We start from the raw sequence: 1,008,729 nt of genomic DNA on the forward strand, positions 1-1,008,729 counted from the left end.
ACACACTGTTTCCAGCACTCATATTCACAAACAAAAAACCAGCAAAAACCACCAGCACAATATCTATGTGACACACACAGAAGGCTGCGGCTTCCCTCAAGCTCCAGCTGTACTGTGGAACGGCCCCTGCAGCTGGGTGGCACCACGACTGAAGGTAATTAGAGCAGGAGGTCCTGACATCAAACATCACACCAGTCACAGCCAGAGGCATCAAACAGAAGCCTCATTAACTGAAGCCTGCAGAGGCAGAAACTGGGTTAGCCAGCTAAACACACACACATAAAATACTCAATAATTATATCAATAACCACTATGACTGCCGATTTAGGTACAGCTGAAGTCAGAAGTTTACATAAACTTAGGTTGAAGTCATTAAAACACATTTTTTAACCACTCCACAGATTTCATATTAGCAAACTATAGTTTTGGCAAGTCGTTTAGGACATCTACTTTGTGCATGACACAAGTAATTTTTCCAACAATTGTTTACAGACAGATTGTTTCACTTTTAATTGACTATATCACAATTTCAGTGGGTCAGAAGTTTACATACACTAAGTTAACTGTGCCTTTAAGCAGCTTGGAAAATTCCAGAAAATGATTTCAAGCCTTTAGACAATTAGACAATTAACTTCTGATGGGTGTACTGAATTGGAGGTGTACCTGTGGATGCATTTTAAGGCCTACCTTCAAACTCAGTGCCTCTTTGCTTGGCATCATGGGAAAATCAAAAGACCTCAGAAAAAATATTGTGGACATCCACAAGTCTGGTTCATCCTTGGGAGCAATTTCCCAACGCCTTAAGGTACCACTTTCATCTGTACAAATAATAGAACGCAACTATAAACACCATGGGACCATGCAGCCATCACACCACTCAGGAAGGAGATGCATTCTGTCTCCTAGAGATGAACATAGTTTGGTGCAAAAAGTGCAAATCAATCCCAGAACAACAGCAAAGGACCTTGTGAAGATGCTGGAGGAAACAGGTAGATAAGAATCTATATCCACAGTAAAACGAGTCCTATATCAACATAACCTGAAAGGCTGCTCAGCAAGGAAGAAACCAATCTTCCAAAACCACCATAAAAAAGCCAGACTACAGTTTGCAAGTGCACATGGGGACATGGATCTTAATTTTTGAAGAAATTTCCTCTGCTCTGATGAAACAAAAATGGAACCTTTTGGCCATAATGACCATCGTTATATTTGGAGGAAAAAGGGTGGGGCTTGCAAGTCGAAGAATATCATCCCAATCGTGAAGCATGTGGGTGGCAGCATCATGTTGTGGGGGTGCTTTGCTGCAGGAGGGACTAGTGCACTTCACAAAATAGATGGCATCATGAGGAAGGAAAATTATGTGGAAATATTGAAGCAACATCTCAAGACATCAGCCAGGAAGTTAAAGCTCAGCTGCAAATGGGTCTTCCAAATAGACAATGACCCCAAGCATACCTCCAAATTTGTGGAAAAATGGCTTAAGGACAACAAAGTCAAGGTATTGGAGTGGCCATCACAAAGCCCTGACCTCACTCCAATAGAAAATTTGTGGGCAGAACTGAAAAAGCATGTGAGAGCAACGAGGCCTACAAACCTGACTCAGTTACACCAGTTCTGTCCGGATGAATGGGCCAAAATTCCAGCAACTTATTGTGAGAAGCTTGTGGAAGGCTACCCAAAAAGTCTGACCCAAGTTAAACAATTTAAAGGCAATGCTACCAAATACTAACAAAGTGTATGTAAACTTCTGACCCACTGGGAATGTGATGAAAGAAATAAAAGCTGAAATAAATCATTCTCTCTACTAATATTCTGACATTTCACATTCTTAAAATAAAGTAGTGATCCTAACTGACCTAAGACAGGTAATGTTTTCTATGATTAAATATCAGGAATTGTGAAAAACTGAGTTTAAACGAATTTGGCTAAGGTATATGTAAACGTCTGTTTTTAACTGTAAATCTTCTGTTTTGTCAGTTTTACAAATAACAAAAACAGCATCAACATCTAGAATTGTCCATGCTTGAAATAGACATCAAAACATTATAATGTACAGGAGAAAGGATGGATAACTGTTAAGTACTTTTATAACACAGAATAGACAGAGTATACCATTTAAAATAGGGGGACAAAAATCACAATATATTATCTAAATCCAATATCAGGCAAATAAGACAGATTTTTACATTTTCTGAATACAATGTGAGTGGTGCTTGGCCATGCAAAACTCACCACCACAATGCTAGAATACTGTGGGTGGTTGCCAGGGCATTGCTAGGTGATTGCAAGAGTGCTCTAGAAGGTTTTTAGGTGGTTGCTTACAGGCCCAAGTCAAAGAGCCCACCTCTAAGATTTTAATGATATTCTGGTTGCTATATGGCTTGGGTACAAATCATGTCTGGAGCACAAACAGTGCAGTGAGTTTAATATTTAGGGTTAAGGGTCAAATCTTTATCCTAAGAATGAGCAATAATAATACTTATTTATTAGCGGCACTAATAAAACGCTAATACACTCATGATCAATACTAATATGGACACCTCTACTGTATATGGTGCATCCCTTGGATAAATCCCCAAATAAATGGCAAATGGTGAAACACTATAATCTCCAAAGTCAACAAGTGGTATAGTACAAATTTTTATCTTCAAATTTCCCAAACTGTTAACCTTTATGATGCTTACACATTAAAGGCAAAGTCTGGAGAGCACAGATCGTAATATTTTATAAATATTTGAGGAATCCTGGGTTAGACTCAGATGCCAGGGTATTATCTGTTCTTTTTCTATCTCTTCCCACATACACATAAAAATGTCCATTCCCATCACTATGGCAACACGTCTTTCCTGGGACTTCTCAGCATCTTCTTTCTCACAGATCAGAATCTGTAATCTACCTCTCCGTATGCCCAGAGAGAGAAAGAGAGAGAGAGAAGGAGAGAGAGAGGGTGACTGAGTGGAAGAGAGAGCACAAAAGAGAGGAGAGAATGAAAGAGAAAGAGACATAGAAGAAACAGAATGATGTCTTTGTGTTTGATTACAAAGCATGAGATCTCCACGGCAACTCTGCTCCTCTGTGCCAAACTGCAGGCAAGTGAGACAAACTGAAAAAATAAGAGCAAGAGAGAGAGAAAATCAAAAGGTAGGCAGCTAGCAAGTTAAACAGGGAGTGAAATTAGCCATATTACATGCATGACTGTACATGTGGCTTTATAATTAATTTATACTCATCCATTTAAATCAACAAGGTCAATAAAAGCCGAAGAAAAATATCCGTTAGCATTCCAAAGTACGCCATTTGAATTCTGCCATCTTTTTCATGGACCCTCTGTTCCGCATCCAGGATTTTGAACCAATCATTTAATCTGTAAATACCATGTGACTAATTAGGCTACTCTGAAGCCACAGGAAGGTGACCTCAGGACAACGCTGCTAACCAGCCAAACCTTGACCATTTGCTTTAAATCTAGACTGCAACAAGAATAAATGTCCAATAGGTGACCTTTCCCCAATGAAAGCAAGTGTTGCCAGAGAGCAGACAGTGATGCCAGGAAGGTATCTAAAGATGGTTCAGGTCTGTTCTATTGACATATTTGTACGTGTATGAGCGGAAGGTTATGAAACATTAGCACATCTGCCATCCATCATACACAAGACATCAAAAATGCACAAACATCAGTGCTATCTTTTAATGGCATAACATTAGTGCCACAGAAAGGGGGAGAGAGAAATAGATTAGTTCCACTCGAGATGCTTAAAGCAGGGCTGGACATTAACGCTTTTCCACGACAAGTGGATTTTTGTAGGGGCAAGTGAAAGAGAATTTTACTTGCCTGACCGGAAAAGCAGACTGATTAAAACGTCAATAACAAAAAAAATAACCAGCTATGTTTGTGATAGCCTAGGCCTGTGTCATTTATTAGAAAGTTCATATTCTTATCCTTACTTTTAGTATAATACTTTATTTTAATTATATATTACTATAATAATACATATTATATACTCTGCACCCATCTACTAAGTTACTTCTATTTGGGAATCAACATTCCTTGCGTTTGATCATCATATTTACGGGCAAACTGGTGTCATTTTTTTTTTTTTTAGACATTTCTGTTGAAGCAAAGAATTGTGGTTTGTGAGTGCCTACGAAGGATACACCTCATGCATCCTCCGAATTCCCGTGAAAGAAGGTTGCATTCAAAGTGTCCTACTCGCTTTTCTGAAACGAGACAGCCTCGATGACGTATGTGGCCAACAAATGCGACCTCTGCAGGATGCAGCCTTCCAAACGAGACACAGCCAATGTATAATAATAATGTCAAATATTCTTTTATAAAAATATTTGTTTAAGAAAGCAGCCTTCTGAGCACATTTGCATAGTCATATCGGTGCAAAATCAGTGAACAATCCACATAGAAAAGGTCTGTTTTCATTCCAGCTCAAAAACTAGCTATATCGGCCACCATATCGGTAATCTGTGAATTTTCCTCCTCTAAAATCGGTATCAGTCTCAAAAATCCCATATCACTCGGGCTCTACTACCGACTACTGAAATTTTGGTATTGTGATAATGTATAGCCTTTATTATACATGGCAGATCTTGCTGCAATAACATGATGAAAAAGTAGATCTCATTCAATAGAACTATGAGCACCCCGGCTGTAAATGGTGGCGATGCAGGCTTTTCTTTATTTGCCTACCATATGTAACAAAATAATTACCATATGACAATAGCCTCCTCCCTTACCCAGCACAGTTTAACTTCTGTCACAGATAATTGAGTTGATTGCATAGGTACACTGTTAGGTTGGGCATCGGTTGCAATTTTAGACAAATATACAACATAAACTTTGACATGTTACTTGAGTTGTAACTTAAATGTCCATTCTTCTCTCCGGACATGTAAGTGAATGACCAATTTACTTGTCTGGAGGACAAGCACATGACAATGCTTAATGTCAAGCCCTGCTAAAAGCACTTTATCATGTCATCAGCACGCTCTTTAAAATCACTCGCTGCCAACTGCTAAAAAAAATGCATGTAAATTCGCCCTCTCCAAAACACGATTACACGGGAAGTTGGCATGTTGTTTCCGATACTTCTGGGACTCTAGGATCTACCACATTATGCAGACTCACCGACAAGCGCCATCTCCTATCAGACATTTTTGCATTGGCTGCAGTTATGTTTAGGTGGTGACCCATTTATTGTAGAGGCAGATAAATTGGCCAATATTTGGCAGCGCAGAGCTCATGATGTGTAGAGTGCTCGCGCATTTCATTCTCCCTATCTCTCCTCATTTCTTTGTAACTTTTAACTGTATTGTCTAATGATAGCACTACAACTTCTATCATACATCGTCTGCAAATATGCGGATATTTCGTTTAATGGAAAGGACTGAATTTCTTTCCGATTTAATTCACTAACCTCACAAAACATGCAAGAGAGAGAGAGAGAGAGAGAGAGACTCAGTAGCACTAATTACTCAGGCTGATTCTAATATTACAATAGAAAAACAAAATTATTGATTTGATTTGTACATCTGTGTGGTTTAGTTTACAAATTCTCAACTACTATACGTTAACGTGAATAAATGTTTGCAGGAATTTTCCGCGTTATGGAACTTGTGGGAATGATTAAAATTGCACGCAATATCCGCAATCCCACACCGAATTTCAGGCCCTGAAAGCTCAGAAAAGCTTTAGCAAACAAATTTAATTGAAGAATGAGAAACTGAAAGACAGTAATTAGAAGTCACTACAGCACCTCTATGTGAAGTAACTTCCTCCATTCTGGCTGTCTCTCTTTCTCACACATTTTAACACACACAAAATGCCTTAAGGTAGGAATGTGGCTGCAAACAGATAACGCATTCTGTCAGCCTAAACAGTAAACAAGAAGGTCAGTGGGGCATGACAGAGCCATGAAGTTGTATGACAACTAACAACATATGATCTGTTGTCAGCAAAGACTTATTTAAACAGATAAATTGCATACATGTGTCATTCACCCGTGCGTGTTGACGTCATCTCCGTACACAGAGAAAATAAGCTCCGGCTACTGTAGTGCGTGTATGGTGTGGGAGTAGCATGAAGCTGAAAGTTTGCTGTCACAACGAACGTGAAGAATTGACTATGGACCATTCAAAACGGCAAACCTCCAGAGAATCACCAGTTGTAAAAACAAAGAAACCTCGAACAGAGTAGAGCCTACAAGCAAAAAGGGAAAGCGACAGAGTCCGTAATAAAGCCTGAATCAACATCAGCTTGGTTTTTCAGCGGTGGGAACAACTGGAAGGATTTAAAGTGACCCAGAGATGGCTTTTTTCTTACAGTAATCGGTGCAGAACTTTTCACTTGCTAGCACATGTGTATTTTTCAATAATTTATGTAAATAAATCCTTTAGTGCTAGGCTTGCCAAGGACATACGAGTCTTGAAATGATGTTGACCACTGGTCAAAACCAAAACAATGTTCTTCCACAAGACGCATGCAGTTTTATTTTTTAACCACTAGAGGGCCAAAAGTTACATAGGTGTAGCTTTAAATAACTGTAAAAAAAAAAAAAAATGAAGAAAAAAAAAATGGGTGAACTATTCTTTTAACAATATCACAGTTCTTGATACCAATTTCGGTACCACAGCTAATATGCTAATATGCTAATATGATAATGTGCTATTGAACACACCTATTTAAAATGTTACATTTCAATGTCAATAATAAAGTAAAAGAAATGCATGTGTCCTTCAAGTGTTTCTCAATCAAGGATGCATTGCTTAAATGTTTTTAAGTAGCCCCCTATTGAAATCTGTTTTTATTGTTTCCCAAATCATGTTTTCCTTTATTATTATTATTTTCTAGAACTTCATGTTTTAAATAGGGATGCACCGAAATTTCGGCAATTGAAAATATTTGGCCGAAACAGCAAAAAAATGAATAATTTTCGGTTTCGGCCGAAATAGTTTTGGAGGGCTGAAACCACTGACCAGAACTGTGACATTTAATTAGCGCTCCGATGATGCGTTTTGACAGTGTCAGCGTCTCCTCCCATTTCGTGCACACAACGTGGTTAAGCTACAACAGGTAAATATGTCTTCAGTGTGGATGATAATTTAAACACATTGCCACATAAATGATCAATCGGTAATTACCCAAACTTTATTTTCGGTTTTGGTTAAAAATACATTTGGGTGCATCACTAGGTTTAAAGTTTTATTTCATTTCATTATCAAAATGGTGTCTAATCAATTTATTCTTAAAACTTTTAACAAGTGAAAATAGAACTTTTCAACATGTCATAACATTTTTTTTTTGCAAAGCTTTTAATCAACAGAAGTCTTGCTTGTGATATATTGCTTAATTATTAGTATTATTTATTATTATTATTATCATTACAGTGAATATTGCATTTTACTATACAGTTGTAATATATTTCTGTCACAATTTCTTCAATTTCAGGCATCTAGCTTTTATTTTGAATCGTGCGTTTTTGCCGGAATCTTCACTTGTCAGGATAAACAGTTCACAGCACGGACCAGTGTGATCATTGAAGATTTGTAAGTCACGTCTGATATCTCATCTCTTTACGCTGGACTTTGTGTCTGACAAATAAAATGTAGGACAAAGTTTTGGAGTATTGTATTTTAGATTACTGGTGTTTGTGCATATGTTCATTTTTAAATGGTATGTTTTAAATTGTATTACTGTGAAGCACTTTGGTCAACTCTGTTGTTTTAAATGCTATTTAAATAAAGTTGAGTTGAGATTAAAGCTCAAATGCTGTGATTCAATTATATAAATATGTAGTCTACATGTAAAACACACTTTACAGTGGATTCAGTGCACTGAATCTGCTTCTCGTCTGTTACAATGCGAAAGATTCCAATGTATGAGTGGTTGGCTTTATACATTCATTTAAAGCATGCAGCCCATCCACACTAAGATTGCAGCCTTTAGCAGTTTAATAAATCACACTAGGACATGTCATGATTTTAATTTGATTTATTGTCCATTTCAGTGTAGGAGTCGTCACAGAACACATGCTCAAAATAAGCATGAGAGCATTTTAAAGCTGTCGCGTGTCAGTCATACTACGCGCTGATACCGGATTGAGTCGGTGCTCGGTACTACCGGTACTGCAGAAACACTGGTATCTTTACATAATTTTTCATTTTAGGATCGACTTGGTACTGAAGTACCGGTTATTTTGACATCACTACTCTCAGGTCTCTCACAATGTTCTTAGAAGCATCTCTAGATACAAAGATCCAGATCATAAGTACACAAAACTACACAAATTACAAGTGATCTTAACTCAGAGTATTTAGTCATTATTATTCATTCTTATAGGGTTAAAGGGATAGTTCACCCAAAAATGAAAATTCTCTTATTATTTACTCACCCTCATGATATCCCAGGTGTGTATGACTTTCTTTGTTCACCAGAACACATTTGAAGAAAAACAGAAAAAAAATCGTAGTTCAGTAGGTTCTAAAAATGCAAGTGAATGGAGATTTCTCTATTGATGCTCCAAAAATCACAGACAGTCAGCATAAATTTCATCCATAAGACACCAGCTGTTAAATTAATGTCTTCTAAACTACATGATCACTTTTGGTGCGAAAAAGATAAATATTTAAGTACTTAACTATAATCCAACAATTCATGAGAGGGTGGAGTCCAAGCGGCCTGTCATGTGACGTATTCGCGTTGCCATGGATACAGATATAATCTCACGTTCTCCATTCAGTTGTGACATCCAGGACGAGCATATAAACGCACCATTGTGAGTAAAGAAACAGATAAATACATATCTAAACCAAAATCAACGAAGCTTCTGTACAGCATTCCTCCTCCTCACTTTTAAACAACGCTGCTCTTCTGGCTGTAACAGACGTGCGTCAGTTCTTGCGTGTTTCAAACGCCAATGCGATTACATCACACGCGCGTAACACTGCCGAATGGAAGCATGATTTAGAGTTTAAAAAAGTTTAAATATTTATTTTTTTCGCACCAAAAGGGATCGTATCGCTTTAGAAGACATTCATTTAACAGCTGGTGTCGTATGGATTACGTTTATGCAGACTGTCTCTGATTTTTGGAGCATCAAAAGAGAAATCGCCATTCACTTGCATTTTAAGGACCTACTGAGCCAAGTTATTTTTCTGTTTTTCTTCAAATGTGTTCTGGTGAAGAAAGTCATACACACCTGGGATATCATGTGGGTGAGTAAATAATCAGAGAATTTTCATTTTGGGGTGAACCATCCCTTTGAGTAATAAACTTCGGGACGTAAATCATCCTGCACGTTTTCACAACATACATAAATGAAAATCCAATAGATTTACATTGAAGGAGGGACCAAAGCCATATCATAGACACTTGGGGGTGGGCGTTTGTAACTTGAGCCAATAAGCAACCACCTAGCAACCACCCAAAACACTATAGCAATGTGGCTGTGAGTTTTGCATAGGCAAGCACCACTCAAATTCTTCTGAAACTACAAAAACCTACGATTCATATGATCAAACCTCATCAATTGTCTTGTTCATTTATATTCATACACACATCTTGGACCTTATATGTAAAAAGAATAAATGTATGGAAACAGACTTTGCCCAACATGCACTCAAAGTAGTCTAGAGAGCTTTCTCATTTCTTATTATGCTCATAAGTGTGTGCTGGTGTATGTGTGTGTGTGTGTGTGTGTGTCTGCAGGAGATAAGAGGATGATCACACACAATCCCCTATGATGAATGAAGCAGCACTGACTCCAGCTTGGAACTGCCTGTTCTCTGTCTCGCATTGACACACACCGACACACACGTATAATACGTGTCAATGCAAGGTCAGACTGATATTACACTCTGCGCCCACATGACCTTCTAGTATGAAAGTGAGAAATCATGGAGCTCATTTTCTACAGATGGACAGCCCTTACCAAAAACTGGTGTACCATGGATTCAGTGATGATACAGATGGAAATACCATGGTGCAAGGTATACATATAATTTCTATTGAAGATTTCGGAACCAACATTAGGCCGAAGGACAGCTTGCTCACAGTTACTAGCCAATGCTGATCTCAAAATGGCCAAATACTAGGCAATACCCAGCCCTAATGGTGGTAATACCATGGTACTTTTTGTACTAATTTGCCAGTGAGAGATAGACATCTAGGATGCATTTCTGATTTTACTGGCATGAAACAGTTAAACGGGCCAATACTAACAGGTCATTGAATGAGAACACGCATTAACTCTGTGTCCCAGAGGTACCCGCAATGCCCCACATTCTCTCTCTCGCTCTCTACCTAATGCTCCTTTACTCCACTTAGACTCTTCCATTTTTAGCCTGTAGCACAGGCCAGCTTCCCTCCATCTCCCAGATGTGTCAATCTACCACGCCAAGACCCTTCGTTCCCCTCACCACAATCCATTCAAAACAAAATAAGCTTCGACTAACCTTGACACAGAGGTCAAAAATCACTGAAACAGGAAGTGCTGAATATGCACTTTGACAGAGTTCAGTAGAGGTGGGATCAACCAATATTTCAAAATATCCCCATATTTTAACTCACGATACTGTACTGGTATCCTAACACCAAGAATTAAAAAATTTTGTTATATTTTTGAAAAAAATAGTGATCACAACACCACAAGCGTGCAGACACTCAGTCGGCTGATATCGACTGACTCCAGATATGGGGTAGCAGTTCATCTGTGGCTGACACCTCAAGCGTTGACACTGGCAGCGGCTACTAATCCCACAATCCTCTTTACCCCTTAGCAGCCATGACAACTGCAAACTTCCTGTCATTGTCCCTGCAGCAGGTGAGTAACATTCCAGAGCCCAGTCACAAAACAAACCACAATTGGAGCGTATGTTGTAAGATCCTTAGGCCTTCTGGGTAGTGTTACTGTGTACTGCTGCTATTTCCCTGCCCACGTAATGCTATTGGTTGTACTGGAGTATTAAAATATTAATGTGCAACTAAAAATTAACATTTAGCTGAAAAGTCAGAGAAGCATCGGCATATATTGGTTTGCTGCTATAAATATATTAAAGGAACAGGGAAAAATCAGAGCATGTGGGAAAAACTAGGTTGGTAAATGTGGAATGAAGGTTACGCAATGTGTGAGCTGGTTTTAGTGTTTCTGAGTGTCTTCAGGGTGCTGTAACCTATCTTTGGACAACGAGTTTAAAGCCCACCTGACTAAAAGTTAATAATTCCCCACGTTCTCCTGTTCTCTGCTATTATTGACAGACAAAAATATGAGAGAGTGTGCACTTGTGTTTTTTCCACACTAATGGTTATTATCAAGCAGGCTGAGTAAGCAGATCGATCTCACAATGAAATCAGAAACAGTAGGTTGACTTTTCTTCAGCTAAAATCGGTCTGTGCTTACCGAAATGAGAAACACTCCCCCAGTTGCCAAAATGGTAAGTGTTGTTGGGCGTATGTGCATGTGTGAGCTCCATTCTCTGGGTGTAATGTCCATGGAGGGGTGCCAAATGCATTTTGTTGTATGGGCTGTAATATAGTTGAATATTATATAAGAGGAATGCATGTTTTATAAACTATACCCTCTATTCTAAACCTAACCATCAGTGGCGTAAAAATGAATTGTTAGAGGGAAAAATGCAACCTTCTAATGGCACTCGTAACTGATTATGTAAACCTAATTACTTCCTGGTTTCAACGTGGGATACGAAGCCGGGTTTCCCATGCTGGTGAAGTAACGCGCTTCTGGTCGCACCACAGGCGAAGTCAGCAAAAATGTCTGATAGGAAATGCCGATTGTTGGCGTGTCGGCATTATGTGGCCGATATTGGAACTCTTAAAACATCATGCCGACTTCCCGTTTGATCATGTTGGAGTAAGCTAACAATGAAAATTCTGTCATTTACTCACACTCATGTCATTCCAAACCCATATGTAGGGCTGTCATCATGATTATCAAATTTGGCTGACGATTAATTGTCAAACAAATAATTGCGATTATGACAATTCACTGTTTTAGGGCTTTCACAATTAACTGACCTATAAATTGTCATTTTTCATATTTAACTTCAAATATATAAATCAAATAATAAAATAGGGATATTTGATTTGGCTTAAAAAAAACGTATGAATGACATGAAAAATTATGTTTTAAATACTGAAATATTTCTAAATACTTAAAATGTGTCTCTTTTTGGTCAACTTTACATTTACATTGTTGTTTTTGGAACTCCAATATTTTATATTATATATATTTTCTATAAAAAATGTCTCCGTTTTCACAGGAGTTTGGTGTGAGAATCTGCTGACAATGTGTGCATTAGAGAAGCGTTTCACACGCTCTTCCGGACAGAAGCTGCTCTGGTTATTATCCGCGGTGCAGCTCAGTGACGCTCGGAGTTCAACTGAATGACACACAAATGCACCGTTGATGGTATTTATACATTCACTTCAAATTCCTTTATTTGGGCATTAAAGTGTGATTAGAATTTGAAGTGCACAATAATTGTGGTTGTCAAATAGCCACGGTTAGATCAAATAACTGCATTCAGATGACTATTTAATAAATCGCGACAGGCCTACCCATATGACTTACTTTCTTCCGTAAAACACAAAAGCTATTCTGCAGAATATGAATGGTGGAGCTCGGTACAAATGACGACAGAATTTTAATTTCTGGGTGAACTATACCTTTAAGAATCACAAAGCTCTGAAATGTGTTCTGTTTTGAATTTGATTTAAAAATATTTGATATTCAGCAATGACCCCCAGATATAAGCTGTGATGTAAACTAAAGTGTCCTGGCTATTTTGGAGAAAAAAAAAAAAGCTTCCTGTTTCAAAGGGAAATACGTCAAAACAGCAGAGAATATTGAGTTGACCCCATCCATACCTGCAACACTCCCGATTTTACCAGGTTTCTCCCGTTTTTCCACCCCTCCTCCTTATCTGTACTCCCGATTACAATTTCTCCCAATAAACTAACGATTTTCCGCATCCACACTTTGCTCATGAGAATGTATTGGATAGGTTGCCAACTGTCCCGTAAAATATGGGATCGTCCCGTATTTAAATATGAAATTATGTATCCCGTATCGAATAAATATGGGACACGATTTGTCCCGTAAACTGGTCAGATGGCATCACGGTGAAATCGTTCCTGATCGTTAATTTAACATTGATAAAAGTTGGTAAGGGACCGTCTGAAAAGTCCACACATTGTGCTAAAACTGTGGATTTTTTTTTTTTATTGAAAAACAGAAGTTTCAATATAAATGTTCAATAAGATGTACAGAATTACACAGATCCAACAATGTATGAATACAATCACTCATAAAGACAAGAAGTACAGGTGAATGAAGAAAATAAATAATTAAAACAAAGTAAATAAAAAATAAATTAACTATACATACAAACCAACACAGATGTATACATAAATGAGACAACGAAGATAATTATATTTTTTATGTCATGGGTCAGAAAAGTTCTCAGCATATAACAAAGGATATACACTTTTTTTTTTTTTTTTTTTTTTTATTAATAACTCAAAAAGCATTTATTGCTAAAAATGTGCAGGATGTGGTAAGGGACCAGCTGAATACATGGTCAATTTCTAGGTATTATTCATCTTCAATGTAGTATTACTTTGTGTCACAGAAAACACCAAAGACAGTAAACAAATAATAGATATTAATGATTTCTCACTGGAGCAGTTTTAGAGCTTGTAATGGATATATTTTTCTTATTTTTGAATGCATCTATGCTGTGTGTGATGCTCTCATGGTTTTTACTGCTTATCAGTACGTCACAATGACATTTTAATATTAATAACAGAAATATTCACGGAGTCACGTGGCGCCGTGCAAGAAGCGGACATGTGAGCGGCGAGCTCTGCGCACTTTGCTAGTTTTAATACTATTTGTGTCATAAACTGGTGAGATTCGATACACTCAGATTCTTAACTGGTCTAGGAAGACAGTGTGTCAAATTCAAAATCCTCAGGCTGGAGATATTAAAAGACACTTACGTGCTCATGTTGATTCCCCGCAGCAGCAGGCCGGAAGCCCCATATTCAATTGGGATGGTGAACTGAAAGAAATTCGGCGTGAATCGATGAACGTGTCAGCAATGCTGACGAAGGTTGTTGCAGACTTGGAGGATTTGGCTGTAATATGTCGATCGATTACTTCCATGGAGATGAAATTCTCAGAGTTGGTTACAAGATTGTCGGACGTCAAAAAACGGATCGATTATCTGGAGTCATCAGAGAGGGAATTAGCTGCTAATCCACTAGCAACCAAGACAGACTTGCAACATGTTTGGGAAAAACTGGAGGATCTGGAGAATCGTAATCGGTGAAACAACGTCCAATTTGTTGGTAATTCAGAGCATGAAGAAGGTCGAGATATGGTGAAATTTCTAAACAAGCTCTTCCCGAGTCAACATAACAGGCCATAAGCTGGAAATCGAGCAAGCTCACAGAGTCACGGCTCGCAGATCTGCTGAGGGAGACAGGACCCGATCAATTCTGGCCAAATTTCTGCGATCATCTGATAAAGGTCTCGTGTTACGCGAGGAGCAAAGGAAAGCTTTCTTGGAAGAATCACAGCATTTTCTTGATCCCAGACATTGTGAATTCGACAAGAGAGAAATGTGAACGATTCAGGGAATGCAAGAAACTCTTACATCAACGGAAGTTCGCATTTGCTCTGATGTTTCCGGCCAAACTGAGAATAGATACTAAGGATGGACGTAAAGAATTTACATGCCCACAGCAAGCAATGTCCTTCATAAAAACATTGGAGTAAGCCATTTAGTGATTTTCATGTGGCCGCCTAGTGGACCTGTCTCATTGAACATACACTCGACTGTTCGAGGAAACTGGGTGCCTTTTTCGTTTCTTTTTGTGCTGGTTCCGCCTAGCGGCTGGAGTTTGTTTTGTGTAGAATCATTTCTTCGGGACAGCATGTGGATGAATCTGCTCGTTTTGGGTGCTTATGCCTCCTGTTGGCTGGAGTTGGTTTTGTTGAATATTTCTTGCAGGACATTGGAGTGAGTCTGACTGCCCGAAGAACTGAACGGCCCATTTTATTTTTGTGTTGGTTCCACTACACACACCTTCGAGACAATTAAGGGGATGAATCTACATGTTGTTGTTTTTTTCTCCCAATTTGGAATGCCCAATTCCCAATGTGCTCTAAGTCCTCGTGGTGGCATAGTGACCACAATCACCTCAATCCGGATGGCGGAGGACGAATCTCAGCTGCCTCCGTGTCTGAGACCGTCAACCCGTGCATCTTATCACGTGGCTTGTTGAGTGCATTACCGCGGAGATATAACGCGTGTGGAGGCTTCACGCAATCCACGCACAACTCGCCACGTGCCCCACCGAGAGCGAACCACATTATAGCGATCACGTGGAGGATATTCTAAAATGTGGAAAAAAAATACAAATAAAGAATGCCAAAAATTTGAACGATAGTGTGTGTGTGTGTGTGTATATATTATTTTTTTTATCTGCGTGTGTACTCGAGCTTTGGCCACAGGGATATTTTTTGGGGGTTGGGGATCGGGAGGGGGTTAGGGAAACAATGGGGTTTAATGGTTGACTCTGTATATTAATGTTTTGATTTGTTATGCGTCATGTTGAAAAGCAACCAATGAAAATGTTAATCTGAAAAAACAACAGAACTATTCATTACTGTTTCAAAACAAATAAATGTTAGCAATTCACAATTCATGTAATTTTTATGTAATTTTGGTAACTTCATAAAAAGGTTCCATTCATTAACATTAGTTAATGCATTAGGTATCATGAACAAACGATGAACAAAATATTTTTACAGCTTTTATTAATTATAATGTTAGTTAATAAAATTACATGTGTTATTTGTTAGTTCATGTTAGTTCACAGTGCATTATCTAATGTTAATTAATACAACTTTTGATTTTAAAATGTAATAGTATACGTTGAAACAAACATTAAGTTCATTAGTTCATGTTAAATACAGTAATGTTGTTAAATAATGTTAACCAATGGAACCTTTTTGTAAAGTGTTACCGTAATTGTACTGTGTGGGGTATAAACATATAACTGCACAATATAACTTGCAAAGGTTTGGCAAAGGGCACTTTTTAAAAAAATCAGTATCGGTATCGGCCAATCTTAGTGTTTAAAAATAAATAAATAAATAAATAAAAATATCGGAGATCGGTATCAGCCTCAAATTTCCTGATCGGTGCACCACTAGATCCAATCATTAATATCATTCATAACTACCTTTAAGTATTATTTATAAACACAGCACAAAAAACAAAAACAAAAAACTCACTGGTGACAAAGTCCAGGTAACTTCGATCAACCACAAGTCTACAGGTACAAAGTGTGCTTCACTGCGGAAAGACATGAAAAAAAGATAAGTGCAGAGATCTGTGAAGCCCCTCTGTTGCTTAGAGATAGCGGAGAGAATGTAAACACTGTGCGAGCAATAGCAGTGAGCTTACTCTACAGTGGGACATACACACACTCCTTCAGTCAAACGTGAGTGACACCAACGTGTCTGTTCCCCATCGATGTGTCTCGCCATAAATATTTTAGGCGCAGAAGGATAAAAGATCTCTCAAAGACACACTCACACTGACAAGAGTCTCACAGTGAGTTTTTCAAATTGCATCCTTAGGGGCAATTCACAAAGGACAAGATCTTGCGTTCAAAAACAGCTAGACGAAGTGCAACAGAATGAAATAGTTCACAAGAGTTTTGAGACACGTGTTTTGGGCATTTGAAACTATTCTTAAAGGTGAAGAGTGTAATTTCTGTGCCTCTACCGACACCGCATGGAATTGCAAAAATAATGACTTTCGCGAACACTCCGACTTCCATTGGCTGGACAAACAGACAGCCCCACACCAAACTAATGTAATTAATTGAATCAATAGCTGCTTTTCCACCATCAGGCAAAACAGTCCTCATCACCAAACTGTACTGTTCCATGCAGATCCGGGCCAGTTGGCGCAGTTACAGTTTCTTGTTTCACTGTGGTGCTGTGAAATCAGGAGAATGCACGTAACAGATCCGGCTGTTGGCGACGGCGTGAGAGGTAAACATTACCTTATAGTATTTTCTAGTTTTTAGGACTGATTGTTTCCCTGGTTTTACTCTGCTAACAAACAGAAAAAAACAGACCATGTTGCAGAGTGTAAAGACAAAAGGTGAGAGGCTTATCATCATGCACTGAGGGCTTGTGTATGTCACCGGAGATGAACATACAGAAAGATAAAAGTTCCCAGACAAGCTAAAAAGGATATTTTTTGACAACATTTTAAATAAGTATTACATGAAAACAGTATATGAGAATATACTGATGTATTTTGAGTTTAAATGAGCCAGTAATCTACTTCCCTAATGAAAAAGAAGTGTAGAAAAATAAATGTAGGCTACGATTCTAGTTAAACCATCAGAATAAAATCATGAAGATACACTAAACGAGTTGTCACGTACTAAAGCCATTCCACCAGCGTGGTTGAGTACGGTTAGCTAACCTTGCAGAGAATTCCGGGCCAAGAATGGTTTATAATCGTGCCGTGCTGAACCATGCTTAAGTGCAAAATACTACTGAAACCGTTCCGTATCGTGCTCATAACTGTTCGGCCCGATGGTGGAAAAGCGGCTAGTGTTGCTGTACACATACAGACCGAACATAACTTGGCCTACGCATATGGCAAAAATACTGTCAAAGCTGATATCACAAAGGAAAGAAGGTCACTATATGACAGAAAAAGCAAATGTTGGGCAGAGTCTGAGATGGGCACTGGATGGTACTGTAGGAATTTTGTGTGTGTGTATTTGTGGGATGTTGATGCAGTTTGACTGTGCAGCATTATACAAAGAAACCTTTCAGTATGCTGAGTTTGTAGAGGGGAGGGAGGGAGAGAGAGAGAGAGAGAGAGAGAGAGAGATGGAACCAAGAACAGGCTACACCAACAGAAACACAATTAAACTTCATGCTAAATGTACTAGTTACATTTAAGCCTCAGGTATACTTTGTTTTTTGTCGACTGCGTTGCCTTTCAAAGTATACTCATCTGACCGTGAGCAAATACAATGCCTGCCCACAACAACTGCTTTATTATACTCTTTTAGTACCGTCAACAGCAGGCGCATGTGCCGACCATGTGCACAGACAAGGACTGTCCACAAAATGTCCATTTTGCTTACATATGAGACATATCACGTGGCTTATTGAGTGCATTACCACGGAGATATAGCGCGTGTGGAGGCTTCACACCATCTACTGCGGTATCCACGCACAACTCGCCACGTGCCCCACCGAGAGTGAACCACTTTATAGCGATCACGAGGAGGTTACCCCGTGTGACTCTACCCTCCCTAGCAACCGGGCCAATTTGGTTGCTTAGGAGACCCGGCTGGAGTCACTCAGCACGCCCTGGGATTCGAACTAGCGAACTCCAAGGGTGGTAGCCAGAGTCTTTACCACTGAGCTACCCTCCCTAGCAACCGGGCCAATTTGGTTACTTAGGAGACCTGGCTGGAGTCACTCAGCATGCCCTGGATTCGAACTCGTGACTCCAGGGGTGGTAGTCAGCGTCAATACTCGCTGAGCTACCCAGGCCCCCCTCCATTTTATTTTTCTAAATTCTATGTTAAAAGTTTAAAGGTGCACTAGGTAAGATTTTAGCTGGCTCTTACTTGTTCCATCGGTCCCAGTAGTACTTGTGGTTTTGGACTCTATATTGACACCTATTGTCCTGGATACTGGAGGTTTGTTTATTAAGTGCTGCCGCTTCACACCAAATACATCTGTTTATCTTCAGATTTGGTACTTTTAGTCTGTGTTTTTATCCGTCTCATAATACACACACCGCTATAATGGAATTCTTGTATTCAATCCAAAAGAATTTTCTCGTGTTATTGCACACTGGACTGTGACCGTGCAGCCGAGGCTCGCAAGCTCTCTGCCAGCTGAATGTTGAATGCCTTGTGCTCGCCATTTGATCGCACCCTTTATACGTGATCTGCGCAGTGAGCTGCAGGTCGTAGCGGTTTGTTTCATGACTTCAGCAGTGACCTCTTGTTTGGACATTTTTTCTTTCCTCTTGCACTCATTCTGTTCAGACTGTCTGGTGGATCACACTCTTGTTTATCAATACCATACCATTATAACTCTGGACTACGCTGTTGACTTGAGCTCCATTGTTGTTTGTAGGAAGTATATTGTGTTTGTTGTTTTATTGTTTGGTTTGCTTGTTTTGTTTACATGTACTTATAGGTTTGAGCAATGGCTGAAAGTGCTATATAAAGTAAACATGCTAATATTATTGTCATTATTAGTGATAGTAACTCAGTCAAATGCATGACACAGTATCATGTGCTGTCAACATGGCAGCACCCATGAGGGGGCGACCTGCTCCATGCAAAATTTAACAGCTTTTATTGGGTTTTTGATGGGGTCTTCATCTCATGTGAGTGTTCAATATTTTCAACATATTTCTAAAAAATGCTATTCATGTCTTTGTGTATACTTTGTTAATAAGCAAAAATGTAGTGCACCTTTAATTCAATTGTGGTTTAATCATTATACTTGGGCATATATTGATTTTACTTTGATTAATTGTTCATTAATACATTCATACATTTTATACCAAATATGTCAAATTCTGTGATATTCCACATATTATATTTAATTCCGTTTTTATGACTGGATTCTGCATTTCCGTCCATGTTCTCGGAAATCATAGGGCCCTAATTAACCTTAACAGCTGGTTAGGACAAAAACTCAGATTAACAGATTAAGAGTGTTTATCTATTTATCGTGTCATATCTGATTAGAACAAAGTGTTAAAGTGAATTCAAGGTATACATTTTATCATTAGGCCATGTGTGTTCTCTGGGAATCGAACCTAAGACCTTGGTGCTGCTAACATGCACCATGCTTACCATTTGATTAACTAGAACTGTGGTTAATAAACACACACAGACACACACACTTGTAAATTTCTTGCATGGTTGAAATTGTTTCAATGTCAGAGGTGGGTAGTAACGCTCTACATTTAATCCATTACATTTACTTGAGAAACTTTATGGGAATTTTTTTTTACTTTTACAGTAGGTTTAAAATTAGGTACTTTTTACTCTCACTCAAGTAAATTTCTAATTAAAATTTTGTACTTTTACTTCTTTACAATGGGTGGCATTCCTGCTGTTACATTACTGGGTTTAATTTTAATTAATGTGTAATTTATTGAGATTACTGAATGGGACTTTTACGACAGCATTTCTGCGCGTGCACAGAGAGGTGCGCGAGGCGCACGCATGAGAGATATGTGGGCACGAGGCGATTGTATGGCAAAGAGAGTGGCTGTCCCTGAAATCGTTCACTCATTCACTATATCATATATAGTGAATGGCAGTGAGTGCACTACATATCAGCAGTGAGTGAACGAAATGAGTGAGTGAATTCGGACGCTGACGTATACACCGAGCGTCGGAGTAGAAACAATGTCACATATGAACTTAAAATACTTGGGCCTTACTTGTAATTCTTATTAAATAATATATTAATACAATAAATCTTCATTCTGTTTGTCATTTTTAATACATACAGTTGTGCTAAAAAGTTTGCACACCCTTGGAGAATTGGTAATATATGTACCATTTTTAAAGAAAACATGAGTGAGCAGGCAAAACACATTTCTTTTATTTCTAATGGGATTCATATTCAACTGTAGGTTATAACAGAATGGCACAATTATAAAACAAAACATGGCAACAAAGAAAAAATAAAATAAAATGACCCCTGTTCAAAAGTCTGCATACCCTTAGTTCTTAATACTGTGTATTGCCCCCTTTAGCATCAATGACAGCATGCAGTCTTTTGTAATAGTTGTCTATGAGGCCCCAAATTCTTGCAGGTGGTATAGCTGCCCATTCGTCTTGGCAAAATGCCTCCAGGTCATGCATAGTCTTTGGTTGTCTTGCATGAACCGTACTTTTGAGATCTCCCCAGAGTAGTTCGATGATATAAAGGTCAGGAGACTGTGATGGCCACTCAAGAACCTTCACCTTTTTCTACTGTAACCACTGGAGGGTCAACTTGGCCTTGTGCTTAGGGTCATTGTCGTGCTGGAAAGTCCAAGAGCGTCCCATGCGCAGCTTTTGTGCAGAAGAATGCAAATTGTCTGACAGTAATTTCTGATAACATGCTGCATTCAGCTTGTCATAAATTTTCACAAGATTCCCCGTGCCTTTAGAGCTCACACACCCCCAAAACATCAGTGAGTCACCACCATGCTTCACAGTGGGGATGGTATTCTTTTCACTATAGGCCTTGTTGACCCCTCTCCAAACATAGCGCTTATGGTTGTGACCATAAAGCTCTATTTTGGTCTCGTCACTCCAAATTACAGTGTGCCAGAAGCTGTGAGGCGTGTCAAGGTGTTGTCATTTGTGGCATTGGCACAGTAAAGGCTTCTTTCTGGCAACTCGACCATGCAGCTCATTTTTGTTCAAGTATTGTTATACTGTGCTCCTTGAAACAACCACACCATCTTTTTCCAGAGCAGCCTGTATTTCTCCTGAGGTTACCTGTGGGTTTTTCTTTGTATCCCGAACAATTCTTCTGGCAGCTGTGTCTGAAATCTTTCTTGGTCTACCTGACCTTGGCTTGGTATCAAGAGATCCCCGAATTTTACACTTCTTAATAAGTGATTGAACAGTACTGACTGGCATTTTCAAGGCTTTGGATATCTTTTTATATCCTTTTCCATCTTTATAAAGTTCCATTACCTTGTTACGCAGGTCTTTTGACAGTTCTTTTCTGCTCCCCATGGCTAAGTATCTAGCCTGCTCAGTGCATCCATGTGAGAGCTAACAAACTCATTGACTATTTATACACAGGCACTAATTGCAATTTTAAAAGACACATGTGTGGGAAATTAACCTTTAATTGCCATTTAAACCTGTGTGTGTCACCTTGTGTGTCTGTAACAAGGCCAAACATTCAAGGGTATGTAAACTTTTGATCAGGGCCATTTGAGTGATTTCTGTTATCATTATGATTTAAAAAGGAGCCAAACAACTATGTGATGATAAATGGCTTCATATGATCACTATCCTTAAATAAAATATCCTTAAATTTTTTGCATGATCAGTCATATTTTCAAAATCAATGCCATTTTCTTTCAGGGTATGCAAACTTTTGAGCACAACTGTAAATATATATTAATATAAAGACTAAACACATTATCAAATGCACATTATTGTATTTATTTTTTATAATTTAGTATCATTAAACTCCAATTTAAGCTGGTAGTGTTTCTGGGCGCATCGCACCCTCATCCGACCAAATTATCATAACCTACATGTTATAACCGAATATTTAAATCATCCACAGAATTAACATTTCCACTGTCTCCCGAGTTAAAATAATATCACCTCAATGAATTATTTAGTAAATATGAATTCTTCAGCTTAATGGAAAAATTCTGTATAAATATAAAGAGTACATTTTAAAATGTATCTGTACGTTTTGTCACTCTATATGTATTGTTATTTTAATCAATTAATGATTTGTCAAAAAGTAATTTAATACATTCAGCATGAAATAAAACATTGCAAGAGTGTAGGAAGCAGTAAACTCCCAGCTCGTACTTCTTCCCTACGGTGGATTATGGGCAATTAACCATCGTCGAGTGTATATCAAATGTACACTCGAAATTAAGAGTGCATTGTGGCTAAGAATGAGTGAACAAAATTAGGGAACGAGTGGCTCACTCAGAATTCAGACACTCCAACAAAATGGCGGAAACCCGAAATAGTGCACTATATAGTGGATAGGGGGCGGTTTCAGACACAGCATGTGTTCCGCGACCAGGGTTGGTTCCCTACCCAGGCTACATACTCTAAGTTTACGGAGCAGCGGTACTGCTGTACATAACTAATGATCTAAAGTCTTTCGACACTGAAAACTGTGACTACACTGAAATAAGAATCCACTCAGGACTTCAAAAGCTATGAAATAGCGAAAGTAGGCATTAATAAAGCATGATCTTGCTTTGGTTTATATTTCAGCATTATTTATAATGTCCCTGTGAGACATTTTCATGTTTTCACTGTAATAATAACAAGAAGAAGAATGTGAGAGATCTGTTTCTCCATTTCTCATCCACACTTATCACATCACTTCTGAAGATGTTGATTTAACCACTGGAGTCTTATGGATTACTTTGTAAATGATGAGAGAATTTTCATTTTTGGGTGAACTATCCCTTTAAGGGATCTTGTCAGATCTGGATGAATTTGTCAGTAAGAAGAGAGGTTTGGAAACCTTTCTAGTAATTTGGTGATTCACATTCTTCTCTGCATATCACCCCCCGCTGGGCAGGGAGAAGAATGTCTAGCAAAAAATGACAGATATTGATTTGTTTCCCACCCACACCTATCATATCACTTCTGAAGATATGGATTTAACTACTGGAGTCTTATGGATTACTTTTATGCTGCCTTTATGTGCTTTTTGGAGCATCAAAATTGTACTGACCTACAGAGCTAAAATATTCTTCTAAAAATCTTCATTTGTGTTCTGCAGAAGAAAGGAAGTCATACACATCTGGGATGGTATGAGGGTGAGTAAATGATGAGAGAATTTTCTTTTTGGGTGAACTATCCCTTTAAAGTGATAGCCATAATTTAATATTCTGTCATCATTTCCCTACCTTCATGTTGTTCCAAACCCGTGTGACCTGTATTCTGTGGAACACAAAAGATGTTAAACAGAATGTTAGAGACTGACAGTCCCGGTCACCATTCACTTTCAAAATATGGAAGAAAAAACCACATTCACTGAAAGTAAATAGTGACTCAGGCAAACATTCTCTCTAATATCTCCTTATTGTGTTGCATGGAAGAAAGAAAGTCAAATAGGTATGGAACAACATGATGGAAAATGAAGACAGAATTTCCATTAATAATAATAATAATTCTGTAATACATGTTAAATGTGTATTATGTAATGGAATATAAGGGAGTTAATGCCCATTATGTCATTTGTAAAAGTAACAAGTTACTCACTACTTGAGTACTCTTTTAATTGGATACTTTCTTACTCAAGTAATTATTTATGTTAGTTCTTTTACTTCTACTTGAGTCATTTTTAAGTAATTGTACTTTTACTTGAGTACAGCTTTTGGCTACTCTACCCACCTCTGTTCATTGTGTAGGGGTGCAGAGTCCGGGGCTGCAGGGTTTAGAGACAGAAAAACAGAGTAGGCCATTCGTTTTAACAACCGTAACACCCAGATCACCAACAACAGAGGTTGCCCTAATTCAGGCCCTGTACAGCATACCTCTCCCGTGTTTGGTACATTTATGCTTATGTGGTTGTTTTTTTTCTGAAAGGTTAACAACTGTTCAAATAGCCCATAGCAGTTTTGTAATTGCGGAATTGAGTGTGGAATAACATTTCCGCATGACTTGGCAAAAGCTGAATGTCAATCACACCCCTATGCAATAAGCAGAATAACACAACATCATTATGATGTCATTACAGTAAAGAGAGGGCCACACATGAACTCTCTAATTAGGTCACATCCTGTGAGGTTTGCCACTTCCTCTTTAAGGAAGACAGAAGAAGAGAATGTTCTGAACAATACATGTACACCCCCATAAGATAAAGGACGTGAGATCTGTGCGGTTCTCACAAGATGAATTGCAAGAGTGACTAATTACAACTCGAATGACCGTTTTCGGTACACACAGAACATTCCACAGAAGACGTGATGGTATCCAAGCTGGGTCACATCCTTGAGAGGGAGAGAGAGAGGATGAGTTAGCTTAAGAAACAGAAGTAAGAGAGAGTTCTTGTTGCCATTAGCAACATGCCCTTTCCAGAAGACATGGATACTTTGCTAGCAGTGTCCAAAAAGTACAAACTACCTCAAGAATTTAAACTAGCCTACATATGTAGGAAAAGACATGAACCCTAAAACAGCTTTCACATCCTTGTCTCAATCGTTAACACCTGTACAAAACAGAAAACAGATGGGCTTTTATGTTCAGTATATCGCATCATTTTAAAAAGAAGCAACAGACCTTGAAGTTTTGCTTTTTCTACTATATTTATTTGCCTTTTATAAACAACTAGCATTTAACATTTTGAACAAAAGAGGTGCTAGCACTTGTAAAACTTGAAGCAATGATGCCATGGTGTTGCTATCTGGTTGCTAGTGTTCAGGGATGTTTTTAGCATTTTGCTACTTGTACAGCACCTTTCACAATACTTATTGTTTTAAAGCAGCTTTTGCAGAAAACCACGACATAATGTCTTAATACTACCAAGTTTGCAAGCCAGAGGAGTGGAACATTTTCTGGATTGCTCACATTAGAAAGACAGTAAACTACCTAGAACAAAAGTTGCTGCATATATAAGGCTATGTGGTAATGAGGTTTTTATATTTGACTCCAAAGACCACCACATGGAACAATTCTGACTTTCAGGTTTGTGTGACTAAGTATGAAAATAGAGTGTCTGATCATCTCTGGGTACACACAGAAACCTTACCAAGTAAAGAAGAGTACCCTTATTGTCTAGGGGAACCTGGGGGCATACTGCCCTGGCAGATATTTTTTGCAAAAACACCACCAAAATTTTAATACTGGTGACTTTCTTGTGCTAAAACAGCAGTCGCAACGCAACGGTACACCGGAGCATAATGCATCAGAAGTTCTTTTGAACTTGTCACAGTATCTAAAAAAAATGCAGCACTCCTTTGAGACATGCTAAAAACAAAGCAAAATGCGGCAAAGTAGTCAACCACAACCATCTAGCTCATGTTTACACAGGAAAACATTAGAAGAACAGCGTAGGTGGATGCAAAAACATGTTCGGTGTGAACGGCCCCTTATTCACATGACGCAGCGCTAATTGAAGTTTCTCAGAGCTACCTCTCAAAAACATAGCCTTTTGTTTCAACTGATTGTAGATACATATCCACTTCATCCAGTGCTCTGTTTGCTTTCTCTGTTCCTTAGTATCCCGATATGGTTTTACTGACTGAGAAATCTCTCCAAACGATTCAGTAAATGTTAGGGCTGCCCCCTGATAGTTGACCGAAAGTTAGTCGATGAGAAGAGTCTTGGTCGACCAAGTTTTGATTGGTCGGTTGGTTGCAGAATATACTCCACATAAAAATGACGAACACCGGTATTAGCACTGTTTAGACGATAGGTGGTATTATGGGGTAATTTTCATTAAGCAGGGTTAAGGTTAAGCCTACACAATAAAGCAAGACACCTTGATTTCAAACTTAGAACTTTATTTTTTATTTATTTTAACTAAAAATTCAAATGAAACTGGAAAAGAAAATAAGTGCAATTAAAATATGTGTTCAACTTTTTGAAAGATGCTTTTACAACAGTTGTCAACATCTCTGGTAAAGAACCTACTTCATCTGTGCATTCTTTACTGGTCAGGTATTTCGTTGTCTGGGAAAATACATCATGTGTGTGAATAAATTCGTTTTGTTCCGTCCTTCACGATGTATATATATATCCAATTACATCGGCAACCCCTGGGCTGAGGGATTGGTGAATATTCTTGCATTGAAAATTACATAAATTTATTTACAAAACGAAAAACTTAAATCAACTACATTTCTATTTTTTCCAATTCCAATCACACAAACGAAACAAAAAAGCAATTAAAATAATGAAGTGATAAAATAATAATAATATATATTTATATATATATATATATATATATATATATATATATATATATATATACACACATACACACACACACACCTTTCCATTTAACGTCAGGCAAGAATCCGTCTTAACATAATGGCGGAAAATTACACAAATGAAGACATAAAACTATAATGATGATAATAATCACTGAAATATAAATCATGGTTCGAGGTGAACGTGTTTTTGTATTATTTTATGTTTTATATTTTACCTTTTAGATGCGCGTGTTCCACGAGACTGCACGCCTCCAAACAAACATAGACGGCTTTCCTGTCATCTGTTCTTAATAATATAATAAAATGTTTCTTCAAGCACGTGTCTGTGTGTCTACAGGCAAATTATTTGTAATATTAATTTGATAATAATAGCCTAATAATAATTTAATACATGGGAAAACGAGCCAAATATCGTCTCGACATCGTCAAAGGCATCAGCTATTGGCGATCACTCTGACCATCGTCAATCCCCGAGATCATCGTCTGTCAGCACAAACCTAATGTGCATTTCTCTCTATAAATTAACACATTTTCAGACAGTCTCCTTGGTGGTTTTTCCGACACATTCAGGATCATTACCGCTTTTGCCTGTGCCGCTGCAGCTCGCTTCATGCGTGCGCTTGTGAAATTTATATTTTAAAGGCTTATTTATTACGGTTTAGTATTTCTCTGTAATGTAGAACAGTGTTAGCAATGTTACTTACAACAAAAAATATATTCAAGTAATTAAATTAACATCATAAACATGCGACTAGTCGACTAATGGCTTAAATTAACTCCTACTAGTCGACTAGGAAAATCTTTGGTCGGGGGCAGCCCTAGTAAATGTGCAGTCCTAACTAATCAAACTGAATCGCCAATCAATTCAGACAGTTTTGCAATCCGTTAGGCCAATTCACTAAAAAAAGAATGATGCAAATCGGGCATCACTAGTTCTGATTTTACACAGCTGACAGAAATACATCATGATGGCTAAAATATTCTCAGGGAAAATGATTCTCAGGTAGGACCGAGCGCTCATAATATGCACAGTGCATACAGCTGCAGGCACCACAGGAGAGCGAGTGGGTGTGTACTCATACAGAGTAGTGCATCAGCTGTTCTCCAGCAAATTACCTTCACATCATGCTCTTGACCTACTGATTGGACAAGAACCCCAAAGTCAAGAGAACAAGAGACACTGGTTCTCATATAACAGAACCCACTGCCTCAGTGGTAGCAGCTTCGCCTTGCACAGGTCAAGTTACATGAAAGCCTGCAACAATACGTTTCCTCCTCTCTCCTACCTAACCGCAAACACAAAAGCATGAACAATCTTTGTGCAAAAAAAAACAAAAAAAACACCAAGAGATCAAATCAATGCATGAAATTGTGGCCGCTTCTTTTTTTCTGTTTCTTTCACTTTTACACTTGATTTATTTCTTTTCTTTATCTCCTTCCAAATGTTCAGTGCTTATTTTAATGGAGGGGATTTAGTATCACTGAGAATTATTACATCATAATGATAATCTGTTATGCTAGGAAAAGCGGAAACATGCGACGTTAAGTCGAATAACATGGGAAAAGAAAACAAGACAAAACAGAAACTCTACAGTCTCGAGACACTCAGGCGCTTGGGATTCTTCTGCTTTCTTCTGTAACAACTGTTACTGTGGTAGCATCAAGACCAACACATTATCTGTTTTGTGTATTGGAAATATAGAAATTATAATATTTTAAACATTTATCCTTTCGTTTCTCTCAAAGACAACTTGGGTTCTTTCATAAACCCTAACTCCAAGTACTAAAGTTCAGCTCGCAACTCGTGCCGGATCAATTTGGCTACAGACATGAATGTTACCTGAAATTGTGTGGCTTTTTGAAGAGATACGTACCATTACTTGGGGGTGGACTTTTTTGACTTTCAAGTAAGAAACCACCTAGCAACCACCCAAAACACCCCAACAACCCCAACAACTAGGGCTTGCAAAAAACATCAAAGCAACGACCTAGCAACCACACAGAACACCCTAGCATCCCTAACACCCTTCCATTTCAGATGTTCCAAGCTTACAACTGGTTCCGTTTTCAAGATGTTTTGAAGATTCTAAAACCCCAAATTACTTCTAAGCCCTCGAAGTTCAACCAATAACAGCACATCAACCAGAACAAAGATGTTTACCCTTCATGTTCAGACAATTATTACACAACCTCTTAGCGTTAAGAGGCTCAAGGATGAAATATGGGTACAAATGGTTTATCAAGAATACAAAAAAGAAAAAAAGAAAAAAAAAAGGCATAAAATGTGTGCATGGATGTGTGTGATAAAGAGTGAGAGAGGCCGTTTTTTGAGTTGCCTTTTTATGGGGCATGCATAATCAGCATGATCAACCGGAATAAGATTGTCAACTACAAAAGACCCAGAAACAACAAAGGTCATGTAACCTTGCTCTTCTGTCACAACATGACACTGTATCATCACCTTGATCTGGGTGAGGCATGGGCCTATTGTCCTGATGTTATATTGTACTTCATCTTTAAACACATAACTAGAACACACACAGACATGATGACAGATGATTGCCATAGCTATGCCATGCATACACCTCTATATCCAACATTTCATCCATCACCATGTGTCACATTACATTAGGCCTTCCAAGCGAGTGAACAACCAAGCCAATGAGAACAACCAATGCAGAGCTCCGGATTTGGGTCATCCACACAACAGCTGCATGCCAGGCTGTGGAACGCACCCTCATTTCCATTTGAAGAGCCCCTGATTCAGAGATGGGCATAATTTCTGGCAAGTCCCTCAATAGGCCACCAGCCCATTATCACACATCCAAACTCGGAGCACGACACACACATTAATGTCCATGCATACACGCACGCTCACTTGTGGTATTCAATGCATGCACATTTTTATCTGCTGCATTTGTTTGAAAGACATAAATAGAAAAGTCCCGGGCATAAAGGAGGGCATATGAAGTTGGCACCATGCTGACGTTCTCAACATTCAAGGGTAATAGTGAAACCCCTTAGCTCTGCTGGAGGGCTGAGATACATTTGTCGATGTTAACGATTCATTAAACAATTTCCCAGCGTTGTGAAGTCACCTGTGGTTTGACATGAGAAATCTGACATTGAGATTTTGCCACAATATTTTTGCAGCATTGATTAACCTTGGCTACTGTCCATTTATACATTTAAAATGTTTCATTGTTAGTTCATTATGCATTAACTAATGTTACCATATACAATTTTTTATGAAAAATAAATGTACTAGTATGTATTGAATTAACTTAAACTTGTATTAATACAGTAAGTGATGTAAAAGTTTTGTTCATTGTTAGTACATGTTAACCAATGTAATTAAGAAAGACTCAACCTTATTGTAAAGTGTAACAGCTGTATTCAATTATCTTACATGAAGAACACAACTATTTGTCTATTAAGAGGACAACACAGTCTTTTTAGACCATGAAAATATACGCAAACTGGTTCAACTGAAGTGATGGAATTCAGTCAGAACTCGGCAAACACTTCAAACCAAGGGCTTTGCTTTTCCTTTTATAACTAAACAACTTTAACACGACATATACTTCGTGTACATAAAACGACAGTTGATTAAAAAAAATTTAACCAGATTATTGGACCAGCCGTTAGACACAGCTTCTTCCTAACTCGGTGTTGTTTACGGAAAAACAGAGTGATTCCACAACATAAATTCGAACTGTCACTGTAACTTCTTTTCATTGTATCTTTCACATGTTAGGTTTCTTTTGAACGCCACAGTGTATCGTTCGAATGTTAAAACAACGCATGTTACATTAAATCTTTGGAACGTTTCATTTAGAGCGTCACGTCTACCTTCCGCTTTAGCAAATATAGCGATTTTCACACTCACCAGAGACGGTGAACGTTGTTTGAGTCCCTGCCCTCGCCTGCTTCACGGAGGCCGGATGCCGTCTTTCCACTCTTCGCCAATGGACGCAAACACAAGTCGCCTTTCCGACAAAAAAAAATAAAATAAATAAGACGCACTCTCTCCCGTCCTATGTCGTTCAAACTTATGCCGATATCCTCAATGGAACGGGTCGAGTAGCTAACGGAGGAGATGCGGTTGTTGGTACACTATGGCGATCGTTTCCCTTGAGCGTATGGTGACGGTTGTTCAGACCGGGAGGGGTGCTTGCTGTTGCTGCTGCTGCTGCCCGTCTACTGACACCTCCGCCTAGAGGTGACATCGAAGGAAGAGGAAAAACCTTCTTGCACAATTATTCGAGCGTTGCACTGATTTGAAAACAGCCATACAGCGCCACCTGTCGTAAAAAAGGCGCATTGAAATATCTTTTCTCTCGCTCGGGTTCAGGGTGGTGTGGTATAGTGGATAAACGGCCGTTTCTGTAGACTAAGCTCTCGATTGTCTCTAGGTTTTATATATATATATATATATAGTATCCGTACATAGTTTTCTTCAGTTTATGTAAAATAAGTACAAATTAAAAAGTTGTTTGAAGAATTGAAAAAGCTTATTTTTATGGAATCATGCTGCAAAACCCTTTTTGGTTCTAACTGGAACCTTTTATATTGGATGAAATTTTACATATTTTACGTTGGATGAAAGTGTCATTAGTAATTAGTAGCCTACAAATTAGTCATTAATCAGATTTGCGTTTCTGTCATTACATCTGTTCTGACAGTTTTGGGTAGTAGGCTATTATATGATAGTTTTCACTGATAGCTAAAACAGATTATTACAAACATTATATACTGCAAAACAGATCATTCGATCATATACTGTACGTTAAAATAGTTAAAATCTCATTACATTTATTATATATATATATATATATGCGCATCTTATCACATGGCTTGTTGAGCTCGTTGCCACGGAGACATAGCGCGTGTGGAGGCTTCACGCCATCCACCGGCAACCACGCTCAACTCACCACACGCCCCACCGAGAATGCCCCACATTATAGCGACCACGAGGAGTTTACCCCATGTGATTTTACCCTCCCTAGCAACCGGGCCAATTTGGTTGCTTAGGAGACCTGGCTGGAGTCACTCAAGGAAAATGGTACTTTAATTCACCAAAGTGGCACTCAACTGATCACAAAGTATAGTCAGGACATTACTAATGTAAAAAACAGCACCATCACTATTTGAAAAAAATAATTTTTGATCAAATCTAGAAAGGCCCCATTTCCAGCAGCCATCACTCCAACACCTTATCCTTGAGTAATCATGCTAAATTAATAATTTGGTACTAGAAAATCACTTGCCATTATATCAAACACAGTTGAAAGCTATTTGGTTCATTAAATGAAGCTTAACATTGTCTTTGTGTTTGTTTTTGAGTTGCCACAGTATGAAATAGACTGGTATGTCTTAAGGTCAATGTTAGGTCAAATATGGAAAAAAAACAAACAGCTTTCTCTAGAAACTCGTCAGTCACTCATTGTTTTGAGGAATGAAGGCTATACAATGCTTGAAATTGTCAAAAAACTGAACATTTCATACAAAGGTGTACACTACAGTCTTCAAAGACAAAGGACAACTGGCTCTAACAAGGACAGAAAGATGTGGAAGGCTGATCGGTGTATATATAGTAATATGTATCATGCATATGCATTAACCACTTATGTATAGCATGTGACTTACTACCAAAATACAATATAATGAAAAGTGTGACCCATTTTCCAAACTGATGTCATTCAGGAAAGTATTTTGTAATTTCCTTTGTCATTTGAGAACCTTTGACACCTCCAGTGAAATTTCAACAGTTTGCGTTAAATGATTTGGGATCTCCACATTCTGTTTGTCAGATATAGGCCAACACAATCAACACATGTATTCACAATCATTGATTTACACTGACAGCAAAGACCAAAGATTTGCAAGCGGGACACTTTTTTTGTTCTGGGAATCAACACTGTGTGTAAGATTCCATTTAACAATAGAACTTACAGTAGTTTGACAGATGAGGTGTTGCATTATTTAGTTGTCCATGAGGCGTTGTATCAAACAGTTATTTCAACATTATTTCAACATTTGTCACATGAAAAAGAAAGAAAAAGATTGTTTTGTAATGTTGTACATTAACCTCAGCATGGGGTAATTCAGTTTATTCCACTTAGGGGGAAGGACAAATAAAGATCAGCTATTTTATATTTTCAATTTATGTCATATATGTCATTTCACTGATTTTTTTTTAAGACATGTAAATTTGTGATGTGATGAGATATGACTCACAAACTTGAAATCATACAACAAAGGAATCAAAGTAAAATAAAACAATGTATCTTGGTAATGCCATGGTATTCTTTGAATGGCCTTAGAGTTATAGGGTCCTCAGAATGTTAATAAAAATAAGAGACAGGGAACCCAAATTTTTATCAATACAAACAATAGTTGTCTGATATTAATTCTATAAATTTTGCATGTTCAGGTCATTTTGACTGTAAAAAAAAAAAAAAAAAAAAAAACACCAACAAAGCCTTTTTGATGTATACAGGGCAGTTTACAAGGAAACTTGCCAGATTCGATATGAGCAGTTTTTTTTTTTTTTAATTGCATTTCACAAATGGGGAATTATTGTCCATTTAGAAACAGAAAACTGATGTTACCATCAGCATCCATTGATGCAATTCTGTATTAGCTAATAAACTGTTACAATAAAAGGACTGGTTCATTATAGAAACTGTAGTGCTTGGACTAGAAAAGAGTTGAAGACAAGTACACTCCAAGACCCGAGAAACATGAAGACTGTGGCCCTTCTTTGTCTTTGCTTCGTATGTTTCAGGTGAGCCTGTAATGCACCATTTTCATGATACCAATTGATTTTCAACAGCTCACAGTTGAACAGTTCTTATAATTCTACACTGCAAAAAAACAAACAAACAAACAAAGAACAACTACAACAACAACAATTTTTTTTCTTAATCAGTACTTTTTGTCTTGTTTTTCAGTAAAAGAAAATCTAAACAAAATGCATTTAAGCATAAATCTAAGAAAATATAGTGAAATTCATTATTAAAACAAGAAAATAAGAACAAGCAGTATTTCAAGATATATTCTCTTCAAACACATCTTATTTCACATATTTTTGCTTCTCAAGTAAATATATATTGTTCAAAGGTTGAACAGCAAGACAAAAATAAAATAAAATAAAATAAAATATAGATTTAGAAATTTTTGCTGACTTCAGTAATGATTTTTCAAGGAAGGTTTTACTCTCTGTTGCTGCTCCAGTTACAGTTTGGCAATCAGCTCTGTGGAAGATGTGTATGAAAATCTTTGGGAGAAGAATAAAGACATTGCCAATAAGACAATCGGGGTGGATTTCCTGAGACAAATGGAAAGAGGCAGTCTTCAGGCAGAGCGATATGTCAACTTCACCATACAAGACATCAGCTATCTACTTAAAGTGACCAAGATGTTGAAGAAAATGAGCATAAAAGTAACTAAGCCTGATGATCTCAGGGACTTTATGAAAGGCAGATACTCAAGTTACAAAAGTTTTGCAGAAGTAATGCTCAGTCAATACTTTTTTAAGGTAAGAAAAAAAAAGTTGCTACTGAATTTACTGAATATGGTTTGGTAAGACTTGCAATGATCTATACATTAACATTAGTTAATGCATTAGGTGCTGTATCATGGACTAACAATACACAATATTTTGAATGCATTTATTAATCTTGGTTAATTTATAAATATACCTATTCATTATTGTGTTTTTTAAATAGATCATAAATATTTTTTGATCATGTTAGTTCATAATGCATTAATTATTGTTAAGGTACAAAACTTTTAATGTTCAAAATGTAGGCTATCGGTAGGCCTATTTTAGAAATGAAAATGAACCAATATTAATAAAATGCTGTAAAAGTATTGTTCATTGTTAGATCACATGAACTATTGCATTACTGTAACTAATTCAACATTAACATTATATATATAACATTTTATTTAATATATATATATATATATATAAAACATTTTATTGTATTTCACTTACATTTTTATTAAGGGTTACAATTCTTAATACTCTCTTTTCAACAGGGAGAGCCTGCCATTCAGCAAACTCCAGCTATGAGGAAGTATTTGTCATTCTACAGAGAGCTGATGAAAGGAGATCCGTTGTACTTTGCTGTGGGTCTTCTGCCCTGCTCTAGACTTTGGATGTGGCTGGCTAATAATCTGAACATCCTTCCAACCAATGCCTACTACACCTGGAGGTCAGACAATATGAATGGCCATCCTGAGAAGCACTACAAAGCTCTGCTGAACAAGTATCTAAACACACCTGAAAATGTGGCAAAGGCTAATTTTGTTTTCCGTACACAAATGCAAAATGAGCATGATTTCTTCTTCACATCTTGATTGTTTCTACCAGTATAAGCAATATTGAGATAAAAATGATATGATAAAAATGATTTAATGATTAAAAATAATGATTTTCCTTTGCATCATTAGTTCCTTGTTAAAGTAATCAGAAACTCTTTTAATATACAGTACATGGCATATATTATATAATGCCTTTGCATGTTATCTTTGATAGTAAGTTTTTCAATTAAAAATAGAGAAAATCTTATTTAAACAAAACTACTCAGAATGACTGTTGGGGAGTTTTTACTGCTTCTTTCTCAATCTCAATGTCAATATACAATAAACTGTTTCAGGCTTAATCTGGCTCCAGTCATATGTGAATTGTGTTAATTGTTGAATAAACACTGCGAAAGGCACTTACAGTTATCAATCATTTCTATTATTTTGTGTTTTCCCCCCATTCACTTTGGATAAAAGCATCTGCTAAATGAGTAAATGCAAAATATAAATGTATATGGATGTCACAACCTTAGTAGGAACACTGGATGTTCTGATTTACACTCACATGTGTTCAAAGAAAGTGCCTTAAAATACTTTAAAAATGAGCTATGCTGACAGCTATTTTTAAGTGATACTATTTCATTTACTTGTTCACCATGTTCTTTTGCATGTAAATTATAGTGTTGAGAATTTCCTCTTTTGTCAGAGTGAAAGTACAATACATTTCCACAACCTGTTCTTCTTTTATGCCACTTGTAATATTAAAACAATTACTAATTTTCATCCAAAATAAACACTGCTAGCCAGTAACAGTTTACAATCACAATATTGTTAGCCATAAACATATGTTCAGTCCTGCTCATCTACATTCAGTCATGATTTTTTTTCTTTTCTTTTTGTTTTTCTTTCTTTTTTTTTTTCTTTTTCTTTTTCTTTTTTTTTTTTTGGTGGAGGGAATTAAATTAAATTTATTCAAAAATTGTATTTAGTTTATATATGCTTTTCTTTGCAGAACTGTTGTAAAAAAGCACTGGAACACTTGGTGGTGTTTATTTTCTAATTATAATTAGGCTAACATACTAAACCTAAGCGGTCACACTTTATATTAGGTGGCCTTAACTACTATGTACTAACATTGAATACATACAAGACTATGTATTTACTGTGTAACTACATGTTGTTCTGCAAAATATCCACATTTGCTGCTACTGAGTTTGAGGTACGGGTAGGTTTAGGAATAAGGGTAGGGTTAGGGTAGGATTAGGGGTTAGAGTTTGGTTTTGGCGTAAGGGTTGGGTTATGGTTAGGGGTAAAGTTAACAGTGTAACTACAAATGTAATTAAATGCAGGTACTTTAAACATAATAACAATGCAACAACATGTATGTACATAATTAGTACATTGTAACAAATGGTTAAGTACATAGTAGTTAAGGCCACCTAATATAAAATGGGTCCACCTAACCCTTTAAGGGTTTTGATGGCTTTTATTACATTACAATATTATAGTTTTTATACTAATTATGAATTAAGAATTAACTAATTAAACTTTTAGAACTGAAACTTTATGCATCACCTGGGGGAAAATCAGGAAATATTTGTATAAACATAATATTTATTTAAATGTAGGCTATATATCCTATATGATGTATTTACATTAATTACATATTATTTATTTATGTATCAAAGTTAGTCATTCAAGAATGACAAATGTCAACTGTGTCTTTAAGAATAAATAGGGCAAATGGCAGCCCACTTTAACCCAGTTATACAAGCGTACACGCAGGCTGCCAATAGCAGCAGTTCAAGTTCAACTCATCAACTCTTCGTTCACCATAAAGAATTTCTCCGTACTGGATTAAGATGTCCCGGGCCGCAGACAGATTGAAAGTGGTTTTGAATCATCTGGATCGGTCCTACGGCGCTGTTGTATCCTTTTCAAGTCTCATTTCTGGTGCATGACACCAAGTGACACGATGAACGCTATTTGCGCTTCGCGCGCTTGCATTGTTGACAGCTGTGTTGATAATCAAGGAAGTGTTCTATTTATTAGAGTGTAATATTGTTGTAGAATATGACATTGTTGCGTTCTAACAGTATAATGGTAACCTAGTAACGGTGCAGTTTCGGGTGTTTCGCAGCCCAATAGTGGGCGGCTGTTTCGGGATCAAATATACAGGACAGCACGAGGCATTACGAACAGGACTGTTTTATTGTTTAGTATTGTTTGATTGTTTAAAATATGTGTTTTTAACAAAAGATGACCTCGTTTTAGTTATTCATTATTTCCTCGATCTGTTAAATAAATAAAGCAGAGCGATCGTTCAGGTTACATTCGTTTTGTCTGATCTAGTCCCATACAGTATGTTATGGTGTTGACATACGGGATCTGTGTATATTATGAACTTTGACACGTATGATGCAGCGTGCGTCCTTCACCTCTGCCCAAAATGTGTCCTATTACCATCCTCAAGCCCTTCAGTAAGTCAGCTGGTCTGTTAATGTACTTTCCTATGATTATCACATACGTCAGTACATTATACAACATTCATCATATTGCTGTGAATGCCACACGGGGAAGTTGTCACAGGGGCAATATCTCAGTAACTATAAGGTTTTGGGTCAAAAGTCTAATTACATAAGCACTTGTTTTCTCTATCAGTTGTTATGAAAATTGGTTGGTTTAAAACTGTCGTAAATTCGATTTTTTTAATTTTTATTATTATTTATTCTGTCCTCCAAACTAAAATATCATTATTATATTTTTGCAATAGCTGTAGGGTAAACAAGTGAACATAATAAAACCTAACTAGCATAAATTGAGGCAAAAGTCAACTTTGAAGGTAGATACAATAAAAAGGTTGTACTGTGTTTTTAGGACCAAGGGTAGGCTTTTTTTTTTTCTTTTTTTTTTTTTTTTGCTGTATCATGAATCTTTATATATTGCAGAAAAGCCATTAAATAGCATATACAATTTAAATACAGTTATGTTTTGGAAGATGCCTTTTTTAATGTAGATATTATTTCGTATTTCTAAAAGTTATTCTTCTCACATTAATAAACAACAGGTTTCCATTGTAACAACTTAACCAATATAGTGTGTGACATCCAATAGGAATCAGATATTTGGTTCTTTATCTGGTTGTGTGTTCTGGCTTGCGTGCAGATACACTTTTGACACGGATGTGCTGACTCCAGAACAGAGAATCGCTTATGAAGAGGATGGATTCATTCTCATCCGAAACCTGGTATCGGACCAAGACATTGATCGATTCAGGCAAGACAGATCAACACACTAATTCATACATTTATTTGTCAGATCAGTACACCTATCTGGACACTTATTGGCTGCTTTTCTAAATTATTGGTCCAAGTCATCCATTTCAAAAACAATTTGTGTAATTAAATTAATATGGTGGCACAAATATATTTTTGTCTACAAAACTAATTTCAAACATTTAAGCATACGCCTTCAGATCAAAAGGTTTTTAAGATCATGAGAAACATTTCAGTCAAGTGACCCCAAACTTTTGAACGGTAGTGTGTCTACATGTTACACATATTACACATTAATCGTTAACTGAACTCTCTGACCATATGTTTACAGAAAGCAATGCTCTACTTTGCACAGAGGCTGGACATAACTGTGTGTTTATGTGTTGCACAGGAAGGCATTTGAGCGCATTTGTAAGAGAGAGGTGAAGGTGCCTGGTTTGGTGGTCATGAAAGATGTATCCATTGCTAAGTCGGAATTTGTAGAAGGTGAGAAGGCTGTGACCAAACTTCAGGACTTCCAGGAAGATCCAGAACTTTTTCGATACTGCAACTTACCCCAGGTAGACACAAGCGCATAATATTACAACATGCAATATACTCACTAGCACAACAACACTACCACTGCATGTTTACACTAAACATGAGATTGTAATAATTAATCTTTCTATGTTTATTTTAATGGGTCTCTTCCAGATCCTGAAGTATGTGGAGTGTTTCACCGGACCCAACATCATGGCCATGCACACAATGCTCATCAACAAACCACCTGACACAGGTACACACATATGATGTGACATGTTCCTGGATAAAGAGATCCCTGTCGGTTACTGTTGAGATGTTGACTTCCGAATAAAATCAAACACCAGTGCACTTTTAAGTTCTCGTGGTCGCGTAGTGATTCGCCTCAATCCGGGAGGCGGAGGATGAATCCCAGTTGCCTCCGCGTCTGAGATCATCAACCCGCGCATCTTATCATGTGGCTTGTTGAGCTTATTGCCATGGAGACATAGCATTTGTGGAGGCTTCGTGCCATCCACCGTGGCATCCGCGCTTAACTCACCACGCGCCCCACGAGAATGAACCACATTATAGCGACCACGAGGAGGTTACCCCATGTGACTCTACCCTCCCTAGCAACCGGGCCAATTTGGTTGCTTAGGAGACCTGGCTGGAGTCACTCAGCACGCCCTGGGATTCGAACTAGCGAATTCCAGGGGTGGTAGCCAGTGTCTTTTACCACTGAGCTACCCAGACCCCTTGTTTTTCAAATTATTTAAACTTTTTAATGTAAAATTGTTTCTATTTCATTGCAATTTCCATTCTACTATAAAAATAAAAAAAAATAGCGTTGTCGATTTAACGTGTTAATTTTGTGTGATTAATTATATAAAAAATAATTTACTAAAAAAATTAATGCAGTTAACAGTTTATGACACTGAATACCAACGAGAAGCTCCAAACACATCTGTCTGAGGCATGCATATAGAGAAACAATTAAAAATAGTACAGATGGAACGCAAGAATGCGTAGTATGAGAAAAATACACATTGACAAACTCAATTGCAAAACAGATTGCTGTCAACTGTACGCTTGTTCATTGAGATGAGAATAAAATAAACAATAAATTGAGTTCTTAAGCCATTTTTGTATTGTCTAATCAATGCTTTATTTATCTGCCACAAAAATGCAATTCATTTCAAACTGAATTTCAATCCGTATTATATAATGTATTTATTATAGGCCCTACATATTATATTTATAACTATTTGAATTATTATTCATTATTTACATGAATTATCTTTATTTGGGGGCTTTTCTCAGCAAATAATGATGCATGCAATTAATTCGATTAATTAATCGGCATGTCATTAGGGCTGTCAATCGATTCAAATTTTAATCCATTGACAGCCGTAAAAAAAAAAAGAAATCAAAACCTTTAATTTTTCACATTTTTCACAAAAGACTAATAATGTTTTTTTTTTTTTTTTTAAATAATCTTTGATTATCTTTGATCACACACATCAACTGCAAAGGTCATATCTAAAATACAAACATATAATGTTTCATCTTTCTTTTATCCCTAGGTAAGAAGACCTCTCGCCATCCCATGCACCAGGATCTACACTACTTCCCTTTCCGACCCACGGACCGCATTGTGTGTTCCTGGACCGCAATGGAGAAAGTGCACCGGCAAAACGGCTGTCTGGTGGTCCTGCCTGGCTCACACAAAGGCACTCTGCAGGAACACGACTACCCAGAGTGGGAGGTGAGAGAGATCAAGTTGGAAAGCATGGTTATGTTCCACAGATTGTATACAAATGGATGGAAGTTCAATCAATGGTCATTCAATCTCAGTTTGTCCATTCATTTCTCCCAGGGTGGAATAAATAAAATGTATCATGGGGTTCGTAATTACGACCCAAGACATTCCAGAGTGCATTTAGAAATGGAGAAAGGAGATACAGTGTTTTTCCATCCTTTGCTGATCCACGGTTCAGGAATGAACCAAACTGAGGGGTTCAGAAAGGTATGTATACCTCCATCTGTGAAAGTGCATCTAGAAGCATTGTGTACAATAGTTTGTTCTGCAGAAACCATCATATAGATGGTTATAGATACACTTATTAGATAGTTTTGTTGAGCTTCACTATGTAAGGGCACCCTGAAGGGGTTTGTGATATTAACTGGCATTAACTAACTACATTATACCGCTATTACTTGGGTACTCATCAAATTAATGAATGGACATTAAATATTTATTTGAGTTAGACTTATTATGTGAGAAGAAAGAGACAGCAGAGTGATACGAGAGACATGTAACTAGCAGAGCTTTGTATAAAAACGTTTGGATGACAATGATCAATTATACAATTTAGCGGTCATTACTCAAATATTTGACCAAGGAATGCTGTGGCTGACCAATCAGAATGAGTATTCCAAAGAGCCATTGTGCTCAGTGAATTTGTGTGCGTTTATTTCAGGCGATCTCTTGTCACTATGCCAGCGCTGACTGTTATTACATAGATGTGAATGGAACAACTCAGGAGAACATCAGCAATGAAGTGAAGGAACTTGCAGCCAGGAGGTTAGGCGCTGATACTACGGTCACCTTTCAGGTATGTTCAGAGTGCTCTTAACCTCTTTGTAGGTTTTCATCACTGTCTGTTCCCTCAAAGGGACAGTTCACCCAAAAAATGAAATCTCTGTCATAATTTACTCATCCTCTTGTTGTTCTGAAACCATATGACTTTCTACTGCGGTAGACAAAAGGAGATTTTTGGCAGAATGATAGCCTCAGTCAACATTCACTTTCATTGCATCTTTTTTTCATGATATGAAAGTGAATGGCAACTGAGGCTCTCCTCAGTGCTAAAAGTCAAGGGAGATTCCCTAATTCATGGAAGCATGCGGTTGTGGCTCCAATATTTAAAGGCAGAGACCCTCATCTGACCTCCAATTACAGGCCCATTAGTATCTTGCCCATAGTATCAAAGATATTTGAAAAACTGATTGTCAAACAAATCACTGATCATTTTAACAATAGCTCCTTTCCATTACATCCAATGCAGTTTGGATTTAGGGCAAATCACTTGACAGAAACTGCTATATGCTACTTTATAGAAAAGGTTAAGGCATCAATGGACAAATGGTTGTGGGGGCTGTGTTCCTTGAATTAAAGAAAGCATTCAACACTGTTAATCATAACATCCTTTTGTATAAACGACTCAATTTGAATTTATCTACAGAGTTTGTAAACCTTATCAAATCATATCGCTCCTCCCGCTCCCAGTTTGTCAGAATTGATAATTATAAATCTAACCCACTATGTTTGTCAACTGGTGTGCCGCAGGGTTCTATACTGGGCACAGTCCTGTTCAGAATGTACATAAATGGCTTGCCTTCTGTGTGCGAACAATGTAACATCTTAGTGTATGCTGATGATACAGTTATTTTTACTCACGGTAAAACTTCAAAAGAGGTTGCAAACAAGTTAACAGATGTTATGGTAAAGGTTACATCCTGGCTTAACCAATGTTGTCTGCAACTGAATATGTGAAAAACAGTTTGTATGTTCTTCTCCAAAGGATACAGCACTGATGTAGAGCAAGATATTCTCATCTCAGGAGAGAGACTACAAGTTGTTTCGGAATACAAATATCTAGGAGTACATGGCTTTAAAACCCACATAAAAAGGGTCAGTAATAAGGTAAAATTCAGTTTGGCAAATTTCAGGTATATTAGAAACTCGTTATCAAGGGAGGCAGCAAAGATATACTTTAACTCGATGATTCTTTCCCACATCACCTATTGTCTGATAAGTTGGTCTAATACACATTCTATAGTCTTAAAAACAATGGAATCATTATACAAATAAGCACTTACAATTCTAGACAGTGATGGAAACTTCATTTAGTCAGGCTGTTTTTTCCTTCAGAGCATCACATCAGTGGAATTCAATACCACAATCAATTAGAGAATCCCCATCTATTTATTCACTCAAGTACAATTTCAAGAAATGGCTCCTTGATAATCAACAATGTTGACACTGATGTTGTCTCCTTTCATCTATAACGAGACTATATTCACACTATATTTTATTATTTAAGTGTATTATATATGTGGTATTTAAGGGTGTACTCACACCAGGCGATCTGTACCGTGCCCGAGCACGTTTGATCCCCATTCTATATGTATTTGTGTGTTCTATTTGCAGGACACCTGGGCTTTGCGTGGACGCCTGGTTCAAGGAGACAGAACGACACTGTGATTTGGTGTGTCACCTTACCATCTGCCTGACTTTGAGACAGCTCTTTCTTAATTATATGATGATTTCCTAATAATCATTGACTCATTAAAAGTACAATCTCTGACCTTCAGGTGGCACTGTCAGAAGAAATGGAGACACATTAAATCAATCACCTTCTGTGCCTGGGAGTGCTGGTCCTAATTCTTATTAAGCAATAATAATGAACACCAGACATTGTAACACGGACATTAAAAGATGTTAGCCAAACCTTGTGGTAATTTCCCAAAGTAATGCTAGAACATTGGATTGATACTTAAGGTTTTTTAGACTGCTTCCTGCAAGTAGTTAGTGAGATTACTGCTAAAGATGTTTTAGTACTTTGATCAGAAGTGGAGTAAACAGTGGATGTTTTTGGAAGGTTTAATAGAGTAATGCAGCGTTTGTTTAATTTAACTCCATCCGAGATGTCTTGCGTTGTGTTGCAATGTAATCATTTTCTTAATCTAGCACAGATCCAGCTCTTTGCTGATGGAAATGATGGTTTTGAAAGAATGAGGGGTGAAGTAACAAGAGGCAAATGTTTTCCTGTCAGGTTTTCAATATCAAAGAATGAACGTGTTATTAGATCAAGTTCAAGCATTCTCATTAAACTTCATGACAGTACAGTAATAGTAACTTTACCTTAACTACAGCATCTGCATTTTAGGTTATAAACTAATTATACAAATTCTTACTACCATATTATTTTGCTTACATGCAAATAACAAATGGTAGATAAAGTCTTTATATATAAAATGTATATTTTCCATGTTGGACTAAAATAAATACATTTAATGAGCTAATGAATATTGTCCTTTTGTACTTTATGGTGCTGAACACGTTTGTGTCATGTGGAACGTGGCAGCCACCTTTGGACCTAATTAATATCGTGTGTTACTGGTTTTCATTGCCAGTACCAGCCTTGATTTAATAGACGTGAGCTAAATACACATATGGAAGAAACTATTTTTATATTTACCAGCTATCTGCAGTCCAAATCTATGATCAGGCTGCATTAAAAGCAGAATAAATGGGCATTTTAAGACCAGGCATTAATTCTTGTTTGTTTTTCTCTATGCGTACGCACACACACACACACAAATGCATTTATAATAAATACCATTCGTGCCCAGACTGCAGCCTTCATTTAAATCAAATTGTTTTCAACAGTCGAAAAGGTAAGAACACTTAAAGTGGCCATTTAGGCTATTTAAAGTCATACATGACCACTTGTCACACTTTTTGACACATCAGATTGCCAAAAGACATTTTACAACAAAATATATATATTTTTTTAAATGCAAAATTAAGTTTTTATTCCCAAGATGATAACTGGATAGCATTCCAGGTAAATACGCAACACAATGAGTTCATGTCGCCAACAATGTAGCATATTGCTGTTTGAAGCATTGCATCATTGTAGCTTTCTGCAATATTGACATTTGAAAATGACAGAGTTAACACTGTATTGATCTTTAGAAGGCCTCTACTATATAGCAAGAGTGAGTCTCCAGAGCAGAGAGGCTGTTTTTATAGGGGAACCTCTGTGAAAAAGTCCTCTTATGGCACAAATAGTATTTCACGTGCTGCTTTCGTTCTGAAATGTGTACTGGGGACTGGAGAATGGCTGGAATTGCTACTGCTTCCTGGACTGTCTGCTTTGTGGAGACTTGGAACCCGAAGAAAATACCTGGATGGTATCCATTTACACAGCATGGAAAAATGCCTCATAAATGCACATGCCCACCCTATAGCCAAGCCAACCCAGAAAGTGCAAAGCCTTGATTCAATCTTCAAGTTTTTCTTTTAGACTTTGATATATTTTGATAAGTGTGGAGAGAGGAAGCGAAGCCACGTAGAAGGCAAAAAATATACAGTATATAAAACTTTGATCTACTCACTTTCTCTTTCTTTAAACACAGCCTGTCTGTTTCCCATTTCCTCACATTCTGTCCTTCTCTCCAACAGTTACTGTTACTTATTCTCTCTCATTCTGTCAGTATCTTACTTTCAGACACACATTTGTCTTAGATGGATGGAATAATGGATAGATAGATGGATCTCAGAATCAACTCATAAACCTGATCTCAGGCAAAAAATAAAAAAATGAGGGCAATGCAAGTGGGAATTATTTATGATGACAGGTGAAATAGTTGCCATTTACCGGGGGAGTAAAGCTAAATTAATCGGCTTAATACTAACAAGTAGCTGCTTGTGAAACCCATCAGACACACTTGAGCCGTTATTCATTTATTTAACTGGAATGGAAACCTGATGCTTAACTTTATATCTGCCAGATCTAAAGGTTTGGACAGAAACAGTAAGTGATGACAGCAGCTGTTATAAACACAGAGGTTCTCGAGAAGCACACATCAGTGGGTGTCTCTTCCCTTTTCTTCTCTCACCCCTCCTGCGTTCCGCTGGATGAGTGAAATTTCTAAATTGCCCCCTCCCTCCTTTTGCCTTCCCTCTTTTCCCTCTCTCATACACACATACACACTCAGGTCTCAGTGTGGTTCTGATACCTGCAAAAGACACACTCTCTCACACACTCCTTAAAGATGGCCTGGACTCAAACAGCTCTGCTGACACTGCTGCCCTTCTTTTTCATTCTGATTGGTGAGTACCACTTCTGTGTGTTTTTTTTTTTTTTTAACCTAACTATACTTTGGGGACATAATTTTCCCCAGAAGCTAGTTAAATTTGACTAAACTTCCCTTTGGAGACACCCTGGGACATCCTCAATTGGAAAAATGGTTTATGCATTTTTTAATTTTTAAATTGAACAAATGCACATAAAAATAGGCACATATCCAAAAAACAGTGTTACCATGGTACATGTCAAAATAAACATGCTAAAACCATGGTACCATGTCCATAAACCTATAATTGGTAATACCAAAGTGTATTCATTCATTTTAAGCTTGCTTTCATTTCTACAGTAGATACCCTTTAACTGTCAAATACATTGCTGGAATAGTTATCAATTATTTCACTTAAAAATTGGTCAAAATCCGATCAAGAAAAAATAGGAACCAAACCCTTTATTTTCTTTCTCCATTTTTCTGTCTCCAGTGCTGGCAGGAGTTGAAAGTGCAGCGGTGAGTGATGGAAAAGACAGTGAAACTAAGGGTACGTTCAGTTGAATACACACACACACACACACATGTCCTGTTAGCTACAGTATACTAACAGCATACCATAGACCTCTACTAACTATTGTTTTTATAGAAAGCTAATAACCCAATCCCACACTTCAACTGTACCTCCAAAAGAAAACTTTTTGCATTTTAAAATAATTATGTACATACTGTATATATACACATAATATATCAGGTTCAGAATTTAAGGGGGGCTTGGGGCAAAAATGCCACTAAAAGTGAAAAAAAGCCCACATAATTTAAAATGTTGGGGTAAAAACGCCCTCATAATGAATACTATAATGAATTGTTTTTTTTTTATTTGTAACATCTGATATAGGCTTTAATATTCTATTCTAGGCCTAGTAAAATTTAAGTATTTTCCCTAAAAGTTTGACTTACAATAAATTTTTATATACTGTAGGTATAAAACAATTGCCTTCATGAAGGTAAAAAATGCCCCCGAGAATCAAATACAGCGGTCAAAAATTGCTCCATAATTGCAAAGTCAATTTCTGGCACTGATATACTGTGTATGTTTTATTATTTTTCCAATTAAGGATGTCTCTGGGTATCCCCAAACAAAGGTTTTGTCAGATTTAGTTAACTTCTGTGGACAAATTCCTCCCCAAAGCAAACCCACACACATTCTCCAAATGCCTCAAGCTTTCTCCTTTCCCCATTGCTTTTGCAGTATCATCTAAACAAATTTTCATGCCAGCATCAGATGCCTCAAACTTCTTCAAACGTCGCAGTCGCAGATCCCCGAAAACGTATGCAGAGTACTATGGTGAGCACTGTGATATCCTGACATATCTGCTTTCCTTATAATCTTTGAAGGATTAATCAAAGTCTAACGACTGTCATTGAAATTACACTCCTAACACATATCTTAAGCATTAACACTAAGTTTGCATATTGTCAGAAAGCTTGGTTTCAGTTGTTTTTTGGCACGTTTAAGTCATAATTGCCAGGGTGCTGCTCCAACCCAGTTTAGCTCCAACTCAAATTTGACACACTTGCCTGTAATTTATGTGAACCCAAAGACCTAGATCAGCTGGATCAAGTATGCTGGACTTGGAACTAACTCTGCAGAAAGATAGATCTCAGGGAACTGGACTGAAAACCCCAGTGAACCCCAATTTGTGGTCCAGAAGTCCACAAGGATCAACAGGACTTTATGAAGCCGCTCTCTCTCATTCACACACACTAACATCCCCCAAAACACCATCACGTTGCCCATAGCCCGCCAGCCCACCATTACGGAAATGAAAGCATGGACAACCTTTACTGAAGTGTGTATTAAATTGTCAGCGATGTATGTGTGTGTGTGTGTGTGTGACGGTGCACAAGCACTCTGCAGGTTGAAGGAGGTAAAGCAGTTGGGGGTCGAGAGTGGAATGTGTAAGCATGGAACTCAAACAACCTCCCTTAATATGGAGAGAGAGACAAAAAATTTGATTACTTTTGGCATTCAAGCAAAATTTGCTAATATCTTTGAGCTTCCCATCACACAAGCTGTCCGACTGCTTATGGGGGTGTGTTTTACCCTTAAATGTATTTTTGTTGTACAGTCATCAGCTGAAAGCCTGTTTAGTTTGAGGACACTGAGAGGTATCCTAAATTAAGAGAAAGCGAAAGTGTTTGTGTGTTTTGCAGGAATACAAGGATCTGAGGTCTTAACTGTAGTAGATGTATGTCTGTGAATCATCATGGTAACACTAACGAACAAGCAGTCTAGCAAAGATTTTGGGTTGAGGCTGTTTAATGGAAATCCACAAGCAATTTTATCCTTATTCTTAGAGGTTGATTTAAGTTAACCGATATATCGACCGATATTTGGCCATTTTGAGATTATCAGCTAATAGCGGTTTCTGCTTGGCCAGTTAACGGAAGAGTTTGTTTCACCCCTTGTGTCATTTTCAAAATATACTGACAGCCCTATCAATGTATAAAAATTAATTTTGATTAAATATTGTATATTTAAGTGTTAATTAGCACTCAGCAATTTTATGGACAGTACATCCTATTTGCTATCATTCAATTGTACTATATCAACATTATATTAGGCTTCTACCGTGTTCTTTAGGTATGCCTTTTATTTTATATACCCTCCAAAAAGTATCACTAAACTAAGTTCTTATGAATAAACCTTTTCAGTTCACAGTTTAACAATGAATACTGACTGTATTTTGAACTCAGTATTATTTATCTTTCCATTAGCGGAGCAGAGAGTGAAGATGGGTGCAAATGAGCGAAGGAGGGAGCACTTAGAGGAACAAAGCAATGAGCATGAGAACTATTTAGAGGAGGAGCGTGACGGTAAGATTGATCTTTTTTATTATTTTGGTCTCTAGAAAAGAGAAACATCCTGTGCAATCCCTCTACTGGATAAATATGCCATGCAAACAGTGTTGTACTTTACTCTATAAGAAGTTTTGTTTCTAGCCATAAGCGGTTTAAGCGGCCGCTTAGCGCCCCAGAGTCACCAGGGGGCCCTGCAAAGCAAGGTAGTTCTTTTTTCCCCATTTTTAAATACATTAAAAGCTGCTAGTAGGACTCAGGCAGCTGTTGTGGCTCAATCAGACAGTTATGGGGGCCCCCTTGTGGCGTGAGAGGGAAGGGAGAATGTAACTGCAAGGAGAGAGTTGTAGCTAGATATGACACGCACGCGCACGCTCACGCTCACAGGGTTTTGTAGGATTTCGCTTAGGGCCCCTATATGCTCAGAAACTGCCCTCTCTATAAAACTAATAAGAGGCTGATGACAGCTATGGCTTTAAAGACTGATATTTAATCTGTTTTGGATGCCATGTAGTAAAATGATTAGGAATAATAATCCAGATTAATTTCCTAGATTCCTAAAACGGTAGAAAATTTGGCAGAGAAGAGGAAAACTTTGGCAAAATTGAGACTGAATTTCTAAACACAATGATTACCCTGCTGAAAAAGCAGCTAAAACGGACAGCCTGGTTTGAGCTGGTCACCCATCTTTGTCAGTTGGCTGGTTTTAGAGAGGTTTTTGTACACTTTTTAGGTTGTCAGGCTGGGTGACCAGTTTGCCTCCCAGCTAAACCATCTTGGCCATGCTGGTTTTAGCAGTTTTTTTTTTTCAGCTGGGCATTTTAATTGACCTGTTGATGACTAATTCTCCAGTCTTGTACTATAGTAACCATAATTTCTTCAAAAATACCAGTTACTACAGTTATTGTTGTGACTGTAAAATTAAATTACATTATGTATTATATTAAGAAGCTTTCAGAATCAGTTATTTTAACATATATATATATATACTGTAAATTCAGTTTAACAGCAGCAGCAATTACTCTAAGACATCTGTATAGTGGCAGTAACTATTAACTAATAAATAACCTGCAATGTGTGTGATCATGTTAAAAGTTCTTGTTTCTCTCTGTCTTTCTTTCAACAGAACAGTATGAGAGGACCAGAGAGAGGAATGAACAGTGGAGAGAATTTCACTATGATGGGCTTTACCCACGATACCCTCACCACCGCCCTTATGTCTGAACACACCTTGGGCTTCTATCAGAAAAGTCACCTTTGTTAGAGAAAAACATTTAAGATCACATTAATATGACCATGTTATAATGTTAGGCTATTATTATTTATAACACTGTCTAAGCACTTATACATGGAAATTCCTTAATACATATCATAGAGATTGGAACATACAGTAAGCATTTTCTGTTCTTATCCTGTTTAGTCATTTATCTTAAATGTAACAATTACTTTATTGGACGTTATTTTGTCCAGTCAAAACATTCATGATTAGCGAATCATTTTAAGCTTTTTCCCCAAAAGCAACTGCTTACAATTTCTTTGCAAGTAATAACATTTAGCTCTCATCTGACTTTTCTTTTTAAATAACTTTGTTTAAACTGTCTGTATTGATGTGAATAAAGATAGTTCACATTTTCCACCTTAGTGAGAAGATTTAATATAAAATGCAGTGACCAGAATGCTATAAAAAAGGGAGGAAAAGCCAATTCATGTCAAAAATTAAAAGAATGACCTGCACCTCCATTGCAACAACTTAACTCATATACTGTACATATTAAAACAGATGCATGAGTTTGTGCACATACAGACTGAATAATAATTCTCAGGCAGTATTTGCTGGCAATGGAATGAACATTCCTGCGTTGAGAGCTTAGACAGATGGGAAAATGAGGGAGAAAGAGACAAGTAGAAAGATTTATCTACCTTCATAAGCCTTGGTGCTGTCATCCCTCTCACATTTTCACCTTACTGACAGTAAAACGGCTTATTTCTACACCTAATCCTTAAAGAAAAGCACAAGGGGGTATTTAAGCTTTAATATATAACATCAAACCAGGAGCCAAACAAGATTGAGCATGTGTGCCATCCTCTCCAGTCAATAATTGATTAAATCAATAACTGATTTGCAGATGAACGTATAAATGAAACACAGCACAATTCACTTGATTGTTTAATTCAGGCATGCCTAAAACAGGAAGAGTACATAAGAATATTTACATTTTAAAAAGGCTTCAAGTTAAAACAACACACATAGACACCAGACACATAATAAACTAGTAAAAGAAAAATCATATTTAACATTCAGTGATTCAAGGTCTTGTTGCAATCCAAAGCTGACACCTATATACTTATAGAGACATCATTAGTGGTAGCTCAGCGGTTAAAGGCTCTGGGTTACTGACCAGAAGGTCGGGGGTTCAAGCCCCAACACCGCCAAGGTGCCACTGTTGGCCCTTGACCCTATCTGCTCCAGGGGTGCCGTATCATGGCTGACCCTGCACCCTGACCCCAGCTTAGATGGGATATGTGAAAACAAAGAAATTTCACTGTATATATTATGAGAGTCTTCACAGATCTGTGTTTGGATTCCTCAAGATCAGGCTGCACACAAGGGAAACTGCTGCTACTTTAGACTGTTAAGGAATTTAGGCTGTTCCTTTCCATGTGGCAACAGCAGTTCACCACCAATTTTGGGTCCCTTTTTCTCCTGTGGAGGCAAAGTGTGTCAACACAAATACATGCTGATGTATTCCATAACAGATCAATTATAATGCATGAGTGTCAAAACCCAAATCTATTGTAAATAAATAGAAGCTGTACCTTTAACATGCCGTCTCTCTCCCACTAGAAGAGACCACACTGGCTGAAGTGGAAGATGAGTAAAATAATTCAAAAGTTAAAAAAAACAAAACAAAAGTATATTATGCCACTTATTACAAATCTACTTACCAAAGATGTAGATAAATGGATATGAAATATTGATTTAAATTGAAATGAATTGTTTTTATGCAAGAAGAAAGGGACCATGAAGTGATACAAGAGACATTAAAGCAAAATTGCAGGTTCAATACAAGTTAAGCTCGATCGACAGCATTTGTATCATAATGTTAATCACCACATGTTCATTTTGACTGGTCCCTACATTTCTTTAAAAAAATAAATAAATAAAATACAAAATAAAATAAAAAATAATTAAAGTTACAGTGGGTCACTTACAATGGAAGTGAATGTGGCCAATTTTTGGAGGGTTTAAAGGCAGAAATGTGATGCTTGTAATTTTTTAAAAGCACTTGCATTAATTATTACGTTAAAACTCATGTATTATTTGAGATGTAAAGTTGTTTAAATCATTTTTACAGTTATTTTAGGGTTTGTTGACATTACATAGTCATGGCAACGAAGTTGTAAAATTGGCTTTATCTTTTCACAGAAAAGGCTAGTAAGTGATTTTATAACACAAAAATCATTACAAGACATTTTTGCTCATTTTTAAGAAATAATATAATCAATATTATTTCACAAATGCTGTCGATTGAGCTTAACTTGTATTGAACCCAAGATATTCCTTTAATCTAGCACAGTTATGTAGGAAATCAGTTGCCTGGGACCAACCATCAATTAAAAAAAAGCATTTGACTGCAGAATATTGTGATTGACCAATCAGAACCAAATATTGCAGAGTGCCATGGTCATGGACTATAACTATGATAACTTAACTATAACCAAATATATAAAATCACAAAAGGTACTGCTGTGTATTCTTACCTGCATGCGCCAGGCAGATCTTCCTCTGACCACAGGAGCATTTGAAGAAGCATTTGACGGCATCGTGCCAGTGGTAGTCGTGTTTCTCTTCCATGCAACGGTCGGCTGGTTTAAAGTGGGTGTATATACACTGCAGGTAATAGGAGTTTATGAAGTACACAGTGTGCTGAGTGACTCCAGCCAGGTCTCCTAAGCAACCAAATTGGCCCGGTTGCTAGGGAGGGTAGTGTCACATGGGGTAACCTCCACGTTGTCGCGATTAGTGGTTCCCGCTCTCAATGGGGCGCGTGGTAAGTTGTGCGTTGATCCCGGAGAGTAGCATGAGCCTCCACATGCTGCGAGTCTCCGTGGTGTCATGCACAGTGAGCCACGTGATAAGATGCGCTGATTGATGGCCTCAGAAGTGGAGGCAATTGAAACTTGTCCTCGGCCACCCGGATTGAGGTGAGTAACCGTGCCACCACGAGGACCTACTAAGTAGTGGGAACTGGGCATTCCAAATTGGGAGAAAAGGGGATAAAAAAACAAAAAAAAAAACAAATGTAATCAATCCGAAACCACATAATCCTTTCATTTCTGTTGAACGAGGTTTATTGAGCGGGTTTAAGCCTCTATGCAAGATTGGATGTTAATTATCACTGCTGTGATTAATCCTAGATTGTTAGTTATCATGCAGAACTGATCCCTGTTTATGATTGTGTAAGCACAAATTGCAACAAACTTGGTGTTACTCCACAGTAGGGTTGTCACGATACCGTAATCATATCTTACGCTACTATACCAGCTAAAGTATCACGATACCACACGTTAGTGTGTTACTAGCCATTCCACTTTTGCTCTGGATGTGGTGAAAATAACTGATGGATGAACAGAGAGAAGGCTCAAATGGGCTAACTCGTTACCTAATACATTCTTAGTTTGATGTAAAAAACAAAAACAAAAAACCTTCGCCACATCAAAACAGCCAGTTCAAATGGCAACAGCTTTAAACATTTATTCTCATTATTTCTGTGAATATTTGAATGTTGGCGACATAAAAATAAAGATATTGTATGGTTGAAAAGTCATTATTACAACCGCTTCAGCCCCTCTCTCCTGATAAACATCAGCGCGAATGCAGATCACACACACATACCGGTTTGTTCGCACGGCTCATGGGTGTGATCAAACCGATCTGGGCTGTGTTTCTCCAAAGCATCGCAAGCGATGCCACCAATGGTTTCTTCAATCTACGTTTCCCAAAAGCATTGTAGCCCTGATCATAAGTGTGAAATTACCGCCACCATGCATTTGTAATTGGAGAAAAATAAACGAGGGCAACATTCGATTTTTCAGAGAAATGGTATATCCGTAAATGTTAAGATAAAGCATTTAGGTTCAATGAAGTGGCACTATCAGTGGTGGCTCAGCGGGATCAGTGGTGGCTCAGCGGGATCAGTGGTGGCTCAGTGGTTAAGGCTCTGGGTTACTGATCAGAAGGTCAGGGGTTCAAGCCCCAGTACTGCCAAGATGCCACTATTGGGCCCTTGAGCAAGGCCCTTGACCCTATCTGCTCCAGGGGCACTGTATCATAGCTGACCCTGCACTCTGACCCCAGCTTAGCTGGGATATGAGGAAAAAAAAAAGAATTTCACTGGATATGTGCAAATGTATAATGTGTGATAAATAAATAAAATTATGTGTATTCTGCAGAAGCAGTAGGATGAGTCAGAGGGTGTTTAATAAGGTTGCTGGTGTTTCCCCATTTGGTTTGAAATCTTTGTAGACATTCACGGCAGATGGGTTTTCCTGGTCTCATCTGGCAAAACCCCAAAATAATTCCAAATCTCGCTACGTGAATTGTTTTTTTAAAAAGCTTCTCACTCTCCAAAGTTTTATTTAAATCCATATTATCCATTAGGAGACACGACCACCAAATTAACCTGCCGGGATTCAGACGTGTGTGTTTGAAGCATGGGAAAAGCACACATCGAAAAATAAACCGTACCATATAAGGGGCAAATTCTAAACAGCATTTTGCACTCCTAAAGGGCACTGCGTGAAGGGGACTCCACTCGAAAAGACTACATTTTTAACGTTATTGTAGACATAGGTCTGTATCAAATGAAGGTTTTAGCGAAAATCATATTTACTTCCGCATATACTACATAACTTATGGTATTACCGTATTAACGGTACTACCATTTAAAAAACACTGTGGCACCGCCAGTATTTTGAAGCTTTAGTATCGCAATACTAACGTAGCACTGGTATACACCGTGCAACCCTAGTCAACAGGGCTGTTGAACCAATAGAACAGCTTGAACGACTTCCCGTACCATTTTGCTGCATTTTCATGGCAAAGCACACAACATAGAAAGTAATTCATATGATTAAACAGTACAGTGGCAGATGCTGTACTTCCCTGGTCAAATAGAGTTGACTTACGGTTTTGCAGGTGACAGCCCGACATTTAATCTCCCTTTCACTCTTCATCTTCCCCTCCATCTTTTCCTCTTGCACCAGCAGTTCAAAATACACTTCCATGGACCTCTCCTCGATCTAAACAAGAGGCATTTTGTCAAACACAGTAAAATCTTGCATCCGCAGCATCATTTTTTTAATTAACTGCTGCGTTTTAGTGTACCCTCAAAGTTAGAAGAAAAACTAGAGCTTTCAAAACAAAGAACGCCATCTGGCAGGGCCTTTTAAAACAGGCCGAAGGCTTGTGGCGCTGGATCCCGATGTCAAATAAACAACAAGCTCCACCTACTCATGGTGACATCAGAATATGCAGGGGATAGAATATCAAAGCATTAACATTCAACAAAACACTGATATTCTGCCAAGATACACACCTCTCGCATCATCCACGAGTTTGAGGATTTGGCGCTGAGGATGCACTGAAACTCCACTGATTGGATGTACTCTAGCTGTGCCCGCCTCTTCTTCAGAGCTGGCTCCTCCTCCTCACCAGTTGAATTTTCATCCGTTCCTGCGGGCATATATTTAGAAGAATAAATGCCACAGAGCAAAACAACCACTCATAAGACTCACTTGCCAATGTCTGGTTTCGTCTGTACCGCTAGGTGTGCACAGATTTCGCGCCAGTCTCTCTGCGTTGTCGTCGCTGTTGGCTCGCTTGCGTTTTACAGCATTCGGGTCATCTTTAGTAATGACTGAGCCTTTTGCTTGCAGTTTCCTCACAGCTGCACACTGAGCAAAAATGAGATGAGCTATTATGAACACTTGATATACTGTAGTTGTGCTGGACATCAAATTAATGTTTAGATAATAGTGGGCAAACCCTTAATGTTAACAAAATACCACTGACATTGCAAATTATAAAGTATAAGCCTTCTTTACAATGCAAAGGTAAGAAGAGCAATGTCAGAAATTAACTTTTCAATTAAGGGGCAATATTTGCCCCCTGGATTTGATTTTCAGGGGCATTTTTTTCCCTAATGAGGGCATATTTTTTCTAACCATAACAAAGAATATTGTGTGTCATCCTTTTATGTGACGTACCTATACGTATCAGTTCATTAACATAAATGTTCAGAAAATGTATATAACATTTTATTCAATAACATGCATGTCTAGGCTTGAAATGCCTTTTAGGTTACCCCCAAAAAATAAAAATAAACAGGGATTACAGTGGGCATTTTTGTTGCCATTTATGCCCCGAGCCCTTGTTATTTTCTGACATTGGAGAATCATTTTTTAGCGTAACACTGTACTTACACAGAAATCAAATCATGGCGGCTTTGCCATTTTCACATTATGGGACATTTTCCCAGGTCGGTACCTTTGCAGCTGATTGGCTCTTTGATGAAGGCGGGGACTGATCGAGGAGAATATCCTCCCCTTCTGAAAAGCCATGCTCCAGCATGGGAACCAGTGGGCCTGAGAGATGGGACATAGGACCAGCGGGTCCTTTTGGGGAAATTAGGAGACCCCCATTTATAGCCGATTGAGAGGGAACAGCAGGCCCTGCGCTACTCTGGAGCACTGTGAGGAGAGAGAAGTATGCAGTCATTTCGCTGACGGTTTTATCAAAAGCAATTTACGGTAAACTTAGTACAGTTTAAAACACCTAGAGCAACTTGTTGTTAAGTGTCGTGATCAAGTACACAATGTCGATAACTCATAGATCACCATTTGGGGGGTTTGAACCTACAGCCTTTCAATTACCAGACCAGATCTTTAACCACTATTTCATAGCACCCCAGAAAGTGAAAATGGGGTCATAAAACACCATATTAGCTTTCAAAATCCAATGTAATTCAAATGCATACTGTACAGTCAAATGCAGTTTATGCATTAACAACCACAGGCAGACAGAAGCATGGTAAGTACACAGAGCCAATCAAACCCTCACCTCTTCTGAATATCACCTGCTCTCTTCTTCTGAGCCATTAGTCTCTGCTGGTGCTGTTCTTTTTGTTGTTTGAGGAGGTCAGACGCAGAGATGGACTGAGCTGGAGATCCAGACACAGCTACATGAGGGGTAAATAAAAGACAGAGATTAAATATGTTCATGCTTATTAACAGACACTGAAGCCTCATATTCCAGTGTCATTCTAAAATAGCCTTACATTTCTTTTTTTATTTAAATTGTGGGCTGATGTTCCATGGCCACCTGCTGGCTAACAATGGTACTACAGCACCAGAGAACGTGTATGTAGTAAAAGTTTAAAGGAATAGTTCACTCAAAAATGAAAATTCTCTTATCATTTAATCAACCTCATGCCATTCCAGATGTGTATGACTTTCTTTCTTCTGCAGAGCACAAATAAAGATTTTTAGAAGAATAGGGTTAGCTATGCCGGTCCATACAATGCAAGTGAACTTTGAAGCTCCAAAAGGCACACAAAAGCAGCATAAAAGTAATCCATAAGACTCCAGTTGTTTAATCCATGTCTTCTGAAGCAATCTATTCAGTTTTGGGTGAGAACAGACCAAAATATAACTCCAATTTTTCACTGTACAGCTTGCCATTGCGGTCTCTAGGCACGATCATGATTTCAAAATTGATTAAACTTCCTAGATAATTACACTAATCAAGCTTGAAATCATGATAGCCAAGGAGACAGCTGCTGTCAAGATTTATAGTGAAAAAAAGGTTATATTTTGGTCTGTTCTCACCCAAAACCAATTAGATCGCTTCAGAAGACATGGATTAAACAACTGGAGTCTTATGGATTATTTTATGCTGCCTTTATGTGATTTTGGAGCTTCAAAGTTTTGCAATAAGTAAGGCCCTACAGAGCTGTTTTAGTGTGAACTCTCCCTTTAATGTAAAAGGTTTTAATATCTCCGTCTCTCTGAACCATACACAAACCTCACTGGAACCACCTTTGTTCTTCATCGGGTTTGGATTGAGGATGCCGATCACTGTTCCAGTGTCAGTCTTCCACAAATCCATGTGAATATTCCCAAATAGAAAGAGGGACACATACACTTCCAAGTTATGAAGATCATTCAGTTTCCAGATGCTGAAGGTTTTCCCCTACAAAACAAAATACAGGATTATATTATATGGACTCCTTGATATCAAACTTGCCTATGCTGGAAAACAATTATCAGGGAGGCTCACTGCTGCTTATGTTGTTTTTGCTTTGTGGAGTGATCTTATTTATGACCACTGCGAATGTGACCCAGTCGCTGTCCTCTAAATTGTCCCTAGCCAGTCGATCAGGCAACTGAGGAAGCCTGATCATTTTGCAATTGGCCATTTTTTGCTCAAAATCTATATTAGACAGACGTGGTTTCCTACAGAGCGAGTAAAAAGAGATACAGTTGTGCTCAAAAGTTTGCATACCCTGGCAGAAATTGTGAAATTTTGTCTTTTATTTAAGGATAGTGATCATATGAAGCCATTTATTATCACATAGTTGTTTGGCTCCTTTTTAAATCATATTGATAACAGAAATCACCCAAATGGCCCTGATCAAAAGTTTACATACCCTTGAATATTTGGCCTTGTTACAGTCACACAAGGTGACACACACAGGTTTAAATGGCAATTAAAGGTTAATTTCCCACACCTGTGGCTTTTTAAATTGCAATTAGTGTCTGTGTATAAATAGTCAATGAGTTTGTTAGCTCTCACGTGGATGCACTGAGCAGGCTAGATACTGAGCCATGGGGAGCAGAAAAGAACTGTCAAATGACCTGCGTAACAAGGTAATGGAACTTTATAAAGATGGAAAAGGATATAAAAAGATATCCAAAGCCTTGAAAATGCCAGTCAGTACTGTTCAATCACTTATTAAGAAGTGGAAAATTCAGGGATCTCAATACCAAGCCAAGGTCAGGTAGACTGAAGAATTTTGTATCCTGAAGAATTGTTCGGGATACAAAAAAAACCCCACAGGTAACCTCAGGAGAAATACAGGCTGCTCTGGAAAAAGGTGGTGTGGTTGTTTCAAGGAGCACAATACGACATAATTGAACAAAAATGAGCTGCATGGTTGAGCTGCCAGAAAAAAGCCTTTACTGCGCCAATGCCACAAAAAAGCCCGGTTACAATATGCCCGACAACACCTTGACACGCCTCACAGCTTCTAGTACACTGTAATTTGGAGTGATGAGACCAAAATAGAGCTTTATGGTCACAACCATAAGCGCTATGTTTGGAGAGGGGTCAACAAGTATTGTGCTGTGGCTTTTTAGGTCGGGTGGAATCTGTAATCTCTGATCCAGTTCGTTTGCTGGCTTCCTTGGCTGCAGCACCCAGTGTTGTTTGCCTGCAAACTTCTTCAAATCTGGGAACCTGGCAGTGTCGAAATACTATTGGTGAGTGGGCAGTGGGCAGGATCACACAGGACAAAACATAAACAGAAATTCCGGCCCAGAATGGAAACTTCAAAGTAGAATATACTGGCTGTAGCATTGTTATCGGAGAAGCCAGTATTTCAACTTAGCATGTTCCCTAATTCTCTAATGACATATTATGGTCATTTTATGATTTAATACAGTAAAAATATTACATATAGCACCTTTAAGTGGTGTTCTTAGGCATGGCACAAAGCAGAGCTTTAACCAGGGTAAAAATCATTGCAAATCAACCTCTCATGACTTACTGCTTTTATAAAACAGCAACAGTAGCAATATGATTAAAGGCACCAATGCCCAATAAAAAATTTTATTTATTAATCAAAATAAATCCAGCTAAACAATCCTTTCTGTCAAGTACTAAAGTTCATTAACCTCACTGTAGGTTATTTCAATATCAAGTATTAAATAATATACAACAGACGTGCGGTCACAGGTGTGTGCATACAATATATCAACCATTACTTTGAACAGTCAGGTTAGAGTAAAGAATGCCAGTGGCTAATACTCCTACCCTCAAGATGTTCTTTCGACTTATTCAAGTCACCGTTGCCAACAGCTGAGCTGGATTTCCCAGGTGGCACCCCTTCCTCATTCTCCTGTTCCTCCTCAGGCTCAACAAATTGATCATCATCTTCATCTTCCATCACAGAGGTCGTCCAGATTGTCACTGCTCTCTCCAGCAGCTGCAGCAGTCTCTGGATCTTGGCCCTCACTCTCTGCAAATAAAGACAGCAACAGGTCCAGATTCCCCTCTTCTGATATCGAACACAAGAAACAGATGACAAAAGCAGATCAGACAAATCTAAAATATCATAGTAGCCTATAGTATACAATACATACATTTGCTAAATATAGAAGAGTATACTAAATTTACAGTATATAGTATGACACTATACAGTATAATACAACACATAGATACACACTATATAAATACATACAGTTCATAAAAAACTAAGATACATCTGACAAGGTACAACACACACACACACACACACAGTATTAAATGTATTATATTAGTAGAAAATAATACTACAGTATACATTATTTACTATAATATATACTGATGATATAAATATTAGCTCAGTAAAATTATAAGTTATAAAAGAGTTTTACTGTATCAGGAACTGTGTTGACAACCAGATCCCAATTAATATCAATATGATTTATTCCACCGGAAGGTTAACGCCTCCATATTAAAATGCTGATCAGTTTACCTGTCATTTTTATTTTTATCCTTTTTCCTTGTTTTAGACGCAAATAAAAAGTGCTGGAGTGTCTCTGCGCTGATTCAACTTTGGCGCAAAATGTTTTTAATATTCAGGACCCCGGAAGTACGTCAGATTTCCGGGAGAATTCTGTGCCTGTCCGAAACGCGAATGAGAAGAAAAACTTGCAGTCAAATTAAACGCGACATAACATTTAATTCGAATAACATACTATAGAATATACGATTAAACATTTTTACAACTCCTTCCCTCCAATTTGTGGCGGTCACGTGATATTGTTTACATTTGCCATGTCATTCAAATGAATTTTCATATAATGGGATCAGAGAGTAATGGTGGGTTTCCATCCAACTGTTTTTATGCGTATTTTTTAATTGTGCATAAGAAATCTTCAATGGAAACGCTTGATATGCGAATAAACTTTCTAAATTCGCTTAAAATGTAATAAGCTAGGAGGAGGTGGATTTTCTAGAGTTGCGCATTAAGGTGACAGAAACTGTTTATTCGAAAAACGATGACGTGTTTTGACCATTCGTGCATGTGTTATGAGTGTGCGATAGCTTAATGTGACAAGCCCACCGAAAGGTCCGACCTTGGCACACAATTCTTTGAACATAGCGCTTGTCATTCTTCGCATTGCCACAGCTGGTCGATAAAGTGGGTCCTCACAATCCGCCAGAACAGTTCTGAAAGCGGGCGCTCCCAGGTATATGCGGTGTGGGCATTGTAGCTATTTCAGCCCACATTATATCAGATATTACACTTATTCTGCGGTGTCTCGTGGATGCATTTAATAAAATGAGGTACTTGCTCCAATCTTGCAAATGAAACTGTCCCGAAAGCAGGGAGAGGTCATTCAGCTGCTCCATCATGATAATGCGAATTCGTATTTTCTTACGAACAAGTCGAATTATTAGAAATACGCTTTAAAAATGAGAAACATTTTGGATGGAAACCCAGCAACTGTTTGATAAATTGGTACCCCACAGTACTGAACAACCATATTCATATTATATCGTTTTTACATGGTACTTAAAGGTACTTTCAAGAATACTTTATCATATAACTAGGGTATTTTTGTTACTTAGTGGTGTAACAATCAGTGATGTGATAAATAACGTATCTTAATCAGCTCTGTCCCTACTACAGGCCAAGTTTCTAAATACACAAACAACTCTTTGGTTTACAGCACACTAGGGTCAGAATAACAAATAAGCAATAAATAATCCCACACACAAATGCAAAACCAAACATGTCAAATGTATTATTTAAAAAAAAAAAAATTAAGTTATTCAGGAACACACTACTACAGGAATATCATTCAGGCAGCACTGAATGTATAATATCCAGTGAATCTATAATAACCTGGTAATTCTTACAATTCAAGTCATTTTTATTTGTATAGCGCTTCTTACAACACACATCATTTCAAAGCAGCTTTACAAGAAATCATGCATAAACAAAACATAAAATAATGAAACTAATATTTATAAAGTCTTAGAGTGATCATTGTGTAGTGTGATTAAATATGATTGTAAATTGTGTATAATAATTAAATAATAATTATATTTAGAACCCCAGTGAGCAAGCTGAAGGCGACTGTGGTAAGGAACACAAAAATCCATTAGATGTTGGTTAATGGAGAAAAATAACCTTGGGAGAAACCAGGCTCACTGTGGGGGCCAGTTCTTCTCTACCTAAACAACATGAATATAATGCCAATATTAGTTATTTGTGTGCAGTGCAAGTCATGGTTTAAAATGTGTAAATTAAGTAAGCGTTAAGGTCCAGTGTTTAAAAACAAGAAGTTTTTTTTATTATTATTATTATTTTTTTTTTATGAACTTAAAGATTAATGACTAATGTCGTTGAAGTCCATCCTGGATTAACTGCAGAAGTTCACATAGATGCATTGTCCTTTGTTAGTTGGCTGATGAAGGATTTTGTTGGCAATTAAATGATAGTCATGAGTGTAGTCCATCAACAAACAAAGGTGATGCAGGCAGAGATTAATGAGGTGTATCGCAGTTCAACCTGCAGGTCATTTCGGTGAGGTTCGGTGGGGTCCATCCTAAGTCCAGGGTTCAGGCAGTGGCATATGAACTATTTGATGTCTTACAATTGGAATTGGCATCAGTTCATCCTCTGAAGTCAAAAGACTGAAGTAATATCTGGCTAGTACCGGCTGTAGTTTGTCGTCATCACTCAGGAACACGTAGCAATGTGTAATGATCTTCTAATGACCTTTCATGAATGCACAGCTACAGTATACTACATTTGTACCATTTTCCCGTTATACTAATTTATTTAGATATGATTGTTATTACAGACACTGGAGGAATAACATGAGACACTACAGTACATATCCCAGAATTTCAAAGACAGCAATCCAAAGCAAAAACTGTGCAAACAATAAATAACTGTTAATTAAGTGTTAGACTGTTAGGAATGTTTAGGCAACCATGGTAAAACACTAAGGCCTTTGTCAAGTATCATCAATTTTATCACTCCCATGGGCTCACAAATGTGTGCAACAGCAAACAAGTTTCACTGACAGCTATCTACAGTTTAATCCAGGGCAGATGTTTTTGCACTTAAATTCTCACTGTTTAAGCACAGGTAACTCTCTGGGTTTAAAGAAGGCCTGGGACATCCCCACTGCATAAATATACACCTTAGAGTCCAAAACTATTTTCTCCTTATGGAGTAGTTCTATAAAAACAAGAAGAGGAACAATGATTGTTGAGTACATCGAAGCAACACCTAACACCTTGAATAAAAAGAAATAAAAAGGTTTATGAATTATTTTCACATCAGAAAATTTACCATCAATTTTTTTGCTGAAATTCATCCACAGGTAGAAGAATCACCTCAACAAATTCTGAGAGATAAACCACAACAAAAATGATTTCAGAATAAATTAAGTAAAATAATGGTGGCAAATAAAGGCTATATATATTGTTTTAGAAGCAAACACCTAGCTCCATCACCTAGACATGCCATATTGAAGAAACACAGTGGAGACAAATGAAAAATCAAGGTTTGTGCAACATTAAACATTCAAAACATTTTAAAATTTAAAATGTATATGAATTTTAACATGGATCTGTGATAAGATAACAGTAAAAACACTTTCAGATGCAAATCAGCACCACTACACTAACCCAGCTGCTAAGTGGGGTGTATATTTTCAACGTCATCACCATTAATATGTACCATCACAATCTGCGTGGTGCAGTTAGATAGGCCGGGGTCTAAACATGTGACTAAAAGACAGAAAAGGTGAAAGAAGAGCTTAATATAAAAATTTAATATAATTGAAATACTTAATATAAAAATATGAGGTTATATAAATGTTGGCAACTATACACACTATACTGCTGCAGTTGTACCTGGGGTGACACCCACTACTTCTCCTTTGTAACCATTTTCCTTCTTTAGTTCTCTCAAAGCAGCTATTTCAGCACACTCATTATCATCTATAAGACCTGAAGCATATACATACAATAATAAATTATTTATATATATATATATATATATATATATATATATATATATGTAACTGGTCCTGCTCGACCCGCTCCAAAGGGGATTCGAACCGATGTCTCCGGCGTGGGAGGCAGGCGCGCTAAGGAGGCTAAAGGCTACAGCCTCTAGCGTCAGTCGCTAGTGCGCCTCTTGAGGTCGGGGGAGTGATGTTTACACACACAGCACAGCATGTACCAGCTGGCTACCGTTACACTCACCCCCCAAAACCTCACTCCCATCCGGGTCACGGCACCAGTGTAACCGGTCCTGCCTGACCCGCTCCTAACAGGATTTGAACAGGTGTCTCCGGTGTATGCTAACAAGGAGGCTAAAGTCTACAGCCTCTAGCATCAGTCACTAATGCACCACTAATATATATGCCTTTAATTGTTATAAATATAAACTGTGTTGAATGAGATTCACATAAGTCACACATCATCAGACCTGCAGGAAACTGCAGTGTGTTGCATCCCAAGGGTGGTCTAAATTACTTCACCATAACAACACAGTCATTGTGCAGGGTCCTCTTCAGCAGGGCTATGATTCCAACACCTTAACACCATTTCAAATGAATTAATATTCATAGAGCATCAAACCATAAACGTGGATTTGAAGGAGTGTATGCAAGAGTGTTTGGAGGCATATACACACCATCAGCTTCAGAGCTGTCTACTCTGGTTGTTCTCTTTGCAGTTTCCCACGTCCTGAAGGGACAAAGTTCCAGAAAAAAATTAAAGTATGAAAATGTTGCAGTTTCAAAGATCATAGCCTACACATTTCACAAATGTTTACACCAGTAATCAATAAAGTGGACGTCTGTCTATCTATCTATCTATCTATGAAAATTAAATGAGAAATTATGGATCAAGCTTTTCCACTGTCAACCTACCGGTGTTTTTTGATGGTATGAAACAATAAACTACATTATAGATTATTCTATCAAAAGACAGTGCAGCACAAAGTCCAGAGGTCAGAGGTCACACATCAATCACAGATCAATACCTGGTGCTTCCAGAGGGGTCCACGTATGTGGTCTTCTCGAGCTTCACACACTTTCCACTTGCGATCAGCTGTCAGGAACATATTTAAGTCATATTTACGTTTTTAATCACTTGTATAACATGGCACTTCTGAATTACATTCAAGTTCAATTAGTAAGTTTATCTCATTAACTACATGAGGTTCAGTAGCGGATTTCTTTGGAGTGCTCATCTTGTGTTGTGGGCCAGTTGTGTACTGCTCTGGGACAGGTACAGTAATTCTGCATGCACAACGTGAAATTGAGATACACGGCACATGATCAGAATCAGAATCAGCTTTATTGCCAAGTAGGCTTACACATACAAGAAATTTGTCTTGGCGAAAGGAGCTTCCAGTGCACAACAATACAGCAACAAGACAGAGATAATAATTAAAAATAATAAAAAATTGAATAGAAAATAAAGTATATATAGAATACACAATAAGACATATATATATATATATATATATATATATATATATATATATATATATACACACACACATACATACATATATATACACACACACACACACACACACACACACACACACACAGACACACAGACATACATACATACATACGTACGTACAGCAAATCTAAATACAAATCTGTTATATACAGTGCAAGGGAATGTAATGGCAGAAGAGGTTGGATTTGTTGGATAAAAATAAAAAGGTAGATTGTGATGATGTTATAATTACTACATCTTGTATATTTTAACTAGTTCAGACATTGATACATTTATCTGTGCGTATGTTTCTACTTAGTTCAATTAGTGGAGCACATACCCGAAAAATCACGAGTTTCTCCAACGAGTCTGTCCAATGTTTGTTTAGATTCTCTCCCCCACCCCTAAAGTAGTCACATGTTTAACGAACATCTATCCACTTGTGTTCGGCGAATATGTTTCCCCCTCTCCCGAAATGTATTCTGTTATGGTTGAACACATTATATGGTCAACCTAAAGCCTATTTTTTTTTTTAGATAAATAATCATATTTTAATATACCTAAATATGTAATAAAATCCAGATTTGTCTCAATACAAAGCAATTATATACCGGAACCGTTATTGTTGGTACTGTCGTCAGCCCGGAATGTTTTTGAGGTCGCGCGAAGATTTACAGCATGAAGAAAGAACAGGTTGTCAACTGTCAGTTCTCTGTTTGGTATCCTTTATTCAAGAAACACACTATAAAGAGGTAAGAAGGTTATTTCTACTACCTGAGAATATATATTTATCCTGACTTATAGGAAAACTCACAAAGATAAAAAAAAACGAGTGTACTGTTGTTGCCAAGAACTCCCAAAAGTAGGCTACCATGATGTTTTGGACGTATACAATAATAGTACCATGATTATTTTGGACTTGTACAATGGTAATACCATGGTATTCTTTGAAGTACCTTGGGATACCATGTTAATACCACGGTAATCACTCTGTACCCACAAACCTTCTGTATCACAAAAAGTGACGTTGTACCATGTATCACTACAGTACTTTAAACAGAAAACAGCTAGTATTAGCCAAAGTATCAGTAAACATGTACATCAGATGCTGATATCTGAAATTATTTGGATATTAAATGGATAGTTCACCCAAAAATTAAAATTCTCTTATCAGTTACTCACTTTCATACCAGAAGAGTATGTCTTTCTATCTTCTGCTGAACATAAACAAAGATTGTTAGAAAAAATATCTCATCCCTGTAGGTTCATAACATGCAAGTGAATGGTGGCCAGAACTTTGAAGCTCCTAAAAGCACATAAAGGCATCATAAAAGTAATCCATTGGACTGCAGTAGTTAAATCTATGTCTTCAGAAGTGATATGATAGGTGTTGTTGAGAAACCGATCAATATTTACATCCTATTTCTATAAATCTCCACTTTCACATTCTTCTTCTTTTGTTTTTGGCGACTGGCATTCTTTGTGCATAACGCCACCTTCTGTGCAGGGATGAAAATTGATAGTGAAAAATGACTATAAAGCTGAGATATTCTTCTAAAAATCTTTGTTTATGTTCAGCAGTAGAAAGAAAGTTATACACATCTGGGATGGCATGAGGGTGAGTAAATAATTAGAGAATTTTAAATTTTGGTTGAACTATCCCTTTAAGGTGTACATCAATAACTGATAGCATTGAGGTAAAACGCGTCTAATTTTAAGGAGATACAAAATTTTGTATCTTTTGATTTTGTTATTTTGGAACAGAGCTGTTGTAATGAAATCTCTTTTGATGGTTGTTTTTGTCTTTTTCTAGCTCGATTCTACCCATACCTCAAAATGTAATCGACTACTTATTAGACGACGGGACACTTGTTGTTTCTGGCAGGTAAGATTGTGGCAAACATTTGGTATTGAACAAAATATTTGGCCTACATATTGAATGCTTTTGTCTGATTGGCTCTTTTCATAGTGAGAACAGCAATCAACACACACAGGCCACCAATAGTGATTCCGATGAGGAGGACATTCAGGTATTTGTGCGCTAAGACATTCAGTCATCTCTTTAACACTTGCAGTTATCAATGTTACCTAATGCCATTCTGTGTTTTCCAGTGGACTGATGATGAAACCACAACAACAGTTATGGTGAGGTGATGTCCTGAGCTAATCTATGGGTATTTAAATGTGCTGTTGTGATATACAACAGGTAGTAAAGGGTAGGTTGTGTGAATATTTTGCAGGCCCCAGAATTTCCAGAGTTCAGTATAAAGGTCCAGGAGGCAATAAATGTTCTGGGTGGGCGCGTCTTTCCGAAACTGAACTGGAGTGCCCCTCGAGTGAGAACACCACACAGCCATGCTCTATAAACATAGAGATGTATAATACTTACCCTTTACCTTGTCTTTCTCTACCCTCTACCTTTCCTATCAGGACGCCAACTGGATTGCCTTGAACAGTTCCTTACAGTGTCAGAGTCTAAGTGATATCTTCCTTCTTTTTAAAAGTTCAGATTTCATCACACATGACCTTACACAACCGTAAGTGTCAAAGGCAACATTTCTGACCTGTCATACATGTTTATTATGATGCAAACATGTGTATCACTCATGCTCCATGTGACTCTGTGTTGTTTTACCTCAAGAAAGCCTATATAACAGGTCTGTGCAAGTAACTACATCCCTCTTGTTTCAGGTTCCTTCACTGTAGTGATGATTCTCCAAACCCAACTATAAACTATGAGGTATATAGCATACACAATGTACATGTATGTGTGTATATACAGTATATGTATATATGCATATACTGTATATGTGTGTGTGTGTGTGTAATATATATATATATATATATATATATATATATATATATATACACACACACACAGGCGGCCAAAAGTTTGGAGTAATATACAGATTTTGCTGTTTGGAAGGAAATTGGTACTTTAATTCACCAAAGTGGCATTCAGCTGATCACAAAGTATAGTCAGGACATTACTGATGTAAAAAAAACAGCACCATCACTATTTGAAAAAAGTCATTTTTGATCAAATCAAGACAGGCCCCATTTCCAGCAGTCATCACACCAACACCTTATCCTTGAGTAATCATGCTAAATTGCTAATTTAGTACTAGAAAATCACATGTCATTATATCAAACACAGCTGAAAGCTATTTGGTTCATTAAATGAAGCTTAACATTGTGTTTGTTTTTGAGTTGCCACAGTATGCAATAGACTGGCATGTCTCAAGGTCAATATTAGGTTATAAATGGCAAAAAAGAAACAGCTTTCTCTAGAAACTTGTCAGTCACTCTTTGTTTTGAGGAATGAAGGCTATACAATGCTTGAAATTGCCATAAAACTGAAGATTTCATACAAAGGTGTACACTACAGTCTTCAAAGACAAAGGACAACTGGCTCTAATGAGGACAGAAAGTGATGTGGAAGGCCAGATGTACAACTAAACAAGAGGATAAGTACATCAGAGTCTCTAGTTTGAGAAATAGACGCCTCACATGTCCTCAGCTGACAGCTTCATTGAATTCTACCCGCTCAACACCAGTTTCATGTACAACAGTAAAGAGAAGACTCAGGGGTGCAGGCCTTATGGGAAGAATTGCAAAGAAAAAGCCACTTTTGAAACAGAAAAACAAAAAAAAAAAGGTTAGAGTGGGCAAAGAAACACAGACATTGAACAACAGATAATTGGAAAAGAGTGTTATGGATCTTAACTCCATTGAGCTTCTGTGGGATCAGCTAGACTGTAAGGTACGTGAGAAGTGCCCAACAAGACAGCCACATCTATGGCAAGTGCTACAGGAAGCGTGGGGTGAAATGTCACCTGAGTATCTGGACAAACTGACAGCTAGAATGCCAAGGATCTGCAAAGCTTTCATTGCTGCACGTGGAGGATTTTTTGATGAGAACTCTTTGAAGTAGTTTAAGTTTTGAATTTTTTTTTCAAATTGTAATAGTAATTTTTCACGTTATTAATGTCCTGACTATACTTTGGTGAATAAAAGTACCAATTTCCTTCCGAATCAGCTAAATCTGTACATTATTCTAAACTTTTGGCCGCCAGTGTATATATATATATATATATATATATGTGTGTGCGTGTGTGTGTGTGCGTGTGTGTACAGAATCTATTTATATATACTATATATACAGTATATTTTATATATATTTTATATACACATATATACATATTGTACTGTATATATGTACATGTAAATGTATGTATATATATGTGTGTATACCTTATTTTCTCTATGGCATTTATTTTGTGTAGTTGGTATTAAGAAAATGGAGTGAGCTCATTCCAGGAGGAGAATTTCGCTGCTTTGTGAAGGAAAACAAACTCATAGGTATGACAATTCTGTATGTGTGGACGATCTGTTCTAAATGTAACACAGATGTGTATCATGACGTATTGCAATGATTTGTACGGTGAAGGTTTCAAACACAATGCATTGTAGCTTTGACCTAGCACTTCTCTGGCACATTTTATCATGTGCAAAGCTAAAGATCTGATTTTCACTCAATACTGAGATTAGGCCTGTTTTTTAGCAATCTGTCAGAGAGATTACACACAACATTACCAGCACATCGCCAAACAGGAGGCCAGCATCTCCTCATCTATACTGCAGTTCTTCAGGGACCACATTCAATATCAGTTCCCAGACGAGGACTGTAAGTTTATTTCAATGAAGGTAAAAGATATTTATTTATGATTATACTGTATATGGGCACTAACTCTACTTTATACTGTTTCTTTTTTCAGTTGTCCTGGATGTTTACAGAGACAGCTCAGTAAGGTTTTTATAAATGTATCACTATAAGGATTTATCCATCCTATAAAAAGTTATTATTTTCAAATGTAATTCAAATGCAAACCAGTTGTTGTAAATTTTGTGTTGAATTATAGAATAGTATCTTGAAACTCAAAGCACATAGCTTGTTGCAACTCATGTGTATGAAACATGTTGTTTTTTATAGGGACGTGTATGGTTGATTGACTTCAACCCTTTCGGTGAGGTCACAGACTCTTTGCTCTTCACGTGGGAGGAGCTAACCTCTGGGAATAATCTCACAGCCAATCAGGCACAGGCAGAGACAGCACAGCAAGTATGCCGTACTTGCATCAAAACATATTTAACCTAACACTCTGTTATAATGCAGTACCAGTCTTGTAAATAAATACAGTTGTACACTGTGGATGGCTTACATACTGGTTTTTTTATTTTTTTTATTAGGATAGACCTGCCTTCCGGTCTACCACCAGTGAAGTCACGGTGCAGCCCAGCCCGTGTCTGTCCTACCGAATCCCACGAGACTTTCTAGATCTCACCACTGGAGAAGACGCATATAAACTCATTGATTTTCTTAAGCTGGTGAGTGAAATGGGAAAGAAGAACAGCCTACTAAGATAGGAGGAGAAAACTAATTTGACTGCACTTTGAAAGCGACAAGGAAACAATGTATCTGAATTATATTGTATTCCTTTTCTTCTGTAATTGCAGAAGAGGAGTCAGCAGGAGGAAGAGGAGTCTAAAGAAGAAGGGGCGGTGCCTCAAATGTAGATGAGCAGGGATGTTGCATCAGTAGTTAACCCAAAAATCTATCATCATTTACTCAAGGGTTTTGTTCCATAACCTTATGAGTTTCTTTTTTCTATGGAAGGCAACAGGAGATTTTAGGCAGGATGTTTTATAGGCCTCCGTTACCATTCACTTTCATTGTATGGAAAAAAAGATGTAATGAAAGTGAATGGTGACTGAGGTTAACATTGTGTCTAACATCTTATTTTGTGTTCAACTGAGGAAAGAAAGTCATACGGTGTGGAGCAACATGAGGATGAGTAAATGAATACAGCATTTTTATTTTTAACTATCCATTATATTTTAATCCTGTTGTTGGATATCTGTCTGCCTCATTGTTTTTGTTCCAAGTTCTAACAAATCTGCCAGTTGTTTTTAAAGTGTAGTGTATTTGATTAGAGTTGGAAGTTGGAACAAAACTGTGCAGGAAAGTACATCTTTACAAGCAGGATTGAGCACTCTTGCTGTATATAATGGGTTGGGTGTAGTGGAAGACCAGTGAATTCTCTGTCAAATGCTCAGCAGGTTTATTCACACCTCTGTGTTGCAGAAGTCATTTTTATGTTTTCTGTCCACAATAGAGCTCACACACCTAATAAATTCAAAGTTCGATGCATTCAGAACTGTGCTAGGAAATGAAAAATAATGTGTTTAAAACTTGAAAAAGACTATGTTTCTGTATCAATAATGCAAAACAAAAAAATGGAAATATAATTATACATAAAGCACTTTTTTTCATCATCCATATAAGGTTAGGAAATACCAAATAACTTTTCAAAGTGCAATACGTTCAAAGCTGTGCATGGAAACAATAAATAATGTGTAAAAAAAATGAAAAAGACAGTTTCTGTAGTAATGATGCTAAATAAAAATTGGAAATATAATAAAACAGAAAGCACTTTTTTCATCACTCACATGAGGACGCCAAATACCAAATAACTTTTGAATGCTGAACAGTAATTTGGGAGAAAAGTCATTCAGTTCTCGCCAAGTGAACATTTGCCATATTTTTCTTAACAAAATACAATGGATAACTTGATTAGGTTCTCTTTGTTTGGTGGGGTTTTTTGCACCCAAATGGACCGTGGACCCTTTTTACAGACTTAGAAGATATGTTTTCACCTTTATTTTATATATATTTATAGATAGATAGATAGATCAATACATTTATGTTATACTACCCTGGCATTCCTTTAACAAAACTAGTCATCACTACTGCAATACCATTTCAAATAAAGGTGCTGAGGGAGTGACAGTAAATCTCTCTCTCTCTCTCTCTCTCTCTCTCTCTTCTGACTGTTGTAATTCATCTCTCTCTATTTTTGTCCCACTTTTAGAAAGTTGTTGAAACATAATTGTGGATTATTTATTTTGCAATTGGAGCAAATAGGAATGCAAAAATAAGTCTTTGCTATGGTCTCTCACTTACACTGGCGGCCAAAAGTTTGGAATAATGTACAGATTTTGCTCGTATGGAAAGAAATTGGTACTTTTATTCACCAAAGTGGCATTTATAGTCAGGACATTAATAACGTGAAACATTACTATTACAATTTAAAAAAAAAAAAAATCAGAACTTCTTAAACTACTTCAAAGAGTTCTCATCAAAAAATCCTCCACGTGCAGCAATGACAGCTTTGCAGATCCTTGGCATTCTAGCTGTCAGTTTGTCCAGATACTCAGGTGACATTTCACCCCACGCTTCCTGTAGCACTTGCCATAGATGTGGCTGTCTTGTCGGGCATTTCTCACGCACCTTACAGTCTAGCTGATCCCACAAAAGCTCAATGGGGTTAAGATCCATAACACTCTTTTCCAATTATCTGTTGTCCCACTCTAACCTTTTCTTTTTGTTTTTCTGTTTCAAAAGTGGCTTTTTCTTTGCAATTCTTCCCATAAGGCCTGCACCCCTGAGTCTTCTCTTTACTGTTGTACATGAAACTGGTGTTGGGCGGGTAGAATTCAATGAAGCTGTCAGCTGAGGACATGTGAGGCGTCTATTTCTCAAACTAGAGACTCTGATGTACTTATCCTCTTGTTTAGTTGTACATCTGGCCTTCCACATCTTTTTCTGTCCTTGTTAGAGCCAGTTATCCTTTGTCTTTGAAGACTGTAGTACACATTTGCATGAAATCTTCAGTTTTTTGGCAATTTAAAGAATTGTATAGCCTTCATTCCTCAAAACAATGATTGACTGATGAGTTTCTAGAGAAAGCTGTTTTTTTGACATTTTTGACCTAATATTGACCTTAAGACATGCCGGTCTATTGCATACTGTGGCAACTCAAAAATAAACACAAAGACAATGTTAAGCTTCATTTAATGAGCCAAATAGCTTTTAGCTGTGTTTGATATAATGACAAGTGATTTTCTAGAATCAAATTATCAATTTAGCATGATTACTCAAGGATAAGGTGTTGGAGTGATGGCTGCTGGAAATGACTTTTTTCAAATAGTGATGGTGCTGTTTTTTACATCAGTAATGTCCTGACTATACTTTGTGATCAGTTGAATGACACTTTGGTGAATTAAAGTACCAATTTTCTTCCAAAACAGCAAAATCTGTATATTATTCCAAACTTTTGACCACTAGTGTGCCTCTATAGAAGCTTACAAAAGGGTCCATTTAATTAACTATTTACATATTAGTATGACATTTTGTAAAATCTTTGAAATGTAGTTATTTGAAATTGCAACTGCTATAATATCGTAGGCTCATTTTATATAAGACATTTTGTAGTCTAAATATTAACTAAGAAACTACTTATTAACACCTGCCATATTAACAAATACCTGTGGACAACAGGTTGTCTGTGATTGCTGGATAGCATCATTTGGAATGCTTTTCTAATAGCTGAAAACACAGATTGAGTGAATTATAGAAGATTCCAAGGAAGAATCATCTTAAAGGGAATTTTTTTTTATTTTTTTTTTATGTATTTCAGAGGGGATTGGTGATGACGGACTCTGACAAATCAAACTGCTTAGACTTGCTGACTCAGAACTGGTAAAGAGAGAAAGAGGATGAGAGAGAGACAGAATGCAAAAGGCAGGGACAGATTTTCCTGAGCCGGGAAACTGCAATGGTTTGCAACTGGAATACTCATGAGAGGGTGAAGTAAAGCAGAGAAGCTGACTGATGCACACACACACGTGTAAAGCAAGCCTATTTTTAAAATTATGGGCTCACTGATGCTCTTAGAATGTAATATTTTTTTACAGGGATAATTCACCCAAAATGAACATTCTGTTATTATTTACTCACTGTAATGTTGTTAAAAACCTATATGACTCTTTCTTTATTCCGTAGAGCAAAAAAGGACAAAAAGTCTAGTCTTCAGACATCAATCTTTTCCACTGCATGAAAAGAGATGCAATGTGAATGGTGACTGAGGTTGTCAGTACCTTACACTCTACCTAATTATTTAATGTACCATGAAAAAAAAAAAAAAAAAAAGGTCAAACAGGTTTGGAACAACATGCGGGAGTAAATGACAAACTATACCTTAACATTTTATTAAAATGACAGGCACAGTTTCAATTCAGTGGAGGTTTACATTGAGGGGAAGGATCTGCATTCTCAACAGTGATTCCACAACCTCTCCTCCACGTGCCACAAAGAATCTTTATTAATCTGGCAACTTCATTAGTTATACTGCATCCTGAGAATTGTTACAGTCCTGAAATAATTTATTTGAATGGATGCTTGCCTTACATATTAGTCTTGAGAATGCTTTTGGTGCAATGCGAATATTCCACATTGCCACAAGGTCTCTCCTGCTCTCCTCATGAATTTGCTCTTTGTCAGGTCGCGCGGTGAGAAGCAAAGCATCCTCCTCCTCCTCCTCCTCCTCCTCTCTCTCTCTCTCTCTCTCTCTCTCTCTCTCTCTCTCTCTCTCTCTCTCATCATTGCCATAACAACGGATGCGTTGCATCAATCTGCGCGGGATCAGCGTTCAGCAGTCGACCAGTGCTGTTAAGACGCCGCAAAGGAAACACGCGCGCACACGCACGCGCCACTCTGAACTGTTTACGTCAAACCGTTTAAGACGCTACCTTCAGGGAAATCAGAGCGCACGCGGGAGACCCTCAGTAGGGTTATTCTGTAACGGTACGAGCGGAGAGGAAAAGAGAAAGCAGGAAGTGCCGCGTGGGAAAGCTGGGGAAGATCTCCGGGGATCGCCTTATCTCCAGCGCGCGTTCACTTCTCCATCTAGGGTCCTCCACGGTTTGGGTCTTGTTTTCGGCCATGGCTCGGGAGAACGGAGAGGCCGGCGGAGAGTGCTCGTGGAAGAAGCAGGTCGATGATATCAAGGAGATGTTTGAGTTCAAGGAGGTGCTCGGGACGTGAGTAACTTTGTTTTGGTTTTGACATATGGCAGTGACTGTCAGTAAACCGTTACGGAAATGTATCATGGCAACCATAGTTTCCTCTAAATGCCATAATTACTGCAAATACTGTAATGTAATGAATAAATAAGGTTCTAATGTATTAATATCTTCTTCAAATAGAGTGATCAGAATCATTCTGTCATTATTATGTTTCTTGATGACAGTGGTGACTAGACAATAACTGTAGTAACTGTAGTATTTTGGTAGGAACTATGGTTACCAAGGTAAATAGTGTGTAGGCTAATCAGCAAGATGTGATATCCAGTGTAAATGTCCATGTGTAACCAGCACAGATCATTTTCCTCTTGTTTGTTGGTAAACAAAGAATTCATAAACAGCAACATCATCAAACAAACGTAATGCTGATTTATGCCTACCCTTTATCTCTACGTATAAGAGGAACAATACTATTCTGATGGTGATTTAATTCTTATTCAAGCCTTCTCTAAAAGCAGAAAAGGAGTGTGCACTCACAAATAGTGTTTTTGGTGTCCAGCCCTCTGGCTATTGTTGTGCTTTGGGTTAATGGAGAATTTCTAATGAGTTATTTTGTGCTTATTTTGGAACCATGGTCCTCACTCAATATATAAACACCCCTTTTTGTTTTATGCATAAAAGAGCATGGCAGTTTCTGTCGCCCAGCATGCAATGCTTTTGCAGCTGTTGTGGTCATGCACATGTAACAGTGTGTTTGTGGTAAACAGTAGGACTGTCTCCCTCTCTGCAGCCACTTGCATCATCATGTTGGTGCGTGTTTTTATTCACCACACATTACTGCTCATGGACCTAAAGACAAACCTATGTGCATCTACTATAGCTACATAGATGTGGTGTACAGATGCACTGTTGTTGTTCTTGTGCATTCTTGAAGGGCTGTATAGTGTGTATTCTATTTGTGCTGCGGCAGGCTGTCCCGGTCACTTTGACTGCAGTAATTTAATCCCTGTGTGCTAACTGGGGGAGAGTCGGATTAACCAGGTTGGATTATAGCACTGGAGGAAGACAGGCCTTAAATAGATTGCCTCCAAATTTTGTAATGCACTGTCTGAAAGGTTTACTTAACAAGCGTGGTAATACTGTATGGTACAGCAACTTTACACTATTAGAGTGCATGTTAAACATATTGCATGTTAATGTAATTAAATGCAATAGTATTAACAATGTGTTACAAGCTATACAATTGCATGTAATTACTCAGTAATTACAACTGGAACATGAACATTGTAATGTCAAGTGATGTAATGTAAACCATGTACAAAACTATGCCAAGTAATAAAAAATACAATCCAGACTACATAAAATGAAGGTTCACTTGCAAAGAGGAAAAGGGTAATTCTCACAAAACCTGTCAAGAAAATGTCCTGGTCATATTTAACCGCAAATCAATAAAAAAAAAATTAAAACATATATATATATATATATATATATATATATATATATATATATATATATATATATATATATATATGACATACATTTAAAAAATATATTTTAGCCTATTTTTAAGATTTACGCATTTCATTTTCATGAAAAAATAACGTCAAATTAAATTGTGTCATTTTAATAAAATTACATGACTAAAACGTTGTTTTTTGAATTTTGTTATTAAATTGAAATGAGTAAATCTTAAATGTTTTGAAAATGAAGCTGTATTTAGGACCATCATTTTTTTTTTTTTGCATTGTGATATTATTGTTAGCATGTTACCTTCCCAATCGTCATTAACATAATGTGTCCAGATGTTTTACTTTTACTATTCCGATTGTTTTCTATGATGATTATCATTACCGTTACACAGTCTTGCTTTTACTGTACGGTGAAAAGATGCTGTTGTACAATGATACTGCTTTTCAAAAATGAAAGGCAGTAAGTACCAAGGGAGAACTACTGTGATGTATAAATACACAACAAATTAAACACGTAACTATTTAAATAATATATATGTATATATTTTTTTTGTTTTTTTTGTTTGTTTTACAGTGCGGTTATAAGACTATCATAATGACATTTTTTTGTGTGTGTTGCAGTATTGAGAATTGTGGATAAAATGTGGTAACAGTCATGAAAATAATATCTGACAAGCCTGAAAAATAGGCTTAATTTTCTTTATGCAAAATTTTATGTCTTATTTTGATTTAGAAGGAAAATAGAGCCAGGGCATTTTCTTGACATGTTTCATAAGAATCACCCATAAACATGGTTTGTGCCAACTTGATGTCTAATTGAAAATCTGGGCCCTGTCAAGTTGAGAATCACTGAAATATTCAGTTCCGTTTACTAGGTAATTTTGACCACCAAATTTGGACATTAGGCTTGGATTTTTGCACATGTGAGTTTGTATGTTTTGTAATGAAAGCACTCTGTGTCTGTAAGTACACATGGAAATCCTTCCCATCTATTAAACCTCTTATTAGGTGGATCTGAGTTCAGTGCAAAGACACTGCCGTCATAGCAACCTAATAGACAGGAGTCATGGCAACTCCATCTGGCCCGTTCAAGCACACCATTAAGCGGGTCTCACCGATCTTCATTTCCCCCCTTATAAAAACCACTGCTGTCGCCTACGCTCAGTCACACGCAGATTTCATTTTTCCTCCCACAGGCTTCCAACCGGTCATTATAAACCAGTACACAGTATGCCTGATCTTTAAAGTACTCACAGTTTATTGTTCTTGCTAGATTTCCTTTGGAACCATTGATTATTGATTCTTCCTAAAATGGCATGGAAATGCTTCAGCATGTTGAAACCCTGAAAGGTCGGTCTATCCTGGGTTTTTCATGCGAGTGGTATTATTACCGCCCATATTCTTGACAGATATGTCAAATTCAACTGTTGTGTTCCATAGGGGCAGTTTTCTAAAGCTGGTTGTTTTCAGAAATGCTCAGAGACCTTCAGTGTTTCACATCCTCTCCTGGCCATCTTGCACTTTGAGCCACATGAATCATTCAGTTCCAGCTTGTTTGGCCCTGAATGACCACATAGGACATTTCCCCCACACCCTACACTTTCCTTTTCTAGCTTTCATTCTCTCTGTTTGTGTATTCCACCGCTACATCACTGCCTGATTACTCATATCTTTTAACATTTTAACCAGCCTGATCTCATGAAAATTGCGTGACTGTGGCAACAATTTTGCAAAATTATTACATGGTTCCTTATGTGAATAGTAGCAGTTCCAAGGTGAAATGTCCACTGTGTGGCACTAAAAGCGAGTAAAATTTTCTCCCAAACAGATGAGGTTTTTAAGGTTAAGGCTCTATCCTGTTTTAAATCAACAAAAGAGACGTCCCTGCCCTTAACCTTAAACCTTAATCTAAACTATAGTGTCATAAAAGCAAATGTGGAGAGAAAAACACAATTGCTGAAGCACCCACGTTATTTTGTGGTGCTTCTTTGACACTTTCTGCTCATGTGTCACTTTGAATGCTCTTCAGGGCTCGTACCAGGTTCATCTGCTTTTCAATAAGCTTATAAAAGTGGTTGGTAATCTAATGCAAATGTTAAAATGTATCACCTTTCAAGTCATGCGCTATTTTAAAAGTATTTTGATGTCGTAAAATAGCAATATGTGAGGAACCGAGTGAAAAGCAAGTGTTTATGAACTGATAATCTGCAGTTTTACTCATGATTTGTGTAAAGAGGAATGAACTCGTTGCTGTAGCACCTCTAGTGTTCATTTCACTAGGAAACTGCCGCGATACGTAGAACGAGGCACATAAAAATAATTTATCAAAAATTAAGGTTTAGTATTAACTTAAATACAGCTTAACTTGTATTAAACCCAAAATATCTCTTTAAGGACATGAGAATTGACCCTTCGCTAAGCCCCACCTTAAAAGACTTCCTGACCAATCCTGTCTTAGCAACTGTTACCCTGCCGCCATTACTCTGACATGCGTTTGCTATTTTTACAATGACAGCCTATGGGAGTCTATCTGGAGAAGAGCATGTTATGGATTAAACTGTGTCAGCCCTCATTCCCAAATGAACATATAACATCTGCAACGACATATACATTTTCTCCAGGTTAAATTAAAGTTAATAACTGAACGTTAATACACTTGTGTATTGAATCATGTCATAGTAAAAGCGATAGTAAATAAACAGTTCACAGCATCAAAATGAGTGTGTTATGAGATGTTATAAAAAGCTCTGTTCACTTACACTTGTTATTAGATGTGTAATCACTATTAAATTAAGATTTTCTCTTTTCAAGTGACTGTAATAATCGTTTGCCTCGATTCTGATTCAGTCTCCACAGTTTTTAATCAAATTACTGTGTAATTTAACAATTTATTCTTACAAAAAACTTCAGATAAATATGCATTACAATGTCATTCTTCATACCGGCCCACCTAAAAATATGATCCATTCCATTTATGCCAAAAACCACATCCTACATGGCAATCTCCCATTCATTCCAATGGGGAGTTCTGCAGAGCTTGTCAGAGCGAGCAACTGTAACCAAGGGGGGCGGAGCTTAGCAAAGGGTCAATTCAGTGTTGTGTTTCATCTGTATGTGCTTTTAGTGTGTGTGTGTGTAGTGTACACCCCCAATGTTGTGCTTGAAACTGAATTATTCAGTATGTGAAGCGCCCAGAGGCCACACAATGTCATGTGATCACTCAACAGGTGTGCAGATGCCAGGTACAACATGCTACTGTTAGAAAACTCCCGGAGCCATAATCTAAACCACACGCGCAGTGCACCAGGTGAGGTGACTCGAGAGGAGAGAAAGGAAAGGCTGAAGAGAGATAAAAAAGACAGGAAACATTGAGGCCATGAAGCCCTTAATTGCCTGCTCCACTTTCAGCCTCATGCTCCTGGCTTTGTCCTCTATTTAAGAATGTCTCTCTCTCTCCATCACATCCCTCTGTTTCTCCATCTCTCTTCACTGTACTCTATTAAAGTGACTTTTGCATGGCAAGCCATAGTTTTAAAAAGTGATTTTATTATACAATCATTGTCACAGTTACTCACTGCGCACTGTTGCAGAGGGAATCCTGACAGGTTTGCTGTTTGGGAAATCTCTTAAAGGAATAGTTCACCCAAAAATGTAACTTCTGTAATCATTTATGCACCCTCATGTTGTGTGACTTACTTTCTTCCATAGAACACAGAAGGAGAATGTTAGGCAGAATGCTAGTCTCAGTCGCCATTTGCTTAAGTTATATCCTTTTTTCCATACAATGAAAGTATATGGTGACTGAGGTTAACTTCATCTTTTGTGTTCCATGGTAGAAAGTGATACGGGATTGGAAAGACTTGAGGGTGATTAAATGATTATATATATATATATATATATATATATATACAGTTGAAGTCAGAAGTTTACATACACTTTGGTTGAAGTCATTAAAACTCATTTTTTAACCACTCCACAGATTTAATATTAGCAAACTATAGTTTTGGCAAGTCGTTTAGGACACCTACTTTGTGCATGACAAGAGTAATTTTTCCAACAATTGTTTACAGACAGATTGTTTCACTTTTAATTGACTATATCACAATTCCATTGGGTCAGAAGTTTACATACACTAAGTTAACTGTGCCTTTAAGCAGCTTGGAAAATTCCAGAAAATGATGTCAAGCCTTTAGACAATTAGCCAATTAGCTTCTGATAGGAGGTGTACTGAATTGGAGGTGTACCTGTGGATGTATTTTAAGCCCTACCTTCAAACTCAGTGCCTCTTTGCTTGATATCTTGATATTTATTATGGAGAAATAAAAAGAAATCAGCCAAGACCTCAGAAAAAAATTGTGGACCTCCACAAATCTGGTTCATCCTTGGGAGCAATTTCCATATGCCTGAAGGTACCACGTTCATCTGTACAAGCAATAGTACGCAAGTATAAACACCTTGGGACCATGCAGCCATCATACTGCTCAGGAAGGAGATGCATTCTGTCTCCCAGAGATTAACGTAGTTTGGTGCGAAAACTGCAAATCAATCCCAGAATAACAGCAAAGGACTTTGTGAAGATGCTGGAGGAAACAGGTAGACAAGTATCTATATCCACAGTAAAACAAGTCCTATATCGACATAACCTGAAAGGCTGCTCAGCAAGGAAGAAGCCACTGCTCCAAAACCACGATAAAAAAGCCAGACTACAGTTTGCAAGTGCACATGGGGATAAAGATCTTACTTTTTGGAGAGATGTCCTCTGGTCTGATGAAACAAAAATGTAACTGTTTGGCCATAATGACCATCGTTATGTTTGGAGGAAAAAGAGTGAGGCTTGCAACCATCCCAACCGTGAAGCATGGGGGTGGCAGCATCATGTTGTGAGGGTATAGACAGTGACCCCAAGCATAACTCTAAAGTTGTGGCAAAATGGCATAAGGACAACAAAGTCAAGGTATTGGAGTGGCCATCACAAAGCCCTTACCTCAATCTGATAGAAAATTTGTGGGCAGAACTGAAAAAGCGTGTGCGAGCAAGGAGGCCTACAAACCTGACACAGTTACACCAGTTTTGTCTGGAGGAATGGGCCAAAATTCCAGCAACTAATTGTGAGGAGCTTGTGGAAGGCTACCCAAAAAGTGTGTCCCAAGGCAATGCTACCAAATACTAACAAAGTGTATGTGAACTTCTGACCCACTTGGAATGTGATGAAAGAAATAAAAGCTGAAATATATAATTCTCTCTAATATGATTCTGACATTTCACATTCTTAAAATAAAGTAGTGATCTGTCAACTGTCAGTGGTATTATAACAAAGTGGAAGCGATTGGGAATGACAGCAACTCAGCCACGAAGTGGTAGGCCACGTAAAATGACAGAGCAGGGTCAGCGGATGCTGAGGTGCATAGTGCGCAGAGGTCGCCAACTTTCTGCAGAGTCAGTCGCTACAGACCTCCAAAGTTCATGTGGCCTTCAGATTAGCTCAAGAACAGTGCGTAGAGAGCTTCATGGAATGGGTTTCCATGGCCGAGCAGCTGCATCCAAGCCATACATCACCAAGTGCAATGCAAAGCGTCGGATGCAGTGGTGTAAAGCACGCCGCCACTGGACTCTAGAGCAGTGGAGACGCGTTCTCTGGAGTGACAAATCACGCTTCTCCATCTGGCAATCTGATGGACGAGTCTGGGTTTGGCGGTTGCCAGGAGAACGGTACTTGTCTGACTGCATTGTGCCAACTGTGAAGTTTGGTGGAGGGGGGATTATGGTGTGGGGTTGTTTTTCAGGAGCTGGGTTTGGCCCCTTAGTTCCAGTGAAAGGAACTCTGAATGCTTCAGCTTACCAAGAGATTTTGGACAATTCCATGCTCCCAACTTTGTGGGAACAGTTTGGGGATGGCCCCTTCCTGTTCCAATATGACTGCACACCAGTGCACAAAGTAAGGTCCATAAAGACATGGATGAGCGAGTTTGGTGTGGAAGAACTTGACTGGCCTGCACAGAGTCCTGACCTCAACCCGATAGAGCACCTTTAGGATGAATTAGAGCGAAGACTGCGAGCCAGGCCTTCTCGTCCAACATCAGTGTCTGACCTCACAAATGCGCTTCTGGAAGAATGGTCAAAAATTCCCATAAACACACTCCTAAACCTTGTGGAAAGCCTTCCCAGAAGAGTTGAAGCTGTTATAGCTGCAAAGGGTGGGCCGACGTCATATTAAACCCTATGGATTAAGAATGGGATGTCACTTAAGTTCATATGTCTAAAGGCAGATGAGCGAATACTTTTGGCAATATAGTGTGTACATATATATATATATATATACATACACATACATACATATTTATACTCACTGAGCACTTTATTAAGAACACTATAGTCCTAATAAAGTGCCTAATGTGGTCTTTTGCTGTTGTAGCCCATCCACCTCAAGGTTCGACGTGTTGTGTATTCTGAGATGCTATTCTGCTCACTACGATTGTACAGAGGGGTTATCTGACTTACCGTAGCCTTTCTGTCAGCTCGAACTAGACTGGGTTGTGTTTCCCAAAAGCATTGTAAGCCTAAGTAGATCGTAGAAGCCATTGGTGCTAGGGGTGGGTGATATGACCAAAATCTTATATCATGATATCACTAATTTTATATCACGATAACGATATATATCATGATATAGTTATAATATATATAATATTTAATATACAACAGTTAGTTCCGTCCTCGAATCTGATTGGACAAGAGACGTTCCATGAGTACTGATGGTCTCACACCATCAGCACTCAGACGCTTCACTGTGTGTATCACTCCGCTTGTGTTCATGCCATTCTAAACTAAAGTGTAAGAGCAGTGCATATGTATTAAGAGCTATCTGTCTCTTTACATTTAATTTTGTGACATTACATATTTTAGCCAGCAAGTGGCGGCAAAAACCATTTTTGTGTGTAATATGAGCCAGTTGGTGAAGTGAAGTGACAAAGTTTTCACACATACCTGAGTTCGCTGGAAAAACAGCACGGGCACAGCCGATGAATTCAGATATCGACCCTTTGTTTCTTTCGATGGTCTGAAATCCTCAGGGGTAAAATTTTCACTGCACACCCTCCAATATTTGAGAGAATGTAGTAGGGGTGTACTGATATCCAGCACGATAAGCCAGAGCTTCAATCGCTCATGATCATGTATAAGCAATCGATGAAAAGTTAATATTTTTCCCAGCGTGCATTTTCTTTGGGGTTTCTGAAGGTTGAAGCATCCAGGATACACACACCAAACAACTATTTTGAACAATACACTTATACAAATACAAATCTACAGCAAAGAAAATTAAACCTTTGTACAGCGCTGCTCCTCTTGTAAACAATGAAGCACTTCCTGCCTCCTCCTCCACGTGACGCGTGACCTTACCAATGAGCTTACGTCATCCCTCTCATGAACGTGCATCACAGAGATGGACGGAAGTGAACATTTGTAGTTAAAAAGTATGTAAGTATTGTTTTGTTTCTAAAAATAATCAGTTGTTTGGGTTCAGAAGAACTTAATTTAGTCAAGTGGATTATTTTGATGCACCCTAAATATGCATTTTGGATCATCAAAAAATGGAGTACATTCACTTGCACTGTTTAAAGGAGGAGGCCTGAAATGAAAGAAAGAAACTCAGATACATCTTGGATGGCCTGAGGGTGAGTAAATTATCAGCACGTTTTCATTTTTGGGTGAACTATTCCTTTAAGGCTTATCACAGCTGAGAGACACAACCGACTGATTAATTACACAAACTCGAGGCGCTTACCTCTTACCGGAGTTTCCACATTGGAAAGAAAATACTGTTCAAAATGGTGGAGGAGATTGCGGTTTCTATAGTGAAAGACTCTTGTTCACCAGTTACAGTTAAATAGGGAGGAATACCCCCACTTGGATGGCTGTTTTTCCACTGAGAAAATAGGATGAATTTGACCAAAATGACATTATCTTCAGAAAGCTAACAGACTACAGCATCATCAACAGGTAATCGCACTCGCTCCATATCTATCTCTCTCTCTCTCTCTCTCTCTCTCTCTCTCTCTCTCACACACACACACACACATCCTTGTTTCTTCAATAACATGTTAGAAACAGCCCAAGCCGTGATACTAGTAGTTCTAAAGTTATGTTTTTGAGAGGCGTGGATGCATCATTTGTTTTGAACCAGCAATGTAAGATTCTGATCCTTGGCGTAAGAAAGTATTTCCATGCACAAATGCATTTTTTATGACCGAACTCCTACTTCCTATTTTTTTTTTTTTATTTACTTGTTCATAGAACTGTTGTATATAAGCAATATCACACTCGCAAATATCATTATGTGATATTGCTTAAATATAATATGATATATACAGCTATATATATATATATATATATATATATATATATATATATATATATATATATATATATATATATAAATACTTTATAAATTAAAATTACTTCCTGTTATATAATTTTCTCTTTATTTAACTTGACAAACATCAGAGTACAAAACATTGGTGGTATTCAAAAAGTGGTAATCAACCTTACCATGATGCTAAATTTCACATTTCAGTCTGATGTTGTTGACTAGTAATATTATTATAAAATGCTTCATTAGGTTCTTAATGGTTTAAGTCATCTCTGTAGACAATATTTGAATATCTGAAAGCAAATATGGTTTGTTTTTTAATATCTAACATAATTCTAAAAAATTTTTATTAATGGTGATGATGTGTAGTTTAAAAAATCCGCATGACAGATGACCCAATTATTGGCCCATGACACATTGTGTTAGCTGTTTTCCTCGTCAGTTTTGGTTAGAATATCAGGCTCTCTCGCCGTTTGAGATGTTTGACTTCCTCCAGAGTGCTTTCAGGTAAAAAACTCAAAACTCATTCAATGGGTCATGCAAGTGTCTGTGGAGCCCTGTCTGGAAGCCTTCTGGACTTTCACGCACCTCATGCTTCAGAGGCAGCATGTGCGAAAATCACATGAAACACAGCTGCGTGTGTCTGATCAGAAGCATATTCAGAACGTGAGATTAATGTCATTGAATTTGCTTTGGCGGCCCAAAATTTAGCCTGGGCGGATGGCGAAAACTGGTCAGTACCTGAAAAACCCTGTTTCTTCAATTCTCTCAGTCTCACATAAAGCCGCTCCCCCTTCCTCCATTTCTCAGACAGAATGTGTACTGCGTGTGTTACGTGAATAGAATGATGGTTGAAAGTGTTAACTATATGGTGCTTTTAAAACATTGCTCTGTTTATTTGAGCTGCCCAGCATACCAATTTCGTGCTCAGCCAATGGTGCAAGTTTAGTTTGGAAACTAAATTATTTATGCCAGTCTGTTTAGTGCCACTTTGGTGCCAAACATAGTTTGTTGCCGAGCTAGGATCTGAAGAAGTTGAGAAACCTCTTTAAAAGTTCTTTCCGGCTCTCATGAACAGGCCCCTTTTCCTGTGGCCTAATCTGTTTTGGGAACAAAAACACCCACAGTTTGCATTTTTACTCTGATGCAAACATCTTGTGACTGCTCTAATAGATACAGCCATCTGTCATGTGCTGTCATTGCGATGGAAATATTACCCATCAGATATTAAAGGAATAGTTCACCCAATAATTTACTCACCTTGTCTTTCCAAACCTGTATGACTTTCTTTCTGCCGTGGAATAAAAATGGAGAAATTTTAAAGAATATTTTGGTTGTTTTTGCCTGTATTGTTTTTTTTTTTTTTAGGACCAGAATTTTCAAGCTTCAAAAATGGCACTAAAGCACCAGAAACATTTCATAAAATTAGTCCACAAGTCTTCTAAATTCATACAGTAGCTTTGTGTGAGGAACAGACCAAAATGTTAGTAGTAATTCAATGGCCAGTACATTCTACAAAATGTCTCCTTTTGTGTTCCACAGAAGAAAGAAACATAGGAGCATAAATGATGACAGAACCTTCAACATACTAGCTCCCACATAGAAATTAAATGATCATGTAACATCTTCCTAACAAGTTTGTGCACTGACATGATTGTTAGCAGGATAATAAATGGTGATATAAGTTGTTTGGCTCTGGAGGTCATGCGCAGGATTAATGTAGGCTGATCAAAGCAAACAAGCTTCATGGTGGAGGAAACCCGTCTGGAGATTATCCTCTCCCTTCCGTCTCTCCTCAAGATCTGCTGTCTTTGGCTCGCTCCCTCTGTCTTCTGTTTATCGGAGTGTACTGTCTGGTTCCTCCTGCCATTTTCAGCCAAGGGGACGACCGTCTGTACTCATGTCACCAATGTTTATCAGCAAAGCTTGTTCACTTAACAAGAGCAGGTTGAATCTCAATGAGAATTTGCCCAAATCACATCTGCTGTTGACAACATGGGCACACAACATGCCATCCTCAAAAGACGTGAACTCATCTTTGTTGCATTTGATGTACTTGCCTTACATAATAATGGTCAAGTAATGTGAATATGCAAAGCATATCTTTATCAATTTTGGCTAGCATTACAATTACTTAAACTGCCCCCAGTTGCCAAAGCAGTAAGTGTTGTTGGGCCTATGTGCTCGTGTGTGTGCTCCATTTTCCTGGTGTATTGTCCACAGAGGGGCGCCAGAAGCAAGATGTGCAGCAAATTGTTTTCGGCTGTACAGGCTGTAATACACTGATGAGGAATGCATATTTAATAAACTTTACCCCTAAACCCCAAACCTAAAACTTCACCATCAGTGAAGTAAAAGTGTAATGTTAGAGGGAAAAATGCAACCTCCAAATCACGCTCGTCACTGATCATGCGAACGCAATTACTTCCTGGTTAAAACACAGGATCTGAATCGGGGTCTCTCACGCTGTTGACACAACACACTTCCGGTCATGCCACAGTGGAAGGTAATATGCTGGAGCCGATGCAGAAAGGAGATGGTGCTTTTCGGTGTGTTGGCATCATGTGGCTGATCCTAGGATACCGGAACTCTCTTACTCTCTGAACTCTTGACTAACCCTATCCCTTAAAAGGAGTTTTTAGGGGTTTATTTAAGTGAATTAATTGTATTATTCATTATTAAATTTATTATCAAGTCCTGCAACTTTTTAGAAAATGTATTTACTTTGGGGAGATACCCACTTTGCGGTTTTGTCAGCTTTTTCTATTCTTCTGGTGACATTTTGAACATTTTCTGCCCACAAGGAAAGAAAAACCTGCCCACACACACACACACACACACACACACACACACACACACACACACACACACACAGACAGTGCACATTTCACACCAAGTAGGATTAGACTGACAGACCTTTCAAGTCTATTAGCCAGGAACCTGTTTCCCTGGTAATGTTTTTATTGACACCTTGCAGCCCTTTAAACGTATGTGAGGCGCTAATTATGCCCTGTCTGTTCTGTAGCAGTTATAATATGCCTGTGATTAGTGGGTTTGAATTACATCATAGCAAGGGCTTGATGCCACAAGAAAACCCGTATTTCAGTAGATCTTCTCACTAGGGTTGGATTAAGTGTGTATTAATTAGCATGCAATGAATACATATTACAGCCATTTGTGGAAAGTTTTCTGATAGCCTTTTAAAAAAATATATTTTTACATAATTTTGTTGTTTTATCAAAATTATGAATTATTGCTGAAATATTGCAGTAATGCAAAACTGATATATGTCGATGGTATATCGATGGTTTTAAACCCTCAATGCAGTCATATACACAATTTCTCCACTTGTGCAATTATTGTCATCTACAGGGACATATTTACGCATTTAAGGGGGTAAAGCTGTAATTGCAGGCTATATGAATGTCATACTCAGTGTACCATCACCAACCAAAAATACAACTACATATTAAATTGCTACCCTCTTCAGGGACTATTCATCCTAATCAAGTTTAATTGGAATACAAGAGGGTGGCATGGACTATTGGAATGTTCATCAAAATCGCTGTGTCTGCCTCATTGGATTGCAGTTTAAAATACTGCAGCAGTTTTTTTTTATTTTCTATTAGGGTAGTTAAGGTAGTTGTCTGTTCTGTTGTTACAGGATAATAAAGTGGAAGGAATATCAACCATGACTTATAAGAGTTAAAGGAATAGTTCACCCAAAAATGAAAATTCTCTCATCATTTACTCACCCTCGTGCCTTCCCAGATGTGTACGACTTTCTTTTTTCTGCAGAACACAAATTAAGATTTTTAGAAGAATATTCAGCTCTGTAGGTCCTTACAATGCAAGTGAATGGTGACCAATATGATGAAGTGACTGGTGTCATATGGATTACTTTAATGCTGGCTTTATGTGCTTTTGGAGCTTCATAATTTTGGTCACCATCCACTTGCATTGTGAGGACCTACAGGGCTGAGTATTCTTCTAAAAATCTTCATTTGTGTTCAGCAGAAGAAAGAAAGAAAGTCATACACATCTGGGTGGCAAGTGGGTGAGTAAATGATGAGTCAACTTTCATTTTTGGTGAACTATCCTTTTAAGACATTCTCCCACAAACTTAAAAATGCAAAATACAATATTGTACTTCTGCCACGATAACTGGACGCCACTTGCAAAATTAAACATGCAAGTGGTGATGTCATGTGACAACAATGCAATATAGGCTACATCTGTTTGAAACTTTTATTGTTACATAATAGTTCAATAATAGTATGTAGTATGCAGTTGCAGAGTATTCAGTACTCCAGTATTCCACAGCCTCAGACTTGTTATATGCTGTATTTCCTGTAAGGTAATTGTCTATAATAGGTTTCACTGATTGTCTTGTGCTTTCACATTAATAAATGAAATTGTTAAAATAAATGGAATTCCTAACAAAAGATTTTGAGGTAATTTTGTGTAAAAGGGCAGTTCTCTACATTGTGCAGCTTGATACATGGATACAACAGCACTGTGCTTTCACTAATTGATTTATTAAAGTGTGAAAGGCACAAAGAGTATTTTTGTGTTTTTCGCACATGGGAGGTTCTGTACGATGTTAGTATGTGCGTATAACACATTGTTGCTTGCATGCTTATGAATGAATTGTTGTACTGAAAAGGTCCTCGTCTCATTTCTATCCATCTCCCTTTCAGAATAATTGATGCCAAAAATAGAGAGAGAAAGGTTACTAGAAGATTTGTCCCCTGCATTAGCTTTTAGCATTCATTACTGTCATTATATACAATCTTCCACTCATCACGTACCCCGTGTTCTAACATGCTTGTAAACATGATGCTTGGACACAAGGACTGCCCATTACTTTAGGAGTGACCTCGGTTTATAAATAGCGACCAGCTTTTCCGCCCAGTTGGAATATGGTCTTCATTTAGCCTAACGGGTCAGGGCTTTGGCATTCACAGCAGTGACAAAGAGTGAGGCAATTTAAGTCTATTATGTTAGCCACATTAATCTGTATCAACGTCAACCTTAACATCTTTCACAAGCATCAAGTTGCTTCCTCGATAACTATCTCTGCTGCTTAGCCACAACTGGCCTACAATGGGAATGCCATTACTGTGTGTAGTCGTCAATTGGAACCACTTGTGAGGGAACAGGCTGTCTGCAACATGGATAGTGATGAAGCTTAGTGTGAACTATGTTTGAAAGGGCACTAGAAATGAACTAAATAAAAAAGACTGTTTTGGAACAGCATGTTCATTATAATGTTACATGCCTGTCTGTCTCACTTCCTTATACCCTCTTTCTTTTTCTACGTCATGATCCCTGTTCTCCCTGCTCTTTGAGAAGACACCAGCCCAGCTATTTCTTTTTCCATAGCAAGAACCCTGCTGTGAGCTCGGCCTGATCCACATGGAAACCCAGAGCACAGAGCCGAATTTTAGATGAGCCCCGTCCACATCACAGCAACAGTACATATTTAGAGCAATGTCATCTAATCCACAAAGCAGCTTCCTTTCGCTGTTACAAAACCATATAAATCCACTTCAATTAAACATTTCATTATTCGAAATTGAATACTGGCCATGTTTTAAACTGATTAATGTGTACTGACTACTTAGAGTGGTATTAGAAGTACTGCAACTTGCAAAAGATCAATAACCACAGGCTTAGACAGCATTTTTAAGCATCATAGACACGTACCTGACATGAAAGCTGATAACAAAGGTAGGGTGCAACATTATGATGCCTTTTAAGATAAGTCGCTTTGGCCAAATTCTATGGAGAGGAATGTTGATTTTACATTTTAATACTGAAAGGTTTCAATAAAAATAGTCCAGTCTAATTAAAAATTGACTGTTATCTGTTACCAACCAATATTTGCATGTGCTATGTATGTTTATGTATCATAGTGTATCGTGTTGTTAGCTTAGCAACATGCTAACGTCAAACTCGTTTGGAATCAATTGTGAGTCAATCTCCCTTGTGTTTTTAGATGTGGAGTGCTTTTTGTGTGATGCATGGAGTTGGTGTCTGTGTAGTTTAGCGTTCCAATTTAGTAACTTATGAGGTTCCATAATGGTTAGAATGCTGCCTTAGAAGGTAGCTGCCTCTGTAAACTAGGGCTGAAACGATAAGTCAACGTTATCGACAACGTCGACAATAAAACATTTTCGACAAAATTTTCGTTGTTGAATAGTCATTTGATCTCATTTAACATAGCATGAGATCACATTAAACTCTAATGATGGCGAGCGAGAGCAGCACTGCAGCTCGCACCTGACTGAGGAGAGGGAGAATTACACAGCTCACAGTCCAGATGCACTCTAAACTTTCCAAACAGCTTCACGTGATGTAGATCACAAAGTATGAGGGAATTATAATGTAAAAATACAAAATAAGTAAATACTGAAGCACTCTCGTTGTGGAATAAGCAGAGCCGGAGCTGCTGCAACACTGAAGCAAAACTTGCATGTCAGAGCATCTTTAAAGGAAACACCCCGGCATTACATCTTTAATGCATTATAGCTTTAATAAAGTTCAAATGTAAATTTCATTAAGGTATTTTTAAAGGATAATTTTGTCCTCTTTATTGTAAGCACGTTTAATACAACATTTTAAGTTGGGGCACAAGCTGAATAATCGTTTAAGAGCTAATGATTAATTGTTGTAATAATCGCCAAATAGTTGAATAATCATTCGAATAATCGTTAGATTAATCGATTATCAAAATAATCGTTATTTGCAACCCTAATGTAAACAGTACACTGCAAGAAAGATCAGGTTTTGGAGCAGAGCTAAGGACAAGTTTCTTCAGTCTATAAAGTGAACCTAAAACTGTTTGGTGTGTCCAGTATGGTTGCCAACTTTTCACCAAGCGAATACGGGACGCTTGAGCAGTTTGAGCACTTCAATATGGGACATCCCTCCTCATGCTTTTCACTTTTATAAGGGACAATATTTGGCCAAAATATGGGACATTCCGGCTAATACAGGACAGTTGGCAACCCTAGTGTCTTGTAATGCATCTGAATTCTTCTTATTAGAGTTATATTAGAAGTACTGCATGTCACAGTCGAGTCTGACTGTGCTTCCCCTGACTGTCTGTCTGTCTCGTATGAGTGTCATGTTTGTGTGTGCCATGTCTGTGTGTGTCAGTGTTTTCCCTCATGTGTTTCAGGTGCCACCGGTGGGTGATTGGCGTTTCCATGGTAACGCTGAGCGCCAGCTCATCAATGATCAACGTTTCCATGGGAACACTGATTGCCTAGCTCATCAGCGGACCGACGGCACCTGTCCCTCATTAATTACCTCTCCATACAAGCTCTCTTCATGTTGAGTCCAGTGTCAAATCTTTTGTTATTGTATTGTGGTGCTGTTTCGTAACCAGTCGGTCTTGTCCTGTTCCTGTGATTACCACGGTCGGTTTCTGCTTTTTGAGTTTTTCAAGTTTATTATTCTGTTTCTGTTTTTCCCCCTCGCGGGTGTTTTGATTTGTGTTTTTGTTCTTTGTAAATAAAGCCTACATTCTTGCCTCTCTGTGTTTGGGTCCTGCCTCTCTCTCTATTAATGTGACACTGCAGCCTACAAAATATTGATAGTTGCAGATTTAGGGTAAGACCTATGCTGCAGCACCATTACAAACATTAGAAACTTGTCTGATGTAAATATTGTTGCTCACATGATGTTCGAGGTTGAACGGCTAAGTAGCCATTTTGTGGGCTTAAAGAGATAGTTCACCCAAAAATGAAAACTCTCTCATCATTTACTCACCCTCATGCCATTCCAGTTGTGAATGACTTTCTTTCTTTTGCTGAACACAAACAAAGATTTTTAGAAGAATATCTCAGCTCAGTAGGTCCATACAATGCAAGTGAATTGTGACCAGACCTCAGAAGGTTCAAAAAGCAATAAAGCAGCATAAAAGTAATCCAAATGACTCCAGTGGTTAAATCTATATCTTCTGAAGTGACATGATAAGTGTGAGTGTGAAACAGATCAATATTTAAGTCCTTTTTTATTGTAAATCTACACTTTCACTTTCACATTCAGCCACCTATTGGTTGGGGCTGGTCAGTGGTGGAGATTTATATTAAAAAAGGACTTTTTGATCTTTTTCTCACCCACACCAATAATATTGCTCCTGAAGATATACAGTAGATTTAACCACTGGAGTCATATGGATTACTTTTATGTTGCCTTTATGTCCACTGTGGACATTCTGAGTTCTGGTCACCATTCACTTGCATTGTGAGGACCAACAGAGCTTTTTTCAGGGTTTTTTTCTTTCTTTTTGGTAGTTTATAAAACCTCAGGCTTTTAGGACACCTAATTTAGTGATACTTGTCAGGTAATGCGGATTTTTTTTTCAGAAAAATATATTTGCAGCACATTTCAGCAACATTTTGTTAGCGTTTCCTTGTAGAATGAGCATGTTAGCTACAGCAACCATCATCTCCCTGTTAAGTCAGAACACAAGCTGACCTGCTGAATGAGAGAGATGAACTTGCAATGCAGTAGAGATGTCAGCATGGCCCCTGGGGGAGAGCAGCCGCAGATTTCAAAAAGCTCAGTCGCTACCCCAGTGTGAAATACCAGTTATTCGCTTGCACTGTAGCACTTGCCTCTCCTACACCAACCAACAGCTCTTGGCATTAATTTACCAACACTGCCGAAAATCCTATTCTTATTCAGTATCTTTGTTTTATTTTATTCCAATACAAATATCTAAGCATCCAGATTTTTTCACTTTACATGAGGTTTACATGAAATCGAAATTCACCCTATTTACTTTCTCAATACACATTCTTAGCATTACTGTACACAATTCATAAGTGCATGTTATTCAAAAGAAATAAATAGTTTGTTTTCATAATTTTTCATCCAGCTCTAAAAAAACTTTCAGTTTCAGCTGAAGTCAAGCCCTCTTTTTTTCAACCCCTCCCCTCCAAATACCTGTCATATACCACTTTTCACAATCCAATCAATTCTTAAAGAAATAGTTCACCCAAATATTTCATATCATTTACTGACCCTCATGCCATCTTAGATGACTTTCTTACTTATGCAGAATATCTCAGCTCAGCAATTCAATGCAAGTGAATGGTGACTAAAACTTTGAAGCTCCAAAAAGCACATAAAGGCAAAATAAAAGTAATCCAAATGACTCCATTGGTTTAATCCATGTCTTCTGAAGCGATCCAATTGTTTTTGGGTAAGAACACACCAAAATGTGTCCTTCTTCACCATAAATCATGACAATCATGATTTTAGCGATCATGATTTCAAGATCAATTACACTTCCTAGTGCCGCCATCTAGTGCTCTGCACATGCGTCAAGCACTAGGAAGTGTAATTTAGCTTGAATCATGATTGTGCCCAGAGATTGGAATAGCAAAATGTACAGTGAAAATTTAGTTATATTTTGGTCTGTTCTCACCCAAAACTATTTTGGTCTGTTCTCACCCAAAACCGATTGGATCGCTTCAGTAGACATGGATTAAACCACTGGAGATGTATGGATTACTTTTATGCTGCCTTTATGTGCTTTTTGGAGCTTCAAAGTTTTGGTCACCATTCACTTGCATTGTGAAGATCTACAGAGCTTAGATATTCTTCTAAAAAATCTTTGTTTGTGTTCTGCAGAAGAAATAAAGTCATACACATCAGGGATGGCATGGGGGTGAGTAAATTATGAGAGAATTTTCATTTTTGGGTGAACTATTCTTTTAATGGCTAAAATCAAGTACCTTCCTACATTTTGAAGTGAATTTCCTGTTTAATCCCGTCACATTTTAGGTAGTAAAATAGGTTGCGAGCACATTTATAACTTTTAAACTGTTAAAATAAAAATTGGACAAATTAGATATATTCAACAATGGTAAATTCTCTGTTCACAAGTCAACAGAGACAACAGAGTAAATTTTGTTTTGTTTCAATTGTGCAGTTTTGCATTTCAGGTGAATTTACCTTATTTTAGAATGTTTAGATATTTTACTGGAAAACAAGACAAAGATACTGATTAAGACCATGATTTTTCCATTTAATTACTGTGCTTTACTTAAGACATGTCTTGAACTTTCTCAACATTGCATTCTCTCTTTGAACCTATGGAGGTTAGAGCAATTCAAATAAATAAAACCTCTCTTTGTCAGACATGTAAGTATAAACGGCCCAATTTCCTCAGTACCCGAGGCAATTCTAGTTGGAATTTGAGCATAATTACTAACTGGAGGGCTCTTTTCATTGAACTTACCTTTGAATAATGGTCAAATAATTGTAACCGACATTTAATAATTAATGATAGAGAGTTATAAAGTTCAATGTGAAAAGAGTGTGAAATCTGTTCCTGGTCACTATTTCTCCAGTAAGTAATAGCAAAAGCAAGTTAAATTCACATTACATGACCAGTCGTTTTAAACTGATTTTATATTCGAAAGTTTGTTTTGTTTGTTTTTCGATAAATGTTCTTATGACACCCTGCCCATCTCTGTATTGCTTTTGTTTGCCGCAGTCCTTTCTTTTTCATTAAGCTTCTCTTTCCACATCACCTCTTTCTCTCTCTCTCTCTCTCTCTCTCTCTCTCTCTCTCTCTCTCTCTCTCTCTCTCTCTCTCTCTCTCTCTCTCTCTCTCTGACCATGTTTCAAGAGAGACCTACTTTGGAAAAGTACCATTACAGGTTGTCCCCTCAGAAGGGATCTAAATAAAGTGACTTTTAATGCAAATGTCATGTCTTGTATGTGCCTGTCCCATTTGTGGGGAGGGAACTGCAGTGAGTTGTTGTCCTTGAGTTGTGCTGGTCTTGGACTGCAGTGAGGTCAGAACGACTGTATAGCACCCACTCACAGCACCCTCTTCCTCTACTGTGTATATCCATCTAAAAGCTGATGTGTGTATTTTTTTCTACATTTAAATAATTTCTATTCTAGTTTAATGTGCAGAGACAACTATACTGTAAGTAGCTATTCAGTAGGCTGGCTTCCCTGAAAATTGTATTAACCGTTGCTCTGTGGTGCAATCAAAACATTGCTCAGCAAATGGTGTAAGTGTAAGGACTACTTGTCTGCCAAACTATTGAAGACAGTGTCACAGCATCCTCTCTGCATGATCTCACTGGGGTACCTTAGGCCAGCTCTCTCTCTCTCTCTCTAAAGGGGTGTACGTGAGCCCCAACAGGCTATTACTCTGACTGATTTCCTTCTTTGTCCCTATTGTTCACATCCATCAGATAAAGCTTCTACTGTATCTCTCTGCTGTGCCTTGAAATATGAGACACGAAGAGGATAACTCGAGTTGAGATACATTCAGACATCGCTCTCTCTCTCTCTCTCTCTCTCTCTCTCTCTCTCTCTCTCTAATTCACAGAAATGCACAGCCTTATAGAATCATGTTACTATGCCTACATTTTTACTAAATTATTTTTACTTGGCTCATTGTACATATTGCATAAAGCGACGTACATAAAGTGAAGCTAAAACTGGTCGATGTGTCTAGTAATGCATCTGCAAATGGAGAACAGATCTGCAAAGCAACCGTTCTCTTTCATAGCACAGCCTGCAGGCATTGGCCCACTGGGAATGGGGGTGGGGGGCGACTGGAGGGTCTTTTCCTGTTTGTGGCTGTTACTGTACTAGTTTAGCCTCTTTCCCATAATGCTTTCAGTAATTGAGGTATTTGCATAATGGCCTGCGGTTATTGTACATGAGTGCTCGTCGTGTCTGTTTAATTGAAAGCTCTTTGTTGTAGTTTATGGAACAAAACATTCAAACCCCGCCTCTTGTTTGATGAGAACTCTTGTGCGGAGTTGTTTTTATAAATCAAGACTGTACCTCAGTTGACATGTATGTGTGTATGCACACAGTCCCATTAAAAAGCTGTGTCTGAAAATGCTTAAAAATGAGTTTAGTTTGTGTAAACTAATGTAATCAGGTTGATTCAGTCATTTTAAACCATATTTGTGATCTTTTAAAGGAGTCATGCCATGCCTTTTTTATTATTTTAATATGTTCCATGAGGTTCACTTATAATATTAGTAGGGCTGCCATCGATTATCATTTTTAATGTAATTATTTACATGACGTGCTGATTAATTAACTGAATTAATCGCAATTAATTACATACATCATCATTTGCTGAGAAAGGCCCCCAAATAAAGATAATTCATTTGAAAAATGCATAATAGTTCAAACATTTATAAATATAATATATATGGCCTATAATATACGGATTGAAATTCAGTTTGAAATGAATTGCATTATTGTGGCAGATGAATAAAGCATTGATTAGACAATACAAAAATGGCTTAAGAACTCAGAATATTGTTTGTTTTATTCTCATATCACTGAACAAGCCTACAGTTGACAGCAATCTGTTTTGCAATTGAGTTTGTCAATGTGTATTGTTCTCACTGTATGCATTCTTGTGTTCCATCCGCACTATTTTTAATTGTCGCTCTATGTACCTGCATGCCTCAGATGAATGCATTTGGAGCATCTCACAGGTATGCATTGTCATAAACGCTGCATTTTTAGGACGATTTGTCAAGTCAAATGTTGTGGAAACTTTGAAAATCGCATCTCAAGAATCCTGTATTCTGTTGTGCTTCCTCCTAAGTGAGCTGTTCTGGAAAATCTAGGAAAATCTGTACTTTAATTACGGAGTTTACATACGTGTCAGGGACATGATTATGCGTTATTTTTTATATAACTAATCGCACTAAATTAACGCGTTAAATTCAACAGCCCTAAATATTAGTAACGTTGTTCTGCACAAAAAAACTCATTTTGATAAGGTAAAATAGAGAGTGTTTTTTGCAGCTTGGTTTCAACAAATGCTCTTTTTGCAGTGAGGAGGAAGTTTTGAATTCTGAAACTTACAGTTTATTTTATAGTACAGTGACCAATTAGATCAAGGAAAATGTTAGTCCCTATGTCATGCTCCTTTTTAATTAAAATCTCTTAATTTAATTATCTAACAAACTATTTTTTACAGTGTAGAAAGGGCTGGGCGATATAGCCAAAAATATTATCATGATATTCTATTTCATATCGTTCGATATCGATATTTATCACAATATACATTTACAATTGCATATTGCCCTTTTTTTTTTTTTTTAATTTCCAAGTTGGCAGAAGAAAATAATAATAAAAAAAAATCCTAAACAGCCAAAAAAGTCTCTTCAAAACTGCATTGGGGGCCCAGAGACAGCCGAAGCAGTGGGGTCTTATGGGCTTTCTACTAGTTTATCAATCGAGTGCAATTCATTTTCACAAAACTAGAATAGAATTTTAATTGTTTATAATTAAAGGCTCGCAACATGCTGATTAATAAAGCTACATTTAAAAGGAAAAAAACGTTATAGTCTATAGGCACTTTGGAACCACATTAACTTATGAGCACCTCATGTCTTTTCATAGGCGGGGAAAAGAGGCAATGCGGATGGAGTGGGACAGGGCATAAATGAAGCGTGTTCGGTGCTAGAGAAACATATTCAAGACTACAGTGCAGAAAGACCAGAGCTGGTGTACACAGCACTGTTGTTTTGTCACGATGCTCACTACAGACAATGAGAGGCTGCAACCATCGTCATGAAGTCTTGCGATTTGGATGGAATCAATTCGGGGTCCGGACCCGGACCGCCGTAACCGGCGTAGCCTAATCGTTAGCAAGACAGCAAATGTTAGCAACTTCATACAGTCTGAGAAAGCGAAACTGCTTGTGTTTTTTTAGCGATACGCATCTGATCATCATAGGCTAAATATAAAAAATTACTCAAACGCTTATCATCGATATTGTGCATTTTTTATCACAATAAATATTGAGATCGTTTTATCGCCCAGCCCTAAACTATACATACACATTTGTTTGTCACAGATGGTGAAGTGAAAGGACTTTTGCATGAATATATATATTTATTTTTGTTGCTTTCTCATAAATGTTCTGGACTTCTTTTTATTTATTTTTTTGTTAAGGATCTTCTTTTAGTGCTGGCCCATTGCTTTTATCAAGAGGAAACAGAAGCCAGCAAAAGTTCACTCTCTTGAATCCTGTACCTGCAATGCTCTTGAATATATATGATTATTTAAATTAGTTTCTAATTTACTGAAAAGCATTTGTAATACTTGCATGTGTAATCCTGTGCATGCACTGCATACTCATTATTGCTCCTGTTAAAACATGTTTGACCTATGGCTTTTGTTTTACTCTTTGTATGTGTGTGTGTGTGTGTGTGTGTGTGTGTGTGTGTGTGTGTGTGTGTGTGTGTGTGTGTATGGTTGTGTAAGTGTGATTCTTCATGTGCATCACCTCCTCCTCCTGTATTTCCTGGTTAGGTATAAGATCAGTATTATCAGATCAAACAGAACAATAGAAGAGTAGAGGATAATGTGTGTGTGTGTTTGTGTGAATGTGTATGTGTGATTCCTGATGTGCATCATCTCCTCCTGTATTTCCTGGTTAGGTATCAGATCAGTATTATCAGGTCAAACAGAAGATAGAGGATAATGTGTGTGTGTGTCTTTTGAGTTTTATGTACTTAAGGGATTGTCTGCTCCACTGACACAGAGAAAGCAAGTTTTTCTTGGTAAAAAAGATAGAAAAGGAGGCAGGTAAGAGGTTGAGATAGCTATATCCTTTATACAGTAGTTAGCAGTAAAGCAGGAGGCTAGATTGGGCAATTTGTACGTGTCTCATGATCAAAGCAGGACACTCTGACTTTGTCTGTGATATGATTTGATCACATATTTCAATCGATAGTTCGCCTAAAAATGAAAATTCTGCCATCATGTACTCACCTTCATGTTGTTCCAAACCTGACATACTAAGTATGACATACTTAGTTTCCTTGAATACAAAAGCAGATGTTAGGCAAAATATCAACTTCAGTCACCATTCACTTTCATTGTATGGATAAAAATGTGGAATTAAAGTGAAAGTTGACTGAGGCTAACATACTTTCTAACATCTCTTTTTGTGTTACATGGAAGTATGAAACAACATGAGTTGACAATTTTAATTTTTGAGTGAACTATCCCTTTAAAGCGGTAGCAATGCTTAGATTAGACTCTGTCTGTGATTTAAACGCATTTCTTAATAGAGTTACCATGGAGCTGCATTCCCCCACAATACCCTTCTCTTTTTTCTCTCTCTCTTTCTCTCTCTCTCTCTCTCTCTCTCGTGCTGTTTGCAGGTGCAGCCGCAGAGAGCACATGCAGGCTTCCTGTGGTTTTTACCAATGTGCGCTGTTACTCTATTCACATACATCCACACACAGTGCAAAAACACTCAAATAAACATGCGCACACACATACACTCGTTGATAATCAATTTCTCTATGGAAATCGCATCTACAGTATATTTTAAAGTAAAGGGGTTTTGTTAACAGATGTCTGATAAAATAGCTTTTAAAACGAGAGAGGGTGAGAGCTCAGCTGTGTTATTTTATGAGGGCTCTGTGTGTTTTGGATGCAATGGGTGCTGAGTTTGTACAGAATCAGATCAGTGTACTAGTGTTGCTCCAACAAAGGTGGTAACACAATACCGGCCCTTATTATTCATCACACATGTTTATGTCCCTGCACATGGGTAACATTCTGTCATCCTAAATATTAATGCAGAAAGAAAATGAAAAGACATGATTTGACATGTGCCCAAATGTTCAACTACACTTCCAGCTTTGGCCACTGGGGCAGTGGTTTTAATTTCAGCCAGCACAGACTGATTTCAGCTTAAAGGAATTGTTCACCTGAAAATGAAAATGTTCTCATCATTTACTCACCCTCATGCCATCCCAGATGTGTATGACTTTCTTTTATCTGCTAAACACAAACAAAGATTTTTAGAAGAATATTTAAGCTCTGTTGGTCCATTCAATGCAAGTGAATGGTGGGCAGAACTTTGAAGCTCCAGAAAAACACATATAGGCAGCATAAAAGTTATCCAGTGGTTAAATCCATGTCTTCAGAAGCAATATGATATGTGTGGGTGAGAAACTGTTTAATATTTATTTTTCCAATAAATGTCCACTTTCACTTTCACATTGCTCTTTTGTTTTTGGAGATTCGCATTCTCCGTGCATATGGACCCTTTTCACAGACCTCTTATGACGTGTTTCCGCCTATGTAAATGTAGCAAACTTTTTATATTTCCAATTTTAAAAATTTTTCGTGTAAATTTATATTGTACTTGTGTTTTATTACCCTGGAATACGTTTAAAAAATCAGTTACCACAGCTGAGATGAGGCAACTAACATGATGAGGAGGGAGTGACAGAAAATGTGGCCTATTTTTCTCTTCTTACTGCTGTTATCCAGTGCTCTATATTTTTATCTTCTATTGCAAAGCTGTGAAAGCATAATTGTTGATTTTTTTCTTTTGCTGTTGGAGCAAACGGGTAAACAAAAATTTAATTTGCTGTGGTCTCCCATTCGCTGCCATTCAAGTTTACCCTGCTATGCGTCTACAGCCGCTTTCCAACCCAAACACGTGTAAAGTGTCCATCGCCACCTACTGGGCAGGAAGGAGAATTTATAGTAAAAAAGGACTTAAATATTGTAAATGTCTGTTTTTCACCCACACCTATCATATCGCTTCAGAAGGTATGGATTTAACCACTGGAGTCGTATGGATTACTTTTATGCTGCCTTTATGTGCTTTTTGGAAATTTCTGGCCACCATTCGCTTGCATTGTATGGACCTACTGAGCTGATATATTCTTCAAAAAATCATTGTTTATATTCAGCAGAATAAAGAGAGTCATACACATCTGGCATGGTATTAGGGTGATTAAATGATGAGAGAATTTTCATTTTTGGGTGAACTATCCCTTTAAGAGCTAGTTTCTACTGTCAATTAATTCACTGTGAAATCAGTTTATTAGTAAATAAGTAAATTGAAAGGTGAATACCATCTCAATACAACAGTATATGAATATGGTAATCATGAATACAGTACTATGGTAAATTTCAAAGTACCATTGTGTTTCTATCTGATATCACTGTACCATAGTACCACCACAGAACTGTATGTACATAATACCTTATCTACTCAAAAAAAAAAAAAAAACTCCATATGCCATACTGCATACTGCATCGTGGGAGAAACAGAAAAGTAGGATTCTGCAGTTGTGAACTGGAGGGTGCGCACAGTCAGAATGAGAGGATAATAAGACGTGTAATTACCCATGGTCCTTTGGGCTTGCTATGGATAATATCTTCAAGAGGAAGGGAACGATTATGAGCAAGTGCAAGAATAAATGTTCCTTTAAAGGGATTTCACTCAAAAAGGAAAATTCTTTCTTGTCATTGCATATCTATATGCCTCTCCTTTTCAAAGAAACACAAAAGAAGATGATAGTCAGAATATCAGCCTCAGTCATTCACTTTCATTGTCTGGAAAAAAGATGCAATGAAAGTGAATGATGACTGGGACTAACATGCTGCCTTATATCTCCTTTTGTGGTCCACTAAAGAAAGAAAGTCAGACATGTTTGGAACAACATGAGGGTGACAGAATTTCCATTTCTGGTTGAACTATCCCTTTAACAAGAGTGTTCTTTATGTTTTTGCGCCTTTTGTTGTTTGTCAGATCTGTCTGTTTTTATATGTCTCTTCTGTAGATTTGCTGTCATCAGGCTGATCAACATTTCATCGTCTTGTCTTAACCATGGTAATGCCAAATGGAATCTCCGAAGTCACTGTAGTTAAGGGAATATGACACTGTGGCTTTAGTAATTACATATCAGCCTCTCTTGCCTTATAAAAAGTTAAATTAATATACATCTGTGCACAGTGTGGGATCATATTTTATCTTTTGTGTTCAGTTTTCATCAGATTTCAGTGATTTTTCAGAACAATCCTCAAAACTTTCATCTGGTTGTGTATATGTGGCCCTGCGACTTAGGGCTTTTTACTGAAATTACAGGCTTCTGCAACCCACTGGTTGTCATCTGAGTCACGACCTTAGAGAGACGTGAACACATAAACACACACACATCTCTGATCGCACCTCATCAATCGCACCCACGCACTTGTATCCGTGCCAACGGCCATAGATAAGTGTCAGTATGAATCACACACCATTATAAACTTGATCTGCGTGTGTGTGCACAGTCGTACATCAGTAATCTTATTTAAAGTGTAGGGTTTTTAATTATTTAAAACGTGCTGATCAATATACTCACACAGACACACAAGCTGCGTTTCAAAACCTAGTGAGCTGCCTACCTAAACAACATTTTAAGACATAATACAGTAGGTATGCTTCTGGCGCAAAATAATACACTTTGTTTTGGCAATATTCTAAAGGCTAGGGTATACTTTGCTTTTCTGTGTGTCGTTCCATCTCGAACACAGCAAGTGCTCATTTGATTGCTATTTGTTTACTAGGTTTTGCAACAGACAGTGTCATCTTCATAAGAACTCACTGTGATTAAATCAGTCGATGATATGCTATAGTTTATAAGCATGAAATACAGTGCAATGTGTAAAAAAGGCTTTCTCCTTAAACACTCTAGAGCTCTTTCTCCTTAACTATGAACAAATGGATGTTGAATCCCCTGCCATTACCCAAGGAAGGGCAATGCATTATTTTGGACAGTTAGATCAAAAAAGCATCTCACAGCTACTTCTGCAAGGTTTCCTAGCAACAACCAATCCAAGGTACTTTGTTCTGATCAGAAATATTCCAGCGTTTTTGAAAATGTTAAATATTGAAAATGTTTTCAAAACATTCCAAAAATTTGTTGAGCAAAATTACTTGTGTAAGAAATACATTTTGACGAGGAGCTGAGACGCTCGCAAACTGGATTCAGCCTTGTCGCATTTGGCGGGTGGTGGATGGCAGGTGCTAGTTTCACCACAGTTTGTGACCACAGTTTTAAAACAATGAGTATTTTAACATTTACAGAATGGCCACATTTACTTCCAGTGTATAAGTGCCCCACTGTAATCCAGATTTTTGCTTTTTTTTAAGAAAAGGAGGGATGAGAAGGGGTGTAAAGTAATTGAGTAAAAATACTTAAGTATTGTACTTAAGTAGTATTTTTTGAGATTTGTACTTTACTGGAGTGCAGTTTAAACGGAATACTTGTACTTTTACTTAAATACATTTCCAAAGAAAAAATAGTACTTTTTTACTCCTTACAGTTTTATTTAAACGTGAAAAGTACTCATTACATTTTTGCAGATCATTTTATTTCGTCTTACTGGACTGAAGTCGCCTTTTCACTGCATCCGATAAATGACAGATGACAGACCAGAGGTCAGCCATTTCAAATGGAGTGTCTCACTGTGGCTGTGGGGAGTTCCAACCATCCGCAGAGGTGGAATTTCAGATCTGATTTGAGCTTCGGATACATTTAAATATTTGTGCAACTAGACCGTATGTGACTACCTGACTGAATGTGATGTATTCATTCAAAACTATGAGCACAAAGTGAGAAACACTGATGGTTTTTGTCCTAAACTTTATTCTGCGCCTGCTACTTCTACAGATTGGACAGTTTTGAAGTCATTCACTTCATGATCATTCATGTTGCAAATATATATATATATAAAAACAAAAGGCCTTTGTAATGAAATGTGTACATGTCATATATTTCTGCACTTAACTTGTTGTTAGGCAACCATTAATTATAATAATAACATAAAACCAGCAATGATAATGAAAATAATAATACAAATAATGGAATCTGAGTAAATATTAATCCATCCATCTGCTCAACAGCAAGGCTTGGTAGCAAACTTGAGAAAACAATTCACAAAACCAACAACATGCAACGAACATTGTGTGACTGTCAACTTTTTTGCAAAATAAAATTATGTGTTTAATTACAAATCTCAGGGCAGTTCCGAAGTGAAATGTTCACTGTGTGGCACTAAAAGCGAGTGCAATCATCTCCCGAACAGATGAGGTTTTTAAGGTTAATGTTCTATTGAGATTTAAATCAACAAAACCTACTTCCCTATCCTAAACTTTAAACCTAAACCTAACCGATAGTGTCATAAAAGGCACATTTTTGAAACAACCACGTCATTTTGTGGTGCTTCTATTACACTTTCGGCTCACATGTCAACTCGCATGCTCTTCAGGACTCATACCCCGGTCCTTTGTATTGCATATGCAACACTCTATCAGTTGAGCTACCACGCAATTTGATCACACTTAAACAAGCTTGAAAATGTAGTTGGTTGTGTAATGCAAATGTTAAAATGAGTCATGCACTATAGTAAATGTGTTTATATGTCATAAGATAGCACTGTGTGAGGAACAGAGTGAAAAGTAAGTGTTTATGAACTGATAATCTGGCGTTTTACTTGTGATTTAAGTGAAAAGGGATAAAAGTAATTGTTGTTTTAGCATCTCTAGTGTTCATTCCATCAAGAAATGGTTGTGTTACCTACAACAGGCCACATAAAAATCATTTTGCAAAAATGTAGATATTGTAACAAGATTCTATGACCAGGTTGCGAATGCCAGTGTGGGAGAAATATGACAGTCATCAGAGACAGTAATCTAATTTAACAACATCCTCTCACATACAATCTCCTCTCTTGATTTCATTCTAGCTAGGAAAAAAGTAACTTTTTTAATACTTAAATAACTAATGTGAATACTTTTTACTTTCACTCAAGTATGTTTTTGGCTAGATACTTGTACTAAAGTAATGTGTTTATGAATGTTGTTGTAGCTGAATGTGAATGCATCACTGGTTGAATTATCCACACAAACACACTCACACACACTGACACTTTGAACAGATAATTTATTTCCTTAGTGGAGACTATTGATCACTCCAGGCAAAGAAACCAGTCGCAACGATTAATTGCCAAAATTAATAAATGATAGGGTTTCTGTTCTCATGTGTCTGTGTTACTTTTGGGAGGGGTTGATAAATAGTTAGAAGACACAAAGGTCTTGAGATTGATTAAGCTATTAATTTAATATAGTGCCTACATTTACAACCTGTCATTTGATCATGTGATCTCAGGCGCAGTTTCAACATATCATCTTCTGTATAGGAAGTACATGCATTCCTGCAGGGAAATCGAATGTGAACTAATCCATGCACTTATCCACATGATCTTCTGTCTGGAGTTTGAATGGTCCCTAATTAGAGAAATAATTGCACTCACTGCTCAGACACTGATACTTTCTAGTAAAATAGATCTTGTGATATATAGTGGTATACTAGCTGTAGTGAGTGCTTGAAAAAAGTGCATACTAGTAGAACTACCTAGCACAGAGTATGTACTATACATACAGTATAGATACAAATAGAACACAGTATTATAGTGTACCACAAATATTGTGCATACATAGTGTATTTTATGTATATAATTATATATAAATATATATTTATATATATATTTTCCTATTATATTTTTAAAAAATTAAATAAAAACATATTTTTATATTATATATTTATATTTTATATTATTATGAAATATTTTGTATTTCATAAATTTTATTCACATCTCTTGACTGATTATTTGATCGGAGTACTAACAGTGAAAATATAAATTTATGTATAAATATATGAGGAAATTATATTTTTCTGCCTATATAATGTTCCTATTATATAGAAAAATAAATTTTTCATATAATATTTTTTAAAAACTAATACAATTAATTTAACATAATATATTTACATTGATTATTAAATATTATATATTTAATATATAATTAAAAATACACAAATATAAACACTGATACATACTACAGCCTACATAGAGAATACCACAGTAGTGTATATATTAACAGTCTAATTTCCTCCTGTCTCTTGTTTTGATTTTTTTCTGTCTGTTTTAGCTACCGATAATCTTTTAATCTAAATGGGGGCCAAATGAAAAAGTTTAGATATTTAGGAACTGTGGTGAGATTAGCTTGGCAAACACACTAAATCTACCAGGGATGAAACTTTTTCTTTTTAATATTTAAAGTAAAGCAGCATCTTTATGTCAGTGCACCAGTGTTTGTGTGAGACTTGGGAACCACATCCAAACAAACCCATGGGCTTAGGTTGAAACACACCCACACATACACACTCAGAGAGAGATACATATTGTTATCACATTTATGGGAGTATTTTCAGGGCAATAAGCAGCTGTTGGCTGTTTGGAGCCAGTGTATTAAAATGCCATTGAAACATTATCATGGTGTCATGCACAAACAACTTCTTTAATACAAGTAGCGTGTCTGCACCTGTCTTTTTATTAGGAAATTGTAATGAAAGGTGGACAGCTCTGAAGAAGGGATTTTAAGACTTATTTTTCGTTAGACTATCAGTTGCACTGAGCTATTTGACTACTGGGTTTGCACTGTTGGCTCTTTCCAAGAGATTCCTCTTAGATCAGAAGGAAAGGTCATTTGTTTAAATTTAAGCTGAAATGAATTAGAATGAGCCATGGTGTCTGTAATGGAGGTTTGCTCTGCAAATGTTGTCCTAATAGATGAATGGAGGCTGCTTTTATATCCTCGATTTTATATTTCTAAGGCTTTTTGTGTTCACTTGAGTTGCCTGATGATTACATCATCACTGTCTCTGTGCAGCCTCCTTTTGAGTGTTGTATCAAATCGGATTGTTACTGAATAGTCAGACAAAAGGAATTTACTAAGATGCATGATTTTCCAAAGAACTGCAGCATTTATTGATAGAGGCTCTCTACATCAAGTTAATGAGTGAAAGCTCAAGACGGGGAAAGTGCTGAAATGTGGAAATGTGTTAGGGAGGAAGTGTACTCATTTCAGAGTGCACTCATTTCATTTAAACATTACCATGACCAATATATTATAGCCATAATAGCACTTAAAATGGCACTTGTTAGTACATCTACACATGCAGTGCTTTGGGAAAGTGTTTTTGAATATATTGTTGAATTATTTCATTTTTGGTTTCAAGTTTGGTTTTATAGAGCTGCTCTTTTAAATTTTACCATTGGTGTATACTGCCATTTTGTTTCATTTATATAATCAAATCACAGTTCTTTGCATTTTTGTGAAGATTGGGGGTATGTATGTGTGCTGTTAAGTATAAAGTATGCATATACTGTAAATCACCCCACTAACCCATTTGCCAAAATGAGCAATGTACAAGCAAACTTCCAACTTAACCAAATAAGCAAACTTATCCAAAATACAAAACTTCTATTTCCAGTGTAACTAATTAACTGTAGTTAAAATACAAAACTATGTTTTTTCATATTTCCAAGATGATAAACATGCATGTGAAGAGGTCATGTGACAATAAGGTAGCACACTACAATTTAAAGGGATAGTTCACCCAAAAATAAAATTATCTCATGATATACTCACCCTCCTGGCATACCAGATGTGTATAACTTTCTTCAGCAGAACACAAATTAAGATGTTTAGAAGAATATCTCAGCTCTGTAGGTCTTCACAATGCAAGTGAATGGGTGCCAAAATGTTGAATCTCCAAAATTCACATAAAGGGAGCATAAAAGAAATCCATATGACTCATATTGTTAAATTCATGTGTTCAGATAGGTGTGGGTGAGAAAACGCTCCTCCCTGCCCAGTAGTGGGTGATATGCATGAAGAATGTGAATCACCAAAAACAGAAGAAGGAGAAAGTGAAAGTGAAAGAAAAAGGACTTAAATATTGATCTGTTTCTCACCCACACCTATCACATCGCTTCAGAAGCTATGGATTTAACCACCAGTGTTGTCTGGAGTACTTTTATGTTGCCATTATGTGGATTTTGGAGCTTCAAAATGTTGGCACCCATTCACTTGCATTGTATGGACCTACAGTGCTGAGATATTCCTCTAAAAATTATAATTTGAGTTCTGCTGAAGAAAGAGAGCCATACACATCTGGGATGGCATTAGGGTGGGTAAATGCTGAGAGAATTTTCCTTTTTGGGTGAACTATCCCTTTAAGATGTTTATTGTTGCATTATTCGGGCTGTAAAACAAATTCTTTAAAAAAAAATAGTAGCCAATACATTGTCTTCTGCAGAGAAAAGTAGTCCATTCCAAACGCATTCAGGGAATTACAATGGCCCCACCCAGAAAAGTCCCAACCACTTTCCTTCATATAATTTAAATAAAAGCCCCAACAGATGTTTTTATTTTTATTTTTTATTTTTTTGCAGTTAGCTGTCTCTCAGCAAGCTTTTTGCTTGTGTTCACTTAAGCTTGATGTTTTAACATTATTCATTTAAAATTATTTAGATGCATTGTGTAATTAAGATTCATTGAGGCCTTTTTAATCGGGACTCAATCCTGTCCACTTTAAACCAGCTCTCTATCGCTCTTTTCCATTTCTCTCAGGCAGTACAGTATATGTGGATGTTATGTGTATAATTTGTCAACTGTTCCCTTGAGGAGAACACAGCGGCATAGAAACCCTTAAGTGTGTGTATGAGTCATTGATTGACAATTGTTGCAGCACCATTCCCTCCCGGTTGCATGCGGAAGTGCTCTGGTCGATGCATACTGATGTTTAGTTTCCTCAGCAGTGGTCTAGTTCAGATGTTCAGATATACACATAACAATATAAAAAAAATAGGCAAATAATATATATATTATATCTATATCTATATCTATCTATATATATATATATATATAGAAAGGTGTTATATTAATACAAATTATATAGATATATATTATATATATATTTATATGTACTGTATATATAAATAAATATGTAAAAAAAAGTCAAATGAAAGATTCTATATAATATAATACAATATCATGTTTCGTTTTCTCACTGACTTTCTTTAAATGATGGTCAATCTCCTTATTCCCAAAAATATTGTGTAAATGTGAAAACTTTAACTATAAATATAAATTCTTGGTGTGAAAATATCGGTTATGAGGTAAATTATCACAATACTTGCATACAAATTGGTTTTTTACAAATTGGAGAAATTGGTTTGCATACAGAAATGTTATGCCCAGTGTTTTGTGTGTGTGTGTTTGCTTGTGGTCATGCTGGTTTAGCTGTATCTAGTTCAATAATTTTTTTTAGCAAGCCTGTCTCAACACGCCTGCCATGAACATACACACTAAAAAATACACACATGCTTGATTGCATCTGACATAAATCTACCCTGTGTCGCTCTCTCACCTGTGGCCTGAATTATGTGTGTACAGTACAGTATGTGGGTGTGTGTTGCTACCGATCAGACTGCAGTTGCAATGCATGTTGGCGGCTTTATTCACATTTTCTCCTCACCGTTCATTCATCAATCTGTTCTTTCCAGCTGCACGTCTGGACTCTCCCCTCCTCCCTCGCTTTCTCCCTCCATCTCCATTTGCTCTTTTTTCATTTTCATTAATGGTGTTTGTTAAGTCAAGCATCACTGTTACTATTGCACATACTAACTGTACTTAGGGTTAGGGATTCTCGAAATTCTTGCTCCATTTGTGCTACCTACAAGGATGATACCTTAATTCATGTTGCTTGTTGAAAAGAGTTGTGCTGTTTTTTTTCTAACCAATCTAACCAATTTGTGATTTTAATTTGGCAGATGATAAAAGAGGTGAGAAATCCCATATATTATAGTACATTGTAGGGACCATATCAAGCCATATCTTGGGACCAAAAAAATCACAGAGACTTCAGGGTGGGTTCTTTTGACATGGGCTAGTAAGCAACCACCTAGAAACCAGTCATAACACCTAGTAATGCGCTAAGAACCACTAAAAAGCAACCACCTGGCAACGGCCTGGCAACCAGACACAACCCTCTAGCATTGTTAAACACTAGCATTGTTAAAACGCCATTATTTACCCTTTCTTTCTTCAGTGGAACTCAGATGATGAGTGTTAGGGACTGATCTCTCAGCCAACATCTTTTTTTATTTATTTATTTTTTTCATATAAGTGAATGGTAACTTTCTGCCTAACTTCATTTGTGTTCCACAGAAAAAGTAAGTCATATGGTTTTGGAATAACACAATTTTCAGAAATGACAGAATTTTCATTTTTGGGTGAACTATCCTATTAACAATATTATTATAGGATGTTGTCCTTTTTATTTTCCTCTGTTAATTGTGCTCTCTTTTCCTCTTTCTAATTCTTTTCTTGCAATATTTAAGACAATACAGAGGCATCGGTTGCTGGGGAGCTTAGAGGAGTTCATTTTGCCTCTGTATCTCTCTGTTCATTCATGTACAATTATGACCTTGCCTTTGCATTTAAAAGAGCTGAGAAAATATGAAAAACAGACTTAATCAGGGATTAATTTAGAGGGGGGTGTTTGTGTATAGGGGTGGGGGGCTCACCTCTATAGATTTCTGTATATTTTAATCCTGTCTGAGAATATGCAAACACACAAATAGTCTTCAAACAAACATGCATATAGAGCAGAAAAAGCAAACATTAACCCTAATGTTGTGTTCCGGTCATTTTGAAACAGGTGACTTTTTGTCTTACGTTTTTTTTTTTTTTTTACTTAATCCAATTGGAATAAAATTCCTTGACTTTGTTCACATATGGTATCTGAAAACACAAAAATCCCTATCCCGAGGTCACCAGAAACAGCCAGATCCAGCTCCGTTCCTGCTTGGTGTCTTGACTCCACTGCTACATGTCTCTGAGTAATGACGACTAAATGCAGCCGGTGCCAGCCAGACATCACTTCAGTCTATTATGATGGACTTCAGGGGATGAATTGATGCCAACTCCAACCATAAGACATGGGATACTTCATATGCCACTGCCTGAACCTTGGACTTAAGATAGACCTCACCGAAATGACCGGCTGGTTGAACTAAGGAAATGAACGGCCGGTTGAACTGCGATGCACCTCACTCATCTCTGCCTGCATCACCTTGGTCTAATGATGAACTACACTCCTGAAATGGAATACATAGACTATCAATTAATTTCCAACAGAAGCCTTCATCAGCCAACTAACAAAGGACAATGCATCTATGTGAACTTCTGCAGTTAATTCAGGATGAACTTCAAAGACATTAGTCATTAATCTTATAGTTCATACAAAACCTTTGTTTAAACACTGGACCTTAACACTTACATAATTTACAAATTTTAAACCATGACTTGCACTGCACATAAATAAGTAATATTGACATTATATTCATGCTGGTTAGCCAGAGGGGAACTGGCCCCCACAGTGAGCCTGGTTTCTCCCAAGGTTATTTTTCTCCATTAACCAACATCTTACGGAGTTTTGTGTTCCTTACCACAGACAGTAAGGGGTTCTAAATACAATTATTATTTCATTATTTAATTCTTTATTTTTATACACACTTCATAATCGTATTTAATCAAACTACACAATGAGGACTCTAAGACTTTATAGATATTACAGTTTCATTTTCTGTTAATGCATGATTTTCTGTAAAGCTACTTTGAAACGATGTGTGTTGTGAAAAGCGCTATACAAATAAAAATGACTTGACTTGAAGAAAAAAAACATTTGCACCATTTTCTTTAAATTTTTTGGGTTTTATTTCACTTGTTGTGTTCCCGGTCAAAAATTACCGGCTATTGGAAATGAATGGATTAGACTTCTATCTAAAATACAGAAATATTAAGTGTTCTGAAGCATCCCAATCCTTTAGATGAGCACATATGTGGATATGTGTTTGCACACACAAAGTCCTCAGACATGTGCAAACACACAACACACACACAAACACATACACTCACACACATATACACAATGTTTGTTGAGTGCCCTTTTGTGCATCGTCTTTCCATTCACACTCTTTGAGGAATATTTCAAGATCTATTCATCATATTATGTTGTGTTTGGGCTCGTTTGAATCGGGATAGTCTGCTATAAATTATGATATGTCATTGTCTATGTCCACGGTTTTCAAACAGGGAGGCGTGCCTCCCAGGGGGGATAAATACAATAAAAATGTATTGTGAAGATAAATGAAAATAATTGGCTTAATAGACCATAGTCCAGCTTAATAGACAGTAGCTCTATGGAATTATATTTCTGTTAAATGTCATGTACGCATGCATATCATGCGAGAGTGCAATTGTACCGGTTGTGTGAGTGTGAAACTCTCCACTCGCACGCGGATTTACTATACGCTGCACTATGAAATCTCCCTCCTCTCTTTCAGAGAGTGCAAGTACGCTCAAAACCGGTCATGTGCACTCAAAAATGTATTATAAAGCCATATAGCTCTACATTTGTTCATTCACACAAATATTCTGCGTCTGTAGATGTGTTATATCAAGAAAGACACAAACCGGAGTTTGAGGAATCAACTCGCCATTTGGCCAGTAACGATTACAAGAAATGCAGTATAATACATGGTTAAATTAGTATTGAATAAGAATGATAATCTGATGATCACTGATGAGACGTGAGCAAATCAAATGACATAAGCGGTCAACTAAGAACATCTGTTGCGACTCACGTCTTCTGTCACCACAGTGGAAAACATAGCTGCACAAGTTTAACTAGGATGCAGAAAATCTGAAAACGTGGAACAAAATCACGACGGTCAATGTGATATCGGGTCGACGTGTCTTCATGTGTTTGTGTTTGATTAACATAGAGATGGAGACTGGCTCATGTGATGTGATTTTATCACAAATATAAATGAAAAATGTAAATAATCCCATTGTCATTAGGACAAACAAGTAGGCTATTTTTAAATAAAAATAATGCAAAATACTGTTTCATATTATTAATAGAAATATTTATTGCCAAATATTTATCACTCATCTGGTGTATGATGCATTGCTGAATGAGTCTGTCAGACTGAATTTAAGGTTATTGATCATTATTGGTGAATTGCTCCAATACCTGAAATATGATGATTTTTTAATAATATAACACTAGAGGACAATACCTGATAAAACTTCAGGTATTAGTTAGTTTTTAGTGGAAGAAAGATTTTAATTAATTAATACATTTTTTTACATTTAGCATAGGCTATTTTATTTAATATTTACTTGGCTATTGTAAAGGCCTATATACAAAAAAATTGTATGTATACAAATCCGCCCAAAAAAAAAAAAAAAAAAGATATATAACACATGGTTATCTCATCTTTTTCATGGTTTTACCAACTCTGAATATAATTGTTATGATAACAAATTTGCAAATTATGAACAAAACAGTTCTTACTTGTCAGCAAATTAAGAAGCATTATTAAAGAATTGGTAAGGTCAGCTATTTGCATTTTAAACTTCATATTCTAAGCTTTAAAATGACACCTGTTTTGTTCAGATCAAGCAAGTTATTAATTTATAATGTAATTATATATTTATTTTATTTTCCGCAAGGAGTGCCCCTCACTGGCCTGGAATGACCTTAGTTCAATGAATCCTTCTATCAATAAAAATATATACACTACGGCCAAAAGTTTGGAATAATGTACAGATTTTGCTCGTATGGAAAGAAATTGGTACTTTTATTCACCAAAGTGGCATTCAACTGATCACAATGTATAGTCAGGACATTAATAACATGAAAAATTACTATTACAATTTGAAAAATTCAAAGAGTTCTCATCAAAAAATCGTCCACGTGCAGCAATGACAGCTTTGCAGATCTTTGGCATTCTAATTGTCAGTTTGTCCAGATACTCAGGTGACATTTCACCCCACACTTCCTGTAGCACTTGCCATAGATGTGGCTGTCTTGTCGGGCACTTCTCACGCACCTTACAGTCTAGCTGATCCCAAAAAAGGGTGGTTTAAGATCCATAACACTCTTTTCCAATTATCTGTTGTGCAATGTCTGTGTTTCTTTGCCCACTCTAACCTTTTCTTTTTGTTTTTCTGTTTCAAAAGTGGCTTTTTCTTTGCAATTCTTCCCATAAGGCCTGCACCCCTGAGTCTTCTCTTTACTGTTGTAAATGAAACTGGTGTTGAGCGGGTAGAATTCAATGAAGCTGTCAGCTGAGGACATGTGAGGTGTCTATTTCTCAAACTAGTGACTCTGATGTACTTATCCTCTTGTTTAGTTGTACATCTGGCCTTCCACATCTCTTTCTGTCCTTGTTAGAGCCAGTTGTCCTTTGTCTTTGAAGACTGTAGTGTACACCTTTGTATGAAATCTTCAGTTTTTTGACAATTTCAAGCATTGTATAGCCGTCATTCATCAAAACAATGAGTGACTGACGAGTTTCTAGAGAAAGCTGTTTCTTTTTTGCCATTTTTGACCTAATATTGACCTTAAGACATGCCAGTCTATTGCATAATGTGGCAACTCAAAAACAAACACAAAGACAATGTTAAGCTTCATTTAATGAACCAAATAGCTTTCAACTGTGTTTGATATAATGGCAAGTGATTTTCTAGTACCAAATTAGCAATTTAGCATGATTACTCAAGGATAAGGTGTTGGAGTGATGGCTGCTGGAAATGGGGCCTGTCTAGATTTGATCAAAAAAGACTTTTTTCAAATAGTGATGGTGCTGTTTTTTTACATCAGTAATGTCCTGACTATACTTTGTGATCAGTTGAATGCCACTTTGGTGAATTAAAGTACCAATTTCCTTCCAAAACAGCAAAATCTCTATATTACTCCAAACTTTTGGCCGCCAGTGTATATTTTTTAAATATGTTCAAAAAAGGAGCACAAAACCTGTCATAATTACTAAAAAAGAAGTTGATAAAATATATAATGCAATATCTTGTGATAATATATGAGAGATTATAAACAATCCTTGTGGGCCAGTCATTTTTGACAAGGAACACAAAAAGGTGTTTGCACAAAACGAACACAGCACAAGGGTAGATGGTAAATTTCATGAAAATATTCCAAGTAGATTTCACCCCTAAATCAAACATTTATCAGAATGTTTGAGGAATATCATACAGCAGGAACTGTAATGATTTGGTCAATTTACTGTATTCAAGGATAGTTCACCCAAAAATGACAATTCTGTCATTTACTCACCCTCACGTTGTTCCAAACCCCTTTGACTTTCTTTCTTCCATGGAACACAAAAGGAGATGGAGAATGTTAATCTCAGTCACCATTCACTTTCATTGTTTGGAAAAAAGATACAATGAAAGTAAATGGTGACTAACATCTCCTAAATTGTTCCATGGAAGAAATTAAGTAATTTGGGTTTGGAAACAACAGGAGAGTAAATGATGACAGAATATTTATTTTTGGGTGAACAGTCTCTTCAAGTGGTGCTGCAATAATATGTAGCTCACAGGCCTAACACACCTGGAGCTTAAATCAGGGGCTTACTATGGGGTCACAGACCTTTACTTTTTCATTTCAATCAAACCATGTCTATCAGATCTCAGAGTTCGGCTGATTTAAGTAATGATCAGCACTGTGTGTGTTAGAGAGAGAGAGAGAGAACGGGATGGCTTGACGATATAAGAATACCCATTTGCTGATGAAGTCCATGAGAAAATCTGCCATCTGCCAGCACACATAAAAGCTTTCAAAAACACTGAGCAAAGAATTAGGGAATATTTGCGTAGGCAGTCTCGGACTGTTGCTATGCTACAGCATACATGAAAAACACACTTTAAACTCACACACACCCTTCAGCATGGCTGGACATATGGTCTTGGATGCTTCCTGTTACAAAGTTTCACACACACACTCACACACACATGTTGGTGCAGCTATCATTATGAGGACTTTCCATAGACATAATGATTTGTATACTGTACGAACTATAGATTCTATCCCCTAACCCTAACCCTACCCCTAAACTTAACCCTCACAAAAAACTTTCTGCATTTTTACATTTTCAATAAAACATCGTTTAGTATGTTTTTGAAGTGATTTGAATTATGGGGACACTAGAAATATCCTCATAAACCACATTTATAGCATAATACCCTTGTAATTACCAGTTTATAACCTAAAAAAAGTCCTCGTAAAACACTTAAACCCGCCTACACACACACACACACACGTACTTTGTTAAATACCATGGTATTTACATGGAACTAGAAGGCACTTTAAAGGGTATCATGGTTTTACCACTGTATATGTCCAAAATACAATGCAATTACCATGGTAACATGTTAAAAAATAAATAAACACACACGCAGTGATACAATTGTACATCTTTGTAAGTGTCAACACTGATATTTTTTTTCTTGACTTTACCAGTCGAACCACCTCTGTTCTACCAAGATCATTAAACTATTGCAAATAAGTAGCAATAAGTATATTTCACACCTCTTGTTTGCCTGTGGTTTTAAACTTTCTCTCTCACTCTCTTTTAAAGGGGTGCATTCTCAGAGGTGGTCTTGGCAGAGAAGCGGGCAACGGGGAAGATGTTTGCTGTCAAATGTATTCCTAAAAAGGCCCTGAAGGGGAAGGAGAGCAGCATCGAGAACGAAATTGCAGTTTTGCGCAAGTAAGTTCCATTTCTTGCACCTCACTCCTGTACCACACCTGTACCCATGGCAACCGTCTCTTCTACACTCATTCCCTCAGTCTGACAGTTGATAGGAGCTTGTTTGCCTGAGGTTTGACCTCCAGTTACCGTGGTAACTTCGGTGCCCTCGTCCAATTACAGCAAGGAAGCTCCCACAGATGTGCTCTCTCTCTCTCTCTCTCTCCAAAGCGGCACATGTACTAAGACAACAAGTGTAGGCTAAGGCTTTGAAATGGAATACTAGCGTACTGCTTACTGCATAGTATAATGTATGCTGCCTACTTAAAAAATAGTATGCAAGACAGTATGCAGTATGCACATATAAACATTTCAAACATTAGTATGCTACATTGTGAGTGTGGAGTGGACAGCTGCTTTGACTATGTTGGGAAAGGGATACTGCCACATGTATGCTGCCCAGTAGTGTAGTCTAGCACATACACAAGCATACACCATATGCCCACCTATCTTTCTAAGGATTTTGCATATGCTCACCTAAAATGAGTGGTGATACCTATGTGCACTAGAACAACGAGTAGGCTTTTGATCCATAACATTGATGACCCAGACCTTTCTATCATCTACAGTGAAATGCTGATTCGCAAGCAGCGCTGGAGTCACCATAATTTGCGTTCTATATTTACTTTGCTGCTAAACGTGAAAATATTTATGCATTTAAATACAACTTATGCTATTAAACTTGATGTGTAAAATACTGACTACACCCATTTTAGTTTTAGATGATCTTCGCAGATGCTGCGCCAGTTAACTGAGTTGTCCCGTAATTACTGTATATCTAATGTCATTTTTTTCAGCCTTTTACTCCCATTAGTGGTGCCTTTTTTTCTCATGATATCAAAGCATTTCAGTTTATATTTCTAAGTAGGAAAACAATTTCACTATACAGAGAAAAACATTATAGTACACAAAGAAAACAAATAACCATTCATTCTTGTGTATATTTAGTAATAAATGATACATAGTAAACATGAACTTTACTACACTCATATTAGCTATACAATGCTTAACAGTTTATTTTATTTATTTTTATTTACCTATTATGGTTGTATAAGTTTATTAATTAGAGTAATTATAAATGATTACCCTTTTTACTAGTAATAAAAAGAACATTAGTCTAATGAAACCTATTAAAGGAATATTTTGGGTTCAATACAAGTTAAGCTCAATCGACAGCATTTGTGGCATAATATTGATTACCACAAAAATGTATTTTGACTCGTCCCTCCTTTTCTTAAAAAAAGCAAAAATGAAGGTTACAGTGAGGCACTTATGATGGAAGTGAATGTGGCCAATTTTTGGAGGGTTTAAAGGCAGTAATGTGAAGCTTATAATTGTATAAAAGCACTTACTGTACATTCATTCTTCTGTCAAAACTCATGTAGTATTTGAGCTGTAAAGTTGTTTAAATTGTAATTTTTACAGTCGTTTTAGGGTTTGTTGACATTACATCATCTTTGGCAACGAAGTTATAAAATTGGCTATAACTTTACATGTTAACATGCATATTGTTTATGTCTTGTGGCTATACTGTACTTTTGAAACTGTATTTTAACATTCAAAATTGTCCCCATTCACTTCTGTTGTAAGTGCCTCACTGTCACCTCAATTGTTGCTTTTTTTAAAGAAAAGGTGGGGCGAAATTTATTTTTTGGTAATCAACATTATGCCACAAATGCTGTTGATTGAGCTTAACTTGTATTGAACCTGAAATATTCCTTTAATTTAAATAGATATTTAACATGAAGTTACTATATATGGTTATCTTAGGAGTGTACACTCTGCCAGCAAGAAACTGTCTTATCCTGACATACATTTTGTAAGTTAATATAGGACTATGATAACAACAGACCATATTTTTTTCATGGAGGAGGGCTTCTTGATAAATTCACAGTATGGCCACCTTTTCAGACACTACTACAGCACTGATGCTGCCTATTACAGCGGCACAATTAATTGAATAAATAATCGACATTTCATTTACAGCTGCCATATTGTGTAAAGTGTTAATAATAACTTTCATGTAGGTCTTCTTACAGTATGCAGATTGTGTCAAAATTTTCAACTAAATGTATGTTTTTGCAGTAACTGAGCATTGTAAACTATCCAAGACATGTCAGCTGCTTGCTTCTGGGTTTAATTTATTCCAAATTTAAATAGCAGCTTTGTTTTTTATGATTTTAAGAGGGCCAATGTGTAGTTGACTATTTAGGCAACTAGTTTTAATTAACTGATATATAAAACAGCAATGAAGTAATTCAGGAACACAGTTCTCAACTTGTTTCGGAAGTATAGCCGACATCAAGAATACTTCAAGAAATTAGTCACAAAATTATGATTTTTGTCATTCGTGCAGCTAGTTGAATGCTAGTGTTGTCACGTGACTTGCATTATGTCGCATTTTAAATTCAACAAGTATTGTCCAGTTATTGTCTCATAAATAAATACAGTTATTTCACGTATTAATCCAATTTTATGTAAAAATGTCTTTTGGCAGTTCAATCAAAATAATGGTGAAAAAGAGTAGAAATTTTATATAACAAACGATATTGTTCTGTGTCATTCGTCATATGAAAGTCAAGATCAGTTCGAGCACGGAAATGATACAATATTCAAGGAGTGGCCGAAAAAAAACTACTTAGGTTAAGCTCATGAATATTAATACGTTAATATTCATGCTAATGTTGCTAGGTAATCTTCCTATAGACTGTCCAGTCCTGTATCCTAATTAATATTCATGAGCCAAGCCTTCACCTCGATCCTATTCAAAATTCATGTCCTGTGCAGATATACTTGAGTTATTTATGCACGTTTCACGCTGACTTGGCATTGAGATTTAGGATCTAATCAGCTTTATGTTCGCTCAGATATTTTTACACACATCTTTTACTGTTTTGATAAATTATAACGAATTATACACTCTAAATAAGATTTACGCATTTTAATGTTATAATGAAATTCCAAAAAATAAAACTAAATATGTTAACTTTTTTTTATTTTTTTTATTACACAATTCAATTGTATTTTATTTATTTATTTATTTATTTATTTTTGATTGTTGTCTAAACCAGGAATGAACTTTTAATGCAACAAAATATATCAATATCAGCTGAATAAATTCAGTTAAGTGGGCTAAAAGTTTATGGGTACTGTATGATTATCATACTCATATACCACGGGTGGTTCTCCAAAGTACTTTAAAGAATACACTGGTAATTTTTTTATAAACAGTGATCTTAAAGAAAATACAACCGAGCACTCTTTCAGGTAAAAGCAACAAGCTCAACATGTTTCTCAGGTGTTTTACCACCACTGGTGCAAATGAGAGCAGGTGTGTTCTGTGTGGCTGGCATACATATGGTGTGTGTGTGTGATGGATGTTCTCCCCCGAGACTCATCAGAAAAGACTGCTTCTGATTCTAACATGGTCTTCTGTTGTCACAGTGATCATACCCTAGAGATTGGATGCACAGCTTTGTCCTTCAAGTCTCTTTCTCCCTCATATCATAGCAACCGGATGATTGACAGCTTGTCGGCCATCTCCTGGGTGATGCCATAGGCCTGCAATTAGATAGAGTGAGAAAACATGAGTGAACGAGACTGAGCATATTCATTGGCTGTCTGTTCAGCTGTCAGCATATGTATGACAGAACTATGTATACAGAGAGCAAAATATCTTTCCTTTGCATGTACAAATGAGATAATGAGATGCCCTCATAAGTTATAGTTTAATATTCACAATACTAACAGAGAATCGCTAACGTGTGCTTGCAGAGAGGGATGTTGCCTGACTGTCTAATATTATGTTTAGATACTTTACAAAATTTTCCCTTACATGGAACATATTCAGTGCTCAGAGGTTGCTCTTTCATAGCTCAGGAGAAATAATGGCGTTCTCAGCAACATTGTGTCCTTAGCAGAAACAAAAAAAGAAACCGAGTCTCAGCTTTCAGAGGAAAATAGCTAGTGAATGAATTCTTTTTATTGGCACTCAGTATTGTTTTTCTGTAAAATAATGGAATACAGAGGTTTTTTTTGTTTCCCGTTCTGCTTTCACTCCTATTCCTTAGTGTTTTTCTCTTGAATCAAAAGAGAAGATGGTTTCAGAGGCAGCGAATGAGTCGTGCTACAGCTCCTGCCCACTCACTGCAGAAGGGAGGAGAGAGAAACAGACAGAGGAAATAAACGAGCGAATGAAAGAGCGAGATTAAAGCAGTGAATGGCTTTGTAATCCTTCTGCAGACAAGTTTTCTGTAATCAGCTGAAAAAAATCAATATGTCAAAGGGTGAATCGACCTCCAGGTTTCATTATAAATGAAAAACGGGGCATGCCACTGCTTATTCATTTGTTTCCAGAGCTAACACTTTTATATGCTGCACCAGAAATCATTTCTAGTTCACTGAATTGTGAATCGATAAGAAACCAGCCTCTCAATTAATCACTTGCTCACAGTATCCATACCTCTGTAGTTTTTTTTAAAAATATTTTTCAAGGAATAGTTTACCCCACAATGAGCATATTATCATCATTTAGTCTCCCTCATGTTTTTCTAATCCCAAATGTCTGTTTAGCAGAATGTTCATGTTGCTCTTTAATGAAAGAGCTGTCAACTCCGAAAAGCACCTTAAAAGTAGCTTACATGACTTTCGTTATATTTCAAGTCTTCAAGTGTGAGGAACAGATGGAAATTTAAGTTGTTATTCACTGAAAATCTTAGCCCCTGCCATAGCTTTCAAATCTCAATAACTCAAATTTCAGTCTGTTACTTGCAAAAAGCTATCAAATGACTTCAGAAGATATTAAATATAGTGCATAAGTCGTTTGAACTACTTTTATGGTGGTTTTTTGAAAGTTTTAAGCTCAACAGTGGTTGGTCACCATCCAATTTTATTGAATAGTAGTCACAGTTTACTGCAGTCGGCAAGGCTTTTGTTCTCTGTTTCTCTGAACTGAAACCTGTTTCTGTTTTATCTGGACTCAGATTGCGGAGAACACTTTTGAAAGGGCGGTTTGTGGGTTGATTGCTCCCTGTGTGTTAGGATCAACCTTTTCTGAACATATGGTTGGAACAAATAATTATAGGAAAAAGTCAAATGTATAATCTGTCTTTTGTTCTTACTGATGTCCATTATTGGTCTGTGTGTACGTGTGTTGTGCTGGACGTCTTGTTATTGTTCACTCACTTGCGTCATTGCACGGCTTGTTGTCATCTGCCAGTTGGACTGGCTGATCAGAATTCACTTAAAATGCAACACTAATGTGTACACACACAGCCACCATGACAGGGTTACCATGACGAGCAGAGAAAGAGAGATGTTAACTGAAGGGATGGAGAGGGGGAAGGAGGAGAAGAAAAAAAAATATTGGCAGTTGACATTGCACAGATGTAAAAGGTGTTTTTGAAGGAGGCAAGCTAACAGCAAGCCATTGCCCCTGGACAATAATAAAGGATATTCGTACCAACAAAGTAATTTAAGCTTGAAGTACCACCTTCATGGTTTTATGAGTATCAGTCAGCAGGGGGCAGTAAGCGCAAATTCAGCTGTAAATGCAATGTGCAGCTGTAAAGGCAACAACCCACACTTACTGACAGCAGACAGCACAGGGTGAGGATGCGTTCTTGCATTTCAAACACAGCTGGACAGAGCACAACTCCGAATGCAGAGATTTCGAAACTTGTTTCCGACTATGTTTAACTTGACATAATTTCCTTAAAAAACTGTCTATGATGTGACCCAGCCAAAGTACAATGTAAGATGTTCCAAAAGATGTTCCAAGTTGTTGCTCACGATGACGTCACAGTGACATCATTTTGTTGTTAACAAAAGGTCGTAGAAGTACGACAAAAATCGTGCAAACGCCTTTATGCAGTTTTAAGATATGAGCAATCAAACATAGTGTCCCCCCCCCCTTTTTTTTTAGGGCCACCCTGTATATACTGTATATATATATATATATATATATACACACACAATGACATTTTTTCATGTTTCAAATCTTACATTCGTGAAACCTATATTTTGTTTTGGGGGGGGGGTTGTATTTTAAGTTACCTTAAAGGGATAGTTCACCCAAAATGAGTTGAAGTCATATGAGTTCGAAACAACATGAAGAGGAGTAAATGATGACAGAATTTTCATTTTTGGGTAAACTATCCTTTTGAGTTACTAAAGTGTGTGGACTAGCGCATGCAACTTTGTGGCCTAAAACATTGCAGTGTTTATTGTTCATTTTTTGGGCTTATGGAAATGTGCACCGCTTAAGTATTCATATGCTTATGAGCAGATCCGGAATGTTCCACTCACTTAAATTCACTTCCTTAAAAATCCTGAGGCAGAGCGAGCCAGACTGCAGAGACACAAAAAAACAGTCCCTGCACGCCTATTTTTAAAATTGCAATTTTAAAAAGATTTTAATGAGTTAATACAAATGTGTCTCTCCTGCAGCTGAGCCTGCCTTCAGGATGTTTTTATGACAAAGAGATACAATATTTCTACCGAGCACATACTGTTCACAAATGTAATTTATTTTTTGTAATTTAGCAATGACTTTTTACTCGGCATAACCAATAGAATATGCAATAGTCGCAATAGTAATACTTGTAAGGGATTAGTTTACCTTCATTAGCATATAATAAAGATCATGAACATGGTATCATAGTCATGTTTTCATTTAGTTTACCTTCATTAGCATATAATAAATATAATGATCATGGTATCATTGTCATGTTTTCAAAAATAAAAAATTAATCATATTGAGAATTAACAGTGAAATTTTGTCAAATATGCCACAAATACTGCAGGTTATTGCATTGCATTATCAAGTTTAATAAATACCTGATGTTGTCCATTCATGCATCTAAATTCGTTTTTTTGCATTCTGTTGCAGAATCAAGCATGAGAACATTGTGGCTTTGGAAGACATCTATGAAAGCTCCAATCACCTCTACCTTATAATGCAACTGTAAGTATGTTCAACTCATACAAATTTGCCTCATGCGAATATGTTTTCATTCCAATCTATGAACAATTCAACTGTAAAATACCTGGTTAAATCTGCATGTTTGATTGTGAGTGTGTGTGTGTGTGTGTGTACAGGATTGAAGGTGACAGGTAAAGCTCGCACACTCATGCAGCTGTTAAATTAAGTCTCATTAGTAAATAAGAGTCATCAGTGTTGAGAAGTTATTTTCACAGCATGGAGATTATAATATAGGCTAGTGTTTATGAATAAAAGTAATTACAATCTTATTTGTCATGTACCCACACACATAAACTGACTATGACTATGGAATATTGGTTAGTCACACATAACGGAGGTCATATACATTTTACTAACATTATAGGATGACTTCAGGGGAAAAGATAAAATGTCACAAAATTGCACAATATGGCAATTTCCAACAAATCTTGATTTAAGTGCATCTAGATTTTAAGCTCATTTTGTTGTTGCTAAGACATTTCTGCAACTCTCAGACTGATTAAATAGCAGTTGACAGTTTGAGCTCTTGCTCATGTATTAAAGTGAAGAGCAAATATTCCTTCAGTACAGTTCTGTGTTTGTATAGGTTTAATGTCCTGACGCATGAAAGGACAAACATTATTTATTCGTAAAACCATAAGAGAAAGAGTAGTGCAGAAAAGCATTATAAGAGTATCATAAAAGCGGTCAATAGAACCTGTGAAATATATTTCATCTTTTGAAGCCATATGATTAGTTTGTGTGAGAAACAGACCGAATTTAGGTCATTATTCACTGAAAATCTTCTCCTCTGCCATAGCTCTAAAATCTCGTTCGCAGTTCTGCATATTCAAACTTAAGAGTCATAGAGTGTTGGGGGCCTGGGTAGCTCAGTGGTAAAATACGCTGGCTACCACCCCTGGAGTTCGCTAGCTCGAATCCCAGGGTGTGCTGAGTGACTCCAGCCAGGTCTCCTAAGCAACCAAACTGGCCCAGTTGCTAGGGAGGGTAGAGTCACATGGGGTAACCTCCTCGTGGTTGCTATAATGTGGTTCGTTCGCGGTGGGGCATGTGGTGAGTTGAGCGTAGTTGCCGCGGTGGATGGCGTGAAGCCTCCACACGCGCTATGTCCCTTGGCAACGCGCTCAACAAGCCACGTGATAAGATGCGCAGGTTGGCAGTCTCTGGGACTCGTCCTCTGCCACATGGACTGAGGCAAATCCCTACGTGACCACAAGGACTTAATAGCACACTGGGAATTGAGCATTCCAAATTGGGAGAAAAAGGAAAAAAAAAAAAAGATATATATATATATATATATATATATATATATATATATATATATATATATATATATATATATATATATACAAATAAATAAAAAAAACAGTGTTAAATATAACACACTTTTCATTTTTGGGTGAACTATCATTTAAGAGTGTGTTTGATGGAAACAGAGAGCTCTGACACCAAACTGCCACTTCAATGAACTGAAATGTTTTTTAAATGCGGAAGAGAGGCGAGGTATATGAGAGAAGGGTTATAAGAAACAAACATTTATTTTCTGTCCTCATTTCGCCTCTGGAAACTTCATTAGAATTTGAATTCCAAAGTGTTAATTTGATAGTTGGCTCGTTTCCCCTGTTAATGGGTTGTGCTGGGTGAGTGAGTGTGTATGTGTGTGTTTGTGTGTTACAGAGAGAAACATGACGAACATTTTGGCATATGGCTTTGAGATGAATATTTAAAGAGAACCAATCTGCTTTCTGTATGCTCTACATAACAGATGCAGTTTAGAAACCCTTTTCATAATTCACACTACATGCATGTGTGTATTGAAGTGATTAAAGACACAGATATAAACTATTTTCTTCATGGAGGTTGGAGCCTAGTCCTCAGGCTTAGCTTTACCTAATAAGAATAAGAAAACGAAAGGATAGTTGGAGGGACAGTGAGTAGAAAAGTAAAGGGGACAAACCAATTTGCTGGGAAATCCAATTTGCTGTATTTCAAGCCTAGCGCTTTCCACACCCTCAATGGATCTTAGGCATTCTTATCCGTCAAATGCTATGTATAAGCTTTGTCTAGTCTCTGTAATCACCAAGGATGTCAAATATATCTGGGGAAAACTCTCTGTTAGCATTCTTATTCATCTCACTAATACGCTGATCTAATCAAAAAAAAATCCAACAATGCAAACAAAACCGCATTTACATGAGGTTTGAAATAACTGGGCTATTCTCAGGCATTGGCACAACATGTGTGCACACTGGATAAGCTGGATAAGCCATTAAAGGTGTTACCAGTTTGCACTCATGATTTTTGATATTGTTGTTTTGACATCAAAACAACAGTCATTGGTGAAAACATCTACTAAACAAACCTACTATATATATATGTTGCTTGCAAAAAATAAAAATAAAAAATAAAAAAAAATATTTCAAAATACACAACTAATTTTGAATGGCTGTCAATGGAAAAACATGCTTTTTGCCTGCATAATATGTGTGCAAAAGCTAGCCAGCCAAACCAAGAGCCCCGATCAGTGCCCTAAAGGGGTACAGAAACAGTTGGAAGAAATGTATGCAGTGAAATGTGTGCTATTCCAGAAGGGGTCACTATAATCTAAGCAGCAATTTAAAAACAGCATTTGCTTTACAGTTAATGTTTTCTGAAAATCTGCTCTCTCTGCAACAGTAGAATCTAGAACTGCACTAACGCTACTGACGCCAGTCGTGTCTTTGAGGTTAAATTTGCTTAATTGTGTAGAGCAGATTTTGAATTTGCATAGAAATGACAGACTAACGCAGGCATGTGATATCTAAAAGGCAAATGTAATTGAGTTCTTTGCTATGGTTTTATTGTGTGACATCATGGTCTCTGTGTTTTCACTGAAGAGATAAAGTCCTTTCCCTCTAAACTCAGATCAGTTCTGCAATGTGGTGGATTTTTCTTATCAGAGTCGACATGCAGCACCCCCTACATGGCAGTTCTGATAAATAACAGTCCTCAGTTTACATTAGGGATTGGCTTTTCATGTAATTTTGTAGTTGAGTACTCTAACATAAAAAAACACAAGTAATCGATTACTTGAAATTTCGAATTTAGGTTCAGCCTTTAACCTTTGAACCTGTTTTTCTTATTGAAAAAATGAGCATTATGAATAAACAACATCTAGATACAAATATGACAACTACAAAAAAACATTTGCACACACATAGAAACATACATTCCAAGTCTTCTGAAGCGATACGATCACTTTAAATAATGACATGCTTGTTTACACGCTACTCCAAAAATACTGTGGTACTACTATGATACATGTTCCAAAAAGCCACAGTTTTGCCATGATAAAGTCCCCTTTTATATAAGGTTCTTTTGGTACTTCTTCAGTAGTCTTCCTCTTAGTTCTTTTTAGTGGTTTCTCTCTTTCACTCTGTCTCTCCCTTTTCAGTGTATCTGGAGGTGAGTTGTTTGACCGGATTGTCGAGAAAGGTTTCTACACAGAAAAAGATGCCAGCACACTCATCAGACAAGTACTAGATGCTGTAAACTACCTCCACAGTATGGGCATCGTACACAGAGATCTCAAGGTGAGGAAACACACAGCATCTATGGTTATTTGTTTGGTTTGATATTTTTTTATATATTTTAATGTGTTTATTTTCTCTTCCCAGCCAGAGAATCTGCTCTATTTCAACCCTCAAGACGGCTCAAAGATCATGATCAGTGATTTTGGCCTGTCTAAGATGGAGGGCACCGGTGATGTCATGTCCACAGCCTGTGGAACACCAGGATATGTGGGTAAGAGAAACCTTAAAGGGGCCGTATTCTACAGTTTAAATATTCTACAAAGTCGTAATTTAGTTGCACTTCACCATTTTCCACCCTCTCTTTGACACTTAGAATTCAACAGACTTGCTACTGTAATTTCAAGGGGCCGTTCAGAGCCAACATGTTTTTGCGTCCGTCTGCACTGTTTTTTAATTGTTTTTCTATGTAAACATGCACTAGACAGACTTATTTGACCGCTTTGCCATGACTTGATGTTTTTATTTTCAGCCTCTTGTGCAGTAACAGTGTTTTCAGGATGTCATGTCAAAAACATTCTTCGAGACATCTGCATTCTGTTTCATTTGAGCTGTTTCATTAGCTTTTTTTAATGCAAGAACATGTTCAGTCTGAGCAGCCCAATACTCATAGTATAGGCATAGTTACTCCCCTTTTCTCCCCAGTTTGGAATGCCCAATTCCCAATGCGCTCTATGTCCTCATGGTGGCGTAGTGACTAGCCTCATTCCAGGTGTCAGAGGATGAATTTCAGTTGCCTCCGTGTCTGAGACCATCAATCTGCGCATCTTATCATGTGGCTTGTTGAGCGCGTTACCGCGAAGAAGTCGCGCGTGTGGAGGCCCACGCTATTCTCCACGGCATCCACGCACAACTCGCCACATGCCCCACCGAGAGCGAGAACCACACATTATAGCGACCACGAGGAGGTTACCCCATGTGACTGTACCCTCCCTAGCAACCAGGCCAATTTGGTTGCTTAGGAGACCTGGCTGGAGTCACTCAGCATGCCCTGGATTCGAACTCGCGACTCCAGGGGTGGTAGTCAGCGTCAATACTCGCTGAATTACCCAAGTCCCCTGTAGTTCACATTTTCATTTGTCAGGGAAGGTCAAATTCTGAATACTGAATAGGAGTTGTTATGTAAACGTGAGCCGTCATGTTTATATGCTTGTGGTTGTGATGTCAATAAGCATGACGATTTCTGAATGAGCCGTTTTTGCAGCTTTATTCCAGGAAATGGTCTTTATGGACTGGTATAGGCAGCTTTACATACTGTACAGTAGTCTAATATTTGGGGGTGTGTGTACATATGCTAAACTATGTAAATATATTGATGTAGATTTGAGCTATTAGAATGAGTGTGTGCAGTGTGTGGCGGTAAACTCTTTAGTGTGCGTATCTGCACTTGAAGCTTATTCTTATCACACACTGACAGAACTGCCCCAGAGTCGCCTGCTTTTCCATCCGATTAGAGCGACCACAACACAGCAACATGGATGTACGTGACGCCGCATGCCGAAGCCGACTACTCCCTCCAATAACAAACAAGCACATACAGTTTGGTTATAAGCATCCTTGAACTGGCAAACTTCTTATTAAATAAAGATTCTTAAAAAAAAAAAAACTTACATTTATTTGCTTTAATATTAAAATTAGAAACAAAAAATCCTTTTTGGAGCTTGACAGCCTCTGATCACAATATGCTTTAATTTTATGGGGGAAAAACAGAGTGAATGTCCTTCAGAACATCTTTTTTTGTGTTCAGTGGAAAGGTGGGTGACTACATGATGACAGAATTTTTGGTTGAACTATTCTTTTAATGTGGCAAGTAAGTGTTGGAGTGAACTGTGGCTTGAAGGTCATAATGTTTCTGTCATTTCTGATGGAAATGTGGGCACTTCATTTTATTTCAAAAGCATTTTGGAAAACTGTTTTTATAACCAACAAAATAGTGAAGCACTGCACACACACTCACAATAGCCACGTCTAGGATAAGCCCTAAACCACAGAATCAGAGCTTTTGTGTAGTGAGTGAAAGCTTGTTTCCTGAAGAGAGGAAAAATCTCTAGTCTGGAGGCAAAAAATGGACAGCATAATAGAATACATTTTGAAAGACTCAAGTCTGTTCTGTCCTCCACCTCCTGTTGAGAAAAACAGGATTATGTGTGTGAATGTGTGTATGTGTGTGTCTCCTAGATCTGAAATTGAGTGTCCTACATGTCTTCATGATCTCCATGGTTGTGTGTTATCCCCAACACACACTTACTTGTACATATATGTATATTCACATATAAAGAACTTGTAAACACTTGTTCTGTTTTTTGTAAACACTTTGTTCTGTGGTAATGACTCTATTGTGTGTTTAGTTAATAGACGTTTCAGTGTGAGTGTTTGGCTTTGTTCCGTGGATGATGAATTCCACTTAACACATCATACAAGTGATTTCAACAACCACAAGACTGCCATGTCAACATGTATGGCTCAACCAATGGTGTGAGTTTGGGGTGGGGCTTTGGCAACTTATTGGAAACCTCATTGAAAACCATTTTTGCAATTCCTTTTGATGATCCTAGTGGTGCAGAAATTGCACACATCACTTGACCATTTGAAAGTTATTGACAGATACTTGAGTTTAGGAGATCTGAAGAAGTCTTAAAGTTATTTTTTCACAAGAAACATGATATTAAATGTCAGCCAGGTAAAATATGATTTATTTGTGACTTTAATATCTGATCTGATGTGTGTTTATTTCTCAGCTCCAGAGGTTCTTGCTCAGAAGCCGTACAGTAAAGCTGTTGACTGCTGGTCTATCGGAGTCATTGCCTACATCTTGTAAGTACCTACAATGCTGAACTCTTTCTCTCTCATCAGCATTGTCATTTTATAAGCTGAGGAAAGTGACATAAAGTGACCCATCTCTCCGGATCAGCTACAGATGTAGCACCTCACTTTGTTATTTTTTTTAATTAGTCCACAGTATGTGTGAATGGTGAGCTTTTAAATTTGAGTGATGCACCAGAGTTTAAGAGGTTAACTGATGAAAGATTTCAACGGTACAGTGATGGTATCAGGTGGTAAGACCATGATATTTTGGTATATACCATGGTACTGAATGATTACTACATTCATATCATGGTATTTACATTGTACTCCAAATAAACCAGGCTATTACAATGTTAAATGCCCCAAAAATCATGGCAATACCGTGGTACTTTTTGCTAAACGGTACCTCCATTTCAGCCCTGTTTCTCCCTCTATCTGTATGTTTTCTTCTATTTTTCTGTGTCAAAATGTTCATAAGAATACTGAGAATGTGTCATAAAAGCTGTACGTTTCAAATGAGCTTTGGCCATCTGGGCATCTGTGTGTGTGTATTAGAGTTTTGTGAGTCTTGAGTGGAGGCAATTTAAGATAAAAACAAGTGCTTGCATCACCTGTTCATATCTTTTGTTACTGAAATTCTGTCTTTTTTTAATACTCCATTCTGATCACTCTGGTGACTGTGCCAACACAAACACTAAGACTGTCTGTCAACAAACTGGAGAAGTTCCCATCACTCCCACTCACACAGCTGACCCAATCCGATGGATTCATGTGTTTATGGCCGAGTTTGTTTATGGTTTCCATTCTCACTCAGACTACTATCTTCTGTGAACCCTTAACATCAACAAGAAATGGCATTCACAACCCTTTTATTTGCTTAAAGTTGTGTGTAATTTCTGCCCTACTAGTATCACCAAAGAGAATTGTCAGCTGAGCTATAGAAACAAAGCAATATAACATTGAAAAAGAAAGTCGAGGCAGAGTAAGTTACATTTAAAATAAAAAATTATTTGGAAAAACATGCAGCGATGAATTATGTACAATAAGAACAGGAATGTTTATTTTAAAAAGTAAATAGGCTCAATTTTCATTTAATGTTGACTTTAAGTTTGTACAATATACAATGAGTTTGTGTTTACCGATAGTCTGTGCCCACCTCCAACCCCAAGCCAATTGTCTGCTCAAAGTCAGATCTCATGGTTGGCTGGCCTCCTCTCAGGTGTGATTATTGCAATGACAACCACTCGAAACCATAGCTAATTCTCTTAACGTCTGATTAGCTAACCCAACACGAAGAGAGAAAAACACAAAGCTAATGGGGTCGAAATCAGGCTGATTTAAATAGCTTTGATGAGGGGCGGATGGACATTCCAAGAGATGTGTTTTGGAAATTTGATTTACGCAGCTCAGGTTTAATCATCTGTGGGCTTGGGCAATGGGCTTTATGGTCACTGCTATGCAAATACTTAAAGGAATGTTTACTGGTGAGTCAAGGTGTGCGACAATGTGTTTTTAGGGAATTACAGGTGACGAAGAGATAATCTGTGCTGTTAAATTTCAAATCTGTGTAATCTCTGAATAGCATTTAGATTACTTGTGTATAATGTTTGGTAGAGTTTACATCAGATAACAAGGTTGAGTGATCATTAAAAGTTAGACAGTGGTTACCTAAATTAATGAAAAACTTCATATATAGACATTTAGACTTGTGTTCGAGCTCCAGAAGATGAAAAACAACTATACTCTATATGCTAGATAAGCATGTTTTCAGAACTAAAACCAAACCAGAGTAAAGCAAAGTTTTCCTGACTTGACAAGCTCACATCTTCTCTTACAGACTGTGTGGTTACCCTCCATTTTACGACGAGAATGACTCCAAACTCTTTGAGCAGATCCTGAAAGCTGACTATGAGTTTGATGCGCCATACTGGGATGATATATCTGATTCAGGTAATGAGTGTGTGTGTGTGGTCAGTATTGGAGAAATTATATCAGATATTTTTTGTTTGTATGAGCTTGGGTGATGTTAAATTATATAGTTAGATATGAACCACATCATGATCACAAATGGTGTAATTTATAGATCTATAACATAATCTACACACACACTTATTCAACTAACTGCCCGTTAGAGTGGATAAATATAAGCATTATTTACAGGAAACTCTGAGTGCTCTCTTTGGCATCATCCAGTAAACACCATGGGCACATGGCAGATGTGTGTCTGGAGCTGTTTTTATGTCATTTCTCACCAGCATCATGACATTTTTCCAACCTTTGAATTAGTAAGAGTTAATCAATCCATACTTTTGTGTCTCCACTGATGTAGGCTACTTTAAGTACTCTATTGTAAATTTGGTCTCCCTAGAAGAATAAATGTGGCATGTTTAAATTTAGTATCATGAGACATAACTGATGATTGGTGATAATGGTGCAAATTCTCATTTGAAGCACTATTTAGCCTGTGAAAAAAAGAGCTTTTTTTATTCTCTGTTGCACAATTTTTGTCTTTAGTGCCCTAAAATGTCAAAACATATCTGTATCAGTGTTTTTCTCTTTAACAAGTTGCTGATTGTATGTTTCTCTTGTTTGTACTTTTTCTTTATGGTTTAACCTACAGCAAAAGACTTCATCAGTTGTCTGATGGAAAAGGACCCTGCTAAGCGATACACGTGTGATCAGGCCCTTCGACATCCCTGGTGAGTCCAGTACTGCCCTGATCCTCGAGTACCCTTGAATTCTGTGTTGTACAGGTTTGTTCTTTAGATCTGTAAATATTGAGACACATTACTGAGAGAGGTTTGGATGCTAGTCTTTTCCAATACCCTAACCATATTTCACAAAATCTTATTCTTAAAAAAGAACCTAAGATAAAGCAATAAGCCATGAGAGGCTGTTAATCTTACACACAGACTTAACTGGCTTATTTTATAAAGCAGCAGGAGCAATATTATAAAAGACATACAAATACATTGTAATTACATTTATTATTAATAATATTTACAAAAGAATTATCTGGTCCAGTAATATAGTTAATTAGCCTAACTGCAGTTTATATTGTAGATACAGTATATTCATGTAGCACATTAATATAGAATTAAATTGATGTGTTATTCATTTCATAAAGATTGTTTTCTAACAGCTACAAGTTGCACTTCGGAAATTGCTGTACTTTGTGTTTTATTTTTATTAAAAAAAGACACTTAAGCTGTGCCAGAACAATTAAACCCCAACCTCATAAACAGCACTTAGAGAATGAGTTTTATTGCATGTTATTAGTGCAATGATTTGTTCGTTTTAGAATGAGACGCTATCTGCGTCAATCATTGATTGCGTGTATGTTATGAGTATCAGTTTGAATTTGGTCTCTCTATTATCGTGTGCCAAGATCCCTCTCAATGACAGGAAAAAAGCTATTGAATAAATGCAAGCCAATTATGACTCTCTGCCTTAATCCCGCATTACGTATTCCAAAGCACTAATTGGCAATTAGCACATCCCCTTCAGACACCTTAAACAAGCTTTTACCAAACAATGGAGTCTGAAAAATGGGAGAACAGAAGAGGATAGAAAACCATAGGGAGTTTACACACTTTGCAGTAAATCAAAGTGCTCCTTGAGAAAAGAGGATAGGAGACGTCATTGTAGGTGAAGAGCTGCTAGATTTTAATTCTAACTAACAAGTTTTGATTTTGTCACTGTGCTCTCCAGGATCGCAGGGGACACAGCGCTCTGCAAGAACATCCACGAGTCTGTCAGTCGACAAATACGCAAAAACTTTGCAAAAAGCAAGTGGAGGGTGAGTTCTTAGTGACTTTGTGAACAAAGCCAGACACATACTTTACGCAAGTACGCAAACGGGTAGTTGAACTGAAATTTCAAGTCTGTACACTGCAAGTCCTCCAGTATGACGTTATAATTAATCTTCAAAATGTATTATTTAATATTATAAAAAATTTTGTATAATCATGCATTGGTATGAGCTCATATTAAGTGAGAGACTGCATAGAATATTTGTACTTTTAAAATTTAAGAACTGGTCACCAGTTACAGGGCCTAAGATACAGTATGCATTTTCGCTTCTGTCCTTATTGTTACCTAAAGGCACGGTCACATTTACCTTCGCACTGCAAAATTCCACATGCGAAATACAGTCAACTCAATGGGAATCCGCGCGATCGTGAATTTTGCGCAATGGATTTACAGGGATTTACAGTGGCGAAGGATTTCCCCTCACAGGTTTCACATGGAGTTCAAGTTTGGTGAACTTTGACAGGCGAATTCGCCATGTTGGCCAATAGGATGTTGCTTGGTTTGGCAGTGACCAGTGGGGGTGGTACTTCATACACAGCTGCACTGGATATTTACAGTGGACAAGGAAATAATTTTAGCTGACAGTTCTTTTTACTTTATTCTCCCAGAGTATAAAGTACAGCATTAAAAAGAGGCTGTTTGGGGGCCTGGGTAGCTCAGTGGTAAAGACGCTGGCTACCAGCCCTGGAGTTCGCTAGTTCAAATCCCAGGGCGTGCTGAGTGACTCCAGCCAGGTCTCCTAAGCAACCAAATTGGCCCGGTTGCTAGGGAGGGTAGAGTCACATGGGGTAACCTCCTCGTGGTCGCTTTAATGTGGTTCGTTTCGGTGGGGCGTGTGGTGAGTTGAGCACAGATGCTGCGGTGGATGTCTCCGTGGCAACGCGCTCAAGAAGCCACGTGATAAGATGCACGGGTTGATGGTCTCAGATGCGGAGGCAACTGGGATTCGTCCTCCGCCACCTGGATTGAGGCAAATCACTACGTGAACATGAGGACTTAAAAATTGCACTGGGAATTGGGCATTCCAAATTGGTTGAAAAAGGGGAAAAATCCAACAACAACAAACCAGAAAAAGAGGCCATTTGGCAATACATTTTTTTGCAGGTTTCACTCGCGCTCAACATCCACCCACGCCTTCTCCGCCTGCAAATTTTCGCTGTGCAAAGGTAAATGTGACCACGACTTTAGGCTATAACAAACCCTAATACTCAAGGGGGCGATTGAGTAACCATCAAATGTCTGTGCCAACCAATTGCATATTTATTCAGGTAGCAAGCTATTACATATACACTTCTGCAAGATTCTCTTTAAGCTGATGCTCTGCCATGACAGTACTTGACCAAAAAGAGAAAACTAACAGTAGAAAAAATGTTTATGCTAATGCTCGCTATGGTACCCTTGGAGCAACACGGAGAATACTACCCAAACTTGTGGTCCATTATGAATTGCAGTCTGACACATTTCAGAACCCGTCAATGCACAAAATCAAGCTTGAGTAGCTAGTGTTTGCATAGCTAGTGTTTACATTCACGCAATTGCGTAGAGTATATTTCGAGCCTATTTGAGAATTGTATGTCCTTTCACTTCAATGACTTGTGGTCTGTCTGTGTAACAGCAAGCCTTCAACGCTACGGCTGTGGTTCGCCACATGAGGAGACTGCAGCTGGGTAGTAGCATGGGGAGCAGCATGGATGCATCTAGCACCAACAACCGCATACTGAACGCAAACCAGACTTCTAACCTACCGCCGATCCAAACATCAAACCAAACACCAAATGTGACCGCATCGCTTAGCCAAAACCACAAACCTGCTCAGAACGCAAATACAGTGCTTATTAACGACATGGCAACAGGCACCAACTCTATAGCATGCAAAGACTGTAAGTGACGTTCAGTGTTTTGAGTGTTGTTCTAACTCATAAGTTTTAAAATTGTATCACATTTTCCATTACTTTTTCAGGCCTGGAAATAACAATCTTCAAGGTTTTTATTGACCGTGGGAACCCTGTAAATAGAATTTAAATTACTACATTGTATTGTAGCTGAAAGAATGACCAAAGTATGCCATAATGATTCAAGACCCCATGAAATATCTTGACAACCACAGTTTACTTTCCACATATTTCCTATTCCTTATCAATTCCTATTTCTTCTATTAATATTCAACTTTGAATGCGCCAGTTATTGCAAGAAGAGTGATCAATATTTTGCTCTTTTTTTCTGAAAGATAAAGACTATACATTTTGAATTTCTATATAATATTAGCTTGGTTTCCATTTGTGTATTACAATGCAAATTTTAGGGTGTTGGATAAAAATGCTGAAAAAAAAAGATGTGAATAATATCTCCAAAATGCACATAAAAAATGCATTTCTAGCTTGAGGTGAATACAATTTTTTTCCCCATAAGAAGATATGTGCATAAATTATGGATAGAATTTCTATAGGAATACATATGTGCATAAAAAAAAAGTAATGTAAATTTGCCTCAACAAGCCTTGTGAATACAATACATAATTCGCTCAGAGAACAAAATCAGTATCATCAAATAGCCTCTCATATGTTGCTCTGGTCATTAAAAAATGCCAGAGCCAAAATCTGTCATCAAAATGTTTGAATACAATAACCTCCCAGAACTGCCTGGCACGCTTTCGCTCCCAAACATAAGGCATCTGCCAAATATGAGTTTTGTGAAAGCATTTTGCCTGTGTGCTATAAACTGCAAGTAATTTATTACATTGAACAAAAGGGCCACAGTGGCTTTCCCAATGGCTTTAACTTCCATCTCTTGAACACATGGGATGGAAACGCAGCTTTATTTGCAAATAGTTTTTACAATATTCAGATATTTCCAAATTAAATTTTGAGCTTACATGGAAACATGACTATTGTAAACTAAAAAGAATACACTAGCGTATAGATGGCTTAACAGACCAACAAAACCTTATGAATGAACAACCAGTAACCAGTGAATGATATTGCACTTCATTTGTTTCTGTAGGTACTGCCCCTCCCCACACTTCCTGTTCTCTGGCATTAACCTCTACTGTTTCAGGGGTGGAGCCCTGCAGGCCTCTTCCTCCTTCGGTTGCGTCGGTGAGCACAGTGTTAACTGGGACCAAGTGACGCCAGGTTCTGCGGGGAGAGAGCTGGGAGGCCACCGCCCTGTAAGCCCCACCCCTCAGCCCTCTCCCCGCCCTGCCATCGAAGAAAGGCAGAGGACTGACCCATCGCCATAGCAACCACCAAGAGGCTAAAAAACTGCACGCATCTAATGCACTCCACAATCTGACCTGCCATTTAACCTCCAGGCCACTAGAGGGTGCAATGCATGCAGCGGCAGAAGAATTTAAGCAGAAGGCTTCCATTTTGAGAAGTGAATTCATGCGGCTGGACAGAACTGTGACATCTTTGCTATGAATGTGCTATGATCCTCGCCAGCCATGTTACTTTTCGGAAAAACAAATGAGTTGTAAAACTGCAGAGGTTTCATTCCGAAAGTGTGTGCATGAATGTGTCCGCCCTTATAAGAGGGTGGCACCAATGTAAAACAATTCTTACTATATCTTAACACTTCTAGCTCTTCCCTCTATCTCTCCGCCCTGATTTCCCTGTTTACTTTATTTATCTGCTCGCGATTTTATTGTAATTATTGTTAGCTACAACCATTACTGATCTTTAGAGTTTTTTCACAGATTCGTCATGGTGACCTGCAGAAGTGTTTTTAAAATAATGTTAGACTTTTTTGCGACATTTGCTTAGTTGAGACTTTAATTGTTCACACATAGGCTGCAAGAAAGAACGATTAACTTGAATTACTGTAAAATTACAGTTTATACTCGCGTATGGATGGGAGATTAATGGTTTGAGCTCTTTCGATTGGATTTAATCATGAATTTTAAGATATCTGTTAAAACATGCAACATGTTTGATTGTTATCTTACTATACTGGACTTTAAACACAGGGACAGGCTGGAGCAAATGCAGTTTGATGAAGCTTGTTCCTGCTATTGTCTGCTTCAAATGTGACTTTGAATTCCACATACAGTCACAGTCAGTGTTGGATTACGGAATATAGTACAACTGTTAATACTCAACGCAAACACACACACAAATCTCCCAAAAAGCCACGTCAGCGTCTTTCTACGCCCAGTGTACGAGTTCTCAGGGAATTCCGCAGCTGCACTGGGCACCATAGTGATGGTATTTATAGTAACGCCCCCATGGTTCAAGATTGTCTCATCCAGCCAAGATAATGTGAAGACTGTGGATAAGGATGATCGACAACTGTTTAAATTTGCCACAGCATTCTCATAACGATTGTAAGACAATTTGACCTGGTGGATAAACTGATATGTTATGCTGCATTCCCATCATGTCAGAATTACCGTAATTAGTTTTCAACATCAAAATTGTTCGACTTTTATTTTATTTTATAAAAGCTCCACTTGATTATTGTCACTTCATGTGAAAACAACCAAAATGCTGATGTGTCATTTTCAGAATTGGGTATAATCTGATTACAAAGTAATTAGTTACTTTAATCAAATTACTATTTGACAAAAAGTAGTGTAACATTACATTTTAAATTCAGATTACAATCTGAATCTTGTAATTAGATTGCAGTTACTGACTTTCAATTGATTTAAGTACTTTTAAGAACATTACTAGGGTGAAACATCTGGTGCTGAGTATATGACTTCAGTGCAAAAATGTATGAGGAGGAAATATAGACATTATTTTGAATTCATTGAGCGGAAAAGTATTTTAGAAAGTAACTTAAAAGTAAAGTAATTAGTAATGTGATTAATTTTTCAAAGAAGTAAATAGGTTAACATTTTTAGAGAAGTAATTAGTCATTTGAAGTGGAGTACTTTTTTGAGTAACTTACAAAACACTGGTCCTTTTTTCGATGTTAAAATACTTCTATCCCATTATTTTTGCAGTTCTGTTTGGTGATGATAGTGGTGGAGTAAATGATCCCCCTTTAAAGATATTTAGGTAGTTACCTCTACATTTTCTGTTTAATATGTCATATTATTACAGCCAATGTTACATGGTGCACTTTGTTCTTCAAGATATTGCAAAAGAATAAAGGGGTGAATTAATGTAGTGATTAAGCAGTTTGCTGTCATCAACAGCAAAGCCACTTGTGGATCCAATTAGCATTACGTGTTTTGCCATAGAAATTAATTTCTGAGTCGGTGGAAGTAAACAACTCTTAATTCTTAAAAACAATTCGTAATTCATAATTACGGTCATTCCGACACGAATGCAGTACAAATATAAGAACTTTTCCAGTATAACTCAAAGTGGCTGAATTTAAAGCATTGGTTTAAGGGCTACTGTAAGTTAAGGTTTATCCACTTCCTTATAGATGGGTGACTGGTCTCATGTCCCCGGATGGCTCTCATATCATGTGGTCATTTTGAAAGTGACTTATGTCTTCTTTGCCCTTTATGCTTTGTTAATATCACAGGAAGAAAACGTATCTGCAGACACGGGTTTTGGAGTATGTGACATTTTCCAAAGTGCCATCGAATATCTTCACACATTTTTCATCAGTTTCATCTTGAATATTTGTTTCAGTGTAGGCAAAAACGTGATGGTTTTTCAGCAGCTCATTAACATGTGAGGTTAAAGCTAATGGATTTGTTTTTCAGTCAGGTCATGCATGTACCGTTTTGTCTTCGTTTTCACACCCGAGAGGAGTTTGTAATCTCTGATATACTCTGCAAAGCATTTCAGAAAATCACTGGGACAAGATTTGTTTTGTACGTTACAAAATATGCTTTGTTTGAGGTTGTGCTAAGAATACTGCACATTTCTGTTAATACATGTTGAGTCAGTGTAAGCATGAGGCATTTGTAAAGTGAAAATTGTTTAAAGAAATACAAGTTCATATCCATCGATAGTATCTGTGACATACTGTTGATTACCAGAAAAAATGATTTCAACTTGTCCCTCAGTTTGTAAAGATAAACATAAATCATGTTCATTTCCTATGTCGTCTAAAAGAAAAGGCATTCACAAGAGTTTCAAACCATAAGTGTGGAGCTTGTATTTTAAGCACTTAAGGGCCCGTTCACATTGAACACATTTTTGTGTCTGTCTGGGCTGTTTTTTAATTGTTTTTTCTGTGGAAACATCCACTAAACTGACATCATTGACAGTTGCGCTGCGTCTTATTTAGCATCATTTGCGGTAATGAGAATATATAGTGCCAGAGCAGGTCATATAGACACAACTACAACATATTTGATAATAAAAAGTGAGATGGAAAGTGTCTAGGCAGTTCAACAGCTTTGCAATATAGAGAAATGTCTTGATGGATATCAAAGTTTTTAATTCTATTTTCCAAATAGTGATGTTTGGAATGTCAAATAAATTATTTTTATTTACTATTTTCTATTGGATCTTGGGTACAACATACATTATTTAAAATATATTTTTTAATTATTTATACTAGATTCAGTAGTTCTAATTTTGAAGCTGGACGACAATGTTAACACAATGTTAAAGTCTTGTGGTTATACTTTTAAAATAGCATGTATTCTAACCTTTATTCCAGTGCAATACCTTGCCTCAAAGCCTTCCATTGTAAGTTACAAACTGAGAAACGAGTTAAAATTATTTTTGTTGTAATTAACATGACACAGATGTTAATAGAACTTAACTTTTATTAAATCTGGAACATTGCAAGTCTTTTTTGCTCAGTGTTTATGTACTCCATTTTTGTTAGTGTCACCTTCTTCTGTGTGTATCTATAGAAGTATTTTGCAGGAAATTGGTCTGAGATGCTGGTTTAGAACTTTGTGCAGAAAATGTGTAAAACCAATAGGTGGGGAATGTTTACTGCCAAGCCAAACACACCACAAATGTGTTCAAATTAATAATAACAATGACATACTGTAGCCTATATATATACAGTTGTGCTCAAAAGTTTGCATACCCTTGGAGAATTGGTAATATATGTACCATTTTTTAAGAAAACATGAGTGAGCAGGCAAAACACATTTCTTTTATTTCTTATGGGATTCATATTCAACTGTAGGTTATAACAGAATGGCACAATTATAAAACAAAACATGGCAACAAAGAATAAAATGAAAAGTCTGCATACCCTTAGTTCTTAATACTGTGTAATGCCCCCTTAAGCATCAATGACAGTGTGCAGTCTTTTGTAATAGTTGTCTATGAGGCTCCAAATTCTTGCAGGTGGTATAGCTGCCCATTTGTCTTGGCAAAATGCCTCCAAGTCATGCAAAGTCTTTGGTTGTCTTGCATGAACCGCACGTTTGAGATCTCCCCAGAGTGGCTCGATGATATTAACCTTTTTCTGCTGTAACCACTGGAGGGTCAACTTGGCCTTGTGCTTAGGGTCATTATCGTGCTGGAAAGTCCAAGAGCATCCCATGCGCAGCTTTCGTGCAGAAGAATGCAAATTGTCTGCCAGTATTTTCTGATAACATGCTGCATTCATCTTGCCATCAATTTTCACAAGATTCTCTGTGCCTTTAGAGCTCACACACCCCCAAAACATTAGTGAGCCACCACCATGCTTCACAGTGGGGTTGGTATTCTTTTCACTATAGGCCTTGTTGACCCCTCTCCAAACATAGCGCTTATGGTTGTGACCATAAAGCTCTATTTTGGTCTCGTCACTCCAAATTACAGTGTGCCAGAAGCTGTGAGGCGTGTCAAGGTGTTGTCAGGCATATTGTAACCGGGCTTTTTTGTGGCATTGGTGCAGTAAAGGCTTCTTTCTGGCAACTCGACCATGCAGCTCATTTTTGTTCAAGTATCGTCGTATTGTGCTCCTTGAAACAACCACAACGTCTTTTTCCAGAGCAGCCTGTATTTCTCCTGAGGTTACCTGTGGGTTTTTCTTTGTATCCCTAACAATTCTTCTGGCAGTTGTGGCTGAAATCTTTCTTGGTCTATCTGACCTTGGCTTGGTATCAAGAGATCCCTGAATTTTCCACTTCTTAATAAGTGATTGAACAGTACTGACTGGCATTTTCAAGGCTTTGGATATCTTTTTATATCCTTTTCCATCTTTATAAAGTTCCATTACCTTGTTACGCAGGTCTTTTGACAGTTCTTTTCTGCTCCCCATGGCTCAGTATCTAGCCTGCTCAGTGCATCCACGTGAGAGCTAACAAACTCATTGACTATTTATACACAGGCACTAATTGCAATTTAAAAAGCCACAGGTGTGGGAAATTAACCTTTAATTGCTATTTAAACCTGTGTGTGTCACCTTGTGTGTCTGTAACAAGGCCAAACATTCAAGGGTATGTAAACTTTTGATCAGGGCCATTTGGGTGATTTCTGTTATCATTATGATTTAAAAAGGAGCCAAACAACTATGTGATAATAAATGGCTTCATATGATCACTATCCTTAAATAAAAGACAGTTTTTTTGCATGATCAGTTATATTTTCAAAATCAATGCCAAAATTTCACAATTTCTGCCAGGGTATGTAAACTTTTGAGCACAACTGTGTGTGTGTGTGTATATACACTATATTGCCAAAAGTATTCGCTCACCTGCCTTTAGACACATATGAACTTAAGTGACATCCCATTCTTAATCCATAGGGTTTAATATGATGTCAGCCCACCCTTTGCAGCTATAACAGCTTCAACTTTTGTGGGAAGGCTTTCCACAAGGTTTAGGAGTGTGTTTATGGGAATTTTTGACCATTCTTCCAGAAGCGCATTTGTGAGGTCAGACACTGATGTTGGACGAGAAGGCCTGGTTCGCAGTCTTTGCTCTAATTCATCCCAAAGGTGCTCTATCGGGTTGAGGTCAGGACTCTGTGCAGGCCAGTCAAGTTCTTCCACACCAAACTCGCTCATCCATGTCTTTATGGACCTTTCTTTGTGCACTGGTGCGCAGTCATGTTGGAACAGGAAGGGGCCATCCCCAAACTGTTCCCACAAAGTTGGGAGCATGGAATTGTCCAAAATCTCTTGGTATGCTGAAGCATTCAGAGTTCCTTTCACTGGAACTAAGGGGCCAAGCCCAGCTCCTGAAAAACAACCCCACACCATAATCCCCCTCCACCAAACTTCACAGTTGGCACAATGCAGTCAAACAAGTACTGTTCTCCTGGCAACCGCCAAAACCAGACTCGTCCATCAGATTGCCAGATGGAGAAGCGTGATTTGTCACTCCAGAGAATGCGTCTCCACTGCTCTAGAGTCCAGTGGCGGCGTGCTTTACACCACTGCATCCAACGCTTTGCATTGCACTTGGTGATGTATGGCTTGGATGCAGCTGCTCGGCCATGGAAACCCATTCCATGAAGCTCTCTACGCACTGTTCTTGAGCTAATCTGAAGGCCACATGAACTTTGGAGGTCTGTAGCGACTGACTCTGCAGAAAGTTGGCGACATCTGCGCACTATGCGCCTCAGCATCCGCTGACCCCGCTCTGTCATTTTACGTGGCCTACCACTTCGTGGCTGAGTTGCTGTCATTCCCAATCGCTTCCACTTTGTTATAATACCACTGAAAGTTGACTGTGGAATATTTAGTAGCGAGGAAATTTCATGACTGGACTTGTTGCACAGGTGGCATCCTATCACAGTACCATGCTGGAATTCACTGAGCTCCTGAGAGCGGCCCATTCTTTCACAAATGTTTGTAGAAGCAGTCTGCATGCCTAGGTGCTTCATTTTATACACCTGTGGCCATGGAAGTGATTGGAACACCTGAATTCAATTATTTGGATGGGTGAGCGAATACTTTTGGCAATATAGTGTATATATATATATATATATATATATATATATATAAATACAGTATACACACATTTGCATTATTAAATCAATTAAAATGCATAATAAAGTACAGTATACACTAAATACATGCACACATGTGCCATGGCTTACACATTCTGACCAATCGGTGACTACAGTGCTGGACAGGATGTAAAACAAGGGTGAATCTGTATTAGCTCTCTTTTTTGTTGACTTAGATTCAAGTTTCATTGTTGTCTATCTGTGTCCAGAGCAATCACTCTGTTTGTCCAAAGGCTTTGTAAATAGACTGTGATTGTGACGTGTCTACCATGTTGTTCCTGAGGAGATGATCTGTCTATGTTTGTGTGTCTGTGGTCTCCCGATCAGTCTTGTCTTTCACCTTGTTCTCTAAATGACACTGCCTTTCTCTGGAGCACTGCTACAGTTATCGGGCACATACCTGACTGTAATACACACCTGGTGTTTTGTGAATTCACTTTGATAACACACCTATATATATGATTGGCTGCTCGTTCCTCGCAACAATGTGTGTCTCACTCAGTGTTGTATGTTTCAAGAAAATCATGTTTCTATTGTACAAATTTCACAAAAACAACATCTCTGTTCAAGATCTACAGTGAATATTTAATGATGTTCGGTTGTGATGCACCTCTCCGGTGCAAACCTTTCCCGATTCTCTGTTTTGGTACCAACTCAGGCGTCACTTTTGCCTCTTATGATAAAAAGCTGTGACTGACATGTGTCTGTGCTACCCAGTGACTGTGCAGTTTTTAAAACTCGTCCCTTGAATGTTGACTTGTTTGCGAATAACCGCAAAGCATCACTAGAGATAGAAAACACCTATAAGAAACTTGCAACTGTATTGAATGATTTTATAAACAATTGCAAGCATGTTAAATGCGCTTTCTGATTCAACAACTTGTTTGCGTATTTTCAGAAGTCCACACCGTGTAACTATATGTATGAAGAAATATGTCTCTATATATATATATATATATATATATATATATATATATATATATATAAATATATATATAATTATGTTTAAAAAATGCAACTATGACAATGCAGGCCTTGTGATCTCTGCATCGCTGTCACAACCCTGTCCGATATAAAAGTTGCCCAGTGAAATGTTAATTATATACTCATATGCATGTGACAATGATAATCCATATTTTGGGAGTGGCATACGAATACTAACTTTACTGTGACGTGAATCTTCTGTTGATACGGGGCTTGTATATCCAATGCCTTTGACAATCATCTGCACATATCAAGAGTTTATATTCCATGCTGTAAAGCAATTGGGAATGAATGATTATTTTATTTTTTTTCTCCTTTCTTTCTTTTAACTTTTTCCTTAAATAAATCCTGTATGATCATGATGTGTCTTTCTGGCTCAGTAAGCTTAAAAGACTTACAAATTACAACTGCATTATCTTCAGAGCCAATAACAGCGAGACTATTGGAGAGTATAAGCCAATATTGCTTTGTATAGTATTTATTTGTACGAGCACACACAGCCTAACCCACCATGACTGCATGCACAAACCTCCCTAATCATTTCATATCAGCAAAACCGTATCAAAAATGTCTACATATTTGGGCTATAGTGCATTTAATCTCACACAACTCACATGACAGTAACAAAACCAAGCATATGAAAGGTACTAAAATACTGTCCCAATAAAATGAACAGTGATACTAAATTAATATTAAATGAACAGTGCTTTGACTACAGCCAATCAACAATGCATTAGAATTAAATTTGATTGATCACCAATGAAGCCCACTTGGATTTGCATGACAGTCTTTCATTTATGCAAACCTGTCATGGGTTTTTCAGTGCACATGTACATCTGCTAGTCCATGTAGGAACTCATTTTCAATTAAAAGCATGGAAAGGGAGGTTATTTGCACTCAGCAGCCATCTTGGCAATGCCATTAGTAATTATTTACTAGTCATGCAACTACAGCTTCTATCTACCTAAGTGGAGAAAAACTGACATTTCAATTTTTCAATTCAATTATTGATTCTTTAATTCAAATCAGCCTAAAAGCTGTTTTTTTTTTGTTTTGTTTTTTTGTTTTCAGGTTGGTCCAGCAAATGTGCATCCACATTTTAGAGCAAACACCAGGTGAAGTATTTAAAAAGGCATCCCTTCAAATCATCAGCTCCTGCTATCAACCTCATGTCTCTCTGTTCCTGATATCTTATCACATCTACAGCTCAAACACTTTGATGATAGACTCAGACTGTTTATAGAGGATAAACTTCAGCCACATATGTTTTTTAGAGGGATCAGCTGCGGTTAATGTTTACGAGATCACTGGATAATGTTTGTTTGGATTGGAGAAGTGTTAGGAATGAGATTGAACCATCTAGAATTTGGATTAGATCTTTAATTTTGCATCATCCGCACACTGATACACTGTTGTGTTAATGTTTTGTGTAACAGCAGTTGAACAGCAGTCCTGCAGAGTTCATTGTTAGTTCACAATGAGTAATTATAGTTGATTTAGAAAGACTACAGCTTTCTAAAATTGAATGAATTTGTGAAATCAAAGCAACCATGTCTTTAATGTGTATTCAAAAGAAAAGATACACGTCTGATATTACTTTGATAGTTCTGCTTCTCCATAACCTGAACCCCACCAGTGATTTGGGAATATGAGGGAGGCCATCATTTCTCAAAATTGGACTCATGTTAAACACATGCACTCCACTCCATTTCCTCCCCTCCCTACCACAATCTGCTCAGCAGATGAAAGGAGAAATTACAAAGTTCAGCTTTAAAAAATCTTGTTCTTGGTATTTTTTATTTTGATTTAATTTGAGAGAAAAAAAAAACTGAATAAATGTAAGGTATCAAAACAACAAAAATCTCTTTATGTACGTAAGAGTAGAGGAAATTTTTGTGATTTAGGTTCCATCCCATCTAGTGTCACCTCTAAACTGTCCTTGATGTTTGTTCGAAAGAAGACCAATCACAATTCAGTATGTCAATATTGAATCATTGCACTCAGATATATTTAGAATGCCGAACATGCCTTACATCAGTGTACGTCATTAGGAGATATTAAAATTAAAGTTTTTTAAAAAGCATCTTACAAAGCCTAAGGCTGAAATTATGTACAAAACAATGTTTCAAGTTTTTAAGCATTGGGAGCTGAATTAATCGCAGACAAATTGTAGAAGAAAAAGAATAAATAAATGTGTAAGGGACTGTTCAGACCCTTACACATTCAGTCACGTTCTTTAGTTAAAAAACATAGATGCAGTGTAGATTTGTTCTCCCATTTTTCTCTCCAATTTGTAATGCCCAATTCCCAATTCACTCTAAGTCCTTGTGGTGGCACAGTGACTTGCCCGCTGAGAGTGAACCACATTATGGTGACCATGAGGAGGTTACTCCATGTGACTCTACCCTCCCTAGCAACTGGGACAATTTGGTTGCTTAGGAGACCTGGCTGGAGTCACTCAGCATGCCCTGGGGTTTGAACTTGTGAACTCCAGGGGTGGTAGTCATCATCTTTACTCGTTGAGCTACCCAGGCCCCCCCTTCTTGAGATGCTTTTTTAAAAGTATAAGCTCCTATAACTTGACAGCATCTTTAAAATGTGGTGCTAATCAGTGAGACGCAGTGCAATGGTTAAAAAATATCTGTCTAGTACACGTTTACATTGAAAAAACTATTAAAAACTTTAAACATCCTCTAAGAAGGTTTCAATACAGTGATGCCTTGCAGTGCAGGGAAAAGAGTTAAAGTGAGCAGAATTCATTATGTCAGCAGTCAAAGTTGGGTATGATACTTTTTGAAAAACAGACTGCCATGAGTCCATGTGTTTGTGTGTTTTCATGTGTGCATGTACTATGAGTTCAGATGTACTGTGTGTGAATGAGTGTGTATATTTGAGCTCACACTCCGTGTGTGTATCTGTGGCATGAAGGGTTGTGTTGGGGTGGAATGGCGTTGAGATGATGTCTAGCATGTCTCTCAGCTGTATTCAGCCGCTCTTGCAGCTCCTGTCTTTCCCGCTCAGCACGGCGGGAAGCTTTCCGGGTTTTCCGCAGGGAATGCCTCAGTTTCCCCACTCGCTCTTTTAACTGCTTATTCTTCCTCTCAAGCTCAGCCACAAGCTCCTGGAGCTGCCCAACTCTCTCCTCCTCCTCAAACAACACCTTCTGCACAGAGGCACACAGCAACTGCGAGAGAGAGAGAGAGAGAGAGAGATGTTGTTGTTAACAGTGGGGACCTTAGAGTCAAAAGTGTTGAAGCCACTGGATTAGAGGTCTCTCCATGCATTGACAAACTGTGCCCCAGCACAATATTAAAGCTGGAATGAAGGTCAGCATACATCATGACATCATTTTAAATTACTGTTAGCCCTATTACTTCCTGTTGAGCACTGCCATTCTTCTCTGGGTCTCTGCACATGCCAGCGTGTGTATGTATGATGCAGACAGTTCAAAAGTTACCTGCTGTTATCCTCATGGTAGAGACAAGAAGAGTCATGCTGTGCATGTGTGCACATGTGGTGTGTTTGCGATTGCATGTCGGTGACTGTGTATTTGAGCAATAGGAGGCCACATGTTCTTCCCTGAACAGCGGAAGGGCCCTAATCCCTATTGTAAGGAGTCAAATCCGGCTATTGTGTGATGTAAGAGGTAATGCTTTAGAAGTGATGCAATTATTAAAGTCAACATGAAATGTAAATTGAAAACAGCTTACCTGATAATGCATGGTACTTGCAACATCAATTTAACATTTTTTATTCCCAGGGAATGCATGTACTGATAAAAAAGTATGTCAGTAGTATATACACAGTGCATTCATAAAGTATTCAGACCCCTTCATTTTTTTCACATTTTATGTTGCAGCCTTATGCTAAAATGCTTTAAATTATTATTTTTTTCACATCAATCTACACTCCATACCCCATAATTACAAAGCAAAAACCTGATTTTTGATAACTTAAAAAACTAAAATATCACATTGACATACTGTAAGTAGTCAGACCCTTTGGTATGACACTTGAAATTTAGCTCAGGTGCATCCCATTTCTTTGGATCATTTTTGAGATGTATCAACACTTTGATTGGAGTCCACCTGTGGCAAATTCATTTGATTGGACATGATTTGGAAAGGTGCACACCTGTCTATATAAGGTCTCACAGCTGAAAACGCATATCAGAGCAAAAACCAAGCCATGAGGTCAAAGGAACTGCATGCAGAGCTCAGAGACAGGATTGTATCATGGCACAGATCTAGAGAAGGCTACAAAAATGTTTTGGCTGCATGGAAGCCTCTCAAGAGCACAGTGGCCTCCATAATTCTTAAATGGAAGAAGTTTGGAACAACCAGTACTGTTCATAGAGCTGGCCACACGGCCAAACTGAGCAATTGGGGAGAAGGGCCTTGGTAAGAGAGGTGACCAAGAACCCGATGGTCACTCTGGTTGAGCTCCAGAGATCATGTGTGGAGATGGGAGAAATTTGCAAAAGGACAACCATCACAGCAACACTCCACCGATCTGGGCTTTATGGCAGAGTGGCCAGACGGAAGTCTCTCCTCAGTGCAAGACACATGAAAGTCTGCTTGGAATTTGACTTTCAGACTCTTTGTGAGAAACAAGATTCTCTGGACTGATGAAATGAAGATTGAACTGTTTGACCTCAATTCCCAGTGTCATGTCTGGAGGAAACCACCGGTTTATGACCTAAAAAGTATTCAAACTAGCAAAGTGTGCAGAGCTCGCAGTTCAAACGTCCGACCCTCGCATGGCGCCACGCGACTCCCCGTCTGGAGGAAACCAGGCACCGCTCATCACCTGCGCAATACCATCCCAACGGTGAAGCATTGTGGTGGTAGCATCATGCTATGGGGGTGTTTTTCAGTGGCAGGACTGGGGGACTGGTCGACTGGTCAGGGTTGAAGGAAAGCTGAACACAGCAAAATACAGAGATATACTTAATGAAAACCTGATCCAGAGTGCTCAGAAACTCAAACAGGGTCGAAGGTTCACCTTCCAACAGGACAATGACCCTAAGCACACAGCCAAGACAACACAAGTGTGGCTTAGGGACAACTCTGTGAATGTCCATGAGTGGCCCAGCCAGTGAACGAACTTGAACCCAGTCGAACATCTCTGGTGAGACCTGAAAATGACTGTCCACCGACAGTCCCCATCCAACCTGACAGAGCTTGAGAGGATCTGCAGAGAAGAATGGCAGAAAATACCCAAATCCAGGTGTGCAAAGCTTGTCACATCATACCAAAAAAGACTTAAGGCTGTAATCGCCGCCAAAGGTGCTTCAACTAAGTACTGAGTTAAGGGTCTGAATAGTTATGTCAATGTGATATTTCAGTTTTTTTTCTTTTTAATAAATTTAAATCAAAAATCTGGTTTTTGCTTTGTCATTATGAGGTATGGAGTGTAGATTGATGTGGGAAAAAAAATATTTAAAGGCTGCAACATACCAAAATGTGAAAAAAAATGAAGGGGTCTGAATACTTTATGAATGCACTGTATGCATAGAAATTGCAGCAAGGGGCAATATATGCCCCCTATCATTTATTTTCAGGTCCATTTTTACCACTAAATATTAATAAATACAATTAGAATAAAATAAATATAGAAATAATGTATAAAAAAAGAAGAATAAATAAATTTTTCCCACATCTTACATTTCTGTGCATTTTTTCTGTGGTTCATTTCTGACCTTGTTACAAATACATACACACACAAATTTAACACCATGGACTAACTAAAAATAATTTCTTCAACCAAATTAACTTAAATATAATAGAGCATATTATATATAAATTATATATACTATTGTGTGTGTGTGTGTGTGTGTGTGTGTACAGTATATATACTGTATATACAGTATATTGTGTATATATATATATATTTATATATATATATATATATATATATATATATATTATTATTATTATTATTATTAATAAAGCACATATCCTACAGTCTAAACACAACACCCACTTCTGTAACAACAACAGCACTCTCCAAATGATGACTCCTGCCAAGATGCACCAAATTAAATAACAACAGAGTCAGACAGACAGGTGGACACTAACATACACCTAAAACAACACACACATGCTGGAATAAACATCTCCACTCATTACTGAGTCCTTATGGTAGTTATTTTGTTTGTAAAACTATGTAAACATCTATTTGGCAAATGTATTTTAGAGAAAAAGAAAAACAATTTTTTTCTTAAGTGTGTTTGCTGTGTAATTTATGACCGCAAGGACCAAACACATGCTGTTTTGCTTTCACACCAAAACTGGACCCGCTGTGGTGGTCAGTGACTCATCTATAACATTAGAATAGAATGTTTTTTGAGACCAAATAATGGAAAAGAAGGTATATGAAAAAGGAGAGAAAGAGACAAAGAGAGAGAGAGAGAGAGAGAGAGAGAGAGATTGACAGACAAATAAAAAAGGCAGAAAAATAAATAAAAGGAGGAAAAATGTGACTATAACAAGAGAAACTCAGAAGATAGATAAAGTATTCAGAGAAGATAGAGACAGAATAATGAATACCTTTTTTGGGGTGGGGTCAAAGTTTGAAGACAAGATTGGAAGAAAACACCTTATATATTCAAGAGATTTTATTATGTAAAAGTTGGATACAGTCACAAGACCACAACGTCTCTCAGGCTACCTCAAAATCACCTTTTCCCACAGAAAAGCTTGTGTGTAAAACAGCTCTTATTATGTGTGAGGTTCCCGGGCTTGCTAATCACCCCCACCTGTTTCTGCTTCACACACACACACACACACACACACACACCATCATCATTACCCCACACCTGTTTCTGCTTCACACACACACCATCATTATCTTTACATTCTCCTTTTCCCATGTCTGTGCATCTGTCTATATCTTTATTTACAGATGTGATTAGTGAAGCATCCCTGTCTGTGGATACTTGCACTGGAATACACAATAAAATACACACTATATAGCAACAAGGTCTAAACATTATAAGTGTTAACATATTACTAGTGTAACATGTTAAACTTGTCCATAAAAAGTAATATTGAATATTTCAACAGATGTTGCCGATAGAGCTTAAAGGAATATTCCAGGTTCAATACAAGTTAAGCTCAATCGACAGCATTTGTGGCATAATGATGATTACCACCAAAATTATTTTCGACTCGTCCCTCCTTTTCTTTAAAAAAAAGAAAAAAATCGAGTTTACAGTGAGGCACTTATTATATAAGTGAATAGGGCCAATTTTTGCAGGGGTTAAAAGCAGTAATGTGAAGCTTATGATTTAATGAAAGCACTTACATTAACTCCTCTGTTAAAACATGTATTATTTGAGATGTTATCATTTTTACAGTCATTTTAGGGTTTGTTGACATTATATTGTCATGGCAATGAAGTTGTAAAATTGGCTATAACTTTACACAGAAAAGGTTAGTAAGTAAGGGTGTACCTGTATGGCATTTTCATGGTATGATAACCATCACAAAAATTACCACGGCATTATTGTATCACGGTATTGAGGTGCATTGATGATATTATTAGCAGTTTAATATTTGGTCATGAAATATGTCTGATAAACACACAGAAATATTTAAGTTATAACCAATTCTTGAACTTTATTTTTGGATTTCTTCAACGTTAACGCTTTACTTTTGATCTTGAACATCAGGACACTCTTATTCTGACAAGGTAAAAAAAAAAGAAAGAAAAAAATCTCAAAGGTAAAAGAATAATAGCAAAAAAGCAACATCTACAGTAGTCATGATTATAAAAAAATATAAATAATTTGTGTTATTGTTATTTTATGATTTATGAAATTGAATTGTAATAATTTGTAATGATTATTGCTCAGGTTAACACTTCAGATATGCATTTGTATGCATTCAGTAATTTGTTGCATTTGTGATATAGTTTAATTCTAAACAATACCTACTGAAAATATATAATTCATTTGCAGTTTATTTATTGCCATTTTGTCCAATACTGACAATTTCTGCCACAGTTTCACTGTCAGTTTCATGCATGCATACTGTCAATGTCAATAAGCCTAATTGTCCTTTGTCACTTTACCCATATTCACCATATATTATAAATTTTGCAACATTTACAATCATTAAACATGAAAATACCACTAGACAGAGGTAACACAAGACTTCTCTGAAAAATGTAATGTCAGACTTTTTAAATTACACCAGTAAAGACTCATAATAAAATACTAAAACTAAAATAATAACTAACTAAACTGAAACTACAAAACACTGAGAAAACGAAAGCTAAAACTAAAAGACAAACTGTGAAAACAAATGAACACTAAACTAAATTGTAATGACAAACTGAATATAAAATACAAATAAAAACTCAATTAAAAATCCCAAACTATAACACTGCCCTGACGTTCCTTTAATTGTATCCCGACAGGCCAACCATCACATCTGTTTAGCACAGAGGACACCTGTTAAAGTAACCCTTGTGATGGATTTTTTGGGGTGACAAGCATGAGAGTCTGGGTAACCAGCATGAAGAGTCATAAAATGGTAAAGAAATGTTTTGAGAGACGTTTTTAGGTCTGTGGGAGAGAGAATGTCTGGAACATAATGTATGTCTGGGAATATAGGGAACTGCAAGTTTCCATGGCAAGATTTGAGTCTGTTTTTATATACAGTATATTGACTAACAAAAATGGAACAGTCTACTTACTTATTATTACATATTATTTTACCATTGTAATGGGTTTTTAACCAATCAGAATGAAGTAAACAAGTATTATTGGAGTTACATATGCAATAATGTATAACAGCTTCTGAATTCTTTTGTTCGGGGGATCTCTCCAGCCGTATACTAATAAATGAGACAAAGAGAAAATGGAGTTCGTTTGAGTTATTATGCTGCAGCATAAGCCTAGATATGAGATAGGTATTATGGTCAAATCGCTAGCGTGCAATAGCAGGATACAAGATTCTCTGGTCTGAGTGAGTATCGACTGCAGGGCAACTTCTCAGTGGACTCTGATTCATAACAGCTGGGCAACTGTGAAACCAGCGTTAGCATGGGGACTTAGATACTTACCTGGGTCAGAAAGATACATTTCCATCACACCCTGCACCTCCTCAGGTCACTGCCTCTGATCTAGGCATGTTTGGACACATACACAGTTCTGACTTCCTATGTTACCTTCAAGTTTTCACTAATTGATTTTAAACCTCACATTCTGAATGTGAATTCCTCCAAAGGTAAATCTGCACTACAGCTCTGATAACACAAGCCTAACAGGAAAGATCTAACACTGTAGATTTGGACTTTGGATTAGTATTTGGACACTTTAGTCACACTGTACCAATGTCATCATTGCATTAGATAAAAAATTATCAGCCTGATCCCATGAAATTTATGAGACTCTGGTGGCATTTTTGCAAAATGATATTATGTGGTACTTTACATGTATAGCGGCAGTTCTAAAGTGAAATGTCCACTCTGTGGACATTGGGATTTTTCAACAATGAGATTTGGACAATGTTTAGTCAATGAGATTTTTAAGGTTAATGCTCTATCAAGATTTCAATCAACAAAACCTTCCTCCATACCCAAAACCTTAAACCCAAACCAAATCGATAGTGTCATAAAAAGCAAATGTGACATAAAAAACATAACTGCTAAAACAACCATATCATTTTGTGGTGCTTCTATGGCAATTACGACTTACGTGTCAACTCGCGTGTTATTTAGGACTTGTACACCAGTCCTTTGCATGGCATGTGCAATGCTCTATCAGTTGAGCTACCGTGCAATTTGATCACACTTAAATATCTTATAAATGTAGTTATTTATGTAATGCAAACATTAAAAATGTATCGTCTTACAAGTCATGCACTATAGTAAAAGTGTGAAAAGAACAGGGCAAAACAAATTTTTAATGAACTGATAATCTTTGCAATGCCATTTGGTTTGATATGTTGTTGTCAAATGCAGTGATATTCATTCATTTTTTTTTTTTAAGTATGCCGTAGGTGTCCAAATACTTCTTGGGGCCACTCTTCTTCTTCCATCTCCCTCTCTCTATCTCAGAATCAAGTAGGGATGTGCATCGATATAGATTTCCCGATTTGATTAAATTCCGATTAACAGCATCTCGATTTGTTTCCAATTTCAATATGATTTTATCTGATTCATTTGGGTATATTTCAGTAATAATGTCCATTTTGCTGATATGTGAAAGAAATTCTCTACCAGCTACTGCTGTCATTTATACAGGGATAAATGACAGTATTGACTATCAACCAACAGCCTGAATGTCAATACAGCACAATACAACCTATTGTACATTTTATATATACTATTTTAATTGTATACTGTGTATTCTATATTGTGTGTATTGTATACTGTACATTATATATTATTATTTGTATATTGTGTTGTGTGTAATTATGTGTATATTAGATATGTAAATTGTGTTGTGTAAATCTGATGTTCATCACTGTCATGACTGCCATGTTGCTCAGAACTGCACCCAAGACTTTTTGCGCTTGTGTACATGGTTGAGTGACATTAAAGTGATTTGAGGGAACCGTCTAAATTGGTACATTATGAAAATAATAGTTTTAAAAACTAACAAAAGGGCCTGAACTATGCAGTTCATTTGCTATTTATTTACTGTAACAGATATAATAATCAACACAATCAAAACTGCAGTAAACTTTAAAGTAAAAGATCGATCTTGGGACTTTAAGAATCAATATCGGCATTGTTAAAATGAAGATTGCGATAAATTCGGAAAATCTATAATTTTACCCAGCCCTAGGCTCAAGGTCTGTTGGAAGGGTTACAGAGATACCAACTGGCTCTCACTGTTAACTTTTTCTTTGGCATATTACTCTCCATAAATCTGTCTCTTGAAATTCTACCGGCCATGACTGTTGGTCATGGTTAATTTAAGTGACTTTTTGTCTGTCCATTCTGTCTTCTCATTGTGTTTGGCTTAAAATAAACCCCTCCTCCAAGACAGCAGACCACCAGTTCAACTAATGAGCAGTGCAATGGAGCTTTCTGTTTGATGTCTGAATGTACAGCAGGCTAATCTAATCAGAGACTAACATATCCATCTTCACTTGGGACTGTCCGTGAGTGTGTGTGTGTGTGTGTGTGTGTGTGTGTGTGTGGGTGGGTGGGTTTGGGTGGTTTACAAGGAATTTTTTTTTTAGGATACAAACTGGTAATTACAAGGGTATTATGCTATAAATGTGGTTTATGAGGACATTTCTAGTATCCCCATAATTCAAATCACTTAAAAAACATGCTAAACGATGTTTTTTGAAAATGTAAAAATGCAGAAAGTTTTCTGTGAGGGTTAGGTTTAGGGGTAGGGTTAGGTTTAGGGGATAGAATCTATAGTTCGTACAGTATAAAAATCATTATGTCTATGGAGAGTCCTCATAATGATAGCTGCACCAACACCAGCTGTGTGTGTGTGCGTGTGCGTGTGTGTATGTGTTTGTTTGATTGTGTGTTACATCCTAACATCTTTTATGCTTTCTTGTTTATTCTCTATCTCAGCTTTATTTTCAGTGGCAGATGTGACTCAGTATCTTAGTTGAGACAAACTGTTAGTGTGAGAGTGCGCGAGTAAGGTGAAGCAGCTCTAGCTGGGAGGTCTTTAATCCGGGCTCTATCAAGCCGAATGAACTCTTGAATTACCTCAGCAGCCTGCTGTGATGAACAGTCACAGTCGTCAATACAAAGACCACCAAAGAAAGGGACTTGTGTGTCTAAGTGTGTGAGTGTGTTCTGTGTGAACTAGAAGCTCCATTTACCCATGAGAACCTGAACATGTTCATTTGTGTTATTCTCACTTCCTTTGTTACACCTTTTACTATCACATGAGACGGCCAATCGGATTCCTTGCTTTTTTACTAGTGAAGCACTACTGGAAAACTAGCTGCTGTTTTATTGTTAATACACCCACTGGGTTCCAGAATGCACTAGGAATATTCCAGGTCCAATGCAAGTTAAGCTCAATCGAAAATATTTGTGGCATAAAGTTGATTTAAAAAAAATTATTTTGACACATCCCTCCTTTTCTTTAAAAAAGGAAAAATCTGGGTTATAGTGAGGCACTTACAAACAATGGAAGTAATGGGGCCAATTTTGAGTGGTTTAAAGGTAGAAATGTAAAGCTTATAATTTTATTAAAGCACAGTGTACATTCATTCTTTAATAAAAATTATTATTTGAGCAGTAAAGTTGTTTAAATTGTCTTTTACGGTCATTTTAGGGTTTATGGCACAATGTTGTCATGGCAACGAAGTTGTAAAATTGGATATAACTTTACACAGAAAAGGATAGTAAGTGATTTTATTACACTATATTCACATTAACATGCATATTGTTTACATCTTGTGGCTATACTTTTGAAACAGTGAGTATTTTAATGTTTACGGATTGGCCCCATTCACTTTCATTCCAAGTAATCCACTGTTGGCCAAATTTGTGCTTTTTTAAAGAAAAGGAAAACATTTTGTGGTAATCAACATTATGCCACAAAAGCTGTCGACTGAGCTTAAATTGTATTGAGCCTGGAACATTCCTTTAAACAGAAGAGCAGGTTTGGACTGGTGCACTTGTGTGCTAACATAACGGGTAAAAATGATGCAGTTGTGCACACATGCTCTCGTCGCAATAAACTGGCATTTATGAGCCTCTTGAATTTACAACTGAGCTGTCTTGTAAACAAGCAAATATGCATACCGATGCTCACCTTTAGCAGATTTATACCTTTCTTTCCTCTTGCTTTGACAGAGGATATATTATTTTCTGCATTCCAATTTTAAACCTGCATAGTTCAGGACAGGCTCATCCATCCCTCTATACACTCTACTGTGTGTGTGTTGGTGTCTTACCCTGCTGTCTTCTTGGCTCTCCCAATCACTATTAAAGTTGTGCATCGTCTGTCCGCCAGAGCAGTTTGAGAACTGAAAGAGGCTGGAAAACATTTGTTTGTTCTCTAGTGTATCAGGGAATATGGCATCCTGGAAGTTGACTCCATGAGGAAGGATGTTGTAGTTTTCATCCATCCTGTATAAGACACACACATTTACATTTACGCATTTGGCAGACGCTTTTATCCAAAGCAACTTACAGTGCCCTGATTACAGGGACAATCCCCCTGGAGCAACCTGGAGTTAAGTGCCTTGCTCAAGGACACAATGGTGGTGGCTGTGGGGATTGAACCAACAACCTTTTGCTTATCAGTTCAGTGCTTTAGTCCACTACACCACAACTCCACACACATATGCACAAACCTCAATAAAACAAAAAGTTGGGGTCTCCAGTTTGACTCTAATGATGTATTCATACCATGAATGAAAAAATAAAAGCAAAATGAAGCACCAATGAAAAATAGGGCAAAAACATTTCAATTTATTGAGTCATAAATTGATTTCCTCTTCTTACTTGCTGTCGATGAGATTCAAATCCACACACAAACACAGGTTTGCCATTGTGCTCCCAACAACTGTTTCATTCTGCATGCTCCCTCACATAAAAAAATACTACGGTTTTACTATAGTAACACTCATTTTAATGCAGCTATGATATTTTGTCTAAAATATCATAAATCCACACTAAGTAATCTAATAAGGAAGTGAGGGAATGTACAGTAGCCTACTTAATTTCAATTACTGCTAAAGGATTGGTTGTTGCTGGTAGTTGCATTGGCAAATTATTGCAACCATAGTTACATTTATATAAACATTGTAATGAGGAGCAATAAGGAGTTTTCTTAAATTTCTAAGGGGTTTGTAACTGGGCCCTGAGTTGACCCATTTTTTACATGAACTAAACAATATAATGTCATCTTACCAACCACGTGAAGCACTTAAGTTACCTGACAATTTCTTCACACAAAAAAAAAAAAAAAAGAAAAAAAAAAAAGAAAATTCAAAACGCTGCTCTAAACCTTGTGTGACCTTCGGGAGAGTCTTGTCTTTTTCATTTTCTTTTTTCAATCATTTTTGCTCTGTTAAAGCCAATGGCATACATTTTGCCAAAGGTGTGTATTTTGGGGGGGATTTTGATATTTCAACCTCAGTTCCTATAATATATCTATAATACACTGTGTACACAAAATAGTTACACTCAGGATCTTAAGGATAAAAATGTCCCCATTGAAACCCACTAAAACTGCAATATTTGATATTGCATTTAAAGCATAAAATCATTAATTCTATGATATTATGCTTTCATTCTGGAACCCTGGCGTCAAAATGTAATTTTTTTATATTTTGCACAGGATGGCGCCATTTTTCTCATGTTTAGCCTATGGAGCAATTACATGCTTTTTTCCTATTTTCTGTTTGCTGTATTATAGAGCACTGTAGGCCAACTGAATAAATGATGCAGCTAAAATTGTGTGGGTGTTGTATGGATGTCAGAGTGTGTTTTGTTCGTGTGTGTTTGTGTGTGTGTGTGTGAAAAACAACAGTGGCATTATGTAAACAAACTGGTATTTAAAGGGTTAAAATCCTGAAAATGTATGAATATTTGGTAGTTATGATCAGGACTGATGTTGGTTAAAAAATCTAAGTCAGTGAAAGTGGAAAATAATATTAATATATAAAATTTTTATGGCAGTTTTTTGACGCGGACATGGACCTCTGAGAAACTTTTTTAAATTGACGCACAAGGGTTAAGTCACTTGCGTCCACTTGCAGAGAACTGAAATGAACCCACCTGAGGAAAAAGATGTAGGAGTTGTTCTCCATCACCGTGTGTGACTGACAGCTGAAGTAACCGAGTCCTGTGAGGTTGAGGCGCGAGCCCGCGGGAACCTCCAGCATGCTGCCCCACGCCTGGTCGCAAAGCAACTCCACCTCCGCCGCGTAAAGCAGCGCGTCCTCCGCGCGCTCGTGCTGTTGGTACGGCAGGTAGTTAAACAGGCTGGACGCGTACGGCTCCTCGTGGATGGCCAGCACCTTGGCGTATACGATGATCTCGGCGAGTTCAGCCCGACAGCCCTCGCTGAGGGGTCGCCACTCGGTGGGCAACTGGCATGCAAAAACAAGGCCAAAATTCAGCGTCAGTAGAAACGCAAGGTGCATCCTTCAGGTGTCCACGCGCGCCCACGCGCTTGCTTGTTTCCTTTGTTTCAGGGGTTTTAAACGCTGGGGAACTGTAATAAATGCAGCTTAAAGACTTTGAACACAAACTCGGCCAAGTTACCTAAAAAACCGAATAAGAGCATCTTTAAAAAGCCGCAAGTTTTCAATTGATAGTCAATGCGCCTGGGGTGATTTCACACAATCCCAACCTGTCTCGACTGCTGTTGGCTCACAAATAGCTAATAGTTCCCACGTCCTCCTCCTACTCGATTCATCACACCTAAAGTTCGTCTAAGGCCAATCGGATAGCCCCGAAGTTTGGTTAGCCAATAGACGCGCAGTCCCCCGCTTCTGTCCAACAGCCACACTGCTGCAGTGCATTACAGGACAAGAGTTTGGACACATTTTCCTGCTCTGGTAATACTGACAGAAAATACAACAGTACTTCTGTGAATTCACTTTCTCCAAAACTGTTCTGAAGAAAAAATACATACAGTATATAGATTAGGTGACACTTTACATAATCACATTTATTCATTTTAATTAACAAACCTTGTAAAATGTCCAGATCAATGGCATATCAGTTTCATGCACATTTAAAAATGAATATTAAATATATGAAGGAAGGTTTCATGATAATGCTATTTGGGTATACATTAACCTATCTGCGTGATTATTATATATCATATAAATGTTTGTAAAGTGAAATCTTGATTTAAGTGTTTTTTATTCACACAAACATTTAGGCCATTAGTTCAGCTATTGCCCTTGGGTTGATATCAAACATTTTAGAGGCATAATAATGCCTTTTTTTCCTCTCTGAAAATGAACTTGTGAATGTGTGTAGGCTACACTGAACATTTATATTTTGCGTGACAATTTATCACTTTCACTGACATCAACAAACATTCATTAACAAACATTATATAGGCCTAATGTCTAACAGATCAATGACATCAGCAATTCATGCACTTTCTAATATGATTATGACAATGCAAAGTTAATCAAAGTTTCATGACATGACATTTCTACTGAGTTTTGAGCGTACATTCACTAATGATCTGCATGATTACGTGTAATGTAATGTTTATCAATGTTATTAATGAAATTAACGTGTGTATAATGTTTCTTTAATATGAACAGATTATTATAATATATATTTTATTATATAAGCCTACTTTGATGTCATTCAGTAGTGTCTCAGGGGCTCCATCTAGTGCAGCAACACCGTCATTACATCATGATATTAAAGCAAGATTTTTTTTATCATTAAATTATTATTATTATTATTATTATTATTATTATTATTATTATTATTAATAATAATAACCATATTATTATTATTATTGTTATTATTATTATGTTACATAGGGGGTTTGTCAAACACATAAATAACCTAAAAACCTTGAGGAAGGAAGGACAAAGCTAGTTTTCGGATCTCTTGTCACTACAGAAATAGGAAAGCATGCTCGCTTATAAAGCGATAATTATAAGGGTGCCGGAAAAGCCCCTCCGTTTGCCCCAGTTCAGAGTGCGTCACGCGGGATGACCTCAGCAGTATGTCGCCACACGGGAAAAGCAAAGGACGGCGGCGGAGGGAAATCCCGGGCCGCTGTGTGACGTCGCCATCAGCTGGTTCACATGAGTGAATGGAAGCGGATGTAGGTGATGTATAGCAGCAGAGTCCTATTACAGAGGATCGACATACACCTTCATAACGCTGCCTGTGGAGAGACCCTTCGTACTTAGTACAGATCTGAAGAGTCCTTTAAAAACTGACGTGTGAATTAGGAAACCAAAGGAGCGTTTCCCAAAACAAGTTCATCTACGCAGGAAGATACAAGAAGTGAAACATATGTGAGTATTTTCATGTTCTTTAATAAATATAGTGAGTCATTTAAGGCGTTAAGTGTTTGTGATTGTCTTTTAACGCGTTGCTTACATAACATATTGGAGGGCGCGAGACATTTCTAAAGTAATTCTGCTCGTTAACTTTCGTTTTCTCGTGTTATCACTATTAAGATATGTGTTTGGTGAGAATTTAGCCGTGTGCTTTTAGAGAGGTGTCCAGCCCTATAAGAAACGAAAGTAAAACATTGTGTATTTTGACAGTTTAGGATAGGCAATAGCCACTCTAATGTATCGAGTTTAGAATACTTATATTTAATGCAGAGTGTGGAACTACTCTAATATAGTGTGTAGAGTACTCATATTGTAAAAATGAGCAAGGAGTGGCTACTTTTATAACGTATACGACTATAAAGGGCTCCTATTTCATATTCAGTGTAGATTACTCTTATTGCATGTATGACCAGTGTTGGGGAGTAACGGAATACATGTAACGGGATTACATATTTAAAATACAAAATAGAAGTAACTGTATTCCACTACAGCTACAATTTAAATCACTGGTAATTAGATACAGTTACATTCAAAAAGTATTTTGATTACTGAAGAGATTACTTTGCATTTTATTGTCATTTGTTTCATTTAATATTTAGTCCTTTCAGATGGAAAACATTTATACATATAAATGATGTGATCCAAAGTGCATTTGAACAGCAGTGAAACACTTTCTTATGATGTGTTACATTCATTCGAGCAGACAGAGAAGTAAGTTTGAAGTAAGTTTGGAGCAGAAGAAATAGAAATAAAGCTTGTGTAAATTGTCAACTTTATGCTAAGCTAAAATGCTATTTCTAGCCATTTTACATGCATATTACCAGGCACGATCATATTTTTTATCAAGAAAATTCACGTTGGATCATAATTTCTTTTTTTCCAGTAAGACCTTTGATATTAGGGCAACATTTTTATTCTTGATAATAATTTTTATATTGTTTTCCTGTAAAAATATCTAAAAATCCTCAAAATAAGATCAATTTGATTTATCTTGTTTTAGAAACAACACTGCATATGATATTTCGGTTTTTCAGAGAATGTATTTTTAACATGTATATTTTGTCTTACTGTACTGGCAGAGTTTTTATAGTCAAAACAAGTGAAAAAAAATCTACCAGTGCTGAAGAAGTAATCCAAAGTATTTAGAATACATTACTGACCTTGAGTAATCTAACAGAATACATTACAAATTACATTTTACAGCATGTAATCTGTAGTGGAATACATTTCAAAAGTAACCCTCCCAACCCTGTGTATGACTCAATGAATAACTCAAATATATGGAATAATCAAATAGGGAACATGGAAGACTCTTACAGCATAATTCTATTGAGTTCTCAAAAATAGTATAGGGTAATCCTATTGCTACTAAGACTAGGGAAAATACAGTCTTAAGTTGCAAGCATGTGCTTGCTGATTATGTTATTTAAGTTAAAAGTCTCTTTGCAACTTTCTTCACCAGATTAGCTGCATTCCGACCTCTGAACATGCAGCTTGGTTGCACTATAGTATGTCTTAGAAATCTTAGATCTAGCCCCAGGACTTAAAACAGTGGCATTTTTGTTCTCAAAGGTACTACCAACAAAATGTATGTCCACTACAGTGAGTAAAAATTAATTTCTGAGGTTATTTAGCCTCTTGAGCCTATAGGTTTCACTTTTCATTCTTCAAGTGCAGCACTGGAGATGTTTCCGGGCCGTGACCATTCAGTGCTTTTGTAAACACGGTTCATGTAAGAGTTATCATATCTTGGTATTTCAGAGCTCCACAGATTTTGGGAATATGACGTCGGGTTCATCGATGATGAACGGGGATATCAGTCATCCACGCGGAGCCCACGGGTCCAGTGCTGGGAATGTGGGAAATTTAGAGGAGACTCTCCAGCAAATGAACACCCTGATCAAGGAGAACAGAGAATTGAAGGGTGAGATTTAATGGGAATGAAAATTCTGTCATCATTTGCTCACCCACATGGTGTCCCAACACCATATGACTTTTAATTTCTTCTGCGGAACACAAAACAAGATGTTAGGCAGAGTGACAGCCTCAGTCACCATTCACTTTCATTTGGTGGAAAAAAGATGCAATGAAAGTGAATGATGTCCAAGACTAACATATTGCCTAACATCATGTCTTGTGTTCCACAGAAGAAATAAAAAGTCAAATGGTTTCGGTACAACATGCGAGTGAGTGAATTTTCCTTTATAAGGGAAATATACAGTAAAAATAAATAAATACAAAAACAAAAAAAACAATCTCTCTGAATCTCTTTTGCTCTCAACCTTCACATCCTTCTTCAAACACTCTTGTTTACCTTAAAAGAGGCCCTGAAACAGACCAACTTGTCCATGAGAGAGAGATTTGAAAGCTTGTCTGCATGGAAGGAGAAACAAAAGGAGGAGAGAGATTTCCTGGAGAAACGACTAGAGGAGGCTAAAGGCAGACTGAACAATGTGGACCTCGAGAATGAGGCACTGAAGAAGCGAGTGCAGGAGCTGGAGAAGAGTGGAGCCGAGGTATGACAACCTAGACTCCAATGAGTTAATGATGACAGAATTCAAATTTTTGGGTAAACCATCCCTTTAAATATCTCCCGTAGTGTTTACACTCTGAGCTGGAGGCATTACGGGGTCAGATTGCCAGACTTCAGGCTGAGAAGAATGATCTGGTAGCCTTGAACTCTGAACTCCAGCTGAAAATGGGTCAAGGGTCACCCGAGGACTCCTTTATCGAGATCAGAATAGCTGTAAGCGTGCACACACACATGGCTCTTAAAATACAGGCTTGTTGTATAAATGTACAGTTTTAATTATTTTGTTGCAAGCAAACTGATGTGTTTATCCTTCTCTGTTATCTTCCACAGGACAATGAGTTGAATGTGACCAGGGATTTGCCTGGAACACCAAAGGACCTGTCCATGTCTTACATGTAAACACTGCACTTAGCTATTAAATGTAATAATGCATTGAATAGAATAGAATAGTATAGACATTTTTATAGCCACAGCAAGACAGTTGAAAAAATTGGTTGTAATATTGTTGTAATATATATGTCTAAAAACAATAATAATAATTATTATTATTACGATTAATATTTATTATTATTATAATAAAATAATAATAACATTAATTTTAGTTAGCTGGTAGAAATGGGTGTAATATTGTTTAAATAAAAATTAAATAAAAACTATAATAATGTAATAATTATAATAAATAATAATAATATTAAATTATAACATTTATTCTAGTAAGCCTGTGGAAATTTCTGTAATGAAAATTTAAATAACATTAATAATAATAATAATAATAATAATAATAATAATACATTAATTGTAGTAAGCTGGTGGAAATTATTGTAACAAATGTTATAGAATTAATAATATATAATAATAATAATAATAATAATAATAATAACAACAACAATAATAATAATAGTAATAATAACAAAAATATAAAAAAATATTTAATAAACATTTAAGGCCGCACACAGTAAGTTTTTCTTTTTGTTATTTTTCATTAAAACTAAATGAAAATAGTCGACAACAAAAAGTTATTATCAAAAATTGTGATTGTGGAAAACAATGAAAAACGCATTTGAACTGTGTGTGTATATATATATATATATATATATATATATATATATATATATATATATATATATTAAAAAAATAAAAAAAAAACATGTTTGAAAAATTGCAGAAGCCACAGAGAAAACTCGAATGGAAGAAAGTGATGCAAACATTTCAATTTTGCTAAGTTTTGAGGAAAATGCATCAAAATATTTGAGTGTATTCTTGATATGATTGTTGGTCTATGACTGACTGTGTGTTTGTGCATATACAGGCCAAAGGCTGAGTCAGAGGAACAGACTGTAAGGCAGCTGCTTCAGTCCCTCAGGAGAGAGACTGATGAGAAGGAGATGCTGCAACTCAAGCTGCAGGAGGCATGGATGAGGTAGGCCACAATTCCACACACCCTCTCACAGATAGACCTCAAGAAGCTTCTTAACTCTTTTATGTGAATACATGTGGGTGCATTTGCAGGACAGCAGAGTTGGAGCACAAAGTGGAACATGCCGAGAGCAGCGCACAGACGTCTCTCCCCTGTACAACTGATAAAGTAATCAGACTTTTGTAGAACTTTTTAAACCAGTTATTCGATTATTAGAGTTATTAGATCAAAACATCCACATGGCTGTGGTCTTTGAGGCCAGTCTTATCTAAAATGAAAACATCATTGTTGGGACTGTGGCAACAACTTTCAGTTTACATTTACTTTGAGGCAGTCACAAATTGCATGCATGTTTGTTTTTGTCAGTCAAGCACTGAGGTGAAGGCTCTGAAAGATCAATTGATGAAGCTCTGCAATGAATTGAAACAGGCTCAGATCAAACTGGATGAGGCCGAGAACATGAAGAAAAACCTACAGGACAGGTCAGCAACACGGAACACCACTGTACATCTTTTATGATTAAACAAAGTACAACATGTAAGGTCACCTGAAGTTGAATGCAACAATACAATGACCCAAAGTACAGAAGAACACTGATCAGCCACAACATTAAAACCACCTGCCTAATATTGTGTAGGCCCCTCTCGTGCTGCCAAATCAGTGCCAACCTGCATCTCAAAATAGTATTCTGAGATGATATTCTTCTCACCACAATTGTACAGAGTGGTTATCTGAGTTACCGAAGACTTTGTCAGTTCGAACCAGTCTGGCCATTCTCTGTTGACCTCTCTCATCAACAAGGCATTTCCATCTGCAGAACTGCCCCTCACTGGATGTTTTGCACCATTCTGAGTAAATTCTAGAGACTGTTGTGTGTGAAAATCCCAGGAGATCAGCGGTTACATAAATACTCAAACCAGCCCGTCTGGCACCAACAATCATACATGTGATTATCTAATCAGCCAATTGTGTGGCAGCAGTGTAGTGCATAAAATCATGCATATATGGGTCAGGAGCTTCAGTTAATGTTCACATCAACCATCAGAATGGGGAAAAAATGTGATCTCAGTGATTTGGAGCGTGGCATGATTGTTGGTGACAGACGGGCTATTTCTGTAACTGCTGATCTCCTGGGATTTTCACACACAACAGTCTCTAGAATTTACTCAGAATGGTGCCAAAAACAAAAAAACATCCAGTGAGCGGCAGTTCTACGGATGGAAATGCCTTGTTGATGAGGGAGGTCAGCAGAGAATGGCCAGACTGGTTCAAACTGATAAAGAGTACGGTAACTCAGATAACCGCTCTGTACAATTGTGATGAGAAGAATATGATCTCAGAATGCTATTCTGAGATGCAGGTTGGCGCTGTTTTGGCAGCACGAGGGGGACCTACACAATATTAGGCAGGTGGTTTTAACGTTGTGGCTAAACGGTGTATGTTAGGAGCACAGTTTCTCAAGAAGATTGTATTTAGCTGTTAAGTCAACATGAAATTACTCTCTGCAGGTGTAAAGACCTGGAGCAGGATCTGCACACTCTGAAGACTCAGCTGGGAGATAAACAGAAGGTCCAGGCTGAGAATGAGACCCTGAAGGCTAAGATGGAGAGTCTACAAGCGGCTATCAAACTGGAACAGAAGAAAACTCAGGATGAGAAGTGAGGGCAACATGTTACCTACATCTGATATCTACTAAAATGGACATTGGTGGCATTACTTTGTATTCCCAACAAATTTAAAGGGATAATTCACCCAAAAAGGAAAATTCTCTCATCATTTACTCACCCTCATGCAATTTCAGATGTATATGACTTTCTTTTTTCTGCAGAACACAAACAAGGATTTTTAAAAGAATATCTCAGCTCTGTAGGTTCATACCATGCAAGTCAACAGGTTCCAAAACTTTGAAACTCAAAAAGCACATAAAGGCAGCATAAAAGTAATCCATACGACTACAGTGGTTTAATCCATATCTTCAGAAGTGATAGGATAGGTGAAAAACAAATCAGTATTTACAGTATGTCCTTTTTTTTTTAAAACTATTTATCTCCACTTTAACTTTCACTTCCACATTCTTCTACTTTTGTTTTTGGCAATTCACATTCTTCGTGCATATTGCCACCTATTGGGCAACGAGGAGTATTTATAGGTAAAAGGACTTAACTATTGATCAGTTTTTCACCCACGCTTATCATATCACTTCAGAAGACATGGTTTAAACCATTGGAGTGTTATACTTTTATGCTGCCTTTTTGTGCTTTTTGGAGCTTCACAGTTTTGGACCCTGTTGACTTGCATTGTATGGACATCATATGGACCTACAGAGCTGAAATATTCTCCTTAAAATCTTTGTGTTCTACAGAAGAAAGAAAGTCATAAACATCTGGGATGGCATGAGGGGGAGTAAATGATGAGAGAATTTTCATTTTTGGGTGAACTATTCCATTAAGTCAATTTGCAGATTTGATCTACACTAGATAATGTTTTCATAGTAATCATACCTCTAATCTTTTTTTGCCAGGAATAACCTGAACCAGCTTAAAGATGCCTACACCAAACTTTTTGAGGACTACAATGAACTCCAAGAGGAAAAGAAGAGAGAGGTGTATATTCCACTAAATATACTTGGCTTTCTGAAATACTTGATTCTAATTGGTCAATCGTGGCATTCTCCAGTCAAATATGTTTTTTGTATAATGGTCCATTTTCCCAGGCAACGATTTCCTACATAGCATTAGCTAGCATAGCATTTCCATGTGTTTTCTTATCAAACCCATGTAGTTTGATCAACCTTACACCTTCTTAAGTTGCTTAGATGTTGATTTTACCAGTATCCCTCTCTGCCGTACGCGATCAGGGGAGTGTACGAGAAGAGTACGATGACCTCCAAACCAGGTTTGCTGCAGCTGAGAAAGCACTGGCAGACAAACAGCAGAAGATTGATGAGATGAAAATGGAGATCTTTGAGAAGGAGAAGGAAATGGAGACCATCACTGTTTTCAAAGCTCAGGTACTGTGAGATTGATCATAAACAACTGTACTGGATTATATCATGTCTGTGAGTGTGAATAATTTTGACTTATTGATTGTCAAATCAATAAGTAGCCATGTAATAAGCCAAAATAATGTACAATCACTCAGTCGCTATCCACTTTGCAGGGTCCTGATCGAGGTTTATTTAACAAAAATGACTGGCTGATTGTACATTGCCCTTATTATATTAGATTTTAAAAGTTTATTATATATTTAAAAGTTTTATGTGTTTGTGTGTCTGTTTGCATGCAGGCAGAAATATACTCTTCAGATTTCTATGCAGAGCGAGCAGCTCGTGAGAAGATTCATGAGGAGAAAGAGCGTTTGGCCACCCAGCTGGAATATGTGAAGAAACAAAACAGCCAACTGCAGGAGGAGATGGAGTCACTCGGCAGGTACTGCATTCACTTAATCACACACTTTCTCACTTACGTATGACCTACCGTGTATGTCAGTACTGAAAAGGGACCAATGTTTTCCTGTCTCAGGCAGTCCTTGTGTGAGGTGCAAAGGAGACATGTGTCCCATGGGGCCAATCCACAAGGGCCCACATCACCCCAGGCCAGCAGAGGTAGTACCTTCCCTTAAAGGAGCCATATTCTACAATTTTGTAGCATCTTATTTTTCCCATGATGCCCACTTATTATGTTAGTCAAGATTTCTTACACCAAAAACGGTTGTCATTTAATTTTACATGACCATTGTCACCTTTACACTTTTTTTTAAAACCTCTATGTAAATGATCAAATTAAATTGATCTCCATTTTCTCTCTCATTCTTCATTGTTCATTTCTCAGGTGATTGGCATCAGCAGAATATTCCCGATCATGCTTGTCCAAAGTGTGGAGAAGTCCTGCCTGACTTAGACAGCCTTCAGATCCACATTATGGACTGTATCATCTGAAGCTGTTGCCTAGCAACCACACAGGATTCTACCCATATGTGAATCAGTTGTTTGACAGCTTTATTTTGAAGCACTAAGGATATGGCCACCCTATAAACATTATGCTTAAATTTCACTTATTTTAAAAGAGGTTCCTAAATTATCAGTAACATTCATTATCAGTAATATTCAGAATAATCTTGCCACATGATATTGGTTAAAGAAGAGAATAAGGGTGTAACATGTAGTTTTGTTGCTGGCTGGTTGGACTTTCTCTAAATAGACTCTTAATAGCAGCAACATTCTTTTAAGATGCTTTAAGACAAACTATATGTAAAATCCTAACAAAAGTATATTTATGATATAATGTTACATATATGTTATGCTGCAGTTTAAAGATTTCTGTTTGTTTGGATAAACTTTCATGTTTCTGAGTGAATCATTTATTTTTTAACTCATTTAAGGTTGGATTATACAGAGAAGTATGTCTTTTGCTCTCTATGCCATACATGAAGGATAGATATATATACATGCACGCAAATTTTTTACATTTTGTTTAATCTGTTGAACTTAAAGCACTTTATCATTAGCATTGATTAAAAGTTAGATTTGGGGCAACTTTCAATATCACTGTGTCTAATCATGAACAACAGTGTATATGGAATATGCCTAAATGTAATAAATACTTGTCTTATGTTCAACTAAAAATGTATTTTCTTTGAAACATGCTCTGAAGGACGTTAGTGCCCTCTTGTGGTGAACTGTGTGAGTAATGTGGGTAAAGTTGAAAGGCTGTGCTAGTAAAGTAGTAGTACACCTGCAGAAGATGACTTTAAAACTTTACAGCTTCATTTTCTGTTACAGCATATATTTCTGTAAAGCTGCTTTGAAACGATGTGTGTACAAATAAAAATGACTTGACCTGCAGAAATGCTGTTCCATGACAGGTTGTCTCCAGTTGTCTCATGGCTTGGTCCCCGGAGTTTGTGATAGGTTGAGACAGAACATATGCATAACATGCAATGCATCTTTTTATTCTTTATTTTTTTTTATAGAACTTGGCTCAAACAAACAGATTTAGATTGTAGTACAAGTGCCCAAGTGGTCCTCAAAATTCAAGTCCTTGTCCCACACCTCCAGCTTCAGGTTGTCGTAGGTTCTGGCATTTGGAAAGTTGAACTCTGCACTCCAGGAAGGATTGCCATTATCCTTGTGAAATTCAGTCATCCCCCCAAAAGTGGAGCCGCACCAGACCTTATAAAAAATAATAATAATAATAATAATAATTTTTAGTTCTATAGTGCCTTTTACAAACACAAGGTCAACGAAAGTGATAGAAAGTGGTAATACACCAAAGAGAGATCTAACAGCATCTTGAGGTATGGATCTGGTTGGCTTGCAGCGTCACCAACAAGGCTATCGGCTCGTAAACCCCACAGCCGAAGACCAGCACTGGCAAACTCCAAATGAGCCATCAATAGCATGAGCAGACACACTAGACGGTAAAAGACTGCTATGGCTGTCAGAGAGAATATAAAAAGGGGTCTGCACAAGCAAACAAATCGGGGATGATGGGGGAAGATGCCACCCTTAAGAACAGTGTGCATTTACAGCTAAATTGTAACATACTGAGAGATGAGTTTGGCATGATCATCAAGATCATGATGCATCATCCAACATATTATTAGGGGAACTAAATGGAAACATTTGCCAATTTAGTTTTTATAGCACAAAATTAAAAATCATGAAAAGGAGCCATCTTGCCTACCTGGGGCAAGAAGCACCCCGGGGCAAACGGATCCCAGCTGTCATCTGATTTTCATTATTGTCATTAATGTAAAACCCAAAATAAAATATTTTATGTAAATTGTTGCATTTTGAGAATTTAGTTGAAAAACTGAATAATGACAGGCAAATCAAATAACAGAATCCGTCAAAGAGATATCTCACCATATCATTCTATGAATTATGTACAGGCCTATATTTTTAATTGAAGGGATTTCATAATAGCAATAAACTATGAATTCAGATTGAATGATTCCACTCAATCGACATATAGGTTATGATGAATAAATTCCCCAATTCTGAGCGGGGCATCTTACCCCAAGGGTAAACTTTAACTTTTCACTTCAAAATAAAAATATTTTTTACCCTACAAATCTAAATATGCTGCTGTGTCCACAAACCCCCCATTAACAAATAGACATAAAAACCTTTAATATCCAACATAAAATAAATTCATAGATCACTTTTAACCAAGGACCAAAAAAAAAAAAAAAAAAAGAGATCATTTAACTTCAAAACTGTTCAGAAGGAATAAATCTCACAAATACTGATTTGTGATTAAAAGATATAAAGAACATAACATCAATAAATATGTTGAGATGAGATTTAGTGATCTTTAAGGTCAAGAGGAAAATTAAAGGCATCTTCATAATATAAAGCCTTAAAAATCAATAAAAATCTTCTATGTGATAATCAACAGGTGGTTAAATCCCATGCACATCTGTGTTAGAATAAACAGCTTTGTTGACACAAGTTTTATTGTGCAACATAACCAATGTCCATTGGTCAAGCTGCCAAGAATGAACAGTATATGAAATGAGAAAGCACAGACTCTGTGCATGAAAGTCATTTTAATAATTCCCGGGCTAACTACCAAAGCAGTTTTTCAGAATCAGAAAACACTATATTAATAATCCAATCCATAGCTTGTTTTTTACATTGGTCATTGGAGTTTGTGGCACCAGACAATGAAATCTTATCATTATGTGCTTTCTCTGATCCCCTCCACCCCTTCCCTTTGTTCTTGATGATATGGTTTTGATAAAAGGTATGCTCCTGAGTTGTCAGCAATTTACTGAACATTATCAGTACCATGAGTGCACCCACATTTAAACAGCAATAGGCCAAGTGTTTTCACAGATAACTTTGTGTTTTTTTCCTCACCTCCAATCTACTATTCTCTGCCATGTTAGAAAAAATAAACTGCAAACTTGCAAAATTATTGTCAAAAAAAAAAAAGAAAAAAAAAAAAGAAAGTAAATATGGACAGGCACTTTTGTTGCAGTGACTAAAAAGTACATTGGATTGGAGGGAATTAGAAATTTGTTTCCATATATTACATCTGTTTTCCTTGAGGAGTTTGGATTCTAACTTGTTTGCTGAAAAAGCAACCTGATAGACTGACTATTCAGATGTTTTTTTGCGTTTCCCACATGATGAGGTTACAGTGATAAAGAGCTGAAGCACTCCTGCTGGGGCAGGTTTGAATCTGAACTAGACTGCCCTCTACATCACACTTTTCCTGACAATCATTACGGCCCCTATAATCACTAAAAGGCCAAAGGCTTTAAAAAACCCACTCCAAAATGTATTGTGAACTTGTAAAATGTGTTAATCTGATTAGTGTTGCGCAACATTTCAGTTCACGAGTATTGTACATTTGTGCAGTATTTTATTTTCCCCATTAGTCTTACAATGTTAGACAAGGTTTCTTGCTCACGGGAGCAAGTTTCGTTTCGTTTTACAAGACCATTAGAATTAAGAATCTCTTACCTTAAGAATTAAATAGGCTCTTTTTATTACTTTATCTTTAAACTTTTACAGTATCCAGTATTTAAACTGGCCTACCTCGGTGTACCTGCATAGTTTACACTGCAGTTCATTTAAGCATCAAACTGAAAACTAAATATGCATTGATATGTGAATGTAGATGGTAATTTGTTAATGCACTCATTATTGTGATGTCATAAACATGAAATCAACTACTGGACTGGGCAGCAAGATCTTTTAAATAGGCCACTTTAATTGTGATTTTGTATAAATAAATGCATGAGCAGGGAGAATCAAAAAAGGCTAATATGACAAACATCTCAGAATGAAAGTCAATTTGAATTGAGAAACAGAGACAACCTTGATTTATTTACATGACTTTTATTAAGTTTACAAATAAGGTAACAAATGCTGTTTTATTGGAGCGCAAAGCACAGTTTTATATGAAGCTTGAACATCCTATACTTAGTGCAAAACATACAGCTAAACTTTGCAGATGATTCCCTACATGTTTTTGTTTGGTTTTCATTTTACGTAATTTTTTTATTCATTTTTTTTAACATTTTGTACAGTGTTAACTATCATACAGAAAAACACTGAATGAAGTAGCAGTACAAAACAAAATAACTTAATGACAGGTCAGTAGCATTAAGTAAACATTGTTCTGTTGTATTTCTTTCCACAGGAGAGCGACTAGAAAGTAAAACGAATGAGGGTTTCATTCAGTAAGACACTTCTGAGAGGATTTCAGAGCATTTTCTGCAGCTTGTGGTTGCATAACATGTAACCAAACTATCATGCAAAGAAAAAAAAGTGTTCAATTCTATTGTATAATTTACATCAGAGTTCAGGAATATGTCATTTTCATAAACGGGAAACTTGTCACATTAATGAATCTTTATTAACATTGTGCGTTCTGCACTGCAGTTACCTTAGTGCCCTCTACAGTAAAGGAGAGCAAATTTAACACTTGTGTTGTATTTGGAATGGGGGCATGGCACTCAGAAGGTAGTATTAAACAGATTTCATTGGTAGGTGGGACCTCTTTGATAAAGGCAAAGTTTAAACAAACCCAACAATGCAATGGTGCATAGACTGGGTAAAAACCGAGCAGTCTACAGGTAAAGCGTTGTGTGCAAAGCAAAAGAGAAGCAACCGTTATTTAAATACAGAGGTGCAACACAGTCACTTGCGGCTGGTGGAAACAGTTGCGAATCTATACTGTACAGTTGACCTAAAGTGAAGTTTTCCGGTACCAGACATTTCACTCAGACAATACACTAAGCATTATGTAACAAGTTGTAATTAAGCCGTTTTCAGTAGTTAAGGTGATGTGTATCTCCACTACGTTCACTGCATTACATTAGTGTATCCAGCAAATAAAATGCTCTTAAGGATCTGTACAGTTTTTACTAGTGAATTATAGGACCGTTCTCTATTAATTTGCAGTCGAATGTGCAGCTGAATATGACAGAGAAACTAAAACATCTAAAACATCGTCTTATGTTGCAGGTCTGTGCACAGTTACTACTACTCGGAATAAACTAAAGCATTTACAAGAGTGATCTGACCAGCTCTTGACTAAATGTTGAGAGACTGCTACAATAGAGAAAGATCCCCCATAAGAAGCTACTGATCTGCCATAAAACCAAAAGGCCATTGCCAGCACATTAACATGAGAACTTGTCTGGGCAGTGTGAGTTCAAAGCAAAGGGATGGATGAAAAACTGCAAGCATTAGACTTGAGCAGCTCTTTAAATGCTGTAGACTTCTTGTTTTGGTGAGGGTTGCTAACTTCCTTTTTTTCACTTTTCTGGATTTATTACTGTGCTTCCTAACTTCCTGTTACAGACTTAATTGAGTTTACTGGTCAAACACGCTTTGAAACCAAATGTGCCACTCTAAACACACTAGAGAGGGTTTGACAATGGATGGTGTCAACCACTTTAGCATATAATGCAAAAACACCCAAGCTATAGAATATTTTGAAATACTTACAACATACTGTCTCACGTCAACTTTCCTTGTCCCGCATCCCTATCCAAGCTGGTCCCTCACTTTACAAGAACTGGTTGTGGCATTAAAAGAGATAGTTCACCCAACAACATGACGGTGAGTAAATGACATAATTGTAATTTTTGGGTGAACTATCCCTTTTAAAATCCACCCAAACAACAAAGACAATGTGATTTTGTCAAAACCGGTGTTCAAATGATTAATCTTTGCTATGGAAGAGTGTGCTACATTAGGCACACTTGTGCTTGCTTGCATACTAAGTTTGTTTGAACAAAGTATCTAAAACCCAACCCTCGAGCACTTTCACAGACACCAAGCCTTTAAAAAGAAACCCCTTACATTTTGCAAGTCAAAGACAGCCCAAGCTTCAAAACTCTGCACAACTTGTTCTCACACACTGCCCAAAGATTAGGACTTTGTCATCAAATGTTTTCAGTCCTTACAGAGTCAAAATGGCACCCAAAACATTACCTCATTCCCGTAAAATACCAAAAATCACCCTCCGTGAAGTCCAAAGACGAGCACTGCAGCCAAGCGCAACGCTTGACACTCTCTGCTGCCTTATATATCAAACCCCAAAGCAAAAAGCAAAAAAACTAAATGAATGCAAGGCACTAGAATCTTCAGAAAGCTCACTGGGTGTGGGGACAGAGGGAAGTTTCTTCAAGTACATTAATTTCAACCATTTTACATTCACATTTATGAATATAATATAAAGTACAAAGGGGGAAAAATAAAAGATTAAAGTGTCTCCAATAAGTTGTGAATTATGAAATAGCTAGCCTTACATCTCAAGAACGCTAATATAACCCTCTGATATTCACGCTTTTATTTCTACATTTCATTTAAACTAATGTTGTCCAACAACATTTATAATAATCACAGTGTTTCAACATCAAAAACTGATGAGTAAATACAGGTCCATACAGAACACAACTTCTCTTATTTGAATGTCTCAATCAAACTATCGTAAGAGGCCCCTAATGCTGCCATGATTCAAAAACGCTGTTACATTAGATTTAAAGCTTCACGGGCCCCCAGGGCGTGAGGGGGACCAATCCAATCCAATAGCAAATAAAGTCAGCCTGAAAGGTGACCACTATGGTGACATCCCCCTCCAATGAAATAGATCTGATTTTTTTCAACTATATTACACGTCACCTTGACAGTGAGGCCCAATGTGAGAAGCGAGAGAGGATGGCATGCATGCGAGTTTGCTGCAAAGTCATGCTGGGAGCTCTAGTAGAGCTTTGCAGTACAACCATTGGGGGCAGCTGAAAGGCCTCTGAACAGAAAAAAAATAAAAAAATAAAACTCTCCCTAACATTCTGCTACACAAGGCCGGCTTGAAGGGCATAGGGACTAAACGAACCAACAAAACAATCAAACGTATGGAATCATAACCCTCATAACCCAATTTAAAAACAAAGGACAATCTGTACACGGATATTTGTTTTTAATCGAATGAAGGCCACTTTTTGGGTTTTAAAATGGGCTTTTTTCTAATGTTGTATTTATTGCATTATTCCATGGCATTGTAGCAGAGGCTTTTGGGGCGAGAGGGGAACAAGAACACTAGGTTCATCTCTCTACCAGTCACCGACATCCGCACAGCTCCAAATCGGCCTCTGTTTGCTGATCTGGTCCAGTTAGAGGCCAGTCAGTGAGTGTACATTTATCAGGAGGATATAAAGGCCGGGGAGGGTGGAGGTGATGAAAATTCCGTCTTACGTCAGCAAACCCCTGTATACTGGTGAACTCGAAACGCCTTCAACTCTACTCCAGAGTAACACGTTTGGGGCTAAGTGGTGAAGGATGCCATCACTACACACCTTTTAAACAATACAAATTGTCACAACCTTCTTTGGCCACTTAAAATTGCACTCTTGTGTGCGTTGTTTTAGATGAGTCTTCTCTTGTCCCTTGCATCGTTGTGAATTCACTCCATGGCATATTCTGCAGGTTTGATGTGCATTCTTGCGTCTTCTTCCTTTGTGTATTTGTTCTTGGCTCTATCCTATTCAATCCCTCAATCATCCAAAAGAATACTTGTGACTGAATCTCTTGTGCCAACATTTGGAAAAGACTGCACTGCAATCACACTTGCCCAAGCCTACGCCAAAGCCACTTCCTGTTAGTCTGGAGCCCATGCCTCTCTCTGTGACTGTCCCCACCCCCAATCAAGAGTTATTTTGGCCTGGCGTGGCTATGACCTGCCCTACGTGGTCTTCAGGTTGGGTCCACCAGGGTGGCTAACTGACTTTTGCAAAGTGCTGATGTGGAAGGTCTGTATGGGGGTGGGCACCTGTGGAAACTGTCCCAGGGGTTGTGAGGTGGCCAGCAGGCCGGCCTGGGTGTGTGCGGCTGAGCCAGCCCACTGGGCGCTGTAAGGTGCGGAGGGGTAGCCATACTGCGGCGTGGGGCACAAGGAACCCTTCCGGGCCCCCAAAGAGGTAGCGGGAGTGTTGGGCATAGGCGGGTGGCTGCTTAGGGTAGAAGCAATGCTCGGGCACAGCTGGCCTGGAGCAGAGTATTTACGACCCATGTTGGCAGGAGGGACCATCTGAAGAGAGAAGAGAGCAAAAAATTGACACAGAAATCAATTCGGAACATGCTAATCAAGTATAATAGTTTATAGCAAAGTTGAGACTTTGGCATAGTTGTGCAAGTATTGATTCATTCTGGAATTTCCACTATTAAAAAAAAAGTTAAAAAATAAATGAGTTGACATAACATGGACTGACGGCTTCAACAGAAGCATATGCTGGAGGTTGACCAACAGTAGATTTTGCCGATAGGGATAAGTAAGGTGGCGAAAAAGTCTGATAACCAATTAATTGGCCAAAAGTTTTTAAAATCGTTTTATAGAATGTTAAAACAAAGTCTTTCCTTGCTATGACGGGCACAGACATAGATGCTACAAGAGTTCAAAATTAATAAAATGCCAGACACAGGTTATTGTTCAACCAAAATCCCAATAACCAGAAAAAATTAAGATCTGGTGCATAATGCAAGACTTTAAACTACACACAACACCGAAACACACTGAGGCTCTTATTTTGAAAAATAAAAATAAAAAAATAAAATAAATATATATATACACTGGCGGCCAAAGTTTGGAATAATGTACAGATTTTGCTCTTATGGAAAGAAATTGGTACTTTTATTCACCAAAGTGGCATTCAACTGATCACAATGTATAGTCTGGACATAAATAACATGAAAAATTACTATATAAAAAAAAAAAACTACAAAGAGTTCTCATCAAAAAAATCCTCCACGTGCAGCAATGAAAGCTTTGCAGATCCTTGGCATTCTAGCTGTCAGTTTGTCCAGATACTCAGGTGACATTTCACCCCACGCTTCCTGTAGCACTTGCCATAGATGTGGCTGTCTTGTCAGGCACTTCTCACGCACCTGAGTCTAGCTGATCCCACAAAAGCTCAATGGGGTTAAGATCCGTAACACTCTTTTCCAATGATCTATTATCCAATGTCTGTGTTTCTTTGCCCACTCTAACCTTTTCTTTTTGTTTTTCTGTTTCAAAAGTTTTCTTTGCAATTCTTCCCATAAGGCCTGCACCGTATTTGACCTAATACTGACCTTAAGACATGCCAGTCTATTGTATACTGTGGCAACTCAAAAACAAACACAAAGACAATGTTAAGCTTCATTTAACGAACCAAATAGCTTTCAACTGTGTTTGATATAATGGCAAGTGATTTTCTAGTACCAAATTAGCAATTTAGCATGATTACTCAAGGATAAAGTGTCGGAGTGATGGCTGCTGGAATGGGGCCTGTCTAGATTTGATCAAAAAATACTTTTTTCAAATAGTGATGGTGCTGTTTTTTTTACATCAGTAATGTCCTGACTATACTTTGTGATCAGTTGAATGCCACTTTAGCGAATTAAAGTACCAATTTCTTTCCAAAACACCAAAATCTGTACATTATTCCAAACTTTTGGCTACCTGTGTGTGTGTGTGTGTGTGTGTGTGTGTGTGTGTGTGTGTGTGTGTGTATATATATATATATATAATTAATTTATTTTCAAAATAAGAACCTCCAGTGTGTTTCGGGGTTGTGTATAATTTAAAGTCCTGCGTATGCACCAAATATGTTTTTTAATATTAATCAATAAAACCAATATATTGGTCTGCCTCTAGCATATACCACTGAATTTACAACTTTGGAGCTCCTGGTAGGTCTGTCTTTAAAGGTTTATCATTTATCGTTAAAAATCAACTTGCCTATGGATACAATGAATGGGATTTTTACTTCCAGAACCAGACTGTTGCACTATATTAATCTTGATATGCATTCAGAATGTTTTATCAACTTCTTTAAGAAGTATTGTATGTTCTAATGTTTTCCAGGGGCTAAAATTTAGGGTGTCTCACATCATAGCTGTGGCTCTGAGCAGGAACTTGTTGTTGCTGTTTGGAGCCTCTCTTGCCCTGGGACAGGTTCATGGCGTCCCTGGCCCAGTTGTCCACCAGCTTGTGCAGTTCGTCTGTGAACATGCCCTTGCAGCTCTGAGACTGAGAGACAGGCGGCTGGATTTGATTCAGACTGCTTCCCGCCACTGTGTTGGTACTGCTCGTCCCTGAGCAGACAGGAAGACAGAAGACAGGAAGGATGGGTGTTTAGAGAAAGTAATTCAAACGAATGTCCCACTAAACCCTGATATAGCTGATACAATCTGAGGGACACAGACTATATCAATGTGTACATGTATATTTTCATATATATAACATGTATAAGAAACAAAAGTCATGGCAGTGAGGCCCTATCGAGCACCTGGGCATCCACTCTGAGGCTAAAGTGGCACTTTTATCACTCTGACTCCAGCCTGCAAAACATGGTACGATGAAAGCGTTAAAACACCATCTCTGTGTGCTCCATCTGAGCACAAACACGGTGCACCACATCTTTAAACTGCCTGGGTTTCATGATTATGCTGGCCATGGTTATTATGACATCATTGCAGCACAAGAGGGAGCAACAGGGTGATGAAATGGAATGGATTCACCAACAAGCTCCAGTATTAGCTTAAAATGAACTGCAATATCTCAAATTCAAGAAGGTGAAACATACACCAACTATTTACAGATGTAATGTAGATAGTTAATTAGTAAACTAGCTAAAATTGCACAAAAGTGTGTTTCATCTTGTTAGTGTATTAGTATTTGGGGGGGGGGGGGGGGCTGATTAAATAAGCCTCTTCCGACAAACAAAGCATTGCAGTGAGGATCATGTGGGTAGGTAAATAAATACTCGACAGAAATAGCACTGTTTATGGTGCACTTAGTGTTTACAAAGCCTGAACAAATACCCGCAAAATGAGTGGAAATACCTTAGCTTCTTCATAAGACACATCACTGTCATGACTAAGAGATGACCATCTTTAAACAGACTTTAAAGGAAACATGCACTGGTTTAAGGTGATTCATCTGTTTTACTATTCACGTTTGTCAAGGAACAAAGAGCTTATGCATTTTAGGAATAAAAGTTAAACAAAACTAATAATAATAATAATAATATAATAACAAAAAAACATCCTAGAGCATCGTTAGTTAAAAACAGCACAGAAATTATGCCTACTATCAAGGCAGCCATCCGGCAACACATATAAGACCCATTAGGATAGCAAACAGGACCCTTCCAAAATGCAGCAAAAGAAAGACAACACAGTGCGCCAAGACTGAGGCACCGAAAGGAATTCTGGGTGATGTAGTCCAGAGCAAGCCATGCTTAGAAGATAGGTACCCCTTTTCCACCTACATGTTGCTGGTGCCAAACTTGGTGCCCACTAACATCAAGCCAGGAGTCGGGATAATGTTTTTCAAAACAATTCTGGCTAGAATATATAGTTATAACATGGCAAATCATGATACGGAATGGCACCATTCCACAACGAAAACAGTTCGGCCCATTGGTGGAAACGCGGCTATTGTTCTGTTTTCGTACAGCTCTTCAAGTCAGTGAAAATGTAAGCCAGGTTCATAGATCCCTCGGCAGAGCACCAGCTCTGGTATCAGCACAATTTCAGAGGAATAGGGGTAAGGGAAGGTGGAGGCTGCGCATACAGCTTGACTTTAGCCTTTACTGGATGACTTCCATTCACTTTTTTTTTTTGTACTAATCTTGGTATTTGTGGATTTCAAAAACCTACCTTTCCATGCACAAGTGTTTTAAATGAAAATATGAGCTGTATTTCCTCAATCTGGTGGCTTATGTGCACTGTACAGTGATAAAGCCTTGTACACAGTGAGGAGGAAAATCAGCCATGCCTGATACCCTTTTAATGGGTGAGAAACCTTGTCTCAACAGGATGAAGTGGATGCACAGAGAGGGATGAGTCTTAAGGGGGTAGGGAAGAGTAGAGAAGGGAGTCTGGGATGTCAAACTGGCTTGTGTTTAATGTGATGAGCTTAGATGGGTCCATTTAGAGTGCATTAGCTAGTCTGCTACCAAGTGTGGCGTCGCCTCATGGCAAGGCGTTTAGCGAGAGTGACAGTGATTTTCTAAGAGCTATAAAGAGAGCGGAAACTTACACATGCATGTTCTGTAAACACTGTAGTATTTTCGGTTGGGGATGATTATCGACTCCCTTGCTGTGTAAAAGCATAGCTTGTTTTTATAAGGAGATCCTATCACGGACCTCACGATATAATATACAGTTGAAGTCAGAAGTTTACATACACCTAAGCCAAATTCAGTTTGTTACATTTAAACTGACATTTAATCATAGAAAACATTCATTGTCTTAGGTCAGTTAGGATCACTACTTTATTTTAAGAATGTGAAATGTCGAGAGAATGATTTATTTCAGCTTTTATTTCTTTCATCACATTCCCAGTGGGTCAGAAGTTTACATACAGTTTGTTAGTATTTGGTAGCATTGCCTTTAAATTGTTTAACTTGGGTCAAACATTTTGGGTAGCTGAGTCAGGATTTTAGGCCTTAATCAGATTGAGGTCAGGGCTTTGTGATGGTCACTCCAATACCTTGACTTTGTTGTACTTAAGCCATTTTGCCACAACTTTGGAGGCATGCTTGGGGTCATTGTCAATTTGGAAGACCCATTTGTGACTGAGGTTTAACTTCCTGGCTGATGTCTTGAGATGTTGCTTCAATAATCCACTTCATTTTCCTTCCTCATGATGCAATCTATTTTGTAAAGTGCACCAGTCCCTCCTGCAGCAAAGCACCCCCACAACATGATGCTGCCACCCCCATGCTTCACGGTTGGGATGGTGTTCTTCGGCATGCAAGCCTCACCCTTTTTCTCCAAACATAACAACGGTCATTATGGCCAAACAGTGAAATTTTTGTTTCATCAGACCAGAGCACATTTCTCCAAAAAGTAAGATCTTTGTCCCCATGTGCACTTGCAAACTGTACTCTGGCTTTTTTATGGCGGTTTTGGAGCAGTGGCTTCTTTCTTGCTGATCAGTCTTTCAGGTTATGTCGATATAGGACTCGTTTTACTGTGGATATAGATACTTGTCTACCTGTTTCTTCCAGCATCTTCACAAGGTCCTTTGCTGTTGTTCTGAGATTGATTTGCACTTTTTGCACCAAACTACATTCATCTCTAGGGGACAGAATGTGTCTCCTACCTGAGCAGTATGATGGCTGCGTGGTCCCATGGTGTTTATACTTGCGTACTATTGTTTGTAAAGATAAACATGGTACCTTCAGGAATTTGGAAATCACTCCCAAGGATGAACCAGACTTGTGGAGGTCCACAATTTTTTTTATGAGGTCTTGGCTGATTTTTTTTAAACATTTTCCCATGATGTCAAGCAAAGAGGCACTGAGTTTGAAGGTAGGCCTTAAAGTACATCCACAGGTACACCTCCAATTGACTCCAATTAGCCTATCAGAAGCTAATTGGCTAACTGCCTAAAGGCTTGACATAATTTTCTGGAATTTCCCAAGCTGCTTAAAGGCACAGTTAACTTAGTGTATGTAAACTTCTGACCCACTGAAATTGTGATATAGTCAATTAAAAGTGAAACAATCTGTCTGTAAACAATTGTTGGAAAATTTACTCATGTCATGCACAAAGATGATGTCCTAAATGACTTGCCAAAACTATAGTTTGCTAATATGAAATCTATGGAGTGGTTAAAAAAAATGAGTTTTAATGACTTCAACCAAAGTGTATGTCAACTTCTGACTTCAACTGTATATTGCTACACATCTTATGATTCAATGCATTTTGATGCATCACAATATCAGAATTGGATCGAGATTGAAACCACAACAAATGCATGAGAGACCCAGCATATCCGAAATAGTAGTTCTGCAGGATCAGTTTTAATCTCTCTTGTGTAGTTCATGTTTTTTTCCCCCAGTATGGCGCCTCTGAACATGCTTGAAAAGTTTTAGAGTTTGGATTTGCAAGTTTTAGAGTTTCCGCTTATTTAGACAAACTGCCAATTAATTAATTAAACTATAGGAAATTATGTAAATGCGCTCACCAAAAATTAATGATCATGATTGATTACGATTATGATGATTATGATCATGATATTTTGATCTACGATTGTATCAGCATAGCCCTATTGCTTACAGTTTCAAATTTCAAATTTAGAGAATTCTGTTTGATTCTGAGTTTAGTTTGCCAAGACTCACATGTGAACACACGTGACATGTCACCGTTAAAACGTGAATGGATCATCACAGAAAAGAAATGCTCAAGTCAGCCTGGGAGCTTAGTGGGAAAATCGGCTTTAAGAGGCCACAGGACAGAACGAGACAACAAAGGAGTGTGAGAGTGAATGACAAGAGGAAAGAGAGGGGAGGATGTAAAAAAGAGAGATAATTACTACAGAGTTGGTTGCAGGGGCACACTTTTTTCACCATCTTCCCTGAAGCATGGAGAGAATGGTGGAATTGGAGAGAATCAGTGTTACAGTAACTTCACATCCAACATAATGCATTATGGGAGTGTATCAGAACATGCTATTCTAAAATCTGATCAATGTCCTGGCAGCTGCTACAGGTATAATGTATTTCCAAAAGCAGTAAAGGTGGGGCAGGTGGAGGGAGGCACTTGTGGTTGTGATTTCCACTGGACAAAGCCAGTGAGGGGTATATTTACAGTACACTGTGAGAACAGGTTACAAAGTAGGCTTTCCTTTCTTTTGTCAGCTTCTGAGGGAAGACATGATTGCTATTTGCTATTTGCTGTTTGCTGTTCTCAGAAACCACTTTGTTTGCATGGTTATAAGGTGCTATTATTGACAAGTTATTAAGAAAATATGGAGAATGCACACAGCAATCTCAACGTGCAGTCTTAAAAACGTTGCGCTTGTGCACAAGACGCTGAAAAAAACATAGTTCAGCAAAGATGTCTATGGGTACATAGTAAAACAGCAAAGATGGATACAAAAACATGTTCAGTGTGAACAGCCCATAAGACATAGGTTGATTTCAGTTTACTCCTTTCGTGAGATTAAGTCAAAGATGAAAGAGACTGTAAATTATGCCAAAAATCAACAGCTTATGAGCAAATGAAAGTTTACTGAGTGAACAATACAGACAAATGCAGTAAAAGACGAGCTGTATTTCAGTGCAGACATCCAGGCGGGGTGCACATATGTTGTGATTATATAATCATACTTTAATCCAATATGGATATTGTTCCTAAGATTTACTGACTTCAGCTAAGAACTATCTAGAAAATATGCTTTCTCCAATTTCTGCTGTTAAAAATAGTAGCTGTAAAGTTATGGCTGCATGTTTATAATGAGTATAGGAAAGATTTGCATACTGGGTTTCTGGATTTGAGGAAATAAATTTTAAAGAGGGAATGGAGGGAAATTAAGCAGAATAGGAAAATAGGAATATTTCTATTTTTTTAATATTTTTGAGCTGTTTACTAAAAGACACTATTCAAATAAAATCCTATTTTAATACATTCATTAAATCATTAGCAGGCCCAGACAGAACCCCCCCCCACCCCCAACCAATCACATGACAGTGTACTGTAGGAAAGAGACAAAAGAAAAAGCGTTACACACAAAGAGCCAAGCAGGGCGTACTCAGAAAACGCGTCCTTCTGCCACCTGGTTTGAAGGTCACTCTCTCCGACCCACAGCTGAACTTTACACAGCCTGTGGTACAAAAAGAGGGAAAAGAGAAGAGAAAGAGATGGAGAAAAGGAAGAGACAGAGAAAGAGAGAGAGATGGAGCAGAGAGAGGGAGAGAAAGGAAACGGACACATATACAGTGAGAATGGTAACAGAGGTCAATAAACCATGAATACCTGACAGATAGAGAGAGTGGAGGAGGTGAAGGGAGGGAGGAGTGGCCCTGGGTGGGTGAGCGTTGAGCTGAAAGAAGAGGAGGGGAGGAAAAGGACCCCCTGAAAGAACATGCATCAGCCCTGTAGCTTCATCCAAATCAAAGCGTGGGCAAAGCAAAGATTCCTTTACTCAAATGCAGAGCACTGAATAGGAGTAATATATGAACTGCCACAAAGTTCATAACGGGGAACACTGTAAAAAAAATTTAACGACTGCTTGACCAAAGTTCAAAGATCTAATTTCTCTCCAAATATCAATGTCACATAGGGGTGGACAATTGGATTGAGTGAATTACCTAAGGAATTATTAAAATATATTGGGAGTAAACACACATTTTTATGTAGTTTTCATTGCTACTGTACATCCAAAAAGTGATCCAAAAATTGTGCACAGAAACGCTTAATGGGCAAGTTTGCTTCAGAATCACAGTGTATTGCTTATCAATGAAAAAAAGATGAATTATACATAAAAAAAACAATATGCATAAAATTGTATATCGTTATCAACCAAAATTTTGAGAATACTGTGATATTTTTTTTGTTTATATCACACACCCTATGGTCCAATACTGCGCTCACGTTTTCGGTATCGAAAAGTACCCTGAAGGAAGTAGCAGTACTCTTACTCTGTCTCCAATAAAATGGTATCAGGACATCCCTTACCCACCCCTAATGTCACTTTGTTAAAAAAAAAAAATGAAAGAAAAAGAAACATACTGTAGATTACTACATTTTATTCAGCAAACATACAGGGTCAAGCGGAGGTCTGTGGTGTTTTAGGGTTGTTTCCGTTTATTTTTACCTTGCGAGGTGACACACAGACTGGGCGCAGAGAGCGTGGCGTCACTGGTGTAAGCAGAGCAGATGTTCTCATTAGAGGGCTTGAAGGACTGAAGCAGAGGGCTGCTCCCTCCATCTATCATCCCCCCAGGGGCCAGGAACCCCTGCTGGGACGGGTACACGGAGGGAGCGCTCTGCGCTGATAAAGTGCTGGCTGCTGTAACACCACCCGCAAAAACACACAAACACACACACACATAGAGAAGAGCTTATCAGAGCCAAGACAGTGGATGCACAGACAGATCTAAAGTTTTTTTTTTTTTTCAAAGCCCTGTTTACTTTCTATTTCCCATGATGCCAAGCACAAGACATGGTGGAGCAAGTGAATACCTGGCTGTATGGGACTCTTGCTGCTCTGGGAACTGCCACGGCTGGATTTGCTGCTTTTACTCTTGGTGGGACGTCGTCTGCGACCAGCTGAGTTCACTACAGGCGGGTTGACCATAGCAGGTGGAACTTTGCCTAAGCGGGTGAAAAGGGCGTCGATCTCTGCCTTTTGTCGGCTGTACAAGGCCTGACTCTCCATCATGTGTCTGGCAGAGCAATTCCATAATGATTTCATAGTACACAAAAACAACATGAACAAGCTACTAGCAATGTAAAAGAGCACAATATTATATGTACCTGTAGATCTATATTCAGGAAAACAACTCATTATAGACTATGAGGTCTATAACGACTGTTGAACTGATTTCCTATATACTGTAACTTAAGGTGTAGTGACAATAATTTGTATTTTATTTTATAACGGATACATGCCTTGTTCCTATATATACATATTTTATTTTTACTTTAATAAGAAAACCACACAGCAATGCACTAAGTATATCTTAACATTGTCTGGGATTATGTAACCACAAGTCTACTAATCTGTCAGTAAAGAGCAGAGGTACAAAGTGAAAGAGAAACATACTTTTCTCTCAGCTTGCTGACTTCTCTTTTGAAGTCTTCGTCTTCAAATTCAGAGTCATTGTCACTGCTTAAGTAGGAGCTGACGGAGTTGTTGAGGCTGCCAGGACTCTGGGCTGGACCGTTTCCCATGGCTGGATGGGCTTGAAGTAATGGCTGGGGTTCTGGGGGTTGCAGGCTAGCAAGAGGAGCCTCGTCCTGGGCGCTACTCACAGAGAAACGCCCCACCTTGGTGTCCGTCTTGGTAGTGACCTGGAAACGGCCGATGGTGGTGTGCTGGGGGGAGGCGGTAGTCTGTCTGGGGAGAGCGGTGAGGCCGTCGACCACATCTGCTGTTGTGTTTCTGAGTGGAGAGGAGGTTCTGTGCAACGTGTTTTCAGGGCTGGAGAAAGTGGTGGAGGACGATGAGGAGGTGGTGGTGGTGGAGGAAGATGAGTTCTGGGAGCTGGGGGGATCCTGCTGGGCACACTCATCAGGAGCTACTGACACCTGAAAGGCAGAAAGAACAAAAGTCAGAGCACCACCTGGCGTCATACACGTCAAATACAATAAAAATCCAGTTGCAAATGAGCCTGCAATCCTATTTCAAATCAATCAAGGTACCTGGAATCGTCCCAGTTTGTAGCCTCCAACCGCAGGTACAGGTGCAGGATCTCCATCTAGAGAAAATGGAACTGGAAGAGCAAAGAATGAGATTCAATTGAATTTCATAAATTTATGCCCGCTGTTTGGTTTTTTTGTTTCAGATTTGTACTTCTGTATTTGGGTAGTCAACTTTATGATTTAAAGTAAAATTTTAGATGAATGTACAAAAAAAGTGTATATTTTGGTGCTGTAAATGGTCACCATTTCTTTTTAAATTTCCATAATTTGTACTCCCCTTTTTGCAGTTTATTGAAATAGTCCTGCAGTGTGACTGATGAGTCAAAAGTCAAATATTCCATGAAGTCTCTCATAAAAAGCATCATGTATAATCATTTTAAAATGTTTTTTGATGAAATACCATGAAGCATTGCTGAACACTGCAATCTCTGCTTGCCATTTTAAGTCAGCTACATTGGATATTTCATGTCAACAATGTGACATTTCTAAGGTTTCATTTTTAAAGTTATAAGTTATAAAGCATTAAAATAGTAGTACACACCTGGCTGTCCTCCAGGTGGCATACCGGTGAAAGAGGACTACAGGGGAGAAGACAGGGAGAATTACAAAACAGAAATATGTAGATGCAGCACAAAGCACAGTATAACTACGTATGTGAATGTGTGTGTGTGTATATATGTATGTATGTATGTATGTATGTATATTCATATATGTGTATATGTATGTATATGTATGTATGCGTGTATGTATATATATATATATTTTGCAATAAAGCTCATTCTGATTCTGATTCTGATAATTACCCTTAATGTCTCTGTATTTCATTTATTGTCAAATGGCATTATCCTTCTTATGCAATGGCTATATCTGATATTTGAGTATCTGGGATCTTGAATATTAATGTTATGGAGAACAAAGCAAGCCCAACATTTTCAACAATACTGGGCTGTTATAGGCTTTCTCCGTTTCAAATGGTGGGATTTTAGAGGGTCTATAAGACACCCCAAACAGTGTCATAAATAACTAATCCTCTGGTTCATTTTTGGATGGAATTTGAGAGACTTTTCTTTAATCAGTTGAGTATACATGGAAAATTCCAGTGGCAAAGTTTGCAATTTGTAACTGCACTAAATCAAAGCAGACAGATCCGGCACTTAATCGGCTAGAGCAAGTGTTTCTCAGCCAGTCCTGTTGTGTGCGTGTACCTGGTGTGTGACACTGTTGATTAGGACGGTCTCTGGACTCAGTGCCCTTCTCAGTTGGGCATCTAAATCTTCCAGTGGCTGCTGGGACTGAATAATCCATTTTTAACCAATTAGTCAAGTACACTTAGGTCCAATAAAACACACACACACACACACACACACACACACACACACACACACACACACACACATCACTGCAGACTCATACAAACACTTATTACTCATGACAACTGCACACAAATACAGCAGGGGAACAGTCTATCTAATTAACGTCTGCATGAGATGGTCTCTTACATTAAGTAAAGAGTCAAATGACCACTGCCTGGAAGGACCAAATGCTTTTTATCCAAGCTAAGGCTTTCTTTCATTTTCCACTCTATATCTGAAATGGAGAGTAAATCTTTTAACTGGTCCTTGCTGAAATGTTTTGTACGGCTTGGCTCAGGGCCGAGCGCTATCACGGTAGATTTTCTTTTCAAAAGTTTTGGATGAAAAATATCACATAAAATCTACAGGATTATGGAAATCTCTTATATTTAGCACAGACAGACCGTAGGCAGATACCAAGGATTTTCTCTGAATGTGATAATAATATGTGAAAAAAAGACTAAGAAAAAGATGTAATGTCTAAATTCTGACTGAGATTAGCATGGAAATGCTACAGCATCCAGAACATACAGAAATATAATAATCATAAATCACTAATGAATAATCTTCCCTTTGAATAGGTCATAAAAATACTAAGAATGTAAGCGATTTCAGTCATTTTGTTTACTTCCGCTAGACTAAGCCATTGAATTAAGCCAGATTCAGGCTGTACGATTTGCCATGTTTTTGCTGCCTGAGACACATTTTTGGGATCATAAAATATTTCTGTTATCCTAGCGCAAATCTGTCAGTCTCTGATCGCTTAGTGTGCCATGTTCACCGATGGCAGATTTTTTTTTATAGCCTTTGGGGTAATTCTTAGCCTTCGGGAAGTGTCCGAAATTGTGCGTTGCAGTCGTGCAGTGTGGTGTTGGCCAGATGAGATATAACACCCAGTCAATGCTGTCAATCGGGGTAATTGGGACCATTTTTGTTACGAGGTTTATAAAATCGTCTTTTACTCAAGATATCAATTGGATCACATCGTAACAGTCTGAAAAGCTACAACCGTAAAGGAACGCAAAAGTGTTTTAGACCACCTCATTTCCTTTTATCCACATACCTTCCAAAACCCCTCAAAAGACCCGATGGCAGCAAACACAAACTAGTCAAATGAGAGCATTCTCCAATTGGCTAAAAAGTGACTCTGTTGCAGTGGTATTTAAAAAAAAAATTTTTTTTACAGCACCTTTAACAAAGAACTAGTCTGAGGTTTTATTAGAGCCCAAATAAAATGGAAACATGAAACAAGATTTTAAAGGTGCACTCAGCAATTTTTTCCCCATTAAAAAAGGTTTACTCCTAAAAAAAAAATGAATTGTAATTTTGAAACATATGTATAAAATCATTACCACTCATGTGAGATGAGGACTCTAGTCATATCAGTAACCTTATAAAAGCTGTTTTATTCTACATGGTGCAGGGGTGCACTCATGGGAGCTGCCAGTTTAAAATCACATGACCAGTTGAATACTACTCAATCTCAGTAACCGTCTTTTTATTGGACACTTTCACTCTTGGATTAAATTAATCATGGCTGATTGTGAATCGTTAATTTCTACAATGGCATCTGTAACTGAAAACTACTGAATTTGAATGATGCTGCATACACACCACTAGGTGTCACTGTAAGTCCAAGATGGCACGAACAAAAAGTTACTGATTGCACCTTTAAGATTGAAAATACTTGATGTGTGATCGTTGTTCTCTAAAAATAACATTTTCCCTGTCCTCCACTTCTCTATAGCAGAGAAAATAAGAGTGCATAGCAAGTCAGAGTTAATGAGTGTCACAGGTCATGCTTTTAACCGACCTCAAAGGAAAGCAACGCCATGCAGCCATTTGATTCTGATCAGATTAAAAACTGTTACTCATGCTCTGCGTGTTTTACAGGAATGGAACAATATAAAAAACAGAGCAGAAGAAAAGGGCACCTGAGTTAAACAAGGTCCTGGGAAGGGTGGTAGGTGCTCTGTGGGCGGCGTGCCAGCCTGATCTGGGCCGACAGGCAACACCTAATGAATGAAGACGGAAGAGAAACTAAAGCATTATAAAAAGTGCTGGCAGAGGAGCCACTGAAACACCACAAGCTACATGCAGCAAACAAGAGCATAAGACTAGGTATTATTAAGTGTTGTCCACAAAATATGACCAAACTATCATTATATTATGGAAAAGTGTCAGCTAATTTACTTTAAGATATTTGCATTTTGCCAGTTACTGAACTCAAAAGCCATGCATAAAATGTGTTTTAAATAGAACAGACTTTACTATTATGCGGTTTTGTTAGTAGTTTGAGGTATCGAGTGAGGTTAAAGACAAGAAACCTTTTTGCCCTGGTAACTCTTGATTTCAAATCAGATTACTACAGCTACATAGACCTTTCTGATCAATAGTTGATGTAAGAGCAGGTTCTAAAATTAATTTGTTCACACCCCAGCAAATAGTGGGCGAATTGAGAAAATGTACCAGCCAGGAATATTTTTTTAGTGGCCATTAAATGACTACTATAAAAAAATAAAACTACATATTTTTGTTCCTATATTTGATTTGAGAGCTGCATAATGATTTAAATTTTGGTCTGTTCCTCAAACAATGCTGTCATATGGCTTCAAAAGATTTAGATCTAGTGTGTGAGCCATATGGACTACTTTAATTAATGCTTTTATGTTGCCTTGAATGGGAAAATGAAGTGTTAAGATTCTTCAGTTAACAATTCTCCTTTTGTGACCATGGAGAAAATAACAGCATACAAGTTCGGAAGGACATGAATGTGAGTAAATGATAGAGTTTTCATTTTTTGTGAAGTATTCATTTAATTTTGGACCCTGTGTAAGAGTATCAAGTTATCTTGGCTCTTCCGTCACTCACCGGTAATCTTGATAAAGGAGCTTTGGATGGGGTTGTCTGACCGTAGCCCACAGGGGTGGAGGGATTACCCATGGTAGTCATCGGGGAACCCGTGGGCTGGCCGGAGGTGTTCAAGGGTAAACTAGATGGAGGGAGAGGGGTGCCACAAGGGGTGGTGCAGTTAGTTGGTGAGGAGCTCCCAGGGACACCTGGGGTAGTCATGGGGTCTGTGGCATCTGTTTGGGCAGAGGGAGGACCAGAGCCTAGGTCCATAAAGAGAGAGCGCAGCTTCTTATCCAGAGCTTGGATGTCATCGACACATTTTCCCTGCGGGTCGTTGTCGCATTCCACACAATGCGCGTGGCTCTGGTTGGGCACAGTGGCGATCTGAAGTTGGCTGTGCACAGGCGTGGGCTGCACAACTGGTATGTTGGTGGTGACCGGTTGGAGGGTGGGCACTTGTGGCTGGGCAACTGTTATGGGAATAACCGTAGTGGCGATGGTGGATGGTGCGAGTTGTGGCGTCTGAATGGCTGTGGTAGGGATCACTGCCGGCGTGAGCTGAGCTGTGGTGGAGGGAGTGGGCGGCTGTTCACCACTGCCTCCGGAAACAGAGCCCACAATATTCACAGGAGCCACAGGGTGAGCGAGGGGGGTGGGGGCAGTAGGTACAGCTGTGCTAATGGGTGCAGGCATAGGGACTGATGTTTGGAGGAATGATGTAGAGGAGGGGATGGTGTTGGGCACAACTGGCACAGGCAGAGAGGAGGGGGAGGAAATAACACTGATGACGGCAGGTACAACTTGACTTGGAGGCAAAGGGAGCTGGGTGCCTGGCTGTGGATGTGTCGCAGGGGATGCCACAGCAGAGGCAGGCAACTGCTGAAGGGTAGGAGAAGATGACCCTTGTGGGTTGACTGAGACGGAAGGTAAAGATGGTGAAGAAATTACTTCAGAAGACACTGATGCTATTGAGGGTGAGGCCACTGGGGCTGCACTGGTGGGCAAGGGTGTTGCAGCAGGTAATAGTGGAGGCATAGTGGCATGAAGCATAGGTGGCGCAGTGCTGGGACCAGGTTCAAACCGGCCTTGACGCATCTCGGAGAATGCCTGCTGCAGACTGACTGCAGACGCAGACACAGAGAGCCCCAGGGCAGGTGGTGCGACTGAAGCTGCTGAGAAAGAGAAAAGAATTTCAGCCAGACAAAAATTAGTATGATGTTCTTTTGAATGGATATAATGACTCCTAAAATGACCCTAAATGACACCAGAATATAGTGAGCCAGTGTTTTTTCCACTATAAACTTTTAGGTTCTGCAGGAGGTATTTTTTCGGAATACTATCCATGAAATGCCCCTACTACCTAACAGATAGCACTAAAATAGGTTTCTTCACCTAACCTGCCTCAATGACCGATCTTTGATCTGTAAATTGCCAAAAAAAGTCAAGGGGCTGGCCTGTGCTTTTTTTAACCAATCAGAAAACAATCCAGTAAGAAATGCTATCTGCATGGAAATAATTTAGCATGTTTCGGAATTATGTCGTTGAAGGGTGGGTTTTTGGAAAGAGGGTGTGTGGTTGAAATGATCAAAATGGCTTATTTTCTAATGATTACCAACAAGATTACTAAACTTTATTTTTTTACTCACAGGATGAAGGCTCTTCTCGAAGGTGAACTGCAGGCTGGGGCGAACTGAAGAACTGATCCTTCAGTCTGGACTCGGGAACTGGACTCACGATAAACCTGCGGCCTGCTGAGTGGACCACCTGGGCAGCTGAACTAGGTGGGATACCTGGGTAAAACAAGTGGAGAAGAGAAGAACTCAGTCCTGACACATTATTAGCACAGGGTGTTCATTTGTTTTACAAGCTAAGATTGTAAGGGCTACCTTGCTCAAGAGGTGTAGATGTGGTAGGTATATATTGCTCTTGATTGGTGACCGTCTGCAAGGAAGCAATCACTGGTTAGGACACTGTTAACAAACTGATGCTAATCTCAAGCATGGCTCAGTTACTAAATACAACAATTTTCTGCAATACCATGGTTAAAGACAAAAAACTTTTGCTAACAAGGTTGCAAAAACTGCAAACCTCATAAAATGAATGTAAAATAGCAAACGTGTTACAGCACATTCACTATTAACTTAGTTTTACATATTAAAGCTTTTGAAGGTTAAGCACCCAAATTGGAAAATGCCATGGTCTACGGTGCAAATATATATTTTGTGCCATCTACAAATGGCAAATTTTTTCACTGCTAGTCATGGAAACGTTTTGAATAAAACTAGACGTTAAGATGCTGTTGAAAAGGGCGTACCTGGCTGCGCTCTCTTTCCACACCTTTCTCATCTGCTGTTTCTATAACCTCTCGGATCTGTTCAATGAAGGACTCGCGCTCGCTCTCTAGAATGAATTCACTCTGAACCTAAGACACCACATAAAGAAACTTATGTCTTGAAATGTACTGTGAAAACAGAAATGCTATTTAATTAAATCTTAGCATTTTTTTGTCTTTATGGACAAACAACAGATCAAGATAAAAACAAATCTAATTTAATTGAGCATATCAGTATTAAAAACCTGTGGGTTGCGTTTCAATTTACCATTATCTGTGCAATTTCCTCTGGGTTATCTCCATCGAGATCAAACTTGAAAGTCACCATTTTCCTGTTGTGCGTTTCTAACTGACACTCCGCAACTCTATCGCCCATGCTGGAGATCTAAAACAGTGAGAGATGACAAATAACATGAGATGTTTTGTTTTGTATTAATTTCCTAATGTTATCAAAAATCACAAAGAACGAACAAAAGAAATAGTGTGCTGGACATACATTGAGAACGTTGAGCTTGGCTTTAGAGGTCTTTTCATGGCGTGAATGGCTGCGCACTGATCTTCGCTGATGCCGTTTGGCAGAACGGCCCTCATGCCTGCCACCCGTTATGCCCTCATTGCCATCACTGAGCCCAGACGCCACATCAGAGTGACAGCTGAGGAAAAAATACACACATGAAGACCACACAAACACTTAAGTGTAAGGGTTCAATACAGCACTTCGCCTTTTTGAATCCATTGCGCTGAGACTGACAATTTCCATCAGATTTGGCATAAATCTCATTTACTGATAAACCGTGATGTGAATCTGAATGGTGACTCATACCTCTCCAGTGCCGGAGTTTGAAGTTGTGACAGCTCTGTTGTCAAAGTATGGGAGATGGTGTGAGATGTCTGAAACAGCAAGCAATAAAAACACAACAATTATAGTAGAAAGAGATACAAACAATTAAGATAAAACATAACAGATCAAGTCTTTGTATAGAAGTCAAAAGAAGATAGTTCCAAAATACAAAAGAACCCTTGACAGGAGGAAACAATTTTGAAACTGCTGCAGGCAAAGACAGCGTGAGACTGCGTTTTTAATAGAAATAAGTCTTAACATTTCACAGAAAAGAAAAGAAAGGACTCAATGTAAAGACAGCTAAGCAGATATGCTTCCCAGACAGATCAACAGACAGGGAATAAATGAGCATGAAATTACTGTACAAGAGACAACAAAAGCCCAATAAAGCAACAAACAGTGTCTAGACTAATACGTTTGGGACTGATTCGGCTGTTTTAGGTCCATTAAAAGTACCTGGACTGGCATGTCTGCTGGCAAACATGGCTGTTCTGTAGGGGTGGGCATTGTGGCCACAAGGATGGTTGGCACAGGTGTCACTAGAGGCTGAACCAACTGAGGTTGCAGTGATGTGGTAGGTGGCGGCAACGATGGGGACGTGGGTGGCATAGATACACGCGCCGGGCACATCAGCACTTCAGCAGGTTGCACCAGTGTTACCGGGAGCGGAAATGGTGGCACCGCCACAGGTGGCACACCAGGAGTCATATCGCAAAGCTAGGGGAGGTAGGAGAGGGGCATTTGGGTCAGATTGATGGTTGGGCAAGATGGAGGACGAGTTGGGAAATATGTTTGTGGGTATGTGCAAGCACCAATCAATGGGGGCGATAAAGACTGCAAGGCCTGATTATGTGTGAGCCTAGCAATGTTTCGATAAACTGCATCAAAACAATCACAAGATCAGACCACATGAGCATGCCTCGGGGTAAACTGAGGATCACATCGACCGCAAGTAAAACACACGAAAGACAAACTCCAATTCAAGAGCCAAACGGTTATTAGATTAAGAAAGGAGGAGCATTTCTCCAAGTGCCAAGAAAAAACTGTCACTGTCAAAAACAAATAAAAACGAAATCCAAATCCAACACCACATCAAACTCAGATAAACTATTCTTTCAAAAATGGGTTTGTGACTGAAGGCCAAGAATCAGCCCATGTGCACAGCTGAAAATCACAACCAAACGTGGACAGAGCATTTTTGTGGGGACAGTCACTTCAATGTAATGCGCTTCCTGCAATTGGAAAAACAGGTAGTCTGCACTAAACATCAGGTACTAAACAAGGGGGACTCATCTCAATAACCACAAAACTAATGTCCATGCAACATACATGTAGCATGCCAGAAAACAGAGCACACAAGCAGAGGCACGTCAGAGAGAGACGACCACGGAATCTCAGATACAGTGTGTGAAAAAGAGAGAGAGAAAAAAGCAAAATAAAAAAATACTTCCACAGAAGTCATATACCATTTCTTAAAGTCAACATGGAATGGCATTCACAAACCATTTTTGTTCCATGATGTGATATATTTCTGAGAGAAACAGGATTTTCAGCAAGAAAAAATGTAGGGTGGGACTTGATTTAATCCATTGGAAATTGATTTAATATGTAATTAGCAAGGTGTGGTCTCAATATATGGTTGAAAATTAGAAAAAGAGCTTGGTGATGTCAGCCAAATAGTTTCAGAGGTATTTCATTTTAAAAAAAAATTAAAACTAACGTTTACCATTTGGATTAATGTGCACTGATGAATCACTCAAAATAAGACCAGGAACATGTATAATGGAAGTAAACAGGGTCAGTTCTGATTTGATGTTGTCTTAGCTTGACTTTTGCTTACAGCACATTGTAAATATTGTGGAATTCTGTGTATGTGTATTTGAGTCATTTTACCTGTGTGGGCTGCGGCCCGGGCTGGACATGCGTCTGGGAGGTGGTCTGAACCATGGTGCTGGTAGACTGTTGGGGAGTTTGCTGTTGGGCTATTGAGACACCAGGCTGGAATGTGGGCGCCAGAGAGACCTGCTGCGGAACAGCAGCCTAAAAGGAGAATAACAGACCCACATTCACACATGATCCACAAATATTTCACCTCTTCATATAATTCATGCTTAGGAGGAACTCTAGGAAAACCGTTAACCCTAAAGCTGTCGATAAAGCTTAACTTGTATTGAACCCAGAACATTCCTTTTAAAACACTGTAGACAGTGTTTACTAAATGTACTAAATGTATTTCAATTTCATTTACAAGCTTCCTTTTTAATGTCATTAAAACCTAATGTTTTATGACACAATTCTTATATGCAATAATTAATTAAATGACAATGCAAGTGGGCAAGGCAAAGAGTACAAAAAAAAAAAAAAAAAAGCGCAGGTAAATATGAAGCACTGAGGGAGAAAGAAGAGAAACTGGCAGAGCTAGAGTGAGGGGAATGTTTTTTTTTTTCTCTACCTGCGAAGGGAGTGCTTGGACGTAGTAACCTCCATACTATAAGAAACAAATACAACACAGTGTAAGAGAAAGCCATCTCTGCTGTCCACAGCTTTCACACGCAGGAGAGAATCCAGAGATATCCAAACAAAATAAAAAATAACTCAAAAGGCCAAGAAGTGTGGTTTAAGGAGAGTGAGTGGTTTATTTATTTTGGCCTTCATTGGCACTCCATTTATGCCAATGGAAAGGGGGATTGGTCACAGAGAGAAAGCCTTACCTGCTGAGGAGCAGGGACGGCCGATGGCGTGCTACAGGAAATCAGGGATCCGGCACTTGTGGACTGGGGAATAGGGACCTGCACCTGCTTCGAATATGAATAGAAATGTGGGAGAAATAGAGAGAGAGACATGCACAAAGAGAGAGAAAGAGAGAGAGAGTTGGCAGTGGTGGAGAGAGAAAAAAAGCAAGTCAAAACCTGTTGGAGGCTAAAGCAAAAAACAAAAAAACAAAACACATACCACTTTCAAATATAGACCATTCATACACAAAACGTGAACACTGAGTAATGGTTACAAAACTCAGGTCACCATTCACTTTTGTGTATGCCTCGCACAATTAAACAACAAACAAACATCAGGTGTTAGGAGTGAGTAGGCTTCATGCATGTGACTTTAGATGATTTTGCAGATTGGGTGAATGTTATAAAAGAGCCCAAGGAAGCAGGTTGTGTGGTGTTTTTTTGTATAACCAAGTGTCTCCTAAAATAGATCTGAACTCTTAACATGGCTTGATTTGACCATTTTTACCTCACACAGAGGCTGGTCTCGACAGAAGCAACCCTTAGAAAGCGGCAAGTATACTTGTCCTTCAACTTCACAAGTATAATTGCTCCAGACATAGATAGTCTTACCTTGGCCTTATACTGAAGAATCTATTCATTATAAGCAAGACACTTAGAGAGCAGCAGGAAATAAGAGTACTTGGCAGATAAGAGGAATGATAAACAACAATGGTATAAAAGATAAAGAGAAAAGGTGTATGAAAGTGGGGTGGAGAATGAGACTGCAGGATGACACTGATAATGTCAGCCTTCTAAGGGTTAAAAGATGACCTCTCAGCCTGGTTATGTAGCTAAACCTTCTAAAAGTCGTCAATCATTGTTTTGTTTTTTTGTTTAGTTTTTTGCTGGTACACTCTTTTTTTTTTGAGGTTGAATAGTGACTGGTTTCTTTCACAGAGACAAAATTTAAGAACAAAAACCACTGAGAACCGTTTTAACCATTTCCAGCCAACTGTAAAGTAGCAGCAGAACTAAAAAGCAGATGTTTAGGTAAAATACAACAAAAAACATGATTTGTTTTCTAGGAAACATTAAAAGCAAGGTTAGAGGAACCTTAAATAGACAAGCAAACCTGTCTAAACCCCCTGTTTGTGTTGTATGTATCTGTGTGCTTTGTCATACAAATCATCCATTTAATCTGGACTCTTTTACATATAAAGCTTATCTTCAAAGCTATTAAAATTAGATCAGAAATTTTTCAGTAAAACCTTGGTTAATATCAATAAAAGAATACGTATGAGTATTTTTTTATGAAAAAAAAACTTCAGATTTGTATGACGTGTACAGATATACAGTTTCACACAATATCTGTGCAAACACACATTTATCATATACACCATTATATGAACATACACACAAAATACTTACAAAGATCATCTGAAATCAAAATCAATAGAAATAAAATGGCAGGATACAGAAATATCTCAATACAAGGGGATTTAAAAAGCAGGTTAATGCATGTTAAGCACAATGCACCTCTTGAACGCACAACCTTTTTGAGTCCTAAAGTATGGCTGGAGAGGGTTAAAACCACAACCACGGTACAAAAATCAGGTAACTGAGAGAGAGAGAGACAGGGAGTTCTGGGGAAAGGTGGACAAGAACGAATATTTCTAGGTACCAAGGCAGTGCCCTGATGGGACAGGGCAGGCTCGTGGTATGTGAGGTCTGGCTGAAGGGTTGTTTGCCGGGCCCAGTTACTGTGCAGAGTGCTGATGTGAGAGGACGGAACGCAGGTCGTTTCGGAAGGTGGAACAAACAGAAACATTGGCTGACTGGGTGGATGTCCGTCACTGACGTTGCTCCCTCCGACAGCTTTGTAATAAGAAGTTTGTGGAATGGATTGAGCAGCTGAACAGTCCAGAGGTTGGTACAATTGATGAGGGGGAGGTGAATGGAAATCCCCAGCATCGGAAGAGGTCATTGAGTCACTTGAAGGTTCAGGACTGTGGTCTTTATGTCCATGGAGAAGCAAGCTACCTGGGGGAAGGGGCAGCTCTGGGCTTACATAGCTGTACAGTTCTTCTGTGACAGGCTGCAATCGACTGCATATGCCTGGGTTACAGGCCACTTCCTCCAAGTTAAGGTCCATGGAGCCACGGCGGGCTCTGTAAAGTCTGGACGCCAGCATGGCTGGGTCTGCTTGGAGGGTGTGCATATGGATTTCAAAGGCAGGGCAGGGCTCGGCAGTTTGGGCTAAGACAGGTGGTGCAGAATGGGGAAACAAGTGGGACTGGTAGACCGATTCCGAAGCTGCCACTGTTGGCTGTGCCACAGGGGCGGAACTAGGCACACTCATTGGAGGAATCTGAGGAATGGGACTATGGGTCAAGCGCATGTGGCTCTGGACATGAGGGTGCAGGTAAGTTGGCCCAGGCTGTGGTAGTGCCTCATAAGCCAAGCTGGCAGCAGCGGCAGCATGCATCTGCTGATGGAAACTGATGTGGCTTAACTGATGTGGTGTCATAGGGTAGCCGGCATAGGCCATCGCTTCAAGATGGTCCATTAATGCAGCCTGGTTGAGGCTCAGCCTACGGACTGCCTCCTCATGCTCTGCCCTCACATCTTTGTATCCGTATAGAGAATCCGTCGGAGGCTGCAGATGCAGTGGTTCGGCCAATCTTTGAGTGGCTATTCCTTGCATCATGAACAAGGAGGGCTCGACGCCGGGTCCCATGGCATCCACGCCGGAGAACGGGTGCAGACTACTGCCGTAGCTGCGGTGGTAGGCGGGCTGGAAGTGATGCGTGTGGGCCTCAAGGATTGAGGTGCTCTTGCGCCGCTGCACGTTGAAACCTTTAGGCGGGCAAGATGGAGGGGGTGAGAAAGAGACAGGCCGCTCCGGGATGGTAGGGAAAAACAGTGGGGGCTCGACCAGACCTGAGCCTCCTCCACCGTACGGCTGACTCACTGACTGCGGCTGAAGTGACAATAACATACAGCATCTTTGTGAGGAATCAGAAAAAGCAGCTTTACAAATTCACAAAGCAAGAGAAAAAACAGAAAGAGAAAGGTATATAAAAAGATGTCAAGAGAGAAAAACAGCATATTATATTCACCCTTGAGGCAAAGATGTCCCAATGACAAAAGAATAATTCAAGAGATACAAAAATGCTTAACAAAAGGATTGTATAAACATGACAGCAACAGATATTCAATTAAATACAGATGCTACACAGGCTGCAGGGCCAAATAACCATTTCCTATTGATTGCAGTTCTTTTATGTGCTTGCCAATCTGTATTTAATGTGAACACAGGGTTCCAGCTGAGTGTGCCAGGGTATCCAAAAGAGATTTTAACAGGAATCTACTTGCTACTAAGCTGCGTTGACACCATATGATTTTGGACACAATTTTGCTGTCTAAGACAAATTTTGGAGATCATAAAAGATTTCTCGTAGGGCCAAATCAGCAGTCTTTCATCGCCAAGTGTGACATGTTCACAGATGGCTGATTAATCGCTTTTGTGCCTCTAGGGAAGGTCTGGCAGTGTCAGAAATTCTTGTGTCGCAGTCGTGCATGGTGTCTGCACCAACGAAGGCAAGATGAAATACAAGAAGTTAACTTTGTCAATTGGGATGACTGGGACCAAAGTCTTAGCTACTATGTGCATTGTACCATCTGACATAATGTCGCATAATGTGCCACAGCTTTTACCCAAGATCTCACTGGAATCACATAGTACAGTCTGACAAGCTAAAATACATATTACACAACAGCAAATTTGTAAAAATTGCATTACTCATAACACACTGCGTTTTGCTAGCCTAAATCTAACATTCATAAAGAGTGGAGATCAACTAAACTGGGACTAAGTAATAGCTCCACACCAAGTGTGGAGGACAGACAACAAAAATAGCTCTAACGTTAACATAGGGTGATAAAATTTGGACCTATAAGACAGCAGGCCTCAAGTCAATGTACTCTGAATAGCATATTTTGATTTAAAGGAATGTTCTGGGTTCAATACAAGATAAGCTCAATCGACAGCATTTGTGGCATCTATTAAATACCACAAAAATGTATTTTGACTCGTCCCCCCTTTTCTTTAAAAAAGCAAAGGTCTGGGTTACAGTGAGGCACTTACAATAGAGGAGAATGGGGCCAATCTGTAAACGTTAAACTACTCACTGTTTCAAAAGTATAGCTACAAGACAAACAATATGTGTTAACATGACTTTAGTGTGATAAAATCACTTACTATCCTTTTCTGTGTAAAGTTAAATCCAATTTTATAACTTCATTGCCATGATGACGTAATGCCATAAACCCTAAACGACTGTAAAAATTAAGATTTAAACAATTTTACAGCTCAAATACTACATGATTTTTGACAGAAGAATTAATGTACAGTAAGTGCTTTTATAAAATTATTAGCTTCACATTACTGCTTTTAAACCTTCCAAAAATAGGCCCCCTTCACTTCCATTGTAAGTGCCCCCCTTGAACCTCGATTTCAGCTTTTTTAAAGAAAAGGAGGGACGAGTCAAAATAATTTTTGTGCTAATCAACATTATGCCACAAATGCTGTCGATTGAGATTAACTTGTATTGAACCCGGAAAATTCCTTCAATACAGCTGAACATGGCCAATGAAGACGTGTAGATGCCATTTCACCTATTATATTGCCGTTTTTCTTTTGTTATTAGGAGTGTAAATATTCACTCTTACAACAACTTATGATCCTTCACCAAATGCGCTCAAATCTGAAATTGTCACAATTTGGTTTATTTGCATTCAATTTGATTATTTTGATCCAAAACTCTGGAAGCTTGCTTATCCTTTAAAATAATATTTTCTTCAGGGATACCCGGCTATACCCAAGCCTAGCTCAACATGAAGCCCCTGGTTCACTGGGAGACACTAACATACAGGACTGGCAAAGATTGCTGGGAGGCTGGCGCGGCGGCGGGGTGGGGCAGAGTGCAGGGGCAGGACACTCTCCAGCGCTTTGTACAGACGTCCTGCAAACTTCTCCCCATCTGGCCTCCCTAGCCGGGGCAAGAGCGGGGCTGATGGGACCGGAGGAGGGGTGGAGGGTGGCTTTGGAGGGCATGACAGAGTAAAGGTGGTAGAAAAGGGCACACATACAGACATGCTACGACCACGACGGCGGTGGAGAGGTGGAGGAGGCTGGAGGCGAAGGAGGGGACCGACTATTAACCACAATGGAACACAAATACCACAAAAGCCAAATATCCAAAAGAAAACTATAAGAAAACATATAATGCAAAATATCAACAGAGATGTAAAAGAATGCATATGAAAACACAGAAATCTACTATAAGCAATCTACAATGATGTTGAGTGCAAAAGTGTACATAACTCCCGATCTATAAAGATTGTGACAATAAAAATCTGTTGAGTCTGATTATGAGTCTGTTGTTGAGTCATGAGAATATTATCAGCCTGTTTGAATTGATGACTCAAGAATGAGATTTGAAAAATGAAAAATAGTTTACAGTGACTAACAGTTTCTCAGTAACACAACATTTATGATATAATTGCATGTGATAAAATGCCAAAACCTGATTCATAAATCATGAATTGTGAACAGATTTTATTACAGATTGTGAGATTAAAGCACTGCTCATCTAACCTGATTCGAAACTTTTTAATTTCTGGAAAATGTATGTGGGCAAAAATGAATCTGATGCAATGACACTACTGAAGAGGAAATCTGTCATTACCCAAACAATGTTCAGATGCCAAGAAAGCTACAGCATTAACAGTCTACCAAGTAGATGTTACTGATACAAATCAAGGTTAGCAAAGTCCATGAAAACATTACAGGACATCAGTCCTTTGAAATGTTTTATGATGATGAAGAACAGCATATGAACAAAATATGTCCATAAAGACAAAAAATAGCACATTAGGTATAAACACAGAACAAAAATAAACATAAAATAACAGTTATCAGTGCTGTGCAGGCTCCAGATTTGACTTGAGTGTCACCATTTCATACATCAATTCATTTCAAGTCAAACAATTCAAGTGAGACAACGGTATTTGTAAAACTTGTATTTGTGTTTACTTTATTAAAAAAAAAAAAAAAAAAACATCGAAAGCAGTCCCAACCAGGAGAAAACTTGAATAATTAATTTATAACCTTTGACACCTAGGTGTGTGTGTTTGTGAAAAACCAGTGTATCTGGCTTTATGGAAAATGGATGCAAACTAATTAAAAAGAAATGAGTGAGAAGAGATGAAAAACATATGGTGCTGCAGTGTTCTTTAAAAAAAAAAGAGTCACAGCCCTGTGGTTTGAGTGCCCAGGCTGTATGGACAGGACATACAGCCTTGGCATTAGAGAGAAACAGGAAGTGATGGAGGCCTGCCAGTCTGCACAGCATGATACACTGCTACATGGCACTGCCTTGAAAAACTGAGGAAAACATTTTTGGGAGGAAAAACTAAACAAAACTAACAAAAAGTAACACAAAGTATGTGTAAAAAATGCGTAGAGGATGAAGAGGGAGTGCCAGCTCAAGTGCACATGGGACGTGAGGATATACTTGGCCATCAAGAAAGAGAAATAGAGAACGAACTGAGGAGTGCAGGCTGTTTTAGAGTGTAGAGGTTTATGGTTTTGCTTTCCTTTGTCATGCATCATTCATTTAGTGTCCGATAATAAACCGTCATCAAACTTCAGTTCCAAAGGTAACACATGCAACCACAAAGATTTACATTTAAAAGTCAAACATCAGTCCGTCATTCATTCATGATTCATTTGTTTCACAAACAAGGCTACACAAAGTCTTTTGAATGTTCATCAGTGTATTGCTCCATTAGTCTCTTACCTGAGTACAAGAAGAAAAATTATGGGAGCTGGTGTAGACATCCGAACTGCATAAATGCTAATAAGTCTAACTAAAGATAGACATGTGGCCACTAGCTTTTGAAAGAGTTAATCTTAGTCAACTTGTCAATACTAAAGCCAAGCGCACACTTCAAGACACAAGCTTATTGACCGGCGCACATTCAAAGACTCACAGTTTCTTATTTTCTGTTGTGTTGTCGACATTACGCTGCACAGTTTAGACAACTAATCGCAGACAAAGCTTTGTCAATTACAAGATCATTCTCCTCCTTGACTATAGCAATGATCCTGAAATTCTGTTCTCATACAAACTGACACCTAACAAGTGGTCGTTAAAGTGGTAACAAGATTTTAAAGGAGTTTGCAATTTGTCATGGTGTCTGCGGCTACTTTAAGCATGTATGTGATGAGTTCCTACTATATGGAATGCATGAGAGGGGTGAAGGGCTTCTTGTAGTGTGCGCAAGGCTTAAAGGGATATTTTACCCAAAAATGAAAATTCTCTCATCATTTACCAGACATGAATGACGTGTTTTGCCTATATCTTCTGCAGAACACAAATTATGATTTTTAGAAGAATATTTCCACTCTGTAGGTCCATACAATGCAAGTGAATAAGTGCCAAAATTTTGACGCTCCAAAATATAAATCATAAAAGTAATCCACAAGAATCCAGTGTTTTAATCCATATCTTCAGAAGTGATATGATAGGTGTGGGTGAGAAACAGATCAATATTTAAGTCTTTTTTTTACTAGAAATTATTTTCCCTGCCTAGTAGGGGGTGATATGCATGAAGAATGTGAATCATCATAAAACAAAAGAAGAAGACTGTGAAAGTTAAAGTAGAGATTGACTGAGCAGGGAGGAGAATTTATAGTAAAAAGGACTTAAATATTGATCTGTTTCCCCCATTTAACCACTGGTCTTATGAATTACTTTTATGCTGCCTTTATGTCCTTTTTGGACCTTCTGAGTTCTGGTTACCATTCGCTTGCACTGTATGGACCAAAAGAGATGAGAAATTCTTCTAAATATCTTCATTTGAGTTCAGCAGATGAAAGAAAGTCATGCACATCTGGATTGGCATAAGGGTGAGTAAATGACAACAACATTTTCATTTTTGGGTGAACTATTCCTTTAAGTTATAAGTGCAAGGACCATCTCTGTCAGTGGAGATCTACTTAGATCTGTGTAGGCCTCATTTGCATCTAAAGGGAATATAAATCCCAGCTGCTTTCTGAACTTCAATAGCTCTAAGCTTCAATTAATGTTCTTAGAACATGTGTGCCGCACTGATCACTGTTTTGGCTGGAAAATTGCTACTGGAAAGTTGTAATTTATTCATAGCGAAATTGGTCAGTAGGCGGACATCTGCAAATCACAGCCTTGCGGGAGCAAACTAAGAATGCAATTACTGCATCCTACTAGATTAAACCTGCAGTGATTATCTCAGTGACGTGGTGAAAGATTCTTGCCACTGTGATGACTAATTATTTTGTGACTTACCATGGGCTGCTGGGGATATGCGGTGTGCTGTTGGGGAGCCTGAGAGGTGGGAGGGTATGCACCCTGTCCAGGAACCTGCTGCGGTTGTGACGTTGCGGGTGAGCTATAAGACATGTTGAGCTGGCTGAGGTGAGGTTCTGAGAACACAGAAGAACCCTGACCACTGTCAAAAGTCCCGTCAGCTGCTGGGGAGAGAGACAACTCTCGAAATTAAGCAGGAAATGACAAATGAAAAGTTGATCCAGAAGGCTTTCAAATAAGACTTAAATGTCATTCCACCTTGAGGGTACTGAAGCTGCTGCTCTGCCTCGTGGTCCTCGCATTCAGGTTGGACGAGGCCAGGTGTGAGAGGCTGGGATCCGCAATGACTCTGCACAGAACCTTGGGTTCCTGTAGAACCGGACACGTTTTTCAAAGACTCGCTGGACAGCTGCTTCTGTTCTTCCTCTTGCTTGCGTTTCTCTTGCTCGGCTCGCACCTGCTGTCGTTGTTCGCGCTTGCGGCAGATCAGGGCCACACGGTCCCTGATGGCCTTGGCCATGGTTTTGTGGTCGCCCTCGCAAACATAGCCTGACTCAACCTGTATTGTAACACAACATAGGTTATCATCTCAAAAGGCATGTCCAGCATGAACAAACAGTGATTCATAGAATCTGAAAAAAAGAAAAAAAACAACACCCACCATTTCCTGAGCCACATCTTCTGGAACATCCCTGCTGAGGTCAAAGGAGAACTCAATGGCTTCGTTGTCTTTGTATTTGCCTTTCAGTTTCTTGACGTCTTCAATGCGCAACCACAACTTGATGGCGATCATTTCCCCATCGTCTTCTTCAGCCAACTCCACTCGCACCCCAGTCTCCTCCTGGAAGAATGCATGGTTCAGAAGGTCCTTGATGGCGTATCTGTCAAGGAAGAAAAGCAAAATTCGTATTACAAGCAAACAAGGCTAGATATGTTAAATAAGGTCAACCAATCAGTTTAATTTACTCATTTAAAGGCACAAGGTTGACAAACATTGGGGTTGGCCAAGATCGAAATTACTAGAGTAATCCAAAAGTCAATGAATGGGGTGTATTCAGTATGGATTAAGAAGCTAAGCAACAATTCAGGCCTTTTATTGAATTGTCTCATGATCAATTTGATAGGTTTCTGAGCCCAGATCTCTCCAGTCTGTCCTCATGAGGCGATGCTGATACAGTTCTACACAGTAGTCATTGAGTCTGTCCTCTGTTCAATAACAGTCTGATTTGGTTCAGCTATGAAATCGGACATCAGAAGACTACAAAGGACAGTTCGGACTGCTGAGCGGGTTATTGGTTGCCCCCTGCCTTCCCTTCAAGAACTGTACACTTCCAGAGTGAGGAAAAGGGCTGGAAAAATCACTCTGGACCCCACTCACCCTGCCCATTACCTTTTTGAACTGTTGCCTTCTGGCAGGCGCTACAGAGCACTGAGCACCAGAACCGTCAGTCACAGGAACAGTTTTTTCCCTCAGGCTATCATCTCATGAACAGTTAAAACTGCCACATTGAGCAATAATTATGTGCAATACACAGCTTAGTCTATTTATATTTATCCAACATACTCTACCTCTTATGCCATAAATTCCCTTGCATCTGTATATAACAGATTTGTATTTGTACACATTCCTTGTATGTTTAAGCATACTTGGCAATAAAGCTCATTCTGATTCTGATGAGCCGTTCTATGACTATGTCGTGTCAAAGTCGTGGAGACAAATTCCACGATTCCACTTTCAAGGTTCCAAGGAGTTTTACCTCATCACAGTTGCTTTTAGCTTGCTCATTGGGGAGATTTGTAAGTCACTAATTTCTGTATTGTGAAAAGCGATATCCAAATAAAACTGACTTGACTTAACTATGTACAGTGAACGAACAATCACTGTACATTTAAAAAGAGCTGATGCATGACACCTGCAAGTAGAGACAAAGAAGTCTTAAGTGAAATCCTGTATGGTTACTTCTAGGTCCTGTATCGAAATATTCAAGCATTGTTAAATGGCTAGATATAGCAGACATCAGCTTTTCTAGTGTTTTATCAGCGAAACATGAGATGTTTTCTCATCTTACGCTAGCTGCGCTTTTTGGGATTTTCCATTTAATATTTTTCATGTATTCAAGCAAACTCAGAGCTTAGCATTATACCTAAAGCGCTGAGGAGTTGATTAGCAATTAGTAAAGTTTTGCATGACTTTCCACAAGCTGTTGGAAAATAACTGGATATAAATGGGTCTTTGACTTGAGCATTCAGGTAGAGGCCAGTTAGTTGTATTAAAAGGAATACTTTTAAAAAAAAATTTATATAAGTAATACTCTTCCTTTAATTAAGAACTTTCACAAAGTCTGTCTGTTAAAGCTCATGTTTTAGCTGAGGTGTGAGGTCAGAGCAGGTGTTAAAGGGATAGTTCACCCAAAAATGAAAGTTCTCTCTTTATTTACTCACCCTCATGATATCCCAGGTGTGCATGACTTTCTTTCTTCACCAGAACACATTTTAAGAAAAATAGAAAAATATTTTCCTTAAAATGCAAGTGAATGGTGATTTCTCTTTTGAAGCTCCAAAAATCACAGACAGTCAGCATAAACGTTATCGATATGACTCCAGTGGTTAAATTAATGTATTCTAAAGTGATACAATCACTTTTGGTGCGAAAAAATATCAATATATTAAGTACTTTTTAACTATAATCCAACGCTTCACGAGAGGGTGGAGTCCAAGCAGTCTCTTGTGTAACGTATTTGCATTGCCATGATACAGACGTAATCTCATGTTCTCCAATCTGTTGAGAGATCCAGGATAAGCACACAAACGCACCATTGTGAGTAAAGAAACAGATAATACAGATCTAATCCAAAACCAACCAAGATACTGTACAGCGTTCCTCCTCCTTACTTGTAAACAGCGCTGCTTTTCCGGCTGTGACGCATGTTCTCATGTGTTTCAAATGCCAATGCGATTACGTCACACGTGCGTACCGCTGCCGACCGGAAGCATGATTTAGAGTTAAAAAAAAGTACTTAAATATTTATCTTTTTTGCACCAAAAGCAATCGTGTTGCTTTAGAAGACATTAATTTAACAGCTGGTGTCGTATGGATGACGTTTATGCTGACTGTTTTGGAGCTTCAAAAGAGAAATCACCATCCACTTGCATTTTAAGGACCTACTGAGCTATTTTTCTATTTTTAGATATTTTTCTATTTTTCTCCAAATGTGTTCTGATGAAGAAGGAAAGCCATACACACCTGGGATATCATGAGGGTGAGTAACTAATGAGAGAAATTTCATTTTTGGGTGAACTATCCCTTTAAGACTGTACTCTTTCTGTTGGTTGAGTGGCATTATAGCTCTGTTTCAGTGAAAGGCTGGTTGCTGGAATTGTTCCAAAAGAGCGTGTGGGAAAGAGCTTATCAGCAGCTACTGTGCACATTTCACATGTAGGACCATGTACCCAGAGCCTCCAATATACCGTAACATCAGCACAAGTTCAGCACATCAGTCGGCAGGCACATGCCACACACCTCAGAGAACTGAGGTACGACTAGATGAGTTCCATTAATACTGCGTGGGTGTGTGTGTAGTGTATGTAATAGGCACATTACCTTTCATCTTTGTATTGGCGAATACATCCTTCTATGATCTCTTTCACCTCTGGAATGGCTACCTTGTCGAAACTGCCAGGTTTAACTCCCTGCAGGTTAAAAACATAAAAGAGCATTAGATCACCAAGTCTTTCTTACCTTGAAAGGAAAAAAAAAAAAAAAACTGCTTTGGAGCTTCACTGGAATTCAACAAAACTACATATTGTGCTTGCTGTAGTATTTAAGTGGTTTATTTGTGTAGAGTTATTACTGCATGTCTATGGCAGTAAAAGACACAGACTAGATTTGAACATTTTCTGAATAAAACATTCCTATGAAGTTGTTAAGGTGTTTTGAATGGTTGTTAGCACATTGCTAAGTGGTTGCTAGGATGTTTTGGATGGTTGCTAAAAAAGCCTGACATAGAATCTCTTTATAGATAAAGTCAATTCATTGACGTCCACACAGTAACAGTAAGCAAGCAGCCAGCCAGCTCTTTGGTATATTACAATACAAAAGGCTTGTTTCACCCTTAAACATTATTAAAATTCATACTTAATTCCCTTACAACTACAGGTCAAAAAGTAAGTCACCTCAGGGTCAACTGATTCACTTCAACAGACTTAATTATATTAACTCTCACTGTTTCAATATAAATTAGCTTTCAGAATGGATTTATAGCAATCTAACACCTAATCTTACTAGTGTCCACCAGATTAATCATTGAAAAACAACACACTGACTTAACACAACTCCACCATGTAACAAAACCAACATCCTACAAATCCAGCTCACTAAACAAAACAGTTATTTTTCCACATTTCAAGATTTTTGAAATAGAAAATTACCTTTTCAAAATCATTTAGCATCAAAAAGTATTACATAGAGTTAGCCTGTCAAAACAACCATCAAAAGAGTGCAAGAAACTTACAAGTCAAGTCCTGGAACACTGTGTTGTCTTATGGAGTGGTCTGCTTGAACTATTTACCAAACTCCCACTGTCTCGACATTGCCTTCTTATACAAATCTGTAACCCCCCCCTCAAATTCCAGTGCCAAACAAAGTTAAAGATGACGGAGCATCTAATAGAATTAAGTCAGAAAGGCGAAGTATTCCAATAAAAAGGTGATTTAAAAAGCTTGTTACGGATGCTTGGAGTGAATGGGTCCCCTAAAGCCAGATACATGCTGTTCCCTGCTCTCTTACCAGTTAACAAAGGAAGAAAATTAGAAGCAATTATTTAGTATTTTAACAAAGCAGAGAGAGGAGGGCTCTTGGAACAGCTGGGGGTGGACATAAAAAAAAAAGGGAACAAAAACAATCGTGAACTTCATTCTCTGTCCATCTCCATAAGCAACAATGTGTTACAATGCATATGCATACTGAAGAAAATTATTGCTATTATTGCTCTAGCTAATACGTTCAGAGTGATTTATAAACATGTCAAAAGTAAAAAGAGCCATTCTAGATTCCTAGATATGGCTTGGGTTGTTCAATGGGAAGTCTATGGGGTTTTGTTATCCAGCAGGTGAAAATGTTAAAAAATTATGGCTTCATGCCATAAAACAGCAATAACAAAACTTCACAGCAACAGCAGCAGCGCAATCACCGAGAGTACTTACATAGTGAAATAAATCTGATGTCATAGTTGACGACAAACCAATTATCCAATAAATAAATGGGAACACTTTGTCAAACTGCAATGCCTTTCACCTTGGCTGGATTTCTAAAGCCTGTTGGCTTTAGTTTAATCACCACAACAAAGAAAGGGAACATCTGCACTGTGGTGAGCTTGCCAAAATACCTGCACACCATTGAGGCTTCTATTTCATAGACACTTTGGTAGAACAGTCAAGCCGAAAGCACTCCATGCTGCTTTGAGATAAGAGGCTGCTTTTGCTTCGATAGAGAGAACAAATCTAAGCATTTCATCATATTGAAAGCTCTAATTACTCAGAGGACTCACAGAGGCTGAAATGGAAAAAGTCACATCTGTCTGTGGGGGTAACCCTGGTACACTGAGTTTAAAATGTTTTCTGATTGCGTAAAGCTTAAATTGCTTCTCTCTACGAACTGTTGTGCCTGTGCGATTGAATTTCAAGAGATTAAAAAGCCTTCAGGCAGGGTGTGCGGCAGTTTTCCTGACAGGCAGATGGAGCCTGAGAGGCGATACCTGGGACATGGCCTGCACTTTAAGCCAGCAGGTTATGGATAACCAATACGGTCACCTCTCCACCAGTCTCAGGAGTGCTGACAAATAGAAACAGGCACTCTATGCTGTACCACTATTTTGACTTAAATCTATTCTCACTATTTTCACTCCAGAATCTTCCAGCCTGGCTTTCTTCTTTTCTATGCTACATGACACCACAGAGAAGCTGTTAGTAAAGCAGATTGAGACCACATCCACAAGTGCCATTTTCACGTGAAAACTCTGCTTTCAGTTTCCAAACATCATCATTTTCTAAAGTGTGCAGTAAAAGAGAGAGTTTTCAAAAGTCTTCATTTTTGGTAGATCAAAACAATGTTCTATAGTGGATTATAGGTGTAAATGTAGCAAAATCAATGTGTTTTCAAATTAAAACGCATTTGTGTGGACATGGCCTGAGAAACATAGTTTCTCCTCTTTAAATAGACTTCATCATATATTTCATATAAAACAAATGTAAACAAGGCTGTGAGGAAAAAGTAGGTAAGTCATACTGTCTTAAGGACCTAAGCAATGCTTAATTTTCACATCCCATGTTTTTGAATTTCTGTCCACTGAAAATTTATGGAAAGACACATTTTTGAATATTCTGCCTGAGGAATGATTGGTGCCCAGATGCACCACAGTATGACACATATTGGGCTTCATTCATGCAACATGAGTGGGAGAAATATCTGTGTAAACTGTTCGTAAAACTGTTCTTACATAATTGTCACATTCGATTTTGTGTCAAATTAAACATGGTGTCTACTCTGATTAAAGCCTTTTGACAACTTTTTGTGTGGGAGAATTTTTCATAAAAGACTGGGTTGGTGAGAGAGACAAAGGTTATACCCTGAGGTAAGGCAGCCTGTAGGAAATAGCAAAGATAGGCATCACCATCTTGGAGAAAACAACAATGGAATGTCAAAGGTATTCAAGTAATCTTAGTAGCTAAAAACTGGTATTACACAGTGAGAATGCTTTAATTTTTAATCTTTAAAGATAGAGATCATGAGTCACCATCAGGGATTCATACTGCTCCCTACTAATGAGCCCTTCACTGGCTTCCCAAAATTATTTGCCACTTGTATTCACCCTCTACGGATCATATAGTATTTTCAAACTCCAGCATTATCAGATCACCCAATTAACCTGAACGAGAATAAAAATTCGTGACTCCTTCCCCCCACCTCAACAAATAATGCCAAAGGCCATGAATGAAGGGTAAGATTGATTCAATTTTTAAAGTGGAACAACACAACTGGCCTTTTCCACACTTCTAAAAATGGTCTCGGACTCATATATACCCTCATGGTCATGCACCTCAATTGTTCTTTGACCAAAGAATTGTCCATCTATAAATGGCCTTTAATTATGATTACATCACAATGGCTAAAAAAGACATGTAACATTTAAATCCAGGAGAATGGGAAAAAGATTCATTGTGGAATATTTAGAGTTCAAAAAAGCTAAAGTCAGTCAAATGTGAACTTATACGCATTAAAGCAGGAGCGAGCAATTGTTAGAGCCAAGAAAGTGCCTTGGAACAGTAAACACATGACAAACCACAAGCTGATATCAGCACCAACATTAAAGCTGATTTAATCTAAACAAATTTTTTTAACATCATTGGATGCATCTGGAATAGGGTTATAATAAAATATTCATGTACATATACAGTATAAAGGAGGGAGGGAGAGAGGGAGGGATGGATGGATAGATACAGATATATAGTATAGTATATACAGTGAATGTGTTTCGCTACTAACACATGAAAACAATGAAGAAACATGGAGTGTGGCTCATCCAGTTACAATTTAGAGGCTGTTTTGAGTCTTTTTTTTTCTCTCCCCAATTTGGAATGCCCAATTCCCAATGCGCTCTAAGTCCTCGTGGTGGCTATTGACTCACCTCAATCCAGGTGACGGAGGACAAATCTCAGTTGCCTTGTTGAGCACGTTACCGCGGATACCTAGTGCATGTGGAGGCTTCACGCTATTCTCCGCGACATCCACGCACAACTCACCACGCGCCCCAACGAGAGCGAGAACCTCATTATGGTGACCACGAAGAGGATAACCCAACATGACTCTACCCACCCTAGCAACCGGGCCAATTAGTTGCCTAGAAAGCCTGACTGGAGTCACTCAGCACGCCCTGGTTTAAACTTCTTTACTTGCTGAGCCACCCAGGCCCCCGAGTCTTTATATATAATGAAAAGTTGTTTTGGGCTATTAAGACTATTAATAATTTGTAATGAATAATCTTATCTTTTGGCTTTCCTCCAAGTTCAAAAATAAAAAGAGAAAATAATTAAATGAGGAAAGCATACCTTTCATTGGTGAAGTATTTAATTCACTGTATTATCCAAAAAGAGGCATTACCACATGGAAAGTTTTCCAATTAATTTCCAGCAGTTATAACTATATTGTGATGTATCCCATTTTTGTGATTTAAAATAACTCCTACCCTGCATAATGTGTATAAAAGTGTATGGCTTTGGTCATAAATCCAACCCTATTCTGGGCGTAATATTTCAAAAATGTTGCATATTTGGTTGCCATATTTGTGTGTTGCTTGCATAATCATATATATAGTAAGAAACCTCCAGCCGTGCATAGATTTTAGTGTGTGGATTACAGAATGAGCTTCTTATATTGAATAATTTCATGAGCTTGCGGAATATGTGGGTGTGATGACAGAAAGGAGAGCTGGTAAAGATGAAAGCAGGAGGAGAGAAAGATACCCAAAGTACTGCTTAGAATGCAGATTAAAAAAAAAAAAAGAGGTTTGGAAGGAGTAAAAGAGGGATAGAGAGACAGCAGAATTGTGTGTGAAGGGTACCAAGGGTAGTATTGTTAACAAAAACAAAGACAAAAAAAGTTTAAAAAACATTTTCGTAATTAAGATAAAACTATAAATGTGCAATAGAATATAAACAAAAACTCAATTACATAGAAAATGACTTTAGTTTTTGTATTTTCAATCAGTGTTGGGAGGTCTGATTTAATTAATCTCCCAAGCCTAAGAGCCATCATATAACTGACATGAAAAGCAACAAACCACAATTTGCTTGTCACATTTTTGTGTCGTCACTGGTAGACGGAACAATTTTTGTGTTGTGTAATAAGGATTAAACTGAAAACTAATACTGAAACATGAAAAATATTTAACAAAAAATAAAACTAGTGAAATTTTCCAAACTGTAGTAACTCTGAAGGATACTCACACTGGTGACTCGACGATAGATTTGAGCGGGGTTCTGACACTCAGAGTACGGGTACTCAGAGGTAGCCATCTCTAGCATGCACATTCCGAAGGCGTACACATCCACGGACTCATCGTACTTTTCCTCGTACATCTCAGGCGCCATGAACTCTGGGGTACCTTAAATCAAAAGAACCATTCAGAACTCTCAGTTCCTGAGATCTCTACTCACCCCAGCAGGGCCGGGGAGAGGAAGGGAGAGAAGAGGAGGAGAACTGCTCTGGTGCTCCATAACCGCCCTGAGAGGAGAGAAAGAGGGGGAGCAAAAGATATGGAGAAAAGGAAAAATAAAAAACAAAAATAAAACAAAAAACAGAGGAAGGGGGAAGACTGGTCTCAGTTATTTAGCAGTGAAATAATCCACAGTTTTTCTCTGCAAGGCCTTTAGATTTTATATTTAGATGGGTCGGACTAGTGCACAAAGCAGCCAGGCATGATCTTGCCACTGGAATTTCAATGCAGTGACTGCAAACAGTGGGTTGTTTTAAGGCAGACTCACATGTATTGGTGCAGTGAAGATTACTTTAAGAGCTGAATGTGATGGGTTTTTCAAAACCATGTTTATCTTTACAACACGTTGAATGCGAACTGGACAGCGGTAGGCGACTAGCAATGGAACTTGATCTATGTCAACAGCACAGTTAAGGAAAACACATAACCAACTCACCTTTCTACAAGCCTGTTCTAAGAGAAGGTTAAGCAGGTTACAGCACAGAGCAAGCCCATAGCTAGTGAGTAAAGAGTCATGTTGTGCACTAGCTTGTGTAAAAAAGGCCTCGCACAGAAAAACATGCTAAAAAATAGATTCATATATGAAATATTTCCTTTTTGGGGTAGGTTGCTTGTTGACTTACCACTTATTCGAGAGCCATTTTTTTTTTAGCATACTTACTGTCTGAACTGCAGGACATTAAATAATCCATACAGTGGAGTGAGACCAGCTGAGATTAAAGCCCTACAGTTTAAGGGAAACAATTCTCAAAAACCGGAAACAATTAAAACAAAAAAAGGAAATTTAAATTTGGAGGAAACAGAGAAAAGGGATCCAGAAAGAAATTTATCACAATAGCTAAACCATCTGAAAAGAGGGGAAACAAAAATCTGATGAGGTGATCAGGAATACCTTAGGAAAAATGTGTTAGACATTATTGACAGCAAGAGAATCTCGAGGATTTTAATAAAAACAGATCACAGGTTCCAAGACAAAATGTAATTCCATTAATGCTGCATGTGAAAAATCCTCCTGTAGCTGACTCACTAACAAAGCGTTATATCCAATGTGGGGCTTCACTGGTATTCTTAAAGCCCTAAAATACACTTAGGTTTATGGAAACTTAAAGTGTTTTCACCTGTTGCATTTATGTGCCAATTAGTTGTTAGCTGCTCTGGTTACTGGTTTCAGGTGGGGAAACAGCAGGACTCTAAAGGTGTTCCCCAAGTTTATAAAAAGTTCTCTGGTTTTACCCCGTCTCCACCCTAAATTAAATCGGAGCCCTTGGCTGCCTTGAAAACTGTGGTCTAAGGTGAAATGTGTAGTTTAGACTCACAGCTAAAGCATGCCTTAAATATCTGAGCATGACTGATTGTAAAGTACATGTCCCAAGCCCCACCTTCCTAATTTCACCTGATAAATGCATCATCAAAAAGACAAGCAGTGACAAGAAACATATTTTTGATTGTATACACTATGGTGAATTGACTTGGAAGGTGGGAAAATAAAAATAAATAAAAAAAAGAGTGAGTTGGGTCATACCTATGACACTCTTAGCGAATGAGGAACGCTTGAGGGTGGCCAAGCCGAGATCACCGATCTTAACAGAGCCAGTGGGACCGGTGATAAAGATGTTGTCGCATTTAAGGTCCCGGTGGATGATGGGAGGGCCCCTGGTGTGCAGGAAGTGCAGGCCTTTCAGGATCTGTCGGCACCAACTCCGTAAAACCTTTATCTTCATCACCTTGAACCGCTTCAGATACCTGAGCGCAAAGAGATTAGTAAAGATTAGACTGCGCCATTAAGAGAGCAACATTGAGGACTTATCGCCATTTTTCTTCATTAACTGTTTAACTTTGTAATTCAATCAATCAACCTTGATGGTTTGTTCAAGGCCTTGATGGAGTAACAACAAACAGTTGTAACAATGGGAGAGGAAAGAGGTGTCTATGGTTTGGCTTAGAGGTCCAATCCTGGATAGATGATTTCAACCATTTTTGGATATATTGACTGAAACCAGAGAGCGAATTTATGAGTATAAAAACAACAGAATGAGGTGTCAGTTCAGTCTATATCAGAAAGATTGCATGATGATGGGTCTGAGGCAGTAACCAAAAATATGGTTGCGTTAAGCAGTTTTGTGTTACAAAGAATAGTTGTGCTCTCTTCTAACAGATAAAGTAAGCTCCGGGTAAGTGAGAGTTCAACGGCATGTGATGAGGGTGGTATACCCCAGCACTTTCATTAGCTTAGCTTGCCCTAATCAAATCTTTTGGAGTAAAGCCATAGCCAGGCTTTAGCCTTGTAATCCTCATTACAACAATCTACTCAGTTGAGGCACCAAGACAGGGGTAGCTGGGTACCCATTATACCATAATGCCCTAGGCGAGATGGAAGATGTGCACAAGACCACATGGAAAACAAAAACATGAACTCATACAGTATACAGCTCATGGCAAAGAAGCAAAATTGACTCATTGTAATGGGATGTGACTTCTACTTTAGTCCGGTGGACTTTGTCAGCTCCTCTCAGCCACCTAACTTGTTTGTCTTGATGAGAATCAAAGAAGACAGTGCTATCCTGAAGAAACAATGGTTTACAGAGAAGGTTACCATCTGGATGACCATAGATGTGACTGGCATGCACTTAGAAGTTGAATTCGAGTTTCCTGTATTTCTACCATTTGTGCGTGCAAAAATAATAATAATAATAATTCACCTCTTCTTAACAGATAACAAAAGTGGTTGAATAATCTTGGTTCATCAAGAAAAACATCCTTAGGCTTGGGCTGGGTTTTGCAGATGAATGGTAGCCCGGCTGTGCAACAGAGATATAGTCTTGTGTTTTTTTGTGTAAACAGATTAGCTGTGTAGTTTGAAGCTTAGAAAGAGCTATGAGTCTCACTTCGCCCAACGGGAGGAGATGGGTGGTGGTGCAGGGCGGCTTTGATGGAGTGTGGCAGCTGACTGACAGGTTGGAACAGAGCCAAGGGTAAGTCCCAGGGCGATATGCGAGAGTGCAACAAAGCCTGATTCAAAACTCTCTCATCACTCAACACACCCCACGGTTCCAAGAGGGCCCCAACAGCCTGTTCTTTAGCTATACCAACAACTCTCTCTACAATTTTCATAACAAGAAACACTCTTAATTTAAAATAGTCAACCTCAAAAGGAGTCTTTGAGCAGAAACAAAATACATAAGCAAATACACAATAAATGACAACAAAAGCTAATTTTTCTGTTGGATAACCATAAGCATAACTGAAAAAACCTGCAACACTTTTATATGATATTTATTGTTTATTATTGCATGGTAATGAAAACAATAATTAGGCATGGCCTGGCTCAGTCTCTGGGATGCTGCATTTCTACCTGTCCTCTTAAACACTGTTTATCTTTGTGGTGGAGGACCATTCATGCAAAACACCACACATTGCTTACATGCCAGTGGCCGATGAACACAAAGCAATTCTGACAAAGCCACCGTTTCTCATTCTTCCTTTTCTCGCTCATCTCCCCGTGTTTCCTGCTCTTACTCTCTCTTCTGGCAGTTATGGTGGTGTTACTGTTGTTGTGAGCTTTGTGACAGAAGATTATTTGTGTGTGACTGAGCCTCTTTGGATGACAAATCTTGGTGAGGGCTCATGCTTTTAGTAGGTGTGCCCCGGGCGACTTCAACAAACCCATGACCACAAATGATAACAATCAAAATTCATAATATTTTCCCATCTTAAAAGGCCCAACCCAGATTTGTCCAATAAACAATATGTCCGTATACCGCCGTTTCGCTTATACATTATCTGTGTGAGGTCTTATTGTGCACCATTTATCAGTTTTTTGGTCCAATATTGTTTTTCTACAATTATTCATCAAAATGAAATAACTTCGTAAGCCTTCCCTTCTGATGTAATCAGAGGCTTGAGGGTGGGTAAAATAATTTAAACCAGTAAATATAACTTTTATAATAGAACTTGATAAAATCAAGTCCCACCATTATTTTTTGCAGAAAATTCCATTTCATTCGCATAAACGTCACATTACAAAAAAGTTAATGCATTGTGAGTGCAGATGTTGCCTAAACTCTCCATATTGTCAGTATGTTTGTCTATGTGGGTGTGAGTGTGTCAGAACCCACACATCCACAGGAGGGGGCAACTGTTCCAGTGAGTGTACTCACTGCAGTTCCAGCATCTGGTCAGGGGTAGGACTCATTCTGCATGTCTCACATGAAGGTGACATGACACTCTTACCCTGCGATCACTCTGGTAACAGTTCTAACTCAGTTGTTCTATTGTGACTGTGTGTTTTGAAACAGATAATCACAGCCGCTGTGGATGGTCTGCTGATGGTTAATGGGTATTGTGAAAAGCATGTTTGAAAGGGAGCTCTGTTGTTGCATTTGTATCATGTACCACAATACAATTTTCACAACTGTAGAAAATGTGAACATCAAAAAAATGACAAAAGAAACAAAAGAAAAAATATTGGGTAACATTTTACATATCAAGTGTCCTTGTTACACATACTGTGTGAAATGACACCATAATTATTATTGTAATAATGATACTGGTTTCCCAAAGCTTTCGTAGAATTAATTTGTTTATTTGCAATCATTTAAAATGGATTTTCTTTAAATCATTTCATTGAGATGTAACGAAATATTTCAGAACTGAGCATAACTCTTACTTATACTTTATTAACTACAGAAATTTCCATGACAATTACATTTCCAAGCCTGGAAACCACAAATGTTCTTCATGACCGTGGAAACCCAGACAATTAACAGTGAGTAATTACAAGCAAGCACCTCAACCAAATTTTTACATATCAAGTATAAGTACTTAATTTTTATTTCACAATACTTAATTATGTAAAAACAGTGACAAGAACACTGTAATGTAAAGTGTGACCAAATCTCATAACACATGATACTGGGCTTTCGATAATATGATACCAGACTGGTGTGAATGTTCTTTACTCACGTTTTTAGGGTACCTGACGTCATGAGTTCCGTCACCAGCACAATGCACTTGCGTCCTTTGGACGGCGACTCCCACGAGTCATAGAAACGCACAATGTTTGGATGCTGCAGCCCTTTCAACATGCCTGCCTCCTCTTTAAACCGCTGACGCTCTGATTTCGACAACTTTCGGTCCTGTAAGGACAAGAAGAGGAAAAATACAAAGACTTTTAGTCACTTACATCATTTAAATGAATTGAATTGAATGGAATCCATATTTCACAGCAATTTATTGGATTTTAATAGGTTCAGGACTGATTACACCGAGAAGTTAGTGTGGCATTAGTATTAAAGATGTGCTTTAAATTTGCTCTAATGACTTCATGTAAACCACAGTGGCTCACGGGCGAGGGGGTCCACTCAACTTTAAAAAATGGAATGCGATGCCAGATTCCTGCTGGACCATCCAAAAGCGTCCCCATAGACAAAGCATAAAGCAAAGAAGACAAAGACTTATCAACTTGAAAAGAAAGAGAGAGGTCCCCTTATCCTACTCTTAATCCCAGTACAGACCACACACACACACACACACACACACACACACACACACACACACAATGCACTTATAAAGGCCAATTTATACTTCTGTGTCGAACCTACGACGTAGGCTCCGCAAAGCTGCATGTGGTGCTTTGCATTTATAGTTCTGTGTTGGTGTGTCTGTGTCGTTCTGTGAGTACACAGCCAAAATGCTATTGCACTGAGAGAAAATGCATTAATTTCTAAAATAACTATACACTTCAACTTCACTTCAAGGCAAATGCAATTCTTGGATTCAAAAGTATTTATTGAATTACTGTAGCATTAAAAACGAGTTCAGGGGGCTTGGGTAGCTCAGCAAATATTGACGCTTACTACCACACCTAGAGTTGTGAGTTCGAATCCAGTGTGTGCTGAGTGACTCCAGCCAGGTCTCCTAAGTAACCAAATTGGCCCGGTTGCTAGGGAGGGTTGAGTCCCATGGGGTAACCTCCTCGTGGTCGCGATTAGTGGTTCTCGCTCTCAGTGGGGCGTGTGGTAAATTGTGCGTGCATCGCGGAGAGTAGCATGAGCCTCCACACGCGGAGTCTCCGTGGTATCATGCACAACGAGCCACGTGATAAGATGCGTGGATTGACCGTCTCAGAAGCGGAGTCAACTGAGACTTGTCCTCCACCACCCGGATTGAGGTGAGTAACCATGCCACCACGAGGACCTACTAAGAAGTGGGAATTGGGCATGCCAAATTGGGAGAAAAGGGGATTTAAAAAAAAAAAAAAAAAAAAAAAAAACACTATGTTGAGATTTAGGTACATTTTATTTATTTTATTATTCAGTACATATTTATTACACATCTGCCATGCAGAGCATATACTGTATTGTATTTGAGTCACTTAAATAATAATAAATAAATATTATGGCATACTTTGATGCTCCGTGCTGGAAACCCACACCCCCATCAAATTAATTAATAACTACTCACTTGACCAACACAAAATGGGTGTTGTTTTAAAGCTTAAAAGCTGGATTTAAAAAACAAAATAACCAATTCTGAACAGGTACTTTTTAAGAAGTGTAGCGTTTTCAATATTTGTCTTTGTCGTGTTTCGCTTGTAACTCCTTTAAAATTAAACAAAAAAACAGCAGATGTGCCCGATGATTCTCCTGAGTCAAAATACAATCTGACGTGATAACCGATAAGTGTATACGATGCATGGATTTTAAAATAGTCTTAGAGAAAATACGTCGCTTCCTCAGATATCTTATTTTTCATGCTGGGGGATGGTCTTTGCTACAAAGGGAACCTATCACAGCTGTTGTGGTCTGAGTTGACACGGCACAGAGTTATATTTTTGAAGAGGTGCACATCAGTCTAGGGCGTAGGCTACACCGTAACAGCAGTAGCTACGCATTGTCTATGGCGTTCGACGAAGAATTATAAATCAGCCTTAAGATAACAAAACAGCAAAATCTCGGTGCAACTGCAATTCAATGTGACCAGTCATGGAAAACAACAGTACATAATCTCCCCCAACTGTCTAACCTACCCCCAAAAAACCTCTCTGATATTTTATCCAAGGAGCTTGACCTGTCCAATCAAAATGTGTCAGAACAGCAGTAGTTTTTGGGTTGAATGCACACCCCTGTGCATGATGGTATTCACTGTTATGCGAGTCACGGCGTATACGTTATGCCATATTTCTTTTCCGGTCAGGCGAGTCTTTATCAGCAGTTTAAACGGTATGCACAAGCCTGATCGTTAATCACTATTATTACTGCTCCAGCAACCGACAGTTGCAGTTTAAATTCATCTGGCACTTTGTGGAAAGATAAAAAGATGGGCCTTCTTTTCTGTGGCCTACTTTTATACGGCCCCTGGCCTAAATCATATGCATTATGTGACTGCTAATTCCATTCTGTGAAAGAGTTATGTGCTGTCCTGTATATCTGGCAGCAAAATGCATTGTGCATGTTATAAAAACTAAATTTCTGTGCATGTGAACATCTATAGATTCACTGACTATCAGCAGCCAGTCTACTAGGTATCAGTTTCACTGTCTGGGCATTGATGTGCTGCTTTTCTAGAATGCTGACAGCAGCATTCTATCGTCACATTAATGCAGACACTGTCATTCATTTCCCAAATGCACTAACAACTGTACTAGCAGCAGGCATCTGCAACCCATTAAGTACCACTAATCCCAAAGGACAGTAGAGAGAGAGAGAGAGAGAGAGAGAGAGAGAGAGACAAACAAATGGAGATTCAGCCTTAGATTGGGGGAAAAAGAGTGTAAACACTATTGACTGGTCTAAGTGCAATGGGAGTAGAAAGGAAGCATGAAAGGGAAGGTAAATCAAATTGTGAAAAACATGGTCGAACTTGGAAGTCTACCTCAGGTTACAGGAGAGAGTAAAAAGCAAGGGCACTCAGAATTTAAGGAATATTCCAGGTTCAATACAAGATAAGCTCAATCGACCGCATTTGTTGCAGAATGTTGATTACCACAAAAAATTTATTTCGACTTGTCGCTCCTTTTCTTTAAAAATAAAAAACAAAAATCTGGGTTAGTGAGGCACTTACGATAGAAGTAAATTGGGCCAATCTGTAATTGCTCCAGAATTCGCTTTTTCAAAAGTATAGCTAAAAGACAAACAATATGCATGTAAGCGTAATAAAATCACTAACAAATCTTTTTGTGTAAAGTTATTACATTTTACAACTTTCTTGGCATGACGACGTAACACCATAAACCCTAAAATTACCAAAAAATAACGCTTTAAATAACTTAGTTCAACTAATATGTTTTAACAGAATTAAGAAGTACTTTTATAAAATTATATGCTTCACATTTCTGCCTTTAAACCCTCTAAATATTTTCTCATTCACTTCCATTGTAAGTGCCTCACTGTAAACTACATTTTTGCTTTTTTTTTTTTTTTTTTTTTATAGAGAAAAGGAGGGAGTCGACGAAATATTTTTTTATAGTTATCAACATTATGCCACATTAAGGCTGGGAAAACATTTTTATTCTGTTACAAATCGCGATTCTTGAGCCAAACGATTCTAAAATCGTCTCCCTGATTAAAAATATTTTTTTTATTTAATAAAAAAAACTACATGTTTATCTTAACACTACAATGATTAATAGATAAATATAGGAAGCTATATTTGTGCAGAGTTCCGCACTAACAGGTTTTCTCTCTTAGAAATTTTGTCTCTTTAATTCTTTACATTTGTCCTTTAATGCGTCGCTGCTACAGCCATCATGCACCGTTTGTTCGCGTGGGACGTCAAAATCCTCTGCTGTGATCAATGTTCCTGTTATGCATAATCCAAAAGTTTATTTGAGAGGTGTTGTGGAGGATATTTGTCAGAAGTCATTCTGCAGATTCTGTCTGACACTGCTTTAATAAATAGTTTAGCTGTAAAAAGGCTTATCAAATGGTTGGATGGCGTAAACTATATCTCTCGCCACCGCAGTATCTATAATCTAACAGCCAGGGTAGTCATGCGCAATTTTGCACATTAATCCGCCACTGTCGACTTGAAATGCCAGCTAGACACAAAGACGCGTGCTTGAGGAAACACACCTGAAGTTAATTTGCGCTCTGGCGCCAACACGTGCAACGCTACCGTGTCTCACGGAACACGCGCAAATGGGGAGTTCTTACCTTTTTTTTCTCTGTCAATCATCTGGGAGCAGTTTGTAAGAAAAGTGTTGTCTATGAGAATGCTGCATAGAATCTTAGAATGCATATTCAAATAACATGCAAAGACACTGGGACTACAGGTGAATTGTCATTGTGTCGTAATTCAGTACAGCCCCAGAAATGGTTCTTGAACAAGTTAACTCTTTAGCCCCCATTTGTAATTTTGTATGTTACAAAATTATCATTATGATAATATTAATAGCCTATGGTAATATATGTTGTATTTTATATTCTAAAATAACAAAATTAGTTTGATAAGTTAAAATGATATATTGTATATATTTATTTGTTGAATACAAATGGTTCCTTTGCACTAAATAGTCGCATAGCTGACTGGTCGATTGGCTTATTTTTAAACGTGTGCTCCGTTACTCCTTTTACACTGAAATGGACAATTAATCAAATTAAAATCGTGACATGTCCTAGTGTGATTTTTTTTTAAATCGCTGAATGCTGCAATCTAGTGTGGATGAGCTGTGTACTGTATAAATCCTACCGCTCGTACACTGGAAACTCCACAGACATTGAGAATCATTCATGTTGTATCAGATGAGAAAGCAGGGCACCAATACACTGTAAAGCGTGTATTACAAGTAGACTATATATTTATATAATTAAATCACAGCATTTGCGCTTTAAATTTTAACTAAACTTTATTTATATAGCATTTAAAACAACAGAGTTGACCAAAGTGCTTCAGAGTAATACAATTTAAAACATACCATTTAAAAATGAACATATGCACAAACACCAGTAATCTAAAATACAATACTCCAAAACTTTGTCCTACATTTTATTTGTCAGCCTCAAAGCCCAGCGTAAAGAGATGAGATTTCATCTCACTGGGCTGTGTCACCAACTGTTTATCCGGAAAAGTGAAGTTTCCAGAATAAAAGCACGATTCATAATAAAAGCTAGATGCCCGAAATTGAAGAAATTGTGACAGAAATATATTACAACTGTATAGTAAAATGAAGCAGTAGTAATAATAATAATAATAATAATAATAATTATTATTATTAAGCAATATATCACAAGCAAGACTGCTATTAAATAAAAGTTTGGCCTCAAAATGCAATGACCTATTGAAAAGTTCTATTTTCACTTGTTAAAAGTTGTAAGAATTAATTAATTAGGCACCATTTTGATGATGAAATTAAATTAAACTTTAAAACATGGAGTTCTGGAAAATAAAAAGAATTATTAAAAGAATTATTAAATTATTAAAAATAACTAAACTGGTGTGTTCAATAGCACATTTTTGCTGTGGTACTGAAATTGGTATCGAGAACCGTGACATTTCACTGGTATCGGTACCGACTACTGAAATTTTGGTACTGTGACAACACAAGCCTACATTAGTAATTTTAAGTTTCAAATTCTTTCAAAAACCTATAAATCTTTCAAACGGTAGTACGTGGGTGTAAAAAAAAAAAAAAAAGGGCAAATATGACACCCCCCCCCCCCCACCAACTATTCGCTAACTCGCAGGCAAACACATCAGCTTTTATCTCTAGCTATGCTTAGCCAGTCATGTGACCTTGTGCATAGACAGTTCAGTGAACAATCAGCTGTTTACCCTTGCCTGTCGCACACACACACACACAAAAAAAATACTGGGTCTACACTTCTGCCCTGGCATGAGCTAAACACGGCTGCGCTGCCCCCAGTCTGTAAACAACCCAGAAAATACTGCAGTAACCAGATACAGCAGTGAACCTTTCTAGAAAACTAGCCCGTGCTGTTTTTTTATTTCCTGAGAAAATAAACCTCATGCTAATACAATAATGATAATGGACACTATTCCAACTCTAAATTCCTGAAATCAAATTAACACAGAGCTTCTCTGTTTTTCTCAAAGGCTGAGCCTTTTTTACAGTAGTGCATTTCCACTGAGGTTTCATTCTAAAGAGTGCTGGCACAGATAGTGTTTGGACCCCCAAGCAGCATCTAGCAAAGTGAACGGCTTTTATTTCCAGTGTCAATTCATACAGGAGGCTATCATCTGGTAGCATTTCAAAAGTTGTGTGGGTAGGGTGCACACATAATAACAGACAGCCTCAAATACCTAAGCCCCTAGATGTGGTGGGAATTGCAATAAAGCAGTGACCACATCACTGACAAAACGAACAATAAAAACAAAATAAATTTCATTTTGATCATTGGACCAAATCTGCAGAGGAGGCTGAGACAGAGTCAGCTGGGAGTCACCTCTGAATAACAGCACATCTGAATAACCCCCGAGATTTGAATGTTTTAAAAAGGCAAATAAAACGGATTGGCATGACTCATGCTAGCGGGGTTGCACAGCATTCTCGTAGGCAATGCCAGTGGGGAATGAAGCAAATGGCAGATCAAAGCTCCAAGAGATAAGAGAGCTGGCTTCAGTGCATTTGCACACGCACCTCAACAATTAGGAGATAAAAGGGGCTGCCTGAATTTTGAGACAATTAACACGTGTGCTACGGGTCAGGCAATAGTTTGGTCCACTGTCTGATAGACTAGAAAAGATCAGTAGCCTATGTCTTTACAAGAAAAAATGTCTTTGATGTATTATATTTTTCAAATATTTTTGATACGGTATGTTTCAGTATTTTGCTTCTGAGGAAGCAATTTAAATCTTACAAAAGGGAATGGGACCTGTCAGGTGTTTGAAGGCAAATTTGTCCTACTTTGCAACTGTGAACATGCTGGTTCACAAGTGAGGCAAAGAGTAATATTTGTAATATTTGAATTCTTAATTTGGCATAATGATGATCATTGGTCATTATGGGAATATCAGCATTGACCAATAACATGCGAGTTCTCCTTTGTGTAATTTCCCAAATCTACCAGTAGACTTATCAAAAGGTAATAAATGGAAGGTTAATGGATAACACTATTTTAAATATATTTTGTAAGTGAATTGTGAGTAAATATTGTGTAAAAGTGGTTTTATACAATAATTAGGCTACTCAAAATGAATCTGTGTAAATATGATTTGCGGTCATTTAATTGTAATGTGTTTACGTGAAACTGCCATTTCTGCTTTTGATATAGCTACAGTGAGCTAGTCAGTGAGGATTTTACAGGGACTCTGTAACTCTTTAGATGAGTGCTTCATACCTATGTCAGATAAATTTGCAGCTCATGGCCCTGGTGAAACACACAGAGCCCCATGAAGCTAATTTTCAATGCCACAGGGTGAAAAAGTGCTGGGCCTCTGAGTGCAGACAGCTGCTAAACTCTCAGTGTCTACAAGGCTACAGATCTAATGATTCGCATCAAGCCGTGAATGCATCATCTAAGAAAGCTTCTGATGATCCATACTAAAGTTCACTTTAGCAGGGGAAATTCCCAAACAGTTTACAGAACAACAGCTGCTTCTCATATGCAGCTCATCTATTTGTCTATTTTATCCTATAGAACAGTCCATCCTTGTTCAGAGAACGCTAACACTATAGTGGAGTGAAGACCACATCCTCTGTTATGCCTGCACTGTAATACATCACATCTGTCCAATTCTGTTCCAAAAAAGAAAGAAAAAAAACTGGCTCCAGGCCCTGGTTTCTAGGAACACAAATCCATATCTGTGACAGTACTTTTCCACAATAATGGAACCCACATGGCAGAACCTTGTTTTGGGCCTCTTGTTTGGCAGCTGAGCCAAATGTACTGCAAAACAAGCAAGAAGATGGTAATTGTGATCATCAATGGCCCGAAAAATACTCTACGCTAGTTTGTAAATGCATTTAGTTATGCAATTTCAAGACTTGTTGCGTTCCAAAAAGAACACAATTCTGAATGAAAAGAATGTGACCATTGCATTCTCAGCATTGCACTATAGTCAATATTAGCATGCACTTCTTCAGTCAGTTCTCTCTTTCAGGTCAACTACTGTCATAGCAACAGTTTGAAGAGAATCTTGTTGAGCAAGTTAGTTAAAGTTAGCTGAACTGTATTTATAGGTAGCTACCTGAATTTTAAAGTAACTCTTTTCTCCTCCCTGAGCTGAGGTTTGTTTCTGTCACAGTAAAGGTTTGGTCACATAACTTTGCACAGCGAAATTCTGGGGTGAAATATGGTCATCTTAATTGGAATTTGAGCAATCAAATTATTCTGGCTTTAACGATCATTGAGAAGTCAAGCGTCATTACTCACTGTTGTAGTTGCTGTACTTCCAGAAGTGGTTGTGAAGCTGTTTTTACAGGCATGCAGAGCACTTAGGAGTTAATGGAAAGACAAGATTCTGGCCTCCAGGGGGACCCTCATTCCCTCCAATCTTCAGAGGATTCATATTTCACTATCACAGGCGCCAGTCATACATTGATCCTAAAAATACCATCCACCACCCCTCCCCTGTTTAACTGTAGTATATGAAATACTCAAAACATTATTTAAAAAATAAAGCAAGAGAAATGGTAACAAATCAAACTCAGTACCTCAAAGAGGTTAAAAATCCAGGCTCGTTAATTGTGCTTGGAAGGAGCGAAGGAATAATCAGCTTAACTGCTGTGATGTTCTATTAACCATACGAGTAGCCCCTCTGATGGACGGACTCAATCACGTGACTGCCTGAAAGCCTGTGTTCCATTTCCCAGCAGCACTTAGTAGTGGCCATGACATAAGTTTAATACATTATAACAAATATGAACCACATCCTCTGGCCAGAAATGTATCGCCATTGTTTTGCATGTTGCCTGATAAAGTGGAAAGACGACACTGGTTCAACTTGGAGCCTTCTGGGTGTTTTGGAGAGCCAAATGGTCGGCTGCAGGCTGATCATGAGTTTAAAAACCCCATTACATAGACTTAACCAGTGACTCATCTTATTACTGCTACACTCTCGTTGTTGCAAATCATTGTAAACATCATAAGACTTTCATTTGACATCTGAATACTCGGAACCTAAATCAGTGCACTCTTTTCAGGACTCAGGTTCAAAGACGTATGAAAATCTATTAAATATAAATTCTTTGTCTGTTTCCCTATTTAAGGAAACGAACCAATAATAGAACAAGGTGTCTGACAGATGATGGCAATAATAAAAAAAATGTTTTATTGTTTTGTCTTACAAATTTTAAATCAAGTTCTTTCCGCCTCCTTACTAAGAAAAACGGTGGCTTAGCTGGTAAGATGTTGACAATGTGTTTATGAGAGGAAAATGTTTACTGGGTCTCTCTAACTCTGGTCACATGAAGTCCGGGTCATCAGTTCAAATTTCCCAACTGACGCAGCTAATGCCTTCTCATTAACCAAATATAACTATTTAGGACGACCCTTCGCCTACCCAGCCATTCATCTGAAATCCTTCTTTTCCTCATTTCTCGTCCTTTTAAGCAAAACATCCAATTGAAAGGGTAGCAGGAGTGCAACATTAAAGCTTTTCATCAGTTGTGGTTGGAGAAAGAGAGGCTTGTGCTCAGCAGTGATTGCTCTGCCCTGCAAGCAGTGCTGCTGATAACCTCCTACGGTGAGATTCAGTGCCAATCCGGAGCTTGAGTTGTCATGCCGCAGAGGTCTTGAAGGCTTTTTTTAGAGAAGAGAAATGACAGAGGAAATGAAAAAGGAAAAGTGCAGCAGTCAGGCATCTGCTTTGAATAAGGGTTAACAGTTGTTCCCCAAACTTACTGCAAAACCAAGACAGCTTAATCTAGATTTAAAGCATGCATTTAATGCTGGACTCCAATTAGTGAGAGCAAAGCAAAACTTGATTGTCTTTCCCTCAAACTCAAAGTAGGCATATCATCAATCAGAACTTAACAGACGGTTCGTAACGAGGGCCATGTGTTCTGTGTGACCCAATTTTTGGGAAGTGCAGTTCACCCCCCAGGGGTTGATTTGTGGCCTTGGTGGAGAGAATGATGCATATAATTCCATTATCTTCCATTTCAGTTGTCTGAGTAAGACTTATGCTCTCTGGGAGGTAAACAGAGGTCAAGGTGAAGGGCTTGTGGGGAGATTCAGCTGCTCTGCCTTGGGTGTCCAATACAACTCAGGGCCTGAAATTCATTTCTGAAAATGGGGAAGAATTCCCCCCCTTACACGGCTCATATTGGGGGGGGGGGGAGCTTAAAAAAAAGGACAGTGTTACTCACTAGGATAGTATATTTTGAATAAATGGCCCGAACTCTGAACGGTCACGTAATTTAGCGTGTGAGCACGACACTGAACTGATGCGGAGCGTGAGAAGCGGAGTACCCATCTGTACGCGTTTATTTTGCGAGCATTCACCGCTGACTCTGACTGCAACAACTGCACAACGGACGGCATGAAACAAATAATGTTCAGTGAAAATTCCAATGAAGGTCGCGATGTATGTATTTCGAGCTATATCAGATTAGTAAAACAACAGGAACTTTTCGCAAGGGCATTCTTTTTGCCCCCATATTTTGAATTTCAGGGGCATTTTTGCCCAGAGCCCCCATTATTTCAGAATCTGGATGGAACACTAGAGAGATGGAGGTGAGAGATGTAAAAGGTGATTAAGTGTCTCTCTTCACCATGCAGCTGGTTCACAAAGCATTTTTGTTATTTCTGCCTTTCTTGTCAAATGTGCTGCATTATGACTAATGATGGAGCGGCAAGATATGAAAGGCGTCAAAACTATAGATCGCTCCAAAGTCACGCTCTTGCAATATTAACAGTTTTGTTCATTATAAACAGGAGTAATTGTTTTATTGCATCGCTCCCTTACGGATACGCGGTATAACATCATTTGCATTTCGAATGAACAGGTTTAGAAAGGTTTATACATCTGTAACATCTTAAAGTTCAGTAACTATGCGACAAAAGCGCTCCCTCACTGCGTGCACTCACACTAAACCCAACAAGCACTCAACGCACTCCTGACAGCTGCACGTGAGATATACTTGCGCATTATCTGGAATTACAGTTTGATACTAAACCAAGTTTATTGATTTGATTTGTTCATTTGTATCTATTTGTTTAATAATTTACAGCTGCACTGTAACTTGAATAAAAGTGTGCAGGAATTTCCCACGCTATGGAACATGGAACTTGCAAGAATTATTAAAATTGTGCGCAATACCCGCAATGAATCAGGCGCTGCAACCACTAGTGACGTGCAAAACTATACATTTCCAAAACGAACAACTAGTCAGTTTTAAGGAGACCGATCAGACAATAAATGGATGCCAAGCACAGCCCTTCAGTTAAAAAAAAAAAACAACTGACAGATGTTCAACAAATAAACAGGCTAAATATCTATAACCTTTTTAAACAAAACTATTACATAAAACATCATAGTCCTCAGAATATTTTTTTATTAAAACCGGAACATTTCTTACAGGAGATTTGAAGTCTGACAGTAATTTTCTTGAAATGTATTACTGAATTTGCTATAAATGGCGGGCTGTAGTGGGTGCACTTTAAAGGGGTTGAACTGAGAGGCATAATCTTTGTAATCTTGCAAATGTTGCATTGTAATTTTCCATTTCTTTGTTGAAATGTGTCTGGGTTTTGAATTTAACGACTCAAACTCTTTCATAGCTAAAGTGTCCTGAGAAAAAAAAAATCAAAGGTTTATTCTCTCAATGGATCATTAATTAGGTTCATAGTTCAGGAACCAGTAAGCAACATAGATGTTACTAAATCTTTACTAAATCTTTACTAAATTTAAATAAAGACAAGGGAGCTATCAAACTGCAGTCTGCTTCAGAGAAAGCATCTTTATGCGCAAAGCATTAACACTGAGGCTATAACACAGTGTTCTGACCAGGTGCAACCTGATAAGTTTCAGATTAATTTGTCTGTCCACACAAAAGAAAAAATACAGCAAAACACCACACCATCACAGCCAATCAGAACATATTTGATTTTTAATATACAGCTATGTGAAGCAGGATTTTGAAACAATGACATTTCACTATAGGGCTATCTAGCAAGAAGCCACAGAAATAGAAACCAATCAATCAATAAAATGATGACATGGCTGTTTAGGACAAAAATGTTAATTTGCATAAAAGAAATAGCTTTCATCACTTGTTGCTGTATGGCGTTGCACCCCTTAAATACCAGATGTGAAAGTGTTAGCAAATGTTCACTGCACAACAACTCAACCGTAAAAATGCAGGGTGCACTTGCACATGCTCGAAAAACTTGTCCTCATACAATACACAAACCAAACTAGCTCAGTGCATCAACAAAGCTAAATATAAGCTGAGAACAATACAGGAGCAAAAAGGAATGCAAAAGAGGAAAAAAGAGAGCAAAACAGAGACAAATCAAGAAGAGGAGAGAAGCAGTGCAAGCAAAAATAAGGTCCTTTCATGGTCTTGCTTTGAACCAGATTCATGTGTCCCTGAGCACTGTGTGGCCTACTATGTGGGTCAGAGTGACAAGTCACATCTTCAGAGCATCTCGCTGCCTGTCACAGGCTGTGAGGTCAGGAGGTGATGAGCTCGCCATCAGAGCCAAGCACACAGCAGGCTAGTGTCACCCAGAGACAGGGACCATTGTTCTGCAGGCAGACCAGACATTAACTGAAGACCTGCATGCAGTCTGCCACAACAACAGTCCTTCTTGATATCTGGATTGACCCTGATTCCCCATGCCCCAATCCATCTTCCTTTTAAATAAAACCGGGCTTTAGGAAGGGGCGCATGGTGTGAAAGGGAGAGTTTGGAGTGACGGTCTCAATTTTTCTTGGGGTTTGTATGTTGAATGTTTGGCTCAGTTGAAATGTTACTTGTGACACCACCAATAAATCAAAACAGGGAAGATGGGTAATGGGGCGTGGGGGGGGGAGTATTATGCCAAAGCCTCGGCCAAAAGTGATCAGGCGCTATTAAAAAACTGCTTAGACAAATTGCACGTGTAACGTTTAAACCGTTGGGACAGATGGGGGACAAATGGCCAGATGGAAAGAGCCTACCTTGGACTCCAAAAGCTTAGGTCATACCTTGGCATTTCAAGAATAATTAGTAAGATATCACAAATTAGGGTTTCTGGAATTTTAGAGTCTTTTCAAATCCAATAATCCTATGATCGCCATGGGAATGCATTGGCTTATCTGCATATTGAACTCTAGCCTCTCTGCCTGATCCATCATAAATCGGTTTTAATCAATATAATGGTTCATTTTTTTATTTGTGTCAAATAGTGGCAGGCAAACAATTCATTTGAGACAATGGTCCACTTGTCTTGCTAATGCAACAAATCACATTAGAAGATGTACTGTAGTAAAGTTTAAGAATTCCATTAACAAGAAAAGAGTGTTCTTGGACTATACTGGTATGTTGAAATGATGGCTGTTGCTTAACAGTGAAAATCCCTTTCAGAAAAATGCAATCCAGTGTGATTCAAGGCTAGACAGGATAATATGCAACATCAGACGGTTCCGGCGACATGAAGTAAACTGTCCATTCCATTCACGACTATCAATCAAAGCTCTTTCAATCTATGTTTTTGTATGTCCCACAAACAAATACTGGATTGAGTCGTACCCTTGTTGAGTTCATTTCTATTAGGACTTCAGACTTTTTTTATTATTTGCCGAGTCAGAGGAAGGTCACACAGACAAGGTCAGAAAGCAGCAACCCTAAAATGTCTACTTCAGGTAGTGATCGTCCGATAAAGGTTTCTTAATGGCCGATGCCGATATCCAGAGAGCAGGCTGGCCGATAGGCTTTATACAATGCCAATATATCACAAAATTTAATATAGTAAATAACAAACATAAAATAGCTAAAAAATGAATAAACTCTTATTTAGCATTATATTTACTCAATTTCACACTTTAACTTTGTAAAAAAGAATCAAAAATCAAGAATCAAACCAATTGCACATGCAATGCATAGTGAATAAGACATTTACTCATAGCACACGTGAATCGCTTTTACTTTGAAGTTGCACTCACACGCTTGTGCGGATCCAGCGTGAGCAGCAATCTCCTGACAGTTTAAACGGTCTGGATTGCCTGCTTGGATCATCACGGACTGACCGTCATGATTTGAGAATCAGAGGAACTTTTTTTTTTTTTTCCCTTTTCCTCCCCAATTTGGAATGCCCAGTTCACAATGTGCTCTAAGTCCTGTGGTGGAGTAGTGACTCGCCTCAATCCAGGTGGTGGAGGACGAATCTCAGTTGCCTCCACGTCTGAGACCGTCAATCTTATCACGTGGCTTGTTGAGAGCGTTACCGTGGAGACATAGCATGTGTGGAGGCTTCATGCTATTCTCCGCAGCATCCACGCACAACTCACCACGCGCCCCACCGAGAGCGAACCAAATTACAGCGACCACGAGGAGGTTACCTCTTGTGACTCTACCTCCCTAGCAACTGGGGCAATTTGGTTGCTTAGGAGACCTGCTGGAGTTACTCAGCATGCCCTGGATTCGAACTGGTGACTCCAGGGGTGGTAGTCAGCATCTTTACCCGCTGAGCTACCCAGGCCCCCAATCAGAGGGACTTTTGATGGCTGATGGAATACGTGCTTCAGAGGAAGATATTAGATGAGTGCTCAACAGGAAGAAAATGCTGGATTTTCGTGAGGTTCCTGAATTACATCTTTTTACACAAGATATCTGCATATCTGCAGATGGTATATAATAGAAGTTTTATTGATATTTGTCTTTTATCATTAGAAAAGTTACAGGGAACTGTTGAGGAGAGACTGTTAGAATATGAGCTTCAGAGGAAGATTTATGAGCGTTCCACAGGATGCTGGATCTGCAGAAGTTGTGTGAGATTGGTTTATTACCAGATATGTGCATATTTGCAGATGGTATATGATATTAGTTTTATTGATATTTGCCTATTTATCATTAGACAAGACAGTTAAAAGTTATAGGGAACTGTTGAGGAGAGAGAGGGAGAATGAAACAGGTGAACACTTTAAAATTATGAGCTCAAACGTGTCTGACACGGCTCTGATATGCGGACCGTTTAAATGACACTGTGTTGCACACCGGTCAATTATTGTAATAACACGAATCATGACTGGTCGTTTACATCTCTCAGTCGCTTCACATGCAAGCAGGCGATTCTCAGTGCCTCCAAGAAACAAACTGGCCAAAGGGGAAAATTTATCGACTGATGCAATAATTAAAAAATTCTGAATATCAGGCAATTTATCGGCCTCGGTGATATAAGGATGCACCGAAATAAACATTTTAGGCTGGTGAAAATAAATAATATTAATAATAATAATAAAATGTTTAGCTGATACGACTCACCTTATAATTGTCATCAGATCACTGTGTTGCTTTGGAATTATAGGCTTTTAAGAAATTCCATTAAACATGGATTGGATGAGCATGGCAGGCCAAAATTTTAAGAGAGCCACTATAAAATATAAATACAAGAAAAAAAGATAAAAAATATTAAATTAAAAAATAAAAGAAAAAATTTCTAATAATAACATGACCATGATGTTATGGAAAAAAAAGTTTTGTACTAAACTAAAACATTTTTGCACTTATGATTTGCACTTTTAAACAACAAAACTTACATTTACATACAATGATAGAACATTACTAATTTCTTATCAAATAACTTGACACAAAAAGTACAGTTGCTTCATAAAACACGTAACAAATAGGTTATTTTGCACTTCTAAAACATGTTAAGAACATAGCAAATTCATATTATGCAAATGATGAAATGCCTTACATTTGCCAGATTTAATTTATTTTGGTATGTATTTTTTATATTACACATAAATAAATGATTATAATTTTATACAACGAAATACATTTACAAACTAATTCTAATTAAGCGTTTTCAGGCTTATGACCAATATGCCAATGGTTTTAATTTGGTCAATAACTGGCTGATAAATATTGGTGGCCAATATATCTGTGCATCCCTTCTTTCTATTCATTTTCTTGCTGCATATCACTGTCTGTGTGAATTTCCCTTTACAGCCAATGTATCCCACCCTTAGTCAAAACCCCAAAATAAATCTGGAGCTCACTCACATTTAAAGCTCACAACCTTAACTGTTCATAGATCCAGTCAAAATCCCCACCAACCCTGAGGGAGGTATAAAAGGATAACGCAGGTCCTGGCACTGTACTTCCCTCTGTACACCTCCACACTCTTAAAAGCTTTGCTAAAGCACAGCATATGCGCCCCCTCAATTATACAGGGATTAGCTCATTGCAAGAAGAGAAAAAAATGCTTGAGTGCTTAGCATCCTCAGCACTTTAAATGCAGCAACCTCTTCTAGTACACCCATTAAACACAGACCAGGCAAATGAGGTCTTGAATCACAAAGAGAGGGCGTAGTAACATCCAGCTGGGATGGTGACAACTCTCTCTCTCTCTTTATGATGCTTTTTTCATCCTTTGGCCTATATAAGGTTTGCTACATGATAGCCACCAAATTAGGGAGTAAAGTTAATTTGATGTTTGATGAAGCAAACTGATACCCATATGTTTGCATTGGGTCAGTCACTGACTCATAAGACCATTGGTCAAAATCCAATAAGCAACAGCAGGCCCAAATTTTAAGACCTTTCACTAAAGATTTGATTTAGAGCTCTGCAATACACTCCTGTTACATTCCAGCTATGGTTAAACTATTCCATATGAGCATTCATCAACGCCAAGTGGCTGTTCAAGCAGCACACTAACCCAGTTTCCACAGCAGCCCCCGATCCTAGAGTAGAAGGTTACAGACACCAACAACAACAACAAAAAAAGAAAAGAAAAATTAATTTAACAGATTGTCTCATGGCAAACAGTAGAGGAGCTGAGCAAATAAACCAGGAATCATAGCACAAGTTGGACATGTTTTCCTCACCTGATGACAGCAAGAAACTGAGCAAGAGGTTGTGTACATTGGGGCTTAGACAATAACCTCCAATAACTCATCTCTCAAACTCATTCTTTCCATCCTATGTCTCTTTGTCAAAGGCTGGTTACTTTGTTAAGGACACACCGAGGTGTTCTTATTTAAATGACCCTAAAATAAAAGGGTGCAAGCTTAGCATGCACCGCTTGGTAAAACGTGGATATTCAAAGCATATCCCATATGACAGCAGGTGTTAATGACTGATGGTGTGGGCCAACTTCAGCTAGAAAGCTTTGGAATGCCATGCCACTTAGCTGGATCAGTATGCTTGTGTATATGGTTTATATGGGTGGGTTAGCAAGATCTACCTGGGGGCTATTGCTGTTTCTAAGTTACTTCACCACAAACACATGCCATACTGTATGTCTCTGAGCCTAGAGATTTTGGTAGGTGAATGCATGTATCCACCATGGACAGAACTTGAGTGACCTCATCCACTGAGAGATATCAAGCCTCACGTGGTAAAATCTTACTGTAGACTGAAATTTTTACATCCGATACTCTTGAAATATGTTGGGTTGGCTGTTGGATTACTGTTGGACAAGCTATGGCATGCGTAATAGAACAGTGTCATGCTGAAGAAATCTGAAGACACACCATGAGCTGTGCATGACAGGTTTGTATCCATGGGGTCTAGGGGAATTCATGGGGAATTAGTTTCCTCCCACAAGGGTAGACAGCAGATAAAATCCAGTGTTATACCAAGAGCAGATGTCAAACCGTCACCACTTTTGTCATATGAAAATGTAGGTCAAAGTGGAATACAGCTTAATCACAGAGTAATATGTTCAGACAGAGATTTTTAAAAGATCTGTTATCTGGCTGGCCAGTTAGTAAAATAAGTCCATAATGAAAATGATTCAAAGGTATTACTAGTTCGAAAACATCTGTCTTACCAATAAAGAAACCATTTCATTACAAATCCCTTAATATTCCGGAGTTCCTCCCAAAGTACTGCACACACAAGTAAAATACAAAGACAACAAAACATTTAAATTGTTAACTGAACTCCAATACTCTTCAGCACAGTGCATAATCAGAATTACTTCTGGGTTTACTTTCCATTAAAAGGGCAAAATGGCAGAAGTCACAATGAAAGAAGGAGAGGAGGCCATGAGATTGGAAATTAGTTGCCTATTACAGGCCAACCCAGCCTTTCAGAACAATGACACACTGACAAGTCACCTCAAAGGAAATGACACGTCAGTCCTTGTCTTACATTGACAAAGGGGAAGGAGGGACAACTCACATTCATTATCTGAATTCAAGGAATTTACCAAATAATTACTCTGAAACACAAATACTAAAAAGTTTTTGGGCAGTTTAACAACACATAACAGTTAAGGACAAAAAAAATGGTTATATTTTAAAAGGACGACCTACAAGGAAGATGACAAATGCTTTTGAATAATCCCTTATGACATCACAGGGGTCATTTAAAATCCTCCAAAAGGAAGGCCTGCAATATATACTTGCTTATGACAACAACATTTATGAATAGCACCGCCCGGTCATCAAACTTGGGTGTGAATTCCTAGAGCTAAGGCAATAGGAATGCATATGATCTTGTATCTATACATCATGAAGACTCATGTTTGCATATGTCTACATCAGTAACAGATGATACCTTGGTCAACTGCCCCCCAGTCAACATTGTAGGATGATTCATGTTAAGACAGACGGGACAAGAAAGCAGTGCTCTGTTACTGGAAAGTCCTGCCATGTCTAGCTTTATAGCCATGTTGGGATGACACCTGTAGCATAAATCAATCCGAGGTGAACAATTGTGCATTGCTCATCCACAATGGGGTGTGACCAGCACCATACTGCATATGTATTTGATTTCTTTTAAAATAAGTACCTTTCAATCCCTGGGGCTGGTTGCACATCCACAAAGCCTTATGACCTTAGCAGCTAATGAAGATACTTCACCTTTGAAGAAGCTCCACTTACACCTATTAATGTTTCAATGCCATCATGTTAAAAAGTCCTCTGTTGTCTCCTCCTGAAGCTCTTCACAGACTAAGACATGAGCTGATGGTCGTGGAAGACATACATTTAAAACTGAGAGATATCAGTCTGAATATCCCATTCACAACATCCAAAGCCTCATACATATTGATTATTACATAACAACAATTTCCCTACATGAACTTGTCTCAATATCACATACCTTCACAGTCTCATCTGCATGAACTCCAAGAACATTCAGTCCGTTTATAAATCACCCACTTCAGATATAAACGGTGGGGAGGGTTCAAAATACTCCGGTTTTAACTGTGGGAAGTGGCGGACAAAGTTAATAGGACATGTGGTGAGGAACTTTTATGAAGAGCAGGCTATTTGTAGATGAAAGGGAAAAAGGACGAGCACGGGCACAATTCTCTTGTCTGCCTGTGGCACTGACATTAATATACACCTTGGTTCTCTAAAACGATGCCACTGAAAAAGGCTGGCTCACCTGCATGCTTTTATGAACAGTACTAAGCCTCTAATTGCAATGGAGCAAATCACAAGCAATTAGTTTTATGGGGCCTGTGCGATGAGCATCAGCCATTAGAGACAGGTAAAATAAAGATACTCTTTCTAGTTCCTATAGCAACTGTGGCTGATTTTGCATCTGTGGATTAAACAAATGAAAATACTCACGCTAATCAGGGGTTTAAAATGCAATAGGCCGTGTAAAGATACTTTTATTACTTTAAATGCAGTGGGAGGCGCGAGGAGGCATGGTGAGTTGTTTGGTACATCACAACAGTCAACTTACTTTGTTGTATACGGACATTAACATGACAGAATTCAGCAAATAGTTGTCAGGTGACTCTAAGTAAATGAACAGCACATGGTTTGAGCTGTGCTATGATGACAGTTTGCATAACTGAATTCAAAAGGACTATGACGTGTGTCGCCTTTCAGATGCATGAGCAAACATTGTGTATGTAAGAAGAAAAAGTAAAGGAAGCAATCAGTGATATTCTGTTGAAGTGTACATTGGATTGCTCTTTGGAATATGTTTATGTTGTGGAATGTTCAACAGAATACAAGAACATATTGGATGGAGGTCTGACTTCAAGGCAGTCCTCTCAAAAAAGAAAATTCTGTCAACATTTATTCAATCTTATTGTTCCAAACCCTCACTAATTACAATAAATTGTGGAACACGAAAGAAGGCAGAATAAGCCTCAGTCCTATAACTCAGTCCCTTACTATCCACTTTCATTGTATGGAAAAAGTAATGTGGGTTCGCAGCATAATGAGGGTGTGTAAATGATAACAGAATTTTGGAAGAGCTATCCCTTTAACGAAGCACCTGCTTTAGGAAAGAGGTTTCAAGTAATCAAACCCCGCTCCTCCAGGCTTCCTAACATAAAGATTACATCAGTGGCAAGAGTTTACGAGGGGTCACAAAAACATGGGCCCAAAAAAAACATGAGAAACAAAATTTAAAAAAGTGGAAACGGGAGGAGTGTGCAAACAGTGTCTTATTTCGGTTGAGGCCTCTGGATTATGCAATCACATGCTTATGGTATTCTGAGATGGACTAAGTCAGACAAAACAAATCACATTTATAGCCTCTCATTGCAAGGCAAATAAGCTCGATTTATCATCACTACCACATTAAGCTGAATCATGGACAGTTCCTACAAGAGGAAAGATCTTACAAGACAAATCTGCCGACAAACATGTAAGCCGAAACTGTACAGAGCCTTGCACGGTGCCTGAACATCCTTGAAAGCGGAATGGTATGATGCTGAGATAATTTGGAAGTGTTATCTGGCCTGATAAGGTTGTATAAACACTACCATGAAACATGAAATTCATTAAAAATGACCTCAGCCTTTGGCTGGCCACTTTTTGTCATATTACATTACTTTTCACATTAAATGTGAAAACAAATCTGCCACATGACAATCCGAAAATGATTTAAAAAGTGATAAAGTCATTATATGCAATGTTGTTTGATTAGAGCCGTGTCGATCTGAATGTTAGATCTGTGTTCAAACAGCCCAAAGCTTGTGAGTCAACTCTTGATTGAACTGTGCCAATCCTAATTTCATCAGACTTGTTGCCACACGATTGGCGACATGACTAATTGTTTATGCAAACCTTCCTGACATACAGTAGCAACACAACTACGCACTTCTGACAAAAAATGGCATTATCAAATGGCAAAATCGGAATTTTGCCATTTGTGTATCATTAGTGTAGAAGGGCTACGTGGCAAGAACATTCACTTCACAGCAAATAACAGCTTGAGATCCGAAGAGTTTTAAAGCTTTCAAAGACAAACTAACTTTTACATGCATCTGGTGTGTACACGGTTACACCTGCTGTGAGGATATAAGTGCTACCTGAACAGGAAGACCTTAAGAGATCCTCTGCCATGAAAACAGAGTCACCAGGTGATTAACAGCAATGATTATCATTCATCAGGACTGCTGCACAATTACCATAGCTCAGGAGTCGGCAACCTATGGCACGCGTGTCAGCATTGGCATGTGGAGGGGTAATCACTGGCATGCCAGCAATGACGAGAGAAGAGTAGACTATTTTATTTATTTAAATTCCACTCCTGCATTCCAATCTATATCTTGATGTAATCCTTCCTCATGATCACACAGCGTGTTTTTAACAAAAAGTAAAAATGTGATGAGACTGCAGTATACCCAACAGACTCGTGCAGCACGTGCAAACCATTCGCCGGCAGCGCTTCAAGTTCGATTAATCGCGCAAGTAATCATGCCCGCTTTGCTTCAGTCAGGCTGCGTGGATAATAGGGATGGGCATTTTGGCCATTTTGTCTACTCGAGTACTCGGAATAATTACTCAGAGTACTCGAGGGGCAATGACATGTACATAACTGTATATATAATAACATGTCTGATAAACGTGTCTGTTATAAAATAATTGTTACAAAATGTACAAAAGACTGCATAATAAAAATATAATGCATCATATTTTGTCATTATGTGAAGATTCATTGCCCAACCAATGAAAGAATATGCACAACGCACATCTTTGTCTGTTCTTCCTTCAGGTTACCGTAGTAATCTTAGTAAGCGCGCACCAGTTTTTTTAGTGACTGTCTGAACGTCTATTTTCAAATCACGGTTGGCTTAACAGGAGACGCCATAACATCACGTTTTTAATATGCGTGTTAAGTTGATGTGCAGGTTTGAAGATGCTGCATTCTGTTCCACTTAGCTGCGCTCTGTCTAGCTGTTTGAAACACTCGCAGCACGTTGAGTCCACTGCCACATGCGCCTGGTGTGGGTGCGTGTCCCCAAGTGTTCGCTCCTGTGGGGAAAACTGCGATGCTCCGTATTGTTGTTGCTGTGATGAATTATGAAGCATTCCATTCAGCACGGAGAGTCAGAGTTTTCACCTTTCAACTGGGGAAAAGGGAAACGGAATGACTCTATGTCGAACTTCAAACTTGGAAAATCGTGTGGAAATCTTCAACTCCCATTTTGTCAAGATGCAGGTGTGTGTTACTTCACGCAAACATTTCGTCACCCAGGACAGGGAGGTTTTCAGTCAGTGACAAACATTCACTTTTATTAAATAATATCCATTAACGAGTCAAAGTTTTTACATTATAAGATAATAAAACGTGTTTAACAAATGTTTTGCAGAGACAGGTGTTTACAACACGGTTAATTTCACTCTCTTTTGATTATAGTATTGATAGCATTGCAGCATCGTATATCTGTTTTTGTTGCTATGAGATGTCTGACAATCGATGTACCCCTCAAAATCACAACGTAATCAATCTCAAAATTAAAAATAAGCTCCCTCTTTGACACGTTTGTGTTTAGTTGTCAGGTAATTGTCACGGAATTTCAAATTAAGTGAAAAGTCACATCATGCTTTATCACCATCAATCATCATTTTCATGACTGATCATTGTTGCCACGTCCAAGTACCCGAGAACTCGAGCCCATCCCTAGCAGATGACAGTCGACATTCCATGTTTCATTTGTTTCAGGACAACACATGATGTAATAAGGAAAACACCACTATGATTACATCATGTAGATTGGAATACAGGTGCGAAAAACGTCATATAAATAAAATAGCCAGCTCCTCTCCCGCTGTTGCTTGCGTGCTAGTGATTACACGATTACAATGACATAATTTAAGAAATATTTAAGATTCCACACGATTTCGTGATTAGTAATCGAAGAATTGACCAGGAAACAAAAAAAAAAAAAAAAAAAAAAAATGGCACTCCATGTCAAAACCAACCCCTGCCATAGCTCATTAACAGCTGTTAACTCTGCTCTAATCAAAATGATACAGCAGTTATTGATTTTGTTTTTTCGTTCTCAGTGCAGCACTTCAACTCAACAGACATGCACTTTTCATCACTTTCCATTACCCCACTTGACCTCACCAAGAGACAAGACTGTTCACGTGGCAAAGCTGGTGCATATGTGACTAGGCAAATGTGGCTTACACTTTACCGTCACCATGCTAGAGTAACGTTCTGACCTTGTACACGGAAGTGGTGCAAGAGGCCAGCTGTGGACTGATTCAGTGCTGCTTGTGCTGCCAGTAACAGGGAAGTCTGAGGCTTGTCACGCAGCTAATCTAATAGTGGCAACAACCTTCATTAAGAGCACACTTCCTACAGGATGTGACTGATGATTGTGAGACTGTATAAGGTGCATTTACTGATACATATCCGGTGGTTTCAAAATGACACTAAACAACACTCTTATACATAAAAAAGAAATAACTGTGCAATACAAAAAATCCATAAAATCTCTGGGTAATAGATCTCATTTAAGTAGTTGACCATCAAACTCTACATCCAATCAATGCATTCAAAGGGAATCCAAACGTAAATGATAATTTGAATGAGTGTTTCTGAAGTAAGAAGCAACAGGAAATGCTCATGGTCACTCTTAGATATGGCCACTCCCCCTTCCCACTGACCCCATGAGTAACTCTTTGGCTCTTTAATCACCTTAAAATGAGTGCAGCTGTCAAAGACATAATAGATACTGTAAGCCAATTAATCAGTCAATATTTGGCAATTCTGAGCTATCGATATTGACCATAACAGTACCCAATTTGCTTATTTGCAAAGGTGTCACTTCCAAAATTGATCACATTTTAATACATTTTGAGTGAATATTATGTAAAGTTAGTGTTTGTTTAGATCAGCCATATTGTGTACATCTTATTTGCCATCATTAAATTGTATTTTAGCACTATATTGGCCATTGGTCACCTTTTTCATCCTGTTCTGGAAATATAAAAAACCCTATCTGTGGACTACTAGAATTAAAGGTAATCAGCAGCAGAAAATGCTGGAATTCATCAAGATAGATTCACAACATGAATAAACAAAGAACAATGTTTTACATTTACATTACTAAAACATGACACTGATTTAGTGTTTAAGGATTTGTTAATGCTTTTAGACACTACATATACATCATGACCACATCTAAACATCCTGACTAAGTACAATTATGAAAAACATATGACTAGCAAACATAAGCCTTGGAGAAACAACCATCCCATCAAAAATGCCATTCAAAGAAATAAACTTTTGCTATACCATATGGGCTGAAAAGAGCAAAAGCCATTTGACTAAGGCAGGAGATGAAAGCCCATGTGGCTTCCTGACCTGACCCTTTGTTGTCCTTTGCCTATCCATAGACATTTAGGCCTGAGTCAGGGCTGACGCCACAAGGAACCTGATAGACCCCAAGCCTTCTTTCTACCCCTCACCCACACATTCAGTCAATCAGTCAATGCAATGTGCCATACATCTACACATGATGCTGGTTTGAGCACGGCCACCCCCAAGAATGGGGGCAACAGAAGTATTGGGCTGCTCGCTGGTCACCCGACTAGTGTGTTGACTTACTCAGTTGAAACTTAAAAGCACACAGAAGAACATTACAAGCAGTAAAATCCTTCATGATCCATCAGACCAGAAAGCTTAGAGAGAAGAAAACACACATGTGGTAAAGTTACTGGTGTGAGATGGCTTTTTTGAAACACAGAAACCCCTGTAGGCTTCTCTTACACTGTGAAACTGAAAACAAGACCCTTTCTAGACGATCTGAATTCCACTAATCGTCTCTGAGAGAATAAGAGATAGAATATGTATCCATTGCTCATGGATGTTTAGGTAGTCAAATTAAGCATGTAGAGTTATATATTTATCTCTGTTTAAAAGGCAGAGGTGGTGTATAGTCTCACTTTTTCTTGAGAAAGAATAATGACTGCAATGATTTGACCAGCTCTCCTACTGTGCCTTTTATTGGGAGATTCTGTGGTAGGAGCCAGTGCATTTGAGACCTCATTCTTCTTCGAGTGATTTTAAGATCACAGCCTGCCTGTTTAGGGCTGAACTCAAAGAAAAGGGCTTCTGAGATTATGGTCTACATTCATAATTGCATCCTGTGTGGTGTCATAGGCTCCTGTGGTCCAGGCTTGAGCTGGCCTATAGTTCAGCTGTCAGAACAGACCCTCAAAGCAGAGCACACATCAACATGCTCCACAAGCAAAAGATCAACATAGGTAAACAAAATCCACAGGTTTTTGCCTGTAACTTTGTTACAGAAGAAAAAAAATACATTGCTTGACATTAACAAAGGAATAGTTCATCCAATTATACAAATTCTGTAATTTACTCGCCCTCGTTCTGTTGTTGCAAAAATGTTTTTACTGTCTGGCTTCCATGGAATAGAAAAGGAGATGTTTAGCAGAATGTCCTGTGTGCTCTTTTCATATAAACAATTCTTAATTGTGCTCCACAGAAGGAAAATAATGTGAGGTTGAGAAAATGACAGCATTTCTGGATGAACTACTATAATTCTTGCAAAATAAATATGACAAGATTGTAAAGAAATAGAGCGAGGAATGAAATCTTCTAGACATTTGCCCGACTTTACACACATTTTTTATTTAATTTTTTTGGCAAATAGGGTTGTGATGCTTTTATACTAAGCAGGCAGCTGCAGAGAATGCTTACCATGTGTATCAGAGCACAATGTTAACAAAAGATTTTAATGTCTTCAAATCATTTGCAGTGGGGCTTGCCCATGTTTCCCAGCAGTAAATACATTTTACATAGGGAACCGACTGTCGTAGTTTTGCACTGCCCATGATGCATTTTATCTTTGCAGGAGAACTTGTTCCCCACCGTGAACAATGAGACTCTTGTGAGGATCTCAACTCTGACATGCTCACGAGATGGTGAACTTAACCTCTCGGGAACACAAGGGCAGCACATATCCACTGAGTAATTCACACAGAGAACGACGATCTCCGCAGCAATGTGACACATCAAATAATATACACATGCAGATCTCCGGAAGTTATATCAAAAAACTTCCTCAATCCAAAAAGGGCAACTGACACATATGAAAAAAGACATTATGGTTGGTGCGGTAACAGCTGTGGTAGAAAAAGAGGTGGAGTGAAATGGACAGGGCTCAAGTTTCTGTCTCTCTGATTAGACGAAAGGCATCCAAATGGGCAAGGGGGGATCGGATCAGGAGGGACACTTCAGCTGGGGTGAGGTGTGTGTTGATGAAAGCAGCAGATTTTAATGTGACAGCGGAGCATTCCTCAAGGCCGCACAGGATAAATGTCGCTCAGCAATGGGCCCAGATGCACAAACTTCAGGCATCTTCCTGGCAGCCATGTTGTGGATCTCCTGGGCACTGGATTTAAACTGGTGACAAGCACCTGACCGCATGAAAGCCAATATGCAGTGTCTATTCCTCTAGTTTTATTAATCTCTTTCAGAAATCATAGAAGAGAAAAGCAAGTTGGTAATCCGTGAATAATTTTCTGACAAATTATTTAAGAAGCAAAATTACTAATCAAAGATTTCAGCTTTATAAGGAGGACATTTCAGATTTGTCTAAAAAAAAAAAAAAAAAAACAGGCAAAAATTATTTCTATGATGAAGAATGAATGTAAATGTAAATGCTTCAGTGAAACAGATATAACATAATAGTTCTTGCATGGATACATTATATGCTTGCATCAATCATCATTTGGGTGATTTCTGATAACAGAAATCACCCAAATGGCCCTGATCAAAAGTTTACATACCCTTGAATGTTTGGCCTTGTTACAGACACACAAGGTGACACACACAGGTTTAAATGGCAATTAAAGGTTAATTTCCCACAACTGTGGCTTTTTAAATTGCAATTAGTGCCTGTGTATAAATAGTCAATGAGTTTGTTAGCTCTCACGTGGATGCACTGAGCAGGCTAGATACTGAGCCATGGGGAGCAGAAAAGAACTGTCAAAAGACCTGCGTAACAAGGTAATGGAACTTTATAAAGATGGAAAAGGATATAAAAAGATATCCAAAGCCTTGAAAATGCCAGTCAGTACTGTTCAATCACTTATTAAGAAGTGGAAAATTCAGGGATCTCAATACCAAGCCAAGGTTGGGTAGACCAAGAAAGATTTCAGCCACAACTGCCAGTAGAATTTTTCGGGATACAAAGGAAAAACCTACAGGTAACCTCAGGAGAAATACAGGCTGCTCTGGAAAAAGACGGTGTGGTTGTTTCAAGGAGCACAATACTTGGAAAAAAATGAGCTGCACGGTCGAGTTGCCAGAAAGAAGCCTTTACTGCGCCAATGCCACAAAAAAGCCTGGTTACAATATGCCCAACAACACCTTGACACGCTTCTGGCACATTGTAATTTGGAGTGACGAAACCAAAATAGAGCTTTATGGACACAACCATTAGCGCTATGTTTGGAGAGGGTCAACAAGTCCTATAGTGAAAAGAATACCATCCCCACTGTGAAGCATGGTGGTGGCTCACTGATGTTTTGGGGGTGTGTGAGCTCTAAAGGCACAGGGAATCTTGTGAAAATTGATGGCAAGATGAATGCAGCATGTTATCAGAAAATACTGGCAGACAATTTGCATTCTTCTGCACAAAACCTGCGTATGGGATGGTCTTGGACTTTCCAGCACTACAATGACCCTAAGCACAAGGCCAAGTTGACCCTCCAGTGGTTACAGCAGAAAAAGGTGAAGGTTCTGGAGAGGCCATCACAGTCTCCTGACCTTAATATCATCGAGCCACTCTGGGGAGATCTCAAACGTGTGGTTCATGCAAGACGACCAAAGACTTTGCATGACCTGAAGGCATATTTTCAAGACGAATGGGCAGCTATACCACCTGCAAGAATTTGAGGCCTCATAGACAACTATTACAAAAGACTGCACGCTGTCATTGATGCTAAAGGGGGCAATACACAGTATTAAGAACTAAGGGTATGCAGACTTTTCATTTTATTCTTTGTTGCCATGTTTTGTTTTATGATTGTGCCATTCTGTTATAACCTACAGTTGAATATGAATCCCATAAGAAATAAAAGAAATGTGTTTTGCCTGCTCACTCATGTTTTATGTAAAAATGGTACATATATTTCCAATTCTCCAAGGGTATGCAAACTTTTGAGCACAACTGTAAAATTATATATATATATATTAGTATGTTGCCTATCATATCAATACTAACCGCGACTAAATTTAGTTGCTCATACAACATAACATACTGCATAGATCAGCCACAACATTAAAACCACCTGCCTAATATTGAGTAGGTCCCCCTCGTGCCGCCAAAACAGCGCCAACAGACATTTTTGACTGAGTGACTGAAATGTGTATATTCATAATCCCTCTGCTCACAAAAAGGAATTGATGAAAATCTGCTGCCCTTTCACAAGCCCCAGTAATCTCCTTACATCCTTTCAAGTAATGACAGCTTTCCAGCCCAGCTGGGACAAGTCAATTGTAAGCCAGAAACCTAACCTAACAACTAAAGTTAAACCACTTTTCGCAAAAACATAAGCAGATCCATTTGATCTAAGGTGTGAAGGCTTCCAAATAATACTTCAAGAATCTTTAAAAAATGTGAGGGAAAGAGAAGAATTTGCATTCAGTTTTAAATTTCCACAGAGCTGCACTCAGTAAGTATTTATGTTTTGTTGATTTCAATATTAATTAAAAATGACCCTATGTTTGTATATTCCTAATACACAACCCTGGTCTTGTTGTGAAAGATTCTTTGGTGCATGTTATTCCAATGTAACAAATGTCTTCATAATTGTTATCAAATGTAATGACTTGTACAGTCTCAGAAATTACTTTTCTTTTCAGATGACATCATTAAATCCTTCTAGGCTGACATAACCAAGTCCTCATTTTGATACCATCTCTTCAACCTGACTGTCAAGTGGAGATATTATATATATATATTAGGCCTAATCAATTCCTAATGGATAAAATCAAGTCTGACCCCTAAAAAACATTTCTTGTTGAATATCCTGTTTTACTCTGAAACACATCACATTATGGAAGTAAAATGGGTTGCAAATGCAAATTTAAGTGGAAAACAAATGTGTTATTTTCCTAATAGATTTCATATTTTCTAACACCTTAAAAGGTCCACAAAGTCTACAAAACACTGAAAAGCATAATCTTGCACGAATTACTCACTTCGGACTGGTTAGAATGCATGAGGAAGGGTAAAAGTGGAGAGGAGAGAGAATTTTGGATTTCTGCCCTGAGCTAGCGCCCATTGCCCGGGGTGTTTATTAGGGTCCCATAAAGGGAAAGCACCACTGAGCGCTCAAACAGAGCAGAGCATGGTTCAACAGAGGTAAATAAGCAGCACTCAAAATGTAAATCACGCACTGCTGACACCTTTGTCCCACATGAGAGTTATTTATAGGAACAGAGAGAGCGAGTTCAATAGAAATACATTTATAGATAGAGACGCTCCCAATTTCCCAGAGATATCTGAATAAATGCAAAGTAGGAGTAAGGGAGGTAATGAAATCTTGCAGGGAGCCAAATAAAGCTTTGAACAGACATAAATTCCCCTTTATCCTTGAACAGGAACATTGATAACCAATGGCTGCTTCAAAGAATAGAAGATAAGCAAGCTGTTTGGATGCTTGACTTAAATGGCCTGAACTTGTGACTTGCAACCAGCAAATGCTGAGTCTGGACAGTGTCTTCTTCCTCCGCCTTTCATTCTCTGAAATCTGGGAGGTGCAAGAGTGTAGGTGAAGAACAGGAACTGTGTAAAGGAGAGTAGGTGACTAATGTGTTGGAAAATTATACTGATGTGCAAGACCCACTGGCAGACAAGCATACGGCACATTCACGTACACATAGAGGTGACAATTTCACCTCTGTCAGAACATGCAAGCTAAGGCACGGCAGGTGTAGGTGAGTCACTGCATTAAGCGGTTCTCATGAACACCTGTCTGTCGTCTAGATGAATCAGGCCTTTTATCTGTGTGGCTTTCTCAAGAGCCTCCAAAGCATGAAGGCCCTTTTATAACAACTCAACCACATCCTTCTCCAAAGCCCTATCAAACGGACTCACCGCTTAGTCTACAGAAACCAGCTGAACCGAGTGCTAATGCTTGCTAGATGTTCCTGGCCCCATCCTGCCCTCTGGCATCATCTGAACTACTCCCCATGCTCATCAAAGACTTAAGAGTTGGGGCCTTATCTTTGCCTGCTTGTTCTTCTTGTTTACACAAAGACACCATTTGCTCAACTATGCAGGTAGACCACACAAAGACAAGGAAAGCTCACAGTAATTAAGTGGAATTTGTTTTAAACCCTGGTGATGACATGCTAATAGGTCACTGTTTGAATAGGGGGAAGGCCAGTTGTGATAACTGTAAAATTTTGGCCCTTCAACAGTGGGGGAGTGAATCTTCTTGGAATCCCACAAACACCTTCTTTGTGCTTTGAGAGAAAACTTGGTGAAACTGTGCAAGTAACAGTTACACAAGAAAGCAGTTTTTACCACCACCAGCCTGACCACAGTTAGTCTGCAGTATGTCTGCAACACAGTGGGTTGGAAATCATGTGGAGACAGGCCTGACCGGCCTGGAATACAGTAAGCTGGTTTGAGTAGCTGGTTCATTTTGAACTCCAAAAGACCATGGCAAAAGCCATGGTGTTCGTAAGCATTAACAGCACAAAGTGAGCTTCCTCATCAGATGTGTTACACAAAGGAAGCTGCATGTTTCCTTTTTCTCTTTGATGACACAAATGCATAGAGAACAGACGGCTGCAAAACGAGAGAAAATGAGACAGAGCAAGAGAGTTGTAGAAATAAAGCAACATGCTTCGTTAACCGAGGTGCACTATCCAGGATGATGTTCAAAGTAGGGCTGGGCGATATATCGAATATTAACGTATAATCGAGATAATTTTGCTGACAATGTCAAATTTACCAATATCGTGAATATCGTGATGATTTTAATGTGCTTTAATTTGGCCATTAAGTTTCATAAAGAGTGCATCAGTAGACTAATTTCACAATCCTTCAGGGCTGCACAATTAATCAAAATAATATAAAAATGGCGAGTTGGTCATATGTGATTATTAATCCACAAAAGGCTGTGATTTAAAGACAGATAAACAAGGTCTGTGTGTGATTCAGAACAAACCGGTGACACGCTGATCTGTGTGCATGCACATAGCGGCGCTCTCAGAGTAAAAGTATAGCAGGTTCAAGCATTCGCGCAATTCCAAACATTAGCAACCGCTACAAGATATTATACAAATCTACAAACACGGCACATATAACAGAAAAGGAGGAGATTACAGCATTTCAGAAAATGCGGAACATTGTAAACTCTCAAATACACATTGCCCTTTCTGTGTCGAAATAAAAGCTCCTTGTGAAGTTAAAGTACGACAGCACTTTTGGTGTCAAAATAAAAGCCCCAGGTGGAGGTGAAGTAAACATGACAGAAATATATTACTTTTGTATAATGCAAATGTAATAATCAGAATAATAATGATAATTCAGCATTATATTATAATAATAAACCTGACGTGTCCCACAGTAATAATTTAGTATTATGCAATGTTCGACTGGGGTTTCAAAAATAAGTCAGTGAAGTAGCTTTGCACACCTTGTTCATTCACAAAAATGTATTAGTAAAAACATCTGAAGGTAAATAATGCTTTTTATTAAGCTACTATGTATCATTGTACATGCAATATAAAGTGCATATCAATGAAAAACTAATTCTTATATTTTAATTGAATGTCTTTAAAATATTGAATCTACTTGGCTGCAGTGGCTGTTTGGATGAAATGATGGTTCCTCTTGAGCCATTTTTGAGCAAATACATAATTATCGAGATATATATAGAATATTGTCAATTTGCTGAAAAATAGAGATATAATTTAACATATATAGCCCAGCCCTAGTTCAAAGTAGTACACTTGGTCTATTAATAGGCAGTGCTGATTGACGATGCAGACATTTTGCAGCTCTTAGGCTGAAGCTTGTGGACTGAGGTACAGTGCATCATCCATTGCTGTTGAAATCAGTTGGGAATGAAAGCTTGGGAACTGGCCTTTGAGACGTTGACGTAACAGGCTTTACAGTGCTCAGGGTGTTTGCTGATCATCTGGCTGTAGCAGGGTCGCCTCAAATCCATTAAGCCTGAAAAGTGCATTGAATAAGTTTCTTGTCGCAATCACAAGTGCCACAGCAAAGTGCACCAGATTAGGGCATCAGGCCTGCATTCCTGCGGCTTGGGAAGAATCACATTCTGAGCGTCAGAGCACAGCCATTCAGACTGCTTCTCTCTGGAATCTGATGAACGCTTAGAGATTAGGGACACAGCAGAGACATGGAAGGGACACGGCAACATGGCAAAGACAGCAGGGATTCCTTTTCATGAAGTTATGTTACGTCTCATGGTGTCTGTTCCAAAGGCATGAGAGCAGAGAGGATGCCACATGGGCAAGTGCACAAGTAGATTATTTTAGTCGATATCAGTGCAGCTCTATAACAGGCCTTCCTTTGTTCCAAAACAGAACCGCTTCCAGTCCAGGGAGTGCATTTGACTACTATACTCCAATTTTTATGAAGAAGCAAGTAGAATGAAAGGGCACAGAATATTTTAGACCACGTGTCCTCTCCTCATTTATACACATTTGAGACCAAGAGATGATTTCACAACTGATATTTTTTATGATCGATTTTAAGCCAATTTCCCAACTGAGGTTTGTCATCAAATATAAATTAGTTCAGAAGGAGTTTTGTTGGTGTATATTTTCTATATTACAAGAAACCCAACTCTGCCTTTTAACCCCACCTACCTATACTGTTGTCTACTATGGTGGGGTCACAGTCAGGTCACCATCATGTGGGAACATCTAGCAAGGCAGAAACTGGCCACCTGACTGCCACATTCTGCACAGGAGAGGCAGACGATAGAAAAACTGCAGCATGGGATGCAATGTTTAGGGTGGGTGGGAAGTAGGGAGGAAGTACCTTTATATGGGACTGTTTATAAGGACCTTTTTTCACAAGTTCATATGAAATACATGAGAACAGCATTCACAGAACAGTACACGCTGTTGTTTCGCAGCAAGAATAAAGAGGTGAGTTTCAGTCAACCTAACTAATTTCCACAGAAACCCTGGTAATACCTGGATTTCCCAATTCTGTAAAGGTAATGTTGATTATACTACACACACACAGGTTGTTAAAAAGGTCAATCAAAAGGTCAGAACTCCCATACTGCTTGTATCTCAGACAATCACATGAGTACTTGCACTCAGTTTAAACTCCGTACAATTATATGCACAATACAGTGAGCTTTTGCATAGTCGAGTTACAATCTTGATCTGTATACATGACTCGATGCGTTATCAAATATTTAAAGGAAGGTCATCACTTCAGAAAGTGTTAAATGCGTCACACAACACCTCTATCTTTCGGAGAAAGTTTACTCTACTCAAAACAGATCTATCAGAAACACCAATGCTAAGGTACAAACTTGGAAACTTCAGGAGCAGTGCCCTTGATCTCCACAAACATACGGCGGGTGTACAGTGACATGGCAGGGTCACCGTGACCAATATGTAGTGTTAGTATGCAGTTGGGTCAAGCAACTGAGCTGAGATTCTACCGCAGTGGTGGATTTCCATTCCTGAAGCTCATCTGAGAACTAAAACATTCCCTCGGGCTAACTCTGCCCCACGTCATTCCCCAGAACTGTCTGCCTATGGAGTGGAAGTTCTGACTATGGAGTGGAAAGACAGCGGCAGATGAGAAGTTACTATTTATAGCCAGTACACAGAGGAAGAAAAAGAAACACTGGAATACAAGAAATGTTTTCTGATCCCCACTGGGCTTGCACAGACAAGTATATCTATTTGTGACCGGTGTAGTCAAACTTTAAATGCTCTGGATCTGTCCAAAATTATCTGTGCTTCCCCCAAAGTATGAGGTAAGCTTGTTTGAGCACATTCCACCTCCGAAATTCAGCCAAACTCTTGAGAAGAGGAGAGGTCCAACTTTTCACCAACAGCAGGGGGCTTAACACAGCCTTCGAATGATGTAACGGACCTTGACAGCGCAGTCAGCCCAATAAACACAAGCTCTCGTCAACAGAGTTCAGGCAATACCTTCAGTGCTGCATTTATATAGGTGTGACAGTGCTAAAATATTCATGACATTTAGAAGAAAACGGGAGCCACAGATTCCATTAAACAGGATGTATTCCTTTGTATTGAGCGGACACTTTCTATAGAAAGATTGGGAAGAGTGAAAAAAAAAAAAATTCAAAACTTTCTTAGAAAAATGTGCATGTTTTTTTCACTCATAACGCTCTGATCAAAGAATAACCCGTTATAACCAGGGCTGCCACATATCCTGGCTTGCTCCACTTTCAGTCACCATGTGATCTGATTTATCTGCACATGAAACTGAGCCCTCCACTTCATAGATCTGAGCTCTCAATTAGCGAGAAAGAGACAAAAAGAGAGAGAGAGAGAGAGGAGAGAGTGAGAGAGTGAGTGAGAGAATGAGTGAGTGAGAGGGGGGTTATAAGGAAGTATGGGTTGAGAGAGAGAGTGAAAAGTGCATAATGAGAAGTAAATTAAAATCAGCTTCGGGCTTCTGAAAGAAGTGAAAGTATCAAATTTAAAGGAAACGTTTGAACAGAAACAAGACTTGTGTCAGCAGTTACACAGCAGAAAATCTTTACAAGATCTGAGACACATTTTTCTCTTAATGCTGCACAGAATTGCTCTATTAAATTTTCTTGCTAACCATTTCAGCCAAGCACTTGTAGTCTCCCAGTACTGAAAAAAAGATGCTTCTTATAAAGAAACTAGAAATCTTGCATCCAGATTGGTGACTTCAGGTTGGGAGACAGAGACAAAACCAGTGAGAGAGAGTCTGCTTTGAACTGGTTGCCCCCCTCCTTCACTTTTTCGTCCTCTTTGAATGCTGACGTCCTGCCACAAGAATCCAGAGAATGCAAACGTGAAACAGCCACTGAAATATGGGAGGAGGAATAGCTGTGGGTATGAACATCCCACCCTGCAGAAAACCTCCATAAGATGCTCCTCACACTATAAACAAGTTTTACACATGTCCAAATTTAGGATTTGATCCATCACTGAGGTGCTTCAATGAATGAGTGCTTCTGTATGAAATTACAGCAAGAAAAACTAAACCCAGACTCTGTCTGTGACACAGAAATGTTGGGAACAGTCAGTTGCAATCAAGGAAAGGGACACTGTATGCCGTATAAATCAGCAAGGAGTCCAACTATAGAGGATTTGACTTTTTTATTTTAATTTTTTTGATAGTACACGAAGACACTGGGATTCAGGATCACCATTTATATCAAACCTATTTTAATTAAATGAGGCTGGCATATATGCAGGGTTGGGGAGTAACGGAATACATGTAATGGGATTACGTAATTAAAATACAAAATATAAGTAACTATTCCACGACAGTTACAATTTAAATCATTGGTAATTAGAATACATCTTGTCATTTGTTTCATTTAATATTTAGTCCTTTCATATGGAAAACATTTATACATATAAATGATGTGATCCAAAGTGCATTTGAACAGCGGTGAAACACTTTCTTATGATGTGTTACATTCATACGAGCAGACAGAGAAGTAAGTTTGAAGTAAGTTTGGAGCAGAAGAAATAGAAATAAAGCTGTGTAAATTGTCAGCTTTATGCTAAGCTAAAATGCTATTTCTAGCCATTTTACATGCACATGTTACCAGGCACGATCATATTTTTTTTTATCAAGAAAATTCATGTTAGATCATAATTTCTTTTTTCTAGTAAGACCTTTGATATTAGGGCAAAAATTGTATTCTTGATAATAATTTTTGTATTGTTTTCCTTTAAAAATATCTAAAAATCCTTCAAACAAGATCAATTTGATTTATCTTGTTTTAGAAACAACACTGCATAAGATATTTCGGTTTTTCAGAGAATGTATTTTTAACATGTGTATTTTGTCTTACTGTACTGGCAGAGTTTTTATAGTCAAAACAAGTGAAAAAAAATCTACCAGTGCTGAAGTAGTAATCCAAAGTATTTAGACCTTGAATACGTTACGGAATACGTTACAAATTACATTTTACAGCATGTATTCTGTAATCTGTAATGGAATACATTTAAAAAGCAACCCTCCCAACCCTGCATATATGCAGCGTTAGCTCATATTATGAAGACCGTTTTATGTTTTTTGCCAAAAGACACTCACTAAACATGAATCAATATTGGAATGAGCCTCTAAGCACAAATAAAATATAGAATTCAGAACACAGCATAAAGGTAATTATGATAAAAATTAGATCCTATTACATTTTGAAGCCAAAAGTATATGATTAATAGCCATTGAAACTATAAGGCTTACCGATGATGAACCACAAAAATAACAACAAATGAGAACAAATGGGGTCAGTAGGGTGTGAGGGCGAGATTAAAAAATAAAAGCAGAGAAGTATGTGTGTGCGTGTAAGTGTTTGTGTAAATAGCATCTTAAATGGCTTACAGAATAAAATAAGAGGCAGTAAGTGCAAGGTGGCGGGGGTCTGAGGTAAGCAGTGAAATGTGAGGAATTTACTGCCCTCCCAATGTGACCTTTGACATACTTATGCTACCTACAAAACCAAAGGGAAGGGAAAATGACAGAGAGAGCAATAGAGAGGCGGCAAGAGATAAAACCTGATTTTCTTCACAAAGCAGAGTCTTTACAGTAGGAAACCTGTTGAATTACAGTGCTCTGTGTCACATGCTAGCCAGTTTTCCTGACTAATCACTCTATAATGACTCTCTATAAGAAACTGCAACTACGAGCATTCCAGATGGAGAACAATAACCATTTTACATTTATTTATATAGAAAGTGTTTTAAGTGTTAGGTGGAGTAAAAATGAGCTCAGGCTCAACTTGTGCAGTTGTTGGCTGGCATAATAACTTGTAGCCTAGTTAATGATATCAGCATAACTAAACTTCTGGTTCATAGCTTCACATCATCCACCCACTCTTAAAACTAAAAAAAAGGAAATTGCAACTGTAAAGTATCAGCATTATGGAGCCACATACTTTTTGGTCAATTTTTTCCAAATTTATTACAATAAACATCACATTATTCACTAAGAACATCCAATGATGTGTGTGAAAACACTGGAGAAAAGAAAAAGAAAACAGGCGACCGTTATGCTTCATGGAACACTTCTGCATTCAGGAACAAGTTGGATTGATCAGGATCTCAAAGAGGAGATGAGCACAATGCTACGGAGGAGATGAGTACAATGCTGTGGGAGGGGGTGGGGGAACAAGCCTTGGCAGGCCAAAAAATCCCTGCATTTCAGAGATAGAAATGAAGCTGTATGAGATTACACATTCTTTTGGAAGGAGTATAACCTGCTTTATATTAGCTGTGAAGTATTTAAAGCGCACCTAAGTTTAACGGTCTTCAAAACACCCAATGCTGCAACCAACACATTAACACAACCTATATTATTAAAGAACTCTACTTTAACAGACTAGCCAGAAGCTTTTAAATAGTCAGTCAGGTAATTTTTATATCCTAGATCAATGCTAAAGGAAAACATGGGTAAAGTAAAAACACGCATATAGAAAAGATTTTTTTCCTCTTTTGAAATAGTAGTTAAATGTAAAATGTAGACATACCCTCATGTTCACAAAGCGAAGTTTCCTTGCCAACCAAATTAAGCTGCAAAAACGGGTCTTGAAAGGTGCAGCCTGTTAATTTTTAAGTGTCAGAGAACGGGTGGAAAATGGTTGTGTAAAACAAAACTACAGCTGTTCTTGGGGTAAGAAACCTTGACTAACATTATAAGTAGATTACAGGGTAAAAAATAAAATGTTACAAATGTTTATAAAATAGACCCAATGACAAGTTAACACATGGAGGAAGTGAGGGGAACTGCCACATTTTCACTAGGAGGGAAACAGATTCATTCTAAATCTGGTGAGAAGTGAAACCGCGACTCAAGTCATCCTCAACACTTTAACGGAAAGCAAGACAAGCGATTCTCTCTAGGTAAAGAGCTATCAGAGTTTGTGTCAATTGCACACAACTTCTGTTGCTTCACTGCTTCCGATAAACTTTTCTGCCACTGCGGTGACATGCACAACTGCAGAGGTTAAAAACCAAAACTAATAATCTAGGAAGAAAATGTCAAAGTCAAGTGAAACCTAAAGCCAAACAGATAAGCTCTCAATATTTTTCCTTACAGCCTGTGTACTATAAGACACACACAATGGATAAAAACATACACAAAGGCCTGCACTGCAAATGAGGAAGGAGATCAGCGCTTGTAAATGAGGGAAGCGCTACTCCTGTCTTTGTCTTTCTCCCTCCATTGAAAAAAAAAATGGATTTCAACAATGAAAAGGGAAACGGCCATGGCTGGGATCCATGGGATTGGATTTCTTCCTCAACTGTTCCCTTCACATCCTCTGCATTATTCACAGATGATGACACTCTCTCTGGGGCATGTCTCTTTTAAACCGTCCAGAGCTTCGGTAACTTCTCCCATTAATTCCTACACTGTGATATCTCACAGCTAGCGTACGGCGATAAAGCTGATGGCACGACAGCCACCGAGTTTTAAATAGTTTGAGGTCAAACCCTTAGTCAACAGCTTGTGAATTTGAGTATGCCTATGTGAACTGTGTATGTTTGTGTGAGTATGTATATGTTTAGACAATTAATTATGAGTGGTTTCCATTTCCAATGACTTCACTGCTTTCCTGGAAAGGCTCATGAAGGAAGTATGATGTTAGTGTAAGTGGAGGAGTTAACCATCTTATATACCATCAGAGCACATACAGCACGCTAAAACAGCATACAACGTCAAAATTTAAACCTGCCAGAAACCTTATAAGCCTGGGAAAACAGAATGGGAGGCAGTACAAAGCAAGAAGATCCATGCACCAACAAACAGTGCCTTTGAACAGGAAGTGGAGTAAAAAAAAATGACATTGGTCTGCCTTGAGTTTATGCATCACATCTAGACTGTTATGATTGCACCCAGCCTTGTTTCTGCTCTCTTAATGTGACGTTTTAAGAACACATTCAACAGAGAGACAGATTAGAATTGAGTGCAAAAAGATGCAGGGGAAGTACATTCATTGAAGAACATTTAGATAATGCTCGCCCTTCCATGTCTTCACTATTATCATATAGCTGAATAGAAAAAATGAATGAAAGAGATGCCTCTGCTTCCATTAAGAGAGCCCTTACTTGCATGCCCTTGAATCCAAGAAGAATGATTTGGGAGGGAGTGTTGGCCTTTGTGTTGTACCAAAACTTTGTCATATTACTCATCTTTGATTCACCACATACCAAAGTTATAAGATCCAGCCAGATACTACATTCCATTTTTAATCCAATAATAATAATAATCACAGTGAGTAGATTTACTGATGCATGCTGGAGATCCAAACACTGATAACACAATAGTAATAGTATAACTCCTTAAGTTGGCTAAGCGCAAAATCTTAAATAATTGCCTCCTAATGTGAAATCTGGAAAACATTCAACTTCAGAGAAATAGGAGGAAATATGTGATTCAATCCACGGAATGAAACAAATTCCCTTGTGATCTCAAAGGGAAGTTAATTCGTTCTCTGTAAATGAATCAGCTTTGAAAAAATAAAACAAAAAAAGCAGTTTAGAAGTCCCATTAACAAAGCTGACGAAATAATCTTCTTTCCCATCCTGCATCTAATAGAAGTCCTTTACTGATGTCCAGTAAGACTTCAACTAATTTACAACTACAAAAGCGGCCCGAACATTAAGGAGAGAGAGGGGGCAGACACAAAGCAGGCCTCCCAGATCTTGAAGCACTACCTCCCTCCCATCCCTATTCTCTGACTCTTCTCCTTGCTTCTTTTTCTGCACCCTCTCTTTGTCAATACAACCTACGCTCTGCAGTGGCTAGACCTCTGCTTCTGCTTACTCTTTGACCCCTGAATAACTTAGGATCGCTCTAAAGGCCTTGATCTATCAATAATTGACATTTAAACCATCACCAACGACACTTTTAGCAAGTGTCCACACCTAAAAATGATATTTGCTTTTATCCCCACACAATGATGCAACCCCCTTTTCCTGACAGTTTCAATATGAGGTCACTGGCACAATCCAAACACTCGCCCTTACATTCCACAGTCTTCTACCCCACCCTCACAGCATATTTTACGCACTTTCATCTGTATGTGCTTTGACGTGTTTATGTAACCATTTAAATCTATGAGTGCCTCAGCGAATTATTAATACAATCGAAAATGACTCTGGCCATTGGAGATAACAGTTCAGTTTGTGATGGAGGATCTTCCCTAGGCAACTAACAACACTTAATCTGTGTGGTCAGTTATACTTGTTCCAAAATAAGGCCTATAGAGTTAAAACCAGATACCAAGACACACAGAGATTGTCTTGTAATATTTAGGGAAAACACTTAAGTAGTGTAGGCACTAGGTAATGGGATCCAAGTGACTTTTATTTGCTGAGACATAATTTGCCAGATTTAATGCATTTATAGAAAAGGCGTTATGAAAAAGACAACTCAGGTCAAATATGATCCAACTTGCATTTTGAAACTAAGATAGCTGTGTCAAGAGAATAAATGGCTTAATTTAATAAATTGTGGTGTTTTCTTGCGAGAGCTAGGCCTGCAGCCATCAAAATGTAATGAATTTGGCCACAAGACTAAGGCCACATCTACACTAATCTGTTTTTATTTGAAAACCTAACATCATTGTTTTTCAAAGTATGGGGAAATGGATCGGAATTTCAAAATGCTTCGTTTTCAGTGGAGGAAAACATTCTAGTGTGGATGAGAGGCATAATCTTTGTGAAATTAATGCGTTTGTAAACGAAAACGTATCAGCATGGACATGACCTGAAGGCCAAAGTACACGTTGGTTGTCTGTGTTGCTGATCAGAAAATGCAGTGTGCATGACGCAAATATTGCCATTAGCACAGTCTGCGTGGACTGTCCTTGTGCGGCCCAGAATACGAACACGTTCCTATTCACTTGCGGTAAAAAAAAAAAGTATACTTTCAAAGGGAACACTATCGACCGAGTGCGATTCGATCCAGAATGCAGAAAAACAAGTATACCCAGGCCTTAGGGCTACATGGTATAAACATACTATACTCAAGTTTGCTAAACCAAATGCATCTAGCAATGCAAGTTTAATTTCATGGGTCGTTACGTTACGAAATGTAAAATAATGCAATTCGTAAATCAATGCAAGTATGCATTCTAAGTACTGCCACAAAGGGCGCTATAGCGATCAATAGAGTACACCGTCTCCAATAATTTGCATATGCGTACTAGTGTAGCGTACTTTCTGGCCTAATCTGCAACTTCCTCAGTGTTCTTCTTCAGCGGCCTACATTCTGTAGGGGCACCATGAGAACCATGACCACAAAACTGCATAAACAAGCTAAACCACAATGTCTTCCTGTTGTAACTGTGGCATTCACTTTCGAATTGATCTTCTACTGTTGTGTTTCACCAGAGCATTTTTAAAGCTTTTGGTGAACCACAAAAGAAAATGAGTGAAGCTCACTTTCAGTGTATTAAAAAAATAGTTGCAGAGGTTAATAAAAAGGGGGTTCCTTACCTGGAGTTCGCACCATGCTACTTCCACAGTTGTCTCAGTGTCCAAGCCCTTGTAGACCGTTTTGAACGAGCCACGTCCAATCTCAATGTCAAATTTGAGAAATCGTCCATCAGGTGAGGTGCCCACTGCTTTGGTCTCCACTTCTTCTATGTCATCCTGAACTTTCTTCTCAGCCTCCCTCAGCTCAGCCTCTGCACGGGCCTTTGCCACCTCTTCCTCACGTTTATCAGCTGCTCCCCTGTCCTGTTCCTGGTCACCCACATGGCTGGGCTCTGTCTCCACTTTCCCAAGAGCATCACTCTGCCTTGCACCCACATCCTGAACAGATGGACTCTGTACCGCCACTATCCCATGAACTCCAGCCCCTCTTTTACCACTATCAATATCCTCTGCATGTTCTTCCACTACGACACCTGAAACAACCACACGAGGGTCAGTTGTTATGTCAGGTGCAGAACCCAGCACTACAGGCACAACAAACTGCTCACAGTCCGGTGGCGAAGTGAGGATGCAGGCTTTACTAGGCAGGTCGAGGGCTGTGGCATTTGAATCACAGATAACACTGCGCCTAAAAAATCTGTGCTCGGCCGTCTTGAGGTCTTTATCCATGGTGTGACGCCGCTTTCTGACCTCCGTGTCTAGCTTCTCACCCACCAGTGAGTCAGAACCAGAGCCATTCACATTCTTTGTAGGTGGTGGGGCCAAGAAGTTCACCACCTTGTTGGGATTTTCTGACGACATCTCTCCAAGCAAAAAAAATTAAAATCTCAAAAGTAGAAATAAATTATAATGAAGAAACTCAAATGTAAACGTTAACCTTTTGTAGAAAATGTCCTGTTCCAATCAAACTCCTGACTGTGGCACAAAAAATAGGCTATGCAAAAAAAAATAAAAGCTCACGTGAACCACAGAGTTTGCTGGAGGGCCCCTCCGTGGGGTATTCCTTATTAACAGTTACTCTTACAGTGTATGGGGCCAGAGCCCAAGAGAGGAGGTGTTCTTTTATAAACGTAAAAGAATAAGACACAGTCACTGAGAAGATAGCACTGACGGTGACAGACAAAAACTGTCAAATCCACTTTATCCATCCTGCAGTGACCCGGAGACAGCAGTCATTGAGCATAAGGGACCGCAAAAGGAAAAAGGGCAAGAGCCTGGATGTTCTTTAGACCTTCACAGAGTGCTGGCTCTGAAAAAAAAAACCCAGGTCCAGATTTACTGCAAGACATACATAAACAAATAACAGATTCAATAGCATGGTTAAACTCCTATGGTTGACCTTTGAGTTAATCCTAATTAAAGTTCAGTGGAACAGGGTAGAATTTAAGGCATTTTACTAGAAGGTTAAAACCCCATCAAGCAGCATTAACAAACAAACAAACAAAAAGTTTAGGTTTTACTCAAATTATTATCTTGTTAGTAGAACTGTGTGTCTTAAACACTTTAATCAAAAGTATAAAAATTATTCTTCTAACACGATTAAAACATCAGAAAATAATTTAATGACAATGAGGACTTAAAACAAAGAAGAATAGCCCAAGTGTGTAATGAACAAATGCATCTCCAAACACTAAACTAGAATTGAAGACTTACTTTTACAGTCCTCTTATCAAGTTTTTAGCTGCTACAGAAGCTCACAGGGCTTTCCATCATTCCCACACACACTTCTTGCAAAATTAGTTGCAAATTTAGATGTAAACACATTATCATTGTCAAGATTTTGACATGTATAAAAGGTTTTAGCTCACTCGGGTACAGTGTCAGTCAGCTCGGCGTCATATGTAAATAATAATAGTAATAATAGAAATATCAAATATCAATATTTGTCCTTCAAAAATAACGAAGTTATTTATTATTGTAAAGGTAGGTTAGCATGTTGGCTGCGCACGCAGGGCTCGCGAGACGGGTCGCCTTGGTTACATGAGGTGGTCAACTGAGATTTGGGGAATTTTTATTTTTTATTTTTTTTCCACGCAAAGAAAAATATCAAAACTTATCACAATCCCGGCGTATCTGACATTCTGACATTATCATTTAGGGTGCAGAGACAAATAATGGGAAACTGGCCAGCGATTACCTTTTGTATCGTGATATCCATTCCCATTTGCTGTGATGTAGACAAAGCGACAGCTGCAGTTGCTTGAGTTGGTCGAGCAAATAATTTAAGAGGGTAATAGTCAAATGATAATCATAGCAAAATGCACAGCACAATCTGTTGAACCGAGTGGTCAAAAAAATATAAATTCCATAAATGTAGCAAAACGCTGGAGAATCGCTAAGCTGTTTCCACTACAGGCCAAGTTCAATATAAGGCTGTTGAATCCAACGCGATGCAATGATTCTAATGAAATCGGTATCCAGCGTAACGATATTTCCAGTACGGTTCCGGGAGACTGCACGCGGATATGCTGCAAACCACCGATATTCTTCCTTTCACGCGAACAATGCAACAACATCCACTGCGTTTTGCGTTCGTTTCTGTTCGAGCCGGTTGGCAAGAAAGTCTCGATCTGGAATTAAATCGTTATCCTTATGCAGCAGTCGACGAATGACAACACGTAGTCTCCGTATGCCGTGTATTCTTGAGTCTAGACGAAATTAGGCTCTCTCTGAAACTGCTGCTGTTGGCTCGGGTGGTGTTATTAAGACAGTCTGTCACGTTGGTTTTAGCTCCGAGGCTGCTGCTGTTATCCAGTACCCTCCCACTGAATGCTGACAGCAGAATCGTCAACCTGCCTCCTGTTTGAACGGCCTGTAGAGGTCACTGTTTCGTTCCGATAGATAGATAGATATTGAATAGTATAATACATGAAACAATTAAAAATGAATACAATAATGTCATAATCTGAAATACAAATATTTACCTTCCATTTGTTTTTCTTTTCACATCTTTTAATTAATTAATTAATTAATTAATTTAATTTTTGTGGAATTAATTATGAAATTAAATGTATAAAAATGAATAATTAAATTATATGACTTCAAATCATTAAATAATATTTTTAATTATATATAATAATATAAAAAGTACAAACAGATCTTATAAAGCCACTAAAGCAAGACACAATGTCAGAAATATGCAACAAGGAAAGCAAAGACCATACTGAAGTGCTTATCTTTTCTTAAATAACCCCTTTTTTCCCCTTCTAACATACATTACAATTCAATATATTTTCTCTTTATCACACACACTCAATGGATTTGCTTATAATTGTTGGTTTGCACTTGCGTCTTTCACTGAGAGCAGTGACTTAACATTACACATGCTCTCTCTTCTTTGTATTCATGTAAGTCTCTCTTTTTCTGTTGTCAGACACTGTTTTCTCAGACTGTATTTATGTAAAGTTCCTTATAACACTAGACATTTCTTTTCCCTTTCAGCAGTTCCTTCCTCCCCCCTAAAGCACACATGAGAAAGATCCTTCAGAACATTACAGATTCTCTATAAGGGCCCCGTTGCTATTAAAATCAGCTAAGGGGGGCAATGCGGGGACCCAAGGATGTGCAGGATGTGCGTAATCAAGTAAAATGGTACAGTGTCTTGTATGCATCTGTTAAGATCACAGTTTTTTTCTTAGACTGAGAGGCTGTGTTTGGATGTTTGTTTCAGATGCAATGACTGTGGTATGGGTACACTTTGTTCCCCTGCCCAAATGAAGGCGGCAATTGAGTTCTGTTGACATACTGGTCAATTGAGAGCACATGGAAATTTAACACCATTAAGAATGTCAAGGACGATTAGATTTAACATGTAATTTAAGTTCAAAGTAGCCCTACATTGATTGAGGCTGCAACAAAGCCATTTACTAAATACATGAACAAATCTTTCATTATTCATTACAGTTACTGCAAACAAAATGTGACATTATCGTTTGCACATTTAAATTAGTTTGAATCAGTTTACATTTCTATAAATGGATTAAGGGAATAGCAAAGTACAGGCTGAGAAAGCGGGCATATACAGTATATATATATGACAGTTCTCAGCCTGTACTTTGCTATTCCCCTAATCCATTTATAGAAATATAAACTAATATATATGTAGTGTGTATTTTGTTCTTTTTGATTTTAAAGTCCTTTCAACCTGTTAAAGTTCACATGAAGTATCAGGTAGTGTCAGTACATAAATGTATCCACATGAGGGTGGTAATGAGTGAGTTACAAAAACAGGCATTTCTAAGCATCCTATTTACTCCATTAAAAACATAATTATAAATACATCTTTTTTTTAATTTTTTATTCTATAAACAGCATCATATAGGAGTATTTAAGGGTGTCTCACCCTTTAAATTTGTTTAGAATGGTCTTTTAAAGGTTACCAGTCTGCAATATTTACTAGAGGGTAACTGTTTACCTTGAGATTGAAACAATGCACAAAGCTGTGGAGGAGGAAACCTAATCTAAATGCAGGGTTTTAGCATGGTTATCTTAAAGTCACCATATCAAAACTCCAGCTGGGAAGTTTAACATTCCATTGTAAAGAGCCACTGGATGTTCACCTAATCTTTTCAGCAGCACTTGCATGCAAAGTGTGGTAGCAATTTTATGTGCCATAATTTACGGCACATAAATGAGAAAATATGCAGCCGCACTTTATTCAAATTCCACTTTATAAACCAGAAAATGCACTTTCAACTCATGCAATGCTCTGAAGAAAAATTTAGCCAAGATTATTTTGTCTATACATACTGTTCAGAAAAAAGTTGCTGTTGTTAGTAGAGCTATAATATTAAAAATAATATCAGTATCATTTTATGATATTTATGATTATGACATTCAAATGAACACTTGTTTATTTATAGAATAAGATGCAATTTCTCCGATTTGTTCTTTCAATGCCAGATAAAGAAATAATGAATATAAACTTAACAGAATAATGCTTTATGCACTGCACAACATGCAAACCTTCTTGCTAAAGCAACAAATGGCTATGGGATTACACCACAGCACAGGCAAGCATTGCAATTTTAGTGACATTCCACAGCAAAACACTCTCTAGGTGTCTAAATGAGGTGAAGAGAGATTTCTGTGTTTTTGTTCCAACTGCTGAAGTATGTCCTTTTTGATGGTATAGCGCAGAGGGTACACAGTGTGCCAGGGTTCACGTGTACAGGAGCTGGAAGGAGCTTATTGTCTTTAAATACAGTATATAGGAAAATAAACTCACTAAAATAAGCAATTGTATAGATTAACTACAGAGAAATAATTTGAACTTGGTCATTAAGTCTTTGTCACACTGTTGATATAAATTCTTATAAGGTTTCTGGCTAATAAAAAGCACAAAAAATGTTAAGTGACAAAAATGCCCCAGATATTTAAAATGTGGGGATGAAAAATGGCCCTCCAGTAAATTCCTATGTTTTTTTTTTTTTTCAATCTTCTATTTAACATTTGGTTGATGTATTTCATAATATACAATTTTGGGCATATCTAGTTATATGTTTAGGCTAGTGCCTCTGTAGATAGCATGTTGTTCTATAGCTGTTAGATATATAGTATGTGTTTTCTGTCTAGGAGTGATTTGGTTTTTTAGGTTGCAGCCATAACTGAAGAATGAGAATTTATTAATATAGATTGTTTCAATTAAATCTGTTGATATTAATGGATGACACGCAGCTTTTAAATGGTTTGAAAAAACATATGCCCTCATAAGGTTAAAAATAATTCCAGGGGGCACACATTGCCCCTTAAAAATAATAATAATAATAATAATAATTAACGACACTGGTGTTTTTCATATTTATGAGATTAATAAGGAAGTACAGCTGCATACATTGAATTGTTAATGTACATTGGCATACATTGTACACAGCACATCTTTAGTGGTAAAAAGTGTGTATGGGCCAATTGGACTAGATTCCAACATGTGCTTGCTGTAAATTAATTTTACCTCAGTCTATTTTAGTCTTCAGCAAAGTCACACTGCTTGTGTTCTGAACACAAGCAGAAATCAAATTAACAGCAAATGCCACGTGTTCACCACTATTGCAGCTGCAGTGGTACTCAGCCCTTAGACTGTCCCATTGAGTGTAGCTGCTGGCAGATAATGCCTTATTGTGTATTTTAGGAGAGTACAGAGTGAGTGACCGACACGGGCTGTCACTGTTGGAACAGTATTGCTACTGGCTGGTTTTTTAATGCTGACAGCAACTGATTAAAAGTCATAGCAGAAATGGCAAAAAAAAAAAATTATAATGAAGATAATTATAAATATTGTTTAATATTCTGTTATATAATGCAATGACATTCATACATACATTTTTAAATTACCTAAGTATCCAAATACTTACATAAGACTTATTAATTTTGATGACATTCTGAACTTTTTGCCCTTCCTCTGTTTTTTTTTTGTTGTTGTTTTTTTTAGTGAGGCCCAGAACCTCAGCAAACACGGCATGTTTAACATACCTGCATTGGGGCACTGCAGTTGAAAGGACCCTCTGTCAACCCACACCCTCTCTCGGCTTCTTAAATCAGGCTATTCTTCAGCTCTAGGCCTTGCACGAATATCTGGACCATTTGATCCTTTTCTTCCGCAGATCCTCTCTGTGTCTGTAATTACAGCAATTATTATTCTTCCCTGTGACTTTGTGAGTCAAATCACTATTGTGACTGCATAATGGGACGTTTTGTGCCTCGCTCTGATAATTACTAACAAGAAATCAAGCAGGTCACTTGTGCCTTGGATGAAAATATCCATTTCACAGCTTAATACTGCACACACTTTCTCCAAATACTTGCTGTTATCTAATTCAAGGGTACATCCCAAGGCCACATTGTTAAAAGACAGTGTCTTATAACACCACACAGCTGCCACCTTAAAATGATTATGAAACCACTGTGTTGTAGTATGCATTTGGTGGCTTGAAACGCACTACATACAATGTTATGTTAGCTGTAATTGCACAAAAAGTAATGTTTACACCTACAGTAACAGACAAGTGAGTTACAACATGGGTGATCATAATAGATTTAGAAAATCAAACTTTGGACTTTGTAGAGAGCCACTCCCGCCCTCCTACAGTCCTATAAATGTCAAGATGAAAGAAAAATTATCTCGACCCTGTTCTGATACCTTGTAGAGGCTATTCGGGCCTGCATATTTTCTACCTGTTTTATTTATATAAGGTGGAGAATACACGGCAAAATAAATGTGAAAATGTGGGAGAATTATTTGATGAGTTGTTTCATAAATTACCTGCTTGTATTATTTTACATTGGGGTAGACAATGAATAAAATAAAGCTACAATTCAGCACTTCAAAAATAACATGAAATTAATATTGAACTGGGTTATAAGGATTATGTGCTTTTTTCTTGCAGGTGAAATGTGCAATTTTTGCAGCACAAATTTTTGGGGGTTTTACGAGATTTGATTGTCTTCTGTGCGAAAACCGTAATTCTGACCAATTAGAAAAAACACAGCAACCCAAAACAGAACTGTCTGAAGGACTGTGCAGAGTTTGGTGGATATAGCTTGAAAGCTCTAGGAGTTACATTTGGAAACATTGTTTAGGGATTTTGGAAAAGTATGTTGGCTTCTTCAAGCCAATATAAATTCTGTTTTCTAAACTGCTTTCCAAATCAGGTAGTCCCACCCCAAACATGCCATTGGCTGAGCTAGAAGTTGACATGTCAGATTTTTAAAATAATTAACATTTTGGAAGCACCACAGAGCCACAAGGTTTACACTCTGTGGGAAGACAACCACAAATGGCTTATTATAGCAAATTAAACTGGGATAGAGTGTTTCTTAGAGCACAGAAAAAATGACATACTTTGTCAAAATAAGTTTCCGTGTGTCTGTGTGAATGTGTGTGTGTGTTTGTACTTTACATTAAAATACCAGCCACATATTAGTCACATATTTATTAAAATACCATAATGTTGCCATATACATATTAGGAGAGCAAATGAATACTCAATATAGCCTTTGACTGAATAGGGGCATTTGAGTCTTATTATACCAACTGGGCACTTGCAAATAGAAAAACTCATCTTTATTCTCTCTGCAGACTATGAGTAGAGCATACTGGTTTACTGTTATTTGACTGGTTTAATGTTACAAAAGAGTGCTCGGTTTTGTTGCCTTTTCTGTGTCGCGCACATCAGTGACCCAGTCCAGCGGGTTGAAGTAGGCTGGAATAAAAAAAATGAATAACACACTTGTTTGTCTAGATGGCTATCTTTGCTGTGTGCCATGAATTTCTTCAAAAGCTTTTGCCAACTTTCCAACTCTCAGCAACTCCGACTGGCACTCTACAGGGATTCAACCCTAAAGAAGAGAAAACTGTGCAGGAAACACCAGCAATCACTATCGGCAATGCCAGCAACAAGAGGACATACAGATCTGCAGGTACACTGAGATGTCTAGAAGCCATTGATATTTCTTTGGGGACTGTGACATGGCATTTTGTCTTTACTCTTTCTCCCTTTCTTGCTGTTTCCTTCTTTCTCTTTGTCCTCACACAATGGTGCAGAATGTTCTGTGTATTTAGAAGAAGGTGATCATTAGGTCCCTTGAGGTTCTCCTCATGTCGGTTTTCACTGAAGCTGAAGATCACTCAAAAAATCCATCAAATATCAATTAGTGATGGACTGCAAAGACAGACTGAACCTTCAATGTACCTGAAGATCAACAAAGCATACACTTACCAAACTATTACTGGAGTCAGGAGGATTGTAACAAACCTCTGATAGCTGTGGCTTCCTAGAGAGAGTTACATCACTGGGAAAACTAGAGGATCTAAGAAAACTGGGAATGCTATTTCTATTAAATTAGAGTATGTTTTAGTACAACTGAGAAAAAATGTTTGTGTGGCTCAGACTATTTTTGGCATAATCATTATTTTTGAAAGTCTCATATTGTAATCTCAAATGGCCTGAGTAGGTGACATTGAAAAATCTAACCTTTTGAGGATATTTTGAGGACGTTTACTTTTAGACAACCACAACTCTAGAAATGTTTCATTATGAAACGGATAGTTCCAACTCTGATTTCTGATTTGGTGAACCACGTTTAAAGCTGTTGTTAAATGCTGATATGTGCACATATTTGTAGGGTCAAGTTGCTACGTTGCTTGGCAACCGCAAACAGCCAACAGGTATGCTTCAGCTGCATTCACGATGAGTCGGAATCACCTAAATTATGAGATTCTGACTTGTAAAGAGCGTTCACACCATCGGTGGACTCATAATTGCAAGCTGTAAACTCAGGATTATATGAAAGCTCTGACATTTACTGTTGTGTCATTATGCAAAAAGAACCAATATAGCATCAGTCTCAACAGTTAATGTTAGTTAGGCATATTGCTGTTTCATTTTATGGGCCTTTTTTTTACATGTGTTGCCTGGAGCGCTTTCTTCTTCTGAAACCTTTTGCATGTGGTTGAATCAATGAATTTATGTACTGATAAAATATGTTGCTGTCATCAACAATAAAGTCACATATGGATCAGTTTTGGTGTTATGAGCATTGCCATAGAAACAAACAGTTCAGAGTTGTCATTTTATAATAACAGTAAAATGCCTTATTTTTATTTAGAGATACAATATAGTTAAAATATAAGTTCAAAGTTGAAACCAGCAATATTTTTCCTTTTTAGGACTTTATTCAATGACTTTATATGTAGACACTACTGCTATAATTAGTGCCATATATTATTTTCCGGATTTGTTTGTCATAGGGGTCTCCTTGCTGTCCTTAATTCACATGACTCAGAGCCAGTCAAACATGTGCCAGTAAAACATGTCATTTCCAAATGTCATATGCCATGTCTGCTGACCTGTAGGCATGCTTGAGATGTTATAATGACAAATGGCTATTATGTTTTAAAATGCATGCCAGATAAGGCAGAAAATAGTTATGAAATTGTCTCATTTATGAATTATATATTAGATATGAAACAAAGGTCTCCGCCTGGTCACTCACAGAGAAAGGGATGGTTTGTAGACTGTCTCGGAGAATACAGACACACATATGCTTGCACACCATCTTTCCAAGAAGCATGTGTCAGCACTGGGTCTCCAAACTAATCCCTGCCCAAACCACAGTACTGACTGTGAGCTCGGGATCCCATTTCCTCTGGATTACACACCCGTGGCAGGAGTATACGATTTTACAGAGCATGTTGATCCTTGTTAAAATGATTCAGAGATAATATGCTGATTAATACAAGGGCAGAGTGGGTGAAACAGATGTGAAATGTCTGAAGGAGGTCATACGAATTTGGAGATGAGCATTAGCCGTATGTGATAACACATTACTCGATTTTGCCCTAGGGATGGAAAAAAATGAATAGGTTTACCTTAGATTCCTGAAACCATTGCAGTGTTTTAGTCCCATGTTAAAATATTCACAGTTGTTATGCTGCTTACATGAATGTTATGCAGTGGCGGGCCATGCATTTAAAGTCTAGGCCTTCAGTGTGATTCATGCCATTAAGAAAACACAGTTACACAATTAGTAAGACACCCTATGCCTTTGGGCATCATACATTCTGTCACAGCTAACTAGTAATACCAATTGACATTTTAAAAACACGTCCACGCACGAAAGCCAGAACTTGAAACGACACTTAATGCTTAAGCAAGCCTAATTTTAACTGCAGCATGACTGTTTTGTGAAATGAACGTCTCCCAAACAGACATTCAAAAATCATAATTTTTCATATGAATCTACCAAGGAGGTCTATAATACCTGGAAAAATCTATCTAACAATATTTGCGATTTAAATGTTGCTTGCAATAAATTTCGTTTCGTCAGGGTACACGGTTATGCTGCGTTCCATTCAAGTTGGATGTGGGATATTACTTACTTGATATCTCCAACCATAAAGGCATTCCATTCCCCGATATTCGGAAGATGACATTTAAGAAAACAAAACTGCAATGCTCCCGTTAGCTTAGCAGGGGTTTGACTCTCATTAGAGATGTCTCCTAGCAACCCAACTGATAAAAAATGCTGCAGCACTAGCATTTGTGCTTCAGGTGTACGATTATCAAAAGAGATTATAATGTTTTATACACCTGTTTCTGCAGGCGTTTGTTAAACAAGTTTTAATATCATATAATGTGGAAACTAACTTATTTATCGATATTACTTAATAAAGTGAATGTTTATCATTAACTTTGTATATCCCCTGAGTGTCGTTATGTTTGTTTGACATCGTGCCCCTGCATCTCGGCGAAATCGGAGTTGAGAATTTCTGCACGAGCCTGAAAGTTGTAATTCTGACTTCAAGATGCATTCCATAGCACTTTTCCTAGTAGGAAGTTGTAAAATCCAACTTTTCGAGTTGAATGGAACACAGCACTACTTTTCAAAACTTGATCCGACACTGAATGCTCAATTTACACTTAGAAAACTCCTGATGTTGCTATAACAATGCAAAAAGCACTTACCAATTTACTTGAAGTGAAAATCAGTCCTCCTTTCCTGTTGAATAAATTAAGCAATCACACGGTCATGCAGAACATCTCGTGTTTTTAAATCCATAAGGATCTCTTTCTCAACGGCAATACCAGCAGTGATGACAGCTGACTCGTCAGACAGCTTGATCTTTAGCTTTTCGCTCTTGAATTACGTACATCACTTAAAGCGTGATTGCGTCACTCAAGGCCAGCTAGAAGGCCTCGACCGGGACATATCCTAAAGTCCACACCCATCAAGAACAAATAACTCAATCTGATTGGCTGACGAATCTGACAGTCTGACTTTAGCTGCCCATTAATTTGCACTGTTGAGGGATTCTGAAGAAATTCTGAAGGCCTGACGGGGTGGAGCTCAAACTCACGCGCTGCTTCGGGCACGCAATTTGTGAAACAGTTGTCACACTTTACTTGTAAGCATCAAATTCTGACTGGATAAACTTTTAGTTTTTCTCTATTTGTTTGTAGATTAATTAAGAGTGGAAAGCGATTAAAAATACATAGGCAAAAAGGTGATTGAGAATGAAAGGATGAAAAATATTTATTTATCTGTCATGTTAGGCCAGCAGAGAAGGCTTTGCTGGCCCTAAGAATTCACCATTCATCAAAGGTTACCGCCTCTCCTGGCTTTTGATGTTGAGACCAATCCTTCAATCCTTTGTGCATGTCTGGGCTGTTATTTTCTTCACCAATGCAACTACCTGTTACCACTTACCACTATTTTATAGTAATACATAATTCTTGGATCAAGTAAGCAATGCTTAGAAAACAAACATAATTTACTTGATTGTAGTAAGTTTTTGGTGTACTTACTATTCCAAATTTCTAACAACTTTCTATATCATATACTCTTTTTTTAAGTTGAACCAACAAGTATAGCAGATGAGTTGGATTGATGCATATTTTAGTTCAAATTGGCCTGGATTTAAAAAAATGTTACCCTTAAAATGTGCTTTATGTGGTAAAATCTAAATGAATATATTAATAATAATATAATATTATTTAACATCATTGAGTATGTTAGATTACACTGACAAAACACATTTTTAAGATTTAGATCAGATAGAAATAGCTCTGTAAGGTAAAAATGGCTGGTTACGCTTGTAGTGTATGCTGAAAAACTGTATGCTGTAGTGTATGGTTTTGTGGTTTAGTCCTAAATGCCCACTTCCTAGCATGCACTGTGGCATGAATAATTGTGGTTGAATTGTCTGGCCGTTTCGCAGTTTTGTTGTTGATCTTGTTGTCACATTTAGTAACTTTTTGTATTGTGATGTCAGGATGAGTTTGTTCCTCTACTTAAAATGTTCACTTGGTTGATTGTTACCCTTGTCAAGCTTGATGTACCAAGCCTTTGTGTGGTGTTTAAAGATATTTTATCAGTAAGTGCAAGTGATGTTGTCAACACAATAAGCACTTTACTCTCCATGCATGATTCTTATACTAGTATTCTCATACTACAATTTAAAGCCATGCAATAAAGGGAACTATTTGCATAGAATTTTAAGACAATGCTTAGAAAAAATGTAGAAATTGTCTTTACTTAAAATAGGTAATTGTTACAATGATGACATATTTTAAGTCATGGCAACTTAACATTTTAAGTTCAGTCAATATACAGTATTTACTCAAAATACTAAAGGTGCATACTGTATTTTTTCTTTTAATTTAATCTTGGACTCACACTGACACCTTGGGGCATGGATGCAGCATCATTCAAATGCAATCTTTTTTACTTACCAATGCCACTGTAGAAATCCACTATTCAAAGTGACCCATGATTAATTTAAAGGGATAGTTCACCCAAAAATGAAAATTCTCTCATCATTTACTCACCCTCATGATATCCCAGGTGTGTATGACTTTCTTTCTTCACCAGAAGACATTTGAAGAAAAACAGAAAAATATCTCAGCTCAGTAGGTCCTTAAAGTGCAAGTGAATGGAGATTTCTCTTTTAAAGCTCCAAAAATCACAGACAGTCAGCATAAACGTCATCCATATGACACCAGCTGTTAAATTAATGTCTTCTAAAGCGACACGATCACTTTCGGTGTGAAAAAGAAGTACAGAAGCTTTGCTGATTTTTGTTTAGATCTGTATTTATCTGTTTCTTTACTCACAATGGTGTGTTTGTGTGCTTATCCTGGATGTCTCAACCTAGAGGAGAATGTGAGATTAATTCTGTATCATGGCAACGGAATACGTCACACAAGAGACCGCTTGATTAAGCGAGTAGTATTTGGCTGGTTATGTGATCTCAACATGGCAGCCACCATGAGGGGACCTACTCCATGTAGATTTAAATAGCTTTTATAAGGTTACTGATACTACTGGAGTCTTAATCTCATCTGAGTGGTCATACATTTATACATATGTTTCAAAATTACTGTTCATTTCTTTAGGAGTAAAGCTTTTTTAATGAGTACAAAAATACTGAGTGCATTTTACTTCTTTTCTATGAACATGATTATTTTTTACGTGTACTCTTCTCCAAATTCTCTCCAGTCTTTTCTTGTCTTCTCCTAGTCGGCTGTAACATTTGTAGTGTCTTTGTGAAGTTTGTGAAGTTCAGGGTGGAGGCCGCCACTTCTGGGAATTGGCTGCTGCCCTCTGACCAGATGGCACCCTAGTGCCAATTCAACCAGGCTCTATAGAGGGTAGTAGCATCTGGCATCTCTCACATTAGTGTCACACGTGTGAAGGCAACAATCATGTGTTGAATGTATTTCCTTCACCATCACTTCATCTTTGACTTTCTTTTGTTGCTGGGAGCTGTAAAATATTACGGTATCTTCGAAGGCTAGTTTTGTATTCATGTGATATTTCCATGGAAATCGAAGCTATACATAAATCTTTTTGCCTGCAGGTCTGGATCCTGTCCCATGATGCAGTGGTGCATTTGCAGTAACAATAACAGCTAATACCATAATGCACAGAGGAATGTTTGGAGATATGAGTGTTTGCAGATGTGAGATGAAAAACAGATTTGCACAATTATGCTGTCATCTTCGAAGGGGTCTTGTATAAATTTAAAGGGATAGCTCACCCAAAAATGCAAATTCTGTCATCGATTTCTCATACTCATTTGACATGGAAAACAAAAGGAGTTGTTAGGCAACATGTTACTCTGCAGTCACCATTCACTTTCATTGCGTCTTTTTTACATTCATTGAAAGTGGTGACTGAGGTTAACACTCTGCCTATCATTTCCTATTGTGTTCCACAAAGGAAAGAACGTAATATGGTTCTTGAATAACACAAAGATGATGATGAAAGAATTTTCATTTTTGGGTGAACTCTCTGTTTATCACAGTCACATGATTAAATGTACAGTAAGTGCGTAGCTCCCCATACCCTTTGTTACACTGCATTACAGTGAATTTAGCAGCACAGTTTAATGAATTGTTTGATGGTCTTGAAGCTAAAATTGAAGGCAGTTATTAAAAGCTATGTAGTCATGCGGTTGACATGGAAAGCCAAACATACATTACGTAACAGCATTAAACAGGGTTATTGGTAATTAGGCTTGTTAGCCATAATAATAACACTCTGTTTAATATTTAACTCTGGTCCTCTGATTACATATGTCTGGTGCTTGGATGTTTGGTCACCATGGTGACAGTGTGGCACAGATGTCTTTAGCTGTTGTTGTATCTGTTGTACATGAGCTTTGACTATTGACATCATGAACACATATCTTCTCTCCGCTCTTGCTGGAAATTCCAGCTTGTGCATTTCCAATTAAATTAAAACATTTCCAAAAAGCTAATCAATGTTTTACTTTATAGAAAATCATGTCAGAGTGTGGTTTCTCCTACTTGACACATGTGCTGCACATTATTTGTAGCATTTCAAGATTTTATGTGTTCTGGCAAGTTAGTATGACACTACTTTGGATACCCAAATGTCAAAAGCTCACAATAAAGCAAAGCTTCTTCTGTTTAGAGTATTTCTATATAAAAGACTGAAGAATCATCAGCGTTTACCTGTGAAATACGCAAGATGAGTGAAGCAAAATTTATCTTGTATTAAAGGGTTAGTTTACCCCAAAAATAAAATTCTGTCATTGTTTACTCACCCTTATATTGTTCCAAATCTGTATGAATTTCTTTTATCCACTGAAAAAAGACAGTTGGCAAGCCAACTCTCCATTCCACTGGAATCTAAACAAACCCTCAATGACTGACATGTTTAACCAAGTCAGACATTTTCTCATTCTTCAAAAGTACACACATACAGTTATGGAAATCTTTTGCCCTGTGTCAGTGAGGTGATGTGTATGTAGAATATACATGGGCACAGTGGCCCTAGAGGTCACGCTAGGCCCTATATTCAAGGCTGAGGGGGTCGCGTAGGACACGCAACATGTTGCATAAGCTCTTTGATAGAACGGATAAAAAGTAACAGCTGAAAGAAAATTTAAAATCTGAGTCCCCTGACATGCACCGTTACGCTGTTGCCATGTCTATAGAGAATGTTTGTTTAAAGGAATATTCCGAGTTCATTTCAAGTTAAAGCTCAGTCGACAGCATTTGTGGCATAATTTTGATTACTACAAAAATGTATTTTAACTTTGTCCTTTTTCTTTAAAAAAATAAAAAAAGCAAAAATGTGGGTTACAGTGTGGCACTTACAGTGGAAGTGAACGGGGCCAGTATGTAACCGTTAACATGCTGTTTCAAAAGTATCGCCACAAGACATAAACAATATGCGTGTTAACATGATTTTAGTGTGATAAAATCACTCACTAACCTTTTCTGTAAAAGGTTATATCCAATGTTATAGCTTCGTTGCCATGACGAGGTAGTGCCTTAAACCCTGTAATTCCAGTAAATGATTTAAGCAACTTTACGGCTCAATTTATACACAAGTTTTAACAGAAGAATTAATGTAAGTGCTTTTATAACACAATTAGCTTCACATTTCTGCCTTAAAACCCTGTAGAAATTGGCCCCATTCACTTCCATTGTAAGTGCCCCACTGATTTTTGCATCCCAGGGTGATACCTCAAGAAGTTGGTTGAGAAAATGTCAGGAGTACATTTTTGCAAATTCTAGGCAAAGGGTGACTACTTTGAAGATGCTAAAATATAACACAGTTTTGATTTATTTTTTATTTTGTTTAGTCACAACATAATTCCCATAGTTCAGTTTATGTTATTCCATAGTTTTGATGACTTTACTATTATTCTAAAATGAAATATATATATATATAATAAAGAATGAGTAAGTGTTTCAGAACTTTTGACCGGTAGTGTATATATATATATAACAACTACTTTTATAATACTTTTAGGTCTTTTTTTAAGCTTTAAAGTGAGTCACCATCCACTGCCACTGCATTGAAAAGATTAATCTTCATTAAAACATCTTCTTTTGTGTTCCACATAGTAAAGAACGTCATACCAGTTTTGAAGAACATGAGAGTGAGTAAATAATGACAGCATTAGTTTTTTCACACACAGTATAGCTGGCATGTATAGGTCCCCTTGTCTTTGAGGCTGTTGGACACACACACGGCACTGCTGGGATGCAGGGGCGAACTGTCCATCCGGAGAACCGGGGCCGAATGGGCCGCGATAAGCTGAAATGGGCCACCATGTTATGCACAACGGGCCACAAAACGGCACCACGATATGCCGAAGGTGGCAGCTATATGCAGAAAAGGACAGGACACCCCTCCACCCCCCCCCCCCCCCCCCCCCCCACATCTCCAACAACTTTTGGGCCACTGTCCATGTAAAATCCCGGGCCAATTTCTCTTCCCCGTCAGCCCCTGCTGGGATGTATGTTTGGCTCATCACTTACAGCATGATTGATTGTTCGCAGGTCAACTGTCACTTTTAGTTACTTTATCCAGTAACATCTGCCTGTTTTTCATCCTCGACGGCTCTTCTCATAAAGAAGAGCGGAAAAGAAAATACTTTAGCAGACAAAACCAGCAGGTGCTTTGCTATGAAAGGCAGGAAAGCCCTGGAGAAAAGTCTCATGCTGAGATGTCACATGTGGAAGCAAAACATGCGGGTTTTCTTGGGTCATGCCTTCTGCTTCCAAATGGGATGCTTTGGCATGGTAACTTTCCTGTTCAGCTTCATTTATTTTGTGAGGGCAATATACAGCATATGTATAGCCTGACCTATAGCATAGGGTTTCACACAATAATGTGGACAAATAATGAGTGTTTGATGCTTAATTTTCATTTTTGGGTGAACTATCCCTTTAAATACTCTCAGTGTCATCAAAACACTCCCAGTTTTAAAGGAATGTTAAAACTAGTTAAGGTCTATCTGTGAATCTGTCTTAGAATCTGTGGCATGCTGTTGATTATCACAGGCAAAATTCTATACAGTAATGCTAGGCATTCCGGAGGGTTTAATGTAGGAAATTATCAGTATTTTTTTAAAGCACTTATATCAATTCCTCCATACAAAAAATGTGCCATTTGAGCTGTAAAGTTGTATAAAACAATGTCGGTACTATTTTGGCAAGCATAATGTTTATCCTGTGGCATCATTTTCGCAGCAATGTGTATTAACATTTATTGTGATGCAATATCTTGCCCCATATCTCCATTTTAGGTACATTGTAAATGCAATTTCAGTTTTTTGTTTGCAAACTGAGGTTTGAATTTTCAGAAGAGCTTAACTTGTACTGGACCCAGAGTATTCCTATAATATTCATGAGGGAGATTTATAAAAAGCCTATGTATTAGATTATATAACCTGTCTGAGTCCAAATCTTTTCTGCCCATACCCTCTTCCTCTCTCACACTGTTTAAACAGACTCTCAGCCAATGTGTTTATACTTGAGCACATGCTAAACTATGCATTAACCTGTGTCCTTAAGTCACAAAACAGGGCAGGTCTGCTGTGGTAAGAGAGGCATGTGCATAAAACACAGTGTCAAACTGTTCCACAGTAGTATAATATAGGTGTAGATTTAATGCCTAGCCACTAGTTAGCCCTGAATGCGATCCAAGAGCCTATTCATCTAACGAGACCAGCTGGTTTCTTGTGTACTGATTGAAACCAGTTCTGTGTGGCTCGTTTGTGGGTTTTAAAACCAGCAACGAAGGTGTCAAATTTTGTGGACGTGTCATGTTCCAACAGGCTTCAGGACAATACTTGAATAATGTTGTGTTTCTAGACCATAAAGCACTGTTGGTGTAACCAAGGATGTCTAAAGTACCCGGAGAAAGCTATCCATTAGCATTCCCATTTATCTCAATGGCAGTTGCTTGGCTGGTCTGGTTCTAAATAAAAAAATATTGAGCCAATCACTTGAGCTGGAAGTACCATGTAACTAATTACTCTGGAAACTAAAGTAATGACAGTGATAATTGATTAATGACAACATAAGAAAGCACACAATCCCAAGCCAATCTCACACTTTTAAGAGCCCTCCATAAAATTGAGCCTGGTAAAAATCTACTATAACATAATGAAATACTTGCATTTATATGTTGCTTACAAAGATGTTATTTCGCCAGACTGGAGAAATGACGTCAATTGAGAAAGATGCTTTTTGCCCGCATAATGGTGTAATTTCAGTATCTATCAGCAGGGGTTTACTTACAAAGCTAATCAGCCAAACTCTGACCCCTTCAGTCCCGATCTGGAACGCGTAGTTGGCGGCTTTTCCTAGCGCATTTTCTAGGGGCTTGGCATCTCACAGGCTACAAACCGAGGGCTGCGGTATCCGTTTCCTGGACCTGAAGAGACCGCTCTCTCTAAAGCCGCACTCGGCATTTAAAGACAGCAGGTACAATTAATACATGACACATCAGGAGCGTTTAAATCCGCTGCCAGTGATTTAGTTAAGTTCCATCACAATACTTATTAGATTAAATACAGTTTTATTATACACCAGTTTTGTAGACAAAAATATAATTGTGCCACCATACTAATTTATTTCATTATAAATCTAAAATTTAATAAAAAAAAAAAAATTTTGAAATTGATGACTTGGACCAAATAATAAAGAAAAGCAGCCAATAAGTTCCCAACATAGATGGGAACTCCTTCAATACTGTTTAAAAAGCATCCTAGGGTGATACCTCAAGAAGTTGGTTGAGAAAATGTCAAGAGTACATGTCTGCAAATTCTAGGCAAAGTGTGGCCACTTTGAAGATGCTAAAGTATAACACAGTTTTGATTTATTTTGGATATTGTTTAGTCACAACATAATTCCCATAGTTCCATTTATGTTATTCCATAGTTTTGATGACTTTACTATTATTCTAAAATGTGAAAAAAAAATTATAATAAAGAATGAGTAAGTGTTTCAAAACTTTTGACCGGTAGTGTACTTCTGAGGTAATTATAGCTGTGCTGATAAACTAGTTGATAGATTTGCATTTTTAAGCTTTATGCTTTTGAAAAAATAGACTTGTTTATTTGCACAATTTAAACTTGCTTAATTATTAATGTTGGGTGTGATTGGATAAGTATAATTGTAGGTAGGGGGGCCCCATTTTGAAAATCTGCTTAGGCCCCCAAAATGTTAGGGCCGGCCCTCATCATGACCTTGGTTTTCCATGCTCTTCACCTTATTAGAATTAATTTCTCAGGCGAACACACAATCAAATGTCAAACTTGGATGCTTATGTAACAAGAGCGGCCCGTTGGAGGTTTTTCAGCATAGCCAGAAGACAGCGTTGAGCTGTTTGTCCTTGTTTGGCATTTGTCCATCCAGTTGTCAGTAAAAGAGATGGCTGTGGAGACGAATGATGTAGTCTGAGATTATTTATATAGACTGATTGAACTGTACAGGGACCTTCCTGTCTATGGGAACATGCACGTCCGTTTGATTGATATGCACACGAACATGCACAAAAACACACATTTCCATTCTTCGACATGTCTTTGAACTTTTTGTTTTCCACTCAAATTTTATGTCACAGAAATTATTTCATTGTTTCATTTGCACAAACAGAATGTACTTTGTACTTTGATTTGACTACAGTTCACACTTTTAGACATTTTTATGCACTATCAGAAAGAAATTGCAAAAAGTTTACCTTTAGTGGTAAAACAGCTTGTTATTGGGGAAGTACACTCAAAGGTACACCCACAGTACCTTCTTAACTTTGTAGGGACACATTTATGTAATAATATGTGCCCTTTGGGACATATGAGGTACAAATACATTCCGATTGTCATGAAAAGGGTACAGTAGGTTTAACTTTTATAGTACTGCCCCAGTGACAAGCTGTTGTGCCCATAAAAGTACAATTTTTGCACATTTTTTTCTTGACAGTGTGTTGTATAACATGCATTCTAAAAATATGTACCTGTACATGAAAAAATACATTCACAGATGCATTCATAAAGATATGACCTGCCAAAGTTACCACATGCCCATATGAAAGAGAAATGAGATCTCTTTAGTATCTCAGCTGTTCTCCTAGGTCTAGACAATCTCCTAGAGATTACAGTAAATGGACAGTGAATTGAGCCTTTTTCTTAGATTTTTCTCCAGAAAAAAAGACCCAAGTAATCTCCCATGTGTCTCTTCTAGAGTTTCAGAAGAGATCTCAACCTGTCTCAAACTGTGCTTAGATTTGCCAAGACACCAAAGTCTGCAAGTTACCAAAGTCAGAGATTTCAATATGAATTCAAAATTGCTCATCAAATTTAACCAAGACCAAATTACCGGAGCTATGCCATCCATATTTATTTTATAGCTCTTATTACTGTCAACAGTTCTCACATTTTTGTCCATTTGTATTTCTCCTAATTAATTTTAGGAGAAACATTTGAGATAAAATACACACTTTAATGAAACATATTTGAAAACTCCTGAGATGGGTGATTTCATGGTCCTCTTTCAGTGAATGTTTCACTTTTGGGAGTGAGACTGCTGACCCAACTACTTCTTCCCCTGCAGGATAAAAATGGTACAGTATGAAATCATGGCCTACGAACACGCCGGTGGTAGTATTTCAGACAGTACATGGCTTTCAGAGCTCAATGAGTCATCAGAGCCCCATAAATCTCAAGTCAGAGACCATTCTAAGCACACACACACACACACACATATACATCCAATGACATCTATAGTTTTTGCTAATGCTATTTTCAATCCCGGCCCCTAAATCTAACCCTCACAATAACCTTTTTGCATTTTTAGATTTTCATAAATACTTTATTTAGTATCTTTATTAAGCCGTTTTCCTCATGGAGGCCATTGGCTGGTACCTTCAAAGTAGGTTATTTCAGGTTTTACGATACTTGTAGGGACATTTGGGCCCCAAAATGCAGGCAAAATCTGACCCTTACACATACACAAAATGTTGCAGAGAGCAGTTGACAAGCCCAGCTCCCTCTAGCTGTTTGTAAACTCATTGAACAGAGAAGCAGGAATTTGCACTCACATTTCTTGCTGTTTCAACTGTATCCAGTATGAAAGACATTCCAATGCAAGTGACTGCAGCAGCCATGACTAAACCAGTCAGCCATTTCAGTGCTTTCCAGAGCCACTGCTGGCAAATCAAGGCCATTATGCCTTTATTTGCCCTACCCTGCCCATACCAACCACACCCCACCATAGATGCCACATAGACACACACATATTCACACATAATCTAACTTTAGAGTGTGTTAATCAAAAGATACAATTAGAGAGCACTGGTATAATGAGATGGTAGCATGCTGTATAAATCTGAGTCACTATGAGGTCAGTGTGATGGGGCAAAAATGTATAATTATCTATAATTTTGCTGTAAATGGGTTATAAATTCTCTTAGAATATTTCTGGTGACCTCTCTTTTAATTACAGGCCAGTTTAATGGCAATGAGAAGATGGAAATTGTTGAGGGAATATTTTGGGTTCAAGCAGGAAAATTATCCTTGAAAATAAAATCGTACTGTAAATGTACAGTGTTATCTTGTCACATGCCTGTTGTTTGATAGGACTGTGCAAATTTAGGCACTTGTGGAAAATGTTGTATGGCGAGGATTCCTTCAGAAATAATGCCATAAATAGTTTTCATTTATCATTTTATGTCATACAAAGTCAAATAAACTTAAAAAGCTAAATCAATATTTGGTGTGACCAACTTTCCCTTCAAAACAACACAACACTCTTAGGTACACCTGGACACAGTTTTCTTAGTTGTTGGCAGATAGGATGTTTCAAGCTTCTTGGAGAATTCGCCACAGTTCTTCTGTCTATATAGGCTGTCTCAATTGCTTCTGTCTCTTCATGTAATCCCAGACTGACTCAGTTATGTTCATTGGGGGTTCTGTGGCGGGCATTCAATCTGTTGCAAGGCTCCCTGTTCTTATATTCTATAATATTTGCAAAAGGAATGAATGGGAGTCTAAAACGTATATTTCCTATTGACGCACTAAAGCTGAAGATATAAATTACCAATTTTATTGTGAAACATCTTATGTGCCTAAGACTTTTCCTGACAAAGGGTAATGCAAGAATAAGGATTTATTGTTAAATTTCAATATAATTTGAAAAAGCAGTTAAAGAAAAAAAAAATCTAAAAATTAAATTAAATTAAATTAAATTATTAAAAAAAAATTTTTTTTTTAAATAAAATAACATTTTAAATTGAAATTAAAAATATAAATAAACACAAACAAATAATAATAAAAAAAACTTTATTTTTACTAAATTACTAAAATTTAATAAAAATGAAAATAAAAATGGGCGTTCCATACCAGGATGGAGCCAGGTGGTTGTTGGGGAGTGGTTAATACTTAAATGTTTTAGGTGACGTCAGCCAAAAGGTAAAATGTTTCAGAGGTGGAGCAAGTTATGACATTTTTAGAAAAGATTATAAAAACAAACATTTTAACTTTTTAGAATAAAGTGCCCCAGTACATTTTGTGCAATAAGACTAGGAATGTGTGTTTAGTAATTAAATAGAGTCAAATATGATTTCATGTTGAACATGAAGAATATTGCTTTGTATGTATATTCGCTACACAGAAAACAATTGCACATCTCTTTCACTTTCTACACATCCAACAACACATCCAAGACATCTTAGAGACACTTATGGAATGAAGTACATGAAGTTTGCATTACACCTAAAGAATCGGTCCGGTTCGAATGAGGTCATGTTTTCATAGGAATGAAAAACAGTAGGAGCTCAGGGGGAGATAGAACGAGCAAGGGAGGAATGGAGATAGATAGTGAATTAGGGTGATAAGATAGTGCTGGAAACTGAGCTGACAAACATAGACCTCTGCCCTGAGCTCAGGAACCTGCTCCTCCACTGCTCACCCACTCTACATCCTCCTCTCATCCTCCTCTTCATATTTGTATCTCCCCTTCTCTCTCTCTTTATTATTGTTTCCAGTATAGATAGGAGCACAGAGAGCCTTGAGCCTGGGCACTGCTTAGATAAACTGTTTATCAAAGGACAGAGTAGGATGGTGTGTCTGTAGCTATTGTTCACTGTGCATGTCATTTTTAAAGGCATATTTGGAGACTATGAGTGTGTGTGTCCCTGTTGGACTCTTCCCTAGGGTTAATGCTGAACATCATGACCCAATTTAAAGAAGTGACACTTCTGTTGTCCAGTGTGTTCCTGTATTTTAAAGCCAAGTACACATGCACACACTTGTTTACTTGGTTATCTAAATGAAGACGTACTATAGACTTCTATTGTTTTTATATAAAGCTTATTATAAATACTATAGACTAACCCCAATCCTACCCCTAAAAGAAAACTTTTAGACAAAAAAAACCTTTTGTGTGTGTGTGTGTAATTTTCTTTATTAATGAATCGTTTTTTCCAGTTGAGGACGTCCCACATTTGGAAACAATTTTGTACCCAAACTATAACTAAGAACACACAAACACACACACACACACACACACACACACACACACACACACACACACACACACACACACATGTTGGTGCGGCTATCCTTATGAGGACTCTCCACAGACATAATGATTTTTATACTGTACGAACTATAGATTCTATCCCCTAACCCTTACCCTACCCCTAAACCTAACCCTCACAAAAAACTTTCTGCATTTTTACATTTAAAAAATAATTTTTTTTAAGCGATTTGAATTATGGGGACACTAGAAATGTCCTCATAAACCACATTTATAGCATAATACCCTTGTAATTACCAGTTTGTAACCTAAAAACAAATTCCTCGTAAACCACCAAACCCGCCCACACACACACACACACACACACACACACACACACACACACTCACACACAGCCTTGTTTCACTATACAAGAGAGGACATCTCATAGACATCCATTGAATTCATAGCAGGCTAATTATATTTTCTATCCCCTAAACCTAACCCTCTCAGAAACCTGTGCACATCAGTAGATTTAAAGCTAAACAAGATTTGGCCGATCTATGAGCCTTTTTTTTTTTTTACTAGTGAGGACCACCAAAAGTCCTCACTAGTGGGTTTTCAACAAGTTTCACTATATTAGTGAGGACATTTTGAAAAATGTGGCACTCTATAGTGAAACCTGTACACACATACACACACACACACACACACACACACACACACATTTCCAAACACATGTCATGTACAGATATAATGCTAACTCAAAAAAGAGTATCATATCAGATAATCTGCTTGTCTTTATGAGACTACAGGAAATAGGATGTTTGGTAGGTCCATGGAAAATAGAAGGTAAGAAATCTATCCTGAAGCCTACAGCATCAAATAAACATTTTCCCGTTCTTTCACTCCCCTTTGACATACACATAAACACATACACACACACACACACACACACACACACACACACACACACACACTCTCTACTTTGTAGTCTCTAATCTCCTAAAAATGAAACTTAATGGTCTCAGATCAGTAATGTAACATATAAGTATACTGTATTGTCTGCCTTTTGTGCATAAGTGTGTTTATATATTTTTCCATTGTTATCTGGAAAATTAAACAAAACAAGCAGTTTGAATCTTGTACATTTTCCGTTGAGAGCCTTACACCCCTTCAAATTCTTTGAATGATTATGTTGAAATATTGTATGTGTTCTTTGCTCTTTTAATCCCTACAGTTACTAGGGAACTGAGGTTACATACTGTATGTTACATTCACAGAATGCTCTGGGGCCCCTGTCAACCTGTCTGTCAACGCATTCCAAAATGCATATTCACTCTCTAATTGGCTAGGAAGTTATTACATCCTGCCCCAGACTGGCTTACCTCTGAAGGTTCTGAGGTACCATATCACTTAACCAGCTCTGTTTACATGTATCCTCTGTTGCCATGACAACATTGATTTTGAATGTTGCAATGCACTGGGTGTCTTGACAGTTTTTACATATGCTGATGTAACCATGCATGTGTTTGATGGTTTTGACATTTGTTACAGAACCTACAGTACATTAATCATTCAGAGGAGGGTCTGTGTCTCTCCTAGGTACATGTTTTCATTTCTCAGTTTCAGGGCCCAGAAAGATCGCAGGGGTCATGCCATTACAGTATGCCATGACTTTCAGTACAAATACATGCATGTGAACTCACCTGGAAACTCTTGTACAGTCTTAAGAAGCATTTAGGTATTCTATGCAGTGCGAGGTTTGGAAATGAGATCCATTAGGAATGAAGTTTGCATTCTACAGATGTCTCAAGGATGCAAGATCAGGGGATATTTATTTATTAATTAATTAATTTATTATCATTATTTTTAGCCATTACCGTTGGCAGTCCTGGCTGACTAGATGGCCTTGGTGAGATTAGACATGAATATACATATAATACAGCATAATATTTGCAGTTCAATGGGTACAATAGCTTTCATCTTTCTCCTTGTTTTCTAAAACTTATAAATAGGTTATAAATCCCTTTATCACATTATCTAGGCATGTCAGAGCAAAAACCACAACAATAAAGGGTGTGTAGTCATAAAATCACAATATGTGCTTTATTTCATCATAACATATTTGTACAACTATGACAGATAGGTTTAAGTTCTTCATTAATTTCATTAAGAAAATCTGGAGAGACAGACAGCCTTTATTTTCTGGCCTTATCACCCATACTACACCTGAGAAGAAAGTGTACAGTAGTATGATAATCTATGATAACTGATAATGCCTTTGGGAGCAGATGGCAAAGAAGGGCATGTGTATAAACTGTCCATTAAACATTTTAATCACAAACATTACATCTCCTACTGTGTTCTACAAAAGAGAGAAAGTCATACTACTTTGGAATAACATGAGGGTGTATAAATGATGTAACAGAATTGCTATTTTTTGGGTGAACTACAGTATCCCTTTGAATGTGTAGTGTGTAATTTATGCATCATCTGGTTATGGTTGGCTGGCCTGAAACTTGAAAAATAATGAATGAAAGATAAGGAGTAGAAAGCTGGATGGATCTGACCCAGGGGCTCAGCGATGTGACCGTTTCCTGACTTCTAAATTCTACTTAAATCTACCCCCACAGGCTAAACTAAGGCAAGCTTTGGTCAGTTTCCCACAACATTAATCCACTGGCTCGGTTCTGGGTGTCTTCTGTCACAGTTGCTTTCTCTTTTAAGGGATTTGATGAAAAAATGAGACACATCACATACATGTTTTATTGGTCTAGCTCTATGTACATTCTCTATGTACTGTCTCTGGGATTGTATATATATATATATATATATATATATATATATATATATATATATATATATATATATATATATATATATATTTTTTTTTTTTTTTTTAGTGTTTAATAAAACATTATGTGTTTTTCTTTCTTTTCTGTGACACACGTGGTTTCTCAGACCCTGCTTTAAGGTCTGGATGTTTTCATGGACCCTCCTCCTAATCCGCACGTGTTGTAAGACGTAGTAGACAAGAAAAAAAGAGTAAAATGAAAACAGAGCAAAAAAGTTATTTGTTTGAGTAAACCCTCCTTGCCCGTTCCCATTTGCTATTGGATATGAGAGCAGCCAATGAGTGGGTGGGGAGGTGGACTTCCTGTGGGCCAGCTACACGGGCCCCTCATGTACTGTAAAATATCCCTGACCTCTTCCATGGTGTTTATTTTAAAAAGAAAATAAGACAAGCATTCGCAATCATTAAGGACAACAATGAGCCTGTGCGTGTGGTATTTGGAAGCATGCCTGGTCTTTGTTTTACTAGTCTGTGATTCATCGAGGCGGTTCAAACTTCTTTCTTCTTCTTAAAAACAAACACATATCACATGTATGAAGCATGTATGTTTTGGAAGGGGAAGGGGCCAGCGTGAAAGACAGCATAGCACGTTCAGAGGAACACTTTGTTCTGATGTAGATAAGAGAGGTCTGCTGGCGAGTATCTGCACATTCTTCAGCTGCACGGATCATAAACTGTATCTATAGGGTCATTAGTGTGACAGACCTTCCTTGTGTGGGTGTAATCACTAAAGGGCATATTAGACGTATTTCTGTAATTTACAACTTTCAGGAAAAATTATGAATGTATATGGTAAATGTACTTTATTATATGTTATAGCTGCCATAAAAAGAAGAGAAAAAGAAACAAGTGAAAAGAGTGTTTAATGCCACCAAGTGGTTACTTTACAAAATACATACACATTATCGATTTAGTAGTGAAATGCTGCCCTCTACTGGGGAAATAGATAACTACATATTTGAACTTCGACCAAATTTTTACTCGTGACAGTGAGTGCAATGATTAATTGTGAACAGTCATGATAATATACTTTTATTATTATTATTATTATTATTATTATTATTATTATTTGTATTTAAATCTCACAGGAATAGTGTAGTATATGTAATTATTCCTCAGACTATATTTTGGTCAAACATCAAACACCAACCCCAGTAGAGTTAAATATAGAACATGTAGCCCATGATATGGTCATGATATATAGTTATATTTTACTCATTCACATTATGTGCATAAATAAATTGCCAGAATATTATAACTTCTATAGAAGATCACTATGTTCTATTTAAATAATTATAATAATAAAAAATATATTTAATTTAATTTAATTATTGAGATGGAAAAAAATATTATTAAATACATTTGTATATTCTTATATTGTTGTTTGTGTATGGCACTGTAAATACAAATAGTTTTCTCAAATAAAATAAAAAAAGTTGTCTCAACGTAAGCTTAATTTTGGACTATTCTTACTAGTTTTAATTAAGTTACTCTCTAAACTCTAAAGTTGTCATTAATAATAATAAAAAAAACAATCAAATTAAACAGTAGGCCTGCTTGAAATGTCACATTTTGGAATTATAACATTACAACATATATACGTTCTTTAAGCATTGGCTTTGAGTACTGCTAACTCTAAATTAAGTACAAAAGTGTGACTGTTCGGAATAGCCCTTGCGCTTAAATAAATAATGTATATTTGGTCAAGACAAGGGAACTTATGTAGAAATATAGTAATTGCTATCAAAAAATGTATATAGTTTTAATTCTTATGAGTATTGATGTTGTTTTGTTGTAGCTGGTGAATTGAGCTTTACAAAAGTGCAGATTTATGTGCACTAAGATAGTACTGAGGAGAATCCAATGTGCCACATGGTTAACCTTGACTCCTGTCATACTTTCCCTGTACTAAGATGTGCTATAACTCATCTTACTTGTAACTGGTAAACTGTGCTTAAATAATTAAGTTTACTTGAGCCAAAAAATTATGTTTACTTACAAAAAGCATGCAAACTGATTGCTTTAAAAAATCTAAGTAAGGCCAACTAATTACAAATTACAGTGTATGTGTGAATGAATAGCATGAAAATGTATGTAAATTATGAATGGAAAAGGATATTTTGAGTGTTTGTGTAGCTAATGATGAATAAAAGGATGTTTTCAGGAATTATTATAAAGGAAAAATGCACAATAATTTTGTCTTTTTTGCAATTTTCCATTTTTGCGGGGAATTGCTCTTGCTTTTAAGAATATTATCTCGCAGGGCACAGCTGTTGCTGGAGAAGACAGATATTTCTAAGCTAAATGGAACAGATGAGAGTGGATACCATCTTCCACCCCTGAAAATGTGATTGTACATTTGCTAACTTAATTAATACATCTGAATAATATTAACTCTATATAAAAATGAAGCTTATGCAGGAACAACTGAGCTTTCAGAATTACCTAAAGGGATAGTTCACCCAAAAATGAAAATTCATGAAAGATCTTCTGAGTTCTGGTCACCATTCACTTGCACTGTGAGGATATAATCTTCAAAAAATCTTCATTTGTGTTCTGCAGAAGAAAGAAAGACATACACATCTGTGATGGCATGAGGGTGAGTAAATGATGAGAGAATTTTCATTTTGGGTGAACTATCCATTTAAAGGAGGCTCATTAGATTAATTATCTGTTTCTCGATGTGTGTAGGTGTTGCAGCAAGACAGAAAACAGCAGTCTCACAAATTATTCATTTTATAAGTTTTTAACCATTTTGAAATTGTGACCGACCTAAATAGATTATTGCTGAAATCACATTACTTTTGCCACTTAATTGCATGATTTAAAGCACTGTTTCAACACAGCAGTGTCACACAAATTAAGTAACATTTCGAATTGCCATTTTGAGTCTGTCCATCACTAGGTTACAGTGGCCTTTAGACAGGCAGCTGAAAGTTTGGAACCTAACTGTTTTGCACTGTCGGGATTTGGAAGCACTATAAATAAACAAGCTTTGCACCAAAGTCCTGTTGTAGCAGAAACTTTTTTTTAAGAAGTGGTCCAGTGTTTCTCAATATTCACACAATCAGATACTCTCCCCTACTTTCTTTTCTTTTCTGCTGGTTCACTTCTGTATATCCAGCCAACACTTGTATACACAGTCATTTTGCCTTAGTAACTAATGTTAACAGCAAACACTGGCCGGACAGGAAAGTTTGAGGGATCAAAATGACTCACTTCAAAGCTCTCAGACCATAATGAAAGCTTCAGTAAATATATAGAGATTCTATCTTGCTCTCTCAGCCTGCAGAACCTCTCAACATGAATCACTATGCCACTAAGAAGAGTGTAGCAGAGAGTATGCTGGATGTGGCACTGTTGATGGCAAACGCCTCCCAACTGAAATCTGTTCTGGAGCAGGGCCCTGAGTTCAAGTACTACCTCACTGTCATCATACTCATCGCTGCCTCACTCTTCTTCCAAGTACTAGCTGGGGCTCTGTTCGTCAACATGGGTGAGTATGAGATCCACTGTGTATTTTGCAATAAATCCATTGGAATAAGACATTTTGATCTTTAGAAAAAAGTTTTTAGAGCTTTCATTTTTGTTACCACACATGTTCAAAATGATTTCACATTTAAAGGGATAGCTCACCCATAAATGAAATGACATTTAACACACCCTCATGTTGTTCTACACCCAAATGACTTTCTTTCTTCCATGGAACACAAAAGGAGATGTTTGGCAACTAGTGGGTAAGCTATTCCATGATTCATAATCACATTTCCACTTTTCAGCTCGCAAAAACCTCAATGAAGTGGCCAATCAGAGGAAGCTGGACATAATGAATAATGTGGCCACTGCACTGGTGTCTCTCACTGTCATCATCAACATTTTCATCACAGCGTTTGGTGTGCAGAAGACAGGTCTCTATCCCAAGCAGTAACTGTCTCTTGATCATACAGGTGATACAGGTGACTGTCTTGAAATGGTGTTGTGAGTTACAAAATATGCATGTATACAGTATGAGGAAAAATTTGATTTTACCTACCCCTTTACTAGTTCTTTCATGTTGTTTGATTTCAGGGTCTCCAGCATAGCAATGGTTGCGAAAGTCACAAGCCGTTCCAATCGTAAAACACTACCTGCAGAATTATCTTAGTTTCTTTTTTATTTATTTATGCACAGGTAATTATATAAGAATCCATAAATACAATTATATTTATTTATCAAATGTGCTGTGCTGTGATAACTTACCTTGAGGCAAATTTATTAGAGCTTGTTGTATTGTATCTGACTAGTGTTCTATATGTCCCCAATAAAACTAACAATAAAGGCTTATTCCCAAACTTATTGCATAATCACAGACTTGCTGGATTTATACTGTGCACAATAGTCATGTATGTGAAGAATGAAAATCTGTCCTCTACTGATATCTAGTGGGAGATTTATGTATTGCACAAACATGTTAACAGAAATGTGTAAATGGAATATATAGAATAATGAATAATAAAAAGAATAATGAAAAAGGATTTAAAGTTACATTTATTTGACTAGACTGAAAAAAATAATAATAAATGGTCAACATGAGACAGTTCAATTCATGTAATGATGTGATGTAAATGGAATTGGTTTAATTTATAAATGTCATTACAGTGTGAAAATGCTTTCAGTAAGAATTATAGGCTAATTTTCTCATATGATAAGGCATCACTGAGTTCCTAGTTAAATGAGGGAGACTGGAGCATCTTTTATCAAATGTTCTTGCTCGTGGGAGCTGATTATTGGGCTCTGGTTATATCAATATACTGTGTGTGGTCTAGTACCACCTTCCTGCAGTCATGCTTCAGGTACACAAGCAGCAAAACCAATCAAACCCTGTATTACACCCAAAGGACCAATCCTGGATGAGGTCTTCATATAGTGTGGGTTGAATGCTGTACAATATGCAATGTCAAAAGCATAGAGCCAGTGCTGAAGACAAAGAGAACGTTTAGAGCTTTAATAATGGCCAAGTCTGAACAGAATGGCTGTTAGGTTGTTAAGTTTAAAGTATCATACCTATTTTAAAGTGAAAGGTACACTTGGCACAATATTCTCATAATTTTTCTCATAAACTGAAATGTATATAAGCTATATATTTACAGTGTAGCTGTAGTATATAATTACAATGATGAAAAAGGATAACAAAATAGACCATACAAAATAGAGTAGGCTAGTGTTCTATTCTGTTAACAATATGTAGATAAAAATATTTTTTAAATTACTATAAAAAGCTAAATAATTAAAACACATTGTGTATGAAAACCAAATGTCATTAAACAGAGTAAGGCCTACTTCTAAATGATGTTCTGTCTTAAATATAGCCTGAATTATGGAAACTATGACTGAAATGGCAGAAATAAAACTAGTGTTCTATTCGGAAACCTTTTGTTCACATTAGCAATTAAATACAGTTGAATTTATTGATTAAAAGACACTGTATAATGTGTACCAAAGAAACTTATGGGTCTAATATAGTCAAATCTCTACACAGCTACACATCCCATAAAAAAAAGAGGAGTTTTGTCAATTCTAAGGAATTACATGAAGAAATAACATTTCGAAGTGGCAATATTTAGGGGAAAAAGCATTTTGATCATATTGTTTTAATATTATATCTTATTTGATAATTTCATAAAAAAATAAATAAAAAAATAAATTAAAATGTGTAAACGAATCTGCAAAAATTTCCACACTCCTCATATACAGTACACCTAATACTGTGCGAATACCCAGTATAGTACACAACATCCTGTATTGTATGTGGTGCCACCTCGCATTAGAAATACAGAGACCCTCGTGCACGTCTCTACGGTCATGGAGGCCAGTGTCGGGCGCGCGCATCCCGGTTCGTTACGTCACTTGAAGCGCCCTGGCTCGCGGAGGTACTGGTAGAGCTGGCAACAGAGGAAGACAACGACAGAAGTACTCTAAAAGAGGGCTTTCCCCATAAATAACGGCTCTTAAAGTGATAACGGTCCGTCTACGACAATAAATACAGGCACAGACTTCTCGCTAAACCGGACAAACCTCTTGTGCGAGAAGGTAAGGAGCTTTTTCAAAGTGATTTTCCCTCAGCTGAGGAGTCTGTTCTGAACTGCGCGGACACAGCCCATTGATAGTGTGGGGTGTTTGTGTACATATTTCTATATATTGCACTGTAACGGTCTATACGCGTCCATATGGGTCCAAACAAACGAGAAGAAAAGTAAATACATTTGATATTGCTCTAAATGTGCACGGAAGGCTCTTGAAATGAAATGCTGTTGGGCTAGCAAGCAATGGAGGAAAGAGGAGGGGAAAGAGAGAGAGAAAAAGACTACACGAGAAGTCAGCTTAAAAAAATACAAGAGTCTTTTTCCATTGGCGGGATTAATTGAAAGACACTTATGTGTTGAAAGCCGCTATGAAGCCGTGCTTTAGACGGAACCCTGTGAATACATGTGCATTACACACTTTCGTTCGTGATTTATTTGCTTTTTCCACTGTCAACAAGATTTAAATCGCTCGCGAGGTGGTTTCACAATATCGTTGGAGTTGTTACAAAGTATCGCCTCACTCTTTGTGACGTCAGCAGGAAAATATATATCGGTTACAAATTATCTCAGAGAGTTCCATTTTATTACAAAATATTCAAAGTGTTTCCTCCGTGGGGAATAATACTGTTTTGTGTGTTATTAGAGCGCAATGAACAATCGCGCGCAACTGTTTTATTTTAAAACTCATAATATTGTCGTGAAGGTGTCTTTTTCACTTTATTCGCGTTTAGACGAATGTGATTGGCTCTTCTGTGAAGGAGCCTAGTGCCCCTCCCATATATATATATTTTTTCAGCCCAAAAGATATATGTGCATTATATATCTACTATTCAGCCTACTGCACCACAATTTTTCCTTTGCTATTGATAGGTTAAATAAAACTTCTAGTCAATTTGAAGTCTAATTGTTCATTTACTTAGCTTAATTGATTGATGATGCTTGAATTGACTAATGCTGATCATAGATGAGAATGGAATCTAAAATACCCCCTTTGCACATTTGGAGATTGGGGCTTTTAAGATGTCAGCAGCAATTGAACATCTCTAGGTAATGATTCAACAGGTTGGTTTCAAAGCAGCACTTTTTGCTTTCTCATTGTGGTGTGTGCCCATAATTGTTTTAATTTCCCCCCATGACTAACCATGTTGTGTTTCAAGTGCAGGAAGTTTAATCAAATCTCATTCTGAACTAATCAGCATTTAGACAAATGTGATTGGCTCTTCAGTAAAAGATCCAAGTGCTCCTCCTATTAACATATTTAAGTTGTACGGTGTTATGTCCACTTTTGATACATTGTATAACGTAATTATAGATAGGAATGTAACTAAATTTGAATCTAATTCTTTAGGGCAATAAGACAAATGAATCACTTGCTCATTGATTTTTTTTTCTTCATCTTCTCATAGATTACATAAAACTGTTAATCTATGTAGGGTTTTACTTGAACTTTGGAGGACTCAAGTGAAAAGAGAATAAAATCTCAGGACCCTCTTATTTTGATGTTGTTTTTTTTTTTTTTTTAAATGTTAGCAGCAATTAAATATCTCATGATTCAACATGATTATTTCAGACCAGCGCTGTGTGTCTTTTCGGGTCCTTTAAATGGATAGTTCACCCAAAAATGAAAATTCTCTCGCCATTTACTCACCCACCCTCATAATATCCCAGGTGTGTATGACTTTCTTTCTTCAGCAGAACACATTTAAAGAAAAATAGAAAAATATCTCAGCTCAGTAGGTCCTTAAAATGCAAGTGGATGGTGATCCGACATTTGAAGCTCCAGAAAGAACCGGTAGTCAGCATAAACATCATCCATACACCTCCAGCTGTTAAATACATGTCTTCCTAAGCAACACGATTGCTTTTGGTGTGAAAAAGATCAGTATTGAAATATTTTTTAACTATTATTCATGATTCCGGTCAGCAGCGGTATGTGCATGTGATGTAATCGCATTGCCGTTTGAAACACGTGAGAACTGAGGCATGTGCGATACACCCAGAAGAGCAGTGCTGTTTGCAAGTGAGAAGGAGGAACGCTATACAGTAGTTTTGTTGGTTTTGGTTTAGATCTGTATTTGAACGTGTTTGCTTACTCACAATGGTGCGTTTGTGTGCTTATCATGGATGTCTCAACTGAGAGAAGAACGTGAGATTATGTCTGTAACTTGGCAACACAAATACTTCACACATGAGACCGCTTCAACTCCACCCTCTCGTGAAGCTTACCGGAAGCGATGGTTTATAGTTAAAAAGTACTTAAATATTTATCTTTTTTCACACAAAAAGCGATTGTATTGCTTTAGAAGACATTAATTTAAACGCTGGAGTCCTATTGATGACGTATATGCTGACTGTCTGTCATTTTTTGAGCTTCAAAAGTCATATCACCATCCTTGCTTTTTAAGGACGTACTGAGCTGAGATTTCCATTTTTCTCCAAATGTGTTCTAGTGAAGAAAGAAAGTCATACACACCTGGGATATCATGAAGGTGAGTAAATGATGAGAGAATTTTCATTTTGAGTGAACTATCCCTTTAACACAATTTCCTGTTGTTGATTCTTTCTTTTGGAAGCCTGTGGTTGTTGTATATAGTAATGTTCCCTCATATCTAATCATATGCCATACCACACATTTTCTTCCCTGAATATTGCCAGTAGAATAGATTGAGGAATGCCTAGCCCATAAGTGAGATGTGATAACCTCTGAACATGTGCTTTCATGCCTTATTTGTTGTGTTTATCTCGGCAGGTTTCTTCCACATTTGCAACATTATACTATATGTTTAATTCAATGATTAGATCAATCCTGTGTGACTACGTTTATAACTGTTTTACGTCAGCTTGTGTCAGGAAGTTGGAAACAAGGTCTAGGCTACCTGACACAGAAGGATTAGTGTGATGTCAAGTTGACCTGTTGTGAACACACACACACACACACCCACTCAGAGTAGTGTGTCCTCGTCTATACCAGCACACTGACATATGACTCAAAACTATTATAATCTGAAGTGTTTAATTATTTAAATGTTTAAATGATGAAAATATTTCTCCTATCCCAGTTTAATATGCAGAGTGAAGAATAAGTAAGCATTTCATAGGTTGATCTGAAAACAAAATATATACACTGATGAGCCAAAATATTATGACCACTCACAGGTGAAGCGAATAATGTTGATCATCTCCTAACAAGGCCACATGTCAAGATCTGGGTAGATTAGATGGTAAGCGAACAATCAGTTCTCATAGTCAACGTGTTGAATGGGCAGGAGTAAAGACCTGAGTGACTTTGACAAGGGCCAAATTGTTATGTCTAGATGACTGGATTTCGATTAGTGAATGGTGCTGCTCTGTTGACACAAACTCACGCACAGGCTGGTGATGCACTCGCGGCTATTTTTAATATTTGAGCGCTACTCAAGAACAGCATCTCATATGTAGATGCTCAATAGTTCGGTTCACTTATAATATGCATTTAGATTGGCACCGGAGGTGCATTTTACCAGAATTTGAATAAGAAGCTAATTAAACTACTGTGAACTTGCCTACAAACAGGCACATACAGGACTTCCTGGAGAGTTTAGAATGTAAAAATAAAAGCGGGAGGGTTTAAAAAGTGCACGATTTAAATATATTGCTGTTGTATTTAAAATTAAAAGTCAATAATAATAATAATAATAACAATTTATTATTATTATTATTATTATTATTATTATTATTATTTTTGTAATCATTAGTATTTGTTTACAATGTATAACAATATTTAAGTTGAATGGGTTCCAGAAAATAACTGTGTGAATGAAAAGTGGACTGATGTCTTACAACCAAAATGAACAAAAAAGAGATCTGAATCCTTTAAAGTCCAGATGCAAGTTGAAACATAAAAAGAAAAAATAAAGGCAAAAATAAAACACTGGTTTCTTTTCTACTGAAGACTTGAAGACTGGATTTACTGTTAATTTTGCTGCTACATTATCCAGTATACTAGTTAATAATAAAGTGTTTCTTAATAAGCTATACTTTTATGTTGAAATAATGTGTAGTTAGAGGTTTGTGTTTATTTACATATTAAAGAGTACTCCCAATTAGTTCCACACAATAATGTAAAGATATTCTAAACTGATTATGCAAAAAAACAACGCTGGTATCGGCTTGGGATCAGTATTGGCCGATACTGAGATTTCCGATATCGGATTTGGATCGGAAGAGAAAAAATGGTATCGGTGCATCCCTAATTTATAGCTGATAGATGAATAGATCCCGTCTACTGTACCAACTACAACATAGTCCTGCGGTGGCTATGAATGCCTCCTTTTTCTCTGCTGCGAGCGTGCATCCATGCGAAAACATATATTGTGAATTAGGGCTGCACAATTCATCTAAAAAATAATCGCGATTACGGCTCTCACGATTATGTAATCGTGAAAACTGACGATTACAGCATTCAGTTTAAGTCTACTTCTGTTGCGTTAATGGTTTCTATTTAGAATGTGTTTTTGCAGTGGTTGGGTCTCTAACCAATCCCAGACGTGTGCGTTGAGCAATGAAACGGCAATGGCCAATCAGAGATGCAGTGAGTCTACAGTACAGTCTTATCAGTAATGACAACCAATCCTTATGTGCAAGTTTTGAATAGTCTGACGTCCAGATACTTGCTTTACAGTATATTTCATCTCGGTTTGCAATGGCACATGAAAATTAGTGCTAAAGAAACATCACCTGACACTCGCAAAGAAGCTGTAGAACAAAGGTGAGCAATTTTGAATTATTTTCAATTTGTTAAATGTCACCCCGTTTTATTTATCAAAGGTAAACGACCCGCAAATGAGCAACGCGACAACTAATACGATTCCTGACCGTTATAATCAAGGTACAGACAGGGTCTAAATAAGTGATTTATTTTGTTGTTTAAACAGCTGTATTATGAGAGCATTTGTGAGTGCAGAATAGAAGAGTTTGAACATGCTTGCTTTGAAGTCATCTTGTTTTGGATGTTTTGTACTTAGAAAAAGTCTTGAACTTCAAATTTCACAGACCGTCATTGTTATCGCGTCTGCTCAAATAAATGCCTATTTAATAAATGCCCACAACTGCTGTTGGTATATTTAAATGTTAACAAATGACACAAAATCACAATCAGGCTGATCTTACTTTCCAAAGTGCAACCGCTGTGACAGATTTGAGGCCAAATATGATCTAACGAAGATCACAATACGGGATTTGAAATGCAGTAAGGAAGTTCAATCTAAATTGGCTGTTCAGTTTGACTATTGAATATGTCAAATATTATTATTTACTGTATGTAGACCAATCATTTAAGCAGTAAAGACACATATTGCATGCCTGATGGTAGCTTTTGATTTTTTATGCCACATTTTTCAGGCTTTGGAAGTGTGTTAAATGTATGAGGATGTGTATACATCAACCTGTTACATGACACACAGGCATACTGACTGAAGTTAAAACTGGTTTTGTCAATAGTTCAGAAAGAACCTACATACATTTCTTCACTGTAAACCATAGATATACCTTTTATAATAACCTTTAGTAACATAAACAAACATTATTACAGTATTTAATGCTTAAAATATACTGCATCCCATAACCACCTGATGTTCTGAAGAACCTGCAAGCATGGTTGCCTGCTTAGTGACATCACAGTAATTTCATCTATTAATCGTCATTAATAATCGCAATTACAATATCAAGGGCAATTGACAATTATGATTTTTGTCAATCGTGCAGCCCTACTATGAATTGTTGGACAATGTGCGGTCGGGAGAGGGCATATATAGTTTGATTGATGATTCTGCAAACGGATGACAGAAATTCCCAATTCATCCGCATTACACATGGTTTAACTTTTCCTGTGGCTAGCAGTGTTGCCAACTACTTTCAATGAAAAGTAGCTAAAGCCTGCTAAAGTCACTAAAAATCATGCGTTAATTAGCATATTCATGATGTCATCACATCGTATTTGGATTCTGCCTTGTGTCAGCCCTTTACATCTGTTTGCTTCTCTCCTACTTTCTGTGCTCACATACTGTATTTTAATACAGCCGAATTCCCAATAAAGCTGTTCTCATGTACATATTTGTTCTGTTTCTGCTGTCAGACAATGGTATGAAATACTGACTGAAACGCTGCCCATTAAGACAACATGTTAACCAGTAGTCACTTCCAAGCAATTTTATAACATAAGTTAAAGACAACGGCTGTGCTGTGATTTCGGCTATATTTACATGTAAAATGATCACTCAGAGAGAAAGTTAGAAGCGACAGAATGTCTTATTTTTTCTCTCACACAGCTCACAGCCTATGGCTGTGTAACAGTGAGTGATAAGCAAGAAAAATAATGGTCAAATTAAATTGTTTAAATTAAAACAAAGGAGGAGCAAACCATACAGATTATTGATTGGTCCTTGGCAACTCTGTTTGCACATGCGCAGCTTATTCACGTCTGTGTCAGCTGCCGTGTGGTAAACCGAATGTGCTGCTCCTCTGTCTGCCACTCACTGAATGGAGTAGACGCAGAGAGAGGTATGCCTGCGGCGGGAAAGCAAGACCTTGCGCTCGCACGGCAGTACTGGCGACTCTTCTACGGAAAGTAGCTAAGATTTGTCCAAAAAGTCGCTAGATTTGTCGCTAGGTGCTTTTTAGTAAAAAAGTCGCTAAAGGGATCTGAAAAGTCGCTAAATCTAGCGACAAGTCGCTAAGTTGGTAACACTAGAGAGCGTGCACATTGTTCTTATATTTGGAGCTCTGATGGAGACCTGGTTTGGATCATACCTTCTGCCTGTTTAGTGATGGGGTTGACTGAATTACTACATAGAGGATCAAAGAAGCTTTATTGGGCCTAAACCCTTAATGTTCATTTTTCAGTAGAGAGAAATAGAAAGATTTAAATGAATTGAAAGAGACTATATTTTATTTTGTTTTTACATTTATGCATTTTGCAGACACTTTTATCCAAAGTGACTTACAGTGCACTTATTACAGGGACAATCCCCCTAGAGCAACCTGGAGTTAAGTGCCTTGCTCAAGGACACAATTGTAGTGGCTGTGGGGATCTGCTTACCAGTTCTGTGCTTTAGCCCACTACGCCACTGCCACTCCCTACCAAGATAAACTGCAAATATACAAGTTTACCGGTTTGATCCAGGCCTTCTGTCTACCCCTCTCTAAGCATTGGCTTGAACCTAATTTTTATTGAATCACTAGAGTGTTTTGTACATTAAAAGTACAGGGAGGGCAATGGTTTCTTGGACATCAAGACATGCAGGAAAGTTATTAAGCGTGTACCAGCACAGAGTCTTATCTTAAGAGAAAGGTGTTTGTTCTGAAACTGGTTTTGTATTCATCACATGATGAGTGACTGTTAATAGATGCAAGTATTTCAGCCCTTATCTTGTAAAAGTTAATCTTATTCTCTTATAATGCAATGATTACTATCTGAGTTTAGATAGATGATAGAGATTGGTTTATTGATTGATGGGTTGATTAATTTCTTTGCTATTGATTAATTCCACAATAGTTGAATTGGCCAAATTTCCTGGGAGATATCACCCCATGTGTGTCCTCCACTGACCCGCATTGTACACATCTTAGCTACTACATTGTCATTGATGCTTTTCACAATTTCTCCTATCTAGTGTCAGTGTCATATGTGCACTGTGTATCGACAGTGGCAAACATGCAACAGCACTTGTAAAAGCATGCAAGCACTTGAGCATGTTAGATGTATCCTGCCTACCATTTGCAATTGCAACTCAGTGACTGTGCTAAACAAGTCAGACTCAAACTGCCCAGCTTGAGAGCCCAGCAGGATTCTGATCCTCCTGGGTCCTTTGTGTCATTTAGCATGGTTCATGCAGACAGCCCATCTTTGACCTAATTAGCTCATGCAGACAGACGGGTCGAGAGCCTGCCGGGCCAGAAGAAAAGAACATTCAACACTGGCTCTCTCGTTTCATGCAGGTCAGGGCTGTAGATGAGAATTGATTAGTTGATCCAGAGTCCCATAGGAAGATATGGGCAGTAAATAACGTGTTGGCTGAGGAATTTGTTCCCACATCTTTGGCTTATGATAGTTTTAAAGCATAAAGCTTGTGGGACAGTGATTTGGCTGGACATCTAAAGAGTGTGTCTTACATACTGTATATACTGTCCATCATGTTTAGAAACCTGAGCTACTGATTTTCATTTGACAAAAGTTTAGGAATTTATTGCTGTCTGATGAGATTCAAAGAGAAAGGGTCCCTAACATTGCAATCAAATATAATGGAAGGCTGTTTTTACACAAGAGCTTTTGGTGCAAACTCAGCATCTCCATTTGTTTCATGTTCTGTCTTCCTGCTGCTATCTTTACCTAGTTCTCTGAATACAATTGACTATTTTTTTCATCAGTGGAGAGTAGTTATAGACCAAAATATATCGGCAAGCCTGTAAAATAATAGCCTATAATTTTGGCTTTTTTTAGATTATTGGCATCGGCCAATAACATGTCTGCTTAGCTTATTAACAGAAATGTATCTCCTTGTATCAGTTCACTCTACTGACAGCCTTGTCAATGGATACTATAATTTCTTAATGAATTTTCAGGATATTGTGTAAAATAAGTGTTCATTTTAGCAGCAATTTATTTGTTTTAATGTTTATCTCATTTAATGTCCTTAAATTGTATTATGTAAATATTGGCAATATATTAGCCATTGTTCGTCCTGCTTTCTAGATATTGCTATTGTAATGTATGCATTGGACATGAAAAACCTATATCGGCCAACAACTAGTCATACACCAGTGGGGACTTTAGAAAGATTCATAGATGATGGAAAAGCTGCTATGAAGAGATGTGGCTTCTTATTGAGTTATTTGTCACCGTCCAGTCTTATCCTTTTCCATTTTGGAAACAAGATCCTCTAAATGGCTCACTGCAGCCTGATTTATTGTGATGCAGTTCCCACTTTTATTACCTGGATTTGAAGACAAAAGGCAGAGGAGCAGTTTATGTGAGTGGAGGTGGATTGAATAAAATACACTCAGATTCAGAGCTTTTCTCTTGCGTGTACAGTAATGTGAGGTGACAGGCTGTCAGGCACGAGGCAGAGCATTTTAAGTGAGCTGAAAGCTGACCTCTGTTCCCTCCTATAAATATAGAGGCAGAGACAGGCACACACTGTCCCATTGATGCTGTAACAGAGCTGTGAGGAGGCAGAACGACTCATGGGGGTTTGTGCTAAGAAATGAGACGATAGACAAAATAATCTAAATCTGAGTGGCTGTTTTAAATGAATAATGTATTGGTTACTGTAGGTAGTAATGCTATTTGGAAATACAAGTTACTCATTGTAATTTAGGGTGTGGACCTGAAATGCTCAAAAGATTCATGTACTCTGACTCAGCACTCAAAAACCAAGATCAAGATTTTAATTTGAGTTGAACTTTTATGTTGTGAGTCATCAGTAATTTAAAATGCATTTCTTTTGTGGTATATTTATCCTCTAAAAACATTATTACGATTAAAGAATATTTGTTATGATTTTGGCTGCTGATATAAAAATTAAGCAACGTTGTCGCAACAAAATCACATGGGAAGTCGGCATGTTGTTTCCGAGAGTTAGAGTACCCTATGGGATCGGTCGCATTATGACAACTGGCTGACAAGCACCATCTCGCATCAGACAATTTTGCATCGGCTCAAGTGTGTTTACCTTCCCTTGTGACATGACTGAAAGTGTGTTGCGTCAGAAGCATAGGAGACCGGGTTTCAGATCGCATTTGCATAATCAGTGACAAGCACGATTTGGAGGTTGCATTCCCCCCCCCTAACATTACATTTTTACTCCACTGAGGTTAGGTTTTTAGGTTTGGGTTTCACCGTTACATCCTGTACAGCTGAAAACAACTCTCTTCCCAACTATCTGTTGGCGCCCCTCTGTGGACATTTCACCCGGAAAATAGAGGTCACATGTGCCCATATGCCCTACAACACTTACTGCTTTGGCCACTGGGGGCAGTGTTTTGAATTTCGGTTAGCAAAGAGACCGATTTTAGCTAAATAATAGTCATGCTGTTTCCAATTTCACTTTGAGATCAGTTTGCATTGTCGATACTACAATGACTCTGCACTTTGTATTAGGTCATTAACTTTTCTAAAGAGCATATCATTAGACTAATTTTGCAATACTTTGTCTTGCGAATTGCAAGTGTAAGAGCATTTTTTTAATAGTGTTTGTGATTTAAACTTTTGTAGCAAAAATGCAGTTCATAACTTATATTCATTTTTATGGATTAGTCCATTGCATAGAATTACAACTAAAATCTCAGCTTCAACGAAACTTAAAGCTTATGGTGGCATTTTTCATGTATGTTTGAGTAAAAATATATTTTGGTAAATATTGCTGTTTATTACAAAAACATCTATTATGATATTTGTGCATATGAATGAAAATGATTAATTATTATTTCCATAACTTAACAAAAGGAAGACATGCCTGAAATGTTTTTAAAAATGTATTTATTTATTTTTACTATTTTAAATTCTGTTTTGATATATATATATATATATATATATATATTGAATGTCATCAAAAAGCAGAAAAATATCAAGATGTGTTTAGCTATTTCACTCAGCCTGACATAGATATTCAGCATAGAGCTGTTTTTATGCTATGTGTGGCTGTTGTGAGATCATTTATTACACTATGAGTAAGTAAAGCTCATGGCATTTTGTGTGGAGTTTATTCTGTCAGTTTTTCTGTCGTTCCACTGTCCTCTCTGTCGGCTCCTCTCCTTTGTCATATCCTTCTCTCTTTGAAAACACAGTCTTATGTGCTTTTCCAAAGGCTTAAACTTTAAATTTAAATCACTTAACCCCTACTAGAGATATTAAAAATTGAAAAGATGAAGAGTTCCCATATGTGAGAACAATTACATGGAAAATTTTTGTTTTTGGCCTAATTTTGTCTGCAGAGTGAGGATTTAGGCCTAATGAAATGGAAACTTTTCCATAAGGCAGAATTACATTGAAAACGACAATGGAGAGGAGAGCAGACTGCTGTAATGGAAGAAGAGATAGCTGAAAGGAAGGATCAAGAGATAAAGAAAAGGAGGGAGGGCACAGTGGCTCTTTCCTTGCTGTGTCTGCTAACCAGGTGTAATCCACCTGCCCGAGGCAAGCCAGATGGTAGCTTTTTTAGCAGGGAGCACTGTTGCAGTTCTAAAAGGAATAGTACAGCCAATAATACAAATTCTATCATTATTTTCTCACCCTGTTTTTGTTCCAAACCCATATGATTTTCTTTGATCATGCCTTAGATGTCAAGCTCATTGTATGTGTTTCTATGTGCACTTATGTCTAGCGATGCACCGAAATGAAAATTCTTGGGCGAAACCGAAAATTCTGGACACATTTTGAACTTTGAGCTGCACTAAAAACAGTAGCGGTTCACGGGCCATTCATATGCGTGCTGCTATGAGTGTGTCTCAACAACAGAGCAGCGCTCATTCACTGAAGCGCACTGCGCATGCAGACTATATATTTACTTAATAAACGCATCTTTTGCTATTGAGAAAACTATTGTATGCCATCAAAGGACGTTCAATATAATGCACAAGTCATATGGACTAGGGATGTGAATTTTCAAACATTTTCTTAATCGATCATTGTGGAAATTAAAAATCAATTAATCGTTAACATTAATACTAGGGGTTGGAAAAAATATTGATTATCCGATGTATCGCGATCTTCGTTTGAACAATCTCGATATCGATTCTTAAATCCCAAGATTGATCTTTTACTCTGTGTAACACTCCACTATAATGAGAGGAAATCACTCACATTAGCAACCAAATTTCACGCTATGTGACTAAAATGTACATTGGCAACTGGCTGAAAAATGTTTGGATTTCACTTACTAGTAATTTTGTAGTACAGTGGTGGTGTATTAAGCAGCGAGATCCGTTCACTGCGTGTTGAGAGTAAAATGTGTGTGTGTCCAAAGATGAAATCCACGGCACCTATTTGTTATTGAATAATCTCTCTTTTAATACCATTTTCTGTTTGCTATAGTCAGTTGTTGATTTAAAAAAACAAGCCAAATTGAATTCTAATCACGCATAGGACAGATGAGATAAAGCCGGTCAAGGATCTCTTGTTAACATGCACTTATTAACAGACGCAGTTTACAGAAATGCCGTCTTTCTTAAATGGTCCCGTTTTTAACACGTGTTCAACAAATCAATGTAAATACCTGTAAATTGTACAAATTATGTTATTAAACAATAAACATGTAACAAAAAATAATATATGCAATATATTATCATATTTATTTATTGAATACATGGATTTGTTCATTTTTAAAGCTAAAATGTGTTCAAAATGAATGAAAAACTAATAAAATATAATTAGTAAAATAAAAATGTTAATAATGCTTGTGAATCGGAATCGAATCGAAACAGGAAATCTGTATCAATTCCCAGTCCTAGTTAATACCACAAAATTCACGTGGAGGACTCCAGATAATATGTGCATGTAGCTTACTCTTTAACTATACTTTAAATTATTACACTTAAGAATTTAATGTATTTGCATTTTCCTCTTAAAATATTCTTAGCTCAGTGTATTTTAATACATTTAGGCTATGTTTAGTACGAATTTGTGAATTATTTAATTACTGTTAATGAATTACTGTTAGTAATAATTTGTATACAAGATATACTATATTACTTGTATACATATGAGTACATTTAAACTTCACATTGTGGATCGTGGGATATTTCGTGCTATTGGTCAAATAGTTTTATTTGAAATTAAGTCAAATCACAACATGCTGCGTAAGCACAGTAGCCTACATATCACACCGTTTCTCAGGTGATGATGAGATGTCAGCTGAATGTGCTTTCGTGGATCGCTGATGTAATTGTAGGTTGGGATGAAACAAGGAGACCAGCAGATCAACTGTGCTTGTTTTCCTGTTGTACTTTAACACACTATCTTGGTGTATGCAGAAAACATAATGTTCATTTATTGAGAAACGCTCCAACACTGATTACATTGATCCCGCCTCATATTCATCTGTGCGTCTTCTATGTCAAGGGGATGTGACATCATGCAGCGCTTAAGCGCCCTCTAGCGGCTGGTGATGGTTTGGACGACTTATCAACGTCTGCTGGCATGATTACTGAACGCATTTGTTCTGAAATTAATCGACGATCGATAAGCTTAATCGATCAAATTATTAACGAAGGTTAATCTATTTTTATCTTTAACATCCCTAATATTTACTACTTTAATGGTGCTTTTATGCTTCTTTAATGTCATACTGGAGCTTGACAGTAATGGCTATGACACACAATAACACAATACCGGAGCTTTTGAAAATGCTCTTTATTTATGCGATAATGACCAAAAGAGTGAACGCTTCACTTCTGCGGATATAGACTTCAATGTGCAACATAAACGATGCTTTTTCTCCATGTTAGTTTCTTTTACCAGATTTTAAAGTAATGGTTTCTCTAAAAAATTTTGACCGAGATTTTCAACCTTTTCTTCTCTTTCGGCCGAAAATAGTTTTTAAATTAATTTTCTTTGCCATTTTCGACCAGAAATTTCCAGCTGCTGAAATTTCGGTGCATCCCTATTTATGTAATTTTGTTGGGCTGTTGCTTTAGAAAGGTCATGCAGTTTCTAACAAGTAATTGCAAAAATGTTAAAGAAAAGTGAAGTTAGTGCTGAGAAAAAGTCTAGCGTAATTTGTTTGCAGGTGGCACGATTTGGTTTGATATTTTGTTATCTAACGCACTGATGTGTGTGTGTGTGTGTATGTGTGTATATATATATATATATATATATATATATATATATATATATATATATATAATATTATATTTTTATATAAATTTGATCCCCTTTTCTCCCAATTTGGAATGCCCAATTCCCACTACTTAGTAGGTCCTCATGGTGGCACGGTTACTCACCTCAATCTGGGTGGCAGAGGACAAGTTTCAGTTGCCTCCGCTTCTGAGACAGTCAATCCACGCATCTTATCACGTGGCTCACTGTGCATGACACCGAAGAGACTCACAGCACTGGAGGCTCATGCTACTCTCCGCGATCCACACACAACTTACCACGTGCCCCATTGAGAGCGAGAACCACTAATCGTGACCACGAGGAGGTTACCCCATGTGAGACTACCCTCCCTAGCAACCGGGCCAATTTAGTTGCTTAGGAGACCTGGCTGGAGTCACTCAGCATATCCTGAATTCGAACTCGTGACACCAGGGGTGGAAGTCAGCATCAATACTCGCTGAGCTACCCAGGCCCATGCATTGATATTCTTAAATGTTTATGTATCCAAATAATTTTGAGGCTTCTGTATATTCTATATACAGTATTAGTATGATGTTATATGTATCACTATAGTTAGTGATACATAAAGCAGTTGCAATGCATAAGCATTTGAAACATGCTGTCTCAGCTTTAGTGAATGAGACGGGGTTAGTCAAGCCCACTGCTTAAACAATTCGTTTGACAGCAGTAGAGGAAGGTGATTTGTGGTTTTGCAACCCTCCCTTCATCCTATAAGTGTCCTGTTCTACTATCACAGCTGTTCTACTATCACACTGTTCCTTGGACTGGAGTCCTATGATTGTTATTGTTCCTAGACTCTGTATCATGCCCTGTGATGTCAACATGTTTGTGTAAGTGTGTTTGAGAGTAACTGAGGTCCATTTCCATTCAAGTTTCCATCCAAAGAGAGCCTGCAGTCAATGTACATTTACTATTTAACATAAATGAACATTTACTCCTTTGAAACATAGTTCAGCGCTAATATCAAATTCCTTCCTTATGAGAGTGTGCGGGTCTGTTGGCTTTAGCCTGATTGCAACCCAATTAAGCATTTTCTTGGCCTTTGGGATATGCCAAGCTCTGTTTTATGTGCCAGCTCCACCATGAGAAATAACATTTTCAAAATGTTATATGGGTGAATAGCACATATTTATAACCTAGCTAGAACTTAAAAAATAAAAAACAAAAAACAGATAAAGTGAGGGGGACTTTAGGATGTTCATATGCTTTTAAGTGAGTTGTAATTGATTTTGTGAATATAATGATAAAATGGCATCACATGTGTTTTAAAGGTCCACTCATGTGCCATCTGACCTGTCGCGCAGCCCAGTCTTTCTGCAAAACAAAGATGTGTTATACAAGAGACAGTGAAGTTTTTCCAGCAAATAAATGCATAGGACAAAAGGCAGCTTGCTTATGCGGCTGGACTCAAACAAACAGTTCTTTGATCTGAGAATGCACATAGGGATTTGGTTTTGCAATAACATGAATGACTATTATTTTTTCATTAGTGTGCTTTCTAACTAAGGCAAGAAGCACTAGAATTTTTGTTCATACATAGGGTTAGGACATTGAAGAAAAGCCCTGTCACTGCTTGATATGTCATGTCAACTACCTCAATGCACATAGGTGACATGGCGTAAAGTAACATTTGATTAGCCTCAGAGATGCTGAATGCTTGTATCTGTGTCATTCATTAGCATGAATTGAAGCTCTCCAGATCTTACATGACACATATAAGTAGCTCATCTACTATATATGAAACCTGACAAATGTTCACATGGAAGCACTAAAGCAAGTTGTGTCTGATGAATGGGGGGGAAAGAGAGAGAATGAGAGAGAGACAGGCAGACAGACAGAATGGATGGATGGAGGAGAGTGGGGGCTGAGAATGCAGAATAGGTATTGGACCGGAGCCACAGAGCTAAAGTAAATACAGTGTGGCATGTGAGTGACCTACATAGAGCTCAGTGAAGGAGGTTAAAAGTCTGATTGTGCCAGGCCTGTTCATTAGCCTATTATTTCTTCTCTGGGAAAAGTGCAAGGCAGGCAAACGCCAGGGAATACTCTCCATGAGGCTATATCAGTGCTGCTTCCACAAGGAAAGTGTGAGAGTTTGTGGTGGTGTGGTATTTTTTTAGTTGTGCACAGGAATAGTTCAGTCCCCCCCACATGTTGTCTAACTCAGGACTGATTGTAAGGGTTTCAGCCCCTTAATTAATATGAGACTTTACTCAACTGACAATTTTTTTAAACAAATCAATTTACAAATAAATAAATGGGGGTGGGGGGGGGGTGTCACAGGACATTTAAGAAGTATTGCACACAATCATAGCTTGCAAATATTTTTTTAAATAACATTTCGCTCAAAGACCGAAAAATGCAGGTTTTTGACAGTGCAGTTTGATTGTTCAACAGTACATGTTTGACAGATTTTCTGATGCTTCACCATATTCATTTGAACAATCTCGATATCCATTCTTAAATCTCAAGATCATTCTAGGTAGCAACCCTCTACAATGCGAGTAAATCACTCGTATATGCGACCAGATTTCGTGCAATGCAAAAAAAATATGTCTGTGATCAGGGCTGTCCAAAGCAAAGGCGGGGCCCATGGTGAGGTAGAATGTGGGGCCCTAAGGATAGCCCTGTCTGTAATTAGCCACTGGCTGGTAAATGGTCAGATTTCACTCATCAGTGATTGAGTAGCATAGTGGTGAAGAAGTTCAGATCCTTTCACTGCATTTTGAGAGTAAAGGTTTGGTTTGACTCATTCTTTGTAATGTGTGTCCAAAAATTTGATCCACACAACCCATTTGCCATTAAATAATGTCTCTTTTAATACCAATTCTGTTCTTTAAAGTCAGTTGTTGATCAAAAACAACAAAAATAGAAACATTACTTCTAATCACAAATAGCAAGGATGCAGTAAAAAAGGCGCTATCTCCTCTCTTGTTAATATGTACTGAACTGAAACAACTGCCGCTATTCTTTAAGAGACAATATTAGTGTAAATACTTAATAAAGAGCCCGTGAATTGGAATTGAATCAAAATGGAAAATGTATTAATACCCAGCAGTACTTTCCTAGCTTTCAAGTCTTTAATAAATGACAATGTTTTGTGCAAAGACCAAAAAATTCCTAAAGAGATCTCGTAACAGTTTGCAAGCTTCGACATTCTATAAAATCTTTTTGTGATCTTGTTTATATATATCAGTAATGTTTTGTTTTGTGATTTCACTATCTATGCCCATGGTCTAACTCTTCCTCTCTCTCTGTTGCAGGAATATTACATGACCAGATTAAATGGATAAAACTGGCCGCTCATTAACACCCAGCCAAGTCTTCATGTTGTGAAAATGAAACATTTGCTTTTATTATTTATTTAAAATAATATAGAACCCAGACACTAGTAGATTTACGGAAATCAGCTTCCACGATCAGCCTCCTTTTTCTATTCACACTAGCCCCTTGTCAGAGCCACTATGTATGGTAGTGCCCGATCCGTGGGCAAAGTGGAGGGCAACCACAGTGGTGGGAATAATCAAAGTCCCGGTCGCTCACCTCGTCTTCCTCGGTCACCCCGCCTGGGTCACCGCCGCACCAACAGCACAGGGGGCAGTGGGGCGGGAGCAGGGGGTCCCGGGGGTAAAACCCTCTCCATGGAGAACATCCAGTCCCTCAATGCTGCTTACGCTACATCCGGCCCCATGTACCTGAGCGACAACGAGGTAGTGATATCCGGTCCAGACCTGCCAAAGAGCACCATGACGCTGGGCCGCTCGGCTGGTCGGGTGCCTTATGGCGTCCGCATGACTGTCACGGGAAGCAGCCCGAACATCTCCACCGGGACACCTGGGTCCGTACCCACGGATGCCATTGCTTTTGGAGACCATCATATGCCTTCCAGCCTGGCTTCCACAGTGCCTCACTCTCTGCGCCAAACACGGGACAACACCATCATGGACCTGCAGGCCCAGCTCAAGGAGGTGCTCAGGGAGAATGAGCTCTTGCGGAAGGAGGTGGACGTGAAGGAGAGCAAGCTCAGCTCCTCCATGAACTCCATCAAGACCTTCTGGAGCCCCGAGCTGAAAAAGGAGCGCGCTCTACGCAAAGATGAAGCATCAAAGATTGCTGTTTGGAAGGAGCAGTATAGAGTCGTGCAGGACGAGAATCAGGTAAGAGAGACAAGCTTTATACTTTCTCCTTGATAATGGCTTTCCTCAAGCACATTTAAAGAAAACATGAAACAATAATTGCAATTAATTTAAAAGGAATGTTTCGGGTTCAATACAAGTTTAGCTCAATCGATGGCATTTATGGCGTAATGTTGATTACCACAGCAAATAATTTGTACTTGTCCTTCGTCTATTTTTGTTTTTAAAAAAAAAAGCAAAAAACCTGGTTACAGTAAGTCGCATATGATAGATGTGAATGGGGCCAATCCATAAACGTTACAATAAACATGGTTTCAAAAGTATTACCACAAAACGGAAACATTATACATGTTAACATGATTTTAGTGTGATGAAATCGCCTACCAACCATATCTGTGTAAAGTTATATCCAGTATTACATATTCATTGTCATGTCGACCTTACATTTTCATGTTAACGTGTATAATTTTCATTTCTTGTGGCTTACCTTTTGAAAGAGTGGGTATTTTAATGTTTTTTTCCTTATTTTTAATTAAAAGCGGGAGTCAATTAACATTTGTACCTTTTCTTTGTGTAATTTGAGAGAATACGGGCCTGTTTGGTGCAGCAGCCATCTGCTCACACACAGTGACATGAAGCAGCGCACCTGGCGTAGAGAAAAAAGAAACATTGCCGTACTTGCAGATTGAATCTGATTATTGAAGAGTATCGGTACAAAGAAGCATGTCTAAGAAATGGCTCTTTGTCTTTTAGTGTGGTTTTCTGAAATGGTTTGCTGAGAGTTGCAGAACACCACAGATGAAGCTTATAATTATAATGATGCCACTTTGTTTAGTTCACACAGACAGGTGTTTAGATAGAAAGATAAGTGGTTCTTTTTGTCTTGTGTAAAATTTTAAATTGCTTTATATGTCCATCCTAATTTTCTCTGTTTTTCTCTCTCTATTTTGTTCTCTTTTGTCCATGCTTCAGTTTAGTTCTTGTGCAAGCAGTAATTTAGCTATTTCCCACATATTTTTAGGGCCTGTAGACTGCAGTCATGTAACATCTTTAAACATTTAACTGTTATCATTAGACCATCACATCCTTTCAAAATCAGCACATTTATATGTATTTTGTCTAGTCAATGGTAGCCTCATTGCCATAGTTGTAACTATGGAATGAAGTCTGGTCCACATTTGTTTCTTTGCAGATAAAACTTGTACACCTTGACCCCTGGAAATTTCATAGAAGTAAGCCAATTAGATTGGAACTGGTAATTTCAGCCTGTTCTTGCTATTTTTGTGTGCAATATAGATCAGTTTGTGAATTGTCTCTGGTGGTTCTGTCTGAAGATGTGATTAGGTCTATAAGTTCTTTTAGATGGTTAAATACTTCTGTATCATTCCTGTTCACTCCTATTGAGTGGTGCAATGAGCTAACTTTGAACTCAGCTGGGTGCTAGAGAGATCCCCCACACTCAATTTGGTCTTTCTCTGTACATCCATCATTAACCCAACATCAACTCTAACTGGGCTGAAACATGTAGCTAATGAGGGGCTCATCATCTTTGACTTTGATGCCTGTTCATTCAGACCACCAGTTCATTGAAGTCTCAGAAGTTTTTGGGAAATTTAAGTGTACACTATAGAATTACAAAAATAACTGCTGTTTTCAAAGAGGTTTTCCTGAACACTCAGCAGCTACCATTAAGCAGAAAAACACATAGTCCTGTCTAGGGGTGGGCGATATACCAGTAGACAAGATAAACTGGTAGAAATTTGCCACCGGTGTACATTTTGCATTATCGTCTCTATCGTGGTAACACAAAATTGCATCATGAGAAATGCATACAGCACATAACACGTACGCATTACACACTCTGTCGGATAAATGGGGGAAGCCGGAGGGACTGCTTGTTCCTCAAATTAATTTAAGATGAGAGGAGATTATGAAGGAAAAAGTGCATCCTCTGTGGTGTAGAATTGGTTTGGCTTTAGAAAACGCGATACCGAGCAGAAAACTGAGATTTGCAAGGTTTGTATATTGTGTACAAACACTTACAAGTCAGGGCCCTAAAGATCACTGGATTCAACATGAGTGCATACACCTAGTCCCTCTTATGGGGCTTTTCCATTGCACGGTACAGCTCGACTCGACTCTGCTCGCTTTTTGGGGGTTTTCCACTGTGGGTAGTACCTGGTACCTGATACTTTTTTAGCACCACCACGGTCGAGGTTCCAAGCGAGCCGAGCCGATACTAAATGTGACGTCAAAACCCTGCAGATCACTGATTGGTCAGAGAGAATCGTCACTGGATTTGTGACACGGGACATCAACCCGCTAGTTTTAAAATTAGCAGCAGCGACAGCAATATCATTTGTTCACGCGACTTTCGATTGTAAAAAGAAATGGCTGTGCGCAAAACCACACCGTGGTCAATAAACGGGGTGCAGACGTTCCTCTCGTTAGCGACGAACGCAAAACGAAAACGTCTTTCAGGAAGTATCTCAGCTGTTGGCTGCATACGGCTACCACCGGACCTACCAGCAGTGAAAGGAAAAGTAAAAAAAAAAAAACTTAAGTGACTACAGAACCATCAAGTACCACAACAGCCGGAGTGGTTCAAACAGAAGAAAGTGGAAGTGGTTTGACCAAATGAACGCTATCTATAGCAATAGACCGGCGAGCAATGGGAGGGAGAGTGCCCTGGACTCAGCGTTGTTGGAGTCCACGATGGAGGATGGTACGTTTTGTTATGGTAACTCTATATTCTGCTTGAAAGCTTCCCTTTTTTTAGTTGACCAGCTACTGGAAAGGTTGCTTCTAAAACAACCAGCCCAATTTAACAGTTACACTTGTGTAAAATCACAACGCAACAATGCAACAATTGCTTTATGCAGTTTAATATTTGTCAAATTTAAGACAAAATGCACATTCAAATGCTAAAATGAGCATTTTCCCCCCTCCCTGAAATAATGTCTTCAAAACTCCAATATAATTTGAATTTTGGTTATATTTAATTGAAAATTCATATTTAGTTTCTCAGCCCTGTTGACAGCCTGAATAGACATTGCCTGTTTACTCAAGAACACATTTGCTGGGCCAGCCTGAAAAATTGAATTTTTTTGCGTGATTTTAGTTGAAGAAGCACAATTTATGAAACCATTGTTAGATTTGAAACATATTGTTTGAATGTAATCTTTACCAACTTTCTTTGTGAAGAGGGCTATCTGTATAGTATTACTTCTGCATACTGTGAACATCTGCTGTGATATTCCAAGCATTAGCAAGCATATTCATGCTAGCACATCCAGACAGAGTCAATTAGGTGCCCATCCATGTGTGTTTTCTGTAAGCGTGTGTGTAGGCTCTTTAAAGACACCGGAACAGATGGCAAGCACAGCATCTGATGCGCTTACTGTAGTAGAGCTGTAAAAGGACCAAAGAGTCCTGCCCCAAACCCACAATCCCCTTATCAAACCCCTGTGTCACTTTTTACAGCCATGTTCCGCCCACACAGTATTCACTGTTCCAGTCAGTTGCATTCCTAATCTAAATCCAGGAGACATGCTTTTATATTGGAGTCACGTGCTCAGAGGGGAGCTGATTGTTGAGTATAAATAGGAAGGGGTTTGTTTGCTGTGTCAGGTTAGTAAATGTAATGTTAGAAAGGTAGCAGATGGCCAAGGGTGGAGTCACAGGCTGGCCGACCCTCAGGTTATCAATGCACACTGCACTCTTAGTAAAAACACTCAGATTGTGGTGGTGAATGGCTAAAACTGGAGACCAAGATCAATGAAATATCTCTCACATGGGATCCACTTTATTTTCATGCAGTTCCTGCTGTCTAACTTGACGTGATTAAGGTTGAAAGACTATTTTTACACATTACATAATAGATAATTAGCCTAATCGTCACATCAGAAATTCATGTAATATGCTTGGTGTTTACACACTATGATTATATCAGAGGAACACAGGTGATGGACATCAATTTGTCTGCTATGATGCAGCATACACAGCCTTCAAGAAATAGTTCTCACCAAAATGACAAATTCTTTCATCTTTTACTCAGAACTCTAATGATTTTCTTTATTTAGTGGACCGCAAAGAAATTTCAAAGAATGTATACACTGCTCTTTTCCAAGTGAATGGGGTAAGACTATATTGAGTTCACTGACAAAAAAGCACTATGAAAGTACCATAAAAGTAGTCCTTGTATAGTAAAATTAAAATTTGTATAATAAAATTATTAATTATTTTAACTTATTTTATTTTAAAAGAATAGTTCAAATGATCATTTACTCACCCTTATAGTCTCTAACTCATATGACTTTCTTTCTTCTACAGAACGCAAACAAAGATATTTTAATGGAGATATGACGAGTGTTTGTTTATTCACTGAAAGTGAATGGTGACCAAATTTTCAAGGTGCAAAAAGGACATTTAAGGCAGCATAAAAGTAATCCATAAGACTCCAGTGGTTTAATCCATGTCTTCTGAACCAATATGATTGGTTTTGGATGAGAACAGACATCAATTTTACAAAATATATGTAGTAGATAATGTGTAATTTGTCATGTTTACATACTGCCTTCATGGTGCTAATGCGCTATCATGCTATATGCGGCCATAATATGCACCAATTACACTCTGTTAATGTATTTTTTGCAAAGATGGGTGTTTAAAATAGTGTTAATGGCAGTGGCGGGCTGTGCATTTAAAGTCTAGTCCTTCAATGTGATTCATGCCATTAAGAAAACACAGTTTCACAATGAATAAGACACCCTATGCCTTTGGACATCATACATTATGTCGCAGCTAACTAGTAATACCAATTGACATTTAAAAAAAATTTCCACGCACGAAAGCCAGAACTTGAAACGACACTTAATGCTCAATCAAGCCTAATTTTATATATTTAGCTTAATAGGGGTTTGACTCTCATTAGAGATGTCTCCTAGCAACCCAACTGATAAACAGTGCTGCAGCGCTAGCATTTGTGCTTCAGGTGTACGATTATCAAAAGAGATTATAATGTTTTATACACCTATTTCTGCAGGCGTTTGTTAAATAAGCTTTAATATCATGTAATGTGGAAATGAACTCATTTATCGATATTACTTAATAAAGTGAATGTTTATCACTAACTTTGTATATCTCCCTGAGTGTCGACATGTTTGTGTGACATCATGCCCCTGCATCTCGGCGAAATCGGAGTTGAGAATTTCTGCATGAGCCTACAAGTTGTAATTCTGACTTCAGTATGCATTCCATTGCACTTTTCCTAGTAGGAAGTTGTAAAATCCGACTTTCCGAGTTGAATGGAACGCAGCACTACTTTTCAAAACTTGATCCGACACTGAATGCTCCAGCAGCCTAATTTACACTTAGAAAACTCCTGATGTTACTTTAACAATGCAAAGAGCACTTACCAATTTACTTGTGAAAATCAGTCCTCCTTTCCTGTTGAATAAATTAAGCAATCACATGGTCATGCAGAACATCTCGTGTTTTTAAATCCAGAAGGATCTCTTTCTCAACAGCAATACCAGCAGTGATGACAGCTGACTCGTCAGACAGCTTGATCTTACACTTTTCGCTCTTGAATTACGTGCATCACTTAAAGCGTGATTGCGTCAATCAAGGCCAGCTAGAAGGCCTCGACCGGGACATATCCTAAAGATCACACCCACCGAGAACAAATAAATAAATCTGATTGGCTGATGAATCTGACATTCTGACTTTAATTTCTCATTCATTTGCACTGTTGAGGGATTCTGTAGAAATTCTGAAGGCCTGACAGGGTGGAGCTCAAACTCACGCGCTGCTTTGGGCATGCGATTTGTGAAACACTTTGCTTGTAAGCATCAAGGAATAAATTCTGACTGGAAAAACTTTTCGTTTTTCTCTAGTTGTAGATTAATTAAGAGTGGAAAGCGATTAAAAATACATAGACAAAAAGGTGATTGAGAATGAAAGGATGAACAATATTTATTTATTCGGCATGTTAGGCCAGCAGAAAAGGCTTTGCTGGCCCTTATGATGATAAGAGAGGCATATTTCTTTTTGGGCAGATGTGTGAATGGCTTTCGGCTGCAGAAGGCACATAAGTGATGCAGCATATCAAACAACAGAGTGAATGAGCACTTCAAATCAAATCACTTTTATTGTCACACAACCATATACACAAGTGCAATAGTGGGTGAAAGTCTTGGGTGCAGTTCCGAGCAACATAGCAGTCATGACAGTGATGAGACATATACCAATTTACAATAAACATCAGATTTACACAACACAATTTACATTTCTAATATACACATAATTACACACAACACAATATACAAATAATAATATATAATGTACAGTATACACATACACATTATAGAATACACATTATACAATAAAAATAGTACATATAAAATATACAGTAGGTTGTATTGTACTGACATTCAGGCTGTCAGGGTGATAGTCAGTTGCCAGTGTGGGTTTTTTTTTTCTTTTTTTTTTTTTTTTTATTTTCCCCTTTTTCTCCCAATTTGGAATGCCCAATTCCCAATGTGCTTTTTAAGTCCTTGTGGTCGCGTAGTGATTTGCCTCAGTTCGGGTGGCAGAGGACGAATCCCAGTTGCCTCCGCGTCTGAGACGTCAACCCGCGCATCTTATCACGTGGCTTGTTGAGCGCATTGCCTCGGAGACATAGCGCGTGTGGAGGCTTCAAGCCTCCAACATGAGGAGATGTTGCTGCCCATTCTAACCACCTGGCATCTGCTTGACAGGAAGTCCAGGATCCAACTGCACAGCGAGCTGTTTAAGCCCAGAGCCCGGAGTTTCACATCAAGCTTGGAGGGCACTATGGTGTTGAATGCTGAGCTGTAGTCTACAAACAGCATTCTAACATAAGTGTTCCTTTCCAGGTGGGAGAGAGCAGCGTGTAGTGTAGATGCAATGGCATCATCAGTGGAGCAGTTGTTGCGTTAAGCAAACTGCATTGGTCCAGTGATGGAGGCAGCACAGAGTAGATGTAGTCTCTGATTAGCCTCTCAAAGCATTTGCTGATGATGGGGGTCAGAGCAACAGGACACCAGTCATTTAAGCAAGTGATTTTGGATTGCTTTGGTACAGGCACAATGGTGGACGTTTTAAAGCATGTGGGGACCACAGACAAGGAGAGGGAAAGGTTGAAAGTGTCCGTAAAAACATCAGCCAATTGGTTCGCGCACGCTCTGACGTGGCTCGGAATGCCGTCTGGGCCCACGGCTTTACGGATAGTCACCCGTCGGAAGGATCGGGTTACATCCGCTACAGAGACGGAGAGTGAACTAACCTCTGAAGCTTCGGCCACGAGAGCTCTCTCCGTGAGGGCGGTGTTATTTCCCTCGAAACGAGCATAAAAAGTATTTAGCTCTTCCGAGAGAAAGGCAGCGGTGTTCACGGCGAAGTATTTATTCCCTTTGAAGTCTGTGATGATATTAATTCCCTGCCACATGCTTCTAGAGTTGGTGTTAAACTGTCCTTGAATCTTGTCCCTGTACAGGCGTTTGGCTGCTCTGATAGTTTTGCGGAGGGCATAACTGGCTTGTTTATGCTCATCCATGTTCCCGGAATTAAAAGCGGAGGTCCGCGCATCAAGTGCCGCGCAAACATCGCTATTTTTCCATGGCTTCTGGTTGGGGTAGATCCGTATTGTTTTGGTCAGAACAACATCCTCACGCACTTTCTGAAGAAATTAACTTAGAAGTATCCGAGTAGATTTGAATCCTTTTGTAGACTAATTAAACAAAAAATATTGCATGACATATTCTTGCTAAATGTCTCTACGTAAACGATCGTACAGATGTAGGTAAGTTTGCACCAGCTGGCTAATAACTCTGCACACCGGTGTGTTCATGTAGACTAAGCTCAAAGTCACAGTTACTGATGACTTGGACCAATGGCAGAAAGGTGTTTAACAGCCGGTAAGAAGTTTTCCTGAAAGTTCGTGCTGGCAAGCTGTTACGAACCACCAAAACGAACTCAAAAACACCTTTGTTGTGGCCAGATTTTGTTCTAAATGAGTTCACACCCTTTCGTTTTTTGAATATCGTATGCATTATACTGGGGCTTATATACTGCCTTTATGTCCTTTTTGGAGTTTGAAAAATGTTGTTACCATTCACTTCACCATTCACAATTGTGTAGACAAATGGATATAATATCTCCATCAAAATATCTTTGTTTGTGTTCAGCGGAAGAAAGAAATTCATATGAGTGCTAGATGAAATAAAAGTATGTAAATGATAAAATTTGTATTTAATACTGTAAAAGTAGTCCTTGCGTGATATAATTATAATTTATTAAATTATTAATTATTTTTATTTATACAAAATAATTAAATAAATATGTTATTTTTATATAATTTTATTTTCTATACATAAAATTAAATTTTGTAGTATAATATACTTACTATACAACTATATTCTATAATAGCTATCTATAAAACTACATGAGTTCCATTTAAATTAATTGTAGAGTTATATGATGTACTACTAGTATATATTATTATTATTATTATTATTTCATATTCACTTCTGTTCACAAAACCTACCTCTGTATAATCAAACTTGATTTGTTACAACACGTGAGAATCAATAGTGTTTGGCCTGGCGTGATACGTCTTCACATGGCATATTTGAATATACATGAATGTGAATTTGTTTTAAAGATGTATGGTGAAGGGAAAGATTTTCATCAAAGAACACCTTTAATTTCTTTCTGTTCCTCACTTAAAACTATGGCAGAAAACTTTGAATATAGTAGACAAGTCGCATGGACCAGTTTTTGGTACTTTTTTACCACTTTTGTAGCTTGAAAGCACCTGTTCCCTTTCGTTTTATCAAAAGCAAATGACTTTTCCTTAAGTGTTTCACGGTAGAAGGAAAATCATACAGATTTTAAATGTCATGACTGTAAGGCCCTCTATCTAGGCGCTAGGTCTGGGTGATATGACAGAATACTGTATATTGTGGCGATGGTATAAAGTGTCAGTTGATAGAGATTTTGCTATATCATGTATGTCGCAATATGCAAATATCTGTGTGCACAGCGTGTGCTTAGCTATCAGTTGACAGGGTTTCACGCAAGACAAACAAGACATGGACAGGGTTTTTCAAGCATTGAAAATTTCAATGAAATTTTGCAAATTCAGTGAGATTCATCTTGCGTTAAGCACTTCATAAGTGTAAATTTGCTTCTCATCTGACATGCACATCTGTGTTTCACATGAGTGTTGTGCTCGCTATCTCTGGACTAGGGCTGCAATGGTACACAAAATTCATGGTTCAGTGCATACCTCGGTTTTGAGGTCACGGTTCATTACGGTTTCGGTACAGCAGGGAAACCATAGAATCGTTCTTGAAATTATTTATTTTGAAAACAGTGGCTGATGGGCAATAATTCTTATTGTGAAGGCTCATTTATACATGACTGCACTATGTATAGTTCTTTGACGAAATTACAATACAAAACATAACAGCCTCTTTTATGCACATTGTATAAAAACATAATAAAAGTTAAAAAAAAAAGTGCAATTATAATAATTGTAACAAAATTAAGATATTAGCAGTGCAGATTTCTGTGTCTTTTGCCTTTCAGCTTACCACTTGTACTTATCACTCAATATGCACATTATCAGAGAGAGGACAAATCGTGGACAATTACAGTGCTTGCTTGTTTATACAGAGTGGACACTACAGAATTGCTGAAATGTGTTCGTGTAGGAATTTTATTACAAGGCTCAAGCACGTTAAGCAGATGCTTAAATCCTGTGTTCACGACGACCGAGTATGGTCGCAAATCTGCAGCAATAAATACTCCTATGGCATTTGTTATTGCTTTAGCTCTGTCTGAGCTTGTAGCGAGAGGCTGCTTGAACGCCGTGGTGAGACTAACTTGCACATGCTGTTTATGCTTTGCTCCCATAAGCTCAAGTGACGTGGATGATGTCACCGCAAATGAGTCATCATGTTAGATGTGTTTCTTGAGACATACCTGACTTCAGTGAAACAGAGCCGACACACAGCCTTCCTGTTCACTACTCGTTGCCCAGTATTACTGTAGTTTAATGCAAAACCATAATGCTCCCAAACAACAGATTTTAGAGACGGTGGTGGGTCTTCAATCTCTGGATTATTTAATTTCCGACATATTTATAGTTTGTTTAGTTCCATCAGAGTTGGGAAAAATAGTGAGCTAGCTAGTATAAACTTCACATGCATTTATCTGATCCGCAGTTTCTAGTGCACCATGTGGTGCTCTCTTCTGTTAAGTTTTGGTTCCGTGCGGTCCCGTGTTGCTCCGCAATCTTTTTTCATTTTAGTTCCACGTGGTTTGTGTTATTCATTATACGTTGTTTTAACATTGGTTTCACACATGGTAAGATATATAATCATTTGTGTGACTGCATGTACTGTACCGAAGACCCTGTATCTGTTCGGTTTGGCGTGGATACCTGTACCGTTGCAGCCCTACTCTGGGCCCATTTTAAATATTTGACCTTTGATTTTTTTTTTTTTTTTTTACCTCAAAGTGCTTAGTGCTATGGAGGAAATCAAACAGCTAGACAGCCCAACAGTCTAACCACCACTGACGAGGAAAAGAGCTACAACACTTATGCGGCAAAATATTGGGTTTTTACTAAACAATATCCCCTTTATGCCATATTCATATATTCTCTATAGAGATGACTTATATCATTAAGTGTTTATTTTCATTGGATATTTTTTACTTATGTCTTTGTTGTATTGCTTTGGGAAGATCTTGAGTTTCTTGAGGAAATTTTAATATAATAATAATATTGGTCATTAGGGCTGAAACGATTAGTCGACGTTATCGACAACGTCGACAATAAAAAAAATTGTTGACAAACATTTTAGTTGTCGAATAGTCGTTTGATCTCATTTAACGTAACATGAGATCACATTAAACTCTAATGATGACATGCGAGAGCATCACTGCAGCTTGCACCTGACTGAGGAGAGGAAGAATTACACAGCTTGCAGTCCAGATGCACTCTAAACTTTCCAAACAGCTTCAGGTGATGTAGATCGCAAAGTATGAGGGAATTATAATGCAAAAATACAAAATAAGTAAATAAAGAAGCACTCTCATTGTGGAATTATCAGAGCCGGAGCTCTTTAAAGGAAACACCCCGGCGTAACATCTTTAATGCAGTTATATTTAATGCGTTATAGATGTATTAAAGTTCAAATAATACAGAAGCAGATCATGTCAATAACTACAAACTCTGAAACTGGCATTTCTCTGTGCGAATGTCCCGATCTAAGGGGAAGAGATTGAAACTGCACCCGGCAGATACACACTGTGTTGCGGGGATGCTCATTCCTCGAGTGTGCACGCTTAATGCAGCTAGATTATAACGTGATGGCTTGTGTCTTACTGAATCATAATATATGTCACTGTGCATTTCTTATCGTGAAGAAAATTGGCAATACACAGCTTTATTAATACGAGAGAGTTTGTTTTTTTTGAGTTAAAGATGGATTGTAGTGAACAGAAAGGTGAGAGAGGTAGTCTTCGCCCCATTATACACTGCAACAAAATACATTTTTGATTTGTGTTTGTTTTGGCTTGTTTTCCGATATAAATATCTAAAACTCCTTTAAAACAACATACATTTACTTTAGCAGCTATACTGCAGAAGAATTTTATCCTTCAAATCCTTTAAAAAAAATATGCGTTCACCTGAGAAGCAGCATATAAGATATTTAGACATGCTTTGAGAGAATAGATCTTGAATATAAGTATATTTTATGTATAGTATGTTTTTACTGCACTCGCAAAAGTATAACCAAGTGAAAAAATACGCTTATATACAAAATACATTTATATTTAAGATACATTCTCTTAAAGCATGTGTAAATATCTTATATTTTGCTTTTCAAATAAATGTATCTTGTTTTAGACAATTTTAAATGGAACACAAGACAAAAACACTTGATAACAATAGGATTTTTTGCAGTGAATTTCTTTACTGAATTAAACTTAATAAAAAGTATTTTTCCCCTTTAATTCAGTGAATGTCATTTAGAGGTATTTTTAAAAGATGATTTTGTCCTCTATTGTTAGTAAGCACATTTAATATAACCATTTAAGTCAGGGCACAAGCTGAATAATCCGTTAAGAGCTAATGATTAATCGTTGCAATAATTGCCAAATAGTCTAATAATTGTTCTAATAATCATTAGATTAATCGATTATCAAAATAATCATTAGTTGCAGCCCTATTGGTCATCAACATAACAAACTGAAATGTGGCATAATGTGAAATTGAGTATTATGGTAATGTTGATTTAAAACCAAGTTGTTATTGTTTTACTTTAAATTATGTTTTTCAAACTCCAAATAAGAGAAAATTATAAAAGAGGGAGTAGTTGTCATTTATATATTTAATTCACTGATGGAATTATCCAAAAACAGACATTAAAATATGGTTATTTAATATATAAATAACAATTTATTTATTTTTCTGAAAAAAACAACAACACAACTATATCGTGATATAAATAGTTATCGTGATATAAGATTTTGGTCATATCGCTCACCCCTACTAGGTGCTCAAGTTTGATTTAGAAATGTTGGATCTTGAAAATAAATCAAACCACCTCCAAGTCGAGAAATCCACAACATTTCATTCCCTTCTGTCTGCTTCTCTCTTTAAATTATCTGACAAGCTGTTCTGATTAAAGAAAGACTTAAAAAGACTTAAGAAAGAATGCAAGAGTGGTCATATTTTTATCTGCTCTCACCATGCATGCTTGGTGGAGGCTGCTGCCCTTAAATGGAGTGTGGTCATACAGTATAGGTGTGGAATGAACAGAATCCTTTCGTATGGTTACAAGATCCTCCTCTGACTCCTCTACTCTGCTCACTGTCCAGCTTTCTCTCCCTCTGCCTGATTTACACGTAAAGGAAACTGTGAGAGTTAGCCTACAGTGTGTGAGGCATTGAGAGGAACAGACTGAGAGAGAGGGTATTGAGAGAGGTGCTGTCTCTGACCTATAGCTGTCTCTATATTAGTGGTCGACCAATATCACAGAGGCTGATGAATTGGCCAGTAATCTGAATTTTTAATGATTTGCATTGGCCAATATATTTTCCTGTTTGGCCAATTAGTTTCTCAAGCCACGACGGTGCAGAGAATCACCTGCTTGCACGTAAAGGAGCCAACTGAGACATGTAAATGACCAATCACAGTTAGTTTTGTTGTTATGTGCCATTGTGTTACCACAATAATAGACCAGTGTGCAACACCGTCTCATTTAAATTTTCCCGCATATCAGTGCCTCGACAGATGCGTATGAGCTCATGATGTTTAAAGTCCTTGTGTGTTTCATTCTTTCTTTCTCTCTTTCTCTCTCTCTCTCTCTCTCTCTCTCGTCTCAACAGTTGTCTAACTTTTAATTGTCTTGTCTGATGATGAAAGGTCAAATATCAATAAAACTTACATCATATACCACCTGCATATATGTGGATATCTAGTTTAAACAGATTTAATTAACAGACATCTTGAAACTTGCGCAAAGTTCTCTGAAGCATGTTTTATAATAGCCTGAATTAAAACTATGTCCTTTTGACTCACAATGTTGCGCGATGGTCAGTCGGTGACACTCCAAGGCAACGATCCGGGCTGAGTAAACTGGAATCGATCAGTTGTTGCAGTTGTTGGAGCAACTTCAAAGTAAAAGGGCTTCATGTTTGCTGTATGTACAATTAATTTGATTGTCTTTTTGGTGGGAAATTCGATTGCTAATGTGCACATACCGTCCGTGGTGGCTGGACTGCTTTTCTCTGTTGTTATTTCCTTCTTCCTAATGTATTACAATTCCTCTATGTGCAAACAATTACTAAAAAATGAAGAATAATCAGAAACCAGGAAAAATTTTCTACCATTCTTTGTTAAAATATATTTTATTTGGAGTTACTGCAGAAAATCGTTTTTAATTACACTTTTTTGATGCCAACACAAAGAACTTGCACTATAACAAATGTGCATGAAACAAGAATTCACATACAGAAATAATAATTACCCCGAAAGTTTAAAAAAAAACCCACACCCAACTCCCGCCACATATTAATCACCAGTTTGAAGAAAATAAATAAAAGGGGACCAGATTTGATCAAATAACACTGTTTTATCCTATAAGATGTACCTAATTCTTTCTAAATTTAATGTATTAGTTAATTCTGTCAGCCACATGTTAAGAGTTGGAACTTCCTTTTTCTTCCAAAACAAAAGAATGAGTTTTTATTAGCAGCGATTAGCCCATATGAAACAAGCTGTTGTTGTACCAGTGTAAGTCTCAAAGATTCTTCCAAAACGGCAAATATAATTAATAAAGGATCCGGTTCAAAACGTATGTCCAACGTATCCAAAAAGATCTGAAAAATTTTGTTCCAGAAACGTTGTAATTTAGGACACGATACATAACAATGAGACAGGGTTATTCATTATATATAGACTTATGCAAGTCTTGCATTAATGGAACATCTGTGGACAAGTTCAAGACTGTATTCCCATATTTCCATAGGAATTTCCACAGCAAGGTCCTCTTCCCAGGCGGATTTAATTTTCCCCAGGTGGATTTAATTTTCTCCATAGACAACTTTTCCGCCTGTTCCAAAGCCTTATATAGAAAGGAGATTGTACCGTCGCCTCTGTGGCATCTATCCAAAATTTAATCCAGATATGCAGGTGTAGCCGTGACATAATTCAGAATATTAGACTTCACGAAGTCTCTAATCTGAAGGTATCTGAAGAAATGATTAGAAGGAATACAATATTTCTCACACAATTGCTGAAAAGAAGCAAATTTACCCTCCACATATAGATCCCCTATGTTACGTAACCCTAAATTTTTCCAAATCTCAAATGCGCCGTCTATCATGGATGGGCAAAAGGCAGGGTTAGCTGAAATAGAGAGCAAAAAAGACATTTGGGTAAATTTAAAATGTGACTAATAGTTTCCAAATCCGAATAGAATTATGAATAACTGGATTATAATTATAAAGTGAACTAGTTATACCTGTGGGTGATAAAAGAGTTGTTAATGGAGTATGGAAGACAATCCTCCTGCTCCAATTTCAGCCAATTCTCCCCTACCTGTGGTGAATCAATCCATAGATTCATAGCTCTCAGATTCGCAGCCCAATAGTAATAAAAAAAATTAGGTAAAGTGAGCCCTCTTTGCGTTTTGGGTTTACAGAGGTGCAGTTTGGAAATCCCATGAGCTTTATAGTCCCAGATAGAAGGGACCAAGATAGAATCCAATTTTGTAAAAAAAGGATTTAGGCAGAAATACAGGAATGTTCTGCACCAAGTACAGAAACTGTGGGAGAAATATCATCTTAATTGCATTCACCCTTCCCAGAAGAGAGATCGGAAGCGTTCTCCAGAACCTGATCATGGATTCAAGCTTAGGCACCAGAGGTAGAGAATTAGCTTTGATTAAGTTGGAAAACTTTTTTGTCACCTCAAATCCTAAATATGTAAATTGTTCCGAAGCAATCTTAAATGGCAAGTGATAAAGTGACGAAGAAGTTTTGATAGCGACTGGCATTAACACACTCTTGTCCCAGTTAATTTTATACCCTGCAAATGTACCATAGAAATGAATCAAATTGAGGATATTTGTAATACTGATATTGGGCTCAGAAATAAATAAGATTGTCATCTGCATATAGCGCTACTTTATTATCAGTGTCTTTTGTTTTGAGGCCCTTAATACCAGAGTGAGCTCTAATAGCCTCTGCCAAAGGTTCAATGGTTAATGCGAACAAGAGTGGCGACAAGGAGCAACCTTGTCTTGTGCCTCTATGTAACTCAAAACGAGAGGATATTGTTTGATTTGTGAGAATTCTTGCATACGGGCTAGAGTACAACAACTTCATCCACGAGATGAAATTATCGCCAAGGTTAAACCTCTTCAAAACTGCAAATAGATAAGGCCATACAATTTGGTCAAATGCCTTCTCCGCGTCCAACAACAGAATGGCTAGATCCTGCGCCAGACCTCTGGAAGAGTACATGATGTTGAAAGGCGCCTAAAATTGGAAGAAGAATTACGCTTGGGTATAAAGCCGGTTTGATCTGGTTTCACTAGGTTCCGAATTACAGCGTTTAATCTACGTGCCAAAGATTTTGTCAGAAATTTTTGATCTGTATTTAGGAGTGAAATCGGCCTGTAAGAACCCACCACCTCCGAGTTTCTTCCTTTTTTTGGAACCACAATAATAATTGCTTCATCTAAAGAGGGCGGCAGAGACTGATCTATAAATGCCTGATTATAAACTATTTAAATATGGTGATAGTAGCTTGTTATATACCTTATAGAATTCATTACCAAATCCATCTGGAACAGGAGTTTTGCAGCCTTTTAAAGATTTTATAGTATTCAAAATTTCTTTAGAAGTAATTTCTGCACCTAGCTCGTCAACTTATTCTGGATTTAACAAGGGAAGATTCTGTTGGGCTAGAAACTGAGCCATAATTGTAGGACCTATACTTCCCTTAGACGTGTATAGTGATTCATAAAATGTCCGGAACCTATTATTTATATCCATGGAGGAAGTGAGAACCTCTCCATTATCCGATCTAATTTTACATATTGTACGTTCAGATGCTGTTTTCCGAAGTTGTTGAGCTAAAAGTTTGAGGTTTATCACCGAATTCAAAATATCTCTGCTTTACATATTGAAAGGATTTTGAAATTTTAGAGGAGAGAATTTGGTTCAGTTTGTATTTAAGCGCACACATTTTTTTATACTTTTCAATACATGGCTGTTTGGCATTTTCCATATCCATTTCTCGAATTTGAACTACTAATACCTCTGCTTCAGTTCTACTTTTTTCCTTTGAGATGCCTGAGGAGATAATACACCCCTTAATGTAAGCCTTAAACGCATCCCATAGTTCCCCCATGGATATGTCAGGTTTGTCGTTGAACTCAAAAAAGGTCTTTATATCCTGTTTTAAGTGATTGATAAAGACTTTATCTGCAAGTAAATGGGAATTAAGCCTCCAAGTTCTTTGTGGCTTCTCCATATTACCTATTTTAATCGAAAAGGCCACTGGGCCATGATCAGAGATAATTATGTTATGATATTTAGCTGCGCAGACATGGGACATAAGCTTACCATCCAGAATGAAATAGTCTATTTGGGTATAGATATTATGGACTTGAGAATGAAACGAATATTCCCTAGCAGTCAGAAGTAGCAGTCTCCACACATCAAACAAATTAGAGTTATTTATATACATATTCAGAAATTTACTGGAGTTGGAGCTAACTATTTTTGTGGAGGAGGATTTGTCCAAATATGGATCTAGGACACAATTAAAATCAACCCCAATTATGAGATTTGTGTCTGAAATATCAGAGATTAGGTTAAACAGTTTTTTTTTTAAAACTCAGGGTTTTCATAATTTGGCCCGGAAATGTTGACTAATGTCAAAGACACAGAAAATACTTCTCCAACAACTGTTACGTATCTACCTTCTTTGTCTGGAATAGTCAAATTATGTTTAAATGGAACTCCTTTATGGATAAGGATAGTTGTTCCTCTAGATTTTGCAGAGAAATTGGAGTGATATGTTTGTCCAACCCAATTGGTCCTCAGTCTAGTATGTGCAGAACATTTCAAATGAGTCTCTTGCAGGAACATAATATCCGAAGACAGCAATTTTAAATGCGATTAGTATTTTACCTCTCTTAACTGGTTCATTCAGACCATTAACATTCCAAGATGAAAAATTTAGAGAAACCCCCTTCGTATTTACATTTGTCTCATTGTACATTCACAGTGATTATAACAGACATCTTACTCTGCTTCAAGTTGTTACAATGAATATTGTTAGCACTTAACCACACTTCCAACCGAACAGTAAATAACAAAACATGACCAACTGTTACAAGAACAAGTGTACAGCACGACTTACCACGAAGTAGATGGCAAAAGAAACATATATTAAGAGTTAAAAAGAATAAATGAACAGCCAACCTTTGCATATTTTTTCTCCGAGACTTCAGAAAAGTCCAAGATTGAGTCCGCTAAATAAGAGGCATTTATGGAAAACAACATACGTTCCTTTCGGCGTTATTAAACATCATTTAGCTCTTTGCGCCAAACTGTTCAATTGCGAATTTTCATGCTTCATTCGAATCGGTGAAGATCTTCTCTCCCTCGCTGTAAGTCACTCGCAGCTTCGCTGGATATAGGATGCCAAACTTCGCACCAGGTTTGTCACGAAGAATCTGCCTTACTTTAGCAAACGCTGCCCTACGTTTGACCACAGCCGAAGGGTAATCTCTGAAGATCTGAATGGAACGGCCGTTATAGGTTAGCTTTTTTTGTGATGACACCTTACGCATGATGTTTTCCATGACATGGCCTTGATGCACCCGAAAAATGAGCTGTCACGGAGGGTCACTGTCCTTCAGATGGGAGCGGCGCGCTCTGTGAGCATGGTCCAGAACAGGGAGCTTGTGTAGTTCAAGCATCTCCATGAGCAACTTCGCTATAAATTCTCTAGAATCTTGTCCATGTTCCAGTCCCTCACGGACTCCCGCAATTCTGATATTTTGCCTCTTAGAACGGCCTTCCAGATCTATGCATTTCTCCGTTAATTCTGAGAACTCCGTGGACAGATTTTTGACTTGAGCTTGCAGTGTCGCAAAAGCATTCGACAAGGCCTTAGTGGCCTGTTCAAGTTGTTAGAGAGTTGTACTGTGGTCATTCACAATTAATTGCATTGCATCAACCGTCGCGTCGATTTTCTTCACCAGTGTCTCCAACTCTTCTCAAGCTTTCTTTAATATCCGTTTTAACTTTGCACAGATCAACTCGAAGAGACTCAATTGCAAGTAGCACTGGGTCATTACTCGTCGTTGGGATGACCTCTTCAGGTGTGCCTGCGGTCTCAGCCGGGCCTTCTCCCTCCGCACCATCTTTTTTTCCTTATTTCTTCGGAGGCATTAAAATGAGCAAAGTGAAATTAAAGTTGAACGTATACAACCCTGTATAAGTTTCAAATCACCAACGAGCTTTATGTATTCTTGTTTTAATGAAATTTAAGTGAAAATCAGCGGAGCTGCACAAAACACGTCTTACTCCATCGCCAACCCGGAAGTCCCCCCAAAAACTTTCTACCATTCTAAGGGCGTTTTCACACCTGGCTCGTTTTGAGCATTTGTTTCGGAACCTGATGCGTTTTCTTTAGTTCGGTTTGTTTAGCCATATTTGAACAAGGCAATCGCATTCGGATCCACTCCAAAACAATCGGTCCGAGACCTCCTGGAAGATGATTGCAAATGAACTCAGGAGCAGTTTGCTTGTGGTGAGAATGCAATCCAAACCAACGGACCAACGAACCAAACAATATCCCTATAAAAACCATGAACCTACCTGATGGATCTTTGAAGAAGAAATCTGTAGGTCAGCACATCACTATAATTCATCATCAAAAAGTGGATATAGCCTTTTGGCGACTATATTAGACATCCTTACACATTTAATATAGGAGCTGTTTTATAATTCCTGAGGTAATTTTAGTATGATCTTTTCTTTTCGGATAGTGGCAGAACACAGATAGGACGGCATCAGCAACTTTTTTGAAAGATAAAAAAACATATTTGCATGGCTCCACTCTGCTTTTTGTGTGAGGGTGAGGGCAAGCACTGTGACTGTGAGAACAGGCACTTGTCAATGCAGAAATAATGCAATAGCAACTAATGATGGAAAAAATAACCATGATGAACATTTTACAACTCATATAATCCGTGTGTTGGATAACGTCTATTTGCAGCCAGCCTCTGACTGGAATTCGCATAATGTACCATGTGGTGACGTTTTGCATAAGCATGACAACACTCGAAAATGTATAATGGTTGACACATTTTTACAGGTATGTCATTTTAACAGGTATATCAATGGATGCGCTAAATCCCAGAACAGCGCACAAACATTGTGATCAAGAAGGGGACAGTTTGCTCACATGTGACTTTTTTTTGACATAGTTTTGGTTCATTTTAAAATGTTGCTTTGTGAAAGCGAACCGAACCAAGCAGAAAATACAACAATGTAACAATTTTAGCCCCTGTTTCAGAAAAAAATCAAATGAGCTAAAGGTCTGAAAATGTCTTAAAACAAACAAAATCTTTTTTTTTTTTTTTTTTTTTATAAAGTTAAAGTTTTGTGTAAAAATGTTGGTAATTATGATGCTAAATAAAAGTGATAATTTTTTTAAGGCCAATTTATTTATGCCATTTATATTAAATTGTGTGATATATCAGCATTATATCGGCCCATCAGCCATCCTGCTCTCTGAATATTGGCATTGGCCAATAAAAAAACCCATATCAGTCTACCTCTACTTTATATGTCTATTTGGGATAGGAGAAACTATTTTAACTTAAAATAAAATTACACACAGCAATTTTAAGATTCTCTCTGCTTCCCTTGCTGCTGTGTAACCACTAAAAGGGCGAGCGAAAGAGCAGGACTGCTCTGTCCACTACTGCTTCCCAAAACCCCACTGACTGTGCAGATGGCCCCACTGACACATTCCATTAAGATTAAGCCCCTGTGATTGGCTCCATGCTTCCTATGAGTCAGCAGGAGTTCCGCACACTTCAAATGTTTTATACCTAAATGCTTAACTATATGTAGACACAGCAGTTAGGAGAAGCAATTTTCTCATCTTGCTATTTTAATTCACTAAATTTAGGTCACACTAAACCTATAAGCCAAGAGCAAAATGGGATGTATAATGCGTGACCAAATTTTATCAGATTTGCTAATTGTATATATCTGTTTTTATATGATTATGGCCATTTGGTTAGTACCCCCCCCCCCCCCCCATTCCTCCCATCACATCTGGTAAATTACATAATCTTGTTCAGTCGTCTGGCTTTGCCTCCCTTTGAGGGCTTCATGACACAGCAAGTCTCGGTTGCCATGGCAGCATTGCAATAGCAATCCCTCTGCAAACTACAGCCCAGTTTTAAATGAACCTTTAAAGCTGAGTAGTGGATGTCCATGTGAATTTTTAACAGTGAAAAGCAGGACATTTGTTCTGAAATAGAGGACCGAAGGCAGACCAGACCGTTTTTCACTGTAGCTTAGACTTACAAGGTCATAGTCAACAATTTTGAAGCATTTAGCAAAATTTAGAAAAGACCAGATGGCACAGAGTGCCCAACATCCTCTCTATGAAAACAGCTTGAGAGAGCAAGCAAGAGATATGTGAATGAGTAAAAATGTGATTGCCATGCCGTTGAAATGAGAGTATGGCCAGAATCACATGAATGAACTGCCAAACTCTTGACATCAGCAAGAATGAGCTAGATCCTCATACGATACATGTGTGACTAATACAGATGTCTTAAAGACTGTGCATATATTCTAAGACTCAAGGTGGGAGACGAGCTCTAATTGGTACAGTGGGACTGAATGACAGGCCTGTATTGTGACCGCGAGTCGATCGCAACAGTGGCCCAGTAGGAGACTGGGCACAGTCAGACACTGGAAGAACAGGGCTAATTAGAGAGCTCTAGACTTAAAGTGGTCATATCGTATATATGTTCCTTGCAACTTATCGGACATTTTACATTTACTCATTTTACATGCAGAGAAGTTAGTTGGGGTAGGTAAAAAAATAGACTTTCCAATGCATTACGATCTTCATTTGAACGTTCCCGATTTTGATTCTTAAATCCCAAGAACGATGCAAGTAAATCACTCGCATAAGCGACCACATTTTGTGCTATGTGAATAAAAATGTCAATGATTATCTACTGGCTGGTAAATTTTCAGATTTGAGTAGTATATTGATCCTTTCACTGTGTGTTGAGAGAAAAAGTTTGGTGTGGCTCGTTATGTGTAATGTGTGTCCAAAGACAAGTTTTACACTAGTGCCCGACTGATTTATCATATTAGCCTTTCACAGATATATCGTATCTGTGTATATGTTTTCCGATATGCGCAGATATAAAAACTTTTTTTTCCAGAACATATAATGCAGAAAACAATGCTTGGTTTGATTTAGAGTTGGTGTCAGCGTAGTTTGTCCAGCAGAGCACGCTCCGACTCCATTGTTTACAGAGCTGAGCTGACGGTGGTTCTGCTCACAGTGCGGTGTTAAGCGGTGCGGAGATAACCGGTGTCTTTGCGGTAAGTTGTTAACTAGTTTGTGAAATACACACTGGAAAGTTATTAAACAATGACCCCATAATTTTCTGTTTTCAATTTAACTAATATAACGTTAACGCTGTCCCTGACAACCATGTCACTGTTTATCACATCTGTTTGCTATGTTAGCCAGTTATAGTTTGTCAGTGCAGTCAGTAACATAGCAGATTGAAAGGTAAATGAGCTTTGAAGGCGTGGCCTTTGAAGTCCAAGTCCTTCGAAGGATGCAGCCTTTGAATTGGGACACAGCCATTGTGTGTATGTGTGAAACACCACGTGATTAAAAAGGCGTAAAACTCGTTAGCGCCATCCATTGGCTGATTTCTTTCAAATTTCTCACAGACCTCTAGGGCCAGGAGTCGAACAGGCCCACCAAGTTTTGTGCCAATCGGCCTCCGATAACCTTGTCTAATAGGTGCTCAAACTTCATTGGCCGATGGCGGCCATGTTTTTTGAGATATGCCAGTGTCCTCATAGACAGTCATGGCACCTTGGACAAAGACATTTTCAACTCAATCAGACTAACGGTTGCGTAGTTGGAGCGGTTTTCATGTTTTTTTCCAAAGTTGTTTAGAATGAGAAGAGCTATCAGGTGATATATATTACTTGTGTTTTTTCACAACACTGCATTATATACAACCATTAGCACCTACAAAAATCGTGATAGCACCACTTAATGGCCGATATTTTTAAAACTTTGCACAACCCTCTCAGACCAAGAGTCAAATAGGTCCACCAAGTTTCATTCCGATCAGTCATTGTGAACCTTGTGTAATAGCTGCTGAAACTTGATTGGCCTATGGCGGCCATGTTTTTCAACATACGTGAATGTCCATATAGACAATGATGGCAGCTGAGACAAAGACAATGTATGCAAATGTTGAAGTCAATAGGATTAACGGTTTCATAGTTACAGCCAATTTCATGTTTTTGGTATTATAGTGCCACCATGTGGCAAAACCACGCCAACTGGACGACCAAAGATTGACTTCTTACATAAGCATGCCAAATTTGGTGAAGATATCTAATTTCCTTCAAGAGTTATAGTCATTTATGTAAAATCGGCCACTCCTACTTCCGATGTTTTCGCATACCGTAGCTAGCTCGAGTCGAAAGTTCAAACTTTTTTTGATAACTTTTGATATCGAGACTCAATAGAATCGTTTGGCACTTGTTTGGTCCCGATCGGACGAAAAACCTAGGACTAGTTCGCAAAAGTAGGTTTTATGGAAAATCCAAGATGGCAGAAAATGTTTATAGGCGGAAATTAAATCGCAGATATACAGTTTGTTTGGTTTGAGCCAAGGATTCCACTTGAGTCTACGGTCTAGGAGTTATGAGCTGTTTCACGTTTTTGATCGCTGTAGCGCCCCCTATTGACCGATTTGGCTGAGTCCATGTTTCTGAGTAGCGAGCAGTACTACTATCATCTGACCAAGTTTCAAGTCTCTAAGCCTTACGGTTTGCTCTGCCCGATCAGTTTTATGGCGGAATAATAATAATAATAGTAATAATAATAATAAAAATCTTAACAATTACAATAGGATTTCAGCGCTAAGCGCTTGAACCCCTAAATATGAAAAGTGTACATTTGTGATGCTTTCAAAAAAAATTGTGACCAGCCCGACACATTAGCATTAGCTCAACCAATAGTGTGAGTTTTTGGGGTGGGTCTATCTGTTTGTCTGTTTAGTGGAAGACAGGGCAGTCTTTTGGAAGCCTGTTTGAAAACAAATAACTTTTGCAATACAGCCTGGTGATGCTAATGGCACAGAAATTATACACTTCACCTTTTTGTGTCTTTAAAAAAAAAAGTTTTGAGACACGTAAACAAGCATTCTTTGCATTAAGCTTTAGTTGGATGTAAAGGACTATCTGACTGTTTCAGGTTCAACTATGTCACCTGACACTACTGCCTCTGTGTGCTGTTTGTTTGCCATTGGGTTTCCTCATTAGGCTGGCAGCACACAGGGAACGGAAATCAGTTAATTAATGCACTCGCAATGATTTATTCATAATTTCAATCCATCATGAGGAATTGCCTCACTAGGCAGGAAAGAGCTCAGCACGATTTGTGGTGAAAGCAGAACAAAGTGGAAAAACACCAATCATTTAGCTATTGTTGTTTGTGCTTTTGTGTCTATGCGTTTTTAACATTTATTTATGCTTTAGAGTTTTAGCACAAATTTTTAATGCAAAATAATCTGCATATTCTCACTTTCCTAACTTAAATAAGCATCAGAGACATCCAGACCATTTTAAAGACTCCATGAAATGCTTCGATGCAGTTTTCATTCATGTGTTAATGTATTTTCCTACTGTAAGAAGAATTTGGATTGGGATACACATTATCAAAAGGCTTGTCCCATTTTTTTAATAGCCAATAGCATTTAGCTTCCTTTACGGCCTTGAACCATGATTTGCTTTTAGGGATGGGCATTTTCAAGTAATTTTGTTGTCGAGTACTCTAACCCACAAAAAACGAGTACCAGATTACTCGTAAATTAAAATGCACATTAAAAATAACATGCATGACGTACAGTGCATCCGGAAAGTATTCACAGCGCTTCACATTTTCCACGTTTTATGTTACAGCCTTATTCCAAAATGGATTAAATTCATTATTTTCATAAATTCTACAAACAATACCCCATAATGTCAACGCGAAAGAAGTTTGTTTGAAATCTTTGCAAATTTATTAAAAATAAAAAACGAAAAACAATCACATGTACATAAGTATTCACAGCCTTTGCTCAATACTTTGTTGAAGCACCATTGGCACCAATTACAGCCTCAAGTCTTTTTGAGTATGATGCTAAAAGCTTGGCACACCTATTTTTGGGCAGTTTCTCCCATTCTTCTTTGCAGGACCTCTCAAGCTCCATCAGGTTGGATGAGGAGCGTCGGTGCACAGCCATTTTCAGATCTCTCCAGAGATGTTCAATCAGGTTCAAGTCTGGGCTCTGGCTGGGCCACTCAAGGACATTCACAGAGTTGTCCCGTAGCCACTCCTTTGTTACCTTGGCTGTGTGCTTAGGGTCGTTGTCCTGTTGGAAGATGAACCTTCACCCCAGTCTGAGGTCCAGAGTGCTCTGGAGCAGGTTTTCATCAAGGATGTCTCTGTACATTGCTGTATTCATCTTTCCAGTTCCTGCCGCAGAAAAACATCCCCACAGCATGATGCTGACACCACCATGCTTCACTGTAGGGATGGTATTGGCTAGGTGATGAGCAGTGCCTGGTTTCCTCCAGACATGATGCTTGCCATTCAGGCCAAAGAGTTCAGTCTTTGTTTCTCATGGTCTGAGAGTCCTTCAGGTGCCTTTTGGCAAACACCAGGTGGGCTGTCATGTGCCTTTTACTGAGGAGTGGCTTCCGTCTGGCCACTCTACCATACAGGCCTGATTGGTGGAGTGCTGCAGAGATGGTTGTTCTTCTGGAAGGTTCTCCTCTCTCCACAGAGAAACGCTGGAGCTCTGTCAGAGTGATCATCGGGTTCTTGGTCACCTCCCTGACTAAGGCCCTTCTCCCCCTATCGCTCAGTTTGGCCGGGCGGCCAGCTCTAGGTAGAGTCCTGGTGGTTCCAAACTTCTTCCATTTATGGATGATGGAGGCCACTGTGCTCATTGGGACCTTTAATGCTGCAGAAATTTTTCTGTATCCTTCCCCAGATCTGTGCCTCGATACAATCCTGTCTCGGAGGTCTACAGACAATTCCTTGGACTTCATGGCTTGGTTTGTGCTCTGACATGCACTGTTAACTGTGGGACCTTATATAGACAGGTGTGTGCCTTTCCAAATCATGTCCAATCAACTGAATTTACCACAGGTGGACTCCAATCAAGTTGTAGAAACATCTCAAGGATGATCAGTGGAAACAGGATGCACTGGAGCTCAATTTTGAGTGTCATGACAAAGGCTGTGAATACTTATTGTGTACAATGACTACATTGAATACAATGTGATTTTTTTTTTTTTTTCCTTCTTTTTTTTTTTTTTTTTTTTTTTTTAATAAATTTGCAAAGATTTCAAACAAACTTCTTTCATGTTGTCATTATGGGGTATTGTTTGTAGAATTTTGAGGAAAATAATGAATTTAATCAATTTTGAAATAAGGCTGTAACATAGCAAAATGTGGAAAAAGTGAAGCGCTGTGAATACTTTCCAGATGCACTGTACATGAAATTTAAATATTTTGTTTTATTCACAATCGTTACCAAGAACTGTTTCAAAATAAGATAACTTCAACAAACTATGATTTTCTTTTTGGGGTAAAAAATGAAATGAACAATATGCATTATTAAAAATGGAAAACAAAAAACATTAACATAACAGCAAAAACATTTGCACTCACCCGAAGCTTACATAGAAAACGATACTGATATCATTAGGGTAATGCACATATAAAAACTCTGAGTCACATAAAGGCATTCACATTTTTAGCATTTCACATTATTACTTAGAAAAACAAGTGGCCTTGTAATATAACTTTGCTTTGCTTTAGAAGCAGAGACGCCATGATATCTTCTCTCATCCAACACCTCAATGACACACAACCACATCACCCCCCAGTGGACTCGGTTGTAACTGCATGATTTAGTGAGACATTCGAGTAGTGTTTTTAATACTCAAGTAGCTGATGCAGAATGAGTATTTGATTACTTGTGCACTTGCTATTGCTACGAGGCAGGTGGTACTAATTGGAGGGACATTCTCATTCTAGAGAGCTGCATTTGATTGGACAAACATTTGTATATACCTCTTAGTGCAAGATGAGTTAACAATAATATTGGTACTTTTTTATTTTGGAAGAGAAACAATGTCCTTTTTTAATTGTGTATATATGCTAAAAGTGCAAAACAGTAGCATATAGAGGACCTCAAAAATAACAGACATGTACAAAAAGCCACAAAACTCCAATTTTGATTCTATGTGGTCCTAAAATGCTCATGAAATTATAACTTCTCTTATTATGGATGTCTCTGCTGGAAGGTGCGTACCTCTGAACATCTTTTAGCCACACTGGATACCCCTAGCATGAAATGAGCTATAGATAAAAGGGAGGTGTGGCTCTTGCATTTTTGTGTAGGAATCTTGTTCTCTGGGACATGTTACTTGAAGGCAGTGCCAAGCGTTTTGACACGCCCGTACTTATTGCCTGAGCTCCTCAGGTCATTCAGTGTGGTACAACCAGCATGAATGGAATTTTTTAGCACCATTAAGGGTTAGAGTTCGCACATGCTAGACATTACAGCCTCCTCGTTATCTTGTTATTAGAATAAAAGCCTGGAATACAACATAACGCTCTCTACCTTTAGTTTAGGTTCATTTAGAATTCTCTGACTGTGGACTGCTGTTATGTATCTCATTGCAGTTGAAATATACGGTGGATTCCTTTTCTCTCTCCACAGCATTCTGTGGTTTGGCATTCTTCAAGCACATTCCATGAGTGAGGGCTGGCCCGGGAGAGCCTGATCCTTCCAGTGAGGAAAAAAAACAAACACTTGGAGGAAAGTTGGAGGGTTGTAGGCAGAGAAACATGTGCAAGTACAAGAAAGTGGATGAACATGTAGAAACCGATGTATGCCAAAAAAAGAGGTCGCTTAGAGAGGGAGTTTGTTTGAGTGATTGAAAGCTGAAATGTGTAATTTTTTTATGTTAAAGTATTTTCTCCTATCCCACGTTATTTTGCAGAGACAACTACAAGTGTGTGCCACTATCAGAATATTACTCTCTTTCTCTATACAGTACCAGCCCGACACAGCAACCAGTAGTGTGAGTATGGGGTGCAACTACATTTGCCTGACCAGTGGCTGATCGGGGTAGTGGTCAGGAAACCTGTTTAAATTAAAAACAATTATTATTATTGCAATACTGTTTTGTGATGCTTGTGGCACAGAAATTACACTTTTTCAGCTCTTCAAAGTTTTTGATCAGTTTAAGTGGTTGTCTCTACCACACACTTGAAGAATCAATCCCTACGAGCTGTCTTAGCCAACACACAGCAAGCTTGTTCCAGTATTGTCATATCGTCTCTTGTTTTTCCATAGTGGTCTGTACTTTTTAAGTAGTTCTGAGTGTTTTGCCTGAGGTCTACACTCCAGCCTTGCTGATCAATAGCTTTGTCCATGTTATCACTGTGAGGCTCCACTCTTGGGTGATGGACCTGTAACATCAGTTGTCTGTCTTGCTGTCATGTCTGTGTGTATTCCATGTGTCAGTCTTGTGTAAGACCCACAAGCCTGGAATGACAAAATGCTTGCATCAGCAGATAAAGTTTATACAGACACAAAGTAAATAGCATACTATATTGCATTGTACTGTGACATTTTTAATGGATTATTAAAGGGATATTTCACCCAAAGATGAAAATTCTCATTTACTCACCCTCAAGCCATCCCAGATGTGTATGACTTTCTTTCTTCTGCTCTACACAAATGAAGATTTTTAGAAAAATATTTCAGCTCTGTAGGTCCATTCAATGCAAGTGAATGGTTGCCAGAACTTTGAAACTCCAAAATGCACATAAAGGCAGCATAAAAGAAATCCATAGGACTCCAGTGGTTAAATCCATGTCTTCAGAAGCAGTATCATAGGTGTTGGTGAGAAATAGATCTATATGCATGTCCTTTTTTTACCATAAATTATCATTCTTCTCTCTGCCCAGTAGGTGGCGATGTGCACAAAGAATGTCACCAAAAACAAAAGAAGAACCATTAGACGAGAAAAGAACGATTAGGAGGGCTGGTGAAAGTGGACATTTATAGTGCAAAATGACATTTATAGCACCAAACACTTTAAAAACAACAAGGGTTAAAGAAAAGGAGGTACAAGTCGAAAATTATTTTTTTGTGGTAATCAACTTTTTGCCTCAAATGCTGTTGATTGAGCTTTACTTGTATTAAACCTGGAATATTCTTTTAAAAATAAAGTAGGGAGTTGATTTTATCTTAAATCTTGATTTGATATAAAAATTGTAACCTATAATATTATTGCTTAATAAGTTTCTACACAGCCTTAGTTACATAAACAAAAGTTCTGAAGTGGAGAAATGTATTACATTTAATGAAAGATTAAAAAAAAGAAAAATTGTGTTCATAAGAATAACAGGAATGGATGAATCATGCACAAAAAGACCAGGGTAATTTTGACAGGAATTTAAGTAGTCACACACACACACACGTTGGTGCGGCTATCCTTATGAGGACTCGCCATAGACATAATGATTTTTATACTGTACAAACTATAGATTCTATCCCCTACCCCTAAACCTAACCCTTACAAAAAACTTTCTGCATTTTTACATTTTCCAAAAAACATAATTTAGTATTTTTTTTTTTAAGCTACTTGAATTATGGGGACACTAGAAATGTCCTCATAAACCACATTTTTAGTATAATACCCTTGTAATTACCAGTTTGTAACCTAAAACAATGTCCTCATAACCACACACACACACACACACACACACACACACACAGCAGTGATAGCAGCTGGAAGAAAATAATGTAGAATCCTGTCTCTGTGGTGCCATTAGAAACTGTTGGGAATATAAAGTCAATATTTACAGTGCAAAACAGTCATCAGTGTGTCACTGTATATGTGTGTATAATTCAAAGGTTTTATTGATAACACTGCCTGCCTCACTTTTTTTTATTGGAGATCATTAGACTATAATTTTATTAATGGGACTTCAGTGGGACCGCACAGCAGGATCCAATTGTGTGTGTGTGTGTGTGTGTGTGTGTGTGTGTGTGTGTGTGTTTTTGTGTAAGAGAGAATGAGTTTGAGACAAATTTTCCCACTGTACCAACAAGGTAGACTTTTCCCAGAGTTCATTAGAATAGTCTTAGTTAGAATGATTAGCATGTTTTGTATTAACATGCCGTTTTATCTGCAATTTTAAGTGAGTGGTGGGTACATATCTCTATATAGAAACTCCCATAGAAACTTATGCAAAGGTTAATTTCTAAGTAAACGCCTTGATATGGCAGTATGAATTAAACACCACTTTATGAAACATTAACCAGCAAGTTATTAAATGTCTTCCTCAGGTTGTCTACTTGTTTGCTAAATGGAAAAAGAGTATGATAGAGCCTTCTTAAACTTTAGTTACCCGCAGTCTTAAATGAAAGGCATGCGTCAGCAAGCCAAAAAGCCCTGTAACAAACTGTCCTGTCCTTGTATATGTAAATTGGTTTTTCATGCTAAAAAAGAAGTGACAGGATACCGTCTGTGTCACATTTGTCTGTCTGTCTGCCATCTAAGTGCATTAATCTCCATGGCTGCTCATTGCCACCTGTTGTACCTGTGGAATTAGACATGACTCTTCTTATTTACCTTTTATTTATCTCTCCCTTACTTTGTCTCAGTGATTAAATAGTTTCTAGAAGCACATACTTGTTGTAGTGCACACTAGAGGTCTGCACGTCACATTTTTCCATCCCGCATACGCCCGCTCCTGCAAGTTTCTATCCTGCACCCGAGCGCTCCCGCTGAAATTTACTCCATGTTTACCTGCACTCTGCCCGCAGTGATTTTCTTCCTGACCGCTCCTGTTACCGCAACCCACATTTGTTTTCCACATAGAGCAAAAGCTACACAAATAGATAACAAGTGTACACAAATAACTTTGTATTTTTCTGTTATTGCTATTATCTGACTTGCCTGAGGTTGGTTTCTTAACATATAAAATGACCTTTTTCCAGTCCTAGTTTCACATTCTTTGACACAATGGGTTCCCGATATGCTCTGCCATTCTTGTAAAGCACCGTTGACTATAGCCTGCTCCAAATATTGGATAATTTGATGCATGTGTTGTGTGCGCATTTTTACATTGGATTTTCTGTTTATTGTTATCAAAAATATTTTTTTGTAAAATAATAAATATATATATATATATATATATATATATATATATATATATATATATATATATATATATATATATATATATATATTTTGCATTCACAAATTAAAGGAATAGTTCACTCAAAAATGTAAATTCTCTAATCATTTACTCACCCTTATGCCATCCCAGATGTGTATGACTTTCTTTCATCTGCTGAACTCAAAATAATATTTTTAGAAGAATGTCTCAGCTCTTTTGGTCCATACAGTGCAAGTGAATGTGTTTTTGAAAAGTTTTGAAGCTCCAAAAATCATATAAATCAGCATAAAAGTAATCCATAAGACTCCAGTGGTTAAATCTACATCTTCAGAAGTGATATGAAAGGTGTGGGTGAGAAACAGATCACTTTCACATTCTTCTTCTTGTGTTTTTGATGTCCTCTGTCCTTTCTGCACACCTTGTATGACAAAGTCAGTTCAAATATAATCCTTACAGGAACTTCATTTTAGTGTAGCTCATCTGTGCTACATATTTGACTCTCTGTCCTGATAGACAGCATGAATCTCTCTCATAAGGTACACATGTGGTTGAGGATCATGGCCTGTATTTACCCGAGGCCTCTAGAGAGCAACTCCAGGTGAAAGTAATAGCCATCTGTCTTGAGAGCACTAAACAGTACAGAAACACACCTCAAACCCCCAGAGATTCAGTGTCCTGATCATAAACTCACAGTTGCTATAGTGTTTCAAGAACACTAATGTTTTTAGAAGTTATGGAAGATTTCATGGAATTATTAATATGATCATTTATTTCATAAGCTGCAAACATTTTTTACAGCATTTTGTTATTAACAATAATTTGCAATTACTTATCAATTTAGATGATTTGAGTAAGTGTTAGGGGCAGTTCACACCAAATGCGCTGAATAAGCTAGATGCAGCGCCATGAACAGAGCAGAACAAAAGTGCGTTTTTAACGGTTTAAGTTCTTTATAACTTGATACAGTGAAAAGCACAGTGCTCCTGCATGAGATGCTAAAAAAAAAACAACAACAGCGAGATGCTGCACAACCGTCAAAGACATTTATCTAGTGCATTTTTACATGGAAAAACAATTGAAAACCATCATGGACTGCTGTGTTCACTATGAATGGCCCTGGTCTGCATGAGTGGTCTGCAAACTATAGAGTCTCCATTTGCAAAACATATCTCTATTTGTTTGTCTGCAGCATCTCCAGATGACCATCCAGGCCCTGCAGGACGAGCTTCGTATCCAGCGTGATCTGAACCAGCTGTTTCAGCAGGACTCCAGCGTTCGTCCTGGCGAGCCTGTGGGTGCTGAGCTGACCGAGGAGAACTTCCAGAGGCTGCACGGCGAGCATGAGCGACAAGCTAAGGAGCTCTTCCTCCTGAGGAAGACTCTGGAAGAGATGGAGCTCCGTATTGACACGCAGAAACAGACGCTCAACGCCCGAGACGAATCCATCAAGAAGCTCCTGGAGATGTTGCAGAGCAAAGGGTTGTCGGGCAAAGCCAGCGAGGAGGACCATGAACGCACAAGAAGATTGGCGGATGCCGAGATGCACATCCATCATCTGGAAAGCCTTATGGAGCAGAGGGAGAAGGAAATGGCTTTGCTCAGGGAGGTGAGTGCTGTCGCAGAACATTAAAAAAAAACATCATAAACCTGAGTTGTAATCAGACATATCAGTGCTTGTACAGAAAGATCTTACATAGTTCTAAGTAAGTAGGTTGTCACTTATCCAATCCATTTAAAGTACAATCATTATAGACATCAGTTCTGCTGACATGTCTATGGAGTGGCGATGTCATACAATATTTAATCCCCCCATGAAATCATGTCCATAAGATCTTTTTTACATGCCACTTAAAGTGTACATGTCATTTGAAAAATAATTTGAGCTAAGCTTAATTTCTGAGCTTTGATTTTTTTTTTTTTTTTTTTTTTCAGTTATAGTAACTTTTTATTTCTAATCACTTATGAGAGAACAAATAGTGCATCTCTTACAATATTGTTCTATTTATATACCCTATAACCTTAATTTTGATCTACTGTTTGAGTGTGCCACCTATTTTAGTAGCATGTAAACAACTAATGTGGATTGCATGACAGTCAATAAAATATTTATGACTGACATTTAATGCACAAACAAAACTGCTGCTCAGGGGAAGATGTCAACAATACTTGGTCATTTATCCAGAGTGGATGTAAGAAAATGATTCACAATAAAACAATTAGGCTGTTGATGAATCTAGATTCTCTGGATTAGTCATTTTAAACTGAGGCAGACAAGCAAGCTTTCAGAGAGAGAAAGAGGGAAACCTGTTACAAATTGAAGGCATTGAACATTTGTTGCTATAGAAACGGGAAAGACTGAAAAGAACATTGATGAAAGGAGACAGATGTTGCTGAGTGCAAAAACTGTTAATTTGGCAGAAGAATCATTTATCACATTGAGTTCTGTAATATTCCTTGAGGAGGGAAGCTGCCTGAAGGTTATTCACAGTGCAAATGGAATTCCTCATTCAAGATGTATTACATAACATCCAGTGATCTGAGTTTTATTTGACAGTACAACAAGGCGCCTATTCCACCAGTATGTGATGGGGAAAGCCCTTATGGTCCTTAACTTCCTCTCTTCTCCCAATCTCTGTGTCTCTTCATCTTTGTCAGAATGAGATGCAATGCTGTCTAGGAGGAGTTACGGTAGTTTTGCAAGGATTCACCAATGTCTCTCACCTCTCTCAGGTGTCTCTCTGGCATTCGCTCTGTGTATTTCCATCAGACATTTTCTGAGACAGCTGACAACCAATGGATAACTTTGGTGACAGGGACACCTAGTGGCCAGTTCATGAAACCACACAAACAGTGGGTCAATCTTTGGCTGGAAAGTATGGGCAGTTAGGCCTTGCTTATAGATACTGATACTGTCTGTAACAACACCATTCTGTGGGCAAAATGCATTTTGTTCTATTGACGGCCTTTCAGATGTATCTTTCAACAGGTAAAGTTCCTGAAGCACTTCTCTTTCCATATGGTCACTGTGACCCACACAAAATCTAAATGTATGACAGTATATATACAGGAACATATACATATACTTAAAGGAACACCAACGCTGTGGTAATAAAAATCATAATTATTCTGCCAAAAAACTTGGTTAATTTTACCATAATAAAACCATGGGTAATTTGGGGTACATATATAATAAAACTGTAACCATGGTTCTTTCCACAAAAAAATGGTTGCTTCAGGTTTACTATAGTGAAACCATGGTTTAGGTTAAGGGCACTTTTTTGGTGGTACCCATGGTTTTAAGAAACATACAAATTAATCACCACAAAATGAATCATGCTGTTACTATAGTATAACTGTAGAAACCATGTTTTTATTTTTTGGCAGAATAATAAAAAATGTTATTACCGTAGTTTTGTTTTGCCGATATTATTGCTATGAATTACTATAAATGTCATTAAAATATGGTTACTGTTATAAAATAATGGTTAGTTTTTGTAAGGGATGGATAAAGATATTGCAAGGGAACCCAAAATAGTTGCAAAGGAATGCAAAGCTTGTAACGAGGGATCACAAAATGTGTTGCGAGGGAACTCGAAGCTTATTGTGAGGGAATGCAAACTATTATTCTGTCCCTAATTGTAAAACAAAAGTGTTACAACCTGTGTTAAAAACTGAAATGAAATAACACATAAAAGTACTATAAAATAAATAAATATAAGAAAAAGCAATTTAAAAAATACGGTGAAGACAGACTCTCTCCATGTCTCTCATTCTTTCTCTGTGCATTTATCTCTGAATATTTTGTCTATTAACAAAGGTCTTTGATTTCCCTGAGGGTGCAGACTGGCAGATTTTCCTTGTGTTTGGTGGACGATGCATTAGCTCTCTTTGTTGGCTGCGTTATATTTTTCATAAAGGACTCAGCCATGCAAAAACACTCTACACTCAAAGAGCATCAAGCTGGGGGACTAAAAGTATCTCTCTTGACTCAGAGTTCAGTCAGAGTGATATCAGTAGGCTGTTTGGAAATAGAATTCATGTTTTGGCTCATCAGAGCAGTAAAAAAGTCGTTTAATTGTGATCGATAGAAGTTTGGCTAGACATAATGTGGGGTGGTATGGATCCACGACAGTATATGGTTGGCAGTAGAGGGGGCCGTTATATTCCTGTGGTTTCGCCTTACGATCCTCATCTCATGTTCTCTTCTCAGGACTTACACAGGCGATATGAGGGGGCACCAGAATCTGCCAAAACCAAGGCCTTGCAGACTGTCATTGAGATGAAGGTAAGTGTGTGTGTTTTGTTTTTGTTCATGTTGTGTGTGCCAAGTGAACCAACAAAGAATATTGATACTATCAATATTATATCAAAAGTTTGCATACCCTGGCAGAAATTGTGAAATTTTGGCATTGATTTTGAAAATATGACTGATCATGCAAAGATGGTCTTTTATTTAAGGATAGTGATCATATGAAGCCATTTATTATCACACTCCTTTTTAAATCATAATGATAACAGAAATCACCCAAATGGCCCTGATCAAAAGTTTACATACCCTTGAATGTTTGGCCTTGTTACAGACACACAAGGTGACACACACAGGTTTAAATGGCAATTAAAGGTTAATTTCCCACACCTGTGGCTTTTTAAATTGCAATTAGTGTCTGTGTATAAATAGTCATTGAGTTTGTTAGCTCTGATGCACTGAGCAGGCTAGATAGTGAGCCGTGGGGAGCAGAAAAGAACTGTCAAAAGACCTGCGTAACAAGGTAATGGAACTTTATAAAGATGGAAAAGGATATAAAAAGATATCCAAAGCCTTAAAAATGCCAGTCAGTACTGTTCAATCACTTATTAAGAAGTGGAAAATTCGGGGATCTCTTGATACCAAGATAAGGTCAGATAGACCAAGAAAGATTTCAGCCACAACTGCCAGAAGAATTGTTCGGGATACAAAGAAAAATCCACAGGTAACCTCAGGAGAAATACAGGCTGCTCTGGAAAAAGATGGTGTGGTTGTTTCAAGGAGCACAATACGACGATACTTGAACAAAAATGAGCTGCATTGTCGAGTTGCCAGAAAGAAGCCTTTACTGCACCAATGCCACAAAAAAGCCCAGTTACAATATGCCCGACAACACCTTGACACGCCTCACAGCTTCTGGCACACTGTAATTTGGAGTGACGAGACCAAAATAGAGCTTTATGGACACAACCATAAGCGCTATATTTGGAGAGGGTCCAAACAATTCTATAGTGAAAAGAATACCATCTCCACTGTGAAGCATGGTGGTGGCTCACTGATGTTTTGGGGGTGTGTGAGCTCTAAAGGCACAGGGAATCTTGTGAAAATTGATGGCAAGATGAATGCAGCATGTTATCAGAAAATACTGGCAGACAATTTGCATTCTTCTGCACGAAAGCTGCGCATGGGACGCTCTTGGACTTTCCAGCACTGACAATGACCCTAAGCACAAGGCCAAGTTGACCCTCCAGTGGTTACAGCAGAAAAAGATGAAGGTTCTGGAGTGGCCATCACAGTCTCCTGACCTTAATATCATCGAGCCACTCTGGGGAGATCTCAAACGTGCGGTTCCTGCAAGAGGACCAAAGACTTTGCATGACCTGGAGGCATTTTGCCAAGACGAATGGGCAGCTATACCACCTGCAAGAATTTAGGGCCTCATAGACAACTATTACAAAAGACTGCACCCTGTCATTGATGCTAAAGAGGGTAGTACACAGTATTAAGAACTAAGGGTATGCAGACTTTTGAACAGGGGTCATTTGATTTTTTTCTATGTTGCCATGATTTGTTTTATGATTGTGCCATTCTGTTATAACCTACAGTTGAATATGAATCCCATAAGAAATAAAAGAAATGTGTTTTGCCTGCTCACTCATGTTTTCTTTAAAAATGGTACATATATTACCAATTCTCCAAGGGTATGCAAACGTTTGAGCACATCTGTATATATTATGGGGGCCAAACATGAAATAATAAATGCAAATGTAAATCCTGAATATATACTTGTAATATTCCATGGTGCGAGGAACGGTGGAGTTTTTGATGCCCCCTATTGTAAGATGGTGCCCACGTAGGGATTAGGTAAACCTTGCAGACTGCATAATATACGTTTAGGGAGCAACAGTACCTGTCAGTAATACTACACTGAAGATGAATAATACCATGAAATTTATCCTGAATTCAAATGGTTCCTTACCACATCCTTAACAGTTTTAGCAATAAATGCTTTTTGAGTTATTAGTTATAAAAATGTAGATCCTTTCGTATATGCTGAGAACTTTTCTGACCCATGACTTATAAAAAAGATTTTCTTTGATTATTTATCTTCTTTATCTTATCTGTGTTGGTTTAAATTTATTTTTATTTTTTCTTCACCTGTACTTGTCTTTATGACTCAGTGATTGTATTCATACATCGTTGGATCTGTGTAATTTTGTACATCTTATTGAATATTTATATTGAACCTTCTGTTTTTCAATAAAAAAAATCCAGTTTTAGCACAATATGTGGACTTTTCAGATGACCCCTTACCCACCATATAAAAGATTTCCAGCTTATATCATTGTTAAATTAACGATCAGGAACGATTTCACCATGACGCTGTCTGACCAGCTTATGGGACAAATAGATCAAATCAATTCGGGACACATCTTGTCATATTTAAATAAGGGACAATCCCGTATGAACGAAGTGTGAATGCAGAAGAAATCGAGAGAAATTGTAAATCGGGAGTACAGTGGGAGGAGGGGTGGACAATCGGGAGTGTTGGCAGGTATGCAATACAGATTTCAGATATCGAAACTTGAGTATTAAAGCTTTCAAACTGTATATCGGTGGTCATGATTGATTATTAATTAATAGTCTAAAAAATGTATTGTATTTGATGTTCTGTATAATATGCTGTAAAAATAAGACTCTTCATTTTTGGGTAAACTATTCCCTTAACAGCTTAAATGTGTTTTGCACCTTAAATGGAGTACATCCATTCCTACTTTATCTGTTTTGCTGAACCTCAAACATCTCTCTGTGATCTCTGCAGGACTCTAAGATCAGCTCTCTAGATCGCAGTCTGAGAGACCTGGAGGATGAGATTCAGATGCTGAAGTCAAACGGAGCTCTCAGCACAGAGGAGAGAGAGGAGGAGATGAAACAGATGGAGGCCTACCGTAGTCACTCCAAATTCATGAAGAATAAGGTAGAATCTCTGACTTATAGTGACTGCAGCTGTTTTGTTATGGTGTTGTTTCTTCAAAACAAATTGCCCATACGAGGACAAATGTATTTTATTGTCTGGGTTTGGATACTAGCAGGTGTTTTGCAGTATAATATTGACCCTTCTGGGATAGTTCACCCAAAAATGTCAATTCTGTCATCATTCCCTCACCCTCATATTGTTAAAAAGCTGAATGACTTGCTCTCTTGCAGAAAACACAAAAGGGACCGTCAGCCTCAGTCACTATTTACTTCAATTGCTTTTTTTTTTTCATACTATGAAAGTAAATGGTGTCTGAGTCATTCTGCCTAAAATCTCCTTTTGTGTTAGTCATACTGGTTGCATCATGACACCAGACTGTTTTATGTTTTATTACTATCACAATTATTTCAGACTTTTTCACTATTTAATTACAATTACTAACTTTGTCTTGAAGTAATGCAATGTTAATTTGATGTATTTTTTTTTACTTGTGTGTGTTTAAATGTTTTTGGTCTTAATTCTATTCACTATTTTTATTTTGTATCTAATTTACATTTAATTGAATTGCATTTTATTGTTCTTTTCATTGTTGCTTTTTAAATTTTATTTAACGCACTATTGGAGATAATTGGCTATATAATAACCGCATGGCTGTGCAGTGAACTCTGATTTGATGGTGCTTACGACACATCGAAATCGTTGTCACGTGAACTGCACAGTGACTTTTGATTGGGCGCAGGGTGTGCATGCCAGCTGCGTGGTGGGTGCTGATTGGTGGTTGTTGCAGTAACAGCGGCCTCTCCTGACAGGTAGAGCAACTGAAAGAGGAACTGGCACAGAGTGAAGCGCAGGTCGAGGAGCTGAAAAACCGGGCGGCTGAGCAGCAGCAAGAGGTCTCTGCCGTAAGACACCCAGAGAATCGGCTTAGAAATGCGCACAGCTCTGCTTCCCTCACCAGAGAGAGCAGCTCGCCCACTCAGATCTCAGATTCTTCTTATTCGTGTTATAATCAGAAAAATCCACTGACTGACTGGGACTTTAGCTCAAGGCTTTTTTGGCTGCAAGACAGTTCAGTCCCACACATAAAAATGTAGAGGATTTTCTGTATCTGATTTGGCTGATATTGTAAACAAATTATACAAGGGCTAAAATCATGATGTAGCCAAACCAAATATTCAGTATTTGGGGGGAAATGCAAAAGTTTAAGAATTGGTCATTGACCATAGACTTTCCCTTTAATCAGTGCATTTACATGCACTTTAAATGTTTGATTTCAGTCAGACTAAAACAATAATTTGTCTTTTTAAAATGTCATGTAAATGCTTTGGTCCTACTGAAATCGTACCAGTCAGACTAAAAGACCTAGATCATGTTTCCCTCATATGTAATATGTTCTATTCTAATGTTATTTAATATTGGGAAACAAACAGCCCTGGTTTGCCTTCAGATGTTCCTAAAGATTACTTGAATCAGCCTGATGAAAGGAAAACAGTATCTGTTATATACTAAACAAATATATTCACTAGAAGCACAGTCTCAACTCAGTAGAGTGGCTTACTCGTGGGTACAATCAGAATAATAAGCCCTATAGAAAGGTGTTAATTAAATGAAAGGCACAAGAAAAATTTTGAATTCCAAATGTTCCACATGCTTAGATGATCAAAATTAACTCGTAAATCCAAAGGATACTAATTATGTTTACTATTAATAAATTGCAATTATGTAATAAACCCCTTGGACTGTACTACTAGAGGGGGTGTTCTGTATTATTGGACTTCGAAGGTGACAACTAGGGTTGGGACAATATGTTTACCTCACGACTCAGTTCAATATACGAAATTAGGTTCACGGTTCGAAATTATCTCGATTTGATAACACTTAAATGATGAAGTATGGCAGAAAATATTGTATTTTTTGAAAAATGCTTGCGTAAAATGCACATTATTATTTCTCATCAAAATAATGTTCTTTAATAGACAATTGAAATGCTCAAAGTTAAATAGAGTTTCTCATATACCTTTCACTATAAGAAAAGATCACAAACAAATAACACTTCAAAAATAGTGGACTACATTTAGGCTGATCAGGTGCAGAACGAGCAATATTGCTGAATGTGTTTGTCTTGATAATCACATTTTAATTTAAGAAGTATATAAATTCTACATTCTATTAATTAATATAATTTTTTGAAATAAAAATAACTTTTTTACTTATCTAACTGTAAAGGATAAGAAAAAAAGAACATAAAGGATACTAAAAGTCACATTATTCAATGAAAGTAGTGCGGGATCTCATCTTTGATGGATACATATTACACGGAAAAAATGTTCCGTTTGAATCTCAAGCCCTTTTCAACAAAACAAGGCAATTTTCCAGGTATTCCAGTACTTAGATTTCTAATAGCTAAATTCAGACACTTTAAGCACTTCAAGGACCTTGAGTGAACTCTGTAAACAGTTTGGAAAAAAAGTGCAGTAGGGGTTAAATCAAGTGATAAAGAGATTATGATGTTTGATGGGTCATTTCATTTATGATCACATGGACAGAAAACTATGTTTCAAATTTCATAATATTGAGTTTTGCCTCTATGTTTTTCATGATATATTGAAATTCAATATATCGTCCCATCCCTATTGACAACCCTATGTATCATTTAGTGCCAGTGTAGTGAGCTGTCTCTGACACAGACTGTACAGAACAGAATATCCCATTTGAAAAAAGTCACGGGAAATATGCGCTTGGACACATTAAGCCATACAGTTGCAACACTTGACAGCATGATCAATGCGCCCCGTGGGTGAAGGGTGGGAATAATGGAAAAAGTCTGGGGCAGTGAAGGCAGCTAATCAAAAATATTAGCTTTAGAGTTTCATGTCCTTATCAGTGGCTGACTCTGGTCACAATAACAGTATCAGTGGGTGGTAGTGAGTCGAAGTCATAGGGTTTCTCTGTATCTACCTCGCCCTCTGATCAGGAAAGCAGAGTCGCCTGGTGCTGTGCCAAAAGATCGGTCGCCACTCTACGTAGACTCCCACGGTGTTTCACCCTCTCTCTCTCTCTCTCTCTCTCTATCTGTCTTTCTCTCTCTGTTATTTAGCGCTGGTTGTAGTAGAGCACCGAGCACTAATGTTCACAAGGCTTGAATCTCTCCCTTTCTCTCTCTTTGATTTTCGGTCTTTTTCTAAGTCTGTCTCGTCTTCCCTTGTGCCTGTGCACGCCTTTTTTCTCTAGGATGACTGGCAACCAGTAGAGTTACAGCTTTAGGCCGTGCTAACCTGCTACAGCTGCCCCAGTGCATGCTGTGAATGTGTGATAGTTAAATGTTTGTCTTTACTGTACATGTTGGTGATGAACACGTTAATGTCATAACTCTGTGTATATGGTAAATTCATTTACATTTTTCAGTACTTGATCCAAATGTGGAAAATGTAACTGAGCATTATGGAGTGTTATGTGTATCTCTCTGCTAACTTTCTTTGCCGAACATGTCAAATCTTTCTTTTAACAAAAGTTGCTTAATGCAACTTTGCCTGTTTGGGGTGTTTGATTCAGCAGGTCTGCAAGTTTGAGAAAAGTTAGATGCACATGACCTTAAAAAAATTTCTGGATTCAAGACAAGTTAAGCTCAAGTCAGTTCAAGTTGTAATTCAGTCAAGCTCACGTACAAGTTGTGACATAATGTTGATTACAACAAAAAATAATTTTAACTCTTGCTTGTGTGTGTGTGTGTGTGTGTGTGTGTATATATATATATATATATATATAGAAAGCAAAAATCCCGGTTACAGTTCGGTGTGAATGGGGACAGTCCATAAACGTTAAAATACACGCTGTTTCAAAAGTGTAGCCACAAGATGTAAACATTTATAAGTGTTAACATGATAAAATCAGGGTTTTATCAGCGTTTACCAGAAAACATGGTTTAACTTTACACAAATAAGGTTAGTAAGAGATTTTATCACACTAAAGTCATGTTTACACGGATAATGTTTACATCTTGCAGCTGTACTTTTGAAAAAGTGTGTATTTTAATGTCTATGGACTGGCCCCATTCACTTCCCTTGTAAGTGCCTTACTGGTATTAAACATTATTCCACAAATGCTGTTGATTGAGTTAGACTTGTGTTGAATCTGGAACATTCTCTTAAGAGTGTGCGACACACATGGCTATGCTGCAGTGTCAGACCTGTGGCAATGGATTTCATGCATGTACATCAAGATGTGTGTGCAGTTGTGTCTGTCAAAGAGATTTTAAAGAAAACCAGAGCTTGGAGGCCTGGTTTTGAGGGACGGAGGTTTCTCTAGAGTTCTCCACATACTCTGAGCTGACCGGCTGCTTGTCTCATTCAGATTGACCAGGTGAAACAGGACCTGTCCAGGAAGGACACAGAAATGTTGGGCTTGCAGACCAAACTGGAGACACTCACCAATCAGTTTTCAGACAGCAAACAGCACATCGATGTACTCAAAGAGTCTCTCACTGCCAAAGAGCAGCGTGCTGCCATCCTGCAGACTGAGGTAACAGTCATGATTTAGTCATGAAATGAGATCTTACATCACTGTTAGATAAAGAAAACTTCTATCTTTTTTCAGTGGGTATATTTTAAAGTACATTGGATTACATTACTCTCAGCAGATGATTTTGTTTTAAACAAATTGACACACATTTAATTCGAGACACTGGAGAAAGCACACTCATTAAATAAATAATGTCAGGTACACTGGAAAGGTAGTTTGGAATGCAAGTTACTTGTCAGTAACAATTAAAAGTCAGTGAATACAAATTTGGGTGAAAATGTTTGGTGAAAATGCTTCAAATGAAGTAAAGATTTTTTTTTTATATTACTATTGAAAGTCACATTAAAACTGACTAGGATGCATTTTACCAGACCTTCGTCATTTTAGTTTTTTCAAATGCCTTACGTAGCCTATAGATTTAGCTGTTTTAGCCTTGTCCCAGACCCAGACTTTCAATATTAAACTATAAAAATCCATGATAAAAATACAAATTAATAGATGTTTGAAACTATATTAATGTAAACAAAGAGTTACATAAACCATTTATTTATTGTGTGAAAATTATTTCTGTAATTTTTTTCTGTATTTCTGTAAAGTTTCCAACAGTTGTGGCATTATTTCCATTACTCCAAACAATTTTGTCCCTTACAAAGCTTTTTTTAACAGTTAGTGTACCTGTCAACCAAGTCGACAAAAGTGTCACGCTTGAAATGAAATATTTGTCATGTGATGTTTGGAGGAAATGTCAAGGTAATTATCAGTGTTTTTATTTGGCATTGTTTCTAATGAAACTACTTTTAATTTTTTTGAAAATATTATTTAATTGTGAGTGTTCTGGATACATAAAATGCCAGTTATGAAATTAGATTCAGCAAGATAAGTATTACATTTTATTTCAAAAATGTAATTTCCAACATAAATTTTTCCATATATATATATATATATATATATCACACTGTTGAATAATGGATGAAAATATATATATTTTTTGTTGTTGACATTTTGTTGTTTTGTTCTAGAGAGGAACAACTAGTTTATACTTGTGTATAAAGAATATTATTTCCATGAAGGTTTCTTGTCTGACCACAAGAGGACACTGTTGTATTAAACAAGTTTTCGATCTGATAAGTGAATGAATGAATGGCCTCTTTGTGTGTGCTTTTTAATTCTGCATTCAGTCTATCATCACACTTTTTTTATAATAATCCTGTGCTACACTTGCCAGCATTTAATTCATAGAGTTGACCCTAGAGTTAATGTGCCTTGGCTGGCCAATTATTTGTGTGTTCCTGTACTCTGTCGTGAATAAGTTTTTTTTTAATGTACATTAAGTGTCAGTTTATGCATTTGTGTAATATTACTGGCTGATGAAATGGTCTGTAACATATCCGTGTGTGTTTCAGGTTGATGCTCTTCGTTTACGTCTAGAAGAGAAAGACACCATGCTTAATAAAAAGAGTAAACAGATTCAGGAAATCTCGGAAGAGAAAGGCACGCTCAGCGGAGAGATCCATGATCTCAAAGACATGCTCGACGTCAAGGAACGCAAGGTCAACGTGCTGCAAAAAAAGGTAATGGCTGTGTATGCATTCGTTAACAGAAATGCGCCCCTTCACAGGGAAATTCCACTTCTTAAACATAGATGGCACTGTTAGGCTGAGTTTGACGAGGTCTTACGATGCTGGCGCAATGCTCGAAACCAGCCTCACCAAAAATCCCTCTGTGTAAATTTATGATTTCTAAAAGTAGGGAAAAGTTGTGTTTGTGATGGCGACGGAGTCTCCTTTTCTCAGAAATGACACAGGCAGTTAACCTCAGTCTAAAATGGGCCCCTTTTTAAAAATTCTTTCTGTGTCTTTCATAAGCATGCAACAGCTGTTTACTTGTACCTTTATTTCATGTTGGATATACATAAAGCTGTAACTTTTGCCTTTACAACTGGTATAAATTTTCATCATAGACATTGTCGGTGCAACTTTGAACTTTATGTCACAAGATATACAAGATCCTTGACAGTAGTGTTAAAGTCAATGTGAATTGCTGAACGCAACCAAGTGTACTTATGTAGTGTGACATTATTCAGGTCAATTAACAAGATTAAAGGAATATATCTTGTTTAATGCATGTTAAGCTCAATCGACTGCATTTGTAGAATAATGTTAATTCCCACAAAATATAATTTCGATTTAAGGAACCTATGATGAAAGTGAATGGGGCCAGTCCATAAACATAAAAGTACACACTGTTTCAGAAGTATAGTCTCAAGACATAAACATTATTCGTGTTCATATGACTCAAGTGTGATAAAATCTCTGTTCTGCATAATTTTAGATAATTTTTGTGCTAAAATCGCTTATAGGTTTTATGGCATTGTGTCATCATGGCAACAAAGTTGTAATATTGGATATAACTTTATACTGATAAGGTTATTATGTGGTTTTATCACACTAAAATCATGTTAACACGTGTAATTTTTACATCTTGCGACTATACTTTTGAAACAGTGTGTATTTTAGTGTTTATAGACTGGTACCCATTCACTTTCATTGTAAGTGCCTTACTATAACTTTCCATTGGGGATTGATTGGATCTTGAAAAGTGAGCATTCAATACCAGAATAGAGCCAGACCGAATGACAGTTGCTAAAACAATTCCTAAATAGCTATTTGGCTATTGACATTATCAAATAGCCTGTGTGACACCAGTGGAAAAGGAAAGTTGTTTCAGTTGGAGAGCAAGTTATTATATTTTGATAAAAGAGTACAACTGTGTTTTTCTTTGGATGAACATTGAGCAGTGTGTCATTCCCAAAAAGACCATGAATGCACATTAAAAAAGTAAATAGGGTCACCTGAGTTTTTTATGTTGACTTAAAGTCAAAACTGTGGCTGACATTTTTGAGCTTATCATGCAGTGCAGAACACATACTGACGTGTACTTCCCCAAACACCTAGATACCAAAGCACGTTTCCATGGTGACCCATCAGGCTCCCACATCCCTCTGACTGGTCCTCTCATGAGGCAATGCTTCAGTGGTCACATTTGACTATCAGTTTCAGTTTTTCTAGGCTGAGATCACAGGCTATGCAAACAGCCCCCTCTGCTGTCTCATTAATCTTGACATAGGGGTAGTCTGACTGCACAAACCCCACCACGAGCTCACCTTTATCGGGAAACAGGAAGTTAAGCTTTTCTCTGATGGAAATTCCAGGGATAATGTTGCAAATCGTGGTCCTAAGATCATTATAACCTATACCATATGTTATTTTATGACAGAGTTACTACAGTTTCTTAAACAACTGTCATCATTTACTTATCCTCATGTTGTTCCAAACCCATATGACTTTCTTCTGTGTGACACAAAAGGAGATCTTAGACAGAATGTTAGCCTCAGTCACCATTCATTCATTCTGCAGAAGAAAGTAAGTTGGGGTTGGAACAACATGAGGGTGAGTAAATGATGACAGATTTTTTTATTGTTGGCTGAACCATCCCTTTAAGTAATTTGCAATGGATATGTTAAAGCTCTGTTTCCATTGCATGTAAACGGGTCACACTGATGAAACGGCATTTGCCTATTAACGTTCGACTTATTGATTGGGGAAGCCAAGCCCAGATTTGATCAGTTTCACAAATATAAAGGTATTCTCTCTCAGTCTCTTATCATTCTCTGGTCTATCTTTTTCTCAGATTGATCTCACAGTGAGACTGGAAAGAGTAGGTCGACTTTTCTTTAGCTAAAATCGGTCTATACTTATCATAATTCATAACACTGCCCCCCGTGGCCAAAGCGGTAAGTGTTGTTGGGTGTATGGGCACATGAGAGCTCCATTTTCTGTGTGTACTGTCCGCTTAGGGGCACCAAAAGCAAGACGTGAAGTGAGTTGTTTTCAGCTGTACATGCATTAGTACAGTGGAGAGAAATGCCTGTTTTATGAAGTCTACCACCCAACCCAACCCAAACCTATGCCTAACCCTAACCGTTAGTGGAGCAAAAATGTAATGTTAGAGGTGAAAATGCAACGTCCTAATCGCGCTCGTCACTGATTATGTGATCGCGATTAATCGCTTGTCTCGACACGGGATCCGAACCCTGGTCTCCCCGGCTGCTGACGCGATGTGCTTCCGGGTGCACCACAGGGATAAGCAATCAAACTTGAACCGATGCAAACATATCTGATAGGAGATCAGAAACAACATGCCGACCTCCCGTGTGAGCATGTTGCTTTTTCTTTCCCCTTTTATTCCTCTTATGTCATTATAGAGTTTATTGCTCTTCTTTACCTTTTTCTGTCTAGTTTTTCATTTTTGTCCTTCTCTGTCTCGTCCTCTTTGCTTCAATTCACAGTTAGAGTCTGAAAGCCTCTCAGAGTCATCGGGGGCATGGTGAAGTTCTTTTTTTTTTTTTTTTTTTTCAACCAAATGCTCTCCCAAGCCACAGAAAGAGAAACATTTAGTTTCCATTATAGTGCTTGAGCCGTGCTGTATTGCCCCAGAGTTGTTCCTAATGGCCATAACACATTGAGACTTCTCAATGGGACTTCTTTCTAAATACACTGTTCATCGCACAGGTCATACATGAGAAAATGAGAGATTGTACAGAGGAAGCAGGATTACATCCAGCAAGGAAAAACAACCGCATAAATATTCTTCTTAAAAAAAAAACCTTCTGTCCTTTAATGGGATAGTTCATCCAAAAATGGAAATTCGGTCATCATTTACTCACCCTCATGTTGTTCAAAACCCATATGAGTTTCTTTCTTCCTTGGATCACAAAATAAGATGTTAGGCAGAATGTTATCCTCGGTCACCGTTCACTTTCATTGTATGAAAAAAAAATTATGCAATGGAAGTGAATGGTGCTTGAGATGAACATTCTGCCTTACATCTTTTGTGCTCCACAGAAAACAGTAATACAAGTTTGGAACTCTATGCAAAGCTCCCTTCCTAGTCCACCCAGGTCATTTCTTTCGATCGTTCATAAATATGTTAACATATGACCGCCAATAGTTACAATTCAGCATTAAGCAACTTTGTCCGGCCAAATTTTCTCATGCATACCCTAAAGAGGGTGCCTACCCATTATGACTGATTATAAATGGATTTCAGGTGGAAAAAAAAGGCTACAGAGGTGTATAATATGGCCCCTTTTAAATAAGCTACACTGATGAATCTAATAGCATTCTTACGTTAACGCTTACTAAAATGCACTTTCCTGAACTGTGTCTGTGTATATAAAAGTGTGAAAAGAATAGATATACAGTATCCTGTGAAGTATGCAACTTCTAAGAGGAGACCTAGCCTGAGCGTGTTTTTTTTTTTTTTTAAATCACCCATTTCTTCTTTCTCTGGCTTTCCTTTAATATTTGAACATAATTTGACTCCCTCTCAGAACCGTTTGGCTTTGTGATTGTTTTGCTAGTGGCTCTGGTTGAAGTGCACAGCTCTTTGCTTTCTCAGTGGCACTGTTTGCCGCCTCGGATGTGAGTGAGTACATTTTGCACACAGCAAGATGTACCTCTTCCAGTGGCCGTTTAAAGTTCCGTTCTCTCTTATTCCCTTTGTTTATACTCAGTGTTTTGTGTTTAACCCAACACTTAGCCTTTAACAGTCTGGGAAATAATGATAATGTAATTTTCGACTGTCAGATAACGTGGCAGACAGATGCGCCGTGTAAAGGACCAAACTAAATATTGAAGACAGCGGTTTGGATGCGAATTCTTTTACAAGTTCATGGCAGGACAAGCTGCAGAAAATAACATTTGTTAATGCAAGGAGGGGGGAATACAGGACACAGTACAGCAGGACTTGCTCAAGTATGTAAACTCAAGTCAAACATCTTGACGGAGAGCAGCTCTCTTTGGCATGAGAGGGTCGTCAGAGATGCTTCATCTTACGATTAATGCGCTTTGAACGAAGAGCTTCACGCTTGCTACACCTTTTAAAGGGATAGTTCTCCCTAAAATTAATCTAACTGGAAAAACATTCTGGACATTTTGAAGGCTCCTTTCAATGCAATTGATGTCGACCGATAGGTTTGTGTTACGAACAGTAATACCGAAGTCTTCCCCTCCAATGAGCTCTTAACTGTTGCAACTGCATCATTAAGTCAGTGAATTGAATTTGTATCACTTTTCATGATACTTTTAAGGTGCTTTTTTGTCCTTTTTAAAGCTTGAAAGCTTCAGTTTCCATTCTTTGCAATTGCTTGGAAAAATTTCTCCTTTTGTGTTTCACAGAAGTGATGACAGAATCTTCATTTTTAGGTGAACTATTCTTTTGAAGGCTGGTTCAGAACCCAGGAAGTGTGTGTGCACCCCCCCACCCCACCCCCCTTTTCGCCGTCTACGGGTGAAAGAAGGCTAACAGGCTTAGCACCAGAGGGAAAGCCTCTTAAACAGAGCGTGTCGTGTCTGTGTTGTGATCTTCTTGCAGAGAAAGAGCCTCTTACTTTGTTTGCTACAGTCCTTCAGTCGAGAGAGAGAGAGAGAGAGAGAGAGAGATGGAGAGAGACACAGGCACACAGACAGAGAGAGCAAAGTTTTGCAAAGAGGGCACATGCTAATAAGTGCCTTGTGTTAAAATAATGATAAACCCCACATCAAAAGGGCAAGAGACTTAAGCCCCTAACAGTCTGATGCACAGAGAGAGAGAGAGAGAGATAGAGAGTCTTTTGACTTAATTGGGGAAAAGAAGTTCTACAGAACTTTGTAATTAACAGACACTTCCTTCTTGTTTTTCTCCCTTTCTCTCAAATTTCAATTTTAATTGGCAAGATTGTTTTAAACACATTATTGCCAAAGAATCAATAGAAAAAACAAAACACAGTAACAGTAAAGTAAGGCACCTGTAATTGTAATCATAATAATAATCGTAACAATTCACAAAATACTTTAAAATAGAACATTGATTTTTGTTTATTAACTTTAAAAACATTATATCATGCAACATTCTATTTTCTGAGGGTTTGCAGCTCTAATATGATTTTTTTTATTTGAATTTGGTCTTTTTTGAAAATATAGAAAATTAAGGAATTATACAAAATCTCTCTTTGTGTCTGTGGGTTTGCAGAACGCAAAGACTGGCATCGTGCCACGTACCTGTCAGGTTTCACCCACTCAGGTGCCAAGCACATCACACTCATTTGCATTCCTGAGCAGAGTGCATGTTGAACGCCACCCCTTCATCTCAGTAAATACATTGACTCTCTCATGTACACAGACACTCAGTTAGCTAGCCATTTAACTCAGGACATACCATAGACTTCTATGGACCTGTTTCAGAGCATGTGATGACGTGTTTCCGCATTATTTAGTAGTGTAAATCTAGCAAGCTGTTTATTTTCAATTATTTCTTTTTTATTTAGTGTACATTTATAATGTAATTTGTTTTGTTATATTACCCTAACATTAATAGTAAAAAGTAAAAAAACTGTTCAACACTGCTGCGATGGGTTTTCAAATACAGCTGCTGAGGGAGTGACAGTAAATTTGGCATCTTTCTTACTTGATGCAAACACAAAAATAACATTTGCTGTGGTCTCATTCAACGATATAGACGTTTGCCCCGCTATGGTGTACTTCCACGTTCCAAAGATGGAAATGTGAAAAATGTCTATTGTTTTCATATAAAGATAATTAGTGGTGCTTGTGTAGGAAAGTATCACTATAGCTATTGCTTATAATTGGGTTTAGGTATTAAATTAGAAATATATTGCATACATTGACACTTTTTCTTACACATAGATGATGCTCTCTCTTTTAATACACTTCTGCCAACATTTTTGCTTAAAAATCTGCAGGAAAGATTTCCCCTCCCATTGCACCAGTCTGTGGGTTTGACATGTTGTTTTGTTCGTCTTGCACATTGCTTACAGTTCTGATGCAACCCGCTGTAAATGCTAAAATCTTTTCACTGTGTGTGTGTGTGTTTTGTTTGTGTTGTCTTGTTGTGTGTCGTGTGCCTCTCTATCTGTTTCCAGGGTTCACACCACACTGACAAGCAGCAGATCACTAAGTGAAACAAAACACCTTTTAATAATTCAGACAGCCCCCCACCCTGTCTCTCTCTCTCTCTCTCTCTCTCTCTCTCTCTCTCTCTCTCTCTCTCTTTACACACACACTCATACACACACTCAAATCCCTTTAAGTCTCCATGCGTATGGATCTCCGTGATGGGAGGCTGCTCTTTTTGTCTCTTGTCTTTTATCCACTCGCGCACACACACACACATGGATCAGTCGATGAAATGGGCTTGGCAAACTTGTGTGTGTGTTTGTGTGCGTCTGTCTATATATGGAATGTTCTTCCTCCATTAGAAGATTGTTCAGTTTTACTTAGTTAGTCATCCAATTCCAGATTAACCCTTCTCCCAGAATTCCAACTAACACTTTTTCTCTCTCTGATGTAATTCTTAATGGAATGATTCACCTAAAATGGAAAATTCTGTCATCGTTTAATCACTCTCATGTTGTTTCAAATCTGTATACTAACTTCTGTGGAACAAAAGAGGAGACATTTTGATGTTTACATTGCTCTTTTCCATTCAATGAAAGTGAATGGGGACTGAGGCTGTCAACATTCTGCCTAACATCTAACAATTTGAATTTATTTGGCAAGTGTGTGTGTGTGCGTGTGCGTGCGTGCGTGCGTGTGTGTGTATATATATATATACGAGGTCCCCCTCGTGCCGCCCAAACAGTGCCAACCCGCATCGCTACTATTCTCACCACAATTGTACAGAGCGGTTATCTGAGTTACCGTAGACTTTGTCAGTTTGAACCAGTCTGGCCATTCTCTGTTGACCTCTCTCATCAACAAGGCATTTCCATCCGCAGAACTGATGCTCACTGGATGTTTTATGTTTTTGGCACCATTCTAAATAAATCCTAGAGACTGTTGTGTGTGAAATCCCAGGAGATCAGCAGTTACAGAAATACTCAAACCAGCCCGTCTGGCACCAACAATCATGCCACACTCCAAATCACTGAGATCACGTTTTTTCCCCTTTCTGATGGTTGATGTGAACATTATCTGAAGCTCCTGACCCGTATCTGCTTGATTTTATGCACTGCATTGCTGCCACACAATTGGCTGGTTAGATAATCGCATGGATGATTGTTGGTGCCAGATGGGCTGGTTTGAGTATTTCTGTAACCGCTGATCTCCTGGGATTTTCACACACAGTTTCTGCAGATGGAAATGCCTTGTTGATGAGAGAGGTCAACAGAGAATGGTCAGACTGATTCAAACTGACAAAGTCTACGGTAATTGTGGTGAGAAGAATGCTTTTCTGAGATGGGGGTTGGCACTGTTTTGGCGGCACGGGGTGGACCTACCCAATATTAGGCAGGTGATTTTAATGTTGTGGCTGATCGGTGTATATATAGTGTGTGTGTGTGTATGTGTGTGTATATATGTATATATGTGTATATCTATATATATATATATATATATATATATGAATATGTGTGTGTGTGTGTGTATATATATATATATATATATATATAAACATTTATGATCAAGCAAAATTAGACATATGGTTGACAAGGAAATCAAAGATGTTATGATGATTGTTCTGAAATGTTATGATGATTTTGATTGGTCTAGTGTCTTGCTGTTGAGTTTGCTTGGTATAGACTCATTGAGAATTGAATACCTTTCCTTGGGGGGTTAGATTATATTTTTATAAAATAAATAGTGAAACTTGTTTAGAAAGGAATTTGTTTTTAATTATGTATTTACTGTATTTGTATTTTATTTTGTGTAAATATACACATGTGCATAAGTATTATTCATTAAAATTAAAAAGGTTTAATTGAAATATAATATAATTCCCCTAATCTAGATCCATAATGTCTGCTTTCCCACGGTCGGACAGCATGAGGAAGATGAAGGCATTTTTCCTCCATTACTCCAATGCGAAATTGCAGTTTTCCCTTCAATGCTCTGATTGTTTTCCAAAATATAATTGCAGTGATCATATGACTCCACACATGCGTAATATGAGCTGTATGAAATATTCATGAGTATATAATGTGTGCCTGCCAAAGCTTGTACGGGGTAACCCGAGACGCCTGGAGATGATGGGTAATGGGGCAGAGGAGTGCAATCAGGTTGTGTTACACAACCAGGTTTCATGGGCAACCACAGACAATATCATAGGAAAGAAGACTTCTCCTGAAAATCAAGTGTGTGATCTGGTTGAAACCTTTAAATGTGTGTGTTGTTTTGAGTGTGTGTGTGTTAGAGGAATAGAGACAGCCAAAAGGGAAGTTTACAGACAGGTGGAGCTGTTAGGTGTATGTTTGATTAATGAAAGTCTGGAGATGTTTTAAGCATACATATCGGACACACAGTAATACACATTCGCATACACGCTGCTCCTGCTGTGTTTTTGCTTTGCTACATTGTCCAATCAGGATTAAAGTTGTCTATCAGACAGACAGACAGACAGACAGACAAACTGATAGCAATTACACACGAATTCAGAAATTATCACCAATCAGTATGACCCCTTATTAACCAAACAGCACCCCCCACCCCAATCTTTCACTTAAAACACTTGCACGACTAGCACCAACTAACCGTGACATCTGTCCAAACATGTCTGAAATGATTTAAAACAACAAATCCTACCATAGTTTTATTATTTGAGAAACAACTGTGGTTTTTAAATCAGGGCAAATTCATTATTGGGTTTCTACTCACTTTTTCCATGACCTACATTTGTTATACTTGTAAATGTTTTTGCAAAAACATTAACCATTTTAATTAAATTCATAAGTCGACATGGCTTTATCTCTCTCAGTAGTTTGGTTCGGAAACGAGATTACGGTGGTGTCAGACAATGCAGACAGTTTTCTCTTGCCCCTAGTTATATATATATATATATATATATATATATATATATATATATATATATATATATATATATATATATATATAGTTATACAGTGTGTGCATATATATATAGTTATGTGTATATATATATATATATATATATATATATATATATATATATATATATATATATCAAATACAGTCATGGTTAAATGGCCTTGTTAGTAATGTGTTGTATGCACAATACAACATGACCTCAAGTGCTTTATTGCTCTTAGATAATGGTTTCTTACTACATATAAAAAATATTAAGGGCATACCTTTATAACTTGAATAACTTGAAGTGGCTAGGAGAAAAGGAATACTGTTTTGACCAATCAGCAGCAAAACTGGGGCATTTTATAATGTGCATTCAGAAATGTCATGAAATTGAGTCATATTTTTCCTTATTCATATTTGAATGTTTATTATTTATGTTATTATTATATGGTATTATGTATGTTGGTGACTTATTGTAAACGATTATTATAAAGCATTACATTTTAGTGTTGTACAGAGCTCACTCACCCTATCATAACCCTAGTTTAAGTCTGTTGACATAACTTTACGTTTCATTGGCTTGGCTGTGAAGCTGTAGCCATGACAACAAAGCTGATGTTGAATTTCAGAATCTTGATTAATATGTAAAAAATGGGCACATCCCTTAAAAATTGTTCATAAAAAAAAACAAAAAACAAAAAAAAAACCCATTAATTTCTTCATGTTGATCAGCCCAAGGAATGTTTTACTCTTAACATGGCCTGCTGATGAAATGCATTTGCATCGAGAGTGGTTCTATCAACGGTAGGCTGTTTCAAAGCAACTAAGAGTAACAAAAATGGCAGCTATTTATCAAATCCGTCAGTGTTTAATTGAATGTGAAACGGTGGACAGGAACAGTCAGTCTTTTCATTGAGCTGTCATCAAATGATGAATTGAGTGAAACGTGGAAATGCCCATCTCTCCCATGTTATTCATCAGTGCCAGCATAGCACGCACACAGATAAGGAAAGTTTATGAAGAGAATTAGTTCTGAATATGGTTCTAATGAGGTCATTATTTATTTTCAGCTGAACAGGGAAAAAATTTATTGTTTTTAGCCAATCTACCCCCCTCCCCCCATACCAAATGTTGCGTATGGAATTTTCTAGAGGTAGTGCTGAAAATACAATGACAAATGGCTTCACTTACTCTAGTTTACTCTGAGTTTAAGTGTGAGTAAATGTTGTTTATTGTGTTTTAATAGACATGTCTTCATCTGGATCTGCTCGATGACAAAAACTCTCTCTCTTTCTGATTACTCTCTCTCTGAGCAGATTGAGAATCTTCAGGAACAGCTGAAAGACAAGGAGAAGCAGATGACCAGTCTGAAGGAGCGTGTCAAATCCCTGCAGGCTGACACTTCAAACACGGATACGGCCCTCACCACGCTGGAGGAGGCCCTTGCGGAGAAGGTGGACTCCCACAAACACACAGACACAGGCAGACCATACAGCCAAAAATGCTCATACATCATGAATCTGGTACAGTGCACTTTTCATTAAAGGGATAGTTCACCCAAAAATTAATTCTCTCATCATTTGCTCACCGTCATGCCATCCCAGTTGTGTATGATTTTTTTTTCTTCAGCAGAACACAAACAAAGATTTTTAGAGGAATATCTCAGCTCTGTAGGTCCTTACATTGCAAGTGAATGGTGATCAGACCTTTGTAGCTCCAAAAATCACATAAAGAAAAAATAGAATAATCCAACTTTTCACATCTGAAAGTGAAAGTCGAGATTTAGGGTAAAAAGGACTTAAATATTGTTCTGTTTCTCACCCACACCTATTGTATTGCTTCTGAATATATGGATTTAACCATTGGAGTCTTAATGAATACTTTAATGTTTCCTTGATGTAATTTTTGGAGCTACAAAGGTCTGATCACCATTCACTTGCATTGTATGGACCTACAGAGCTGAGATATTCCTCTAAAAATCTAAGTTTGTGTTCTGCTGAAGAAGGAAAGTCATACGCATCTGGGATGGCATGAGGGGGAGTAAATGATGAGAGAATTTGTATTTTTGGGTGAACTATTCCTTTAAAGGGATAGTTCACCAACAATAAGAAAATTGTTATCATTTATTCATTTTCATGTTGTTCCAAATCCATATGACTCTTTTCTCCATCGATAATATGTCAATCATAAATTCTATTTCTGTCTGTTCCTCACAAAGCTGTCGTATGGCTTCAGAAGACTTGGAATTTAGTGTACATGTCATATGGAACACTTTTATGATCCTTACGATGTGCTAATTTTTTGTCATTTTGGAGCTTGACAGCCCCAGTCCCTGTTCACTTTCGTTATCTGGAAAGGAGCACACAGAATGTCAGAAAGTCAAATGGGTTTCAAACAAAATGAGGGTGAGCAAATAATGACAGAATTTTCATTTTTGGGTGAACTATCCCTTTAAAACCATGGTAGGTACTGTGTTTTGTACCATAGTCTTCAGAGACAAGAGGTCACAGGTGACATGTAAGCTTAAGTATCAGAACATCAGAAGTTGTGAATGTGTGTGTGACAGCAAGATTGCACTGTCACACACCGTTATGTAAGGACTCAGTCATTCTTACACTACGCTTGACCTCCCAGCAAGCGAACAGATCCGTGGGCCAGTTCCTGTCACTTTTCATCAACTCTGCCTTAGCAGCATTGCATATGTGTGTGTGTGTGTGTGTGTGTGTGTGTGTTATTGTTATTCCCAACATCTACACGTTGTACACTGAACGTTTCAGGTCATGAATATCCAGAACGACATTGTTTTCTGAAGCAATATCCCACACCCTGCCTGCCCCTGAACTCCATATCATGAATATGAATGAGTCAACCCCGGCGGTTATTAGCGTTGTCTTGTGCATCCGCAGTTTGGCGGGAATCTACTGTTCTGCCTTTCCCCACCTCATCTCTCCCACATACCCTCACGCGCCGAGGTTTGGGCCTCCTCTTCCTCCCCGCCTTAGCAGCAATGCGGCCAGCCGCAGGCAGAAATTAACTTTGCCAGCCATCTTCATATTGAGAAAGAGAACTCTGGCTCGCCAAATCTGTGTTATACACATACACTTGAACATGCACGTATGTAGTCCTTTTTCATACTGCATGTGTAAACAGAGCATATGCATTGCCCATATTAACAAGTTACAGCATTCATGCTGCCCGTGTACATAGTGCAGTGCTGCGTAGCAGAGTTTCAGTGGTGAGCCTAATTTTGCCGTGTGAAGCGCGCTGAACTTAATAGAAAATACGTGCTGAACTTAGTAAAAAATACATGGAAATTTACTTTAAACCTGTTTATCAGCTCAGTCTTTTGCTATGTAGGCTTTTATGAAGCGGCATACAATAATGGAGTAAACCACTCAGCCATTGTTTTAAAAAAATACTTCTGTTGGGCGTGATGCAAGCTCCACATGCCATGACAGGCACACAAAAGGCACTTTCCATTCAGTAAGTCCAGGCAATTTTGGTGCTATTCACACCAAACACATTTTTGTGTCTGTCAGCGCTACTGTTAAATATTTAAATCTGAAATTTTTTAATCTTGCTTAATTTGTTTCTATGTTAAAATGCCCTTGATGGATGTCTTTGACCATTGTGCCACATCCCACTGTTATTTCAGTGTGTCGCATAGGAGAATGCGTATCAAGTTAAAAGAATGTTCTGGGTTGAATACAAGTTAAGAACAATCTAAAGAGTTTGTGGCATAATGTTGACTGCCACAAAAAAAATTTTCAACTCGTCCCTCATTTATTAAAAAAAAAAAAAAAAGCAGTTACAGTAAGGCACTTACGATGGAAGAGAATGGAAGTCAGTAAATGACAATAAAGTCATAATATTAGACATAACACAGATAAGGTTAGTAAGCAATTTTATAACACTGGAATCATTTTAACGTGTATTGTTTACATCTTGTGGCTTTGAGCTTTACTTGTATTGAACCCGGAGTATTCCTTTAAAAGAACTTCCTCTTATAAAATTATTGCATTTTGTTCTATTTGTTGCGCTGCGCCTAGCTTTTTTTTTTTTTAATGCACAAAGGTGTTTTGCCCCTTAAGCAGTTTATAGCTACACTTTGGGGTTTGGGTTTCATTCTGTGTAGAGTAATTACCATTTAGATATCAATGTGGCCGCCACCTTATTTAAATTAGATTTCATGACAATCAAGTTTGTAATAATAGACCTTATTCACAGCAGCGCCATCTTTAATTTTTAGTAGGAATGACAATGAAGCTGTGACGGATAGATGTACAGTCTCTTCAATGGACTGTACTGCAGTTTAAAGTGTTTCTGGATCGTTCCGTGGACGAAACATTGAAAAAAAAAAAAACATATATATTTCTAAAAACATTCAGTAGACAAAAAACTCCAGACAATATCAGTTGTGTAAAATCCGATGTGATAACGAAGCTTTTTACAGCTTTATTCCATGCATGCCATTGAAGAGATGGTAAATCTATCCTTCACAGCCTTGTTGTCATTCCCATTAAAAATCAAAGATGGCCCTATCGTGTATAATGTCTATTCTCAATATCCTATTCCTTATGTCTAAAAAAAATAAATAAAAATAAAATGCCATTATTACAAGAAATACTCAATGTAGTAACCTAGAAATCACTTGAGAGCTGCAGTTCGGTTATGCAGCCCGCTGTTGCTGTTACACTGCTTCTACGCATATGTGATGCTTTTGCATGTGGTGTGAAATATTTCATACTGACATTTGCAAACCGATTCTGCCATTCACCACTTAGACACAAATTTTTTTCTATCTCTCATGCATCTGACAGCATACAATGCACATTCATTAAATCGAGGCCCTTGCACAGACATACACAAACACTCCGAGCCCTGACTGCATCTGTTCCTTGGCCTGATCAAGGAGAGAATTAGCTGGCACGCCGATGAGCGATCATGCTTAATGTCACAGCTCAGCAAGGATCAGCCAGGAACATCGACTCGGGAGTAAAATACATCCTTCGCGGTGAAAAAACACAGAGCGGGCTTGAAAAAGTGCCGTGTTTTTAATGTCCGGTTCGGCCGTTCGGTGTGTGAGTTTTGGCCAGCGCGGGTGTGAAAGTGCTGGAGGCTGATGTTCTCTGTGAATCCAGCCACCCTTTTTCACAGGCCATCGACTGCAAACATGAGCCTGAGCCAGAACACTCTTTACTCAGAACTCCTTATTGTTTCACTTTATTGCTCTTTTTTTTTTATTAGTAATATATCATTCCTTGTAGTGTAGTACTATTAAAGGTGCTTTTTTGCGTTATTAGTTATATTGTTATTTATTTGCGTGATTTTAAAAGGATTGTTCACCCAAAAATTGATGTCATTATTAACTAACACATATTTACTAACATTAACGTTGTTCCAAACCTGTATGAAGAACACAAAAGGCAAAATGTTTGGGACGACTCCTGTAACATTCTGTTTTACTGCATCCATGCAATAAAAGTGAATGGTGACTGATGCTGTCGTTCTGCCAAACAACTCCTTTTTGCTCCATGAAACAAAGTCAGTCATAAAGGTTTGGAACAACATGAGGGTGAGTAACTAAAAAGTTTAAATCCATTAGCTGGGAAAATATCCAGACATGTCTTTGGCCACTTGACCCAATGTCCAAAAAGGGTTATTACAGTGTATATACAGCATAGTTGCCTTTCACCCTTCAGTTACTCTGGTAAAATTAGATCTGACTCATTTCTACTAAAGTTAATTCCATTTTCTGAAAGCTACTGTGTTGAGGCCAACTCTTGTAACACCTGGCCAATGTTGACACACATGAGAATAATGAATTGTGTATGCATTCATTCAAATATGTTCCACTTACCGTGCAGAGTTAGACTGAATTTGGGAATTGAATGGTGCTTCCTAGACTGTGTTGGCCCACCTTGTTTTGGGAAAATATTAATAGAAATAACAAAAAATTCAGGTCCTCATTGCTCATCCAACTTTTGTTTAGTAACACTTTATTATCCATTCATTTGGCCATAGAATGGTAATTTGCCTTTGACGCTGACTTACAAAATGTTTTTAAAAGCAGAAAAATTACATAATTTATTACACTTAAAGTGTTCACACATCAAACGACAGATCACCAACATGCAAAAGTGAATGCTCAACCAGATACAAAATAAGTCTAGAGCTCTGTTTCCTTCTGAGTCAATTGTTTAACATGGCCGCTCTTGTTTTTAATGTGTGCAGGAGAGCATTATCGAGCGTCTGAAGGAGCAGAGGGATAGAGACGAGAGAGAGAAGAACGAAGAACTGGAGAGTAACAAGAAAGAACTGAAAGAGCTGAAAGAGAAAGTCAGCTTACTGCAGGGAGATCTGTCAGATCGCGAGGTGAGCATTTCTGTATGCATGTATGCACACCAACACACATGCTTATGCTTTATAAATGTCACAGTGTTATACGAAGTAGCTCATTAACAAAACTGATGTCTTAATGAGTTTTCACAATAAATCCATAAACCGTAAATCCTCTACATATTGGCTAGTGCACACACTTAGGGATATGAAAAAAACATTTAGAAACCTTTAGAAATCACCCAGAACACCTTAGCAACTACATAGCAACATCCTGGCAACCAAGCCAAAAACACACTAGCATCGTGGAAGTGACTTATTGTGCCGACAACATCATCTACTGTGTTGATTGTCTACAATGTACAATGTCATCTGACTTTTACTAATTTGTTTTGAGATCTGTTTAATTTACCTGCATATTTGGGAACAGAAGTTTGTGTTTGCCATTCAAATATGACAGTCTTAAATTGTGGCCTGTACTCTCAAGTAAAGTCATTTTTATTTGTATAGCATATCATTTCAAAGCAGCTTTACAGAAAATCATGCATTAACAGAAAATGAAACTGTAATATCTATAAAGTCTTAGAGTCGTCATTGTGTAGTTTGATTAAATATGATTGTAAATTGTGTATAAAAATAAAGAATGAAATAATGAAATAATAATTGTATTTAGAACCCCAGTGAGCAAGCCAAAGGCGACTGTGGTAAGGAACACAAACCTCCATAAGAAAAATAAACTTGGGAGAAACCAGGCTCACTGTGGGGGCCAGTTACCCTCTGGATAAACAGCATGAATATAATGCCAATATTAGTTTTTTTTTTTTTATGTGTATTGCAGGTCATGCTTTAAGTTTAGTAAACTAAGTAAATGTTAAGGTTCAGTGTTTAAACAAAGATTTTGTATGAACTATAAAATTAATGACGAATGTCTTTGAAGTTCATCCTGAATTAACTGCAGAAGTTCATATAGATGCATTGTCCTTTGTTAGTTGGCTGATGAAAGCTTGTTGGCAATTATTTGATTGTCTATGTATTCCATTTTAAGAGTGTTGTTCATCATTAGGTGATGCTGGTCGAGATCAGTGAGGTGCTTCGCAGTTCAACCGGCCGGTCATTTCGGTTAGGTCTATCCTAAGTCCAAGGTTCAGGGAATGACATATGAAGTATCCCATGTCTTATGGTTGGAGTTGGCATCATTTCATCCCCTGAAGTAGACTGAAGTGATGTCTGGCTGGCACCGACTGCATTTAGTCGTCATCACTCAGAGACACATAGCAGTGGAGTCAGACACCAAGTAGGAACGGAGCTGGATCCGGCAGGCTCTGGTAACCTTGGGATATGAACAAATAGAAAAATATTAGCACAGATTCCATTTACATTTCTATTTATTTTTTTGCAGAGATAAAGATCATGATAAATGTTTCTGGTTCCGGCAGACATAACTAAAGCAGCCTAATTGAGAGTTGATGGATAAATTAGGTGTATGCCTGGCTAATTAGATGAGTCTTTAGTCTAGACTTAAATTGAGTGTGTGTGTCTGCATCCCAAACAGTGTTAGGGAGACTATTCCATAGTTTAGGAGCCAAATAATATTCTAGGAACTATTAACACGGCAGAATTTTGCGATCATAATGAATGTGATGGAATATAGCATGGTAGAAGGTCACTTAGGTACTGTGGAGCTAGACCATTCAAAGCTTTGTATGTAGTTAACAAAATGTTAAAATTAATATGAAATTTAACAGGTAGCCAATGTAACGATGATAAAATGTGGCTAATATGATCATATTTCTTGGTTCTACTCAGCACTCTGGCTGCTGTATTTTGAACCAATTGAAGTTTATTTATTGAACTTGCTGGACATCCTCCCAGTAATGCATTATAATAATCTAGTCTTGAGGTCATGAACGCATGAATTTGTTTTTCGGCATCAGCAACAGAGAGCATGTGTCGTAATTTAGCAATATTTCTGAGGTGGAAGAACGCTGGTGGAAGAAATACTCTTAGCTTGCAAATACTAAACTTAATCTCTCCTCACAGGACAAATACAATTAACCTCTACCAATTTGCAAATGAGAGATGTAAAAATTTTAAAATAACAATCAGTTGAATTTGCAGATTGTTTTAACATATTGGCAGCTAAAAATGTTCTTTGTTTTCTCTGAAGTTGTGTTAGCAAAGTTTTTGCAAATGTTAGCCTTTGTAGATTTTTGTATTTATGATTTGCCAACTATTGCTTGTATTTGTAGAACTGCAGTAGTGTAACAGGTTTTTGGCCTGCAAGCAAACATGCATCTGACCACCAGACAAACAGATCAGGGCATCCAACTGCAAGAGCTGAGCAACAGTTTGTGATCCCAGTTTCAAATTTAAAATGCAATAATCCTCTATTATTTGTCAGATTAGAATTATCTAATTGGAGATTAATCCAAGGACAGCATTGAAGAGCATCTTCATTAAGCACACATTTGGACGTGGTGCTCAGGCAGATAGAGACAGACTGATTCTGCAGCCGTCCACACAGCCCCAGAGGACTTGTAGCGATGAGAAAAGACATGCTGGACCCACAGCACTGTCAATCCTGTTTGTGTTTGTGTGTGAGAGGGAGGGAGAAGGAGAGAGAGGGAGACAGGAAGATAAATGGTGGATTCTAAATGTGAGGGAATGGCCCCTCCCTGAGAGTGACTGCTCATTCCTTTCTGTCTTCAACTCTGCTCACTTGTTCACTTTTTGTCTGTCTTTTCCCCTTTTTCCCTTACCTCTTTTTCTTTTTCATTTCTTTCTTTTTTCTATATATACACAGCATATACTGTGTGTGTGTGTGTGTGTGTGTGTGTGTGTATATATATATATATATATATATATATATACACACACAGTTGTGCTCAAAAGTTTGCATACCCTGGCAGAAATTGTGAAATTTTGGCATCGATTTTGAAAATATGACTGATCATGCAAAAAAACTGTCTTTTATTTAAGGAAAGTGATCATATGAAGCCATTTATTATCACATAGTTGTTTGGCTCATTTTTAAATCATAATGTAATCGAAATCACCCAAATGGCCCTGATCAAAAGTTTTCATACCCTTGAATGTTTGTCCTTGTTACAGACACACAAGGTGACACACACAGGTTTAAATGGCAATTAAAGGTTAATTTCCCACACCTGTGGCTTTTTTAATTGCAATTAGTGTCTGTGTATAAATAGTCAATGAGTTTGTTAGCTCTCACGTGGATGCACTGAGCAGGCTAGATACTGAGCCATGGGGAGCAGAAAAGAAATGTCAAAAGACCTGCATAACAAGGTAATGGAACTTTATAAAGATGGAAAAGGATATAAAAAGATATCCAAAGCATTGAAAATGCCAGTCAGTACTGTTCAATCACTTATTAAGAAGTGGAAAATTCAGGGATCTCTTGATACCAAGCCAAGGTCAGGTAGACCAAGAAAGATTTCAGCCACATGTCAGAAGAATTGTTCGGGATACAAAGAAAAACCCACAGGTAACCTCAGGAGAAATACAGGCTGCTCTGGAAAAAGACGGTGTGGTTGTTTCAAGGAGCACAATACGACGATACTTGAACCAAAATGAGCTGCATGGTCGAGTTGCCAGAAAGAAGCCAATGCCACAAAAAAGCCCGGTTACAACATGCCTGACAACACCTTGACATGCCTCACAGCTTCTGGCACACTGTAATTTGGAGTGACGAGACCAAAATAGAGCTTTATGGTCACAGCCATAAGCGCTGTGTTTGGAGAGGGGTCAACAAGTATTATGCTCCTTGAAACAACCACACCGTCTTTTACCAGAGCAGCCTGTATTTCTCCTGAGGTTACCTGTGGGTTTTTCTTTGCATCCTGAACAATTCTTCTGGCAGTTGTGGCTGAAATCTTTCTTGGTCTACCTGACCTTGGCTTGGTATCAAGAGATCCCCGAATTTTCCACTTCTTAATAAGTGATTGAACAGTACTGACTGGCATTTTCAAAGCTTTGGATATCTTTTTATATCCTTTTCCATCTTTATAAAGTTCCATTACCTTGTTACGCAGGTCTTTTGACAGTTGTTTTCTGCTCCCCATGGCTCAGTATCTAGCCTGCTCAGTGCATCCACGTGAGAGCTAACAAACTCATTGACTGTTTATACACAGGCACTAATTGCAATTAAAAAAGCCACAGGTGTGGGAAATTAACCTTTAATTGCCATTTAAACCTGTGTGTGTCATCTTGTGTGCCTGTAACAAGTCCAAACATTCAAGGGTATGTAAACTTTTGATCAGGGCCATAGTTTTATCCTCAAGGGTGCTCTGTAGGCCTACAGTAGAGTCAGTAACATAGGTGTTTGCATAGAACGGCTGTTATTAGCTTGTAGTCCTTCTACTCATCAAAAGTCTCAAACACTGTGTGTCCACTGGCACGTGATGAGCGAAGGTGTATTCAGTGCTTTTAATTCAGACTTCAAATGATTATTGCACGCATTCTTTGTGGTAATTCCGTAGCTGGGTAAGCAAATGTTAATAAATCCATAAATCTGTTTGTATGCTTTTGGCATTTGAAAGTTGGTATTTTTCCAACTGTAATTGCACATATTTAAGAAGACTTGCTCGTGTACTGAAAGCTAATAGTAGAAAATACCAGTGGCCACGTACTGTTAGCAGTACATCTCGATGCAAGATGAAAGGAATGCGTTCATGCCATCAGGATGAAGGGAAGACCACTCTTGGATTTAGAGTCGATGTGTGAGTAAGTTTTAATTACCCACAACCACACATACAAATTCTCTGGTAATGATTGCATTATAATAAAAACCGAATGATTTTCATAACATTCGGTTTCGTTAACAGTTCTTGAACGTACATTATTCCAGTGATGCGGACAGAAAACCGGACTAAAATACTCAAAATACAAAAAAATTATTACTTTTACATGACACAGCAACACTGCTACTGAATCTACAGTGCAAGACAAGACATAAAGCACTGTCAATAGACCGATTCCCAAAGAAATGACTTTTTTGAGCTGGTTCTTTTGAATCTACAGTGTGAGACATAACAGGCGACAAAGTAATCTGATTCACAAACAAATGACTCTTTTTGAGCCAGTTCTTTTTAATGAATCAGCAACAACTGTTGTCCGATTCCCAAAGCACGGCCTGCTCTTTTTAGTGAAACAAAAAAACATATGAATGCTTTGGAGCTGACTGAACTAATTGACTCACTCCAAGTAAACCAAGAATTGCTATTATATTGTGTGTACTTTGAGAGTTATTTACTGGTCATTCATATGACAATATGTACTTAAATACAAATTTTGTTTTGTTGTAATAAGTGAATAACCTGAAAAATTATTTTAAATGGACCATCTGGCAATTAAATATTTCATAATAAATAATAAAATAAAATTCTTCAATAATGCAGTTCACTTTTAAACATGCATGCAATCTTGTCTCATATGTCTGTAAATCCACTTGTAAAATGCAAAAAAGAAATAAAAATAAAAATAACAAAGAAATGGGCGGTAAGCAATCTGACTGGCTGGTAATTTTTTTCATCTACCAGCCACCTTGGCTGGTGGGCTAAAAAGTTAATTTTGGACCCTGACCACACAGCTATCACATACCAACTGGCTCCTGTTACATATGTATGTATGTATGTATATGCAGCAATCTCCCATCACTTGCCGTCCTGTTATATCCCTGTTTTTCCTGCATTGTGTTGTTCCTGAGCGATGACCTCTTCACTTCAAGCTCTTTCGGCCTCCCCCCCAAGCTCTAATCACAAAGCGTGCAATCCAACAAAGCCCATCATTCCCCTGTTCTGTTTTCTTTACCAACGCAAGAGAACGTAGGGCGGCAATATGAACATTAAGTGTGTATTTTGGTCCGCGGGCTCCAGTCGAGTGTGAAATTGTGGGGCTCTCCGGCTGAAAGCGGAAACTGTAGGAAAGGCCTCATGGATGGAGGGCTGCAGTTTTAACAGCGTGCCTGAGACTGAGCTTAAAAAAACAGAGCTGATGTACTGCATATGTGCAGCAGAGAGCCCTCGCAAAATAGCACACAATAATTGTGATATTACTGTTGCGATGTAATGGGCTCTTGCTCTAGGTCAACTAGTGGGTCTGTCCTGATCATGGACAGAAGGGAAAAACAATGCTAAATGCAAGTACTGAAATGCAACTAACCATATAATTGTAAATATTTTAAATTTGTAAAAACTAAAAAGTAAAAGAAAATATTCTGAAGTCAGACTACATATGGATTAAAAATCACAATATGGTGAATTATTGCCTACAGATATTAATATTTATTTTATTTTAGGATTATGTTTTATGTAATATTATATTATATTATAATTATTAATGCATTTCAGTATTTGAGTTTTTCGGATGCGTGAATTTATATATATGTTATTTTATTCATTTACTTTTTTCCATGTTGGGTAGCCACTTAATGTTCAATGTTAAATCTGGGTCCTGAAGCAGAACCTGTTGAGAACTGCTAGATCTTTCTCCTGTTTAATTTTTCATTATATTATTCTCCATAAAAGCCTGTGTTCTCTTACGTTTGTGTTTTATTAAAACAAAGCCAATTCCAGTTATCTGGTCACTGAGTAATTTCCTTTTGATTGCTGGTTTGTAAACAAAGGCGCATTTTGAAAAGAAAAATTTGTCACTTAGCAATTTGTCTTTACTTTTATGCTTCCTGTTGTTGAAATTGGCTTGAAACTGCTGGCTGGGGTTCTGATTCACATATTTACATGTGTTTGCGCTCAGGTTGTTTCAGTGAAATCAAAGACCATGGCATGACTCAAGCGAAACCTTCTCCTGCTTCTCATTAACCCCCCCCAACCCTGATCATCTAAATTATGAGGGGGATTATTCAATAAATGCTCTCTTTCAACGACCAGTTTAACCTCTCTTTCCCTCTTCCCCAGGGCTCCCTATTGGACCTAAAGGAGCACGCCTCATCCCTGGCCTCCTCTGGACTTAAGAAGGACTCTAAGTTGAAGAGTCTCGAAATCGCTCTTGAGCAGAAGAAAGAAGAGTGCACCAAATTTGAGAGTCAGCTCAAGAAGGTGAGACAGGCACTTCGAGGGAACTGAAGCATTACAGCTAGCAAATATGCCAGGTCCCCTCAGCTAAACAGCCAAGAGCGCGTAACGAGCTATTATATTGACTGGCACACCGTTAGCGAAACTCTGACAACACTTAAAACAATGACATTGAACTGAATGTTTACTCAAGTGCACTTCTCCTGTCGAGTTTTTCTCTATTGAGTGGTAGAGGAAAGATATTAGCCATTTTACAAACACTAGTGAGCTGCCTCGCTGTCTACCTCCAATGGCAGCATCCAAATCGAAATGGAACCATTAAAATGACTGATGTGAAACACTCTACAGAGACTACAGTTCTGTTAAGGCCACACATATTGCGCTTATAATATGAAGCATAATATACTATAGCTACCAGTTTATTCTAATAGTCTTATGTTAGCATGTTGCTAAACTAATCCTAAATCATATCAAGCTCAAAAATAATGTGCAGTCTCCTAGGCTTGAGCGTGATTTGAAGCTCGATTACACTTCCTTGTGCTTGACGCATGCGCAGAGCACTGTACACGTGCCCAGCGTATGTGTAAAGCATGGGTAAACATTGTGCGGTTGCAAAAATAGAGCCCTGGGTTTCTTATAAGGCAACATAATTTTATTGTTTCCAGTCTAGAAAAGCCTTTGTGTCTAGAGCACAAATCATTTCTTGCCTTGGTAGGTAGCTCCCTTAGTTTTCAAACAGAGCTATTTTGCAGAATTTAATGTCTTACCTTCAGCTTTGCTGACATCATGTCTTAAAATCTACCATCCATGTTTTCATTCAACATAGATCTCGCTTTATCTGTAAAAATCTTAATCTGTCTATCCGTTGCCCATGTTGCTTCAAACCACCACAAGTCAAACTGTCTCTGCAGTCATGTAATGTCACAGCATGATTCTCTTTCCATCACCATCTGTTTTCATTGTTTCCCTGTTTCTGTCTTCACTCAAAAAATAACTGTTCATGGAACGTAATTAAATTGAGGAAAACTTTGCCATGCAATTAAATTAAGCCACATTATATTACTACATTATACCATTCTACATTTTTAAAACAATGTTTAACAAACATAATAGAGTACTAAATTAAACTACATGGACAGATGATGTTAGACTAAAAAGAAATCAATTTCCAATGTGTCTGTTTGGGTTTGAATTTTCATAGATCTGTTCATGGCCAGCGGAAATTATTCCTGCAGTCCCAATGGAAATGAATTAAGTAAACTTCCAATTTACACTTGAAAAAAAAGTGCCATGGAGTGAAATTATGTTGACAAAGCAGGAAAGCAGGAAAAATTGTTTTGAGTATTTTCTCTCCTCATCGTACTGCTCCACAACTTCATTCTTACTCTTATTTTGTCTCTGGAATTGTTTTTAACCTATAAAATATTTCTCACTTTTTGATCAAAGGAAATATTTTCTCATCACTCTCTATGTGTCACACAATCATCTTTTCTTCCCCCACCACTTTCTGTTTTTCTTTCTTTCCAAAAGCACTCTGAGCTCATGTCAGGCCATCCCTCCTATCTTGTAAGTGCATCTTGCTGTGAAAAGTCTCCCTTAGCATTGCATGTCTCTCTCTCTCCCTCTCTCTCTCTCTCTCTCTCTGTGTGTGTGTGTGTGTGTGTGTGTACATATACATGGCAGCACAAGAATCTAATAAATGTCTGAGTGGAGCTTTGCTTGCATGAGTTCAAGGCTTATCTAAAGTTTAGTTTTGTGTGGATGTGAGGTAGAGGGGAAATGTTAGGCAGCTAGCAAAGTCTCTGAGTGTTGTAAAATCCACTTGCATGAGATCTTTACTTATCTAAAGTATGAGAGTGATGAACTTGTGTGGGTTGACGTTCTTCCGTAGCGGAGCTTGGATTGAGTGCAGTGTTTGTAAGCTGATATCTGTCGCATTGAGTGTCAGTATGTTCAATCTGTTGTGCACGTGCTCTTACAGAAACTCCAGTTTACGATTCAAATTATTAGTGTTATAACAGTATTATTAAAAGAGTAGTTCACCCAAAGATGTAAATTCTGTCATTTACACCCCCCTTGTGTTGGTCTAATCCCATATGACTTTCTATTTTTGCAGTTTTGCAGTGTTCACACTGCTTTTTTTCCGTACAAATAAGGCATATATTGACAACGGGGGTCAAGCTCCAAAACGGACCAAAACACATCATAAAAGTATCCATGTGACTTGTGTATGATGTGCCATGTCTTATAAAGCCATATATGATTGACATTTTTATTTTAAGTTACTGAAAATCTATTAAATGCCATTTGCACTTCTGCACATTCAAACTTGGTGCACAACAATCTTTACGAGACGCGTGATAAACAAAGACACTTGGTGTCATTGACGTCAAACCTGCTGCTACACATGTCCATGTGCCAAATGTGAATATGCGGATGCGTGAATTATTTAGGGTATATGGCAGTGGGATAGATTATCAATGAATAACTATTTTAATTTCTCTATATATGGAAGAAAGTGGATTGCTTGTTCTGCAGAAAGAAAAATCTAAATTTGCTTTCCACAAAAAAATTTAAATGGCATATTTTGAATGATATGAGGATGAGTAAATGAAGACTAATTTAAATTTTTGGTTGAACTATTCCTTTAAACATGTTCATGATGTGCACAGTCTTTGTGCTTTTATGCATGTAGGCGATTTGTGTTTGTTATTTTCAGACTAAAATGAAAACTGTGCAAGTACATTTAATTCTGATAATTTTTAGCTATAGTATAGATCAACTTCGCACGCCCACACACACACACACTTTCAAACCTCTTCCCATGCAGAACTGGGTCCCATCGTCTGTTCCAAGAGTAATGAAATCTCTGGCAGTGTTTTTATGTCTGTGTTCGCACAGGTTCTCATATAAAAGCAGTGCAAGTGAAAACCTGCTGACAGCTCTGTGGGCGTCTGCTGTGATTGGATGAGACAGAAAAGGGGCGCGGAGACTCGTCTGTCCCTGCTTGACCGCCAAGAGTGTACGCCGATAGAGGTGTTGGCCCAGCTTAAGAAATGTGAACAGACATGCCACCAAGACACCCAACCGTCTACATTACACAAAACAGCCCAGTGCACTTCCACAACTACTTCAAATAGAGACATGTCTACTGTGCACACATGCAGATTCAGATCCATCAACACTGTGATATTTTCTCAAAAGAACATTTATAGGTCGCGAAAGTCAGCACGTATGCATATAAACGCTGTAGCCGGTCATCAAACGTGTGTTCTTTTCACACAGATGCTCTGTTATTTTGCCCAGCCAAACATTCACAGGCACACACACATTATTAAACAACATTATTAAACCACATTTCCCACAATCCTACATTTAATGGAGGGGCACTGGCTGTTCCTTAGAGTTGGTGCTGTGTGGATGAACCGCTCTTGCGTTCCAATACCAACATGCTGCACGGAGCTTACGAGCAGACACAGTGGCCCTGACAGCCTGATATTAACTGCACTAATGCACGTTATTTCCTACCCAGTCTGTTTGTCTGCTCTTTCTGTCATTTTCTTTTGCTATTGCTGTCAGTTTCTCTGTTTTTCTAAACACACATCTGTGTCTAGTTTGTTTTGAGTTTGTCAGTGTTCCTGAATGTAGCTTTTTCTTATGCGGCCAGGCAAATGGTCTCATACAGTACAGACGCTTACTGCCTTTACATGCAAGAATATTGCATATCATCAGAATTTGATCATATTCGGAATTTGGAGTGTCTCACTTTATTAGAATATATATTTATCTGCGTGTGTTCAAGCAAAAATAATTCTTATATAAATAGATGGGTGAAAGCATCGTAGAAGTGGCCTACAGTTTTACCTTACACCCTACATCATGGCCTACATTTAGCTTTTTATTGCACTTTTGTGGCTGATTTTTAACTATATAAATTAGAATTGATGAGGCGATTCAGTAACTGCACAGTTACGAGGAATGGGCGATACCACTTTTCTGTAAAAGCACTATCAAGGCTCTATTAAATGTATTATTTATTTATTTATTTATTTTTAATTTCTGAGAGTAAAATGGGTAACTCTGGCCATTTAAAATTGTTACAAAACCATTATTCTTAAATTTGTAGCCCTAAACTGCAAATTGTCAGACATCTTTTTTTTTTTATGTGTTTTTAACCTATTAACATATTTTAATAAAAATGTATGTACAGTATGTGTGTGTGTGTGTGTGTGTGTGTGTATATACACACACACACACACACACTCTGGCGGCCAAAAGTTGTATGTATATACACTACCGTTCAAAAGTTTAGGGTCACTTACTTACTTTTTTTTTTATCTTCACATTTTAGAATAATAGTAAAGTCATCACAACTATGGAATAATAGAATTGGAAATATGGGAATTATGTTGTGACTAAAAAAATCCAAAATAAATCAAAACTGTGTTATATTTTTAGCATCTTCAAAGTGGCCACACTTTGCCTAGATTTTGCAGACATGTACTCTTGCCATTTTCTCAACCAACGTCCAACCAATTTAGTGGCTGATTTTCTTAATCATTTGTCCAAGTCAAGTTTTTGGTCAAATTTGTTTTTTTTTGTTTTTTTTTTAATAAAATGTTAGTTTTATAATTAAATAAATTAATATGGTGGCACAATTATATTTTTGTCTACAAAACTAATTTCAAACATTTAAGCATACGCCTTCAGATCAAAAGATTTTTAAGATCGTGAGAAACATTTCAGGCAAGTGACCCCAAACTTTTGAACGGTAGTGTGTGAGTGTGTGTGTGTATGTATGTATGTATATATATATACATCACACACAACTTGATGTGTGTTGAGAAAGGCGCTATACAAATCAAAATGACTCGACTATAATTACACTAAAGATGGAGCGTTTCACTCAGCATTTGACCACTGGATTAACAGAAATCATTTCACTTTTAAAGAGACACAGGAGAAAAAACCCCATTACTGTGCAATGTAAACTCTGCCTTCCCAAAGTTAATATCCTTTTGTCATCGTTTCCACCTGGTATTAAGATGCATTTTTGGTGATCCGATCACATGTGGTTAGCGCTAAATACAGGTCTAAACGGGGTCTAAAACGTTTTGTGATCGGACCAAAATTACCACATATGAATGTGGTCAAAAACACATATGACCGCATCACATTTGATGTGTAAACGCTAATCCGTCCTGTATGCATCCTGGCCGCAGTGAAGCGCCACCCCTCACCTGTCAATCAACCGCTGAGCTAAAACAAGTGTTTAAACTTTATTGGTTATGAGCGGTAACTAAATAACCATCCGTTCGGAAAATGTAAAAAAGTGGATATATACACAAGCATGAGCACTTCACAGATCTTCTTCAGTGTGTCTGATATCAACGTGCTGGGACACTTATGAGAAGCACGAACATTTGCAGCTCAGGTTAATGCAGGCAATCTACTTAAATAATGGACAATTCTGCTCGAAATGATGCGTTTGTGCTTGGATTAAATTTCAGCTGCATCTGGGAGAAATAGCGTGCTGTTTTTTCAGCATTTTCTTTGTCTTTTTGGACTTTGTTGCAGTTTATTATGCAGTAACACACTGACATCTCCAAATCCGAACACAAGTGGTCACAGGAGACGCATTTAAGCGACCAGGTGTAAACAGCGATGTGTCTCACCTGACCACATGTGATCGGATCACCAAATACGCATCTTAATACCAGGTGTAAACAGGGTCTTCCACTTCTGTCAGATCTAAAGAAGCATTTGATGGCTTGCTTGCATGTTTTCTTAACTTTACATTGCATTTCTAACTCCTGACAAACACATTTTAATTATATTTGAATTATCCTGTGTCATATAACCACGTGTCACTATGTATTTGGAAAGTGTTTGTCCATTAAACTCATCAAAATGCCCAAGTTTGTCATTTCATATTCACAATCTAATCCACACGTACTGTAAATGTTGAACCAATTGCATTGGCGCAGTAAAGTTAGTTTTAGTTTCATAAATTGCTTTTGTACTCTGCTTCAAAATTGTACATTAATGTGCTTTTGCGATAACATTTGAAACTGTTTTTTGTAAGACCACATTTGTTAAACAAACCCCGGATAACCTGTCCATAGTTCTAGAAGTTCTCCCATAAGAAATGCATGTTAATATTTTTCTAAATATGTATGTTTATGGTGTGAATTATTCCTATCAGTCAAAGTGTGTTTTTCTATTTCATTACCCTTTAAGTAACTTTTTGTTTCACTTATTAACAGATAAATAGTGAGTAAAGCACATACAAATTATCATGCTTTGATTCATTATTTAAATTTCCTTAAATGCAGTTAAGAAACATTATGTGAAAATGGTACAATATTATCCTACACAAATGCATGTGACATCAAATGAACAAAAGTTAGGTCAGAGGTAATCCAAAAGGAATCAGATTAGATGACCTAAAAATTATAATCTAAGAGATTACGTTACTAATTACAATTTTAGTAATGTAATTTGTAATCAGTACCAGATTACAATTCCGAAGTAATCTATCCAGCACTTATTATTAACATACATAATATGTATATATATTTTTGCTTATTGTAAAAAATACCAAGAGCAAGCATCTTCAGTATTGAAGAGAATATAAGCAAAACAGTCATTTCTAGTTATTTCTTAAAATAATTTGCCCACATACACACCTTTACACACATATACTGGTTTCCAAGTCCTCCTCTGAGGATGACAAGCTCTTGGCCGTCTGTGTGGAAACCTCCTCAACATCAGGTCGAGACTTTATATAAGCTAATTAGAGGGTCATAAACGTCACCTTCAAATATTATCCTTAAACACAAAAATCCTCTTTCACATACTGCCAATATGAGAGACCTGTGCACTAGTGCTTGAATGGGATTTAAAAAGAGATTTTTCTAACTTTTATTTGTTTTTGTGTTGCTGTCTTCTGCATTCTAGCATGTTATGCATACATACATGCACTTTCAAGCATATACATATGATGTAAATAGCACGGTGATCTTGTGTTCACTCACCTTGTAAAGCCTGCACTGTGTTTGTGTTTTAACAGCAGACATGCTTTTTCATCATAAGAAGACACCTGTGTCCTTTTAAAGGACTTTTATTAAAGAGGCATTACCGCAGGATTGACTCCTTTAATTATCTGGGGAAATAAATTTACTTTTCTTTAGAGCAGGTCCTTGACCCGGCACTTTAAATGGCCATAATGTCACTAATTAGTTTGATGACTTCAGCTTGATTGTGTTTCCATGTGTCCACACACACACTGCCTGTAATGAGACAGTATCCTGTTGTGATGTCATGGGGGAGCTTAAACAGAGCCTGCAGGTGTGAGTGTCTGAGACCTCAAAACACACACACGCACACACAAACTCATGACACTGCCTAGGCCATATTTGTATGGTGCCAGCCTGACTCTCTGAAGCGGCTTGTCCTTTAGAAAACTCTGGGGAGTTAGTTTAGGGGAACATGCATACACAACGTCTTTATGTCCATACAGAGCACAACACCATGCAAAACCCAAAGCTTGAAAAGAGATGCAGTGAAAGACAAAACAAAAGGATGGCAGTTCAGTGCTTCTAAGCAACAAAGGGTTCTTGTGACCACAAAAAAACAAAAAAATAACGAGAAATATCAGGTAATTTTTAATTAGTAATTTCAGTGACTGGAAAAGTCATGGAAATTAATGACATTTAACAAGACATTGAAAAGTCGTGGAAATTTCTAGTTTTTTTTTTTTTTTTTTTTCTGATCAAGTACTTCATATATTTATTTATATATTGTGTATATATATGTGTGTGTGTGTGTTTATGTGTGTGTGTGTGTGTGTGTGTGTGTGTATATATATATATATATACATACACATACACACACATACAGTACATACATACATTTGTCTTAAGATGGTTTTATATATATATATATATATATATATATATATATATATATATATATATATATATAGTTGAAGTGAGAAGTATATATACACCTTAGCCAAATACATTTAAATGTTTTTCAGAATTCCTGACATTTAATCGTAGAAAACATTCCTGTCTTAGGTCAGTTAGGATCACTATTTTAAGAATGTGAAATGTCAGAATAATAGTAGAGAGAATGATTTATTTCAGCTTTTATTTCTTTCATCACATTCCCAGTGGGTCAGAAGTTTACATACACTTTGTTAGCATTTGGTAGCATTGCCTTTAAATTGTTTAACTTGGTTCAAATGTTTTGGGTAGCTGTCCACAAGATTGTCACAATAAGTTGTTGGAATTTTGACCCATTCATCCAGACAGAACTGGTGTAACTGAGTCAGGTTTGTAGGCCTCCTTGCTTGCACACGCCTTTTCAGTTCTGCTCACAAATTTTCTATTGGATTTAGGTCAGGGCTTTGTGATGGCCACTCCAATACCTTGACTTCACTGTCCTCAAGCCATTTTGCCACAACTTTGGAGGTATGCTTGGGGTCATTGTCCATTTGGAAGACCCATTTGGGACCGAGTTTTAACTTCCTGGCTGATGTCTTGAGATGTTGCTTCAATATATCCACATAATTTTCCTTGTTCATGATGCCATCTATTTTGTGAAGTGCACCAGTCCCTCCTGCAGCAAAGCACCCCCACAACATAATGCTGCCACCCCCATGCTTCACGGTTGGGATGGCGTTCTTCGGCTTGCAAGCCTCACCCTCACCCATTTTCCTCCAAAAACAATGATGATCATTATGGCCAAATAGTTCAATTTTTAAGTGTGTGTGTATATATATATATATATATATATATATATATATATATATATATATATATATGTATGTATGTACGTATGTATGTATAAAATCAATATTGATTTGTTGATAAATGTATTCAAAGGAGTGTGTGTTTTTGTGCCCAAAGTTTGGACTTGGTGTGAATAGGCCTTTAATCTGATGTTCCAGATCAATTCAGACCTTTGGTCTTATCTCACCCTTGTCAAATTAGACTCCAGACCCCCTTGTTATGGCCACCCTCTAAAATCCTACTGTTTTTCTGTGCAGGCTCAGTTGGCTGTTGTCGAGGCCCAGGCAAATGCAGGGCTGTCAGAACGCATTACTACACTTGAGCTGGAGGTAGCGCGCTACAAGGAGGATTCTGGGAAGGCCCAGGCAGAAGTGGATCGGCTGCTGGAGATCCTCAGGGAGATGGAGAATGAAAAGAACGACAAGGACCGCAAGATCAGCGAGCTAGAGAGGTATACAAACACACACACACACACACACACACACACACACACACACTAAAGCATACGTGGGAAAATCATAAAGCTGCACTGATGGCACCAAACAGTATTTATTTATGTTTTTTTACTTTTTTATCCCCTTTTCTCCCAATATGGAATGCCCAATTCCCACTACTTAGTAGGTCCTCGTGTTGGCGTGGTTACTCACCTCAGTCCGGGTGGTGGAGGACAAGTCTCAGTTGCCTCCGCTTCTGAGACTGTCAATTCACGCATCTTATCATGTGCCTTGTGTATGACACTGCGGAGACTCCCAGCATGTGGAGGCTCATGCTACCCTCCGCGATCCACACATAACTTATCACGTGCCCCATTGAGAGTGAGAACCACTAATCACGACCACAAGGAGGTTACCCCATGTAACTCTACCCTCCCTAGCAACCGGGCCAATTTGTTTGCTCAGGAGACCTGGCTGGAGTCGCTCAGCACACCCTGGATTCGAACTCACGATTCCAGGGGTAGTAGTCAGCATCAATACTCGCTGAGCTACCCAGGCCCGGCACCAAACAGTATTGTAAAAATATTGTTGTCGGACATGTTTCCAAAACACCCCCCCCCATCTTCCATCGGTCAGATAACAGTTAGTCCCGGCACAAACTCCTGCCAATGGTTGAGCAAATGAGCACCACAGTCACAGTGTTTACAGTCATCAGGAGGTCAGCCTGCAACCACTTCAACTTGAAGTTCGAGACAGTACATGCAGCCTGTTTTTCACTTTGACTGGTTTCCAACCTCATTCTTTTATTTCAGTCACACTGCCATTTCATAGACCCACTGCAAAGTCTTATGACACAGATAAAGACTTTCAGTTTGTTTGTCTAAAGGGGCTTTCAGACCAAACACGTTCTTGCTCTAAAAAAAGCTAGATGCAACAAATAGAGTGAGACAAGTTTTTTTTTAAAGTTAAGGTTCTTTTTTATGTAACACGGCATCTAAAACCACAGCGCTCTTACGCAAGATGCTAGAAAATCTATCTAGCATGTTTACATAAAAAATAAATGGAAAACAGCGTGGACAGGTGCAAATACGCGCTCAATGTATACGGCCCTAAGAGAGTGTATGATTGTCAAAATGTGGAGCAGTCTGTATTCCTCTGCATGTTTGTTGTTACGCATGTTATCCTCAAGTTTTCTGTTTGTTTGTCTGTAATCACTACTGCTTTTACAAATCTATCCAAGCAACCCATTTAACTTAGTTCATTCTTTCATATTTGTGATCTGTGATTTCAGCAAATTTATTTTCCGTTCCCCATCTGCTGTTAAGCCTAATGCTTTGTCTTTTTCACATTGCTGGCTCTTTGCATACTGTAAGAGTGTGTGTGTGTATACTCCTACAAACAAAAAGCTGATCACCCGAAGCCAACATAGCAATCACAACATTAGTCCTGTCCAAGACTTGTGGTCTTGTGTCCTTGGTTTGCAGTTTTCTGAGGTACATAAGACTGTGAGGTGTCCTATTTTTCATTTTATGGTTCAAATGGGTGCACAGTGCCAGAGCCGTCAACAGAGCCAGGTTGTCCCAGGCGCTGTAATGAGGGGGGCCCACTGAGGTTCTCTGTGGTGCACCCTAATCATTGGGCCTGGGGGAGAGGTTGACCCACCCATAAATATTTTATCCTAGGAACAAATGCCCCCTATGCTCCCTCAATGTACCCTTTTGCTCAGCCCACACTGGTTTGAAATTCATAATTCTACTAGCTAACAGTCTGCTTGGCTTTACTTCTGCAAAGTGTGGGCTCAAAGGATGACCACAAGGTCTTGGAGAACAATTTGGGACAGGCCCATCTGCTTTAAAAAGGGGTGGTTGGGGTCCAGTGATGACCACCACCAACGAGAGCTGATGCTCCTTGTCTTATGTTACTTCTACTATCCCACTCCAGAATTCTGACTCTTTTTTTTTTCCCTCACCTACAAATTTGTGCTCTCTCTTTCTTGCATTCCTACACTTGCTGTATTTCAGTCATTCAGTCATCCTTTATCCTCTGTTTGTTTTGGAATGAGACCAGAGATGAGTTTTGAAACTTGTAGGAGATTTGGAGTGCAACTTCATTGTTGATTCCACATCATTTTAGGATGTTGGCATTCACACTGAGCACATCAAATAGATGCATTGCTGACGTAGGTTGTAGATTTTTTTCTAATCCCCAACACATTGCACTGACCCAAGATTATATTGCTCTTTGGGTACCACAGAGAGAGTAGAATTCACAGGCCTTTTCCTAAATGCTCACTTTATGTAGACTTATGGTTTCATGGCCTTCATTTCCGCCTGCCCGTGAAGTCCATAAGACCTTAGAGACTCCCATTTGTAAGGTGTCCCATTTGTAATTTTTTGGTTTAAAACACTGTTCACATGAATCCCCTTTACGCCCTTGATGTACCACCACCCACCAGTTTTTGCAACAGAACATCACCAAAGTGTGAACTTGTAGGCCCTCAAAGGGCAAGGGGGTGAGGGTGCCATTTGGGACAGGGCCATAGAGGACTTTGGTCCTCCAAGTGACCATCACGCAAAGGTCCCGAGGGTGAACTAACTGTGAACTATCAACATTAATTTTTGTAGGTAACTGATAGCTCCAAAATAAGTTATCGGTGCCAGTTAATTTTCAAGAATGATTAATCGGTCAACCTCTATCTTCAACATTACAGATATGTGTGTGTGAAGACCAAAGGCCAAATAGTGGGTGCTGTGATTGTTGAAAGTATGCTCCATGCCATTACTTCTCTACACATTGCACATTACTGCTCCATAATATTTGCAACCTGTTCTGTGGACATTATATAGAACACACCTTCTCCTACATGTCTGCTCCCCCCTGACACTTATGTTTCCCTTCTGTGTGTATTTGTCTGTGTTTCTGGATTTCTTGAGCTTTCTGTCAATGTGTGTTTGCCCTGGTGTAAACATCTGTGTTTTCGGGCTGTGTAATTGAACTAATTAATGGTAGGCAAAATACAGGCCTTCTCTCATCTTGGCTCACATAAATAAATAAAGGAGATAAATAATTTAAATAAGGCTTAAGCATAAACACAGGAATGTGAGGGAGAGTGAAAAAGAGAATCTGGCCCAGAGGTGAAGAGTCTTGGAGGTCACGGATGTTGATGTTGTGAACTGACAGTCATGTACTCCCTTTCACTCTCAATCGGACCTTTAACAGCTGCGTTTGGAGATGGTTCCTGAGTGCCAAGCTCCATAGAAGCCAACTAGGGATAGGTTGAGTTTGTGGAGATGTTAGGCAGACTACAAAGTCATATCGGTTTGGAATAAGGGTAAGTAAATGACAGATTTTCCATTTTTTAAGAACGATAAGTTGACTAGTTGTTCAAGCAACCCACGGATTAGTCAATTTTGAAAATGCAGTATGTAGTTTTGAACATCCCTAGAGCCTCCAAGCAAATAAATGCTTGCCAGGCTCTTGCTGTTGGATACTGGCAGCAATGCAGGCCGTGGAAGTGTTTTGAGGTGGATTTGTGATTCATAAATATTAATCTGACATTCAACATCTCTCTTGCTTTTTTAACAGATCTGTGTTAGGAGATGATTAGACTAAAACAAACTCCATATGCTTGACTCGATGCACGTTCATGTCGACAGCGAAAAGATTTCTGAAATAAACACCAGCCGCAGTTGCTAACGTGGTGCTCCGAGCTAATTACCACTCAGTGTCGGGTTATGCTCTTGAAGCACACCGGGGGAGTTCGGCTCTCAAAAAACTTCCATTGTTCTCCATGTCATAAACTCCTGGCACTTGATGGAAAGTTATTCAGACAAATCCTTTTCTTTTAGCACCTGCGTCTTTAATCAAGACGCGAGTGGCAGGTAGAAGCGGTGCGTTTCGTGAACCTCGGTTTGTCAGTCAGGATTACATTTCTCAGTCAGAAACATGGAAGCAAAGCATCTCTTCTTGCAGATCAATGGTGCAGAGGCAGACCTTGTTCAATAATGCCTACAAAGACACAGAAAAAATGTCAGAGGTTGAATTAGGGCACTGGGGTATTAATTTCATAAATTTGCCTGTAATTATGTCGGTTTGTTAAGCACACCGTTGAGATAGAGAGATAAAATATGAAAAAAGGGGGAAAAAGGGGGGAAAAGGAACAAAGAAAGCGAGGCAAACCAAAGGAAAAAAGACAAAACAAAAGCTCTATTTGTAAGGATAGTGGATTATTGAGTCTCAATAAATAACTTTCCTTTGCAATTAAGAAGCAATATACAGTTTTGCTCAAAAGTTTGCATTCCCTTGGAGAATTGGTAATATATGTACCATTTTTAAAGAAAACATGTGTGAGCAGGCAAAACACATTTCTTTTATTTCTTATGGGATTCATATTTTAGGGCTTTACTGGTTGTTTAGATCAGCATTACTATCAGAAATAATTAATAATTAGTTCTTTAGTTATTAATTAATATTTAAATTAATTCATTGAATCTAACTCATTAAACCCTCATTTGGGGCTCCAGTAAATGTAGTGCGCTACATTTAGGAGCGGGTTTGGTTATTAGCAATAATTAATAATTATCAAAGATAATTATTAATTATTAAAATCAATAGAACATTGATGAGAATCAATGTTAGCTTTTTTTAATCCTTTAAATCAACAATTATCAAAGATAATCACTAATCATTAACATCGATGAAACATTAATTAAAATTAACACTAGCTTATTGATCATTCAAATTCAACAATCATCAAAGATAATTATCAATTATCAATAATCAGTAGAATATTAGTAAGGATTAACATTGATGGGGCACCACCCTGGAATCAGGGACTAATAACCAGATAGTATAACAGTCTCAATATTAGATTGATTTCTTAGGAAAATCAACAACCGAAGAATATCGATTTTTGGGAAAAAAAACAATGAATGTAGGCTTGAATCCGAGCACTGACATCCCGTCAGCATGACACAGGTGTATGCAAAACAAACCAAAACACTTCTCTTTGTAATATAACAGTTTATTTATGCAGTAATATCAATTAATAATTAATACAATGCAGTCAATAAACTTCTGACTTACAACTACAAACTAAACAGTGATATGATTAGATATGGAAATCAAAATAATCCTATAACACATGAGGGTTTGTGCGTGAGAGTGTGTGTGTGTGTGTGTGTGTGTGTGTGTGTGTGTGTGTGTGTGTAATACGAGAGAGAGAGAGAGAATTAAGTGACGGCCCCAAAGCTGATTTCGCGATCGTGGGAGAGAAAGCAGCTGTTAGTTTATCACTCAGAGACGCGGTGGACGGCTCGTAAACAGTTCCGCGTTCTATGATTCTTTAATGGATAAACTCAGTTTGCCGGTCACCCATGATGGCTAAAATGCACAACAGTCCAATGTGGTTGGACCACAATACAGCAAATCAAATTCGTGATAATTAATACCCTGAGTATTAATAATGAGTGGACATGGCGGTCCATAAACTGTACAAGCAAAAACCTTGAAACACAAGAATAACACACTATAATATTCTGTCTCTGCCCAGACGTAAACCTCTTACTTGAATCGCATGAGGATGCAGGTGGAATGTGTGTTCATCCGTTCTTTAACTCAGACTCGGTTCCTCGAGGCTTGGGTGATGACGGGAGGCCGTTTCCTCGCTCTGTCGGTGGGCGGTACGGCTGCTGATTCTCGTTGGCTGGGGAGAAATCAGAAACGTCGACTTGACTGAAGATGGAAGAGAAATCTTTAATCTCTTCACTTCTGCAGGCAAATGGATGAAGATGCGAATTGCTCGGCGGTCTCCTTCGGATCCATTAGAGTGTTTGGTTGAACACAGAGTAATCTCAACTCGTCCAGCGAGATGGAGATTGTATGGCCACAGTTTCAAGTTGGATGTTACTTCCTTGTGCCACGAGACTGCACCTGAGAGCAGCGATGAGCTGCGTCTACCCATGGCGAGCAAAGTTGCTGGAAGCAAATCCCGGAAGCATTTCAGAGGTATTTCTATTCCTGATGATATCATGATTGAGATGCATTCTGTCGTGTGCCTCATCCAATAGGAGTTGAGAGTTCGATCCTTTAGTGAGCAAGGCTTCATGGGATTTGTAGTCTGTTTTGGACTCCCTTTGTTTGATTTTGGCACGGTTTTTATCAGTAAGATTTACGACTTGGTATGTGGGGGCTGAGTTAGGTTGTATGACTGTGTTAGGCCTGCCTTTGTCTTCTATCTGAATACATGAGGCCCAACAATATTCAACTGTAGGTTATAACAGAATGGCACAATCATAAAACAAAACATGGCAACAAAGAAAAAAATGAAATGACCCCTGTTCATAAGTCTGCATACCCTTAGTTCTTAATACTGTGTATTGCCCCCTTTAGCATCAATGACAGCGTGCAGTCTTTTGTAATAGTTGTTTATGAGGCCCCAAATTCTTGCAGGTTCTTGAGGCAAAATGCCTCCAGGTCATGCAAAGTCTTTGGTCGTCTTGCATGAACCGCACGTTTGAGATCTCCCCAGAGTGGCTCGATGATATTAAGGTCAGGAGACTGTGATGGCCACTCAAGAACCTTAACCTTTTTCTGCTGTAACCACTGGAGGGTCAACTTGGCCTTCTGCTTAGGGTCATTGTCTTGCTGGAAAGTCCAAGAGCGTCCCATACGCAGCTTTCGTGCAGAAGAATGCAAATTGTCTGCCAGTATTTTCTGATAACATGCTGCATTCATCTTGCCATCAATTTTCACAAGATTCCCATGCCTTTAGAGCTCACACCCCCCCAAAACATCAGTGAGCCACCAACATGCTTCACAGTGGGAATGGTATTCTTTTCACTATAGGCCTTGTTGACCCCCCTCCAAACATAGTGTCCATAAAGCTCTATTTTGGTCTCATAACTCCAAATTACAGTGTGCCAGAAGATGTGAGGCGTGTCAAGGTGTTTTTTTGTGGCATTGGTGCAGTAAAGTCTTCTTTCTGGCAACTTGACCATGCAGCTCATTTTTGTTCAAGTATCGTCGTATTGTGCTCCTTGAAACAACCACACCATCTTTTTCCAGAGCAGCCTGTATTTCTCCTGAGGTTACCTGTGGGTTTTTCTTTGTATCCCGAACAATTCTTCAGGCAGTTGTGGCTGAAATCTTTCTTGGTCTATCTGACCTTGGCTTGGTATCAAGAGATCCCCGAATTTTCCACTTCTTAATAAGTGATTGAACAGTACTGACTGGCATTTTCAAGGCTTTGGATATCTTTTTATATCCTTTTCCATCTTTATAAAGTTCCATTACCTTGTTACGCAGGTCTTTTGACAGCTCATTTCTGCTCCCCATGGCTCAGTATCTAGCCTGCTCAGTGCATCCACGTGAGAGCTAACAAAGTCATTGACAATTCATACACAGACACTAATTGCAATTTTAAAAAAAACAGGTGTGGGAAATGAAACTTTAATTGCCATTTAAACCTGTGTGTGTCACCTTGTGTGTCTGTAACAAGGCCAAACATTCAAGGGTATGTAAACTTTTGATCAGGGCCATTTGGGTGATTTCTGTTATCAGTATGATTTAAAAAGAAGCCAAACAACTATGTGATAATAAATGGCTTCATATGATCACTATCCTTAAATAAAAGACAGGTTTTTTTTTGTATGATCAGTCATATTTTCATAATCAATGCCAAAATTTCACAATTTCTGCCAGGGTATGCAAACTTTTGAGCACAACTGTGTGTGTGTGTGTGTGTGTGTGTGTATATATATATATATATATATATATATATATATATATATATATATATATATATATATATATAATATTATTATTATTATTATTATAATTTTTTTTTTTGCTTGAATTTATATGGCTGATATGTCAATGAACGACTGATGAAAGTGTCTTTCAACACTTTTTTGACAAGTCAAGTCAGTTTTATTTAGAACATGTCACAATATATATTGTTACTTTACAGTGAATAGTATCGTAATTTGTGTTGGATGGCATGTGGGTCTTTGTATGTCTTATTGACTGAATAACTTTCCATCTTTCTATGTCATACTGCTGCCACCATATTTTCACTGTGTGTGCAATTTTACATGACGAAGCGCATGCTCATACCTCAAGTTTGCAAGTTAACCCAACCCAATCAGTACATTTACATACAAAGTTAAAATCAAGCTACAAATTTCAAATATCAAATATTTGAAAGATGTCAGCTTAGGAAATGTTAAATACATGTTGCCCATCACTGCTGTCTTTCAAGGCCAATTGTGGTCCAATTAATGTCTATACATGCTGGACAAAGCTAAGCTAGGCTACAATCACATTATCTAGGTCTGTTAGTGCAACTTAGCAAAAATCGAACTGTTAAGATTTCATTCGGACTAAAGTGTTTACATGACATTTTAAAAGGACAAAGATTGAAGCTGAGCTACAATCGCATTATCTTGGTGTGTCAGTCAGACTTCGCATAAAACTGAATGGTACGATTTCAGTTGGACTAAATCATTTACATGACATTATAAAAAGATGAAGGACTGATCCGAACTGCAGTCACATTATCTAGGTTAGTCAATCCAACTTAGCAAAAATTTGACTGGTTTCAGTCGGAACAAAGTGTTCACATTTTTTTTTTTTTTTTTACAATTTATGTCTGACTGATATTGAAATTCAACATGCATGTAAACTTACTGACTCTTGTCTGTTTTCACCTTTCTTTCTCTTACTTTGTCTGCTGTTTATCTTTTCACTGGAACGGTGTGTCTTCCTCCCAGTGTGGCTTCAAGGTTAGTATGCCTACTTTCTTCGTCTGCTTTTTCTTGCCTCAAAACCCCACAGAATGAACCTGAAATAATTTGAAGGATAATTCTAAGGATCTAAGAATGTGTTTTGGGGGACCAGTGGGGGAAAACTGTATCCGCTAGTTGGGAAAATAATTCAGTGGTTGATTGTGGTGTAGTGGAGCCCTTGGGCGATGCACTTAACCCCAATTTGCTCTTGTTGCTTCCATCACTCCCCTTGGACTCCCTTCTAAAGTTTCTATGGAAAAAAAAGAGAAATTGCTCTGACCTGAATTGATTAAAGGTTCAAAAGAAGGAATGAGAAAATCTCAGAAGGTCAAGCAGGCACTACAAACAGAAGAGCTTGTCTTATTAATGCACGCCGTCTTACATGTGTGGTCTGCAGAGACTGAGCAAGCAGAAGAACAAAAGACCGTCTTTCCAAAGCTTCTATTGCATGCACATGAAAGATATGATGACTGAGGAAGAAAGAGTAAGGGGTTGTGGGAAAGGGAGAAAGCATCAGTTGCTCCTTACAGAACTTCTAATTGGAGCATAAAGAATCTCCATCACTCATTTCTTCTGAGTCGCGTTGAAAAGCTTGCTTCTTTCTGCCAGTGCATGACGGGGATCCCTTCCCACTCCAGCCACAATCTCAGCACTCAACTTGTTTATCATGGTTATTATTTTGCTTCTCTTTCTAGTTTGGTTTGGAGCAGAGACTTGTCAAGCTTTTCATTTTTTCTCCTGTTGTTACTACCATAGAAAACAAGCGTAATGTTACAGGAACGCTTGACAGAACTGTCATTCTCTCCCTCTCTCTCTCCCTCTCTTTCGCCCTCCCCCCTTTTCTCCTCTTTGTTTTTTTGCTTTTTTGATTTATTCTCTGGAACTCAGCAACACAACAAACAGGAACGATTTGATATCACCCCCAGATCAAGGGGTGAAGAGTAATGAAAAGGAATCTGTGTCATTCTGAAATGAAATTTCCCCAGTGTTACTCATTTGCTTCTGAGCTCCAGGGCCTTTTGATTTAGTCTACAAATGACAACAAATGTGATGTGTGCCGGTCCCTGAAGTATGGATGCCTTCTGCCTTCTCTTTTTCTCTTTCTCTTGTTCTCTGTCTCTGTCATTTTCTTTTTCTTCTGCTTTCTGTCTCATTCTCCTATCTCCCTCGACCTCTCTTTCTCATTCCCTTTTTACACTTCCTTTCTTGTTCTGTCTCATTCTATGTCTCTCTTCCTGTCTCTTTCTATTTCTTTTTGTTTTTTCTGTCGTCTTCTCTGTCTTGCAATCTGTCTTGTTCTCTATCTCTCTCATTTTCTGTCTTATTGTCTTTGCCTTGTTTTTGTTTCATTCTTTCTCTGTCTCATTCTTATTTTGTTTTGTTGTTTTGTTCTTTGTCTAATTCTGTCTTGTTTTCTTACTCTGTTTTATTCAGTCTCATTCTTTATCTAGTCCTGTCTCATTTTCTTTGTGTTTAGTTCTTATTCTTTTTCTCTTTTTCTGTCCCACTCTCTCACTTTGTCTCGTTCGATGTCTGTCTAATTCTGTCTCGTTCTCCATCTCTTTGTCTCTTTCTCTGTGTAATTTGTTTAAATTTTCTTTCTCTGTCTTGTTCTGTCTCGTTCTCTTTCTCTATTCTGTCTTGTTATTTCTCTGTTCTGTCTCATCCTCTTTCTCTGTCTAATTCTGTCTCCTCTTTTTCTGTCCCATTTTGTCATTCTTTTTCTGTCTCATGATGTCTCGTTCTTTCTGTTTTATTCTGTCTCGTTGGCTTTCTCTGTCTTATTCTGTCAAATTCTTTTTCTGTACCATTCTATCAAAAAAAAAAAAAAAAAAATGTTCTGTCTCATTTGGTCTCATTTTTCCCTCTGTCTTTTTCTATCTGGTTTACTTTATTTTATTGTCTCATTCTTTGTCTTGTTCTGTCTCGTCCTCTGTCTGTCTAGCTCTGTTTCGTTCTATCTTTTTCTGTCTCATTCTGTCTCGTTCAATCTCATTCGGTCTTCAACCTCCCCCACCCCATTCTTGTCTCATGTTCTTTCTTTCTTTTTTTCTTCTTTTTTTAACATTTTCTTTCTCTTCTTTTGTAACTGAAGTTAACAGTACCTATTCTTTTTCCTTCCATATGGAGATGCATATGGCTGTATTTCTTTAACTGTGTTCATTATGGTGGTAGGCTGTTCTGCTGTGGTCTGCTGTTAGTGTCAGTTCCTCCTAGAGTTGAAGGCCACAGCACCGCACAGACAGGGAGGTCTTTTTCTCTGGGCCTACAAATACCTGTATATGATATGTACGGCTTTGAGATCACCTCTGACTGACTCTGTGTGCTTTCCAGTTAGCTTTGGCTGGCCTTGCTTGAGGGCCGGCCACATGATTCGATTAGTCAAGGGTTGGAGGGAATCATCCCAAAAGACCGCACTATGCACCATACATTAGACAGATGTTGGTGTGCAGGATAGCACAAGACGTGGGGACACCCCAACATGTACCTGGCCACAGATCCTTCTCTTGGCAGCCTTAGAAGCCAAATTCTATTAGCCTTGAAAAGTTAGCGCTTACCACAGACAGAACTGTGAAAATGAGCCACGCTATCATGTAGAGACCTTACTGAGAGGCTCTGGCCAGCTCTCCTCCACCTGCTGCTAGAGAAATGGCCTCAGACGGCGAAGAACCCACAGTTCCTGCCTTGTATTAGTCCTGAGCAACAAACGCATTCTGAACAACGGGAAGGAGATATCCGGCCAATGTAAAGAGACAGATGACAGTAAAGGATGACTTTGAAAGGGATGGGGGAATGAAGTAAATGTGCACATTTAAACATTTTGTAAGCAATGCTTTGTTGTTTTCTCTTGGTAAAACAGGTCATGGTTGTGATAAACAGAAAGGTTTCTGTCCTAAGTTGACCCCATGCTATTTATTCAGTTTTTGTACTGTTAGTTTAAGCACACTCATGTGCAATTCTGTCAGCTCACTTGAGAGAAAAATAAAAATGACATCAAAAAGGCTTGGATGAAAATACTGCCCTGTAACCATCTCCAGTTTTGGGTCTTGCGCAGGCTGCTCATAAACACACATTGGCTCAGAGACATAAGAAGTCTTTCTGTTTTATACCCAGAACTCCTCGTAACGCCTTGATGGATTTATTTCTGCAATATTGATTTCCGTGAGCATTCATTTCAAAATCACACCCAATTTGATCATTTGGTCTTATTTTATGTTATTAGTGTCAGGTGCGTTTGAACCTTGGAATAACGTTTTCTTTAATGCCCGCCGGGCCTCATTTCTCCAGTTTTGTGACCATAGAGCGTAATTGTTTAAAAATGTAGTTTCATATTATTTTGGGAAAGGAAATGTTGAAAGAGCAAATGTTTTATACTCAATCATTTTGAGAACTTGCACACAAGAGGTGTTCCATTTGTCTTTGAATTGTTTTGTTTTCTTTTTCTTTTTATATTAATCAGCGAGGGTCTTTCAGTGGTGGTCATTGAACAACATTGTTTGCTTTTGCCCTGGACATGCGCCATGTGTTTGTCATAGGTTTGGGATGTCTGCAAGGCATCTGAGACATAATTTTTGCGAAGCCGGAAGGACTAACGCCAACTCAAGTGTTTGTGTTTTGAGAGGTGTTTACGAGATATACGTTTCAAAGGCTTCATTATGTATAAGTTTGAAACATTTTGATAGTAGAAAGTTAACAGACTTTCTGATGTTTGCTCACATGCTTCAGCCAATATCTTGAGAATTTCAAAAAGCTTTCAAGCTTTACCCTGTAAACATTGCCTGAAGCACACTTGGACATGAATTATTAATTTTGAGATCTGGACCAAAATAATAAATGAATACTTTTGATAACATTCCAGAGTTTGAGGACTATGAAAATAAGATTAATTAAAAAACATTAGGTTAGCCTGCAAAGTAGAAGAATTTTCTCCAAAGTACACACAAAGGTTTAATCAAGTAACCTTTTATGGGCATGCTTCTATTAATCTGTGTGTGTATATATAACACAAAATTGGCTTTTTTTTTTTTTATCATAGAGATGTTTACCTGTTTTTGCTTTTTTACTTTCACTCAAATTATTGTTGCTTCTCTCTTGTTGCCTAAAGCTACTTTGCCACACCAGTATTCTATTAAAGTTTTTTTGGTATTGATAATTTGGGCACTAAATGCTGCTTTTTGCCCACTGCAGAGAGGAGGACAATTGTTAAGAGGTTGTGTTTCTGATCCATAGGTTTCATTTTAAAACAAGGAAATTGTACATACTGACAAAGATTGAAAAAAGAAGGCACTCTCTCTGTCCTTTTAAATGTGGTCTCTAGCCTTGCACTCTGGCAACCTTGTGTAATTCAGTTCACTATACAGAGATGTGTGAGATTTTCTCCAAATTTCCCCTGTATTTTTTCTTGTTTTCTATATTTAGATCGATACACTTGTGCTAAGTGACAGAAAGTGAAGACACAAATACTAGAAGTTTTTCATCTTCTTCCTGGTTTGTCGTATACCCCTGTGCTCTGCATACATAAGTGTTATGTGATTTATGTGTAACTGTTATTGATTGTTGTTTATTTATTATTTTTTGCTACAGTTATTTGTTGGAAGTTATTGGCATATATGCAGTATGTGTCTTTAACCCAGAAACAAGTTTTGAGTTTTATGCACTGAAGTTGAAAGGAAAGCCTCAGTATAAAAAAAAAGAAAATAAATAATATATATATATATATATATATATAAAACAACAATATATATATATCTTATTTTGAATGTTTTTTGAATTGTATAAATCTGTCTTATTTTTAGCCTTTTTTCCACTATTATGGATAGGAAAAGTGAGAGAGGGCAGGAAATGGGAGTAGGATCGGGAAATGTTGCGAGCTAAATACAGTTGAAGTCAGAAGTTTACATACACCTTAGCCAGATACATTTAAACTCAGTTTTTCACAATTCCTGACATTTAATCGTAGAAAGCATTCCCTGTCTTATGTCAGTTAGGATCACTACTTTATTTTAAGAATGTGAAATGTCAATAATAGTAGAGAGAATTATTTATTTCAGCTTTTATTTCTTTCATCACATTCCAAGTGGGTCAGAAGTTTACATACACTTTGTTAGTATTTCGTAGCATTGCCTTTAAATTGTTTAGCTTGGGTCAAATGTTTTGGGTATCCTTCCACAAGCTTCTCACAATAAGTTGCTGGAATTTTGGCCCATTCCTCCAGACAGAACTGGTGTAACTGAGTCAGGTTTGTAGGCCTCCTTGCTCGCACACGCTTTTTCAGTTCTGCCCACAAATGTACTATCGGATTTAGGTCAGGGCTTTGTGATGGCCACTCCAATACCTTGACTTTATTGTCCATAAGCCATTTTGCCACACCTTTGGAGGTATGCTTGGGGTCATTGTCTATTTGGAAGACCCATTTGCAACCAAGCTTTTATTCCTGGCTGATGTCTTGAGATGTTGCTTCAATATATCCACATAATTTTCCTTCCTCATGGATCTGTTTTGTGAAGTGCACCAGTCCCTCCTGCAGCAAAGCACCCCCACAACATGATGCTGCCACCCCCATGCTTCACGGTTGGGATGGTGTTCTTCGGCTTGCAAGCCTCGTCCTTTTTCCTCCAAACATAATGATTGTCATTATGGCCAAACAGTTTGCTAATATGAAATCTGTGGAGTGGTTAAAAAAATTAGTTAATGACTTCAACCTAAGTGTATGTAAACTTCTGACTTCAACTGTACACCATTGTCATGCGATAACCGCTAGGCTTGGCTCCGACACTAATTGTTTTAATATTATAAATTAAGTCATTGGTTCACTGTATATTAATAGTAGGGCTGCATTGTAGGTTAAGAAATCTTTTTAATATTTAGTTAAATATGGAAATCTTTAAGGACAAAAATGAGAGCAGTGATTGGCTGGTAGTATCAGCCCAACAAATACTGAAGTGCATCATGCTTGTTCCTTTCCTCTAACAAGGTTTAAAAATAGTTTTCTTTGCTGTTAAATACACATAGAATATACTTTTGTGACTGGCGAATTAGATCGGAGTCAGATGTTGCCGTTCCTCTTTATTGTTATAGAAGAGTTTCCTCTGTGAACTCTACAGAATGGGGTTACCTATCCCATCACATCAGGCCTCAAATGGAGACGTATAAACATATAATCAAAACCCTGAATAAAGGCCTGGCGCACAAGACATAAAAACAGTCAGCTGCTTATTGGAAATGTAGCAGAGCCAAGCAGATGGCTTGGCCTCTTCTGGAAACACCAAATAGGAACATTCCAGTATATTTATGACCTGTTACACAAACTCCCATGTGCACACACACACACATACAAACACAATGTCTTTCTTTTTGCTTTGTTATAAAATATAGGATTGGATGTTGGTCATGTTATCTTCAAGATGATCTTTTGACAGCATAGCATTTTGCTGATTTTCCCAGAACCAGGTTCAACACAAAATGTATTTGTGGCCCTTTTATTAGGTTCTTTCATAGATGTCAAATAGGGCTGTAATTAGTACCAATGCAGAGTGCTGATTCAAGGGCCTAGTGTGTATTTGTTATAGAGATATCAGCCTCAAACTCAAATGTAGAAACTTCAATTCTGTTTGCGTTTGCAGAAATGTATGATTCTAACAAATATTGCATAGAACAGTTGGTGTAATAGTAGTAGGCCTTCCCTCTTTGTCGCCTACAGTCTGTCAACACGCCTTGCAATTCTGCATGGCTACGCGCTATGGTCTAACATTCAAGAGACATGCATTCCATCTGTACGGCCTGGCCTGGTACAGCAAAAAGAAAAAAGAAACCCTAGGAACCTTAAAAAAAAAAAAAAGATGGAAAGACACGCGTCAGCCATTCCTGTACAATAGATACAGTGAAGTCCACTAGTCAAAATGCTTCTATTTTTTTAAATAAATGTTTTTAATTAAAAATGATATTATTAGCATAACAAGTAGAGCCCAACCGATATGGTATTTTTGAGACCGATACCAATTTTAGAGGGGGAAAATTCACAGATTACTGATATGGTGGCCAGTATAGCTAATTTTTGAGATTGTGGATTGTGCAACGATTTTACACCGATATGACAAATATTTTTAAGCAAATATTTTTATTAAAGAATATTTGACATTATTATTATACATTGTCAACGAATTCTAGAAATGAACACTGACAAAATAAAGAATAAATAAAAATTCAATAAATAGTTAAATAAACATCAATACTGTATGTTTAGTATCAGTCAGTTGCTGACCATTTAAATAAAGAATAAATAAAAAAATCAAATAAATAGCTAAATAAACATCAGTAGTACTGTTTAGTATCAGTCAAATGCTGACTATTTTAATACTGCCAGTCAGTTTGGGGCAGGTTGTAAAACAAGAAGCATTTACACCTGCCGAGTCAAGACATAAACAGCGGGAGTGGTGTTACATCGTATTCTGCAATACAAGTTCAAGGAAACTTTCAACGGTGGAAAACGAGACTTTTAAATATTACATTTTGTAAATGCAATGACTGGAATTGTTTGGTTGAAGGGGGTATCAAACTGTGAATCCTGAATAAAACAGTTTGGCGAATACATGTTTACACATTAGCTTCCACTCAGCTGACAACAATGAAAGTAGTTATGTGATTAGCTAGTTAGCTATAAGCTCGTTGTCATGGAGAGTAAAAGATGGACTTTATTTACTTTCCAGCATTGCGTCTCACCAACTAGGTAACAACATAGTGTGAAATCAACACTCAACAGACACAATCCACCACCGCACCGTTGTCTACTGATCTGCAAAAAGATGCTCTGACAAACTATAGCTGGCTAACATTGCAAACAGATGTGATAAACATGAGTGACACGGTTGTCAGGGACATGGTTAACGTTATATTAGTTATATTGAAAAGGGAAAATTATGGGGTCATTGTTTATTAACTTTCCAGTATGCATTTCACAAACTAGTTAGCAACTTACCGAGGAGACACTGCTTAACTCTGCACTGTCTGCAGAACCACCGTCACCAGAACCACCGTCAGCTCAGCTCTGTAAACAATGGAGTCGGAGCGCACTCTGCTGAACAAACTATGTTATGACACCAATTCTAAAGCATTGTGTTCTGCATTATATGTTCTGAAAAAAAGTTTTCATATCTGCGCATATTGGTATATACGCCGATACCAATATATCTGTGAAAGGCTAATATCTAAATCGGTCGGGCACTAATAACAAGTAACATGAATTTCTCATGCACTCGAGCTGGCATAGACTCCACAAGTTAATGCAAAACCTGACAGTGTTCCAAAGAGCTACAGAAGCTAAGATGGTCAATGTCATAATTTACTTATTTGATTAGTGACCTAGAATTATAGCCAGATATATAAATATTGTCTTAAATATTAATTTTCTGTCATAACATTTCTTTATTTTAAAATTTTCAAAATAACCTGTTTATTCACAGGTTTAAGATTGGGAATCCCAGATTTTCAATGTGAACTCTGGCTTTTGAACCACACTGTATGTCATCAGGCTATATTTCAAGCCCTTTTTTAAATGTAATCACATGCAGGATATGAATTATATATATTTATAATTCAGATTTCACTAGGTAGAATGCTAATTTCTGGTATCAACAATTGAATTTCACCTAGTCAAAATGCTCAATTTTTGTATATTGGTAATTTGGTTTTCACTAGTGTCAATGTTTATTTCAGATATATCAAATGTTAATGTCACTAATAAGAAATATTAGTTACATAAAACTATAGTTTTATAGATTTACAGATATCATTTTTTTTTAATTTTTTTTATCAAAAGCATTTTTACTAGTTGTAGTTCAGTTTTTTATATCAGGAATGGACATTTGCTCTAGTAACAATGTAATTATTTATATCAAACATAATTTTTAATAGTAAGAAGTGCATTGCTGATATGTGAAACTGGAATTGCTTACAAAACAGGAACTTGTTAGGAATTAATTATAAATAACTAATTGCATTTTGAACAGAAGTGAACGGCAGATAATTGTGAAATTTTACTAGTGAAAATGCAACATTAAAAAACTATGTTGGATAACAATGTGTTTCTGCAAGTAATTACATAATTATTTGTCAAGAATTAAAGTTTACTTGTGAAAGTGAGCACTTTCTCTAGTTGAAATTTTATTCCTGATATCAAGACTTACCATTTTAACTTGTTAAAATTGATTTGTTTATCCATTATTCATATTCTGCATGAGATTAAATGTCGAAAGGACTTGTAATACAGACAAACCCCAGCTCAATGTATAGCAGCTGCTAGCTAATGAATGTACAGATAGATTTTGTGCTGGAATATGCATCTAGAGCCAGAAGACTATGGCTTTACTCTGGTACTTAAAACACAGAGACTCCACAGTGCTCGAACGGCTCATCTAGAAGAATGATCAGGTGAAAACAGTGTAGTGGCTTGGCCCGCTTTCTCCTTGCCTTGTTCGCCATCACCTTGCTCTAGCGTAGACCCCACTGGAAGTTCCCCCGACATATTTACGCTGCAGAGTTTGGTTTTCGGACTGCTTTTTAACCAGATAACAATGTACACTTACCAGGCAGCACCTTGGTGCCACTTTCCTGGCACTCACAGACGTGGCTTGTCATATCCCATAAGCCCCCATAATAATTCTTCCATTACCTTCCCGTATTGTGTGTCTTGGGTACTGCTCTGTGGTGTCAAGAGGGGATGGGGGAGATCATTCCAGAACGCAGTGTTATTACTCATTTAAGACATTGGTGTTGTCGTATTCAACGATACATCTGTTCTGCAGGGTAGATGATGGGTGAGGCACACTTTTTTTTGTTGTTGTTGATCAAGTCAAGATGGTTACTGGTAGCCGATCCTGGCTGCCACGCTGTCAATACGCAATCCAGTCGTGGTGGACACGTCAACAGGAGAACTAGTGCAGCAGACGCGCATTTTAATGCTTGTTGATGCGAATGACCATGGAATCTGGGCCTGTTTGTTATGACATTGCTCAGAAATGAAATCTGCTAAAATTTTCTTTTTATTTATTTATTCTGTTTTGCTATTGCTTTGTGTTCCTGTGGGATTTCTTACCACAGCAAATGGAGAAGGGTGTGGGTTGGTGGAGGATAATGAGAAAAATCCCAGAGCTAAGGAGCAAACATACTGCCTCACATTTGCAACATAGCTTGATCCGTGGAGATCGTTGCTGATCCCTTTTGTTATCATTTATGATAAGCTAGATCGCTTTTGGCTACTCTCATTGTCCTTGCTGTTCATATTTGACTGTGTGTACAGTGTAAGTGTGAGAGAAAAAAAAAAAAAAGGAATAAACTTTACAACGTAATCTTGTTGCCTTGGGATGATATTTATCATTATTTTTGTGGACCGTTAGCATTAGTGATTATGTTGAAGGTTTGTAGGCTAAATTTAGAATGAAATACTAATGAACTGCTTTCTGCATACTATGCAGTATGCACTGTGTAGTGTGTAAAACAGTATGCTATGATAGTCGTTGCAAAAAATAGTATGCTTATTGTGGTAACATGACCTCCTACATTGAATTTTTTATTTAACAATTGACGTCCTCGGAAATATCATAATTTTTTTAAGGTTATTTTTAATCCGAGAAGGTTGTTCAGTGAATAGCATAGTGGAACACTGCTGTGCGGTGTGTGTTCTTGTTTGTTTGCTGAACATTTTATCGGAGTCTGCAAACGTTTTTGTATTTTCTGTGCTGATATCAGGAGGTAAATCTGGAATTCTGTGGAAACAATTTAAACACTGTTAATTGTGTTTAGCCAAAATATTTAAGAAATGAACATGCTAGAGGAGTGGAATCTGTTGAACTTTGTGAACAGTTGTTTGAATTCCCCATATTGCATACTGCATACTACTTTTTTTCAAAACTACTAGATATGATGCCATTTTCAATAAAACATAGTAGAGATTTTTAAATGCATAATTCGTCATGTCCATCATCTTTTCTCTCTCACCATATTTCATACTGTACATATACGTATATACAGTATATATTGTCCATTCCCCTCTCTGTCCATCTGTGAATGTCTGACTGAAGTCTGTTGGTGTCACTGTAGGCAGATGAAAGACCAAAGCAAGAAAGTGGCCAACCTGAAGCACAAGGAGCAGGTGGAGAAAAACAAGAATGCTCAGCTTATGGAAGAGGCTCGGAAACGAGAGGACAACATCAGCGAGAGCTCTCAACAGGTCAAGGTAAAGTACAAATAATGTTTAATATATGGATAGTTGATATCAAATATTTTTGGAAAGTCGACTTGTCCTGTGGTGTGACATGCTGTACTCATTCAAAACTGTTTGAAACAGAACTCTTTTATAAATATTTATGCATGCAGCTTTAATGACCTCATTAATTGAGAGACTACATGGAACATTTGTACTTATAAAAATTAATTTTTGTGCAGCTGAATAAATGTTATTCAAAATAAAAAGTATTTTAATAATTACTTATAATTATCTGTCATCTAGCCATGTGTGCATATAGCTACCAAAAATGATAGACTGCACTGAAATAGCTTAACACAGTTTGGGCATTTGGTTTCTGTTTTAAATTAAGTTTCTAAATTAATGCATAAATAAATGTCGAGCTGTTTATATTTACACCCTGGTTCGAAAATAATGTTTCAAGTGTTTCAAACAAGCCCTTTTCCATCTGACTATAACTCAATAGGCAGACTCTGGTCCGGATCCAGACCGAAGGACAATTCAGTCCAGACCGAGATCTAAATCTTTGTGCTAGTTAATCCTAATCTTGGCTAAGTGATTGTGTAAGCATACCTGTATACGTGCTCTTATTCCTTAGTGCTGAACCCGCTTTATTCCTGCTCTCCGCACGTTACCACTCTCCCTGTTATAGAGGTGCCGCATAAAGCCTAATTCACTGTACATCCGCTACAGATACTGGCATCTTTCACTTAAACATGCTGCAGAAATAAAAACTGAAGCAAAGTGAAACTATATTCATCTGTCTGATGTGTGATTCAGACTGTTCAGCTAAGCCAGGTTTGTGTCAAGACAAGTTAACGTGGCGATTTAGACTATAACATTTTTTTCCCGTTTAAATTTAGCTTCATTAATCAGCATGTCAGGAGCTTTTCATAATAAGCAAACAGATTTTTATTCTAATTTTGTGAAAGTTAATCAGATGTCATCATGGCATGGATGGCAAGGAAAGCGTATTTATACTGAAACTAAGCAAACAGTATTTTAATGCTTCACTGTTATGTAAATTGTTTGTTTGTTAGTAGATTCTCACTTTAAGGAAAATATAAAAATGGTCCATCAAGACCATTACATTTTTATAAATCTGAACCTCTGAACCCCCATACAGTATTTTTATCCGTCAAAAGGTCTTCTATGTCCCAAATATATGTATGTATGTATGTATGTATGTATGTATGTATGTATGTATGTATGTAAAAATATTTAAACACAAAATCTGGACTGCTGTCATTTAGCCTGAAAACTAGCTGTTTATCTTGTCTTTAAACATTCATATCCAAGTGACCTTGACTGATGAAGTCTTGATGAAATATTTTAATCTTTGGTAGAAATGATCCCTCAGACCCCACTAATTTGGCTGTCTCTGGGCCCCCAATGTCCTCATCCCTGCCCAATTTTGAAGAGACTATTTTACTGTTTAGAATTTATGAAAACAATTATTATTTTATTTTTACAAAGAACTAATGCTGCCAATGTGGCAAGTTATAAAAACTATTCAAAAATATATATTATATAATTCATAGCCATATGACACTGTGTAAACTATGTATTATTATCTGGACCTTTGCTGGGAAGGAAATGTACAAACTGGAACTCTTGGAACTTTAATTGAGTACCCCTGTTCTAGACACTCTTCTGTATAACCACATGTTGCAAAAAAAAAAAAAAAAAAAACCTTTCAGAGGTGCCAGTATGAATTTTTTTTTCTTTTGCAACATGCATTGAGTTTTCCAAAGGTTATCAGATTATATTACCTGAAAGTGTATTTTAAAAGACTGATTATAATTTAAATCATGTAATTTGTAATCCATACCAGATTACATTTCAAAAGTAATCTACCCAGCACTGCATGTAACCATTTAAATCTCACGAAAGCAGTGCCTTTTATAGTCCTTAAATTGAAACTTAAGCCGTAATGAGGCCTGTCATACTCTTAAGAGTCTCACAATCACAGAAAAGCTAGGAATTATTCACAGTAGCTCAAATCTCTGTGCCATACCTAAAGATTTTTCTCTTGCACTGCCTAAAGTTACATCTCTTCAAAGTGCTCCGTCCTCCCTTATTATATATGTTTTGTTGTCAGCTCTGGTTCCTCATTTGAGAATTGCTGGGATTCTTCTCAGGTAAAGAGCCTTCTCATGTTTCCCTCTTCCAAACCACATTCACGCACATCCTGACCTCGTGCCCTTCTCCCATTGTGATCTTTGGATTTTGGGAAAAGAGAAAAGGAGAGAACGAATGAAAGATGTAATAGGACACAGATGAAAATAATTGTTCAGTGCAACCACAGGGGCTATTTTTGAGCATAAATTATGGCTCCACAGTATTGAAGTAGAAAAGCCAGCATCAGTATCCAGGTATCAGTGAGTTAACCAACATGAGCCATGTTTATTTTGAACCAAATTGCAAACACAAACTACCTCATCTGGGCTGATGTAACTGTCATCGTATTGACTATTTTCCCCTCAATTTGACAGGGGTTGAGACACAGAGAATTCAGTAGAGGACGGTGGTCTGTGGTGGCCATTTTTGGCTTCCAGCGAGGGTCAGACACGAGAGCCAGAGTCAGCAGTTAATGTCTGTGAGAATCTCTGTGCGAAAAGTCCCAGGTTTTATGGAGGGACTGTTTTTCCTCTTTGCTTTCGACCTCTGGAAAACAATGCCACAGCGGCCCTCCCTTTGTTGTGGTTTCTGTGTTTTCTCTGGCTGCTGGTTTGTTCTTTCGATCATTCTCCATTTTCACATTTTCCCTTTTCTGTGTCATGTGTTCGCTGTTTTGATTTGAGTTCATACACTTTATTTTTGACAGAGAGATTGATGTGCTTTTGGACTTCAACCTGTGGTACCCGGCAACTGTTATGTCAGTGTGTGCGTGCGTGTGCATGAATACGTTTTGTGGTCAGCGAGAGCTCATTTATGACTTCAGGGGCCCCAGGTTCCTCCTTGGGGTCACGATGCCACGAGCCCACATTGTGGCTTTTTTCCCCTGTTCGAAGCACCCTGATGCAACGTTGGCTTTGTCTGGGATAGATTCTAGAAGCGGTGACAGACCACCAACCATCACCTCCCTTAAAGGCACGTCACGCTCCAGCATTGAGGACTAACTCTGAACTAATCTCCACACGCTATTGGATACATCAGGGGTGTTTGGAAGGAAAACCGATTGGTATGGTTACACTGGTTCCTGTCCAATTGGTTGGTGAGAGAGGTTAGCCCAGGACACCATTTAGACGGCCACAGAGCAATCCTATTTCTCAGCATAGCACTGACCTAAGTGAAAGTTACTAAAAGTAGCTGCAATTACTTCTCAATCAATTAAGGAGGCTTCCATTGGATCACAGGGGTGGGATGTGTGGTGTTCGGTTGTCGAGAGCGCCAGAGTATATCCAGAATTTATTCAGGACAGCAACATTTGACTCTGGAAAATGTTAGATGGTCAAATGGAGTCAATAAAGTACCTGGTTTTCTTCTGTTTTCTTTGTTTTCTGCGGTGCCATGACGCCTTATTCCACATGATCAAATTGTGGTTTGATCGTCAGTCCTCTTATTAGCTATCTAAAGCAAGCTTCAATATAACTATTGCTCATACTAACAGTTAGAGGTTTGAAGGAACCCCTAACCCTAAGTTTCAAACTTCGTTGTGTAACTAACTCGTTTGTGCTATGGATATGAATTATACATCAAATTATGCTGCTTATTGAGGAGAGCTTGGCTATTACTTTTCTAAACATCTGGATGTACTCCTTTTATGTTTGTCTTACGGATGACAAAATGGGCTAAAGACTTACTTAAATTAGCACTTAGACTTACTTTGAAGGAACAACCAAGCCATATCTAGGTACCAGAATATCATAGAGACTTAGGGGTGAACTCTGTTGACTTGGGCCATTAAGAAGCACCCAGAACACCATAGCAACATAATAATAAAAAAAGAAAACTCCCAAAATACATGATCAACCTCATCGCAAAAGACTCACAAAACAGCAACCACTCTAGCTTTGCGATGGAGACTTTTGTCCATGCAAGCACCTTTCACATTTTCTTTGGAAAATGTAAAAAATTAATCAAAATGATAGTTCACCCAAAAATGATTGGAATTGTTGCTGTCCTGTAGACGAGACCAGAGCTACTGTAGCTGTCATACTTTTTACTCCAGTGAATATTTTTTAGGGTATGTTTATTTTTGAAAGTCAATATCTGCATAGCCACATACTATAGCTTGAAATCTTAGCTACAAAGACAGTTTTTGCCCAAGCAAAAAGTTACAGTTCATTGAATACACGCTGGCCTTTTGTGACATCATGCCCCAATAGTGGGGCATATAGTCACATTATATGGGGCAAGTTGTCACAACGTAACCCTGCGTTTAGTTTTAGTGGCATAGGTTTCATGTGAACATTATAGTGCAAAGGGGAAAAATGTCCCGTCCATCATAACCACCAAAACTAAATTTATGCCTCTCTTTTCATCTGCACTGGCATTAAACAGCCTATTTTAGGCTTTTCAGCAAAGTCTTAAAACAAAAACAATTATTAAACACAAAACGATTCCTGAAACAGCAAATATGAAAAAGGTAACATTCAGAAATATCAAAACTTTATTTTGGCCAACAAATATTTATATGTAAGACACATGTGACAACCTGCCTCCATAAAAATGTGACAGCATGCCCTGACCTGACTTTGATGAAAATCACCTATTGTTCCTTTCAGTAAAAATCTGCCTTCACAATATAGTTGACCCTTGCCTTAATGCATCCCAGTGTTTGATTATGTTCACTTTTTTACCCAAGAGCTATAACAAAAATATGATGATAGTCAACATTTACTTTGGAGGGTAAAATAAAAATACAAATAAAAATTATTTAAGAGGATTTTGAACTAGTTGTTTGAAACCAACATACAAAACCACTGTTGAAGTAAACATATTTGCTAATCTCCAAATCTTATCATTATTTAAATATACATTTTTGTTTGACTTTGTGTAACTTCCCAGTGTGACCACTAGCCCTGGTCTCCCCATTACTTTTTCTTTCATGAAACACAAAATGAGATTTTAGGCAGTGTTCCATGGAAGAAATAAAGTAATATTGGTTTGGAACAACATGAGGGTGAGTAAACAATGACAGAATTTATTTTTGGATGAACTGTCCTTTTAAGAGTCGCTACTAGTTTCCATAGGATGAAGACATGGGGCCCAGGCGCCTCAAGTTTGCGGAGAGACTTGCGGTGCGGAATCACCGTCCCACAATCACGTGACTTTAACCTCTTCTCAATCATCCTTCTCCTTTTTCATTTATCTCTTTAGTCTGATAAAAACGAGATGCTGGGTTTTTATAGGGTTCCACATTTTCATCCTTGAGAAACATTTTCCGCCGGATAGAGTTCCCAGACGTGTGATACGTACTGAATCATCAAGTCGCACCCCACTCTCCCGCTGATCAAATATCATCAGCTTGAAGAAATCAAGACTTTCACTGGGAAACGGAGAGAAATGAGATGGGGAAGACAGCGGGGGAGAAAAGATGACATTATAATGAAGCTCAGTAAATACCTGTTTTACTGCGTGGTTGAGTCTGTTCCGTTTTACTGCATGGTCTTACTGTGAGTACAGCGGCAAATGCCACGACTCCCAGTTTACCCAACGACTAGAAGGCCCCACGGCAGCCTGATCTTTACCCTGCCTGGCATTCGTCGGAAGTGGAGACCAAAGGTAGACAGATTGAAAGACAGAGAGAAGGGGTTGGAAACAAAGTGTTGGATGTATGAGGTTTGGTACTCAAAAAAATTTGGTACCAAAAAGGTTCTGTTGATTTTTAAAAGATCACTCACATATCTTCCTCTGTCTTTGTATGATGACACACAGTTATTCAGCGGTGTCTTCAAAGTAATGAGTTGTCAGTTTCATACTTAAACTGAAAAATAATTTATTGTCTTTGTATTTTTCTCTCTGTTTTAGTAAAACTCTCTAAACATATTTTAAACAAGAGAAGAAAAATAAAGGGAAAAAAAGGTTGTTGTTTTTCTTACCCTATTGGAAAATGGTAAAAAATGGTTCTTTCTATTTTCAAGCATAAACCTCACTAAATCTGATTAGGTTTCTCTGAAACGAGACATAATATCTTAAATAATGTAGCTTTTCAAGTATTTTTTCTGTCTGATTTAGAATTTTTTTGCTGTGTACCATTGCAATTTTTTGTTTTTTTTTTAAGTAGGCTTTTGAACAAAATTGCATGACAGTTATTGGTGTATGCTGTATATAGATCATTTCCAAATAGCTACAGAGCTCAACCTAAACACTTTGACCTGCCCTTACCCAAAGTAGTGACCAAACGCTTTTGTCAGAGTTGAGTTCAAAAATAAATACTGTATCACATTCAGAATGCAAAGGCAGATCAGATGAACAGGGAATAGATTCATTCCAGTAAAGGTCAACATACTTTGCAAAACTCTTTGAATATTCCTCAAAGCAAGGCCAGAGAAAGGTTTTCCCCACAGGTGCAGAGTGTACAACTTCAGAGAAGCCATTAGACCGACAGCAGTGTACTGCACATTACGAATGATGGTTATAAGCCATAGGTCTTTTGTTTATAAGTCTCTCAGCCCCTTTTATGTTTGGAACATTGTGCTTTTGTGTGGTTGTAAACATCAGCCCTCAATTGCAGAGAGCTTTAGACTGACACCTTTAGTGTGCAACTGTGGAACAGCAATTTATAACATTGGCGAGTTCGGCTTCATGCAACTAAGTACTCTTAGAAGCACTGGTCGTCTTTTGTATTCATAGTGAAGTTATTTTTGCTTGCATGTTTATATAAAAACGAATGTGCCAGGTATATATCTGTATTCATGCAGCCTTTCTTTTGGTCAAACATCTACTTGTGTGCACACACTTACAGGCAAATGAAAAGACCTGACAGGTGATGGCGACACACTGGAGTTAATATAGCCAAAGTGCTGCAGGCGGATTGTAGGTTTATGGTCCTTTTTAAACACGCAGATATAAAAGAGTCAAACACAAGCCTTTTATGACTCACCAGGCGGCTGCCGACGTTGCTTTTATTGGGGAGAACATATTACTGTGCTTGGGGGGGGGCAAGCCTTTTTTTCATCTGAAATGTCATTTTCTCAACCTGCAACAACAGCCTGGTCTCAGTACAGCATCCTCAAGGAATCAGAAAGCTATAGTTGGCAAAGGACATTCTCAGAAAACAGGATAAATTGGTGGGTCTGGGAAGGTGGATGTGAGCGATGATAACTGAACTGTTATGTTTCTTAAAGACAACATGAAATCACTTGATAAGCGCAGTTTTTTTTTTCCCTTTGTTGATGTATTTCCTATTAAAACCGAATGTTTGGGTTGGGCTCATCTCTTTTTTTTTTTTTTTTTGTTACATCACAGCAAAAAACATGATTTGCTACTTGCTAGTTAGTTATGGAAGGAGGGACATTGTCATACTAGAGAGCATTTGATTGAACAAAAATCTGAGTGCAACATGCGTTTAAGTCCTCCTAGGTAGTTCATACTTTTGATGTCAAAGTCTTAAATATGGTGTGATGTGCATTCAAGTGATTTTAGTTGAAAATAATGGACCAATTTTTTAATTTAATATTTCTTTCGAATTCACTTAATTCTCAATTTTAAATGCAAACATCTGCTAAAAGTAATCTTTATATACTGTATACTAATAGACATTGACTAAAAGCCACCATACACCAATTTTGATTAAATTGAGTCCCTGCGTCCAAATATGCATACTACCCTACTATATAGTATGCTATGCGCTGCAACGGACACTTTCAGTATAGACCACATCATTGATTATAATGGGGTTCAACTGCTTTTGACGCGACGTGACGCTTGTGTCCGGTGTAGTCTATCCCATTATGTCGTGAAAAAGCTGAGAAGTTCAATTCAAAACACTGAATTGAAAAATAAATAAATAAATTATAGGTCTGAAAACTGCGAGTCGGGTGGCTCTTTTCAACTGCAACTGAAAGTTGTTTCTTAATATTACATTTTACTTGTTTAACAAAACCAGAGTAATTTATTTTCGTAAACTGCATCACAGTACAATGCCTTCGTTCCTGTTTGAAGTACTGTATGTCCTGGAATGTATTCATGCTTCTCACCTGCATACCTACAGATGGTGCACGTCCGGTATGGCCTTTTTACCTCCGCAGATGTCACAGCAGTTGTGCATTAGCAGCTCTAAACTACAAAGTGGCGCTTCATAAAATTTTAACCAGGCAGAAGCTGAATGCTTCAAAGCTCATTCTCACTTATGAACATGCTCTATTAAAGGAATATTTTGGGTTCAATACAAGTTAAGCTAAATCGAAAGCATTTGTGGCATGATATTGATTACCACAAAAATAAATTTCCACTCATCCCTCTTTTTCTTTAACAAAAAAAAAAAAAAAATCAACGTTAGAGAGACACAATAGAAGTGAAGTGAAGTGAGATGAAGTGAAGTGAGATGAAGTGAAGTGAAGTGAAGTGAAGTGAAGTGAAGTGGGGGGGGGGGGGGGGGGGCAATTTTTGGAGGGTTTAAAGGCAGAAATGTAAAGCTTTTATAATAATTATTCTGTTAAAAATTGTGTATTATTGGAGCTGTAAAGTTACGTCATCATGGCAACAAAGTTGTAAAATTGGAAATAACTTTACACAAAAACGTTTAGTAAGGGATTTATCGCACTAAAATCATGTTAACATGCGTTACACGTTTACGTCTTGTGATTATACTTTTACTTTTGAGTATTTCAATGTTTACTGAGTGGCCACATTCACTTCCATTGTAAGTGCCTCATTGTAACCCAGATTTTTGCTTTTTTTTTCAACATTATGCCACAAATGCTGTTGATTGAGCTTAACTTCTATTGAACCCAGAATATTCCTTTAAAGGCTGTGAAGTGCAGTCTTCATCAAAAGCAGTACATACTCTGACATTAAGTAAATTTGGATGAAGCTAATCGCTCTTGCTTAACCTAACAACAAGGGTGCGTGTAAAGAACCCATCTTGGGATTGGATGTTGCGTTACTGTCTCAGACAAATTAGTGTTTCAGGATTGAGACTTTGAGTCCTTGTGGTCTCTGTGGAATGTTCTGAAATGTTCCAGTCTGTCTTCCAAGCCTCCAAAGACTGACGAGAGATCAAGATGTAGCGGTAACGGGGAACAGAGGTGAAACAAAACTGTGGTAAAAATCAGCCCGACAAGGTCGTCATCACTAATGCGGTGGCGAGAGCCATTCTCAACACTCCAAGGGAAACAGAAAGCGAGAGAGAGGTTAAGCGAGGTGGGGAAAGAGCTGGAAATAGAGAAATGGAAATAGAGCCGGAAGAAAAGCGGGCAGCGAGGTGCACTTCACACATGAAAGCCTTGATTCTGCCACTCAACACTTTGTGAGCGCAAGCAGGTCAGGAGGGAGGTTACAGACGCCAGTCGTGTGACTGACACTCCAAAGCGCTAGCAAAGAGGAACTCTGGTAGACACGGAATCGAGAACAGCATCTTTCTTGAGCCGAAGGCTTCAAGAGGACCATGATTTTTTCCTTGGTACTGTTGTCTTCTCCTCAGAAAATCCCAGATGTGCTGGTTTGCACCAGAGACAATATAAGATGACACTAATTGAAAAATGAATGGGCGAATTCTAAACACTTAAGATGATGGCTGAAAGAAAGAGCCAACTTTACTGGCAAAGGCATTGCATAGTCTTTTTTTAATCTAAAACATACACATGTATTAATTAAACAAACTCAAAACCAATTTTTATTTAGACTGATTTTTTTTTGGGGGGGGTGTAATTTGACATGCAGACTTTTCCTATTCAAGTAGATAGAAGCTGTACTTGCATGACTTGAAAATAGTTGCCCAGTGGGCTATGAAAACCAAGATGGCTGCCAAATGGTCTGACTTGCTTCAAAAGTATTTTGCCTGCTCAAAGAGCTGCTCCATCTGATACCCATCAGCCCCATATGTAGGCCTACACCACTTCAATCAGAACAGAGCCTTGCTGTTTACACCCATCTTTGTTCTGCTATATCTCAAGTCTTTCTCCTCCTTATGCTAAAAGTTTAGCCCCGGGCCATGTAGGATGTTCTTGCTCTCATTCTTGTGTTTTTGTTTTTTTTAATCTACTGTCATGTACATAAACTAGTGGCTTTGAAACCTACCCCAGTGGCTTCCCTGCTGAGGACAGAATTTCCCTGCAGAGATACTTTGATGATAATGACTTTATGCTTTGGGGAGCCTGTTTTATGGCACTCTCTGGCCACTATCATTCCATGCACAGTAGATCAGTGATTGCAGGACAGTGAATTAAAGGACAGCCTCCTACCACGAAAGGCATTGGAAGGTTTGGAGAATGGAGAAGGTCTTGCACACCTGGTCAATGTTTGTACAGAAATGACAATGATAAATTACAGCCTTTTAAAGGGTTTCTCTGATGCTCATCTTTTTTGCACTCACTCCCTAATGGAAGTACCCTAATTAGAGCCCTTACATAATATGTGCATATATGCACATAGCAAAACTTTCAAGCCTGCTATCATCATGATGTAGAACATGCACAAAACTTGAACTTGAGGATGATGGGAGAGAGAGAGAGATGTTGAAACAGAAAGTGAGAAAGACAGACTTGGAGAATGCTGTAAAGGGCTCGCTTCAAAGAACCACATCTGAGGAGGTTATAAAAGTGTAGTAACCAGTGTTCATAGCACTCAGATCTGCTGTAAGCACATGGCCCAGAGGCTTGATGTACAACTGTCTTGGGAGCTTTTCAAAGTCTTGTTTTAATCTCAGCATGGAAGCTTAGATTTATTTCTGCTTGTCACTCTCTGTGTTGACACATTCCTCTGGCCATCTTGATATTGATAGCGTTTACAAATGAACAAACACCCTAGTTTATAGTGGCCCCCCTATTAGCTACTTTCGCTCATTTTTAATTTCTCCCCATTTTATATCTGTTCTATTCTTCATCTAATAAAAACAATGCACCATGGTGACGTAGTTGGTTTTAATTTAGTGTTTATTTAGTTGATTTTCAATTTATCCTTTATATTTAGTTTAGTATTAGTAGTTTTCTCTGTGTAATTTAGTTTTAGTTTTCTGTTTTTTTTTGTTTTTGTTTGTTTTTCTGTTTTTTGTTTTAGTTGTACTCTTTAAATACATTTTAAACAATTAAATACATTAATAAATTATCAATTAAATATTTTGTATATTATTCAAAATGAAATTGTTAATTACATTATTAATTCATGCATTCATTATTTAATAAGTTTCATTTTATTTAATTTAAGATTAAATTGTGGTAATTTTATTTTAGTTAGTTATGAAGTCATAAAAGTTTGTTTTTCCAATTATGTTAGTTTTTATTTTCATTTCGGTTAATGAAAACATTTTTATTTATTTTTCATCTTAGTTTTTGTTAAGAATAAAAATACTAGAACAAAAACAACATGTTTGTGTTTGATTTGTGAAGGGTTAAATGAAGGGTTGGATTCACTGGGCCCCCTCTAGACTCAAACAACCGGTTTGTTGTGTCTCTATATAAAGTGTCTAAACCGAATGCGGTTCAGGCTGGCAGAGTGTTCCACATTCGTTTGTTTGTGCACAGCCTTAGCCTCCACACTTTAGAGGAATGTTTCAACTCAAACCAGATCCAATGTCAGGAGCTCGCGATTGGGTGGGGGATCATGTTCTCATTTCTTTAATAGACTTCCAAGATCTTTTTATTAGGCCTGTTTGTTGGCTCATGTTGTTTGATGTTACCATGCTTTTGGCTGTCCTGATGCTTTCCTCAGCCAGGAAGGATGGTCACCTGTTGCTCCTTTCTGGTTCTTTCATAAACATTTGTGATTCCTCTCTCAAATTTTCAAGTCAAGTCAAATTTATTTGTATAGCAGCTGTACATGAAATTATGCTATAACAGAAAATGAATGAATATAATGCCAATTTTAGTTATTTATGTTTAGAACTATTAGTGGTTAAAATTAGTAATCTAAGTACAGTTGAAGTCAGAAGTTTACATATACTTAGGTTGAAGTCATTAAAACAAATTTTTTTTAACCACTCCACAGATTTCATACTAGCATACTATAGATTTGGCAAGTCGTTTAGGACATCAGCATTGTGCATGATACGAGTAATTTTTCCAACAATTGTTTACAGACCAATTGTTTCACTTTTCATTGACTATATCACAATTTCAGTGGGTCAGAAGTTTACATACACTAAGTTAACTGTGCCTTTAAGCAGCTTGGAAAATTCCATAAAATGATGTCAAGCCTTTAGACAATTAGACAATTAGCTTCTGATAGGCTATTTGGCTAATTGGAGTCAACTGTAGTTGTACCTGTGGATGTATTTTAAGGCCTACCTTCAAACTCAGTGCCTCTTTGCTTGACATCATGCCAAAAATCAAAAGAATTCAGCCAAGACCTCAGAAAAAAAAATTGTGGACCTCCACAATTCTGGTTCATTCTTGGGAGCAATTTCCAAATGCCTGAAGGTACCACATTCGTCTGTACAAACAATAGTACGCAAGTATAAACACCATAGGACCACGCAGCCATCATACCACTCAGGAAGGAGACGCATTCTGTCTCCTAGAGATTAATGTAGTTTGGTGCAAAAAGTGCAAATCAATCACAGAACAACAGCAAAGGACCTTGTGAAGATGCTGGAGGAAACCGGTAAAAAAGTATCTATAGCCACAATAAAACGTGTCCTATATCGACATAACCTGAAAGGCTGATCAGCAAGGAAGAAGACACTGCTCCAAAACTGCCATTAAAAAAAAAAAAAGCCAGACTACAGTTTGCAAGTGCACACTGGGACAAAGATCTTACTTTTTGGAGAAATGTCCTCTGGTCAAAGCCCTGACCTCAGTCCAACAGAATATTTGTGCGCAGAACTGAAAAAGCATGTGCGAGCAAGGAGGCCTAAAAACCTGACTCAGTTACACCAGTTCTGTCTGGAGGAATGGGCCAAAATTCCAGCAACTTATTGTGAGAAGCTTGTGGAAGTGTACCCAAAACATTTGACCTCGGGATATAATATTTATAATATAAATATTTTTGGCGGCCAAAAGTTTGGAATAATGTACAGATTTTGCTCTTATGGAATGAAATTGGTACTTTTATTAACCAAAGTGGCATTCAACCAGTGGCAATTTCTCAGACATGCCTAATAAATATTTTTCATCCTTTCATTCTCAATCACCTTTTTACCTATATATTTTTAATCACTTTCCATTCTTCCCAATCTACAAACAAATAGTTTATGCAGTCAGAATTTATTCCTTGATTCTTACAAGCAAAGTGTGACAACTGTTTCACAAATCGCATGCCCAAAGCCGAAGCAGCGTGTGAGTCTGAGCTCCACCCCATCAGGTCTTCAGAATTTCTTCAGAATCCATCAACAGTGCAAATGAATGGGCAACTAAAGTCAGATTCATCAGCCAATCAGATTGATTTATTTGTTCTTGGTGGGTGTGATCTTTAGGATATGTCCCGGTCGAGGCCTTCTAGCTGCCTTTGATTGATGCAATCACGCTTTAAGTGATGTACGTAATTCAAGAGCGAAAAGCGTAAGATCAAGCTGTCTGACGAGTCTGCTGTCATCACTGCTGGTATTGCCACTGAGAAAGAGATCCTTCTGGATTTAAAAACACGAGATGTTCTGCATGACTGTGTGATTGCTTAGTTTATTAAACAGGAAAGGAGGACTGATTTTAACTTCAAGTAAATTGGTAAGTGCTCTTTGCATTGTTATAGCAACATCAGGAGTTTTCTAAGTGTAAATTAGGCTGCTGGAGCATTCAGTGTTGGATCAAGTTGAGAAAAGTAGTGCTGCGTTCCATTCATCACGGAAAGTCAGATTTTACAACTTCCTACTAGGAAAAGTGCAATGGAATGCATCTTGAAGTCAGAATTACAACTTGTAGGCTCGTGCAGAAATTCTCAACTGCAATTTCGCCGAGATGCAGGGGCACGATGTCACACAAACATGTCGACACTCAGGGAGATTTACAAAGTGATAAACATTCACTTTATTAAGTAATATTGATAAATGAGTTCGTTTCCACATTACATGATATTAAAGCTTGTTTAACAAACGCCTGCAGAAACAGGTGTATAATTAAGCAATATCACATGAGCAAGAGTGCTATATGGCCCTACATCAGCACTGCTGTGATTCGGCCACAGGCCGAGTGCCGTAGATAATCAAAGCAGTGCTGATGTAGGGCCATATAGCATGATTGTGAGTGTGATATTGCTTATTTACAACAGTTCAATGAACAAGTACATTTTTTAAAAAATTGGAAAAACTGAGTACGGTCATAAAAACGCATTTGTGCATGGAACTACTTTCTTATGCGACGGATCAGAATCTGCCGTTACTGGTTCAAACCAATGGATGCATCCAAGCCTTCGTTAGTAATTCAAAAATGTCACTTCAGAAAAAGTATCATGGCTTGTGCAGTTTCTACCAAGTTATTGGATAAACAAGGATGGGTGTGTGTGTGTGTGTGTGTGTGTGTGTGTTAGAGAGAGAGAGAGAGAGATGGAGCGCGTGCTATCACCTGTTGCCACTCCCAAGCAGAGATGCTGTCAGCTTTCTGAAGATCAGCTTTCTCAGTGGAAAATATAGACTTCCAAGTGAGGGTATTTCTCCCTATTTCGCAGTAGCCGGTGCGCAAGAGTCTTTCACTATAGAAACCACAATGTCCTCCGCCATTTTGTCCTCTCCAATGTGGAAAGTCTGGTGAGAGGTAAGCGCCTTGAGTTTGTGTAATTAATCAGTCTGTTGTGTCTCTCAGCTGTGATGAGCCGTAATGCTGAAGTTGTCGATCACGTAGAGCTGTTGGATGTAAACTGACTGACGTGGATTCGCTTAACTTAACATCATCTGGCTCATATTACACACAAAAATGATCTTTTGCCACTACCTGCTGGCTAAAATATGTAATGTCATAAAATGACATGTAAATAGACAGATGGCTCTTAACACATCTGCACTGCTTTTACACTTTAGTTTAGAACGGAACACAAGCAGAGTGATACACGCAGTGAAGTGTCCGAGTGCTGATGGTGTGAGACCATCAGTACTCATGGAATGTCTCTCATCCAATCAGATTCGAGGACCGGAACTAACTGTTGTATATAACTATAATCTCTTTTGATAATCGTACACCTGAAGCACAGATGCTATTGCTGCAGCATTGTTTATCAGTTGGGTTGCTAGGAGACATCTCTAATGAGAGTCAAACCCCTGCTAAGCTAACAGGAGCATTGCAGTTTTGTTTCCTTAAACGTCATCTTCCGAATATCGGGGAATGGAATGCCTTTATGGTTGGAGATATCAAGTAGTAATATCCCACATCCAACTTGAATGGAACGCAGCATAACAGTGTACCCTGACGAAATGAAATTTATTACAACCAACATTTAAATCGCAAATATTATTAGATAGATTTTTCCAGGTATTATAGACCTCATTTCACAAAACAGTCATGCTGCAGTTAAAATTAGGCTTGATTGAGCATTAAGTGTTGTTTCAAGTTCTGTCTTTCGTGTGTGGACGTGTTTTTAAAATGTCATTTGGTATTACTAGTTAGCTGCGACAGAATGTATGATGCCCAAAGGCATAGGGGGTCTTATTTATTACGAAACTGTGTTTTCTTAATGGCATGAATCACACTGAAGGCCTAGACTGTAAATGCATGGTCCGCCACTGCATTCAACTGATCACAATGTATAGTCAGGACATTAATAACATGAAAAATTACTATTACAATTTTTCATCAAAGTGTGTTTTGGCAAAATTCAGATGAGCCTTAATGTTCTCCTGGGATAGCAGAGGTTTTCACATTGCCACTTTTCCATGAATGGCATTTTTGGCCAGTGTCTTTCTGATAGTGGAGTCTTGAACAGTGACCTTTATTGTTACGCAAGAGGCCTGCAGTTCCTTGTTGTCCTTGGCTTTTTTGTGACTTCCTGGATGAGTTGTCTAGTCCAGCTGAATCCCATTATGAAAGCAGTTCCATAGATTTGGTGATTTAGTAACTAAGGGGGCAAATACTTTTTCACTCAGGCCCAGTTGGTATTGGATAACTTTTTTGCTTCAATAAATAACATTATCATTTAAAAACTGTATTTTGTTTGTGTACTTTGTTTTATGTTAGATTTTGTTTTAATTTTTGAAACTATTTAGCATGAGAAAAAGAAATCACAGCACTGTACATACATTTTGAGCTATATATTGAGGTTGGAAAATATAGAGATTTTTTTGGCTATATCTTCCAGCCCTACCCACTACCCTGCAGTCCATTCAAACAGGCTTGCTTAAACCAGCATCAGATTTAGTTTTTGTTTCTGGGTAGCTTCGCCAGAGACTGTGCGATGACACTGCAAACAAATTTTTTCAGTCCAGTGCTTTCCAAAATGCAGCCACAGATGGGAACAAAAAGGTCTTGCATTGAATTAGGACACCCTGCGTTGCATATATAAGTGTGAGCATGTTAGACAGCTGCAAGTTATTTCTGCCCCAACTGTGTGAGAATAGCTTTTCTTCTAAGGGCCATTCCTGCTCATCTCCTAATTGGTTGTGCGAGCTGTGGAGTGCTGGGCAGATTCCCCGGCGAGCCCCACCCGAGCCAGATCGGTCCCAACAGTACAGCATGTGGCTTTGATTTGTGGCTTCCTTGAGGTGTCTCCTTCTATCATCTGTGTGGTTTTGGCACCGAAAGCATTACCGTAATGAGATATTGACCGAGCAAAAAGGATTACTGTCGCTTTAAATCAAACTAAAGTGATTGTGGTCTGCCTGCAAAGAGGAAAGCTCTAGCTCAATATGGTTAAAATAAGATAGAAGAGTTTTAAAATATCTAAGCCTTTATACCACATGCTGTGATCTGCAGCCTCGCCACTCTCCTTGTGACCTGAACTTCCAGTAATTGCTGATCTTGGTTACAGAAAAATCCTGCCGAGGATTCAACAGATGCATCTTGTTATCTTGGTACCTTGACATTGCCTCTTTCAACAGGAATTTGTGGTGTGGGATTCCAGATGAAAATGATTGCTGTGATCATCGGTGTCTGGGTTTGTAAGCATCAGGCCTCTGTTGCACGTTGATGCCTTTAGGGAAGGCAGTTTCTCGGCATGGAGGCCATTACCGCTGTAGAGCTGCATTTGTATGAATGGCAGTTTGTGTGTCTGTGTGTCTGTATGCTTGGTTGTGTACTTCAGTGTGTATGTTTGTAGAGGTCTGCACTAAGTGCCTTTAGGCTGCCAAACGAGTCAAGACGTTTGTAGCCGATTTTGAAATGTGGGGAAAAAATGAAATGTGAATGTTCCTTGAAATGGAGGAGCGTAATGAACTCAAGACTTTTCCCATATTCAGCACTACTCTGGCCAATCGCCACATATCACAATGCCTATTCATTTAAGTCTCTCAACATTGCTCTCTCTAACACACTTTTTTTCATATGCTGTGTCCCTTTCCATTCCTATTAACAGTATTGTTTTCCCTCTAGTTTTCCATTGCCAATTCCCCTCTTCAGTGCCATAGGTTTCATTTAAACATTGGGGTGTCTCATAACCCCCATGTCCCCAAACTCATTTTCAGTTTATGTTCGCATGTGGATGTTGTATGAAACAAACTTTTGTTTAATTTAATTTTTATTTATTTAATTTAATTTAATATGTGATATTTAATTATTTAATTAATTAATTAATTATTTTTTTAAATATAGGTTTAGTAAAGGTAGGTAAATATTGCTGTTTATTACTACAACCCCAATTCCGAAAAATGCTAATAAAATTGGGGCCTGGGTAGCTCATTGGTAAAAGACGCTGGCTACCACCCCTGGAGTTCGCTAGTTCGAATCCCAGGGCATGTTGAGTGACTCCAGCCAGGTCTCCTAAGCAACCAAATTGGCCTGGTTGCTAGGGAGGGCAGAGTCACATGGGGTAACCTCCTCGTGGTTGCTATAATGTGGTTCGTTCTCGGTGGATGGCGTGAAGCCTCCACATGCGCTATGTCTCTGTGGCAACGCACTCAACAAGCCATGTGGTAAGATGCGCGGGTTGATGGTCTTAGACGCGGAGGCAACTGGGATTCATCCTCCGCCACCCGGATTGAGGCGAATCACTACGCGACCACGGGGACTTAAAAGCGCACTGGGAATTGCGCATGCCAAATTGGGTGAAAAAAAATAAAATAAAATGCTAATAAAAATAAAAAGGAGTGATTTGAAAATTATATTCACCCTTTGCTATATTGAAAGCACTACAACTACACTTTATATGATGTTTTACCTTGTGAATTTATTATTTTATTTTATTTTTTAAATCTACAGTAATTTCAAATCAGATGATTGCGACACACTCCAAAAAATTTGGGACAGTCGAGTGTTTACCACTGTGAAACATCACAATTTCTCTAATAACACTTATTAAGCATTTAGGCACAGAAGACACAAGTTTAAGTTTAAAAGTGGTATTTTCCCCCATTCATCCATTATGCAGGTCTTCAGCTGCAAAATTGTATGGGGTCTTCATTGCCATATTGTGCACTTCATAATGCACCGCACATTCTCAATTGGAGATGGTCAGGACTGCAGGCAGGCCAGTCTAGCACCCACACTCTCTGCTTATTCGGCCAGTATTTGGTTTGAAGTTGTCCTGCTAAAAATTCGGGGACGTCCCTGGAAAAGACGGTGCTGGATGGCAGTATATGCTGCTCCAAAATTTGTACATATCTGTCTGCATTAAAGGTGCCCTCACTGATGTGCGAGTTACCCATGCCATGGGCACTGACACACCCCTGGCCCATACAGACACTGGCTTTTGGACCTGACGATGATAACAGCTTGGATGGTCCTTTTCCTCTTTGGCCCAGAGAACACGATGGCTGTGTTTTTCAAAAAATAATTTGAAATGTGGACTCATCGGACCAAAAAACACAGTTCCACTGTTCTACTTTCCATCTAAGATGAGACGGAGCCCAGAGAAGTTGGCAGCGCTTCTGGATAGTGTTGATGTAGGGCTTCTGCTTTGCATAGTAAAGTCTTAACTTCTGTGGATGCAGCGACAAATTGGTATTGACTAACAAAGGTTTACTAAAGTAATCCCAAGCCCATGTTCATGATATCCAGTACAGATGAATGATGTTTTTTAAGACAGTGCCGTCTGAGGGATCAGAGATCACACGCATTCAGAAGTGGTTTTCATCTTGCCCTTTACGCACTGAGATTTGACCATAATTCCTGAATCTTTTAAATATATTGTGCACTGTAGAGGGTGAAATGCCCCAAATCCTTCCAATTTGTCTTTGGGAACATTGTTCTTAAAGTGCTGGATTATTTGCTGAAGCATCTGTTGGCAAATTTACAAGTCTCGAACAATCCTTTCTCTTGGCTGTTTTTAGAGGCTCTTTATATACTATGACACGATTGCCTCACTTTTTAACATCTCCTGTTTCACATTGCAATTGTTATTAGTTTTAAATTGCCCTTCAATCATCTGATTTGAAATTACTGTACATTTATAAAAAAATAAAAAATAAAAAATAAAAAAAAACTATGAAATTAGATTTAGAATTATTTAACATTTAACTTAATATTTAAATGTATATAAATGTGTTGTTTTACTTTAGTCTTACAACATTTAACTGCTCTGGGTGTTGTCATGCTTTGTCTTCCAAATTAATAAAAAACAAAAACTGGATTTCACCAGTGAGGTTCTCTTTTGCAATATTGTCAACCAACAGCTGTTGTTTCTCAGGTCTCTCCTTTGTGTCTTTTTTTTACTTATTTTACTTTCTCATTTGTTTCCCTTCTTTCCTGTTGGCATGTCTTCTGTCTTCTCTGGTCGTCGATCTAGCAGGCATTCATGATAATGAGGTCTTGGCCCTGACTCTGCCATATACGGTTGGCTGAGCATAGAGCAGATGCTTGAAGTAGTGTGATTTCACTCTTGATGGGCGAGTCATGGGTCTGAACTGAGTCATCACGGGAGCAGACTGTAGATGCATGAGTCACATGTCTGAGATGGACAGCTTAGGTTGCCCTTAGCCACCGCAGCCTATAATGCTTTTGCCTCACACAGCGTGAACTGACAGCAACCTACTTTACCAATGCTACCTGCTCTACACTGTATGTTGATTAGTGGTTAGTTGTTTTATAATACCTAATATAGAGAGCTGCATAATGCTGTAATGTGATGGATAATTCAGTTTGATGTGTGTAAATATTACATATGCAAAAAGTGCTTAAATGAGCTTTTTGTTTCACACAATATTTACTCAAATATATTTGAACACAGAAATTGTGAATTATAAATTTACAAGGCTTTTGGTAGATTCTGGAACTGACACTAGGGAAAGCTGACACTTGTTAAGCCAAGTAGGCTAGATATTGACCAGTGCCAGAAGTCTCAAAATGACCAAATGTCAGCTGAATATTTGGCCTGATAAGGTTGGTCTATCACTAATATAGACCAATATAGTGTTTCTATTAAAGCAAGTCTTGAGAGGCTGTGATAAAATCACTGTATCGCATAGCATCAAGTGACTTGTTGCTTTTATAAAAAGGTGTTGCTGTTAATTGCTGTTACCACCAATTTATAAAAGCTATAAGCCATGAATATAATTTACAAATATTTTTTTTTATTAACATTTAGATTTAATAATAATTAAAAAGGATGTAAATAAAACTTTCTCCGACAAGCAATATAGTTTATTAGTTTTACTTAAGTCCAGTTATGAATATATGCGTCATTCCTGAACTTCTACAGATGTTCAATATAAATGAAAATCATCATGGACATCTTAGAAAAACACTTAAAATGCCTTGATTTTTCTTGCAGGATTCTCTGCGGCAGAAAGACGAGCGAATTGAGGAGCTGGAGGAGGCCTTGCGTGAGAGTGTGCAGATCACGGCTGAGAGAGAGATGGTGCTGGCACAAGAGGAATCTGTTCGAGCACACACTGAGAAACAGGTGAGAAACACCACACTGGCCAATAGCTTTCAATGAATGAATGGAATAAGCTTAATGACTCCTGGTTCACTAGCAGACAATCACATGGGTGTCTTTTTTTTGGACTTTACACATTGTTCACTTGACAGATTTTTATATTCAGATCAGTTTCAGGAAATAACTTGCACTATTCATATGAGACCAAAGAGAAGTAATGTTGCTATCTGAAACAGTTCTCTTTAAGATTTATAGATTTAGATTTAGGTTTTTATTATTATTATTTTCTTTGAATAAATAAAGAAAAAGAAATAATAATGGTCCATTATAGCTTTAAACCAGCTAACAGACACGTTAGAAATGTCTTTGGATTTTGTATTTGCAATTTTTTGCATTTTCATCTCATTCTCAATGACAAAATGGTTAGCAACATTTTGGATAAAGTTATTTTGCAGTCCTCCAGTCTGTTGGTGACAAGATTGGGCATGGTGCACCCAGCTTTGGCAGTGTTGAGCCTTCAAATATTGTTGTCATCATTTAGATTACTTTCCAAGTGTTGCTGTCTGTGGTAATGTTACTTAACAATATTTCTCAAAGTGCTACCACATAATATCACCACAAGGACTGTTGATGTGTTACAGCAGCCCGAAGCAAAATATGTGTAGTATTGTAATTAATTGGTTAGTTTACCCCAAAATAAAAAAATTCTGTCATCTTTTTCTCACCTTCATGTTGTTCAAGAATTGTATGACTTTCTTTCTACCATGGAGCATAAAGGGAGATGTTAGGCAGAATGTTACCAACTGACAGTCTCATTCACCATTTACTTGCATCTTTTTCCATACAATGAAATGGAACGGTGACAGAGGCTTCTGCCTAACATCATCTTTTTTGATCCACAGAAGAGATTAAATTATATGGGTTCGGAATGATATGACTGTGGGTAAATGATGACAGAATTGTAATTTTTGGGTGAACTATATCTTTAAAGGGATAGTTCACACAAAAATTAAAATTCTCTCATTTTTTACTCACCCTCAAGATATCCCAGATGTGTATGACTTTCTTTCTTCACCAGAACATTATTTGAGGAAAAATAGAAAAAAGTCTTAGCTCAGTAGGTCCTTAAAATGCAAAAATCACACAGTCAGCATAAACGTCATCGATACGATTCCAGCTGTTCAATTAATGTCGTCTAAAGTGAAAAGTACTTTTTAACTATAATCCAACGCTTCAGGAGAGGGTGGAGTCCAATCGGTCTGTTGTGTGATGTATTTGCATTGCCATGGATACCGAGGTAATCTCACGTTCTCCACTCGGTTGAGACATCCAGGTTAAGCACACAAACACACCATTGTGAGTAAAGAAACAGATAATAACAGATCTAAAGCTAGCACTCCTCAGTTGTAAACAGTGCTGCTTTTCAGGCTGTGATGCACATGCAAATAGCAATGCGATTGCGTCACGCGCATACCACTGCTGACCCGAAGCATGATTTAGAGTTTAAAATAGTACTTAAGTAATTATCTTTTTCACACACAAAAGTGATCGTGTCGCTTTAGAAAACATTAAGTTAACAGCTGGTGTCGTATGGATAAAGTTAATGCTGCCTGCCTGTGATTTTCAAAGCTTCAAAAGAGAAATCTCCATTCACTTGCATTTTAAGGACCTACTGAGAAATTTTGAAATTTTTCTTCAAATGTGTTCTGGTAAAAAAAGTAAGTCATACACTCCTGGGATATCATGAGGGTGAGTAAATAATGAGATTTTTTTTTTTTTTTCTTAATTTTTGGGTGAACTATCCCTATAAATAAGATGCAACAAGGTGCTATCTGAACTCTGCTCTGGAAAGAAGCCATCTTTCCAATGTGGAAATGTCCAATTCCACTTACTCAATGTTAAACATGTCCAGTATTTACACAGAACCTTATCCACCGACATGCAAGGCTATCATCTCCCAAGCTGGGGGTGTAATGGCTTTTGCTTGGCGGGCTATTCTGCTAACTGCACAGCTGTCTTAAAAAGCCTCCTTCACAGGACTCAGGAACCAGAAAAAGCTGTCCTGTCGCAGCCCCTCATTGCACCAACACGGAAGACCATGCCAGCCACCCAGCTCCATGCCAATACTACGTAACCGTGCCAGTTCTGGGCTGGAGGAGAACATTCATGTGGCATGCATGGCTTAGGTGTTTGTGTCTCCAGTCAGTCTTCATTTAGAGAATAAATAAGCTTTGCATTGCCTTCACAAGGACTGCTAACTTTGGTCGATTTCATTTCAGCCACATAGAACCCACACACGCATGCACGCACGCACGCATACATACACACACACATGCACACATACACAAGGAACGTCTTGTGTGTGGACAGCACATGCCAGGGCTTCTTTTCTATGTGTTTGTAAGCCATCAATGGGGATTACACCATAATGCAGCTTTTTGTAAAGTCTGGCCCTTGGCCCTGGAGATAGCATCAAACTCCTATAGCCTCTTGTGAATAAACCGGACAGCACAAGCAGCCAGTCAGGCTGCTGCTTTGAAACGGAGCACAGAGTGACTGCCAAATTCCGCTGTACCTGAATCCATGCACTTTTCCACTCCTTTTCCCTCTTTCTCCATCTTACTTGTGCCAAAACTGGCTCCCTTGACTCTCTGCCTCTTTTTTTTTTTTTAAACCCTTAAAGGGATAGTTCACCCAAAAAATAAAAATTCTGTCATCATTTACTCTTGTTCCAAATGACAGACTTTCTTTCCAGTGTTCCACTGAACACAAAATAATATGTTAAGCAGAATGACAGCCTCAGTCACCCTTCTCTTTAATTATATGCAAAACAAATGCAAAATCTCATTTTGTGTTCCATGGAAGAAAGAAGAGTGAGAAAGTAATGCCAGAATTTTCATTTTAGGTGAACATCCCTTAAAGTGTTTGCTTTACCTTGTGTGAAGACTGGCATCTTGCCTTTTCCTTCCTTTTCTTTCTCCCGCCCATTTTTTTTAGAGACTGCATGGCTGGCTGAGCATCTTCCCTGTGCGCATTGCAGTCTCAGGAACGATTCATGGCCTGTAGTTTCTTCACCACTGGCTCACGCTGGATGGACCTCCGTTCCAATCCTCTGGAGGTTAATTAGAGCCGGGGCTGTGGTGGGAGCCTGTGCTGCTGCTAAACCTGGCTGGCCCTCTCGTCTGGGCTCGGAGAGAGAAAATGGGGACAGGATGAGTGCCACCCTCTGGAGAGTCTCCACTCTCATTACTACTGCACCAGCCTTATCAGGTCTCACTAAGAGACACAGAGCCCTGGACGCTCTCAGGATATCGAGCATTAAAGCTGGACCTGAGCAATTCCTCCCCACCCTGGCACCTGTTATATAAGCATGAATTCAGAGTCTGGTGTTCCAGGTTACATGTTTTGAGAGTTATGAGCTATATGATGAAAACAAAATTATGGATGGCAGCCTGCCTCGTTGGCGATTGGCAGACATGTTTTTCAATGTGCAATTTGTGGTCCTGCATTAAACCATGCAAAATGTAACTTGATAGGTAAAGTTAGTCAAGACAAACTTTGAGGTTGGCTTTACAAAGCCTGGTCAAAAATATTAAACTAATTTTAAAAGTTTGATGGTTATACAGACATTACACCTAGACAAATAGACAGCTAGCTAGCTAGATAGTCAGACAGACTGTCATGGATGGATGGATGGACGGACAGACAGACAGATAGGTAGGTAAGATAAAAGAATGGGAGCTCAAATTGAAGCAGATTAAAGGACTTTATTTACATTTTAATTTTTTGAGAGTTGGAGTTTGCACAGTCGTTGAACGTTCTGTCAAATTGACCCTCCACTAAGCTCCACCCCACCTGATTAAGGTTGCTCGCTCTGACAAGCTCTGCAGAACTCCCCATTGGAATGAATGGGAGATTGCCTTGAATGACGCGATTTTTGGCAAAATATTCTCATAACGGAAAGGATAATATTTTTACGTAGGCCGGTATGAAGAGTGACATTGTAATACATATTTATCTGAAGTCTTTTTGTAAAAGAAATTGTTAAATTACACAATAATTTGATTAAAAACTGTGGAGACTGAAACAGAATCGAGGCAAACGATTATTACAGTCACTTGAAAAGAGAAAATCTTAATTTAATAGTGATTACACATCTTATAACAAGTGTAAGTGAACAGAGCTTTTATAACATCTCATAACACACTCATTTTGATGCTGTGAACTGTTTATTTACTATCGCTTTTACTATGACATGATTCAATACACAAGTGTATTAATAACTGAACGTTAACTTTAATTTAACCTGGAGCAAATGTAGGTGTCGTTGCAGATGTTATATGTTCATTTGGGAATGAGGGCTGACACAGTTTAATCCAAAACAAGCTCTTCAGATTTATTATGTAAAGATACGTGGATCCTCTCTGGGTAACTTGTGTCACTATTACAAATGACCCGGCAACAACGTTCTATTTTTGGAATTATTTTTTTATTAAATCTCACTTAATAGTACTCAGACACACATTATTTCCATAGGCTGTCATTGGAAAATAGCAAACGCATGTCAGAGTAATGGTGGCAGGGCATCCGTTGCTAATACAGGATTACTCGGAAGCGCTTTTAAGGCAGGGCTTAGGGAAGGGTCAGTTAATTGTGCTTTCACATCATGTCATAATTACCATAATAACGTGATTTGTAATTAATTACCGTAACTATGTGATTTGTAATTAATGATTAAATTGTAAACTCTGAAATGTATGAAGTTTCGACTTGTCGTAAAAGAACCAAAATGGCAGAGACCTCAACAATTAAAGATAGTTAAACACATTTCTGTTTTACATGATACATTATTGTAACCAGTGTTAACTGGAGCACTTTCTTTATTGTTAAACATTTTGCAAGAAAATATGGAGGTGAATGAATAATTTAATGTTATGATTAAATACTGTATTTTACTGTCATCAACAACAGAGCCAAACACAGATCCATTCTGTCATGAGCAGCATTGCCGTAGAAACAAATTGTTTCTCTGTCCGAGGAGGTGAACAGCTCTGAGTAGAATCTCAGAAATATCTCGTAATTACAGTAATTTAGACAGGACATGAACGCAGCTTAAGTCTATGCGATTTTTGAAGTCCGATCAGTCTGAAGGTTCGTGCCGAGTTTGGTGGATGTAGCTTGAAAGCTGTAGGAGTAGTTACTATTGATCATTGTGTTCTTGTTTTGGGTTTTTTGGAAAAGCCCTAAACCAAGTCTGTCGAATAACAGAATGTCAAGCCAACATGATTAGTTTCACTTACACGTACATGTTTTTTCCTTGCACACACATACACATACAAACACACACTCTTGTTTTTCCCCCCTCTCTCTGCTATTTAATTAACTTCACTGCATTGCTTCACCACACCCGCTCTTCTGCCAATAATATGCAAGCGTTTGTCTTGAGCTCTGTGTTCAATTTCTTCCCATCTCCATTCACCTCATTGTTCGCATTTTGCAGCACACATGCCAGACTGAACGCAGTGCATGTACAAATTGCTGTCAGTGTGTTGGTCTTAAGTGTATGGGGACAGGGGCGACTGCTCTTTGTTATGCTGACATGAAAGAGGGCCTCTGGCCAAAAACAAGCTCTCTTTTGCTCGTAGAGCCTGTGAAAGAGAGTTATGTAGGACAGTGCATTCTGTGTGTATCCATTGAGAGTGTGTACTTGTTTAATTAGAGTGCATGGGAGAGCTGCAAGTTGTTTGTTTCCTTCATGCAGCTAAAGAAATTTGGAAATATAAATCCAAACATGTGTTGCTTGGAGTTCTCCCGTATACCAGATGAAGGTTGAAAGATTCCCGACAATTATGGAGGCCCATGTGAACGTCATCTGCTGGAATGCTACCACTCTTTCTCCTTTTTCCTCCATTTCCTCTCTTTTAATCCATTTTCCTCTTCATTTCACTCCATCTTTTCAAAAGTTTATATTTCAGGAGGGAACAATGGTTGTATCCAAATTCCCATAATATTATATTATGTACTGAATTTGATAAAGAACTTAATTCTCGACTGTTGAAGTACGTTCTGTAGGTATACATGTGTGTAGTATAAATAAATTCCAGATTTTGCATACTGTGTAGCAGGGACGTACACATTCAGAGGCAGGGAATATTTTCTTAAAATGTTTTATATTCTTGTTTAGGGGATGAGCCCTCCTAATGTTAGCTGATGCTTTCATGCATGTTAGCATCCTGCCAAACCTCTATTTTAGCAACTGTTAGAGTAATGAGTTGAGTGTTACTGAGGGCAAATGTGGTCACTGAGAGAAAAGGGGGGCATTTTCTTCCTACACAGTGAGCTTGCTGTGCAGTGACACCAGTCACTCAGGCCTGGCGCTGGATTTACGGCTGGGACGTACGAATGCGACCAGCCGCTCATGCGGGGCCAGTGAATACGTTTGCAATAACGTGGACAGACATAACTCAGCAGAGAAATTACATACTTCATAACCTTCCTTGGAGGCAATGGACCAAAGAAAGTCTCAGTTTCTCCGTTCATGTTGACCGAGATGATGGGATGTCTCAAAAACCACCCTTCCTCTTTCAGCACAATACCACCCCCCCCACACACTATCCCATCGCCAGCCGGGACCCAATCCCATATGGATCCCTTTTCTGCCCCAAATTTCTCTATGCTCAAACTCTGTTCTTGCTCAGAGGTTTCAATGCTGTCACATTGGATCCATGGTAAACATCTTGTATGATGCCCCAACACATTGCAAATTACTTTTTTAAATCAGTATTTTTGTCTTGTTTTCCAGTGAATATCTAAGCATCCTTAAATCAAGATAAGTTTTCAGAGAATATATTTGTGTTTGGTCTTATATTCAACCTAAACCTTACTAAATTTTTAAAATAGATTTATGCTTAAAAAAAAAAAAAAAAAAAAAAAAATGCATAAGAGGCATATTATGTGATTTATCTTGTTTTAAATGGAATGTTAATCTAAAAATCATGGGCACCGACTGCTAGTCATGTAGTGTGCGCTTGGCTTAAGTCATATGGGTTTGGAACAGTGACTTTATGATGGCATAAGTTTCATTTTTGTGTGAACTATCCCTTTAAGGATGTTTAGCTCTTATAATTGAAGACCAAAATACTGATTAAGAAAATAATCTTTTGCAGTGCTCACATTCTCTCTTTCTATTGGCCTCCTTTGCTTCCAATTTTCTGTTTGTGTGGTTTGCTTCAAACTGTTCTGTTTTGCTCTGTACGGTCTCTTCTTTGATTCGGCTCTTTCTATAATTCCTCTCTTTCTCTATTTCTTCTCCTTTGCTCACTTGCCGTGTGAAGCACTCTCATGACCTAATGCATGACTCCAGCCACGCTGGCTTAAAGTGGCTCAAGGTATGGCACAATTAATATTTTCTGTTTCTTTTGCAACTAATGATTTCAGTTTGTACATTGCCTCAGTTATCTCTGCATTTCAGTGATTTTTTTTTTTTTCTCATTTGGATGGGGGTGTTCAGCAAATGTGGCTTTTGGTTGTGATCCAAGGCAAACTTTTCCAATAGGAAGCTTAACCACTGACAGAGAGCAATTTATTGACTGTTCCCTGAAGATGATCGCTATCAGATAATTATTTTGTAGAGAAGACCTCTCTTATGCTTTCGATGTTCGTTCTTTCCATTTTATTTGGAAGTCACGCTCATTTGCGACTGTTCATGAGGATGAATTATATATTAATTTAATTTAATAATTTATCCTTTATGAAAATGTTGCTTTTTACAGTTTATAGACTCCCAGAACTAAGTTTTTGTCCCATTCATACAGCATGCTGTATTTATCAGTCCTGTAGATGTGTAAAACCCCCTCTAAAAATAGTGTGCAGTCACAGACAGTTGTTTAGTGACGGCTTAGAACAATGCATGATGTTTACAATGTTATGACAATGTTTAACATGCTGCTAAAGGTAAAGTTAAACATTGTTGTCAGGGCGAGGAAGATTAGTTTCTGGAAACTGTTAAATACAACATGAAATCATATTTAACCCTATTTACGTTCTTAATACAAATCCCTGGTCTTAGTGTGCATGATTCAACAGTACACGTTATGCTAAAGAAAACAATAAATTATTGTTTTCATAATCTTTCATCAATATGTAATAACTTTTGCCATCTGAAATTACTTTTCTGTTGCTGTAAACAAAGCTGAGGTTTAGGAGAAATATTTACCAATAATATCATAGCCAAATATGTTATACCTCATTCAAATAAAAAAGGATAATATCAAGTCCTATGCTGTGCTATTTCCCATAGAATATTCTGTTTCATGCAAGAATGTTACATTTCAGAAGTTAAATACATCATGATGCCATTTCATGTTATCTTGAATGTGTAAAGTGGATATTGAGAAACATAGTGGGGTTCAAAAAGTATTTAGAAAATATGAAATTTAGCATTCTTGTAATTAAATACAAAATAATGCATTACAATTATTTTCTTAGCATTACGATTTGAGTGAAAAGTTTAATTGAGTTTGTGCAAATCTGATGATCCATGCTATCCCAGCACAATTTGAGAATGTTCCACAGAGCATCTTATGTGCTTCAGTGGAAGAAAGAAAACTGACCTTTTTCACAAAGGCTTTAACATGGTCAATGTTACAAATTTGATTATTGGCCTAGAATTAGTTCTGAATCTTAAATATATTACTCATAATTTTTGTCATAACGTTTATTTGTTTAAACATTTTCAGAATCCTTAAACTTCAGACTTTTGAAGCCCACTGTATACCTTACTCTGTACCTAAATCCATCAAGAAAATCTTAAGCAGTCAGTCAGATTCACCAGGCAGTTCTCACTCCATACTGCAGGGGGCAGTGTGACAACAGAGCCCAGTAGCCCTGAGGTCTCGATGGAGTCTGGGCCAAAAACAGACATGGAAATTAGTCAAAGAATAAATAGCTCTTACAGCTGCCGCTGTTCTTTCTCAAGTGAGGTTGTATTTGAGCCATCGACAGAAACAGCTTGGATTTTATGATAAAACTTTAGAGGGACATAAAACCTCCCCCTCTAATAATCCCGACCAGCTGAAAGCCAGACACAAAGCTCGGCACCCAAAACACAGCAGGATCCAAAAAGCGGCATGTTGAATTTGGCTTTATACTTACCGTTGAGAATGAGGCTGCTCTTTTGGCAGCCAGGGAGGAGAGAGAAAGAAGAGACGGATGAGGAGAAAGGGAGAGAGGGCAGGAGGAAAACAGCACGCTGCTGTATTAAGCACTTTTTATTAGTCTTCCGTTTCTGCTCCGAGCATCTGGGTTAGTCTGGATGTCTCTCACAGAAGGTGATTAGAAGCTTCTGAGAGCAGCACAGGCTGAGGAGAGAGTCCTGATCTAACGCCTGCTGTGATCTCATCACCTCACAGTGCACTCGCACATCAATAACACGCACCAATATTAGGTCTTCTGCACACCAATATTAAATCTTTCACTTGCAAAATATATGGTGTTAACATTATTTTTTTGACATGGTATCCTATGTAGTACTGTATTGTTTTGGACACTACATGATTGTTATACCATGGTATTCTTTAAAGAACAATGCAAATAACGTGGTATTTCAATATTTTAACACTTCACTGCCATGTTTTGCATTGCCATCTATACACAGTACAGTACTTTTTATAAGGGAAAAATCCTTTTTACTTGGTAAAAATCAGCTTTTTTTTTTTTATGTAAATGTTTTTTTAAAAAAAATTTTTTTAATTTTTTTACATGGCACCATAGTAATACCATGTTTTTTAGACTCCACTACCACAGTGGTTATACCATAATATTGACAGAAGCACCTTGGAGTAGCATGTAAGTACCATGGTTCTGTTCCATGGTATAGATCAAAGTATTATGACCTTACCATGATGAAACCACCATAGTACTTTTTTTTTTGTATGGTTTAGGACTTCGAAAGGTATAAAAATCAACTTGTTGGCAGTAATTACATGTATATTACATAGTAATAACCTGCACTTGAAGCTGTTTCTGGTGTATTTTCGTCATCTATTCCATCTTTTTTTCCTTGGTCCCTTTTTATGTGGTTGGATTGCCCTTAAACACCATTTTCATCTATTTTGAGCACCTTTTTAAGAAAAATAAAATTCTCAGAATTGTCTGTTCTTTTTTTTTTTCTGATATTTCCTTTCGGTGCGTAGTTGTTCACCATTTTCTATCTGTATACTACAAGTATACTTCTCTACTTCATTCTTTGCTATTCTTATTTCCCTCATCTGAAAGGACCATCTGTTACAGCCTTCTCTAACCCATTCCTCAGTCTTTCTTTTCCTCTCTTTTCCTGTTCTTTTTATCACTCTTCTTGATCACTGACAGATCCTCTTTCCGTCCCTAAGGCCTGTTTCTGACACCCGGTTTGTGCTGTTCAGTTTTAAATTAAACCCCAAAAAAGCTAATCACTGTTATCAATTCCACAGACAGTACGTCACAACTAATGTGAGCAATTACTTGAGTCGTAAAAGCACTTGCAGAGGCTGAAGCTGGACTGTAAAGAGCGTTTGAAGGACGTGCATCTTAAAGGCTTTGATCTGTACTCTTTCTGCCTTACCGGCTCACATTCCCAGTGTGAGTCAGGAAGTGCTGCTATCATCACCCAGTGAAGTGCCCAATTTTTCACACCCGAGGTGTCATAATTCACTGCAGCCTTTTTTTTTTTTTTTACGACTTTACTAACATCTGAAGTTAGTTTGTATTCCCCTGAGAAAACAAGCACTGCATACTACCTTGCTCTTTCATACACATGCACACACGCACACACACACGCACACACACACACACAAACAATGCCTCCATTAGAGAAGGCAACACCACAAGCCAAAAGTTTGCATTGTTTTAGTCTTTGTGCTTTCTTTTCAAGAGAATTTTAGAGAACAATAGGAATTGGAATCATAAAGAAAATTTAACGATTCTGGTTTTGATTCCATTTAACGTTTCCGGTTTCTTAACGATTTCATTAACAATTAATTTGCTACTTTAGAGAAAGCACCCCATATAATTGGTCCTAACCATTTGTTAAACAAAATAAAAAACAATAACAAAACTTTATTTCATAATGTTTACTTTTATGCTTTACTTTTTATTATTATTGTTAAAATATATATATATATATATATATATATATATATATATATATATATATATATATATATATATATACTTCAAATAAAAAAATGCATTATATACACTCACCGGCCACTTTATTAGGTACACCTGTACATCTACTTATTCATGCGATTATCTGATAAACCAATCATGTGGCAGCAATGTAATGTATAAAATCACGCAGATACGGGTCAGGAGCTTCAAATAATGTTCACATCAACCATCAGAATGGGGAAAAATGTGATCTTTCTGATTTAGACGGTGGCATGATTGTTGGTGCCAGACGGGCTGGTTTGAATATTTCTGTATCTGCTGATCTCCTGGGATTTTCATGCACAACAGTCTCTAGCGTGCAAAGAGAATGGTGCGAAAAACATCCAGTGAGCAGCAGTTCTGTGGGTGAAAACGGCTCGTTAATGACAGAGGTCAGAGGAGAATGGCCAGACTTCGCAAAGCTGTAGAGTTAATACATTCATTTAGAGATAATTAAGAGATTTTAAATGTCTGACTCATGGCCTGGCAGATGGAAAGTCAAATCACACACACACACACAGCAAAAAAACATTTGCACACCCATGTCTAATGAATTAACAAGCCGTTTTCGCCCACAGAACTGCCGCTCGCTAGATGTTTTTTGTTTTTCACACCATTCTCTTTACACACTAGAGACTGTAGTACGTGAAAATCCCAGGAGATCAACAGTTACAGAAATACTCAAACCAGCCCGTCTTTCACCAACAATCATGCTACGGTCTAAATCAGTGAGATCACATTTTTCCCCATTCTGATGTTTGATGAACATTAACTGAAGCGCCTGACCCATATCTGCATGATTTTATACATTACACTGCTGCCACACGATTGGTGCCAGAGGGGCTGGTTTGAGTATTTCTGTAGCTGCTGATCCCCTGGGATTTTCACTCACAACAGTCTCTAGAATTTACTCCGAATGGTGCCAAAAACAAAAAACATCCAGTGAGCGGCAGTTCTGTGGATGGAAATGACTTGTTGATGAGAGAGGTCAGCAGAGAATGGCCAGACTGGTTCAAACTGACAAAGTCTACGGTAACTCAGATAACCGCTCTGTACAATTGTGGTGATAGGAATATAATCTCAGAATGCTATTCCGAGATGCGGGTTGGCGCTGTTTTGGTGGCACGAGGGGGACCTACACAATATTAGGCAGGTGGTTTTAATGTTGTGGCTGATCGGTGTGTGTGTGTGTGTGTGTGTGTGTGTGTGTGTGTGTGTGTGTGTGTGTGTGTGTGTGTGTGTGTATGTATGTGTATGTGTGTGTGTATATATATATATATATATATATATATATATATATATATATATATATATATATCACACACACACACACACACACACACACTTACCGGCCACTTTATTAGGTACACCTGTACATCTACTTATTCATGTGATTATCTAATCAGCCAATCATGTGGCAGTAGTGTAATGTATAAAATCATGCAGGTATGGGTCAGGAGCTTCAGTTAATGAAAAACAGGCACTGTTTTGGCGGCACGAGTGGGACCTACACAATATACTGTGTGTGTGTGTATATATATATATATATATATATATATATATATATATATATATATATTACAGTGCCTCCGGAAAGTATTCACAGCGCTTCACTTTTTCCACATTTTGTTATGTTACAGCCTTATTCCAAAAATTTTACAAACAATACCCCATAATTACAACATGAAAGAAGATTGTTTGAAATCTTTGCAAATTTATTAAAAATAAAAAACGAAAAAAATCACATGTACATAAGTATTCACAGCCTTTGCCATGACACTCAAAATTGAGCTTAGGTGCATCCTGTTTCCACTGATCATCCTTGAGATGTTTCAACAACTTGATTGGAGTCCACCTGTGGTAAATTCAATTGATTGGACATGATTTGGAAAGGCACACACCTGTCTATATAAGGTCCCACAGTTAACAGTGCATGCCAGAGCACAAACCAAGCCATGAAGTCCAAGGAATTGTCTGTAGACCCCTGAGACAGGATTGTATCGAGGTACAGATCTGGGTAAGGATACAGAAAAATGTCTGCAGTATTGAAGGTCCCAATGAGCACAGTGGCCTCCATCATCCATAAATGGAAGAAGTTTGGAACCACCAGGACTCTTCCTAGAGCTGGCTGCCCAGCCAAACTGAGCGATTGGGGGAGATGGGCCTTAGTCAGGGAGGTGACCAAGAACCTGATGGTCATTCTGACAGAGCTCCAGCGTTTCTCTGTGGAGAGAGGAGAAACTTCCAGAAGAACAACCATCTCTGCAGCACTCCACCAATCAGGCCTGTATAGTAGAGTGGCCAGACGGAAGCCACTTCTAAGTAAAAGGCACATGACAGCCCGCCTGGAGTTTGCCAAAAGGCACCTGAAGGACTCTCAGACCATGAGAAACAAAGATTGAACTCTTTGGCCTGAATGGCAAGCGTCATGCCTGGAGGAAATTAGGCAATGCTCATCACCTGGCCAATACCATCCCTACAGTGAAGCATGGTGGTGGCAGCATCATGCTGTGGGGATGTTTTTCAGCGGCAGGAACTGGGAGACTAGTCAGGATTGAGGGAAAGATGAATGCAGCAATGTACAGAGACATCCTTGATGAAAACCTGCTCCAGAGCACTCTGGACCTCAGACTGGGGCGAAGGTTCATCTTCCAACAGGACAACGACCCTAAGCACACAGCCAAGATAACAAAGGAGTGGCTACGGGACAACTCTGTGAATGTCCTTGAGTGGCCCAACCAGAGCCCAGACTTGAACCCGATTGAACATTTCCGGAGAGATCTGAAAATGGCTGTGCACCGACGCTCCCCATCCAACCTGATGGAACTTGAGAGGTCCTGCAAAGAAGAATGGGAGAAACTGCCCAAAAATAGGTGTGCCAAGCTTGTAGCATCATACTCAAAAAGACTTGAGGCTGTAATTGGTGCCAAAGGTGCTTCAACAAAGTATTGAGCAAAGGCTGTGAATACTTATGTACATATGATTTTTAAAAAAAAAAAATTTTCGTTTTTTATTTTTAATAAATTTGCAAAGATTTCAAACAAACTTCTTTCACGTTGTCATTATGGGGTATTGTTTGTAGAATTTTTAGGAAAATAATGAATTTAATCCATTTTGGAACAAGGCTGTAACATAACAAAATGTGGAAAAAGTGAAGTGCTGTGAATACTTTCCGGATGCACTGTGTGTGTGTGTGTGTGTGTGTGTGTGTGTGTGTGTGTGTGTGTGTATATATATATATATATATATATATATATATATATATATATAAAATGCATTATTTTTTTATTTGACGTTTTTAAAATTAATTTTTTTTTTTAATTATTATTGATTTTAATGCAGTCACTTTCTTTGAGTTTTAATTAACGATATGTGAAGCACTCTGTGCTGAAATATATGAAAGGTGCTATACAAATAATATATATTATTATTATTTATTATAGCTTTTTAAATTTCTTGTTTTTAAATTAAAGTATAATTTATTAAAACATTTTGACCTATTCATTAAAAAGAATGATCTCAAAATAGTAATTTGTTTGCAAACTGGACATCACTGGTCACAATATTTGTTTTTGCATGCAATTAACCAGAACTACACAATAGTATGACTTGTTGCCTACTTATTGTGTTTGTATAATTTTTTGGTGCCCAGTCTTTTTTTCTCATCGCATTAATTTCAGACTGAAAACTCTCGAACATCATGAAAATCTTTTGCTTACTGTATCGTAACAAAATGGAACCATTTCTGAATAAAAATTGTCTTTTTATTTCTGTACAGAACTAGGAACCACAGTTGCTATAATTCTTTATATATGGGTGTGCAAATGTTTTTTTGCTGTGTGTGTGTGTGATTTGACTTTCTCTCCATCTGCCAGGCCATGAGTCAGACATTTAAAATCTCTTAATTATCTCTAAATGAATGATTTAAATCTATAGCTTTGCGAAGTTGGCTCCAGGTGGTATTTACTAAATACTTTTTAAGTAAAACTGATCAAACACATTGTAAATTCATTCAAATCCATTCGTTCCAGATGATGTTTGGTTACCGAGGCTAAAGTCAGTTCACATACCTAGCCTCCAGGCATGGTGACACATCCTGGACTTATTAGTTAACCACTCTGCTGTCATTGTGTGTCTGTGCCTACATGTGGTTGCTCAATAATTTGTTCATTTTTGTGTGCTTTTTGTTGAATAAATATGTGCTTCAGTTCTCATGGTTCAATCTTTGCCCCCCTCAACTCTCATTGGCTGCTCAGATTTGATTGACAGCCCTGTTGCCCCACCCTCACCAAAGGGTTGCCACAGGCAGTGAAACCAATACTGCCAGCATTTAATTATTTCCCAATGCTCATACTAGGAGGCCTCAGGCAGGCAGTTGCGATTCTCTCTTACTTTTCTCCCCCAAGGGTCGAATGTAAGCTGCATTTCTGATGGCATGCAGGTTTAGCAGTTGTATCTGTGAAAAATATTACCTTCTTTTATGTCCACTCAGACTGGGGTCTCTCACCAGTTTTATTTCTCTAAGATGTGACCTGTGCTCTGAGCTTGAGTCCAAAGAATTCCCTTGCAAGCGATGTGTCCTGGTCTAGTAAGGTTGCCCAGCCTGTCTCCACATGAAATATGATTTCCTTTTCCTTGTTTAATAATTTGTCATGCATAACATCTTAACATAAGCCATTCCGGTGAGCTCGCACTTACCTGACACTGGAAATATGCTGGTGGACTTCACATGCTCAAGAGAGGCACCATCATCATAAGGTTGTTACTGTTGTTGGACTGGTGACCCACTTGATGCTGCTCAATATCAAATTTGTGTTTGTAAGTTAATGGTATGAGTTGACAAACGAGAGTAGGGGAATGACAGGAAAGCAGACGGCAATAAATTTGGCCATGTGGGGAGGGGAAGCTTGGTGCCTGGGCTTGGCTCGGTTGTAGTACATTAGGTTGATGACTTATGACGACAGCTGGCCTACTGGTTTGAGTGCTTTTACAGCCACTACCGTACCTCCGGCCACCAGAGAGCAGCACTTGCGGTGGGATGTGCCTACGTACACTTGGCAGTCTGTCCATTTTTTTAAGCCTGCACACTGTTAAGGCAATTGAATGTGAAGCTGGGATTTTTGCCAGTCTTTAGTGAGGAGTTGCATCACTATTTCAGATGTTTGCTAAAGCAGGGATTTGCTCATGCTAAATTAGTGATTTTTCTCCAATTTTGCTATAGACAGTGCACAATTATAACATGATCACAGGAATACAGCACGTAGCCGCCGAATGTTCTGGTAACCTGACATTGACCACATTTTGCTGACATTCATCATCTGACATGTTTGTATTTAAATGTGATTACCTTTTCCTGTGGCACTAATAATAGAGCAGTGCACAAGTAGCATCAGACACTTTGGTTTTGGTCCCCTGGAAACCAGAAAGTAATAGCATTCACATCAACAATGATAAGTGAGATGCTGAGATTGCACTTTCCATGTAAGATTACATTTTTACTCTGCTGATGGTTAGATTTAGGGTTGGGATTTCTGTTTGGGCATATGGTCAATAAAATATGCATTCATGTTGATTGTCTTATGTCATTTGCAAAAAAAAAAAAGAACACTTTACAACTCTCTTTTGGTGCCACTCTGTGGACATTTCACCTAGAAACTGGAAATCACATGTGCCCATACATTCAACAACACTTCCTGCTTTGGCCATTGGGGACAGTGTTTAAAAAAAAAAAAAAAAGAGTTTGCTCTTTTTCTAAGAGACTGGATTTACAATTGCAACTTATTGAAGGAGGGTCCCGAGTTTTATTTAGAGACCAGGGACTGTTTTACAGAGAACTTTGTCATAAGTCTCAAGATATGAAAAGTGAATGAACTGAAATCGCTATGGTTACTAAACAAAATAGGATTGAAGATTTATAATGTTTTTAAAGATTTAAATGTACAAAGTGTTATCTAGATTGGGTAAAACAAAAGATAATAAGAGAAAGAGCAGGGAGCGATGAGTAGAAACAGAATTGAAGGAGACTGCACAGATTGCAGACTGAGGCCTACGCCATTTCCTGCGAGTAGAGAAATATCAGAAAGTCCCTGGGTGAACCGCAGCGGTCGAGAAGGCTGTGAGAACGGTTTTGAGCCAAGTCACTAAACCTTGCCTTCCATGGAATACATAAACCTGCCACACTGTTTGATTTATCGTCCTCATTCACTCTCTCCTGTTACTCCGAGTTGTAAACATCGTGTGTAAATGGAGGGAGAGAAGAAAAGAAAAATCACAGTCATAAATGGAGAACATCCACCTTTTCAAAAACAAAACAAAGCAAAATAATTTTAGGGATGTGATGTATGACAAACCTCATCATGGAGACTTGCAGTTTTCATGGGGCTGGCAATATACAGGCCTATGGACTACCCAACTGTTGTACATACACACACTCACACAACGTCTAGTTTTCTGTCAACATGGATGACTGTAAAACATTTCAGAAACCTTATTTACCTCTAACTAAAGAAATATTGTGTTAAATAAAGCTTAATCTCTATGGACAGCATATGTGGCATGCTGTCGATTACCACAGAAAATATATCTGACTCATCCTTCAGATTGTAAAAGAGAATGGAACATTTCCAAAAATGGAAAAGTGGTTACAGTAATGCACATACAATGGAAGCAAATCAGGCAAGTGTTATGAAGGGTTTAAAAGCTGAAATGTGAAGCTCATATTTTATTACTCCAGTCGCATGAAAACAAGGAATGTCTTTAGAGAGAGTCTTATGATTTTTCTTTCAAACATTACACTAAAGTGCGAGTTGAAAATGTAAAATGTTTATTTCTGGTGCTGCACACGTGCCTGTTGGGCTTTTATTGTAAGTGCATTACTTTCGATAGGTTTTTCATTTGTTTTCACTCTATATATTTTTTATTTATTTATTTTTTTATTGTCTGTGGTAATTGAAATCATGGCACAGCAGTCAGTGAATTTGAAATTGTACTATACAAGAATTTGCCTTAAAGATGAAAGGTGAATTGTGTAATTTCTACACCACTAGCAGCATCAAATTGTACCCCGTTGGTCGCACAAACAGGTGGTCCTACCCCAAACTCACACCACTGGTTGAGCCTTGGTTTTCCTATGAACAATGTTAAAAGCACCACATAGGCACAGTTTTTACATTTGTCAGGGGAATTAACCAAAAAATGGCTTACTTGAAGTGTAAAAGGAAGAAATATTTTGGCATAAAAAAAAATGTGCACACCTCACCTTTAATTTTCATATTCCTGTGTGCATTTACATATGTGTTTATTGACATTTTATGTTTTTTTTTTTTTTAGACATAACTGTCCTATTCCTGTCTGACAATGAATTTCATAGTCTGAAATCTGGGTCTTGTTTTCACCCTTTCTCTTCCTTCTCACCTGCTACCATTGTACCTCTACTGTCCATCCTCCCTGTGCAGTCTTTTCTCTTCCTCTGTAATATTCAAATTGACACTTTCTCTTTAAATCTCTTTTTTTGTGTTTCTCTTGCCATATTTGTACTGCTTTCTCTGTGGTTTTCTGGTATTGTTGTTTTTATCTTTCTTTGGACACGTACATCCAATTTTCTGTGCACACATCCATTTGTTTCCTGTTTGTTTCGCTCTTGGCCTGCTTCGTGTTCACATGAACATATTTGTTTGCTTTCGGCCTAGTCGGTCACGTTTCTGTGGGATTATGTTTTTGCCCTGTTTGTTTTAGTGTTATTGTTCATCCACACAAACATGTTTATTTGTGTGTTTGCATGGACAGATGGAGGAGCTGCTGGCCGCTATGGAAAAGGTGAAGCAGGAGCTGGAGTCCATGAAGGCCAAGCTGTCATCCACTCAGCAGTCCCTGGCTGAGAAGGAGGCCCACCTGACCACGCTGAGGGCAGAGCGCAGGAAGCACCTGGAGGAGGTGCTAGAGATGAAGTAAGACCTTTACGCCTGTCCTAAACCCTTCTTGAGCCAATACACTCTTTGATCACTTTGTTACTCAGTGCTTTTTTGAGGAAGAAGGTTTTCTCCCATTCACAGTTGTTTACAGCGGAAGTATCATAGAAAACTCCTTTTGAAATAAAAATTAGATGTACTATGTAGACATACTTTTAACGTTCACAACTCAAAGCTTCCTCCCCAGTCCAACCAGGTGGTGGAAACTAACCTGCAAAAACTGGACATGCAGAAGTTGGTAACTTGACAAACCAAAGCCTTCTGACATACAGTATGGCGGCCCACAATTATGTATCAATTCCTATTCAGTGTTCAACAACTCGTCCCACCATTGATTTTAAATCTGATGAGATTAGCCGATCATATTTACGTATAGAAGTTTTAAAGAGATAGTTCACCCAAATATGATTTATTCTGTCATCATTTATTCACCATTATGTTGTTCCAAACCCATATGACTTTCTTTCATTGGGCCTAAAGGAAATGTTTGGCCAAATGACAGTCTCAGTCACTATTCACTTAAAAAAGAACATGTCGTGAAAAGTGAATGGTGACTAAAGCCGGTTTACACTTCTGCGTCAAACCTATGTCGTAGGCTCCGCATAGTGGCTAACGTGGTGGTTTGCATTTATAATTCTGCATTGGCTTGTCTGCATCGTTCTGCACGTACACAGCCAAAATGCTACTGTATTGGGAGAAAATGACAGAATTCTTGAAATAACTGTACATTTCATAAACAAAGTAATTTGTGGATTCAGAAGTATTTTTTTTTTATTATTGTAGTATTAAAAATGTGTAGTATTTAGATATTTATTTATTATAATTATTGTAATCGCCTTCCATGCAGAGAGACAATAAATCAGGCATAGACTGAATGCTTGCTTTTGAGTCACTTAATAATAAATAAATATTGTTGCTTACTTGGATACTCTGTGCTGAAAAAATATATCAAATTAATGTACTAAATAATCATTATTGTAGCATTAATGTAGTTCTACATTCTAATCTATTTTTGCTATGAAAGTTTAAAATATGGTCTATACCTTTAGGATTTTTATTGTCTTGATCTTGTTTACTTTGTACATTACTTTTCATATGTAAAAGAATGGATAACCTTTCATATTATTCTGTGCAACTACGAGATGAATCTCTTCATATAGGGAGATTTACAGAAGATAGGCCAAAGGCCTGAAGAGACCATGTGCTCTTGGGAGACTGAATGTCTTATTGAGTGCTCCTTTATAATGTCATTTTCCTCCTCCACTAGAGAGCACTTCAGCAGAATCCTAGGACCCCACGTCTCCCACAACATTCTCTGTGCTCTTTTTTTCTCAAAATGTGTCTTTCACATAAACACTCTCCTCTTGTCTTTCTCACACTCAGCTTCCCTCAAGCTTATCAGTGCTTGAGTTAGAACTTAGTGTTTTGAGCACTTCCTGACTCTAGATAGGGATAAGTGGGGTGCTCGAGCAATATAGGAGGTCAAAGGTCTTCAAGCTATAGTTGAATCAGGATTCATTGATGGTGGCTCCTCAAGGAACACTGCCAGAAGCCTGGACTTTGGAGGCATCACAGAAAGGAGGCCCTCTTACTGGGTCTTACTGATGTGGCTCCACTCGGACCCCAGAGATAGGATGTTGTCTTCTGCCCTATAGAAATTATTCAAGGTCATGTACATGTTGGAATTCCTTCTTCTCTCTTAAATGCAGTTTTTAAAGGAATATATTATTAAACATGACACTTAGAGTGCATTTAAGAGAAATAGACGCGATACAAAGAGGGTTGAGTCATCTTTCTTATCATAAAGATGATTTCTCATGAGTTTTTTGCAGTTGAGATATGAGATCTGTGTGTATCAACATTTTCTAAAAATGACCTAGGTCATGTTTCTCTGTCATGGACTGTCAAATTGTTTTTAACTAGGGAAGTGCCTTTGACTCTTTAACATGTTCCTTATAGTGGCTTGACCTCACAGACCTATTGTTTTAGTTAGAATATCAAGTGAGTTTAAAATAATGATTGCAAATGTCAGAATTGGTGTTTTAAGGACTAGTCTACAGATATTGTTCAGGTGATTAGATTGTCAGCCACATCTTCAGAGATTCAGATGTGCATGCATGCTTGAGCTTCAGAAAGAAAATGAAGAGAAGGCTGTATGGCAACATGATGGCAGTCTTTATATTGGTGTAATGTGTTTGAATTAATCCTTCATACTGCGTCCGATAAAGATCAGTCCCCATCCTTGCATTTTGTCCCTTATGTAAAATACAAAAATGAACTGGGCCCCATCTATGATTCAAAATGTGGTGGTACAAAATGGAAGGTCAGCTCAGCTCAGACAGAGAACATTGTGTATCTCCACTGGCCTCTCGCTAACCACAAACTTCCAAAAGAAATCTGTTCTTTGAGTGAAAAATAAGGGCCTGAAAGTTGTTATAAGGCCCTGATATGGCTTCTGGATGGAAGTTTGAAGTGCACGGAAAAGGGGTGGTCTTCGATCTGTTTTGGCAATGAGCATAATGTGGTCGGGCCGGAGAAAGCCACCTGGCAGCAGGCAACCAACTGGACCACTCATTAAAATTTTGCAGGAAAAATACAAAATAGCAGATGCAGAGGTCAAAGACTTTTATATTTATTTATTTCCTCAGGCTGAACTTCCGACCGCAGAGTCTAAAGTCAGCAGTGTGGAGACGTCGAACCTTTGGGCTGGCTCGCCCCTCAAACTATTATAAAAGATAATCTACTGCTGTTTCTAAACTTCTTTCCAGTTCACAAAGAGTAACTTTGTACCATGCAGTGATAGACCAATGAATACTGGCTATTATTACAAGGCTCTCTTGAGTACTTGGTTCTGATTGGTCAATCACTGAATTGAAAAATGCATTTCTTGGGATAAAGTGATATTTCATCCATCATTTGGGTATTGCGAGTCATAGGTCTTCAAATCAATATTTAATATCCATTTATTTATTTATTTGGCAAATAATTGTGTAATAAGTGTGTTGATAAGCAGTCAGATGGTTATTTTCGCAATATAAACACCAAAAGCACTTTGACGCAAACCAGAGGTTGAATTCAGCCATTTCTGCAGACTCTGCGTTCTCATCCTTCTCACATACAGTGATGTGAAAAAGTATTTTCCCCCTTCCTGATGTCTTCTATTTTTGTGTATTTTTCATACTAAATTGTTTTTGATCTTCAAACGAGATATAACATAAAACAAAGGCAACCTGAGTAAACACAAAATACAGTTTTTAAATACTGTATTTTTTTTTTTTTATTGAAGCAAAAAAGTTATTCAACACCTATGTCACCCATGTGAAATACGAACTGCCCCCTTAAACTTATTATCTGGTTGTGCCACCTTTAGCAGCAACAACTGCAACCAATCACTTCCGATAACTGGAGATCAGTCTTTCACAATGCTGCGGTGGAATTTTGGCTCACTCTTCTTTGTAGATCTGCTTTAGTTCAGCCACATTGGAGGGTTTTTGAGCATGAACTGCCCGTTTAAGGTCCTGCCACAGCATCTTAATCGGTTCAAGTCAGGATTTTGACTAGGCCACGCCAAATCTTTAATTTAGCTTCTTTTGAGCCATTCAGAGGTGGACTTACTCCTATGCTTTGGATCATTGTCTTGCTGCATAATCCAGTTGTGCTTGAGCTTCAACTCATGGACTGATGACCGGACGTTTTCTGGTAGAGAGCAGAATTCATGTTTCCCTCAATTAATGCAAGTCGCCCTGGCCCTGAAGCAGCAAAGCATCCCCACACCATCACACTACCACCACCATGCTTGACCATAGATGTGATGTTCTTTTTGTGGAATTCTGTGTTTGATTTACGTCAGATGTAACGGGATCACTGTCTTCCCAACAGTTCCACTTTCGACTCGTCAGTCCACAGAACATTCTCCCAAAAGGTATGAGGATCATCAAGGTGTGTTTTGGCAAAATTCAGACAAGCCTTAATGTTCCTCTGGGTTAGAAGTGGTTTTCGCCTCGCCACTCTTCCATGGATGGCATTTTTGGCCATAGTCTTTCTGATAGTGGAGTCATGAACAGTGACTTTTATTGATACGAGAGAGGCCTGCAGTTCCTTAGATGTTGTCCTTGGCTTTGTCGTGACTTCCTGGATGAGTCTTTGCTGAGCTCTTGGAGAAATTTTGAAGGTCAGCCACTTCTGGGAAGGTTCACTACTGTGCCAAGTTTTCTCCATTTGGAGATAATGGCTCTCACTGTGGTTCTTTGGAGTCCCAGAGCCTTTGAAATAGCTTTGTAACCCTTCCCAGACTGATGTATTTCAATCACCTTTTTCCTCATAATTTATGGAATTTCTTTCGACCTTGGCATAGTGCGCTACTTGGTGAGACCTTTTAGCCAACTTCATGCTGCTGAAAAAGTTCTATTTAGGTGTTGATTTGATTGAACAGGGCTTGCAGTAATCAGGCCTGGGTGTGTCTAGTCCAGCTGAACCCCATTATGAATGCAGTTTCATAGATTTGGGGATTTAGTAACATTTAGCAAATACTTTTTCACACAGGCCCAGTTGGTACTGGATAACTTTTTTGCTTCAATAAATAACATTATCATTTAAAAACTGTATTTTGTGTTTGCTCAGATTGCCTTTGTTTTATTTTAGATTTTAGTATGAGATATATTGTACATAAAAACAGAAAAAATCAGGATGGGGCAAATACTTTTTCACAGCACTGTAACAATGTAATTTTAACTCTAATCATTATTTCATGTCCATTTAATAATTTATTTGTTAATAAGTCATGTAATTAATGTGATAATGAGCAGTCAGATGGTTATTTTCGCAATATAAACACCAAAATAACTTACACATGAACGAGAGGTTTAATTCAGCCATGACTCCGCAGTCTTCTAAAAAAATAACAGTTAAATTTAAGTCATTATTTCATGTCCATTTAATTATTTATTTAGTAAGTAGCCATCTAATAAGTGGGATAATCCACAGTATGAGACAAGACCACCCTGTCTGGGTTTATTTTGCAATAATGACCGGCTCACTGTAGATTATTCCTTACATATTTGAAAGTAGTAAATTGGTCGATAACTATGCCCAAAATACAAAAGTGTTACATCGCTTATTGCACCATAAGTGTTATCTAAGTAGTGTTTAATTTTTTTAATTTCAGGAGAATTTGACTGAATGTTCCCAACTGTGAGAAAAGACTATTATGAGGTTATCACTGAATTAAAACCAAAATGGACTCAACAGCTGTCATTTGGGTTCCTTGATAATGGATGAAGGCTGATTCAAGCTGTGTTGGCGGCAAGGGTTATGAATGAAACCATGCCGTATGGCTGTGTGGTACTTGCATTCAGGCTTGTTTTGTGGAACGAGCTGAGGATTTAGAGCGAGGCAGTAATGAGAACTCCAGCACACCATCTCATCCTTATGTTTCCTCTTCATTTAACACAGCTTAAATGTGTTTGTACTGCTGGATGTGAGATGTGGTGATATCCCAGTGATATCCCAGTGTTCTTTCAATTGATGTGGTTCCCTTCTCTCATTTACTGTTGCTTCGACTACATCGCGCTCTCAGTTCAGTAAAGTGTGACCACAAGGCAGACATCAGTCATCTCCCTTTGAGCAAATGTTTAACTTTCTTTCTGCAGTTGTTTGGGAGTCCTGGACATTTTTGAGGGCCGGTTAGAGGTGGATGATGATGGAAGGGTTGATCTTGATGAAGAGGCCCCCTTAGATGTTCGCTCAAAGGCGTTTAGCCACTTGCGTTTAGAAAAGAGCCATCAACGCCTGCACTGCTTTTAGTTTTGGTTTTTCAGAGAGTAACTAAGACTTGTGAAAGATCGGCCTTGCTAAACCTCGCTGATATCAGTTTTAAGGGATTGTTTACACAAAAATGAAAATTCTGTCATCATGTTACCCTTATGTCATTCCAAACCTGTCTGATTTTATTCAATGGAACACAAAAAGAGATGTTAGGCAGAATGTTTGCCTCAGTCACCATTCACTTTCATTGCATCTTATTTCCATAGGCATTTTGAATAATATTTTCTTTTGTCTGAAGAAAAGTAAGGTTTGAAATAATGTGAGGTTGAGTAAATGATGACAGAATTTTCATCTATCCCTTAAAATTCCCACTCACGTCACGCTGGAGCTTTTTATCTCTGGCAGGAGTCCAATTATAAGGTTTGAGCGTTAGCGTGGGTGCGGTGTATGTGAAGAGTGTTTTTTCGAAGGCGTTTAAATTGACATGGGGTGAATACAAGGCTATCGGCTGCCCACAAAGTCTTTTTTCGATGGGTGGCTGAAGCTGCTAATTGCCCGTGTTAGCACCCTGGTTCTTTGGAGCATAGCAGACAGGCATGCTCATTACAAGGGCAAATGCTTTAGACAGCAAACCTGCAGTGGTCCAGCATGTACAGTATGTTTAAATGAACAATGAGTTATTTAGAAAGAAACCCAACCACAATTCAGTCTTTAGAACACCTCACCACATTCAAAAAGGGGTTGGAACCCATGATTATTATATTATATTGCAATGTGATATTAATGTGATTCGTTATGTTTGGTGTTTGGAGTTTCAAAACTTCGATATATTGCAATCTTTTACTGATCTTTTACTTATCTTGATTGGACTTCGGTGTTTGCAAACAAGTGCTGAACGTTCTACTTTATCATGGAGCCATAGAAATAGTGTAGAGAATCAACACATCAGTGTCAGAAAAACGACATGAGGGAATAGTGCATAGTTGGTTCTTACATTCTTTGCTCGCATTTAGTTTGCATTTTGGTCAAATTGAAATAATTGAATGATCTTGACTTAATCTTTTCGCATATGAGTTTCTCCTGTTCTGACGGACCCCCCAGCATGAGTTCTTTAATGCGCACTGTAATAATAAAAAATCTTAACTTACACTTCACCACAGATGCACTGGAGGGCAGATTATATCACTGCAGCTGCACTGAAGGTCAGATTGTATTTTATCAAACATATAATGTGGTTTTTAGATTTTTATAATGATAGATTATGATAGATAAGATGCGATCGTGAACACTATTGCTGGCAATGCATGCCAGCATGATGTTTACATGCAATGCTGCATGGGATTTTGAGTTTGTCACAGAAGCATAGAATGTTCTAAAAATCAAGCCAGCCCCAGAAGTGGTGAGTGAGTGACTCAAGGAATGGAAGAAGGATCAAGTGAACTGAATAGTTTATATATTCTTTGTTTGATGTCAGAAAACAACGCTGCCAGCACTGCATCAAAACAGTCAGTTCTGACGGTAGTGGCTTTATTCTTTTATTTGTTGATTATTTGAATGTTTGTAGCATAAAAAAATAAAGATATTGTGAAGTTGAAAGGACTGTTTGAGCAGCTAGTTCATTATGACAGCAGCTTCAGTCCCTCTCTGCTGGTAAACAGCAGCATGAATGCAGATCGCACTGGTTTGATCATACGCGTCTGAGCCCAGCCTTGTGTAATCACACCGGTTTGATCGTACGTGTGAACGTGTTAATTCTGCAGTACATTTTGTCTTTTCATTTTTTTCTTTTTTTTCACCAAAAAAATATTAAAGTGAAAAATTTAACTAAAAAGACTATTCTTGGTGTTATAATTGCGATACGGTATTGTGCTATAAAATAGTGCAATACACTACATTTTCCCCCCCACCTCTAACATTCATACAACTCATTCACAGAATGTCTGTTTGTTGTGTTGCTTAATGAGATTGTTGTTTGGTTCACTTAAAGAGAACAAAGCAAAAAAAAAAAAAAAAGAAAAAAGCACTGGCACCTTACTGGACTTGAAAGGTATGTAGTATAAAACACTGATTAGCATCATCAAAAGAAAGGATTTCAAAACACGTTAGAATGACTACGTTTTTCCGGTGCTCTGTTTTTATTGTTTTAAGATGTCGATCACTGTGTCTAAATGTTCATGCCTTTGTAGATTTGTAATCTCTGAATGCTACCCTTCTTGTTTTGAACAATGCTTTGTTAAAAAATGCCAAGCTCGGTTCACTGTGTGGCATGATTTAGCCAACATAATTGGTGTAATAACACAGTGGACTTAACTCTCCCAGGCAAGCCAATTTTGGCAGCCTTGATGTAGTGTTCTTAGGGGCGCTGGCCCGGATTTGTCTACGGTATCTGGGTGGCAAGGGAGAGAGAATCTGACATGATCTCTTCTAAGAAGGCTGGAGCAGTCAGGGGCCATGAAGCCCTGGCGCAGAGCCTCTTAGCGAGCATGTGAGCACGGATTATTATAGCATGGAGCCAATGAGGCTGGATGTGTGTGAGAGGCCAAGCAGGCCCTGCAGCGATTAAAATTTAAACAGCATATAATGGCCTCGGCCCTCCCGCCTCAACCCCGTCGCTCATGTACCCAACAGCCACAATCAGGGGAAATATCGGGAAAGCGCAAATACTTGCGTAATGTCTCTGTAAATGTCAAGGGTGCTTAAAGATAACAGTGCACTGACAGTACTGCCGTACGGCGAGCCAGATCACATCAGACATTGCTCGATGCTCTAGGGTCTTCTGTTAGATCCATAATCATTACATCACATTATGAGCTGCTTAATCTTACGTTGTTAAACCAGCACTGATCGGACGGCTCTCTTGTCCTACAAGAATACAAATTTAAACCTGACACCCATTGCAGACTTTATCTGTGGCTGGTCACATTTTAGTTGTGACTACAGTGGGTTTACCGCCAAAGGCTAGGAAAATACTCAATAGTTTTGGACAGTTCACATTTCCTGCGGTGTGACATGCTCCATCTTAAACTAATTTTAACAGCATTTTGCTAATTCATTTTTAATTCTTATGCATGTAGCCATTTTATGACCTCAAATGAATTGAGAGACTATTTTTGAATATTTATACTTTTAAAAATTAATTTGTCACACTGCAGGACTGTTTAAAATGGTGCAAAACTGGTGACCAGGCCTTAAAGAGCACCTATTATGGTTTTTAAACATGCCTAATTTTGTTTTAAAGGTCTCATACAATAGATTTACATGCATCCAAGGTCAAAAAACACTTTAATTTGCTCATAATTTAAATTGCAGCATTACCTTTTTTTCCCAGTGTCAAAAACGACTTGTTCAATGATCCGTTCTAAAGGATTCATTCTAAACTCCTCCTTTCAGAGAGCCTATTCTGCTCTGGTTGGTCAGATGTCCCAGTCTGTTGTGATTGGTCTACTGCTTAGTGTTGTGTTAGAGGGTGGGTCAAAGCTGTTCGCGAGCAGCCAATGAAGACCAGAGGTGGGTTTTTTGTTTTTTGTCGGTTCTTTCTTTTGGGAGTCAATAACTCCATTTGTTGTCCACTTTGATTTTTGAAACTTTGCAGACTTTTTTACATTCACAAACAGCTATATAACACACTACATGAAAGATAATATTTGAAAAACCATAATAGGTGCTCTTTAAGACATACACACCCTTCTACATTCACATAATTTTTAACCTAAAATCTTGATGTTTAAAAAGAAAATGACACATAATCCATCAACTACACAAATACTGTAGGCCTTCTTAAAGGGATAATTCACCCAAAAATTGAAAATTCTGTCAATATTTACTCCCTCTAATGTTGTTTCAAACCCATATGACTTTCATTCGTCCGAGGAACACGAAAGGAAATTCTAGGTAGAATATTAGGTACTGACAGCCTCAGTCACAATTCACTTTCATTGTATGAAAAAAAAAATATGCAATGAATATAAAAGGTGAGTTATTCTGCCTAACATCTCCTTTTGTGTTCCACAAAAGAAAGTAATATGGGCTCAGAACAACATAAGGGTGTGTAAATGATGACAGAATGTACATTTTATTATGAACATTTTATTATCACTTTAACATGCCTTTTTGCATTACTGTGATTTTCTAAGTCAAATTGATAACAAACTTTAGTACTCAGACGATAGTTACCTTGAATGTTTATGAACATGAAACATTAGAATATGTTTCTTACCTTAAAGTCTCTGTGATGGTACATTCAAGGTAAGATTCAGAGTGAATGAACTGCTGATCCATAGATACAGTGCTGTTGACGGCTGTACAGGAGGCCCTTGTGCCTAAAGTCAGTGCCTGTTTTGGCAGGGATAAATCAAGCTGTTGTCTAATGGGAACTCCTGCTGTCTGACTGAGAACCAAGGCTGCACTTAAATCACCAACATCCTTGCGCTAACAGACATCGTTGATTCTCAAGCTCCATAGGGCTGCTCGTGATGATCCCAGCAACACTCCAAATCTGAGGATAGCACTGGAGGTGTGAATTTACACCTCTGTCTCTCCAGCGGTGTTGTTTATATATTCTTGGTTTTTAGAGAAACATTCCAACTGATTTTATTTATTCATATTCTCAGAGGATAATCTGTAATGGATTAGCTTGGTTTATGTGAACTCATTCGAGGACTTTAACTCATCTGAGTGTTTGGCTTTTCCATCCTAACCCTGTCCAGATCCAAGCACTGCTCCATAAATCATGTTTCTAAATTGAAAGGGTAAACTGGAAAACTCACAACATCAACTTGGAGGAAAAAAACAGGTTAAATGGAGAAAGTGACGTTACACCAAAGTCTTTGGTATCGCCATAAAGAAAGGTTGGGTGTAATATGTAATATAAATTAAAATTGTATTCCTCAAATGCAAACTTAGAATGCTCCCTTTTCCTGCCATATAGCAAGATGCATATTCATCATATTTGCTGATATAATCAAAAACATGAAAAAACAATACCCATCTCTATGTAATGTAGTATATAAAATAATAATAATAATAAAAAAATAAAAAAAAACAGAACAGCACAGAAACAGCGGAAAATCATTTGGAATAGTTTATCTATAGCCCTATTCGGTCCGGACTAGTTTTCCCTGAGGAGGTCAGGGAAATTTGTGTTTCAAAGACGTACTTGGTGATTTTAATCTCATTCGAATCTGACAAGTCTGTGTTTTTCTCACACAACCTCTGTAAAAATTCCTGAGCAAATTATCTACTGTTTTTCGGCTGACTCAAGGGTCCTCTGAGAAATCTAATATCGTCCAAATGCGAATGTTTGTGATGACTGATAATGGATTTTCACAACGCTTCTCCTCATATATTTTAAACTACTTGAACTACCATTAAGATGGTACTTTTCTGCCATCCGAAGTACAAATAAGAGAAAAAAAATCTAGCCAAATCGCGGGAACTGCTATAACTAGCCACTGTAATATCAGCATCAGGTAAGATACTCAGCTCAATTAAGTAATCTTATAATTATTTAATTCACAGATAAGTCTTGCTTATTTCAGTGGGTTTATTATAAGTAGCCACTTCTATAATCTCATTTGAAGTTTATTTTAATAGGCTTTTTAAAATAAGTAATTTATATTGTATAATAAATTTAAATTAAATACAAAATAAATTATTAATGATTTAAACTTTATTTTTTAATTGATAAGTAATTTTATATTTAAACAAATGAAGTTTAAAAGATATGTTAATTGTATCACCTATATTAATTTAATGTGTTCAACCTTCTGTAACACCCACATCTAGAAAACAGACACTCCCACCTCTGTAATAAATGTGGAGACCTTAGTCCCGTCCGAATCAGTACATGAAATCACAGACATCAGGTGATAATAATTGTAACTCAAATGTTGTTTAGAAAACGAAACCGTCCGAATATGTCTTATGATTTACTAGAATGGGGAAAAATGTGATCTCAGTGATTTGGAGTGTGGCATGATTGTTGGTGCTAGATGGTCTGGTTTGAGTATTTCTGTAACTGCTGATCTCCTGGGATTTTCACACACAACAGTCTCTAGAATTTACCCCGAATGGTGCCAAAACATCCAGTGAGCGGCAGTTCTATGGACGGAAATGCCTTGTTGATGAGAGAGGTCAACAGAGAATGGCCAGACTATTTCGAACTGACAAAGTTTACGGTAACTCAGATAATTGCTCTGTACAATTGTGGTGATGGGAATATCATTTCAGAATGCTATTCTGAGATGCGGGTTGGCGCTGTTTTGGCCGCACGTGGGGGACCTACAAAATATTAGGCAGGTGGTTTTAAAGTTGTGGCTGATCGGTGTATGTTGCTAGTGGAAAGTCATCCCTGTTTCTTGTGACATGTTATCAAGGCAAGCTGTGTCGATGTCCAAGAACTCATTTTGGTTCTTTATTTATAGATGACAAACACACGACTGCTGATACACACATACACATAGTACGTACTGTGAGCTCTGTTTATCTGGCTTGCATCTCCTGTCCACACACACCTGCTCCTTAAACAGTTTGCTTTGGCACGGTGGTCTGCCGACTGCTGCCCGGGGGAGGGATGTTACTCAAGGTGACAGTCGGAAATGCGAGCAAGGGGAGGCCAGGAGGAGCGAGCAAATTAGAGAGAGAGGCAGGTGGTTGATAAGATGAAAGAGGGATGGAAAGGAAGAGAGCAGCCAAGTTCTGGGCAGAGACGGGGATGGAGCGAGCGCTGCCACCTCGGGCCAAAGACAACATGTTATAGTGGAGAGCGGCCAATAGACCTCCGTGCACACCCTGTGAATTTATGTCTAAGCCACACATTGGCACTCTCACATGTATGCTATTGTAGAAACTCTGGCTGTGTCCGATTTCCTGTGCTTCCATAGGATGTACTGAATGAGATAAAGATCTTTTCCTTTGACTTGTATGCTCTTTGATCTATGGCATACTAGTGGTTTTCTGCAGTGTATTGTTGGCGTATTGATTCAGTTAATTTTACAACTTCATACTTAGTGCTAAATGCAATGCAAGTTTTAATTTTCATTTGTACTCATAAACATGCATTTTTCTCATGTTGTTTCTCACCAAGTGCCTTCAGAAGATTTGGAATATGATGTGCGAGTTGTGTGGACTACTTATGTTACTTTTGGTCCTTTTTTAAAAAGACAAATATTTAAGTTTTTCCTTTTGTGTTCCGCACAAGAAAGAAAGACACACAGGTTTGATTATCCTTTTACAGTAGATTTACAGTAAACCCTTCATTTTGGGTGGAAAAAAAGCTTATATTTGGAATACTTACACACTGTATCTGTTTGAAAAAATGCAGAATCATGGTTTTTATTCTAAAAGATTTTTATTTTTCTAAATATAATTGTCTGGCCAGTAGGAAAAAAAAATGAGTGAAAAATTCCATATACCTCCACTGAAAAGGTCCAAATGTAGTATCAGTTCCACTTTCAGTGACCAAGATACAGTATCAAGGATTATGATGTCATAGAGATTTGAGGATGCACTGTTTTGACTGTTTTGCCAGTAAGCAACCATATAGTAACCATTTAATAATGTCCTAGCAACACCCAAGTAATGCACTAGTAACCACCCAGAACACTTTTGCATAAATATAAGCATATAACATATACTTTATATAAATATAAAGTATCATAAAATGTTATATGTATGTATGTGTGTGTATATATTCAACATATAATGTTCCTATCCATTTATTAATTGTTGTGGAGAATCCAGAGGCATTTGACCAAATACAAGATTAAGATTATTTTTGAACTCTTTTTAACTATTAAACGGATAAAAAATGACCTGAACAAAACAGGAGGGTTGAACAAGTACAGTTTAACCATGAGGAACAACACAGTCTCTCTTTTTCTCTCTTTCTCTTTGCTTTTCATTTAGGTCTGTGGTTAGAGCAAGTTCTTTGCATTAATGTATTAGCTGCTGAGGCAATGGCTTTAGCCACCATTTTTATACACACACTGTCATTCCGCTGTAGAGTAGATAAATGAACTGTGGAGTGAGTGCTTGTTTGGCACTGGAATTCAGACATTATATGTTCTCTGTGTCTTTCTTTTGCTGTATACATTGGATAAGAATTCATAGATGGAACAACAGCGGACATTCAGCTTTCCAAGTCAACCTGTTTCTTTTTCTCCCGTGAACCCTCTTGAGTTAAAATCACCATATAACTGCTTTAACAGATACAAAAATCATTGTAATTTAAAAAAAATATATATGTATTTATGTCTGAATTCATATATAGATATTTGACTGACAAATTATGTCAAACAGCATCACAGTTACAAGTATACTCCAAACTGAAGCTCTGTACTGGATTATCAATCTGCAAAGAACTTCAGAAACTAGATTTTTTATTTTTTATTTATTTAAGCAAGTGTAAGTGTTGAAAAGTCACGGCCACGTTGCTAAGGGTGTCGAGGTGATTGTGTTTCTTTTTACTGTGTCAAGTCAAAAGAGCCCACCTCCAAGTCTGTTTTGGCATGTAGATATGTCTCGGGACCCTCCTGCAATGCAAGGCTGATGTGATTTATTTATTTATTTATTTTTGCCCATTTTATCATTTCCCTGACATATTTCTGTGAGCCAGATCACTTAAAGTAATTAGAGCCTGACCGATATGGGATTTTTGAGACCGATTTTAGAAAATTAGGGGAAAATTCACCTATTACCGATATGGTGGCCGATATAGTTAATTTTTCAGCTGGAATGAAAACAGACCCTTTCTATGTGGATGTGACTATGCAAAGGTACTCAGAAGGCTGCTTTCTTAAACAAATATTTTTATCAAAGAATATTTGACATTATTATTATACATTGTCAACAAATTCTAGAAAAACACTGAGAAAAAGAATAAATAAAAATACAATAAATAGCTTAAACATCAGTACTGTATGTTTAGTATCAGTCAGTAGCTGACCATTAAAATAAAGAATAAATTAAAATTATAGTTAAACATCAGTACTGTATGTTTATTATCAGTCAGTGGCTGACCATTTAAATAAAGAATAAATTAAAATTATAGTTAAATAAACATCAGTACTGTATGTTCAGTATCAGTCAGTTGCTGACCATTTAAATAAAGAATAAATAAAAAATCAAATAAATAGCTAAATAAACATCAGTAGTACTGTTTAGTATCAGTCAAATGCTGACTATTTTAATACTGCAAGTCAGTTTGGGGCAGGTTGTAAAATAAGAAGCATTTACACCTGCCGAGACAAGAGAAAAACAGTGGCAGCGGTGTTACACAGTATTCTGCTATACAAGTTCATGGGAAACTTTCAATGGTGGAAAACCAGACTTTTAAATATTACATTTTATAAACGCACTGACTGGAATTGTTCGGTTGAAGGGGGTATCAAACTGTGAATTCTGAATAAAACAGTTTGGTGAATACATGTTTACACATTAGCTTCACTCAACTGACAAGCAATAAAAGTAGCTACGTGGTTCGCTAGTTAACTATAAGCTCGTTGTCACGGAGAGTAAAAGATGGACTTTATTTACTTTCCAGCACTGCGTCTCACCAACTAGGTAACAACATAGTGTGAAGTGAACACTCAGCAGACACAATCCACCACCGCACTGTTGTCTGCTGAGTTGCAAAAAGATACTCTGATGTTTACCTTTCAATCTGTTACATTACTGACTGCACTGACAAACTATAGCTGGCTGACAGCAAACAGATGTGATGAAAAGGGAATATGATGGGGTCATTGTTTATTAACATTCCAGTATGTATTTTACAAACTAGTTAACAACTTACCGTGAAGATGAAATCGGCCGGGCACTAAAAGCACACCTCTCCTCAAAAAGACACAATTTGAGGTGTCATTCATGTTTACAGCACAAATGGTGTGGAGTGCTGAAGTTTAAAGGAATATTCCGGGTTCAATACAAGTTAAGCTCAATCGACAGCATTTGTGGCATAATACTGATTACCACAAAAATGTATTAATACTTGCCCCTCCTTTTCTTAATAAAAAGCAATGGAAGTGAATGGAGGCCAGTTTTGGAAAGTTAAAATAGTATAGCTACAAGACATAAAGGATATGCATGTAAATGTGATTTTAGTGTGATAAAATCACTTACTAACCTTCGTTACCATGACGATGTAATGTCAACAAACCCTAAAATAACTGTAAAAATTATTATTTAAACAACTTTACAGCTCAAATAATACACAAGTTTTAACAGTAGAATTAATGTAAGTGCTTTTATAAAATTATAAGCTTCAAGTTTTTGCCTTTTAAACCCTCCAAAAATTGGCCACATTCACTTCCATTGTAACTGCCTCACTGTAACTTGATTTTTGCTTTATTGAAAGATGAGGGACGAGTCTAAATTAATTTTTGTGGTAATCAGCGTTATGCCACAAATGCTGTCGACTGAGCTTAACTTGTATTGAACCCGGAATATTCCTTCAATACTTTGGGTAAGAGTTTTATTCAAATCCCTGACGTACAGTAACAATGAGCTATACTATGAGTAATTCTTGCCTTCGCAAACACCACTAATTACAAAGCAATTCAGGATTATTCCCACTAACAGTTCAGGTTTCCTGTTTAAAGGTCTCTAGGTCTTGGTTGCCACGCAGACAGTTGAGAAACAACATGTGAATGGGCCCAGGGCTCCAAGCAGGCTGTTCATGAGCTGAGCTGTCACTGCCTGATACCTCTTTAATGCACTCTTTCAGATCGACAGGCCCGTGCATTGAGACCCGCCTTGACTCAGAGAGAATCACAGCGGTATTATGAACAGAGCTGAATATGCAGCACTACTCAGTCCCTTGTGTTCACCCTGAACTATTTGCAGGAAAGAGAATGGAATAGATAGACCAGACGTTTTATCATGTGAAGCAATAGAGGAGCCCTCTGGATTTGTCCGAAATATCTGATTTACGAAAGGGAAAATTGATTTTACAAATGAGCGAGTGGTTTTTCTTTCTCCATCTCTGTTTCCATCTCGCTAGGTTAGTAATGGGTTCGGTGTCCATGGCACGACTGATTTTATATGATATTTTGTCCCACGTTTACGATTATTGTTCTTGATTTGAATACAACTTAATAAATCTCTCAGCAAATGCACGGTGGTGGCTTTTATAGGTTTCCTCCAATTTGTAACTGAAGAATCATTGTCCCTTTGCGGCAGTGTGAGTGTGTGGTGTTCGATGGGAAACCGTGAGCCTCCTTTGACCTCACTTTAATCGAAATGCAACTGCGAACAGATCTCCAGCAATCTCAATGCGGGACTCGTAGTGCTAGTCAAGAGGGAAATGTATCAAAATGGAAAATGAATTAATCCTCTCTCGTGTTTTGTGTCCTGCAGGGCCCCTCGGGTTTTCTTACAGTGGAAGACAGAGACAGATGTTGCTCAGCTGAAAGACGGTCGTTGTATCCATGTAAAAGGATAGCCGCCTAGCGAATCTCCCGCCGTTTCATGGTGGGCTGTTGACATCAGTACTGTTGTTATTTTGGAAGTAATTCCTTGAGAGTCACGAAAGCCTTATGATACCAAGATGAGGAATTCACTGTGGGGACATTGAACAGTAGTAATATTACGTCATTTTCCCTGCTAGTTTTCTTGGCCAGTGCTTCTTAAACTGAGGTACAAGTTCCTCTAGTGGTACATATAGAGCTCCCAGGTGGAACTGCACACAAGTAATGAATAAAAAACGAAATGTATTGAATTGTATTTTTTCATGATATATTTCTAGTTTTTGTTCTATTTACAATTTCATTAAAGCTTTACATGTCTAGTCTAAAAAGTATAAAGTTGTACTTCGGCAGTGCACAGTTTTACATAGTGCAGGAGTGACTGCCCACTTTTTGAGCCATTTTGGTTACAGAAGTTTTTTTCCCATGCATTTTTTTCCATAGGGATTTCATAAACGTCTTCATAGAGGCAGCCATGACCCAAACCAACCGCCTCTGAGGGGAATCACAAGATTACAAGCTTTGATTTGAAGCAAAACATTTTTTTAAATTGGACAAAAAGACAAAGGTACAAGGCTGTGTAATTAACGTCTATAATGAGGGAATGAACTACAATCCCATGAAGCATTGCGAATGATGTAATTGAATTAAAAATAATGGAAAACCATAAACTTTTTTATTTAAATATGTGGATTATAAGTATTGAAACTTATAAGCATAGTTTAGGGAGACTGACTCAATAGTCACTGCATTGCTCTTTTGGCATGGTTTGTTTGGCACGATTCTCTGATTGGTGGAGTTTTCTCCTCAGGGTAGACAGGTATTGTTGTTCTTCATCAGAAATTTTGCTATTTAGCATGTTTGGCCATACCAGAAGCATATAGTGTTGCTCCGATACCAAAATTTTGGCTTCGGTTCGATACCAGCCCTGGTACCTCGGTATCGATACTAAATCAATACTTAAGTAACAAATAAAAAGCCTTGGATTTCTGATGAAATTGCACAGAAAATGACTTGAATTTTATTTTTTTATTTTTTATTTTCTCCCCTTTTCTCCCCAATTTGGAATGCCCAATTCCCAATGCGCTCTAAATCCTCGTGGTGGTGTAGTGACACCTCAATCCAGGTGGCGGAGGACGAATCTTAATTGCCTCCACGTCTAAGACCGTCAATCTGCGCATCTCATCACGTGGCTTGTTGAGCGCGTTACCACAGAGACCTAGCGCGTGTGGAGGCTTCACACTATTCTCCGTGGCATCCATGCGCAACTCACCACGTGCCCCACCGAGAGCGACAACCACATTATGGAGACCACGAGGAGGTTAACCCAACGTGACTCTACGCTCCCTAGCAATCGCTTAGGAAGCCTGACTGGAGTCACCCAGCACACCCTGGATTCGAACTTGCGACTCCAGGTGTGGTAGTCCGTGTCTTTACTTGCTGAGCTACTCAGGCCCCACTAGAAAATGACTTGATTAAATGAACTGCATAAAGTCTTACAGATACAATTCTGCATTTTCCTCTTTAATTTTTCTGGATTTCATGTTAAATGTTTTAATTAAATGTTATGATCAAATGGTCTTTAATCAAATTAATACATTCAGCTTTAATCAAATTAAATATAATAATTATATTTTAACAAAAAATTATATGTATTTTTGGCTAAATAAAATGCTGCACAACAGAGCTTCACCATATTAATGAAAACAGTAATGAAAAACAATCTGATTACCTTAGGCACAAGGCTGCTATGGATGAATCACAACATGCTGATATTCAGTACACTTCAAACATTTACTATTATATTATTGTTATTATGAGTATTATTGCAACTTTTTGAAAGTTAGATTTTTATACAGTAGTATTTTTTGTGTCTCAATTTCACGCATCCAGTTGAATAAAGCTTTAATTTTTGCAGGACTTTTATTCTGACAGACCTTTTTTTGACGAGTTAGTTATATCAAGCTTCAGATTAATGCTGGAATAGTCCCTCCGCAACTCACAAGCTGAAATCTCTGAACTGCACTGGAGAAGGAGATTTGAGTGTTCACAGCCGTTTATACACTAAACGCACTGTATGAAAATGAAGCTGTTTCACGTGTATGTGTGTGTGAGCGCGCATGTGTGGGCAGGTTTAAGTGGTTTACGAGGACGTTTTTTTTAGGTTACAAACTGGTAATTACAAGGGTATTATGCTATAAATGTGGTTTATGAGGACATTTCTAGCTTAAAAAACATACTAAATTATGTTTTATTGAAAATGTAAAAATGCAGAAAGTTTTTTTGTGAGGGTTAGGTTTAGGGGATAGAATCTATAGTTCGTACAGTATAAAAATCATTGTCTATGGAGAGTCCTCATAATGATAGCTGCACCACCATTTGTGTGTGTGTGTGTGTGTGTGTGTGTGTGTGTGTGTGTGTGTGTGTGTGTGTGTGTGTGTGTGTGTGTGTGTGTGTGTGAAGTAGATCACAGAGCAGCACCTCTCTTTCATTCTCTAGTGTGCAGCGAATATGACTGTACATTATTTAATTAAATTACCTCCTATTGCTGTTTAATGATCACACTTGGCTATATCGAGATTTTTTTTTTTTTTTTTTTTTTTTCTTCAAACGGTCATTGATTTAATCTCAAAACTGTCACATCTCATAACATTTTGCTAATGGTAACGTACTGTAATATGGGACCGGAATTAGCAACAAGATGATATCGTACCATTTACATTTTTTTGGTATCGCCATATTTCGTTAGTACTGGTATATCGCACAACCCTAGAAGCATATACTGTACCTTTTAATTAACAGCCTCTGAGCTTACGGTAGTTCTGTCTTTAAAGGTTTATAAGTTATCATTAAATTTCAATTCCCCTATAGAAAAATGAAACTGATTTTTACTTGACTAGTTGACAAGGTGGTGCTTGGATGAGCTGACTTTGTAGATGAGGTCAGATGTGGTTGGCATATTCACTTGAAAAGTTTAAGAACCACTGATAAACATGGCTAAAATCAAGTCTTGCCTACACATTTTTATTGTTGAAAATCCTGTTAAACTCTGAAATAAGTCACATTACAAAAGTAAAATGGGTTGTGAGCACCACTTCAAGCTGACTTTAAAGTCAACAAATCCTCCTATTTTTCAGAATTCAGCTGAATTTAGCATGCAGTTTTTTCTATAACATGTAGTAACTACATCATTACTTCATATACTGTATTTGCTTTACATGAATGATACCGAAGCCAATGGTGCATCCTGCATTTTATTATTTGTCGCTCTTTTAAAACACCTCTAAACTTCAGTGTAATGCCACATTATCCTCTCTGTTCCTGGCACTGTCCATATCTCACCTGAACTCTGACCTTTTTTTTTGCCTGGCATAGGTGAGTGTAGTACAATGATATACATGTTTGAGGGTAGTACAGTGATATATATGTGCAACATGAGAGATTTACACTTATGCATTCCAAACAGGGAACACGAGGGCTTTTTGAGCCATCTCAGACAGCCCTGCACTCTGCTGTTGCTTATTTATTTATTCCCTGATGTCATACCCCCATCCCACTGCACAAATGCAGCATGTGGTCCTAAATCTGCTGCCTTCCTTCTCAAGGTGAAAGGGATAAATTCACCTCCCCTGCTTTCATACAAGTTTCCCCAAAGAATCTTCTCTTTGCTTTACAGCTCGCTGGCTCAAACTATCTGCCTTTGTCCCGGATGCCGATGAGCGGTAGCGAAGAGTGGGCCATGTCAGTGGGGATTGTCTTGTCTTATTGAGATCTGGCTTGTTGAATAATGTCTTGTGTTTTAGTGGGTACACATGGACAGACTTGGCACAACATTCAAGGGAAGAAATCTTTTCATACATCACAGGCTTTTTCCCCTCGTTCCAGGCTTTAATAACTTTTTAATTCTTTTTGTACATTTTCTTTTTAATGCCATTTTAGTCTTTTGTAAGAATAGAAAGAATATTGGAGTGCAGCAACTTCTTGCATACTTGCAAAAGTTTCCTTTGTGTTTTTTGTTATTTTCATTTGATGCCTGTGTGCATCTTTTACTAAGGAGACTGATTTGAGGGAAAACAGACACATAAGATCACTCAATACACTGCTTACAACACTACAGACACCAGAGAAAGACAAGACAACTCCTTTCATGTGGATCTTTAGCAATTCTGATGTAGTTAAATAATTACTAGTCATTGTCAAATGATCTGTCTATGCCAGTTGTCTTGGGAGGAAAGTGTGGACTATAAAACTGTTAGTACTCAGACTTCTGCAACATATTATTATTATTAATTTTTTTTAAAATTGCAATCAGTCATTTCCATGTAAATAGGTCCACATGGAATCTAAACGCTTTTTTCACATTGGTTGACCTGATTGTGGGAAAAATCAGCAGAATGGATTTAAAAGAATAGTTTCCCCAAAAATATGCATATTCAAACTCGTCACGTTGTGATTGGTCAGGAAAGGTTACTTAAAAGTCTTAAGTCTTTAAGTGCTTTTCCACCAATGAGTAACAGTTCCACTAGCATTTCCATTCCATCTTGGTTCATTGTGTTACAAACCGTTCCGAGCCCATATTTCTCAGTACGGTTAGCTAACCATACTCAGGACAGAGAACCAGGCTGATGGAACGGCTTTAGCGACGTGTCGACTCAAGATTTGTCACTTGCGTTGTAACTCCATTCTTACGTTTATTTTGCAGCACCACAGTGGAAAAAGAAATCGTAACTGTGACAAAGAGCCCAGATTGGTATGGAATGGCACGGATCCACAAAGACAACTCTTAGGCCCGAAGGGGGAAAAATCGGCTTTTGACATCAACCCTGTTGAGAAGGGCTAAATTTGAAAACTTGAAAGCATGTATGAGATTTGAAATCTACGTTTGGAACAACGTGAGAGTAATTGATGACAGAATTACTTTTCTTTTTACTTTTGTTTTTTTTTTTTTTTAACTATTACTTTAAATATGGTAAAATCTGTTAAACACTCTAACTGGTAGCTGAAATCATCAACAAAATAGCCAAAAAATATAAAATAAACACTGAAGGAGAAGTGTTAATTCTTTGTTAATCCAGTTTCCTTACAGTATTTTCCAAAGTACTGTTTGTGGAAATAGAGGGTGTTTTCGAAAGTCTCAGTTTACAGATAAGGAAAACGGCATTCTAGTGTGGATTAGAGGCATAAACATTGCAAAAAAATTCATCATTTTAAATCAGTGTGTTCAAAAACATTCGGTGGCATGTGCCCTGAGACGGAATCCGTTCTCAATCCAGTTAGTAACATTCAATGTTCAATATACTGTAAATTAAGCTCAGTCAACATCGTTTGTGTCATAATGTTGATTACTACTAAAGAAATATAATACATTTGACTCGTCTGTCATTAACAGTAAGGCACTTACAATGGAAATAAATCAGGCCAGCCCATAAACCCTAAAATACACACTGTTTCAAAAATATAACCAAAAAATGTAAACATTATATATGTTAACATGATTTTAGTATGACAAAATCACTCACTAACCTTATTACTTCGATTATTACAGCTTCGTTGCCATATTGACATAACGCTTGTATCTGGTAAATGCCTAATTTCATCACACTAAAATCATGTTAACATGTATAATGTTTATGGCTTGTGGCTATACTTTTGAAACATTGTCTATTTTAATGTTACTGGTCTGACCCCATTCACTTCAATTGTAAGTGCCTTAAAAGTCCCATTCAAGTCAGTCCACTAGGCGGCTATTTTGGGAATGCTCCCAGGCAGCTATTTTCTACTGTATGTATACAAGCAACATACAAGAACAGCTCCTATCTATTTCAATTGGGAAAGACTGAAATCTCCAAAATGGTGGGTCAAGATTAAGAATAAATCACATATTTCAAATCAGCTGTAAAATCTCACAAACAGTAGTATCATAAATTGTGTTTCTTAGTTTAGATAATGCTAAAAAAAAAAAAATGTAGCTGTTTTTTCAGGCTGGTCCAGCTACCACACATGTGTATTTTTTAGTTAACTGACATGTGATGTCTGTATCTAAAAGTTGATTTGCACTTTTACTTGAAAGGTCGGACTAACGTTTCTACACCTGCCATATTGGGTTTTCCTATTTCTCCCATTCATTTTTTAAATACAAGTGCTCCATGTCAGGCAAAGTAGTCTCTGTTGCCTTAGTATAAACATGATTTTTGCTCTTTTTTTCATAAACGAGTAACACATTGAAATTAATTTTTTGGGATAATCAACATTATGCCACAAATTCTGATGATTGAGCTTAACTTGCATTGAGCCTTTTAACTCTGTACTTTCAGACATTCACGACAAGTTGGCATTAGTGAGCTAAGTAAATGAGGAGCAGTTTCAGCTGCTCATTTCTCTACATATTCAAATTCAAACCCAGCACAGCTGCCCAGCCCGGGCCAGAGCAGAAGGCAAGCAAATAGATCTGAAGCTAATTGGGCTAACAGTGCTGGCTCCGTGTCAGTCCCTTCTGCCCTGCTGGCTAACAGGCCTCCTGATAGCTGCCCTCCAGGGAGCTCTTCACAGCTGCACTTCTTAAGAGCTAATTTCCCTAATAGCACATAGGGCTAAGCAGCCCTATTTTCCTCTCTTCTCTTTATCGTTCCTTTTCATCTTCTTTTCATCTCTTTCTTTTATTCTTGTGCTTTTTTTTAGTGCTGTGCGATTGGCTGCTTTTTGCGGGCCCTTTCGTCAGGTATCAGAGAATCTTTAGATTCCTAAAAAGTATTAAAATGTCACAATTTAAGGTTATAAAATAAAGTGATTGATCACCCAAAATTAATTTTAAAAGGTATTCCCCTTGACATACATACTATATACTGAGTAGTTACTGTGGACTGGACCTCATACATATGGCAGATTTCATGGAAATTACTGCGTTTAAAAAGCGCAAGCTTTATTAATATGTGTTTACGGAGTGCTTCAAATCCTAACTGTTATATCTCCCTCTTATTCCAGCATGTTTGTATTTGTATAATGAGGGGGATGTCTAAGCCCACTTCAAACCTCTCTTGAGTAATTACCATCATAGCGGCTTTGTTTGTGGAGAGAGTGTGGCATCTGTGCAGGATATGTTTGTTTTGGCTGGAGGCCATTTTGAAGCGGCACGTTAGTGTATGCATTAACAAATATCTGTTTGTGCCAGTGCGTGTTTGTGTTAGCTTGAGCTACAGTATATATATGTCTGGCTCACTAATAGGAAAGCCAACTCGTCCCCAGGCTGTGATCTCATGGAGGGCAGTAGAGCTTACTTCCACAGGGGGGCATCCTCCGCCCCCTCCATGCCACATCAAAGCATCGCTGTCTGTGAATCAAGGCCAGCAAGCCCCATCCACTTTTTCCGCCCTTGCATCTATGTACAGTACCACTGGGCTGAGAAGAGCAATTGACTTGTGAAGGACTTCATAAAGCCTGGGGAGACATTCTGAGTCTTCCATCCATCTGTTTTGCTCCCTTGTTCCCTCCCTCCATTTGTCTCCCTGTATTCCACATCCTCCCAGCCCTTTGGCTCCTTCCTCTCCAGCTTAGAGATCATGTTTATGTGAAGAACACACATTGACAACACCAGTCAGATGTGGGTGTTCTTGATATCCATATGGTTCAGTAATCTAAATGTGTACAGTAGTTTATGGTTTTGGAGTTGCTTGGTAATGTGATGGTCATTGATTGTTTGCAGATTATAATTAGAGATGTGCAGAATGGTAATTTTGACTGTTTGAATATTTAACAGATACATTTTTTACCCGAGTACCTGAGATGGAACGTGCCTCTTGCCATAACTACCATTTTAAGATTGCGTTGTCTAACCGGCCAGAAAATTAGCCGATTAGTCAGTTACTCAGCAGGGCAATGTTTTCCTTATGTAAATGACTCTGAGGTTATTCCTAAAGAAAACCATTTAAACAATAGCACGCCAGTTTTTTAGTTCAAGCTTCTTTCCTCGACATGATGTATGAAACATGCATTAAAATTGCACTAAACTGCACTAACTTGTGTTATCCACGAGTAGTTTGCATACCATCAACACACTGTCTAGTGGCCAAACTAACAGACTAACAGAACTGTCAACTAGTCAGTGCAACCCCTAACATAAGTGCCAGGTTTTCTAAGACTTAATGACTTAAAAAACACGTTTCAAGACATTCATCTTTTTTTTTTCAATGCAATGAAACATGCCCCCATCTCCTCTCCAAAAATAGTGTTCAAATCAACAATTCTGATTCACAAGCTCTCAATTCGATTCCGATTTTGATTCATATGAGTATATTTCAGATATAATGTCCATTTTGCTTACATATGAAAGATATTCTCTCCAAGGTAATGCTGTTAACTATACAAGGGACCTTCTAACTAGTTACATTATGAATATATATATTTTACAAATTATATTTTATTTGTATATCATAATTTTGGTAAAATTTTATTTTATCTTGTCTTTTTTTTTTTAACTGCAGAAGTTCACATAGATGCATTGTCTTTTGTTAGTTGGCTGATGAAGGCTTTTGTTGGCAATTAAATGATAGTCTATGTATTCCATTTCAAGAGTGTAGTCCATCAATAGACAAAGGTGATGCAGGCAGAGATCAACGAGGTGCATCGCAGTTCAACCGGCAGGCTATTTCGGTGAGGTTCAGTGGGGTCCATCCTAAGTCCAAGGTTCAGGCAGTGGCATATGAAGTATCCAATGTCTTACAGTTGGAGTTGGCATCAGTTCATCCTCTGAAGTCCATCATAAAAGACTGAAGTGATGTCTGGCTAGCACCGGCTGCATTTAGTTGTCATCACTCAGAGACACAGCAGTGGAGTCCGACACCAAGCAGGAATGAAGTTGGATCTGGCCAGCTCTGGTAACCTCGGGATATGAATCCCGAGGTTGAGACATGGAAACAAATAGAATAATATTAGTGTAGATGTCATACAATTTTATGCAGATTTATAGATCATGAATAGATATTTCTGGTTCCTGCATAATTAGATGTATGCCTGGCTAAATAGGTGAGTCTTTAGTCTAGACTTAAACTGAGTGAGTGTGTCTGCATCCCAAACAGAGCGATGAGTTAATAATATTAAGAAGAGGTTCTGCGATTACAGGGAATACCTCTTTTAAGAGCTTAGTTGGTATAGGATCTAACATTCATGTTGTGGCTTTTGATTTTATGATGTTTTGTTAGCTCTTCATGACCTATGACAGCGAAGGATTGAAGTTGCTCGTGAGGGAAATTATGAGACACTGTTTTCTGAGGTGCTGTGACAGTTGGTTGCATAGTTCCAATTTTATTTCTGATTATTTCAATTTTATCAGTAAAGAAATTCATGAAGTCATTACTATTGTGCTGTGACTGAATATCTGGTTCAGTCGATGCTTTATTCCTAACCAATTTAGCCACAGTACTGAATAAACACATAGGATTGTTGTGGCTATTTTCTATGAGTTTGCTCAAATATGCTGACCTGGCAGCTTTTAGTCCCTGTCTATAGCTACAGACACTATCCTTCCACGCACCGCAAATTTCTCTGATTTTGTATTCTTCCACTTGCGCTCCATTTTCCAAGCTGCTCTCTTGAGAGCATGAATGTGATCATTGTACCACGGTGCAAGCTTTTTTCTTGCATTTTCTATAATCGAAGGGGGGCGACACTATCAAGAGTGTTAGAGATGACTGTATTTATATTTTCTGTTATTACATCAAGTTCTTCTAGACTTTTTGGCTTACTGAGTATGTGAGACAATTCTGGAAGATTATTAGTGAAGCTATCTTTAGTGGCTGAAAGATAGCATGGTGTAGATTGAGTGACATTAGCTGATCGCAGCAAACAAAAGAAGAGGTAACAACTTGAGATGTCATCACTCTGCGGTAGAATTTCTATAGTATCAACATCAACTCCATATGACAGAATTAAATCTAGCGTATGATTATGGCGATGAGTTGGTCATGTCACATTTTGTCTGACTCCAAGAGAGTTGAGAATATCGATAGATGCTAATCCCAGTGTCATTTTCATTATCTATGTGAATGTTGAAGTCACTAACAGTTAAAGCTCTATCTATCATTAACTACTAGATCTGATTGAAAATTTGCTAATTTAGTTAGTGCCAACATGAATAACAATTTTAGAAAATCTACTTTAGCATTAGCCAGCACTTGTAAATTTGATCTGATGTCAGATGCTCGAGCCCCAGAAATGCATTTAAAAATGGTAGCTGGAGTCTCTATTTCCACATGCCTTACAATAGAATCACCAATTATTAAGGCTCTTTCAACATGATTCTCAGTGGGTGCATCACTGAGTGGTGAGAATCGACTGGAAACCCTAACAGGAATGATAGAGTGGTGTCGCTTTGCTGAGCGAGACGTGACCCAGACACCCTGCTGCAGGGGTCTAGATCCAGAACCAAAGTGTTGCTCCCTGTACTACCCGCATCCGAAACAGTATCTACTGGCTTCTCTTTCTCACTGACCTCTACTAGTGTTCGGATGCGTGTCTCTAACTCATTAACCTTCTCCATCAGCCTGACTAAATCCTTACATTTATCACATGTGAATCCCTCACTGCTGACGTAAGAAGCTATAGTAAGCATGTGGCATGCAGTGCAGGAAGAAATAACATGAGCGGATGCCATGACTTACCGCAATTGTTTGTTGTTGTAGTTATGGTTGTTCTTGAGTGGCGAGGGTTTGAGATCGATGTGGTTCCTGATCAGCAGATGTTTGAGATTGATGCAATAATCCGTGTAAAACACAGTAGAGAAAACTAATGCACGCAGTGTTACAAGATGTAAGAAAAAAGAGAGAAAATGGGTGCGTGTAGTAAAATACAAGCAGTTGAAACAGTAGAAAAGCTGAAAAACCGGAAGCACGCTGTAAAATGGCAATGGATGAAATGATGAACATATACGAATAAGCAGTGCTAAGCAGGCTAGCAAGCTACAAACACTTGGGCAGCGTGCCATCAGCAACCAGAACAGGAAGTCAACCGGCACTTTTTAAGACTGTGAAAAAATCCAAGCATTCCATCGATAAATATATTAAATTGCATATATTGTATTTTGTTACATGTTTATTTTTCAATGCATAAATTTATTCTGTTTACAAGTATTTACATTGATTTGTCGAACACATGCTAAAAATTGGTATTGTCTCTTTAAGAAAACTGCCATTTCTTTAAAGTGACTCTATAAATGAGCGCATAACAATGAAAGAGAACTCGAATAGCTTCTTTATCTCATCTGTGGTATTTGTGATTAGAATTAAATATTTATGTTTTGAAAAACATTTAACTGTAAAGAACAGAAAGGCTATTAAAAGAGACATTATTGTTCTTGTCTAGGATCTCGTCTTTGGACACACAAAAGAAGTCAAAACAAACTTTAACTCTCAACACTCAGTGAAAGGATGCTAAACTTCTTAGCCACTATACTACTCAATCACTGGTGAGTAAAATCGGAACATTTACCAGCCAGTGACTAATCACAAACATTTTTAGTTGCATAGCACAAAATTTAATCACATGTGCGAGTGATTTACTCACATTGTAGAGAGTTGCATATATATTAAAAGATGTTTACTCGCTGTCCCTGCTCTAATCAATCCGATCGCAAGGTACACCCCAAAATGCCACAGTAACCATCGCTACTTTTTCAGTTTTTTTACTGGAGCTCCACAAGGAGATTGATTGAGACAGAAGGACTCTCTCCTTCTGTGTTCGCCAGCTTTGATTGTGAGCTCTCTCCACCATTCCTGTATCACTCTCAAGCTCCGGTGGGTCGTCTTTGAGGTTTTGCTCCTGCCCCACCATCCCTGTCTGGCTCACAGTTCCATCCCTGGGAATACCTGTGAAGATTAGTGTCTGGCCTGGAAAAGCGCTCCGTCTATTTTAGTCTGGAGGGGAATGCAGGTGGGTGGCCGACTGTGAAAACCTCACTTATGTGATAACCCTAGTACCACCCTCCTCCTGCTCCTTTATACTTGATTATTTCATCCCAGTTCATAGTATTCCTTAAAATTCTTTTATGCACCTCTTTGATCACTCTGTTTCCCTTGCCCATTGTATTCTTTTCTCTTTTTGTGTTTACCAACTCAGTCTCTCCTTTGTCTAAGTCCTCCATCCGTGATTTTCTTTTGTCTCTCCAAGCCTTTGTTCTTTCCATAGTCAGCAGCCGGCGTATTCCCCTCTATTGCGCCCTGTTCCACGACTCCCCCCCCTCCGTGTGGGCCAAAGTCTGAGCACTGTGTGAATCTAAGCACATGAATACTTAAAAATCCTATTTTCCGCTGCTTTTCTCTGAGGTATGATCGACATGTACACGGTCCAGCTCGCTGATCCCCAACAATGTTAACACATGTCTCCAACATAGAGGAGACACATACCTCCTCTGCCTTGCCAGGCCTTTCATCTCCACACCATGCTATCTGATAAACCGGCATCCAGAGCCCACATTGGTTCACCGTAGTGCTACGGGCCTGTTTATAAATGTGTGCAGAGAGCATCAAAAACTGTTGGCTGATGTTTGACACAGTGGTTCCTCAGATCTGTGACTCTTCCATCAGATCACCTATATCACTCTCTTCTTTCCCTCTATCTCAAACTCCCGCCTAACTCCCCCCAGCACATATTCAGCATGTACTCAAGCTCAGTGATAAGGAGCTGAAAAGAGAATGTCAACCTGTATCAGGATCAGCAGAGCTTACACCTGTTTTTGCAAGATCATCCACTAGGGGAAGCAGAATCCATTTCTACTTTACTCCAGAGGTTAAACTGCTCTGCCCATGTTGGTTAAATCGATAAACAGCTGAGTTCTATGGTTTAGTTTTCTAACCATCTAGAAATGGTGACGTAGTTGTTGTTTGGTGTATAGATGGAATGGTGTATTAATCTGGAATAATTCAAATTTAGATGGCTTCATGCATAAAGCAATTCTCTTTTCTCTTTAGAGTGCTTAATTCAGTTCTGTAAACACAGTTTGGTTATATACATGAGTGACAACCGTATTCTACAGCCACGTCAACACTAATCCATATAAGTTCGAAATCTCCATTTTCAGTTTCCTAACGTTATTGTTTTTGAATGCATGCAGTTATGGAGTGTTTTAGAAACAGCATTTTTGATGGAGGAAAATGTGGATGAGAAGTGTAAATATAGCAAAATTCAATGCGTTTTCAAATTAAAACAGATTTATGTGGACTTATTCATATAGTGACAACCAATTATTTGTTAAATCATGCAAGAGAGAACCAAACTGAGCAACTATTTATTAATGAGGTTGAGTCATTTGCAAGTCTTTCTCCTCCGTAGTTGCTTCTCCTAGTGGTCTTAGGGCAACCCATACATTACAGTCTAGAGAGAGCATTTTGCAATGGTTTACTAACATTTGCTGGACAGCCAGATGGTGTTCTGTATACTAACATTAGTGTGGTCAAATATAGAAAACACTTTCTATACGCATACGTGTCTGCAAAGAATAGCCAAAGGACTGTAATTGTTCTGCAAGCTTACTTGACTATGTTGGACAAGCTAAGATCTCAGGGCCTGGCAGAATGAGGCCCAAAACTGCTCTTGACTGAAATCAAGTGCTGCCGTCAGCGTGTGCCCTAATGCTACAGGTAATCAAGTGCCTGCCAAAAAGGGCAGCCTCAAAATAACTGCTTAACTCTGTCTGGGCTTAACATCACTCTACACATGCAGTTTTGTGCAGATGTGCCTTTTTCTGCAGTATTACTCTAAAACGCCTTCAGTGTCTTCAAAGATATTGTTGTGGGAGTAGGTGACCTGAAATACTTTTGGAAACTTCATCTAACAGCATTTTGCTAATTATTTTATAAATATTCTTCATGCAGCTCCTGTGACTTCATTTTGAGAATTGAGTGAGAGTTGACTTTTTAAAATATTTTTACTTACAAAAATTAATTTGTCACACCTCCTGACCATTAAATATGATCTAGTGAAAGCAAAAAGATGAAAAGGGATGGTGTTAAATTGCAGGCAATTTTCCCTTATACATTTAGATATGTTTTTAAGCTAAAATTATTAAATTATTAAAAATGTATTAAACTTACTGACTGAATGGGAGCAATCAAATCTCTAAAATTCTCTCTCTCTCCCTCTCTTTCTTGCTTAGCCCTCCCTCTCACTCAAATTATGTAGATGCTGCAGCTCTAGGTTCCCTAAAATTACAATACTCTGTGATTTTTCAGTGAAATTGTGCATATAATATCGGAAATTTCAGAGCTCAGCATGCGCTCCGTTCCAAGACACTATAAAACGCTCGCTGGCTTCGTTCCTGCCTGATTTTACTCTTCCTGCTCCTTTAAAATCTCAAGTACAGAGGACAGAGATCGAAATCGTGAAAATGGAGCCGTATAAAAACAAGTCCCACAGGACTGCTCAGTCAACCCTTCATTTAAATACCATACTGTGTTTTTTAACTTTAATTGCTCTTGTATTGCCAATTTTTTTCAGCTATAATCTCTGCTTAACAAAACGTTTTTCACAAAAAAGGCACAGGGGGAAAAAACACAGCCTTTTCTCTTGATTATATGTTCCCCGTGCCAAGCAATTATCGTCCTTAAATATCTATTCTTTAAAAGGGAAGGAAAAGAGAAAGATTAACTTCAAGAGAGCGAGTACAAAAAAGAAAAGAAAAAAGAAAAGCAAGCTTGACAGGCAATTGTTTCGCAAAGAAACAATCCCTTTTTTTCTGAGAGATATTTAATTATCAGACATTCATAGGAAGAGGGTGGCTATGCAAAAGTCTCCCTGTCTTATCACGCCCCCTTTTTTTCGCACAAAGCCACCCGGCTTGACTCCCTCCAGAATGTGCTGGAAATGGGCTGACTGAATGGAGGGCGCCCTCGGACAAGAGCCAGGTGTTTTGCTTTGAAGGCCACCTTGTAGTGTTCGCATTTTAATGTCTTTTGTCATCACATACACACATTTGCACACATTTACATGGCTATCCAAATGGGGTCCTTCCATAGAATTCTGTTGATTGTTTGTAAAAAAAAAAAAAAAAAAAAAAACTTTGATGGCTTGACAGACAGCCTCTCAGCACTCTAAATCATTTATAGAGTGCCCTTGGATGTCTGACCCATTTCCTGACTCAGCTCCGCCACCTCAGCATTTCAATCCCAGTGCCTTGAACTCTCTGGAACAAAATTGTCCCCAAAAGGCTAAATCTGATGTAACTTAACATCAGGGACATTTGGGAACATCCTCATTTGGATAAAATGATTCATATGTAAAATTATTAATTTTAAATAAATATAAAAAAGCCAAATGTTTTCTTTTAGGGGTTAGTCTATGGGTGATTCTCATGAAACCTGTAAGGAAAATGTCCTGTTCCTATACTCCAAAATCAAAAAGAAACAATGATGAAATTGTATTTTGCATATAAAAAATGTGAAAATAATTGTGAAATTATTTTCATGACAGTTACGCACATTTTACCCCCAGTTGTCATTTCCTCGATGCAAAAAAAGATGGTCATTATAAAAATATTTATATTTAAATTGTAAATATATACTAGGGCTGTGAATCAAGAATTTTTTTTAACTAATCACACAGTTTTCTGCGATTAATTGTGATTAAATTATGGTACATGATGATACATTACAACAAACATTAAAAAAATCATCATAAATATATTTACTTTGTACTTTGTCTCAAAGAACTTGCAAGAAATTGGTTAGTCATCATTTATTTTAATTATTTAGATATGTACATGTTAAAAAAAATTTTTTTTTTTTTTTTTTTTTTTGGCAGATATACTTAATTAAATACATTTTTGCAGGTATTAATCTTTGATTAGTTTAATTTGCTGTTTTAAAATCTTAAAATCTATTATTTTCTCTAACATGTCTTTCAGTGTCTACAAGTATACTGTACCTGGCTGCAGTTTGCTGAACGGCCACGTCCTCCTCAGTCTGTATCGCGCACAAGCTGGGTCTCACTCGGGCGGTTTTTGACACTGCTTCAGATGATAGTAATTGAGAGATTTCGGACAATGTGAAGCTTGCCCGTATCTCTACCACACTTGGTTCACCGCTTGCGTTTGAAGTCTCCATTCTCAATACAGTAAATCCGCTCCAATGTTTATTGTGCCCAGGACATGTCGCATGTAATGAATAACGTGCACTGCTTCACACAATCAGTTTCTATGCGAGGATGTGCGGTTGAGTCGAGCGTGCACCTCCTAAAAATGTATTGATGCCAATTTTAGCCACAGAAAGTGGAGAGAAACGTTAGCGAAGTTTCGCCCTATGTACTAAGGTTTGTTCCTGGCAAGCAGCAGATGCCCTAACCTCACCCCCACCCTAATCGGAGCCTGTAAAGCTGAGTAGCCTGCTAGGAACAACTCGGGACACCTTTATGATATCGCGTGTTTGTCTCAGGTAAGTAAAAAAAAAAAAAAAAAGGATACTGCATTAATTGCGTAAATGTTTTTTTACGCGTTAAAAGATATGAATTGCAGAAATGAACATATACATGCATAAATTTCCTAGCCCTAATTTATACATTATTATAAATAATATCACTCCCTTGAATATAACTTTCATTGCCACTGATTTTAATTTTAAAAATGATTGTAAAATGGCATCTTTTTATAAGTAAAAAAAAATAAATGACTGTTACGGTGACAGAATTAGCATTGAAAGCGATGAGAATAGTAAAAGTGAAACTTCTGGATGCATTAAGGTAATGAGTACTGGAGGGTAAATGTTTCTTGAGAATGAAGTCTTATTGGTTCTTAATGACTTAATCTTTATGCAAAATATAATTTAACCTTTTTTTATATTGATTTGGGGTTGGATATAACCCTAGATCGTATTCCATAATAGGACATTTTTTGACAAGTTCCATGAGAATCACCCCTGTAGAGATTATAATTTGCTTTATAAAGAAAAGTAGGAGTTTATAGTGTGTCCTCATTTCTTTTGGGATTAAGGTTGTAGTGTGGCAGGTCTAAGGTTAGTATTTAGTACAGATAATCAGATTTATATCAAAACAATAGTAGTCTATGGTGTGTCCACATTTAGATTTCTAAGTAAGCTTGCATTTGTGTGCGTGTGTTTTCATTATCAAATAAGCTAAGTGCTCTCCATAATTAGACCTTTTTATTTCTACAGGTTAAGAAAGTGTGTGTTGGTGTGTCTGCGGGAGAGAAAATGATTGACAGGCCAGCCATGGCGGTATGCTGGCTCAGCCCGGGGTTGTCCATATTTAGACAGGAAATGGCTCTCACGGTATCAGACACTTGAATCTTGCTCGTTAAACCTACCTCCTATTACTGAGAAAAAATTATCTCTCTCTCTCTCTCTCTCTCTCTCTCTCTCTCTCTCTCTCTCTCCCTCTCTCTCTTTGTCTCTTTCGTCTTCTCTGCTTTTCTCTGCAGAACTTTTGCCTGTTAGATTGACAGGTGAGCCACAGTTACAGTCACTCTTTGGCTGTCGCCATGCCGACATCTGTCAGAGGATCTCTACTCCTTGAGCAGATTAACATCGCTGACACAGAGAGAGAGAGAGGGATATGGGGGGCAGAAATTGACCGAAGGAAAAAAGAGAGTAAGGGAATGTGGAAAAAATTAGCTGAGATGGCTGGAGGGGAGAAAGGCTGATGTGCTCTCTGTCTTGTCATCTGTTTCAGCTGAAGTGGAGTGAGGGAGTCTTAACTGAGTCTTGTCTTTTCTCTCAATCCCTCTCTTTCTCTCTTTTAGCTTGTGTGGTCCACAGCCAAAAGTATTTTCCTCCCCGGCAGCTGCTCACCCTCTTAAAGTTCCTCTGAGTGCCTCAAAGATGAGGCTTGTGATACCGAACATCAGGAAGAGAGCAGAGAGACGTACCTTTGTTCTGATTTTGTTCTGCCTCAAGAAAAAAAAAAGAATGTCTTTAAAGGGATATTTCACCCCAAAATGAAAATTGGGAATTAACTATTTCTTTAAATATATTTATGCTAGTGTACTCCTAAATGTGGACAAAATTAACTTTTAGCAGATAAACACATTTAAAACGTGCAGTCTTTCCCTTACAGGAAAACAACAAAAATATTGAGGACTCATGTTGCACTACACAGATTTTTAACAAATGCTCTCTAGAAAAAGAATATCTCTCCACCAACAAGCAAGTAGAAAATCAAGTAGAGGTTTACCGATATTGAATTTTGCAGATACAAATAACTAAGGTGGTGGAAAAAGCAGATAACATATTAATGGCCAATTGTATTTATTGAATGTGGTGTCTTTCTAAGACAGTTTTCTTGGTCTTTCCTGACTGTGACGGGCAAAAAAAATCGAATTAATAGCCAGAAAAAAATGACGATTTTGTGCATAACACAGGACTTTTAACCATAAACAAGACCAAAATGGAGACTCTTATTTTAAAATGTCTGTGCTCCTAGCTGCTCACACAAACAGATAAGAGAAACAAAAATGCACTCTCACAATCATCTACAAAATATTACAGTATAAACACTGTAAAGTAAATGTTATAACAAAGCAGCAATTCATCAACAGTAAATAGCAATATTTTAACAGTAGATCATAGGCAATCACTTGTCATAAATGTCTGGTTATCCGGTATTAATTAGGGATGTGCAAATTGACATAATTTCAAAATCGACTATGGATTATGTCGACGGTTAGTCGACTAGTCGGTCAATAAAGTCCTGTATAATTAGGCTGGAGTAATTTCCACAAGACACCAATCAGATGCATTTCTCAATAATAGGCTGTGGATGCTAAGCACACTGCCTCAAACAGATGGGCTATTCAAAAAATAAATAAGCTTAAAAACTACAACATTTGTGTGCACAAAACTGTCCAAGTGTTTAAAAAAGAGACTTACGGATTTTGTATGAGCCGAAAAGTCAGATAGTAAAAGATTGGTGTGGCGCTTTGTTTGCTGTGGTGTTTTCACCCTTAAATGCATGTTTTACCAACATCTTTTGTTGTTAGTGTCTTCATTACATAAGTAAAATTCATAAATGTGAATATAAATGAAGTAAAAACAATATAACTAATAATAACACACAGAATTCCCAAAACAGAGTGTGGGTAACATTATGAATCACTGCTCATAAAATCAACGTGATAGCGTTCATAGATATACATGAATATCTATGATAGCGTTCGGGTGTATAAACTGAGCACAAAACATACATAACAACATACAGTGGTGTGAAAAAGTGTTTGCCCCCTTCCTGATTTCTTATTTTTTTGCATGTTTGTCACACTTAAATGTTTCAGATCATCAAACAAGTTTAAATATTAGTCAAAGATAACACAAGTAAACACAAAATGCAGTTTTTAAATGAAGGTTGTTATTATTAAGGGAAAACAAAATCCAAACCTACATACAAACCTGTGTGAAAAAGTGTTTGCCCCACCTGTTAAAACATAACTGTGGTTTATCACACCTGAGTTCAATTTCTCTAGCCACACCCAGGCCTGATTACTGCCACACCTGTTCTCAATCAAGAAATCACTTAAATAGGACCTGCCTGACAAAGTGAAGTAGACCAAAAGATCTTCAAAAGCTAGACACCATGCTGAGATCCAAAGAAATTCAGGAACAAATGAGAAAGAAAGTAATTGAGATCTATCAGTCTGGAAAAGGTTATAAAGCCATTTCTAAAGCTTTGGGACTCCAGAGAACCACAGTGAGAGCCATTATCCACAAATGGCGAAAACATGGAACAGTGGTGAACCTTCCCAGGAGTGGCCGGCCGACCAAAATTACCCCAAGAGCGCAGCAACGACTCATCCAAGAGGTCACAAAAGACCCCACAACAACATCCAAAGAACTGCAGGCCTCACTTGCCTCAGTTAAGGTCAGTGTTCATGACTCCACCATAAGAAAGAGACTGGGCAAAAATGGCCTGCATGGCAGAGTTCCAAGACAAAAACCACTGTTGAGCAAAAAGAACATTAAGGCTCGTCTCATTTTTGCCAGAAAATATCTTGATGATCCCCAAGACTTTTGGGAAAATACTCTGTGGACTGACGAGACAAAAGTTGAACTTTTTGGAAGGTGTGTGTCCCATTACATCTGGCGTAAAAGTAACACCGCATTTCAGAAAAAGAACATCATACCAACAGTAAAATATGGTGGTGGTAGTGTGATGGTCTGGGGCTGTTTTGCTGCTTCAGGACCTGGAAGACTTGCTGTGATAAATGGAACCATGAATTCTGCCGTCTACCAAAAAATCCTGAAGGAGAATGTCCGGCCATCTGTTCGTGACCTCAAGCTGAAGCGAACTTGGTTTCTGCAGCAGGACAATGATCCAAAACACACCAGCAAGTCCACCTCTGAATGGCTGAATTAAAACAAAATGAAGACTTTGGAGTGGCCTAGTCAAAGTCCTGACCTGAATCCTATTGAGATGCTGTGGCATGACCTTAAAAAGCAGTTCACGCTCAAACCCTCCAATGTGGCTGAATTACAACAATTCTGCAAAGATGAGTGGGCCAAAATTCCTCCACAGCGCTGTAAAAGACTCATTGCAAGTTATCGCAAACGCTTGATTGCAGTTGTTGCTGCTAAGGGTGGCCCAACCAGTTATTAGGTTTAGGGGGCAATCACTTTTTCACACAGAGCCATGTAGGTTTGGATTTTGTTTTCCCTTAATAATAACAACCTTCATTTAAAAACTGCATTTTGTTTTTACTTGTGTTATCTTTGACTAATATTTAAACTTGTTTGATGATCTGAAACATTTAAGTGTGACAAACATGCAAAAAAAAAAGAAATCAGGAAGGGGGCAAACACTTTTTCACACCACTGTATATATATATATAGCCCTAACAACAGATATGGTATACAATTTAATGAGCTGCAAATATAGCCTACCTCGATTTCATAAATGAAATCCAACTGCTAAACTCTTTTGTGTTTGACCTTCAAATTTCAACTACAGAGTATGTCAACTACACTTAAAAAAAAAAAAAAGAGCTTTGAGCGAAGCCTTTTGACACTTGCCACAGAAAACACTCTTTCGGATTGGATAGACGTGGAAGGGACAGTGTGAGAGACTCATTCATCCACCATTGGAAAGGGTTCTCGTCTGCGTCCATGCAGTGATCTTTGTCCTATATTTCCAGCTCTGTTGGTCAGCTAAGCATGTTTGATTATTATTCCTCGCCAAAAAAAGAAATGCATTTGATGGCCGTTATCACTTTTCCGTTTTCGCTTCTTCAACACCAGATGAAGATTCTACCCCTGACTCTGAGCTCACATCCTTGACATTCTGAGCATTATTGACATTATCTTGACATTATTTTACAAATATTGCATTGTACTACATAATTTCTCACTTTTCTGAAACTTGTCTAGTCAGTGCTTGTTTTTCATGATGTGACTCACGCTAACAGTTTAGTGCCTGCAGCAAGTATGAGGTAAACTGTCAGATTTATAAAAATTATGTTTATACTATACTTTTTTATGCTACTTGTAATAGTATTTGTGATTAGAAAAATATTTAAACTACAATAATTTCAATATTAACATGCTGTCTTAAATATTACAATTAAAAAAGTAAAAACCTTTTAATTATTTTTTTTGTTGTTTAAAAATTGCTATTCGACATCACTAATCGACTATTCAGTTGTTGAACAACTAGTCGACAATTCTTGCACATCCCTAATAAACACTATAAAGTAAATGTTATGTAACAAAGCAGTAATTCATCAACAGTAGATAACAGATCATCATCAATCACTTGTCATAAATGCCTGGTTATCCAGTATTAATAAAACAGACTTTAAGCATTCAATAATGTCCATGCTTCATCTGGACATTATTCATATGAATATTATCGTCAAACTATCAGCGTTAATTTCTGGTTCCAAAACTAGCTATCGGCTCTGATTAGTTGGCGAAACTGACATACTGGACTTTTAAAATCATGGTTTATCTGTGACTTATCTAAAGCCTGTAGGCTATTTTTACAAATAGGAACAAAATCTTTGATAAGTCCTGTTCAAACTTCCTGTTTCTATAGATAATACAGGACAGACAGCTGCGCTCATCAGGCCATTTCATGTGGTCTGTAATAAACAAGCTCTGAAAGTTCACGGAGGTTCTTACGCGACTTTTGGCTTTTAACAGAACATCGTGAACGCTTCAGAGGAACTGAGAAAAAAAAAGAACTTTGAAACCTCACACACCCAGGTGTGTCAAAGGCTTACTTTGAAAGCCAAATCTATCGATTTACCTTTGTCTCACCGACTTGCACCCAAGATATTTTTTCCGTTAATATTCTTTAACTTCAAAGCATAACCCAACCTTACCATCTCCCACCCTCTTTGCCTCATCCCCCGGCGCTGCCCTGCTCTCTCCCCCAGTGCTGTTGGGCTCTATGAGGCCCAGGAAGGTGTCAGAGCACTTGGTAGTGTTGGTTCAAGATGAGATCCAGACCCTCACTCCCCACTGTAAATCGCTCCATGACTGGTGCACTATGGCCCTCAGAGGCCCTACTTCAGCACCAGGTCCCTGAAACCTGCAATATCTGAGCCGAAAATAGAGCTAATGTCTGTATATGAGGGTTGAAGTGTGAGGTTGTGTCTGCCTATGTTTGCATAAACTATATGGCTTATATAAGAATAGAATAAAATAACTATATGACTATATATAATGCATATAGCTTCTCTGAGCATATATTCCCTGGAAGTGATAATTAGAAATGCACTAGCAGATAACTGTTTTTACGGCACAGCTGATAACCAATATATGATGGCTGATTTTATTTATTTATTCAGTTTTTCATTTGTAATGTTTTGAAATTCTGTGTTTGTTAGTTTTTTATTTAATATTCAATAAAAAAGTCAGACAGCTATTATCGCAAAATTAAACACGATGGGGTCCCAGACTTGATGTAGATGGTTCTTGTTTCACCAGTAAGGGGTTTCATTTGTAATAATGACTGTCTGACTGTTCATTATCATGCTTATTATGACTATACACCAAATAAATAAATAAATGGACATAATATATTGATGTGAGGAATTTTGTAAGAAGAACAAGACCACAGAGTGATTCGAGAGACCTAAAACTAGCACAGCTATGTAGGAAATCAGGTGTATGTGACCAACAGTCAATTATACAGTTTAGCGGTCACTATAAAAGAATATTTGAGAGCAGAATGATGTGATTGACCAATCAGAATTAAGTATTCCACAGAGCCGTGTAAATAGCCCCGATATGGTCAAATATACAGTTGTGCTCAAAAGTTTGCATACCCTTGGAGAATTGGAAATATATGTACCATTTTTAAAGAAAACATGAGTGAGCAGGCAAAACACATTTCTTTTATTTCTTATGGGATTCATATTCAACTGTAGGTTATAACAGAATGGCACAATCATAAAACAAAACATGGCAACAAAGAATAAAATGAAAAGTCTGCATACCCTTAGTTCTTAATACTGTGTATTGCCCCCTTTAGCATCAATGACAGTGTGCAGTCTTTTGTAATAGTTGTCTGTGAGGCCTCAAATTCTTGCAGGTGGTATAGCTGCCCATTCGTCTTGGTAAAATGCCTCCAGGTCATGCAAAGTCTTTGGACGTCTTGCATGAACTGCACGTTTGAGATCTCCCCAGAGTGGCTCGATGATATTAAGGTCAGGAGACTGCGATGGCCACTCCAGAACCTTCACCTTTTTCTGCTGTAACCACTGGAGGTTCAACTTGGCCTTGTGCTTAGGGTCATTATCGTGCTGGAAAGTCCAAGAGCGTCCCATGCGCAGCTTTCGTGCAGAAGAATGCAAATTGTCTGCCAGTATTTTCTGATAACATGCTGCATTCATATTGCCATCAATTTTCACAAGATTCCCTGTGCCTTTAGAGCTCACACACCCCCAAAACATTAGTGATCCACCACCATGCTTCACAGTGGGGATGGTATTCTTTTCACTATAGGCCTTGTTGACCCCTCTCCAAACATAACGCTTATAGTTGTGACCATAAAGCTCTATTTTGGTCTCGTCACTCCAAATTACAGTGTGCCAGAAGCTGTGAGGCGTGTCAAGGTGTTGTCGGGCATATTGTAACCAGGCTTTTTTGTGGCATTAGTGCAGTAAAGGCTTCTTTCTGGCAACTCGACCATGCAGCTCATTTTTGTTCAAGTATCGTCGTATTGTGCTCCTTGAAACAACCACACCGTCTTTTTCCAGAGCAGCCTGTATTTCTCCTGAGGTTACCAGTGGGTTTTTCTTTGTATCCCGAACAATTCTTCTGGCAGTTGTGGCTGAAATCTTTCTTGGTCTACCAGACCTTGGCTTGGTATCAAGAGATCCCCGAATTTTCCACTTCTTAATAAGTGATTGAACATTACTGACTGGCATTTTCAAGGCTTTGGATATCTTTTTATATCCTTTTCCATCTTTATAAAGTTCCATTACCTTGTTACACAGGTCTTTTGACAGTTGTTTTCTGCTCCCCATGGCTCAGTATCTAGCCTGCTCAGTGCATCCATGTGAGAGCTAACAAACTCATTGACTATTTATACACAGACACTAATTGCAATTTAAAAAGCCACAGCTGTGGGAAATTAACCTTTAATTGCCATTTTAAACCTGTGTGTGTCACCTTGTGTGCCTGTAACAAGGCCAAACATTCAGGGGTATGTAAACTTTTGATCAGGGCCATTTGGGTGATTTCTGTTATCATTATGATTTATAAAGGAGCCAGACAACTATGTGATAATAAATGGCTTCATATGATCACTGTCCTTAAATAAAAGACAGTTTTTTTGCATGATCAGTCATATTTTCAAAATCAATGCCAAAATTTCACAATTTCTGCCAGGGTATGCAAACTTTTGAGCACAACTGTACTGTGCATCCTCAGTGACAATAAGAACTGTCTCTTGTGTTCTGTATTTGTCTTTCCCGCCTTTTTTTTACCATGTCTTTAATCATTACCTTAAAAATAACAAAAATGGCAGCTCTGCATACAGCTTTTCGTTGCTACTTCAGTGGTGGTCCTAACGTTCACTCACATTCAATTTCAGCACTTAAGTCAAGCGACTGCACGTTATTGACCTCTGAATGACAGTGTCATGACAGCTGTCCCAGGTGGGCGTCTGGTGACAGGAATGTGCTTAAGACTGTCTGAGCACGTCCTCTGCATGTCATTAATTGGCGAGCAACTGTTCTGCTTCATTCTGTTTCAGTGTGACGACAATTCAGCAGCACCTCTGATTTCTGTCTGTCTTTGTATCTGTCCTTTTATCACTCACTCTGTTACTTTTCTTTCTCTCATACAGTCTAAACTTCGTTAGCACCCAAACGCACAACAATAAGACCATAAGACACATTCATAAGACACATTCATAAGACGCATTCTCGCGTTCAAAAACGGCTAGACGGAGCAGAACAGAATGCATGGGGTCTCTAGACAGGTCTCTTTTTAAAAGTTTAACTTTTTATTTTACAATGTTAATTCCAGGGACACTTAAACTGCGCGAGACAACGCAATGGCCAAATATGTTATGGGGGCTAATATATATATATATATATATATATATATATATATATATATATATATATATATATATATATATATATATAAATTGAGAATACATTTTATAATTGTGAATATATAGTTATTTATCTGAATAGATAATTGTAATATATTTGGAAACTGAAATTTATTCAGATTTTTTACTATATATTCAGGATTTTACTACAGTATAAATTTGGAATTACAACAATAAATTCAGTATTTTAACTATATATTGAGATAGATAACTATATATTTGGATTTACAATGATATATTCAGATTTATAACTTTTCATTCGGATTTATAACTATATATTTAGGATTTATAACTACATTTAGGTTTATAGATATATATTCAGATTTATTGTTATATAATCAGGATTAATATCTATAAATTTGGGTTTAAAACTATACAGTATACTCAGATTTACAGTTATATGTTCAAATTTATAACTAAATATTCTGGATTTGTAACTATATATTAAGATTTGCAATTATATAATCAGATTTAATACTACATATTCAAAATGTATAACAATAAATTTGGAATTACAACCTTATACTCTGATTTATAACTATATATTCTAGATTTATTAGTAATTTCAGATTTATAACTATATATTTGGATTTAAAATGATATTTTCAAATGTATAATTATATATTCATATTACAACTATGTAACATATTATCCATATAAAGAGAGAAATGTTTTATGCGAATAAATATCTTATATACAGTATATATTCTGCAGTGTATATAGAAACACACACTATCGTGGCCCTGCCCTACATCAGAGAGAGAAAAAGAATGAGTGAAGGTACACAAAGAGCAAAAGAATCGAGAGTGGGAAAAATCAGGTTTTAAAAGGCAGGCGGATTATGTAGTGACATGAGCACCAAACTCAATCAGGCAGATGTGGTGTGAGACCTGTGTGTGTATAAGCACCACTCCAGTCATCGCAACAATAGGAACTGACATCCAGGTGATTAGCAGGCATTATGGGTTGCTGGAGGGGTTGAGGTGGGAGATTGGGGTGGGGGGGCGTCTCATTAATCTCTGTCTGTCACGAGTGAACCCCCCCCACCCTCACGCCAACAACCCTCCATACCCAACCTGTCCGTCACAATTCGTCTCGGCCTCTTTCTGTGTTTTTCTTAGGATAGTCAAAGAATTACATGCGCACACACTCAAAGTGTGTCTGTGGTTATCCCTCGCTCTCTAAGGGAATATGAGTTATCATTGTACATTTTCTGTCTGCATTTCTCTGTTTTCTTATCTGTATTGAGCATGACATGCTACTGGTGTGTAATTTTCCATCTCTTAAAGAGCATCATGGAACAAATTGCAAGGCAAGCATCACTATTTGATCAAATGCCTAACCCTAAGCATTAAACCTTGGCGTGTAACTTGTCCCATACTGTTTGTGCTATGGACATGAATGATACCTTAAGTCTTGTTGTCAGCACTGGCGAGGGAAAAAGGTGGCAGCCGGAGATGGATGCAGGGAAAGAGGTAGACTTTTTGTCTTTTTTGCACAGTGGCTTTTGCGTCTACTGAATGTGAGTGTGTGCATGCCTGTGTGTACATTTGAGAGTGTATGCAAGAGTGTGTTTTGTCAGCTCTTAGAGGCACAGCTGGGACTTGTTAGGGGCCCAGGAAACTGAGGTTTGTGCAGCAGGAGAGCTGGGAGGGGGCCACTGGCTGTGACAGGCCCCTCTAAACCTCTAGCTCCCTCATACTATATTCTATTCTACAACCCATTCTTAATGGATACATACATGAGACCTCCACAGTCAAAGTCACAACCCATTATCTGCTTTTAGGTGAAGCCTTATGATTTTTCCAGTACCACTTATTTCTCCATTTGTAGTTGAGGGTCAAGTATCTCTTTGCCTTTTTGGCCACCAGCGTCTCGCACCCAGCTTGCAGAGATGCCCCTCTCTACCCCGGCTGTCAGATGCTGTCAGGTTGTATGTAAGCATATATGTGTGTAGTTGCAACTATGGCTGAGTATTGATACAGATTTCCAGATTGATACATAGTTATTATATTTTATTAGTGTTTCATCATTTTGGTCACACAGCTTTTTAAAATTGAACAAATCTATGTTTTCAAACAATAAATGTGATATTATATTGTATATATTATTTTTGTTACATTTGCATTATTGTTTAATTGCATAATTGGTAATATTTACATTGATTTGCTGAGGATGTGCTAAAAAAACGGTAGTCTTTTTTTTTTTTTTTTTTTATCCCCTTTTCTCCCCAATTTGGCATGCCCAGTTCCCACTACTTACTAGGTCCTTGTGGTGGCACGGTTACTTAGCTCAATCTGGGTGGCGGAGGACAAGACTCAGTTGCCTCCGCTTCTGAAATAGTCAGTCCGCGCATCTTATCACGTGGCCCGCTGTGCATGACATCGCGGAGACTCACAGCATGTGGAGGCTCATGCTATTCTCCGCGATCCACACACGACTAACCCATTGAGAGCGATAACCACTAATCGTGACCACGAGGATGTTACCCTGGCTGGAATCACTCAGCACACCCTGGATTCGAACTCGTGACTCCAGGGGTGGTAGTCAGCATCAATACTCGCTGAGCTACCAAGGTCCCCACAGTACAGTCTCTTGAAGAAAACCGGCATGTAAAAAGTGTCTGCAAATGAGCGCATATTAATGAGAGAGGACTCTAATGGCTTTACCTCATCTGTGCTATGCGTAATTAGAATTGTTTATTTTTTGTTGTTTTACATCAACAACTGAGTGTAAAGAACAGAAAGGGTATTAAAAGAGACATTATTCAATGACAAATAGGTCGCATTGGATCTCGTCTTTGCACAAAATTTGGTTGCAAATGCGATTGATTTCTTCTCATTGTAGTAGAGAGTCTAGCAACACCCCTGGTTTTCATTCGTTTTTACTCAGTGACTTTTAGTTTTTATTTTAGTTTTAGTATTTTATGGCTACCAAAGCTAATCTGTTTTGGAGTGAAAAGTTATTTTAGGATAGTTTTTTCCAACTATGTTAGTTTTTATTTTTTATTTTTATTGCAGTTAACACATTTTTTTTTAATTTAGTTTTCATTTTAGTTCATGTGAACGATCATAAAAGTAGGTGGTAGAATAGCCAGAGAAGTAGGATGTAGGGCAGATCCAAATTTTTCTTGACACTATCCCTACACTATGGCCTTCCTGACCTACCCTTGCCCTCTTTGCACCTTGGAAAGGCATGGATTGATGTCTCCTTTTGAATTGTCCATGCATGATGGCAAATGGACTGGAAATAGTAATCATAATGCATTTTGAATCGGATCACATAGTCTAAGAGATGATCGGGACTCAGAGGGAATATCAAATGCTAAAAGTGCTGCTTGAGGTCTCTGCACAGTGTAGCCATACGCAATAGTGAAATCAGACAAATTGTGGCAAAACAAGCCAAGTTTTAATGCAATTCATTTCAAATAAACCCAACCAGCTTTCACATTTCAAGTCTCATTTTTTTCGTCAGTGTGATTATAATATTGAATAATTTAAGCCTTTTTGTGTGCATGTCTGCGTGTGTGTATATGTATGCACATCAGTCTTAAACATGCATTAAATCCTTCTCTCGGAGTGGGTGAGAAATACTCACTACTTGATTGTTTAACTCCAACACAAGTACAGTGGGACACATTAAAACCTCAGCTTTACAGAGTTAAGCCTTTAGGCTGAAACCCTGCCCTAATTAAAGGTATAAAATAAACAGCAGAAAAGCAAATAGTAACATCGTAAAGTGGTGTTACAAGAGCTGGCATGGTCCGAACTGGCGTTGCCAAGGTCCAACCTGTTAAAAATGGGGCAGGAGGTGCGTCGGGTGTTTATTGCCATCTGTAATGTGATCGTCCAGTCTGGTGTCAAGTACTGTGTCTCCATCCTGTACCACTCAAGTCAGCCATGGCAGCTTGTTTGCTGCTAAGATGGCATGGTAGCACAACTAACGGTGTATATCTGCCTCCCAGAATGCTCCTGGAAGAGGATAGACCTTAATTCTCTTGTCAAGTGAGGAAAATAGTCCTCTGCCCTTCCCACTGAACTGCTAATGGTGAGTTTTTGGTGCCATTAGTTCCCAAAAGTTCAGAAATACAAAGTAGAAAGGGAAAATTTCAGAAAGCCTCATTGTAGCTGTAATTACATATTATTTAGATTTCAGATCTTAGGCTTTTTATTACTTTTGTTTTGATTTACGTAGCTGAATTAATGCACTTTGAATGAGTGTGCGAGGGCGGGTTTGCGATAATATTCAATGTTGCATATTTCAAGGGAACATTATGAGACACTTCAAAGCTTAAGGAGTGGCGTCAAAGTACCTCCAGACACAGTAGGCTACTGTACCTTCGGAAAATTGGACGACATCAAACATTTTGATAAACTGTGATCCCCACAGTGATGATTTATGGAGCAGATATAGAAACTATTTGGAATCCCGACGCAGACGTCTTAAAAGTCCTTTACTCTCCGATTCGTATCACAGAGAAAACACACTCCGGTGTTTGCCTTTGACTAGGAGCCATTAGAAGTACCAGAGTACCCATTATTAGGTCAGATAAAGGAACAGCCTGCAATGTGGGTTAAATGGAAAACAGTGCCGTGCACTGTTATGAATTAGAGGGTGAGTTTTCGCCCTGTTGCAAAGGTGAATGCAATTAGTAGGGGTTTGCAGCAAAGCCTGTATCTATATCTGTATTTGGATAGAACCAGATGTGGGCGTGGTTTAAACTAATGTTAAAATGTAACACTTACGTTTAGGCTATAGCTTCTGTGTATAAAGTATGCCTCGGATAGGCCTATTTAAATATTATTATTATTATTATTATTAATAAAATAATAATAATAATAATAATTATTATTATTATTAATAAAATAATAATAATAATAATAATAATTATTATTATTATTATATTTAGGGCCCAAGCACTGAAAGTGCGGAGGCCCTATTGTTCTTCTAAGGATTATTATTATTTTTATTAGGGCCCAAGCACTGAAAGTGCGGAGGCCCTATTGTTCTTCTAAGGATTATTATTTTTATTTTTATTATTAGGTCCCAAACAATGAAAGTGCAGAGGCCCTATTGTTCTTCTAAGGATTATTATTTTTATTATTATTATTATTATTATTTTCAAGGTTTTCAGTACTTTTGGGGTACATAAAATGCGTGAAAACTCTTGAAAGTTTGCACACACATCAGAGTCGCTGGCCATTAGGGCGTGACAGAGTTACAGGTGGGGGGGTGCGGGAGGGGCTCTACGGCGCCATCTAGAACATGGGCATGTTCGGGGGGCTATGTAGCACATCCCTTTTGAGCTACAGTCACCAAACTTTGTACACAAATAGATCTCATCAAGCCGGACAACTTTCGCGCTGACAGTCATAAGCTCTGCCCAAAAGGAAGTTGGCCATTTTGGATTGTTTGAAAAATGCATGTTAAGGAATTTGATATACTCCTCCCAGGGATTTCATGTTACAGGTACCAAATGTGGGCGACATCATGCCAAGACATTGACGATGCTAAATTGCAAAGGGATTTTTGATATATCAAACGGTGTTGCCATGGCGAAGCGATAAAATAACGTAAAAAAAAAATGGAATAAGGAAATGTCTCATATCTTCTGCATGCATGGTGTGATTTTACATAAAAATTGAGCCAAATGTTTGTCCTTACAGGCTGATCACTGTAGGGCTTTACTGGTTGTTTAGATCAGTGTTACTATCAGAAATAATTAATAATTAATAACTTATTTCTGTAGTTATTAATTAATATTTAAATTAATCAATTGGATCTAACTCATTAAAACCTTATATGGGACTCCAGTAAATGTAGTGTGCTACGTTTAGGAGCAAGTTTGGTTATTAGCGATAATTATTAATTATTAAAATCAATAGAACATTGATTAGAATCAATGTTAGCTTTTTTAAATCCTTTAAATCAACAGTTATCAAAGATAATCGTTAATTGTTAACATCGATGAAACATTAATTAAAATTAATACTAGCTTATTGATCATTCAAATTCAATCATCAAAGATAATTATCAATTATCAAAATTCAATAGAATATTAATAAGGATTAATATTGACGGGGCACCACCCTGAAATCAGGGACTAATAACCGAATAGTAAAACAGTCTCAATATTAGATTGTTTTCTTAGGAAAATCGACATCTGAAGAATATCGATTTTCGGGAAAAAAAAAACAATGAATGAAGGTTTGAATCCGAGCACTGACATCCCGTCAGCATGACACAGGCGTATGCAAAACAAACCAAAACACTTCTCTCTGTAATATAAACAAAAGTTTATTTATGCAGTAATATCAATTAATAATTAATACAATGCAGTCAATAAACTTCCGACTTACAACTACAAACTAAACAGTGATATGATTAGATATGGAAATCAAAATAATCGGATGAAGATGCGAATTGCTCGGCGTCTCCTTCGGATCCGTTAGAGTGTTTGGTTGAACACAGAGTAATCTCAACTCATCCAGCGAGATGGAGATTGTATGGCTACAGTTTCAAGTCGGACATTACTTCCTTGTGCCACGAGGTTGCACCGGAGAGCAGCAAAAAAAACTACGTCTATATTCGGTGAACAAAGTCGCTGGAAGCAACTTCATGAAACATTACAGAGGTATTTCAACTCCTGATGATGTCATGTTTGAGGGATGTTCTGTTGTGTGCCTCATCCAATAGGAGTTGAGAGTTTGATCCTTTAGTGAGCAAGGCTTCATGGATTTGTAGTCTGTTTTGGACTCCCTTTGTTTGATTTTGGCGCGATTTTTATCAGTAAAATGTACGACATGGAATGTGTGGGGGCTGAGTTAGGTTTTACGACTTGTGTTAGGCCTGCCTTTGTCTTCTATCTGAATACATGAGGCCCAACATCACATTGGTGTGGCTATTGTGGGTCACGGCCGTAGCGCCACCAACTGGCGGAAGGAAGTGTGTCACTTTTAACAGACTTTGAAAAAGTCCTCTTATATTTACCCTCTCAAATGCATGCGGCCACCATGATTTGTTTTCCTAGAGCCACCAGGTGGTGATGGCGTCGTAGTGCTTGGGCCCGTCATCGCTGCTTGCAGCTATATTTTTATTATTATTATTTAATTATATTATTGATATATTCTTTCTCACCAGATGAAGCTGAATATGTAGGCTACATAAACTGTGTGTGAATATGTTGTTAACTGTGGTTTCTCCAGTTATTTCGAACATTAATATCTGCTGAAACAACATTTTCGTTTATGTCTGTGCAGTGTGCAAGTAACAATGTTATTCTGGAGGCACGAGGTGTCAAGCAATTGTAAAATGTCAAGCACACATTTTGCAGCGAATATTAAATACAAATACGAAAATTAAAAGAAAAAGAGAATAAATTAATATAGCCTACAGACTGAAAGCACCGTAAATCTCTATCAGAAAGTTTTATGATACACTCGAGGCTTGTTTTGTGTTCACATATTTTGTGGAGGACATCATTAATTAGTTAAATTTCACTTACAGAATAAGTGAAATGCAGTGGAATAAATGGCAAAATCGAGCCACTATATATTTCTAGAAATTAATATTTTTTTTTTTCGTTTTTTTATCCTCAGTGTGCAGGAATATTCTGAATAGATTTACACTCTATGAAGTATTTAAACCTCTATGGAGCATTTACATTTTTTGGGAATAAAGGATTAACCAGATAATTACCTTAATGTGGATATAAATGTGGTCAACTTTCAGTCGAGCTCCACTATAAAATCGTCACTTCTTTGGTCAGGAATTAAACATCGTGCTCAGGTTGGTTTATAAATCTTTACAAGTGAATTGTGTGAAACATTTGTTGTTAATGTGATCAGACATTTCAAACAGACATTTCAAGGAGTGGAAAATGTGTATGATATAGTTCATACTTTTTACAAGCTTAGATTTCTAAGACGCGCACAATTAACGGAGATTGCAAATGGAGTCGAGAATGTGGCCATCCGATCTGAACTTAAAATCACCATGCGCATTTTCATTCATAAGGTTTACACTGTAGTAATATTGGCTTCACAGACTCATCATTGCTTTGTAATTTTCTATATGTTTATTTAAAATATCGCTTTATGCATGTGCTCATTGGATGATCAGTCTTCAGAATATTTTTCTATTATTCGGATGAATTCGTTATTCATTTTGAAGTCATTATTTGTGCCTTTCTGAATAAGGTATTCGGCATCGGGCACATCCCTAGCAATTAGCTACAGGTCTTGTTTTAATGGATCAAAAGGACTCAATTGCCAGGGTGAGAAATGGCTTTTAAGTGTTTTTTGAAGCTGTTTGGCTCAGAGGTGGCTTGGACCTGTTCATCAGGGCTGCAGAGCAGTGCTGCCATGGATCGCTTGGTCTGAGCGTGCTCAAAACCATCTGTTCAGCCTCATTCTCTGTCACCGTATGGGTGACATCATGACGTGCGGTCTGAAGAGTGGAAAAATTCCTTGTGTCCACCGTCGGAGTGGAGACCGGACAGCTGTAGCCCCCTCAAAGAGGAAAGTGGGAAAAAAACAGGGTGGGGAAAGAAAACAAGTGAAAGAGGGAGAGAAAAGAAGCCATCAGCGAGGGTCTGGCAGGTGTGGTGGTTTTGCTCTGTCATCACGGCCCTGACTGTTTGAACCTTCAGCACTGGATCTGGAGGGGGATAAGGACTGTGGCTCAGGGGTTAAGCTCTTTCGACATTCTCAATGCCCAGGCCCACACGGAATCAGAGCATGCAGAGTTAAAACACCCTTCATTCACAAAGTTCTACACATCTCCTGCATACTTTTTTGTTTATTATCTAAATATTTTAGCTAATTTGAATTAGGAATTTGGCTATAAGAGTGTTTTGTACTCTTAGCTCTATTTAACACATTTTACAATGTTTAAAACCATTCCACAGAATTCTATAAATTATCCCCAAAAATCAGTACTGAAAATGTAAAAAAAAAAAAAGATTCCATCTGGCACTACCTTGGCATTACCTTGAAACTTTTCCTTGTCCTTTTCTACAATCAACTACTCTTTCACTCCATCATCCATCTGTTATTGATTGATAGTCTTGTTGGTTAAGCTAGTTAAAAAGCCTGGAGAAACCAGCACACCAGCATCCAAAAGGCAACTTATGCTGGTGCATTTCAGTGAGTTTATGATGGGAAAGAAGATTTGATGAATGTGCCGGTTCATCTAGCAACAAGACCCTCCTGCATTTCTAGATATTGGAAAGTGCTTTAAAATCAAACATTTTCCATTATTTCCCATAGCAACCGGAGGGATATAGAATATCGCATATGAAGTGGGTGGTTTTAGAGATGAGCAGTAATCACTTTATCTCTACATGCAGAGGCTAAAAATGCCACTCGCGACTGGTTTGATGCACAGTGCAGCATGCATAAAAATGTAATGGAATTTATGTGCCCGTTTATGACAGGCGGGTTAACGAGGGTGTGGGGAGGATTGGAGCAGGGGTGGGCCTGGAGCGAGAGAGACGAATTACACCCACAGATGCATTACACTCTTCAAGGGCTCATTGAATGTGAACACTCTGAAAGACTGCCCTCTCTGGTGAATAACCAATGTGATGAACAGACAGGACATGTTTCTCACCAGCATAAATATTAGTCTCTAAGGAGACGCTTTGTCCATTCTGTATTCAGACAACCATGAAGTTTATCAGAGTAGTTTGTTTTATGTAATTTGATTGAGTCTGAGCTTTAAAGGAATAAAATTCTGTCATCATTAACAGTTGAAGTCAGAAGTTTACATACTTCGTTTGAAGTCATTAAAACTCATTTTTTATCCACACCACAGATTTCATATTAGCAAACTATAGTTTTGGCAAGTCGTTTAGGGCATCTACTTTGTGCATAACATGAGTAATTTTTCCAACAATTGTTTACAGACAGATTGTTTCACTTTTAATTGACTACATCACAATTCCAGTGGGTCAGAAGTTTACATACACTAAGTTAATTGTGCTTTTAAGCAGCTTGGAAAATTCCAGAAAATTATGTCAAGCCTAATTTAGCTTCTAATAGGCTAATTTGAGTCAATTGGAGGTGTGGATGTATTTTAAGGCCTACCTTCAAATTCAGTGCCTCTTTGCTTGACATTGTGGGAAAATCAAAAGAAATCAGCCAAAAAAAATTGTGGACCTCCACAAGTCTGGTTCATCCTTGGGTGTAATTTCCAAATGCCTGAAGGTACCACTTTCATCTGTACAAACAATAGTACACAAGTATAAACACCATGGGACCACACAGCTATCATACTGCTCAGGAAGGAGACGCATTCTGTCTCCTAGAGATGAACGTAGTTTGGTGCGAAAAGTGCTAATCAATCCCAGAACAACAGCATAGGACCTTGTGAAGATGCTGGAGGAAACAGGAAGACTGGTGCACTTCACAAAATATTATGTGGATATATTGAAGCAACATCTCAAGACATCAGCCAGGAAGTTAAAGCTCGGTCACAAATGGGTCTTCCAAATGGACAGTGACCCCAAGCATACCTCCAAAGTTGTGGCAAAATGGCTTAAGGACAACAAAGTCAATGTATTGGAGTGGCCATCACAAAGCCCTGACCTCAATATGATAGAAAATTTGTGCGCAGAACTGAAAAAGCATGTGCGACCAAGGAGGCCTACAAACCTTACTCAGTTACATCAGTTCTGTCTGGAGGAATGGGCCAAAATTCCAGCAACTTATTGTGAGAAGCTTGTGGAAGGCTACCCAAAATGTTTGACCCAAGTTAAACAATTTAAAGGCAATGCTACCAAATATTAATAAAGTGTATGTAAACTTCTGACCCATTGAGAATGTGATGAAAGAAATAAAAGCTGAAATAAATAATTCTCTCTACTATTATTCTGCCATTTCACATACTTAAAATAAAGTAGTGATCCTAACTGACATAAGACAGGGAATGTTTTCTATGATTAAATGTCAGGAATTGTGAAAAACTGAGTTCAAATGTATTTGGCTAAGGTGTATGTAAACTTCTGACTTGAACTGAACTCACCCTCGTCATTCCAAACACATATGGCTTGCTTACTTCTGTGCACTAAAGGAGACATTTTAAAAATGTTGCGATCACTGATTTTCATAAAATGGCAGTTGATAGTTACTCACCTTTGAGCTTAAAAAAGCATGCTGAAAATTCATAAAAGTAGTCCATGTTACGTGTACTTCATATTCCAAGTCTTCAATGAACTATGTAAGTCAAATATGGTGAGTACGTTAATAACATCAAATCTGATTGGTTCTTGTGTCATGATCCCATGAAATTTGATCACGAAATGCACAAGGACCAATGAGGTACATAAAGCATGATGTATGTAAAGCATTTTCATTTGGGTGAAGTATTCCTTTAAGTTAAGAATAGCTGTGCACCTTACGCTGGCTACCACCCCTGGAGTTCGCTAGTTCGAATCCCAGGGCATGCTGTGTGACTCCAGCCGGGTGTCCTAAGCAACCAAATTGGCCCGGTTGCTAGGGAAGGTAGAGTCACACGGGGTAACCTCCTCGTGATCGCAATAATGTGGTTTGCTCTCGGTGGGGCGCATGGTGAGTTGTGCATGGATGGCGTGAAACCTCCACACGCACTATATCTCTGTGGTAACGTGCTCAACAAGCCACGTGATAAGATGCGCAGGTTGACGGTCTCAGATGCGGAGGCAGCTGAGATTCGTCCTCCGCCACCCGGATTGAGGCGAGTCACTATGCCACCATGAGGACTTAGAGCACATTGGGAATTGGGCATTCCAAATTGGGAGAAAAGGGGGAAAACAATCCAAAAAAAAAAAAAAAAAGAATAGCTGTGCACCTTTTGGCCCAGCCCCTGGTAGCTGTGGTCCTGTGTTGTTTTATTGCATTCAGTGTGGTGTTGTGTGGTGTGGGTTTTAGTAATTGGGTTGTAGCCAGTGGGGCTGAGGGTACTTCATTTTGGTCTGTGGTAGGCTCACTCCATACACCCCTCCTGTCTTTGGCGATCCAATAAATGGCCCTGTTTATGAAAACTTCTTTTCATCCATCCACCAAATGAGGTAACCAGACCCTTAAACTAGATTTCCGCCAACCGGTGTTGGTATGATCGGCCTTTTTTATCGCGTGGAGAAGCGTTGACGAGAATGGAAAAAGCGTGCTCTGTCTGTGCTGTGGTACGACCAAGTAAAATGTGTGTGTGTGTGTTATAAAGATGACCACACAGGACTCCATGGTTCCTGGGTTCCCCACAGACCGAGATGTCCTGCCAGGCCTGTTTGTGGAGAAACTTCTGGAACATTCTTTAGGCCTTGATTCTGTTAGAGACCGACTTCTTCCCAGATTTAGACTTGAAAAACAGACAGTGCTGTTTGTCTGCACCAAGCAATGTTTGAAGTAGGTGAGATTTATAGTGACTGACCTTGGGATGAGCACTTCCTGCCTCCTTAAACACAGACGCAGACATTCAAGCATGGAAACATGGATTCACGGAGCACCTGATCATTGAGTGGTGAAGGCCATCTGTCCATATGTTGATCGTAAAGGTAGTGTTAGCCATAGAGAATAACATTACTCCTATACTGTCAGTAGCCATTGTATAAGCTCTGTTCATAAATTCACATATGCAAGATATTTATTGAAAAAAAAAAAAAAACATTTTTAATTAGCATTGTCTTAATTAAGCTATTTGACATAACATATATTCACACATTATCCTGTTCAAAAGTTTATGTATAGTTGGTTCTTAATATAAATTGTTGCCTTCTCAGATAGATAGATAGATAATTGAATGACTGATTGATTTAGACTTATGAGCACAGCTGTCTGCATACTGTGTATGTTCATGTAGCTTCTCACTAGTACATAATCAGTAGTAAATAAGCAGGCGCTTTGACTCAAAGCAACTTACAGTACACGTATTACAGGAACATCTCCCTGGAACAACCAGAGGCACAATGGTGGTGACTCAAGGATTATCCCATGTGGGACTCGAACCAACAAACTTTCGGTTACCAGTCCACGTCTTTAATGCCACACCACTGCTCTACCAAGAGAATGATACGTTGCTGGTGTAAAATCAGCCACCTGGCCTTTGTCTTTTGGTTCTATGCTTGATTTTAGCTCATCTAGTGGAGGAAAAGCTTGCAAGGTTCCCCATGCCATCCTCATCATATGTCAGTGGCTCCGCTACAAATTTCTCACTGAACACATAACGAAACAGCAGAGAAGCTTCGCTGCACCAATAACTCATAACCGCTGTCACGGATATATTAGTCACAATGAAAAAACATGAACTGTCAAGAAGCTGCAGGCTAATCCATGCTTGCATTTTAAAACCATCTATGTTGTAGTCATATCACAGAGGGGAAAGGGAGGGGTGTTTGCTTTGGAATATGTCTTAAAGCTGCAACGCCTTGTCTACTGCAGCTGAAGCTTGGCTTTAGGGCTGTTTGTCACATTGACAGGCGTAATCCCCCGTTTGGTGTCCAGTGGTAAGCCTCCATGTTCTTCCATGTGTCTTTGTGTCTGTATCTTCTGCATAGACTGAATGCATCTTTCTCCCCCAGTTCCATCTGTTTCAATAATGGTTTCCACAGGTGCCACTCCTTGACAAGCTTAATTTCCCAGAAAGCGAGTTCTCCCTCGTCTTCCTCTCTCCCTCCTGCGTTCGGTTTTGTTTAGAGGCCCCAGCTGTGTTGCTCGACACAACTTTGTCAGCGTTTCCCAGGTAACTGGTTTCAAGTGGACTCCGGTGAGATGGAGTGGTTTGGAGAGAGAAATGTGTGTTCCTGGTCATGCTCTGCGTAGCGTATCTGAAGTGGTCACGGCTTTACCGGCTTTTCCCATCTTCCAGCACCTGCTCCGGCTGTTTTGTTGAATCCACTGCTGCATCACTTTCTATCTCTGTCTATTTGTTTGTCTGTCTAACCACAGTCTGGTTTTGTTTGTTAGTTTCTTCTTGGCAAAATAATTTTTTTATTATGTTTATGCATGTAAATATAGAATGCTATGAAGTATGTTCGCGTCTTTTTCTTTCACTACACTCTGCTGTGGTTCTCTGGTGTACGGGACTCTGGAGAATGTCTTACAACAATGGTTTCAATCAACTGATTGGCAAACACATTGCAAAATATTTCTTGGCGTTATGATGAAAAATTTGTATCTAAACTGCTTTTTTCTTTTTTTAGTTTACCTTAGAAAAATGTTTATAAAATCTAAATGTATGGACTATGATGGTAAATTCCATAAACTCAGCATCAATCCTATGCAAGTTCCAGCAAGAGTTTATGTATGCTCTCCTCTTGAGGTTCAGAGATTACTTTCTCTCTTTCTCTCTCTTTTTGCTTCTATCTCTCTCTGTAGCTGATGTGATCCAGATGGCTTGGTGCTGTCAATCCAGGCGTGTGTATGTTCCCAGAGGAGACTAGGCCAGAGGAGAGCAGTGTGTTTGTGTTTGGCACAGAGATGTGCTGGCCACCCTTTTGCTCTGCTGCTATCAGCACTAATTAAGGTCGGCCTGTCAGCCTTAAGAACAGTTGATATGAGCGGAGGTGTTATGGGAGAGAAGCACATTGCACAGTGTTATGCAGTCATTTATACACTTGTATGTGAAATTTGTCTTTTCTCTGTCTGATCACATCTTTTCATTTTGTGTGGGTAAGAGATGGTGATAAATCAATTGGCCTGATTTTGCAATTTTAAGATGACAGATATCGGCTGATAGACTTATAAATATCGGCCAAGCCAATTGGATGATGATAGACCGATATTTGGATATTGTGGGAATATTATATTTGCTGAAAGATCAATATATTAGACAGGCCAACTAATTATCTGACATTTGGCCATTTTGACATTGCCAGTTTTGGCCGATAAAACAATATATTTACCAGGCCTACTAATCAGCTAATGTTTGGCCATTTAGAGATTATCATATTGGCTTAAAGACCAAAATATTTGCCAGGTTGACTAATCGGCCAAAATCTGGCCATTTTTAAACAACCCATATATTGGCCATAATCCACGAATCAGTCCATATTTGGCCATTTTAAGAATATCATATCGGTCCATAGACCAATATATTGTCCAGTCCGACTAATTAGCCGATATTTGGCCATTTTGAGATTATCCTATTGGCCAAAAGACCAATATATTGTCCAGGCTGACTAATCGGCTGTTATTTGGCCATTTTCAGTTTATCATATCAATTGAAAGACCAATATATTGGCCAAGCTGACTAATCAATTGATATTTGGCCACTTTGATATCATATCGGCTGTAAAACCAATATATTGTCTATTTCAAATAATCAGTCCATATTAGGCAATTTTCAGATTATTATGTCAGCCGAAAGACATATATTTTGGCCAGGCCAACTAATCAGCTGATATTTGGCCATTTTTAGATTATTATATCAGTTAAAAGACCAATATATTGACCAGTCCAATTCATCAGTTTATATTTGGCCATTTTAAGATGATCATATTGTCTGATAGGCCAATTTATTAGCCAGGCCGACTAATTAAATGATGTTTGACCATTTTGAGATTGGCAGTACTGGTCGACAGACCAATATAGCAATAAATAAAGCATGTGCTGCCCTCCTCCTTTTGTGTGAAACCCACACGCCAGTGTGAATTGGAGAATTTCATATTGACTTTTTTTTGCAAAACTTCATATCTTTTATTAAGAGATTCATTTAAAATAGCTCATTATTACACACCCTCATTACACACACAACACAACTCTTAGTTTCGCCGAAGGTCTTGCTTTGACTGCAGGCTTTTAAATTCAAATTTGATGTCGAGGAAAGCCCTAGTGCCAAATATGAGTCAACATGTGTTTCCAGGTGTCCCTCTTGTTCCAGTTCTATGTCTCTCAGGGATCTGCTCACAGTCACTCATGCACTCCTATTCTGTATAATACAAGATTAATATAGCTATTACTGTGTTCAGGAAGTACAAAACCCGTACTTTCAAATTGCTTACACACCAGAATTTATAGCTTTTGGTGAGTCAATATTAGCTTTAAAGGTGCAAAACTGTACATTTTTCTTTAATGTTTCATTGTGCCCATCCAGAGAGGATGTTCAGTGTGAGTGTCCTCTATAACTCTCCATTTAACCCAGCACTCTGATACCAACTCAAAAGCAGCAGATGTGTATCTCTTTTTTTTTTTTTTAGGCCAGTAAAAGCAACCGTTGAAAGTCCTCCGTGTCCCTGGGCAGCAATGAACGGTGAACGGACACCATATTTCTTCCTATGTCTCCCACATGATACACACACATGCACCAAATGGAGAGTTAACACCATATTTCTCTCTCTTCCTCATAACACACACACACATTTGCCTGGAAAAAAAGGCCCTAGAAAGCCTGTCTCTGGCTCCAGGCCAGGGAATGATGGAGAGTTAGGATTATTTTTATTTTTTTAATATGCTGGGGCTCCTCCAACACTTAGTTTGTTTAACGTGTCTGGCCTGTATTTAATTTTTATGTGCTAGATCAGGCAGTATCAGGTAGGACTTAGTACAGATGGATTTCGCTGATACCGTTCTGTGAACTCTTCCCTCCCAGCTAATGGTGTCCTCCAAATTCCTCTCCTTCAGATCAGTGCTCTGCAAATATTGAAGTGTTAAAGGAATGACCAATAGCTATATTATAGCATAGATATCTCAGATATATAAGTGTGTGCAGAATGGAAAAATTTATTTTTGCCTAGTATGGATATCCATCTGCTCTTTAAGTAGCCCTGGAGTCAAAGTAATATTTAATGAAACAAAAAGACACTAAACATAAACACACACACAGCAGCTGCCTCTCTCTCTCTCTCTCTCTCTCTCTCTCTCTCTCTCTCTCTCTCTCTCTCGAACTGCTGCTTCCGGCTCGGCCTTATCCCTCTCCTCGGATGATTAGCACGATTGGGGGCAAGCCCTGTGGACGGCCCAGCCCGGCCCTCCTCTTCGTCACACTACTCCCTCCTTTGCCTCAGGCCGGGGAACCCCCGGCATGACGTTCACCCCCCCCCCCACCCCTTCTGGCCGTGCCTTTCCCTACCTTTCGAGACATGGGAGGAGAGGGAAAGGGCAAGGCGGAGTGACAGTGAGCGAGAGAGTGGAGAGAGAACAAATTGCTCTACGGTTCCCCGACACGCTGTCGCCTGGTCCCTGACCACTCTTCCACCCTCTGGCGGACGACAGCCGCTCCTCCCCAAGCAGACCGGAGCAAATCCTCCGACCCCTGGTGGATGGAACGCCCCTCCGTGTTCTGGCAGCCGGTAGTGAGCCCCTCCGCCCCGGCAGCGACTCCACCGCTCCAAGCGGCCGGCAGCGAGCCCCTCATCACCTCGCAGACAGCAGCCGTTCCTCCATGTCCAGGTGGCCAGCAGTGACTACTCCACCCCCCGGCAGACGGCCGCGGCTGCTCCTTTGGGCAGACGGAAGTGGTGAGGACTCCACGACAGCGCATCCCTCCTCCTTCCCAGGTTTCGGCACCAATGTAACATAGTTCAAATGGGCAAGGAGGAGGCGAGAACCGGCTGAACAGTCAAAGTAATATTTAATGAAACAAAAAGACACTAAACACAAACACACACACGGCAGCTGCGTGTGGCACTCTCTCTCTCTCTCGAACTGCCGCATCCTGTTCGGCCTTATCCCTCTCCTCGGCTGATTAGCCCGTATGACAAGCCATATCTAGCGACCAGAATATTAAAGACTGAGTCCTGAATTTTTAAGGTATGATTTTCAATCACGTTATTCATTTAAACTGCACAATGAGGTCTTTAAGACATCACAGCATAATTTTCTGTTACTGCATAATTTTCTGTAAAGCTGCTTTAAAATGATTTGTTGTGAAAAGCGCTATACAAATAAAATTTAGTTGACTAGACTTGGGGGTGGGCTCTTTTGATTTAGACACCCACATCACCCTAGCAACCCCATAACAACCACCCAGAACACACTAGCCAATGCATAGCAGTGTGCTAAAAAGCTCTCAGAACCACAGGTGGTTGCTAACATCCAGTAATCCATCACCGCTTCACATTTTTTCAAAATTTCTGTTTTCCTGAAAAATGCCGAATCTTATCTCGCTTCCTGAATAGTCACGGTTGAGGCAAACATTTAAGATTAAAGATTCCAAGTGGTGAAATTAGCCAACCTCAGATCTGCATCCGTTTAACATTCCTTTCTCATTTTGCCATCATTTGCATTGAGCTGTCGTCATACAGAAGGAATTACAGTGATAGGTCTCATTTAAGACTCGTAACTTGGGCCATTCTTGGAATTATGTGCACTGTCCCCAACTCCGGTGGCGTAACCGACACCATGTGTCCCCTTCACAGAGCTGCCATAAATCTGTCGCTCTCTTCCCACCTCCTCGGCTATTCATTATCTCTGTACTGCCGTACACACCCATTGAGAGAAAGAACCCAGGGACAGAGGGTTGTGTTGTATTTTTAGGCCTGCTGGAAGTGTCCTAAAAAGAAGAGAAAGCAAGATGCTTAAAGAGCTGAAGAGTACAGAGAAAGACAGTTGAGTGTTGAGTGAAGTGATGAGATGAGTTTGTTAATAGGCCATTTCTTCTCTCTCTCTGATTGGCACTATCATGGGAGGAGGTGATTGGCCACTTGACCTCTTAGTGATCAATATGAACTCCTTATCTCCCTTTAACAAAACTCTGTTTCAAAACCTGTTGAGCTAACTTGTTGTCTGCTGCCTACATAGGCAGCTGCTTTTCAAAGCAACAATGGAACCTCATTAGTAACCGATTTGGAATACTCTACATAGGCACCAACTATGTGCAACACATAGTGCTCCTAACATGAAGTGCACTTGAGAGTTAACTCAATTGATTCCACTAGTCTTTAATGTTAACATGTTGCTTAGCTAACAATGTGATACTTTAGTAAGCAAAAAAAAAAAAAAAAAAAAAAAGCAAAGCAAAAACAAATATCGGGTCAAATAGTTAATTTGTAATTGGATTGAACAAGTTTTTATCAGTACTTTTTGGCAAGTCTGTCTCTCTTCTTGTAGCCACCTATTCCTGTCCTATCAACATGCCCAGTGTCTATGAAAGATTGAATCATGGGGGAAAAAACTGTCCTTGTTAAAAGGTTAATCTAAGCGGACACATGCATCGTGAAAAATAAAGGGAAAATTTGAGACATAAATAAGTCTGATTTATTCTTTTCTGCTTTGGACCTGTACCTATCTTTCCCTCATTTCGTGGGATTCAGATGTATGAGAGAGTGCATGTTATCATGACCTGAATAAGTGAGCGTCTGTTTACATTGACACTTGAGCATTCTCATACACCACTCCAGTCTTCTTATCAACTCTGTACCAGTGAACAACCTTCCACTTCCTGTTATTTTGACTTTCCAACATGTCTCTTCATACCACCATCTCTAGGGATGTCAAAAGTATTGGTGCTTCGGTACCAAGTCGATACTGAAATAAAATAAATGTAACTAACTATATTGAGGAGAAAAAGAGAAAACTTCTCACTCACTGCAAGTTATTTCTTTGAAGCAATTAATTCTTCACTTAATTCCAATGTTCATTCGTTTTTGCTGTAATATTGAAAGAAAAAAAAAATCACTATTGGTTTTGAGACAGCCCTACCGCCCTCCCTGGATTTCTCTTTTCACCTCATCTTTCCCTTTGATTTTTATTTTTACCCTGTGCGGTCCTCTTGCGTTTTGGCAGAACATATGTAAAGGGGCTCATCGGGACTAAGCAGAGAGGTAATGCTGAAGCTGAAGGGGAAGTTCCTTTTTGCCCAAAGTAAACTGACTCACCCCTGGGGCAGCTACTGCCTGTGGTCTAAACATGACCATAATGAGCACAGCTAGTCTGGAGGTCAGAATTAAAAGGCCTCTGACAGGACATGTTAGTGCTTAGAAGCCTTCTGGAACATCACCAGCCTTTATTTTATTAGTTTGTGCCAGGGACAGTGGTTTTTACAGAGCTGGGTGGCCTGTGTGTGTGTGTTTGTGGGATACATCACATCTTCAGTGCCTTTGATGGTCAAAGTGACAGAATTAAGAGTTGTATGGTAGCCCACGGGCATCGCATATGCACTGTGTGTGTGTAAACGCGAGAAGCTTCAGGTACATTCTTTCTAGAGCTGTGATGTCACTTTGGATAGATTCAGGTCAGCCAGTTCCTTTAAAGAATCGAAGAGAACAAACAGAGACAGAAAAAGAGAGTTGAGTTTGCCAGCGATTGGGAAATTGATAAGAGAAAAGAGCAAATTCACTGAAAGCTAGAGATCAGAAGCTTAGAAAGATGCTCTGTTCCAAAACCTATGTATGCAGCATTTTAAGGGGCCATTCACACAAATATTTTTTTGTATCCGTCTGTGCTCTTTTTTGTGTAAACATGCCCTACAAATGTCTCGTTGTATTTTTTAGCATCTCGCAGTGGAGCTCAGCTTTCTTTAGGCACTGTGTCACATTAAAAATAACTTAAACTGTTAAAAATGTTTATCAAGACACCTGCATTGGAGCTGCAGCTTCTAGCTTTTTTAGCAAAAGGACACGTTCGTTGTGAACGGCCCCTTTAGGCATCATAGGTGCATTCCAGATGCAAAGGGAAATACAAATGGAAAGACAGCTTTATTATGAGGCAGCATTGCTAGGTAGAGTCTGGATATAAAGATTCATAAAGACAGAGAAAGAAAATGAGAAAGTGTAAAAGAAAAAAAAAAGGCAGAGGGAGGATGTATTTGACACACTCTGAACTGTAAGCTGTGTCTCACCTTTATCACTGACACACTTGAACATGTGGCTAACCTGTTTCACACATTTTCCAGTGTGTTGCCTCTCTCCATCAACACACAGGTAGCAAACCCCTTGACCATCTCATCTGCCAGTATGGGGGTGAAATGTGTCACCCTTCTTTTCATTTTGATGCTAAATTTTGGTTTTGAGCCCACTCCTAGAACCAACAGAGTACAGTAGTATTGTTAAACTAATGAATCTCTTCCTCACTAAAACGGCTTGTTACCATAGTGACTATCTATTAATGAATATTCTAAGGTGTAATTGCTACCAGGACATAATGTGCACATCATCTGTAATAAGGCTTATCTATAGTCATCGGAATATTAATAGTTTTTTTGGTCCCCCAAACAGGCAGGAGGCGTTGTTGGCAGCCATCAGTGAGAAAGACGCCAACATTGCGCTTCTGGAGTTGTCGGCATCAAAGAAAAAGAAGACACAAGATGAGGTGGCTCTTTTGAAGAGAGAGAAAGATCGACTGGTACAACAGCTCAAACAGCAGGTAAGAATGACCACTGTATTTGTCCGGGATGGACTATCCTTTATGTCTGTGTCACGGACTGTGGCAAGAGGTAAAACTTTGGACTAAAACAAACATTTTAGACAGTCTTTTTTCCTTGTTTCCTATTGGATTTCTTCAAACAAGGTGAAGGTGTGTAATTTTTGTACCACTAACATAAACAGATTTTTTTTTGTCCGAAATGTCCCATATGGGACTCCTATTGTCCTATATTTTAGTGCCCTTCTTCCAGACGGCCAGTGAAACTTAACTTATTGAACACATTGTGTCCTGTCCATATTAAGGCAGAAAAATACTCAAAACCCCCAACCATCAGATCACCAAAGTGAACAAGTATTCACGTAGCAAAAAGTTGCAGACCCTGCTTCCATTGGTCAAACAAATAGATAGTCCCGCCCCAATGTCACTTCAGTGGTTGAGCCAATGTTGCTCCTTCGAGTTGGTTGGGATGCCCAAACAAACAGGGCAATGTTTTGATAATGTCACAGAGCCACAGTGTTAAACTTTTCTGAGAAATCAACCAACAAATGGCTAACATATAGTTCACTCTGCGTATCAAGCTGTGACAGTAGAAAGTATTTTCTTTATAAAATTTTCTTTATAAGTCTATAACCTAAAATATGAGCTTCACATTTTTGCTTTTAAACCCCCCTGCCAGCTTGCCTGCCAAGTCTTCATTGTAAGTGTATTGCTGTAAACCCATTTCACATTTGTTTGTACAAACTTAAGGGACAAGTCAAATTATCATGTGTCATAATCGAAAGCATGCCACAGATGCTGTCCATAGACATTAAGTTGACACTAACCCGGAATACTCTGTTGAGAGGGGAGTGATTACCCAGAAATATAAGATCATATAGGATATCCTCATGCTGTGTTCATAGAATCAGTAACCAGCTGACCTTCTGGATTGTTGGCATAGTTTAAGGCCTGTTCTGTGATGCTGTGTAGCAGTTCAAGGAGAGGGTAAAGAATGAGTTTTGAAAGAATTAAACTGATATTTTGGGAGCGAGTTTGCAGATGCAAACAGGGTACAGATGTCCAGCCACAGACCCGTCATGGAGGGCAATTTTAGGATTGTTGGACTCCTCCTCCATGTTCCCACAAACCACCTGTGAATACATGCACACAAACTAAAACACTCACAGACTTGTGCCCCTACATGCTGATGAGTCTCTTACAACCCTGAACAAGGGATAGTTCACCCAAAAATGAAAATTCTGGCATTAATTTACTAACCCATATGTCGTTCCAAATCCATATCACTTTTGTAATTCCATGGAATACAAAAAGAGACATTTGCCATGCAAGTATAATGGAGCATCAAGCTTCGAAAAGGACACAAAAGCACCATAAAAGTAAAATAATAGTGGTGAGTTGTGCACTTCAAGTCTTCTAAGACAAAATATAGCTTTGTTTGAGGAATAGACTGACATTTAAGTCGTTATTCACTGAAAATCTTGGCATCTGCCCTATTGTAGCTCTGCTTGCTGCTTTCATGAATTTATTAGAGAAGTAGCAATGTTCGATGTTCAATGATGCTTGACATCCCCAGTCACTATTTACTTTGATTTAATGGAAAGAAGTACCCAGGATGTTCTTCAAAACACTTCCTGTTGTGTTCTGTGAAAGAAAGTAAGTCATAGGGGTTTGGAATTACATGAGGGTGAGTAAATTAAGACAGAATTTAAATTTTTGGATGAAATATTTCTTTAATAGACACACACACTGATTTTAAACACACATTGTTCACAAACATGCACTGTAAAAAAAAAAAAAAAAAAAGAAGAAAAATGTTCTTGTTAACATACAAACCAGCCACACACATTTAAACAAAACCCAGTGCCCACAGAAAAACAAACAGAGCAGGGGGACCAACAAGCACATGCACACTTTAGCTCCATTCATGCTCACGGGCACATGCTTACACACACACACACACACACACACACACACATACACACACACACATACTCCTCTCTCTATCTCTCTCTGAATGACAGGCTATCAGCGCTTTGCATAGCTGCAGCATTCCACAGGAAATGGGTGTCAGTAGTGCAGATAGCTGTGGGGCTCAGCTCTCACCCACAGCCCCGAGATCAGGAGGGCAGCCTTCGCCCCCCTCCCTAGCACTGTCAATCACAGCAAGGGAATTTGGTTATGAGCTGGTCAGAGGCTTGTTGCTCTCTTGATATACTAATGGTTCAGGTCAGTTTTAGGGGTTACACATGGTGGTCCTAAATCAGTTATTTTGGGCAGTTTTACTTCAGGGTCAAAGTTAGGAGATGGTACAGAAAAGTTTAAGCACCCTTGGTTTCTTCCAACGGTGAAGTTGGAGCAAAAGGTCTGAGCTGCTCTCTTTCGTACATTTGAGACCAGGGGTTGTCAAGCTCTAAAAAGGACAATAAAACACCAAAAAATCATCACAAAAGTAGTCCATGCACTATATTCCAAGTCTTCTGAAGACATTCGATAGCTTTGTGTAAAAAAATTTAAGTCCTTTTTAACTTTAAATCTTGCTTGAATGCAGTGCCACCATTCCCTTTCACTGTATGGAAAAGAGGAGCTAGTAGATTCTGCTATAAGTAACTTTAGTGTTCCATGGAAGAAAGAAAGTCATATGGCTTTCGAAAGACATGAGTGAATTTTCAGTTTTGGGTGAATTATTCCTTTAAGATCATGACTTCTGCAATGTAAAACTGTATGTAGGTTTGGCCACATGAGATGATAAGCCTGTAGCTTTTTGACATGGCCCATGGGAAGGGTGAGTGCTGTCTACTGATGCAGCCTCTGGATTCAGGGGATCAGGGTCGTAGGAAGTGATTGACAGGAGATGAGTGTGACATAGTGGTACATCAATGGAGTATTTTTCTTTCACTTTTTGAAGAGACGGATGTGCGTAAAGATGCACGATAATGGCTTGGGGGAGGGACAATTCCTGGTTCATACTTGTCAAATCTTGTAAAAAAAATAAATAAAAATGGTGTTTAAGTGTGGCCTTACACTGTGTGCTAACCATGTGTCAAACAATAAATCACGTTTCTTCTATGTCATTATGTCATAGAAACCAGTCATGACTTTCAACTGCGTTGTTACTTGACTTCTATTTTCATTGAACTGGGTAACTCTGCCCATAGGGAAATCTCTTTGGTCCATTGTCTCACTCTGTATAGTTGTAAAGTAAACATCAAGTATGTTCTTTGTCCCATCACATAGAATTGTCCATTTAGTGAGGACAGAAAATTTATTTAATGCTTAAAACTTAATAAAACTTTCTTGAAACACAAAAGGAGATGTTAGGCAGTATGTAAGTCTCAGTCACCAGTCATTTTCAGTGAATCTTATTTTAATACAATGAAAGTGAGTGACTGAGGCTGTCATTCTGCCTAGTTTCTTTTTTTTTTGTGATCCTTGGAAGAAAGGAAGTCATATGGGTTTGGACTGGAAGATCATTAGAGTAAGTTAATGGGTCATTGCTACAGTTTGGTAATATTTATGTCCCTAGTACAAGTTTTGGTATTTATGTTGTTTAATGTCACCTGATTACAATTTTAATAGGCTTTGTAAAAAAAAACAAAAAAAAAACGCTATTTTTAATGTTACACACTGCTGTGGGCCTAAAAGTAAAATGTTAAAGAATTGAAATCATTTTCCACTATTACACTAGTTTTCACCATACAATTAAGTGTTTAGTATAACATTCTCTCACTAACATGTATTCATTTGTGGTAAATGTGTCATTTTAACACTGATAGTGGATGTTTTTTTGTGTGTCCCTTGATTTATTGTCCACCCTGTTATTTCATGATACTCTGACCTTTAATTCAAGATGTATGTCATGAAATGACATCACACATGCTGGAGGTGCCATCAGCTATTCATCAAAATTATTTTGAATTATTTGAAATGTGTAACTCTTTTGTTTTATTTGTGTTTTCCTTTAGTTTGTGATGTTAAAGCATAATATGTCTGCTCAGTTATGGAAAGATATATGAAAAATTAATGTAATTTTAAAATTTTAATATATTCATGGTAACAGAATAAAATAAAACGTCTACAAATATGTCCACTAGAAATCATTCACAGACCATGTAATAGCTAATTTATCCACTGTTTCCATGTCCACGCTGTTATTGTCCACCGTGTTATTTCCACCCTGCCCATTTAACCAGATGGACACCTGATTTATTTTTATTTTTTTATTATTTTTATTTTCATTTTTTTCATTTGGCTTGACCGGTATGACTTGTAAAATGATAAAAATAAAGATACTTGAAAAAGTATGTTTTATTTTTCAAAAGTTTCAAAGCCAAAATGTCACTGAACTGTAGAAATGACCCAAAAGATGACAAAATCTTTTTTACATTTTTGGGTGAATTATCCCTTTAACCAAATTAGTGTGCATCCCATTCTATCAGAAATGTTTCAGCCAGTCACGTGGCGTCTCACTTGTTTTCTTTCTCTAGAGTAGCAGGTTTGGATATAGTAAGTGTGCGATAAATGAAGCCCTTCATCATGTTTAAATTATATATTCTAGATGACTAGCAGATGGGCCCATTTGGTGTCAGACAAAATGCTGCATAATCAACAACCGGTTCTGTGATCCAGAGATTTGAAGTGAAAGAAATGAACTAGTGTGAAACCGAAAAAAAAATGAAAGATGAGAGAAAATGAGCATGAAAGTTTTCAATAACAAAGTTAGAGGCGAGGGAAGACATCCTGTCTCTGTTTTTTGTTTTTGTTTTGGGATACATCACTCCTCAACATAGATATGATGTATTTCAGGAAGAAAATGAACTCTCTTTGTTCTTTCCCTCTCCGTTTCTGGTCTCCGTCTGTGTGTCTGTCTGTCTCAGTGATGATGACAGTGTAAAAATAGGACTGATGCCCTGGTGAGCGTCTTTTGAAGCGGCGCTGTAGTGAAGTGCTCTCTCTCCATCGTGCTCAATCTTTTCTCTCTCCATAAATCTCCACTCTGCGCCATGACATCGTGCCCAGCTCTGATGTGCTGCCCAAGTTTTATTAGCAGACTTGAGAAAGTGGAACGAGTGTGACTGCGAAGTGCAGGAGTCAGTTTTTAAAAGTTGTACTGTGCAAATCTACAGCCCGCAGATTAAACGGCAGAGTGGGAACTGCTCCCCGCTGCCATCACATGGTTCATTGATGTCACAATTAGCTGTGCAGGGTGGTTTCTACTGCTTCTTGCTCCAGAGTGATCTGAATAAGGAGAGATAAACTTGTACACTCTTAAGAAACTACAGAAATATGTCTCTACAATACTAATCAAAAGTTTGGACACATCTACTCATACTTTTTCTTTTTGTTATTACTGTCTTATGAGTTATTAGCGTGTTGTTACCACAAGAACAGCAACCGGCGTAGGAGACAGACACCCAAACCTCCCCGCAGACCATCTGAGCTACCCACACCCAGCCTTGCCTTTCTAAAAGCAGACCTGGCTCCAAACCTGCAAAACACATTCCCACCTGCATGAGGTGTCCAGAACATATTTGATATGTCATAAAATTTATCATCCTTGCCCCTGCACGGACTGAAGAGGCTGCATTATTCCGCGCCATTATCGTGTAGCATGATTCAGACCATTAATCATCTCTGTGTTCATATTTGAAATCTTTACGACACTTCAGTGGCCGAGAGAGTTTCTCCGCCTGCACAGTGAGCTCTCTGTCTGCTGCGTATAAAGGTGTAGAGTGGTTAGTGTGGTTGCTGCCTCCCAAACCCAACCCGTCTTCCCCCCATACTGTATCATAATTCTCAACCTCCTGATGGATCACAGCAGAGACTTCCTGGCTTTTCCCATGTTAACTGTATGTCAGCATACATGCATGTGTGTGAGCTGGTGTTTGGTGTTGTAGGTTTCTGATGTCAGCGTGAGAGTTTCAGAGTGATTGGACTATGTAGGCTGTGCTTGTAATCAAATATGGATACATAGCGATAGTGCATTGATACTTTAAATTATTTTATTAATAAAATTGTATTATGTGTGCATTCATGTTTCCAACCGTTTATTTAATGAAGAAGTAGGACATCTATGTAAAGCACAACTACTAGAGTTAAAGTCTTTTACTCACCCTCGTGTTGGTCCAAACCTTTTTTCCTCCATGGAACACAAAAGGAGATGTAAGGCAAAACATTAGCATCAGTCACCATTCACTTTCAATATATGGGGGAAAAAAAATGCAATGAAACTGAATGGTGATTGAGGCTAGCTAACATTTACATTTCAACATAACATTAACATAACATCTTTTGTTCTGTATGTGTTCACTTTTCTTACTAAATATTTTTGTCTTTTTTTCTAGTAAAAATATCTAAACATCCTTAAAGGAGTATTCCAGGTTCAGTACAAGTTAAGCTCAATCGACAGCATTTTTGGAATAATATTGATTACCACAAAAATAAATTTGGCTCACAATAGAAGTGAATGGCGGCCAACTTTTGAACGTTAAATACTCACTGTTGCAAAAGTGTAGCCACAAGCCATAAACAATATGTGTGTTAACATGATTTTAGTGTGATAAAATCACTTACTAACCTTTATTGTTAAGTTATCCACCTTTTTCCTGAAATCGTTCCAAGATTCGACTGTTTTCAGTTTCCGGTCTCCAGTGTTTTTACTCACATCGGTGTATATTCTTAGCGGGTAAAGTAATGTTTAAGGTATTACATTTGTAAAAAGTGTCAAAAAACATGCCGATACTTCACAGAGTACAGATGACCATTTTTTTTATAGACAGTGCCTCACCTGAGTGTGTAGATGACATGAAGAGATGAGTTACGTTGATATCATTAATTATTCTGAGTTATGGCAGCCTACAACTGCACAAGTTGAGCCTGAAATAAATTTTTACACTAAGCAACACTTAAATGGTTGTTGTTCTCCTCTGGATCACTCGTTTTGGCAGTTTTTACTTGGCGTCTCGAGACCAGAAATACAAAACAGGCAATTAGAATCATCATTGCGCCGCCCAGTGGTTGCTCAGGAAAACTGTGGACAGCCAATTTTACAACTTCGTTGCCATGATGATGTAATGTCAACAAACCCTAAAACTCTAAAATGACTGTAAATATGGGTGTTTCTCAATGCTAAGAACGCATTCTCGTTCTCGTGGAAATCAGTTTTGCCTAACTACCTTGAAAGAGCGAACTCGGTAGACATGAGGATGTAAAATGCATCTATGCGAGTTTTGAGATGTGCTGCGATATGTAGATTCAACAACCTCTTATGTATTTTCTTTTTTTGGAGGAGCATTTTGGAGAATTTAAACAACTTTACAGCTCAAATAATACACGAGTTTTAACAGAAGAATTAATATAAGTGCTTTTATAAAATTACGATCTTCACATGTCTGCCTTTAAACCCTCCAAAAATTGGCCCATTCACTTCCATTGTAAGTGTACACTGGGACCTTGATTTTGCTTTTTTAAAAGAAGAGTCAAAATAAATGTTGGTGGTAATCAACATTATGCCACAAATGCTGTCGATTGAGCTTAACTTAACTTTTGAACCTGAAATATTTATTTAAAATAAGAAAAAACGTAAAATTCTAAATTTTGAGTTCTTGTAACAAAATGTATAAATCATAGGGGTTATGCTAATAACAAGAAATAACTTTTTTAAAACATTTTTTTTTAACCCATTGGCAAATATTATTCTTGTTATAGGCATAAACATTACTAATATTTTTTTTTATTTCTCTGAAAACAAGACAAAATATCTTGTCAATTTGTTTCTCAATAAATGTATCTGGTTTTAAGAAAGTTTTGGTATTTTTACTGGAAAACAAGTAAAAAATACTCAGTAAGAAAATGCTATTTGCAGTGTATGTGTTTGGAACCAACATAAGGATAAGTGAATGAGGGCAAAATTGCCATTTTTAGGTGAACTATAGCTTTAAATAAAGAAACATTTGAAAATCTTCATTTCACAGTTGGATAAGAGATGCTTCAATTTGACAAATGTGATTCTGATACATTCGATTCAGTCTTTCTCTCTGGCACAATGGGTCTCTTTTCACATTGGTATACTGTCAGTTTCAATCAAGTTATGATATCATGATGGATCACATTCTGACATACATGGGCAAATGAGCATGAGGTATTTTGCCATATTTAGCCCTACTTATGAGCATGGGTTAAGACATTAGGGTTTGAGTCACCAGTTGCGTTCCATTGTATTTGCCCATCTGTGTGTGTTTGTGGCCACCCTGCTCTCCCCCTCTCTGGAGATGAGGATATCAAGTGTGTGGCTGCATGTGTGGGTAATTGAGTGTGGTTGAACTGACATGTTGCAAGAGAGAGAGATGACATTGATCAAGTGAATGTGTATTTTAGTCCCCACTTGGAGATGAAAGACATGCCAAAGTGTCCGACTCACCCGTTCCCTCTCTAGGCCTCTGGAGTCCAATCTGTCCAGACGTCTGTGCGCGTCTATATTAGAAAACCAAGCCGTACAGAGGGAACGATATTTATACTGACAATTTCGCAAAGCTTCATTACTCTTTTGTGCTTTCCGAACACTAGAGTTGCAGTTTTGGTTTCTTGTTCTTATAAACCAATGTATCTGATGACTAACCCCATCCGCTGTTTAAGGAGATGACCCAGAGTGATTCAGACCAATTACTGTTTGCTGGTCCTCTGGGACAGTGTTAAAAAGTCTGCTTGCAGTTCTCTAACCGCAGATTGAGTGTTAGTGTTAGTTCCCACAAGTCTTGGAATGGCGTTGGTAATTCCATCCCTGAAGAAACTGCAGATTTGGGTCGATTCATCTTTCTCTCATTACCTGCTACAGTGCCTCTGCTGTCCTTGCATGGCTTCGGGCACGGCGGGCATCGGGATTGGCGGAGATGCCAATGTGGAAAACGGCTTGGGGCCTGCTGTTCTTAGCAGAGCCGTGGTTTAGGCACCCCTCAGAGGAAGAAAATGGCTTTGTCCCGGAGCAACCCACAAGCTAACTTAAAATCTGAAAGTGCCAAAGCATTGCCAAGGCCATCACATTGGACATTACAATATAATGTTTGTGCATGCTAGGGCTTGAACATCTACTTACAGTTGAAGTCAGAAGTTTACATACACTTAGGTTGAAGTCATTAAAACTCATTTTTAAGCACTCCACAGATTTTATATTAGCAAACTATAGTTTTGGCAAGTCGTTTAGGACATCTACTTTGTGCATGACATGAGTAATTTTTCCAACAGATTGTTTCACTTTTATTTGACTATATCACAATTCCAGTAGGTCAGAAGTTTACATACACTAAGTTAACTGTGCCTTTAAGCAGCTTGGAAAATTCCAGGAAATTATGTCAAGACTTTAGACAATTAGCTTCTGATAGGAGGTGTACTGAATTGGAGGTGTTCCTGTGGATGTATTTTAAGGCCTACCTTCAAACTCAGTGCCTCTTTGTTTGACATCCTGGGAAAATCTAAAGAAATCAGCCAAGACCTCTGAAAAAAATTGTGGACCTCCACAAGTCTGGTTCATCCTTGGGAGCAATTTAATGCCTGAAGGTACCACGTTCATCTCTACAAACAATAGTATGCAAGTATAAATAAAATGGGACCATGCAGCCATCATACTGCTCAGGAAGGAGATGCATTCTGTTTCCTAGAGATGAACATAGTTTGGTGCGAAAAGTTCAACTCAATCCCAGAACAACAGCAAAGGACCTCGTGAAGATGCTGGAGAAAACAGGTAGAAAAGTATTTATATCCACAGTAAAACGAGTCCTATATCGACATAACCTGAAAGGCTGCTCAGCAAGGAAGAAGCCACTGCTCCAAAACTGCCATAAAAAGCCAGACTACAGTTTTTGCAAGTGCACATGGGGACAAAGATCTGGTTGATGAAAACAGGCAATTACATTAACATACCTTTGGTCTGATGAAACAAAAATCTAACTGTTTGGCCATAATGACCATTGTTATGTTTGGAGGAAAAAGGGTGAGGCTTTCAAACAGAAGAACACCATCCCAACCGTGAAGCATGGGGGTGGCAACATCATGTTGTGGGGGTGCTTTGCTGCAGGAGGGACTGGTGCACTGGCATCATGAGGAAGGAAAATTATGTGGATATATTGAAGCATCATCTCAAGACATCAGCCAGGAAATTAAAGCTCAGTCGCAAACGGGTCTTTCAAATGGACAGTGACCCCAAGCATACCTCCAAAGTTGTGGTAAAATGGCTTAAGGACAAAAAAAAGTAAAGGTATTGGAGTGGCCATAAAGCCCTGACCTCAATCCCATAGAAAATCTGTGGGCAGAACTGAAAAAGCATGTGCGAGCAAGGAGGCCTACAAACCTGACTCAGTTACACCAGTTCTGTCTGGAGGAATGGGCCAAAATTCCAGCAACTTATTTTGAGAAGCTTGTGGAAGGCTACCCAAAATGTTTGACCCAAGTTAAACAATTTAAAGGCAATCCTTCCAAATACTAAAGAAGTGTATGTAAACTTCTGACCCACTGGGAATGTGATTAAATAAATAAAAGCTGAAATAAATAATTCTCTCTGCTATTATTCTGACATTTCACATTCTTAAAATAAAGTAGTGATCCTAACTGACATAAGACAGGGAATGTTTTCTACAATTTAATGTCAGGAATTGTGAAACTGGGTTTGAATGTATTTGGCTAAGGTGTATGTAAACTTCAACTTCAACTGTATTTAGTGAGCCTGATCTAATAATAATTACTTGACTGTGGCCATATTTTTGCAAAATTATTTTACATGGCTCCTTGCACGTATAGCAACAGTTCCGAGGTGAAATGTCTGCTGAGTGGTGCTAAAAGTAAGTACATTTTCTCCCAAACAGATTAGGTTTATTGAGTTAAAATCACCAAAACCCTTCTCCCTACCCTAAACCTTAAACGTAAACCTAACAGATTGTGTCAGTGTGAGATGAAAAATGCAATTGCTGAAGTAACCACATAATTTTGGTTCAAGTCTCCACTCATGCCCGAGACTCATACCTAGGTCCTTTGCATCACAAGTGCAACACTCTGTCAGTTGAGCTACTCCACAACTTAATCGCAGTCGAACAACCTTGTAAATGTAGTTGGTAATGTAATGCAAACGTTAAAATGTATCGCCTTACAAATCATGCACTATTGTAAAAGTGTTTTTAATGTCATAAGATAGCATTGTGTAAGGAACATGGTGAAAAGTTAGTATTTATGAACTGATAATCTGCCATTTTACTCGTGATATATGTGAAAGGGAAAACATTTTGGTGTTGTAGTGCCTCTAGTGTTTATTTCACCAGGAGACAACTGTGATTCATACAGCAAGCTACATAAAAATCATTTTGCAATAATGTGATTCTGTGTGACCAGGTTGTATTTAGTCAACTAGTCGTCCATAAAACCAGTTGCAAAATTCTTTTGCATATAGAACATGTGCAACTGAAGTTACATGATCCTAACAACTTGAAACAGACCCAATGTGTTTTCTAGTTGCAGAATAAATTGATTTGTCATTGTAATCTCAAGAAAGTGCATGTATTTATGCACCCAGCCATCCATGTTTGAAAGTGTACCTTTATTGGTTCAAAATGCTGATGTTTTGTTGCAAAGGCAGAGCTGTAGGCGCCTTGCATTCCTGCTGCGGCGAAACTGATCACAGAGCCTAAATTAGAGCTCAGTGCCCTGCAGCCTGTGACACACAGGAAAAGGGGAAAGAAATCCAGAGAAACGAGGGGAAAAAAACGCATAAACAAAAATGTCAACAAGCGTTCGATTCATTACGGGATCTGTTTGGCTGAAGGTCCTGCGGCGGGTACAGTCATTGAGCCGTAGCAGTGGTGAGCTTGAATCGAGGGGGCCCAGCGAATGGAGGGTCGTGGTTCACAGACCCATCTGCAACTGGATTTGTCTTGGATCTGATGCAACTCTCACTGCTCGTTTAGGAAAAAGAGTTGCAGTGTTTTCGGAACATGAGACCTCAAAACACAAGCCGCTAAATGGCTGTTTGAATAAGGCCTGTGGGTGTCCAGCTTGTCCAATGTGTGACGATGTAGAGGAGAGGAAATGGAGATTTTCCACTGCATCTCTGATTGTGGAGAGTGTTTTACGATGTTGTTATTATTCGGTTAGACAAATTATATTTTTTTATTTTTTTTATCATTCTGTGCCTCTCTGGCAAGCTGTGAAGAGACTGTTTGGCAGATCTATTTTTACAGGGTTTTGCTGTGATGTTGCTAATGTTGGTTGTTGGTTATGCATTGCTTTTCTACAGCACATACTCTTGCAGACTCTTCTCTACAGCACTTTATCTGTTTTGTTCCTCTGATCAGGGTGGGAGAAAGTTACGTGTCTTTTTATTTATTTATTTATTTATTTATTTATTTTCCCCACCCTTTCTGACTCTTCCATTCTGACTTTCAGTGGAAATTAGGGAGTTGAAATTGACAGAATGAGGACCAGGGATTATTTTCCTCCTACCATAAGTTCAAGTCAATACTGGTAAAAACATCGACCATTTCAGTAGCTTTGCTTCAGAATGAAAGCAAATATTTAACATTGGTGGGTGGGGGGCAAATGTAAAAGTTTACAAATTTTCCATTTAGAAAAGACAATGATTGACACTAATCTGAATATTGTGAGACACATGTCTCCTATGTCTATGGTGGTTATGGACCTGGCTTTGTTCTTATTGTTTTTCTAGTGCAATTAGTAGTCCAAGTATCTATATTACTATTGCAACCCAAGCCATATATAGGAACCAAAATATGACTTGTGGGTACCAAGCAACCACCCAGAAAACCTTAGCAACCCCATAGCAATGCCCTGACATCCACTGACAACACTCTGGCATTGTGACGCCGAGTTTTGCATGGGCAAGCACCAAAATTATGTTTATTTATATGTACATTCTTCATACTAGCACCTTGTTTTCCCGGTCTATATACAGCATGAAAGAGAGTTAGAGCTTTTCTGGCCATAGCTACCACCAGACTTCTAATTCTAACTGAGCTAAGCAGTCTGTTTGCTTCCCCCAGGCTCCCAGAACAGAGAGACCATTCTGTTTCCACCCATTTCCCAGTTATCTGCACTGTTCAATTTAAATCCTGGGCCTCTAAAACTGGAAGCACTACAGCTCCCAATCATGGGAGCACTGTAGAATCCTTTCTGTCATGCTTGTCCAAGGAGCTTATCTCACTGACTGTTATTCATGCAGGGATCTGGGACTGTATTTTTGCGATATCTTTGCTTTTGATGTCTTGGCCTCTTTAGCAACTTCTGAGACTTAGTAATTACTTTTAATGGTCTCAAAAAAAGATCATGACAGAGCCCTAAACGTACTTTTTTCCCAACTATTTCTAACATTCTTTTTGTCCTCAAAGACCACATGGTTCAGAGTGTTAAATGGTGGAAACATCAAATACAAAGTGCACAAGAGTACAATTACTGTGGACATATTCACCTTTTTTCTGGATTCATATAGCTAAAGTCGGTTGTTGTTTTTATATTCATAGTGCTTTTTAAAGTGTGTTGTTATTTATAGAAATTTGCGTATACATCTTAATTAATTGCACAAATGTGCTTACCAGTATTCAAACACTGATAGAAAAACAATAAGTCTGTTTACTAAACCATATCTTGCTTCCGTATTAGTCTACCTAAAACATTTTAATGTGTCCAGGTTAATGTGTTCTTTTGTGCTTTTTCTGAATGATTTCTTAGGACATCAAAAGTGGAAAACAATCCGAAAACAGAAAGTTATCATAAAAACTCATAATAGTGGATAAGCGTTATTGAAATGCAGATTACTGAAATGCGGTATACTTGACTTTGGTTTTGTTAAAATCATATTCATCAAATACATGTCCTCGTGGTTAGTGCATATGTTCCAGTAGATTGAGTCGTGGTGCTTGTGTGGGAAATGTGAGTTTGAGTCTGTCTTTTGTCATTCCTTGTTTCCATTCACCCCTCTTCAATTATTTTTTGTTATTCCTGTACTGTTCTAGCAATAAAAGTGGCACAAAATCATGCCCACTGTGCACTTTAACAGTTCTGAACCGGTGGAGTGGAAAGCAGCTTGCAGGTACAGGTAATGGCATACCTGTGACCATCATGTGTTTTACATTAAAAGGAATTGTTACAACAGAGGAGTGTGTGGGGGGCTGTAAGCTTGTGTTTGTGTGTGTTCTTTCTTACACACCTGAGTTAAACCCATTTAGAGGTGACCTGGAGAACACTAGGGAGCAAACACTCCTACTGTTAACAGAGGGCCATTAATAAAACATTACTTTTCCAGACATGTTGAGCTCAACACACACACACTCTGGTTTACTGGTAAAAGAAAAGACCACCAGATGTGCTGTGCACCACAAATGCATATTTAGCTTTTCTGAATATGAGCTGTAGAGAGCATCACACACCTGTCCACCATCATGAGTCTCACAAGTTCTGCATAATTCAATAGACAGGCCTTACATAAACTCAGTGGCAAAAGAGTAATGTTACAAAATAGAAACATAATTTGAAACGCTCTCCCAATTATCACACCATCTTTTAAATATAGTTATTATGTAATTATTGTGATTGCACAATATGATGCACATTAAATATCTACAGTGCCAGCCAAAAGTTTAGACACACCTACTCATTCTTCATTATTTTTTTTTCCACACTTTAGAATAGTAGTGAAGTCATCAAAACTGTGAAGTAATAGTTTTTTATAATAAAATAACTATTAATTAACAGAATTATGCAGTGACCAAAAATGTTAAATCAAAATATAAATTATCTTATATTGGCTGCTTTTCTTTCACTCTTCAGCTTTAACTTATCCATTTAAAAAATATTTATATGTAATTTAAACATAAATGTATAAATTAAATATTTATATTTGTCTACATAGCTGATTTCAAACATTTAAACAAGCCTTCAGAGCAGGGGTCAGCAACCTTTTTGACATGGAGTGCCATTTTTTATTTTCCTGGTCAATGGCTGTGCTAACCTGCACAATCCTAAAACTTTATTTCCAGGTTTAATTTATATTTTGAATAGACTCATATTTTCGAACCCCATGTGGGTTTATGTTTTCTCTTTTAATCGTTTAATGTAATTTTGAATGTGACCATGGTTTAAGGAGGGTGTCCCTTTATGCTGTGTTGGAAATCTCAAGGATTAATAGTGGTTTTTTCCTTATTACATCACGTGTTGTTCTGAAAGCAAAAAGAAACAAATGAAACACAGAATGTAGGCTGTCATTCGCACAACCTGACCGAAACAAAGCGGGCGTGTTTACTCGCGCGATTAACCGAATGTGAAGTGCTGCCAGATCGTGATGCGTGAATGGGTTGTACGTGTTGCACTAGTCTGTTGGCTATACTGCAGTCTCGTCACATTTTAACTTTTTGTTTAGCCTACCATTCAGCTCATGAAATCACGCTGCATGATCATGGGGAAGGATTACATCAAGATGTAGATTGGAATACAGGTGTGGAATTTCATATAAATAAAATAGTCTACTCCTCTCTCGCCGTTGCTGGTGTGCCAGTGATTTCCCCTCCGTGTGCCAATGTTGACACACTTGCCATAAGTTGCCGACCCCTGCTTTAGATCAAAAATCACGAGAAACATACATACAACATACTTTGTCAAATGTGTCTTGATTTTAAAGTGCAATAATGAATTAAAATGCAACACAAACATATGTTTTTGTTCATGTCAACATGTTCATGTTTTTTTATACTCACAAATTATAAATGTATGATCTTTGAAAAATCTGGGTTACTAATAGGTATCTACCTGAACTTGTAAAAATGTATTTTATTTCATTTTATGATTTTCTTCCCTTTTCTCCCCAATTTGGAATGCCCAATTCCCAATGCGCTCTAAGTTCTCGTGGTGGCGTAGAGACTCGCCTCAATCCGGGTGGCGGAGGACGAATCTCAGTTGCCTCTGCGTCTGAGACCGGCAATCCATGCATCTTATCACATGGCTTGCTGAGCACGTTACCACGGAGACATAGCACGTGTGGAGGCTTCACACTATTCTCCGTGGCATCCATGCACAACTCACCACGTGCCCCATCGAGAGCAAGAACCACATACTTTAGCGACCACAAGGAGGATACTCCATGTGACTCTACCCTCCCAAGCAACTGGGCCAGTTTGGTTGCTTAGGAGACCTGACTGGAATCACTCAGCATGCCCTGAATTCGAACTCGCGACTCAGCATCAATACTCGCTGAGCTACCCAGGCAGATTACGTAACTTTTCCAGTATGTTTTTTTGTAATAAAAATGCCAACAAGGCTCAGAACGCGACCACAAGCAAGGCAATGTGACCTATGCAATGCAATGTAATACAATATCATTAGGTAAGTCTGGGCAATTTGGCCAAAAAAATTATCACAATATATTTTCGATATCGATATTTATCACAATATACGTATACTGTACATTTCATATCATTAATGGGGCAGAACTGCATTCCACATGTTTGTCAGACCTTAAGAATGAAATAAACATGACGTTTGTTTATAAGTAAACGCCATAGGCTAAGCTACCTTTTAAAGTGCACTCAGTTTAGGATTTAACTTACATAAGTTGTGTGGCCTCTTTTTCATGAAATTTAGCCAATTTTATTATCTTCAGCTTATGTTTGACTCAACTGAAAGATTTTCTTGAGATGTTTCACTCTCCAGCTCAGTAGGTGGCGATAATGCACCATAAACTGGATTAAACATCACCAGAAGAAAACTTTCCTGCCTGTGACAGCACTATGGATCATGAAAAAACATTTAACTAATAGTACATAAATAAACTGCAATGTTGATGTCAGAGTTGTTGTTGTGTTCACTCAACAGCTGTTGTATTGCATTGTCAGTGCTGTCTTGTTCGCTACACAACAATATTAAATTACCGAGCCTTATTGGTTTCCATGACAGCAGGGCTGCCTGCTAATACTTCCTAACAGGCTGATTTCATGTCTGTGATTCAGTTAGCTAGTTGTGTGCATTACTTTGCCGAACTGCTTGCTTTTTTTAGCAACACGTTCCTGTTTCGATTGGTTACTCTAGATGTAGAACATATGCTAAATATCGAAAATTACTCAAGTTTATCATTGATATCAAAACTTTTTTTCCCAATAAATATCATTTATCACCCAGCCATATCATTAGGTATAATTTTAACAAAAAGTTGCCATCTGTATTAAGTCCAAAATAAAAATTGTATGCGTGCTGATTGCAAGACACTAAAATACGGGACAAATCTCTTTCCCTCTCTCACACACACACAGAGAGAGAGAAAGAGAGGGGGGAAAAGGCGTTATATATACTACGTAAACATTAATAAAATCACTAGGTTTAAACTGACGCAACCTCTGGTCGGCGATCCTAATGAGCTATGTAGCTACACTACCCAGTGTTTGCGACAGTACAATATTAGCTAGCTTTGCGTGTTAATTAATGTGACTAGCCTTTGAGAATGTGTTCTTCCTGAAGTTTCTGCTTCTGAGGGCACAACCAAATGTGAGCACAAATGGCACGGTGAGTGCCATTAAGTTTAATGGGACTCTTATCACATTTTGGGGTTTACACGGAAATACATAATCGAATTCTATGATAAGTGTCCGATCGATCATAACACACGGGGAAATGTGAAGCAGGTGTAATAAAACCATACAAATAAAACATAAATTCTTCCTTTAAGATATTAAAAGTTAAGATTAAAAGACTTGTCATTTTTGAAACATTCACAAGTCCTTTGTGAGCCAAGTCTGAAGTCATTTTAGGTCGAGTCTGGAGTCGAGTCTGAAGTCTATTAAAATGCGACTCGAGTGAGACTCGAGTCCGAGTCTCTAACTCGAGTCCCCATCTCTGTTATATCCATTTAATTCCGCATAAAGCACAGAAAACTCTGCAAGGTATTAAAAAGGAGGTATGGAGAGAGAGGAAGTAGAGTGAGGTCATGAACTCTCCAGAGGTCATGGGAGTCCATAGGTCACCTCACTCTGAAGGTACTGGAAAGACTCCCCATTATGATGATTTACTTCTTTGACCCCAATTATGAGCTTCACAAAAATACTTGATATTGCACTGAATTCAGAGCGACGACAGATAATCATGAGTCAGCGTGTTTTCGATTTTCTTTTTCTTTTCCTTTTTAAAATTTTTTTGGCAGCTCATCAGCAATTTTCATCCATATTAGACGGAGTAGGGGGGCGAGAGAAATTATAATGGTGCAGAAGTAGAATAATTGTGAAAATGATTAGATTAAGTGAGCAAATGAGATCTCCAGTTGGGACGGAAACCAAAGAATTGAGGTCAACATTCCTGACAATTATTATAAGAGCTCACTGAGAGAGAGAGAAGGCGAGGAAAAATACAAACAAGGAATCAAGGTATGCAGTGAAAAAGGAGGAAACTTATAAAATGCAAACATTTACATTTAAAGGGATTGTTCACCCAAAAATGAAAATTCCAAACCAAAATTTTTGGTTAAGATTTTGGCAGACTTTTATCCAAAGTTACCTACAGTGCATTTAAGTTTTACATTTTTTTTTTACCAGTCCTTGTGTACCCAGGGAATCAAACACCACGGCCTTGCCATTTCTAGCACCATCCTCTACCAGTTGAGCTACAGGAACACTAACAAGAGAAGCAGAAAGAAAAGAAAAGTATGCATTTTCTGCTAGCGGCGTTAACATGATGTGTTGTGTTTTTTGTAGAAGATGCGGCGTTCTCGAGCAACATGTCTTAATGTGTGTTCCCCATCCGCTCTGCTTTATCAAGTCCATATCACTGCCTGTAGCTGAAGGAATTAGACGAAAGTGGGGTCTGGAACAAGGGTGGAAACGAGAAATAGAGAGCCCCATGTTCTGGATTTCTGAACCCCCTGACACAGGCACACACACCCACCCTCACCATAAGCCACTCAGACAGAGATCTGGTTTCATGGCAAATTTTATTACACTTGGATGTAAGGGGCTCCTACAGTTAGAGAGGGCTTCTTAACAGGCTTTTGCTTATCCATCTGCTTGTTAGCCTGCTAGCTCTTGAACATTTCGTTTCCCCATTTTAACATTCCAGCCTCCCTTTCTCTCTGTGTCCATTCCATGACAGCTCAACTTCTGTAAAGCTTTTTTTATTCTTCTGTCCTTTGCAATTGTTGCTTGTCAGATCGAGCGATACGACCCCAGTGAGATCTTGTGTAAAAGCCTATATGGTAAAAATATTGATTTTCTGATTAATCACAAGCTTCATTAGAAAAATCCAAAATCGATCCTTTCCCAAGATTGTTCTTTACTTTTACTTTCACGTTTACTTTAGTTGTGTTGATTATTATATCTGTTAAATAAATAGCAAGAATCGAGAGCTTTCGAATTGGAATCTAATCGAATCTGGAAATCTGCATTGATACATAGTCCTAAAAGCCTGCACGACATAATTTCTGTTTTTTTAAATCAAACTGTACAATACTGATGACGGAATTTGCGTTGTGTAGTGTTAATTGGGGCTAAACTCGATACCTTGTCCCCTTTTATCCTCTCCACCATCTCTTCTCCCTTCCATCTTTTAACCTCTCCTTTCTTCTGTGCTTTATGGCTCACATATGAGCTGTTTAGTTTGGAGTGTGCCTCCCTGTTCCGTCAATCTGGATACTCCTCAGAATGCAAGCTGAGTCCAGAGAACCCCTCCGGCCGTTCGAGGAGATCTGGTTTCCACAAACGCTCACCCACACCTCCCTCTCCTTACATACATACACAAACACCTCCCTCTGGACCCCTTTCCTCCTTTTCAACATCAAAATCTCAAAGATTCCTCCCTCCTTTCTCTTCCATTGTCCATACTCTGTTTTTAATGGCCATCTTGGGCTTGTCTGCACATTGTGTGACATTTGGACGCTCTGCCAAAGTAAATCCTGGCGGTTTAGTGGCTCCTTGTAATATAGGATGCATGATGTCACTGGCTAGATCATCCACAAGGGTCAAAGTGCACACATGGACATTTGTAGCAATTTGTCTCCTCTGCGTTGCCTCTCTTTCTCTCATTCTTCCCCTCAGAGCGAGTTTATCTCATGCTTGAGGGCCTCTTCCGCTCAGAGAGTGGCAACTGTATAACACCCTTCGCCTGTTTTCAAAACAAAGACATGAGCTTGACACTTTGCAGAAAGCAGTTATAGCCCCTTTGAAAATCACCTCTATGTTTTCATTCTCAGTAAGTTAGAGCCGATCAGCCGAGGGGGTGGGGGAGGTACAGGGAACTCTTTAGAGTTATGTTTAACTAACACTGGCATTTTTAAGTAAAATTATGGCAGATTTCCTCATAAATCATTTTATTAACCCCGAGAAGGCTCCTCAAAATTGACTGAATGAAAAGTATACAGTGACCAGAGGCTTTCAAGCAAAAAAAGTTTGCACTATATTCCAGTGCTTCTGAAGCCATATGATAGCTTTGTGTGAAGAAAAGGCCAAAATTGAAGTTGTTATTCAATGATTATCTTGCCCTCCACCCCAGCTCTGATTTCGTAATTTGCGCATGTACATATTCAAACTTAATGCATTGTATTGATGATTTTTATGGTGCTGTATATTCTTTGAGCCTGACAGCTGTAGTTACAGTGTGAACCACATTTTCCATTTTATGTTCCATGGACAAAAGAAAATCATAAGTTTAATCAATCAATCAGTTTGATACAACATGATGGTGAGTAAATGATGACAGAATTTTCATTTTTGGCTGAATTACCCTTTTAAAATCTTTACCCTTTTAAACTTTTACCCTTTAGCATCTTTATCTTCAGAATTAGTTGAGTCAATCACAATGGCAGAAATAAGATTGCTTGTTTGATTGTACACACCTACACGCAAAGATATCCCCAGTGCAGTTCAATAAACATTTAATAAGTCCCAGTGCCCCAGTCGGTATCGAAAACCACTTCACATGTGAGCAGGCAAATAAGCAAATACCTCTCTCTTTCTTTCTCTCTCTTGCTCTCTCTTTTGCATTGCAAATGAGTTTCTCTACCAGTGAGCGTCTGAACCAGCCAAGTCCCCTGTAGGTGCTCTGTGGCGCCCAGACCCTAAAATACTACAGCTTTAAGGCAAACTGTTTGTTTTTACTGTTTATTTTCAGTGTGCATGTTTCCAATTTTTTTAGGAGAGGAAATGAATAATTTGTGTTCATGCTGGAAAAAAACATGTATGCCTGTTGTTAAAGGGATAGTTTACCCAAAAATGAAAATTCTGTCATTTACTTAGATTCATGTTGTTTCCAAACAAACAAGAGATGTGTTTGAACACAAAAGTTGAGCCTCAGTCTCTATTTACTTTCATTGCGTCTTTTTCCATACGATGAAAGTGAATGGGGATTGAGGCTAACATTTTGCCTTACACCTCCTTTTGTGTTCAACTGAAGAAAGAGAGTCATGCAGGTTTGGAACAACATGAGGGTAAGTAAATGATGACAGAATTTTCATTTTTGGTGAACTAGTCCTTTAAAAGTGTCGACCACTTGCTCGCTTTCATCTCTATCTCTGTACCAATTCAAGGATTTACATGCTACAAGCCTGAGAGCTTAAGCCTGACTTTCCGAACCCTCGCCCTGAATCCTTCACACTAACCCACTGAGCATGTGGAACAAATTGACTTGAATGGGGTATTTTTTTCCTCGTGAGGTAGTGACAGTTGATCTAAAATGTTGCTTTTTTTCCAGGGGCTATAATGGCTTCCCCTTTTTGCGTCTCCGCCTCCGGCCTTCTTTTCCCCCCATATTTACTGCCGCTTTCTGTGGGGCAAATTGAGAAACTGAGAGGCTGTTGAGTACAGGGTGACTGAGAGCTGCTCAGGGCTTGTTTGTTCAGTGTTTTTATTTAACCTCTGACTAAGTGGCTTGTTAAAAGGTAGAGAACAAGTCCAGCCTACACCAGAATTCGATGTGACCGGTAGCGTCGCGACCAGTGAGTGTTGATGTTGTGGATGTTTTCTTATGTATGTACTGTAGACATGTTAGCATAAACATGTCTTTAGCACATGTAACATACACAAACACAAAACACATTCCCACCCCAATTCTATCCCTTAAAGGACTAGTTCAGCCAAAAAGGCATTGCTGTCATCAATTACTCACTCTCATGTTGTTCCAAACCCATATGAATTTCTTTCGTCCGTGGAACACAAAAGGAGAAGTTTGAAAATCGTACCCTCTGCCGCAGTTCTCAAATTGTGCATGTGCATATTCAAATTGGTTGCTTCCTTATAGAAGACTATTGCTTGTATTGCTTCAAAATACAGTGGAAATGTCATATGGACTCCTTTTAAGGTGCTTTTTGTCCTTTAATGGTAACAGCAATGTGAACATTTTAAGAAATGACTCCTTTTGAGTTCCTTGAAAGAACAAAAGTTGTACGGGTGTTTGGAACAACATGAGGGTGAGTAAATGATGACCATTTTTTGTGAACTATTCCTTTAAAACACCCACTGAACCTTTACATTTGCTTGTGCATATTACAGAGCTGAACCAGAGAAAAGGCCCTGTGTTTGGAGCACAAAGCACAGGTGGCAGCAATCCAAATTTGTATTTCCTTAAACTGGCTCCTTGAGGATGGAACCCCTCCCTGACTTAGGCCCTCCTCTCCACCACTGAGCCCCCCATCGGCCCATTCGAGCCATTAAGGCACTTTCACCCAGTCCACTTTCGTTGACAGAATTCTGACCCAGACGAGCGCAGTGACTGGGGCACATCCGGCCCATTTAAACTCACAGCTGCCCGCTGGTCGATTAACGCCATGTTTATTACCGTAACAGAGGGGGAGGAAAGGAGAGAAAGGTGGAGGGGGTGGTGGATGGAGGGAAGCGGGTGAGAAAACCAAACAGAAGGAGCCCAACCATCACATTCTGGTCAGAGAGCTCCCAGGGAACAAGCCGAAGAATCCGGAAGGGCAGGGTGTGGGCTCGGGCTCATTCGAACTTAATGTCTTATTGATTCATTTCATTTCTGATTCTTGTTGCCATGTGGTGGAGAGGGAGTCAAGAGTGATGGTCGGCTAGCCAGAATAAATCATGCACGTTTCCTCTCATTCCTGTGGTAGATGTCACTTCAGATGAGCTTTATCTTAAGGAAAAGTGTGGATGATACCTCATAACCTGAAACCTCGATTTTTGCTTTTTTTTAAAGAAAAGGGATGAGTCGAAATAATGTTTTGTGGTTTTCATTATGCCATTATGTGACAAATGCTGTCGATTGAGCTTAACTTGTATCGAAATCGGAATATTTCTTTAAGAAAAATATATCAGATGTTACAAACAAAAACAGAGGAATTCATTGCAGGGGCATTTTTTGCCCCCACATTTTTCATTTTGGGGGCATCTTTGTTAGTTTTGGTGGCATTAAATTTCAGTGACCCTTAATTTCTGCCCGTGTTCCAAACCTGTATGACTTCTCAGGAACACAAAACAGGAAGTTTTGGAGAATGTTCACACTACTCCTTTCCATACAATGAAAAAACATATAGTGACCAAAAGCTGTCAAGTAGAGGTGGACAGATATATCTATGCCGATAGTTGCCAATAGTTTTAATCTAGTGAATGCAAGCTATAAAAAGCTTAATTTGGTAAATACTTAAATATAGAGGATTGTAACCGAGCCATGTCTCCTTCATTTCAAAATAAGTCAGGGCTTGTTTAGAGTTAAAAGTCTCACGTTATGCACCAAATCTTCATTTTGTTTTCTGGTTATTATTGGGATTTTGGTTGCACAATAAACTTCTGGGATTTTATTCATTTTGCAGTCTTGTAGCCTCAATGTCTGTGCCCATCATAGTAAGAAAATACTTTTTTAAACATTCTATAATTTCTATAAATCAATTTTAAAAACTATTGGCTGATTAATCTGCTATTGGCCTTTTCCACAACCTTAGTTATCGGTATCGGCAAAATCCACTATCGGTTGACATCTACTGTCAAGTGCCCAATAGGTCAAAACAGCACTGTTAAAGTACCATAAACTAGTCCATGTAACATGTGCACTTTATTCCAAGTCTTCTGAAACCATCGATAGCTTTGTGTGAGGAACAGACTACCACAGCTCTCAAATCTCTTTCGCGGCACAATTTCACCACAGCTCAATGTGTCTGAGCATTTGCGCTAACCACTAGGCCACAAACGTCTCCAAAACAGGCATTTCAAATCTACTAGGTGGTCAGACACAGAAACCTTGGGGCGCTTGTTAAAAATGCATGTTAGTTTAAGTGCATGCAGGTTTGAACGTCTCTTGTATCGAGCCGGGGGGTGAGTGCATGTGTGTTTATATTCTACAGAACCTGGTGTTTTGTTCTATTCTTTGCATCTCTTCTTTCTCTCTCTCTCTCTCTCTCTCTCTCTCTCTCTCTCTCTCTCTCATTGCTTTTTCACACCCTTCTCCTCTGGGTTTAAAATATCTCTGTCGCTCTCTTTTCCCTCCTCACTCAAATCCATTCCAGCTGAAACTTGCGTGAATGCAGTGTGATCCCTCTCTCGCTGTAGGGCTTGAAGTAATACTCTGTCTATCAAAAAGAATATCCGAATCACTTCTTATAGTGCTTGTAATTGAATTCATACAGATAAAATTTCCACTCCTAACAGCATGGACTGAGATGGAGATTTGATAACTCAAGCCCCAAGACTACCAGCTTTAGAGTCAGACCAGGCTTATTTCACAATAAGGGAATAAAAAGGTGTATCTGTGTGTATCTGTGTGTATCTGTGTGTATCTGTGTGTGTCTGTGTGTGTGTTTGTGTGGACAGTCATTGACAATGAGCTGTATCTTTTATAGACGCAGAACCGCATGAAGTTAATGGCTGATAACTACGAGGATGACCACCTCAAGGCCTCCGATTCTGACCAGACCAATCACAAACCTTCTCCAGATCAGGTGAGCCAATCGCAGAGGGTTTTGTTTGTGTTTATTTCGTGAATAAATTATGTCTGTCTGTCTGTCTCACTCTTTCACTTTCTCACTTATATGTGATTTACCCCTAAAGGCCCTAATCCTAGGTCCTGGTTTATAAAGAATCCATTACAACCAAACATAAACAACAGGAAATTACATATTTCATATCCAATATAGCACAGCAACCTCAAGCCCAATTTGTGTATTATTTCATATTGGGTCACCAAAAAAGTTCACATGTATTTTCATTCATGAACACACACAGACGCACATCCCTGACTGTTTTTCTTGGAATAGTTTGGCCTCACTGGATGATTCTCGAAGATTTAACCAGCTTTGTTCTTTGTTGGTTTTAAATGTTGAATTCCTTCGACTTAAGCCGCTCTCTTCTGGATGGCTGTCCAACAGGCATTAGTTCATATGGAGAGAAAGAGGAAAGAATTGACATGATAAAGGATGAATAGAGAGTGAAATTCAAAGGGAAAAGACAGCCTGTTGCATTCTTGAATCCCAGCTCTCCCAGGAAGCACAAATCCTACTGGTTGTTATGACATGACTTAATGCACTAAACGCAGTGTGTCATACCTGTCCATGGACTCCTGCAGTAATCCAGTTCAAGCGCTCCATCCTGATGCACATGGTGAAAGAGACCCATCCATCAACAACACTCTGCCCAAGGCCTCAGTACAGAACCACACAACACAGTCATTGAAAAGGAATATTGGAAGTCTACACTGCCTTATAATAGCAAAATGCAGTAACTACCCCAATGCTGAAACAGAGTGTAGTGGCTTTTAATATTTTTATTTTAGTATAGTTTTAATTGTTCAGCCAGATGTGTAGTCATGCACGTCTGTTCTCTGAATCTGAACATAGTTGAGCCAGTACTGACAGATTGTATAAAGTCTAAGAGTCCACTCATAACTCACTTTTAACCAAATGTGTAGTTACTTTGTTTTGCCTTTGCACGGCAGCTTACACTTGCTTGTCACGTTATCAAAATTTCAGTTTTCAATACCAGTGACATTTCACAATTCTCTACACCAATTTTGATACCACAGCAAAACTAATATGCAATTGAACAAAGAAACAAATTACAATTAATATTTCAGATAAAAAATAAAAAGAACAACTATGTAAATTAAGTAAAAATTAAAAATATATAATAAAATTATATATGTTATTTGGGTATCTAACAGCAGTATCATCAAGGAAACTTTCAGAAAATGAATGAATGTAAATCCAAATACATTAATCAAATATAAATATAAATGTATCAAATATAAATGTAATAAAACTTCTTTAGTATTGAAACTGCTTTTACCATTGCAATCTGATTTTGGACATGACTGACCGTGTTTACAATAGTGTGATCTCAAGATGGGCTTGTTGTCTAAGAATGCATTTGGTTATGTAGGAACCAATGAAATTGTTTTATTTGTATTTTTATATTTTTATTCAATTTAAATTTTTCCCAAATTTTGTTTTCCATTTTAATTTTTCTGGATTCCAGGTTTTATGTTTTAATTAAATTGTTTTATCAAAATGGTGTCTAATCAAATAAATTCATAAAACTTTAAGCAAATGAAAATACAGTATAATAATTAATTCCCAACAAATTTTTTTTTGTCAAAACATTGCTACACAACAGAGCTTCACAGTATAATTGAAAATATTGAGTAAAAAAAAATCTGATTACCTCTGGCAGAAGGCTGTTGCGGCTCAATCACATCTTGTTAAATTATTGCACGTTAAACTATTATTATTAGTAGTATTAGTATTACTGCATTGAATATTCCAGTGAGTGAAGAGAGCAGCGCCACCCCTTCATTCAGAAGCTTGCAGATCATGCAGACTATATATTTATTTAATTATATTATATCCTTTTGCAGTTTAATAATCACACTTGGCCATATCACAGTTTATTTTTGATTCATGGTCATTGATCTGATAAATGTCAATGATAAAATCATAAATTTGTTAAGTTGATATCCAACATTTTACTCTTAATTACATTTTTGTGACTCAATTCTGCGATTCCCTCTACCTTTTCCACATCGGAGAAATCACATGTCCCTAAGTTTACGCACAAAGACTGGTACTGTTACTATATTTATTTTAGTATCAACTTGGTATCAAAGGACAGATACTTTTGACATTTCTACTACACACTCATACGCACTCTCACTCTCTCCCACATACACACACACACACTAGCTACTTTAAAGCTTCCAGACAGGGTCTCCGTCACAAACCCTTTTCATTGTCTGTTCCGCGATTGCCAAGAAAACACTTAGGTCACATTTTCCTGTGATCTTCATCTTTCACTTACATATTTCCAACTCAAATACGAACACCCTCACACATCAACAGCTGAGCCCACTCCAAACCTCCCCGATCGCACTGTTATCACCTTAAAAATGCCGACTACAGAGCTGGGACCATCAGGGACCTCGCACTATCCATTGCAGGTATTTTCCAAAGCCATCCAGGCTTGACGGGGTATAGAACACGTGTGTTACTCATTTTTAGCTCATACTGCTATGCTTTCAATTCATGTTTCAGCATTGCTGCCCAGTTTTGGGGGGTGGGTGGGTGGGGTGAAACCAGTTGCATTTAATGCGTGGCTTGACTCCGGTTTAATGGCTAAGTAATCACACTTAACCCTCTGTTGAGAGACTTATGGGAAATTAATGGGAAAGTGTTGTCTTACTCTGTAATGTGACATTCAGCATTGTCTTGATGCATTCTACAGATTCACTTCTCTACTGTTGTTTTACCTTATGTTTTAGCATTATCTGTATTTGTGTGTTTGTTGAAGGGAAAATGTCACTAATCTTTGATTTTCTTCATAATAATTAACCTTCTTTTCCCTACTAATAACTTCTTTCTTTAATCCCATGCTGCCTTGGATTAAACCTGCACTCATTTTCAATCAATAGGACGATGAGGAGGGCATTTGGGCATAGCCAATCACATGCCCTCTCCCAGCCATTTTGTTCAGAAGGGTGAGAAATGTCTAAATGGGGCATGATGCTTAACTATTGTCTTTCCTCTTTTTATTTCATCATGTTTTGTCTATCTTTGACTGTGCCTTTTTCTTTTCCAACACTTTTCCAGTTCATCTTTGTTCATTGTGGTTTTCTTTTAAATTTTCTTTCAACCTGTTTGGTTCCTTGTCTGGCTCATGATGTTGGTATAAATATTGGTGCTGATGATTTATTTGTTACTTCAAAAAGTGTAATTTTTTTCGGCCTCAAAGCAGAGTTTGTAAATACACAAATACATGTTGGTATCGCACAAAAAAAGAACAGACTGTCTAATCTTTAAATAACATCATTTCAGATACGTTTCCTGTTCTTTTTCGCTTCCCCTTTCCATGTAGTTGTTTTACGCGTTCCGTGTCATGCTTTTCTTTTATGAAAGGCAAAAATCTGGGTTACGAGGCACTTACAATGGAAGTAAATGGGGCCACTCCGTAAACGTTAAAATACTCACAGTTTCAAATGTTTAGCCACAAGACATTAACAATATATGCATGTAGTACCATGATTTTAGTGTAATCAAATCACTTACTAATCTTTTCTGTGTTAAGTTATATTCAATTTTACAACTTCATTGCCATGAAGAGGTAACGCCTTAAATCCTAAAACCCTAAAACAACCTTAAAAATTATAAATTGTTATAAATTACTCCACCAGAAATTTAAATGGCATGTCCTATCTCGTACCTCACAGAACTCCTTTTCAGGATTTCTGTCACGCAGACAGCCAAATTCCTCATGCCTTCTTTGTTATTTTACACGGACAGCTATGGAACAAATCGACCCATCTGCCTTTTGACTGCTCTGGCTTTTCTCTGCCTTTTCCCGCAGAAAAACAACAACATTCATATTTGCCTCAACACTTGACAATTTTGATGGATTGTTTTGAGGAAACAGATAGCTTGTAGAATACATGTTCAAACTATAGAACACACACAAAAACACAATTGCTCCCATCTCTCCCATCAGAACTGTTGCCCCATGCCCACGGTGATGCTAAATATAATGTGGCGTTTTGACTGTAATTAATTAAAAGGTCGCTCCCTGTCGATGCAGCCTGCAGATAACAAGCGCATGTAGCACGTCCATTGCATGTAGTAAAGTGCATATACTGTGAGTGCAATTAGGCGTAACGGAGCGCTGGAGAACAGAGTGGTATTGTGTGAGCGGAGGGTCTCAGCAGTGTGAAGGGAGGGTTTAAATCTGAACAGCTTCCCCAATACACTGTGTCCTATTTCAGGCAACTAATGGGCCCCTTTTCACTAATGGTTTTGCTTCGTTCGCAGTTCTTAATGTTTAAAACCACTAAGCTGTCCGCTATGATACGTTTTGAGGAGGAATTTCGATCGTCTCCTTCACCCAAGGTGCCAAACTGTACATTTAACAGTAACATAAAAGTCATTCTTTGCAGATCATATGACCATGTCAAACTTGTATTGGCATTTAGCCGGCAAGATCAAGACTGCCAAGGCCCCTTGAATGTATTAGAGCTCACATAAAGGGCAGTCATGTTCTTCAAACTGTGTTCTCAGGGCAAGACCTGGGGGGTGGGGGGGGGGGGGTGGTCATACATACAAGTGCATGATTAGAGAGGGTAATAATCGCAACATGACTGATCTGCTTCATGTTGGATTGTGGGTGGTCGAGGCCTATTTAATTGCTCCCCGTTTGGCACGATAACCCACATAGACTCACCGCAACCCTGGGATCAGTTTGGCGATGATGAATTGCAGTCCGTTCTAATCTGACTGCGCAGTGTGTATCACTGGGAGTGTATTTACAGAGCATGCTCTTTGGCCCTTGACTCTGTTATGTGTGGCTGATTTTGTTTTTGTTCTTTAGGGGTTGCATTTTCTCATTTCATCTTCTCTATGGCTGACTGCTGTTCGTGCCTTTTTTATACCTTGTTGTAGATAATTGATGCATGTCTGTTTTTGTTTTTTTCAGCTCTTCCGCCATTCCACTGTCATCACGTTCTGATGCATGTGGTTTTTCTGAATTCCGTAGTTTTGGATATTAACACCCTAAGGGTTTCTGAAGGAACTGCAAGTGCATTTGTGAGATCGTGATGGAAATGCTTCTGCTGAATTAAATAAAATTAAATAAAAAATTTTTAAAAATATTTTAGAAGATAACTGTAAAGTTTAATTTAAATGTAATAAGAATAAGAAAAATAACTGAATATTTCACAAGTGAACACGCAACGATACAGGGCAGTAGCAACCATAGACATTTAGTACATTTACATACACTTAAAAAGTTTAATTTCAGTCAGACTAAAACAATAATTCGTCTTTTTAAAATGTTATGTGCTGTAAATGCTTTAGTCCGATTTTTGTGAAGTCGGACCAATAGAACTAGATAATGTGATTTTAGCTTGGCCTCAGAAACATGAAAACTGTAGCTCTACTACGCAAAAACTTGCTTTAGCTTGATTATAAATGTGCATGCAGGGCTCGACGATAAGGACTGCCCAATGGCCCGGGGCCAGTGTGAGAAAGATTCGGGCCAGTTGCTAGAGCAGTCACTTGCCCAATCAGGCCAGTGCTGCATTTATAACATTAGTGCAAGCAAACAACAAGCGAGAGAGCACAAAAAATTACACAGAGCGAACGAAGTCTTCTAACCGAGGAGTGAGCGCGAGTATATTTATCTCGCAAAGACGTTCAAATGCATGCATAATGTACTGGACGCGCCAAGGCACAGTCGTGTGCATGCACAAGATCGTGCAGACACCGAGCGCACTCTCCTAGCACTGTCCTCGCTCTTTTCCAAGTGTCTTAGCAGCAGCTATTACCAATGTGTAGAAAATAGCAGGAAAAAAACCCACTTAATGAATTTCGTTGTGGGATTTAACGTCTTGTGCAACATTTTAAGTATCCCCACACATTCCGTGTTCACAATGCATGAAATCCCCACATTTTTCATTTTTACATGTTGGTGAAAATTTGTAATCCACACATTGGAACATAAGAAATCAACAGTTTCTTTATATAGGACTGAAAATCCATGTCTCTCCGTGGATATGTCTCATCATCATCTCTCTCCATGCAGCGTAGACTGTTTAACATGCATGTGCTCTCGTAAAGGGACAGAGCGCTAGTTTTATTCCCACTGTAAGAAAACAAACACATTTTCTCTCATTAATTCGCCTTTAGAGATGAAGCGCCGAATGAGATGTAATAAACTTTGTTAAACCCCAGTTATACACATGTCTGCTTAATATACAAAATGTAAGTATACATTTAATTAGGTAATGTTTCAAAACGTAAACATTAATTCGACATGATAATGCCGTTTGATATGAAAAGAAGCAAGATCACTATGGCTATTAGGCTATTATTATCAGAGCTGTTCAGCTGCAGGGTGAAGATGAATATTTGAAACAGTCTACTTCATATCATCCTCATAAAACACCTGTTACACGTCTCATTTCTGGACCATACAGGTATTTTTGTTTTTGTTCTTTGTTTATCAGTCAGTGTTGGTCTTGTTTGGGTTGTCTGATTTCATGTTATACACACATTGTTAATTCACAGATTAGGCCTAATGTCTACATACTGTATATTACACATCACAATCGATTTAGTAGCAAGTCTGTTCTCTCAGCCAATAATCAAATCTTTAACTCAGTGACTAAATCTTTGATCCTTCTTGTGAAAACACTTGTGACTAAACAGGTGACTGAAAACCCATCATCTCCTCCACACTCACATGTGTAAATGGCAGGATGACTGAGGTTAATATGATGTATTTATCATATCTTGCAGATTATAAATGTGATTCAATTTTGGGGGACATTGTATTTTTTATTTTTTTCTCCCCAGTTTGGAATGCCCAATACCCAATGCGCTCTAAATCCTCGTGGTGGCGTAGTGATGAATCTCAGTTGCCTCCGCATCTGAGACCATCAATCCGTGCATTTTATCACGTGGCTTGTTGAGCGCGTTACCGCAGAGACATAGCGTGTGTGGAGGCCCACGCTATTCTCCACGGCATCCAAGCACAACTCACCACATGCCCCACTGAAAACGAACCAAATTATAGTGACCACAAGGAGGTTACCCCATGTGACTCTCCTCTCCCTAGCAACCGGGCCAATTTGGCTGCTCAGGAGACCTGGCTAGAGTCACTAAGCAGGCCCTCGATTCGAACTCATGACTCCAGGTGTGGTAATCAGCGTCTTTACTCGCTGAGCTACCCAGGCCACTGTGGGCCATTGTATTAAAAACATAAGATATGTAAAAAATATTTATCTTCGGACATATTTTTTAAAGCCATTATGGTAAAAACAGCTATTTGTCATTTTTGTGTTGGGGCCAGTGAAAATTTTGGCAGGGCCAGTAAAACTCTGAAGCACTGGCCCAAGCGGGCCAGTAGAAAAAATCCTTAGCGTTGAGCCCTGGCATGTCAACGTACATCTTGAAAGGGACACGTCCACCACAATATTCAGATTACTGGTTAATCTGTATGGGTTTTTAACATTAGATTTTTACATTTGGTCCTCCTAATCTGAATATTTGATTACATCCTTGCAAAGATGTTGCAAAATTCATATTTTAAAAGGTTGACATTACCTTAAATATCAGATCAAATATCAGGTACTTCCAGTAAATAATTGAGGTCATAGAGGTTCAAAAGTTTGACTTCGAGGAATGTTCTTGTTACGGTAACAGAATATTTGTGAGTTTTGCTTTCAGGTGAATGTCAGGACTGACTAAGCAACAGATGTCAAAAGGACTGACAGAGCATCAAACCTTTTGGAGTAACTTGTCATTTATCTGTTTTAATTGGATGTGGAGAAGCTTTTCCCCTTCCTTCTCTAATTTTCGCAAGCTAAATTCTGTGTTTGAACCTCTCTTAGACCTATTTCACACTGTACACAAACCCATAGTAACAGGTTACTGTATTCACACTACCAATCTAGAGTGCACCACACGAGAAGATGCAAATAGAGTTTGGGTGCTCAAACGGTTTTTGCTGCACATAGTATGTTAAACTCAGCAGAAAAGCAGTAAAAATGCTCTATAAACCTATTTCTCAACAAAACCTTTTGCAATATTGGCTTTAATGAGGCAACTTAAAATACTGGAGCGAACTACTCACCCATTGTTTGAAACAAGACAAATGGCTTGTTGCGTGTTACCAGTAATTAGTAATCACGAAATAAATTTGTAAAATAAGTGTGCTTTCCATTTCCCCCACCCAAAATCTTTCTCGCCAACAGGTCAATCCGCCATTTTCTTCCTCTACTGCCTATGCCTCCCTTATTTTCACATCCCTCCCTCTTTCTTCAGTCACAAAGGTTATTTTCAAAGTGACTCACGTACAACACGTCGCCAAATCGGGTGTTAGCGAATAGAACAGAAAAGTAATGAAGACTCAATTGTCGTGTCACCTCTTTTTGCCGTCCTTAGACATTACTAACTGCTTGGACGGTGCAATTCCATGGAAAACTGTGAAACAGAGCTTGGCAATCGCTAGCATATTCCAGGGGTCAGTGGGTAACCATCCCACAGGAGCAACTAAGGTGTAACCTCTGCTGAACTCGTCCCATAAGCGCAACCACCCACAAATTGCCCACATTATTAAAACGATCCCCGCCCCTGTGTGAAAGGACAGGAATTTTTTTTTTTTGTTGTTTTTTTTTTGACCAAGAAAATGGTTCAGTGGTCAGAGGTGGAACATTTCAACAGCTCTGTTTTAGTCATTAATACGAACCGAAAATGCATGTTTGCCTTCTTATTTGCCTTTTGTACTCGCCTTGTTTATTCCAGCATGACTTTTTTCTTTCTGTCAGTTCCAAGTAATTCCAGTCCAAATATTTATAATTAGATTAAAATGGGAAACATGTGGTTGAGAGTGAAGTTGCAGGGGGTCGTTGTTGAAGCCTTCCCACCTCCATATGATTTCAATATAAAACTGGCCTCTGGCTCCATTCACCTGGTGCAGACAGGAGGGTAGACGGTGAAGGGGCCCTCGCTCAGTCTCAGTTTGTGAGGGGGACTTAGTTTGGTAGAGCACAGACTTGGGGTTTCTGTGGAGCCCCTGAACCATGCAGCCCCACTTCCTGTACCATGAAACTGAGATCTACATCCCCTGGAACAGAAGAGAGAGGCCGTACCCCAAATGGCTCAATCAGTCATTCCTCCATTCTCCACGAAGACATAGCTTCTCCATTTGTTGATGTCTGCATAAGAGTATGCCATAGGAAATGAGGAAATAGGGTGTCATTGGAAACATACCCTAGCTCCTTACTAGGGGTCAGGGGTCGCCTGACGGATGGTCATTGCTCGCAGAAGTGCAGAATCTTAGAAGAGGAAAAAGAGGCCAGTAGAACAAAATTACTCTGACCCAATCAGGCATCTTACAGATATCAATTGGTCGGTCCCAGCAGCATGCATGCACTCGGTTTTATCTGACCCTGTAATCTGAGCCTCTCACTCTCCTTGATGAGAGACTGATGACTGCCCTTGGAGAGTCTACGGGTTGTAATCCGCTGAGATGAATAGAGGTAAGTCTGCTGTGGCCACATTTGAATTGGCCAATCGGAAGAGAGTTTAGACTGCAGCGTTTAAATGTTTAAATTATGTCATAAAGGATGAGCTCACCTATAAGGGTTTGTATAGAAGTGTGAGCTGTCCTCTGGATCCTGAGAGAGCTTAGAATCAGCCAGATAGGCAATGACTTGCCGTGGCACCTCTGTTTTATAGCGAATGTCAATATATGTGTTTCCTCAGAGGATACAGAGAGTTCTGAGTTGCTTGGTTAGAGGTTTTACATGTTTTGAAGGGGAGTTTAAAAGGGTAGTTCACCCAAAAATGAAAAATACAATGAGCTCACGCTGAACTCAGCAGACAACATTTTGAAAATACACTATAAGCCTATTTATCAACACGATCATTTACAATCAAGGCTTTTATGACTCAACATAAATTACTGTACTGAAATACTCACTCATTGACTTAAAAAAGACGTCTTGATGTAAGTTAACCACGTGGTAACAAGCACACAATACTTCCCTCATGTAAACTAGATTTAATGACGGTTCAGTGTATAATAAAGTTCAATTATCCACTCTCAATAAACATCTGATTGTTTATATCCATAATCCCAGGAAAAAGTCGATGTAGTAATCTAGAAATCACTTTATTTTTTGTATAGTCACACAGTACAGATGCGATGAAAACTCAAATAGTGTCTCCCAATGAAGGCATATACACGCACATGAAACTGGTGATTCTCTTTGGATACTTTCTTTGTTATATGTTATTTCTGTTAAGGGAATTGTAAAATTAGCGCAATCTGTGGAGCTCCTCTCCTTTCTCAATGCAGGTTTTGGACCAATCACAGGCTGCAGCACCTCCCACAGTTCCTAAACGCCCCAAAAGTATCTACCCCGGAGTTGGAGCTAAAAATGTCCCCTAAAACGGCTTCGAGGAACTATAGTTCCTTAGGTGCAAAAGCGACGAAAAGCACTAGACCCTGGTACCTAAAATGGGCTTTAGTACTGCTAATGGGAAAGGCCTAATGATGACAGAATTGTTTTATTTTTGGATGAACTATCCCTTTAAGTTCACTAGTCATTTCATGTCAGAAGTTATCTCAGCACATGCTGTTTCTCACAATTTCCAATTCAACTCTTTTTTTTGTTTTTTTCTTCTTTTTTTTTTTTATTATAAATAGTCAAGAAATACACAAAAAAACTCCAGTTTGGATTTTATCTGCTTTATCACGTGGTAAAATGAAGCAACATTTGATTTGCTCACTTCTGAGAATGCTCAGCATTGAAGATGTGAAGGTGCAACACTTTCTCGTCCTCCCTTTTTTTTTATACTCTGTCTCTCTTTCTCTCTTGTTGCTTTTTTGGGCAGTTTCGTTTGCCCAGTCTTGCTTCACTGCTTGACTGTCCTGCTTTTTAAGGCCTCAGCAAACCACACATCTTGGCCTGCTCTCCCAGGATGCATCACTCAAGAAAAATACATTTTAATGGCGCATCCATGTTTCTGGTTTCCCTCTTGGAACTATGCAATCCAAGGACGTGCTGGCCAGCTGGGTTCTGCTCGCCTTGTCTATGTCAGAGGGTAAACTAGGAAAATAGACTAAAGATGTCAATTGAACCACAGCATTTCTGGTGAAAACTGGAGAGAGAAAATAAATCCCTCTTTTCTCTCTTTTTTTGGTTTTTGCCCTATCATTGCAACTGTTCCTCTCTCAAAGTCTTGAAATTAAATTGATGGCTTTCTTTAATTCGTGGGTGATGGAACAAGAATACAAAAGTATTGATTTCTATTGTTAATCTCTGAATTACCGGAAAACTGTGAACAGTCCTATCAAAACAAATAATTGCACGATTCCTCCCTCCTCAAACCCAGTGAACCCAGCATGGCCACGATTTCTGTGCGAGCTGCTGAAACTGTAAAGTTCAAGGCTCACTGTGGCAGGGATTATGCGGTTGGAAAGTTTTGGCCCCCTGGTCCAGGGCGCCATTTCTAGATGTGTTAACGGGCGGACGTGGAAGCCTTACCCTGGGCGCTGTGCCTGTCGCCCTCCCTCTGCAGGTTAGGAAGGGAGACCGCTCGTAATATGACTTGGTAATAGACCATGACCGTGAGCTGTGGAAAATCCTCACAACTTGAGCTCGTTTTAGAGCGTCTGCTCACTGATAACGCAATTGTCTGAGCGTTTCCAGTTCCAGTAAAAGATGGAAAGGAATGGTTATTCCAAGGCTCAGTGTGATTTAAAGTGGATAAAGGGATAGTTCACCCCAAAATTAAAATTCTGTCATAAATTACTCACCCTTATTTCATTTCAAACCCATAGGACTTTCTTTGTTTGCAGAACACAAAAGGGGATATTTTAAAGAATATTGTGATTGCTAATTTTGATACAATAGCAGTTGATAGTGATTTACTTTAGATTAGACTAGATTAGATTAGATTCAACTTTATTGTCATTGTGCAGAGTACAGGTACAGATTTTAGTAACATCACTAAAAAAAAATTAAAATAAAAAGCACCCACAAGTGTCAAAAAAGAAGCCCATGCGACTTGTCCGTCATATTCATATAAGCCTTTTGAAGGCATACAATCACTTTGCATGATGAACAGATTGAAATTTAAGTTGTTATTCACTCTCAAATTAAATCAAATATAATTTGATAAATCAAATATGGCGACATGTCAGTAACATGGAACCTTATTGGTTCTTGTGTCATGATGTTGGTCACGAGACGTCCAAGAACCAGTGAGGTTTGATGTTAGTCGCAATATTTGTTTTGTACTCTGTTCATAGAAGTTGATTAATGATTTGATTTCATCTGAGACTGAATAACGACTTAAATTTTGGTCTATCATATAAAGTGTTCGTAGGCATTCTGAAGACAATATGATGAACGAGTGACATGGACTACTAAGTTTTAAAGAAAGACACTATGAACTGCTATTGTAAGGAAATTAAAGATATTAAAATATCTACATTTGTGTTCCACAGAAGAAAGTCATATGGGTTTTAAATTGCATTAGGGTAAGTAAACAATATTGATAATTAATCAATTATCATTTTTGGGTGACCTATCCCTTAATAGCTAGTACCATGCATTCTTACCAAGCTCATCTGGAAAAACATTGCATTTGTACTGGTGCTAAATGGTTATACGATATCTCCCTGGGTTTAATCCCAGACAAAAGTGTTGATGTGTGTCTTGTCTCACACTCATGCACTGATGTTTTAATTTATTGAATTTGTGTGTACCTCAACATTAAAGAAGAACTTCAAAATCAGATGTCATCTGATTAAATTGCAGATTATTTTATTTGGGAATGCTTAGACTTGATGCTTCTTAATCTCTACCCATTGAATAAATTTGCTTCATACAGCTAATAAACTCCCTGCAGCATGTCAGTAGGCCCTAATGCTTTCCAGAGCTGTGGATGGGGGGCCTGGGGCAGGTTGAGCCCTCTGGCCCCCCTGACGATGTCGCTGGTCTGATTTAAGGCTGATAGGAAAGAGCTGGCTCAGATTCTGCACCATGCCTAAGCTGTCCAACAACCACCTTAAATCTCCCAGTTCATTTAGCACTTAACCAGCCGTGGACGGAATGAGCGCTGGAGACCGGACGGGTGGAAACTGCTGTGTTGCTCCCTCTCTTTTTATTTCTTTCTTCTTTGCTGCTTCTTCCTAAGTCTCTTCCCCCACCCAACCTTCAGTTCAGCCTGTTTCCGTTTACCCAGCTCTCCAATTAAGCCTAAAACCGAGGACCTAGAACTACCGCTATTATCAGTCAATAAAAAGGAAACCTGCCAGATGTTGTTCACACCTTATAGAGGTGTTACTCTTGTAGGGAGATGCATGCACTGCCGGTCAAAGAAGCTACAATATAAGATAGTTCTGATTTATTCAATATTTTTTTGGCCACTACATAATAACTACATTTCCATTTGTGTTATTTCATAGTTTTGATAAAATATGGAAAATAGTAATTACCAGGTATGTGAAGTTTGTCAAGACAACCTTTGAGATTGGCTTGACAAAGCCTTGCCTGAAAATGGATGGATGGATGGATGAATGTGTTTACATGTTAATTTTTGACAGTTGGAGTTTGAAGAGTCTTGGCCTGTTTAAACATTCCATCAATGTAAATTGATGGGATTTTTGGGATTTTGGATAATCCGCTACAGGAAAACCAGTAGGATGATCAGTTATAAAAGACATAGCAACCCAAGTCAGAACAGTCGGAAGGTCTCTGCCAGTTTTGCTAAATGTTTCTTGAAAACTTGACAAGTCAGAAATGTTTTGGTCTTGGTGTAGAATAACAACTACACCAGCTCAGTGGTTCATTCTTTGTATCTAAGAATGAACCACTGAGCTGTTGACACACTTCCTTCAGCCCTAAATCCTTTCCGTCTCTGAGGACCAAGTGTTATAGCTGAAGATTTCATATTTCATACCCTCTAAGCCAGAGGGAGTCTGTTAGAAGCATCTCAACCAACTCTGCACCCTTGAACTTACTGGAGCCCCATTTTCAGTCTCTCTGTTTCCTCTGTCCTCTGTCTGTAAATGCATAGAGGCATAAGTCTTCTGGTGTTGAGTGCTACACAGGAGAAGCCCTTTGACCTCAGGATGTGGGTCTTCTTAGATCTCTCCATCTACAGTTGTTCTTAAAACCCCTTGTTCTTCCTCTCTAGCAGAGCAGGGTTTGAGTACTGCACTGACAGTAAGACAAGAGAGCTCTCTCAAAATTGTCATGGGGTTGTTGGTGAACATGAGGCATGACACTGCCACTGGATTAGCAATAAGACTGCTCAGTGGCGTAAAACACCAGAAAGGCAGAAAGAGGATACAAACAAGGAGTTACACTAAGATAAAAATAATATAAATTAGATTTTTACACACATAATTTTGTCATTTACATACCAAAAGTTTATGTATGCCCTAAAGTCAGAACAACTGTGAATAAAACATCAGAAAGACAGAAAAAAATAAATAAATAGATTTATGTAGTTTATGCCTCTCATCTTCACTAGAACAGTATTTTCCTCCACCAAAAATGGAGCATTTTGAAAATGTTCTCTGTTTCCGCATTCATTGAAAAACAATGATTTTAGGAAATTGAAATCAGTTTTTGAAAACTGAAAAATTGTCTTACGTTTCAGAACAAAATGGATTAGTGAGGATGTGGCCTAAGTCAGTCTGAATGTCTCTGCTGAGTTTGGTGAATTCAACTTGAAATCTATAGGAAGGCTTACATTTAACAGTTTTGATCTTTGTTTAAGGATTTTGGAAATTTCCTAATTAACTTTGTGTAGAACAGTATGTTGGATTTTTCAAGACAACATGAAAAAAATAAGCTTTTAACCCTACAATGCAAAGAAGAGCTATGACTCAAGTAAGTACAACTTCCTTAGTTGCATCCAAATGAAGGTTGCAATCAAGGAAGTTGTATTTACTTGAGTCATAGCTCTTCTTTGCATTGTAGGGTTACATTTGAACGTCACACTTTTATAGTGTTGATTTAAATCAGTTGTTCGTGGTTTTTTTTTAGTTGGTCCCCGAATGCTTGTAGTAATGTTCATGGCAGCTCTTGCTAGTCATTAACTCTCCTGGTTTGCCCTCACAGTGGGGTAGATGTTCTGGAGCTTTGCTACATGTTCTCTCCTTCCTCCGCTGCTTTTCGTACAGCACGTCAGTTTGAGGAGGTCAGGTCAATCTTTCACCTCAACACCCCTCACCTTCAGGGTTGTGACCCCCATTGCCTCTCCCTCCCTGCCCACAGGAGTGAAACTCAACCCACACAACAGCTTTACTTCCCTTTTCCAGAGGCTAATTTCTTCTTGGCAATGGCTTTTGCTCATTACGGACGTGAATAAACACCCATGCATAAACACACACAATGAATGGAATGCCGTACCTAGACTGCTGCCTTCATGGTCTGTTTAAATGGCGCTATGATGGTGACACCAGGAGGTACTTGGTATAAAAATTCCCTTCTCCATTCCTTCCTCCAGAGTCAACAGTAACCTGCCCTGGCTTTGTGTCCTACTCCTCCCCACCGAGTGCTATTAAAGACCTGCTTATTCTAATAGCCGGTGACTGACTGAGAGCTTTGGCATGTAAGTCAACAGTCATAAAGCCCCCCACCTGTATAAATCTAATGGCATTTATATAAAAACCTGCGTAAATAGGTGACGAGGCTCTAAGTTCATAAAACGCTACAGCACTGGAGCCCTGACATGCATAAATCTTGCATCTCTTAAAACACAAGTGCTGTTGTAATTTTGAAGCATTAAAGGGATCATTCACCCAAAAATGAAACTTATGTCATCATTTACATAAGTTTCTTGACTTACATAAGAATCTTTTCTACATACAATAAAAGTGAATGGTGACTGAGTCTAAAGGGATTTGCACACCGAATGCGCCAGGAAGATGACATACTATGTCCTAAAGTTCAAAACCATTGTTTTCTTGGAATGTACGCACACCGCCGCCACCACTTGGGATTGCTAAAAAGCCTGTCCGTTATAGAATTTAAATTTTTAGGTGAACTATCCCATCAAAGCTAGCAAGACAGTCATTGAAAGACTATAACGTCCAAGCAAATAAGCAAATTATAAGTGTGTGTGTGTGTGTGTGTGTGTGCGCCGGGGGTTACCAAGAGATATTGAGAGTTGTGGAGAGAGGTAGTGCAGACAGTCACTTACCTGCTCTTAATCTGCCCCGCAAATCTGCTCTCTGCGCTCGGATTACATATGTTTCTGTAAGCATGTGTTTTGGGGAGGTATGTATGTGTGTCTTCACCCCCTTACCCTTTATTTGAGAGTCATTATTTTCTCCTGTCAGTGTTTTTTTCATGCCGTGGGGGTGATTTGTCTCTTTCTTGAAAAGCACTTTATGATGGCAGGCCCACCAGCCTTGTCAGTGTCTTGAAGTTTTGAGGCTTTGCAGTCCTTCCTTATCTTTATCCCCTTAACACTAACGGATGCGTAGCACAGCTAGGCTGAAAAAGGATAGGCCAATAAAACTCTCAGCCACAGGAAAGGATGTGCACCAGGGCCCGGCTACTGTTAGAGAGACCCACGATCCACAGGAGCGAGCTGAGCAAGGCTGGGCTTCAAGGCTGCGTTTGGGGGCTTCCTCTACTGCCTGGCCTCTGGAGTCTTTGAGGAAGGAGCCAGTAGCTTGTCTCTGATGGACCGCCTGACTGATAGCATTGATCCAGACTCCTGCCTCTCAGTGTGGGTATCGAATGGCATCTGATGAGCTGATAGGTGATAAATGAGAGAGGGAGAATGTGAAGGAGGCCAGTCATTGTTGAAGGGTCTGACTTACTTTCCCCTTGAGGAGGAGGGGTTATGACGGTACCAGGTAGGTATAGGTATGTAACACACTCAGCATCTGGTGAAGACAGCTTCTTTTAGAGGGGACGTAATGAAAGAGAGCATATGGACAGATTTCTCAGTGAACTTTCTGAACTGAAGACTTTCAATGGGAATATGAGTGTGAAGGTTTGAGAAGGTGTCATTTGCAGCTTGTAATTTTTCAACATTGCAAATTGGGCAAGAAAATCATAAAATATTCAAGATTAGAGAGGAACAAATGTTCAGTTTTAAGATTCGGTCATTGAAAACCATATTTTGTTTACCCATTACATGTCTCACCTTAAAGAAATGTTGTTTGAAATGTTTATGACTTTCTGCCTTATGACTTGAAATTAACACTTGTTTGGTAGAACATTAGCCTTTTTGTGTGTTTTTTTTTTTTTTTTCTCCCCAATATGGCATGCCCAATGCGCTCTACTCTACCCACCCTAGCAATCGGGCCAATTGGTTGCTTAGGAAGCATGATTGGAGTCACTCAGCACGCCCTGGATTCGAACTTGCGACTCCAGGTGTGATAATCAGCGTCTTTACTTGCTGAGCTACCCAGGCCCCCCCGACAAATGGGTCTTTGAGTGGAAAATTTCCCTGCTGTAAATCTGTCACCTGGGCATGCTATTTGTTTTTGTTATTGTTGCATTATTTATGATCTCAGTCTACCACAGGACTCGAAACAAAACGGCAACACAGCGCAAGCAAAACAGTTATGACAGCACCCAGTTGACAGAAAACATCGGCAGCAATGGCATGACTGTTGTTAGTAGATCTGGGCTAATGGTGACCATCCTCGAACCCTTGAACACATTTTTTTATGGTACTAACCTGCATACAGTTAATGAAGCTGGATTTGGCAGCTGATGATTTGTGAATTGACGTAGATTATCAATGATCAGAGAACGTGAACGTTACATTTATAAAGCGCTTTTTCTGACACTACACTCAAAGCGCTTTACACAGTGAACAGAGGACTCTCCTCAACCACCACCAGTGTGCAGCATCCACCTGGATGATGCGACGGCATCCATAGTGTGCCAGTACGCTCACCACACACCAGCTATTGGTGGAGAGGAGAGAGTGGAGTGATAGAGCCAATTAATGGATGGATCAGAGGCAGAATGTCACCAGAGGGGTGTTGACTGCACAGTTAAACAAGAGGGTAACGGATAGTGCTGTTTTGTGTCGGACATTTGTCTGAACTGGATTCCATTAATTCTTTCTGAGAGCAGACAGGAAGGAAAAGAAAGAGAAAAGATGAATATATGTCAAATCCCTTCACTTATTTGCCTTTTTACAGCTTATTAGTGCACAGCATGCTTTCGTCAACAATGTACTGTACTGTATGCAGCAAGTCTCTGTTTAATGGTGTGTGTGCATTTTCCAAGTAAATCCACCCGGCCTGTGCAAAAGGGCCATTCTGTCATAGTGGTTTGGAAGGCTTCTATCAGACCTCCTTTTTAAGGCCTCGTTCCTCTTTCTGTGGCTACCAGTCAAAATGGAGGCCCAAAATATCCTTCGGCAGCACAGCTTGGCTGAGATACAAGACTTGACGGAGGTGCTGAAGGAGTAGGGTTTGGAATTGTGTGGAACTGAACAATTCCGGTTTGTTCGGAAATCGGACTAAACTGCTAGCACTGTATGTTGCGCGCTGTAGATTCAAAAGTATCAGCTCATAAGAGTCATTCATTAGGGATTCGGACTACACTGAATTTGCGGTATGTTGCGTGCAGTACATTCAAAATATCCGGCTCAAAAGAGCTATTCTTTCGGAATTCAGCAGTCACACTGCTTTGTGCTGTAGATTCAGTAGACAGGTATGTCTGCCCTGAATTGTGCTGCAGGAAACACTGTCTAGAGTATTTTAGTACAGAGTTCTGTCCACATCAGCGGAAAACAGAAACGAAAGTCATGAAAATCAAAGGTTCTGATATTTTTTTTATTTTATTTTATTTTTTTTTCCCAACCCTACGAAGAAGGTATCACACTTACAGCCATTTCAGATCCGTCTAAGATAAGAAAGACATGTGTTTTTGGTCTGTCGTATGTCACAGATAAATGTAGACTTTTTGTCACAGTTGATTCAACAGATGAATTGTTGCATCATTATTCTTTCGCCCTTAGGCAAGTTCCTGGTGTGTCAGGGTTTGCATTTTGGCACCCTATCCAACTTTAGAGTTTTTTTTATTTTTTTTTTTAGGTTTTGGTATTCTCATACACGTACTGGGCTTTGCTAGACCATAGACTAACGAGAGCATGATGTAGGTCTCTGTGCGTTCTATGCAAAGATCTAGTTTGCGCCATCTAATTGGTTCCAGAACTGGGGGGAACTGTCGACCCACTTTAGACTTAGATTTCCTTGACTATCTTTCTCTCTCTTTCCCTTGTCTTTCTCTCTCTCTCTCTCTCTCTCTCTCTCTCATGAGCTCTTCTCTTCTTGGTTTCATGCTCTCCCTCACCGTAACCTTCCTCTATCACGTTCTTTCACAGTTTTGTTTGATCGCACTCCACAGCCAGGGTCCACCCAAGAGAGTCTTCATGGCCCCCGGCAAGCCAACAAAAACAAAATAACATTCTGTGCTGGAAAAGATACAGATGGGGTTAATAAGAATTAATAAAGTGTGGGGACACAAATGTTCCTGCTCATGTTTTGTGAGCTCTGGTGCTTCAGACGAAAGCAGACTCTGCATTTCTCTTTCCTTGTCTTGTCTTACATCTTTCTCATCACTCACTCTTTCTTTTTAGCCTCTTTTTCCCTTCGATGTTTTTCGACAATCAGGCAACTGTATTTGCTTTCTGTTATTGAGCGATGAGGAGCATTTGCAGAACTCCCCAAGCCCTACTCTGTTCTCGGCACTCTTTGAGAGTATTTATAGGGGAAAATTTCAATCCATCTTCTGTGGTCTCGTGTTGGACTGTAGTACTTCAAAAACTTGGCCCACCTCTTCTGCTCCAAGAATTCATGGGTCAATCATTGCAGCCCAAAATCTGTGTATGCAACACCCCAATCGATTAAGAGTGGTTCTCAAATTGGGGTGGCATGCAGAGAGGTTGTAATGGGGGCATGTACATCTTGAAGTGATGTGAAATCAAATGCATTTGAAATCAATAATCCAAAAGTCTTCAGATGTGCATTAGGAAGCACAGAGAGGACATTTGCTTTCTGGGTTTGCTCACTCTCAAGTGTATGTTTTGTTTAGATTGATATGTAATGGATGTGTTTGAGTATTTGCTGTGTGTATAGAGATGTTTTGGGCATCTGTCAGCAGCAGTCCAGGTAACTGAGATTGTGTTTCTGTTGTTGGAAAGGGAATGTTTTCACAACACTTTCACACATGATGTGATTCATGTGTTTCAACTGTGTTCTGTCATCCATAATCATTCAAAATCTTTCACAGAATATGTTTTATTCCCTCTGGAAATCAGATGTGACCACACACATTTTTAACTGTGTTTTGGCATGCTAAACATGTTATTTGCATGTCATTTCAGCAGAGGTGGGTAGTAAAGTGCACTACGTTTACTCCGTTACATTTACTTGAATAACATTTTGGGGAAAATAAATACTTTTAGAGTAGGTTTAAAAGTGGGTACTTTTTACTCTCAAGTAAATTTCTAATGAAACAAATGTACTTTTACTTGTTTACAATGGGAGGCATTCCTGTCATTACATTACTGGGTTTAATTTTAGTTAATGTGTAATTTTATTGAGAGATTATTGAATGGGACTTTTATGACAGCAGATGTTTACACAGCTGCGCGCGCTGTCACAGACTGTTACTCTGGCCGAGTCCATCACTGCTGCAGCATCAAGCTCTTCAAACTAAGTGAAATACTTTCTTCGCTCCGCACAGTGAAAAAAGAATAGTTTCATCATTCAGTGCCTTAATTTAACACCAAGACAAGCTGATATTTCAAGATTAAAATCTTGAGAGATGTGCGGGTGCGAGCCGATCGTATGGCGAAGAGAGTGGCTGTGTCCAAAATCGTTCACTCATTCACTATATAGTCAATTGCAGTGAGTGTATTATATCTTAGCAGTGAGTAAACTAAATGTGTGAGTGAATTCGGATGATGATGTATACACCGAGCGTCGGATCTCTGGGGCTGTTGCAGAAACAACGTCACATATGAACTTTTACAATACTTGGGCCTTACTTGTTATTGTTATTAAATAATATATTAATACAGTAAATCTTCATTCTGTTTGTCATTTTTAAAGACAATTTTATTATAAAGAGTAAACACATTTTATCAAATGTACATTATTGTATTTATTTGTAATACTATCTTTAAAGTCCAATTCAAGCTGGGTAGTGTTTCTGGGTGCATTGGCGCCCTCAACCGACCAAATTATCATAACCTACATGTTATAACCGAATATTTACATCATCCACAGAATTATCATTTCCACTGTGTGCAGTCTCCTAAGTTAAAATAATATGACCTCAGTGAATTATTTAGTAAATAAAGAATTCTTCAGCTTAATGGCAAAATTCTGTATAAATATAAAGAGTACATTTTAAAATGTATATCTATGTTTTGCCTCTGTATGTTATTATGTTATTTTAATCAAGTAATGATTTGTCAAAGTAAATTAATACATTCAGCATGAAATAAAACATAGCAGGAGTGAAGGAAGCAGTAAACTCCCAGCTCATGTAGTCTTCCCCGCTGTGGATTATGGGCAATTAACTGTCGTCAAGTGTACGTCGAATGTACACTCTAAATTATATATTTACATTTACATTTATGCATTTGGCAGATGCTTTTATCCAAAGCGACTTACAGTGCCCTTATTACAGGGACAATCCCCTTAGAGCAACCTGGAGTTAAGTGCCTTGCTCAAGGACACAATGGTGGTGGCTGTGGGGGATTGAACCAACAACCTTTTGCTTACCAGTTCAGTGCTTTAGTCCATTACGCCACCACCACTCCACTAATTATAGTGCATTGTGGGTAAGAATGAGTGAACAAAAGTAGGGAACGAGTGGCTCACTCAGAATTCAGACACTCCTACAAAATGGCAGACACCCGAAATAGTGCACTATATAGTGGATAGGGGGTGGTTTCAAACACAGCGAGTGTTCCGCGACCGGGGTTGGTGCGCTATGCAAGCTGCATACTTTGCGTTTAGAGAGTGCCGGTAATGCTGTACAGAACTAATTATCTAAATTCTTTCGACACTGAAAACTACACTGAAATAAGAATCCACTCAGGACTTTAAAAGCTATGAAATAGTGAAAGTAGGCATTAATAAAACATGTCCTTGGTTTATATTTCAGCATTATATATAATGTCCGTGTGGGACATTTTCACTGTAATAATTACTAGAAAGGTTTCCAAACCTCTCTTGTTATTGACAAATTCATCCAGATCTGACAAGATCCCTTAAAGGGATAGTTCACCCAAAAATGAAAATTCTTTCATCATTTACTCACCCACATGCCTTCACAGATATGTATGACTTTCTTTCATCTGCTGAACACAAATGTAGATTTTTATAAGAATTTCTCAGCTCTTTTGGTCCATAAAATGCAAGTGAATGGGTGCCAACATTTAAAAGCTAAAAATAAATCAAATAATTCAGCATAAAAGTAATCCATAAGACTCCAGTGGTTAAATCAACATCTTCAGAAGTGATGTGATATGAGAATGTGTGGATGAGAAACAGACCACTTTCACATTCTTCTTCTTGTGTTTTTGGTGATTCACATGCTTTTCTGCATATCGCAAGACAAGGGACAAGAATGTCTAGCAAAAAATGACAAATATTGGTCTGTTTCTCACCCACACCTATCATATCACCTCTGGATTTAACTAATGGAGTCTTACGGATTACTTCTATGCTGCCTTTATGTGCTTTTTGGAGCATAACATTTTTGGCACCCATTCACTTGCATTGTACTGACTTACAGAGCTGAAATATTCTTCTAAAAGTATTAATTTGTGTTCTGCAGAAGAAAGGAAGTCATACACATCTGGGATGGCATGAAGGTGAGTAAATGGAGAGAATTTTCATTTTAGGGTGACCTATCCCTTTAAAGTGATAGCTCAGACATAATTTAATATTCTCTCATCATTTCCCTACCTTCATGTTGTTCCAAACCTGTGTGACCTTCTGTATTCTGTGGAACACAAAAGATGTTAGACAGAATGTTAGAGACTGACAGTCTCAGTCACCATTCACTTTCTAAATATGGAGGAAAAAAACACATTCACTGAAAGTAAATAGTGACTCAGGCAAACATTCTCTCTAATATCTCCTTATTGTGTTGCATGGAAGAAAGTAAGTCATACGGGTTTGGAACAACATGATGGTGAATGATGACAGAAGTTCCATTAATAATAATAATAATAATAATAATAGTTCTGTAATACATGTTAAATGTTTATTATGTAATGGAATATAGGGGAGTTAACGTCCATTATGTCATTTGTGAAAGTAACAAGTTACTCACTATTTGAGTACTCTTTTAATTGGATACTTTCTTACTCTTACTCAAGTAATTATTTATGTTAGTACTTTTACTTCTACTTGAGTAATTTTTTATTTATTTATTTATTTTTAAGTAATTGTACTTTTACTTGAGTACAGTTTTTGGCTACTCTACCCACCTCTGCATTTCAGCATGTGTCTGCATACCAACTTTGCTATTATTCTAACTGGCACATGTCCACATGTCTAATTCTTGAACGTTTTGGAAATAGAGATTAAAATAGCTCTTTATCTCTAACCCATTTCCTCATTCCTCTGTTTTGCACAGATTATACCCCCACTCATAGACCTCAATCAGAACCGCAGTAAACTGAAATTGTACATCGGCCACCTCACGGCCCTCTGCCATGAGAGAGATCCCCACATCCTGCAGGACCTGGCCCCACCCTCCGCATACCACCGCAGCCAACAGGACGCCTGGGAGGAGGAGCTTCAGAAGATGAGTCCTGAACAGGTGAGGAGCGTGATGTCAATATGGGCATTCATTTTTTTTCTATCTGTCATAGAATCTCTGTTCTCTTCTACTCAGTTCTTTTAAAATGTATAATTTATTAAATGTTTAATAATATACAGTAGTTGTAATTTATCATTTACAAGAGACTGAGTAGTTGACAGATAACATGGTAATTTTATTCCACACAAGTTAAAATATGTATAAGGGAAACGGTGTATTTTAGGTGCTATAACTGGTCGCTGTTTTTAGGTGCTGTATTTTTGTACGTTAGGAGGTGTATGTAATTTTGATGCTTATAATTTTAATAGAATTAGAAATAATGCAAGCAATATTCCACAAACAGTGTGGGTCACTACATAAATCACCTTTGATATAATTAATATAATTGGACACCTTAGATATAATTCTGATGAACAACTTTCCACTGAAGTAAAAGTCATTGAATCACGACAGGTCTTTTCTTTTTTGGATATTATGTCTGATTTGAATCGTGCACATCACTTACTGCACGATTTTGTCATTCTTGCAATTTGATTTAAACCATGTTATTAGCAGTTACTAACAAAGTTAGTGGCCAGCTGGCGAGTAACACTGTTTTATTTTCATGCCAAAGATTATTTTTACTCTCAAATGTTAATTTTGGACTCTGTGTACCCAGTGATTAGGGTCCAGTCCATTTGCCCACTGTCTCTCCATTGGCAGGAGTGTTTCTCAATGGATTCCAATTGTTAATTTGCAAAATAGCATCATGGCACCACTATGACAAGACTTGATAGATTTAGATGTAACTTTATATACACTTTACTTTTTAATGACTTCTTTTACACAGCTCCACTTTGGACATTCTGTAAAGTGTATAGGGAGGTTTGACTGTATGTATTGCAGTGTGTGCGCGAAGTACTGTAAGATTTCTCGGATACTTGGATTTGTCACCCATTGATTATTGGAGCCATCTGGCCTGGCCCACAAGGCCCCGCACTGACGCGAACGCTCACTGTCTATAAATCTATTGGCTTTTAGAATCACTCTAACTCTGTGTAAATGCCATTAGTCCTCTTTATTGAGTGGAATGTGTTCCTATAGAAAATAAATAGTCCAATATATTGTGTTTTATTAGTGTCATTTACTATTACTTTAACAAAAGAAAACCAAAAAGCTACCCAGGGCTCATTTAAAAGACGGGGGAGAGCCAAGAGCAGAGAAAGGGTAGAAAAGGCGAAACTGGAATGGCGCGATAAAGAAAAGGAGTGTCAGCATTTGGATGCCAAAAGAGAGAAGCGTTTGAGGAGGTAGTGGCTGGATTTAGACTCACCATGATGGATGATTCTCTCTCTGTAATAAATGTATACATGGATCCATTTACTCCATTTCGCTTTGAACCCATTGCCGTACCTAACGTAACAGTAAATTGTCTGCAAATGGACACTGGGTTTAGTCCCTGTGTCTCAGCGTCCCAGTTCAGCATCCATTCCTGATTCTTTTCGTAACATCAGAAAAATAAATTGTCTGGCAGTCTGCATATACATTATACTCGCTTTAAATCGGCCTCATTCCTCAAGAGGAGAGGAGAGTGATCTGCTGTGGTTGTGCCAAGGCCCATACAATGCTCATGTGTTTCGCTGCACAGGGAACTGTCTGCTTGGCAGGTTTTTGGCTCGCTCTTACATTATTGAAATGCATTTTTTATGTGGGCTGCCCGATGACAAGCTGTTGGCCAGCGAACAAATAATGTTTAAGATTTTTAGTTTGCTGCAAGTAAACTTTATTCCAAAATTTGGCACTTTCCAAGGGGCTTTTTCCCCCTGTACTTGTTTAATATGAAGTAGGGAGATGTCTATACATATATTTTCCTTTGAGAGAGGTAGCTTTCATCAGCAAGTGTGCGAATGGACTGAGAGGTTTCACAGCCTTTTCAGTCCGAGTGTTGCTACTGGTCAATTGAGGCTACTGCGTTAAATAAACATATTCAACCTCCAGTCTTGTTTTGTGGATCTCAGATTGAATTCCTGCAGCTGTGTCTTCTAGATGGGCCTTGCTTTGCTGGGTTAGAGATCTTACTGATGGTGGCAGTGTTCAGGATAGTGGTAGGACATAGTAGATCCTGATTGGGTAAGTAGGTTGTTATTCCTCCAGGACCTTCTCTAAGGTCAATGATCCTTAACTCTCAATGATGGTGTTTAGAAAGCTGTGCTTAAAATTCTGCGATTAACTCAGTCTAATGTTTCTCCAATAAAAACACCACACAAAGGTCTTCACAGGGTGTATTTGCCATATAATGCAAGTTTATAGTAGCCTAGTTTCCATCCACTTTTCGCGCTATTTTGTTATCGACAAAGTGAAAATGCGTAAAAAAAGTTTGGGAAATCTGCTGTCTTCTGCCTGTTTCCATTCAAATGACATTGTATCGATAAAAAGGGTGTGCGTGATTACATCATGCCTAAAAAAACATATTGTCGCATAAGTTTTGGTTTATCGCAAAAGAAATCTGTCCTTAAGCTGTTTCCATACAGAAATATGTGTTTATCGCTAATTCACCTCCCAGATGTCCCTAATTTTTTTTCCTCTGAATTTTTGGTAAAATGGGGGGAGTATTGAGACAATTCATTGAAATTAGACAGCTTGCTGTCATTTTAATTTCACAAATAAATGCAGTCAAAAGGGAACAGTTGTCCTTCTGATAGGACTGTAATATGGTCCTGATGTTGCGCCTATTGCAGGTTGCCACCGGTTCCGACCCGAAAGTGAAACGTCATGGCCCTGTTCAAGCTGGCAACCTGCACCAAGTAGTGGGGAAACTTTAAGTCTTAGTATAAGGACCATCCATTGATGTGTAATAGCTGTGTGCACAGCTATTAAAGAAAAACTGATGCGGTGTAATATCAGGGTTTACATATAGGTTACATTCCTGATATTCAATAGGCTATTTTGAACAATCAACTAATCTAAAGCATTGCCATCACAACTGCATTATGTCCCGCATATTTGTCCAGCAACTTTTAACGACCAACTGAATTTGATTGTCACCTAAAATTAATTATAGCGTCATAATGCAATTTACATTTTCTGAAGAAGCTCAGCAAATGCGATCTGAGGTAAAGAGGGTTAGATTTAAAATATTTAAAAGTTTTAAAATGTTCAAAAGCTCATTTCCTGAAAGTGAACTCAGCATTGGACAAATAGTTCTGATAGTTTATAGTCTTGAAAAAAGTATAGAACATTCTGAGAATGTCATTCAGCTGACTTTTTTCATCTACAGAATAGGGTAAGTCTAATTTAATTTGGTGTAAAGAAAAGGCATGTATAGGTCTAAAAATATGATTTTTTTCATTTGGTAATTGTTATTTTAGTGCTTTTGTTTTTTTTTTTTGTTTTTTTTTTTCAAAAAGCGAGCTAAACAATAATTGTATAGAATGGGGTTATATTAGTGTTCCAAAAAAAACACACTGATGATTTTCTCTTAGTCTTGTGTATTTATTTTTAATTATAAAAATAATAATTTTGTGCATAGAAATAATATGTTTCCCTTACGACTCAGTACACTTGACATTGTGTAGCAACGCATGTGGGAATACCTTCTTACAATACCTTATCTAGTTGAATCCTCTCTACAATAATGGCAATATTCTAATATTGGCTATGGTGTTTGAGCCCCGCCTGTTTTGGTGCGAAACTGTCCACTATAAAAACAGGTGCACAGACACCATTTCCTCAGAATTTCTTCCTTCAAGACAGTGATCATCTCTTTTATAGAAGCCCTCTACCTTCCCCGTCGATATACACAAGTCAGCAGGCGGAATCTTCACGACAGCGAGAAGACTCTCCACACCCCTGCAGTGCTCTGGCGAACATCTCTCCACCTTGCCGCTTGACGCTTTGCTGGTGAATGGGCCTCAGCATCCTGATTCTCTGCAGCGCGTCGGCAGTTATAGAGTGTCCTTTAAAAGCAATTGTAATTTGTGTGATATGAATATAAATTATATAAATATGAATATATTTATATATCTAAAAGAGCCATTACGTGTTCGTATTTTTTTCAAGATGTCGTTCCGTAAGTGTTCATTGTGCGAGAGACACATCCTGCCGTCAGACCAGTATGAGAGCTGCATTTTCTGTCTGGGCCGCGGCCATGCAGAGTCAGCTCTCATGGAGACAGACTGTTCTCACTGTGAGGACATGAGTCTCAGATCGCTTCGCTCACGAATCACCCTCGTTCTGAGGATCGATTCAACCTCTCGCCCCTTCCCACCTGCCTCTTCTGTGTTACCCGAGGATTCACACGAGGAGGCACAGCGGGGCCGTGAGGTCGAGCAGGATGAATTTGATGTTGTGCCGGCACATGTGCTGTGAGCCCCTCAATCTCCACGAAGTGCATGTTTCCCAATACGCTGTGTGCAAGATGAACTCCGGCATTCTGAAGGAGCGTGTGGTCTTGTTTCATTTGGTGGATCTGACGCTGGGGATGATAAGGAGGATAATGGTGATGGCATGTCTCTCTCTGCATCAGGCGAGTGGTCAGTGGATGATGCTACTGCCCCTCCCCCCAGCGAGGGCGAGGACCATGTATGCGCCAATGACAAGGAGATGCTTCGTGTCCTTACAAGGGCGGTCAAAGAACTCAACCTCGAGTGGTCTCCCCCAGAGGAACCTGGGCAGTCTCGCCTTCATGAGTGGTTCTTGCAGTCCGGACGATGTCAGGCGGCCGCGCAGACCTGCCCCGTTTTTCCCTGAAGTTCATAGCAAACTATCTAAGTCCTGGCATGTGCCCTTCTCAGCGCGCATGTGCAGTGACGCCGTTCTCACGAATGTGGACTACGGGAAAAAGAATGGCTATGCCCAACTAGCCCCCTGTGGAGGAGGCGGTAGCAGCACATCTCTAACAGTAACAGGGCATGGAAATCACGGCCCATACATCCTTCTAAGCCGTGTAGACAGATGTCCACACTGGCGGGAAAAGCCTACTCGGCGGCAGGACAAGCAGGATCAGCACTCCACGCAATGGCAGTGCTCCAGTTATTCCAAGCAAAGATCCTCAGACAAATGGACGAGCAAGGCTTTGATCCGGAGACTTTCTACGGGCCGCTACAGACTTAGCGCTGCGTGCCACGAAAGTCATGGCGCAGGCCATCAGCAAGTCCATGGGCAACCTGGTCATTCTGGAGTGGCATATATGGCTGACCCTCATGGAGATAAGTGGCAGAGAAAACATCTCTGTTGAATGCTCCAGTGTCTCCAGCCGGCCTCTTTGGCGGCGTAGGGATTAAGTTTGCTGAGCGTTACGTCACGACTCAGCAGCAGTCACAAGCTATAAGACATTTTATGCCCAAACGGAGCATAGCACAGATGGCTCGCCCTCACTCTGTTTCAAGCCAGCTCCTGGCTAAAAGACCCATGCCCGCTACCTCAGCGCCAGCAACTGCCACCGTCGAGCCACCAGTGAAGCCATGCAAGCCGTGGCCCAGACGGAAGCAGCCATACCAGCGCCTGCCTCGCGCCGACGGGAGGAACTCCCCCATGCAACTGAAGTGCTCCTGACGGGCGCAATGCTTTGAAGCGGAAAATGGAGCCCGTGGTTCCCTCAAGAACTTATGGCTTATGAGTCGCAGGGTAAGACTTGCCCAGTTGGTATTAAAGCATATTCAACTAGAGGCATGGCCTCCTCATGGGCATGGATGAATGGTGTGTCCTTACAAGACATATGTTTTGCAGCAGGATGGTCCTCTCAAATCATACTCGCAATGTTTTACAACCTAGACGTAACGTCTCTTTTTTCACAAGTCCTCTCTGTTTAAAGCACTTGCTATTCATTGGCCAAATATATATACTTATGCCCTTCCCTTTAAGTACGGGCTGCCCATCATTTGCACAACCACCTGCATTCAAGCCGTTATAAGTTACCATAAAGTCACAAGCACTTTCATTATAACTAAACACCCTTCCCGACTGGGTTCATAAGGAGTTAATTCATACTATATGACTATAGTTCATATATTTGTTATGAGTGCTCTCCTCCTGGCCAACACGAGAATCACTCACTGCGACATACTTATGTCGGTCGCCATCCCACAAGACTGCGGCGCCATGTTTCCTCTCTGGGAAGTTATGTCATGTAGTGCGGCGTGATGGGATTCTGTTCCCCATATGGGTTGCTACGCAATGTGAAATGTACTGAGTCGTAAGGGAACATCTCGGTTACGTACGTAACCTCAGTTCCCTGAGATGAAGGAAACGAGACATTGCGAACACTAGCTGCACTACAAGACTCAGATTTCTTGAGGCACGAGCGATGCGCTCCTTGTTCTCAGTCAGAAATTCTGAGGAAATGGTGTCTGTGCACCTATTTTTATAGCGGACAGTTTCGCGCCAATACAGGCGGGGCTCAAACACCATAGCCAATATTAGAATATTGCTGTTATTGTAGAGAGGTTTCAACTAGGTCGTGTAAGAAGGCACTCCCATATGCATTGCTACGCAATGTCTTGTTCCCTTCATCTCAGGGAACCGAGGTTACGTACGTAACCGAGACTTTTTTTGTATTATGGGCTAATTCCATGACTGCCGTCTATTATTTTGAATGGTGTGGAAAAGCAACTTTAATAAATAAATGGATGGATTAAATTAATCGCAAACAGTGGCCATTAATTTGTTCTCCGTGCACTTGTCGATGTGCATGATACGAGATATTTGTGTTGGCACTCCTGGAAGTGTCATGTTTGCAGCATCGGATCTATATGCCATTAAGATCAATCCATAATCACGTACAATAAGTTGGCTTTCAAGGATGTATACCTTGTCGTCATGATTAACACAGGCTAACGATTGGGGTAAATTCTGTCATGTGACATTATATTTTCTCGACAAAGTGTTTCCAAACCATTTTTTCATGACATTTGAAGTATCGACATAGTTTATGCACTAGAGTTAAACGGAAAAATATTATGTCGACACTTGTGAAATTTTAGCGATAATTTGCATTTCCATCAGCTTTATTTTGATGCGCTAAAACGTTTTCACAAAAAATCCTTGAATGGAAACGTAGTTAGTGACTGCTGTCTGTCAACAAAATGTAAGTCATTTTTCATTCTCAAAGCAAATTATCAATAAACTATGAACATCAAATATGGCGGCTAAATCAATAATATCAAACTTTCATCAAATGTCATGTCTCAAGAACCAATGAGGTTTGTGTAATCCGTGTAGGAGTAGCCAAATTAGTTTTTTTTTTTTTTTTTTTTTTTAGCATTTTATTAATGATTTAAATTGTTTTTGATTTGAGACTGAATAACAAATTTCATTATGTACAGTACATCACACAAAGTGACTGTTATTCACATTTTTGAGTGAACCTATTCCTTTAATTGTTGGTGGTAAATACTGTTTGGAATAGGCATCAGTTACAGTTGTTTTTTTTGTTTTTTTGTGAGGCTGCTTCCATGCCTATAGTTGTCATTAAGGACGTCGCATTGTCCCTCACAGTATTCCCAAAATGAGAAGCAAAGGAATTCTCGAGTGCTTCTACTTCAATCTATAGACAACCTCGGTAGCTTTGTTTCGACCTGGCCGACCTGGCCAACACAGTGATTTCAAGTTGGACGCATTAAGGGAGAGATAATGAATATTTCAGGTTTCACCGGTTACACTTTACCACTCAACGTTTACACATATATCAGAATTTTCCCTCTCCAAATCCAATAGCTCAGAGATATTTAGCATTTCAGATACATATGGTATCCACATGTGCCGAATACTGCTCATTCTTCAGTTACATGTCTTACATGTAGGACACAATCCGCTTGAAGACACTTTTGGTCTTCCTCTGATGGTGGAATCACTTGCAGATGACGGATTGGAAGAGTTGCCGGTGTTCACAAGCCTGTTTGATTGATGTCTTCTTTGACCTCTCTTCTTTTCTTTGCGTTGAGAGTGTAGCACATTACATTAGCGTTCTCTCCGCACTGAATTCTGCCCATTTAGATCCCTTCAGCTATGAAGATGCCAGAACAGGCCTGGTTGGCCATGACATGCTCAAATTGATGAGAAAAGTCTGGGCTCATTATTGGCCTATTTAGTGTGTTCTGTTCAATCCATTATTGTTTGGAACGTCCACATGAATTTACTTGTGGTGTCTTTTGATGGCACATATGCGCCTCCATAGACCCTTAAGTGGCTCGATTCAGGAGAAGGCTTTTTGCTAATCATCATTCTTGTAAACCAAGTTATTAGTGACTAATTGAATGGCCCTTTGTGTCTCTGCTTTGGGCGCAGTCACCAACAAGCCCCATAGAGAATTGAGGTTGATATCTGCTTTGCCCAGTCCCTTAATGACAGCCTCTTGCGTTCAAAATGTGCTTTAGTATTTACAAGGGTCCGCACACTGTTTGAGCCCGTGCCCTTTCTTTGATGCTAAACATTGATCTTCTAATTAACAGTTTTTATGGGTTTCCGTTTTACTGGCCTGGCACTCTAAGTTGGCACAGAGTTGGGTAATGCAGGGCTTTGGGTTTTTACCCTGATTTCCTTTGTGTCTCATGTGGTTTGTACTACATAAAGACATAGTGTTTCCTCTTTGTCTCTTTTCTCTTAATCACTCACTCTCTTATTTTCTCTTAATTGCTCCCAATATCTGTTTCTCTTCCCTTTTTTCCATTTTGTGTCTGTTTCCCAACACATTTCAGGCTCCAGTGCAGTTCCTGTTTTAATTTAAATATAGAAAATGACATTGTTTCATCGTTCCAAACCCGTATGACGTACTGTGGAGCAAAAAGTTGATACTTTGAAGAATTTTTATGCAGGTTTTTTTTCCCCCATATGACAGTTCACCATATGACTATGGCTGTCAAGTTCCAAAAATGACAAAAAAGCAGCATAAAAGTAGTCCATAAGACTCACAATATTCCAAGTCTTTGATGCCACATGATAGCTTTGTGTTTGGAACAGAGTGAAATTTAAATCATTTTTCACTGATAACCTTCCCATCGATTGAGCTGTTGACTCAAGGACTGCTGCAACCGGAGAATTGAGTCAGTTAATTAAACTCTAATTTGTGAACAAATTAGTCTGATTTATTAATAAATCATTCCGTCCAATTTGTGAACTAATTCAACTGGTTCATTGAAAATAACCAACTCAAAAGAAAAATTTGTTCTCTGGGTCGGTTCTAGGGTTTAACTTCAGAGCAGACCTCAAGTCATATGGGTCGAAATGAGTAAATAATGACAGAACATTTTTTGGGGTGACCTATTTCTTTTATGGTTACTGTAGTTCAAGGCATACTTGCTGACAAACACAGACGAGAAAAATCGAAGGTTGCACAACCAAGTTTTACACAAACTCACAAAACATTACCAGTATATAGATTCATTAGGACACAGACAATGCAAATACACAAGAGAACCATAATAAACACACACACTTGTGAACTCACTCATATATTACTTACACTCTGCCAGACCACCCTATTAGGTCTTACTGCCAGCTCGTCCTCTGTTGTGGTCAATGCTTCTTTTATTACTCGTCGTCCTTGCCTGTTTTTTTTTTCCTCTCTGTTTATGGCGTAATGTTGTTTTATTTGGTTTGAGCTGTTCACAGGATGTTACTGCATCTCTGTTTAAACGACTGGAATGCAGGAAGGTGATTAAGCCGCCGCTGAAAGAGCCACTCAGTCATACAGCTCACAGAGCCAACAAAGACAATAGACTCACCAAAAAACGCAGCCCATTTATCAGACGAATTGCCGTTTTCAGGAACAAAAACAAAATTATTGTGTGTCCTACATCTAATAGGGACTTTATAGTTTAGTTTAAGTGATATTAAGTCATGACTAGGCCCACACAAAATCTGCGTCCACAGAATTTGAACTCTAGTTGGTTACAAATGTGTACGCATCCCCTGCCCTTTGCATGTTCAGTTATTAAATATTTTGCTACCAATAAGATTTGTAGTACTTTCAGCTCTGTTTAACACATTTTACCCTATTTAGAGCTGATATCATGATACTGAATGATTATCATATACATATAGCATGGTATTTGCTTGGTACTCAAAGGTACTTTGAAGAATACCATGGTATTACCATGGTACAATGTCCAAAAAGCTATGGTAACCATGGTACTTTTATGTTAGTGTAAATAGCTCATTATGAATTCATCCTTGTTAGGATGCAATCATCCGTGACACACTCCACAGCTGCGGGACGTCCCACTCCTGCATTGCAGCTGTTAATGATGAGCAGTCAAAGTTTGATGAAATTTGCTGTCAGTTATGTTATGTGGCCAGTTGCACCTCCTCTCTCAAAATGTTTGAATCTGCTGTTTACATTTGAGAGTGCTGATCTTAGATCAGTATGTAAAGTTTACAGTCTTGGAGGAGAAAATTACGGTGCTCAACTGCCCTTGGCCAAAGTCATCTGGCTGTGATCTGGCAGCACAAAGCCAGCTGTATAAATAGGGGAGAGTCTTGCATTTTACGGGTCACTCTGAATAAAACATGAACTAGAGAAGATTGATTATTAATGACCTCAGGGCTGGAACAGAAATAATCTGTTAGGCCTTGAGTCCTCTGTTCTTTTTTCTCCACTTTCCCTCCCACATTCTTAACGCACCTTCATCTGTTGTTCATGCACTTTACCTTTCTGTTTCCTATCCGACTGGCACTCCGTTACTTGTTTATTTCAGGCATCTGTTTCCCTTTAAACTAGCAGTGGGAATCTGTAAGGACCTGGCGATATGATATTATAACGATATCTGGCTCAATATACAATAATATTGTGATTCTTCATGTTTAGTTTATTGCAATTCAAAACTGTGATATTGCAGTCTTAAACTGTACATTTTGTTTTTCCCTTTTCCCCTCCCTCTTTTTCAGCGCACCTTCATTCATTGTTCAATCACTTTTCATTTCTGTTTTCTGTCTGATCGGCACTCTGCTAAGGTGTCTTTACACAAATGAGTTAAAGGAATGTTCCGGGTTCAATACAAGTGTAGAAGATTCAACAATAAGGAAGCGGGAAGCGGGGTGGCAGTCCAGGTAAATCAAGCTTTAATGGTTTTTTCCCAGTGTAACAAATAGTCTTTGGCTTTCAGCTTCACAGCAGGGCATTTACTCTTCAGCTTCACAACAAGGTATCTACTTTAGCTGTAGTCATAAGGGACAACATAAACTCCTAAATATCTAAGTTCAGCAGCTTTGCAGCGTTTAGCTTCACGGAATGTCAGGTCTGTGTGACTGGGACTCTCTCTCCCTCACTGGCGTTCTCGGCAGCCTTTTCAAGCCCATCTCCGTCGTCACTGTAACGAGAAACAGGTGTTATGCATCATTAATCACCAGGTGATGGTCCTTACTGCTTCCTCTCTCCCCAGTGACAGACACATGACCACACCCTGCTACACAATAAGTTAAGCTCAATCGACAGCATTCGTGGCATAATGTTGATTACCACAAAAATGTATTTTGACTCGTTCCACCTTTTCTTTAGAAAAAGCAAAAATCTGTGTTACAGTGAGGCACTTTCAATGGAAGTAAATGAGGGTCAATTTTTTAACATTAAAATACTCACTGTTTCAAACGTATAGCCACAAGACATAAAGGATATGCATGTAAACATGATTTTAGTGTGATACAATCACTTACAAACCTTTTCTGTGTGAAATTATAACTAATTTCCATGATGATGTAATGTCAACAAACCCTAAAACGACTGTATAAATTACTATTTAAACAACTTTACAGCTCAAATGATACTAAAGTTTTAACAGAAGCATTAATACAAGTGTTTTTATAAAATTATAATCTTCACATTTCTGTTTAAACCCTCCAAAAATTGGTCTCCATTCACTTCCATTGCAAGTGCCTCACTGTAACTTCGATTGTTGCTTTTTAAAGAAAAGAAGGAACGAATTGAAATAAATTTTTGTGGTAATCAACATTATGCCACAAATGCTGTCAGTTGAGCTTAACTTGTATTGAACCCGGAAAATTCCTTGAAGGCTGCACACAGTTTTGTGTTATGACACAATGCCACATAAAAGCCAGACCAAATTTTGCCTGCTCTGACACACCTCAGTCCCTAGTATGAAAGGCTGATCTGATTCTGCTTTGGTTCTGTGTAAATTTAATGCAGCATCAGAGCAGCCTTAACCCTCATATTGTCTTAAAATAAATGCACCCACCGTTTGTCATTGAGGTCATATTTGACCTGCATTGAAACCATTCAAACTGCTTGAACTCTTTATTAATGTACAACAGCACTAAAGACCCCCAGTGTTGAAAATCTAATAATTATTGTAGTTATTAACATCATTTATTTACATAAATGAAATTATTAACATCATTTTTAAATATTTAAAAATAAAAAAATAAAACTTGGCAAACATTGGCAAAGAATGTCTCGGTTTAAGTTTATTTAACTGCATGTAGAAAATGAACAGATTACATTTTAAAGTTAAAAATATTTTAGTACATGCCTTTTTCACAAATTAATCTTTGCCTTTTCCAGCAGTCAAAATCATGTTGGTAAACTTATTTAACATATTACTGTACCTGTTCAAAACTGTAAAAAATACTCTCTTGTGTGTGTTTGTGTGGACATGTGCATGTGTGCACAAACCCCGTTTGAGAGGAAACTACAATTTGTGGGAAAGACACAGTACCCAGTGGGCTAGGGGCTAAAATGTGAGAAAATGTTCATTTGAAAAATAAAATTTTTAAATTAGCTGCATACTGTAACATCCAAAAAGTCCGAAAGTGAAAGGTCACAACTGGTTCTTCCTATATGGGTCAAAATTGACCTGTTAAGACAATGGAAGGAACAATTTGTTTTAAATTAATATTTCTCTTAACAATCATGTACAAAAATATGTATTTTTGTATTTTGTTTGTTTTGACAAAGTCACAATGATTGGTTCCAGAACCAAAAATTATGCAGTATTTATAATGCATTCTTTACCTGTCCCGGGTCAAAAGTGACCCTAAAACAATAGAAGAGTTCAACTTTGCTGTTGATAGAGCATATATTTCATAATTTACAGTTTCATATTTAAAAGTATAATTTCACTAATTTTCACTCATGAATTTTCATTCATTTAATATTTCTATATTCATAATTTTGTGTTTAAAACAGTAGTAACACAGCATTATTTATGCCATTGTAATTGATTTGTTAATGCATTCATGCCACCTCTGAGCAGCATTGAACAGCCTATGTAAATGCACCTTTTCTTGGTATATATGCCAGTTCAGATGCAGCCTCCTGATGTGACTTTACTTTGCAGTGTTAAGATGGCTTGTTTTTGTTTGTTTTTTAGACAAACTGTTCCCCTTTAAACTAGGGATGGGCATCAGCAGGGGCAGAGTGATACGATACTATAAAAAATGTGCATCACGATATAATAATATTTTCTTTTAGTATTTTGCAGTTTGAAACTCTGAAATATTGTGATCTGTTTCTCACTTGTTTCTCATTCTTATTCTGTGGACTTTGATGCTTTGCACAACAAGTGCTGAACTTCCTGCTTTGCTTTGTCATAGAGCCACAAAAGTCACTTAGTACATCAAAAGGCTGGTTTCATAAAAAAAAAGTTTATCATTACACAAAAATCCTTGTAGTCTAGTTGTACAGAGGATCTGTATGGACCTCTTTACAAATGAAAAAAATAAAACGAATATTCTTGGATTGTTGGGAGTTTATATTTTGGTAGAATAGAAAAAGTGTTAGTTGGCCTATTGCTGCAGTTTCGTCTTGTTACAGACTTGCTGTTAATGGTGCTCAATCAATTTTTTCCCAAAAATATTAATGTTAAAATTGTAACTAAAATATTGATTCTTGGCGTTAGAATACGATACAGTATCATTAGGTAAAATATTGCGTTACTTTGATATAACAATGTTTTTCCTCCACCTACTTGATTACTAACAGATCAAGAGTTCAATCATGATTCACGTAGACCTTTGTGATGAGTCACAGACTCACACCTGTCAGGCCTGGCATCAGTTCCCTGTGTGGGCTCTTTAGGAAAGAACATTGGTTTAGATCAACAGGAGCTGGTTCTGGATGAGCCCCCTGATGTGCTGTGCTGGCAACTGCAGTGCGCCTGTGCCCAGTGGGGCAGGCTGCAGGCTGACAGGGCCATGAATCCAGGGCTGCATAAGTGCAGTGTAATTTAAACAGGCAGGAAATGGGGGTAAACATGGTGGAACATACCCACAACCCGCATGATTAATGAAAGCACATGGAGTTGCCTCGGATGTCTGTTGTAAGTAGGCCTTTACATTACGAGCTTCTCTCTCTCCCCCCCCCCCTCTCTTTTAGTTACTCACTCGCTTCATTGATCTTATAATGTTTATCAGTAATAGCAGTAGTCATCTAAGAGTCACAAAGGTGTGTGGGTGCTTTCAGACAGTTTAATGTAGATGTCGGGATTCGTCTGTGAACAAACACTCCCTTAAGCAAACACATGGCGGAGACTGAAGATGAGACACAAAGATGTCATAGGCTGGCCACGTATTGGTTTTTGAAGGGTGTATTGTAATTAGTCGTGCTTACTGAAGCTCATACTTAGGGTTAGGGATCTGAACAAACCCTTAAACCATCCCCTTTTGTGTTCCACAGAAGATAGTAAATCATACAGGTTTTGGAATAACATGAGGGTGAGTAAATGATGACCGAATTTACATTTTTGGGTGATCCCGACATGAATGATACCTGTCCTCTTGCTGTTTTAAGTGATTGTAGTTAAGATTTTTGCCCATCAGACAAAATATCAGATGAAAAATGAACAGGCTTACTTTGAAGGAGGGACACAAACCATAACTAAGGACCAGAATTTCTTAGAGACCTGGAGGGCTCTTTTAATGCTTAAAAAACACTGAATACTTTAGCAAATGCATAGCAACGCACTTGCTGCCACCCACAACATCGTAGCATCATGGCGGCGAGTTTTGAATAGGCAAGTACCACCACATTTTTGTCTGAAAATGTACAAATCTAGTTTTCAGATGCTTTGATTCCTTTTGCATTCAGTTTTCTCAGCCCCACTCTCGAAACACTGTTTTTGTAATACCTTGTTTCAATGAGTGCTAATCCTGAAGGGGTGCTGAAAACCTGGCTAAACCAACAAAACTTCTCAACCAACCCCTAAATATCCAGAACGAGGGAAAGCACAGCCCTGTCTTCAAAGCATTGAGAGATGAGCCCTTGGTGCCCCACGCTTGTCTGTTCCAGGGCTCGCTCGCTCCTTTACATCGCAAATATGTGTGAAAGCGCATCAGACTCCAGACCTGGAACAAGGGCTCGTCTCCATGCGCATTTGACTCCTAAAGAACTTAAGAACGAGGAAGAATAATATATGAAATAAATACCCCCAAATGATGAAATCAAAAGCGGGATTGAGCCGTCACAGCTGGAGGCTACCAAAGTAAACAACTAAATATTTCGGCAGATTTATTATGATTTTTCGCTCTGACGAATCAGAGCTTTAGATTGTTGTGTTCCCGAGTTCGTTGCAGGCTTGTGTTACATCGACGGAGCCACAACAGCATTAACTGCGCCAGCTGAGCTGAAATACCATAACACCAAATCTTTTAATCATAGCTCTCCAAATTCACCCCCCTCTACCCATTATTTTTTGTATATTAAAGGGATAGTTCACCCAAAAATTTGAAAGAAATTAAGGCTTCAGTCTAAATTCAGCTAAATATTTCTGAGGTTTGTCAGTGTATCGGCAAGCTGATGAATTATCCCGCCAAGAGGGGAGCTGTCAATCTGCGGCACTGCTTTTCTGATGGCTTTATTTGCGTGTTCACTTGCGTCAAAACCCATTCCATTTGCAGCCATGGCATCTGTTTCAAATTGAACTTTGGCTTGGAAAAAGATACTCGGATGGATCAGACTCTTTCACTTGCAGTCTATGCCAATCGGCAGCCATATTACGAGTCTAACAGCTCATTCAGGGCCTATTAGATTAATAATGGCCATTAAGAATTGTGAAGGGTTTTATGAAACTCCATGTTTAAAAGAGGACAATTTTCCACAAATATTTAATAGCCTGATGGGCTCTTTTAAAAGCCAAGTGCTTCCATGCTAGCAGTCGGGAAAGTTTGTTTAGGGTGGGGCCTGTTCTGTTAAGATCCATTGCCATAGAAACCCTACCAATTGGCATGTTGACGGTGCTGTTTATCTCCTCATACAATGGTAAAATTTCACATTGCTTGTTTTCCTGAGTTTTTGCAAATAAGGATCTGCAACAGTCTAGCCATGATCGTTAGGAGCGACTAGGAGAGTTTGTGCTGCTCGGAGCCTGTTGAGGAATGTGGTTGTAATTTATCCGCATGCATCCTAAAAGCTCTGCAGCAATTTGGGCTGAGTCATTAAAGGGGAAAAAAACGACAACGAAAAATATCTAAGCAGCGCAAAATCAAAACTGGGCTTTCATCATTTTGTGGTGGGTGTTAACACTGAAGTTATTTTGATCTAGGTTTTTGATCACGATTGAATCCCTAACTTCACCAGCTTGACCACATATGTCGTAATAGTGCCCCTGCTGATCATTCAAAGTTGCGGGTAGGGGTGCGACTCGTGTGTCCACATTCCCCCCAGAAACTCAATTAGACTTGACTGATGGGGTGCACATATCCTGCCGCAGCTGAGGTTGGTGGGCGGTTCTAATTAGATGAGGTCTGTAGAGTTGCTTTTTATAAATGGCCACGCCCCCTCCCCCTCCCCCACTGAAGACTCCGATAGGCTAAGATCAAGCTGTATGGATAACACCATGTAGCATAGCTGCGTTTGAGTGCTTAGCTCTGAAACTGGGGCCAAAACAGGGAGATAGATGGAAGAAAAAGTGGTGTATTAAACTGCTATGATTGTTTTTGGTGCTTTAAGAAGAGGATAAGAGAGAGAAAGACAAACAGAGAGAGATCCCAGTTTAAGTGGCTCTTAGCAAAGCCGCAGAGGCTTCCTGCTCTAACGAGGAGGAAGTGGGGGAAAGAGCTCGTCATGAGCTGGACGCAATCCAAAGAGACCATTTTTGGAGATATCTGTGTGTGTCTCCTAAAAAAAGAGGGGAACCAAGTGAATGATAAGACAAGCGTCAACAGTTAAGAGAACAAAGGGAATAGTGAAGGGTTTAGTCTTGAAGACAAACCAGATTTCAGAGATATGAGCTTGTAGCATAGGCACCCAACCATGACAGTCAAGCGGGAGAAAACATCCTCTTAAAACTCTCCATTAAGAGTTCTCATTCTGAGACCAGTGTCTGCAAAGAGGGAAGATGCAAGCTTCCAAACATTTTGCCCTGCTTGGCTGCAGAATAGTATCCTGTCTGGTCTCAGTCTGGTCCACTTTACATTTAGCACTTATAACAGTTTATACTAGCCAAGAACTGCCCACTTAGACAGGAAGAGATTGTTTGATTGACATGTAAAGCGACCAACCACAGTTTGCTTTGTTTTTATGTGTCATTTCATCCTGGTCTCATGAAATTTACATGAACATGACAACATTTTTGCAATTCAAAATGTACGCGCTGTATATCACGTTTGGCTGCAGGTTTCCAGTGAAATGTCCAGCTGGGGGCGCCAAAAGCAAGTAAATGGTGTAGTATTCAGACGCGATTTTAAGGTATATTTATATTTTTTTAAAACATACCTTACTAACCTAAAACTTCTGCCTGAACCTAACCAACAGTTTTAAAATATAAGACATTAAAAAAGACATCCTTACCAAATCAATGCCTAAACTTAACCGTTAGTGTTTTAAAATATATACGAGAAGTTAAAAAAGACATCCTTACCTTAATAATGCGTAAATCTAATCGTTAGTGTTTTAAAATGCAGAAGCGAAATGAAAAAGCACATTTTCTGAAGCAAGAGCCTCACTTCGTGCCACTTCTATGACTCTGTAATATCACATGTCAGCTTGAGTTCATGACTGGACTTGGAGTGCGGCCCTCCATCTCAGAGTCCTACGCCTTATCAGGTGAGCTACTGCACAAGCTATTCCTTTTGGAATAAGTGTATATATGTAGGTGAGTCTGTAATACAAGCATTAAAATGTATTGTTTTTCAAAAGATGTGTTGAGTAAAAGTGTGTGGATATCATAAAATAGCAGGATCTTAGTAATAGAGAGAAAAATAAGTATTTATAAAGCATAATCAGCCATTAAAGTCATGACTTGAGTGAAAGTGAATAAAACGCACAGTTGTTGTAGCACCTCTAGTGTTCATTTCACCTGGAAAGTGCAGGGAATTTTACCTGGAGACACATATAACAAGTTATGCAAAAATGTATATAGAGTCACGTTTTCACTGTGAGACCAGGTTGGCCATTTAGGGGCGGGTTTTTTTTTAAAATGGCTGATGCCACAATAGATAAGCATGGGAAAAACGTATTCATATAATTGCACTGCGATGACGGTCTACAAACGGTTTTACCAAAGGTGGCCCAAAAGTGTTTTGGGAGGTTATCTTAAAGGAATGTTTCTGGTTCAATTCAAGTTAAGCTCAATCGACAGCATTTGTGGTATAACATTGATTACCACAAAAAAATTACTACTCGTCCTTCGTTTGTTTATTTAAAATGATAATAATAATAACATTTAAAAAAAATAATTGGTATATTTAGGCACTTACAATGGTAGTGAATGGGGCAATTGTTAAAATTATGTTCAAATTAATTTTGACGTACTCACTGTTTCAAAAGTATAGCCACAAGATGTAGACATTATACACGTTAATATGATTTTAGTGTGATAAAATGAGGAATTTACCAGATTACACGGTTTACCAGCTTTACGTCATCATGATAACTAAGTTATAATATTGAATGCAACTTTACACTGCTAAGATTAGTAAGAAATTTGATTGCACTAAAATCATGTTAACACATGTACTGTAATATTTGTGTTGTTTATATATACAATACGTAATGGTTATGGACTAGCCCCATTCACTTCCATAGTAAGTGCCTTACACTTGATTTTTGCTTCTTTTTTTCCTTTTTTTTTTTTTTTTATAATCGAGGGACAAGTCAATTCTTTTTTCAGGTAATGAACATTAAGCCACAAATGCTGTCAATTGAGCTCAACTTGTATTGAACTGGGAACATTATTTTTAATATGAGCTGAAGTGTCTTGGTGTTGCCATCCCCCAAAAATGATGAGGACCTTTTAATATGGTCCCGTCATACAAAGAACACTGTTTCCTGCTTAAAGAATTATTGTTTTCTTTCAAAATACTGAAGCAGCCAGTGTCACATTTAGGAAAAAGGCTGGTGTCTTTTTTTCTTTATGCAGATTTATTGAGCATGGTCTTGATTGCTTTAGCAGAGACGGTCAATTCTCCACACCACAGATCTGGCTTTACTTAACGCTCTCTCTTTCTTTCTCATTGATGGGAACTCAAAAAAATTAGTTTTTTGTCTTTCTTTTTTTTTTTTTTGTAAAAACATCTAAACATCCTTAAAATAAAAGTCTTGTTTCCAGAGAAATGTTACCAAATTTAGTGAGGTAATGAAAAATAATTTTTATTTTGTTTTTACCCCACTAGCAAATAATTTTTTCTTGTTTTAAATAAAAAATCTCACTAAAATTTGGTAGATTGTCTCTCAAATTGTCCACAGGATCTGGAGGAAGAAATGTTGTGGAGGTAAGAGTGTGTCATCCAGGGTGATGAACAGAGAGCGGATTTGCTTGAAGGGTTTGTTAGAAGGTTTGACTTTTGCCGTTTGATCTCCATGTGCCACTCCAGGCGTAAATGTGCGACGCAGGAGTCGTTGATGAAACACATCCTCTATGAGTCAATGGAAGAGCATGATCAAAACTGTCAACACAGACCAGATTTTGCAGAAACTTATGTGTGTGATGATTATTGTCTTTCTTGAATGACCCATTGCTGCCCACGTTAATGTGGCTGCTGTTTATGAAGACAGATAGATGAGATTGACCATAAACCTGCAATCACACGTGATAACAATCAATGCAATGAAAACAAACGTTAATGCACTCCTCTCTCTCATCATCTTCTCTTTCCTTCTGTTTTTGGGTCAAGGCTGTGGAAATGAGCTGGCATGGAAAAAGATAATGAGACAGATACTTCCCTTGAAAGGAGGGCTTTAAATGTTATCTTTACAGCTCTGTTTTTTCCAAGGAATTCTGTTAAACACACTCATAAAATAGGAAGTCCTGTCAATAGATCTATTATACTTTTGTCACACAGGGGAGCTTTTTTTTTTGTTGTTGTGCATCTGTCTGTGTGCACCTGCTGAAGTTTGTTCAGGGATTAGTTGGAGTAACAGTTTAAATGGAGTTTTTATTTTCTGCTTTTACGGTTTATTTTTGTTTTATGATATATTCAGATCATTTCATCATGACTAGATTCATTTTTGACAAGCAAATATTCAAACAAACCTTTCTCCTAACAGTTTCGGGGGTGACACTTTACAACATGCATTACGTGTTCTGAATAATTGAATGAGTAAATCTATGCGTTACTTTTTGAATATTCATTATAATGCCGGAGATACTCTTTAAAAAATGTAACACATTAAAATTCTATTTATTTACTGACATATAGCATGGTAAAGATTGTTCACATGATAATCAGTTAAGCTGTCTACATTGTAAGCGATGCAATGTCTTTATAGGAATATACATTAGCTGTTGCATGCAAACAATAATGGGAACACACACTTGTCCAGATCAAAAACCTAGCATTCTTGAAAAGAGTGAATTCATTTAATTTAATAATTTGACATACACAAATTGATGACAGAAAAATTATGCATTAATTTTCATAGAACATAATAACGTTACGTAATTAGTCACTTTTATTCGTGACAATAATGTATCACACTTCTTTTAAAAGTAACATTCCCCAACACTGATTCACAGTACCCTAAAATGCAGCATTATCTTCACAGCAGTGTAACAGCCTTTAAACTGTCTTCCAAACACTCACACCTGCATGCCTGCTCATACCTCCTAGCCCTGTTGCGTGCAGGCCATATATGTGGCAACATTAGCTGCCCCCTGCCCAGTCCTTCCCTCTGCTCCAGTTCTCCACTGTCTGTTTCTAATGGGGCTTACAGCGGCAGTGATCTGCCAAGCTGCGCCCTCACGCAACTCCATACATCAGCCCCTGACGAGCCTCATTAACCATCCTCTCATGACTCAGTACTCTCCTTCTCTCTCCTTCACTCGTTCATTTCCGTCATGTCTTTGCTTTTCTCCTGGCTGACTTGTCAGGCTCCAGTCTCCCAGAAGTGTCATCAGGTGACGAGGACACAATGAGAATTTGGATCAGGGTTGGTGATTTCCAGAGCTCTTATTTTATATATATATATATATATATATATATATATATATATATATATATATAATATATAATTTTTTTTTTTTTGCTTGCTGGAGTATTGTTGTTTGCTTAGCAATATGCTATCACTGTTGAAATCAGTTGTGTGTTGAGTCTCCCGTACAGGCAAAGTTTGTGCCTATTTAGACCACTCCATATTAGCCATGAGGTCTCAGGATGGTTAGGGTGCTGCCTTCTAAGGCTAAAGGCAGTGAGGCCACTTACTTGCTTTGGAAAAAAGCTTATCATTGTTTCTTGAGTGATGAATTAGCTCAACTTCTAAAAATCATAAGTCGTGATCAGTAGGTTGAATTTTCTTTAGCTAAAATCGGTCTGTGTTTACCGAAATTCAAAACACTGCCCCCAAAGCGGTAAGTGTGGTTTTTCTGGGTGTAATCTCCATGGAGGGGCACCAAAAGCAAGGTTTGAAGCAAGTTGTTTTCATCTGTACAGGCTGTAATACAGTGAAGATGAATGCATGTTTAATAACCGTATCCCCCATCCCAAATCCCAAACCTAAACCATCAGTGGAGTAAAAATGTAATCTTAGAGGGAAAAATTAAAACTCCGAATCACGCTAGTCACCGATTATGCAGTTACGCGATTACTTCCTGGTTTCAGCACAGTATCAGAACCCAGGTCTCTCACGCTGCTGACTTGATGCACATCTGGTCCATCCACAGGGGGAAGTAAACATGCTGAACAAAATGTGGCCGATCCTAGGGTGCAGGAAGGATCGGAAACAATATGCCTACCTCCCATGTGATCATCTTGTAGTGATATACATATATATATATACTGCTTAATCTGTCGTTATTGGGACATTCTGAGATTATCGGATTGGCCAATAACGATGTCCACTTTGCCGATTAACAGAAATGTCAATAGAAGTGATAGCCTTGTCAATAGATAATAAACAAATTGAAGTTTTCAAAAATGTTTTGTGAATTTTGAGTTAATATTGTATAAAATAAATGTTCATTTCTTTTCAGCAACTCTAAAGTATTCATTTCAAACCACCTTACTCTAGATATGAACTATTGAGAATAGTGCCATATTTAATTTTTGACAGGAAAGAGCGTGAGGCATTGTTCTTTTTAAATTGGTGTTGATTGCGCAGGTGATGAAAAATTTAAAAAACATATTTCCAAAAAAAAAAAAAATAATCAGTAGACAAAAATCTCCAGGAAAATACAAGTTGTGAAAATGTGATCTTTTAAACAGCTCTATACAGTGCATGCCATTTGAAGAGACTATCAGTCTATCCCTAACAGCCTCATTTTCATTCCTGTCAAAAATAAATATGGCACTACACTAAATAAGGTCAGTATTTTTAACTGAAAAAGCCATATCTGTCAACTTCTAATCATAAGCTGTTGTCTACTTTGGTCATAAAATATTAATTTCATGTGTACCCTTTTACAAAAATTAGACCAGTCAAGGACCATTTTTTTCCCTTCTTACATAACATTCTGAGTGTCATAAATGTCACTGCTTTGCGTTATGCCTGTTATGCCCGCTTAAATCCTGGCAAGGTCCTAAATCCAAAATTTGACCAGCCCCCTCCTCTCTCAGTCCTGGCTCAGAGACTTTAAGATGGAAAGATTTTCCTTGGCATATCCGTCACCTCCCCTTTCAAACCCCCTTCAGAGCCTGAGAGAGCCCAGCATAGCTTTAGCACTAGCAGTGTGGCTCATCCAGGGGGCGGGGCTTCTTTCCCCAGCCCGTTTGGGTGCGTTTTCCCCACAGTTGTGCAAACACCCATCTGACAGATCACTCTGCCTGCCCCCGGTGACCCACCGTGGCATGTTTTGTTTAATTAATTATGAAATAGTTGCACGGGCCAGGCTTACACAAAAACACACATGAAAGGGAAACACATTTTATGATGTATGAATATTACTTCCAGTTATTGTTACAGATGTCTTCTTCATTAACCTTGTTAAAGTTGCCATTCATATGTCAGGACGGCCAAAGAAAATACTTTTGTGGGTTTTTGTGAAATATTCCACTTTCTATGGGCTTTGGATCACTGGCTTTTGTTCAGATCCGAAAAGCAATTTAAAAAGCGGTGCAGTGCCATGAAACACAGATTTTCTGCAAAGGGCCAGACTGGGGACCATATTCTGGGTGCAGTGGGCTCTCAGTTAGAGTGTGTGTGTGAAAGCATAGTGAACACACTCCAAAAAAGTGTTATGTCTTGTTCTCCAGATAAAATATCTATGCATCCATATAACAAGATAAATTTACCTTAATTGCATAAGAAATTTAAACTCATTTTCAGAAAATATATATTTAGAATTAAGTTTTGTTTTTCTTACCCCATTGGTAAATTGTTTTGTTTTCTTGTTTTAAGCATTCATCTAACAGAACTTTGAGAGGTTAATGCTTAAACAAGAAACAACTTGGGCTATGGAATGGTCAAGATAAAACTTGGGCTCTGAACTGGTCTTTGAAAAATGAACTTGTTCCATGATAATTTTACTATTTTTCACTACAGTACCTTATAATGTTTTGTAGTTTTGATTTCCAAGTAGTTTATCTTGTTTAAGGATGATTTTTACAAATGTGTCTAGAACATGCACTGGTCATATTTAACCCCAAATGTATACAAAAAAATTAAAAAATAATGCAGTTCTATTTTGCATATAAAGACAATGAAGCATGCATTTAGAACCATTAAGATTTTTTGCCCTGTGACATTTTATCACTTAAGCACATTTTACCCCTCTATTCTCATTAATGTTACACCTCTGGACATTTTACTTTTACTTTTCCCATTGTTTAAATTATGATTCTTAACAGTAATTTTTACTGTATTACAGTAAAAATATAATAAATAAAAAGTTGTTTTGTAATTTTTTTTTTTTTTTAGTTAAAATCAGCAAAAATAAAAGGAAGTGCCAAGTGAGTGCTGCTATGATGTATAAATATGATTGATTGATTGATTGATTGATTGATTGATTTGTACATTGCAGTAATGACAATTGGGGGCTAAAATGTGCGTAACTGTCAAGAAAATAATATCACAGTGTTAAAAAAATCTTAATGGTCCTAAATGTAGGCTTCATTTTTTTATGCAAAATATATATTTTCATTTATTTATCTATTTATTATTATTATTGTTATTATTGTTGTTGTATTGTTTTGGGGTTACATACAAGGACATTTGGTTTCGTAAGAATCACCCTTAGATATTTTAATAAAAATTATTTTGCTGTGTAAAAGTGAATTAATAATCTATTCACATCAACTCTTCAGTTCACTTTATCAATATTTACTCTCTTCATGTTTTATTCTCTCTTAAAAAATGTGTGAATGATTAGCCCTCTTTATGAGAGTATATATAAACAAAGCCTAAATGCTGCCTACATTTACATCTGTTTTCTGTGTGCCATAGTGTGTGTTTGTGTGTGTGTGTTTTAGTTTGTTAAGAGGCACCTGCTCCTGCCATGGCAGATTTCCTGGCGTACTTGGCACTGCCAGTGTCCAGGAATCCCCCTTTCCTCCTCTCATTTTTCCACATCCCATTGCCAAACCTCTACGGAAATCATTTGGAAAAAGGATTTGAGCATTAAAGATAACCACACCTGTGATTATCGTTAGACAGAGGTGCCGTAAAATGTTAAATCCCCTCTTTAGTTTAAGTTTCTTTTAATGAGCGGAACATTAAACCTTTCGGACAAATTCCAAGGTTTGAATTTTATGTAATGATTTAAAAAGAAGTGCTTGGAGGAGGCAATTTGTTTTCAGCAGCTGTGTGCTAACGGGATTGGAGAGCGAGACAGAGACCCTCTTATTGAGGGCAAGTGGGGAAGAGGTGAGGGGTTTGCGTTTTTAAAGAGATCCGCATAAGCTCACATGTCCAGTGTTTGCGTCATCACTCTGACAGTTTTCTCATCTCTCATTCTTTGTTAGTCAGTAAGACTCCCTCCTCTATGTGCCACTCTCATAGTTCTCTGGACTCTCGCTTCCTGTCAGTTTTTGACACTTGACCTCAGAGTGGAACTAACACCTCTCAACTATGGTAAAGCAACAGCTTTCAGTGGCTTATGGCTTTCATAAAATAGCAGCAACAGCAGTATGATAAAAGAAGCCAATGTTCAATAAATAAATGTGTAATAAACAATTCTTCCACACCAAGTAATGCACCTCGTTAGCCTAACTGCAGGCTGTTCACGGTTGGCAAGCAACGTAACAAGCTATTTTACAGTGGCTTGAAACATGGCTCATCCAAGCAGATTTTAAATGTAATATAAAATAACACATTTTCTCTCTTTCATTCTGCAGCTAGAATCAGAGCTGGAGCAGTGCGAGAGGGAGAGTGCAGAACTGCAGGAATACGCAAACTCTGTCCTGCAGCAGATCGCCGACCACTGCCCCGACATCCTGGAACAGGTCGTGAACGCACTAGAAGAGTCATGCTGACAGGCCACACCACGTAGAGCCAAGCTCTGCCTCCTCCTCTCTTACTCTGTCTCTTCCTTTCTTCTACCTGTTTCTCACTTTATTTTTCAGCCTACGGATGCCAGCACAAAAACACAAACTCTCTAACTCAAATGCACCATAACAGTTCAAAGAACAGAACGAGCAAGAAGAGACACATTTACTAGACAGACTGAAGTGAAGTGCACGCTTGAATTGCTATGCCGCTTTTCAACTCCCTTCCTCTTTGCACCTTTACGATCCTGTTTATACATTGTTAACACAATGGGAAGAAGAAACCGAAGACAGCGGGGATGCAAGAAGCAGTAAAGCTCAGTATTACAAGATGTCCACCTATTTGCATTATTTTTGACATCTGTCTTCTGTCTCACAATAGCGTCCTGCAGAAGCTGGAGTTCTCTCTGTGAGGGACGGGAAATAGGCTCCTTATCTTGATATACACGATTGCCACAGAGTTTAAAAGCTGCAGATGCAGGATTTTGAAACCGTTTTTAAGCAATTTAGATATTTTTTTCCCCCTCGCATTTTTTTTGTAGATGTTATGTTACTGACGTTAAATTATGGGTCATTCGCGCAGAGCAAAACTCCTGCACTCTCGAAACCCATCTGGTTTCACTCAAAAGATTGGTTAATGCTCCAGTTGTGCCAGCAAACGGTCCTCCCGGACTTAAACATACTTTTACTATCGTAGTCAGTAGCGGGTTAAAATTACTGCAACCCCCCCACCATCTGGGAATTTACTATTGACTTGGTTACCGCCTGATTTCCTCCAAAGTCAATTCGTAAACCTTATGAAAAGGACAATATGGGTAATGTTATCCTATATGCACCTGTCACCAGGTCATAGTATTTCTTTTGCAAAAACCACAGCCTGGTTTGTGTCTTTTAAAGATGAGAGGAAGAAAATTATTTGCCTTGGAAGTTGTTGGTTTATTGCTGCTAACATTTGTCTTTGCTTGTGGCGGGTTTTGGTTTGCCCCCTTTTTTTTTTTATGTGGGCGGCTCAGCACAGGGTGTTATTATGAGCACAGATGTTGTGAAGGCAAAAATCACTGGAAAACGTCACTGGAAAATAGGAAAACAGTCACCTATCATTCATTCTACTTTTCAGAAAGTATGAGGTCCCACACTGGGATGAAAACTGGCAGTAGTTTCTCAGTTTGCTCGCTTTTCCAAAGCAAAGAGTTTGAGACTGCAGTTTTTTGATGGATAAGGTAAAATAGGACTAGTGATTTAGATGCCCTCATCTTGTAAACATCTCTCTTTAAAGGGACAGTTCAGCCAGAAATGAAAATTATGTCATCATTTAGTCACCCTCATGTCGTTCCATACCCATATGACTTTCTTGCGTAGAACACAAATGGAGATATTAGGGATTGATAGCCTCAGTCACCATTCACTTTCATTGCATCTCTTTTCCAAACAATGAAAGTGAATGGTGACTGAGGCTGTCAATCTGCCTGACTTCTCCACGCAAGACAGAAAGTCATACAGTTTGGAACAACATGGAGGTGAGCTACAAAAAAAAAAAAAAAAAAAACTCTCTCTCTCTCTCTCTATATATATATATATATATATATTATACTGTATATATTTATATTACAACATTTTCATTTTGGGGTGAACTATCCCTTTAACTCCATCTCTTGAGATTAGATGGTAGCTGATATAAGCTTGTGAGATACAATCGTTGATCCCATGCATCTTGCATATACCATCATTTTTCTTTTTCTTTTTTTCTTCTACTGGCTTCATATCATCATCTTCTAACACATATCTCAGTTAGCACAGTTTTGAGGTGTATCCCCATTCACTTTATGGTTATATGGGTCTATATCTGCAGGGCCTAAGGTGTCCATCTCTAGACCAGCCACAAAAGCGATAAGACGCAACCTCGTTCAACTCCTGATGAATGTTGTTGCTTCATCTCTCAGGTTGGCTGTTGCTTTAAAGTCCATAGTCGACTTCCCCTCCCGTTGCCCTTGTGGATGACACTGGGCGTAAAGTGCCCTCTGCTCCTCTCTCTGTTCCCTCACTCTATCTCCTCATGCCATAGTTTATGGTTCTGACCTGCTGGGCCGTGTTAGTCAGACTCCTTTCTGCATGATAAGCCAGGCAGACAAGACAAACAGCCTTGGAAATCAGCAAGAGATTGCAGCGAATAAAATCATCTCACACTCTTTCTCACACACTCCCACATCTTCATACCAGCAATCCTGATGCCCATACACACTTAGTTATGAGGGAAAACAGCATTATGATACTGGGCCAGATGTTTGCTGTACACAGATGTAACTGGCCACACAGACTCTTGAGTACTTCTATACTCATGAAGAGTTTTTGAGAATGGGTTTTTTTGAGACCGGCTCTGAGTGTGAATAATTTAGACTCACTTCTTAAAGAATAGTTGAAGTAGTATGGTGAATCTCATGAAAACATGTTCAGGTCATATTTTATCCCAAAATATAAAAAATAAGAGATTTTGTTTTGCATAAACAAAGCATGTTTAGGACCTATAAGATTTTTTGTAGTGCAGCAATATTTTCATGACAATTAAGCGCTTTTCCCCCCAAATCCGCATCTGAAGTTTTTTACAATTCCCATTGTAAAATGATATTCATATTACTGTAATACAGTAAATTCTATTGTGTAATGATAAAATAAATAGTTTACAAAGTTTTTTCTTTTTCCTTTAAACAACAAACGCTACCATGATGTATACTTTACAATTTAAGCTTAATAACCTAATCTTTTTCTTTGCATTACAGTAATTAGAATTATATTTTTGGAGTGTAGTAATGAGTTGATGTAAATGTGCTTTATTGTCATGAAAACAGTGTTACAATTCAGACAATAATTTTTCTTTCATTTTTTAGTAAATATCCTCTGTTGATTCTATTGATTTTCTTATTACTGTATTACAGTCATTTATTGTATTATAGTAAAGAAATATATATTTTTTCCATTTAAATCCGTGTAAATTAAAGGCACTGCAACAAATACTTACATAGTGTATCAATACTTTGCAATTTAAATAATAAATCATCATCTTTGCATAACAGAAATGTGAAAGAAATGTTTGTTTTTTGTTTTTTCTTATTTTAATTTTTTATTATTATTTATTTAGCTTGATTTTGGGGTTGAATATGACCCAGACATGTCTTCTACAGCTTTCGTGAGCATGAGATTCATCCAGATTTGTGAGATTCATCAAAATGCATTTAAAAGCAGAACACAATTGAAAGCTAAATTTACCGTCAAAATGTGTGGCCACTCCCTTCAAGACCATATTTGCACACTTGCGTTGCTAACAAAACACTCTTTCGCATGCCATTCTCACCCCTGGCACCATTGATCTTATCGCAGTCATCTCCGCTGCATCTCTATAAAGGATTTTATGGTTTTATGCTCCTAAATGCTGCTAATGAACTTCCTTATGAGGTCATAAATGTGACGAGCAGCTCTGTTTGGCTCTAAAAATCAAATCTGAACTGATTGATGACACCCATCCTGTTTCTCATCTCTCTCAGTCTCTTTCTGTTCGCTATCTCATGTGCACACAAACACAATTTAGCCCATCACCCGTGTATCTTTGAAATATGGAGCTCGGTTATCTGTACTGTGGCTGAATCTCTCAGCTTAGACTAAACACAGACCCCTCGCACGCACACACACTCGTTATCACAGACCCTCTCGCGATTTATGTTCTTCAGTACAGGAGCCGGGCTTTTAACGCAGCTCTCTGTGCCTCTGTTCAGCTTAGGGCACACTTGAGAATTCACAAAGAAAACAAAAAGCAAGAGTGCTGTGATAACCGTGAGCGGATCAGAGAGAGAATGGCCCAGCGCTTTGGAGAGGCTGTTTTTGTGTGTTGAGTGACTCTCTGGTATTTGTGTGATTGCTGGTTATAGACAGACCTAGTCACACAGAGGAGTATGGAAATTCCCTGCAGGCTTTGGATCACTCTGTATGTTTGGAGGCACCCCAATCTGGGTGATTCCTCTGCTTGTTTTTGAAGAACTAAAAGAGATCTATACCGGCGCAATTACGAAAGCCAAAAGAGTATTTGGTAACACTTTCTATAGAGGCTGTATATATAAAGCATTAAAATAGTATTCTAAATATATTCATAATGCCTCATAACACACTGTGTAAACTGTTTTATCTTTTCAAAAATATATTAACCATAGTTTCAATACATCATACTTGCCTATTCATGGTTACCCATAAAGACTACAGTATAATGCATTATAACAGATGACATTTGTTGTTGATCATGTCATACACATTATAATGCATTAAAACTGTGAAATATATTTATTCATAAGAGCCTAAAACCGATAAGGTGTATTATAAGGCATTATGAATAATACATTTATTTAGCGCATTACATAGGCTGAATTGTGCCACATTTTGTCCTTGAGATAATTGTCAAATTGACAGTATACTATAGTATAGACCCAATTTACCTATACTCTAATCACTATATTATCACAATCACCCTATATAATTCGCTCCTTATAATAAAATAGAAAGTGTTACTGAATATTCTCTTTTTTAGTGTAGAATTACTATTATTCTTTTCATAACATTTTCCTCTTCATTTATAGCAGAGCAGCTCATAGGATGTGGTCAGTTGACTTTCCATATTGTTTCAGGCCTTCTACATCTATCTGGCTTAGACATGTGTTCTGCATAAGTGTGAATGAGCATGAGGTGTTGCTTCATGTCCTAGTATGAACATTTATCATCCTCATTAAATTCACCAAGGCATGTCTGGAAGTAAGGAAGGAAGAAGAGAGAGAGAGAGAGAGAGAGAGAGAGTATAGCACAGACTGTAAGAGCCCAACTTCTGATGCTTTTTATTTTTTCTACTTTCTACTTTTTTTTTTTTGGCCCAGAATTTAAAATGTTCCTTATTTTGGCCTATTACAGGAGATCTTTATCATAGTGACCACCTAAATACCTAAAGACACAAGCAAGTTATGTTGTGATGTATATCCCATAATTCATAACGTTAATCAGCAATGCTTACTATTTTGTCTCTGTAGTTTTGTTGTAGGATTTATACGGATGCTCTATTAGTGTGTCCACCATTTACATGTGATCCTCTCTTACTTTTACAAAACTGTTACAACACTGCCAGAGATCGGCCCCTTTTTCATGTACGTGCATTTACAGAAATGTATATTTATATATGTTGATGCTTGGACCTATACATAGTTGAACATTTTGCACAGTGTCTGGGGGAGAGAACATATCCGTCTGAACAAAATGGCTGTCTGCCTATAAAAATAAAATAGAATTAACTAATAAAATGTTAACATTTTGTAAGAAGAAACCTTTCTAAGTGTCAAATCAAAGCTGTTAACAAAGGTTCTCAAAATTGTTACCATGTGGTTGAAAATGTACTGTTGCTATCTGCATCTTTTTCCATTTTGATTCCAACCCATCTTACCACTATTATTTTCATTGTGTTTCATTTTCAAATAGTTTTTGTTTTGCAGTCCTTGATAGTGTTTGTGATTCCAATGCAATGTTGAAAACAACGTTTTATATCACAAAAACATGAATGTCCAGTCATGGGGTTGGAGAAACTTCTTTGACTTTGCTTCAAATGAACTGAAAGATGCTAAGACCTTAACTTAAGAACTGTGATTTTAATAGCACTCTGGGTTGCTAGGCACTTGGTGTTATTTTTGGTTAGAATCATTCATTCGTTTATGGGAGATAATAACCATGTTGTGTTGACCATTTCAGTCAGAAGAACAGTATCACACAACACGAACACTCATTTGTATTCCTTAGTAATTTATCACGCAATTTAAACACAAATTTTATATGGCGTCTTAAGTAGATCAGATATTAAATTGTTTACTTATTAACTCATCTTGCGTTGTCATTATTTACCCAAACAGTGCGTCAACACGTCCAAATTGTTCATGCATTACTTCCCTCCACTTAGTTTGATGGACTGAAACTGTTTAAAGCATGAAACCACATAAAACATCCACCGAAGGATTTGGCAAGTCCACGTCGGACTTTCCGTGCCAAACGAAGCTAGTCTGCTCTCGAAAGTGCCACGAATAATAACTTGCCTGTCCTTCATCAGCAACCAAAGCCAGGTCATGTGACCTAATACTGTTTATATCGTGTTTGCTTTATATTTAAACTTTTAAAACCTTAACTGACACAATAAGAGGTCAAACCGAAAGCAGGCCTGTCATGTTCTCATCCAGCTAGTCTTATGCTAGATGGAACATTTTGAATCAGGTGCCATTAAGGATCTGAGTTGAATGAAGCAGCATTCTTTACATGGACCTAATCTTCATTTTAACTCAGATCTTTGTATGTTGTAACATAGTTGTATTCGAGACTGTTACAGAAGTTCAGATTGCCTATTTATCTGGGTCAGCCATGACAATAACAGTGTGTCAGACCTCAGTATCAACCCATCCACAGCTTTGTCTTTTAGCTCCAGCAACCCTGCCTTCTGTCACAGTAAGGGTCTTTATATTTTCTAATTATTCATGGTCTTTTTTTTTAGTAGTAAATAGAAACACTGTCAGAGAGGATTCTCACCCCATCCCCTTTTATTTAATGAAGAAAAATAAATGGAAAAATTTCAACTTTCACCCAAAGCTGGTCATCTTTTTTTGTTGATATTTTAACGCTCACAAAAACACTGCCTTATGTCCATCTGTGTGCAAAAGATAAATAAAATGATTTCTGTAAAAAGAAAATGAAAAATAGTTTAAAGGTATATTGTATTCTGCTTTTGCCTTTGTATGTATATAAACTCTATGTTATCAGCTTTTTATTCTTGGTGTCATTACTTGTGTTTGGGTGTTTTCTTACTGTCTGGTGCACTATTTTGACTTGTCATTGTTCTACTCCACAGTTCTGTTCCAAAATCTAGTGAGCTGCCTACCTAGACAACATTTTAAGGCATCATAGGCACACATTCCTGATATGTTTTAAAAGGTAAGCAGCAAAATTATGCTGCCTTCTAAGATCCCTAGTTTTGGCCAAATTCTAAGGCAGCACCATATATGCACTTTGCAGGTAAAACAATACTGGATGGGTAAAAAAAAATAATCCAGTATGGCGGAGGTGATTAAAACATTTAAAAATAACATATATGAATGTGTATTTTTATGCTTATTAGACTATTGCATCATTAGCTTAGCGACATGCTAAAGTCAAACTCTATTGGGGTCGAATCTTCACATTAGGAGCACTATTGGTGTGGCACTCAGAGTTCCAAATCACTTCAGAATATTCTATATCGGTTAGGATGCTGCATTGGAAGGCAGCTTCCTGAGTAGACAGCAGGGCAGCTCACTAGGGTTAGAAACAGTTTATGTGTTCGATTTCTCTAGAGTTCATTCTACCATTCGTAGGACTTAAATTTGTGTAGCCTGCATTGTTCCAGTGGCATCTCCAGTGTTTAGCATGGGTCTCCAGTCCTCTTCTGTATGTCTCTCCTCACCTCTTTCATATTCTGTTCTGTTGAGACAAAAAGAAGCCTGTCTGAAACGATTCCTCAACCCACAAAAAAGGATACAGATGGCCCGTTGAGAAGTCCTGGTTTCCTCCTCCAGCCTCTTTGTACAGACCCCACAGGACCAGATTTATTGCCGATTACACATCACCAGTTAGGCCACCCAGCAGAGTTCCTGTTCAAGTTTACACTCCTCACTTTACGATATACAACTTGCATGCAGTATATATCAAGTAGCGACTTAGTGAAGAACTAGAGCATGCCATGTGGGAAAGAGCCCATTGCAGACTCGCTTTAGGGAAAATCACCGGAGAGGCCTGTCATGCCAAGCCTGTGTTTGCTAAACACAGGCAATGAGAAGAATATTACCAGCATTTAAGCCACAATCTAAATGTGCAAAGCTAAGGACTTACCCTGCATGTGCTGAGGCTGGTCCAGAAAAAAAATGGCTATCAAGAGTTGGTCATTGAGAATTATTACAAACTTGTCATGAAATCAAATTACATCCAAATGGTAATTAATCTACATGCAACAGAATCCAAACCCCAAAGTCTAGCTATAAACTGCCTAAATCATCTGTATTTAGTCTTAGGGAATTTTTTATTTTCATCAAGCTCAACAGCTTTTCAGTCAGTGGGTGCATAATTCCTGGTAGTAATTTATGTTGCTTCTTAAAATTCTAAATTGAAAAACATTTTATTGATAAATACTGACTAGGCAAAATGCAGTAACTACTTATCTTGTCAAAATGTAATAATGAGCGAAATCGGGTTTCTTAGGCCTATGGTTCACAAACTTTTTGACTCCAAGGTCCCAGGTTGTCCAAGACTAAATTCACACTAAAACCAAGCAACTCTGAAGCCATTTTCATGTTTCAGTGTTGCAGTTATTGCATTTTGCATTTGTTGGGCAAAATAGATAGATTTATATATATTTTCAATACCTTTTGCAGAGTTCAGCATGCTTTGAGCAACAAAAATGCTACTTGCAGCTACGCTTCTGCAATGCAGCACTGCTCTGCTTACACGGCCGGTGCGAATACTGTAACCACTTAATATGGAGGCCGAAATAAATATACGCACCTTATGGGTGCGGTGTGAAACAGGTCTTAGGAAAAGTGAGAAATCCGTTCTGCTACATAACTCCTAAAGCAGATAGTCCTGGATAAGCAGGCCTGCCACTGATTGGCAACCATCTCCATCCCATAAAGCTCTATATCCAAACAGGAGTGGCCTGAAGAGGTCTTTCTCTGTTTAAGCATGTATATATAGAAATATTTCTTCATATGTTTTTTCAGAGGCACAGAGGATAAGAGGTCCATGTGTGGGTGTGGAAATGATGTGGTTTCAGCCATAGCGGCCAAAAGCACACTGATTGCAAAAAGTAAGAGTAGAGAGTGAAAAAAGAACAGCAAGCGCCTAAAATAAACTGCATGTCCATAGGATGGAGAGGTATGGAAAAACATCTTTTTCACATCACTGCTTTCACAAACGTCATGAAGGAAAACAAGCCTCCATCACTTACCTGAATGCAGTGCATTGTCTGGGTTTCGTGGTCAGTTGCTCTCAACAATTTGTCCGTATTACTTGGAAATGGCATTATCATAAGCAAACTTCACTTTAATGCATAGAGCTACACTTACTACGTGACTGCACATAGGGAAAGGCTGTAAGAATATGTAAAATGTAGAGAGAAAAAACGTTTTTTTGTTTTTGTTTTGTTTTTTATTAGTGAGTGGTGCTTATACATGCATAACTCACCACCACAATGCAAGAACATCCTGAATGGTTGCCAGGGCTTTGTTAGGGGGTTGCTGGGGTAGGCTGGGTGGTTTCTTACTGGCCCAAGTCAAAAGATCCCACCCCTGGTCCCTAGATACTGTATGAAACTGGTCCCTCCTTCAATTTAAGTCGTCAATTTTTTGTGTGTGTGTTTTATGCTCTGCCAGGCAAAAATCGCAAGACTGCTTAGAAAAGCAATAGCACAACATTCCTCAACAGCCGGCACAATTTGAAGCATCATTCATGACCATAGCACAGACAGTGTGGTCACACATTAAAGCTTCATACTTAAAGTCAGGGCTTTGTTGAAATCCCTAACCCTTAGTTTGAGCAATAGCAATAATGATGCTAGCCTTAGCAAGCACCACTAATGATAGATTGAATGCAACAGGAGAGTGTCTGTTCTTTTCTGCTGACACTGATCTTTCTTAGAGAACATATCAACAAATTACAGACAGACTTCCACTGGGATTTTACCTACTGTTAATCACTATGTCTAGGGCTGATCTTGCTGAAATTAACAGGCTTGAGGAGAGTTAAACAACTAATTACAAGGCCATTATTAAGCACACATGCAAGTTCAGCGCAAAAGAAGGAACCAGACATATAACAGTCATTACAAGCTCTGACAGGTTTCTGGAGGATGATCTTACCTGGAGCTTCAAACAGCAGTGGAGGAAACAGAGCAGGAGAGTATCGCTCTAAAGAATGTCTGTTTGTCCCAATCAAACACAAAGAGCAACAGACTCTTGTGCAGAGAACCAGAAAAATGTCAATGCAGTCTCTGAGAAACTGCTGAAATTAATTTATTTCAGCAAATAAGACACTCATTGCATATAGAGGTAATGAATGGAGCAATTCTAAGAAGGAAGGTTTTGGAACCATGTCAGGGCCCGAGGACTGGAGCTGGGCTTGATTATGTACAGGAGCGGGTCATGAGAGGTTTGTCAGATAAAAGCTGAAGTTCGAATGCATCACGTTTCTAGCTTGGCTTTATCGTGGCCGTTTTGACATTCTTACATTTTGCTTGCATTTGATATGGCATGGCAGACGTGAGGGAGTGGGTTCAAAGGCCTCGCATTCCCATGACAACCGCAGTGTCAGTCAGTTCCTTTGCCAATTCATATTGAAACTTTAGAAGGTCTCTTATAGTACCTTATACCATGACGCTGTTATAGGCTTGATATTGATACGTTGACAGAATGTGTTGATTACTTTTTTTTTAACAACTGCAATGTTTAGTTTTTCCAGGTCTGTTTACCAGATTGAAGTTCCAAATCTCTTTGCCAGATTATTTGTTATTTTGAGAGCAAGTCTATAAAGACAAAGACATAGGCCTAGTTCATTCGATAAAAAAATAAACTTTTGATTATTTCAGTTTCATATGCCTTCATTTTGCATTCATTTTAAAGTAATTCACCAGTCCATCATCAATTATTCATTACTTCATCCTTCAATGTTTTGACAAACCTTGATATTAAAGAAATATTCCAAGTTCAATACAAGTAAATCTCAGCACTTTGACATAGTGGTGGTTACCGCATAAATCAATTTCGCCTCGTTCCTCCTTTAAAAAAATAAAGAAAAGCATAAACCTGGGTTACAGTGAGGCACTTACAATGGAATTGAATGGGGACAATCCGTAAATGTCCAAATACTCAATGTTTCAAAAGTATAGCCACAAGACGTAAACAATATGCATCTTAACATGATTATAGTGTGATGAAATCGCTTACTAACCCCTTCTGTGTACAGTTATATCCAATTTTACTACTTTGTTGCCATGACGATATAATGCCAGAAAACCTAAAACCCTAAAATGACTGTAAAACAAGTCCTCCTCCTCTAAACAGTGCAAGTGAATGTACTCCATGTTTTGATGGTCCAAAATGCATATTTAGGGTGCATCAAAATAATCCACACGACTCCAGTCGACAAATAAAGTTCTTCTGAATGCAAAGATTGATTATTTTGAGAAACAAAACAATACTTATATACTTTTTAACTACAAATGTTCACTTCCTTACATCTCTGTGACGTGCGCTCATGAGAGGGATGAAGTAAGCTCGTTGGTAAGGTCACGCGTCATGTGGAGGAGGAGTCAGGAAGCGTGTCATTGTTTACAATACAAACTTGCACAGAGCACAGACCAAGCGCCGTTCACAAACCAAAACAGTCCAAAACAATTTCAAAACAATATAAAATAAAATAAAAAATAATTTCCAAATAATATTAATTTTAAAAAAAACCAACGTAAACAATGACGCGCTTCCTGACTCCTCCTCCACGTGACGCGTGACCTTACCAACGAGCTTACGTCATCCCTCTCATGAGCGCACGTCACAGAGATGTAAGGAAGTGAACATTTGTAGTTAAAAAGTATATAAGTATTGTTTTGTTTCTCAAAATAATCAATCGTTTGCATTCAGAAGAACTTTATTTGTCGACTGGAGTCGTGTGGATTATTTTGATGCACCCTAAATATGCATTTTGGGCCGTCAGAAAATGGAGGACATTCACTTGCATTGTTTAGAGGTGGAGGCCTGAAATGAAATCCTAAAAGACTTAAATTCTGATTTGATGAAGAAAGAAACTCAGATACATCTTGGATGGCCTGAGGGTGAGTAAATTATCAGCAAATTTTCATTTTTGGGTGAACTATTCTTTAACTTGTATTGAACCTGTAATATTCCTTTAAAAAACATTACATGTCTTTCAGTAGAGTTGGGGGAAAGGCTCAGAAAATTGAGATGTTATCAATACTTTTGTCAGAATCTTTCACGCTGTTTGCCAGCACAAAGCTCCAGATGTCAGAGGTGGGCACGCAGCGGTAGATCAGGCCCATATGTGTGGATTCAGGAGTGGAGCACTGCAATATGTGTGTTCTGGAAAAATGGAGTTGGGTCTGACCTGCTGGCCCCTCTACGCTTGTTAAACCAATATCTTCACATGTGGAAATCCGATACAGCTCTACTGCATGTTTGTCCTCTATTGTCATCTACCGTTTGTTCAGGCGGTCCATGTGTGTGTGAAGGGACTGTAGGTGCACGCCCCAGCAAAGCTCAGAGCTATTGTCGATGATAATTGTCAAATTTGTGCATTTTTAGTACTGCTGCAATCTCTGTGCAGTTATGAAACTACAGCATGAATCAAATTGTAAGAGTGCAAAGCAGTTGTTGTTTTTTTGTCATTCAAAGCCATTTTGTTGCAGTTTTATAAATCGTGCATTACTTAATAATATACAAACTTTCAATTTAACATTTTATACATTTTTTTTTTTTTTTTTTTTTTTACTTTTACCCATTTGACAAAACAGTTTTATCCAAAGCGACATGCACTGCATGCAAAATATTCTATTTATCATGTGTGCCCAGGGATTCCTGATCTAGATGTTACAAGCACCATGCTCTACCAGTTGAGCTATTATTGCATTATGTTATGTAAATTATTAACTAGAATATTGTATATAAATAAATGTTACAAAACCCTAAAGAGTTATAATTAGATTCTCAAAGTATGCCCAGGCCTGCCACAATATAAACTTCATCACTGTTATAATAGCTAATTACTACAAGTTTATTGGCTGACTAATAGGAGCAGTGGTTGGGACACTGGTCCAAGTGTTCGTTAAAAGGGAATGCGCGTTCCCGCTGGGCTGTTGGAGTACTGTGCTTTCTTTCCCTCCCCTGTTTCGAAGCTGGAGAGATAGGGAAGGCAGGCGGGCCCATTAGTAGGCAATGCACACGCTAGTCCAAACTCATTCAGTCTTTCACCCCCCCTGCCCGCGGACTGAAGCAGTCGTTAGAGTTTCATCGTCTGCTTTTAGTGCTTTCTTGTAAGCACTAGGGTTTTAAGTTAAGAACCAGTGCAGTGACACATTTTGCCTCTGGAAAGAAAAGAGAAAGGAGAAAAAAAAAGTTTGAAAAGGTTTCCAAATTTCCTGCGCAAACGGCACGAGAGGATTAAATGCGGAGGTTGGAGTTAAGAGAAAAAAAAAGTTTTGAGCGTAAAAGTTCAACAACTCTAGTTCATCAACTCTGTGAGGTGAACTGAATGATTCCAGACTCCTTTGTCCGCGACAAATTACTCTAATAAGAAGGGAAAAAAAGCTGTTTGTCGTTCCAGCTGTCTGTCGCGCGCTGCAAGCGGGGCGCGTGCCTAGAGTTTGCGCGCTTGTCAAACGATCGAACGTTTAATTGACACCTGTTGCATTGTGACGCGAGACAATGCACTGTTTCCCGGTAAGTGATTCGAACATTTAAAAAGTTTAATTCGAGTGAATTCTGTGGAACTTTTGTAGGATGGACAGCGCCGGACTGTTTGAGGAGTATGTTCTTCAGTCTGTAAGTGTTTAAAAGAGGGAGAAAACACACGGGAACTCAAGCGTCAAGTTAAATCTGTCTGAGGTGGATTTGTTACATATTTTCAGGAGTAACTCCTACTTTGTGTGCGGTTAAAAAAAGTCACCCAAAGAACATCACGTAGAGTTAGACCAGGTTCAGCTCCCAGGACTTCAGCTCTGGAACTTTAGAGAAACTTTTGGAGACCTGCGCTGAACGGAACGTCAAACAAGTAAGAATTTGTTGTTTCTATCATACATAATATCCTTGAATTATTTGTAAATGACGTTTGTTGAGAACATTTGCGCTCCTGGTAAGTTACGAACCTAGGGTTGAGACAGGAAAAAAAAAAAAAAACTTTCTGCTGGTCCGAGAAACGTATATGCTTCATATAGCCTAGCTATTCACCTCAAAGTAGTATTTACAAAAAAGTTTTTTTTTCTTTTTTTCTTTTCTTCACACAATACCTACTTATCGAGTTTTATTTAACCACTTAAATTCTCCTTATAGAGTAATCAAGCTTTTCCGCTGACTTATAGAACGCTTATGTCCCGTTAATCGTAGATGTATATTTATGTATATGTATATTTAATGACTTAATGTCGTCTTTGGTTAAAACGACTCATTCTTCGAACAGTCAATTTAAGACTGAGATACTAAAATAAACCGAATCACTCATCGGCCTTTACAGTCTCGAGGCCAGAAGATGTGGGGCAATTCTTTTCGAATTTAGGTCAAATGATTTAAATAACTTTTATCTGGATCGTGCCGGGATTTCTTCGCAAAAATACTTTGTCCTATAGTGGAGTTAAAACTGAAAAATGATTGACAGCTGGTGACTTTTGCCTCCTATATGTATGTTTTGTACGTCGTCTTGCTCGACGGATCCTAAGGTATCCATGACATTTCTGTACGCATATTTTTTTGTTGAAGTTAAAAGTTTGTATAAAAGTTTGGATAAAGGTCAACACTTTGAGAAAGTTTAGTTGCATCCACTATATGCAGCTGTGGCGTTTGCATCATCTTCACAAATATTTTTATAACATTACTTTTAATTCTTTTGCATACGAACTTAATTGAGTTTTTTTTTAAATAAAAAAAAATAAATTTGACAATCAAATATTAATAATTTCTAATGTATGGAGAAATAGTTTTGCAATATATTCTGTATTATATATATATATATATATATATATATATATATATATATATATATATATAATTATATATCACACGCACACCCACACAGTACTGTGCAAAAGTTTTAGGCACTTAAGATGTTTCACAAAAGCATTTATCTTAAGATGGTTGTTTATATCTTCAGCTTTAGTGTGTCAATAGGAAAAATACATTTTAGACTCCCAAACATTACTTTTGCAAATAGAAAAGATTAGAATAGAAGAACAGGGCGCTCTGCAAGAGATGGCATTGCCCACCACAGAGCCCCCCACTGAACATCGTGTCAGTCTGAGATTACATGAAGAGACAGTCTAAATAGATAGATCTGTGGTGAATTCTCCAAGAAGCTGGGAGTATCCTATCTGCCAACAACCAAGAAAAACTGTGTCCAGGTGTACCTAGGAGAATTGGGGCTGTTTTAAAGGCAAAGGTGGTCACATCAAATATTGATTTAGCTTTTTTTATGTTTACTGGACTTTGCATGGCATTAAATGATAAATGAAAACTATTAATGGCATTATTTTTGAAGACATCCTCACTATGCAAAATTTTTCACAAGTGCCTAAAACTTTTGCACGGTACTGTGTATGTATATATTATACAGAATATATAGCAAAACTCTCTCGCCATACATTAGAAATGAGAAATGTTTGTCAAATGTATTTTTTATTTAATAAATTAAATGAAGTTTGTATGCAAAAGAATAAAATATATATATATATATATATATATATATTATATACACACACACACTACCGGTCAAAACTTTTGAAACACTTGCCTGAAATGTTTCTCATGATCTTAAAAATCTTTTGATCTGAAGGCGTATGATTAAATGTTTGAAATGAGTTTTGTAGACAAAAATATAATTGTGCCACCATATTAATTTCATTATAAAACTAAAATTTAATAAAAAAAAAAGTTTTTGAAATTGATGACTTGGCCGAATAATAAAGAAAAGTAGCCAATAAGTGCCCAACATAGATGGGAAGTTGTTTGAGAAAATGTCAAGAGTACATGACTGCAAATTCTAGGCAGAGGGTGACTACTGTGAAGATGTTAAAATATAACAGTTTTGATTTATTTTTGATTTTGTTTAGTCACAACATAATTCCCATAGTTCCATTTATGTTATTCCATAGTTTTGATGATTTACTATTATTCTAAAATGTGAAAAAAAAATTATAATAAAGAATGAGTAAGTGTTTCAAAACTTTTGACCGGTTGTGTGTATATGTGTATATAATAAATATATATATATATATAATGCCATTTTTATGCAGACTGTTCATTGCATCTATTTTGTTTTACTATTATGGACATTTTTTGTTTTGCCTGCACAGTATTTGAATTTGTGTGTGTGTGTGTGTTTGTGTAACATAAAGCTACCATTTCCAGAGCCTCTGAAATGATAAGACAAGAAATGCTTGTCTGCTCATGACTCGGCCAAAATAGTTTCTAACCACAAAAATATAAACAGGTGTCGGTTAACCAAACACGTGAAGATTTAGATGTACTCCGAGTCTCTCTTTTATCAGCTCAAACTAAGGAACGGACAGTGGGAAGCAATATCTCCTGTTGTGTATATAAACGCTGGCTGCGGGTTTCATTCCCTCTGTCGGCTGGATAATTCATGTGTTTGTGTTTTATGTTGACTTTTCTGCCTGTCATAAACCGTATTTGTTTAACTGACATGACAGGCTTGCGTTAAACGTATAGGCCACATGTGCTGTATCATTTGTGCATGTAAATTCTCATTAATCTATCTGTGAAGGAAAGAGATTCTGGGATGTGATGTCGACCCAGAGTATTGGAGAAGATCAACTCTACACTTGGGTCTATTGCTGAGTCTTTATCTAAGGTTAAGAGGGTCCACAGAATCCCACAATTTCATTGGAAGTTTGGTGTTCCTTGTCTTCCTGTTGAGATCTTAATCCTGAAAGTGATATGGGTGTTTTGAGAGAAGCCCTGGTCTAACAGCAGATGAGTGTCCATGTTGTATCTGTATACAGATTTGATCATTCCCATTTGTTTTGCGGTGAAGTGATGCTGATACTCATTTGAATGTGCGTGAGTTTCAACGGATTGTATCTATTTTCCATGGGGTTGTAAATATCTAGAGGATGTGTATAGAAGGCCGTTTGATGAGGCTTTTTTCATTGTTAATTTGTTTAAAAAGAGTAGGGGTATGTTAATGGCCGATTCCTTTGATCACGTCAAAGGAATCTGTGAAATGTATGCCACTTTTCTGCAGCCAAAAGTCTCTTTTGCAAAGCAAAATGGGTCAGATCTGTGATCGAGAAACTGCTGTTAGCTTTCAGATGTTTTCAACCTCAGTCCAGGGTTTTTCCCCTCTCTCTCTCCCTCTCTCTCTCTCTCTCTCTCTCTCTCTCTCTCTCTCCCTCTGTCTCGCTCTCTCATATATATGTGTCTGTTTTTCTGTGGTATTTGGATTGGGGGGGGGGGTTGATTAAGACATTGATTCAAATGTTTGAGTTCTGGGGCGGAATGAGAAGCTGCAGACACCAGCTGTGTTTCTGTGGCCAAACCTCTGGGAAACCTCTCAAAAGCTGATTCAGAGAGATAAAACCGTCAACAGCCCACCTGCACAAGCCAACCTGCCTCTCTTGCCTGAGCACGCGCTACACACACACACACATACACACACACACACATACATCCCCCATCATTCACAACACACACTCTTTGGCTCTCTTTCTTTGCTTTTTCTCGCACAATCTATTATGCTGTCTTTCTTTCGCTCTTAGGAGAATGCGCACACACACAAACCCGCACACAATCTAAACTTTACTCTCCTGTAATCTCATATAAACACACGCACAAGACAAACATAGGTATCCCACCTCCTCATTAAATGTGTATTTCCTCTGCGATTGTTGCTTGCGTCTACATTGCTTGTTATTCATGTCAGATTCTGGTCTGATCACCATGATCCAGGTGCTTCTCAAGTCTGACAATGCACCATGCCAGGCCCTAAAGTCCATTGAAAAGTTAGGCCTCTTTCTTTAAAGTGCTAATTGTACCACCCCCTGCTCAAAAGCTACAACAACAGAGACCACACCACCTCCTAGAAACAAAACAGCTCTCTCTGTCTCCCTTTACCCATCTCTTGAGGCCTAAATCCTTTTGTTGCTTTCTGGTTCTTGGATGTAAGACTTTCTCTGGGTCTTTTGGGGACATACAGGGGCGTGCTTCTGCCCACTGCCTGACCGGAGTCACCCTGAACCAGGGAGGATTTGTGCGAACGTCTTCCTCATGCTAACCAAAGGATGGTGCAGTCTGCAAAGTGATGTGTGACTTAGACAGTCAGCCATTCACTTGTGAATACAAGGCTAATGGATCTTCTTTGATATGCTGTTAAAGCAGCACTGCAATAATATTCCTGAAACATCCTATTTTTATTTTTCATCTCAGTTTTCTTTAATTCAGCCCAAACAGCTTAAATTAATGTTCCGGGTTCAGTACAAGTTAAGCTTTATCAACAGCATTTGTGGCATAATGTTGATTTCCACAAAAAAATAATTTTGACTCGTCCCTCCTTTTCTCAAAAAAAAAAGAAACATTGAGAAATAAATGGGGCCAATTTTTGGAGGAATTAAAGGCAAAAATGTGAAGCTTATAATTTTATAAAAGCATTTAAATTAATTCTCCCGTTGAAACCTGTATATTATTTTAGCTGTAAAGCTGTGTAAATCATCAGATTTCAAATCACTTTTATTGTCACACAACCATATACACAAGTGCAATAGTGTGAGAAATTCTTGGGTGCAGTTCCTAGCAACATAGTCGTGACAGTGATGAGACATATACCAATTTACAATAAACATCAGATTTACACAACAATTTAAAATCTAATATACACATACATGCACACAACACAATATACAAATAATAACATACAATGTACATTATACAATACACACAATATAGAATACACATTATACAATAAAAAAATAGTATATATAGTACATATAAAATGTACAGTAGGTTGTATTGTACTGTATTGACATTCAGGCTGTCGGTTGATGGTCAGTTGCCAGTATGTTGTTAAGAGAGAGATAATTATGACAGTCCAGTGTGAGATAATAAGATTAATAAAGTGCAGTGCTGATGTATATTGATTTTGAGAGATCAAGAGTTCAAAAGTCTGATTGCTTGGGGGAAGAAGCTGTCATGAAGTAGGCTGGTGCGGGTCCTGATGCTGCGATACCGCCTGCCTGATGGTAGCAGTGAGAGCAACCCATGGCTCGGGTGGCTGGAGTCACTGATGATCCTCCGAGCTTTTTTCACACACCGCCTGGTATATATGTCCTGGAGGGAGGGAAACTCCCCTCCGATGATGTGTCTGGCAGTTCGCACCACCCTTTGCAGTGCTTTGTGTTTGTGGGCGGTGCTTTTGCCGTACCAGGCGGAGATGCAGCCAGTCAGGATGCTCTCTACAGTGCTGGTGTAGAACCATGTGAGGATGTGGCGGTTCATTCCAAACTTCCTCAGCCGTCTCAGGGAGAAGAGGTGCTGATGAGCCTTCTTCACAATGGCCTCAGTGTGGACAGACCATGTGAGTTCCTCAGTGATGAGGACACTGAGGAACTTGAAGCTGCTGACTCTCTCCACTGGTGCTTCATTGATGGTGATGGGACTGTATTCTCTATCTCTTCTCCTGAAGTCCACCACAAGCTCTTTGTCTTGCTGACGTTGAGGGAGAGGTTGTGCTCCTGACACCAGCGTGTCAGATTGTGCACCTCCTATCTGTAGGCTGTTTCATCATTGTCAGTGATCAGACCTACCACTGTCGTATCATCAGCAAACTTAATGATGGCATTGGAGCTGTGTGTTGCCACACAGTCATGTGTGTACAGGGAGTTCAGGAGTGGGCTGAGAACACAGCCCTGTGGGGCTCCAGTGTTGAGGGTCAGTGATGAGATGTTACGCCCATTCTAACCACCTGGCGTCTGCTTGACAGGAAGTCCAGGATCTAGCTACACGGCGAGCTGTTTAAGCCCAGAGCCCGGAGTTTCTCATCAAGCTTGGAGGGCACAATGGTGTTGAATGCTGAGCTGTAGTCTACAAACAGCATCCTCACATAAGTGTTCTTTTTTTCCAGGTGGGAGAGAGCAGTGTTTATTGTAGATGCAATTGCATCATCAGTGGAGTGGTTGTTGCGGTAAGCAAACTGCAATGGGTCCAGTGATGGAGGCAGCACAGAGCAGATGTAATCTCTGATTAGTCTCTCAAAGCATTTGCTGACGATGGGGGTCAGAGCAACAGGACGCCAGTCATTTAAGCAAGTGATTTTGGATTGCTTTGGAAAAGGCACAATGGTGGATGTTTTAAAGCATATGGGGACTACAGACAAAGAGAGGGAAAGGTTGAAAATGTCTGTAAAAACACCAGCCAGTTGGTTTGATTTACAGCCATTTTAGGGTTTCAGAGTTTACAGTGTTAATTCGTCATGGCAACAAAGTTGTAAAATTGGATTTCATCACACTAAAATCATTAAACACGCATAATGTTTACGTCTTGTCACTATCCTTTTGAACCAGTGAGTATGTTAACGTTTTGCCCCATTCACTTCCATTCTAAGTGCCCTGGATTTTTGCTTGGGTCAAGTTGAAATGCATTTTTGTGATAATCAACTTTATGCCACAAATACTGTCAAAAGAGCTTAGCTTGTATTGAACCAAGAATATTCCTTTAAACTACAGTATATCTGCCTTTACACTGTAAAGGCAGCGTCACTTTAATTTATGCAAAACCAAAACCTAAAGCTATAGCTTACTTAAAAGGTAAACACTAATCTTTTGCTGCTTGAAAGCACTTGCACTTTCTTATGGAAGTGCAAATCGAGTTGTTTTTGTTGTCCCAGTATTATATCACAACATAGCATCGGTTAATACTGACCTGCTGTGAAACTGTTTAAAAATGTAGACTTTTGCATTAAACTGCACTTTTTTTTTCTCTCGCCCTTTTTCTCCCCAATTTGGAATGCCTAATTCCCAGTGCACTCTAAGTCCTCGTGGTGGCGTAGTGACTCGCCTCAGTCTGGGTGGCGGAGGATGAATCTCAGTTGCCTCCGCGTCTGAGACCATCAACCCGTGCATCTTATGTGGCTTGAGCGCATTACCGTGGAGACATAGCACGTGTGGAGGCTTCACGCCATCCACCGCGGCATCCACGCACAACTCTCCACGTGCCACACCGAGAGCGAGCCACATTATAGCGACCACGAGGAGGTTACCCCATGTGACTCTACCCTCCCTAGCAACCGAGCCAATTTGGTTGCTTTGGAGACCTGGCTGGAGTCACTCAGCATGCCCTGGGATACGAACTCACGAACTCCAGGGGTGGTAGTCAGCGTCTTTACTCGCTGAGCTACCCAGGCCCCAAACTGCACTTGTTTTAACAAATCTAAGATCATCAGCTTTACACTGGAGACAGTTTCTAGCTTGTAATCATATCAGAGACAGTCTAACTTGTTCAGATGCTCAATTGAAGCTCCAACACCTGGTGTGCACTCTCTAAAATAACCCACTATTTCAGAATAGGAGGCATTTTTCATTGATTTAGAGAGGTTCAGGTTGTAAAGTGTTTGTGTTCGGCCTCCTGACTTACTCATTGAAGGGCACAGCATATCGACATCATGTCCGACTGAGAATGGGCATGTCTGTCTATGTGTTTACCTTCACCTGGGATGTGCATTTTGATGTGCATCAGCATCTATCGGTCACACACTTGCATATTGACTTCCTGTCCATACGCAGAGACTGATCAGCAGAATTGCTGTACAAATTTCAAACAGATCCTGAGCGCTAAAACAACGCTAAAATTGGAGCAACGTTAACATTTGTGCTTTTATGAACACCATTTTGTTTATTAGTCAGACCCTTTTCACTTGCATTTTGCTGTATCATGAAAATTAATGCTGACTAACATTTCCTTTTGTGTTTTTATGCATTGAGAAAGCTTGCTCCTTCCTTGTTGCATATGTGAATCAGTGGCTGGGGATGTAACTGGTAAAATAATACCTACATGATGTATCTCCGCACCACGCTGTATTGTCAGTGCTCTGTGGCATCGATCTGGTGTCAATACAGCTGTATATAACTCCAACAGCCAGCTGTTAATTTGTGAGTGTGTGTTCACCTCTGGGTGTTAGAAGATTCCCCATCGGCTCTTTAGCAGAATGCAGGGCTATTCCAGCACATTAATCAGTTATGCAAAAGGCTCTGCACTTATGTGTAAGAGAGAGAGATTTCCGGTAGAGAGGATAGATGTTACAGATACAGGCCACTATTGCACACACACACATACGCACGCACGCACGCACACACGTGTGTGTTTAACCACTTTAAAGTGTTAGATGCTGCTGTGAAGTCCTGCTCGAGATTTGAAGCTTTGTACCAGATAAATCGCTCCCCCTTGCTGTTAGATAATGATGTGCAAAATTGGGTGACTTGATGGTGAGTCTTTGAGTGGCCTGGGCAGCAGGAAGAGTTAGAAGCTCACCAGGGTTTATAGTTGTTGTTGAAGGATGTACGAAAGGATGGTGAGATTCTTTTTCCAGTTTTATGCCCTAATTGATCTCTACTAAGGCCCAGAGACAGACATAGACTGTAGGAATTTTTACTAAAGTTTCACTGTTTCTTCTGTAACCAGGATGTTCGCAGGCTATTAACCACATGATTGTTATGTTGGTATATTTGTGTCTGTCTGTATTCACATGCATACACAGCATGTTCACCCTGTTGAAAAGCCAAGCTAAGACCAGTATGAATTCCCACGCTGGTCCAGTTATGACTGAGATTTTGGAAGGTAGGATGTTTTGTTGGACTAACATCTTTTGGTGGTCCTGGAACAACATTCAGGTCAAAAGTAGTCCTTATTCTACACATTAAAGCAAAAATGAAAATACTGTTCCAAACTTGTATGACTGACCGACTTCTGTGTAATAAGGGAGATATTTGGCTGTATGATGGTCTTAGTCAGGGGTTAAATTGGGCCGGTACGATCCGGAATGGTGTTCCGGCACATTCGATTCCAAAAAAAACACTTCTGTATCTCACCATGGTCCTATCTCTGTTTTAAAGAAATCACGTAATATGGAATTAACTGCTCACCCGTTTCTTAGATCCACTGATATGCAGTAGCAAATTTGCTTGGTTTATAAAAAAAGCTGCCTGAAGGGGTTTTTAATCCGGAATCAGTCGCATCCAAAGCAACATCAACATAGATCAAAATATCAAACCACTCGTGATCAAAACATCACTCGATTTTAGGGTTCCCCCAACTCAAATCCCTTTTCTACAACACCACATGATTTCAGGTGATAAACACATTTCATCAAACTTTTGTTTCTGTGAATACAGTTTGAGAGCTGTCGGCTATTTACGCAATCATTAAACCTGCTGTAGAGCACAATGTTTATTACTTTATGCATTTATTGCCCAGTCTTTTTTTAAAGGGATATCTCACCCAAACATGAAAACGCCATCATCATTTACCCTCATGTCATTCAATACCTGTGACTTTCTTCCACTGAACACAAAAGGAGATGTTAAGCAGAATGACAGCCTTGGTCACATTTCACTTGCATTGTATGGGGAAAAAGATGCAATGAAAGTGAATGGTGACTGAGGCTAGCATTCTGCCGAACATTTCCTTTTGTGTACCATGGAAGAAAAAACTAAAATGTGTTTGGAATGACATGGGGGTGAGTAATTGCTTCCAAAATTTAAATTTTTGACTGAACTATCCCTTTAAGCGATAGTGATTGGCGCATTCTGACAGGGGCAGCACTAAAGAGCTGGCGAAGGATTTGGGTGAGAACAAGCCGTTCTGCTCTGCACATTTGAACACGTTGAGTGTGGAATAGGGTTTAGGGAGTGAGCTAAGAAGATTTTGAGGGCACTAGCAGAGCGCTGGTAATAGACTGGTATAATAGCTTTGTAAATCCTGCTTGAGCCTATACACACACATACACTTGCATATGGCCACGCTTTCTCTAAAACACTTTGTTTTCTTGTTCTTGCACCAATTGAAACACAATTTCCCCACAGTTTAGCTTTACACACACACTCACTAAATGAGAGACTGACCCCGCTGCCCTGGCCCTCACAGCAGCCTTAATTGGTGTCATTAAGCACTCTGAAAGCTGGAAGATAATTGGCCGGGCCCACTTGAGCAAACAGGACTTCAATGGAGTCATTTAACAGAGTGATAGGGCGAGGGTCTGGGAGCCCTGGGAAGAGGGCTGACAGCGAGAGAGGGGAAATGGGGTGTTTGGGTTAAAAAGGGGTTTCTCTTAAACAAGATTTTTGGGGGGAAATGGTGGGAGTGCACCTAATCTGGTTACCAGGTAATGCTGTGACCTGGTAACACTGAAACACAATGCGCTGTTATGGTTTTGTATGTATGCATCTTAAAAAATAATGTTATACTGTACAAGCCTTAGTAATATTAAAAATTAATCTAAATGTTTATATTAGTGTACTAAATTCTGTCTATCTTTCTAGCTATCGTTTGTTTATTCATTTATTTTACATATAGTGCCAATTTTTGAACAATATTTGAAGTCTGGCACCATGGTGGATTTGGGCAGTTTTATAAAACATATAGTTTTTACTGTGGATGTTTTTAAGGACACCTTTAATCCCTAAAATTGCTGTTTGTTTATTCTCTGCGCTGTGGAGTCTTGGTGGGCTCTGTGGGAGCAGCGGGATGTTTGGAGTGATTCGGAACAGCATCAGGCCTTTTGTTCTTCATTTAAGACTTCATTAAGGTTTCCCATTCCACTGCCACAACATTATGGCTTTTATTAGAGTCCACTTGCATATTCACTGCCAGATTCACACACTTCCGAAGGCCAGGTTTTATGCCCGAAATGTGCCTTCTGTCCACTTCCCTAGCCTGTGTAAGATTTCTTGCATTCTTCCATCATCTTTTTTCCTCCTTACAGAAGTAGTTTGCTCAAAAGTGAATGTTTTATCATTTACGCACCCTCATGTTGTTCCAAACCCATATGACTTTCTTCTTAACAACTAAGTCAGCTATACAGGTTTGAAACAACAACAGAATGAGTAAATATTTACAAAATTTTAATTTTTGGGCAAACTATCTCTTTAAAATGCTATCTTTTTTTAAATATACTTTCTTTTTACTTTAATATGTCTTGATATTTTCTGCTTTCTAAAAGCATCCTTTCTCTCTCTCTCTAATGCCTAAATCCTTTGCCTTAGGCGCATTTCATGACTGATTTCACCTCACTGTGAGCTAGTTTACAGAAACATGCCGACTTCAACACATTCAAGTGGACAGCCAGAATCTGGGTTCACATTAATCCCTAGATGAGGGCATGCAACATTTGGGAGCAGTTTAATATTTTTTTGCATTGCATCATCAATTTCTCTCCCTCTTTTTGCTTTTCTGACCTAGTATCCGCCACCCAGTCCACACTTTCTTCCACCCTCTTGGTCATATGATGAAAAGATGGAATCTAACCTCACCATTAATGAGGATTAGTGGGGCAGGGAATGTTTGTCAGCGAGCCAACCAGATCAAAGATGCTGCTCAGCGGACCGTGAACTCCTCCGATCCCGTGATAGCGAGAGTCCGTGGTCGCTTAAACAAGCAAAATAAACAACAAAACCAACAGCATCACTCCTGTATAGAATGCCGGGTCTCGCGGGTTGTTTTTATCACTAGCGAGGCACATCTGACCCGAATTGACACAGCAGGGGCCGCTCTGTGCATCCCGGGTTGAACAGCTATGTTGATCTATTGTAAATCACGCCTCTTCCAGCCAGCCAACCCAAACATGAGCCCTGTGAATGGGACTCGCTGGACTGGCGGTGTGGTCCTGTGTTTATTTGCCTCCACATCCATGGAGGCTCTTTTAAAGAGCTGTTTAGAGCATGCCGAGGCCTCGAGACAGCATTAAAAGCAGACAGGGGGACTTAACAGAAGAGATGCAGCACTGGAGATGCAACAGGTGCTGCATTGTGCATCTGTGTGTGTAGCCGAGTGTCCGATCACGTTAGTGTGAACTGACGTTGAGTAAAGGTTCCATCGGCAGTGATCTGCATTCCAGCAGAGCGCTAATTATCACAGTTGTTATTATTACCTAGCAAACAGACAGATATTTAGATAGATGGTGAAAAGACTTGCAGGCGGTGAGTAAGAAGGAAAAGGGCTGGGTGGTGTGACGGTACTGTGTGACAGATATGTGTCAGCCATTCTAAGTTTTGCTGTATGGTTTATCCTGCAGTAGATATATTTTCATGACTGTCACTTGGCTGGACTGCTTCGCATTTACACAGTTTCCTAACGTCATTGTTTTTCTAAAGTGTACAGTAATAGTGACCGTTTTCGAAACGCTTTGTTTTTGGTGGAGGAAAACGCTGTTCTAGTGTGGATGAGAGGTGTAAGCATAGAGAAATCAATGTGTTTTCAAATGAAAATGTATTAGTGTGGACTTGGCCTAATGCTGCATGAACGTTGTGTCGGAATTACTTTAAAGGAGTATTCCAGGTTTAGTACAAGTTAAGCTCCATCAACGGCACTTGTGGCATAATATTGATAACCACAAAAATGTATTTTGACTTGTCCCTACTTTTGTATAAAAGAAGTCAAAAGCGAGGTGACTGTGAGGCACATACAATAGAAGTGAATGGGAGCCAATCCATAAATGTTAAAAAGTTTAACCACAAGACATAAACAATATATGTTAACATAATTTTAGTGTGATAAAATCACTTACTAACCTTTTGTGTGTAAAGTTATAGCCAATATTACAACTGCGTTGCCATGACAATGTAAGTCAACAACCCCTAAAATGACTGTAAAAAAATTCAATTTAAACAACTTTGCAGCTCAAATAATACATGAGTTTTAACAGAAGAAAGTCTTTTATAAGCTTCACATTTCTGCCTCTTTAAACCCTCCAAAAACTGGCCACATTCACGTCCATTGTAAGTGCCTCGATGCAACCTCGATTTTTGCTTTATGCTTTTTTGAGACAGTTCATTTTTGTGGTAATCAATATTATGCCACAAATGCTGTTGATCTGAGCTGAACTTGTACTGAATCCGGAATATTAACTTTAACTTTACGAGATGTCAACTTGGAAATTCTAATGCCAAAAATAGCATTGTATGTTGATAACAGCAAAATATTTATCACCATATTAATTCAATAATTCACCTCTGTATGTTCTTGCAAAATGTTTAAGAACAAAGAAAGTGCAGGGTGCCTGGGTAGCTCAGCAAGCAAAGACACTGACTACCACACCTGGAGTCACAAGTTTGAATCCAGGGAGTGCTGAGTGAGGCTTCCTAAGCAACCAATTGGCCCGGTTGCTAGGGTGGGTAGAGTTATGTTGGGTTAGCCTCCTCGTGGTCACTATAATGTGGTTCTCGCTCTCGGTGGGGTGTGTGGTAAGTTGTGTATGGATGCCGTGGAGAATGGCGTGAGACTCCACACGCGCTAGGTCTCCATGGTAACGCGCTCAACAAGCCACGTGATAAAATGCATGGATTGACGGTCTCAGACGTGGAGGCAATGGAGATTCGTCCTCCGCCACCCGGATTGAGGCGAGTCTCTACGCCACCATGAGGACAAAGAGCGCATTGGGAATTGGGCATTCCAAATTGGGGAGAAAAGGGGAGGGGAAAAAAAAGAAAGAAAGTGCTCCAGATAGCAATGGCGTAATTAAATGCCATATCAAACAGAAATATGTGTTCACTAACTTCATCTATTGAGGGTGAGGCTGCTCTCATGTTGGTTATTGTTGCATGGCATCTTGATGTCATCAAGCTGGAGCTTTATAGAATTCAGAGTTTGAAATTTTTCTACGAAGATGTGAATGCTTTTTACAATTTTACATTTTGTAATTACGGTAATTCAAACATGACGTAAAAGTACTATTAGTAGTTTACGATTGCCAAACAATGTCACAACCACGTAAAAATTGAATTCAATTGATGTATGGTCCCAGTTGTTTGTATATCGACTATTTTAAACAACTCTGAATATGGCTCACCCAATCAGAGCTAAAAATATCTGTTGAGAATATTATTTTTAGTGTTTTGAGTCTTTTGTGTTACATAATGTCAGACTGATCATTTATTTTCTATGAATAGGCTAATCTTTAATTGGTTTTTTTGTCCATCATGTTCAAAATAAGGACAAAAAATTAAATGAGTATTCAGTTGTTACAATAGTTCACTGTATTGTCCAGAAATATGCATCTTCATGTGGTTATTAAAATAAATAAATAATCTTATCTCAAAAATAATTATATTGTGATGCATATTACTGTGATATAACATTTTGGTCATACCACCCACGCCTAACACCCAGTACTAGCACAGAAAATGTATAAATCATCAGCGAAAAAAGTTGAGACTTTGGACAGTAAAAGTTAAGAGTTTCATTAGCTATAGACTCAGAGCCATGGGAGAGTGAGAGTGCTACACGCATTGGAAGATGGCACAGACTGACTGATGGGTAGAGATTTTGAAACACAGTTGGTGTAGGGAGACAGACGGCACACAGATAGACGTGATGTGAGGGGTGAAGCCTGTGGGGAGCACAGAGTGTAAGTGCCCTGCAGGCTTCTCTGCCTGCATGACAGCTCTGTCACATTTTACCACACACTGTGCTAAAACACTGGTGTCAAAGTGTTCAATGCAACTGCCTTGCATGTTCTGTCTTAAACACTGTTATTAAAAAAAACATTTACACTTTCTAAAGATTGTAAATTGTATTTATAACTTACACTTTAATTGAATTAATGAAAACTTGGACACCTCCAATTTAGTGCTGTGGGTGGAATCTTCAGACGATCCCTTACAAGCGTTAGTCAACGAAAGCCCATTGGAGCATTTCCAGGCATAATTCTCCAGCTACAACTAGCATTGACTGTTTGAGTTCAATGTTTTATGCCTGTTTGGTATAGTCATATATTATTTAACCTAATTGTGCTAGTGATATCTTTGTAAAATTGTCGGCTCCAGAGAGCGCTTGTTGGAGAAACCAAATGTCAAACGAATAACGAGCAACAAAGTTAGTTACCTTACCTTTTATAGCGCAATTTTCGCATATTTGTATCACAAAACCCGATCTGGATCTGATTTTCTGCTTTATTGAATGCACCTGAGCCCAACTCGTGAGAGAGCGCTCTTATTTAGCAAGCATTAATTATAAAATATTTTTTGCACGTATACATCTGTTGAGTTTTAATTTCTTGAACAACATACAGTACACACTTTTTATTTATAATGGGGTATTTTCTTTCCACCATCTTTTATTTAATGTTTTGCACTCTACAATGCAGAAACAAGACAAATGTAGTGCAACAAGTTTGGCAAAACAAACAATGAAGTGACTGATGAAACGGCATGCAGGAACAGATGTATAGAAACAGGTATGAAGAAACAGCAGCTAGCATTATACAGGGGCACACCACACCTGCAATGGCAAATTTATTATGAATACACTTAAAAACATAAAATTGGAACTCTTATAAACCATCCCACTAAAGCCCAAATAAATCCCTTACCTTCAGTGAGAAAAGCTCTTGTACAATAAGCTCACCACATCAACGCACTTCAACCTAATAATATATACAGATTAACATTGGTACTGTTGGGTACAGATGCAAGAATAAAAAGCAAACGTGCAACTAATCAGGAGAGAGAGAACAAAGTTACAGAATTTATCCTGCTTCTTCTCTTGGAAATGTAATGCAAGAGAAGCACTAAATAGTTTACAGGGAAGATAACAAACACAACGTCCTCTTTATGAACACCATTTAGCAATAAAATTTTTAACATGTGGTACACCAATCACAAGGGAGAGGCACACATGTGCTCAATGGAGAATTGAGCTTAAAATTAGCAACAGCATTCTCTTATAAGAGGCGCACACCAAGCGCGCTCAATAAGGAATGCGTATAGACACAAACAGACATAATAATGATTAAATAAACACATTAAAGCCATCTTATTGGTCACTTAACTACGATGCATGCAACTTTTTTAATCTAATAGTAATTGAGATAGACACATGCATTTAAAAATTCACTTGTTACACTGGACCATTTAAAATGAACTAGTGAATTTAAAAATGTGCTTAAAAATTCTTAAAAGAATCTTAAAGGAAATGGTGACCATTTATAAGATATGTACATGCTGAGTATAGCCTACCGCTTAAATTCTAATAAAAAATCTTGGTGTAGCCTATCATTAATTTTACCCAAGAATTTTACTGCATTAGTCACTCTAAAGAACAGCATGACAACATGGCTTAAAGTTTGTGGGTAAAACCAGAATGTTAGAGTGTATTAACTAATTGAAACATTTGTCATGAGCCTGTTTATATATTTTAAAATTAAAATGTAAAAATGTTTTTAATCAAATTTGGTAAATCTTTTGTTGTCTTAAAAAAAAATTGCATGTCCGCAAATATTAATACCGCAAATGATGTTTTGTATACAGGGGACATTTAAGGTATAATACAGTTGCCCACCTACAAACAGACAAGATGCTCATTCTTTGAGGACATTCTCACATCATGCTTTGATCACTTGGCTCATCTAAAGTCCATGCAAGCTTGAGTGGATGCTGTCATTAAAACAAAAGGTGGGACAAACCAAATAAACCAAGAAACTCTGGAATTCATGCATATTTTTCATAACAACTTGTCTCTCAAATCGTTATACTGATTATATGTTTAATCTGTAATGGGACATTTTTTTATTTAAATTTGAAAATTCTAAATAGAAGCATTTTCCCTTGTGGTCTCAAACATTTGGACCCCACTGTGTGTCTCTGCACATTGAAAATCTGCCACATAGAGAGTTTCTACACAGTCCAGGCACTTAAAACAAATGAATGTAAGAGAGAGAAGACAAGTGAATGATGGTGTTAAAGGGAGGGACAGAGAGGAAGATGGACACAAGTCATATCTGGAGGGAAATATCGCCCCTCCATGGCGGCTTACTGACACTGCACCCCCATCTTTGTGAAAACGCAGAGAAAATTAATTTCTTTAAGATGGAATGTATGAGAAACAGCACAGAGCAAGTCTCTCTCTCTCATTTTCAGTTTTAATTTTAAAGTACTTTTAGCATGATTGTGTTTACATACAATATTGCCAAAGCATTAATACACAAAATAGATAAGAATTATTTTTTAATAAAACGGTAACAAATAACAATAAAAATAGAATTAAAATAAGGTGCCAGGTAATGAATATAATAAAGTAAAAAATATACTAACAATATAAACTATACAATAAAATCAGCATTTAACAAGACATTATGAACATAAAAAAATAATACTGTGAACAAAGTACATTTAAGGCTGTAATTGCTTTCTGAGGGTGTGCACTTAAATTAATTTCTCTCTCTCAGCCTAGAATGCAGACAAAAGATAAAAGTATTAAAAAGACGAAAAGCAGTATTGATCTGAGGGGTTTTGCTTTTTGTCACTGTGTATTATAGATCTTTGCACCAAGTGTGGTCTGTATCATGGTTTATATGACGGATGAAGAGCCGATGGAAATGAGTGTAGGAAGTGTAAGCTCTTTTATTGATCCAGAGCGTGAAGGGCTTTGATACACAGAGGTGTGTGCTGCCACACGCCTTACGACCTTAAAGGACAATACTTAAAATTCATAATTTCTACATGTATTTGTGTTCTCCCTTTGTGTTTGGAATACAATTGAATGTAAAAGTGCATTGCGGGTATGTTGGTCCCAGTAAGAAATTGTATTTTTTTTTTTTTTTTGAGTCCAGAACAAATGTAATTTTACAGATTTACTCTCTCTTTCATTTAGGAGACACTACGATTTAACTGTGCTGATATTTCACTTCCCTTCTGCAAAAACGGCTTAAACCAGCATAAGGTGGTTAGTTAGTCTCCTAGCTTGGAAAAACTGGTTAGGCTTTTTTTTTTTGCTGGTTTTAGGGCATTTGGGAGACCTGCTAAACACCAACTTGGCCAGACTGGGAGACCAGGTGGTTTGCTGGTTTTAGCTGGATTAGGGATTTGTTTTTGTTTTTTTGTTTTCAGCACAGTTAGCATTTGTATCTGCCTGTGTCATCAGCTTTTTTCAACAAATTCACAGAACCTCCCTAATTCTCCTCCAAATTTACCTTTTCCAATTATCACTTGCCATCACTTCCATTCTCTCTAGGTATCACTTGGTAATCTGCATCTGGAGGACAGAGATTCTGCTGTCGGTCATCCAGCCAGAGCAGTACACACACACACACTCTCTCACTCTCACTCTCACTCTCTCTCTCTCTCTCTCTCTCTCTCTCTCTCTCTCTCCCTCCCTCTCCCTCTCTCTCAGGCACGCTCATAAGTGTCTTACAGTCATGGGAGTTGATTTTGAGATCTCTAAGGAGGGTGGGGTTTTAATTGTTTCTGACTGTTTAGGCTGTCAAGAAAGATACCATGAGCAAGATTAATTTCTTTGCCTTGGGTTTTCTGAAATTTAGAGTTTATAAAATGGTCTCAGATTGCTGGGAGATATTTAGGTTTGAGGACAATGGCTTATGCTAAAGTCATTCTTCCAGCTGCAGACAGAGGGCGCTCTCTCCTTTAGAGAAAACAACGAGAGCATAGGGGAAGAGTTGGAAGGACAGATACAGAGATCTGCCTGTGTAGAGGAAACTGATAGGAGAGAGAGAGAGAGATTTGGAGAGTCTTTGTCTTGAGACCATTTCTGCTTAAAGCATGCAGTGAGTGAAGATGGCAGAGGAGAGAAAGCAAGAGAGCACATGGTATGGAGACTTTTATGAGGAATAGACAAATGGAGATAGAGAGATGTGGACTGTGGAGTGAGGGGTGTGTGTGTGTGTGTGTGTGTGTGTGTGTGTGTGTGTGTATATATATATATATATATATATATATATATATATATATATATACACACACACACACACAACTCTAGTGATTACTTCTGAGTGATGTCTCTGTGAAATTTTTTTTGTGTTTTTTTTTTACATTTATTGGCCAATGCAGATAACTTCAAAATACTAGACAATATAACAGTCTATCACTACTTCTAACCCAAAGTCTCCCTTTCTTTCTCTCTATCCTTGCTGTAATTTATAGTGCAGTAGAAAGGCAGATAGAGTCTGCGGCATGGGCCGAATCATGCTAAGTCGGTGTGTGTGCATGGGGATTTTTACAGTTTAGTTAATGGTACATATCATATCTGGATTTCACACCAGTGCTCCCCAGGGATGCAGCAATCCTCGCTGCAATTAAACTGACAGTGGGCAGGCAGGGCTCCCAGCAGATGCTCTGAGGACAGCCAATCAGCCCTGAGAGTACACTGGGGTGGAGGGGCGTCAGACCTGAAGCAAGACGGATAGAATGTTCGGTTTGAACTAACTCAAGTCATCTTCACAGGGGACTAACTCGAGGCGGAGGATCCCAAGTTTTTTATTATTACATGGCTCTAATATATATGCAATATAATATTTTTGTATTAATATAATTGTAATTAAACATTGTCCCAGGTAACCGATTTTTATTTATTTATTTTGTAAGTTACTGTGCAATGAGCAGAATAATGTAAAGTCAGCCAGTCATATTTGCAAAATAATCCCAGACAGTGTGATCAGGGTGATCTTGTATCACCCTGAAGGAGTTAACCATAACATTATTCCTTACATAGCTGTTGGCTCTAATGAAGTGCTGTAATATTGGATTCAGAAAAAGAAGACAGAAATTCAAACCCGTTTTTGTAGGGGTGGACAAGATTCGAACAGATAGCTCTGGGAATTCAAATTATGTTAGTGGCCATCGAAAGGGATTTGAGCCTAGCTCAGAAACAGCCGAAGAGGATTCAAAGTGACTCAGAAACATTGGAGAGACAATCCAGGGATGAAAAGATTTAAGGATTTGGTAAATATTAGGTTTGTTTCTTAGCTGAAATTATTTGTTAGAGCAGTTATGTGTACCATGGGGATTTCTGGCAGTGAGCATGCGTCATGGATGTTTTCTGTGAAGAGCATGTATTATGCATGAGTGCTGATAAACTCTTGTGCTGGTATTGACACGGTTTGTGGTCTCCCTCTCCTAATGTGAGCAGTATGTATTTGTATCTAGGCATTCCTCAGCCATCATTGAATGCAGAAAGCTGCAACTATTTTGAGCAGTGGTGGTTGGGTCGCAACCCAAAATGGGTCTAATAAAATGCTAATAAACATGTTCACCAGCTTTTTTAAGGGAGGAGATAATGCTTCCAAGATCTTTTGTTGTTGATGTTAAAGGCAGTCCATACAATCAAACTCTATGGTATTTTGGTGCAAATTCTGTCAAATGACCTCATTCTCAATAACTATTAACAAAACTATGCACGATAAACAAAAATATGACTCAAACTACATTAAATAGAGTTCAGTTGCAACAAACATTAATATGGTTTGTGTAAACTGCAATGGTTTTTGTGCTGCAAATTATTGGTTGCCGAGAGCATTGAAAATCAAAGACATTGAAAAAGCAAAATTGCCAGTTTTCCTACTCGGTCAATACAAAGCCAACATACTGTTAGGCCAAGTCCACTAATAGATTTTTCGTTTGATTGATTTTGCTACCTTTTACACCTGTCATCCACACTATAATGCTGTTTTCCTCCACTGAAAACAGAGCATTTTTGAAAACGCCCTCCATTACCGCATACTTTGAAAAACGATGACGTTACGAAACTGATTTATAAACTAAACTGATTTTATAAAAGAGAACTGATTAGTTTGGATGTGAACTTATTTTACTGACTAATTTTAAGTTTTTCCAAAATCCCTAAATCAAGATAAAAATGATCAATTGTAACTCCCCCTAGAGCTTTCAAACTACATCAACCAGACTCTGCACAGATCTTCAGACTGTCCTGTAATAGTGTGCCATGTATTTTCAAACTCTTCAGGCATACAGTTTTTCTGTAATGGGCGATCATTTAATCTGACAATCTTTCTGACTGTCTATGTGATGGTCTATTTGACCATCTAGCTAGCTTTCTAGCTGGCTGTTTGTTTTACTGTAATGTCTGGATAACTATTAAACTTTTAAAACAACTTTATACTTTCAGACAAGTCTTTGACAAACAAATATCAAAGTTTTTCTTGACAAAATGTACCTGTCTAGTTTTGCATATTGATGGGCCTATGCAGTTGCATAGGAATATTAATTCTTTTAGTTTATGTTTGTGTGATGGATCTGTGAGTCTCCAACTTGATGTCCAATGTAAATTCTGGGTCCTCAAGCAAAACCAGTTGAGAACCACTGCTTTAGAGCTTCAGAGTTTCCCATGTCATTCATGGCCCATATCCTACCTTCAGTCTCAAAACAACACACAGGATCTCTGTCGCTGGTTCTCTATATGACTTCTCTTTCCCATTTACCTCTCCACATTCCTCTACTCTCTACCGTGATCAATCAGTATCTATGCTCTGCTGGCTCCTCTCTAGTCTGCATGGCTGCAGATGATACTCATGTTCTTGGTTCGGGCCCAAACCCCAATTTGGGCCATTCCATTAGTAGTATGGGAAGGGGGTTGTTCTCAGCATGTGGGCATTTACCAGATGCTGCCGCCGCTGCGAGAGACCATCATTAATCTGGTTTCAGCTGGCAGTGGATTTCCCCCCATTGCGGCCCACATTTGCTCAAATACACACTATTCGCCTCTGGCGAATCGGTTAATAACTTTCAACAATTCACATTTCAGACATTTTATGAAAATTATGCAATTTATTGCATTTATCTTTTCACTCTCTACTGTTTTTGAGATCTTTTTCAGTCATTGACAAGTTGTTGTTACTGCTGCAAAATTTACAATAACTTCTTTGATATTGATTTTATCCACTACTGTCCTCAATTAAATAAATTTTAAAGACAATTGCACCACAAAAAGAATGAAACAAAATGATAAATATTATGAAATCTTCCTACTTTGTGTCTCAAAGTTTCCAACATTAAGTAATTTTTGTGTCCTCACTAAAAGTTGAAAATGCATTATCGAATGAAATTACTGTCAATCAGAAGCTATTTAATGTTCAGTATGCAGTTATTTTGAGTGGGATTTTGGACCAGCCATTGAGATTGCACTGTGGACGGGGCTGTTGATTTGGATAAAAGAATCTGCCAAATGCATATATATATTAATGTTACATTGTTTAAACTAGATTATATAATAATTTATGATTTTACAAGTCACTTCATGTCTGTATTACCAGAATCTGTCATGTAATAAACGTTACATCTTCATAGAAATCATAATTACAAGTTGTAAACTCAATTCTATGAAAACTTTTGACTTTTGTACGTTCATGTAAAAAGAACCAAAATGACAGCAGCCTCAACAATCAAAGATAATATTAAGCACATGTTTACACAATGTGTAATATTCACACAATGTGTGAAATGACATTTTATTATTCCATTGTTACCTGGAGAGCATTCTATGTTCATAAGCATTTTACAAGAACATATAAAGGTGAATTATTTAAGGCAGATGCTATGCTCGTGTAAATAATGGTATATGCTAATTACACCCCAGTGCAAATAGTGGCAGATATTATTTGCACCCCAGCCCTGGTGCAAATAATGGTAGATACTAATTTCACACTGGTGCAAATAGTGTCATATACTATTTGCAACCATATTTAAATACCAACATACAGTATGGGCATCATTGCAGTGTGTTTATTGTGTTTATTTGGAGTCCCACAGACACACTACATTAACCTCTATCCCTAAACCTAACTTTAACCTTATCATATAAAAAAAAAAATAACCTTAGTTTTACTACAGTAACCATGGTTTCACACGGAAACCAAATCGACAGACCCCGCCTCCGGATTAAACCCTTCTCTGCACTCCTCGACATTCACAGTGACCAAATCACTGCAATGAAATCAACATAGTATATATATATATATATATAAACTATCATGGTACATTTTTGTAGCTGTTTTTGCCTAAATCTGCCTCTCTCTCTATATCTGTCGGCCTTCAAACTGCCTTTGCAGACCAAAGTAGCACAGTATTATCCACTGAATGGCTGTGGGTGGGTGTAAGTGAGCGAGTGAAATGGCTCTGGGTGGCTGCCAGGTCTAGAGCTGTGGAGGCTGGAGCAGAGGGGAGGGCAGGCGGAGAGGAGCCAGCCTCCCCAAGTAAGAGAGGTCAGAACTGGGCAGCCATCTCCCTGGGGCCGTGGGAGAGAGAGTCGAGCCTATGTGTAGGAGAAAGAGGCAGGCAGCGGAGCGCAACGCTGTAGAGAAGAGTAACAAATATCCTGACACTCAGCACAGAGTGTGTGTGTGTGGAGAGGATATGGATGTGTGCTCTACTGGAGGAAAAGCACTTGAAATACCAGCATTTTATGTGTTTGTAAGAGAGAGCGATTTTGAGGAATTCAAAATCTGGAATTATTGTGCTAAAACCTTTTGAGAATGTATTAATTACAGACTAAGGGAACCTACACACTAGAGTTTAAGTTTACAAGAATGTTACGAATCCATCGATTTCAATGGGGATGGTGCATCGCAAGGATGTAGAAGAAAATCACAAGGGTTTGTGAAAGTGAAAGAAAAAAACATTTTAATTCTGCTGCAATGATGCAATCTGTGTAAACCTTGTCTAATGAGAATTTCGGAGAGGCGGGTCTACTTATCTTTCATAAATCCAATTTGCTGTATTCCTTTTTATTTTAAACTGACCCGGCTCTTCCTGCACCCTCAAAATGGATCTAACGTATTACTATGTGTCAAATGGAGCTTTGGCTAGTTTTCTCTAGGCATCAAAAGTTAAGTCAGCCACACCAGATGCATTCTTGCATCAATCTACAAAAATAGCATATACCTGCACTGTAAAAATGAATTGAAAGATTCAACAGCAGAAAGATTGCATTATACTTTGGTGTAGCATACAGCAAATGTGTTTGGAGGTCACGCGTCTCACGATTGAGAAACACAAAGACTTCCATGTGAACAAGAGGTGTATGTCTGCCTGCATGTCACTATGTACTCTAGAATATTCTGGAATTCTGCTTTCTTGTAATTGTGCTCTTTGTGTGTGTCTGCTCTTCATGGGGTGTGATATACAGAATTTGAGTTTTTCTCTGCAAGAACAAACAGACACACAAGAGGCAGTTGGACATACGCACATCTGTTGTTAGGCAGAATTGCAGAATCTCTCCTTCTGTTCCAGTTTTCAGCTGTCATTGTATTTTAATTTAGCATTTTATATCTTTTGCCGTGATGGACCCTTTTCACATTTCCGGGATTGGAATTCAAAGATATAGCAGGGTAAACTTCTACAGTGGTGAATGGAAGACTACAGCAAATATTATTTTTGGATTCCCATTTGCTTTAACAGCAAAAGAAAAAATGCACTTTTTCACACCATCCCAAAAGAGGAAAAAATATAGAGAGCATTGAATTACGGCACTCGGAAAAGAGAAAAATTACAAATTTAATATCACTCCCTTAGCATTTGAACTGTGTTTGAAACCCAGTATAGTAAACTTCCTGTTCTCAGTAAGGGGCTCCACACTATAGTGAGCATATGCATAAAATATCTTCTACGATTCTAAGATTTTTTAGCTACTTTAGGCATAGTGACATTTTAAAGAGAATCTTTATGAGGACGTTAGTTGAACTGTCAACATTTTTATAGCAGCTACCTGAATAATAATAACACATCTGGTTTAATGGCATGGACATTTGAAGGTCTCCCCCTTGAGTACCTGAGGTTTGTTACCGTTACAATAACACAAGAATACATATAAAGTATGTACAACAGGACCACACACTTGCAATGTGTTGGCCAAGTATCCACGTCTGCGTTTGCATAAATTTGTAGAGTAGGTTTAGACTAAACCTCATGATTGTTGCAGTACGTTCTTGTGTGTAGACAAGAAGAAACTGCCATTTAAAGGCCCGAGTTTACATCGTTTTTCTGCGTTCCGGATCAGATCGCACCAGGTCAACCACATTGCCTAGCAAATTATACTCTTTTGACCATGATCGATTATGAATGCATTCGACGTGTGCGCACGACAACTGCTTTGAAACACTCTTTTAGTACAGTCAATGGCGGGCAGACTGTCCGCGCAGAATGTGCTGATAATTAAATTTGCACAACTCGTATTGTACGCGGAGCAATCAGCAACTCGGACAACTGAAGTATACTTTGTCCTGGCATGTAATGTTGGCTTTAAATTGTATATTTAACATTGTATACAGCCATTTTTTTTTTTATAAGCATCTAACTATATGCCACACATTATTTTGTAGCTGTAAGCCCAGCTAGGACAAATACACAGGCCTGCTAGTCATTTAGGGCGGAAGCCACATGCGGTTGAGCAGGACTTTCTGTCCGTCAGTGCAGGTCTCACCTCAGGAAGTGGGTTTAGCTCACCCTAGCCCTGATTATTCAGGACTGGCCGGAAGATTCATTGTTGTTATTTTATTGGCCAGCAGATTGTATGTGAGCCAGTAGGGAGAGGCTAAATGACCTTGTGGCTTGTTTTCCCTTGTGTACTCAAATCGTCAGGAGTCAGGACACACGTCCAGTTTGCCATATCAGAGTCCAACTATGACACTGTTTAAATGTTTTTTTGTTGTTGTTGTTTTGTTTTTTTTTGACATTGTTAATTCCTTATAAAGCAAATTATGTTTCTGTGTGCTGTGCTCATAGAGGAGAGGGAGAGTGTTGGGATCTCATCTGGGGGTGTGAATGTAGAGGAGTGCTCATGATGAAGTATGGGAGAGAGTTATGAATGTGTGTCAGAATTAAGAGTGCCCAGGGAGCTGGGCGGATCACACCTGCCATGGCCTTGGGCTTCTCTCTCTCTCTCTCTCTCTCTCTCAATCTAAATACAGTACTGTGCAAAAGTCTTAGGCACATAAGATGTTTCACAAAAGCATTTGTCTTGAGATGGTTATTTATATCTTCAGCTTTAATGTATCAATAGGAAATATAAATGTTAGACTCCCAAACATTACTTTTGCAAATAGAAAAGATTAGAATAGAAGAACAGGGAGCCCTGCATCAGATGTCATGCCCCCCACTGAACATCGTGTCAGTCTGAGATTACATGAAGGGACAGAAGCAATTGAAACTGTGGTGAATTCTCCAAGAAGCTGGGAACATCCTATCTGCCAACAACCAAGAAAAACTGTGTCCAGGTGTACCTAGGAGAATTGGTGCTGTTTTAAAGGCAAAGGTGGTCACATCGAAATATTGATTTAGTTTTTTTATGTTTACTGGACTTTGTATGACATTAAGTGATAAATGAAAACTATTTGTCATTATTTTTGAAGACATCCTCACTATGCATACATTTTTCACAAGTGCCTAAAACGTGTGTGTGTGTGTGTGTGTATGTATGTATATATATATATATATATATATACAGTTGTGCTCAAAAGTTTGCATACCCTTGGAGAATTGGTAATATATGTACCATTTTTAAAGAAAACATGAGTGAGCAGGCAAAACACATTTCTTTTATTTCTTATGGGATTCATATTCAACTGTAGGTTATAACAGAATGGCACAATCATAAAACAAAACATGGCAACAATGAAAAAAATGAAATGACCCCTGTTCAAAAGTCTGCATACCCTTAGTTCTTAATACTGTGTATTGCCCCCTTTAGCATCAATGACAGCGTGCAGTCTTTTGTAATAGTTGTCTATGAGGCCCCAAATTCTTGCAGGTGGTATAGCTGCCCATTTGTCTTGGCAAAATGCCTCCAGGTCATGCAAAGTCTTTGGTCGTCTTGCATGAACCGCACGTTTGAGATCTCCCCAGATTGGCTCGATGATATTAAGGTCAGGAGACTGTGATGGCCACTCCAGGACCTTCAACTTTTTCTGCTGTAACCACTGGAGGGTCAACTTGGCCTTGTGTTTAGGGTCATTATCGTGCTGGAAAGTCCACGTGCGTCCCATGTGCAGCTTTCATGCAGAAGAATGCAAATTGTCTGCCAGTATTTTCTGATAACATGCTGCATTCATCTTGCCATCAATTTTCACAAGATTCCCCATCCCTTTTAGGGCTCACACCCTCCCCAAAACATCAGTGAGCCACCACCATGCTTCACACTGGGGATGGTATTCTTTTCACTATAGGCCTTGTTGACCCCTCTCCAAACATAACGCTTATGGTTATGACCATAAAGCTCTATTTTGGTCTCGTCACTCCAAATGACAGTGTGCCAGAAGCTGTGAGGCGTGTCAAGGTATTGTTGGGCATATTGTAACCGGGCTTTTTTGTGGCATTGGTGCAGTAAAGGCTTCTTTCTGGCAAATCGACCGTGCAGCTCATTTTTGTTCAAGTATCGTCGTATTGTGCTCCTTGAAACAACCACACCGTCTTTTTCCAGAGCAGCCTGTATTTCTCCTGAGGTTACCAGTGGGTTTTTCTTTGTATCCCAAACAATTCTTCTGGCAGTTGTGGCTGAAATCTTTCTTGGTCTACCTGACCTTGGCTTGGTATCAAGAGATCCCCGAATTTTCCACTTCTTAATAAGTGATTGAACAGTACTGACTGGCATTTTCAAGGCTTTGGATATCTTTTTATATCCTTTTCCATCTTTATAAAGTTCCATTACCTTGTTACACAGGTCTTTTGACAGTTCTTTTCTGCTCCCCATGGCTCAGTATCTGGCCTGCTCAGTGCACCACGTGAGAGCTAACAAACTCATTGACTATTTATACACGGACACTAATTGCAATTTAAAAAGCCACAGGTGTGGGAAATTAACCTTTAATTGCCATTTTAAACCTGTGTGTGTCACCTTGTGTGTCTGTAACAAGGCCAAACATTCAAGGGTATGTAAACTTTTGATCAGGGCCATTTGGGTGATTTCTGTTATCATTATGACTTAAAAATGAGCCAAACAACTGTGATGATAAATGGCTTCATATGATCACTATCCTTAAATAAAAGACAGTGTTTTTGCATGATCAGTCATATTTTCAAAATCAATGCCAAAATTTCACAATTTCTGCCAGGGTATGCAAACTTTTTAGCACAATTTTGTGTGTGTGAGAGATAGATATATATATATATATATATATATATATATATATATATATATATATATACAGGTGCATCTCAATAAATTAGAATGTCGTGGAAAAGTTCATTTATTTCAGTAATTCAACTCAAATTGTGAAACTCGTGTATTAAATAAATTCAATGCACACAGACTGAAGTAGTTTAAGTCTTTGGTTCTTTTAATTGTGATGATTTTGGCTCACATTTAACAAAAACCCACCAATTCACCATCTCAAAAAATTAGAATACATCATAAGACCTTAAAAAAAAACATTTTTAGTGAATTGTTGGCCTTCTGGAAAGTATGTTCATTTACTGTATATGTACTCAATACTTGGTAGGGGCTCCTTTTGCTTTAATTACTGCCTCAATTCGGCGTGGCATGGAGGTGATCAGTTTGTGGCACTGCTGAGGTGGTATGGAAGCCCAGGTTTCTTTGACAGTGGCCTTCAGCTCATCTGCATTTTTTGGTCTCTCGTTTCTCATTTTCCTCTTGACAATACCCCATAGATTCTTATTGGGGTTCAGGTCTGGTGAGTTTGCTGGCCAGTCAAGCACACCAACACCATGGTCATTTAACCAACTTTTGGTGCTTTTGGCAGTGTGGGCAGGTGCCAAATCCTGCTGGAAAATGAAATCAGCATCTTTAAAAAGCTGGTCAGCAGAAGGAAGCATGAAGTGCTCCAAAATTTCTTGGTAAACGGGTGCAGTGACTTTGGTTTTCAAAAAACACAATGGACCAACACCAGCAGATGACATTGCACCCCAAATCATCACAGACTGTGGAAACTTACACTGGACTTCAAGCAACTTGGGCTATGAGCTTCTCCACCCTTCCTCCAGACTCTAGGACCTTGGTTTCCAAATGAAATACAAAACATGCTCTCATCTGAAAAGAGGACTTTGGACCACTGGGCAACAGTCCAGTTCTTCTTCTCCTTAGCCCAGGTAAGACGCCTCTGACGTTGTCTGTGGTTCAGGAGTGGCTTAACAAGAGGAATATGACAACTGTAGCCAAATTCCTTGACACGTCTGTGTGTGGTGGCTCTTGATGCCTTGACCCCAGCCTCAGTCCATTCCTTGTGAAGTTCACCCAAATTCTTGAATCGATTTTGCTTGACAATCCCCATAAGGCTGCGGTTCTCTCGGTTGGTTGTGCATCTTTTTCTTCCACACTTTTTCCTTCCACTCAACTTTCTGTTAACATGCTTGGATACAGCACTCTGTGAACAGCCAGCTTCTTTGGCAATGATTGTTTGTGGCTTACCCTCCTTGTGAAGGGTGTCAATTATTGTCTTCTGGACAACTGTCAAATCAGCAGTCTTCCCCATGATTGTGTAGCCTAGTGAACCAAACTGAGAGACCATTTTGAAGGCTCAGGAAACCTTTGCAGGTGTTTTGAGTTGATTAGCTGATTGGCATGTCACCATATTCTAATTTTTTGAGATAGTGAATTGGTGGGTTTTTGTTAAATGTGAGCCAAAATCATCACAATTAAAAGAACCAAAGACTTAAACTACTTCAGTCTGTGTGCACTGAATTTATTTAATACACGAGTTTCACAATTTGAGTTGAATTACTGAAATAAATGAGCTTTTCCACGACATTCTAATTTATTGAGATGCACCTGTATATATACACTATATTGCCAAAAGTATTCGCTCATCTGCCTTTAGACGCATATGAACTTAAGTGGCATCCCATTCTTAATCCATAGGGTTTAATATGACGTCGGCCCACCCTTTGCAGCTATAACAGCTTCAACTCTTCTGGGAAGGCTTTCCACAAGGTTTAGGTGTGTGTTTATGGGAATTTTTGACCATTCTTCCAGAAGCGCATTTGTGAGGTCAGACACTGATGTTGGACGAGAAGGCCTGGCTCGCAGTCTTCGCTCTAATTCATCCCAAAGGTGCTCTATCGGGTTGAGGTCAGGACTCTGTGCAGGCCAGTCAAGTTCTTCCACACCAAACTCTCTCATCCATGTCTTTATGGACCTTGCTTTGTGCACTGGTGCGCAGTCATGTTGGAACAGGAAGGGGCCATTCCCAAACTGTTCCCACAAAGTTGGGAGCATGGAATTGTCCAAAATCTCTTGGTATGCTGAAGCATTCAGAGTTCCTTTCACTGGAACTAAGGGGCCAAGCCCAGCTCCTGAAAAACAACCCCACATCATAATCCCCCCTCCACCAAACTTCACAGTTGGCACAATGCAGTCAGACAAGTACCGTTCTCCTGGCAACCGCCAAACCCAGACTCGTCCATCAGATTGCCAGATGGAGAAGCGTGATTCGTCACTCCAGAGAACGCATCTCCACTGCTCTAGAGTCCAGTGGCGGCGTGCTTTACACCATTGCATCCGACGCTTTGCATTGCACTTGGTGATGTATTTTATGGCTTGGATGCAGCTGCTCGGCCATGGAAACCCATTCCATGAAGCTCTCTACGCACTGTTCTTGAGCTAATCTGAAGGCCACATGAACTTTGGAGGTCTGTAGCGATTGACTCTGCAGAAAGTTGGCGACCTCTGCGCCCTATGCGCCTCGGCATCCGCTGACCCCGCTCTGTCATTTTACGTGGCCTACCACTTCGTGGCTGAGTTGCTGTCATTCCCAATCGCTTCCACTTTGTTATAACACCGCTGACAGTTGACTGTGGAATATTTAGTAGCGAGGAAATTTCACGAGTGGACTTGTTGCACAGGTGGCATCCTATCACAGTACCACGCTGCAATTCATTGAGCTCCTATATATATATATATATAATAATCTCATAGCAAATCTGTTTAGAATCCTCTTTTTAAATAGCTACAAAATATGTCTCTTTCAATGTAATGCAAAATTAAACTTTATAAATATTAAAGGAATAGTTCACCCACAAATTCTCATAATTTACTCACTCTCATGCCATCCCAGATGTGTATGACTTTCTTTCATCTGCTAAACTCAAATTAAGATTTTTAGAAGAATTTCTCAGCTCTTTTGGTCCATACAATGCAAGTGAATTTGAAGCTCCAAAAGTCACATAAGTCAGCATAAAAGTAATCCATATGATTCCAGTGGTTGAATCAATGTCTTCAGAAGCGATATGATAGGTGTGGGTGAGAAACAGATCACTTTCACATTCTTCTTGTGTTTTATGTTGATTCACATTCTTCATGCATATTGCCCCCTACTGTAAATGATGAAAGAATGTTCATTTTTGGGTTAACTATCCCTTTAATATTTTCTGCAAATGTGGGCTAGGGTTGTAACAATGAGATTTTATTGGTATGATATCAGTCACTAAAAATACCACAGTATTACAGTATCACGATACTAAGGTGCATTGCTAATGTAAATATTATTAAGATGATGATGATGATGATGATGATGATGATGATAATAATAATAATAAGCAATATTATATAATTACAAATAATATTATAAAAAATAAAAAAGATTGCTGCCCAGATTAACAGTTTATATATGCATTCGATTCCATAATTGGTCGCTCTTGTAATTTAGTTTGATATCGAACAATACTTACTGAAAAATAAAGAACTTAAACAAAGTGTGTACTGATAAACTATGCTGTCTTTAAACCTTATTTACTACAATAAAAAAAAATATTATTCATTCATTAATATATGCAAAACCTATTTGGACACTTTCTGGTAGTCAAACATTAGTGAAAAAGTCCATAGTTAATATGATAAACTACACCTGTGGTTACTTTTGTCAGGATGCCTGTATAAACTTGTGGGAACTGACTTCATACATCCACTAAAACTGAGAATGAGACCAGTTGGTTGAAAGTCACTGCAGAAATTATGAAGAAAAGTGAAGCTAGTTCAGAAAAAAGGTCTAGTGTCATATTCTTGCAGATGCAACTTGGTCTGGTATCTTAATCTGTAATGCAATGACATTCATACATTAAGTGTGGCTTAAGTGTCCACATACCTTTTGGAACCACTGTACTAATCCCCAGCTTCTGACCCCCCTTTATTCATCCCATATTATGTGTATTTCCCCATTGATTCTCTCTTTGTGTGATCACTCTCTGGAAGGGAGCATAGAGAGTCAGTCTGTCTGGGGTCTGTTAGTCAGAACTGTTTATGTGTGGAGGGGCAGCCGCCTTTCTGTCTGTACCCAGCACACTTCAGGGAATCATAGGTTTATGCTCACAGGGACAACATGTGCTTTTACAGCATTTGCTGGGTGTTCCCTCAGAAAAAAAAAAGGTGTTCTGATCGGACATAGTCTTCACAGTGGGAAATAATAGCATGAGAGGGAAGTGATGAGTGAGTGTGTGTGAAAGGGAGAGAGGAAGAGAGAAAATAAGAGAGGAGAGAAAAAACAAGCAGTGGGTGTTAGGAGAAAAGTCACCTTGATGGCTCTATTTAAAAAGGAACGTTCGGAGGACCTTGGGTATTGAGCAGTTTTAGTCTAATTGTTTTTAACAGAAAGAGCTTGGCTGGAAAAACACAAGGGAGGGCTTACGTGAGAGAGAGAGAGAATCACACAGTTTGTTCATCTCCTCTGATTTTTCTCAGCAGCGTGCCGGCAGAAGGGTCTAAGCCACAGAGGAACTTGCAGTTAAAGGTCAAAATCTTTGGGAGACAGTGACTTACCAAAGACACTCTGTCTGTCAGCTTATCTAATTCAACAAATGGAGCAAACCATGATTGGATGGTAATACTACTTAAATCAAGTATGGTAGAATGCCAAAGCCATCATGTTTGCATAATCTGATATATCATAAGAGTCACATACCTTTTTAGGCTCTGTTTACACCAAATATATGTGTCTTGCCGATTACAAGAGTTCAACTGAGGCAGATCGCAATTTACACCAGTTATTAACACGCATTTCAAATGTGTCTCCTGCGACCACTTATGATTGGATTTCATCAAACAAAGGGTCTCCACATGGTTTAAAAGGATATTTCCTTATAAAGAGCAGGCCTACTGTAAATTATCCTCGTGCTGTAAGGAAATACAATTATACCCAGTAAAGAGACCAGTATGTTCAGTGATGACAGGGAGTCAAAGTTGACATTTCAATTAATATAGAGAGAGTTTACTGAAGACAAAATTCTCCACATTTCCATTGGCAAAAGACAGAAAGAGAAAACAAGTTGAGGATCTAACCTTAAACTAACTTGGATTACAGAAACAACAGTAATTATGGGCATATGCAAATACATTTACATCATCTTTACAAGTACAGGGTTCTGATAGGTGAACCGTACAGATAATTCTAGAAACATACAAACATGGTGTTCACTTCAACTACATGAATGCAATTAGAATAGATTATATTTTCAAAACACTAAGTCAAATTGGTATGCAGATACAGGTCTGAGGTGAGTCTCCTTTTAGATAAACTGGTATCCAGTCCCTCTGACTAAGTCACATGATTCTCAAAACTCCAAACAATTCTTTGGGACAGTGTCTTTGGTGAAAACACCAACAAAACTACATCTGGTAAGAAACCTCATTAAGTTTTTACACTGAAACCAATGTAAATCAAAAGACTAGAGTCTCTAGTTTCATCTGATATGCCATTTTGAATTTTTGAGCGATTGTTCACGAAACGGCATGCTGTTAGACGCAATGACTACTTACGAGGACTATAAGCCTTCTTTCCCCTTAGAAATACTGTATTCACTGTGCATTATCACATTGAGAATCATTGGGTTATTCCTGAAAAATGCTGCTTTCAGAGGCTTTATATGGAGATAGGATGAAAATAAGGTGCATTCTGAACTGTTCTGAGACCTGTGCAGGCAGACAGAGCACACTGGAGGTTGTCATTCACTAAATAGGGAGCAAGGGAGAATCCTATTGCTTTCCTATGCAGCCAAGTGCATTCACTCCTAACATCTGACTAAAATCACTTGTTTGTTTGACAGTGCAAAGAGAGAAGATTTAGGTTTTGTTGCCAGTGTAGGAAAAAAAAAAAAACATTGTAACAAAAGTCAAATCAAGTTAAATAATTTTTATTTGTACAGTTTTTTTTTTTTCTTTTTTTTGGAGCATTTTTTGGAGCATAAAATTTCACAACTTAGTCCCACTGTCCCCATTTGAGGACATACATTTTTACATTTTTTACATTTATGCATTTGGCAGACGCTTTTTAACCAAAGCGACTTAGAGTGCAATTATTACAGGGACAATACCCCTGGAGCAACCTGAAGTTAAGTGCCTTGCTCAAGGACACAATGGTGATGGCTGTGGGGATTGAACCAGCAACCTTCTGATTACCAGTTATGTGCTTTAGCCCACTACGCCACCACCACTCCTTTTAGGGAAACTATTTGCTCATTGTTTTTGTTTTTGTATGTTTATTAGGGGCTACTAGTTACAAATCAATAAGCAAAATAAAAAATGCATAGCAGTCATGCTCGTGTCTCCGGAGGTTATATTATAAAGATAATAAAGAGTTTGACTATGTTTGTCACTTACTATTTCAGTCAGTACGTTTACATGCACAGTTACAACCGAGCTACTGCATCTGTCTGTCAAAGTATACATGACACAGTGGATAATCGAATATTTGAAGGTCATAATTTGAGTACGTGTAAAATATCCATCATGCGTCATGTCTTTCAGAGCATGCACACAATTCAGAGGATAATTTTTGTCCGAATAATGTCTATACATTCTGGAAGAAGCTGAGCCTCAATTGAATTTTCTAGTTCTGTTAGTCCAATTTTGGAGAAATCTGACTGGTATGATTTACATGACATTTTAAATAGATGAAAAACTGATTTAGCCCAACAGAAATCAAACTTTTAATGTGGACGTAAATGCACTGACTGTGGCACTGCATCTTAAAGCACTGAAAAGTTGACACACTGTTGCTCCCAAATATACTTGAAGTATATTTATAGAAGAATGTTATTTTAATTGAGCACCTGCCTTAACTGAACTTGTATCTGTGTTGAACATTTTACAGAAGAGGTACTGTGAAGTCTTGTGCATGTACTGTATATGTACACTGGCGGCCAAAAGTTTGGAATAATGTACAGATTTTGCTGTTTCAGAAGGAAATTAGTACTTTCACCAAGGTGGCTTTCAACTGATCACAAAGTATAGTCAGGACATTACTGATGTAAAAAAACAGCACCATCACTATTTGAAAAAATTCATTTTTGATCAAATCTAGACAGGCCCCATTTCCAGCAGCCATCACTCCAACACCTTATCCTTGAGTAATCATGCTAAATTGCTAATTTGGTACTAGAAAATCACTTGTCATTATATCAAACACAGTTGAAAGCTATTTGGTTCATTAAATGAAGCTTAACATTGTGTTTGTTTTTGAGTTGCCACAGTGTGCAATAGACTGGCATGTCTCAAGGTCAATATTAGGTCAAAAATGGCAAAAAAGAAACGGCTTTCTCTAGAAACTCATCAGTCAATCATTGTTTTGAGGAATGAAGGCTATACAATGCTTGAAATTGCTAAAAAGCTGAAGATTTCATACAAAGGTGTACACTACAGTCTTCAAAGACAAAGGACAACTGGCTCTAATGAGGACAGAAAGAGATGTGGAAGGCCAGATGTACAACTAAACAAGAGGATAAGTACATCAGAGTCTCTAGTTTGAGAAATGGATGCCTCACATGTCCTCAGCTGACAGCTTCATTGAATTCTACCCGCTCAACACCAGTACAACAGTAAAGAGAAGACTCAGGGGTGCAGGCCTTATGGGAAGAATTGCAAAGGAAAAAGCCACTTTTGAAACAGAAAAACAAAAAGAAAAGGTTAGAGTAAGCAAAGAAACACAGACATTGGACAACAGATAATTGGAAAAGAGTGTTATGGATCTTAACACTGTTGAGCTTTTGTGGGATCAGCTAGACTGTAAGGTGCGTGAGAAGTGCCCAACAAGACAGCCACATCTACGGCAAGTGCTAGAGGAAGCGTGGGGTGAAATGTCACCTGAGTATCTGGACAAACTAAAAGCTAGAATGCCAAGGATCTGCAAAGCTGTCATTGCTGCACATGGAGGATTTTTTGATGAGAACTCTTTGAAGTAGTTTAAGAAGTTTTGAGCATTTATTTCAAATTGTACTAGTAATTTTTCATGTTATTAATGTCCAGACTATACATTGTGATCAGTTGAATGCCACTTTGGTAAATAAAAGTACCAATTTCTTTCCATAAGAACAAAATCTGTACATTATTCCAAACTTTTGGCCGCAAGTGTATGGGTGTGACGGGGTGAGCAGGTGACATACTGTTGGTGTGGCGTCAAGCCTCAGAGAGGCATTTATTGAAAACAATAGTAAACATAAAATGTCCAAAAGGGGGAATAAATAGTGTCCAGGGGCAATGGTGTACAAAATAAAGGGGAATCTGGCATCCTCGCGTGAAATGGGACTCTGTGAAGGCTGGGGAAGTGTCCATGGAATGGCCCAGGCGTGAGAGGGGAAAGTGGCCTCACCAGCGTCGCAACTAATTCGCGCCCGGGGGTTTGAGGAGCGGGTCTGGCGAGGCATCTAACTAGGCCGAACCCTACCCGCTCTGCTCCTGGGTCTGTGAGGATGCCAGTGTATGGAGAATAGAATCCGGCTCCCTGGGAAGAGGTGCGCTCTGCATTTATTTGGCAGTGGTGATGAAGCCAAACACAAATCAGGTGTGCCTCATTCCCCCGCTGCCCAAAGTGGCTTATTAATTATGCGCCTCTTCTCCAGCCCAACTCCCTTCGTGAGCCTTGCTGAAGGACGGCCCTCAGAGGCAGGGCGATGGTGAAAAGTGGGAGGGGATGAGATGTTATTTCTGTGTGTAAATGGGGCCTTGGAGATCATTGATGCTTTGAGACGTGTCAAGCCAACATGCCTTTCCTCATCTGCACTGGGCATCCATCATAAAGACCCAGCACATCACCCTGAGCCCAGAGCAGATCTGTTCAGTTTACCGCAAGCTTGTCCCATATGCTTGAAGCCGCAGGGGGCTGATGACAGTGCGTAGGTTGCAAGGATAGAGACTTGTCCCCCCAGCCTCTTAGCATGAAATCAGCAGACTTCACCTAGGCTGACATTGGTCACGGTGGAATTGCTGGGAATGAGGACGTGTGTGCTGCGGCCGGGTGCAAGGCAGTCAGGGGTCACGTGTAGAACAGGTGCTGTGTGACCCACAGCGTTACTTTACTTGGATGTCTCTTTTTCCCTCTCTGTTTATTAGAGTTTTAAATGAGAGAGATTAGAGAATGGAATCCCCCTTGTGGCCCCTGGAGCTGGCCCTGAGCTTTGACTCATTAGTGCCTGGTTCTCTCCTGACCTGGAGCTACTTGAGTGGGGAACCAGCAGCCTGATACTCTTGTGGCCAATAGTGCTAAAACATGTGTTTCTATCTTCTATCTATGACACTGCAAGAAATATGTTTGCTGAAAATGATTTTTAGACTCTAATTTGATTATTTTTAATCAGGGAGATCTGATCCAAATCAGTGGTCACTTTGGTCAAGTTTTGGATGGTTTTAGTTTAAACTGTGGGCTTTTTCTTTGTAATTTTCGTTTAGTGAAGAAAGGACAGGGAATAAAGGCCAAAAGATGGGAGAACAGGATCGGGAATGGTTGCAAGCCAAGTTCAAACTTGCATGCACATTTGCTAACCAGTGGTTTCATGAAAGTCCATTTACTAAGGTTTATTTAATTAATATTCTTATGTTGGTCCAACTTAGGTTATTTTATTTAAACTTTAGGATATGCCATGTGAGTGTTTTAGTACAGTGAAACTGTTGCACTGTAAATTGAATAGCAACTGCTTATAGAGCCAAGCTGCACTCAAATCAGGTATCACAAAAGTCCATCCTCAAACTAAGCTCAAGCGCCATTCTTCACCACAGTGTTAACCCCCAAATCTAAAGGATAACTGTAGGACACTCTTTTGAAATACCAATATAAATGAACATTAACAAACCTCCTTGTATTCTATATCTTGCTCAAAAATGCATAAAATAACACTTAAATTTAACATGCAATGAAAGTACTATGCTGGAAAATGTAATCCCCTGCCCAATTTCATAAATGCTACATTTAACACCATAAAAAGTATTCATGTAGTCCCAACTCAAATGGATTCAGGGAACTTTCATTTTTCAAATTTAAGTGGATAGAACACAATGACATCAAGTTGTGACAAAATGTTTTAGAATTGTTTAATATTAATTAAGTAAACTGAACAAGCAACAACTTTTTTATTTATTTATTTATTTTTTTTATTTTTTTTGAGTAGGTGGAATCTGACCACTTCTTCGAATCAACCAATCGAGCACAATTATCAGCCGATGCAGATCATTTCAACATTGCTAAATATTGGAGACAATCTGGCTGATATATCGGTCTATCATTCATATATTTTCATGTCTATTATGTTTTGCTGAAACTCTATATATCTCCATATTGAGATATATTTTGAGCTGCCTCTCAGTTCTTGTTTTTGGTTCCTGAAACATATTCTGCAGTGACTTCAACTCAGGTCACAGAGTGCTGAGCTCTCACAGTCTCTGGGAGAGAAAGTTGAGTACAGGGCGTGTGGAGAGGAGCGCTCTGGAACATGATTGTGCCAGCAAGCATGACTGAGACTGACAGCTTGATTTATAGCATGGCTATAAGTAGCCTCAACGTCGGCTGTCTTCAGCGGGGTGGAGTCCCTGCAGATACCTAATGCATGGTTCCTTGTGCCACTGTAGAACACACTCCTCACTCCAGCAGGGTGTACGTGTGCTTAAGGGGGGAGAGCAACAATCCTCAGCCAAGGTGCCAAATCTGCATGTTTATCTGGTCTTGTGCCAGCCGGTAATCAATTAAAACCCTGCTGTCTTTGAGGGAGGAGAGAGAGGAGCAATTGTATCCAGGCTGCCTGGTGGGAGGGAGGGAGGGAGGAAGGAAAGAAAGCAGAAAAGAAAGACAGAGAAGGAAAGAATGAAAGGAAAGAAAGACAGGGACTGAACGAAAGAGAAATTACTGTTACTTTACTCACACACTGCCATGTTTTGTATGTTTCAATGATATTGAAACACTATTTTTTTGAAAAAATTATATATTTAATGCTTATATTACAGACTCCCACTTATTCCAATGTGATCAGCTTCTGCGGTATCTCACCTCATAGTGTGTTGGATTTTGGACTCGGAAGACCACAATTCGAGACCAGTCAAGCATGCAAGCTGACACGCGAGTCAAGAGTGTCTTAGAAGCAACACGAGATGACGTGTTTCAGAAAATTTGTTTTTTATTTCTCATTTTGTTTTTGGACACTATCGGTTAGGGTTAGGCGTTGGTTAAGGGTAAGGATGTCTGTTTTGTGTCTGCCTAATCACAATTGGTTAGGCTGAGGTTCAACTTTAGCACACTGGTTCTCAAAAAGGGGAGCAAACATCCAAGGGGGCATCAAGATGACTTAAGTTGTTTTTAAATTTAGTTATATTAAAATATGGTAACTTTATTTAAATGCTGAAATCAGCTAAAATCATGATGTAGGCCCATAACTGACCATTCCTAAAACATCTGAAATCCTAAAATGAATTGAGGTATGTATTTGAATCTATTGATGCTCCAAGTTTCTAGGATTTGAATATTGTCTTGGACAATGAGGGGCATCAGGCTGAGAATCACTGGTCTAGGTCATGCTTACAAAGGAAAACCGTGCAGTTTGACACAAAAACGCATTTGATGTGAACGGCCCCTAAATGTTGCTACAGTAATAATACAACTCTGGCATCTCTGGCCACCACTGTCATCAAAGTTTAAAGAAAATGACAGGAAGATTCCTACAGTGTCTTGCACTGTGAGTGAGACCCCATGTTCATTTATTACAACAATAACTGTAGTAACCTTTTTCGGCAGAAACTGTGGTTACCATGGTAAACATTATTCTTTCACAACCTTTTCAATTGAATGAGAGCACTTCCTGTTGGCTACTCCAGTCTTGCATACATTGTCCAGTGCTGTGAGAGGCTTGTGTGACCCGTGTGGCTGCCGTCTCATTGGCTCGTGGTTGTCATGGCGATGTGTCTTGTCTTAGGTGCTCATGGATTTGATCCTGCTCTTAGAGCAGGTGTTTTGCATCTTCCTCTAGCTCAGAGAGAAACTGCGCATCACCCTCATTACAGAGTCACAATTTAATTATATTTGTCTACGTCCTCATCAAGCCAGCTATCTCTTTCCTCATAAAATCTCTAGAATCATCTACATCCCCTCATCCACATCAACCAACCAAAAAAAAAAGGGGGGGGCAGGGGGTTCTTTGATCTAATAGAAAGGCCCCTGCAGGGATGGAGGCCTGGGCTGGTGCCAGAACCCCTCTTGGCTGACAGTTGTCTCTACTGGTTGGCAGCTTGAAGGCTTTGGTGATTAATTATGCTGGGAGGATGAAAGCAGATCTAGCCAGCAGCTCCCTGACTTATAAGACCAGGGACATGGTCTAAAACCAGCCCAGTCCAGACCAGCCATGATTTCTCTGGCTGGCCAACTGCCTGTCTGCCTGCCTGCTGCCTCAGGAACAACCACAACAGGTGATAGAACAGGGAGAGTGACAGAGATGGAGAAAGAGAAGGATAGGGAGAGTTAAGGGAAGGTGGAGGAAGAAAACAGTTATTATAGTTTGTAATTTTTTTTTATAGTTTTTATTTATATTTTAAATTTGTCCTTTCAATGTAGTGTCATTTTCTATATTTTTCACTTAGTGACTGTTAGTTTTAGATTTAGTTTTGCAGTAAATATATAGTTTGACATGTGGAAACAGCCAACCACAGTACGTCTGCATATGTAGGTAACATTTAGAGGCACGTAAATCTGTTAAATAAACCAGCATGCAAGAAAGATCTGACTGCAAATAATGAAAGAGAAATTAGAGCCTCGTATACAACGTAGTTGACCTAAAAAAACAACTTCTGAATATATTTAATTCTATGAACTTCGGAAACTTTGGCAAATAAGCGACTAGTTTTTCCCTGGTGCAGGCCGTCTGACACAAGTGATGTGTGTTTCTAGTCCTTGCTGATAAATGCTGAGATGTTAAGTAGTTACTGTTTAATAAATCAGCAGTGGAACATTTATAGCACATTTCATTCATGCCAGCAAGTGCTGCAGTATGCAGTGTTTGTTGTGAATATAACAAATAAAACATTTACCTTCTGGTATTATTTTGAGCATAAGAAGTTTCTGATCAAGTGTCATTACAGGCAGATATACCGCCTGGCCAAAAAAAAAAAAAATCGCCGTTTGGATTTAAATAATGGTTATGATCTGGGGTTGCTTCAGTTGGTCAGGTCTAGGCTCAGCAACATTATGCAACAATAAAATGAAGTCAGCTGAGTATCTGAATGTACTGAATGACCAGGTTATCCCATCAGTGGATTTTTTTCTCCCTGATTGCATGGGCATATTCCAGGACGACCATGCCAAGATTCATCATGCTCAAATTGTGAAAGAATGGCTCAGGGAGCATGAGGAATCATTTTCACACATGAGTCCTGACCTTAACCCCATTGAAAGTCGTTGGGATGTGCTGGAGAAGACTTTACGGAGTGGTTCGACCCTCCCGTCATCAATACAAGATCTCGGCCAAAAATGAATTCAGCTCTGGATGGAAAAAATGTTGTGGCTTTGCATAAGGTTGTCGAAACAATGCCACGACAAATGCACGCTTTAATTAAAGCTTAAGACGGTATTGATGATGGGAGAGTCGAACCACTCCGTAAATTCTTCTCCAGCACATCCCATAGATGATGTTGCGTCATTTGAACATCCATTTTGATTGGTCAGTCTCTGTCATTCATACAGATTCATACGGTGATTAAAACTCAACTGGTTTGCATACCCTTGGAGAATTGGTAATATATGTACCATTTTTTAAGAAAACATGAGTGAGCAGGCAAAACACATTTATTTTATTTCTTATGGGATTCATATTCAACTGTAGGTTATAACAGAATGGCACAATCATAAAACAAAACATGGCAACAAAGAAAAAAAATGAAATGACCCCTGTTCAAAAGTCTGCATACCCTTAGTTCTTAATACTGTGTAATGCCCCCTTTAGCATCAATGACAGCATGCAGTCTTTTGTAATAGTTGTCTATGAGGCCCCAAATTCTTGCAGGTGGTATAGCTGCCCATTTGTCTTGGCAAAATGCCTCCAGGTCATGCAAAGTCTTTAGTCGCCTTGCATGAACCGCACGTTTGAGATCTCCCCAGAGTGGCTCAATGATATTAAGGTCAGGAGACTGTGATGGCCACTCCAGAACCTCCACCTTTTTCTGCTGTAACCACTGGAGGGTCAACTTGGCCTTGTGCTTAGGGTCATTGTCGTGCTGGAAAGTCCAAGAGCGTCCCATGCGCAGCTTTCGTGCAGAAGAATGCAAATTGTCTGCCAGTATTTTCTGATAACATGCTGCATTCATCGTGCCATCAATTTTCACAAGATTCCCTGTGCCTTTAGAGCTTACACACTCCCAAAACATCAGTGAGCCACCACCATGCTTCACAGTGGGGATGGTATTCTTTTCACTATAGGCCTTGTTGACCCCTCTCCAAACATAACGCTTATGGTTGTGACCATAAAGCTCGATTTTGGTCTCGTCACTCCAAATTACTGTGTGCCAGAAGCTGTGAGGCGTGTCAAGGTATTGTTGGGCATATTGTAACTGGGCTTTTTTGTGGCATTGGCGCAGTAAAGGCTTCTTTCTGGCAACTCGACCGTGCAGCTCATTTTTGTTCAAGTATCGTCGTATTGTGCTCCTTGAAACAACCATACTGTCTTTTTCCAGAGCAGTCTGTATTTCTCCTGAGGTTACCTGTGGGTTTTTCTTTGTATCCTGAACAATTCTTCTGGCAGTTGTGGCTGAAATCTTTCTTGGTCTACCTGACCTTGGCTTGGTATCAAGAGATCCCTGAATTTTCCACTTCTTAAGTGATTGAACAGTACTGACTGGCATTTTCAAGGCTTTGGATATCTTTTTATATCCTTTTCCATCTTTATAAAGTTCCATTACCTTGTTACACAGGTCTTTTGACATTTCTTTTCTGCTCCCCATGGCTCAGTATCTAGCCTGCTCAGTGCATTCACGTGAGAGCTAACAAACTCATTGACTATTTATACACAAACACTAATTGCAATTTAAAAAGCCACAGGTGTGGGAAATGAAACTTTAATTGCCATTTAAACCTGTGTGTGTCACCTTGTGTGTCTGTAACAAGGCCAAACATTCAAGGGTATGTAAACTTTTGATCAGGGCCATTTGGGTGATTTCTGTTATCATTATGATTTAAAAAAGAGCCAAACAACTATGTGATAATAAATAGGTTCATATGATCACTATCCTTAAATAAAAGACAGTTTTTTTTTGCACGATCAGTCATATTTTCAAAATCAATGCCCAAATTTCACAATTTCTGCCAGGGTATGCAAACTTTTGAGCACAACTGTATATAAAAAAAAAATCCTTTTTAAAACTAAAATTAAAATTACATTTTAATGTCAGTTAGTGAAAATGGCTTTATTTATTGATTTAATTCTCTTAATGAAAATAACCCTGAGAGAAAGACACACTGATCCATATTGAACAAGCTTTCTTTCTGTTTCTCCCTCTTTCTCTCACTCCTGTTTTATTAGGTAGCATATTGTTGTTTTGCTATGCCACAATAATCCCCTGAGACAGTGCAGCACCCTGTTTCAAACAGGAATATAAGGAACAGCTGTCAACCCTCTGGACTAGTGCAGTGAGAGATAGAGACCTTGAACACACAGACCTCAACCAGCCTCAAAGTAAAATAAAGCAAAAACTAGAAGTTTTAAAGAAAACAATTAAAAATTATCAAAATCCATTGGATACCTTTTATAACAATGTCAGAAATAATAGAGCACATACAAAATCTGAAATTAAAGAAAGCATGTGGACAGGACAACATTAGCAATGAAATGCTTAAACTCAGCAGCCCCAAAATAATTAAAGCTTCAGTTAAAATATTCAAAAACATCAATGACAAACAAAGAAACATATTTGCATGTTTTATAGATTTAAAAAAAGCATTCGACTCAATTTGGCAAAATTGTTTATTTTACATTGGCATTGGCGGAAAAACATTTGATATTATACAATCCCTGTACGCAAACAGTAAATGTGCAATCAAAATGAGAAATCACAAACAGTATTCTTCCGGGAGGGATGTGGAGTGAGACAGGGATGCAGTCTGAGTCCAACCCTATTTAACATCTATATAAATGATTTTGTAGCAGCTCTGGAGCAGTCCAGTATCCCTGGCCTCGCTCTGCATGACACTGAGGTAAAATGTCTGATGTATGCAGATGATTTAGTCCTGCTGTTTCTTCAGCAAAGCTTGTCCCTGAGTACTGTCAGGGAGTGGGCCCTTACAGTCAGCCTGGACAAAACCAGAGTCGTGGTATTCCAGAAGAAGGCCAGATCTCAGGGAAACGAATACCAGTTCACCTACAGAGGAGAGGTCCTATAGCACAGCACCAGCCACAGTTTTCTGGGCATTGAGATCAGTGCATCTGGGGGTTTCAGTCTGGCCATTGACTGAAAAGGCTCGGAGCGCATTTAAGTCATTAAAGCAATTCTATTGTATGGATGTGAAATTTGTGGACCAGTCTTAAATTTAAAAAATTGGGATAAAACTGCAGTAGAAAAAATTCTGTTGGAATTTACAAAGAATATTTTGGAGATACATAGAGGCACTTCCAATACTGGCTGCAGGACTGAATTAGGCTTTTATCCACTAAACACTGAAATACAGAAGAGATCTGTTCAATTCTGGCATCACCTCCATCAGTCTGATCCGAGTCTATAAAATATAAACCCCTCCTTGCCAGTGAGATCCCACCAGTGTCTCATCCTTTAAATAAACTGGCTCTTAAACTAGTTAATGAAACTCAACCTGTGACTGACTGCAGGTACAACTGTAAAATCATTATTAAAGACATTGATAAAAATCTAAAATATACTCATATTGAAACATTAAAAACTCAATTTGACCTCCAAAACAAACTCCAATGTTATTCGGCCCTAAATAGAACCACACAATTGGAAAACTACTTATCAGTTAAACAATTTAAAGAGAGAAAAATCCTCTCAAAATACAGATTAAGTGATCATGATCTAGAAATAGAGAAAGACATGAGGAAGCCTGTACACAGAGAGAGCAGAGAATATGCAGCCACTGCAACCTAAAGCAAATAGAGGATGAGAAACACTTTCTTCTCATCTGTCCCAAGTACCAAGCTGTGAGAGAAATGTTTTTCCTCAAATTTGAAACACCGAATCCATCATTCCTTATACTCAGTGATACAGAGAAATACCCTATATACTTGGAGAGGATGACGGCATAGCCGCACTAGCTGCTAAATATGTGTCTGCCATTCACACTGTTAGACATGACTGTATACATTTAATTCATATTGTATATATTGTCCTATTTACTATAAATGGCTTTTTATTCTATTTAATAATTCTTAGTATTTAAATGTTTACATTTTTCTTTCCATTTACTACTAATTGTTGTATTTATTATTGTATTATTATCTTATTTAAAACAGTTTGTATTTACATAACCTTAAAATGATTTGGCAATACTATACTCCAATTGTCAATAAAGCTAGAGAGAGAGAGATTTGTGACAGATGCAGTGGTATAAAGAGAAATGCAAAGGAAGCACAGATGAAATGCATGGTCATTTATCTCCTGCAGTCCACTAACCTAACGCTTCAGAAACTCACATCATTGTAATGTCCTCACATGCTGTTAAAGTATGGTTGGTGTCTGGTAATATTACAGCTCCACCCCATTAGCTCCACCTTTTAGGGAGGGGCCAGAGATGGGCCGAACAGCTGGGGATTTCTGGGATGGCAAGAACAGCTGTACATTTAGGTGCAACCAGAGGAACATTTTAATTGCTCAAATGTTGCTCTCTCATAGCTCAAGAGATTTAATGGAGTTTCCAATTGGGGTTTATTTTGATGTCAACTTTATCTCGCATGTTTCCACTAAAATTCCTTAGGAGAAATAAAAATAGACACATATTGGACCTTTGCTGATATGAAGAAAGGGTATTGACCTATAAAATGAATATGGAGAGCAAAACTGGTGGTGGAAGAAATATTTTAGTTTATATTGAAATCTCTGATCACAGATGTTGGTGTCTTGGCAAGTCTGAGGAGAACTTGAGACATTGGCTACGTTTACATGCACCCTCATAATGTGATTATAATGCAATTAAGGCAATACTGCAATTAAACTGTTGCTCATGTAAACAGAATATTGCAACTATGACATTGCGATTATGCTTATAATCAGAGTAATGATAATCGCAGTAAGAAATATGGAGTACTCCTGTTTTAATTGCTTTATACTGGCATGTAAATGCTTTAATCGCATTTCTTCCACTCTGACCAAAGTGCGCCTGCACCAGTGCTGCAGATGGATCATGTTCCACTCAAGCACAGGTTTGAAAACATCGCGAAAAAGAAGCTGGACTTACTTTTCGGCTTCAGTGGTGCTACCCCCTCTATAGCCCCACCACTAGGTTCTTATGAACCTATTCTTTTTAGTGAATCAAAACAGACAGCGCATCCAGTGTTGTCGAAAATGACTACACTGAACGAAGTGGTTCTTTTAATAAATCATTCAAAAAGACTCACAAACTGACTGACTAATTTTCCATATGTCAAGCTGTAAAGAGACATACACTATATGGCCAAAAGTTTGTGGACACCATATGTGCTTGATGAACATTTGATTTCAAAACCTTAGGCATCAATTTCCCCCTTTGCTGTAATAACAGCTTCCACTCTTTTGGGAAGGCTTTCCACTATACTGTATGTAGTAACATGGCTGCAGGGATTTGCTCTCATTCAGACACAAGGCTATCAGTGAGGTCAGGAACTGATGTTGGTCGATGGGGCCTGACTTACAGTTGCTGTTCCAGTTCACCCCAAAAGTGATCAGTGGGTTCAGGTCTGGGCTTTGTGCAGGCCAGTCAATTTCTTCCACGCCAGACACAGTAAACCATTTCTTTATGGACCTCACTTTGTTCATAGGGGCATTGTCATGCTGGAACAGAAAAGGGCTATCCCCAAATAGTTGCCACAAATTTGGAAGCACACAAAGACCAAGCCATTACATAAAGAAACATTAAGATTTTTCTTTACTGAATTTAATGGAGTAACCAATTTTGTTAATTAGAAGGGGGTGTCCACAAACTTTTGGCCATATAGTGTTTTTGCAACAAGTTATTTGTAATAAATATTAATTTATAAAAAAAGCATTAAAACATTAAATTTCTCAGCGAATAATCAGAGTAATGGCAAGTAGCATGTAAACTGGATTGAAGTGGTTGGCCCAAATTATGTAAAAATCTTAATCTAATTATTCCTTATTCTCTGATTATTGCAATAATTCAGAGTTGCAAAACTCTTCATGCACACACACACTGCAGTTAAAAGCAGTGCCTGAGTTTTGAGCCCTGCAGTGGAATTAGATATACAGAGTCCTTAATAATCTATAACCTCAGTAACTCAGATTACAGATTAATAAAAGGCTGTAATTAGGGGCCTGGGTAGCTCAGCGAGTAAAGATGCTGACTATCACTCCTGCAGTTAACGTGTTCGAATCCCAGGGCATGCTGAGTGACTCCAGCCAGGTCTCCTAAGCAACCAAATTGGCCCGGTTGTTAGGGAGGGTAGAGTCACATGGGGTAACCTCATCGTGGTTACTATAATATGGTTCTCACTCTCGGTGGGGTGCGTGGTGAGTTGTGCGTGGATGCTGCAGAGAATAGCGTGAAGCCTCCACATGACTATGTCTCTGCGGTGGGGAGAAAAAGGGGAGAAAATAAATAAAAGGCTGTAATTTGTCATATAATAACATTTTGCATATCATTATAGCCTTGTGTCTGCTTTCAAGCTATTTCCACTTTTTCCAATTCTCGGTATTGTTGGTTCATTGCTTACCACTTACATATTTGAAAGAAAAATAAACTACTAATTATTACTCTTCTTACTAGAATATTATTGTAAAACCATTATGAACAGATGCTCTTTTCAGATGCTGTTAATCCATAAGATTTTCTGTTTTTTGGGTCAAAGTCAATTGGCCAGATTCTATAGAACATTTTCTCCAGTTTTTGATTAAGTGCTCGAATCATGATCAGGACGAGGACTCTGTGATGTCATGCTTTATTCTGATAGAATCAGGAGTAAACTTCAAGAAACTCCAAAAAAAGATGGGTTGTAAAATTCGATGTGACATAGGACTAGGGCTAAGTATCGATACAGATATCTCGATTTGATTTGATTCTGATTCATAAGCTCTCGATTGGATTCAGATTTCGATATGATATGATTCTATTCTGATTCATTTGGGTATATTTCAGTAATAATGTCCATTTTGCTAACATAGTAAATAAATTATTCCTCAGCTAATGCTGTAAATTACACAGGAAACCTTTAACTTGTTCCATTACTACTGTACATTAAGAAAATATTAACAAAATAAATTAACAGGGCCCAAATTATGTAATTCAATTTGTTTATTTAACAGATAATAATCAACAAAACCAAAACTGAAGTAAACTTTATTACAAAAGGTCGATATTGGGATTTTATCAAGGAATTTTGTAGATCGAGGATGTTCCTATGAAACTTGCGATTTATTCTATAAAATTAAATGTATATTTTTACCCAGCCCTACATAGGACCTTAAAACAGTTTGAAGTCTTTTCCTTCACAATGTCATTTGTGTTTGTGTCAAATTAAAAAGGCCATTTACACTGGCCAAATTCTATTGTTAAGTTAATATTATTATGCCATGCTTTGGTTTTGTGTGCGTGCGTGTGTGGGGGTTAGGGTGGTTTTATTAGGTTACAAACTGGTAATTACAAGGGTATTATGCTATAAATGTGGTTTATGAGGACATTTCTAGTGTCCCCATAATTCAAATCACTTAAACATACTAAACTATGTTTTTTGGAAAATGTAAAAATGCAGAAAGTTTTTTTTTTTTTTGTAAGGGTTAGGTTTAGCAAAGTTGAAGTCCTGCGATGTGACATGCTATACTCATCTAAAACTATTTTAAACAGCATTTTGCTATATCATTTATAATTATAATGTATGAAGCTTTTATGACCATGTTAATTGAGAGACTTTCAAGAATAGCTTCAGGACCTAAGATATACGCTTTCCCTCAAACATCAGGATAAATTGTAACCTAATATCTTGATGTTTAATTAGAAAAAAACAAAAAAAACATCCATGGACAAGTTATGCATCCATTACTCATGTCTGGCCTTGCAGCTGGTTTTAGGCCAGGAGACGGCGTTGAGTGAGTGTGTATGTATGTGTGTGTTACTCTCCCACCCTCACCCAGGAATATCCCTCACTCTGCAAAAAGGAAATACCAGATTAAATCTACATTACTCTCAGACCATTTTCATCTCTCCCACTCGGTGTGCCCGCCTCCCTCCTGTATCACGCTTTTTCATGTTTGCTAGTCTTTTTGTCCCCTAAGACCCCTCATGTTCTCTTTTGGCCTTTTCCTGCCCTCATTCTCTCCTAATATTTTTTGCTCACCCTGTGTAGAATTTGCGCTATGCTTCTCTCTCTCTCTCTCTCTCTCTTCTCTCTCTCTGTCTGTCTCTCTTCTCTCTTTCCTTCTCTCTCTCTGTGTCTCTCTTCGCTCGCTCTCTCTCTCTCTCTCTCTCTCTCTCTCTCTCTCTCTCAAACACACACACTCTCTCCTGGGTGTAACATTGTTGGCAGTCTGTATGAGAGGCAGCAGCCAGGCCTGTAAGCATATCCTGTGGGAGGTCAGTTTTCAGCTGTGTGTGTGCGCATGCCACCGTTGCGTTTTCTTTCTCTCGCTCTCGCTGTCTCTCTGGGGTGGTGGGGAGTTTTTTCACCTGCTCGAGGGACAGGCTCCCAGGTCTTAGAGGGGGCTTTACGGCGGGTGTGGAGAATGCTGCTAATGTTTCTGTGTGCTGCCTGGTTCAGCCATCTACTCTCAACGTCCTGCCTGTGCTGAGTCCATACAGCCCTGCACATACATACACACACAGCCACAGGGGCCTGTCAATGATTAATAGCTTCTCCCTGAGTGGCATCTTGGGAGGGCCTGAGAGAGAAAGAGGCAAAACAAGAGCTCTGTTTTCCTCTCTGCTCTTTCCTCTCTTCCTCTTGTGTGTGAGAGAGCATTCACTCTCAATCCACTTCAGAAAGCTAGATTTAAAAAAAAAAACAAGGTCAAAAATGTGCGTGTGTGTGTTATCAGGAGAAAATGCAGCAAATCCCATGTCCTTAAAGGGATAGTTCACCCAGAAATGAAAAGGCTATTTACCCTCATGTCATTCCAAAATCATATGCTGTTATTGTTTTTAATGGAACACAAAAAGGGGATTTATTTTTAGGAACCTCAATGCAGCTTGTATTGTATGCAGCATACTGTACAATGGCAGTTTATAGTGACCTCGGCTATCAAACTCCACAAAGGACGAACAACAGTAGAAAAAAACACTTGTGCGAATATATACTGGTGGCCAAAAGTTTGGAATAATGTACAGATTTTGCTGTTTCAGAAGGAAATTGGTATTTTAATTCACCAAAGTAGCATTCATCTGATTACAAAGTATAGTCAGGACATTACTGATGTAAAACAAACAGCACCATTACTATTTGAAAAAAGTCATTTTTGATCAAATCTAGACAGGCCCCATTTCCAGCAGTCATCACTCCAACATCTTATCCTTGAATAATCATGCTAAATTGGTAATTTGGTACTAGAAAATCACTTGCCATTATATCAAACACAGTTGAAAGCTATTTGGTTCATTAAATGAAGCTTAATATTGTCTTTGTGTTTGTTTTTGATTTGCCACAGTATGCAATAGACTGGCATGTTTTAAGGTCAATATTAAGACAAAAATGGCAAAAAAAGAAACGGCTTTCTCTAGAAACTCATCAGTCAATCATTGTTTTGAGGAATGAAGGCTATACAATGCTTGAAATTGCCAAAAAACTGAAGATTTCATACAAAGGTGTACACTACAGTCTTCAAAGACAAAGGACAACTGGCTCTAACAAGGACAGAAAGAGATGTGGAAGAGTCTCTAGTTTGAGAAACAGACGCCTCGATCTGCAAAGCTGTCAATGCTGCATGTGGAGGTTTTTTTTTGATGAGAACTCTGAAGTAGTTTAAGAAAAAATTCAAAATGTACTAGTAATTTTTCACGTTATTAATGTCCTGACTATACATTGTGATAAGTTGAATGCCACTTTGGTGAATAGAAGTACCAATTTCTTTCCATAAGAGCAAAATCTGTACATTATTCCAAACTTTTGGCCGCCAGTGTGTGTGTGTGAATATATATATATATATATATATATATGTATGTATGTATGTATACCGATCAGCCACAACATTAAAACCACCTGCCTAATATTGTGTAGGTCCCCCTCGTGCCACCAAAACAGCACCAACCCAGATCTCAGAATAGCATTCGAACCAGTCTGGCCATTCTCTGTTGACCTCTCTCATCAACAAGGCATTTCCATCTGTAGAACTGTCGCTCACTGGATGTTTTTTGTTTTTGGCACCATTCTGAGTAAATTCTAGAGACTGTTGTGTGTGAAAATCACAGGAGATCAGCAGTTACAGAAATACTCAAACCAGCCCATCTGACACCAACAATCACCCATGTGATTATCTAACCAGCCAATCGTGTGGCAGCAATGCAGTGCATAAAATCATGCAAATACGGGTCAGGACCTTGAGTTAATGTTCACATCAATCATCAGAATAGGGAAAAAATTTGATCTCAGTGATTTGGAGTGTGGCATAATTGTTGGTGCTAGATGGGCTGGTTTGAGTATTTCTGTAACTGCTGATCTCCTGGGATTTTCACGCTCGACAGTCTCTAGAATTTACTCAGAATGGTGCCAAAAACAAAAAACATCCAGTCAGCGGCAGTTCTGTGGATGGAAATGCCTTGTTGATGCCAGAGGTCAACAGAGAATGGCCAGACTGGCTCTGTACAATTGTGGTGAGAAGAATATTATCTCAGAATGCTATTCTGAGATGCGGGTTGGCGCTGTTTTGGCGGCACGAGGGGGACCTACACAATATTAGGCAGATGGTGTTGTTGTTGTGGCTGATCGGTGTATAGCATATACTGTATATCAAATTTTCAGTGTCAGAATTACACAACACACTCTCTCATGTTGGTCCTACGGCAGTTCGACAAGAGTTGGACTCCAAACCAAAGTCAAGAGTCTGCTTTTCAAAGTCATGTCATAATGAACTTGCCAACTCTGACATTTTCCATATTTCATCAGGTCCAAATCGCTGCATAATGCAGTCGGAAACATGAAAGAGTCTTTCATGCTTTTATGCAAGTTTTATCAAGACTGAAGCACCAGGGCTTTTCAGGTCGTCCAGGATGAAATCATATGAAAAAAATAAGTAGATAATGATTAGAATAGTCTAATTCCTGTTTTAAAATGGTGTAAAGTGACTTTGGAATATCCTTGATGATGTGTCAACAGCACATGGATCATATCAGGTTTGTACAGGCTGCAAGCCAATGTGATTATAATGATGTTACAATGAGCAGTGAAGCATAATGAATGTCCTCCATTATGGGAGATATTTTAATTTGCTTATTAGGTGAAAATCAGTTGCATCATTCTAAATAATTATGCAGCCATATGAAAAGTTTTAGTTCTCAGTTATGTTTCAACTTTGTATCAATGGCTACGTTTACATGCACCCTCAATGCGATTTACAATGCGATTAAGGCAATACTGCGATCAAACTGTTGCTCATGTAAACAGAATATTGTGACTATGATATTGCGATTATGCTAATAATCAGAGTAATGATAATCGCAGTAAGATATGTTGAGTACTCCTATTTTAATCACTTTATACTGGCATTTGTTCCACTCTGATCAAAGTGCGTCTGTGCCAGTGCTGCAGATGGATCATGTTCCACTCAATCACAGGTTCAAAAACATAGCAAAACAGAAGAAGCTGCACTTATTTCTCAGCTTCATGTGAAACGGCAGTTTCTTGAACTGTTTTCCAGCGGTGGTGCTTCCCAACAGCAGAATCTACAGCCCCACGGCTAAAGAAGACATATTTTCCTGAGTTGTGAATGTCCGTTTGCAGTCTTAATTGAATGTTGGTATTCTGCACAAAAAAAAAAAAAAGGCAAATTTGTCATCGAGTTTGTCAAACGAGTTTGTCCTCGTCAGCAGAACACAACAACATCCAGCGCGTGTATTCCGATTCACAAACAAGTTACTTGTACGAACTGACTCTCTTTAGTGAATCAGAATAGACAGAGCAAACAGTGTAATCCGATAAACAAGTGACTCTTATGAACCGATTATTTTTAGTAAATCAAATGAGACGGCACATCCAGTGTAATCTAAAATGACTCTTATGAAGTGGTTATTTTAATAAATCATTCAAAAAGACTCACAAACTGACTACATAACTGAAAAACTACATATTTGCAACAAGATGTCTTTTGTAATATTATTTTATTAAAAAAAGCATTAAAACATAACATTTCTCAAGCAATAGTCAGAGCATTGGCAAGTAGCATGTAAACGGGATTGAAGAGGTTTGCCCAAATCATGTAAACATCTTAATCTAATTATTCCTTATACTCTGAATATTGCAATAAACATAAACGTAGCCAATGTTGTCTAATGTTTCTGCTAAATTTCTTAAGATATTTAATAATAGAAACATTGTTGACATTTTGTAAGATTGCAGAGCTTTTTAATGTGGATTGCGTTGTTTAAATAGTCGGATCTTAGAAGAATTTGAGTTCATTGTGATTGACTTTTGATTGCCGACGTAACACATCTGAGCACAGTTTGTGAAAGATGGCGAAATTGTAAGATATCGCACAACTTGTCTCGTTTGACAAGGTACCAACCATTCAATTTCAAAATCGATACAATACAGGCATCATATTTTAGCTAGCCTCCTATCCAACACTTCTTAAAGGATCTGTCAGTGAACAAATTTGGTTACTCATTCCATATTTATTTAAAGGAATCATGGAAAACTATTTAAAAAAATTTCCTAATCCCTTAAAATTATTAATGAAATAAGTGTCCTGAGATATCTCACCGGTCTCTGTGACAGCTGTAGACTTTATAAGCAGCAAACAAAAATATGTCTGCGGACGTTGACGCTTTTCACCAGTCAATCATTTTGCTCGTTCTCCTAGTGTTGTCTTTGAAGTGGATCATTGAGGCAGTGACTCATAATGTTTGTCAGTTGAGGGGGCTATTGTGCCACTGTTGAATTTAACATCCACAGGAACAAACAATGCTGCTCTTTTGCTCTGTTTTGGTCTCAAAATTATCTTTGAAGGGCAGGGTTTTGGAATGAGGGTGCGTGGCTAATATAACGGCTCAGTCACGTGAAAGCTTCAGAATGTTAAAATCGCTACAGCACCTTTAAGCAATACAAATGACTGATGTATGTCAATGACCTGTAATATGTACACAACTGTTATTTTTTCTCCCCTTTTTCTCTCCAATTTGGAATGCCCAATTCCCAATGCACTCTAAGTCCTCATGTGGTGTAGTGACTCGCTTCAATCTGGGTGGCGGAGGATGAATCTCAGTTGCCTCCGCATCTAAGACCATCAATCCATGCATCTTATCACGTGGCTTGTTGACCGCGTTACCGCAGAGACATAGTGCATGTGGAGGCTTCACGCTATTCTCCGCGGCATCCGCATACAACTCGCCACGTGCCCCACCCGAGAGCGAGAACCACATAGCGACCACGAGGAGGCTACCCCATGTGACTCTACCCTCCCTAGCAACTGGGCCAATTTGGTTGCTTAGGAGACCTGTCTGGAGTCACTCAGCACACCCTGGATTCGAACTCGTGACTCCAGGGGTGGTGGTCAGCGTCTTTACTCGCTGAGCTACCCAGGACCCCTGTTATTTTCATTTTTAAATCATGGTAAGGTTTAGGTTTGGGGCTTGGGTTAGGGGTTAATCTTAGGAAAAACCGTAATAACATAGTTCGTTGGATTCATTTTATTTTTTCTAAAAGCAAACTCGTACGATTTCGCCATCTTGTACTAGTCTTACAACTTGTTGTGAGACCGGGTTAGAAATGACAGGGAAATCTGCTTATTTGTGAGATGTATTATAGTAAACTACAGCTTTGTATTGTGATGATAGTACTGCATTAGTGAAGCACAGACTTTATACAGCCAAGCAGGGGGGTCTGCAGTCAAAGATGAGGCTTAGGGAAGACAAGAGGCCCCAGGATCGAGAGAGTTCAGACAAGTCCCTTGTGCCTGCTGGCCGGCTATGAGACCAGGCCAAGTGGAGGAGGGGGGACAGGAGGTGAAAGCAGAGCTGGAATTTGTGCGGTATGCAGAGAATGATGGGATTTTTCCTGCTGGGTGGCTGAGAGCTGCTGTAATGCTGAGCATTGACCAGCACACACACACAAAGAACTGAATGCTCTACCACCATCACCCCCTCTACTTCACACATACTCTCTCATTCTCTCGCTCTCCCTCACTCTCTAGCTCAATTTTTTCATATTTTTGTGGAATGCTCACTGTTATTAAAGGGACAGTTCACCCAAAAATGAAATTCCTGTTATCATATATTTACCATTGTGTTGTTCCAAACTCATATGAGTTTCTTCTTTCCGTGGAACACAAAAGACATTAGGTTGAATGTTTATGTCGGTCACCATTAACTTTCATTGCATCTTTTTTCCATACATTGATAGTTCACAGTGAACTTTTTGTTCTTCGCCAGTGGCTTTTAAAATTGTAATTTCTGCTCAACTGAACAGAATTGCAAAAATAAACAATATTTTCAAACAGACACTTGAATACGTCCAATGTTAATCAAAGAGAGAATTCTGCCTCCCAACTCCCAACCAATGGTTGTCGAGTCAATGTTGTTGGCGGGTCGCTCAAAGCTGAGGAATTTTTTTTATAGCACCACAGAGACTGTGTTTGCAGTTTTTGAGAAAATTAACCTATGAAAGGCTTTCTTGTCACTGCATATTACACTTGGCTATGAGGTAAATTTAAACACTGATACCCCCCCCCACACACACACACACAAACACACAACACATTTTCAAAGACAATTTTCGAATGCCTAGGATCTAGGATTGTCAATACTTTTAAATACTTTTCACCATTCATTTTGTGGTTCCAGACATTCAAGGCCTACATTCGAATGACGTTATCAGATTATATATAACCAATTTTAAATAATTTAAAGTCATCTTAAAGCCCCCTAATGGGCCCTAGCATCCCTGGTTGAGAACATCTGTTCTACAGAAGAAAGAAAATCATATAGGTTTGGAACAACACATGAGTAAGTAAATAATGATAGAATTTTCATATTTGGGCAAACAGTACCCTTGAGTCAACGATTTTCATCTGTAGGTGAAGAATTTTCTTTTCAGTTGTTCTTCTATGGGCCAAAATACTGAATAGGAAATAGTTTACTGGAAAAGTGTTTTAGTTTTTCTTAAATTTTGGTCTGGTACCGCTAAGTTGACTATCTGGAAAACAACAAAAACAAGGCAGGGCAGGGTATGCCGTGTCTATATTTTCAGGGGTTGGTGACTTCTGGATTATGACAGAAATATGCATGTTAAAAGTGGGTGGAGTGTCCACCAAAGTTCATGGATATCTGGGGGATATTAAATATTATGCACAGTTGATGAATTGGTGTTGGCTTTCTTGAAATTCAAATTCTCTTTCTTTCACAAAAGAACAGAGTATTTCTCTAACAGTCGGCTCTGTCTTTCTGTGGATTGTATTCCTGTCTCTGCTCTTCTCCTTTTTTCTCTCTCTCCTTTTTAGCAATCACTCTTTTCTGCTGTTATTTCATTTTCCTCTTCTTGATGATTAAAACACTAACTCTCTTTTCCTTTGTTCTCCTCAATGTCTGTTTTCTTTCCTCCTCCACAATCATTCTTCTACCTGGCTCTCTCATTCTTTTAACTTGTCTCTTTCTCTGTCTTTCCCTTCTGTTTTAAATCCTGGGGTTCATGCTTTTGTGCACTGTCTAAGATTGAAGCCTTTATTTTGAGTCTTTTTAGTTGTTCCAATGAAAAAATAACCATAGAGACTTGTCAAATATGTTTTTCTTGGATCACGTGAAACTGGCCGTATATACAAACAGAAAAAACAAGTTGAACAAAAGTGTGGTCAGAATGTTACAGTGTTATTGCCCTGTTAAAACCCAGTTAAAATCAAGGGTGGTTATTGATTTTGGCTTTTATAAATCTATGGAAGATCATACTTTTGAGATGAATTAGTGTAGCACAGGATTTCTGTGTTCTGTATTTTCAACGTGATCTCATGAGAATTTGTATGTATTCTTACTTAAAGTTTGGTTCTAGCAAACGTACATACTCTTGTGTTTGCATAGACACCAAAATGTACAATATTGATGTATTGATTGCATCAAAACGTCATCATTTTACGTATTAACTCCTATAGAAAAATACAAATGTTTACGTGTACTGTTTGAATTGATAAATATTGAATAATTCATAGAATTAATCAGTTAATTACATTTAATTTATAATCAATGAGATTAATTAAATGCCATCACATTTATTTAATGCAGTTGACATTATAATATGACATTTTAATGGTTTCATTCAGATCGATGTGATTTCTGCAGCCCTGTACAGCGTTTTAAAGGATTATATCACTTTAACCAAGACTAAAATCTTGGGATCTAAAATATCTATAAAAGAGTAAAAATGTACGAATATATTTTATAATCGATTAGTGTATTCAGATATAGTTGTAATGGATTTGTAAATATTTAACGTTTCTAAAGCTGTAAATACGTAAAATATTTAACATTTTAGATGCTTTCAAATGTCCATATTGTAAGTTTTAGTGTCTGTCCAAATGTACAAACATGTACATTTAAATGTTACAAATATTATCGTACTAATAAAAAAATGATCTATATTAGGCATGCATATAGGACATTTTCATATTCCATTCTATCTTTCTTGCTCTTTCTTTTTTCTCTCTCTCTGCTCTGAGGCAGCTCCTCTGCTCTGGCTGCTGGCTTGCTTCCAGTGCCTGACAGTCATAAGATTATTTTATTTATTTAGTCTTTTTTTCCTCTTCTATTTTCTGTCCGTTGTGTCCCTCTAAATATGAGGCATTGTTCAGAATGACCTTATCGGTCATCAGCCGTATTCTTTGGGAGCATGCTTTATTTTAGTAACACGGAGTTAAAGAAGTTAATTGTCTGCTTTGGAGATCATGAGGGTTGCATTTTACATTCTGTGATGTGGAGTCTTTGGGACGTAGCCTATGGCTATAAGGGAAAACGATAAAAAAAATGTTTTAAAGTAAAGTTTACCCAATATTAGGATGTGCTTTGTATTTTTATGCTTTTGAGTATATTACATCATTAGTTAGAAACTTTGCAATATCAAACTCTATTGAACTCCCATGCAGAGCACTGCATGTGTGGTGTGCAGAGTTGCTGACTGTGTTGTCACTTGGAATGTTTCATCTTAGTTAGGATGCTAAGAAGGTAGCTGTTTATGTAGACACTAGACAGCTTACTAGGTTTTGGAACAGAGCTATTGTGTCCAAAGTGTTGAAGGGTTTGTCTTTCTCTAGCCCTCTTTTTTTCTTTCCCTTTCTCAGGACAGGTCATATATTAGGGTTCGAGAACCATTTTCTTTCTTCCATTCTTTTGTCTGAGGCAAGTTTTTAGGAATTCTTGGCTCGGCTCCCTCCCGCCTCCTTGAAAGAGAAACTGTCAGTTTAATTGGCTGTGATCTCGTATGCAAAGCTGCTTTCACTTATTGCACTCAGGTCTTATCCTTTAAATATGGATAAGATGATGTGAAAAAAAAAAAAAACTCACCACATGGTCTTCTCCAGTCTGTATGCTTTGAATTTAAGCCAGACACACTGGTTTTTCCCATATTATTTTTATTTTAGTTTTTCAAACCATGATATATTCCTCATCGTAGTGCTGGAGATTTCCACACATCCTCCTCCTCCTCTGTCTCTCTCTCTAAAAGTCTCTAAAGAATATCAATGGGTAGAATTTCACAAGAGTCGGATCGGGGGAGCACTGAAGTGGCAAAGCATTTTTTTCAGAATCACTTAACACTCTACAACAAAATTTGCAATCATGTTGGCTATAATCCTGAGGGACAGATCCATTTTTGAGACATAGAGAGAGATGGGGAGATGGGGACAGCCAGGGATAGTTGGTTTTACATTAACGCGTGTATGGAGAAAGTGTGTGTTTGTTATTTAGTCAAGGCTTAAAGACAACATAAAACAGCATTCACAATGTATTTAGCTCCAAAAATGTGTCGTATTTCTAAGTAAAACAGAATATTAAGTGGGAATTAATGAGGTGGGGCTTTTGTCCATCAGGATTTGATTGGATAAAAACATGCTGTGGAATTTAAGCAATATTACAACAGTGCTGCTACTTCTGACACACTGTGTAAGAGCACAATTAAGTGTGATATTCCATTCATACAACAGTTAACAACACTTAATATTTGAGTAACTGACATTAAAGACATAAAATGGCCATACATTTTGTTTTGTTTTTGGATACAATATTGCGAACCATAAAAATGGACACAGACTTAAAAAGAGTAAATCGTCCAAGTACCAATCAGATTAGTGGACCAGAACTAACTGTTGTATAATATTGGTTAATATTGGTTAGTACTGATGAAGAGTGCACAATAAGACCGTGAAAAAAAATGTTTCTCCCCAATTTGGAATGCCCAATTCCCAATGAGCTCTAGGTCCTCGTGGCGTAGTGACTCACCTCAATCCGTGTGGCGGAGGATGAATCTCAGTTGCCTCCGCGTCTGAGACGGTCAATCCGTGCATCACGTGGCTTGAGTGTGTTACCGCGGAGACCTAGCGCATGTGGAGGCTTCACCCTATTCTCCACAGCATCCACGCATAACTCCACCGAGAGCGAGAACCACATAATAGTGACCACGAGGAGGTTAACCCAATGTGACTCTACCCACCCTAGCAATCGGGCCAATTGGTTGCTTAGGAAGCCTGACTGGAGTCACTCGGCACGCCCTGGATTCAAACTTGCGACTCCAGGTGTGGTAGTCAGCGTCTTTGCTTGCTGAGCTACCCAGGCATTCCTGACCGTGAACATTAATTAAGAAAGTAAATAGGGTCAGTTTTGATTGTACTGTACTATATGTTGTCTTTGAAAAATCAGATCTGTTGAAGTATTTTACATAACTTCAGAGCGGCTCATCCATGGTAAGGAGTTAAATCAAGGCAGTGAGTTGTCAAGGGGCCATTGTGTGAATTCCCTGACTGGTCCATATTTAATTGAAGTATTTTGTGATTGTAGTAACAAGCAGTTGGATGTTACTGAAATGTATTAACATTAGTTCCCTAATAGCGTAATACCTGACCAACCCAGTTTCTATCCCTGTTTCCTCTGGAGTATCACTCCTTCATTTTTGACTCTGTCCATCTTAGACACAGAAACATTTTGATTCATAAATATGATTGTTTATATCCACAAATTTCAAATTGCTTTTCTCTTCCTATGAAGTAAAACAATAAGATCATACAGTTTTTTTTTTTTTTTGTTTGTTTTTTGTTTTTTTGCCTCTCTTTATTTTACCAGCATTTAGTCCATTTTATTAACTATTTTACTGCTGGGTGTTTTTTCAGATTCAGGCACTTTCATGTCCCAGGGGTTGATTTTAATTAAAATGAACAGATTTAAACTTTGTTATATGAAGGTCTCTTTAAAACAGACTTGGAAACTGTTTAACAGGCCTTGTCCCTGACTTTGAATATTAAACTATGAAAAACCATTATAAAAATACAGATTGTTATATGTTCAAAACTATGGTAATCTAAATGAAGTTGTTTCACAATGTATTGTCTTGAAATGATTTCTATAAAAAAATTAAAAGTTATGACTGTCTTACAGTTGTCATTTCCACCACAGCAAAAAAATTTGCCTCTAATATTTTGTTTAGCAAGGCAACAAAAATGTCAGTGAAGAGCATGCTTGACATTAAATATGAGACGAGTGAAAATAATTTACTAGCCTTCTCTGTAAAAAGTTATATCCAATATAACAACTTCATCGCCATGATGGCATAAAACTGTAAACCCTTAAACGACCATAACCATGGCCATTTAAACAACTTTAAAGCTCAAATAGCCCACAAGTTTTAACAGCAGAATGAATGCAGGTGCTTTACTAAAATTATAAGCTTCACATTTCTGCCTTTAAACTGTTAAAAATCGGCTCCATTTACTTAAAGTGCCTCAATGCAATGTAGTGGAAATGCTCCTGTGACTTTGAAAAAATAAAAAGTAAAAAATCGACTAATCTCCTTTGATGCATGTACATACTCTGCTTGACATTATTAGTAGACAAATTTAATAAAAAAAATTTGAGAGTGTGAAATTATTTAACGAGACTTTACTTTCTAGAAATGAAAGTAAGAAAAGGCCTGTTATAGAACCCTCATGATTGGATTATTTCTCAATTTTCATAAATATCTCTAACATATTAATTTACCATGGTATTTACTTGGTACTCAAAGGTACATCAAAGTATAGCATTACAATCATGGTTGTATAGTCCACAAATTTGTGTTGCTTTTCTGTTTGGCCTTTACCAAGTGGAGATATCTTCCTATGGAGCAAAACATATAGACACATCTTCCCAGACAATGGAATCAAGTATGTAACAACTTTAACACTTTCTAAAATCTGGAGTGCCGATATACTCTAAGATAGAAATGCAGTGCAGTCTTGGATTGGGCCGATAAACATCAGCACAAGACTGAGTTTTCAGTTCCTGCCTCTGAATAGACCCTGGGCTGAAATGAAAGTTAGGAAGAGGGAGAATGAGAAGGGGAGATTGAAATGTGGTAGAGAGAGTGAAAAAGAGAGAGGCAGCCCTCTCTGGCCCTGTGGCTGTCGGAGTGAATGGACCATGTGACAGGACATGTCGTGTTGAGTGACAAAGCAAAAAAAAAAAAAGAGAGAGTGAGAGAAGTGGCAACACAAAAGTAAAACACTCTGGTTTCCCAGCATCCAGCCTCACAGCACAGAGAGAGAAAGCGAAACAGGAAGGGGGAGGAAGAATAGATGGAAAAACTGGCAAATGCACAGCAAACACAAGGTTAAAAAGTGTTGATACAGTATGGGTGGTGTATGGGTACATATATGTGTGCACATGTGTTTCAAGTTTTATGTGAGAAAAGAACACTGAAAGGAATTGAAAATTTCCAAAATTGAAAATTCCTTTTACAGAGGGAGGACGGCAGGGGTTAAAGGATTTAGAGAACAGGGCAGAAGATGTCAACTGTAAAATGGATTGGAAATATGGAGAGGCAGTGAAAGAAAGGCAGGGAGGGGTGAATACTCTGCATACCGCATGGCGATAACGTCAGACACTTTATAAATTTCCCCGGCTGACTCAGACTGCTACCTCGAGGCAGACACAGGCTGTGCCTCTCCATGTCACACTCTGAGCCTCTAAATCTCAGAGCGAGAAAGCAACAGCATGGCATTTAAAGTGGGCTGAGAGTGAGAGATGGACAGCCACCACTGAGTGAGAAGGTTCGTAGGGAAAAAGGAAGGACGGAGAAAGAGAGAAAATGAGGTGAAAGAATGGGCTCAGCGCTTCCCTAGTGTGTGGTGTCATATTCCTGCATAGCCCCTAGCTCTACAAATGGCTAAAAGAGAAATACAGTTTTACCTTTGTTCCTTTTCTTATACTAGTATTGAGAATTACAGTTAATTTGCTTCGTCATTATGAAAAATTTTAGATGGTGACTGGCCTTTCTTGAATAGAACTTTCATCATAAGAGTCCAAGCTGAGGAGAGATTCAGGTTACAATTCTGGTATTTCTACCATGGTACAAAAAATATTTTTTTTCTCCTTGAAAATATTTTTAAGGAAGCCACCGATTATTAAAAAGCATATTTTTTTTAGGGGTGAATTTTGTGACTTTTGCCAGTTTTGATTTTCAATATGCAATTTTTTTTTTCCCAACCAAAACTTTTGTTGTGATAGATACAGTTCAGAGTTCAGCTGCTTTTATGTGTAGCCGTTGTGTAAAAAAAAAAATTGGTATTATTCAAATGTTTTAAACTTTGCAATTCTAATGTGCTGGGTCTCTGAGTGATAAACAATACATTAATATTGAGTAACTTGGCACTTTTATATATATATAAAAAAAAGAAAATCTATTGTTGCTCTACTAACAAAAATGGTTCCAAAAGAAGCTAAAGCAAGTAAATATCAACTTAAATTTCAGCCAGTTCTTCACACAATAATATCATATGTATTCAGAAGACTTGGAGTTGGACTTAGAGCGCTCAAATCATATGGACTACTTTTATGGTGCATTAATGGAGGACTTTTTTGCACTTTTTGGAGCTTAAAGGAATTTTCTAGGTTCAGTACAAGTTAAGCTCAATTGACAGCATTTGTGGCATAATGTTGATTACCACAAAAATGTATTTTGACTCGTCCCTCCTTTTCTTTAAAAAAGCAAAAATGAAGGTTCCAGTGAGGCACTTACAATGGAAGTGAATGTGGCCAATTTTTGGAGGGTTTAAAGGCAGAAATGTGAAGCTTATATTTTATAAAATCACTTACATTAATTCTTCTGTTCAAACTCATGTATTTTAGCTGTAAAGTTGTTTAAATTGTAATTTTTACAGTCGTTTTAGGGTTTGTTGACATTACATCGTCATGGCAACAAAGTTGTAAAATTGGCTATAACTTCACACCGAAAAGGTTAGTAAATGATTTTATTACACTTGTGACAAGTTTTTTGAAATGGTGAGTATTTCAATGTTCAAAAACTGGCCCTATTCACTTCAATTGTAGGTGCCTCACTGTAACCTAGATTTTTGCTTTTATTTATTTTTTATTTTTATTTTTTTTAAGAAAAGGCCTCATGTCACTATGTATTTGTTGTATATAAAAGATCAGTGTGAACATTCTACAGAACTTATCCTTTTATGGTCAATGGAAAATATGTCATATGTTTGTAACATAATGAGGCTTAATGAGAATAATAATAAATGTAATTTTGGGTGAACTATTCCTTTAAGATCAAAACCATATGAAGACTTTATTTTTGAGCCTCTTTTACTGTGATAGCAGCACCAGGCTATCCTAGTCAAATGTATCTCTACTCTTTCAATGTATGCCGAACTACGCACCCTATTTCCTGTTGGCAGCAATGTCCACTCTGTGCGTTCTTTGGACATGCTGAAACAATGGTAGCTGCATTTATGCTGACACTTCAGCTTCTGTTCTGCTATTGTACATTTAGACCAGTGGGTGCTGCTGTATTAATAAGCAGCTACTGTTAAAGCTCTTAATATGGTTCACTCATCTATATTGTATCCTGTTTTTAGTTATAATTTTGCCAGCATTCTCAGTCCGTTGTCCATTTTAGCAACTGTTTCACTGTTGTTTCTGTAATCAGGTTCTGGGAATAATAACCTAATGGAAATACCGAGGTACTTTGATGTATACCATTGTACTTAATGCTTAGTATATTCATATAACATGAGCTGTGTTATACACTCAGACACGTGGTGTGAAGTTTGTGTAGTATTGTCCCAAATGGAACACTTAATGGTTTTTTACTACACGGAAGCATTCAGCGTTTAACAGCTGACCAAAGTGACGTAGCCCCTTCTGCTATCTACGGCAAGCCATGTGCGCTGAGTGCATAAAGTGTCCAACATTCCACACTCCGTTTTGATGGTTGTAAAGTGCATCATCTGGGTACTTAAAGTACACTTCTTTTTACTGCATTTTCAGTGTAAACGTACTACTCGCACTACTTGCACTACAAAATGGCGTAGAATAGTGCAGAAGTGTTTGGTTTGGGACACACCTATGGTATTTACATGGTACTCCAAAGTACTTTAAAGAATACCATGGTATGGCTATCATGGAGGTGTTCAAAAACCATTATACCATGATATTTTGTATGTATGTGATGCCAGAACAGATTTTTTTTATATATAAAACCCACAATGTCAGTCTCTGTAAAATAATTTTAAATCTAAATTGGGCACCTTCCTAAACTCTCTTTTGAATTTGCTTTTGAATCCGTTTTTATCAGGATTCTAAGATTGACATTGACTAAAATTGTGATTCTCATTGACTTCCAAGCATCAGCCATTTCCCTGGCATTTAAAAGAGACAAAAATTTAACATAGAGTTGAATCAGGCAGTATGAAGTTATAAATGTTCTTTCTCTAGCGGCGCTCTCCCTTTTATTCGTATACTAGAGCCGGTATTGAGAGGTGGGCTCAAGAGAGCCCGACATTAAACTTGATCAAACCAGTCTATTTGTCTTTAAAGCTCCCAAGACATGCTTCACTTCCTGTTGTGTAACACTGCCTTTTCCACATCTCCAACAGAGCCATGCAGTACCTGGGCCCGAGAGAGAATGAGAAACAAAAGAAAAGAAACGCAATTTTGTTGCAGCAAAAGACATTCCAAATTGTGGCTGTCCAGTGCTCTTCCAGAATATTCCATTCTTTCAAAACCTGAATGTTCCACAAACCTTAAACTTGGTCTGAAATGTAGAATAATAACAGAAAAGGAATTTGACTCCCTGTTAAGAAGAAACAAAATCACATTGTGGAATATGTAAGAATGGTCAGATCTTCATTTGAATGATGATGAATATTAAAGGCAAAGTTCACCCAAAAATTTAAATTCCGTAAAATTAGTCAGAAGATGGGATTTTCAGTTAGTAACAACTCAAATTTTGGTCTGTTCCTCACACAAAGCTATCATATTTCTTCAGAAGGCTTGGAATAAAACACACAAGTCATATGGTTAACTTTTATAGTGCTTTTATGTTAATTTTTTTTGTCCTTTTTTGGAGTTTGACAGCATAAATCATCTACTTTCACTGCATGGAATAGAGCAGCAAGGATATTCTGCTAAATATGTTCTTTTGTGTTCTCACAGATGAAAGAAAACAATACAGGTTTTTTGAATAACATGAGGGATTGCAAATAATTACAGATGTTTTAGATGGGGTGAACAAGGCGTATCCCTTTAACATTTTATCATTTAAATAAAGATCTCACCATTCTTGCAAATTCCACAATGCCATTTGTTTCTGTAATTCCACAGATTTATGTCATCAATCTGTGGTACAGTGGTAAAGTCAATTTCCTTGTTATGGCTATGGTGCCATGTTGGATCTGCTTTGATTTATCTAATCCAGATTTGCTGCTTTTGCTGGCAGTTGAGGGTTTTTTTCTACCTTGCTCAGGATACATCTTTATTCCATTTTGACCAATACCTTTGATCTAACATCACTGAAAAACTCATGGCAAGCTACAAATTTCACTGGATTTATAAACCTATTGAACCTACAGTGCTTTTTATCTGTATAGTGCTTAAAAAGTGTCTACCTTACCCAAACATTATAGATTGCACCCCTTAGATGATTCCAAATGCCATGGTGGTTGAAAAATATATCCCCCTGTAGAGAGCAGCTAAACCAGCTGTGTGCGGTGCAGCAGACGTTACGGGCAGAAGCTGCTGTATTTGTGTGGAGTGGTTTTAGCTACAGTACTGCCCCTCCCGTGCCATCCACCTCTCATTCCCTTTCTTCCTTTTAGCGCTCTCTCTTTCCACTATTTGAGTGGATCCTGAAAGCCACACAACACTCACGCCCTCTCTACCACCCACACACTGAGTAACAACACATCTCCTCCTGTGCAGTCGGCCTGTAGCCTTGGATTTTCAGCGCACACAAACAACTCTTCTATCAACTCTTACCTTTGTATAACAAAGCAAATACAAATACAAACACAGTTGTGGAAAAATAAAGTAGTTTCTTATACTGTTCCCCCAAAAGCAAGTGCTGACCAAAGTGCTGTACAATAAGATTAATAAGACAGTAAGAAAATTACACACAAGTTCACACAAAATTATAACACACATACACCTACACAGATCTAAGAGATGATTTAAAAACATCAACAGTAAGAAAATTACAAACAACACAGTCATGTAGACAAAATATAACGCAAACACATATCCACCTACTCGGATCCATAGGCTACAGAGAAAAGATAATAAATGGAATGGAAGGTAAAATGGGTGTCATCTGCATAACAATGGTAGGAGATGTGATGTTTCAGGGCCCAAAATGGATCTCTGAGGTACCCCATATGTGAAAAGTGCAGAGGAAGAGGAGAAATTCCCAATCTCTACTGAACAAGTTCTCTTCTTGAGATAGGAAGAGAACCAATTCAGTGCAGATCCCCCAAATACCAACCCACTGCTCAAGGTATTCCAGCAGAATTGCATGATCAATAGTATCAAACACCGCACTGAGATCCAAAAGAACTAAAATGTCACAATTCCCAGAGTCAACAGAGAGCAACAGGTCATTCGATACTTTCAAAAGGGCAGACTCTGTGCTGTACTCTCAAACCAGACTGGTATCTATCCAAAATGTCATTCTCCTTAAAAAAGTGTGAAACCTGATGAAAAACAACCTTCTCCAATACTCTAGAAAGAAAAGGAAGAGAGGACCACCTCCATTGTACCCTATTTCCCAAGCATCTTTCCCCTTTTACCTACCTGTTTGCCAAGCACCTTTTCCTGTTTTACCTGACTTTGCTGGCTCTCTTGCAGATACAACGTATAATAGAGAGAATACACTTTCATACGATAATTAAAAATAATGACAATTAGCTTTTTCCTTTGTGTCCAGTGTGGGTATCACTTTAGCTTATAAACCCATGGAAGAATGTATAAATGCTGATTTAAACGGTCTACCAGTCAGTTTTGAGTATTGTTACAGTATATATAAGCTAGAAGGTAATAGAGGAAATGCTATATTGTGAATATATTCACGGATAAAGGGCATTATGAGGCACAATGTGCATCTATGCTAGTGGAAATATTTGTTTATTTATAATTAAATTTATAGCGTTAAACCAGTCAGAATTCATATTTGTTGTCAAAAATGTGTGCTAGCTCAGTCTGACAATTTGAGGTCAAGGATTAACATGAAAATAGTTGGTTGAGAACCAACAAAGCTTCCAAACGCATTCTTTTTTTTTTTTTTTTTTTGTGTGGTGTAGTTTTCAGTCATGCACTCAAGTTTCTTTCATGCACAGACCTCCTGCCTCCAGAGTGCTGCCGGAGAGCTGCGTTTCACTGCATATGAAAGCAGATACAATCCAGAACATGTGGTCTCGTCACCTAATGCAATCAGAACAAAGGGGAAAACTGGTGCAACCAAGCCGGAGCCCCATTTTTTTAAGAGGTTTAAAAAAAGAGAGAAATAAAGGGGCTAGGAGAGTGAGATTATAGTTTATGTCTGTCTCTCACACACACACACACACACTTAAAAAGACTGAGATATGCATGTACCAGCCAAGTATGACATTTTCCTTCATTTCCTAAATTTTACCTAGAATTTGGACAGAATCTGTGGATTTTAGGTACAACATTGCTGTTGTAAATGTATTTCTCTTTCTCTGTGTGTGTGTGTGTGTGTGTGTGTGTGTGTGTGTGAGAAGGGTGGGGTGAGAGCAACAGATTGGGTCTCCTGGCTCCAGCCCTTCTGTATGAACACTTCCAGCAAGGTCACATGACACCAGTCAAACCCTGTCACAACCTTACCAGGGGAGTGCTGGCAACAACAAACTAGTGCAAACCTAGACATTACACATACACCGATCTACTTGCCTTTTTCACTTGCAAACCTATCTTTTTGTCTGGATGTTTTTGGAAAAAAAGCACTCGACATACAGTATGTGCAGTAAAACAGTTGTGTCGGTACCAACTGCTTGTAAAAATGCCATATGGCCGTCATCCAGCCCATAGTGTGAAAAGACTGCTGTGGATTAGCCCTAATGAGAGGTATAACTAAAACCTGACAGCCATGTGAGACCGTTCGCCAACATACAGGCATACACCATAAAGTTAATTCTACTTTCTTTCTCAAACAAAAATCTCTCTGTATACCCGTGAGTCACTAACCTTTATCACTGAATATCTCGAAAACATGTCCAGTTCACATTTAACTCCAAAATCAAAAGAATATAATTATAAAAATATTTTAAATAATATATTGAAATATAGCATTTTATATATTAATATATTGAATATCATAGTTTTAATAATTTATAAGTGAACTGAATTGAGCTTATATTAGAGCCATTTCTGCATTGTGACATTGTTTTCATGACAATGAAACACATTTTAACTAAACTGTCATTACCGTAATCTGACTGGACATATACTTTATATTTATAAATCTCACACACATACAAGGGTGGGGGCAGGGGTTACAGTGTGAAGAATTTACATGTTTCCATTGATCATTGTATAAATATTGGGGGGGTTGTACTTGCTTGTTTTGATTATTCCCATCCCCGTGGAATCTATGCCCCAGCACACATATATGTGGGGGGGGATAAATATAACCTGGGCACGTATTTTGCCTCATAAGAGAATTTGGGGGATGGACTCCAACAGGACTCTACAGTTTAAATGAGCTTTACTCAATTCAGTTTCAAAATGTTGCCAATTGTTGTTTCTCAAGAATGTAGATTGCACACTTTTGCACAAATAAAAGATTTGCTTTTCCTCATTTGCTAAATAGGATTCCTTAAACTCAAATCACACACAGAGGCTTCATTCAAACCTGTCTGAAGTATTTATCCTGTGCAGAATTGAGCAAAAGATTCAGTTTGGTCACCATGCCCTCTGCATCTGGCCTCATGCCATTGTTCTGAACAGATAAACACAACAATGCCACACAAATAGAAAGGAACAAGAGCACCTCAACAAAACTGTATCACTCATATGCCATGTTTGTTAGACAGTGCCGGTCTTCTGAAGTCAGACAGGGTTCCTGCACCACACACAGTTTTTCACAGCGCAGTCAAACAGTGACTCACAAATTCCTCTCTATTTTCCAGCGATGTGGCAGGCACCGCTTTCAGCAGCCTTTTTAAAACTCTCAAAACCTCTTTTACAACCAAATCTGATTTCTTATTTTGAAAAAAAAATTTTATCAGATGATTACACGTTTTGATTTAAGCTTAATTTAGGCTGTCACATGTACCTTCTAAAATGCCTGGAACTTTAGACAAAACAAAATACCTTCCAATCCTGTAAACTCCAAGCCCTCCACCCCCCACCTTTCTGGCACCTTCTGAAACTTCAAAACGACTCACTGTAACCTGGAGATACCTTCAACCACTGGTGCTGAAAAAGCCTGACAGGTCGCTGCTAATGTTCCAACTGCTTTGTTAAAGTTTCCCTGCTGCCAGCAGTATAATAAACCAGTATTTTCATTAAAAAAATAAAAGGTGTGAGATTTCTCACAGATGTAATTATTTCAGAGATTTTTTTTTCTTCTTCTGTAAAATCATCCACTAGTATGGTTTTAAAGCAATATATCTCGGGGTCAATAAAAGTTCACCTCAACTGACAGCATTTGTGGCAAAATGGTGATTACCACTAAATTATTTCAACTCGTCTGTTTTTTTCTTTAAAAAAGCAAAAATCAGTGTTACAGTGGCTATGTTTACATGCACTCATTTTCGTCAATCCGAATAAATTCAATCCGATTGCAGATTCCAAATTTATTGTTTATATGTCCCCTAAACTTTGCAGTCAGATACAAACATTCGTTTACATGTGCATTGCATGTATTCCAAAACTTCTGCACATGCAAAGAGCGTTAGTCATTGCGTTCTGAAGAAGCGGAGAAAGGCTGAGGAAGTGAGCATGGCACCAAAAAACGTAATTGCCATTTTTGCTTTGAGATATCGAAAAAAATATGCCAGAAAAGCTTTCTACTTAAGTTACTCACTCTACTCGGCAAAGAAGAATTAGAAGCAGCATCTAATACCCTGTCTGACCATGAATTTCCCTCATGCCCATTCCTCCGCCAATCTAACCGCAGGCATCTCTGGATGCGAATAGGCTACGAAGTGAAGACAGGTGGGTGAGAGTTGTCCTTAAAGGAGTTTACAGATGTATAATGGAAACAAAATAATAGGGACTTTAAGCAACGGCTGCGGATGGGACGCTACGCAAAAAACACTAAGCAATAAAGACGGCAGAACGGAGCATTTAATCATTAAAGAAAAAAAAGGTAGGATATTTAAAACAGCAAGAGAATGGATGCAGCGTTAAATTAACGGTCAGAAGAAGAGTTTTACACTTGTACAATATAAATAGCCTATGTCTAAAACCTAGATATTATATTCAATAGGCTATCAATTTTTTTGAGGTTTTTTTATTCAAAGCCTATTACCGTGTGTAATTTAACATACGTTTTGAGGAGGATGTTTAGGCTATTTACTTTGTTCACTTAGCAATCATCTCTTCTAAAACATTCTAACATTTACTTTCCTAATCTGTCTCGTACGGTCAACTGTCACTTTTTGGTGGGTTTAATGGCAGAAAAGCTTCTAATTTTATAAAAGCACTTCAAGTACATAAATTCTTCTATTAAATCTCATGTATTATTTGAGCAGTAAAGTTGTTTAAAATGTAATTTTTACAGTCATTTTAGGGTTTTTTGACTAAATCGTCACCGTAAAGGAATTGTTAAATTGGCTATAACTTTACACAGAAAAGGTTAGTAAGTGATTTTATCACTCTGTAATCATGTTAACACGCATGTGTCTTACATCTTGTGGCTATACTTTTGAAACAGTATTTTAATGTTTAAGGATTGTCCCCATTCACTTCTATTGTAAGCGCCTCACTGTTACCCAGATATTTGCTGCTGCTTTTTTTTTTTTTTTTTAAGGAGGGGAAGGTCAAAATACATTTTAGTGGTAATCAATATTATGCCACGAATGCTGTCGATTGAGCTTAACTTGTATTGAACCCGGAATATTCCTTAAATATACTAGTGTCAAATAATATGTTCAATAATAACCCAGTAGCATTAAAGCACTTTATTATTAAATATCTAGCAAGAAAGCATAAACTCAGTCCATCTGACTTTATTAACGTGCTATTACGTTTTACGTTACAGACCATTGTATAAAATGCAACCAAAAATGTTGCTCCCGAGCAAAAAAGATCTATGAACTCCGCAAAGTTTGTGAAAAAGAGATGGCGGTAACCTTCAGATGGGCTTAAATTCTCTCTCGCTCTCTCATCAAGTGGCCAGCACCCCCGTTTAAATCTTCCAGGGAGCAAAGAGATTTAAATGCTTTGAATGATGGTAAGGAATGTTTAAAAGTGTCTGTTTGAGGAATGGGGGTGGGCTTTTGAGGTTTTTTTTTTCTTGTGGGGGCGGGTGGGGGGGGGGGAGAAGACTCCTGTGGGACAAACCCCGTCTCTCAGATCTGGTATGCGTGACTGAGCAAGGAGAAGACAAAAAAAAAAAAAAAAATTCAAAACCTGGCTTCTTAACTTAGGGAAACAAAAGCAACTGTTGAGAGCAGGATTTAGCATTTTTGGGGGGTCTCTGAGTAACATAGTGAAAGTATTCTACCATTATAGTCACTGAATTAATTTGATTCTAAATAATAATATTACCGGATTATATTCATTGGAAAAAAGCACCATTTGCAGTTTTAACTCCTAACTGACACAATCAAGAGGAAGCATCCATTTTGTTGTGCTCATAAATAATGTAATGAACAAGAGCATAAATGTTCTTAAAGCACAAATATCATTCTCTAAAATTGCTGATTTTTCAAACTCACTAAATTAGCTGAAAATCAACCAAATAAACCCACACATATTGGCAACTCTTATCCTGCTGATAACACCATATTAAAACAACATTTGACTCAGATACTATCTAAACATTATGACATTCACCTGTTTTTAAAAGGGCACAAAACAACACTAAATGCATGAGCTCAATGAAAAAAAGTCACTAGTTTGTTCCACACAAAAACAGTTTAACGAAATTTAACGTGGTTCTTTTTATTTATATAAATATCAACTTTAATGTTTTGACTGTAAGAATATAAAACATTTTAATTCAGGATTCTTTTTTACAAATACATTTACAGTACATTAGAACACAGTAGCTTCTCAGCAGGATTCAATACATGTTGCAGGTCGATACATCATGTTACATATATAGAGGCCTGACACTCATTTTGCTTGTTACCCGAGAAAAAAAAATCGATTGCTCCTCGTTGTCCTTTATATGTAATATTGAATATTAATTTATTTGAAACGGACATATTGTTTTAATAACATTGTAGTGCCCTGTAAAGCCTTGTAAAGAGGCAAACCAGGTGTCAGTGAATTGCAAACAGGAAACTCAGTGGTTTTTCTTTTTCCGGGACAAAATTCACTTCAATTTGAAGTACAACGCTCTGAATAACAGCCATTAATGAAACAATAACTGCTTACATAAGCATAAATACATCAGCAGAGAGAGCCTCTTACTCAAAGCAGGAATTAAAGGCTTTCAGGCCTGTAGAATTGAGCTAAAATCAAAACTAATGTGATTGGAAATATAAAAGCTTTAGTGTACAAACCCAGTATTTTCGTCTGTCTTTGCATAAACTCGCTATGAGTCGAGCCGATCTTTGCTTTGACTCCTTTTGTTGGCTGTTTAAAGGGAAGGGAAATTAACAAAGGTAGTTTGAATCCATTGCTTTCAGTCTTTTTTTGCTTTTCTCAAGCCAAAGACGAGATAATGGGGGAGGGGATTGTTTTTCTAGGCACAAATTCGCATTCTTTAAGAATAACAAGATATAATACATCTAACGAGGTAGCCAAAATATCTCGATACTTGGGGAGGAGGAGGTTTAATATTGCGATTTGTTAGGAGAATTATTATTTTATTTTTTTAGTGTTTCTTACACTGACCAGACTGTGTTAATAATTATAATATCTGACACGTGTATCACATTCAGATGTTTTTTTTTTTTTTTTTTTTGCCAATGCAGAAGCTTCATTTTTATGCTGTTTGCTGTACTGATATCCAACTAGGATAGCAAGAGAAGGTTTTTTAATAATTAAAAAAAAAAGAACCTCCCGACCCACTCCCTCCTCCTCCATCCCCTTCCCCGAAACCCCCCTCCCTCCAGAATCTCACCGAGTTTCACCTCACTTTTTCACTTTCAGTCATCTGCCAAAGGCCCAGGTTCAAAACTTTAAGGCAGGGGAGCTGCGTGATCCTCTCCAGTCCCCTCTTAGTAATTTTCGTACATCCATACAGATCAATGCCGGTCAGTTGAGTCAAGTGGTCGGCGATGAGCTCCAGTCCTTTGTCTGTAATCCGCACGCATTGCCCGATATTCAGCGTCCTCAGCTCATGCATCTGGCGCACCATCCTGTTGATGCCATCGTCGCTGATGTGGCACGAGCACAGCGACAGCGACTTGAGCTGGTACAGACCCTGCGCGATGTACGCCAAGCTCTGGTCGCCGATCTTATCGCAAAAAGACACGTCGAGCCCGGAGAGTCTCAGGGTCCCCATGGCGAGGTGCATGATGCCCGTGTCGCTGATGTTGTCGCACGAGCGCAGATTAAGGCTCCACAGACTCGTCATGTGCGAGAGGTGAATCATGCCGGCGTCAGAGATTCCCCCGCAGAAACTCAGGTTGAGCACTTTGAGCTTGGTCAGGCCTTTAGAGATGTGCTTGAGGGACAGGTCCGTCAACTTCTGACAGTCCTGCAGGGTCAGGTATTCCAGACTGAGGCAGCCCTCCGCCGCGCTCCGGGTCATGCCGGCCAAATGTCCGATCCCCACGTCCGACACATGCCGGCAGCTCCGCAGATTAAGACTCTTGAGTCTGTGCAAACCCCATGCGATGAGTAACAAACCAGTATTGGTGATGTTGCTGCAGCCGCCCAGTTCCAGCACTTCCAAGTTTTTCAGATACTGGGCTATTCTGCCCAAACTGGAATCCGTGATCTGTTTGCAGAGGCTCAGATTGAGCACCCTCAGGGAAGAGATCTCCTGAACGAACGCGTGCCCCAGGCCGTTATCCGTTAAGTTATAGCAGCCGCTCAGATTCAAGCTCTCGATGTTGGGCATCCCCTGGATCACGTAGCTGAGGCTACGCCGCAGGCTGAGGATCTGCACCCGCCTGATGCCCCGCGCCTGCAGGCTGGGGAACAGAGACGGGTTCGCCCTCCTCAGATGCAACTTGGCTTCCACCCCCCTCCACACGGACTTGTGGTAGGACGCGTCCCTCCACGCCGTGCACACTTGGGCCACCCTGCCTTTGTCCCTCACGTCCAGGTAGCTGAAAATCATGGCTAAAATCTCCGGGAAGAGACACGAGATGTGCGTCTCCATCTTCCACGCGCACGCTTACTAAAATAAACGGCGGCAAACCCCCCCACCAACGGTCAGAATACAGTCCCCTCAGGAGAAAATGGCTTTAAAAACCTTCGCTAGCTTTCTTTTTACATTTAACTGTGTAAATCGATCAACTCCACGTACCACGTGATCCGTTCGGTGGCGCAGTAAGTATTCAAATGCAAAAAAAGCCCCAAAAAAGCTTGATCCGATACAGACCGACAGCAAACGGGGGGTAAACGCTGGCGGTCAGGCAGCGCTGCTGCCCATTTGGCTCTCTGATAATAGCCTTCGCTCGACCCTGGGATCCAGACGGTCGTACATTTTCAAAAGATGTCTAAAACTGCCACAACCCTCAGGAGAAAGCAAATTCAGTCCGATTCGATCGTGTCTTCAAACCACTATCAGATAAAAGAGTGAGGTTTCGTTTTGCGTTTGTGCTCCGCTCGCACTGCCAAGCCGAAGGGCTTCCTGCTGCCTTTGTCTGATCTTTTCAAACTGACTTGGCAGGGCCGCCAGCACAGAGCTGCTGTGGGGGGAGGCGCGCATTCAAACACGTTTAAACTCCGCAAATCATTAGAGAAGAGCCTGCAACTTATAAATCAGCACCGTTTGTAGCTTTAATAGTGGTCCTTGTGTGTGTTCTGTTTTTCTCAAAACTCCCATCAAAGAAATTCTTGTAGTTTGTGTTTGTTCTCCCCCTTTTGGAAACGAAAGTGGTTTAGCCCAACTCAGCTGGAACAGTAAGAATAGTTCCCCTGGAAACCAACTTCTTACAATTCAGTTCACTTTACCCTTAACCCTTCAGCTGCCAAGTCAGATGGTGCTATTTTTTTAGTATTATTATTATTGTTGTTATTATTATTATTATTATTTTGCTGTTGGTATTTCAGTTATGCTTTTCAGAGTAAAGTTTCTTGTTAAACTGAAAATGAAACTTTGCTAAATATTTATAACAGAAAAAGCTTACTGTGAGATAGGCCTATTTAAAATTTAAGTAGTATACTTAAATAATGTCACATTTTACCATAAAAGTTTTGTAAATCTTAGGAAAATTGATTACAATATTTTACATACTTGTTTCTCTGTATTTTGTCTTGATCTTACAGAATATTTTAGATTAATATTTTAATTATTTGTTATTCAAAGTCATGTAGATTCAGTCTGGCAGATTAATGTCGGGATTTTTGTTATGTAATAATCAGTCTTATTGCTGGTTCTGCCATTCACTGATCCTAAAAGCAACATTGTTCATTATAACCCAAACAAAATAAGGGCATGTAATGTTTAGCTTAATAACAGCTCTATTAAATAGACAATAACAGTTACATTTGTTGCTCCAGCCAGTCTTACGTAAGGTAGTTTTTATTCCACCTTTTGCATATTTCCCTGTCTTTGGGCCTCAGGCCTCCGGCCTCCCTCTGTGGGTGCTTTGGCATTTTTAGCTGATATGACGGGAGCATTTGCACAAGGTACTGGAGTGTATCAGAGAGACAGAAGAAAAGGAGCACACACACACGTATTTTTGTTTACAAAAGAAAATGCAGCACAGCACAAGTCCAACGTTCCACCCTCCCCACTCTGTCTGTCTGTCTGTCTGTCTCTCTCTTTCTGTCTCAAACCTTTCCTCTAGTCTAGCTCATCACATGTCTCTCCCTCTCGCTCTCTTCAATAAATATCACTTTTCTCCTTCCCCTCTCTATAATTGTGTAATAAACTAGCATTTCTATCCAGTTATTTGATTATTTCTAGCAGTGCAGTCCTGTAGTTTCAAGCTTTTTGAAAGTCAACATCAAGTCAAATTGGACCATATTTACTCTCTTAATTCACGTTCCTGGTCTGATGAATGAGTGCATGTTATAAAAAAATGCCTTTATAATCTTATATCAAAATGTAATAATTTGTTCCTCCTCTGAAACAACTTTCATTTTCAGATCATGTCACCAATCCCTCTTTTCAACCCCTCCCCTCCAACCACACGGCTCCAATCCAGCCTGATCTCATGAAAATAATGTGACTGTGGTGATATTTCTGCAAAATTGTATTACATGGTTCTTTACATGTATCATGGCAGTTCCCAGGAGAAATGTCCACTGAGTGGCATCAAAAGCAAGTTACATTTTGTTCTAAACAGATGAGGTTTTTAAGATGAATCAAGTTTAAATACAACAACCAACCTACCTTACCTAAACCTTAAATCTAAACCTAACCGATAGTGTCATAAAAAGCAAATGTGACATGAAAAGCCCAATTGCTGAAGCAACCACATCATTTTCGGTTCACGAAAAACGACCATTTGAGCTACTGTGCAATTTGATCGTGCTCAAACAAGCTTGTTAATGTGGTTTGTTATTTAATGCAAACGTTAAAATGTATGGCCTTACAAGTCATGCACTACAGTAAACATGTTTATATATAATAAGAGCATTGTGTGAAGAACAGGGCGAAAAAGTAAGTGTTTATGTAAGGGATAATGTACAATCAGCCGGTTGTTATCGCAAAATAAACCCCTTCAGGGTGATATAAGATGCTGATCACTCTGTCTGGGTTTATTCTGCGACTGTATATTATCCCGCTTATTACACGGCTACAAATCAAATAAATAAATGCATGGACATAAAATATTGATTTGCATTGAAATTATGTAATTATGTGAGCAGAAATAAATTTCTGAACAGCTGAAAACCACCTCGGGTTCGCGCCGGAGTTCTGTTGGTGTTTATTTTGTAATTAATGAATGCCTGACTGCTCATTATGCAACTTATTGCAAGACTGCTTGCCAAATAAATAAATAAATGCACAAGAAACATTGATTTTGTTTCATTGAGTTGAAATTATTTTATTAGCTTACTTGTACAGATTGCACAGTGATCTGAGAAGCAGGAAAGATGGCTCGCAATACCCAGAAGAGCAGTATGATACGTGGATATGCGGTTGTTACTGAGAAATATCAGACCGCTATATGGTGCCATTGACCAATCAGAATCAAGGATTCTAAAGAGCCATGTATAAAGAACTGATAATCTTATGTTTTACTCGTGCTTTGTGTGAAAGAATAAAAATCATTGATGTTGTAGTGCCTCTAGTGTTCATTTCATTGTGAAAGTGCCACGTACAACAAACCACGGAAAAATAATTCTGCGGAAATTTTGGTATATTAACGTGATTCAATGAGACTAAATTGCTCCATTCTGGTATGAAACCTCCACTTTTCATGATCCAATCAATTACAGATTGATAAAATTAAATTTGTCTCATTGAAAATCCTTTTTCTCTCTAAAATACATTAGATAAGGTAAGTAAAATGGGTTATGAAGGCTGTTTTAATGAGTTTGTTGGAGTTGAATTCATGCACTCGTTGATTGGCAGCTCCTGGGTTTATATGGTGGACAGATGAAGGGCTCTGAATGTGCACTGAGCCCCAGTGCCCAGCGTGTAAGGGGTGAGAGGTCTGTGACAGCGGCCCCTCTCCCTGGCTCTTCTTGCCGGCCTCACTGCCAGAGAGGAGGGCCACTCCAGAACTGCACTGCTGTGAGTCAGAAACTCTCAAAGCAAGCCTGCAGAGCCAAAAGCGGAACTCAAGCTGCTCCTGGAAATAAGCAGAGAGAGAGGGAGAGAGAGAGAAAGCAAGAGAAATGAAAGGGAGGGGCTTGATTTAGAAAAAAGGAGAAAGCTAACAATTAAAAACAAGCACTCACCACAGAGATATGGAACTATTAATTTATCAGTTTATGATCATTCAGGCTAAATTGAACCAAGTGAAAGCAAAATACTCTGTGCAGACTGAAAGAATATAAGGACTTTGCAACCTCCCAATAGACTAAAGACAAATAAAAAAAAAAAAGGAACAAATAAAAACAAAGAAGTAAAAATGAAGCTGAGAGATGTGAAAACAGGAAGGACAAATGCTACATGCAAATGCGAAGGTGTTGTTGGACCTTGCAAAAAAAAATTCTGTCATGTGATTTGATGTGCTGATTCAGGGGTGGGAGATAATTGGATAATTGCATGCCACAGAACTGTGCTGATAACTGCGCTTGGGGCACCCGTTTCCTAGGAGACGTAGGCATGTGTCAACATGCTGTTGAAAGCTGACACCTCATGAATAGATTTTAGGCTACTTTGTAGTTTCTCTCTCTCCTCCTTCACGGATTTGTGTATGACTCCAATCTGCTTTTGTGTTTTGCAAGCAGTGACAGTTTGAGGAAAGATTTTGGCGTCTGTAACTCGCACAAACCGCACACATATCAAGCCAGCTGAATGGGGTTTTTCATGAAATCAGACAACAGTTGCTTCTACGGCAGGAGAAACCACATTACTCTATTCAAATCAGGTCAATCTCACTAGGAGCCGCTCCCCCTTTGGGGTACTACAGGGGACACACTAGGAAGTCGATGCTCTCTGTATGTCTGTAAAGAACACGCAATGATGTAATACTCGCCCTGTGTAACTGTATTGTAATGGTAATACATTTATGCATTCGGCAGATGCTTTTATCCAAAGTGACTCTCAGTGCATTCAAAGTATATTTTATCATATTTTATCAGTAGGTGTGCTCCTTTGGAATCAAACCCATGACCTTGGTGTTTCTAGCTCCAAGTTGAGCCAACTGAGCATTCTTAACACAATTCTATCTTTACAGTACTAACAATCTATACAATTCTTAATGTTAATACTGCCTATACAATACTAACAATCTATACCAACAAGTCCCTGTTTTTTCCTCATAACATCTTTATCATTTAAATTAACTGCTCTCATTTTGTATACCCCGTAGTCAAACACATTGCGTGATGTAATGAGGTTTTTGTTTTTCCACACAAATTTTATTTTTGGGTATGTACATCTTTGGTGATTCTTCGGTTATGCTCCTGGTACATTCATGCAGTAATATATAGCGTTATGTAGAAAGCCTGTAGAAAACCTTGTTTGCACTTTCCATAGATATAAAACTGTATTGGTTTGAATATATTTCACAGTGTGATCCAAGTCTAAGACCAGTGAAAATGCTTTTTTTGCCTTCTTTTTTTAATTTTTTTTAACATTTTTCATTTTAAATTATATTATCTGCATAACAATTTGTGTGAAAAAGTTAAATTGAAAAATGTACACAAATCTTTCTAAATATTTGGTGTGCTGCACTTTAATGACAGGACACTCTAATTTACACAAGTTTGTACAAAAGAGTTAACATGGTCACAAATGTGAGCCTGAGTTCATGAGAAAAAAATGACTGTACCGACATTTTTGCAAAATTATATTATGTGGCTCCTTACACGTATCACAGCAGTACTGATGAGAAATGTCCACTGAGTGGTGCTAAAAGCGAGTTAAATATTCTCCCAAACAGAAGAGGTTTTTATGGTTAATGCTTGTTAGAGTTTTAAATCAACAAAACCTACTGTACTTCCCTAAACCTTAAACCTACACACAATTGTTGAAACAAACAACATCATTTTGTGGTGCTTCTATGACACTCTAGACTCATGTGACAATTTGCGTGCTCCTCAGAACTCGTACCCCAGTCCTTTGCATCACAAGTGCAAAGCTATATAAGTTGAGCTACTGTGCAGTTTGATCTCACATCATCAAGCTTGTAAGTGTACATTAAAATATATCACCTTAGAAGTCATGCACTGTTGTAAAAGTGTTTTTAATGTCATAAGATATAATTTTGTCAAGAACAGGGCAAATAGCAAGTGTTTATGAACTGATAATCTGCTGTTTTATTTGTGATTTGTGTGGAGGGGTAAAAAAAGTAATTCTTGTTGTAGTCCCTCTAGTGTGCATTTCATCAAGAAACTGCCACAACAATGTACAACGAGCCACATAAAAATAATTTTGCTATGTATTTTAAAGTGTTTCTATGGTTGGCCAGGTCAGCAAATCTACTTACATTTGATTAGTGAACTAGAGATAGTGCAGATCTTAATATTAAATATTTCTTATATTTATAAGTATTAATATTAAATACTTAATAATCTTAAATATTTCAGATTAAGTCGTAATGTTTCTTTGTATTTAATTTTTTTATGAAGCCAAAAACTTTCTTTATTTCCAGGTTTAAATAAATAAAAAAATTAAAAAAAGACTTCTTACATCCCATTGCAAGTTTCACCTTCTTACCACATCTGCTCTTTCTCATCTTTCTCTGTCTGTCTCTCTCTCTCTCCCTCTGTGTCTTTGTATGCCTGGAGCCCACAGCCAGGTGAGGCCCCTCCAGAGAGTAATTACAACCTGAAACAGAGATCGGAGCCCCGCGGCATTCACCATCAAAGCGGTCGCAGGGAACAGCCCCAGCTAATGTGGTGAAGGAGAGAGACATTGACAGGGCAAATAGCAATAGGTTCAAAACACACGCACACATCCCAAAAAACCACCGAACTCAAGCTCTCTCTCATAGCATGACCAACAATAACAGGCTATTTGCCTGCACAATGGACACATTGCTCACATGGGACCTTCAGAAGGCAAAAACAGAGAGAGAGAGAGAGATGGCAAAACAGACAGAGAAGAAGAGGTAGAAAGATGACTGAATTAGTCTGCAGCATGTCCAGGCCTGGAGAGAGGGAGGGACCAAGAACACGTTGAAAAGTGTTCTGTAAACCACTGTGTGACTCAAGGGCAGGTTTTGGCTGCAGAATTTACATGCATCACAGGCACCCAGCTAGTAAAGCCAACAGCATTAGGGGTTGTGAGACCCAGTACCAGGAGATGCCATAGATCCAACAACACTCACATGGAGAAGTTACTGCTAATGAAAGCTTCAAAGCTTTTAAACCAAAATTCAAAGTGATATGTCTGGAGCAAGTCTGACACTGAAAAAAAAAAAAACATGCCTACTGTTAAGTATGCTGGTGATAGCATCATGCTATAGGGCTGTTTTTCATCAGCAGCTACTGGGCATCTTATTCTTTGTTAAAATACAAGGAATGTATGGTGCAAGAATGGGTGGTGCGTTATACAGAGAATTATTGCAAGAAAGCCTGTTTCAATGTCGAAAATAATAATAATAAAAATATTGAATGGAAAGGGTGTGTTTTTTTTTCCTCTACATATTAAGCTGGTATGTAAGAAAGTATTTTAACGCTGGAAAATGACATCACAGAAAGAATGTTTTATATTGAAAACAATGTTTCGTATATTTTGAGACATCTAGAGGGTCTAAATACATTGTAGCCCTGCACTTTATAACTCTCTCAGTGTGTGTGTGTTGGTGTGTGCCGGTTTATTTTTGGTTCATCTCACCATAGCTGTCAGAGAGTATCTCTTTTAGACAGTGTTGATTGTGGAGAAGAAAGCCAAGCTGTTTGTCTCTGTGCTGGGACTCGGAGACAGGCGTATGCTGACAGAGCATCTGTGCTGCCCTCATAATAACAATAATGAAAACCTAAATAATTTATATGTTCTCACAAAAATGCATTGTTTGCATTTGAATTAAACATCCCAAAAAAAGTGTATTGCGATGAAGATGAAAAAAGTTCCAAACATAAAGGAAAGGAAATGCAAAACCTGAATGTGTGGATTAGAATGTCAGCAAGTCTGATTTGGTTCTCTTTCTCTTCCTGTACGGTCCCTTTGCCCCCCTCCCACCCCATTCCTGTGCCTCTCCTCTCATCCACTTCAGGAAAGTGGGCTGCGCTCGCGTCCCGAGGGGTTGATCCGATACAGGTCAGGTTAATCAATCCAGCGGGAGTGAGAGGCAGTGCTGGGACTTTTAATCAGGCAGAGACGGCAGAGACTCCGACCTTTCCACCCTCCAGCTGCCTGATCCCAGCCAGCATGTTTGTATGTGTGGTCACGTTTAAGGACTTGTCCTCTTTCCTCTCCCTCTCTCTCTCTCTCTCTCTCTCTGCATGTGTGCTCATTTATAAGCAGCAACATTTCTGTACTTTGATGCAGTCCCATTGTGGCTTATGCACTTATTCTTAGTACTCTATTCCATTGTGAAGCTGCAGTCATTGATGGATGGATAGACAAACAGACAGACATTATATTGCACATGTGTTGTGTTATGCATAGCATTGTATGCAGAACATTTGTAATGGCCAGCACCAGTTGTAATTGAAAAGCTTAGAAATGTGACACAGTTGTATTCTTAGTTGCACTTGAGGAAGCTCTCTTGATTTTCCAGTGTGAATAAAACCTTTTCACTTGGTCTTGCCACCTTGGGCCCTGCTGTGTTTCTGAGGGTGACATTCAGTCTGTAGTCCCTGGATGGCGAGTGAGAGGCAGGGAAGAGGGAGGAGGAGTAGAGAAGGAAGGTGGTAGGGAATGAAAGGGGCTCTCCAGGGCAGTGCAGGAGGACTGATGGGCAGCCAGCGGCCTGTCAGCGTGCCAGGACTGCAGCGGGCACCGTGCCCAGGCTGGCGGCATCCTCCAAGCTGCCTGGGGAGAGAACGAGCCCCCCATCCTCTTCCGAGATAAGAGTAAAAGAGATATATACAGAAAGGGAGAGAGAAAGAAAGGGAAAAGGAGAAGAAAGCAGCAAAATACTTTGATGGAACTGACCTGTATCCTCAGTAAAGACACAATGCATACAGATTCATGCAAGATCAGATGAGCAAAGCCATCCATTGACTCGTTTGACTCTTAAAACAGAAAGTGGATCGAGCCTTTTAGTTGGCTAGCTGTTTACCATTTAGTCAATGCCTTTTCAACCAATGCAACTGACTCTAATCTCTGGAGAATCCAGGTTAAGTGCATCGCTCAAAGTCAAAGTAGCGATTGAGCAGGATCATGGCTGCAGTCAATGGTAAGCACTTCTTGTTAGATGTAACAAGATTTTTAGGATGCCTAATTATGATTTATAATACTTTAAAGGGATAGTTTATCTGGGGATAGGTCTTTAATGCGCACGTCTTGTGCGTCTCATGTAAACATGGTTTTCTTGGTCTGTTTCTATTATGAGCTGATAATTCATGCAAACACATTCAGTGTTCATTTTAATTTGCTTTTCCTGGAACATGATAACCCAAACTCCAACATTGCCATAGCACCATCATCCCTCAGACAACCCCACAAATCAATAACATGTGCTGTTCCCCATCACCCTGGGGGAACTGACCCCAGACCAGTTCTGTGCCCATGAAGAGCGGCTGTCAGTGCATCCCCTCTTTACATCCTTTCCCACCCCTTACTCCCCCATGAGGAACCTGGCAGACACATGGTCTCTCCTACAGCCACAGGCCCCCGACTGCTGCGGCCATCTATTTATTAGAGAATAAAGTAGCTCTAAGCAGCCCCTGTGCTTTTATAGAAGGATCCCTGCTGGTTTTTTACACTACACCAAGTCCTATCAGACTTCTTACTGGGAACAAATTGACAAAGAGGAAGGAGAAGAGAGAGAGAGAGAGAGAGAGAGAGAGAGATGTGCATTATAGAAGAGAGGGAGTGACTGGTGTGTGGCCAGTTTGGCCTGTGTCTGGTTTCCTGAGCAGTCAGTGTAGAAAGCCATATGGGCTGGAGAGAGAGAGAGAGAAAAGAGAGACCTGCGTTCACTGCTTGCATGAGTCACCTTATTCCAGCTTCAGAGAGGGAAGCAAAGAGAAATATAGTGGCAACGAGAGTGGATGATGTTTAGGGGTAGACACAGGTACAGAATAGCCATGATGGAGTCTGTCTGTCTGTCTGTCTGTTTGTCTCTATCTATCTATCTATCTATCTATCTATCTGTCTGTCTGTCTGTCTGTCTGTATCTAGAGAGAGAGAGAGTTGTGGGCATTAAACATCTGATAGACAGGTGTTAGATAAAGAATAAGGTTAATAGCAGAAGGAAGAGTAATAGAGATCATATTTTGTATATAAAAGCCCATATGTTGTATATGCCATATCTCATAAGTAAGTTCATCCCCAATGTATTTTTATTTTTCATTCATTTATTTTAACCTGGTCCCTTTCTTTCATTTCCCCCTGCATTTCCTATTGTGCTTTATTTAACTCATACGATTTATTCGTATTTTCTTGGGTCGTATTGTATGTTTCTGTCTTAAAAGTATTGGATAAACTTATCTTGACAATAAAGCTTTGGTTCTTGTTGGTTCATACTCTGGGAAACAGAAAACAAGGCATGAGAGACAGTATCGAAGGAATGGCATTTTACTGGAAGTAAGGAGGTGAAGGGCAAAAAAGTAAAATGAAAAATGGGACAGAAAGATTGTGGATTGGACTAACAGAGAAAGAAGGAACAAATTATGGAATTTCAAGAGTGCACAGTGGAAAATGTCTCAGAGTGAAAGAAAGCAACATAGGGTGGGAATGATGGAGTTGACAGTAAAGGAGAAAAAGCAGAAGTGTTGAGATGCATTGTGTATTTCAGTTTGTGTGTGCAGTCCACATGTCTTTGATTTGGGAGTCTGCCTGCTATCTGAGTTAGTCACAGACAGCGTTACGGAGAGACGCTGCAGTTTTAATGATATACAGCAGGCTGCTTGCTTAGACACCTCAGCATACTGATCTGTCAGGCCTCCCTCACCATTGATCTCACAGTGGTTGATGCAAAGCACCCTGGGAAACACAGCTGGACGGGTTAACCCCACCCCCAACACGTTTAGAGCTCTTTTCAGGTGCCCCCTCCCCTGATTTTCCACTCTACCCTTAACCACATGGCAATGCAGAATTTATGTGTGTATATGTAGAAAGAGAGGGTATTTAACAGTATGTGCGACTCAACGGGGAGCGCAGAGTTTTACAGACTTGTGAACACTTTGGTTATTATAAGTGCTGAGTTCACAGCCAGAAAGCTGCTGCACATATGATTGTTTGATGCTTTGTGTTTAAAGACATCATGAAAGGCCATTTGCAACCCATTTAACCTTTTATGATGTGATATATTATTGAGATATTATTTTTTTAACTATAAAATTGACGGATGGATTTTTTATCCATACTCTTCAGTATTCAACAAAATATAACTTTATGTGTAATTGATATTTCTTTCACATTCTCCACTCTCGTTGATTTATTTTTTCACTGTTTCACCATGACTGTCTACTCCGCAAAGCATACATGCAATGCTGCCTTGGGCTTCATCCACACTAATGTTTAGTTTGATAACACAATGATTTTGCTGTGTTTATGCCTCTCATCCACACTAGGATGCCGTTTTTCTCCAGAATGTGATCTTAAATGTGGTCTTAGAATTTAGCCAAAACAAGGTATTTTAGGACAACATAATCACATGGGACATCAACATGATTTTTTTTTTTTTTTTAGTTCATGTACCCTGAAATTAACCTCATTCAGCCAAATTTTTGACGAGTGCTACCTCTCATCAGACATTCTGCATCAATTGCATGAACACATTTCACTCGAGCGCTGCTGATAGCATGATGTGTGAGCAACCTCTGAGAGATGGATTTTGGTCTTCAGGGAACCAGGAAGTAATCGAGTTCACATAAACAATGGTGAGCACAATATGAAGGTTGCATTTTCCCTCTAAAATTACATTTTTACTCTCCACTGACGATTAGGTTTAGGGTTGGGTTGGGTTAGGAGGTAGAGTTAATAAAATGTGCATGCCTGTTGGCTGTATATATGTATTATAACATTTACAACTAAAATCAACTCACTTTTAGCATCATTCTGTGGACATTTCATTCGGAAGCTGGAGCTCACATGTGACCGTACGTTCAACAACACTTCCAGCTTCGGCCACTGTGGGCAGTAGTTCGAAGTACAGACCGATTTCAGCCACAGAACTTTAGACCTATTGTTGCCGAATTCACAGTGTGGTCAGTCTCACCTTTCAAAGTATACTTGACATGGTTGTGTGCACATACACAGGCGTTTAGCGCATGTGTGCTAAGACTGCTATGGGACACCAGATTATTTCTCTTCAGGAGTTTAGAGCCATAAAGTTGTCTTTCTATTCCTTCAGACTCAAGTTATACAATTTGTGTCTCCTGACCTTCTCACACATGTTTTTGACGTGCACATCCACTGTTGTAGTTTCAACATTTGTCTCCTGTTGTTAACCGGCAAATACATCTTCTATCGCTTTTCGTGACAGCACCAGCTCAACTGAGTGTTGCCTCCATGGGACCCACTAACAGGGGCACATTAAGGCACAAGCTTGCACGGGCTGAAGCTCGGGGGCTCACAACTCTCAGGGGGGCCCCTCTCGCGGCATCCGCCACCCTATTCTACACCGTTGACGAACGTGGGTGGAGCGCGCATCTGACAGTGAAAAACGCAGTTGTAAACAAGGAAACAGTGCGCAAGAGCACGCCTCACTAAATTTTGGAAACGTATATAGTACATAGCATATTTTCTTCATTATTTCGTGTTCTTGTTTGTCCTTGTGTGCAGTGTGTGAGGGAGAGAGAGGGCGACAGAGGAAGAGGCATTAGGCTGCGTGGCAGATTGTTTTGATTAGTGGCTGTTTTTCATGCTAGTTGGGATCTTTGGTAGGGGTGGCATCTTTTGTCTCTCTCACTTTTTTGTGTCTGTCTCTTTCTCTCTGGCGCCTGAGCTCTTTGTGTGCAGTTCTGTAACTCCAGTATCATCACAGAGTTCAAGAGCTCTCCTGAGCTTCAGCCAGGCTGTCTTCATCTCTCTCACTCACTCACTTATACATACACACACAAGTCTTCTCGGCTGCTGTATTTTCCCTGTCTTCTCTCACCTCTTTTACTTTCCTGTGCTCTGTCAGACACAGAGACATGGAAACTGTTTACATAATCACTCAAAATCAGATCCAAGCCATAACTGATCTGCCAGCATTGGCAACAGCTCTGCTAATGTAAGTCAGAGCAAATCTGCAAATCTAGATTCTTAAGCCTAGCAGAAACTGGATGCTTAAAGGCATAGATTCTATTCATGTGTGCCAATGATGTCATAATTTACCAAACTATAGCTGGCAGGGGCACAGATGGCATAGAATGTGTCCATTAACGGTCACATTGAAATGTGTATTGTTGGAGGGCAAATATTAGGCAGAAAAAGCAATGCATCTGTGATGTATGTATGCACACATTTATTCATATCTGAAATAACACTGATTGATATTCAGTTGTGTGGATGGAGTGCGTGCTTGTTTTTCAGGTTCTGTTTCTCGCAGTCAGATGTGACCAGCTGGAGAGAATCTGTCTGGTGGACATGACTTTCACCTGAGAAGATCCCACAAGAGCTTATAAATAATAATAATAAAATGAAATACAGGCAGTGTTTTTCATGCTCATTACACTTGAGAACCCTAAGTATATGGTGCTTTTTCACTTATGAATATTCTTCATGTAACAATTACACAGAGCTTAATGCATTTACTGAAACCCCTGAGTCTATAGTATCAAGTCGTGTGTTACACTGACATTGCGCTCTGTTGCGCTCCAATTGCATTGACCTCAAAAGAAAATGTACTTGCTAGATTTAGCTATCTTTGCTTATTACTTGCTACAGCGCCCCCCCAAGTGGTTATGTACAGTAACACAGTTACACGAAGTTACATTAAAAGTTGGGGCATTAAAGCGTGCATTAGAATGAACTCTGAAGTTTGCATAATTTTCGGATCAGATCCTTGAATTTATAAAATTATAAAATTACTTTATTATGCAATATTAATTATGCATTTTGGGTTTTAGATTGGAAATATTTGATTTTTTTTTTTTACTTTTAGATTTTATTTTCCGATTAATTTTTTTTTTTTTATTTTTTTTTTTTGGGTTTTCAAAATTACTCTATAAAGTTCATCTGTTCATTATAATGCTTTATTCCCAAATTCCATACACTGTGTGGAACTTGTCAACTTCATATTTACATTTAATTCTGTACTGCACTAATGTCAGTCAATGTTGTCTATCAGTAACCTCTCTTCAAAGTTTAATAAAATGTGAATAAAAAATAAAAGTTAAAATAACCATTAGAGAACGTTCTGTATGCGTTATTATTAGGTTGTCACACAAAAACGTCCCTGCAACATCTTAGTTCATGGTTATAAAAATGAAACCTAATTTATTGTATTATGTTTGCTATTTGTTTTTGTTTTGATTTTTATAAAGTTTTTTTTTTTTTTTTTTTTTTTAATAATGAGAGTTATACATTTGTGTTTGGGTTGTATAATAAATATTCTATTATATTCTCACTATACTAATGGCGTTGTAATTTCTTAACCAGTATGCAAGGGGGCGTGTACTAGACTCATTAATGAAAGTGAACTAACGTGATCCACTAAACATGATAGTGGCTCCACCCAGTGTACATAATCGATTGTATTATTTTTGGCCTTTGGTTGTACAAAGGAGCTATTTTTAAATAGTGAAAGTTGTAAATTTGTATTAAGCCTGTGTAATAAATTTTCTATTCTATTCTTTTCTAATGGGGTTGTAATTACACAAACAGTACACCAGGGGGAGCATGAAGAACTCATTAAGGATGATAAACTAATATAAACTCCTAAATATGATAGTGGTTCCACCCAGTGTACATTAATTGATTGTATTATTTTTAGCGATTGGTTTTTATAAATGAACAAAATTTAAATAATGAGAGCTAGTAATCTATGTTTTGTCTGTGTAATAAATAAACATTCTATAAATTCTGTTTTATTCTATTCTAAAGGAGTTGTCATTACTTAATCAGTACACCAGGGGGAGCACACAGAACTGATTTACGATGGTGAACTCAAATGCACCGCCATGTAAACTATTCTCGCTTTAAAGAATAAATCATTAACACATAAATGTACTTACATAATCAGTTTAGAGACATCTCTATATAAATATAACATTTATTAAATACATACACATGTATAAAACATATAAAACACTCATTGTATTTGCAGTCCTTCCTCTGCACTTCTGAAGGATGGGGTGCAATGTGGCTGTTTATGTCTGCTATATTGGTTATCAGTCGTAAATTCGTCCAGAATGGGTTTGCTGATAAAAAAATTTCCCCTCATTATTGCGTGGTTTAGTCTTGCTTGCTTACAAGTGAGAGCGGATATCTCATGCCCAAGTGCGTTTAATGCAACTGCGTCTTTTATGTGCAAAGTGATTTAAAGGGTAGCAGGAGTTGAGCTGTCAAAGATCAGATGTGTGGCTTTTATTTCTGGTTTCAAACTGGGATTTTTTTGTTTTTGCCTTGTTCGGATTTATTGCAGTAAACTATAGCCGAAGAGAAAGGAGATTATGCGCATATGAACTTTGATGGAAGAATGATATTTTCCAAGCCGTTAACTCTTTTATTCGCTCTATTTCTCTATCTCTCTATCTCTCTCTGGGCTTCATGTGAACTTTTACCTTTCTGACTTTTTTTTGTCTAGAGGCACATTTTCATACAAATGCTTGGAAATCCACGAATAACTCAACGCGTTCTAATTTACTGTCTCCAAAACGCGTTTTTACGCACAAGAACTGCTAAAGCTTCCGACGAAGTTACCTCCATGAACCTCTCCTCAAAGGAAGTCCTGGCTGTTCTCATTTGCTGCCCTCTTGTGTTGTTCCGCACTCAGTCCATTGGCCTCCCCAAATTCCTCTCACAAGTTCCTCTGCTCCCCCTGCGCTCCACCTCCTCTCCATTGTATCCTCGTGAAAGACGAAGGGGGGTGCGGAGAAATGCGAGGAGGAGGAGGAGGGAGGGTTATGTTGTGCCATAGGAGCGGAGAGGTGTTAGTCCATATTGAGAGAACCGGTAGAGGCAGAAGGAGAGAGTTTGGACTCTCACATTATAATTGCACTTATTCTTTTATTCGTTCGTTTTAACTTCATCCATGTGGCGCTTACAGTTTACGAGCCAAAGTTTGAGCAGAACTTTCTCAACAGATGTCAGACTCCGTTAGTGCCTCCGGTCATATAGGTGTTTCATGCACAGCTGGTGCTTAAAGAAACTGAGTCCCTGTGCTTCAAGAGAGTTTAGTTGTTTTTAGTCAAGTTACATCTGAAGAAAGCGACTTCTCCAAGTGGATTACTATCATTTCCTCAATGTTTCCCCAGAGGAGGCTCTTTCCATTTCTTGGACGAGGAAGGATGGATGTGAGAATGAACCAAGGACACCTAGTTCTGGCAGTGATCCTAATCGCCTGCAACTCACAGCTGCTGGTGGTCGCCAACTCGTGGTGGTAAGATCACATTGATATCGCAAATATATATTGTTATTTAAATGGCAAAAGTATATATATATATATATATTAAATAATATTGCGCTATGTATTTTAGGAAAGATTAAACGATGCATAAGAAAACTGTTAGCTGAGAACAAATGTGGAGGCTTTGTCACAATATTTACCTTGGGTAACAAATGGTCAAACTGTTTGTAAATAAAAGACAACAGATTTTTCCTCCAGTTAACTTTCTCTGTATCTTAAAATCATATTGGCCTATTGCTTGAAATTAATAACGTTCATAATTGTTGCAATGAATCACAGTAAGTCATTCCAATGCGTTCTTTTGGTTTGCAGCCTGAGCAAGAATAGTAAAGAACTTGATTGCAATATGTGCAAGACAATCTCATTCTTATTCATATTTATCTCATATTGCATTTATAAAAACAACAGCACCATAACAGAACCATACACGAAATATAGGCCTTTACTGAGCATGAAATACTGAACCAGTACATTAGTTCCGCAGCCTCGTGAAGATTTACGGAATGAATAATGTTTTTCGAGTTGTAGACTGCAGGCTTGTTGTTTAATCTGTGTTTACATTAAATCCTATCCTATATTTGGCTGACGGTCGGTGCTTTGGTTTTTAATATGGGGCATTCTCAGGTCATTAGCCATGAACCCCATCCAGAGGCCGGAGATGTACATCATCGGAGCGCAACCTTTGTGCAGTCAGCTAACGGGCCTGTCTCAGGGTCAGAGGAAGCTCTGTCAGCTCTATCAGGACCATATGGTTTATATCGGAGAAGGGGCGAAGACGGGCATCAAGGAGTGTCAGTACCAGTTCAGGCAGAGGCGATGGAACTGCAGCACGGTGGACAACACATCGGTGTTCGGTCGCGTCATGCAAATAGGTGAGTCAAGCGAACTCTCATGTCACGCGCAAAACTCACATGCACTCAAAATGTCATAAAATCACATTTAATGCACAGCGCTAAAGCGTGCATCGGCGATTATTTACGAGGCAAAGTTATTTTTACGCGTTTTAACATAGGCCCCTATATATACATTCCAAGAAAAGGAAAGTAGTTTATTGTTAGAAAAATGCAAATTGTAAAGTTACAGTAATAAAGTGTATATAAATGTAAAAATCGAATAATTGTACACACAGCACGCATCCAACCGTTTCAGAGAATATTTGCGCTTTTCTGCGCGATATTTTGTTCATTTATTTAGTTTCTAAAGTTCTAAATTTGTTTATGCATGCATGTTTTTTTCAGATTAAAAAACGTTCTCTTGATAGTTTATGTATGCTTATGTTGTTCAAAAAGTGTATAGTTTTATATAACATCTTAAAGTAGCCGAACATATCTTGTACTCTCATGTATGCATGCATGCTCGTATGCTTGGTGGTCGTTCAAAGAAGACAGCTCTCCTTGCCTCAATTGAGTGTTAGTTCCGCTCATCAGTGAAACAAGGTGTTAGTCGGGCCATTGTCCAGCGTCGCTTTTGAAATGCAATGACACGATGACACAGAGTCGGGATATCCGGGACTCTATTTGAAGTCTGGGCACCAAAGGCCAATAAAAGTGGCCCTCCGAATTCAATAGGCGCATCGCTGGAATGCAGGTACACACCCGTTTAAACGCGCCTCATTGTGTGTTTGGTGCCATGATTCTGTCTGTCTGTCCGTCCGTCCATCCATCCATCTATCTGTCTATCTATCTCAGTCCGTCTGTCTGTCATGAACACCCTGTTTTTATTAAAGGGTTTGTTCACCCAAAAAGGAAAATTCTCTCATCATTTACTCACCTACGTATCGTCCCAAACCTGTATGACTTCTTCTATGGAACACAAAGAGGAGAAATTTTGAAGAATGCAATGAAAATAAATGGTGACTGAGCCTGTCAGTCCCCATTCTGCCTAAAGTCTCCATTTGTGTCGATCTGTAAAAAGAAAGTCATGCAGATTTGGAACAGCATGATGGTGAGTAAATAATGTCAGAGTTTTCGGGTGAACTATCCCTTTAATATGTTGTAAAACAACATTATATATGGTTGGTCTGGTGGTGCAGTTTTTGTGCTTTTTAATACACAAAGAAGTTACTTGCGTCCCAAAGTCAGGGGCAAATTCACTTTCATAAGGCATTGAAGAAGACCAGATCATTAAAAAGGAATTCTCAAGCCCTGTGGTTTGAAAACATTTTGTTTGACAAATTTCCTCTCATAATCACTGTGTCGTTCAGCATTGATACTGAGTGCTTATCTCTAAATATGGTTGTACCAGCAGTTTTTAACATGTTTAAACAGCTTTTAAACGTTAAATGCTATTAACTGTATTGCCTGTGCTGTTGAGGTATGTGAAATCTGCACTCCAGATGGCTTATTAGATGGGGAAAAAAATTCAGGTAACACGTGCACAACAGATGCGAAAAAGAGCACAACTTTTTATAAACCTGGTGCCTCTTTGGAAGAAAACCTTTGTGGTTTATCATATGCCTCATATGAAGTGTACCAAAAATGGAAAAAAATGTCAGTTCTCTTTTTGCTCATACTTAAATATATTTCCATTGAGATATAATGAAAATGGAACAATGAATCAATGCTGTCCGTGTACAAGCACTCGTTTCTGATAATCTTATCTCTCTCACTGGAGGGTCTAGCAAAAGGATTGTTACCATATGTGGGTGTCTGGACTCTAAAAATGAGTTGTTTTACTGTTTGCTGTACTAATGGGTGAATAATCAAGTAAAATAGCAATGAAGATTTGAGGGTGATTGAATATCAAGTGATTTGTAGCCCTATCCATCTTGAGAATATATGATAGAATTGTATCCTTGTCCTAACTATGTTTGTGTGTCTTCTGCAGGCAGTAGAGAAACAGCTTTTACCTATGCCATCAGCGCAGCAGGCGTAGTGAATGCGGTCAGTCGGGCATGCCGTGAGGGTGAACTTTCCACCTGTGGCTGCAGCAGAGCAGCCCGTCCCAAAGACCTCCCAAGAGACTGGCTATGGGGTGGCTGTGGGGACAATGTCAACTACGGCTACCGTTTCGCCCGGGAGTTTGTCGATGCCCGCGAGCGAGAGAAGAACTACCCACGTGGATCTGTCGAGCATGCACGCACGCTTATGAATCTACAGAACAATGAAGCTGGGAGAATGGTGAGTAACTAAACACACACAGACAGATGGCTAATTTATTAATAATGTTCCTGTTGCTCAATTGGGAGAGCATGATTCTAGCAATGCCAATATCATCGGTTTGTTACCTAGGGAACACACAAACTGATAAAATGCAAAGCTTCAAATCACTGAAAGATGCTTTGGATAAAAATAAATACAAATTATTGAAAAAAATAAAATTAAAATAAAATGTTCCAAATGCACAAATGGTATACATAATTGAGAAGTAATAAGTGTCCCAAATGCAAGATATTGCTGTTGCGGTCTTAATAATATTCACCTGGTCTGTGGGCTTTTTCAGATCCATTATGTACCTCTTCAATTCGTGTTATGCAAGAGTCTACAGTACTTTTTTTTTTTTTTTTTTTGGTTGAGGTGTGCTTCTCTAATGGATATGGGGAACAACTGTTGCAACCTCTGTTGTGATATTGAGAAATAAATCCAGATATACACTGTAACAGATAAACAGGGCTATAGATGTGTTTGTGTGTGAATAAACTAAAGACAGCTCTTATGTCTCCTGCAGAAAATCATTAACACCATAAAAATGTCAGTTACATCATTCCTCCTCTGTTGTTGAGTGGCTTTACTTAGCAGTACTTTGGGGTCAAAACTGTCCCCAGAAATTAATTCAATCTGCTAAAACCTCCATTTGGAGATGTTCAGGGATGTCCTTGAGGTTAAAAGATTTTCTTAAAGGAATAGTTCATCCAAAAATGAAAATTATCTCATCATTTACTCACCCTTATGCGATTCAAGATGTGTATGACTTTCTTTCATCTGCTGAACACAAATGAAGATTTTTAGAAGAATTTCTCAGCTCTTTTGGTCCATACAATGCAAGTGAATGGGTGGCAAAAATGTTGATGCTTCAAAAATCGCATAAGTTAGCATAAAAGTAATCCATAAGACTCCAGTGGTTAAAACAATAGCTTCAGAAGTGATATGATAGGTGTGGGTGAGAAACAGATCACTTTCACATCTGGGATGGCATGAGAGTGAGTAAATGATAGCATTTTCACTTTTGGGTGAAGTATCCCTTTAATTAAAGTAAATAATGTATTTTGTATTTCATGTTTTGTGTGTGTGTGTGTGTGTGTGTGTGTGTGTGTGTGTGTTTATTATTTGATCTACAACTGTAAAATGAAGAAACTTATCTTTTGGGGGTAGGGTTTGGTAGTGATTATAATTAGACAGCTAAGTAAACGTGTGTGAGTGCACGGAAGAGTAGCCTGGGCTAAAGGGAGAGCTAATTTAATGGAAGTGACCAGATGGCTCCTGTGCTAGGACAGAGCCCTTGGAGTCTGGTGGGGGTCAGGAGGTCAAAGCACCACAGCCAAGCCAACCATTTTATTTGCTCTTTCTTTATATTATCTTTTAGTAAATTAATGGTTCAGTCCATGCCAAAATGAATAGTTTTTATAAGGTAATGTGTGGCAAATATGTTTAGTGTTTCTAAACTCTCTGACACTGCACATTTTCTTTTTGAATGGCTTCTTGCTGTTTTATAGAACAAGCTATATGGTAAAGACATTATTGAAATCTATCCAGATGTGTGTGTGTGTGTCTGGCTCCAGCAAGCTGTGGCCCCCCTGTCACGTTCAGGTGGGCATAAAACATGAGCGGGCAGCTTATCGCTCTCTTGGAGTGCCCTGCAGAATGTCACCACAACCTGCCAAAACACACCATCAAGCTGGAATGTGTTCCTCGTCCCCTTAATAGTCCCACGCTTTGTCATACCACACACCGGTTCCATCCTCTTTGCCTTGGTTATTTGAGTGCTTTTAAAATGAAGCAGTCCCATAAAAAGTCAATTTGCCTGCTGATGTGGGTGCTTGCCGTGGCAGGGCTCAGCTGCTTATGTTTGTCTTTGGAAAGATGAGTGTATTTAAGGTGTTTACAAAAGAAAGGGCCCCTTCTCTGGAGTTATGGCACTTCTGAGTTCCCTGCCTCTTCTCCTGGAGGTCCCAGAGGTCAGAAGGTCAAGGCCTGGATGGATTCCGGAAATTTGAACAGAAAATTGGTCTAAAATGTGAACGGAAACTGTTACTTTAAAGGGATAGTTCACCCCAAAATTACAATTCTCTCATCATTTACTCACCTTCATGCAATTCCAGATGTGTTTGTGTATGACTTTCTTCTGCTGAACATGAACAATGATTTTTAGAAGAATATCTCAGCTCTGTAAGTACATACAATGCAAGTGAATGGTGATCAGGCCTTTGTAGCTCCAAAAACCACATAAAGGAAACATAGAAGTAATCCATATGACTCCAGTGTTTAAATCCATATCTTCAGAAGCAATATAATAGGTGTGGGATAGAAACAGATCAGACTTTAAGTCCTTTTTTTTTTAAACTCTAAATCTCCATTTTCACTTTCACATCTGATAGTGAAAGATAAAGTGGAGATTTAGAGTAAAAAAGGACTTAAATATTGTTCTGTTTCTCACCCACACCTATTATATAGCTTCTGAAGATTTAAGCACTGAAGTCACATGGATTACTTTTATGTTTCCTGGAGCTACAAAGGTCTGATCACCATTCACTTGCATTGCATGGACCTACAGAGCTGAGATATTTTTCTAAAAAAATCTTTGTTTGTGTTCTGCTGAAGAAAGAAAGTCATACACATCTGGGATATCATGAGGGTGAGTGAATGATGAGAGAATTTTCAGTTTTGGGTAAACTATTCCTTTAAATATCCGATAATAGAAACTTTGATGTGGATAAATAACAAGTGTGTATGTGAAATTATCCAGGTTTAATCGGATCAAATGTAAATGTAAATGATGATGCGTAACAGGACAGAGTTTGTTTAAAATCAATATTGCATTGAACAACACGTGCAAAATTTAGCTATTTTTACATCTGTTCAGTTTGCAGTATTTTTTAAAGTTGAAGAAAGAACAAGTGTAACCACTTATAAAACTACTTTAATATTAATAGAATTTGTAAACTGCCCTGAAAGACAAAACTTAGCAACTACACCTGAAATCGGGTCTCTTAGAGTCCTGGGACAGACAGGTTTGGCTCAACTATATTCCGATTAAGAGAAAACAAAGTGAGAGTATAATAATCTATATTATTTATAATTATCCATTCATTATAATCTACATAAATTAAAAAAAAAAAAAAGCCTGACAACTGGAGTAATTGTTCTCAGTTTACGGTGCATCACTACAGATTATATTTTACTGTGTTGCGAAGGAACTCGACCATCCTCAACTTATCTTATTGAAACTTATTTTTTGTTTGCGTTACTGGCACCTGCTTTTTTGGTCTTTTTTACTTCTGCCCTCATCATTGATGGGTCGTCACAGGGTGGATGTGAAGTTGTGGTGTGACCCTATTTCATCTGTCTGTTCCCCGAGCACCCCCCCCCCCAATCCTCCCACTCCCTGTGCAGGCCTTTCTGTCGGGCCTGTTTGCTGGAGACTTGTCTTGCTTGGAAAGGCTTAGTGTTGGTGGGCCTTTTGTGGAGGCGACAGAAGCGTATCGGATGCCCCTCGGTGTGAAGTCGGGGTGGGGGAAGCTGTAAGGGTATAGTGAAAGATGGTGTGTGTGGTTCCGGTGTTGTGGGTCACAAAGACACGTGATCCAGATTGTACAGGAGGCCAGGGGCGAACTGACCATAGGGAGAACCGGGACTTTTCCCGGTGGGCCGGCTGCAAAACACCTTTTGGGGACTATCTTGTAAACACAAATTCATGCACACACTGACCAACATCACTAGTACTGGGTGTTATCTAGTTACAAAGTAATTAATTACTATAATCTAATGACTTTTTAAGGAATAAAAATAGTGTAGTGCTTTACATTTCTACTTCTTGTAATCAAATTACAGTTACTGACTTTCAATAAAGTTCATTACTTGTGTTACATATGCAGTATTACTAAAATAATATTATGTACTGTAGAATTCATTTAAAACTTGAATTATACATTAATATGAACTTTTTTCATTTCTGAGACATCTTTAGGGCGTGTGCTCCCCAATGACTCAATGAACAAGGATGAAATATAGACATTATATTTAGTTCGTTGAGCAGAAAAACAAAAGTTTTTCTGTGAAGTGTTAAGCAAGTAACTTAGAAGTAATTAGTAATGTGATTACTTTTTTGATGAAGTTATCAGTAAAGTCAGTAATCTGATTACAATCTTAGTGAAGTTATTAGTAACTTGCAGTGAATTACTTTTTTGTGTAACTTACCCAACACTGAACATCATATTATATCGTCAGAATAAACTCCATTAGCTGTATTATATGTTGACTCTCAAAGTTAATTTGTCCTGTAGAGAGACAGCACTATAGCTTGCATTTTACCAATCACCCCCAATGAATCCACAAAAATGTAGATATATTATAGATCTATTTTGAAAATATGACTCATTACCACATATATATTTTTTGTGCTCTTGAAAACTGCTAAATTTTCCACATGAAGCCCAGCTCAAGATCATATTTGTTTACTTTAGCTTCTTTTCCCCCGCCTTGCATCTCTTATCTCTACACCCGCAGGGATGGTTGTTTGCCGTCTCCGCACTCCGCCCCAACCCCACCCAGCAGCCAACCCTGACCCTGTCTGAGCGTGCTCCATTGTGCGCAGCACCGCATGCGTGTCCTTACCACGCACCAATGAGCCTGTCTATCCATCACACCTTGATCACTTGGACCAGAAAAAGAAAAAGAGACAGAAAGAGTGAAATGGAGGAGGAGGGAGAAGAATGAAAAGGAGAAAGATGAAAGTGAGGATGAATAAAGGAGAGAAATAGAAGCTTTTATGTGAACACAGTTTCAGTTGGATGCACATGTTGCATACAAATGTTCAATACGCCTTTGTTAGAGATAATTTGGTTGAGATAGTGAATCACAGACAAAATGTAACCTTCAGCTTGACACGCATGATAGTAAATAACAAGGTGTGTCCTGCACTTGTTTCTTCTTTTATTTATTTATTTATTTTTTTTTTTTTTGAGGGGGCACCAGTAGCACTCCTTGCTCACTAGTGCCCTATAGGCAAGATAATACATGACCATAAAACACAATACAATAAGGCTGTGTTTGTTAACAATAATTACTTACAATAGTTCATATGAACAAACAACGAACAATACTTTAACAGCATTTATTAATCTTGATTAATGTTAATTAATTTGTTCATTAAAAGTTGTATATTTTAACATTTGTCAATGCAATATGAACTAACAATGAACAATAGTATTTTGATAAATTAACATTAACCAAGTAAAAAAGTCACTATTCATTGTTAGTTCATGATATCAAATGCATTTAATAATATTAAAGGACCCACTTTATATTAGGTAGCCTTAACTACTATGTAACTAACCATTTGATACAATGTACTAATTATGTACATACATGTTGTTACATTTAAAGTACTTGCATTTAATTACATTTGTTGTTACACTGTTAACTTTACCCCTAACCCTAACCCAACAACCTAAATCTAGCCCCTAATCCTAACCCTACCCTTATTCCTAAACCTACCCGTACCTCAACCTCAGTAGCAGCAAATGTGGATATTTTGCAGAACAACATGTAGTTACACAGTAAATACATAGTCTTGTATGTATTCAATGTTAGTACATAGTAGTTAAGGCCACCTAATGTAAAGTGTGACCATATTAACAAATAAAACCTTTGTATAGTCCCTATTGTAAATGTAAGACATGATAATGAAGCGCTACAATATCCATTTAGATTGCAAGAGGGACCCAGATTCATATTCTGAACCAAGTATATAATTTATTTATTTATTTATTTATTTTTCTCCCCAATTTGGAATGCCCAATTCCCAATGCACTCTTAAGTCCTCGTGGTGGCATAGTGACTCACCTCAATCCGTATGGCGGAGGACGAATCTCAGTTGCCTCTGCGTCTGAGACCATTAACCCAGCATCTTATCATGTGGCTTGTTGAGCGCATAACTGCAGAGACATAGCACGTGTGGAGGCTTCACGCTACTCTCCGCGGCATCCACGCACAACTCACCACGCGCCCCACCGAGAAACAGGGGAATTTCACCCATAAATGACAATTCTGTTATCATTTACTCCTCCTCGTGATGTTCCAAACCTAAACTTTTTCCTTCGGTGGAACACAAAAAGAGAGTGTTAAAAGGGCAGAAAGTTAGGAACACACAACCTCAGTCAGCATTCACTTTCCTTGTATGGATAAATATGCAATGAAAGTGAATGGTGACTGAGACTAATATATATACATCTTTTTTTGTTCCATCATGGAAGAAAGTCCAACAGGTTTGGAACAGCATGATGGTGAGTAAATGATGACATCATTAAAAAAAATAATAATAATTTGGTGTGCTGTCCCTTTATTTATTAAACATATATAATTTTTTAATTAAAGCGTTGCATTCCAAATCCACTTGGCTCTTAAATCTGAGGGGCCACATCTGTTTGAATGAACACGATCCTTCTGTATATACTGTAACTGAGACACGGTTCCGTGATTTGGGCCGTTGCTGTGTGGGAAAGTGTGTGTTTATTTTAGTATGTGCATGTTGTTTCTGGATTGCAGACAGGTATGCAGGTGGGGCCAGTGATGACAGAGACTTAAAAGGTGTTGGAACTCCCCTTAATAATGTCTGTGTGCGAGCAGGTAAATGCTGGGGGACTTAAACAGCTTCCACTAAAAGGGGGGTTGGAGAGTCATAGCAGGACATCCTCAAAGACGGCCGTTAAATGTTCTCACGTGAGGTGTTAAAGGGAGGAGCTCTGCTGGAGCTTAAATGACAGAGTGAGGGAGAGAGAGAAATGTCTTTTATGTTCTCTCGTTCAGGATACTAAACAGGCACAAAGACACAACAAACAAGAAGCACCACAGACCAGCCGGGAAATACCCACATTGTCCTACCCAAAGTTGGTGGAGCCCAGACATGGAAAAGCGATTGAACTCATTAGCTTGTTTTGCGTTTGTGTGTACTAAAGTCTTTGATTTGTAGGTTTTCTACAAAACTTGCATAGACCACTTCACACATTCACGCAAGACATGTTTTTTGAATTCAAAAACAGCATGACACAGTGCAAAAGAATGGTACCGAAATGCAGGAGTCTGAAGATGAGGTTTTCAAAGTTAAACTATGAAGACCAATTAAATGGGTCTTCATGACTGCAGTTTTATTTTCAGTGTTGGGCAGGACATATCGACATCACAGCCATAAACCATACTTGCTGGCCGGTTGCAGAGGGACAAACTTTTTCATTCTAGAGAGCATTTGATTGCATAAAAATCTGTTTAGTGCAGCATGAGTCATCACTTTTTTTTGGTCTGTTTCCCATCTGAAAAAGATTGGATTTTAAATGCGTATATCTGCTATAAGTGAACTTTGGGAATGTTTAGGAGTACACTAGCATGTGTATGGCCTCAGAGCTAACAGACATGGACTAAAAGCCACAAAAATCTAATTCTGATTTCATTGGAACTTTAAAATTGGGTACTTCTTAAAAAGTAGCGAAGACAGAATGCTTTTCTGCAGTTTCTGCCGCATTGTGCTCAGTTAATAAAAAGTAATATTCGGATAGTGTTACATATGAAATAATTACAAAATATAATCTCAGAAAAGGAAAGAAAAGGGAAAAAAAACTGTAATTAGTTCAGTACAACAATATGTTGAACGTTTCTTTATTGATTCAGCAGGGGGTTTCATTGAATTTAATCAGCAGGAAGTCCGCTGTCAGTGGACATGGGGCCCCCTATGTTTTCTAGAACAGAGTGACTATTCACCCCATTGTTCTCCAAATGCTCTCACTAGGTCTCTCTCTGTTTGTTAAGGATCCATAAACTCAAAAGGCCTTTGGAGACCCTACCAGGTTCAAAAAGACTCTCTGTGCATGTAAAGCATTTGGCCTTTAGAGGGCGGTCTTGTTTTGTGAAATTCCATTTTGCAGTGATCTTATATACAACTGTTAATATTCCCTAGATCAGTGCATTTGACTTATGCCAAAATATGTGTAATTTAATTAAAAAATTAATGTTCAAAAAGGAACCAAATTTAGTAAAACTTTTTATTGCAAAATATATTATCAGCATAACAATTTGTGTGATAAATTGAATGTTATTAAATGTATTATTCAGTGGTGTTCAAAAATCTGAGACTACATTAAAAATGTCTAATTTCTTTCATTTGTAAAATCTGGAAATATATAGAAAGTTTTAGGATTTTGAAATATTTAAAACAAAGAAAAAGCAAAGGAGGGATATACCAAATACTAAGAAAGCAACTGTTTCAATTCAACTTTTAACTTAAATTGTTATGCAGATATTATGATCATGCTGATAGATTATGCTGTTATGCTTAATTAGTAATACAAATATATATAAAATATTTTATTACATTTTGAATACAGGCGTTAACATGGTCAATGTTGCTTATTATAAATAAACTTATTCATAACTTATAAATCAACTTTAATAATTTGAATTAATTTTATTATTTTATCATACAGAGATGTCCAAATGACTGAGACCAGACTAAATATCTGTGATTTTTTTCATTTAGAAAAACTGGAAATAAACAATTAAGACATTTGGAAAACAAGCAAAAAATTCTGAAATTCATGCAAATGTTTAACTCAGATGTTTAACTTGTCAAATTGTTATGCTTATAATATAATTTGTAATGAAAATTAATATTAAACTAGAAAATATAAACATGTTCACTTGTGATTTCAGACATTTGGTCTACACTGTATGAATTTCTGAATTTCTTAGTATTTAGTACTAACAAGTGATCCATGTTATCCCAGCATGATTTGAGAATGTTCCAAAAATCATCTGAATTTAAGCAAGGGAATCTGATCTTTGTACAAAGGTGTTAACATGGTCAATGTCACAAATTTGCTTAGACTGAAACAAATTATTAGTTTTTCTTACTAATTTTTTTTCGCAGTGTTTTGCACACAATCGAAGTAAATTTTAATTTGATAAAATTAAGTAAAATCTACTTTGTGTCATGACATAATTTTCATTCAAGTGAGTACATTTAACTTAACATTTCAGTTAATACAGTAACATACAAATCTGATTTACATGGTAATTAAACTTAGTAAAATTTAAATGAACATTTTATTAGAACATGTCAGATGTTTAAAGGTGCACTCAGTAATTTTTCCGCATTAAAAAAGGTTTACTCCTAAAGAAATGAATTGTAATTTTGAAACTTATGTATAAAATCATTACCACTCATGTGAGATGAGGACTCTAGTCATATCAGTAACCTTATAAAAGCTGTTTTATTCTACATGGTGCAGGGGTGCTCTCACGGGGGCTGCCATTTTAGAATCACATGACCAGCTGAATACTACTCACTTAATCTCAGTAACCATTTTGTTATTGGACACTTTCACTCTTGGATTAAAGTAATCATGGCTGACTGAGAATAGTGAATTTCTACAATGGCATCTGTAACTGAGAGCCATTGATATGCTGCATTCACAACAATAGGTGTCACTGTAAGTCCAAGATGGCACGAACAAAAAGTTAGTGAGTGCACTTTTAACTATCCTTATAAACAAATTTAATCATGTACCACTTGACAAACAAAAGCGTTCCACAGGGAAGGATAATGCATGCTTTGTAATTCATTATATAAGATCCCTTTGCATTGCTGGTGTTAGAAACAAGATATGGAGATATTGTTACCGTTATCATATTGAGGTCTGTGTGCGCAACACAGACCTCAATATGATAACGGTAACAATCAACAGATTTTGAAAGATTCATTTTTTTCATGAATGGGTAATTTTGAGTAGAAAATTAACTTCAGACTTCATAAAACAAGAAGATACTAAACGTAACAACAAAATCAACAGCGCAAACAGTGAAACCATGCAAGTCTATTAAAATTCAAGCATGGAGCATGCTGGGAAACACCAGCTTCGAAAAGTTAAGGAAAATGTACCTATGTTATTCACCTGTGAAATTTACTCAAATTAGTTAATGAATGTGACAAGATTTTCTACTTCAGGACTGATACATGATGACACACTGTAAAGATAATCAATCATATATAAAATTTACTTATAAACTAGAGCATTAACAAATGTGGAATTTACTTAAAAGTTGATGCTTAAAATAACTTACTCTATGTAGAAATTACTTAATCTTTTCTGCTATATATTTACACCACAAAATCTTTTTTTTTCAGTGTACATTTAATTTAATTTAGTTAATATAGTGCAGAATCTTAAATATTTCTTCTTCATTTTGCATCATAGCTTTTCTTTGTTTTAAAAGGTTCAAAATCAAGAAACTTTATGCTTTCAGGTTTAAATAATAATAATAAAACAATTCTCAGACTTTGGGACCCAACTGTATAGAGGTATAAAATTAGCAATCTTTAGATTTTAATGAGTTGTATAACATGTAAATATCTACTAGTGCAACAGTTGACGTCAATAGTCCTGTTATATTCCATATGTAAATGATTACAGATCTATGGAAGCTTATCTGGACAGGGACATTTTTGGTTGGGCCATAGTATACACGGCTTGCTGTCATTCATTATCATTGTCTATGCTTCATTTGTTGTTGATTCTTATTCCAATGTAAAGCTGTAATGAACTATGCTCACAATAATATTAAATATTTTTCCCTGTCTCTTTCTCCACTTAAAGGCAGTGTACAATCTGGCCGACGTTTCATGCAAGTGTCATGGCGTCTCCGGTTCATGCAGTCTGAAGACCTGTTGGCTCCAACTGGCCGATTTCCGTCGTGTTGGGGAGTTCCTGAAAGAAAAGTATGACAGCGCCGCCGCAATGCGCATCAGCCGACGAGGCAAGCTCGAACTGGTCAACAACCGCTTCAACCCCCCGACATCCGAAGACCTAGTCTACATCGACCCCAGCCCAGACTACTGCTTGCGTAATGAGACCACCGGCTCCCTGGGCACCCAGGGCCGTCTTTGCAACAAGACCTCCGAGGGAATGGACGGCTGTGAGCTAATGTGCTGCGGTCGTGGTTACGACCAATTCAAAACCTACAAACACGAGCGATGCCACTGCAAGTTCCACTGGTGCTGCTATGTCAAATGCAAGCGCTGCACGTCACTGGTAGACCAATTTGTCTGCAAGTAGCACCCTGGGAATGGGACAGAAGCCCTGGAGAGGCACTGAGCAATTAGTGAGAGATGAACAGGACCCTTGGCGGACCCCTACGGGGAACTTAGAGATAATTAAATGTAAAATTATATATTAAATACAACAAATTAAAGAATATAAATAAGTGTATGTGTGCCATTGATAGTAATTTAATGACTTTTTCTGACTCAAGAATCAAAAGTTAGACGTCATTGATGAAACAGAGGCACCGAGTGCTTGTTTATTTTGTCGTCAAGATGTTGTTCTCTCTACCGTATGTGCTCAGCAAGCACATTTGTGTTTGAACGAAGGTGGGACCCTCGGCTGTCTTTAGAAGGAAGAGCCTACAAACTCTTAAAAGACTAGAATTTTCTAGAAAAGGAAGAGATGTAGAAAGAGGACGGAGAACAACATGACACACCAACCAACACCTTTTCTAGACCTTTGGTCCTCCACTTGCTTTTAGACTGTGCTGATTCTTGACCAGACCTCCACAAACACACTCCACCTTGCCGACAGCAGAGCTCTTAAGAACCTTGAGTCAAATGGGGACACCGAGATTTCGGAGAAACACAGTTATTGGACATTGTGTTCCATGGTGTCAAAAGAAAAAAAAAATCAAATGCTGCTTCTCAACCTCTTGTTAAGCGAGCCACTCCCCCAAAAAACCTGGAGAGACAGGTGATACATAAAACTAGGAACAAGTATTGCCTGGAATGGAGTTTAAATCCCGGCAGACACATGCTGCTCCCTATGAATCTTTTCCATAGGATCTAAATCGTCCATCATTGGATTTTTGACACAAAGAATCCTCAATATAGGCTTTCAAATGTCTGTTATGAACTTTTGATGCATTTCAGGGTCTTCCAGACATTGTATCTTGGAATAACATCTAATTTAGAGCTGATATTGAGGAGAATATTGTATTGTTCTGTCACAGTAATGAATGTGCGTGTGGAAAACAAATCAAGGCAACATTAAAAGGACTGCAAAAATATTATTGTAACCAAATACTAGTGGTTCAGATTATATTTTATTAATTGCTTCTCATTGTATACATCATATGTATTGTTCTCATTATTATAATTTGATAAAGAAGCTTTTTACTGGGGATTTATATGCTAACAGAGGAGATATTACTGGCCACCAAAAGAAATGGGCAATCATAGCCAACCTCTCCCAATCACTGTCAAGCCACGGAACAAGACAAAAATATCTTCTGTTCATTTCTGAGTGTTTTGGAGGAAAACTACACTTGTAAATAACAGTCAAGACATACTGTTTATGCAAATAACACTTAGAAAGTTCTATGACTTTACATGTCTGTCCACAATGTTTGCTGCCCTGTGATCATATGCTTGTTGTGTGTATTTCCCCCTCATTCAAACCAGTAATATTAAAAATATTAATAGTGATTATTATAACCTACGTAGCTACTTTAATTCACTTTCCCTGACTGTGTTTGTTCTGTTTACTTTGTGCAATTACTGAATTGATCACAATTACAAATGGGATATATATTGCATATTTGCGCAATGTAATAAGCATTATAAGTGTGTAAACATCAAGAAGATGTAAATGAGTATTGACTGTTTCTCTGACTTCAAGGTTTAATTAGCCTATTCATTGTCATAGATATTTTGGTTACACTTTACTAAAACGAAATGCATTAGATATCACAAAACAACAAAGAATAATTACTTTTTACAGCATTTATTAATGTTGGTTAATGTTAATTTATCAAAATAATGTTGTTCATTGTTAGTTCATGTTAGTTCATATTGCATTACCTAATATTAACATATAAAACTTTTAATGAAAAAAAGTATGATGGTGGGAAAATAGCTCATTAAAAGTACAGTTACAGCACTTAAAATGTACTCAAGTAAAAGTTTAAATTTTTTAAACTACTTAAAAAGTACAATTCCTGGGAAAAACTACTTAATTACAGTAACGTGAGTATTTGTAATTTGTTACTTTACACCCCTGTACATGACACAGAAGCTGTAGTTCACCCCGAAATGAAAATTCTATCATAATTTACTCACTTTCATGTTTTTAAAACCCATATTAGCCTACATTCTTTATTTTGTGGTCTCTCATTTGTTCTGTTTGGTCAGACTGGAAATTTAGAGTGGAAGTTCTTGAGAAAGCTCATATAGTTCTCAAACCACAGGAAACACATATGACCACACAGATACTCATATATAGTTTTAAACTGAAAAACATCACACTTTTTTTTTTTTTTGTTATCATGACAATGTTGGAATGCCTACATTACAGACTTTATACTCCTTTGATGGTGTTAAGCATCTAGTTACAGTTTTACCATAAAGATCAATCTACATCTGATCTTTACCTTTTGCCATTGATGAGACTATTACTATTTTAAGCAGTCTAAACTATTTTTTCTAACCCCTGCAACACTGCACAACTGTAACCTTTGGAACTGATATCATATCTGAACCAATCCTGTAGAGAAAGCCACTGCATAGCCAAAATTATTTTTTTATTGTAAGTATTTTAATCTCTGCAACTGGTTGTAAGAAATAGGCTTTATTTCATCACAGGCACATGACTGTCGAGCCCCAAATGAGATAAGGTGAAGAGGTGTTTAAAAAAAATTAACATTTGAGATAAAATAAAACATTTTAGATAAAAATACATTTAAATTTCATTATAAATTTAAATAACACTTTACAATAAGGTTGTATTCATTAACATTAGTTAATGCATTAGGTATCATGAACTATTAGTTAGCACTTTTTACAGCATTTATTAATCTTTGTTAATGCTACTTTATAAATACAGTATTGTTCATTGATAGTTAACTAATGATAACATATACAACTTATAGCTACAAAAATAATTATAATTATAAATGCTGTAAAGGTAGTGTTCATTGTTAATTTATGTTAACTATTGCACTAATGTTGAGGAATACAGCCTTGTAAAGTTTTACCATGTAAATTCATGTTTACACACTATATTAAGATAAATTTTATATACATTATATTAAGATAAAATGTTTTCACTTCGTAAACTACAGTGCGACGGAGAACAAACAGCAAAAAGATCAAACAAAACATGAATCACACGAACAAACAAGTCCCACGCGAACTACAAGTCCCATCAAACCCGATTTCTGAAATTGATCACATGCTCTCATCTGAGCATTCTCATTGGCCGTTGTGGTCTCACGCGTGGGGCGTCACAAAGAAACGCAACGATATCCACAAAATCCAGCCAGCTCGAGTCAGTCAAGTCAGTCCGCTGGATCGCAAACATCACTCCGACAAAAACAAACTTTTGAAGGGCAACCACTTGCCGCTTATTCGTACAGGTAACCAAAAACCCACCACCGGACACTTACACGAGGTCATTAGGTTGTGTTTTAAAGCGTTACTGACGATAAACTCTGCTAATTTCGTTGCTAATTAAGTTGTTTGTGTCAGTATTGCTAGAGGACTAGCGCTGTCGCTAACCTCACTGTGAAACGATTCTGCTGTTGTTTCCAACTCTTTCTTGACGTGAATGAGATTTTAAATGATTTAAAACACCTGGATTTTCTGGGGGATGTGTCTGAAAGCATTTAAAGGCCCTTAAGTCCTACTTAGACGTGAAAAGAGACGAGTTTAGTTTGTAAAGCCTGTGTATTATTCACTTTAAGACTTGTTTTTGTCAGAGTCGAGTGTGACCACTGATGGGGGCTTTTGTCTATTGTTTTCACCCTGTTGACATGCATTTCCCCCCAGGTTTCTCTAATCATTAATCCAGTTTTACATATTAAAATATAAAAATAGAGATGATACTAGAATATGCAGTCTGGTTGGGTTGTAAACAAACCAACGTCATTTAACTGCATGCAAGAATTGAACTAATAGAGGTTAAATGGTGATTGGCATTAATGGAAATGTTTTCAATTTTCTGAAACTGCCAACTGATATCTGTGTTAAGCGATGAAGTGTGAAAGTGTTTGACAGCTCTGTGTTGGTCTTATAGACTTATCGTCATAATCGCATGCATTTTTGACCTACTTTCTCTGTATGACAGTTAAAATGCCCCTCATGTATACACAGGGCTATTCTGAGTTTTTTGACATCTTTAGAAGGAGAATTTCTCTTTTTAGTTGTTTCAGATTTACTTGTCTGCATAGTCAAATGCTGGTCTCAACCAGAGTGCAGCATGATCTTTTACTTGAAGTACATCTGTCTGTCTCTGTTTTTATAGTTATAAGAAGAGTCACTGTGTCCCACTTTTTGTGTTCGAAGACAACTTGTCATCTTTAAGTAAGTTGGGTGTCATTGGACTGGAGTTCTGCCCAAAGCCAGTGTAGTACTTCTAGTTATTCCACATAACTGGTATCGAGGTCATGCATCCAGCTCTTAATGACTGCACATAGCTGAACTTGAGGCTAAACACTGTGGTGTGACTATTTCCTACCATAAAAAGTGCGTTGGTTTTTTTCGCTTGTTGTTGGGGCCCTTAAACAGTGTCTCCCCATTTGCTATAAATAGAGCTTGTCAAAGCTGGCTGCCACCAGGTAAGCGTCTTAGACCAAACACTTGCCATTTCAAATGAACTTCAAGCAAGTCCTTGCTTCTCATAAGCAGTCAGAGCAGATAATCTCTCTTTAGCAGTAAAGTAAATATGAAATCAATATTGACAATATTTACATTCTTTGTGAACTAGTCTTTGGTGCACATTATTCCAAAGAAAAAACATTAGTCTTCGTAATCTTTCATCAAAATGTAATGACTTTTATACCTCTTATTTTTCACCCGTCCCCTCCAACCACCTGTCATGTAGAGTAGGGCTAGGTATTGATATAGATTTCCCAATTCGATTCTGATACACAAGTTTTCAATCCAATTTTGATTTGATTTTCATTCTTTTGGGTATACTTTTTTCAATTACAATGTCCATTTTGCTTACATATATAAGTAGTTCTTTCTCTGCTAAAGCTGTTAATTATATACAGGAGACCTTCTAACTAGGTACAATATAAAAATATGAATTCTACCATTTTTAAAAAAATTTTTTTAATCATAACTAGTTTTTCATTTTGGGTTGAAAAATGCATGTTTTCTATTAATAAATATGATTTCTTGAAATTGCATATATATATATTTGTTTCCACACATAATTAGTACTATTTACAAATATTTACATTTATTTGTTGAACACAGAACGAGTCAAACCAAACTTTTACTCTTCGCCCCTATGCTACTCAATCACTGGTGAGTGAAGTCTAAAAGTGTATCAGCCATTTGCTATTGACATTTTTGGTCGCATATGTGAGTGATTTACTTACATTGTAGAGGGTTGCGTTTAGAAATGCACCGATCCGTTACCTGGATCGATATCGGCTATAATACTGACATTTTTAGACGGATCGGGTATCGGTCCGACGAGCCCGATCCAAATCCGATACTGTGTGTTAGTCATGTTCGTTACTGTCAAGCTCCAAAACTGAGTAAATAACCATAAAAGCACCATTAAAGTAGTCCATAAGACTTTTGCATTTTATTCAAAGCCACCTGAAGACATACGATAGCTCTGTGAATCGCGAAAGGCTGTCTAATAAGTAAATACGCAGTGCGTTAGTTAATGGCGCTGCTCTGTTGACACAAATATATGCATGCAGAGGCTGGTGAAGTAGTTGCGGCTATTTTCATATGTGAGTATTACTCACAAACATCATCTCAGATGTAGATGCTCAATAGTTTGGTTCACTTATAATATGCATTTAGAATGGCACCTGAGGAGCATTTTACCAGAATTTGAATAAGATGCGAATTAAACCACTGTGAAGCCTACATACAGACATAAAGGCTGTGTCTTGTTTGGAAGGCTGTGTCCTCCGGAGGTTGCATTTGTCGGCCACATACGTCATCGAGGCTGTCTCGTTTCAGAAAAGCAAGTAGGACCCTACGAATGCAGCCTTTGAATGCGACCTTCTTTCATGGGAATTTGGAGGATGCATGAGGTATATCCTTCGTGGGCACTCACAACCCACAATTCTTTGATGCCAGTGACACCAATTTGCCCGTAAATATGATGTTCAAACGCATGAAATGTTAATTCCCAAGTTGAAGTACCTCAGTAGATGGGTGCAGAGCATATATTATGTATAATAATATTAATATATAATTAAAATAAAGTATTAGACTAAAAGTACACCTGTAAAGTCTATTTCTTTTCTCTTTACATCCTTATAAATCTCCTAAAATGTACCTCATACATTCCCTTCAAGAGGGACTTTGTTCCCTTCTCACTCAAAGGGCTCGCGCTTGTTAAAGAGTGGCGTGCTGTCATAGCAACCATGTTACTTTCCGTTTCTGTTTGTCCTACGAAGGCCGTCTCGTTTAAACAAGGCTTGTTTAAAGGAGGACACTCGGTATACTGCAGCCTTCAAAGGACGTGTCCTACCAAGCACGCAGCCTTCCAAACGAGACACAGCCAAAGACGTCCTGGAGTGTTCAGATCGTCAAAATAAAAGCCTGATGGTTTTCAGGTTAAAGATGCACGACTGAAATATATTAATGTTGTATTTTAAAATTCTAAAAGTCAATAATAATAATAATATATTATTATTATATAATTTCAGTTGATAGCAATATTTAAGTTGAATGGGTTCTAAAAAATAACTGTGTGAATGAAAAGTGAGCTGATATCTTAAAACTAAATTGAACAAAAAAGATATCTGAATCCTTTAATGTCCAGATACATTTCTACTGAAGACTTATACTGGAATTACTGTTAATTTTGCTGCTAAATTATCCAATATACTAGTTAACAAAGTTTTTCTTAATAGGCTATATGTTTATATTGAAATAATGTGTAGTTAGAGGTTTGTGTTTCTTTACATATAAAAGAGTACACCTAATTCTTTCCACACAATAATGTAAAGATAACAATTATTATTGCTGTTTCATGTTGACTTTAAATGACAAGTAGAATGAGATTTAAACAGAAATGAGGTAGCCTAGTTTCACTGGAAATCAGCCTGTTTGTTTCCGGTGCTGGTGTTTTGAAATAGAAGAGGCTCTGTCTAGACAGATGAGGTGAAGATGTAGCCAGAAATGTGCACAATTAAAGTGATTTCACACAGTCAAGGGAGTGTAGAACCATACCGATCTGTGCTACCATGTCAGCAGTAGTTTTGGACCACTGCTTTTAAGCTGCAGTGGGGGAAGGCACCTTATAATGGAGTGGCGAAGCAAACATCTTGCAAATGACAAGATTACTACTCAACTCCTGAAAAGCTTGGTTGACTGTGTACCATTGATCAAATGCAGGCAGTTTGTAGATTCTTTGTCAATTTGTTTCTCTCTCTGGTTGTTGTAGGAATGAGAGCAAACTTGGTTCAAAACTAAAATAGGATGTACTGTGCAGCACAACAGCATGTCATTCCTCATGTCCCATAATCTGAGCAAGGTGGGATGACGTTGGCAATGCGACCAACTACTATTGGCTCATCCTGTTTGTGTAGATGATGTACTGGAAAGCTGCTCAGTAATCCATGGCATTTTGCCATAGTCTATTCATTCTGACACCAGCAGTTTCTAAAGAACTATGATAAATTTGTGGTTTAGGCAAAGTGCTCAGTTTGACCTTGGCCACACGGGTTTAATCAAAGCAAGTGGAGCATTTGACAAACTGGGATGTCCATGGCACACAATGGGGTGTGAAGGACAAGTTAACCTTTGCCTTGTGACTTATTTTTATTATTCAATATCAAATAATAAAATGGATGTGGAAGTGCGTATGTGTTTATTTTGGTCTGATAGACCATCAGAGTGGCTGAGGACATGGTTTATTTATTGTGAATGCTGTAATGAATGTCTAGCTCATGTTCTTCTATATGGGTTAGCAGTTGGATTCCTCTTTGTAACCCTTTCCCAAAGAGCCTCTTCCTCTCTGACAGAAGATCAGTGCAGCGCTGGTGGTCAGTCCTGGTCTCATGACCAACAAATGGCACACAAAGGCACCTCTAACCCCTTTGATAGCTCTCTTCGTTGGTCACGTAGCCCACACAACCAATTACTAGCTCCAACAACTGCTTTTATTTGAGTTTCTCCATTTTATCACTTGTTTTATTAGTCATTTTTCCTTTCATGTAAAATCCTCTGGAAAATCACACATTGTGGTCGTTAGGGGTGGCCGATATACCGGTAGACACGATAATCCGGTAGAAATTTGACATCAGGTCTACATTTTGGATTATCGTCTCTATCACGGTTACAAAAAATGTGCACCACATGGAAAGAAATGTGCACCACATGGAAAGAAATGTGCAGAGTATTCTTTTCACTTTACACAAATGCGGTACACATTCTGTCAAAGAAATGGAGGAGGAAGGCGGAGTGGCTGCTGGTTCCTCAAATCCCTGTGAATGAGAAGATAAGGGGGATATTGTGAAGAAATTACAGCATTTAATTTAAGTCCGCTCCTGTTGCGTCAATAGTTTGTTTACAACGTGTTTTTGCAGTGGTTGAGTATTCTAACCAATCACTAACATGTCCGTTGAGCAATGAAATGGCAATGGCCAATCAGAGCCACTTAAATTAGTCCTCCGTCCTATCAGTAATGACAACTGATCCTAATGCGCAAGTTTTAAACCATGTGAATGCCCAAGTGCTTGCTTTATGTTCTACATCTGTTCGCGGTGGCACATGAAAATTAATACTGAAGAAACATCACCTGACACTTGAGAAGAAGCTGTAGAACAAGAGCGAAAAGCACTTTGGAATTATTTTGGATTCACTGCATATTGCACCGCTCGCTTTGAACGTAGATGTTAAATGCACTGCAAATGAGCAACATGACAACTAAAATGCTTCCGTTCTAATCAAGACATAGACACGGTGTAAATAATTGATTTATTATGCTGATTAGACAGCTTTGTTTTTAATGAGAGCTTTGGCGAGAGTGCAGAAATTTGTGCGGAGCATCACTGAGCTTGCGTCGAAATGCAGGTCTCAAACAGTGTAAACCTGCGGTGAGTGACAGCAGTCATTGTAATGGGAGTTTGTCGCGTTGCTCGATTTCTGTGGGCAATAAAAAAAAAAAAAAAAAAGGTAATAACAGTTTGTTAATAAGTAGGCCAATGTGAAGTAATTCAGCTTAACTGTTCTAAGTTTGTTTTGTAGGTGTAGCCAACATAAAGAATATGGCATGAATAGCATATTTTAGGAATCACCGTCATCGTTATCGCGTCTGCTCTAAGATCCATTTGCCACACAGCTGGTATTAGTAGTAGAGATGCACCGATCCGATACCTGGATCGGTATCGGCTCCGATACTGACGTTTTTAGACGGATCGGGTATCAGTCCGACGAGCCCGATCCAAATCCGATACTGTGTGTTAGTGATGTTCGTTACTGTCAAGCTAAAAAAAAATGACATAAAAGAACCATTAAAACTCAATTAAAGTAGTTCATACAACTCGTGCATTTTATTCAAAGCCACTTGAAGACGTGCGATAGCTCTGTGAATCACAAAAGGCTGTGTTTTATAAGTAAATATATAGTATATGCAGCTCCAGCGCATTAGTGAATGGCGCTGCTCTGTTTACACACACACCCGCGGCTATTTTTAGCCTTCACAGCGGTGCGCAACATTTGAGCGCTACTCACGAACAACATCTCAGATGTAGATGCTCAGTAGTTTAGAACGGCACCGGAGGTGCATTTTACCAGAATTTGAATAAGAAGCGAATTAAACTACTAGAGGTTTGTGTTTCTTTACATATTAAAGAGTACTTCCAATTAGTTCCACACAATAATGTAAAGATTTTCTAAACTGATTATGCAAAAAACAACAACACTGGTATTGGATCGGGATCGGTATGGGCCGATACTGAGATTTCCAATATCGGAATCGGATCGGAAGAGAAAAAGTGTTATTGGTGCATCCCTAATTAGTAGATTTAACATTTTCAAGAATCGCACAAACTACAATCGTAAATTACTGTTTTTAATTTCCAAAGTGCAACCACTGAGGCCAAAAATTATCTAACGATGATCTTACATGAACACAATCACTGTTAAAGATCTAATGGGATCAATGGTCCCCTGTCTTGCCACCAAAGGGCTTACTGAACGCTGTTAATTAGTTTGAATATTGAATATGTCATATTATTTACTATACGTGGACTAATAATTTAAGCAGTAATTTAGCAATAATTTAATTTATTCTATACCATATCCATTTAAAATAATTTTTATTTGGCCTAACATTAACAAACATTATTACAATATTTAATGCTTAAAAGATGCTTAAAAGAAACTGGAGCGCAGCTCATATCCACCATTGAAATCTGCTGCTCTGAAGAACCGCACGGTTGCTTACTTTGTCATGGTAATTTAATATTTTAATCGACATTAATAATCGCGATTACAGTATCAAGCGCAATAATCAACATTTATTATTTTTGCTGTAATCTTGCAGCCCTACTTCAACTCATCTCATCATATATTCAGTATTTGGAAGCTGCACATCACTACAAGGAATAACCTTGCTATTAAAATGGATATGAAATGGGATGTTGTGATGATGCTGCTTGAGTATTTTCATCATATGTGATGTCATACATGAACACCCCAAACACTTTAGTTATTGTTTCATGTCTGTCAAAATTAGCACTGAGTGTCTGCTTAAAAATTGAAGGGAGTGTGTAGTTTCGGCTCACCTGTGACTCTTTACCTGGGTGATGTCAACGTAAATGATTAATCAAGTGTCAATCTATTGCTTTAACGGCATTTTAATGACATTAATCAAAGTGCATTTTTGACGCTCGCGATAGATACAGCCGCGCGAGGTAACCGGAAGAACTCTCATGCACGTTTTAAACCCTTGCACGCATTATTGACACACATTACCAGTATACGGCACTCACTCTGAACGATGTCTGCAAACAGTTCCTGTTTTGTAAAAGAATTTTGACCATCGCTATTGTAACTGTCTGCAAAAAGAAAATGTTCCCAGATAGGAGAAACGCAGGGTGCTTCTCTATAAATGGCTCATTTTCTCTGCTTGCCATTTTCAACTACACACAACATGTGCAGAACTGTGATGTCATCAAGTTGACCCATGTGAAACACAGGGGGAGCATACAGGTGCATTAACGGAGGTTGTAACTGTGCCTGTCTGTTTGACACTTTGGTTTCTTCTTCAAACCTTTTGCTGTAGATACATCATTAAACTTGAGGTGAACCGACCACGATGCCAATGCTTACGAACCGTGGGTGGCGAACCGTACGGTTCGGTTCTTTACTGAGAACCGTTACACCCCTAGTACATATCCATCAGTTGTCATGGCTTCACATGAGATTGAGAGAACTGAAAAGGTTTTTCAGGCTCTGACAATTCGGCAGCCACCCAAGCGAAGCACATATCTCGCATTCTAAATATGCTTTTCATCTGACATGCGCAGCTGTGTTTCACGTGCTGCACGCTATCTGTGGAGCACTCAAGTGGATGCAAGTCCAACAGGCTTCCCATTATTTGTGCTGCAGAGACAGAAGAGCATATAGCAGGATCACCCCTGCTTCTCAATCCGGTTTCTGTCAGTACAATTGTGGGTTTTTAAGCTATGCATCATCATCACCCTTACTAAAATTCAGTTTGAATGATGCTAGATATAACGAAACAAGTTGGCCATTTTTGCCTTCAGATATTCATATATTCTCTATATCAGGGGTGCTCACACTTTTATGGCATGAGATCTACTTTTTCATAATGCTATTACAGTAAGATTTACCATGCACCATTTAAATGTACATTGTAGGCAGTGTTGTTACAATACCAACATTTCAGTAGTTGGAGCTACTCGATCGATGATTCTCAATGCAGCAACTAATACTGACAAATTTGTTAAATAGGTTAACATTATTTCAAGATTTCAAGTAATTTTTCATGACAAGAAAATAGTCAGTAATAAAATAAGGACAAAGAAACAAATTAAGAAAACAGTGCTTAAAATTTCTAACAGCCGCATCAAGTAAACATTCTTACATTCTTATGGATTACAGGTCTTCACTGTATTATAATACATTCATATTTTATTTTAAGGCTACTAAAGTTATCCAGCCAAGAGCCAATCAGGTAGCACTTTCATCATAAATATGAATGTGTCTTCTCCTACCATCCTACGTTTTGAAAATCCACCCGTGTGGGAGCCGAAATTAGGAAATAAAAAGTGATCTTTAATAATGTTATTTGAGTAGTGTCTATATCTACTCCCTTTACCATTTGACCTGTTGACGAGATCGACCTGTGGTTGTCTTGCCAGTGGCTAACCAGTCGATCGCGATCAATGAGCGTAATGAGCACCTCTGCTCTATAGAGAGAACTTAAATCATTAAGAGCCTTATGAAGTGTCTATTTGGATATTTTTACTTATGTATTATTTTGTTTGTTGCATTGCTTTCAGAAGAGTTTCTTGAGGAAAGTTTATAATAATAAAAATATTATATTACTACTACTAATGCTACTATATTATTTTATATATATATATATATATATATAATACTATATATTTTTAATACTATATATTTTTAATACTATATATTTTTATATATATATAATAATAATTTTGGTCATATCATATCGCCCACCACTAGTGGCCATGTAGTTGTGCATTCATGAGAACGTTGTCAAGTTTTCACCAGTGAGGTCAGAACTTGAGGAGAATATTGCTGCAGGGCGTTGCAGAACACAAAACTAATAACATCTCAAAGATGTGCTTGTTTTCTCTCTCTCTCTCTCTCTCTCTCTCATTTTAAGGCAAAAACAGGGTTTCCAGAGCCATGTAAAACCTGGATTTATCAGGGAAATTTAAAATTGTGTTTTCTAGGCCTAGAAATGTTTTAACCCTAAGTCATGGAAAGTTCTATGGTGAAGTGTGTGTGTGTGTGTGTGTGTGTGTGTGTGTGTGTGTGTGTGTGTGTGTGTGTATATGTATATATATGTGTATATATATGTGTGTGTGTATATAATATATATATATATATTTATCATTCTCAAACCTTTATATGCATTACATTTATCATTTATAAAAACTATTTATACATGAAAATTTAAATGAAATGCAATCAAAATTTAATTTAAATATATTAATTTAAATAAATATTTTTTATGTTAACTTTCTAATTTATTATTATTATTTATTCTATTTTTATTCATTTATAATCAAATTTAAGTAAAATTTTTTTCCTTTTATTAAATATTACTAGGCCAAGTATTATGGAGTTTATTAAGTTATTAAATGTACAAAACTTTGGCTAGAAAGTTTATTTTGTGAGTGCAATCTCTATAACCTTGTAGTCACAAAAGCCTTGAAAATGCATCGAAGAGTCAGTGAATAGATAGAAATATATTTGGCGCCAAATGGATTTTCAGAAGAAACAGTGTACTATTAAAGGTGCAATATGTAACAATTTTCATGTAATATTCGCCTTTTTTTTGCCACTGTGTGAACGGCTTGTAACACAACTTATAAAATGAGCCCTTCCTGGGCTTCCTAGGTTGCCTATTAAAGCCTGTAGACTGATTTTCATGCAAAGGGAGCGGGTCGCTTTTGCCGGGAAAATCCAAAGGATGTGATGTTTATGCGCGCTCCCAAGAACCTTGCCTCAGTGCTTCTCTTCCGCTATTCAACAGCGACAACAAACTGCAACACTAGGTAACGTTATCTTAGAGATGGAATCCAGCAAACGGCCGGCTCCCAGCACAACACCGATTCCTACACAAACTCTGAGTAAGACAAAAAAACCTTTATCTACTGATTCCCGTCTGGCTAAGTGGGAACGTGATCGTGGTCGAGCGAAAACTAGAGTGAACATCGGTAGGGCATTTGATTCCTGGAGGGACCTTCGTTCGTTTTTGGGGATCAAAATCGACCCTGAATTGGTGTTCTTCTTATTGGACAGGTAAGCTTACATAACTGTAAAGCATGTGAAATATAGTGCCATAAGGATTGATCGGTGTAATTTTTACCTGCTAATGCTGATGAATTGCAAGCTACCTTGCTTTGTAACATTCAAATAATTTCAGTGATCTTCTTTATACTAAAAGTCAGGTATACAGGATAAATTTAAGCAAATACGCTGGTTTCTTATTCGCAGTACAACATATGACATACAGAACATACAATAGTGTAACATAACAGTGCAGTGCAACAGTAAACTGTCTGGTATAGTTCGGTAGTATGTAGCTGTATGTGTGTATCAGTATGCTATGTCAGTTGATAAGTAGTTTTAGTTTAGTCTCAAAGTTTGTAGTAAAACAATCATAACTGTGTAGTTTAAATTATGCTACGTCATCTGTCAGCATGATGCCAATGAATCACGTGCAGTCTCTTTGTACGTTACGTCATTGTTTTGGTCGATGCTTGCTCACTCGTGTTCCTATGGAGTGTGTGCACGAGCAACAGGTAGCTGGCTGCAGATCACTTAACGGCCACAGGTGTCATTAATAACAAGGGTTTCTGAATCTTAGGGTGTGTTCACACTTGGCAGGTTTGGTTTGATTAAAACGAGCTCTGGTGCGATTGCTCTGTTAACACTGCCATCCGAACCTTGGTGCGCACCAAACAAGCTTACCGAGACCGCCTGAATAATGGGTCTCGGTCCGCTTCCAAACGAACTCTGGTGTGGTTCGATTGATATATGAACGCAACATGGACCAAAGACATCTAAACGGACCAAAAACAGGAAGTAATTTGCCTAATACTGATCTCAAGCATACCTGGTTCTTCTCATCATAGGAGCTATGTTGCCCATTACAGTTCGGTACAGGCGACAGAACCGCCGTCAGCTGTCCTTGCTGCATATCTTCGTTTGTGTGTGCAACGGAGGAATTCCTGGCGCTGTTTTGACTCCTTTACACGTTTTATTAGCTCTTCGTTTGTTCTCAGCTGGTAAAAATACCACCATATATAAATCTAACGAGTGCATTTAGCCCAGCAGCCAGCATTGTTTTGGATGTTCGGCAAGTTCCGTCGCAAAATATACGTCCTAAAAGCTGTCCAATCAGGTTGTGACTTTTTCCTGTTGACTTTTGTGTTGTATCGTTAGGTTCGGTGTTAAAAATGCCAGTGTGAATGCTAAGCAAACCAGGACTAAATGTATCATTTTCTTTTTTGATCCGGACCAAGAGAACCGAACTACAAGTGTGAACACACCCTTACATATGGCACCTTTAAATTGGTCTAGTTACAAGAATTGATTGTTGTGAAATTGACAGTTGTTAAATATTTTTAACATAAATGCAATTCTCTGAAACTTTCCCTACACAGAATGTCACATCATGCATGTCATCATCTGCGTCATTTACTGCATTGGCAAAACATTGTACACTCTTTTATTTTAAATATTTTAACCTATTTTTAAGATTTACGCATTTCAATTTCAATACAAAATTCCAGCAAATTGAATTGTCTCTTAATTAATCAAACTTGAATATAAGTTTTTTTTTATTTTTGTTAAAGATGAAATATTTTTTTGGAGTGTGGTGTTCCTGAGGTTCAGCTGCAGCCAGAAATTAAAAGCTATATGCTATAATTACATGAATCACACTTCTGCTTTGAATTTGCTTATACGTGACCTTCTGTAAACTGAGAGGTGGATCCAGTGTAGCTTTTCATATGTCAGGTGTAATGTAAGCATTTCTCAGTCCAGTTTTGTCAGTCATCCAAGTTAGCACACGTGATGGAGAAGAATCAATCGCAAGCATCAGGATTGGCTTGTAAGCTATGTGCTTGTCCATCTGTGTTTGAGTGTTGTAGCCTGTGTGCCTGCGCATGTTTCCATCAAATCGTTCTCTCCTCTTTGCAAATTACAGTGCACTGTCTCATTTCCTCCTTCCCCACACTTTCCTCTTGAACGGCGGCTGATGCTGCGAGGTACAATGAGGGTCAAGTGGTCTTTGTTCCGTGAGCAGGGAGACCACTTCATACGAACGCTTCAATGTACTACTTAAGTGTAATTTCAGTCTGACTTGCTCTGATTACTGCTCCTCCCTAGGCACCTTTCTATTGGCCTCATAAAGTGCTTCCTTCCCACCGCAACAGAGCTTTCTGAGAGCCAGATCAGTCACAGAGGATGAAGCCCTGCCTGATTAGGTTTTGGAGAAGGCACACAGCTAATAGGTGGACTATTGTATTGTAGAGAGAGATGTTGTCTAGTGTCACAGACTAGTGATGCTTTCTCTCAGGTGCACTTTGGCAGTGCCAAAGTAGAATTGGGATTGAAACTGGTTTCTGCAGTTATGAAATTGCTGACAAACTCTCTAGCTGCGTCAGTTTAAAGCTAAAAACACAGAAAAACCAGCTGACAGGTGGTCAGCTGTTTGGTTGGCTGTCGAATGCCAGTTCTCTTTTCTCCATTCGATGTTCTCCCTGGGAAACTTTTTTGCTCACTGTGGTCTCAATTGATTGTCAAATCTTTTCTACAGGAACAAAAAAAGAAATAAAAATCAAGCCTTTGCCACACAATAGAAATCTTCTTTTAATGTGTGTTTTGCTCATGAATGGATTATTGTTCCCTATATCTGTACAAGAATGTTTAAGGTTTCTGCTCGGAGATATTTAAGGGTGCTGCTAGATACATTTTTGCCACTTTGATTTTGTCACATTGAGCATGTTTACATCCACATTCTTGCACCAAATATGCTTAAAGGGATAGTTTACCCAAAATTGAAAATTCTCTGATTATTTACTCACCCTCGTGTGTATGACTTTCTTTCTTCACCAGAACATTATTTGAAGAAAAATAGAAAAATATCTCAGCTCAGTAGGTCCTTAAAATGCAAGTGAATGGAGATTTCTTTTTTGAAGGTCCAAAAATCACAGACAGTAAGCATAAACGTCATCCATATGACACCAGCTGTTAAATTAATGTCTTCTAAAGCGACACAGCCGCTTCAAAAGAAAATATTTAAGTACTTTTTTTTTTTTTTTTTTTACTCTAAATCATGCTTCCGATTGGCAGCGGTATGCACGTGTGACGTAATCACAATGGCATTTGAAACACGCAAGAACTGATGCACCTGTGACAGCCGAAAGAGCAGCGCTGTTTACAAGTGAGGAGGAGGAACGCTGTACGGTAGCGTGGTTGATTTTGGTTTAGATCTGTTATTATCTGTTTCTTTACTCACAATGGTGCGTTTGTGTGCTTATCCTGGATGTCTCAACCGAGAGGAGAATGTGAGATTACCTCAGTATCCATGGCAATGCGAATGTCACACTAGAGAACATTTGGACTCCACCCTCTCATGAAGCTTTGGATTATCGTTAAAAAGTACTTAAATATTGATATTTGTTTCACACCAAAAGTGATCGTATTGCTTTAGAAGACAGTAATTTATCAGCTTGAGTCGTATGGATGACGTTTATGCAGACTGTCTCTGATTTTTGGACCTTCAAAAGAGAAATCTCCATTCGCTTGCATTAAGGACCTACTGAGCTGAGATATTTTTCTATTTTTCTTCAAATAATGTTATGGTGAAGAAAGAAAGTCATACACATTTGGGAGCTCATGAGGGTGAGTAAATAATAAGAGAATTTTCATTTTTGGGTGAACTATCCCTTTAATAAGACAATGTGTAGTTCATGACAATGTAAAGCACTTTACAGTTTTAAACAACTTTACAGCTCAAAAACAGCTTTATTTTTGTATTCTTTAATAGAAGAATAAGGCTAATGTAAGCTTCACATTTCTGCCTTTAAACCCTCCAAAAATGGGCCCCATTTTAAGTTTAAATCCCAATGTAAGTGCCTCACTGGAACCTCGATTTTTGCTTTTTTTAAAGAAAAGGAGGGACGAGTCAAAATAATCTTTGTGGTAATGGACACTATGCCACAAATGCTGTTGATTGAGCTAAATTTGTATTGAACCTGAAATATTCCTTTTAAGTGTTGTGCGCATTCCTGTCTAAGTTTTTTGATGTCAAAAGCAGAGAATAACCCAATGAATTCAAGTCTTGTGTAAACACTTTTGTTGTTGTCAGTTTTTTTTTGAAAAAGCAGTTTTTTGTTTGCTATCTGCATATTGGTGTGCATGGAGACAAGGGTTGCGCGGTAAACTGGTATTAATGAAATATCGCAATAGCAAAAAATTCTAAATGGTACGATGTCATCTTGTTGCTAATTTCAGTACCATACTACAGTGTGGTGCTATTAGCAAAAATTTGCAGGGTGTGACTTTTTTACATTTTTTTACATTCTTTGTAAACACACTCACTGATACCAACCTCGGCATCAGTGGAACAATAATAGTGTTGTGTATAGCAGGGCTCACCAGCTGTAGGTTTGCAATGAATATGGCACTGGTCATATTTGTCAAAGGGTGCAATAGCCTTTGAACATAATTAGACATTTGTTTATAGTGAACATAATGAATGAGCTGATAATTAGCCGATAATGACTTGTCAGCTCCTCCCCTCCCTCTGAATGTATGGATAAGGACATTCAACCTGTTCGTATCGGTTTCCTGGTCAGGCACAACACACCCTGCACAGCAGGCCAAAGGAGCAAGAGGGGTCAGTTTCCTCTTGAGTGTGTTCACACTCACTGTGTAACATTATACCAAAGCAGTTGTTTGGTTTGACATCAAAGAGTACTGAACCTGAGATGATGAGGGCCAAATTCTACCAGCAACCCTTTTGAAAGAGGGCACCTGCACCTTTTTGCCAAACTGGACATGGATCATCACACAATTTAAATTTCTAGCTGAATCTGATTTCCTGTGTTGTGAACACACTGCTGTGCCCCCACTTTTCATTTACAAAAGGAGTGAAACTCTGAGCAGACGGATGCTGGTGGTTTCAAAGCTGTGGCTGTGATGCCTTTCACTGCTACAAAACTTGGCAGACTACTCAAGGCTTGCAGCTGATACCAACTCAAAATAATCTCTCTTCGGAGGGGCAAAGCATTTGAAGGAGATGGCTGATTTCAGTTATCGGTCAGATGTGGTGTAATAACTGGGCTAATCTCCACTTTGTCATAATGATAAAGGAGATTGCTGAGAGATCCTGATTAGCCTTGTTAAAGCATTCCCTTTTATCATATAAGCTAACGCTAAAGCTTTGGGCATCACATGATGTCCAGCGACACTGGACCGTATGTGACCCATTGAAGCTCAAGGGACCTTGTGTGATGTAAATATACTCTGGCACAACCTTACAACTTGTGTGTGCCTATGTGGATCTTAGCAGTCTGGATCAGGGTATTACATTTTTTTTCTTTTTTTCTTAAGGCTTTTTCAGTTCGTGCATAAAAGACAAATCCAACCTATCTAGATATATGCAGCATTACTAATAACCAGATTGTGAAACAGGTTTTATGCTTTGCACTGCATCCTGATTTTCTTTTTGCACAAGAGCGTGTTCATTCTTAACAGCCCCTTGGAGAGAACAAAAGAGGGAACGGAGTCTGTTTATATTTTCAGTTGCTGCTCTTTTAGGTCTTTTAAGTTTGTTTTGATTGTTTTGCAAACCTGTTGCTAAACTACAGTGATCTCGACTTGTGAGCTCATCGTTTTAATTACAGAGATCACAATGCTGTGTTAAAACATAATTAAAGCAGATAATCATCATTATACTGTCAAGTAATTGATTTCAATATCATTATGTACTATTGAAGACCACTGTTATTCAATACCTCTTTGATATTTGACATTCTTTGTGTGTGTCTTTTCCAGGTTCAGCAGTGAGGCTTGTTCTGCTGTGAATTCTCGGGGGACAGTTTTGGAGTCGAGGGCCCACTCGGTCCAGTGTGGTCCAGTGTCATTAAGAAGTAGAACAGAAGCAACAGGAAGCAAGCTGGAAGGAGGGGAGGTGAGAGAGGACGAAGGCGCCGCCTTCGTCCTGAGACACAGAGTTTGCTCCAGCAACAATACCGACCCCACCCACACATCCACCTCAGACAGCCAGGACACCATGAGTCCCGGCACAGACCACAGATCAGACGGCCCCTCACAGAACGGGGTGAGTGCACCACCACACAGTAACATAGTTACTATGTGCTAGCTATAGACTGATGTTTGGCCGTTTTAAGATTATAGGCATTGGCTGATAACAGATTAATAGTGTAAGCAATCTCAAAATTCACTAAAAGATTTCAATAACAGAATTTTTTTTAGTGAATGTTCAAAAGGATAATTAACCATTTCAATTTTCAGATTCACTTGGAGAATTTTAAAGAAATTATGTGAAATAATGAGAAGAAAAAAAATAAGAAAAATAATCGCAATAGATAATTCTTCTGACAAGTAATAGTTCATTAGCCTAACTAAACATTTTAATGGTTTATAACAGCTTGTCGAATTAACAATTCATTTGATGTGCGGTCACAGGTATGTTTAGCCATTTCATTCATCCAATCAGTTTTAGAACCAGAGCTGTCCGTTTTATAAACCATAGGATGCCCTTTTTTATTGCAAAGGGCACAAAGTATATATAATTATGGGATCTAAAGTAGTTTATAGTGCCTGCTTTTAAATAATTCTCACTCAATAAGGTAAGTGCACTCACTTGAAAATTCAATAGACTGTTAATAAAAGCTAATGAGCTATTAATGAATGCTGAGTGCAATGACTGCCCACACTCTAATTTGCATCTCAGTCTATTATAGCCCTAGAGCTAAACAGATCCATCATTTAATGTGTGGTGCGGGTTTATTATATAGAACTACTGCAAAGTGATCATCTACCTGTGTGTTATTTGTTTCTTTGAGCTGTAATTACTCAACGCAGTCCAATAAAGACCGATTCAGTTGAGTCTTGTACTCTCAGTGGAGTCCGTTCTGGCTGGGAATTCTGCAGAGATGATCAGTAGGTTCTCATGGGGCTCTGCTGAGCAGATGAGACAGGCTTAGATCAAGGCTTGAAGGAATATGGTCAGGGACAAAAAGTAGCTGAGATAGGAATGTGAATTGTAAGGAGTTTAACAATTCTAGTTACTATTCCACTTAACGATTTCCTTGAGAATCGTTTAGGGAAAAGAATAGACAATGTGCCTTATTCATGAAACACCTGCAAAACACAGTTTTTGTGTGGAAACTGTCCCTTTGAATTAAATGGGAATATTTAGCCTAAGAAAAAATTGATTCTTGAACGATTTACGCAAATTTGTTCTGTTCATGTTTCGTAAATAAGGTCTTATGTTCGGAAAGCCTGTTGTCATTTTATGTCAATTTCAGTTTTCAACAGTACTGTAATAACAAATCAGAAATAAGTTGTATACAATTCTTGGAATAAAAAAAGAACAGGCTACCTGTCCATATTTATTGTATCTAGCAACTTGACTGTCTTTCTATCTTAAACCCATACTTTGGAATGTGCACCATGTTTGTGAAGGTGCTTATATGCCACGAAAAGGTGTTTTCTCACAGACTATTTAATCACTCTAAACAGTGACAATCACAGGTTCAAATGTTGATTGATATATGTGCAAAGTTGACAGAAAAGCTCTGATGAATAATGCATGTTTTATTACAATGGTCCATCCACATTGTTCCAGTAACACATCTAAATGTCATGACAGGTTCAATGATTTAAACAAGAAAAGTTCTAAATTAGAAATTTCTGTTTTCAATTGGGCTTGAGCTGATCTTTTCTTGTTCATTTAGTTTAGTGGTATTGCTTATTTAAATTGTTTGCTTTTATATTTTTAGTTTTGAATATTTCCTAGCAACGTTGCTGTCTGTGGAAGGGTAACACTGATATGCACATAGTTCTAACAGTTGCTCCTGTTACCTGGTTTTGAGAGGACTTCTTTGAGCTTGCATAAGCTGTTCAGCCATCAGTTATTTGCATGCATCCACACACATGCACACATTCAGTGGTTGTGTATTGTGTAACCTGACTCGAACAATGTTTATGCGAGTCATTGTGAGCCATGTGGCAGTTGGCTGCCAAAGCTGTGGTGTGGTCAGATGAGGCAGGTGTAAAACTATCCCAGTCCGTTGGAAGGTAGCAGACGCCTTACTGGCTTTTCAGGTTAAGGTAGATCCAGGGCAACAAGGCTGGTGAAACTTTAAACAGCTCTCAGCACACAGTAATGGACACTGGCTGTGGTGTTTATTTGCATTTTGTTTCTGGTAGACGCAGTAGAGTTTGTGTGACTGGATACAGTGTTTGGATTCTCTTTGCCCACTCCCTTTGTTTTCTCTCCACAGAAAATCAATGAGATTTAAATGAATGAGGGAGGGATAAATTAGATCAAGTGTCTATCGATACACAGGCGTGTCATTGTACCTGAACAATAAGATGGAAAGCTTCACCTGTGAGTGTGCCATAATTGACCAGGTTCACATAACCAGGTGTAGCATTCACACCTTTGTGCAGTGATGGTTTCTATAAAGGTTTAGCCCATGATCATTGTTTTTGGTATTTAAATAATTATGGCTTATTGCTCTCAAGGATATACGGTATACTTGATTTTTATTTTATAGGTTATATGTTGGTATTAAGTGTGTATGTAGTGGTGCTTGCTAAGCCAAGCATCTAAGGAGAGCATAACGTCTCTTCTGCTTAATATCAAAGCATGCTCTGACGCTGGTTACACTAGTGGAATTGCACCTGTTCACTGAGTTATGGTCGCAGAATGACAGCCAAACAAGCTTGCTTTCATGTTAAGCAGGAATAAATTAGAGGTAGACCGATATATCAGGTTTAATGATTAATCAGTGCTGATAATGGCTTTTTGCCGATAGTTTTAATCTGGTGAATATAGGCCATAAAAAGTTTAATTAGGTAAATATTTAAATGTAGAGCAATGTAATGGAGCCAAATTTGTCATTTCCAAACAAGAGTCCTGTTTTGTGTATAGTTTAAAGACCGGCATTATGCACCAAATCTGAATTTTTTTTCTGCTTATTGGGATTTTGGTTGCACAACAAAGTGCATCTGGGATTTTGTTCATTTTTTACTTTTGTAGCCTCTGTGCCTTTTAACATTCTATAAATAAGTTTTAAAAACTATTGGCTGATTAATCGGTTATCAGCCTTTTCCACCTCTTTAGATACCAGGATCGGCAAAATCCATTATCGGTCGACCTCTAGAATAAAAGATACCTCTGCTATTCTCTCTAACCCCCAAGCTTTGGTGCTATGGCGACAAACTGGACATGAATCCCCACCAAATGGCCAATTTTTAACCAGGAACTATATAATCATTTTGATCTGATCATTAGATCAACTAATTTTCTTTTACAAATGAAAGGAAGTAAAGTTGATCATCCATTACTTATCACTCTTAACTGATGATGTCATATGTAATCTCATATCAAAGTGTGGAAAATGTGAATTGATTAACTCTTTGTTTGACTGATTCTGGGAACGCTGTCTCACCATGCAGTCAAAATGTACTGTGGTGATTTCTAAATTGAGGCATCTCTGTGGCTGTTTTTCTTTCTAACCTGACACACGCAGTTCATTCACATTTAGGGTGTTACTTCATTGACTTAAGTTCTGAGAAAACCAGTGCGAGGAGTGTGTTAAAGTGATCTCACTTAAAGTGATAGTTACCCCAAAAATAAAAATTGTCACTTACCCTCATATTCATTGTTTCAAACCCATATGCCTTTTTCACCTCTGGAACACAAAAGGAAATGTTGGGTACAATGTTAGCCTCCGTCATCATTCACTTTCATTGTATGGAAAAGATTAAAAGTAAATGGTAAGTAAGGCTAACATAGTGCCCAACAGCTCCTTTTTGTCATATGAGTTTGGAACAACATGAGGGTGAGTAATTTACAGTTTTCATTTTGGGGTGAATTAGCCCTTTTAAAGCCTGAATGTCTAGAAATCCCATGTGTTCAGGATTCCTTAAGCATTTCCAAACGTGGAGTACCTCAATAACAGTTGAATTTGTTATGGCTGTTTCGGTTACCAAAGTAACCAGTGTGATTGTAATAAGCTTGATCATTCCTGTATTTCTCTGGGACTCAGGAAGGGAGATATTTTTGGATAAAGAAGGTTATTAACTCCAGCTTCCTTGACCCTCAAGGGATTTGCAAAGGTTGTGTGAAGGTCTGTTTTTAGTGTTGTGTCTATGCACTCTAGAAAGTTTGAGTGAGTCAATGTCACATGCGTGAAGCAGAACTGCAGCATTTAGGTTAGTCTGTATAAGGGTCAGTTCCTGATTTAAGCAAGAAACTGTGGCTCCACTGTGCTCTACATGTGATGTTTATAGTGGAAAGGGGAGGACCATAGATAGGATCAGGGAGGGAAAAATTAAGTGAAAGGATGTCTTGCTTGATGTTTTCCTTTATGATGTTTAAAGGTGCACTCAGTAATTTTTTCCCTATTAAAATAATTTTACTCCTAAAGAAATTTGTTGTAATTTTGAAACATTTGTATAAAATCATGACCACTCACATGAGACAAGGACTCATATCAGTATCTCATATCAGAGTCATATCAGCAACCTTATAAAAGCTCATGGGGGTCATTAGAATCACATGACCAGCTGAATACTACTCTCTTTATCTCAGTAACTGTCTTTTTATTGGACACTTTCACTCTTGGATTAAATTAATCATGGCTGATTGTGAATAGTGAATTTCTGCAATGGCATCTGTAAATGAAAACTATTGATTTTGAATGATGCTGCATCCACACCACTAGGTGTCACTGTAAGTCCAAGATGACACGAGCAAAAAGTTACTGAGTGCACCTTTAACTGCTACTAAGGCATCTACCACAATTATTCATTCTAGAGGATGACCGATAGTGGATTTTACAGATACTGATAACCAAGTTGGGCAGTACCTGCTGATAACCGATTAATCAACTGATAGTTTTTAAAATTGATACTGAATGAAAAAATAACACTCAAAAAAAATAGTGCTGAACTTTATTACAAAAATAAACCATACTGACTGAACCATGAAAATGTATTGTATTTTTTTTAATTAAATATATTAATATATATGAACTAATATTCACATTTTAAAGTCAGCTGATTTTTAAATGGATGTTGTTTCCTTAGTCCACAAGAGGGTGCAATAAATGCATAAATCATTCAGCACCGTTATATTATTGCATAGAACATTCCTGTCCTGGCTGTTAAAAAAAGAGCATTTCATTTTCTACTTACGTGCATAAAATAAATAAGCTTTAGTTGGCCAATATTCTCAAATGATAAGTCAAAAATAAAGTGAGGGGGGAAAATGCTTCAATAGACAGTTCACATGGTGTTACACTTGCACTGATTCCTACTACTCCAGACTCAAGCTTCATAATAACCGTGAAATACCACATTGTTTTTTATTCAGTACAGTTGTATGTAAAGTAGCAATATTCACAGATAGCAATGGTGTTCGGCTGAACTCGGTGGTGAAGCGGCTCAGACTATGAGCCCAGGCCAGGGGCTGTTCAAACAGACGGAACACAGCAGTCTGGAACTGAACGCGAGGATCTCGAGACACACATTTCCAAGTTGAACATTTTTCCTGACAATGCATTTAAACAACTCATTGCTTAATCTGAGAAACAGTTATAAGAGAGCAAGACGCAACGGCCAAAGACCTCCACCAACTGGAAGGGACTGTTCACACCGAATGGTTTTGCAACAATCCATTTGTTTTTCTATGTAAATGCGCGCTAGACAAACATCTTTGTTTCCCTTTGTTTTTGTTTATTCAGCGTCTTGTGCAGGAGCACTGTTTTTTAGATGATGTGTCTAATTAAAAATAACTTTAAATGCATATTGAGACACCTGCTTTCTGTTAACCTGTATTTGTTGCGCTGTGTCTAGCCTTTTTTAGTGCAAGAATGTGATCGATCTGAAGTCATCGTATTACAGTGAGGATAATGTTAATTTTTTTAAATCAGATGCATTTCTGATTTGTTCATACGTTTCTATTGGCTGCATGAAGATATTAATTAGCTTTCTCACGTCACTAGCTTTAAATATGCAACTTAGCTGGCTAACGAATGCATAAACGTGACTAGCTGGATATAAACTAATGCAAATAGATGGTAATAGATGGTAACAATCATGACATTTAAACATTTGGATTGGACTTGCATGTATTTTTGTCACATTGTTCTAACCGCTTTAGGTTAGCTTTAATGTTGGCGTCCTCTCAGCCTTGTCGGCAAACGTACTGCTGTTCTCTACTAATGCAGCATCTAGTCAACAAATTAATTACTTTGTAATGATATGACAGCGTGTACTGTAGTGTACTGTATACATACCTTTTTATTGTTGATGTTTTAAATAGGCACCTGAAGTGTTCCGCTCCATGCAGATTGTAGTCTCACGTGTCAAAACAAACACCACAAGGCATTAGTGAAGTGATAGTTTTTATTTCGCCTCTAGAGGCTGTATAGAGGTATACTGCATAACGACAGCAGACCCTTCCCAGCTGCTCCAGCACCAGAAGCAACGGATTCATTATGGATTTTTGCTGATAACCGATAGTTCCAGAAATCTATTATCTGTGCCGATTAATCGGCAATACCGATATATCGGTCACCCTCTAATTCATTCATTAATTACCCAAGTGATTCATTACCAAGTCACAATTAATACTATCAAGTAGGGCTGCATGGTTAATCGAAATAAAATGGGAATCGCGATATGACCTTGCGCAATTTTTAAGCCGCAAAAGGGCTGTGATTAAGCAAATAAATAGTCTGCTCGTTTCAAAGTTTGTGTGATGTGTTGTCCTGTATGCATAATGTTAGTGCATTATTACAGTGTTTTCAGAACGGTTCTGTACTTCACAATTCCATCTCGTGTTCTGAGTAACAGATGTGCTCCGAGTTTGGTTTTGTTTGCTTTGCTTGGGTGTGCAGAGCGCAATAAATTTTAAGGTGTGATCAGTACGTCGATCGCAAACCTACCTTTGGTCGATCTTTATAGCAGGCAAAAAGGGAAAGAGGATCGAGATGGAAATGAAGAAGAAGAAAAAATTAATGATTGACTTTTCCTTCGCTTCTGCATTAGTGCTCTGTTTGACAGACAGGCTGCTTGTGTGTGTGCGTGCTGAAAGCAATTCCTTGTACATTACAAAAATGTTATTTTGTATAATAATAATAATCATTCTAATATCATAATATTACAACAATAATATTCAAGTTGACTGGGTTTCAAAAAATAATAATGATGATGAATAGTGGGCTGAGACCGTATCATAAAGACAAAAACAGGTACCAAGGACAAACGGTGTACAGGTACAGTGTGAATATGAAAAGGTCTGAGTTTGGTTCTTTTTAAGAGGACTGAAGTGTGAACCCTCAAAGAGTAGCACAAGTCATTTTATTGGTAGTATAACATGGACAAAGCATTACCAAATTTTGGTCAGACGGAATCATGAACTAGTTTTTTTGTTTATCATATCACAGTTTAAATCGCAATCGCAATATTTTTCAAAATAATCGCAATATGAATTTTTGTCCAAATTGTGCAGCCCTACTATCAAGCAATTCTATTAAATTGGCCTGGGGTTTCTCAGCATTTTGCTTTTGTACATGAGGGGCCTGTAAGGAGGGAAGGGGGGACAGAACTGCACAAACAGTAATATTTTTCACTGGCAAAGAAAAAGACTGAAAATGAGCCCTATGGGACAGTTTCTCCCTTGATGGGTGGCTGATAGTCAAAGATTGCTCCCATAGGGGCTTCTTTCTGTCTCTATTTGGGACCTGTATAGATTTCAGTCTTGTTAGTGCTGCTGGTTACAGTGGCTGCAATGAAGAGCAGATTAAATAAATTTGTGTGTATGCACACATGGCTATGCATGTGTTTGTACTCTGACCATGTGATAGTGTCATCAGATAATCTTTATTACAATAAGATTGGCCTGTTTCTAGGATTTGAAAAGGTAATATGGAAAACGTATAGCCCAATAAAGTGATAACACATATTAAAACAAAATCCAAGACCCTGTTGTTCTTTGCACACTCCATGATGTTGTGTAGTTTTGTGGTAGATAGAAATGGTCATTAACAGACACATTGGAAACTGAGGGCCAAACCTGCTTAACTGGATTGCAAACTGCTTTCATTTAACCAGGGACAAATATGTTGTTTTGCAGGAGCAGATTAGTGAAGTACTTTTCAGCTTTAAACAATCTGCGATCCAGACTGTAAGTTGAGCAATGCCATTCAGTCGAACGAACTGTAAACATGTGGCAATAGACTCCGGCAACCCTCACTATTACACAATTGACTGTCCTAGGGTGCACATACAATCTTATCGGCAGAGGATGGCAGATTTTTCTCCATAGAAGACCAGAAGTGCTTAAACAAACATGTGGATCATTACTGACCTTCAAACTCTTGACCTGTGACATGTTGTTCATGCTGAGACATGTGGAATTACATGATAAGGAATTGTCTTTCAGTAGGAAGGAGATTTGCACTAATAAAATTCCATCTGTCCACGTGTAGGCCATCTGACTATCGCTTGTTAGCTTATCAGATGAAAGACATGTAAGAAAACAAAGGGCGAAAGCACTGTGGAGAAAAGTGGGGAGATTAAAAGATTTTGCAAGTAATAAACAGTAAGCTGTTAAAATGAACGAGCACACAATGTTGTCAAATGTTACCTATTATAAGATCTCAATGTTCTTCTGGTTTTGAGATATTAGAGCACAGGTAGGTGTGTGGCAGGTAGGTTTTTTTTTTCTTCTTCTTTGAATTGGACTGAGACACGTGGCCCTCCTGCAGTGAGCATGCCATTCTGGAGGCCATCAACATGATGTTCCCAGCATTCAAAGAATTTAAATGTGCAGGGCTGTATCCCCACCAAACTCGTGATACTCTGCCAAACTTCTGTTCCTGTTTTTTGTTACTGAACACATGCTTCTCTCAAAATGTCTCATAAGGTCTTTCAAAGTCATCTTTGAGTGTGTTGCGCTTATGAGGTATGTTATTTATGTTCTCTGTGATGAGGTGCCAGTGTACTTGGCTTAAATGTTTTGATAGACTTAACACAACATTAGCCTTATTTATTGGTGACATTTAAGCAGTGTTGCAGAGTTGTCCACCATCACACCACATTATTGCTTGCATTTAATGAGGTCATATAATGATGGAACATACTTTCAGATAAACCTTCACACCATGTCCTAACCAGACCCCATAAATCTCCCCTCCATGTTAATCTCCATGTTTTTCTGTGCCAGGTTTAACTCCTTGAGGAAACTGTTTTATTCAGCTGACAGTTTTTAAAAGATTTTTAACAAAGTTCAGCCTGAATCAGTTTGAGTTTTTAGCCAAATTGAAAATTGCCATTTGAAGCTGGAATGGCATTAAACAACAAACAGACAAACAAATCTCTATTTTTCTTTATGCAGCTGCAACTTGCGACAAAGAGTTTTGCTTGGTTATTTTCGTTATGGTGTAATCCCACCCACAGTGAAATCACATTGGTCCAAAATCCTGCTCTATATTGCTGTGTATATAAAACATCAAATATGTTCAGATTGACTGTGGTTTTGTCGCTTCATGCGTTATTTTGCTTTCAGTGAGGAGAAAAAAATTACCTGATACTCAGTGTGTCACAGCTTGTTAGGACACTATCATAATGGCTCTATAAAGTGGGGGTTTGATGTTAATGATCCATAAAGCTCTCGTTTAGATCATTTTGTAGTATTTTTGATGACAAGGCCTAGGCCATTTGAGAGTGGCTCAGCCGTTCTCTGTAAAGTACTCTCATATTATCCAGTTGATCTGTCTCTAATCTGACATCCAGACGTGGGCTGGAATACAATATGACCTGCCGTTGGCTAACTAATCTCAGACAAGACTTCAGAGCCCTGCAGACCTCCTGCCGAGACCCTGTGTGTCTAATTGGACAGAAAATAAGTTTTGCATTTACTCCTTTCAAAGTCAGGCAATCTAGTCCCCTTAATGAAACAAGGCTGCAAACTGCTCTGTGTAAAATAAATCCACATTCATTTTGTTTTCTTTTGCTATTAGAAGCTACCTGAACTTTCTCTCTGCTTTATATTTGACATCTAGTATAAACAGTTTTACTCCAAATGCAGGTGTCGGTACATCCTGACCATAAGTGGTGTTTTATTTTGACCATATGTTCTGATCAGTGAAGGAAAAACACGACAGAAACAAAGCTCCTAAAGATGCTGGCAGTGGTGTTTGGTATTTTCTCTTCAGAGCAGGTGGATAGGGGTATTACATCTGAGTCACGCTAAAGCCAGCAAAATCAGACCGTCTGTAGCTGTTAAGCTTGGACAAACATGCTGAAGAGTACAGGAACATTGGAATACAATGTTGCATTGGAGCATCTGTCAACTTTGTGGAAGACCCACATGATTGTTTTGTGGCTAAACCAGTTTGTTTTTTCTGTGTTTACATTTCCTCTCTTCTTAACTCCGACCCATACAAACCATCCCAACTTTTATTATTTATTAAAATATTGATTTTGCCACATTATGAACACAAAGATTATTCATAACAAATTCATAAGAGTTGCATCAGTGCAAAAGCAGCTGTTTCAGAATTCATGGAATTAATGGTTAAATACAAGACACAAAACAGCAAAACTAATTAAATAGTAAATGGTTCTCTAAATTCTGATTGGATTGCACATTCAAAACCTTTGTAAAATAGCCGATATATGCACACTTGTGATTGCATAGTTGAATTCTATATGAATGTGTGAAAAGAACGTTCCTCCTCTTGCCCTCTAATAACCATGCAAAGCTGGTGCATTTCTTCCATCCTATCGCCCAGCCCTATCTGGGATGGTGTTTGCCTCATTGAAAGCTCTCTTATTGTGGCTGCATTTCTCATGATGACAAATGTATCTGCTGTGAAGACGTGCCATTTACTTCATTATGCAGAACTAGCAGATAGTGAGCGACTGATCGTATGACTATGTTCACACATGCCTTTCAAAGGTGTGCGTGTCTGCATGTTTGCAGGCTTGTTTGAGATTGTTTCTCAGGGTGTGTTTGAGTTTGTGTATGTGTGTGTGTGTGTGTGTGTGTGTGTATATATATATATATATATATATATATATATATATATATATATATATATATATATATATATATATATATATATATATATATATATATATACACACACACACACACATTCTCCCTCTTGCCTGGCCATCTCAGATGATAACCATAGTGAATTCACTTGCATTTGTAATTTGCACACACAAGCAAGGGTAATATATTTTTCAGAGCTGTGGATGACACCCATGAATTATCTTCTATGACTTCAAGCATTTTAGTTAGAAACCGTGGCAGACGAGACGTTTAATATGCACAAACACTTAGAAATTACAGAGACCCAAACACACTCTTACAAAATGCTGTCTTGCTCGCAGGCATGGAAAGTAGGTTATTCATGCATTATAGATTCAGTTCTGGTCCTGCTCGGCTCCACTTGCAGACGACAAGAGAGACGCACTGTTAGCTGGTCAGCCTTTTAACTTTGACCTCTCTGCTCATAGGTGTGTGTCTAGATTTACTTGGCCCAGTAGTGTCCCAAATTTTTCTTGGTAGATGGAAAGTATGTCAAGTGAAAATATATCTTGAACATTTATTGTTAATTTCACTGTGTTTGTAAATGTCTGGTTCATCACATTCACACACATGGCATAGTATGTCAGTGATGTAGTGAGTAGCCTTTGACCCCGTAGATTAGACCTATCAGTGACATAACACTCAGTTTTTATTTGTATTATTATTATTTGTAGGCAATTAATGTAAATATAATTCAGCAAATAGGGATTACAAATTCATAAATATGATTTAAATATGAAGGTTTTGCATGTACAGAAATAAATGACACGTACACATTTAATCACTCGTAATTCAAAATGCATGTTGTGATATATTTGCAAAGTAAATGATTTCTGACTGCTACATTGATGACTGTCCAGACACTGAAGGAAGTAGCACATGTTTAGGTCAAAAACTTTAATATTTCTCACTTTGCACAAATTATTTTAAATGAAATACATCATATCTGGTCCAGCGGTTGCATATGATAGTTGCACAAAGTAAAATATTTCTATTAGAGGTTGACTGATAGTGGATTTGGCCTGATACCAACAAGTAAGGTGGTTGAAAAGGCCAAAAACCAATTAATTGGCCGATATTTTTAAAATTGATTTCTAGAATGTTAAACATTTCTATGTCTTTCCTTACTATGATGAGCACAGACATCGAAGCTACAAGAGTCCAAAATGAATAAAATCCCAGATTTACAGTGGATTAGATAATTGGAAAAGAGTGTTATGGATCTTAACCCCATTGAGCTTTTGTGGGATCAGCTAGACTGTGAGAAGTGCCCGACAAGACAGACACATCTATGGCAAGTGCTACAGGAAGTGTGGGGTGAAATGTCTCCTGAGTATCTGGACAAACTAACAGCTAGAATGCCAAGGATCTGCAAAGCTGTCATTGTTGCATGTGGAGGATTTTTTGATGAGAAATCTTTGAAGTAATTTAAGAAGTTCTGAATTTTTTTTTCAAATTGTAATAGTAATTTTTCATGTTGTTAATGTCCGGACTATACATTGTGATCAGTTGAATGCTACTTTGGTGAATAAAAGTACCCATTTCTTTCCATAAGAGCAAAATCTGCACAATATTCCAAACTTTTGGCCAAAACAAGCAAATCCCCTCGAGGAATCGGTGATTGCTTTTAATTAATCTCTGGAGGCTGCTGTTATATTACAGAACCAAGCCGTTTTAACTGTAGAGTCCTCCAGTGCCGGCCACAGAGGAACATGGAGGAATAATTGTTTTAACTGTAGGAAATGATATAAATGTGAAAACGTTGCAAAGATCAATGCAGTATTGTGTGGCAAAAGATTCACTATATGTAAGAGATAATGGACAGTCAGCTGGTTGTTATTGCACAATAAACCTTGACATGGTGATCAGGATCACTCAGAAGGGGTTTATTTTATTATTATACAGCTACTAACCAAATAAATACATGGACATATAATGTTGATTTGTGTTGAAATTATATAATTTGAATAGAAAGAATTCGCTGAACATCTGAAATCCACTTCCACTATGTATCTCAGTTCTGTTGTTGTTTATTTTGTGAAAATGACCATCTGACTCAGCAATATTCAGCCTATTAGAAGACTATTTGACAAATAAACAAATAAATGGACATGAAACATTGATTTGAGGTGAAATTATTTTATTAGCTTACTTGTAGAGATTGCACAGTAATCGGAGAAGCAGGAGAGATGGCTTGCAGAACCCGGATGAGCAGTCTGAAATATGGAGGTGCGGTTGTTACAGAGCAATATTGGACAGCTGGCACCATTAACCTATCATTATCGAGTATTCCAGAGAGCCGTGCAATACTGTAAATTTATATATGATTGTCATGTCACAGCCCTATACTTTACAAAATACAAACTTTTAATCAGGTGCTGTCAAATGGTTGAACACAAGACTGAGTAAGATTAGAAACCATTGAAGTGCATTAACATAATGCCGGGGCCCTGCAAAACATGGACAGGAACACTGGTGCTTTTGCTGTTTTTTTTGTTTTTTGTTTTTTGTTTTGTTTTTTTGACAACCTATTTACAAAGTGAAAACAGTAATTTAGATGTAGCCACTGTTGAATCGTCTACCTCTGTCATCTGTGTGTGGATAGCAGCACTGTAAAAATGCCATTGGATGTTCTGCAGTTGGACCCTGCTGGTTGTTCAGTGTAAGTGATGCTGATGCTCCACTGCAGGGCCTCCAAGGTCATTTGTGACTGCCTCAGTCATACCTTATTCTGTTGAAGATTCCCTCCAGCTGTGTGTCTGTGTTTCAGCAGGAGGAAAGAGGAGGGGGCTATTCACAAAGCAACAAGGGAATTAGAACCATGCTAATACCACGTCAGCACTGATTACAGAGACACTGATTGTCCCACTAGCCAAGTCTGATCTGCTTAAGAGAGGCTTGATAACCTGTCCTTGTAAACAACACCTTACACTTTCACCCTCTGCGACCCTGGGGCTCTTGTGTTCTAATATTACTCTATCTGCCTTTTATCCAACAGTTTGGGGCACCTTCTTTTGCCCCAGATTTGTTATGAGGCGAAGCCGACTTACTATATATTCAGTCTAGGCTGTCCTGGGAAAGCCTGTGTGTGTTTTATAGTACTTCTATGTGAGCAGAGCAGTACCTGAGTTCTTAAAGGGATAGTTCACCCAAAATTTTAACTTCTATCATCACATACTCAACGCTTGTTGTTCAAAGCCCGTACGACTGACTTGCTGTCTTCAGTGGAACACGAAAGAGATCATTTCATTGTATGGAAAAAGATGCAATGAAAGTGAATAGTGACTGAGACTAACATTTTGCTAAACATCTCCTTTTATGTTCCATGGAAGAAATATCATCATATGGGTTTGGAACCACATTAGGGAAAGTAAATGACAAAATGTAAATTTTTCTGTGAACTGTCCCTTTAACACTGCTGTTCTTTCCCTTATACTGTTAATAGTTTGTGTTACTGATGTTTGCACGCATACCCTTGTGTGTTCAGCCTCATATGTTTGATAGATGAGCATATATTTAAGCCTCTCGGGGCCGATCTTTATGCCCCCCCCATGCAAACAGCACTGATTGTTATTACAAGCACACACTGTGCAGAGAGAGATAAATTGGTGCGAGTCAGCAGGGCTTTGCCTCCAACACACAAACTGCTGGGAACATGCCATAAGCAAGGTCATACCAATCAATGCAGTATTAATTAAATTGAGTGTATATGTTTGAAGAGGGAGAGAGGAGAGTCCTTAAAAGACCTTTTTAAATGGGTTCTGAGTGAGTAAGTCCAGGTTGACTGCATGTGTTTTCAGATGTAATAGGTATTGGTCAGGGTGGTTGAAGTGAGGTCGACTAGTGTTTACCTAGACTGTTAATTTTTCTTTTTTTTTTTTTCAGTTTTAAGATTTTTATGTTGTAATGCATTAAAGGGGATTTATTTAAAGAGGCAACTTTTTTTTATTTAAAGATGAGTTTTAGTGTGCTAACAGTCTAATGTCCAAAGTATACGGCGGTTATCCACATTGCAAATTTCATTTTCAGCAAAGTCTGCTCGGACTGTACGTGTACAGCCCAGTGTTTCTCAACACGTGGACATTTCTTGTCTGTGCATATCGTCGGCACAAGCACCTGCAGTTGACTACTAAAAAAGTATCACAAAGTAGTTGTAGTGCGCATACATCAGACATGTTCACACTTTGAAAGGCAACGTGGTTGACCAGGTGCTTCTTAAGTGCAGAAAAACAATGTATCCCCTGGCCTTAACAGTTATAGCTATGTTTTGCTATAGATTGTCAGCATGTGCTTGCATCCCATTGATTAATTTTTATATATATATATATATATATATATATATATATATATATATATATATATATATATATATATATATATATATATATATATATTTTTTTTTTTTTTTTTTTTATAAACTCATGCATCAGATTGAAATCTTCAGCCAAAGCATTGCACTGTTTTTTTGTTTTTCCTCCAGTTTTTTTTTTATTTATTTATATAAACACTGGAGTCAATTCCAAAAATGTTTATTTTCACATCCCTGGGTAAAATTGTCAAGACAATGTTCTGGTTATATTTAACCCCAAATCAATGCAGAAAAAGATATGAAATTATATTTTCATAAAGACAATGATAGATTTTTTGCATTGTGGCATTATTTTCTGAACATTAACGCACATTTTACCCCCCAATTCGTATTATTGTAACATGATTTACTTTTACTAGCTATTCCCATTGTTTTCAGTGATGATTCTTATTAATGGAACAGTCATTTTTAAGATGATGTTGTACATTAATTTATTTCATTAAAATCATTGAAAATGAAAGGCTGTAACAAGGTAGCACAACTATAATGTAGCACAACTTTACAACTAAATATTTTTTCACAGTGCAGTAATTAGAATATCACAATGACCATTCTTTTTTTTCTTTTTTTCTTTTTTGCTTTGTGGTAATGAAAGGTCAAATGTGCATAACTGTCATGAAAATCATGTTACAATTTAAAAATTAATTTTCTAATTGCAAAATATAATTTCTTGTTTTACTTGATTTTGGATTAAAATAGGACCAGGATGTTTTCTTGACAGGTTTTGTGAGAATCAACCCCCTAGCACAAGGTTAATATTCACTCACTGTGCCATATGACATTGAAATCTGACTGTTTTTATTTGTGTTTTCAGTGCCTTACTGTGAGGAGGGCAGTACATGAAGACAGGGAGGAAACAACAGACGGAGAAGAGGAGGAGGAGGAGGAGGAGGAGGAGGAGGAGGAGGAGAAGAAGAGGGGCTCTGATGAAGGCCTTCTGCTGCAGGCGCACCATGCCATGGAGAGGATGGAGGAGTTTGTGCACAAGGTCAAATCTCACGCACCACGCACACACGTCAGCGTTCATTTCATAGCTGAGACCCATCTCATACTCCGTAAACACGGATGCGATCTTTCAGTTTATACGTTTAGGGCCATAGAGCAAGATTAAACAAACAATCTCAGATACTTAAAAGGGGTAGTTCACCCAAAAATGTAATCTCTTTTATTATTTACTCAACTCATGTTGTTCCAAACCTGTATACGTTACTTTCTTCTGTGGAACATTTAAAGAAATGTTCAGGATTCAGTACAAGTTGAGCTCAATTGACAGCATTTGTGGCATAATGTTGATTACCACAAAAATTTATTTCGACTTGTTCCTGATTTCCTTTAAAAAAAGCAAAAATCGAGGTTACAGTGAAGCACTTACAATGGAAGTGAATGAGGGCCAATTTTTTAACGTTAAAATACGGTTTCAAAAGTATAGAAACAAGACAAAGTATATGTGTGTAAACATGATTTTAGTGTAATAAAACCACTTACAAACCTTTTCTGTGTAGTTATAGCCAATTTTACATATTCGTTACCATGACAATGTAATGTCAACAAACCCTAAAACGATTGTAAAAATGTCAATTTAAGCTCAAATAATACATGTTTTAACAGAAGAATTAATGCAAGTGCTTTTATAAAATTATAAGTTTCACATTTCTGTGTTTAAACTCTCCAAATAAATGGCCACATTCACTTTCATTGTAAGTGCCTCACTGTAACCTCGATTTTTGTTTCTTTTTTTGGGGGGGGGGGGGTTCCCCTTTTTCTCCCAATTTGGAATGCCCAATTCCCAATGCGCTCTAAGTCCTCGTGGTGACGTAGTGATTCGCCTCAGTCCGGGTGGCAGAGGACGAATCCCAGTTGCCTCTGCGTCTGAGACAGTCAACCCGTGCATCTTATCACGTGGCTTGTTGAGCGCATTGCCACGGAGACATAGCATGTGTGGAGGCTTCACGCCATCCACCGCGGCAACCACGCTCAATTCACCATGCGCCCCACCGAGAACAAACCACATTATAGCGACCACGAGGAAGTTACCCCATGTGACTCTACCCTCCCTAGCAACCGGGCCAATTTGGTTGTTTAGGAGACCTGGCTGGAGTCACTCAGCACGCCCTGGGATTCGAACTAGCGAACCAGCGAACTCCAGGGGTGGTAGCCAGCGTATTTTACCACTGACTACCCAGGCCCCCTTTGTTTCTTTTTTTTTAAAGGAGGAACAAGTCTAAATTAATTTTTGTGGTAATCAACATTATTCCACAAATGCTGTCGAGCTTAACTTGTATTGAACCCAGAACATTCCTTTTAAAGAGTGTAACATTTTGAGAAAAATCTCCCTTTGTGTTCCATAGAAGAAAGTCATACCAGATTGGAACAATATGAGTGAGTAAATAATGACAAAGTTTCATTTTTGATGAACTATACCTTTAAAATGACATCAGCGCACCTGACCCCGAGCTAAGTGCTCACAGCTGCCTTTGCACGAACATTCCCTGCCAAACCAGACACCCATCTCCTGGCTAGAGCAATCTCAGACTCCTATTGAGAGAATGCTAGATACAGAGGAAAAAGAACTGAAAGACGACTGCTTGGTAACATGTGGTGCAGTGATTTTCCCCATTAACAGCTCGAATTTTGTTGGCTTTTTGAAGGCCTTCTACTAATGGCTCTTTGTTCGTCTCTCTCCTCCCCTCTGGGGAGGAAGCGAAGCTCTCTGTGTTGAATAGCAAACACAGTACAAGATCCAATCAGTGCCATTCAATATCAGCACTCAGGTACAGGAGACTTAAGAACAACACTTCTAGGAAAGCTCAGTTTGAAAACACATCTTGACAGATGACATAAAGGCACGCCTTATCATCGAGCCAACCAATCAAACAACCTGACCTAGTTTCATTGTTTTGTGTCATTTATGTAAAAGTATGTTCTGAATGTAAAGTGAGAGTAGTACACACTATTTTAGCAGCAAATATGGCATTTCATAATTTAGGTTTAGTTCTCATAGAACTAAACTGTAGATTTTTTATTGTTTTGGTGGAATAACCCTGATTTTCTCCCAATATGGAATGCCCGATTTCCACTACTTAGTAGGTCCTCGTGGTGGCGCGGTTACTCACCTCAATCCGGGTGGCAGAGGACAAGTCTCAGTTGTGTCTGCTTCTGAGACAGTCAATCCGCACATCTGATCACGTGGCTCACTGTGCATGACACCCTGGAGACTAACAGCACGTGGAGGCTCATGCTACTCTCCGCGATCCACGCACAAATTATCACGCGCCCCATTGAGAGCGAGAACCCCTAATCGCGACCACGAGGAGGTTACCCCATGTGACTCTACCCTCCCTAGCAACTATGCCAATTTGGTTACTTAGGATACCTGGCTGGAGTCACTCAGCATGCCCTGGATTCGAACTTGCGACTTCAGGGGTGGTAGTCAGCGTCAATATTCGCTGAGCTACCCAGGCCCCCCGGCCTGTAGGTTTTATGTGTTACTGTTTTACATGTAATACTGTGGTCACGCCTGTAACTGGCATGATTGCACGGGTGTGGTTTTCACTGGCCTGATTTGGCAGAAAGCTGTTTATAAACTGAACCACCAAGTTTACTGCTTCTCAGCAGTGTGACCACAGCTGGTATAGAGGAACTGGGAAAGTTTGTTTTTTAAATAGTGCACAAGAAAAAAAAATCCACATGCGGTTGTGTTTTCACATTTCATAGAAAAAACATTCTGCACCTTCAAAGCTCATGAGGACTCAAATAATGGTTTCACCTAATAAAGCTCACATGCACTTATGGACATTAGTGTGAAATTAGTGTATTTTCTGACTGTTTAATGTAACATTAAGTCTTACATGAGAGTAGCCCAGTGTTGTCACGTCCACTTAAGCGACTTTGGGCTTGTCACAAACAGCCATCACTTATAAATATGGGCAGTTGTGGGGCCTGGGTAGCTCAGTGGTAAAAGACGCTGGCTACCACCCCTGGAGTTAACTAGTTCGCTAGTTCGAATCCCAGGGCATGCTGAGTGACTCCAGCCAGGTCTCCTAAGCAACTAAATTGGCTCGGTTGCTAGGGAGGGTAGAGTCACATAGGGTAACCTTCTCGTGGTCGGTATAATGTGGTTCGTTCTCGGTGGGGCGCGTGGTGAGTTGGGCGTGAAGCCTCCGTGCGCTATGTCTCCATGCGCTATGTCTCCGTGGCAACGCGCTCAACAAGCCAAGGGATAAGATGCGCGGTTTGATGGTCTCAGACGCAGAGGCAGCTGGGATTCGTCCTCCGCCACCCTAGGCGAATCACTACGCGACCATGAGGACTTAGAAAAAAAAAAAAAGCACTTTGGGAATTGGGCATTCCAAATTGGGAGAAAAATAAATAAATATGGGCAGTTGTGGGCTTATTTCCAGAATAGTTTCAACAGAATTGCCAAACATTTCAGTAACATTTCTGAAAAAGTTACTTAGAATTTACTAGAAGTTACTTGATGCAAAATAGTCACTCTCAAACAGAAGTTGCAGTCATCTGAAGATGTAAGCAAAAATCGCTTTTCCACCATGGGGCCGAACGATTCTGAGCACGGCGTGCAACATTTCCAGTAGCATTTCCACTTAAGCACGGTTCGATAACAAACCGTTCCCGGTCTGGATTTCTCAGCACGGTTAGCTAACTGTGGGCCTACTCGCTTAACCGTGCCAAGGTACTGTGGATCAGCAAAGAACGGCATGGTTCTGCAACAAGAACAGTAGGCCAGATGGTAGAAAACTGCTTCTACTCTATGCAGTAAGCAAATTAAGACAAGAATGCTTGGTCAACACATTGCAAGCATGCTGTACTGCAGTATATTAAGTACTTTAGATGCATTCTACGTTAAAGTTGCTGTAACAAACGCCAGTACTCAAGGAGGCGATAAAGTTACCAGCAGATGTTAATATGTATTAAGTGTATACAGTTTAACTAACTTGCTCAGCCAGATTCTCTTCAAATTTACTCTTCCATGATGAGTTGACCTGAAAGAGAAAACTGACCATAGGAGACGGTTTATAGCAGCCCTTGCTGCAATGCTGTACTTGCACTGCGTTAGGAATTGTGTTCTGACAGACTTCAGAATGCCACGGCATTTGTGATTAAGCTGGTGTAGCTAAAAGCGTTTGTGTTTATGTACTTGCATAGATTATGTTCTGGACATAGACATTCTCCCTGTCTCACTAGATATGTAATTTTTGCTTGTGCCTTAACTCGAGAGACTGTAATGACTGTAATGCTTTTCTCTTGCTCTCTCAAACACACCGCGTAATTTCTTTCTGAAGTTAAATGAGAGGGCTTTTCTCATGTCAACCAGTAATGTAGGCCTGGGTCTCAGCATAATGGCATGTCAAAGAGTGACCAGATATTTGTTGATGATGAGATCAGTGATGCTTTTAATTTCTGTTTTTGAAGCTAAATGATTTTATGTCCTAGATGTGGGAGGGCAGATGGCGTGTAATTCCTCACGACGTCCTTCCTGATTGGCTGAAGGATAATGACTTCCTGTTGCACGGGCACCGGCCGCCCATGCCCTCATTCAGAGCGTGCTTCAAGAGTATCTTCAGAATCCATACAGAAACGGGCAACATTTGGACCCATCTTCTGGGTATAGCAAACACACTTGTACACATACTCTCAAAAGTGGAAATAACATGCATCTACACACAAGAAAAAAACAATTATATATTCTACATATAGTTAATTATGAGATAACAATTGAAAAAAACATCTTTTTGAACTACTAATAGCTTTAGATTTATGAGCCCTCATTTTAGGTATAGGGAAATGTTTATGGACTTGTGTTGCCACCTAGTGGAGGAATGAGTGCACTGTCTACAACACTTAAAATGGAAAGAATGGGTATACTGTAAGGTCATTCTAAACATAGTAGATTTGGGGCCTTGAGTATGGTATTGAGTGGTCAGGTGAGACTGTAATGTGCAGATATTGATCTTAAACACCTTTGACTGTCATTATCTAAGTTAATCGCAGAGCTTTTTTAGACAAAGCAGATATACTGATGTGGTTTTACTAGTACCGTTAAGCAGACTGAAATGATTTGAGCTCCGTTTGGGATTCTGATTAAACAGCATTTTGCTCATTTTTAAATTATTATGCATGCTGCCTTTATGGCCTCATAATTGAGAGACTGCATGGAATATTTGTACTTTTATATATTATTTTTCTATAATATTTAAAATGGTCACACCGCAGGACATTTTAAAATGAACAAGTGAAGACAAAAAGGTGGCCTTAAAAATTAAAGTTTCCCTTAAACATTTAAATACATTTTTACCTAAAACCCAGGATTTTGAAAGGTCATGGACATGTTCCTCTTTAACTATCCTTTTAATGTTTGTACTTTCACACAAGCACATTTATTGATTTATTGTACTGAGCTGTAGATGGGAGGGGCAGCTGCATAAAATGCTGCCTTATCTGATCACATGAAAATCTTTTAAAGTGCCACACCAATATTTGACATCACCTGTGAATGTGTATATATAGTCAGTCCAGTTACTCAACCTTTATACTAAAACACACGTAAATAACCAGTGTTTCTGCTTGTGTTTGCAGGCTGCCTGTTCTTTCTCTGTCTGGGCATTGTGTACATGTTCAGACCCAATATGTCATTTGTGGCACCATTCCAGGAGAAGATCGTCATCGGCATGTTCTTCTTGGGGGCGATCCTCTGCCTGTCCTTCTCCTGGCTCTTCCACACGGTGTACTGCCACTCGGAGGGGGTGTCCCGCGTATTCTCAAAGTCAGCACCCACAACAACACGCACACACAGTCCAAACATTCTTTATCAGATGTTCCCACGGTCATGGTAAACCTGGAACACTTTACAATAAGGTTCTATATGTTAATATTAGTTGATGCACTGGGTATCATGTAGTAACTATGAACTGTATTTTTAACGAAGGACTTCAGTGCCAGGCAGAGCTTAGACTTTCACCACAATAATAATAAAACAAGTTTCTATTACATACACCAAACAACAATGTGTCTTATTGTAAAGTGTTGTCACGGTAGTTAATAAATCTGCTTCAAACAATCATGGAAATATATTAATTTCTGAAGTCAAGTTATTTTTCTAGTTATACTCTGCTCTAAAATATTGCTTTGGCAAGAAACTGCTTTGTGGGTGCATTCTCTGTAACATTATTATTAAAATCCTTAACCAGTAATGAAAAACATTTGGAAATCAATTTTAATTTTGAATCAATTTTACAAAGAGTAAAACAAGGCTCACCTGTTACTGTCATGATGAATGAATAAACAATTGAATCTCTCAGCTGCCTCTCTCTCATTCCTTCCCATTACAGGTTGGACTATTCAGGCATTGCATTCCTGATCATGGGCAGTTTCGTTCCATGGCTGTACTACTCTTTCTACTGCTCCCCTCAGCCCTGTTTCATCTACCTGTTTGTGGTGTGTATACTGGGCATAGCCGCCATCACTGTATCACAGTGCGATTTCTTTGCCACGCCACAGTACCGTGGAGTTAGAGCCGGTAAGACCCCTCTCCCCCCATATCGACCAGTCAACATGGCCTTTGGTGTTTGAAGTGTAGTATTTTAAGTCTGTGCTGTTGTTAGGGTTATAGCTTGAGTTGCACCACAAGCGTCATGACTGATACTTTTTAATTCAGTGTTTTTTGAATATGTCTGTGCATCTGTATCAGACAATTAGAAATGCAATATTATGAGGTTTAATGCTTTAGAGTTAAGATAGATTAATACCTGCCCTGTTCTCTGTGTTTCAGGTGTGTTTGTAGGTCTGGGCCTCAGTGGAGTCATCCCTACGCTGCACTTTATGATCACAGAGGGCTTCCTGAAGGCCACCACCATGGGCCAGATGGGCTGGCTCTTCCTCATGGCTGTCTTGTACATCACCGGAGCCTGCCTTTACGCAGCACGCATCCCTGAGAGATTCTTCCCTGGCAAGTGTGACATCTGGGTGAGTGTCAACACACATTTGCCAACACTTTTACACAAGCACCTAAAGTTAGCTGCACTTGATGATTCATTAGCTCGATTAATGGTACCGTGGCATGCTGTCAATTATTGCAAGAAATTTATTTTGACTATCTCTCGGTTTGTAAATACACATCAAAATTGCATACAGCACTGCACATACAATGAAAGTCTACAGGGCAAGGCAATGTTAAAATGCTCACTTTCAAAACTGACAAGACATTATACATGTTTAATATGTGACTAGTGTAATAAAATTGCATACAATAAAATTTTTTAACTCCAACGCCATTTGGCTTTTGCATGATGTACGCAAGCATCTACAGACTTCTCTTCAGCTCAAATAACTACATTTTTGTACTGAAGAAGTATGCCAATTACAAGTGCTTTAACAAAAAGTGTCACATTACTGCTTTTAAACCCTCTGCAATACCTTGCCCATTGCAAGTAGGGATGCTCCGATTAGGTCGATAGCGATCACCAATCTTCTTGTCACCTGATCGGCCGATACTGATCATTTGACCTTTTATCAGGATCTCTGTCATAACTGTCTATATGTAAGCTTTCTGCACACTGTAACTAATAACTGAAATTTCCTCTTCCCAGTAATATCACTTTGCCTAGTTTTTGCTGACAAAAAAAAAAGTATACAAGGCTTACTAAAAAAACCTTTTTTTAATAGACATTTAAACAAGTATGTCTAACAAAATATTAAGATGGATAGCTCTTTAAAAAAATGGAGCTTAGTGTCAAACTGAAGACAAACTGATAACCCATAGGTGCAATTAAACTTAATGTGACATTTTTGTTTTTGATTCATTGTCATTATTTCTTACAATTATTATTATTCCTTAATTTATTTCTATTTTATTTTTGCATTATATTTAATACATGATATTATGGTATCTTAATATTGTATAAAGAATTATTATATTTATAAATTCCTTCCCTGCCTTTTCACTTAGTTGGATGATTATATTAATAGTTAATCTTTCACTTGTTGCTGCTTGAACTTTAATGAGGGCAAGAGATGAAAGAAAAGCAGAGAAAGAGTGCATGTTTCTGGAATCTACAGATACTACTATTGTTAATGCCATTTAATCAGGTGATATTTAATTAAGATTTGAATTACACCACATCTTGTAACTCGCATTATTACTGAGATGCCTCATGCTGCCGCCATGAACGATAATAAGGACAGTTTCACAGCTCGCACTGTTTTCCCTTTGCCTTGTTGCGTGTGAAATGCCACATTAACAGTACAGTACACCAACTTTGCATATTCGCCATACCTTTTCCACTGCATTGTTTGTCCTGAATCAAGTTTGTTACAACACTATGCCAGTATTCCCCACACTCCGTGATGCCATGACAGTGCTGCTGATTTCTTAAAGGAGCCACACGTCTTTTGCAACATGAGTGATCAATTAATGCGATCGGCCAAATTACCGATCACCGATCGAGTCATAGGACGTGAATATCGGCCGATACCGATCAGTGGCCGATCAATCGGCGCATCACTAATTGTAAGTGCATTACATGCATTTTTGTTTTTGCAATGTTAGAAATTTTTAATGTGGAATGAGTGAAAATAATTTTCTGTGGTAATCAACAGCATGCCACAAGCTGTTGATAGTGTTTAAATGTTTTGAACAAGGAGGATTCCTTTGATTGTTGCCAGTGTATATGACAAATACAAACATACTTGATATAAATGAAAAATTGCCGGCCTAAAAGTCACACACTAAGTGCACCATCTAAACTGCTTAAAGAGGAAACATCTACTGTAAATAGAAATGTTTGCATTCTCTCCTGCCTTGCTACATTTAAAGTATAACCTGTACCTTCTTGTTTTCCTGCAGTTCCACTCCCACCAGCTGTTCCATATCTTGGTGGTGGCAGGTGCATTTGTACACTTTCATGGTGTGTCCAATCTGCAGGAGTTCCGCTATACAGCTGGCGGAGGCTGTGCAGAGGACGGTGCTGTGTGAGCCCTGTGCCCTGCGGTGCTGACACGCACCACTAGAGGGAGACAAAGTACCATTGCCGCCAGTAACCGCTCTGTCCCTCCTACCCATGAGGGGTAAACCAATGAGGACAAAACTGACAGACAAAGTCACCCACCCTTGCTTTTTTTATTTTTCTCTCTCCATTTCCCTTTTGTTCTCTGTTTTGCCCTTAAAATAAAATACTTCATGGGATAAGATGGACATATGTTGAGGATGGCAATTTGAGTTTTCTAAGATCATAAACTTATGAGACAGTTTGGTCTGTTGCTGTTTGTTTTTTTGTTTTTTGTTTTCTTTGTAAAAGAAAAAAAAAACATTGAAAAGACAGAACTTGTGTGAACGTTTCTTGGTGAACTTTTTTTATGTAAATAAGATTTCTAAATTTGGATTATATAGATTTGTACGAAATAAAGTTATAATTTTTTTTTTTAAATAAAGAAATATATCATTATATTGTTTAATAGAGGTTAAAAAAAAACAAATAAAGAGAGAACAGTAAAATAGCAGAAGTGTCACAGCCAGGAGGAGAAATGCTGTGCGGAAACCTTTAAGACAAAGAAGATGATCGGCAGAGTAAACCAATTGTACAAGAGCCACAATGTTTATGTGGACTTGGTGAGGGTGACGTCACCAAACCTGGTTTCTGAATTGGTCAACCAGATGGCTAAGTTTGCTGTTGTCCTAAGCACAGCTGTGAGAGCTGAAAGTATACCTGTAGGATTGAAAAGCCATACGCCTGATGGAGCCACCCAGGGCCTAAACATGGGTCAGAACACAGCACTAACTTACCCCACAGGCCTTCATATCTCTGTCAGGGCGGTTTCCTTTCCATGCAGAAGGATGATTTTCTCTCTCTCTCTCTCTCTCTCTCTCTCTCTCTCTCGTTCTTGTTTTGGATGTGAAAAAAAAAAAAACATTGTGAAATACTTGCCATTTTCAAGTTCAAAGAATCATGCTTGGACAGTGCAAGGATGCATTCATTGTATAACATTCTGTACGTCACCATCTGTACATGATCTAATTTATTAAAGAGTTTTCATGGAAACATTATAATGTGCTGCAATATTCCACAATTAAACATGGGCAGTGTTTTAGTTTTCTGGGATTTTTACATGAATTGATAGTTGTTTTAATTTGAAATGAATAAACAAAAGAAACTGTCATGACAAATGTGATCATATTTTCTTGAAGATGCTATGTCGTTAATTTCAGGAGCACCTAACTGACTTGTAAACAGACTTGTGATTCAAAGGTCACCAGTTCCAACTCAAGAAGGAGCAAGAGTATCGAAGAGGGAGACATAATTGGTTACAATAAACAGGCCTATTGCACAATATGGTGACAGAGACTGGAAAAGAGTTTCCCCTACTTCCGGTCTGCACATGTCACATTGTGAAATAGGACTATTGAGCTTTTACTGGCTTTGTGAAAGTGCACTCTGTAATTTTATGTTAGGCTGTGCTGGATACTGGTGTTTTAGATGCAACATCAACCAAAATGCAAATGTTATAAATTATTGATGCTGTTTTACAAATGCAAAATTCAATGCCAGCCATGATTAATTTATTCAGCGAGCAAAAGTTTAGGATGAAGAGGTTACTAAGAACATTTTGACTGGTTATGTGTCATCTCAACATTCAAAGTATTTATTTAGAGGAAAAATAGTTTCAATAATGGAAAAGAAAAATTTATTTCACCTTTAAATTCAATGCATCTGTACATGTATTCATACAGGTTCCAAAACCTGTTGAAAATGTTGTGTTCAGAATATAATTTAAATCAGGAAATATGTTTTGGGATTTAGAAAAATTTGAAACCGATGTTATGAAAAATATTTAAATACTGCCTATTTCTAGGTAACTAATCAAATGTGTGCAAATTCAATGAAACTTTCCAAACAGTGGCTCGGGAGATAAACTTTCACCTTTTGCCTTACATGAAAGTCTTGGTTCAAATCCAACTTTTTTTTAAAGGTTTTTTCGTCACATGTAACAAAACATATGTAACAAAACATCCCCACCAACAACACATACTAAAACACTCAATGGCTCAGGTGATAAACTTTCACCTTTTGTACCTGAAAGTCTTGGTTCAAATCCAGCTTTCTTTTTTGTTTTTTTGTCACATGTAACCAAACATTCCTACCAAAAACACACAGTAAAGCACTCCAAACTCAATGGATCAGGAGATAGACTTTTGCCTTTTGTACCTTAAAGTCTTGTTTAACTTTTTTTTTCATCACATGTAAACAAAACATCCCCACCAAAAACACACATTAAAGCACTCAGGAGATAAACTTTCACCTTTCGTACCTGAAAGTCTTGGTTCAGATCCGTAATTGTTTTAGTTTTTTTTCATCACGTAACAAAACATCCCCATCAAAAACACAGTGAACTGCTCCTGGCTCAGAGGATAAACTTTTGTCTTTCATCTGTTAAAGACGGCTCAAATACAACAACTTTAAAGTTTCTTAAACCATATGTAACAAAACATCACCTCCAAAAAACACATGGCAAAGCACTTTAAATGCAATGGCTCAGGAGATAATCTTTTGCCTTTCGTACCTGGAACTCTTGGTTCAAATCCATAATTTTTTACGGGTTTTTTTTTTTTTTTGGGGTCACATGTAACAAAACATACCCATCAAAAACACTCAACAAAACACTACAAACTCAGTGGTTCAGTGGATAAACTTTCCCCTTTTGTCCTGGAAAGTCTTGGTTTGAATCCGACAATTTAAAGGTCTCTTTTGTGATATATATAACAAAACATCACCCCTAAAGAAACACACAGCAAAGCATTCTAAACTCAGTGGATTGGGAGATAAATGTTTGCCTTTCATCTCTTAAAGTCTTGGTTTGAATCTGACCATTTAAAAGTTTCTTTCATCATATGTAACAAAATGTCTTTTCGTACCTTAAAGTCTTGGTTCAAATCCAGCATTTTTCTTTTAAATGTATGTCACATGACATGTAACAAAACATCCCCTCCAAAAACATGCTGTGGAACACTCCAAATGCAGTGGCTCAAGAAATAAGCTTTTGCTTTTCGTTCCCAAAAGACTATTACTTACAATAAAAGTATCTCAAAACAAACACAAAATCAAATATAAAAAAAAAATCTCCAAGTGAAAGACATGGTGGTGTGGTGGATAAATGCAGACTTCCTAAAAACATAGCAGCAAACAGGCATCGGTTCAAATCCATTACTACTTATTTTTAAATGTATTCATCTTATCAAACAAAGCATGCAAAATGCCATTTAGCATAGCAAAATACATGATGGTGTGGTGGGTAAATGCAGATTCTCTGAAAACAGAGCTGTAAAGAGGCATTGATTCAAATCCCACCTCACCCTGGGGTGGTGAAAGAAATGAGGTGAATACAAAGCTGTGTAACTGAGGCTGAAAGCAACAACAGGTCTTGTGAAAAATGACACTGGCTACCATACCTGATGTGGTACTAACCAAGAAGCACATGACAGCAAACTAACATATGTGGGGCAATACTAGCCAAGAAGTGATTGAGAGCAAACTGTGAAACTGGAGCACTGACACTGACAGATACAGGCCTGTAAAGAAGCACAGGGAAAATGAAAGAGCTGTTTTTTAATTAATATTTTTTTACCTACCTCTTAACCCTTACAGGCCTTTCCCTTTTTCCAGATCAACCATCTCTTTCCCAGAACTCACTCCATTTCACATTTCAAACCACAACCAAGGATGGATTGGAACCCAGGTCTCCCACATTATGAAACTACCATGCAATGCACTCAAACCACTGGGCCATCACCACCTTACATAGTCAAATGTTTTTTCGTAATTGTTAACAAAAAAAGACACTGGCACATATCTTAAATAATAACAATAAAATAAATAAAATAGAAACAATTCTGAATTAGTATTGTTTAAACCAGAATTTAAAAGTTAGTGTCTAGGTAGGGTTAATAATAAATACATTTCTTCAAAACCATCGAGATTTACTTTTGCAAAGAAACAAATGTTCAAAACCAAATTTTACAACCTAAAGTGACAATATTCAAACATTCTGATGCATGTACAGCACATTTCTCCTAACACTGTAGAATGTGACAAAGATATTGCAGGGATGCATTATAAACTGGTGATGCTATATCAAAAATAATCCATTTGGTTCAGTTTACTTCTCAGTTCAGTTCTTGTAAGGCTATTACTTAATGCAATCATCTACCAGGCCACAAAACTATGTGAACACTAAATAAAAACAAATACAAACACTACTTTACCTTAGTTATGAGTGTTAAAGTTTTATCCTACTACAATGCCTAATGCTTCAGAAATATAGTTTATGTGACTACATCACTCAACAATGTTGAAAATATATGCTGTAGTCTGTCACAGCTTCCACAGTGATTTTCAATTGATTAAACTACTTAGCCTCACTGGTGCTGCCCATGGCCAAGATTTTAAGCAAAGCCACCGGAATGAGTCATATTCACACTTTGAGAGTGAATCAACTCTGTTTGGCACCATGTTGGTCTTGCCATAGACGGTAGTTGTCAAAACTCTAGGACTGTAGTAATGAATAAAAATCTATGTACTCACATGGTGTTCAAATTGTGCACATCTGAACATACCAGTGTCTACACTTCCCCCATCCTAGACAGTCCTCTCAGCCTCTATAGAAGAGTTAATGACATAAGTACAGATGAAATGAAGCCCAAGTCCTGAAGCGCCTGAAGATGATGAAAATTAGCAATATTACTCACTTCTCATTTATTTGGAAAAGAAAACAAATTATGACACATCAGTACCACACTCACTTTCAGCATTAATCTTTTATAATGAGCCTCTAGGGATATACCGTTAAAGAATGAAAACAGGCAAATTCTATCTAATCTTAAATTTCAATGTCTCAATAGAACTAAAAATCTAATTTCACACTAAATTTTGACATTTTGAAAAAGATAAATAAAGATGAAAGATGACCTGTCCCGGATGGACGCGGTACATTTTTAGTACAAGTATGCTGCACAACCCTAGTTTTCATGCATTAAAATACATATTTTAGGAAGGGGCCCCTTACAAGGAGAATGTCATATTTAGGGGTCCTTCTTGGCATTTTCAAAAAGGTTTGAAAACCCCTGATCTAGAACATTTGCTTAAGACTACTGTAAAGATTACACTCTTAAGAGGTCAGTCACTAGACTCAAATCCCCTGGGGCTGGTTGCACCAGCTATAGTATACATAAGTTATAACAGCCTAGTTGTGGCGTAAATGGGCACTAAGTGACAATTTACGCACTACTAAATATTTGAGCATTGCACCATTAAACTTAGGTAGAATGTAACCCTACGTATACATTAAATATTTATGGAAGCCTCTGACCAGGAGTAACGGTTGTAATAAAAAAGCAGACTGATTTCATGTCACATATACATATGAGACATACAGGTGCATCTCAATAAATTAGAATGTCGTGGAAAAGTTCATTTATTTCAGTAATTCAACTCAAATTGTGAAACTCGTGTATTAAATAAATTCAATGCACACAGACTGAAGTAGTTTGTCTTTGGTTCTTTTAATTGTGATGATTTTGGCTCACATTCAACAAAAACCCACCAATTCACTATCTCAAAAAATTAGAATATGGTGACATGCCAATCAGCTAATCAACTCAAAACACCTGCAAAGGTTTCCTGAGCCTTCAAAATGGTCTCTCAGTTTGGTTCTCTAGGCTACACAATCATAGGGAAGACTGCTGATCTGACAGTTGTCCAGAAGACAATCATTGACACCCTTCACAAGGAGGGTAAGCCACAAACATTCATTGCCAAAGAAGCTGGCTGTTCACAGAGTGCTGTATCCAAGCATGTTAACAGAAAGTTGAGTGGAAGGAAAAAGTGTGGAAGAAAAAGATGCACAACCAACCGAGAGAACCGCAGCCTTATGAGGATTGCCAAGCAAAATCGATTCAAGAATTTGGGTGAACTTCACAAGGAATGGACTGAGGCTGGGGTCAAGGCATCAAGAGCCACCACACACAGACATGTCAAGGAATTTGGCTACAGTTGTCGTATTCCTCTTGTTAAGCCACTCCTGAACCACAGACAACCTCAGAGGCGTCTTACCTGGGCTAAAGAGAAGAAGAACTGGACTGTTGCCCAGTGGTCCAAAGTCCTCTTTTCAGATGAGAGCAAGTTTTGTATTTCATTTGGAAACCAAGGTCCTAGAGTCTGGAGGAAGGGTGGAGAAGCTCATAGCCCAAGTTGCTTGAAGTCCAGTGTTAAGTTTCCACAGTCTGTGATGATTTGGGGTGCAATGTCATCTGCTGGTGTTGGTCCATTGTGTTTTTTGAAAACCAAAGTCACTGCACCCGTTTACCAAGAAATTTTGGAGCACTTCATGCTTCCTTCTGCTGACCAGCTTTTTAAAGATGCTGATTTCATTTTCCAGCAGGATTTGGCACCTGCCCACACTGCCAAAAGCACCAAAAGTTGGTTAAATGACCATGGTGTTGGTGTGCTTGACTGGCCAGCAAACTCACCAGACCTGATCCCCATAGAGAATCTATGGGGTATTGTCAAGAGGAAAATGAGAAACAAGAGACCAAAAAATGCAGATGAGCTGAAGGCCACTGTCAAAGAAACCTGGGCTTCCATACCACCTCAGCAGTGCCACAAACTGATCACCTCCATGCCACGCCGAATTGAGGCAGTAATTAAAGCAAAATGCGCCCCTACCAAGTATTGAGTACATATACAGTAAATGAACATACTTTCCAGAAGGCCAACAATTCACTAAAAATGTTTTTTTTATTGGTCTTATGATGTATTCTAATTTTTTGAGATAGTGAATTGGTGGGTTTTTGTTGAATGTGAGCCAAAATCATCACAATTAAAAGAACCAAAGACTTAAACTACTTCAGTCTGTGTGCATTGAATTTATTTAATACACGAGTTTCACAATTTGAGTTGAATTACTGAAATAAATGAACTTTTCCACGACATTCTAATTTATTGAGATGCACCTGTATATGATGATGTTGATATTTACACTCATTTACATTTACGAGAGAGAACATTATGTAAAAACTGACATCTTAGCGGCTCTTCAGCATGAAACCGATCTAACAGTGCACTTTCCTGTGTGCGTAGCCCAGTGTCAAGTTAACACATAAAAAATATATCGATTATTAAAATAAATAAATGTCTAGATGTTTAGATACAGCTCATGAATATTGTTATTTACATAGGCTAAGTATACTATTGATTATATCTACTTTTATTACATATGGCATTTAAATTTTATTACAGCTGACAGTTACGCAAGCAAACAAGGTTTGAACGTCAACCGTTACAAGATCAAAAACTTTTTAACACTTCTGTTTACAAATTTGAAGGCTGCTTATTGCATCTATACAGGTAAACGTCATATTATCTGACTACGCATTACATTAAGGAGAGCTTACAACCTACTAGCTAAGTCTTGCCTTAAGAACAGGTGGTGCAACTAAATTAAGCATCGACATTGTCCCAACTAAAGTCAGACCTTATGCACAGCTGGTGTAACCCTACCCTGATCTCTAACACACAGTCTACAAAATCTATGAGAAGCTGAATGATGCCAATGAATGGTGTTTTATAGCCCTTTAGCAGACGTTCAACTGTACTTATAAGCTACAGTGTCTCTGTAATCATATGACAGGATGTTGATCCTCTGACAGACCTAAATGACTGTTATGATCATCAAGTCAAAGAATGCTAGATCTACACAACAACAAAATAAGGTTGAACAAACACATCAACTGAGCAACTTCAAAATGAGAATACTAAAATGAAGTTAGCTCAGTAAATTATTCTCAGACTGCAACATATTTAGTTTACTGCTGTCTGACTGTATTAATAACAATAAAGATTTATATCAGAAAATTGCATTTTAAGTCTTGTTCTGTGTATTGCTCACCTTGTAACAGTCATAGCTGGAAGTAGGAAAAGCATGAAGCAGCAGCAGAACATCAGACCTTCCCACATCAACTGACTCTATTAACAAACATTAATACAGAAGTCTATTACTTACAGTGAGTTTACAACATCAAAATTACCATTTTTAGCAATTCTACTAAAAGTGAGCTATTCTTATTAAGTTTTTAAAGATATGCCTCAGCTCATTCAATGCAACAACTACTGATTACAGGTAGTTTATTATTCTTAAAGGTGAATTTAAGTGCCACTAGCATCAACAAACAAAACTGCATAAATAAGGACTCCATTCAGGCAAGTTTCATGAACACAACTGGATTGTCCCACCACTGAATGGCCAATGTTGCTACGTTGGGCTGGTCGGGATGCTCAAAGCACCACTGAGCAACACTGTTTGTTTAAACTTTTTCAGGGGAATCCCTAGGAATGGCTTACTTATAGTCGACTCTGCACAGTAAGCTAGAATAGAGGAAAGTATTTAAACATCAGAAAAATTACATTCAACGCCTTTAACCTCTGACATGGGAGTTCAGCAAGAGAGCCAGCATGTATACAAAGCATGTGCAAAAACCTTTAAAGGAGATTTGACTGCCTTCATAAAAACATAGTTGATAAATAACATGTTTTTCAGTTAAATTTATATGAATATATACATTTCAAGAGCAGATGTGATGTACCTTCAAAGAGGATATCATTGCCAGGTGTTCAGCGCAGGTGAGTGCATCAGCATAATCATAACGAAATGTATGCTTCTCTTCACATTGAGTGCATTAAATGGATCAAAACCACTACCTTAAACATGAGTAATGCTTCAAATTATTATTACTGTTTGAAGAAACTGTTTTGTTTTTGTTTGTTTTTATTTTAAAATTCAATTTTTACCCGTGAGGTCAAAGCCCAGCAGCAATCAAGAGACGTTATGTTGGATTTACTAGTGAAAAATGAAATGTGGATTGAATGCATTACAACTAGTGAAAATGTAATTGTTAGTTTCTATAATTCATATCTTGCACATCTTGCAAATCATTCTAATGTGCTGATTTGGTACTCAAGAAATGTATTTTTGTTAGAACAGCTGAAAATGTTGTGCAAATAAATGAAGTATGAATATCATAATACTGTGTCTTTTTTCAGTTGCTGAAGTGTTGAAGCTGTACATCTTTGGGAAGTGCTGCAGAAAGCACAGGATGAAACTTTACCTGAAGATCTAGAATAAACTGATTGCTAGAGGTGTCATTATTAGATAACATAGATTCTTGGTGTGAAGAATACAGCATTTATTTAAATAATAAATCAATATTTTTTTTACATTATAAATCTCTTTAAATGTAATTCTTGATAATTTTAAGCATCCTCTGTGAACAAAATTATCTTTTTCTTTCACAAACATAAAAACTTCATAGTGTTTACAAACTGTTTTAACTCCTGACTCACCATCCATCTACAGCCCTTCCTGTGCGATACAAGTAAATGAAACCAGCAGACAGGAGGATTCAAAGAAGCCTGTGTTTTAACCTCTGGTACCAATGCTTATTCAGTCAGAACAAAATAGTCCAATCGTACCATGGCGTCACCATAAAGGTTTAGACCATCTTTCCAAATGTAAGGGACATGCTAGATGGAGGGTCGTCAACCTTTTTTTTTTTTTAATTAAATTTTTCCCTTGTTAATCACTGTGCCATACCCCATACCCTACCTCCCTTATGAAATTAATAGCATGAATTTCATAGTTTCTTAATTATTTGGAATGCCCTCCTGCTTTGATTTGAGAATGTTCCACAATGCATCTTGTGTACTTCATTGGAAGCAAGAAAGTATGACCTTTATAACAAAAGGAGTTAAACCAGTTAATGTAATAAATGTGCTTATTTGATTAGTGACCTAGAAATGTGTATAATCCAGCTATTTCTTTTGAACCCCACTGTCTCTGTGTGTGTGTGCGAACACTCTTTTCCTTTATGTAGTTCTGAGAGTCACTGTCTTTGCGGTTTAACTAGCGTGTATTCTATGGCAAGCTGAACTGACTTTTAATCATGTGCAGTATATGAATTTTAGATATCAACAATTCAATTTTCACTTGTTAAAATGCTAATTCTTGATATTAGCACTGTAATTACTACTTGTGAAAATGCTCATTTTTGATGTACAAAAATACATTTGCACTGGTACAAATGTTAAATCATGATATAAAAAATGATGTAATTACAAAAAAAACAACAACAAAAAAAAAACCTTGTTATCTGTAATTGCATTTTCACTTGTACACATAATTTATCCCTCAACCCGTAGTTATGCTGCATTAGTCCGGAACCTAAAACACTTCTCATGTTCTATAACTCTGCTTTACAGTGAATGGCATCTACACTAATATTATTCTATTTGTTTCCCTGTCTCAACCTCAGGATACAGATCCAGCTTCGGTCTAGCCCAGTGTCCCACTCTTACTGCCATGTGTCATTGAGCAATGACTACTAACTGCAGTCTGTGCCAACCAGACAGCGAGAGGCGCTTCGATGATCACTGTCTGTATCACTTCAATCTATTATGATGGACTTCACAGAAGATGAACTGCTGCCAACTCCAACTTTGCAACAAGGGATACTTCACTGTCCACTGCCTGCACCTCGGACTCAGGACGGACTTCACCGAAATGAACTGCCACAAGCTTCCAGCAGGACAGCCAGACACCCCGCTGACCTGCAACATCTTAGTTAAAGGATAGACTACACTCTCTTAAAATGGAATACATAGACAATAACTTAATTCCAACTTAAGCCATCATCAGCCAAATAAAAAAGACATTTGGGATGGACTTCAGAGGCACTTAATCATTAATCTTACAGTTCAATCAATATCCTTTAGTTTTGTAGGTTGCCCACCAACATCTACTCCGTTTACTTACATACAGCAAAACCTTCACTACACATAGACAACTAATATTGGCATTATATTCATGCTATATAGCCAGAGGGGAACTGACTCCCCTGGTGTGCCTAGTTTCTCCTAAAATTATTTTCCTCCATAAATTAACATCTTATGGAGTGTTGTGCTCCTTGCCACAGTCGCTTTTAGCTTGCTCACTGACGACAACAATTTTTAAGGCATGATTTTCAATTGTGTTATTCATTTAAACTGCGCAATGATGACTTAAAGACATCGCAGCATCATTTTCTGTTACAGCTTAAGTTTCTGTAAATCTGCTTTGAAACGATGTGTTGTGAAAAGAGCTATACAAATAAAAATGGCTTGACTAGTAGAATTTCACAATGATCCCCATTCAAAACACAATTACAGATTAGTTGGAGTTAATATAAATATATTATAAATATTAGCTATGCACTTCTTACTAGCAAACACGCAAATTTTTATATCAATAATTACATTTTTACTAGTACAAATATACATTCCTGATATCAACATCTGAATTACAACTAGTATTTCTGCAAGTGAATGTAATTTTCGATAAAGCATTTTAACTAATGCAAATGTAATTAGTTATCAAAAAATAAAACTTTTACTTGTAGTAATTAAATTTCTGATATCAAGAATTAGCATTTTAACTAGTGAAAATGTTATTGTTGATATCAATATATAATTCATATCTTGCACATGATTAATTCAATTCGGCTTGCCATATGCTTGGTCTGCTTATCTTATTATTTTTATTACAATAGTTTTGTTTTTCCTGTATTATTACTATGGTTATACAACAAATACTATAGTTGAACTATAGCTACTGTAGTAAAACCATAGTTAATTTTCATAAGGGATGGATAAATGCATTGTGAAGGAACGCAAAACTGTAAAAAAAAAATACATTCCCACCCTGTCCTCTAAGAGACTCTGCACTGCAAAAACTAACAATGAATAATATTTACAGCATTTATTAATCTTGGTTCATGTTAATTTAACAAAATACTATTGTTCATTGTTGGTTCATGTTAGTTCTTCCTAATGTATTAACTGATTTGTGCACAGCTTAATGTATTATATGTATAAATGAACATTAAATAAGATAGTTGTGGAATAATGAAGTCTTTTTCCTCTTTGCAAGAAAACTCTCGAAGTTAAGGGGTTCCAGATGTCAAAGGTTACACTTTATTGAACAAAGCCGAGATGCCATCTAATCATCTGACTATCCCGTTCCAAACTCTCATTTTTATACATTTCTGTTATCAACTTTTAGCCAATAAGCATACATTTCTGTTATCTTAGCCAATAGGTGTGCATCCCCACTTCATCTGTTTGCCACAATTATTTAACAGACCTTCTGGCTTCTTTTTAATTTCTTCAACTGCCCTCGCAGCTAGTCTATTTTTTTAAAGAAAATTTTAATCCCATTTAATAAGAAAGTGTACATTTCATTTAAACAGAATAGAGTAGTTTGACTAATAATAGTACCATCCAGTGATTTTGGAATGCTTTCTCCACTGTGTACCCTTCTATATAAACTCAGCAAAAAAAGAAACTTCCCTTATTCAGGACACTGTATTTTAAATATAATTTTGTAAAAATTCAAATAACTTTACAGATCTTTATCGTAAAAGGTTTAAACAATGTTTTCCATGCTTGTTCAATGAATCATAAACAATTAATGAACATGCACCTGTGGAACGGTCATTAAGACACTAACAGCTTACAGATGGTAGGCAATTAAGGTCACAGTTATAAAAACTTAGGACACTAAAGAGACCTTTCTACTGACTCTGAAAAACACCAAAAGAAAGATGTCCAGGGTCCCTGCTCATCTGCGTGAATGTGCCTTAGGCATGACACATTGAGGCATGAGGACTGCAGATGTGGCAAGGGCAATAAATTGCAATGTCTGTACTGAGATGCCTAAGACAGTGCTACAGGGAGAAAGGAAGGACAGCTGATCGTCCTTGCAGTGGCAGACCATGTGTAACAACACCTGCACAGGATCGGTACATCCGAATATCACACCTGTGGGACCGGTACTGGATGGCAACAACAACTGCCCGAGTTACACCAGGAACGCACAATCCCTCCATCAGTGCTCAGACTGTTCGCAATAGGCTGAGAGAGGCTGGACTGAGGGCTTGTAGGCCTGTTGTAAGGCAGGTCCTTACCAGACATCACTGGCAACAATGTCGCCTATGGGCACAAACCAACCTTCGCTGGACCAGACAGGACTGGAAAAGTACTCTTCACCGAAGAGTCGCGGTTTTCTCACCAGGGGTGATGGTCGGAGGTTTGAGTGTTACACCGAGGCCTCTACTCTGAAGCGGGATCGAGGTGGAGGGTCCGTCATGGTCTGGGGCGGTGTGTCACAGCATCATCAGACTGAGCTTGTTGTCATTGCTGGCAATCTCAACGCAGTGCATTACAAGGAAGATATCCTCCCTCGTGGTACCCTTCCTGCAGGCTCATCCTGACATGACCCTTCAGCATGACAATGCCACCAGCCATACTGCACGTTCTGCGCGTGATTTCCTGCAAGACGGGAATGTCCGTGTTCTGCCATGGCCAGCGAAGAGCCTGGATCTCAATCCCATTGAGCACGTCGGTGAGGGCTAGGGCCATTCCCCACAGAAATGTCTGGGAATTTGCAAGTGCCTTGGTGGAAGAGTGGGGTAACATCTCAGCAAGAACTGGCAAATCTGGTGCAGTCCATGAGGAGGAGATGCACTGCAGTACTTAATGCAGCTGGTGGCCACACCAGATACTGACTGTTACTTTCTGTTAGTCACGTCTGTGAAACTTGTTCAGTTTATAAAGATTCAATGTCTTAGTTGTTGAATCTTTGTTCATACAAATATTTACATGTTAAGTTTGCTGAAAATAAAAGCAGTTGAAAGTGAGAGGACTTTTTTTTTTTTTTTTTTTTTTTGCTGAGTTTAAATATTGCTGAGGTGAGAGAAAATGGCATATGTGCAACCTTCAAGGTTTCCCATAGCATAGTCACACAGGCCATGCAGCCTTTCTGGTTTACATAATGCCAAAGCTACTCTACAAATGTTTTATAAAAATCTACTATAAGATTAGCAAATGCTGTTTAAAAATACTGTTCATGTTAAGATGCGTAGTTAACAAATACAACTTAATGAGTTATGAAAACAACACCTGTGAACTCGGGTCAAAAGAGGCATGACCATGCTTTCCCCTTCAAATCCATTCTTTGGAGTCGTTTAAAAGCCTAAAAGTTCAAAGAGAAGATCAAGAGAGAAACATACCTTCATCGTCCATTTTTGTCTTTGTGTTAAATTCCCTCGTTAAATCAGTCAGCGTTGTAAGTTAATAACTGATGAACCAAAACATTTCCGTTTTCCACGAGGGGGAGCTGAAGACATTTTTTGGCTTACTGGAAATATTTGTATACTAAAACGTATATTTTAAATATATTGATCCTAAGTATTGGTTTCTGATATATTCCCAAGCATTCTCTATTTTATAAATCCCGAGCCATCAATCAAAACGAATGTGATTGGTCTACTCTGACCATCGATGAGAAAAGTAACAAATGCCACATGATCAAGCCACGTCTGGTCTGCTTCGGCAGAGGTCTGGGCAATAAATTATACCTAAATATTTACGTTGAGAAAATTTAATAGGCATTGAGTTGAATTGGGGGGTGGACTCATTATACCTGATCAATCAGAGATCACATACAGGCCACAAATCTAGGTCTCAGCAGCCATGAAATGCACTTTTATACACAATCCCTTTTAAAAATACCTCCAGTTTTATGCTAATCGCCACAGCAAAAACGTAAAGGGTAACACAAATACCAATCGATTGTTTTGGCCAAACAGACAGTAAAATTAATACATGTTTTAAATATCCAACATTAACACACGTGATAACTTGCCCTGGCCTGACATGTATGAAAAATCCCCTTTGTGAACTTTTCAGTAAAAATCTTATTACATTGTTGAATGTTGCAGTGCTTAAAGGTGCTATATGTAATATTTTTACTGTACTAAATAATAAAATGCCCATAATATGTCATTAGAGAATTAGGGAGTTCAAATACTGGCTTCTCCAGTAACAATGATACAGCCAGTATATTCTACTTTGAAGTTTCCATTCTGGGCTGGAATTTCTGTTTATATTTTGGCCTGTGTGATCCTGCCCACTGCCCACTCACCAATAGTATTTTGACACCGCTGGGTTGTCAGATTTGAACAAGTTTGCAGCCATGGAAGCCAGCAAACGAACTGGATCAGAGAGAACAGATTCCACCCAACCTAAAAAGCCTCGCCATCCGTCTAAAAACCACCATGACCAGAGGCGTAGTAAAACAAGGATAAATACTGGAGATGCCTTTGGAAGATGGAGACAGCTTAAAGCCCAGAAATCCTTTAAAACGGATGCTGAGTTGGCTAATTTGAGTGTCAACATTCTGGCAACCTGCATGAATTTCAAGTCTGGCACAGGGCAGACAATTTGGACTGCGGTACCCATTTCAAACACTTGTTGTCAATCTTACATATAGCACCTTTAAGTGGTTTTAGTGTTTGCTTGTAACCCCAACAGCTATAGCAAAAATATGATATTGAAACTATCTGGGATTTGAACCAGTGACTATTTAGCCCGAGACAGAGCACCTGTAAATAAAATGAATGGGAGAAATTGGAACGACAAATAAGGCGGATGTAGAGAAGGAAGTCCCTCACTTTACAGATAAAAGAGCCAATCTCCTTTTAGATACAGACATGTCATTCAGCTCGGAACGCTCATGCACATTAGCTGAACCAGCCTGAAAAACAGTTGGTGCTTCTCAATCGGAAGGCTGCATTAGGTGCATCCTTCGTGGCCTTCAATCACCCACAATCCTTACAATTCAGATTTTTTTATTTTATTTTATTTTTTTAAGAAAATATCGGAAAACAAATCAAATGGATGTGCACCCTCCTGGTGGCTTCCTCCATTTCTGCAAAGTAGTTGTAGTGGTTCACAAATAATTCATTTCCAAAATGTTCACACCGTGACCACGGCGGAAAGCTTTATGACGTAGCCATGCAGACTTACTAGACCGTCTCATTCATAGCACTGAATGTTGAGGAAGACACTAGCCTACAGCCTCAGAAGTAGTGGTCTAGGAAGTACACAGCCTTACTAGGCTGCAGCCTTTCATTTGAGAAGCACTCTCTGTTTTACTTAGCGTAAAAAGCGTTAAAAGATTAGTTCACCCAAAAATGAAAATTCTCTCATCATTTACTCACCATCAAGCCATCCCAGATGTGTATGACTTTCTTTCTTCTGCAGAACACAAACGAATATTTTTAGAAGAATATTTCAGCTCTGTAGATCCATACAATGCAAGTGAATGGTTGCCAACATTTTGAAGCTCCAAAATCCCCGTAAGGGCAAAATAAAAGAACTCTAGATAACTCTAGTGGTTAAATCCACATCTTCTGAAGCGATATGATAGGTGTGGGTGAGAAACAGATCAATATTGAAGTCATTTTTCCTTCACTTTCGCCTTCTTCTGTTTTTGGTGATTCACATTTTACGTGCATATCGCCCCCTACTGGGCAGGTAAGATTTATATATATATATATATATATATATATATATATATATATATATATATATATATATATATACTTAAATATTGATCTGTTTCTCACCCACACCTATCATATCATGTCTGAACACAATAATTTAACCACTGGAGTCATATGGATTACTTTTATGCTCCCTTTATGTGGATTTTGGAGCTTCAAAAGTTTAGCACTCATTTACTTGCATTGTATGGACCTACAAAGCTGAAATATTCTTCTGAAAATCATAATTTCTGTTCTGCAAAAGAAAGAAAGTCATACACATCTGGGATGTCATGAGGGTGTGTAAATAATGAGAGATTTTTTCATTTTTGGGCGAACTATCCCTTTAAAGAAGCACAATTTATACCATTGTTGTCAGATTTTACAGCTGATTTGAACTATGTTCTTTGATCATAAGCTTGATCAACCATTTTGGAAATTTCAGTCTTTGCCCATTCAAGTAGATAGGAGCTGTACTTTTATGCCACTTGTAAAGAAAATAGCTGCCCAGGATCATTCCAAAGATGGCGGCTGAGTGGAATGACTTGCCTTGACTCTGTTTAAACTCAAAAGATACAGATATAGAAAAAGCCCCTGTGACAACTTCCCCGTGTGACAACTAGCCCTGGTCTCCCCTATAAATCAAGAATATCAGAAGTACAGTCAATTTGACCTCCATGAATCAATTCAAGGTTTCTGCAATTGCAAATTTTAACTGCTATAGCCTACTGATTTAATATTTGTTATTCATCACCAAAGAAGCTCAAATTTAAAATAAAACATCCTTTGAAACAACTACCTTTCCAGTATATTTTCATGTAACTTATTTCCTAAACAACAAATATGTAAAAATAACATTACTTATTATACCTAAAAATGGTACATTTGAGGATGACTGTGATCACAAAACAACATGATTTAGTCATACATAGAGTACTTTACAACATTATAAACAATAAAATATAGAAAATATTGTATAAAAAATAAAGTTTTCTACTTTGCCCCACTGGTGAAATTACAATAGAAAACAGTCAGCAATGTCATTTACAGAAAACATTCAGCCACAGGTATTATATGCCCTTAAAGCAAACATTTTAAAAGCTATAATTATGCTATTTGTAAGCTATTGTGTAGTGTAGTGTCATGTAGTGTATTCGTAAGCTTTTGCTGAGAAAATGGTTTTCTGGAATAATTTAGCTCTATCTCTTTGCTGGATAGCTGCAAGGCTCTTTGTTTCAAATGGCTTTTTAATGTATCCATGTTTAACTTCAAGCCTTCCTGAGGTTTCTGCATTTTTTTCTTCTGCCATGGAGCTTTGGGTGGAGAAGAGGTCATATTCATCTTCTTCTGTGGTGATTTAGGTGGAGAGGTCATCCTTTTCTTCACCTGTGGTGACTTGGGTTTAGAGTTCTTCTTTACTTTGTGTATGTAGGTGCTGCTCCACTGGTTGTGAACTTTTTGTTTAGCAGAAAGCACACCAGCATAGTCCTTGCCAGCAGTAGAGACTGTTAAGGTAAGAGGGGCAGGGGGACGGCGCTCCAAGGCAACGCATTGGTCTTCATCTTTGGACCCATATAAGGCAAATTTCACTTTCTTTTTCTCATTTTTTCTCATTTTCTTAAATAACTGAGCACCATTATGCATATCAAGCTTATTATTTGACTTGTGGGGCATTGTGGTCATGCACTGTGTTGCATTTGAATGACTGGACACATTCTCTCTCACTTTGTGTAGGCTTTCTGTACAGTTCTGGGAGATTCTGTCCATCACAGCCTGAAGCGAATCATTTCTTGTCTTGGGGTCTTGTCTAGGTTCTTTATCTTTTTTCAAATTTCTGCAGTTCTGATTTTCGCCACAAGAGTGGTTAATTTCAGATACACCACAAAGATTACACTCACCAAGACTTTTCATCACAATATCTGGAGCAAAGAGTGCACAATCATCAACACCAGTCCTAGTGCTATCAGATTTTGGTTTGTGCTTTACAAAAACAGATTTTGTTGGAGGAGGTGTGTTGCATTGTATGGGCATTTGGAGCTTGGTTAAGCTGATTTTGTCTGATTTGACCTTATCTGGTTGAATCTTGGGAAGCTCCTCTTCAACTGAACTCTGAATTTTAAGATCAGGCATTGCTGACTTTACCATATTGTCACTTTTTTTACCTATCAGTCCTTTATCCTCAATGCATTCCTCTGTTAAAGGAACATTTGATACCTGGATTTCCAGTTCAAGAGTTGGAGGGCTACTACTTTGCTCCCATTCATCTGATTTAGTGGGAGAGCCAAAAGTCTTGTTCCTCATAGGAGAGAACAACTCTTCTTCTAGTTCAAGCAATGGTGCCTCGTCCCAACAGTGGGAGCAGAAAAGTTCAACATCATTGTACTTCTTAGTCACATGTGGGGAATTGGATTTCTCAATGCGATTGGTACCACAACAAGAGCAAATCTTTGCTTCACTACATTCATAGTTAGGCTGACTGGGTGAGCTAAACCATGCCACAAGCTTCGGAGTGTCAACATTTGATTGAGTTGACTTGGTTTTTACATTACATTGAGGCTCCTTTTGTAACTGTTGGAAAAGATTTATAGCATCTTCAGATGATAGCACAGTTACAGTCATGGAGTCATCGCTTGAATTTTCATTATTAGAAACAGCTTCTACAACATATATGTCTGGCTCATCTGAATTCTCATTGTCAGAATTATCTTCCACCAGCAATACATCTGTCGATTTTTTAAGAGCCTCCCCATAACCTGAACTGTCATCATCAGAAATATCTTCCACCTGCCACATAACTGTGGACTTACTAGCAGCTTCCTTTTTGCCTGAATTCTCATCGTCAGAAATATCTTCAACTTGCCATGTGTTTGTGGAGTTACTAGCAACCTCCTTATTGCCTGAATTCTCATCATCAGAAATATCTTCTACTTGACATGTGTTTGTGGAGTTACTAAGAACCTCTGTAGAAAAGGACATCTTAGAGGTTTTCACATCATCTGAAACAGCACTGGCACATTCCAAAATTTCATCTACAGGGTTCACAGGAAGTGAATCAGACACAGCAGACTCTAAACATACGACTTCCTGGGAGGAGGAGAGACTGATGTCTTGTGTAACCCTGACGTGTTCTTTTCTTAATACTTCTGTATCTTTGCTGCTGTCTTTGCTGTTGTCTATTAGATCTTCTGAAGGCATTTCTGATAATGGTGAGAGGTCTGCATGCCCTTTGTATTTGATGACTGTTTCCTGCTTGCCATTTCCTGCCAAAGGTGTAAAAACCTCTGAATGACTTTCAGTCCATGAACTGCATGTGTTTGGCTTTACACTTTGCTCTGTGCTGAGTGATGTAACCTCAGGAGCTTCTTTAAGGGAATTCACACCTACATTGTCTGAGGGAATATAATCAGACAGTGGTTCTGAAAGCACTTTGTCAATATCCGCTGGCCATCCATCAACGTTTAACCAAGAAGATCTGAACTCCTCAGATGATAAATAAATCCCATTTTCGAGAATGTCACAATGAGCCAGTTTCTTCAAGTTGTCAGATGAGATGCTTTCAAATACCACCGATTCATAATTCTTTACACCTCCGGCTAATGAGCACTCAATCAGTTTTCTATACGATTTCAAAGATTTCACAAAATTGTATGTGTTCCCTTTCCAATAGAGTTCCATGATCCAACTGAAAACACTCTCTGGTATCTCTGTAATTCTAGTGCTTAACTTGGTAATCTCTTCCATCTGTATAGACTTAGCCAAGTTCATCAGTTTTAAAAGTGTGTATTCATTCACTGGCACATTGGACAAGTTAAACACGGTATCACCTGAATCACAATCACTCTGCTGTATATCATTTTGCTGCAAGTAATTCTGACATTCTCCTGTTGAGTTAGCAGAGCAAATATCAGAACTTTGAGGTATGCAAGTGTCTGTGATGTTTGTAGTCTCATTTTTAATGCTTAAACTTCTATCATCCTGCTGAGCGACTGGTGCAGGCAATTGATATAGCTTGTCATTTATTTTTGTGACTGGACTCAAAATAGGCTCTTCAGCAATGGACCAAACGGCATCAATCTTTAGAGGAGGACTGTCAACAGTTTTTGGACTGGTATCATCCATCTGTGCAGTATTTGAGGTTTGCTGGGAAATAGGTGGCACGATTGCTATGGCTTTGTGAACTTGCTGAGCAGCTTTCTGTAGAGCAAACACAGCTTCAAGGCAATCTGCTGGGTCAGTAGTGTATTGTACCTTGTGTTGTCTTGTATTATGTCGCTTCTCGCTGCTATTCTGTTCTGTTCTGCCCGTCAGATAGATGCCAGGAAAGGCAAATTGTGATGCAAACCCACTCGCATCTTTGGAGATGCTTAATTCTTTGGAGGGCACTTGGTTCCAATAGTCTTTCTGACTTACACCACAGTTCATTCTTTTACTAGGGGGTTCATCTGTACACTGTGTACGCTGTAAAGAAAAGTGTCGCTGTGAATGCAAATTATAGTCAGTTCTGTCGAAAGCGTTCTGATTTCCAGTTCTGCCATCTGATGGCTGCTTATTTGTCACTGAACTATTAGCAAAACCTTGTTCATTGTCATCTGAATACAGTAATTTATATAATAGTGGGTTAACATAAGGAATCAAGTTCAAATCAGGCTTAGACTGAGGGTTAAGATGGGCTTCGTTGGTGGGAGTCCTCTGCTGTGTCTGATTTTTAGTGGTCTGATTAATGCCACATGTCCTGTTGTCTATATTCTGAGACTGGGTTGCTGATACATTTGGACCTGCATTCATCCTCAGTTCTAGCTGGCTCTGATTGACAGGACTCTGTTGAAAGTTATTGGAAGGTGTTGAAATGCTCTTTTGCGCTCCAGAAGATGGCAATGTAGGAGAGCTGCTTGAAGTATGATGGACTGTTGCTGTGCTCTGAGCTTGGCTGGTGTGCATTCTCTGGGTCATAACATTGTTTTGGGCCCAAGAAGTGGATTGTTGGGAGAGCACAGGTGTCGAGTGGTGCATAGTCAGCAGTTTTCCAGCCTGTTTTCCAGAGAACCACTGTTGATGATGAAGAGGAGCTGTTCTAGAAGAAGGAGGTTGTTGCTGGTTGTTCATGTGGCGAGAGCTGCCATTGTCAGAAATGTGAAGCTTCCAGCCCCTGGTGTTACCATTACACTCAGCTCTAGAACCTCCATGGTCTGAACGAGAAGACCAATACACTGGAGCTTGGTTAGGGTCATGATTATTCTGCACTGGACCTGTGTTTCTATAGTTCTGTGAGAAAGAAACATACTGAGTGTTGTATTGAGCATAAAGCCTGTTTGTCTTGGGGTTTTCGGATGGGACTTCTGGCTGAGAGACCATCCCTTGTGTGCAGTGCTGCTGTGTCTGGGAGCCTAACAGGTTGGGGTGGCTCAGCTTTGCATTTGGTTGAAAGGAAAGAGCTAAAGGTTTCTCACTGCTTGAGCGAAAACCTTGAGGATAATTCCAGTACTGTTGCTGTGCATTGGAAAATCTTTGCTGCACTGAGTTATATAATTGGGGGTTGAACTGTATCTGATCATTCCTGGTGGGTTGGCACATAGGCGGGAGTCGTTCTTGGTACTTGGGCGGAGGTTGTTCTTGGTACTTGGGCGGAGGTTGTTCTTGGTACTTAGGTGGAGGTCGTTGATTAGAAGTCCAGTTGAATCCTTGCATGATTCTAGTAATGGCTGCTGCCGTTGCTCTTATGCAGTTACACAAAAATCACTCTAAAAACAAAAGAAGTTAAAGAAAGAAAATAAAGATAATTAGGTCAAAAAACATGACAATCCTTGGAATATGTGTTGAGCACAACAGACATATGTAAAATTCTTATTAGGTGTTCATTACTGAAATGTTGAATCTAAAATGAGTGCCTTATTTACTCTTTATCAGAAAAAGAATAATTTGACATTTAACACATTTAAAGGTGCTTTTAGTTTATTTTTTAATCGTACCTAAAAAGTCCCCACTTCCATACCTATCATTTAAATAGGTCTTAAATCATACCGGTTTTTGCACCAACAATCATGCCACGCTCCAAATCACTGAGATCACATTTTTTCCACCTTCTGATGGTTGATGTGAACATTAACTGAAGCTCCTGACCCGTATCTGCATGATTTCATGCACTGTACTGCTGCCACATGATTAGCTGATTAGATAATCGCATGGATGATTGTTGGTGCCAGACGGGCTGGTTTGAGTATTTATGTAACTGCTGATCTCCTGGGATTTTCACACACAACAGTCTCTAGAATTTACTCTGAATGGTGCCAAAAACAAAAAAACATCCAGTGAGCAGCAGTTCTGCAGATGGAAATGCCTTGTTGATGAGAGAGGTCAACAAAAAATGGCCAGACTGGTTCAAACTGACAAAGTCTATGGTAACTCAGATAACCGCTCTGTACAATTGTGGTAAGAATATTATCTCAGAAAGCTTTTCTGAGATGAGGGTTGGCACTGTTTTGGCGGCACGAGGGGGACCTACACAATATTGGGCAGGTGATTTCAGGGCCGGCCCAGGCTCTGTTGGTGCCCTAGGTGAGATTTTTGATTGGTGCCCCCCCAGATCAAAATCACTGAGGGTGCTTCTGAAAATAGTGGGGGTGCTCTGTATAAAGTGGAGATGTATCGTAATTATACATTTTTAAATAGATTAAATCATGTTTAAATGCTACTAAAACACCGTAAAGAACAGTTTTTCATGTACAAAACATTTATTGCTTCGCTTTTTTTTTTTTGCACATGATCTGTCATTGAAAATGACAGCAAAATTCTGCGCTTGCAGATTAGGACATACACTGATGCAGCATTTTGTGTATTCACAAATTGCAGGGATTTTTGTGTATTTGCTTGGATTCAAGGAAATCCGCTTGCCAATTTACAGTATTAGTCTTGCATATTTTATTGAGCAGAGGTGTGCAATTATTTTGGTACAGGGTCCACATCAGCCATTAAGTACAACATGGAAGAGAGAAGATAAAATGTTCTACATAGTTGCATCTTTTAAGCCCAGAAGTAGTAGTGCACTCAAGTGTATACAGACTGATGGGACCATTCTGTAATTGCTTGAAGTTTTGCTACTACTTTATCATGTGTTGGTAAAACTGAATAAAGGCTGTATAAAATGATTAATGGTTTATTTTACCATACTTCAATGCAGTGATAATTTAGTATTCAATTTAACACTCTACATCAGGAGTCTGGTTTAATAGTAAAATAAAATAGTAGGAAATTATAGATTTTAAAAGCTTATTTTAATGTTTGGATTGAAGTTGTTCTATTCTGAAAACAGTATCAACCTGTTTACATGCTCATGGGTCATGATGTGGGTCTCCATGGTTTGTTTGGCATCCCATTCAACACACAACTGAATAAAACAGGCTGCATGACACTGATAAATGATTACTGCCAGAGTAACATTCACATACAGGTGTGAGGGACTTCAGCATTTTAAAAATAATACAAAGAACAAACATATTCCACTCTCACTTGGTTTTACTCGCGTGTCCCCTCCATGCACTACTGAGCGCTAAATTGTTGTTGGTTTGTTTTTTGCGGAGAGACAGCGCGTGCACTCGCATGTATGGTTGCCAGATTGCAAAAATTAAGTATGACATAAGGCGAAATATTTCCAATTTGTGCAAGTATAAATCTCTGATTGGGGCGTTGCATATATTATCTGGCAACCCTGAGCAAATTAAAAGCTTGTGAATGCGCGATATGTCCAAAAGCCAGATAAATGAAAGATCTAATAAAAAAAATTCATGATAAATCAACCCACGGGCAGTAGTTTGCCCTGGTCTGCAATTGAGGGTGCTCTAAGTTTTGTTTAAGGGTGCTAAGCACCCCCGTAGAACCGGGACTGTAATCATGGTCTCTTTTAAAAGAAGACACTTAGGAGTTCTTTGGTGAAGTGAAAGCAATCAGCAATATAACTGAAATTAAAACAACATTATAGAAGCTTAAGTTTATTTTAAAGAAAATACACTGCAATTAACTTTCACTAAACTTTAATAGAACAAGCAAAAACAGCCCACAGTGTCCGTCCCCGTTCTACTTAAGCTATTTCAAAGTAGTAAATATACATCAATGGCTGACATGAACAGTCGTTATCTTTATATTGCTCTTTTTTTCTGCTCTTCTTCTTTGTGCCGCTTCCTGCCTTGTGCACCAGTTAATTTGGTTCTTTTTTCACTCATTTTGTCCACATATGATGAGGATCTGATTATAATACAATCGCGTAGTGCTAGTGCTCAATATATGGGTAGAGGGGCGCATAGTCGTCACGAGAGGGCGCACTTCCGACAAAAAAACTAAAACTCTCGTGCAGCGCCTGTCTGTCATTTTGCACCCCAGGCAACCGAACTATTTAGCCTATGCCATGGGCCGGCCCTCGGTGGTTTTAATGTTGTGGCTGATCGGTGTGTGTAATTGTCTGTCTGTCTATCTATCTATCTATCTATCTATTGTCGTGGTAGATTTCTTCAAAACAGCAACTGAAGTGCAGTCAAGTCAAAGATTTCTGGAAAGTTCTGATTCCAAAACTTTTTATTCGTACCACCCAGCCGAGGGAGAAGTTCCTGTCTTCTGCCCCCCCCTTACTTTATGACAGGCTTATATAGGATGTACTTATGTATAGTTCCTTTGTTTATTAATATGTTACATGTGATTTTCTCCTCAGCAGATTTCCATGTGATATCAGCAAGATATCTTTTAGGATGCCTTTCTATACAATCTATATTACTCCAAGTTTGTCACATGATCAGATGATAAGGAGCACGCTCTTTATAACAAAGAGACATTTGTCTTTTGCTCAAAAACAGGATGTTCCATTTGAACTCATGATCACAATACCATAAACATAATGCTTTTTCTAGCTGCAAAGTACCTAACTATTATATTTTCTTTCACACTAGCAAAAGCATAACTGTTTCAATTTATATGCATAAAACAATCACTTCATATAGTTACATAATAAATTATTAAATGCAAATATACCATATGTGAGAAAAAGGAACAACACCTCTCAGTTGAAATATGTTCAAGCTGACATTTAACAGTGGCTGTTTGTGCGACCTCCTCCGGAGGTCGCATTTGTCGGCCGCATACGTCCTCGAGACTGTCTCGTTTCAGAAAAGCGAGTAGGACACTTTGAATGCAGCCTTTGAATGCGACCTTCTTTCACGGGAATTCGGAGGATGCATGAGGTGTATCCTTCGTAGGCACTCACAAACCACAATTCTTTACTTCAACGGAAATGTCTAAAAAAAAAAAAAAAAAAAAAAAATGTACTCCAATTTGCCCGTAAATATGATGTTCAAACGCAAGTAATGTTAATTCCCAAGTTGAAGTACCTCAGTAGATGGGTGCAGAGCATATATTATGTATAATAATATTAATATATAATTAAAATAAAGTATTAGACTAAAAGTACACCTGTAAAGTCTATTTCTTTTCTCTTTACATCCTTATAAATCTCCTAAAATGTACCTCATACATTCCCTTCCAGATGGGCTTTGTTCTCTTCTCACTCAAAGCGCTCGCGCTTGTTAAAGAGTGGCGTGCTGTCATAGCAACCATGTTGCCTTCCGTTTCCGTTTGTCCTACGAAGGCTTTCTCGTTTAAACGAGGCTTGTTTAAAGGAGGACACTCGTTATACTGCAGCGTTCAAAGGACGTGTCCTACCAAGCACGCAGCCTTCGAAACGAGACACAGCTAGTGTGTGTGTGTGTATGTGTGTGTGTGTGTGTGTGTGTGTGTGTGTCATTGACGGAAATCATGTGGGAAATGTTTCCTGTTTTTTATTTTCTGAGTGTCTCAAGCTAAAGGTTAAACACCCTGTTCTAGAATATTTTGTTTAATTTTCATAATTAATGTAGAATCTTTATGTATGCTTTCTCCAAATAAGGTCATGCTTAATCTCATTGGATAATGCAGTTAAGTGTACTAAAATATATATATAATGCTGTGCTTAACAATAAAGTACGAGAAATCTTTGACGCATGCTCTGTGTCTGTGTCACTCATTTCTCCCCTCGAGGATCCGGATCGAGACCTGACTTGATACTTATGGTCCAATCCTGAAAATTCCTATCTAACTAACTAACTAACTGACTGACTAATGTTGTGGAAAATGTTGAAGATTCTTTCCCTCTTTGCAAGAAATCTCTCAGAGTCAGGGGTTCCAGATGTCAAAGATTAAAGTTTATTGAGCAACCAATAAACCTGAGAAGGCCAGCGGTCCGTTCTGCCCTCTCAGTTGTAAGTTCCCAGTCTTTTTCTGTCATCTCTTCTGAACCCATAAATCGTTCATTCTCATTATCTCTAACCAATGGGCTTGCTTCCTTACCTATCTTCTCTCGCCACCATTATTTCTTAGATCATCTGACTTCTTTCTAATGGTGGAATCCTAGCAACCCATCTATTTTTAAAAAACAGAACATTTTGGTCCCATTTATTTAGGAAGTGTACATTCTAGGTAAACAGATTAAGGTGATTAAATATAATGAGTATCCTGCCTAATGGGTTACCTAAACATAATAAACATCTTGTCTATTGAGTTAACATAATGAGCATCCTATCTAATGGCTATACTGTGCCTTATGAAAGCCTTTTTCCAGGAAGTGTACATTGCTGAATGTGACCTCATATATGCACTTCTCATAGTACAGGTTTCTGGCTTATTAATGCTCATACGTTTTCTATATGAGTACCTTTATTTCTATATTTGATATTGAAAATATATTATCTATCTATCTATCTATCTATCTATCTATCTATCTATCTATCTATCTAATGCATGAATGGCCAAAAATAAATAAATAAATAAATAAATAAAAATAAAAAGACCTATTGAGGAAATAAAACTATGGAAACTTTGAGTAGTTGAGTTTAAATCGAGTCTGCCCTCATCCGCGTGTTTCCATCTACGCCCCCTCCTCGTCTAAGTTCTAACCGTCTTTACTCTGTTAATACTCAATATATAGCATTATAGTTAGGCCTATATAACGATCTAATTAACACAAACTACTGCACATAATACTCACAATTTACGGCGCATTTCCAAGACCGACTCCGTGTCCACTTTGGCTCTACAAACTTATCCAGTTTGCGCTTCAAAACAAAGATTTAATCCGCATGATAATTCCCAGAACTGTTAAAGTTAAACTCGTTATATTAAACTTACATTTTCAAGGTGTAACCACCACCAAAGCGCAAATGCGAATGAGCGTGACTTGGTGTTTTTAAGGACTCTAGGAGCACCCTTAGCAAACTCCAACGCATTACAGAGGGGCTGTGTTCGTCTGAGAAAGGCTACATCCTCCGCCCATCAGCAATATTTTACAGCCTTAAAACGAATGTGTAAACATCCACAGATGGGATGGAGAAGTCTGGTTTACTAATATTAAAACTTTTGGTTCTTTTAACTTCTTTAATTAACAGAAGCATAATGCAGCATGGAGAGAAAGCAGCAACCATGGAGATTAAATAAAAACAACATTGCATTTAACAAACACCATTGTATTGCAATCAAAATAAATCAGTGTAATGATTCTGAACTTTTTATCCTGTATCATTTTCAATGTAATCTCAAGAGCATTAAATGTTTTCAAGTAGTATAGTATATTTTTATTAAACATAGAAAAGATATTTGTGTAGAAATAGCCTGGGCATTATGTAAACCAGGAGCAGGTACACAAGTAATATTATTGATCATTTGTATTACAAGTCTTATATAGGTTGTATATGCAAGCCTTCTATTGGTTGTATGTGTAAGCTTTATATAGGTTGTATATGAGTTGCCTTGTATGAGTTGCATGTGTAAGTTTAGACGTGTGTTTAACATTATGAGGGGAGGGGAAGTTATTTTAAACTGCTATGGTATGCTTAAATACACTCTGCAAATGTATTTTCTTCAGAGAAAGCCTGAGAAAGCACCAGCAAGACTGAGAGACAATTGGGAAACCATTTGTATGACACCACTCTTTAAATTAAAATTTTGCTTTCTCTCCTACAATCCCAATTCCAAATAAGTTGGGACAGTATGAAAAATGCTAATAAAAACAAAAAGGAGTGATTTGTAAATTATATTCACCCTTTGCCATATTAAAAGCGCTACAACAACACATTGTGAAACAAGGTTCATCCATTATGCAGGTCTTCAGCTGCACAATTGTACGGGGTCTTCATTGATGTATTTTGGTGTTGACTAGCAAAGGTTTACTAAACTTATACCATGATTATGTTCATGATATCCATCACAGATGAATGATGTTTTTTTAAGAAAAGTGGCATTTGAGGGATTGGAGATCACGTGCATTCAGAAGTGGTGTTCGGCATTGCCCTTTACGCACCGAGATTTGACCAGATTTCTTGAATCTTTTAAATATATTATGCACTGTAGAGGGTGAAGTGCCTAAAATCCTTCAAATCTGTCTTTGGGGAACATTGTTCTCAAAGTGCTGGATTATTTGCTGAAGCAAATCTCGAACGATCCTTGCTCTTGAAGGACTAGGCTCCTTATACATACTATAACACATCTGCCTCACCTGTTAACATCTCCTATTTCACACTGCATTAGTCTTAAATTGCCCCATCTCAACTTTCTGATCTGAAATGACTGTACATTTTCAAAACAACAATGAAATGCACCAGGTAAAACATCATATAATGTTTAGTTGTAGTTCTTTCATAATACTGTAGCAAAGGGTAAAAATAATTTACAAATCACTCTTTGTTTTTATTAGCATTTTTCACACTGTTCCAACTTTTTTGGAATTGGCGTTTTGTAAGATCAGTGATGGCTAATTACACTTTGTTTGAAAAAAACCCTTTTAGCCTTTTGACATTTGCATATAAATTACTGACCTGGCCTCCACGTTTACATTTATATGGGTGCTAAATTGCAGATGGTCTTTATCACTATCAAAAGGATGCTAAAACAGGTCACCTCTGGAGTGTCTCCATCAAGCTTCAAACACATTCCACAGAAAGGGGGGTGACCCCCCGTGCCAGGCACCAGAGCAGTTGTCTGTCTCCAGTAATTCCAATACATGTCACACACACACCTAAAGACATTTTCTCTATTTAGGCCATAGTAAGCAGTTATAAATGTATCTGCTATATGCATGTGTTGTATGTATATTCCCCTATCATATTAACTTAGTTAAAACCCTTTACTTGTATTAGTTAGACGTTAAACGCCTATATTCAAGTGTATGAGTGTATCTCTGCTTTAATATCTTCTGGAGGTTACCTTCTTGGTATCAAAATGATCTTCTCTTTATTTCTCACACCATAATGGGTGACCCCCGTGCCAGGCACCAGAGCAGTTGTCTGTCTCCAGTAATTCCAATACACGTCACACACACACCTAAAGACATTTTCTCTATTTAGGCCATAGTAAGCAGTTATAAATGTATCTGCTATATGCATGTGTTGTATGTATATTCCCCTATCATATTAACTTAGTTAAAACCCTTTACTTGTATTAGTTAGACGTTAAATGCCTATATTCAAGTGTATGAGTGTATCTCTGCTTTAATATCGTCTGGAGGTTACCTTCTTGGTATCAAAATGATCTTCTCTTTATTTCTCACACAATAATGTACACCATGTGATCGTGAAATGCATCGAACAATTCTTACTATGTTTTGAATTAAAAGCTGCACTAGCGGTCCAGATCAGCAATAAAATGCGAATGGACCATAAACGGAGACAAAGGATGTCTCTCCCACTCAAAATGCATGCCTCTGATTGGCCGCTCCACCCACAAAATGGGTGCGGCAATGAACTATTAAAACTCCAGAACGCAGACTAATCATCGCTCAAAACTCTTCTTCTTGAGACCAACACACTCCAAAACTCTCCTCTTGAGTTTAACCTTCTGGCAGTGTTTACCTTCAAGTAACTTTGTGGATTTGCTGTGGACTTCTTCAACTCACTCCTAAAGAAATCGTCGAGAACCTCGTCTACCGCATCAAGACTCTTATTCAGCAACAAACCAATGCAAGTAACCATTTACAACTGATTAGATGCGCGTTTAAGTTTGAACCCCTTTTAAGGTGAATTGTGCCTCTGATGATTCTCATTTAGGTTGTGGTTAACTGATGTGAAATACTGCCATTCTCTGCTCTTCTCTCTCCTTTCCTTACTTTCCTTCATTCTATATATGTATGTTTTGCTTAGTTTGTTTGTATGTTAGTTATAGTTTCATTTATTAAATCCCTTATATTCACAATTGATTGTCTCTGTGTTCCGCTCACAATTCCAAGTCACTGAATGTTGCTCCTTGCTACATGCTAAACTACTGCTAGCACTGTATAAGTAGGAAGGCTATTGTTCCTTGGCCAGGAAAGTAATCTTCCTAGAATTGATAAATAATTATATTGTCTGCTCGGTGGACGGACAGATCAAGTAATTGTAATATCGATTCTGCTACAGTTAATTCTAAGATCTAATCTAAATATTTATTATTAATTATAACCAGTTATAATTAATTATAAATAATTCCCTTTTTAAGCTAATTTGCTGCAGCGTTGTATGTCTGATAACTAAAAGAATTAATACATTTGTTATTTCTTGGAAAGTAACTGGTGTTTGGCTCCTTGACATCACAACGGGGAAAAAGACATACATTTAAAGTCTATAGCTTTGCATCAAATGTTTTTCTGCATTTGTTTTTGCAGATTAAGGAAATGAAGAACAGAACACATATAAAAACACCACTTCCCTGAGAGGTGAAATGAGGTGAGAGACCAGAGGACTCATCATGACTCATAAAGCTGACAATGACTTCTCCCTCTCAAGACATAAAAAGCTCAAGAGTTAAATAACTTAGCCATATCAAAAGTTTTTTTTTTTTTATTATTATTATTTTTTTTTTAAAGATACAAATGTAGTTAATTTTATTGATGCAACAACAAAAAACACAACAAATTATTTAGTACTCCCTTATTCATGGTATATGGTATAGGGACATATATCTTTTTGGCCTATAGTCATTTGGAAGCAGAACACCAGATCAGACATTTGAACTCAAGAGTTTTTCTTAATGATCAGAAAGGGCTCTTTATCTCCATAAAATCCACCCTCTGGCAAGACCACTTGTATGAAATGAAGAAATGGCCTCAGGTTGTCAGTTCACAGAGGCTGTAGTCTTCCAAAGACAAAAAATGTGTGTGACTAACTCAGTTGCACACAGACACAACCTACTGTGAATTCTAAATGATTTCACTACTATGGTTGGCACAAATGTTGCCATTTTTCCATGTTCTTTTGCTATGCACTAACTTCTAAAATGAAAGAAATAGTAAATGTGATTCTTTATTTTTCCTTTCTCTAATCAAAATGTTAAAACATAATTTATTGGGGATTTTGTTTAATTTGGAATCAATTTATAGGTTTTTCTCTATGTCCTTAATATCACGTTCCATCCTTTTAGTAGGCCTAATATTAAAACAAAAGCCCATTTCTTTTTGACATCATCGTGGACATAATATTTAGTGCTTAACAAAATGTCAAAAGATGGTTTTCTATCAATATTTACTTTAAAGTTGACATCCTCATGAAAGATCAAAGGCTCAATTTTAATGATCTACTTACACAAATGACACAATAATGTTTAAGTACATAAACATGAGATAACCATAAGATCTATGTATATATAAAAGACTGTTATCTTATAGTCTTTTATAGAAATGCTTACTTAAAATAAGCTACTCAAATTATTCAAAGTTATATATATATTCAATACTGGTGAAAGGCTATTTAACATATTTATGACCTGCAGGATAGGCACCCATTATCACATTGAAGGGTGTTTATGTGATGGTCAGATTTGCGCACATGGTGTGAATTACGCATTGTTTCAGGGGGTCTCCCTTTTTTTGTTTGATGGGGGTGGGTGGAAGGGGATGAGTTGGGGGTAGGCAAGGGCCTTGACAGGCGATGTTGGGTTCCTGAGGGGACACAGTCAAAAACAAAGGCAATAAATAGCCTTTAGATTATTATACACTGATTAAAATCATTATAAATTACCTACATGTAAATATGCAATATACTTGTGGAGCGGGACGTGGTTGTGTGTTTGTCACTCGGGAGAGAGGAAGCGGTAAGGGCAATCACCTGGTAATTGTTAACATTAAACACCTGTGTCTCATTTCAGTGACGACAGAGACCGGCAGAGAGAGACCAGAGACGCTATATGTGTTCTATAAATACTTTATTGTGAAGCTGAAAAGCCAATACTTTGTTGTGAAGCTGAATACAACTGCATTAAAAGTTGACTCATGTGGACTGTGAAACAGGCTCCCGTGTCCTTCCTATTCGAACCCCTCTACAAATCTGTTCCTTAATTAATAGGTAACTGTGCAGGATTAATGCAGTACAATTGAGAAAATTTAATGGTGGAGAATTTTATTCAGACAAATAATCTAATTATTTGTCATTTATCCTTCTTATAATGGTGGTTGAACACGGCTATTTCCATTATAGAATTATAAGGAATTTTAATGTGTGTTAGGAATTAAATTAACTGCCCACATGTCTACGCCATTATAATGTAGGAATTTTAGTAGTATAAATGCACACGATAATTTATCAAAATATACCACAGTCAAATTAACTTTGAATACAAACAAGACTTTATTGCTAATCTTACATAAAACTAACTAACACATATACTGTACAAACATGAAAAACCGGTTGTGAGTGAACTGAACAGAGTAACTTGAATGGAAATGATCTATACAGAGAAATTAACTTTATGGAGTCTGTAGACAATGCCTTGAGAACCATTGATACTTAATTCAGCCTAACTCAATTTGCAATCAGGTAACTCGAATTATATTAAAGAGACACCAGTACTTTCAGCAATGTCTGGAGATGTACTTGTGTTTCCTTATGTTTTTTGGATCTTTGGCTCTTTGTAGAAGGTTCTGGTTGTTCCGTCGATGTTTTGGACCTCTGTTAAGATCGTGGATAGTTTGTTGCTGGGATGATGAGGCAGGGCTTTGAAGCGAGGCCTACTGCAAGGGAGACTCACGACTCCCCGTCACGTTGGTGAGTTGTAGCGCAGAGAAGAGAAGAGCTTCTTCTGAACTTTACGCTCCAAGCCTTCCTGGACTCCACATTGTACAGAACTTGAGGGATGCTGGAGAAGGCTACAAGCCATGAGGGCAAGAACGCAAGGGATTGAAGTGAGAGGAAGAGAGCAAGAAGAGGAGAAGAGGGTTTGCCCAAGGCGGCGAGACTTTGTACTGTTTAAGTTATCCACACCCCAAAGGTGTCCTGAGCCAATCAGAAGCTTTTTTAGAAAAGTCCTGTGGTCATTCCTCTCCCCTCTTGAGATAATTTATTTACGAGCCTTTGATTAAACATACTCATTTTCCCGCTTAGAAAGAGAGCATACTTTATCATTAATTTTATATCTTGAAAACGGTGCAAGAGACATGACATTCGTTAACATCAACATACTCTGAGTAAACAGACAATCATTTACTTATGACATACTTTAACTTTGTAGTTAGTTCACCACATATTAAATCCTAAATAATGTTTTGTAATACATTAATCATGTATGCACGAGGTCAGGTTAATGTATTCTAGAATTCTAACCACACTTAAGTATAATGTGAGGGTTTGTGATACATTTTAACATGGTTATGTGCATTGTGAAGTGTAAAGTCACATTTTTTCCAGCAACTCATGGATTCAGGATGCCATCTCCAGGAAATGACCAAAGAGGATGTCTCATGACTAATTTGGAGCCTAGAAAATTGGTTATTGTCCAGAATAAAGAGTCATAGAATTGACATTGTGTTGTTCATTGTAATTCAGGAGGGTCTTACAAGGAGAGCTTGTTCTAACTCTGTGTATTTTATTGCCCATCACCTCTGCCCTTAGGGTCTCTTTGCTGAGATGGTTAACTAGTCATGTCATGGGGGTATTCCCTGATATATAACATGGACGAGTAGAGGTCTTTGGGGCATACAGCTCTCTTTTGTTCCCAAGATGGTTGAAAAACAAACAAACAAACAAAAAAAAACAAAACAAAAAAAAAAAACAGATGCTGCAGCCTTAGACTGGCTGGCACCAGTCTGAATTTTCTTAGCTTCTTTTTTTTTTCACCCAATTTGGAATGCCCAATCCCCAATGTGCTTTTAAGTCCTTGTGGTCGTGTAATGATTCGCCTCAATCTGGGTGGTGAAGGACAAATCCCAGCTGCCTCTGCATCTGAGTCTGCCAATCTGTGCATCTTATCATGTGGCTTGTTTGAGTGTGTTGCCATGGAGACATCACACCATCCACCGCAGCATCCATGCTCAACTCACCATGAGCCCCACTGAGAACGAGCCACATTATAGTGGCCACGAGGAGGTTACCCAATGTGACTCTACCTCCCTAGCAACCGGGCAAATTTGGTTGCTTAGGAGACCTGGCTGGAGTCACTCAGCGCACCCTGGGATTCGAACTAGCAAGCTAGTGAACTCCAGGGGTGGTAGCCAGCATCTTTTACCACTGAGCTACCCAGGCCCCCCATTATTTTCTTAGCTTCTTAATGCTTAGAGGAATTCTGGTGTTATAGGCCATCTATTAATTCTACATTAATTCTGTTTTAATTCTTCTTAATTTCCTTCTGCTGGGCTACTCCAATCCTACAATGGCCAACACAAAATGTACGAATTGCAGATGGGCTAGTGAGAAATAAACAATCCACTATAACAACTACTTTGGGGGGAATGACAAAATTCAGTGAATTCTTGCTGACCCATGGACTAGCCAAGGCGCATCCACGAGATTGGGTCTATTCCCATTTGGAGGAGTAATAGCGGTATTGCAACAAATTAATGCGCTAACTTACAAGTTACAGTCTCTGGCTAATGACACATCGACTTCTATTCCGTTGATATCTGATTAAATGTCTCAAATGAGGCAGGCAGTAATGCAGCATAGAATGGTTCTTGACATACTTACTGCAAAAGGAGGAGGAGTATGTAAGATGGTCAATACATCATGTTGTTTCTACATTCCTGACTATTCTTCTAACCTGACAAAATTATTAAACATATGAGGGAAACGGTGCCAAACCCACCGCCTGCAAGCGATTGAGCCGAAACCATGGAGAATTGGTTAACAAACATGTTTGGTTCAGTGTTCAGAGTACTGGCGCAGGTGTTGGCACCACAGTTCCTGATATGTGTTGTCATCTTAATCACTTATAAACTGACATTCTGTGCCATATCAAAGGCTCTTTCTACTAGTGGCAGTTCTACGCCTTTTATTCCCTTGACTGAGAGGAGATATTGGTGATAATATTCATTATAAAGAGGGGGAAAATGTGGTATATGCATTTTTTCATATGATATTTTTCTATGTAGAACTGTGCTTAGACTGTAATTTTCCACTGTTGTATTTTCCTCTCTGTGTGCTGTCTGTGAAGGCAGCCCGGGAGGGGTTGGTATTATTGTATATTTTCATTTATTCCGATAATCCATTTTAATGATTGAATTAACGTGCAATATGCACTGATCTAAAAATGACAATGTGTAGTCAACCTATTATGATAAACTGCATTATCAATGTTAATCATTATGTTACATATTTAATCATTCATTTATTGATTTAATACTCTGATTATTTAGATGCAGTTTGAAAGTGCAGAACTATGGAAAACAGCTTAGCTTGCAGTCTGTCTCTGTGTTAGGCCTTTCTGTGTCAAAGAAAAATGAGCTGATGTGAGAACAGTGCATGATGTGATGCAGACAGTGAGAGTCCATGGGAAACAGGATGAGACAGGTTGCATGTGTCAAGCGAATGAGTGGGGAGTTTTAAGAATAAGGAAAACCACCTGTGGCAGCGCACGTACTTCTCCATCTCACAGGGATGTTTTGTGTGTGACCAATAAACTGAAATAAGGGAAATTATTTAATATACTAATCAAATTAATGCAGAAAGTAATAATTGTTAGTCAGTATAGAATATGTAACTATATAAGGTAATTACAGTATGTTTTATGCATATAAGATAATTATGGTTTTATGCACCATCAAAGAAAAAATGAAGTCATACAGGATGTCTGGCTAGAGTGATTACGCAAATAGAGGGGCAAAAGATTTCATTATATAATATTATCAGACGATAGTATGGGAAGATTTTTGGATAACCTTTATTGGATAAAAAGGCCAGCAGAGACTGTATAAAATATACAGGTGCATCTCAATAAATTAGAATGTCGTGGAAAAGTTCATTTATTTCAGTAATTCAACTAAAATTGTGAAACTCGTGTATTAAATAAATTCAATGCACACAGACTGAAGTAGTTTAAGTCTTTGGTTCTTTTATTTGTGATGATTTTGGCTCACATTTAACAAAAACCCACCAATTTACTATCTCAAAAAATTTGAATACATCATAAGACCAATAAAAAAAACATTTTTAGTGAATTGTTGGCCTTCTGGAAAGTATGTTCATTTACTGTAAATGTACTCAATACTTGGTAGGGGCTGCTTTTGCTTTAATTACTGCCTCAATTCGGCGTGGCATGGAGGCGATCAGTTTGTGGCACTGCTGAGGTGGTATGGAAGCCCAGGTTTCTTTGACAGTGGCCTTCAGCTCATCTGCATTTTTTGGTCTCTTGTTTCTCATTTTCCTCTTGACAATACCCCATAGATTCTCTATGGGGTTCAGGTCTGGTGAGTTTGCTGGCCAGTCAAGCACACCAACACCATGGTCATTTAACCAACTTTTGGTGCTTTTGGCAGTGTGGGCAGGTGCCAAATCCTGCTGGAAAATGACATCAGCATCTTTAAAAAGCTGGTCAGCAGAAGGAAGCCTGAAGTGCTCCAAAATTTCTTGGTAAACGGGTGCAGTGACTTTGGTTTTCAAAAAACACAATGGACCAACACCAGCAGATGACATTGTACCCCAAATCATCACAGACTGTGGAAACTTAACACTGGACTTCAAGCAACTTGGGCTATGAGCTTCTCCACCCTTCCTCCAGACTCTAGGACCTTGGTTTCCAAATGAAATACAAAACTTGCTCTCATCTGAAAAGAGGACTTTTAACACTGGGCAACAGTCCAGTTCTTCTTCTCCTTAGCCCATGTAAGACGCCTCTGACGTTGTCTGTGGTTCAGGAGTGGCTTAACAAGAGGTATACGACAACTGTAGCCAAATTCCTTGACATGTCTGTGTGTGGTGGCTCTTGATGCCTTGACCCCAGCCTCAGTCCATTCCTTGTGAAGTTCACCCAAATTCTTGAATCGATTTTGCTTGACAATCATAAGGCTGCGGTTCTCTCGGTTGGTTGTGCATCTTTTTCTTCCACGCTTTTTCCTTCCACTCAACTTTCTGTTAACATGCTTGGATACAGCACTCTGTGAACAGCCAGCTTCTTTGGCAATGAATGTTTGTGGCTTACCCTCCTTGTGAAGGGTGTCAATGATTGTCTTCTGGACAACTGTCAGATCAGCAGTCTTCCCCATGATTGTGTAGCCTAGTGAACCAAACTGAGAGACCATTTTGAAGGCTCAGGAAACATTTGCAGGTGTTTTGAGTTGATTAGCTGATTGGCATGTCACCATATTCTAATTTTTTGAGATAGTGAATTGGTGGGTTTTTGTTAAATGTGAGCCAAAATCATCACAATTAAAAGAACCAAAGACTTAAACTACTTCAGTCTGTGTGCATTGAATTTATTTAATACACGAGTTTCACAATTTGAGTTGAATTACTGAAATAAATGAACTTTTCCATGACATTCTAATTTATTGAGATGCACCTGTACATGTTCTAAAGTGTAAATTCAAATGCTTCATGAACCATCTTGGGTTTGTTACTTTGTAATAAAAGTCTAGTTTTGAAACCAGAAACTATGTCTCCAGAAATGATTGACTCGACTACACTTCGATTGCTTTTTTGAAGAAATCTGCCATGACATTATGTGGGGGATGCTTGCATAAGACACTACTTAATAACCAGAAATAGAAACCTCCAAGGCCCTTAAGGTCATTGGCTGAATACTCATACACAGTCACACACCACACATGATAAGTCATTCACACTCATAAGGTACACACACTCACAGCTACAAGCCACACATGATGCACATGCATAGACGTAAACACCTTGAACTCAGATCTTCTCTCACTCTCGCACTCTAGCACTGTCTGTGAAGCTCAGTAAAAACAAATACTTTTTTGTGCACCTCTGGCTCTGATGTGTCTTCTTACTTCTATCTAATGATTCTTGTATATGACAAAGTGAATGCTAGAATTGTCAGATATGTGACACTTTATTTTTTATCTGATAGTGTTAACCGATATCAAGTAATATGCATAATCTTTTTGTCAGAATATGAAACAAGCATCCAAACATAAGTGAATACATCTGAACATCTTCAACAGATTAATGTAAAATAACTCTAAATGACTATTTACCAAAAATCAATCCAATTTACATGTTTAAATTGTACAGCTTCAGCATAGTTCATCACTGTGTAGTGCTTCTGATAGTCATCAAAATGATCCAGTGAGAAAGGTCTAGAAAAAGAGGAAGGGAGATGATAGAGATCATACTAATGTGGTGATGTATCAGAAATACACTGATATGGTTTTGTATATAGTAGCTAAATTGCACAGAATCAGGTTTGCTGGTATGATTAGAAGGCTCATTTTATTACAACTGAAGTAGGATATATATATATATATATATATACACACACATATTTACAAATCCAAATCTGTTATATACAGAAGCAAGGGAATGTAATGACAGAAGAGGTAAGGTATGTTGGATAAATATTGTAGAATATTTTTATAAAATGTAATATAAATTAATCAAGTATAATCAATGTAAATATAGCCATTTTATTCTACAATTATTTCTGATGGTCAAGCATGTATCTTACTGTCTGTGTCTGTGTAGAGGCCTGTGTAGGAATGGAATGTGCTTACATATGGTAAACTGCTCACATATGGTAAACTGAGTTTCCTGTTTTGACACTAGAGAAAATATATGGTGAGGACCTTCACAGAGGTTTCCTATCCACTTCTTAAAAAACAACAGACTGGAGTCACAGAACAAAATGATAAATGGTGGTGACATGTATGGAGTGTATTAGCCACGCCTTGGTAGATCAGGTGCTCTGCAGACAACCCAGCTTTTTTATCTCTGATAATAAAGTCTTTCTTCTGGCATCAAAACCCAAGACTTTGAGAGTGATTTTTCACAGAGGTGGCAGAAGCCACGACAATATAAATAGACTAAGCTGTGTATTGCACATAATTATTGCTCAATGTGGCAGTTTTAACTGTTCATGAGATGATATCCTGAGGGAGAAAACTGTTCCTGTGCCTGACGGTTCTGGTGCTCAGTGCTCTGTAGCACCTGCCAGAAGGCAACAGTTCAAAAATGTAGTGGGCTGGGTGAGTGGGGTCCAGAGTAATTTTTCCAGCCCTTTTCCTCACTCTGGAAGTGTACAGTTTTTGAAGGGAGGGCAGGGGGCAACCAATAATCCTCTCAGCAGTCTGAACTGTCCTTTGTAGCCTTCTGATATACAATTACGTAGCTGCACCAAACCAGACAGTTACTGAAGTGCTGAGGACAGATTCAATGACTGCTGAATAGAAGTGTATCAGTAGCGGCTGTGGCAGGTTAAACTTCCTCAACTGGTGAAGGATGTACAAACTCTGCATGGCCTTTTTCACAATGGAGTCAATGTGTGTCTCCCATTTCAGGTCCTGTGAGACTGTAGTGCCCAGGAACCTGAATGACTCCACTGCTGCCACAGTGCTGTTTAGAATGGTGAGGGGGGTCAGTGTTGGGGTGTTCCTCCTAAAATCCACAATCATTTCCACCATTTTGAGTGTGTTCATCTCCAGGTTGTTTTGACTACACCAGTGAGCCAGCCATTCAACCTCCCTTCTGTGCACAGGCTCATCATCATCTTGGATGAGGCCGATGACAGTAGTGTTGTCTGTAAACTTCAGGAGCTTGACAGAGGAGTCCTTGGTGGTGCAGTCATTTGTACACAGGGAGAAGAGTAGTGGGGAGAGCACACATCCCTGGGGGGCACCAGTGCTGATTGTACATGTGCTGGAAGTGAATTTCCCCTGTCTCACTAGCTGCTACCTATCCATCAGAAAACTGGTGATCCACTGACAGACAGACGTGGGAAGAGAGTTGGTGTAATTTAGTCTGGAGAATAGCTGGGATGATGGTGTTGAAAGCTACAGGTCGACAAAAATATTGTCTGATACTCAAACAAATATAACACTATTACAGTGTGTACACTTTTTAGTGGAAATCATTTTACAAATTTTACAAAACTTACTTATGCAGTAGATGTCTCTGCATATGAAACTAACAGGGACTAGGAGAAAGTATTTTGACATAAAAAAATGACATACTTAAGCTTTAAAACGACTGCCACTTAATATTATATTAGTTTAATGCATTCAGCTTGGAGAGAACGGGACACGTTCCTTAACACCATTTGTACTTAATTTAAATTCCTCTGTTGAACCCCCTCATTTTGTACAACAAAATGTGAGCTTATCTTCAGGATCTCAGCCCTGTTATCTTGCAGACATTCTTTAGGTGACCTGGCATGGTTGCCTCAACATTACAATTTGCAGGAAACAACTTCTCACATTTGAGAACTCTTCCACAGACATTATCTATTTCTTAAATTAATTGTTGTCAAAGATTCATTATTATGTCGAACTTTGCACTTTTTTATTCTGTATTCTATATTTTCCTTACATGTCTATTTAAAACTTACATTTTGCAATTGCAATAGTGTTTGAAGAGAGTAATTTCTGTGCCACTAGCATCACCAAATGGAATTGCAAAACTTTTCAAACAGGTTTCCTGAACGCTACCCCCCATCTAGCAATGGTTGGACAAACAGTTACAGTAGTCCCACCCCAAACTCAATGGTAAGCCAATGTTTCTGAGTAATGCTGGTTGGGGCGCATTAGCAAACAAAGCAATGTTTTGATAGCACATACGAATGGTTGGCTACACAAGGTTGGAATAGGACATAGGAGTTAGAATGTATTTTTAGCATTGAAAAAACCCAATCACACCTCAGTTTTTACATTTAAGTTAACTTATACATTTGCATCTGCTACTTAATATTAGTTTTGTGAGACAGAGGGTCTTTTGTGTCTTTAGAGCCTGCCGGTTTAGAAAGACCATAATTCTTGTGAAACATTCCATCTGTATGTTGTAATCCTGGGAGATGTGTTCCAGATGTTTTCTCACACTTTTCTATGAGAGCTCTAAAAAAATGGCCACAAAATGTTAGATGAAACACATCCATTTATAACTTCATAGGCAATACATCTAAGATAGTCTCCTTACAGGACAAACACACACATACAGAGTAAAGTACGTAGGTCAGACGGACCATTACCTGGACATGGACAAGACAAACTTTCCTTGTCCATAAGAAGATGAGATGACAATAACAAGATAAACGATGTTTTGACGGTAGCCTTCAGCCTTAAGATAGTCTCTAATGCTTAGCTAGCAGGATTCAAGGGCCTGGGATATTTTCTCGATACCTACAATATGAAGGATGGTCACGTACAGTAGGTTCAAGATAGACAAGGTTGTTGACTAAATGCCTAACCATTTGTGAAATTGTTCTTTGTGTGGGTAATGATTAATTGTGTGACAGCTGGGAAATATCAGAAAGTGCACAGAATAATGTTGTACGGCTACTCTGAATGGTATACTCTCATGTTCTGAGAGAAGTACTTGGAAGAGTTTGCTACCCACTTGTGTAGAATATTTGTATAAAGTTGAGTATAAATTAATCAAGTATAATCAATGTTAATATAGCCATTTTTTTTCTACAATTGTTTCTGGTGGTCAAGCATGTGTCTTGCTGTGTCTGTGGAATGTGGGGCCCCTCACATATGATAAACTGAGTCTCCTGTTGTGACACTAGAGAAAATAAGTCTGTGGAATATGGGGCCCCTCACATATGGTAAATTGAGTCTCCTGTGTTGACTCTAAAGAAAATATGGTGAGGTTTCTCCACAGAGGTGTCCAGTGACACATATGGAATGTATTAGCCATGCCATAGGTATAAAAAACGGCTACAAACCCATTTGCTGGAGTTGCGCTGGGAGCAACTCTGCTTTTTTAACTCTGATAATAAAGTCTATCTTCTGGCATCCAAACCCCAAGACTTCAAGAGAGATGTTTCAGAGAGGGGGCAGAAGCCACAACAAATTGGCGACGAGGATGGGATTGGAAAGGAGCAGAAGAGTGGAAGACCATAGCGAGCGGGCTGGACAGGGAACACAAAACAGGTGGCCACCTAAAGGTAAGCATTTTTGCTTGTAATTAATTTGTGTTGCTTGCCAGAGTTTGCCCGTGGTGGTAAGGACACTCAAAAAGCTCCTCCAAATTTAAAGAGCAAAAAGACTAAAAGGGTTTTGATTCCAGAAGAAATAACTGCATGCAATGATTTGTTTTTACTGTTAAGAGGGCCTAGATGGACAACAGTAAATGAAAGCAGATAAAATTTAAGGAAGCCGGGTAGGCATGAATCACAGGTTTTTGACTGGGTAGGCAAAAATCTTTCAGGGCATTGCTCTGTTGTGTTGAGGAAGTAAATTACAGAGGTTTTTGACCTGGTAGGCAAAAATCCTGCAGGGCATACGTAAGAGAGGTGGTAGAATAGTTGCGTTTTAGAATTTTATTGTATTTTTTGAGAGCTCTGTATTTATAAAGACCTTGTGTTTGTAAAAAGTGTGAACGTTTCTGTGTCTGTGAGAGTGTTTGTGTCTGTGTTTGAAAGTGTGTGAAGTGTGACTGAAGTGCGATTGCGTATGGAAGTGTATGACTGAGTACAAATATGAGCCCAGTAGAGGGACTGGAATGTATGATTCGTCCTTAAAATAAAAGGAACACAGAGTGTATGTTATATGAGTCCTATAAATAAGGGGACAAGTGTGAATCTGAATGTAATATGAGCCCTAAAAATAAAAACAAATTAAAGGGATACGATGAATGGAGTAAATGATGTCTAATAAAGAAGGTTTGTCTTTTATATGTTGAATGGTTGTTGGGAATGAAAGCCTGTCTCTTGTGAAAATTTGGAAAGGAATTTCCTTTGTTAACACAGAGAAAACTAAAAACGTTTCAAGATATTGGCTTTGTAGGTTGTTTGGCCATTCTTCAAATTGTAGAATTTGTGATCCAGATAGAGAGAGACTCAGCCTTTGCTGCATAACTAATAAGGAGTATATATGCAATTTACAGCAAAGAAAATCTGTTTAGGCCTATTTTCAACCTTCCATCAATATATGAGGCAGAAGAGATTTGATGATTAGAGGCAAAGAGAGCACATACAATTTTTTTCTGGTTGTATAGTGGAGTTAAAACCAATGATAAAAAAATATATATGGAAGGGTAACTATAATACAGTATAAACTGACAATAGGAAAATGAATAAAAACGGTGAGACAACACAGCTGTAAAACAAAATGTTCATGAAAGCATAAAGTTAACTCTTAGCTGGCTGGACAAAATTTAGTTTTGGGCTGTTCTTTTCATGCCATGAAGGAAGCCTGATGTAAGATTAACTAAACTGAGAAAGAGCAACTGTTTTTGGATGTGTGCCACATCATAACTCCTAAACTAGACTGTAGCATAGAAATGTATTTGACTTCATACAGATAATTTATACATTCAAGTTGTATAACTGTGCTTAGAGTTAAAGTTCATATCACAGTGACAAGTAAGACTATTGAAATTATAAATAACTATAAAGTGATTGAATTCCATTTGGGAATCACATTATCCGGACAAACAATAAAGCTTTGAGTCCAGAGTAATTGGACTTTAAACAAAGGTTGTATTGAAAATAAGTGTTGTTATAGTACATAAGGTATAATTATGGCAAACACTCCAGTGGAAATACTAAAATCTAGAAATCTACTGTGTAAATAACTGATTGATAAAATCTCAAAGAAATGAGAAAACGAAATAAATAAATAATAAAGGGACTTGTATGAACATTGTGTATTTATAAAGTGAAGGTGAAAGAAATTAGAATTTTTTTTTCAAGATAGTGGTGTTGCAGATTATTGTAGTAGGAAATAAATAAAAATAGTAAGATATACATTTATTTTCTAAATTTAATGATTAATCTAAATGAATGGTGATAAAATAATTTTTCATTCTTTGTATGACAAGTAAAAATAACAGTGAAAGAAATAAAGATTCAGCTAATCTAAGAAAAAGCAGCTGTAATTGTGATTTGGATGCAGAGTGATCCTAAAAGTAAATTGACAACATACAGGAAATTTGTACATGTATGTGGCATAATAATTATTAAAGTGCATGTTATAGAAGAAGATGAGGGAAATTGGTTTATAAATAAATGAAAATAATTGAATTTCCTTTGGAAGATCATATTATTTGAACAAATAAAAATTGACCAAAAATCAAAAAATTGTTATAAAAATTAATACATTGATACATTTTTCCTAAAGATTGGGTTTGTTGTATTATAGGAAAAAACATGGCAGCCACTCCTGTGGAAAAATTAAGGATTAAAATATCCATTGTGTAGAGAACTTATAGATAAACTCTCAAGCAAATGGCAAAAGAGAACGTCTTGGTTACTGATGTAACCTCTGTTCCCTGATGGAGGGAATGAGACATTGTGTCTATGTAGTGACACCAGGGTTTGATCTTGAGAGCCCCAATCACCTTTGCTTAAAATGGAAAAGGCCAATGAAAACTGGCGAGTGGAATTTGCATGCCACTCTCTGCCCTGGACATATGGGTATAAAAGGATATGGCGTGCATCACTCATTCAGATTTATGCTGAGGAGCTAATAGAGAGTCCCGGCCATATCAGCGGCCAGTTCAGCGCCACGGCAGGAGGGACACAATGTCTCGTTCCTTCCATCAGGGATCAGAGGTTACATCAGTAACCAAGACGTTCCCTGTCTGTCACTCATTCGACGTTGTGTCGATGTAGTGACACTAGGGGTTCCTATAGGAAACGGCGCAGGCGCTGAACCGTGTCACGAGGTACGGAAGAGTGGACACGGGCAAGCTGCTGCGTGCCTCCCAGCGAGCGCTCAACCACATCGTGACCTTCCAGCGAGTTAGGTAAGGCATTTCCCTAATCCCGTTAAGGGGGGAGGAGGCACTTACACGAGTAGGCTACCGGCGGTGCCTTTCTTAATTTGCTATTAAGCAATCTCCTGCCGAGCACTTTCTAGAATAGCGCTGGGAAGTGCTCTTCCCTTTCCAGGAAGGAGAGCACTACGGAGACCACATCCTGCCGGAGGGAGGTTCACATGTGGAGCATACCTCACATGGACTTACCAACGGGGAAGTACACATATGGAATGATACCACAGGAGGAACCTATCTACAGAGAGGATATGCAGCACAGTGGCTGAGGCAGAGAATGCTCTGACGAAGGTAAACACAGGGTTCACCTAAGGGGAAACCGAGCAGTGGAAACTCATCATACGGGATTACCAAGGGGGAATCACCACACATGGAGCACTGAGCCCGAGCACACGGGCTCACCTGAAAAAGGGGAAAACCACAAGTACTGGGCCTGGTGGCATTACTCCTCCGCCGATTTCATCACCGAACAGTGCTTAAGAATTAAAGAGGCGTCTGGAGTTCACTGGGTACGAGAAACTGTTGTGGACAAAAAGGCACACATTATCACCTTTGAAAAAGGGGAAAGGCGCAATGCAAGCGGTACACCCAATCTACCTGCTGTTACTGCGTAACACTCGGGTCGAAACCGGGTCTATGCATAGGTTATAAAACCTCGCAAAGGTATTGAGTGTAGCCCAACCTGCAGCTCTGCATATGTCTCTAGAGAGGCCCCCTTGCCAGTGCCCAGGAGGATGCAACACCTCTAGTGGAGTGCGCCCGGAATCCCAAGGGGCATGGCAAGTCCTGAGACTGGTATGTGAGGAAAATGGATCCACAATCCATTGGGCTAATCTCTGCTCGGAGACAGCCTTCCCCTTCTGCTGTCCTCCAAAATAGATAAAGAGCTGCTCCGAGCGTCTTAAGCTCTGCATGTGGTCCAGATAGATGCGCAAGGTGTGAACTGGACACAGCAATGACAAGACCAGGTCTTCCTCCTCTGAAGGGAGCGCTTGCAGGTTTACCACCTGGTCCTGAAAAGGAGTGGTGGGAACTTTGGGCACGTAACTGGGCCGGGGTCTGAAGATCATGTGAGAGTGTGCCAGCCCGAACTCCAGGCATTCGCTGGTAACAGAGAGCGCCTGCAGGTCCCCCACCCTCTTGATGGAAGTGCGTGCCACCAGGAGGGCCATCTTCAGGGACAGAGTGCTGAGCTCAGCCTACTCCAGGGGCTCAAAGGGGGCTCTCTGTAGGGAAGGTAGGACCACAGAGAGATCCCAAGGGGGGATCAGGCGCGGTCTAGGAGGATTCAACCTCCTCGTGCCTGTGAGGAACCTGTTGATCAGGTCGCGCTGTCGTGAGGGTCTCCCGTCCAGTGTATCATGGTGAGCTGCTATGGCAGCCACGTATACTTTCAGGGTAGAGGGAGACAGCTGTCTCTCCAGCCCTTCCTGAAGGAAAGACAGCACAGACACGACGGCACATCTCCGTGGGTCTTCCCCACGGGAAGAACACCAGTTAGCCTCCACGAGGCGGCTTTGGCCTGAGTGATCGTGTCTACAACTGTCCCGTCCAGGAGCCAGACATGGAGATTCCAGAGGTCTGGCCGCGGGTGCTGGAGCATGCCTTGCCCCTGAGTGAGAAGGTCCTGCCTCAGGGGAATGCGCCAGGGAGGTGCTACTGTCAGGAGCATCAGATCCGAGAACCAAGTCCGGTTGGGCCAGTACGGCGCAATGAACAGGACTTGCTGCTCACCCTCCCCGACTTTTCACAGAGTCTGTGCAATGAGGCTTACAGAAGGAAACGCATACTTGCGTAGCCCCCGAGGCCAGCTGTGTGCCAAAGCATCCATGCCGATGGGGGTCTTGGACAGGGAGTACCACAGGCGGCAGTGAGAAGAGTCTTGGGAGGCGAACAGGTCTACCTGTGCCTCCCCGAATCCCTCCCAAATCAGCTGGACTACGTGGGGATGGAGTCTCCACTCCCTGCGGTCATAAGACGTGCTTTGAGAGTGACCGAGTCCAACTCCATACTGAGAAAAGAGATGCTCTGCACTGGGGAGAGCTTGCTTTTCTCACAGTTGACCTGACGCCTGAGTCGGTTGAGGTGCTGAAGCACAAGGTCCCTGTGCACACACAATAGATCTCGCAAGTGAGCTAGGATTAGACAGTCGTCGAGATAATTGAGAATGCATATGCCCTGCTCCCTCAGCGGGGCCAGGGCAGCCTCTGCGACCTTGGTAAAGTCATGAGGAGACAGGGACAGACCGAAGGGGAGGACCTTGTACTGGTATGCTCATCTCTCGAAGGCAAACCGAAGAAAGGGTCTGTGTCGAGGAAGGATTGATATGTGAAAGTACGCATCCTTCAGGTCGATGGCCGCAAACCAATCCTGATGTCGTACTGATGCCAGGATGCACTTCTGCATTAACATCCTGAATGGAAGCCTGTGTAAGGCCTTGTTCAGGGTACGCAGGTCCAAGACTGGACGCGACCCTCCCCCTCTCTTGGGCACAATAAAATAAGGGTGTACAGAGGCACCCTCACCCTGCACCGTAGTGGAGAGGATGCCACTGAACCGGGGTGGGCGTCTGGTGAACTGGATCGCGTAGCCGAGTCGAATCGTCCTGATGAGCCACCGCGAGGGGCTGGAGAGCGCTAACCATGCCACCAGTGTCCGCGACAGCCGTGCCTGGGCAGGGTGGTTCGCGGCAAGGCAGAGCAGGCGCCCCACCTGGAGGACAGCCCAGGGGGACGTGCTGCTCCGCAAGTCCACAATGGTGGCTGGTTACTGGGGCGGGCGAGCGGCCCCAGAGACCAGCACACTTACCTGTTCGCCGGCTGTCTCTTGACGGAGAACGAGAATGGGAGGTACTTGCGTTCGCCTGATTGACCAGAAAGACTTCCAGCGCCTGGCCGTTGCGAGTGCGCTGGCCCAGGGAATGAGGAAACTGCTCTTTTATTGACCATGTGGGTGCAATCCTAATAAAATTATATGTAGGTGGGAGGATGAATTAAAAATAAAAATTAATCAACAAGACTGGGAAGAAATATCATATAATACATTCCATACTACTCAATCCAGTGTTTGGAGGGAATAAGCTTGGAAGATACAAATTAGATTTTTTATAACACCTGTTATTCAAAGTAAATACAATAGCATGGTAAAAGGGGATTGTTGGAGAAATTGTGGAGAAACAAATGCTCATTACCATCAAATTCTATATGAGTGCTCTACATTGAACTTATTGGAATAAAGTGATTAGACAGGTTAATTTATTATTTAACTGCACAATAGAAATACATCCAGAAAACCTTATTTTGGGTAAAATGCCATTGTCCTTAAGAAATAAAACTGAACAAAATATATTTAGGGTAATCAGAATAGCAGCTTTGAAACAGATTACAAAAAACTGACTTAAACCAGAACCCACACAATTTCAAAGATGGAGAGAAATGATTTTGGAAATGTACCAAATAACATTTATAATTAATAATAAAAGTTTGGAATGTGAACATAAATGGGATTTGCTTAAACATATTATACATTAATTTAGATAGATTGTTTCCTTCAGATTACTGATTTTTGAACAAAATTAGTTAAAATACGAGGTATGATGTCCAATCTCATTTAATATTTTAAAAAAAGGAGGTGATGCCTTATCTTTCTTTCCACTTTATTTGAAATAAAATATAACATGTAAATGAATAAATTACACGTTTTTTATCAAATATGTTGTGAATTGTTATTTGATATGGTTATTCAAAATAATCATGTTTCTTTTTTTTATTTCTCTTTCTTGATGTACAATTTGTACATTGTCTTTAGTAAAAAATAAAAAGCATAAAAAAGGCTACTATTGATTAATTAAAAAGTGAGCACTTGGAATACTGTATGCAAAAAACTGGAATGCAATAATAAGATGTATTTGTTCTTTTTATAAAAGATGTATTTTGTGTACTGCTTATATTGCTTATTGCTTTATTATTATAACTTCAAGTAAAATACTGTATGTTCATCTCGAGTCCATGAAAGAAAGAAGGGGTTTGGGTGGCATTCACCCCTTTCCATAGCAATTTTGAGCTTTTAATATTTTAAAAATGATTATATTTTCAAAGATATTTTTTGCAGTGGCTAAAGAGGGTAAATGAAAAGCAATTACATTTTAAATAATATAGCTGCAAGCAGCACTACCGGGGTCAAGCCAATTATCGGCAGCATGAGCAGAGAAAGAAGCATTGTGACACATTTTAAGTTAGAATTCTGATGAATGCTGTAGGAGTTAAAGATAAAAAAACAAACATCTATGGCCATGTTTCTCAAGATACACTTCTGTTCTATTTGCGTGTACTAGTTGCATATTAAAATCTCTATCACCGACAGAACAAAAGTGACTGCTGAGAAAATATATGTTGAGGTTCCTCCACAGGTGTCTCCTGTCCACTTCTTAAAATAAACAGATTGGAGGCAAAGAATAGGAATGGTGACATGTATGGAATCTATTGGCCACTCCTTGGTAGATGATATGTATATAAGCAGGTGCAAACCATTTTGTAGTAGCTGTTGTAGTTGTTGTGATGGGAACAACTCAGCTTTTTTTATCTCTGATAATCAAGTCTATCTTCTGGCATCAAAACCCCAAGACTTCAAGAGTGACATTTCACAGAGGTGGCAGATGCCACAACAACATCTATGCAATATTTAGCTTAATCCAATTTAAACTAAAAAAAGTTTAGATTATTTCCATGACACTAACTTAACTGAAAACAATTTGTCTTATTGATTGAAATATTTCAAGCAAGCACATTTAGCCATTGTTTACTACAGGACATCCAGAATTCACAATGACCCCCCAGGGCAAGGTCCTAAAATATTTTTATTTTACTAAGCAAATGAAACAACCTTAATTCCTCTTTGGTATTTTTTTAAATAAATTTGGTACTTTCACATTTGTTTGTGAAACGATTCTAAACAACGAAAATCTATTTGCTAATATTTTCAGGCATGGTCTGCAAATAATCAGCAGATTTAAATTTCATGTTGATTGGACAAATGTTATAGGAGTAATAGCAACAACAAAAAGTTTACATAAAATCAAATCATGGCCAACCATGGTATCATTGTTCTCTGCATGACCCACACAATCTAACAAGACCAGTCTCACAAAAATGCAAACATACAGCCTCAAGTCCATTTTGGTGTGCTCAATGTAAAATTTGTTGATGATTGGCCAATGGCTGCCATGTTTCTCAATAAATGCAACTGTCCTCATGATCAATGATGGCAACTCCCACAAAGACAATGAATGCAAAGACACTGCATGCACATTTTGAAATTAATTAGACCAATGTTTCTATATTTAGAGCCACTTTCATATTGTTCCCTGTTATAACCAAATGGCCAAACCCCACAACTTTTTCTGTGTGTTCTCAGGTTGAGCCCTTATATAAGTGTGTCAAGTTTGGTGAAAATATCTCATTTCACTTAAGAGTTATATCAATTTACGTAAAAGCAGAGATCAGTTTTCAAATTCATCAGCCTGTTTTTGGCATTTACGAGCAAAATTTTGCCATGTTCTATTCATCTTAAGAAATGTACTAATGATGCTTCTTATTTTGGTGGTTTCATTCCAGCTTTGATAAACAGCTTTGAAGCTATTCGCTAAAATTGTTTTGGAACTATTTTCGAAGTGGCAACAGGCCATAAGGCGAACCATAGCAAATATGGTATTGTTGCACTTGTCAAGTCCTCTCGAACTTAACGAGACCAGTCTTGTGAAAATAGACCAACGCCACTAAAAGTTATAAGCTCACAAAATAAAAAAAAATTCATTATTCCACCTCTAGGTGGTGCCAGTCCCAATCTTCTCAGACACCTTCAGGGCATGGTCCTGATGACACATACAAAGTTTCGTAAAAATACACCAATGCGTTCATAAAATACAGCATTTTGCGACAGAATTCAAAATGGCCGACGCCCAAAATGGCCGACATGGGAAAATTGGGTATTGTTTGACTCGGATTGTTTCACTGAATCTAAAGAGACCATTTATAATTTTTGGCCAAAGTGTCAAGAGTTATAAGCCAAAATAGCCTTTTTGCTATCTCCTGACCAGTAGGGGGCAGTGTGGCGAAATGCTGCAGGTGACCTCAAGGCATGATGGCGATGACACATACCAAGTTTTGTCACAATCTGTCTAAGTGTTGCGGAGATACAGCATGAAGTCCATTTTGGCGTGCTCGCCGTCAACTTTGTGAAGCCATTTCTCAGGAATGATGTCAAACATCGAAAAAAAAGTGATACATTTTATGTAGCTCTATCTCATGATCGCTTAAAATAATTTGAGTGGAAATCGGACAAAAATTTTAGGAGGAGTAGCGAAAAAACATGTTTCCTTAAAATTCAAAATGGCGGAAAATGTAGTCCGGCGGAAATTGAAACCAAGGTATGCATTCGACTCGGCGTGAGCTGAGGAATCAGGGGGAAAATAATTTTGTCTCTAGGACTTACAGTTCAAAAGTTATTAGCGTAAACGTGAGTTGTTTACGCTAAACAACTCAAACTTTGACCTGTTGGTGGCACTAAAGGGTTTGAGTTACAGACTCCAAATTGGCTGTGGTATCAGTTCAGACTGTCCTCTAGCTGTGTGCAAAATACAAAAAAAAAATAAAAAAAAAGAATAATAAGAACACTAACGATTACAATAGGGGTCTTTGCCCTTTCAGGGCTTGAGCCCTAAAAACATACAACACTTTACGTGCTGAAAATCTACATTTAGATTCTCAAATAAATAATTTATCATGAAGAGTCAATTTTGTGGATTTCTAAGATTTTATTGTAATGTGTGCTTTAAGAGACACGGGGGAGTGACTTGATTGCATCAGAGATGTCATTTTACTCACAGCTGATTGGTTCAGCATCTGTTAGCAATCTATAATCCAGAACAAAACCTGCTATGGAGCAGGTTAGCCGTGTAGCGTAAATTACCATGGAGATGAACACCGCTAAAAGCAGACCAACTTTCATGGTACCTAAAACCTGGGGTTGAGGCAAACTAAACTAAAACTTACCTGGCTAGCCACCGAAACCGGCTTCATGGTACAGGCCTAAAAAAAAAGAGACACATACACAGGTAGAGGTTTATAAACATGCTCTAATAGATGGGTGTAAAGGAACAGACTTGCAATTTCCACATACGTGATCGGATATAGGTGACACCGGGGCTAGTTGTCACACAGGAAAATTGTCACAATGGCTATATCTCAATAACTATAAGGTTAGTCAAATGCTGTAGAAATGTGTGGTTTTGCATGTTGGCTGTAAATACTTTGTTCAAAGCACACTTATATTAGAAATGTTTTGGCTAAATTATATCCCAAATTCTACGTAGCCCATTAGAGGACAGGAAGAGAGTATAATTACTGAAATAGATTTGCATTCCCCCACAGTAGATTTGCCTTCTCGCACAAAACGTTTTGCGTTACCTTGCAACAGTTTTGCATTCCCCCGGAATTATTTTGTGTTCCTTCGCAATAGCTTTATCCATTCCTTACAAAAGTTAATCACAGTTGTACTACAACCATAACCACAAAATTTAACAATGGTTTTACAGTAGTAACTATATTTTAACTCTGATATTTAAAGTAAAAATATACTGTAGTAATACGGTTAAGCTGAAACTATGGTGATATATTCATTCTAAAAAAACATGGTTACTACAGTTTTACTATACTAACTCCATAGCAAATCTTCAAAAATAGCACTTTGTCTAGGATGTGACAGGTGTGGGCTCAAAGTGGAAATGCACAATATGCGGTTTCAGATTTCAGGTTTCACCCTGTTCACATACACAGTAGGAGCACACATCTTAATGCTCACTGTCAGCATCTTGTATCAAAAACAGCAGTAAAAACTAGTTACATGAAATATATATGAAGAGCAATGCAATGAATCATACTTCAAGGAAAAATTGTTTTGTGTGATATATATATATATATATATATATATATATATATATATATATATATATATATATAATTTTTTTTTTTCTGTTTAAATTTTGGTGAAAAGCCTTTAATAGACTGTTAAGTGGCAGTTTGCAATGCAACAGCATGCCTAGTTTAGCGTTACAACATGCCCTGCTTTTGGGGCAATGACCTGTATCTTTTTTCATGGGCAATAATGGTGGAAATGTTTAAAATATTTTTCTAACCAAGACTTAGCGTTATGAACAGAAATTGACTTCAAAAATAAACCTAGTCTGAGAAATGAAACTACTGAGGAGTAAAACAAACCCTAATTTCCCCCATCTGATATATATATATATATTGTTATATTTCTTATCACAAGGACATGACGTGTCATCACTCTCAACTTTGCCATGGAGTTTAGGTTTTGTCCTATTGAAGGGCACAAAATTAAGTCCTGACAGGTGAGATCTCTGTGTTTTTCTGGGTGTGTGTACCTTTGGTGTGTGTGTGGAATAGTTTCGTAAAATTGAATATAAATTAATCAAGTATAATCAATGTAAATATAGCCATTTTAATCTACAATTGTTTCTCATGGTCAAGCATGTATCTTGCTGTGTCTGTGGAATGTGGGGCCCCTCACATATGATAAACTGAGTCTCCTGTTGCGACACTAGAGAAAATATTTCTGTGGAATGTGGGGCCCCTCACATATGGTAAACTGAGTCTCCTGTTATGACACTAGAAAAAATATATGGTAAAGGCCCCTCCACAGAGGTGTTCAGTGACATGTGTGGAATGTATTAGCCACTCCTTGGTAGAGCATATGTATTTAAGTGGGTGCAAACCCAGATTCTGGAGTTGCGCTGGGAGCAACTCGGATTTTTTTAATCTCTGATAATAAAGTCTATCTTCTGGCATCAAAACCCCAAGACTTCAAGAGTGATGTTTCACAGAGGTGGCAGAAGCCACAACATGTGCTCTCTCTCTGCCTGATGATGTAGTTCAGGTTGTTTGTGATTTGTGTGTCGAGACCATGAGCCAGATTCCACAGCTTGCATATCCAGTGGTTGTCTGAAATAATCATCTGAAATAATCATTCACAATCGTTATCCACAAACACTACTAGAGGTTGTACCATCTAGAGTGTTTTTGGACCAGGGGGCCAGGTGTTTTAGACAACTCACCTCCCCTGCGTCTGTAGGTAATGTCTGATAAACTGCGGCAGCTCTGTTTGTAGATTATAGGGGTCCAGGGGAGCCACGTGGGCCCTTGACCTCCCCTTGCACTCCGTGCCACAGATGCCAGACAGTCTTTAGTGGTCAGCACTGTTTCACAAGGGAACTGGTTGAGCAGGACATTAGGACATTCCTCACTCAGATTCTTAATGATAAATCAATTAAACAAGAAATCACTGTGTGTTTTTGTAGGGGTGGTTTTGCCAACACTGCAGACCAACTGGAGACCAAACATCCCCACAAGACAAAAAGTTATTCAGTGACACAACTTGCCCCATATAAGTTATTCATTGAGTAACACATGAAAGATATGCCCCACGTAAGTTATTCATTGAGGAACACATGAAAGATTAACATTTCAAATAGAAATATGAATAAAAAATTAAAATAAAAAATACAACCACCATGTCTACACCATGCACGAACATCCTATAACGTTCCAATAAAATCAGGTAAAGGTGTAGTAATCAGAATATTGTAGTGAAACAATTTTTCATTTTGTACTTGTATTTGTAATAGTCATACCTATATACTGTATTGTGGCAAAGTTATAATTCTAAATTACCCTCGCTATTAGTTGAGCCACTGGCACAGCTTACCCCACAGCCATCATTGCTTCATTTAATAATGGGAGTAATTCATGTTTAAATTTTCACGTTTAACATTAAAAATGTAATGTTTTATACACTGGCAATTCACTAACATGAATGTTATATATTTGTAGACCTTAATATGTTTGCTTATTAAGAAGTCAGCAGTACAAAAGCCTCTGAGTTCGAAGACTGGAGAATCACAAACTGAACTCAGGTCCAAAAACATCAATACATATAGTCAGATACAGCATCAAGTTGACATTAATGCTATAGCTTCTAGAATTCTGATTGGTTACAAGCATAGGTAACTATAGAACATTTCTGAACATGGTCATTGTGTTCATTGTTTATCTCATTGATTGTTGGCTTGATGCTTTAGTTCCATATATAGGCTCCAATGGTCTGAGTCAGATCATTGGCCATGGACAGTCTTCCCTTTATGGAAAATAGTAGGTCTCTGAGGTCCAGTTGTCCACCTCTCAACTGCTATTCTCATTTCACTGAATTCCTGAAACAGAAATACTTTTGGAGAAATACACACACAGTTTCTCCTATTCAAGGTCTTATATTACAAAGCTTCTATTGAAGACTGGTCTTATCTTATTGGAACTCAAAACATAGAGATAATTGTACTTCCTCTCAGGGAATCTGAAGTGGTATTCTTATTAAGCTGGCAGAAAACATTCACAATCAATGTACATTGTTGGGTCATGTAGACACTAGAGAAGCGGCCTATGTGACCTAGGCCTATTAGTCAGCAGACACACTGTCTCCTAAAGCATGAAGACAGATATGGAATGGTCTCAAACTGCTTGTATGAGCATGACACTAGTGTTGGGTCAGAGTCCACCTTTGTCGAGTTCGAGTCAAGACCAAGTCCTTAACCATTCAAGTCCAAGTCCAAAAGGGACCGAGTTGGACAAGTCCGAGTTCTTAATGGCAGAGTCCGAGTCGAGTCCGCCCGAGTCCAGAAAGTAATTAAATTGAAAAAAGATTTGAAATTGCTATTGTAAATATTTAACCTTTTTTTGTTATTGTATCACACTATATTGTGTCCTCCAGTTCAAGCTGACATTTCAATTATTTAATGCCTCTCCCCCACATTTATATAGGATGAGAGAGTACTCAGAGTAGAGTTAAATCTATCAGCTAGTCATAACAATGAGCTTCAGTCTTTTTTACTGTGCTTAATCTGTCTATGAATGACAACAAACTCATTTCTGAACACAGCTCTGATCTTGTAACATGAGCTGTAATCAACACTGAAAATGCAATGTACTGTAGAACACAGTCAAGCACTAAACCAGGGCCATATTGCTTTTCAAAAATACAAGCACTGTGACCATTTTATGAGTTAAGCGTGCACGATGTGGTCTCATGATGAGGCCACCTTTGCTAAAGACATGCTCTACTGGTGCAGAGGATGCTGGTATACAGCACTTTTACTGCCAGAGAGTGGAGCTGTGGGAATCTCTCCCTGTTTCTAGACCAAAATTCAAGTGCTGTATTTGTGTCTGTGTCTTGAATGGCATCAAAGTACTTATGTATCTGAGCTGAAATGCATGCATCCTTAGCTGAGTGGCTCAGGTGCTTGTGGGCTCGACAGCGAGCTAGAAGTCATGGGCATTTGCCAGGAGGAGAATCTGTGGTTGCATCAGCATCACTGTTAACTTCAGAATGCAGCATGTCTCCATCTGCTGTGGCCTCAACCTCTGCAGTCAAAGTATCTGAAAAATATGAAACATGCACAAATAACACGTTAAAATGCATTATTTGGATTTAGGGACCTAAGGACCATTATTGTATTTTTATGCTCTGCAATATACAGTGTATATGGTGGACAAATAAGAAAATTGCTTCAGAATAAAATGCAGACAAATAATTTTTAGGTTATTAAAGCAAATAAAATGCATTACCTATAAGTGATCTTTTCAGATCCTCTCTGAATTCTTCACCGAATCTGGATTCTCACCGTTGGCTACATCTAGATCGACCCAGTTAAGCTCTACTTGTGGTAGCTTGACTTTGAACGCACACTTCATATTGGCTGCATTATCAGTAATAATGTACCTGACTTTACTTGCTAAGTTATATTCATCAGTGATCTCGTCAAATGCCATGGATATGTTGTCTCCACTGTGTCTGCCACAAAACCTCCAACAGTCTAAAAGAAAGGACTCCAGCTGATTTTCCTTTTGGTTTAATCCATGGGCTGTAACACCAAAGAAGGACCGCATGGTTCGATCAGACCATATGTCAGCTGTTATGGACACAGATGATTGGGTCTGGAGCTTTCTTTTAATTGAATCCTTAACCTGATCAACCAACAAAGGAATGTGTTTTTCAGTGATTGTTTTCCTTGCAATCGTAGTGTATTTGTTGTCCATTACTTTCAAGAAATGCATGAAATACTGATTTTCAACAATTGACAGAGGTAAAGTGCAGCCAATGAGCAGATCCTTATTGATGGCATTATGAATTTCTTGTTGTCTTGAATTTGCATCATAAAGTTGCACTGCTTGTTTTGCCAATTCTGGTCTTGCAAATCCTGCTATGCTGGGCTGTGCAGCATCTGCTGGTTGCTGCTGTCTTTGGTACTCTCTTATTCTGGGACAAAAAAATGTAAATTTTAGCAATTCTTACTAATTCAAAAACAGAAGGTAAATGTAAAACAAATCTAATGTGCCTAAAACTTTTCCAAAGCTTTGTATAAGCTACTTAACTAGTTATTGCAATTCAGAGCACATTACGTAATTGAATGAAAATAATTACATTAAATTAGAGCACATCACATTTTAAATTTAAAAGGACTACATTTACAGTCACTGCATTTCTGTGGTGATATGTTAATTTCCTTACTAAAATGAAAAAGAAATCATCCCAATCAACAGGGTTTATGATATTTACCACATTAAGAATTACATTTAACATTTTAAGAAGAATTCAAGACTGGAATCACCAAATGCTAATGTTTAGGGGTGGGCGAAACGAAAATCTTATTTCACCATAACGATACGTTTTCTCAGGTAGGTCTATTAGTAGTATTCAAGTAAGAAGAAATACTACAGAAATTGAATAAAGCGATTAAATGTAAAAAACAGACTTCACTGTATGACATATACAGTTATTCTTATTACATTTACTAAAGTTAATCAGTAGAGTGAGTGAGTGAGTGGTTTTCTCTTTGTCTTTTTTTGTTTGATTAACATTACAGCAGCAGGTCAGACTTGCATTTTGACATGATGTGTGTGAATTTATTTGACCGTCCAAGCGTAAGCCATTAGATCATTTGTTACTGATGATGCACGATGAGGCGGCCTCATTTCTGTCCACGCGCTTTAAGTGTGTGCACACTGAAAGCCGATATATATCGTCATATCGCCCAGCCCTAATAATGTTATTTGGATTTAAGTTGGTATTAAAGTTTATAATAAGCAACTTACCTTTCTTTATGTTTTCATTGAACATGTTGGTAGAAATTTGAAGTCGTGCCAGACACTTCAGTAAGAGTTGATTTGCAAAATTTGCAATCCGTAGAGTGCTTCTTTTTACTGGATGTCTTGCAAATAAATTTTTTATGATTTTCATAAGCAAAACAAATTATTGCTGACTTTGAAGACATCGTCCTAGCCATGCATTGCGATCCAGTGTGATGTGTGTGTTTTGTCTGCAAGCATAAGAAGATACTACTGCTGCCTGCCGGTGTGGTGCCGAAAAATGACAGGCGTAATTAATTTCTTGTCTTAATTTTTTGCTGTTTTTTTTGTCTTTCATTTCATGTTACACATGACGTGGACTCGACTGTACTCGGAATATTTTCCGAGTCCAAAATGTCTAAGTCCGTGTCAAGTCCGAGTATAAATTCACCCGAGTGCGTGACAAGTCCGAGTTCGAGTCCGAGTTCGAGTACCCCAACTCTGCATGACACCACAAAGAACATATATTAAGATACTTAGAATAGTAAATCATTAGCTCAAATGATATATGTGATAAAAAAATACTGATTAGTTCCACTAAAATAATTCACTTAATCACATTAGGTTAAATGCTGATCAGTTTAAATTTAATTCACTCAAAGGATGTATATATATTGAAGAAGAGGAGGAGGTGATCCAGGCATCCACCCCTTCAATATGATGGCGCTTAACACACGCCCCATTAAGAGCGAGAACCACTCATCACGACCACAAGGAGGTTACCCCATGTGACTCTACCCTCCCTAGCAACTGGGCCAATTTGGTTGCTTAGGAGTCCTGGCTGGAGTCACTCAGCACACCCTGGATTCAAACTTGTGACTCCAGGGGTGGTAGTCAGCGTCAATACTCGCTGAGCTAACCAGGCCCCTGAGCAAACACTCTTAAAATCTAATGAAACTTGATGTCTGGATGCTATCTGGGTAACAACGGACATGTAACCGCCTAAAACACCCTGTAAAAAAGTGGACTCTCTGAAGGAGGTGGGAGCCAGTCACACATCCAACATAAGGCACTTTATTGTCAGAACTTTTCAGTGTAACAAAGACATTTAACACCACTGCTTTTCAGCAGCACAAACACACATTAACGGGGTGCTTTTCAGCTCAACATAGACACACAGTGCTTTGTTGCATCTCTCACTCTTTGAGTCTCTCTCGACTGCAGCTCTCGTTGCGTCTTTATCCCCTGCCTGCCAACACCACAATCACCAACAGCTGGGTGAGATAATTAGCTCCAGGTGTCCATCCCGGCCTCGCTCTGCACAGTCGTCGCTCGCCCCGCCCCGCTCTCCACATACCCCCATCACCCGACTCAGGCCGGGGAGCTCTCTGGTGGCCTATACCTTACTCCCCCCATCCCACCCCCATTTCTGGAGTGGAGCCACTGCCCTTTTGGCTGATCCAGCGCTGGATGGTTTTCCCTGCCTCCGTGAAACAGGAACAGCTCTAGGGGAAGGAGAGGGGGAGGGAGGAGCGAGAGAAGGAGAGAGTGAGAGAGAGCGAGAGAGAGAAAGAGAGAGAAAGAGAGAGAGAGAGAAAAAAAAACTCCTCTGCTCCGAACACGCCGCCCACCCGTTTCTCAGCCAGCTGGAACACCTCCGTCAGCGATGCCAGGCGATGGCACTGGACTCGATCAGCCATCCCTTTCGGTAGACTGCTGACGAGCCACTTCAGTACCACCAGATCGTACATCCTCTGTGTCACGTTCCTGAGCCAGCAGCGAGGTCTCCAGGACAGCGTGGTCATCCTTCAAAGTCCCGGGTTCTGGCACCAGTGTAACAAAGTGGACTCTCTGAAGGAGGCGGGAGCCAGTCAAACATCCAAAATAAGGCACTTTATTGTCAGCACTTTTCAGTGTAACAAAGACATTCAACACCACTGCTTTTCAGCAGCATGAACACACATTAACGGGGTGCTTTTCAGCTCAACATAGACACACACAGCTTCGTTGCATCTCTCTCTCTCTCTCGGAGTCTCTCTCAACTGCAGCGCTCATTGTGGCTTTATCCCCTGCCTGCCAACACCGCAATCACCAACAGCTGGGCGAGATAATTCGCTCCAGGTGTCCATCCCGGCCTCGCTCCGCACAGTCGTCGCTCTGACCACCCCGCTGTCCACATACTCTATCTATGACTCAGAACACATTAGCAACCACATAACAAGAGCCTAGCAACCACTAAGAATGCCCTATTCATCCGTTAAGCAATGCCCTAGCAACCACCCAAACATTGTGGTTTATTACTGCTCCATTCTTCAAAACCAACTTTTTTGCTGTCTGCGTTACATTAGCCCCGTTCACATACCCAACCAGGTAAATTACACGAAGATCATTGGGTTGCCTTTATTGGTAAATGTACCACATGTGCTGTTCACACATACCATCAGAATAGAAATTTATAGGTAATGATACAACATCTCATTATGGGAAATTGTCAGAGTAAAATTTACCAGTATTTTCAAAAAGGTTGTGTTCACACAAGACCTCTAACCTGAAAATTGTAGTAAATTTTCTGGAATAGGCTGTATGTGTGAAAGGGCTTTTGTGACAGATTGGCAAAACAGCCTGTGCTGAAATGTACTTACATGTTCAGGAACCTTGTTTTCACTGCAGAAAAGGCGGTTTTGACTCAGAAACCAATAACATCAGATGATGGTGCCGTTCTGGCAATTAGTTTGCACAAAAATAGATTTCTCCCATTATAATCAACAAAACTACCTATACTAGAAACGCCTGATTTATAAATAGCATGTGTGAATTGATTACCATGAATTTTATTTGTAATAACTCCTGACTGTTGCATAAACAGCATCTTTGTGATATCATAAAAAAGGAAATAATACCCCGATCAGCCACAACATTAAAACCACCTGTCTAACATTGTGTAGGTCCCCCTCATGCCGCCAAAACAGCACCAAGTCGGGAAGTCGCAGTAGACCCTCATATTTTTTTCTTTCTGAAAATAAATCTGAAAAGGTTATTTAACAGGTTGGAGGCACAAGCCATTCCTTTATGTATTTTACTAGGAAACTGCTGCTGCAACATTGGAAGTTTGAAAACATACCCACATTCGAAATGTGGCTTAGAAAACTGGATAATGTTTGGTATTTTGAAAAGATACGTGTCACAATTTCTAAGAAGGAGCATACATTCTGCAGAATATGGGAGCCATTTTTTAACCTCATGGGTTATCCTGTATTAAATATACTATCTGGGTGTTTACTATTATTATTTCCCCCTGATCTCTTCTTACTTATACACTTTAAGTTTTCTGTCAACAGGTTGTCAATTTGGACTCGTATGATAATAAGACAGTTCCCCAAAAGCTGCTGTCTTTCTTTGCATGTTCTTTTGCCAATTTTATCCTGGCTTTCTTATTCTTTAAGCTAATGTATGATGGCTTTCTCTGCATTACTTTCCATCTGTACCCATACTCAATGATCCTGTTTCGAATGGTCTGTGAACTAAATTGTATCTGGTAATTTTCATTGATGTGTAAGGCAACCCTTGCAGCCACTTCTTGCCTGTTTCTCCCTAAGGAAAAGGTACCAGCAGGCTGGGAAACTAGGAGACCACCATTAGCCAGATTGTTTAGGGAATTTAATTCAGTTTGGGTGAATTTTAAATTTCCACAACAAAGCCATTATCAAGTGTCCAAATATTTTTTTAAACCATATATCTGTTATTTTAAATTTAAAATGTAACAAGCTTCTTTTGTTAAATGTTCTACTTGAAAAGTGTGCTTATGTTATCTTTCTTTACAATAAATGGAACTTGTTGTTTTGTTCTCAGATATATATACAGTACTGCGCAAAAGTCTTAGGCATATAAGATGTTTCACAAAAAACATTTATCTTAAGATAATTATGTATATCTTCAGCTTTAGTGTGTCAATAGGAAATATCAATTTTAGACTCCCAAACATTACTTTTGTAAATAAAATAGATTAGAATAGAAGAACAGGGAGCCCTACAACAGATAGCATGGCCCCCACAGACCCCCTACTGAACGTCGTGTCAGTCTGGGATTAAATGAAGATATAGAAGCAATTGAGACAGCCTAAACAGATAGAAGAACTTTGGAAAATTCTCCAAGAACCTTGGAACACCCTATCTATGAACAACCAAGAAAAACTGTATCCAGGAGTACCTAGGAGGATTGGTGCTGTTTTGAAGGCAAAGGTGGTCACATCAAATATTGATTTAGCTTTTTTTAATGTTTACTGGACTTTGCATGCCATTAAGTGATAAATGAAAACTATTTATGGCATTATTTTTGAAGACATGCTTACTCTGTAACATTTTTCACCAGTGCCTAAAACTTTTGCACAGTACTGTGTATATATATATATATATATATATATATATATATATATATATATATATATATATATATATATATATATATATATATATATATATATATATATATACAAAATAACTTCAACTGTATACATGTAGTATATATATATATATATATATATATATATATATATATATATATATATATATATATACTACATGTATACAGTTGAAGTCAGAAGTATGCATACACTTAGGTTGAAGTCATTAAAACTAATTTTTTATCCACTCCACAGATTTCATATTAGCAAACTATAATATTGGCAAGTCATTTAGGACATCTAATTTGTGCATGACGCAAGTCATTTTTCCAACAATTGTTTATAGAAAGATTGTTTCAGTTTCAATTGACTACATCACAATTCCAGTGGATCAAAAGTTTACATTCACTAAGTTAACTGTGCCTTTAAGCAGATTGGAAAATTCCAGAAAATTATGTCAAGATTTTAGGCAATTAGCCAGTTAGCTTCTGATAGGCTTATTGGCTAATTGGAGTCAATTGGAGGTATACCTGTTGATGTATTTTAAGGCCTACCTTCAAACTCAATGCCTCTTTTCTTGACATCATGGGAAAATCAAAAGAAATCAGCCAAGACCTCAGAAATAAAAATTGTGGATCTCCACAAGTCTGGTTCATTCTTGGGAGCAATTTACAAACACCTGGAAGTACCATGCTCATCTATACAAACAATAGTATGCAAGTATTAACACCATGGGAACGTAGTTTGGTGCGAAAAGTGCAAATCAATCCCAGAACAACAGCAAAGGACCTTGTGAAGATGCTGGAGGAAACAGGTAGACAAGTATCTATATCCACAGTAAAACGAGACCTATATCGGCATAACCTGAAAGGTTGCTCAGCAAGGAAGAAGCCAATGCTCCAAAACTGCCATAAAAAACCAGACTACAGTTTGCAAGTGCACATGGGGACAAAGATCTTATTTTTTGGAAAAACTGAAAAAAATTGAACTTTTGAGCCATAATGACCACCGTTATGTTTGGAGGAAAAAGGGTGAGGCTTGCAAACCGAAGAACATCATCCCAACCGTGAAACACGGGGGTGGAGACATCATGTTGTGGGGGTGCTTTGCTGCAGGAGGGACTGGTGCACTTTACAAAATAGATGACATCATGAGGAAAGAAAATGATGTGGATATATTGAAGCAACATCTCAAGACATCAGCCAACAAGTTAAAGCTCAGTCACAAATGGGTCTTCCAAATGGACAATGACTCCAAGCATACTTCCAAAGTTGTGGCAAAATGGCTTAAGGACACCCGCTCTGTGACTCACTGCAGCTTCCAGTTTCCTGACTGCTTCCCTATGGGAGTAATAAATACTGGGCAAATTGCCTACTGTAGTGCAAACTCTGACATCCCTTTACTTTACTATGGTATTCCTATAAAAATGACTATCCACCAAAAACTAACAAATAAAAAAAAAAAAATCATGGTACCCATGGTTTTCTGACCATGGTAAATTCTCATAAGGGTAATCTTACATTAGGTGCATACTTATGATATGATACTCACCTGCGAAGACCCACCCTGTTCTGTCATTTTTCTAGAAGGTAAAGCAGAAGAGAATATAAGGAATAAATCGTTTAATATGAGGGTATCATTTAATATGAGACGACTGAATAGCAAACTTAACAGTGCAGGTAGTCTAGCATTATCTTACCTTTCATCAAACAAGAAAGGCTAATCTAACTAAAAAACACTGATTACCAACGTAGCTGACCAGTGCACATATTTAAACTATAAACAAATGTATAATGGTGAGTGATTTCTGAAAAAGAAAGAAAAAACCTTTATTGGTATTTGCCACTGCCAGCTCGGGAAGATGCTCATGGAAGATTTTTTTTTCCTACTTGTTCGGTCGCCAAGTTCTGCCAAAGGATAGGCACCCAAACAAGCTCTTCTGATTGGCCAAAATTCTCTGATCTCTGAATAGTGCCCGCCGCTGCCTCTACAGATGCACAAATCACTTTTGCTCCATATTTTACATAGATATGTGGTGCAAAATGGAGAGCATGCGAAACTTGTCATTTGCAAGCGAAAAACAGTGTTTGAGACTCGTAGCAGCAGATTCAAGCAGTTGTAGTTGTACTTGTGTTTGTGCTAGAAAAATATCCAAGAAAAATTTTTTTTTGTGAGAAAATATTCTACAAGTGTGCAACTCTCATTGGATGAATTCACATACTGATTTGCGGATGAGCAAAATTTGTCCGTGACTTCAAATTTTTTGATGCGGGTGTGTGAATGTGTTTTGCACCATATTCACTGCAGCAACAGTAGCAAAAATGTGAGCGTATGAGTTTCATAATTTGTGATTCATAGAATAGGATTTGTGCACCTGCAATGAAGAATTTGAGAAGGTGTAACTGTTGTGTTGTGTTTGTGGGAGAGAGAAAATAATCTACAAGTTTGCAACTCTTAAAACATTTTTCTCTGTGACTTCAAATTTACTGATACACATTTGTGGCTAATCTCTACAACTACAAATTCCACTGTCACAGGCGCTCAAAAATACCCTCATATCTAAAGCTCTGTGTGCGATCCAAGTAGATGCACAAAGCACGCACCGGACACAGCAATGAAAAGGCTGGGTCTGCCTCCTCCTGGGGCAGCTTCGTTTGCAGGTTCACCACCTGATCCCTAAATGGGGTCATGGGAACCTTGGGCATATAGCTTGTTCGGGGCCTCAGGACCACGTGAAAGTATTTTGGACCGAACTTCAGGCATGTGTTGCTGACAGAGAATGCCTTCAGGTCCCCTACCCTCTTGATGGATATGAGCTCAGTCAGGAGGGTAGTCTTCAAAAGACTGCCTTTAGCTCAAGGAACCTGATGATCAGGTCATGCTTCCCTACATACTTACTGTCAACTGCATTGTGGTGCGCCGCCATAGCGGCCACGTACAACCTCAAGGTGGGGGGGACAGCCGCCCCACCAGCCTCTCCTGCAAGAAGGAAAGCACTGACCCGACTGCGCATCTCTGGGGATCTTCGTGTCGGGAAGAACACCACTTAGCGAACAGACAGCACTGCAAGGCATATAGGTGCCTCGTAGAGGGAGCCCTAGCCTGAGTGATCGTGTCTACCACTGCAGGTCCAAGGGCCAGACATGAACATTCCAGAGGTGTGATCGCGGGTGCCAGATGGTGTCCCATCCCTGAGAGAGGAGAACACTCCTTAGGGGAATTTGCCAGGGAGGGGCTGTCGCGAGGAGCGTGAGGTCCGAGACCCAAGTCTGGGTGGGCCAGTAGGGTGCCACTAGGATGACCTGCTCCTTGTCCACCCTGACCTTGTCCACGGTCTGTGCAAGTAGGCTCACTGGGGGAACGCATACTAGCGCGGCCCCCGGTGCCAGCTGTGTGCAAGCGCATCTGTGCCGAAGGAAGCCTCGGTCAGGATGTACCAGAGCGGGCAGTGGGAGGATTCCCGGGAAGTGAACAGGCTTACGTATCTGCCACGCTGTCGAGGTCATGCGGGATGTGAGTGGCTCGCAACGACTTGAGTCGCTGCTGACTCTAGAGGTGGCAGGTGATTTGCGACATGCGATGTGAGCACAAACTGCCTTGGAGGCTACTGTACGTTACCATCGCCGTGTTGTCCATTCGGACCAACACGTGCTTGCCCTGGATCAATGGCTGAAGCCTCCTCAGGGTGAGCAACATTGCGAGAAACTTGAGGAAGTTGACCTGCCAACGCCCGTTGCACACGGCACCCCAGCCACGCTCGGAGGCATCTGTCATAACCACAACATGCCTGGGGTACTTGCACTAAGGGGACTCCTGCCCGCAGGAATGCAAGGCCCGTCCAAGGGCTGAACAGGTAGTGGCAGATTGGCGTGATGACCTCATGATATGTGCCATGGTGCCATGCCCACCTTGCAACTCGAGTCCCCCATATTCGAGCCTCTGAAAATGCTTCAGTGGGACCTGGTGCTCTGCCTGAACAACTTCAGGCAGTTCAGCACTGACTGCGTGCATGCGTGCGTGCGTGTGTGCACTTGCGAGGCACGCCATCATAGAGACTGAGTCTAACTCCAACACGAGAAAAGAGATGCACTATACCGTGGAGAGCTGCTTTTTCCCCAGTTGACCCAAAGCCCCAACCGGCTGAGGTGCCTGAGCACCAGGTCCCTGTGCACACACAACAAGTCTCAAGAGTGAGCTAGAGCCAGCCAGTCATTGAGACAGTTGAGGATGCGGACGCCCACTTCCCTTAGTGTGACAAGAGCTGCCTCTGCAACTTCCGTGAAGACGTGAGGCGACAGGGACTGACAGAAGGGGAGGACCTTGTACTGGTGCGCTTGGCCCTCGAAGGCGAACCGAAGAAAGGGCCTGTGCCGAGGAGAAACCGAGACGTTGAAGCACGCATCCTTCAGGTCTACCGCCGCAAACCAATCCTGATACTGGACGCTCACTAAAATGCGTTTCTTGAACGGGAGTCTGTGCAAGGCCCGGTTCAGAACTCGCAGGTCCGGGATTGGCCGCAACCCACCGCCTTTCCTTGGTACGATGAAGTAGGGGCTGTAGAAACCCTTCTTCATCTCGGCTGGAGGGACAGGCTCTACTGCGTCCTTCCGCAGATGGGACGTGATCTCCGCGGGGAGGGCAGTGGTGTTCTCGCACTGCCCTTGAGGTAAAACGAACCCAGGCGGGTGCCTGGTGAACTGAATCGCATAGCCGAGTCGGACGGTACCAGTCAGCCATCGCGACGGGTTGGGGAGCGCAAGCCACGCCCCCAAGCTCTGGGCGAGGGGGACCAAGGAGACAATCGCGTCAGGGCGGAGCCGGAGGCGCCACGTTGAGGGGGCTCAGACCCTGAACTCATGGCCATGCTGAGTCAGGGGACATCGAAGCACTTACCTGGCTCTGGGTACCCACCATAGGACTGGTCAGCGACGGGGGAGGAGGGAACCGTCCTCGTAATCCGTCACAACCGCCCGTGTGGGTAAGTTGTGCCGCAGCTGGGCACGCAGGGGCGGGGGGCCTGCCTCCGCAGTGTCGTGCCTGCCATAAATGTGCGGTGTCCAGCTATTGCAATAATGATGGCTGTAAACACCGGGTGTGTGACCCAGAATGGGTCGCCCATCTCAGGGGTGGCTAGAAGCCTTCCCCGGGCTCTTGGAGGTGGGCCGTGAGATGGGGGCATCTGCTTCCTGTGGGTGGCTCTACGCTGGGGCCGGGCAGATGGGGTGCGGGATCTTGATCCATGCCGAGGCAGGATATGCTGAATAGTCTCCATCTGCTTAACTGCCGAGAACTGCTAGGAAAAGTCCTTGATGGTGTCGCCGAATAGGCCGACCTGGGAGTAGGGGCATCAAGGAACTGTGTCTTGTCAGCCTCCCTCATCTTGACCAAGTTGAGCCATAGGTGGCGCAGCTCCTGCATCAATCCTGGGTCAGAACTACCCTCGTGCAATTCTTAGCGCCTTGGCTTGGTGCACCTGCAGGAGAGCCATGGCATGCAGGGGCGGAGGTGGCCCGTTCAGCGACACCTTAGTTCTTAGTCGCCAGAGACGACGTAAACCTACAGGCGCAGGACGGGAGTCTCGGGAGGTTCCAGCTCTGCATCAGCCTAGGACTGGGCAACCGCACCCAAAGGTGGGAGCCCAGTTGAGCCCTCAGTGTCAGACTGGACCAGCCCACTCTCCGATGCTGCAATCGAGAGCTCATCCACTTTGCGAGCGCCGAATGAGATTGCGAACTCGCCCTGAGACGAGCCGGTGGTCTATTCCCAGAACTCAACCGGGGCAAACAAGTGTACTGGGGAAATGGGAGGTCCGTGGGGAGTTAACATGATCTAAAAGAAAATGTGATTCATCAGACCAGGCCACCTTCTTCCATTGCTCCATGGTCCAGTTCTGATGCTCACGTGCCCATTATATACGCTTTTGGCGGTGGACAGGGGTCAGCATGGGCACTCTGACCGGTCTGCGGCTACGCAGCCACATATGCATCAAGCTGCAATGCACTGTGTGTTCTGACACCTTTCTATTATGGCTAGCATTAAGTTTTTCAGCTATTTGTGTTGCAGTAGCTCTTCTGTGGGATCGGACCAGACGGGCTAGCCTACGCTCCCCATGTGCATCAATGAGCCTTGGGCGCCCATGACCCTGTCGCCGGTTCGCCGGTTGTCCTTCCTTGGACCACTTTTAGTAGGTACTAACCACTGCACACCGTGAACAGCCCACAAGACCTGCCATTTTGGAGATGCTCTGAACCAGTCGTCTAGCCATCACAATTTGGTCCTTGTCAAAGTCACTTAGATCCTTACTTATTAAAACTTACATTTTTCCTGCTTCCAACACATGGAATTCAAGAACTGACTGTTCACTTGCTGCCTAATATATCCCACCCCTTGACAGGTGCCACTGTAACGAGATAATAAATGTTATTCACTTCATCTGTCAGTGGTTTTAATGTTGTAAATGATCAGTGTACACACACACACACACACACACACACATATATATATATATATATATATATATATAGATGAGAGAGAGAGAGAGAGAGAGAGAGAGAGAGAGAGAGAGAGAGAGCAGAATTGAAATTATTTATGCATGGTTATGTTCATGTACAGTATGGATGGTTTTATTCAAATATAATCAAATATTATCGAGTGTGTTATCATATATAATCATGGCAAACATATGTTTGGGTCTTTGGCTCTCATCCTCTTCTCTTCTGGTGCGCGTGTGTGTAAATCTGTTGCATGGCAGTAGAGTGAGAACTAGCCCATCTCTATGGGTCTCTAGGGGGATGCTGAGAAAGCTTTCTCACAAAAAACAAACGCACACACTGTCTTATGTATAATTATTTTCTTCTCACCTTCAGATAATTTCCACTACAATATTGTACACCAGGGGTGTCAAACTCAGTTCCTGGAGGGCCACAGCCCTGCAGAGTTTAGTTCCAGCCCTGCTCCAAAATGCCTCCTTGTAATCTTCAAGCACTCCTGAAGACCTTGATTAGCTGCTTCAGGTGTGTTTAATTAGGGTTGGAGCTAAATTTTGCTGGACTGTGGCCCTCCAGGAACCGAGTTTGACACCCCTGTTATACACCATCAAGAAGACCTCATATGGTTTAGTTCTCCCCCCCCATAACAAACACACACACACACACACACACACACACTATGACTCCATCTGTGGGGATGACCACTCCATGCAGTACTCATCTTGCCTAGCTCACTATTCGTTGAGTGTGGTTTTTGCAACAGGTTTTTGCTTTGGGCTACAAACAGTCCTTGAAGGTGTCACTCTGAGAGAAAAAAGATAGAAAAAAGACAATAGCTGGCATGTTTCAACATTATTTATCTATTTTATGTATTATTCATAATTATTTAGTGTATTTTTGGCCTTTGAGCTTTAGGGTGGGCAATAGTTCTTTTTACGTCTGACCAGGGGGATCCCTCTTGATTGTTTTGCCATCCGTCTGGGGGGCACAAGAAAAATCGAGGGGGGCAATGCTCCCCTAGCCCCCTTTTAGACCCGGCCTTGCCGGTAAAGGTCTGAATCACACAGTTATTCAAACAGTCTAATCACTACATGACTGATTGCAGACTGGGTGTTTCAACAACAAAACCATTCGTTCCCTACTGAAGCTACAATCACAAAAATGTGCACAGAGCAACGGGAGCGTTTATTCGATTTGCACAGAAAGGAGAAAAAAAATATGAAAAACTGTAATAAATATTGATGAGGCAGCGGTTCGGGAGACCTGGGTGATGTTTTATTTTATTTTGAATAATTTTTTGGCTCGTGCTTCACAATGCATTGCTCTCCTCTTGTGCTCTGTCTACACTTCATTGGCTTTTGCTTATTGCAGGTCTCTCGCACGTCAGGACAGTGCGCACACCTGACGACTTGTCCAGTTTTAAAAAATGTTTGAATACTGTCACAGTGTCTGCGACTACTCAGAGCAAGTCACAGGAATGCTGAATTGGAGACTTCTAGTGACCAAAATGGGAAGTGTTTTAATCTGGGATGATTTTGCAACAGTATTGAAGGAGTTCCCAAGTATGCTGAGCATGTCTTGGCAGCTTTTGTTACACTCTTGGGTCCAAAAATGTTAATAAATGAACTAAAATGAATCATATAAGCAAAATCTTTGAGATCAAATAGGGTTTAAGACATCATGAGACATATAAATGTAGTAAATTCTGTCCAAATCATTGACTGTTCACATATATATGCACAACATGGAAAATCTTTGTATATGCAAATCCAAATGGGAGGGAAGGGGGGTACCTGACCTCAAGTGCCTGAGCATGATAGTTAACCACAGGATACCCAACACTGAAAGACTAATTCTCTGCTCGTAAAGCCAAGCATAATCTACACGGCATGCTGTTGTGCTGGTATGCATATTACAGGACTGTAATGTATCAACCACATTACCATTCATCCCCGACTGAGGCCAAGGGTACACTGGTATTAAGATGCGTTTTGGGTGATCCGATCACAAATGTACAAGTGAGACACACAATTAGCTTTTTTAGATTTTCAGATTGTACGCTTATTTCCCTTTAAATCCGCATATTTATTTTTGATAACATGTCAACGAACATGAAAGAGTGGCTCTCACCCATTTTTGCGCTTATTGGCAAATGAAAAAAATGATAAAAACAGCTGAAAAAAAACAGCTGAAAATAATAAAAACAGTGAGTAGGGAGATGTGGGTGATGTTTCATTTTATTTTCTAATTATTTTTGTCTCCTGCTACCCAATAACTTGCTCTCCTTTTTCAACAAACATGAAAGAACAGCCCACACCCGTTTTTATGCTTATTTGCGCTAATTTTCATATTATATTTGCATCAATTCATTGTTGGTCCCTCGCTCGTTGGGATGGTGCGAACACCTGATGACAAAATGTCTAGATTTTATGCTGTTTTGATAACTGTTGTAGTGTCTAGGACTAGTCTCGGCATGTCGCAGCAGTGCGCACTCAACAAGACCATTCGTCCTGAGATCCGAGACTTCTCATCACAGACCAGTCGCCGACTCAAAACATCAAAGGAGACGAGATTGTGTCCTGTAGTGTACACTGGGGTTAAAGGAATATTTCACCCAAAAATGATGCCATCCCAGATGTGTATGACTGTCTATCTTCAGCAGAACACAAATAAAGATTTTTAGAAGAAGATCGAGCTTTGTCAGGTCCTTATAATGAAAGTAAAGTGTTCCAGCACTTTAACGGTCCAAAAGTCACATTTAGGCAGCATAAAAGTAGTCCATGCGACTCCAGTTGATCAATGAATTTCTTCTGAAGCAAACTGATATGTTTGTTTAAAAAATAAGAATCAGCCTTTTTTAAGAATCAGACTGATCCGGGCTTGCGTCATGATTGGCGGAAGCTTTCCATTCTTTAATGATTCCATATAAACTTCTATCAAAAGTGGAGCCAGTTCTGTAGTAAAAGATCTAAAAAACTCAGCGGCAAAGCCATCTGGCCTCGGAGACTTGCATGTAGGCAAGGCCTTAATTACCTCGCCAAGCTCTTCCAAGATTATCTCAGAATCAAGAGAATTTTTATGCTCAGCTGTCAGTTTAGAAAGTTCTAATGGTTTCACAAAGTTTCTAATATCCTCATCAGTAGACGTAGACATGGAACTATAGAGATCAAGATAGAATTCTTTAAAAGCATTATTAATATCAATGGCCGGGGTCACCAGCATATTTCGCTGAGGGAATGGTAGAAAAAGACTCCCTCTGTTTTATATATCTAGCCAGAAGTTTTCCTGCCTTATCCCCCGACTCAAAGTATGACTGTCTTGCCCTGTATAGCCAAAACTCCACCTTCCGTGACAAAATAGTGTTATATATGTATTTCAATCAGGTCAAGCACCTCTAAACTCACCAGGGCGTGATCTGAGACTAAAATGTTTCCAATTGAGCAATCAGCAACAGATGAAATGAGGGACTTATATATATATATATATATATATATATATATATATATGTATGTATATAAATCTATTCTAGAATAAATCTTATGGACTGATGAAAAAAATGTATAGTCCCTACCAAATGAGTTCAAAAGTCTCAAATATCTGTAAAACCAAGATTTTTACACATCCTGTGAAGTGTCAGTGTTGCTCTAGGGGGCTTGCACACTTTTGCTTCACTATGATCAAGAACTGAGTCCATCAAAAGATTAAAGTCTCCTCCCAATATTATACCATGATGCCATCGGCTTGCAACATCCCTTCCAGATCTATAAAAAAGCCCTGATCATCAACGTTAGGTGCGTAAATATTAGCCATAATAAGACTTTGCCCCTGAATTTCTGCTAAAACAATAATGACTCTTCCTAATTTATCTTTAACCTGTTTGAGACATTTGAATTGTAGATACTTACTTATCAGTGTAATGACTCCCCTGCTCTTACTTGAGCCAGCACTAAAGAAAACATGTCCACCCCATATCTTCCCAAATTGTTTAGCTTCCTGCAGGAAAAGATGTTTCCTGAAGAAACATTATATCATATTTCTTATGCTTAAGATAAATAACTTTCCTTCTTTTTATTGGGTGCCCCAACCCATTCACATTCCAAACAAACAGAAAAAAGAAAAATGTGCACATTAACCCTGCGCACAACAGCGCCAACTGGCGTCCATCCTTCTAAACTCAAACAGTCCATGTACGCCTACGAGAGCCCCCGCGACAACTTTGCCGTCAGATTGTTCAAATTCTGTGTTTCTATACAAATTTTGTGAGACAGAGTTACACAACAACAGATAATCTATAAAACAAACTCCAGCCAATAGTCAAGTTAAATCAAGTCAAGATTTATTTCTAGTGCACATTTAAAAGCAACAGAGTTGCACCAAAGTGATTTACAGTCAAATATAAAACATATAAAGAAAAAGAAAAAAAAAAAAAACAGGAGCAAATACACAAGTGACAACATTAATAAACAACATGTGGCATACAAAATATACAGTGCAATAAACAGAATACAGTCTGTGTAACTAAACCATAAAACACTTAAACTAAGAATTATCAAAAGATAGAGAATACAGATAAGATTTAAGAACAGATTTAAAACTAGCTAGAGAAGGAGCAGACCTCACGTGAAAGGGCAGGCTGTTCCAAAGTTTGGGAGCTGCAGCGGAAAAGGGCCGACCACCCTTAGTTTTGCAGCGACAACGAGGGACAGATAAGAGAAGTTGATTAAATGATCTTAGTGCTCTTGCGGAGAGTAAGGATTCAAAATGTCACTTATGTACTTCAGTATGACACCAGATAAAGCCTTGTACACATAGACAGCAATTTTAAAATAAATTCTATAATTGACTGGAAGCCAATGTAAAGTTGCTAAAACGGGAGAAATATGATCCCTCTTTTTTGTACCGGTAAGAAGTCTAGCTGCCGCATTTTGAACAATTTGAAGACGAGAAATAGTTTGAGGCAGACCGATGTACAGAGAATTACAGTAATCCAATCATGATGTAATAAGAGCATGGATTACAGTCTCCAGATCTTTTGGAGAAAGAAACTGTTTTAATTTAGTGACAGATCTTAGATGAAAGAAACTTCCCTTTAACACTGCACTAATTTGTTTATCAAAAATAAATAATAGGCAGAATGAACACAAAGAACATGTAGATTCATCCACATAACTGTCCTGAAGGTGTTATTCCACAAAACGAACTCCAGCCGCTAGGCGGAACCAGCACAAAAAAACAAAACGTTCCTCAGACAGTCAAATGAATGTTCAGTGAGCCGGCCCATTTGGCTGCTACATGAGTGCAACAAATGACCTAATCACTCCAATGTCTTGCAAGAAATACTCCACAAAACAAACTCCAGCCAATAGGAGGCATAAGCAGAAAGAACTTGCAGATTCATCCACGCAATAGTCCCAGAGGAGTGTTACTACACAAAACAAACTCCAGCCACAAGGCGGAACCAGCACAAAAAGAAACAAAAAAGGCATTCAGTTCCTTGAACAGTTCATGTTCAGTGAATGTTCAGTGAGTCAGTCCATTCAGCTACAACATGAGTACCACAGAATAACTTAGTCACTCCATTGACTTTATGAAGGACATCACTTGCTGTGGACATGTAAATGTTTTGCGGCCATCTTTAGCATCTATTCTCAGTTTGGCCGGGAACATCAGTGCAAATGCGACCTTCCGTTAATTTAAGAGTTTCTTGCATTCCTTGAATTGATCACGTTTCTCTCGTCGAATTCGCAAAGTCTGGGAACAAGAAAATGCTGTGGTTCTTCCAAAAAAGCCTTCCTTTACTCCTCGCCTCACCCAACACGAGATCTTTATCAGATGATCTCAAAAATTTGGCCAGAATTTATCAGGGCCTGTCTCCCTTAGCGGATCGCTGAGCCGGAACCCTGTGAGCTCGCTCAATTTCCAGCTTATGACCTGTTATGTCAAGCAGATTCGGAAAAGGCCTATCCAGGAATTTCACCATATCATGACCCTCTTTGGCTTCAGGAATTCTGACGATTCGGATGTTATTCCACCGGTTGCGGTTCTCCGTGTCCTCCAATTTCTCCAATGACTCCAGATAATCAATCCTTTTATCGACATACCCCACTCTTGTGACCACCTCAGTGAATTTAGTCTCCATGGCAGTGATCGATTGACGTTTTACAGCAAGATCCTCCAAGTCAGCAACGACCTTCGTCAGCATTGCCCACATGTTTAACAACTCGCGCTGGAATTTCCCTCACTTCTCCGGCCAAATCACTCAGGGCCTCAGGGGTGTCAGCTTGAGCACATAAATGTCTCCAGAGCCTGAGGATTTTGAATTCTTTGACATATTGTCTTCCTAGAACAGTTATGGAACAGGGTGTATCGAATCTCACCAATTTATGACATAAAAAGTATTAAAACTAGCAAAGTGCGCAGAGCTCGCTGTTCACATGTCCGAACCTCGCATGGTGTCACGTGACTCCCCGCCTATACTTCATTTATTATACCAGTTTTATTCTGATCATATATCAATTTGTCATACTTAAACTTTGCAGAAGAAATCATTCTTACTGCAAATTCTCTTATCGTGTGAAATTCTTTCATCATCTGGAAGCATCACGCATCCTAAATGATGACAGAACTTTCATTTTTTGTAGAACAGGGACTTATAAATATTTTCTAATGTCTTTGTAAGCATGCTCCAGTATTCCTTAGGTGATAAGCATTTCCTGACATATCTAACACTTGTCAGGTAATATTTGTGTGTGGCCTTGTCGAGACTTCAAAAAGGAGTCTTTGCATCCTGTATGTTGGGGACGAGTGCATGATGCATCATTTAAATATACATTACAACTGTCTTGTTTTGTTTTTTTATCACCACAAATATAAAACAAATGAATTACACTTTTATATAATTTGTTTCATATATATATAGGCTATGTTCAGACTGTAGGCAAATCTGATTTTTTCTCAAATCAGATCTTTTCAGACAGACTGTCCGCACTATTTATTGCAAGTGATCAAATCAGATTTGTGCATTCAGACATAACCAACCTATCTGCATGGGTTGCTTTGGTAATGACGTAGGTGTACCCACGTGACGATGCTTTCAAAACTCGCTCTCCAAATAAGCGCCCTGTCCAGTCGTGGTGCAGAACTCCTCCATCGCACAAGAAAAACTCAGCGATGGAGGAGACTGGTAAATATTGTGATGTTCCGTGCTGCAGTCACCGATTTTTGACGTCATCATTGTGTGTCGCATTAGGAGTGACGCAAAAGGCTATTTGAAATCCAATTTGAGCAGCCAGAGCATCCGGACTGAGACGCATCTGAAAAAATCAGATTTCAATTGCATTTGAAACCACCTCCTGTTGTGGTTTGAATCAGACTCGGAAAAATCAGATTTCATGTGTTTTTTTGCTGTCCAGACTATCAAAAACTCATCTGGATACAATCTGGATATGCAAAAAATCTGATTTTTAGTGGCACTCTGAACAAGGCCATATTCTTCCTATGAAATTTTATAATGACGTAATAACCACTTTTGTATTCATGTCATGTAATCCTATTCCTGTAACCATGTGCCCACACCCATTGTATCTATTCATTCATATTATCAGTGTACTCAAAAATAGTCAAGATGTGTGATCTCCAGGGGCCTCAGAGTCTGGGCGAGAAACCTTAGTGTCTGGGTTTTATGTTTTATTGTCTAAACTTTGTGCAGTCGAGCTCAGTAATTTACAATACCTAGCTAACACAAATATGCAAGGGGGTCTGTACCCTTAAGGAAGTGCTTTTTAAATGCACACACATAGAATATAGACCCTGACAAATTTCTCTATGGCAGACTGATCTCTCTGCTGCCAGGTCTCACTCCACACCTAATGAGATCTCAGGTTCACTTCTCTATTTCCTGACTTCATCTATTACACAAGACCAGAATTAGTTTTAGTTTAAGATTTAGTTCGTATATATTCATATGTACATATTTACTAAATGCATTAATTTATTTTGATTTATTCCATTTATTTGAGTTTTACAAATGTAAGTTTTGTTATTACTTATACAAATATTATTGATTGTGTCCATATAAATTCATCTGCTGGATCATTTTGCATCAATTATAAAATAAAAACTATAAAATAAATATTTTACAATTAAATGATAAAATATTTAACAATTTATTATTCAGACATTATAGTATATTTTCAGTATCAAGTATGGCAATAAAAGTACAAATGTAGAAAATGTATGAGCATTGTATAAGCCAGAAATCTGTACAAGTGTCTGTATGACATAACTATTGCTATGAGAAATGCATATATGATGTCTTATATTAAAATCACACTGCAATATACAGAGTGGAAAAAGGCATTCATAAGGCACAGTATTAGACAGGATACTCATTATGTTTAATTACCCTAATCTGTTTACTAAGAATGTTCGCTTTCTAAAAATAAATGGGACCCAAATGTTCTTTTTAAAAAATAGATGGGTTGCTAGGATTCCACCATTAGAAAGAAGTCAGATAATCTAAGAAATAATGGTGGCGAGCAAAGATAGGTGAGGAAGCAAGCCCATTGGTTCGAGATAAAAAGAATGAACGATTTATGGGTTCAGAAGAGATAACAGAAATGTATAAAGACTGGGAGTTTGAAACTGAGAAGGCAGAATGGACAGCTGGCCTTCTCAAAGTTTGTTGGTTTACTCAATAAACTTAATCTTTGACATCTGGAACCCCTGACTCTGAGAAATACCTTGCAAAGAGGGAAAGAATCTTCAACATTTTCCACAACAATATCTGCTGACCTCTGCTACTTTAATGAAATAAAAGCATCCCAACTATGACTTTATATCTTATATTTACTTTAAATATGAAATACTTTTGAATTTCTTCAGGATTCTGTATCTACAGTATGTTTATTATATAAACACTTTGGAAGCTTCTTAATATCTATATTGCACATATACATCAGACAAAATGCCTGAAATGTAAATGATTATTTTTTTAAAGGCAGGAGTTCTTTATCACCAATAAACATTTTAACCAGTAAACATTATTACCAGTTCAGCAATTAAATAAATTCAGAAAATACTGGCTGCTTATTCCAGTAATGGCTGCAACCTTGTTCTTGTTCACATTTATACTGTAAGAAAAGGAGACAGAGCCCCTCCTATGCTTGAAGTGGCAAACACACCCTAATAAATTCTTCCGTTAACACCCTGGTGATGGAAGATTTTAACCAGGGAAAATTCCACCAATAAATAAAGATAAAAGTCTGAGCAACTGACTCAAAGCTAAATCAACCAGACAGACAGACAGAGAGAGAGAGAGAGAGAGAGAGAGAGAGAGAGAGAGACATTGACGTTTATACCTCTTTATTTATACAAAAAAAAAAAACAATTTCTTCTAAAAAACTATATTGCAATTAACAACCATCATCACATACAAACATACACTATATTGCCAAAAGTATTCGCTCACCCATCCAAATAATTGAATTCAGGTGTTCCAATCACTTCCATGGCCACAGATGTATAAAATGAAGCACCTAGGCATGCAGACTGCTTCTACAAACATTTGTGAAAGAATGGGCCGCTCTCAGGAGCTCAGTGAATTCCAGCGTGGTACTGTGATAGGATGCCACCTGTGCAACAAGTCCAGTCGTGAAATTTCCTCGCTACTAAATATTCCACAGTCAACTGTCAGTGGTATTATAACAAAGTGGAAGCGATTGGGAATGACAGCAACTCAGCCACGAAGTGGTAGGCCATGTAAAATGACAGAGCGGGGTCAGCGGATGCTGAGGCGCATAGTGTGCAGAGGTCGCCAACTTTCTGCAGAGTCAATCGCTACAGACCTCCAAAGTTCATGTGGCCTTCAGATTAGCTCAAGAACAGTGCGTAGAGAGCTTCATGGAATGGGTTTCCATGGCCGAGCAGCTGCATCCAAGCCATACATCACCAAGTGCAATGCAAAGCATCGGATGCAGTGGTGTAAAGCACGCCGCCACTGGACTCTAGAGCAGTGGAGACCTGTTCTCTGGAGTGACGAATCACGCTTCTCCATCTGGCAATCTGATGGACGAGTCTGGGTTTGGTGGTTGCCAGGAGAACGGTACTTGTGTGACTGCATTGTGCCAACTGTGAAGTTTGGTGGAGGGGGGATTATGGTGTGGGGTTGTTTTTCAGGAGCTGGGCTTGGCCCCTTAGTTCCAGTGAAAGGAACTCTGAATGCTTCAGCATACCAAGAGATTTTGGACAATTCCATGCTCCCAACTTTGTGGGAACAGTTTGGGGATGGCCCCTTCCTGTTCCAACATGACTGCGCACCAGTGCACAAAGCAAGGTCCATAAAGACATGGATGAGCGAGTTTGGTGTGGAAGAACTTGACTGGCCTGCACAGAGTCCTGACCTCAACCCGATAGAGCACCTTTGGGATGAATTAGAGCGGAGACTGCGAGCCAGGCCTTCTCGTCCAACATCAGTGTCTGACCTCACAGATGCGCTTCTGGAAGAATGGTCAAAAATTCCCATAAACACACTCCTAAACCTTGTGGAAAGCCTTCCCAGAAGAGTTGAAGCTGTTATAGCTGCAAAGGGTGGGCCGACGTCATATTAAACCCTATGGATTAAGAATGGGATGTCACTTAAGTTCATATGCGTCTAAAGGCAGATGAGCGAATACTTTTGGCAATATAGTGTATATCAATATAAAAAACAACAACCAACAAAAACAACAATAAATAAATAAATAAATAAAATAATGAATACTACATAACAGTTAATATATTACCAACCACAAAACAATTAAAAAAATCAATAAATTAAAAATTAGGTTTTCCTCATGATCCATAGTACACAAAACTTCACTTAAACCCCATGTTTCAATAAAACAAACCAGATTTTTAGTCAGTTTAAAATAAACAAACTCTGCTCTGATCCGTGAAGCCACGAAAACTCTTAAAATTATCTCTGGATCTACTAAAACTTCTTCTTTTAACTTTTTTTCCTTGTTACCCATATTGCCACTTTGGTTTCACCTATTAGATAGTTAATTAAGCTAATTCTTTGCCTATCTGAAGCCTTATAGATTGGTCTGAAAATGAAAACATTTTCTTTAAACTCTTCACCAAGTTTTTCAATCCATCTTTCTAACATCTGAAATAAACCTCTCAATCTAGAACAATATAAAAAAAGATGATCAATTGATTACTCTAGATCACAAAAGGGACATTTCTTTTCAACAGTGGGGTCGATATGGGCCACGTGTCTGTTTGTAGCTATTGCCAAATGTATAATTCTCCACTGTAGATCTGCAGTTCATTTTTCAATGGGAGATTTATACAATGACCTCCAGCACCTTTTAGGAGAAGATTTTGGCCCTAGCAAATCTGACCACTTTGTTTCTCTACAGTCCTTCAAAACTGATTGATGAGCAAATTTTACACATCAAATACAATGCTTTTTTTGAAGCCTCTTTGAAACCATGTAACTCTGGAGTCCTAAAATAAAGGATTGATTCCTCTTGTGGCTTTTCTTCCACCAAAGCTGAAACACTGAGTTCAGGAAAAATCTCCCCCTGCATCTCATTCTCTTCTTTATTCGAATCCTCTTCTCCTGAATTTTGTCGATAAGCAGAAGGAAAAAAAGAGAAAATCTCATCCATTACATGTTTCATAAATCTGACAGACTTGATTCCTGTCAGATTACACGTTTCCTCAGGGCTTTTCCACTCGTCATCATTTTTTAAGTCCATTATCCTTGTGCATCCAGCTCTTGCCATTGTTTTCTGAAGGCTTTTTGTATTAGGCACCTTTGCTTGAAGTAAAGGATTATTAAAAAGTGGTTCATTGTTTTTCCAGTGTTCAGAGTAAGACAGGTCTCTCTTCACTTGAAAGTTTGAAGTCCATGTTCTTAACATTGTTTTATAAAAAGCAGACATGTCTTTTAAGTCCATTTCTGTTAAATTAATTAAAAACAAATGCAAATCATATTTAAAAACATCAACTATGTGTAACAGGGCTTTTGCGGTGTCAGTCCAACACCTTCCATTTGAGTACAGCAACTTTTGTGCTGCCTGCAGCCTGAAAGTCTTAATTCTGCTTTTGATGTCTATTAATCCTTGTCCACCTTCATTTACTGGCAAGAAAAGAATGGCAGCTTTAGTCCAGTGTTGTTCAGTCCAAAAGAAATCCACTAATCTTTTTTGTAATTCATGAACAATATCATTTGGAGGATCCAGGACATTCAGTTTGTGCCACAGTGCCGAAGCTGCTAGATTATTTGTAACCAAAACTCTTCCCCTATAAGAAAGCTTTGGTAGCACCCACAACCATCTAGACAACTGGCTACACATCTTCTCCACCATACCTTCCCAATTTTTCATCTTAAAAGTTTCAGTCCCTAAAAAAAACTCCTAAAACTTTAAGACCCTCTTGACTCCACTTAACACCACCTGGGAGTACTGGTGTTTTTTTTTTTAATTTAAAAAAAAAAAAACATTTTTATCATTTCTCCACAAAAAAAACCTTCACACTTTTCCCAGTTCACTCTAGCTTTTGAAGCATTTTCATAAACGTTCAATGTTTCTTTTAAAACAGACACATCTCTCTCATCCTTAATAAAAATTGTAACATCATCAGCATATGCAACAAACTTAATAGGCCTTTCCACATTTCTTTCAACTGAAAACCCTTGTAGTTTTTTCCCTAATTTACAAATTAGGGGTTCAATGGCCAAAGAATACAACATCCCTGATAATGGGCATCCTTGTCTAATTCCTCTTAACACTGGAATAGGCCGACTAAGCCCACCCCCTACTTTCAACATTGCAGATGCATCATTATATAAAATTTTTATCCATGAAATAAAACTTTGACCAAACCCAAAAGCTTCAAGCGTTTTAAACAAATAATAATGACTAACTCTGTCAAACGCTTTTTCTTGATCAACTGCAAAAATTCCAACAACATCACCATTCATTCTTGCAATGTCTATTATGTCTCTTACAAGAAACAAATTGTCCATTATGGTTCTGTTAGGGATACAATATGTTTGATATTCATTGATAATATATTCTAAAAAAAGGTTTCAATCTATTTGAAAGACACTTTGCCAACATTTTATAGTCTGTGCATAAAACAGCCACAGGTCTCCAGTTTTTCAGCAATCCAAGATCACCTTTTTTGGGTAATAAGGATAAAACTGCTCTTTTACAACTAGTAGGCAATTCATGTTGTTGACAGCAATAATTAAAAACTTCATAGAGATCATCCTTCAGGAGGTTCCAGAATTGTTTATAAAACTCAGCCGGAAGTCCATCTAAACCAGGTGCTTTTCCAGTTGAAAGTTTTTTGACTGCTTCAGACAGTTCTTTTAGCTGGAGGGCAGAGTCAAGCTGTTTACTCTGTTCATCAGAAAGTTTCAATAAGTCTTTATGCAAATACTCTATGCATCTGACATCACACTGTCCTTCTCCAAATAAATCCATATAAAAATCAGAAGCCATTTTTCTAATTTCATTAGGATCTGAAGTCAAATTCCCATTTACATCTTTCAAATGTAGCATCATTTTTTTCTCTCTTTCTTTCTGCTCCAGATTAAAAAAGGAGGAGCTTGGTGCATCCATTTCTCTCAAAGATGTAAAACAAGCTCTAATTAAAGCTCCTTTTGCTTTCTCATGAAATAATGAGGCTAAAGCCTTTTTTTTCCCTCCAACTTCCCAACATATCTCCAGCAATTAACTCACTTTCAATCTGTTTTAACTCTTTTTCAAGTTCAATAACAGTTTTTTTAATCTTACCATTTGTATTATATGTATAATTTTGACAAAATATTCTAATTTGTGTCTTACCTACATCCCACCACTGAACAATGTCATCATACTTATTTTTTTGTTTTTTCCACTCAACCCAAAATACATTAAATTTTTCACAATAAAGAACATCTTGTAACAGTTTCACGTTAAAATGCCAATAATAGCTATGACTTTGTGACTTCTTTACATTTATTTCAATTATACATAAATGATGATCAGAGAACCCATTTGGACAAATTGTAGATTTTAAAATTTTATTAGTATTATTCTTATTGATATAAAAATGGTCTAACCTGGCAGTAATAATACAATCATGAGAAATCTTTACCCATGTATACTGCTTAACTGTTGGGTGTTGTAATCTCCATACATCAACCAAATTAGAATTACCAACAACATTATGTAAAACATTGGCAGAAGAGGGGTGAGGTTCTTCTCCATTTCGATCTAAAGTAAAATTTAACGTACAGTTCCAATCACCCCCTAAAACCAAACAAACATTTTCATCACAGTTGTTTTTTTTAAAACTCATGTATCATTTAAAAAAATGAATCCTCTCAGCTCCAATATTTGGTGCATAAACATTAATAAAAACAAAAACAAACCCATTTATACTTGCTTGAACAGCCAAAATTTGTCCTCTTTCTATTTCATTGACAGAGACAGTGGTTATGTTAATCTTCTTTGAAAATAAAATAGCAACTCCTCCTCTAACATTAGAACCATGACTCATGAATAAATCTCTTCTAAACACCATTCTCCATTCCACTTCATTTTTCACATCATTATGAGTCTCTTGTAAAAATGTTACATCAATATTCTTATTTTGTGTATATTCGTTCAAACTTGCTCTTTTTCTACCATCTCTTCCCCCATTGATGTTAATGGATCCTATTCCAAGGCTCTCCATGAAAAAAAGAGGACAGAAAAATGAAAAATAAAGAGGCCAAGGCAAAAAGAAACAGATAGCTCACCCCTTGTGATTTCTTCATAAATAAATGGTAAAGAATTCTCAAAAGCTTTTTCTTTTCTCAGTTTCATTACAATTTTCCTCAGTTGAAATCTTTTCCTTCTGCTTAATAGCAATCATTATCAGCCATCTCTTCTGTCACATCAGCGCTTTCAGAGAGCTGAGACAGAGGTATGTTTTCAGTTGGATTCTCAACAGTATTTACATCAGTACCTTCAGAACTCTCAAGATGAGATTTTTTCACATCACTCATCCCTGCCTCTTCACAGTTCTTCCTTTTATTTTCCTCATCACAATTTCTTTTCTCCTTTTGTTTTCCTGATTTATTTTCTCTCGATACCTTCTGTCCTATATTTTCAGTAGAGTCACTTTGTTCATGAATGTTCTGTTTATTATTTACACTCTCGTCTTTTTCAGTTTCATTGTCTGCCTCAGCGTCCGCCTGTTCATCTTCATTTGTTTTGTTGGTAATGTCTTCTGTTTGTATTTTGTGCGGGCATGCCATTTTTTTATGCCCGATATTACCACACTCAAAGCATTTCAAATTATTGGTGCTCTCATAGATCATGTATGATTTGTCTTCGTGTTTAACACGGAACGAGATATCTAGTGTCTGCGTTTCTAAAAACATAAACACCTGCTGTCTAAAAGACAACACATGTTTTAGCGCTTCATTTTTACACCCAAGAGGAATCAATTTAATTCCACTTGCCATTTTTCTGAAGCTCAGTAGTTCAATTTCAATGCACTCATTAGGTATAAATGGTGGAATATTAGATATCGTTACCCTAGTCGACTGCGATACCAATGGTGAATCAGTAACAAAAGCTCCACTTAACCAAACGCCGCTCACGATGAGTTTACTCACAAAACTTTGGTCCTTTAGGAAAACCACCACAGCCTTGTTCATTCTGGATGCGGATACAAAGTTTTCAAATCCTATTTGTTCTCCAATCGCCACGAGCACGTCCTCAACCGCCGCACCAGTGTCAGGTACGCACCTGACTCCATGGCGGAGCAACAGAGAGGAAAACTCCATCCCAGTCCTCCGCCACGAGGCCGAAAAAATTCCACCTGGCGACTATTACTCTTCAAATAATTCTAAAATCAAATTAAGTACTAAAAACTATACATAAACATTTAGAAAGAAAAAGGGAAAAAAACTAAATATATATACATATTTATAAATAAATGAGAATAGTAAAGAAAACTACCCCCAGAAACGCTCTTCTCACCTGTGAGACACTCACATTCCCTAAACTCCCAGCATGCAACAGAGAGAGAGAGAGAGAGAGAGAGAGAGAGAGAGAGAGAGAGAGAGAGAGAGAGAGAGAGAGAGAGAGAGAGAGAGAGGAGATAATATATCCAGCAGAAATTGAATGAAACAAAGATAAGAAGATGAAAGGGATGATTCTGAAAGAGAACCTAAAGATGCTGCTGTCTGACTACACTGGACCAGAACCCAACAGAGTCTGGTGTAACCTGCTCTTCTTCACTGATCAGCCATCAGCCTGGCACAGTATTCTCTGCACTGCCATGCACTGCAGCAGAAATGTGGCATCAGTAAAGGTAGACAAATCATTCTGGAAGGTGAAAAAGAGATAAAGCTGACAGTCATGGTCCAGTGGTCAGAACCCAGCCTTGATGAATTTCAGAAGAGTTTCTTGAACTTTAAAATGGAGGTTCAGAGGTTTAAGAAAGATCCTGAGGTGAAGAGCAGTGTAGTGTCCTGCTCAACAATAGTCACAAACAGAGCCCTCAGCTCGAGCACCCCTGTAGCACACAGACACCCTGTCTCTCCTGCATCTCCAGTGATCAAGGCCTTGAGAGACAATATTGCTAAGCTGGAGCAGGACTACATCCTGTTTAAAGAGCAAACTACCAACAACCTCTGCCAGCTGCAAAACCAGACCAGCCACCTCAGCACACAACAACTACATCAGCTCTGCTCTGCTGTCAGACAGGTGGAGGAGAACATCCAGGAGCTACGAGAGGAGCTGAGGAGGGTGAGAGAGGAGCTGGTCAAGAGAGATCAACACAGCAATATGCTGGATAAACAACTGGAGGAGATCAGACAACAGCTACACATAAACCCTGAACACATCACAACCACAGAACAACAGCAACAGTGTACCAGCACAGAAACACTCAACATCTCTCCTCCTGAACACATCAGAAAAACAACACAACACCAGCAGTGTGTCAAAACACAAACACACACCATCCCATCCCCTGAAACCCTGCAGGTCTCTCAAGCTTCTCAGAAATTCAAGAAAACAACAGCACCAGACAGAGACATCCAGAGGTCACAACAATATCCAACAGAAAACAGAAGAGACAACACAGCATCATCAACCTCTGTGACTCTAACAGCAACCACCTGGACCAGAGACGACTGCTCCCCAGGAGAACTGTAAGGAAACTCTTGTGTCCCACTTCTCACTCTGCTTTGAAGCTGCTGAGAGAGGATGTTTTGGGAACACCATCACACATCATACTACACACTGGGACAAACGACCTCAGCACCAGAAGTGTGGATGTCACCAAAGCTCTCATCAATGTGGTGAAAACAGCTAGAGGAATCTACCCCAGTGCCAAAGTCATCATCTCTACACTGCTGCCTCGCAGACATTGTTGGGGAGTAACGGAATACATGTAATGGGATTACGTATTTAAATACAAAATATTAGTAGCTGTATTCCACTAAAGTTACAATTGAAATAGTTGGTAATCAGAATACAGTTACAGTCAAAAAGTATTTTGATTACTGAAGAGATTACTTTGCATTTTATTGTTATTTTTTTCAAGTAGTATTTTGTGTATTCATTTGGGAAACATTTATCAATATAAATGATGCAATCAGAAAAAGGTTTCGATGTGTACACTCTTTGGGGGTTTTTAAGCAAGTTTGGAGCAGCAGAAATAGCTAACCTTGTATAAACTGTCATGTGAACATTTAGCTTTATGCTAAGCTAAAATGCTACTTCTAGCCCTTTTACATGCGCCTGTTACTAGGCACAATTATATTTATTTCTATCAAGAAAGTCCTTGTTAGATCATAATTTTCTTTTTCTTTAGTAAGTAATATTCGGGGAATGGTGTACTGCAAAAATCTTATTCTCGATGATAATTTTTTTATTGTTTTCCTGTAAAAATATCAAAAAAAAAAAAAAGAAAAGAAAAAAATCCTTAAAACAGGATAAATTTGCTCTTGTTTTAGAAGCAACGCTGCATATGTTATTTAGTCTTTTTTCAGAGAATGTATTTTTAACATGTGTCTTATTGTACTGGCAGATTTTAGTTGTTATTAACTTATTTATAGTCAAAAGAATTAAAGAAGTAAAAAAAAAAGAAATGCTGAAGAAGTATTCCAAAGTATTTAGATTCCGTTACTGACCTTGAGTAATCTAACGGAATATGTTACAAATTATATTTTTCAGCATGTATTCTGTAATCTGTAGTGGAATACATTTTAAAAGTAACTCTCCCAGCCCTGCTCACAGAGACGTTCCACAAAACATCATCAATGCCATTAATGCAGAGATAGCTGATGTGTGTGCACTCATGCTGAATGTACATATAGCAAAACATCACTCATGAGCATCTATATGACCGTCTCCACATTCATCGAGAGGGCATGAGAATATTTGCAAAAACAATCAAGGATGTAACACTGAAAGGCTCTGAGAACACACCTCCTGACTGTGAGGAGAGGATGAGGCAGCATGCTGGCAGACAAACAGACAGCTAAGCTGCCTTTGTGACAGGAAGAGGTAGTTCATACACAAACGAACTCAGCAAGATAAAAAACATGCTGAAACTTATATGTGAAAATGTATTAGTTGATTAACAAGAGCTTAATTTAAGCATATTCATTATTATTTTTTTAATATTTATTTTACTGTATCTTCTCTTTTTGTTATACAGTTGATATTCTAAGGTACTTCATTTAATAGCCTCTCATACTACCAAGTGTACCTCAGAGAGCTACAAGGGTTAGTTCCAAAATACTGAATATTTATCCAACACAATCATACATATTTTTCAGAAGACAAAGAATCAACTAAATGATTGGCTAAATATAAAAAGTAATTACCATAGAACCTCCTATCCATCTTCACCATACAAGGAGAGGTTCCTGTCCTGAAATGCTCTATTCTTCATCCACACTAGACTTCCTCAGCACATTCCATAATAATAAGATGTTTTTCACTCTTCGGCTGTGTTCTCTGAGAAGACACAGTTCTCTGCCTCTCTTTTCCACTCTGACCTTGGCAGAAATGGCCATACAAAGAAACTTCAGTCGACTTAGCTACAAAAAGAGAAACTATTTATCTAAACATTTGAACATGTTTGGTTCATTTATAGAAAGCAATTTACAGTTAATAAGAAATAACAGAAAAGAAACTAAGCATAATGAGAATTAATAAAAATTCATTTTCCACAAGAATTACATATACCATCAGTGAAACACCCTCACATTAAAATTGGAAGAGATTCAGGAGGAATTACAGTGTAGTTTGGTTTAAAGAACATATTTTCCATAACATTCAGCCTGTGAAAAAAGGGAGAACACATATTTGGATTAAAATGAAAAAGGAACTCATTTGTACAGATAAGGATACTTACCTGTGTGCCACCTACATCCCCCCACATGAGTCACCCTATTATAGTTCAACAAATTACAATCTGAGGTCATTTAGTTTCAGTCTCTTGGCTCAGTCCTGATTATGGGGGATCTGAATGCAAGAACTGGGAAAGAACTGGATTATATTAGTTCAGCTGGTGATACGTTTATTATTAATAATACAAATATACATCAAAACAAACATCCTACTAAACCACGTCTGAGCTATGACAACATGATAAACAAAAATGGAAAGCCAATTCTGCAGCTCTGTAAAAGCCTGGGTCTCTATATAGTTAATGGCAGAACAAAGGGTGATTCTGTCATTAGTCTGAAAACGTCAGCCAGTCTTCTACCATCTTCAGATCAGAAGTCTAAACTGTAACCCCTCCCAACTAGATTCTTCTGGAGAAAAGACTGTCCAACCCAGTATGAAGCTGAACTCCACAGCACTCAGGTTGAGAACATGATACACTGCCGTTCAAAAGATTGGGGTCATTCTTTTATTATTCTTTTTTCTCCCCCATTTTAGAATAATAGTAAAGTCATCAAAACTATGGAATAACAAAGCTGGAACTATGGGAAATATGTTGTGACTAAAAAAAAAAATCAAAATAAATAAAAACTATGTTATATTTTAGCATCTTCAATGTAGTCACCCTTTGCCTAGAATTTGCAGAAATGTACTCTTGGCATTTTCTCAACCAACTTCTTGAGGAATCACCCTGGGATGCTTTTTAAACAGTATTGAAGGAGTTCCCATCTATGTTGGGCACTTATTGGCTGTTTTTCTTTATTATTCGGTCCAAGTCATCAATTTAAAAAAAATAAATAAAAAAATAAAAAACTTTTTTTTTTTTATTACATTTTAGTTTTATAATGAAATAAATTAATATGGTGGCACAATTATATTTTTGTCTTCAAAACTAATTTCAAACATTTAAGCATATGCCTTCAGATCAAAAGCTTTTTAAGATCATAAGAAACATTTCAGTCAAATGACCCCAAGCTTTTGAACAGCAGTATATATGCGTTTCTCTTCACCACATTTGGAGAAGATGAGAAAAGCATCAATATAGCAACAAAACAATTAAATAAAATCTTTTTCACAATTGCCAGCAAATCATTGAAAAATATCAAAATGAACAGGAGTAAAAAGAAAATTGTTAAAACTGACTGGTTTGACAAAGAATGCCAAATGTCAAGAAAAAAACTACGATTGTTATCAAATAAAAAAACACAGAGACCCCTCAAACCAACAAACACATGCCACCTATCAACAAACTCTTAAAAAGTACAAGTCACTGCTTTAAAGCAAAAGAGCTGAACATATGACAACAAAGCTCAACAAGATTGAGGAAGCAGTTGATCAAAATTTATTCTGGGATTATGGAACAATTTAAATAAATCCAAAAAAGAAGAACAAATTCCCATCTGTGACCCAAACACCTGGACAAACCTTTATACACACTCAATGCAAAAATGACCTCCCAACTACATCAATTAGAATACACAATAAAGGGTCAATTAAATCATTTGGATACCCCCATTTCATTAAAGGAACTCGGTGGAAAATCGAATCCCTAAAAAATAAAAAATCTCGCGGCTCAGATGGAATTTGCAATGAAGTGTTGAAACATGGCAGCCCCAAACTGAATGAGGCCATTCTCAAATTATTCAATTTGCTCTTAAAATCAGGACAATTTCCTGAGAATTGGAAAGAAATTCAAATCACCCCAATCTTCAATCAAGGTGACAAATTTTACCTGAACAATTATAGCGGCATTTCATTGAGCAGCAAGCTTGGCAAACTATTCTGTTGTATAATGAATGACACTATCTCCAAGAACAAAAGACTTTAAACAACTGTCAAATTGGATTCATGACAAAACAGAGAACAACTGATCACATCTACACACTGCACACACTTGTACACTAACATGTCCACCAAACAAAACAAGGAAACATATTTGGTTGCTTCATTGATTTTAAAAAAGCCTTTGATTCTGTTTGGCATAACAGACTCTTCCTAAAACTGATTCAGAGTGGAATAGGAGGAAAGGTTTATGATATAATTAAGGACATGTAAAAAGACAACAAATGCTGCATTAAAATAAACAACAAAAGAACTGAATATTTCAGCCAGAATAAGGGAGTTTGTCAAGGCTGCAGCATAAGTCCAACTTTATTTAATATAAATGAATTGGCCACAATGCTTCAAAACTCTTCTAGACCTGGACTCATTCTAGAGGACAGAGAAATCAAGTGTCTTCTATACGCAGATGACCTACTGCTGCTCTCACCTACTGAAGAGGGATTACGTGAATGCCTCTCAATTCTAGAAAAATACTGCAGTAACTGGGCCTTACCAATAAACATGGACAAGTCTAAGGTCGTAATTTTTCAAAATAAAAATTGTCTTCTAGACAAAAAATTATGTCTTTACACTTGGGGGAACAATTCTTAACCATATTACCAGTTACAGTTATTTAGGTCTGACTATCTCGGCATCCTATTTGTTCTCCAATCACCACGAGCACGTCCTCAACCGCCGCACAAGTGTCAGGTACGCACCTGACTCCATGGCGGAGAGACAGAGAGGAAAACTCCATCCCAGTCCTCCTCCACGAGGCCGAAAAACTTCCACCTGGCAACTATTACTCTTCAGATAATTCAAAAATCAAATTAAGTACTAAAAACTATACATAAACATTTAGAAAGAAAAAGGGAAAAAAACAAAATATATATATATATTTATAAATAAATGAGAATAGTAAAGAAAACTACCCCCAGAAACGCTCTTCTCACCTGTGAGACACTCACATTCCCTAAACTCCCAGCATGCACCAGAGAGAGAGAGAGAGAGAGAGAGAGAGAGAGAGGAGATAATATATCCAGCAGAAATTAAATGAAACAAAGATAAGAAGATGAAAGGGATGATTCTGAAAGAGAACCCAGAGATGCTGCTGTCTGACTACACTGGACCAGAACCCAACAGAGTCTGGTGTAACCTGCTCTTCTTCACTGATCAGCCATCAGTCTGGCACAGTACTCTCTGCGCTGCCATGCACTGCAGCAGAAAAGGTGGCATCAGTAAAGGTAGATAAATCATTCTGGAAGGTGAAAAAAAGATAAAGCTGACTGTAAACTTGTATCACAATGGTACAGTCATGGTCCAGGGGTCAGAACCCAGCCTTAATGAATTCCAGAAGAGTTTCTTGAACTTTAAAATGGAGGTTCAGAGATTTAAGAAAGATCCTGAGGTGAAGAGCAGTGTAGTGTCCTGCTCCACAATAGTCACAAACAGAGCCCTTAGCTCGAGCACCCCTGTAGCACACAGACACCCTGTCTCTCCTGCATCTCCAGTGATCAAGGCCTTGAGAGACATCATCGCTAAGCTGGAGCAGGACTACATCCTGTTTAAAGAGGAAACTACCAACAACCTCTGCCAGCTGCAAAACCAGACCAGCCACCTCAGCACACAACAACTTCATCAGCTCTGCTCTGCTGTCAGACAGGTGGAGGAGAACATCCAGGAGCTACGAGAGGAGCTGAGGAGGGTGAGAGAGGAGCTGGTCAAGAGAGATCAACACAGCAATATGCTGGATAAACAACTGGAGGAGATCAGACAACAGCTACACATAAACCCTGAACACATCACAACCACAGAACAACAGCAACAGTGTACCAGCACAGAAACACTCAACATCTCTCCTCCTGAACACATCAGAAAAACAACACAACACCAGCAGTGTGTCAAAACACAAACACACACCATCCCATCCCCTGAAACCCTGCAGGTCTCTCAAGCTTCTCAGAAATTCAAGAAAACAACAGCACCAGACAGAGACATCCAGAGGTCACAACAATATCCAACAGAAAACAGAAGAGACAACACAGCATCATCAACCTCTGTGACTCTAACAGCAACCACCTGGACCAGAGACGACTGTTCCCCAGGAGAACTGTAAGGAAACTCTGGTGTCCCACTTCTCACTCTGCTTTGAAGCTGCTGAGAGAGGATGTTTTGGGAACACCATCACACATCATACTACACACTGGGACAAACGACCTCAACACCAGAAGTGTGGATGTCACCAAAGCTCTCATCAATGTGGTGAAAACAGCTAGAGGAATCTACCCCAGTGCCAAAGTCATCATCTCTACACTGCTGCCTCGCAGACATTGTTGGGGAGTAACGGAATACATGTAATGGGATTACGTATTTAAAATACAAAATATTAGTCGCTGTATTCCTCTAAAGTTACAATTGAAATAGTTGGTAATCAGAATACAGTTACAGTCAAAAAGTATTTTGATTACTGAAGAGATTACTTTGCATTTTATTGTCATTTTTTTCAAGTAGTATTTTGTGTATTCATTTGGGAAACATTTATCAATATAAATGATGCAATCAGAAAAAGGTTTCGATGTGTACACTCTTTGGGGGTTTTTAAGCAAGTTTGGAGCAGCAGAAATAGCTAACCTTGTATAAACTGTCATGTGAACATTTAGCTTTATGCTAAGCTAAAATGCTACTTCTAGCCCTTTTACATTCGCCTGTTACTAGGCACAATTATATTTATTTCTATCAAGAAAGTCCATGTTAGATCATAATTTTCTTTTTTTTAGTAAGTAATTTTCGGGGAATGGTGTACTGCAAAAATCTTATTCTCGATGAGAATTGTTTTATTGTTTTCCTGTAAAAATATCTAAAAAAAAAAGAAAGAAAAAAATCCTTAAAACAGGATAAATTTGCTCTTGTTTTAGAAGCAACGCTGCATATGTTATTTAGTCTTTTTTCAGAGAATGTATTTTTAACATGTGTCTTATTGTACTGGCAGATTTTAGTTGTTATTAACTTATTTATAGTCAAAAGAATTAAAGAAGTAAAAAAAATGCTGAAGTATTCCAAAGTGTTTAGATTCCGTTACTGACCTTGAGTAATCTAACGGAATATGTTACAAATTATATTTTTCAGCATGTATTCTGTAATCTGTAGTGGAATACATTTTAAAAGCAACTCTCCCAGCCCTGCTCACAGAGACGTTCCACAAAACATCATCAATGCCATTAATGCAGAGATAGCTGATGTGTGTACACTCATGCTGAATGTACATATAGCAAAACATCACTCATGAGCATCTATATGACCGTCTCCACATTCATCGAGAGGGCATGAGAATATTTGCAAAAACAATCAAGGATGTAACACTGAAAGGCTCTGAGAACACACCTCCTGACTGTGAGGAGAGGATGAGGCAGCATGCTGGCAGACAAACAGACAGCTAAGCTGCCTTTGTGACAGGAAGAGGTAGTTCATACACAAACGAACTCAGCAAGATAAAAAACATGCTGAAACTTATATGTGAAAATGTATTAGTTGATTAACAAGAGCTTAATTTAAGCATATTCATTATTATTATTTTTATATTTATTTTACTGTATCTTCTCTTTTTGTTATACAGTTGATATTCTAAGGTACTTCATTTAATAGCCTCTCATACTACCAAGTGTACCTCAGAGAGCTACAAGGGTTATCTCGGCTTCTGAACAATTTGACTTGGCAATAAAAGACCTAACAGACCACGCTCGTTATAAGAAAATCACTATTTAAATTTAACCTCCCTATTAAACTGTGGCTGAAATTGTTTGACAGTGTCATCAAGCCCATACTTATGTATGGCAGCGAAATCTGGAGCCCCAAATATAAAGTGAATTATGAATCCTGGGACAAAAGTCCAGTTAAAATTTTCCACCTTGAATTCTATAAAAATATCCTGGGAGTTCACAGAAGTGCTTCTAACTTGGGCTATAGGGCAGAACTGTGCAGATTCCCTCTTTTGACTGACATTCAAGAGAGAGCCACTAAATCTGTCCACCTCCATCAGGCTCTCCACCTCCTTCTAACCACAATAAAGATCCCTGCATCTGGGTTCAACCCATTCATCTGTGTGCTAACTGCCTGACACTCAGAATCTTTCCCCAGAAAATCACCATCACTGTGCGTTTCTACACAGAGCAGCACACCCAGAGAGTGACCCTTTACAGTATTTAGTGGACAAACATCAGCTAAATATATCAATTCCATTCAGGCAGGCAAAATTAAAAATTAAAAACACAACACAAGAATACACTCATCATCAACTTATTTCCCCAAAATTAAGACAGAATAGAAATTGGCATTATATCTGACCAAAATTAAAGACTACTGTCACAAGAAGCTTCTGACGAAGTATCATGTGAGTGAGCACAGTCTGGCAGTAGAGAGGGGTTGACACAGGCAGAACTGGAGACTGTACTGGAAAATTAAGACTTTGTATTCTGTTGTTTCTCTTCTGGGTACTTTGTGTTCTCTCCCCTGCATACCATATAATGTGTGGACACTCTGTACTCTGCTTGGTGATAAAGTGTGTGCTTGTCCTTTAGTTGACCCTACCCTTTATTCTGCCCAGCAACAGCATTAGTAGTGTAAGACACGAGATGTTCACGTGCCCGAAGCATGGACACTGAGTGGTCAGTGCAGAGAGGAGCCAGTCTGCTCCTGGCACAGGGTATCACTGAAACCACACCTGACAGAGTATAAGCCAGAGGATACAAAGAGCTCTTGGCTCTTTGCCTGTGGAAACCTTTGATATCTGTATGGTGATTGAGACTACTTGCAAATATTATTAACGATCCAGAAAGACATTTTCTGCCTCTGAGTCTCTTATTTTACAGAATATCCACAACAAGACTCAGAGAGGACAGACTGTGTTCACACTGCACTCAAGGAGCCGTAGAGGATGAATTCCACTGCCTCAATGAGTGCAGTAAATATGAGACTATCAGACACACATATTTTAACGTCATAGGACAGATACTGCCTGAATTCAGCAGAGTGAGCAATGCGGAGAAACTTTCATATGTTCTAGGAGAGAAAGGTGTATGAATTTTATGCTATTGTTTAAGTTATATACAACAGAGGCACACCAAAACAAGATGTCTCAAACACTTTCAAATATCTGCTGAGACCAGAAATTTACGACTCCTTTTTAACACAAAATACGTAAGCGGGTCTGTTTGCTACCTTCGACTCAACCACAGTTTTCGCACCTCAATAGATCATAGCAACTTGGACTGAGACCTTGAGATATTGCTTAACATCATGCAAAACTTTTGCACCTAAAAAGGAAGTGCTTTTGGCACATACACACAAAAAGGGTATGAAGACCCTAATGAATCTTTGGATGGCAGACGAACCTCTCTGCTCTTTTGCTCCCTGCATCTGACTCCTACTTTGAGGCCTCAGCTCAACTCAATTCATACTTTAACTTTTTCTCATTTACTCAGCTTAGTTCACTAGATGAGACAACACTCTGTACTATTAGTTTCATTCCAGGACTTAGTCCTTGGGTATATCTTTAGAATTATTTAATGAACATTTATAATCAAACAATTTATTTCTGTGATACTGCATTTATTCAATATTCATTTTTATATTGATTTTATTTCATTTATTAATTTTTACAAATTAAAGTTGTTATTCCTTCTACAAATCATCTGAGTGAAATAAATCCATCTGCTGGATCACTCTGCACCAGAGAGAGCGAGAGAGATCAAAAGAGGGTACAGAGGATGCCACACTGACATTATTGAACATGATCACTAAACACCTTCAGCTTACTAAAGCCTATGCTCGGATTTTATTGATTGATTTTAGTTCTGTTTTTAACTCTATTAGGATTGATATTTTACTACAATGGCTTCTTACATTTTGTATAAAAGGCAACCTTTTAATGTGGATCAAAGATTTCTTATCAGACAGAAATGTTGGTGTGCCTCAAGGCTGTGTTTTATCCCCTGTTCTGTTTTCTGTTTACGTTAATGAAATGCAGATCCATGATGACAATCTTTGTCTGTTTAAATATGCAGATGACATGGCACTGGTTGGGTTAATGCAGAGAGACGATGATAATGATAGACTGGAATGCTTATATAAGAACAAAATTATTGCAATGGTGTCAAGAAAGTGCTCTGTTGATAAATGACAACAAGACAAAAGAACTCATTATTCACAGACAAGAGGAATTGAAGTCTTTATGTCCGCCTGTAATAATTAATGACCAGGTTGTTCAAATTGTTGAAGAATTTAAATATCTCAGTATGATCATAGATTATTTAAAATTTTCCAAAAGTACAGATTACATTTATAAGAGAGCATTACAATACCCAATTCATTTATTCCATTGTCAGTTATTTTATTAAATAAATTAATTGGGTATTGTAATACTTATTTTTTCTACCTTTTGGATGATGTGCAATGGTTATCCACTTATCAGTATTGATGTATTTGATTTTATTGTAATAGCTCGCGAAAGGTACATTATGTATGTCTGTATGTTTAACTTTTCTTGTGTACTTGTCTTTGTGTGTTATTCTTGCCGGTTTGGGGCCAAAGACAAATTTCCATGAAAATGGACAATAAAATTCAATTTGAGACTGATTAGGGGATTAGAACTGAAAGCTTTTGAAGTCAAGGACAGGTCATCCATATTCCAGATATACACAGGATGTTGTACTTCTTCAGTTTTAACACTGTGCTAATGTAAGGATACTTTAAAATATACTATTAACTATTGCTTAAGCAAGCACCACTAACAAAATTTATTTTGGAAAAGACGTCTAAATGGTTTTGGGAGTTTACTGTGATAGAAAATTTGGGGTTAAAGGATTAGTTCAATCAAAAATGAAAATTCTCTCATCATTTACTCACACTCATGCCATCCCAATGTGTTTGACTTTCATCTGCTTAACTCAAATGAACATTTTTAGAAGAATATCTCAGCTCTGTAGGTCCATACAATGCAAGTGAATGGGTGCCAAAAATCTGAAGCTCCAAAATCTAAATAAGGGCAACATAAAAGTACTCCAGAGGACTCTGGTGCATAAATCCATATCTTCTAAAGCGATATGATAGGTTTGGGTGAAAAAATATTTAAGTCCTTTTTCCTTCACTTTCACTTTCTCCTTGCTGTTTTTGGTAATTGACAGTCTTCGTGCATATCGCCCCCTACTAGGCAGGGAGGAGAATATATGACAAAAAATGACTTAAATATTGATCTGTTTCTTACCCACATCTATTATATTGTGTCTGAACATATATATTTAACCACTGGTGTCATATAGATTACTTTTATGTTCTCCTTATGTGGATTTTGGAGCTTCAAAATTTTGGCATGGACCTATAGAGCTGAGATATTCTTCTAAAAATCTTCATTTGTGTTCAGCAGAAGAAAGAAAGTCATACACATCCGGGATGGCATTGAGAGAATGTTCATTTTTGGGTGAACTATCCCTTTAAGGCAAAGATTAAAATTTGTGACCTTTTTAAGCATATCATGAAAACTATTTAGCATACAACTTCTTGTTTTTCTTGGTACTAAGCCAATTAGGCTATGTTTAGGCTTTCTGACTCTAATGATTATGTATGAAATTATCTAGGTAATACTCGCAGACATACTGTATTTAGACAGTATAAGAACTCTCGAGTTTTGTTCCTTACTGCCCTTATCCTCATGACCTGCATGTGAAATATATCTCAACTCCTTTTACTTGCTATAATTACTTCACTCACTTACTTTGACCAATGAAATTCCATGAGCTTTCCACACATTTGTGATTACTGGATACAGATGGTTAAAAATCATTTTGATTCAGACTAATTCACTAATGAATCATCAAGACCAATTTGTGAACCCTTTACAAATCGGTACAGTACAGTAAACAAGTGCAACGTATAGCTGATGAGGAAAACTAGACAATTTTCACTATGCTGCTGCTAGTGAAATATGCAGACCATCCATGATCTGCATATTTGACTTGGCACAGGCTTTACATAACCCCCAGTGGTTGGGGGACTCTCACTCACACCAGGGCAATTTTAGAGCATCCAGTTCACTTAACCTGCATGTTTTCAGACTTGTGTGGGAAACCAGAGCTCCTGGAGGAAATCCACGCAAACAAATGGAGAACATGCAAACTCCACACAGAAAGGCCCAGTTGAGCCAGGACTCAAACCCGATACCTTCTTGCTGTAAGGCAACAGTGCTAACCAATGAGCCACCTAGAGCTGATAGGCTTGATTGTATTTCCACATGTTGTCCGGAACCAGCTCCACAATGTCTGGGTCAAGAACCTCTCTGTGGAAAGGTTGACCCATCGGCCTGGCCATCTGGATCAACAGCCCTGGAATCTCAAGCTGCTGCTGCTGCCGGGCATCTTTCTGCTCTGTACTTTCACGTGTGATCTACAAGAAAAACGCTACATATCTAAAGAAAAAAAATGATTTTCAAAATGTTTCACAAAATCAGTTTATACAATATGCCTTCATGACAGGAATTCACAATAAAAAACAACCATGTTTTTAGACATGTACTATGGTAATAACATGTTTTATTTAACATGTACCATGGTAAAAACATGTTTTTTGGACATGCACCATGGTACCACCTTATGTTGTTGCTCACCATTCAATTCTACTGTATGCAAAAAAATGAATGCAATAAAAGTGAAAAGGCAGAGGCTTCTACATTCTAATTTACATATGATTTGTTTTCCACAGAAGAAAGTCATATGGTTTTTGGAACAACATGAGGGTGATTAAATGATGACAGAATTTTAATTTTTGGGTGAACTGCCCCTTTCATTCTAACACATGTAGGCCTATGAGATTACTGACAACCGTGGTAGAAGCTTCCAACTTCTTCTGTGGGAGTATTCCTGAAACGCAATCTCTCAAATATTAGAATGGCCTAGTTTAATTCTCAGAGTAGGATGACCCTGCAAACCAGCCAGATGCTTATCACACATCTGACCGCCTGCCAAGTGACTCACTGCTGCCCTCACCTTGTGGAATCAGCAGCCTGCAGGCCACTCTCTCTAGTGACAATCACTTTATAAAACATCTCCAGGACTGGCTCTCCATTTATTCTTCTCATCCTACTCTTCCTCTACTTCCACCTGCATGATCCCAAACACCTCACCAGCATCAAACACCTTCAAGAAAATGATAATCTAATTGATGCGTGATGCTTCCAGAAGATAAAATAATTTCACACGACCAGAGAATTTGCAGAAGGAATGATATCAAATGTAATAAGATTGTTAAAATTAATAAATGTATAAGTATGATAAATTATATATGATTGGGATAATTTTTATATAATAAATAACATATATTCAAAAATACAGTGAATACTGAGCAATGATAATAATACAGAGTATAAACTTAAATTAGCACAATAAACGAAAGATTAATGTGAATGTACGAAGTACCATTCTAAGGAAAATCAATCTATATACACCCATATATATTGTGTTATCTTTGTATTAATCTAATAGATGAAGCAAGAACAAGGAAAATCAAGTTCAAGTTAAATCAGAGGCCTTTGGTAAGAGAGAAGTCGAAACAGAGAGCAAGAAGTCTGAAGTCTAATGTACCCACACTCAGTAATAAATGTATAGCTTGGTTTGTGTGCAAGCACTTCCACTGCCCATTTCAATGCATATAGCAAGGCATTGCTTATTCACAAGTACAGAATGTCTGCTTTGTGTCTAGATAAAGCGAGCAGTGTGAACCAAAAGTAAGAGTTCAATCTAATGGATGTTTGGTTGCTCGGGCCTGAAACTAATGTGGTTAGGATATGCGAAGAAAACAACTCTGCAGATTTAAGTCGTAAATTAAGTGTGTTAGGGAGGGGGAGTTGTGTCCGACTACCGAATCATTAAATTCCTCTTCGACCATTAACACAAAGGATAACTTCATTCTAAAGTTGTATTGAGATGCCCCCAGTTAAACAACATATGGAAAAATTCCTATACACATAGCAACATACATATGGAAATGCATTTTGCATTCGTACAGATATCCATTGATAATATAAAACATAAATGATAAGTATAAGAACATGGATACATGAAAGAATACAAGTGATGATTATATCTTATACATAAGAATTGTTACAGAATTGTACAACACACGTAAGCTGTGGGCTTAGACCAGTGCCAGTCCACCGACCTATTAACATGAGCGCCAGTCTGTCTGAGGGCTTCTCTGGCAGCTTTCCAGGTGCGCTGGCACCTCTGCATAAAGGCGTGAACGGATGGGACCTGAATGTCAGGCTCTTGAGCAGGGAACAGAGGGGGCTTGTAACCGAGGCTACACTGGAAGGGTGATAACCCCGTAGACGATGACTGCAAGGAGTTCTGGGACTACTCCACCCAGTCTAAATGATCTCTCCAAGAAGATTGATTACAGGAGGCCACACAGTGCAGGGTTTTCTCAAGTTCCTGATTCACCCGCTCTGCTTGCCCATTTGTCTGGGGGTGGAACCCAGAGGACAAACTCACAGTATCCCCCAACGTCATACGTCCTGCACTAGCAATGGCCACCAGAATCGCTATGAATCGATGACCACTGTAGGACGTGCGTCCGAACTGATCACAGAACAAACATCCTATTCGCTGGACACGTAGCGGGAGATGCGGTGTTTCGTAGGTCAGCACAGACTTTAACCTCCACATACCAGGATACCATGCCCACCACCCGAGTATCCGGTGGGATGTTAGAGGTCTCGAGACAATTAATTGGGATTGATGTTCTTAGAGCCCGGGTGATACAAAAGGACGAAGTTGAAAAAGGGTGAAAAATAGTGCCCAGCAAGCCTGTCTAGAATTAAGACGTTTAGTGCTACGCATGTACTCTAGGTTCTTATGATCAGTCCAGACCACGAAAGGTACCCCCGAACCCTCTAACCAATGATGCCACTTGCCCAAAGCCAGCTGGACAGCTGGTGTTAAGCGGTGCGAAAAAAAACACACGGATGCATCTTTCCATCTGAGGAAGAGCACTGTGACAGGACCGCTCCGACACCATCCTCAGACGCATCCACCTCCACCACAAACTGACATGCAGGGTCGGGAGTTATCAAAACTGACGTGGTAGAAAACTGCTCCTTTAATTTAGAAAATGCGGCCTCGGCCCGCGGGAACCAACAAAAGTCAGTGTGGGTGGAGGTGAGACCCATCAGAGGTGCAGTGAGTAGGCTGTACTTACGAATAAACCTACGATAGAAATTAGCGAACCCCAGAAACCTCTGTAAAGCCTTGCAAGAATCTGGGGTTGGCCAATTGGAGACGGCTCTGACCTTGGCAGGGTCCATAAGTACTCCCTCAGATGAAACATTTAATCCCAGGAACGGAACTGACTGTGCATGAAAAGCGCACTTCTCTGCCTTGATGAACAGCCAATTCTCTAGTAGTCGCTGAAGTACCTGCTTGACATGCTGAAAATGGTCCTGGATATTCTGGGTGAAGATCAGAATATAATCTAAATAGACAAACAGAAAACAGTCAACCATGTCTCTAAGCACATCATTCACAAGCCACTGGAAGACTGCTGGGGCAGTGACCAATCCAAAAGGCATAACCAAATATTCAAAGTGCCCACTATGGGTGTTAAAAGCCATCTTCCACTGATCCCCCTCCCTAATCCGGACAAGGTGATAAGCATTGTGTAAATCCAACTTCGTAAAGACGGACGCTCCCTGCAAGAGTTCGAAGGCTGAGAACATCAACGGCAAAGGATAACGATTTTTCACCATGATGTCATTCAGCCCCCGATAATCTATGCAAGGTCTAAGCTAGCCGTCCTTCTTCTCCACGAAACCCACCCCTGCCGGCGAAGAGGAAGGGCGGATGAGACCGGCTGCTAGAGAATCATTGATATACCCGTTCATGGCCTCCCTCTCAGGAGCTGAGAGCGAATACAGCCATCCGTGAGGAGGAGAAGTGTCAGGGAGCAATTCAATGGTACAGTCGTACAGGTGATAAGGAGGAAGGTTTGCGGTGCAGGACCTGCTGAACATCGCCCTCAAGTCATGGTATGCCAATGGTACTCCGTATAAATCTGCCGGTTCATCTTGCAACGAAACACAAGACTGGACAGGGGAGACAGCAGAGTTAAGACAAACAGTAAGAACTCCAAGCAAAAACAGTATTGGTTGACCAGTCTATGTGTGGGTTGTGCATTACAAACCAAGGATGCCCCAATACTATTGCGCCGATGGAGATTGGATCAGGTAAAAGGACAACTGCTGTATGATTTCCAGAGACGAAGGTGACTGGCTTGGTGGAATGGGTGATGATGTTCAAAAGCATGCTGCTGAGGGTGTGGGCTGTGACAGGTTCGTCCAACTGGACCATCAGAACTCGTCACTTGGAAGCCACGTTAAAATCCATAAAGTTCCCTTCAGCTCCGGAATCCATCAATGCAGAGACAGTGTGACTGGTTGATCCGTACTGCAGCCGGGCCGGGAGAAGGTAGAAGCCGCCTGGGTAGTTAGAGAACGGCAGCGGCAGCGTAGGGCCAGACGTTGATCCACTCTGATGGCCAGATCCACCAAGTCATCAAAGCGGTAAGGCACATCCAAGGGATAGATTTCATCCTGGATGTCATAGAAAAGCCCAAGCAGGAACCGATCCCACTTGGCGTGATTGTTCCACTCACAAGATGCAGCAAGGGTTCGGAACTCGATGGCATAGTCTGTGACCTGCCGATTTCCCTGAGACAGTCTGGATAAAACCCTCGCCGCCTCACGACCTTGAGCTGAGTGATCGAACACCCAGCAGAGCTCCGTGGCGAATGCTTGAAATAAAGAGCAACAGGGATGTCTGTTGTCCCACATGACGGTTCCCCATTCACCGGCCATTCCGGTGAGGAGCGTGATAATGCATGTCACCTTCATTGTCTCCGATGGGAAAGCAGAGGGCTGCAACATGAAGAACAAGGAGCATTGTGAAAGGAAAGTGCTTCACCTGAGAACGGGGCTGGACGGTCGATGCGAGCCTCTGAGCATTCAGAAATGTGGGGAACCGTGGAGCCATTGAGGGTGCTTCCTGGGTGGAACCAGAATCGGGAGGCTGGCGGAGCTGTTGAACAACAATCTGAACTCAGCGAGCTGTGACGCGATCATCTCCAGAGCCCAGTTATAAGCGGAGATCTGAACCTTCTGACGTCCCAGTAAGGCTCCCTGCTGAGACACGGTGAAGCAAAGAGTAGATTCCTCCGCTGGGTCCATCCTGGCTAGATTGTTCCATCACAAAGGTGAGACAAAGAGACCCAAGAGCAGAGGAAGAGTTCAAAGGATTTATTAACAATAAATTATAACTTCAGCAGATCCAGCACCGGCACCGACTGCAGTAGAAGGTATTTGGGTGTGTTTGTCGATGAGTGCGCGCTAACTGCGCAGTGAGCAAGTCTGTTAGTGATTCTTCGTGAAGAGTGTGTTCATAGTCGAGTGTAAGCGTTGGGGTAGTCAGGAGCAGATTCATGAGGAATCCTCCGTTGAAGAGATGTGGACGAAGAGAACAGGCGTACAGCAGACTGGAAGGCAACCACATTCCCGACATGCGGGCAGAGACGGGCAACAAAACAAATACACAAGACAGGACCAACTAGGCAGAGAGAGCGAGGTGAGTTACTTCAACACCAAACAAAAATCTAGCAAAGAACATGACACAACGATCGGCTTAAATGGGCAGTGAATTAGTGTAGAGACAGGGGCTGTTAGCACGCTAATTAGTGGCGTGATCAGCGTTCCCATGGGAACAATCAGTGTTCCCATGGGAACAATCAGTTTTCTCATGGAAACACTGATCACACATGCTGACAGCACCAGACACAAGAGTGAGAGAAATAACAAAACAAACAGAACAGACTGACGAACTCACCGGAACCATGACAATTACGTAGATTGATCTATATAAACTTATGTTAACTTCTCTTCAGGGAGTCTCATATCTGTTATTTTCGATAAAGCTCCACGACTGTTTTTATTATTATTATTATTGCTAATAAACAGAGAAAAGAAAAACTGAAGTATGATCTGAGTTTATGCTGCAAGTAATATAGTTAGTGTGTAAATCGCTAGTGTGGAAGCAAGAAACAAGACCTCTCGAATTTAGAGTGTGTGTGTCGACCTGCGGTGGGATGCCACAAACAACCACTCAGTGGATTAAGTGCTGAGTTGTAACAGCTGGAAGGATACCAGCAGCTGGGGAACTAGGAGACCAGCGGAATTGTCAGTTAGGGAGTATATTCTTACTTTGGTCAGTTTTAAATATCCATAACACCCCTCAGCTAAACCAGCTGAGCAGCAGTTTGGCCAGGCTGGGAGACCAGCTAGGACCAACTAAAAAAGCACCCAAAACCCCTCTAAATTCAGCATAGCCAGCTATGACCAGGCTGGGCAACGAGCTAAAACCAGCCAACCAGCTTAAGCTGGTTTTAGTTGGTGTTTTTAGCAGGGAAATAATTATGGACCTTTTTCTCTGAACTAAGTCCCTTTTCTGAGCCATTTCATTTTTGCAATTTCCTAAAAAAAAAAAAAAAAAAATGTAAATAATAAAGTGTCAATGTGTTTTTTGTTTGTTTGTTTTTTAATGTACGAATTCATGGGTGTTTTAGGTGGCCGTTTTAGGTACTTTCCCCGGGTCTAGTGCTTTTTGTCACTTTCGCACCGTTTTAGGGGTCATTTTTAGCTCCTACTCTGGGGTAGATACATTTGGGGGTGTATAGTAACTGTAGGACTGTGGGAGGTGCTGCAGCCTGTGATTGGTCAAAAACCTGCAATGAGAAAGGAGAGGAGCTGCACAGTCCCTGTTAGTAAACAGCCACTTGTTTTTATATTTTGCAGGTAAAAAGTGTGGCTTAGGCAACTCTAGCATTTTGTAACTACACGCATAGGAAGAAAAGAATAATGTAGAGTTACATGCAGATCCAGGTTCAGTCAAGCTGGCACAGATAGCCACAACAATGATGATGGCTACATTATTACCTCATTGGCAATTTTAAATGCAGACTCTCTGCAGGGGTGTGTTGCGGCAGCCTCCTTTTTGGCCTAGTTCGCCTATGCCTAGAAACAGCCCTGCTTGCATGCATCAGACCCTATATAGGTTGTGACAAAATATCTTTTGGCACTCTTCTGGCTATCAGCATTGACTTTCACATGTAACCTCTAAAGCCTCAATCTCTCTAGACTTAAACTTTTCATTTACTTACTTTAGACGAGACAACATAATATTTGTTAATACTCCACAGTTATTCCACAGGTATATCTTTAGATCTATTTACTATTATTTACTATTATCTATTTAAATATATCCAAACATTTATTTTTGCTTTTATTCAGTGTATAATTTTTATTCAGGTTTATTTCATTTATTAAATTTTTATCAATCTAGTTTAGTTATTCCTTCAAATCTCTGGTTGTGTGTAATCATTTAGTCTGCTGGATCTTCTTGCATCATATATACTGTATATACTGTGTGTGTGTGTGTGTGTGTGTGTGTTATATATATATATATATATATATATAATTTGATGCTTATGTTTGGAAATGGTCAAAACAATGCTTACAGAAACACAATATAAAATACGTACATTCATTACCCTTACAAAAACTTGGTTACCGCCAAAATAAGAGTTAATTATTGTTACTTCTGTAAAATCATTCAAATTAATGTGGAGTCTTTTATATTTCTTTGTTTCTTGGATATTTATTAATTTCAGTTAATTATATAATTAAATAATTGTATTTATTATTATTATTATCATTTTTATCATTGTTATTATTAACGATAATAATAATAATTTTAATTTTTATTTTCGAATTCATTTTCCTTTCCTTTGAAACTCAAATGTGATGGTATGGTTAAATAGCTACAAGACTTATTCACTTTAAAATTTTAATATTTCACTTGCACATTAAACAAAATGTTGAATATGTTTATTTGCATGAGTTATTTGCTCCAAAAAATAAAATGAAATGCACTTAATGACTTTCCAATGAAAACCTGTAGCTTTTCAACTTACATATTGATGTAAATGTCCTTAATACTGTCACATGCCATTATACACCAAGAAAAGATTTCACAGCCATAAATGACTTTTATCATTACTATCAGTACCATCCCCCCCCCCCCAATAAATGTCAATATTTTCCAAGAACATGCTGTGTAGGGTGAGGATTAGACAGACTTTATGATTCATACTTTGTAAAATAAAAAAGGCTCACAGTCTTTATTTGATTGTTCACATTTGTGACATAGATTCATATGGGATGTATAATAGTATTTCAAGAGTTGAGGTCTCATAGAATTATTAGCACCAGATGCAATGTAAACTCTGAAATAAGTTCCAAGCATCCAAGTCAGCAAAAAAGACTGACTGATACAGTAGACCAACCATACTCAAAAGTAGTTTTTACCAGAGAATTGGCAAACACATCTTTGGTTTTGAATGGAGAATAAAGAAGCATATGGAGAGTCATATCACAGGAGGAGTGCTTGACATGTCACCCTCAACTCCAGATTCCAGAGCTTATGACTACCCAAACCCATATTTCCCATTGTTAAAAAATTGCAAGAAATGTTTCAGAACAGTCCAGCTGTCTGTATATAGTTTATTAAGGCAAGCAGCCTCTATATTGTTCCATTTGGCTCGCATGATTGTCATGTGAGCCAACAAAAATCACATCTGTCTTGGGGAAGGTCTTGTGGAATTTTAACTGTCCAGTGGATGGGCAGAGGAAGCCTCACGGAGGTCATCTGAAAAAGTCCAGCTGTAACCATCAAGGTTGCTGACAGAAAGAGGTATGTGTCTGTTTTGCTCTATGACAGGTGTCTGTAGAGCTACTGTTGGTGGTTCACTCACACATCTTCTCAAGGGGGCGCCACTACACAACGAATGACAACAAGATAACGGATAGGGCCTGCATAATATCAAATTCAGCCATAAGGTGTCTAATTTCTTAAAGGGTTAGTTCACCCAAAAACCTCTAATGATGTACCTTTAAGCCACCCAGATGCGTATGACTTTCCTTCTTCAGCAGAACCGAAGTGAAGATTTTTATAAGCAGATTTCAGATCAGTTTGTAGCAACATTTGTGCCCAGATATCACTCTACTCATGCTCTTTCAATGTTTTTCCATCTTTTCATTTTATATAAAATTCGTTTTAATAAATAAATAGGCAGCATTATTGAAAGCAGAAATGAAAGCATTATTTCCTAAATTAAATAAATATAGCTTGCAAAATGAAAATAAATGATAACATTTTAAAAAAAATATTTACATTTATCATGCATTTTCTTTACAACTTTATATTAATTACTATTTAACTTTAAATGTCTATAAACTTCTTTAGTTAATATTCACACCACTCAAATTTTATAAAAAAATAAAATAAAATTTGAACAATTTATTTTGGTAAGTATTTATGGGACGTTTTAATCCAAATCAGCAGATACAATTGGATAAAATTATAGAAGCACGATATATTATCAGTCTATATGAATTTTAAAAATTTTGCAAGGCCGATAGGTTACTAATCTAAAAGAGGAGAAAGACATACTATAACCCACCATTTTTGTTTTCCCCTACGTGAACGGAGAAGTTTGTAATTTTCCAGGCCACAAGTCTTTTTATTTCCACAATGAATATTTGCTTGTGGTAGCTAATTACTACTGTAGGCTACCTCCCGCATTAGCGTTCATTCTCAACATCTGTAATTTTTTGTATTTGGGATCAGGCTGTCTTAATACAGGCCTATTTGACAAAATCCATTTTTCTTTTTATATGTTAGCCTATGCTTCTGATGGAGAGGTATTGGAGCAACAGAAGTGCTGATGTCCTGACTTTCAGTAAAAAAAAAAAAATGCTCCTCCGGGCAAATCTCGCCATTTCGCTTCAATTCCGCAACGCTCCAGTAACGTGAGTCACGTTCACTGATTGGGACGATTGGGACCACAGTCGGCTACGATGTGTATCATACAGTCTGACATAATGTCGCACAGTGTGCCATGGCGATATCAATGCCTTCATATCGTACAGTCTGACAAGCAACAATCTTAAAGGACTGTAAAAATCCTACAGTGTATAGCGGGCTTTACATGCATTATAATGAAATCTGAAATCTGCTTATAAAACTCTTCACTTTGATTCTGCTGAAGAAGGAAAATCATACACATCTGGATGGCTTAAATGTAAGTACATCATGAGAGAATTTTAATTTTTTGATGAACTTACCCTTTAATGGTGGATTGGTTCTTTAATAGAATGACTCCTGAGGGATATTACCTGCTTTTCTTTGATGTTGAACCTTTCCACGGCAGTCTGTAAACACCTCCTGCTATTTCAGCAAGCCAGCGCACATCTGCAGGGACTTCTGGGATCCACTCCAAAAATCTTGCAAACATCAACATTACTAGTACAAATAGACATCTCTCTCTCTCTCTCTCTCTCTCTCTCTCTCTCTCTATATATATATATATATTCTTATTTCTATCCATATATATGACCTAATTCAACAGTTCTCTGTATATAGTTTAGGAAGTGAGTTAAATAGTGAGTGATGGTACTTACCTTTGTGCTGCTGAGTAAGCTGATTCCACTGGTAGTGTGTAAGGCATCAACATGTATGAAGCCACACGCATCGGCAGCAAACCAGTCACCTGTGCCAGTAGACCATGCTTTTCTCTGCAGGACTCACAAAAAACTGCAATCGCATGCACACAGTACACTAAATAGTTAACACAGTAACATTATAAAGTTTAACATAGTACATCTTCTTTCTTTACGGGTTTAAAATATTCCAGTGAATGCATGATCATTCTACCTTTCTTAATGGGCGTGGGCAAGTTGTCAACAAGCTGCTCATCCAACCAGCAGTGGTGCTTTTTTAAGAGGCGGAGTCTCCGCAGCACCCAATGTTTTGTGGTTTCTGTGATGACTGGATTTTTACTGCCTGGACAGCAGCAGGTGGGTGTGGTCAGAGTCATATCTGCTGATGGACATGCCACCTCTAGCAAATCTACATAGAGATGTCACCAGATATCCTCTAGAGCATAGCACGCATTATTTTTGTGGATAACCAATGAATACACAATAGACTCACTGTTTTCCTGGAGAAATCGGAGAGCATCTTTATACCCACTCTGACACATCTCTGCCAGCACCTGCCAGAAACATGCAGAAGAAACTATGAGAAATAGCAAAGAAAAACCAAGAAAGTTACTAGAAGGAAATACCAGCACTTGCAAGGCAGCAACAGTGTTTCTAGTATATATACGTTTTAGGTTCAGTGTAAGTGAAATGCAAATTATCTGCCAAACGAAGTTTGAATGGAGTCTGGAGTGGTTGGGATCAATTAATTGCAGAAATTTGTGGAGAAGAAAAAGAAGAATTAAAAGAAAAGGAAAATCAATATAGTGCTCGACTTGCATGAATGCTGTCTTGATATGTATAAAAATAATTGAAACAAATCAGAATATGAGCGAAGAAATGATTCAAAAGATTTAAATATTAGGATCTATCAAAATTAGACTCCTAATCTGACAACAAGTAATTCAGTTTCAAGGGCTTAAGCGATTTCATGATAAATCAGGGGCATTTAACAGCACATGTTTCTCAAGGGCTTATTAAAGACATGGCTTATGTAACTGTACTGCCGTTAGTCATGCATACAGCACTCAGGCACGTGAATGTGTGTGTGGGTGTTTGGGCACTCTCACTTTTGGCTCTGGAGGGAACAGGGCTTTGCTCAGTCTGTACATGTTGTCGAGGTTGACTTGGATGCTGGTGTTGGTGAAACGCAGCTCGTGGAAGCTGGTGGAATTGTCTTTAGGACAGATGTCACTCTCTCCTGAGAATGGAGAAATGGTGATAGTGTTCTTCAGCTCTGACTGAGGCAGATTGTCACTGATACCACCATCTACATAACGCTGAAAGAGAGAGAGAGAGAGATGTTGCTCTTAGTCTCATTGATCATGTATTCATGAGAATGCAGAAACCCATTGGATGCAAAAGCCAGTCTAAATCAGTTCCAACAGTGGTCATTTATTTTTGTATAAATTTACACATATATGAGTACTTGACAAATAACATAGGTATGTATCACAAGCCCTTTTGATATTTAATCATGTAAAGAATATAATTTATAAATAGGCCATCTACAATTACATTTTCACTGCCTAAAATGCTAAATCTTGATATTAGCAATGAAATTACCACTAGTAAAAAAAAAACACAAATTTTTATATCAGTAATTAGGTTTGAACTGATAAAAAAAGTTCTTGATACAAAAATGCTGCATTACTTACATAATTAGCCACTCTTGATATCAAAAATTTAATTTTAACTAGCAAAAGCCATAATTTGTGATGTCTGTAATTGCATTTTCACTCTTAGAATTTCACAATGATCTGTCATTCACTCCTGTTAAAAAGCAAATACAGATATCTATCATTTATTTCTTACTAGTTGAAATTCCAATTTCATATATTAGCTATGTACTGTACTTCTTACTAGTATAATTATTTATTTCATATCAATAATTACATTGTTACTAGTGCAAACATCAATGATTTCAACATTTAAATTGCAACTATAAAAAGGCAAATTTTATTTCATAAATGTATTACAAAATATGTTTCATATTAGATTTGGTAATTTCAGATATCTTGAAATGGATTTCAGATATCAATAAATTGAAGAGTATTAAAGATACAGTATCTTAAAATGATTTCTTACTAGTTACACAACAATTCCAGATATCTGAAATTAACACTGCCACTAGTAAAAACCAAATTACAGATATCAAAAATTAGCATATTAACTAGTTGTAATACATTTATTGATATCAGGAATGGACATTTGCACTAGTAATAATTGTATTATTAATATACACTGGTGGCCAAAATTTGGAATAATGTACAGATTTTGCCTTACAGTCTAGCTGATCCCACAAAAGCTCAATGGGGTTAAGATCCATAACACTCTTTTCCAATTATCTGTTTCTTTGCTCACTCTAACCTTTTCTTTTTGCTTTTCTGTTTCAAAAGTGGCTTTTTCTTTGCAATTCTTCCCATAAGGCCTGCACCCCTGAGTCCTCTCTTTACTGTTGGACATGAAACTGGTGTTGAGCGGGTAGAATTCAATGAAGCTGTCAGCTGAGGACATGTGAGGCGTCTATTTCTCAAACTAGTGACTCTGATGTACTTACCCTCTTGTTTAGTTGTACATCTAGCCTTCCACATCTCTTTCTGTCCTCATTAGAGCCAGTTGTCCTTTGTCTTTGAAGACTGTAGTGTACACCTTTGTATGAAATCTTCAGTTTTATGTCAATTTCAAGCATTGTATAGCCTTCATTCCTCAAAACAATGAGTGACTGACGAGTTTCTAGAGAAAGCTGTTTCTTTTTTGCCATTTTTAAACTAATATTGACCTTAAGACATGCCAGTCTATTTCATACTGTGACAACTCAAAAACAAACACAAAGACAATGTTAAGCTTCATTTAACGAACCAGGTTAGCTTTCAACTGTGTTTAATATAATGGCAAGTGATTTTCTAGTACCAAATTGGCAATTAACATGATTACTCAGGGATAAGGTTTTGGAATGATGGCTGCTGGAATGGGGCCTGTCTAGATTTGATCAAAAATGACTTTTTCAAATAGTGATGGTGCTGTTTTTTTACATCAGTAATGTCCTGACTATACTTTGTGATCAGTTGAATGCCAGCTGAAATTTCATTTTTGATATCCATAATGGGTAATTCTACGGGTTTTTTTTTTTTTTTTTTCATTGCTGATATCAAGAAATAGCATTTAAACAAGTAAAAATTTAATTGGAAGATATCTATAATTCGTATTCTGCACACAATTAAATGTCATAAGAGCTTGCAATAGGGCATGGCCTTTTTTTCAGGATCAGCTCGATAAAGATCCTTCATTCATCCCTGAGGGTAATGTTTGTAATGAGCAAAGACATTTAAATCTGGCATTTGCCAGCTATTACAAATAGCAGTGTGGCTGAGTTCAGGGTGGGCTGATTCTGTAAGTCAGGACTTAGCTGGCACAAAGGTGTTTGTGATCAGACCATTAGACTTGCATAATAGCTTTTATTTCTCCTTTAATAGGTCAACTTCACAGCTAAAACATTTAAAAAGTTTACTCGATGAACCTCCATTTAATCCACTTACAGTTTAGGCAGATTAACTAACCTGGCTTTAGTTTTTTTTATGCAAGTCCTGATTAGTAATTGGCATTTACTGCATGTTAAAGAACCATTTGTTGCATCAGAAAAGTCCGGAAATGTAATGAAACAATTATTCCTAACATCAACTAGCCTAAATAATAAGCAGCCCTTGGCTGTCACTGTTAATATAAACAGATGGACATTGAGATAACATCTGAAATATTGACCAATGTATAGAAACTATTTCTATACATTGGTGCCTCCTCCCCATTCAAAGAAAGGAACACAATGTACTGAATATGGGGAGGAGGATGGGCTCTGTGCAGACAAACAAAGTCACAATGTTACCAGAGGATCTAAGATTTTGTTGGAAAGCCAATGCCTACAAATCCTCTTTAGCATATTTTATATTTGGGCCAATGTTTGTTCAGTGTGCCCAGTGACTGAAATCTTCCAGGCAAAAGCATTGAACTCTGGTAGAAATTTCCTAATTCTTCCATTAAATAAATCAAACAATTAAAAAAAAATTAAAGAGTTAAAAATGACATCACTGTTGATTTGAACTTTAACACTTACCACACCACGGAAGGCAGGAGGGATTAAACCACAATATACAGGAATGAAACAGCTACAAACAAGCGCCTGGGAATATGAGAGACAGGGAAATAAGGGAATAAAAAACAAGTAAAAAAGAAAGCCAGTTCAGTTTTAAATTGCAGTCTTGGCCTTGCCATATTTATTATGTGTAGGCCCAGACGGAATCTCAATTTTTTTTTTTTTATGGAAAACATGTGGAATGGATTTAACCATGGTAAAATGTGTAAAAGAGAGCTAAGATAGTAAACGGTTATCGATAGCTGATGGAATAATCAAATTAGTCAAAATATTTAATAAACAAACATGCAGGGGGATTTGTGAATGACAAACATTCCAATTCTGTGGAAATCTGTAGAGCTTTCTCTGGAAATTTACAGGTACATATTTTTGATTTTTCTCCTGATTATGACTGATGATTCTGTTGAAATTATCCAATCAAATGTAATGACATAATTGCTTTATGAGCATTTATCTAGAGATGGAAAATTAGAGTGATGTCATATTATGGCCATATGAAATAATTGTTATTTAGATAAAGGTATATAAATTGTGGTATATCAAAGTAATTACGTTGCTGCCACCTCATTTCTATGAAGGCATGTCCCGTCATGCTAGCGTGTCGACAAACTATCAAATTCTGAGCTCTGTTTCTATGGTTTCTAACAGCATCCTCACCTGGATGAGTTCATCTTTGGAACAAAAGTCTGAGACCAGAACATTCTGTCCATCCATGACTCGTGTGAGGGATACACACAGTCTGCCTGAGGCAAGTGTGTGTGCATTGGAAGGCAGGTCGCGATACAGGCCTCCACGTAACACTTTGACCAGGTTGAATGTCGGGTGCAAAGGGCCCAGATTACGCTTCCGTGCCTCCTTGACAACTTCGATGACATCCTCACAACATTTCTCTACATCGAGACAAAGCGCACAGGCATGGACATTACACAAAGAATGAATTAAGCAATCTACAAACAATCAAGAATGAAAGTCAAGTCCAGGAGAACATGAGCTGACAACAAAACAGTAACTGCAATACAGATATTGATCAGCCATTCACAAACTCACACACACAATCTCTGAATGTAATAAAACAAAGGTTGATTAGTGTCTGATTCACCATGCCCAGTTTAGATATAATATGAAAGTGAAAGACTTCCACCTTTGAGTTTTGGCTAACACGATGTGAGAGTCTGAGTCCCACTTTACTTTCCTCATTTACCTTATTTAATTGTGAATTCTTTGCTGTAACAATGTAACAAGTTACCTTCTAAATCAGAGGTTAGATTTTAAAAGCTAGATTTTCTTTGTAACACTTTATAATATCTTTCATTGATAACATTAACAAACATTTGACTATTTTTAGCATTGTTTTATAATGCTTATCAATATTATTAGGCCAAAGTGTACATTCAAATAGTTAGAAATATCATGAATTGTTATGATATTTTGATATACAGGTGTGTATGTATATATATATATATATATATATATATATATATATATATATATATATTTGAATGTTATTTAAACTGTTGATCAGTTTACATCATATAATGTTTGTTAATGACTTATTATTAATTGAAATATTATTCTTTTTTATATGTATATTTGTTTTTAATATTATGTTATTGTGTAACTTTTTTTTGTTTTAAAGAAATTCTAATTCTATTTTTTTATTTTATTTTTTTACTGTTTTATTATTATTATTATTATTATTATTATTTCCTTGTCATTATCTGTTTTGTGTATTAATGCTTTGGCAACATTGTTTTTAAATGCAAATAAAGTTTTAGATTGAAATTGAATTGAAAATCAGGTATGTGTCACATATGGGACACTGCTACAGGCTGGCAAACCCAAGATTTTAGTTTGATACTTTGTCACTAAACTGACACTTTCATTTTCATTCAAAGTTTTCATCCCACTGTAGTTTTGTTCAAATAGTTTATGGAACGCTTTGAACCTACAACATTTTTGTTACCACCAACATAGATCTTAAACCACCAACCTAAATTTGATTATAATATTTTCTTTTTAGAAGCGAAATTTCTAAGAAAACCCACAATTAGTAGAAATTACATAAATACTGACTCAGGCTGTGCCTCTAAACCTAGTGTGCTGTCTACCAAGACAGCGTTTTGGGGCATCATAGGATAGGTTAATCTTGATGCTGTATAGGTAGGGTTAGAAACAGACTTGGAGAGACCTACATACATACCTAGACATGCCTCAGTAGTGAGCATAGAGGCAGTGAGGGCCCCTGCGGAGGCTCCATAGATCTTATTGGCTCCACGGACCAGATAGGGCGCCTGCTCCAGAAGACAGCTCGCAACGCCGATGTGATAAATCCCCAGAAATCCGCATCCAGCGAACGAGAGATTCCACCCGCCCTTTAAATCAAACATGACTGTCATATATAGCTGCTGAAATATTAGGACGTTATAATAAGTTAGTTTGGACTAAAATCTTGTCTTTTATAGGTCCCCACGTCCGTGTTTGTGTCAGCGTTTGTCGGTGTCTGTGTGCTGTTTTTGTGATTTTTGGTCTTAAATTATTGCTTCTGACAACGTTAGAGCCAATAGAAAACAAGCGGCAGCCCCGGAGAAATAAAAGGTAGAATGACCATTGTGATTAAACATGAGTTCCAGAATGGGTGGGGCTAACCGGCACGGAAGTTATTCCTAATTGGTCATGTTAAAATGTGTTTTCATTTTTTTTTTTTCTAATTTAACTCTTCGCTGGGAATTTTGTAGATCGTTGCTGGAGCACAGTATTACGGAAGATCTGAACCGCAAGGTGAAAAAAAAAATATATATATATAAATAAATATATATATAAAAAAATAGTGTCTCAGTTCCTCAAATGCCTCCAGAAAAACAAAAAACGCTGTGGGATTTGCATACGACTTGCTTTCCTCATATAATAGTATCCGCCCCACCAATTTATGCGCTTTGAAAGCGAGTCTATATTTTATTTTTATATGTGGCAACACTTTATAATAACTTTCTTTTTATTATTACAGTATTCTTAAACGTATTAAAATTCATATATTCAAATAGGTCAAGTACTCCTTGCTGCAGACTGTAGCGCGATGACGTAGTGGATCTAATCCCATGTGTATTGGATTTTAGTGACGTAGTGGATGTTTTAATGCGCATGCGTAATCATTTTAATGTTTTGTTTTATTACTGTAGCGTACTTAACGGTCATTAATACAGTATATGTTCATAACACACACACACACACACACACACACTAATATATCAGGGCTGCACAATTAATTAAAATCACAGCATGACATCGTGTGATTATTTAACTGCAAAAGGCTACAACGATTTAATTAAATAAATAGATAAATCAAGCTGTTCGCTTCAAAGTCTAGGCATGCAGCTCTGTCCTGTCTGTATTGTGTATAAGCATAATTACAGTGTATTCAGAGTGGTTCTGTGCTCCACAACTCCATCACATGCTCAGAATAACAGATGTGCTCCATTTGGTTCGGTGTGCTGAGCGCGTCATTTTAAAGCGCTCCAGATTCACTTTAATTTCACTTTTGCATACTTCCAAGTAGGCCTAAGTTTGACCACTAGCCTACATGTTAATATACAAATACAAATAATTCACCCCATGGCATTTATGTACAGCAGAGGAGATGTTAAAATGAGGAGCACATTATAGTGAGGCGTATATTGCTTAATTTATATATTTGTTTTCTGTGGGTGAAGAGGAAAAACAAGGAAAAGTAATTTACGAAATCCATGGTTATGACCATTTTAAAAGCTATGCTATATTAAACAAATGTCTCAGTGTAATACTTTAATTCTAAGTAATAATGTACTCAGTGTAATGCATAAAAACCCAAACATTCACTAGGCTATGTCAATAAAATCTACTTCGCAGAGGATTCGATCCATGACTACATCATCGCGCTACAGTCTGCAACGAGGATCCTCTCAAATAGGTAGACATGCAAATAAAACTTTGATAATGGCAGTATATTAATACAGATATTGGAATGTTTCGTTTAGTTTAAATGTATTATCCATTCTGTTTGTCACATAGTAGGCCTACTTACACATTGACACAAAATACCCATAAACACAAAATTGATTAAGATAAAGCTAACAACATGGTTCTTAAACAAACTTCCAAGCATCCCAGAATAACATTAGTAAATGAATCAAACAACCAATTAAAATAATAATACCATAGTGCCAACCATCATCTTAATTTAAAAAAAAAAATAATGCGGTTTAAAATAATCACTGCCATTGGAACAAACTATTTTTTTAATATACATTTCTTTTGGCCATAGGAATTTTAAGTCTACGCCCTGATGGGAGCATCTCAAAAGTAGAGTGAAGGGGATGAGTGTAATCATTAAATATCTCAATTGCCATTTTTTCCATGAAATGAAAAAATAAATCCTGGAGTGCAGATTGTGTATGTCCAATGATCTTACTTGCTAAGTTAATGACTTGTGAGAGTTTATTCCTTTGTTTATCTGTAAGATTTCCATACCATGAAACAATGTTAAATGTAAGGATGCTTTCAATCATTGATCTATAAACCATGGTTAGAGTATGTGTACTAATATTAAAACTCCTCAGTTTCCTGAGGATTGCAAGGCATTGCCTTGCCTTCTTATGGATAAAATCTACATTACTTTGGAAATTGAGTTTATCATCAATTATCATACCTAGATATTTAAAATTTGAGACCTGCTCTATATCTTGGCCCTTTATGCTAACTGATTTATAAGTAGGGCCTCTGCTTCCAGCTCTTCTTTGGCTCCCAAAACATAGCTCATTTGTCTTTGTGATATTAAGATGTAAAAAAACTATTATCAAACCAAAGGACAAGACTATAAGAGGGGCTGTTCATTTCCTCCTGACATGAAACCAGAGCCATATCATCAGCATACTTTATAAGAGAAAGATTACTGTCATTACTCTGCAGTGCATTGACATAAATAGAAAACAACAGAGGAGATAATTCACATCTCTGAGGTACACCAGAATTTACAGTGCATCCGGAAAGTATTCACAGCGCTTCACTTTTTCCACATTTTGTTATGTTACAGCCTTATTCCAAAATGGATTAAATTCATTATTTTCCTCAAAATTCTACAAACAATACCCCATGATGACAACTTGAAAGAAGTTTGTTTGAAATCTTTGCAAATTTATTAAAAATAAAAAATGAAATAAATCACATGTACATAAGTATTCACAGCCTTTGCTCAATACTTTGTTGAAGCACCTTTGGCACCAATTACAGCCTCAAGTCTTTTTGAGTATGATGCTACAAGCTTGGCACACCTGTTTTTGGGCAGTTTCTCCCATTCTTCTTTGCAGGACCTCTCAAGCTCCATCAGGTTGGATGGGGAGCGTCGGTGCACAGCCATTTTCAGATCTCTCCAGAGATGTTCAATCGTGTTCAAGTCTGGGCTCTGGCTGGGCCACTCAAGGACATTCACAGAGTTGTCCCGTAGCCACTCCTTTGTTATCTTGGCTGTGTGCTTAGGGTTGTTGTCCCATTGGAAGATGAACCTTCAGCCCAGTCTGAGGTCCAGAGTGCTCTGGAGCAGGTTTTCATCAAGGATGTCTCTGTACATTGCTGCATTCATCTTTCCCTCGATCCTGACTAGTCTCCCAGTTCCTGCTGCTGAAAAACATCCCCACAGCATGATGCTGCTACCACCATGCTTCACCGTAGGGATGGTATTGGCCAGGTGATGAGCGATGCCTGGTTTCCTCCAGACATGACGCTTGCCATTCAGGCCAAAGAGTTCAATCTTTGTTTCTCATGGTCTGAGAGTCCTTCGGGTGCCTTTTGGAAAACTCCAGGCGGGCTGTCATGTGCCTTTTACTGAGGAGTGGCTTCCGTCTGGCCACACTACCATACAGGCCTGATTGGTGGAGTGCTGCAGAGATGGTTGTTCTTCTGGAAGGTTCTCTTCTCTCCACAGAGAAATGCTGGAGCTCTGTCAGAGTGACCATCGGGTTCTTGGTCACCTCCCTGACTAAGGCCCTTCTCCCCCGATCGCTCAGTTTGGCCAGGTGGCCAGCTCTAGGAAGAGTCCTTATGGTTCCAAACTTCTTCCATTTACGGATGATGGAGGCCACTGTGCTCATTGGGACCTTCAATGCTGCAGAAATTTTTCTGTACCCTTCCCCAGATCTGTACCTCGATACAATCCTGTCTCGGAGGTCTACAGACAATTCCTTGGACTTCATGGTTTGGTTTGTGCTCTGACATGCACTGTTAACAGTGGGACCTTATATAGACAGGTGTGTGCCTTTCCAAATCATGTCCAATCAACTGAATTTACCACAGGTGGACTCCAATCAAGTTGTAGAAACATCTCAAGGATGATCAGTGGAAACAGGATGCACCTGAGCTCAATTTTGAGTGTCATGGCAAAGGCTGTGAATACTTATGTACTTGTGATTTTTTTCGTTTTTTATTTTTATTTTTTGAATTTAATCCATTTTGGAATAAGGCTGTAACATAACAAAATGTGGAAAAAGTGAAGCGCTGTGAATACTTTCCGGATACTAACACCCAAATCATATAAGCGCTTTAGGAGAAGATGAGACTGAACTGTATTAAAGGTGGATGAAAAGTCCATAAAAAGAATTTTAACATAGGTGTTAATTGTATCCAGATAATGTTGGACTATATTCAAGAGAGTGATAGAGGCACCTACAGTGCTGTGATTAGCTTGATTGCCGAATTGCAAGGGATCCATGGATCCACCTATTTGAGATGACAGTTCTTTACATACTATACGCACCATACATTTGCTATGAACTGATGTGAGAGCAATGGGTCAAAAGTCATTAAAAGATTTTGCATGGGGTGCCTTGGGCACTGGAATGACAGTGGTATTTTTCCAGGCCAAAGGTACAAAATGATTATCTAAACAATTTTGAAACATCCATCCTAATTGTGCTTCACATTCCTTTAAAACATTCCCCTTCAGACCATCTGGGCCAGGGGCCTTATGAGGTTTAAGCTTACGAAGCACAGTGATAACCTCCCTCTCCTTTATAATCATAGGTTGTGATTGAGTCATCATCGTTTCACTACAGACAGTCAAATCACTCAAATTGTTTTAGTCAAATCTTAAATAGAAAATATTGAAATTATTTGCAAAACTAAAAGGGTCCTTGTACTGTTGAACTGGTTTCCTTTGTCTACCCATCATTGTATTCAGTCCTCTCCTCGCATCTCTTGCATTTCCAGTTGTAAGTTTCTTCTCAACATTCTCTTTATATTCCTTCTGTGCATGTTTTATCTTACGTTTTATCGCCTTATTTAGCTCTTTTACATTCAGAATCAGAATGAGCTTTATTGCCAAGTATGCTTACACATACAAGGAATTTGTCTTGGTGACAGGAGCTTCCAGTGTACAACAATACAAAAACAATACAAAAACAGCAGCAAGACATAGATAATAATAAAAAATAAAAAATAATTATACACATACGTACAGACACACACATACATACATACACACATACACATGGGTAGTGCAAATCTAATACAATTTGTTATGTACAGTGTAAATACAAATCTGTTATGTACAGTGCAAAGGTTTTTTTTTTTTTTTTCCAGAGGAATGAAATGGCAGAAGAGGTTGGATGTGTTGGATAAATATAAGAAAGACTAAACTGTGTATTGCACATAGTTATTGCTCAATGGAGCAATGAGATAGATAGCCTGAGGGAAAAAAACTGTTCCTGTGCCTAACGGTTCTGGTGCTCAGAGCTCTGAAGCGTTGGCCAGAAGGCAACAGTTCAAAAAGGTAGTGGGCAGGGTGAGTGGGGTCCAGAGTGATTTTTCCAGCCTTTTTCCTCACTCTGGAAGTGTATAGTTCTTGAAGGGGGGGCAAGGGGCAACCTATAATCCTCTCAGCAGTCCGAACTGTCCTTTGTAGTCTTCTGATGTCTGATTTCATAGCTGAACCAAACCAGACAGTTACTGAAGTGCAGAGGACAGACTCAGTGACTGCTGAGTAGAACTGTATCAGCAGCACCTGTGGCAGGTTGAATTTCCTCAGCTGGCGAAGGTAGTACAACCTCTGCTGGGCCTTTTTCACAGTGGAGTCAATATGGGTCTCCCACTTCAGGTCCTGTGAGATGGTAGTGCCCAGGAACCTGAATGACTCCACTGCTGCCACAGTGCTGTTTAGAATGGTGAGGGGGGTCAGTGTTGGGGTGTTCCTCCTAAAGTCCACAATCATCTCCACCGTTTTGATGGGGGGGGGTGGTGGTGGGAGGGGGGGGGGGGGGGATGGTTTGGCCCAAAAGTTGTTGGGCCAGATTTCGAAGGCTGCCCCCTTCGGCATATCGCGGCCAACCTCCTCTGTCAGCCATGTCTCCGTAACAAAGCCTATTTGCAAATATGTACATATTTGAACAGTGATTTATAGGCCTAAATGAAAGCTATTACAAAGTATAATATCATAACCATTCAGTAGTTAGTCAACAAACATGATAAAGATTAAATTTGTACGCAAGCACTTAATTCAGAGCAGCTCGTTCAACTTTTTCCATCAGTTAAACGAGCGAAATAATAACGAAATATATTTTTTTCAAATTACTTTTAGAGTTAATTGTGACTTTTGCTAACCGAGTTGTTAATTTAGGCTATTAGACGAAATAATTCCAAAGCAGTGCTTTGAAAGCACATAATAAATGCACCATAAAACAGTATAGCTTCTTACAGAAGTATGTTTGTTACTTCTATTTCTCACTCGCACAAATTAACAGCTTTCTTCCGTGCCCCGACTGGTGCTGATGCTGAGCACCATCACTGAGAGAGAATCCCATTACATCATCTCTCCTCCACCTGATTGGCTGAAGGTCAAGACGCATGCAAAGCAGCACGTCTTTTCCAAACAATCAGGGGCTGGTGGATATCAAATGCGTTCTCTTCGACCAAAATATTGTAAACAATTGATTCCTTGAAGCTTTTCGTCGTGTGATCGCGTTAAAGGATGGCGGAAAGCGAGGTGGACACGCCAAGCACCCCGATAGAATACGAGAACAAATACTTCGAGTATCATGGAGTTCGACTCCCTCCTTTCTGCAGGGGCAAGATGGACGAGATCGCCAACTTTTCGTTAAGAAACAGCGACATATGGATCGTCACGTACCCCAAATCAGGTATTTAAATGCACCCGCCAGCATAAAGCTTTCAAGGTGCATGTTTCCTTAATCGAGGATGCAACTGTCTAAGGTGTTATGCAATAAGGGTGCCTCTGAGTTCTTTAACGTCACGTACGCATTTTAAAAACGACAGTCACAATTCTGCATATTTATTTTTTAGATCATGATATATATATATATATATATATATATAAACACGAATTGGTTTAGGATATCCCAGTGCCCGTTTCGGAGAGCTTGTGGACATAAAGAATATGCATATTTATTTATGCTCATGATTTAAGATGCCATAGGCATCTGAAGTGGTTATTAAATTCTAGACAGATTAAAATTTTGATTGCCTATATGCATGACTCATCATTGACGTAAATGACATTGGCAAGATCTGTAGACTATTGATTAAGAAACATTTTCAAAAAACATTTTGAACCACAAGTGTTGCATTCTAAAAATAAAGTTAAAAGTCATGCATTTTTGAGATTGCATGGTCTTTGGTCGGTATGAATGATTAATTAGAGCTGGGCGTGTTGAAATTGTGCGTTCATGTGCGAAACAGCGAGTTGAAATGTTTGCCATGCCCACGCGTGCATTTCAGATGTGGGCCCACTGCAGAGGCGCTGCGCGGTGCCCTGTGTGTGGACGGGTGGGTCTCCTGATAGGATATAGCGCACCATATCGCACGCATGCTTGTTGCTATGTCGATTGACTCATGTGCTAGTACATTTTTTGGGGTGAAAAAAAAAATGCAATAGTTTTTGCTACCACTTTGGACTGTTAGTGAATGCGTCCCAAGCTATTTTTGTCCTGCATAAAAAAGTAAGCTGTAGACAGGAAAGTACAGGTGCATGTGAGAGCCATCTTATCTTCTGCTTTCCTGCTTGCACAGCAAGAAAAGACACTAGAATAACATAAAGACAAAAACAGATTGGGCCTGTAAACAGCACCAGTACAGTCACAGGCCATCTAAATATAAACAGTTTGATACAGATACCATGACAAAAGCATTAGGCCGTGTCAACACTATTCCACACTATTCCATTTATCTTTTCAGTTCCTTAAAGCCATAGTTTTTCCCAAAGTATGCAGTTATGGTGTTTGTTTTGGATGAAAACGCCTTTTCTGAGTAGATGAGGCATAAACATAGCAAAATGTATGCCTTTTCAAACAAAAATGGATTAGTGTGGATGTGGCTTAAGACCACTAGTGAAAACGGGGTCCTAATGTCTAAGGCCATGTCCACACTACGTTTTAGTTTGAAAACGCATTGATTTAGCTGCTTATGGCTCTCATCCACACTGGAACAGCATTTTCCTATGGCAAAAACTGAGATTTTTGAAAATGCTCTCCATCACAGCATACTTTGGAAAACAATGACATTAGGAAACTAAAAACTGAGGTTTGAGACTTTAAGATTAGACTCTAAGATTAAACACTTTCATTTTGAAAACACATACGTACGCAACGCAATATGCTATTTTGCGCCTCACATTCACACTAGAATAGAGTTTTCCATGGTTTCACAAATGCTCTCCATAACTACAGTACATACTTTGGAAAACGATGATGTTAAGACATTGAAAACAAATTATTGTGGATGTGGCTTCTTATGAAAATGTTCCAAAGAGCTTTTTTTTGTGTTTCGGTGGAAACAAGGAATCTGACTTTATATTTGAAGGAGTTAACACAGTCAGTGTCACAAATTTGCTTTAGTGTCAGGATAGACAGACAGCAGGAAAGTAAGAATGATTGTATGAGGGTCTGAAATTGCTTTGCTTTGCATATACTGTTGTGTCACACCAGCATCAGTGTAATTCAGCGAACGGAGGGAAGGCCCAGCTCTGCTGAGTGTTACACACTGAAATGTGTGTCTCCAGCGGGCCGTGATGGATGACAAGTCAATAGAGTCACACGTTGTACTGGCACTCGGTTCTGCATTATAAACAGACATTACTGTGTTGAGAGATTGGTGAGCAGGGAATGGCAGAGTTGGTGCATACTCTGATGTGTTGAATCAAGATCTGAATGAGATTTACAAAAGAAATAGTTCACCCAAAAATGTAAATTCTCTCATCATTTACTTACCCTTATGCCATCCCAGATTTGTATGAATTTCTTTCATCAGCTTTCAAAAGAAGATTTTTAGAAGAATTTCTCAGCTCTTTTGGTCCATACAATGCAAGTGAATGGGTGCAAATATTTTGAGGCTCCAAAAATCATATAAGTCACCATAAAAGTAATCCATATGACTCCAATGGTTAAATCAATGTCTTTAGAAGTGATATGATAGGTATGGGTGAGAGAAAGATCTATATTTAAGTCATTTTTTTTTTACTATAATTTCTCCTACCTGCTCAGTCAATCTCCACTTTAACTTTCACATTCTTCTACTTTTGTTTTTGATGATTCACATTCTTCATGATAATTTGCCCCCTACTGGGCAGGGAGAAGAATTTCTAGCAAAAAAGGACTTAAATACTGATCTGTTTCTCACCCACACCTATCATATCACATCTGAAGACATGGATTAAAACACTGGAGTCGTATGGATTACTTTTATGGTGCCTTTATGTTCTTTTTGGAGCGTCAAAATTTTGGCACTTGCATTGTATGGACCTACAGAGCTGAAATATTCTTCTAAAAATCCGAATTTTCTGCAGAAGAAAGAAGTCATTCACGTCTGGGATGGCATGAGTGTGAGTAAATGATGAGATAATTTTAATTTTTGGGTGAATTTTCACTTTTATATTAAAAATTTTTCTGATTTTTGTTCCTCCACATTAAATATTTTAATGACATTGCGGGCTGAAGTTTCAATACTTTTTCCACATGTGTCATGAAATACAGATATCTGTTATGAGATGAAAAAAAAAATACTCAAATGAGAAATTAGTCAGCATAAGGCTGTAAATACACATTGAGACCATATTCCCCATTCACTTATGATTGCAATCAAGTTTAAATGATTTAATCTCTTTGAGCAATCTCCTCTTTGAACAAATGCCTAGAAATTCATAAATCGACAATGTAAATAAAAAGTCAAGAAAGGTTTGATAACTTAAGTTGTGTCAGCAAAATAACTTCACTTTGTGTGTTTTGTTAAAAAAATCTGTTGCAAATAAAACAAGTTATCCTTTCTATAAGCGTGGGTGTTTCAGAGTTAGGAATGGAGGAAAACTGATTTCATATTGAGAGATCCATGTCATTGTGGCACTGAAAGATAGATCTTCCCTAAAAACCTGGATAAATAGACTTGTTTCAGATCTTAATAGCTAATAAGTTTATGTATCTGGAATGAATTATTAAATGCATCTGTACAGCAAATAAAGTTTTTTTTTTCTAGCAATATTTAATATACTGTAACTGTATGGGGTACCTGTGAGGGAGTATCCTGGCTTTTTTGTTGTTTATATTGTATCTGACAATGTAAACAAACAACAAAACTGCTGAATGGAAGCAAAAGTGATTTTTTATGTCTTGTTTGTATCATGCCTTTGATTTGTTGTTCCATAAGGTCAACAAAGAGTTTCGGCAACATCATGTTCTCTTCTAAACCAAAGCCTAAATGCTAGAGGGAAGTCTCCAGAAGCACATGTTCTCTAAAACATTTCATCATTAAGGGGCAAAAGTCAGAAGTGAAAGAGGACATTGATAAGCATCAGAACGCACTCACACACAAGACTGAGGGGAAAAAAGTTTACTGTATATTTGATGGAATAACATTTTGTATCATTGTATATGGAATCCAAACTTCTTGATGCCTTTTTCATGCCTATTTTCTGGTGATTAACAACTCTACTGCCACTTAATACTAGTCTTCTGTTTAAACCGACTTTGTCCATTCCACAATTACTGTTACAATTTTTTTTTTTTCAAATATTCTCTTAGAACGTGTTTCCTGTACATCACATACCAAGAACTAACAGTGGATTCCAAATCAAAAACCCTCACTGAAATTTGCTTGACATAAAAGCTAAAATCAAGACCAATCAGACATTTGTTCAGTGTTAATAAGCTCTTTTAACCAACAATATGTAAGATAATACAAGCTAAGTCAGAAAGATTCCTAGAGGATGTCCTTATAAAGTTTTTGGTTGCATATCACCATAAATTCCTACTCATAAGGTTGCCATTAATGACATTTAGGCTTTAAGTAAGCCTGGGAACACTGAAGACCATCATAAAGAAAGTGGAAAAAACATGGACTTTACAAAGATCAAGATGTGTTTCCAAAACTGATTACTGGGCAGGTAAAAGCTCATTAGAAAGGCTGTCAAAAGGCTGCCATTTATCCACATCTGCAAAATGAATACATTTACATTTAGAGAGTGACTATTAGCACTAGGTGTAAATAGCACCTGCCACACAGTGCAGCTATTTGCACTCCAATAGTCTGGTAGAAACACACAACTGAAGACAAACTGCACCCCGTAGTGTCACTGCAATGGCTTGTAGTGTATCGATGGTGTGGATGTGCTTTTCTTGTGCAGACGACCTAGGTTCGAATCCAGCTTTTGTCCCACTTTTTTCCATCCTGTTTCCTGTCTCCACTCTTATTATTTCCTTTAATACTACTTATAATAATAAATAGAAATTAATATAAAGGTTGATTTCTTCGCAATGATTTAGTTACAATGAAGGTCAGAGAGTTGAGAGAAAGGTTTGATCCGGTTAAAATAAACCATGGTTTTACTATAGTAATATTGTAGTAACCATGTTTTTTTGTCAGAAGCCATCATTTTAATGCAGTAAACCAAGGTGTTACTGCACTATTTATGGTGTTAACATAGTAACCATGTTTAGTTTTGTGGAAACTATGATTTTATCTATTTTGCTATGCTTACTGTAGTAAAACAATGGTTCATTTTTGTAAGGGAAGTTTAGGGTTAGGTTTAGAGGTAGGGGTTGGTGTAGGGTGTTTGTTGGATTCTACATAAACACAATACACATGCTGCAGTGATGCCTCTACTGTATGTTAGTACTGAATTAGGTGTGCAAATAGTAACTGCAACCATTTGCAGAGAAGATGCTTTTTGTTGCAATTTACATTTAGTGAATAGCCTCTGCCATACATGTATCTGAACATATCTGGAGAACATAGCCAACTCAACTAAAGATTGGCTAAAATTAAAAAAGTGGACTTGGACTTGTTATTGGTGTTACAGGTGAGGCTATATTCCAACAAATGCACTTACATTATATATCTCATAAGTGCAGCAAGCTGGGAAAGTTTTACCATTTATAATACATCCAATGTGACTATATGTATTTTCTTTCTCTCGTGCACATAGGTACGAGTTTGTTACAGGAGGTAGTGTATTTGGTGAGCCAGGGAGCTGACCCAGATGAGATCGGGCTAATGAATATTGATGAGCAACTTCCTGTGTTGGAATACCCACAACCGGGATTGGAGATTATCCAGGTACATGTTCTCTCATTTTGACACAAACACATTAAACAAAACATAGCCATCAATGAAGCATTGATCTTGGCCAATACTGAGCAAAATAAGAAATAAAATCTGATCTCTTTAACTGATAAAGTGCAGTTTTGTTTTTTGTTTCTGTAGGAACTGACATCACCTCGTCTGATCAAAAGTCACCTGCCATACCGTTTCCTGCCCACAGCAATGCACAATGGAGAAGGCAAGGTTAGTCCTAACACACAAGGTTTCATGCACACAACAGTGTCTACACGACACAATTGCCTAACACACTATCATTGGATTGACTTGACTTCATGGAGTGTTAAAGGGATAATTCACCCAAAAATGAAAAATTGTGCATTATTTACTCACCATTACTTCAGTCGAAACCCAGATGACTTTCTTTCATTGGTGGAAAACAAGAGGAGATATTAGGTAAAATATTATGCATTAACAACCTCAGTCGCCATTCACTTTCATTGAATGAAAGAAAGATGCAATAAAAGGGAATGGCGACTGAGGCTGTCAGTCCCATTCTGGGGGGACTCACTTATTTAGGCCTTTGAAAAGCAAATTACTTAACTTTTTCATTTCCCTTTTAGTTTGATTAGGCCTTTATGCAAATATTTCCATGTGTTTTCTGTAGGTGATCTACATGGCCAGGAACCCTAAAGACCTTGTGGTGTCCTACTATCAGTTTCATCGCTCTTTAAGAACAATGAGCTACCGTGGAACATTCCAGGAGTTCTGCAGACGATTCATGAATGACAAGTGTAAGTGAGACAAACACAGTCACATGTTTACACAGACATAAGACAGAGTCAACATGTTGTTAAAAAGCAAAGTGTGTGAGAGCATAGAGGAACTGGAATTGAATTTACCTCTTTCTCTCTCTCTGTAGTGGGATATGGCTCCTGGTTTGAACATGTTCAGGAGTTCTGGGAGCATCGCATGGACTCCAATGTTCTCTTTCTGAAATACGAGGACATGTACAAGGTACAATGGAGGTTACTCTGGCACAAACACATACACTCATTCCATCCACTCACCCTGCCTCCCTTTCTGGTGATGTTCTGAACAGAATGTCACTTTACATGTAGTACTTGTACTAGTTCAACATTGAATACCCAGATGACTTGACAAAATGAGCAGTACACAACCAGGCAAAATTTGTGGAACACTGTATCCCACAATGTGATGCGCTTGACCATCCAATTGCCGTGTAAATGAATTGAAGAAACATCAGCTGCGATTTTTAACATTAACATATGCAGTAAGCCATACGCATTCCATTACACTTTCTATAGTCTCTTTTTAACCTCAATACATCTTATCACATACGTCAAATTTTCTACAGTGCAGTCTGTGCAAAGAGACCCCTGACCACCCATAAACACTCTTTGCTACATTTTATTCCACTGTGCTAATGAACAACTGAACTAATGTCATAAGGCTAACAGTTCCTGGAAACACCCTCTATAGGTAGGAGGTGTTAATGTATGTGCTCGAGAGGGATATCATTGGTAGTCAATCTGCTTAAACAAATATGTTGTCGCTGTATCTTTATGGGGTACTGAGATAAAGAGAGCTCAGAGTCCAGCGTGAAAGCACAGATATTGCGTGTCACAATAGGTTACCCTATGAGGCAACAGACTTGAATGTATAGAAGCAGAACATATAGATACAGTATGACAACCTGTTCCTGTTTTTATCAGATTCAGCAGTCTTCATGTGGTCTAAGAGGTCACACAAAACCTATATGCTTATATATATTTATATATATATTTATATAAAGGATGTAATATAAATTTAAATATTATTATTACTTATAATATTAATAATAATCAAGTAATTAACATATACAAATATATAAAAATTGTAAAACCTGTTGTTGTTCTTTTATTATGAAGGTATTGTTAACAGTTATTATGTGAACTCTCACCAAATGAATAATCATCAAGCCTAACAAGCCTTTAATACATAAAAACGGAGAATTCACATTAATGGAACTGATGTGACAAAAACATAAATATGTACATGTTTGAAAAAGTGGTTTGGTTTGAATTAATACATGATGTAGTCAGACTACAGTAGTCTACATTTAGCTAATTCCAATTTTTTATTAATTTTTATTTATTTATAAATATGGGTACAGAACATCTGGTAAATAAATAACACCTGTACCTAAAGTTTATTGAAATTATATAAAAAATTAATAATAAATAAAAATGAGGTTAATTATGTAAGCTGTTTCTATTATTGATGTGTTCATCTAAGACCAAGGAGTGAGTCATAATTACATTACCATAAGATTTCCATTCCCTCTCTCTTTCTCTCTGTCCACCTGCCTTGTGTATTTTCTCTCTGGAGGATCTGGGCACCCTGGTGGAGCAGCTGGCACGGTTTCTGGGTGTCTCCTGTGATAAAGCGCAGCTGGAGAGTATGGTGGAGAGCTGCAACCAGCTCATAGAGCAGTGCTGTAACTCTGAGGCCCTGTCCATCTACCGGGGTGAGAGAGAGAGATGAGTGAATAATGATTAAAATAAATTAAGAGAAAAAAGACAGACAGACAGACAGAAAGAAAGAAAGAAAGAAAGACAGACAGACACAGTGAACACAATGAGGCCTCTTGATTTCTCATGGAAGCTCATGCACTGGCATAGGCAAATATATTTATTTATTTATTTATTTATTTATTTTTTAAAGGCCAAAAGTGAACTTATGAACATATTTCACTGTATGTCTCTGTTTGAGAGAATGTAGCCCCTTTACTTCATTTAATTGATGACTTAGCCCTTAGACAATCTTTGTGAGTTAAAGGGATAGTTCACCACAAAATGAATTTTTTTTTCTCATTTACTCACCCACAGGCAATCCCAGATATGTATGACTTTCTTTCCACTGCAGAATGCAAACAACGATTTTTAGAAGACTATTCAGCTCTGTAGGTCCATACAATGCAAGTAATTGGTGACTAGAACTTTGAAGCTACATAAAGGCAGCATAAAAGTAATCCAGTGGTTAAATCCATATTTTCAGAAGCGATATGATAGGTGTGGGTGAGAAACAGAGTAATATTAAAGTCCTCTTTAACTATAAATCTCTACTTTCTCTTTCACATTTCATTTCCACATTCTTCTTTTGTTTTTTGGTGATACACATTTTTTTCGTGCATACTGCCACCTACTGGTCATGGCTGGTCAAAGGTGGAGATTTATTCACTTGCATTGTGTGTACCTACAGAGCTGAGATATTCTTCTAACAATCCTCATGCGTGTTCTGCAGAAGAAAGAAAGTCATACACATCTGGGATGGCATGAGTGTGAGTAATTTTTTTTTTAGAGATAATTCATTTTTGGGTGAACTATTCAGTTATTGAACGAGTTTAGGAATGTTGGCGTGTTAACTCCCACAGTGCCATCATGTGGTGAAAATATGTAATGCTTCTTAGTCACTTTGTAGTGTAATTTCAAAAATATTTTCTGTTGCTATCTTTTATTTTTGTTTTATTTTCTTTCTTTAGTTCACTTTCTTTCTTATTTTTTACATAAAATAAAATGTACTCTTTCTTTTAGACACATTAAGGTCGTCCAGTTTTCTTGGTTATTGCGTTATTTTATAATTTGCAGTTTTGGTCTCTTTTGTTTTTGTTTTCTTGTGTCTTATACAATTTCCTTTTAGCATGGATTCTTGGCTTGTCATGATGGTGAAAAGTCACTGCATACAGTCGGGTCTTATATAAACAGTGCACATGGAGAGATAAAGGGAGAGGGGGAGATAGAGAGAGGGGCAGAAGGTGAGTCTAAGTGACGATGAAAATATAATACGGTCTCATTAATTGTTGAATTTTTACACTTGAAATTGTTAACCTAGGGTGATTTTTAACACTGAGTTAGTAATCCTAGATAGTCAGGTTTCCAGATTTCACACTGTATATTTGTAAACCCTGGGTTAACTGGGTTGTATACTGTGTACGGTGTACCTTTTGCACTGCAATTCAGGGTTAGCAAAACTAGTTAGCACTGGATTTAACCTAGTATGAAAGCCTTTAAGTTTGTCATTACTAGATGTGAGGTGATCTGAATCCCTTACATAAAATCAAAAGCTCTGTTTCTGATATAAAATCTGTTTTCTTTATCTACTGCAGGTCGTGTTGGGCAGTGGAAGGACATTTTCACTGTGTCCATGAATGACAAGTTTGATGCTGTGTACCAACAGAAAATGGCAAAGTCTGACCTTACCTTTGACTTTAATCTGTGAGGAGGCGACTCAGTCTGTGGACTATTTGTCAATTGTTTAAGGAACAAACCAACCAATCAGTTCACCTGCTGATCTGCTGTGCTTAATGTCACCTGATGGACATTCCCCATCATTGAGATTTTATCTTTACATCCCTACCCTTTTGCTCTTATTAGTTACACAAAAGTTACTTCTTAGAACTAATATAAGGTCAGTCCTTAGGCTTTGTTCAGACAGGGAGCAAAAATCTGATTTCTGGGCATATCTGACCCAAATCTGACTAGTTTTTGGTAGTCTGAAAAAAGAAAAAAAAAAAGAAAAAAGAAAAACCTGATCCAAGCCTCATCCAAATGTGTTTTCAAATTATTAATTTTTTTTGGAATGTGTCTCAGTCTGAACAGTCAGATTGGATTTAATATTTTTCCGTCGTATAGGAAGCAACTCTTATCTGCACAGTATTGCCCGGAACTGTGTCTGAGTACACTCAGTTTACTATTTTTTCACAGTCAGTCCTAAAATTCAGATTTAAAACCAAATCGGATTTGGTGCAGTGCGAACAAAGCCTAAAAGGCATTTTCAGAGCTTTCTCTTGTGTGTATTTGTATAAACAGCAGTGCTTTAGACTGAAGTGTGAGCACAGTGCTTGTTGCGTTTGTACATTTTACAGAGCTATTCATATCCCAAAGGCGCTTATGAAATGTGTATTTATTAAAAATCATCATGAAATTATTTTAGACTATATTCTATATGCTAAACGCTAAAACCCATATAACAAACTCTCAGAGAAAATTCTTGTCTGACTGTCTGAGTGTTTGCATTTCTCAGGAGGATTCTTTAAAATCATTGGCTACCAGCTGCAACAAATATGCAGTCATCCAATCACATCTCAGGTAGTGGAAACCTGACCCTAATAATGAATGCTGATTGGCAACTGTCCAAAATATCACAAAGCATGTATGTATTCTAATTTCGTTTCTTTTCATGCACGTGTTTTTAATGGCTATACAGCTTTGACTTAAATTTCTGTACAGCTATTCATTTACACTGCAGTAAATGGTACTGAATGTTTTTGTTAAATATACTCACTTGTGCATGTTTTTCATCTGGGAACTTGCACCTGCGAGAGTGTGTGTATGAGCCTATCATTTCTACACATTGCATTGCACAATCTCCCTCCGGCCCAGTCTGTGAATCTGCCTAAATGAGAAGGAAGAGCATTTTGGGAACATTTTACACTCAGTTACATGCATTTCATGATATAATGTGTCAGAAGTGTTGTTACGAGCAGGTATCTCATAATTAGATCATTATGTCTAAGTTTTAAAGCATAAAAGATGCATTAGGTCAACAACGTTTCCTCAAAATACCAGCACTCATAACAGTCAGGTATAATCTCACAAATGTTCACATATCAATCAGGAAGCTCCAGTGGTTCACCTCATCACAGGCCCAAAACTCAGAATTTAATCCTCAATTAAATTTCCATGCATTTTCTCTTTCATTATGACCAGTATCATGTCCCCTTTCCAATAACTGCTTCTTGCCTCTGGACATATTTGTCTGGTGCCCCTAAATGTCAGGAAACATAACTCTTATAGACTCTAAATGGGGGCTCAATATTGATTTCTTTTCTTTCTTGCTTGCTGGTTTATTAATAAAGTGACATATTTGGGCCTTGAGGTTCAGTTTGCATACTGTGTCTGTTTTTGCAATGTAGCTATTTAGATGATGATGATGATAATGATGTTTATTAATTAATGCTTTCTTTTCAAATTTTCTTTTTTTTATTTTTTTTTTTTTTTGCCTTTGAGCATTACTGGTAAATACATATCAAAAGGCTGTTAATACAAAGAGTGGCTTAATTCTGAGCTTCTGGATTAACAACAGTTGGAAACTGAAGCATGCTGACTACAAAGGGTTTCTGAACGAGCACAGATGGCACCAAAGGACATTGAAGTTCCTATGGCAACAAATCAGCGCCTGTGTTACACATGTGTGATTTAATTCGCCAGTCAAATATTTAAAAATAAATCAGTGCTGAAAATGACAGCAAGTGTTGACAAGGATCTCTCATTAGTATAAGAAAATCATGAAAGACAAAGTAAAGTTGTGTCTTTCAATATTACTCAATGCACATTTCACAAGAACAGCTTAGTAATATTAAAAGAGCCAAATAATACTGAATCAGGTTTAAAAGAGTACTGTACTGTAAGCAATGTTTTATCAAGCAAACTAACAAATGTGCTTCTTGTGATAACATCTAAATGAACTGCTTTTATTCAAGTCATAAATATTATTTAATAAGGCATAATTAGCCTACTTTAGGTTACACCATGGAAATAAATTTTGAGGGTAATTTCAGGTAGGAATAGTCTCTTACAACTACAAATTTTATTGTATTTTTTTTTTTTACACCACAGGCATTGAAAAAAAAAAAAATCGCACTTTTGAATGCTGATTATTTTAAACAGTTTATAATTGCAAAAACACAAACAACAATAACAATTATGCATGTCTTCACCAAAAAAACAGAACAGAGAGGCATTTTAGAGAAATTAAAAAGGTTAATTAGTTTTGAGTTTCTAAACAAATTAAACAATCTGTCCTATCACTGTATTAATCTGTATTCACTAATGAAGCCCCGTGAACCTCCTGCAGTGATTTTGTCTGCTGACAGCTGCTCATATATCACTGCTAAAAAAAAAAAGAAAAAAAAAAAAGAACAAGTTTAATGGTGTTTGTATAATAACATCATCTCACACATGCCAGATGCATAAAAATTATAAAAATGAAGCATTGCCACGCTGTACTTTAAAACATATTAATATATCACATGGCATATATTAGCAAAAGATGACCTTGCTCACTCACTAATGACTAAACTAATAGTTTATGCTCAAATGTTGTCACACACTGTCAAACCACTAGATGGCAGTGCAATGCAAGTGTAGATTTACTTAAGGGCTAGTTCACCAAAAATGAAAATTCTCTCATCATTTATTCACCCTCATGCCATCCCAGATTCTTTCCTCTGCTGAACACAAATTAAGATTTTTAGAAGAGTATCTCAGCTCTGTAGGTCCATGCAATGCAAGCGAATGAAGGCCAGAAATTTGAAGCTAAAAAAAAAAAATCACATAAAGCCAGCATAAAAGTAATCCATCTTCAGAAGAGATAGGTGTGGGTGAGAAACAGATCAATATATAAGTCCATTATTACAATAAATCTCCACCTTTGATCAGCCCTGACCAGTAGGTGGCAATGTGCATGAAGAATGCACATTGCCACAAAACAAAAGAAGAAGGTGGAGGTGAAAGTGAAGATTTTTAATAAAAAAGGACTTAAATATTGATCTGTTTCTCATGCACGCAAACCTATCATATCACTTTAGAAGTCATCCGAGACCTCAACGACATGCAAGAGACACACCACCAACAGCGTTTCCATGAGTTCCTTCAGGCCCAAATGGAGGACCGGCGGGTATTGTGGAGCCTGGTAACACAAGAAAGGTCTTCAGTCACGACCCCGGAGGCAGCGATGGCCGTATACCAACTCATGTGGGCCAAAATGGGGCCCCAGGACGACCCATAGGTGTTCATGGGGCTCTTCGAGCAAACTGCTACAGCCTCCAGATGACCGAAAGCCCAGTGGGCCATTTGCCTGCTACCACTGCTGTCTGGGGAAGCCCAGCTCGCGGCACAGCAACTCCTCGCTGACAACCGTCTGGAGTATGAAGACCTGAAGAAGGCTATCTTGCAATGGGTTAGCCGCACTTCAGAACAACACCGCCAGCGTTTTGCTCCCTCACGCTCAGCAAGGTCGGCTGCCCGTTTGTCTATGCCAAGCTGCTCCATGATGCCTGCCAGAAGTGGGTACTGGCTGGGAGGGTTGCGACGGTGAGGCGGTGATCGATCTTATGGTGCTGGAGCAGTTCACCGCTCGTCTGCCAAGGGGAACCACAGAGTGGGTCCAGTGCCATCGACCGGTGTCACTGGATGACACCGTCCAGCTGACAGAGGATCATATGGCGGCCTATCCGGGGGCTGGAGAGCCCTCATCATCATCTCTCTCTCCCTTCTCTCTCTCTCTCCACCTTGCCTTTCCTCCTGTCCTGTTCCACTCCCTGGAAATGGGGAGTTCCCCCTCCCAAACCTGTTCCCCGGCTCCGGGGTTTGCTCAACCTACTGGTTTCCACTGTCCCTCTCCGCTCTAACCCTCAGGTTGAGGAATCCGCTGCTGCGGGTGCAGGGGTAAAGTCTGGGCCAGTCTGCTGTAGCTGCGGGAGCCTGGGCATTTCCAGGACCAGTGCACGGTGATGAAGGTGGGGACATTGGTCCGGATCCCCAATACACCGCAGACCACCCTCGATCGAGTTGGAACATACCACATACCTAAGTGGGGTACATACCAAGCCTTGGTGGATTCAGGCTGTAACCAAACCTCCATCCACCGATGCTTGGTTCAAGATGAGGTTTTGGGTACAAGCTTGTGTATTTCTGAAAGAAATCCTCATTGATCAGGGCACAACGTTTAAGTCACGTACACTACATGAACTGTACAAATTATTGGGGATTAAATCGATTCGGACCAGCGTTTATCATCCCCAAATGGATGGCTTGGTTGAACGGTTTAATAAGACACTAAAGAATATGTTTCATAAATTCAGGCACGAAGATGCTCGAAATTGGGACAAGTGGCTCAAGCCCCTATTGTTTGCAGTACGAGAGGTCCCACAAGCCCCATTTGAATTATTGTGCGGGTGTTGTCCGCACAGCGTACTCGATGTCCTACGGGAAAATTGGGAGGAGGGACCTTCAAACAGCAAAAACAAAATTCAATACATTCATGACCTGAGAGCAAAACTCCACACAATGGGGCGATTACCACAAGAGAATTTGCTCAAGAACGTCAAAGCTGGCTGTATAATAGAGGTACTCATCTACGGGAATTTACACCAGGAGATGAATTCCTCGTATTGCTCCCCACATCAAGCTCTAAATTACTCGCTGAGTAGCAAGGGCCCTTTGAGGTCACATGGCGAGTTGGGGAAATCGATTATGAGGTTAAACAAACGGATAGAGGTGGAGCATGTCAGACTTATCATCTCAATGGAGAGAGGAGGTCCCCGTGACTTTGGCGACAGTGGTTCCGGAGAGGGAGGAACTCAGACCGGAGGTGAACTTAAAAGCCACTGATCGAGTCACCCCGGTCACTTGCAGAGATCACCTCTCACCTTCACAAGTCACAGAGGTTGCCAGGTTGAAAGGAGAATTCTCAGAAGTGTTCTCACCTCTTCCCAGTTGTACAAATCTCATAGAGCACCATATCGAAACGCCCCCAGGGGTAGTGGTATTTAGTCGTCCCTACCGATTACCCAAACACAAAAAAAAAGTGGTTCGGGAAGAATTAAAGGCCATGCTGGAAAATGGGGGTAATAAAAGAATCCCACAGTGACTGGGCCAGCCCAGTGGTGCTGATTCCGAAGAGTGACGGCTCGGTCTGGTTCTGTGTGTATTATAGGAAAGTCAATGCGGTGTCTAAATTTGATGTGTACCCAATGACATGGATTGATGAACTGCTCGTTCGGTTAGGCACGGCTCGTTTTTATTCGACACTGGATTTAACGAAGGGATATTGGCAGATCCCCTTAACTTCCATATCCTGTGAAAAAATGGCATTTTCCACACTGTTTGGCTTACACCAATTTGTCACCCATTCTTTCGGTTTGTTCAGGGCCCAGCCATGTTTCAGTGGCTCAGACCGGATGCCGCTTACACCGCTGCCTATCTGGATGACATAATTATTTAAAGTAATGACTGGCAGCGGCACCTGCCACATCTGAGGGCTGTCCTGAAGTCATTGAGACGGGCAGAAGTGTGCAATTGGATGGGTGGAAGTACGGTATCTGGGCTTCCACTTGGGTCATGGACAGGTGCAGCCGCAAATTGATAAGACCGCAGCAATTGTGGCCTGTCCTATATCCAAGACCAAAAAGGAGGTGAGACAGTTCCTGGGGCTGGCTGGCTACTATAGAATGTTTGTGTCTAATTATTCGGATGTCACCAGCCCACTGACTGATCTCACTAAAAAGGGAGCACCAGAACTGGTCCAGTGGACGGAGCCATGCCAAAAGGCTTTTATGCAGGTGAAAGCTGCACTTTGTGGCGGGCCGTTTTTACATTCTCCTGATTTTTCTCGTTGGGAGCTGTGTTGTCTTAGGTGGTCGAGGGGGAGGAGTGCCCGGTGCTGTACATCAGCCGGAAGCTTTCTGTAAGAGAGACGAGGTACAGCACCATTGAGAAGGAGTGTTTGGCCATCAAGTGGGCGGTCCTCACCCTTCGCTACTACCTCCTGGGATGGGCTTTCACCTTCTGTTCGGACCACACCATGCTCCAGTGGCTCCATCGCACGAAAGATGCCAATGCGTGGATCACCCGTTGGTATCTAGCCCTTCATCCGTTTAAGTTCGGGGTGATCCACAGACCAGGGGCGGAGATGGCTGTTGCAGACTTCCTCTCCAGGAATGGGGGGAGGGAGGATACTGGCCAGGACGGATGGTCCCCAGCCTGAGTCAGGTGATGGGGGTGTGTGGTGGGGGCATGGTCGAGCACCAGTTTGTGAATGGAGAGCAAGATTGAGAGATGAGAACAGCGAGAATTATCACCTGTCAATGATGGTCTCTAACACCTGTTTGTCTTTGCAGTGAGGGCATGAGAGGGATTTAAGGGAGAGCCCGATGCCAGAGAAGGGATGAGAGAGTTTACACACGCATCGGATGCTGTGCACTTTGTTTGAGGCTGAAAAGCAGAGTATTGGTTTCAGTTTACGCTGGAAAGATTTCTGTGTTATTTAAATAAAACTCACGTGGATTGTTGATTCAGTCCATGCTTCCTCCTTTTTACAACCAAGGAAACTGTTACAGTCTTCATTTGGGTTCTGCAGAAGAAAGAAAGTCATACACGTCTGGGATGGCATGAGGGTGAGTACATGACGAGACAATTCTCATTTTTGGGTAAACTATCCATTGAAAAAATATTTAACAAATATTTTAGGTCAGTTTACAGTATATTTATCCAGTGTTCGAATTGAGTCAGAGCTCTTTGGGGGTCCCCTTATACCCAAATAACCCGACGGTATAGTTCTAAGATAAAAGATGATTCAATGTTAGTAATTTAAGAGAACCAACAGTCATATATCAAAGAAGAATTATATCTTACCATTGTTGAGAGGTGAAAATTAGGATTCACTCAGTCACCGTCTGTAAGTTCCTTCAGAAAATAGCACGTGGCGCATTCAAGCGTGTTTAGAATTTTCATACGTAAAAAACCTGGTTTAGGTTATTTATGAAAACTGGGACAGATAATGGACAATGTCACGTTCGGTCACTACAAACATTTGAAAAAAAAAAAAAAAAAGAATAGTTTTAAGTTTCTAGTATTCTAGTTTTTATTAAACACCAGGAGACCCGACCAAGTTACATTATTTTGGTCTTATGGGGTGATCCCTTAACTCTTATGGGGGGTCTTAGCATATCAGAGCGGATCTGACTTGCTACACTAAGAATCACAGAGATTTAGAAGTTCTACAAGATGCATATCCGAAAATTGTGTTGTCTGAGCAAATAAGTAGCAAATCTGATGCTGGACCTTCTTTGTTTATCGGACATGACGTTAACACACAAGGGCGAATGATGGAAGCCTGAAATTTCCTGCCAAATCAAACCCCGACAGCTCTGAATGTAAATCAGTGTTGTAGTTTTACCGTAGTGACTCAGGGAAAGGCAAGATTGTGGTTTTGAACAGAGATTTTTTTTTTTATGTACTGGCTCAATAATGGTAGTTTGTTTATATCTAATGAAAATCTAAATGAGAAATCCTTCATAGTGTAGTTAGGTAATTACTTTTTCAGGTTTGCATTAAAATTTTCAAAAATGATTTGGTCCAGAGTCAATTAATCCACTCATACCACGATTACCATTTGAGCAGGTATATACCTCTATACATTTTTCAGGTTGCCGTCTCTAAAACTGTTTGCGGAACAAATTTCTTATGCCGCTTTTTAAGTGTCTTGAGAAAACAACTTGCTTTTTAACAGTTCAGACAGGATGTGGTTAAGTGATACACAAGTGTAATGCAATCAACTAAAGGAACTACTTCACAGCTGAGCCATTATAGAAAAGTACACCCTTAGAACATGTGTCAGCCAATCAGAATAAAAATGTAAGGATGCCGTGATAAAAGATTACATAAACAAATAAACAACTGCTGTTAGTCATTATAACCCTTTGTCCACCACTCTTCCGTCCCCAGAAACCACCTCCTAAACCCACCACAAGTAGGCCTAGCCACACACACACACACAAACATCACTACTTCTCTTAAGTGGCCTTATTTTTGTTGAGTAATGTCCATTATTTTTTCTGTTATATAACATCCAGCCCACCCTGCTTTGGCGTCCTACTCTATCTGCTTTATACCGACTCAAAGTCCTCTTTAGTCTCTGTATTGACAACTGTGGGTTTAAATGGGACTACTATTACACCTACACAGACATGCATAATTGCTCCATTCAATGCCCATGAAAGAATTGGGAAGGAAAAGTTGGTAGAAATTACTCACCAGTCTGATGCTCTGAATTTTGCACCAGACTTCCTTTCTTAGAAGAATGGCTCATTCAAAGAGAAACTAAGGACTCCCAAATGAGAATAATCAGACAGGAATACAAACATGATAGTAACTATACAATACATGTTGACTCACTTGCTGTTTAGTTGTTCATCAGCTATTTTTATTAGCAATACACAACACTGTATATGATCCTGACTGTTGTAAATAGAACATATACTTCATCTTCAGTCACAGCAACACCTGTCTCAGCAAGATTCTCAGAACCAGATACTGCAACTATAAACGCCACCCACTCACCTTAATACACTCACTCATATCTGATAGCAAATCAAGTATCTGTTTGCAGTAACACTGCTGAACTTACTACTGTATGTCTTCCTTTGTATTGTGAACATATGGGCTCTCAAGCTCAAAGAGAGAATTAAGGGAATGTTCTGGGTTAGATACAAGTTAAGCTCAATTAACAGCATTTGTGACATAATGTTGATCACCACTAAAAATTATTTAGACTCTTCCCCGTTTAATACAAAAAAGCTAAAATCTTAGTTACAGTAAGGCTAATGAAAGTGAATAGGTCCAGTCCATAAACAAAAGTCTATCCTCACCAATGATCATGTTTTCATTACCACTAAATATGTCACTAGAGTCTATTATATTACTGAAACCATATAGCCTACTTTGGATACGATTTTGTATATGATTCAATTAAATAACCTAAAATATTATAATTTAATAAACTAAGGTTTTTATGAAACTACATTTTTATATTAAACAATTATTTTGCCATATTATTGCATTTAATAGAGCTCTCACTTAAACTGTAGGATGATTGATTATCCAAGTCACATCAGGTACCTCAGGGCTCAGTGCTTGGCCCACTTCTCTTCTTTATATACAAAACATCACTGGGACACATCATTCAAGCACATGGGTCCTCTTACCACTGCTACGCCATTGGCACACAGCTCTACTTGTCTTTCCAGCCCGATGAATCCACGGTGACTGCTCGAATCTCGGCCTGTTTGACAGATATCTCAGCCTTGAAAAAGGAACACCACCTGCAACTCAACCACGAGAAGACTGAGCTCCTCTTCTTTCCAGCCGACACTGCTGTGGAGCACAACATTGCCATTCAGCTACAATAACACCTTCCAAAATGGTCAGAAATCTAGGAGTTATCATCGACAACCAACTCCATTTCACCGACCACATCTCAAAAACAGCCCGATCATGTAGATTTGCACTCTACAACATCAGGAAAATAAGACCCTTCCTCTCTGAACATGCCACGCAACTCCTTGTTCTGTCGCTTGTCATATCTAGACTGGACAACTGTAATGCTCTTTTAGCCGGCCTCCCTGTATGTGCAATTAGGCCTCTGCAAATGATCCAGAATGCAGCAGCACGTCTGGTCTTCAACGAACCCAAGAGAGCGCATGCTACACCACTCCTTGTTTTTCTTCACTGGCTGCCGATTGCTGCACGTATCAAGTTCAAGGTTATGATGCTGGCATACAGAACAGTCACTGGGTCTGCTCCAGCTTACCTACAATCATTCTTTCAGAGCTACGTTCCCACCAGAAGCCTGCGGTCAGCTAATGAGTGGCAACTTGTCGTACCAACACAGAGAGTCACTAAATCACTTTCCCGGACTTTTGGCTTCACTGTACCCCGATAGTGGAATGACCTTCCCAACTCCATCCGTGAAGTAGACTCCCTTTCTGTCTTCAAAAAGCAGATAAAGACACATCTTTTACATGAGCACTTGACCATAGATGCATAATAATAATAATAATAATAATAATAATAATAATAAACATATATACAGTATTATTTTTTTGCACTCTAATCTGTCTTGCACAATATTTTTCTGATGGAATTGAAATATAAATATATTTTCCAAAATATTACAAAAAGTCGGTTTTCATATACAGTATTTACCCAAATACTAGTGTAATGTACACACCTGCTTAAATATATGAACTATAGTTTTAGGTATATGTTCATATATGGCCATATGTTAGATTTCTGTACAAGATAAACAGAATAAAGATTACCTGAACAGCCCCTGAAGGTTATAAGTCCTCCATTTATGCAGAACACATGGACATACAAATGCACAGATTTTCCTTAAACTCCTTTTTGAGGGTAATTCTTCCTTTGTAAATTACAATTTCCTGATGAAAACTGTGCTAAAACATATTGCATCTACTCTTTTTGTGTTTCTCCCTAAGGTGTGTCTAGAACAGAGCACAAATGTTCCTAATTATGCAGGTTCAGGTAAATTCACTTATCCAACCACACTAGGCAGAATTTAAGTGCAAGTGCGATGCTAAGCGTGCAATATAAGTCGTGTAGAGCTTGTGTTTATGCGGTATGCATCAGTGTCACGTCAAGTGCACATTTGTGTGATTCTGCCGCTGCTCTGCTGCACAGTCATAATTGTCTTTCTGTTCGTCTTTGTTCCACCTGGTTGCCTCCATCTGACAGTTTGACTGCTTAATTCAGTCTGCCTTTCCATACTGATATCCTCTGTAATATCAGCCCTCCTCCCCCCATATGAGAGAAGTTGGGGAAAGTTAACTTTACGGGGCTGTGTACTAACATTAACAGCTGCTGTGTTCCTGACATCTAGATGTCTCTTATTGGAGTCGCGTTGTGCTTCTGGGAATGATGTGCCATTGGCGGCTTGTTTCAGTTATTATTATTTCTTTGATTTTTATAGTTCTCTCTCACTCTCTGTTGGGCAAGAGACTGAGAAATGGGCACACCTCTCCACTGATCAATTATTTAACATGCAAGTCATTGCTAGAGATGAGAAAAGAAGACTAACGCAAATAATTGCAGGGGGAGACGGTGGAAGACAGAAAAGAGAGAGAGGCAGCAAGGGAGATAGAAAGGGGAAAAGAGTTTATACCTGCTAAAAGCTTAAACCAGCCTCAACTGGTCTCATAACCTGGTCAGGCTGGGCATTTTTTAAGCTGGCCAGCTGAGCACCAGCTTAGCAAGCCTGGCAGACCAACTTAAACCAGCTAAGACCAGCAAACCATCTAAGGGGACCAGTCAGCAGTCAAGGAAAACAGCTTAATAAACATACTAAATAATGTAAATATAAAATAATGACAATGTAAATGGGTAGGATTAGGAAACAGTATATATCATTTGCTCAGTACAAAAACAATAGAAGTCAATGGAAAGTCCCTACACCATGATAGAAACACACATGTGTCTATATATGTACTGATGACTTAGCAATATGTATGTAAAACAGTCATGCCAAAAAGTGCTTTGAAACTGCAACTTGAGAATGCAAAGACAAAAGGAAAAAAAAGTAAGAGTGAGTGAGTGTGTCTAAAGTAGAGGCACTTTGACTGCAGGTACTAAAGTAAAATAAGTGTTAATGCATTGTCTTGTCAGCTATGGTGCATAATTGAATGGGAGAGAGGCTTCAATCAGTGCCAGAATAGCCATCTGCCAGAGTCCTCTGTGAATGCACTAGTGTTAAAAGCCCAGCCCGAGCTCCATTAGCCACACACATATACACACAGTGGATTCGTGTTAATGAAAAACTTTGTGCTTTATTATAAGACCCACTCTGACTGACTCTTAAGGGACTATCTGCTGTGGATTAGAGCATTTTCAGGATGTAGGGCACTTCATAGGAGACTGTGCTTTGATTATGCATGACTAATATAGGTGTCTGTGTGCGTGTGGCTTGCTTTGCTTACTGTGCAGTGTGTGTGTTTCAGGTTAGAAGTCCTGTCCCTGGAGCAACCTTAAACTGGTAACACAAATTCCCACGTGAGGATGCTTTTGAAATTACCGCTTAAATTAGCTTGTGATGCATTATGCTATTCAGAAAAGTTTGTGCTGTTCCTACTCCTGTACTGTACAATATACACCACCTCAGGACCCATGACAAGATGTGCTGATAGAAGGTTTGTATCATCAAGTAAGTTTTTTAATACGTTTCTAAAACAGTTAAGAGGTTACGAAATCCATATTGCTTTAACACCAGAATTAAAGTGGGTGATTCTCACAGAACCACAAAAAATATAAATAAATATTTTGCATATGGAAAATTAAACAAATTTTTTGGGCCATTCACATTTTTTACAGTGTAACTTTATTTTAATGACAGTTATGCACATATATATATATATATATATATATATATATATATAAACTCAGCAAAAAAAAGAAATGTCCCTTTTTCAGGACACTGTATTTTAAAGATAATTTTGTAAAAATCCAAATAAATTTACAGATATTTATTGTAAAGGGTTTAAACAATGTTTTCCATGCTTGTTCAATGAACCATAAACAATTAATGAACATGCACCCGTGGAACGGTCGTTATGACACTAACAGCTTACAGACAGTAGACAATTAAGGTCACAGTTATAAAAACTTAGGACACTAAAGAGATCTTTCTACAAACACCAAAAGAAAGATGCCCAGGGTCCCTGCTCATCTGCGTGAACGTGCCTTAGGCATGCTGCATAGAGGCATGAGGACTGCAGATGTGGCCAGGGCAATAAATTGCAATGTCTGTACTGTGAGACATCTAAGACAGCGCTACAGGGAGACAGGAAGGACAGCTGATCGTCCTCGCAGTGGCAGACCATGTGTAACAACACCTGCACAGGATCGGTACATCCGAATACCACACCTGCGGGACAGTTACAGGATGGCAACAACAACTGCCTGAGTTACACCAGGAACGCACAATCCCTCCATCAGTGCTCAGACTGTCCGCAATAGAGTGATAGAGGCTGGACTGGGGACTTGTAGGCCTGTTGTAAGGCAGGTCCTTACTAGACATCACCGGCAACAATGTTGCCTATGGGCACAAACCCACCTTCGCTGGACCAGACAGGACTGGCAAAAAGTGCTCTTCACTGACGAGTTGTGGTTTTGTCTCACCAGGGGTGATGGTCGGACTCGCGTTTATCGTCAAAGGAAAGAGCATTACACCGAGGCTTGAAGTCTGGAGCGGGATCGATTTGGAGGTGGAGGGTCTGTCATGGTCTGGGGCGGTGTGTCACAGCATCATCGGACTGAGCTTGTTTTCATTGCTGGCAATCTCAATGCTGTGCGTTACAGGGAAGGCATCCTCCTCACTCATGTGGTACCCTTCCTGCAGGCTCATCCTGACATGACCCTCCAGCATGACAATGCCACCAGCCATACTGCTCGTTCTGTGCGTGATTTCCTGCAAGACAGGAATGTCAGTGTTCTGCCATGGCCAGCGAAGAGCCCGGATCTCAATCCCATTGAGCACATCTGTGAGGGTGAGGGCTAGGGCCATTCCCCACAGAAATGTCTGGTAACTTGCAAGTGCCTTGGTGGAAGAGTGGGGTAACATCTCACAGCAAGAACTGGCAAATCTGGTGCAGTCCATGAGGAGAAGATGCACTGCAGTACTTAATGCAGCTGGTGGCCACACCAGATACTGACTGTTACTTTTGATTTTTACTCCCCCCCCCCCCAGTTGAAAGTGAGAGGACGTTTCTTCTTTTGCAGAGTTTTTATATATATATATATATATATATATATATATATATATATATATATATATATACAGGTGCATCTCAATAAATTAGAATGTCGTGGAAAAGTTCATTTATTTCAGTAATTCAACTCAAAATGTGAAACTAGTGTATTAAATAAATTCAATGCACACAGACTGAAGTAGTTTAAGTCTTTGGTTCTTTTAATTGTGATGATTTTGGCTCACATTTAACAAAAACCCACCAATTCACTATCTCAAAAAATTAGAATACATCATAAGACCAATAAAAAAAAACATTTTTAGTGAATTGTTGGCCTTCTGGAAAGTATGTTCATTTACTGTATATGTACTCAATACTTGGTAGGGGCTCCTTTTGCTTTAATTACTGCCTCAATTCGGCGTGGCATGGAGGTGATCAGTTTGTGGCACTGCTGAGGTGGTATGGAAGCCCAGGTTTCTTTGACAGTGGCCTTCAGCTCATCTGCATTTTTTGGTCTCTTGTTTCTCATTTTCCTCTTGACAATACCCCATAGATTCTCTATGGGGTTCAGGTCTGGTGAGTTTGCTGGCCAGTCAAGCACACCAACACCATGGTCATTTAACCAACTTTTGGTGCTTTTGGCAGTGTGGGCAGGTGCCAAATCCTGCTGGAAAATGAAATCAGCATCTTTAAAAAGCTGGTCAGCAGAAGGAAGCATGAAGTGCTCCAAAATTTCTTGGTAAACGGGTGCAGTGACTTTGGTTTTCAAAAAACACAATGGACCAACACCAGCAGATGACATTGCACCCCAAATCATCACAGACTGTGGAAACTTAACACTGGACTTCAAGCAACTTGGGCTATGAGCTTCTCCACCCTTCCTCCAGACTCTAGGACCTTGGTTTCCAAATGAAATACAAAACTTGCTCTCATCTGAAAAGAGGACTTTGGAACACTGGGCAACAGTCCAGTTCTTCTCCTTAGCCCAGGTAAGACACCTCTGATGTTGTCTGTGGTTCAGGAGTGGCTTAACAAGAGGAATACGACAACTGTAGCCAAATTCCTTGACATGTCTGTGTGTGGTGGCTCTTGATGCCTTGACCCCAGCCTCAGTCCATTCCTTGTGAAGTTCACCCAAATTCTTGAATCGATTTTGCTTGACAATCATAAGGCTGCGGTTCTCTCGGTTGGTTGTGCATCTTTTTCTTCCACACTTTTTCCTTCCACTCAACTTTCTGTTAACATGCTTGGATACAGCACTCTGTGAACAGCCAGCTTCTTTGGCAATGAATGTTTGTGGCTTACCCTCCTTGTGAAGGGTGTCAATGATTGTCTTCTGGACAACTGTCAGATCAGCAGTCTTCCCCATGATTGTGTAGCCTAGTGAACCAAACTGAGAGACCATTTTAAAGGTTCAGGAAACCTTTGCAGGTGTTTTGAGTTGATTAGCTGATTGGCATGTCACCATATTCTAATTTTTTGAGATAGTGAATTGGTGGGTTTTTGTTAAATGTGAGCCAAAATCATCACAATTAAAAGAACCAAAGACTTAAACTACTTCAGTCTGTGTGCATTGAATTTATTTAATACACGAGTTTCACAATTTGAGTTGAATTACTGAAATAAATGAACTTTTCCACGACATTCTAATTTATTGAGATGCACCTGTATATATATATTTAAATTGTAAAGTTTTTTTCTTCCTTTGTAAATTACAATTTCCTCAATTGTGCTAAAACATATTGTGTCTATTCTTTTTGTGTTTCCCCCTAAGGTGTGTCTAGAACAGAGCATAAAAGTCCCTAATTATGCAGGTTCAGGTAAATTCACTTATCCAACCGCACTAGGCAGAATTTAAGTGCAAGTGCGATGTTATGCATGCAACAAGGTAGCACTCCCTTGGAACTTCCTCTCCTTGACGGCTTTTAATAAAACATTTTACAACTGCATCTTTTGTACCATAAAACAGAAAAAAAAAAAAAAAAAAAGACTGTTTTACTTACAGTAGTGAGTATCATCATTAAAAACAGTGGTAAAAATAAAAGTGAAACATTCGGACGTGATGCAGAAATGAGAATTGGGGGTTAAAATGGGCTTAAGTGTCCTAAAAATAAGGTCACAATGCAAAAACACCCTCCAATTCTCAGATTTAGTGTCATAACAGAACTTCGCTTTAAACCACACTGTTTAATCTCCATGGAATAGGTTCAATTGTATGGTTGGAGAAATAATTTCCTGCAAATTATGAATTAATTTTAGAATATTAAAAACAGCGTGACTTGATTTACAAATGCCATTTTACTTTGTTAATTTTACTGAAGGACTAAATGTATTAATTTGTATCAAGCAGCATAAGCCGGGAAGCGTAGATGGTTTAAAATAATGCATTCCTACTTTTTTCTTTGTACATGTTCCTGATATCAAGTAGGTTGTTTGTTTTCCTCATAATAAAATTGAGGAATTTACTAAATTAAATCAGAGAAGGCAAATTAGACCCACAGAGACACTCTCTTTCATTTTCTCCCTCTATTTCACCACATTCTGTACATCTCTCTCTGTTTATCGGTTTTGCTCTCTTTTCAATCTCTCTTTGAAGCCCTTGTTCATTCGCTTTCATTGTTCTTTTTCATTTCTTTCCAAAAACACTGCCTCCTCCTCCTTCAGAGTTTTTCTTTGATACGTCTCCACCATCACATTAGCAGTGATAAAACAGACATTTGCACTTACACACATTGACTTAGCTATCTAAATGAGGACCTTTTCATAAATAAAGCTATAATCATTGCAGACCAACCCTAACCTAAACTTTAACCCCGAAAAATTAGTTGTTTTTTTTTCCATTAAAAAAAAACCAACAACAACCATTGCTTACTTTATATTAAAATATTTTTTCTAAATGAGAATGGCTCTAAATATCCCAAATAGGTTTTGTCAGATTTAGCTGACTTCTAGGGACAATTTTGTAATAAAAGCATAATCTGGCATGTACTGTGTACACACACACACACACACACACACACACACACACACACACGCATGCAAGCACGCATGCATGCACACATGCATTTGGTTTTCTATGAGGTGGGGACTTTTCATAGACTTCTATTGTTTTTGAAACTGAGCTAATGCAATTTTCTCTCCCCTACCCTTAAAATATAACCCTCACCCAAACATTTCAGCACTTTTAGATGTTAATTTCAACATTATTTAGTAAGTGTTCTAAGCTGTCGTCCTCGTTGGGACCGTTGGTTGGCCCCCATAATGTAGGTGATTTCAAGTTTTACTATTGTCAGTGAAGGCAAAACCTGACCATACACAAACACACACACACATTTCAGTTATCTTTTGACTTTGTGCTCCTCCAAAAACAGACCTTTCCCGTGCATATCATGATTATTGCCAGTTTACTAAAATTGCAGAACAATATTACATCTCCGATCCCTAATATTACTGTGGACAAAAATGAGGTGGCAACATCAAACTGTTGGCATCCATGTTTCTTGTTTACAGTCACAAGACAATAACAATCACTCAAAAACAATGCTATGTCCAGCGTTGTGTAGTAACGGATCATGTCTGTGATCGGGATTATGTAATAATATACTTAAAAAATCAAGTAATTGTAATTAGATCAAATTACATTTTAAAATACTCAATCAGATTACAGCCACTTTTTATGGATTATATAATTACATATTAACCAGGTAAAGGCATCAAATTGTTTATAATTTATTGATCCCTTTCTTTTTTTTTTCTTTACCCTAAATATTTCACATTTTTAATTTCTAAATCAGCCTGCAGCTGATATATGTTTGATAAGTCTTCAACATTTTTTTCGATTTAAGGGGGCAGGGAGTTTGGAGGTAGAATTGCACATACAGACCTGATACTAGCCACCAGCCACAATTACAATAAAGATGTGGTAATCCACACATAAATGCAGAACTGATTGCATTATTGTTGTAAAGTTTAGTTTAGTTTTTCGAATTGCTTTTGCACTCGGCTTCAAAAATGTATATGAATGCACTTTTGCGACAACTTTTGCGGCTTTTTTTTTGTTGTTGTTGTGATGTTTATTCACAAATATAACTGGTCTGATCGGTTACAACACACTGATGGCGTTTGTAATGCCAAAATTGCCAGAGAACATTTTAAGTGCCTTTTTTATTTCACTCAGAAAACAGACAAATAGTAAGTAAAACACACACACACACACACACACACAATCTAATAAATTCACATATTTTGATCCATTAAGTAAGTGTTTTACTTTGTTACTTTACATTTAAGCAACATTATGTCAAAATGGTACAAGCTTATCCTACTGAAATGCATGTGACATCAAATAAACAGAAATAATCCAAAAGCAATCAGATTAGAGTATTTAAAAAAATGCAATAGATAACGTTACTGACTACAATTTTAGTAGTGTAAATTGTAATCAATACCAGATTACAATTTAGAAAGAATCTATCCAGCACTGACTATGCCAATCATTGCGAGTTCAGAAATGACTCCACTTTCTTCTGCTTTTCTCTCCCTTTCTTTCTATGAATCCAGACAGTTATTTTTCCTGTAGAGGTGGTCCCATGTCTTTGCCATGAACCATGGACACCCATTCATCTCATCTCAGTTGAAACTTCCAGAGATTAGTCTTGTAACATCATAACTGCAAAAAAACACATTAACAAGACTCGACTCTCATTGTCTGTGCTTGTGTTATGCAGAATGTCTCTCCAAAACCTGTTGACAGACAACACAACAATCCTTTTGTTTAGATTCTTAGACAGAGACAAAAGCTTTGTGGATTTTGTAAGACAAAAAGAGAAAAAGAACTGAAGTTCAATTTGAAGTTAAAACAGTCAGGATGTAAATGCACACTATGATGCAATAACAAACACACAGGGTCACAGATGCCCTGCACCCTGGTTCCTGTTTAATTATGGACATCTAATTGGCACGTAGTGACACCGGTGATAACGCTCATGAACATATTTTGAGGTCTGGTGGTACTCTGGCCATTTGCACACACGCAGACTGGCACATGCTGGAAGTATGGCCACATGCCAGCCTCAAAATGAAGCCAGTCAGTGTACAACCACTTAATGGAAAGCTGGCAGTGATGAAAGAGAAAGAAAATGAGAAAAAACACACACAGAGGAAATGACAAGGGGATCAAATAAGATAGATGAATAAAAATTAGATGAGATCTCTATCTTTCAGCTCATTAATTGTTCAAGATATCCTTTTCTCCTCTGTGGTTTTAACAGACTTCTAATTAGCTCCTAATTCAGGAGGTTTAATACTCATGATCTTATTTATACATATGGTCTAAAGAAATTCTCTTTCATTTGATCTTTTCTCTATCTGTCTTACAAAACTGGCTGCAGTTTCAAGTTTCCTCTCCCCTCATTGAATCGCAAAGATAACTTAATGCAGCTGTAATTGTTCGCTCGTTGAATGTGATTGTTGGGACTAAAACCCAAGCTTTTTTTCCTTGCCATGCTGCTTTGCTGATAATTACAGAAGATTGTATTAAAAAAGGCATTTAGTGAAAACAAAAGCCTAACAAAGAGATAAAGGAGATCTTCGTCCTCGGGCAATGTCTGTGCAGAGGTGAAATCAAGTGATAACGCAGTCATATGATCGCGCAATCAGACTCTGAACGAGCCTCTGTTATTTCTCCTCCGTGCTGCTAACCAAGAGTTTGGATGGCTAGTGGCAGCTAAAAGCATATCTGGGAGGAGATTATGGTTTTCCAAGCTTGATTTGGCAGCAGACCTAATAAGAGTTCAATTAAAGCAGAAGTTCTTTGGGCAACAGTAGGATTACCCAGGAGTCAGGTATATATAGTAGCTGTTCCTCTTTCTGCATATGGCTGGCGTTCTTGTGCCAGGAACTGAGGGATGATGAGGGAGGACTGTTTGCACAAAGCATTATGACTGATTCCTTTCCCTCTGCTAAAAAGCAGCCAGGTTTTGGAGTACAATGTTATGTTCAAAACAGCATGATCTCATTTTACGTGGTTCATTATCGCAGTAGTTCCAAGGTGAAATGTCCACTGTGTGGCGTTAAAAGAGAGTTTAAATTTCACCCAATCGGATGAGTTTTTTTTTTTTAAGGTTAATGCTCTATCAAGTTTTAAATCAACAAAACCAACCTCTATCCCTAAACCTTTAACCTAAACCTAACCGATAGTGACATAAAATGCAGATGTGAGGTGAAAAACGCAATTGCTAAAGCAACAATGCCATTTTGTGGTGCTTCTACTTTCAGTTTACGTGCCGACTTGCATGCTCTTTGGGACTCGTACCTCGGTTCTTTGCATAGCAAGTGCTACCGAGCAAATTCATAGCACTCAAACAAGCTTGTAAATGTAGTTGGATATGTAATGCAGATTTTAAAATGTATCGCCTATGCACTATAGTAAAAGTGTTCAGCTGTCATAAGATAGCATTGTCTGAGGAACAGGGCAAAAAATATGTGTTTATGAACTGGTAATCTGCCATTTTACTTGTGAATTGTGCGAGGCGTGGTGCGCAAGTTGTGAGCACGAGACGATTGTCTGTGTTCTGCCTACCGGGTCCTTGAATAACATATAACGTGTGAGTAAGGGCAGATGGTGGAGTTTCTGGTGCCCACCTATGGTAAGATGGTGCCCTACTCGGACTGCATAATATGCGTATAGGGAGCGGCGGTATTGGGTCAAGTACAATTTAATTCGGAGGTTCTTCTCTGGTTATTGCACCATCTGTGTCCTATTATATAGTCCATTTCCAGTTAAGCACCAGCGATATAAACAAAAACAACACATTCATAAGAAGTTGGTATTGTAAAACGGGCTGTATGCACTGAATTAGAAGGATAGAAATATAAATATGGACTTGTTGAATATCGTATTTTGACAGTTACAACATTCTTTTATACACGTTGAAAATGTGGTTCTCAACAGGATTTGGTGTAAGCTCCATTAAATTATAGAGAATGTAAGTATTATTAATCATATTGATCAAGTGACAAACAAATCATGGCTAGTATTAACAGTGATTGTATCAACCTTCCAGGTTAGGCTGTGGATCGAGGGATCTTTTTTTTTTTTGCACACGCTGCTCTTGAATCAGTCGATTTTGCTTTAAAAAAATAATTTTTTGAAACATGAAAAACCAAAAATATTTATAAATTCAGATAACACTTAAAATGAAATGAAACAAAAATAAAATAAAAATAACGAAGTGGTTAAAAAATCGTATAAAAACACCTCCCGTCAAACATTTTCTTCCAAACAACTTCTTCCACCGGCCCCTTTAGCAGTGACTTAAAAATCACTCTACGACAACAGGTGGAAAAATACTAATACAACTTAGATCATAAATACAATTGTAAATATGAACAAAATAATAATAGAAAAATAAACCATGACCAATAGATAGTTTAACACAAATCTCATACATTTTTGTTTCATAAAAGGGCTACAACAGGGACATAATTTGATGTTCCACGATATTTTCAGAGTTTGAACTTTATTACCACCTGCTGGTGGAATCTCCAAACTGCAAATGAAGGAACTGAGTTTAGACTTTGCGCTGAAAACAGACGTGGGGCTGAAACATCTCAGCGCAATGATCTATTTCTCAAGAAAATAGCAAATTGCGCTTCGCGTCACTTAAGTAACATACAATACACCCACAGTTTGTGCATACACCCATAGATAGCACAAACACTCCCACCCACTCCCAACTGCATTTTGCACTGGCATGAAAATTGCACTTAGAATTAGCGCTCTCACGAAAACTGGATAAGACGTTGTGCGCGGTCGTTGCGCGTTGCACTGTGCCTAGCGTAGTCATGAAAACAGAGCCCCAAGTGTTCATTACACTTGGAAACTGCCATGAAATGTACAACAAGCCACATAAAATCCATTTTCCAAACATTTAGGTATAATAATGTGATTCTATGAGACCAATTCCAAACCAGCTGTTTTGTTGCCTCACTGCCTAGTCCAGTATTTTAATGTTTTGGTCACACCCCCCTTTGAAAGTAGGAAAACTATAAAAACAGCTGTGCAACATTTTGGACACACTAATGCACATCCCTGTATCTGCAAAGTACCATCTCACAGTCTTTCTCTGTCTCTGTTTCACCTCCCTAATAACCATTTCTCTGATAGAGTTGTACTCATGTTTGTGATTTCCCCTGTTCTTCTGTGATGCTTTGGGGAACAGACTTGCCTTGGAAAGATCAAGGCGTACACATCAATTGCAGTGTATAGCAGCGAGATGAAACGTGGCAAAGGCACAGGGCGAGAGTACATAAGTTCAGTTGCCCCAAAGCAGATTCACGAGCTCCCGCCTATGTGGCTTTTTAACTTTGCAGATTGGAGCTAACCTGAAGGCAGTGACCAGGCTCTCTGCCTGTTCAACTAGAACAAATATTGACACGTCCTTCAGTTTGAGCTGTTGAGAAGAAAAGGGAATCACTTCTTTAAAGGAATAGTTCACCCAAAAATGTACATTATGTCATCATGTACTCCTTATGTTGGGCAGTATGCTAGTCTCAGTCACCATTCACTTTCAGGTAACCGATATTCATTTTTGGGTGAACTATCCCTTTAACAAAAACAGCGACTGGTTGCATGTATAGATGGGAGGGAGGTTGAAAAAGATGGAGGAAGAGAGAAATTGGAAACAGTGAGGACTGGGCTAATGAATCTTACAGTTCTTATTTAATGATACTTTTATTCAGCAGGCCCACGCATTATGAGGCAATCATGACATGATTGTGACCAATAAGGCAACGGGGGAATATGGTAGAAAATGGAAAGTGACAGAAAAGCCATCTTTTCCATCAAGGACTTTTTTCAAACTTTGTGCCTGGCAGTCAAATTTCCTCATCAGATTTATGATGAGACTCATGGGCATACGCAGTGACAGGTTCATTTCTGCAGTGTCTAATTGGTTTCAGCTTTCACTCAGCTAAGTCCCTCATTAGTGTGCATTTAGCACAAATACAGTAAACCCTAGCCGCCAGCCTCGCACGCTACCCATTTTGTAAAATAATACTTTGGCACTCAAATTTTGTTCTACTAGCCTGATCTAATGAAAATTATGTGACTGTGGCAGCCTTTTAGCAAAATAATATGTTGGTTGTGACAAGTATCGCATCAGTTCTGAGGTGAAATGTCCAGTATGTGGCACTAAAAGAGAGTTAAATTTTCTCCCAAAGAGATGTTTTTTTTAGGTTAATGCTCTATCGAGTTTTAAATAAACAAAACCATCTCCCTAACCTAAACCTTAAACCTAACCGAGTGTCATAAAACACAAATGTAACATGAATAACACAATTGCTGAAGCAACCACAACATTTTGTGATGCGTCTTCAATACTTTTGTTGTAATTCTTCAAATGAATAGCTGACCTGCATTGACTAAACCTTCAAATTGAACTGAATTTGAAAGAGTGGGAAGTTTGGTAGTGAAAGACAGCAATGAAATGAAAAGATTTGTCAAAGATAAGAACAGAAAAAAGGCAGAGCTTCCGTCTGAATGACGGGTGATATAATGCAGTGAGATGGGTCTGAACATGACTAACAGAGAGGAAAGACTCCAAGATGGGAAGTCAGATATTGTCTTCTCCCAGACACACACACACAGTGACTGTGTGTGTTTTATCATATGGACATCAGTCACACAATAAGTCGAGCAGAGGAGACAGGAGAGAACAGCACTAAGAAAAGCATGTTCATTTTAGTTATTTCTTTCTCAGAAAATAGACTGTCCTAAATGTGTTTTTTTTGTTGTTTTTTTTTTGTATTATTTTTTTTAATCAGCCTTATGGCAAACTAACATGGCAAGCCAAAATTGAAAGAAATAATAACTCAAAATAAAAATGGTCAAAATGTAAATCACCTTATTCTGTTCAAACCCAAGGAGCACAAAACGTTACTTAATATGCGGAAGATGTAAATATGTCATTTTATTTTTTTAATTCTCCCAATTTGGAATGCCCAGATCCCAAAGTGCTTTTAAGTCCTCGTGGTTGTATAGTGATTCGCCTCAATCCGGGTGGCGGAGGACGAATCCCAGCTGCCTCCGCGTCTGAGACCGTCAACCCACGCATCTTATCACGTGGCTTGTTGAGTGCATTGCCACGGAGACAGAACATGTGTGGAGGCTTCACGCCACCCACCGCGGCATCCACGCTCAACTCTCCATGCGCCCCACCGAGAACAAACCACATTATAGTGACCACAAGGAGGTTACCCCATGTGACTCTACCCTCCCTAGCAACCAGGCCAATGGTTGCTTAGGAGACCTGGCTGGAGTCACTCAGCACACCCTGGGATTCGAACTAGCAAACTCCAGGGGTGGTAGCCAGCGTCTTTACCACTGAGCTACCCCCTTGCTATGCCAGTTTTAACATATATGATGCCAAAAGGCATTCTATATGTGTATATGTGGAAGCGCAAATGAGATTTGTAAGCTATGGTGGAGTTGAAGATTTTCAGCACATAACTTACATTTCAGTCTGTTCCTCACACTCAGTTAGGCAAGCGTGAGCGTAGTTCTAACAGGAAGATCTCGGGATTCATTCAGTCAGGCAGGTAGTTTATGGTGATTTTGTCCTTGTTGGAGCTTGACAGCTCCTGGACATTGTATGATTTCTTTGTATGGAAAAGAGCAGCGACAACATTCTGCTAAACTTCTGCTTTTGTGTTCCACAGAAGAAACATAAATAATGACAGAATGTTAGCTTTTGGGTGAATTATTCCTTTAAATGATCATCATTGCCTGTGTTCATATTGCCTAAATAGAGAAACGTACAACGCAGAAGGGCCGCGCTTTCAGGAAAAGTTTCAGACATAAGTAACATGATTTTCATCCTTCTAAATGAAATCGTATTCCTTTCCTTTATTCTATCTTCCCTTTTGTTCACTGTCAGTCATTGTACAATCTGAGCACAATCTGAGCAGTACCTGAAGGCATCACCCACCAACTCATATTACCACAAACATGATCCAGGAGAGCAGGGAGACTGCTTCAGGGAACTCTGAGCTGTCCGAGGGCAATTGAGTTGATTGTGTGGGCCAGGAGAGAATCTCATTAGAATAAACACTGTTTATTCACTTTTTATTTTTTTTACCCCTCTAGTTCACTCCGTTCCCACCGTTAGTCACCATCTGGGGCCCCCCTCGCAGTGGTCCCTGCTTTTAGAGGATAGAGGGGTGGAAATTGGCACTAAGTGAAGAGATGGCATGCATGCGGCAGAGGGAACAATTTTAATTAAAATGTTTGCCCAGAAAATAATCTCCCAAGTAGCCTTGTTAATTATGACTAATGCCTGCAAAGGTAGCACACGCAAACTCCGCACGCTCACACTGTGTGTGGGGGTGTTCACCATGGAAACGTTATTTTATCCCCCCCCCCCCCCAATGGAAGTGGGGTGGCTCTCCTCTTCCTTTTGTTCCTTGCTGAAGTGGTTTGTTGGTTTGTTTGGCCACCCGGTGATGTGACTTTGTTGTTAATTGGGCCATTGGCTTTACTGCGGCGTTTTGACTCCTTCACCCTGATGTGAAATCCCAGGTGGTCTGTTGCGCAACACAAACATGCCCACATGCACACACACTGTCCATATGTGCACTTGCCTGTTTACACAATTACACAAACACACACTCATCAAAGTATGATCAAAGGAGAAATTAATAGAGGAGAATTAGAGTAGTTAAATACTGATTAGAATATGAAATATGTATTCACGCTGAACAGGGGCGTCTGCGGCTGAATTTGTTACGTGGTTTATGGAGCCACGTGTAAGTTGCTGGACCTTGCAGATGTATCCCTCATAATATGCAGAGGCAACTTCACTGTAAAAAAAAATAAATAAATATACAAAATAAAAAATCTTCTTGTTTCAACTTAGAGTGTTCCTGCTGCCTTAATATTTTAAATTGTGTCAACTTAAGAGGGAAAGTTGTCAACAGAACATAAAGTTGACTTAAACTTGTTAAACTTGTCATTCTATTTCAATTAAAACTGAATATAGAAGTTCAATTACTTATACTATAATTTATTACTTTCCACAGCCATAGAAGTCAGGGCCATCCAATTGTCAGAGGTAAAATAAACTGTTATTTGAATGTAAATGGCCTGTTGATGATCTGAAATCAAATCTCTCTATCAAATTTAGACTTAAGCGTGACAAAGAAAAATGCATGGACTCATCACTTTACACACAAATCACAAAGATGGAGACAATCATCAAACACATCATAGAGTAAACAGATGAGCTTTGAGTTATTGCTACATGGCAAATAACTGAAAGTGACTACAAACAAAACAACCAACAGCATAAAAAAGCAGCAAACAGTAAAAAAAGTAAAGTAAGGCATTAACACTGAATTTGCATAATTTATTCATGCCACAGTGCATGCAGCGATAAGGAACCCGTTCGTATGTTGATTTCCCCTAAAAAAGCAACACTGTGGCGCCTTCAAAACATTGGTTTGTTTGAGCATTCCGACCAGCCTGACACAGCAATATTGGCTCAAACAATTTGTAGTTTGGGGCAGGATCTGTTTTGCACAACCAATAGAAGATGAGGTTTGGTCTGAAATCTGCTGGACAACAGAGATTATTTTTTTTGCAATTCCGCTTGGTGATGCAAGAGGCACAGAAATAACATACTATAGCTTTATTTATATCATTATTTTCGTCTCCTCTCTGTTCTTGTTACATTTCTTTGCCACAAAAGAAATCAACAAAAAGAAAAATATTAGATTCCTAATCCTTCTCTATATGAGTGACATTTAGAGGTCAAATTTGCAGCAAAACATGACTAGAAGCCATTTCACTGGAAACCTGAACAGTATCTCAAACCCCCCCCCCAAAAAAAACAGTATAAAATGATAGATCTTAGACATCTGTTTGTCTGTTGTCGGCAATGCGTTAACTGAATCTTCCTTCAAATCTTTAATCTGCCCGCTCAAAAGCCCAAATCCTAACGGAAATCCACAGCCCTTTTTTCCAGTGCAACAGTTTGATGTTTCTTCGGTTTTATGAAATAATCAGAACTGTTTTAAAAGCGTGCAATGCCTGTTTCAGAGACGGTCTTCTATAGCGGGCAGACATTCTTCCTGTCTTTATGGGTGTTTTGTCTTAATAATAAAGTCAGAGAGCTGCAGATCAAACAGCGGTTTGGCATTACAGCAGATCGTTATGAACCCCGGCAGCAGGTCTGAAGTCAGGCAGAGCCGCATGCAAACACTGGGGAGAGAAGCACAGGGCTCTGGGACGTGCTCCAATTCCTGATACCCCTGGGTGTGCATGTGTTAAATTTATAATCCTTTACTGTGGTGCATGTGAGATGTGCATGGTTATGAGTTAGAGAAAGAGATTTATTTATTGTGTAGATACAGACACAGGGTGTTATGAGTTATCAGAGCAAAGGAGGGATTTCACTGGTGGTCTATAGGGGATTTAGAAGGTGTCAGCCACTTTATGGCATTATTTTTCTCTTTAAGGTATGGAGAGAAAATAGAGGTAAATGGGAGACCACAGGAAATATTATTTTTGCATTCCCATTTGCTACAACAACAAAAGTAAAAAATCCACTGTTACAATTCCATGACTTTCCAATAAAGAAGAAATTGATTACGGCAATCAGAAGAGTTATTTTTACAAAATTATGCACTAGACAGACTTTTTTGACCGCTGCGGCATGTCTTGCTTGTTAGCATGTCTTTGTCAAGTGACCAACTTTTAAAAAGACACATGCATCTTGAGACACATGCATCCTGTTCTAATTGTTCTAGTATTTTTAGCTAGTGAGTGTGTTTGGTCTGAACGGCTCCTACATCTTCTCATTACAAGCAGTCAACATCTCTCCAGCCATTTGGTATGATTTAAAACAAATCAGCACACAACATCAATTTGTGTACCCACATCAAGATGATTACCAATAAGTGTCAGTTGGTGATGTTTTGATCTTTTTTCTTTACTTAATTATTATGACACTGGGTGGAAAGAAAAATGGAGAGCAGAGTCCTTCAGAGAGACGTTTGTCCTCTAGATAATGACTACCTGAAAGTGCCTCTCAAGCTCATAAATGGATCTTAAAATCCTTGAAGAGTTTTAAAAGATGGGGCAAGGAGTATACTTAAATTTATTGGCAGGATTTTTCATTTTAAGTACATTAATACAGCACAGAAAATGCCTGGATTGGGCACCAGTCATTTGCTTTTCTAGGCTGTGTTCCGTGTCTCTTGGAAATAATAAATGCATCACCAAGTGAATACATGGCTAATGGATGATTTTGATTTCTAAAGCACATCATTATGGGATTAAACAGCACATCAGCAGCTATTTGTGATGTGAAAATTTCACATCACTGGACATCTCTGCACTACAAAAAACATCTTGGCACAACTCCCCATCTTGCATGCCAGTTCTGACATGGTCAACTTGGTCACATGGGAAGTCGACATGTTGCTAACGAATGTTCCAGTACCCTGACATCGACCCCATTCTGCTGAGTTACTGACAGGCACCATCTACCATCAGACATATTTGCATCAGTTCAAATGTTTACCTTTTCCAGTGGCACTACTGAAAGTTGTCCGAGCAGCCTTAAGGTGGTTTCACAAAATGTAAATTTTAAAGGAATCAAACGCATTTCAGTTAGAGAGACGGGTTCTGGTCCTATGTAAACCAGGTAGTAATCGTGTTCACCAAATCAATCAAGAACGCAATTTGGAGGTTGCATTTTCCCTCTAAGATTCATTTTTTCTCCACTGATGGTTAGGTTTAGGGTTGGGTTTTGGGTTAGGGCGTATGGGTAGTAAAATATGCATTCCTGTTGATTGTATAATTACAACTAAAAATAATGCGCTTTACAGCTCGTTTTGGGCGCTACCATGTGGACAGTTTATCACATACAATCAAAAGCACTTCCCGCTTCTGCTTCTCTGGGAGTGGTTTGAATTTTGGTTCAAGCAGTGACCGATTACAGCTAAAGAACTTTAGACCTACTGTCACCAACTTCACAGAGATCAGTGTATATTTTACTGGGACTGTACAGCATCGCTCCACCATTGTATTGCAGACATTGGAACCAACTATTAAAAATACAGAAATTGTGCTCGGATATACTGTATGGCTGCTCTTCTCCATCATTTGATCATGATTTGATAAATTACATAAACATCTCTTTTAATCAAAATTCTGTTTTAAGAAGTGCAAGCACTGGGATTCAAAGTTGGGTAAACCTCTCACAGCATCTTCCTGCAGAGCTTTGCACGTGTGAATAGCCAACGAGTGCCAATTTCAACATTCAGGGCATTCATCTCACCTCTGTAATGTACAGGGCTGTCTGGAGAGTGTACACACACTCACAACCACATCCTGAAAAGCATCCCATTTCTTGCTTCATGAGTCACTGTAGAAATTATTCGCTGCACAAATATAGCTTATATGTTCTTCATATCTCATTACAGCAAACAGAAGAAACACTGAATAATTTTGATTTCTAGATGTTCCAGCTAATTATGTTCTTTGGAGGATGCCTGCAAGCAGCAGGACATCGTTTTAATTTGTATCCTCTAAAAACCCCATTAAAACGAAGTCAGCTAGGAAAGTTTGCTATGTTCGCAGCACTTGTTTTTTTGTTTTCCAGATTGGAAAATTGAAGCAAGGCAATTAAATGTACAGTGGGCAGCCATTCTATTTTTTTAGAAGGCAAACACAAACAGAACTCCCCTTTAGAAGAGCATCTCTTAAATTTGAAGAGCTCTCGTTTTGTAAACAAACCAATTACAGCAATATGCAAAGTAAATATTGGTTATAATTTAAATGTAATATTTGAGATCATATTTGAGATTCAGAGATAATGTATTCAAAGGAATCACTTTAGGCAATGCTGTGCGTGGGCCACAGTACATGACTTACAAACACAAATTATTGGGGTAATTCATTAAAAGCCCTTACAGCTAACAATTAACAATGATAAAAATGTTCTTATCTTTTTAGAGATCATTCCAATTTCTCATTTTTGAAAGAAAAAGTTATTTCATATTATCAACCTTTTAAAATCAAGATGGAAATCTTATTTTGTGTAACACTCTTGACAAAGAACTGGAGATATTGTTAATATGCACAGCTATTTAAAAAAAAAATATGCAAAGAAATGCACATCTTCCACACAAACATTCATATTAATGTTCATCTGTGCAACTGGAAGCTGTGTCTGTCAAGTGAGATCGTTGTTTTATTCAGAGAGGAAGAGAACCAAATTGCAGACCAGACAAAGACCCAGTATGTTCATACACACAAGCACAGACACAAATCCAACCAATGTGCCAATCGCTCTGCACACTAATCTCATGATGGATTACATGTTGTAATATATGATGGATTCTGGCAGAACACCTTCACTGCCTTCCACTTCACAGACAGAGAATTCGGACAAGACTTCACAGACTTGTAAGACAGTTTGAAGTTTGTCGCCAAGGAAACCAATGTGCTGCACCTGCTGAATTCAAACCTGGCATCAGCCCCAACACCTAAACAACTCAATAGCATTTGCCAGTCCTGTGGCGTGAAATAAATATATCTGATCTGAAATGTGTGGGTATATTTAGAAGACTTTCAATAAAAAGTGTAAGGTCTTGTCATTGTTGAAGACGATTCTCAACAAAATGTCAAATACACTCAAATGCTGATTCGATTCAATAAGTTGATGTCATTTTCCCTGAGCTCATATCAAATCTGGTACATCAATACTTCATTTGAGAATCTCAGAACAGATGGCCTGACATGTCCAAGGTCTGTCTGCTTTCTATTCTGTCATCAGTTAGTCTGTAGTTGCACTCCACAGTAAGTGAATATTCAAATTACTCTATAACTGTGCACTTACTCTATACTTTGATTCACTTTTGGCTATACATAAATAATAAACACTTAATTGAATAATAACTAAATGTTTGTATTGTAACATTGTTATAACTACATTATTACAGGTATATTATAGTGGAATTTAGTTATTGATCAACAAAAATCACAAAGCAAGCAAGTAGACATTCAGATTGGTCAATGAGCAACTGATAGCTTGATAAATCAATCTACTATTTGAAAACTTGATCAAGTTTTAATGAAGTATCAAGCATGGTAATAAATAATATAAATGATTACTTATGTGACTTTGCCATGTTTGTTTGTTAGTGTGTTTTCTTTATTTTAAGTGTCTAAAGAAAGACTATACATCACAGATCTAAGTGCTTTTGGAGCGCAAGTACACATGGATTGTTTTTATTTATGTTGCAGAAAAGCTTTGTATCACTAAAACACCATGGCTTCATCCCATTGACATGATGTCACTGACTCTTCTGTAGCCACAGGCAGACATGTGCTCTTCAGAAATCCAAGGTACAGCATAAAATTAATAAAAAAAAATAAAAAAAAATTAATATATATATATATATATACACACAAACAGTTCATATTGTTACTTGTCATTTGCCAAGGACGTTATACGGAACCTTAGATGGCACCTTCTTTTTGAATAGTCCAGACACATTGAAAAAAAGGGAAAGCAGCTCTATTGAAAATACTAAACCAGTACACTTAAAATTAACATAATACGTAAATGTTTGAGATGAGAATGTAATTATATTGCATGAAGTCTAAGTTAAATTCAACACAGTCATCAAAAAGTGCTATTTTAGTTTAAATAGATTCAGACTTCTAACAGATGATTTTCACTCAGCATGATTTTAACTCCTTGCTCAATTAACTTTATTGAAATAGGTTAATGCAACACAATTCTTTAGCATTTGGTCTCAACTTAATTTCATTGTGTACAATTAATCTATGTTCATTTAATCAAATTGTGTTGGGACTATGTGAATTATTTTTGTTGCATCAATGTATTACTGAAGTTGAGCAGGGGATTTATATTTCCCAGCATGCTTTGCATTGGACTAAATTGGGAGAGTATACAGTATTTTGAAATGAAGTGTTATTTTAATGTATTTTTACGCAAAATGAGACAAGTATCAAGTACTTGATAGTAACTAACATTCTGTTGTGTTGCGATTTAGAGAAGTTTCTGTCATGTTGAATATTTTTGGAGGTAACCATTGTGAAGAAGATTGGAGCTAATGGTTAGGTCGAGGATGGGTACACTTATCCGTGTTTATTGCTTTTCTCATAAATCAATTCCTGAGGGATCATCCCAAATCAGTCATTATACTGTCTGACTTGGGATCTGTAAACTCTCAGTACCATGCCAGCCTTGTCATTCATTATAAAAAGATTTAATATACTAATGTGCTTGTTACTAGCTAGCATCAAGCTGCAAGGTTCAATGGAGTTATTTGAACAGATCAAATTTAAGTTAGGTTAACTCAATTCATTTATGTTTTTGCCAAAGTAATTGAATAGAGCCTACATTTTAATTTCATATTAAGGAAACATTACGTGGAACCAGTGTCCACAATTGAATTATTTTAAACTAACAATATATTTTTCAGTGCATATCCATTCTTTTCCTTGAGACCCTGGAAAGCAGGGATGTGCCCAGAGCCGAATACCTTATTCGTAAAGGCACAAATAATGACTTCAAAACTAATAACGGATTCATCCGAATAATATAAAAAAATATTCGTATGACTGATTATCCAAAAAGCACAAAGCTAAAGCTACATTTTAAATAAACATATCCAAAATTACAAAAAATTTATGAATCTGTGCAGCCAATATTTGTGTAAACCTTATGAATGAAAATGTGCATGCTGTGATTTCAGATCAGATGGGCGCAGTCTTATCTCCGTTTGCGGTCTCTGTTAATTGTGCGCATCTGGAGCTTATCAAGTGTAACATTAATTAAGATACGACATCATATACACTTTCCACTTCTTGAAATGTCTATATTAATGTATCACAGGATTCACACGTGATTCTCATGTATTTATATAGAGCCTAAACCTAAGCGCAATGTTAAATTCTTGACCTGAAGTGATTTAACATCGGAGCTTGTCTATCTGTCTTTTAAAGTTGACCACATTTATATCCACATCAGTGATTAAGGTAATTTACTGGTTAAGACTTTATTCCAAAAATAGTTAAAATGCTCCATAAAGTTTTAAATGCTCCATAGAGTATTCATCTATTCAGAATATTCCTCTTTATGTAAAACAAAGAAACTGAAACTCCATCTTTTTTTTTCTTCTTCTTTAAACTGTGCTAAATTTGAAAATGTTAAGTGTTCTTGAACTCTGGTATATAAATTTAACATTATAATTATTATTATCATTATTATTTAACTAAATAATGGTGTCCTATCGTAAAAATTCTTGATAAACTTATATGGGACTTTCACCTGTTTGTAGGCTATATTGATTTTATTTACATTTCTTTTAATGTTTGAATTTGTATTTATTATTCACTGCAAAATGTGTGCTTGACATTTCACATTTTGCTTAACACCTCTTGCCTCCAGAATAATGTTGTTATACATGCACAGACAAATGACAATTCTGTTTCATGCATATATTAATATCTGAAATACCAGGATAAACCACAACATATTCCACAGTTAATGTAGCCTACAAATTCAGCTTCACCTGGTAAGAAAAAAAAAAAGAATAAAATAATATTTTTTAAATAATAATTGTATAATAATAATATTATTAATAATAATAATTATTATTATTATTAGGCTATTATTATGAAAAGGCATATACAAGGCATATTTTATTAATAGAAACTATAAATGTAAGAGTAACACTTAAACATGGGCGTTTCATTTAGTTTTGATGCACTTCCAGTTTAAGCCCAACCCACACCCGGTTTTATCCGAATACAGAGACAGATACAGATAATTTTGTCATATGAACAGATACAGATACAAATACAGATAACGGCTTTGCCGCACACCTCTACTGGAAAGAAATACAAAATAATAATCTCCCTCTTCACATCCATTTTCAAAGTTCTCAAAAGTTTTACAGAGTTGGTAACACTAAAGTTTAAGGAAAGAAATGGTCCCTGACTGACTTGTACAGATCTATTTGGTCATTTTATTCATAACTTTTGGCAAGAGGTCAAGTCTGACCAGCAAAAACTGGTCCATAGAGGTCAGACCGCAAAGGTATTAGCAATTTGGCACATGAAAGTTTAATCACACTGAGGTGAGGAAAATGATTGAAACATACATTATTTAACATATATTTAAGTCATAAAAAAAGAAAAAGGTTCACTGTAAAAATTAAAAGATACTGTTTGGAGAGCCTCTAGGTACCCTTTAAAAGAACAGCTCTTTGAGGAACTTACAAAATTAACCCTATGAGTTCCTGCAAGAACTCTAAAGATTGTCAACTGTTCCTCCGATAACCTCATTTTAAGACTTTGCTGCACTTTTGATATTTTCTTGAGAAATAGTTCCTTGAGCACACAAGAAGATTTCTGAGGCATCTTCAAAATAGTGGCTAAAAGTTCTGCAATGATTTTAATTTTACAACTTCCGGTTGAGTGAACACTGGCGTGTTTTTCTTCCGCTGCTCTCCGGTTTCTTTTTTATGTTTCTAGTTGCTTTTATTTTATGGCCTTTTGAAGAAGCGACCTCAGGAAATCAAGTTTTATGACTTTCTTTTATGGATAATGGACAGTTGACTTTTCTAGTTTTTAAACTCCACGTCATCCTCTCGTCTGCCTGGATTACATTGGAGTAAACAAACTGCTGTACTCACCAAACGCCTTCACCTGGACTGTTGTGTGCAGTCTCAAATTGCTGCCTGATTCCCTACCCATCATCCATGTCCAGTATGGCCGGAGCATGCAGAACTGGAATTCGGGTCGTGTTGGTGGAACATTGAGGTTGCTCTGCATTCTGTTGCCCATTCTGGCCTGCTGTTGTTTTGCTGCTGGCTGGCCCTTGCCAGTTTCAGTGGCGAGTTCCCTGCCTGTTTGCAGGCTCATACTGTTACTTTGCATCCAATATGGTTTTATATTACTCATCCCTGAAATTACGGCATCTGAATTCTTCGGCTCGACTGTTGGCTGAGTTTACAACTATTGCGCTGCCCTTGGAATGTCCATCGAGGGTCACGCCAACATCCTGGCAGATTCCTGGCTGAGTCCTCTGACAACCACCACATACTGGCCATTTGGTCTTCACAACGTCGCCCTCCGTCTAACATATAGGATGTTTTCTGTAAATGTAGGGAATTTCTCTTCTACATCAGTTCATTTACAATGTGGCGTCCCTCAAGGGTCGATTTTAGGACCCTTATTATTTTCTTTGTATATGCTTCTTCTAAGCTTTGTTTTCCAGAAGTACAGCATATCCTATCACTGTTATGCTGACGATTCCCAATTTTACTTACCAGTGAGCTTAGACAAGAAGTGTTAATTTGAAAACATCCAGAATTGCTTTGAAGACATTAAACATTGGCTGGAAAACAATTTTTTACAATTAAACGAGAGTAAAACTGAAGTTCTGATTTTTGGTCCTCCTATGTCCTACTTACCTTGCCTGGCCACCCCTTTAAGAAGGACTTTATACTGACTTTTTAGCTCCTACTCTGGGATAGGTACTTCTACCCTCAGAAGAGGGATTGTGGGAGGTGCTGCAACCTGTAAGACGCACAAAACAATGAGAAATGCGAAGAGTCAGCAGCCACAATGAGTAAGCAAACTTGTAGCTGCTAGCCTGCTATTTAGAGGACTGCACTAATTTTCCAGTTCCCTTACAGAAATAACATAAAACCAACAAAGTATCCGAAGAGTATCGCCTGTTTCACATACATGTGCGAGAGTGAGGGGTGAGCAGAGCTACTGCGTGACTTCCAACGGGAGACACTTTAATTTTCATCACATCTGTTCTCTGTGACTACAGTATACAGAAAATAAAGTGATTTCTGGATTACTGCATAGTTTTTTTTTTCCTGGGATAATGGACATAAATATAAGATGTTTATAAAGTGGGTAAATACAGTCAACATTCAAAATTATAAACAACCATCATGAAATCTAGTTTACATGAGGAAAGTGTTGTGTGCCTGTTACCGTGTGGTTAACTTGTATAAAGTGATGGGCAGCAGCTTCGCTACAAATAGTGAAGCTATTAGCTTAACTATATTTCTGAGTAGCAAGGTGGTAGCTTCACTAGTTTTTCAAACAAGTAGCTTTTCAGTAGCGAAGCTATATATTTGACTAGGTAGCGGCGTAGCGTTGAGAAAAGATACACTGCTACATCATGCCTTGTACACAGTGTTTACTATTGCCAGTTTTTAATCAAAACTAAAGATGTCCGATCACAAATTAATTGCTCATCTGAGTCGGTTCTTTAAAATGTCACACGTGATAGGAAAGCAGCCTGAATCGGTTCGAGATTGAATTTCAATGCCTCAGAAAGCTTGCGTGCACGCTGCTGAATCATTTGTGCACACTCTCACTTGCCAATAAGCTCAAAAAGTATTTTATAACATGGAAAATAAAGATAACGCTGGTTGCAGTGGACCTACAATCAATGGAAATGAAACCTGCAAATGCGTCCTATCGTTTGCCAGTGATAAAGAAGGTCTTTATAAAGTTCAACACTTTTGCAGCTTGTAAAATACTTCTGCAGTTAAATACATTTTCCAACCAAAAGAGTACAAAACATGTATTAGCCTACATGAAAACACATAAAAAAGTACCATGTCATTTCCATGATTTTTGGACATGTACCATTACCTGGATGCACTATGTTAATACAATGTTAGGCTATATAAATATGGTAATCGTATAGCAAAGTACCATGGTATTTTTTTAATTACCTTGAAGCACCATGTAAATACAATAGTATTTGAATATGGTAATCATATATACACTATATTGCCAAAAGTATTCGCTCACCCATCCAAATAATTGAATTCAGGTGTTCCAATCACTTCCATGGCCACAGGTGTATAAAATGAAGCATCTAGGCATGCAGACTGCTTCTACAAACATTTGTGAAAGAATGGGCCACTCTCAGGAGCTCAGTGAATTCCAGCGTGGTACTGTGATAGGATACCACCTGTGCAGCAAGTCCAGTCGTGAAATTTCCTTGCTACTAAATATTCCACAGTCAACTGTCAGTGGTATTATAACAAAGTGGAAGCGATTGGGAATGACAGCAACTCAGCCACGAAGTGGTAGGCCAAGTAAAATGACAGAGCGGGGTCAGCGGATGCTGAGGCGCATAGTGCGCAGAGGTCGCCAACTTTCTGCAGAGTCAAACGCTACAGACCTCCAAAGTTCATGTGGCCTTCAGATTAGCTCAAGAACAGTGCGTAGAGAGCTTCATGGAATGGGTTTCCATGGCCGAGCAGCTGCATCCAAGCCATACATCACCAAGTGCAATGCAAAGCATCGGATGCAGTGGTGTAAAGCACGCCGCCACTGGACTCTAGAGCAGTGGAGACGCGTTCTCTGGAGTGACGAATCACGCTTCTCCATCTGGCAATCTGATGGATGAGTCTGGGTTTGGCGGTTGCCAGGAGAACGGTACTTGTCTGACTGCATTGTGCCAACTGTGAAGTTTGGTGGAGGAGGGATTATGGTGTGGGGTTGTTTTTCAGGAGCTGGGCTTGGCCCCTTAGTTCCAGTGAAAGGAACTCTGAATGCTTCAGCATACCAAGAGATTTTGGACAATTCCATGCTCCCAACTTTGTGGGAACAGTTTGGGGATGGCCCCTTCCTGTTCCAACATGACTGCGCACCAGTGCACAAATCAAGGTCCATAAAGACATGGATGAGCGAGTTTGGTGTGGAAGAACTTGACTGGCCTGCACAGAGTCCTGACCTCAACCCGTTAGAGCACCTTTGGGATGAATTTGAGCAAAGACTGTGAGCCAGGCCTTCTCGTCCAACATCAGTGTCTGACCTCACAAATGCGCTTCTTGAAGAATGGTCAAACATTCCCATAAACACACTCCTAAACCTTGTGGAAAGCCTTCCCAGAATAGTTGAAGCTGTTATAGCTGCAAAGTGTGGGCTGACGTCATATTAAACCCTATGGATTAAGAATGGGATGTCACTTAAGTTCATATGCGTCTAAAGGCAGGTGAGCAAATACTTTTGGCAATATAGTGTATATATAATTTATCATGGTAGTAACATGACATTCTTTGAAGTACTTTGAAGCACTATGCAAATACAGAATGGTACATAAATATGGTAATTGTATATCAAAGTACTATGGTATTACCCTCTGATACCATCAGAAATCACATTATTATTACCCAGATGTGCTCTCTCTCTCTCTCTCTCTCTCTCTCACACACACACACACACACACACACACACACACACACACACACACACACACACACACACACACACACACACACACACACACACACACACAGAGGACTCTCCATAGACATGATGATTTTTACACTGTATGAACTATAGATTCTATCCCCTAAGCCTAACCCTACCCCTAAACCTAACCCTCACAAAAAACTTTCTGCATTTTTACATTTTCAAAAAAACATAATTTAGTACGTTTAAGTGATTTTAATTATAGGGACACTAGTAATGTCCTCATAAACCACATTTATAGCATAATACCCTTGGAATGACCAGTTTGTAAAAAAAAAATATATATATTTTTTTAAATGTCCACATAAACCACCCATATGAATTTACATGTTTGTTTGTTTGTTTGTTTTCCTGCACATACCAGTATATATTGCACCATACTGTATACTGTATTGCACTAAATTGTAATATAATGTAACAAGGCTTTGATAAACATCATGTAAATAAGTCTTTTAGATGCTTTGTCTATGACAGTATGCTCCATGCATCTGCTGTTGAAAAAAATATGAAGTAGCTTAAATGGAGCAAGCTACTTTTGGTGTGTAGCTTGTATAGTAACTTGCTACTTTCTCTGAAGTGTACTCTGTTGAGTAGTTTGTAGCTTAGCTTGCTACGTTTTTTGAGTAGCTTGCCCAACATTGCTTGCATAGGCATAACTAGACCCTATTCAGGGGGCTTTAGCCCCCCTTAAATTAATCTCAGCCCCCCCCCCCAAAATCTGTGACTTTGCAATCATCACGTATAAGTTTTAAACAGCTGCAGCTGCAACGCTACACTTGTTTGAAGCGCGAGGCGCTTTGATGGCTTTTCTTGCCTGTAAAGACTGACTGTAGCACGACCCAATAGCATTGGAGTGTGGGGTGTGAAGGAGCATATCATTGGTTTGACCAACTGAATGAATACGCCCCCCATTTCCTCAGTGTCTTGTTATGACCATTTGAAGGAAAGGAGGCATGTCGCTCATTTAGTTCAGTTAACAAGGATAGAAAGGGTCTTGATTAATTAAGAGTAAAAGTGATTAATGACATTACAATGACATCAGGACATAAATAAAACCTGTCATTATTTTTAGGCTATGTCATCTTTTTGTATACCTTGATGCAGTGCCAGTCCTTCCTATATGCAATATACGCAAGTTGCGTAGGGCTTCTGATCCGCCAGGGGGCCCCCACGCTGTCGAAGGCATTATAAGCAGCCAAGTACTAGTATTTGTTGCCATACAAAAAGGAACAGGAGGGCTGCTTCTATAAACTGGAAAATGCTGCTTTCGGAGGCTGTAAGGAGGTAGGATGAAAAGAATGTGTTTTTTTTTAACTGTACCAAGTCCAGTTTCCTTAAACTGTTCCATTCATTCAGTTAAGCTGTTAATTGTTTAGGCAGCATAACTATAACAGTAAAATAATAACAACATGCAAATAATTATTATAATAAATTATTTTGATTCCATTTCATACATTTGCCAGGTAAAATGAGATGCGTAATGTAGTAGATAGTAATGGCTATGGTTACTACACATCAGAAACCAAAAAAAGGATAAACGGCAGGAAAGTGAAATGATCAAGCAAGAACAAGGTATGTGTATGTGGCAGCGGGGGCGTGTTCAAGCGTCCGTCTGGAGAGAGAGAAAGCGGTAAGGGTGCTTGCACTTGAGCTAGATTATGTTTAACACCTGTCTCTAATTCCAGTGAGCAGGGGGAAAGCGGCATATAAACAGCCACGCCACCAGCAACCGAGAGAGAGACTGGCACAAGGAAGACCACGGTGCTACAGAAGCTGTTGTGTTTATTGTGTTGTGAAGTTAAAGTATGTAAGTAACTATTTACCTGTGAAGCTGATGTGTTTAAATAACTCCGTGCCTGTGAGACTGTTGAGTTTCTGAAACTGTAAACATCAAGGTGGCCAAATTAAACGCTTACCTGAACCTGGAAACCTCGCTTCCCTATTCTCCTTTCCACTGAACAGTGTTACAGTGTAATGCTATGCAGAGATGAGATGCAATGAATCTAATTGCAGGCTTTGTTTAATGGAAAAGAATCAACGTGGAGGAAGACAAAGAACTAAAGTTGCACATTTAACGTTCCGTCTTAACATAAACACATAAGGTTATGTGCCTAATGCAAAAAGGAATGCAAAAAAGGTTAACAATTGTATAAATGTAAGTGCATATACATAAAAGGCATTGACAATAGATAAAAAAAAAAAAAAACGAGACAGCCTCGATGACGTATGCGGCTGACAAATGCGACCTCCGGAGGACGAAGCCTTCCAAATGAGACACAGCCAATGATGGGAGACAATCAGGAAATAATTAACAATATTTAAAATTCTTATTTAATCTTTACATTATCATTAGAAAGCTCAAACTCCAGTTCTCCAGCTTCTACATTAGACCACTGTTTTACGACAGAAATGCCACATCGAAAGTAACTTCTTAAATTTGTGTCAGGAGTACACATCAAAGCAAAATCAAAATGTGACATTAATGATTTGTAATAAAAAAGTAATAATCGTTTCATGCAAGCTCTGCTGCTGAATAGGCTGTCATATAAATGCTTAAATAAAGAATATCCATTATAACTTTTTGTCCAAAGTGTGCACATTTAGCGAAACATGCTCATGTGTTTACTTCATATTTCTTTGGGGGAAAATATCTTTCATATTTTCTGCAAAATTTTCCGATCAGTAAAGTATTCAACTGTGGTAATTTTCAGAAAGATAGATTTTTGGCGTGCATTTAGCTGTCAATCAAAATTTGATTTCATTTATTTAATTGTTCATTTGTCTTAGTCCCATTTTAATATTATTTTTTTTATCTGTCTTGTAGTCTTCATTTACTCTTGATCATTGTTTTATTGTTCCGTTGTTTGCAAAAATTTTACACTGTTACTGTGGCCATTTTAAATGAAGTAAAAAATAAAAAAAATTCTTCATCTGCCTTCTCAGGTTCATCAGTAAGATTAGCAGCACCAGCACAGATGCCCGCAATGTACAGCTAGCTAAAGCAATTACAAGTGCAGACCCCAGTAATGTAGTGCCAGCAAGTGCCCTGCTAACTTACCTGCAGACTGGCCTTATGTTCCTTTTCCTTTTATTAATTGAAAATTGGTACCTTATATACCACTGACGTATTTTCAGTATACAAAAATAATAAATACTTATGTTCCTGCGAATTAACTCACTGTATGTTGTTTGTTTACTATGAAACTGCTCTTTGAAACAGGCTTAAGGGTTGGGGGCATCATTTTGGGGGTTACGGACACACTGACGGGGGGGCCCCACACAAAGTTTTGCTTAGGGCCCCCAAAAAGCTAGGACCGGCACTGCCTTGATGGCCATGCACAGCAGTTCACAAAATGATATGCTTTGTTGTCATTTGCAGAGAAAATGCTTATGATATTTAAACACTGATAAAGTCTCTTAGTAGACATGCCGATTTTAATAAAGTATTATTAGACTTTTTCGGTCGTAAATGTCTCTGTGCTTTATCAATAGCTTTGTTGATTTACTAAAATGGTTACTAAACGAATAAGTGAACAAATCTGAAGTAATCTTTATATGCATACTATAAATATATGTATATAGTGGTGGCCATGAGCAAAGAAGGCTGTGAAAAAAAAATCTGCGTTGTTTATCCTTTTGATCTTTCATTCCAAAAATTCACAAAAATCTAACATTTAATTGAAGTAAAACAATTGAAAGAGGGGAAATATCTCATTATTAAATAAATATTTTTCTCCAAAACACATTGGCCACAATTATTGGCACCCCTAGAAATTCTTAGGAGCAAAATACATCTGAAGTATATTCCCATTCATATTTGTAATGAGCGATAGTGAGAACAAAAAGTCCCAAGAGCAGAGGAAATGTTTATAGGATTTATAAACAATTGTGAATGGTCACTGGATGTAGAGGACCCCGGCACCGGCTGCAGCAGTGGGGAGAGATGACAGAGAAGTGCGCGCGCTGTGGCCGCACTCTGGGGCAGTCCAAGAAGAGTGTGTTCGTAGGAAGTCACGAACAGATTCGTGGAATCCTCCGTTGAAGCTTAGTGAGGTGCAGAACAACGCCCAGCTGAGGTGGGCGATCTTACTCCCGACACGCAGGCAGAGACGGGGTATCCTCTGTGGAAGACCAGCTGACACACAGCAAAACTAAAAGCAACCACACACCCGTCACGTGGGAACCAACAGATACACGAGACAGGACCAACTAGGCAGAGAGAGTGAGGTTAGTACTCAACATCAAACAACAATCTAACAAAGATACTGAACACGATGGGCTTAAGAAGGGCGTGAATTAAAGGAGAACAGGTGTTGCTCGGTACGCTAATCTGTGGCATGATCATGGTCAGACTACGGAATATAGTTCTGATGTGCGGCAAAAGGTTGTTGAGCTCACAAAATGGGAAGTGGCTATAAGAAAATAGCCATAGCATTGAAAATGCCCATTTCCACCATCAGGGCAATAATTAACAAGTTCCAATCCACTGGAGATCTTAAGAATCGGCCTGGAAATGGACATCTATATTGTCTCCACGCACAGTGAGGAGGATGGTTCAAGTGGCCAAAGAATCTCCAAGGATCACAGCTGGAGAATTGCAGGAATTAGTTGGGTCTTGGAATCAGAAAGTCTCCAAAAAAAAAAAAAAAAAAAAAAAATCAGACACAACCTACATCACCAGAAGTTGTCTGGGAGGGTTTCAAGAAGAAAAGCCTCTGCTCTCATCCAACAACAAACTCAAGCATCTTCAGTTTGCCAGACACTACTGGAACTTCAAATGCGACTGGGTTCTTTTGTCAAATGAAACATAAAAAGAGCTTTTTGGCAGCAAACACCAGAGATGGGTTTGGTGCATACAGAGATGAAGTAGTACCCAATGCCCACGGTTAAATGTAGTGCTGGATCTTTAATGTTGTGGGGCTGTTTTTCTGCCAGAGGTCCTGGACATCTTATTTGGATACATGGCATCATTGACTCTAATACCAACAGATAAAAAATCTAAACCTGGCTGCCTCTGCTAGAAAGCATACAATGGGCCCTGGTTGGATCTTCCAGCAGGACAATGATCCAAAACAAACGTCAAAATCAACACAAAAATGGTTCACTGACCACAAAATCAAGGTTCTGCCATGGCCATCTCAGTCCCCTGACCTGAACCCCATAGAAAATTTGTGGGGTGAACTGAAGAGGAGAGTCCACCAACATGGACTTCTAAATTTGAAGGATCTGTAGAGATTCTGTATGGAGGAATGGCCTCAGATCCCTTGCCAGGTGTTCTCCAACCTCATTAGACATTATAAGAGAAGACTCAGAGCTGTTATCTTGGCAAAGGGAGGTTGTAAAAAGTACTGAATTAAAGGGTGGCAATAATTATAGCCAATACATTTTGGCGAAAATATTTATTTAATAATGAGATATTTCCCCTGTTTCAATTTTTTTTTTTTTTACTTCAATTAAAGGTTAGATTGTGATTTGTTTGAAAAATCAAAAGGATAAACAGCCTTTCACAGCCTTCTTTGCTCATATTTACCAAGGGTGCCAATATTTTTGCCACCACTGTATGTACGTGTATATATATATATATATATATATATATATATATATATATATATATATATATATATATATATATATATATATATAAGAACAAGGTCAAGCAGCAGACATTGTGGACAACAAATCTACAGACTGGCAGAGAAAACAATTCTCCACTGGGATGACCGTCAATTCATTCGATGTCACTCAACAACCGTTTGTAAGTGACCTACAAAAAGAATGGCAAATGGCAGCTGGGGTGAAGTGCACGGTGAGGACGGTTCGAAAGAGGCTCCTAGGGGCAGGGCTGAAGTCGCGCAAAGCTAGAAAAAAGCCCTTCATCAATGAGAAGTAAAGAAGAGCCAGGCTGAGGTTTGTGTAAGGCTGGCACCAGGATGTCTACAACCAAAAGGTGCCATTTCCGGTAAAAGTCAAAGAACTCTGCGAGAATCAACGTCATAGAACTCTCTCACAAAAGCTGAAATCTTCACCTGAATATCACCACAGTGTGATAAATTGCAAATCACCTTGCTGCCCCCTCTTCTCTCTCCCCCTTCTGCCCTTCAACAGCTCTGGACCAACACAAACACACAAGATTTATATGTAAAAATATAACAAATACCATGAAAACAATGAATGCAACTGTATGTGTTTGATATCATTTAAGAGGTCTCTGTGCGACTGGTATAATGGTCTCTTTCCCATGTTGATAAAACTAATGGTAACAAAGTTATAAGGTCTTTGCCAAATACTGCATAATTCTGGAGGTCTGTCCTCCTTGACCTACAATTGAAATGATCTGCTGTACGTTAACAAGGTTAATCCCCAGGAAGTCAAGAACCCATACACCCCCAAATTCTCATTGTTCAAAGGATAATACCATTTGGTACACAATGTTTATTCTGTCTGGATATTTAAGGAAAGTTGGCAAGAAGCTCGGGGAATCTGTAAGCAGATCTCCCATGCTGTACCGCTGCATGTAGTTTTGTCAGGTATGTTTCTTTGACTTGTCTTTTATTTTTAGAAATGTTTATTTATTCTGATCATGTGTGAAATTGGCTTTGATTGATTTTGTAACTTACGTTTTATATCCTACTTGACAAATAAATTGTTACTTTTTGATTTATTCTGTATTCATCCGAAATCATTTATCACCGGTAGATTCGAGGGACGCCTTTTGTTACCGCAAACTTATGTCCAGGATAATGATCATTACTGGAGCTTATGAATAGGAGAAAACCACGTAAGACTACCAGTCACTGCTTATCACCGTCTTAGCAAGTTGTATGAAACGTGACTAAATAAAACTATCATCTGGTTATGAGCAAGCAGTAGACGGCCGAACCAGATGATATTAATAAACCCTGCAACCGCTGACTATGAACGGGCTGGCTATTTTGTGTCCGTGAGATCTATGCAATTAATCGGCTGGCATATGACTCTAAGCGACAATCGGGACCCGAATGAATGGATAATGAAAATTAAGATGATTCAGAGTAATCAATAACTTAAAAAGATCAAATTAAAAGAATGATCAGAAGTTAAATAGAGCTGTAATCTAAATTAGAGGTCAACTTAAATTGGAGTCACATTAATATAAAATTGGAGTCAGATAAAATGAATAACGGAATCAAAAGTGTAAATTAACAATAACTGCTTTACTTCAGCGCTCAGAAAAGACAGAACAACACAGAGACATTCAAAGGGCAATTTATTGAAGTTCCACTCCGGAACGGATAGAAAATTATCCCTTTTTACATTTGCAAAAGACCATAAGGATTGGACCGCAGAGGACTGGAGTAAGGTCATCTTCTCTGAAGAGTCCAATTTTCAGCTTTACCCAACACCTTGTCATCTAATGGTTAGATGGAGACCTGGAGAGGCCTACAAGCCACACTGTCTTGCACTCACTTTGGAATTTGGTGGAGGATCTGTGATGATGGGGGTGCTTCAGCAAGGCTGAAATAGGGCAGATTTGTCTTTGTGAAGGACACATGAATCAAGCCACGTACAAGGTTATCCTGGAAGAAAACCTGCTTCCTTCTGCTCTGACAATGTTCCCCAACTCTGAGGATTGTTTTTTCCAGCAGGACAATGCTCCATGCCACACAGCCAGGTCAATCAAGGTGTGGATGGAGGACCACCAGATCAAGACCCTGTTATGGCCAGCCCAATCTCCAGACCTGAACCCGAATGAAAACCTCTGGAATGTGATCAAAAGGAAGATGGATGGCCACAAGCTACAAGCCATCAAACAAAGCCAACAAACAAAGGGACGTTTTTGTGCCAGGAGTGGCATAAAGTCACCCAAAAGCAGTGTGAAAGACTGGTAGAGAGCATGCCAAGATGTATGAAAGCTGTGATTGGATATCAAGGTTATTCCACCAAATATCGATTTCTGAACTCTTCCTAAGTTAAAACATTAGTATTGTGTTGTTAAAAATGTATATGAACTTGTTTTCTTTGCATTATTTGAGGTCTGAAAACACTGCATCTTTTTTGTTATTTTGACCAGTTTTCATTTTCTGCAAATAAATGCTCTAAATGACAATATTTTTTTTTTTTTTTTTTGGAATTTGGGGGAAATGTTGTCAGTACTTTATAGAATAAAACTAAAATGTTCATTTTACTCAAACACATACCTATAAACAGTAAATCCAGAGAAACTGATAATTTTGCAGTGGTCTCTTAATTTGTTCAAGAGCTGTATATATTACCAGGGTTATTCTATTGAAATCAAAATCTCTTTTTGGAGTGATTTTCTCTACTGAATGAATTCAAAAGCCTCGAGTCACGAGTTAATGATATACAAAGAAACATAATTCACTTTACAAAAAAACCAACCAAGCTAAATGTGACATTTATTGTAATAATAGATTTTTCTGGTGTTTGATAGAACTTTAATCTATAGAAGTTGAGAAATTATTGGTTTTCTATAATAACCACAATTTTCTTTTAATTTGTTAATAAATGGAAAATAAATGTAAAATAACTTTGAATGGTTCTTTAAATGGTTTCAGTTTTTTTTTTTTTTTTTTTAATAAATAAGTGTTTAATATAGAAAATGATAATATTCTGAATGTACAGTATATTAAGTTGGCTATCTTGAATGATTTAAACACAGTAAAAAACAAATCACTATCTATGCTAAAGAGTGGAATACATTAAATGTGCACATAAAAGCCGCTTTTCCACCATCGGACCAAACTTTTAACTTTCTGTATGTTCGTGTCCGGTGGTAAACACAAGCCCTCAGCAAATGATGGTAAATGTTGTGCCTTTTTCTCTTTACTTTCCTTTTTGCGACATGGTCCGTGACTTTGCTGTTTGTTAGCAGAGTAAAACCAGGGAAAAAAGCAGTCCTAAAAACTGGAATATGCAATCATTCTCCATAGCACGGCGCACTCGCTCCAATGTTTACGTCTCATGTGGATCTGTTACATAAATTTTGCTGATTTCACAGCACCACAGTGGAAAATGAAAGCGTAACCGTGCCAACTGGCCCAGATCGTCACGGAACGGAACATTTTTGCGACGAGAACTGTTCGGCTCGATAGAGAAAAAGCGGCTCTAGTGTCATTGGAGGCTGAGGCCCTCAAGATCGAAATCCTAGAATTGCCTCTGTTAACTTGCATCAAGATGTCTCTTTTAAGTCAATATGAAGTTCATTACAGTATTTTATGTAGAGTCATAAAAGCCTTTACTGTCAAAATGTTTGGTCAATTGTTGATAAATAGGTTTATAGTGCATTTTTAACATTATTAAAACAGGCTACACACCTCATCTCTCCCATCACTGCGGTTTCAGGGACACCGCAAGCACTGCTCACGGTGCAGTGCTTACACTGGGTGCCAGTGTAAAAACTGTAACCTCATCTGAAGACACTGCGTAAGATAACTGGAAAAGGCTGCCTTCGGGGGCTGTAAAAGGAGGTAAGAAGAAAATAAGGTGCTTCTCAAACTGTTCTGAGACCAGTTTTCTTAAGAGTTCTATTCATTCAAAAAACAATATTGTTTAAGCCATTAACTGACTAGGCAGCAAGTCAGCTGTCGACATTTTTGGATGCAGCTACAATTTGTGTCAAGCAGCCCTAACAAAAGTGTAGCTCCGATCATGGTGTCCTCCATCGATGTTGTTGATTTTGTTGTTGCTTTTAAATAGTGTGCAAACAATGTTAAAAGAAAAATGGTCGACACTTGATGACATAACTACGGGGGTTCATTTTGTGCATGCGAATACAAGAGGTAAAAGTCTCGTCTGGTTTGCCGTTCCTCTTAAGAGTTCTCATCTACTAAGTGAAAAGTACTGGGACTGTGTGTGGGAAAGAGGCTAATGTTTGGGTAAACTTTAAGACTTTGGACTTGGTAGACAACATGCAACAAAAGTAGTTCTGCTGAGGTAAAGAGATATCTTCAGTGAAGTATGCTTTGGATATCGTCGAAAAAGTGTTGGTATAAAGGTGTATCTTATCTGTTGATAACAGTAAAATGCCCTGTTTGTTAGTAAGAAAAGAGAGCAGGCACCAGAAGGAAAAACTCAGCAGGGACCTCCAACCCCAAGGCTCTGTTCTGACACTTTGCTGATGACAAAATTGGGAGTTTTCGTCATTTTTGGCATAGAGAAACAATTGAACAAAGAGTGAGGGGGTGGGCTGGTTTTGCATGACTCCCCACAGAGCAAGTTCTCAATGCCCTAAGCCATGTTAAAAGTAGGAGGGTGAAGCCAAACCTGGCATCCCAAGTTAAATCTGGCATCTCCTAACATATCTTAGACAATTTGTGCTGCATTATATCCAATCCACCAAACAGACACTAAAATAAAAAAATTGACTAAGACTAAATAAAAAAAAAAAGACTAATTATGACCATAAGACATATTTATTCCAAGAGTTATTTTGCAGAAATGTTTTGTCATTTGTATTGTGCATACAATAACACGGTTTCTATTGTTCTTAGTCCATTTCAATGCCCCCTGAGGCATTTCTGGGCAGATGTTTCATATGTTAATGAAGCCAGCTAGGACGATGCGTCTTGACCTTGCAAAAATAAAAAAAAATAAAACAAATTCACGACACACAGTTCTTTATATAGGATATAGTAACGGGAATTTGTATAAGTCCCATTCACAGGGGGATTAACCTTAAAACGGATAGTTCACCCAAAAATGAAAATTCTGTCATCGTTTACTCACCAATAAAAGTGAATGGTGACTGAGACTGTCAGTATCGCCATATAAGGAATAAAGAAAGTCATAAGGGTTTGGAATAACATGAGGGTTTTGGGTGAACTGTCCTTTTAAAGGTTTGGATGGGTCAATGTACAAAAAGAGTCCATTGTACACTATAGAAGCATAGTTCAAATTAGATGACATTTACTATCCAGCAATGAAAATTAATGAAACTACACACATAAATATTAATTGCACAATGGACAGATGTCTAAAGTCTTATTTCAGTTGGAATGCTGAAGTAACATACTCTGAATATTATGTGTTGATTAATAAAAAAAATTAAAAAAAAAAAAAGAATATAGCCTAAAACTTGCATGGTTAGTTTTGGTTTTTTTGCATTTTGTTTAATCAACCTTAACATTTTAGGTTAATATTTATAAGAATGTATAGGGAAAGTGTATATCCTGTGACTGGTCATCACTTTTGTATTTGTTTTGTCTTTACAAGTTCCTTTTAAATGGTCCTGCAGTGTGAAATGCATTTATGAAAGTACACATATTACATATAATCTCTCTGCATACAAAAAAAATGTCTAAAAATAAATAAATAAAATAATTAAAAAACATTGCTGTTTAAAATATAGTTTTATATACAGAATATAGAATGTCACCCTGGAGGACACAATAATAAATAACAGGATTCTGTCTTCAATATTTATAAAAACTGCTTCTTTAGAATAAATCAAGCACCTTCTGCTTCAGGATATGTGCAATTTAAAGACGATCATGCAAAAATTAAACGTTTTTGTCACAACAAACATTGTTCATAATTAAGCAGCATATGACAGTAATCAGCATGCATTGTTGCAGCTAATTGTTTTGTATTTCCTTTTTTCCAACGGCAGTTGCATACATATTTGTTCCACCACACTCAACTGTTTCAGAGGGAGCCATACGGCACGCCCCGGGATGTTTAACAGCACTAAAATGCAGTAAACCAGGCCTCAGTTTGGCTTTAAGAGCATGAAGCGGCTGACAGAAAGATGCCGCATATTTGTCATTTGTGAGATCCCTCCAGATTATAAGAGATACAGAGGACTGACAGTAGAGGACATCTCTGTGTAAAGCACACAAGGTGACAGAGTGAAAGATGTTGATGGTGCGCACTACAGAGAATTCAGTAGATAGCACATGAGTGGATGTAAAGAGGCGAAAATATGAATATGTCCGTAAAAAGTGGCAAGAATGACACAGAACAGTCTTTAATGGCATAGTAAAAGCCAGTCTGGTATAAATGACCTTCCTTCCTGCAGGATTACTCATGTAATTATTTGAATGAGGGATTTCATTAGGATGTGCAGAGGTGTGGAAGAGGGAAGAGCTGAAATGAAACAAGAGCGAGGACAATTTTTACCAAGATAATTTAAGTTTTAAGCCAAGTCCAGATAATTTATATGAAATTCAGAGCTCTTTGATTAGAACAAAAATGTGAGAATGTAATAACGCTGGAATCTACTTGTCTCATACGCAGCCACACAAAAAGAAACAGATAAAAGATAGAGACTGAAGAAGAAAGAGGGCATACCCTGGAAATAGGGAAACGTTTCTAATTTAAAAAAGGAGAAACAGAGATTTAAGAGGAAAAAGGACATAACCCTAGTGAGATGAATGGAAGTTTTAATTTAAGTTGTGTAAATGATCTTACCAAGAACAAAAAGAAACAGCTTCTAAGAAAGAAAGATATCCGCAGGGAATTTATCTCTGCTACCGAATTTATTCAACACCATAACTCTTGTTTAGATAGCATAAAAAATTAATTGACCAAAACAACGACAAAAAATTTCCACCAAATAAAGAAAAATAACGATGTATCTGAAGCACTGAAATTTTGCAACACAATGAATTAACAAACAATCCACAGAATCTGATTTAAAATTCAGAACAGCATGCTGTTAAAAAATAACTGGAGAACAACAGTAAACCTGATGACAAATTGCACAAATGAATGAAGAGAAAAGAGGAAAAGCCACAAGGGAGTGCAAAGTTCGACCTTTGACCGAATGCAAAACAAGTGTACAAATAGCAAGAACCCTTAAAAAGAAAGAAAGAAAGATGAGACAGAATTCCATATCCCAGATATCTGTTTCCAATATTTTTCTTTTTATCTCTTCGATCTCTTCATCCGCTGATTCTTTCTTTTCCTCAGGCTATGAAAGAGGAGCAATTGATTGCATATGCACACACAGTAACCCATAGTCACACACACACACACTCAGAGTCAGCACGATAATTTGTTCGATTTGTTCATTTTTATTCATCCATTTATATGGAGTAGATGAAAAACCTCTGCACATCTAACAGAACCGTTGTATTAGGCCTAATGCCACACACAGTTAATGCTGTAGAGCTGTAAAACACATGGGAATAAATTATCGCCAGGAGGAATGTTAATAAATTATAGTGGGGAGCATGTGGATCAAAGTGCAACGTCTTGTTATGCAAAAGCGCACTTTGCGTGCGTACAGAGTCTTTGATATTCGGAGGTGGGACGTTAACTGAGGAGCTTTAGAATAACTTTTAAATATTTGACCTTAAACAAACACTTCAAACTACTGATAAAGTTCACACAGCATCAGTAATGGACGGTTTGCTTTAAAACACACTCACAGTTTTGCACGTTTACAGTAAATCGAACAATAAAGAAAGCATGAAAAGTGGAAGGAATTTTGTTATGTTTCTTTTTTACCATCAATATTATAAATATTACATTCCAGTTTAGGGCAAGTATATTCCTCCCAATATAATCCAACATGGCCCCAAGTTGAAAAGAGCAACATATAACAATAGAGCAGATAAAACAGATAGGAAAAAGTAGGATGAGAGACTGAGACTTTTTTTTATTTTATTTTTTTAAGTTAGTGGTCCATTGAGGCTACAAGGTTACCAAGTTCCTTTAATAAGTGCCAGCTAATAAGAAGAAAGCTTGGCTTCCCACCATGAGCACTGATTGGCTTCCATGTCCTTATAATTACGCGATTGTCATGCCGATTCAAGTGCAACTCAGAGAGTCAGAAAAGAGTTCAAACGCCCATTTGAAAGAGGCAAAATGCCACTATTCATGTTTGAGCATGCAGACAGCACAAAAAAGATGAAAATTTCCTTGGGAATATCTAAAGTAGCGTCTTTCTTGCCAGCTCTACAGGTATATACACTACACAGTATCCACACACGCTCAAAAATGGACCCTGATTGAAAGAACGAGGTAGTGGGCGGATCTCAGTTCAATCATGAGCTCCTGGGATTGGGTAAGTCGAAAACAATGGGCGGGTTCATTGGCTGGAAGTTCACCGTGCATGCTGATGCGTTAACGAACGTGGTGGTCCCATCGGTCATCATACCGTAACCTAGCTCACACAAAAACAAAGAACAGAGATATTTTAATTGATTACGGTGAAGAACAAAATTAATTTACTCCGATGTTCTGGTGCAAGACGCTACAATTAGTTTACAGTTGATACAGTTCAAAGATTCAAACGGATTTAAAATGATTTCAATACAGTTTAAAGCAAGGTTAAATCAAGTGTTATCTGTGTGTATTAAGTTGTTTTTTTGCATGGACACATACATGTGTTACGTTAAAAATGTGTATCATCTGCTAAAAAATTTAAAACAGCAAAAGATTACAAATAAAGTGTAAATAACATTGTCAGCAGTTGGCTGCAATTTTTAAGGTATGGACAAATGTTATTCTTTTGAAGAGATACTTGAGTAACCACACTGCTTAAATTTAGAGGTGCAAGTTATGGCATCAGTATATAAAGGAAAAAATATAACTGCACATCTCAAAATAATACATACATAAGCTTGCATTTTATTGGATTTTTCTTATTATTTGTATTTTATTATTTAAAAACTTTGTTTTTATACTTATTTGGCTCTAAAATGGTTGTACACAAAGTGATGGTTCACCCAAAAATGAATATTCTGTCATCATTTACTCACCCTCATGTTGTTCCAAATCCCTATGACTTTATTTCACAACCTGGTCTCATAGTGAAAACATGACTCTACTGTACATACACTGGCAGCCAAAAGTTTGGAATAATGTACAGATGTTGCTGTTTCGAAAGGAAATTGGTACTTTAATTCACCAAAGTGGCATTCAGCTGATCACAAAGTATAGTCAAGACATTACTGATGTAAAAAACAGCACCATCACTATTTGAAAAAAGTCGTTTTTGATCAAATCTAGACAGGCCCTATTTCCAGCAGCCATCACTCCAACATCTTATCCTTGAATAATCATGCTAAATTGATAATTTGGTACTAGAAAATCACTTGTCATTATATCAAACACAGCTGAAAGCTATTTGGTTCATTAAATGAAGCTTAACATTGTCTTTGTGTTTGTTTTTGAGTTGCCACAGTATGCAATAGACTGGCATGTCTTAAGGTCAATATTAGGTCAAAAATGGCAAAAAAGAAACGGCTTTCTCTAGAAACTCATCAGTCACTCATTGTTTTGAGGAATGAAGGCTGTACAATGCTTGCAATTGCCAAAAACTGAAGATTTCATACAAAGGTGTACACTACAGTCTTCAAAGACAAAGGACAACTGGCTCTAACAAGGACAGAAAGAGATGTGGAAGGCAAGATGTACAACTAAACAAGAGGATAAGTACATCAGAGTCTCTAGTTTGAGAAATAGATGCCTCACATGTCCTCAGCTGACAGCTTCATTGAATTCTACCCGCTCAACACCAGTTTCATGTACAACAGTAAAGAGAAGACTCAGGAGTGCAGGCCTTATGGGAAGAATTGCAAAGAAAAAGCCACTTTGAAACAGAAAAACAAAAAGAAAAGTTTAGAGTGGGCAAAGAAACAGACATTGGACAACAGATCATTGGAAAAGTGTTATGGATCTTAACCCCATTGAGCTTTTGTGGGATCAGCTAGACTGTAAGGTGTGTGAGAAGTGCCCAACAAGACAGCCACATCTATGGCAAGTGCTACAGGAAGCGTGGGGTGAAATGTCACCTGAGTATCTGGACAAACTGACAGCTAGAATGCCAAGGACCTGCAAAGCTGTCATTGTTGCACGTTGAGGATTTTTTGATGAGATGTAATTTTTCACGTTATTAATGTCCGGACTATATATTGTGATCAGCCGAATGCCACTTTGGTGAATCAATGTAACAATTTATTTCCATAAGAGCAAATCTGTACATTATTCCAAACTTTTGGCCACCAGTGTACATTTTTGCAAAACTTGTTATACGTGTCTCTAGGTACAATTCCCTGCAGTTTCCAGGTGAAATGAACACTTGAGGCACTACAACAATTATGTGTTTTATTAACTTTCACTCAAATCATGATTTTAATGGCTGATAATGACTTTATAAATACTAATTTTTCTCTCTATTACTCAGATCCTGCTATTTTATGAGATCAACACATTTTACTCTAATGCATCTTTTGAAAAATGATTTTAATGCTTGTATTACAGACCCACCTACATATATACAGTTATTCCAAAATGAATAGCTTGCATGGTAGCTCACCTCAAAGCGTTGGACTCGTTGGAGCGCGGTTCAAGGCCAGTAATGAACTCAAGCTGACACGTGACACGACAAGTCATAGAAGCGACACGAAATGACGTAGTTGCTTCAGAATATGTGCTTTTCATTTCGCTTCTGCATTTTAAAACACTAATGGCTAGGTTTATGTGTTGATTAGGTAAAGATGTCTTTTTTTATGTCTCATTTATATTTTAAAACACTATTGTTTAGGTTCATGCAAAAATTTTAGGTTAGTGGGGTATGTTTTAAAACATCCATCTAAAATTCACCTTAAAACTGCATCTGAATATGAAACAATTTTACTTGCTTTTGACGCCCCCAGCTGGATATTTCACTGGAAAACTGCAGCCAAACGTGTTAAACAATGCGTAAATTCTTAATCGCAAAAATGTTGTCATTTTCATGTAAATTTCATGAGATCAGGCTGTTCTTTCTTCTATGAAACACAACAGATGTAAGACGGAATGTTAGCTTTAGTCACCATTTATTTTAAATACAATGAAAGTGAATGGTTACTGAATCTAAACTCTACCTAATGTCTCCTGTGATCCATGGAAGAATACAGATAGGTTTGCAATAACATTAGGTTGAATAAATGGTGACAGAATTTTCATTTTTGGGTGAGCTATCCCTTTAAGCCAGAGATGACCTGCAGAGAAAGCATTTAATTTGCCTATGCACTCTGTTTGTATGTAGGTGACAAATAAAATACTTAGATTTGAATTTTTTGACTTATAATAATACCTTACTTTCCATTTAAATACACACGGAATCACAAATTCACACAAACATGCAAAAGCCTATAATGTTAATTGCAAACTCTATAATATGAAACCTCTATTAAAAGTGTTTTAAGTGAGAGTGCTAAATTTACAGTGAATATAAATGTGATCTAATTTTTGCAATGGAGCTGTCAGTAGACAAAGCACCAAGGGAGAAATGTTGCCCTGATAACCCCAAAAACAAGTGGATTGACATGGCAGCATGAACAAATATATTTCAGTTTTACAGAGTGTGTGGATTTTCATGTATGCGTTGGGTATGATTTATGAATATCACTTTTCCCTGAACATCACAGATACCAACTGATGTTTACATCCTTGTGAGAAGGTGTGCATTGTGTGAACATTTGTGAGTGTTAAAGTTACCTTCATGAATGTGTCCAAACACATGTAGTTTGGGCTGAACTCTCCTCTGGACTGTGTTCAGAAGCTCCATACAGCCAACACGCTGCATCTTCCTGGGCACCCAATCCAAAAAACCTACAAAAGTTAATTATACACTGCATGAAAAGAGCTGTATCCAGACCAGTAGACTCCTGTTGAAACTGCTGAATTCTGGACGTATTCAGAAAAGTACTGGTCGGGAGTGTAAAATTCCACAGGCCCATATAAATCCGATTATATATCATTTCAGATGTTAGAGACTGACGATTCTTCCGTGTTATGGTAAGTAATCCTCTTAAGTTGTCTGTCAGGGGACTTTTTCACACCTGAGTCACATTAGCATTTATCACCATCTGGATAAAATGGTCACCCCTATTGGTCATTTATTTCAAAGTGGATTGGCTACCCTTAAACTTAACATACCCCTAAATCTTGACAGCTATTGGATTACTGTATACACTGGCTTTCATTTCATTGGTTACAATTTATTTAGCACATCCCTAAATCTTGACAGCTATTGGGCCACTGAATGCATTGGCTTTAATTTTATTGGTTAAACTTAAAATTTAGCCCACCCAAAACCAAATCAGCATTTAGCTTATGCCTCTTATTTTAGGCCTTTAATCAATGTTGAGACAATAAAAATGCTGAGACAAATACAAAGATTGACATCAGTGAAAAACTATGCTTAATGCAAATAATAAAAGGCAGCTAACCATTTAATCATACACAGTTAGGACAGCAAAATAAATAGGCTTATAAGCTTTTAAAAAGGAGGAGGAACCATTTACCATATATTTTATGTTGTTAATGTCAAAGGTCGTGCATGCAGTCATACTCTAATGGCTGGTAAATCATGGCTGTTGTTTATGCATGTACAAAATTGTCCTATTTAGCCCATTTCATGTTTTGTTGGTCCTACTGTATGCAGTTACTAGTAATATTCATACATTTCAATGTTTCATTTTAAGGACATTTTCGTTTACTTTTGTATGATAAACTATTTTGATTCTGTGTTGAGTCCCCACTAGATGTCCAATGTAAAATCTGGGCCCTGAAGCAAGACCAGTTAAAAACCACTGGATAAACAGATAAAGAGTGAGAAATCAAGGATTTGTGGCCATCATATTTGATTGCACTTTTTAAAACCATCAAAATTATTTATTTATGCCATAGAAATATACAGTGTTAGACAAGACACAATTTGGTTAATTTGTGCTCTTGAGTTAGGTTGAGTTAGGGTCACGGTGGTAACAACACATGTTTGTAATGTCAGTAACTCTCAAAGTCTGCCATCTTTGACTTTTCCAACCCAATTTATCATGTTCTGACAATCTAGCATTACATTTATGGGACAATCTACCATTAGTTCTGCAGGACTGACGGAATAGGGAATCTGATTTGTGACTTACTCCATATATGAATTGAGTGAATCCAAAATTATCTTTACAGACTACAAACTCAATTTTACGATTGCAGCCTGACATTTATATACTGTATATGCAATGCACAGTTCCCTATCTGTCACTCACTTGACGTTGGTGTCGATATAGTGACACTAGGGGTCACTCTTGGGAGCCCGAGACACCTCTGGTCTTTGATAAAAGACCAATGAAAATTGGCGAGTGGTATTTGTGGTTTTTATTCCTGGTTGCGGTCGTTATCTCTCAGCTTCGGATGGTCATGATCGCTGTCTTTCGTGTCTGGGCGCGACCCACACGGAAGCAGCGTTTGTGAATGGTTCATGTTCTCACTGCGAGAACATGACCATGGCAACGTTGCAGTCGCGGCTTGGCTCCCCGCCTCTGTCCTTCTACCTACGGGTATGAGGCCAGCGCGGCTAGCACTGGGGGCGATTTGGGGACCCCAATGGGATCGTCTCCTCCGGATATCCCCCCGCGGACCTCCCATTCCCCAGCACGCTTGTCTGCCCCAATTGGGCTTCCGGATGAGTTCGCCGGCTCGTCTCACAGCGAGTCTGGCTCCTTGTTCGGAGCTCGCGAAGATGATGAGCTCTCGAGCGCAGCATCAGAGAGCGGGCTTGTCCATTCGGATGCAGAAGCCTCAGCTGGGCTTCCCCTTCGGGACGATCGCCCAGTCACAGGCCGATGCCGAAATGACGGACATGCTTTCCCGGGCGGCCGCGAGCGTCGGGCTAGAGCGGAACCCTCCGCTCTCCCCTGAACCCTCGCGGCTTGATGATTGGTTTCTGGGCTCGCGGCGCCGCTCAAAGCAGCCGCGTCCCGCTCCAGTACCATTCTTTCCGGAAGTGCATGAGGAGCTGACGAAGTCGTGGGAGGCACCTTTCACTGCCCGGCCCCGACTCCGCAGTTCCCCCGCTCTCACTACCCTCGATGGCGGGGCGGCCAAGGGCTATACGGCAATTCCCCTGGTAGATAAGGCGCTCACGGTGCACTTATGCCCGCAGAGCGCTGCCACCTGGCGTGGACACCCTAAGCTCCCGTCCAAGCCCTGTAGGCTCACGTCGTCCCTGACGGCTAAAGCCTAGAGTGCTGCTGGACAAGCCGCCTCTGCCCTGCACGCCATGGCTCTCCTGCAGGTCCACCAAGCCAAGGCGCTGAAAGAACTGCACGAGGGTAGTTCCGCCCCGGATTTGATGCAGGAACCGCGCTCGGCGACCGACCTCGCCCTCCGGGCGACGAAGGTCACGGCGCGGTCTCTCGGGCGGACGATGACCGACACCGTCGAGGACTTTGCTCAGCAGTTCTCGATGGTGAAGCAGCAGACAGAGGCAATCCGGCACATCCTGCCCCGGCGCGGCTCAAGATCCCGCACCACGTCTGCTCGTCACCAAGGGCGTCCCCTTGCGGTGACTGCACCGGCTCCGCCGCAGCATGCCCCTTCAGCCCGGCCCCGGCATGGAGCCCACCGCAGGAAGCCGACGCCACCCATCTCACAGCCGGCGCCGAAGAACCCACGGAGGTCCTCGAAGCGCCCCTGAGACGGGCAACCCAGGGACGAAGGAACCCACTCACGTGGCGCTGGTAGGATGACCACTCCATCCCCCGGTGGAGGGCCGGGTGGAAAATCTTTTGTTGCCTTTTTGTTTGATTTCGCCGCACGCCCAAGTGGCTGCAGTACCCAACAGTTCAGCAAAAGAGCGGCTTCCTTCCTCCCTAGGTCACATACCCGGTGTGTACGGTCGTCACCACGACTACCGTCCATGGGCTTTTTCTTGCAGGATTGGCGCTCCAGCGGTGCCCTTTCCGCCCCTGAGCGCCCAGCTGTGGCACACAGCTGCCCCCGATGTGGCAGCCTCCATGGGTTACAAGGACAGGCCTCTTCCTCCCCCATCCCAGGCTGTTCCAGGGGTGGTCACAAGGAGCCAGGTAAGTGCTTCGATGTCCCTAGACTCAGCAAGGCCACGACGTGCTGTGGCACCTCGCGCTCCGCAACACCGCGAGGCCCCACCTGCCGGTACGTCCGACGACGTTGTCACCTTGGTCCCCCTAGCGTGGAATTTGGACGCATGGCTTGCGCTTTCCAATCCGTCGCGGTGGCTGATCCGGACCGTCCGACTCGGCTACACGATTCAGTTCGCCAGGCGCCCGCCCAGGTTCAGCGGTGTTCACTTCACCTTGGTCAAGGGCGAAAACGCCGCCACCCTGCGTGCGGAGACTGCTACCCTCCTACGGAAGGACACGATAGAACCTGTCCCTCCAGCCAAGATGAAGAAAGGGTTTAACAGCCCCTACTTCATCGTACCGAAAAAAGGCGGTGGGTTGCGGCCAATCTTGGACCTGCAAGTACTGAACCAGGCTTTACACAGACTCCCGTTCAAGATGCTGACGCAAAGATGCATTCTGGCGAGCATCCGGCATCAAGATTGGTTCACGGCAGTAGACCTGAAGGATGCGTACATTCACATCTCGATCCTTCCTCGATACAGACCCTTCCTGCGGTTCGCGTTCGAGGGTCAGGCGTATCTGTACAAAGTCCTCCCTTTCGGCCTGTCCCTGTCTCCTCGCGTCTTTACGAAGATCGCAGAGGCTGCCCTTGCCCGTTAAGGGAGGTGGGCATTAGCATTCTCAACTATCTCGATGACTGGCTAATCCTAGCTCACTCTCGAGATGTGTTATGCGCACACAGGGACCTGGTGCTCTCACATCTCAGCCGACTAGGGCTTCGGGTCAACTAGGAAAAGAGCAAGCTCCTCCCGGTTCAGAGCATCTCTTTTCTCGGTTTGGAGTTGGACTCAGTTTCCTTGACAGCGCGCCTTACGAACAAGCGTGCCCAGTTGGTGCTGGCCTGTTTGAAGGCGTTCAAGCAGGGAACAGCGGTTCCACTGAAACTTTTTCAGAGGCTCCTGGGGCATATGGCATCCTTGGCGGTGGCCACCCCGCTCGGGTTGATGCATATGAGGCCGCTTCAGCACTGGCTCCAGACTCGAGTCCCGAGACAGGCATGGCACCTCGGGACACACCGCGTGGCCATTACGTCGGTCCGTCACCGTCTTTTCAGCCCTTGGACCGACCTCTCGTACCTACGAGCAGGTGTTCCTCTAGAACTCGTCTCCAGGCGCGTTGTGGTCATGACAGACACCTCCAAAACGGGCTGGGGTGCTGTTTGCAATGGGCACGCAGCCGCTGGCCTCTGGACGGGGCCGCAACTGCTTTGGCACATCAACTGCCTCGAGTTACTGGCAATTCTGCTCGCCCCGCGGAGGTTCCGGCCGTTGATCCAGGACAAGCACATGTTAGGTCAGACGGACAGCACGGCAGCGGTAGCATATGTCAACCGCCAAGGCGGTCTGCGCTCTCGTTGTATGTCACAACTCGCCCGCCGTCTCCTCCACCGGAGTCAGCAGCACTTCAAGTCGCTGCGAGCCACTCACATCCCGGGCAACCTCAACACTACAGCAGATGCGCTGTCACGGCAGGTTTCCCTCAGGGGAGAGTGGAGACTCCACCCTCAGGTGGTCCAGCTGATTTGGAGTCGATTCGGACGGGCACAGGTGGACCTGTTCGCCTCCCAAGAATCCTCCCACTACCCGCTCTGGTACGCCCTCACCGAGGCTCCCCTCGGCATAGACACACTGGCACACAGCTGACCCCCTGGCCTACGCAAATATGCGTTTCCCCCAGTAAGCCTGCTTGCACAGACCCTGTGCAAGGTCAGGGATGACGAGGAGCAGGTCGTCCTGGTAGCACCCTACTGGCCCACCCAGACGTGGTTCTCGGACCTCATGCTCCTCGCGACAGCTCCCCCCTGGCAAATTCCCCTGAGGAAGGACCTTCTTTCTCAGGGACGGGGCACCCTCTGGCACCCGCGCCCAGACCTCTGGAATCTCCATGTCTGGTCCCTGGATGGGATGTGGAAGACCTAAGCAGTCTAACACCTGCGGTGTCCTTTTAGGGACCAGGTGGTGAACCTGCAAGCGCTGCCCCAGGAGGAGGCAGACCCAGCCCTGTCGTTGCTGTGTCCGGTGCGCGCTTTACGCATCTATTTGGATCACACGCAGAACTTTAGAGTCTCTGAGCAGCTCTTTGTCTGCTTTGGTGCACAACGGAAAGGAAGCGCTGTCTCCAAGCAGAGGATCGCCCACTGGCTCGTTGACGCCATAACTATGGCATATCTCGCCCAAAACATGCCACCCCCAGTAGGGCTATGAGCCCATTCTACCCGTGGTGTAGCGGCTTCTTGGGCCCTGGCCAGAGGTGCCTCTCTAACAGACATTTGCATAGCAGCAGGCTGGGCAACACCCAACACCTTTGCAAGGTTCTACAACCTCCGGGTGGAACCAGTTTCGTCCCAGGTAGTGGCACGCAACACAAGCGGATAAGCCCGGGATAGCCGGTCGGGTGTATCACTTGCACATAGCGCCTTCCACCTCCTTTTGTGCTGAAGACGTGCGCCGTTAATTCCCAGTAGTGTTTACAAACTTTGTTCCCTGGTTGACTTCCTCCGAGCCCTGTGGCAGTCGAGTTTTCAGAGAGACTCACTGCCGGCCCAGTACATGTGCTAACTAAGAGCACTGTTCTGGGGTAGGTGCTCCGCATGTGGCGGTTCCCTGTAAGGCTAACCCCATGCGATCTATATCTTCCGCAAGTTCGTTTCCCTGCTGGCAAACTGCGTCTTCCTTGGGCAGAGCCCCTCTGCCCCAGTCTCCATGTTTGTAGTAACTCCTCCCCCATTGGGCAGGATCTACCTTGAAGGCTCTCCACATGGTCGGAAAGACCATGTGACGTATTCTTCCACTTAAATATCCCCCCCTCTCTTTGGGCGAGGTGTGGTCTCCGCGGTGTCTCCCCCTTGGGAGGGACACCCCCTGACTAGACCTGGCGGCCCAGTCGGATAATCCCCCTTCTTTTTTATGGAGTGGAAAAAGAGAAGGGGAAAAGAGGCCACGACTGGGTTAAGCCTGTCTCTATCTTTGGGTAGTCGACTTGTCCCCAAAAAGGGCCATTCGGCACTCATAACTACGTTGGGGGAGGTTACGTGTCGACCTGGTGTGCTCGCTATGAGGCACACAGCAAGTCTGCCCACCACACACCGCCAGTTCACGTAACACAGTTCAGCCCTGTGGCATTTCATATAGGAACCCCTAGTGTCACTACATTGACACCAACGTCGAGTGAGTGACAGATAGGGAACGTCATGGTTACCTCCGTTCCCTGATGGAGGGAACGAGACATTGTGTCCCTCCTGCCACAACGCTGAACTACCCGCTGAAATGGCCGGACCTTGTATCGGCTCCTCAGCATAAAACCTGAATGAGTGGTTGCATACCAGCTCCTTTTATACCCGTATGTCCGGGGGAGTGGCATGCAAATACCACTCGCCAATTTTCATTGGCCTTTTATCAAAGACCAGAGGTGTCTCGGGCTCCCAAGAGTGACCCCTAGTGTCACTACATCGACACCAACGTCTCGTTGGTTCCATCAGGGAACGGAGGTTACACCAGTAACCATGACGATAAATGCACACATCGTTAATCTTAGTAGGTGTCATCTGGGGCTAATTTGCAACACTCTGATAAACACCCACAGCCGCACAAATGAACAGAGAGACATGTCCTTACCATGAGAATTACACTTTGTCACAATCTCAAAGCCCAAACGCTTAGTGTTTTCAACCGCAGCTGTCTTTATGCAGAAACTTACAGTATGCTCTCTTTACATAGGAGTGTATGTGAGAGGTTTTTATTATGTGCGTAGGGATTTGCTGCACTGCGAACAGAGTTTCACTGTTGCATGCTTTAGTAGCCTGCTGTAGCAACTCCATCTGCCAAATCCTCAGAGATAAAGTGTGTGTGTGAGGATCAAAACAGAACAATAGGGAAGAACCATTACAGGGCATGCTTGTGTGTGTATCTGTATGCAATTTAGGTCTTACCCAGAGGAGGACAGTGTGTGAGAAGGATATCCGTGGAGTCTGGGATCTGGTTCCACTTGTCCAGCAGAGCTTGTCCTCGTGGGAGATTAAAACCCCAGCCGTAGTACCATGGCTGCCTGCAAATGTACACACACACAAAGGGAGAAATCACTGTTAAGGCCTATTGATGTGTACCATGAACATCTTCCATAGTGCTGCACTTATCTTCTACTTTGATTACTTCACCCAGACTACCACTGATGAAGGTAAGATGACATGTCCATTAGGATCTGTATATGGTGAGAGTGTGTGACAGAGAGACCATACTGTATTATCTTACTGTATTAGGATACAATTACAGGAAAAATAAGCCTTTTCACAAATAGAAATTGCTTTTATCTGACCACGACATCTTTGGAAGAAAGAAGAGAGCAAAAAAGTTTAAATGGGAGCGAACAAAAAAAGAAAAAAGGAAATAAACATTTGAACCATGTCCTTGCGGTTAGGCACACATGTTCCAGACACATTAAGCTGTGGTGCTCATATGGGAAACGCAGGTTCGAGTTTGGCTTAAGTTGGGTCTCGATCTTTTCCCTTCCTCTTCCTCTTATCATTTCTGTACATCACTGTCCAAAACAAAAAAACAAAAAAAAGCTTGGCTAATGAATATTAATTAGGTGATATAATGTTTGCCCAGTTGTCCTAACCGATCTGCTGAAAGGCAGGTAAGTAGGATTACCGCTTGTGCATTTGTTCAGTCCACTGCCGATGCAACTGGTTAGCAGAAGCTTCAGCTTGGTCTACAAGTTCTTTTTTTTTATGCCACCAACAACACTTTTTTCTACATAACCAAAAACAAACTCCTAAAATATGGCCCTGTTTACAACTGGTATTAAGATGTGTTTCGGATGATCCGATCACAAGTGGTCAGGTGAAACACATCATCATTTACAACTGGAATTAACATGAGTCTCAAATGCATATCCTGTGACCACTGTGTATGGGTTTTGAGGGGAAGGTCTCTGATTTCATAATGGTCGCTTTGGTTTTATCAATCAAAATGCCAGTGTATTACTGCATGTTAATAGGTATATGTATGCGCTTTTTTATATTTTCTAATCAGATGGTTATTTCCTTTTAAAGCCGAACATAACTGGCACAGCATAAAACTCTTGTTGGATTAGCAATTAAACCTTAAATGTGATGCTTTTTTTTTTTTTTTTTTACTATCCATGTACGTGGTTTTAGGGGTCCAATCACAAAAGATTTTGGACCCCGTTTAAATCTGTATTTAGCATTGACCATTTGTGATTGTATCACTGGAAATGCATCTTAATACCAGGTGTAAATGGGGTCTACGATTATTTCTCAACAAAATGTGCAGGGGAAAAACTTTTACATTTCTAAAAAGTGGGAGGTATATTGATCCCAGTAAAGATATGGCTAGGAAGGGACTGAGAAAAGAGTGGAGGTGGGGAAGAAGCAGAGAGACATGAAGAGATAGAAAGACACAGGTAGAAAGAGAGAGACTGTATGTTGATAGTTTTGCCTATGGCCCACCACTTTGATTGCAGATGCACCAGGCTTGAGTGACGGTATAGAAATTAACATGTCACTTACAATCTGTCCCCAGATCCATCTTCCTCTGCCGTGGCGGATTTGCACATTTATGTGTGTGAGTATTTTGAAAGAATTTAAGTGTGTGTGTGTGTGTGTGTGTGTGTGTGTGTTAGTGTGTGTCAGTTTATACACAAAGGTTTCCATGCCTCTGCCAGGATTTTATAATTCATGGAGTTCAGTCACTTGAAACATTTACTTTTATAGGCTGGCTGAAGCATCGGCGTCCTGTTGCAAACACACACATGGATGCTTTTGAGGAGCTATCCACAATGGCCCTGAGTTTCATCATCTCAAGAAGGTCAAGAGGAAACAAGGGGCTCGTGGGAAAAGGAATCCTATTTTCATTTGATTTAATCTGATTAATATTCGAATCACTTCTACCATCAGAGTCTAAACATTTATGATCAAACATCTGAAGGCCCGTGGACACCATTTGATTAATTCATATCTCTAATCTTAAAACATTTAAAATGGCCTTTGCATATACAGTCATGGGAAAAAGAAAGTACACCCTCCTTGAATTCTATGGTTTTACGTATCAGGACATAATAAAAATCATCTGGTCCTTAGCAGGTCTTAAAATTAGGTAAATACAACCTCAGATGAACAACAACACATGACATATTACACCGTGTTATGATTTATTTAACAAAAATAAAGCCAAAATGGAGAATCCATGTGTGGAAAAACTAAGAACACCCTTACTGCTTCCATAGGAATTAAGAGGCTAAGTAGTAGCCAGGTGCTGCTAATCAAATGCCCTTGATTAATTGATCATCAGCAAGAGTGACCACCTCTATAAAAGCTGGAATTTTAGCAGTTTGCTGGTCTGGAGCATTCAGGTGTGTGTTAACACAATGCCAAGGAGGAAAGACATCAGCAATGATCTTAGAGAAGCAATTGTTGCTGCCCATCAATCTGGGAAGGGTTATAAGGCCATTTACAAACAATTTAAAGTCCATCATTCTACAGTGAGAAAGATTATTCACAAGTGGAAAACATTCAAGACAGTTGCCAATCTTCCCAGGAGTGGACGTCCCAGCAAATTCACCACAAGGTCAGACCGTTCAATGCTCAGAGAAATTGCAAAAAACCCAAAAGTTACATCTCAGACTATACAGGCCTCATTTAGCATGTTAAATGTTAAAGTTCATGACAGTACAATTAGAAAAAGACTGAACAAGTATGGTTTGTTTGGAAGGTTTGCCAGAAGAAAGCCTCTTCTCTCCAAAAGAACATGGCAGCACGGCTTAGGTTTGCAAAGTTGCATCTGAACAAACCACAAGACTTCTGGAACAATGTCCTTTGGACAGACGAGACCAAAGTGGAGATGTTTGGCCATAATGCACAGTGCCACGTTTGGTGAAAACCAAACACAGCATATCAGCACAAACACCTCATACCAACTGTCAAGCACGGTGGTGGAGGGGTGATGATTTGGGCTGGTTTTGCAGCCACAGGACCTGGGCACCTTGCAGACATTGAGTCGACCATGAACTCCTCTGTATACCAAAGTATTCTAGAGTCAAATGTGAGGCCATCTGTCTGACAGCTAAAGCTTGGCCGAAATTGGGTCATGTAATAGGACAATGATCCCAAGCACACCAGCAAATCTACAACAGAATGGCTGAAAAAGAAAAGAATCAAGGTGTTGCAATGGCCAAGTCAGAGTCCAGACCTCAGCCCAATTGAAATGCTGTGGTGGGACCTTAAGAGAACTGTGCAAAAACAAATGCCCGCAAACCTCAATGAACTGAAGCAACGCTGTAAAGAAGAGTGGGCCAAAATTACTCCACAACGATGTGAGAGACTGATAAAGTCATACAGAAAACTATTACTTCACACTAGTTTTTCACACATGGTTTTCCATTTTGGCTTTATTTTTGTTGAATAAATCAAGACATGGTGTAATATGTCATGTGTTGTTGTTCATCTGAGGTTGTATTTACCTAATTTTAAGACCTGCTAAGGACCAGATGATTTTTATTATGTCCTGATATGTAAAACCATAGAATTCAAGGAGGGTATACTTTCTTTTTCCCATGACTGTAGATTGTGCTATTTAAATATTTATTTCTATCTTTACATGGATGTCTCAGTTATACTGGATTGTGAACATACTCTTTATTGGTGTTCCAAACAACCTTTTCCACACTGAGCAGAGAGAGACTAATAAACAGAGCGATTACAAAATATGGCATGTGTGAACACCAAAAGAAGAAATCCCAAATTAGGGAGATGCTGTGAAACTGCTTTACATTTTTTTAAAACGACTGTGATTCAAATATCAGTTTAATAAATGTGATTTTTGAACGGATAAAAAATTTGAGTTAGGTGTAATTGGGGGCAGCCAGGACACCATGCAAGGGAGTGTGGGCTAGGATTCTAAAAAAACATCAAGTCTACATCTAGAGATGCAAGGGTGCAACTTATACAGTATAAGATTTTACATAGATTCTATTGGACCCCCTCTAGATTGTATAGGCTTCGTCTTAAAGACACACCCACCTGCTAGCGATGCCAGTCAGAAGATGGGGACACAACCAAAGTTTTTGGTGGTGTGTTAAGATCCAAGAATTTTGGTTGAAGGTTCAGAGTTTTATGTGTGACATAATGGACACTCAAATTTAATTTTGCCCAAGGCCCTGTATTTTAGGGGATGGGGCGGTCATTAATATAGGGTATAGATATATAAAAAGTTGTGTCCTAGCCGGAGTTATGATCGGCAGACGGATCATTCCTAGGGGATGGAAGTTGGCTGGAGCACCCTCATTTCAGGAGTGGTGCACAGAGATTGGGCGGGGTGGCGGCATTCGAGGAGGTGACATGCAGAAGGCTGGGAAAATTGGATTTGTTTAATAGAAAGTGGGGTAGATATTACAGCTTCTGAATTGTCCAACCTTTTCATCCCATATTTTTAATAAAGTCTGGCTTGTCATTAAAAAAAAAAAAAAGAGTTACGTGTAATTCCTTAAAGTGCGTCACAGAGCGAACAGTTTTTTGTTCTAAGTCACCTGTGTATTTATAATTTCTTTTTTTCTTTTTTGTCCAGGTGAGTAAAAATCTAACTGCATATTGGTGCAGTTTTGTCATAAATGTTTAAACAAATTGCTTGGAGAAAAATGCTTTGGGCCGACTGCACTTCAGTATTTCATCCCATTGGTTAACTTCAAGGTTCTTAGAGGAAGAGGAGACGAGAAAAATGCGTTATGAGAAATTTAGCTTTTTAAAAGAGTACATTAATGATTTAGAGATATTTGAAATCTAAATCAACTCTTGCTGCTGGTGATGTGGTGCACTTTTATATTTTTTGAAAGATAAAGTGTGTCTGTGAGAATGAGAGAGAGAAATAGTGGAAGAGCAGAGAGCAGAAAGATGAAAAGAAAAGTCACCTGCAGTTCAGCAGATGTTGTGGTAACGCTGCTAGAAACATGTTAGAATGAATGCTGTTTACATTATGATGTGCAACAGGTGATACACATGGATACCTGCACTAACTACATGACTCTCTAGAATACTTGTTTCTGATTTGGCATTGAGCAGTCAAATATTATTGTATAATGACTGCTACTTAACTATACATTTGACTGCTGTCCAAGGCAATATACCGGTGCTACTTTCATGTCTCTCATACTACTAAATGTCGCCTTCTTGCGACTCAAATCAGTTAGCTGAGTCTAGTGAAAAATGGTCTTTGAGTGTTTATTTTAATATATATGGTGAGGACAAAACGAATGGCTCAAGCTCAGAAGTCCCGAGTTACAGCAGGAAAAACTAAAATATTTCTCAAAAGAACAAGGAACCACAAGAGACACAAAAAGATGGATGAAACAGAACTTAAAATAAAGGATGACATGTTACATTGTAGCTAAATATGTTAACTAACTAGTCCATAGAAAAAGTAAACTGGATTGCAAATTTAAAATATAAAATTTGTACTGCAATATTGTTCATTTTTCTTAAGAAAATCAAACCCAAAAGTAAGATAAAACTATTTCAACTAAAATCAATCCATTTGTTTATATATTTGGTAAGTAGCCTTGTAACAAGTGGGATAACGAACAGTCAGCCAGTAATTATCACAAAATAAACCCTTATCACCCTGTCAGGGTTTATTTTGTGATAATGGCCAGCTGTCTGTAAATGATCTTTTCCATTAAAAAGTTTGCACAGTAAATGAACATACTTTCCAGAAGGCCAACAATTCACTAAAAATGTTTTTTTTATTGGTCTTATGATGTATTCTAATTTTTTGGGTTTTTGTTAAATGTGAGCCAAAATCATCACAATTAAAAGAACCAAAGACTTAAACTACTTCAGTCTGTGTGCATTGAATTTATTTAATACATGAGTTTCACAATTTGAGTTGAATTACTGAAATAAATGAACTTTTCCACGACATTCTAATTTATTGAGATGCACCTGTATGTGCAAAGTAAGGGAGCTTTGTTCAACTTTTTAACCTGTGGCTGATGTAATTAAAGATGCTAGTGGTATCTTGATCCTAATTACAGAGGAGATGTAAGCATTATTGTGTGTTATTATATGTGTGTTTAAGATATGTGCATGGAACAGAAGCAAGTATGCAAGAGAGAATATTAAGTAATGTGATGTTTTTGACACTGACCCAATTGAGTGTATGGAGCAGGAGAGGTTGGGAATCTGTAGGGAAATGCTGTTGTATCTCTAAAGAATTGGGCAATATCAGGCAGCCTCTTTACTGATTGTGTGTAACCTCATTAAGAGAGCCTGTTTCAATTAATAGTTTGAAGGTCACAGCAGTCCACTGAGATATCTCAATATAAGAATCGCTAATAAATGAACTTAAAACAACATAAAACATAAATGAACAGACACACATGCAGCGCGGCCACGTGTGTCTCTCTCGAACTGGCGCCTCCGGCTCATCTTTGTCCCCCCTCCCGGCTGATTAGCCCGATTCAGGACCAGCCATGTGTCCTCACAGCCCGGCCCCACCCTCCTCCTTGTCACACTTCTCCATCGCCCGACTCAGACCGGGGAAACCCCCGGCATGACGCACTCCCCTCCCCTCCCTTCCTGGAGGGGTGGCGTTGCCCTTCCGACCATGCCTGCTGGCAGGTCTTCCCCACCTTTCTGGAGCCCTGGGAGAGATGAGGGGAGGGAAAGGGGAGAGGGAAATTGCAAGGCGGAGCGACAGAGAGAGAGATAGATAGAGAGAGAGAGAGAGAGAGAGAGAGAGATGGCAGGTCCTGTAGCACTTGCCATAGATGTGGCTGTCTTGTTGGGCACTTCTCATGCATCTTACAGAGTCTTATGTCACTGCTCTCGTCACTAGACTTCCTAGTTTTTGGTTTGTAGCCTGCTTAGCATTACTTATTCTCATACGTTCATCGTTTTATCCTTTATCATATTACCGCATGTTTCGGGTTTTTCCGCTTTTCTACTGTTTCATCTGTGTGTATTTTTTCCTGTTGCTGCTGGCGCCTAGCGAGTCTGTGTTTGTAGCCTGCTAGCTTTTTAGCATCGCTTATCTATCTGTTTTCAGCAATTAATCCTTAACATCTGCCATTATTTCCACGTGCATCCATTTTCTATTTTTATCGCGATTAAACTGTGCACATTTTACAGCGCGCACCCATTTTTCTCCTCTGTGTTACATGGATTATTGCATCAATCTCAAAGCACCACTTATCAAGAACAACCATAACAACAAACATTGCATGAGGGATTCACATCGATCTCAAACCCTCACCGCTTAGGAACAACCAACAACAACAACAACAAACAATTGCGGTAAGTCATGGCATCCGCTCATGTTATTTCTTCCTGCATTGCATGTCACATGTTTGCTATAGCTTCTCCCATCAGCAGTGAGGGATTTACATGTGATAAAATGTGATTACATGTGATTTTCTAAAATTGTTATTCATGCTGGCACTAATGATGTCCGGCTTCGCCAGTCGGAGATCACTAGAGATAATGTTAAAGAGGTGTGTGAACTTGCAAAAATGATGTCAGACACTGTAATATGCTCTGGCCCCCTCCCTGCTCATTGTGGTGATGAGGTTTATAGTAGATTAGTGTCACTGAATGGCTGGATGTCTGAGTGGTGTCCGGAGAATAGCATAGGATTTTTAGACAATTGGAAGAGTTTTTGGGGTAGACCTGACCTGCTAAAGAGAGGGTCATCTCTAGTCATTTGGCTCATAGTCTTAATAACGATAGTATTTGACTAACTGGGGCCCAGGTCAGGAAGCAGACAAACTGGTTAATCCGAACGTCTGCTAGCTGCCTTGATACGTCACACAGGTCACATAAACTACAACACATAGAGATTGTGTCTGTTCCCCAAACTACCAAACACAAAACTCTCACTAAATGATTTAGAAACAATTTGATTAAGGTCAAACTTGAAAAAAAAAAAAAAAAAAACATCAACAATCAGACAAACATCATATGAAGGTAGGGCTACCAAACATTAGATCTCTTTCTACCAAAGCACTAATTGTAAATTAAATTATTACAGTTCATAGTTTGGATTCACTCTGTTTGACAAAAACCTGGCTTAAACTGGATGAATATATTAGTTTAAATGAATCTACTCCCCCAGGTTACTGTTATAAACATGAGCCTCGTCTGAAGGGTCGAGGAGGAGGTGTTGCTACAATTTACAGTGTTAAGTTAAGATTTTGGCGTTACTCAGAGGACAGGATATAAGTTTAAGTCTTTTGAACTAATAATGCTTAATGTGACACTGTCAGATATAAATAAAAAACTCTGTTGTCTTTTGCCCTTGCTACAGTATATAGATCACCTGGGCCTTATTCTGATTTCCTTGGTGAATTTGCACATTTTTTATCAGATCTTGTAGTTACTGTAGATAGAGCTTTAATTGTTGGTGACTTCAATATTCACATGTAAATGACACATTGGGATTAACATTTATCAATATTGTCAACTCTCTTGTAGTCAGACAAAATGTGACAAGACCAACTCATCACCATAATCATATGTTAGATTTAATTCTGTCATATGGAGTTGATGTTGATACTATTGAAATTCTTCCACAGAGCGATGACATCTCAGATCATTACTACTCAGGTCAGCATATTTTAGCAAACTCATAGAAACGAACCACAAAAATCCTAGGTGTTTATTCAGTACTGTGGCTAAATTGGTTAGGAATAAAGCCTCAACTGAACCAGATATTCCGTCGCAGCACAATAGTAATGACTTCATGAATTTCTTTACTGATAAAATTGAAATAATACGAAATATGGAATTATGAAATGGAATTATGCAATCATCTGTCACAGTACCTATGAAAAAAGTGTCTTGTAATTTTCCTCACAAGCAACTTCAATCCTTCGCTGTCATAGGTCATGAAGAGCTAACAAAACTTATCGAAACATCAGAAGCCACAACATGTATGTTAGATCCAATACCAACTAAGCTCTTAAAAGAGGTATTCCCTGTAATCTCAGAACCTCTTCTTCTTTTTTTTTTTTTTTGTTATTAACAATTTTTATTGATTCCATGCAGCAAATCAAATAGACACAACAGAAAATGCGGAATCAAACCACATGAAATCACAACATTTCCCCCGAACATTAACCCCCCACCCCCCACCCAATACAAACAAGCACCTCAGTGGTCAAAAGCCAACTGACAAAGACCCACATATAGACAGTAAAACAGCAGAAAATATTTAGAAACATAAAAAAGAACATAAAAAGCATACTTTCAAAAACAAAAAGGTTGCAACACACACATCCAAAACCACTAGTCTCTCTCCGCTGCCCCTCCACCAGAGCCTTCCAAAAAGGCTAAATAGCTGCCCCATTTCCTGATGTACAAATCCAGGTTGCCTAGCCATCTACATGCCATCTCCTCAAATGCCGCTACCCTGCACATCTGCGTGTACCACTCCTGAAATGAAGGCGCTCCAGCCGACTTCCATCCCCTAAGGATGACCTGTATGTCGATCTTAACACTGCCTAGGTCCCAATTTTTTATGTACTTATCCCCTATATTAATGACTGCCCCATCGCCATTGGCTGCGTTAGTTAGGTCTGTCAGAACCAGAAACCAAAAACATTGATCATGATCTATAACTCTGCAATAAATTGAATTGCATCTATGCTAATATTATTCTATTTGTATCCCTGTCATAACCTTGGGACTCCTATCCTGAGGTCACCAGAACTGGCTGGATCCAGCTCCATTCCTGCTTCGTGTTGGACTCCAATGCTACGTGTCTCTGAGTGATGATGACTAAATGCAGCCGGTGCCAGTCAAACATCACTTCAGTTTTTACGATGGACTTCAGAGGATGAACTGATGCCAACTCCAACCATAAGAAATGGGATACATTATATGCCATTGCCTGAACCTTGGACTTAGGATAGACCTCACCGAAATTACCGGCTGGTTGAACTGCGATGCACCTCACTGATCTCTGCCTGCATCACTTCGGTCTAATGATGGACTACACTCTTATAATGGAATACACAGACTATCAATTAATTGCCAACAAAACCCTTCATCACTATAACTACACATAATTAAGTAATATTGGCATTATATTCATGATGTTAGTCAGAAGGGAAACTGGCCCCACAGTGAGCCTGGTTTCTCCCAAGGTTATTTTTCTCCATTAACCAACATCTTATGGAGTTTTGTGTTCCTTGCCACAGTCGCCTTCGGCTTGCTCACTTGGTTTCTAAATACAATTACTATTTAATTACTTATTTTTAAACACAATTCACAATCGTATTTTATCAAATTACACAATGATGACTCTAAGACATTATAGATATAACAGTTTCATTTTCTGATAATGCATGATTTTCTGTAAAGCTTCTTTGAAACAATGTGTGTTATGAAAGGTGCTTTACAAATAAAAATGACTTGACTTGAGAGAGAAAAACTTGCTCGCCAGTTCCCGGACACGCTGCTGCTCGGTCCTCAACCACTCCTCCGCCTTCTGGCGGACGACAGTTTGCTCCTCCCCCAGCGGACGGCAGCGAGTCCTCCGACCCGTGGTGGATGGAACCGCTCCTCCCCTTCTTCGGTGGATGGCAGTGACCCCTCAGTCCCCAGGCAGACGGCCGCGGCTTCTCCTTTGGGGGATGGCAGCGGTGAGGACTCCGCAACAGCACATCCCTCCTCCCTCCCGGGTTTCGGCACCACTGTAACAGTATAAGGACGGGCAAGGAGGAGGCGGGAACTTGCTGAACAGTCAACATAAAGGTTTAATCATATAAATTAACTTAAAACAACATAAAACATAAACGAACAGACACTCATGCAGCGCGGCCATGTGCATCTCTCTATCTCTCGAACTGGCACCTCCGGCTCATCTTTATGCCCCTCCCGGCTGATTAGCCCGATTCAGGGCCAGCGGTGTGTCCTCACGGGCCGGCCCTGCCTTCCTCCTCGTCACAGAAGGATATAAGGAAGGAAGGAAGGAAGGACAGATGGACGGGCGGATGGATGATGAAAGGAAGGACAGAAGGAAGGAAAAACAAGGAAGGAAGGACAGTACAAGGAAGGAAGAAAGGAATGCAGAGAGGACAGATGGATGGATGGATGGAAGGAAGGACAGAAGAAATTAAAGGAAGGAAGGCTGGATGGACCGATCGATGTAAGGAAGAAAAAGAAAGATTGGAGCAAAGAAAGAAAAAAGCCTAATTGTGTGGATTGTTTAGTTAGAGTTGTATATTGTGTACATTGGACATTGTATTTATGCATTTAGGTCAGTGTTTTATATTTAGCTCAGTTTGCAATGTTGTGTAGTTGTATATTCAAACAGTGTATCGTATTGTGTAGTTGTACATTTAGGTCAGTGTATTGTGTTGTGTAGTGGAATATTTAGGGCAGTGTTGTATTTTTAGCACAGTGTGCTGTGTAGTTGTATATTTAGGGCGGTGTTGTATATTTAACACAGTTTGCTGTTGTGTAGTTCTATATTTAGCGCAGTGTGCTGTATTGTATTGTGCTGAATTGCAGGGCCGGCTGGACTTTGATGTTTAATCTGAGTGAAGCAAGCGGTCCATTCACAGGGGCCTCCAGCTTGAGCAACACAGCAGGAGAGCCCAGCTCCAACACACACTACAGCTACTGAATGAGCGAAAGACTAAGAAAGAAACCCTGGAAGGCAGAGTATATCAGTCTCTGACAATCGAGGGATTAGACCATAGCTAATATGAGTGCATGTGTATGTGTCTGTCAGAGATAGCTGTACATGCATTGCACAACTTTCTCTCTCGACACTTACTCATTCTCTCCAGGTTAAAATGTCGTAAATATGGGACATTTGGTCCCCAGCATGCCTTATGCAACACTCAGCAGGTTCGAGACAATCCCATGACACATACACACACACATGCATTTACAAACACACACACTTGCATTCACAGATACACAGACAAAACAGTGTCTGTTTTGATTCATACACCATATCATACAGATTCTGGATGAAGTGCTTTTCGAAATCATAACATTTGATTGGCACAAAATGCAGAGAAAACACACAAATCAATTAATAATTTCTTAAACAATGAAATCATGGCAGATCAAAATAACGAGGAAATGTAATTTCAATTTAATATGAAATATCTGTGTGGTTTTGGCTTATTTGGACAGAAAATGATGGAAAGAAGAGTGGGGAAATGGGAACGGGAAATGATGTGAGCCAGATTCAAATTTATATCGCTTAACACAGCTCTATGTCTGCGCATGTGTGTTAACTGCTAGATCACGGTCCCAGCAACAATTAAGCATTAATGATAATCTTAAGTATAAACTGAGGGGTGGATTATGAGTTTGGACTCTGTGTGTCTGGTCCACCGCATCTGAACTGGATGGTCCGAACCAGCAGTGACAAACCATCTGTGCAATGAGACATCTGCCCACACAGCCTGACACCTCTATCAAACATACACACAGACACAGACACAGACACAGACACAGACACACACACACACACACACACACACACACACTCGCACTGGCCTTGGCACACAACAGACTTCAGAACAGCTGTGTGGACTCACACTCATCAACAGGAACATTCACAGCACTGATTAACATGACGAGCCAAGAGCAGGGACACACAAACTCACATGCACAGAACTGTTTAATAGGGTGAATTCTTCATAGATGCAGTGGTTAAAGGAAATAGTTCACCCAAAAATTCAAATTCTGTCATCATTTACTCACCCTCATGTTGTTCCAAACCTATATGACTTTCTTTCTACCATGGAACACAAAAGGAGATGTTAGGTAGAATGAAAGCCTTAGTCACCCTTCACTTTCATTACATCTTTTTTTTTTCTATGCAATGAAAGTGAATGTTGATGGACACCTACTTTCTGCCTATAATCTCCCTTTGTGTTCTAAGGAATAAAGGAAGTAATATGGGTTTGGAACAGCATGAGGTAAATCGAATTTGAATTTGAATTTTTGGGAGAACTATCCATTTAAAATCCAACTTTCTGTAGTTCAACTTCTGTTATGGTCCCTCTGTGCATTCCTACAGGCAGTTTTAACCTTGTACGAGCCCGCGTCCTCTTGCGCGGACATTATGTTTCATCTTCTCTATACAATATGCTTAATTTTATTTTATTTAAACCAACTGATTTCAGTTCAGAACACTCTGGGGTGTCAGTAAAGGGTTAAACTTTTGACGCACTGAGTCATGTGACAAAACAATATGGCGCCGATCACAGCGGAGTTTGTCTTTGGGAGAAACGCCAACAAAACTACATCTGGTAAAAACAAAGTTTTTTAATTACAAACTGTTTGAGTCAAAAGACTAGAGTCTCCAGTTTCATCCAATTTGCCATTTTGAAAATCTGAGTGATTTATCGCGAAACGGCACGCTGTTAAACACAATGACTACTTACGAGGACTATAGGCTTTTTTTCCCTTAGAAATCCATTCACTGTGCATTATCACATTGAGAATCCATGGGTTCATCCAAAGGCTGAAATATTTAGATTTCAGAGGCATTATATGGAGTTGGGATGAAAATAAGGTGCATTTCAAACTGTTCTGAGACCAGTGCAGAGAGACATCACACTGGAGGTTGAGTCATTCACTAAAGAGGAAGCAAGGGAGCATCCTATAGCTTTCCTATACAGCTAAGTGCATTTACTCCTAACATCTGACCATAAGTTCATTTTCAGGCTGCAGATGATGTTTGCACCACTCAACATGTTTGGCAGACATGGGACAATGGTTATTAGTACATACTGTAGATTCAGAATTTATAAAGCTACATTTTATTTTAGCATGGCAGCAGTCACGCTCGGGTTTCAGGAGGTTAAGGAAGCATCTTTTATTCTGTCAGTAAAAATGCCATGGTTTTGTCAATAAAGACCTCTGCCTCTGCAAACAGCTACATTTGGAATTCCTTTTGAAAATCAAGCTTAATAAATGCTTACTAAAAAAAAAAACCTTCAATGGACAACATCTGAGTAGAAGATCTCTTCTTGCTCTGTGTGTGTGTGTGTGTGTGTGTGTGTGTGTGTGTGTAGAATAGAACATACTCAAGAACTGAAAAAATTACCTCATTTTCTTTAACTTCTCATTTAAAAAGGACCAAGTAAGAGATCTCAAGTTACCCCAAATAATCCCTGTTGCACTTAAAAAAAAATAAAAAATGAATAAGAGGAGTAAAGGGAAGATAGACACACAAAAACAAGGAGAAGAAGAGATGGCAAGAATTAATCAAGTGGAAAAAAGCAGAAAAGAAATACAAATTTAATTTTTAACACACTGTATTCATCTAGTTTGCACAATCCCAATTTATTTTTCTCATCTGCCAAAACAAACAAAGGGTCTTGGTCTTGCTTGCTGAAGTTGTATATTCAAAAAGATATAGTTCACTTAAATAGCTTCAATGTTGTTGGCTACTTTTTGTTAGTGGCTTTAAGTGTAGCTAACAACTTTTTCAATAGCAACTTTGACTGTACGCTAAAATGTAATGGTTAAATGATGAGTAGCTTGTAGCTTCACTGTAATACTCAATTCCCATTCACAAACCACCACACTAAAACATCACATTAAACTGAACTACCATAATATTTGATGAATAGATAGTCTTTATTTAAATGTATGTGTGTTAGTTTATTCCTTGCCTGCTAAGCTACCATTGTAATTGTATTTAACATTTTGTCCCATTCGTTTATACACACTGAGAGACAAGATTAAATAATTTGCTGCAGTAACTGCATGCCATAGATGTGGCACATAGAAATTAGGTTGAAAATATCCCCTAATAAATATATTTATCATTAAAACTTTTGAAAAGCACAGCAAAATTTTTCACTAAAACCTTTTCTGATAAAGAGAACCATACAGCATCCTTAGAGCGACAAAACCCTCCCACCATGAAATATGTGTTAACGAATAATAATAATAAATAAAAAAAAAACTATTTGTGCAATATGCCTTTAAACTACAAAGAACAAGCTGTCTGGATATACCTTACTGAATGATTACTTTTGTTTCTTCCATCGGGACCCTTGCCTTTGTCGCTTGTCTTTCTTTCAGGACAATTTTAGGAGCGTTGAGAGATATGTGGGACTTAAACAGACACCGTACAAGTTGCGCTAATGAGCTCCCTCTGGAAGCCCTCAAACACATTGTCATATACGTTATAATTGTGTTGCCAATACATTAGATTGTGTGTAAGTGGTTTGTATATGGTGTTGGAGGATGGGGGTTTGAAAGGAAAGTCTGCCTGGAAGAGAGGGATCAAGAGAGAGTTAAAAAAGGAGAAAAAAAATATTAATGATTTCAGTGAAGAGAATATACTGTATGGAGAGGTAGACTAGTGTTTGTGTCTGTGTGTGATGAGCTTTTGCCAGGCCCCTCTAGTCTGAACTGTGAGGAGCAGGTGCAGGACAGCAGCACCAGTGTATGTGTGTGTGTGTGTGTGTGTGTGTGTGTGTGTGTGTGTAAATGAGTGTGAATGTGTGTCAATGACCGTGTGTGTGTGTGTGTGTGTGTGTGTGTGTGTGTGTGTGTGTGTGTGTGTGTGTGTGTGTGTGTGTGCATGCGATGGAGACCATCATATGGAGAGGCTTGGAGCAACGCAAAGCTATTGCCTTCTGGGTAATGAGGGGAAGAAGGGTGAGAAGACCCTAGAGCGGTAACACACACACACACACACACACACACACACACACACACAGGAAACAAGGTGAACCAGTCAGGTCATACAAACTCACTCCTGCTGCGTTAATATGCTTTGTGTTGACTCTGCAGGACATCTCTGGGCTCAGCTGAGAGATCCAGTTTACACACAGATACAGTTTTAACTCGTTTTTCTGCCTCAACTTGACCATATTACTGAAACATTTATAGCTCCAAACTAGGGATGGGAATCGTAAGGTATTTAACGATTCCTCTTAACAATCCGGTTCCTTAACGGTTTCAGTAACGATTCCAGTAATTCTTTTAGTACCTTTTTTTTTTAAAAGAATTACTGGGAAATGAGAAATAATAGTCTTTTTGTATTTACTACCCTCTGCTATCTGTTACCAAATAATGAGATCATTTCAGATTTCTACAGAGCAGATATAACAAATCAGAAATACATTTAATGAAATTCTTGTAAAAGTTGTGTTTACATACTTTTAGAGACATAATTACAATCAAATATTAGATCCTAACTTTATTTTAAATAAATCTAAACCAACAAGAAATGTGATGGCATATTTCATTAATTCATTTATTCTATAATAAAATTCCACTTATTACAAAATAATTGTAGCTTAGATCCGCCCTCATTAAAACCTGAGCGAGCAGCAAACAGTCCGCCATATTTACCTCCTCACTAGAGCCGCTTGTGCTAATTCTGACTGCTTCATCAACGATGGTCAACACAAGGCTGGATTTGCTTCAAAGCTAAGGATCAAGGATGGATCGATACCAACTCTCCATGACCCAACTTCAGATTTGCAAGTCGTAAGTTTCGCACTTTATACTTTTTTAATGTTTGCAATTTGGCTTTCTGAATTTGCTTGTTTGCACATTGCAGGACAAACACTTGTTGCGAAAACATTGTGCTTTGTATAACATACTAGTCCCTAACTACCTTACTCCATAACAATGAAGCTGTAGCTCTGTTTCGGTTACGATATAAACTGACTGGCGTCCTCCACAGTCCCGCTTGAGTAGTCATGCAATGAAGATTTTCCATGTAATAAAACCGGTCATTATTTCAAAAACGATTATGAAACGATAGTGGTATTTTCGACAACTATAGCTGTTTTTCATATTTCATAACTCAACCTTTGTTATGCACAATACAGTAAAATGATTGACTTAGTGTGTTCTCCATGTTATTGTTGTCGCTGGAGTATCCATGGCACCAGCAGGAAAGGCACAGCTCACTTCCAGAAAGGGGTGTGGGGAGCAGTAGCTCCTTTGCATTTAAAGCTACAGACACTAAAACAGCCCGTTTGGAACAGGGCTACAAAACAGGGGTATAAAGGCATGGTAGAATAAACGATCTGTGAGGTATTATGAGCTGAAACTCGACAGATACATTCTGGGGACACCTGAGACTTCCAGAGACAGTTTAGACTGTGTTTGTAGCCTAATGTAGCCTTTTCTGCATATTGCAACCCCCTTCAGCATATTGCGGTGCCATTTTGCGGCCCTCTTCAGCCAGTCGCGGCCCATTCGGCATAACGCGGCAGCCTGTTTCATGTTATGGCCGCCTGTTCATGACCGTTCTGCCCCATTTCACGGCCGGCCCACCGGGAAAAGACCTGGTTCACCCTATGGCCAGTCCACCCCTGACTTCAGTCTTGTGAGATTTCAACAGTTCTTATTTAATTTTGAGTTGGACATTCATAACTTGCACATCAGTATAAGATTATTTGTATACTGGACTATACCTGTAAATGGAAGCGCTGTATGTTTTGCGCTGTAGATTCAAAAGAACCGGCTCATTAGAATGATTGTTTCGGGAATTAAACTATACCAGAAGCGCATATGTTTTGCGCTGTAGATCAAAGTCTTTCTAGCAAGTCAGTCCACTGTCGGCTATCTTTGGAACGCTCTCAGGAGGCTATTTCCAGTCATGCCAGTGCTGCTCCTATCTACTTGAATGGAGAAAGACCAAAAGTTGGTCAAGATTACGATCAAAGAACATATTTCATAGAAGCAATAAAATCTGACAATACTGGTATCATAAATTGTGATTCTTTACCTCATATTACACTAAAAAACAAAATTTTCCTGGCTTGTATAACTAATGCGCATGCATGTTTTAGAGTTGATTGACAGGTGATGTCTGTATCTAAAAGGTGATTGGCTCTTTTAACTGTAAGGCGGGACTTCCTTTCTACATCCGTTGACCGTTGGGCGCTCAGAGCTCCTTGGTTGAGCGTTACAATTTCTCCCATTCATTTTAATAGAAGTGGCCCATCTCTGCTAAATAATCTCTGCTGTAGATTCAAAAGAGCCGGCTCGAGATCGGGACTCAAATACACTGGTAAAGCTGTGTGTTTTACGCTCTAGATCAGTAGAGGGCAGCGCTGCTGCAGAAATGCACTGCTGGAAACATAGTATTTCAGAACAATTTTCCAGCAGCGTCGGTGGAAAACTGCATGTAGGAAAACTGTTAATGGAACCGAAAGTCACGAAGATCATACAATTCCGGTATTTTTTAAAGAATGGAACCGGTTCTGAACAAGAACCTGTTCTCGGTTCCCAACCCTACTCCAAACTCTGAATTTCTTGTACATACAAGCTCTATGAGGAGCCATTTAAATATTGTTTAATACAGCGGCAACTGTTATTATTAGTTATTTTAAATTTTTTTTCTTCCTTTTTTTTTCACCATTAGCAAATATTGTTTTCTTGTTTTAGCAAAAAACTCACACGTTTTTAGATTTATGGGTAACACTTAACAATAAGGTTCTATTTGTTAACATTAGTAAATGCATCCCTTAGTTATTATGAACTAACAAAAAAAAAAATTATATTTTTAAACAGCATTTATAAATGTTGGTTAAAATTAATTCATAAAAAGACAGTTGTTCATTGTTAGTTAATATAATTTCAATATACATTAGCTTATATTAACCTTTTAAATATAACATTAACCAAGGTTAATAAGTACTGTAAAAGTATTGTTCATTGTTAACAAATATTAACGAATGCAAACTCATTGTGTTATCGATTTATGCTTAACAGAAGAAAAAATATTTTGCCAATGGGATAAGAAAAATAAACTTACTTCAAGATACGTTCACTGACCACAGAACAGTCTTATACAATTTTGCTTTTCAAGTAAATTAATTGCGTTTTAAGGATGTCAAGATATTTTACTGGAAAACAAGACAAAAAAATTCTAATCATGATTCTTTTTCTTGCAATATGCACACCAGCTCCAACTGAAGACTGTTAAGTAGGGATGGGCATGAGTACTCGGATACTCGGACGTGGCAGCAATGATCGATCATGAAAACGATGATCGATGGTGATCATGCATGATGTGACTTCTCACTTAATTCGAAATTCAGTTACAATTACCTGACAATTAAACACACACGTGTCAAAGAGGGAGATTATTTTTAATTTTGAGATTGATTACGTTGTGATTTTGAGGGGTCCACGCTGCAATGCTATCATTACGATCATCAAAAGAGAGTGTAATTAACCGTGTTTTGAACACCTGTCTCTGCAAAACGTTTGCTAAACACGTTTTATTATAATTTAATGTAAGAACTTTGACTCGTTAATGGATATTATTTAATATAAGTGAATGTTTGTCACTGACTGTAAACCTCTCTGCCCTGGCCGCTAACATGTTTGCGTGAAGTAACACACACCTGCATCTCGACGAAATGGGAGTTGAAGATTTCCGTACGAGTTTCCAAATTAAAAGTCCGACGTAAAGTGTCATTCCGTTGCACTTTCCCCAGTTGAAAGGTGGAAATTCTGACTCTCCAAGTTGAATAGAATGCTTCATGAATCATCACAGCAACAACAATACGGAGCATCGAGGCTTTCCATACGGGAGCGAACACTTGGGGACACACACAAATGTACGCATGCGCGCGACACACACACACACACACACACACACACCAAGTGTGTGGCAGTGGTCTTAATGCGCTGTGAGTGTTTCAAACAGCTTGACAGAGCGCAGCTAAATGGAACAGAATGTATCGTCTTCAAAACTGAACTTCAACTTAACACTCATATTAAAAACACGATGAATATGGCGTCTCCTGTTAAGCCAACTGTGATTTGAAACCAGTTCAGACAGTCACTAAAAAAACTGGTGTGCACTTACTAAGATTACTAAGATCAGACGTTTGTCAGACATGTTATTATATACACAGTTATTGTCATGAACTCAGTTTCCCAGCAAGCAACGCGGCCTCCAAACATGGCCGCCCCGGACTCCAATTCCCACAGCACAATGCAACGCTCTCAATCACTGGACTTCTGATTACACACACCTGCATGCAATTTCAGACCCTTTATAAGAGACATTCAGCCACAGTCACATTGCGAAGTATATGCTCTATTCCTTTTGTCCAAGACGTTACCAAGCCTTCATAGTCTGCATGATCTCTTGTTATAGTTCCTTGCCTGTTTTGACCATGAGTTTGCCTCTAGCCCTGTTACTTCTGTTTGCCAATCGCCTGTACTGATTATTGGATTTTGCCTGCTGTTTGAACTGTACTGTTGCCTGATTCACATTAAACTGCCCTTACTGCACTTGCATCCTACTCTCCTGGTGTACTTCCTGACAGAATATATCTGTATCGCTATTACCGCTATATTGCTATTAACTCACCTGATGACAGAAAAATGGGAGAGAAACTCTTAGACTTCACTCAAGGAAATCGCCGTGTGTCTGATTATGCCATAATCAGTTCATAACAATCGCCGCTGGAAGTGGTTTTAATGACACTGCACTCAAGTCCATATTTCATCGAGGTTTAAACCCAGAGATCTCAACCGAGCTGGCATACATGGATAAACATCTTACCCTCAACTCATTCATTGATCTATCAATCCATCTTGAGCTTCTGCTGTTACATCGTTCTTTGCCTATTGTCAAGAAAACACTGCAACCTCCTAATGAAACCATGGAACCCTTTAAAATTGGATATGCAAGATTAAATAAATTTTGGGAGTGGGGGGCTAACTAGCCATCGCAGACAGCGGTAACGACCACGGAGCGTACCTCGTCGTTTTCAGCACTATCTTCCAAAGTGAATGATTCCCCACTGATGTCGGTGCGTTTGGCCATGAAGGCCATTCCTCACGGGATATCAGTGCCCATGCCTGCCACGCTAAACGAGCCAGCGCCCATGCCTGCCACGGTAAACGAGCCAGAGCTAATGCCTGTAGCCTCTACCGTCCCAGAGCCAACGCCTGTAGCCTCGACCATCCCAGAGCCAACACCTGCCACGATCACGGAGGTCATTCCCCAGTCACTGCCAGTGCTCACGACCACAGAGGTCGTTCCCCAGTCACTGCCAGTGCTCACGACCACAGAGGTCGTTCCCCAGTCACTGCCAGTGCTCACGACCACAGAGGTCGTTCCCCAGTCACTGCCAGTGCTCACGACCACAGAGGTCGTTCCCCAGTCACTGCCAGTGCTCAAGACCACGGAGTTCGTTCCCCAGTCACTGCCAATGCTCACGACCACAGAGGTCGTTCCCCAGTCACTGCCAGTGCTCACGACCACAGAGGTCGTTCCCTTGTCACTGCCAGTGCTCACGACCACAGAGGTCGTTCCCTTGTCACTGCCAGTGCTCACGACCACAGAGGTCGTTCCCCAGTCAATGCCATTACTCATGACCATGGAGGTCATTCCCCAGTCAATGCCAGTACTCATGACCATGGAGGTCATTCCCTCGTCACTGCCAATGCTCAAGACCATGGAGGTCATTCCCTCGTCACTGCCAATGCTCAAGACCACGGAGTTCATTCCCCAGTCACTGCCAATGCTCACGACCACAGAGGTCATTCCCTTGTCACTGCCAATGCTCACGACCACAGAGGTCGTTCCCTTGTCACTGCCAATGCTCACAATCACAGAGGTCATTTCCCAGTCACTGCCAGTGCTCACGACCACAGAGTTCATTCCCCAGTCACTGCCAGTGCTCACAACCACAGAGGTCGTTCCCCAATCACTGCCTTTGATCACGACCACAGAGGTCATTCCCCAGTCACTGCCGGTGTTCCTGACCTCAACGACTCCGCCCTTGGATTCTTCCACGGCTTCGTCCCTCGAGCCTTCCATGGCTCCACCTTCCATGGTTCTAATCCTCGAGCCTCCCATGGGTCCTTGCTCCAAGCCTTCCACGGCTCCCTGCTCCAAGCCCTCCACGGCTCACTGCTCCAAGCCCTCCATGGCTCCCTGCTCCAAGCCCTCCACGGCTCCCACGACACCGCCTGCCTTGGCTCTGCTCCTCAAGCCGCCCATGGCTCCGCCTACATTGGCTCCGCCCCTCGGGCATCTCCTGGCTCCGCCTCCCATGGCTCTACCCATCGAACCTCCCCTGGTCTGCCTTCATCAAGCATCCCTCGGCTCCACCCTCTGAGTCTTCCTCGGCTCCGCCCTCAACCCCAGAAACTCCATCTCTTACGACTCAGCCAGCTCCTACTCCTGTTGTTCCGCCTCCTGACCCTGTTCCTGCCCTGTGGCCGCCCCCAGGCCTCCTGAACCTATCCCTGCCCTGTGGCCACCCCCCAGGCCTCCTGAACCTGTCCCTGCCCAGTGGTCGCCTCCCAGGTCTCCTGATCCTGAATGCCCTGGTCCTCACCCTAGGGGGAAACCTAAGAGAAATAGTGCTCCTGGAGTGAGCCCTTTGGGGGAGGGTACTGTCATGAACTCATTTTCCCAGCAAGCAATGCGGCCTCCAAACATGGCCGCCCCGGACTCCAATTCCCACAACACAATGCTATGCTCTCAATCACCGGACTTCTGATTACACACACCTGCAATTTCAGACCCTTTATAAGAGACTTTCAGCCAGTCACATTGTGAAGTATACGCTCTATTCCTTGTGTCTAAGACATTACCAAGCCTTCATAGTCTGCCTGATCTCTTGTTATATTACCTTTGCCTGTTTTGACCACGAGTTTACCTCTAGCCCTGTTATCTCTGTTTGTCAATCGCCTGACCTTCTGCCTGTACTGATTATTGGATTTTGCCTGCTATTTGAACTGTACTGTTGCCTGATTCACATTAAACTGCCCTTACTGCACTTGCGTCCTACTCTCCTGGTGTACTTCCTGACTTATGTACTTATGTACATGTCATTGCCCCTCGAGTACTCAACGAGTAATTAGTCAGAGTACTTGAGTAGACAAAATGACCAAAATGACCATCCCTAGTGTTAAGCCATTTAAATATAGTTTAATATAGCTGCAACACATTGTAAGAATCACTTCAGACATGAGTTTTGTAGGTTCACAAAGGCATAATGATGCCCTCATAAAATTGTATTTGTGTTAATGTGCTTTTGTGTAAGTCATGACAATATCTCAGACACTAAATGGTGGCAAAAATAGCTGCCACATCCTTTGAGTTTGACCACATGAGCAATTTGAACAATTTCAATCTTTAACAGCTGTGTGAATAAAAATAAATAACTCTGGTCCAGAAGAAAGAGACAGCAAGAGGTAATGAGCAGGAGAGGGAGTTAAAATGTAGAAACTGTGGTAGCACATCGGAAAAGGGACCACAAAAGTGTTTGTCTGGGATTGTGGCACAGCTAAAATCACCGGCTAATTCTGCCTGTAAAACTGCTGGACATTTATTTTCCCCATCCTCTTCCCTCTCTTTCCCACAGAGTGATAGTTGCCTTAGCAACCATGGCAAATCTTCCTTTTCGCAAACAGATGTCCCATTTAGTTGGAAATTAGAATGTGTAAAAACCCAGGAGACTCAAATTATTTCCAAGTTCTCCGGGAGGAGGGAGAGAAGAAGAAAAGAGGAGCGGCGAAAAGAAAGGAGTGGCAAGGGAAGGAGAGAATGAGAAAGAGAGGGAGGGTTACATATCCTCCTCCTCAGCAACTGTGAAAGTGTGTTGATTAACCATCGCTGTGGGGCAGCTAATTCTGATGCCCGACCGCATGCCACAGCCAGCACTGAAGAGGCAGCAGACGGAAAAAGACACAGGAGAGGGAGGAAGGGATGAATACAGGATGGATATGAGCCATTGTATACTTCGTCTTTTGCATAACATGCTGTGTAATTTATTCTCCGATTATTTATTTTTTTTCATTTTAAGTGACATTCGGATTGCGATTGCGATTGCGACTTGATAATCAGACAGTGCTGTTTGAAAGACCAGCATACCTGGTCATGGGATGCTATGCTCTGCTATGCCCTACCAGGCTTTTTAATTAGCTTATCCAAAAAGTAAAGAACACGGTCACCAGGTAGACCAGCACAAAACCAGCTGTAACTAGCAAAAACCAGCTTGGACAAGCATGGAAATTCATGCTAGTCTAAGCTGGACTTTTGAGCAGAGAAAGCAAGTGAGAAAGACAGAGATAGAAACTGAATTATCTCGTCTGTTTTGCAGGTTAAAAAAATAAGTCAGTGTTTATGAGCTGTAATGAAATCCCCAAGAGCTATGTGTGCTCACATATGTGTGAACACACACACATAAACACAAAGTGAGAGAGGAGTCTACGCCTTGGAGACCAATTTACAGGTAATGTACAGCCGAGGCATAAAACCTCACATTGTCTTTCTTTTAATAAAAATGTCTCTACTCTTTTATCTCTTTCCTATACAGAATGGTTGACGAAGAGACAGATAACAGGCAGAAAAGGATGGTGAACTGGAATATTTGGTCTGCATCTAAAGGCCTGAGTCCAGTCAATGTTTCCCAATGCATCGAAGTACAGTATACTGAGCAATGCATTAAGCGCCAACATCGGCTGCACATTTCACACATGTCAAGCATTGTAGCACAGCACTCAAAACTACTAGCATTTCAAAGTGCAGCCAATGATTCCCTGAAAATTTCACCTGTATTAAGAGTCAGAAATGAATGAATGGTTGCCAACGTAAATGACAAAAATGCCACAAATATTTAAAATGTGGGGCAAAAAAGGCCACTGGTTTTTATGTTATATAACATTTGAAATATTTCATATTGTTCTATTCTTTCACTTTATGGGTTCATCATAGTGACCATTTCCATTAGTTTCATTAGATTCAAATGAAATGTTTGACATGAATGGATAACACGCTGTGTTATCAAAGACAGTATAGAATGAGACAGGTCACTGGTATACTTCGTAAAAAAAATCGTAGAAATCTTAAGAAATCTGAGAAATTGTAACACTGTCGGCTTTAGGAATGGAAGTCCCAACTAACTACACTGACAACGCGCAAATGCATTAGATAGACCAACCTGAAATGTAGTGCTTTTAGAGGGTGATCTGAGCTAAAGAAGCACAATTTATAATATGACTGTTGTAAGTTGTTTGATCATAATCTTGACCAACCATTTTTGAGATTTAGATCTAAGATTTAGATCTTTCCTCATTTAAAGGGATAGTTCACCCAAAAATGAAAATTCTCTCATCATTTGCTCACCCTCATGCCATCCCGATGCGTATGACTTTGTTTCTTCTGCAAAACACAAAGATTTTTTGTGAATGGTGATCAGAACGCATAAGGGTGAAAAAGGACATAAAGGCAGCATAAAAGTAATCCAAATGACTCCAATGGTTAAATCCATGTCCTCAGAAGTTATATGATGTGTGGGTGAGAAACAGATCAATATGTAAGTCCTTATTTACTTGCAGTGTATGGACCTATACAGAGCTGAAATATTCTTCTAAAACTCTCTTCTGCAGACGAAAGAAAGTCATACACATCTGGGATGGCATGAGGGTGAGTAAATGATAGGAGAATTATAATTTTTGGATGAACTATCCCTTTAAGTAGAAAGGAGCTGTACATGTATCCAGCTTGTATGCAATAGAGAAAGAAAATAGCTGCCCGGAAGTGTTACGAACATGGCCAGTAAGTGACCTGACTTGCCTTAAAGGGACTTTGATGTTATATATTACAAATAAATGCCCTCATTCAGTAAAAAAATGCCCCTGAAAATCCATTCCTGGAGGTTAACATCACCCCTTAATAAAAAGGTTAATTTCTGACACTGGCCTGTTTTATTAAGTGGGAGGTATCAGTGCAAAAATCAAATGTTATAAGTTATAACCTCAAATATATACTACCTCTTTGCTTTGATTTCACTGTTTTCACTACATTTCCCACTTTCTTGCTACCTAGCAACCTCATAAACTCACCTTTCAAATTGTGAAATATATATACAATATCATAGTTGTAAAAACACATAAGCACATGACGCATATGTTGAGAGAAGCCCAGACACACCAAAAAAATAATAAAAGTAAAACAAATTCTCAAAAAACATCCAAACAAACTTAAACAGACAAGGTCTGGCAACTTATCTGTGTTAAGACCGACTAACTCAAGTGTGTCAAATTGTGAGGGGTCTTCATGACAGGACTAGGACGTTCCTATACCCCCCTCTCCCTCAGGCCTCTCAGATGTTAATTGAGGAGGTCCTCCTGTGGCCAGCCCTACATAGGCGAAGCACTGAGCTCTTTACCCGCAGGGAGATATGACTGATACTGCACTAATCTCTCTCCTCAAATCACTCTCCACATCAGCCGCCACTTTAATTAATTCACATAGACGTGCCGACAAGGTCAAGCAGTTAAATACACTGTTTTCGATATCTGCTGCCACACCGGCCTCTTCTTCTCAATCATTAGGCTCGGTTTCCTTGATCCTCCTCTCCTCCCTTTTAATTGCTCCCTCCATCCAAACGAAGGGCTGGTCATTAGCGATTCGTGGCGTGTCCCCTTCAACAGCCACGAGGTTCATCAAACACCAAGGCAGGTACAGAAGAGAAGAGGAAGTATTTCCTCTCTGTCTTTTACTTTATTTTTTTGTTTTGATGAGCTACATTAATTGGGCCACTGCAAAGGAGAAGCAAATCCTTAATAATTAAAAAATCTAATTATGGAGTCTTTTGCATCTCTGCCATTAATTATTCCTCCTGGAGTCACTGGATATTGAACATTTCTTCTATTTTCATTTCACTTTCACGGGTGGAAAAAAGGAAGTGTTTTTCTGGACCTTCTGTATCCCCTCCTCTTTTCTCTCTTCTCCTCCTCTTTTCATCCTTCTCAGAGGGAGGACAAACTTTGCGACGGCCGCCATTGATCTTAAACAACATCATTAAAATCACTTAGCGCGCTTGTTTAAATCTAAGAGACACACACACACATAGAGAGACGGTTGTTTCAAAACACAGAAAGAAAAATCACAAATGGGACATGTTTAATATCTCAATAGTTTCTCCAAGACAGAAATTAGATTAAATGGAGAGCAAATTTAACTTAAGTCTCCATCTTTTGAGATTTTTCTCTAGAGAAAAAGACCTCAGTAATCTCACCTGTGTATCCTGTTGAGTTTCTAAGCTGCGAGGGTATTTTGTGAGAAACATCTGAGACAAAGTGGATACTTGATACTAGGTATGAAACATAACTAAGAACTCCTTTATGTCTCCTGAGCTATGAAAGAGAAACTTTTGAGCAATGCAATTTTCCTCTGGGGGGAAAGGCTTGGGATCATCTGCCTCGGCTTAAGAATGCCCTGCTGTGTTGTGTGTAACTGCGTAAGAAGCCTCCCACTGCCCCTCAGAGCAGAAGGACGAGAAAAAGACAGAAACTTATTGACAAAAAAAAAAAAAAAAAATGTTTACAGTTAATCTCCTTGATTTTCTGCTTGTTTCAGCAGACTGTCCACAATCTGTCCAAGTTTACATTGCATTTATTTCTCTGTATACTCTGTATGAGCTAGCTGCATGATTCTGGATGAATTGAGAATTAAAATTTTTGTTGCTTATAATAAAGATCACGATTCTTTTATGATTTTGAAGATTTTTATTTTTATTTTATTTAAGTGATTTACAAAACCTGAGCATTAGGCTACTAAACAAAGTAACCAGGGGTGGTTCTAGACCATTTTGACTGGGGGAGCCTTACACCTTAAATGTCTCCTGTACACATATAAAACATAATTTGCTGTTTTAATATTTGCAGACATGCAGTTTTTTAAAGACAAGCATAGATTCACCAAATTGAGTGAACATTTTAAAATATATAAACAAACAGGCTCATGACAAATGTTTCAATTAGTTAATACACTCTAACATTCTGGTTTTACCCACAAACTTTAAGCCATGTTGTCATGCTGTTCTTTAGAGTGACTAATGCAGTAAAATTCTTGGGTAAAATTAATGATAGGCTACACCAAGATTTTTTATTAGAATTTAAGCGGTAGGCTATACTCAGCATGTACATATCTTATAAATGGTCACCATTTCCTTTAAGATTCTTTTAAGAATTTTTAAGCACATTTTTAAATTCACTAGTTCATTTTAAATGGTCCAGTGTAACAAGTGAATTTTTAAATGCATGTGTCTATCTCAATTACTATTAGATTAAAAAAAGTTGCATGCATCGTAGTTAAGTGACCAATAAGATGGCTTTAATGTGTTTATTTAATCATTATTATGTCTGTCAGTGTCTATACACATTCCTTATTGAGCGCGCTTGGTGTGCGCCTCATACGAGAATGCTGTTGCTAATTTTAAGCTCAATTCTCAGTTACTGAGCACATGTGAGCCTCTCCCTTGTGATTAGTGCGCCGCACGTTAAGTATTTGATTGATAAATGGTGTTCATAAAGAGGACGTTGTGTTTGTTATCCTCCCTGTAAACTATTTAGTGCTTCTCCTGCATTACGTTTCCAAGAGACATTCTCTCTCTCCTGGTTAGTTGCGCGTTTGCTTTTTATTCTTGCATCTGTACCCAACAGTACCAATGTTAATCTGTATATATTATTAGGTTGAAGTGCGTTGATGTGGTGAGCTTAGTGTGTAAGAGCCTTTCTCACTGAAGGTAAGGCATTTATTTGGGCTTTAGCAGGGTGTTTATAAAGGGCTCCAATTTTATGTTTTTAAGTGTATTCATAATAAATTTGCCATTGCAGGTGTGGTGTGCCCACATATAATGCTAGCTGCTGTTTCTTCATACCTGTTTCTTTACATCTATTCCTGCATGCTGTTTCGAGTCACTTCATTGTTTGTTTTGCCAAACTTGTTGCTCTACATTTGTCTTGTTTCTGCATTGTACAGTGCAAAACATTAAAGACAGTGGGGAAAAAAATACCTCATTATAAATAGCATAACTGTGTACTGTATGTTGTTCCAGAAATGAAAACCTGACGGATCCACATACAAAAAAATGTTTTATAATGAATGCTTGCCAAATAAGAGCGATCTCTAACGAATTGGGCTCGGTCAGATCCAGATCGGGTTTTGTGATAATAGCGTGGGAAATTGCGCTGTAAAAGTAACTTAATTAAACTTACATTTACACCAGCACGTACTGTATAATCCACATTAAGTAGAACTGAAACTGGAGCTGGCAGGTCCAAAGATGCGAAACTAATGCTGAACTTCTACCTTATCTCCAGATGTTGTTGACTATTGTTGTATTCGTTTGACATTTGGTTTCTCCCACTCATGCTCTCTGGAGCCGACAATTTTACAACTATATCATTAGCACAATTACGTTAAAGAATATATGACTATATCATACAGGCATAAAACATTGAACTCAAACAGTCAACACTTGTTGTAGCTGGAGAATTATGCCTACAAACGCTCTGATGGGCTTTCAGCGCTTGTAAGGGACCGTCTGAAAATTACACCCACAGCACAAAAACGTTGGAGGTGTCCAAGTATTCAATCATTAATTAATTCGATTAAAGTGTAAGTTGTGCATACAATTTACAATCTTTAAAATGTGTAAAAGTGTTAAGACAGAACATGCATGGCAGTTGCATTGAACACTTGGACACCACTGACGTTTTAGCACAGTGTGTGGACTTTTCAGACGATCTCTTATGAACCATAAGCGAATATTTAATCAGAATTGAACTTAAATTAAACTTTACCCTGCTAAATTATATTATGCAGTCATAATGCATTGATGTTTTTTTTAAATATAATTTGATTGGTCTATTTATTACGATGTGGGGTCACATAATTCTCAGTGGGATGGAAAATGAGAATACCACTCTTACCATTCTACCACTCCAATTTAGGGGGGCCACTTGGGGTCAGGCATAATGACACGGGGGCACTGGTCCCCCCGTCTGCTTATATTAACAGCTGTGTCTAAATTAATATCACGTCAAGGGGGGCATTTTGACTAAAAAAAGAGCATTTGGCTGTTCATGCACGTAGCTGCATTCATCAAAGGACATGAGCGCACGGGCAGACATACGCATGTGAGAGTTTGAAAGTAGCCAGCTGAAAGCAAACTGCACGTGGGTACCGAATTGAGTCAGATCTTGATTCTGCCTGTATTTTAGCATCGGTAGCTATTAAAATATTGAACTGAGCAGAGATTTCGTGGCCCCCCTTAGCCAGTCATCACGGCACCCTGCAGTGAGCTAGACTAACGTCTTTGGCCGTTGCGTTTCTTATTAATTCAGCATCTCGTGCAGGAGCACTGTTTTTAAATGCCATATCAAGTTAAAAAGAACTTCACCCTTTAAAAATGTGTCTCAAAATGAATTTCAAAATTAAATTTGACCACCTTACAAAGGCATGCCACAGGAACGTTAGCATACATAGCTGAATCGTTGTCATTTAGGAATAAGTTTGCATGGGTGTCTGAATCGAAATTGTGATCTTTTAACGATTAATCGCGCAGCTCTAGTATGAGCTAACGATTTCTTACAATTTTGCCATCTATTATTTCGACTTGTCATGAGTCTTGTCATTTTATGTCAATTATTCCAATAAAAGTTGCCAAAAATGTCACTATGTGTAATCCTGTTTTATCACACTCCGCATATATAACGGCAAACCATCACAATCATATTCTCTGCCAAAAAAGCTGGATGATCACTGCATTTACATGCAATCTCGTTCTCATCTCCTGTGTTTAAATGCTAGCACTTTTCTCAGTTACCTTGTATCTGCTCTTTAACTGCTGGTGCATAAACATTCAGCTACAGTAGCAGCTTCCCACTGAAGAACGCAGGGCAGGGCACACAGGAAGTGTGTGTATTTACATGTCTACACATCATCATTGCTTGTCACTGTGTCAGTGAGTAACTGTCTGTGTATACACAGTAGATGGAGGGAAAAGTGTGTGTGTGTGTGTGTGTTTGGGTGGTTTACGAGGACAATTTTTTAGGTTACAAACTGGTAATTACAAGGGCATAATGCTATAAATGTGGTTTATGAGGACATTTCTAGTGTCCCCATAATTCCGCTTTAAAAAAAAAAAAAACATACTAAACAATGTTTTTTGGAAAATGTAAAAACGCAGAAAGTTTTTTGTGAGGGTTAGGTTTAGGTGTAGGGTTAGGGTTTGGGGATAGAATCTATAGTTCGTACATTATAAAAATCATGTCTATGGAGAGTCCTCATAAGGACAGCCCCATCAACATGTATGTGTGTGTGTGTGTGTGTGTGTGTGTGTGTGTGTGTTTGTCTTGGCTTCAAGCGATATGTGCAGTGGGTCCTTCACATTGTTTGTGCTTCACGCTCTCTGAAAGGGACAGCCATCCTTAATACTTCATCCACCCACACCAGCTCACACACAGACACACACACTTGCACACAAATAAGCATGAACGCACCATGTGTCCCTGCTTTTGCCGATCTGCGGATGACAAATGACTTGTAAACTTGCATTAGCATCAGCAGAACACAAAACATGCCACATGTTTCCCCCATGCAGTTCTTTTCATTCCAGAATCACCGCATTACAAATAGTCAGGGTTTAGCAAAGAAAGCAGAGTGCCAAGATCTCATTTAGGCCGGTAAAGAAGAAAGAGAGAGAGTGTCTATGCAGATGGATTCAGAGAATCTCAAATAAGAATTGACATGACAAGATGTGTTTGAACTGCTATCCGTGACCCCACAAGCAGGTCAAAAGGAAGGGCGAGACTTCAGCCAGACAAAGACATGCTCCAATTAGCTTTTTTTAATGCAAGAGCCTGTTCGTTCTGAATGGTCCCTAACATTCTCCGTCTAGCTTTTTTAACATTAGAACATTTTCGGTCTGAATGGTCCCTAACATTCTCAGTCCAGATTTTTTTGTACATGAATGCGTTCGTTCTGACCATTCTCCATCTATCTTTTTTTAATGCAAGAATGTGTTCATCCTGAACAGCCCCTAACATGGTCCATCCAGATTTTTTTAGCGCAAGAATGTGTTCGTTCTAAGCAGTTCGTAACATTTTCAATATAGCCTTTTTTTTTTTACGCAAGAACGTGTTCATCCTGAACGACTCCAACATGCTCCATCTAACCTTTTTTAATGCAAGAACACATTCAGTCTGAACGGCTCCTATCATGCTTTGTCTAACTTTTTAACTCAAAAACACATTTGGTTTGAATGGCCCCTAACATTCTCCGTCTGGCTTTTTTAAACACAAGACCATATTTGGTCTAAATGGCACCATCATGCTCCGTCTAGCTTTGCTAACGCAAGATCACATGTGGTATGAATGGCCCCTAACATGCCTTCATACATCTTTGTTTTAGCTGTAAGGTGCATAATATAGTATAGTTCTAGTATGAAATATGCACCTTTCCCACATTTATGCCTTGTTTTATTCAATGCACAAATAGCAGTAATTTGCCAAAAAAAAAAAAATGTTTTTAAATTAAGTATTGAGAAACTTCCAAAGAGATTCCTCTTGCACATTTTTGCTGAAAGGCTCAAGAGGTGACACGAATGGTGAGGACAGAGGACACAGGAATTAAACTGATGCCGCTGTGGTCTCCAGCACATTACCAGGTGGGAGACTGGATAGATAGATAGATGAAGAGGTAGAGTATGAAACAATGAAGTGATAAAAAGATGGGCAACTCTACAGAGCTCGGTCTACAAAGCCATCAAGTTCACCAGAACAAAATCTCCATGGAGACGAGATTTTTGCCATTCTGCCCCAGTGTAGAGGAGCGTCCCTGACTCTACAGTGACAGGAGGAGACAAATGGATGTAGGATGAGATGGACTGACAGGGAGAGGATAAAAGAGAGAGAAAGAGATGCACTTTGTCTGGCTTTCCCTATGGTGGAATGCTATTACCAGATCTCAGCAGTGCTGATGTTTTATTAGATCTGTATGGTTTAAACACACACAATCAAGCACACTGGCAACAAGATGAGTATTTCTATCAGGACATATTGGAGTGGATTAATGCTAGTGGTTTTTAATCTAGCTCATGGGTTCATGACTGCTGTATACATTGTCAGAGTGACAAGCCACACACACACACACACACACACACACACACACACACACTTATCATCGTTGGTGTTCTTAGCCTGTTTTATAGGGATTGTCATATTTGCAGAACCTGCCTGTCAGTAAACACACCTGAGGCAGGCCACACACAAACATACACACAACCTTCTACATACAGTGGGGTCCAAAAGTCCAAAACCACATTGAAAATGTGGCATTTTGTCATTTAAACCTGGAAAAACCTGACGAAAATGAAATTTTATGGCATAAAATTAAGAACAAATATTAAAGATAAAACAATTCTACTAAACTGACTCTAACACTAAAACACAACGTTTATTTTTGTAAAATAAGAAATAAGACATTATTTAGATTCCCATTTTCCTATTAGGGATATCTCCACAAAGTGGTTTCATCATGTTTTACTATTCTTTTGAGGATTTTTTTTAAACATTTTCACAGGTTTAGAGACAAACACACACTGCTAATTGGGGACCAAGCCCTTAAAAAATACCTGATTACTGGTAATACACACACATTTATTCACACACTTGCACTGAGGTAAATCACAGGACATGGAAGCTGGCAAAAGAAGTGTTAACAAAAAAGAGAAAAACAAAGAATAAGAGAAGGAGCAAAAAATAAGGAAGACTTGAGGGGGAAGGGACAACACAACAACATATGGTGACAAACACAGTGACAGGAAGGAGAGAAAGACTTGAGAAAACGAGCAAGAGAGAGAGAGAGAGAGAGAGAGAGAGAGAGAGAGAGCGAGAGAGAGAGTGAGTGAGACTCACCACGGTGAGCCGTAGATACGGAAACCCCTGACGGTAACATCAGAGTCTTGCAGGTAGATGCAGTTGGTGAGCAGGGATTGCACATTCTCATAGTTCTCCGGCTTGAGTTTGGAGGCCGAGGGAAAGTAGTAGAAATCCTGCTTTATCAGGTCTGCCATGAACTCTTGATCAAACGTCAGCTCGTGGTTCCCGGCTATAACGATTTTGATCTCGTAGGGCAGAGTGCCTGTGGAAAGAGCAAACAGCTGTCACGATATAGTGTCATTATGAAGGCTACATTAACGATGAAAGTGAAATTAATATAATCTTTTAATTATTTGCCATAAAACCATGACAGTAAGTTTTTGCAATGTTGCCATCGAACATCATGTTAAAGGGATAGTTCACCCAAAAATAAAAATTCTCTCATCATTTACTCATCCTCATGGCATCCAAGATGTTTATGACTTTCTTTCTTCAGCAGAAAACAAACAAAGATTTTTAGAAGAATATCTCAGCTCTGTAGGTCCATACAATGCAAGTGAATGGTGATCAGACTTTTGAAGCTCCAAAAATCATGTCTTCAGAAGCAGTATAATAGGTGTGGGTGAGAAACAAAACAATATTTAAGTTATTGTTTCCTCTAAATCCCCACTTTAACTTCACTTTCAGATGTGAAAGTAAAACTAAGCAGGCACCACATGTGACTTTCAGATGTAAAGCGAAAGTGGAGATTTAGAGTAAAAAAGGATTGAGATCTGTTTCTCACCCACACATATTATATAGCTTCTGCAGAAATGGATTTAACCACCGGAGCATTATGGATTACTTTTATGCTTCCTTTATGTGATTTTTGGAGCTTCAAAAGGTCTGACTTTCATTTTGAGGGCACATGGAGCTGAAATATTGTTCTTAAAATCTTTGTTTGTGTTCTGCTGAGGAAAGAAAGTCATACACATCTGGGATGGTGAGTAAATGATGAGAGAATTTTCAGTTTTGGGTGAACTTTTCCTTTAAGTAACAGCGGGATTACTACACTTTTTGACCAATTAATTTCCATGACTTTTCCATTCATTTGTTGTTACCAGGTAAAAAAAATTTTTTTATAGAGATTACATTTAAAAAGGGTTAATTATAACAGATATTTTAGAGTTAAACTCAGTATATTCAGAAAAATCAGTATATTCAAACTTGGAGTAAATACTGTATATGTGTACCATCCACACACTCTTTTACTCGTGTATGTAAACTGGCGACTCCCAATGGCCAAGAGATGAAATGAACAGACAGACAAAGCACTATGATAACCGCGTTCTTGGCCTAGCTAAAAATTATGAAAAAAAAAAAAAACATTGCAATTCAGCAATTCGAATTCAGCAAGTTGAATATAAAACAAAAAGGTAAATGATTAAAAACATTACATGAGAAGCAATGTCGCATTAGTTAGGTAAGATTTATGCTTACAACAATCAAAATTAATTTGCTAAAGGGGTGGATATTCTCTGAAAACATGTCTTAATATCTAATAAAATAATGTTTCAGGTAAATTTATCTTGTTTGAATGATTTTTAGATAATTTATTCTAAAACGAGACAAGATTAAGAACTATTTTTAGCAGGAGAATCTACCTTATAGGCACATACGATCTTTACAGTCTGTATTATCTCACATTTTCCTATTTTCTTGTACCATTAAATGCAGTAGCATCATGTGCCTGGGTGGCAATACGCATATGGGAATAATATGCGAATAAGGTTATGCATGGTAAAAGTAGGCGTTGTAAGCGCTATTGGTTATTTCGGGAAGGAGACGTAGTGGGGAATAAAGCTTGTGCATGTACGAGCAATATTCTGCTAACTGGGATTTAAAAAGGGAATTATGCTGAGGTTCTGGCGTACGTACGATTTTATAAATATGAAAACATTTGTGCCTAAGTAAAATCTTTTAGAATGTAATCTACACAAAGTTTTATACCAGAGGCCCATGGTAATCACGGTTAAATTCTCTAACAGGTTTTCCATAACCGTCTCTCTGGTGCAACGTTGGGTTAAATGTCTTGATCAAGGCAAAATGGTGATAGCTCAATGATTACTCTTTGTGCGGTTCGAACCTGCAGCCAAAAACCAAAGCCAGATGCACTTTTAATGCATATTCTGTGCTGAATTTGGGAAGGGGGGAAATCTGCAGTAAAAGGTGTTAAATGGAGCTGAGAGTACTACACTTTTATTGGTAGCTGACAGCATAATCAAATTAGCTAAAATATGTACTAAACAAACACAGAGTATAAAACACTGTGAATGACAGGCAGTAAAATTCTGTGGAAGCCTGCAGTCCTTTCTACAGAGTTCTGCAGGCACAGATTCTGTGTGGGCCTGTCAGTAAGGTACACCATTTTCATAGAGGCATAAAGTATTGGCACATTTGGTAACAGCGTCTGGAGTTTTTCAGCTAGCAGAATTTCGCAATACATCAGAACGGGATGCAGGGCTCTTCAAGGACTTGCTTTCAGCTCCTTTCAGAAACAATGAAATTAATATGGCACTTAATAATTTTGACATCAAGAATGCACAAATATTATTACTCTCCATTCAATCTCTGTCTCCATTTTTCACAGTTCTATAAAATTTTCACGGCACTGGGGAGCGGACCTGTCCATGCCTGACAAACACAAAGACAGTCTGTCCCCACAAATCTCCTTTCTCCGAATCACTCTTCCCGCAGCCCTGCGGATCCAAGGCAAAATTACGCTAAACATCTGGACATGTTCCCTTTATTTGAAAAGTGTCATAAAAGAGATGAGATGCGTCAGGAAGTGTAAGGTTTGAGGTGTGACGGAGAGTTCAGTCAGCCTGTGTTTTGACAATTATGGCAATTAAATTGTGGGCAGGAAAGATTGGGGGGTTGAGTTGTGGTGGGGTGGTGGGTGTTGAGATCTACAAAAAAAAAAAAAAAAAACATGACAAGCTCGTGCACACACTTATGCTTACATCGTGTGACTTACCAGCAATTTGTCTGACACTTCACATACACACAGACAAACACAATACTTCACATCACCTCTAAAAATCTGCAGCCGTAAGCACAATTTTACCATCACAGGGAGTCTGTGAGGGACAAAAAATAGAGTAAGTCCGGTGTGTGTGTGTGTGTGTGGCAGATGCTTCAGAAGTCTTGGGTATTTAAAGCCTTCTTGTAAAGCCAAAGCTCTACTATCTTTTATAGTCTCTATCTCTCCTCCCTGCATGACATTTTTGTAATGAACTTCCTTCCAGCTCTATCTTTTGCTTTTCTCTGCTGTAATCTGATATGATATCTTTGAATGCATGTCAAACTCTTCATAATGCAACATCAATTTCTCAGGCACCTGTCAATATACTGTAACCTCTTTATTACACGGCCCTCTGGAATACTTGATTCTGATTGATCAATTTCTTATCACATAATACAATTATTTGACCTCAAATCAATAGTTCATGTCCATTTATTCATTTTCATGGTATGCAGCCATGTGCTTTTCAAAAGTGGGGAAGCACAAACTGTGGTGTTTGGCATCTGCAATGTTGCTCCCAAAAGCTGCTCAAACTACTATTCAAACACTGAAATTAAATTAACTAAGCTCAAAACTGTTTTTGCACCAAAATAGGAAAAATATCAGATAATGAAAGATTAAATAAATGTGTTACATCAGATTGCAGGGCCGTAGCTAATGGGATAAAAGGTGGTAACGATTCTGTATTTTTTTTTTCATATGAAAGGGGACCAGAGCAATATACAGTCAGGGGACCCAGAATTCCTTGCTACAACCTTGTCAGATTGCAAATAACCACGCATGTATCGTCATGCGCCGAACATGCTGCACTCGACAGCAGTGCTTTTACATTTCATACACTCTCAATCATGTACTTTACCTTTTCAATTATTGTTGCAAAGTCCGAGAGCTTGACCAATCATCATATAGAGAAGCCAGGCTTCCTGACATGACAAAAATACATAGATTGAAAGCCCTATGTCCATTAGGCAATCGGATGCAGATCCAGTGCAAATAGCGCTCATGAAGCTTCCATAGACTCCCAAAGAATCATGGCATCTGGACAGGACCGAAAATTACAGGTTTAGAGCCTCTTGTTTAATGAACATTTATCTTTACTCCCCTGAAATCTAATGGTACATGTATCTGCTAAAGACTCACACAGAAGCCGTGCTTTCACTGTCTTCTATGGACATATTCATGTAGAATGTAGTGGATTGCGTTACTTGAACGAACAGCACAATACTGATATGTGATATTTTAAAGTTTTATTTGCAAAAATAAAAAATAAAAAAATTTAAATGCAAAGAGTAGTATTTAATTTGTATATATTATTTGTACATATTTGGGGTGATACGTCCTCTTATTCTCAGACATGTCCTCTTTTACGGACCTGAAGAAAGCTTCTGGCCGGGATTTCCAAATTGCCTAAAATGTCTGGGATTTAGCTTTGTCTTCATTTTGAGGTGCTCTCTACAGTCAGGCCTATCATTCTGTCCATTTGGTACAGCACATCAGTTTTCATATTAACCATCTCAACGTGTCCTTACGTGATTTTTCTGGCTTTGAGCGGCAGCGCACACTTTGTCTGTCTATCACTCTCGCTCGCGCTGCATGTGTGAGAAAGACTGCCAGAGCGCTCTGCTGCTGTCAGACAGTAAAAAATAACACAATTATAAGAAAGTACGTTCCCAAACTCTGCAAATTATTAAATAGAACACCTGTTTCATCAGACTCGTCCATGCATTGTCATTTTCAATAACTGAAAATGTTGACTACATCGAGACAATATTGAATGTACTCCTTGTCAGGGAAAAGAAAGACTAATATGAAGGGAAAAAATGGACCATGGTGGAAATTGTACAACTCAGTTTGTCAGATATTTGTAGCACAAACTCTGTCTTTGACCTGTAAAGCTGGCACTTCAGTGTCAGTGGAAAAAAAGTACAAAAAATACAATGAACAAAAACAGAGGTCAGGCCATGAGGGGAGAAACAAGCACTGCGTCTCTATTCACAAACTATCCATTCTAAATATTATGTTATAAGAACAAAACGTCAGCCAAAGGAGAGCTTCTCATAAAAGTTTGATCTTCATGGAAGTACTGTTCATCTGGGCATGGCAGAAGGAGTGAAATGTGTGAACATTTTATTAATGGCAACTGATCTTTGATGTTTTCTTCTGTTTTGTGTTGGTGGCTTGATCACAATGTCATGGTTTATTTTGTGATCCCCTCCTCCTCTATATTCTCACAACATAAAGTCATTTGTAATGTGCCTCTTCATATCCAAAAAAAGATAACTATTCCATATTGTGTTTATGGTGTGCGCCATCAGTTTCCAATACATGTGTAGGCACTGCAAAAGTGTGAAATCTCCCAGTGCATATGTTCATCTCTGTGCGCCCATTTTGCGCTCTCTCTCTCTCACTCTCTCGCTCTCTTATAGATTCCACAAACGGCCCGGCTTCTTCAAAGGTAAAATTGCAGAGAAAAATCACCATTTTACAATGGAGTCATTCTCTTAGAAACACAAAGCAAAAAAAAAAAAAAAAAAAGAAGAAGAAGAAAAAGTCTTTGGAAGCAATCAATCACACAAATACAAAAAGGCAACAAGAGGGAGGATGGAAAGAAAGACGAGTCCACCGCTTTTGTGATGTGAGGGAGTGGGGAAACGATATGGAAAAAAAAGAATGATGATTTTTCTCCAAACACCGAATCCGGACACACGGCTGAATGTGCGCTGCTTGTTGTTATTAGTCTCTATCTTCTTGTGCCCTTTGTCTTTGATTTCAAAAGCACTTTCAAGCTGACAATACCTTAAATTTCACTGTAAATCTGAGTGACAACAGCTTCTATTCTTTTATGTACTTACACTTCAAAAAGAGTGCAATTAAAGCGAATGAATGCAGGCCCGTGCATGCCCACACAGACACATACATGCAGACAGAACTGTATGTTCAACAACTCAAACACACACGTATACGCCATAGAAAACATCTCTCTCGCTCTCAAACATGTCTTGTGAGCTGCAACACTGCCATATTTGTGTGTATGTGTGTGTATACTCTATGGATCGTTAGAAGCAGGGCTTTATACATAAGCCCAGAGGAAGTGTCCAGATTTGAGTGCTATTGTCATTTCTAGTCTGGTGGGTGGTCTCCTGACTTTGATGGAGCAAATCCTCCAACCTCCAAAACTCAGAGCTCATTCAAGAGAGTTACTGAGCTCTCTTGCATCGTGTGTGTTTCTGTGTGTGTGTTTGCGGCTATCTATGTAATGCCGCAGACATTTGCCACCTACGTGATATTGTGCACTTCCTAGTAAGCTGTCTGACTGAAAAAGTATCTGCAAAGTGTATAACTGCGCATTTATCCAATAAATTGTTATCATGGTGTATTGTGGAACACAAATGGACAATCACAGCGTGGCACAACGTCAGGGTTTGGGTGTAGAAAGAAGAGATGGGGAGCAGTGACACGCTTCAGGCAAGCCTTTTATTTTCTTTGCCTCTTTGTATAGCGTATGCACTCTTTTTGATGCTTTCACTTTGTTAATTAGTGAACTTTCTCAAAATAATCATAAACTTCTTAACAATACTCAGTAGATCAAACACTCAATATAAACAGATGGCAACGCGGCATACTCGACTTGTTCTCTCTCTGTCTTCTCTGGCGTATTTGGCTGCTTTTAAGGGCTCTCTCCGCCATCACTGTAATGAGAAACAGCTGTTAGAAATCATGCCAACCAGCTTGACAAGCCACACCACTCCCTCTCTCCCAGAAACAGACACACGACCATGCCCCCATCCCCACATATCCCCACCACCCGACTCAGGACGGGGCAGCATTCTTAGGTACCAGAACCACCGGGCTGGCCCACTCGCTGTGCGACTCGTCTATTACGCCCATGTCAAGCATTGCCTCTAATCTTACTGAACAACCTTTTTTTGTGTTCAGGAAGGCGATAGAGGTAGCTACGAACCACCACCCCCTGGGTGGTCTCGATGTGGTGCTCTATGAGGTTTGTGTGACCGGGGAGAGGCGAGAACATGTCTGCGAATTCCGCTTCAACTTAAGCCACGTCTGTGAGCTGCAACGGTGAGAGGTGGTCACCACACTAGGCCGGGGTAAACTGATTATGTTTGAGAGTCACCTCCGGCCCGAGCTCTGCCCTCTCTGGGACTACCATCACCAAGGACACGAGGACAGTCTCCCTCCAAGATTTTAGGAGATTGAGGTGGTAAACTTGACGTGCCCACCCCTATTTGTTCGCTTAACCTCATAATCAAGATCTCCGACTCGCTGTGTGACCTCAAAGGGCCCTTGCCCCTTGGCAAATAATTTAGAGATTGAGGTGGGCAGTAATACAAGCACTTTATCTCCTGGTGCGAATTCCCATAGTTGAGTACCCCTGTCATACAGTCGGCTTTGACGTTCCTGAGCTTGGAGCAAATTCCCCTGTGTTAGTTGACCCAAAGTGTGGAGTTTTGCTCTAAGATCAAGAATGTACTGAATTTCATTTTTGCTGTTTGAAGGTCCCTCCTCCCAAGCTTCCCGTATGACGTCGAGCATGCCACGCTGCCAACGCCCATACAGCAGCTCAAATGGGTAAACCCTGTGGAGGCTTGTGGGACCTCTCGAACTACAAATAACAGGGGTTCAAGCCATTTATCCCAATTTCTAGCATCCTCGTGTACAAACTTACGAATCATATTTTTCAAGGTTTTATTAAATCATTCCACCAACCCACCTGTTTGTGGGTGGTAAACATTTGTGCAAATAGATTTAATACCTAATAATTCGTATAGTTCGCATAGTGTTCTTGACATAAATGTAGTGCCTTGATCAGTGAGGATTTCTTTTGGAATCCCCACTCGGGAGATTATTCTGAAGAGTGCCTCCGCAGCACTACGTGCTGAGATGTTGCGCAGGGGCACTGCTTATGCATAGTCCACCAGAGTTAATGCAAAGCATTGCCCACATGCGGTCCGTTCTAATGGCCCGATGAGGTTCATACCAATTCTTTCAATGGGTACCTCGATTAGCAGTAGAGGGCGCAACAGCGCTTTTGGGGTGGCCGGTAGATTCACCAACTGACATTCACGGCATGGCGCACACCACCTGCGAACGTCCCCATGAAGGCCCGGCCAAAAAAACCGGGCCATTATTCGGTTGAGTGTTTTTTCCTGTCCTAAATGGATTATGCTGAGCCGTCTGGAAGAGAGCTTCCCGACAGCTCTTCGGGACTAATAACTGGGTTGTATTTTCTTTTGTTTGAGTGTCCTGCATCACTTGATACAACCAATCTTTGATAATTGAAAAATATGGGTATGCGAGCACGACGTTAGGTTGGAGCTGTTGACCATCAATTACTCTCACTTGACTGCTCTAGAGGGAAATCCCCTTCAGGGAACTCCCTGAGGGCGGGGACTCCCTCCCTTGCGTCACTTCGACACAGAGCAGACGAAGACGGCCCTGGCAATGCCTCTCCAGCCATATCATTGCACGTCCGAGACATTATTTCACAGGACCTATCCGCACATATCTCCCTTAATAAATTCTTAAAATCAGGCCAATTCATCCCCAAAATCAGTGGATGGGTGAGGCGGAAATTAACCGCGGCCTCCACTCTATTTTTTCTCCCCCTAAATAGTATCTCAATGGTAACCACCGGATACGTGTGAATATCCCCGTGCACACACCGCACCTTCACCCGACTATTTGTGCCCAATGCCCCATCTTGTACCAAGCGCTGATGGATGGAGGTTTGAGAACAGCCAGAATCCACCAAAGCTTGATATGTATCCCCCTGGGTACATATGATATGGCCCAGCTCGATCAGGGGTGGCCTGTGGATCATCGGAAATCCGGACCAGAGTGCACAACTCCATTACTGGACAACAGTCCTGGAAATGTCCTGGATCCCCGCACCACACCCGTGGGACCGGGCTTGCCAACCTGGGAGGGATAGCAGAGAGAGACAGAGTTAGCAGGAGACAGGAGCTGTTGGGCCACAAGCTGCACTTCCCCAGAGAGTAGTGGCAACAGTCGGGCCGCCCACTGGTCGGGCAGCCATTCCCACACCTCAACTGTCTTCTCGAAGAGGTCAAGGTATGCTTTGGGATCATCGGCCGGCCCCATTTTGACGAGGGTGACCGGTTGGACAGCCGAGGTGGGCTCCGGGGCCGCAGCAGCAACCCCCTCATGTTTGATCAGGCTCCGGAATGCTTGTCTGTCCTCCGCTTGGGCATGGAGCAGGAGTTGGAAACGCTGTTCCTGCTCCAGCCACGGCTTGACAGTTCTTGATTACCTCACCCAGTGATGAGAATTCCATGATGACGTATCTCCCTGAATTTCTCCTGGGTTTCAGCATCAGTGTGACACAACGTCAGGGTTGGGGTGTAGAAAGGAGGAGACGGGGAGCAGTGACATGCTTTTATTTTCTTTGCCTCTGTGTACAGTGTATGCATTCTTTTTGATGCGTTCACTTAGTTCAATAATTAACACTCTCAAAATAAACAAACTTCTTAACAATACTCAGTAGATCAAACACTCAATATAAACAGACGCCAATGTGGCACACTCGACTCATTCTCTCTCTGTCTTCTCTGGCATGTTTGGCTGCTTTTAAGCGCTCTCTCCGCCATCACTGTAATGAGAAACAGCTGTTAAAATTCATGCCAATCAGCTTGACGAGCCACACCATTCCCTCTCTCCGCAAACAGACACATGACCACGCCCCCATCCCCATGCACAGCTTTTGAGAATACATGAGGTTTTGTCAAATTGGGGCAAAATATGAATAAATAGCATTTCAATTTCCATCTTATACTTCAGGTAAAGTGTGTATGGACTATTGATACATATTTCATGCACTATGACACATTAGAGTGGCTTTCTTTACAACTGTTCTCTCAATTAATTCTTTATCACCACGTTCATTATTCGGTATTCATATTCTGATGAGTTTTTAACTAAAATATTGCTGAATTAAATTAGGCTTTTTAGGTCAGGCATAAGAATAACTCTTGATTAGAGACGGATATCAAAAACAGAGATAGTGGCAATGCTAATTGGTTGGTTTTGCTGATTCAGATGAGAACGGTTTCCAGCAGCCCGATCTCATGAAAATTACGTGAATATGTTGACATTTTTTGCAAAATTACATCGTGATTCAACATATCGCAGTGGTTTTGAGGTGAAATGTCCACTGTGTGGTGCTAAAAACAAGTTAAATGTTCTCCCAAACAGACAAGATTTTTAAGGTTAATTCTCTATCCAGTTTTAAATCAATAAAAACCTGCCTCCCTATCCTAAACCTCAAAGCAAAACCTAGCTGATAGTGTCATAAAAAGCAAATTTGGGATGAAAAAAATGCAATTGCTAAAGCAACCACGTAATTTTGTGGTGCTTCTATGACACATTCAGCGCTCGGGTCGTGGCTGAGGTGCTCTTCGAAGTTTGAGTTTGATCCTTTGCATCAGTTGAGCTACCATACAACTCGATAATGCTTAAAATGTAGTTGGTTTTGTAATGCAAATGCTAAAATGTAATACCTTACATTTGGCTGCTTACCAAATGTAATAAATCATGCACCATGGTAAAAGTACGGTGGCGCAGAGGTGCAGAACAATGACATTTACAAAGTAAACAAAGTTCACAACATACAAAAATCAGGCTACAACACAAATAATTTCAGCCAAAACACAACAAAATTGAGTCACAATGCAAAGAACATTAGCCACAATACAAACAAATTAAGACACAACACAAATTAATTAAGCAACAACACAAATAAATTAAGTCACAAAACAAATAAATTAAGCTACAGAACAAGGAAATTAAGCCACAACACAAAGAAATTTAGCCACAACATAACATAATATGTTTAGATGTCATAAGATAAAATTTTGAGAAGAACAGACTGAAAAGTGTTTATGAACTGATAATCTGCCATTTTATTTATGATTTGTGTGAAAGTAAATAAAAGTCTTTGCTTTATTAGTGCTTTTAGTGTTCTTTCCACCAGGAAACTGATGCAATACGACAACGAGCCATGTAAAAATCATTTTGCAAAAATGTAGGCATAGTAACGTGATTCTAAGATATGAGGTTTTCAGAGAACAAGTGGACAATGTAAGTATATTATGTATAGTGTAGGTATACAGCTCCATTAAGTATTTTGACACTTTTTACAGCCACAATTAAATTGTATGAACGTGTTCAAGTGAAACTGACTTCATACATCCACTAAAATGACCTTGACCAGTTTGTAGTAATTGCAAAAATGAAAAGTGTTCAGAAAAGTAAAGTTCGTTCAAACAAAAGGTCTAGCACCATTTTTTTGTAGAAGTCCCTTTGTTTGATATTTTGACGTTAGATTTCTCTAGTATTTGTTGGTAACTAATTACAACCCTTCAGCTCTCCCTCTTCCTTCTTTTTAGGTCTTACCAGACTCAACAGGGATGATGCTTTTGAAGTGAAGTGAAGAATCTTTCTGCCAACTTACACAAAAACAAAAACAGTGTGTGTTACCTTAGCGTTTCTTCATGTATCCATGTGAAATGTAAACATCTTATTATAACAGGCACCCACCATCCATGCATGCATATTAAGAATTTAGTCACACAAACAAACACAGGTGGCAATGGACAAGTGAGAGCATAACGGAAGCTGTATATCGACCTGTACTGTATATCAACAACAGAGACATTGTAATTCATTTGATTTTATCATAAGCATTGGTTGTAATTAAATTTATACTCTTTGCGATTTCTTTGAATCATCATGTAAATAACCAGCACAAACTAACTTCTTTAAACTGCAAAAAACGGTCCATGACCTTTAGAAAGGGATTAGAAAAAAAGTCACTATGAAAGAGATTTTAACACAAATTACCACACACACACACACACATATCCATTCACACAAAAAATTGAGCCACAAATCTACACAAAAATGCCATCATCGTCTAAGTATCTGTTTTACTTTTGAGTGAAAAATTGTAACGAGTGTCAAGCTTCCTTGTTAATAATCCACAGCTAAACCTTCAGCTGAGTAAACCCATGGCAGGGTGAAAAAATTGCAAAAAGAAGAGAGCTGTAGAGCTTGAAGGAAGAAAGAGGGAGAGCACATTAAAGTTTCATGATGGTTTCTCTCCAGATAGAGACCAGAGAGATAGAATGGGGGAAAATTCCAAAGTTGAGAGAAGAGAGAGGGAAAAGAAAGGAGTAAGAAAGGTGTAAACTTTTCTCCCAAGATTCTTCCGCCCCACACACTTGCACAACCCACGCAGCTGTCACATCACCACTGGGCTAATCTATTATTCATAATATGGACAGGACAGAACAAGACAGGGGAACTACCAAGCCTCCCCTGACCTGAGAGAAAGAGAGGGAGAGGAAAACTATACTAAGGCTCCCCTTCCCAGCTCTGGCCTTCACACAGTGGCTTTTGCATAGAAAAATAATGCTAAAAAACAACACAACAACAGATTGACATTTAAAATCAACATGAAATGCCATTCGCAAGTCATTTGAACTCTGTAATGTGACTATTGTAGTGTTTCACTATTAATCACTACTAAAAATGTCACAGTTAATTAACCATAAGAATTTAGAAACTACATTAAAACCAAGAAATGTTGTATTTGTGGCAAAAATATTAAATATATAAATATTTATAATATATAAATCTATGATATAGATATATATATATATATATTAGAAGAATATCTCAGCTCTGTAGGTCCATACAATGCAAATGGATTGTGATCAGCACTTTAAAGCTCCAAAAAGCACAGACAAACGTAGTAAAAGTAATCCATATGACTCAGTTTATACAGTTTATATTAACAGTGGTTAAATGAATGTTGATACGATCACTTTTGGTGTGAAACAGATCCATATTTGAGTCCTTTTCACTATAATTGTTTACTTCCGGTCACTCGCCAATGTGTGTTCATGAGGGGAATTAGGTCACGCTGCATCTTGCGTTATGTAAGCGCATGTTCAAATGAAAGAAAAACCAATGAAGCTTGTGAAAAGCGCTCTCTTGGAAACAAATCGAGCTGCACTTCCGGTTGTATCATGTCAGATGCTGCATGAACTGATTCTGCTCATGTACGTGCATTGGAGAGCAACAGGAAGTAAACAATTATAGTGAAACACACGCAAATATGGATCTGTTTCTCACCAAAAGCGAGCATATCGCTTTAGAATACATTATTTTAACCATGAAGTCGTATGGATTACTTTTACTATGATTCTCTGTGCTTTTTGGAGCTTTAAAGTGCCGATCACCATCCACTTGCATTGTATGGACCTACAGAGCTGAGATATTCTTCTAAAAAAAAATGTTGTGTTTTGCAGAAGAAAGAAAGTCAAAGACATCTGGGATGGCATGAGGGTGAGTAAATGATGAGAGAATTTTCATTTTTGGGTGAACTAACCCTTTAAGCGATGTTGTGCTGCTTTATATTGGACCGGCTTTTACTTTACAATTTTAATAGTTAGTTAAATATTATAATTACTTAGTCTATTTATTTGTTGTATATAGTATTTTTCAGTTATCCTATTGTATGAGTTCATACTGTATATCCCTTCCGTGTCTTAAAGCACAGTCAGTTGTGATATGATTACATGGTTGTTGATGGTTAGTTTGCCTCAGCAGGCTACAGTCGCATAATAGAAAAATTTGCAGATCATTAAAACCGATTAACCATGATTTTTTTCTCAGATGGTAATTATAACGTCAAAAACTCACACTGTGGCATTCCTTTTTCAGAGTGAATCAGGATATTCCGATTTATCCTTCAAAATAAGACTAGGAGCGTGTCTTAAGAAAGGAAAGAGAGTCTGTTTTGACTTTATACTGACTTTAACATTTTCACACATACACAATTTAGTGTATCAATTGAAAAATACTATTGTTCCTAAAACTCGCAGATAAAATCTTACGACTGTGAAAAAACATTATTAAAGTGCTAAAGAAAGCAAAACTTACCTCCAAAAGAATTTGGCTACTACTGCAGTCCACACAAACTTGCTAAAACTATTGATTTGTATTCTTGAGCAGAACCCCCATCCCAGAATCAGTCCATTTCACCTATGTCTATGATCTCAAGATGGTTGTAGTATAATTTGTGATTACTAGGAATTCATTTCAGATCTTTCTGTTAGACAGTTCTTGCTTGAGGATTATTTATTGGATCTTGTGTTCTCCAGTCAGAGATAGCCTCGAGGAAACAGTAGATTAGAAGATACAAATGCCGTTCCTGGTTCCTTTAGCATGACAAAACAAAGGATCCAAATCTGCATGACCGATATAATGAGCAAGAGCAAGCTACAGATGCTTACAATCACACAGCTCCTACTGCACGACCAACACTTCTACTACTTATCCATACATTAACACAGTTAATTCATGAACATCTGTACTTCCTAACAGTTTTTCTTCTGCCTTGTTCAAATTACATGGTTGAGCAGAAATCTGCTATTTGCTTCCTCATTCACATTAACTCATTAACACTAACGAGACAATACTGCAGTTATTTCAGATTATGAAACATATAATCACAAAATGATACAGTTTTCATATGTAGCTGTAAAAAAAATCGGATATATTATATATATATATATATATATATATATATATATATATATATATATATATATATATATATATATGTATGTATGTATGTATGTATGTATGTATGTATATATATATATATGTATATAAAAAGAGCGCACCAATGCACAATAATTGCTAAACTAAAAGACTACTGTATATATAGTATGCAAATGGCAACCAAAAATGTGCATTATCAATATGTACCTGATACATAAATTGGTAACACTTTTCAATAAGGTAGTTAACATTAGTTAACATGAACTAACAATGAACAATACTTTTACAGTATTTATTAATCTTAGTTAATGTTATTTTCACTACACAATTCTACATATTAAAAGTAATGTATTGTATTGTATTTTTTAGCATTAGTTAATGCACTACGAACTAGCATGAACTAACAATGAACAATTGTATTTTTATTAAATAACATTAACTAAGATTAATAAATGCTGTAAATAATATATTGTTCATTGTTTGTTCGTGATACCTAATGCATTAACTAATGTTAACTAATGGAACCTTATTGTAAAGTGTTCCCAATAAAAAATTGAATCCCTTCATGCACGTTGAGACCTCCACTGTATTTAGCTTTCAGACTGTAATGCTTATTTTGAGGCACAGGATGATATTCCATTACTGGTGAGAATGCATGTGCGCAGCGCATTCTTTCAGATACACAGAAGCAAAGATACAGAGATGAGAAAATGAACAACGTTATAAATATTTATACAGAGACAAACGCGAGAACAAACGCGAGAACTTACTTTCTGGCACAGGACGACGCACCAGAGAGAAAGAGAGACGCAGGACAGGAGGGAATAAATAAAGGGAAAGAAGAAGAGACAGACGCAAGGGAGTCTTAATCCGACTGGTGTCTCCTGCACCCTGCTGACTAACCTATATCCATCCATTCAGATCTCCTGCTTGCTATATTCCCCTCCCGAAAAAAAGAAAAAGAAATGATAAACACCAACCAGCTCTTTGATTGTGTATATTATTGCTTTTAAGTTTTGTCTTCCTCATCTCAGTTCATCTATGTTTCCTGTAGAGGTACAATACACTGCAACTAAAGCATTAAGTCATTGCTATGACCTTTAAATGTTACTGATTGTCTGCATGATACTTTAAACCTTAAATTCTCATTGTTATTCAAAGGAGTATAATCCAAATATTTTGATACATTTTTTTTATATTTCTTATATTGTTCATGTTGAAGGAGTGTGCTGTATTGAACATAGGGATTTTACATTTTTGCAGCAAAAGCTTAAATAGTGATAAATGAAAACTTTTAAATGTACAAAATGAAACCATTTCAATCTGATTTGAACAAAGCAATTTGATTTTAAAATAGAATATGATACAGGCAAAAAAAGAGAGATTTCAAAAGTAATTGAAGATATATTTAAAGCAAAACCTAGTCAATAAACTTCATATTGATTAAATTAACCAGAAACTTACTTTTACAAATGATCTTCCTCAGTATACAGAGCTAAAATATTGCTTATTTATTTTTAATGATCATTTATAATGTTGCTGTCAAACTATAAACACTTACATCCATACAACAAACAAGACAGTGCTTAAAAGGGTCATATCAGTCATGTTTGAAGCATTTTTTCCTCCTGAGGCCCATTGTTAGTCAAGGTTTTTTTTCACCAAAAACATCATTTAGTTTTTCCATAACCATTTTTCCACCCATTCGCTAACCCTTAGAATTAAACGGTCAATTCTATTGCTTTTGCACATTTAATACTTCTATGCAAATGTGAGTGTTTAAAAATAATAGTATCTATTTTACTGCCTCCTTATTACCTGTGACTGTAACAATATGGTTAGTTATGTGTTAAAGTATTGAGTTATCCGTTGTCAGAAAGATGAAAGTCATTTTAGCATCTTTGTTTCAATAAAAGGTCTTTTTGGACTGCGGAGGACGTTTTGAGTTCTGCAATTTAAGTACCGGTATGTTTCATTGTACATTTAAAGGGATAGATCCCCCAAAAAATTTTATTCTGTATTTCTCCTTTCAAAAGTAAGCTACTTTATGTAAAATTCAAACTTATCTGATTTTGTTGCAAACAGCAGGCAAAAAATGTCTGTACAAAAAGAACTGGCACACAGGTTCATAAGGAGGCTATAGGAAGAAACAAAAAACACCTCACCGAGCCAGTCGTTAAACTTCTTGACCTCGCTGGGCAGGCCGAGCTCTGTGAAGTCTCCAGCGTGCAGTAAGACGTCACCGTATGGCATCTGAATGGTGTCAGTGCGAGAGTGTGTGTCTGAGATACAGACAAAGCGCGTATAGCCAGGGGGCTTGGGGGCATCGTGGGGTAACGGATCTACCCTGTGGAAAAACAGAGGGAGAGAAAGAGAGGTGTGGAATTGCACTAAGTTATATATCGTTCTCCCATGATTTAAACAGTTGCATTGGCAGAAGCGGGTCTCTGAGGGACACAGCAGACTTTTGAATAAGAATGGCCCACTTTAGAGCATCTCCTGCTTCGTTGGCCACACTCACAGCCTCTACCAACAACGCACACCCAGATACTGATATAAAGATACACATTAACACACATATTGCGACTTGTTTTCCTTTGTAAATTGGTATGATTCATAAGGATAAGGAAACACAAAAAGACAGCTTTAACAAAATACAACATAGGATGGCAGGTCATTGAAAAATAAGGTTGTCCGAGGTGATAAAAATGAGAAATCATTTAAAAAATCTAATTGAAAACACACGTCAAGTTTGAAGAAATGTAATCTTTGTGTCTAATTTGATTTCATACATTAAAAAAAAAATTTTTTATAGCATTTTCTACAAAATAAAATGGATTTAATGACTTCAACATGTCATGTGGTGTAACCATCAAAGGAAAAATTATTTAAGTACTTTCTTTGCATCTTGAATACATGACAGTGTACATGTAACTCATGTAACTTAATAATGTTTTTTATTTTTATTTTATTTTATTTTTTCAAACACATTTTTCAAGGTTAAATAATATATATTTTTTAAAAACATCTTGAATTTTTGAATCGTGAATATCTAGAAGTTTTCACCACATGACATTGATTTGGTGGAGTTATGAAAATATGAATAATTAACTAATTGTTTCTCTGCTTTTTTTAAATAAATATTAACATAGACTATTCTGCACTTACTCATAACATTTCTTTTCTCAAAATTTTCAGCTTTCAATGAGACTTTGAGAAATGTTCTTTAACTGAGAGATATCTATTTTTATATTTCTTATATTGTTCATGTTGAAGGAGTGTGCTGTATTGAATATAGCGATTTTACATTTTTGCACCAAAAGCTTGAATAGTGGTAAATGAAATATTTTAAAGTACGAAATGAAACAGGTCAATCTGATTTGAACAAAGCAATTTGATTTTAAAATAGAATATGATACAGGCAAAAAAAAGAGAGATTTCAAAAGGAATTGAAGATATATTTAAAGCAAAACCTAGTCAATAAACTTCATATTGATTAAATTAACCAGAAACTTACTTTTCCAAATGAACTTCCTCAGTATACAGAGCTAAAATATTGCTTATTTATTTTTAATGATCATTTATAATGTTGCTGTCAAACTATAAACACTTACATCCATACAACAAACAAGACAGTGCTTAAAAGGGTCATATCAGTCATGTTTTAAGCATTTACATTTATTTTTATTTTTTTTATTATTATTATTTTACTGTCTCTGTGTGGTTACACCACATGACATTTTTTACTTTAAGTCCCAGAAAAACAAATCAGTGACTTTGAACTCAAAACATGTTCATCATAGACAACATTCAAGTAATTGTCCTGTGTGAATTGCATTTTTTATGTATTTTATTTTTGAATAATTTAATAGATCTGGACAAAAAGATTACCGTCACGTCACTGGCCCTGGCATATCTGTAAAATCTGTAATAAGGAAAACCTCAGAAAGACCTTTAAGACCCCATGAAATCAAAGTTAAAATATTGTATTTCCGATTAATCGCGATCTTCATTTGAACAATCCTGATATCAATTCTTAAATCCCAAGATCGATCTTTCACTCAATGTGCAACCCTCTACTACAATGAGAGAAAATCACTCGCATTTGCAACCAAATTTCGTGCGATGCAACTAAAGTGAATATATATGGCAACTGGCTGATAAATGTTTACATTTCACTCACCAGTGATTGTGTAGTTTAGTCGTAAACTGTTCAGCAGTGAGATTCTTTCACAGCGTGTTGAGAGTAAAAGTTGTTCCGTGTAATGTGTGTCTGAAGACGAGATCCACGCAACCCATTTGTCACTGAATACGGTCTCTTTTAATACCCTTTCTGTTCTTTACAGTCACTTGATGATCAAAAACAACTACAAAAAAACATTTAATTCTAATCATGCATCGCACAGATGAGGTAAAGCCATTCGAGTCCTCTCTCGTTAACATGCGCTCATTTAGAGGCGCTGTTAACAGAAATGCCATTTTTTGTTAAAGAGACAGTACTGGTTTTAGCACGTGTTCAACAGATCAATGAAAATACTTGTAAATAGTACAATTTATGCAATTTAACAATAAATATGTTACAAAAATAATATATGAAATATAATATCTTATTTATTGATTCAATACATTTACGTATTTGTTCATTTTTAAAAAGCCAAAATGTGACCAAAATGATGAAAAAGTAATAAAATATAATTAGTGAAATTAATATTTTCCTAATGTGTCTAGTTAAAAGGTCCCCTATATAATTAACAGCATTAGCTGGGAGAGAATTTATTTTATATGTAAGCAAAATGGACATTATAACTGTCTTAAATCACAAATGAATCGATATTGAATCGAATCGAAATCAGAATCAAATTGAATCTGGAAATCTTTATCAATACCCAGCCCTAATTGTAAGTGCCTCAATGTAACCTTGATTTTTGCTTATTTTAAAGAAAAGGAGGAACCAGTCTAAAATAATTCTGTGTAATCAACATTATGTTTCAAATGTACAAATGTGTTGAATGAGCTTAACTTGTACTGAACCCGGAATATTCCTTTAATCTGCAAGTGTACTCCTAAATATTGCCTAAATTAATTTTTAGCAGATATGCATTTAAAATGTATAGTTTTTCTCATCCTGGAAATGAAATAAAAATACTGATAACACATCTTGCACTCACAGGCATATCCAGATATATATGCCCAATAAAATGCTCTATAGAATGAGACTGTCCCCCATTAATACCACCTGCCAATGACTATCAATAGCAAGAAGAAAATCACGATTCACAGTTATGACTTAAACTACAAGACTCTAGGTATTTTTTTTTTATTTTTTTTTACAAGGGATGAGCTCTTCGATATGTTAACCCACCGCATCTTCCTGTTCCAAAAGGAAATACCTCAGCAAATGAACGAAAACTGCACTTACCAAGCCATTTCATTCCATAAAGTGGTAGTTCACCCAAAAATGACAATTCTGTAATTATTTACCAGATAGAGATGTTAGGCCAAATGTTGAGTAGGGCTGAATGATTTGAACAAAAAAACCTAATATTGCGATTGCAATTTGAACTGCAACATGATAAACATATAAAACAAAATTGAACCATATTTTGCCCATGCTTTACTGCCGACTGGAAATACTGTTTAAGAAAGGGTTTTCACACTTGAGTCCTCTTAAAAAGAACCAAACTAAATAAAAAAATAAAACTGTGAAACAATGACATTGCATCTGTCTGCTTTTTACCTTCTTTGGTTCAATTTGTTAAAGGGTCAGCTAACTTTTCCTCATTATTTTTTTGAAACCCATTCAATTTGAATATTATTTTATTTCAATATAATAATAATGTTAAGAAATTATTATAGGATTACATTATTTTTTAATAGTAATAATTTATTATAATGATAATAGTATTAATTATTATTATTCAATAGTAATTTCTTTCTTTAATAATTTCTTATCTTGCTCGTGGCATTGCTACGCAGTCCGGTTAAACCCTCAAGCCTTTATTTTGGCGGAAGCTTTTATTTTGAAAACTGAAGGAATGGAAGTTTCTTTTGTTTGTGGTTAATTTGACAACAGCCTTTTAATCCAGTGAAAATCTTTCATCTGCCTTGCTCTCCACAAAAAAAAACAAAACAAAAAAAAAAAAAAAACGCTGTCATGGGGTTATTTAAAAAAAAAAAAAAATGTAGTAAATTGAAAAGTGTTCAGACTATTTATTTATTTAATTAAATTGCAGTCCTTGCGTTTTGATAATAGCACTGGTTCATATCGCAATTTCGATTTTATTTCGATTAATCGTTCAGCCCTAATGTTGAGTTTCAGTCACTTTCACCTTCATTGAATAGAAAAAAGCAAATGCAATGCAATGAAAGTGAATGGAGACTGTAACTATGGAAGAAAGTTATAAGGGTTTGGAACAACATGGAGATAAGTAAATTATGACAGAATTTCCATTTTTCAGTGAACAAGATGATGCTGTGTATGTTCATGTGTCTTACATGTGGACGTGGGGGGGCTGAAAGCGACCCTGGTTGATGTTGTAGAAGGTGAATGCTTGAGTTGGGTTGGTGCTATATTCGTCCACTTCTACGACTCCTCTTCCTGCTCTTTGAGACTGTTGTTGCTGTCGCCGGGCTGCCATGATTTCTGAAAGTGTGAAAGCCATGGCAACACACACTTTCTCTATCTCTCTCTCGGTTACACACACGCTGAAGAGGCCTCGTTAAAGAGATTCCACCACAAATGAGGTCAGATGGTGTAGGACAGTCTTGGGCAGGTCTGTGAAAGGGTCCGGGTTCAGGACAAGGCAGAATCACCGTATTTATTGGCGGGCCCACCGTACTGCCCCGCTGCTGGGGTAGTAAGACTGCATGCCGTCCTTCACCGATGCCACTGGAATCAAAATACACAGAAGACACCTGAAAAAAGGGTGCGAGAACAAGATAAAGGCAGATGTGAGGTTTGACAGCGGCATACTGTCAAAACCAACAATAAGACTCGCGGATGATGCCGGTATGTCCCACTCTCCTGCGTGTTAGCGCTGAGATCCAACACAAAGCCATGGTAACCATTCTGTCACGATTTTTATGTCTAACAATAGAGTTCCCTACACTTTCAAGACTGAGGAAAAAAAAAAAAAGATGCGATGAAACAATGAGACAATTGTTTGGGAAGAAAAAAGCACCCTGAGAGCCATAACATTATTTTATATATAACAAGTAGTGAGTAGAAAGATTTCTCGCTTCCTTTGGAAATACACAATGCCTCAAAACATTCAGAATAACCGAAAAAACATTCTGATATGTGGAAAGAAAAAAATTATAAGTTAGAGTCATGACATACAAGATAAATGAAGACAGAGACTAAGCCAACAAAGTAAAAGTATGAGGGACAACAAAAGCCTTTCAATCAGGATACATTGTAACCCTGGCATTTAATAACAGGGTAGTGTTAAAATACTGCTGGTCAGATAAAAATCTTCCAAAAGTCACAAAAGGTCTCAATAACATCGCATAATACATTTTTGTGAGGGTTTTCCTCTGTACTTCTGTACTACATTTGAACTGGTAGCAAAATATTCAGTAAAAAGTACTTATTTATAACATCAAAAATAAAACAAATGCATATCGTATCATATTGTATCATTCTTACATAAATTATAGTATCACGGTACAGTGATGATATTAATACCATGGTATTTTGATATACTGTATGCTGTGGGGTACTGAAAGATTACCATGTTTATCATTTACATGGTACTCTACCAAGATAGCAATCACATACATCTCTGATATATTTTAGATATTTTTATCTAGAAAACATCACAATCTATTAAACATCTGCTAAACATCTTTAAAAAAAAGATCAGATTTACAAACATTTTAAATTATAAACGTATCAAAGACATCTGATGAATGTCTTACTGACATCAGAATGAAAATGTCTTATAGACGTACTGCAGATGAGCAAACAATGTAAAAAAAATAAAATAATAATAATAAAAGAAACACACACATGAAATAGACATCTGGGTGATGTACGTCTGCTATTAGGGTAAGGTACTTCAGAGAATATCATGGTACTACCCCAGATAGCACACATACATATTCGAGATATCTGTTTTAGATCAGGAATGCATCACCATGTTATTTACATCTGATAAATATCTTAAAAAGATCAGATTTACAAACATGCTAAATCTCTGCTGAATGTCTTATTGACATCTGAGACATACCTATTGACATACGTCTTATAGATGTATGGCATGCAGATGAGCAAACAATGTAAAAATAATCATAAAAAACGTCTTCCAGACAGATGTAAACACACACATCAAATAGATGTTTGGGTGATGTAGAGTATGTGTGCTATCAGGGTCCATGGTACATATCCGCAAATCATGGTATTACCATGGTACCATGCCCAAAAATAAATAAATAAATAAATAAATAATAACAATTAAATACCATACACATTAAAATGATTGAATACGCAGTTTTTGATACTTTTGTGCCAGTGTATCTTTTGTAGTCACTTAGTTTTCAAAAACTGCTTAATTGACATATACATTTGCTAGGCTGTTCATTAGGCAGAATTTTACTAGATATCATTTGACACATAAACAAATAAGTCAGTCAGGCCGGTGGACTGTAGAGGAATAACAGTGAGACCACGAGCCCTTTCATTTGTTTTAGTCTGCTGTTCTAACAAGGAACAATTATATTAATATCAATACCAAAAAATCAAGCATCTTTACCAAACATTCAAGAATTGACTGTATCTATGGTAACTGTCTCCGCTTCACGAAACCAACAGCATCATTTACAAACGCGCCCTCTTTCACATACATATTCATGCAAATCTATTTACATACCTGGTTTTTCTGAAACTTCTGCCTTTTCGAGAATGTTCACACTTAATGAAAAACCAGGGAGAGCGTGAACACGCAGCGGCTCCTCTTGTCTGCAGAGGCACGCGCTGGTTCGTTTGAACGAGAGTCGCATGGTGCCCCGGTGTGTGTGTGTCTCGCGCTGTCACGGAGACACGCCCCCGCGCGCTGATCTGGATGTATCCTGTATGAAAACCATAGCTCATGAATATTAATTAGGCTGCCCCTATCTTCTGAGAGCGTCCAGTCAAGTCCCCTCATTTATATTCAGAGACCAACCCCTGAACTTGTTAATTATCCAGCTGATTAGCGCCCACTTCCCAACGACTGTTTTTCAACCAATCAGTTAGAGGCACTGGGTGAACGTCACCCTACGTAATTAATATTCATGAGATAAGATTCCGCCAAAGTTAAATCGCCCCTTGATTAGTGAGGGTTGCGGATGGCTATGTTGCTCTATATTTTAAACTTTCAATTCAAGTCAAATAAAACTTAATGAGAATAAATGCAAAATTTTCTAACATCTAAACAATCCAACCTTAGCCTTTTTTTGTCGAACCTGGTCTGCGGAGCACTCGTCTCTCTAAATATTCAGATGAATAAATAAGTAAACTGGTTCTGTGCAGGTCAATGGACGCTCTCAATGAAATTACTTCACTTATGGAGCCCCAGTAAAAACATTAATAAAATAAATGTAATGCACATAAAGTTAATGTTACCTAATAGCATTAAAACATAAATCTATCATATACACATGCTTACATATAAAAAATAATGTATAACAATAATTATATAATGGTAATTATAAATAACAAGAACATTTATGTCAGTTTTTTAAGACTAAAAACCTTCATCGTTTACATCGATAACATAAACGA

The 1,008,729-nt window shown here is 38.5% G+C and overlaps 18 protein-coding genes and 1 long non-coding RNA gene across 48 annotated transcripts; 11 read left to right on the forward strand and 8 right to left on the reverse strand.

The window, feature by feature from the left end:
- The first annotated feature begins 33,395 nt into the window (after positions 1–33,395).
- On the forward strand, positions 33,396–35,438 carry LOC127436673 (uncharacterized). The gene is made up of 3 exons (XM_051690968.1): positions 33,396–33,553; positions 34,003–34,306; positions 34,813–35,438. The coding sequence occupies exons 1-3, from the start codon at positions 33,510–33,512 to the stop codon at positions 35,131–35,133; spliced, it is 669 nt and encodes a 222-aa protein (XP_051546928.1). The 5' UTR covers positions 33,396–33,509; the 3' UTR covers positions 35,134–35,438.
- A 1,392-nt stretch (positions 35,439–36,830) lies between these two features.
- On the forward strand, positions 36,831–43,947 carry LOC127436670 (phytanoyl-CoA dioxygenase, peroxisomal-like). 2 transcript variants are annotated; one of them, XM_051690962.1, is made up of 10 exons: positions 36,831–37,007; positions 37,504–37,559; positions 38,245–38,355; positions 38,746–38,914; positions 39,048–39,129; positions 40,439–40,620; positions 40,732–40,881; positions 41,336–41,470; positions 43,069–43,126; positions 43,233–43,947. In XM_051690962.1, exons 1-9 carry the CDS (start codon positions 36,942–36,944, stop codon positions 43,120–43,122), a joined length of 1,005 nt encoding a protein of 334 aa, XP_051546922.1. In that variant the 5' UTR covers positions 36,831–36,941; the 3' UTR covers positions 43,123–43,126; positions 43,233–43,947. The 2 variants fall into 2 exon arrangements, with proteins under 2 accessions (XP_051546922.1, XP_051546921.1); XM_051690961.1 differs by having other exon boundaries at positions 36,832–37,007; positions 43,069–43,947.
- Positions 43,948–45,600: 1,653 nt separating this feature from the next.
- On the forward strand, positions 45,601–50,211 carry LOC127436676 (unique cartilage matrix-associated protein-like). The gene is made up of 5 exons (XM_051690971.1): positions 45,601–45,759; positions 46,216–46,272; positions 46,975–47,070; positions 48,504–48,602; positions 49,711–50,211. The coding sequence occupies exons 1-5, from the start codon at positions 45,702–45,704 to the stop codon at positions 49,806–49,808; spliced, it is 408 nt and encodes a 135-aa protein (XP_051546931.1). The 5' UTR covers positions 45,601–45,701; the 3' UTR covers positions 49,809–50,211.
- A 535-nt stretch (positions 50,212–50,746) lies between these two features.
- Positions 50,747–57,220, reverse strand: LOC127436674 (protein MCM10 homolog). 2 transcript variants are annotated; one of them, XM_051690969.1, is made up of 8 exons: positions 56,707–57,220; positions 56,134–56,336; positions 55,409–55,541; positions 55,184–55,320; positions 54,774–54,887; positions 52,347–52,833; positions 51,402–51,444; positions 50,747–51,288 (listed from the first exon to the last, which is right to left on the reverse strand). In XM_051690969.1, exons 2-6 carry the CDS (start codon positions 56,245–56,247, stop codon positions 52,744–52,746), a joined length of 588 nt encoding a protein of 195 aa, XP_051546929.1. In that variant the 5' UTR covers positions 56,248–56,336; positions 56,707–57,220; the 3' UTR covers positions 50,747–51,288; positions 51,402–51,444; positions 52,347–52,743. The 2 variants fall into 2 exon arrangements, with proteins under 2 accessions (XP_051546929.1, XP_051546930.1); XM_051690970.1 differs by lacking the exon at positions 50,747–51,288 and having other exon boundaries at positions 51,401–51,444.
- Positions 57,221–57,724: 504 nt separating this feature from the next.
- Positions 57,725–60,468, reverse strand: LOC127436679 (uncharacterized). Its single transcript, XR_007896446.1, has 3 exons — positions 60,383–60,468; positions 59,680–59,923; positions 57,725–57,837 (listed from the first exon to the last, which is right to left on the reverse strand). It is a non-coding gene; the product is annotated as an uncharacterized LOC127436679 (long non-coding RNA).
- Positions 60,469–61,671: 1,203 nt separating this feature from the next.
- On the reverse strand, positions 61,672–160,923 carry LOC127436671 (coiled-coil domain-containing protein 3-like). Of its 5 annotated transcripts, XR_007896442.1 has the most exons (8): positions 160,197–160,923; positions 158,366–158,540; positions 148,370–148,653; positions 120,958–121,065; positions 64,925–64,992; positions 64,574–64,626; positions 63,221–63,275; positions 62,149–63,106 (listed from the first exon to the last, which is right to left on the reverse strand). XR_007896442.1 is itself a non-coding variant. In XM_051690964.1 (5 exons), exons 1-4 carry the CDS (start codon positions 160,562–160,564, stop codon positions 120,987–120,989), a joined length of 906 nt encoding a protein of 301 aa, XP_051546924.1. In that variant the 5' UTR covers positions 160,565–160,923; the 3' UTR covers positions 109,856–111,984; positions 120,958–120,986. The 5 variants fall into 5 exon arrangements, 3 of the variants coding, with proteins under 3 accessions (XP_051546924.1, XP_051546926.1, XP_051546925.1); XR_007896443.1 differs by lacking the exons at positions 62,149–63,106; positions 63,221–63,275 and adding an exon at positions 61,672–62,091; XM_051690964.1 differs by lacking the exons at positions 62,149–63,106; positions 63,221–63,275; positions 64,574–64,626; positions 64,925–64,992 and adding an exon at positions 109,856–111,984.
- Positions 66,017–71,894, forward strand: LOC127436669 (cell division cycle protein 123 homolog). The gene is made up of 13 exons (XM_051690960.1): positions 66,017–66,146; positions 67,208–67,279; positions 67,364–67,424; positions 67,507–67,539; positions 67,635–67,730; positions 67,825–67,931; positions 68,086–68,134; positions 69,681–69,756; positions 69,959–70,081; positions 70,173–70,201; positions 70,388–70,516; positions 70,645–70,782; positions 70,912–71,894. Exons 1-13 carry the CDS (start codon positions 66,073–66,075, stop codon positions 70,969–70,971), a joined length of 1,047 nt encoding a protein of 348 aa, XP_051546920.1. The 5' UTR covers positions 66,017–66,072; the 3' UTR covers positions 70,972–71,894.
- LOC127436661 (calcium/calmodulin-dependent protein kinase type 1D-like) lies at positions 74,917–145,831 on the forward strand. The gene is made up of 11 exons (XM_051690947.1): positions 74,917–75,336; positions 117,334–117,465; positions 124,394–124,468; positions 127,920–128,058; positions 128,143–128,269; positions 130,794–130,869; positions 132,698–132,810; positions 133,481–133,559; positions 134,572–134,659; positions 136,289–136,553; positions 137,674–145,831. Exons 1-11 carry the CDS (start codon positions 75,239–75,241, stop codon positions 137,796–137,798), a joined length of 1,317 nt encoding a protein of 438 aa, XP_051546907.1. The 5' UTR covers positions 74,917–75,238; the 3' UTR covers positions 137,799–145,831.
- Positions 160,924–162,132: 1,209 nt separating the features above from the next.
- On the forward strand, positions 162,133–171,271 carry LOC127436657 (optineurin-like). 2 transcript variants are annotated; one of them, XM_051690935.1, is made up of 14 exons: positions 162,133–162,421; positions 164,228–164,390; positions 164,789–164,982; positions 165,066–165,212; positions 165,330–165,394; positions 166,309–166,419; positions 166,509–166,584; positions 166,783–166,898; positions 167,925–168,074; positions 168,938–169,019; positions 169,232–169,426; positions 169,702–169,844; positions 169,938–170,020; positions 170,247–171,271. In XM_051690935.1, the coding sequence occupies exons 2-14, from the start codon at positions 164,249–164,251 to the stop codon at positions 170,351–170,353; spliced, it is 1,611 nt and encodes a 536-aa protein (XP_051546895.1). In that variant the 5' UTR covers positions 162,133–162,421; positions 164,228–164,248; the 3' UTR covers positions 170,354–171,271. The 2 variants fall into 2 exon arrangements, with proteins under 2 accessions (XP_051546895.1, XP_051546896.1); XM_051690936.1 differs by having other exon boundaries at positions 162,135–162,421; positions 169,274–169,426.
- A 2,977-nt stretch (positions 171,272–174,248) lies between these two features.
- LOC127436648 (serine/threonine-protein kinase WNK1-like) lies at positions 174,249–266,032 on the reverse strand. 11 transcript variants are annotated; one of them, XM_051690918.1, is made up of 32 exons: positions 265,418–266,032; positions 263,341–264,529; positions 221,313–221,485; positions 217,873–218,093; positions 216,082–216,239; positions 210,683–210,771; positions 207,743–207,962; positions 207,340–207,640; positions 207,061–207,245; positions 200,352–201,650; positions 198,668–198,754; positions 198,409–198,444; positions 197,850–197,996; positions 195,939–196,006; positions 195,612–195,768; positions 195,384–195,500; positions 195,098–195,205; positions 194,670–194,724; positions 194,430–194,573; positions 192,802–193,955; positions 191,865–191,945; positions 189,784–189,870; positions 189,120–189,156; positions 188,579–188,649; positions 187,980–188,464; positions 187,397–187,599; positions 187,029–187,223; positions 185,943–186,035; positions 184,746–184,787; positions 180,706–180,757; positions 180,306–180,511; positions 178,319–178,466 (listed from the first exon to the last, which is right to left on the reverse strand). In XM_051690918.1, exons 2-31 carry the CDS (start codon positions 264,079–264,081, stop codon positions 180,307–180,309), a joined length of 7,011 nt encoding a protein of 2,336 aa, XP_051546878.1. In that variant the 5' UTR covers positions 264,082–264,529; positions 265,418–266,032; the 3' UTR covers positions 178,319–178,466; position 180,306. The 11 variants fall into 11 exon arrangements, with proteins under 11 accessions (XP_051546872.1, XP_051546871.1, XP_051546874.1 ...); XM_051690912.1 differs by lacking the exon at positions 180,706–180,757 and having other exon boundaries at positions 174,249–178,466; positions 207,061–207,242; XM_051690911.1 differs by lacking the exon at positions 180,706–180,757 and having other exon boundaries at positions 174,249–178,466; positions 192,802–193,952.
- A 5,537-nt stretch (positions 266,033–271,569) lies between these two features.
- Positions 271,570–294,767, forward strand: LOC127436677 (ninjurin-2-like). 2 transcript variants are annotated; one of them, XM_051690972.1, is made up of 4 exons: positions 271,570–271,695; positions 293,704–293,914; positions 294,198–294,374; positions 294,487–294,767. In XM_051690972.1, the coding sequence occupies exons 1-3, from the start codon at positions 271,663–271,665 to the stop codon at positions 294,344–294,346; spliced, it is 393 nt and encodes a 130-aa protein (XP_051546932.1). In that variant the 5' UTR covers positions 271,570–271,662; the 3' UTR covers positions 294,347–294,374; positions 294,487–294,767. The 2 variants fall into 2 exon arrangements, with proteins under 2 accessions (XP_051546932.1, XP_051546933.1); XM_051690973.1 differs by having other exon boundaries at positions 294,198–294,365.
- A 1,555-nt stretch (positions 294,768–296,322) lies between these two features.
- On the forward strand, positions 296,323–596,457 carry LOC127436651 (ELKS/Rab6-interacting/CAST family member 1-like). Of its 2 annotated transcripts, XM_051690929.1 has the most exons (19): positions 296,323–296,487; positions 313,614–314,507; positions 346,793–347,209; positions 349,814–349,888; positions 352,671–352,826; positions 353,636–353,719; positions 357,177–357,344; positions 358,748–358,915; positions 369,541–369,678; positions 374,459–374,599; positions 381,496–381,636; positions 390,668–390,861; positions 410,725–410,860; positions 431,756–431,887; positions 450,836–450,996; positions 514,921–515,068; positions 539,871–539,969; positions 563,669–563,854; positions 589,484–596,457. In XM_051690929.1, exons 2-19 carry the CDS (start codon positions 313,815–313,817, stop codon positions 589,619–589,621), a joined length of 3,375 nt encoding a protein of 1,124 aa, XP_051546889.1. In that variant the 5' UTR covers positions 296,323–296,487; positions 313,614–313,814; the 3' UTR covers positions 589,622–596,457. The 2 variants fall into 2 exon arrangements, with proteins under 2 accessions (XP_051546889.1, XP_051546890.1); XM_051690930.1 differs by lacking the exon at positions 353,636–353,719.
- A 6,238-nt stretch (positions 596,458–602,695) lies between these two features.
- LOC127436665 (protein Wnt-5b) lies at positions 602,696–711,258 on the forward strand. 4 transcript variants are annotated; one of them, XM_051690955.1, is made up of 7 exons: positions 602,696–603,267; positions 603,354–603,496; positions 686,536–686,696; positions 694,838–694,962; positions 695,614–695,861; positions 697,816–698,108; positions 708,788–711,258. In XM_051690955.1, the coding sequence occupies exons 3-7, from the start codon at positions 686,691–686,693 to the stop codon at positions 709,244–709,246; spliced, it is 1,131 nt and encodes a 376-aa protein (XP_051546915.1). In that variant the 5' UTR covers positions 602,696–603,267; positions 603,354–603,496; positions 686,536–686,690; the 3' UTR covers positions 709,247–711,258. The 4 variants fall into 4 exon arrangements, with proteins under 4 accessions (XP_051546915.1, XP_051546914.1, XP_051546916.1 ...); XM_051690954.1 differs by having other exon boundaries at positions 602,696–603,496; XM_051690956.1 differs by lacking the exon at positions 686,536–686,696 and having other exon boundaries at positions 602,696–603,496; positions 708,788–711,257.
- On the reverse strand, positions 675,973–679,385 carry LOC127436663 (F-box/LRR-repeat protein 14). The gene has a single exon (XM_051690949.1). The coding sequence runs from the start codon at positions 678,903–678,905 to the stop codon at positions 677,703–677,705; it is 1,203 nt and encodes a 400-aa protein (XP_051546909.1). The 5' UTR covers positions 678,906–679,385; the 3' UTR covers positions 675,973–677,702.
- A 1,231-nt stretch (positions 711,259–712,489) lies between the features above and the next one.
- On the forward strand, positions 712,490–755,694 carry LOC127436667 (adiponectin receptor protein 2-like). Of its 2 annotated transcripts, XM_051690958.1 has the most exons (9): positions 712,509–712,592; positions 713,480–713,538; positions 728,956–729,241; positions 745,450–745,623; positions 750,087–750,258; positions 751,230–751,416; positions 751,982–752,169; positions 752,422–752,615; positions 754,495–755,694. In XM_051690958.1, the coding sequence occupies exons 3-9, from the start codon at positions 729,194–729,196 to the stop codon at positions 754,621–754,623; spliced, it is 1,092 nt and encodes a 363-aa protein (XP_051546918.1). In that variant the 5' UTR covers positions 712,509–712,592; positions 713,480–713,538; positions 728,956–729,193; the 3' UTR covers positions 754,624–755,694. The 2 variants fall into 2 exon arrangements, with proteins under 2 accessions (XP_051546919.1, XP_051546918.1); XM_051690959.1 differs by lacking the exon at positions 713,480–713,538 and having other exon boundaries at positions 712,490–712,592.
- Positions 755,695–771,326: 15,632 nt separating this feature from the next.
- Positions 771,327–782,405, reverse strand: LOC127436650 (uncharacterized). Of its 3 annotated transcripts, none has more exons than XM_051690926.1 (2): positions 782,171–782,405; positions 771,327–776,849 (listed from the first exon to the last, which is right to left on the reverse strand). In XM_051690926.1, the coding sequence occupies exon 2, from the start codon at positions 776,794–776,796 to the stop codon at positions 772,219–772,221; it is 4,578 nt and encodes a 1,525-aa protein (XP_051546886.1). In that variant the 5' UTR covers positions 776,797–776,849; positions 782,171–782,405; the 3' UTR covers positions 771,327–772,218. The 3 variants fall into 3 exon arrangements, with proteins under 3 accessions (XP_051546886.1, XP_051546887.1, XP_051546888.1); XM_051690927.1 differs by lacking the exon at positions 782,171–782,405 and adding an exon at positions 780,616–780,795; XM_051690928.1 differs by lacking the exon at positions 782,171–782,405 and adding an exon at positions 780,124–780,142.
- Positions 782,406–861,609: 79,204 nt separating this feature from the next.
- On the reverse strand, positions 861,610–884,023 carry LOC127436898 (patatin-like phospholipase domain-containing protein 2). Of its 3 annotated transcripts, XM_051691393.1 has the most exons (10): positions 883,937–884,023; positions 870,673–870,844; positions 869,130–869,362; positions 868,434–868,499; positions 865,393–865,602; positions 864,777–864,837; positions 864,498–864,692; positions 864,245–864,377; positions 863,960–864,067; positions 861,610–862,558 (listed from the first exon to the last, which is right to left on the reverse strand). In XM_051691393.1, exons 2-10 carry the CDS (start codon positions 870,695–870,697, stop codon positions 862,387–862,389), a joined length of 1,203 nt encoding a protein of 400 aa, XP_051547353.1. In that variant the 5' UTR covers positions 870,698–870,844; positions 883,937–884,023; the 3' UTR covers positions 861,610–862,386. The 3 variants fall into 3 exon arrangements, with proteins under 3 accessions (XP_051547353.1, XP_051547352.1, XP_051547351.1); XM_051691392.1 differs by lacking the exon at positions 883,937–884,023 and having other exon boundaries at positions 864,498–864,626; positions 870,673–871,003; XM_051691391.1 differs by lacking the exon at positions 883,937–884,023 and having other exon boundaries at positions 870,673–871,002.
- LOC127436900 (sulfotransferase 4A1-like) lies at positions 877,310–888,973 on the forward strand. 2 transcript variants are annotated; one of them, XM_051691395.1, is made up of 8 exons: positions 877,310–877,630; positions 882,922–883,052; positions 883,200–883,280; positions 883,702–883,828; positions 883,957–884,051; positions 885,426–885,564; positions 886,299–886,377; positions 887,203–888,973. In XM_051691395.1, exons 1-7 carry the CDS (start codon positions 877,462–877,464, stop codon positions 886,373–886,375), a joined length of 819 nt encoding a protein of 272 aa, XP_051547355.1. In that variant the 5' UTR covers positions 877,310–877,461; the 3' UTR covers positions 886,376–886,377; positions 887,203–888,973. The 2 variants fall into 2 exon arrangements, with proteins under 2 accessions (XP_051547355.1, XP_051547354.1); XM_051691394.1 differs by lacking the exon at positions 886,299–886,377 and having other exon boundaries at positions 877,312–877,630.
- Positions 888,974–938,757: 49,784 nt separating this feature from the next.
- On the reverse strand, positions 938,758–1,007,948 carry LOC127436696 (metallophosphoesterase domain-containing protein 1). 2 transcript variants are annotated; one of them, XM_051691000.1, is made up of 7 exons: positions 1,007,837–1,007,948; positions 1,005,462–1,005,855; positions 1,001,132–1,001,313; positions 984,332–984,557; positions 950,558–950,673; positions 943,184–943,297; positions 938,758–939,860 (listed from the first exon to the last, which is right to left on the reverse strand). In XM_051691000.1, exons 2-7 carry the CDS (start codon positions 1,005,626–1,005,628, stop codon positions 939,742–939,744), a joined length of 924 nt encoding a protein of 307 aa, XP_051546960.1. In that variant the 5' UTR covers positions 1,005,629–1,005,855; positions 1,007,837–1,007,948; the 3' UTR covers positions 938,758–939,741. The 2 variants fall into 2 exon arrangements, with proteins under 2 accessions (XP_051546960.1, XP_051546961.1); XM_051691001.1 differs by having other exon boundaries at positions 1,005,462–1,005,881; positions 1,007,837–1,007,935.
- Between the last annotated feature and the right edge of the window lie 781 nt (positions 1,007,949–1,008,729).

This window comes from Myxocyprinus asiaticus, chromosome 47, assembly GCF_019703515.2.
Source record: "Myxocyprinus asiaticus isolate MX2 ecotype Aquarium Trade chromosome 47, UBuf_Myxa_2, whole genome shotgun sequence".
Taxonomy (NCBI): Eukaryota; Metazoa; Chordata; class Actinopteri; order Cypriniformes; family Catostomidae; genus Myxocyprinus; species Myxocyprinus asiaticus.

Excerpts from the sequence above, each read along its gene's own strand:
- LOC127436676 (XM_051690971.1), top strand. The coding sequence starts at position 45,702 with ATGGCCTGGACTCAAACAGCTCTGCTGACACTGCTGCCCTTCTTTTTC. Across the intron at positions 46,273-46,974 it reads AAAAGACAGTGAAACTAAGG|TATCATCTAAACAAATTTTC; the intron begins GTACGTTCAGTT and ends TTGCTTTTGCAG. Across the intron at positions 47,071-48,503 it reads AACGTATGCAGAGTACTATG|CGGAGCAGAGAGTGAAGATG; the intron begins GTGAGCACTGTG and ends TCTTTCCATTAG.
- LOC127436900 (XM_051691394.1), top strand. The coding sequence starts at position 877,462 with ATGGCGGAAAGCGAGGTGGACACGCCAAGCACCCCGATAGAATACGAG. Across the intron at positions 877,631-882,921 it reads CGTCACGTACCCCAAATCAG|GTACGAGTTTGTTACAGGAG; the intron begins GTATTTAAATGC and ends TCGTGCACATAG. Across the intron at positions 883,829-883,956 it reads ACGATTCATGAATGACAAGT|TGGGATATGGCTCCTGGTTT; the intron begins GTAAGTGAGACA and ends CTCTCTCTGTAG.
- LOC127436657 (XM_051690935.1), top strand. The coding sequence starts at position 164,249 with ATGACGTCGGGTTCATCGATGATGAACGGGGATATCAGTCATCCACGC. Across the intron at positions 165,213-165,329 it reads TTATCGAGATCAGAATAGCT|GACAATGAGTTGAATGTGAC; the intron begins GTAAGCGTGCAC and ends TATCTTCCACAG. Across the intron at positions 165,395-166,308 it reads GACCTGTCCATGTCTTACAT|GCCAAAGGCTGAGTCAGAGG; the intron begins GTAAACACTGCA and ends GTGCATATACAG.
- LOC127436677 (XM_051690972.1), top strand. The coding sequence starts at position 271,663 with ATGCCAGCAACAAGAGGACATACAGATCTGCAG. Across the intron at positions 271,696-293,703 it reads GAGGACATACAGATCTGCAG|CCTGCAGAACCTCTCAACAT; the intron begins GTACACTGAGAT and ends TTGCTCTCTCAG. Across the intron at positions 293,915-294,197 it reads GGCTCTGTTCGTCAACATGG|CTCGCAAAAACCTCAATGAA; the intron begins GTGAGTATGAGA and ends TCCACTTTTCAG.
- LOC127436670 (XM_051690962.1), top strand. The coding sequence starts at position 36,942 with ATGTCCCGGGCCGCAGACAGATTGAAAGTGGTTTTGAATCATCTGGAT. Across the intron at positions 38,356-38,745 it reads CAAGACATTGATCGATTCAG|GAAGGCATTTGAGCGCATTT; the intron begins GCAAGACAGATC and ends TGTGTTGCACAG. Across the intron at positions 40,882-41,335 it reads AAACTGAGGGGTTCAGAAAG|GCGATCTCTTGTCACTATGC; the intron begins GTATGTATACCT and ends CGTTTATTTCAG.
- LOC127436665 (XM_051690953.1), top strand. The coding sequence starts at position 694,826 with ATGTTTCCCCAGAGGAGGCTCTTTCCATTTCTTGGACGAGGAAGGATG. Across the intron at positions 694,963-695,613 it reads GTGGTCGCCAACTCGTGGTG|GTCATTAGCCATGAACCCCA; the intron begins GTAAGATCACAT and ends GGGCATTCTCAG. Across the intron at positions 695,862-697,815 it reads CGGTCGCGTCATGCAAATAG|GCAGTAGAGAAACAGCTTTT; the intron begins GTGAGTCAAGCG and ends TGTCTTCTGCAG.
- LOC127436651 (XM_051690929.1), top strand. The coding sequence starts at position 313,815 with ATGTATGGTAGTGCCCGATCCGTGGGCAAAGTGGAGGGCAACCACAGT. Across the intron at positions 410,861-431,755 it reads AGAGCTCTCAACAGGTCAAG|GATTCTCTGCGGCAGAAAGA; the intron begins GTAAAGTACAAA and ends TTTTTCTTGCAG. Across the intron at positions 563,855-589,483 it reads AGAAGATGAGTCCTGAACAG|CTAGAATCAGAGCTGGAGCA; the intron begins GTGAGGAGCGTG and ends TTCATTCTGCAG.
- LOC127436671 (XM_051690964.1), bottom strand. The coding sequence starts at position 160,564 with ATGCACCTTGCGTTTCTACTGACGCTGAATTTTGGCCTTGTTTTTGCA. Across the intron at positions 158,541-160,196 it reads TCCTACATCTTTTTCCTCAG|GATGGATGAAAACTACAACA; the intron begins GTGGGTTCATTT and ends TGTCTTATACAG. Across the intron at positions 121,066-148,369 it reads CACAGATACACACACGGAGT|GCCTATGGCATCACCCAGGA; the intron begins GTGAGCTCAAAT and ends ATCTAATTGCAG.
- LOC127436898 (XM_051691391.1), bottom strand. The coding sequence starts at position 870,868 with ATGACAGTCATGTTTGATTTAAAGGGCGGGTGGAATCTCTCGTTCGCT. Across the intron at positions 864,838-865,392 it reads TGTTCCCTCCAGAGCCAAAA|GTGCTGGCAGAGATGTGTCA; the intron begins GTGAGAGTGCCC and ends TGTTTCTGGCAG. Across the intron at positions 864,693-864,776 it reads CCGATTTCTCCAGGAAAACA|ATTTGCTAGAGGTGGCATGT; the intron begins GTGAGTCTATTG and ends ATCTCTATGTAG.
- LOC127436673 (XM_051690968.1), top strand. The coding sequence starts at position 33,510 with ATGAAGACTGTGGCCCTTCTTTGTCTTTGCTTCGTATGTTTCAG. Across the intron at positions 33,554-34,002 it reads CTTTGCTTCGTATGTTTCAG|TTACAGTTTGGCAATCAGCT; the intron begins GTGAGCCTGTAA and ends TTGCTGCTCCAG. Across the intron at positions 34,307-34,812 it reads TCAGTCAATACTTTTTTAAG|GGAGAGCCTGCCATTCAGCA; the intron begins GTAAGAAAAAAA and ends TCTTTTCAACAG.
- LOC127436669 (XM_051690960.1), top strand. The coding sequence starts at position 66,073 with ATGAAGAAAGAACAGGTTGTCAACTGTCAGTTCTCTGTTTGGTATCCT. Across the intron at positions 68,135-69,680 it reads ACCCAACTATAAACTATGAG|TTGGTATTAAGAAAATGGAG; the intron begins GTATATAGCATA and ends TATTTTGTGTAG. Across the intron at positions 70,517-70,644 it reads AGGCAGAGACAGCACAGCAA|GATAGACCTGCCTTCCGGTC; the intron begins GTATGCCGTACT and ends TTTTTTTATTAG.
- LOC127436663 (XM_051690949.1), bottom strand. The coding sequence starts at position 678,905 with ATGGAGACGCACATCTCGTGTCTCTTCCCGGAGATTTTAGCCATGATT.
- LOC127436696 (XM_051691000.1), bottom strand. The coding sequence starts at position 1,005,628 with ATGGCTTTCACACTTTCAGAAATCATGGCAGCCCGGCGACAGCAACAA. Across the intron at positions 1,001,314-1,005,461 it reads CAGCCCCCCCACGTCCACAT|GGTAGATCCGTTACCCCACG; the intron begins GTAAGACACATG and ends GTTTTTCCACAG. Across the intron at positions 943,298-950,557 it reads CACACACTGTCCTCCTCTGG|GTTTTTTGGATTGGGTGCCC; the intron begins GTAAGACCTAAA and ends TAACTTTTGTAG.
- LOC127436650 (XM_051690926.1), bottom strand. The coding sequence starts at position 776,796 with ATGCAAGGATTCAACTGGACTTCTAATCAACGACCTCCACCTAAGTAC.
- LOC127436667 (XM_051690959.1), top strand. The coding sequence starts at position 729,194 with ATGAGTCCCGGCACAGACCACAGATCAGACGGCCCCTCACAGAACGGG. Across the intron at positions 745,624-750,086 it reads TGGAGGAGTTTGTGCACAAG|ATGTGGGAGGGCAGATGGCG; the intron begins GTCAAATCTCAC and ends TTTATGTCCTAG. Across the intron at positions 751,417-751,981 it reads GTGTCCCGCGTATTCTCAAA|GTTGGACTATTCAGGCATTG; the intron begins GTCAGCACCCAC and ends TTCCCATTACAG.
- LOC127436674 (XM_051690969.1), bottom strand. The coding sequence starts at position 56,247 with ATGTCCCATCTCTCAGGCCCACTGGTTCCCATGCTGGAGCATGGCTTT. Across the intron at positions 55,321-55,408 it reads AAATCTGTGCACACCTAGCG|GAACGGATGAAAATTCAACT; the intron begins GTACAGACGAAA and ends ATATGCCCGCAG. Across the intron at positions 52,834-54,773 it reads GGGCTGTCACCTGCAAAACC|TTCCCACTACTTAGTAGGTC; the intron begins GTAAGTCAACTC and ends TGGAATGCCCAG.
- LOC127436648 (XM_051690910.1), bottom strand. The coding sequence starts at position 264,081 with ATGTCGTCAGAAAATCCCAACAAGGTGGTGAACTTCTTGGCCCCACCA. Across the intron at positions 195,206-195,383 it reads AGGAAATTGCACAGATAATG|GTTCAGAGTGAATTCATTCT; the intron begins GTAAATTGAAAC and ends GTGGTGTCTTAG. Across the intron at positions 194,574-194,669 it reads ATCTACACCTCTTGAGCAAG|GTATCCCACCTAGTTCAGCT; the intron begins GTAGCCCTTACA and ends TGTTTTACCCAG.
- LOC127436661 (XM_051690947.1), top strand. The coding sequence starts at position 75,239 with ATGGCTCGGGAGAACGGAGAGGCCGGCGGAGAGTGCTCGTGGAAGAAG. Across the intron at positions 75,337-117,333 it reads TTCAAGGAGGTGCTCGGGAC|GGGTGCATTCTCAGAGGTGG; the intron begins GTGAGTAACTTT and ends TCTCTTTTAAAG. Across the intron at positions 136,554-137,673 it reads CTCTATAGCATGCAAAGACT|GTACTGCCCCTCCCCACACT; the intron begins GTAAGTGACGTT and ends TTGTTTCTGTAG.